The 1,052,190-nt window shown below is 37.2% G+C and overlaps 119 protein-coding genes, 3 long non-coding RNA genes and 3 other non-coding genes across 184 annotated transcripts; 60 read left to right on the forward strand and 65 right to left on the reverse strand.

The window, feature by feature from the left end:
- The first annotated feature begins 7,730 nt into the window (after positions 1-7,730).
- On the forward strand, positions 7,731-12,257 carry LOC141899356 (nucleoporin 88-like). Its single transcript, XM_074785608.1, has 15 exons — positions 7,731-7,937; positions 8,294-8,463; positions 8,566-8,691; positions 8,781-9,035; positions 9,157-9,334; positions 9,415-9,592; positions 9,668-9,760; positions 9,858-9,942; positions 10,036-10,140; positions 10,300-10,446; positions 10,540-10,662; positions 10,755-10,901; positions 11,458-11,584; positions 11,764-11,879; positions 11,996-12,257. The coding sequence occupies exons 1-15, from the start codon at positions 7,734-7,736 to the stop codon at positions 12,072-12,074; spliced, it is 2,133 nt and encodes a 710-aa protein (XP_074641709.1). The 5' UTR covers positions 7,731-7,733; the 3' UTR covers positions 12,075-12,257.
- A 598-nt stretch (positions 12,258-12,855) lies between these two features.
- On the reverse strand, positions 12,856-15,209 carry LOC141899269 (NADH-ubiquinone oxidoreductase subunit 8-like). Its single transcript, XM_074785467.1, has 6 exons — positions 15,096-15,209; positions 14,508-14,588; positions 14,060-14,149; positions 13,797-13,969; positions 13,557-13,685; positions 12,856-13,455 (listed from the first exon to the last, which is right to left on the reverse strand). Exons 1-6 carry the CDS (start codon positions 15,127-15,129, stop codon positions 13,324-13,326), a joined length of 639 nt encoding a protein of 212 aa, XP_074641568.1. The 5' UTR covers positions 15,130-15,209; the 3' UTR covers positions 12,856-13,323.
- Positions 15,210-15,699: 490 nt separating this feature from the next.
- Positions 15,700-17,437, reverse strand: LOC141899453 (NADH-ubiquinone oxidoreductase subunit 8-like). The gene is made up of 6 exons (XM_074785790.1): positions 17,302-17,437; positions 16,740-16,805; positions 16,574-16,663; positions 16,317-16,489; positions 16,072-16,200; positions 15,700-15,977 (listed from the first exon to the last, which is right to left on the reverse strand). Exons 1-6 carry the CDS (start codon positions 17,342-17,344, stop codon positions 15,846-15,848), a joined length of 633 nt encoding a protein of 210 aa, XP_074641891.1. The 5' UTR covers positions 17,345-17,437; the 3' UTR covers positions 15,700-15,845.
- Positions 17,438-18,917: 1,480 nt separating this feature from the next.
- On the reverse strand, positions 18,918-21,456 carry LOC141898228 (uncharacterized). The gene is made up of 8 exons (XM_074784052.1): positions 21,355-21,456; positions 20,998-21,233; positions 20,372-20,735; positions 20,199-20,286; positions 19,955-20,065; positions 19,713-19,861; positions 19,369-19,571; positions 18,918-18,993 (listed from the first exon to the last, which is right to left on the reverse strand). The coding sequence occupies exons 1-8, from the start codon at positions 21,454-21,456 to the stop codon at positions 18,918-18,920; spliced, it is 1,329 nt and encodes a 442-aa protein (XP_074640153.1).
- Positions 21,457-22,061: 605 nt separating this feature from the next.
- On the forward strand, positions 22,062-24,720 carry LOC141898797 (mRNA export factor-like). The gene is made up of 9 exons (XM_074784900.1): positions 22,062-22,344; positions 22,742-22,834; positions 22,918-23,004; positions 23,101-23,187; positions 23,266-23,337; positions 23,555-23,662; positions 23,742-23,921; positions 24,025-24,219; positions 24,307-24,720. The coding sequence occupies exons 1-9, from the start codon at positions 22,171-22,173 to the stop codon at positions 24,397-24,399; spliced, it is 1,089 nt and encodes a 362-aa protein (XP_074641001.1). The 5' UTR covers positions 22,062-22,170; the 3' UTR covers positions 24,400-24,720.
- A 429-nt stretch (positions 24,721-25,149) lies between these two features.
- On the reverse strand, positions 25,150-48,924 carry LOC141898229 (axotactin-like). Its single transcript, XM_074784053.1, has 39 exons — positions 48,919-48,924; positions 48,051-48,390; positions 45,674-45,856; positions 43,431-43,457; positions 41,763-41,879; positions 41,224-41,358; positions 40,854-41,118; positions 40,495-40,658; positions 40,262-40,288; positions 39,531-39,838; positions 39,304-39,440; positions 38,755-38,867; positions 38,427-38,654; positions 38,040-38,277; positions 37,850-37,942; positions 37,625-37,758; positions 37,403-37,537; positions 37,136-37,303; positions 36,829-37,051; positions 36,665-36,745; positions 36,055-36,197; positions 35,634-35,885; positions 35,413-35,556; positions 35,156-35,329; positions 34,875-35,009; positions 34,132-34,146; positions 33,037-33,193; positions 32,849-32,931; positions 32,685-32,770; positions 32,429-32,579; positions 32,157-32,341; positions 31,948-32,059; positions 31,239-31,643; positions 30,508-30,525; positions 29,708-29,781; positions 29,319-29,430; positions 27,396-27,526; positions 27,163-27,273; positions 25,150-27,050 (listed from the first exon to the last, which is right to left on the reverse strand). Exons 1-39 carry the CDS (start codon positions 48,922-48,924, stop codon positions 26,664-26,666), a joined length of 5,997 nt encoding a protein of 1,998 aa, XP_074640154.1. The 3' UTR covers positions 25,150-26,663.
- A 16,650-nt stretch (positions 48,925-65,574) lies between these two features.
- Positions 65,575-68,056, reverse strand: LOC141900233 (regucalcin-like). Of its 2 annotated transcripts, XM_074787030.1 has the most exons (6): positions 68,023-68,056; positions 67,417-67,633; positions 67,146-67,328; positions 66,845-67,054; positions 66,121-66,267; positions 65,575-65,958 (listed from the first exon to the last, which is right to left on the reverse strand). In XM_074787030.1, exons 2-6 carry the CDS (start codon positions 67,589-67,591, stop codon positions 65,750-65,752), a joined length of 924 nt encoding a protein of 307 aa, XP_074643131.1. In that variant the 5' UTR covers positions 67,592-67,633; positions 68,023-68,056; the 3' UTR covers positions 65,575-65,749. The 2 variants fall into 2 exon arrangements, with proteins under 2 accessions (XP_074643131.1, XP_074643130.1); XM_074787029.1 differs by lacking the exon at positions 68,023-68,056 and having other exon boundaries at positions 65,576-65,958; positions 67,417-67,695.
- A 44-nt stretch (positions 68,057-68,100) lies between these two features.
- LOC141900232 (regucalcin-like) lies at positions 68,101-70,431 on the reverse strand. 2 transcript variants are annotated; one of them, XM_074787027.1, is made up of 6 exons: positions 70,368-70,431; positions 69,500-69,706; positions 69,244-69,426; positions 68,937-69,152; positions 68,645-68,791; positions 68,101-68,434 (listed from the first exon to the last, which is right to left on the reverse strand). In XM_074787027.1, the coding sequence occupies exons 2-6, from the start codon at positions 69,672-69,674 to the stop codon at positions 68,226-68,228; spliced, it is 930 nt and encodes a 309-aa protein (XP_074643128.1). In that variant the 5' UTR covers positions 69,675-69,706; positions 70,368-70,431; the 3' UTR covers positions 68,101-68,225. The 2 variants fall into 2 exon arrangements, with proteins under 2 accessions (XP_074643128.1, XP_074643129.1); XM_074787028.1 differs by lacking the exon at positions 70,368-70,431 and having other exon boundaries at positions 69,500-69,785.
- On the forward strand, positions 70,287-73,087 carry LOC141900234 (regucalcin-like). 3 transcript variants are annotated; one of them, XM_074787034.1, is made up of 6 exons: positions 70,287-70,498; positions 70,961-71,152; positions 71,250-71,432; positions 71,508-71,723; positions 71,805-71,942; positions 72,487-73,087. In XM_074787034.1, exons 2-6 carry the CDS (start codon positions 70,987-70,989, stop codon positions 72,693-72,695), a joined length of 912 nt encoding a protein of 303 aa, XP_074643135.1. In that variant the 5' UTR covers positions 70,287-70,498; positions 70,961-70,986; the 3' UTR covers positions 72,696-73,087. The 3 variants fall into 3 exon arrangements, with proteins under 3 accessions (XP_074643135.1, XP_074643132.1, XP_074643133.1); XM_074787031.1 differs by having other exon boundaries at positions 70,291-70,498; positions 70,961-71,155; XM_074787032.1 differs by lacking the exon at positions 70,287-70,498 and adding an exon at positions 70,563-70,632 and having other exon boundaries at positions 70,961-71,155.
- Positions 73,088-73,322: 235 nt separating this feature from the next.
- On the forward strand, positions 73,323-75,035 carry LOC141900235 (regucalcin-like). Its single transcript, XM_074787035.1, has 6 exons — positions 73,323-73,385; positions 73,694-73,868; positions 73,964-74,146; positions 74,222-74,437; positions 74,511-74,648; positions 74,723-75,035. The coding sequence occupies exons 2-6, from the start codon at positions 73,700-73,702 to the stop codon at positions 74,929-74,931; spliced, it is 915 nt and encodes a 304-aa protein (XP_074643136.1). The 5' UTR covers positions 73,323-73,385; positions 73,694-73,699; the 3' UTR covers positions 74,932-75,035.
- Positions 75,007-79,220, reverse strand: LOC141900231 (putative histone deacetylase 1-B). The gene is made up of 13 exons (XM_074787026.1): positions 79,147-79,220; positions 78,555-78,667; positions 78,337-78,454; positions 78,081-78,155; positions 77,866-78,004; positions 77,467-77,608; positions 77,283-77,375; positions 76,952-77,201; positions 76,758-76,866; positions 76,619-76,677; positions 76,456-76,527; positions 75,533-75,776; positions 75,007-75,444 (listed from the first exon to the last, which is right to left on the reverse strand). The coding sequence occupies exons 1-13, from the start codon at positions 79,196-79,198 to the stop codon at positions 75,342-75,344; spliced, it is 1,569 nt and encodes a 522-aa protein (XP_074643127.1). The 5' UTR covers positions 79,199-79,220; the 3' UTR covers positions 75,007-75,341.
- A 245-nt stretch (positions 79,221-79,465) lies between these two features.
- LOC141900452 (SH2B adapter protein 2-like) lies at positions 79,466-86,667 on the reverse strand. Of its 2 annotated transcripts, XM_074787372.1 has the most exons (9): positions 86,548-86,659; positions 86,295-86,411; positions 85,179-86,001; positions 84,874-84,975; positions 84,465-84,571; positions 84,299-84,390; positions 83,753-83,959; positions 83,024-83,232; positions 79,466-82,664 (listed from the first exon to the last, which is right to left on the reverse strand). In XM_074787372.1, the coding sequence occupies exons 3-9, from the start codon at positions 85,995-85,997 to the stop codon at positions 82,314-82,316; spliced, it is 1,887 nt and encodes a 628-aa protein (XP_074643473.1). In that variant the 5' UTR covers positions 85,998-86,001; positions 86,295-86,411; positions 86,548-86,659; the 3' UTR covers positions 79,466-82,313. The 2 variants fall into 2 exon arrangements, with proteins under 2 accessions (XP_074643473.1, XP_074643472.1); XM_074787371.1 differs by lacking the exon at positions 86,295-86,411 and having other exon boundaries at positions 86,548-86,667.
- A 299-nt stretch (positions 86,668-86,966) lies between these two features.
- Positions 86,967-91,848, forward strand: LOC141900230 (amyloid protein-binding protein 2-like). Its single transcript, XM_074787025.1, has 14 exons — positions 86,967-87,101; positions 87,243-87,331; positions 87,794-87,954; positions 88,212-88,335; positions 88,643-88,811; positions 89,107-89,163; positions 89,245-89,277; positions 89,369-89,436; positions 89,516-89,621; positions 89,756-89,880; positions 89,967-90,052; positions 90,126-90,316; positions 90,400-90,565; positions 90,799-91,848. The coding sequence occupies exons 1-14, from the start codon at positions 86,967-86,969 to the stop codon at positions 91,041-91,043; spliced, it is 1,755 nt and encodes a 584-aa protein (XP_074643126.1). The 3' UTR covers positions 91,044-91,848.
- Positions 91,849-92,164: 316 nt separating this feature from the next.
- LOC141900436 (SRR1-like protein) lies at positions 92,165-93,644 on the reverse strand. The gene is made up of 7 exons (XM_074787332.1): positions 93,488-93,644; positions 93,266-93,306; positions 93,055-93,188; positions 92,867-92,965; positions 92,629-92,780; positions 92,455-92,500; positions 92,165-92,374 (listed from the first exon to the last, which is right to left on the reverse strand). Exons 1-7 carry the CDS (start codon positions 93,631-93,633, stop codon positions 92,183-92,185), a joined length of 810 nt encoding a protein of 269 aa, XP_074643433.1. The 5' UTR covers positions 93,634-93,644; the 3' UTR covers positions 92,165-92,182.
- Positions 93,645-93,753: 109 nt separating this feature from the next.
- LOC141899929 (corrinoid adenosyltransferase MMAB-like) lies at positions 93,754-95,429 on the forward strand. 2 transcript variants are annotated; one of them, XM_074786557.1, is made up of 8 exons: positions 93,754-93,830; positions 94,024-94,082; positions 94,194-94,351; positions 94,449-94,521; positions 94,609-94,706; positions 94,807-94,871; positions 94,970-95,029; positions 95,102-95,429. In XM_074786557.1, the coding sequence occupies exons 2-8, from the start codon at positions 94,049-94,051 to the stop codon at positions 95,220-95,222; spliced, it is 609 nt and encodes a 202-aa protein (XP_074642658.1). In that variant the 5' UTR covers positions 93,754-93,830; positions 94,024-94,048; the 3' UTR covers positions 95,223-95,429. The 2 variants fall into 2 exon arrangements, with proteins under 2 accessions (XP_074642658.1, XP_074642657.1); XM_074786556.1 differs by having other exon boundaries at positions 93,762-93,897.
- Positions 95,430-95,490: 61 nt separating this feature from the next.
- LOC141898233 (neo-calmodulin-like) lies at positions 95,491-97,510 on the reverse strand. The gene is made up of 7 exons (XM_074784057.1): positions 97,505-97,510; positions 96,967-97,009; positions 96,701-96,844; positions 96,342-96,454; positions 96,063-96,153; positions 95,783-95,839; positions 95,491-95,576 (listed from the first exon to the last, which is right to left on the reverse strand). The coding sequence occupies exons 1-7, from the start codon at positions 97,508-97,510 to the stop codon at positions 95,491-95,493; spliced, it is 540 nt and encodes a 179-aa protein (XP_074640158.1).
- Positions 97,511-98,104: 594 nt separating this feature from the next.
- LOC141900091 (protein wntless-like) lies at positions 98,105-105,892 on the reverse strand. 2 transcript variants are annotated; one of them, XM_074786821.1, is made up of 15 exons: positions 105,721-105,892; positions 103,385-103,687; positions 102,734-102,864; positions 102,250-102,414; positions 102,027-102,163; positions 101,903-101,943; positions 101,691-101,818; positions 101,450-101,491; positions 101,104-101,201; positions 100,968-101,031; positions 100,616-100,759; positions 100,178-100,328; positions 100,005-100,094; positions 99,535-99,657; positions 98,105-99,239 (listed from the first exon to the last, which is right to left on the reverse strand). In XM_074786821.1, the coding sequence occupies exons 1-14, from the start codon at positions 105,824-105,826 to the stop codon at positions 99,554-99,556; spliced, it is 1,704 nt and encodes a 567-aa protein (XP_074642922.1). In that variant the 5' UTR covers positions 105,827-105,892; the 3' UTR covers positions 98,105-99,239; positions 99,535-99,553. The 2 variants fall into 2 exon arrangements, with proteins under 2 accessions (XP_074642922.1, XP_074642923.1); XM_074786822.1 differs by lacking the exon at positions 101,450-101,491.
- Positions 105,893-106,667: 775 nt separating this feature from the next.
- On the forward strand, positions 106,668-107,678 carry LOC141900732 (synaptonemal complex central element protein 2-like). The gene is made up of 3 exons (XM_074787754.1): positions 106,668-106,741; positions 107,039-107,201; positions 107,484-107,678. The coding sequence occupies exons 1-3, from the start codon at positions 106,671-106,673 to the stop codon at positions 107,667-107,669; spliced, it is 420 nt and encodes a 139-aa protein (XP_074643855.1). The 5' UTR covers positions 106,668-106,670; the 3' UTR covers positions 107,670-107,678.
- A 3,146-nt stretch (positions 107,679-110,824) lies between these two features.
- Positions 110,825-112,528, reverse strand: LOC141900004 (uncharacterized). The gene is made up of 4 exons (XM_074786691.1): positions 112,452-112,528; positions 111,880-112,203; positions 111,619-111,698; positions 110,825-111,536 (listed from the first exon to the last, which is right to left on the reverse strand). Exons 2-4 carry the CDS (start codon positions 112,189-112,191, stop codon positions 111,158-111,160), a joined length of 771 nt encoding a protein of 256 aa, XP_074642792.1. The 5' UTR covers positions 112,192-112,203; positions 112,452-112,528; the 3' UTR covers positions 110,825-111,157.
- Positions 112,529-113,448: 920 nt separating this feature from the next.
- LOC141900003 (R-spondin-2-like) lies at positions 113,449-117,548 on the reverse strand. Its single transcript, XM_074786690.1, has 5 exons — positions 117,380-117,548; positions 115,229-115,420; positions 114,732-114,896; positions 114,379-114,564; positions 113,449-113,961 (listed from the first exon to the last, which is right to left on the reverse strand). The coding sequence occupies exons 1-5, from the start codon at positions 117,474-117,476 to the stop codon at positions 113,777-113,779; spliced, it is 825 nt and encodes a 274-aa protein (XP_074642791.1). The 5' UTR covers positions 117,477-117,548; the 3' UTR covers positions 113,449-113,776.
- Positions 117,549-122,825: 5,277 nt separating this feature from the next.
- On the reverse strand, positions 122,826-128,951 carry LOC141900413 (doublesex- and mab-3-related transcription factor dmd-4-like). Its single transcript, XM_074787303.1, has 2 exons — positions 128,536-128,951; positions 122,826-123,917 (listed from the first exon to the last, which is right to left on the reverse strand). The coding sequence occupies exons 1-2, from the start codon at positions 128,897-128,899 to the stop codon at positions 123,091-123,093; spliced, it is 1,191 nt and encodes a 396-aa protein (XP_074643404.1). The 5' UTR covers positions 128,900-128,951; the 3' UTR covers positions 122,826-123,090.
- Positions 128,952-136,633: 7,682 nt separating this feature from the next.
- Trnan-guu (transfer RNA asparagine (anticodon GUU)) lies at positions 136,634-136,707 on the reverse strand. The gene has a single exon. It is a non-coding gene; the product is annotated as a tRNA-Asn (tRNA).
- A 185-nt stretch (positions 136,708-136,892) lies between these two features.
- LOC141900440 (uncharacterized) lies at positions 136,893-144,919 on the reverse strand. Its single transcript, XM_074787349.1, has 10 exons — positions 144,805-144,919; positions 144,142-144,233; positions 143,949-144,045; positions 142,943-143,239; positions 142,661-142,803; positions 142,386-142,499; positions 142,189-142,298; positions 142,022-142,095; positions 141,685-141,793; positions 136,893-141,440 (listed from the first exon to the last, which is right to left on the reverse strand). Exons 3-10 carry the CDS (start codon positions 144,010-144,012, stop codon positions 138,779-138,781), a joined length of 3,573 nt encoding a protein of 1,190 aa, XP_074643450.1. The 5' UTR covers positions 144,013-144,045; positions 144,142-144,233; positions 144,805-144,919; the 3' UTR covers positions 136,893-138,778.
- A 246-nt stretch (positions 144,920-145,165) lies between these two features.
- On the forward strand, positions 145,166-151,021 carry LOC141899577 (coiled-coil domain-containing protein 178-like). 2 transcript variants are annotated; one of them, XM_074785959.1, is made up of 19 exons: positions 145,166-145,425; positions 145,630-145,704; positions 145,792-145,989; positions 146,071-146,202; positions 146,288-146,515; positions 146,599-146,749; positions 146,834-146,903; positions 147,144-147,286; positions 147,488-147,641; positions 147,728-147,823; positions 148,148-148,284; positions 148,424-148,607; positions 148,683-148,814; positions 148,904-148,996; positions 149,101-149,214; positions 149,304-149,449; positions 149,544-149,629; positions 149,707-149,930; positions 150,377-151,021. In XM_074785959.1, exons 1-19 carry the CDS (start codon positions 145,251-145,253, stop codon positions 150,701-150,703), a joined length of 2,865 nt encoding a protein of 954 aa, XP_074642060.1. In that variant the 5' UTR covers positions 145,166-145,250; the 3' UTR covers positions 150,704-151,021. The 2 variants fall into 2 exon arrangements, with proteins under 2 accessions (XP_074642060.1, XP_074642061.1); XM_074785960.1 differs by having other exon boundaries at positions 145,633-145,704.
- Positions 151,022-151,347: 326 nt separating this feature from the next.
- On the reverse strand, positions 151,348-155,820 carry LOC141899975 (digestive cysteine proteinase 1-like). The gene is made up of 10 exons (XM_074786639.1): positions 155,725-155,820; positions 155,334-155,480; positions 155,061-155,233; positions 154,566-154,806; positions 154,074-154,266; positions 153,474-153,670; positions 153,288-153,379; positions 152,843-153,004; positions 152,570-152,759; positions 151,348-152,197 (listed from the first exon to the last, which is right to left on the reverse strand). The coding sequence occupies exons 1-10, from the start codon at positions 155,801-155,803 to the stop codon at positions 152,013-152,015; spliced, it is 1,659 nt and encodes a 552-aa protein (XP_074642740.1). The 5' UTR covers positions 155,804-155,820; the 3' UTR covers positions 151,348-152,012.
- A 332-nt stretch (positions 155,821-156,152) lies between these two features.
- On the forward strand, positions 156,153-207,331 carry LOC141898456 (protein O-linked-mannose beta-1,2-N-acetylglucosaminyltransferase 1-like). 4 transcript variants are annotated; one of them, XM_074784344.1, is made up of 23 exons: positions 156,191-156,218; positions 156,894-156,942; positions 176,076-176,208; positions 185,999-186,144; positions 197,178-197,274; positions 200,706-200,836; positions 201,030-201,095; positions 201,711-201,824; positions 202,998-203,115; positions 203,205-203,303; positions 203,611-203,738; positions 204,089-204,159; positions 204,269-204,344; positions 204,429-204,554; positions 204,633-204,691; positions 204,801-204,873; positions 204,963-205,091; positions 205,295-205,485; positions 205,561-205,669; positions 205,801-205,872; positions 205,953-205,994; positions 206,087-206,154; positions 206,254-207,331. In XM_074784344.1, exons 4-23 carry the CDS (start codon positions 186,097-186,099, stop codon positions 206,306-206,308), a joined length of 1,872 nt encoding a protein of 623 aa, XP_074640445.1. In that variant the 5' UTR covers positions 156,191-156,218; positions 156,894-156,942; positions 176,076-176,208; positions 185,999-186,096; the 3' UTR covers positions 206,309-207,331. The 4 variants fall into 4 exon arrangements, with proteins under 4 accessions (XP_074640447.1, XP_074640445.1, XP_074640446.1 ...); XM_074784346.1 differs by lacking the exon at positions 176,076-176,208 and having other exon boundaries at positions 156,153-156,218; XM_074784345.1 differs by lacking the exons at positions 156,191-156,218; positions 156,894-156,942 and adding an exon at positions 157,596-157,704.
- A 467-nt stretch (positions 207,332-207,798) lies between these two features.
- LOC141899943 (DEP domain-containing protein 1A-like) lies at positions 207,799-213,112 on the reverse strand. The gene is made up of 12 exons (XM_074786583.1): positions 213,062-213,112; positions 212,713-212,870; positions 211,693-211,803; positions 211,364-211,591; positions 211,048-211,178; positions 210,900-210,947; positions 210,668-210,808; positions 209,475-210,431; positions 209,188-209,357; positions 208,772-208,945; positions 208,516-208,689; positions 207,799-208,248 (listed from the first exon to the last, which is right to left on the reverse strand). The coding sequence occupies exons 1-12, from the start codon at positions 213,110-213,112 to the stop codon at positions 208,120-208,122; spliced, it is 2,472 nt and encodes an 823-aa protein (XP_074642684.1). The 3' UTR covers positions 207,799-208,119.
- Positions 213,113-213,702: 590 nt separating this feature from the next.
- On the forward strand, positions 213,703-226,636 carry LOC141900755 (protein tudor-like). The gene is made up of 8 exons (XM_074787783.1): positions 213,703-213,806; positions 214,265-214,886; positions 215,223-215,470; positions 215,800-216,112; positions 216,195-225,180; positions 225,255-225,417; positions 225,502-225,714; positions 225,802-226,636. Exons 1-8 carry the CDS (start codon positions 213,788-213,790, stop codon positions 225,894-225,896), a joined length of 10,659 nt encoding a protein of 3,552 aa, XP_074643884.1. The 5' UTR covers positions 213,703-213,787; the 3' UTR covers positions 225,897-226,636.
- A 499-nt stretch (positions 226,637-227,135) lies between these two features.
- LOC141900167 (coiled-coil domain-containing protein 86-like) lies at positions 227,136-229,057 on the forward strand. Its single transcript, XM_074786935.1, has 4 exons — positions 227,136-227,318; positions 228,484-228,613; positions 228,703-228,777; positions 228,860-229,057. Exons 1-4 carry the CDS (start codon positions 227,227-227,229, stop codon positions 228,923-228,925), a joined length of 363 nt encoding a protein of 120 aa, XP_074643036.1. The 5' UTR covers positions 227,136-227,226; the 3' UTR covers positions 228,926-229,057.
- A 558-nt stretch (positions 229,058-229,615) lies between these two features.
- On the reverse strand, positions 229,616-233,524 carry LOC141899513 (fructose-bisphosphate aldolase-like). The gene is made up of 7 exons (XM_074785876.1): positions 233,448-233,524; positions 232,752-232,882; positions 232,080-232,283; positions 231,297-231,604; positions 230,912-231,086; positions 230,509-230,708; positions 229,616-230,425 (listed from the first exon to the last, which is right to left on the reverse strand). The coding sequence occupies exons 2-7, from the start codon at positions 232,867-232,869 to the stop codon at positions 230,333-230,335; spliced, it is 1,098 nt and encodes a 365-aa protein (XP_074641977.1). The 5' UTR covers positions 232,870-232,882; positions 233,448-233,524; the 3' UTR covers positions 229,616-230,332.
- A 449-nt stretch (positions 233,525-233,973) lies between these two features.
- LOC141898760 (transmembrane emp24 domain-containing protein 2-like) lies at positions 233,974-236,383 on the reverse strand. The gene is made up of 4 exons (XM_074784840.1): positions 236,132-236,383; positions 235,658-235,853; positions 235,209-235,316; positions 233,974-235,071 (listed from the first exon to the last, which is right to left on the reverse strand). Exons 1-4 carry the CDS (start codon positions 236,315-236,317, stop codon positions 234,947-234,949), a joined length of 615 nt encoding a protein of 204 aa, XP_074640941.1. The 5' UTR covers positions 236,318-236,383; the 3' UTR covers positions 233,974-234,946.
- Positions 236,384-236,511: 128 nt separating this feature from the next.
- On the forward strand, positions 236,512-241,084 carry LOC141898636 (solute carrier family 15 member 4-like). The gene is made up of 9 exons (XM_074784653.1): positions 236,512-236,624; positions 236,803-237,541; positions 237,888-238,068; positions 238,152-238,272; positions 239,107-239,272; positions 239,349-239,471; positions 239,651-239,891; positions 239,991-240,086; positions 240,170-241,084. The coding sequence occupies exons 2-9, from the start codon at positions 236,864-236,866 to the stop codon at positions 240,601-240,603; spliced, it is 2,040 nt and encodes a 679-aa protein (XP_074640754.1). The 5' UTR covers positions 236,512-236,624; positions 236,803-236,863; the 3' UTR covers positions 240,604-241,084.
- A 389-nt stretch (positions 241,085-241,473) lies between these two features.
- On the reverse strand, positions 241,474-254,776 carry LOC141900435 (transmembrane protein 132E-like). Its single transcript, XM_074787330.1, has 8 exons — positions 254,534-254,776; positions 253,535-254,336; positions 252,756-252,905; positions 247,376-247,562; positions 246,899-247,042; positions 246,206-246,655; positions 245,547-245,738; positions 241,474-245,108 (listed from the first exon to the last, which is right to left on the reverse strand). Exons 1-8 carry the CDS (start codon positions 254,583-254,585, stop codon positions 244,032-244,034), a joined length of 3,054 nt encoding a protein of 1,017 aa, XP_074643431.1. The 5' UTR covers positions 254,586-254,776; the 3' UTR covers positions 241,474-244,031.
- Positions 254,777-255,012: 236 nt separating this feature from the next.
- Positions 255,013-273,108, forward strand: LOC141900852 (phosphatidylinositol 4-kinase alpha-like). Its single transcript, XM_074787900.1, has 49 exons — positions 255,013-255,124; positions 255,263-255,382; positions 255,471-255,564; positions 255,654-255,739; positions 255,833-255,905; positions 256,561-256,842; positions 257,141-257,319; positions 257,402-257,467; positions 257,555-257,657; positions 257,793-257,993; positions 258,084-258,184; positions 258,395-258,660; positions 258,754-258,849; positions 259,238-259,402; positions 260,108-260,291; positions 260,525-260,625; positions 261,213-261,372; positions 263,266-263,316; positions 263,406-263,514; positions 263,683-263,709; positions 264,646-264,776; positions 264,852-264,985; positions 265,069-265,151; positions 265,295-265,365; positions 265,456-265,580; positions 267,140-267,221; positions 267,332-267,415; positions 267,507-267,716; positions 267,813-267,996; positions 268,080-268,139; positions 268,239-268,366; positions 268,444-268,602; positions 268,711-268,862; positions 268,943-269,050; positions 269,153-269,280; positions 269,370-269,546; positions 269,637-269,762; positions 269,803-270,025; positions 270,110-270,242; positions 270,335-270,460; positions 270,542-270,595; positions 270,673-270,994; positions 271,084-271,156; positions 271,250-271,418; positions 271,505-271,609; positions 271,701-271,826; positions 271,918-272,038; positions 272,120-272,279; positions 272,384-273,108. The coding sequence occupies exons 1-49, from the start codon at positions 255,035-255,037 to the stop codon at positions 272,607-272,609; spliced, it is 6,534 nt and encodes a 2,177-aa protein (XP_074644001.1). The 5' UTR covers positions 255,013-255,034; the 3' UTR covers positions 272,610-273,108.
- Positions 265,671-266,696, reverse strand: LOC141900792 (adenosine receptor A3-like). The gene has a single exon (XM_074787831.1). It carries the CDS (start codon positions 266,694-266,696, stop codon positions 265,671-265,673), a length of 1,026 nt encoding a protein of 341 aa, XP_074643932.1.
- A 174-nt stretch (positions 273,109-273,282) lies between the features above and the next one.
- Positions 273,283-278,019, reverse strand: LOC141898239 (TBCC domain-containing protein 1-like). Its single transcript, XM_074784066.1, has 17 exons — positions 277,874-278,019; positions 276,879-276,940; positions 276,717-276,779; positions 276,268-276,374; positions 276,058-276,184; positions 275,796-275,877; positions 275,625-275,700; positions 275,454-275,550; positions 275,187-275,377; positions 274,876-274,954; positions 274,743-274,791; positions 274,573-274,652; positions 274,368-274,490; positions 274,056-274,231; positions 273,785-273,885; positions 273,555-273,701; positions 273,283-273,454 (listed from the first exon to the last, which is right to left on the reverse strand). Exons 1-17 carry the CDS (start codon positions 277,964-277,966, stop codon positions 273,383-273,385), a joined length of 1,725 nt encoding a protein of 574 aa, XP_074640167.1. The 5' UTR covers positions 277,967-278,019; the 3' UTR covers positions 273,283-273,382.
- Positions 278,020-278,458: 439 nt separating this feature from the next.
- Positions 278,459-282,570, reverse strand: LOC141898861 (tRNA (uracil-5-)-methyltransferase homolog A-like). Of its 2 annotated transcripts, none has more exons than XM_074785000.1 (16): positions 282,543-282,570; positions 281,494-282,047; positions 281,360-281,417; positions 281,223-281,277; positions 281,057-281,151; positions 280,896-280,944; positions 280,753-280,816; positions 280,571-280,674; positions 280,234-280,484; positions 280,089-280,140; positions 279,941-280,001; positions 279,725-279,846; positions 279,548-279,623; positions 279,314-279,430; positions 279,144-279,240; positions 278,459-279,057 (listed from the first exon to the last, which is right to left on the reverse strand). In XM_074785000.1, the coding sequence occupies exons 2-16, from the start codon at positions 282,029-282,031 to the stop codon at positions 278,595-278,597; spliced, it is 2,202 nt and encodes a 733-aa protein (XP_074641101.1). In that variant the 5' UTR covers positions 282,032-282,047; positions 282,543-282,570; the 3' UTR covers positions 278,459-278,594. The 2 variants fall into 2 exon arrangements, with proteins under 2 accessions (XP_074641101.1, XP_074641102.1); XM_074785001.1 differs by having other exon boundaries at positions 282,539-282,562.
- A 224-nt stretch (positions 282,571-282,794) lies between these two features.
- Positions 282,795-285,173, forward strand: LOC141898823 (ran-specific GTPase-activating protein-like). Its single transcript, XM_074784939.1, has 6 exons — positions 282,795-282,911; positions 283,155-283,267; positions 283,349-283,512; positions 283,935-284,063; positions 284,158-284,229; positions 284,306-285,173. The coding sequence occupies exons 1-6, from the start codon at positions 282,897-282,899 to the stop codon at positions 284,500-284,502; spliced, it is 690 nt and encodes a 229-aa protein (XP_074641040.1). The 5' UTR covers positions 282,795-282,896; the 3' UTR covers positions 284,503-285,173.
- Positions 285,174-285,482: 309 nt separating this feature from the next.
- Positions 285,483-297,325, reverse strand: LOC141900376 (carbohydrate-responsive element-binding protein-like). Of its 2 annotated transcripts, XM_074787247.1 has the most exons (18): positions 296,894-297,325; positions 295,223-295,329; positions 295,067-295,140; positions 294,155-294,461; positions 293,578-293,670; positions 292,860-292,892; positions 291,144-291,235; positions 290,347-291,021; positions 290,165-290,279; positions 289,582-289,685; positions 289,387-289,507; positions 289,137-289,198; positions 288,941-289,054; positions 288,725-288,812; positions 288,522-288,621; positions 288,309-288,432; positions 287,988-288,117; positions 285,483-287,812 (listed from the first exon to the last, which is right to left on the reverse strand). In XM_074787247.1, exons 1-18 carry the CDS (start codon positions 297,271-297,273, stop codon positions 287,688-287,690), a joined length of 2,844 nt encoding a protein of 947 aa, XP_074643348.1. In that variant the 5' UTR covers positions 297,274-297,325; the 3' UTR covers positions 285,483-287,687. The 2 variants fall into 2 exon arrangements, with proteins under 2 accessions (XP_074643348.1, XP_074643349.1); XM_074787248.1 differs by lacking the exon at positions 292,860-292,892.
- A 579-nt stretch (positions 297,326-297,904) lies between these two features.
- Positions 297,905-299,500, forward strand: LOC141898849 (beta-1,3-galactosyltransferase 5-like). 2 transcript variants are annotated; one of them, XM_074784981.1, is made up of 2 exons: positions 297,905-297,978; positions 298,394-299,500. In XM_074784981.1, the coding sequence occupies exon 2, from the start codon at positions 298,395-298,397 to the stop codon at positions 299,409-299,411; it is 1,017 nt and encodes a 338-aa protein (XP_074641082.1). In that variant the 5' UTR covers positions 297,905-297,978; position 298,394; the 3' UTR covers positions 299,412-299,500. The 2 variants fall into 2 exon arrangements, with proteins under 2 accessions (XP_074641082.1, XP_074641081.1); XM_074784980.1 differs by lacking the exon at positions 297,905-297,978 and adding an exon at positions 298,183-298,268.
- Positions 299,446-304,090, reverse strand: LOC141898848 (uncharacterized). Its single transcript, XM_074784979.1, has 3 exons — positions 303,557-304,090; positions 301,678-301,871; positions 299,446-301,395 (listed from the first exon to the last, which is right to left on the reverse strand). Exons 1-3 carry the CDS (start codon positions 303,834-303,836, stop codon positions 299,617-299,619), a joined length of 2,253 nt encoding a protein of 750 aa, XP_074641080.1. The 5' UTR covers positions 303,837-304,090; the 3' UTR covers positions 299,446-299,616.
- A 1,229-nt stretch (positions 304,091-305,319) lies between these two features.
- Positions 305,320-313,366, forward strand: LOC141899801 (branched-chain alpha-ketoacid dehydrogenase kinase-like). Of its 3 annotated transcripts, XM_074786333.1 has the most exons (13): positions 305,320-305,712; positions 307,754-307,987; positions 308,266-308,334; positions 308,619-308,729; positions 308,882-308,929; positions 309,006-309,125; positions 309,603-309,775; positions 310,389-310,517; positions 310,602-310,688; positions 310,767-310,919; positions 311,139-311,177; positions 311,331-311,363; positions 311,858-313,366. In XM_074786333.1, exons 2-13 carry the CDS (start codon positions 307,763-307,765, stop codon positions 312,000-312,002), a joined length of 1,332 nt encoding a protein of 443 aa, XP_074642434.1. In that variant the 5' UTR covers positions 305,320-305,712; positions 307,754-307,762; the 3' UTR covers positions 312,003-313,366. The 3 variants fall into 3 exon arrangements, with proteins under 3 accessions (XP_074642434.1, XP_074642435.1, XP_074642437.1); XM_074786334.1 differs by lacking the exon at positions 311,331-311,363; XM_074786336.1 differs by lacking the exons at positions 311,139-311,177; positions 311,331-311,363.
- A 770-nt stretch (positions 313,367-314,136) lies between these two features.
- On the reverse strand, positions 314,137-330,857 carry LOC141898240 (uncharacterized). Its single transcript, XM_074784067.1, has 20 exons — positions 330,618-330,857; positions 329,637-330,527; positions 329,085-329,160; positions 328,326-328,614; positions 327,681-327,855; positions 327,525-327,597; positions 327,145-327,426; positions 326,704-327,021; positions 326,277-326,609; positions 325,529-326,160; positions 322,533-322,613; positions 321,183-321,258; positions 320,887-321,089; positions 320,356-320,563; positions 320,063-320,143; positions 319,115-319,255; positions 318,245-318,329; positions 316,456-316,564; positions 315,432-315,583; positions 314,137-315,315 (listed from the first exon to the last, which is right to left on the reverse strand). The coding sequence occupies exons 1-20, from the start codon at positions 330,855-330,857 to the stop codon at positions 315,156-315,158; spliced, it is 4,605 nt and encodes a 1,534-aa protein (XP_074640168.1). The 3' UTR covers positions 314,137-315,155.
- Positions 330,858-338,333: 7,476 nt separating this feature from the next.
- Positions 338,334-345,917, forward strand: LOC141898248 (telomerase-binding protein EST1A-like). Its single transcript, XM_074784075.1, has 19 exons — positions 338,334-338,461; positions 338,676-338,822; positions 338,939-340,358; positions 340,665-340,832; positions 340,911-341,094; positions 341,294-341,511; positions 341,593-341,671; positions 341,762-341,872; positions 341,953-342,170; positions 342,245-342,390; positions 342,643-342,892; positions 342,981-343,078; positions 343,167-343,270; positions 343,367-343,549; positions 343,744-343,884; positions 343,970-344,117; positions 344,200-344,411; positions 344,485-344,566; positions 345,029-345,917. The coding sequence occupies exons 2-19, from the start codon at positions 338,699-338,701 to the stop codon at positions 345,157-345,159; spliced, it is 4,017 nt and encodes a 1,338-aa protein (XP_074640176.1). The 5' UTR covers positions 338,334-338,461; positions 338,676-338,698; the 3' UTR covers positions 345,160-345,917.
- Positions 345,918-346,143: 226 nt separating this feature from the next.
- LOC141898250 (DNA oxidative demethylase ALKBH2-like) lies at positions 346,144-349,006 on the reverse strand. Its single transcript, XM_074784077.1, has 4 exons — positions 348,891-349,006; positions 346,754-347,080; positions 346,532-346,674; positions 346,144-346,441 (listed from the first exon to the last, which is right to left on the reverse strand). The coding sequence occupies exons 1-4, from the start codon at positions 348,897-348,899 to the stop codon at positions 346,144-346,146; spliced, it is 777 nt and encodes a 258-aa protein (XP_074640178.1). The 5' UTR covers positions 348,900-349,006.
- Positions 347,338-348,576, forward strand: LOC141898251 (CXXC motif containing zinc binding protein-like). The gene is made up of 7 exons (XM_074784078.1): positions 347,338-347,360; positions 347,607-347,690; positions 347,809-347,865; positions 347,945-348,026; positions 348,099-348,208; positions 348,309-348,374; positions 348,455-348,576. Exons 1-7 carry the CDS (start codon positions 347,355-347,357, stop codon positions 348,530-348,532), a joined length of 483 nt encoding a protein of 160 aa, XP_074640179.1. The 5' UTR covers positions 347,338-347,354; the 3' UTR covers positions 348,533-348,576.
- LOC141898249 (Y+L amino acid transporter 2-like) lies at positions 348,798-354,886 on the forward strand. 2 transcript variants are annotated; one of them, XR_012618540.1, is made up of 12 exons: positions 348,798-348,902; positions 349,091-349,616; positions 350,040-350,165; positions 350,246-350,345; positions 350,438-350,482; positions 350,571-350,694; positions 351,184-351,287; positions 351,760-351,856; positions 352,248-352,397; positions 352,498-352,516; positions 353,134-353,311; positions 353,835-354,886. XR_012618540.1 is itself a non-coding variant. In XM_074784076.1 (11 exons), the coding sequence occupies exons 2-11, from the start codon at positions 349,106-349,108 to the stop codon at positions 353,909-353,911; spliced, it is 1,512 nt and encodes a 503-aa protein (XP_074640177.1). In that variant the 5' UTR covers positions 348,798-348,902; positions 349,091-349,105; the 3' UTR covers positions 353,912-354,886. The 2 variants fall into 2 exon arrangements, 1 of the variants encoding a protein (XP_074640177.1); XM_074784076.1 differs by lacking the exon at positions 352,498-352,516.
- A 3,537-nt stretch (positions 354,887-358,423) lies between these two features.
- On the forward strand, positions 358,424-365,488 carry LOC141898242 (aminopeptidase N-like). The gene is made up of 19 exons (XM_074784068.1): positions 358,424-358,845; positions 358,969-359,127; positions 359,231-359,348; positions 359,469-359,589; positions 359,666-359,820; positions 359,906-360,016; positions 360,282-360,416; positions 360,685-360,750; positions 360,963-361,028; positions 362,285-362,451; positions 362,558-362,655; positions 362,865-363,007; positions 363,130-363,333; positions 363,837-363,916; positions 364,192-364,302; positions 364,398-364,565; positions 364,929-365,054; positions 365,158-365,239; positions 365,351-365,488. Exons 1-19 carry the CDS (start codon positions 358,424-358,426, stop codon positions 365,486-365,488), a joined length of 2,670 nt encoding a protein of 889 aa, XP_074640169.1.
- Positions 365,489-366,228: 740 nt separating this feature from the next.
- On the forward strand, positions 366,229-369,231 carry LOC141899669 (AH receptor-interacting protein-like). The gene is made up of 6 exons (XM_074786099.1): positions 366,229-366,347; positions 366,782-366,961; positions 367,044-367,218; positions 367,499-367,685; positions 368,161-368,303; positions 368,743-369,231. Exons 1-6 carry the CDS (start codon positions 366,252-366,254, stop codon positions 368,946-368,948), a joined length of 987 nt encoding a protein of 328 aa, XP_074642200.1. The 5' UTR covers positions 366,229-366,251; the 3' UTR covers positions 368,949-369,231.
- A 185-nt stretch (positions 369,232-369,416) lies between these two features.
- LOC141899406 (ras-related protein Rab-35-like) lies at positions 369,417-375,042 on the reverse strand. Its single transcript, XM_074785681.1, has 6 exons — positions 374,901-375,042; positions 374,551-374,601; positions 374,120-374,243; positions 373,590-373,714; positions 373,303-373,427; positions 369,417-372,293 (listed from the first exon to the last, which is right to left on the reverse strand). Exons 1-6 carry the CDS (start codon positions 374,950-374,952, stop codon positions 372,165-372,167), a joined length of 606 nt encoding a protein of 201 aa, XP_074641782.1. The 5' UTR covers positions 374,953-375,042; the 3' UTR covers positions 369,417-372,164.
- A 3,426-nt stretch (positions 375,043-378,468) lies between these two features.
- LOC141898243 (growth hormone secretagogue receptor type 1-like) lies at positions 378,469-382,412 on the forward strand. The gene is made up of 2 exons (XM_074784069.1): positions 378,469-378,793; positions 381,547-382,412. Exons 1-2 carry the CDS (start codon positions 378,469-378,471, stop codon positions 382,410-382,412), a joined length of 1,191 nt encoding a protein of 396 aa, XP_074640170.1.
- Positions 382,413-392,709: 10,297 nt separating this feature from the next.
- LOC141898246 (thyrotropin-releasing hormone receptor-like) lies at positions 392,710-413,264 on the forward strand. Its single transcript, XM_074784073.1, has 2 exons — positions 392,710-392,854; positions 412,471-413,264. Exons 1-2 carry the CDS (start codon positions 392,725-392,727, stop codon positions 413,262-413,264), a joined length of 924 nt encoding a protein of 307 aa, XP_074640174.1. The 5' UTR covers positions 392,710-392,724.
- Positions 413,265-416,054: 2,790 nt separating this feature from the next.
- Positions 416,055-420,560, forward strand: LOC141898668 (linear primary-alkylsulfatase-like). Its single transcript, XM_074784703.1, has 5 exons — positions 416,055-416,181; positions 416,722-416,934; positions 417,322-417,528; positions 418,101-418,350; positions 418,544-420,560. Exons 2-5 carry the CDS (start codon positions 416,734-416,736, stop codon positions 419,644-419,646), a joined length of 1,761 nt encoding a protein of 586 aa, XP_074640804.1. The 5' UTR covers positions 416,055-416,181; positions 416,722-416,733; the 3' UTR covers positions 419,647-420,560.
- Positions 420,561-420,633: 73 nt separating this feature from the next.
- On the forward strand, positions 420,634-425,155 carry LOC141898667 (uncharacterized). Of its 5 annotated transcripts, none has more exons than XM_074784700.1 (8): positions 420,634-420,761; positions 421,648-421,765; positions 421,924-422,128; positions 422,441-422,502; positions 423,030-423,620; positions 423,806-423,952; positions 424,072-424,251; positions 424,326-425,155. In XM_074784700.1, exons 1-8 carry the CDS (start codon positions 420,754-420,756, stop codon positions 424,800-424,802), a joined length of 1,788 nt encoding a protein of 595 aa, XP_074640801.1. In that variant the 5' UTR covers positions 420,634-420,753; the 3' UTR covers positions 424,803-425,155. The 5 variants fall into 5 exon arrangements, with proteins under 5 accessions (XP_074640801.1, XP_074640803.1, XP_074640802.1 ...); XM_074784702.1 differs by lacking the exon at positions 420,634-420,761 and adding an exon at positions 420,846-420,878; XM_074784701.1 differs by lacking the exon at positions 420,634-420,761 and adding an exon at positions 421,519-421,537.
- A 1,694-nt stretch (positions 425,156-426,849) lies between these two features.
- LOC141898247 (uncharacterized) lies at positions 426,850-427,967 on the forward strand. Its single transcript, XM_074784074.1, has one exon. It carries the CDS (start codon positions 426,850-426,852, stop codon positions 427,942-427,944), a length of 1,095 nt encoding a protein of 364 aa, XP_074640175.1. The 3' UTR covers positions 427,945-427,967.
- An 804-nt stretch (positions 427,968-428,771) lies between these two features.
- Positions 428,772-446,580, reverse strand: LOC141898317 (uncharacterized). Of its 2 annotated transcripts, none has more exons than XM_074784160.1 (38): positions 446,495-446,580; positions 446,040-446,093; positions 445,478-445,638; positions 444,739-444,987; positions 444,184-444,529; positions 443,811-444,069; positions 443,210-443,378; positions 442,825-443,010; positions 442,577-442,720; positions 442,309-442,452; positions 441,785-442,213; positions 441,417-441,689; positions 441,232-441,302; positions 440,906-441,088; positions 440,497-440,767; positions 440,227-440,410; positions 439,885-440,145; positions 439,536-439,773; positions 439,153-439,399; positions 438,652-438,895; positions 434,847-438,478; positions 434,450-434,767; positions 434,104-434,281; positions 433,847-434,028; positions 433,689-433,769; positions 433,493-433,605; positions 433,101-433,332; positions 432,924-433,026; positions 432,682-432,839; positions 432,291-432,609; positions 431,983-432,197; positions 431,445-431,855; positions 431,148-431,301; positions 430,882-431,061; positions 430,313-430,693; positions 429,792-430,078; positions 429,577-429,672; positions 428,772-429,056 (listed from the first exon to the last, which is right to left on the reverse strand). In XM_074784160.1, exons 1-38 carry the CDS (start codon positions 446,550-446,552, stop codon positions 429,045-429,047), a joined length of 11,223 nt encoding a protein of 3,740 aa, XP_074640261.1. In that variant the 5' UTR covers positions 446,553-446,580; the 3' UTR covers positions 428,772-429,044. The 2 variants fall into 2 exon arrangements, with proteins under 2 accessions (XP_074640261.1, XP_074640262.1); XM_074784161.1 differs by having other exon boundaries at positions 428,772-429,052; positions 429,573-429,672.
- Positions 446,581-449,776: 3,196 nt separating this feature from the next.
- Positions 449,777-464,853, forward strand: LOC141899282 (uncharacterized). Of its 2 annotated transcripts, XM_074785484.1 has the most exons (3): positions 449,777-449,925; positions 457,984-458,518; positions 461,771-464,853. In XM_074785484.1, exons 2-3 carry the CDS (start codon positions 458,080-458,082, stop codon positions 464,041-464,043), a joined length of 2,712 nt encoding a protein of 903 aa, XP_074641585.1. In that variant the 5' UTR covers positions 449,777-449,925; positions 457,984-458,079; the 3' UTR covers positions 464,044-464,853. The 2 variants fall into 2 exon arrangements, with proteins under 2 accessions (XP_074641585.1, XP_074641586.1); XM_074785485.1 differs by lacking the exon at positions 457,984-458,518.
- Positions 464,854-467,638: 2,785 nt separating this feature from the next.
- On the reverse strand, positions 467,639-471,846 carry LOC141899311 (pre-mRNA-splicing factor SLU7-like). Its single transcript, XM_074785541.1, has 14 exons — positions 471,745-471,846; positions 471,093-471,285; positions 470,837-470,987; positions 470,603-470,683; positions 470,339-470,503; positions 469,998-470,201; positions 469,800-469,897; positions 469,600-469,667; positions 469,300-469,496; positions 469,022-469,126; positions 468,817-468,924; positions 468,605-468,673; positions 468,305-468,493; positions 467,639-467,937 (listed from the first exon to the last, which is right to left on the reverse strand). Exons 2-14 carry the CDS (start codon positions 471,260-471,262, stop codon positions 467,758-467,760), a joined length of 1,785 nt encoding a protein of 594 aa, XP_074641642.1. The 5' UTR covers positions 471,263-471,285; positions 471,745-471,846; the 3' UTR covers positions 467,639-467,757.
- Positions 471,847-478,589: 6,743 nt separating this feature from the next.
- On the reverse strand, positions 478,590-480,316 carry LOC141900564 (uncharacterized). The gene is made up of 3 exons (XR_012618723.1): positions 479,689-480,316; positions 479,498-479,610; positions 478,590-479,147 (listed from the first exon to the last, which is right to left on the reverse strand). It is a non-coding gene; the product is annotated as an uncharacterized LOC141900564 (long non-coding RNA).
- A 9,266-nt stretch (positions 480,317-489,582) lies between these two features.
- On the forward strand, positions 489,583-490,471 carry LOC141900730 (uncharacterized). The gene is made up of 2 exons (XM_074787751.1): positions 489,583-489,716; positions 489,822-490,471. The coding sequence occupies exons 1-2, from the start codon at positions 489,593-489,595 to the stop codon at positions 490,466-490,468; spliced, it is 771 nt and encodes a 256-aa protein (XP_074643852.1). The 5' UTR covers positions 489,583-489,592; the 3' UTR covers positions 490,469-490,471.
- Positions 490,472-490,704: 233 nt separating this feature from the next.
- LOC141898270 (uncharacterized) lies at positions 490,705-502,501 on the reverse strand. 2 transcript variants are annotated; one of them, XM_074784108.1, is made up of 33 exons: positions 502,436-502,501; positions 502,126-502,205; positions 499,829-499,945; positions 499,621-499,740; positions 499,335-499,454; positions 499,046-499,165; positions 498,758-498,877; positions 498,470-498,589; positions 498,104-498,223; positions 497,765-497,884; positions 497,538-497,657; positions 497,291-497,410; positions 497,055-497,174; positions 496,847-496,966; positions 496,435-496,691; positions 496,072-496,363; positions 495,915-495,962; positions 495,678-495,800; positions 495,035-495,583; positions 494,904-494,957; positions 494,708-494,827; positions 494,015-494,383; positions 493,739-493,909; positions 493,618-493,668; positions 493,436-493,543; positions 492,802-493,344; positions 492,675-492,722; positions 492,316-492,423; positions 492,028-492,158; positions 491,248-491,665; positions 491,066-491,119; positions 490,861-490,949; positions 490,705-490,780 (listed from the first exon to the last, which is right to left on the reverse strand). In XM_074784108.1, exons 2-32 carry the CDS (start codon positions 502,184-502,186, stop codon positions 490,864-490,866), a joined length of 5,028 nt encoding a protein of 1,675 aa, XP_074640209.1. In that variant the 5' UTR covers positions 502,187-502,205; positions 502,436-502,501; the 3' UTR covers positions 490,705-490,780; positions 490,861-490,863. The 2 variants fall into 2 exon arrangements, with proteins under 2 accessions (XP_074640209.1, XP_074640210.1); XM_074784109.1 differs by lacking the exon at positions 499,829-499,945.
- A 733-nt stretch (positions 502,502-503,234) lies between these two features.
- Positions 503,235-504,750, forward strand: LOC141899602 (uncharacterized). Its single transcript, XM_074786009.1, has 3 exons — positions 503,235-503,388; positions 503,470-503,550; positions 504,285-504,750. The coding sequence occupies exons 1-3, from the start codon at positions 503,341-503,343 to the stop codon at positions 504,552-504,554; spliced, it is 399 nt and encodes a 132-aa protein (XP_074642110.1). The 5' UTR covers positions 503,235-503,340; the 3' UTR covers positions 504,555-504,750.
- Positions 504,751-510,865: 6,115 nt separating this feature from the next.
- LOC141898820 (peptidoglycan-recognition protein SC2-like) lies at positions 510,866-512,505 on the reverse strand. The gene is made up of 4 exons (XM_074784937.1): positions 512,344-512,505; positions 512,037-512,246; positions 511,426-511,616; positions 510,866-511,294 (listed from the first exon to the last, which is right to left on the reverse strand). The coding sequence occupies exons 1-4, from the start codon at positions 512,381-512,383 to the stop codon at positions 511,103-511,105; spliced, it is 633 nt and encodes a 210-aa protein (XP_074641038.1). The 5' UTR covers positions 512,384-512,505; the 3' UTR covers positions 510,866-511,102.
- Positions 512,506-513,213: 708 nt separating this feature from the next.
- Positions 513,214-519,257, reverse strand: LOC141898483 (pre-mRNA-processing factor 19-like). The gene is made up of 17 exons (XM_074784408.1): positions 519,165-519,257; positions 518,441-518,590; positions 518,031-518,107; positions 517,798-517,855; positions 517,601-517,684; positions 517,427-517,476; positions 517,256-517,333; positions 517,099-517,140; positions 516,943-517,017; positions 516,648-516,723; positions 516,272-516,381; positions 516,004-516,159; positions 515,786-515,855; positions 515,470-515,625; positions 514,895-514,995; positions 514,706-514,767; positions 513,214-514,078 (listed from the first exon to the last, which is right to left on the reverse strand). Exons 1-17 carry the CDS (start codon positions 519,181-519,183, stop codon positions 513,937-513,939), a joined length of 1,506 nt encoding a protein of 501 aa, XP_074640509.1. The 5' UTR covers positions 519,184-519,257; the 3' UTR covers positions 513,214-513,936.
- A 158-nt stretch (positions 519,258-519,415) lies between these two features.
- LOC141900070 (protein PBDC1-like) lies at positions 519,416-520,793 on the forward strand. The gene is made up of 5 exons (XM_074786784.1): positions 519,416-519,548; positions 519,709-519,768; positions 519,844-519,987; positions 520,081-520,192; positions 520,283-520,793. The coding sequence occupies exons 1-5, from the start codon at positions 519,501-519,503 to the stop codon at positions 520,393-520,395; spliced, it is 477 nt and encodes a 158-aa protein (XP_074642885.1). The 5' UTR covers positions 519,416-519,500; the 3' UTR covers positions 520,396-520,793.
- A 250-nt stretch (positions 520,794-521,043) lies between these two features.
- Positions 521,044-525,565, reverse strand: LOC141899336 (uncharacterized). Its single transcript, XM_074785582.1, has 10 exons — positions 525,460-525,565; positions 524,856-525,169; positions 524,205-524,360; positions 523,806-523,921; positions 523,447-523,578; positions 523,036-523,272; positions 522,573-522,791; positions 522,003-522,158; positions 521,710-521,892; positions 521,044-521,615 (listed from the first exon to the last, which is right to left on the reverse strand). The coding sequence occupies exons 2-10, from the start codon at positions 525,154-525,156 to the stop codon at positions 521,502-521,504; spliced, it is 1,614 nt and encodes a 537-aa protein (XP_074641683.1). The 5' UTR covers positions 525,157-525,169; positions 525,460-525,565; the 3' UTR covers positions 521,044-521,501.
- A 9,304-nt stretch (positions 525,566-534,869) lies between these two features.
- On the reverse strand, positions 534,870-536,915 carry LOC141900179 (uncharacterized). Of its 2 annotated transcripts, none has more exons than XM_074786950.1 (2): positions 536,842-536,915; positions 534,870-536,016 (listed from the first exon to the last, which is right to left on the reverse strand). In XM_074786950.1, exon 2 carries the CDS (start codon positions 535,906-535,908, stop codon positions 534,895-534,897), a length of 1,014 nt encoding a protein of 337 aa, XP_074643051.1. In that variant the 5' UTR covers positions 535,909-536,016; positions 536,842-536,915; the 3' UTR covers positions 534,870-534,894. The 2 variants fall into 2 exon arrangements, with proteins under 2 accessions (XP_074643051.1, XP_074643052.1); XM_074786951.1 differs by lacking the exon at positions 536,842-536,915 and adding an exon at positions 536,152-536,163.
- A 110-nt stretch (positions 536,916-537,025) lies between these two features.
- On the forward strand, positions 537,026-541,197 carry LOC141898746 (major facilitator superfamily domain-containing protein 10-like). 2 transcript variants are annotated; one of them, XM_074784817.1, is made up of 13 exons: positions 537,026-537,121; positions 537,550-537,719; positions 537,906-538,002; positions 538,075-538,178; positions 538,388-538,546; positions 539,184-539,375; positions 539,601-539,697; positions 539,777-539,888; positions 539,970-540,025; positions 540,116-540,168; positions 540,247-540,337; positions 540,419-540,556; positions 540,645-541,197. In XM_074784817.1, exons 2-13 carry the CDS (start codon positions 537,585-537,587, stop codon positions 540,743-540,745), a joined length of 1,335 nt encoding a protein of 444 aa, XP_074640918.1. In that variant the 5' UTR covers positions 537,026-537,121; positions 537,550-537,584; the 3' UTR covers positions 540,746-541,197. The 2 variants fall into 2 exon arrangements, with proteins under 2 accessions (XP_074640918.1, XP_074640919.1); XM_074784818.1 differs by lacking the exon at positions 537,026-537,121 and adding an exon at positions 537,170-537,392.
- A 323-nt stretch (positions 541,198-541,520) lies between these two features.
- On the reverse strand, positions 541,521-546,697 carry LOC141898704 (uncharacterized). The gene is made up of 3 exons (XM_074784756.1): positions 546,048-546,697; positions 544,913-545,731; positions 541,521-544,405 (listed from the first exon to the last, which is right to left on the reverse strand). Exons 2-3 carry the CDS (start codon positions 545,718-545,720, stop codon positions 542,232-542,234), a joined length of 2,982 nt encoding a protein of 993 aa, XP_074640857.1. The 5' UTR covers positions 545,721-545,731; positions 546,048-546,697; the 3' UTR covers positions 541,521-542,231.
- Positions 546,698-546,838: 141 nt separating this feature from the next.
- LOC141898254 (uncharacterized) lies at positions 546,839-553,329 on the forward strand. Its single transcript, XM_074784080.1, has 13 exons — positions 546,839-547,625; positions 547,947-548,061; positions 548,133-548,313; positions 548,396-548,506; positions 548,601-548,690; positions 548,785-548,851; positions 548,970-549,032; positions 549,121-549,201; positions 549,305-549,385; positions 549,473-549,538; positions 549,636-549,742; positions 549,904-552,040; positions 553,303-553,329. Exons 2-13 carry the CDS (start codon positions 548,055-548,057, stop codon positions 553,327-553,329), a joined length of 3,018 nt encoding a protein of 1,005 aa, XP_074640181.1. The 5' UTR covers positions 546,839-547,625; positions 547,947-548,054.
- Positions 553,330-558,651: 5,322 nt separating this feature from the next.
- On the forward strand, positions 558,652-561,046 carry LOC141899400 (uncharacterized). Its single transcript, XM_074785668.1, has 2 exons — positions 558,652-559,043; positions 559,159-561,046. The coding sequence occupies exons 1-2, from the start codon at positions 558,765-558,767 to the stop codon at positions 560,698-560,700; spliced, it is 1,821 nt and encodes a 606-aa protein (XP_074641769.1). The 5' UTR covers positions 558,652-558,764; the 3' UTR covers positions 560,701-561,046.
- Positions 561,047-561,827: 781 nt separating this feature from the next.
- Positions 561,828-570,143, reverse strand: LOC141900199 (uncharacterized). 2 transcript variants are annotated; one of them, XM_074786979.1, is made up of 19 exons: positions 570,002-570,143; positions 569,207-569,298; positions 568,863-568,943; positions 568,717-568,765; positions 568,490-568,633; positions 568,336-568,379; positions 568,012-568,095; positions 567,804-567,937; positions 567,686-567,716; positions 567,378-567,591; positions 566,859-567,000; positions 566,629-566,719; positions 566,301-566,405; positions 565,970-566,060; positions 565,759-565,879; positions 565,573-565,662; positions 565,382-565,484; positions 565,118-565,272; positions 561,828-564,611 (listed from the first exon to the last, which is right to left on the reverse strand). In XM_074786979.1, the coding sequence occupies exons 1-19, from the start codon at positions 570,048-570,050 to the stop codon at positions 564,452-564,454; spliced, it is 1,980 nt and encodes a 659-aa protein (XP_074643080.1). In that variant the 5' UTR covers positions 570,051-570,143; the 3' UTR covers positions 561,828-564,451. The 2 variants fall into 2 exon arrangements, with proteins under 2 accessions (XP_074643080.1, XP_074643081.1); XM_074786980.1 differs by having other exon boundaries at positions 564,571-564,611; positions 565,078-565,272.
- Positions 570,144-570,392: 249 nt separating this feature from the next.
- Positions 570,393-571,116, reverse strand: LOC141900417 (uncharacterized). 2 transcript variants are annotated; one of them, XM_074787307.1, is made up of 2 exons: positions 571,040-571,116; positions 570,393-570,817 (listed from the first exon to the last, which is right to left on the reverse strand). In XM_074787307.1, exon 2 carries the CDS (start codon positions 570,788-570,790, stop codon positions 570,494-570,496), a length of 297 nt encoding a protein of 98 aa, XP_074643408.1. In that variant the 5' UTR covers positions 570,791-570,817; positions 571,040-571,116; the 3' UTR covers positions 570,393-570,493. The 2 variants fall into 2 exon arrangements, with proteins under 2 accessions (XP_074643408.1, XP_074643407.1); XM_074787306.1 differs by having other exon boundaries at positions 571,036-571,115.
- A 36-nt stretch (positions 571,117-571,152) lies between these two features.
- LOC141899360 (protein EFR3 homolog A-like) lies at positions 571,153-581,470 on the forward strand. The gene is made up of 22 exons (XM_074785615.1): positions 571,153-571,272; positions 571,459-571,535; positions 571,628-571,755; positions 571,845-571,995; positions 572,116-572,237; positions 572,317-572,442; positions 572,528-572,656; positions 572,745-572,823; positions 572,916-573,051; positions 573,131-573,259; positions 573,333-573,481; positions 573,608-573,780; positions 573,873-573,948; positions 574,043-574,204; positions 574,579-574,707; positions 574,832-574,908; positions 574,988-575,127; positions 577,128-577,219; positions 577,667-577,705; positions 579,116-579,164; positions 579,247-579,356; positions 579,715-581,470. Exons 1-22 carry the CDS (start codon positions 571,266-571,268, stop codon positions 579,853-579,855), a joined length of 2,421 nt encoding a protein of 806 aa, XP_074641716.1. The 5' UTR covers positions 571,153-571,265; the 3' UTR covers positions 579,856-581,470.
- Positions 581,471-581,699: 229 nt separating this feature from the next.
- On the reverse strand, positions 581,700-588,374 carry LOC141899774 (dihydropyrimidine dehydrogenase [NADP(+)]-like). Of its 2 annotated transcripts, XM_074786292.1 has the most exons (22): positions 588,333-588,374; positions 587,820-587,930; positions 587,640-587,722; positions 587,472-587,559; positions 586,769-586,930; positions 586,158-586,354; positions 585,992-586,073; positions 585,831-585,915; positions 585,645-585,752; positions 585,386-585,555; positions 585,101-585,311; positions 584,798-584,982; positions 584,495-584,710; positions 584,186-584,350; positions 584,034-584,102; positions 583,789-583,872; positions 583,572-583,692; positions 583,228-583,490; positions 582,927-583,109; positions 582,670-582,810; positions 582,391-582,586; positions 581,700-582,290 (listed from the first exon to the last, which is right to left on the reverse strand). In XM_074786292.1, the coding sequence occupies exons 1-22, from the start codon at positions 588,372-588,374 to the stop codon at positions 582,157-582,159; spliced, it is 3,096 nt and encodes a 1,031-aa protein (XP_074642393.1). In that variant the 3' UTR covers positions 581,700-582,156. The 2 variants fall into 2 exon arrangements, with proteins under 2 accessions (XP_074642393.1, XP_074642394.1); XM_074786293.1 differs by lacking the exons at positions 586,769-586,930; positions 587,472-587,559; positions 587,640-587,722; positions 587,820-587,930; positions 588,333-588,374 and adding an exon at positions 586,667-586,765.
- An 83-nt stretch (positions 588,375-588,457) lies between these two features.
- On the forward strand, positions 588,458-593,910 carry LOC141898256 (protein moonraker-like). Its single transcript, XM_074784084.1, has 16 exons — positions 588,458-588,521; positions 588,757-589,297; positions 589,378-589,536; positions 589,812-589,987; positions 590,177-590,398; positions 590,497-590,596; positions 590,668-590,745; positions 590,858-591,012; positions 591,104-591,243; positions 591,515-591,731; positions 591,823-591,891; positions 592,043-592,213; positions 592,328-592,412; positions 592,489-592,582; positions 592,705-592,953; positions 593,205-593,910. The coding sequence occupies exons 2-16, from the start codon at positions 588,775-588,777 to the stop codon at positions 593,491-593,493; spliced, it is 2,727 nt and encodes a 908-aa protein (XP_074640185.1). The 5' UTR covers positions 588,458-588,521; positions 588,757-588,774; the 3' UTR covers positions 593,494-593,910.
- Positions 593,911-594,650: 740 nt separating this feature from the next.
- On the reverse strand, positions 594,651-599,311 carry LOC141899333 (uncharacterized). The gene is made up of 10 exons (XM_074785578.1): positions 599,148-599,311; positions 598,899-598,999; positions 598,701-598,819; positions 598,101-598,389; positions 597,927-598,003; positions 597,642-597,852; positions 597,398-597,566; positions 596,797-597,062; positions 596,581-596,712; positions 594,651-596,355 (listed from the first exon to the last, which is right to left on the reverse strand). The coding sequence occupies exons 1-10, from the start codon at positions 599,236-599,238 to the stop codon at positions 596,287-596,289; spliced, it is 1,524 nt and encodes a 507-aa protein (XP_074641679.1). The 5' UTR covers positions 599,239-599,311; the 3' UTR covers positions 594,651-596,286.
- Positions 599,312-599,566: 255 nt separating this feature from the next.
- Positions 599,567-601,132, forward strand: LOC141900254 (meiotic nuclear division protein 1 homolog). Its single transcript, XM_074787058.1, has 6 exons — positions 599,567-599,701; positions 599,867-599,932; positions 600,035-600,208; positions 600,307-600,414; positions 600,524-600,683; positions 600,936-601,132. The coding sequence occupies exons 1-6, from the start codon at positions 599,699-599,701 to the stop codon at positions 601,040-601,042; spliced, it is 618 nt and encodes a 205-aa protein (XP_074643159.1). The 5' UTR covers positions 599,567-599,698; the 3' UTR covers positions 601,043-601,132.
- A 305-nt stretch (positions 601,133-601,437) lies between these two features.
- LOC141900243 (large ribosomal subunit protein mL50-like) lies at positions 601,438-602,938 on the forward strand. Its single transcript, XM_074787042.1, has 4 exons — positions 601,438-601,571; positions 601,797-601,975; positions 602,059-602,200; positions 602,542-602,938. Exons 1-4 carry the CDS (start codon positions 601,518-601,520, stop codon positions 602,893-602,895), a joined length of 729 nt encoding a protein of 242 aa, XP_074643143.1. The 5' UTR covers positions 601,438-601,517; the 3' UTR covers positions 602,896-602,938.
- A 566-nt stretch (positions 602,939-603,504) lies between these two features.
- Trnat-ugu (transfer RNA threonine (anticodon UGU)) lies at positions 603,505-603,577 on the forward strand. The gene has a single exon. It is a non-coding gene; the product is annotated as a tRNA-Thr (tRNA).
- Positions 603,578-603,721: 144 nt separating this feature from the next.
- Positions 603,722-607,900, reverse strand: LOC141899637 (origin recognition complex subunit 1-like). Its single transcript, XM_074786057.1, has 14 exons — positions 607,783-607,900; positions 607,464-607,585; positions 606,950-607,131; positions 606,543-606,822; positions 606,108-606,207; positions 605,883-606,018; positions 605,698-605,795; positions 605,239-605,512; positions 605,042-605,149; positions 604,816-604,965; positions 604,570-604,689; positions 604,313-604,482; positions 604,075-604,199; positions 603,722-603,967 (listed from the first exon to the last, which is right to left on the reverse strand). The coding sequence occupies exons 1-14, from the start codon at positions 607,860-607,862 to the stop codon at positions 603,792-603,794; spliced, it is 2,121 nt and encodes a 706-aa protein (XP_074642158.1). The 5' UTR covers positions 607,863-607,900; the 3' UTR covers positions 603,722-603,791.
- Positions 607,901-608,910: 1,010 nt separating this feature from the next.
- On the forward strand, positions 608,911-610,791 carry LOC141900061 (glucosaminyl-phosphatidylinositol-acyltransferase PIGW-like). The gene is made up of 5 exons (XM_074786770.1): positions 608,911-609,480; positions 609,754-610,004; positions 610,091-610,220; positions 610,299-610,413; positions 610,519-610,791. The coding sequence occupies exons 1-5, from the start codon at positions 609,016-609,018 to the stop codon at positions 610,731-610,733; spliced, it is 1,176 nt and encodes a 391-aa protein (XP_074642871.1). The 5' UTR covers positions 608,911-609,015; the 3' UTR covers positions 610,734-610,791.
- Positions 610,792-611,123: 332 nt separating this feature from the next.
- LOC141898258 (uncharacterized) lies at positions 611,124-617,204 on the reverse strand (the record flags this gene model as incomplete). Its single annotated transcript, XM_074784086.1, has 4 exons — positions 611,124-615,686; positions 616,169-616,291; positions 616,393-616,507; positions 617,007-617,204. Coding segments are annotated over 4 exons (2,949 nt in total), but the record flags the coding sequence as incomplete, so codon positions are not given.
- A 1,490-nt stretch (positions 617,205-618,694) lies between these two features.
- On the forward strand, positions 618,695-620,711 carry LOC141899993 (DENN domain-containing protein 10-like). The gene is made up of 7 exons (XM_074786676.1): positions 618,695-618,824; positions 618,945-619,176; positions 619,603-619,714; positions 619,810-619,950; positions 620,060-620,127; positions 620,242-620,336; positions 620,423-620,711. The coding sequence occupies exons 2-7, from the start codon at positions 618,969-618,971 to the stop codon at positions 620,594-620,596; spliced, it is 798 nt and encodes a 265-aa protein (XP_074642777.1). The 5' UTR covers positions 618,695-618,824; positions 618,945-618,968; the 3' UTR covers positions 620,597-620,711.
- Positions 620,712-621,451: 740 nt separating this feature from the next.
- On the forward strand, positions 621,452-626,325 carry LOC141898470 (sodium- and chloride-dependent glycine transporter 2-like). The gene is made up of 15 exons (XM_074784382.1): positions 621,452-621,561; positions 622,186-622,396; positions 622,675-622,806; positions 622,902-623,081; positions 623,233-623,281; positions 623,536-623,668; positions 623,767-623,901; positions 624,190-624,293; positions 624,368-624,492; positions 624,567-624,682; positions 624,797-624,928; positions 625,159-625,258; positions 625,338-625,438; positions 625,527-625,691; positions 625,818-626,325. The coding sequence occupies exons 1-15, from the start codon at positions 621,523-621,525 to the stop codon at positions 626,013-626,015; spliced, it is 1,920 nt and encodes a 639-aa protein (XP_074640483.1). The 5' UTR covers positions 621,452-621,522; the 3' UTR covers positions 626,016-626,325.
- Positions 626,326-628,837: 2,512 nt separating this feature from the next.
- LOC141898259 (putative G-protein coupled receptor 139) lies at positions 628,838-629,818 on the forward strand. The gene has a single exon (XM_074784087.1). The coding sequence runs from the start codon at positions 628,838-628,840 to the stop codon at positions 629,816-629,818; it is 981 nt and encodes a 326-aa protein (XP_074640188.1).
- Positions 629,819-629,932: 114 nt separating this feature from the next.
- LOC141899510 (uncharacterized) lies at positions 629,933-639,461 on the reverse strand. Of its 2 annotated transcripts, XM_074785872.1 has the most exons (24): positions 639,405-639,461; positions 638,693-639,196; positions 637,951-638,154; positions 637,716-637,840; positions 637,500-637,610; positions 636,926-637,108; positions 636,799-636,844; positions 636,610-636,668; positions 636,320-636,526; positions 636,145-636,234; positions 635,853-635,987; positions 635,711-635,763; positions 635,194-635,585; positions 634,999-635,117; positions 634,754-634,915; positions 634,573-634,676; positions 634,406-634,499; positions 634,142-634,315; positions 633,674-634,050; positions 633,312-633,459; positions 633,095-633,235; positions 632,681-632,754; positions 632,402-632,597; positions 629,933-632,015 (listed from the first exon to the last, which is right to left on the reverse strand). In XM_074785872.1, exons 2-24 carry the CDS (start codon positions 639,177-639,179, stop codon positions 631,887-631,889), a joined length of 3,810 nt encoding a protein of 1,269 aa, XP_074641973.1. In that variant the 5' UTR covers positions 639,180-639,196; positions 639,405-639,461; the 3' UTR covers positions 629,933-631,886. The 2 variants fall into 2 exon arrangements, with proteins under 2 accessions (XP_074641973.1, XP_074641974.1); XM_074785873.1 differs by lacking the exon at positions 637,500-637,610.
- Positions 639,462-639,801: 340 nt separating this feature from the next.
- On the forward strand, positions 639,802-644,172 carry LOC141899511 (uncharacterized). Its single transcript, XM_074785874.1, has 8 exons — positions 639,802-640,226; positions 640,314-640,416; positions 641,437-641,594; positions 641,759-641,830; positions 641,939-642,100; positions 642,182-642,302; positions 642,389-642,513; positions 642,733-644,172. Exons 1-8 carry the CDS (start codon positions 640,144-640,146, stop codon positions 642,938-642,940), a joined length of 1,032 nt encoding a protein of 343 aa, XP_074641975.1. The 5' UTR covers positions 639,802-640,143; the 3' UTR covers positions 642,941-644,172.
- A 288-nt stretch (positions 644,173-644,460) lies between these two features.
- Positions 644,461-660,694, reverse strand: LOC141900578 (catenin alpha-2-like). The gene is made up of 20 exons (XM_074787545.1): positions 660,515-660,694; positions 655,177-657,761; positions 650,600-650,666; positions 650,325-650,514; positions 650,081-650,247; positions 649,655-649,864; positions 649,374-649,547; positions 648,894-649,097; positions 648,621-648,650; positions 647,916-648,149; positions 647,578-647,827; positions 647,224-647,424; positions 646,995-647,140; positions 646,556-646,637; positions 646,361-646,469; positions 646,155-646,271; positions 645,831-645,936; positions 645,615-645,749; positions 645,391-645,504; positions 644,461-645,295 (listed from the first exon to the last, which is right to left on the reverse strand). Exons 2-20 carry the CDS (start codon positions 657,723-657,725, stop codon positions 645,113-645,115), a joined length of 5,268 nt encoding a protein of 1,755 aa, XP_074643646.1. The 5' UTR covers positions 657,726-657,761; positions 660,515-660,694; the 3' UTR covers positions 644,461-645,112.
- Positions 651,339-653,143, forward strand: LOC141899726 (actin-related protein 2/3 complex subunit 3-like). Its single transcript, XM_074786198.1, has 7 exons — positions 651,339-651,474; positions 651,845-651,947; positions 652,029-652,099; positions 652,202-652,270; positions 652,348-652,474; positions 652,683-652,777; positions 652,879-653,143. The coding sequence occupies exons 1-7, from the start codon at positions 651,469-651,471 to the stop codon at positions 652,939-652,941; spliced, it is 534 nt and encodes a 177-aa protein (XP_074642299.1). The 5' UTR covers positions 651,339-651,468; the 3' UTR covers positions 652,942-653,143.
- Positions 660,695-660,810: 116 nt separating the features above from the next.
- LOC141900110 (uncharacterized) lies at positions 660,811-664,433 on the forward strand. The gene is made up of 11 exons (XM_074786851.1): positions 660,811-660,992; positions 661,717-661,776; positions 661,873-662,074; positions 662,156-662,280; positions 662,434-662,571; positions 662,647-662,805; positions 662,895-662,956; positions 663,037-663,135; positions 663,482-663,555; positions 663,648-663,802; positions 663,962-664,433. Exons 1-11 carry the CDS (start codon positions 660,903-660,905, stop codon positions 664,160-664,162), a joined length of 1,365 nt encoding a protein of 454 aa, XP_074642952.1. The 5' UTR covers positions 660,811-660,902; the 3' UTR covers positions 664,163-664,433.
- A 534-nt stretch (positions 664,434-664,967) lies between these two features.
- LOC141898515 (putative ubiquitin-conjugating enzyme E2 7) lies at positions 664,968-669,429 on the reverse strand. Of its 2 annotated transcripts, none has more exons than XM_074784447.1 (6): positions 669,292-669,429; positions 668,428-668,530; positions 668,248-668,340; positions 667,469-667,647; positions 666,888-666,987; positions 664,968-666,608 (listed from the first exon to the last, which is right to left on the reverse strand). In XM_074784447.1, the coding sequence occupies exons 2-5, from the start codon at positions 668,483-668,485 to the stop codon at positions 666,916-666,918; spliced, it is 402 nt and encodes a 133-aa protein (XP_074640548.1). In that variant the 5' UTR covers positions 668,486-668,530; positions 669,292-669,429; the 3' UTR covers positions 664,968-666,608; positions 666,888-666,915. The 2 variants fall into 2 exon arrangements, with proteins under 2 accessions (XP_074640548.1, XP_074640547.1); XM_074784446.1 differs by having other exon boundaries at positions 668,248-668,345.
- Positions 669,430-669,969: 540 nt separating this feature from the next.
- LOC141899587 (putative ubiquitin-conjugating enzyme E2 7) lies at positions 669,970-672,058 on the reverse strand. Of its 2 annotated transcripts, none has more exons than XM_074785971.1 (6): positions 671,957-672,058; positions 671,247-671,349; positions 671,072-671,169; positions 670,764-670,948; positions 670,429-670,523; positions 669,970-670,354 (listed from the first exon to the last, which is right to left on the reverse strand). In XM_074785971.1, the coding sequence occupies exons 1-5, from the start codon at positions 672,000-672,002 to the stop codon at positions 670,446-670,448; spliced, it is 510 nt and encodes a 169-aa protein (XP_074642072.1). In that variant the 5' UTR covers positions 672,003-672,058; the 3' UTR covers positions 669,970-670,354; positions 670,429-670,445. The 2 variants fall into 2 exon arrangements, with proteins under 2 accessions (XP_074642072.1, XP_074642073.1); XM_074785972.1 differs by lacking the exon at positions 671,957-672,058 and adding an exon at positions 671,577-671,764.
- Positions 672,059-672,511: 453 nt separating this feature from the next.
- Positions 672,512-676,961, reverse strand: LOC141899621 (uncharacterized). The gene is made up of 7 exons (XM_074786035.1): positions 676,877-676,961; positions 676,382-676,706; positions 675,478-675,586; positions 675,242-675,394; positions 674,513-674,826; positions 674,147-674,262; positions 672,512-674,003 (listed from the first exon to the last, which is right to left on the reverse strand). The coding sequence occupies exons 1-7, from the start codon at positions 676,949-676,951 to the stop codon at positions 673,842-673,844; spliced, it is 1,254 nt and encodes a 417-aa protein (XP_074642136.1). The 5' UTR covers positions 676,952-676,961; the 3' UTR covers positions 672,512-673,841.
- An 81-nt stretch (positions 676,962-677,042) lies between these two features.
- On the forward strand, positions 677,043-680,275 carry LOC141899785 (transmembrane protein 180-like). 2 transcript variants are annotated; one of them, XM_074786308.1, is made up of 7 exons: positions 677,043-677,169; positions 677,498-678,283; positions 678,449-678,572; positions 678,780-678,876; positions 678,964-679,135; positions 679,427-679,620; positions 679,715-680,275. In XM_074786308.1, exons 2-7 carry the CDS (start codon positions 677,598-677,600, stop codon positions 679,945-679,947), a joined length of 1,506 nt encoding a protein of 501 aa, XP_074642409.1. In that variant the 5' UTR covers positions 677,043-677,169; positions 677,498-677,597; the 3' UTR covers positions 679,948-680,275. The 2 variants fall into 2 exon arrangements, with proteins under 2 accessions (XP_074642409.1, XP_074642410.1); XM_074786309.1 differs by lacking the exon at positions 677,043-677,169 and adding an exon at positions 677,210-677,221.
- A 255-nt stretch (positions 680,276-680,530) lies between these two features.
- On the reverse strand, positions 680,531-684,917 carry LOC141898260 (GPI ethanolamine phosphate transferase 2, catalytic subunit-like). Its single transcript, XM_074784088.1, has 14 exons — positions 684,883-684,917; positions 684,268-684,447; positions 683,980-684,164; positions 683,608-683,817; positions 683,336-683,521; positions 683,129-683,261; positions 682,837-683,046; positions 682,576-682,766; positions 682,236-682,505; positions 681,781-682,157; positions 681,515-681,703; positions 681,111-681,420; positions 680,865-681,031; positions 680,531-680,776 (listed from the first exon to the last, which is right to left on the reverse strand). The coding sequence occupies exons 2-14, from the start codon at positions 684,422-684,424 to the stop codon at positions 680,554-680,556; spliced, it is 2,808 nt and encodes a 935-aa protein (XP_074640189.1). The 5' UTR covers positions 684,425-684,447; positions 684,883-684,917; the 3' UTR covers positions 680,531-680,553.
- Positions 684,918-684,970: 53 nt separating this feature from the next.
- On the forward strand, positions 684,971-686,934 carry LOC141900340 (18S rRNA (guanine-N(7))-methyltransferase-like). Its single transcript, XM_074787186.1, has 11 exons — positions 684,971-685,125; positions 685,243-685,280; positions 685,388-685,483; positions 685,575-685,657; positions 685,762-685,858; positions 685,945-686,041; positions 686,123-686,173; positions 686,257-686,342; positions 686,464-686,568; positions 686,652-686,741; positions 686,817-686,934. The coding sequence occupies exons 1-11, from the start codon at positions 685,081-685,083 to the stop codon at positions 686,869-686,871; spliced, it is 843 nt and encodes a 280-aa protein (XP_074643287.1). The 5' UTR covers positions 684,971-685,080; the 3' UTR covers positions 686,872-686,934.
- A 6,801-nt stretch (positions 686,935-693,735) lies between these two features.
- On the reverse strand, positions 693,736-714,333 carry LOC141900339 (syntaxin-like). 2 transcript variants are annotated; one of them, XM_074787185.1, is made up of 10 exons: positions 714,146-714,333; positions 712,679-712,762; positions 712,487-712,586; positions 706,205-706,279; positions 706,017-706,090; positions 703,545-703,653; positions 701,858-701,931; positions 701,320-701,457; positions 700,983-701,093; positions 693,736-696,683 (listed from the first exon to the last, which is right to left on the reverse strand). In XM_074787185.1, exons 1-10 carry the CDS (start codon positions 714,176-714,178, stop codon positions 696,603-696,605), a joined length of 879 nt encoding a protein of 292 aa, XP_074643286.1. In that variant the 5' UTR covers positions 714,179-714,333; the 3' UTR covers positions 693,736-696,602. The 2 variants fall into 2 exon arrangements, with proteins under 2 accessions (XP_074643286.1, XP_074643285.1); XM_074787184.1 differs by lacking the exon at positions 693,736-696,683 and adding an exon at positions 696,705-698,536.
- Positions 714,334-714,565: 232 nt separating this feature from the next.
- On the forward strand, positions 714,566-717,637 carry LOC141900341 (GTP-binding nuclear protein Ran-like). 2 transcript variants are annotated; one of them, XM_074787187.1, is made up of 7 exons: positions 714,566-714,618; positions 715,248-715,333; positions 715,424-715,508; positions 715,596-715,721; positions 716,102-716,289; positions 716,418-716,588; positions 716,670-717,637. In XM_074787187.1, the coding sequence occupies exons 2-7, from the start codon at positions 715,274-715,276 to the stop codon at positions 716,712-716,714; spliced, it is 675 nt and encodes a 224-aa protein (XP_074643288.1). In that variant the 5' UTR covers positions 714,566-714,618; positions 715,248-715,273; the 3' UTR covers positions 716,715-717,637. The 2 variants fall into 2 exon arrangements, with proteins under 2 accessions (XP_074643288.1, XP_074643289.1); XM_074787188.1 differs by lacking the exon at positions 714,566-714,618 and adding an exon at positions 714,674-714,694.
- Positions 717,638-718,186: 549 nt separating this feature from the next.
- LOC141900585 (mediator of RNA polymerase II transcription subunit 15-like) lies at positions 718,187-745,969 on the forward strand. 6 transcript variants are annotated; one of them, XM_074787553.1, is made up of 21 exons: positions 718,187-718,355; positions 719,361-719,448; positions 719,566-719,617; positions 722,958-723,095; positions 723,270-723,355; positions 724,239-724,310; positions 725,660-725,698; positions 727,096-727,164; positions 727,880-728,002; positions 728,396-728,560; positions 728,844-728,882; positions 728,985-729,041; positions 729,228-729,289; positions 729,651-729,781; positions 729,871-729,990; positions 730,068-730,201; positions 730,534-730,685; positions 731,188-731,381; positions 731,470-731,568; positions 732,243-732,340; positions 745,534-745,969. In XM_074787553.1, the coding sequence occupies exons 1-21, from the start codon at positions 718,279-718,281 to the stop codon at positions 745,570-745,572; spliced, it is 2,034 nt and encodes a 677-aa protein (XP_074643654.1). In that variant the 5' UTR covers positions 718,187-718,278; the 3' UTR covers positions 745,573-745,969. The 6 variants fall into 6 exon arrangements, 2 of the variants coding, with proteins under 2 accessions (XP_074643654.1, XP_074643653.1); XR_012618729.1 differs by lacking the exons at positions 718,187-718,355; positions 719,361-719,448; positions 719,566-719,617; ... (15 more) ...; positions 731,470-731,568; positions 732,243-732,340 and adding exons at positions 737,638-740,107; positions 740,145-743,251; XR_012618726.1 differs by lacking the exons at positions 718,187-718,355; positions 719,361-719,448; positions 719,566-719,617; ... (16 more) ...; positions 732,243-732,340; positions 745,534-745,969 and adding exons at positions 737,638-740,107; positions 740,145-743,251; positions 743,419-743,645.
- Positions 745,970-746,659: 690 nt separating this feature from the next.
- Positions 746,660-774,135, forward strand: LOC141900428 (calcium-transporting ATPase sarcoplasmic/endoplasmic reticulum type-like). 3 transcript variants are annotated; one of them, XM_074787324.1, is made up of 24 exons: positions 746,660-747,206; positions 747,356-747,373; positions 747,563-747,645; positions 748,204-748,308; positions 750,538-750,676; positions 758,208-758,288; positions 758,822-758,907; positions 759,294-759,360; positions 762,236-762,324; positions 762,879-762,962; positions 763,047-763,140; positions 763,523-763,742; positions 763,831-763,933; positions 764,096-764,353; positions 765,191-765,308; positions 765,564-766,000; positions 766,099-766,192; positions 766,327-766,453; positions 766,561-766,763; positions 766,842-766,927; positions 767,438-767,571; positions 769,703-769,820; positions 770,055-770,172; positions 773,553-774,135. In XM_074787324.1, the coding sequence occupies exons 1-24, from the start codon at positions 747,089-747,091 to the stop codon at positions 773,588-773,590; spliced, it is 3,018 nt and encodes a 1,005-aa protein (XP_074643425.1). In that variant the 5' UTR covers positions 746,660-747,088; the 3' UTR covers positions 773,591-774,135. The 3 variants fall into 3 exon arrangements, with proteins under 3 accessions (XP_074643425.1, XP_074643423.1, XP_074643424.1); XM_074787322.1 differs by lacking the exon at positions 773,553-774,135 and having other exon boundaries at positions 770,055-773,528; XM_074787323.1 differs by lacking the exons at positions 767,438-767,571; positions 773,553-774,135 and adding an exon at positions 768,321-768,454 and having other exon boundaries at positions 770,055-773,528.
- Positions 774,136-775,592: 1,457 nt separating this feature from the next.
- Positions 775,593-778,368, reverse strand: LOC141899633 (tubulin epsilon chain-like). Of its 2 annotated transcripts, XM_074786051.1 has the most exons (11): positions 778,255-778,368; positions 778,059-778,132; positions 777,850-777,969; positions 777,650-777,765; positions 777,389-777,577; positions 777,198-777,318; positions 776,905-777,083; positions 776,670-776,813; positions 776,450-776,590; positions 776,203-776,377; positions 775,593-775,904 (listed from the first exon to the last, which is right to left on the reverse strand). In XM_074786051.1, the coding sequence occupies exons 1-11, from the start codon at positions 778,277-778,279 to the stop codon at positions 775,746-775,748; spliced, it is 1,443 nt and encodes a 480-aa protein (XP_074642152.1). In that variant the 5' UTR covers positions 778,280-778,368; the 3' UTR covers positions 775,593-775,745. The 2 variants fall into 2 exon arrangements, with proteins under 2 accessions (XP_074642152.1, XP_074642153.1); XM_074786052.1 differs by lacking the exons at positions 777,850-777,969; positions 778,255-778,368 and having other exon boundaries at positions 778,020-778,105.
- Positions 778,369-779,124: 756 nt separating this feature from the next.
- Positions 779,125-791,731, reverse strand: LOC141900064 (uncharacterized). 3 transcript variants are annotated; one of them, XM_074786775.1, is made up of 2 exons: positions 791,674-791,731; positions 779,125-780,464 (listed from the first exon to the last, which is right to left on the reverse strand). In XM_074786775.1, exon 2 carries the CDS (start codon positions 780,436-780,438, stop codon positions 779,296-779,298), a length of 1,143 nt encoding a protein of 380 aa, XP_074642876.1. In that variant the 5' UTR covers positions 780,439-780,464; positions 791,674-791,731; the 3' UTR covers positions 779,125-779,295. The 3 variants fall into 3 exon arrangements, with proteins under 3 accessions (XP_074642876.1, XP_074642878.1, XP_074642877.1); XM_074786777.1 differs by lacking the exon at positions 791,674-791,731 and adding an exon at positions 788,709-788,845; XM_074786776.1 differs by lacking the exon at positions 791,674-791,731 and adding an exon at positions 788,499-788,576.
- Positions 782,507-793,466, forward strand: LOC141898261 (DNA polymerase nu-like). Its single transcript, XM_074784089.1, has 20 exons — positions 782,507-782,657; positions 782,740-783,150; positions 783,560-783,654; positions 784,594-784,812; positions 785,324-785,328; positions 785,620-785,789; positions 785,878-785,993; positions 787,879-788,082; positions 788,487-788,570; positions 788,999-789,154; positions 789,241-789,424; positions 790,186-790,266; positions 790,344-790,458; positions 790,571-790,653; positions 790,888-790,959; positions 791,128-791,187; positions 791,301-791,411; positions 791,724-791,799; positions 792,171-792,238; positions 792,648-793,466. Exons 1-20 carry the CDS (start codon positions 782,507-782,509, stop codon positions 792,761-792,763), a joined length of 2,577 nt encoding a protein of 858 aa, XP_074640190.1. The 3' UTR covers positions 792,764-793,466.
- A 267-nt stretch (positions 793,467-793,733) lies between these two features.
- LOC141900393 (uncharacterized) lies at positions 793,734-796,648 on the reverse strand. The gene is made up of 3 exons (XM_074787274.1): positions 795,309-796,648; positions 794,249-794,686; positions 793,734-794,034 (listed from the first exon to the last, which is right to left on the reverse strand). Exons 1-3 carry the CDS (start codon positions 796,540-796,542, stop codon positions 793,859-793,861), a joined length of 1,848 nt encoding a protein of 615 aa, XP_074643375.1. The 5' UTR covers positions 796,543-796,648; the 3' UTR covers positions 793,734-793,858.
- A 1,829-nt stretch (positions 796,649-798,477) lies between these two features.
- Positions 798,478-805,952, forward strand: LOC141900424 (protein regulator of cytokinesis 1-like). The gene is made up of 13 exons (XM_074787316.1): positions 798,478-798,576; positions 799,338-799,599; positions 799,948-800,181; positions 800,570-800,740; positions 800,869-801,018; positions 801,118-801,265; positions 801,349-801,485; positions 801,584-801,679; positions 802,044-802,190; positions 802,284-802,400; positions 803,326-803,463; positions 803,562-803,717; positions 804,831-805,952. Exons 1-13 carry the CDS (start codon positions 798,563-798,565, stop codon positions 804,918-804,920), a joined length of 1,860 nt encoding a protein of 619 aa, XP_074643417.1. The 5' UTR covers positions 798,478-798,562; the 3' UTR covers positions 804,921-805,952.
- A 5,118-nt stretch (positions 805,953-811,070) lies between these two features.
- LOC141900423 (E3 ubiquitin-protein ligase RNF38-like) lies at positions 811,071-837,356 on the forward strand. 2 transcript variants are annotated; one of them, XM_074787315.1, is made up of 10 exons: positions 811,071-811,353; positions 811,601-811,975; positions 815,226-815,293; positions 822,696-822,886; positions 830,455-830,617; positions 830,956-831,273; positions 831,380-831,535; positions 831,632-831,732; positions 832,062-832,371; positions 832,465-837,356. In XM_074787315.1, exons 2-10 carry the CDS (start codon positions 811,621-811,623, stop codon positions 832,531-832,533), a joined length of 1,731 nt encoding a protein of 576 aa, XP_074643416.1. In that variant the 5' UTR covers positions 811,071-811,353; positions 811,601-811,620; the 3' UTR covers positions 832,534-837,356. The 2 variants fall into 2 exon arrangements, with proteins under 2 accessions (XP_074643416.1, XP_074643415.1); XM_074787314.1 differs by lacking the exons at positions 811,071-811,353; positions 811,601-811,975; positions 815,226-815,293; positions 822,696-822,886 and adding exons at positions 824,390-824,512; positions 825,205-826,792.
- Positions 837,357-838,197: 841 nt separating this feature from the next.
- On the reverse strand, positions 838,198-841,441 carry LOC141899996 (uncharacterized). Of its 3 annotated transcripts, none has more exons than XM_074786680.1 (8): positions 841,271-841,441; positions 840,703-840,813; positions 840,131-840,256; positions 839,882-840,058; positions 839,434-839,559; positions 839,107-839,247; positions 838,910-839,018; positions 838,198-838,740 (listed from the first exon to the last, which is right to left on the reverse strand). In XM_074786680.1, the coding sequence occupies exons 1-8, from the start codon at positions 841,366-841,368 to the stop codon at positions 838,657-838,659; spliced, it is 972 nt and encodes a 323-aa protein (XP_074642781.1). In that variant the 5' UTR covers positions 841,369-841,441; the 3' UTR covers positions 838,198-838,656. The 3 variants fall into 3 exon arrangements, with proteins under 3 accessions (XP_074642781.1, XP_074642780.1, XP_074642782.1); XM_074786679.1 differs by having other exon boundaries at positions 839,882-840,061; XM_074786681.1 differs by lacking the exon at positions 841,271-841,441 and adding an exon at positions 841,098-841,172 and having other exon boundaries at positions 839,882-840,061.
- A 1,752-nt stretch (positions 841,442-843,193) lies between these two features.
- Positions 843,194-854,747, forward strand: LOC141898262 (M-phase inducer phosphatase 1-like). Its single transcript, XM_074784091.1, has 14 exons — positions 843,194-843,459; positions 844,654-844,775; positions 844,903-844,948; positions 851,676-851,730; positions 851,842-852,003; positions 852,143-852,286; positions 852,608-852,883; positions 852,993-853,190; positions 853,329-853,395; positions 853,509-853,546; positions 853,663-853,725; positions 853,809-853,907; positions 854,046-854,179; positions 854,387-854,747. The coding sequence occupies exons 1-14, from the start codon at positions 843,278-843,280 to the stop codon at positions 854,643-854,645; spliced, it is 1,845 nt and encodes a 614-aa protein (XP_074640192.1). The 5' UTR covers positions 843,194-843,277; the 3' UTR covers positions 854,646-854,747.
- A 2,832-nt stretch (positions 854,748-857,579) lies between these two features.
- LOC141899536 (clarin-1-like) lies at positions 857,580-862,952 on the reverse strand. The gene is made up of 3 exons (XM_074785905.1): positions 862,285-862,952; positions 860,439-860,624; positions 857,580-859,189 (listed from the first exon to the last, which is right to left on the reverse strand). Exons 1-3 carry the CDS (start codon positions 862,553-862,555, stop codon positions 858,921-858,923), a joined length of 726 nt encoding a protein of 241 aa, XP_074642006.1. The 5' UTR covers positions 862,556-862,952; the 3' UTR covers positions 857,580-858,920.
- A 120-nt stretch (positions 862,953-863,072) lies between these two features.
- Positions 863,073-872,386, forward strand: LOC141900077 (bromodomain-containing protein 8-like). 6 transcript variants are annotated; one of them, XM_074786799.1, is made up of 22 exons: positions 863,073-863,095; positions 863,378-863,474; positions 863,578-863,647; positions 863,718-863,767; positions 863,940-864,059; positions 864,134-864,214; positions 864,340-864,422; positions 864,840-865,012; positions 865,387-865,524; positions 865,670-865,820; positions 866,219-866,518; positions 866,802-866,899; positions 867,062-867,260; positions 867,740-867,795; positions 868,117-868,256; positions 868,346-868,426; positions 868,557-868,625; positions 868,852-869,029; positions 869,432-869,482; positions 870,192-870,224; positions 870,892-870,975; positions 871,054-872,386. In XM_074786799.1, exons 1-22 carry the CDS (start codon positions 863,077-863,079, stop codon positions 871,138-871,140), a joined length of 2,358 nt encoding a protein of 785 aa, XP_074642900.1. In that variant the 5' UTR covers positions 863,073-863,076; the 3' UTR covers positions 871,141-872,386. The 6 variants fall into 6 exon arrangements, with proteins under 6 accessions (XP_074642900.1, XP_074642901.1, XP_074642903.1 ...); XM_074786800.1 differs by lacking the exon at positions 870,192-870,224; XM_074786802.1 differs by lacking the exons at positions 869,432-869,482; positions 870,192-870,224 and adding an exon at positions 870,001-870,015.
- A 1,618-nt stretch (positions 872,387-874,004) lies between these two features.
- Positions 874,005-878,882, reverse strand: LOC141898263 (uncharacterized). The gene is made up of 2 exons (XM_074784092.1): positions 878,522-878,882; positions 874,005-875,054 (listed from the first exon to the last, which is right to left on the reverse strand). The coding sequence occupies exons 1-2, from the start codon at positions 878,880-878,882 to the stop codon at positions 874,621-874,623; spliced, it is 795 nt and encodes a 264-aa protein (XP_074640193.1). The 3' UTR covers positions 874,005-874,620.
- Positions 878,883-881,963: 3,081 nt separating this feature from the next.
- Trnav-aac (transfer RNA valine (anticodon AAC)) lies at positions 881,964-882,036 on the reverse strand. The gene has a single exon. It is a non-coding gene; the product is annotated as a tRNA-Val (tRNA).
- A 234-nt stretch (positions 882,037-882,270) lies between these two features.
- On the forward strand, positions 882,271-886,407 carry LOC141898722 (polymerase delta-interacting protein 2-like). Of its 2 annotated transcripts, none has more exons than XM_074784783.1 (11): positions 882,271-882,540; positions 882,749-882,809; positions 883,049-883,152; positions 883,242-883,341; positions 883,919-883,988; positions 884,093-884,200; positions 884,645-884,781; positions 884,902-884,928; positions 885,026-885,151; positions 885,695-885,774; positions 885,870-886,407. In XM_074784783.1, the coding sequence occupies exons 1-11, from the start codon at positions 882,371-882,373 to the stop codon at positions 885,976-885,978; spliced, it is 1,092 nt and encodes a 363-aa protein (XP_074640884.1). In that variant the 5' UTR covers positions 882,271-882,370; the 3' UTR covers positions 885,979-886,407. The 2 variants fall into 2 exon arrangements, with proteins under 2 accessions (XP_074640884.1, XP_074640885.1); XM_074784784.1 differs by having other exon boundaries at positions 884,911-884,928.
- Positions 886,408-886,658: 251 nt separating this feature from the next.
- LOC141898440 (uncharacterized) lies at positions 886,659-888,152 on the forward strand. 2 transcript variants are annotated; one of them, XM_074784320.1, is made up of 2 exons: positions 886,659-886,941; positions 887,171-888,152. In XM_074784320.1, the coding sequence occupies exon 2, from the start codon at positions 887,224-887,226 to the stop codon at positions 888,043-888,045; it is 822 nt and encodes a 273-aa protein (XP_074640421.1). In that variant the 5' UTR covers positions 886,659-886,941; positions 887,171-887,223; the 3' UTR covers positions 888,046-888,152. The 2 variants fall into 2 exon arrangements, with proteins under 2 accessions (XP_074640421.1, XP_074640420.1); XM_074784319.1 differs by having other exon boundaries at positions 886,659-886,937.
- Positions 888,129-890,496, reverse strand: LOC141898442 (myosin regulatory light chain 2, smooth muscle minor isoform-like). Of its 2 annotated transcripts, none has more exons than XM_074784322.1 (5): positions 890,404-890,496; positions 890,003-890,226; positions 889,634-889,795; positions 889,419-889,486; positions 888,129-888,893 (listed from the first exon to the last, which is right to left on the reverse strand). In XM_074784322.1, exons 2-5 carry the CDS (start codon positions 890,184-890,186, stop codon positions 888,798-888,800), a joined length of 510 nt encoding a protein of 169 aa, XP_074640423.1. In that variant the 5' UTR covers positions 890,187-890,226; positions 890,404-890,496; the 3' UTR covers positions 888,129-888,797. The 2 variants fall into 2 exon arrangements, with proteins under 2 accessions (XP_074640423.1, XP_074640422.1); XM_074784321.1 differs by having other exon boundaries at positions 888,130-888,893; positions 890,331-890,489.
- Positions 890,497-890,795: 299 nt separating this feature from the next.
- LOC141900043 (Fanconi anemia core complex-associated protein 24-like) lies at positions 890,796-892,438 on the forward strand. Its single transcript, XM_074786745.1, has 7 exons — positions 890,796-890,968; positions 891,065-891,204; positions 891,302-891,454; positions 891,626-891,770; positions 891,860-891,891; positions 891,979-892,092; positions 892,212-892,438. Exons 1-6 carry the CDS (start codon positions 890,833-890,835, stop codon positions 892,063-892,065), a joined length of 693 nt encoding a protein of 230 aa, XP_074642846.1. The 5' UTR covers positions 890,796-890,832; the 3' UTR covers positions 892,066-892,092; positions 892,212-892,438.
- On the reverse strand, positions 892,390-894,902 carry LOC141900044 (solute carrier family 66 member 3-like). 2 transcript variants are annotated; one of them, XM_074786747.1, is made up of 7 exons: positions 894,811-894,856; positions 894,383-894,561; positions 894,218-894,300; positions 894,061-894,133; positions 893,895-893,961; positions 893,634-893,754; positions 892,390-892,788 (listed from the first exon to the last, which is right to left on the reverse strand). In XM_074786747.1, the coding sequence occupies exons 2-7, from the start codon at positions 894,526-894,528 to the stop codon at positions 892,655-892,657; spliced, it is 624 nt and encodes a 207-aa protein (XP_074642848.1). In that variant the 5' UTR covers positions 894,529-894,561; positions 894,811-894,856; the 3' UTR covers positions 892,390-892,654. The 2 variants fall into 2 exon arrangements, with proteins under 2 accessions (XP_074642848.1, XP_074642847.1); XM_074786746.1 differs by having other exon boundaries at positions 892,391-892,788; positions 894,832-894,902.
- A 294-nt stretch (positions 894,903-895,196) lies between these two features.
- Positions 895,197-901,673, forward strand: LOC141898344 (radial spoke head 10 homolog B-like). The gene is made up of 19 exons (XM_074784195.1): positions 895,197-895,484; positions 895,778-895,853; positions 895,963-896,031; positions 896,127-896,185; positions 896,271-896,385; positions 896,558-896,764; positions 897,159-897,335; positions 897,432-897,573; positions 897,663-897,781; positions 898,131-898,317; positions 898,422-898,548; positions 898,638-898,720; positions 898,798-898,892; positions 898,965-899,018; positions 899,111-899,221; positions 899,324-899,485; positions 899,815-900,016; positions 900,305-900,457; positions 900,538-901,673. Exons 1-19 carry the CDS (start codon positions 895,231-895,233, stop codon positions 900,852-900,854), a joined length of 2,709 nt encoding a protein of 902 aa, XP_074640296.1. The 5' UTR covers positions 895,197-895,230; the 3' UTR covers positions 900,855-901,673.
- Positions 901,674-903,890: 2,217 nt separating this feature from the next.
- Positions 903,891-906,652, reverse strand: LOC141898346 (prostaglandin E2 receptor EP4 subtype-like). Its single transcript, XM_074784199.1, is given in 3 exon segments — positions 903,891-904,489; positions 904,966-905,069; positions 905,072-906,652. Coding segments are annotated over 3 exon segments (1,311 nt in total). The 5' UTR covers positions 905,859-906,652; the 3' UTR covers positions 903,891-904,069.
- On the reverse strand, positions 905,068-910,641 carry LOC141898345 (prostaglandin E2 receptor EP3 subtype-like). Of its 3 annotated transcripts, none has more exons than XM_074784197.1 (4): positions 910,366-910,641; positions 909,033-909,992; positions 907,027-907,659; positions 905,068-905,202 (listed from the first exon to the last, which is right to left on the reverse strand). In XM_074784197.1, the coding sequence occupies exons 2-3, from the start codon at positions 909,879-909,881 to the stop codon at positions 907,069-907,071; spliced, it is 1,440 nt and encodes a 479-aa protein (XP_074640298.1). In that variant the 5' UTR covers positions 909,882-909,992; positions 910,366-910,641; the 3' UTR covers positions 905,068-905,202; positions 907,027-907,068. The 3 variants fall into 3 exon arrangements, with proteins under 3 accessions (XP_074640298.1, XP_074640299.1, XP_074640297.1); XM_074784198.1 differs by lacking the exon at positions 905,068-905,202 and adding an exon at positions 906,656-906,675; XM_074784196.1 differs by lacking the exon at positions 905,068-905,202 and having other exon boundaries at positions 906,703-907,659; positions 910,366-910,640.
- Positions 910,642-913,062: 2,421 nt separating this feature from the next.
- Positions 913,063-958,005, reverse strand: LOC141898264 (uncharacterized). The gene is made up of 25 exons (XM_074784093.1): positions 957,993-958,005; positions 957,303-957,515; positions 956,567-956,803; positions 953,810-953,890; positions 953,399-953,564; positions 931,979-932,309; positions 930,534-930,611; positions 929,719-929,831; positions 927,881-928,052; positions 926,371-926,547; positions 925,637-925,762; positions 925,244-925,422; positions 923,722-923,827; positions 923,442-923,600; positions 923,030-923,131; positions 922,168-922,350; positions 919,665-919,796; positions 919,316-919,545; positions 919,047-919,104; positions 918,853-918,957; positions 918,662-918,745; positions 917,894-918,075; positions 917,494-917,770; positions 916,896-917,063; positions 913,063-916,201 (listed from the first exon to the last, which is right to left on the reverse strand). The coding sequence occupies exons 1-25, from the start codon at positions 958,003-958,005 to the stop codon at positions 916,097-916,099; spliced, it is 3,777 nt and encodes a 1,258-aa protein (XP_074640194.1). The 3' UTR covers positions 913,063-916,096.
- A 25,658-nt stretch (positions 958,006-983,663) lies between these two features.
- Positions 983,664-985,913, reverse strand: LOC141900479 (uncharacterized). The gene is made up of 6 exons (XR_012618704.1): positions 985,462-985,913; positions 985,171-985,383; positions 984,724-984,984; positions 984,456-984,649; positions 984,241-984,368; positions 983,664-984,157 (listed from the first exon to the last, which is right to left on the reverse strand). It is a non-coding gene; the product is annotated as an uncharacterized LOC141900479 (long non-coding RNA).
- A 30,349-nt stretch (positions 985,914-1,016,262) lies between these two features.
- Positions 1,016,263-1,018,149, forward strand: LOC141898269 (uncharacterized). Its single transcript, XM_074784106.1, has 7 exons — positions 1,016,263-1,016,279; positions 1,016,631-1,016,697; positions 1,016,971-1,017,085; positions 1,017,271-1,017,345; positions 1,017,529-1,017,594; positions 1,017,780-1,017,821; positions 1,018,004-1,018,149. The coding sequence occupies exons 1-7, from the start codon at positions 1,016,263-1,016,265 to the stop codon at positions 1,018,021-1,018,023; spliced, it is 402 nt and encodes a 133-aa protein (XP_074640207.1). The 3' UTR covers positions 1,018,024-1,018,149.
- A 5,654-nt stretch (positions 1,018,150-1,023,803) lies between these two features.
- Positions 1,023,804-1,025,562, reverse strand: LOC141900459 (uncharacterized). Its single transcript, XR_012618696.1, has 4 exons — positions 1,025,313-1,025,562; positions 1,025,040-1,025,223; positions 1,024,834-1,024,953; positions 1,023,804-1,024,746 (listed from the first exon to the last, which is right to left on the reverse strand). It is a non-coding gene; the product is annotated as an uncharacterized LOC141900459 (long non-coding RNA).
- Positions 1,025,563-1,052,190: the final 26,628 nt, after the last annotated feature.

The following is a 1,052,190-nucleotide window of genomic DNA, read 5'->3' on the forward strand; positions in this document are numbered from 1 at the left end:
CAAAGATTACTTATCTCCAAAATAATACAGGATTGAAAAACTACTTGGAGATTATTTACATTATCAAAATGATGTTTTTTTTATTCGGTCTTCTGTGTAGATATACATGGATGAACTATGGCTTCGCAGTTCAAGGTTTTGCGTCGGATTATATTCAAAATACAAGCAGATAATCGCAGCAGTTCGTTCATTCAAACGCAAACCGATTCAATCATAAACATTTCAAACACAGCGCGCGAAAATATCCTCGGGTTAGTTGGAAATAAACCTGATTCGAAATATACGTTGTGTATTGTTTTTCCGTAATCTCGAGTCAAAAGTGAGATTCATAACTGAATTCATTGAATTCATTAAGAGATTCAAATGTAGCTTTAATTCAACATTTCAATCGATGCATAAAATACCAATATGAAAAACATTTCGAAAAATCTTCGTATGTTCCAGATTTAATGAAAATTTCAGATTCGGTACTCATCTCTCTATATACATAGTGATCACAATAGCGAACTTTAGCATTGCTACCTCGAACGTCACGCATCGCTATCATTCCAAACAAGAGCGAAGCGGGTCATTCCGTTATCAGCTTTTAAGAATATTTCAACGGTTCGCTGATTTTAGGGTCGAATAGATTTCAAAATATCGACCAGATTTCGTTTTAACATGGAGAAATACAAGAAATATCGCGTTCATCAAGGGTCGTTGAATCTGTTCTATATTCAAACATTAAATCATATATTTCTAAAGCTTTGATTAAAGAGAAAAACGATACGACTACTATTTGTCAAAACAACTGTCACCGCCTTTGTTTCATCAATTGTTAATGTGTGAAATAATGGACCTCGCTGTTCAGGCGTCTGTTCGTTTTCGATAGAAAGTGCATTATTTACCAGAAACTGGCTGCAGGTTTAACAACGAAAACCCATAAGATTTGAAAAAAGACTCGACTGTCAGTTTCGCAGGAAATTTGGAAATCTACTAGAATGTACATTCCAGTAACCGGCAGACTGTAGTTTAGTTTCAAAATCGAATACTTACAAAAACTTAAGAAGACAAGCAGGATGATTGAGAGATAGGGATGAAAGAGGAGGGAAACAGAACTGAAGTTTTATATTCATAATGATATTTACGCACATCACAGGCTGGAAGAAGTTGGAGAAAGGGGTTTAAGAAAGGAAGGGCTTAGTCAATCACATGACGGTATTAAGCCCAGGGCTTCGGAGAAAAATGGTAAAATGCATTAGTGCATGTTCGTCTCTGACCCACAGCCGAGCTGAACTGAGCTGAGCTGAGCTGAAATCCACTAGTTTATACTTTTTAGTTCATATTATACGAATTATTAAACGAAATCCTCACTTACGTTATCTTGCGGTAACTTTCTGTATCGTTGGACACGATAAAACACTGTGTTTTTTTAAACAAATAGCACTCAGGTAGGTATTAATAAACCAAGGTATTTTTCTCTTTTATCGGAGCTACGAAAGATGCTATAATGTTTTAACTTATTACAACAAAATCGACGTGACATGATGTATGATTCAATGATGAGCCCTGTGACTGCAGCTGCAGTTGCCTGGCATCAGCCGTAAATATTTTGGAAACAGATCTGATGTTCGCTTACGATTACACATAGTTTTCGGTTTGCTAGTTTAGTAAATTAATAAACTCACAGCGATTTATGAAATCCTGTCTCGATTCAAAATTCCTATTTCATCAAAAAATATATGAAATCTCGCCAGTCGAAAGTGAAAGATTTTCACCACGTGATTCAAATGTAGCCGTCGTTTGTTCATTCCAAGTCATCACATACGATACCGAATGATACAACCAGCAACTTTAAATATTCACTGTTTTGATGTTAAACTCGCTTCGTCAAATCAAAATTCCTTAACCAAACAATTTCATGCCTGAAGTTATACCTAATATATTATCGCACATATTTGCTAGTGGGCTTTATTTTAAGGAATTGGTTAAAATCGACTCATGTACTACATTAAGATAACAAGAAATGCTATTTTTTATTAAGTGTTTTCACTAATTGAATTCTGCTTCTAATAATAATATGATCCACTGATGTCTGTGAAGAGTATCTCTGGAACCTATATCAAAAACCCTTTTACAAGCAGCTACGTATGCTGTCTCTCTCACCGGCCGTTTCATTTTTTTTCATATCTTTGCGAACTGAGCTTTTTGAAGCTTGAAATGTTTTTTTTTTAAGAGGCGGGGGTCCAAAGCACATCCTCGGACACGCAGTGAACTTGTCCCTTCGTATAGAGTGACCTCATCAATCACAATATACTCAGACCCCTGTATGTTTTATCTTTGAGAGACGGGGGCCCAGCGCACATCCTCAGACATGCTTCGTACAAAGTGATCAATCACAACGTACTCAGACCCCTCAGTTTTTTTTTGGGAGTCCACATCTAGCGGATCATACCCTGAAACACTTGTCGTGATGAGCGACATCGTTCGCTTGCTTTCTTACTTACCTGTTTTTTGTCTTATTTTTTATTTTTTTATATCATTTTCTTCCCGCCGTTTGAGAGACTGTTGCTCGGAAAAGGATGGGCGTGCATGAAATACCCAATTGGCACAAACTGAGAGGTTTACTCAACACGATGCAATAAAAATAAATCAAAACAACATTGAATCATAGATCAATAACGGGTTCGATCCCCGAACTAGTGTTTGCATATGTAGATTGATACCGGGGTTCAAACCCCGAACTACTGTACAACTCAACTATACGAAAGTCTACCATCAAAACTTGTGAATAAAAGCTGCTTCGGATCCAAAGATTACTTATCTCCAAAATAATACAGGATTGAAAAACTACTTGGAGATTATTTACATTATCGAAATGATGTTTTTTTATTCGGTCTTCTGTGTAGATATACATGGATGAACTATGGCTTCGCAGTTCAAGGTTTTGCGTCGGATTATATTCAAAATACGAGCAGATAATCGCAGCAGTTCGTTCATTCAAACGCAAACCGATTCAATCATAAACATTTCAAACACAGCGCGCGAAAATATCCTCGGGTTAGTTGGAAATAAACCTGATTCGAAATATACGCTGTGTATTGTTTTTCCGAATCTCGAGTCAAAAGTGAGATTCATAACTGAATTCATTGAATTCATTAAGAGATTCAAATGTAGCTTTAATTCAACATTTCAATCGATGCATAAAATACCAATATGAAAAACATTTCGAAAAATCTTCGTATGTTCCAGATTTAATGAAAATTTCAGATTCGGTACTCATCTCTCTATATATATAGTGATCACAGTAGCGAACTTTAGCATTGCTACCTCGAACGTCACGCATCGCTATCATTCCAAACAAGAGCGAAGCGGGTCATTCCGTTATCAGCTTTTAAGAATATTTCAACGGTTCGCTGATTTTAGGGTCGAATAGATTTCAAAATATCGACCAGATTTCGTTTTAACATGGAGAAATACAAGAAATATCGCGTTCATCAAGGGACGTTGAATCTGTTCTATATTCAAACATTAAATCATAAATATTTCTAAAGCTTTGATTAAAGAGAAAAACGATACGACTACTATTTGTCAAAACTGTCACCGCCTTTGTTTCATCAATTGTTAATGTGTGAAATAATGGACCTCGCTGTTCAGGCGTCTGTTCGTTTTCGATAGAAAGTGCATTATTTACCAGAAACTGGCTGCAGGTTTAACAACGAAAACCCATAACATTTGAAAAAAGACTCGACTGTCAGTTTCGCAGGAAATTTGGAAATTTACTAGAATGTACATTCCAGTAACCGGCAGACTGTAGTTTAATTTCAAAATCGAATACTTACAAAAACTTTAGAAGACAAGCAGGATGATTGAGAGATAGGGATGAAAGAGGAGGGGAAACAGAACTGAAGTTTTATATTCATAATGATATTTACGCACATCACAGGCTGGAAGAAGTTGGAGAAAGGGGTTTAAGAAAGGAAGGGCTTAGTCAATCACATGACGGTATTAAGCACAGGGCTTCGGTGAAAAATGGTAAAATGCATTAGTGCATGTTCGTCTTTGACCCACAGCTGAGCTGAACTGAGCTGAGCTGAGCTGAAATCCACTAGTTTATACCTTTTTGGTCAATATTATACGAATTATAAAACGAAATCCTCACTTACGTTATCTTGCGGTAACTTTCTGTATCGTTGGACACGATAAAACACTGTGTTTTTTTAAACAAATAGCACTCAGGTAGGTATTAATAAACCAAGGTATTTTTCTCTTTTATCGGAGCTACGAAAGATGCTATAATGTTTTAACTTATAACAACAAAATCGACGTGACATGATGTATGATTCAATGATGAGCCCTGTGACTGCAGCTGCAGTTGCCTGGCATCAGCCGTAAATATTTTGGAAACAGATCTGATGTTCGCTTACGATTACACATAGTTTTCGGTTTGCTAGTTTAGTAAATTAATGAAACTCACAGCGATTTATGAAATCCTGTCTCGATTCAAAATTCCTATTTCATCAAAAAATATATGAAATCTCGCCAGTCGAAAGTGAAAGATTTTCACCACGTGATTCAAATGTAGCCGTCGTTTGTTCATTCCAAGTCATCACATACGATACCGAATGATACAACCAGCAACTTTAAATATTCACTGTTTTGATGTTAAACTCGCTTCGTCAAATCAAAATTCCTTAACCAAACAATTTCATGCATGAAGTTATACCTAATATATTATCGCACATATTTGCTAGTGGGCTTTATTTTAAGGAATTGGTTAAAATCGACTCATGTACTACATTAAGATAACAAGAAATGCTATTTTTTATCAAGTGTTTTCACTAATTGAATTCGGCTTCTAATAATAATATGATCCACTGATGTCTGTGAAGAGTATCTCTGGAACCTAAATCAAAAACCCTTTTACAAGCAGCTACGTATGCTGTCTCTCTCACCGGCCGTTTCATTTTTTTCGTATCTTCGCGAACTGAGCTTTTTGAAGCTTGAAATGTGTTTTATTTAAGAGGCGGGGGTCCAAAGCACATCCTCGGACACGCAGTGAACTTGTCCCTTTGTATAGAGTGACCTCATCAATCACAATATACTCAAACCCCTGTATGTTTTATCTTTGAGAGACGGGGGCCCAGCGCACATCCTCAGACATGCTTCGTACAAAGTGATCAATCACAACGTACTCAGACCCCTCAGTTTTTTTTAGGGAGTCCACATCTAGCGGATCATACCCTGAAACACTTGTCGTGATGAGCGACATTGTTCGCTTGCTTTCTTACTTACCTGTTTTTTGTCTTATTTTTTATTTCTATTTTCATTTTCTTCCCGCCGTTTGAGAGACTGTTGCTCGGAAAAGGGTGGGCGTGCATGAAGTACCCAATTGGCACAAACTGAGAGATTTACTCAACACGATTCAATAAAAATAAATCAAAACAACAGTGAATCATAGATCAATAACGGGTTCGATCCCCGATCTAGTGTTTGCATATGTAGATTGATACCGGGTTCAATCCCCGAACTACTGTACAACTCAACTATACGAAAGTCTACCATCAAAACTTGTGAATAAAAGCTGCTTCGGATCCAAAGATTACTTATCTCCAAAATAATACAGGATTGAAAAACTACATTATCAAAATGATGTTTTTTTATTCGGTCTTCTGTGTAGATATACATGGATGAACTATGGCTACGCAGTTCAAGGTTTTGCGTCGGATTATATTCAAAATACAAGCAGATAATCGCAGCAGTTCGTTCATTCAAACGCAAACCGATTCAATCATAAACATTTCAAACACAGCGCGCGAAAATATCCTCGGGTTAGTTGGAAATAAACCTGATTCGAAATATACGTTGTGTATTGTTTTTCCGTAATCTCGAGTCAAAAGTGAGATTCATAACTGAATTCATTGAATTCATTAAGAGATTCAAATGTAGCTTTAATTCAACATTTCAATCGATGCATAAAATACCAATATGAAAAACATTTCGAAAAATCTTCGTATGTTCCAGATTTAATGAAAATTTCAGATTCGGTACTCATCTCTCTATATATATAGTGATCGCAGTAGCGAACTTTAGCATTGCTACCTCGAACGTCACGCATCGCTATCATTCCAAACAAGAGCGAAGCGGGTCATTCCGTTATCAGCTTTTAAGAATATTTCAACGGTTCGCTGATTTTAGGGTCGAATAGATTTCAAAATATCGACCAGATTTCGTTTTAACATGGAGAAATACAAGAAATATCGCGTTCATCAAGGGACGTTGAATCTGTTCTATATTCAAACATTAAATCATAAATATTTCTAAAGCTTTGATTAAAGAGAAAAACGATACGACTACTATTTGTCAAAACTGTCACCGCCTTTGTTTCATCAATTGTTAATGTGTGAAATAATGGACCTCGCTGTTCAGGCGTCTGTTCGTTTTCGATAGAAAGTGCATTATTTACCAGAAACTGGCTGCAGGTTTAACAACGAAAACCCATAACATTTGAAAAAAGACTCGACTGTCAGTTTCGCAGGAAATTTGGAAATCTACTAGAATGTACATTCCAGTAACCGGCAGACTGTAGTTTAGTTTCAAAATCGAATACTTACAAAAACTTTAGAAGACAAGCAGGATGATTGAGAGATAGGGATGAAAGGAGAGGGAAACAGAACTGAAGTTTTATATTCATAATGATATCTACGCACATCACAGGCTGGAAGAAGTTGGAGAAAGGGGTTTAAGAAAGGAAGGGCTTAGTCAATCACATGACGGTATAAAGCACAGGGCTTCGGAGAAAAATGGTAAAATGCATTAGTGCATGTTCGTCTTTGACCCACAGCTGAGCTGAACTGAGCTGAATTCCACTAGTTTATACCTTTTTGGTTCATATTATACGAATTATAAAACGAAATCCTCACTTACGTTATCTTGCGGTAACTTTCTGTATCGTCGGACACGACATAACAACAGCAAGAAGTTTGCAATTTAGATTTAAAATTCATAGTCGAAATAAAGCTGGTTCGAAAAGATGGCCGGACTGACGGTCGCACGAGTGTGGAGACATGGGCAAGGACCGTTCATTTGAATATGAATTCACCTAGCGTCATTTCCCGAGCTCAATTGTCACAGTCAGTGGCGATTCTACCTTTATCGAATTAATTCTACTTAGAATGACTAACTTTTTACTCTTTTCATCATCCAACAAATTAATATGAAATCGTATAAATATAAAAGAAAGTTTTTGTTTTGTTATTGATTCCGAAACACTCAGTTCACTGTCGGCCAAGCGTGCACCTTACTCCTGGTTCATGATAAGGAGCCATTTCCAACGGCCGGCCGGGCTCAGCCCGTTTGGGCATCGATCCATCGGAGCAAAATGATAACGGGAATAAGGGGAATCCAGGGAATTTGAATAGGGGGGGGGGGTAAAGCATCAGAGGCCTATGTACTGGTACTACGACCGCGAACCACCGTAGGCGCGAACCCGTCGGCCCAGTCGTTTTTCAAAAAGTGCATCTAGAAAAGCAAATTGAGTGGCAATGTGCAAATTTCTTAAGCATTCATTGCCACAATATGCGGAGATCAGATAAATCTCGAGCATGCGACTGAGCTACGTGATGGACTGTATATAGAGTGCAGGTAATCGAACTCCCTTCGGCCGCTGAACGGAGGCTTCCTGTGGCAAGCGAATACTGTGAACGCAAATCCGAAACCACATCCACATTTTAGGCGCTACGAATGGAAACAAAATGGCTGCGCCCAGTTGGCGGAAGATTCTAAATGATCATGAAATAATTCATAATTTACGCATTACCAATGAACATATAGCCACATCGCTGAAAATAAAGAATCTGATCGCTTTACACGATGGAGATATATACATCTGGAATTCATATAGCGCTTGTATTTCGACGATTAATCTTAAGTTTATCGCCGATTACAAGAATTCACAGGTGAAATGAAGTTAAAAAAGTGAAAAAAGTGAAAGTTAAAATATGGGGGTACTGATACAGTACTCGCCTAAACGGAATGTATTTGTGTTTCTCTCATATGATTTAACTGCTGTAACCAACAAATTCAAAACCAAAGTTTTTATGCTTAGACTTTAGTATAAAAACAGTGAGAACATTTTTGGTTGGTTACGCTTACAGCAGTAAAAGGGTTACACTAATTAGCGTCAATAATGAGTCCGGATTCAATGTCAATGGGTCAGAATTCGGTATCAGTATGACCGGCAATAAATCATTGTATTCTTCAGGTGTTTGTTCCGTGCACCCTCCCCTCATGTGAAAAATAATGTTTATTTCAGACATTGCTATGTTCCGTACCGCCTCTATTTAAAGTTGAAAAGATCCTGCTGAATTCAACAGGCACGCGGATATTGGCTTATGGTAGTAATGGAATCAGTGCTATTGAGTTACCTAGACGCTGGGGAAAATATAACCTTTGTGAGGGTGGAAAAAGCTCCATTTCCTGCAGGTAGGCTTTCATCAGTGCGTTACAATCATCAATATATAAAACCACAAGAAAATACTGTTGCTTTTTCATGTTTTAAAACTAATGCAAACTTTATCACTTCAGGACGATTCCAATTGGAGAGCGATTTTTTGCAAGTCATAGTAAAGTGAAGTTGCTTCATGCGGCTTGGCATCCGGGTGGAGAGTCACATTCTCATATCGCTCTATTAACTTCGGATTGTGCTTTCAGGTAACGACTGAATGGGCAAAAATACAAATTCATTGACATAAAGCTAAATATGTTTAAACCAAATGTTCTTCAATTTACTTCATTTGCAGTTTATATGATCTAAATGACGCAGAGGTCGCAGAACAATACGTAACACTATCCGAAAATGGGGTCTCATTAGATGTCAGTTCATCGAAAACTCATTTCAACACGGCACTCGGAGATCAACCAGTATCCTTTGACTTCGGATCTTCAATTTCTGTCCAGACAAATAGAAATTCCAAGTCTCGAATTGATGTGTGGCCCGTATATGTATTATGGGGAAACGGCAATGTCTTCAGACTCCTTATCAGTCCCAAAGAAAAGTAAGTCATAGAATATTCTCGCAAGGCAAAATACAGTCAGTTTCGAAATTCGATTCGATTTCAATTAAAATCCGATACAAATTAAGCGGCTTTGACTGTACGGAGTGAATCTTGATTACAGATTTCAAGCAAATTTTGTCGGACCGTTGGCAATGTTACCACCTGCAGAAGACAATTACGGCACTGATGCTTGTTCTATCATGTGTTTGGATACTCAGCCACCAATATTAGTAATCGCTACATGTGAAGGCAACTTATATCATTGCATCGTATTGCCGAAAGATGACTGCGATACCGCTGTAAGTTTTACGCTAGGAATTACTTCACTTCAGTAAGAGGTACTTCGATATATGTTTTGCTACCGACATTTTCATTACAGTCGGAAATATCTTGGTCGATATCAGAAAGTAACAACACGTTATGGGAGCCGGTTGTCGCTGAATGTACACTTTATGTTTACGAAAAGATAGAACTCGAATTGTCATTGACGACGGTTACTCTAGAGTCTGATGATCCAGTCATCGATGATTATACATGTCCTGTACATTTACTAAAAGGTGAAGTAACTCTAAAAGTTGTTGTCTATCGTTTTTCTGCTGAAACCGTTGTTTTGAATTTCGAAACTCTTATAGATAAAGCTACCACGTCGAGATACCACTGCCACCATAACGCAGGCGTGCACACAGTCGCTTTACCATGGACTCTAAATCTGGAAAAGATTTCAGGTGAGAGGAATTCGGCTTTTTCTCCGATGAAGATTTGTGGATTTTGCTTCAAACGTTTTAAGATTATTTCCATTTATGTCTACTTGTCGTATTACAGATAAGTTAGATAGCGTAGCCGCATTTGATCATACAGAAGAGGCGATTGTTGAGCATCTCATTTGTACGAAACCAATATCATCGAGGTGAACATCCAAATATAAGCCTAACTCCGCTGTTGTGAAATTCCTTATCAAAACATTCGTGACCGATTTGACTTCTATATGTATATATTTCAGTGATGAAAATCCTGTTGTTGGTCTTGGTATCGTATCTGATACTCTTCTCGGTACTGCTCTCATATGTATGACGTCGACATTTCAATGTATCACTCTACCTCTTGTGTAAGTTCAGTTCATTAGTAAGCAAGCTCGAGGCCCGGGTCCGTTCGTACGGGCATGGCGACTAACAACTTAAGACGAGTCTCGAGATTTAACACCACATTTTGGACTGTGCACCCTAGCCCCGATGTAAATACCGGGTATGTGAAATTCTCGTTTCAGCTCTTTGTTCAAACCGACTGCTCCGGTGCTGATGTCATCTGCTGAAACCAAACCTCGTTCATCGCCTAAGAATCGACTGTACAGAGAGCCTTTCGATCAGCACATACAAAAAATTCTCAAAAGAGGCACATCTAATCCTATTATCAAGTAAATTATAATTTCGGTGTTATGCAATGTTTATTTAAGGTCAGTGTCACAGACTGGTCTATTTTATCATTTTATTTTATTTTTTTTATAAAGAACTAGCAGTAAAACTGATCTTCAGCCTCAAGAATGTTTTCAACTGCTCAGTAGAGCTACTCAAGTATTCAGAGAAGAGTATATTCATAAACAAGACTTGGCTCGAGAGGAAATCAAAAGAAGGTAATTTGCTTATTCTTGACGGATCATTTCGGAGTATATGTCTGTCACAACTGGGTTAATAAGACGTTATGAAAATTATTTTTTAATCTCAGGGTTCATATATTGAGAGAACAGAAGAAACAACAGGTGAATGATGTGGAGCTATGTTTGCAGAGTAAAGGTGAATTGAGCAACAACGCAGAAAATCTAGCGACAAAATACGATGACATCATGTATTTACAGACGGCATTGGTGTCCAGGTTAGTCAGCCTGCCATCAGGTTTGAAGCTCTACCTACAAAGTCGATTAAGTCGTCATAACTAGAATAACTGTCAGTACCGGGTATCCAAATGATAACTCACACTTGATTGTACAGTCAAAGTTTAAGGGACTCTGGTATAATACCACATTCGTTTTATTGCCTGACAATCCTGTTAAACAAACCGGCTGAATCTAAAAGCCTGTAATTTTAGTTCGTTATAAAGCCATCCGCCATATGTCATGATTTATCTCTAGTACATTCGTATTAAAATGTATTATGGAATCATCTGATATACCACCATCGAGATTATTTATATCAGTAATCAGTAATGTCTCTGTAAGCTACACTTACAGCAGTATATATATATATATATATATATATATTATATATATATATATATATATATATATATATATATATATATATATAGGTCTATTGATTCATTCTTCACACGTTAAGATTTGAAGTTCCTAACTCGCACTACACTTCTCTCAATATGTAACGCTTGAAAGTTAACGCATGATTTTGAAATTACTCTGGGTTTTAATTCTCAGGGTGGAAGATGTGATACGTAAAGTTCAAAAGAAAGTTCCCATCGTATCAGACGCCGAGAAAGGAATGTACAGAGAATTGAAAGCAATGGAAGAAAGTATGAAACATCTGAAGAATTCTCTAGAGCAGGTAAATATCATGTGAATATTAACAGTACTCAGTGCTAAATGAATGAAGGTTTGTGTGTTTTTGCTTTACGTCATGTGGTTTCCCAAGACTAACCCTTTTAAATTGACTCACTGTATCCCACTGAGTTACTGATGAAATCGGTGTTTTGATTAATTCGAGATTGTTCGACTTTCTTTCAGATAAAAACGAAGAGAGATTGCCAGCGACGTATGATAAAACAATCTGAAACAACTGCGAAATCGCCGTCGATTTCTAATCCTCAATCGACTCAAATTAAATCACTTCTCAAAGATGAGTAAGTATCATATACAGTATACATAGCGTTCATGTAATAGCAAAAATTCATCAAGACTTGTTGAAATTTTGCTGCTAGTAGTAATCATTTCTTAAATGCGGATTTTTTCTTTGCAGGGGAAGCAAGATTTGCGAGTTGATTAAAAATGTGAAATTGTTGCAGTCACAGGCAGATTTCGCAGTACCACCAGTTTAATGATGAAATGAATGATTAAATCATGAACCATGGAAACATCTTAAGGATTTTGAATGAATGATATTTGTCCATTATGTACGATGTATTTAGCAGGTTTCAAAATAATTCTAATATTTGTAGCCTTTTCATTCAAATGAAAGTGTATTCTGTATATTTTGTAAATAAAAACAGCTATATGTTGATTCAGTCAATTTAGTGGTATTTTGATTTATGTTTGATTCTGTTGGTTGAAGTATATCGTTTATAGCAAGTCTATTTAGTGCTACTTATATTGCTTGCTACTTTTTGGAAATAATTCTCTTAAAAGTGGCTTTAAAATCGATTTCAAAGGCAGAATCTCCTTAGATAAACCTTTAAATTTTATGCAACTATTCGTTTAAAAGAAACTAGTGTTATATGTAATTAATCGAGTTAACGTAGGAAAATATCTGTATTCCTCGCATACCACAGTAGCATGGCGAGATTATATGAGATCTCAGCCGTTCGGTGCTGCCCCTATGAATAACGATAGCGGAATTTCTGTGAACTAAAATAGTGGTAGATAATATCTGAAGAAATATAATTTGCCCCCGAAGCGAAAATGAATTCATCCAAAAAATTAGCTAAACCTCCACTTTTTTGAACCACGTTAACATAAAGGGATCGTCTTTCAATTAACTACACTCCCTACCAATATACAAAGATAGCCTGCATTATATCCACAGGAAGGTATTTTGGATTGTGGAAAACAGCAAAAGAGCACATTCCAAGGAAAGTAAGAGAACAAAATATGCTCCAATAAGAAAATTCCAGTTTTTATTGAGGTTTAGTATTACAAAATTCACATCGGAATACTCTTACAATCATGTTCCTGAGAAAGAGTTGAGCTTCCTTCCAACAACAGTATGGAAAGGTACAGTTTGCATATATCAATGTAAACTGCTTCAATATTTCATGTAACCATGGTCAAAACGATATGGAATGACAAATTGTGTAATTCTACACTTAAAGCTCATAAAATAACCTTCTACCAAGCAAATCCTGATGTGAATTTATACATTTGATACATATCACCTGAAAACTCATAAATTAAACGCATAAAACTATGTTATGTGTTAGGGATGATTTTTTGCCCTAAGTGAGTGTTGCAAAAACACTACTGTAAAAAACAAAATAGAGATGTTCCACGCGCAAACAGAAATTTATACATTCACTTATCTACAAATATGACTATGAAAATCATTAACAGTTTATTAGCAAATCAGTGATTTTATCTGTATAAATGATCGGCTACTAGATTAGCAGCAATTTCTGGTTCCCATTTATCGCCATTGTTTAATAGTTTCTCCTTGTTATACAACAGTTCCTCGTGACGCTCGGTTGAAAACTCAAAGTTTGGTCCCTGAAAGTAAATGCAAATCCATGAATAATTCTATCATGTAACAGGGTTGCCACTTCCATTTGACCCGTTTGTTTGTGAATGTTTTTATACATTAAACTTACCTCGACAATAGCATCAACAGGACAAGCCTCTTGACAGAATCCACAATATATACATTTAGTCATATCTATATCATAACGAGTTGTCCTTCTACTTCCATCAGCTCGAGGTTCTGCTTCAATCGTTATAGCCTAGAAACAAACGATTTATTCCAAACTCAGCTCATGATTTCCACAAGTCTTATCTTGCACCACAATTGAGTCATATTTTGAAAATAAATTACTGATCTGTTTTTCCATTACCTGAGCCGGACAGATAGCTTCACATAGTTTACAAGCAATACAACGTTCCTCTCCTGATGGATATCTCCTCAGAGCATGTTCACCTCGAAAACGCGGACTCAATGGTCCCTTTTCAAATGGATAGTTTATCGTAGCCGGTTCTTTGAACAACATCGAAGCCGTAATACCGAATCCTATGTATCGCAATAAATAAAAGTTTCTTAGATCCTGACATAAAATGAACTGGACTGAATTTCATATGAATTACAGCTGAATGAAATTACCTCTAGCTAACTCAGTCCAGAATACTGATGTGGCAGCTCTATCTGACAAATCACTCCATTCCATACTGGGCTCCTTTGGAGCGACTAACACTAAATCATGAAATATATAACAACATTTTAAACAAATCGTAGACAGGACAAGATAGTAGGAACTGAATTTATTAACAATGAAACCGAAAGATTGTTACTAGATTTATGCAGTTAGATATTTGGACTAGGCAAGTTTTCTTCTCATTAAAAAAAATTTGAATAATCATTATTTAGATGACAGGCTATGGGTAAAAAGTTTATCTGTTAAACTTTTTGTAAAATCCAAAATATTGTAACTAGCTTAGGAACTTTAAGGATAGGCTAGATGCAAAGTGAAATTATGGCGCCACGCCGGAAATCTGATGATGAGGTAGGAGGACTATTCTATCGGTGGATTTTATCGATTTATTTATCTTACCATATTCCCCTTTATTGTCATCAGTAGTCGCTGGATTTACCGAACTCATACAGCGAGACAGCGGCCTAAATATCTGTGACACTGAAATAGATGATATAGATCGGTCTTCGACGTGCTATTTTCACATAACATATGATCCTGGTTTAAGTCTCATCCACTTTAATCAAACAAGGTGAAGCGCGCCAAAACTTTCTGATTGATCATATATTTCACTGAAAATCAACATAAATGGATTTTTTCCCAGCCTTGGCCTGGGTAGGCTAGTCGCCTACTTGGAAATGGAATGTCTTTTACAGGCTTAACTAATTACGTGATTTTCAAAATCCAATGGACACTCCTTTATCTTCCTATCAAACGCGTCATCAATCCTTCTTGGCAAATTCATGATCTGGAAACAACTGGGGCCTGGGCCATGTACATATGAGGGGCCCACTACTCAATCGTTGGTTGAAAAATTCTACTTGTCACTGCCCCCTCCACCCCAGCCACAGACAGGTACCCTCCCCAGCCAGAATTTAAAAAAGATTTTATCAAAGACAAATCTCTTCTTTTCTCACATTTCAATACAAGAAGATACTTAAATGTTACCTGTCTGTCGGGCGGAAAATAGACGAATTGCCATGTTGAAACGATTATTGAATTGTATAATTCAGAATTAAGTTTTATTTGATTTTCTCAGCTACGATCGAACGCACCACCACCTGCTGGTGAATAATATGTAGGATAGATGGCGCTAGGTGACGGAGTAAGAATTATCTCGCGGGTTGACGCACCGGGTACAAATAGCATCTAATGATTGGTAGCGGACCTTGTGTCAGTAATCAACAGAAAGCATTACAGGGGCGAATTTAGGATGTGGTCTCGGGATCCGGACCTTAAGTTTGCCCTTTTCATCAAGGCAAAGATTTTAAACCCGCAAAATATCTTACATCCTGTACCATCGTGGGGCCGGGCCGGGAAATTGCCACCTTCTTCAAACTGATACTGCGGTGCGGACCCAACTAGTGGTCTTTGACGTTGTCTGAATACCAGATGTTGTTACGTTCCTCATCAACGGCTAGATACTAGACTACCTTTGACATGGCTTCTTTTCTTAGTGATAGTGCCTTTCCTTTTCTACCATTCACTTGTGCAAGGAAAGAGTTCAAAAACGAAAGCGCATGAAGTTAAATGAATTTTGTTTATTTGTTTCTGTAGCTCACATCAACAATAAATACGTATAAAGGACATGATGGTCATAAGTAATTTCAAATGTAAGCAATTGGTTACTTAAATCTGTTCGATATGGTGTATTCAATTTTTGATTATTGGTTTCTAGAAAGAGAGAGTACAATGGTCTTATCGATACAAATGATCAGCCACTAAATTTGCGGCTATTTCCGTCTCCCAGATATCGCCATTATTCAAAAGTTTTTCTTTGTTGTACATGAGACCTTCTCTGGTTTCTGTGGCATATTCGAAATTCGGTCCCTACAATGATGATCAGCAATAAATGATAAATGACTTTGCCAATGATGATTCTTTGAACTTTTCAGAGACTTTGGTCTTTATTCTGTATAGTTACCTCGACAATAGCATCAACAGGACAAGCTTCTTGACAGAATCCACAATATATACATTTGTTCATATCTATATCATAACGAGTTGTCCTTCTACTTCCATCAGCTCGCGGTTCTGCTTCAATCGTTATAGCCTAGAAACAAACGATTTATTCCAAATTTAGTTTGTTCTACCACAGTTGTTGGTGAAATGTTACCCCATAATTGAGTCATGCTTTATAAATAAATTACTGATCTGTTTTTCTATTACCTGAGCCGGACAGATAGCTTCACATAGTTTACAAGCAATACAACGTTCCTCTCCTGATGGATATCTCCTCAGAGCATGTTCACCTCGAAAACGCGGACTCAATGGTCCCTTTTCAAATGGATAGTTTATTGTAGCTGGTTCTTTGAAAATTTGCGAAAGTGTGATACCAAAACCTACAATTCGAAAAATGAATAGATGACTAGAATGCTGAACTTAGAGTTTGTTAGTTTACAGAAATCTCTGGTCAGACTCAGTACCTCGAAATAATTCTGTCCAGAAGACAGAAGTTGCAGCTCTATCAGTTACATCCTTCCATTCCATACCAGGTACCGGAGTACTAACATCAACTAGAATAGATTTGAGTGCTGATGAATAAGGAGTTTTATATACGCTACATCAAGATTCTGATTACACAATTCTTACCATATTTCCCTTGACTTTTATGTAATTGATGACTCGTACACAGAGCTCGGAATAAAACAGGATGCACTGAAAATATATGAATGATTATTTAGTTCCTAATTTCCAATCAGTTTTAATCGACTCCTTGAAAAATGATTGTCCTAAACCCAGCCAGAAGCTCAGTCGTGAATGATGCTCAAATATTAAATATCAGAAAAACGACAACATCGAAAGCTAATATACAACTTACCATGAAGCCATGCAATAAAAGAAAAGAAGCCAATCGTCTATAAGCAACATCTAATCATTGACACTAGAGTAATCAGTCTCTACTGATACACATATATAAGCAATGCACTATATGTTTATTCAGCATGTTTACTAGAAATAAAGATAAAGTTACGTAAATATAGCATTAAGGTATTGAAACGATGTGATAAGCGGGTAGTAGTCAGCACAGACCGGGTAACAGTAAAGCATTTTACCATGTGTATAAGGCTGCTCTTAATTTCAGGCCTATCGATTTTAATAGTGCGATGACTATCAAACACAAGCATGAACAGTTCCTTGATGGGGTATTTACCTGTATTTTTCACTGAGTACAATCTCATAAATTTTAAAGCCATATTTCACCAGTCACTTGAAGTGTGTATTTCTCTTGTGTCATTCAATGACATTCAGCCATTGTTTACTATTTTTGACAGCTACCTTCACCTTGGCTGTGGAGCCATCTACAACTACAATGCGTTCCAAAACTAAATATTCACATGCCAGTGGTGAATCATCTACCGTGCGCGGTTTGTTTATCCTATGACGATTTCGACCGCAGTCAAGGAGTAAAATTTTCCAATTTTCTAAAATTATGGTTAAAAGGGGGATATAGAATAGAAATCGAAGAAGTATTCGTATTCGTGTGACCATGCCTTTTTACCTCAGGGATTCAGATGACTTCTAATTAATCTTTCTAGACTTACCATTTCATTCACGGAATGGTTTTCAGTCACAGTTTGATCCACTGACACACTAGTTAGTTACCTAATCGTTGGTGGTAAGCTTTTTTTGATCGGATAGGCTTATACCAACTGGTTTGTGGAAATATCCGATCGTGAAACTAAACCAAACACAGACAGGATACTGACTACAACTGACGCGCGGGTAAGTTTCCCTTTGCCGGGATGCAAAATAATTTTTTGCCTGAATTAAAAGACACGAACCCATTTTTGTTTATATTGTGGTTTTATTTCGTTATGTATAGGCTTTTGTAAAAAAGAATGTTTTATTGTCATTTTAATCCGATTCATGAAAATAAAGGTAAACTATTTCAGGCTGTCGATACTTGGTCTATTTCTGATTAGAAATTCGACGAGATCCTTCGAGTCGACGAGACTAGCATTACTCTGACTGCTGGCATTTATATTCAGTTCCAGCCCCGATAGTTTTCTTTGTTTTGCATCAACTACAAATACATATAGGGGGATTCAAATCTTGAAAAAAGACAATAAGGGAAGAATCAAGAGGTCAAGTGCCGAAACTGAAATCACACCGGCACTGGCTTGAAAAATAAATCACGCAACAAGTTTGTAGCTTACTTAAGTCACCGGGAGGTAATTCTGAATTCCGTTTCCTGGTTTGGTCAGCTGTAACATTTTGATGCTGCTGCTGTTGTTGTTGCTGTGGCTGTATTATAATTGGTCGAAATGCCGGATTACCCATTGAATTATGGAATACATTTGATCCAGCAATATTTTGCGTTGGTGTCGCGGTGTTCCACTGCGTCGCGTTAGGAACTGCTGTACGCAGTCGTTGCTGCAGACGATGTGGCTCTTGATGCATTGGTCGAATTGTTCCAACCATTGGCATTTGAGGATGTCTAGCATTGGTCGCATCAATCTGCTGCTGTTGCTGTTCTGAAGTTATCATCGTCAAATCCATGATTGCCCTCGACTTTTGACAAGGGCATGGTGTTTGAGAAGGTTGTTCGCACGGGGATGCTCCATTACAAAATTGTGACTGCATCGTCATTGGTACTAACCCTTGCGACGTGACGTAATGAGGAACGAACACAACTGGACGCTGTGCGGGTCGTTGACAGGCGCAACTCGGCTGATTTTGTCTGAACATTTTGCGATATATTTATCTAGATAAGTCGACAATACTTGATAAAATCTTCCTGGAATGATTGTAACCTAGGTAGTTCATCTACCATGGAAACGCTATGTTACGTTTATGTCGTATTTCCGGTTCCTGCATCTGACATGTTTGGTGACTATGCCAACTACAAAGATAACGATAAAACAAATGACCAATGAGTGATCTTCATGCTGAGCAAAACTTTTCCCGTATGAACTTGAGGAGGGAGGTCCGACTGCCCACCGGCTTCTACTTAGCGTTTGACTTGCAATAGCCACCCGGTTCAAGGTTTCGTATATTCCCAATAAGACCATATTGGCCATTGACGACAAACACAAAGCATGTATCACATTATGCGAATAGGATATTTATTGATAATATTGAGACATATATTTCCATTACGAATAACAAAACGTAGAATTTGACATGATGAGCATAGGTAGATTTTTAGATCATAGCGCTGTTTGGCCTGCTACTGTCACATCCGAAACTTAACGAATTTGGCGAGCCATGTCGATACCAGGTCGTACCAGGAATCCACGGGCAAATCACAAAAGTCTCCTCTTCTTTGTGCGGTGAATAGGCGCGATAAACCCGTAGGAAATTCTTGAGCAGTTTCTCAGATGGGATACGACCCGGGTATAACATGCCCCAGTGTTGAAGAGCGTGCGCGACCGTCCTCTTTCGCAGATTCGAATAGTACGAATTGACCGCCTTAGATACCTTTAAAAGTGCAAATGAATAAAAACTGATTCGCTGAACAAAACTTCATTCCTCATTCACAATACTTATCTTATAATAATACACTAATACTTCGAGTATAAATCATGTTAGATAGTTGATCGTAAGATCAGTTCATTTCACCTTTTGGCGTATGATTGGTAAATCTTCTATTGTCGGGTTAGCAGTCGTTCCTTTGTTCAAACTCAACATGGGTAACGGTATAGATTCTGGTCGTCTCGCCCAGGTAGGCAAACTCCATCCGGGCTGCGCGTTTTTCTTCTTTGCAGAATCTAGAATCATTTGAAAGTGGGATGATTTCATTTGAATTTGTAAAACTTCTATGTATAGTTTCATTGAAATGAAATTTGCTTTTAAGAAGATACCTTTTCGTTTGTCTTTACCGTGTGCGTCGTTATGTTTCAATGACATACTCGATCTAGCGCGTTTTCGCCTGCTACTCATTACCGGCGTGTTCTCATCCAATTCTCCATTAGCTTAAATTCAAAATCCACCATAAGCGTTTAAAAAGCACTTGTAATTCACAAGGTAGTGAACGAAAAGTTCCATTTTTCAAATTCATTTCTATTTTGTTCTTTTTTTTCGAAGCCCACTTAAAGGAATACTCACCAATTTTCGTTCTAATTTGTGGTATAAGATGCGCATTAGGTAACCGGGCAACGACACTTCCCTGTTTAGCCCATTCCTGAATTTTTTGCTTTAAAAATGAAGAATATTTTGATAATAAATGTAGTTATCGGCAATCAAGAGAAATAAGCTGAAACGATCTATGGTAAACTTACCATGATAGCTATATCATCAGCACCGGTCAATGCGGCTCGTCGATAACGCGGTCTTGGCGTTGGAATTTCCGATGCCTTGGTCTTTTTCTTACCCTGATCGGGTGTGACAAAATGTAGCGGCTTCGCATAGGGAGAATTCGTTCCTTTAGCGGCCTTTTCGAACCTAGCGAGAGTTCGTTCGATCTGTCGATCAGTGAGACCGATTAGACGCGCTCCGGCGGTGTAATGACTGATTACGTGAGGCGTGTGACGACTTTTTGCCGCGTAATAACGTTCTATTTCTCCTAGAGAATTCTTTATGGCAAATTTCGTAATGGCGCTAAAGAACAGCGTCTGTCTTTTAGTGTATGCTCTAGAATGCCTTCTCTTTTCGGTTGTCACTGTGCCTGATTTAAAAAAGGTAAATCAGAAATGTCTGATAACAGTTGCTCAGTTAAGGCTTGTGCAACGGATTTCAACAGAAATAGTTACTTTTCTGATAAACTCTGCTTTGAAAACGTTACCGAATACAATGAGTTTCGTTAAACTTCGAAAAATTTAGATTTTTATGATAGATAGAAAGAAGACTAATGACCAACCCAACTAACTTAAAATTGTCTTAATCATTATGACCGGGGCTGGCAAACTCACCGCTGTCCGTTTCTTTAATTTCGTCGTCATCTTCCTCGTCATCTCCCGCTAACATGGCCATGCAATACAGAAACTCGTCGAAATCTATTTCACCGTTGCCATCTTTGTCCAGTTCTTTCATCGTTTGGACGATTTCATCTTTGGTCACGATAACATCGAGATCTTTGAAGCACTCGTAAAGTTCTTCCGCGTCGATGCTACCTCCGCTGTCTTTGTCAAGCAATTCGAACACCTAATTTTCAACAAAGAATTTAACCAGAAATAACCACGAACATGCTGCAACTTAATTTCCAACCTAAATTGTCTTAATTAATGTAATCCATGTTGTCAGATTTATTCTAAACTTAACGCACTTCTCGAAACATCTGCACCTGATCCTCGCTTAGTTCTTGGAACCATTCCGGCTTGCTTTCGTTTCCCCGACTGTTCGACCTTTTCCCTGAAGGATTTTTCATATCCTCAATTAATTATGGATGAAATGTGTATAACAATGGATAATTTCACGGTGAAAATGTATTGATCTTCATGTTTATTAACCTGAATTGCTTGGCGTCGGTGCCCTTCTAGAGTCAGAATCTGTAGATCTAACGTCCTCGGCGAAACTTATCTGAAAATGTATCGATTCAAAAATGTCCTAATGATAAATCATCTCAAAAGATTAAATTGTAATTATAATTTATAAATCAACGAATATGAATTTCAATGAATAGAGAACTGAATAAAAAAGAAAGTCGATCCTAAGTTTACCCTTTTATTACGTTGAGCCGTAATTCTGTTATTAAAACTGGTGGGACTGGCCGAACTTAGCCTGCTATTCCTAGGACTGGGTTCACCACCGACGTCACCCGACATACTCGAAATATTATTTTTTCTTTCGATACGTAGAATTATTTAGGTATCATAGAATGATATGGTGTGGCTTTTTTCTACTGCCATGGCGGATGCGACCGAGTTGCGAGGGAACGGGTTTTTGAGCCCGCGGGTGGTTACCATGAGTTAGTTTTGAACTACACTGAAACGGAGTACTCCCATATTTGCGCAAAACCTGCGTATTTCCCTATTTACTTCCGCATTGAGGTTTTGCAAAAATTGAAATTTCACTTTATTTCGTGATATTTTAACCATTTGAACATTTGAATCGTGCAAACTTGTTGTAGACACTTTCAACGATGTTTGGGGCTCCGAAAGTATTTGGTGGTGGAACGACAAACACGATTAATAACTCGAATCCGATGAAAGATATCGAAGTTGCTTCGCCTCCCGATGATTCGGTATCGTGTTTAGAATTCAGTCCGGGAACTTTACCATCAACATTCCTCGTCGCTGGAAGCTGGGATAACAATGTATGTGTGTTGAAAAGCTTTATTGAATCATTGAAGTAGATATCTGGGTAAAAGTGCAGATCCGCACCTCTCCATACTAAACGGTTCAATCAATTACATTAAATATCATTGTTTCAGATTCAAAATGTCATCAGCAATTCAGTACATTGCCATTGGTTGATTTTAAATCTTCACTAGAAAGATTTTAAGCCTGGATTCTGCCATTCAGTAGATTGCGTCAATCACGAGAGGTGCGGGTCTGCACTTTTACCGATATCTGATATTGTTATCGACTCTTTTTCATTGTAAAATAGCGTTTAATTCGAATTTAGCGCTCTGAGTCTGACTTGACCCGAGAAGAAAAGATATTTATCCGGTATGTAAAAATATATGTTTGTATTATTGTTTCTGTTTTTAGGTAAGATGTTGGGAAGTTCAGGGCAACGGACAAACTATTCCGAAAGCGCAACAGACTCACACAGGACCAGTTTTAGATGTAGCCTGGAGTGATGTATGTGTGGCTTTATTTCACAGACTCCACTCTCCATCTGGATTATGTTGTGTAGAAAATAATATGTTTTCGATTTTTTGCAGGATGGTTCAAAAGTTTTTACAGCTTCATGTGATAAAACAGCGAAAATGTGGGATTTAAACACGAACCAAGCGACTCAGATCGCACAGGTAACTTCAATCTCAAGGACAAGAGATGATCTAGGCCCTATAGTGTATTTATTTCCGATGTACGTCTGATCTTTTCAATGTTTCAATGAATTTCAGCACGATGCTCCAGTAAAAACTATTCACTTCATAAAAGCACCGAATTATAGCTGTGTAATGACTGGAAGCTGGGATAAAACACTGAAGGTAAAATTGATGATCATTTGTGAGCAAAAATCTATTCAGAATTAAAATTTGAAGGAGTAATTATTATGATCATTACAGTTTTGGGACATGAGGTCACCAAATCCGATGCACACGATTGCCTTACCAGAACGCTGTTATTGTACTGATGTGGTGAGTTATGTCATGAACAGTTACTGTCTCAGTGTTCGGATGCCACATTCAAACCTGCTTCATTCAGCTCAGTTTAATCTAGATTCTTTTTGAAATAAAGTTGTTTAACCCAGATTTTTCATAATCTGCATGAATTTTGTTAAGTCCCTGACTCCCAAATGATCTAAATTGAGCAGGTTCTAGTGACTGTATTTACAATGATCTGTTGATATTTTAGATGTATCCTATGGCTGTTGTTGGCACAGCTAATAGAGGGTTAATAATCTACCAGTTAGAAAATCAACCGCAAGAATTCAAAAAAATGGAGTCACCTTTGAAATATCAGGTAAGCCCCCTACAAAAGCCAGACAATTCGGTCTTTAAACTTGCTTAGATTAACTAATCGTTAAGTTTTTAATTTGTAGCATCGTTGCGTGAAGATATTTACTGATAAGAAAACAAGTCAACCGACAGGTTTTGCTTTAGGGAGTATCGAAGGACGAGTTGCTATTCATTACGTTAATCCCACCAACCCTAAGGATAATTTCACATTCAAATGTCACCGATCAAACGGAACTCCTAACGGTGTACAAGATATTTATGCGGTAAGCTTGAGCATCTAAAATCATCCAAAATCGCTGATGATTTCGAAAGTTCCTTTTTTGGAGGAAAATGAGAATAAAATGCCCCCTATTGATTGAATTTAAGGTGAACAGCATAGCCTTCCATCCACAACATGGAACTTTAGCTACAGTCGGTTCTGACGGAAGGTTCTCGTTCTGGGACAAAGACGCGCGCACGAAATTAAAAACGTCAGAACTTCTCGATCAACCAATCAGCGCTTCAGCATTCAACGCTCAAGGAAACATATTCGCTTACGCATCAAGTTATGATTGGTCAAGAGTAAGTTTCAAATGATTCAAATTCTTAGTATTTGCTGTTATGTGAATTACATTTCATAATTCAGTTTCACTATTAATCATTTTTCAGGGACATGAAGGCTACGATCCTACAAAAATGAAACCACACATATTCTTGCGATCTTGCTTTGATGAATTGAAGCCAAGTAGCAAAAAATCTTAACACTGCTTTAAAGGAGACAGATTTTCTGCATGTAGTGATAAGTGTACCAGTATATGTATACGCATATAAGTTGTAACATCATACTTTGCTATTCATCTTTGATCTAACATAATTTTGATTTGAAAAAGCTTCCACTCTTCAGAAATACGAAAGCTTATGTGAAACTCGATGTAAGCATTTATTTTGTTTTCCTTACTGGCTACTTGTTTTGTATGGAAGAAAGGCTTCTTATTGCAAAATAAACGATAAAGCATTTATGCGAGCAAAAGGGAAACAATGATTGACATGTTCTTGTTAACTGATAATAAAATAGTATTTGGTAAGAAAGGATTTTCTTAGTGTTTACTGTAGGACTTTTTGTTTTCGAGGACATGACATTTATGATGGTTCATTGAATTGGAGTTTGAAGATTGGCTTACCTGTCCTCTTATCATGTAACTGCAATTAAACAGTCTACAAAACAATCACCGATGTTTTGAGTACCATAACTGGAAAAAAGTTCAATTGTAAGGCCCATATTTGAGAACTCGAGTGATGATAGCTTGTAGCTCCTAAACCGAAAATATTTTCAAAGGTGTTTGAAACCCCTTTAATTTGAGTAAGATGCCCAAACTTCCTTCAATCTTGAGGAATTGGCGACGAGAAATTTTGAGTTTTTTTGCCTATTTATCATGATATCCATTCCAAGAGAACTAAATGAAACGCAATATCTTATAGATTTCTATATATTTTATTCGGAAAAATGTTCAGATTATTTACATACAATGGATTATTAATTTCACATGCTAGTAAGCACAGTATAATAATATTTAGACAATAATTTTATAAGTTCATAGAACAATGAAGCTACATAGTTCCTTTATTATATGACGTATTAAATTTCATTTTTTGCTCTTTCCAAATTCTTTCAAACTTGAACACAATCAATAACTCAATAATACCAGGGAAGAAGAAAGAAAGAAACTATGTAATTTTGCGGTATTCTTCATTACGATTACGGTATATATTGACGCAATTCACAAGAATTTCACAGTACTTGTATTTATAAAAACGCTAATAATTTTTCAGTTGACGATTTTCATCGAATACTCATAAATAATCTAACCATTGTACAAAATGCTACTAATTAAGCTCCACATTCGCAAAACACAAACCGGGATCAAGTTTAGGGTGGATATTTAGCCACAGAAATTCTTACAAAAATATGCATTTTCATAGAAATAAAAAGTGAAGTACGATGAAGGCGGGTGGGCTGGTGAGTGAACTATGACAAAATAAATCTCCATATTACAGTGAAATGTTGGTAGTTGAGCATGATATCAAAATGGAAGTCGTGATTTTCCATAAATTCTTTTGACTTCTAAGATGAAACTGGCTGATAACAATAGCTTCATGCAGAAATTAAATCTGGAATATAAAATTCATTTTTAATCTTTACTGCACGCATTATGTCGCACTATGCCAACCATACTTTGGTAACAAATATCGAGAACAAGATAAAATATACACTTTGCATTTTTATGTACATATGAATATGAAAATGACATTCACAGTGAACCAACTTTAAACATGTGTAAGGAAAGATCATACTGGCCTCCGAAGCATTAACATTCAAATATCAACATTATCAAAAGAAGTGAATATTTTTTATTCAAATTTTTTGAACAGTAGAAAAAACATCTGAAACAGATTTTAAGGCCTAGGTTTATACAAGTGATTTGCTTCATTTTATATGCAGATGTACATGTATGTTACAACATGGACTTGATGCAATGAATTATCTGGTTCCTGTCCAGAATTGAGAATGCATGTACATCACATATCACACCCCACTGTATTTGAAAGAATACTCTCGACTTTCAAGTTGATTAAAGAGCAAATTCACAAATCAGAATCACAGATATAATTTTATATACATTTTAGTTTGATTATTGATTTGAATACTTACATACGAACTATTCATGTATGTTTACATAATAAATATGTTTTTATAATGTAGACATTTTGATTATGTTTTACACGTTAGACTGTAGTACCGGTACAACAGAAAATCTAACTCATTTTCTACACATAACCACATCGTTAATCAGTTCACGTGTCTTCAGATCAGATACAACGACAAAGTTTGAATAATTTCTTAATCAAGAGATCAGAATTCACTATTTCAGCGCCATATTCACTCTTTGACACTAAAGTTTTAGATTCAGTTTATTGGTAGTCACAGAAATACAAGAGACAGCAATCCTATATAATATGTAATTCTACTATAGCATCGTTTCATAAATATGTGGATTATTTAAAATATCGTAAATGCGTGGGTCTCTATGACGATGATGGGTCGTTGTCGGTTGTGCCGTGTTCTCATCAGCGCATTGCGCAATGTCCGCTTCATTATTGCGATTTTGATCATTCCCGGAATCTTCAGTCGGTTGCCGAGGATGATGATTATGATGATGATGATGAGGAGGATGATTATGGTGATGGTGGTGATGATGATGGTGATGATGTTCAGGATCTGTATCTCTATCCAGCATCTCGTAGTCCGAGCCTTTATTACTACAATATATTCCCGAACTGCTCGAAGTTGAAGCGCTTCCCGGGCGTTTATTATCATCTGCTCGTTCGCCAGCCTCGATCTCATCAGAATTATTCTGGAAACAATTGAAATTTGAACATCAAGGTTGACATTAACAAGGTTGACATCTAGGATGTAAGTGTCAATTCAATTGGACAATGCTGGTAGTGTTGTTTATTGTATTCTACCTGGAATGCACGTGGATCTGCTGAAGCCAAGATTTCTTCATTATTATCATTAGATAAATCCATTGAACCGTACTCTGTACCAGTATTACGTCCTCTCTCTTCATTAGACATCTGAATATAAAACACGTCGTCCATAATCTTTATCTGAATCGTATGACTTTCGGTATTCACGTTTTAGAATGAGTTCTCATTATGATTGTCAATAAGATTCATGAAGTGTATCATTTACTTACAGGTATAAGTGGAGTACTGTCAACATGCGGATCCCATTCCAGATCTTCTGATTTTTCAGTGTTTTCAGTATTGTTTCTTTGCCGCGAAACATTAGGTGTCATCCATAATTTATTATCATCCTCTTCAAGATCTACAAAATATGAAAAAGGATCATTAAGAAATAAGGAAGTTTTCTATGCTAAAATCATTTCGACATGACACATTATACATGATATACAAATGAATATTTTATAATATGCATTTTCATGGCATGAGCAGAATCCGATGATGTTATTAACCTTTAAATATCGATTAGCAAGCAAAATGTGTTGTTCATGAAATGAACACAAGAGCAATGAAACATGAATGAACAAATGAACGAAACAATAAAGTGCGAGTGGAGGAGTGAATGATCAACAAAAATGAGGAAAAACATCAGAAATTTAACACAAAGTCTACAACATGTTAGTATTGAAATCAGCCCAAATTCAAAGCTGAAAATTATAGAAACAGCTCGGACCCGAGTTTCAACCAGATAATCCTAAGCTATAGAAATTCGGATTGTTGTACAATTTACTGATTAATAAAATAATAGCATTCTTTGAATTAATGTTAAAAGGTACAAAATATTAAACCATTAGATCACTGTTAAGTTCTTAAATATACTCAATCCAAATGTATACAATAAACCTTAGCAGTCTTACTGTTATGGTTATATATTTCATCCATGGTTATTTTCGACATTCTTCATGGTAAATTCAAGGATATTTTCTACACAACACTATAATTATGTAATACAATAGAATTTACAATCTTTTTTTACAGAAAGTTTGTACGTACTTATCAATCCACAAGATAATTCAAATTCTCCCTGCTCCGTAACCTGCTGAAACTTTCAAAACCAAAGTGATTTGAAGATGGGTTTGTTAGTGTGGCAAAGAAAAGCGAATTTGAAAAGTTCAAAAAGAAGCAGATTAGAAATAGCAAAACTCTACAGTATCCTATGCTGTAATGATATCACCCTTATACATATATGTACAAAAAGATGGCAGCTTACCTATTAAGATACATGACAACGACTTAAGAATGAATTCAGTGCGGATCTCACTATAAAATAAATCTTTGAAGCTATTCGGAAACAAATCCTTGAAGTATTTCATGACAACCATAGATATAACTAGTTACGCTTTGCATCCTCTGCGGTTAACTGAATTCTCAGATGAATTACACAACTAAATATCATTTTACATTAGAAATGCCTTTATTTACATAGCTTCATATCTTGTTATATACAAAATGACTAAAAATATATTGATGATGATGATAATAATAATTAGTACAAATACGACTTCAGATCATTGGCTAACCTACTGCTCAGTTGATAAGTACGAGTCACATAATAAACCATTAAAACAAAACTGATAATAAAATCCGATAGGCATAAAATGCAACTTAGACCAAATCTTTCCTATAGAAATTGACCAATCATAATTCACTTAAAACAGAATACGATTAACATTCACAATTCAACAAATGATAAAATTCTCGAAAATACATAATCATTAATCAATCAATTTTTTCAGTTATTCTCCATTGGCCTTAGTCTTATCGTAACCATCTTTTTCAGTTTTGAACTAATACAAATATGTGTGCCTAAGCAACACGAAAAAATATAACAGACTTGAGAGACAAATTAAACATGTATAAGCACGTTATAAAGAAACAACACACAGAAACAGTTTAGATTTATGACTAGACAATTTAAGTTTGCGAACGGAAAAATTAACTAAGTGCGATTATCTAAAAAAAGTTGAAAAGACTTATTAAAATCGAGTGATGGTCCACGAAAACAGATTGCTTCTATTAGAATGCGTTGTAAAACCACACATGAGTGATACACTGGCAAGTGAGTATGTATATGAGTGCGAGTCATACATACGTACTTGGTAAATCTCGATTTAATTTCTCCATCTCTGCTAACACTTCTGAGATCGAGGATGGCGATCGTTTCTTTCTAAGTTTCGCTTGTCGTTGAGGAGAATTCTGGACCAAAGGCTGAAATTATGAAACAAATCACTATTACAGTGGGTTTGAATCCTGAGGTGAGGATATCTAAAAAAGGCTTAACGTGCTTATAGTTGACAGCGTAAATACAGTTATCTTCACTGGTATCCATCACAAGATGCTATCACGATTCAGCTGCCATTCATTTGCGCATAATCCCAAAGTTATGTCCAGGGATCTTTTTCTAACAGTCGATATAAGTAAAATATCCCAGTTCTATTGGAGCCCACTATTTGGGTATCGGTGTTGAGTTTCATTCACTACTCACCAAGTATGGCTCTTCCATGTAGTGATCAGCATGGTGATCGACTGGAACTATGTGGCGTCGAGGGGCAGAAGGAGCTGCGAAAGCATAAGATATCTGTTAGTAAATGTCATATCATACATAAGAAAGCCCAGCATTGCTTGTGCAAATAGCATATCATCACCCTGTGATTAATGTGTGGGGCCAGTTATGTGGTTACTTAGTGTTTTAAAAAAGCTGTTGAATTAAAAACCATAGTAAAGTCAATGTGGAAAAGATTAGATGTATTAGATATCTTTTATAGATTTATGTAAACTAAAACCCTGCTCTGATACAGAATTAAGAAATGGAACGACATTTTTGCAACATGATCAATGGTTTGACTTGCTTAAACCGATAATATCAGCGTTCAACTAATGAATTTACACCAAAACTCATACGATCATAAAAACATGAACTTTATCCTCCTACAAAGAACCATCATGCATTTAACAACCCTGCACCAATGCTTTTTGAAACCCATCTTAATTCTTGTAAGGTAGATAGGCCAACATGCGATCATAACTGTATAGAGATTTACACCTGTTTGCCAGGTTTTTAGAAGTTATATTTCTAAGGATGAAAGACTTTCTGGTGATGTGAATCCTTTGTGAGTGGTACATGCCTAACCACTTGCAACAAAGCATGTTATCATTGGCTACATTCTGAGTATAAATTAGAAAATGAAGCGTTAGGTTTATGTTCTTTGTAGATAGTCAGTCATTGGTTATAGTGAAGATTATATGTTATCATATTGTGAATACAATGTTTTGAAAAATAATTACATGTTTCATCGTCCATCACTGAAATTGAATATCGTTGAAATATAAGTTTGTGCAATGAATCCTTCTTCCTTTGATTTGAATCAATAAACGATTTAAGTGAAGCATTTTTCAAAATAATTAAGTTGTAAAAGTGTTGAAGAAAATTTTGAAAAAATTGTTCAGTATAAATGAACTAAAGTAGAATGCACGGATAGCTGAGGATGGTAAATCGTAGTTCATCCGTGGTCCAGGTTAATGATCTCGATCGAATCAAGCATAAATGATTCCTTTTCCGAATAGTAACTGCTTAAAAACTTGTCATCATTCATGTATTGATTTATAGGATGGTACTGAACTTATGACTCACTTAAAACTCATCCTCCCTCTGCAGGGACTCGAACCTGATGGCATCGCTACACTCAGCCACGGCACGAACCCCTGCATCAGTAGACTGGGTGCGCAGGTACATGCGCAGCTTTCCGAACGAAAACTGGCGGCACCAATCAGATTGCTCATTGTATAATCGTTGAGGCAAATTTCAAGGAAGAACTATAAATGGGAAAACCCGGGCTAAAATAAAACGGGATTTCTGATTGGCTAAAAATCACATCATCTGAACTGCGCATGTATCTGCGCACACAGTCGATTATGGCCGGATTTCGTGCCGTGGCAATCTCGATGCCATCAGGTTCGAATCCCTGCCGGGGGAGGATGGACAAAACTATGTCCCAAATATTCAGACAAATACTTACATTCTAATTCGATATCAGTGAGATCCTCCATACTGGCTATATGACTAACACTACTCTGAGTTATAATACTGCTTGACATCGGCGTAGAAGGTGGTAATTTCAACATCGACGGTCTTAACGTAATATCACCCAAATTACTCAACATTCCGTTCTCACGCAGATAATCCGTATCTGCTAATAATCTATCTTCAATTTCGTTTTCTTTGCTGCCGCTGAAGTTCGACCGCGATCTCATCAACGTCGGTGGCGGTTTCGTGAAATCCGGTCGATCGAACAGCTCCAGTTTTTCGTACTCTTTCTGTTTTTGTTCCTCTTTTTTCTTTCGATTACGATGAATACTTCGTAATAATAACGCGATGATCGTCGCTATCAGAATCATTATCACTATCAACACAGCAGCTATTACTGTAATAAACATACAACAATCATCTGAATAACGATCCAGCAGAAAGGAAAGAAACAGGTAAAACTGAAAAAATTGTTTTCAACAGCTACCTTGTTCCATGGTAATGATGTTCAGGAGTCAGTTCCACAGTTGTAGGTTATAGGATTTGACTCTAGGGTCGAATATTTTAGATGGACTAATTTAAAAACTCTTAAATCTAACTCATACAACTGTATAACTGGGTCCTGTTTGAACATCATTTCTTAAGTTATGAACGCATTGAGAATATTTAAAAGATTTCTATTGAAAATTACGAGTACTTACTCATAGCAATGGACGGTGTGTTATCAGACTCCATAACGGGTGCTATTCTATTATCTACTATATATTCTACGGTATCAGCCGGTCTAAATGGCCAGGGTGGGAATGTATATCTCTACAAACAGAATATAATATAAATATAAATATAATATAAATCATTAAATTGAACTGCTAATGATTAAAATGGTAAAGCACATTAGATAGAAATTCACCTCAATTCCATATAAAGGAGATACAGTGGTTGGAATATATGGTATGGTTACGGCGAACTTGGCGCATTGACCTTTCTGAACATTACCGATGACTCGAATGTTTGATGGCGGACCATCTTCAGCGAATAACTGACGAAGTGGTTCTAAAGCTGGTAAGTTCGTATCGCCTTCCCAATACTGGAAATCTGTAAATGCAATGTATATAAAGAATGAAAAAGGGCTCAGAGTCATTTTGTAGTATATAAGATTTGCGCATCAAAACATTTTCTTACTTGATATACAGCCAGTGTAGTTTGAATGGGATGATTTCAAAATGCCGTACATATTCTCAGAAGTGAGGCGATAACCACCAATAAATAACTTTTTAGCCGTTAGAAGAAACGGACCTGATAACAACTGTTTTTTCTCTTCCTTATCATCAACCTAAAGATTAATAATAAATGATATCGTGATCTATTCGATCAAAGCCAAGAATAAGCAATACTCAATTTATAAATATGAATTGACTATTAATAATTCTGTACTAACAGTAAATGTAATCCAATTTTTAACTCTGCTGTACGACACTTTATGTCTGTGTCCATCATTGAACGAGCCTTTTACACTCAATCTATCTGTAAATTCAAACGGCAACAAAATGATAATATGTATGCATACTCATGATTGAAATTGAATATTTTCAGTGTACTTACAGAAGTTTCCAGCTCCAAGAAATATTTTTGCAGAAATACCACCATAACTATCAATGTATAAAGCTAAATACGTTTTCGCTCGCCTGAAAAAGGTTTAATTTAATCATGTTTAAAACTAACTTATATTCTATAAAACGTATTCAATGTAAAATGTTCCACACAAAAAATAATCAGCAGATATTACGTACCCATGACCTGAACCTTCCACAACCACGAGATAAGGCTCCATGTAGCCTGATGTTTCCGAAGAGAAAGCAAACTTCATTGACTCTCCCAAATCATTAGCACCGGTTCGTGGAAGATTTAATGAAACAGTTGAATATCCATCAAACAACGCAGCAGTTTCTAAAATGATAAATCATTGATAATTTTCATCTTTCCCTATGTGAATTCACAGGATCAAGATAAGCTTTATTTAGCAAAATTCTCCCATAAGAATTGCAGTTCCCAAGTAGTAATTTGATAACTGAATACAGAATGAATTGCCGGGTGCAGATGACTTTGCAAGTCCAAGAGTAGCCTAGCTTCTAAATCTCAATAGAACTGTTTGTATCGAATTCATCACATACATGCTTTCACTTCTTATCATGAACACACATCAAATAATGTTTTAATTCCGTTATACAGGGGAAAATTACCAACTTGCAAACTTGACATCAAAAAGATTTTCACATATTCAGTGATTCAAATGGGGAATATTGTGTTAGACATCCACACAAAACAGAAAATTGGTTAGTAACAGCTGAAAGTCTGATGAACTGGAAAAAAGATTTTTCTAGAAGAAATCAAATCTAAAACAAACATTGTTTGGTCATCTTAGTAGAACTGATTTTCTTCGGAGACAACCAAATTTGGATGTAAAACTACTGGAAGGATTCAAGGTTGTTAGGTAAATTACTACAACTTTTCTACAACTGACACCAAATGGGGTGCATTACATACAACAATAATACCTAAATCTTCCTCACTGAACATCCTTCCTGTGCCAGTTTTGCAACACTACGGACACCCACTATTCTAGTGCCCTAATGTCTTACCCATTTTTTAAAAGTAGCAATTCCGATATGATCAATAAGTAGTGATGGCATAGTATAGTGAAACTATGTCAGATTTAAGCTCTTTAATAATCAAGGGGTTGAAACCTTTTTTCTCAATGCAAAAAATAAATAGCTAGAACTAGAACAATGCCCGACCCCTAAGAGGCTTTTTAATGAATTTATTGACTGGAGATGTTCAGAGGAAAAAATTGGTCAACAGAATGTTAGCATGCAGAAATTTCTTACCTCGGAAGACCTTAACTGTTTTTAGGAAAGTTTAGGGAAGAGACGAACGACAAAGTGTTAGAACACACATACCCCTTAAACATATCAACTGATTTTACATGCATGTACATGTTTCCTGTCTGAGATTGACTACCAAGAAATTTTCTAAATTAAAAGTTTTGTTTGACGACAATAACTCAAATTGACTCAACACAGATCTTCCAAAAATGAATACAGACACGTATCAGCAAAATGAGTTGACAATGATATTGTAAAATTCGCAAAAGATACCAGATATGAACAGGCATCTTTCAATAAGCTATGAATATTTTTGCTGAGCAGAAAATATTATACGGTAACTTAATCTAACATTTCAGAACTACTGCATTTGACTACTAAATCAATAGTGTATAGTTTCATGTATCTACAGAAATCAGAAATTCTCTTCAATGCGATGATCAAACTATTAGTTAAAAATCGGAAGCATTAGAAATACATGTATTAGCAGCCAGTAAACAATATGATATATACACAAATTAGAACAACACTATAATAGTTTTGTTATTACGAAAAAGGAAATAATATCCACAGGAGTGTTCATTAGGTTTTTTCTGTAGTCGTCTAAGATTTTAAGTGCACCCAATTTTCAATGGTTTTAGGATCACTGTAGGATCAAAAGAATCAGCACCCTGTGCTGTATGATTTGAAGTGATTTGTGGAAAGGAGTGGCAAATAATTAGATATAATTTCGTTTTATAACTTACCAGCATCACATAATTTGCCAATATAACTAGTGCCTGTACAGTTACACTGATAACGTCCTAACCATTTCTCCGTGCACACTGACCCGTGTTTACACGGTTTAAAATCACAACCCGATACACAGGTAGGATGTGTCCCTGTATGAAAACAAACGAAAAATACATTAAATTCACTACACTATGACATATATTGTATACAATTCTATTGAAAGAAATCAGACTTAAGAAACCGCTAAAATAGACAATACTAATTCCCATATGTTGGAAACTTAAATCGTACTTACCATTCTTTGGGTGTGCTTTCGATGATAGGTTAAATACTTGACTGCCGAGTTTAAAACCTCGGATACATCCGATAAACTGAGGAATACTCGTTAAATATGTCTTCGGGACTCCACCCAGATAGACGCGAAACCCGGGTTTAAACGGCTCTGATGTCCTCGGTGGAATCACCGTTTCTGAAAAGAAAGAGAAAATGTTGCGTTGTATATTTTCTAGTAACCTTTTGTCGATTCTTGCACAAGTTCTTATTGAAATTTACCTTCATGTATGAATGGTTTACTGGAGTAAGCGATTAATCTCAGTCTTCTAACTCCCATTTCTAATCGATAACTATTCGCGTATATATCTAACCAATCCCAGTGCTGGGTTATCACGAGCTGCTTCCAGGTCCCGTCATCTAAACCTAATCGAGATGAAAATCAGTATCAGTTTATATTTCTTAGCAGCCTATACTTCTTTTCGGATGAAGGATTTACATACCCATGATAGGAATGTTCTTTTCATGAATTCGTATTCCCACATTATACGTATACCGCAGTGTCGTCCCTCGAATTATTGTCAACTGCATGAAATTGTTTAATTCGTCATGGGCATAAAATAGAAGACCGTTTTTATGATATGTTCGGAAGCTGATCGTGATATCTTTCTGAATCAGTTTGTTATACATCTGATCAAACTCATAAGCCAGATATGCTCCTTGCTTTAAGAATGTCACCATATCTTGGTCAATATCTGGAAGACGAACCATTTATATCCATGAATATTTCTATTAATACCCATATCAAAAGGCATTACATTGTTAGTACTATGTTTATACTGGATCCCTTCTTATTCTTAGGCACAATCTATAGTGTGTCAGTCAATTCCAACATTTCTAATTTTCACCCATCAATAAACTTACTTGTTTCACATTTTTCACCATAATGTGAAGCTGGTTTGGCACATATACATTTGAACGAGTTCCAATATTCGACACAACGTCCTCCATATTTACAAGGGTTTGGTTTACACCACGGATAACAACCTTTACCAACACCAGTGGAACTACAAAAATATTTCAAGGTAATCATATTCTACTTCAATAAGAGCAACAGCATAGAATTAGCTAACATAAGTTATGTTCAAACTATTCATGCTCTGTGGTCAGATCATCCTCCCCCGGCAGGGATTCGAACCTGATGGCATCGAGATTGCCACAGCACGAAACCCTGCCATAATCGACCGTGTGCGCAGATACATGCGCAGTTCAGATGATGTGATTTTTAGCCAATCAGAAATCCCGTTTTATTTTATCCCGGGTTTTCCCATTTATAGCTCTTCCTTGAAATTTGCCTCAACGATTATACAACGAGCAATCTGATTGGTGCCGCCAGTTTTCGTTCGGAAAGCTGCGCATGTACCTGCGCACCCGGTCTACTGATGCAGGGGTTCGTGCCGTGGCTGAGTGTAGCGATGCCATCAGGTTCGAGTCCCAGCAGAGGGAGGATGTGGTCAGATAGGATGTAACTTACTTTATTGTAACATATTCAGATAATGGCGCTTCTACACCATTATACTCAAACGTTCTAAAACAACCCTCAAAACTTGGATCTCTGAAATAGAAATGAGTTGTCATTAGAAAGATAAATATAAGTCACTCTTTACTATAGATTCTTTCATTTCATAAAAAACTTACTCCCTAGATCCACCTAAAGTCATCTTCGTTTTATATTTGACCATCTTCTCATCTTTGACTAGATCTCGCAGTTCCGATTGTAAACCAAATACAGCGCGTAGCTGGAACTGATCATACTGCAACGCCACCTGATGCCAAACTTCATCATTCAAAGACTGATGAGATTTTAGGAAGATTTGGTGTCTCTTAGCAGACGTGGTGAAGTTAAACAATACGGTAGTTTCTGCAAATTTAGAAACATTTATAGAAAGCTTTATTCAGTAAATCGAAATGTATTCATTAAGAGCGCTTTGTGGTAAAAACATACCATTGAAGACTTTGATAGTTAAATCATCTTTTCCTTGTCTTTGTTTGACTAAGGTACAGTGCGTTTTAGTTGTGCGAAACCAGAAAGACAGATCACCTCTCGACCAACCAGGAATTACCAGAAAAGTAGAATCTTTTCCGAAAGCCACTTCATTTTTGTCATTTTTCGCTGAATTTGGATATAAAAACTTGTGCAAAGTGACATGTTCATGTTCATGACAATAGAATTTCTATTTCATTAAAATAAGAAACTGGTATCTGCACTTACAAGTTCCATAACACTTTAAAGGACCCAATGTAACATCAGCAACACCAGGCCCGTCCTGTATGAAAATCATTTCTGTCACTGGAACTTGGGACTTGTCTTTAAACGTACCAAAATCGGTCATCCACTTTCTATAACCTATTAAACACATCAGAAAATCCATTAAAATTATTTTCATCACACCCAAAAAAATATACTTCATTGTTATATGAAAATGCAGCTAACCCGCATCACAACTGCAAGTATGACCATGCACACAGCTGTAGTTACTATGACAGCCACACTGTCCATTATTCTTAGCACCGAGTGCGCTGTACATGTTACCAGAAGCCGATACCATCCACGTCATATGACCAAGCCTAGAAAAAAAGTGATAACTTATTAGACTTCAGGAAGCCAGATTTACTGTAGTTAGATATCAATTACAATATGCAATCTTCTTTTAATTACCTGATTGGTGCTTTCCAGCATTTGTACGTTATATTTTGCTCACAGCCTTTTGACGAATTCGATAACATATTCAACATCTCCAAATCCATATCCCTGAAGTCACAAGAGTTTATATCAACTGATTTACTTCATATGAAGGAATAACATTAATTGTGAGGAATCAAAAAGAGCATTTTCTGTAATACATTACCTGTAATCTATAATTTTCTTAATGTTAGGTAATTTTGGACTGCGGACTGTGGTACGTTTATAAAGATTATGATCCACGGATGTCATTGCGTACGATCCAAATTTCCCTCTTGTCACACCCATCTCGCATTGCACATAGCTTGGTTTAAGTGGACCATTTCCATCCAAATCTATTCGCCTGATACTACTCGTTCTCATACCCGACAAGTAATACTCCTCGCAAGATTTCATGTATTTTGCTAAAATGTAAGATGATTGAATTCAAATAATTCGCTTAACAGTTATCAATAATGCAAAGCTTAAACAGTCATCAATGCAAAGCTATGTAGTTCACAAATTGTATTGTACTGGTGAATTGTTATACGCTCATGTGTTTGAAATAACTTACAAAAGTGACAAGCTGTTCCTTCATAACCAGTATCACCGCAGTCACAATGTATTTCATACCAGTCTGATAAACAAGTCGAACCGTGTTGACATTGACTAGAATGTTCACAATAATCCCGCAAGTTACAATTATCTAATATCACATCTTTTACTGATGTATGCACAATCTCACGCATTTCTAACAGTTTTCCATCAAGTTTGATGCCACGAATACAACCAACAAATGATGCTGAAACATAAGCAATTTGAATAGCGTTCATTCGTTTTTCAGAATAATGTTTATATCTTCTCTAGATCATCTTGTGACCAACATAGAATAGAAATCTTACTTTTATTTCCATCTGGGTCTGACCCGAGATAGAATTCGCCTTCAGTTTCAAGTAGAATGAAATCGTTTAGATTTCGACGTTCTGGAGTGTAGTCGACTTCCACAGCTAAGTGTCTACAAAACAGTAGAATATTGACAAGCTGTTCAATGTAAGCAAAAACGTGGTTTAGCTTTTAAGGTACATACATGAAGAAGTAAAAAGAATTTCGAATCGTAGTTACATAACACTTCAGTCTCTTAGATTATAATGAAATATGAGAAATCGTAAACAGCTCATTTTCAAGTGACATTTTTGTCTGGTTTAACCAGTGTTTGTTCAGTAATTGAACAAAAAGTTAAGACTCTCAACTCAAACAGGAATTCAATGGATGCACATCATATACAATTATATTTAAAAAATCCCAACCATTCAATCATTGCCGAAAGTCTGAGTAAGTATTCTTAAGTCTAGATTAGAAGTTCTTAGTGTCCCAGGGAAATTATATGGACATTAGTTCTCAAATAACAGATCTTGTTTTTTGCCTCAATCAAGAGATGTTTTGATTCTTACACTGATGAGAAATCCAGTTTAACTCGGTGCCATTTGTTATCTGAAACATTCTTAGAACTAGAAACCGTTTGACTGATGATTCCGTCCGTTTTATAAGGCACAACCTGTACCAAAATACGTCCTTTCGATAAAACAATCTGAAATTAAAAATTCACGTGTTTAAACCATTTCGTAAACCATTTCAGGCTTTTGAAATGAACGGTTTGCATAAGAACAAGTCAAGTTACCTCAACATATCCGTGATGTCTGCGATTTCCGATTATCTTAGACATAAGAAGAAGACCGTTCCGTCGAATGGTACGAAACTGAAATTCCACTATCAGGCCGTGAAGCATTGCTGTTGGTAAGGTCATTATCGCCCCTTGTTGAGTGAATGATGCCGATATTTCATCAGGGGTAGAGCAGTATCTTTTTATTGCTTTTCCGTGATATTGAGCCATTTTTCGACGCAGAATCAATTCTTCTAGTACAGACTGATGATTGAAGTAAATATTTCTCAGGCAGCCGACGAAATTCAGACGAGTTTTGAGGCCTGCTGAAATGATTCGATTCTAAACAATGGAGCAATTTGTATGAAGCAAGTGCTATATTTTCATATTACAAGCAGCAATTAGCATAATATATAAGGGAATATTATCGTCATTTGAGATGACTTTTAAATGATAGAGCGAAGTTAGAGACACAGATTGATATTCAATTTACATAAAGACAGTTTAAAAACAAATTATACATTCGAAATACATGGAATTTATTGCAGATCCTTAAATTTCACAAACGTAACAGGAAATTTCCATTCAAGTAACACGAGATTAAAGCAGTTAAAGTATAGTCCATAACCAAGTGAGAACCACTTCTCATTAACCATAATGACCAACCCAACCATGAAAGAAGAAAATACACCAAAAAGTTTCAAAATATTCAAAACACCAAAATCAGTTTGAAAGTATGATAGTCATACTTGCAATCTTCTCATTTAAATATCCATCTGCTTGAATGAATGAAGCGTTTAATGAAAACAAATACCTCACAATTAACATAATTAACGAACGTGTAAGCTACCGAAGCCTTTAATCTAAACATTTATTTATTCATGAAAGCATCCGACATTGTGTTTAAAGCCAACAGGTGAATTACCTACCTCGAAATAATCGAAACAGCGATATAAGTTAGCGACTTCTAGTAAATACTAACCTGGCTCTGGATGAGGTTTGCGTAGTCGGTCTCCACCACCGATGTAAATGATTGGGTTTAAATAAAGGTGTCTGTAACGTCCGGTGGAGATCATACGATTTCTCTTATCATCCAATATAGCATCGACAGTCTTATCATTGTGAACTATGGTCAAATTATGCCATCTGAAAAATGAGATTTACAAAATCTTAAAGGATAGAAAAACAGAGTTCGAGAACAAAGCTATTGCCGACAATCATTTCCTTCATGTAGCACAATAAACTCAGCTTTTACAAGAACAACGAAATCAATCAGTCGATCTGTTAAAGTAACACAAGGCGCAATTTGATATTTCTAGGAATTCAGTAAATTTCACTTACTGATTATTATCGACATTCATCCCCATTTTGGTCGAAACTTCTTTATCAGCGAACGCGACGGAAACGTGCACCTGACCGTCCTGAATCGATAACGCGATATGGTTGTGTATGGGATAAGAGTCGCCGGCGTAGAATAGGACTCCGTTCGGATGTCGCGTGCGGAACTGCATCGTGATTCTCGTCTGCGGAGAATGAGCTTGTTCGTGCGAGGCGTAAATATCGTACGATATCCAATCATAACCTTGCAGAGTTATAGTCGTCGCTCCTATAGAAATAATACAGAAATCATCAGAACCAATTCCTCAGCTTTCGGTAAATACCGTACTTAATTATCTGAGCACCCCTTCTTATCACTATAATGAATATTTACCAGCTTTTTCGCAGCGGTTTCCTTCTCTGTCCGTACCCAAACAATCGCAGAAGAATCGAGTGTATTCATTAATGCACTGACCTCCGGCTAGACAAGGATTATGACGACATTGACTTATACACCCAGACTGAACCCCTGAAATGTTAAAGCTTCTATTTCTTAAAAAAGACTTTTAAAAGACTTAAGAAACACCGCAGTAAGAGATTGCAAGAAATATTGTAGTTTTTTAGGATGGAACACTTCCTTACAAATTTGATAGGAAACACAACAGGGCGGGGCCAGTAAAGACTAATCCCACCAGTGCAACTCTGCTCAAAATATATACTATCAAAAGGACTCAATTATCTTAAGGATGCAACCGTTATTATCAATATATAATCAATTACTAATAGTGGCATCATTAGAGTTGGCAAACATGGAGCTTACTAGAGTGGGCAAACATGGATCTTACTAGAGTGGGCAAACATGGAGCTCACTGAAAGATTTTCTATCATGTTTCAGCAGCTGAGATATTAGCGATGGTCAATAAATGCAGTTACCTTTTTTCGAACGATATGGTATAACCTGAATAGATTCGATATTCATTCCGAATTTGATGTTGTCAAGACAACCGACTAGCGTTTTCGTCGTGAGAAGAGGCCTCGGGCGTTCGGATACTGAAAAAATAAAAAACAAATCCGCCGTAAATGATACAGATAACGGAGAGGCGAGCGCCGGGTTCGATTGTTTCCTTAATGGCTCAAATGAGGCACTTAAGAATATATTATCAGAAACAATGTTAATGACCCCAAAATAACACACAGGTTTCACTGCGTTGGAGTTGTTTTCATTGAACCTTTTCCCACAGACCCAATATACCTATGATTACATATATACTGCTTATTATCATGTCAATCAGACACACGTAAAAATAAACTACAGTGCACATGACATAATAATAATTATTCACATATTATTTTGGTTAGTAAAAAGCTTTAGTCACCAAAACCTGCATGTTGGTAGATTGCTTTCAAAACATGAATTTCATAAGTCCGTCACCCATATATTTCCTTTTTATATAATCATTAGTGCTGGTTTATTAGGTACATTTTGGCAGTCGTTGCATATTTTCAGTCCGATCATTTCACTCAGTAGAGTTTGAATCATCGGAAATAAACTTATTTCAATTGTGGAGTCTCAAAATTCACACCGACAACTGTCACCGTGGAATTGGGTCCAATAGCTTTTTTGAAATCACAATATAACAGACCATGGAGTCAGCATGAAACCCACCATGTGCAATATCTTAAAATTGTTGAAGGTAATTTTTGATATTTTCAAAACCGTGGATGGATTTGGTATTCGAGTTTTCATCATCAAACTGCGTTGCTAATCCAGGCTATTTTGGAATTTTTTCCGTTATCACGCTATTACATTAATGGCAATTCCCGCAGCAAAGCCTAACATACATCCCCATATTTCTATTGGTTGAGGCCACTTTAATTTCCCGCGAGGAAGAAAACATTAGATAACTTCATATTCAAAAAGACACACAAGGGACATGTCTTCATAAACTGCACATATTTAACTATAGATCATTTTCATTTACATAACAACCTAATTACATGCAATATACTCAGAAATAGTTTTTGATAGAGCTTTCTATATACAAAAGCAGTGGTTGTTCAATACAGTTAGATTAATACTTTATTTCATAAACGCGAAGCAGGTTTTTATTATGGCTTTTTTTCAATGTATATATTTGAGCTCATATTGAAAATGTTACATTATCGAAGCCATTTAGATAATGAAGCTAGGTCGATCCGGTGAGTTGTTGCTAAGCGAGATGCAAAGTTATGAATTTTTTTTTAAATTTCACTGCAATTTTTAAGGTTTGAGTCTGGTCGCTGAAAGCTATGAATATATTTTCTTTAACAAAAAAAATCGATTGATTTGTTGATACAGACATAGACAGCAGCCGTGACAGATTTGTTCACAATAGTGGTTTGGATCTATAGCCGCATTACCCTCGGCAGAATTGATCGTAAAAAACATCATTAAAATAAACCACATTTCTGCGTAAATCATCCACGTGATATTAACGTGGACAGGATTTTGAAAAACGGTCGAATTGATGCGCAGAATAGCGAAAATGTTAGGTGCATTTCTTTTCCAGCAACCAGACCCAAAAAGCGAGCGAGCTTGCTGCTTTATCAAATATTACATACCATTGTAGACAACGTTTGGATCAAAATCTAAACAAAAGCATCATAAGAAAAAACTAGAAATCAGTAATCGAAAACAGATATATACGGCCGGATTCTGAGATTAAACATGCATTCAACTGATTACGGCAGTTTTCAGTTTTTCGAAGCAACACACAAGTCAGTTACTGAATTTGCGCGTTATTCATGAAATGATTAAGTATAGCTACAAAAATATCATGAATCGTATGCGATAAAATGTATGAAACAATCATTAAAATATACAAAATCTTAGAAATTTAATTGGCTGCAAAATAAGCACATAGAAACCTCTCCAAAAAAAAGACAAAAATAAGTATTAGATGAATAGAGTTCAAAGCATGATCCAATAACTAAACTGATGAGGGTAACCCTTTTCTAACCCACCCACGCTCACGTCTCCTTTACTTTAGCACTGAACAGACTTGGCACATGTTACTAGGACTGGTGTCAAAATGTCATATTCAAATTGCGAAATGTTTTCGTAAGTAAATAATAAGAAATGTTTGTCAGATCGGGTATATTTGAACAGTGTCGGTTAACGACACGTTTAGTTCACGTTACAAATGTCCAAATCCTGCAAAACAAATATCATAATATTTGCTTTAATAGCACAAAAATGGATAACTTTCAGTCATGTCCTAAAAGCTTTGTCGACTTTGATTGATGAAATACCTATACCGTTAGGATATAAACATTTTGCATTTCTTTGCTTTTACTCAAAAAAAGTTTCAGTTGAATTTGTTGAAATATCAGTGTTACGTGCCCTCATCAGCTCGTTATTGATATTAGACTTAAAACACCATTTTCAATTCCTAAAACCGAGAAAGATCGCTGTTTGTAACTGTTTGATTAGTAATGGTGTACTAATTGTGACTGTGTGTACGCTGGTTTAAATATGGGATTCTAAACTATTTCATTATTGTTAATCATGCAAACAAACGTTTACAATTTGACGACTAATTTCTGTTATTCATGGTGAATGTTCTAAGCATGCTATCTCGAGGTTTCATTCAAGTTTTATCGATATGGAATTTCACAATTTTGCAGTTATCCAAATATCATATAATAATCTATTCTATATGTAGATACTTAGATAATCTTTTTAATGAAATCCTAAAAAATACAATTCTAAGGATGGTTTTGCGGTGCATGAAATTTCTGAAATTTGCGGGGGTGCGCAACTACGAGAAAGGAGGAAAAAATCACGAGAACGAAAATTTGGTCGAGGATTTTCAGCGTGAGATACGAACATATGACACAAATCAATTAGAATTCAATTAACCAATTATGATGAATATAGCAGTAGAATATTAATATTGATAGCGATATTTGATGATTTAAACGAAATACACCCTCGCACAAAATTGAAGGCATTTAGGAAAAGATGATGATAATATACACGAATAACGCATGCTACAAAGTTTTTGACTACTACGAATGTTGATAATACACACTTTCTTTGTCAATAATAGCCAGCTCTTCTTCTGTAATATGTAAAACAATACCAAAAGATATACATATATAATGATGATGATGATGATGATAATAATAATGATAACAAAATGTCAGCCAAAATTCCTATCAATTTAGCCGTGAAAATTTCAAAATGCTGTCAGCGAGCTAAATGCATATTGTGTGATGAATTACCTACGATTGTAAACAAAAAACAAAATGCACAATAATGGAAATATATCATAAAGTACCAGAAACGGTTTATCGAGTCAAATTTTGATTGGATGGTTGGAAATTTTGATGCAATGAAATTTACGAAATTAACTTCCAATCTTATGATTTTTTTTGTATTTGTAGACAAATGGTGAACGCATCTGTAACTAAAAAGCGCCACAAGACACACTGGATTTTCTGACGATAGGTCGGGGTTTCTACGCGAGGTAAAACACTACTGATGATCTGATCATATTTCAAAAAGGATGAACCTTAGATTTTTGTCGATATTTCTAGAGATATGCATGCCTTATATCCTTGTATCAGCCTGTATCATTATTCTGCTATTCAATGTTCTAGAAAATGCTCTTCGATGCAATGAACGAATAATCATGCAAAATGTGATCAAATCTCAGACAGACAAAATCGGTTATGAACAATGCTTATTGCTGTGCCATGAAATGGTAAAATGAAAACTTATGAAAATATTTCTAAAAATCACAAAGTTTAGTCGATTTTCCAATACTTCTAATGCGTCGAGAGGGACGAACAGAACTTACCGTCAAAGCCACCCATCAAGGCTTGAGAAACGACTGGTTTATTGGTCAGTATGTTTAACGCACCACCACGTACGTAGGCACTCAGAATCTTCGACACGTGTACGCCGTCCAGAAAAACGGATAGGTTACCGCTTTGAGGATCCTTCGAGATAAGTACCTCGTGCCATTCATCCTTATTCAAACCTATTGAAAAAAGAATACAACCATCAATGGTTTAACCGCGAAACATTGTAAAAAATAAATCGATATATAATCAACTGTCGGTTTGGCTCATCATCCGATGGTTTACCTAGTTTTCTGATGATGGATTAACTTTGCTGGGTAATTAATTGTCAATTTTGTATGCAATATGTGGATACATGAAATTTACCGGTTGTAGCATGCTTGGAGGTTAAGCAAGATTCAGTATTGAATGAAATGTCAGGACAATTTTTTGCACAAAATTTTTAACATTAAGGATGATACAGCAGTGTTGATAGAACGTGTTTAATCAGCGAGTATCATAATTAACAAATTCATCGCTTCGCTAATTGAACTGTCAATACTGAAATCGCGCAGGAAACCAACCCTTAGTGCTCATCATTACAGCAATACGACACCTTCATATCGGATAGTGACTGTCAATATATCGTATAACTCACTATATACAAGCATGCTTAGCTATTGAACATAACTGTTCGAACGATGACTTAATTATCAAAAACAAGCCATCTGACAAAATAACTGTAGCTATCATTATATAAATGCAACAATTAATGCTACGCTGTAAAAACATTATAAATCATCTTAGTGCATTCCACAACCGAGTATAATGAATTAATTCTATGTATATCAAAAAATACAAATGGGTATGTACTGGGTCCTGATGTACCGGTAAGTGTTTTTGGCCCACACATCGCAAATTGGGTCCGTGCCAAAACATCGGCCCAGGCCCGAGTCAATTTTCAGCACCAGTCAAATTATTGCGTGTGAATTGCAACTGGTTCCGGAAGTGACTCACTTCGCTTTGTCAAGGCATTGTTTAGTATCAAGCGAGTGGTTTATGTGTGAATGCACCCTCTAATTCAGGTACCGGCCAAATTTCACTCCATGTCTGATCCATGCCAAATCATCTCCGTGTGATCGCGGCTATGGTTGAGGAAGAAAACCATTTTGCTCAATTTTTGGAAATGATGGATGCATGTTATGGGTGCATAGCATGTTACGAGTAAAAATTGTATAATCGTCATACCCATTATGAGAGACATGTAACAAATTACTGGCGACCAGTCATAATAATCAAGCGCCAGAAAGAAGACAATAAAGATAACAAAATTATCCCCGATCTCAGCGGCATCAGTACCAGACCCCTCATCTCTTATCTGAGAGCTGTTCGGTTATGAGTCTAGCGGGAATTACGAACTGAACTGTGGATTGCGGTAATCCATCATTACTAGCAGCGACGCGTGAACGAAATTCCACTACAGGCCCGAGAGTGCGTAACTAAACGCGCGGGAAACTCGCAACAATGGCATTCCTGAGTCATACTACGACAATGTAGATAAACATCGTAATTTGATTCAGTTCTATGATTCAGATGTGTCGTTTGTCTTATACCAGAACAGTGTCGTCGTCGTCGCTTGTCACCAAACCCTGTCCGCGATTAATAGCACCGTATATCAGAAAGTGCACCACTCGCTGAATATATCCAGGCAAGTGTGCCTAGTAACCATGGTGATATCATCATCAGCAGTCTGTACTGTTAATTTTGTCACATTTTCAGCTTCCTAATCCTGACAACGTCGGAAATCTTTAAGATAACGACCTAAAGGCTTAAACACCATCAAAAACTTAACAATGAGTGACATAAATGGGCTACCGGCAATGCTTCTGTGACAAGCGAGGATTCTACAATGATCCGCTAGGTGTCACTAGTGGTTACTGGGTTAATTACCGTACTTTGATTTCTTCTATATTTCAATTAAATTCGAATCAACTTTTCTCATCAGTAAATCAATTTTCAGTGAAATCTATACCATACACTGAGTGGGAACTTACCAATGGCTTGTTTGTTAATTTTCGGTTTCAGAAGCCTAAAACTCATTATTCTAATTTCATTGAACACGAACGAATAATGCAGTGTTGTGCGCCATCTGGTGAGTTACCCCATTGAATTTGTATCTAAGAACTAGCGTGATGGTAAGGTATGGTTTTCCCAGGCCACTGTCCCCACGGGACTCGATATACTCACACGAACTCACACACATGAAACAGGTTCGTGGTGAATGCAATAATGACGTTTATCACGTCGTAGATATACGCACGAGACGACCATTAGCCGGTGATTTACCGCCGAATAACAGGTCGTTACTGCTTACGACGTCGTCGTCACTTTTACCTTTTCCTACTCTGAGTGCGTCTTCGTACTGTTGGAACGCGTGCAGAATCTGTAATTCTCCGCCGCGTAAACTGACGTGCATGAAGTACTGCGGTATCGGCGTGTTCATCGTGTCGCGTAAACTGTGATGTAACAGAACGGCGTTCGCTTTCCACGTACGGAATCGAAACGACACGACCTGCACGTCGTATTCGCTCCATTCCGGATAGTACTGGATGTACGTGTTGTTGCCGCCTAAAAACGTGAAGCCATTGATCGGCTCCGAGTGGATCAAAACGGCGAGCACGAGGAATCCAACCAACGGAATCGTTTTCAATAGTTTATCCGGGTAATAACCGACCTGTAACAAAATATATCCATTCATTAATATAAACAGATTAGAGACAAATTCATGAAGTTTAAAGGAGATCAGAATGGCATGGACCCGGCACCAGTTGTAGTCACGGTTTAGATTTTAGACCTATCGAAGACCATCTTAGTTCTATAGCCAAGCTGATAACTTAAGATCAACCTAAGACCATCTCGGTCCTTTAACCAATCTAATAATTCAATGCTTATCTTGAGATTCAAGACCACTTTTGGATTTAAGCCATCACATTGCAACCGGACTTAGAAGCCAGTTCTGTAGTAAAGCCATAAGTGCAAAAGTGGTCTTAACAGCCGGTTTTAAATCTTGGTTTCAAGCTGGTAGATCAGCAGCAATAGAACTTAGTTGGTCTTTGACTAGTTTAATTTCTAGGCGAAATAACAACTTGTCCAAACTACATCAAACTAATGGATCACTAAAAAAACCTTCTCAAAATCAATCCAGTAATGTATTAATTCCATGGGTGATACATCTGCTTAATATATCTTTGATGATACGTACCAGCATTTTGTTATGTCACATTTTCCTGATGCATGAGTTTCCAGTGAGATAGACGCACAGAAAACATTGTTATTCTACATCACAATCTTCCATCTTTTCATAACTCCTACAAATCAATAGACGATAATCCTGATTATGCTAATAAAACAATAGAACCGATCTCTTCTAATCATGTATGCCTCGTAGTACCGACAGATTAACACTTTCTCAATTTGAATTTGGACAAAAACCGCTCCAAAAATTCACAAACTTAGCAAACGTTCTCAGATCTGCAATTGTCTAATGATTACTGCAGATTTTCAGCAAATCATTATATACGGTTTCGAGCGATTGTGGGAAGGAGAAATAAAGACCACATCAAATAATAAAACATATCATCCTGAGATGTGTGTGCTGAAGTGATAACAGATTATTTGCTGAAAGCGTTGGTGGACAGGAACAGCAACACGTAGCCACGAAAACACCAAATATTTCCTATTCCACGTAATATTTATCGAACTGCTGCTCTTAAATATTTGTTTACATCAATAGAGGAAATGTGGGCCACTTCATATTCGTAAAAAGTTCTCGATAAAAAACTTAAGACTTCGTATGTATTTGGAACATAAAGGAAATGACGAAACAAATTGAGAAAGCTGTTTTAGTACGATAACGATTTTATCGCAGTGTTTAATCAGTCAGTCGGTCTTGGCTGCTGGCTTCGAATTATCGCATATGTTCATAATATAGATTTAAGGTAATATTTCATACAGAACAAGTGATTAACGCATGTGCGAATGAACAAATAAAATCATTTTATCAATAACGATTGACCATGATAATTATATAAAACTGTGTTACGCTATTGTACCTGGAACGGGCCAAATTTGGAAGGAGCCTAGTCAATGTCCGTTCACGTTGCTAAATTGGTTACAGATAGGTATCCCTGGCCCCACATGTCACAATGAGTATTTCAACCTGAGATTTATATCTAAATGATAGATTTATAAGTCCCTATCTGTTATCTATTTAACAAATCTTGAGAGAATGTCGTTAATCATCTGGACACATAAATCTATGGTAAATTCTAGGACATTTTCAAAACAATTGAAACTGAGCAACACACGCACTATTCTAAGACTAATTGGTTATACATTAATTTTCAGGCAATATAGAAATTATATGAAATTTGAAAACTATATTAATCAGCTTGATGAAAAATTGGTGACAACTTTATTACAATTGAATTCATACCGTGGACCGCACCAGGAACTGGTTTCTGTCCGCACATGTACATACACGATATAGTCGTTTGGTCTAAAATGGAATGGACAAATTTGGAACAGACTTTTCGCTAGTGTCTTAAGACTTGGTCCATTCCAAAATGGATGCATCTAACAAGAAATTCCATAAATTCATGAGTTCACCTTAGTTAAATCCAAATAAATGTCACCAGTACCGTACGCAGATAACATGAACAATCACGAGAGTGCATATTTTTTTTCAACGCGAAACATTAATTTTACATATAATGTGTCACATGAAGAGCTATCCTAATATAGACACAGTCATGAAATACCAGGCCAGCTTTACGAGTATGAATATTGTCACCGTACGTCATCGGTTGAAAAGGAGCTGTTTTAAAGACAGCGATAAAATGAACATGTGGCTGTGTCAGTGACAACGTTATTGGTTTCCCCAACGTCAAGTAATAATGACAGGCGGTAAACATGATAAAACTGAAATTTATTCGAAATTTTTTATGAAATCAGTTCTACCAGATATCGTACTCCGTATATAATAGCTTTTTTATGATTTCATTCTATATGTGTCAATTATAAACGTATCAACGACACTGAACAATATCACGCAAGAAAAAATACCCCTGCAATCTTTTGAAAACAACTGACCAATTCAGTTCCATGTGATTTGAATCTAACAGTTAATGTATCGACATATTGAACTAACAGTTAAATTTAACGATAACTCTCATGACCAAAACCTTGAAAAACTCAAAAAAAATCTCATTCGAGATTCAGGAGGTAAAACACTAAATGATAATCAGATATATAACATAGAAGTAATTACAACCAATAGATATAAATATAGAGTTAATTGTGGACACGTTACCTGTTCAAGATGCTCTTAAGCTATTAAGCTGGCTATGGTTATAAAAGTAATCAATCCACCAGGCACCAATAAAACGCTCTAATCCTTCTCTTGATTAATCGTTTATTAAAGCTCACATATACATCCACTACTAATGCTTTTAATTCAGGTTACTTTACCCTTGGTTACTGTATGAAGTAAGAGTATAAACGTTCCCCATCACTAGTTGCCAAACAATCACCACGACATTCGATTTTCGAGTTTGTCGTACCCTAGGCCAGAATATGTGGTATTAAACGTTTAAACTTTGTCTCCAATCAATCTGAAATAAAGGCTCTGATAATAGCCATAAGGCACGGAACTTTCATTGCAAGAATTTGAAATCCAAGTGAATTCTTGAAAACTGAATGAGATTGCAATAGCTGGTTAACCATGGGAACCGTGAGTGTTTAATCTGTTAATCGGGTTTATTGAGGTGTTAACAACTTGCTAAATACTTTCTCTAATGTTACATCATAAATACAAATAGCCAAAGTGAACACTCTAATGAATTCAACCTGGGCGCTATAATTGGAAAATGTCATAAAGCAGAATCTGAAACCTATCAAACTTAAACGGAACATCAAAATCAAATTTGCACCGATGACTATTGAGTTATTGTTCAGGGAATGTCACCCTCTCCCGCTCCCGCTCCCCACCCCCTTCCCCATCCCCCTCCTCTCTCCCTCCCTCCCTCAGTTCAAATACTATATTTTACTAGCAGAGATTCTGCATAAATGTCAAGACACTTGCTTTGATCGCGCAAATTGTTCAATTTGCAACGAATAAATAAAATGTCAAAGAATCAACTGCTTCATTCTTAAGAATAAAGGTTACATTCTATAAATATCTAGTGTTTTCTTGTTTGTTTTCTATGTGTGGGATGAAGGTCTTATCGTGAAGAAACATCTTCGAAATCCATTCATAACAACAAAAATCCAGCCAGGGACTGATGAAAGTGAACTCACATTTAACATTGATATTTCCCATTTCTCTGTACGTAATTTAGATATATAAATGTTGTCGACTATGATTAACGCATCATTACCTAATACAGCGATTATAGTCTCAATGAGCTGGAAATTCATTTAGATAATGAAAGAACGACGCCGGCGATCTCACATCCTTCTCTCTCTCTCTCTCTCTCTCTCTCTCTCTCTACCGAGTTCTGACCGATCGAGCAGTAAATTGATGGTAGAGATGCTTACATACATGCGCAATTCATGGATGGATGATGAAAGTATCCTGATAGGATTATGACCGGCGAACCACTCCTCAGTTTGATCACTGCCGCTCTTATACATATATGGTATAAGCAGCAGATGTGATAGAGCTGTCTACACCATCTGATCCAGCAATTATTATTCCATAGTTATATACTAGCATATAGTATACCAGGGATCTGTCCTAGGTCCCAGGGCCCGGCGGTTTCTGCAGTATCGCAATCAACGAGCCCCGATAAAAAATGACGGGTCATCCAGTTCACCGAGGGATCTGACCGAACCAGCAATTTATATTCCCAATAAACAAACATTTCCTGACAATAAATGACATCACAAAAAAGGCTCACACTCCAGCATATATATATATGTAGCTTATATTGACAACTATTGTGCGCGATGAAATGGAATGTTTTTATCGTAGAAATCTCTGCACTCGTATTTCCATTCAAATTCAAAACCCAAGAACACCTGTTTTTATCTGTTGAATAATTCATAACACTGAAACATAGCCATACATAACAACGGCCGAAAATATTAGTTATGATAACCGGAGATGAGTGTGTAAAACTAATTCCATGTGTATGAAATAACTAGATAGAATACCACCAAAATATCACATATAATCAAATTAATTAGCCAATCATAATAAACTATTATACAGTCTACTACAGTACATAGCACAAGTATTTGAACAGTAATTGGGGTAATTGATGTTGCCAAATATGTAAAACCTAATTATCAGTCAAGGATATACGAGTAGTTTAGTTGTGAATCATGCGCAGGCTTATCCATGAAAATGTCAAGGTACATGAAGAAATTGAAGCGTTGAGAGATATTGCCAGTTTCTGGTAAATGATGGAAGCGGGTCTGCATCCATTTTGTGCATTAAAACTCCAACTGGATCCCGGTGGCTATGATTGGTATCAACCGTGGACTTTATTTTTAGGTACCAAATATCAACAGAAGCTGTCTTAAGTGATGAGTGCAGTGATGTAGTGGCACGTGTCGAATGAACCGTGAACAATAAACAGAGACAATGCTGCTACGGCTCTTAAAGTTACCAAAGATGCCGTAAGAAGATTGCATCTGAAATGAATTAAACCCTACTTCTGCATTCAACCGACGACTGAGTCAAAGTGGACGGATTTAGATATGTAAGGCAAACTAGCGTCAGAGTCGATGCAAAATGAGCAAGGTCGACGTGTTTTCTACCGGAATAATTCGCCATCGAGAGAAAATCGATAAAAACGATGTCGCAGAATGACACGAGAGAAAGTTGACAACAAGGGTACACGCAAACTCTTAGATAGAAAACATGATTCAGCGTTTTACAACATCCGATAAATTAACAGTTCACCAAGGATACAAATATATTCTGTTGTCACCTCAGATTTATTCCAATTTACTGAATAATCAGAAATTATCAAAAATCAAAATCTTAAGACAAAATTCTAAAATATATTTCTTACCTTATTTCCTCAATACCTTATTTCCTCAATCTATGTCAATGATTAAGTTGCTCTAGGAATGATACTATATGAATGACTGCTTTGATCCGATGTATGTTTTAAAGTACCTTCGCACCCCCGGTAGTCAATGAACGAGCATAGAAGAGCTTCTGGTCATTCGATTAAAAAATCGAACCATTCAAGAAACCCGGTCAACGGAAATGAAGAACGATCTAAGAATATTGCGGCTGGACATGCCGTTCATCAAGCACTATTCACGTCTGGTCCGAACAATGGAAACTATGGCTATAGTAAAACTACGTCGTTAAGACTCTTCCTTTAAGAGGCCATGAAAAAATTCATTTCATCAATGAATTTTATCAGAAAGGTCACACATCCTGTGAATAATGTTAAATAGGATCATGATTCAAACGATCGTGTATATGACATTATTTTTAAGAGCTGTTTTTTATTCTATTCAAATATCACTTCTATAAAACCAAATATAGTTTTTCAGAGCTTCTGCGATAATTTCAAGACGTCCCAAGTTTGCAAGATATCTAAGTCTATAACTCGCAGCCTAAGATTATGTTATTATGGTAAATATTAGGAAGTCGTTTTGTAGACCATATTTAGAGAAATCAAGATAATTTCGATGGTATCATATATACGAAATATATACAGGTTTACAGACATTATAACAATGTAAATTCACTGGCAATTCTGTACCATCTTACACGCGAACGCTAATAACGTTACCATGGAAACAACATCAGTACCGATGATGCCAGACATACTGTCTGTACAAGGTGATGGGAGACGGTGGTACCTCGGAAAGTGGTGCTTGCCGAGCTTACAAGACTGATAACATGTCTAGTCGGGGTAAAGCGCGTTAAAGTCTATTCCTGAACGGAGACGAATGTTTAGTAAATAAGACAATTCTCTAGAGAAGGCATTAAGCAGTTTATCGCTATTAGTCGCCTTTACAATTTGTTTCATCTTTTCATCGGTCTCCGGTCTTGAAAGAAGTAGAAAAAATGTGGTAGTCAACACGTCTCTGGTATTATCATGCACTGGTATGTGCTCCTCATAAACTGTAATTATGATAATATCAATTGAACTCATCATTTTACCATTATGCTAAATCATAATAACAGGAAGCGTGACAACATGTGGCGCCGAATGGAAGCTTTTTCCTGCATTTAGTTTTTAGCGTTCTCGTGATAAAAGACGATTGTTTGATTAGTATCGATATGTATTGATTGGATCTCAGCGGGAAGTCGATTTACTTAGACGTCTTCAAACAAGTGAACATAATTACTAATTAGATAACTGTAATCAATTCAGCTATTTAACGAGATAAAACCCAGGAAGCTGTTATCGACAATTAGAAAAATTATAGAGCCAGCTTGATAGGATAGCACGGCTTCGTCAGATCAGGTAAAAATAGCCGCCAAACTTCCGAAGCGTTCTAAGACTCCCGTGGTTAACTGACCGATTGTGGACACCTGTCAGTGATGGAGATAGAAACGGCAACAATTCAACGATTCTTTGCCTAACTGTTCACTCCTATGAAAATATCAAATTCCTAATCCCTTCACGTTAACACCCAGGTGATCAATAAGTTGTCATGTTAAACACACTGATCAGGATTAACGAATTAACCATATATAGATAGTATTATGTAATACAATTGGGAAGTGTCACATTTTCTTTTTACCTGGACAATTCACAAATTAGATTCCTCAAATGACTAGTGCTTTAAACCATGCTTTGACACTATACTAACAAATTGTGAAAAATGATCTTCTTTCCAAACTCAGGGTATTATAAGAATAATATTATATAACTACGCCGGTGATGGGTCTATAAATCCTATTATGATACAATATTTTCTTAGCAAACAACAGAAAACTGTACATTGATTAGACAAGAACAAATGTGCCCAGATCTTGAAATACACTTCATATGCACTTCGCGCCTTCTAAAAATGTCTTAGAATTAATTTCCTTGTTTCGAAGTCATAATAAAACAGGGAGAAGTCAATTATGCGAAGGAAAATGAATTTGAATTGGAGAACTCGAGTCAATCGGAGGACACTCGCGAAATACTGGTTGTCATGGACGGACATGTTTTCCTGTTTTCCCACCGACTCAAAATGTCTCATATCAAATACACTTTGCAAGTAATATTTACACTCTGTATCACTTTATGTCAACGTTAAGAGGGAACAAAATGACTCTTGTATAAAACCGCATCAATCTTTAAGTGGATATATTGCCCTAAATCTTCGCGGAATATGTCACTCTCAAAATCACGAGAATTGAAAGACGTGAGTTTTCGCTCTTTATGCGAGCGACCTCGGCCAAGTGAGTCTGTTCATATTCAGAATTCAGAATCTCAAATATCTGGCTTCAAATGCCGGAGTCTAGAATTGCATGCATAGCGATCATTTATCAAATCCATCCACTGAGACAATGGATCTACATGACAATAACAAGGTGAACAGTAGCCACAAGATGAAGTACAGTTGCGTAATATTGAGGAAGAAATCAGAACTACGTCACCAGTACTGACGAGGCATGTATCTCTATATTAACCATAATGATTTATCAATATTGCTCGTTATAAGAAGACGATGGTTTCATATAGACTAATAGATCATGTACACCGTCTAACTTCAGGTCCAAAATGCCCATCTTTCTAAGACAATGTCTAGCAACACGACATCGAAATACAGACATTCTGTGAGGCATATGAATTTCTAAATTGATATAAATGATGCAATTTGAATGAATTGATACATCTACTTAGTAAGTAGAGCAATATAGCAATAGATAGAGTACTGTAACTTCTTAAAGATACTAGTTCCCACGTGTTTTAACAATGCTGTTTGTTTCTCACGTAAAGATCTTTCAACTCTCAACATTTGAAAACCGTGTTCAAAAGCTGCTCTCAAACGCTGGCATTATCTGATCTTTTGACTCATACATTACTAAACCGCTCAAAAGACTTTCTCTATCCAGATATTTTTGGCCACGCCGAGTAAAAATCCACTACTGTTCAGAATGTTAAGAGATTTGTTTCACCAACCACCACACCACAAGAGTCAGGGCAAAAACAAAGAAGAATTCTATGAAAGATGTGTTTTTTCTTTGTAGTAGGAGAGTTTAACCGCTGTATGTGTGAACAGAATGATAAGATATAGAACTGATATTCAATCCATAAAACCATCTTCCTTTCATGTGCACAGATAAATAACATCAAATGAAATACATGCCATGTCTTCAATAAACGTAAAAGAGTTTTATGATGCTTTTCAATATTTATCGTATCTCTGAGTTGAGGTTGATATCTAGTCTCGCAATTTATTTTTCACCAAAAATGATACATAAGTAAAATGAAACTCACTTCTGTTCAAAGGCAATTCAGACAAATCTTCCGAATTTCACCTTTTACGGAACAAGTGCTTCAAACTACACTGAGCTGTCTCAGTAATTATGGTTATCCAACAAAACTTAATTGGCTTCGCTTGTAAGCTGGGTATCACATCAGCTATATACTATATCATAGATATATCTGCTAAAACCAGTTTGAAAAATCAAGTCAGGTAAAACCATCTGTTCCTATTACAATGCACGATATTATTAACATAGCACAATAAAACAGAACTGTGCTAAAAATGTACATAACGTATTCGTATATGAATATATGTGATAAAACAGTTACAACTATATATGAGGAATGATTGATCACTGATTTATTCCAAAATTCAAAACATAGTCATCTAGATTGATTATTTTGTCAACAAGCGGCAAGCAGCAAAAAACGTTTTATATATTTTTTGTGGAAACAAGTTCTATATAATATGTATGTACATGGGGACTGCAGAAATCAAAGCTATTCATAAAGTCTGATTTAATAGCAATAATTGGTCTGAAAATGTAGAACATGCTCGTTGGCCTTTCAATATAAAACAGGTAATGAAATATCGAGTTTGCACTTAAAAAATATACCGAGTATTCGTTCATACCCCGAATGGCAAGTTGTTCTAAATCAAGAGACGTCCGCATAAAATTAGGATTAAAACTGAACTGGTACATTTTTATATGATTTATCGCTATTTGAGTTCACGACGTGTAAACAGATTGCGCGATGGTCGAGATGAAATCTCTCCGTTAAATAAATTCCACTTCCGCGGCTTCTGAAGATTTTATGTAATTATACACAGCGATGCATCTGTCAATGCTCGGTTATTAATACTAACGATTCGAAAGCGTCGACAAAGTTTGAAGTTTATCCGGCCACGAGGCAAATCACGACCCAAACAATCCGAACATCTGCCGCGCCAAACAGAGCAAACTGCCCTCGATACATTTAAATTTAGAGATGATTTTTTTTCTTCATTTTCCACGCGTGTTGAATGACGTTTTAATAAGTGCAGGACTAGACGCGCAATAATATCTGAAGATTTTCAAAAATGTTCAGGCGAAACATCAACAAACATTTCCCACATCATTTCTCTCATAAGAGTTGCCAAGTCTTCCTTCCCCCATGTGCTTATAACCTGGTAATACACAGAGCGCAAGTTGTAACAACCTGTTTACATCAGCAGCTATTGCGGGTAACACTCAAAAATACTTCATAAACCGTCATCATAAAAACATCTCTGGTAAACGTATGATATTTGGTATCATCAATATGTAGCTATCGTTAGAAAACTCATGAATCGACTTAATCCAACTTCATCACCGACTAATATAGAAATCAACATTACCTCACATTTTCTCATCCATCACTGAATTCTCCGACAAACTTGGCAAATAATGATCTCGATAGGAAATGGGGTGAATGAACTTCTCAGGGAGCCCCAGGTGTTAAATCAAGACTTTTATGGGACAGCGCCTGAATAAACAAGTCAACATTATCTACTTCACACTAGGCTCTTCTTCACTTTATCATTAAATAGATAGATAATGAAGTGAAAAGAGAAAGTGAAGACCAGCATTAATAAAAGACAACAGGTTTTCTATAATGGCGCTTCTGTTCCTACACATGACCACACAATAGAAGGGGTGGTTCCTAGATTTATTACGGGAGTGATGAAACTGCAGGGTCGTATTGTTTGCTCGTTGATTCCGGCACATGTTAGCGGTCTCAGCATTGTCTATACAGGTGACTGTCAATTTTCCACATCAAATCACTATTGAGCCAGGAGGGAGAATAGCAGTTAACCTAATCTAATCTGATCCAGACGACCATCTTTTCAATATTCAAATTAATTCGCAATTTCTCATATTAGATGAATCTTGGAGTATATAATCATCTCGACTCCGAGATTAAACGCAAACGAACTGGATTTCAACGATGGATAAAAATGGCCCCGATCGATATACACCAATTACAGCAGCTGCAAATCGAAGACATTTGACGCTTAGAAACCTCGTTTTAAAAGTCTCCACTCAAACCGACACAATACAACTAATTATTGATTATCAAACAACTGATGTAAACCTTTATCTTCTGATAAGAATCTCATATTACCCGATATATTAGTCACCCATTTATCAATCTAAAATCAAGAGCATGGTTTGTTGGGTTTTAATATCATGATAGAAACCTCGATCGACGGTTCAGCTTTGTGCGGTTTGTTTGAGTTTCTATCATGACACAAAGACCTATTGCGTAAAACACGCACACCAATAATTAGCAATTTCTGATAACGAGGAGTTTGAAAATATAATAACATTCGTAGAACCATACAGAGACAGGGGCTCTTCTCATTCGAGTGTCGCCGGTATAACATCCACCTATGGCAAGTGAGGGAATTGATGTTATCCAAGGTAGCTATGAACGTAAACAAGCTGATCAATAAAATGCTGCAAACGTAGAATAATCTCAGTGACAGGCACTCCTATTACACGCTCATATATGGTGATATGTACTAGAAATCTGAATATCATCAATGGACTGAAATGAAATCAGTGCAAGTGACAGCATGAAAATGTTAGATTATCATGGCACATTTAAGTATCCTGCAGTTCATAAAGAAGGAGTCCCAAACCCCAGAACACAACACAAGGCATAACTGTAGCGGGTACTCAATTTCCATGAGGATGCGATATTGATTCAAAGATTGAAAATATTCTTGCAGGTCATTGCTTGAAGATAAGGGTGAATTTCATGACCTTCATTTATTTGAATCAATTGAAAACTACAAAAAACAAAACATGAATGATAACAGGCCATTTGTACGAGATTGACCAAATCATGGACTAGAACAGCAGGTGAATCTGTCAACATCAAAACTAGATAAAAGCACTGCAGGGTGTCTACCAAGTATCAGACAGCCAGACACAGGCAATCAGAGGATTAACTCGGTTTTACATAATCTAATTTGATTTAAGAGATTATGGATAATCTAATTTGTTTTATAGGATTATACTGTTTGATGCCTGCTTCAGGATATTCACCGTGCCCAAAATTGAAGAGATTGTCCAGTTCCGACTTAGCATCATCAGTGAAATAGATATCTAATGAAATGTCACAGTTCAGACCTACTGTCAGAAATTAAACAAGAATTTGAGAATCCTTACATAAGGAAATCTGAACTTTTCTTACCTCAATATCCCTAGAAAGTGCCTCATAATAATTCCACAATAATTAGGGTAGTTTACGACATTTGACAGTACTTTCACTGTGCAAGCATTTCAGTACTGAATGCGTGTTGTGTTATGACAGTCTGGTGGTCAAAGAGTCATTGATAGTTCACCACTAATGAAGGTGTCAATCGTCAGACAAATATAATATAATGTACTGACCGGTGGACAAGTCAACCGGATTAAGAAATCTGTGGAACTTTGACGTATGAATAACAAACATTAAACTGCGAAAAATAGTTAATTTGCAGAAAGGTAAACCATAAAATCTGATTATATAAAACCAGTCTATTGAAACAATACATATCAGCTGAAGATCATGTTAAGTTCAAGTGACCACAATTTTATATACCATTTTAATAATTGATACTTGAACTCGATGAAACCATTCAGACTTGAGCTGCGTCGTCGAAATTACGAAATTGTGTGAATTTACATCGTATTACTTATACCAGAAATGTCATCTTTTTTCTAAGTCAAACATATTTCCCGTAATGATATAATCATGTCATTTACTAAACAAATTATTGTATATTACTGAAATTGTACTCGTCTCTGCACTGTTCAAATAATCATTCATTACCTAAAGTGCCACTTCATCTACTATATAACCGTCATTAACTATGATTCAATGTCTCAATAATGTTTTTTTTTTGTCCTCCATATCTTACGATGTTTGGCAACAATAAATGACTAACGAAAAATGACTAAAACTTATCCTGATTCAACCGCGAGTTTAAAGTTCGATGCACACTCATCAAAATTACATTCTAGAAGCTCCTCCAAATAGAAATAAACTTTTTAAATAAAACTTTGAATTAAAATTTCACATCCTTCTTCAGCGAAAACCTTAAAAACGTTCGAAACAATTTGAGAATATCGATTTGTGTTAATGTGCAGAAACATGAAATCATTATCGAATTACATGATACCGTATCACACTGATAAGCTTACCGTTTTCCGTTTCAAAATAAATGACATCTGACAATTAACGTATAATCCAAACTGCTACAATTGTTTCAATAGGGTAACCACACGAAAAATGTTACAAACACTGGCAATTAAGTCAGTTCGGTAGAATAAATCCTGTTTATTTTGGTTTCGGAATTGAAACGTTTCGCTTAGCGATGAAAATTCCCTATGGTTATGACGCGACGACAAATCGACTCAATGAATGCAGAGTCCTGGCGTGCGCACGAATCAATGAGGACAACACGACTATGAGTAGAGGGGAGATAGGTGCTGCTAGCTGGCTGCTCTTATCTATCCACATATCACAATATTTCTGTTCTTTTCCTCGATAACTTCGGCTTTAAAAACCAACAAAGTTTTTATTCTCGTATTATTTGAAAACCTGAATAGTTGAATAGTTCTGCACATAAAACTGTGACCTATACCAGAAACGTACTGTTTTTGTACATCATTTTTTATATCGCAGAGCCTTAAAGTACCCGGGTATGCGCGCTAGCGCGACAATACAAACCATACTCGATTGAATATGCTTTTTGAAAGAGAAAAAAAATAGTGAGCAAATTCGTCATTACCTTTTATTTGATACAAGTTATACACAAGCACTTTTGCTAATATTCCAATTCAACCCATAGAGGGGGAGAATCTACAACGAACAAACGGTAAAACACCTGTCTTAAAATGTGAATCTTAAAAGATACTCATCTACAAACACCGCAGGTGATCATCTTAGAGAAAACCATCGGAAGTGTTGTTTAAGTTATGTTTATGCAGCTGCAATTAGTATTAGTTACTTTTAAACGTTTATTTCATTCTTCTAATGAATGTTTTTCGATGCATATGAATCATATAGGCATGATGCGCACCACAGTTAGAAATGTAAGGGTGGATTTGAAATTTCGAATGTGCCCTCCTAAGTGTTTAGAAATTTTTCTTTCTAATAAAATTCTAAAAATACCAAAAATGAATCCAAATGGGCCCAAATAAGGGTCCTTTTTGTCCGAAGTTTTCTGTGGGAGGGCCACCAGAACCCCGACTAATGTTTCTCTTTGCAGCCCTCTTTGCCAAATCTACCCTATTCAAATAAAGTACCCATTCTTTTTTTCAGGTCCACTCCCTTCCTAGATCTGCCGTTGAAATGCATGGGTTTCTTGAAAAGATTAACCCGCAAAATTTGATTAACAATTTTAGAAACAAAGTAAAGATGAAAAGGAAATGTCAGATATTATCAGATGAACTATTGAGATGGCCTTGTTATTTCACGTTCAATTGATTCTTTCCTCTCATAAAAAACGTCTTTGATGTTATTTTTATATTTTTATGGTCAATGGTAACTTTACACGCACTCAACTCGACTAACGATGAAAAATAAAAGTTCGCGCGAATAGCGGAGAGAGCAACTTTGACATTTTGAACAAGTTCAAATAAGTGCAAATACACGTACATATACTGTGTTATCTGGAGAGGGATGTCCAGTGATAAAGGGACCTATTGAATGACATTCGAACAAATATATGATCCTCAAATCATTAACAATCTAAACATATTTCATTATTGAATATCATAAACATCGGAAACCATTCTTGACTGCAAACTATCTACAGTTAATGAATTAAAACTCTGTTCAAAACTGTCCAAAAAATCAATTTTCTATCGCTACTCACCAACTCACAATATTAGCTCAAACTGGCTCAAACTGGCACAAACTTACTCCAAATAAACATTACATATTTCAGACGATGAAATGATTGCCTGGGCTCTGAACATTTTCTGTTGAAATATCATTTTGACCCCTGATAATTATCATAAATGTGTTAATTGCCGAATGCTGATTGGGTTGATAGATGTTTAAATGCTGTTGTTGACATTTTATTGACCGTTTTTATCGTAATTACAGCAACTGATTCTATCTAATTTTCACACTTATTATTCATTATCACCGCAACAATTAACGTCTCGGTTTCCATATAATCTCATAATGAGATTAAAAACTACTTTTTATCAACAAATTATTGACATTTATGACATGTAAATCTGAGCACAAAATGAAACGGGCCCAAAACTAAGGTCTGAGGGAGGGTTGCACCCCCAATATAGGGCACATCATATAATCAAAAGGGCACGCCGAAAGAAAGCTTATCCGAAAACATTAACTCATTTTTAGTAGAGAACAAGCTTATGAATTCAAACCTTTTTAGGTATCAGTTTAATACTTTTCATATTCCCGTGATATCTAAGGGCAACTTAACATTCTTAGGGGTTGCACACCTCCTGCACCCTGGATCCACCCCTATATAGGACTGATAGTTACAGACAACGAAAAATTATTGGGTTATTTTCATTGAAATGAATAAACGATTGCTCAAGTGCAGGTGGTGGGTATATACATAATACGTGCACAAAATGTGTCAAATCGTACTTTAGTTTATTTGTTTTCTAATTAGAGCTGTAGAGTAAAGGCAGTCAATAACTACCAAGTATAACAAAGCGGTCTTCTACTTTCGACAAGTATTTGCGTAAATATGTGAATATACGTTTTAGCTGCGCGCGAAAAACTTGTAGAATAATAATAGATTTAATAATGCACTATTTTACGAATCTTTAATCCAGAAAACAGTTTTTCAGGAAAATGTTTTTGTTTCGATTTTAGCTTTTAAACTCGGTACTATATCATTCCCACTTCTTAATTGATTTACTGGAAGAAAAACATAATTTTCTGACCAAATCTGGAAAAAAGAACAAGCTATTCTTCGTTCGCTGCTTTACAATCATCTACGCGCCCGTTATAAAAAACCTATTGTAAAATCTATTTATACATTTCAACACCAGGTGATTTTTTTTCATAGCCAAATTGTTGACCCCTGACAGCTGTCGTACTATGAATATCCTATTGAGCGGCACATTTACCTTTCCTAAAAGACTGGTCGAGTATAAATACGGACTTAAGTCAGCTTTTTCTTTCGAACACAATCCTGAATGAATAGAAATTATGAATATGTCGACAAATTCATTAAATTATCGCCTTAAAAGAATTTTTTAAGCCATAAAAAATAATTCATGCGTGATATATTAGAAAAGTTTTAACAATAGAACAGGAAAATGATGCTAACAACTTATCAGAACAAGAAATAATGGAAATATATATTACCCGCATAATTCAAAGTGGAAGCATCCTTCATAAATAATTCAAGTATTTGACAAAAAAATTCCATCGATTGTCAGCAATAACAAATGAATATTGGATTATGATGTAATACTTGTAAGAGGTACCATATGCTCTAATGCATGTGTAATCATCTAAATCTATAAAATCCTTATCAAATGCAAAACAAAATATTTATCCAATCTTATACACTGACTAAATAAATATAATAGCTTAATGATTGTACTGACCATTGTAAATAAAGAATTCATAAGCGGAATCAATAACTCCGAAATTGTTCATTGACTTTTCAAATAGGCCTAATCAAACAAATTAAAATAAATAATAAATATTTTGTTCAATGAGTGAAGTTTAAATAAACATTTCAAGTATAGACGGGCAGGCTTCAACTGGTCTGTATATCAGATGGTTAACATTGGTGATCCTTTTTCATATCTAGAAATACCAGTATACATTTTGTAACAATTCATTCCCGAGAATGTTTTCACTGTTTTCTTCAAATAATTCTTTTAACAGGAAAAAAATACGAAATCGTTGGCTATGAAAATTGAGAAACTAGGGACCTCTTCTATAGTCCTCTTTAGTAGTTGAGCCTCTATTTTCTCAATTTTTCTAACATTTTTAGCGTGTTGTAGGGCCTTTAGAAATTGAGAGACGGAGTTGACGTAGTTGTAGGTGGGCCAGGCGAATACCGGTGTGAAAGATTGGGACTTGGAAACTGATTGTCACGTCACGCGCGTTTAGCATACTTACACGAGTTAAAACCATCCAAGCGTAGCATACACACACACGTGTCGCTTCGCGTGGATCGCGCCATGCGCAACGACCTTGCAATGAATGCACGCCTACGCTTGCCACAGTAAGCAAAATTGGAAGCCTCCCGCAATGAGTATCCACTTACCGCAGTAAACATCACATATGGAGCCTTCCCGATATGGCTTTACGCTTGCCGCAACAAGCTTTCCTACACTTACACCTTATAGAAAAACGAATGCACAAAATACCTATAGAAATAAATAACAAAGACATTGTATGAGTACAAATAAAAATATCACTTTTATTATCATATAAATTTGTTATACAACAAGATTCATTTTGGCTTCGCTTTTTACAATAAGCTTGACTATATTGAACTCATTATTGCCTAGAACTATCCTGGATAGTATGAATATCCATATAAAATAACAGTAGATTAAAAGAACATATCATGCATTGATTCTACCAGGTTCACGAGACAAAATATCAACCTTCATATATATTAGGTTTAAAACCATGCACTCCCAGACCAGTAATTTTAAATAAAGAACCAGCTAATGGATCTGTCTTTTTAAATTCCTCCTCAGTATATCCCAATCTAGAAGAGGTAACAAAAAGTTCATCGTAATTGGGACCACCGAAACAGCATGAAGATGTTCTCTTAGCCGGTATTTTCACAGTACGCAAAAGCTTGCCTAAAAATAATAACGTTTACTGGTACATACTTAGAACAACAACTTTTTGGGTGTTTAATTGTAGACAAGATAATGAAATTATTTTCAATTTCCAATACAAGCGGAAATCAAGTCATGTTGTGCAGATACTACTGAATGCGACAGATTTTATAAAAGTTTTACCTGATTTAGGATCAAACCTAGCAACTTGACCTCCGTAGTAACAAGCAATCCATAGCATTCCTTCGTTATCGATACACATTCCGTCAGCTGCACCCATATAGTCATCAGAACCTTCTTTCGGAAATTCAATGATGCAACGTTTGTTACCTGTAACGAAAATGCGTAACGTTCGACACAATTCTTGCTCAATATGTCATATTTGTCAAGTTGCATAAAGCCGAAAAAGGACTAAAATCTGAAGACTGTTGATAACTCGTTTGCTGCTACCGTATTTGTCCCAGTTACAACTATGAGATGTCTTGCAGTTGGCAATAGGGCTATTACATATTCAAAATTTGACCTACGAGATTACCATTGAGAATTTTGCAAAGAACTAAGAAAAATAATATACCGCCCACATTGGTGCAAAACGATTTTGGCGGTATAGAGAGTATGGCAGTATATCGGGGTTGTTTTACTGTGTATTTGTATAGAGATGTACATTGAAGAAACCTGGCAGTAGGCGGGGGTGCCTGGGGGTAAATGGAAGGGCGGTTTATCGGGGTTGACTGTATGTCATTCCGATCGCCAGTGCAAATATCAAACTAGAAGGTTCAGCAATAAAATAGCAATAATGTGTAGTGGCAATGGTGGCTGAATCAGTACTATGGAGGTAAGTGGTAGTTGGCAGTGAATGTGTTACTTTGTAAGATGCAACTGAGTGTAGTAAGGGTCTTCAACTTACTCGCTACGCCTGTTTCTTTATCATAATCAAAGGCATAAACTCGGGAGGGAATACTATCGATAAAATAAAGAATCTTATCATCAAGACTCCACGCGAGACCATTCGAAATTGAGACTTTATCGGTAAACTGTGTAACCTTCTTGTCTTTATCAATGCAATAGAGAGAACCTTGTTCTTCTTCAAAATCAGTAGGATTTCTTCCAAACGTCCCTGAAGAAAATGAATGATGAAATCGGAAGTCGTAAATCTTGTGAAAAACAATCTAATATCATTTAGCTCGATTTTTAAAGGGATTTTGTACCTGCCCAGATACGACCAGAAGAGTCACATTTAGCGTCGTTGAATATTGTATTTTGACCTTCTTCAACTGAAGCTATCACAGAATAATCATCAGGATTGTTCCAATCAAACTGAATCACTGATTGACCCAAACTCGCCACAAATCCACCTTCCTTCCTCGGCAGAATGAATGAGGTATTAGAATCTACAAGTCAATCATAAGTTAAATTGAGCAAAATCACCTCCTAGTAGAAGACAATCTCATAAATTGGTCATTTCATTAAAATACTTACTACCAATAGTAATTTTTTCAGTGATATTTGAGTGATAATTCCACCGAAATATTCTATCGACATCCGCCCATATGTTAACAAAATAAAGTGTCTGAGTCAATTCATCCCAATGAGGTCCTTCTCCAATTGCAGAAGCTATGTTCTTAAGAACGCAAGTCATTTTTGTTTCCGACATGGTCTTCTGTAGCAGTTTACACAGTTAAACATGAACCATAGACTTCAACAAAATCAGTTAATAGATTCTTATGTCGGCGGCATATAATGTAAAATCATATAGATAGAGTGGTAAAAAAGTAGTTCATTCTAATGATTTAGGCCTAAGGCACTTTTTACTTTGAAAACAAAAGTAGGAGAGATGTCATCTTATCTTACGAGAAACAGGTCATACAAGATTAAGTAATCAAAATACCAGTCTGAATTCCATACCAGACCATTTACGGGTTCCTATCAAAAACTGTACATCTTACGTTAGAAATAAATAAAAATACGAGCCATTACTACGACCTTGAAATGAACGCGCATACACTTGCCACAGTAAGCATAAGCGGGAGCCACCCGCTACTAATGGCCACTATCCGCAGTAAGCACGTCAACGAGGAGCACTACCGATTCGGCTATTTCACTCTTCACCTAGCATTAACTGAGATTAGTAGAAATTCATAGACCTTTAAAAATAAACAACAAGCATTACTTTTGTACAACATTTATATAAATTTGCATTAAAACAATATTCTGACAGTTTAGCTTCTCACTGTAATTGTAAACCATTGATACATCATGTTTATTGATTCGCCGTAAGAGACAAAATATCAACCTTCATATACGTTAGGTTTAAAACCATGCACTCCGAGACCAGTTATTTTAAATAAAGAACCAGCTAATGGATCTGACTTATTAAATTCTTCCTCAGTATATCCCAATCTAGAAGAGGTAACAAAAAGTTCATCGTAATTGGGACCACCGAAACAGCATGAAGTCGTTCTCTTAGCCGGTATTTTCACAGTACGCAAAAGCTTGCCTAAAAATATATTACAGAAAAATATTGTATCACAACAATCTAAACAGATTGCCAAACAAGGTTTGAAATTTTTCATGCTGGGATTTTTAGGAAATTAGATATTTTTTTGGACTTTTTGAACTATGCACAGGATGATAAAACCTGTCCATCAAGTCTCACTATTCAAAAACTAATACAACGAAAGGGAACAGCCGCTGTTCATGGTTTTACCTGATTTAGGATCAAACCTAACAACTTGACCTCCGCTGTAACAAGCAATCCATAACATTCCCTCGTTATCTATACACATTCCGTCAGCGATTCCAATACTGTCCTCAGAACCTACATTCGCGAATTCTATTATGCAATGTTTGTTACCTGTAACAAAAAAATGTACGCATTTTTCTCAGGAATCTCATATTTCGAATTCAAATCAGAGGGTTGCAAAAAGCCAAGAATCTTTTTAAATCTGAAGACTGGTGTCTAAAGTCGCAACTGACTGTAGTAAGGGTCTTCAACTTACTCGCTACGCCTGTTTCTTTATCATAATCAAAGGCATAAACTCGGGAGGGAATACTTTCGACAAAATAAAGAATCTTTTCATCAAGACTCCACGCGAGACCATTCGAAATTGTGACTTTATCGGTAATCTGTGTAACCTTCTTGTCTTTATCAATGCAATAGAGAGAACCTTGTTCTTTTTCGAGAACAGCAGGACTTGTCTCTAAAGCCATTGTCCCTGAAGAAATGAAGGCATTACAAGTCATAGATATGTTGCAGACAAGTTCATATAAATTGGGTTGATGTTGAAGGGATACCGGGATATGTACCTGCCCAAATACGACCAGAGGAGTCACATTTAGCGTCGTTAAATCGTGTATCTCGACCCTCTTCAACTGAAGCTATCACAGAATAATCATCAGGATTGTTCCAATCAAACTGAATCACTGATTGACCCAAACTCGCCACAAATCCTCCTTCCTTCCTCGGCAGAATAAATGTGGTAAAAGAACCTACAAAAGAAATTCATCGGTTAAAAATCACATACTGAGAATCTCAAAAATTAATATTTGACGAAATACTTACTGCCCAAAGTTATCTCTTCAGCAACATTCGAGCCATAATTCCAACGAAAAACTTCACCGACATCCGCCCTTATGTTAACAAAATAAAGTGTCTGAGTTGATTCATCCCAATGAGGTCCTTCACCAGTACCAGGACATACATTCTTCAGAACACAAGTAACTTTTGCTTCCGACATGGTCTTTTGCAGCAGCAGTTCACGCAGTTAAACTACAACAAACCAGAAGACAGATATCTGACTGTATATGCATACAATGTAAAATCATATCAAAGCAGTATAAAGTAGGTCATAGCCTTTTCCCTTTGATAACAACAGTATTAAAGTAAGGATCCAGTAACAATAACCCTTGGAGTAATCATTCAAATGATTTTACGAATAATCTTTTTACGATAAATAGGTCTCTTATCGTTGTATAATTTACTGCTGCACGCGATTATGAATATGACGTATTTTAAGAGGCTTAATAATAATATGCAGGATCAGCTGTGTCCATATGAGTTAAACTGCAAGTCATATACGAAAGGTCCTTCGTATCTGATGTCACAACAAACAGGTTTACGCTAGCGGCCCAATATCAATATATACTATAGTTATCGTTAGTTGTTTTCCTGCTGAGATCATTTTCTACCGTCATGTGATGAAGCCTAATCTCAGCACAACCCACTACTAATATAGTATCTACTATAACGCCTAGCCAAGTCATAGAAAGTTAGATTACATCTATATCTAACATTGTAAAATCCATGTTAATGCGACAGACCTAGTCATGGGTGCAATACTTTAATTTAATGAGGTTATGTTAAATGTTGAGTACCCTTGATTCGATTCAGTGTAACACTGTAACATTTGGAAGTATCACAAAATACTCACATTCACAGTCGATACCAGACTAAATGATCAATAAAAAAGGTTGGATTGACTTGACTTTTGTCAGTGCTTGGCTGTATTTATAGCCTGTGCAAAAAAACATGATTATCACACAATAGACAGTTATTTGGCAGGTTAGTTCTCTTTACCACAATCTATATCGAATAACCTAATTTAGAATTGTGTATTCTGTTCATAGTTGAATTATGGCTATGCGTAGTTTTTAGAATGTTCTTGTACACTGACTGACTATCTCATACTAACTAAGGTACTATAGGAAGCCATGTACTTCAGTAGTTGTTTTGCGAACAACTGCTAGGCTTCATACTACACAGCACTTGTATTCCCAAAGCCCAATATTTTGGGGTATAAGTGCAGATCCGCACCTCTCCGCGTAAACGGTTCAATCAATTAGGCCTACATTAAATATCATTGTTTCAATGTCATCAGCAATTCAGTACATTGCCATTGGTTAACTTAAAGATATCTTCACTAGAGAGAGTAGAAAGATTTAGCCTGGATTCTGTCATTCAGCAGATTGCGTCAATCACGAGAGGTGCGGATCTGCACTTTTACCATATTTTGTTATCTTGTAGGGACCTCAAACATTGCAGTGAAGATAATGGCATCACCAAAAATCGATGTTATCGTGAGGAATGCAGCCACTGGAACAGGGGAAGGTCCATATTGGGACAATGAAAGTAAAACACTCTACCATATAGACCTCGTAGCTGGAGATGCTCATCGTTGGAATTCATTAACTAACGAAAATGAGGTCATCTCTGTTAGTGGTGAGTACAACAACCATTGTCACCCTTGAAAATGCAGTTCCGCACAATACTGACTGTGGCTCTAGTGACATTGCTCAAGTTTCTCTATCCGTAGATCGCCACTTAACATTTTTGATTCCAAGAAAAAGCGGAGGATTCATCGCTGGAAAAAAACAAAGCTTGATTCACTTCGACTGGGAAAATCCGTCCGAACAAACAATACTGGCTGAAGTTGAAGAGGGAATGAACACTCGATGGAATGATGGAAAATGTGATACATCCGGCCGTCTGTGGGCTGGTGAGCAGTTACAATATTACCAAATACTAAATCATGAAGGATGAAATTAATTTCTCAAACCGTTGATCATTTCAGGGACAATGTGTGTTGAAATTGGTACTGTAGTACCAGTTGGAGGGTTAGGTTCATTGTATAGTATGGATTTAGATGGAACAGTAAAGAAACATGCCGATAAGTTTAGTATCTCTAACGGATTAGCTTGGTCTCTTGATGATACCGTCATGTATTTTGCGGATAGTATGCACAGATGTGTATACGCATTCGACTATGATAAAAACACAGGTTTAGTCAGTAAGTATTCATTATTATAGCAGCACAGATTTTATTGCCAAATTTTCTGATTCCAATGATGTGCGAAAATATTTTTTTCAGCAAATCAAAGAGTAAGTGTAAAGTACCCGGATGACAAGCTGTATGGAGTTCCTGACGGGATGTGTTCCGATACGGAAGGAAAACTTTGGGTAGCTTGCTATGATGGCGATAGAATTGTCAGATTTGACCCGGAAACTGGTAAGTCTATAGGCCTATACATTGGCTACCGGTAAACAGTGGAACCTCGTTACAACGAACTTCAAGGGAACAGAAAATCTGTTGGTTATAACCAATAGTATGTTATATCCATAGGCGTCCCCAAGGGGGGTGCGGGGTAGCGGACGCACCCCCTTTTCGAGATAGCTAACTTCTTAAGTTACTATGTAATCAATGTTCAAGATTTTTCTTGACAATTTGACTAGTCTTATACCTCTAAATAATTCATTTAGAGCCTGGAAAACGTCTCTAAAGCCTCCAATTTTCAAAAAGTTTTTTGGGGGAGGCCCACCAAACACTAGACATTGTGCTTGGATGCTGGATTGATGCTAATTCGAACCCCCTATGAAAATTCCTGGGGACGCCTATGATATCCAGTATCAAATCATTAAAATTTTCCTTTGGGATGAAATTTTAGGTTTGCAATAACTGATAAATCAATTTATCCGAGGTCGAGGTTCTAATGAGGTTCCACTGTAGGCTACTTAAGATAAAAAAGTGAATTAAAAGAGTTCGATGATTTCAGGCAAGATTATACAAGAATTACAAGTTCCCGTGAAAAATCCAACATCTTGCTGTTTCGGAGGGGAAAATCAAGATGAACTTTTTATCACATCATCCAGAACTGGATATACCGATGAAGAACTACGAACGAAAGACCCATTAGCTGGTTCCGTATTCAAAGTAACCGGACTCGGATTTAAAGGACCAGAAAATATCAAATTTCATGGATAACTCTTGTTGTATCAGTATTTATTTGAAATGAGGGCCTACGTTATTTACATTACCTAAGCTTATATCTAAGTAATTGAAATCAATTATCATAAAAGCCTGATCATTTATTTGTACTGCCACTGGATGAATCAGACATAATAATGCAATGCAATATTGCCCAGAATCCAGTTTAACGAAAAGGATTTAGCCTATTCGGTGAAATTAATTAAATTTTTCCATTGATTCAGATTTAATTTCAGAGATCGACCTTGAAACTGGACCGCCTAAATAATTCAAAGTAGTCTAAAAGTGTCATCGTATTCATCCTCTCACTGGCTTATATGTATGTCAACATTTGTACTAATAATTATCATAAAAAACTGCATGATAAATGTTTTTAATAAATCACATTTAACTTACTCTGTTAGTTAGTTTGTTATCCTCTCTTTCTGGTTCAGAGTATTTTGGCATAGATTTTCCATACTTTTTTGTTCTTTGCCTGACGACAACATTCTATTTTCCCACCAAGGTTGGTTGAATGTGACTTCATGAATGTCGATATTTTATTTTCTCAACGTTTACAGGAACAGCAACGAAATGTCTACACGTCGAGATTCTTTTGAATTTGCCTCCATATTCCGTGTTAGCCGGTGCATGTGATACGGAAGTTACACACTCCTTTCAGAGAGAGAGTAGCTCAAAAAACTGAAGGTTTGACCACCTTTTGATTCTCCTTCCCGCTTAACACAGGCTTTATTGGTCGACGGCATCTCTTGTCTTATAACTATTGATTCATTTAATGCAGCTAAATGATTAATACGAGTCATAAATACGCTTTAATCTTCAAAGAATATCGTGTTATTTTATAGTAGATGGCAGCACTATATGGTAAAGTGCAATTATTCGGGCTTTAGATGGAACCCGGCGCGTCTCACATTTGCTACTTGACATAGTTACACAATCCTCCAGTGAGAGATACTGAGAAAAGCTTTAAGTCGGTCTCACATAATATCTTTCAGCTGAAAATGACAACGGCAAAAGTTGAAGTAATAGCGAAAAATGTGGCGACTACAATTGGAGAGGGCCCACATTGGGACGCAGCAACTAAAAGATTATACTATGTAGACTTAGTAGCCGGAGACGCTCATTGCTGGAATTCATTGACTAATGAAAATGAGGTCATCTCTGTTAGTGGTGCGTACACCAGTGTTGCCATTGCCTAATGAATTGTAATTTCAAATACACAGTATTACCAAAGGTGGAACTCTATACAATTTGTCAATCTTTAGATCGCCATTTAACATTCTTGATTCCAAGAAAAAGCGGAGGATTCATCGCTGGAAAAAAACAAAGCTTGATTCACTTCGACTGGGAAAATCCGTCCGAACAAACAATACTGGCTGAAGTTGAAGAGGGAATGTACACTCGATGGAATGATGGAAAATGTGATACATCCGGCCGTCTGTGGGCTGGTGAGCAGTTACAATATTACCAAATACTAAATCATGAAGGATGAAATTAATTTCTCAAACCGTTGATCACTTCAGGGACAATGTGTGTTGAAACTGGTACTGTAGTACCAGTTGGAGGGTTAGGTTCATTGTATAGTATGGATTTAGATGGAACAGTAAAGAAACATGCCGATAAGTTTAGTATCTCTAACGGATTAGCTTGGTCTCTTGATGATACCGTCATGTATTTTGCGGATAGTATGCACAGATGTGTATACGCATTCGACTACGATAAAAACACCGGTTTAGTCAGTAAGTATTCACAAACACGATCATTATAGGAATCATCCTACAGGCTCGAGGTTTAACTTCTTTAACCTTTCAGCCAATCAAAGAGTCTGCATAAAATATCCAGATGATGAGCAATATGGAGAACCTGATGGACTATGCTCCGACACCGAAGGAAAGCTTTGGGTTGCTTGCTATTTTGGCAGTAAAATCACCAGATTTGACCCAGAAACAGGCAAGTTGCGTTTTCCATCCTTAACATATGTATAAAAAATGGTATAAATTTAAATGTTCCTAAATTCTTTTCAGGTAAAATCTTACAAGAATTACCAGTACCCGTGAAAAATCCAACATCATGCTGTTTTGGAGGCGCAAATCTGGATGAACTATTCATAACTTCGTGTAGAATCGGCTACACTGATAATCAACTACAAACAATGGACCCTCTAGCCGGATCACTCTTTAAAGTTACCGGGCTGGGGGCTAAAGGATCCGAAAGTTTTAAATTTCTTGGTTAAAATACACTAGTTCAGTAAATGTGACCCTGTGATATGTTGCAGACTGGAAAAAGAAAAAATAAATAAACATTGAAATTATACGATGATAAGTATATATATTTTATAAAACAAGACTCCAGTAAGATACGTAGACATCATGAACACATTAATGTATACAAAATAATCTATTTACAACAGTGATGATAAAACATGATTATCTGGTGCTATATTGTTTCAAATTAATCCACATTTTTTCCAATATTGTTATTAGAAACCCAGATTTCAGAATAGCTTGTAATACAGGATGGTGTTCCGTGAAAAGGTCTGGTTTTGAAACATTATGAAACCGAAGAACTTTTGAAATGGGATCCAGATCAGTACTTTTCTGTATCAAATAAATAAATAATCGTGTAGATAATTTTTGTTCATTCTTAGTGTTCCATCTTTTCCTCAGTTGTTTCTTCAGTTGGCTGAGCTGGTGTTTCAGTCTTTTCAGCAGGAGATTCAGTCTGGGGTTTTTCTGCGGTTTTTTCGCTGTTAGAAATATTTAAAAAATTTCGATAAGACAGAATTCTAAATTATCAACAGCTCGCTTTAATCAGGCAATTTTTCATTGACTTACACTTTTTCTGCCTCTTTAGGACTTTCTGCTGGTTCTTGTTTCGGTTCTTTGACGGGAGCTTCTTTGTTAGCATCACCTGAAGATTCCGGCACTGCAGCTGTCGCCGCTGGTTCTTCTTTTTTATCAACATTTTCTTCAGTCTTGACGCGTTTTCTCTTGAAACTCTGTCGATCTTTCTTCGTTTCATCGTCTTCGCTGTCAGAGAATTCCATGTCTCCAGTAATCCGTTTGTCACTTGCACGAACTGAAAGTGAAGTGAACCAATGCGACGTTCATATAATTGCTCTAAATAATAACTTTCTAACAATCTCCTTATACAGGGTCCCTTCAGATCGGTCATTTTTGGATAACTGAAGCTTTCAAGGAATTTTAAAGAAGAAAACTTCATATTTCAAGGAAGTATCTACATCACTTCTTCACAAATCGGTAATGCTTATCTCGGTAAACCGTTAATGCTGTGGTTTTATGAACAAATTTTCATCCTTTTCTAACAATCTCCTTATACAGGGTCCCTTCAGGATCAGTCATTCTTGGATATCCAGAGAAAATTTCATATTTCAAGGAAACCACTGCATCACTTATACATCCCAATTACTGTAGACTCCTCCCAAATCGGTACTGTTAATCTCAGTAAACCATTAATGCTGCGGTTAACTAATTCGGTATCCGCATACCGTAATAGGGTAAAAACAAAATCCAGGTCCCAGTTTAGGCATTGTATAATGTGAAACTTCTAAAATATATTTTGCCTATCGGTATTTCGATTTTTAAAGGAGTTTCTTACATTTTGCTCAAATCGAAGGAGTTTCAAGCACCTTTCTAAAGTATTTTCCATGCAGATGGAAGTTTTTAAGGAATCAAGGAGTTGAAGGGAGCCTGCTTATAGTAAATTATGATAGGGCATAAGGTAATTGAAAACTTACTAGAAATGCGTTCATCTGGATTCTCTTTGTCTTCCTCTTCACTTTCATCATTGATTCCATCTTCTGGTATAGCTATAACAAATATAAAATCGAACTCTAACCAATCTTCAAAGAAATAACAATCGATTCAATACAGCATGAAATTAAAACATAATCTATTTACCAGTCATTTGAACTCCTGGTGCATGAGGAAGCATTCGCAGATTTTCAAACAATCTTGTTCTGTAAATAAATACCACAATTTCACTTACTTTTCACTCACCCAACCTGAATTGGTGGTCATATTTTTCATCATTACTCACTTGATCTTATCCAGATACTCTGGTGTGTTCTGATTAGCCATATTTGATGGACTGATATGAAGTTTAAAATCGGGACCATAGTACTCGAAATAATCATTGTAAGGCAGTTCTGAAATGGATAAAGATAAAATTCTTTTTAGTCAATCTAAATAGTTTCCTTTTTTTGGTTGAACTTAATAATGCCAGTCACTTACCATTAGCGATTTCAACTCCTAGAGCTAATGATGTTTCGTACGTCCAACATCTAGCAACGTTACGTATGGTATAACCTCCACCACCTAGTAACAATAATGGCAGGTTGTATTTCTTCACGAATTCCAAACATTTGCCATGACCTTTCAGAGTCAGATTGAAACAACCGAGTCGATCTCCAGATAGAGAATCAGCTCCACATTGTAAGACTACTGCGCTAGGCTGATATGTCTCCATTACTTTGGTCATTACCTACAAAACAAATGTTCAAATATTCACCGCTGAATTCTCAAGGGAACCTTAGCTGGTTAGTTTCCAATATTTAAAGCTTACCGGTGCAAATATAGATTCATAGGAGTCGTCGTCGATTCCATCTCGAAGTGGGAAATTCACGGCATAATATTTCCCTTTTCCAGCGCCTATATCCTAAAAATATCAAACAAATTAAGAATTTTTTCCCAGCAATCATGAGACGAGCTTATTCTTCAAACGACGACGAATCGTGAAGTACAGTTACCTTGAGATCTCCTGTTCCCGGGAAATACTCTCCGTACTTATGAAAAGAAACGGTCATAACGCGATCGGTCGTGTAAAACGCTTCTTCAACACCATCACCGTGATGAATATCAATATCTATATACAATACTCTCTGATGATATCTAGAAAAAACATGCGAGAAGCAAGATCAGTCAGTCTGTCGAGACGTTTAGTGTCACTTTTTACTGCCCCCAGCTTTGCCTTCAATGCATTTCATCTTGTCAGCCATAACATATTTTGTCTGAACTGTCTCATTAGAAGATTTATCACATAAAATTTAATCATTAAATACAACATTTTTGAAAATCTTTCAAAATGTTCAACAAACTTAATAAATAGAAAGCAGCTGATGAAGCTGGGAAACCGATTTCTAACTTACTTCAGTAATTCCAGAATCGCGAGAACGATGTCATTGACATAGCAGAATCCAGACGCCTCTGATTTCTTAGCATGATGAAGACCACCGCCCCAATTTACGGCGATATCTGCAGCTTGTTTATTCAGTTTCACGGCACCAGCTTTAATCGGAATTAATCTAATTAATATCTCGAATGAGCAAATCATCATTTACGATAACACAACCTGATTACGTACCAACTGATCCTCCAGTAGATAGCTGACAAAATTCATACATTCCATCAAACACTGGACAATCTTCTCCAACATTAACTGATGAAGTAAAGAAAATACAGCTATCATTAATCAGTAGCTTAATAATAAATAGCAAATTTATCTTTCTAAAAACATATTGACTATGTATTGTATAGACAGACAAAGCACTCCTAATGAGAATATTGCTCTCAAATCAGATAGAGACAAATACTGGTAGATGAATGAAATTCAAACTCACAGCGTTGCATTTGTTTATTGTATTCGGACATGTTATCTGGTCTGATGCTGCGTAGAAATTTAATATAATCATCGCTATGAAACTTAGTCATCTCTTCTTGAGTCGCCTTGTGTGGGCGCTAAAAATGAGAGAAAAATTATCACATAACGGACAAAAAAAAATTCAGATTGTTCTTTTAACAGCAGCGCAAAATCAGAGCAGATTTCTGAGAAACTTACGTAAATTTCCATCTTTCTGTAAAGTCCATAATTCAAGAGAAGATTATGAGTCATGCGTATTCTGTGTGGTTTCATCGGATGGCCTTGTCCATAATAGTAATTTCCGATGTCACCTTAGATTAGAGCAAAATAAAAATATTTGAATAAGATTTTCTGGATTTAGATAAGGCCCTATATTACATAAATACCGACAACCTAATTAAAAAAACATGTTATAAAGAAGTGTATAAAATTTTAAGAGAACAATAAGATTTCTAACTTCTGGTACATAAAAGTGTTCAACTAAATGGGCTACCATACAATCAGGATTCGTATGCGAATGCACAGCTATATTCTACGGTGGCCTGTTATTGATAAAACCACGACGTTGCACATGAAAAAAATAAAAGTTTATTTTTACAAGCAAATCAGAAGGAATAGAATAGAAAAAGTTCACAAAATATCGCGCATCCGAAGGATTCTCGGATTCACCTTCCGATGGACCGTAATTCTCACTCAAAAACAATGCTTAATTCGACAAATTTGTATCCAGTCGCTAGCCTAGAACGATATCTTCATTACTAAATCAGATTTGGATAAAAGTAGAGCTTACCATCGTAATAATAACAGATTTTCTTCTTGCTGTGAGGAGCCTGCGTCGCCATCCTTTCTGATTTGGGCAAAGAACAGGTGGCGGCACCGTACGGTACAACGATTGCAGTACAGCGACTGTCGGGACTAATAGAAATCCGTGACCACTATTCAAAATACACGAAGACAATGTAGTGCAGTTAGTCTTCAAGCTTACTTCGCTCATACTCATAGATTTCTATAGCGAAATGTAATCAGAGTTCAAAAGAAACTAATAACAAATAAAAAGCCGAAAATAAAAAGAAAATTGAATTTTTTATTTAAATGATGTTGATTGATTGCACAGGCTTTCTGCTTGAGACAAAGATAATATAATATCAACAGGCAATTTTAAAACAACTAGTGGAAGGGTAAATGTGTTTCCATATCTGCTTTCAGACTTTTTAGTACAAAAAATAGTATATAATTACATTACTGAAAATATTGACATAAAACAATGCGCGTACAGGTAGGCTACCTGATGAAACCACCCTCTAGATAACCAACACCTTGGAATTAAGGTTAAAGCCGTAATTTTTTGCCCTTCATTTAAAAATAACAATGCTTTCAAGTAAAGACGATTGAAATAATATGTTCATCTCTAGAATATTTCCAAACTTATAGACAAATGATATGTTTAATATTTCATTAAAATGAGATTACGGTACATGTATCTTATAATTCTTACAAACTCGGCACAAAATTTATTATCCATGCAGTTATTAAACTAAACGAATAGTCTTATCATTTGGTGAACAAACTGAAAGCTTTTATGCGGTTCTCTTTTTTTTATGGTAAACACTGTACCAAATATCATTCGTTTGAACAATTCGGTCCAAATGTTCGCATAACAGCAGACATGAGAAAGTCTTAACACAGAAACAAAATAAATGGCTAGTTTTCTGTATGTAAATGGTTAATTTCTCGTATGTAAATGGTTAGTTTTCCGTATGGTGACAACTGAATGAAACCTATACAGCATATCAAATCACCGGGAGTTGAAAAACTTAAATTAAAAACTAAAAATTCTAAATTTGATTTCACAGTGATAGTTTTCTGAGATTCGACAAAATATTTCCAAAAAGTAATACCTTACTTGTAATAACAAAAATAAAAGTGCAGGTGACCACCAGCTGTACGAGTGCTACTCATGAAATATCTAACAATATCGTTAAGTGTGTCAGTTTACACGACTATACCTCTCAAACGAATAGCAACTGTAAGTTTGGAAACTTTAAAATATAAAATGAAACTCCCTGAATTGAGGCTCTAGATCTGCTGAGGGAGAGGTCGAAAAGAGACAGTTTGTCATATACAATACAAATCTATAAACACCATAACATTGTAAACGCTATACAAGCAAAATGAATTAAAGCAAAGCATATTATAAGTCATGGATGCGAATACAATATTTGTCAGCAGCAGTACAAATAATCAATAAATAATAAACAACATTCGTGTTCTAAAATACACAGGTTAATTAATTAAATAGTCAAACCTCATTGAAATGAACCTTGTAGGCAGCAGTCAAAGTCATTGTACTAAAATACGAGGTCTTATAATTTCTAAATATGGATAAAAATGAATATCTCGACCTAGACATCAGGAAATCTTCGTACTAAAGATTTTTGTATTTAGAGCAAATGCATTGATGAGGTTTGACAGCATAGAGTGGTGAAAATATAAATGATATTCTGATCCAACATGTTCGTGATAAAATGTAGGATTTGATCAATTTTGCATATCATTCTGAAATTCAAAAACGGCCCAACAAAAACTGAAATGAATCGACTACTTTTATATAACTCAGAATATTAAGACTGCCCTGTATGAGGGATAGAAATATAATGACATGTGTAAATAGTACATGTCCACAACCGTGGGGTTTTTTCAGTAAATTTACAAATTTTCAGATAAATGCCAGTTCTCTTTGAGAGAGAGAGAGAAAGAGAGGGAACAGGAGACAATAAAACGGTCATACTGTTATTTACAAACCATCCTTCTATATGTACAACTATTCCGGACCAGACAAACGCATTCAGATTTACAATTAATGACGACTACTTCAGCATTTGAGCAAATGAACTCAAACGTAGTAGATTTTTAACCACAGTTCTTATGCAAAAGCATATTGCCTATACAAATAACTAAAGAAAGTTGAACACTAAGCTGGTAGTTAATGACTGTTGTTGTCAATGAATACTTTCATTTCCTTTACAGAAGAAATGTATTTGTACGGCATGTGTTCAAATGCACAAGCGATCATCAGAACCGAGATTAATCTCGTTATTCATATTTTCCTATTTAAGTTTACATGCTTTTGAATTTCCTATTCGAAGCAATTTATCATAACAAAAATCTCTACAAGATAAATAATGACTCAAAAATACCATTACATGAATTCACATAATCAATTTAACCACGTAATTATTGGCATTATTTATCATAATTGTTCATTTAAGCATCTCGCATCTTTATACATCGCGCATGCATTAAAAATCTCAAAATACATTGATGAAAAATGTACACCAAAATTCCTCATTCCTATAATGTTACAAATAATGATTAATACCGGTATGATATTATAGTTATACCGTATACGGATTGATTCTCTCATTTCTGACAGCTTCTCACCAGTTCATATAAGGGCTATACTTCTCTCATTTAACACCGCTTCCTCATAATGGTAATAAGACAAAATATCGAAGACGTTTCTTCCTTTTCAAGCGCACGAAAAAAACGATCTATCGTTCCAACAAACGTTTTCGAATAAAAAAGCATCAGCCACAACACACTGAATGATTGTAGAAACACAAGAAATGCTAGCAAGATTATGTTACCCTCAAACATTCTTGTGCATAGAATTCTTCATTTGAGCTAATGTTCCGCCCCTGATACCGCGTTCACACTTACTGGCATTATATACAACATTGGGATTATGAGACCTTGTCTACGTTCAAAAAGTTATTTAAAACTTCATTTAAAAGTTATGCCGCACCAGAAATGAAAACCATAGTTTTTAGGGACAGATGAAAATGTAACGGGTTAATAGGCAAACTTAGTGACTTGATCGTAATTCAAAATGAAATATTCAGGAGCCGTATAATATCATACAATAGTGTTTTTCCTCCTTTTCTAGGCAGTCGTTAACTATACAAAAGTATAGTGATTCTCGATAGCTCTGCCCTGTAGAGCTTGAGCCTGTTCGCGAGTCATATTTTCTAAAGATTCTGTTCTCATTCGTACGGAGCCACCGACTGTCCACACAGTTCCCACTGCGCTTTCACCACCGCTGGAATTAGTCGATCCCGTATTATGACTGTGCGGACTACGAGGACGTTCGGCAGCCACGACGTAATCCATCAACGTAACGTCTGAAACGCCGCCCGATTCAAGCGGAATCGGATGAGTACGGAAATGTTCGAGCATATCGAATATCGTTTGAAACCACAAGTGTTGAACTCGACACTGTCCTTCGCTATTGATCGTCATACGGAGATGCTGAAACACCGTTAAAAATATCATCGTGTAAAAATCTAAATCATATAAACATGAAAGAAATTAATGATTCACATTTAGTTCATTCAAGCTGCAAACTATTGATAAGTAACAAAATACACTTTTTGATATCTCAAATCATTTAGCCACCCTCTCTTGACGCCTATAGTAAGAATGCTGGTATAGCCACCTATAAGTGTCTACGTTTACGAGCAAATGATCACAGCCATGAAATGAGTGAATTCGTAGAAAACACAGCAGGAACGGTTTAGGAATAGGAACTAATGAACTTGCCCTACACCGAGGAAATAGTTGGGTTGTATGATGAACGAGTTGTGGGCTTTTCTCTAACCCTGACTTACCTTAGCTCGACCCTGGAAGTTGAATGTGAGTACGTATTCGCCTTTCCTGGTTTCGCTTTGTCGAATGAGGAAGATACCGTGACCCGAAACGCCCTGTAACAACACAAACGTCGCAGCATCCATTCTCGATAACGTTCCATGAAACCACGGATAATCTCTTAACAACTGATCCATATTGACCTCGGCACCAGCTGTTATTCCGTGATCACCTGTGTGAAATAATTACAACACTTCAATACAAACACACAGTCTCACAGGAGCTTTAGTTTAACTGCTCCATCAAAAAGACTTAGCATTCGATTCATGCATCTAGTTCCCAGCATTAAGTATTGAGGTACTGGCCACAAACCATCAATTACAATATGTAGCGAAAATTTGTTAATTTTCAGGGAAAATTCAACTGGATTATTAGTTTCCCAATTCCGAATGAAGTCAAGCCTACTTAATCCAGATCAGTTTGATCCAGGCCTTGATTCAATATGTTTATCATTTAAGGTTCACATACATAACTATATTGTCAACTAATATTCTCAGATTTCTCATTAATCATCACATCAGTCCCGAATTATCAGATTTAAAACAGGTTCTACAGTACGGTCGATCAAACAAGTCATCAAATAGATTCAGCTAGACTATCCCATTCAGTATTTCATTTACGCATCATTTGTATGACGTACACGTACTTTGAAATAACAAGAAATAGATAGCGAAGAATAAATCAACAAATACCTGCTCCAATTCGAGGTGAACCTGCATCACTACTCGGACTTGCAGACAATCGATGTGTCGAAGCTAATCCGGCACTGGAACCAGTACGCATGATCGAACTAAGCGGTCTAGTAGGGGTACGTGGAGGTAACTCGGGTGGATGCTCACTGCTACTCAAACTGTTCTGAGACAATCGATTCTGAGATGATAAAACCGCCGATTCCATTTCTAAACGAGAGGAATCGCCAGATCTGAGGTATTGCATTCAATGTATAAATCTTGATATGATTGCAATAAGATCAAGTACATGCTGGTTCTTACAAATCAGGAGCTATTACAATTTCCCCATATTTTTCTGACACTAGACCAAAAATTCCCTGAATGAAGTACAAGATATCCACAGCATGGGCTGTTTCTTATCACTTGTCACCATCAAGAACAACGCGACACCAAAAATTTCAATTTTTCAATGTCTTTTCATGATTTTTTCAAGAAAAACTCCCAATGAATTTCCCAATGTGTAAGGACCAGAATGAGATAAGAACCCTGTATACAAGATGAACATACCTGCACCCTTCGGTGGCAAAGCAACAGATAGAGCACCTTGTGTTTTGCTAGCCATAGTAGCTGCACCGGGCGACCCTGTTACTGTAGGAGGACTATAAAGAGATCCCTAAATGATTATCGTCATTATACACTCTATTCACAGCTCAATAAATGAAGGACTATTTACCAAGTAACTCGAGTTCTAGGTCTAATGCAAGCCTTTATCACAGCGAGCCAAGATTTCAACTCTTTCACATTCGGAGTTTCAAATATATATTCCACGTTATTCTCAGCCTGTGAAAGTGAATAAAACAATTTGAACAAAAAGCTTTGACGCCAGTTTAATTCGCACCAGTTCAATCCAGATTTTAATCTTATTTGAATGTCTTTTACAACAGGTCACATAAGTATCCATAAAATATGATGTTAAAATCCAGATTTAACATCATTCCAAATGATCCGAATGAAGCAGGTACTACAAAAAACTGCTATATATCATGAACTTTGGAAATACAGCTGTAACCACACTGACTGTACGGGCTCTACCGCGCAGCAGTTTTAGAGGGTAAATATTTTGAATAATAGAAAATCCTTACCCGGATAACAAAAGAATGTTCTCTATCAGGCATTTCTAGTGCAGTTGTCTCGCGAACTTCCGTGATTAGGTAACAAAACACACCACCTTTCGGTTTCAAACTCTAGAACACAGAAATATTCAATAATGAAAGAAAAAAACTAAAAGAACATTACAATTAAACTAAACCTCATGTAAGTTGGATGAACTTCCTAGAGGAATAGGTTCTGTCTACCCTTTATTCAAAATCACAGCACTTTCGTAGTCCAAATAATTGTTGGTGTATCAAAACCACTAGCCGGTTTTGTGTATTGAAGAATTACTTGCCTTGATTGGAGTATAATATTCCAACATGAAACCGGCCGTTGTTTTAATCAGGCTCAATTTCGTTTTTTCCCAATGCGTTTTTCCTGTCTGATCCTCCCCGATCAACTGATGAACGACGCTCTCTTTCAACACTTCCACGATCATTTTACGTATTTTAGATTTTTCCAGCTTGTCTTTGCCGCCTAAACCGAGATATCTACGCCGCGAATAGTTCATACTCGAATCCGACGCCAGTTCGACTTCGTCGGAGTTTTGTTTGTTAAAAAGTCCGCGCACGCTGCCTTTGAAACTTCGAAACGACCACTTGCGTAAACGAAACGGTTTATGTTTCGAGGCCTGTTCTCGTTCGCAATAGTCGTGTTCGCAGTCGTCGAATGTGATATCTTTCATCGACGAGTTTCTCATACTGGAAGGCATCGTCGCCGGTCGCGACGCCGTATTCTGAAGTTGGTGGTCACCGTTTCGTAAAATCTGCGGTTTCGGCGGAAAATACGGTTCGAACATTTTAACGAGGGGTCGGTCGCCTTGGTCATTCGGAGTAGCGTGACAATATTCGTATTCTAGAATCTCTTCTTCTAGTAGGCGAGCGTGTTTAGTGTCGATGTGTTGAAAGAAATAATGTCGAAATAACTGCTCGAAGTAACGCATGTATCTTCGACCGATTCCCGATTCGTCCAAGGTCGCGTTTTCTTGTATGAATTTGTTAAATCCGCTGACGCACTCGAGCGCTAACGTCAAAGCTTGCTGTTCACAAAATTCAGTCCAGTCGACACCGCTGCTGCTACTAGTACTAGCTGCATCTCCATTCATAGCAGCCATATTCCTAAAACAATCAAAACTATTATAGATAATACGATTAGAAATGCGACCAGGGCCTAGTTTTACAAAAATAAGTTGGAAATATTTCATGTCTATGATGGGTCCTCCTTATTACCGAGATGACGTAATTTACCGAGATGACATGAAATATAGCATATTTATTTACTCCTTATCGATTGTAACACTTGAAATCATGTTAAAGGGTAATAAGGAGGACCGTCTATGATTATGAACCACAAATGTCAATCTCATTCAATGTAACCAGGATCGGTTGTTGTTGAGAAAAAATGCACTTACAACACTTTTTTGGTTGTTTTAATATCCTGAGCATGAGATTGATGGATGATCTACACGGCTACAACATTATATCGGATGATTACTAAAGGAGGACGGCACACCGAATTGAGAACACGTCTTTGACAGTTGTAAATAAATTGAGATTGAATTGATTGTGTAGTAGGGATGGGCAAAAAGAATATAAAGTTGATGATACGATTAAAACAGCAGAACGATTACGTTTTCAAATGATGAAATATTGAAGACAAGTTACCTGCCTGATAAGTCAAGGGCAAGAGTAATAAATCACGATTGTAGTAAGTGTAAATGCGAATAAATTAAATCAGAATGAATGAACGCGCAGTGACTTCCATTTCCATGGCTCAATCAGATTGCGCAAATTTCGTTTCGTCTGTCGATGTTTAGCATTGTAGCAACAACACCAGCCCTGCACTTTTTGGTAGGTTCGAATCCCACTCACTCCACGCATTATTGGGGTTTTGTTGGCGGTTAGAGTGCATGAAATGGTATAAGTGCTAAAATTCAAAAAGATTCAAATTTGTACCAAATACCATATCATATGCCATTGCAATGGCAATGCCAATGCCAGGTTTTCAACCGACGGTGCAGGTTTGCACAACGGGCCAATATTCAATCCGCGTTTTACAGCGTACCGACGAGTAAAATGATAAAATGGCTTCCGCATTAGAATGGGTTCCCGATTCGCTGTATAATACTGCCATTTCAACTGTTGTCGCTCACTATGCCAAGTTCAGAAAGGAGTTGAGGACATTGCCAGAAAATGTACAATTCGATATTTTCTACAAGGTCAGTCTTGTTTTCGATATTCACCCAGATATTTATTGATTTTCATTTCGTTACGTGTAACGTAAGCGAAACCAAGATTGATTTGTATTGAATTGAATTGTTATTTTATTTACATTTTGTTTATACGTGTTATTTTTTCAGTTGTACAATAAGGGTAGACTATGTCAGCTGGGTATGGAGTTCTCCGAACTGGACACATTTGCCAGAGTGCTTAAGGTTAATGATAAAAGGTAACAATGTCATCCAAACAAACATTCTTTCTTTACTTTCTGTCGTCAGCTGGCAGCCTCAATTTGTTGATGAATTATACAGTTTTTGGGTGTGTGTGCAAAAAATAGATATAGATATTTCGATGACCATTATTCTCCATCTATTCTATCATTTGACTCATAGCTAACCCTGTTAAGGTTAAGGCTACAATTCAAGTTAAATAGTTGGTGGTTGTATATACATCTTACATGCCGCTTGTGTCAATAGTTACAGCGCTCACCACCAGACACCAATGACAGAAAACTTGTTATCGTTTGACAAGAATCGCCTTGATCAGCAATGAGTCTCCAAGACTCACAGCAAAAAAGTTGTAAATGTAGATGACAGTGGATAGAGTTAAATACCCATCGCATGTTGACTCTGAATTTCAGTGAATTTAGGATTGTGATGAATATCGATTATGAAGAATTGTTATTTTTCAGGGATTTGCTTCACCATTGTTTCCAAGCATTAATGGATCATATGGATCACGGAGTTGAAGTATCAACTTGCTTATCAGATTCTTATTCTCAACACTGCTGTGTGACTGATATTAAAAACAGACCTTCACTAGATAAAGCCATACAACTCGGTTTTATGCTCGGTAATTACGCTATGTTAATTTGATCAATCTGTAATGTAATGCATTTAATTCAATTTGGATTCAAATTTGAAGTTTTTGAAATGTTTTTAATGCTGAATGGGGTCAAATATTTTTATCAACCCGCCTCAATTCAATGATTCTCTGCTATATTTGACTATAAAAGTTGCAATCATTTCCTCCTAAAGCGAAATTATAACTCACAACTTTGTAAATGTATTTCAATCACAGCTGATAAGTTGGATGATTTTATATTGAAGGTGGTTTTCTCAGCGATGCTGGCTGGAATTATGAAGCCGAGAGTGTAATGCATTCTTGTCTACAGATTTGTAAACAAGTCAATGAAGCTGAATATTGGTATAAAGCGTTTGAATGTTGTGTGAGGTATGTATGAGTGATTGTCAATGTCATCTAGTTACACAGTTAGGTATCATCCCGGACTAACGCGCCGTATTTGTGCATCAAAAAATGATTTTAAGTTTCCATACTTGGGCCAGTTGCTCAAAGGTTGTTTAGAGTTAACCAGTGGATTGTTGACATAGTGACAATTGAAAGTTCATTGTTACTATGGTATTTATCCACTGGTTATCTTTAACCAACTTTTGAGCAACTGGGCCCTGATTTTAAATCCGCAAATGCCGAATAATTACTAATTAATCAATCGGTGAAACACGTTATCTATGTATTTCAGATTGATGCATGTTCGTAATTTTAATTGTAAGTTCAGCGAGGCCGATGAAAGTTACGCGGAAGGGATTCGATTTCTTAATCGACTGAAAGATAAAGGTTTTACCGTGAACAAAGCGAATTTATACTCGGAGCGTTGCGCGTTCCTATTTGCCAAAAGTCAGTATGATGAGGTATGTAAAGATTGTAGTAGTACAATCTATAGACAATCAGTATTAAATCAATAACACCATTTTTTCATACGTTCATATCAACTGTAAGATTCGAATTGCGGCGTCAGGTTCCTACTAAACCCTGCCGAAGCCGAATACAGTAAACCTCGCCTAACTCTGACATACTGAGACAGGCAAAATTGGTCCGAAGTCTGAGTTAAGGATAGAAAGATATGTTAGGAAGTTACGAGTCTGGGTATATCCGAGTAAATTGATGTTTACTGTATAAATTCTGGTTCATTGATCATGCTTTCAGGCATACAGATATTGCTGTTTCGCATTAAAAGAACTGACCGATGTGCTTCCATCAAAGGTATGAGATGCTGTTCAAAATTTCTGTTTATTTTCTGATGAATGAATGAAATGAATATCCGATTATTTTCATTTTATTCAGACTCAGATCGATGTTTTTCGTCAATGTGGTAAAGTAAGTTCTGTTCGCTATAAATTCATAAATGATTATTATACAAAATGTTCATTCATAGACCGCGTGAATAAATGCTTATTTCATTCTTCAGGTATGTGTGGTAAAACGACATTTCAAGAAGGCTGAATTGTTGATTCGACATGCTGTACAAATAGCCAGGTAAAACCCTGTCCCAGTAACATAGTCATGTGAAGTTTATCCAGCTTTCGTCATCAGAAATGTTTGTCTTTCTTTCCAGAGAAAAATTTGGTCCAAAGCACCATAAATATGCGGATACGTTATTAGATTATGGGTTTTATTTGCTCAATGTTGACTCGATAACAAAAGCCGTAAAAGTTTATCAGGTAGCATGAATTTTAAGTTAATGAGTTTTGCGGTTGAATTGCTATGTTATTTCACTCATGCACATTCAAAGTTCAAAATTCAACCTTTATACTTGTTTTAGAATTGAATGAATTGTCATCCCTCACCTTTCCAGATGGCTCTAGCTATTCGACAAGGTGTTTTTGGTGGAAATAATCTCCTCGTAGCCATGGCTCATGAAGATTTGGCTTATTCTTCCTACGTTAGCGAATACAGTTCGGGGAGATTTTCTGATGCGCGGTAATTACTGTCGCAAATAATTAGAAATCTTAAGTAGTATCATAAAGCTTTGTGTAAAAATAAATGATACCCGATTTTATCTTCAGAGAGCATGCGGAAAGAGCTATTGAAATCATCTTGCACATACTACCCGAAGATCACCTTTTATCCGCCTCTTCGAAACGTGTTAAAGGTAAAAAATACCCGTAAGAAATCCTAATTTATCGAAAGAATCAACTTTAATTATATTGCAATTGTAATTTCAGCTCTGATTTTGGAAGAGGTCGCCATTGATAGCACGAACAAAGAATTGGAAGATAGTCTACTACACGAGGCCCAGGATTTACATCTGGCATCTCTCGCTTTAGCGAAGAAAGCTTTTGGAGAGAATAACGTTCAAACTGCCAAACACTACGGCAATCTAGGTCGGCTTTATCAATCGATGCATAGATATAAGGTAAGGTAAATTAAGATCAACCAAAAACGGAAATTTGATTCACATTTCCCGTCTTAATATCGTTTTAATTACATGCTTTTTAGGAAGCCGAAACTATGCATCTAAAAGCAATAGAAATCAAGGAAAATTTACTTGGTAAAGAGGATTATGAGGTGGCTCTCTCGGTCGGTCATCTCGCATCTTTATATAACTACGACATACGCAATTATGTCGAAGCTGAAAAATTATACCTTCGATCAATAAGTATCGGTACGTTTGAGTTTGTTGAAATAACAGGGTTCTCCAAAGTGTTAGAAGAATTTGGTAGTTAACTTTTCATGATAATTTTAAATAAAGTGCTTAAGAAGTGCTTATTTCTGACTTTTGGTGACAAAAGTACTTGCATTTGCCTCAGCTTTACTACGATGAATCGTGACAGGCAAATTGTAGAGTAATTATGTTGGTGAAAACAATCACAACGTTTGTTTGTTTATTAATTTCAGGAAAAAAACTGTTCGGTCCCGGTTATAGCGGATTGGAATACGACTATCGCGGACTGTTGCGTTTATATCACAGCATCGAAGACAATCAAAAAGCTATGGAATATACTGTGATACTGCATCAATGGAATCAACTAAGAGACAGGAACAATCTAGAAAACTCAAAACCTCTCGAATTAGAATCAACGATCATCGACAATTTAAGCGAAGTGATCGATACTTTTTTTGTGATGGAACCGGTTTCTTGAGAGATATGGGAATCTATCTCGTGTTAAGTCTTTCGTTGATGGTGCATATGGAATCTATTGTATATTATTTATTAAGAGGTGGTGAAATCTATGTGGATGAATGGAAGTACCGCTTGTGCTTAGGAGTCAATTGTATAATTACTTATGATTATGGAAATTAAGCGCTCTTACATTAACAAGTTCAGTTAATTCTTTGTACTGCGATAGTTCATTATATTAATGAATGATATTGTGTAAATTTTCTTATAATGGAACTAGCTTAAATCAAGTCTCAGGTTCAGATAAAAGGGAAAGAAGTTAAGTTAAAAATACATGTACTTACACGGTGTATTGTGGAGTGGTGTTTTGATTGTTATGCGATGCTGTCGTACTCGAGAAATACTTTGTGTTTTCTTTCACTCGGTGAAAGCAACCGAGGCTAACAGTAAAATGTTTGAACGTCAACTCTGGTGCCAAATTATAACGATTTTGTGTACAACATTGAATGATGCGATGAATGTATTGAATTAATGTGTGTAGAATCATTATTCATATGTATATTAGATACACTCATCTCCATGTTTGTGAAGTTGATTGACTTAAGCTTAATGTGTTTACTATACATGTATACATATTTGATCTGTGCTAAGATATGCAGACGCATGTATATATTGTACAAACTGCTTTCAGAGAGGAATAAACTCCCTCATACAATTCCACTACGGTGTACATTATACATAGGACTTACACATTGAATGTCTGTTTTAAAGGCTTATTATCGTGTGAATGTATTGCAATGTATATAAAAGTCTATTGGCTAATTAAATTAAAGCAAAACTGTATGTTAATATAAAAATCTTTCTGTTCATGTTGAATGTAGTCCAACGGATATACGAGGTGCGGGATAAAAGACCAGTTGCTGAGTTGAGACAAGTTCCAGTCGACCTAATATATACTAAGTGATCGCTTCATTCTATGAGTTGTACAACAGATGCGATGTAAAAACGGGTCATCAGATATGGGGTGAAGAAGTAACCATCCAAGTCTTGTCAAGTCCGACAAATGTGAATAATACGTGAAGATCTGGGGTTCTGTCCTCGAGGGGGGAAACTTCAATAGAAAGTAAAACAACAGATTCCATGTTACTTAAACTAAAATATCTATTGTCGGCTTGTATCTTTACATCTAATGATCTCTACATCATCTTCATACACAGGAATATCGCAATTATTCCAAAACTGTTCATTTATATCTTCACTTGATACAGAGAATGTCTGAATGGAAGTGTTACAAAACATACTTTCAATATCAGCGGATACACTAATCGGGTGTTCGCACAATCGAGGCAGTATCTTGTATTATACATTAAGGAACAAACGAGAAGTTTGTTATAATGAAATTGTACTCAGAAAAATAACATTGACAAGGATACATTATTAATATATTTGTACTGGGTTTCCATTACTTTGTCGAGTAATCTGGAAATATGAAGACAGCTTCAGCCATAAAATAATCTATAAAGCTCATAGTTTCAGGTAATGAATTGAGAGACTAGATACAAATGAACTGCGGGTAAGATTTCAGATTTCTAATTGGTTTTACTCACCTGGATTTCATTTCACTAAAACTATTACCGATAATTGATATTTCTTGGAGTTTTTCACGAGACCAGTTCGCCCATAGTAAATTATTGTACAAAGCCTTTCCACAATGAGGCATATAAAACACAGTTGGTCCAGATACCAAATGCTTCCCTTCCTTAGAAATATGTAAAAACAAATAATAAATTGTGTCATGTTCCCTGTTATATTTACTTTTAAAGAAAAGCACAAAGGCCTACGTACTTCATTCTTGTCCTCGATGGAAAATTCTATTTCTTTCAGGATGTTCAGCTCATTTGAAGTAAACATAGGGTCGAAGCATACACAATTTGATTTTGGAATCTGAAGAAAATGCATCAGAATAAATTTCATTCATAAGGAAACTTAACTCAATTGGAAGTTGTTAAGAAGTCTTGAATGAAGGTATCTACCTGCAGTTTTTCTGTGATAAGATATAAAACCATCAATTGGTATCTGGCAGTGATACATGTAACAAATTGCCCTAAACCATAACAGACAATTTTCAGTTTGTGACATTCCCCTGGTCTCCAACATCGCAATTCACCTGAAACAAAAAACAATACAGATGATTTATATTCAATTTCTAAGACCAATGAATTTGACAATTTGTCTTATTTTTACCTGCAATGGATTCCGCAATATCAATGACTGATGGCTCATTTCTACAAAAACAGAAATATATAATTCATTGTGTATCAAATACCAACACTAGGCTGATAAAGGTGAAAACGAAACAAAAATGGTGACAAGAGGGATAGAGTCTATAAGAATTGCCAATTGGACATGCTTAAGGTTAAAAGTGGATAATGACATTGACACTGACAGACTGTTTTGGTATCTAACCTTATTGCTCGAAAACGATGCTCGATATCTGAATAACTAACTACACCAGCAGTTAATGGGTCTGATTTTAAATCTGAGATAGTTGTGCATCTTTGATCCCTCTTGTTCTTCTTATGTTTAACAACTTTAAACTCCGATTCCAGCATGATTTTTTTAAGTTTTGACAGTCGAAAAACAAAATTGTAGGGTGACGACTGTACTAATTCATGCAAAATTTAAGTTCGAATCCCACTACTATAACCGTGTCCTCACTCGCCAGAGTTGGTACCCTCACTCACCAGAGGTAGTTCTGGGAATATATCGTAAAAGGTTAAGGAACTGTCATTAATTAGTCTGATTATAGGTACGAACATGCTTGCCCTACGAAATTTAAGACAGTTTATTCCCGTCCGACATATTTATATTTCAAGGTATTGTGTGAGTGTGATATGAAGAACAATGCGCATTTTAGAGCGATATAATCAAACAAGTCCAATTCCAATAGCCGATTATATTCACCATTTTTGTAAATGTCAAAAGAAAAATTTCTATTGTAGAATTTCTGCCGCTGCAAACGTGAAAATGCCAAAAATATACACTAAAACTGGTGATAAAGGTAAGAAAATGACGATGAAGTACCAGGGAAGTTAGCTTAGGGCTTGCTTCCATCTTGTCCTGACACATTGCCATCGCATATTGGTGTTGAATCCAATTTTTTTCGTTTCAGGTTCTTCATCTTTGTTCACCGGTGAAAGAAGGGCTAAAGATGATTTGATATTTGAAGCCTTAGGAACCAATGATGAATTGAGTTCTGCTATTGGTTTTGCTGGAGAGTTATGTTCAGACGCCGGACACCAGGATTCTGTGAACACACAATTAGAAATGGTCCGAATCTTAGGCATAAATATTTTCTACCTTTAATTTTGTGAAAATCTCGAAATTTAGAATATTCGATTTGGACATCCTGAAATTTTCCCTTCAGATTCAATCAGTTTTGCAAGACATTGGATCCCATATTGCGACCCCGAAATCTTCTGCTCGCGAGTCACACTTAAGTACATTGCATTTCAATCGAAATCTGACAAGTTTTGTCTATTTTTTGTTGATCCTCTTATTGCTGTGAAATTCGATTTCTTTTCTAGAGAAAACGCACTTTAATCCGGAAAATATTAAAGATTTAGAAACTTGGATTGATGAATACACGGAAAAACTGCCACCTCTGAAAAACTTCATATTACCAGTAGGTATTTAAATGGTTGCTTTGAATATGACAGTGACAGTAATGAAAATCATCTTGAAAATCATGATTGAATAATTGTTCAATGAATTCATGTTCACAGTCTGGAGGTAAAGCCAGTGCTGCGCTACATGTCGCTCGTGGAGTTTGTAGAAGAACAGAAAGAAGGTAAATAAGACTCCTTCAGCTCTCCCTGTCACACAGTTTACTTACTAATGGCTTTCACCATTTTTCGAGACTTCAGAAATTTCTCTCTTCTTTTCCAGAGTTGTGCCTTTGTCAAAAATGGATGAAATGGATTCTGCTCCGGTTAAATATCTGAATAGGTAAATTGGATCTGAACGAAAAACAGTCATTTTCATGATTTCATTTAAACAATATCTACGTATATTTTTCAGATTGAGCGACTATTTATTTACTTTAGCGAGATACTTAGCCATGAAAGAAGGTAAACAAGAGAAGATTTATCGTCGGGTTCATCCGGAACAAACAGAAAATACAACAGAAGCAGCTACTTGATTAATACAACAAATTCATTTATTTGATAACTCTATTTGAATAAGATGAATTTCTGATTCATTGAGTTTTACTTCAAATAGATTGGCATACAACATATACCTTGTATTTCTAGTCTTTCAAACAGATTTTATCCCCTATTTGCTTTGAATATTGTTACAGCGCTCGTTGCTAGCACTTTTTGATCTGATGAAGCTTATTTTTGTAAATTGGAAAATAAACAAATGCTTTTAGTACATTCAAATACTACTCGATTCGGATTTGCTCTTGTTTAAGCATCTGATGAGTTCGGTGAATTTTCTTCGGAGACTTTGGTCTGTTCATCTTTCCTTTCTTCCGACATACAGGCAATAAATTCTGAAACAGTTGAAATCGAGCCTCATTGACTGAAGGGAAGAAACGACAGTTAGACACCCAATTTGAAAACATCGCAAATCGAATGATATGATAGTCGCCGCTGATGGAGAGAGACGATGAACTGAAGCTACAGTGCCTGACGCAACATTCATGCATTACCCCCCAGGATAGATTTGATACATGTATCATTCACGTCCGGCACCTACCTTCGAAGTCAATTCTACCGTCACCATCGATATCAACTTCAGCGATCATTTCGTCCACTAAAAAATGAATCGTCTAGTTAAGCCCCTTGTGTAGAAAATGGTCCAAAACATGAATTCGGCTTAAAAAGTTTGTATGATCAAATCATTCCTTGAGATTTTCAGCAACTTCGGGCCTCTAACGTTTCGATAAAATGCTGAGCTTTCGAACTTTTAAATCAACTGAGCTGATGAAATCTCTAATCTGATCTAATGCCAGTGAATAGTTCTGAGAATTACTTACGTTCAGATTCTGTGAGATCTTCACCCATCGATTGTAAAACATATCTGAGATCTGAGGCTGTAATGAACCCACAACCGCTCTTGTCAAACACCTGAAAGCAATCCCGAATTAGTGGGGCAAAAATAGTCACAAAATAAAACAAATCAGTCATGCTCTTCTTTTTTTATTGGTGAATCTATAGAACAGGCTGAAATTTGTTCGCAAAAACTATGAAGCCAAAATTCTTATCTCAACGAACACGAACTTTTATTATGGTTTTTGGAAGTTCGTATATCTTGCCTTAAATGCTTCTCGGAGTTCCTCAACTTCATCTTCTTCGTTATGCTCTTCCGATAATCCACCCATATTAGCCATTACTTGAACAAACTCCTCAAAGCTGAACTTACCATCTCCTAAAAGTACCAGAAAACCTATTCTTCAAAATATTTCCTATCAACTTATTATGATAACGTTGGTATGTGGATGGACTTGTATCGTGTCTATCTTTGATCTGAATTCGGGATTTGCCTGGGTAATTTTTTCGATCACTTAATGAATGACATCCCACTTCATCCTTGCCAGATTAGAGATTATCTAATCATGTTTTGAAAGATAGTAGTTAAACGGGATTTCGACTGTACCAACGAAGAATTCTTTACCATTTATATCCACCTCGCTGAGCAATTGCTCAAGTTCGTCTGCTGATGGGAACTGTCCTAAATTTCTCATCACCGTTCCAAGTTCCGATGAAGTTATACTGCCGTCCCCATCCTTATCAAAAAGTCTAAATGCTTCTTTTAATTCTGTAAAAATGATTTCGATATTAAACTGAGACCAGTCTTATTTTTTTTCATTTACCACTGATCTCGTCGAATGATTTGCGTTGCGTTAAATACTCTTTCTTTCAAATGCGGAAAAAAATTACCTCGAATTTGAGATTCCGTATATCGCTGATAGATACTGTCTGTCTGTAGATTGGATTAAATCATACAAGTTACTAGAACGATAACCACACTCAAACGAGGTGAACGGATAATAAGATAAAATCCCACTATTTACAGATTAAAAGAATTTAAAAACCAGAATTTATTTATTCAATCAAAAATATATAAAAGACACGACGTTTCGATCCCACCGTAGAGATCATCGTCAGGTTTGAATAAATAAATTCTGGTTTTTAAATTCTTTTAATCTGTAAATAGTTGGATTTTATCTTATCATACAAGTTACTATTGGAAAAACAACTACAGCACGGTAATCAACTTGATCGATGAAATAATAGGCCACAACACCAACACGACAATGGCATGAAACTAATTATGGCCTACAATAACATCACCATAGTTTACTTTCATTTTCAGATATCATAATTGAGCCTTTTTATTTAGCTTATTTTGAATATCTTTTCAACAACGCTGCATTTAAAGCAATATCTACAGATCATATAATATCATTTTACTTACCATCATTACTTGCTGCGTATGGATGTTATCAGTGGGGAGACTAATCCTTTTATATTGAGATGCGGAAAGGAAGATGCCAAGTTCTATCCTGTCGCTTGCAAATCGATGCCTAATGAAAAGATACGTATCGCGTCTCCAGTCAGGGGTTGGTTGGTATATACCGGTAGATAGACTTGAAATATTCAATTATAACTCGATATCTGTTAATATGTAAGCTTATTTGACGTTGCGAACGATTCGCAATTACGAGTGTGAAATTGGACAGAATACTCTTACACATCATTAACGTCACAGCCAGACCAAACGTCTTATAACTATTAATATACGTATTAGACTCGTCTACGTAATCTACGTCCGCGCGCAAGCTGTGCTAAAACATTAGTTCTAGTCAATTAATTAGAGACGAGATGTTCCGTTTTATGATGTGCTATCTTCAGTGTTTCGGAACGGGGAAGTGCTGCACGTAAATCACACATAACCGAAGGAAAAAAAACAACGATGATTTCATCACAACTACACTGAATTTATTATTTTCTATCTAATGTATATAATATGTACACATACAATAAATCATAAAATTTCTAACGTATAATTCCAGGCCGAATAAAGAAGTATAAAAAGAAGATCAACTTCCACAAAAAAAGATTCTAAATACAAACAAACTCGTGTTTCTTTGAGAAAATAACTCGGAAGTGAACGTTTGTAAAAAGAACAATTGAATCGGTTTGTAAAATCGTAAAAATAAAATCTCACAGCTGGTTGATTGAAAATACAATTGATAAGTACAGTGTGCATCATAAATTATTGAAAATCTATTGTAAATATTTTCACCTATTTTCCTACTGAAATAATAGTTAACTTTGATCAATAAGTACTTTATATTCGATATATACATTACAAGCAAAAACAGATGATCGTCTTAATTTTTGTCCTTACATTTAGAAGTTCAGTTACAATGAGATTCATTTTGAAATGCTTTGTTTCGATAATTCTGATTAACTTTGCTCAGCTACAAATATGATTACGTAGAGAGTAGAGAAAGCATTTACTCTCACAATATGATTACAAGACATGTATTTACAATATAAAACAATACTTCATTTTTTAAAATTAGGTTTAATTGTTAAATTTCTTAGAAAATATTTTTTCAACGTTTTCTCACGAAATGCAAACATTTTTCCTGTGACACAGCTTAAATTTTTTCAAAAACATTTGTCGAAATTTAAGAAACAAGACTCTAGAGGAAACAACAATCAGACATCAAACATTTCGGAGCCTAGAGAATGTACAAGTTGAGGCTAAACTCAAATTTGTTCAGTGAAATACTAACCTAGGTGAAATAGAATATTCTTATCGATTTTTTGAATACTGTTCACAAATTTCGATGATTCACAGCCTTTTAAAAGTTTCGGTGAATAAAATATAGCATTTTCAAATACACATTACGGTGGGAGACGACACTGCTTAACTTTAATACATTTTGCGTAATCAGCAATTTAGTCAATGTTTCTGCCTCTAATCGACAGACGCTTTTACAAATTCTTCCGTCCACAAAGATTTCTGTCGTACAACAAATGTTGCGCCTACATCAGCGAAGATGAAGCCACATTTAAAGCACCAGATAATAACCATTTGATTATAAGTCTAAGCTACTCAACATAAAGCTATAAATATCAAGATTCCCTCCTCATTGATGTATTGCATTCACTCTCATACGACACGCAGATCTGTCTTCCTGAAAAATTTAAAACGTTGGAAATCAATACCCATTCACATTGACCGATCCTCTTGACTGTCGAATTAGAATTATTGATTAGATTTTATCCTTGAATTATTGAAGAGGATTGGCCACTTGTTAAATTTGTGTTGTTTCGATTCATTTTCAGTTGTTAACTTTAATTTATAGCTACTGTTGAATTGACACCAAGGCGATTTACAATTCCTACTGGACACAATGAAACCTATCAGAGAAGTGTCCTCAACTTATAGTTCTCAGAAAGGGTCGGCGTATTGCACTAGAGACAACGCACCTCTCAAGAGATAATCAGTTTAACTGGCTGCAGCTTTCTGCGTGAAGTGTGCGAGAGACGACTGTTCAGTTGATAACTGAGTGAATTCAACCTCTTCTTCGTTACTGCCATCACTTCCATCAGCTGAAAATCGTCACCAAATATCCAGAGTCCGATCTAAGCACTTGCGCGATTGCCCAGGACAAGTATATTCTCATAAGAGTAAGTAGGTTATCATTATCACTTTTCCACCGGGCTAGTAGTGCTTTGTCTCAAAGCTTTTTTCCCAATCAATAGATGATTGTGCCGCCAGTCGGACTGCTTGTGTAGGGCAAGTAAGTTATTGAGGGGGCAAATGAAATTACAGATATGCTCGCCCCTCCGGACAAGTGGCTTTTGTTCCTTAGATCGGAACCTGAATATCAAAATATAAAATATCGTCATGCATTAAATGGCAAATATGGGAAATAACTTTAAAAGAATATACAAACCTCCAGTTTGAGAGACTGGTTTGTACTTATGTGATGGAGCGTACAATGAGAGTAGTGCAAACACATATACATTCCACATACCATAAACACCTAGAAAATATATACGAATTGTTATTAAATTCTAATCGACACAGAAACCATATTTTCTATTCAGTTTATTTTAGTTAACGAACCTGTGAAAAATGCACTCGTGTATTCAAGTGTGATATCCTCATCCCATTTCCACTGCCCCTCGCTCACTTGACTTATAATGAAGAAAATGACAGTCATAGCAGCGCAGAGAAGTGTCGTCAACATGAGTACTTTAAAACGCAGAATCAGACCCTGAAATATATTGATGTTTGTAATTCACATTCGATTTTTTCTCATTTCTTAAAAACGTAATACCAGGATCTTTTGCACGTAAATTCTGAGCTCTAAAGTGTAATGCATGAAAAAAGGATTGAAATATTTTTACGACATTATTCTTAAATTCTTTCAGATTTTTTCAAATTGTTCACAATTCTTCAAACAGGCATCCATTTCCAGAATTTTCACATTTTCCACATCAATCTGACCACCTTTATACGAATTCTGATTTCTTCATAGAGTCTATTGAGACTGTTACATACCAAATAATATTTACGTCTGGCCTTCGTCATTTCGGGCAGTGCCGATTTCTTAGCGCTGATGTTGCGAAACACGAGGTAAATCATCCAAGACAAAAAGAAGAAATACATGGAGGCCGCGATACCCGCCATTATAACGAAAGCCAACTAGAAACAAGTGAAGGAAAACGAAAAATTTACAGGAATACTATCAGGCAATATCCAAGATTCTTTTGAAATTTTAATTCAAACCTGAACACAAGAGCTACAGTATACCTAACCATGTCGGAATTAGATGGAATTTACTTTATATCATCAAGAGTTCATATTTGCTATTGTTGACACGTAATTCTAGAAGATGAATTAAAAAGGATACAGCCAGTTTAGTACCAATGTCAGTCACCCAAATACTGAAGAATGGATTGTATAACTGCACACCTCTGAAAAGACAAAGAGATGAAACCTAACCGTCCCGACGCATCGGATGATATTCCATGAGAAACTTCTCTCACCTTTCACACATCTCAAACACAAACAAACAGATACAACCTCCGGCTACAGCACTCAGATGTTTCCAGTACAATACGAGTTTGTTTCGTTCAACTTGATCCTGATTTTTGGGAAAAAATAAAATTCTTAAGCAACCTGATTTTCTAGTAAGGATACCATTAGCGATGCACATGCTGGTTCAATCAAGTCATCTCCGTTGGATGCATATATATATATATATATATTTGCATGTCATTTTGCGTGATGTCATAATGCTATATATCCAGTTTAGATCATTTTCATTATTTTTGATTGTTTGGACTTTTAACAAATAGCATTGTAGGATTGCTTGCAAGCACCGATACATACTTTAGATTTGTGTACGATAGTTTCCAAATCAACTGTCAGATCCTTTCCAAAAATCAGATAACATGGAATTTCAACAGAAATGCATCAATATATGCGCATTGATAAGATTACTCGCTGGTTAATCTTTTTAAGACAGATATTCTGATAAATGTTTACCCTGATTGTAATGATTATAGCGATGATAAACTTAAAAAAAGAAAATATTTTCGTTCTCAAAGTGACGTAAAAATTCATAATTTACCATGAGATGTTCACCGGCGAATATGATCCAGAAACACATCAGCATAGCGTAGAAAATACCCTGTCTTATATCAGTTAGAAGCAACATGAAAGGCATGTTCACCGTTAACGTCAACCATTCTATAGGCACTAAAATCATAAATTCGACAAGTGAAGGACTACAATAAGGTTTTGAAAACAATTAAATTCAAAATAAAGATGCAAAAAACTTACAGTTTAAGAATGAAAGAGAACACCCTAAAGCCAGCAACATCCTGCAAAATGAAACATATTCTTACTATTAGAAATGTTAAGATTATGGTCGAAGATTCGTGAATAAAATGACGTTAAGACTTACTTCTCGAGTAGATTCGGTGGACGATCCAAGATGCTAACTCTTCTCCAGAACCAGATCAACACTGTCAACAGAATCGGAAACAGAGTCGTCTTCAACGAGAACCAAACTTTAGTAAATCCACCGTTCTGATGAATCGTCTGAAATCACAAACAAAATGCATCAAGTACAAAAATAATAAACGATTTGTAAGAATCGCGATACGCTCGTTACGATGATAACTTACGATCAAGTGAAGGTCAACTAGTTTACCGATGTGATCGTTTTGAGGTGTTTTTCGAAGGAAGTCCCAGGTCGGTAGTCGTATGTTCACCAGATAATAATCATGATGACAACTTCCCAACTCAAATAATGATAACAGCGAACAATTATAATAGTATCCGGCTATTTTCTGTAAGAAAATATGTACCATAACCAAATATATCCACTCTTAAAAACAATAATCATTTCTAGCAGCAAGGCATTCACTCTTATTTATCTCAAAATTTCATTCCAGATTCTTCAATACGTAGTTCATCAACACATAGGCCTATTCAGTATTCCTGAAGATAACTATTAGAATATAGTCAAAATGTTGAATAAACTACTCGCTCTAGGAAACATTTTCGGACTTTCTATAATTTTGTCATTATCATTGTAGGATTCCCTACATATTATCAGTACATAACGAATACCGGTATCTTGAAAACCTCCATTTGGATTTTACTCACATGGACTTCGTCTATAGAGCAGTCAAGAGCTCTAGTTTCATCAGATCGAGCCAGTTCCGTCCAGGTATCCGGAGGATCCCACTTGTTTCTATAACCAAGACGAATGTCCATCTTCATCACTGGGTTGTCACCTAAAAAACACATCGTCATTATAGTTAGAAGAAATTTCAATCCTGTTTGTGATAAGTAAGTGAGCACAATTACGCGCACTCACCGGCGATCGAACCCGGGTCTCGTACCGATAAAAAACCAAATGTACAAGCCAGTAGACCAATAGGATTAGTCAAAGCTAGTGCCATGGATTTCGTATAAAATGCTCAAAGCTGGCAGCTACATTCCAACTTAGTCAGTGGTTAAACATCTTAAAGGTCATATTTGATTAGGCCTTACACTTTTACAATAAAATAGTCAGTTTAAAAAAAGATATCATAACTCAAGTCAAGAATCAATCTAGAATAGTTTTTACTGATGATACATCAATCATATATCAATAATTTCGAATTCAAGAAATTCACATAGGAATCGATTTCGCAAATTTCTTTTCATTTTCATTGCTTTCGAAATATATCAATATCAATATATTTCTGATTGAGTTTGTAGTGAAACTGGAGTCTATATCTCAAATTATCCCATTAGAAATATTGATCTTACCCATTTTATTCAATTCATCGTATTCAACATCAAGCTGAAGTACGGTTAGAAAGTTCTGGAACCATCGAGAATAATCCAACTTCACGTCGTCTCGAGGCAACGGCAGTTGAAACGTGAATACGATTTCTTCGGCCTTGATTGATTTCGCTTTGATTTTTGGATCGCTGTAACCCGCCACCGAGTCGCAACCTTTACCATCCTTCAAGTCGCTACGACTGAAAGACCATTCGTCCTGTTTGACCGGATAGTTTTTATCGACGCACCAGGTCCCTAAAACGCTCACAGCAGAAGACGGGGAAGGAGCTGAAATAACAAACAATGATATACAAAATTTTGAAAAAATCAGAATTTGAATCTGGTGGTTCATCCTGTACAACCATACATCAGATTCATAGTTACATAGTTATGAAGGAAATCTTGGGAACGTCAGTCTAGAATCATCAGTTCATCATGAAAGATTTTGGGTTCATTTAATGAAATTATTCATTGACCAATTTTATCTTACCTAAATCTCTTGTCATTTAAAACAGTTATTTTCAACAGAGGAGCATACAATACTTAACAGTATGATACACAAGTCTTCATTATGGAATATTCTCATGAGATCGTTAATTGGATTCAAGTGGGCAATTATAGAAATTGTAACCAATTCCAATTATATCAAGAGCAAGAAAACGTTTGTGCGTTTGTCCATAAAACAAATATTGTAAGAGATCTTAAGCCCCGAGGGCATTAATTTTCCTTTGTCCGCGCTCAACTTGTCTGATATTCCTTCGCAAATACCGACAGGCAATTAACCAAAGCAGAAGAATCGTTATTCTGTCTGTAGCAGATCGGTTGATCTTTTATCGCACGCGGATCTCTCAAAATACAGACATGTTTTACAAGTAGCGCTGACTATTGATGTGATCAAATGAGTAATACCGACTATACGATAAATCAGATACTTCCAAGAATCACCACTGCTAGTCAACACTGGATACACCTACGAATCTACGCGTGCTTCCTTTCCTAAGAATTCATCCACTATAGAATTGTATCAGGATTTATTCAAGCATTTTCGGTTTCATAATAAAAATCAGTGAACAGCTAAATTTCTAATAATTCTAGTTAGAGAAATATATCTGATTGATTATCTACCGAATAATGACGTCATGAATATATTCAAAATGATTATTAGGTTTACAGTGAAATACAAATCAAAAATGGAGAGACTCTATAGCCTAAACTACAAATGTAAAACATCAGTCAACACTCAGAGAATTTAAGATATGTCACACTATACAACATTAAATACAGCGTTGATTGTTTGGAACACAATGAAATGGTTTATTGTAGGCTTAATTGGTTAATAGAGAAAACACCTTTTATGATATTGAAACTAGTTCTATGAATGACTGCCATAAAAGGTACTTCTTTTCTCTTGTAGGAGATAGTGATATGATACCTTTCAATATAGGCCTAACACTACATTGAAAATATCTAAAAAAAACATTGGTTTTCAGATGAAGATATAGCCTAATTAGACTGAGGAAAATACACACTGTATCCCCACATTTGTTTTGTTTACTGCTGCAATAACTTCATATAGGCTATCTCATATGCAGTTGTAATCCCAATATTTGTCACATTACTCAACTCCTAGGAGTCATCAAAACAACATGAGCAAGTGAAGATTCTCTGTAAAGGCTCATAGGCATCCACATTTAAAAAACTGATAAAGCCTCAAAAGAAAAGTGTCACGAAATATTAAATTAGATAACAATAGCCACGATAAGCGTTTTGGCCCGGGCAAAATATGGCCTGACCAATAAAGTTGGACCAGGCCCGAGCCAAATTTTGGCACGGGACAAAAATGATTGCGTTTGAATTGCAACTGGTTCTGGAAATGACTTTAAGTATCAAGTGAGTGGTTTGTGTGCACGCACTTCAGCAGTCCGGGCCAAATCATCTCCGTGTGATTGCGGTCAAATTGAAGTATTTCTTCTAGTTCTTCCTATTACTGGCCAACTTCAACATGCTGAAGATTTTTGCCAGGTACGGACTTTTGTTGTTAAATCAGTGAGTCGACCAGCACTGATATGTGTCCTGCCCGAATGCATGGTTTCACTAGGATTCGAACCCTCAAGCTCAACCTCTCAGTTGTGAGTCAAACACACCACCGCCACAGGACAGGACAAGCACGATAATCATACATCCTATATCTAGAGGTATAATTCTTATTGTTGCAATTAAACGTTTCATTTTAACCATACAATTCAATAGATGTCGTTGGTTGGTATGGTAGTGCCTGGTGAAATTTTTTTAATGAAGTCGAAATCAAAAGAACTACTCACCAATTTTACCCCCGATCAAGAAGAATACAATTTGACACACTAACAGGATACCCAGTAATATCAGTAACTTCTTTGTACTTAGCGTTTCCAACACTACACCGCCCATTGTCGTCTTCCAGGCGTCGTTATTCTAAAGCAAGAGATGAAAGAAAATGAGTATGACTCCTTGCGAAAATCCAAACCCGGAAATGAAAATAATCCTTTGCAATTACAATACACCGGCACGTGCTGCCCTCTGTGATCGGGTAGAACCATTGCGAATAGCAGGGTGAGCGGGCTCCTAAAAGAATAAAAAAATCTAATTTCAAGTAACACACCTTTTAATGATCAACTTCACTTCATTTGTTAGGTTTTAGGACCAATCTAATTTTCGAAAATAGTACTTTTTTCCATACGACACGGGATAATAAAGCGTCCATCTTTGAAAACTCACAATCTTTCTCACCTCCTCAAACGATACAATGTGATTGTCCTTTCTCAGTGTCATAGCGCGGCTCGTACAAAACATCTCTGATCCATTCACACTATTCGTGTCGTCGGTCGGTACGTACGTTAGCCTTGTTTTGCTCTCTCGCTTTTAAGTCCAGTAGGCTACCATTTACTACGGCACTTTTAAACTCAAATTGTTAATGGATCTGACTCATTTATCTGTCTGTCCAGTGGGACATTATAATAGTTTGCCAAATCCGCATTGTTGACATTCCATTTCCACATTTGGTCAGTGATGCCGTCGTGTGGAAGAAGTGGATGCAAAAATGCTCGATTGTGAGACTGTAGGCCTACCCCTGCCCTGCAGTCTCCATCCGATCCCGTCAGGTGGAAAATCAAAAGTCCACCCTGATCATTCCGACGATTCGCTACATCATACAAATTCTAATTAACTGTTATCAATAAGAATCAATGATCACTTTTATTTTGGTAGTGAATCTGCCGTCGATTGATTGTGAAAAATGGAACCAACGAAAAATGATCACGATAATGCTCATGTTACAAGTGATGAACATTATCCCCTCAATGGCAGGTACTGTAGGTCTATGCCTAATATACAGTTGAATTTTAAAAGGGGGTGTATAAAAGGAAATTGATTTTTGCAGTGGCAGGGACGTAGAGTGGCAACAGGTGCCTGTGGGCGGGTCCTCCCTCAGCATTTACAATCAATAATTCTTTTTTCCTTACATTTTCCAATATTCTTTTCAACAACAATCTCTCCCTGTAAACCACCCCTGGAATTGTCGGAATGGTGGATACTTCGAAGTAATGGCAGGTGTTTCGGGTGGTGGAATTTGTCATGAAAAAAACTCTCCGAATTCCATTTTAGCGACAAATCCGCAGCTCAAGACATCGAAAATACGGGAGACTCAGAAGTAACCTACAGCAAAACGTTTCGCGATAAAGCGCGTCAACTATTCGATGAAATCAATTATAATAGAAAACGAGATAACGACCTTCTCAATGCTTACAAAAAAGCCATAGATTTACAAGTAAGTGAAGAAATATGGTTTAAAGTGTGAAGATTTCAAAACAAATTTCAATTTATCGTTAATCAGTATCTAATGTCTGTGTGTAAAAATCTAAAGAAAAATGGCGTTCAATTTGGGTGTTGGTTTTTTACGACAAGATTCCTATGTAAATGTTAGGCATTACATGTTAGACTTTATGAACTGAATATCACTTAATCAAGCGTATGAAAATTCTAGATTGATTGATTGATACACACAGCATGTAGTTGTTACAGATAGGTTTCATATTACGTATAATTTCAGATAGAAAAAAGTTACGATCTCGTCGAACAAAATGTGTACAACTTGTACACAAAACAGGGCGCAATTCTCCAGGAAAAAACGCGGAAATTATTCGAGATTTTGGACAATGTCGGAAAACTGGAGGAAGAATTAGAACAGTTTAAACATTCATTAACAGTTTTGTACGCGGACTTACAGAAAACTTAAAACAATCGTTTTAGGTGGCGTTTTATGTAGATAGGCGTTTTACATACAATCACAATGATTTCATGTTCCTGTTATTTAGAGATTCCCAATGGAAACAATATTATATATCAAATTGATGTAATATTGTTCGAGTATATATATGTTGTTTTGAAATACAGTTATTTTTTTGTATTTTCTGTTTTAAACGGCAATGATTTATTCATTAAATATCCCTGATATCGCGGATGGCATAAAACGATTAAACATTCTTTTGAATTCTACGTAAGTCGAAGCTGTTATAACGCTGCAATCGTTTTTAACGCCTCTGCTCACTTAAAATGCCGACATTTTTTTCATAGAACAAATTTGCTCAAAGTAACACAAATTCAATGGATTCTTTATGACGCCAAATCCGTTATAACGCCATGTTTTTCATAGGTACCACAGCGGCAAAGGACTTTTACCGTATATGTAACAGTATATAATGACAGGGCCTAACTTTAAAATACCAAAATTAAAATTACAAAAAGACAATCAGTTTTACAGCACATCTAGTGTATATTACATATATTTACGCGTTATATATTTAACAAAAGAACTAAAAACAAAACGACATGATTCAAAAGTTTATCTGCCCTGCTCCTGGTATTTGACCACACTCGACGTTGGGTCTGGCATCTCAACCTGCAAAATACAAAACATTTTCATAATACATTATCATACAACCGAAGCAAAGGAAATGAGATGTTGAGTTCTTTTCAAACTATCATCCCGTCATCTGTAAATATTAATTAAGATTCTATTAATATTCAATTGATTATTTCCAGTGACCGTAAATTCTAGGCAAGAGGCAAAACACCGCGGACGCGTCGCCATGGCAACCGGACGAGGATACGGATCGTCGTCAGTGGCTAGGCGCAATTACGTTTGAAAAAAAAAAGATTTTTAGATTCCGGAATCGTTTTATAACAAACTCGTGCGTCGTGATGTGAGTGTGAAATCAATGACAGTTTGGCCACTACTGACCCGTAAAACCTGGAAAATTCATTACACGTGGGAACTCAGGAATTTGGCGATCCTTTGGGAAACCTGAAAACAATTTGGATGCTATTTATTGCCCACGCGTTTATTCGTAAATACGTGATATTCATGAAACAATGAATTAACTGTAACATTTTTAATCAAAAAGGTTTCTCCAATTCACACGCACATTCACTCGGGGAATTTCGCGTTGTAACATGGACAGCCCTGTAAATAACTTGAACTTACATAAAACCTAAACGTTTGTTAAATAAGATAGGTCGAATAAATCTACAGAGGTGGTTTGATTTCAAAAAAGAATAATTCGACACGTAATTTAGGTCAAGTTTTTTTAATGTTTTCAATTCGATTGAAATTCAATTCACGAAACAAAAAAGGGCCGCTATTCATACATGATGTAGTTGTGGGCTAATTCTGACACTTGAGTTAGAGAATAGATTAGCTCGTTTCTTAATTTTACTATCAATTCGAGTTTTAACCCCCAATTGCCCGACTGGGGGTCCTGTACGGTCAGTATTTTTCAAACTTACCTGCGTCTCGCAGTTACACGCACAGTTATTCGAGCATTGAGCCCGATAGTTCAACGCGCTGACGATAAAAAACACCAGACCAACAATCAGAAATATTCCGCCCAAAAGTACGAACACGAACTCTTTCTTTTTCAATAAAATCGCGGCTGATTCGGATTTTTTATTCGGCTGCTCCTGTTCGACGAACGACTCCCTCTCCTCATCGGCTGCTGCAGCTGTGTGATCGGCTGACTCCGGCATTTTCCTGATGGATAATTGAAGAAAAATATCCGACGTTACTCGAGACACCGAATGAACCACCATTAATTAAACTTGCGTCCCACGCCTGTTTCAATAAGATCTAATTTCAGCATCTAATCATTCATTTTGATAAGTGAATGGAGAATGTCGCGCTACATATATATCAAAATTGGAACTTCACACTAATGAGGAATCCATGGTTACTTCAAAATACCCTTTTCGTAACGGATATTTCAATACAAATAGCTTGTAAATATAGTCACCACTGAATTCATATCTAGTTAATCCGGATGATATACTGACACATTCACACCGCGTTTGTTTCTATCGTTGATGTTGAAGTAAGCTATACAGTACGGCTGCGCGAATGTTGCAAAACTTGACAATTGAAATGTGAATTATTCAATACCGAAACCAAGCTAATATTAACAGGAAGGGGATGGTGACATAGATATAGTTTCCCAGGTCTATTCCTCCTAGCGAGTGATCAGTGAGCTTCAAGTTTTTCAACCGGGCTCTGCACGTTCATAAAACGTGATTATAGGCCCTATTGTACAAAAGACGATCAAAACTTTCAAAAATGGTCATTTGAAATTGAAAAGAAATATCAACTTTGTCATAATTTTTCCACGATTAATGAAGTAATTTGTTAAGTACTGTATTACTCTCGTAAAAGATATATATATTAATCAAATCTGTTTTGTAAATGACGATACGCAGTATGAGTTACAGTATTATGCGAAATCAGTCACTCGTAAAATGCAAATAAACAGAACTTCATGAGACCAATTAATCTCTCATAATATGTAGATGTACATAATTCTACAAATATATACTCGATGACGGAGTTTACTTACCGTCTTGCTCAATGAAATACCAACAACAACCGCCGACTGCAGATCATACCTTCTCTATTAAATTCTCGTTTAAAACCATATACAGATCGAGGTGTAATGCAAGTAGGTACCGCAGTACTGGTGAAACCCGTTTCTAGTGCTGTTCACATGCATAAATTGAACTTTCAATAAGACTCTTTTGTATGAAGTGTTTGACAATCTTGCGAGGAATATACTATTGCGGTGACCGTCGAGTATATTTATCTGAGCTGAATCTACAATTTCTAGTTTCTTCTCGCGATGAATTGCTAATGACGTTAATACTTTCGGTAAATGAGCAGAGACACTGGACGGAAGCTACAGTTTGACGTCGTCTTCACGGGGGTCACACCGTCACGGACAGCAGATCTAAATCGTGATGGGCATCTTCACCAGAAACGAACAAATTATCATTGATAGAATAATAACACAAATATTTATTATCTATTTCATTACAAAACATTATATATGATGAAATCTGTATCACAGGGATTTGTTTATTTATTTATGTTTCTAAATTATATATTTATATCATCAGTCAAATAAACGACCATTTAGTTATCAAGTTAGATGTAAATACATATAAACTCTTGTAATTGGCACTTTGATGATAAAACGTAAGGAATAGCATACTTGATTATTCAGTACGAAAGCTATTATTTTGGTTGTCAGGTTTTTTCGCGTAACTATTTCGTTTTTTATATCAGTAATCTCGAAATTGTTATAAAATGCCCAAATAAGTTTCACTGTGGTGAAATTGGCCCGAATTTATCTATTTCTCTGACATTATATAGGATTGCGTATCCAACTTTATTTCGACACCTTAAAGACAATCCTTTCCCAGGATCTTCAATAACCACTCAATATCGGTTCCTGGTAGATCTTTGCCAGATTTGTACAAACTGCACAAATTATCCAGATTATTAGAAGTAGTTGTCGTCGTAATGGGGGTCGTCGTTTTACGAGTAGTGGTAGTAGTTATTGGAGTAGTAGTTGTCGGAGGAGTAGTTGATATTGGAGGATTAGTTTTAATCGTTGGTTTGATAGTACTAGTTTTAGAGGTAGAACTACGACCGGATGCTGTAGTCCGTAGCTGTGACGTCACTGTAGTTCTATCAACCACAGTTATAGGTATTTGTTCTGGTTGCCTTGTTTCAGGTTTGGCAATTACTTCTGGCGGTGGCAATTCAGGTTCAGTATCCCTGAAAGAATAATCAAGTGGAGTAAAGGTTTTACTCATGAAAACAAAAGCCTCCAAGCGCACATCCCTCCTTCGTAACTCACCACCAAGGTTCTACGTCATCTTCCGTTTCATCTGATATTGCTGCACCAAGCCGAATTCCCTCATCATCACCCATAATACCCTGGAGAAAATATCAACATGCGTCCGGTATTAAAAACTCTGTCATTTGAGTAAATTATGTAACCTCGGCAGATGGACTTATAAAACGAACGCGGCAGCACAAACAAAATCAAATAAGAACATAATTTCTCTTTTTCAATTTGTGAAAAAATACGATAATTGAAATATAGAAGGGAACTTACGGAGTTATCCCCTAAACATGAACAATTACAGAGTAATACGGTACTGTTATCATCTGTTGATAAAGGACATTCGTTTCTCGTGTATATAAATCCTAAAATCATTAATGCTTGTCCCGCTATCAAACACAAAGATCCAATTAATACCATTATAAATCCAGATTTGTCCACGAAGAATGAACCCTCATCAGGCGGAGGTAGACAACCGCCGGAATTGGATTTTCCTCGAAGTCGAGCCTTACGCTCCGTAGCGATATCTCTTCCCATGCTATCCTGTTTGTAATGACCCTTTATCCGTCTTTTACTACGTACCATTGTTCAACACACCTAAAAAGGGCATTGATAAACATCTTGATTATGCGTAGAGAAAGTTGTGCAAATTACGCACGTAATTTTGTGAGAAGTATAAAGGATTGAATTGATGTTATCAAAGCCGACATTCTGCAAACGAATAATCAAGGGGCCTTTAGATATATTTCGCATATTTCTACTCAATTATTCAAGACGCGTTCCTCTAATTCTTATGCATTTAGAAATGAATATCTACCTTCTTTAATAATCATTTTTGCACTTACTTCATTGTTTTTTTCTTGTGGATTTGTCGTTTCAGAACCATACGAGTTATACATACACTACTCCTGTGTCAGTGCGAGGCCCACTTTCTTCGAGCTTTTTTTTTTGAAATACCAAAACATTCGAAACTCTATTGAAATCATTGATATTAAGCTTATAAATCCTACCTACAAAGTTATTCTATATAGAATAAATGCACAATGGATGAAAGAACACATATTTTTGCCACCGTTGTAATCGTGCAACGCTTGACTGTAAGTGGGTTTATTGCAAGGTGGCCTTTTCTTTCTAACTGTTACGAATCTAGTTTTCGATTTATTGAAAGGGAAATCATAAAAGAATTTCGACCCGTTAGATTTAATTAGAATTGCGATCTATTATTCTCGATGGTGAGCGAGTTATTTCAGAAGCGCCGTCTATCGTAACTGTACTTATTTCAATTTTCCATGCAGGTAAAATTGTATGTTATGGATCGATTGCCATTGGGATGATTTATGATTCTGCAACTTGCAAAAGTGTACATCCGCCCAAACGCGCCCTTCAGAAACTGGATCCATTATTTGGATTATAGCCGCCCGACCGGTTCACCTCCAGCGACTCGTTGCGATGCGATTGTCAACCCAATCGACATAACACAGCCATTTGCGACCAGTTGCAACGATCGCATCAAGTGGCAGCAAGTAGTAAGGCCGACCAACGCCTGGCTTTAAGTCCAGTCGTCTCTTTATCTTAAAACTAAGATTTCAGATTCGCTATACCGCTAAGATGGTCTCTCTAAGCTGTAGCCCTAGTTTTAGCTATTAACAAAAAGTATTACTTTTCCGATGCCCTTATTTTGCTTATTCTGAAAGTCCTCCGTCACTGGCATACTCGAATCTACTGAATAAGCGAATGATATTGTAATTATATGATACTTTTATTACTACATCTACGAACATTTTGTACAAAGTTATATCATTAATAACACAAATCTTATCAAAAGAATTTAAAATGGTTTCTTCACTTTACAACATTTTTTTCTGAGAACAATGATGATACCAATTGATCAAGTGATTTATCATCTATTTTCTAAACATACTGGTATCTAGACATTCTGTGATGATGACCCGTAGTTACTTTGACCATTCACAATATTTATACAACAAAGAACTCCAATCAAATGAAAGAAAGAATCATTATATTGCACAGTCGACCTGTAAACCAGATTCCCCCCACTTGTACTTTCATCTATATATATTTATCAATATAAAGATTTTCCATACTCTTAATGACGATCATTTCGCCGATAAATCGCCCAAAAAACGCATTCAATTAAGCAAATTGTTCATCAGTTCTTCACACGATGTTTCCTATTTCGTTTTCTTTGACGTCGTTTCCGGCGTTTATTTGCGCGTTGTTGTTTTCTCTTTTTTCGTCTGCGATTGTGCCAGCTATTATCACGTGACCAGGATTTCTCCCCTTTTGAAGGTTCGTTGTTGCCGTACCTCGGTTCAGAATGGTTTGAGATCAGATCTGTTAAATAATAGATTAATGAAGCATTTTTTCGAATCTCGGTTACCCCGGCCCCGTGGTGATTTGGCCTATACTCATTCAATTCTATTGGTATTGTATTACCTATCGTATGTAGATTTAAACTTTTGTTATATCTCTCGTACAGCAAATTTTCTCAATGTTCGTAGCGCCCAAAGCGAGTAAATGGTAACAGTATTTAATCTCTGAAGTCTTCCCATCCCATCCCACCAGTAACCATGGAGTCAGTATATCGTATATCAGACCCGTAAGAGCAAATGCGCGTATTTTTGGAAACGTGACAGGTATAATTTTCGCTCGTGGCGAAGATGTGCATTAAACTGCCATTCTTGACGAAATTATTTGTATAACGAGAAGACAAAATTACAGAAAATTTGTGACTCATCCTCGCTTACATACCTACACACTTCCGCATAGTCATTTTACATCGTTTTCTGGCCAGTAGCGACGGGCAGCGTCTTACGTTTCCCAAAGGCTGTTGAAGAACAGCCCGGGTTCGAGTCTGTACACCGTGTTTGTAGCCACACGTCTCACCCTTTCTCAAACATGGTCCCCATTTACTCCACCGAGTCACTTGACAATCGACTTCAAACATACAAATACAATCAATTAATACTTAGAAAAAAATACAGGAACCAGTTTCTGAATCTATCCTAGTTAAATAAAAGCCTGAACAGTGGAATTGGATGCACGGTGTTTTGCCGATAAGCTCGATCTATACGTAGGTCTAGATTTTGCAATCTGTATCTTACCATTACTGACGCAGTGAAGCATTTTATCGTTATTTTCAGTTATTTGGGATTTTTCGTCTTCGGAACAAATTTTGATGCAATGGCCTTTAATGGCAGCGTAGCCGGGCTCACATCTGATGCAGTAATGTCTACTGTGGCATTGTTTACAGTTCGGTATGCGGCATTCTGAAATTATCAAAATCATCGTAATTAACGAGATACATCGCGACCGCGTGAGATACAGACAGGATGAACGCGTGTAGCTATCTGAGGAAAGTTATCGACATAAAAAACCCACACAATTCCTGTACGTATGCGACACAATCACCGTTACAAAACCTTTCTATAGATAAGAATTGTGGATATCTAGATTGATTTTATGTTCATATATTGTGCCAGTAAATATGGCACATCGGGAGCAATTCACTAAGGGAGATTGTATTAATGCTGATTTATTTAATTTGCGGAACTATAATTTCTGGAATAAAGAATCTGATATCATCATCATTAAAACTCACTTGAACAATAACGATATCCTTTTTTCCTCGCGCCGAAGTACGGCATGGGACAGGTATGCATGCAGTAACCTTTTTGCGTCATCCCAGACCGATGTAAATACATAAATCTTCGAGCTTCACAAGTAACGCAACCATTAACCATTGAACAACTCGTACAACCAGGAGGACATATTGGATAATAACCAATAATAGCTGAAAATATGGCAAAAAATGATAGCATCATGTAGATATGTGTATAACTGCGGTGTATTTGACTAGACGACATTTAGATATCAATATATCGTGTTTATATCGTCGTGCGAACCTTGATTAAATTACAAAAATCTAAAATTAAATCAATGATTAGAACAGATATCTATAAAGCACTAAGCACGAAATCTGAATTATGCCATAAGAATAATAAATGTTTATATAAAAAACGTTTCGTACTCATAATATAAAGTCTGCAATGCACACGTGCAATTTTAGAATTTTCAATGAAACTTTCTGTAAAAAGGCAACGACAATTGACCGCAAAAATAGAACCGATTTTGTATGTTGAGTGAAATAGACCGCATTGTCGTTCGTTTTTGAGTGTGTGACTTGGTGAATGTGCCCCTCAGTGTGGTAACAACCTCCCTGTATGGTATCGAATTTATTCGCTTTTGTTCCGCCGACTCGACGAACCAAATGTAAAATGTATCGTTCATTTCACTCCCTTTCGACCGATATATTTAACCATGTTCAACGCGATCGTTCAACCACTTGAAAAATTTTAATTGACGCCATTTTCTAATTCCTGATTCGAAGGGAAATAATGAGACATGTGTTTAGAGTCTTTACTTTCATCAATGAAATGTCAAATTCTACTGTTTAAATCATCGTGAACTAAATGTCAAAATACTTCTAAGAACACTTGATTTAATTTTCTCTTTAAGGTGTCAATTGGTTATATGTTAAATATTCTCATTGGTCTCGAAATTGGACTTTTCATCAAACTTGATATGAAATAACGTATACAGTTTGTACGAAATCACCAGGCTCATTACAGTTTTTGGTAGAATTGGACATTTTCGACTAATTGGCAAAATTCAAAACCATGGTTCAAACAACCGACTAAGAATTCATAGCAGTATGAACTTGTACCGGTCTTATCAGAACAAAGATCAGGCAAATATGAATGTTGTATTATTCGGTTCTCTTCGAGAGAAAAGAATTTGTATATTGTCAGAGCTTTAGGCAATAGACGTCGTGTTACTGATTCTGTAAACCGTGAGAACATTAAAATGTCTGCTGTATATATGAAAATGAATTTTATATTTTTAACAAGGAACTATATCAGTCAGTTCTTTACCTTAAGTCGAATTTCGAATTCGGACTACGCCACTGGTCAAAAGGAACCGGTCAGCCCTCTTTAGATTACAAAAGTTTGCATACGATTTTTTATAGATCCCAACTTATGCTTCACACATTTTACCCGAAATTAATCATCTTAGGATTTTTACCAGACTTCTTTGTTGCCAATATCGTGATAATGATATACCGTAAAAATGTGTTATTTTACACTTAAAATCTCGAGTTGTGACTTGATAGAAAAATTACATCGGGAGCCGCAGTCGGTATGAGAAATATGTCTAGAAACATGGTTGTTAATTACGGAACATTACCGGCGGGAATAAGGGAAAATTCCGTGACTTAAACAGAAACTTAACACCTTTCGTTGATCTAACGCTTTGATAATCAATTAGATCAAAGAATTCTGCGTTTTTAACGGCATATTCTGTTTCATAACGCGCTATCTCTCGTCTAAAGTCGGTGCAATTAAAATCGTGCAACATCTCAGGCTACATCGGTCGCACCTTACCCTCCAGGTATTAAATATCGAATTTTACGCCAGGTTTATATCAATATAGATTGATAAGTATTTGCCCGATGTATTTCTGATTGATTGAATTAAATCGTACTAAAACTGCAATGATTTCGGACGTCAACGTTAGAGATCTATCGGAAGAAATTTCGTCATTGATTCTTTGATAATGTTTTCGTTATTCATAATCAACTATATAGCGACCAGATTTCATTAGATGAAGTTTTTGAAAATTCCTTTTTCGCAGCATCAAATAATTTGTGTGACATTTTTGAAATCATTATGACGTATTTACGTTTACTTACTTCGTTTGGTTCTATTGTTTTGTTGTTTCTCTTCCTCCGCAAAGGTCAGCGAAACATTTAGTAATAAACAAATCCAAATCCAGAATTCCCTCGTCATATTTATTTTCAATATTCTTCTTTACGATATCCGTCACGTTTCACCCATTTAGAGAAAAAATGATCAATTCAGCTAAAGTATCTGAACAATTTGAAATTCACTGCCGAAAGTTACAAATCGTTGAAGTATGCATTTTCCATAACCGATAGACGGGCTGCGTGTAGCGGTCAATCTGTCCGCTTTGTAGACCAAAACAACGTGTGAAATTGACGCATTGGAGAGGAGGACATTGTAACCAGTGGAATTTATGGCAGACGCTCGTTAAACCTTTTCTTCCGTATCGATAAATATACGCGCGGTTGACATAAACACCTAGGATCCAATCAGTTTTTACGGCGTAATAAACGCACGGTTTAATTAACGTTGAAAGCGCCCACTTTCACAATTATCCGTGAACTCGACCGGCGGCTCGTTCTCCTTTCTCTCTTGAACTATTTTCGATATATTTGAACAAACAAAAACGCAACTAATTTGAAGGTAATATAATATGAATGAGTCGATGCGTGAGTATTCGATTGAATGCGCGATATTTACGAATCGATTTAGAATGAAGTGAAGGTCTAAAAATCAAATTCTCACAAGAAACCAACAAAACCTGATCGTAAAATGCTTTGCTCGGATATTCCTTTCTCACATCTTGACGTTCAATCCTTGCGACCGCCTTTTAACAGTTGCGAGGCTGTTTCAATGAGCGCGCGTTCTCTGTCACAGCCGACAATCGACGTATTAGTGAAGAGTGACGACAATTGAATAAGTATCCATTCAACAAACCATCCATAAATTGCCTAAAAAACCTTTCTGATGTAAGTCGGTAATCCCTGCATGTACTCGGGTCACATAACGACGGCAGACTAGTAGTGCACGGGATCTATGTCTCAATTGACGAGAAAATGGATAAATTTGACATGTTGAGTCGTGCCTGATTGCAATATTTACTACAGACACTGTTTCAAATGTGCAGATAATTCCTCTATTTAGAAACGAACACGTTTTTTAGCTCGACGCCATCCTTCTATTCCATAGGCTGGTGTTACTGCGCATGCACGAGAGGTATCTACACGGCTTGGCGGGTATCTGTTCTCGCACTGAACTAACTGGAATCTCGAAGTGACAGCAACAAATTCTGAAACTTGATGCAAGGACATAAATGTATCTGTTGAACGAATTCTGACAAGGATTACGAACATAAATCTTATTTATTTAGCCTCAGGACAACAATCGCGCTACGTTAACCCGACAGTTACAAATTAATTTCTTCTTCAAGTGTTTTCAATCTAACACGGGTAAATTCTATAAGATTCCTTCTCATCGGAAGGAACTCTAACTGTTCCTAATGTAGAGACACCCACAGTCTGGATGTTGTTGCTCCATATCAAAGTTGCGGTTATCTGAGGATTAACGGTGTAGTTCACATAGACCCCACGGCTACAATTAGGATACACAATATTACTGCGCACAAAAAATACCTTAATTCACATTCGTTTATAAAATCTGCGTGACATGGTGAATTAGTTCCCAATAACCTGTGAACCTGCTAGCCCTGTAGCTGTTTTGATTAAATTACCGAATCATAAAAGATTTTCATTTTTGAGGTCATTCCTTACAGCTATTGCTTTCCTTTGAAATCTGAAGTTTTTTCATTGCCTGTATCCACGATATGGGAAATTCACAAGAAGTAGGCCCTCGAATTCGATAACGAATAAAAGTTAATTCTCGGGTCGGGCCGCCAGAAATGTTTCTTTATGGTTTTTTGAAAGGCTGCAGACTTTTGTCCAACGCGAGATGTAGTGCCGTTATGACGTCAGTATGATAAACTGTGTACGAAGGTTTCCGTTCAATAGAAATCATTCGGCAGATGATTCTTTGAATTTTATCATTATTAAAGAGTCGGTAGATGTTATCGTCAACTCTTCAAAGTGAATAGCTCGCGTAGAGTGTTGTTTTATAATAATAAATACCCTATACTTTTGCCCGGCTATTTCTGCTTGCAAACGTTTGAAGATGCAACCATAACAACTCTCAGTTTTCACGTTCAAAAAGATCGAATTCACCGAAAACACGATCTGTGGCTGTTCTAGGGTATATGAAACATATGTATGATTAAACATTCAAGTTCCACAATATCTTAAAATTGATTTTATGCTGAAACAATAGGAAATGAACTATTGTGACTTCGGGGTCAACAGAATATCAGTCACAAAAGTGTAACAGGGGTCGGTGCATAAAGGTCAATGCAGCCACGTGTCCTTGTGATGACTCGGCTTGGTCAAACTGTGACCAAGGTTAAAACACACTTTTTCTGGAGGCGTGTGCGCATATATCCTTTATAGTATTCGATTACGTCCTAAAATGAATGGATATATATTTAGCGTACGTGTATAGTTTTTTTGACCAGCTGGGCTCAGCGTGTAGGAACACAAAGAAAAACAAACTGCGCACTAAACAAACGTTCAAATCTAACCACAAATTTCCACGATAAGAAAATAAAGAACGAGTTTTCTAAACGCTGTGAACTTTAGATTAGTCAATTAACTGCTGTGTGATAAAAGCATTCCTGTTTGGAGATTCGGTGAAATAAACACGTATTGAAGAAGCGGCTAGCGAGAGAGAAAGCTATTCTTATATAGAATCTTCCCGATAGTTCTGATGAAACAATGCATCGTCAATTGCAAATGTCATATATTCATATGCATAGATGGTATATGATGAAATGAGAGAAAGTGTATATATTGATGGCTCTTCTAAATGCAAAATTACGAAATAAATCGCTAGATTTGGAGTCTTTCACGTGATAGTTGTTGATTTATGATTTCTGTATTCTCCAGAACGTCCTAGTGTATAAACATTTTTCCAGATTAAATATTTCGATTTTTATGAATATGAAAAAAAAATATCGACGGTCTGGGATGATATGAAAAATACAGACGCACCAAAACTGACATCTTTACGCAAAATATAGAGTTATTTGACCGTTGATCGGGCACGAAACTGAGCTCAATATCGTACAAAAATTGCTCGTTACGATAAACATCGATAGATAGTTTAGGATGATGCGATTGCGGTTTATTCTATAATACTCGCGGTAGAATAGGTTAACCGGGTCCATAAAACTAGCGCCGTTTTACCAGTGCGATATCTGTATAAATCAAGACGTTTAAATCGCTATAAACCGCCGTACATCAACAAATATATGGCAGAAATGTCGGTGAACTACGCAATTAACAACTGACGTGTGCATGAATCAAAGATTAATCGTGTTTTAGTTGATTGATTCAATTCGTGTCACTGCATTCATGTGTAATATGTCTGAATCTCGCGGTGATTTTTACGATTATGGTCACCTGTCCTTGAATCCGCTTCCCGGTGATAAATACATCGACCGACTTCACTTTTTACCTCGGTTGAAAAATGCGATTGGCTCCTCAAGAATACGTAAATATGCGCATCGGATATTTTGTAGTGAGATTAGTAAAGTCTCCAAGTATATACTACTTTTAACTGTATCTGAAAAAAGGTCGATTGATGCGCGATACACGACACAACGCGGGCGAAGAATTTGCTTGTTACATTACGATAGATGGCGTCTTTGTTGAGTCTCAATATCCAACACTTGAACGCGTTGTATATGGATCTTTGTTTTTGAGAAACTTCTGACGAAGAGATGGCGATTAAGAGTGGAATTCTTACTCAAATTTACATAATTATCATAAGTTGAGAGTCAACGAATATATTTATGCGTATCAAACGTATCGCAACATTATGCAAATCGTTTTGTTCTGATCCATGAAAATCTTTTCACTTTTCCTCTCATTCACCCAACAAATCTAACTAATTAGTCGACAAATATTATGATAATGTGATTTTTTTGTGGGACTAGCCGGCTTGATATTAATGCGAAACATATTCTAATATTATTCATTCGCAGGCGGGTCTCATAGTGAATAGTTTTACACTGGAAACGAAGACACCGAGCTGTCAATTCATTCTCAAATCACTCACTGTTTTATTTGCATGTGTCCATAGGGTTTCTTTTAACCGAAAAATGCTTTACATGTATACAAATATGGCGTTATATTTAACTTGAGAACCGTTTGACAGTTTCATTGTATAAGAAATGGAAATAGAATTGGGGCCTTTTTTATTGTCACCGCTGATACGAGCACATGCACGTACATCACAGGCGGACTACGTTAACTTGATATTCGTGGTTAAATATATTTTACACAAAAGCCATTTATTCTTGCTTTCATTCGAAGAACATGATCCGGAATCAAATAAAATCAAATATGCAACTAGCCATTATTACTTTATTTCTTAGACTAACGCCGCGGCTGAAAGATGTTTTATTCTGGCCGCCTTTTTCTTTGTGCGTGGTTGAAGTTGAAATTCGAGCGTGCGGCCAAAGCCCTCATCTGCTTACAAAGTCACAAACTATTTCTTTCCGCGTAGAAGATTCCCTCTTCACCGCTCTTACCTCACGCCCGCGCGATCAATTAATGCGCTTACCGAACGACGTCGAGGGCCCTCAGAACCCCTCAAAAATAAATATTAGCTTGCCTCCGGAGGGAAAATTTCATACGGGAAATTAATAACTGTGTAAGTTTTCAAATACTTCAATGCGAATTGGAAACCCTGGTCAACAGAAAATCGCAGCGCTAATGAAAGCAGGCCATGCTCTTCATTGATTCTAATGTGTATCCAATGCGAACTGAAAGACACGATGAAATATTTATAAATGAATGTTACGTCTATTTGAACAGCTCGATCGCTGCGGAGACGTCGGAAATGCGATGCCAAAAATTGATTTCGAACACAACTATAGACATATGCGACGCGACGTTTGCGCCGTAATTTTTTCCCAAAAGATACAAATTGACGCAGAGATCGGGTTGTGTTTGTCGAGTGACTGCGACAACAGTTTCGCGGTACAGCTGCTCTATCGGCCCGCGCGGAGACAACGGAGAACCTGACACGTATAGTTTGACGTATCTGTTCAAATTATCGAATTCAGTCGAATGAATTGATGATTTGAACAGCTTAGAGAAAGATGATCGTCAGTTCCGATGTCCTTTATGTGAGTGTGTAAAATAAAATGATTATGACAATTGTTAAGTAGCGCTCTTTTAACTTGTTTTGATATTGCGGTTACAAGAGAAATAGGTTTAACCCACAACGCTGTATACATCTGTTTTTTCTATTGTATACGGCATGTCGGGGAAGAGCATATATTTGTATAGATGACGCATGAACTGATTTCAAGAATATTCCTTCATTAAAATCAGAAATAAAGAATACAACAGAGAGACGAAAAACAACATATGAAAAGCATTATTTTGATACCAACCCACTTTATTTATTGCAAACAATTATAATTCGTACGCATTCCGAGCTTCGTTTGATTCTCAAACTGCTCAAGTCGGCAGATTCTCGGATTTCGATCAGAAAAAATGAACAATATCGCATGTATTTACATCATTAGCAAAATTGTGTCCGTAAAGTTGCATCTTATTCAAAACAAAACACGAAGAGTTACGTAGAAAAAATAAAACGTAGGTGTTATAGTCTATATATAATTTTCACAATTCCATGAAAGCTGCTGGAAATCACGAGGGAACTAATCGTTGTCTTTGCTTCCTTTTATGGAATTATCTTCATCTCCGCCTTCCGAGGAGCGATCCGATATTGGCGATGAGTCCAAAGGTTTACGTCGTCTCGTGGGGAGAACACTGGCAGAAGCCGCGTCGAAATGCATCGGGCGATACGCGAAAAAGAAAGGCGATCCGATCCCGGGCGGCATACCGGGCATAGGCGTGAAAGGCGGAAAATGTGGAGCGACCATCAGATCGTGGTTAACACTAGAACGCATGTCCATTTGTGGTAAAACTGACGGTCGACCGAGTAAAGCGTCCGTAGTGAAAGCTGCTGCTCGTGGAGAAAACGCTGAATGCACGGTCGAATGCGCTACAGAACTAGACAGAGGCGTGAACGCTGATTTTATACCTCCTATAGATTTGTTATTATTATTTAGTCCATTGTTTGGCTTGAAATGTGAAAATGGGTTTAAAAACGGGTTGATGTTTGTGGTAGGATGTCCTACGCCGTTACGCCTAGATGAGTCTGCCTGTTGTTGCGCAATAACTGTATCTTGCGCCGAGAGAAAATGTTCGATCGCTTTTACTAAATCTCCGTTACATCCTTGTAAAACAAGCTCCAAAACGGCCTTCTTCTGATACGGAAAAATGCGCTCGAGAATTTCAATGTTCGTAAGACGACCGGGTCTGAAAGCGGTCGGCGGACTAGGATCTGGACTACTGCTGGAGGCCGTCGTTTCTGACGTCATGCGCGGTTTCTTCGCAACCGGAACATGATGACTACTGCTATCTGCTTGAGTGCTGATTGTTGTCGGAGAATCGCGGCCTTCGTCACTATCTTCAACTGTATCTGACTGAGTCGGGGGCTCTAAAAAAACAAGATAAACATGTCTTGATCATAATGATTTTAGGTATCAAGATATTAGTGAAACGATTTGAATATATTTTTCCTTGACCCTGATTTCATTGAAACCGTCCACGGATTGTTACCACCCAGCAACAGAGAAGTTCAGAATAGAATTTATCTCTAACTGTACAATTTCATGTTATCACCTCCCCGTGTTATTTTTTTATACCAGTTCGGATAAATCGTTTTAGTCAACATCAAATTCCGCGTCATCAAAGCCTCAAAAAACACCCGGTCGCCACTTCAAGCTGTCTGCAATACCTGCAATCACCGACGATTACCACGAGTTTTTTGTTCTTACTTCTCGATATGTTTATAAAACAAAAATATTCTCTCGAGATTTTCACAAATTGCTGGGATTCAAGTGTACAATTATGTGATCAGTAGGGAGCAACTTTGCCGAGATTAACAACGTTTTAAACTTCGTAGTGAGTTTTGACATTTGCAATTATGCGCACTTAGCGGGAAGCCTACAGACACTACTTCACACAGCGAGTTCATCTATACAATTTTGGTTTCAATTGTGTATCTTCCGACGTTACAGTTTTACAGTTTTGTAAATCAATTGATGAGAACGTCTGCTGATTTATAATTAGGGCTTTCGATATTGTAAATGTTTAAGTATCCACTAACGATCTACCTATTCGATTACCGGAAGTGATACGCTCTACGCCTCTTATAAACACACCATTTCAACCTCATCAGGAAATTCGTGTCTTACAAGGTTCCGCAGAAAGAAAAATCTCTGAAATACGTTTCATTCGCACTAAATTACTTATGAATAGTTATCGTAAATGTGGTTTCGTTAAAAATATGTGTTAGAATAATGATATGTTTTGAATATCCCGATTTGGGTACAGAAGTTTTAAAAAATATGATATTCCTAAGCATTTTGTTACGAAATAGAATAAATGAATGTATGGGATGGTATTGGATTGGATTGGCCTAGATCGAATTTTCTCAATTAAAAAAAGGTATGTAACGAACAGTTATATTATTTGTGCGTGAAGCCAGCTGTATCATCGCTTGTATCCAACTGCGAATAATCTAACATAACCACTATATGTGCAATATATACGGTTTCAGAGTCAAAGAAAATCGTCAGGGGTCCGAGAGAGGAATAGTGAGCGCTCGACGGGAGCGAAGTAAAATCAGTTGACATCAGTAACAAACTTGTGAGCATTTGAGTGCACGATGAAGTGTAACAAGATTTCAAGCGCAGTTGGGCGCGTTTTAAGATAATGTATACAATCTGGGAGGTAAAAAAGGCACCTGCCTTCATCCCTGGAACGTTTGAGATGAGATAGAGAAATAGTTACAAAAAACATCGAACTCGTTTCAATTTAGAAGCCTGAATCTATGAATATAAATCCAGAACACGAAGGACCCACAACATTTACGAATGAGTCTCTGCTGAAGTTGGACAAAAGTAATCTATCTGAAACATCGGTGAAACAGATTTTCTAGTTTTTGTTCGTTGAAATTTTGGTATTTGTATTTATACTACAGACTGCGACTATATAATCTAAATTGATTTCGATGAAGGCCTCAACTAAAGCAACTTTTAAACCAGATGCAGACCTATTGTTTTGCAAGTCGTTGGTGCATTTCGGTACGGACATCTTTGAAAACACTAGTGTTGTTGAAATTACACAATTTAACTGGATTCTGTAGTGAAAACGCGTGTCATTACACCTGTTTGCAGGTACATCTCGTATCACCTGGGGCCAGACACACGTTAAATTAGGTGTTATTTTATGAGAACAACAACTATAACAACAGGTCTTCAGCTGTCATCCTTTTCAAGAGAAAATACATCGTCCATACTGTTGAATCGAGTCAAGAGCTCTCATGCATAGCTATGTTTAAACAAGTTTTCACTCTAATTGTGTACATTGCTGAACCAAAATTTCGATCAGTGATGATTTTGTAAATACACGATATACATTCACCACTTCAAAAATGTAAATTGAATTGTTTAAAATGATATATATATGTATGTGGTATTTAACTTTCGTACAGTCGTGTATACGGATGGTTTAATGAATGAGTCCTACACTTTCATCCATACTCAAACATTGCGTTATTCAAATTCAAATTATTCAAATTTTTTTCGCAACTGTTTCAATAGATTCTCGCGATGATAAAATCGCTAATATTGATTTCGACTGTAACAGTGATCTTTATCGATGGTTAAATTTAACATCAAAATCAACAGAATCGTTGAAGCGTTCCCGGAATCGGTATATATAAGTGATATATGTAAAACGAGATATTCGTTGTTGGGGCCCAAAACCTGGTGTACATCTGCGGTACGATACAAATTCGATCTCTCCAACTTTTACTCAAAATTTGGTTGAATTAATTCACTGAGACTTGTCGCCGTGTTTGCTAAATGTATTTTTCTGCGCGGTTTTGATATCTGATATGTTTTTTTCCCGTTCCTACCGACATTAGGACGTCGGTATTAGCGATTAATATAAACAGATTGGTTTTTTTCGTCCGCGCAGTAAAAGATTGTCTACAGCAGTTATAATCAATGCCTAGGTTACTGCTGTCGGATCCATATTACATACAAAAAATGCTAATTTTGTTGCATTTCTTGATTTCTTTCTTCAACGGATTAACAAATGTATGTTTGAGAATTTGATTAAGAGTTGTTTGCATTTCCAAATCCTCACAACGATACACATGATACATTGAAAATAAATGTATATTTTTTTCAAACTTAAATTTAGGTTTCAAAACTGCTACGGTATAAGAAATACAAATTATTTCTTATGTAAAGTAAACATAAATGTAAGAACAAATGATAATGAGAGGCTCATTCTGTTAGATTCCAGAATATCGGATTCATGCGTCGGCATTTTTTCCGTTATTTTGCTCGGAGGTTTTTTCGCAGATTCTTGACTGGCTATCAGAAGGAATCAGATTTAAATTCACTAGAATCGGCATCTTTACGTGCCAACCGATAACATCGCAGAAGTTAAGTAGATTTTTTTTCGCATCTGTACTATGTATATATATAGGAGATTCGCTACAATTCGCCCTAAAACAAAGATTTACATAAAATCAAAGGGCAAATTTATCCGAACTCTTCAAAACGTCAGTTTAACGTGTTTTTGATTCGCCACGAGTCAACTCAAGTCGATGGGAGCTATTTGTAGCGCCCTTCATAAAACATAACATTTCTATCAAACCAAAGAAAGTTTATACGAAATCAAAGACGAACTATTTCCAACACTTCAATATGTCAGATTTTACATTGCCGGCGACTCGCTACAATTATAAACTATAAGTTGGTGAAAACATAACATTTCTGGCAGTGAACTCTTTAGTTTATGTTGCTGGAAGTGTGTTGATAAGTTGAAGTACGCTACGACAGGTTGAAGGGAGCCTTTTTCATAAAATATATCCAGGTGGTCTGATTACGTTATACGCTACTTAAAATATATTTCCATCATCTCCGAGTTTTATTTTAGCAGACGATATTCCACGCATTAAACTTTATAGAGTTAGAATCTGTTTGAATATGAAATTCTCATTACTTTACTCGAAGATTTCTAAGTAAATGATTTTTGATACGATCATAAAAAGTAGTGTTCAACATTAGCAATGATGTTTCACATGCTCCCCTCGGAGGTTTAACGTGTTGGGAAAATAAGGCCACACAGAAAAACTCATATCATCTGTCGTTATACGTATGAAAAGTTTCTACAAAACGGCCTTAACCGCGTAATACTATGAAATATTGGATATCGCAGATATCGTTCTTAATAAGAAGATATGAATTTAAGTAAATTAACTTTTATCTCCTGATTAATTTATGATTTTAAAATTGTGGTATTGCTGAATAAGATGCCGTTGTGCTTCAAAAAGAAAAATGCACACGCCCTTGTACTTGTTGGTGGGTACCAACTACGTTTCTTCTATTTTTGAAAAAAAAAGATGTTTAGTCGTATAAAACTAACATAGCCAACGTTTTAGGTGATGTTTGCTTTGCCTATTGATATAACATCCATTCGTCATTCGTTCACTGAATATACATAAACCGTTATAAAATACCGCGTCTAAAAATACCTATGTAAAACCTTTGTGACAAGTGACATAATAATAAGTATTGTGAAAAAAATGCTTAACTTCAATAATGGGATGATGCCGCTGAAAGAATGCTTTGAAATCATTTGTGAAGACCTTGTAACCAGCGAAGCGTTGAAACGTTTTTTGCCGACTGACCGAGATAGAAAATGCCTTCAATTTAAGATTTTCATTCTGTTTTTGAATCAAAATTCATGCCATTTCATCATTTCTATATCAGGATTTTTCAATGACGAAATTGTTTTATTGAAATCGTAGCTCTTGTTAAAGATTCTAAACTGAAGTGCATATCCCGTGATGATTAAGTTTACGATTTCTTCGCAACTAAATTCAGTGAAAGAGATTTCCCAAATTGCGGGTTTCTCGTTCAGTAAATCTGATAGGTACAAACAACTAAGTAACTCTTGTTCATTCTTTTTTAACCATTAACCCTGCACCGTTGTAGCTATTATCTTGTAATTACCTGTATTAGTTCCATCGTCCATTTCTGATGCGCATTTTAAAGGAGCTGTAACAGTGCCTGGTCCCCATAATGGACCAGCGGTCATCACTGGTAATGAGCCTTCGGTGCACGTTCTCAAACCCAAAGCAATCGCATCTTCGGCAGCTTGTTGTCTTTTTAGAGCCACCTGGGCCGCCATCACCCGCTGTCTTTCAGCAATAAGGTTACATTTGGGACACGTACAATCCCTGAATCCGCAATGTCTCTTGTGCCCTTTCAACCAGGATACCATACCATGGTTCCGACACCGCGCGCATTTGGGCTTACGCGCACCCTTTTCGGTCATCGGGTACATCTCCATGTCGCGAAGAAAGTTGTTCTGCATGCAGGATTTTCGTACAAAAACTTCTCTATAGTTCACAAAATATTTCAATCTAGTGATGGTATCAAAACGAAGATAAGGCTTATAAACGCGTTCGATACCCCTTATCCACCGTATGCGAAGCGACTCGATCCGCGCTAATTGGCCAACAGTTGTGACAGACAACAACCCAGCCTATGATTGGTCGGAATAGAACATTATGTTTGTTTCCAGCTTGCCACTTTCGCTGCCAATAATCTACTGGCGTTCTCAGTTTCTAAAGACAACAATGGTTGAAATGGTGTAATGATATACGAGTTTAAATGTTGTTTTCTTACGGTAAACGGTACATCAAACGTTAAGCGATAGATTTACGTACAATAGGCGACAAATAGCTCCGTCATCTTCCATTGTTCGTAGATTGTCAGAATTGAAGACATATCTTTAGGAGTTCCCTGACTTAAAACGTGTCTTCCTTTTAAGATGTTTTAACACCATCTGGGTGGGTTTTTGCGCGTCTTTATTTCATTTGAGAGGTTACAAGAGTCTAATGTCTTACTTTTGTTGATCAGATTTTCATTTCCTGTGGCCGTGTTTAACTGGACAATAAACATCGACAACCAAATCCGGTGCGTTATTTCAACGTCCTAATTAGTACTTATAAATCTAGAATAATTTTTTGTCAAATTTGTAGAATATTCTACAAAAAGCAAAATAACATACTTTCGCTCAGATGCGCCCAAAATATGGGTCTGAAAAAAGAACCTTTTTTTTGTTTTGATAAAATCATGAAATAGTTCTTTTTTTTAATTAAATTTCTGTTTGGTCAAAAACAATCTGGTGGCAAGTGGTACTATTCATTTACACACAACGCGGTAATAATGACACATGTGGAAATTTTCTCAAACGACTTTCAAATGATTGACAGAAAACATATATTTCAGGGGAAATAACTTCAGATAAAGATAAAGTTCACGCGCGTTTGGATGAACAAAATTATAGTCTAGTCTAGTTTCACTGAACTCAGAGCAGTTCAGAATTATCGATTTTCTCTTATTATGATAGTAATTGAGACCTGTATTATTTATCAGTATGATTATTGATTATCAGAATCGATATTATTTTACCAATCACCTGTCCGTTGTGTTTGTCCAATAGGAAGCTGAAAATTTTATTTTTTCTCCATTAATTAAGTGATTAAAAGAAACTATCCATTAATGACTTATATCTCATTTTTTTAGTATTTTTACCTTATGCGGACATACAGAAAATATACATAAATGTTTCATAAATATTTTTGAATACTTAACGAGTGTGCTGCTTTACAAGAATAAGACGTTTTTGTAACATAATTACATATATTATAATTCTTAACGATTGAATATCTGCTTCATGGCGTCATACACTGAGGCAGCATTAGAGAATGAATACGAACTAATGTAACCTGATATAATACAAATATGGTACAAATAAAATTACCAGTAACCAAATATCACACATGTACGAGTATATATGAACGAGTTATTTAAAAAAACTAATCGGGGAAAATATGATTGGTTAATCCCACATTTGAAGACTAAAAAGTTATGAAATTGAAGATTTATTGAGACCAACGTTTCTGGCGATGATTGAGCCATGATGATGGCTCTGGTTCGACGGGTTCACTGCTGTTTATATAATGCAGATGACAATATAATGTTGTTATAACTATATAGACTATTATCTCTCCTATAGTTTATGTTATAACAGTATCAAGGTATATTACAGAACCAAGCGGAAACCAGAAAATTGTGTGCAAATTTCCAAAACGTGATATATCATAACTGTCAAATCAAGCAAGTACTAAATAACCCTGACGGATCGACACATTCAAATGTGTCTATTTTGATAATATTTGTGTAGTTGTCACAGTCATATCACCAGATAGACCATCAGTGAGACTTCAACCAGATAACGCTGCTTGTTAAGTGACAATTTGCGAATTAATTCATATTTGCCCTCAGTTATATCGTCAATAGAACAAGCGACTGATAAGCTGCAATCAGTCCAACATCGCCTGAACATCACGCACGAAGTTTTGTTCACATTCAAACTGACACTTGACCAAATATATAAGCGCAGGTGTCCGTATATATGGTTATGGCCAAACGTTTTAGTTGCCGCAATCTGTTGCGATATTCGACGTTCGTTTCTTGTATCGTTATTTTCGTGTAAGTTAATGTCGAAAGAAAAATATCAATAACATACCAAAAACGCCAACTGCAAAAGATAGATTTTGCGGTTTCTCAAACAAATTTATATCCTGTTGGTCAAAGATATTGATACCTTTTCATTAGATTAATTCTTTTCTTTTTAGTCGCATTTTTTATCGTTTCATCGAGTATATCTCATCAGAATATTGAAGGCTCTTGCAAAATGTAATATAATTAATTTTGTACCTCAAAGGTATGTTCAAATACTGGCTCGAAACCGATATTCTCTATAAGTTCGAAATGAAATACACCCCAAGTATACAGTGTTCACTTTATCAGATACACAGTCGGGGAATGGTATTAGCGATCGTTTGGTAGAAACAGGTAGGAAAATATACAGACAACAGGTTCACAAATAACCGCTTAAATGATTTCACATTTCCACACAGCAACTGTATCACTCCACAAGGCCCTCCCGTGTCCATTCCTACGGGTTGACTCGACTTACGATTCAAAGTTAGTGCATTTCTATTTAGTTCGTTGGGATTCGGGAGTCGGTGTAACTACAGCTCCTGAGATTCCGGTGATCTAGAACATAATACATGCATGATTTCCCAATTTCGGAAAAATACCTCAAATTTTAAGAAGGACGAGTGCATATCTTTAATCTAGTTTTCAATATAGAAATATACTTATTTTGTAGGAAAGTTTATAGGTAATTCAGCTAAATTGTTTTGTGAAGGTCGTATGTTATGTCCACACGGATTCTTGATGATGATGTGAACGTCTGTTTGTATATTTCGTCTGTTTATTCTAAGGCAGGAAAGTGAACGTTCGGCGACATGGCACCGGAAGTTGGTCGAATTAGTGACAGTTTGACGGGGACATGTTGCGACTAATCGTAGCATCAAATTCCATTTAGTTTTCGAGTGCGGCCTCGTGTGCCGATCATTCCATATGGCATAATTAAAGTACACGCGGGAAACAAACTTGCCGCATTCAAGGGCTGGAAATGACATTTTCAGATATTGCACTTCAGGCGCCAATGGAAGAAGAGTGTTCGGTTTCTGAGTTTCCGTGATTTCTTCGCCTGAGCGATGATCACGATGCACCGAACTAGGCCCACTCTTAATTTCACTTATTTCCGTCCGTAAATGGTCGTATTATACCGAATGGCATGAAACACCGTCAATTTACTGAAAGAAGACACCGCGAATATTTAGTCAATTTGATTGAGCCGCTTACGTGAACACAATATGAGATGAGATGGCCGTTGTTAGAAGCGTCAGTAATGAATAAATGATCTAATTTGATTCTTAAGAAACTACAACCTTTTGAGGATTACGTTTCGTCGTAACGCCGTCTGTAAATACAAAACTTCGGTCGGTGATATTTCATTTGGAATGCGCCCGGTTTAATATTCAATATAAACATAAAACTGTAATGATGTAATTCGTTTAACTATAATACGCATAATCCTATACCGTTGTCTACTTCAGGTCGATTTTAATCCACTTGACTGTTTAAGACGAAGTCCGTGGACAAATCCGTTAAGCGTGGTGTGTGATGTCATAAGAAGTTGACTTACAAAGTCTTATGTACATGAGTAATGTAGAGCTCACTGCATGAAATTACTTTAAAGAAATCTTTTGTTCAAATACATGAAAACCCAATGAGATTTAAGTTTATGTGAATCGCTCTCGTAATAACTACCTCGGACATACAGCGGTTCTTCGTTTATCACAAACAGAGAATTTCATCCTAAATAGGATAATTTCAATAATAATCATACTGGATTTAACGGAACTATTGGAACTATAACGAACAGATATTCTGGTCCCCCAAAATCGCTGTAACGAGGTTCCACCGTAGTTTGAATCTTGGAAGTTTAAATATTCGTATATGAGCTCACGTTATAAAACTATAACGTATAATTCTTCTATAATAAGCGAATGTATGTTAGAAATGGAATCAAATAAGTTCTGAACAGCTCAATATCAAATATATATATTTTGATACCTCGTGGTGTGCGCAGCTCCAATGTGATTCCACGCAAAATAAATATTGAGCAATTAAATCGATGATATACCATATGTATATATGTAGTTTTAGTTCTCTCTTTCACTCTTGATCGGATACTCAAAGCGTTTTGGGCTAATATCACAGTCAGTTCGAGTCATAAACATGTTGAGCAAACATGACAGAAATTAGGAAAATAACTCTACGAATAATCATTCTGTCAATCACCGCCACATTTGGGCCAGTGATACAACAGTTTCCGTGTTGTTTTATCGGCGTAATAGTTGGCATTCCTTGAGGGGTCATCACTCGTGGACCGCTAAACCACGCTGCAATGCGACTATCATATTTCCCTGAAAATCACGATGTAATTAAACAAAACAAGTATTTGTATATGCAGCCTCTTATTGATGTAGTGAAATTGGACATTCGGCCAAATCTAACAAATGATATGAAGCAGGACACATTGCACTGACATCCGCTATTTATTCGTCGATCAAATTTCAGATTTTCATACGCCAGATACAACAGAATATTATGACATTCCCGATACCTCGGGCAGTGATCTATAAACTTGCAAAAATCGCCTCTGTAACCAAAACTCTACTCGCATGAAACAATTCGCTGATCTTTATGGCAAATACCATGCAGATCCCGTGGAATAACTATGGAACTTGCGGAACCAGGAGTCACCACCACACAAACAACTTCCAAACACTAGCTCAGTTGTGTAGGTTAACCCATAAAGGTTCCAGTATCAATCCTTTGAGTAGAAAACTTCTCCTTTTTAAGAACAGCCCTAGACAACATCTCTGGACCGAGTTATCTAAGAACAAAACTGTAAATGAAAAGTCACGGATAGTTGAGCACAGGTTGTCTAAAATGGCTAATCCTGGTGTGCATGGAAATTCATGAATATTTCAGAGGCTTGAATCGAACTGGTGATACACAAGATTAATTAAACACTGGTACCCCCGTCTGCCTCTCTGAATTCAAAACTGAACAACACTGATTTCACCGAAACGTCTCGGTTACACTTAGTATTAGTACTACGGATTATGCAAATGGAATAATACAATAAGATCTGGCGCATGATCATCAAGCCTACAGAATCTCACGATGCAAAGCAAGAAATCTGATATTTTTGCCAAATAGTTCATTGCTAGGAAACTGTTTGTATCACGGCTGTATTGTTATGATAAAAGTGGATGATATTCGATTTCAGTAAACATTGATGAAGCGTTATTGCTGCGTTCACTGTTTGCTTATATAGAAATATCATCATCTTGATGGCTTAGATGGACACCCAATTCTAGATTGTACACACCGTCATACATGTTAAGTGTAAATTATGATGAATTAACATGAAAAGTTACCAGAAATCAGATATTCACGTGTATATAAGTATGAATATACAATGATTTAAGGAACATTAAATCATGGATTCGTTAACTCTGTCTATATGTTCATGATTGAATATGATCTTAGGATGGCGTGAATACTCGGAAATACTCGGAAATAGATTTCATTCGATGGTGCACAGAGTTTGGCGGTAAAACTTTTAACCGGCTCCCTGAAATGTTTATAGCCTTATGGGAAACGGGCAGAAATGTTGATAGTACGATAGAATTTCCAATGAAATTCGTATTTTTAATCGTATAAGTGGAGCTTTCGTGATCCGTTGCACCACAACCATGACAACGTGTAATATTTCAAGAACACTTCGCGCAAAAGGCAATGAACTCTGTCATTATTTTGGTCCATTTTCAAGCGTATCTAAATCATTTTAATCATAGAAATTACACCACAAAACCACTTCCACCCGAAAAAAACGATATGTACTACTGTTTTAAAGGTTTCGACGATTAATGGATCGATCTTCAACCGACCATCTGAATCAACACTGGTCGAAATAGGAAACGCTACCTATTATAGTTATTGTTTCACGCGAGCAAATGTTTCACGCCTATCAGAATCAAGGTACAAACATATTCACCATCCCCGGTTATTACCATGAAAAGAAGCAAACGTTTAGCGTCTCGATGCTAAGATCATGACGCATCTGAAAGGTCCGATACAAAACGACATAATAGGCTTAATGCATTAATTGTAAGAACCGTTCTCTATGTAAATATGAAAGTGTGTTCGAAAGTTAACGCATTTAAACGTGAATAAATTAAAATTTGTTTCACTCATCCCAAACTAAAATGTACGTAGGTGTGGATAAACCAGACCACCCCTATTATATGTAAAATGTTTGAGCGCATTCGAAAACATATAAATGATGTGGGGTGGTAACTATTAATAGTTCATAATCAAATATTACATTGAAGCGATGTGTACGCGTCTGGTTACTTAGAGAAGTTGGTCGGTAAGTTGAAACGTTGCTTTATTTCCTGGCGGGAATTGAATTTTATCAAACGATCGCCATCGGTTAATTACGTTTTATTTGCTGTTAAATAGATTCAGAGCGAAGCTTCGAAACTGGAGGAAAACGTTTTCGCTGTCCAATCAATGGAATGTTGACGTAACGTAGTTGTCTATGTGTCGAGCGTAAGATTAAACGCTAAATAAAGGCCACTAAATAATTTCCGCAGTACCAGATTTCACGGATGTAATTTGACAATGATATAGTGCGTTATGTGGAGACATCGATTCCTTATTTCGCCCAGAAATGTTTGACTTTTTTGCGCGTAAGAAATTGCGAGCCATTTAAATGGTAGGATTGTTAACAATTTTCCATTATATGACAATAGAAAATTTACCGAATAAAGACGCCTTAGTTTTTCATCTTAAAGAATAATGTAGAATTTCATTCGATGTGCATTAGAATTCGAGCATATAATCAACGAAAGCATAGACCAACATATCTTGACTGAAAATCATACTAAATCAGTTTTTCAGATATTTGAAATGATCTTCTTTCACGATCAATCAAATCCGTCTTTTGATGCACGATTTGGTCGCAGACGGATCGAGTTTATTTTCCCACGAGGTGATCTGTTTGATGAAACCATCGTCTTGTCAGGATGTGTACATCAAGCATTGTCCAGTAAAGAATTAATCCTCTCTCAACACATTTTGTCTCTAGTTGTTATATATATGCCCAGTAGTGGTAGAGATAGGTTCATTCCTGTCAAGAAAGTAAACTTTGACTGTTCTGAATGACCGTGAGATGATGTACACGAAGAGATCCTCGTGTGAAAACCTCGTGAGTCTACGGAGTATATTGACACAGTTTATAGTCTGAATCAAGTCCGAATAGTTCCCAAAATTTCCGGAACAATTAACGGTCAAATATAAGCCTTTCCTTTCTATAAAGCTGTGGGTATCCGATTGGTTTTTGACCCGCGAGACCACCGGTCGGGGGTTATAATCATTATCATCCAGCTATTCTCGCTTGGATCCAGCTATTTTCTCTGGCTTTTCCCTTTTTATCATGGTCCATGGTGATTTCTATCTTCTATGCTCCGTTTACTGAACATCAATTAAAAAACTCTGATGATAACGAGGTGATTAGTATAAAACGTTGAGGGTAAAAGAATCACGTCCCTGGGTGGGCTCGAACCACCAGCCTTTCGGTTAACAGCCGAACGCGCTAACCAATTACGCCACAGAGACTATGTGCCACTCGACGCTGAAATAAACTGCTATATTACAAGTCATACAGCAAGACGCTGCCTTTACAGGTTCGAATCTTCTTAGAGAACACAAAGCCAAAGATTTGTTGGAACATTCAGAAATAGAAGACAAAGTTCACATTTCAGAAACAAAACAATGCATATTATTTCATTATTATTCTTACATCATTATTACAATACATTGACATTTACTGCTGTACATTCATTTGCAGAACTATGAAATTAACGCGGCGCATAAATCCTTAAACTGAAGAGTTGCATCAACTTGCATGTGTAGACCTTTAAAAGTCAGACAAAATACAATTGAATTATTGTTCCACATTCATGTGATCGACCGAAAATTGCCTATAAAAGAAAATACTCCAAAACAAGTGGTGAAAGAAAGTGAATATGCAAAACAATACAAATATATGTTTATACGTATTTAGACCGAACACTAATGATATTTTGCTGACCACCTCCAGAGAAAATAGAACATGACTATTCCAAACACACACAAAGCAAGACTCTCTAACTGGGTTCAGGCCGGACTTATTTTACAATAGGCAAATTTAAACATCCAACAAATTGAGAAAAAGAAAAGGCGAGCGAGGAAATAAGGAGTTATAGTACAATATTTACAGAAATGAAAAAACAGCAATATATACATATTTCATCTCCTCAGTAAGAACTGCAGTTTGTCTTGACATTAAGGAATAATAGCGTAAGATTAACCATCATGTGAGACATAGGTTTACTAAATACTGCATCAAAATGCATTTTACTTGGAAAAACATGCAATTGCTTTCGAAAAATGACATTCTGTCATTCAAGCTAGGAAGCTGATGGCTATTTAATAATTCACAAATCAGATCAAATATGGTACATTTGAAATGAAATAATGGACTAATGATTGAAGTTGAACATCCAAAAATTCATCAACAGTACTTCGCATTGAAATTATTCTATGAAAGCCGACACTCAGTTTCAGCAGAATTTATATAAGCTCGAAGAATTATCAAGAATTCTCAAACAACTTCAGGGAACATAAAAAATTACAAAATGACGCAAAACCGTAATAATCAGAAAACATTTATAGCCAATTTAAACTTGACTATGAATCTGCTGCCATGTCATGCAAGTACACAGATCTATAATACAAATAATTAGTCATTTTATCAAGCACTCAATGTTCATAAAAACACTCCATATCGAAGACACATCTACATAAATCCATTCACCACACAAAATGAGTTTTCAATTTTCAAACCAAACAATGAAAATTCGAAAGTCAATCTTACATGACTAGAAATAATGCAAATAAAGGAATCACACATATTTACATTTACCTTTAAGCAGGCAGTGGATTTAACGCTTATTCTATTTTCCGACAAAAAACAAAGAATTCACATCATACAACCAGCTATATGTAACAACCGTTATACAGATGCATAAATTAACCAAATGATTTAACTGAATACAGCGAAACTGGGTCTCCTGTACAATGCTTGAAATAGCTAAATCGTAATTATAATTTTCATCATGAATAAATAACATATCGCATTGACAATGATGGCAATCAATTCACATTCAATTTTCTACAATTATTTTCTACAATGTATTTGGCTTTCTGATAATATAATCAGTATCGATATTACATATAAAACACTCAAAGTATCGGAGCCCAGTTTCACAGTTGTGAAATGACATTACACTCAAGAATCAAAATTACATAAATTAACAGAAGACTCTGCTAATAGCAGTACCGCATGTATGGGCAAAATGATATAGACAAACACCGGCGTAGATCGGATAGAACGATATTTCAAATTCTTTTAATCTGTAGATAGTGGGTTTTTATCTTATCACCAGTGTAGATTTTTCAGATTTTTTCACATTGACAGATGGTAGGGGCAGAAAATCTTTTAATCATTCTACCAGTTTTAATGGACAACCGATTAGACCGGTACCACTACAGGCGCAGACTACTGTTGTTAATTTTCAGTTATTTCAGTTGAACTTGAAATCCACATGTGTGTGTATCAGTGTACGCTGGTTGTTAGTTTATTTGACTAAGTAGTGATTAAGCAAGTCACGCATAGTTTTGAAGGCCCGATACAGTCGTGATGACAAAAAGCGCCGCATTTCTTACACATGACCATCGCTTTCAAACTGCAGGCACAATTACCACCCTGATTATTATCGGAAATCGAATTGTTCGACGATATCATATTCGAATTCTGCAATGGAGCGACGGTCAAACCAGACGAGTTAATCTGAACGTTGCTGTTGAATATAGGAATCACAGATGGGTTCGATACGACGTTGTTCGTCTGTCGCAGCGTGACCGGAATCGTCATTCCGCCGATCTGAATACTCTGAGGTAACACGCCCGCCGAGGCGTTCGTTACACTCGTCGGAGTCAAAAACGTGCCGTCCTTCGACGAAACGATCGTCACGTTTTTACTCGTACCGTTTTTAATCAGCGCCGGTTTCATCGACGAATCGACCGTTTTCAGTATATTAATCTTCGGTGAACCGCGATCGATGATTTTGATCGTCGAATTAGTTTTCACCGGTTCTTCGCGCAGTATTTTCAACAGATGCGCGCAGCTTTCTTCCAGTTTCGACGAACAGTTACCGCCGACGCTAGCCGATCGCGCGACCGACGCCGGCTTCGACGTCACGACGCTGCGAGAAGTCTTCACTAGATTCTCATCGGCGTTCGGCGGAGCGCTGGACGCGCGAGGCGGACACTTACTCGGATAAACGACCGTTTGCGTTCCGTCTTTATTTTTAACAATCGTACACGAAAGAACTCCCGACGATTTGTTCGGCTGATGCGAAACGACCGGTTTTCTCGTCGCGGTAACCGCCGGTATTTGTACGCTGATCGGTTTCAAAACCGGCTGCGAACCGGTGACGATCGACGTAAGAATCGGTTTATTCGATTGAAGTTTCGGCGACTGTCTGTGAGCGGGTTGCGCCTGACCGATCAGCGACGGTTGTTTATTCTGTTGGATGTGAACGGGCTGTACGGTAGTCGTGCGAGCGTTACTAGTCGTCACCGGAGCCGTAACAATGATAAGCTGCTGCGTAGACGGAATAATTCCCGTGACGATACTCGACGACGCGTTCGCCGCCGAGCTCGTAACGGCGAGCATGACCGGCGCCGTTTGAACCGTGGCCGGAGTAGAGTTCGGACGACTCGGAACGACGAATATCGGACTCGATCGTTTCGCGTCTAATTTCGGCGACTGAGACGCGGATCTCGACGATACGGAAACCGGCACGTTCGTGACGACGTTCGTCATTTGAACGATCGACGGCGACGACGCCGTTCGCACCAGAGTCGGCATAGTTTTCGTCGTTGAACTCTGAACGACTGCGACGCCTTCACTCGTTACTAGACTCGGAAGTCTCGTCAAGGTCGGTAAAACGGTCGTCGAGGCTGGTGAAACGTTATTCACCGATTTCGCCTGCGTTTCTCGAATGATGTTTTGAATTCTTTGCACCGGCATCGAAGACGTCGTCGATACGATGATTTTATTGACGTTCACAGTTTGCGGTGATCGAGGAGATATTTTGAACGCCGGTGTCGGAGAAGTCGGCACGCTCTGACTGATCGGTTTTATATTGGCAGCTGCTGTAACTTTAACGGCACCCGTCACGGGAGTTTTAGCGGCTTCGGCGGCTTTAGTTTCAGCCGCGGCTAACGCGAGTATCTGACTTACTCTCGCCGATGCGGTTGTACCGGACGCCGGGGTATTCGAACTCTGAGATAGAATTGACACTAAACCCTGTTGATTGTTCGTCGTCGACAGCGACTTACTTTTCTCGAACGCCGATTGACAAATCTGTAAAGATCTCTGCAAGTTGACGCCTCCCGGTACCGATTTACTCGGTGGTGATGACGCCGACTTTGATTTCGCGGATTGATTTTGAATTATATTTGGCACTCGTCGCGCTGATGTTAACGCGTTATTCTCACAGCTAGCACGCGCTTGCAATTTCGCTTTATTTTGAGCTTTAATTTGCGCTAATGTACGTGTCTGACCTTTAGACGCGGTCTGTATCGTTTTTAAGAACGAGTTCGGCGATAGATATTTGTTAACGTTTGCAGAACCGGTCGTATTTTGAACTGATTCGGATGTGACTTTGATTACGTTAGCCGAAGGTTGAGAAGGTTGCGGTACGGCTGGCTGAACGGTCGACACGGTTTTTATAGCAGGCGTAACGATAGTTTTAATACGTTTCGGAGCGGCGGTCTCGTTGAACAGATTCGTAGATGCAGCGGGTCTCTTCAGACTCTGGATCAAAAGTTCATTGCTCAGTTTTGGAACTTTACACGGAGATGTCTGCGCAGTTCCGGTTAGTAATGAAACAACAGTCGGCACCGCGACTGAAGATGTTAAGTTTGTACTAGAAGACACATTTGGTATATCAATTAATGAAGATTGTGATTCGTCAACTGAAGAAGTCACTGATGTGACCGATGATGATAATGATGGCGATGATGAAGATGATGTAGATACTGCAGTAACTGCGAGATTCTGTGCTATAGATCTTTGTTTCAGCATCGTCGACACCAGTTTGGCTTTACGCATCGGAGGCCTCATTTTCAGCGGGGTCGACGTCGCAATGGGTGGAGTAGTTTTCCTCGATAAAACAGGAGTGGACACAACAGCAGGAGGAGGTGACTTCACAAGCGGCAATGAAGGCTCCACGAGACAGCTTAAAAACAAAATGGGAAACTATTCTACACTATTGAACAAAACCTTAAATCTCTAATTAAGTAATGATAATATTTCGTAAGGTTATAGAGGGGTAATTAAATATCTGAAAATTCATATAACATTTAAAGAAAATGTTCAGGTAAGTGAAAACAGCATCTATAGTCCATACGCTTTACAGAAAAGCAGATGTTCCATACTTTTTCACATTAATCAGTGAAAATGTAAACTATATTATCACTTACCGTTCACCCCAAACAGGTTCAAAATGTTTAACCTTCCATGGATCAATTTTTGCTTGCTCTCGTTCTTCTTCCTGATTAATTTTCAGCTGATTTTCTGGAGTAAATTCACCTACACAGAAGAAGAAAAGTTTTATACATTTACCGAAATGAATTTTACAAAATCAACAAGACAACAGTTCTCTGGTCTGCACGCAAGTTTCATCTTGATCGCCCCACTATTAGGAAGCTTAGAAAGACAGACACACACTCATACCGACAGACAGTACGAGAATAAGGGTCTCACCTCTCACGGTCTACGAGAAACAACAGGATGTCCTGGAAAATACTATATACTTACCATCGGCAAGTCTTTCACGCCACTCAACACAGGCTTTCGTAAAAAACTCATTATTCAACCCTGTTCCGCTAAACCTGAAATATATATATATATATATTATTGTGTTGAAAAGAGTCACAGATCATGAACAAATGAATGATTTTCCAGTAGCAGTTGATGTGAATTACCTGAGACTTCCATCAGCACAGATTATCCGATCACATTCCGGTAACAGTTGAATTAAACGATAATGATACGCAGGAGGTAATAATCCGAATGTGTGTTTATTGAGCAAAGCCTGGAAAATCAGAACATATTCATCCTATATGAAAAACTTCTCAAAGTCAACAGGAATAATCAACAGGCTTGGAAATTGAACACCGACCTTCAAATTAGTGTTCACAAGTATCGAATCAGGAGTTTCTAAATCGATACATCCTTGTTTGGTTTGAGCAATTTGGGCTGCAGTACTCAATTTTCTGCGAGATCTTACGCGTGGCTGAATGCATGAAAAAAAGTCAGTGATCAAATAAATCATTACAGGGGCCGTTTCGTAGTAAGACAACCTCAGAAGTTCCCTTTATTCTTAATCATTACAATGTTCTTATATGAATCAAATCATTATATCAATCAATCCTAAACAACAAAATCCTATCCTACCTTGAAACTAAATCCCGGTACATTAGATAACAATTCTTGTAAGGTCTGATTGCGTGTTTTAAATGGAGGATTTGATGGTGATGACTTGCGTCGAAGAATAATACTGCTCGAGTTTGATGCACTGGTAGTCGATGACTTCCCATCTGAAGATCATATTTACATAAATTAGCCATATCCAAAAAAGGCAACTTCACTAAATTGAGTTATGATTTTTTGCTTCATAATTTTGTATCTTCTACATATATATTAAACTTAAAATGAATGTAAAAATGTAATATTTACCTGGAAGTTGGACTGGTTTTATCTTTATTTTCGGGACGACTTTGTTATTTCGTTTTCGTCGCTTGTGTTGCCAAATACAATGTTTCCTGTTTTTCTTGTTGACCTTCGACTTCTGTTTCATAATCGGCACGTCCGGATTTGGATTGATGCTCAAAGAATCGACTGCGGTCGTCAGAATCGTAGCGGGAACATCTTCACTCGTCGTGATGACTTCCTCATGTTGAACAGTCTCCATGCATTCCTGTACGACGCTATCTACAGCAGTTGTCGTAGTGACCGGTATCACTTCACTCACTACTATAATAAACAACAACACGTCAGAAAATGGTTTTATTTGTTTTCTGATACGACGTATTAGAAATTGGGGCGGCCATTTTACTTTGACTTGCTTTCCCCCTGACTATTCCCCGAAATGCACATTTTTTCCCTGAATTAATCTGTTAAGAATTCAATATAATAATAATATAATATAATATGTGTCTTATACAGCGCTAAATCCAGCCAGGCTGCTCAGAGCGCTTTACATTCTCGGTAGTATTACCCCGGCCAATTTGATACTCTAACATGTATCGGTCATCTCTCCCTGGGGGAGAAGTAACACCGAGCTGCTAACAAACGCTCAGGAGTCATCTATCGGGCCAGGTACCCATTTACTCCTGGGTGGAGAGAGGCAATGAGGATAAGTGTCTTGCCCGAGGACACTACGGCAATGTACGGGGTTCGAAACCCACAACCTGGCTTCCCAGAGCCGAATGCTCTAACCACTCGGCTGCACCACTCCTAGGATCAATCGATTAACACAGTCAAATACATAGATGGAAACAGATTGATTTGACGCTCGATTTCCGTGATTGAACTTTTAAACAAATTTCAAAAAGTAAATCATGTAAATAAAATTGTTCAATCATCAGGACTGAGTTTACTCAATCATCCTCCTCGGCAGGGATTTAAACCTGATGACCCTCACAGATTCATCCATAGAATAAAAGTAACGTAATTCACCTACCTATTTCTTCAATTTCAATGTAAGGCTCATTGGCATTTTCAGAGTTAACCTCTTCCACTTCCATCTTTTCATCTGGTTATTGAGGTCACTATCAGGTCTAAAAATTTATAGAAGACTTCATAATTTCAATTTTTATTTGACAAGATACAAAACAGTTTCATTCAAGTGAGTGAAATATCGATAAAACTCATACTTTGAGAGGAACAACGCGATAATTCAATCATCAAGTGATCATTTCATCGTCTCCAATATTCAATCTATTCCGATCCACGGCTCAATTTAAACCTGGAACAGAATAAATTATAAATTAACTGATAAATCAACCGCATACAATAAAACATATCACTCCTGAACTGGCATTTTCTACATTATCTAGGCCTGATCCTCCGAGCATCAGCCATATTTGACTGAAATTACTGATACTATCGATCAGTTATCAATTGAAACACAAATCACCAAAATTAGTGGTCCCTCAGTGAATCAGCGAGATGCTTTTGCTTGCATTTATATACAACATTTTATATACAATCAATCCAATAGGATTAGTCTTGGACTTGGTAGAGCAAAAACAATAAAAAAGGACAGATCCGAGGATGTGCTCTGTGTACGACGCTTTTAGATTAGTACGACTGTAGGCTTTTAGATTAGTAACTTTAAATCTTGAAATGACTCCATCGCTTTAACAGGAAGAAGTAAAAATATTAAGGGGAGACGAAGATTTCAACGCTTCATTCATGCCAATGAAATGGGATTTTCTGGAGTTGAAAATTGAATTTTGTTAGAAGAAAGGAACAATCTCAGGGATTCAAATTCATTCAATCAATGCTATGAATTTTACACGGGATGAATTATTTACTTGTATGTTCAGTGGTCGGGTGGAGTGTGTGATAGTCTTCCAAGTGGGGTCAATTAGGGCGAATAACATCTGTAAATTTGGACGAATAAATTTCATCACGAAATTTTTGTCGGAGCGTCCGCCATATTGTATTCATCACGTGACCATCGTTCGGTAATGTCCGGCACGTTCGGTAATGTTCGGCGCTGAATAGGTTTGTTTTCGTGATTTCTTAATCGTTTTCGAATCAGTTTGAAAAAGTAAATGATTCACAATTGTAATTTCAGTATCTGATTTGAATTCTTTATTTGATCTTCAATCCAAAGTGTGATAAGTTCGGCAACATTCGATAGTTTCCGGCGACATTCGTGCTTGGCGACGGTGGACGGCGTCAAAATGGCGGACTTGCGGATAGTGTGAAAAATAAAAATAATCGATGATATCGGCTTGATTCTTTCGTGATAATCATGACATCGCCTCTGCTTTCTCGAAAAATCGTCAGACTGGAAGATATCCAGCGAGAAGATACATCAACGACGTCGGAGTCTGACAAATTTATCGTTCAAAAAAGTCGTGAATCAACTATATTGTCTTTATCATCCCCAGAAAAATATAGCACATCATCATCCAGTCAGTCCACTGGTAAGAGTTTTAATTCACTGGTTTATGAATTTTGTTTTTCTGAAGAAATCAACGAACCTATATTCTGAGACTCCTCGATTCTCCCATCCCAGCACTATCTATTCTTAGTCTGGCCCAAAACAATTATTTACCAGCTTATAATTGAATAATTCTATTATTCGACATTTTCATTGATGGATGGTTTTTCTTTGTATATTTCGGCAGCAGCTGCTGGTGGTATTATTAGTTTATATAAGAAAAATAATGAAGATGATGATGACATTATCAGTGAATCAGAAGGTAAGCTGCTGAAATCTCATTGCTTGTCAGGTTACCGGTATTTCCCTTTTTCTGAACGCATTTCTAAAATGACTCAAACCATTTCAGATAGTCCTCGAATGCCGGACAATTGGCCGAAAATTCCGGAACTCTGTGACAAAAAACAACTGCAGATGACCACCGCAGTTTCGACTACTGTTAACAAAGCTTCAGCTCATCTGGAACTGTTGCAGAATATCATCGAAGAATGGTTTGAAGATAAAGATTCAATGAGTCGACAAGGCCGGAAGCGGTCTCATCTTAAATGTGAGCAAATATTTTCGTAAAATATCGCCGCATTTTCTGAGTTTTCTATTTCATATTTTGATGGGTTTTTTTTTTCATCAGTGCCACCAGACACGGCCTCAACGAAGAGACAGATTCATTTTACGGATGAGAAATTGACAACTGTGTCTCGTACATCTTCTGGAAGTACACCTCAACTCGAAATATATGGTGTCGCTGGAACTCCGGAAAAAGGTAGCAAACATATCCCGTTTGATATCTTACTTATCTTATTTCATGGCATACACATTCATGTTTTAGTTGTTGATTTTTTTTTCAGAAATTCAAGTAGATACCATAAAAAAGACGCTTCAAGACGAGATTCCTTATTTGGGCGCTGATGAGGTCATCGAAGAGGCGTACACGTTGTTGGCTCGTTTAGAGAACGATCGACAAGAAACTGAAATGGTTTATAAAAAAGAGAGGAAAATAGTTGAGAAATTGGGTTCACAAATAGATGCTTTAGCGAGAATGAGAATGGTAGATCTACCTGGTGCTGTACAGAGAGGTTTATATCAAACCAATATAATTTCAGTCATCTGTTGAACATCTTTTTATCATGTGACAGAATTTTGTCCCGTTTTATTTCAGAGCATGAGGCTTGTGCTCGCGATATCTTTGAATTACAGTGGCATGTCTCGTACAAGGGACGCAGTCAAGATAGGATGAACCATCGAGTCGAAATCGCGCAAACTCTTCATAAAAAACTGCAAGACGATATCGCTTTCGTAAAAGATCATTGGTAAATACACTGTTCATTCTTATGTGTACAACACAATCATTAGATATTTCATTGTACTTACTGGAACTCGTGCCATATTTTCAGTCCTTTGGTGAAAGAGAAGCTGATCTTAGAAAAAGAAGCAATGGAGCGCATTGAAGAAGCTCAAAGAGAGGTATTTTGATAGCTTAATTATCTCACAAAACTAATCTTTCAAGTATTTTTTTTTCATGTTTTTCTATTACAAGCAAATGGCTTCGCATGTATAAATTTCACTTTAAATCATGCACACATTTTCAAACGGTGCATGAATTAGCATGATTTATATATATATTAACATTTTTTGCTGCATCACTGTTATTAATGTTATTCTCAAAACATCACTTTATTCGTTTTTATTTCCACTAATAAAAAGACAACAGAAGAATTAAATGTAACAATGGAACGATGTGATAAGGTCAACAAAAAATCTATTGAGAGCCACGCTAAGGCCGATATGGAGCGTAGACATATGAAAAATGAAATCGAATCCGTCGGTCAGGATCTTGATAAAATCAAGTACGTAGGTACACTATACATAAACAAATATTCAGAGCCCATTCACTCAAAGGTTGTTTAATGGTTATCAGTATCCACTACTGAAATGATGTAGTATTAGTTGCACTGGATGATATTGAAAATCCTTTCACAAGCATGGTCAAGTTGTGGTTCATCAGTATAATATGCAAAGTGGATGAAACCTTCGAAATATCTTTTCAGAAATGAGTTGGCTTTGGAGGAAAACAAGTTCAAAATCTGTGTACAAAAGATAAGCGAAACGCAGGAAATCCTGGCGAGCAATGAAGCCGATATTGAAAACTTAAAAATCAAAGAAGAAGAAGCTAGACAGGCTGAATTTATCCAAGAGAAAAAGGTTTCGGATGAATCCTGAATGAAATGTACCGGTAGCTTGATATATCTATCACCTCATGTAAGTGTAATTTGTTTTGTAAATTAAAGGTGACCAACTTGGAACTGAAGATAAATGAACAAGAAAAGGAACATACAGCTTTATATGAGGAAAATGTCAAATTACAAGGAGAACTTGAGCTTCAGGTACATTTATATCTATTATCCTTAACCCTTTCAGTGCATCTACACCGCAGTGCGGTGTATTGATGTAATTAGTAATTATCTCTCTTGAAAAATGGCAGCACCTGTCAAACATAGTGAAATACTAGTAACTAACGATACACCGCGCCACGGTGTAGACCATTATAGTGGTATTCCCGTTATTCAACACACTAGGGTGGAATTTTTCAAAATTTTCAAATTATCTCTAGCACTATAGGGTATTAATTAGTCAGCACTGAAAGGGTTAATTCCATAGTGAACACTTATCTGGGTAACAGTTGTCCAATTATTGATTGTATTTTGTAGAGGAATAAACATGGTGCGAAGGAGAATGACTTGAAAAAACAGATAGAAAAAAAAGAAGAGGAATTTATGTTTGTGAAGAGAATAAGTAATGAGTTCCAGATGGATATTGATGATTTTAAAAGAAAGATTCTTGACTGGTAATTATCTAAACTAGTTTCCTTATTTTAAGACCGAAGTAAAAAATAACCAGACAGTGAAACCTGTATATTGAATAGGCACCACCGAATTGTATAGAATTAGTCTGAAACTTTGAAATGGAGTTGATTTATTTCATAGTGAAAATCAAAAGATCGCTGGTGAGAAAAATATGGCGAGAATTCACAAAGAAATGGAAAAGACCCACGAACAAATGATAGTGACGATGGAGGAATTCTATAAAGTGCAGGCTATGCATAGCGCCATCATGGAGAAAATGAGATCAGAAGAGGAAAAGAACTTGAGATTAGAAGATCAGCTGAAGGTTTGCAGCGCTTTCACTGAAAATTAAATCAAACCACCGGTAGTTGTTTCATACAATAATGTATTTGCGTTGTAGAACACGGCTGAGAACCTGAAGAAACAAGTAAAAGAAGAGATTCATGCTCGGTCGGTTTTACAATCACGCATAACTACCGATAATACTGACCTCGTAAATAGTAAAGGAGAGTTCAAACATAAAAAAGAAAAGGTACCATTTTGGCGAAATCAATTTTCACTCGAGGTTTTGTTTTAAAATCAGTGTGCAGTTCATATATAATGATGTATCTTTTTATTCAGCTGAAGAAAATGTTGAAAGAGATGGAAGTTGCAGTGAAAAGTATACTCGGTAAAGTGGAAAAGCTACGTGCAACTCACGGAGAAAGAAGTGCGGTAAATGTTCAGTTAATCATTTACTCTTTTAACCAGTACCTGTACTCGACTCATGAGAAAACGTCCTGGATTCTTATCATACATCTTACTAATGATTAATTCAGGTTGTAAACAGTTTGGAAGCCGATCTTCAACTAACGAAGGATAAACATAGAGAAGTACAAGAAAGATTAGAGCAAAAAATCCGCGACCTTACTCCGCATTCCACACATCTAATTGTACGTATCAAACTGATATCGCGTATTGTTCTATTCGTTGGGATAAATTTGAGAAAAATTCGGTTTGTTTTTATGTGAATATATTTCAGACCGATATTCTCGCCTTGAATAAAAAATTGGACAACATCGACTGGCAATCTAAACAGTTGAATAATAAGATAGAAGAGATGGACGCTTCCGCTGGAATGATGACAAAGATTATCAATAATACCGAAGCCGCTATCAAAAATCTAACGTAGGTTTTCGCTTGAAATGTCTTTCTTTCATCAATATTTTCCTCAACTTATGACTTATCGCTTTGACAAATCTCTTATTGTTTTTTAATACAGGATAGAATTGGATGAGTTAACTATACGTTATAACACTGGACAGAGTTCCCAGGACAGTATTAAAGAGTCACTCAATCAAGCGCAATGTAAGCGATCCTCATAATCATATTCTTTTTTCTTCGATACCGTAGACATTGAATTCATGTATTACCTTCCGTTGTAGCGCGTGTACGTAATTACGAAAACCAACAGCAAAGCCACATGGACGATCGTAACACAGTACTCCAGAAACTCATAGACGATCTTACGAAAGACCGAAGCGAAAACAAAACCTGGGCTTCTAAATATAGAAAGTTACAAAACGATCATTATCTATTGAAAAACAAACTAATGGACCACTATGAGGAGAGGCTGCGAATAGAAACGGCTTTGAAAGATTTGAAAAAAGTGAGTACAGTTTCATGGTGCCCCACATTACCAGAAAATAGGGAAGGAGTAGAAGTTTCAAAATGATATCTCCCGGTCTGGAAACATTCGGATATTTGATAGATTTTCAGTCAATCTGGGAGATAATTGGGGAAATTCATTGTCCAATTTCATGTGGCATAATTCTGGGATGTCAATTGCTTGCACAAGGGCAACTTACTTACCTAAAACAATATTTCTTGAACATCATCTTTACCAACCAGTTGCCACTAAAATATGTTGACGTCTATGTAATATGATTATATGTTCTCAATTACAACAGCCAAATTTCTAGTTGGGAAGAGAAACCATGAAATACTTGAGAGAACTTTTTGAAATTTTGACTTCAAGTAACTGTGGGAACAACGGATTATGAGCATAATGTTCCAAGATTATTCCACCTAACAATATTTTTGTATTGATTTCAGTTGCGAAGTCTTCAAACTAAACTTCACGCGGCGTTGTCCGATTATTACAAATATCGCAGTATGTATAACAAAAGCGAACTTTCTCGGATGGAGAATGAATCGTTTGTTAGCGGAGTAACCGTAACCGAATTACAGGATCAAATGAACAAAGCGCTCGAAAATGTCACCGAATATCTCACGTCACAAATGGATCAATCCGCCGCGCGAAGGATAGCTGCGGAGGCCGTAAAACGAGTTCAAACTCCGAAAGACATCGTTAACGTAGCAGATGTCGTTAAGTCATCACCTACTCGCGTACCTGGTACACCGGTTGTCATCAAATCTTAGTTTTTTTTTTTCGTACTAAATTGGTTTGATATTAATGAGATTAGCATAGCGAGTATTCATGTTACGACACGCTATGGTCTAGTATTGCATATTTAAAAAGGTTACCATTTTTCATCAGTGTTAAATTGGTTCCTTAAAACCGTGCCAAATCTACCTACTTTGTGATAATCAATATTATAATATTGAATTGATAAATTTGTGTCTATCATCTACTTATACTGGCAAATCATTTTAAGCCTGGATTGTAATCGAATCTGCACTGATTGATAATAAATCATTATTCTGGTGCTAAATACTGATGTATATTTGTCGTATAATCCGTCCATTGATCTTTGTTTGCTGATAAAATGTTACTCTATCAAACGATATGTATATATTATTCAATAATAAATAATGAATTGTTGTTGATAATTTTTGGTGTTGATAATTATTTCCAATTGTTGGGAATTTGTTCCAGTGTGACGGTCCATGAAAGTGCAAGTTTCACTTTCATGGACCGTCACACTGGAACAAATTTAGTAGAACAGGAACTCGGGTTTATTCCTTTTTCAACCGTGATGAATTGAAATAGATGAATTGGTAACCAAAGGTTTTGAGCAATTGAAGAAAGTGACATATCCATATTTGATCAGGTAAACACAAAATTGCAAATACATCCAGATTTATTCATTCGATACCAAAAAACACAAAAGAAATGATTACAAATATCATACAATAAATTTTCATAGAAAAATACTTCATTAGAAAAAAAACCTAATTCCCATATTATTCTGAACACTTGTCCTTGGTATACATCTGCATTAACAATGTAGGTGAAGCAGGCATAAAGCAAACATCTGTACATGTATACATAGTTATAAGCTGTAAATTGCACGTTATTCACAAAATGACAAACTTATCACAGTACCTTTCAATGACCTGTATTACGAGACTGTCCATTTGCATAAAACTGAAACCTTCACCTCAATAACCTACTGCAGCGGTGCCAACCGTTACTGACTTTCAGTAATTGTTACTATTTCATAACGAGAAATACTGATTTGATTTGTTTGATGCGTACAGATTACTGATTAATCGAACATTTTCGTTCATATTTTAATAAGATGTTACTGAAAAAAGTTCAATTTGTTACCGATAGCACTTTTCAGAGGTTGGCAGCCCTGCTACTGTACATACACGTGGGTGGATTAATTCATATATCATTCATTAGGATTACCAGGGTATTAGTAAATATATTAACTACATCATATAACTTATCACTGATCATGGAATTGCGCGATGATTTTCGGTAATTTTAATCTTTTTGAAGTTACATTTCGACGTACGTAGCCGCAGTAGCGACGCCGCAGTTGTTGTTTTTCTGACTCATCAAAACGTATCCATCATTTCCCCAGTACGTCGACCACGAGTTCTTTATCAACCAGTATTTTTCACCATTCATCTCTCCGTAGCCAACGGCGAGAACAGCGTGATCCAACTGATCTGGTTTATTACCTACAAAATAAGTCGCGGATATTTCAGATCGAGGGATTCTAAACTTCAACAGGACAAGTTTAATTTCTATGAACTTTTTTTTTCAAAAATCTCCGAAAAGAAGAATTTCAAGGTCTCGGAAATTGATTCAACATGGATCTAATTTTGAAAACTTTCTCATCTATGAAATGAAGAATTTTTGCTGTACCAAGATATGCCATCTCTAGATGTAATTTTCAAAGTTCTCTGGTGGAGGTCTCGCAGGTCTCCCTCTAATGACTTTGTGCATTTGGAACTCCTTTCGGCCGATGGCCCTATATTTTTGAATCTGGACCCCCTTGTAAATTCTGCACCCACCCCAGTTAAGCGTTGTCTATAACAAAATGTACTTACCACATTTAGGTTCATAGTAAACACCATTAGCATAGAATGATAATGATTTGTGCGAAGCATCAATACCCACTGATATCGGGCCATGATTAGCAATAGCAACTTTCAACGCAGTCAGATCAAAAGATGTCACATTAACGTAGCCTGTTATTTTCGCTGTTACTGGCACAGTCTTGGAATGACAAAAACTATCCTAAAAATAAGAGAAAAATCAAAACAATTTTTAATATCCTACACACCTTCCCTGAAAGGAATTTATCCTTTGAAGTAACTTACTTGAGCTAAATAAGGTCCGTAACTCTCTTCCGAAGCGAGGCCACCATTTTTCATGATGTATTGATATGATCGGAAATCTTCACCACCATCACAAGCGTTATTACCTTCGCCCCATGAACAATCCATTAACATCTGCTGTGACAGACGAACCAAATGACCAGTCTACAAGAAACGTAAATAACTGATTAGAATACAGCGTTCTCCATATGCAAATAATAGTAACTTAAGCTTAATTTTGGTATTCCTGGTAGGGATAGCATATATTGTTCATCACGGGTGACTGATTTTCAGAGGGGTCGATATAAAAATGAAAGGGGTAGTTGCACTCTAAAACCTGTTGTAGAGGTATCAATATCAAAATTTTTGCTCATATCATTTTCCACTCATTCATATTCATCAATACATCAATGAAATGCACTTTCTAATGAAGTCGAGGAAACTTTACCTTCAGGAAGTAAGCACCTTCAATTGTTGCAGCGGTACCAAAACTCCAGCATGATCCGCAAACTGCTTGATCTTTAACCGGTGTAACAGCCCCTGAATATGCAATCACATAGAATAAAGATTTAATTTAGGACTTTCTCATAAATTGGTAAAGCGAAACTTCTGCAGTTTATACAGAAACGCTTACCATACAATCTCCAATCCATCTGATCGGGTACTTTGTTTAGATCGTAGTTCTCTAAGTGAAATGGTTTGCCACCGTTGTATATTCCCGGTGTGTGTTTGAGTCCGCGAATCATCTTCATTTCATCGTCAGATTTATCGGCTAAATGATTGACAGCCAGCGTATAACCCAAGTTAGCTCGATTCTTTGAGTGTATGAATCTGATAGAGAAAATAAATGGAAGATAGAGAAAGGGGATAAGAAATGAGGCTTAGGGCTAAATTCAGCCAGGCTGCTTCCAGTAATTGGTATTATTTCCACCAGCCTATATCTCTACCGGGCAACTCTAACCATATATCAATCATCTCTCCCTTGTAGTAGAAACATCTGAGCAACTCTGCTAGTCTGCTCAGCACTCAGGAGTCATCTATCAGGCCAGGTACCCATTCACTCCTGGTCGGAGATAGGCAATAAGGATGAGTGCCTCACCCTGGGACACTAGACAGTAATGCATGAATTATAACCCATGACTTGACTTTCCATTGTTGAACACTCTAACCAGTAACTGATCCTAACTTACAGTTCTATTTCAGTTTACTAAAACCTAAAGGTAAAAAATCTTACCGAACATTTTGTCGGAAATAGTGTTTTCTAGATGCGTGTTCCACTGTGTTATTATACCGGCGTTTGTGAGTCATTTTGAAATTCTCGAACATGTGATGAATGTGACCGTCGTAATTGTGTATGTATTCCTGCATCGGGTTCATCAGTACTCGATGTTCAGCTCCCGGTCCTGGGAATCCTCCGCAAGAACCATCTATAAATAATCAGACAACATTGAATTCTACCGCAAACAAACGTTTTTATCATGTATATAAACAGGTTTTCCTCTAAAATATCTTGCATTGCTTAGACCCACTACAGTCTTCGCTTGAAATGCAAGAATTTTCATTTAACCTACATAAAATACTGGGGCCAAATGCTTAAAAGTAGAAAAGTTAGGTTAACCAGTGGATATAAAGAAAATTCAAAGACCACAGTATCTATCCACTGAAGTACAGAAGCAAGTTTTACGGTAAATAGGTATAAGTCGATGGTTAGTAAATATGAACTTACTATTAGGTACTTCAAATACTGCTGGATTTGGACGGTCCAATTTATCAAAGTTGAAATAATTAACATAATATTTATCGTAATGTGATCCGAGCAAATTATCAAAACCCATCATCTCATAACGAACTGGAGCTCCGGTCTGGGCATTCACCCACAGTGTATAACTGTTCTTCTTTAATCCGATGACGGTAACATTGGCGTAAACTAGACAAGGAACTCCGGCAACTACTTCCTTCTTTACAAACTGATAAAATAAAGCACATGATTAGAAATATCAGACCAACACAAATATCAGACCTAGTTGAATAGAATGTAATAAGCATATACATTGACTAAACTATTTTGAAACAAGGAAGCAAATCATAATGAGAGCCTTTCGAAATAATCGATTTAAAAAAGATCGTTCATCGAATAATCATCATATCCTGCATTCTTCAATTTTGTTGGTTTTTCTAGAAGTAAATTCTTTTTGGAGGAATTCAATACTACAATACTTACACTGAGACTGCTCATATCAGGAAGGACACTCTGTGGTGTAATACGCGATGAAGCATCACCTTCACTGAGAAAACACGTCAGCTGGTTCATCACTTTATAAGTCGACATGGGAGCAATTTTATAACTCTTTCCGTAGGTGCCAACGTCCGATCTTTGAAATGTCTTGACCATTCCTCATTGAAAAAAAAAAACAGAAAATAATTTACTACAAGATTTTTCAGATCAAATTTTATGAATCGCATGAATGATTATAATAAGGAGGTCTGGTCATACCATTGTAATAATCAATGCGACTTTTACCAGCCTTGGCATCATAGAAAGCAATGAACGGCTCAACGAGTTCAGCATAAGGCAACTGCAATGTACCAACTACTTGATAATAGTCACCGAAATCTGGCTTAGATTGTCCGTAGGCAAAACCTTAAAGTGAAAAAAAATGTAAAAATCTTATGTAGCCTATCATCTTTTTGTCTTCTTCCAACTTGTTGGAGTCTGCTCTGCCACTTTCGACTTTTCCTTTTCTGAACTGAAGAAGTTTCCCAGCAGTTCAACTCACAAATGGTTCAACTAACAAGGCAAGGTGGATTTATAAAAGATCAACAAATAAATGAATACCAGAAACTGAAAGGAAATATAAAACGGTATTTTGAAACTCAAATCTTACCCGAAAGAGCAATTAATAGGATGATTTGAAGACCCATCTTTAACCCGGTCGGCATCAGATTCGCCATCTTATCTATCATGTGACTGTCATGGGGTTTAATATAGGTTACTCAAATCCCGATTCTCGTGACGATATCTCGTGACAAGTTTTAAAATGGAATTAAAAATCTTAAAAGCTATCTATAATTCAATATATCCACATGTTAATGGTTTATAAACTAATTCTTTATTTTGCGGTCAAAGGAAATCTAAGATTGGCATCGAAGAGCATAGTCAGAAATACAGGATTCGAACTGACATGCAATATTTCACTGACTCTGAGAGATGCTGCCGCCACTCGTCGACAAAACGAACTAACCCGGAAGTAAACCGGAAGTGAGCTTCTGCATGAAGTCCACTTTTACCTGTCATATTCAAATCTGGTAGGAACTTTAATGTTTTAAGTCGACCTACCTCATTTTTTTTGTGGGAAAATAACGCGAATAGATCATCGACGTAAGTAACAATTTCGAAAAATATATTTAACAAAGCCCATGTGTACCGGGCGGGGAGCAAACAACGACATTGAAATGTCTGCCAGCAACAACATCCATCCAGATCAGCACTTAGGCCTACTTACTACAAAACTAGAATTTAGAAAGCAATGACACTATGGCAAGCTGGCCCAAGAATGTCTGCACCTGCAGTGCTCAATTTCTGGACCTCCACCTTTTAGGCTAAAAAGAAAGTATTTAAATCAACGAGGTGGTAGGATATTAACTACCTACGGGACTGTGTACTAGGCTGGGTATTTACTTTGATTTTGGACCTCCGGCTATTGTGACAGTGTTGTGTGAGATCTAATGACTCTTTCATTTTCGGATATCCCAATATCCCTTATACACTGGTATGTTTCTACGTAGACATACATCAGTCACCTTCCTTAGCTTTATGTAGGCCTATATTCTGATCAATATCTATCACCTAATATGTAATCTTCCCTTGTATTGTTTCCGTAATTGCTGCTTCAAAGATAATTATAGGTCTGTGTTGACTTGCATTTTTCATTTACGCCCTTATTTGTAATATTAGCTGTATTGCTAAAAAGTTCTAATGTTCATTGCCAGTGGTAAGAATAATAAACCTGTTAGATGTTTTAAAATGATATAGGCATAATTCTGTTTTTTCCAGGAAAAGATATTAAAGTGTCATGCGATAATTGATGCAAATGTTTGATAAGGTAAACAATTTTATTTTAGATGTAATTCAAATAAAGGTGGAGTCTTCTTTTCCTTATAGAATGATCAAAATAAACAGTTGATAATAAATACAGTAGAACCTGCTTAATTCGGATCATTTGGAACGGAAGAAATTAATCCTATTTATGAGAAATCCAGATAAAACATATTTCAACATACATTTAAGTATCGATGGACTGTAGAGGATATCTGGATAGGTCGATAATAGATTGAAGTTTGGATTAAACTGATCTGAATTAAGTGGGTTTTTTCATGTAGTCTATTTCTTCCTGCATGTATTAAACATGTTTATGAATGTTAAACATCTATTGTCGGCGTATTATTGTGAATAGCTTCTCGAAGGAGAAAAAAATTTGACATTTCTCGAGAAAACTTCCGATATATCAACATTACCGTACCTATCTGAAAATGAATTGTTGAATAAACGCTGTTTTCTACTGTACAAACACTGACGCAATTACAATGTACACTTGTATTTCTTACATCGAGATCATTTTACAGTATCTTGATACCTACCTGCAGTTTACATATCGATTTAACTGAACACTTATTATTATGCTGTGTGAATATTCTTCAAAGCAATTCATTATTATAATGAAAAATTATTGTTGTTCATTGCTGGTGATTGCAGTGCAGCGACGTGGGCGTGTTGAATGAAGTATGCTCACTAGCATAGCGAAGGAAATCTTAGTATTTTGAGTGGATGGATGAGTCGATTAGAGACCGAATGGTTTAGATATCCGGTATAGTTCCTTCATTTAACTTTGTTAATTAGATTTACATAAGATGTTTACATAATCTTGGCTACTTAAGTAAAAGACTGAAGGCAAAGTGTCAAATCTATGTGCTCAGTTTATCAAGACCAAAATTGAGTCAGCAGTAATTTTCAGCAGGAACAATTTTACTGTAAAAAAGAACCAATAAACATAGGGACAGTAACATAATTTAGATTTAAAACGAGTCCTAAAGTGCTTCGAAATGTAATCGATACAGCCCTGTGATTTGATGTAGCAGGGTTCATAGCGAGTCTCTGCAGTTCTTAAAAGTGTTTACTTTTGAAAAAATTTAATAAGGCCCTAAAAAGTGCGTACTTTTCATAAACATTTCAAAAAGTGCTTACAAGGTATTTACCATTCTTTTGATTTTTGTTATCCCAAATTATTTTTTTAGATGTTATGTGTTATGGATAAGGATGATTTGGACGAGGGTTGTGGTATTAAATGAAAAGAAAGGTTTCACTTTGCATTACTAAAGCGCTTACTTTTACTATCAAAAAGTGCTTTCTTTTGCCTCAGCTTTAAAATGCTATGATCCAGTGTAGGCCTATTCGGTATGTACCGTTTCAGACAGTGCTGATGAACGCGTCAATTAATCATTTTTCGCGTGATCGCCCATCTTTTGGGTATCGATCGAGTTAGTTTAACTACGAAATCAAATCCGATTGGATTCATGAATATTCAAGCTGCACTTGTTCGATATAACGCAAAGATTGTCTTCGATGACGGCGGTTAGCAGCGCCGTGTAAGTTTTGGTTTCTGCTCTTGTGACTTTGAAATTAGTGCAGCGAGCTTAATGAAATTTACATAAGGTTTGCAGCACACACACCGACTGTGGGTTAATACAGTATGATGTAGCCGCAGGTATTGAATGAATTACGACGACCAATTCAATAAACTCAATTCACCGGTATAGACCGGCATCACAAGGCAAAGCAATAAAAAGTGACAGTACGGAAATTGAAAAGACTTGAAGGATGGAGAATATGTGACCTAACATTTACATATATAGCTTATCTGGACAGGTTCGAGATTGATAGCGTATCGAAAGCCGTTTTCTTAATGTATCAGAAAGAATTAGTTTCTGTTTGTTATTGGCCTGTGCATACCTGGTCCAGCTCCACCAATCAAAAATCAATGAAGTTTTGATCTTGGCGCACGTGAAAATGTGTCATTTATAATTTTCTAAAATCGTGTCGTTTTTAGAATCCTTCCTGAAATGGTTTTGGTCGAAGGTAACTGCGAATATTCTTCAGAATTTCAGATTTTTGAGAAAGCGAAATATTGGGAGGGCTAAAGCTGCTGTCGCTGATCCGTGTAAATGTTTCCAACAGATTTCATCGCTTGATGTTAGAGATATTTTCAACTCAGATTTCAGCTCCAGTTTACAGAAATGCCCCCTCAAGGTCTCTTTTTGGAATAAAGCCAATCCTGCCTGACTTATGAAAAGTCGGAAAACAATTCATTTCTTTGATCAATATTGGACAAGTCTTTGAAGCGACTAGCAGACGTTCTATTTCTGGAAACGAACATTAAAAGCATTTCGGTCACATCGCCGGAAAGCTTTCATTTACTAGGAATAACGTGTACTTTTGGAAGACTTACTGCATCTTGTTGGATAAAAAAAATGAAATCTAAGACATTTGAGTCGAGGCGTCTCTAATCGACATACAGAACGCAGTATTCGTTTATTGATGTATTCATTTCCAATTATATATGAGAAGAACTGGTCTATAGATTCAATTGATTTTTCTGCAGTATTTATGAAATGTTACGTTTCATATATAAACATTATTTTTAAGTATCTATTTTCGTAAATGTTACGGGAACTATTATAGATATAGACGAGTTATCGTCTTTCCTTTGACATCTCGCATTTTGATGATCGGGTAAATAATCAACAACCGCTCATAAATATGATCAATTCTCTGTGTTTTCAGAAGATTCCATTGTCACAAACAGCACTCAGGACGGACATCGCAGCAATTTATGCTATAATACCTGAGGGTACAACAAACGTCGTTTAGTCAGTGGCGGTCAGCGAAATGATTGATTGTGATATATATTTTTATATATATATATATATATATATATATATATATATATATATATATATATATATATATATATATATATATATATATATATATATATATATATATATATATATATACATATATATATATATATATATATATATATATATATATATATATATATATATATATATATATATATATATACATATATATACATATATATATATATATATATATATATATATATATATATATATATATATATATATATATATATATCGATACAATGTTGACAGTCAACGCTATGTCCATCTTGGTAAAACACACTTTCTCCGTCATGCTTAGCGAGTGATAAGATTATGTCATGCAAGGTCGATACTGGTGGTGTTATGCATGTCAAATGGCAGATCAACTATCAGGTTTTTTATTGCGCTGAACACACATCGTATAGGCCTTAACACGAGTTTATTAATTGTGTGCAGTTCTGCTTCCTTCACTCAATAGCCGCGATCACACAAGTGTTTTTGGCCCTCGCCGAATTTGGACCAGCCCGTATTTTAGCACAGGTCGCATAGCACATGTCAAATTATCTGGATGTGATTCACTTCACTTTGCATTGTTTAGTATCAAGTGCGTATCATACTAATGAAGGCGCACTCTAATTAGGTACAGGCCAAACTTGAATCCGGCCTGATCCGGGCCAAATTGTCTCCGCGCGATCGTGGTTTACTATAAACCCCTACCTCTGCGGATACTCGCTCATTCGTTATTTATCATTTTATGGAGAGCGGTTCACGTGAATAATGATGAAAAATTTCAATTCTCATTATTTTCTAGAAGCTCGGGCCCCGGTGGGGTTTCAGCCCGAATCGCAAATTGAAAACGGGCCCGAATTGAAATAATCAGTCGTCGTCTACGGAAAATATGAATACAGTCATCGCTGTAGTCGGTCTCTCTCTCGCAGGGCATTAGACCCTATTGCGAACTATACGACGCCGTGACACGTTGAAAATTTCCCAGCAGATTTCTGGCTCGGAAATGGTTGATCAGAGACGAGAGTTCGACGATGTAGCGGCGATATTAACCAGCGATCGTTAGTTATTTTCCCCGGAGATGTAATAATAACCGCGTAACTCGGCAAACAATAATCAGATATCGCAATTAGTAATATCATTAAACATTAGTTATAGTTGTGTTATTGGTTCTGTACATCTTCAATATCGCGTATACCATCCATTCATGTAGATCTGTATCCTACGTGCGAATACCAAACTTTCCACATACATTGTATAGGCCTATATTAAAACTAACATGTTTTACTACGATGTTTGTCACTAGAAAATGATGATTCATCATTCACGGAACTGGTATCATTGCGGCTACCTCTCGTCCGTCCGTTCATCAATCACTGAAGTATCCATTGACAAACTGGCCTTTAGATACTGATGAAATGATATACTACTTGTGTGTGTTACTAGATTCTGTCGTCCTCATAATTGATAGCATCCCTCGTGTGAACACTCAATGTAGCGCCTCAGTTTTCTCAATGATTATGAAAACAGTTTAATAGGAAGTATAAGGTGTGATCGGTGGTGCTGTGAAGAATTCTTCCGTTGACTGCGTGGTTGTAAGTTGTACTCAGTTTCCTGATTTCAGCGATTAATGCCTCGTACCCAGTTTGTACCGCTTCATTTTACATTCGTGGAAATCACTTAATAATTGCTAAAATGCGGGTCCCCTGACCATCCGTGGTTTCACCTAAACCGCTAATGATACTTATCTATAATACATTAGTATATTTGATGAGGTTTTGACCAGTGTTTTTCGTGTTAATCTAACGTTATGATGATGATTATGATAGCCGTATAAGTGCTGGTAATGGCTATAAATTGCGCGCCAAAATGTGTTCTTAATGCGCGGAATTTAGTTACGGCCCTCTCTCTATTTGCTTATACTCTCTCTATTCGCTAAACTCGGGCCTGGCCCCTCATTTTTGGTCAGGCCCAATTTGGCCTGGGCCAAACAGGCACGGTCTATTGGGCACTCCTGTAAGCGACTGTTCCCGACCTAATCTGGCCCAGGCCAAAAATGCCCATCAGTCCATTCTGACGTCGTCTATTTCAATCTATAATTGAATCATAATCATGCGTTTTGCTCAGATGAGTTTATGAGTTTATCTCGCTCACGTTTATCTCGGTAAATACGCTTCAACGAATATTCATCTGACACATGAGATCGAAATTCAGATATCACGTCGTTTTTTTTTTTATACGCGGTGATTGTTGTGTCATTGCGCGGCGTGTCCTAGTCAGTTCGGTATCCCCACAACATCATCATCAACAATAATCAGTGTTAGAGACCGTCGTCGAACAGTCTGATTATCGTAACTGTTTTGTATTACTGCCACATAACCCCCCTCACTGCTACTCAGCATCGTGCAGTTATGTTATGTGTTTTATTTGGTCATTAACCCGATACTTTCATCAAACCAAATGGGTATATCTGATTCATTTACTGTTGACCATAGGAAGTTTGGCTTCATAAAACGACACTTAATCCGCGTAGAATCGAGAGCCACTTGTTGATTGAGTTAATCTCATATTTCCAGCGTTGAACAGTCCCCACTCAATATTCACTGTATATGAAGGTTATACACGAGGGCAAATCTGGAGTGTCTATTGCAGGAAGAATTGACAATTTTTCAAATATTTTCATCAATAATGATCTTCTTGAAAAACTGGTTTAAAACAAGCTTAAAACTGAGTGAAGTCGTCTCGCAATTGTTTGGTCAATCGACTCGCTGAGCAATGCAACTGGTTACAACTGGTCGCAAATGGGCTCATAGGTCAACTGAGATGCGTGTCGTGATACTGTACGACTAGTCTCAGTGTCTGTTGTGACTGGGAAAGCTGGTTGCGTTGTAGAAAGAAGAAGAACATGTGCGACTTATTGTGACTGGCATGATAACCACTGATCAGACACATCATCCGTGTTATAACGATGGGCCTAATCTATAGAAGATCCAACAATGATAATGAAAAAATAATATACGTACAATCCAAAAATATTTGCTTGAGTTTCTTCATTTATTGGATGTTTCGACTATAAATTCTAATAGTCATCTTCAGGAATACTGATTAGTATTCCTGGAGAATATAGTCAAACATTGAATGAATAAAGAGCTCAAGGAAACATTTTCAGACTTAAGTTATTTTTTCGTTATTATTGTGGGATCCTCTATAGATTATTGTGACTGACAGGGCTGTCATTTGCGAGGCGTCACTGTCAGGCACAGGGTGTCTCTGTTGATGGACCTTTGCGACATGATTGTCACTGGCGGTCGCAGAGAATGGCGTTGCAACGAGTTGCTAGCAGTCGCAAGGCCGACCTATGCCTGACCTAAAACCTGAACTTGCCTTGATTCAATATTTCTATCTTCTCAAAACTAGTTTCTCATCGACACATCGTGTTCGGAGTAGTCTTGGAGTAATCATTTGAAATGATTACTCCAAGGTGTAGTTAATCCGATGAGGAGGACATTCAGTCAGGTGTATGCGATGGTCGTATTAATTCGATGCTGTAGAATTAACCCAGATTACACTAGATACGATCAGAGTCGGTGTCAATCAGTATGAATATCGGATTGATTAGTCTCACTCACTCCTGAAGGATATTGCTTCATCCGGAATGTATTGAAATTTTTCGCAGGTTTTTTCCGTCGTTGGAACAGGTTTATGAATGAACCGTGAGTGTTATACCGTGTACCATCGGTATTAATGTCACTATAGGGATACAAACCTCTTTACTGTATAACTGTGTGATTAAAGTTGCATTACTTGTTAATTGCTCGTGATTATGGTCGCGATGTAAATGGCTGAATTCGAGTCATTCGCCTCTTTTTAATGAGCGAATTAGTGATTATACTAGAATTGAAAGTGCATTAGTGATAATCTAGGGATTAACCGCTTGTTAATGGATTTGGTCATAAAGATTTCATTTATTTGGATTATTTTCATTCATAAAATTCAAGACCCGAAGCCCGTTTTAAGGAACAAATCGATACAATACGGATGAAAGTTAAAGGAAAGCCACTATATGAAATATGCCCTTGATGTTATAGAACACTGGCCCATAGCCTGGAATTTGCTAGGGAAGTTAAGGGTATATCCCTAGTAGAATCAAAAAAACATTTTGAAAATAAGAAAATAGTTCCATAATTCTTTCAATCCTAACAATAGCCCTTCCGAGTCTTGAACCTGGTACCTATGTTCACTAGTGAGCTGTAGTGAATCAAAATGTTGTGAATTACAAATGCATCTCAAATCTAAATAGAATCTTACACAACTTCAGTGCGAGAATTGAACGTTTTTCTATTATACCCGATTGGTTAATATGGTCCCTCGAATACAACTATAACGTTTAGAGTTATCTTGTTTTTCTCATGCGGTTGGCTGAATATTGGAATCAGCCTACACATCTATTGATGGATGGCCGTGGTGGTGCGGTGAGATGAGTTCTCTAGCATCGCCGGTCGAATATATCTCAGCTACAACGACGATGAGAAGAGGAGGACGGCCTCTGATCCGAGTACTATTGTCAGTAATATCCATCAGTTTTGTCACGATGCTATGATTATTTCCCCGGCAGTGGAACCACGTTAGAATGATGATTAGCGCGGCGAAAATAAATATAATCATCGAAACTTATAACCTTCATTAACGAATGAAAGAATGAATGAAGGAATGAAAATAGGAATGAAGGAATGAATTTATTTCTCAAATATATAAACGTATGTATAAATACTTGATGATTAATTACATATTATTTGTAATTTACATATTTGAGGAGGACACGTGGAGCCCTAAGAGCTGTACGTGGAAGGAGGATGCCCTTCTATATAGAAAGTTACAATATTGCTTGTATAATGTGATAATATAACATTTTCAATTGTGACAGAGAAAAGTAACGATGAGGATTGTTAGAACAAAATTGATCATTTGATCTCTGAAAAGTCTAATATCTATGGTATCATGAGATCTATCTTTGCCTTTTAGGTTTCATATTTCTCCAGACCTGAGCGTATTGTTTTAAATTGATGTGTTTTTGATATCGAAGCGTTAAGTGAATTACGTTTCTTATGTTGCCGCTCTGTGGGTTAGAAAGAGACAATATCATCTTTCGCCTGAGCTAAAACTGACAACCTTTGTCTTCACATTCTGACTCACTGACATTATCTCGTTACGAATAAAACCTTTTTGTCATAATTCTCAAACCGTAGGAAAATGAAACTGTTTTCTTCCATCTAGATAATCAGAGTACAGATGTCCCCATGGAAACAATCATTTGAGAGTGTGCATGTGTCTGTTCCGGTGTTTTTCCAGTGTTGTTTCTTCTGAAAGTATCGTGAAAACGAATGCGATAAAAGTAAAATTTTCAGCAGTTGATACATGAGAAAAAAGAACCGCAGCTTTTTGTATATGACACATAATCATTCATTCCCTAATGATGTGTTCAGGTATAGAGACGCTCGCTCTCTCCGAGTATATTACCTTTTCATTAAATTCGCCCAAGTTTACATAAGACATTTGAATACTCTCGCTCTCTCTCGGTCGGTCGTGACAAATGAGACAGATTTGTCTCGGCGTTCGTTTTCTGTCTAAATCTGTGCGTTATTTTGAAAAATTGCTGCCAATTCTGTTATGAAGCGTCAATAGCCGGAGACCACGCGCAGTTATAACAATTTCCACGGTAACATATTCGGCGCATTAGTTTTCGCTGTTGGTATACGTCGCTAATAACTACGTTCTAATGTTCGTCGATGTTGTATGTATTTCGTCGGAACATGGATAAATCAAAAGCCATTTTGTCATCAGCGGACGCCGATTTGTATTTTGTTGGAATCGCAGTCAGCACGAGGCCGTAAACTTTATCATCTCTTCCGAGCAATTTTCTCCGAATTTGCATTTCTAAAACTGCCATTAGTGAAATAATGAAATGGTGCCGTGAGTGAAATGTATACCGATGGGGGCTACTGTTCACAGAACTCTTCACTTGATTTTTCATGTTTTTGACAAATGAAATTACAGTAATCTGGCTGATTAATTTCAACGGGGAATGTGCAGTTCTTTTTTCTCTTCAAACTCTCGGATACAGAGAGGTCGACCCGGAATAACAAAACAATCATTACATCCGTCTAAACAAGCCAACAGTAAAATAGTCTTCAGACGCTGAATCAGAATTTGTAATTTATCATGGGCCCAATTAATTCATTAACAGATGAACGAAATGAATTTTGCGCGGGGTGATTCACTGAAAATGCATCACGAAAGTTCATGATTTTCAATGCAAAGATGAATTTGTAATTTTCCCATGATGATTCCGTTTAAGAAATGAACTCGTAATTGTCAGTCTTGATAGGAGACAGGATTTTATCAAAATCTCAAGCATTCACACTGGCCTGGTCGGACGTGTTTGGTTAGGCTGGGTCCGTGTCCGGGTTGAATTGCTCGAGCGATCACCGGTTATTTCTTGCATGTTTATCGGTAGGTGTTGATGTTACTCAGCCTCTATATCTCCTCTATACGGGTGTCTTTAGTTTAAGAAGGCTTCAATGTCTGCGACGATGACTGCAAAGCTTTACATCCGTTGAAATCTAATCCCTCGTATTGATTAAACCAATTAAGTTAAATTTCCTAGGGATGATGCGGATGTTTGTCGTATTTGTTGTAGCTCGTGGATTGATGTTTTCGTGAGGCGCGCGCGCGCGCAGCGAAACGCGTAATTAAAGTTTTACCTGATGAAATTCTAAATGAGTCGTCCCGGGGCAATTGACTGAGAACCCTCGCAGCGAATTAAACACCAATCTGTTAAATAATCAACTACGCGCCATTAGACGAAGCTTGCGTAATATATCGCTGTAAAATTATCTACGTCGTTGAACTTCGATGATTTTTTGCGTCTTAAAATTAGGCACTTACGGGTTTGCTGCACCTGCGGGCACGAAAATCATTCCTAGTCACGAGTTCTGACGCAGTTGAAACGCAAAAGCCCAAGGCACACGACGCATGGAAACAGGGAACAGAAAGATGTTTCCCTGTGCCATGTGCCCCTAAGCCCAATGTACATGACATAGGGAAACTAACATGTTTGGATCTCAGAAAAGCTGTTTCCTAAACCCACATTTCTTGTTTCTTGTAAACACGCACGATACAGGGAAACACTCGGAAACATTTTCCGTCTCCTGTTTCCGTGTTTCCCTGCACGGAATAATTAGACGCACGGAATCAACCATGTTTGATCTAGGAAACATCGTTACCAAAACTATGTTCTCGTACACGCACACGACACGATACAGGGAAACACTCGGAAACATGTTTCCGTCTCCTGTTTCCGTGTTTCCCTGCGTCGTATGCATTTGGCTTAATGAGGAATGAGAAAGTGTTTCTAGACAATGTTTGATTCCGTGTTTCTGTGTGTCGTGTGCGTGAGGCTTAAAGCACTTATCACGAAAAGTAATAAGTCTTCGTCGCCTTTGATACCGCGGTAAAAGACGGCGGATGTTGGTCAAAAGCGTTTTGCGAAATGAAAAGGTGTGAATCAATGTTGCAGGACTGCCACACCTTATCCATATAATTCAATATCAATGGTCACTGTTACTATACTAGACAAAAACTACTATCAATATCATACCACGTTTCACTCTCTCTCTCTCTCTCTCTCTCTCTCTCTCTCTCTCTCTCTCTCTCTCTCTCTCTCTCTCTCTCTCTCTCTCTCTCTCTCTCTCTCTCTCTCTCTCTCTCTCTCTCTCTCTCTCTCTCTCTCTCTCTCCTCCCTCTCTCTCCCTCCTCCCTCTCCCTCTCCCTCTCCCTCTCCCTCTCCCTCTCCCTCTCCCTCTCCCTCTCCCTCTCCCTCTCCCTCTCCCTCTCCCTCTCCCTCTCCCTCTCCTCTCCCTCTCCCTCTCCCTCTCCCTCTCCCTCTCCCTCTCCCTCTCCCTCTCCCTCTCCCCTCTCCCTCTCCTCTCCTCTCCCTCTCCCCTCTCCCTCTCCCTCTCCCTCTCCCTCTCCCTCTCCCTCTCCCTCTCCCTCTCCCTCTCCCTCTCCCTCTCCCTCTCCCTCTCCCTCTTCCTCTCTGGTAGATGGTTTTTGATCGATGTTCAGTTCGTCAGCGATGGTAAACTCATAATCGAACGATGATATGATCAGTGTTCGTCGTGCGATCAAATATCCGATTAGAAAAATTCGCCATCGTTTCGATAAACGAGCGAGAAGAGAACACATGAATTGATTAATTTCATTATGATATGAAACCCGGATACGATTTCGATGATTTGATGATCCATTCAACAAACGAGAAAATCGTTCGTAATGGCTCTCGTGTAATTTACCACTGAATTCAACGTACGAACTAAAATTGATGGAATTACGTTGCCAAATTTACCGGGTTAGTAGAAACGACGGATGATTGGCATCTCTCTTCCGAGTCTTGTGTGTTCATTCGCTTCAGGGAAATCGCTACCGTTTTTTGCTATGAGTTATTACTGAAATTTTCTCTCTATTTTAAGCAGATTGTTCGTGTGTCGCTGAAGGCTCTGCCGGAAATGTGTCGCTAAAAAGCGACGATGCCTTAAGTCGGGACTGAGGTTGAATCTGGACAAAATACCTGGATAGATAAGTTCCAGCAGTGGACAGAAGTTTAGCGGTGATCACACGGATGATTTGGCCCAGGTGAAACTTATGGCCGTATCTAAGCCGCGATCACACGATGAAGATTTGGCGCGGGCCAAATTGGCACGGCTTAGGCTCGAGTCAAATTTGGCCCGTGCCTAATTAGAGAGCGCGTTCAGATGTAAACCATTGACTCGATACTAAACAATGCTTAAACGAAGCGAAGTCAGTCATTTCCGGTACCAGTTGCATTTCAAATGCAATCATTTGTCTGGTGCTAAAATTTGACTCGGGCCCATTTGGCACCGGTGTGAACAGTTATTCTGGGCCAAATTTGGCGCGGGCCAAAAATGCTTGTTTGACTACGGCTATAGGAACTGGATCAGGGCTCTAAGGGTTGATATGTTCGGCGCGTATATGTTGTCGCTGTTGCTGATTTACTGTCTCCTCCGGAGGAGACGCTCGTGTTATAGATCAAAGATTGATCGCGGCTCGGTCCATGAATTGTGGTTATTAGCCGTGTCCCGAAACCTCATGGATGGACAAACTCTGAAACAGCATGCATAAAATTTTCCAATACACCCTCCAATACTGGCTAGTATTAATCAAATGTGATGTATAGGGACATAAGTAGGTAGGGAACGTACTCGTCGCGTCGGTGGCAAGCGGCGTGTCGGTCATTAACTACTGAGACATACAAAAAATCTACTGTCCAATCGTAGATATCGGGATTTCTACTGCATTAACAAAATTTGGATTGATGAGCCTTGTCAGATGTTACTCTGTGTTGCAATAAGGCAGCAGCACGTCAAGTGCTCGATTGCTACGTGTCATGATCGTCGTGATCGTCGTGATCGTCGTGATCGTGAAACTGTGATTATAGCTGCCACGTTCATGCTATGTTATTTAGAACGGTTTGAATATGCCGTTCCAAGTGTTCACGCTTGCGACAAGTCTGTTCCAAGTGTTCACGCTTGCGACAAGTCTGTTCCAAATTTTCCCATTCTAGTTTAGAGCTGACCAATTCAGCCTGTTCCAGGTACAGAACGGTCTAACTCTACTGATAGCGCGAACGTGCCTTGCGAGAAATGTGGAAGTGTGTCTTTTGTCTTACAGAATCCCAGCTCTTTCGATTCTTGACAGATTTCTGTGTCTTTTAATGCTAATCGAAGTCGTCCAATTCCAGCTATGTTCGATGCGTGAAGAAAAACGGTTAAAAGCTGCCACACAGCTGGGCGACAAGCCGAGTTTATCCTTTCTTAAGCTGCCTGTCAATCATGGCTGCTTTCGTTCAAATAGCATTTCCTCTAATGGTAAAACGTATAATCCAGTTATTGCTTTACTTTCATGAAAAATCAAACTCGATTTAAGCCGGATTGCTATTGGTTACGTCGTAGATACTGTGAAAGCCTGTTTACTGTTTTAATTTTGCGTGGGGAATTTAATTAAACACCGTTTCTAAAACGCTAGTTGATATTAGAATACTTGCCGGCAGATAGAAAAAAATAAAAAATACGTAGATGAAATCCAAAACTTGGCTGATATTTAATTCCAGGGGCCGCACCTGATGAGGATTGGCTTTAACGAAACATTTCTGTTGAAAAACATTTTTATATTTTTCCCTCCTATTACAGTTTTATATACACTAGTGGAGTTAATGACATAAGGATTAGAAGTTAAAAAGAAGTCCTATCCCTATAAACATAGAAATCATTTTGGTTTCACCGATGATGGAGTTTAGTCAAAGCTCAGAAACTGTCAGAAAATAAATAATTGAATCATCAACTGTGGGATTTTACTTATAAATAGCAATCTTTTTTTCTGATGCTTTATTTCTAAACGATGTATCTCTTTTTGAACCGAACGATTCTCGAATCGGCGGCACAGATTTAAGATTTATGATTCTGTGTCTCTTCTCGATTATATCGTATTTTTTTTTTGCTTAAACTCGAAACTTATATTTTATCGTTTTTCAGGGATGATTCTCTGTGTGTCTGGTTATAACGGCAATAATTGCGGCGTTTAATGACAAGAAAATTATTTGTTTTAGTCTCTCGTCTCATGGGAGAATCATGATGGATAATTCTATTACGCTGTTATATGAATCCTCACTGATGCTATTACACACATTTTCACATGAATTATATGAAAAATTTCCATTCTGTTTTTACCTATTTTTCCCATTCACGAAGTCTGCTGAATATAGTTTAAAAACTGTATTGCACCAAATCACTAGCTGACCATGATCATATGCTTCAAATACTTAAAGCCACGAGCTCACGAGTGTACCCACAGTTCACACTGGTGCTAAATGGGCCATGCCTATCTGACCCGTATCAAATGTCAGATCAGGACTGCCAAATTTTAGCACGGTCAAATCATTGCCAAATCATTGCCTGTGGGTTCAGAAGTGGCTCATCTCGCTTTATCGAGGTCACAACGTTGTCTAGTATCCAGTGAGTTACAAACGTGTAAAACCAACCCAACTAGATTGTCGTAAGCACATCGGTAGTGCACATGTGACTGATGATTGCCGATTTGTTTGTCTCACCTATGAGCAATCATGTTGAGATGATTGCTCGAAGGTCTCACATTCTTAAGAACATTCGACTGAATCAGTCGCCATTTTGAACGCTCACGAAGTCATGTGACGCAATACTAGTCGCTGATTGGCTACGATGTTAAGATCAGTCGTAGGAAATAGAACTTCTATCCTTACAATCCATTTTGGTCTTAAGTCAACTCATGTCGAAAATGTTCCCGATTAGGAAATCGCAGAGTCTGATTGGATCTTAATCGACCTGAGCTTGGCTTATACACGCTCTATAATCAGGCATGGGCCAAATTTGACTTTGGTCTGATTCGGGCCATTAAGACCTGGGCCAAATTGCCTCTGTATGATCTTGTTGGTTTCATTGTCTTGCTTATCGACACGGGAATAGTGCTGTTCATTTGTCATAATATTTAGTCAAATCTTACCAGTAATCGGAGGATATTTGTTCAAGTTTGTCGGAAATAATGTAAATATAATTGCGGATATTCAACTGGAAATCCCAAATCTCTACGCGATGGATAAAGTGTGTATTCGGATACAAAATTAATAAGAATAGAACCGAAGATGAATCCCTAGATAACTAGTGCGGCCAATAGTTCACCGAGCGAGCGGTGACCCTGGATATCTGTAAATTATTCGAAATAAAACTTGTTTTCAATCTGTACCCGGGGAGTTTACATTCTGTATATCGATGAATTAATCATAACTTCTTCTTATATTAGAGTCGTATGTTAAAACTCTGTTGAACTGTTTTTCTCAGTTTCCCGTGGCCGAGTAATTGAACCAGTCAGTATTTTATCGAATAGATTTGTCTGATTTCCAGATGTTCAATAGGCCCTATCACAGGTTAATTTACCTTCTGTCTATTGAGATTTATGTTTTGTCGGGTATACCGCCGCTGTACCTCCACCGCAGTCGGCTAGTAGATGTTATTTCTAGCGATGGAATTTTTTCTCATCAGTTCAGGTATGCGGAGTTATTAGAAATTAGGAGTAATGTTGTTATTGGACTTAATGTATTGAAAGTTAGGAAGAAGTGTATGTTGAGTCGATTCTTTTGTCAGATTGAGAGTAGGTAGGTTTTGTCAGATTGAGAGTAGGTAGGTTTTGTTAGATTGAGAGTAGGTAGGTTTTGTCAGATTGAGAGTAGGTAGGTTTTGTTAGATTGAGAGTAGGTAGGTTTTGTCAGATCGAGAGTAGGTAGGTTTTGTCAGATTGAGAGTAGGTAGGTTTTGTCAGATTGAGAGTAGGTAGGTTTTGTCAGAATGAGAGTAGGTAGGCCTGGTCCGACGTTTTCCGGTTGGGCCAAATCTGGAAACGGGCAAAATACGGCCCATTTCGCACCCGGTGGCCTGGGCCTTGTGTGATCGTGGCTTATATTTTCTTTGGGGTTAATTTTGTGCCTGGTCTATTAACCCAAACAACCAAAATGATAAAATTGATTGTCTAATTGATTGGTACAGAAAGTCTGAGGGCGTCTTGTTTCATATTGCTGTAACATTCGTAAGAGCTGAGTCTGTATGTCCTACAGGTATAGCTACATGTGTGTAATTGTTATATAAATATAGCTGTAACTGTTCTCTTTGATGGCTGATTGCTTTTATGACTTGTTTCAGTTATTCTCCTGGAAGGTACTCAATGTGCAATGTACCAGAAAATACTGACATTCCCTCTTGTCTTATACCGTCGATACTCTTATCGATAAGACGCGCTCGCCAATCAACTATTAATGGTCTCTATTTTGATAGAAATCTGTTTTGTGAAATAAGAATTTGTGATAACTGCTTTCACGAGACACTGTTTTTGCTCTAAGTCTTCTAAAACCTGTCATGCTTGTGGAATCATGGCTAGACTAAGATTGAAGCCCGATTCTAGTTAAGGAATAGCAGCCCTCTACCAGTCGCCATCAGGTTTACAGATTATGCTCTCCACAATAGGTAGAGCGTTTCTGATCGAAATGACCGCACCAGAAGAGACCAATCAAGTCTAGTTTGCCCAGAACAACTCGATGTTTTTAGAATATTTTCACTCAAAATATGATTCAGTGGTAAAAACTTATAAACAGTGAAAAGTTGCTATATCTTCAACTCTCCAAAACTATTCAATCTGTTTACACGAAAAAGATATTCCCTGATTGCATTTGTGAAACCTGAGTAAACGTGTGGCACTTTCTGTGAACTGAATTAATCATCGAGTCATGTCTGTCATTAAAATTGCGCCGAGCTCGCAATTTCCTGTCTTTCGCTCAAAACTTTTACATGTTTGCGTTAATTATTGCCGAGTTTTCTATTTTCGACCGCGAAAAGATGAATCGCGCGCGTCTTCGGATTGAGACTGTAATGTGCGTTGTGTAATTTGTTTGCGCAATTGATTTTTTGCATCTCATTTATTTCAGCTTTTCCTATATAAATTAAGGCTAAGGGCTCTGGAATTGACGCAGAAAATCAGTCAAAAATAGGCAGTTCATGACCGGGAATTTTTGTCTTTAAAAACAGCTGTGCAAATCATGATATATATACATACTCTGATTACATTTCATTGAACTTGAGGGTTTATCGGTCTCATAGGTCGATCTTTCGCTGTCTTTTAGTCGTGATAGATGGTACTTATTTTCCTGTGAAGTACTGTATTTGACATGAATTGGCGCTCTTCAATTTCGCATTGCAATTAACTTCTATGACCCTGGGACATTGAACAGAATTCAATGGGACATCACATTTCCGGCATATGTCAATTGTTTTTGAATTTAGGAGAGAGTCGATTTCTTTTTTCCTCAATCTGCTAAGTTTTGAACGAGTTTGGTGTAGAATAAAGTAGAACAGCGATCACGCAGAGATGATTGGCCAAATTGGTAGCATCAGGTCGTGCTAAAATGTGGTTCTGGCTTGGTCTGATTTTTTGGTCAGTCTAAACAGGCATTTGGCACTGATGTGAACGGTTGTTCCAGCCCAACATAGATTTAGGGTTAGGGAGAGTTTATGCTTTATAATAGGATAGGTAAGGGTTACGTTATATAGTAGATGAGTTAGGAGCTGACATTTTGCCTGATTGTCTCAAGTGGTTAGAACATTATTACTCTCCATGGAAAAAAGTCATCTTTGGAACAATGACGACTGGTTGAGAGGTTGTTGAAACTTACGACAATTCGGTATATTTCGCATGAGGTCTACTCGTGATTAAAGTTGTCAAATTGTGACTCATTATCGTAGCAGGACTCGATACTAAACCTCGTAAGCTGATTTACGTTTCAGATATTTTATGCGTTACTTATTAATATTCGTACTAATAGCGTGGATTATTGATCGATCTCGAGGCCGTGTGGAGCAACGAGATTTTAATAAGCTTCGGTTTGACTGACGTTATGATGGATTACGGCGTAGTCCCCTCAGTGGAAGCGATGGTGTGAGTGCGTGTCTGTCGTCGGTCCTGTCCGAGTATAACCCGCCCGCGCGACAAGTCTTTGCGGCATAAAAAAACGGGTGATTGATCATCGCCGAAATTGACCGCAGCTTATTCCAGCTCAAATATCAAATATGTTTACTAATCGATATTGTATATGTCTACGTTAGAGGTAATCATCGGCATGAAGGGCCCACTAGCTTATGACGGAAAATTTCAATATAATCTAGCAGTAATTATATAAAAATCGAGGTCTGCGTTCACTCCGATGATTAATGTCCAATGTGTGATTATCTGCCGGTGTGCATACTGCCCGTAAGTGTTGATATTGTCCACGAGTTCATTCTATGCGGCCTTTGTCATCACGCGTATCATCAGCAATAGCAACATTTTATCATATTTTTCATCACTCTCTTTTTATCATCCGCTAACTACTGGTTGTAGTTGATAAAAAGATTTTTTTAAAGACGTTTGACCATCGATAATGAACAGAACTTGCGAAGCCCTGTACATCATCTCCCTTACATCCTTAGGACTTTTCTCTAATATAAATGCTTGGCCGTAGTTAATTGAAAAGGACTAAATTTAGAACATTCTAAATAAGAATTGACGGAAAAATCAGGGTTTGGGATGAGTCACTATATATGATACGTGTACACTCTATGATTATAGTGTCCCTAGTTTTTGCAGATGAGAATTTTAGTTTTTCGAGGATTCAACAATGATCATTGTTCGACGATGTGGTCATCACCGTACAGCATCCTCGAGAGGATTCACTTGAAGAGTATCAGTTTATCGAATTTTATCGGAAAATTCTCGTATAATTAAACATCGTCGGTGAAGTAGCTTAAAATATACCCGAGTGACTCGCGAGAAGTAAAACTTTCTTAAGCTTCTTATTGAAAGACAATAATCCGTTGTTGTTGCAGTTCATACAGTGAATGCCTCTATTATTATTACTAAGAATAAGTACACAACGGCGCTCATAAAATTCCATTTATTACCTCCTGCAGAGGCTGGTTATGTTTTTATAGGCGTTCGTAGTGTTGTTTTGTGATGAAAATGATTTTGGTGAATTTTCTTTTCAGAGGACTATTTCCAACCAGATCGAGTGGAAATTGCTTTGTTAGATGTTAGCACTTTTCAAGTTCTTTCATTAATCAAATGAGGCAAATACATAGAAGCAATAACAGCTACATAACAGCCCCTCTTCAGGCCAAGTGCAAGTGATTAAATTAGATAGGCCTATACTGGTATTTATATAAAATATGAATATTGTTAATCACAAACTGTATTGAATTATTATGTGGCTGATATTGTATAATTTGATATAGTTCATTATAAGCATTATTCATACTTTATATATACTCCGGTCTAATTTTCAACCCAGACTCTGTGCTCCTAGCTAAAAATCTGCGTATTTCAAACCCTGACATAATTTTGTCTTGAATTGACGCGGACTAAACTTTTTCGTTCATTTAATCAGGTTTTTGCGCAGGTTTCAAAGGGTAAACAGGATTCATTTCGATTAAATGTTTTCACGGCGTATTCAGTTGGTATCAACTGCTGCTATCTTACAATGATGAGAGGCCGTATTCTAAATAGTTCTCCACAGCATTCTCCGGGGTGAACATTGGTCTTTTTATTGGAGCCGTTGACATTGATGTGTTTGCACGATTTACAGGTATCAGCAGGTCAGATCAGAAATGAACGTAAAGAAATAATCGATATGGTCAGACGTTTTTATGTATTTTGTCTTCGTCGTGGGAGCTGTTTGCTGCAACTCTGCAGCTATGTGATAAGTGCGTCGTCGGAAAGTATGTATAACTAACCTACGAATTATAGTTGACAGATTAACACCACCTGGTCAGATATAGCTGCGATAAGGATTTGACCCGGGTTTGACTGGCCCGGAACCAGACTTGAATCATATTTGGCCTGTGCTTAATTAGAGAGTGCATTCACACATATATTACTCAAAAAATTACTAAACGCTTTCAAAACGATCGTCCCAAACCATTCCACAGAACAATTTGACCCTAAAATTTGCTAATCTGATGATTACTCCAAGGCCTCCATGGATAGGCTGGCTTACGTCAAACAGCACATGCCCATTTGGCACCAATGTGAAAGAGCCTCATCTGGTATGGGCCAAATTTGGCCCCCCCGGTTCAAAAACACTTTTATGATTGCAAGGTATTCATCAGAATCAGAACTTATTCACTGGAACTGTAGACCTGGGTCCAGAATCCATAAACAGTGACATTTGCAGTTTTCGTCTGATAAATGAAATAGAATTTTCCATCATCTCGCGACTGCTTGTTTCGAAACTAATTTCTGAAAGCAAAGTCGGTGAAGTTTCATATATTGCTAAAGGGTAGTTTCAGATTATACGCTAATCCACGGCGTATAACGTGAATTATTATAGAAATGCCGCGGGATGGTTTTACTTTCGGCTAATCTTTACCTAGGTGAATAATAACTCCAATCACAAACCTATTACAAGTATCTATATCAAATATTATATTCCAATGATAAAACCTCTTTTATCTTATATTATTTCTATGTCATCTAATCCTGATGATCGGAAGAATCGTAACAATGTTTTGAAAAGCTACACCGATTATCACTAGTGCGATCGCTTTGACGATGATACGTTTTAATTATCGGGAACTAATTAAATGGCCGAGAGAGAACCAATTAAACAAAGAGTGTAATTACTTGAATCATCGAGACAGCTTCTTGTACAATAAAGAGTAAAGTATCATTGATAAAATCGAATAGAGAAAAGCTTCAGCCATTTAAGTGCTAACATGATAGAATTGAAGTTTCTTAAACTGCATTTTCATAAAATCATTTTCTAAATCCTCTCAACACCTTGAGCACCACCTATAGTTTTTAGTTTTACTACATAAGATAGGCTGGCTTAGTCTCCTGGCTGCTGCCTTCCTATTGAAGTTGCCCTTTTTGTGCAGACAGAGATCATCACAACCTGTAAATTTGAAACTCAGAAATTGTATCTAGTTTAACTTGCGTACGGCCTTCAGCGTATCTGTTTTATCTGTCTTTTCATTTTCTTTTTGGTCCCCCGCCTTCCGATCTTCTTAGAACCACCCTTGCAAGACATTAGTCTATTAGCAGGTTTAAGGTTTCTTTCCTATTGGAAGAGGCGTTGCACTAGAAACTCAGCTGCCACCAACATTTGTAAAGTTTATCATTTCTATCGAATTTTACTTGAAATAAACGCGGCGCTGCTCAGAAGTCGTTGTCATAAACACTGACGCGATAAGACTTTATCGCTTACCTGATGATTCATGGTTGGTAAAAATCGACGAAGAAACCAACGCGGACACGCCGAGATTCACCACGGTACATGACTCCGCATAATCCGCAGATTCAATTTACAAATTGAGCTCGCGCGGTGTAAAACCACGATACATCTCGCGCCCGCCCGCCCGCGCGTGCCTCCCTCCCCTCAGGAGATGCAACAGACTTTCATTTCCCTGCGTTACCGATGATAATAACTATCTCCACAGATAATTTTCCTGCTGCCGTGTTATAAACAATATTTTTGTCATTATTTTATCAAGTTTGCCGATCATCAGTGGAAATACGGGTGGGTGGTCTAATATGATCCGTTGTTGTTTTTTTGCGAAACTTCTCGTGGTTTAAGACCGACAGTTTCTTGGTCGGAATTTGCAAACGGTAATGATAAGTGCTATGTAGTAGATTGCAGTGCGTGCTCTGATATTGTCACTAATCCGTCGGGTCAGAATGATCGAATTGATCGAAGACATTACCGACAATTGACGTTTCTAATCCTGCAAAAAATAAACATGACTGACAGGACTTAGCTCGCCTGGGCTTTTTTCCGTTTATGCAATTTACAGTATTGGAATTAGATTACGCTATTCTACTCTTCTTTGTTCCGGTTGAGGGGAAAAGTTTGCCGTCAGAATTTTTTTCGCCCGAGATGATGCGAAAAGAAGTTGAGCGCATCTTTTTTTTTTTACTTTAAAAAATGGAGGTGGCCTAGTTTCGTGAAACGATGATAAGGGGGTAGGTCTAAGATTTATGTTACTTTTTTCTGGTGTGGTTTACTATTCGCTCACGAGAGACCAAGACAAAAAAAAATGTTGTTGAGAGTTTCTCGTGTGATTCGGCAATATCAATCTGGTTTGTATCGTTCTGTCATTGGCTATTTAGTTGTAGACGTTGCTCGGCACGCTGCTGGTGGTGGTGCTGGTAGCTGCTCGGTGTAATCAATGACACAACAGCAGTCACTCGTTCAGTTCACTGTGTAGTCTCTCGCTCGCGGTGTATGCGTGTCTACAACTCATCTCTCTCCCGACGACGACTCCTCCGTAGTTTACTCTAAGTGGAAATCATCGCCGGATTTTTTCTGGCTTCAGACGATTGGATTACGACGATTAGATTACGATCATTCGTGTTCTCGCTGTATGGTTATTTCAGGTATGTCAGCAAATGACCAAGTCAAAAAATTGTTTTCTTTCCATTTCTTTCTGTTAGGCTAAAATAAAATAATACCTTGTTTCTCTTGATTATCCTTATAATTGTAAACTAAATCTGCAATGATTTTTGTAATCAGTTCATTTCTAAAACTGCCTGTTCCGTCGATTTGATCATGATTTTGTAAAAGTAATGTACAGGGTAGATAGGCGGCCGGCTGGGTCAACTTTTAGCCACAGCAGTAAGGAGAAACGGGGTATAAATTTGTTTAGCCTTATACATGTCCCGAAAATTTTTCTTCAGAAATATTGAGCATGATTTCTGCAGTATGAGTAGCGTACAAGATTTTTTACAGAGCACAAATGTATAGTAAATATGTTTATAAGCTGTTTGAGTTTTTGTTGTGTCTATCTTGTCTATTGTTTCTAACGGTCGACAGATGTGTGTTGCCATTTTTTCCCTTCAGCGATACTCAGCACAATAATATCTTATCTACGGATATAAAATCTGCAGGAGAAACGTTTGAATGCGATGTATTTTTAGTCTACAGATGATGATAACTGCATGAAATATTTACATTTCTACTGAATGAAATTTAGTTTTCTATCGACATGTCATGAATTCCGGTTCTAATATAAGATTTGAATCGTCGTTGTTTTCAAACTGCTAGATTCAGTATATATACCCGATACTTGATGCTGAAGAGGAAAATGAGAAGAAATTGAAAAAATGAGCTGAAATCTGATTGTTTGATATCTTGTTGTCATGTTCGATATGAACGTCGTCTAAGCTTTGAATATTTCATTAGAATTCTATATGCTTAATTTTTGAATTCAGTAAATTTCTTGTTTTGTTCAATGATGAATAATCTCAAGTCTAGGAATGTATATTGTACCCCATATGGTCGTTTTTCTTATACGGTCTCTTCTTCAAAGGCTTCATACACGCTTTGAATTTGAATACATTTTTTTCGAACTATACAGAAAACCGTACTGAAAAGCCGGTCGTACATGTAATATGAAAGATCTAATGTACATGTTATTGTGAACAGGGATATGTATTTATTACTGTGAATAGTTGCTGGTAATTATTCACTGAAAATCATAACTATATCTTAATTACTAGCCTGCAGGTCTGCGTGGCTTGTGAACCATATATCAGGTTTTTTAAAATGTCAGACATATTCTAGTTAGGATCTCTCTTGAGTGAGGATTATCACATGCCCTATGCATGAATTGATATTTGTTTTGACTTGCGCATATATTTGCGAATAGTTTCTCAATAAATAGGACACTTCACCAGTATCTTTGGTGGCTGATAAATGATTTCTTAACCGAACAGGGCAGAAGATTAGAAGGTTATCGTGTAATTACTATTTGCATTATTATATGTAAAGGATTTTATGGTAGATTTAATTAGATACCGCGCTCTTCTTGGTTTTATTTGCTCTGATCTAAGAGCTATAGTAATAAATATTTGTCTGATAAGATATCTTTATATAAATCAGAATGTGCTCTTTGTAAATGCCATATGTCACATTCACGGGAGATTAACAGAGGTCCATGTGAAATTTGTGACCAGTTCAATAGTTAATTAGGTGCACCGTTTTTGCATTTCCAATAAATGACCACTCGACCTATTTCTAATCGGGGAGAGTTTTCACCGAGTATTTCAAATTTCTACCTAGAAACACGAATTACAAGCGCGGAATGAGAGAAACCTAATGAAGCAATGCTTTTAGCAATTACCAGTGAAATTTCTAATTGACTCTTTAAATAATGTAAGTATCAAATTTCCGTTTTTCCATTACCCGGCAGTAAGTGAAATTGAGAACAGAAAATGTTTTGGGGGGTTTAAAAATTCTAAAAGGAAATTGATCGGTGGTAATTCTTGCTGACTCTAGTGGTGTTAGGGGCATTTTAGTTGTGAAACCGGCAAAATTTGCGCAAATATAGAAGATAGATCACGATTGGTAGAACACTATATCCGTGTTGACGCGATGAGGAGAGAATCCCACAATGATAATAAAAAGTCCGAAAATGAAACTTCGAGATAGTAGTTTATTTCAACGTTTATTTCCTTTTTACTACTGACTTTAAGTTTCATTTATATTTATACTCACTATTGTTGTTTATAATCACCCCTTAGTTTGCTTCCCTTTAATCTATTTTAGCGTGTAACTGTTTCTACGTTAATTTTCCTTTAGTTTGTATCATCTCTGATTACTTGAATTAGTCTCTTTGTCTCTGGATTGTATATATATCTCATAATTTCTGTAGTATCTCATTATGCCTGAAGATGACTATTAGGATATAGTCGAAACGTTGAAATAAACTACTATCTCGAAGTTTCATTTTCGGACTTTTTATTATCATTGTGGGATTCTCTCCTCATAGAAGATAGATGATGGTTGCTTGTTTGTGACCCAATTAGCATACACAGAGTCTGTTGTTTGGCTGCATAATCTTAATTGTGTTTGAATAACTGTTTGTAGTTTAGATTAGTTTGTTTTGCGTGACTAACCCATGGAAAAATTCAATTAACACAAAGCCTAAAAGAAGGTCGGCCTACACCACGGGGCATTGTCGGCGTTGTCGCGTTTGACACTGATGTTATAGGATGCCAATAATCTTCAAAACACCTTAAGCCGTCCTCTGGGGTTCAACTATATTTTTGTCCTTCGGTGTGTGAGGTTGGAAGCATCTCGTCGAGTTCGTACCGAAGGTAAGAAGTTGATCGTAAAGTGTACGAGGATATGTATTAAGAGTATTCTCTGGTACTCGAGGATGTATATGAGTATTCTCTGGTACCGTTCCATTTTGATGTAGTTTATAAAGTAATAGTTTATTTACCGTTTTGAATTTCAACAATTATACGGCAGTAATACAACCGCAAAAATCTACGCAATTCTTAATTTAACGATTCTTTAAACGCTGAATTTAATTTTTCTTTGATGTCTTTGATCGTGGGTGTTTAATCTATAGATAAGAGGAGATAGCGAAGATGCTGTGATCAATGATGGAATATTCATACAAACTGAATACCGGTACTGTACATATATATACACATGGTCATTTCTCATGCTTATTACATGCAGCAATTAAATGCCTTACACCTCATTGACAGTCACTTTGTGAATATCTTAAGATGAATCATTCCTTGATCTTGTTCCATTCAATGCCGTAATATCAGGAATATTGTCTCTCGATCAGTCGATTGGTTTTTGCTGTGATTGCGGTGTGGCTGCTGCCGTAGGCCTTTCATTACAAACCTACAGAATCATCAGTGAAAAATACCTAAATTTGTATGTTTTATAGGTATTTTTTTTAACTTCATTTAAAACCAGTTATTGACCGTGAAAACGTTCGATTTCATTTAGATTTTAAAATTACTAGTATAAAAGTATTGATAGAAATATTTCTTGAAGTTCGTCACTTTTGACATTAAGGGCAGCAGTTCTTGACTCAACGCAGAGAAAACAGAAATGCTTTCTGAAAGCATCAAACCCTATTATTTTCTTAATGGCCTTTTATTGGGTGTGGCAAGCGAACATCTAGCCTGTTGCATGCTAAAAGATGAATAACTAGAAAATATAACATCTAATATTTGTGTAAAGTGTCTGTTAGTCAGAATTATCCTCAGGGAAAGAAATTTCTTACCTTATGCGTTTATTTGAGTCGACCCATTATGAAATGGTGAAATGGAATACATCGTTTACAATTTAGAAAAAAATGAATTAAACATGGACTGAAGAATTTCAAGTATTTATTTGTATATTTTAGAATGTATTTAGTATCACGAAGTGGGTTCAATTCTACTATTAGCTAACCACTATTAATAATCAGGGGCGATGTATCGAAAAAGAGTTAAAAGTGGTTTTTAGTTTCTCTGATGTGTCGAACACTGATGATATTTATATAATCAAATAGCTGATAATTTTGTGACTAAATCGTTTAAATCCCCATGACATTCAGACACTTCACTCGATGAGTTGATATCAATAGAATATCTGACTGCAGACTCGTCTCGTTTTCAGAGAAACATTGATTTCATATATATGAAACATCTCTTCACAAACACGCTGCCATATTGAAATTTTATGCAAGTCTGGTTTTTACAATTTTTTTGGGGTAAAATATCGTACAAGTCAATCAATATTCTTTTAATGCCATTTTATTTTTGTCAACTAAACAAATTGGTGCATTTCTTCTCTACTTTGGCCATTTTGGACATTGAAATGCCTTTTTTTCAAAATTAGCCCCTCTGATTAAGGTAGTGAGCCTAATATTGCCTTTTTGGACATAATGGTGCCATTTTGGTTAGTTAGTTCTCCAAAATGAGCCCCTCCATCCATCCCTGTATAGTGCATGTAAAGCAAGTTGTATGATCTTCTTCAAGAAGTATATACACCCATGAGGCCAGGGACGGATGCGATTCAGGGAGGGGTGCGCCCCAATGGCATATCATAATTAGTACATCAAGCATCAGTTGATATTTGATAGCTTTTATAAAAGCACATTACGAAGATCACCTACCTATTTATCTCAAAATTGAATTGAATTGAATTGTACGTGTGTATACTGGTTGAGATCATACATTGACCACACGTTTCGTGATTCATATGTGGTTTTATTATCCATATAATTCATTCCGTGTTAACCCCATCCCCCTTCCCCCTCGCCACCGCCCACCCCCCCCCCCCGCATCAGAAATTCTATACATCCTTACACTGACTTTTGCTCATTGTCTTCAATTATCAAACAGTGGCCGATATTTCACATAAATATTACTGTCTTAACAAGCGAAATTCTATTCAATTATTCAATTCATTTCGCGCATGTCAAAGATTAAATAATAAATGTGGCGTTGACTCGAGCTAAACGCTAGCGAACTGACGCTTCTAATTGCCTGCCTCGGGTTCCTCCGCTCAAACTTTGATTATTTCGGCGAAAAAGAAGATTAGGTAATTAATCAATTAGGATAATTAGCGCTCGGCGCTTTCGATTCATATATCATATTATCTAGTAATGAAATCTGGGTTGTTTGATGAAGATGAGATCGCGATAAGACAAGAGTCGGGTGGCACTTAGAGCTTATAAGATTTTAAGTGATATCGAGTCCGAACGGAAATAATTGAACGAAGTTTCTTCGGCGAATGTAAAGTGATTTGTTATCGATATCGAACAACCAGACGATGACGCTTTTAAAAATCTATCCACCCACTGGCTTTGGGTGTAAAACTCAGACTTTATCGTCTGAGGTGATTTGCCGTAAAATTCTGCGCGTTAGTCGTAAATTGCTGTCAATGTATGAAAGCACGCCGTGTCGTACGATATAGTAGCGATGACACTTTTCGCGGGCTAATTTCAGCTGAGGGCGCGCGTGCTTCGAGAAGCACTTGCTACTGAAGCCATGACAAAAGAATAAAGGGCTCATTATTGGCCGTGTTAGCAAGGATAAGCTACGCAAAGATGACAACCAGTAGCTCGTTAGAACGCCGTTAGCTTCACTTTTAGATGTTTCTGTATGGGCTAATAACGTCTGATAGCCGGGTTTCATCCTCTGTTCGAATTTCATCAACATCTTTCGCGGATACGTTAAAAACTTCCATTGATCCATCCGCGTAAATGCGAGAAAAAATCATTTCTTCTTTCGTCGGATCAATACATAAACATCATTTCCATCGAAAGAAAGATTTTTGGTCATGGAACATGTTTAAAAATTCGCCGTTCTGCATATGCTGGGATTTTATAGGGTGCTGCATTAAGTGTATGACATCGTGGCTGTTGAAGTAGCAAGGCTTTCGATACCCCAAAAAAATCAATTTTGGTGGAAACCGATGATAGATTCATCGATGTGTAATTAGCGAGTTGAATGTTTACTCAGCGAAAGATTTCCTCTATTTCATTCGTTGTACTGATTAGTTGGTGTTCAATGGTTATTAAGTCGAAGCTCGGCGCGCGCGAAAACAGTTCTCATCCGAAACGCAGAAAAATCCGTCAACTTAAAGACGTATTGATTTTTGTCGATATCGAATGCGTTGTGCAGATCTACAGAGACTAATGATTAATTATTGAACACTGATAATGAATCACACCACGCTTCCTAATCGTATTTCACTCACACATGTCGATTATTTCCAATCTGTAATCTGACATTTTGATTTAACTTTGATATTCGGCCATTTGTGTGGACGTCATTTCCTAAAGATGAGTAGTTCAGGTCTCTTCGACTTCTTGTAGCTGTGATCATATAATCGCTGACTAGTCCATTCATGGAGCTATTGACTAGTTTATACATCCATGGTCCATTCTAATTTGACCCAGTCCTTTGAACCATCGACTCTGAAACATTATTAGAGTCCATGCTTGATCGGACCAATTAAGAAAGGACCAAATCTAAATTCTGTGCGTTCACACATGTTTTGAAGTCAGCTGGTCCAGCTAGACTCAACACTGTGATGTGACAGCAAAGTTTCTATTCACACAGAAATGTGGTCCATTCTGAAATTCAGAACGGACCTGGATCAGTCTCTTTGGTCTGTCTTAATTAGTCTGTTCATAAATGGAATTGACAAATTCAGAACCAACTTTTCACTAGTGTAAAGCTTGGTCGTTCTAAATTGGAACTGAAAATAGAACGCTATTAATAGCATAGTGTGAACAACATTATTGTTCATTTTTTAATTCTACAACAAAAATGCGGACTATCTTAAAAAATGTACGCATTATCAAGATGTGAAAATCGACTCATTTGCTGCAATCTGATGTTGCGGAGAATATCATTCAGATATTAACTATAGATTACTGACGACTGGTGTTTAGTGAAACCACAAACGCGATGTAAACTATATGCTTGATTTTTATTGATATTTCCACCATCACATATTACAAGAACGTAGACTAAAAAAGCCCTCGATTTCGATTTCGTTGCGCAATCTAAAAAAAAATTTAGCTATTTCTGTAGCTATTCATATAAATATTTCTTATTCGAATCGAACGTGGCAAGTCATTAAAAAGGGGTCGACATTGATCGATGTGTTACGAGGCTGTTATTGAAAAACCTTTGCTTTGAGCTGAAGCGATTTATCATGTGAAATATGATTATTAATTTATATACATTCTTTTCTCATTACAGAATCTATTAAGATCGCTATTTGATATGCAGCTATGGCAGGGCTAAAGATCCGTGTTGGCCGATAACATACCTCACACCCGCAACACTACATACACATCATGATTGAACAATTTACAAACCGACGAGTGATCAAAAAAATATGCCAGGTATATATAACATCTTTTTGTTCTTCAGGCTTGCCTGAGACCCTTATTCTTGTACTGTTTGTTTGTATTTGTGTCTGTCTTTCAGCTACTTAGCTTTGTTGATAGTGGGTCGATATTGATGAAACATGGGTATCAATGTTAGTATGGGCTTGGAGTAATCATTTGAAATGATTACTCCAAGGTATGGGGGTCTAGTTGTGTAGTGCAGTGTGGGGAAGAAATTCAAAAATGTGTCTTGACAAATTTGAGATATCGGCCCTAGATACAACAACATATCCAAAATACAATAGGAACTAACGCATGGTGATTTCGGAATTCCTGGTTTGAGTCTGAGCCCGAGAACCGAGAACCGTTATTGGCTTTATCTCTCATCAGTTAGCTTTGTCACATTTATCCTACTCAATATTAGGGGCAAATCAAAAAAGATCCCATAGTAGCTTCAGGGTGCACCAGAAACTTAAATGAAAAGTTAAAGCTATTCAATACTTCCTGGGGGCTTTTTGTAGCGTTATATATAGCATTTAGATGATATGCTATTTAAATTTTTTATCTCACTTTTTAAAAAATCTGACTGAGTTCAATAAACTCTCCCTGGATCTTATATAACGACCAAAATTAGTTTTATGTTGTTGTAAACACGCAGAAAAAACTTTGACGTATTGCATATCGCGCCTGAAGCTGTTCCGAGCTTGTTACGGCAAATTGATTCGAAAACGTTTTCGTTTGTACGCAGGATTAAACAGCCCTGCACGAAAATATCCATCAGCTAAGTTTGATAACCATCTCGCACTCATAAATACGATTGACAAATTGCATAGTTTGTCTGCATTTGCCTTACCATCTGTAGATAAAACCTGAACGCCTAACTTCGAATGTTTCGTTAATCGATATATTTTGAAATTTGCTTCAACTTTAAAAGGTCATATTCTTAAAACGGTTGTTTTTACTGCTAGTGCTATGTTTGATCTACTGTTGTTCTCCTGTCAGCACTGATTGACACTTTCAGCGCATCCGATATAAAACGCATTCCGCTGATTTTCCGCTAATTATCATGTAGACTCAGAGTATAGTATTTTACAGAGATACGAAAATAGTTGGTAAATTGATAAGGATACGACCTCGAGCTATCTGTTTTCTGTGTTTGGTAACAACATTCTCCGGTTCCATAATTATTCATCCGTGACTTAGTCACCGCGTAGATGCCTTCCATGCCGCGTAGATGCCTTCCATACCGATCTATGCTTATAGCCTCGATCCATTTTGATAACAACGACGGCTACTACTAGAATTGAAACGTGACGTAATCACTGTTTGGTCTACGTATTAAAAAACTCAGGAATCATGAATCGGTAGAAATGGAGTTTCTTCTTTTGAGAAAATCAATTATCTCATCGACGTCGCAAATGAGCCTTAGGACAAGCAGTCATATCTCATTTGGATTGATTCTTGTAAAAACATCCATCGGAAGATGTTGATTTAAAGTGTGGTTTGCCATCTACGTTCGACTGTAACATCCCAGCAAGGTCTCACAGTTCTCTGCTTGTTCTAACTTGAGGAAAAATTGTATTAGGTTAGATTCATGAATTACCGGTTTCCACTCCATTCAATCTTGGAGTAATCAGTCTGATTACTCGGAGATTCAATCAATTATTGGAGGTTTCCGAGTTCCCTGCATTGAGCCAACGCGAGAAAAACTTGGCGTCGGATGATTTCTTGTGCCAACACGAGGAATTAGGTAATATCCAAGTATTTCCAGCTTCCACTTCATTCAATTAATGAGTGTCCTGTGGACTCTTAAGATCAAATTCGAATCCATGGTTGTACAACTGAAAACTCGGGATTTGGCAATATTTCTTATATTTGTGGCGCGATTCTTTTTCTTCATTCGGTTAATGATTGTAGGTCTGTGAGTTGTCCGTGTCGTGCGCTAACGTGTCATCTTATGATTTTCCTATATTTCCATTTTTGCCTCGATACTCCATCTTCATTGAATGTCGCTGATTTATGAGCTTCTGACGTGTGTCGCGAACTGTAGAAAAACTCGGAATGAAAGCCGTATGAACGGTGCCCGCAGTCATCCTGGCATTCCGACTGTCGTGTATACATTGACTGAAAGCGTTACTCACTACATTAAATACACCGCTGGTATGGCATGCCTGCTGTTTTTGACCCTTCCTCCCCCCCGGCAGGGATTCGAACCTGATGGCATCGAGATTGCCACGGCAGGAAACCCTGCCATAATCGAACGTGCGCGCAGATACATGCGCAGTTCAGATGATGTGATTTTTAGCCAATCAGAAATCCCGTTTTATTTTAGCCCGGGTTTTCCCATTTATAGTTCTTCCTTGAAATTTGCCTCAACGATTATACAACGAGCAATCTGATTGGTGCCGCCAGTTTTCGTTCGGAAAGCTGCGCATGTACCTGCGCACCCGGTCTACTGATGCAGGGGTTCGTGCCGTGGCTGAGTGTAGCGATGCCATCAGGTTCGAGTCCCTGCAGAGGGAGGATGTTTTTGACCATAAGGTCGCTATTCGAGATGAGACGACTAGATGTTGTTTGACTGGCAGCGAAATGGCTTCCCGTCTCCGTCATTTATTGGCAGTGAATGTTTTTAACCGCGATGCGTCTCTCGGAAGGACTACGGACGGCGACGTGTCTGTTTGCGATGTTAAACACCGCGCTTAAAGCTCCGTTCCGAAGATTGTAAAAAGATAGTAGTAAACGCACACCCGGTGATCCCTGGCATCTTCGAGAGGTGACATTCCGATATTGTTGATTCATTGTTACCATGGTAATGCGTGTCATTTATGTTTCCTGAATTCGTGAGTAGATAGTGAAATTTTCCCCGCGGGGATTGATGTGGACGTATTTTAATGTTTTCAAGGTGCTTTATCGAATTTTTCGTCAGAAATATCGATGATTAATGCCGAATATCGCGACGCGAAACATCGACATATTTATATTTGAAAAATGAAGCGAACGACCCGCCAGAAAATCTGTCTGAATTCGAGTGAAAAATGAGAACTTTATTCAATATCGAAAAGTATCGATAGAAACGTTTACGATTTGACGCAAGAATTTTTATGAAGTCTTGAAATCGCGTTGGATAAAGTTGATATTTCGTACGATCAGTAATTTCCTCACGTCGTTCAAACTAGTGACAGCCGCCGTCAAATTGGACTAAAGTTTACGTGGAAATGTAATAAAATAAAACTCTACTCGGCGTTGGGAGCGAGATCTTTGCCTCGGAGAGATGCCAGACAAACGTGTGCCGATATTTTCCGGTTCGGTCTGCTGTAGTCGGTAATCTCAGATGGCAAATCAAGTTTCATGAGCATCAAAGCTTATATTGATTAGATTGAACCTGACATTCACCGATTGAATAAGTGGCCTGACCAAAAGCGTCATGTATGACATAGGCCGTGTGTTTATATCGTTCTAGCTAACTCAATAAACCCTTCATTGCCATCAGTTATGGATCGAGAAGAAGATATTACACTTCATCATGGTACACGTCTGGGGGTATCCGGACACCTACCACATCATGGTACACGTCTGGGGGTACCCGGACACCTACCTACCACATTATGGTACACGTCTGGGGGTATCCGGACACCTACCTACCACATTATGGTACATGTCTGGGGGTACATCGTAATCGGGGTACATCATAAGGTCTGCGTCTAGATCTTTCGATAAATGAGTCTTACTCAGCAGGTAGTTAACCCCGATCTTATTCACTGTTTGCCTAAAACCCCATTTATTTTGGGTATCCCTCTTATAAAAAAATTCTAACATAGCCGCAAAGCATCTGTGCGTTTTAGGTCCAGGAAAAATTCAGTCGGACCAGGTCCGAGCCGAATTTGCATGTGATGAATTGCGACTGGTTACGGAAGTGACTCACTTCGAGAGTGGTTTACCGATGGTTTCTAATCAGGCCAAATTTGATGCCTGAGCCGTGCTGCGTCTGCATCTTTTGATCCTCAGTCACTGATCCTGCCCACTCGACTCGATCTTGTTAACTGTTTGCCACAAACCCGGTCTATTTTGGAAATTCTTCTTATAGGAAATTAAATGTGTTGTGCGTATGTTGCCGTATCATTCGTCGTCGCTGCGTAGACAAAATACAGCCTGTAAAGATCGCGTTTAATTTTCTTTCATGTTAAACGCTATTACTTCGGTAGAACCGATAAAGTAATCAACCGGTTCACCATAAATCAGTTATTGACATTGGCATTAATTCACGGGCCATGTTTCTATCTCTTATCACTTCTCGACACACGAGGTATCTTCGTTTGGCGTTTAGGACATGCGATGTGCGTGATGAACACCCACTAAACGTATTATTATTAGAATTCGCTTTGATGAATTGCCTTCGCAGTCGATCGCGGGCGGAAGATGCCGCTAAACTGCTCAAATCTCTCGCGTATATCGAAGATATTGTTCAATTCGAAATCTCGAACGCATAAATCTTACGAAGATCGGCGCGTACTCCGTGAGATAATTTCGGTTTGTGTCGATGTGCATGAACACATAAAAGAGATCTGATATTTTACCCATAAATTTGATTTTATTAAAGGTTAAATACTCGAATTGCTGAAATTATTGCAATAAATTGAATGGCATGTTTTCTGGAGATATGACTCATTGTGTGATTTACGTTTATGCTTAAGACCGAATGAATGGAATCAGAAGATGGCTTCTAATTTCATATTTGATGGATTGAAGTTCCCGGTAAACTTTCCAACTTTTGCCAAAGTCATCCACGCAGATTTGCTACCATAACGCCATTCGCTATGGTTTGAAAGCAAAATCTTGCCAACTCATACTAATCTGTCAATTGCATATAAGTAATTAGTCAATGTGCCGTAAAAAGTCATTGCAAGCATCATCTCATTCCGTTACAAACAATACTGTGTTTGACAAGTCTTGACTTCTCTATAAATAAAACAGTCACAGTCCAATCACGTCTTACCATGAAAGCAATAATTGACCAATCATTATCACCAGCGTGAATACTAACATATTTGGCAGGGAAGCAATAAACAAAGTTGCATAGTCTTCGGCAAACTTAGCACCGAGATTTATCTGCTTGTGTCCCATAGTTGTCTATACTCATTCAGTGAGAAACTATGAGAGGAATCCCGGACAAAAATGTTGATTAATATCCGAGAACATTGTGGCGGAGGATGGGCTTGAATGCACAACTCATCCTCGTTATTTTCAGTATTAGTTTTTTTTCAGAATCACTTAATTTTTCTTCCACCTTTCCGTGCAAATGCTGCTAATGACATAAACCTCTGTGTTGAGAGTAATTCATCTAATTAACCGATTGCAGATGGCAAATTTCATTATCTAATAACCGCGCAAAAAGAGCTGCGTTCCATCAGTGGACGAAATGAAGTTACACCGAAATAGCTATGAGGCCCAATTAGTTTCTCTCTGTACTGTCTTCTGTTCTTCTTATTACCGACTGATTTTTGACTAGAATTCCTTTTTTTTGCTTCACCATCTGTGGCTCACATTTCGCTCACATTTCTCAACCAGCCGCATTCATTAATTCATTGAGAACGACTTTACAACTCATCGGGGATCTGCGTTAGTTCGTTCATTAGTTCGGTCTTCTCGGTTTTGTTTTTGAGAAGTATTACCTACCTCCCTGTTGTATATATTATCTGTATCTAGTATTGATTGTTACTGTGGGAGAGACATACGAATCAGCGATACAGCTCTGAATTCTCACGAGATTCCCCGGATCTTAATTCGTCTAATCTGCAGTCACGATGTTGTTCAGCGTTGACCCTGTAAGTTATCAGTTCTAGCCTGTGACGTCTTCAGACTGTGATTTTATGATATCTGCGGTGAATGTATCGTCATTCATCTCACATCCAGCGAGTGTATTAATCAGCAGACGGCTAACTCTTCATTCCGTCGTCGAAACGAAATCTCCTCATTTATTCGCGCGACTTTTGTTTGCGCGTTTGTTCTGTTCGTCGTCGTTTGCGTTTATAGAAAAGACGTCAAAGAAGCTGAGAATGAATCGATGATGATCTCGTTATATCGGTTGGACTTTGTTTTACTGCATGTGCTGTGTAGGCTGGATGCGGAGGAGAGTGATAGTGAGAGGCTGGATACAGAGGAGAGTGATAGTGAGAGGCTGGATACAGAGGAGAGTGATAGTGAGAGGCAGATGATGCTGAAGTTGTTGATGATGCTGTGAGGTGTATTTTTCACAAGTATCCGATACACACAGAGCAGTTTGGCGCAAATCAATTTTTCTGATCGTTCATCGTTCACGACGTTTCAGCCCCTCTACGAGAACGAATTGGCCATCCATTTTATCCGTAACAATTTCACAGATTGATTTTTTATGGCTATTCGGATTTATAGTTGATGCTTCGGTTAATTGCGAGTTAAGGGAAAGCAGCAGCTGATACTGATTAGCTGTCATCTCGATCTCGATATTGATACATGATTCCAGACGAGATTAACTCTTATTAAAACTCTCTTATTTTCTCGGTGATTTTTCGATTATATATCCCGTCCCTGACCGTATCCTGTGACATTATCTGCTACTTCACTGATAAATTTGCCGTAGATTTATTTCACGATATATTTCTTCAGATTTTTCGGCGTCGGCGTTGTGAGTTCGTTACCAGCGAGCGAGTTGTTTTCTCTTCAAGTCTTTTCATATTTCTAAGATAACGTGTCTGAAGTAGCTTTTAAGATAAGAGTGACTGCTATTTGTCAATATGTAACTGCAGCACGTCGTATGAACGTGGCATTAAAACTTCAAGATGTTCACAAGTCAGCCGATATTTGATGTACCGAGGTATAGTATGGTTGCACTCGAGAATACTTTCTTCTTGTATCAAGTCTGCTCAACTTCATGTTATGAAGACTGTGGAACAATTTTTGAAACATTATCTTAAAAATCTGCTGCTGAAATGTGTGAAAATGCTTTTTTATTTGGCAGAGGCTAAATTTGATTCCGGCTCGGTCCAGGCCAGTTTGACTTGGGCCGAATCGGCTCCATTCGATCGTAGTTACATGGTGGCCACTGACCTGGAAAACTCAAGGAATCAGAAAATTGTGTTTCTTTATCGGTACATGGTTCAATACAAAATGTAGAAATTGTAACATTTTAAACCAGGAAATTCCTCATGGATTAAGTTTTTGTAATCACATGGAAAAACCAGTGAAAACTCAGGGGGTTTGTGAATGGTCCAAAACTGGCCAACGTGCGTCTGACTTTTCTTATTGTGGTCGGCTAATACAGGATGTTTCCATCCGACATCTCTGTATCCCAAAATGTGCTCTACATTTCGGTGACCGGTCGTACAAACATCATCCAAGGTTATACAGAATTGTTGTTGATGAAAATGCCTTTCAACATCTATCTTACAATTTAAAGCTTTTAGCCTTACACATCTACTGCATTTCAAATCTAAGCATTCGCGATGTTTTCCAAAGTTTCAAGACCTTCTTTTTTCTTTATCTCCCCGCAAAAATAGTCGTCAGACAAAAGTTTTTCCCGTCAGGCGGTTTTTATATCGATATCGGCGACAAGCGTTTTTACTTTGTCGGATCCGCGTTCGTCGTTTATCGAGGTTTTCCTCGTTTATTGATTCATCGCGCGCCACAAAAACAGAATATTCACATTAGACTATTATTCATTTATCCTCGATTCCACTTTGTAAACGGTATCTAATTTCTCGTATTCTTATCTTTTCTTTATCTGTTTTGGTTTTAGTTGATTTCGTTAGTTTGCGCGGTGCGATTCACCTGATTAAACGGCGCGAGACGTTAATAACGCAATTGATACGGCTTACGTCAATCAAAAATGCGAGCGATTTCCGTCGGGGAATTTCTTGACCCGCGATGCTGAATTAAGTTCAAGCTTGTTAGATTCCATAACCAATATACCAAATTACATCCCTCACTTGATAAACACTTGATTCCGATTTTCCAATTGCGTGCTATCGGTCGGTGGCGGCGATCGTGACGCGGCGCAGAAACGATTTCAAACGTAATCGATCGAAATACTCGGCGTCTGCTCGTACGATCGCGGAATCGATGACGAAACCGATTGCGGATAACTTATTATCTGCAATCCGATTTTTGAAGCGCGCCGAAAATCTCTACTTGTCAGTCGGCGATTGATGAATGCTTCGAATCTATGAATAGGAAGAACGACGACGACGTACGCTCCACTCATAAAGCCCGGTATGGATAATTATCAAGGTGTATAAGGCCGTCACGTTTCCCGTTTTGAAATGTCTTAAGCGATTTAAAAGTCATTACGCGTCGTGGAGAAATCGGTGAAATCTGTGAATACCGCGTGATGTGTTCGACTCTGTTTTTCCCGTCATTAATTCCTGATTTTAAGATGAAGCGCTCGAAGTTTATGCGCTGAAGCTTCGACACGTTTCGCGTGTTATCATTTCACCTGTAATAACACCAGTTTTCAGCTCAGATTCGTCGATTCAATTTGAATTCATCAAAAACAAAGTCTGTCAGACGATAGTCGCCATCACATGGACACGATTTGGCCCGTATCAGGCCCAGTCATACGGCTTGGGCCTGGTCCAATGTTTTTGGTCAGGCCAAACAGACCCATTTGGCAAGCTCGTAAATAGTTGTTCCTTGTTCCGCGCCAAAAAAGTTTGCGCGATCGCGGCTAATATTACGGGCCAATTTGGCACCAGTTGAACAGTTAGCCCGGGACAAAAACACTGGTGTGATTTAGATCCCTGAAACAGAGTCTTTTCTGCATCATTCTGATGAAGATTTTTTTGGCCACAATTTGTATCCCAGAACGATACAAATTGCTCGGTATCGGATTATTTGAGTATCATCTTTAACGATTAGATATTGAATGCGGTGTATGTCGTTATCTATATGAAATTGTCCGCAGGAATTTGCTCGTGTTTGTGTCCGCTGGCCGCTTGATTAAAAAAAAAACTACTCGATCATCATTTGAATTTGATTGATGGTGTTGAATGGTTCGGGCGTTCGTTGGTTAATGGATGGTTTATCGAGATGTATGAATTATTAAATAGTCATCTCAACTGTGTCCACAGAGTACACTTCGATGCGGATGTGCGGTACTTAAGTGGCTTGTTTTCCGCGATATCGATGTCCGTTTCATTTTGATCTAATGATTTATACACGAACAAACAATTGATGTATGTCCCACAACAGAATTTTATAAGAAAAAATTTACTAAACAATGAAACCACGAAGTTTCAGGTGTCGACTAACAGCCATCATCAGGTGGAATGACGGTTGATAGTCAACAGCTGAAATGTTGTGGTTTCGTTTTGATAAATTTATCATATAGAATTCTATTGTAGGACTTGTTTAAGCTTTCTACAGTTGATATGGATTAGAACATGGACGTTTAAACTAGGACGTATAATCTAGTTTATATGCCCTAGTTTATACGTCCTAGTTTATACGTCCATGTTCTAATCCATATCAACTGTAGAAAGCTTAAACAAGTCCTACAATAGAATTCTATATGATAAATTTATCAAAACGTGACTACAACATTATTAGAATGATTAAATCAACTAACAAGTAATAGATGCATTCATCTACAGTTTTTCCTTGAAAGAACATTTAGAGTCCTGAGTTCTCACTTTCTACCGAATGTTCAATTGAAGCACGAACTTAGCCGTGCTAAGCTGAAATTACTTTTGGTAAAACTGTGTCGTTTAACATGGTTTCAGATATTACTGCGTACTGCATGTGTATGCTGTAGGTGATTGAATAATATCCTTGAATCATTTATTCAATGGCTACGTGGGGAGCCCCAGCAAAGCGCGAAAGGTTCCCCTACCTCCACGAGTAAAGAAATTTATTCATGAATGGTGTGAATGAATTTTTCTGCGACTGATCCTCTTATGTCGGGGACGACGTAAAAGAGACTTTCGATGATTACCGTTCTCGATGATTACGGTTCTAATCTATACAGCGATCTTCTGTGCTCGCGTTCTATATCGAGCTTAATCTAAAGGAAACTAATTAACTCAGAATTAATTGAAACTTGATGTATTATGACAGCAGCAGCAGCAGCAGCAGTAGCAGGCACAGAATTTCAAACTGTGTTTACTTTTAACTCACCGGATACCTGAAATTTATGAGATATTCGTCATATGTTGCATTGAGTGACGTAATTAGTTACTGAACTAATTTCCATGACAAACATAATTTGTTATGTGCAAATACTGTACCAGTTAAGTTTATATATAACCGGCTAAACGCTGCAAATCTTCATTGCTGGCAAATCTATTTTGCACACTATGGAAGTCATGATCATAGGGCGACGATGCCAGGATCAAACCCAAGTTAAATTTGGCCCGTGCCAAATTAGAGAGCATGGCCCGACCTGGTCGGACGTTTTTGTTCGGGCTAAATTTAGTCCCGGCCTAACAGGCACAGGCCAATTTAATACCCAAGCAACCAGTTGACCTGAGCCTAATCACGCACGGGCTAAAGTTGGCCTGGCCAGAAATGCTCGAGTGATCGCCATTGTGATGTCAGGGTTATAATCCTGACATTTCACTAGTTGCTTGAAATTAAAAATCGGATACACAGGAGTGGTGTAGATCACTCTTCACCACTCCACAACTGATAAAAATCCCAATAAAGATTGTCAGCATGCCGAATACAACTACTGATTCATCCAATATGTGATAACTGATATTACTACTGATATTTGCTATCATAAAAAGTGAAACACGCGATTAGGAGAATCCCTGGTACACGCTCAGGAGCATCCGGCACGCGACATTACTGTACTAATGTAAACATTGCTATAGATTTTGATATCCAAACGGATATAGTTTCAGGGGTAAATTGATCATAGGAAAGATCATATGTTTTTGGTCATGTTTCACCTCGTTGTGTACTGAGGTTTTTCGATAATAAGTCATTCCACTGCTTATGAAATGAATATGGATTTTAACGTGGAAACCACAGATTTCAGAGATGTAATCAGATGTTTTGTTTTTGATGTATTTCAGGGTGGTTTAGTAGCAATGCTACTGGTTACTGTGATCATCAATATCATGTTTATCGTTGACACCAATAGAAAACTGCGAAATCACACTTCAAAATCGGGTGAGCTTTCCAACAAAATAAAATCAACATTGATGGATTTATTGCACATCACAAACTGCAGTCACACTATCAGACATTTTTCGTGTCAACACTTGGTCTGTTCTATATCGGAATGGACCAGATTTTAAACATTCTAGAACGTAGCTGTAGTCAAAATAACAACCAGATAACCAGATGATCTTACGGATCGTACCCCTATGGGAAAATGGCTAGAATATTAGTCTATTCAACAAGTTATTGACGACTATCTTGTTGTGTGAAAAAATTACTTTTGAATCATGAATTATTCATATATTTCAGATTCATTTTTTTCTAATTGTACGACTGTATTAGATACCATGCATCTCTGTGGGGATATATATATATATATATATATATATATATATATATATATATATATATATATATATATATATATATATATATATATATATATATATATATATATATATATATATATATATATATATATATATATATATATAATCAAATGACAATATATATCAAATGACACATAATGTAGATACTAATTCTATTGTTTCCACTAATTCAGCGTCATTATCAATACTCATTACACAGTTCTAGCAATCACCTAAAGTGTATCCTGCGATTATTCATCACTCAAATTAGAACTCTGTATTTGAATTAATCGCTTCTTCGTCGGTTGATGGACAAAATGTGTAGACAGCGACAGGCCTGTCAGACGTATTGACAATCTCTCCGCTGTCAGTACAGAAATCAATGAAAACTTGTCGGTTTTAGTCGATTCTATTGCGTTATATCGGTGTTTGTCGTCGTTAATTAATTGATATAGTTATCATTACACATTATTCGTATAGTTTAACATCTGCGCGACCTGTATATGATAGCTGTAGTTTACTATCAAACATCGATCTGTCCTAACCTCGTATCTACTCTCGCTCATCCCGGTCAGTACGTGATGAGAATTCCCGACCGCTCTCAAACGCCGCCGTCCCTACGCCCTGCTTTCGAGAAAAAAACAATTCATTGCTCTCCCGGAGAAAGTTTGTCACCGTCAGAATCGAATTATATTTTTGGCATAAAATCTATATTCGCACAGATAAAACAGTTTCCTGAAAAGTCAACACGCCTCATTCAGTCAGTCCGGTGACATTCTTTCCCCGGGAGCTATATCCAATCTAAGCTGGTGGCTATTTTCATGTTGCGACAATCTTTCTGCTGCTGTTTAATGGTATTTGCCTTTCTAATTGCAATCAAAAGGATGTAAAAAGTTGCGTCCAATTTGTATTCGTCGCGTCGTGGAGCAAATTAGCCGGTTTTTCGTGGTTAATTCGGTAAATTTCTCGCGGGTTTTTGCTATGAATTATGTAAATAATTCTGCGATGTTGTCGAGCGTTCACAGCGTTGTGTAGCAGTCGTAGTCGATTGAAATCAATTTATTTTATCGAACGCTACATCTATTCATGATATCATGAATAATAACATCTCGTTTCACCGATTGTAATTTTTTCTGTCAAATCATATCGGATAAGATATAAGCAGCAATCGCAAGGAGACGATTTGGTCCGGACCAAATCGACACTGATCAGACTCGAGTCAAATTTGGCCCATGCCTAATTAGAGAGTGCAATCGAACTACTCATTCGATAACTGAACAAGGCTTAAACAACGCGAAGTGAGTCACTTCCGGAACCAGTTGCAATAATTTGACCGATGCTTAAGATTGGATTGGGCCTGGTCCAAGGTTTTTGGTCAGACAAAATTTGGCTCGGCCCAATCAGGCACTGGCCCATTTGGCACTCGTGTGAACAGTTATTTCTTGCAAAAAAAGCTCGTGGTAATCGCAGCTGTAATCTTCTGGTACGCCGATGATGGTCCGCTGTATCGTCGGCTGATTGGGCAATATCAGCTCGGCGGCGTTTGAGCTTCACCGGTCAATTATCGGGCTGAACTTAAAGCTTTGACCGGGAAACTACAGCAAACGATCAAATATCGCCACTTGATGAGTGTAAACTATGTTAACATTATCGCTGAGTCGATGGAGTCCCATAGGATAAATCATCAATCAGTCCTGCCAGTATTCCCAATTATACAGCATCAAACTAGAGTTGTTTAAAGTGTATCCGACCTTTTATCCATTTCGAGCGAGGCCTAGCGAAATTTTTTGCAAACGTCATCAGAATATTGTGCACGTTCTATCGAAGATTTGCCTGTTTATCTCATTCACACTTAATTAAGGCAAACGCAGTTGAGTAGACAGATATTCGAACTAGATTTTTTACGTATTTCTTTTTAAATGGTTCGATGCTAATATCGTTGTTCGGATGAAGCAAACGTATTTTTCTCATAAAGCTGTAGTTTCTTGTTTCCGTATCCATCACCATTTGAATTCTATTACTTAAAGACGCAGTTGTAATTCATGTTTTTAAAAGCCTAACGCACGCTACACAGGGAAATATGGAAACAGGAGACGGAAACATGTTTCCGAGCGTTTCACAAGAGACAAGAAATATGGTTTTGGGAACAAACATTTACGAGATCAAACATGTTTGTTTCCGTGTTTCCATGCATTGGTAACAACTAAAAAGTATTTTCATTTTTATCTCCAAATTAGAGGCAATTTGAAATTTGATCCATCGTCGGGTTTGGGGCTAATACTATTTTGGCCCGGGGTATTTACGAGGAAACACTCACTGATGTGGATAGGTTTTGTCAGTGTCTGCGTTCGTGTTCTTCACGTCATTCTTCACCGCGGCAAATTGGAAAATACTGATGATATTCATCGAAAAGTCATAACATCTGATATATCTGATAACCATCTGTTCATTTCACAATATACTCCATCAGAAAGCATCATTGATCTATATGTTTATTGAAGTAGTTTCCCGGAGGATGTTACGATGATTTTCATCCTGTCGTCGTCATTCCCTCCAGGATTGGGTCGATCAAAGGAAAAAATGTGTCGATATATTTTTTTCAGCTTTTGAAACCGCTATAAAAGAGACTTTTAGACCGAAATCAAATTATATATCGGGATGGGCATGTATCCTCTTCAAGAAGTTCATTACTATTTGGACAGTGATTGTCAGTGATTGAGGCGAAGTTCTTTTTCTTCTTAATCATTTTCTGTAAAGCCGGAAGGAATGCCGATTTGACGTTCATTATCAACCGGTGTCGAACGCGTTTCATTTTACGGGCGAAAGTCCATTGATTTGAAACGTAGCGAATTTGAACTGTTGATTATCCGAAATGAGGAGACCGATTGGATTTTGTCTCCGCGGGGCGGTGCAGAGACATCGGGCTACTTCGAACATGCCTAGCAGCGCGGATAGAAATATGGCGCGCTTTCAAAAAATGTGATCAGCAATATTGAATATTATTGCCTTATGGATTGAAGATGTTCATCTTTGTACCGAGGAATCAAAGTCTTCATTCGTTATATATTTCAGATGAAGGGAAGAAATTCGATACGAAGCAAGCGCCGCGCAAAATCCGTCAAGCGTTCGAGCAACCGAAAAGTCTGGCAGTAGAAGTCATGTCGAGTCGTCATGTCGTCTCCATCAACGTCGACGGCACGACCGTAAGTTCAAACATTTCAATTTGCGAACCTTTCGTTCGAAAACACTTCGATTTCGCACTCAAAAACGTCCGATTCCTTCGCGAACGAAATGATTGAAAATTCCGACCGCGTTTCTTCGCGTCGATCGAAACAAGTCGTAATGAATTCGAATCCGGAGACTAAACGCAGCGTTTTCATATTTGTGACATTTCAGGTCGTTGAAGACGCCGAACGGAATACAAATCGCGGTGTACACGTCCTTGTACTCAATCAAGCCACTGTAAGTAATAACTTGAGGCTGAAAGATGCCGTTATTGTGTCGCAATAAGCTGTATTTCCTTCGCTGAAGTGACTGAGCGAAGTCGCATTACACATTAACCCACTAATAGAAATTGACAATTTTCGGTTGAGATGTGGTCAGTGCGTATCAGTCATTGACAAGAATAATTGATACATACCCGACCAGGGTGGCTACTGATCTGGAAATCAGGGAAAACTGAGGGAATCAGAACAATCTAGAAAATATCAAGGAAAACTCGGGGAATTTGACAAATTTTGTGGAAAAAAACTGGAAACCTCAGTGAATTTGAATAGGCCATTGATCCGTGAATGGTGAATAAATTGTAGCATTTTAAACGAAGAAATTTCTCCATTCACCTGGCGAATCACTCCTGGCGAAATTTTGTGTTATTACATTTAGCTGGCACATGGAAAAATCAGGGAGAACTCACGGATTTTGTGAATGGGTGGAAAGTGGCTGCCGTGCTGAGATAGATTTGAATATTAATATGTGCCCTGAGAGACCACTCTTATGAAAATTTACAACAAAAACATTTCTATTTTTTTCTCTCGGAAGTATCGGCACTTTTTCATTGCGTTTCGCTATCTATTTCAGGGTAGTGTGATGGCTCAGCGCGTATTCGATACTTACTCTGCCCACGAAGACGACGCGATGATCTTGTTCTTAAATATGATCTCCGACGGACGCATACTTATTTTTTCCATTAAGGTAAAACTGTCGAGATACGCCGGCCCGTCGTGCGACGCATTAGTTCCACCGAGTCCTCTGTAAACACCAAACGCCGTTTTACAATGTTAGATTATGGCGCGTAGTACCGGAGATCAATAGCGTTTCTTGTCAATCCGCGATTGACTGCGATATGTCAACACATAAACACTCAAACTGCATCGCTGTCCAACGTTTGGAATTACTGAATTCGGCTGAAAAAAAAAACTGCAAACAAAAGAGATTCTGAGAAAATCCTTTCCTTTTATTTTTTCCCTTCGTTCTTCAGACTTTGAAATCAGCTCTCAGAATCTACCATTTGGAAAGAGATTCTGTGTCCCATTCTAAACCCCTGATCACCTGAGTATGCATGCTATATGCGAGTATGCATGCTATATGCATGATACCTGATGGTAGGGTTTGTTGTATATTGAGCCCATTTTTCGTTTTGTTCATTTTAGATTCATTTTTTATCAGCTGCTCGCAGTCAACGTTGTGGGACTCTGAGCTGAGTTTTCCACATTATCAGAAAGATAAAGAAGTTGTTTTGATACTCTGCGGTATACATTACAATTGGTCAATCAAAAGCCACGATTGCTTTAATATTCCTATTGTTCTGCCAACGTAGACACTTTTTTCATAGCGCATATATGGCTGCAATTGTGTTTTCTTAATCTTCTGCCAAGATGCAGAAGATTATTCATTTGAACCGACAGCGAAATGGAGGATTTCCAGCGAACGATGACGACGATACACAGGATCTAGTAAATTCTGCGCGTCGTTGGAGTAGATCTGTAAGTTGCAGAACTAATCTGAGGCACGCTTGTTTGTCATGCTCGTTGTCGGTGACGGCTGCAACATCTGACAGTTTCAAGCGAGTCTAAATGAGTTTGATTTGTATACTGTTCATGTAGATGACATTATGACACAGCGGTGATTTTCCCCGCTGATCAGAAACAACGCTGTGTCTCATTTCCGAGTTTTATCAGGCACCTTTTAACACTCGCCTAGCATTACCCTAACACAGTTTGCCACCGAAAGGAAATGCTAAGCCGCTATCACATTTTGATTGATTTGATTTTTGCATCGGTTCTACCGCGTACAGTGACGGTACCTCTATTGAACTATCTCTTTTCTTACCGTAATCAATATTTCCAATACGTTGTCTTTTTTAAGGATGAAGGTTCTTTCCAAATGAAGAAACGCGCTCGGCAAACTCTGAAGAACATGGGCAGTGAGAGAGCCGATAATTTAGGATGGCGCGATATGTGGACTATGGTGTCGGTGAAAGGAGGTATGACAGCACCTTTTTGGTTAAAGAAAATTCCAAATACATTTAGTTTTAGGTTATCTCCGTATTTTTACATTTCCTCTTGTTTTTAGGAAAGAAAATTGGAGAAAGTCACAGCAAGTCGCCGAGTTTATCAGAATGGGGAAAATCGACGAAGCTTAAAGTAGAGGTTCCTCTGAAATCTGTTGAAGGTAACGTTATTTATGTTATTGATATTCATTTGCGTTGCTAAAGATGGTGGATGACATAAACGTCGTCATCATATGGAAGAATCTTCTGACAAAGAAATCAGATAGTGTAACAACGACGTGCTTTTGCATTATATGAACATCAAAACACCGGCAATATCACTTTTATTGATAGAACACTGAATAATTTATGACTGACAATTACTGGAGTGATATTTCATCTAATTTGCCATTATCATGCATGGAAACCTGGCTTGTACAGGCAGTTTATCGCTGTTATTTAATGTGATCTTCATTATATTGCTTTCAGAGAGCGAGTGCGACTGGCCGAATGATGAAATTAGTCGACGTAGAAGAGAGTTCTGTTCGAAGATTGAAGGCTATGGCAGCGTTTGTAGTTGTTTAGATCCAGCTCCGCTCGTGTTTAACCCCGACCCGGTAAGTACCGTAGAAATAGAAGTCCGTCGTAATAAGATACCGGCCAACTGAACGCATGCGCTATACTCGACTTTTTGCCCATCATCGAGATTTATAAACTACCATGGCAACTGTTGATGCTACACAAAGCAAATTGAATTAGGCAAAAAGCGAGATTAGGGTCGAACGAACGGTGAATGATTTTGTAATAAATGTTATCTACGAATAAAACCATCAATCACCGGATGCCATTAAGAAACAATCCGTAATGAATCGGCTGCATAAAACATTTTCGATACAATAGAAGAATCAAAGGTCGACTGTGCACTTGTCCAGAGATTGATCGCATTATCCTTAACTTACCTTTTCAGCTGTCCAACAGCAAAATATCAAACATTCCAGTCGCAGTTATAGCTAGTAATAGACCTCAGTATCTTTACAGGTTGGTATTATATATCGTATTGTTATTTTGTAGCTAATATCAATATCTATGTTTTCGCATTGTTTCATTCTTGAAATAAAAAACCAAAAAAATTCCCATATGATTACAGGTCGCTGAGATCTTTATTGTCTGCAAATGGAGCGAATCCGGGTATGGTATCAGTATTTATAGATGGTTATTATGAGGTAAATAATTTACATTTGATATCAATTTTTTCTGCTTTCCTTTGTGTTCTATTCTATTGTTATTTCGTTTTGTTTATATTCTAGGAACCTTTGGCTGTAACTCGATTATTTGGTTTAAAAGGCATCCAGCATACCCCTCTGGGCGTGAAAAATGCCAGGGTCTCGCAGCACTATAAAGCCAGTCTGACGGCAACTTTTAATCTCCACCCAGTAAGTACAGCGTGACATTTTCATAACGGTTTCTCTTTTGAACCCTAGAAAAATCTCATAAATTGTCTATGTTTGCAGACAGCAAAGTATGCGATTGTAGTGGAGGAAGATTTAGACGTTTCACCAGATTTTTTTAGGTGAGTACACTTGAATATCTGCGGTGTAATTGAATTTCTGTCATCCTGAGTGTATTTATGGCTCGCACAGTAGACTGGGATAAACACGAACGAATATCTCTATTTCCAGTTACTTTAGTCAGACTATTCCGGTAATGGAAGAAGATAACACAGTGTTTTGTATCTCTGCGTGGAATGACCAGGTACTGAAATTACTCGGTACTGACCTTCATTAATTATGTATCCGCTCATATCCACCGGAACAATCATTCCGCATTAATCTTCATTTTAGGGCTATGAACATTCATGTAAGGATCCGGCATTGCTGTATCGTGTTGAAACAATGCCTGGTCTCGGTTGGCTACTCAAAAGAAGCGTTTACAAGGACGAATTAGAGCCAAACTGGCCAACTCCAGAAAAGGTAATTTTATAGCTATTTTGTAGCCAGAATATTTTACTGTAATTTTCTATAAAAATACAAAATACGACGAAGTCCATATTGGACATCATTACATAATCGATACAAGGGTCTTATGTATATACGCTTGAAAGATGCTTAACTTACTGTGATTTATTCCGAGACGCTCTGACCGCTCATGTATGTATAATGTGTTATATTTTCAGCTGTGGGATTGGGATATGTGGATGAGAACGAACGAGGTTCGTAAAGGCAGGGAATGCATTATTCCCGATGTGTCTCGTACATATCACTTCGGATCGAAAGGATTGAATATGAATCCGTATTTTCAAGAACTGTATTTCAAGAAACACTCCTTCAACACATTGCCTCAAGTGAAATTAAAAGATGTCGAGAGGTACGTGCACTTGCATATCACATTATCAATGCCTCAGAGAATTGAACTTGAACATTGCAGCAAATTTGTTTTCAGTATGAGAAAAGACAAGTATGAAGATGTAATCAGTGGTCTCCTAAAGGAGGCAGTGGTGCTCAATCACGATGTATCTCCCTGTGATGATAGTTTTATTCCCGACACTAAGGTTTGTCAGTTTGATACCGGTATCTCTTCTTCTAAATCTCTGTGGATTACACAGTTGATATCACTGCTGACTAATCTGAGATTACTTCTGGGATATCTCTAAACATCTATTGTTTCTTTTCAAACTTGCAGGATAAAACTTATGTGATGTTTATACAAATGCTGAATCCAAAAGATTATACTACGTGGAAGCTTTTGGCAAAGGTAAGAATAGAAATGAAATATCCATCGTTTAACCAGTTTTGAATTATAATTTTCATCTTTGATCATTTCTGATTCTGTAGTGTCTCCGTTTATGGGATCTTGATGTTAGAGGTTTTCATAAAGTAAGTCTAAACCCAGAAATATACTACATTCTGACTTAGCTTAATTATATATATGATGAAAAACCTATGTAATCATTTATCTTTATTTTCAGAATTTGTGGCGATTTTATTTAAAAGGAAATCCGATCTTAGTTGTCGGAGCGCCAGCATCTCCATATTCGTAAGTACGACTGGCATCTCTTTTTTTGTGTATGCGGAATGATTTACGTTGTCATTGGATACATGAATCAACCCTGTGTTTCTTATCTTCTTTTTTCAGAAAATATATGCCGAAGACGATTACTCCTGTTGTATTGAAAGAAATAAAATCATAGCATTTATGAGCGTTTTTTTTAAAGAAATTTTTTTCGAAGAAACCTTCCGTGTGTTCTTTAATTTGTCATCAAATTAAAAACATGACCATTTATCATCAGTTTTGTTAATACTCATTGTATTGCTACTGTGTAGCATATATACTGTTCTGCATTTACTGATTGGCTGGTTCCATGACGTTTATCTGCAACAATGAAAAAAAGAGTTCGTATAACTTCAGTGTAAATACGCTTGTGAATTAATTAATTGTTCAATAATTGCAACATTTAAACATTTTTATCGAGTCAATACAAAATTCCTTTTTTTCAATGATTTTAGAGTTAATGGAGTAGCGGATTAAAAAACGCTGTTAATTTTTTCTTTTAATTCCTGTTTCGTTGAGGTTATGAATTACATTTGCTTCTGGGATTTATCTGAATGATTTTTAGCTAAATCTGAGTGTAGCTACTGGTTAGCTCACACATTTGAAATGTATTGTTCATACAGTAAACTCAACTGTTACCGGAACCAGGGAAGTGTTACACTTCCCTGCCGGTACTAAACGAAATGAAGGTGGAGTCTACTGTATAGACATTGATTAGTTGAAAATTTATTTGTGAATATTAAGCATCAAATAAAAAAAATGTATGTAAAAATGAAATCGCGTGTAGATAGATACAAATAATGAAATGAAATTGTATGAATGAAGAGGTTTATTATCAAACTCTTTATGATTAAATGATGTGCCAAATGCATTTGTACAGGCTGTTGACATTCCACTCAAGTTGAACAGTGTGATGAACTTATTATCTTATCATATATAACGCATACCCTAATTAATTATCATCAACAGACCGTAGAATTGATTTGAAATATCATACGCAGTTTACAGTGAACCAAACCGAATGTGATTAGTTATTCAAATCCTTGCATCTAGTTAGATTTCATCTAGTATTGATCAGAACCGTTTTAATGAAAAACATCCACACACACACACTGCTTTGATCTATGTGTATTTGTATTGTTACAGTCATCTTGTACAGAGATATAGGTAAAATAATTGTTTCTAATAAATTGAAATTCAATTAGATACGTTTTTCGTTTTTAATTTTGCGCAGTCAACTCCACCTTAACAGTAGCATTATAGAGTAAGGATCGGGGAAAAAGTCTGTCCAGAATTCACCCTTGCCAGTTCTTGCTAGTTCTCGAGTTTACCACCAATTGAGGATCGACTAGACAAATGAAACTCGCCATGCAAGCAGAGGCCAGCACGATTTGTTGTTTTACAGGAAACATGACTTCATCAGGACGTTTTTAAGTACATTATCTGTCCAACAATTCTGTAGCCATACTTGCAGCTGGAACGAACACTGAGTCTTGTCAAGAGGTCCTCCAAGAGTTTCAAATGGATAATGAACACCACAAATGAAAGAATCAGAGGCTTTTAATGATAGATAGTATTATCTATTTATTTAATTTATAATAGAAACCTTAAGTATTGCATAAACCGGTAGTATAAATATGTACAATACCTGATAAATAGACTCGAGATCTAGCATACTGAACACTGATAATTCTCAGATAAAAGAATTACTACGTAAAACATTTAACAGATTAAAATAAATAATTACATCATCATAAATACCATAGTTAATGGTACTAACATAGTACAATACAGACAATATTTAGTAGAATAATACAATCTTGTTACTCAAACCGTAGATACATAAATGGCACTTTAAAAGCATATACAATAATTTTATACATATTTAAATTGGAAATTTATTAATTTCATACTATTATGACATGGAATTGTTTTTAGTTTAAAGCGACATTAGAATCGTATGTTTTTTAATCGATTGAACAATACAGATTTAGCTTTTGGTTTCTGCGGCAGAACTTCGCATTCACTTTCTACCGTAGGAAACCGCTGTTTGTAGATGTCCGGATATTGTTTCTGAAACTGAAAGAGCAAATAGTCAACATCAAAACCTGTCTGGTTTTTCATCAGTCTTCGACGCATCAAAAGATCGTTAGCTAGAAAGCGCTGCATGAAAATCTGTCTAGAGCAACTAAATCTAAGATCAATCAAATCATTCACAACAGACAACCAGGCTCATAAATGAGACAACCGGCGGGTTGCCATTTAAAGTTCCATTCTACGCGGTAATTCAATCCACAGGAAAATTAAGACAGGAAACTTGATCAATACAGCAGAATTATTAATCACCTGTTTCAGTTTCTTCTTCTTTTCTTTCTGAGATAAAGTTTGACACTCAACGATGTTATCGAGTAGGCCTGCCAGTGCTACTTGTGAATGATCAAGTTTTTGTTGTTCGTAATCTTTGATGGAAACCTGTTCGCAATAACTAACCATCAGTGGTTCTTCCATTGTATATTTAACCTATCATAAAAAACAGCATATATCATAAGCATTTCACGCCTAACATTGCATTTTGATTATGAAGAAGTAGAGTAGGCTTTACCTTAGTTCGTTTCATATGAGCCAGTTTATTGTGTATATCACTAACTAACTGTTCAGGTATGCACATGATGTATTCATAATTGTCAACGAGAGTTGAAGTTAAACGAAGTGCTACGCTATCATCAACATCCTCTGCCGAGCACAATACAATACTTTTGTAAAATGTCCTTAAAACCTAGAATAATAACACCACAAATAGTAAGAATAGAAATTGTTTTTTTTTTTTACATGGAGGATTACAGATGTCCCTGGAGGTAGACTGCAGATTATATCTAAATTTTCTAATCTTTACAACTTAATCCCTAGGAACCGAGGTAGATGTAAATACATTTTGTTATAGAAATCTGCTTTGGGAAAGACTCCAGGCTGCCTTATGAACAAAGTACGCCGACGGATCAACCACTGATATAAACTTACCAAAGTTCTAATCGGAATTTTATCATCGAGTCGTAGTTTATCATTGTTCACCATTTTATTCATCAGTCGTAACAATAAATGAAGTTTACGTTTTTTCGCCGGTGGTAAACACATACAACACACTTGTAACACATCGTTAATCAGTTCTTTACGACTTTCAGCAAAAATCCCTGTAAACAGTAACGTACAATCAGTAACGCTGTAAAACACTTAGAGAATATATGATTTTCTGCTAACGGTGTGAGTGATAAAAGCTAGAACATTTTTGATAGTTGTGTCTGTTTTACCTGAGGCATCAATCTTCTGACTATTTGGTGTATTCAACACCCAATCCGGCTGAGGCGATACAGACGCTTCAGGTATATCTGGTTCCACAGCCGTGCGGTAAACAGACGGCGGTTCTGTTACATCATCCTGCGATGTAAGATAGCTAGAGTTTGAAACATCTGATCGAGGTTGACCCCGCTGATGCGTAGAGTTGTACGGAGGAGGGTTTTGATAAACGGGAGGCTGCTGCGATTTATATCTCGCGTACGCCGACTTCAATCTCCACAACTCCCAGTGATTCTCCTCGGTTATACGACCCAACGCGGCGGCGTCATCTTCATCGCGTCGATTCAGATCGTACTGAGAACTGGTTTTAACCGGTCCCGGGTCGTAGCGCGGACGACGGGACAGTTTCACCGAGCTGAACACCTCGGACGACGTGCTGCGAACGCTGTCGCGCGACGCGCGCCGACGATGCAGGTTTCCGTCCAAGAAATTACCGGCGTCGTTGATATTGTTCGACGAAAAGAATTTATGCGAACTACGCAAACTACTATTACTACTACTGCTTACGTGGTTATATCCGAAATTATCGTAGCCACCGTCGCGATAATTCTGCATACTTAACGAAGAAGTATTGAGTTTAACCGTGCGTCCCGTATCTCGAGCTAACGTATATCTACAGCGACTTATCAGTTCACTAAACGACGAAGCTCCTGTAACAGACGTATTACAACTACCGATAAAATCATGCGGCGGTTTATCCGAATTAGCGCTAAAACTATCATCGTGCTTCCGAATTTGAGATAAGTCTAAATTTGACATAGCGAAGCGGCCGTGCATGCTCGTGCCGGGGGAGTGGTCCGATGCCATGCTCATCATGAGATTCTCGACTGACAGAAATGAATCTTTTCCGTTGCGATGGTAGTGATTAGCATGCGGAGTCGATCGACGCGGGTCGGGTCTTTCAGCCCTCGCTGAACACCAAAATAGAACATGCAAAAAAATGAGAGAAAAGAAAATGAGAAGCAGTGCAAATTTAGAAATACATGCGTAATAACATACTACCTGTAAGACAAAAACTGTCAAGCTCAAAAGTAACAATCAAATTAACCTTTATAGAGATGATTTTCAAAGATGAACAAAGGGTTAAGGGTTTGTTTAAAGGATTTTTGGGGTTAGTTTTTTTTTGAGTCATGCAAACAGCACTTACCGAATGCGTTGAGAAACATGTCGCACAAATCGAACGTCAAAAGCGGTTCATCGAACGATTGAAAATGTTCTCGAACCGCGTTGAATACATCTTTTTCAAAACCGCTGTAACGGGGCAAATTCTCTTCAACTCTCTCAGGCCCTGAAGTAATGTGGTAATTGATCGTATTGAATATGTTGAATGGCTTTTTTTTCTCAGAAATTTGTATAACTCGATTATATCAACTACTTACAGTAAGCCAAGCACCTCATTGCTGACAGAATCCAGTGCGGCAGTTGATCTAAAATCAAACGATAACAGAAAAAAAATCATTAGAATCCCTATGATGCTAAGTTTTTTTTCAAGAGATGAGAAGCTTTTCAAACTATTCAAGGACTGACCTTCTTTAGGGATATTGTTCACAATTCCGTAGCGACTGACATACGTTGCATTGTGCATCATGTACTTAGCATTGATACAATTAACTTCTAAAATCTCTTTGATGTTTCTCAGACCGAGTAATGTTTGAAGTCTGAAAAGAAAGTAGAGCACCCTTGATATCGAAACTCGTGTGCGAAGCCTTAGTGAAACAGTTACCAATAATCTTATTATGGTTTGAGGAGCTTGTTCTACTTTAATGAAACATCAGAAATGAAATCTGCTCGATGATGGAATATACGATTAAATGGACACCTTAAGTTTAGAACGCGATAATACCTGGTTAGTGTCATTTGCTTCCAAGTCGTTTGGGTTTCTTCTCTGGTAAGCGGTCTAGCGACGAGATGACATTTGGACAGGCCTTGTTGGGTTTCAGGATCACACTGCTGCTGTTTATATGTATCATCCATTTTCTTCTCATGCGTTTGGAAATTTGAACTGTTGTCAGTTTTTGGCGCTAGTGCCGGTCTCTGTTTGCTCGATTTGGCAGGCGTTGATGAACCAAACCTATATTGAATATTCACGTTAATTCCTACCAAGTTTTCTATAAATATTTGTATTTTTCAAATCACATTAGAGTACAGTAGCCATTTTCATAATTGAATTACCTATAAAGGCGACCATTATCTTCGAATTGATCTTTATTGTGTTTATTTCCACGTACGTCTCTGAAAACCTGGGCTTTTTGGAACTTCTGTAATAGTTGTATCGTTTGATACCTGTGAATATGAATCGAAATCACTGATAAATAAATACCAGTACAGTTACTTGATAATGCATATCTAGCCATAATACAAAGTTCAGTTTGTCTAGTGTACATGCTTTGTAGAGCAAAGTAGAATCAGAAGATTTTATTCACATTTTTAGTGATTCTTATTGGGTAACAGCTACTAGAATGGATATATTTTCAGAAAAAAATATGTAAAAATTATGATTAATTATTAACTTTAGTCCCATAAAGGATGGGATTATTGTGCTCAATTACTTTTGAGCCCAATTTGCGAAAGTCTAAATTAGCAGGAATAATTTAGACTGAGTCAATTAGTGAATAAACAAATGAAGGCTGTCTGATTACACGTATTTGTGTTTCTTATTGATTTGGCATTTGACATAATGATCAACAGGAGCCAAACAACAGTGTCATCTGAGCACAATGTATAATCAAGATAAATCAGATTGGAAAAATCATTGCGAATAAAATGAAATATATGGGGAAAAAAACATACTCAAATGAATAAAAATAGAACATCTAAAAAGATAATTTGATATGAAGACCTTCCCCTGTAGGCTGTCTATAGGCCTATAGAACTAATGGAGATTTCTTGTTAAATCTCTTCCAACAATTCATCAATGCCAAAACTATAATTTATACATGTCTTTTAGTTTAGACGGTGATATAGCAGGTCAACTCGTACCCTATTGTTGACAACTTATCCCTGTATTTTGAAGCTATTTACCTCCCATATTTAAAAACCTTTTTCCCCTGCTTTTTTTCAATCAAGGCTATATGTTTCCTGTTTGACAACAGAGCAAAAAAAAACATGAATCTCCTTCATCTTATTTAGCCTGCCTACTCCGACATTGAAGCAGCAGTCGTTAGACTTTTAAGCCATGTTTTCTGTAATTACCTTGTAACATCCGCACCAAAATTGGGATTATTTTTCAAATAGGAATGAAGCCAATCTACAGCGTCCGATGCAACGAAACATGTTTCAAAGGTTTTCATGTTCCTTCTATGGCGTCCGACCGGCATCCCAGATTTGAAGGCATAAACTACATCATTCCACTGGAGAAAAAAAGAGTTTCATGTTTAGATAAAATATTGAGATGAGAATTCATATTTACTACGAATGATGAAAAGACGTGCAAGTAGAATGTCAGTCACGTCCAATATTTCCAGGAGTAGGCCTATTAAGAGTATAATAATTATGAGAAGACAAGTTTTTCAAAAAAATTTGAAATTCAAAATTATCTTACCATTTTTGTAGCCCTGTAAGGACCATTAACTTCTGAATTTGTATCCATCATATATATGCAATTTTCACTCAACTAATCCATGACAATGTAGATTGAAAATGCGTTTTTAAGTGCACAAAAACATAAAAAAACGAAAAACACGATGCCGCTATCAGCGTATTTTGTTTTCAAATGAACCGCACTTCCTTGTATAGGCGGCGCCACCACCCGGTACCGACAGTATGCGTTTAATTGCCTACGTAATTACAATAACGACCATAGGATAATTAACTGATGCTCAATTTGGAAAATTCCTCTCATATTCATATTGAAACTAACAAAAAATGAAGAAAAAAAAAACGAGGGTTATTCACTGGTCACTTGCCATAGCAAGCAAATAATTCTAATTCAATTTTATTTAATTATATGTTGAGTCGTTCAGTCATCAGAAAGACAAGTGAACGAAATAAATCGTAGAAATAAGAGTATTTCCTACGAAAGCAAGGGATTTTTTCCCAATATTTAACTTAAAGTCACCAATCAATCGACATTTTTCGCGCCGCCACCGACAGCGACCCCACGTGTTTCCATCATCGTACAGAAAATGGCGGTCTAGCGGCGTTCATTTAGTGCGGTAGTCGAAAATTCGATGACGATTGAGAACTGAATTACCGTGTGTCAGTCAGTAAAATTGGGGAAAACAAATCGCTTCCAACCCGTTGTTTGTAATTGAATCGCTGTTTAGTCATGGATTCTTTTAGTTATGGTAAGAATCGTTGAAATTGTACTGAACCGATCTGTCGGTAGTCTGTGTTTATTTCGTTTCGTTAAACAGCATAACTTGTCCCTTCATACCTATGTAAATCCGTAGGATGAAAAGACATCCCGTTAATGAATGGACACAATATTTTATACAAATAGATTCGAATTTGGTTAATGCATTACCAATTCTGGTATAACTGCAGTTTAGGTGTCCCTAATGGTTATGTACCTAACCTCTTACCATATAACACTATTCTTCAATAACACTAGCGCCACCCAGTTGATAGGTGACCCAAACTGCAGTTAGACCCTTAATTTAACTTACTTTTACTTTCAGTTCTTACCCGCTTACTGTCAGGCAATCATTGATTCAGATTTCCACGACTCCTGCCTCTCTTTAGTCATTGGAGCGATTGTAAATTTATAGCTTTTTGTCTCTAAATAATACGTTCCGAATTTCAGATCAAACTCCAGATAGAGTGCCGTTGTTACAGCCGGAGGTGCCGTCAGATGAAGAGGGTTACGTCGTTTTCTCTTTATCTCCCGGAAAATTCTACATCCAACTGGCAGAAACAGAAAATCAACTCAATGAACTTCGCACGAAAATTGACGAAAACTTTTCGTATGGCGTTGGCGTTTCGCCAACCGGGATTAAAGTCGGCAGTTTATGCATGGCTGTATATTTGGAAGATTTCTATCGCGCTCGTGTCCTTCGTCAGCCGACTGCCAACGAAGTCGAAGTGTTTTTCATCGATTATGGCAACACGGAAATGAACCGCGTGACCGAGTTGAGAATAATGCCCGACTCGTTGAAAACGTATCCGGCGCAATCGATCGAATGTTCGTTGTTTCACCATTCCGGTTACGTGGAATATCCGAAAGATGTGATCGCTTATTTCCGCGCTCTCGTCAATGATGAGCCGGTGACCGTGCGGTTTTTTAAGGAAACATCGATCGGTTACGAAGTGGATATTCTTGTTAAAAATGGTGGATCCGTTATCGCGAAACTTGACGCTAAATTCCCAACATTACAGTCTCATGTTAAACAGATGATAAATCTCGGCCGTGAAGATATTGTCGATTAGTAAGTATTTTAGTTAAAGCTCTCATCTAGGTAAATCTGGTCCCTATGACTGATTGATTCCTTAAAAATTCCTGTAAATGCTTTTAAAGGTGCTCGAAACCTTCAATTTTGTGAAAAGGCAAATAGAAATTTTTGTCTAGTTAGCAGTTGTACGATTACGCCTAAATCGGCACAAGGATTTATTCTTTACCCAATAAGGCGGTTACTGAAATCAGAACCAGGTTTTGGTAGTTAAAAGGCTGAAGATTTGCTCAGCTTTTCACAGATTCTTAGTGTAGAGTAAGGTTTAAATTCTTGGACCTCCTAACATTTTTCCTTTGACTTCAATATTTTCAGCAATGGAACTTACTCTACCTTAGACGTTCAGGTCGGGTCCGTGGAAAATGTGAGCGTCACCCATGTGAACAATCCTACAAAGTTTTACTGTCAGCTCGGTAAAAATGAGACGGTGTTGAATTCAATGATGGATGACATCGATACGTTTTGTTCCTCAAGTGGCGAGATTCCTATTACTGTTAGCATTGGAATGCCTGTTATTGGACAGTACAGTCAAGATGATGGATGGTACAGAGCGATCGTTAAAGGTAATGAGAAAACTGTTAAAAAAATTATGGTTGGAGTAATGAAGATTTTTCCACATTGTATTATGAAGAAGTATCAGGCTTACAAAGCTGTATATTTGACAATGATTTCCAGCTCTTATTTTGAGATAAATCTGAAAAAGAAGATAAATATGTTTCATATCCCCCCCCCCCCCCCCCCCCCGATTTCTCAGGATCCAGAATAATCAGATCTTTTTACTGATTGATTGTTCCGCTCTGATTTTAGGTGCTAATAACGATGAACCCCCGATTTCTCAGGATCCAGAATAATCAGATCTTTTTACTGATTGATTGTTCCGCTCTGATTTTAGGTACTAATAACGATGAAGTGGAGGTTCACTATGTCGACTACGGCGACGCAGAAACCATCGATAAAAACAAACTTCGAAAACTGAACGCAGAATTTCTTCAATTACCTCAACAAATCATACCATGTAGTTTATACAATGTCAGTAGTCGTGAGTCGTGGCCGAAAGAGCTCTGCGACAAATTCGAAAACATCGTGCTAGAAAAAGATTGTCGCGCAGAATTTGTATCGTTGAATCGAGGCGTTTACAATGTGATGATGACGACTGTTGATGGGGTGAACATCAATGAGATATTCCAGAATATTCCCGCGACGAGGTAAGTTATTTCTACTAGTTCTGTAATTTTGAGGATCAGAGTTATCTCCGGTTTAATTCACTGATATCATGTTCTTTTTCAGTCCGGCACGAGCTAATCAGCCACAACGAGCTATGCCAGAACCTTCGGTAAGATTCGAAAAGATGCTAATCGCTACTGGGGAATATAAAGATTTGTATATAGTGCATATTGAAGATCCTACTGATTTTTGGTGCCAGTTAATGGAGAATAGTCACCATTTGAAAGAACTTATGGATGAAATGCAGATTGTCTATAATGCAGTGAGTGCCACCGTGAATGAGCCGTCTGTAAGTATGGCTTGTTGTGCTAAATATTACGTGGACGATCTCTGGTATCGTGCGGAAATAATCAAGATCACACCCGATGGCATAACCGTCCAGTTCGTCGATTATGGTAATTGTGAATGCGTTACTCTGGATCAGTTGAAGAAAATCAGACCCGAACACGTGAAATTACCGACTCAAGGTATTCCATGCAAGCTGCAGAATCTACGTCCTGCTCGGAGGAACGATCAATGGTCGGCTGAAGGGATCGACCACTTCGTCGAATTAACGGACGAGAAAAGTTTAGTCGGTTCGTTTATCGGTTTAGACGACGACAGGAAATATTCGATCGTTCTTCTCGACCCGAAAGAATCCATCCAGAATATTCGAGATAAAATGATTCAATCTGGTCACGGCGAAACAATAACGAAGCCGGGTAAGGTTTCGGTGTCTGGTGCCTCATCTGTGTCGTCGTCTCACGGATCAACACCGCCTAGAATACGTGCACCCGCCACTGTTACTAACGGATATGCAATAGGATCGGCTGACGATGCATCGGCTGTTAATGAATGGAGACAAAATCGGGTCAGTCCATCGTCGCCGTCCGAATACAAACAGATGCCGATTAGAAACGGTCAGACGAGTGAAGTTTGTATAACATGGGTCGAATCGGCGACGCAATTCTGGTGTCAAACGGCCGACGAACATTCTCGTTTTATAAGTATGATGGGTTCGATACAGAACTGTTACCAAACGAAGAAAGATACGTTACTGGGCGCTCGAATCGGGTCTCCGTGCATCGCGATGTTTACTGATGATTGCTGGTATCGAGCGTCGATCATTTCCAAGTCTGGAGCGGGTTACGAAGTTTTGTTCGTAGACTACGGCAACAAAGAGGTTATACCCGAATCAAAGGTCCGCACTGTGATACCAGAGTTTTTAGAGATACCGCGTATGGCTGTTCAATGTTATCTAAAAGATGCGAAAGCGGTCAATCCGAAATTGAGCCCCAGTGAACAGGAGAAATTTCAGCAAATCATGTCTGGAAGTCTAATGTGTACATTTATAACTACCGGGCCCGATGATGGTTATCTGGTCGGTTTGAAGTCTAATGGTCGTGATGTTAAAGATGATTTGTTAAAGTTCAGGATTATTGAAGGCCCTGCTTCAGTAATGAAAGCGTGTTATAAACCTCCAACCGTGCTGCGCACTGTCGGAAGTACATTTTCTGCAACCGTATCATTTATAATCTCGCCGACTCAGTTCTGGGTACAGTGCAATTCCGAAAGTGACAAACTCAACCAGCTTATGGATGATATAGATGCTCATTATTCGAGTTCATCGACTCAGCAAATTTCCAATGTAGACGTTGGATTAGCCTGTGTTGCTAAATATAGTGAAGATGATGGTTGGTATCGAGCTGAAGTTACTGCAGTTGACGGGCAGTCTGTCAAAGTTAACTATGTCGATTATGGTAACTCTGCTGATATTGCCAAAAGTGATTTGAGGGACGTCGATAGTCGATTCTTAGATCTACCAAAACAAGCTATTGAATGTTGCCTAGATGGTATTCATAATCCGAGTAGAGAAGCTATTGCTAAGTTTGAAGACATAGCCTCAGATGAAGGTGTTATTGTCACCGTAAAGAATGGTTCGTCTGGAAGGTTGAATGTTGAGCTTGTTGGTAATGAGGCCAGTTCAGTTGTACTCGATATGAACAGCGAGGTTCGTAGGCTATGTTCCTCGGCGGTTCCAAAGTTACCGGATCCTACTCTTCCGTCCACATCCGTTGATGGATACATAAGTCACGTTAATACACCCGGCGATTTCTATATTCAACTCGTTCAAGATGAAACTCAATTGACCGATATGTTTAGTGAACTTCAAACGCACTACGGTTCCCGTTCGAACCCGCTGAATTTGACTTCTGTCGGTGCGTTATGTGCTGCCGAGTTTTCAGAAGATGATACCTGGTATCGCGCTAAAATTCAAGCAATCAACGGCAACTTAGCTCAAGTGTTGTTCTTCGATTATGGTAACATGGAAGAAAAGGCTATCAACGAATTAGAAACACTTTCTGATGACTTCTTACAGCGGCCCCCATATGCGTATCATTGCACGTTTAATAAGAATAGATCGGCAACGTCGTGGAATCCAGAAGACATCGCTTGTTTGAAAAAATACATGGAAACAGAAGTGATGAATGTGGCTTTTGTGGGAGATTCGTCGCCTTATTCAGTTCGCATTCAAGTCGATGGACAAGACCTCGGAGCGTTGTTCGAGTATTCAACTCCACCAGCGCCGACCACGCCAATTTATCCAGCCCAAATAATCGAATCGGGTCGTCAACAAGGTTACATTTCTCATGTAGAATCGCTAGATGAATTCTATGTGCAGTTAGCCACGCAAGAACACGATTTGGATAATGTAACAACGAACATGGAAAGTCTTTGCGCACATGGTGGTGGTAATCATTTAAAAGTGTTTGATGTTGGTACGCCGTGTTGTGCTGAGTTTTCTGAAGATGAAGCGTGGTACCGTGCTGTGATAACTGATTATGTTGATAATGAAAAAGTGAATGTACGCTTTGTTGATCACGGTAACAGTGAAGTAAAACTGAAAGCCGGTTTGAAGGAATTACATCCAGCTGTATCATCTTATCCTCCATTCGCTATACAATGCACAATCGGTATCAAAGGAAATGAAAAATCAAAATCAAAGTTGATCGAGCAAACTGAAGATAAGGCTCTTAGTATTGATTTTGTCTCAACAACTGGTGCACCGTACAAAGTTAGACTGTTCGACGGTGCGGATGATATTGGAAGCTTTTTCTCGGCCAGACCCAAGGTGGCTGTGACTTCATATCCCGAGAGACTTGTACCAAAAACAGGAGTAAAATGTTACATGAGTCAAGTGGCAAGCGTACACGATTTCTACGTGCAGTTAAGTGAAGAAAGCTGTAATCTGGAGGAATTGATGGTTGAAATATCGAGCGCTTACAATGCACAGAGTGCTTCATTAGTAAATCCGTCTGCTGGAAGCCCATGTGTCGCTCAGTTTTCAGAAGATGAGGCTTGGTACCGAGCTATTGTAAAGAAAATCTCTGGAAACACTGCTACTGTACAGTTTATAGATTACGGTAATTGCGAAGAAAAGGATATCCATCAGCTGAAAGAATTGAATGCTCAAATAGCCAAAGCTCCGGCGTTTGCTATTAATTGTTCTCTAGGATCTTCGATTCCTGATACTTCGGATAATACGGATAAATTGTTCCGAGCAACTGACACAAAAGAACTATTCGCAACTTTCAACAACAACATAGCTCCATATGAATTAGAGATATTTGATGGCGACACTGATATCAAGCAGCTGTTCACTGGTTCGTCAGTGGGTTCAGTAAATGAATCGGCTCAACGTGTCGTAGAACAAGGTGAATTTTACCCATCAAGAACCCTGACATCAGATAAACAGACCGGATTTATTACTCATGTCGAGTCGCCTAGAGAGTTTTACATTCAGTTGGAAAGTGAATCGGACCAGCTCGATAAAATAACAGATGAATTAGCTGATAAATATTCGTCACTTGATGAACTCGCTTATCGCCTGTATTCACCGGTAATTAACCAAGTGTGCGCGGCAAAATTCTCTGAAGATGATTGTTGGTATCGAAGTGAAATAATCGAAATGGCCGGAGATACAGCAACTGTTCGATTTGTTGATTACGGCAACTCAGAAAAGCAAAATATTACAGAATTGAAATCTCTTTTTGTTGAATTGAATACTGTATCGAAATTGGCATTGACATGTAGCGTGAATGCTGGAGGAAGACAGTTTACTACTGAGGATGCAGATAATTTGTTATCGGCGACTGATGGTAAAACACTGACTGTTGAGTTTGTGTCTAACGCTCAACCGTACACGGTTAAGTTATACCTAGAATCAGAAGACATTACCTCACAATTTGAACAAGATGAATTGGCTCATATTCCAATTGTGGAATTAGGTTCTAATTTCCACGAACGAACCCTGGATGTTGATTCTTTCGAAGGATATATCTGCCATTGTGACTCATTAGAGCAGTTTTATATCCAGATGACCAGCGAGGAAACAATGCTATCCATGTTAATGGATAAACTTGGTCAGTTTTATGAAAAGCTACCGAAAGATCAGCAGGTATTACAGTCACCTGCTGTAAATAGCCCTTGTGTTGCACAATATTCCGATGATGATACATGGTATAGAGCCATACTACTCAGCGTCGCTGATGATGCGACGGGTGAAGTTGAATTTGTTGATTATGGAAACTCGGAAATGAAACCTCTCGCCGAGTTGAAAACGTTGTCACCGATCTTTGCTCAGCATCCAAAATTCGCCCTGCATTGTACAGTCGGTTCTGGTCAGTATACAACTGAGCAAGACGATGAGTTTTGTGAAATCACACAGGACAAATTACTGGAAGTGAAACTTTTGACAAAGATCCCACCGTTTGAAGTTTCTCTCTTATGCGATGGCGTTGATCTAACTGCTAAGTACAGAGCAATGGCCGTTACAGAGAATACTAATCCTGCTGCGCCATCTTCAGTCATTGATTATCCAGAACGAAGTTTAGAACTGTGTTCACTGGATGGTTATGTGGTACATGTGGAATCATCATGTGAAATTTATGTACATCTCGCCGCTGAAGAGAATAGCCTGGATAAACTTATGGAAGATTTGAAAGCATATTATGAGAGCGACACATCCAATTATGGTGCCACGTTAGAAATTGGAAGTGTTTGTGCTACTAAGTTTTCCGATGATGATGAATGGTATCGGGGCCAAATCACCAAAATATCCGATACAAAAATTACTGTGCAATTCGTAGACTATGGAAACTGTGAGGAAAAGTCATCCTCAGATTTAAAAGCTTTGATGCCTCAATTCTTAGAGCTTCCCAAATTGGCGATTCCGTGTTCATTGGGCAATAAATCGCTCACGGAGGAACAAACTGAAGAATTCATCGCAGAAACTTCAGATAAAGTTTTAGAAATTCAATTCACGTCTGAAGTGGTGCCATACACCATAAAGATATCGTTCGAATCGGTCAATATTATCGATAAGTTTTTGATGAATGAATTGAAGGAAACTACTCTAGTGTCGATCAAAGAACGAACAATTGAACCGGGTCGATCTGTTGGTTATATCAGTCATTTTCACTCGATGAAAGAATTTTACGTCCAGTTAGCAAACGAAGAGGATCAACTTGACAGTTTAATGGATAGATTGAATCATCATTATGGTTCAGTGACTGCAGAAACAAACGCATTAACAGAAACTGTACTAGGCGTACCATGTGTAGCTCGGTATTCAGAGGATGAAAGATGGTATCGTGGAACTATTGAAAGTGTGAATGAAGATATGGCGATCATTCATTTCATCGATTATGGTAACAAAGAGGAAAAGTCAATTGCCGATTTGAAATCGCTTTCAGTTGACTTTGTCGATTTTACTCCATTCGCTATCAAGTGTATGGTGGATGTAGAAAATGAAAATACTGATACGTGTGATAAATTTCACGAAAAAACAAGTGAGCAAGAGTTGCAAATCCAATTTGACACCACAGGCGAACCATGTCTCGTGAAAGTGTTTATTGATGGGGTTGATGTTGTTAGTTCACTTATGGACCCCGTTGATTCTAGTTCTGTTGAAGTCGATGTTGTTGATACTCCTGAGAAGATTGTTTCAGCAGTAGAATTTGACACTGTTGATTCTAGTTCCATTGCATTTGAAGCCAATGTCATTGATGCTTCAGAGAGTGCTGTATTGGCAGAAGAAAATGCTGGCACTTCGAATGAAACGTTTTCATTGAAAAGTCTTTCTGAGGCTTTAGTGAACTCTGAACTTAACGGGAATAAGATAAATAAGGGACCGAAATTACCTACACTTGATGTTGACCTCTCTCAGCCTTATAAAGTTTGCATATCTCACATCAATACACCAGCTGATTTCTACATGCAATTATCGGAGAAATCTGATGTTGTTGATGAACTTGTGGATAAACTACAAATTGAATACTGTGAAGGTGGGACTAAAATTGTTGATGTTGGATTGGGACGCCTTTGCTGCGCTGTGTATGATGATTCGTATTATAGAGGCATTGTAACCAGATTTACAGGTGCTAAAACGGAAGTATTATTTGTTGATTACGGAAATAGCGCGCTGATCAATACTGCTGAAATTTGTGAATTGAAGGAGAAATTCCTGGATATACCTATTCTCGCTATTCATTGTAAGATGGCTGGATTGGTCGATGAAAATCGGTCGTGGTCTGTTGAAGACATAACAGCGTTTGAAAATCAAGTGCATGATCAAGAGTTAACAGCTGTATTTGAATCGATGGAGGTTCCATTTGCAGTAAGATTAAGCTCATTGAATGATGATATCATCGATATATCTAATACAATACCGACTCTTAAATCTGCTGAAACAGAACCCGCAATCGTTAATGGCAAGAGCTCCACCTCTCCGGAAAATGATGAATTTGAACTGAAAACGAAACTGAAATCCAATTACTCCCATTTGAATATAGCATCTGGTTCGAAGTTGCGAGTGACAATCGGCAATATAAAAACTCCAAGCCAGTTTTGGGTGCAGTTAGCTGAGTCCGGTACTGTCATTGAGGAGATGAATGTGAAATTATTTGAATTTTATGAGAGTTGCGATAAGACTGTATTCATTGAACAACCTGAAATAGGTCAAGTTTGTGCTGCTAAATTCTTTGAAGATGGGAATTGGTATCGCGCAATTGTCAAGAGTTTCAACGATGAAAAAATTGAAGTTTTTTTCGTAGATTATGGAAATACGGCAAAAGTCGATCATGTATATCAGTTGAAGCCATCGTATTTGCAAACTCCAGCCCAAGCAATAGAATGTTTTCATCTGTGTTTGAAGTCGCAAAAGGGAGCCTGGACAGATGAGGCTGTGTCATGTTTCTCCGAATTAGTCGCTGATAAAGTTCTTGTTTGTGAGTTTGCATACAAAGGCACAGACAGTGATATGTATATGGTTCATCTACTGGATATGGGTATACCAGTAGCTAAATCATTGGCAGAAGCAGGCATGGCTTTGTACATCGAAAAGGAGCCATCTTTTTTAGACGATAGTGCGGTGTTGGCTGGTGATTCTGGCGACGCCTCCGATACCGCAGGAGAAATAATTGAAGGAATTTTAGATGCGTGCCAGAAATCTGTCGAAAGCCCAATGGCAACTGATGTAGATCATTCGATGAAATGTACTGAAATGGAAGCCATCAAAGATGACCTGAAGTCCAATGAAGATTCACAGTTGGAGAGTGAAAGATTTGCGGATGAATCTAGCGGTGACATAGAAATAGAAAATGTGCAATCTGCATTGGTTGATGAAACATATGAAGAGTTGGAGAATGATCAAAATAACACGCAGTCAAATATAGAAATAACTCATGATTTCGATAATACAACTATAGATATCGAAGCCGTTGATAGAGAATTGGCTGGTATGGTGACGATAGATGAAATTCAAGAGGATGTTTTCGAAGAAGAAAAATTTGTATTAGATGAAGAATTGATGGCTGAAATTATGGACGATAGCAGACATTCGGACGCTGTAGAAAATGAAATAAGTGTTTCGACTGATGGTTCAGATAAAAATATAATAGCAGATGAAAATGCTGCTACACCAGAAATACAAATCACTGAGGCTGAACTGATAAGTGAGACCAACAATGAGTTAATTACCTTGGACACCGTTGAAAATGAAGAAATAGAACCAAATGATAATGACAAAGGTATGGCTGAAACAGATAATAGCTCTCAGGTGGACACTGCAGATCAAATACAATGCACTGTTGAAAAAGAAGAATTTGAACCAAATGAAGATCTCAATAGTATGGTTGATAGGACGGAAGAGGAAACTGCAGATTGCGATGAAGAAACACCATCAACAGGTGAAAAATTGGAGGATCAGGATCCGACTTGTCAGAGTTCAAAAGAGGAATGTGCAATTATTACTTCAATTGAAGAGGTGAATGGTGATCAAGTAATTCCACCCTCAGTTAACAATAATGAAATTGAAACGGTGAAAAGTGACACAATAAGTAGAGCTGAAGATTCTGGTGTTGAGATCAATACTAGTCCAACAACTCCTGTCTCAGAAGAAGCATCGTCTTGTATTATCACTCCAAACTCGGAGGATGATGATAAACAGCTGATTCTGAATATTGAAAATTTCAAATCTGAATCAGTGGATCCTTCTGTTGTGAATGAAATTGCTGAAACGCTGTCTGAGGTTCAAATCAATGAATTTCAAGTACCTTCGGCCATTGAAGCGAGCAATGATTCTGATATTCATAAAGCTGATAATTGTCACGTGGATGAAATGATTGGAGGTTGGGGTATGCCGCCTGTCGGTGGTATTGAGTGGAAAGAATCACCACAGGAAGAAACTGGAATTACGATGAAAAGATGGGTACCAGAAGATTTCGTAAACTGTATTGTAAATTATGTAGAAATTGAATTGAATGAAGACAGTGAATTGCTGGTGACGTTTATAGCTAATGGAACTCCCAACGACTTCGCTGTTCATCCCAAAGCTTCGCACAAGTTATTGAAGAAACTGGTGACAAAAATGAAACAGCACGTCTGTAGTGAGAACAGTATTCAAGCAGAAAAATTTGAAGTTGGTCAGCCGTGTTTGTTCACTTCTGATGCTGGTGAATCTTGGTGTCGTGGAATAGTCATGGCGTTCAATGATGATAATACTTACCAGGTAAGTATCATACATCAAAAAAAAATATTCTATTTTCATATGTTAATACTTTGTGCCTTTATTTTCAATTGTAGGTGAAATCAGTTGACTACGGACGGATAGAGGAGAAAATCTCAATTGATTATATGAGATTGATTCCTAAAATGTTCATGGAAATGCCTCCACAGGGATTACGTTGTTCGTTGTATGGTATTGAAAACAAAGTCTGGTCTGACGATGACAAAAGTACATTCCTCAGTAAGTGCTGCTGTTTTTTTAGATTTTGCTTCTTCTCTACTGAAAACTGAATTGATAAAAGTTTTGTATGTTGGATTCTTACAGAACTTTGCAGACGTAAATTGATGATGAGTGTCAACAAGAAATTGGAAGGTGCGATTCCTTACTCGGTTTACCTATATCCCCAGACCGACGATGATACGTCAATTAATTGTCAACTCGTGAAAGAAGGAATTGCTAGCGTGATCACGGGCTCTGAACTTGAGATTGAAGTCGACCTCGTTGGAGGAAGTGGTGATTTGAATATCGTAACTGCTGGTAAGAAATCCTACTGTCTAGTCAGAGCGAGGAAAATCCTTTGTTATGAATTTTTTGCAATCCTTTTTCAAAAACATCTCTTTCTAGAAGCAGCAGGTGACGATAGTAATAATGAAATGACTGAGGAGTCACGGCAAGGATCAGGAGATGCACCTCAGGCAGATAGTTCTCAAGATATTTAAGGGCGATGTAAAGTTAAAGACATGTTTTGGAGGCTGCAATGCTTAGCTGACATTTTATTTTACGCTCTCTTCTACAAAAACTTGGGTGTTGTTTAGATAGCACGGACTTGATAACGATTTCCGATTATGTGCTGTGTTAAGTTGTCTGTAAATAGATAGTTTAAAAACTTATATTTTTAATGATGTGAGGAGATGCATCGAAGTATCGTTTCAATTAGTTCATATGAATTACTTGCAAGTCAGGTAATCAAATTCTTTTCTACAATTTGTCTGAAATAAATTGTAATAACTTTTATACGTTGCTTTGCCTATGTTAGGGAGTTTCTGTTTTCAAGCAAAGCTTCAAAATATTGTACTTAATAGAATCTCTTTCTAGATCAGATTTTCCCAGTTAGAACTTTGTCTCACTTGTTACTGCAAGATGCATTTAGATAATCCACCTTTTCATGTTTTTTTTGGTCGATGGTTCATGCAACTGTTAGAATTATTTCATTTATGTAGTTCATCGATAATTAGTTACAAAATACATTTTAGGAACTACTGATGTTTCCTTAGTTATTGTTTCAAAAGATTGTATTCTTAATCATAATTATAGTGTGTTAGCTTGTGCAATGATACTAGTCATTCATAAATCCCCATACACCATGTAATTATAAACTCTTGATATTTTGAATTTCATTGTTCACATTTAGGCATGTCACACCGACGATTCCTAATTCGTATTTGAACACCAAATTATAGTTAAGATTAATAAAGAAATTTTGAAATTGATGTGAGAATCTTTCTGTCATTATTGGTATTTGGTTTTTCAATGGATTTAAGTTTGAAACAAACGGGCCGAACCCCTTGACGGATGAAGATGGTTTATGCTAATTCAGAGACATTTTATCGGTCAGGGGGCTGGTGGAAGCGAGTTCGGGAGTGATACCGGACCCCTGGCAAGCGAGGATGATCTTTGTCCGGTGGTACACCACTGAATAACCGAAATTACAGCAAAGCTGCTTCCTCGATAGAACCGTAAGGTGCTGCCGCTATTTTGGTTATATGCGGAATTACTATACACTAAAATGTGCCGACTGTGGTAATCAAAAATATACAATGAAATTTACAATAATTGGCAGAAGCTCTATTATTTATTCATTAGAATTCAAACTAGACTCATTAAGAATCGATTGTGACTGAAGAGCAATATTATGATAATTCATTTATTTAGTGGTATATGGTGCTGCCGCCTATTCAATATGTCTGCGCCCATGTAACTCCATATTCACGTGTACCTAATATCTTCGTAATTCACTAATTAATCTACTGAATATCCCCATTTGAAAATATGGGTAAAACTAATAAAGATATGAAACTACCTGAAGTACCTCGTGGAAAACCCAAATCTGGACGGGTGTGGAAAAATACGAGGATGGCTAGGTGAGGATGAATTAAATTAGCGGACGGTAGTCAGTAACCTGACTGTGGTTTAGTTTCACGATCGGATATTTTCACAAACCACAGTCAGGAATGGGAAGGTCATTTTTGTATGAAATCTTCGTCAGCCAATTTGACTGACGAGTAATTTGCCTGGCATTTCATTGTCTCTTAAGATATCTGTCTCATTTTTGTTGTAATCGACGCACAACAGATTCGTAGTTTGTCTGATACCTATAACACCTCACCTGACGATCTTAATCCATGGGCAAATCGGCCGTAAAGTGAGAGTAAATTTCCGTCCAGTCAACAGCTGCCATTTTGAAAATTACTGGAGATGCCGGCACCTGTGGACTGAGGCCAGGACAACAGCACAAACTAACAAAGCGAAACGACGAAATTTAAAAAAATTAAAAAATCAACACTTATTCACATTTTTCTTTTACCAGAAATGTATTATTTCATTATTTATTATGGAAAACACGAAGACTTGAAATAAAAGTTGGAAAACCATCAAAAATAAAAATTGTCGTTTCGTCTTGGAAGTTTTATATAAATCCTTGTAGGTCCCCTTGTCTTATCATGCCACATGTGCAATACAGAGAAATGGCGGCCAATGGCGAAATTTGTGGAGAAATTAATTAATTTCTCAAAATAATGTTGATTAATCACTCGAAACATACATAAAATTGGATTATTTCGAAAGGTACCTGTGTTAGTTTGTGAATTAAGCCATTAATTGTGGACTGAAGTGAATAGAAAGTATATTTTTGAAGTGTTACTTTTTTCAACCGTGTTTTGGTCCTTGTCATCCCTAACGTTGGTATAAGCCCATCCGATTATAAAAAGCTTACCACCAACGATTAGGTAACTAACTAAGCGGACGGTAGTTAGTACCTAGCCGTAGCGTAGTCGTAGGTAGTCATAGACGTAGGCGTAGGCGTGTAGGCCTAGGGTAGCCTCCCAAATTCCAGCAGCAGGAAAACCACACATTACAGCATACACTGACAGTCACAGTTGTCGAATTAATTAATTTGATTTACTTCAATTCCTTCAAAAACATTGTACCGGTATTCAAAGTAAAAAAAAACATCATCGACATCCAGTGAGTTAATTTGCCGCTGCAGTTCCAACAACACCATTTGTAATGTCTTTTTTCTTTTTGGAGGGCTTCGGATATGGTGGCCATAAAATCGTTTAAGACATCATGGAATAGAAAGATGCAAGCTAAATCTGATAAAATGGCAGTTAAATTACGAGAGAAAGAATTGAAGGAAGCCCGAAGTGCAAAAAAGGAGGTAATAAATGAAGAAGGTTGACGCTCGGTGAAATATACATGATATAAAAGCGCATGTAAGGTGTCAAATTGATTTGTCTCATAAATCAGGCTGCCAGATTACGGAGTGAAGAAAAGAAGAAACAGAAGCTAGAGAATGAGAGAAAATCTGAAATTGTTCAACCAGTTAGTATTTCTAGATTCTTTATGACTTAGCAATTAAACAATTAGCTAGCATTGATTTAACCTCATTAATATCAAATTGTAGATAAGGGACACAAGGAAGATCAAGAGAATGAAAAAGACACAACTAAGAACTATTGAAAAAAGATGAGAACTGCCAATTAATGATTGATTGTTGTGTAGAAATTGTAAATAAATGGAATATGCATTTTCTAAGTTATAAGAATACGTTATTTAGTTAGGGCCTATGTATGTGTATGATAGGATGAAGGAATCATGGATTCATTACGGTATTTGTGTCTTCAAAGAATTAAATATAACCTCCTCCAGATGATATCATATTTTTGTTTTCTAAGGCATTTGACCTAAATGATGGTGACTTCATGGTTTGTAGCGAGACTTGTGGCTACTTGGGTCATACAGGGTCAGTCTGTTCATGAAGTTATTGCGATGGCTCGACTATGTCTTTCATGGGCGCATTTCACTTTGAAAGTAACACACTTTAAGTGCTTACCCTTACGACTACTACCTAGTCACTTGTTTGAAGATTATTCCATATCAATCAAGATAAATCAAGTCTGGTTTAGATTTCGCCTATCATAAACACAAGGGACATATACATATATTTCGCAGCTAATGTCAAAACGGAGTCCTTTAAACTCAACAAGGCAGTTGAACTCCAGACGTCTGTCGAGTACCTATTCGTTCACATGTACCAAGCAGCCCTTGAGTACACGTAAAACAATTTCATCTCAGCAGATGTGTTTGCATCCTAAGCTCTATTATCTTCAGAATAAGAAATGACCCAAGACACAAACACCTCTAAGAATAAACTAAAACATTTCACTTTTTTCATCTTTATTGTTTCTATTTCTTAACAATCCAACACTGTTGTCGGTTTAGAATCAACTACAATGAATGTAAAATCCCGCTTTAGCTTTTGGTGTAGAGCTGGGAAATAACGTAGATGGTAGAATATGAACCATATCAATAATAGGTATACCGAAATACAGAATTAGAACTATATTTTTGAATGACAATTTCACTACTTCCGATGAAACTTGTTACATTTTCATTCAATAAAACAGACAAATCGCGAGCACCCGCTTCAGTTTTCATTTCAGTAAAATATTTCATTTTCGGTCTTTAACTCTAATCGAAGGCCATTATATACATAGGAAATTGTACAGAAAAGACAATAGCACAGTCACTTATATTTATCATATTAGCGGAATATCAGTATACATTATATATACACAATTATCCATAACTGTTTTACCTAAGTATAGCACCTATACTAATAATTTCAGAAATTATGATAAAATAGCTCGAAATACCTACGAAATAAATTAATACGGCTTTTGAAGCAACGAACGCAATATCGATTCACGAATGAAGAACTTACTATCAAAAATTACCAGTAAGAAATCACTATTATTATATTAGTATTGTATGATAAACATTATTATCTAAGAGACAACGGGTATTTCAGAAATAACAGATATGTACACCGTGCTAGGGTCGAGCAGCGAGGAGTCGAATATCTGCGGATTCCGATTTAGTATTTGTGATCGGCGATAAACAGAGACTTAGATCCAGCCGCACTGCTGACACCTCCTTCATATTTACCCATGGCGGCGTCACCATTAGCCTGCAAGCAATAAATCAAGTTACAAAATAAATCACCAGCCTAAATTATCTCCTATTCTTTAATAAATCATTAAGATTCTTTACCTTAGCTCGGTTGAGGAGTTCTTTCTGGCCAGCGGCGACCTGTTCTTTCTTGCCCTGCCACGCTTGGAGTACACTGGCCTGAAGAGCTCTACCGTAGGAGAACGTTAAAGCCCACGGTTTACGTCCTGGGTATTTGTTGATCGCATCAAGATTGACAGTCGCATCTTCTTCTGATTGACCTCCAGAGAGGAATGTAATACCTGAAACACACAAATCAAGTTCAAAGATATACAAACGATATAAAAATTTCTTATAAGATATAAATATATATATATATATATATATATATATATATATATATATATATATATATATATATATATATCAAAAATATAAAATAAATAAATTGCAGCTATAAAAGGAACATAGAACAATAAACAGTACGAGACAAGACAGTTCTTACCAGCAACTGCAGCTGGTACTGTTCTTTGTAAAGCTTGTACGGTAGCCATAGCGTTCTGAACGTGCGAGAATTTCTTCGGACAGCCGTGTCCGGCGGTGACCATGTTCGGCTTGAGTAGAGTACCTTCTAAGAATACGTTGTGTTCATTCAATGCTCGATACTGGTAGCTCAAAACCTGCCGACAAATACAACATCGATATCAAAACATCGAATCATCTCAAATTTAGTTTATGCTGTTCAGATGTACAAATAATTTTCTGAGAATTTCAGATACATATTTTCACGCGTAAATACTCAACATCAGATATCACGATTAGGAAAGATATTCAGTCTTATTTCAATAACTTTATATACTATACAATGGCAAGTGAATAGGCATACTAACCTCTTCAGTAACATTCTGTGCCATGTCCAAGTCGTGATCACCATCTGGTAAAACTTCAGGTTCTACGATCGGAACGAGTCCGTTTTGCTGACAGATACTCGCGTACCGCGCCAAAACATTCGCGTTCTCAATCATAGCCTGATGAGATGGAGTGTGAGGTCCGATCTTCAATACGCATCTCCACTTGGCGAAATCGGCGCCGTGCTTTTTGTACTCGGCGCAACGTTCGGACAAACCGTCGAGACCCTGGGTTGTACTTTCCCCATGAGTGCCGGCCAAAGGTACTACACCCTTATCTACTTTGATACCTGTTCAATTAAATCAATATTAGAATCATTTACAACACTGAATTAAGTAAAAGCTACTGAAATTCAGAGCATTTTTTAACTCGTTTTAAGAAACTAACAATTTTAGAATTCATCACTTCAGTTTTATTCTCATAGAAACCTATTTAACTTGTATAGTTTCATATCAATCACATTATTCCAGTTAATGAAAAATCCGAAATAAACATAGTATCAATGTACTCTAGGATAATACAGATATATCTGGATTAGGTTAAAATCCAAATTGGAATTTAGGTGAGTGACCGTGGTACGAGGGTATGATCGACGTGATCAAAATCTGGGCTCGATTGCCGACTCGAGAAATGGTCGACAATCAGGTTTCTGGCGGCAATTTGAAACCGAACCACTCCCCTCATTTAAGAAAACCCTGCACGATGGAACTATTCTGGAGTTGAACCAAAATCTGCATGAAGTTGAATTTGACCGTTTTAATCACCTGTGATGATGCCCTTGTCCTTCAACATTTTCGGGAATGGAACGCCGCCGTCGGATTTCTGGTAGAATGTTTCGTGGAACATGATGACACCGCTGATATTCTCAGCAATCACATCATCAGCGGAGAAGAGAAGTTGACGATAGTGTCGTCGGTTATCCTCTGTATTCTCGACGTTGATCTGCGCGAATCTTTTGCCCATCGTTCCTGTGAAACAAAAATTCATCAGTTGTAGTATGAATATCACAACAGACTAGCCACTTCTATTTGATTTGCTTTTCCCCAACTTATCTATAAATGTTTATTTCCCAGGCTTGATTTGATTCCCATCAATAAACACAGCCAAATAGGTAAAACATACAAGGAAATTGTTTGGTTGTTCCGAAAATCAGAAATCTAACTAAATCTCAACAAATACCCATGACTTTTCATTTGATTTTCAGCTTTTCACGAAATTCCTCGACTTTTTGAAAATTAAACAAAATTCCCCAACTTCTGTCTGATTTCCTCAGGCAGAACCTAGAATACTTTCTATAAAAAGATCCTGTTTGGAGTCTTATAACGAAAAAAATGTTGTTCTTCCTATTATAGTGCATCTTACTATCTATCAGCTTCAGATCGCTATCACTTTATTTAACTTAATAAGATCTATAGTTTTTACCAAAAAAAACATACCAGTACTCTCGTCGGCAGCCAAAATTCCTTTGCCAGGAGCTACAATCCTGTTGGCGATGTCAGCCAATTCTTTCTTCTGTTCTTGAGAAAGCGCGCAAACATATCGGTTGGTGGCCATTTTGATGACAGGTCTACAAACAAGATTTACAAATTTAATTCTTTACCAAGTCCATAGATTCTATTGGCTAATCCAGATCAGGTGGTAGGCACACAGAAGAAAACGAAAGTAATGTCTATAGGTTAAACTCGACTACATATTTATAGCCTAATTGGAATTTTTATTTATCAATCAGCCTATGCATGGAGTTGGACACACCTCCACGTCATCCAATCAGAAACCTGTAATCAATCAATACGGCTAACTGCTGTTGACATGAACATGTTCAATGTGTCAAATTCAATTCATGCAATCAAACTAATTACTGGTACAGATTAAAGCACATTCTGAGAAAATTCGCTCCAAAATCTAATCTTCGGCAAGAAATCTGGGTGACCAAAAAAGGAGGTCGACCTCTCCGGTTTTTTCCTGACTGCTGGGAGGGAGGTCATATCTATCTTAAATTATGATCCTTTTTCTCACTGAATCAGTCATGACTAACAACACTAAAATACCACATTTTGCTGCACTTTAACGTTCATTACTCTGTGAACTAATCTGGAATAAAATCAAATCTCAAATTTCATTCGAATACTCACTTTTTCCAGTGGAGAAATGAAGTGCAGTCCGGGAGCTCAGCTCGACTCTTTAGAAGTAACCTTCACTCGTGACCTCATACGCCGCACAGCGCATGCCTGTCAAAATTAGCACCTTGCAAAAGTAGTTCCAATTTATTGATGGTTTTATTTGGTAATGATGTGAAACATTTCAGATATGCGATATATTTCCCACCACTGTGAACATTTGTATCTTTTCTAATGATTGTAAATTCACCATTTGGTTATTTTAAAGGAATAATTTCAATGCGATAGTAGACTGGTTGCCGGTCTCTACCTTTAGTTGACTGCGAATGCAGAATTGAACAGGTAACCAGTCTAAAGTAATAGAAGTAGCCCTTGCACGCGAGGTCGGTACTCATCGGACTACGGCCCGGACAATAAATACGGCTCATTCATGCATGAAAGACGTCAATACACTTGAAGGTTTATTCCGTTCGGTAATACCGATAAGGTCTCCGTATTCCATCTAAAAACGCGAAAGCATACGTTTTCACTATGAAAAACATTTTATTGTAAATGTCAACCTTTTTCCAAATTTACATATAATAAAATGGTACAGATCCGAGATAGAGAACTCAAAGTTACCACAAAATGTGCTAAATTATGTTCAGCGGTGCAGAAATGGTCAAGTTGGCAATACAACAAGCGTTCAGACAAATACACTGATGACATTTAACAGGTAATATAAATTATAAAACGTTTACAACTTTCTGTATGCATCATTTCTACAGATTGCGTAATTTAAACAAAAATTTGTTAACTAAAACAGAAATCCCACATTCCTTCAATACGAGTAGTTCTTTACTAGAAGATGGAAGAAGCCCACATCTGTTTGAGGAGTTTGAAAAATGAAGTGCTTAATTTACCCAAGAAAAATAAAACAGTGCAACAAGTCATTGATGGTGTTAGATACAAACATTTAAATACTTTATCAAATGCTGTTTCTTGATTAGTATATTTAATGCAATGGAGTTGCATATCATACAAGTACAAATAAGACTGGACTCAAAGCAATATTAGTTCTAATTTCTTTATGATCCACGGTTACGATAACCAATACATACTTTAAACTAAAATAAATAGACATACACAATAACATTCTCTACTACAACTGAATTAAAATCACAACCAGATCCAGTTCCAAGGTTATGGGTTAAAGTCGACTGAATTATGAATAATCAAATATTTCAATCCAGAACTAGGAAACTGGTTCTTGGATGGCCTGGCTTTACCAATCAGGGCTGGAGACCTTTGGTTATATTTTCCCCGTTCAAAGAGAGTGAAATCTGAAGGAACTAATTGGAATATCTCCTCAGTGAAGCCCAGCAGTTTGAAATGAGATGAGAGATGATTGATTGCAGCATCGATGATCAATGAACAAAACATACGTTTACTTACAAAATTAAACACGTTATTCTTTTCTTCAAATTGTTACAAAAATTACTTTCATTTCTTAATAACGCCACCCTATAATATCATTATACTACTCGCCGCACTTCGAAAAATCGCTTCAAATAATAGATTTGTCCTAAAGTCATCGCGACTAAAACCAAAGCTTCGAAGAAGGACCACAAAACCACACGTGAATTGGTGTTATCGTTGACTGAAAAAAGAAATAAATTACTTTTTTCAGCTGGTAATATCTGCGTTATCCATAATGTAAATGAACTGATGGGAAAAACAAATTTTGCTGTTTCATTCAAAGCTAAATCTGAATTGGATTTTAGTTTGATAACTTACTTGATCTGTGAATTCGTTCGCGGACTTCCATGTATTCTTGTTCGTGTTTCACTCCAGTCAAAGCCGTTGATAATTCGTTGATCATTTCTTCCAGTTTATTTTGGTGAGCTGAAAGATGCATTTAAACCAAATTAATGCGTTAATGTTTAACGAAATTCAATTGATGAGAAAATAAGTTCATCATAGTTTATCGAGACTTTTTATATAAATGTATGAAATGAATAAAATATCCTCATTTCAATCAAAATTTCAGGCACATTTCAACATAAAAAATCATGAATTATCAAATTATCAAAATGAATTTTCTAGCAAGCTTCATCTGCAGTGTGAGGACATTTTCGTAAAAGATTTTGTCCAAATAACGGAAAAACCTTATGAAAATATGAATAAAGCCATTTAATCGAACTGGGATTCTGCATGAATTCAAATATATGAAGTGAAATATTTACCATCTGTTTCCATTTTATTATCTTCTTTAGGTTTTTCTCCGATATCCATCGTAAACATGATAACTTTAGGAGTCATAGTCGACATCTTGTTGCTGAAGCAGTATTTATATAAACCATCCATATGGGCAGCGAAAGTGTATTTTCCATTCGACTCGCGGTCTCCTGTATAAATTACTTTACTGTCCGGGCCAATTATCTGAAAAATTGAAAACTTAACGCTACAATTCGTATACATTTGTAATCTAATGATCTTGAATTAAAAGGGTCGACTCTGCATTTGTCCGGCAATGAAGGATGAAGGAATGGGAATGCACCACCTACTGCCCAAAGAATTAAAAAAGCCCAGCTCATAAGTCATGACATATCTACACAATGCTGATGAATTGGAAGCTAAAATATTTGTTTTTCTTTCATTGGAATGATTTCCCTCGAACCCTGGACAGCTTGGTCGAAATCTGAATAGGTCAATAATACCTTGACATCGATGTCCAAAAATCCGCCTTCGGCAACTTCGAACATCAAACTCAATTTTGTACCAGATTTTACTCGGTCGAAAAAGCACTCCTCGGCATTAGCGTCGACACCGATAAAATAACCGTGCGCCGACTTCAGACATAACATAGACACCAATATTACGAACAGACAGTGAAGCGTTTCCATTTTGACAAGCGACGTCTGAATAACCGGCTACTGAAATTAATCCTAACTATGCCACGTTCGCTTAATGGTGGATCCACAGTAAGTTACGGACTCATGGATCGGACTGACCCGCCAGTAACCCGTGATAGCGGCAGTGCGCAGCGCGACGGATAAAACGTCCCTGTGATATTCTCGGAGCTACCCTGTTTGCTCATCTTTCATACTAAAACAAAACAACATTTTGATAAATTTTCATGTGACATCGAAAATAAACAAATGATATCCTGGTTGTGACGTGTGTGTGTGACATTTTGACAAAGAATTTATGGTAGGCTAAATATTCATGCTTAAACTGTGTGTGTAAATAAGTTTTTTGACTTGTTTTTTGGGGGAGGGTTCTCTTCTGGGCAGTGATTAATTACATAATTAATCCAAATTGAAAGTTGGACGTTTTTTAAATGTTGAAGCTCTTTTCTGTTATGTACACTTTGTATTCAAATTTTCAGAAGTAAAGGAAGAAGTCGAGTTGAATGTCAATATTCTGATGCGTAGTATTATGTGCACGAAATGTCCTCAATACGCAATAGAGTATCAACCGATGAAAATACCAGTCTTTTATCAAATACGAGCAGTAACGCTGGTGCCCCAGCTACCGGTCAACGCTTGATTCGTAATGGGACCGATTCCAGTCCGAAGCCCTTCGCGAGAAAATGCGCGTGTGCAGCTATCCTGGCTTCGAACACTTTGGAGCGTCTGGCGTTTTACGGCCTGACGGGAAATTTCATCCTTTTCCTTCAGCAAAGTCCATACGTATGGATGTCGTACAACGCTACGAATGGACTGTTTATCTTCATGGGTTTGACGTATATGTTATGTCTATTCGGAGGATGGCTCGCCGACACGTATCTCGGTCGATGTAAATCGATATGTTTGTTTTTCCTGATTTACATTTGCGGCTACATTTTCATGCCGATTCTCGGGTCGCCGTTGGATTGGGCGACAGAGAACGAAACGACGAAATTGCCGGCTATTTGTCCGCACGGTACGAACAGCTCTCCCTCGTCGCCTTGGATCCCGCTGTGCGAAGGCGACGATTGTAATCAAACCGAGATCGTGCAAAAGTACGGTCAAATGAAGCCGGCATATGCGGAGAATTGTTCGTGGGTCGTGTATCTTTCTATAACTCTGATGGCTATTGGTTGTGGAACGGTGAAAACGAATATTGCTCCGTTTGGAGCGGATCAGGTCAGTGAGGGGTTAACTGACCGGTGATATAGGATTAACTCTAGTTGTCATTCTCTAACAATATAACGTAGTAGGCCTAGGGGAATTCGTACATTGTCCAGTTTTCAGACTAGAAGAATAAACTGAAGTCCATTATTGTATAAAATTATAACAAAGTCCATCTTTTTAACGACCAGTTCTCAATACTTACATCAACATCTTTCTGAAAATGAATATGCTGATTTTAACACAAATTCAACTCATCCATTCATTATGACACGATTTTTGGTCTCAATGAATCGGTTTTTGACGAAGTTTCAGTAATTGTCATCAAACTAACTGAGTATGGTTCGATTCTATTTCGTAGGTTCGAGGCGGCGGACCTGAAACAATGCGAGGATTCTTCAACTGGTTTTACTGGTCTGTTAACATCGGCTCGTTGCTCGCGCTCGGACCGATCGCCTTTTTTCAGCAAGAATTCAGCTTCTTCATCGGTTATATCATACCCTGCGCTTGCCTCGGATGTGCGTTGCTAGTGTTTCTTGCAGGTGAATAAAAATCCCAATAAGAACGGTAAAGTTGCACAAGTCTGTCTTGATTTGTAATTGTCTTTTTTGCGAATTTGTTCTAGGTTTACCTTGCTATTCGATTAAACCGGCGACTGGTAGCATAATCGGTAATTGTTTTCGTGTGTTATTAGAAGCGTGCCGAGTGAATCACAAAAGACTGAAAACCAACAGAACTATGTACAGGTATGTCATCATCTCCATCATCATCATCATCATCATCATCATCATCTCCATCATCATCATCAATTGACGGATCCATTTGAGGCTTTACAGCCTATTAATATCCGCTTCGATGACTCGCTTTAAGTTGCCATACGGCAGTAACCCAGCTTTCGCTTGGAAAAACAGCTTTGATTAATCTTGATTAATTTCGCTTTCAAGACACAATTTACCCTTGTTGTACTAGGGCAGGCCTAGTAGTAATATACCTGATTACATTCTCAGAAAGTTAAATCATATAAAAACTATTAATTACTCCGATTTTCGAGAATTTCATGATTCATACTGTTACTGAAATCATATCTGTTGGAAATAAAGAGAAGTGCGCCCATTACAGTGTGGTACTCCAGAGAAATCCGGCAACCTCCATTATAAATCAATATGAAGCAATGATCCCGTCCAGTTCTCATTCTGCCAGGGCATTAGGTTGTCTATTCAAAGTAAACCCCCTTGGGGTCCCTTTTTGTCAGTTTCCTTTCTTTACTATGTAGAAGTACTTTCTTAATAACATTTTCGTTTTGCGTAATAGTGATGACTGTATTTTGCAGTTTTTTGTAAAGAAATAAAACTTGTAATGATAATAATCCCGCACTAGCGAGAAAGATGAAGTCCGAAAAGGCTTATGATTTATTCTTTGACGTTTTGACTATAACCTAGTTGGAAACTTATCGGTCCTCATCTTTCGTTCTATTAGTATGGGATTCTCTATATATCGTCACAACATGGGCTCATAGTGTTTCATCAATCTTTCCTTATAATTCAAATATTGTCGGTAAAAACTGTTTGAAATCATTGCAGTATCACTGAATCGTCTAGTTTCGATGAAGCGGGATCGTGTATAGATTACGCTAAAGTTCGCTACGGCGGAAGTTTTCAAGATTCGGTTGTCGACGATTTAAAAGCCTTGTTGAAGATCGTGCTGATTTTTGTGACAATGATACCGTATTGGATAGTTATCTTTCAGGTAGCGTAACTTCTTCTTGTAGCTGATTCAATTGATGCTAGATTTTTTATGAACTAATCGATTTTGTAAATTTCAGATGGAAACTACATTCCTTATTCAAGGTTTACATATGCGTTTGAGATGGGGAAATATTCCAAACGAAACAATAGATCCCTTGTCTAATTCAACGAATCCTTTCCCTCCGAATAACAGTTTTCAGGTTTGATATTTATTCAAAATCCATTTCTTATCATTTATTTCTGTAGTTAAATTTGATAACATTGACTACCGATATAATATAGACTTAATATAAACATTAGGACCTTTTTGTGGATTTAGTCTAAAATCATAGCAATGGTTTTAGCTCTATGTAATATAACTGTCTATTTTTGTATTCAGTTTTCGGCAGCAACTCTCTCTTTATTCGATGTTGTGGTCATCATTATTCTCATTCCACTGATGGATAAAGTATTGTATCCATATTTCGACAGAAAGGGTCGTCCGCTGACGTTATTTTCTCGGATCACCGTGGGTATGGTGTTCGCAGCAGTTTCTATGCTTGTTGCTGGTATCGTTGAGTATTACAGACTCAAGATTTACTGGCGGAACGATCGTCCGAATCCAGTTAATCAGAAAATAGGTAATCTACTGCTATCATTGCTGCTTGATACCTTCTCTTAATGAACTTATAAACATGATTCGATTCATTGAATATTTTTTTTAACATGAATGATTTCAGGTAATCGCTGGTACTTTGCTGCAGATTTGAACATTATGGTTCAGATTCCTCAATACACTTTGATCGGTATTAGTGAAGTGTTTGCCAGTATAGCAGGTGTGTGACGCGAACAACTAAACAAGGTGCATTCGCTTGAAGTAATTATATATCTTATATCGAACATATTTTCTATTTTGTAGGTTTGGAACTGGCATATTCACAAGCTCCTCGCACAATGCAAGGAGTGATAATGGGATTTTTTTGGTTTTTCTCCGGAGTTGGTAGCTTTTTGGGAACGGCGATTATGCAGTCATTCCAAAACGTTTGGTTTTTCAGTTGGGATCTTGGCGATATCAATTGTCGAATACCGTGTCCTCATCCACACCAGTCGAAATGGTGTCACGAATGTCATTTAGATAACTACTTCTTCGTCTTAGCCGGAATTCAAGTGTTTGGAATATTCTTATTCATTATCATCTCGTACAAGTTAAAATTGTTGACAGTCGTTACTAAGATACATGTGCCAAATTCCCTGATAAATAGAAGGTCTTCGGGTGGAAATGTTTCTGTAAGAAGTAGAAGCATCGGCAATTCCAGTACCATTAGTTACGGGTCGTCAAATTTTGAAATCTAACCTATCTAGATCATTGATGCCTTTTGGGTTGCTTTGATTGATTGAGATTTACAATTTGACGTTTATTGTATATACAAATGTATTTTTGTAATTACATGTACGGTTTGTATATGTAAAACAGCTGATAGTTGTTCTATTCGCTGGTTTTAACTGGGCTTATTCTTAATAGTTGTGCAGCATCGCTTCATTAAGGTTCACTATGACTTATCATGTATAGATAGATAGATATTCATGTAATCAATGCAACGACTATCATTAAATATAGTGAACGTATTACGATCATCGTTAATGCTAAATATCAACTTCGATTACTTTTCATAATGGTGCTGTAAATTCTGTGATATCATACGATGTTTAATTTTTGAAAGATCGAATCTTTCGATTTTAAAGGTAATAACAAGCTTAAATTAGGTAATTTTGATTTACGAATTATTACGAGCATTTTCTATAATATAATGCGCTTTAATAGCTAACAGTTCTACAGATCATTCAATAACTGTAGTATATATTATCAATAAAATTGATATATGTTTATGTATTTATATATTTGTTCTTTCTATTTTTGTTTACCATTCTGAATATCTTCTGTTCGTTAAAACGGATCGATTGTTCCACTATGAAATTATTCTATTTGGAGTGAAATTCTAGGTTCGCGATAACTGAAAAACGGTTATATCCAAGGTTCCGCTGTACATCATTTGGAGGTGTATCCTAAAACCTGGAATTCATGCGTCAACAAGACTTGTTCCGGCCAATTCAGCACTTCAGAGAGGAAAACCGGAGGAATAACTGAGGACATGAACATGTTGAACACAAGTCAAAAACATGTTTGAAATATTTATTGTGAAACAAAGTTTATTGACACCTGTCCACTATGCAAAGTTACACAATGTTAATTAATTTATGTATTTAGATATATATATATGTATGTACTACATAGCTGGTTATAGTAGTATGTAAATATATAAACAAAATAAAATAACAAAACTGTATATAATTGTGTACAGTACAACACCGCTAACACGTCTCAAGAATTAAAATATCAATAAAAAATGTGCAGTATTTATTTATATCTATTATCGTGCACTAAAGTCTTATTTGAAGTACAACGAGGGTATTGTTAAGATAATAGGCTGCAGACCGTAGATAAGTAGCAAATCAAAGCCGGAAACATTTAATAACATGACGATTATATCAGTAACCTGAATAAGACAACCTTATAATATACTGGTCGTTAACCTATACCAAATTGGTATTGATACAAATTATGAAATACAAATGACGGCGCACGATATTCTTAAACGTGTTTGTTTCTAAATACATGTAGTCAAATTTAATAATCTTCGTAAAAAGATGAACAGAAATTTTCTAAAAATTATCAGGTACTTAGGGAATAAGCTAAAAATGCTTAGGAAAAAACACGGCTAGTGGGGTTTCTAGTTTATCAAATGATTCTCATTCATCAGGGCCGCACCTAGCGGGAGGGCAGTTGCACCCTCAAGAAATTTTGGAGAAGTTCCTTTTTTGCAAATATTTTTATATGCAATAGAACTGCTCTTCTTCGGGTTTCTCTGCCCCCTAAAATCCAAATGCAAGGTAAGGCCCTGAATTCATATCAAAATTTCCAATTCGACGCATCGAAATAAAAACTAGAGTACAAGTAGTACAGCACATTGCTGATAGTTGTCATATGAGATTGAGATTAATGAAATTATACATAAAAGCTGTTTACAGGACATGTATATGGTATTCACATATGAATGATTTTTTCACAATGATTTATATTTCTATTTTACAACAACAATTGTTAAAATAATAAGCAAATAATCAATCGAATCATTATATGATAACATATAAAAACAAATCTATAAAATCTTTCGTAAAATTTTTGATTATTTTCATCAATAATTCATATTTTGACTGGACGCAATCAACTGGTAATTGTTCGACTAGGATTTTGAATCAAGGTCTAAATCTGAACATACGTACTACTCGATATTTTAAACATTGTCAAAATCATATTTTTTAAAAACGGCTACTTTTTCATCATTTTACGAATCGTTTAAATAATTTTTGATCACGGTAACTGAATAAAAGAATGGTAAATGCAGTGAGGAATGAAATGTCTGAGAACTTAATGACAAAATGAGGTAGTTACTAAAAATAAATATAATCGAGTTTGGTAGCATGGGTGGATAGAAATTAGAATTCTCGTAATAAAATTATCCTATTTGCGTGCCGCTACGATAATGAAATTTTTAATTGCACTGAAAAAACTGATCACAGAAACTTTCAAGCCACAATATAAACAATTAAGCATACAGAGAGACAGATGGTTAAAAATGTGTCACAACATGTACTTATTTATTATCTATATCAGTTTAGAAATACAGCAATTCATTATTGTTCGAATTCATCAGTGGTTGGTTTTATTAAGACAAATTATTGTTTCATTGTTAAGAAATAATGAAAAACGTTTCAATTTCATAAACTGCTGCAATTCGAAGTGACTAGCTTTGTAAAATGGGCCCAGGTTATCATTGGTTTAGAGGAGGAAAAAGGCTTTTCTGGATACATGTAGTGTTAACGAAGGGCTTGGTGTATTGCGCTTTCGATTTTGCATAAATGAAGATGGCACTATGAACTCATTAAGATTCTAATGTCACTGTTACAATGGTAAAATCTACGTAACATGACCTTTAACAGAGGAAATTGAGATCAAATGGTTTTGAAGTTATCAGTCTTTCTTCTAGAACTACTTATACATACATTCGTTTGTCAACTACCCAAGTTCTTCTACACATTCAAGTAGGGTTTACTGCGTAGTTTTTATTCTAAGAAGAATCATGTTCTACTTATGCAAACATTTAACAGCCAACTATTCAGTACATAGCGCTCAAGTTGTTGATAAATGCAGTAAAAATACACAATAATATTAAGGTGTATACATAAGGATTACGTATGTTCTCTATAAACTCATACTTAGGTTACAAGTACAAAAAAAGCCACAGAGTTCAGATATCCTTATCACAAAAACATAGATGTGTTATTCAGAGCGTCTCTGGTAAAATGCAATTATGATGATGCATGTATGTCAACTACCGTACTGTTAGAATTTAATGACAAATATTTTCAGCTAGGGTGACACCTGTAATGTCTAAAAGAAAAAGTATGCAAGTATTTGATGAATTTCAATGAAACAATTTCCTTTTACGCATTTCAAGTTTTTTTTTTACAAGATAATGTTCTCTCTCGCCCCAAACATTTAGCGGTCGTGGGAGTAGTTATTGTCTGGTTCACAAGGTGACGTATGAATTGCCGACATGCTGCTAATTCTGGCCTTAGTGCTACCATGGAGGTCCACGTTCAATCATCTTAAGATCTCATATATTAAACTAATCTCATTGGCGTTAGAGCTGATATTATTCTCAAGCCGTTGATTCCTTCAAATTGTCAAAGTACTCCATTAACTGGTCATAACTCATTCCCATCGCTTCGTAATCCCATTCGACTTTCTCCGGGTTTTCAGGAGGATTGTTGTTGCTTGCCTCGGGAGGTAACGGGTTCGTAGTAATGCGAATACTACACTCCGAACCCTTGTACGTGGAAACATTGTTTTTACTCGCTCCACTACCGGAACTACAAGTGGAGTTACGGTTGCTCTGCGGCTGCTGCGCCGGCAGCTGTTGACTGGTGTCCATCTGATTACCGTTAAAGTCTGACGGCGGAACGAGAGTCTGAGAACAATGCGTATTCACATGGTTTCTCTCTAGCGTAGCTCGGCCGATCCAAACCCAGTCTTTCGCTTGGGCGATCGGATCGTTAGCGTTGTCTTTCGGTATTCGTTTACGTCGGTAGCGTAAAATAAATACAACGCAATACGTCAAAATAACCGTAACGGCTACACATACTAGCCCCAGTAAAGAGTACATACCAATCTCTAATGGTGACAGCCCACCAGCACGGCGAATATGCTGCTTTCGGGCTTCTTGAACCGCGCTGTTTTCAGAATCAGAGGAGAGTTCGTCGTCTTTCTTAATCGAATCGACGTGAAGATCATTTCTATCGGATTTCGATTTCGTTTTCGGCGACTGTTTAACCGTAATGCCGGGATGCGGACCTTTCACGGAGCCGTCGATGTGAGGATTGTAGCGCCACGGATCGCCCGGACGATTGATATTATAATCGTCATTCAGTAAATATTCCTTACGATAAACATCCGTCGAAAAATCGTTGCTGATGTAAACGTAATTCGAAGCCAGGACGAGACGCACGTTTTTCTTTTCGCAACGCTTATTCACCTTTAAACCGAGCTCTAAAGATTCGCCTTTACCTTCGCCTACAGCGGTTATCTGTGGCCTGTCATGGGATAGCGGTAATCCGTGTATCGACGTTATATGTCCGTTCAAGCTTTCGACCGACAGCTCATAATCTTCACGCGGCACTTCGTGTAGCGGGAAAATGGTTTCGTCGTTGAAATGGATGAAGATATCCAAGAATCCATCCTGAAATATGATAAATGGCAGCCGTGAAATAAATTTGTAATGACAATCATTAAATACATGTAATGTATGATAATTTATTCAGCCTTAAATCTGTATGAAATATGCTCATTAGATTTACGTCATATACAAAAAGAGATCAGACACTAAAAGCATTTGATGAACAAATGGTTTCGAGATTAGATTTAAAATCAATTGATGGACTAGATTTGATTTCGATTAGTCGTCCATAGTAGTGGGGCCGAGTACGAGAAAGCTATATGCCCAGCTGAGACTTCTGGATAGATAAACATGGGTTGATGACTAGCAAGGATTGATCGTTAGATCTAAAAACTCTATTGGATGATTCATTTTGCACCAATGACCGTAAATATTGAGGTGCAGACCAATTTCTTCAATATACAATATCTTCAGTTGGGTATATTGACATTGCATCCATACCTGATTTTTACGTCGAAACTTGGCTTGAGGAACGACCATCATCTTATAAGTGCCCGGTAAATCTCGTAAACGTGAAATTTTGATGTCGACACTGGAAATGACTTTAACGTCTAAACGTTTGATTGACACTTTGTCACCGCTGCTCACGCGGATCTCCTTCGCACCAATCACTCTATTTGATGAAGAAAGAGCCTGGAAAATAAATCACGCGAAATGATTAAACAAAGCTGTGTCAACAAAATGAAAACTCTCATATCATCTTCAGCATCTTCTCAGATATTCTTCCTCGATTACTCATTTCTCAGCATCGAGACACCGTGAAAATCTTAGCCTTAGATATTCTTCGTGTCCTGGTTATTTACTTTTCACAGGGTGGCCAATTCCCTCCATTTACAAATTCCAAGAGTTTTCCCTGATTTTTCCAAGTTACAAAATTCCCCGAGTGAATCGGCAGGTGAATGGAGAAATTTCTTGGTTCAAAATTGCATAGATTATTCATTATTCACAAATCACATTTAGATGAAGAAACACGCGGTCAAAAGCTCCGAGATTCCCAGAATTTTTTAAGGTTTTTTGACAAAATTTCTCAAATTCCTTCAGTTTTCCCGATTTTTTTTCGAGATTTCAAGTTTTCCATTATCTTATACACCAGTACTGACCTGTATTTCCGCACGGCCTTTCGTTAAACCTTCGACGATATTTCCGCGTAACCTCGCTATGCGATTGTCACTGATTCGTAATCTGTGTTTTATATGTTTAGTTATATCTACGAGCGCCTTACGATGCAACCAATACATAGATTTGTCGTTCTCATTGATCGTAAATTGAGTGTACACTTTGATAATGGCTTGTTGATAACGTAATCTGCAGCCGAGTTCATCAGCTTCTTCATCCGAAGACTTTTCATTCGTTGCGTCGAGCGGCGATTTCCATGACTTGATTTGACTGAGTTTACTATCGGATACTTCGATATTGACCGGCACGACCGGTACCCAGACGGGGATTTTCAAGTGGCGCAACAGACCGGCGTGTCGTACGTAGATAGTCGCGTTCGATGAACCGAGGGTCTCCTTTCCATCGACGAATATCTGATAACAATTCAACGACACCTGAACAAAAAGAAGTGTAAAAAAAATTTATCTAATTAAAAGTTTGAAAAGACACAAGGTTTTGAACTCTCACTAGAGATCACCGTCAGGTTCAGGCAAAGATCACACCTGACGATGATCTCTATTGAGAGTTTGAAACGTCGTGTCAGTCTAAACGAAGAGTGCTTTGCTCTCAAAAATATCTCATAGAATTCGCAGAAATATATATATCATTTTCTCACAGCTCTCGATCGAGATATATACCTTCAGTATGCCGTCATTGGCTGAATCACAAGTGCTGAACTTAGTAATATCATCGACGTGTCCCGATCGACGCACGGCGAATACTTTCAATGGCCATGCTTGTCTACTTCCACTCAATATAGCAGTATTCAGAATATTACGCACCTGAATCAGATGAAATTATATCTATCGATATTGATCGCAGACAGCGCGAGCGATCTGTATGATTTCCACGTACACTAAACTGAATTTTCTTTCGATTAAATGCAACAAATTCTAGGCATTTTTTTTCATGCGTAAATTCAACGGTTCTAAAATGTTAAGAAATTTAGGTGTTTTCCATCACTGGATGTTAAACCATGACATTTTGAATCGAAAGCTATGAATAATTAGTTTTCGACACTGAACTGATTACTGATCTTCCACTGAGAGAATCGCTTAATTTCTTCACTTCAAAATAATATGGGACTTCTATTTTAGAATACTCTTCATATTCACCTTGAAAACAGGTACTATATCATACGATTCGGTCATCGAGATCGGTAAATTGACGTTAGCGCGGAAACGTTTTCTAGTAAGAGAATGATCGGCTGGTTCGTATTCTCCTTTCCATAAAATACGCCCGTCCTGACCGCTGAATATGAAACTCTCAACTTCAAAAACGGCGTCAAAAATTTCCTGAATTCTGAAAAGACGCGAGAACATAGAAATTCAGTATAAACATGATAAACATCTCGGTAGGCATCTCAGTAGGCGGAGTAACCGCAAGGATAAAACAGTCTGGTGTTTTTATATTTCAAGTGAAAAACAGCAAAACCTACAGATGTTTATGTTCGTTTTTTTTAGGAACAATAAGAACTCCGGGAAAAATGCGTAGGGTCACGGAACCTACAGTGTTTATAGCCTTGCCTTCATGTTATATACAAAGTAGCGTGATAGACTAATTTGATTAGTCTATTATTTAAATCATTCGGTAGCATAAACTATAACACATATATTCATCAAGTTTGAGGTTTGTATTATACATGAAGATACATCTGGATTAAAGACAATGTCATTCTAAATAAAAAAAAGGATGAAAATATTCAAGTCATCACATAAACATATGATTGGCGTTCTTATGAGTGTATGGTACAGTTTCATTGGATATTGATTTACTGATGAGAAAAGTTTATTCGAATTTAATTGAAATATAGAAGAAATTGAAGCGTGGTAACCTAGTAACCACTGACGAAGCTGGTGGATCCTCGCCTGCCATACGTGGAATCTTCTATTGCAAAAGTAGCACTGCAGGGGAGGGGGGTACCCCTTTAGTTAATCGTGTACTATCACTATTACGTCAGTAAGTGCTCACATTCTTGAAAAGTACGCAAAGAGATGAGTTGAAATCTGTTGAATCATATAAATAAAATCATCCGATCAAAATGAAGATTTTGATGTCGTTTTATAATTTTTTTTGTCGGGATACTCATCCTAAACTAGAAACGGTCTAGTATACATTATACCTATACATATTCTGCTTGTATATAAGTATGAAACTGATATAATGCGTCATAAATAAACCTGAAACTAAATAACTAATAAATAACTAATACAGGTGAATACTAACGCTAACGCTAACGCTTTATTTATGTATAGCTATTTCGGGAAGGAAAAACACATTTTCATTGCACCGGTGGGGACTAAACGAGTTACGGCCTAAATTTGTTTATTGCGGTCAGGTCTGTTGTTTTCATCGGGCGACTTGTCACGACAGACAATCACAGTAAGACCAATGGAATCGTAAAACAAGCCAATATAAATTTACAGACTAATAGGTAGCCATCCATATGCGGAGCCCCGCGCACATCAGACAGTTGCTATAGCAACCTACTGTGACTCTTTCCTCCCTCGCCGTTTGTTCCTCAGACTCCTGAGCGCAAGAGAGCAACAGTAGCGCGCCAGTTAATAAATTATTCTATTGTATACGGCTAGGGGTCCATATGCTTTTGAAAAAATAGAGAGCCTTTTAAGTTCTATATGAATGGCAATATCCGTGCTACTTACATGACTTTTGTCACCAAATTCATAGAGAATAAACAGTAAACCAATGAATGCTTTATTGAGACACTTCGCAATTTACATTCAGGATAATTAAAAAGGGAAATTTAAGCAATCAAATAGAGGCTATCAATGCTAGACAGGCTTCATACATACATTGTAGTGAGGCTGAGATAAAAAAGGAAACACTTTTTCATCATAGCACATCAAAACACCAATCATCAAAAAAAAATAATTAATTTCGAGACACCAATAGTCAAAGGTAAGCACTTTTCGATAGAAGTAAGGTCCTTCTAAGCGCTTTTGTAAGGCAAAAGTAATTAAGTGTTACTAACAGCGATTGCCCTAATGCACGACATAAATCTCGTCATTTTATGACGACTGGTCAATATATACATGCGAACAATAGATTAGAAGTGGAGGACAGGCCATTATAGACGATACATTTATACAGGCACTGATAGCGGCATAACACAAAATTGTCCAAAAAATTATCTGGCATGCCAAAAAAAGCACTTTTCTGCACTTGACTATGAATCCTGTACGAATGTGGTCCATCCTGTTCTACATTTACGATATTATATCAGTTGCAGTGGAGTCAACTGATCTAGAGATACCTTTTACATTTCTTTATATAAAACTTCGAAGGTGATTAAACGTAAGGCTTGATAAGCATTTAGCTAGTTAGAATCACCATCTGCTTCTACAACAGTCTAAATGAATACTAGTCGAGAACAGCTTAGATGAGTTAAACTGCCGGTTGTGATTCTACTCGCCCCTTCGCCTCGTAAGGGGTTCCACTCTCGCTCCAGTAATAATATCTAACTCCTTACTTTACCGCACGGCGAGCTATAGTTTTATGAAGATATAAATGATAAGAGTAGACACGCGCGGTTTAGGTTAGCATCCAGGTGGGGAGAGATCATCTGTACAACACGCCGAACCATCCCCCGAACAAGTGTTTTTAGATACCCACACGAGGAGCTGTTGCTGTTGTTACTGCAGCTGCTGCTGCTGCTGCTACTAGTGAGGTATAAAAATAGCGACCAAAGAGTCAAATTGTTTTCCGTAAACGCAATTAACCAATTTCCGGATTACTACAAACAAACATTATTGAATCAACAGTTGACTAATAAATAATCATCATACATGATTTTCCATCCGTATAATTGGACGATTAGCTTCTGAATTTTTAACCACTTCCAAACGTATATAATGTATACTGATACTTTTCCCGTAATGATAAGCATTATAAGCTCATTCTGAAGCAAAACGACTGGGGTAACTTTTTGGACCTATCCTTCAGAGGGTATAACCCACTATATGGATGAATCACTGGATATTAAACCGGTGAACAGTTTACCGATAGATACAACAATCATGGAGGTTGTTATACATATTCTCAACCCACGACTAGTCAATAAGCAAGCACGTAGGCACTGAACAGGGTAAAGTGGACCGAATGGCATTTAAAGTTGGCATCGATTGATACCTGTCATATAGTAGTACAAACAGGTGGGAAGATGACGATGTTGACGGCAACAGTGAATACAGCACAGCTCAACTTGATTTAAGAATTACGTTGTGACACAACGATACGCACACACGCACACGTAAACCAATATCACAACGCAGATAATCGCATCCAATATCATCACTGACGATCAAAGATTATCCAACAAGTTTCCCGAGGACCTGAGAACTATTGGAATGCAACGTGACTCACAACGCAATTACATAAATGACTCAATCTTCAGGTTAGGCTATATAGCTGGAAGCAAGTCGCGCGTAGATTGCAAGACGTTCGTTCGTTCGTTCGTTTCGTCGGTCATCGATGCGAGACATCGGTCTCAGGTGGACTGGAATCGATAGACAATTCGCCGGCGGGTAATACGATTAGATCGGCTTCAAATTGACGCGAATCTAATTTACAAACTGATGATATCAAACTACACAGCAAACTGTGTACGACACCAACAGGCATCCTGTATTATAACTGACTACTGATTCTCATCCTTTACAGGCGGTCCTCCCTACAGATCAGTTATTCCTGAATGTTCTAAAGGAGAAAATTTAGAATTTCGAGGAAACTTCTACATCACTTTCATATACCAATTACTGTACCATATCCCAGGTACTGTTTATCTTGTTCGGTGGTTTTGAAAGCAAGTTTGTAAGCAAATTTTTTTCATTACCAAAACTTGATTTCTAATTTTGTAACCACCTAATTGTTTAAAAATATCCTGGTCCCAACTGTACTGATTTAGGCGTAGTTTACTGCAGAACTACAAAAAACTAGACATCGATTTCTTATTGTCTATTTCTCAAAATTAAAAGGAGTTTTTCTGAAATGGTATCACTTTTTTGGGAAACCCTGGTGCATATGATCCCTAACAAAAAAAATCCCTAGCAAGCTTTTCTGAAGCTGACATTTGGTCGGTCTAATCCAAAAACGCTGGTTTTCCAGTTTTACAGGTCATAACAATTCAGCTTCTGACTTAATGGCGCTATGATTAACAGCATTAAACAACCGATATATTACAACGAGCCAACTGAGAACTGCAACTGGGTGTATGTAATATACAGGTCTAAAATCCCATACTAGTGATGAAAAATAAAGTTTGAAATGTTTCCTTAAGTTAATAGTTTATTCCACGCTATTCGTCTATACCCTAATACATGTAGTTATCTTCATGAATACTGGAGATCTTCAGCATTCCTGAAGATGACTTCTAGATAGTCGAAACATCGAATAAACTATTAACTCAAGGAAACTTTACAGACTTTATTTGTTCATTGCTAGCGTGAGATTTCTCGTCACAGCACGGACAGACTGAGTGTTCCATCGATGGTTATGTATACCTGTATACAGAGGAAACAGTATCTTATTTCAATCAATAACGACTGATGTCAATGAGTTCGTGATTCATAAACACACGTCATCAAAAAAACGTCATATTAATTATAGATGAGAGTGAATGCGGCATCTGCCCTTAACATCGGAAAATCGATCATCGTATTTTTCAACTATTTCAGTTCGACAAATAAGCATAGATAATATACGACTTGAAATAATAGACGCTCGATATAAACAACGCGAGTTAAGCGCATTGCCTGCTTTAAGGTGATAACAGCGACAGATCTTTTGTAGTAAAAGGAAACTCTCAATTCTTCGCAGGATGTCCGTATCGCTATTCCCGACTGATGTTGTCGTCATGGTTACTGACATCTTTTATCGCGTTGATTACATATTCCGTCGGCTGTGTTGTGGGGGGTGAAAGCAAAGAACAATTCCCCCGACGAATTTCAGACCGACGCGATTTCGAAACGTAAAAGAATTCGCCGACGATCGAATCGACCGCCGGTTTTTAATTCGAATCTATCTGGCATTTACAGTTCGTAATCTACGTTTCTCTTTTCAGGCGGTGAAATTAAAGAAAAACCGTTAATCAAGCAGAAGGATCGGCTGAGTGAACTATTTATATCAATACGACGAAAGAGTAATAGAGCTTTATTCATCGACTCTAATGACACTATTAAAAGCGGCTCCCACTCTTGTTTAGTATGAATCTATTAAAAATCGATGTATTTTCTATTTTACGACGCCCAGTCGCTGTTTTATTTCGAAAATGTCTTGTTGACATTTCAATCATATCGATTCGTACGCAATTTGCCAGTAAGATACGGCAAATGTAAGAATATTATCCATGGGAATCGGCATATGCAAGAGAGAGGAGAGGAGAGAGAGGAGAGAGGAGAGAGATAAATCCATTAATCGATATAAGAGAGCAACAACAGACGTAAAATGAAACAGTTCCCATAGAGATCAAGGTCTTACCTCGAAGATTTCGTGTAAACTTTATCGCTTCTAACTGATGCAGTTACGAATCCTCCGCGCATTTTGTTGTTGATATTACTGTAAACATCCCATCGATCGGCATCTTTCGGTACGATGCTTACTAAATTTATTCCGTGCCGTGTCTTGATCCTGTAAAATGGTTAATAATCAACGATGATGATGATGATAAATAAGAAAAGCCCTAAAAGGGATCTTATACTTAGGTTAAAGGTGATCTACAGATGAAAATAGCAGAACTCAGGTTAAATTTAGCCCATTAACAGGGCTCCATTTTCGCAGTATCCTGAGAAAAATATATTTTTTGTAGGTATTCTAAAACTTGAAATGAAAGCATTTTATATCCTGACAGGATACAAAATATTTCTGATTTCACCATTTGAAGTGGGTCAATTTAAAGGGATACCAAACTTTGGCATGGCAGGATACCGACTAAGGAGGATCTCGTATCCCAAGAAGATATTCTCTTAAACCTTGAATAAAGGAGTGTCTTTACCCTGAACTTCACGTTGGTCGGAACTGGTCGATTCCCTTTAACATAACTAAGGTAGTAACTAAACAGGTTTTCTCACCCGACGATGATCTCTAGTGAGAGTTCGAAATGTCGTGTCATCTTAAAGTTTTGATGAATCAATTCTTGGGTTTATTACTTTAAAATCTGAACATATTGAGTTTTTTAATTCATTTTTTTCAGTTCATAGCACCTTGAGTCAATATCTAATGATAACCAATAATGAAAAATGATAGTCTTAAAAACTTACCGTATTCCGAACTGTTTCAGCGACGACTCGGCTTGTAGTTTAACGCGAGCGTGAAACCTCGAACCCGGCGATACCGGCTTCTTCGGCACGTAAATCAAAATATGCGGATCTTCTCGTAGTTCGAGGTAATCCATGTCATCGGCTTCCAGCTCGATCTTACCCAACTGTATTTCGTTCGGGTATTGTTCCGAGTCGTGCGTTTTACCCGGTATGACGTAATTACCGGCGCGAGTACACTGCGAATTCTCGCCGATCGGATAAAACGAATACGAAACGTCTGCCAAACGTTTATAGTTATTCGTCCACCAATGATCGGGAATCGTGATCGCGGCGATGCACATATCGTGTTTATTACTCAGTATACAAGCCGATGTTGCGTGCTGGATGTTCCAATGAGCGTGAACGCGTAAGCACCATTTTAATTCACCTCCGTCGGCCGTTTTACTCTTGTCCTTGTGCGGAACGCTGTAAAGATGGCTACCGTGACATAACACTCGTAACGTCGGGTTTTCCCGGCGCAACGAATGCGAAACGATGTGCGCGCTGATGTCGAATTTCTTCAACGCCGCGACCGGGATCGAACCATTCACGCGACTTGTGTCGAAGAAGCGATTGAATATGGGTCGTTCGGCCTCGTATGAACCGTACTTCGCGTGGATCGTCGTAAATGGTGATGGTTGAGTGATGCCGTAATGTTCCTCCAATAGTAAAGGATTGTTGAGGTTTGACTGGGACGTCAAAGGTTTGATGAAATACGCATCGTCTTTTTGGTTAAACGTCAGATCCACATTCTCAGCCCAGCCTGGAAATACGTAGCAGAATATGAGAAAATTATTTTTACGAAAAATTTATTTCCTGTTATCGTAATAAAAAGATTGGTTAAATAAGTATTTTTCTAGAAAAAAATTAAATGGCATAAATGTTAACAATTAGCATAGCAAATGTCACTGATAGCTTACAATGAGAGGGCAAATGATATTGATCAAAGAATCAACTTACCTTCATTGACAGCGATTAAGATAAAATTTAAGAACCAAAGTACGTAAATCATCTTGAATCCTGGTTATTCCTTCATTTATCTGGTATTATTGTACTTAACATCAACACTGGTTTTAAATTCCAACATTTGAACAACGAGATTCCTTAGTTTTTACTCTATTAAGTCATGGTGATGAATGAACATATTTCAGCATCCTCTAGTCATCACGACAACAGCACTGCTGCAGCGCCAGCATCATTGTGATGAGATGGGCGCTACTTTTTCATCTCATTTAAAGATCTATCCGCTATCTATCTCTATAATTAGTCTGTCTGGACATGAATTGGAGGTGCAATTTCGGTGGTCGGCCTTTTAATTTCTCACGCTGGTCACGGTCAAAATTTTGAATAGAAACTAGCGTTTGATTGACAGGCAATTAAAGCAAAGTTAGGTTCCAATCAGTCCGCTAGGCGGCGAGAGCTGACGGTCTGTGGACATAGAACGATGTTTGACAACTGAAAATGGCCACGGAGGAGAAGCAATTTTATTCGAACAGTTTATTCCATCTCGCTCGAGCTCTTGCGGCAATAAAACCAGCTCCCTGGGAAAAGGTAAGACTCAGTGATAAGTAATATAACGTGCTTAATGATAAGCGTCGCGTCACATGGACACGATCGTTGAAACAAATCAGAGAGAACATGAAAATCAACTAAAATTCTTGACAATTTATTGATCAAATTTTTATTCAGGTGTCAAGATTGTTGTCGCTTTGCCCGCATGAAAGCAATGGAGCTGCTATTAGACTCGATCAAAGAGGACAAAATGCTATTATTGCAATTGGAATATTCTTTTTAGAATCTGAATTCCAGGTAATTCATTTTCTGAATTCATGTGTAAATCAATTGTTCTCGAAATATATGATGATAGATGTGACTCTTTATTTTCTGTCTATTTCAGCATGAAGATAAAATATTACCATATTTATTGATGGTTTTGAAATCATTACCAAAAGTTCATTGGGTAGATCCGGTCAGAACAGAAGCAAAAGACAGTGAGTCCATCCTTATGATTTAATAAGTCGTACAAATAAAATTGAAGAATATTTTTGAATAGATATTTTATGTTTTCATCCATTTTCAGAGCTTCCAATTAGTGAAACATTTTCCTTTTGTCTGAACACGTTGCTAAGTGATATTGCCCACTCATGCAAAAAGTTACAAGATTCAGTAAGTATGAATATTATTAGAAAGCAAATTTTTGATAAAATCTTTTGAAATTGTCTGAATTTTCCAAAATTTTCTTTATATCCACTTTTATAGATTGTAAATGCGCAGCTGGAAACGTTGCAAGTATTGGGCAAGTTTTTACAGGGGACGACTGAGGCACCAAAAGGTACGTTTCAAGTCATTAAACACTGACAATCAATGAGATTAGATAGCTTTAGTCTTTATTGGTCAATATATATATAGCCTATTGTTGAATAATCAGATAAAGGATTGAATATTTGCAATCACGATTTATAGTTGCTTGGATATGCATTTTTCAAAACCAAAGAATTATTTTTACAAGCCATGATGATTTGTTGATTGAAAAAACCTCGCCTAAAAAAACTTGCGTCTAGTTCTATAGCCGTGACATGAATTTGACTACTGTTAAAAAAAAATTGAAAATTGAACTTATTTTGGCTATAGAATTAAATCTAGCTTAAAATTGTGGATTTATTCTGTTGGCAAGTGAATGTCTTAGAAAAACTCACAATAGCTAAGTAAGAACTAATAGTTTAGGCTCAAATGCTATGAGCCATTTTCAAAACAGATTTATATCTCAAGAGATATAGCAGTATAACAAGTTTGCTATTATGATGCCTGTTCTGGCTAGATTGTAATCAGTGAGCAGTTGAATTTGGGTAGGGAAATCTAGGTTTGAATTAGTTGTGAAATAAGAGTATTTTTAGAATCTATTTATGTTAGTTTGGTTTCTGAAATATTTCTAAAACGAACATCTGATGTAATTGAGATTACTGTATTTACTGCTTCTGTATTTTCAGTTAAACTCTGTAAATACATAGTACCATCGTTTATTGGAATGGCACGGGCCATCGGGCGATGTAGCGACGACAAAATTTCGTTATTGTGTAAACTATTTCCGCCTCCTGTCAGTCCGGCTGCCGTGATCGTCGATGAATCGAAAAACAAAACGAAGAAATCATTTGCCACATTTCGTCCGATTATTCCGAGATCGTTGTCGTATAACATCATGTCGGAAATCGGGCAAATTGATTCTGACGCGCATAACTTCCAAAGTTTCCGTCAAAAGTCGCCATCACCAGGTAAAAGAGATATATCTTATTATTACATTTGAACGGGATATTTTTATGATAGTGTGGTTAGCATAGACTCAGTGCTGACTATAGGCGTTTTTGTTTAAGCAACTCATACCAACATGGAACGAATCGTTCATTTATTTCATCAACAGCCATTTGCTTACAATGTTCATTCATTTAATCAACATGCGAGTACCCAACATTGGCCAACTCCCTCCTCAATATAAACAGTCTCTTGAATTAAGAATTTCTCCATTTTTCCGTCGCAATCATTTATCTATTCTGTTTCTTAATGATATTACAGTTGAGAATGCTTTAGATCACGACCCCGATAATGATCAGATGGACACTAGATTTTACTATTTCAACAAAGTTGGCTCCAGCTTTACGAAAACAAAACCGTGGGGTTTTGAGATTCAGGTGATGACTCAAAAGTCGTATCTGTCTTTCACGACATTACAACTTCAGACCGTACTGACATTGGTAAGCTTGTCATTTTAATAATCTCTACAAATCTACACAAAGTGTATCATCATCAATGATTATTGAGAGTTTTGTTTTTCAGGCAAAATTAGTTCTACGGAAAGATCGGATGAGACATTTAGATCCGCAAGCAACTGAAGTTTTTGTGGTAAATTTTCAACGATAACATTTCTTGATTTCTTGAAATTGTACGATCTTCACAGCAATTACCTATTATTATTAATATGTATTTAAGACGAGTCGACTTCGAAGATTTCCGTATCGAACGTTTAGTGAAGCTGTTGAACTTGTTCTAGTTACTCTCCTGCGAGATCTTCTACACCATCAGAATTGCAATGGTAAGATTTTCTTAGATAGCATGACATACGTAATCATTAATCTTCTTCATCCATCTTTGAAATTTTTGATTAAATGTTCATTCAATTATAATCTTCATCGGTATGATGTATGTTGTTATTGATTTATATTTCCAGAATTGTCGACGACCTTCACGAAAGAGGTGCAAGAGTTTGTGAAGGGACTCTATTTATCGGGACAGACGGAACTACAAAGTAAACAACACGAAGAAGGAGAACGTTTAGAAAGACGCGGTGAAGTGAATCCATTCGCTTTAACCGTCGCGTCTAATGCAGCTTGTATCGAATTACTGTTCTGGGCTCTTCGCGATGAAACTGGTAAGAAATAGCGGTTAACACCCGTCCCCCGTTAGAATACCGGTGGCACAAGATTTATATTGTTAAGGACTTGCTTGTTGATTATTCTAGATGCAGAATCTTTGTGTAATCGATTGATGGAACGAATAAATACAAACCCAGATCGTAAATTACTACTGGCTCATCAGCCGTTACTGATGGTATCATTAGAGGTATGTTTACAAACAGCGATTGTTATATGGGAGGCTATAAGCCTGTTGTTTTATCATGAGTGAAATTTCACAATTTTGAATGTTTAGGATCACTTTCAATGCCACTTATGTAGGAAACTATCATCTATCAATTAATTAACATTTATTGTTTAGTCATTGAATTGATTGTTGAATGCATGTAATGAATGCATTTAACTCCCTTTATTTTAGGCTTTGGGCGAATTAGCCGAAAAGTTTCCTCATTTAGCCGATAGCTGCGTAAACGCATTGCGAGATTTTCTCGTAAATCCATCTCACATTTTGAATAAATTAAACAAGTATTCATCGGCCGACTCGAATAAAACGACTAAAATGGGTGGATTCAGTATCACGATTACGGACGAATCGCGTCCGAACAAAGAACAGGCGGCCAGAAAATCAAATATGACCATCGCGTTTGAAAACTTCAGAGACACAGCCATTGATAACATTTGCAGGTTTGTAGTGCCATAGTGTTCTTCTGGTTATTGAATTCGCACATTTTTGAATGAAATTCGTGACATCTTAGATTGTTTATTAATACTCTTCAGGGCTTTAAAGGCCGGTTTGAAAGAGAATCCCGACTGTGTTCAAGCGTTCCTGGCGTCATTATCAAATCGATGTTATACGGCAGAGATGAGTGACCGGTAAGATTCTCATTGCTTCATTACTAATGATTTGCGGATATTTGTCTTATGATGCATCACGGTGGTCGGTCGATACTTTAGTCGCACTTGTCCTTGAAATATTCACCTGGTCCGTATCAAAGCCCTAGCATGTTTGTCATGTATATTTGCGATCGAATTGAAGGGCAGGGACTAGTGTTTCAAATCAGTTCTGCTATTTTACTAATCATGATTTCCTCTACTCGTGCATGCGGATGGCTTTTGTATATTTCGTGCAAGTTTGTTTCACTTGATAATTGGATGATTTTATTTCTTTTTGCTTCCGTTGAAATCTGTTTTTCCGGTGAACATCCAGTTGTTAGTTGTGCATGAAAATTGAATAAATTTTATTTCGATTTTACGTTACAAGCAAGCGGAACGACGATGACCATCATGCCTCGAGGATTAGTCGACCACGTAGAGATTCATCGCAGGCCAATGAACTGACTGCGATTCTCGATTCGTTGCACGTATTTTCACGAAAGAGTTTCGACGCGACTCCCAGTAAAATTGATTCTAAAGCCGACAAAAAAAGGCATGAAATTCAGCTTTGACTAACATTTTTTTGGATAATTTTATTCTTTTCGATTCTCTTAATTCTTAACTCAAAACCTATAATCACACTACTAAACACTGATAATGACTGCTTTTATCGATATCTGTGTGGAAATTTTTACGAAATTGTGTGTATCTGTTACCTATCTGTTCAAGTTCGGTGAGATATAATTTTTTAGAATTCATTGACTTTCTAAGTAAACCTCAGATATGAATACGTTGATAAGCTCTGTAGCACTATATCATACCTCGGAATTCACCATAAAGCTTGTCGTATCCTAGAAATATCATAATAAGAAATTTATTGGTATTAAGATTTTTTGTCAGCCTCTTTAACATTGATGCTACAATGCTACTCACATTTATGCTACTAAAAATACTGTTGTTAAATGTATATTTACGTATATGATATTTTTTTTTAAAGTTTTTTGTTTGTCCATTTACAGTTTGTTGTTTGATTTTAATGTTATCATATTATGTGTGATTTATCAATCAATTATTTTTCAATAACAAATGATAAGAAAACTACTCGTTTAAGTGGTGCGGCATTAGATTTACGGTTGATGCTAATTTTTATGCCGATTACGATGACAATTCTTCTGGTAACTGTTGTTTGATACCAGGATTTGTAATCATAGTCAGTTGTTGAGATCTGATTGTGATTTTCATTTTACTTTTATTTCAGAGAATCCACGCTGATTTCAACGAATACAATACTGACGCTAGGTCATGTGGCGGTCGCGTTGAAAGATGTTCCCAAAACCGTAGAATCTGTCATGCAGATCTTTCAACAACGGTTCTGTTCCCCTCCATCTCCACTCGACGTTCTTATCATCGATCAGATGGGTTGTCTTATCATTGCCGGCGTGGTAAGTAGTACATGAGTGTATTTTTTAATAGAAGACAATTTCATTCGACGAGTGAAAAATTCAAGGGAATTATCATCATGGACCTAAGAAATATATTTGGTTAGGTTGTCTCGGATGAAATGAACAAATATTGCTTTATGTCATGTTCATGTTCCGTATATGTGGTACTGATAGATTTATTAGTCAAATCCATAAATTCGCATCCTAATATTGAATGTATTTTATTTGAACAGCAATCGAGCATACAACACATCATATTGAACATGTTTAACATGATAAGCGTTACGAGCAGTGGTTCATACGAAAAACATGGAACCGCTGAACACGGTTACAGGTATGTAATACACCCGGTCAATATTTGGACCCTACATGTCCACCTAAGGTCAGTTTTATTGACTGTATACTTGAGTTAGAATCTATCACCTAGAGTTGTGTAAATCTACCCTGGAACCACAGGAAACCATGTATACAGAAATATGGTAAATGTACTCGGTATCTTGGGTTAAATAGTATTGGAAGGAAATTTACGGAAAATTTGGGCCCCTCATGTATCCACTAAATGCAAAGAACACAACCCCAGTTGCAGCTGGTGTGGGAGTCTAGTTTCTTCTCCCCGAGAAAATCTTGGGAAAATTTTAGGACTCGTTTGTGACATTTGTAGTATGGTAGAGGCTTTTAGAGACAAAATGTCACTTGAAATTCTAGACGTTATCGGGAAATATGGCTAATACAGCCTGAATCTGTGCCTGTTCAGTCTGCAAGACTGAACTACTGATTGCTTAACCAGTTAATAACACTTTCAACCCTGTCTATGTCTATTGACCCCTTTATTCTTAAGTAAAAAATATCTAGTGACATTACTTTGGTGTAAAATTTGAAAATATCACAAATTTTAATATATTCTTTATTCTTATTGATTAGACACGTTTCGTTGCCGGTGATTAATGCGTTCGCGAACATCGCCGCGAACATTCAAGGAGAAACCGAGATGATGGATTTATTAATCCGTCTGCTCGAGCTGTTCGTACAACTCGGTTTGGAAGGAAAACGAGCCAGCGAAAAAACACCGGGAGCGCTAAAGGTAAGACTCGTCGTCGCGTTAAATAACAACGAACAAGATACTGCTTCTTTTTTTAATCGCAACAAACATCTATATGGTTTCTTGCTATCAGAAATGAATTGCATCCGTCAGTTTTGTGGATTCATCGAATTTTCGATGCCCGAAAGCAAATTTCCTAATTTTGTCGCTGAATACTTGTATATCTACGAAACTGGCGGTTTATGGTATTTTAGTTCTCACCACATAGAAATTACTGAATGGTGGCCTGTGTATTTTGAATGTATTATTTTTCGCATGTTCATTCACTTTTTCTTGTACATGAATGGACATCGGTTATAATGACAATGAATATAACACTGAGTGTGGCTTTTCGCCTGTGTCTTTCTCTACGAGATTGAAAATCTGAAATTATTGCTAATCATATTTTTTGCTCAATGATGATTACTGAATATTTGTCGCATAGATTTCATTAACAACTCAAAAATGAAATTCTCTGCTTCGTTTGATGATGGGTTGCAAGGTGGTGCGTGGCTTGTCGTGATAATTAGACTTGATGTGAACCTGTTTTTATAAATGAAACGAACTCTTGTTTATATTGACGTGGAAATATTTTCTTCGACCCCGTGTTTTAGGACAAATACACATTTTCCATAAAATATGCATTTGTAAGTATGAAACCTACAATTTTAGAGGTGCAGATAATTTCAGTTTTTGTCACTTTATATACATGTACACATCATACGTGTTTCATATATTCCGATTATGTTTTTTTTTTCATTTTCCAGTTTATATTTCGTAACAAAATTTTGAATATTTTACGTCACAATATTGATTTTCCGTTCCAGTTTTTCGTTGACATTGTCATTCGATGATTTGTCGCGTTTAATTATTGAAATTCTAATTTTTCATCACACGTTTCTAACATCTTGTTGGGCAATGATATCAAACATATGCATGATCTAACCCAAATTATGAAAAAGACAAGCTCGGAATTAGGCATGTTACTGTTAGTGTAACTGTCGGTAGAAATATTTAGTATTGATCACCATGAAATTATGTGCAAATCGGACTCAATCTTGGTGTTAAGGATTCATGGGTTGAACTTATTGTCCTATTCTGGTTATGAAGTGAAATTTTGAGTCTTTCTTTAGGATCATTTTGGAGGTGGAATATCAAGACAGTCGATCGTATATGAAATATCTTAATCTTAACCATTGTAATTGTAATTCAATGATGATCCCAGTTATAACCAGGATAAGTCAATATTGCTTTGAAGGACACAATCTGATAAATTGCAAGCAAGAGGATTTAACTATCCTAATCTATCTGGTAAAAGGTAAAAGGTACTTTAGAGTACCGGTACTTAACGGAAGAAAACAGACACTGGTTCTGCTGATTCTGCATTCCTTCTGCACATATTGAACAGAATATCTGTATCTACTCGGTACCAACGTCAAAGCAATGCTTTTGATGTCTGGTGGTTGGTACATTGTAAATGTAGTACTTCAGACAATGTTGTTGAAAACAGGATGAAATTATTGTATTTATTTTCTGTTCGTTCATCACTTGCGACGAATACATAAATTCACTCAAATTTCAATTCATTGTAAGTGATAAGAATGTATTATCGATTATAAGGGCATGTCTCCTTTCAATAGATTTCGTTCATGATTTTCATTTTCTGTATCGTATCATACCATCTGTCGTGTCTTGTATATCTGTCAATTTTCAGCCGCTAAGAACTTTGAATATCTCGGAAACAAAACTACCTTTTCAACTTTGAATTAAGTGTTTATATACGTCAACTGTTTAACTTTCATTATATTTGACTAACATCATCTAATCATCTCACAATTAGGCCTGATGCAATAAAAATCATTCAATATTCTCAATTATCCATTTTATTTCTTGCAGGCATCCAGTAGTGCGGGCAATCTCGGTGTTTTGATTCCAGTTTTAGCTTTGGTGAGTTGGAACCTACAGTTTCTAAAACTTTTACTTACCCGATTAAGAAATCTCGGATATATAAGATTTACTTGTTTTTGTCATTCAAGCTCATCAAAAGGCTACCGCCGATATGTGATCCAAAACCGCGTCATCAGAAACTATTTCGGGATTTCTGGGTTTATTGCGTTGTTATGGGATTTGCAGTTGAAGATTCAGGTACGTACTATATTCATATCCTACACAGTTAACATTTATACGGATGCCTTGTGGCCCTCTTTAGCAATACATTATCTGCCCTGAATTGGAGAATTCTGCCCTGTGCTGTAGGATGATGCGTTATATTTATTTCACTGGTTCGAAATGAATATGTGTATTTTTCATTAGTACCTAGGTATAGGCACAATTCAGTCGGTAAGTAAAGACGATAGAAAACCTAACCCTACTGTTCAAACCTTATCTATATATTTTACTATTTATATTGATCATTATTTTTAATCCCGCATGGTTTTAAACAGCACTGGATTTCGAAGACTTTTCGACGTTGAACTTTTCATTCAACAACTGTTACCTTTTATCGCTTTTTGAATTCATTACCGGGTATTATATTATTCTCTTACTACGGTGATTCTCTTCACAAACACGCGCACACATGTATCCCAGTTTCTAGATACTTCGCTTATCTAACATCTTCAGCTGCAGATTCAGGTCTAAAAACATTGACGGCACAAAGAACATCATCTATACTCATTCTCGGGAAAGGCTTTTACACTGTACAAGCCTTATTACACCAAATGAACTTTTTTTCTGAAAATGATCAAGAATTTTGATATTTTTACAGGATGGGAAATTGATGGTAAAATCTGCATGTTATCGACTGGGCTTCATATCTAAACTTCTAATCTCGCTTCTGTAGTGTTCAGTGTGAAATCATGAATACAGAAAATGATGAAATATTGCTTATTGTATGATATATAGTTTCAACAAGATGGCTTTTACTAGAAAACAAAGTGATCACTGATTGATGAGATTTACAGAGGGTCCTGTTGTGAATAATGTGCCAGTGAAATGAATGATCTGTCGTCCCTTGTGACAATGTTGTACATATTCACAGTATTCATGCTTCTTCGTATTCACCCAAGTCTCTTCTTGTTTTCCAATTCAACTCGTCAAAAAGTGTGAGCAAATAGATACAAGGACATTTCAATACATTCTCTACCAGTTCTTTACTTTTCCGTCAATAATTAGTGTTCCTTTAGACTTGCTTTTCTACTGATTTCTTCGATTTTGTGGTCGTAAACTTTTCCGCTGGGTAACTGACGAAAGCGCTTTACGAAAATCTAATTTCAGGATTATGGCCTCGCGAATGGCACGAAGGCGTTTGTGAAATCGCGACTAAAACCCCCGTACTATTATCGAAAGAGCATTTACGCGCCGAACTACAGTATAACTCGGCGTTGAAAAACGATAGTGTGGCTCCCGTAAGTTATGCATAGAATGAATCTTTCTTTTACCATTTTACATATTTGTCTAACATTAGATTTGATTTATTGAAGGGTGAGCTAAATGAAGTAAGAATGAACATATGCAGTTTGCTGGAACATCCACCTGAAGTCGTGCCATTAGTCAATAAACTCAGTTTGTCGCTATGTATTTACTTGTTGTCTGTATTCCGCCTGGAAACACTGAAGTATGCAGCACTGTCTCATGATTGTTCAACAATTTGTAATCGCATGGAGCTGCAATATTTTTTAATCTTTTGAATATTTTCAGTGTCACTCATTCCAATGATCCGATGACATTCCATCGATTATTTCTTTACCTTGAAGATAACACGATCATGAAAGATAAAGCAGGTAAGATATCTGAACAGTTAGAGGCTGGTTTTGATTTTTATGAATCTGTTTACCTGACACTGGAAGAGCTTCCGCAGACTTGGATTCCTGAATTGTTGAATTGAAACCTACTAAGCTCATAATGAATTTTTCTGTTCTTGCAGGTATGTGGCACTGCATTGCTTCAGTTGGAGATCAAATGTTCAAGCGATTCTTAGACGTAATGGCACAAAAGGTTTGTATTACACAATTTTCATGGAAAACATGGAAGTTTTTTCGCCTTAATTCATGATCATCATGATTTTGTTTATTTCATTCATTTTAGCCCAAAACAGAAGAAAGAGATGCAATTCTTGACATGCACGCTCAGTTCATGTTAGTGAAATTCAACCACGTTCATAAAAGAATCCGAAGAGTGGCCGACAAGTTCTTATCCGGCCTCGTCGATCGGTAAGAAACAATTTCTTTGCATGAGGTATCAATTATATTTAGGAAATTTTTTACAAATGACACACACACACAAGTACCGGGGATTAAAGATTATGATTTCGTTTTACAAAACAAGTCCATCATGCGTTTTTTGAACTCCTTGCTTTTCCAAGCGTAAATGAATGGATTCACCGCCGAATTCAGTATTCCCATCACGGCGAATAGTCTCGAAGAAAATTTGAAATATTTCTTGCCGTGCACGAAATAGGAGGTCGACGCGCAAATCAAGTACGGCGTCCAACAGAGCAGGAATATACACAACACTACAGCTAATAGTTTTGTAGTTTTAGTCTCGCGTCTGATGTTACTGATACACGACAGTCTGTGAGACCGGTTGTGCGGTTGAGGCGTCGTGCGGCGATAACGTCGTTTAATCGACCAGAACATCTGCACGTAAAGTATTGTCATCATTACGTAACAAAATATCATATTACTGAACACGATATAGAAATGAATTCGCGCGATAACCGTCTGATAGCTGCAGAATATCGGCGGCCGTTGATCGTCCCAGTTGTTCCAACCGAACAGCGGTAGAAACCCGCCGACGAACGAGTAAATCCAAACGAATAGCAGTACCCAGTGAGTGATGTTTCGTTTGCGTAGTTTATGGTAGTGTCGCGGAAAGTTGATGAGTACGAATCGTTCGATCGCGATTGCGAATAAATTCAGCGTCGAAGAACCGACGGCGAACGTAATTATACAATGAGTTACGATACATAGATATTTACTTTTCGAATATCCGGGCACGATGTACGATAACGCGTGAATCGGTATCATTATACCGCCGATAATCAGATCGGCCATCGCGAGACTTACGAGAAGCCGACTAGCGATCTTCTGAATAGAATTCACTTTCGCTGCCGTTAAAATTACCATTCCATTTCCGACGATGATAACTATCATTAATATCAACTCGAATAATCCGAACACGACGCTGATGCTTAGATCCATTGATTTCCAAATAGAAGAAGAGATTGTTAGGTTTAGATCCTTCATTCCTAACAGCGGAATCTGTGGCAGTTCAGTTTTATTCATTCCTAGAATATGTGAATAATTCATGCTGGTGTTGTCTGCCATCACTTCGCCGTGAATGTCTATTCCTTGAGATTCCTGTGTCTCTATGAAGTAAAGTTATGCGGTAGCGATGAATATCCTGTATTTCAACCTGCTATAATGTCACATAAACACACTCCACTCACGGCCACAACATCGAGCTTATTAATCAAATCAGTAATAAACTGATAAGTATTATGTAAATAAAAGCGTCATGATGTACTGATATTGAATGATGCTGTTATGAAATCAACGCACAACAACAAAACAGGGTGGTCACTGACCTGGAAAACCTGGAAATCTCAGGGAATCAGAGAGATATAGAAAAAAATCAGGGAAAGCTCAAAAGGTTATAAAAACCTGGAAAACTCCAGGGAATTTGTAAATCGGTGGCAAGTGGCCACCCTGCAACAGTGATTGTGTACTCGTGTTGTGGGACTTATTTTTGAATCATGTTTATTTTGCAGATTCCCTCATATTTTATGGAGTGGACCCTTGCTAAAGACTATGTTGGACATACTTCAAATTTTGTCTGATTCTCTCGAAGTGGTATGCGTCAGAATTTTTGACTAAAGGCTAATTCTGCGTACAGTAACCGTTTTGCCAATGATTTGCAATTAAACCTGAATTAACAATTAATGTGAAATCGTGTTTTTTAGGATGCAAATTATGCTGCACCGATTTATGACGTTCCAAACACTCCGTATAAACTGGTTGTAATGGACAGCGCCACTGATCGAGAGGTGGGAAACTCGCTTTTAGATTCATAAACTAGAGATTTTTGTTGGAATTATAGTTTGAAATTTTATATGGCTATTTTATGTATTGTTTCAGTGTACTGTTCGTGATTTTGCCGATCGCAGTAAAGGAATTCTTCAGGAAGCGATGAAATGGGCTCCGAACGCTACACGCAGTCATTTGATGGAATATCTCTTACAACTGGAGCATTCTTCGCAAGGTTTACGCCAACATACTGGTTTAGCTATGGCTACTGAGAGCGTACTCAATTATGCCGGTTATAATAAACTGGCTAAACCACTCGGCGTAAGTTGAAAATAGTTCTATAACGATAAGATCTCCTTTACTATACACTTAACATGAAATAATCATTCATAATGAAATGATTTGTTTATTTTTCAGACCGGTACTCTCGACAAACGACCGAACTGTGTGAAAAACGATTCGTCGAATTTCATGGCGAATCTGAATATGAGAAGTAGGTTTATGGGTCAGGTCATCGGTATGAGAGATGTGTTCCAGGATGATGAAGATGGACTCGTCAAAAGATTGATTCACGATATTGAACTCGCTTGTACTAACAAAGGTAATTTGTTAATTAAGCGCATGCTTTATTTTGTATATGATAACTTAATAAAATGGTGATAATTGCATTTGTTTCCATTTTAGATCCTGCAAAATTTCGACAGAGTATTTTCCGAGTGTGTGCATTGTTGATATTGCTGAAAGGTATTCAACTTGATAATTTTTTATAATGGTTCTATTTGCCTATCGATAAACAAATGAATGCAGGATATTTGTGATTCCCAATTGTCTATATTTTTACAGGTACTCACAGACAACTGTTGCACTCATTGTGCTGGTCTCCTATCAAGTTTTTCAACGAAGAATCAATGGAAGCTGCAGTTGCATGCTGGGAGTGGCTCCTGGCTGCTAGATCTGATCTACAATTACCTGTAAGTATTATCGAGATGAATTTATGAAAATTGGGCTTGACCTCAAATTGATTGTCTGTATCTTGTCTTGGACGCAGTTTATGCAAGAGAACACGTCAGCCTGGCAAATGACAATCGATTTGCGTCTTGGTATTTTCTCCGAAGATGAAAAGCAGATGAGTCCTTTAGCAGCCTCCGAACAGAATATACCACAACCTAATCCACCTATGGTTGCTCCACATCAAAACTGGTCTAAGGTACTAAGATTTTTTTTAGCTTGACAATGCTTAGTTAAATCTTTATGAGTTTCTTATGGATTATTTGTAGAATTCAGGAATATATTTGTTTCTGCATTTTTTTTCTAGTTTATGGGAGAGCGAGTTGAAATAGCTAAATATTGTAGCAAAGATCAAGTGGAAATATTTGCTTCATTGCTGCAGAAAAGTTTATCAATCAGCGTCGGTAAAACTAACAACATTATGTCGCGTCATATTGCAGCCATTGGACCCAGATTCAGGCAAGTGTTAAAAAAGCAGCGTTTCTGCTCAATTTGAACTTTCATGCCAGTATCTGATAATATGAAGTTTTATATTTTAGGTTATTAATGATGGGTTTGTCCCTGCTACAGGGAGATATCTTGGCTAACACTACGAGTAAAAGTGTTTTGAGAGAACGTATTTATGCTGCAACATTAGACTATTTCAGGTACCGTGGTAATCTATTTTGAACTAGTTCGATGTATTTATAATGTGAATGTGCTAGTCTAGTCCATAGTATTTTTAACTGTATGTATGTTATTATATTCAGTGCCTACCCATGTTATCCAACACAAAAAGGAGCTGAATTACGAGATGATATCACGTGTCTTGTCAAATTCTGGCAAAATATGCACTCTGATAAGAAATATCTGAGAACCAACATCATCAATGTTGGAGGTAACAGAAATTAACATTTCAAATTTAGATTTTTCTAATAGCAGCGTTTATTGCGGTCGATGTAATTAAGGATATATGTTTATTTGCAGAGAATAATGATTTCGGTTCGGGCACATTGACGGCTATGAGTACAGATTTACGGTCCAGTACGGAGTTCAAACAGACTACGACTCAACTGAAAGCTGGGTGGATCAATACGATGACGCCTCTCGCCAGCAATATGTCTACGATATCCAAAAGATCATCGGGTGGTGGAACAGGAACAGGTAGCTTTATGAAAGTCGATATATTTTTACCGCGCTGATATCACGTTCTTAACATTAGTCATCTGTGTTGCGTATTTGTTCTAATAATAGGGACGAGGAAGAGTGCTGAGAGAACTCAATCATTTATGAAAGACTATATAAAGAAAAGAAATCTTATTTTACATCATTTGGTATGTATGCATAGATTCGTCATGTCATCTGTTTACCTTTCATTGAGTTTTGAATATGGATTGAATGAAGTCTCTGATATAATGAGCAACCAGTGTGGAATTTGAAGTTTTATCTGGTTTTTTAAAGGCTAATGAAGTGGAACGTCTGACTACGTGGAACAATCCACTAGCTAATTCTGAACGTACGATACCCGGTGAAGAGCACGTATTGGCGTGGCGAACTCAAACAGTTTCAGAGCGACAGTGGAAGGAATATGTACGCCAGGCGTGGGATATAGCTCCTGCTTTAGCTGTTTATATGCCTGCCAGGTAGGAAACTGCTACGATTTATTTATTGAATTGCAAAATCAGTAGTTCTGTTCGTTGAAAGAAAGATTTTTGTTCATAAAACAGGTTTTGTTCGATTGATGGTGTTAAAAATGAAGTAACGAGACTAGTCAGACTGAATCCAGAGGCTGTTAGTCATATCGCCGATGCCATACAGTTCTTGGTTACACCACAAAGCGTTGAAGCAGATGCTCCTGAGGTAAAAAAAACTTATTTTTCTTTGAAATAAATCTGTATCTATTCCATGAGGATAATGTAAGGTATTGAGGTGAATAATTGTTGTATTTCCAGCTTGCTTACATGTTAACCTGGGAGCCCGTGCCTCCAGTCGTGGCTCTGTCATACTTTTCGCGACAATATCCACCACACCCAATCACTGCTCAATACGCGATACGAGTGCTTCGTTCTTATCCGCCGGTAAGTCTGAATTCATTTTACTTCAGTAAAATCGATGCCGAATGGAATCTTTATGGATATTCATTGTTGTTTATGTTTCAGGATGCTCTGCTATTCTATATTCCACAATTAGTGCAAGCAATTCGCTATGATACGGTAAGTCAGAATTGTTCTCCTATTTCAACGCAATTCACAGCTAGGGCTCTGTGTTACGATAAACATATACTTTTCAGATGGGTTACGTGACCGAGTTCATTCTGTGGGCGGCGAAATCATCTCAGCTTCTCGCTCATCAGCTCATCTGGAATATGATGACGAATACATTCAGAGATGAGGAAGGTTTAGTAAAAGACGAAGAGATTGGTGAAACTTTGCAGAGAATTATTAAAGAATACAAGGATTCATTAACCGGGCCGGCGCTACGGTTTTATGAACGCGAGTTCGACTTTTTCAACAAGATCACGAATATATCCGGCGATATTCGAACGTTTCCGAAAGGTTCGGAAAGAAAACAAGCGTGTTTGCGAGCGCTTAGTAAAATAGAATTACAACCAGGTTAGGAATTGATCTGTGTATGATACAATATGGGTCTCATTGATTTATGAATATGTCATGAAATGATCTCCTGTTCTCCTGTTCTTTAGGTTGTTACCTGCCATCAAATCCTGAATCAGTTGTCGTAGAAATTGATTACAAATCTGGAACACCAATGCAAAGGTGCATATTTACTATTACACATTAAAAAAAGAGATGTTACTTACTGTGCATGTAAGAAGGACTCATAATAATCATCTTGTATTTTACTCTCAGTGCTGCCAAAGCACCATTCTTGGCTAGATTTAAAGTGAAACATTGCGGCGTTACTGAACTGGAACATCTCGGCATGGAAGAAAATCCTGAGGAACATCTGGCATCAGTTCCTGACAATAAACTTGTGTGGCAGGCTGCAATATTTAAAGTTGGTGATGATGTCAGACAGGTAAGTGTAGTTGATTACACAATTCTGATATTGTCAACTTAATACAGTATACCGATGTAGAAAATTGTGAAATTGCTTTGTTTTAGGACATGTTGGCCTTACAAGTCATCGGAATATTTAAGAACATTTTCCAACTCGTTGGATTAGATTTGTATCTGTTCCCGTACAGAGTTGTTGCTACTGCACCAGGGGTGAGTCATGGAAAACATATTATCAAACCTTTGACTGATACACTTTGAATGCATATGGGAATTTGATGGTTGTTTTTATCTCGTATTTTAGAGTGGAGTTATAGAATGTGTACCGAACAGTAAATCTCGTGATCAGTTAGGAAGAACTACCGATATAAGAATGTATGAATACTTCATTAAAACATACGGTGATGAAACTACACCAGCATTCCAAGCCGTAAGTTCTCGCATCGCATCACATTTCATTCTCATTCGCAATTAGATTTTCACTGATAATTGGAATTCATGAACACTTATTTTCATTCAAGGCTCGAAGGAATTTTATAACGAGCATGGCCGCGTACAGCGTTATAAGCTTCTTGCTACAATTCAAAGACAGACACAATGGTAACATTATGTTAGACAGTGATGGACATATCATACATATAGGTAGAGTGTGCTCGATGTGTTATACAAGACTTAGTATTTATTCCCTCATTCAGTTCATTACTAAATACAAATGAATTTCAGATTTTGGCTTCATGTTTGAAAGTTCACCTGGAGGTAATCTCGGATGGGAACCAGATATCAAACTCACCGATGAGATGGTGATGATAATGGGAGGAAAGATCGATGCTCCGCCATTCATTTGGTTTATGGAACTTTGTGTACAGGCTTACTTAGCTGTCAGGTGAAACATAACCTCACGCTATTCATGAAACAAACATTAAGTCATTCGAAGCACCTAAACAGAATCTTTCAAGGTTTTTAAGTGATTTGATTTATTTTCTTCAGGCCGTATCAAGAAGCGATTGTGTCACTCGTATCGCTGATGTTAGACACCGGACTTCCTTGTTTCCGCGGTCATACGATTAAACAATTACGAACGAGATTTGCGCCGAATTGTAGCGATAAAGCGGCATCCGAATACATACTGAAAGTGATCAAAAATAGCTTCTTGAGTTTGAGAGGGAAGACATACGATATTCTGCAATTCTATCAGAATGAAATCCCATATTAGTATGTATGTACTGTTCATTTCATTCCGTATTGATAAGTTAGCTGTGGTATACCGTACAAGTTGTATTCGCCTGCTTGTGGTTCCTTTTACGGTATATAGAAAATTTGATTGTGATAAAATTGCCGTAGAACAGCTTCTTCCTTGCCATGGGAAAAACAATTTGACATTTTGTGTACATATTATTTATCAGTATACGAGATTTGAATATTCTTTTATCATTCTGTCAGTGGGGCGGGGCAAGTAGAGCACTGAAATTACATTTTGAAAAAGCTTTAGGCTTATTATCTAGTCAGTCCATGGACGTATACGTCCATGGTCAGTCTAAATGTGGAATAAAAGGTATACTAGTTATAACACATAATTCTTTATGTAAATACATGTAACTGGATTATCATTCGTTTGTTGTAGTAAAGTTTTCGTGTTTTTAAAAGATGCTCCTCCTGGTGCAAAAAAAAACATGAATGAAAGCATCTCTCTGTAATTGTTGAATGTTATGTTACGTTGTTGATGAAATTTTAATACATATTTTATCCAAAATGAAGGGAAGCTTTTTGTTGTTGATTATTAGCCGGATTCTTGTGTCCTTAGTTCAGCCGTGAATTCCGTTCCCCGGGTACCTGCTTCAATTCTCCACCAAATATTAAATAAACAACGCAATAATATTCTTTACTTAAATAGACTACAAAAATTTATTTTCCAACATTCTTATAATAAATGGTAATGGTGTATACCGCCGTACTACTATTGTAATGTATAAGAGCTATAATAGATTTCTACTTCTTTGATGCTAATGCAGTTGCTAGACTGTCCAATTCTCGCTTATTTCCACTTTCAGCCAACCAAATCTATAGTAAATAAGATGTAAGATAAGTAAATATGAGTTGTAGTTACATTCAGTAACACAATTCTTGATTGTTTTATAAACTACAGTGATCAATATCATACCTGAAATCTAGTTTCTACCAATGACTGAAATTGTTTACGATGTTCTTTACTGAGATTTGTTTCTTTAATTGATTTCTGCCATTGTTCCAACTTCTTTTCCCTTTGTTTTATGGCTTTTTGATACTTGTTCGGCACGGGTGGTGGTGACTGCAATCATAAAATTTTTTATTACTGGTAGGAATGTTTTATTGCCTGTGAATTCAAGCTGAATGAACCCGATCGAAAAATACCTTCAATTCACCTTCCATGACGAAAGGTATAGCGAAAGAATGAAAATCATTTGCAGGCATTATTTCCCAGACTGGTGGAGAATTTTCATGATGATCAGGACCTGTTAGAAACATTTTAAAAACATCAATGTCAAATAAGCAATGTTCCATAAGGAAAGACAAAAGAAGCCCCTGATCTTATTCAATTTGGTAGAGAAACTAAAAAGTTGCATTTAAATGGACAGGTATTCTACGAGCACGGCAGATTCAAATTTATCTACCCACTACATACCGACACAAAATGGCACATCCCAGTAGTTAGGCGTATAGCTCAGACCAACAGAGTTCATTTGAGTTTCAAGTTGAGGATAAGATGTGTTGTATGGAGCGAGTATAATTGTATCATTTCCACCAAATACCAGAGGACGGTTTGGTGTCAATAGATGGAATGTACAAATCTGACTGTGACTGAAAAGAGAGATTTCATCAGAACATCAAATAAGGTCTCAATATCTAAGTTGATGCGTAATTTACCCAAATCCTAAAATATTCAACATTGATAATGAATAAACGTAAGAGACTTCGAATTCAAGAAATCACAAACCTGGTGGTTATTCTTCTACATGCTGCAATCACTGTAACTTGTTCACAATGGCTTACATGGACGGCACACTCGACAGCACCCAAAACAACTGTTGTATTTCGACACTTTTCAATCGATACAGTTCTATTAAGTAGAAATTGACTACATGTATTATTATGTACAAATATAAAAGATTTCTAATTTTTATGATGAGATGAAACATTACCTCATAGATGAAAGTAGATAAATGAATGATTGATGACAGCGATGTATTTTGACTGTGGCTCCTTCAAGAGTACTCGATGTCTGTAATGGTTTGGAAGTTCAATCGAATTGAACGTAATAGGAAGTTCGAGACAAACACCATGAAATAACATACAATATACTGCTACTTACTCGAGCTATTGTCTGCTTCGAAACTTGAGACATAATTATTAGTTTGTTCCTGTAATGAGATTATCACAAATCCTTCATTTCTAAACCTGTTTTTGTATTCGTGATTACCGATGTTAATAAACGGATGAATTACCCCTCATTTGAATCATCTCTCATCACCAGGTGAGCATTCGTAGCCACTCTTCCTTTTCTGTGGGTGCTTTCTTTCTCATCTATAATAAAACCGGTTAAATATTCATTGAATGACAGAATTTTTAACAAATCCATACAGCCAAATTCAGGCAAATTTGATTCACAATTTCTGTCCTAGATAAGAGAAATCTGTGTCTCGTTCCACAAATGACAAAGGGAAAGTTTCAAGCCTGTTGCAAACGAAAATCAGAAATAGGCAGCATTTACTGTATTTGATATCTAAATTAAACATGGAAAAAAAATAATACCCACCAACTCCAAGAGGCCATGATAAACGCTTCCCTTGAGAAATACAAGATGCGATTCCAAAAGGATTTTGGATGACGTTCGTTTTGATCCATGTAATGAATGTTCGCATGTTAAATGATTGTGAAATCTTTGAAAATCCACTTTTTTGTTGAACTTGTTGAAGAAGCGCAACGTCGCATAGAGAACGGATTGTCCTAGAAAAAACAGCCAAATATTGAGTGAACGATGTAGGATATATTTAAATCATGATTCTTACGAAATCAAACTCGCCTTCCTTTGTCAATAGAGGCATCAAAGATTAATCCTAATGCTTGTATAGCGTCGATAGACAGATTCTGATCCATTATTCCACCTAGCGCATAACTATCTGTAAAGATTAATTTCAATGTTTGCTGCCGGCTTATTTTCTATGTAGCTTTTTGACTTACTCTCTGTACCTACCTGGTTCAACAAGAAGTTCAAGCATTTCTGGTAAATTATGCAAGACAAAATTTGCATGGCTCTGCTCATCGTGATTCTGCAAGAATTTGATAATTTAGATTCATGAAGTTATCAGCATTAGATCAAAACTGTGTATTGACAAAACTGTGTCATTGTACTACCGGTACATACCCTGGCTGATGTTGGAGTAAGTCGACCATCATGACTACCTACATCAGAGGCTGGAGATCTTGGCCGAGAGGCGGAAGGCCACCTATTATACTGTTAAGGTTCCAATGAAGATATTATTTACAATCCACTTGTACCAAATATTATACAGAGGAGAAGTGTTATATGTGAGTGAAAAAATCTATTTCTTAGAGTAGAAATTTACACAGGGTACGTACATTACTCCTAGTATGGTAAATAAACCGGATTAAACAGGTTTTGTTACCCATATATAAAAGGATTCTCATCACCAGAAATCAGCGATGATCGTAGTGAGATTTTATTCAACTGTTGGATGTAGAGAATTAGCACGAAATGAAATAATCCGATGAACGCTTGATTCTTCAGTTGATCTGAAATAAGGTGGATAAAAGCGGGCGGATTTTAGGAAACGTTTATTATATCAGTTATCACGAACATGTCTGAACTAATTCACCTTTTTCAGCTTGAGTTGAACAAGAGCTGAATTTGTTATTCCAAAATAGTCTATTCTCAGCTGCCTCGCTGCTATTTTCAGCGACCATATCGCAAGTAACAAAGAACCTGCAAGAATTACAATTATTCATATCAGCATCAAGCTGACGAGTCTCCGTAACCAATGTTACAGACGAGTAACCAATCTACTCGACTCCACAGACAACTAAACGACCCGAGTAACCCCCAATTTGACTATAACTATGAATTACGTTATGTTAAACCGCATTGGTGTGACTTGACACATCAAATGCGTATCCCGTATTGATATATTTCTATTATCCACTTTTCAAATTGTGAATAGCACGCCTGCTCAGAAAACCCGTTATCGCTGCTTTGCAGCTATATTTCATATCAGCAATTTGTAGGCATCAAAGACATTGATCGTAGAAATGATGTTTATGAACTTACATCCAAGCTAATTCTTCAGATAACTGCAGTTTATTACAGGCAATATGACGCCACACCGTATAACTGAAATAAAATATGCGATAGGAAAGGTGATAGATATGAATGAAAAGAGATTGTGGAAGCATTAAAGATGGATGAAGGTTGGCTGAGCCTATGTTGTACCTGAGTCTTGGAAAGCCATATTTGCCTTTGCCACGCGCGTATCCAACCAACTTTTTGATATTCTGTAAGAAATATGAAATATAAAGAACATAACCATAATTCAGAAATGCAGTCCAGAATTAAAGCAGAAACATGGAAGACAATACAACTGGATAACTGGTCTAGATTCCTCGCTCAGTTAGGCATGACGTGAATTGACGTTTGCTCCGCCGGCCCTTGGGGTAAAAGGCCGAATTTTTGGTCAATTAAATAGTGGTAATTAGACAGTATGTTGTCAGTTTAATATCGTCAGGGTTTTAGCAGTTATTTAGCGACAATTTCTGACGCAGGTTTAACGATGATTCTCTTGAGATGGGGAAATTATTAGACTTGAAAACCTAATTGAATAAATTGAATCAGTCTCCAAAGGAAAAATAGCTACTTGTACTAAGTTTATGCATATTCTAACTCTTAATTCGAAGAAGCTTATAAATCCTGAGTGAGCCTCAAAATATTGTTTGTACCTTTTGGCTTTACGTCGCTTGGATCTTGGTTTTCCGAGACTAACCCTATTGAATTATTCACGACGACGACGACGGGACAGCAATAATATGAAATAATGTGAAGGAGCGGTGTGGCCGAGTGCCGTTAGAGCGTTCGGCTCTAGGAAGCCAGGTCGTGGGTTTTGAACCCCGTACATTGCCATAGTGTCCTCCGGCAAGACACTTATCCTCATTGCCTCTCTCCACCAGGAGTAAATGCAAATGGCCTTAAATGGGTACCTGCTTGCTGGTCTGATAGATGACTCCTGAGCGCCTAGCAGCTGCTCGGATGTTACCTCTCCCCAGGGAGAGATGAGTGATACATGGAATAGAGTTATAGGCTGGGGGTAATAATACCAAGTTTGGAGCGCATTTGAACAGACTCTAGTTATGATACCTGCGCTATATAAATGTCAATTATTATTATCATAAATAATGAAAAGTTTATTCGTCGTTTCTTTTTTTCATACTCACATGAACTGAAAGTCGAGGGTGTGGTAAAATAGGTAGTACACCATTAATGAATGGTTCATTCCTAACCCAAATACTAACTGCTACAGCATCCATACTTCAATAAAAAGCCTTTGACTTTTCGAATGTTGGTTTACAACAGCAGAACTATTTGATAAAATTGTTGAATGCAGCTGTATATAAATGGTTCAAAAAGTGGCTATTCGTACGGTAGACTGGTTACCGGTCACCATTTGAATCGGACAGACAACCAGTCTATTCGTACGGGTCCGTACGAACTTGGAGGATAACTCCAAGGTACGAATAGGCACTTTGTAAATTATTCACCAATGCGTCGACTGGTTCCCATTCATAATCTGAAAAATTTTTTTCTTTTATTTTGATACTGGAGTAAACGGTAAATCGTAACTTAATGTATTAGTAACTCGTAAAACGTAAGTCGTAATACGTAACTCGTATGGCCCTCGAGGAATTCCATAGGTTCGAGTCCTGAATTAAACAATTTGATCTAGCGCTTTTGTATTGCCGAAGTACGAATTGAATCGAAATATACCGTGTTCCTTCATCAAATAGATACTAAAATGTATATACTCAATACATTGATTTTATTTCGCAAAAAACATGATCAATGAATAATTATAGAATAGATTAGGATAAGTAAAACTCATAAATGCGTTCAGTGAACAATATTTATATGCTTTGTATAACTTTGTGTAATGTATAACTAGGTAGCTGCATCTGAACCAATTGCTGGTTCAACTGCATCTGAGCAGTTTGCTGGCTCAACCGCATCTGAGCAGTCTGCTGGTTCAACTGGATCTGAACAGTCCGCTGGCTCAACCGCATCTGAGCAGTCTGCTGGCTCAACTGCATCTGAGCAGTCTGCTGGTTCGACTGGATCTGCACCAACTGTTGTTGACAATTGCTCATTATTGGTTTCTACATGATTTTCACTTTCTTTAACTCCCCTTTCTAGATTTCCATCATGAGACACCTCTGTAGTACTTTCACTTTCTTTTACTTCCATTTGATTAGTCTCAGCAGAGGTCAACTTGTCGTAGTCAGTTACCCGTTCAAAAACAATGATCATCTCGCAGTGAGCAGTGTCCGGAAACAAATCAACAGGAACCGCTTTCACAGGAATAAACGGTGCTCCTTTAACCCGCTTTGAAATCGGACGAGATAGGCTGAAATATATGTTTAGAAATGTTTACACGTCATTGATATAGAAATTTGAATTAAAAATATTCCTAGAGCAATCAAATTTACTTACTCCTCGAAATTCATCATCGCAGAATTAGGACTGCACGATACATACACTAGTTTATTAATCTGAACACACTTTCGAATGGTTTGAATAACTTTCGGATCTGAAATAACGCAAAATATCATTTATAAGACCTCGACTATAAAGGAATGGAATAATAGGAGAATTTTACTCACGTAGTCCAGCTCTGGGTGGATCTACTATAGCTACAATATCGTTAGATCTGAGATTGCGAGTTACATCGAATATACAATCTTCTGCCTTACGACACCAATATTCTACATTTGATACACCTGTTAATAGAAGAGAGATGATACTAAAAATACGTAAAGAGATGTATTTTTGATGATACTAAAACAAGTGGTTTTTATCAAATAGGAAGGACTCCCATTTAAGAAGTCAATACTCACCGTTTTTCTTCGCATTTTCAACTGCGTCTTCAACAGCTTGCTTACACATTTCTATTCCAAACACATTTTTAACATTCTAAAATTACATACATTGTACATGTAGTATACCTAAAGTGGAAGATCAAATGTCATTACGGAGAGAATTTTGAAATTTAGCAACGAAGCCGAGAATATTACCTTTGCCATCGAAAGTCCGATTGTTCCAGTGCCACAACAAATATCTAACAAAGTCGTTTCAGGTGTAATATCACTCCATTCGCCAACAGTTTTATACAGAACCTCAGCAGCAGGTGTATTTACTGAAATGGCAATATAGAGTTTGCATGAGCAATCTTTAATCAATATACCGGTAATCAACTAATGAATTTAACTGTAGAAGGTACCATAACTGACCTTGGAAGAAAGCGTTCGGTGATATTTGGAAAGTCATGTCCAATAATTTTTCGAACATGTGCTGCAATTCAAATTAAACATATTACACCAATGTACTAAATTACACTTTCTCAACAATGGCGTTAAATGAAGATAAATTTTCATTTACCTCTTTTCCAATGATTAGTTCTAATGGAGTGATCATATTTGAACCAGACATCCTGAAATAAACATGAAAAATTGAAAGCTTTTGATTTGTGATATACTGAATAAATATACAATTGTGGAACTACATGCAATGTAATTCTATTTACCTATCCCCATTAGCCTGAAAGTAAAGCGTAGTCATATCTGTATCTTTCCCGGGTCCTTTAGTGAAATAGTGTTTAATGTGATTTTTCACATCATTTATTTGCGACACTGGTAATGTTTGGGGATGGAATTCAACGATGACCATAATATCTCCCAGCTGACTTGTTCTAACCGTCAACATTCTCCAGTGACCGCTACAGTCCTCCGGGTCGAATGCTGGCCACGGTGTTGTAGTTAAATATTCCCTGAATGCCTGAAAGGGACATAGAGTGAAAATAATTTCACATTACATTATATCCCTAAATACTCTTTAGATTATCTTATGAGTGCAATTGATACCTGAGCTGTTTTTATAGCTTTTTCTGGTACATTTCTACAAGGTGATGGATCTCCTACACGACTTGACCCACCCCTGTAACTGCCGTAACGAAAACCAACTGTGTCTGAAAATAAATGGATTTTACGCAGCATGAAATGATTAGAAACAAATACTAAGAAAATCAGACAGAATGTAGATTTACCATTTCCTGCGAGGTCTTTGCCAATTGTGAACTCGTTTTTATTTCGATAACCAACAAGAATAGGCTGAAAAAGTACAAAAAGTTTCCCAAAATTCAACTAAAATCACTTTTAACCGCTGCCGAAAATAGGGAGCTTTACTCACAGACGGTTTAATAGGATCCATAGGACAGCACAGACCATCATAACGTGTCCTACATAATAATGAAATAGATCTTCAGTCTAACAGCAGGTCACTTAACTCCTAAGGTTCTTAATGATTATGAATAACACAAAATATATTGAATCTTTAGTTTTTGCTCTGACCTTTGTTGGTTTAACCAGGGAACTAACTGACGGTTATTCCTGTTAATCAGTCGACCAAACTTCTTCAAAACCTCTTTCATTTCTGCTTCCTTTTTCTAAATGATCAAAACTTATTGAGAACTGGCATTAGAATAAGAATTAAAGATTTGTCTAATAAATAGCCAACCTGCAATTGCTCCTCATACGGCATATCTGACAATGGTGTAACACTAAGCTTCAGCCTACAGAAAATACAGCATCAATTCTAAAATTCTTTACAAATCACAACAAAGTAAGGATTAATAAATAGAGATCAATTATTACTTTTCCTCTGGGGACAAATCATCATTTTTTTGTCGTTTTGCATCTAATTCTCCGTCACCTGTAACAGAAAATCACAAACCGATATATCCTACATAACTTATCTTCTTTGTATTCTAATTTTGTTGTGAACATACCTGTTCTTTCGAGCTTTCTTTTCAGCAATAAGGGGTCAGCCTTAGGATTAGCTTTCTTCACGCTCAGTTTCTGGCCTTTCCACTGATATTCGCCGAGAACATTGAGAGCCTTCGTTCGATGTTCTTCGCACGAAAATGTGACGAACGCGTAGAAATAATTTCCATTGCCTTTGATTAATTTAACCTTCTTCGGGTTCAGCTCCAGAGCCGTCAGCTTTTTTTTCAATTGACCAAAACGAACGTACTTCGGTAGATTATGAATTTCTATTTTGTATATTTCGGAAGTGAAGCCCTCTCGTTCTAAGTAGGAATACTCTGAATGATTCTCTTCTTTAACCGAACTCGCAATTTCTCCATCACCTGTCGCTGCTTCTGTCTTGTCGCTTTCTTCTGCATCAACATCATCAACATTTTCGCTGTTAGATTCAGTTTTTATATCTAAACTTTTAACTTCTGATTGCTCTACTTCATCAGTTGAACGTTCAACGCTATCTTCAGTTTTAACTGTTGGCACCGTTTTTGAATTTTCTGTTTCCATCACTCCCGCACAACGTCTACAAATTAATTTATAACCGTTGATTCTATTCGACCCAAATTTTTTGTTTCAAACCACTATACCAGAAAGTGAAATATCTCAAAAGTTTTTTGTTACGTGTTAACTGCTTTGTCTAGAAGGGCTTTGTTTCATGGAATGTGGCGTTTTGAAGTTCAATGGGCTATAGCCGAAGGGTAGGTAGTCTGAATACCAGTCGTCGTTACCTGTTCCCTACAACTTTGTAGAACGTTTGTAGAACGACGGCTAGATACTAGACTAAAGGGTCGTAGCCTGGTTAAGTAAGTAAGGTATGAATGTCGAATGATGCTGACATGACAGCATATATTGTTGTTGTTGTTGCATTCACCACCCAAAATCAAATTGAGCAATTCAGGTGCACGTATATATCAATATCATTAAAAATCTAGATTAGGTCCTTTTTGTATAATTAGGTCTTAATATTAATAATGAAAAAGAATCATAATTTTGCTAAATTAACAGAAAAATTACCTACAAAAGTAAAAATTGATTTCTTGCACGTTCAAAAGCCAACGACCTTAGGTAAAGTGTGACTCTTCAACCGATCATCCCTAATCTTTGGTTTTTTAGCTCAAATTCATAACTATATTTTTCTGTAACAAAGAAGAGAAATATTAGATATGGTCCAATATTACATTATTAAACCTTAGCAATGCCTAACAAGTTAATTTAAGGATTCTATGGGCTTTTGGACAATTAATCCTAAACCGCCATTTAGCTATTTGCAATTAGCCGCTATCCTAAAAATTCGCTTCCGGTTTTCTAGCGGGAATCTGATTTCTGGATAATTTCCCCTATTTTAATCGACTAACATCCACTAACCAGTGAAATGGCAGATGAAAAGGTGATAAGAACGTTTTAGATGTTAATATGTCAACCTGAAATACATTTAACGAGCTCAGATAGTTACAGTTTTGGCCTTATAATTCGTCTTTGATTTCAGTGATCGACATGAATAAAATTAATCATTCTTCTAAAAAGAAGTCAATTTTTGAACGAATTGCTGTCCTGAACTGATTGATAATCAATATTTGAATCGGTCTGCATCGAACTGATTAAATAATCAGTCGTGTTTATATATTTTTAGCACGATGACACCGCGGCTGTCGACAGTCCAGAAATCCATTTCGACCCAATTGTATCTCTTCCCGTCGTCCCCGTGAAATCGATGGAAGAAGAGGAGGAAGAACTTATTAAATTGTAAGCTATATTTATTAAACAATTCAACTGTTCAAGACATAGCCTTTGATTAACTTAGGCATCTTGGGAATTTCTTTGTAGACGAGCTAAATTGTTTCGATTTCACACTGCCGATAAAGAAACTCCGGGTGAATGGAAAGAACGAGGCGTCGGAGATGTGAAGATTCTCAGACACCGTGAAACGAAATGCTCACGAATTGTAATGAGACGCGACAAAACATTAAAGATATGTGCAAATCATTTAAGTATGTACCTACTTAACTAGAATATTATTTCAATCTTCATGTTTTTGTTTCATTTGTATGTGGCTTTTAATGTATGTTAGAACACTTCAACCGTTTTGGTAAGAACTGACTTAGAAAGTCTTGAGGGTGGTCCTTGATGATATTATTTGTTAGGTTTAAACAACTTAGAAGCTAATGATTAGGGAACTGGTTGGAGCAGAATCGTTGATATTTGAAGAGTTTAAAGGAAGAGCCCATGTGCCGGAAAGCTGAGTACAGAAGCGTTGGAGGTCCTCGCGCGATTGTGACCAGATACTATCAGACATTCTCCAGGCTTTTCGGAAACAGATTGCAGATCTCAGCTGTTTGAAGGCTGTGTTCTACGTTCATGAGTTTCATAAGGTTTTATCGGAACAATAAGTCTTGTCGTATTTTTGCTTTAGTCACTCCGGAAATGAAAATGGTCCCCAGTGCTGGTAGTGATCGGGCTTGGGTATGGAGTACATTAGCAGATTTTGCTGATGAAGAAGCAAAAATCGAAAATTTGGCTATCAGATTTAAAAATGCTGAAAGTAAGTGGTCGTATAAATTGTGAATTTTGAAATGTTCGTTTCTCGGAAAATCGTTCGAGTTTGAAAATGTTGGTCGTCTACTTTCGTCTTGCAGCTGCACAAAAATTCAAAGAAGTATTTATCAAAGCACAAAGCGCTCTTCCTAAGAAAGAATTAAAAGAAAACGGTAAGTAAAGTTTGGTCCGTTTTCATATGATTTTAACTTTGAAATTATAATGAATTTGTTATCGTCAATATCGTAGGTGATGGAAGCGAGAATGATAGCGAGGAGTCTGAAACAACTACAGAATCCACTACTACTGCTACTACTACGGACACTAAAGCTGAAAATAAGGATACTGACACATTGACCGATAAACTAGGAGATATGTCGGTTAAGGACTCAAAATCAGAGGAATGTAATAACACCGAAACCGCAGCGAATGAATCAAAGGAATAAAATCAAAAATCGATTAGTGAATGAATATTATTAACGAGAAGAAATGACGATGATCTATCGAGTTCACGGACCATGACACAATGATATCCTAATTCTCGTTTAGACCGGCTTTAGTCTCTCTGGTCTTTACTAGTAAAAACATTGGTCTGTTTCGAGTGTTTATCCGCAAAACGTTGGTGCTTTTTAAGAAGTAAACTGTGTTATCAATTATTAATACTACAAACCGACTACTGGAATTGTCTGATAACTATTTTATTTGCTGTTCTCTCCACAAGGTGGATGGGATTATCCTTCATAGTGTTGGGAGATCTTAAACGAGTTACTCCTACATGTACTAAGAATGTACACTGGGAGCCAAGTGCTTATGAAATTGCAGATAATTTGTGTAGGGCTAATGAAGTGGGTACCCATGGAAAAAACAAGTAATTGAAGTTACTTAATTAACTGAGTGTAGTTCTGCACGTTTCCTCATTATCTTACAGCACAATGTATTTCTGTTACTCTGCGGATCAGATCGTTTGCAAGCTGGTTCAGAATTTCTACTCCAGCATGTTTCAGATCCCAGTCTTTTGAGAATTTTTTATTTAAGATTTGTGAAAAAAAAGTTTCAGGATGTAATGATACAAATTCAACAGAATTTATAAGAATAAATGGATGAAACTTGTTCTATATCTGCTAGTTATGTGTCCATGAATTTTTAAGGAATATTTATAACGGATGGTTGGTACGGTATTGGTAGAAATGTGGACAATATGAAATTTTTGGCTTGAGATATAAAGAATCACTGAGGAGGATGGCATAAATTTTTCGAAGTAATACCGCGTGGAATAGACCAGACTAGATCAGGATTAAGATGGTTATACAATGGATTTACTGCAGTAGTAGTACAGTTAACCTTGTGTAAGTTGGATCTTTGGACCAAGAAAAATCCTCTGACTCCGATTTCCAGCGAACTACAATTCATTATTTCGAGTAGCACTTTATACATTACAGGTTCATCCTTTATTTACATTAAATACATATATACAAAGAAATAATCATTTCGGGAGTCGAAGTAAATTCACAACACGCTTTCATCGTTTAATGCCACAGAAATGTCCTCGCGTGTCACCGGTGTACTAATGACCTACATATGCGTTTATATATCTTACATGATTATGTAGAGAAATTAATGCATATAGCTTTAATCATTATGTTAAGCTGAATGGCATGTTGACTGTAGTGGACAACCTGATACGGTGGACGGACACTAACATACAACAAAGCTGAATGCAATTAGGAAGACGTTGCATTAGATATTTTTAACATCACAACATTACTTATAAAATATGCATTTACATTCTACCGGTATATAGAAAACTGCCAATGTAAATATTACTTGTTTCGAGTATTCATAAGCATTTTTGAGACAATATTCGTTGTATGAATATGCAGTGAACAAAGGCAGCTTCAAATTGAAATGAAATATGATGAATTCACAGAGCCTACTTTTAGAAGACTGATTCTGATTCAAAATCATCATTCATATTCAAACATAACCGAAGAAAAGGATTCTGAATTCCGAATCCCTGAATGAAGGATTTAGGTTAGAATAGTTAATTTCCAATTTCTTGACTTCAAGTAAGTCAAAAAGTTAACATTTTAGAACTCCCCGCCGATATCACAGTACATGAAAACCAATACATTGAAAAAATGATATCCCCAGCCTAAAAAATCAATATCATTTACACTTTCTAAAATCGTAATCAAACAAAGATATATAACTATAAGTTCAACTGAAAAGAAACTAGGATAAATGCAATTTTTGATCAGGAATTCTATTTATGATAAGTTATTAAGTCACTTAGATCTTTGATGACTAGATTATCAGCTCCATTCGATCATTAAACGATAATTCCTAACTCATTCAGTGTCTGCTTTATTTTCTTAAAATAAGCTATAACTTGATTACACATATCACCATGTTAACAGATCATTGCGGAAATTGGCACAATCTGAACTTTTGATGGTGGGGTGTCGCGTAACAGTAAAAAAATACATGGACTTCAAAAATTGTTTAAAAAAACTAGAATTTCATACAAAAATGCCACAATTTGTATTATGAATCGATATCTGTCATGGAATATTCAAATTCAAAAAATTAAAGTAATTTTGAAGCTACATTATACATACTCAATAACGACCAGGGTCCAGTTCCACAGTTCCGAGTTAAGATTTGACTCTTGAGTTAACTTCTTGAAAATTAACTAACTTTAACTCGGAGTTAACTCTAACTCACAACTGTGGAACTGGGCCCAGAGGTGCCTAAATCACAGGAGTCAAATGCAATGCAGCGAGCAGATCAAAGATCCAGGTTAAGTGAACTTTATGCGGTCAGTAGTGTTGTGTACAATATATGTACCCAAAATGTGCACTTTTTAAGCAGCTATATTCATCTACATTACCTACACTACTAATAATAGAAAATATCTATTACCTTTTCGTTTGTATGTGCTCGGGCTATAAATCATTCACAATGATTATTCCGAGGTAACCAGGGTTTGTGCCGGTAAAAAGGTAATTGTTTGAGGAACACGATATTCTGCACATGGAAAAGAAATTTTCTCATGATTTACAGACTTCAGTAGTAAGTGCCATTGAAACTTACTGAATATACAAGTCAAAGCAAATGAAATACATTTATATGCTCGCCTATCTTTAGTCATTTTTACATAAGATGTTGATGCCAGTGTTTATCTCAGTCAGCAGAGCGGATATGGGGGATGCAGACCCCCCTAAATTTTGAAGGACCTTCAAAATGCCAGCCAGAAGCTTTTTTGCTTATACCTAATTTTCAAATTTCTGGATCTTTTAACCATAGAATACGATTTCACTGGCTCGTGCACAACCCCTGGACACCCCTTCATGGTTTCATCCACCCTTGACCAGTATTAACAAGCACTTCTTTGTATTCACACGACGATAATGCAGGTAATTCTGTTCTATAAATAACACATTATAAAAGATGTATCGAAATAGTTAAGGAGCGCTGACATGAACATCTTGTAAGTAAGCATCTCATCCATTTCAATAGTTAATCACTCACTCACTGGAGCGCTGTAGATTTGGTCACATTTAATAAATTATCTATACATAGAGTTTTTTCATTACTAAATTATGTATAAAACATGGAAGAATTGTTTGTGCTAGGAACCTCCTGAGTCAAATGATGCACGTTTAGTGACAGCAGCTATAGCTTGTTCAGGCACGCGGTCGGGTTCCGATAATATGGAAGTAGTCGTGCTTAAATGTCGGAAGGAATTCGATACAGCTGAAAATGAAAATTGTCCACTTAACAAAAATAATAACAAATCAAATCAATCAACATGGCTTTGTGACTAATTTTTCAACAAAAAATATTTCAACACAATTATTTCAATTGATCGGCTTAATCTTTAGTCTTAAGACAAGAAATAGGCTGGAAAACACAAGCAGCTTATAAGTACCTGGTCTGAGAGCAACTAATGAGCAGTGTTGATCCAGCCATGAGACAGCAGTTCTGCATAGTTCTTCAATACTAGCTGTCGAAACAGTGTTGTTAAATGTAGTAAATAAATCATCAAATAATTGGCTGAACTGTTCATTGATTAAGGCAGAAAATAACATTTAATTTCATAAAGAGATTAATTGAGATATCGCAAACAATGACATATACTCGGTACTCGGTACATCTTCCCTCGCTGAGATTCGCACTATTGGTTCAAATACCTGCTAGGGAGGAAAGATGACCTTGATTACTTGATTACATGCATAAAGTATAAGGATACAATCCAGAATTTCCAATTTTCTATAGTTCGCTTGCGCTTGTAATCGTCGAACATTTCTTTCATTTGGTCGGCTCTTTGCCTCGTTACTGGCACTCCTGATGCGGGTAGCTGAGCTTGGCACACGCTATAAAAAACAAAACGAAACAGATATTAGCAGCCAGAAGATCCCTTTATTGACTACGACAAGCTATTCATCAACTTGTGAAAACCTACTTGATATCACTGTTTATTGATTCGATTTCTTTTCGAAGTAAATCTGCCTCATTCTGCATTTGACTGCGTTCAGTTTTTAACTTCTGGCAATACTCAGCAGCTAAAAATAGGATCGTGTACATACCCCAATACTTACATTTGATCGATTGCAATCGGTAAGAAAACTGTCCACACAACTTGGCTAATGAAATATGTCTGCTTACCTTTTTGTAGCATAGCAGCTTTACTGATTTTAGGGTTGGGATTCTGGTGCAGAGCCGGTATCAATTGATTCAAAGTATCAAAACCGTGCTGAAAATCATAATACATGAACAATATGACAACTCAATTAACTGGAGCCGCTTTCAAAATTAGTCCATTCATTTGTCTTGTATTCATTGTTTTGTTTCATATTTCTGAATTATCGAGATGAAGAATACCTTAATATTATAACGACGTTTCTGTTCAGATGAAATATGTACCGAGCGTCGATGTTCTCGATATTGCCTACGGTCTAAATTCGTTTTCGAGCGTGTCGTCTGTTTAGGTCTAACCTATCGAAATGAAGAGCGAAAAACAAATTATATTACGCAATACAAATTCTTTGAGACAATGTCGTAGAAGAGTGACACTTACTGTGGCAATAGGTTCTACGGAAGGAGAGCGTGTTACTTCATTTGTTTGGGAGTTCGATACCACTGAAATAAAGAGGACAACAAGTACAGAACAAGTTACCACAATTGAGGTACATTTCTAACCCTCATGTGACATTTTTAAACTTTCCACTGGTCTGATATAAAACAAATTAATGATCTTTAGTGAGCATGCAATGACAGTCAAAAGTGATCAACTATATGCAAACTATTTTAAATCCATATTAACTCACATGGTTGCGAAGTCAAACAGTTGACTAATGCTTCATTCGTGCGAGCAGAAGTTCCCAAAGCCTGGTTCGCTGCACCGATAATAAGATGTTTCTGGAAAGCATTGTCGGAGAGACTGGACAGCTGAAAAAACAACAAAATTGATCATAACAAATGTACAATCACTACATTTAAACAGCAGGTATTTCACTACTCACCCGTGAAGGAGGTGGTTTCAAACCAGCAGGTTGTATCAACGTTGGACTTTTAGCATGTTTTGCTAGGTTATCGTCTTTCTTTGGAGTCGATGTCATATACGTATCTAATAAAACAATCAGACAACTGAATACTGTAGATGTTACAACAATTCACATTAGAAACAAGGCATAAGCAATAATGGTTCTCATGCTCAAACTCCAAAATTACGAGTTCCCATTGCATTTGGATATGTTGTATCCTAGGGCCAATAGCTAAATTTTGTCAGGACAAATTCTTGAACTTCAACCCCATCCCTCAGTTATGTGGTCATCTTCATTCAAGGACGAGTCGCCGATTTTTTAGTGCCTACTTCTACCTCTAGGCGGTGCACTGGGCCTATTGCAGTGCGCAACTAGAACCCATACTAACATTGTACCCAAGTTCCATCAAGATCGACCCACTATTAACAAAACTAAGTAGCTGAAAGACAGACAACAGGGACGGTCTTACGGAAGCCCCAGAACCAGTAAAGACGTCCATCGTCTAAATCTATATCGAGAGTCGTGTCTGCATTTAGAAAACAAAGGTAAATATCAGACTTACCAGAAGTAAGTAACTGAGCTAGAAGATTACGAGGTGATGTAGCGCTCGCTACTGGAACTGGTTTAATCGTAGCTGGTGCAATATTTCGCGTTGTCTTCATTCGAATCGGTTTTCCCTAGAATTGAACTCATCGTCAAAACCAGAACATCACCAGCAAACATTCAACGAAACGAACGTGTTACCTTTGGAATGGCGAATTCGCTGTCAGTTTTTTGAGTAGGTGGCGACTGTTGTATGACGATTGGCTGGAATAAATCACCCCCGGGAAGTGAATTCGAACGGAATTGCGACTGGTTACTGATCTGTTGTTGCTGCAGCGTTGGCATACTCTGAACAGCGTGTAAACTAACAGTTTGTTGCTGTTGTTGTTGCAGAGGTTGTTGAATTACGGTGAAAGCCGATGTCTTCCCGCCACCCGTGTCGCGACTACCCGAACCAACTCTATTCAACGCGTACTCGAGTAGACTAGTTGTATAGGTATTTGAAACTTGTTGTTGTTGCGGTTGCCGGGAATGACTAGCAGTAAATTGTAATGACCCGAGGTCGGGTTCGACTTTGATAAAGTTTGTCGACTGCTGCTGTTGAGGCACTTGTTGTTGCGGTTGTTGTTGTTGTTGTTGTTGTATCGTCTGCACCAAATTTATCATGTGCGGTTGAGTTTGAAACCCGGAGCCGGGAGACAGCAGTAATGTGTTTAATTGAGTGCTATTTATCGTATCCATCGCAGACGGTTGATTGGTTATTGTTTGATTACTGTTCAACAGAATGCTACCGCTCGCTTCATCGACACGATTCAGCGATTGCGTCGGTCTGATCTGTTGAACGGCCGTGTCTAAAATCGACGACGTAACTTGTCCCTGAAAAAGTGCAATTTCAACTTTGTTAACGCCATACATTCCGAGCTGATTAGACCATCTGCTGCCAGGTATATAAATATCAAATATTGATTAGTGAAATGGATATATGTGTTAATACATGCCCCCAACTGTCTCGTATCCGTCAGATAAGGAATTATCGAAGATGCTTGCGAAGTAGTCGTTACCATATCGTTATTATTCACGCCGAAAATATCTGTAACATAAAAGCAGTAGAGATAAATTCGCATTATACCCGCTAGTCGATGTTAGCGGCTCACAATGCATAAAACAATATAAATCATAAAATAAGCTTCTTAAGAATTCACAGTGCTTTTCTACATTTACTTTCAACAGGTTTCTTTCATTTCTACACCGAGGTAATAATAGATAGTATATGTACAAGATTAATATGAATTCTGTTGTCCACTAATTGATTAAGAGGCAACTCAAGCACTTTGTGTTCTCTATGCATCTACTTTTGATCTGACAAATATTTCTAACATTATCAGAAAATGCAAAACAGTGTTCCAAAATATCGGCGTTTATTGTGTACAGATTAGAAATCTACAAGTTAAAAAGTGCAATAAGTCACTCTCTATATCAAAGAAAAGATAGATTGTATAAAGCCCGTTCAGTAGGATCAACATTAGAAGAAACTTCCAACCTATGATATGAAATTATTTCACTCATTTTACTTTTATTTCATCTCGAGCCTAGCTGACGCAACTGTCAATCATCAAATATGCAATTCATGATTATAAGATCAAATCAATAGATTTTGTTTTTAAATATTCGTTCATATCACTCGTACAAGATAAGAGTGAAGATCAATGGTTAAGGTACATCGAACCAGGCATACATACTTAGTTTAAGAGACATGGGCTATCAAGAACTATAGATAGACATTATAGGATATCTGAAATAATTTGTTCTACATTTACTCCGCAATGCTACTTAAACAAACACTACTTAAAAGCCATCATAAAACCTATAACAGCTCACACATCTTTGAATGCTAAATTATTTCATCATTATATTGAAATGGTATTAGTGTACCTAATACTTAATAAACAATGTGGTAACACACTGGTATCAAATAGAGGGAACTATAGCTAACAATTATGCAAACCAATAAAACTGAATCTGAATCTTTCAGACAACAATTTTGATTTTCTACAAATAACTTTCAATATTCGTACGTATTTTTACTCTTTCCTATTCAATGAATAAAGAAAAAGAAGACTAACACTAACATATACTAGAATTCATTACCGAGATATTATACGTCTCGCGTTTTTACCATAACCAAAGATTTAGAATATCATAATTATTCTATTTTCAGAGAATAAATCTCGATGCCGTAACCTCAGTAATGAAAGATACCATGGTGAGTCACTAAACCAGTGAAATGTCAAAGGGTTTCCATCAATATTACTCGCTACATGTGTTTGTATTTATGTCTGGTGATTTTTCAATAATTCTCGAGTTTCGTTATATCTGCGCGTCGCGCAGAATATGAAACTAAACCGACGACGACCGTGAGTACGGGTAATCGTTCGAAAAAAAACCCGCAGACGCAAAAGCGGGGGTTTCAAGCGGAACACTCAACTAACACGATGTTCACATGAGACATGATGATGAAAACAGTCGGTGAAGATGTATGGAAGAGAGATTCATTTGCTTCATTGACTAGTGACAGTGATAAAGTGTAAACACAGTGAAAAATCACCCATCTATACATTATATATACATAAGTAATATATAGAAGCTGCCAGGACAGTAGTAGTAATTAAACAGCGCAAATACCGGTATTACTAAAAGCGTTATTCATACAATACCTGTCTTCCAAATATCAAACTCTTTACGGAAATCTATTTGAAATCATATATCGGAACAAATCATAATGCGGTTTATAGACAGAACATCGCATGGCTACAGCACTCGAAAGCGGAAATTTCGTAATGTGAAAATTTCTCATCGGGTATTACTATAGATAGCAGCATGGCAACATTTCATATGACTGGCTAATGATTGAAGTTTACATCGCAGTGTTGCCAGGTCTAGTGTTGCAGATTTTTGGGTAAGAGATTTTCTAAGGACTGATTTCTAACCGACGATGGAACCATTAATGAAACACAGTTCAGTACGGCATTAGATAGAATATGCCTATTCATTGGCTTACGTCGTTAGCTGTCTATCTTCTTACCAAATCATTGCACTGATAACAACAGACTCGTTTGATGTGGGCGTGGAAAAAGTAGATAAATTTCATTGAATTTCAAGAATAAAAAAGTACATACAATGTACAAATCTATCTTTGAAAAAAAATATACTGTTTCATCAGCGGAATCAATTATTCTTGACTTTTCCAATTATTTTTCATACTTTTATTCTCTGGATATGCGGCAAATTAGGTTTTAGGAATTTCTCAGGATTTTACAAAATGATTATCATGAGTTACTTTTAGTTCCCCTGGCAACACTGACATCGTTTGATGTATAAATTCAACAGAGAGAAAACTTTGAAGATTCGAAGAGAAATTAACGTTAAGCTTACCGGGCAGAGTCTCCATAGTATCCATAAAATCATCGAAATTAGGCTGAAGCTGCATAAGACCCGGTTGTATAAAGTCGGCATTGCCAAGCTGAGCTGAATTCGAGAAAATAAGGATTCATATCATTCGATTATGATACGATAGTGAAGAAAGATATTGACTGAAAGAGAAGATGACAGAGTAATAAACCTACTAAATTATTGCTGCAGGCATTTTACAAATCACAGCAAGTAATAGTTTTTAAGTAAGCTTCATATATATTTTACATTTTTTATTTTACATATTTTATTATTTAGATTAAGAGAAGTTACGTATGCAAACTCAAACGTTCGATTTCATGTACCACCTTCTGAAGAAATTCAGCTAATGCCCAATGCACACGATGCAGGTAAACACGAAAAACAGGGAACAGAAACATGTTTCCAGTATTTCCCTGTGTCATGCGCGTTTATCAGAAATGGTAACTCGAACAATGTAATCATGAAACGCGCGTGATTACGTGTTTCCATGTGTAATGTGCGTTGGGCTTAATGTTTCCGATGCATGAAAATTTCGAAATGCCATCGGTTACCGTCTTACCCATATCTTTCGAACTCGGGAATGGATACGTTTGATTCAACGTCGAGAATAACGTATCGCTGAAATCCATGAAATAATCGTCGTCTATCGCCAGACTGGGCGTAGCTGAACGAGGAATCCGAGGAACTGTGACGGATTCATCGGTGAAACTCATCGATGGCGTTTCCAGATTCATCGTCGTGTCGCACATGCTCGCCTCCGATCGCGATTTATGAATCGAATTGCGATGATACGAACGCCATTTTTTATATTCGGATGTGACGGTTTGTAAACGACGTTTCCAATACTTTCCTTCCAGTACAACAGACTGAAATATATACACAACATTCGTAAAACCCGTATTTAAAGGGATCATCTGTAAAGAATCCTCTTCATAATCATTGATCTCACAGGGGCGGGTCCAGGGGCATGTTGTGACCATGTCGACCAATAAAAAGGGCATATATTCTTAAATAGGGCGGAAAGGCATATCAGCAAAATTTTTGTAATTTTACTATCATTTTAGAGCTTTCTGAGCATCTCTGAGAGGTATTTAGTCAAGAAACATAGGTTATATATATATATATAGGAAAAATATCTATTGCGCATCTCCTGTGGTTAAAACGGCAAATTTTGATACAGAGAAGAAATAAAAAGGCACTTTAAAATTCCGACCGCGTCGGGCGACACGATCTGACCCTGATCTCAGAGAGCCTGGCAGGGACTACAGCATTCCACAAACTATCCTCAACAGTCCATTTCCCAGACCACGCCACATCTTTTATTGACCAGGAGCGGCTAGGACGAACCCTCTACATCGAGGCAAACTCCTATTTTCTGTAGAAATGGCTCTTTTTAGGAAGAAGCTACTACCAACCAATTCATAAGAGATCTCAGAAGTGGTTAAAAATCATGTATAATTTCATTGCTTACCTCAGCTTTTCGATGGAAGTCGTCTGATAAAGGTGTCGCAAATTGACAAATCATTGCGTTTTTCTTTTGGATGACTGCTCAAAAACACAGATTAACAACATGTAAAAAATCTCTCAATTTCTAGATGTCTTTTTGTCGATAATTTTGATTACTTACACTGCATATGCCACTCTCGCCAAATGATATTATTCAACCGCACTTTCATCTTAGGCGTTAAATTCATACCCTTGAAAGCTTTCCATTTTGGCGAAGTTAATTTCCCGCTTGATACATGCAAAAAAAAAAATCATAGGTTTTAAACATTGATTTTCTTTTTTGTTCTAAACTTAGGCAAAGAAAAAATACAAGGTATTTCTATAAGGTGTGCGTTTAACTGATGCTAGCTGTGTTACATAACGCTCAGGATTGATGGTGAATAAAAGTGCAGGCCAGAACTATGCTGTTTCTATAAATACCAAAACACCAACAATATTTAGTGAGAACTACTCCGAAGGCCTCATCTATAAACATAAGGATCTTCGCTTCTGGAAATTAAGTTCACGACGAAAAACTGTGGAATATCCGAGTAGAATATCAATTTTTCAAAACTGCAATGGTGTATTGGAAATCTTTAGGCCCAGGCTTATATATCGTTTCGAGCAATAAAATTGAAGTACTACTTCACAGTACATATATATATATCAATCTACAATTTGGATACTGACATACAAATAACACTGACGATAAACTTGAACCTCCCAAAATATAAAAGTACTCAATAGTCATTATAATAGCTACATAATAAAAGATAAAATTGTTACAAAGTACATGTTATTTACTATGCGAAATAGCGAATAAGTCAGGTATAAAAACGTGTTAAATCTAACTAGCATAATCAGACGAAGTGAATAACACCTTATAGACCTACAGAGGCCTTAATATTAAATGTTCTTTTATTTCGTTGACCATGTTAAGATCTTATTCAAAATCGTCAACCGATGTGACGAATAATTGAATTCATAGCAGGTTTTCTTAAAATAAAAACAGTAAAACATTTTTTATTGTTCTTAGATTGGTTTCTTAGAATGTAATGTAGTGTAGACATATAATCAATACATCAGTGTAATAGCAATAAACAAGGATTTTCAAAATAGCTTTTTAGAATGTAATCAGTATAGACTATATTCAATACATCCGTGTAATAGCAATAAACAAGGATTTTTTCAAAATAGCTTTTTTTAGATTGAATAGGGATGTCCTTGACACATGATTCATATTAGTGTAAGAGATAGAATTCAAAGCAATAATTCAGGTGCACTTATCATTATAGGGGCTTATCAGGATGGGTTAAAACTACAACGGTTTATGTTAGCTGAGAATTGAGCCACTAACCGGAAAAATTACTTGGTTTCATTCTCGAAGCAGGGCTATAGATTTCTATAGAGGGAAGAATGGCCTAGATATTGCGTGTCTCTCGAGAATGAACTGGTCTTGTTCTTAACCTCAGTGAACTACATAGACCTAATGCAGGCAGTACATCTAGTCTAGGCCTACTCATTAGGGCTCAATAGCCTATTGTTGCTATGGTAATCATTTGGCATAGCAAACTATATTCATTGGAATCTAGGGAACCTGAACTCAAGGACCCGACCTGTGACTGTATCATTATTATGGAAGTAGATACCTTCCCACAAAATTCGATTTCCTTTGAATCCCAATATTTAGGCTAGTGAATGCATGCATCCATACAAAACAGTTCAATTACGAATAACATTAATAAATCCGATGTTTAATAGAATAATGAAAATAGAATTGAGCACAGATGTTGTTTGATGATGGTGGTCTCACCTGTATGCTAGAGTCATACATTCGAACAATTTTGTCAACGAAGCGTCGATCGACATCGCGTTCGTGCCCTTCTCGCCGAACCGATACGTGTGCGACGTCATCTTATTCGCATTGATGAAATTGTATCCGAGCGCAACAACATCGTCATCGTTACTTTGAGCCATGATCGGAGACGTGGGCAGCTGATCATCTTCGTCATCAGTAGTAGATTCATCGTGAACCCGAGTCAACATGAAATGTCCACTGTGTATCGGGTCTGGGTGCGGTTTATCCAGCATTTTGGACTTGTTAGCGTGCTCTAAAGCCGAACGATGGTCGATAGAAGTGTTATCTAAACTTACTTCGGTGTTGCTTCGAGTCATAATCGTATCAAAGAACATGTTTTAATCGAAAAAACGTAGGTATAATATCACCCCGTCAACAAATTTAACATTCCGCCATTGCGCAGAATTAAAAGTAATTCGTGCGCCATCTGGCGCTGACGACTTACACTGTGTTTGTAAATAACAGCACGTGCTCTTCTCTGGGGGTGTGGCATGCATGTGTTTACCTCGCGTACCGGAGGCTACTGTTTTCTGCATGGAGCGCTCCGAGGATTATCGGGTGTACCCGGTACCCTGTTATCTTGGAGCAATATTTAACTCCAAGCTATAACGGAGCCATATATTGGTGCATTATGTAGCCTGCACCAGACTTTGGGGATGCCTGCCATCTGATTTGCAAAGCTCGCGGGCTCGTGCCAGTAAGGTCGACCGTGGAGAGGGGCGTGCCGGCCGGCTTTATCTTAACAAATCATTTTTCGGATTGTTTCATGCATTGAAATGGTAAATTAAGCCTTTTCTACTCGAATACAGGTTTGTTGAATGTCACATCACAGACTGCGGCATTTCACGAGTCTCGTGTGAGTTGAATTATTTTTCCAGTCAAAGTTACATTTCCCGCCATTACAACACGTGATTGTGGGTCACGGACAATGTAAAAGTGCAATTAAAAGCCTCGATAAATCCGTCAGATATTAGTCATTTTCGAATTAACGTTGAAAATTGAAATTTCGATGGTAAAGGCGGACCGTGTAATATCAGCAGGTACGATTCATTATTCTTATTTGTGGATTTTCTAGTCCCATGTAGAGAGGGGTCTCTGTGGTGCTGTTATAGTATAGCATAGTAGATCTTATGTGTCGTATACCTTGTCGTGTTAATGTACGGCAGGTGTCGGTACCGGGTGGAGTCATACATTAGCTTTCAGACGGGCCATATACTCATCATTGGACGATAACTAATTCATTAACGAGGATTTAGCAGTCGCATTGTATCCATAAATAGGCCGAGGGCCGCGATGTATTACATAGGAAAATGATCGCTTAAATGTTCATGTAAAATGCCCAGGGTTGCTCTCTTGAGATTTGAGCTTCAATTGTGGACACGTTCTCGCGTGATTTATTGATACCATATATTTTGTTGTCAATATTACCCATTTGATTTTTTCTACATTTTATAGCATGAATTTAACGAACAATAACAACAGATCGTCGTCGAGGGCGGCTGTTATTGTGCGCAGATGTAGACTCCTGGCGATTGTTTGCTGCTTCGTGTTCATTGTATTAGCGTCGAAAACGTTTCGCGTGCCTCGCACGCTATGGAAATATAGTCGACTGACGCCCAGAACTGAATACATGCCTCCAACCACCATAACTATCGTCAAAGAACCGTCTTTACTGTGCACTGATGAGTTATACATTCTTGTTTTGGTTCACACCGATCCATCACATGTCAAAAACAGACATTTCATCCGCCAAACTTGGGGCAATCCTGAAAATTATGAACGAAAGACGAAAGTTTTATTTCTTATGGCCGTATCGCCTTTCGAACTAGTAAATAAACAAGTTGAAAACGAAATCGTTAGGTATGGCGACATCGTACTGGGCGATTTCGTCGAAAGTTGGAAGAATCTGACGTACAAATCAGTGATGGGTTTATCGTGGATGGTAGAAAGATGTCCGCACGCTAAATACCTACTTAAACTAGATGACGATATTCTTGTTGATGCATTCAGGTTATTGGAGCTTCTCGGTTCTTTTACCGATTCGACAAAACGATCTCTGATTTGTTACGTAGTTGAAGATCTGCCGTTAATTCGTGATAAAACTGCTCGGCATTACGTATCGAAAACCGAGTATTTCGATGATCGGTTTGTTGATTACTGTTCCGGTGCTGCCTATATTATACCCGGGAATCTCGTACCGAAGCTACTGATTTCATCGAAACGGGTGCCGTTATTCAAAATGGAGGACGTTTATATAACGGGAATGTTGGCAGTAGATGCGGGAATTTCACATTACAAAATAAATCACGAATACACATTTCGCGAGGAGACCGATTGGACTCGGTATCAGAGCTCGAAAACGTATCATATCATTTTCACTTATCACGCCAAGGAAGAACATCTCGATACGTTATGGGAACACTTTAAAAATCACCATCAATCCAAACCGACGAAAATGAAACGACTAAGTTGAAAGAACAGTTTTAAGTAACTTTTTATTTGTCATTCTTTTTTATCTAAATAGTCATGGCTTTTTACTAAAATAAATCTATATCTTTTCATAGCACACAAATATGAATTCCTACCTGTTGAACACTATTTTTATAAAGCGAAAAAATATATCTTATTGTTCAGTACGGAATAAAAATATAACAAATAACATCAATCTCTTTAACTTTCTACTTCAAAATGTCGTAATCTTTATGAAGTATTGTCCTTGGTTGTAATTTATTACAAATACTGTGCCCGTGCAGTTTTGCGCATTTATTATGTATATCTGTCGCTGACTTTCTGTCATGAAGATCATTATAGATATATTTCAGTAACTGATACGCTCTTATCCTATTAGGATCCAAATCGATGGCTAATTTCAGTCTTTCGATTGCTTTTTTCGGTTTTCCGAGGGTTTTAAGCCAGCTTCCTTCGTACTCGAGAATGGTTGCGTTACGACCCAGCGGTATCATCTTAGCGATGTTTTGTAATTGTAAATTCACCGATGGATCGGTAGAACGCCGTAGAACCTTCATAGTTCCATACGAAAATACTTCTTCAAAACCGATATTTATGATCTTGCGTTTCCTGGACAATATCAAATAGTTGTACTGCGGATTATTGATGAGATGCTTCAAAACTAACGGAGAATTGTGTAACGTGATGTATTCTGATATCCGATTAAGTACGGAAACGTGGACGGTATCAGTTGACGTGAGGAAATTCACCGACGGAAGTTTCACTCGAGAGTTTTTGTCGAATTCGTTGAATTCATAATGAATCAAGGTGAACCACGACACGTCTTTGTGCAACAGCGAATATGCTCCGGTCATGTGGTAGGTTCTGTCCAGAAATATCCCGGTAACATCGTTTTGGGAGCCTACGTAATCCACGCAGATATTTATACCGTTCGAATCCCATATTCCGCCGTAAACCCAACCGTAATTCGATTTATTCTTGGGACTAGGCAAATGCAAGTGACAATCGACGGAATAGATAATCAACAATCCATATAAGAGATATTTGGAAAGGTTTGTCAAATGTTTCATGGCTAAGTTCATCATAAATTCTATTTGCACCGCCACTAGCATTAGGAAGACTACAATCCCGTTATGAAGAAACCTTATTTCTTTATGGCCTTTGTTTGTGTAGAAAATAAGCAGAATTACGACGAGACAGAATAAACGGAAAGTCGTAAATAGTTTCTTTTCGAGTTTGTTTCCCGGAAGTACAAATGCCACGAGGACGACAATCAACGAACATAGCGAAAAACACGTCAACAATGTCATGGTTGTATCGTAGACGAAAATATGACGAATATAAAACTGCGAATCGTTCCAACCGAAAAGATTCGTCGCAAGATCTCGAAATACGTTGAAACCTAGCCATTGGACGGGTGAAATGAACCACTTTCCGTAGCTCCATCTGTCGTCGAAACCACAAAATAATATCGCCAAGCCGAATCCCACTGCGACTAACGCTGACAATCTGATAGCACGATGCAGATTTTGAAATGGCAGCACGAACAACGTGATTGAAAAGGCAAAAAACAAGATGAGATCTACTCGCATATAACACAATACACCCAACATTAACCCACTAGACATAAGTTCCAAGTACTCATGATAGTGTATCTTGTGATTTTTTGGTTTGGAAGTGTCATTTTTTGTAACGATCTTATCACGAACATTCTTATTTATATCTTCTTCATTCGCCTCCGCTTTTCTAGAAACAACACTTTCTCGGCTTCGGAAATGACGCACGATTACTTCTAAAACCATGAAAACAAATGGAGCCAATAAACTGTTTACGAGTGTATGGGTTCCTAATGTCGTCAGATGTAAAGAGAAACTGACTAAAATGGCTGCTATGACAGCTACATCGTTACAATTGGAGATAGTTGTAGCGAGTCGGAAGACTGAGACTGGCAGCAGTGATGCGACTGTTGCATGGAAGACTTTTGCAAACTGAAAAGATAAGAAAAGATAAGAAAACTGCAATGAATAACCATCTTCAAGTTCAAAAATTGTTTTAAAAGTTTGACCATACGATAATTCCAATATTTAAACGTCCAAAAGTCGAAAGATGACTTAAACTTAATAAAATCATTCACATTCAGGGATGCAATAAACATTTTATGCAATTAGTTTAGTTTCCTTGTTATTCCTGATTAATCGAATCGCACAAAGGTGAGTACCACCAGTTTCACAACCAGCCTACCGTCTTAACGCCCAATCGGGCACACCTACCATGAACGGTTTCATCTGTGAATGGAGAAAGTCTTTCAAATGAAACAATATCATGTATATTCGTGGAAGCAGAAATGACCTCATGCTGTACATTCCGTACGACGCTTCTTGACTTTCAACAATTGAGGAATTTCCAGGTGGTGGAAGATATTCATATGCGCGAAATCCGTAACCATACACTTCCGAGTGAGCGACTGCAAACACAAAAGAAGAGATAAAGAGATGATTTTTTCAAGAAATAATTTTTTATCAAATCGGGGAGAAAAAAGTTTTTAGATTGTTTTGGGTCAGGCTTCTCATTTTACTAAAAATATATAATTATTTTTTATTTAATCTTTTTGAAGGAATTTGTACAATTTTTCTAGACAACGGTTTCGCCCGAAGAAATATCGATTTCTCGAGAACTGTATTTTCTTAATTTAGCCAGATATTCGTGAAAGAGCTCAACAGTATCCTGTTGGGACCAAAAATCTAGCTCAGCAGGACCTCGCTAAAAGCGTTTCGGTTCCTCTTCGAACGTATAATTACCAGTTCAAGTACACCGAAACAACTATTCAGAGCTTTTGAAACTGTTGACATTCATTCCCAGGCATCTCGCTGAGAAAATAAATGTGTGGCGTCTTGAAATAAAAAGTTTCAAGTGTCGCCACAGTGTATAACTTCTTAATAGTTCAATATTTTGAAATCAGTCGTGCATTTAATGTACTGTCGTGAGAAAGAAGATTTTTCAACACGCAATAATCAGACGAATAAATTCATTGTGGAGAAATCTCCGAATAACGATAAATAAAGAACGTTTAAAGAAATATCGAGACAACATAAAATGTTAATGTTAAATCGTAAAAAAACGCTTTTGTTGCAGCACTGATCATTCGTCAATAAACCAGTACCAAACTAACAAATCTACTATTCAATATCGTGCTATTTGCAAAGGAAACCGTCAAGATAGAAAACATAAAACGCTTTTTCGCTCTGGTTCAGAGATTCTGTATTGAGTGGTGCCATAAAAAAACTGCAATGATGTGTAGGGGAATTTTTGTTTTGTCCCGATTTAGGTTTTGCCGAATGCATTCCATTTTCCATCTAATGGAATACGAGATGTTGCATATTATGCAGGCGATTAACAGAACCGATAAATCAACTTTAGAAGGCAAATTAATTGTTTCGTGTAAAACCAACATTTCCTGCTAGACAGGATGCACATAGGAATATTGATTGAGTGCGCGGATTTATTTTCTAAAACCCAATTTGCGGTCGACAAGGAATTTATCTAAAGCAAAATACAATAAGACCAATATATATATAACAACACATGCAATTGATTCAACTTCAATTTCAAGCTTTTCGAATATTCATTTCAAGAGTGATAGTGGTATCATTGTGAAGTATGTTTAAAGATGAGTCTGGTAGAATAAAGAAATCCTATGGGAAATGTCAGTGTTTTGGTCTCTTGGTTGAAAGAGGAGTTTTACCTGTTACTGGTTGTTTAAGCATTGAATGATGTGACACTATACATGATCATGTTAAACAATTCAGATTGAAATTGAATAATTTATTGGTATATGTAATATAAACACGTAACACGCTTTCATCACGTTAACTTCCTTATAGATGTCAGCTTTTTATTTCAGAACGGTATCAAGCAATAACAATGAACTATGAATAAATGCATTCTCGATATAGCAATTATATTCATAACCGATAAATTCAATGACTGAGTAAATAATAGTGATAACAACTTCATGATAGATGACAGCTCTAAAGCCATATACTAAAAGTCGTTTCGTTTTCTCGCCATATGCCTCAATGAATTGGGAATCAGAGTTAAAATGCTGGTTAATAAAAAATATCAAGGATTTATCAAACTATCTGAACTTACTCTCAACCGATTGGAAGACCTCATCCGGGTGCAGGATCCACATATTTTCTTTATCAGCTGCGATATTTAAACGTATCGCTACTGTGACAGCGAATATGATAAGCGGCACCCATCGCGACTGAGGGAATATTAAACTAGCATCGTTGTGTTCCGCCCGAGATGAGGACATGTCTTTCGAAGTGTCAGTTGTTGACATTTTAGATGAATTCCTAGTAGTAATGTGCGTTTGTTTCCTCTGACGTTGTTGTCTGCCTCGTCCATATCTGTCCCCGAATGTCATATTGGCATCTGCCACCGTTTACACACATGGAACACATGTTGATCGAATTACAAAGTCCTCGCGGTATATATAAGCCGATGGCACACGTGGTACACCGAATGAAAATTAATATCTGATTGGTTCTTCGCTAATTAGATATCGAAACACGCAGGATTGGTCGAATTGATGTCCATGCAGAATTTAGAGAGCCGGGTTATTCGCCTAGCGGGTACGTTATTGTACTGACAAAACGTTATACCCCCCCTGTATGTCGTTAAATACTTGTCTAGTCTCGTACACAATGAATCACAACCAGAAATATTTATTCTAAATATATAGAATAAACACGTTTGGTAATCGGGGTTATTCTTCTATTGTTGATATATAGTACACGGAGTCGCTTGATGAATTTGTGACGATTTTTTTAATCATAAATAAAGGCATTTTGTTCAAATATTTTTGGAATGCGTTTGATTGTTGGGACCCGAATGAAATTTCCGAGGTTGGAGAAATTAATTTCGCGGAAGATCTCGGAAACCCTAATTTCGTCAAACACCTGAACTCACTGAACTCGAGCCCTTAGAAATGGGATTGATGTCAAAAAATAATCGCGATAAAAGGAACGAAGATTTTAACCTATGTCTACAAAATATACGTGCGTTGCAGGTTACTCGAATAAACCGCCAGAGAAAATATTCCTGAATATGTTTTTTTTCTATTCTGTAAGGATTGTTTCATGGCTTCGAAAATCAGATTAAATATCCAGCTGCTAACACTGCACAGACAAAAAACTGGACCCGGTAACACAGTCGTGAGCTTTAACCAACTGGAACCGGGTTCATTTTCAAGGCCCGATGATATTATCCGGGTAGATGGACTTATAATATACAAAGAAAACTACATAGACGTATATATCTTATCTCTCGTTTCATAATAGACGAATCTCGTGTTTTGTAGAGAAAGCGTAACGTCGTTCAATCGTAACAGCGCTTTGGTCGATGCTGAAACTTCCACATGGGTTGCCTTAAAGGATTGGTCGTGATCTATCAAATAGGTTATATCAGTGGTGCGATAGAAATCTAATTATTGCTTCTTATTTTGAGATATCTTCTGGTACTTATATGATTCAATTCGAATGGAAAAACAGAATAGCAATTCCGGATACTATTCTTGAAGAACTTTAGTTTTCTCGCCCCATTTCCAAGGGTTCTCTCGACATAAAAAAAAAACAAAAAAAACTCAAAGGGCACCACCCAAATCGGAAGGAAGCCCCAGACGATTTGAGCCGGGATTACCTTTTTCAAATATTATGTCGTGTCTAGGGGTTCTAGAGAAAATTTGTCTTACTTTTCGTCAAGATAGACGGTGTTGCGCCCCTAATAGATCAATTTTTCTTGTACATTATTTGCAAAATTTTGTTGGTGACACAATGCGGGATTCGAACCCACAGTGTCTGAGTGATGGCGAGCTCCGGGTTTTCCAAGAATTAGCTCCGACCCGGAAGTACACGCTGACATGCAAGCGGTGCGTGCTCTGCACGTCTACACAATTCTCAAAATCTAGCGTGCCCACACTGTGTGTTTATGGATGTGTTCAGTTTACGCGTCGAAGGAGATAATGTATGGATTATTCTATTGTTTACTGCAGTTGTAGTGAACTGTTGTTTTGCTGGGAGGATAGTTTAGTGTGACCACTCATCACTTATTAAAACAAAAAAGTACAAAATGTTTTCTGCTGGTACTTCTCCTTCCTATAAACTTGTCGGGTTTGTCCATCATTGATTGACAGCTTTTGGACTGGTCCAGTTGCAAAGCTCTCCAGGAATGGAAATATCTGCTTGTTCTGACAACCTCTAAAGAGATACATGAATGAATATAGGAAGAAATTGATATAATAGGTGAGCAATTAATAAGGATATATAACCACAGGCACTTGAATATGGGCTTTGATAATGGATAAATATTTGATAATTTACCAGCGATACGTTAATCCTACTTTAATAGATCGCCATGTTTTATAATAAATTTACCCATGATGCAACGCGCGCCAGTCGTTTAGCTATACTATACAGAAAGGCTGGAAACGATCCTATCTCCGTAATGCTTTAATCTACCCGCAGTTATCGGGACAGATGACGTCACAGCAATCCCGAAGAGGCATCGCGAATTTTCAAAAATCAATTTTGTTGCCATTAAAAATCTTTAATGGAGCTAAAACAGTGTCAATGTTTCCAAAAAAATCATCTACAATTGAAATTATGGGCGCTCCTATATTTCAGGATTAAAATTGACACTAAGGACGTACTTCGGCAATCATCGGCAGTGTTCGGCTGTCCCGATAACTGCGGGTAGATTTAAGCATTACGGAGATAGGATCGTTTCCAGCCTTTCTGTATAGTATAGCTAAACGACCGGCGCGCGTTGCATCATGGGTAAATTTATTATAAAAAATGGCGATCTATTAAAGTAGGATTAACGTATCGCTGGTAAATTATCAAATATTTATCCATTATCAAAGCCCATATTCAAGTGCCTGTGATATAACTGATTTTCCTTGAGGCAAGTTAAGTGCAGTGGCTTCGTTGAAGTGTAGCGTAGGCTACTGATTAGTTATTAGTACCAAGTTGATTATATTGCAGTTTTATCAATTTATCATCAATATGTGTAAGAAGCAATCTTGCCACTGATAAGGTCGCCAATGACTAGAGAAAATCACCAGACAAGATTAAAAAAAAGATTGTGAATAAGCAGATTTTACAGATTTGATTTAAGTAGCCTCCGGATGATTTCATTGAGGCATAAAAATGATGCTGTGGCGATGTAGCCAGTCCTGTCTGTTACTCCTATACCTTAATAATTGATATATGTGTAACACTGCATTCTTGGTGTTGGCGCGTGACCAACAGTCAGTACCTAACATAAGGAGGGTTCATTTGGAGTTCAAGATATGCATCAGAAGTTTCTGGGGTGGATGAACCTTCACCTTAAAACAACAGGTGGTGAAAATATAGTATGGCAACAATCGGTGTCAAATGTGAAAGAATGAGTTAGTCTATAACTATATACTTGAGTCTTGAGTCTGACTTCATGAACTCATGGAATGAATTCGGAAAACAAAGATCAACTGATAATTTGGTTGTATTGACATTGAAAGATTCTAAAATGTATGTCAGCGGTGAAGTGTGTGTCACATGATAAAAGTCTAAACAGGCATTTCATCTATTATCTTGTCATTTGTGAGGGGAAATGATTTACCAGGCTGGTTTATACCGGTCATGAAACTTAATTTGAAAATGCCTACCATGTTTACTGAGTCCAGGGTCTATTTAAGCTTCTTTCCAACAATTACTGCCCTCATTTAATGTGATAGTCGGCAATCCGGTAACCTTAATTTCTATATCTCAGCACACATTAATTCAATATATTACCATTAGGCCTAAGTTTCACTGGGGTAAATACGAATTGTAGCACAAAGCAATGTTTGCTGTATGTGAAAGCATATTATATTTTTCTAAATTAGTGTATGAAAGTTATTCACGGATTATTATTGGTGAAACTGCAAGTGCGTGGTTAATGCAGTGCTTTTTTATGATGGTATCTATTTTTAGCTTTAGTTCATGGAACTAGGTGAAGTTTAATAGTCGACGACGTGCAACATTGCATGAAGCTATTGTATACGTCCCTACAAAACTCGTTTTTTCCCCAGCAGTCTTTGCATAAAAACCTTTGTGGCGTAACGAAGACTCCTTATATTATGTATTTGATTGACTAATCCATTTTTCTCGACATAAATCAGTTCTTGGTAAATCAAATTCAAAGAATGTTCTTTCTCTGCTTATATCGTCATTTAGTTGGTTATGTTGAAATCAACCATAGCCTTAGGCTACGTATTTGGAGTTAGAAATATTTGATTTCAGTACGTAATATTCAATATTACAGAGTTGAAAGATGGATCTGTCGAAGAAAATGATACCAAAATTTGTGGACCTGGCTCGTACATCTACAAAAATTAGGGCGACCGCAGTTGTTTCGCCATTTCGTCAGCAAGATGGCGCTCGTAGATCACTGATGCGGCAAAGGGCCACGGACGCTTCGGCGCAGAAATTTCAAGATAATACCCGCGTTGTGACCACGTTCTTTAATCAAAGCGCGATTGACGTCGCAGCAGCCAAGGTAAGAATGAACCATCTACAGATCTTGGGACTTGTTTAGTAGAGTTAGATTCAAGGCACTACGATTGGAAGCCAGCTTCAGTGGAAGTGATTTACCTGTCCAATATGCTTAAAACACGATTTCCAATATGTCAAGTCTATGAAATCCAATGCTTCCCAGAGATTTGAAAATCATTAGAAAAACATTTACAGTTTGTGTTATTTCTTATTTTCATAATATATACGTGTATTCAGAGTTTATTGTTTATTTGCTAATAATTATGAATGAATGTTTTTTAGGCATCTGTACGGCTTACACCTACAACAATGCTTTATGCTGGCAGAACACCTGACGACTCACATATGTTGGTAAGTACGTGGGATATTGAAATTTAGTATGCAACAGACAATACGCTATAGATTCCTTTAGACTCTTGCGTCAGCCATGGTTCTTATTTTTAACCCTTTCAAGTCTAGTTGTACGTAGACAGCAATTTGAATAGATTCTGGCTACATGCAAAAAACAATAGATCATAGACTAAAGACCCAACTCCCACCGGCCCCTAAGCCTTAGGTCAACAGTGTCATTTTATAAGGACAACCTGCCGATTTTAATGAGATGGCTATGAATTCATTCTCATTGAATATTTTAGAGAAGTGCACAGTACTTACATAAAGAACTACCTGTAAGAATAGCTCATAGGATCACAGGATTTCGAAATCTCCCTTTCATTGTCGGTTGCAATCCGACAATCTTGGCTGTTGTAAGTATAAACAAAGTATTGGGAAATCTTATCAAAAAGTTGTTTCATAATTAGGCCTAATGCTTTTTGAAAACCTTGTATTCTGATCTTATTTTAAGTAAATACCAGTGTATATTCATAGACTTGATATCAAAATGCATTTATGATTTCAGCATGAAATGTACATAAGAGCATTTAAGATGCTTTCGGAGTTTCCTGCTGTAAGTACTGGTCTCGTATTCCGACCAGAGTTCTGCCCTAAACTGAGTTGCTGAGACAATTCTCTCATTTCTACAGATAACTGGTTTCAAAGTTGAACAACAATATAGTCGTTTACTACAAGATCTTTTAGAAGACTATAAAGACGTTGTCACTTTACTCGCAGAAGGCTTCAGTGAATCCCGTAAACATATCAAGGTGAGTTATGCTTGGTTTTTGGGATATAACAGGCTAGCAGCGGTTTTCAAAATCAATTTTCCTATTGTGTGAGATATATTTCAATCTTTGACCGATAGATCTGTTGAACTAATGGTAGTCGGACTTCGAACTGGGTTATTGATAGAAAAATATCCAAAGTTGATTTTATTTCTGAAAATGCCCTTGAATTTTCGGTCAAAGAACGCATGTGATTGTTGAAAAATTGTTGGACTTAATGTTTAATGAAGTGCAAGAACTCTTCACATATCTATTTAGTACATAAGAGTATGTAACTTACTGAAATGTTTATAGTCCCAACGTTACTGAAGAAGCCAGAATTACTTCTTTTATAGGTTGCATTTTTTAATGACTAAAATAGATTTAATTTGTGGCTAAAATTAGAATTATTAAGCCTAGATTATTATCAATGAAATGTGGTTGTTTTGATGATTTCTATTTTGTGTATGATGATTTCAGGATGAAGCGATGGTTAAAACGTTTCTCGATCGTACGTTGACGTCTCGTCTCGGTATACGAATGCTCTGCGAACACCACCTCGCTTTACACGATAACAAACCCAACCACGTCGGCATCATCAACGTGCATTTCTCACCGAAATCTATAATCGAGAGAAAAGTTGAATTCAGCAGGTACAGATAAATATATATATATATCAGGGGAGAATCCCGCAATAATGACGAAAAAACAAAGACCGAAAATGTTCCTGGAGCTAGTAGTTTATTCGACGTTTCAACTATTTTCTAAGTCATCTTCAGGAATACTTTTCATTGTGGGATTCTATTGACATAATCGTCACAACACAGATATAAGGCCTATTTATGAACACTCGATTAGTACATTCGAGTATGCAAAACGTTTTTATGAGCATGGATTATGTCATAATCCGTCATTTTTATGAACATTGGTTATCATAATCGATTAGCATACTCAGCATACTCGCTCGTCGAGCAAGTATGCCGATTATCTAATCCAACCGATATGGTGTTCTCGGTAGAAGTCGCTGCTGAGTAGGCCATAATTGAATAATTTCTACCTGGCGTTTTTATCAACCAACATACCCGGTTATGCTAATTGACACTAATCGGCTATATAATCTAAATAGCTAATCTATTTCGATTTTGCTGGTTCATAAAAAGGCCTATAGTGTTTTATCAATGGTGAACAGATAAATATACTCTGACATTTTTTCGGTTGATCGAATGCGGTTTATCCTTAAACAGCTTTATTCTTATTATTCAACAGACGAATATGTGAAATGAAGTACGGACATGCTCCACAAGTAATTATAAATGGCCATATTAACGCGACATTTCCGTACATTCCGCAACCATTGGAATATATACTGGGAGAACTACTCAAAAATGCGATGAGGTACGAAAAGCTCAGTTTTTCCTAACGCCGTCGGAATTTCATCGCTGAACTCCGTAATTCGACGCTTTATTATCAAAATTTCAGAGCAACACTTGAATACCACGCCGATAGTCCTCAGATGCCAGATGTACAGGTTACTATCGCCAGTAATGATGTCGACTTCGTTATCAAGTAATTACTGAAAATTAGTTCATTTTCGATGAAATTGGAACTAGATTTTTAGAATTTTGCTTGTCTTTCTTATTTCAGAATATCGGATCGTGGAGGTGGAATACCGCATAACATCGTTCAAAGAGTTTTCGAATATCATTTCACAACCAGCGGTCAAACGGACAATCAGAACCATGATGGTGGACTTTTCGGGGAGATCATGGAGAATAGATCTGCTGGGCCAATGCATGGGTAAATGATGTTTCAATTCTACTTGCACATTGACATCCGTCACTGTTATTGTATATTTGGTTAACTTGTAAGTCTATATATTTTTGCCTTGGGATAGTTGGACTGCGTACTGATCTATCTGTTAAGCAGTATGCTTGCTGGTGCAAAATATTTCGATTAGAAATGATAGGGTTTTAATGGCAGCCATGTATGTTATTTACAAGATATTTTGCACTATAGGTTGCTTGAAGATGATACCAATTTGATAGATTACTATAAGTAAGCCTTATATAAGTTCATCTAACCATATATAATGGAAGACTCAGATTATATTCCATATGCTTAAAAAAGAGCATCTTCATAACCTTATGTGCCGAGTATAAACAAGTCTCGATTCTACATGTATTTATGATTCTCTTAATACCTATATAGGTCAACCAGTTCAACCTCAATGTATATGTATGGGTATGTGCTGATTCATAGTAGTTTTCTCTGCACTTTGAGCAATTCTTGGTTTATAATGCATTTTTATTGATAATCCGTATATTCCGTAAAAATCATACCATGCATGTACATACGACGAGAGGAAAAATCTTACTATACCTTTACCGCAGTTTCCTGTTAACGAATGAATTAAATCGTCTATTTACATAACTATCGTTGATTTTATGAAATTCATCGGTTTTGGTTAGGAACAGATCTTACATTGCGATTTACAAAGTTGGTAACCTTTGCATGTTGTAATAATGTAGATCGCTATGACATACCGGGGTACATGAGCTTCACTAAAATTTCATATAATTCTAGCATCACATCCTTGTTCACCATATATTCATCAATGATCACCTATTTTGATAACAGATTATAACAAAAATTCTCATAGTTCACAAACATAGTTGATAGAATTTTTTAAGTGGACTCGTCTTTTTCATTGATTTTAACCATTTCTATTATTTCAGGTTTGGTTTCGGGCTCCCGGCGTCTAAAGCTTATGCTGAGTATCTCGGTGGAAGTATCAGCATGGAAACGTTGCAAGGTATTGGAACAGATATTTACCTAAGACTGCGTCACATTGATGGCAAACAGGAAAGCTTCCGTATTTGAACATTGATCAAACCAACATGGAGAGGGAGCAGACGACCCTCCCTGTAAATCAATCACAATGAAACCGTATGCTTTTATGTTCTATAACTCTCCAGTTTGGTAAACACAGGTGTTTAAATTATCAAAGTAGTTAGAAATATTGCGCGACTTTGTATTTTTAATTTAAGTTGATGAAAAACAGGTCCAATGAAGTAGAGAGGAATCTACTTCTATATTTTTATATGCACCTTGTCCTTTGCAACAATGCTGCACATTCTGAAATGAAAACTGACTCTAAGGTGCTCGTCTCAAATTTCAAGACAAAAAATGATTCGTACAGGGTTTCTACTGAGCAGAGAATCCTGATTCTTCTTGAGAGTCAGGGAATTAAGAATTTTTGTTGTCTTGTTGCTCTTGCTGTTGATGAGTTTTCGAAAGAACCTTCTAAGAAACACTCACTGAGGATATCTTATAATTCTTTTAATTAAGTTTTGGTTGAGGGTCAGAGAAAAATCAAGAGAAATATCAGAGAATTTTGAATTCTCTGATCTGTAAGAACCCTGTTCACATTTTTTCATAGAAAACCATTTATGTATAATACTTCAAAACTAATGATGATGAATGACTTTTTGTTCTGTGTGTATTAATACTTCAATGTGTTTGTTATGATTTTGATTCATCAAGGTTACTTGATGACTAGATATATAGGGCTATTATATAGCACCAAATAGAAATTGTAAGATTTAGAGGTTTATTTTGTTAGATGTATGTATTAAGCATTGAATTATCAGTTTGCTTTGCTATTTTGCTTATAGATTTATCATATATTTAATGTATTTTCTGTGCAGTGTATATCGGAATGCTATTTGTAAATATTTTTCGAAGTAAGCTAAGCTTACTATTTGTTGTCTTTTGATTGCATTTCACCAGAAATTATGAGTATTGTTGTTCAATACTAGTTTCTGATTTTATCATAATAACGTATCGTTCTATTATTTTTCTCAGGTTAGTTAAATTCAAATTTGAATCTTTCCTTTGTCTCACTCTCCTAGTGTGCCTCAAGCCTGATGTCGTAGATCACTTCCCTTGTGCATAATGTTCCATTGCTTTGTAGATGTAGTATATATATATATATTTCTTAGTATGCTGGCAGAGAAACAGGTATTTGAAAATGATTGCATTGTCGATCTTCATGTTTGATGACAAAATGATTTTAATTTGTTGAGGAACATTGAAAAAAGTAGTCAAAACGTGTAAATACAGTTAATTCTTTTCCCATATTATTATGTACAAATGTGCTTTTAATGTTACGAATTGATACAGTGTGAAAAATCATTGTGAAAATTTATTAATTTCCGGTGGTCTCTAATAAGTAATAAATTTATAGCTCATAGTTTATATATTGTTGTTGCTTTCTTTTAATATCTTAAGACAGGAGTTTTGAAGCTTTATTTGCCAAAAAGCTGTTTTAAGGCCTACACTTAGGTAAATCTTCAATACATCCTCCTGTTTTTGGCTAGAGTTATATAACTGGAGTGGCAACATCAATAGCAAGTGTACTTACAAACATTTGTATCATATGGTTTCGATTGGGCTCTACCTATTCTGGAAGGTCGAGCAGCGCATCCCAAAGCCACACTCCATTGGTGGTCATTTGATAAATCAATCCACTGCTATATTCAAATAAATTCTCATTACCACTGTTGTAATGTGATATACAGGGGGAATATTTGGGGAAACTCAAACTCATTGACAAAGGTCAACCAAGATACTAGCCTTAAGGAAATTTGAGCATCAAGATTCACTCGGTGGTAACACTTTTTCATTTGTTTCCATTCGAAACTAACTTAATTTGAGGCTAAATTGTGGGAAAAATGCCTAATTTTTATCCCAAATATGCTAGTTGCGTAATTGCTAATTCCTCTGTGCTGCTAATTTCCAAAAATGAATGCGTAAGTAGTCCCAGGACCTGACATTTGCGAGAGCCTTACAAGATGTTTTCATGAAAATTTCTAGTTTCGTGAAAAATCGAGCCCCCAGAGACATGGGTGGCTACGGGCCCGATATATCAGTGAATCCTTGTACTATGAATTGATACACGCCTGACATGAATGACAACAGAACACAAAGTTATTTGTATGAAATTTTATTGCTCTTAACTGCGTAATAAGTTAGTATCATAATGGTTTTTAAAATCACAGATTATTAAATTTGAATTATCGCATCACTGAATTCATGTACAGAAGTATATCGATCAAGCATTTTTTGATTAGTTGTGTGCAGCTTGGATGGATTACATGATCTTGTGTAGCAGTATATTCTACAACCCTGCATATATTTTAGAAAGCACCTTCTAATTGATAAAACTACATAAAAATAATAATAACCTATTTACATTCTTATAATAAAATACTGGTAAATTATGAAAGAATTTATACTTAAAGAGTACGGTAATGATTTCTCCTACACAATGCATGTAACCCAGAGCTCTGAATGTCAGAACCTTACTTGTTTATATCTATATAACAAGAAAGACTTTAGCGCCCAAATCTGTATGTTTTGATTGGTGCATCATTTATCGACCATTTTCAAATTTCGATACTTTTGATTTATTCTAAAAGTATTTTCATAACAAGATTCGACCCTTGATTGAATGAAGTTTTGAGTACTTCAGAATTAAGTAGATAACCATGATTTTCTTTGTATACATATATGATTCCATCAAATAATTCAAGAAATATAGTTTTGAATGAAAATAGACATTATCTATTATTCATTGTTATGACTAGGGGGAGGCCTTCTGGTTTTTTGCTTGAAAATTTGGACTATTAATGCCCGCAGAAAGTGTCTTAACTTACTAAAATAAGATAACAAAAAATCAAATTTTGTTAAATCTTTACCTTCTAAAAATGAAATAGAATTCTATAGCGAAATATCAATTAAAATAGAACTAAAGAATAAAATCTGCCGAAACAATTGAGAATCAATTCATCACATTGATCAAGCCATAGGCAGCGATGTCTAGGTAAAAACTTATATCTCCAATAAAACCTTTTATATGCTGTACATATGATTAAGCACCAGCAGGTATGTTATTCATAACATAAGTAACAGAAATACCTTCTAATTTACAATTCTATGTATTACCAAAACATGCATATATTTATTTCACAATTACTGGGGAGATTGAGGTGGAGCTCTGTGAATATTGCACTCATGGTTTCGGAATTTTCGATAAAAGCTTTGAACGTAAGTGAAAACGCATTTCCAATCGGGTGTTTTCATACGCACCATATCCTCAACGTCTAAAAGTGGGGCGATGTCTGCATATTTTCTGAAATTTGAAAAATATTCAAACTGATGCATTGTTCATAAAATAAACCAGGATGGCCTAAGTAGTCATAAAACTACTTTGATTACACACGTAAACTCTAATGCTTCTGTACTCACTCTGCAGTTTCAAATGCTAAAGTGAAATTATATCTTCGCTTCTTCGGATTCAACTGAGAATAGTCAAAAGCTTCCGGATGGAAATGATGAATTAATGCACAAAACGCCATTCCATCAGCCCAGCAGCTCGAAAAATTGGTAAGACTGACATTCTGCAAAATGAAAACTAACGTATTTGACAAACTTATACGAAATACAAAAAAGCTCTTAATCAGGCATTCTGTTACAGTGATTTTCTTTAATCAGGTAAGTAAAAATGATTAACTTCAGAGCAAAATTAACAGAAATATTCAAAAGATGTAGAATGTATGATCATTTATACGGTTTAACATGACAAAAAAACTTACAATTAGAATACTATCAAACAATGTTACTATAGAAATAGAGAACCTTATGAATATAAATAATCAGTTAATGCATTGACGACAAGAAAGAAATTCCCATCATTAGTTATATTAATAGAATAATCATATCACGAATATGTACAAGCCACTAATACCCAAGAAGAAATCTAAACATATTGAAGATCCTAAAGAAAGGAAATACTCCACAACTATACATTTAAATATATATAAATGCATAACATGCAAACATCACAAAATATTAAGCAAAATACAAAAAAATCATGCGAAAGTCACACTGGAAATGGATATTACTGGCTACGATACTTTGAGTACAGATTCAAAAACCATGAGACTATGGAATTTTAAAAATCTGTGCTTCATTTGGAAGCTAATTGTTCCTCTAGAAGTTGCTTGTTAGAGTTTTTGTTCAGTTATCAGTGAAGAATAATCAAAGATTGTCCTTAAACAGTGAGATCTTAATTGTCTAAGAATGTCACAGTTGCATTTTTTTTCACAAATCATTCATGTAGCTATTTGCAGTGCGTTTTTAGTTTTCTTGAAGCACTGTGCACCACTACTATCACAGTTAAGCCAATACAAACAATACAAGGAATCTCAACATCGCATGCAGGTAACAACAAATCTCTACTATAGGGGGCGTTACAGTAAAATAGGAATACCTCATATTGTTTAACCATAGCCGCGCACCAACTGAGTAACATTTGTTTAATGGTACTCGGACTACGTTGTACACCAACCTTACCACCTCTACCTCCAGCACCGAGAAAACTGAGAAAACAAAATTATTAGTCAATAATGTCTTTAGAGCTTGGTGCGATGATCGTCAGTGTTAATATTGATCACTTAAAGCTGTAATTAGTATAAAGATTTGACAATATCATCGAGTTAATTTATGGATAGTGTCAAAATACAAGTACAAGTGTATGTAGCTAGTCAATGTTGACATCAATTCATAAGCGATGTTTATAGTAAATCAAAATTAATTTGAGAAAAACATCCACTAAGCAAAAAACCAAGTGAACAAACTTTCAAAAATTCATTTTTGCAATACAGTTGCCCTTTTCTACAAATTTACCTGACCTATTAATCACAAATTTCCTAGATTTTCTAGATTTTCCATGAAAAGAAATTACCCTAGGAAAACTGGTCCCATGTATAATGACACTGTTATGCTATGTGAAAATTGATGAATTATGCCAGTTCTGTTTAAGCAGTGAAATGCTATACACTGTAATACTTTGTGTAAGTAAGATACGCGTTTTATGATTTTCATAGATAAGACATTATACAGTTAGCATAAAACAAAGTGCTGATTATCAATTTTGAAGTTTGTCTGGTATTCTGTTAGTGATCAGTTTGGGTTAGACAAGGTAAGGGAACCTATTAGATGTGGTGAGAGCTATAATGAATATCAAGATTGAAACCCTGATTAAATTCCCTGATTATTAGAAAAAAAATAACAAATAGATTAGCATCTTGTGTGAATTTCAAGCATAGAGAAAAAGGATTTATTTGAATAACTTTTTCATATTTTTATACCTCGTAACCTTCAGTGTTGCGTTTTGCAAAGAGCAGCACGTCCTGTTTGATAGTGTTTGCATTCCTTCGAATATTGCCAAGAGGCAAGAAAGCTATTGGACTAGAGAAGAAAAATACGTTCATGCAGTTACAACGATAGAGACCCCCTGAAGTCTATAGAACGCGCTGTAAGTATGCGCTTCAATTAATAATCTTCTCAGTACATGCAAGAAAGAGAAATAAATCGTCAATAAGATAAAGTCTACAAAACAACTGCATGCAATAGTAGTGTTATTCAACTGTATCCATTTTAAATATCATCTGTTAATGATAAAGATAAATGCCTGAATAATCAAGTGAAAGCATTATTACATATGAAATATGTTTTTATAGGCGACTTCATCTATAAAAGGAGCGAATGATGTATGGAGTTAAAAGTCTAATTATACTGGCGAACAAAAAAGTAAAAGTCCTAGTTTGAAAAATAAAGTATGGAAGTCATATTTGCGTATCAGTTAGTCGATTAATGGACCCAAAATGGATGGCAGGAAAGACTAAAGTTTTCTGCATGTCGTAAAACTTGTAACTAATAAGATTCCCTAAAGAAGCATGACAAATTCATAGATTAAAAATAATGGGAATGGCTGAACTTTTTGTGGTGAGATATATGACTGATTAAAGGCTGTGCATTTGCTTGCACAATTTTATTTACTGAATTGTGTTACTATTGTTCAAGCTGGGTAATTGATTTGTACACTATATTAATCTTTTCAGTTATATATATTAAATTATCATTGCTATGTGCTGTGACACATTGTATTTTCATTATATTTTTGGGACGAAAATTTCGAAATTTTCTTCTCTTATTCTATTACTTGATATGAACTTAATTCACAATTTAGAGAAATAAATCAAGTTTTCATAACTTACTTCGGTTTTTTACCGGCATCAGGGTTAGCAGCAGTATCCATTTGTTTAAATGCAGCCATTGCACCTCGAGCTCCTGTAGGTTTGGCTACAAAGAAACCAAATATAAAATTTCATTAGAAATTCATGCGTATGAAAATTTCTTAGCCACCATCTTCATTTCAAAAATGCCTTAATAGGATTTCCAGCTGCAGAAATGATTTTTCTACAAAAATGAGTTTGATATGAAAAATAACTGGTAATAAGCACTTTTTGAATCACGAATTGTGACACTAAGAACCATTTCACGTCTTATTCCTGCCATTTTTTTGATGATACTAATACTGATACAGAGGTTACTGTACTGAGGAACCTCTTATCAGATCTAATAATAATCTATTAAAAAAAAAATCGTCCGCTATTGTATCTATGTGTACATAATTACATGTGTTTAATGTTTACATAGTTATACCTCAAATGCAGTAGCAAAAATCGTTTAGAATCTTTGCAGATCTTGATATTCTGTTGGGGGAGGATGGGGATAAGGGTACGTGCAAACTATACATATAACATGTAGTGATTCTACGAGGTTTTTCAGTGAAAATGACCTATGAAACGTCAAGCTGCTCTTCATATGAAGCTAATTTCATCAGAAATACCTTGAAAAATCGATCCGAACTTATTTCCTATCAACATTAATACAGAATATCAAACAAATTACTCACATATTCTAGCCTTACCTGTAATCGCATGTTTTAAAAATTATCTACCGTATATCAGTGATTTAATGGAAGGGTAATCGACAAACTTTTTACGAACATGGTTGTAAGTATGAAGTGCATATGAACAGAGCGAAGGATGTATAAGGTGCGTGGAATACAGGGTTTTTAGTACCTCCCCAACTTTGCGTTTTCTCTTCTCGTTTCGTGACACCGTCTTTGCTGCTCCACGATTCCATTTTGACTGTAACTTGTCCCGACGTCTTCGGGCCGCTTGCGTTACCAAGCCGTTCGGCTATCTTGTTAGATGTGGTGTCTAAGTAAAAAACAAACCGAAAGCATTCCATTTACGCATGCTGTAAGATGTAACAAAGTAAATAACAACAACGTAATCAGTGTTAATGTATAGATTCAAAATTTTTCGATGGAAATATTCACGGATGAAAAATCTTCTTTTTTTCGATAATCGAATATTCTACAATATTCTTATCGCTAGTAATGTTATTATTTGCTAATCATGACTGAAGCAAGAAGTGACTATCGTATCTAATCTTTCAGATTACGATCAAGATGCAAAATGAACTTTTTTTTAATATTTGTGAAGTTTGTCTTCTATGTCTAGAAAATCTATACATTAACTCACTGAATCCAGTAACATGCAATTTAAATATAACAAATACATGTAACTTATCAACCTGATAGATATGAATAAATAATTTGTGAAGGACATATCTAATCTACTTGATAGAATATATTGTTCTCAAAATTCATGATTCATGCATTTTTCACTAAAGTAAAATAAGTGTTTTTTTTTATGTGACTCAACACTAGTGACTCGACGCAAGCCATCATATAGGTTTCGAAAAATTTCATTGGTCATTCCAGTCACTTGTGCAATTTACATGTACTTGTGTACTTTATAGCAAGTTCGCCTTGAAGCCTGATTTGTTACTGATGGTGCTCAGCCTTATTTCTCAATCACAGCTGCCACTGAGGGTGCACTGTGCATTTTACAATCAAAACATTGAACATTTTCGCGATTTTATCATTCAGTGCAAGACAATATTTTCCACACACGATGCGTAATACCATGCATGAATGATGAATATCTTTAGGTCCTCACCTGCGGCGCCGTAAACAGTGCCACCAAATCCTGCAACAGATGAAGTTGTCTTCTGAGTTCTCGTAGTAACTGTGCTGCCATCTACAAAACGAAATAGGATTACAACATTACACAATGATTCACTGATAAACAAAAATCACGAGAACTGGAGGCTGATTTTAAGTTTAGTTACGGGGTCCTGATCCCTGCATTCCCTTCGAGGTGGCTCTTTTTTTGTCAAGACAGATACATGTATCATCAAAACCTGCAAACTTTAAGAAAACAACTTGGAAAGTTAATGTGAATATTTTTACCTTTCCCTTTTTGAGTAGTAGTTGTAGTAGTAGTTTTAGTTTGTCCACCCGGGGTATCAAACGTTTCCGTCGACGATTGAGTCTCTTTTCGCGCGATTTCGTCGTAAGCTTGTAATTTCTTTTGTTTCGCTTCATCGGCTTGTTTATGTTTCATTTGTAATAATCGCTCGGAAGCTGATCCCAAACGATCGGATGTAGGAGTCGAAGCCTATACTCACGCACACGCGGTGGAAGAAGAAAATACAGACAGGTTTAATCAATCACAAAACACCTAAAATCAATCAATTCAAACTGGCGTATAGTGAGATGAAAGCTATTTTTTCTGTTTGTTAAAAATCAGCGTTGAAAGACCAGCTAGCATGTGTATATAAGTAAACTTTAAAAAAGATAACCAAGTTTTGTTTGCATTACTACAAAACTAATAAATTTTTCTAATTACTATGTGTGGTTTCTATTTTCATACTGAACATTTCAAGGATATGTAGATCGACAATAGCAGACGGAAATATGACGAGAAACATTGCTGCTTACTATTTCATGAATATGCATTAACTCCTTTTCTTTTCCCTCATCAGCTCGTTTCTTAGCTTCTAGAACATGATCTTCCTGGAAGCGTGGACCAGAACGTACGCTATCCGGTGCTTTAGATATATTCTGGTATTGCTGCAGTTTTTCTTGCCTGTCAGCTTCCGCTAATTTTTGACGTCTTTGAACCTCATCCTCATCCCCATTTCCTATTAGAAAACCAATTATGTTCATTAGTGATTTTCATTTTCATTCCATGGATTTTATAGTACCAGTGATCAGCTTTGATTTGTGCTCATTACCTCGGCTAGAATCACGCACTTCACGGATTCTTGTACGAATTACTTTTCTTTCCTCGAAATCTTGAGAATCGTTGAGCTGAAAGATATGTATAATAATCAGTTTCACCACGTACGTAGATACCCGTGTGAAATTCACAGATCTTATTTTCGAAGAGCCATCGAATCAACTTATTCAGACTTATTTATATATCAGCCCTTGACACGGTTTTAAAGCATTACACACTGTCAAACTAAATACACATGTTTGTAACAGAAAAAAGTTACAATGTCCATAAAAAGAACAAACATGTGATTTGTGTAGCTGAAATTTGTGTGACATCGAAGTAAAACTGAAGTGATCCTGTAAACAAAATAGTTTTCTATCTGCTCATGTCAGATAAGGTACTGGCAATCATGGACTCCGAAAAATTCAGGCTTTCAAAATGAAGTCTATTCATATACCAGTATCAAAATAGCAGAAAACTTCAATTCCCTGACATTTATATAGACATATTTTTTCATTCAGTAAAAAGTAAAACCACTGTCTTGTTGACTTTGTATTCAGTTGTAAATAACAAACCATCTTTCGCTCGCTGTCAACAGTTGTTAAACATATGTCTAGAAATTAATGCTGTTGTTGCATGATTATGTAAGCACGTGAAAGAATTATTATACATCAACACCTGTAAGTTTGAAGATAGGAACGAAGGTAGATAGGTGCAAACGTCGCTTAACCCCTAGACTTTACAACCTCAAGTTGATACTTTTTGCCAAAATTACGGCAGCTTCAAGAAATATATCGTCTGCCAGCACACATGGTCTCGTGAAGACTATTTATTGGACTGCTTTATTATATTTCTTTGAATAATTTGCCAGTAGAAAGTTTTATGGTGCTACATACAGAAATATAGCAAGGGGCCACATGCTCAAAAGAAATAAGTCCATAGATTTTTCATGAAATTTTTACATAGTGAAAGCGGTAAGTGCATGGTACATGAAACTGGAGAGATATGCATCTATGCACCGAGATGTTGCACTAGTGAGAATCACATTTTATCACTCAATCGCAATTAAAGAAATTCTATAATCAACAGAGAATTTCTATCAGTCTATTTCATCTGTTAATGTAATCAATGTGAAATACTGCAGCGATGAGACTGATTCCTGCCCGGTAATGTAAACCACAAGAAACACTAGTGTTAGTGATGAAAACATAGATTTCAGTGAGGCAACTACTTCGGATGATAACATACTTCGATCTTAAGAACCCTTGATTACATGCATAATGCACTAGCTGTATGTCGAAGTTGCATTACTACATTTCCTTTTCCCAAACTCAATTCCATAAATTCCAGTTTCTAATAGACTCACCATTTTTTGTAGTGTAGCCTCATCAGTTATTGATGCAACAGCAGCCATGGTTATATTAGATGATTTTGTAGCCTCGGGCCACTGAAATTACAGGACAAAAATATACAAATTTAGAATTATTAATCAGTTTTTTTCACAGCATATCACAGTTATGTCTATATCTTAAAATGACTTCATTGGTTGTAATCTACCGGGCAAACTAAATTTTCTAACCTTCTCTAAAAAAAGTAGGAAACAGCATCATCAATAGACGTTTCAACAAATAAGCAATTAATCTCAAATTTGCGTACAGTAGTTCATAAGTTGAAAAAATGCTGCACTAACTTCACTGATGAAAATTTCAAAACAAGTTTTATCCATTGAAGTTGGGCCTACGTTTTAGAACAACCCAATAAATTCTATTTATGAAAGCAATCAACTCAAAATGGATCATTAATATTTGCCTGTAACATTCCTAGAACAACGGCGCGTTATACTGAAAGTGAGTGGGAAGATATTAGAGATACCTGGAACAAACAGTTCAGGTTTCAACAACGTTTTCCAAGGGGAGAGAGAGAGAGAGGGAGGAGAGGAGAGAGAGAGAGGGAGATACATCATTTCCTATACCTACTGTATTGTACACAACATATCTCAGACACAAGTTTACGATGCGAACAAGTCAGCTAACGATGTAAAATCTATTTTTTGCCACCGAAATGATATTCTTAATATTCAACATTTAACAAGCGTGCAATAGAAAATCTCTAACACAAAGTATTTTCATATCGTTGTAGTACTATAATGCAAAGTATCACTAAAACTTATCTGAGCGGAACAATTAAACTTATATCAAAACCGGGGAATTCTCCCCAATTCTAACAGTGACAAGAGGAATACGCGAAAAACACCTAAGAAATAACTTACACGTGTGAATACTGTGACGTTAGTTAAAACAGACAATTGTAATTCAAGAGAATATTCATTTCCATAGTTTGTAGAAATTTGTGTCAAGTAGATGGTTATAGATATTTGTTCACCTGTCTAGTAGGTACAGTATGACTTCAACAAGGCCTTCATGTGGCTGTTCTGTATTTGATTTCTAAACCTAACATGTGCTGAAACTAACCCCTTTAATATTGATATTATTAATTTCTCCTTGACATTCATCTGTTGGCCGAACATATGTAATTCATATATTGATACATGCAACTAATAGTGTACACACATATACGTGGAATAATTAGTTATGAGTTGAAGAATATTTTCCTGTCCTCAAAATGACCCCTAAACTTGTAGTACACAATGATAGATTGCAAAAGAACTTTCAATTAATTCTATTCAAAGATTTTATGATTTAAAACTGAAGACATTTCTTAACTCAAACACAAAAATAGCATTTCTCTCACTAAATTGTTTTGCACTGATCGTAAAGAGCAAATCATTAGAGGATTGGTTTCCTGAATTTGTGGGTCTCTGATGCCCCAGGATGTGGTGACCTCATAAAAAACATTTATGCTGCTTGCCGGTATCTTGTGAGTTTGTCCAAGCTTCCAGCTATAGTGCACCAATATATACATACATATATAAAAAATTCAGAGTACCTTGAGACTTTAACTTGAAGAAAAGATTCTCACCTGAATACTAGAAAGAATTATTAGTGAAAATGTCCCTTGAAAAATGTGTTAAACAACAAAATCCTTCAGTTACGCAGGGAGCAACAAAATATCCTTTACAAATGCAACATTGTCAGAAAAGTTAATGCTGGCTACGAGAAGGAAGGCGGAATCCTTTACTGGCTATAAATAACTATGAACGTTTGCGGTACAACTGCCATGAACCATCTTAGCAGATACCGGTCGTTCTACCAGGGCCTTGCAGGAGCTAAATATATAACACACTGGAGTGAGAATTTATTACGATCGGTTTAATATGAGCTGTTTATTCTTACCTGGCCAAAAACATCAATTTCCTCTCAAGGCTCTACATACATCTAAAATTTCAATCAAATCTGATTACTTTATCTAACTCATTTCTTAGACAGAACCTTCTAATCTATCATTCTTAGTATCCTCCTGATGTATGAACACCATCTTTGTCAATCATTCCAACTTTCATGCAACAATTAAGCTGATTTAGAAATCGAAAGATAACAATATCTTACTAAGGTATTGCTTTTGAGTTCGAGCTTTCTATCAGCACAATCCTCATCATAAAACAATTATTTCAATATAAAACTGTACCTTAACTGATCTACGAAAAGATCTGAGCAAATTAGTCCTTTATATGAATGAAATGTCTCTGTACTAGTTCTTACTAGGTTTTAGCAGCGTGTGGCGTATGACAACAGGCTGTGTGATACATACACTATTCTGAGGACTACTTCAGTTTTGAGAGCAGTTATACTCTGATAAAACAGCTCTCGAGTTGAAGATACTTCAGCGCATGAGCAGCAGATATTGTCACCTAAACGACCATGAATAATTCAGCAGTGTCATTGGTGAAATGAACTAATTTACACTGATACAATAAGTTCAATTTTTTTTGCACTTCACTTCGGAATGAAAATTACGATTTCTGAATATATATTTGGGAAACTTAAATCCAGGCCTCAATTTTTGTTAACGGTAAAAACTTGATAAAAATGTGCATCTCAACTCTGGCTAACAACGATTGAAAATTTAGTTGCAGCCTATTTCATCCTAAAAATTCTAAACTAGGAAAAACCTATCGACAATACAGGTCAATTAAGACAAATCTACTATCCTGGCTTTGATCTTATTTGATACCGAAATAAATAGGCTAGAAAAAATAATCATACCCAGCAATAAACATCAAGTTAATGCAATAATAAACCTTTCTCAAGCACAGGATGCTATATCATCACTAGTGTAATATAACATCAATATAAATGACCTCGTCATCCTAAATACATAAAAAGTTATCCAGTGCATTTTCCTGAAATAGATGCGCCAAAAAAATTCATTTCCAGATAAAATGGATGTAGTATATGTACTCACGCGATCTTTGATGGATTGACTGCGATGAAGTTTTGTCGCCGTCGATGATGATGGGGCCACAGGTCTTCTCTCTGATTCCACACGCTTCAACGATCTCGAATTGCCATTGCGTAACTTATCGAGAATGTCCTGAATACCGCCGATTTTCTTCTCGACAGGGTGTACCTCGGGTGATTTTGTAGCGAAGACATTCAATGATTCTGAGTTGTCCTTTTTGATAGTGCTATCTGAGTTATCAAGCTTTTTATTGTCAAGAATCACAGCAGAACCATTTTTCAAGGTTGGAATTTTTGCTGTGATGTTAGCATTTTCGATTAATGAACTGCTTTTAGTTTCAATTTTGACAATATTGCTGTTGGGTCCTTCATTGTCTTTCTTATTTGGCACAATATCTGTTGACTCGGTAGATTTGGAATGTGAATTCACAATTATTTTAGGAATTTGCTGGATGATTTCTGGAATGATTTCTGGTTGGACAGGTATATCTATTTTTTCAATATCACAGTATTTGTCATTGTCTTTTTCTGCAGCAATTTTTTCAATGAAGTTTTCATTGTCTCTATTATTGTTATCTATCTTGATTTCTTTCGCTATTTTCATATTTTTTCCTGCATCCTGAGGTTTTTCTTCAGCTGAAATTACATCAATGGAAACCCCTATAAAATTCATTCCAATATTACTGCGTGCAATGAGTATTTTCAGAGAGTATCATTAGATGGCAGGACATACTGATAAGTCATATACTTACTGATAGTGAGTTTGGCAGTAGACGATGTTTCACCTTTTACATTTTTAACTTCGATTCTATACTCTCCTGCATCAGCAGCTTCCAATATCTTGATTTCTAATTTTGCCACTGGATCTTCAAAACTTTGAATGCAATTCGTCGATGATTTTAACACTGTACCATCTTTATACCAGTAAATGAATGGCTGAGCTTCAGTGATAATTGTACATTCCAGAGTTAGACTTTCCCCAACTTTACGTGTTTGCGGTTGTAATCCTTCTTTGATCTCAGGAGCTAAAAGTTTTGATTTCACCGGTGGAAGCATTATTATTGACTGTCTCCTTGGACTTTCATCTTAACAAATAAAAACATGGCACACATGTAATACGTACAGACTGACACCTGTCATGCAAGACCAAAAAGTCAAATTAACTTCATAGCAAAGTACCTTTTACAATGAGTTGTGCTTTGGAAACAGCTTTTCCAGCTAGATTCTCTGCGACGCAAGAATAAAACCCGGTATCTTCTGGACAAGCCTCTTCAATAATAAGCCGAGCGTTGAGGCCATCGTACATTTGTTTGAAATCAGCATTCGGACGGATAAGAATAGCATTCGGACGAGATTCTTCATTTTTATACCAGGATACCTGAGGATGTGGTTCTCCAACAACTTGACAAGAGAAGCACACTCGTTGGCCATCTTTAGAAGATATTGACTTCAATTCATTCAAGAAGTCTGGCGGACAGGCCATAGACATATCCAATTCTGAAAGAAAACACCTTTATATTTACAAAGGTTTTTACATATATACCTGAAGATTTCATGAAAAGATCTCTGAAAGAGACAACAAACAGCTAACAATTTGTGGTTTGCGAAATTTTCCGTTACCTGTAACAGTCAACGTAGTCTCCGTTTCAACTTCAAATTTCTTGTTCTTTATTATACACCGATAAACGCCGTTGTCATGTAATTTACACTTTTTAATGATCAGTCGAGCTGTTTTATTTTCGATGAATTCCTGCTCGTGTTCATCCGATGGAATGATAATCGATTGATTCCTATACCACCAAATTGTAGGCGTACTCTTTGTCAGAACAGAGCATTCTAACGTTGCGGACTGCCCTTCTTCTACCGTGACCTCCGATAACAAATCAACAACCTCAATTGAAGCTGAAAATCAGGCACAGATTAAAGTGAATTTTTCATATAAGCTATTCACTATTCAGTTGAAATACACCGTCATAGAAACTCATTTCTATTTTACTTACAATTCTGTTGATCATTTTCGATAACTGCTTGAAACTCTTCATCGGTAATAGCCGGTAGTTTACTTCCAGTGGCCTGAAAAATAATCGTAAGTTTAAACGACAGCCCAGCAGCAAAAAGAGCAAGACTCTAAACATATAGAATACATCATAACATACCTGTACACCAGTGTCAATGGATAAAGGTGATTTCTCAGTTTCAGTCGGTTTTTGCATGCTGAGTTTTTGAGTGTATTTATCTCGTCTCGATTCTCCGGCTGTTACCGAAGTCGCCTCAATCTCTTTCACCGATTCTTCTTCGACATATTCCGTTCCATCGAGTACTGTTACCGCTCTTTAAAAAAACACATACGAATACTACACTGTTACTACAACAATCCTTCGTCAAATTGATTTTAAATTGTTTAATGAGAAACAAGAGATGAAAGCGATGTTTTTGACCAGCTCGGGGCATTGAACATTCATCGGAATAGACTTTCAATGCAGGAATGTTTGAATGCTTATAAAACCTAGTAGAAAGCGCGGAAATATTTGCGAACAAGCTCAGACATTTAAGTACATTTATTATCCAGGGATCACGATCGGTAAATTGATCTTCTGATCTGATTAACCAGTTAATAAACAACAATTCAAATCGTATAATGGTAGTTATTATAGGTCAAACTTGTTCTGAAGATTTTAACTCCTGTAAACATAAACCCTCCCAGGGTATCGAAACTACACAAAAAACTGACCTGGACCAAATCTAGATCTACTTAGAAAAGTAGCCATCGAAAATTATAAACAACTTATGAAGATATTTACCTGGATTTGACAGCACCGGTCTCGGTGTAAAGCGATCCGACTCGGCTTAATTTCTGTCGTAGATATTTTCTCTCTGTTTCAGCGTACTCTTTTCCCGATTTCGTACGTGATAATTTTGTGACAGTCGTGTCTTTCTCAAAAATATCTGATTTGCTCGGCGTTCTCGTTTGTCGAATTCGTAACGTGATTTTTTCGTTTTCGTCTGGAGATTTTTCAATTGTGAGTCCTCCATCTGGAGTTGAAGAGACAGATACTCGACCTGGACGCCTTTTTTCACCGTCTGCCCCATCTAGAATTACAAACAAAATAAAGTATTCATCAAATCTTCTAAAACTTTCTTTAATTTTTCTTCCTATCCTCAAAATGATATAGAATCCAACAATGAGAAAGAAAAACGAGTCTGCAATGTTTCCTTGAGCTGATTCCACGTTTTCACTAAATCCCGAAAATAATCTTCAAGAATACGACAATGATCATTTTCAGTATTCCCGGAGGGAACTATTAAGATATGATGGAAACGTTGAAAATAAAAATTAGCTCAATGAAACATTTCATACTTGTTTTTCTTTCCAATGTCAGATTTTATAGTTCTTATACTTATACTTTCTTAAATCCGACATCATTTTGGTCCAAGAAGAATCCATTTCAACACCTAAGATCTTCAGTGTTGGAATAGAAATTTTTTGGTTTCTAGAAAATTGAATTTGACTTCCCAATTCAATATGGTCACCATCTATGGAATACTAATAGAGCCTGTACCTTTCGCTTGTGATTTTAGGTCTCGTATTGCTCCACGGATTTCTCTTCTTCTCTGTACGTCATTAGTCTCACTCAACTGAAATCAGACAATTCATACCAGAACAATGGTATTCGTGCCGGAAAATAAACACAATTGAATCCAATTATAGCAAAACTTAAAACATTTATCTAACGTCAAGAGTAAATGCCAATGACCCGAGGATACTGTCACTGAACAAAAATGCCGTAGTTGAAATGTTCATTCATTTGGTACTGCGTGTGCACTGGTTTGTGATTAACTACTTCATTCTTAAGTGACCATTTCCGTTTTATAAAAACATTTATTCAAGTGCAAATTTTACACAGAATACCCCTGCATATCGAGTTCATTAATTATGTTTTCAGACACACATAAACCTATATAGTGACACATTTCGTTGACTTGTTTCTCGCCCTATATAGGACAGTCTGGTATTTTTTGATTTTAGACATTCAAATTCTTGTGTTATGAATATGGCTACATCTGTGCATGTAACATATTATTAACTCTATGTAAGATAATATACGACTTACCATTTTCTTAAGCACTGCTAATTGCGTGATTTCTGATAAAATCTGATCATTTTGTCCATCTCTCTGCTCTGCTTGCTTATCCTTCGACGTTTCCTCATTCGGTGCTACGCTATCATCAAAAATCTCATCAGAATCTTTAGTTTCTGGAGTATCACTTGTAAACGTCTCATCTGACTCGATGTTAACAAGATCCAAGAATGCTTGATTGAAATCCACCGCATCAGTAACTTTAACTGCTTCTTTAACTCCAGTTACATCAGAACTGTTGTCATTTTTCTTATTTACAATTTCGACTTTTTCATTTTTATCAACACCGACTTCTTTATCAATACTTATATCTCCATTAAGCGTTGAAGACTCTTTCTCTACTGTTGGCACAGTTTCGACGGAATGCTTTTTAGTAGAACTACTAACTGAGGTAGATGAATTGGAGGACGGCTTAAACAACGATTTAACTTTATCAAATACTGATTGCTTTTGTTCAGTTTTTGGCTTACTGTCAGATGGAACTTCATCATCTTCATAACCCGCAATTATCGCTTTAGAATCATGAGTTTCATCGTTAACACGTTCATGATTATTTGCGTCATTCACCGATGTATTCAATTTACCCTCATCTTTTTTACCAGTTGTTATTTGCTCGTGTTCAGCTGGTGAAACGACTTGCGCCAGAACGGATGGAGAATTATCAATGATATAAATGCTGCCAGTCGTGCTTTCATCCCGTTTTGAATCTGAACACGATCCTCCGCTTGTAACAGACACGGACGATGATGATCGGATATTTTTTCCAACGGAATAAGAATCTACCGTTTTTGAAAGTTCAGCTTCTCGATTCAACTTACTCGAAGCGGTAATTTGAATCGGATTCGGCAACTTCTGCGCTAAAACCTTTGATTTCGTTTCAGGAGTGGAATCATCATCATCATCATCATCATCATCATTGTCATTAGAATCATCATCATTATCGTAATTTCTCACGCGGGAAACCGGCCGCGTCACTGAAGCCTTTCTATCAGCGTATACTGATGTTTTAATCGTTTGTTGGGCAGGTTGTGATTCTGCGTTCGACTTCTTCAGTTTTAAACTCTGGGTTCGTCGTACGCCGGGACCCATTATTTTCGGCGCAGGCGTCGCTGTTTTCGTTTCCTCCTCATTCGATGCCGGTTTTTTATTCGATCCGAAAACGTTTCGTAAATTTGCGACGGTTCCCGATTTCATCTCTCCGTTAGACAGCTTCAAACTATGAGTCCGTCGCAGAGTGGTTGCCGCTCGTTTCGGCGTTTCATTCTCCGCGTTGCCGACGTAGCTTCCGGTTTCGATTTTGCGAAAACGATTTTGTAACGACGCGATACGGTTTCGGACGCTATCTTTCGGAACTTCGTCGGTGGTGATGCTACCGAGGCTCCCTCTACGATCGAACCCGCGAGGTGCTATAATCGGTACATGTGTATCATCACGCGCATCGTCATCCTTGGTATTATTATCGCTATTCGATTCCAACCCTAGTTTAAGACTCAGTCGGCGTTGCAGATTGGCTACGTTTCCTGCGCGTATTTCCGACATCTTCGATCGAAACTATCAAACCGAACACTAGACCACGTTCTCAACTGTCATGTCTACAAGTACAAGACAAAAATACGGTTTAATCTTTGAGAAAGTGCTAATCCTTTTTTCTAAGGTATACACGTTCGATAGTGTTCTCGACTAAACATAATTGCCAGTGAAAATAAAATGTGTTTTGAAAATAAACTGGATTGTTCATGGCGATTTGCTTTTCCATTGTCGACTGTTATCCACCAGGTCAGAGTTGCGGTAAAACATGTCTTTCAATCATAACCTCCTATTAAAAATATGCAGCTCAAAACACTCCTTTTTACCGTCGTCGAACGAGACGACTGACTATATAAAATCAGTAAATAGTAATGAAAGCAAAATCATTGAAGCATGTTCGCGGCATTAATGTATTCATTAGGAGTATTGAAAACCTTGCTGCGCATGTATTGACGAAATAAGGATTAACCGAAGGGCAGAATGCGTTGTATTTTGGATTAACACTAATCCCATCAAATAACTTTTGATAGAAAAGATTCTAGAAAGAGACACCGTTGATTCCTAATATCGTAGCTTTCTATCGTGAATTACCAAATCAAACACAAACCATAATGAATAATGTTCATTCATATTCAAGATCTATCGAATCTGTCAGGTTGAATTCAAAACACTGCAGTAGAATTAGGTCTAAATTGCTAAATTGGTGTTAAAATATTCATTCATAAGACTTAATTGTTTAATCCCCGACAGCACAGGGCCGGTGGAAGCAAGTTGACATTTGCCCAGCCCATACCCAACATGCGAGGCATTAGCAGCACCATAGCCATGAAAATTTCAGGAGGTTCCTCTGATAAATTTTTTCTTAAATGAATGCATTTTGAAGGGGCTATTTGAGACCAAAGTATCCTGCACAAATCTTTTAAATTTTACGTCCAATATCGTGTGTTACTAGAGAGATCATATTAAGCCCTGCACGGCTGGCCCAGCAATATTGGGTCTTATCTTACATTTGTAATTAAACCGTAATCGGATAGTTGAGCTCAACCAAACATTCTTTTAACCCACGGGATAGGGGAAATGCTATACACGAACTTCGCTACATTAATTAATCCTATAAACGATCCATACGCATTTCTTCGACGCCTTAACTTCGTCAAATCAATCATTTTCCTATATTTTTAGATACGAGTTGAAAAACTGCCAACGCTTATTTAAACAGTCGACAAATGAATAATCGATTGACGTGAATTCAATTCCCAGGTCGTGATACTAGATACAGGATTATACGACAATTATGAACAAAGAGAAATGTAGACAGGATTATTAATTATGCGTAGATGCAAAGAAAAAAAACGGAGTCTCTTTACGTGATATTTCTCATGGCGGAATTAGAATGACACAGAACGAATTCTAAGAAATGAAATTATTTTCAGATATTCGATATCTAAACAAGACCAGAGGATGAAAGAGCGATTAGAAACATTCGTAGAAATTTGTATATTGTTGACTTATCTATTATTATGCATACACGCGTCGTCAGTGAACTCGGCAAATAGTAAACTGGAATTCCAAAAACCTGACATTACGATTGTTTTGAAAAATTGAAGCGCAACGATGATTCGAAGTGAACATCAACGTAAACTAAGCTTCGCAAAGTAAGAACTAGTATATTCAATAAATTATGTGTTATATTGTGAAGTTTCCCTCAGCATCCTAGCTGGCACTAGGATGCATTCCCGCAGTCTGGTGAAACAAATCATTCATGGCCTCGGGATCGAAACAATATCTCAAATTTAGATAGGTAAAAAAGTCTGTCGCGCCCGAACAGAGCCCAAATTCAAGTGGGCCACTTCTCAGATTCAATGAAAAGACCTGACTCTACAATAACAATACAGTAAACCTTGCCTAACTCGGACAAACTGAGACCGGCGAAATTGAAGTAAGCAAAATCAGAGTTAAAGAAATATGTTCATTGATTATTTCATTTTTGCCCGAGTTAGTTGAAAGTCGAGTAAGCCATGTCTGAGTATACGAACAGTACTAAACTTACTTGACTCTAATTCAGCACCGAGTTTAAATCCACAATATACGAGAAATATTAATACGAATTCCTACGAATTCCTGCACGAATCTTCAAAACAGGCACTAAATAGCTTTACGCACATGCCAGAGACTTAACTCCGCGAACACTTTCTTAGTGTACGGCAAATTAATGTCTGGAACTACTACACAGAATGAATCGCTGACGACCGACTGGTATACGACAGGCGTTCGTCACGACAGCCACGGGTTTCAATAAAAACCGTCGTCGCACGGTGAGAACTAAACTTCCACGAAGAATCGCATGCATGAACCGACTGCGGGCTGCCGCGCTGGAAATCCGTTCCAACTAATTTAGAATAATTGTGCGCTTTAATTGCGGGTATTTTCTCGGCTAATTCCGATTCGAGTCGCGCTTCAAAGATCAGACGCAATAAACTGCTGTTTCAACATAAAACGCGCCTTCAATTCTCGTCCATAAGATTTGTGTTGTCCCCACTGGGGCAAAGTACGATTGAATTTACCGATCCTATTGCGCGCGGCAGGCCTAGCGAGTGAAAGGTCTCCCGGTACGTTGATTAAAAATGCACGTCTTATAATTGTATCATGTTTGAACAATTACAAGGAAGAGTACAGACAACTACTGTAGATAAACGAAACCAGCGGTATTGTCCTGTTGAACAGCACGCCGAAATATCTGCAAATATACCAAATATTGACAGACACTCAATAGATATATGAGGTTTACTGGTTTTGCCGAACCCCCTGCGCCGACTGTGTAAAGATTACCTCATTTCACCTGAAATTCAATAGTCAGTCATTCGTCATAACATCTTACTAAATGGGGGCCTGATTTCAGGTCTGTCAGGTTACGAATATAATGCGGCGATTCCTGTAACTAACACTCGAAAAATCTGCCTTCACCGAATGTAACTTATTGATTCCTATACACTAAAAATTCATTAAAAAACTGACTGAAACTTCAAGCTGACATTTCCTCCTGACAGATGAGACTTTTCATTTAAAACTGAAAGTTAGATTCATAATCAAATGCTACCAATATTGACCAAAAATAATTCCCATGTTTTGTTGTAGAATTCATGAAATTCCTCATTAGACTTTTGAAAGCTACAGAAAATCTTTCAGTTTGTGATTACATAAATGATTGTTAACACCAGCAATACTTGTGACTATAAACAGACTAACAGCCTATAATTTAGACTTTAATATTGGTATTATGAAATGAAATCTAAGCAGATATAGCATAGTAAATAATGGCCCAATTGAGAAAGTTTATAGTCACCTTTTGCAATTGTAGTTATCAATGTTTGAAAGCTATAATTCAAGTCTCAGAATTGACAACTGAATGCGCAAATTATTCTTCACCGTAAAATTAAGTCTTTGATGTTGTTACGTCAAGAAATATCATAATACCAAAATTGCACTGGACGACTACGAAGTATGACTTCATTATTGAACGAGAGTTGATTAATAAAGCATAATAAGACACCAGAAGAACTGGTGAAAGACTGGTGAATTACACATATATTCCATCGACACCTTTTACGAAAATAAATCAATTAATACCATGAAAACACATTTGTTTCGCTAAACAAATAGGACAAGTCCTCGATCCGTAGTGAATAACTCTGTGTAAAAAACATCAATCGATCAAAAATTTCATAAAATGATTTAGATACAAGAAAAGACAAGTTTATTGAGGAATAATGATTTACGATGTGTATATTCAAAATGTACATGAAACGAAAAGAAATTTTTTTTGGGTCACTTTTTTGATGTGAAATACTGGTCTAATGATCTTAACAACTGAGCTTCGATGATAAAAGACTCATTTACAATTGCAGAAAAATCTACCTCGAGGCCATTCATTATTACAATATTATCTTTGATCGAGGGCAATAGAGTTATCAGGGAACTAGGGGGCATTCATTAATGAAAAGGTCTCTTTCTCCAAAGACTTTTATTTCGCTGGTTATGGATACGATATAGCTTTGCACTTCAATAACATTCTTTTTTAGTTAAACTCAACAAATGACAGTCAGCCACAAAAAAGAAAAGAAATTGTTATAGAAATTCAAACATTGAATATAAAGCCACGATCACACGAGCATTTTTAGCCCGTGCCAAATCAGGCCCAGAACAAGCTTTCACATGGGTGCCAAATGGGCCTGTGCTTGTTTAACCGCGGCCAAATTTGGTCCAACCAAAAATGTTGGACCAGGCCTGAGCCAAACCCATAGGAAAGGGTACAGTACTTGAAGGAAATACAAATACCTGATTCAACTAATTGCGGTTGTCTTATATAATAGATACACGATTTGAAACTAACTGATTCAGAATTTGAATATACGTAGATCTTTCTAACCCCGGGAATCCAGGTCCATAGATCTCACATAAAAATTGACTCTAGAGTGGAAACTTCCACAGAAAACGGTTAAACTTTGATAGACTGGGTATTGATGCTAGGATGATGGATATTCTGAAAATGGCCTATTTACGCTTTCCATTGGTTATCAATAAAATCACTCTATAACTGGAATTTCTAATTTCTTTCGTTATGGCTTATGGACTTATGGAAACCAAAATGAACTTATTCCACAAGGAAAGTGTCGAAGCGAGGATATCTAACATTCCTTTTCAATTTTATTGCCTTTCGGTTGTAAAACGAAAAACAATTTTCATGCGGGCAATAAACAGTTTTCATAATGAAACGCTGAGAAAATTACTGTAAATTATTTGTTAAAATGGCTTTCACAGTCACCTGTATCAATAAATGAATGAAAATAGAGTTCTGTGAAAATATTTGCCGACAAGTTGAATCTCTTTATTCATCAGAACATTTAAAACAGTGCAAGGAAATTACTATCGAAGTTATACTATTCAACCATCACGTGCTGTCTTTTGTTAAGACTAATGCGTTACATGCAACATGGCGAACGTAGGACATTAAACTAATGTTTCAATCAAAGTCGGCGATACTTCCACGACAAAAAATCAAGAATGTCTTTGAGCAAAAGTCGAGTGCAATAAGGTCGCCAAAAATATAATCCCATATGTAAATAAGAAAATGTTTTAAAGCCCTTTAGTATTAGAGGCGCCAAGCAATACAACTCACCAAAGCAAAGTTTGTGTTTTCTGTCAAGAAAAGATGCATGATCAGGACTAATTGTTTGTAGGCTTTATACTTTCTTTTAACCACTTACTTTATTTAGTTAAACTTATGCGTCTAACAAATACATCTAAATCCTTACAAAGCGCCAAAGGGCATTTCATTTAAGCAGAAACAACATTTTCAGCAAAAAGGCAGACAAATATACACTACAAAATTCGACGAGAACAAGGAAACTTTGAATTTTCATTTCTTAGATTGGTGGGTTGGTTCCTTCATGTTGGTGGGTTGGTTCCTTTATGAAACTCCTGAGTAGGCTACAGTCACCATTAAGCAGAAAAGCACATTTTGACTTGTTCATGACTCCAAGAGGCCAAGCTATTCCAGGCAGACGGCCATTTATTGTATCTAACAAATACTGAACAGATCTTGGTACTGGATTACAGCACAGATTTCCAACATCAATTTCTAATTAGCAACCAGTCATGTAAATCCCTGAATTTATTATTGAGATAAAATCTGCAACTAACCATGAATTGAAATAAACATTGCATGTTAACTGCCAATATTAATATCGATCTACTACATTCGATATAGTACCAATCAATAAATCAATAAAACAATTTCCTGCGGCAAATCAAAAATATTATTCTATCATTTACTGATGATTGATAGGATTTTTGCAGTCTGAACAACGATGATAAAAACCACAACATTTTTCAAATTAAGAAAAAATGCTTACTATGACAAAACACATAATTAGCTCCTTAGCCAGCTAGTTAATTCCGGGGACCATGGATCTGTCACAAACTTTTGAGCATTTGATTTATTAACGTTTGCGTGTTTTAGACTCATGCTTAATTAAGGCTAGGCTAAAGTAGTAAAATTGAGTGAAAGTATGCTTTTCAAAATGCAGATTTTTTGTTCACCGTTTGACATTTGTAACAAACTATCAGTGATAAAAATAACATTAAAAACTTTGTATAGAAAACTTAATAGGTTCGCTGATATCATTATGTGATCTGTCTGATACCTCTTCACAAGGCCCAGATCATCTTTGATTTACTATCATTGGAAATAATGTTTGGCAATTATTGTTTTAATAAGAAATTATAGGTGCTATAAAAACCAGTTTCAAGTTTAGGGGTGAATGAAAGTTTAAGGCCTCCATGTATAATTTTGATGAATGAAGGCAGGCCATACATCTAAAAATAATCTAACAATGATTTTTCCATTTTTCCCTAGGCTAATTCTATAACTATAGGCCTCTTAGCCTATTCATTTTTGGCATGGTAAGCATTTAGAATTAGTCAAACCTGTCACGTTCGGATATTTTTACAAACTATTATTAACGTTTTTAAGCCATTCCAGGTTTAGGCTAACTGCAAAAACATGAGCCCACAGTCACCAGAATGTTTTGGAAAGCAGGTTATTTGGCTCCATCAGGTTCTAGAGGTTTCACCGCTGTTAGTGTTGTTCCCAAACAAACCTGTAACAACGACTGGCATTCAGACAAGGGCAGGCAAAGAAGTTTGGGTTGTTTGTGACGTTAATTAGTATTGTTAGTTGAATTTCATTGATTGCAATTAAAATGATAATGCTGTCATATTATTGTCGATCCTTGTTTGTTGATGACACTGACAGACAGAAATGTTGTTTGTTAGTTAGATCGTTGTTTTCATTCAGACTCAACTACTGACCAGCGACAGCTACCACCAAATTCATGATTTTCTTGCCAAACTCACCACCGTTTACGCGAGCGATATCCATCGTCCTGGTCCAGGGCTGCATGCTCCTACTTGATCTTGAATACTAATAGGGTGTAAAACCGCATGAACTGGCAGCCATTTGTAAACAATCTGAAGCCGTCTCTAGAGAAACTCGCCGCCGGACACTCGAAACGAAAATCATAATCCAAATACGCATTGTATTGTTACCTGATCGTTGTACAATTCGTTGCACACGTCTGAGGCCTCGAGTTTTTGAATCGTAAATTACACGAAAATCAGTGCATATTACGTGAAGGCTACGTACAAATCAGCACAAATCTACTTAATAGTTTTATTTTCTGGATGTTTATAACATTTTCGTAATGTCAGTGGTAAGTAAATTTGTTTAATTTCACTTGTTAAGAATTTGTATACATTTATAACACTCGACTCAGACAATCAATCAGTCAGGAATCTCGGTCTCAGTCTCAGACTCCTCGTCGTCAGTCAGTCAGTCACACCACCGCACACCACACACACAGGTTTACCAGGTCAATTCAATTCAATTTTCCTTTTTTTTCTCCTACTTGATTATTTTTTTTGCAGTTGTTTTAAAGAATGATGAAAATATGGATCAAGAAATTGAAGTATTTCAGGTATCTTTTAATCAGTTGATTGATTTAAGTGATGGTGGAACTGGTAGGTCGAGTACTAATAATAACTCACCACAAGTGCAGATATCATCATCTTCAGGTAGGTACTATTTATAGCGCCACACTATGCAAAGGTGACCCTAACTAGAGACCTTCTTCCGTAGAATTTTCTGATTCTCAAATGGATTTTTAATATGAATTTTTATATATTTCAAGATGTAAAAAAAAAGAAAAAGCGACCTGATCGTCAGTTATATTTACCAGCTCATCGTCGACGGGGCGGGGAATCTAACGAGCAGAAAGAAACCATTGAAAACGATTCTCCATCTCAACCATCGGAACAGGACGAACCGAAAAAACTGCCGAAACGTAAACCGGATTTAAAGATCTACGTCCCGAAACCTCGTCTGGATAACATACGAAAAAAGTCCGAAGACGATCAACAAGAAGATGAGGAAGCCATCGAAAACGCGACTGGTTCCAGTTCGCCGCGTAAAGTACACGTTCAAGATCCGTCTAAAATGACGGTGACTCTGGTCAACGAAAAAGCCGACGTCAATGCGGTGGTGAATAAACCGAAAAATAGCGGCCCGAAAAGCCCGAGCAGTCGCGGTGGTAAACGGTTTTATAACCGATCAAAAAGTGATAGCATCTCGTCAGCGCTTAATAATAGTAGTTCATCAATAGAAGCGGACATTTGCCTACAAGAGTCGCAGAAAGATCGGAAACAACAAAAGTCACCCGCACAGCGTAACAAGCCTATAGTAAATGCGAAAAGTGCGGATGATTCATCAGAGTTTAGTTTCGACGGATCGAAAACCTTGATATTCGAAAGATCATCGAAATCCTCGGCAAAGTCTGACGATTTCGTCGATCATAATAAACCGGAAAAATCATCGGAACGTCGAAATCAACATCGCTACAGCGAACAATCTCGCAGTAATCAAACAAACAAGAAAAATCAGCAAACTTCGCACGAGTTTCACGATGACGCGACTGATCGGAATGTAGGGTACGAGCCACGCTCGAGCGGTGGTCATAGAAAGAATGAATGCGGGGGTAAAACGAGGCATAATCAGAGAAACGAACAGTTCGACAACGCGACGCGTAAACAGGGAGCGAGAATACCGAAATCTCATTCGTCGGACAGTTGGTCGGAAGACGCTAAATCGATTGTCACTTCTCCCGGTGAACGACACGTGAAATTCAATTTGAATGAAAATGATACGACGGCGGAACAATCGAGTAAAGCTCGCGGCGGAGGAATTATCGTACTTCCTAAAGAGACGGTCGGATCGGCGAGCGACGTACCGATGGCGTCGGCGTATAGCAATCGGGGGCGTGGTCGAGGTCGCGGACGTATCCGTCGCGCGAGCGGAAATCGAACGCTGTACGATCCGCACAATCCGCATCAACCGACGAACTCTCATCCGGTCGATCCGTCTGCCGTCGGAAATAAAGAGTTACAGTTTTATGATCCGAACGAATGTGAGTTTCAGCAGACGAACTCAGCTGCCGCGTACGATGTGTATTCGATGGATGTACAACAGAACCCTCGCGTCGCCTCTGAACATCCTCAATATCATATACCTTACTTCGCAGCCGATCCTCACACCTGGGAAACATTTTATTATCAGTGAGTACAGTAGTTGTTTCCAATATCTTTTTAAACATATATATTTAATTTTTTGATCATTTATATAGAAAAAAAATGCTGGGAACTCGTATTTGGATTCAGGAAAAAAGTGATTTTTACAGATCCTGTAGAATTAGAGTTTATTGTTCTTACAGTATTTAGACATTCCTTTAATATTATATGGATAGACTATGATAAGGTTTGGATTTGGGTTCAGAAAATGGGAAATATCTTCAATTCATTAAAAACGATGTTAGTAGAGTTTAGTGCGTTTTATTCAAAATTGTATCTATTTGATTTATTCAGGCATGAAGTAGAAATGCACGCGGGTCCTTCTACACAATCTCGTCAGATGAGCACGAAAGCTGCTGAGCAACTTCTTCGCGAAGTTATAAACCTAGACCGCGAAATTTCAGCGATCGTATCTCGTAGAATACCAAACATGGAATGCCTCCAACATCTCAATCATATCAGGTACGTATTGATCCAAAAGCTCCGATTTAGGGAATGAGGCGAGAAATCAACAGATTTTCATTGCTGCGTTTTTTGTAGATCTGATCTCGTCAAGAAATGTGATGAGCTTGTATGCTCGTACCCTGACTATTCAAACAAGCACAACGTCGAACATATTCTATGGAAGGCGGCGTTCTATCACGTGATTGAAATGTACAGGAAACTGCAGTACGACGAACAAGATGATGAAACCAGGGCCCAATTACTTGTTGTTATCGATCAGGTATGTGCATCATTATCCCTCCAGTAGTGTAAATGATCCATGTGTGTGCATACATTGTCAATTACTTTGTTATGTTTTAAAAGTCGTTTTCTCCATGTGTACCGTGGAAATGGTTGGAGTGTAAATAGATAATTTGTAATTCGCGTATATCGATAAAGAAATCCTTGATGTTCTATGGTCATGTATCTTCTTCTTTCAGGGAGTAAAGTTTTACGAAAATCTGCTGAAGAAGTTACAAATGGTGTTTAAATTCAACTTGGATGATTTTCTCGATACGAATCGCCTGATGTCAGACAGCGTTAGTCGTACGGTGAAACTGGCGTTACTCAGCTGTCAAAGAGTGATGATCTGTTTAGGTGACATCGCGCGATACAGGGAACAGTCTAATGACACATGCAACTACGGTAAAGCCAGAAGGTGAGCGATAACTTCCATATAGAATATCTACTTGTAAGCATATCTTTATTTACTGAATGATATTCATTTCATTATTTAAAGTTGGTATCTCAAAGCGCAGCAAGTAGCTCCTAAAAACGGCAAACCTTACAATCAACTGGCAATATTGGCTGTCTACACGGTAAGATCATACATTTATTTTTACTCTCATTTTTGACATCGACATAAGTGCAGTACTTAAAAAACGATTTCTTTTCTCTTGTTGAAATAGAGAAGAAAGTTAGATGCAGTGTATTATTATATACGAAGTCTGTCTGCTAGTAATCCATTTCTGTCGGCAAGAGAGGGTCTAATGTCTCTGTTTGATGAAGCGAGAAAAAAGGTATTGTAGTTTTTGAAATTATTTTCAATCGCTGGTATGAATGTCTAAGTACCTTCGTTAAGATCGCTGTTCTGTTTTAGGCTGAGGCGAAGGGTAAAAAGACGAGCGCGTCTGAAACTGGGGTGGAAGAATTAAATGTCATCGATAAACATCGGACTGAAATCTGGATCGGGGCGAATCCCGTCGAAAATACTAAAGATGACGATGTGGAATTGAATAGCCTTATACCAGTGGAACTTAATAAGAAATTTGTGCTCAGCTTTTTACATATTCATGGAAAATTATTCACTAAGATTGGGTACGTTGAAATCCTTAATCATTCAATCGTATACAGATATGATGTTAATAATTCGGTGATATTTTTATGTTTAGGATGGAAACCTTTACAGATACGTGCGGTGGAATGTTAGAGGAACTCAGATTGTTACTACAACATTCTCCGTGTCCTGTTGGTAATACGCGTCTGCTACAGTTGATGGTCATCAATATGTTCATGATCGAAAATACAGCGTTACGAGGTACAGATTAAGTCCTGTTCTGTCCTGATGAGATAAAACTACGCCTAATTCAATTACCACTTATTGAGAAAAAGTGTCTTGCACAGTTGACTCCACCTTGTTCAATAATATGGGTTGATAGAATTCTAATGGGTTAATATCTAATTACCGAGTTATCTACAAAGGATTTCATCCATATCGAATGGAAATTTCTAATCAGTACCATTACCTTGCTACCGTATTCATAATATTTGTCAATGTTCTGTGTTTTAGATTCTCGAATGGAAACGGATTTTCGTTCGGTTTTACAAGAACAAGCATTACAGGTCGGGTTATATATGTTCAGTCTTCTAGTCGAGAGATGTGTTCAGTTGTTTAAAGTTCACCTATCGTCTCCTGATTACCCGCGTTACATGATGAGCGACGAGCTTCATAATCTATTCCCGTCGATTAAAATCTGGTGCGATTGGATGTTGTGCCATCACGCGATATGGAACCCGCCGATGAAAGACGGTAACGTGATGTAAGTCGGTATCGTAATATTATTCATTATTTCGACATTATAGAATCTATTATAAATCTTGTTTTCTTTGATTCGATATGATTTTCAGGCCTGGAGTTAATGTCTGGATGAATGTATCCGATCTTTGTAACGTTCTAAAAGATATCGATATTTCGCACGTAAAATTCTACACAACAAGAAAGGAAGGTATGTATAAAGTTATACGTAAACGTACAGATGATTCGGTGCGGTAGTTCTGTGATGGTGTTATAATCATCTTGTATATATCCATTAGGATGTGACGCGGTCGTGCTTCCTGAAGATGTAATGATGGCCGGTTTTGTGCCTTTGCTCAGTGCTCCCCAAGATACAGCATACGTGCATGCCACAGTTGATAAGGTAAATTAATCCTTAGTTCTTTTTTAAGTTATTTACTTCATTTATCTTGTCGAAACATTTCTAAGTATATTTGGTGTTTCATAACTGTTATTGTAGGATATAGCTAAAGATTGTTTTCGAATCGAGCGCTTGCAGTTGTTTGCTGATTATCTGTGCGGTATTGAACCTCCCGTTCTCACGTATAATGTGAAGTTTAAGCAGTACGAACCGGCCGTCGATGTGTTCGATACGGATTCAGAATCGGACGCATCATTTAGCAGCGGTACTACACAGTCTGAGGTAAGCAAATAGTGCGCTGTTCAGATTTAAAGTCGTTATTGAGTGAAATAATTGTGAACTAAAGAAGAACAAGCGATCGGTAGTCGTAAGTTTTGTCTTAACGGTATCCCTGAGCTCATCTTTGATAAACGGGGAAGTAGTGCGTATCTGGTAAAAACTGTATCATTTCATTTCACCGTTTCTTGTGTTTACAGGATGAAGATGACGTAATCGTTGAGGAAAATGATGAAGATGCGACGAGTACTAGCCACAGTCATGTCGGAGACCTTCGCGCGAAGAAAGCTGAATTAGTGAAAAAAGTTCAGGAAAAAGAGAAATATCGCGAAAACGTCCAGGTAAGCAAGATTGGTCGATATATCGAGAAAAAACTGATTAATTTCAATTCAATAAATTTATTTGTACTAAAACACTATATTTCAGTCGGTGCTCGATAGTGCAAACCGTCCGATGGTGCTTAGAATTATACCAGTATTTCTAGTACCGGATACAAATGGATTCATCAGCTATTTGGCGGATATTAAGAAACTAGTCGACTGTGGAAAATATACTATCATAGTCCCGTTAGTTGGTAAGTTTGAAGACTGTATCTTTTATCGTCTAATCTGAATAGTTGATCAGTTCTGCTGTCAATGAGTGGTTTTATTTACCAGTGATAAATGAATTGGACGGCCTAGCCCTCGGTGCTCAGAATGATAAGTACAGCAATGCCGAACATGCAGCTCAAGTGCGGAAAGGCGCCAAGGCGGCGGTGTCTTATCTGCAGACGGAATTTCAAACGAGGAACTCCCGAATTAAAGCTATGACTGCGAAGGGTAATTTACTGGACACGATCGCGTTCAGAAGCGAAGAAAACAACGGAATCGTAAGTCGCCGTTTATCAACTGTTTCTATTCGTTGAAAAAGACAAAATTGTTCATTGCATCGTTTATTTACAGGGAAATAATGACGATGTTATATTGTCATGTTGCATACATTATTGTCAAGATAAAGCACGGGATTACATGCCTCGTGATAAAGGTTAGTTCTATTACAAAATAAATTTACTTGCATAATCAGAAAATAGAACATTCAAATTGTATTAACTTCAAATGGGGGTAGGGGGTTAGAGGAAAATGTTAGTACTTTTCTCATATGAGAGTCTCTCAACGTTCTTAGTGGATGAGACATAGCCAATGACGCTACATACCTAACGCCTACTGCTCGAAATTAATATCCTTACATCAGTGAAAGTAATGAGCATAGGTCACATCTTATAGATCATTTGTTTCAGTGTGATCCAATGTTATAACGGGTAATGTGATAGGGGGGGGGATGCCAAGATGTACATTTGGGTGGGAGGTTGATGAAATAAATTCTAAGATTGTATAAGGGAAGGAGTGACAAAAAATGACAAAATTAGCTGTTCGTGCTACTTGAACTTTCCGAAAACAAAAATTCTGATGAATATTGTTCATATACTGCTGTTTGTGTTTTTTATAGACACGCCGATAACGCTGCATCGCGAAGTCGTGCTTTTAACCGCTGATCGTAATCTACGAGTGAAAGCTCATGCGAGGAACGTACCGACTAAAGACATCCCGTCATTTCTCTCATGGGCAAATATTCACTGAATGCACAAATTATTGAGAGCGTTTTATATGGTTTTATCCTCAGTGCGAATATACGCTATGTGGTTTCTAAGAAACTAGAATTGGTTATCTGAAATATTTATTTCAACGCTTTTAGTTTTTATGTACAGGGCTGCTATGTCACGAGTATAAAAGTGCTGATAAATTAGTTGTACGTTTTTATGCTGCAAATAGTTCACGAATGAATCCAGAAAATGTCGACCAGTCTCATGAAAAAAAAAAAACTTGTTTTAAAAAGACTAGCTTTGTGTTCCGCTTAAACTGCCAAGTTTTACTAGTTATGATTAATGTACATAAACCATCTACGTGTGTACACATTTAATATGTTATGATGAATTAATTTATTAAGAGATGAGATCACCCGGACTGCTGACATCGTTACATCTTGAAGAAGCCATGTACGTGTGATGAACTCAGGATTTTTACACTTCCCGGGTTGAAAAGCCTGGGTGAGTTGCGTGTATATGATAGCTGCAGTAACAGTAAATGTGTATTATATTCTATAGCCCGATCTATATCTATATTTATACTTATTAACTTGCAATGTACGGTACATGATTCAGTTACCCTAATTTTCTGGGGGAAGATGCATTGTTTTATATCGTATGAAAAAAATTAGTATGGTGGTGAGAATGGTAGCTTTAGGTTTTAAGATTATGAACGCGACTCACTTCGATATTTCCTCGATATCTTTATGAAGATTTTATTCAACTTCAGCTTCTGATAAAAGGATTACAAATAATTGGATTTAAGAAAAAGTATTTCCATAACGCGATATTAATGATTTACTGAACATCTTGTGATTGAAGTGGGTGTTTGTTTTAACAGCGCTTTAAGTTAAAGATTCAAACGCTTTACATTAAACCTCATTGTAAATATTATCATATCATCCGGGTCTGCATTTGATACAATAAAATAATGTGTGATGAAAATATTTCAATAGTTTTTACATATTCGTAGGTTGTTTTAGGTTAACATCTTGCGAAAAGTCATGTTTATTCGCGGACATAGAGCTTTTTTGCGAATGGGTAGAGAATGATACCAGTGTACATTGGTCGGGTGATTCATTAGTAGAAGACTTCCGTGTTCGAGTTCTATTTTAACTGGATCAATTTTCCTCGACAGATTTTTGCCTCTCGAATCGCAGTGTTTAAACACAAAGTCTCTATGCTGTCCAAGTGACAGCGATGCTATAGGACTTTTCGGATCAAGTTCTTTTTCATCATCTCTGTGTTCACCCATGTGATCATTTCCATCTTTATATCTAAAGAAGAATTTGAGTGTATAGATTAGCAACCGAAATAATCATTTCACAGGACGACTAGGACTTAATGGATATTTTACCGAGAATCACCTGTTTATAAGAACGAAATTGAAATGATGTCCAGTGACTAAAGAGATTTTTTCTCGAATTCTATCCACGAGTTTTGTCCAAGGCTTAGCGGGAACTGTAGTTCCAGAAAATGTATACCGCAATCCTGATTCACCATATGCCACCTGGATAGAAAGACTTCGTTCGTGTACATTGGATAAATGTAAATGTGCATGATGTAGGCCTACACTATGTACTTTATACCTGTTTTCTCGGAATATTGTGCCATTTTCCATAAACTTTTACTTGTGTAAGATCACCAGTGTAATATTCTATTTCATCTTCACATTTTTGAAATAATTCATCGGCTTCTTGTTTGGAAAACAGAATACAGTAATCGCAATTCAAATTGTCATTATTTTGAATATGTTTCCAACTGATTTCGTTATTTTCATTCCTTCTTCTCGTTGATGTTTTGCTTTGATCCATTTTATCATTGACCAATTTTGAAGGTTTTTTACCTCCAGTAACATCAGACCCTTCATGCTTCCTCTTGCGGATGATGAATTTGTCCATTTCACTCCGTGCAATCTGCGTAAAAAAATGTTTCATTTAATAAGACCAAATTAAACTAACTGGATTAAAAGATTATTGTTTTTATAGTACCCTCAACTCTCATACACGCCCCTATAGAGTATACTTAGCAAAGCCTTGATTCTATATGTAGTCAACCCTTATGCCTTACCCTTAAAATTCTACATGTATCATAAATACAATCATTGTAAGTGTCACAAGAACCAGCCCCTGGCAAGTGATTACAATTCGGTTTCGAAAACACTGACAGCCGCTCAAGGACGAGGACAAAATGGTGGCAAGTATTTTTTATTTTTACCTTTAACATGTTTAATCGTTTTTAAATACGTGTCAAAAGCGCTTATATTTTACATACTAAAGGCACATAGTTTGGCGTTTGGTTTTTCAATTGTTTTCTAAACTTTTGACCGAGATTCATTGTGAAATATATGAGAATATAATCAGTTTATCTTCAATAAATCCATATTGAATTGTTGTTTTATATATACACTTTCTCTATATATGGTTTGAAACGCATTTTCAGCATATTGGGCTCCAATTTAAAGCAGAACTTGAAAATATTACAAATCTAACTCCGACAGGTGAAGATTTTCGGTGGTACTTGAAGGTTAGTTTTCTACAGTCGATAACAACAGTCTTCCATTATAAATAATAATGTTGATTACCAGAATAGAACGCTTCCAACTGCTACCAGCTTTTAAAAGTGTTTCATTATTGAATTTTAGCTGAAATGCTTGCACTGTGGTGAAGAAACTAAAGAGTTTATCTATCTGACATTAACAGTAAGTACTGTCTGTTTTGAGTAAGATATCCGGCATCATGTAATATATTCATAGCGAACTTTTAATTTGGTTTTACCAGGAAAATTCGCCGTTGAAAGGAGGAAGAGGCCATGCCAGTTTAGTGCTGAAATGTAAACTTTGTAGCAGAGAGAATTCTATAGGTAAAGAATGTTAACAATTGCATTGACAACCGCAAATAGCGCAGATTTTTCTACTGCCAGAAATAATTTCAGATATTATTCGAGACAGCATTTCATCATATAATGCAGACGATGTACCTAAATTTAAGACGATTGTTGCATTTGATTGTCGGGGCGTTGAACCAGTAGAGTTTTCACCAAGAGTAAGTAGGTTTGATGTGACCTATACCATTATGACAAAATGGCCACGCGCAAGGTTGATAGATGCATAAGCGTACAACGATTTTTTATTATTATTTAAAGGTTGGATTTACTGCTGAAGGAGCGGAGAGTGGCACAGCATTTTCAGAAGTTGATCTAACGGAAAATGTAAATGATTATTGTTGATATACATTTATTTTAAAAGCCGAATGAACGCTTTACTTTGAATTATTGTCTATTATTTGTAGGACTGGTCGGATTTTGATGAAAAATCGAACGAATCTGTTGGAATCTACGAATTACAACATAAATTTGTTAAAATCTAAATTTCAAATTTTAGTCACTTGTTAACTATCTCGCTTCTTCATTATGTGCCATTTATTTCTAATATTGGAAAATCATTCTTGTAAATATATATTCAATTACTAAAGAATCTAGTTATTATTTCGATTCAAATCTCCCAAATTTCTCTGAATTATCGGATGGATAAAGTTCGTAGTTTCTTTTGGGTACTGATAATGGGTTCAAAATACCCTACAAAAAATTCATGACCGTCATGTGCTGCCACCTACAGTATCCACAATTCTATTGCATCAGTTTTCGACCCGCGTGTAGCTTGTTGTGGCTGCTCGATATTCGTTGCGCTGCGCTGTTAATAAACACAAATACGCCAGATTTACTCACCCTTCTCATAAGGTAAGTTGATTTCTTAAAATGTGTGTTTCATTCCATTTGAATGTTTATGAATATAAGTCGTGACTCGCTGTGCGTCACTGACGACTTACTGCTTATTTCCATTCGAATCCTCGCTTGCCAGTGAAGGACATCCCGCGGTATTCGAGATTCGTTAAAAATGTATAATAACATGTTCTGATATTTTCCAGTTTGTTCAGTCTGAAATGTCTACCTCCTCTGAGCCGACTGCTAAAACTGCCATGATTAACGGCAATGGTAAATCACATACATCGAGTCCCGATGATTCTAGTTCACTGACCGACAACGTCCAACTAAAACGGACTTTAGGATTACGAAATGGGATTTCAATAATCGTCGGAATCATTATCGGAAGCGGAATATTCATCAGTCCTAAAGGCGTATTTCACGAAGCTGGATCTGTCGGCATGGCTTTACTCGTCTGGGCTATCTGTGGATTAATGGCATTATTGGGTGCTTTATGTTACGCCGAACTAGGTGTCTCGATACCCGTATCTGGTGGACCGTACTCTTACATAAAACGTGCATTCGGAGATCTTCCGGCTTTCTTGGTGTTATGGATTAACGTTATAATTCGTGTGCCTGCTGGTAATGCGGTTATTGCGCTAGGATTCGCGTATTATATCGTGGAGCCATTCTTCCCGACCTGTGAACAGCCAGCCGTATCAGTTCGTCTGCTGGCAGCGATTGCTATTTGTAAGAATTTCATTAATCTTCAGGGTTCAATTTGTAAATACCGTAAACCAGGCCTTACTCAGACACTGTCAACTTGGATTCTTTAACTCTAGACAAAACAAAATAATTTTTCGACTCTTGCCGCGAAATTTGCTGACGGCAGACTGGTTTTTCCGGCCCCAGTTCGTCTCGAGTGAGGGGAGGTTTACTGATGTTCCTAACAGTTGATTTGGATTCAGAAAGAAATTCTTAAAATAAATTGGGTCCAAGCAAGACAAAAACCTAGTGACAGTGAAGTGTGTACAATGTCTTGTATCGCAAGGTTGTCTTCCCCATTTATCGTAACATCATGAAAGAATTGTGAAGTTGTTCGGCCTATATCAACCGTAATATTATAAAAGTAGCTTAAAGGTTTGATGAAATATGAAATCCTATTGATTTCAGGTACTTTGAGTTTCTTGAATTGTTTGAGTGTGAAATGGTCGTCACGAGTTTGTGACTGCCTGATGTTTATGAAGATATTTGCCCTGGCTATTATCATTATAGCTGGAATTGTACAGCTCTGTCGAGGCGAGTATCTCAATTGTCATCCCATTTGTCCATTTTTAGATTTGAATCAATTTTAATGAAACAATTCAATTCTTACGCAGGTTATACACGCAATTATGAAAACATGTTTGAAGGCACATCACCGGATGTTGGAAAGATAGCTTTAGCTTTCTATGCGGGATTGTTCTCCTTTTCGGGATGGTTCGTGGTGATATTTTTCTCGATTTCGTTCGATGAATTCAATTTTGTGCCGTTTTGATAATACAGAGTTTGTATCTCATTCTTTCACGTAGGGATAGTTTCAATTTCGTGACGGAAGAAATTAAGAACCCAAAACGGTGAGGAAACTTCTCGATTACGTCCATATTATCTTCTGTATATATGTCGTAACGTTCTATTTCACGGGCTCATAAAATATAATTCCAGAAATTTACCGTTGGCTATTTGGATCTCGGTACCATCAGTGACAGCTATCTATGTGTTGGCGAATGTGGCATATTTTGCGGTATTAACTCCGCACGAGATAATGCAGTCTGATGCTGTAGCCGTGGTAAGTCCCTATGCTCATTAAAAAAAATCTTTATATCGTGTATTTTAGTTTAGTGAGACGTATAGTGTTGAGACTAGAAATTTCACTGGGTTTTTATTCTGAGTAAATTTGCACTGTATATAACATGAGATGTGTAGAAAAATTCTGTGAAAAATAATTTCCATTCAAATCAAGATATGAGTGAAATAATTGATAAAATTTATCGGGTTAATGAATGAAATTCTGCATTGCTCATAATCCATTTTAATTCGGATCACATTTGTCGCGTCAATTCGAATTTATTTCAGATTTAAACAGTCTCAAACTACGTTTCATCCTGACAATTGTAGTCATAATACAATCATAAAAGTATCAATATAGACTTGTACCCCAGCAGTAGTGATTTTGTTCTTGTGTAGAAGTGTACTATGACAAAAGTAACAATATTTGTGGCATCAATCAAGATTGAAGGTTGAATTAAAACTCGTTCTTTCTATTCATTTATTTCAGACGTTTGGTGATAAATTACTCGGTGTTATGACTTGGATAATTCCGCTGTTTGTAGCGTGTTCTTGTTTTGGTAGTTTGAATGGTTGTATTCTCACTAGTTCCAGGTAAACATTAGACATCCAGTTCTTATACTCATTTGAACTGTGTTACATTCTATAACACTCAACAACACGCCTCTATAGGTTCAAATATTAGTTGTTGTCATGAAAGTTCAAACACAGGTCACTTAATGCTTTTCACATTAAATAGTACCATCAAAAATGCATGGTGATTTTTTTGAACTTTAGGAAACCTTAATGAGAACCTTGGGCTGCGCTTTCAATCTAATGAATTTACCATTTTCATTCAGTTCATATGAGTAAATCTATATAATATTGCGGTAGTAGCTGGCCCATTTAATCATCGCTGTATGTAATCAAAAGTATAAAATGTTGACCAGTAAGAAAAGTAAAGGCTTAATTGAATCTATGCTGAAAATATTTTTTGTTGTCCCAGATAAGCCATTCAGTGACTTGAATCGAGTAATGAAGAATCACGAATCAATATTTTAACATGTAATTGATTGATTTCTTTCAGGTTGTTTTTCGTTGGTGCTCGTGAAGGACATTTACCCGACTGTGTGGCTCTCGTCAATCTGAAGTACTTCACACCTGTGACCAGTGTTATGTTTTCCGTGAGTAGTTTTTCATGTTACATGTACTGCAACTCGTATACTCACTCACATACTCACTCACGGGGAAGTTGGTTTTTTTTAACATCCTGATTGTATAAAGAGCAGTTGAAAATGAAATTCATGTATTGAAGCATGTGGTTTGTTCAACCCACATAAGTCGCGTGTACATTGTTTACAGGATTCAATTGATTTAGTTGCGATTACTTACGAGTGATCATTGCATGAATGATGTATGTTATCCTATCACCAGGTATCATCTGACATAGAATGTCTTCAAACCTATGAATACTGCAATTTTTTATGTGGAAATATTTAAACCATAAAAATTGATTATGAATTGCCATTTTTATTCAAGTAGTAATTACAGCTGGAATTCTCTTCGATTTTTCAGGCTCTATTGTCGTTAGCTTTTCTTTGCGCACCCGACCTGTACAAGCTGTTGTCATTTTTCGAATTTGTGGAAATACTGGTTTTAGCATTACCAGTAGTCGGTTTACTGTACTTGAGATACTCAGAGCCGGGACTCGAACGTGAAGTGAAGGTAAATATCGCGTGTCTCTGATTTGATTACCGTCACATGACACGATAGAATTCGACACTTTCATAACTGCGCAATATGTTCCTTTATTCTTTGTTATCAGCGATTTCAGCCATGTTCAGGTATTGTCGCTAAATACTTGTTGTTAATGCTCTGCTTGAGATGTGATATCTGATCAATTGAAATTAGTTCGATCTTTGTGAATTCAATGCATTCTATTTCGTGCTGGGTTTAAATGAAAAATGATCATTGATGCACACTTGCTGGAAGTCTTCCATGTGGAATATTTATTTTTAGATATTTTTCTGCAATAGATTGCTGTGCGTTTGTAGTTGATTAACTTAGTACGAGTTGTGTCATGATGTTACTGTTGCTTAGCATGTTGTGACATAATTAATATTTTGTCTTGATCGAGAGAACATTTTCTCAAGATTATTCATGCATGGCAAATGTTTAGGAACTCTTTGTATTATAGATAGATTACCAATTTATGAACTGGATGGAGTAAAATATGAAACTTGTAGTACAAGTTTGTTTGTGAGTTTAATACTCTCTGGTCAGTTGTGTTACTCTAAATATTGAGTTGATTCAGCTTATAGTACAGGCAGTCAATTCTTGTAGCTCGTGGTCGGTCTATGAAAGCTTCCTTGAGTTTTGTTCTCGATGCTCGTATTTTGCTGTGCATGCGGTCAACAGTTATGAAAACTGAACTGATGAATATCTATTTTCTGTGTTGTAGGTGAATCTATTGGTTCCGATCGTATATTTGATAATTTCGGCGCTGTTGCTCATATTCCCGTGGTTTATTGCACCGGTTGAATCTGGTTTCGGTTTGCTGATGGTCTTGTCCGGGATTCCGTTCTACTGGTTCGGAGTGAGCTGGAAAAATAAACCGAAATCGATTCAAAGCTTTATCAGTGAGTATTTCTAGCTACGAACAGGCTTCACGCAGATCAGAGAATGGTTCGATTTTATTCACAAATCATTACAAAATATTAGAAATTCTATCTTTCTGTGACAATTTATATTTTCGCTATGTTGGTGTAATGTTAGCGAATTTAATTTCTAGGTGGATTGATACATGTTGTACATTTTATCTCGCCAGCTTTCACCCAAATATCTATGAATTATGACCTCCATTTTAAATTTACTCGTCCTTCAAGTTCATTCCTTTATTTTCCGCCCAGTTGGCTATTGCGTTCATTTTTCATTTGTCTGTCTGTGGATGGAATGAAGTTATCTTGGAAAGTTGTCATCACTCTTTGATGTATTGTCTTGATACATGTATTTGATTTGTACATGTATCAACCTTCAACTGATCTGCCAAGACCAATATGTATTGAAATTGTCAGATTGTCGAGCATTTTATGGGCATGGTGTCTAAGGATCCCCCTAGTTTCTAGGTCGTAGGTGTATTTTAATTTTTGCTCACTTTTTCAGGAAGTTCAACGGTTTTCCTACAGAAGATTCTCAGCGCTGTTAATGTGGATAAGTCGTATGAAGAGAAACTCGCTTGAGTTAAAAGACTATTCGCGATCTGTTGGACCCCTGCCAAAAATTCTGCTTACCGTAATATCATCTATGAATCAATCAAATGCCATATTATTGATAGTATCGATAAAAGGTGCCGCCTTCTACTTTGAAAGTTTTTTGACAAACTATTCTTACTTCTGCGCATATTTTTCTGCGTGTTTGCTGTGAATATGATTTCTGTATTTTACTGTGATGGTGTGCATACACAGAAACATTCTCGAAATTTGATCTGAATCTTGAAATACTTAAATTTTGAATCTCTTTTTTTCCATTTTATCCCAGAATTAAGGTAAAATGAAAAAACTGCCATGGATATTGTATTGTGAGATTTGTTAATCTCATATTTTCCTGAGAATACGTTGATAATGCCTCACTGCCGTGTTATTGTATGTCTACCGTATGTACAGTATTTTCTTAAAACTTTTGTCTTATTCTTTATTGCATATCTTCATGTTTTGCGATGTATTTAGCGAATTTACGCCGAAAGAATATTGTGTCATGATATACAAGTATACATAGAACTTTTTGTTGTTATCAATGGATGACCCTTTTGTATCAGATATATGAATTTTTTACAGGCTAACATCAAATGTTTTAATGGATACCCTCATCGCGCATGGAATAACAATTTTAAGATACCTATATAAGTGCTATCATCCTCTGCCTTTATTGTATATGAATGATTGGGTAAAGAAGAATTCAAACAGTGCTTGAGCATTCATGGGAAGGGGTAAAACTTGGCCATTACCATGGAAAAAATCTGGCGAAAATTTCCGTACATACTTATTCAAATGGACTTTAAATGAAAAAAAATATTGATTGTAAATCAAAGATAAAAAGATCATTTTGATATTTTGACTATTGTCATTTTCAAAACGATTCGGTCGATGATATTTTTGGAAACCTTTTGTAGATACATTCGTGTATATGTATATGTTTTTTTAATGAAATAAAATGTAGCATCATTATAATCCTGAGTCTTGAGTTTGTTTTCTTGCCTGATAACAGTGGAACGTAGAAGTGCTATGGTGGAGTAGGGTTTGATGTGTTAGATTGGGCCTTGTGGCTGAACCTCTATCAACGAACATGTACGGAGCCATGTCGACGTCAAGGGCCTCATTCCCTGTCAACTTGTTTAAGCGTTAGGTTTCCACGTACATCGGAAACTTATATCACATTTAGCCCAGTTGTACCAGCTTTCGAAAGATACCCCTGGAATCGGTTTTCATGGTGTGAGTTAATGGCTAAAATCTGGTCAATGTCCAAATTTTAAACCTGGATTAAGCCTCCAAGCGAAACTGACCCCGGAAAATTCTTTCCGTCAACCACATAAATAAAGCTGTATCAACACTTCAACGAGCAGGTTGTGTCTTAGGGCGGTTTGTTCCTTGTTATCCCTTGAATCAAATTATCCAAGATTTGCGGAATTGCTTCCAGAAGTCCGTGATTTATTCAAAGATATTTCACTTTCCAGTTGCAGAAAGCGTAGTTTCTCTAAGTGGAACTAATAGAGGTTTTTGCGTCACGTTCCAGGGTCTCTTCATATGATACAAAAGGGAAAACAAACGTTTTTAAAAGAAAATTATTGCTCCATAATGTTTCGTCGATTTTGTTCCAGGTTCTCTTCATATGATACAAAAGGGAAAACAAACGTTTTCTAAAAGAAAATTATTTCTCCATAATGTTTCGTCGATTTTTGTAATATTCATTTTGGATATTAAATCACGGTTAAAAAAAACGAAATCGATTTTATTCCTTTGTTAGAGCCAATGTACATATTGGAATCTGCAGTCTATTCTAATATTTGTACCAGAACAAATCGTCATATGTTCAATTTCCAATATGTTCGAAAATCTCATCCGGTAATTCAATAAGCGTAAAGAAATAGGAAGCCCTTTTCATTCCAGCTGCTTTATATAAATATAATCCAAATTGCTATGTAAGCTCTGCACTTGCTTCGGTTCTTTCAAATGGGAAAGATGGACTTGCTGAAGATTGCTAGCTTTTTACTTACAACTGTGATAGTACAACACGCTGTGGACACTAAAACTGGTGAGTCAAATAATTATAAACTCAAGTAAAATCTTGTTAAAATTCACTTGCTGCTCAAAACAAGAAAAAAGAATTGAAAAAGGAAGCCATGCAAATGTGCTTCTTATCGTATGCTATTGTTGGATCAAAAATACGGTACATTTAAGTTTTTGGTTGTTGAATGTAATCTAATTTTCTGAAGAATCGATTATAGAAATGATGTTCTAAAAGCAAAATTGAATTTCGAAAGGCGTAAATCGTCACTGGATCTTTTTGAAATCCTCAGAACAGTTGAGGGTCAGAACTAAGGCACTTAAACGAACAGAAATTATGTCTATTCTTGTAATATATACGGTAAAAACTGAATCTTTCAATTCATTTGATTCACCTCAGTTCAGATGGAATTCTCGACTGCCTCGGTAAATTGAAGCCAGTGGAAATTGTGTTTAACAAGAAAATCAAAAGTCATACTCATAATTCAAGATATTAAGGATATGATTCTGAGGAATATTATGTCATTCATTTATTCATCTATCTAATACTCCGGATTCAGGTCCACATCGTTGCGAGTAGAGTTAATTCTGCGAGTAGAGTTAATTCACTTCAATATTGGATCTTGGGGTAGACATTGAATTCAATGATTACTCCAAGGTTGGATCAGAACTGTGAAACTGGGACCAAATGTTAATGTAAAAGCTAATAACCTACCAACTGAATTACAGCTCACATTTCCATGAAATAACACTGCAAATTCAAATTGATGATTGTATGTTTTAGATTGGCATAGACCTATTTTATTTTACTCTTTTGTCTAAATCTTGTTAAAGCAGCTGACAAAGCAGCTGTTTTTTTATCTGAATTTTCTAGTTTGAAGTAACTGAATACGTCTCCAACTGAGATTAAGAGAAGGAGAGGCTTTTGTAGATTTTGATTTTGATTCAGATATGTACGACACAGCTGACTTTCCAAACACACGTACCCCAGCTAGTTACACAAGAAACACTGGTGTATTGACAGACCCTTTTGTCAAATCCTAAAACGTTCTTATCCGCTTGTCAACTGTAGTTGAACGAAAAAGTCCTACAATAGAAATTAATCAAATCAAAATGAAATCGCAACCTTTCAGCTGTTGACTAAAACAGCCATCATCATTCCTGATGGCAGTCAACAGCTGAAACAATTGCATTCTATTGTAGGACTTTCATTTAGACCCATATATGTATGTTTGATCATATACCCATTGAGATCTATATCTAAAGAGATTCGAACATTTCGTACATAATGAGAATCCCACACTAACGAAAGATGAAGTCCGAAAAGTTTCCTTTAAGCTAGTAATTTTTTTGATTTAGATTTTATTGATTTGTTGATCTAACTCAGAATTCTTGAAGTTGACTAAGGTTATCAGTCGAAACGTCGAAACAGTAAATCATCAGCTTAAAGGGAACTTTCCGGATTTCATCTTTCGTTATAAAAGTCTGGGATTCTCTATATATCGTCACAATACGGACGTAGTATCATTTCGTATTTCGTAGTGGATATTTCGTAATTAAGCAAAGTCTTCTATGTACACGATTAATTGAAAAGTTATTAAGTACAAATCTTTAAAAGCTGCGAAGAATGAATGGAGATTGATCATGATGAATTAATAATTGATGATGAAGAACTTTCATAAATGAGAGGACAGTTTTATGGATTTCCTGAGCGGTTTCACAAAATTAATAAAATAGTTATGTTACCGACAAACACAATGCACAATGGATATAGGATTTTTCACGCAAAAGACAGGATGACATAATAGTCCTTGTTAGTTTAGTATTTTAATTTCGATTCTCTCAAATAATGGCGACAATCAATATAAAGATTTCAAAAAAAAACTAAGGGATGCCATATAAATGTTTGTAAAGCCCAGCCCAGCGCATAAGAAAAACTGAGTTTATATGATCAAATAACCACAGGCCCAGAGATTGTACATCACTGTGCAGGCTTAAGCTGGCAGTAAAAGAGCATAATCTAAATATTCTGTTTTAACACTAACCCATCAGGGCAGAATATCGGAAGAGTGGTAGATGTTAGAATTTTATTTTTCCTCATGATTGTGGATGTTTGCTTCCAATTCGATATTTTAACTGAAATCAGGTTATAGGATTTATATAGAAAACGATCATGTTTGGCTTAAGCTTCCGGTTCCAAAATAGGGTTAATAACGTGTCATAATACCACCGGAATTATCTTCTAGAGTTTTCATACGTCATCCTCGACTGCGGTATCTAAAAAGAGTCGAATGTAGATTTTGTTTTAGAAAATAAAGTCAACAGTTAAAAATGAAATATATAAATCAGTGACCTGATTACCTATTGAAACAGCTGATTGTTGTATCATTATTTGAATAGCTTATTGAAAAACGACGCTGGATTCTAGTTATTGATCGCTGTATATGTTCGAATGCTTATCAATACGTGTTTATGATTCAACTTTTAGACACCAGTAACACCGATCTGCGCTTACCACGTGATCTAGAACCGGTTCACTACGTCATCGAACTTCGTCCAGATATATACAGTAACGATGCGACTTCTTTCCGTTTCCACGGTTTCACTCGTATTTACTTCAAGTGTCTGAAACCAACCGATCTCATCACATTTCACATATTGAATTTGGAAATCGACAATTCTACGATAAAATTCGGAGCAAATAATACCAAACGAACGGCACCGAGTTTCAAGCAATGGAGACAGGACTCGACGCGACAGTTTTTCATCGGGGAATTGGACAAGAAGATGAAAGTTGGACGGGTCTATTTTATCGAAATGAAATACTCAGCACCGTTGATTACTGATTATAACGGGTTGTACTTAAGCCCCTACACAGAAAACGCAGTGACCAAGTAAAAAGTTTATCAGTTCTTTTATTTCATCTCTGTTGGCATATACGATTTTCGAATATACGTATCACACTTCACTGATTCTAGTAATTATGTATTACAATGAATATTTTTGATCGGAAATAGGTATATGGCAACTTCAAAACTGTCACCGACATATGCGCGGAAGGCATTTCCGTGTTTCGACGAACCACAATTCAAAGCAACTTTCGACGTAACCCTTAGAAGAAAGAATCCAATGAATTCGTTAAGTAACTCACACAAGTTGTCATCATCGAAACCGGAGTAAGTTCAATGTCTAAATACTGTGTAAAAAAATACCGAGAAAAAGGAAATCTAGATGAACCGTTTATTTATCATGTTCATATATTTCCCTTCATCGATACAGCGCTGATGGATGGATCGACGATGTTTTTGCCACGACGCCCGTTATGTCGACGTATCTCTTGGCATTTGTCGTCAGCGAATTCAAGTCAATAGAAAGAAAGTCTAAAAGTGGAACCACGGTGAGAAAGTCAATGTAAATCTTTGTATATACCGGTACAATGTTTTTTTACGACGATAAAGAGTTGTAACCTGCTCATCGAAATCGTATTGACTGATGTGATAATTCTGTTATTCAACAGGTCCGGATATGGACAAGACCGCAGTATATTACCTACGCAAAATATGCCGACTCAATTGCAGCAGATATCCTCGAATACCACGTGGATTATTTCAAAGTAGATTTCCCATTGCAGAAAATGGGTAATTACAATAAATCACATATAAAGAATGATAGAAATAGACGAAACTATAATATAGGTTCCATCATCAATTTCAGATTTGATAGCAATACCACAAATCCAAACAAACGCTATGGAAAACTGGGGCTTAATCACGTTTCGCGAATCGACGCTGCTTTGTGACGTTGACTATGCCTCCCAAGATTACAAGATATTCATTGCTCTCGTAATATCTCATGAATTGTCTCATCAGGTATAAGAATGAATACGAGTTAAGGTAATATGAAACTTTAATGAGATACACAGTTTATACGTATTGTGATATGATGTATTTTCAGTGGTTCGGGAATTTAGTTACAGCGAGTTGGTGGGATGATTTATGGCTGACCGAAGGTTTTGCTACCTACGTTTCATATGCCGGCGTGCATCACGTGGAACCCAGGGTCAATGTATGGTCAAGTATTCTAATAGCTTCATCAACAATAAATCCAACAGAACAACACATTGTAACTGAAAAGCCATCTGAATTAACTAATTAAAGAATACTAACAGTAATATATACATTTTAAGAGTAACATCAACATCAAATCTGGCATTATAAATTTCGGAATTCTTTATTTACTTGATTTCATTTTAAATGAACGAAGATTGATTAAAAATATGTATATCACCAAAAATACATTAAGAGTTATGTATTTTTGATATCGCGAACAGGATGATGAGAAACTATTGATCGATACGATAAATGTACTTCGGGATGATAGTTTGAGTGGGACACGTCCAATCTACGCGCAAGTCAATAACCCATCAGAAATATCCAGTATATTTGACTCAATATCGTATGGCAAGGTTAGTTATCCGACCCGACCCGACCCGACCCGACCCGACCCGACCCGACCCGACCCGACCCGACCCGACCCGACCCGACCCGACCCGACCCGACCCGACCCGACCCGACCCGACCCGACCCGACCCGACCCGACCCGACCCGACCCGACCCGACCCGACCCGACCCGACCCGACCCGACCCGACCCGACCCGACCCGACCCGATTTCGTATTTAACACACAGTAACTGAATCCCGATATAGAGTTGATATACGTTCGGTATTATTCAGGCTTCACGTGTGATTCGTATGATGAATATGTTCCTCGGACCAAAGAAATTCAAGAAGGGAATCACTGTGAGTATTGGTTCGGTCGCAAGGTAATATTTGACAAATGCTATAACGGAATAGGAGATACGAATAGAAAGAGGAGGCAGCGACTGAGCATTCGCGTAAACATCATTCATAATATCCTCCAAAATGTTGTCTTTTTTACTCAAACATGTAACTAGCAAATTATGCGTATATGTTTTATGGCAAGAAATTAATGATTTCTTGAATACTTTCAGAAATACATCAAGGACCATAAGTATTCTGCTGCTACTCACGATGATCTGTTGAATGCTCTAACTGAGGTACGTCATTTCACCATTCTCCGACGGAAGCTCTTTAGGGGAATAAAAGAAGTGTATATATTCAAAACCTGACTGCGACGAGCGATATATCACAGAGGAATAAAAATGAAAAAAAATAGTGGACAACTTTGAACGAATCAAAGCCGTAAGAGATTCGGCGATATGTTCACTTTCATTTATGCCCGTGAGACGCTTCCGTGGATCTACCAGTAATTGTCATTATATTTTTGGAAGGCTTCTCGGTCGCTGAAAGTCTACACTACCGATGACCTACTCAACTTCTTCAACGAGGTACGCCAATAGAAAAACATCGATTCATCGATATTCCCACCGGAACCGTCATATTTTTTTTACATAATATTTTTCCAGACATTCAGGACACAAAAAACATTCACTTCGGATGAGTTGATACGCGCTATTACAACGACCCGAGATATAGTGGTAAAATGAAACTGTAGTTCTAGTTTCAGTTCTCAACTCATTTATAATTCCACGCATATCAAACCCAGGGGTAGATCTGTAAGGCCTTTTTTCAGAGTTTTTCTTTCTGAAATTTCTAACCTATCTAAGAGCTCCATTTGGGGTTCCAGATGCTATCGGGTTTCAATCTCCGCCATCGCCTCTAGTTTGGTAGTTTATTAGCCTCCTCAGGCGGTAACGGTCCATTTTTTAGTAGTGAATACCTTCACGGGAGATGTTTTCGTGGCGTTAGAGCCGTAGTATTTAAGAAATGCTTTAATCGTGAATTTCTAACTTTTTACACATAATCAATCAAATAGACTTTATAACAGGATTTAAAGTGATCGTTTTTTTTCGTAGTTGAGTCAGGTAGAGCCAGTCGGTTCTATTATGGACTACGGAAGATCAACAGCTCAAACTCGTTTAATATAGTCTATGGTTTTATAGACCAGGAGTCCGTTTTTCATTATTCATAATATGTTAAGTCGTTTTACGGTTTGAACGGGTCCTAAAGATGCAGTCTCACAGAGGTTCGCGGTTGTTATGTTAGGCTTTAGATAATTGAAATTTGAAATAAGTTCATTTTCAACCTTATTTCACATAAGTTCACATTTAATCTTAATTCTAAACCTTACCGAGCCTGTCTTTAGTACCGGTAATAATAATAATAATTATAATTTTATTTCCATAATAAATTACAACATACCATAAGGATTCCTCTATGATTTGCTGGTGATGTCACGTTACCTATTATTTCGGGAAGATTAACGCTACAAGCTTTTTTCTGTTTTCACTAGGCCAGTAGAGAAAAGACTTCTATAAATGTGTCAGAAATAATGTTGCCATGGATTAAGCAAAAGGGATATCCGGTAGTGACAATAGAACGCGACCAGAATGCCCCTGATACAGCAAACGTCAGACAGGAACGCTTCCTCCTGTACGCTGATAACGCTACGACAGACAGGTACGACTTATTTTTCATAAAGCGTTTTTTATTCGACTAACAAATACGTGATAAATACAATAATAAATCATAAGTGTAAAAAAGCATGTGTTGCATATTGGATTAGTCTGAAGTGGCACGTACCCCTTACTTTCACAACAAACGAGTCGACTCCTAACTGGTCAATGGACAAAGCGAATATAATTTGGATGAATCAAGATAACAGTAAGTCATTTTAGCTCCAGCATCGGAAGACATAAAGTATAAGTTAGTTCTTTCTTTCTGTTTTTAAAAACGTTGATCGTATGAATATTACTTCATCAATTGCCGTTTAAACTCGTAATAGATTTTCTTCCCCAAAAAAGTAAATGGTATTCACGTATCGGTACATATTCAAGTATTTACTTTAAGTTATGGTACTTTGAATATTTCAGCTCGCATTGGAAAAAGCGACGGGTACCCCTCAGACCCGAGCACATGGATTATCGCCAACATCGCACAGTGCGGTTACTATCGAGTCAATTACGATCAGAAAAACTGGAAGGCGATCATTCAACAACTTAAAAATAACCACAAGGTACCTTAGTCGATTTATGGAAAGATGGCCCTTAATGATTTCTTTTGATATTTCCACTGGGATCTTTGCATCGACGTGTCAAAAATTTCAGAAGGGATATTATATAAGATATTTTGTTGCAGGTGATAGATTCGAGGAATCGGGTTCAACTGATCGATGACGCGTTCTATTTCGTTCGGGCAGAAATACTCGATATGACGACTGCGCTGGAGCTGTCCGAATATATGAAAGACGAATCCGAATACTTTCCGTGGAAAACTTACATTGATCACTTAATCTACATAGACCCGCTGATTGGAGCAACGGACCTTTTCTGGGAATATTCGGTAATATGATCTCATGATATGTATGTTGATTTAACATTGGTTACGTCTCAATAAGTACATCAAATTCATGATAGAAACAACAATTCCTGCGTTCCAGTTATGTATTCTGGCGTTCAGTTTTGATCAGTCGAAGTCTCAATATATAACCAAATAAATGTATATTCGCATCAATTGAAAGAACCTTTTCGCGAAATCAATTTATTCAGGGGTAGATCTAGGGGTCGACTTCGACAGGAGCCCCAAGAAGTGAAAAGGGCATATGCTGAAAAGTTATCCACATAGAACCAAAGTATGCAGGGGTCTGGACAAATTGGAATTTCGGTACATTTAATGTAATTTCCAGACACTTGAGAGTCATTAAAAATCTGAAAGAAATAGAAGACATTGGCCCAAAAATTGCAAAAAGTTGCTCTCCTCTGGATTTGCCTCAGTTGTTTCAAAAATAGAAATAAATTTCATCCGAAAAATACCGAATTATTCAACGTAATTCTTCTTTTTCCCAGCGATTCATGGCACAGCAGCTTTCTGTAATGTACGATAAACTCGGTTGGCTCGCTAAGGAAACGGATTCTTTTACAGATACGTACGTAAATTAAACAATGAAAAAGTGTATATTTCTGTCTTTGATGTACATGTACATTAGTAGATGTACAAAGCAACAGATTTAATCGATACATTTATAGGGCGTAACTCCAGGTTCGCTTCTGAACCTCAAGCAAAGCGTGGACTTTTAAACAATGAGTAAATCTTAACACTCGCTTTTTTCGCTGTGGTTTCTGGAACCGGGTACACACCTCATTACGACAAATACTTGATATACATGATAATAATAATCATCATCATTATCATTATTTTTAGATACTTAAGGACTTCGATGTTGGATAATTCATGTTATTATGGACTCGAGGATTGTATAGCGAAGGTCTCTAGTATTTATGCGAATTGGATGGCCGATCCAGAAAATAACCCGTAAGTAATGACGTATAGTGTACGTAACTGTATTTCTATCAAATGATATGATAATAGATTCCGACGACGATTTTGTTGTTCCGATTTTATTCTAGGATTGATCCAAATTCGAAATTTATGGTAATCTCCAATGCCATTCGAAATGGTGGTCAGAAAGAGTGGGATTTTTTGTTTGATTGGTATCGAAAATCTACAAATCAAGAAGAGAATAAACTATTTGTGGCTTCATTGGGATATTCCAATGACACATCCATACTTAACAGGTGAGTAAAAGCCGTACAATCGTCTTACACTTCATGATGCCTCGTGCCCATGGGCAATAAAATGGATAAGAGTGCCTACTTTGCATCGCGTAGAACCCTTACAGAATATTACATGTAGTTATAATGATGAGGGTTAGTTCTGCATGGATAGATACGTGTATTGAGGTAGGGCCAACAATGTCATTGTTTAAGTGAAGTCTTCTTTGGTGCAGTTAAATGCTTGATAATTTCCAAGATTTGAAATTGCTTCTAATATTCGCGATTTGATTCTGTGACTGTGGCACAAAAGCATGCAATATTTTTATACAAAATATTCTTGCTTTTATTGTCTTTCATTCTGCATTTTTCATCTTTTTCCCCCAGTTTTTTGAACCAAGCGCTGGACTTACCAGACACCCCGCAAATCATGCGGGCAGTTGGTAAAAACCCCAAAGGCAGCAGTCAGGCTTGGAAATACTTTGTGGAAAACTGGGATACTATATTCACGAGGTAGGCATTTCATAAAACTCCAACCTCCAAACGTACCAAACTTATTCAATAGAGAAATAATCATCATCATGTTAAACATGCTACATTGCATTCTATGTTACAGGTACAAGGATTCTTCGCCTGATTTGGAAACAATCATCGGCGGTGTAACAACGAATTTCAACACCGAACAAGAGTTGAATGAGGCACGTAAAAAACCATCCATATTTGAAGAATGTTTAGACCGAAATAAATCGATTAATTGATTTTATGGAAAAAATGTGTTTACAGAATGCACAACCATTCTCTCATTATAGCTGGAAACGTTTATTGGAACTCACCCCGACCAAGCTAGTTACTTTGACACGGCGGTCAAGCAGACGAAAAGCAATATACTCTGGATGCAGACGAACGAAGACAAAATAAGGAATTGGCTAAATAAACTCAACGTGTAAAATGTATACTTGAATCAGTATATATACAATCAATCATTCATTCCTTAATGTGGCTTAGGGGATACATTTACTTAGATTTAACTGTCCTATATCATCTTTGAATAAATCAAATATTAACTGGGTATTGACTGTCTATTTCTGTTCTGAGTCTATACGCCGTCAATCGGTCCCCGCGTGCGGGAACCCTCGAAACGCACATATAAAAGCGTGCTCCTCAGGCTTTCAGCTCATCAGCCGTGCAGGAAGACGTCCGGAGTCTGCGTCAATTGAAAAAGTCTCTGCAGTTGCCTCTACAAGAGTGACACTGTTCGTTGTACTTATCGCAATGAGTGCGGCCCGGACTGGCTCAGATTATAGCGAGGCCCCTCTTAGCTATTCCGTTATCCTTAAATGCAGCTACGATCAAACTTATCGTATGAAATCATATTTACCAAAACCTAGATTATACGATCGTCGTTGTGAGAGGCCCGTCCCATTCCCATCCATCGCCATTACTACATATTGGCCGCCGCATCAACAAAAGACACTTTGTGAAAATTAGATCCGTTGAGTAGTTTTAGATGCTCGTCATTGAAAGTGCAAGAGGAATTCTCGCAATGTTCGGTTCACTTAAAGTCTTTCCGCTGTTTTTACGCGATATAGACCAATAAAGCTAATTTTAATTGAATTGTATTGTCTGGGTCTCAATATATCGGAGCCACCCTTTACTGAACCTGCCATTAACCCGGAAGTAAATTAACTTTATTTCGGAAAAACCAACAAAATGACTTCAGAATCGGATTTTGGCATTTCAAAGAAGATCGTTTATGCAGGGAAACCTTCGAGCGCTCGAGAAAATGGCTACGTCGATGGTACAAAGGTGTGTAAAACTGAATCTTGATTTAGAACTAACTAAACTATTACTAACCGCATTCTCTTCTTCTAAATTGCATTTGCGATTTGCAAAGGCATAGCCGCATAGCCTCAGCCAAGATAAGAAGATATTTGGGTATGACTGCAGTTTAGGTGTCCCTAATGGTTATGTACCTAACCTTACCATAACACTATTCTTTAATAACACTAACGCCACCCAGTGGAAAGGTGACCCAAACTGCAGTTAGACCGATATTTGTGCCCGCACGTCCTTTCTCAATCATTGTTATATGCCTCTCAAGGATTACTCGATGCAACCCGACCATCAAGCAAGAAATGATGGTGGCATGAGACTGCGATGAATTCCTCAGATTAGGATGGCCTTTTACCGTCCTACATTTGATTTGCTTATTATTTCTGCCCTATATTAATCTATTTCAGCTTACCTTCCATTATCAAACTCGTAAATGTGATGAAGAAAAGACAGTTCTCGACGATACTAAGAAATATTGCAAACCGATGGAGTTGATTCTGGGTAAGAAATTTAAACTGGAAGTTTGGGAAGCGTGTCTGAAAACGATGAACCCTGAAGAAGTGTCGACGTTCACAGTAGATAAATCAGTGAGTGATACGGCCTGAGAAAATCAGTATTTTCTGGTCGCAGTTAGCCTACATCGATTCGTGTTCATTATTTTTCTTGCAGCTGGTACAGTGTTATCCAACAGTGGCGAAAAGTTTGCGGGATTATTTCTCTAATAAAAAGGCTGAAGAGCGTAAACATTGTTGTGGAATGATGTCAATGGCCGAACAAGGAGGTTTAGGATACTGTGATCTCGATGATTTGATGAAAAATCCTATTGATTTAGAGTTTACATTAGGTTTGTTCAATTGAATAATAGTTTACAAATGTATCATTATCATATACAGAAGACTCCACTCGGATATTTTGGGGCAGGACGAAATTAGTTCAATTCGAGAGTGATATCGGAGTTGGATGGTACATGTGTTAAATCATAAATAGGTTCAGAAAAATGTCAAAATCTTAATCATATAACTATCAGTGAAATATTGCTTACTGGTATGTACTTAATGAGGATCCTTCGAATATTCCATAACATCTGCTGTTGTGCCTAGGATCTATCTGGTTTAATTTTGCAGAATTGGTGAAAGTAGAAGAACCGGGCGACTATCGAAAAGAAGCTTGGAGTATGAACGAAGATGAGAAAATAGATGCGATACCCAAGTTGAAAGAAGAAGGCAATCTTCTGTATAAAGAGAAGAAGTATAAAGCGGCAGCTGATGTGTATGCAGAGGCAATCGGAATGTTAGAACAACTTTTATTAAGGTATTTGTTTATTTCTAATCATGAATATAAGCCAAACACGTCCTGATTAACGAGTTTCACTATGGAATTTGGCTTAGAATACTGAGTTAACAGTTTCAGAATGTTTGTCAATATAGATTACACACAAATTACCTACTATTGTTCATGATTGGTAGAACACTATATCCGTGTTAACGCGATGTAGAGAGAATCCCACAATGATAATAAAAAGTCCGAAAATGAAACTTCGAGATGGTAGTTTATTTCAACGTTTCGACTATATCCTAATAGTCATCTTCAGGAATAATGAATAATGAATTATTCCTGAAGATGACTATTAGGATATAATCGATAAAATAAACTACTATCTCGAAGTTTCATTTTCTGACTTTATATTATCATTGTGGGATTCTCTCTACACCTACGATTGTTGTTATCCTTTCCGAACCTGTTGGTTGTACATTCTAAAAGCCTATCTTTACTGGTATTATTGCAGAGAAAAACCTCACGATGTAGAATGGAACGTTCTGAATGAACAGAAACTGCCGTTTTTACTGAATTACTCTCAGTGTAAACTGCTGTTGAATGAATATTATCCCACCATACAACACACAACCGAAGCATTAGAAATAGATCCAAGTGAGTGACAATTCATTGAAGCTGTCTGCCAAGATGCTCATTCAAATAAACATGGCCGCCTCGATAAAATGCTGTATGACTTCTGCAGTTTCCATTAAATACTCTGTGATATCAGTAGTGAACTAGTCTGTTGTTTATGAATCGAACTGCAATTTCGAGGCATCATTGCGGTATATTAATGATGATTTTTCCTGGAAGGTTCTTGATAAATGTTAACAGAACAGATAAATAGCTTGGGGATCATTCATTTATAACGTACGCATAAAATTTGAATTTTTCAACCCTTCCCCCTCTGTACGCAAAATCGGCCAGTTTTTCATATACATTAAGCATTACAGTACGCAATTGCACTGACCCCTCCCCTAATGCGTACGTAATAAATGAATGACCCTTGTCATGTACCACTGTATTGTAAACGTGTTTTTCATCCACGTTTCAGAAAACGTAAAGGCATATTTTCGACGAGCGAAGGCCCATGCTGGTGTCTGGAATTTCAAGGAGGCTCGTGAAGACTTCGACAAAGTTTGCGAATTAGATCCGTCGTTGAAGAGCACTGTCAAAACACAAATGTTAGCTCTGGCGAAAATAGAAAAAGAGAAAGAGGAAGAAGAAAAATTGAAATTGCAAGGGAAAATGTTCAGTTGATGACCATGTGGCTAGAAACAGGCATTTATGAAATATTATTAGATGAATAGATTTAAGCAGTGAATGATTTGTTCCCTAAACACGTCCCTGATCACGCTGGCTTCAGCAAATGGTGAGCTTCCATATCATACGAGCCAGTGGAATATGCTTAGATAACTAGTTAATGTTCGTAGAACACGCATTCCATGTATCGAATCTCTACTTTAAAGAAATGTTGATTGTTGGGTGTTAAATTTGTTGTACTCGTAAAAAATAGTCATCAAAGGTACATATTTGTGTTGAATATTTATTAAATAAATGGTTTTCATAAAGTTGTAGTTCATAGTTCACATTTTTGGGTCTTGCTAAAAAATTCAATCTTTTTATTTATGAATAGGATACTTCCACCGAGGAGATTACCAGTAAATGCCTGCGAAATTGGAATCAACCAATAAATATAACATAAAACTCAAAAATGGTGACATCTATGAGAAATAATCGTTTATTAATTAATAATCAGTAATGTAAATATAACCTATACGAATGTATAATTATGTGTTATAAAAGCCCATATTCTGAAGATTCCTGTGATCTGTTATCGAAATTGCATCGAAGACTGATTTGTTGGCAGTCTGTAGGGTTCTGGTCTCTCAAAGTGTTACCGTTATAAATCTAAATGTGTTAGTATCAACGAAAACAATGGTTTTCAAGTCATATAGGAGGACTTTCTTTCCTAATTCTTTAATGATTTTCTTACTTCGACCGCCGGAAATGAATAATGGTAAAGTTTCAAGGTGGATTTTTAAGTAGATCGATAGATCATCAAAGAACTATTAATATTAAAACACCTTGAAAATCACGACAAACACAACCAGGAACTGATGAGTAACGCAAGTGAAAAACTTTGAAACACATGATTATCTAGGACCATTACAAGGTATATAAAACGCCCAGATTTGCCAACTGATCATTCCAATTACATTCTCAATACATATACGCAACGCTCGTGTTAGCATTTAGCATAAAAGCAACCGGGTATGGACATTTCAATCACACTCAGTAAAACTTTACATGAAATTGAAAATGTATAATCCATTTTCTATATTTACCAGTAATAAGCTTATAAAATACCAGCACAGAGTTTTTCTGTAAATCACCACAACGGCTTTTGAATTTGATGGTTGTTAATCGAGAGCATCTGCATTTCAAATGCTCAAAATTGTATGCGGCTAAAACTTTTGGCTGGATTAATATATATCGTGCATATAGCAAGCTATAACATTAAACTTTTACCGAAATCAGTATCTTACCAATTCTCGTAGTATATTACGACTAAAAATTCATCTGAAACTAGTAATCCTCTGATTTGAATTCGATCGATCTTAAAATACAAGCACGTAAACAAATACATTATACATTGTACTTTATCATATACACATACAACCTTAGTGATCATTCATTTATTATGTACATGTACGCATAGAATTTAAATTTTTCGAAACCCAAAATCTGCTATTTTTCCTAGACTTTTAAGTATTATAGTACACAATGGCACAAATCTCTTGCACTCCCCTTCATTATGCATATGTAATAAATGAATGACCACTTTACTAAAATTAAGACATCCTTAACAATTTGTACACGTATATGTATGTTAAATTCCACAATATTTTTTTTCAGTAGTCACAATAATATAGTCGATATTTCATGCGAGTCTTCACTTTGAGGTTGCTATTTATCATCTCGGGAAAAACCACATTTATCAAAATTTGCTTGGCCACCTATCATCGTGCGACTGAAAAATACGACAATAACTAAAAAAAGACTTGGAATACTGTTAAATAGTTTACAGAGCAATGGACCTAACACCGACTTCACATTTCATACGTAATACAAACAACTCTAAGAATATCAGAACTAATTGAGCCATTTTATATCATCCTCTCCAGGCAGGGATTCGAACCTGATGGCATCGCTACACTCGGCCATAGTTCAAACCGCGGCTATTTCGACGCCATCAGGTTAGAATCTCCGCCGGGGAGAACGTTTTATACGAGTGATACATACACGTAGTAAAATATTATGATTATTCTCAATAGACATACAGGTACCGGTATAGCAGTATTTCCAATAGTTTGGCTTTATCGCTGTGGGCTATGAAAAATAGCACGCATTTAAAATTGGGGATGGTTCATCGAAAATTAATAGGGCTAGAAGTTTACGCATATTTCGGGGCAAAATAAAGAAAGACATTTGTAGTATTTTTGAAAGGAAACAGATTGGCTATAGCTTAAGATTTATATTTAAATCAATTAAATCTAAAGTATATATTTATTACACATGTATATCATTAATCAATCTTATATCAATTAATAAACAAATGAAGTTTTAAATTTTAGATGGTTTTGGATGGATCTTTATATTCCTCCAGCACTGGGATAATAAAAATCTCATAAACAAAATTAAGTATTTCACTCATTTTAGAACTTATTGCTTCATACAAAAGAAAAAGACAATATTTTTTGAATCAATCGCTCAAATAATACAATCTTAGGAAGATAATACCAGTTAGTTTTGAGTCCATTTTACGATTACAGTACACTTTCGCTTCAAATTTTAAGTTACTCAAATTATATCAGCTACTAAAAGCAAATGAACGATTTACACGGTATCTAATATTTCTGATTTTTATTCATTTTTAATGGTTGCCACAAATGCATGCACGGCTCCACCGAAAAATGAAACAAGGTTCTTCATAACCTAAACACCATATATTTCGTTCGAAATGATTAGATTTGATGGTTTTCCATTAACTCTTAGCAGGTTATACCATCGATTAAACAGTCACTAACAGTAGGACACAACGATTCAGTGGCGCCAATTCCGCCAGAACGTTGAATCGACAATTACAATCAATTTCAATATTACTATCCCTCAATCTCTGGTTATTCCAACTGGTTTTTGAGTACAACTCGGCTCAGAAATTGCTTTGTGACAACCGTTTCGATCAATCGTGGCATATTTCATCGAATCAAGTCGGATCATACTACACATCTGGTGGGTATAATATACACCGGCAGTCCTCACTCAGTACGCTAGTCAAAATACATATATCAACTAGAACTGAATTCAGTTCCATTTGTTTTGTTTACGTACAATATCCATTATATATTAAAATAAATTCATCACTTTTCTATCTCTATTCCATTTGTGTACTAAATAAACTACGAATTCTCCTTAGCACCATTTCTTCTTTCGTTTACGATTGCCATTATGAATATCGATAACGTCTTTTTTCGATTGAATCTGAGCTCGTATTTGCTCCTTCTTCGTTTGCAGAACCAGTTTCGTGATCGCTAAAAACATCTGAAACGATTCACAGAGAAAGTCAACTAAAATACGATAAAGATTAAACGCTATTAAAAAATTATTTTCATATCAAGATGATGGGAAAGATATGCATGAAACGATTATGAGAAGTGACTGAAATTACCCACACTCACCAGGGATCAAACCTGGGTCTCATATACACAGAAAGTGTGCTAACCAGTAGAACACTAGTCCACCTGACCAGTGCTTATACAGATTGTCCTATATAGCGGAACGCTGCCCTCCCCTCTTATTTCGGCTATTCCCAGGCAATTTATATTACTATTAATTTTCATCATATATATGTATATTATTATCTTTCTATCCTGTTGTCGATGCAGGATGAGGAACTACCGAAATCAATTCAAGTTGTCCACGATTATGAGAAGTGACAGTGAAATTATGCGCACTCAACGGGGATCGGATGTATAAAATCAAGCGTGCTAACCAGTAGACCAATAGAACTAATATCTATTTCAACCTGACTTGAGAGCATTCCGGGTGGCCTTGCTCGCTCATTTTGGTAGTACATACCTGATAAAGGTCTTAATAGGACCAGAAAGGACAGGCAGTCGACCTAAATCATCATTATTTAATCCTTTGAAACTGTACTGAAGGATATCTAAAAAGACTTCACTGAAAGGGGTTAAATGAAGAGAAGTGACTCCGTGATTTGAAAGTTGAACGGTATGTTTCCATGCCTACACACCAAACTTCAGTTGGTAGGCATGGAGACATATTGTTAAACTTTCAAATCATGGAGTCTATTTTCTCTCAGGAACCCCTTTCAATAAAGACTTTTTGGATATCGTTCAATACAGTTTCGAATGGATTAAAAAACAATGTTTAAGGTCGACTGCCTGTCCTTTCTGGTCCTACTAAGACCTTTATCAGGTATGTACTACCAAAAATGACTGAGCTAGGCCACCCGGAATGCTCTCAAGTCAGGTTGAAATAGACATAAGTCCACATGGCCAGTGGTTTACAGCTTGTCGTGTATGCGTACCTCTTCAACGTTCTTATTTTCTTTTGCACTAGTTTCGAACAGTTGTATTCCCATTTGATCGGCAAATCTTTTTGCATCCTGCGTGAGAACTACTTTACGATCTGGATCATCATCCTTATTACCAACTAGGAAGAAAAAAGACCATATTAGCAATAAACGCAGGGTCTAGTTTCACTAAAAAGTTTAAGCCTAAAGCAGTTAAGATTTGAGTTTAACTTCTTTGTGAAACTGGGCCCAGAGAAGTATTTCATCAAAAGCCTGTTTTATCAACATGAAAATCACCTTACCTAAAATCCTATTGACGACATCACAATTTTGATCAATTTCGTGCAACCAGCGTTTGACGTTCGCGAAAGATTGTCCATTTTGAACGTCGTAGACGACGATGACGCCGTGTGTTCCCCTATAATATCTATAACAGCGAAAAATTCATAACTTCAATGAATCAGTTTCATTATTTATATCAAAGCTTTTATGTAATTATCCCGCTGGTTTCACTGTAATGACCTACATAGACTAACTGTGTAACTTCTGATGTACGTTTATGCTGTAAAATGCTACACAAATCTAAGGTCATTAATTGCACACGATTTTGATCCGCTTCTGTCTAGTTAGGTCAAGAAGATACACAATTTCCGTGTTAAGATGAATACGTAAGACATCCCACAATAAGTCCAGAAAAAGACAAAGCACTCTTGAATTTTAGGGGACAAGTCGGGCTGTCAAAAACATTAATAAGCTGCTTAAATTACCAAATGATCTTGATCTATTCCATCATTTTGAGGATAATGTAGTCAAATATTGAAGTTCTACTTACGTTGAGGTAATAGTTCGAAATCGTTCCTGCCCGGCTGTATCCCATATTTGTAATTTTACGCGTTCGCCATTCACATCGACTGTTCTTATCTTAAAATCGACTCCTATCGTCGTGACGTAGGTACCTTGCAACGAAAACAAGTTCAACTCATTTTAAGTAATCATTCATCGTAATCACTATAGCATGACTCATTGCTATAATGACTGACTACTACTAAAGTCTATTTTTGTGTGGATCTAAATACGATGGTTTATTTAGACTACACAGTCCGACTGGTCGTATTAAGACCAAATTGAGTATGTGTTCAAAAGATTAAGCGAAATATCCCAAAAAATCGATTACACACAAAAATAGACTTAAGTCATTAACTACTTAGCTAGGTATGGTATTTAAAACTGTTCCATTTTGAAAAATAGAGTTTTCATAATTACCTGAAAATACATTATCCGAGAACCGCAACAAAAGACTGCTTTTACCAACAGCTGTAAAAAAGGAGCAATTAGCGTATTATTAGAACATAGACATGCAATTAGGCACCATCAAGCAAGGCATCATACATCAAGTACAGAGGTTTTATATCGATGTGTTAGAGGCTGGGTAAAGACAACCGTCAATATAAAACCGATTGATTGAATTAATTATTTTCCAGCATCGATAATAAAAGATAATTCCATTTCTTTCATTTTGAAACTGTAAATCAGCTTTATGCGCTGTGTATTTCAGTAATTAGTGCGACATTTCGATTGTAATATACGTCTAAGGCTTTAAGTATTGAACTTACCGCTATCCCCGATAATCAATAACTTAAACAAGTGATCGTATTCTTTTGCCATCGTGAATATTTATCGAATCATTCAGTTTTTCATCGCGTTTTCGAGCTAAAAGTGAAAATTTTATAAGGAATTAGATCACCGGAAATGGGCTAGGCGATATCTTTTGAGCATGCGCACTTACTGTAATTTGCGTTATATTTTAGTGGGTTCGAAACCCCAAAATGACGAGTGTTGAATTTGAAACATTTACACAGATCCAGCTCGAATCGCCGAGATCGAAATTTTTTTCGCTTACCCCGTGACTACGGTCCCTATTATTCGAATCATGTCCCCAATCGCTACCTATCAATGAACTTTACCCCTGGATCCAACGACCGGGTGCCGCGGGAAACCGACAGGCATGTCCCAGCGGCAAAAAGGACAAAATATTGTCCAATTCAAACTGAAAAGAATGTCCCTTTCATGCTCCGTCCGTCAAATTTCAAATTGCTATATACATGTAGGGTTGCCTGGTATCCGATATTCTGAAACTTGGTTTGCTCTGAGATACGCTCGCCATCTATCGGCTTTGAGGCCGGACAAGACACCGCCTGGAGAGGCCGCTTGGAAAATCCAATGTATGTTTCAAAAGAATATTCATATATATTCACTAAAATGTTGAAAAAAATCTAAAAGAATTGTAGCGATTTTCTGGGGAGTCTAAACTTTCTGTAAGATTATTTGCTTCTCGCTTTCTCATATGCAGTGCTCGAAATCAATGACGCAAATTGTCACCCATGTCTTTATTAGGGATGTCTATATCTAAGACACATTAGCACTTAATGTTTTCCAGATACTGATGCATTTTAGTATTGCTCTGGCGGCAGTCATTAACGAACGTGATGAGAATGGAAAAACAAATGGTGGAAAGCGCAGCGAAACCAAATACCACGAGGAAATTCTAACCGTCTCTTGCTGAGGTTTTTTTTTTTTATCACCGAGACAGAGACAAGTAAGGCAAAGTCTTTCTTCGAGCATAATTCTTACCATTTAGACAAAACAATTGAGACAAGAGTGGATCGTTAAAGGCAAATCATCTCTGAGATGAATTTCTTTTGATTTAAGTAACCCCCAAACCGAAATCGGTTGCACGCACCATCGGCTTCCGAGCACGGTTCTCTATAGTCTAACTCTATAACATCTAGGGTTTACTTTTTCCCGGTTGGTTCTTATCGATTCCGTATAACGAATTCACAGCTCACGGATAAAAGTAACAGGTTTTAAACCGCATCCCTGGATTTTTGACGAGTTCGCCTCATCGGGATAATGCGTCCCAGAAGCAGCGCTGCCCTGACTCAATTAATATAATCGAATTAACCGTATATGTTCCCAGTGGGCTAATTTATTCTTCCTCGGTGGTTCATCAAATGATTGTTGAAACTGTCGCGGTCTCGTTTTAATTCCATCATCGCGTGAATGAGCGCATAAAATGAAAACAGAACCTCAGAATCATGCATCGAGTTCATTCGAGTGACTTTTCCGACAAATTCCATTCAGCGCGTGTTCCCTCGGCTCGACATTTCAATGTCACAAATAAAATTTGCTGAAAATTGAATGCATTCAGTTTCTCAAATAGAAATTCCCTCGGGAGTTATACCGAACCAATTATAAGGAAACACGAAAATAGATCAATAGGCCACCAAATGGATACATCGCGTGTGATACTCTCAATTGTTCCACGAAAAGATATCTAGTGAAAATTACGAAGACACCGCACTATTGCCTTAAGTGTTTTTCCAAACCGAATCTTTTTCTCTTTCGATCGATTGCTTGCGAATATAGGTCACTATCCCAGTCCGTGGGGTTCTTAAAAAGAAAACTCGACGTTTCTCTTCATCTTTGCCTTCTGGCGCCCTGATTTGCATATCATCTATCTGGAGGCTTAGGGGCCTATAACAGAGAATTTTGCACGATGCGCGTATAGCATAACTACATGCGCTGAACTTAATCTAGAATAAAAAAACTTAAATTTGCAAGCATTTTCTAAAGTAATGATATGTACATATTTTGCACTCATATATACCGTTTTTTCGTAGCGAGAAACGTATTCGTATTTTCAACTTTGGTGAACGATCAAGGCACCTCGCAAAACTAATATAACATGTCGTAATTAATTCAATAAAATCAAATTGACGAAAAACAGGCAGACATTTCCGGGGTATATATTTCACAAATACTCGGTAAAATACGAAACATTTCACCGTGTTGTGAATTCAATTATCAAAATTGCCTACGTTTTCGTCTGTTTCATTTTGACTCCCAGGGATGCTTCGAAATTGTTTGCTTTCACTTTTCAGTACTTTTTGTTATGTCGTGAACAAACATCGCGTATGCACGTTCGCCGTCCCCCGACGTCCTCTATAAAAGGCCCGGACAGAAAGCCACCATTACTAGAATTACGGGATAGAATTAATCCGTGTCATTTCATGCGTAGAAAATCCGCAGATTTCAGAAGTGGTTTACGTATCAGTCATACTCACGGCCGCTTAATTTCCTTGGCAAAAGCGCCATTAAGCAAAATCATGCCGTTAAGAATGCAAGGAATACTTTCAATTGCGGAGCAATAAATGGACCAAAGATTTAGTGACCGACTCAACGCACGTTTCCACTGCATCACCGAAATATATATATTCGAGTGGTTGTTTCGATGTGATCGGCCGCTTCTGCGGTGTATTTGGCTAGGACAGTCTGGCCAACTTCCTCCTGGGTGCAATCTCTTGTATATCAAACAGGTTGCTACGCAGTTACTCGCCGAAGAATTCACTGCATGATGTTTTACGCCTAGAAGACAACGGACGCATTGATGACGTCGACACGACAAACGACAAATCCGCAGAATGATTAATTATTCACGTGCAATCACGGAGGCATACTGAAAATTATTGCTGTCTAATTTCACGGACATTAAGTCGAACGTGTCCCATTGAGTGGCTCAGATAAACAGCGGTGATACTGTTTTATTTTTCAGTTAACGATGCAGAGTCTGTGATTGACTATCTTCTTATTGGATTAATTAGAGCGCTCAATGTAAACCATAAAATATGTGCCACCGACGAAAAAAGATGCGATTGCATTTGATTTGAAATCTCAGCGTTTGAAAAACTGAAGTGATATAGCAATACGTCATTGTGTTACAAAATATGTGTGCACGTTGCCGATGGAAGTTTTGAAAGATTCAACGTTTACGTTATCTTCATTCGTATGTCATCTGCCATAAGACCGTATATACGTTAATTACAGAGCAAATCTGATGATAAGATTACTGCGCACGGTTGGTCACATCACGGAGACCGTACTGTGATATAATCCGCACGCAATCTTTCATATTTTCGAAATCGAGACGCGCAAAGCCATTAGTATCGGGAATTGGAGATCATTGTCGGAGACCACTGCAGCGTCAGATCGGTGTCCTCAGAAATACCGCCTCCGACGACTCGTATCTTACGTTCATTATATTTTCTATAGAAAAAAAAAGAGATAATCGATCGTACGATATTCAGATTCTGCTTTGAGACCGTTTTTGTTCAAATCGAAGAAATGTCGGCAGCGATGTTGAATGGTACCGTAAAAAACGGTACATTGACTTCGGTTCAACCGACTAATAGTGACTATTTATCGATAGATATTCCACCAGCGCTGACCATATCCGTCACGTTCATGTTTGTGTTCGTTTTAGTTTTCGGGATAATCGGGAATATTTTGGTGATATTCGTCGTCATGTTGAACAAGGACATGAGAAACTCGACGAATCTTTTTCTCGTTAATCTGACAGTGGCTGATTTACTGGTCCTGTTGGTGTGTACCCCGATAGCTCTTCAAGAGTTCTACAACAAAGACGTCTGGAATCTCGGAGAAGGAATGTGTAAGTATTGACCGAAGATACCATCGCGCTAACGTCACATTTCCAAAGAATTACTAATCGATGATTTCGAAGATTCTTGATGATGTTATCGATTTCAAAGTGTCACTGCAAACTAATATATTTCAATATATCCAATGGGTTTAAGTTAAAATACTTAAATGAAGAAAGAAACTACAAAGTATCATCTCAGCATTGCACTCATCTCAGCTTTTCAATATTTTATTTTTGCATGATTTGTTCAATTGATATAATTGGCTGCTTGTTGGTTTGTTGTTGTCATTGTATTTACCAGTTTGTTTCCTAATAACACACCACTTCAACGCCGCAGGAAGTGCTACGAATTATGACCTTCCGTTCGTTCTCAGCAAATCACCCAGTACAGTCATAACCGCGCTCATTAATCGGATACATGAGATACCGTACTCGTAATTTCATCCCATTGTTAGAGTGAAACTATCTGGATATTTACTTGGAATCTCAATCTGAGCCGAGGGTTTACATACTTCAAGGTTGCATTTGAGACTATACTACCCCCTTATCAAATATTCAATTTATCAACCAGCTGGTACACCACAACCGCGGGCCCTGATTGATGATCAGAATCGATATTAAGGTATACTTCAGACGATTTTTTTAACCGTCGAAATTCCACATGCCATCCCACAATTTTTCATTTATCTAATTTCAAATTCCTGAGATGAAATGCTAAATTCTATTACCATAAACTCAGTAAACAAAATATTGAATGGCCTCCGTGTTATCGACGTAAGGAATAGACTAAAAGTCTCATCACGAATCAGGTAATTGTCAATTTGAAAATCTACCAGAAATCTGCACATTCGTTTTTGTATGACTTCACAAACGAGTCAACGCAATGTCAAAATCTTACCATGTGTTGTATGTTTAGAGCTTTTATACGTCTTCATAGAAAAATATCATCTTTCCATTTATTATCAAATTGGTGCGGCAGGAATAGTGGCGGGTCTTTTCACGAGTCGTGACGTCAGACGACGATGGAAGCTTCTCAACGGACTTGAAGCGATACCGCTGTTCTCCCATTAGCTTTATTATAACAAACGATTTTGTTATGTGCGTTGATGGGAATTGTTTCCACATGAAACTTGAAACTTGAAAAGTCATGCATCCTCTGGCATGGCGGATCCGTCGTTAGTCGCTCCTTAACGATTTGGTTGTGATTCCACATGTAAAAACTTCTTAACTTATCAATTTTCAACTCACATTTTTGTTAACGAAAAACGAAATCTTCGAATGCCACATACTTAAGTATGCCACAATCATGGCTACGATTTAAGACAAGTCTTAGACCATCTTAGTTCTATAGCCACCCAACAAGTTAAGACCACAGTCTTTAAATTTATGACCACTTTTACGACCGGAAGTCGCGACTGCGCAACTGAACCCATGTCCTTACAATAACAGAGTTGATCTAGTCGATCATGTTATAAGCATAACCTTTTTAGGACTTTTACTTTGGTATCTTTATAACTAGTAACAAGAGGAATTAAAATGTGAATCGATTCTACAAACTTTTGTGCGTGCGAATTTATCAGTAGAATCTACGGAAATCGTCCCCGGAACAAAAGGATACTTAGAAGGATAAATTTTCGGAGATGCTTCTTAAGGTAATTGCCAGGAGAGTGATTCTTTCTTTGATAGCATTTCTCTCGCAGTTACCTTAGTTAGCATGGCGATCCATGAATCGACGATAACTGACGAAGAACAACGAACGACAAAGAAAGGATGGTTTATGGAACATTCCGAAAAGATGCCATATTCATTAACGAACCAGACTGACCCTTAATTGCAAACCTTTCTTATATATTCTACTGAGTTGGGAGACAAAAGAGTACTTGATATATTTTCGTTATGTAATATAATGAAGCTTCCGTCCATTAGCGAAATATCTTCGTTGACATCAAAACCTCAAGCTCTTAACAATATCAACAAAGATATTATGTTGCTAATGGATGCGTTTGCGGGACTAATTATATCTTAGATTTAAGTTGCCCCTTTTTACAAAAATGATTACCTTTTCAATTCCTCGTTATCTGACAAATTTAGTTTGTGGCACGAAGTCTGTTTGATTCCCAACTAAAACTGACTTGCATAAAATGAATATTACTGGGTCCATTTATTCCTCTCGTCTTGATATCTCAGCTTGAGAGCATATTTCGATAAAGGGCTGATTTCAATATAGTTTTAAAACATCATTAATTTTTTTTGGATGTAAACGGTAGTAGTTTTCAGTATTCCAATAAAAAGATGTTTGGATGATTTTGTCCTCGTCCTCCTACAGCGTACTTGCAAGTTTTTTCTCCACATACAATCTACATGTTATTTGCAGAAATCTGAAGAGCGATAAAAGATTTATTTGCCGCGGTACAGTAATGACTCAAGACTCATGACATTTTGCGGTTGCGAATTAGCGCTTACAACATCGATAATGCTTTCCAAATAACTCTCATTTTAAGATAGTTACGGGTAATACTCAGATGTGATACATCAATTTCAAATGCATTTAGGTTCGAGAGGTGTCCATCGATTTGCATACCACTACTATTCTAAATAGCATTTCATAGGCGTCCAAAAATGGTCTCTCGATGTTCGGAAGCTTACATCGTGAACTCTTTTGGTGAATCAGAAAAAGTCTAAAAAATCTACATGTTTCAAAATTCAACGTCGTACATTCAATACCAATCCAATAGATGGTAATTATCTATTCTGTTTTTCAGGTAAATTGCTACCTTTCCTTGAGAATGCCGTTACACATGCATCAGTGTTGACGATTCTAGCCATTAGTATGGAACGCTACTACGCTATTTGTCACCCACTACGGGCGCCCGCCCTTTGGACCAACCGCTGTTTGTCAAAGCTTCTCACAGTCGTCTGGTCAGTTGCCGTAATAAGCACGTTACCGTTTTTCTTCATGGCAGAACTAATGCATAAACGAGCCCTGGACGGAACGCCGATCCTAGTTTGTCAAACTCTGATCACCAAGCCGTGGCAACAGGTGTACATCACAGCCATTGCGGTTTGCTTCCTTTTAGTGCCGTTCGTCATAATGATTATTTTATACGGAATCGTTGGAAAAAAGTTACTCTATGACAAATGCGCTCTTGGTAATCAAACCGACGACAAAGCCGTCTCAGCTCTACACAGCAGGCGGCAAATAGTTATCATGTTGATTTCGATTACTGTCATATTTTTCGTTTGTCTGTTGCCATTCCGCGTACTGTCATTGTATCTCATATACAATTCGATGGAGGCTTTTAAAAAGCTGGGCATTCCTACCGTAATCGCCATAGTTTATTTCTGTCGTCTGATGATCTACATTAACAGCGCCATAAATCCGATCGTCTACAACGTCATATCGACGAAGTTCCGCAAAGCTTTCAAACAGATACTCACGCGTTATGTATGTTGCGAGTCGTGCACGTGGACCGAAATGGAAGAAACTCCCAGTCCGTTCGTGCGCGTCAACCCTGCATACCGCAGGTCAGTATCGCAAGCTATCGACGAGGATGCCGGAGAGGATGGGATCGAACCTGTAGCTTCGGATCGAGTCAGAATGATGGAAGAGCAGGGCGAAACACCTTAAATTACCGGTAATCACTCACTGTGAAAAAAATAATATCTAACCGACGAATATGAAAGATCTCATCCTGACAGGTTGGAAAATGACGGAACTTTTCATGTGATCGTTTGATGAAGGTGATCTGAGTGACAACGATCGCGTTTAAAACGATTCGCAACGTGCGCTAATTACTCTTGATTACAGAAACAGTAAAGTTTGAAAATCCAAGAGGTGATAAAAAGACATAATTCTCTTTTTTTTTACTACCACGATGTTTTTCTTTTTTATCTTCAGAAGCACTCGGAAGTAAATTCGTTGTGTATAATTTTCCTAAAAATAATTTGAAAAATACATACAAATATTGAAATAATTCCTACACTGGTTTGTGTAATAAGCTGGCCCGCGTAGCACGTATAAAAAGCCTACCCGGAGGCTGTCCGCGATCAATTTTGTATCATTATCAAAGAACTTCAGTGATATTTTTATTCGGTCGCAGTCGGTAATACATCAATTGCGTAAAAAATGTTTAATAAGATATTCACATACGCAAGGACGCAGAGGTGTGAGCTTAGGTTTAGCCGCCGGTAAAGAATTAATGAATTCTACGAAACGTGTCAACAATATGAGAAGGCGCGTGGCCTGAATGGAAGGGATTTCCGTATTCCGTGACTAGTATTGGATGCGAATTTTTATTATATAAACAGTAACACCGACTAGATATTGTTTCTAACCACAGTGAACGGTGTTCGAATCGAATATGTTAAGTGCGCTATGTAGCTTATAGTTTTTGAAAAAGAATCAATATAAATTAACCATAAGACTAACATGCAAAATCATCTTAAATCTCACGAAGTTCTATTTTATTTTGATTGATTTCAGAAATGTATATAATACATTAAGTGTTTTTCTTACTGTTAATATAATCTCGTGTATATACGTAGATTGATATATCGTTGGGCTTCTTGTCACTCTTTTATTGTGTCTGTTAACGTGTTAAAGTCTATGTTTTTCAAAGTTTGATGAAATAAATATGGTTAACAGTTGACGTGTACATGATTGTCACTTTCTGGCCTTGATACCAAAACAACCGATGAAACATTTCTGTAGTTCGTCGAACACATGAAGTTTAACATCTAAGGGGTCTGCATAAAGTACGTACGCTTGACTTCCGGGTGTTTTCAACCCCTCCCCTCCCCATGTACGTTTTTTCATAACCCCCTTGTGTACATACTTATATGATTGCCTCCTCCCTGTAAAAGGGAATTTTTCAGGATCCATGGTTTAAAAAGGCAAAATTCACCAGTATTTATCAGAGCCCCGACAACGATTACGTATTGACGAAGTGAAAGACCGAGAGAGGGGAATTCCAAGGAAATCCCAACAAATATAGGGGATATTTGTAAAAATCACATTGTGTTTCGTGCACAAAGTACGTACTATAAACATTAACCCTCCCCTTGGAAAAGTATTTACGCTTTGAGCTTACCCCTCCCCTCCCCCTGTACGCTTTGGTACGGGTTTCTGAAACCCCAAACCCTCTCTCCTACGTGCGTACGTACTTAATGCACGGCCCCTGCACGATACTCTAAGCCGGCTGATAAAGCTTCAACGGGCAGTCTCCTGCAACGCCCCGATTCCTGTAGAGAAACAAGATACACGAGTTTTACATGACATGAAACGGAACTGCGATAAGACGAAGATTCGTGGTAGTCCGCAGGAGTCGTTCAACACTCGATCTAGCTATACCTAAGTTTACACCGCGGGTAGCAAAGATTGCTGTGTATAAAAAGCTGTAAGATATTGCATTGAAATCGCTTGAGAGAATTAAGAAAAGCGTTTTTTTATGCGTCAGCAGCCCGGTATACTTTAAACGTATATTTCTAAATTTTTCGATGGAACCTTATCGGCAAAAGCTACATAAATACAAGATGAAACATCGATATATCCCCACGAAAAACTACGTTTTGGGGGAAAACGAAAGGATGTGTTGATTTCCCTTGTGAGAACAAATGTTTTTGTGTTGTTTATTTACGGGTTCGGGTTGATAGTTTAACTGGCGTGTAAAATATGCGCCCTCACAGTCATACATATTGTCACCATACTTTCCAATGAGAAACAAAAATACATAAATCTTCAGTTAAGCTTTTACAAATATTTGCATCGATATTCCCGTCACACTCTAGCCATCGACACGATTCTGGAAATAGATGAACAAACCATACAAGAAAAACGAGTATCTTGTACACGTCACATTTGAAGGTGAATGAATATAATCAGGGAAGTGTGATCTCATCACACTTCCCTGATATAATCAACGACCAACCCCAGTGTATGATAAAAGATAATTTTCTAGGTGTACAGGGATATTGGCGTTGGTCATCGGATCTATACATTATCAATTGTGACAAGTCTGTGCGGCAGAAAAAGGCAAATTATCTCGCGTCTGAAGCTGTACGGATATTTTCCAGAAATCACATATCCAATTCAACAGTGATAATTGAGAATTCCGGTCATTTTACGATGTCTGAATGTCTGACGTTCACCTAGATTAGGTAGTATTCACATCTCGTCGATCGTCGGCTGTGACCAATCATGTCAGGTTAAAGCAGTTACGGGCGTCGCGTTAAGTTGTTTTATACGTCTGCCTAAGTGATAATTCTTCAATGACCTTGACCTAGATCGGAAATATATCTCTTAATTCTCGGATAAACGGTCGGTAACTGCTGATTGCCTGGGTAACAAATAGTATTCTCAATTACCGTGCGCGTTCTGTATTCGTGGATCGACTGTCAGACCTGTCTCGGCCGTACTGTGTATTTAACGCCAATTTACTGGGTAGGTCTACGTCACTAACTGTCTCGACCAGCCAAGGTGAACCTTGATTGATTTTGCCACTTCTTATACGTGCGTTTCCGGGTACGGTTTTACCTACAAATTCGCATACGCTTATGACTAAGTCTTTTACCTCGCTTTGTCGCTGCAATCACTCCTGGTTTCCAGTTTAATTAATTTCACGGTTTTGCATTTTCTGCCCGATTCACTCATATAAAGCACCAGCTTTACGTAGGATTCGCTTTTCCAGGTAAACCGACGATATAATTGTGGGTTATTGCGTTCAAATTGACGCCACTTTGAACCGGTGTATAGAATTAATTTCGTTGGCAGCCATGAATTTAAATCATCACACAGAGAAACGTAACTGCGGTGTGTTAATAATTTCAGCGTGTTTTGCCGCTTGCTTGCGACGGCTAATTTTCAGGATTTTCGTCTAAGGATGATATGAGATTTTTGTAAGTGCCTTATTGAGCTGTGAATTTGATTAGATTTCGCCATAACTCGTAAATCATATTAAACCTGATCAGGATTGTGTCTGATTCTATTTTCTGTGTAATTTGGTTACTTAGACATGGTTATTCCGTCGTCAAATCTTCTTTAAGATGTGATATATCTTTTGGCATGTAGTATTAAGCATTAATTAGAACCGAGCTCAAATTACATGATGACTATTTGGGCGCGACGAAATGCATTGGATATACAGACCTCCCATCTTTCTATAAATCACTACCGATAACATAATTCACAATTTTCAGAATCAAATTCAATGTATTCATGAATTTCATATTGTTAGTACCACTTTCATCAAATCAAAAACTATCATTTCCTTAAATCTCCTAAGTTGAGAATTTCGTTGCAGAAGTTTTTGCCGCATATCATATCTAAATCGAGAAATCCCAAATCTCAATTATGTGTGTCGTGTGTTTCGTGCAAATCTCCGATGCTTTTTGATCCGTCGTTAGTGTCTTTCTTTTTATTAAAACTCTGCTACAGGCGTTACTAAATGATGATATATCAAAGCGAGAGAATGAAGGCCATCGCAACATGAATTCCCTGGGTATCATTTTGTTTTATCTATACGCTGATGTGAGAAGCATATTTCCAGTCGTAAGGCAACAACAGGATACGTGGCGGGCGGGGGGGGGGGGGGCTAGTGGCATGGCCTTCCACTTACTGAACCTACCAGGTGGATATATTGCCGGTTTTGGACGGTTCTCATAATTTCTTCTATCATATCAATTCACCATTTCTTTGAAGTAATGCATTTCCTGTATCTCACACGCGATAGGGTAGCGTGGGCAACAATTAATTATTATACTCAGAGACTTAGTAAGCCTGAGAGTTGTTCATTACGTAAATTGCTTCTCGGAAGATGGATCAGACGAGGTGAACTTCACCTCGCTGAATTACGAGGCCATAATCAACTGATTTAGGGCGACCTGCAATAGTAGTTCGAACGTACTTCACATTGGTATCATGTCCCTCTGGAAGGCGATACCTCACGTAGCCTTTTACGGCAGCGAGTGAAACATCATCGTAAATCTTAAAAAACGCGGTATCTGGGGTAAGTTATAAGTGAGATCAAGCCGTGGAAAGCGCAGATGCAAAAAGTACAGTGAAGTTCTATTTTTCGCTGTTTCTTCGTTAAATTGTAGTGCTTTTTCTATGCTAAAACTTTCTCTGCCAGTATTGGAAATTCAGAACTACAACTGTGAACGAGAAAGCTACTCAATCTCCGGAAATAAGTGGTCACTTACAACAAAAAATAATGCAGCAAAATCTTTTGATCGTAATTTCTCCATTAGATGGGAAGAGAAAGTGTAGAATAAAGGTACCGCGCCTATTCATAACGAGTAACAGATTAATCTTTGAAAAAAGTCGAAAACAGATGATCATTCGAGTTGCATGGAATTCCAAACATGGAGCAAATAAGATGAAACGGCTTTAATCGTGCTCAAGTAGATTTAGGTATAAAGCCACTGACGCTAGTCAGAGGTAGAGATCTCCCCAATGTCGACGACGTGTTGCGATCAATCTTGGCAACTGAAGAAGATTCATGACTTCATGACGGCGTAAATAGGTCATCACAATCTTTTTGGTCATGATAAACCATGACTGATTTGGAATTAGATTTCAAATGCACCATTTGTGTTGATTTCTCTTGAAGACAAGTTTTCATTTTTTATGACGATAGAATTAAAGTTATATAACAGCGATATGAATACAGTGGCTGGGTGTGGATTTAAACACATACCATGAACCTCAAAAAGTGTTTATTGGCGGACTTCATTATGTATCACGGCGTCAGACATTTAACCTTTCATTTCAAACTTCGTGTAGTTCATTACCGTAATTTGTGTTAAGACCACCATCCGCTCGAACCCAGCAATTTATACACGAACCTCGCAAAATTGTAATTGATGGTTTTCTACGTTAAAATGGTGTTCGACTTCGTTCAGTTGTTATTCACACGGTGCGCGTACTATGCATTACGTCTAATTTCATCTTCGAGATATATTCTCGTGTGGTAGATATATTCAATTCTGTTTTCAGCACGAAATTTCCAATGTCACTGGTATCGACGGCGAATTCAACGCAGTTTTCTCTAAATGTGATTGAACCATGTCGAGAATTTTTAAACGAACTAACTACTCACACATGCACTTGCGTCTTCATGGTTGAACCGATTCCATAATCGGCAATCCCCAAGACCGAGCCAAGTCTATTTATACCGGTTTGAGCCATGATTGTTGGAGTTAAGTCCGTGCATGCTGGAACACGGTGTCATATTCAACTGTGTCACAAACCATTTCTCAATAAGATAATATCTACATTACCGAGTTGGTCGAGCAGATTGACACAGGTGGGATACAGTGTATTGTTCTGTGTAGAGTATCAATCAGAATACACTATACCTCTACCAGAATTCATCATCTTCTAACCCGATAGAAGCTGCCGGTCGGGAGTTTTAAATCCGGATTTGCTTCTGAAACCGCAATGTGTACCATCGATCGATAGAGGATAAAACCATGCTGACTTCGTACTATCAAGAATTAGAAATCTATACAATCCTTTAATCAAAAATTGACCAATACGCAGCTTTGAAATTGCGAAAATTTCATCGTTGATATAGGATTCAAATTGTTATTTCATGAGTATACATAAACAGAATTCTTTTCTAAGAATAGTTGACGAATTCAAAATGATCAATTACATTCAAACGCTCGCTTTTCTTTGAAACGGAAAAAATACATTTGACGCAGGCGTTCATTTTGCGCATCACGCAAAATGATAAATCTTCGGATTAATGCGCCTGGAGACACTCGTGTAGAATGTAAACGCGTACGTATCGTAAAACGAAGCATCAAACTGAGAAAGATTCGTACGAATAACTTTTCTTCAATAAAAAAAAAAAAATGAAAAATAGAAATACGTTCACGTGTATTCGTTCTTTTCACGTGTATTGATGGAAGAGTTCGGACATTAATGTTGTGTACATGCGAGGTGGACAAGCAAGGTTTCACGTTGGGGAATGATTTGAATTGATATTTATAGAATTTGTCGGTTTTCTTAATAATTTGGAAACTACAAAAATGGAATGAATACCCTGCGTAGCGGGTGTGTTCGTACATCACAATTAGGTTATGAACTCACAATCTGCTGCCGTTTAGGCTAGAAGTTCAGATAAGTGCGCGAATAATCAACTTTCAATCAAAGTTATGGACTCCAAGGCATATTACCGTCTTTGATCATAGTCTTTTGATATACGTGATGACATATTCTCCAATATAACATATTCTTCAATTTCTGTCCTATTCACATCATGTATGCTGTCTTGTCCAGTTTAAACCCGAGTCTCAAATAGTGTCGTGATTAACATCGCTTTGGTAATTACACATACCAACGCGAAAAAAACGCATGAAAAGTTTTTCTTTCAACCGATGTCTGTCAACTCGATCCGTGTAAAATCTATTTTTACGCATTAATCATATTCGGTAACGATAGATTAATTCTCAATTGTCACTGAGATTACAGAAAGTAAGAATGATATATGCCTAATGGTATCGCTTGGCCTTGTATAGATGAAAACTTGGAAACATTGACTTATGCTGTCTTCTCGATTTATATCATTAATCAGAGGTTGAACAATTATTTATGAAAAGTGTTTTCTGTTAAATAATAACTCACGGAAAACCACAGAAAAAAAGTTAATCAAAACCATTTCATCTGTAAGAAACACTTTTAATCAGAACACTGTGAGATGCTTTAGAAACAAAATATTAATGAAAAAATGTCACGATGTCTGCATCTGGCGAATGCATTGCAAATTAAGAATATACAACCCTTAGTTTGAGATTTCTGTGAGATAGTCAACATACAGAACATCATGATGATCATCAATATGTCTCCACGGACGTTACGTTACTTCCATGTTGCGGGGTACTATACAGATTTATGATTAAGGTTAAAGGTATCACCTATAAATATGTCATATTTATAATGATTTATCTGTTTTATCCCGGTGACGTTAAACTATTTCTTTCTGAAAACGAACCTTGTTAGAACAAACAAGATGTCACGTAGATGTCAAGGCCAAGATAATGTACATTGATATTTGAAGTGGTGTTCGGAATCATGTATTTCAATGATAACTGTATCAGCGATGTGCACCAGTTACAAATTCAGCGATTCAAAGTGACACGAAAGCTTTTTCTTTTATTTCTGTTAGGCAACTTTTGTAATCATTTGGAGTACGGATTCTTTCAAGAAAGGTTCGACGTGCGAAGGGGAAAAATGAAAAAATAAAAAACATTTTCTTATCAAAATTTTTTTACTTTGAAATGGAAGGAAGATATAAATCAAAAACATTTTTTTCTAAATATTTGAGCATCTTCCACAGAGTCCTTTAAAGGTCTACCGAAAAACTGATAAAGGAGAGAAAATAGTTTTGACTTGAATTCAAATCATGGAGAAACAAAGAAAGCTATTTTTGCAAATCACAATATCGAAAATAAGAACGGAAATATAAAAAGGTTTTTTTTCAAAGTAGAAACACGACGAAGGACCTAACAACTTATTTTTATATGATATCTTTGATGGAATTCAGGTTGGAGGATATGCACAGGTGGTATAAAGGCCTTAGTAGTAAATCTTTGATGATTTCAGGCTTAGCAACTATCTATTGATGTGTATTGATATTGATTAAGCATGCACGAGTTTTATCTATACGTTTTTCTGTGGTACGTACGTTTCTTGTAGTGTTTTCAAGGCATCGTAGCGACTGGCTATGTGGCGCTATGAATAAAATAAATAACCAGCTCTAAATCACTTCTATAAGAAGACAATGTGACAGAAACCGCCCGATGAGGCTAATCTACTGAAAACAGAATTCTGGCGTATCGGGAAATACTGTCGTGATTATAAGCGTCGATACGTTGCATATGGACATAAAGCATTCATGGCTGAACATTTGTTTTTTATCTGCATGCTTTTGGGGGATGCACGCCTCAAAAAGAGAAGCTTTCAGCTAAAACTGCTTTGATAATAAGTCATTCTTCCGCGATATAAATCTTAGAAAAAAGCACGGAGAAAGCTGCTAAGATATCAGCCAACCACTTCATTGGTTTTAGTGTTTTCAGTTTAATTTGAGAATTATCAATCAATAGCAAAAATCCACCAGAGATGAAAGTTCAGGAAAATCTCCTTATGCCATAACAATATTAGGTCACACTCCAAAATATATAAAAAGTAATTAACTTAAAATCATCTTTAGACTCAACAGATTACAAACTTTTTGTCGTGTTATTCGGTTCAAAAACTAGACAATCTCCATGTTCGGCATTAGAACATTGTAAGCACGGCCAGGTTCTATCGTGTTTCGAAATACAAAATAAAACTTGCAGCGAGCTTCGATGTTTCTAAAATATAATCAGGATGTACGTTCCTTCATTATTCTGCTAGAAAAAAATCAAGAAAGATATATTGTCCGTATAAGAACGATTTCTGGAAATAGGCTAAATAGACTTGGCAAATACTGCGGTTGATAGAGTTTAATAATACGTCTTTATCATTGGAGATTCGTGCTATGAATACACCGCTCATTGCACGGCGACCTTTTGACCTGACCCACCTGTGACAATACATGAAAGTGACCGCATGAGGGTTCGATCGCACTCTTTAAGCATCTCGCATTCCAAGTTCCAAATACATGTATTACCACAGTATTAACATATTGACATACAGCCAAATTTCGAAACGACCAGCTGCTCAGATGAAAGTAAGTGGAATATGACCCACCTGTGACAATATATATATATATATACATGAAAGTGACCGCATGAGGGTTCGATCGCGCTCTTTAAGCATCTCGCATTAAGTTCCAAATACATATATTACCACAGTATTAACATATTGACATACAGCCAAATTTCGAAACGACCAGCTGCTCAGATGAAAGTAAGTGGAATATGCAATTAATGGTACGAATACAATTGCGGATCGCTTAAGTTTCGATTTCAACGCGAGTTGAATTTGACATTCGTCACACGGGACGAGATGAACTTATGTACACACGGTTTATACGCACACAAGTTTTTTCAGCAAAACGAAGCCGAAGGAAATGTACATACTTAAGAGATATTGTTCTTTCTGTGTCTTTAAACCGGATCGCTAATGGAAAGTTGTTGCTGCGTCTTCTGAGGCGGTTTATTTTAGTTCGCTGGCTGCCAACACTGTCACAGTTCATTTAAACACTCGGTGCGCCAACGTGCATAGAAGCGATTCGGAGTTAAGGTATTGCCTTTTAACGGACAGATGATTGGAATATGAATACATACAATGCATATGCCATTTTGATAAGCGGATGTTTCGGCGGTCGGCAAGAACGTGTTATTTTACGGACATTGATAATATTTTTCCATAATCTGAGAGGAACGGACTGAAGTGTTGCTATATTCTAGCGGCTCACGATTCGACGGTAAGACCTGTAGTTTCATTTCCGGATTTTAGCGACAACCAGTAAACACGATTGTTGCATGCTTGCTCGTAACTGTTGGTGATAACAATAATACACAGTATTGAGGAGTGATCTGACTGGAGAAAACAACAAATCGTCTATTAAACAGATAATTTACGTAGAGGATTGGATACCGAACGATATAAAGGCTCAGAATTCCCACTCTCTCTTATAAGACTGCCATTAATCATGTGGTGAGCGATCTCATCATAACATCTTTTGATAGATTATCGTCAAAAGTAAACTGTCAATATGGGAGAAGTAAAAGGCTATTCAAATGTCATCAATATGAGCGATGCTTTTGTCAATATTTCCACGGGCGGAGTTTACGTAAATCGGAATTCTTCAGGTATCGGAGGAGGCGGTGAGGTGTTTTACGTACCCCTCAGTACGAATATCATTGTTACATTGGCTTACGCCATCATATTTTTATTCGGATTGGTCGGAAACATTCTCGTGATACTGGTCATTATTCGTAATAAAGAGATGAGAAATTCGACGAATTTTTTTCTTCTAAACCTGAGCGTCGCCGATCTGTTCGTACTAACCATTTGTATGCCTTCCGCTCTGTTGGAGTTCCATTCCAAGGATATATGGTATCTCGGTGAAGCAATGTGTAAGTAATTTACTGTTAATCTATTAGTTAATTTGCCATCTGAAAATTACGGCTCGTCGCCGGCCACTTATATGCGGTCATATTCAACATACAGACACATACAAACGAAGCGTTTTTCACCGGTAGATTCGGTTTCAATTTGCTTATGGAAAACAATTCAGTATTAGGCAAATTAGTTGTTCTAAGTGTCTTCCGATGCAAATGAAGCAGAAAGGAAAAAGTTGAGTTTTTCTCGTTAATGCTCTACAGAAATTCTATTCTGCTTCCATAGGCTTAACCTGCTTAACTAAAAGCTTAACCAGCGATCAATCTCAAAGTGCTTTTTATTTATATAAATTCTATGAAAACTCTTTGTATCTCAAAGAACGTACGAAGATCAGCAGTCATGCGAAACACTATTATAACGAGAATCCCACAATGATGACGAAAAAATAAAGACTGGAACACTGATGTTTTGTCAATCGCGGCTACAAACGCGTTCAGTTATAATGACGCCAATTTAGTAATCGGGTGGAATTAAAATCATTTTCGTTGCAATCGCAGAAAAACGTCGTAGACTTTGAAACAATAAAATGCCCACTATATAATCCGAATGTGCTAATTTCATTATAGATTCAAATAGAAAAATATAAAATGCCAGTCAGATATTTTTGACTCTCGCTAGAGACTATCATTAGGCTTGATAAGATAGAACAACGGTCACGTATACATTCTGGGGACAGCAAATTAATTGGGAAAATTGGCAAGTGACTTCTTAGTTAATTAATAGCGACGTATAAAGTGTATGAAAAAAAATGCATCTTTCGAAAATGGACGATATTCATATTCGTTGCAATGCAATATCCTGTTCCAATACGTATCTCTGTGATTCAACAATCATCGGGCAGAAAATGAACGGAAATCATTATCTATATGCACGTGTTATCGAAATAACTGACTGATATCTCAATCAATTTAAGTCAAAACCAAAAGTTCAATATCTCCGACACGAGCAATCATGATATATAGTAGATTTTTCAATGAATGCGCCAGCATAATTCACGGAACTACACCGCGATTATTAGATTTAGTCGTTTTCCACTTGGATCGAATAATACGATATGAAATCGTTATTTGATTAAAAATATAATACTCCATCCTTTGAATAAAAAGCATCGAATCTAGATTTATCAGTCTTATATGAGATGAAATTATAGTTTATTGAATAGCGAGAGGATCTTCGTCAGAGGCAGACTATTCACTGATGACGAACTTATAGATAACAGCATTTTAAAGAATGAATATATTGATAGTTTTGCAGAGTTTATTATTCACTAGTTCATCGCACGCACTCTTGTCCCACAATATCTAATCTTTTCTCAACATGAAAAACGTGTTCAAAGTTCAAAATTTACTCTCAATTACATGAACTCGATCAAGATGGAAGATACCGCGTGTTTATAGTAGTCTAATTCTATTGATCTAACTGATAGAACGACAACAATCTAGTTATTCGAATAATTGCACGTGTGTCACACCTCATTTTATTCTTCGTTGAAGGTCATATCTTTTTGGAAAAATATGAATGACTCGCGTTATTTGTCGATTGGAAATAGTCGATTTTCGGTTGGCAGGAATCGGGGATCACGGAAGCAATCATTCCGCGAGATTCGTCACCTGAGTAATTAAACTGGACCTGTTCTTCTGTTAGATTAATGGCAAAAGTGCGTGCAGGTAATGGCAAGCTTTCTAGCACTTTTTCAACCTCGGCTCCCCAAAGCGATGTAAATCTTATCTCGAATCGATGGACGGACGTAACCACAAATCGTATTACGCATGCTATTCGGGTGAATTTGATGGAAACGTCACATGCTCACGACGGCAAATATTTTGGCATTTTTCATACGCATAAGAAGGATATTCACATGCGTCATTTTGCACTTGGCAAATAATTTGACAAGCAAACCTTATTTTAAGAGAACTGAAATCAACTCTGCCTCATTAACTTTATCTTCCATTAAGTCCATCGATATCTATCACTGCGAAGAAAATTGGAGTCGCTTTCGATGACGTCAAGTCTAAGAGAGCTTCGTCGCATTTATGTCAAGATTTCCGCGGCAAAATCTAACTTCATTATCTCGGGTTGAGGGAGTTACTATTTTTAAACGCAGGTTACATTGAAAAGAATAAGAAAAATAACATGTATGTATGCAAATTGTGGAAAATCGAAAATGTAGGAAAAGGCGTCCATTCTGAGTAAGAGTTAACTCCGAATTGAAATTAGTTAATTTTCAATGGGTAAACTGTGAGTTAAATCTTAACTCACAACTGTGGAACTGGGTCCAGGTTATCATTGTTATTTGAGTCGATCGATGGGTAGATTCGATTTAGATTTTCTGTCGATGTCATGATATACATCTTCATTTTGCTGGTAAAACAAATAACTGTCTCGAAAAACTGTTCATATGTTCTCATGCCAGATCATAAGAACTTACACAGACAGATCAATAGCAATAAGAGAGGGACACTATCCTCTGATGAAAAATATCGTCTGGTATTCAAGCAATGAAGCAGTTTATCTTCAAGCGATCGCGTTATGGGAATAATTCATACCATTTTATACCGGGCTGGCAAAGCGTACACGATGATGTATGCATCTGTCGTAAAGGGAAAACTACAAATTGCACTAATTATTGTTACTAAACCAGCGGACATGTTCATCTATATATATACCGCAAAACCATAAGCGGATTTAAATTGTTACAGAAGTGCGGCAGTACCATAAGGATTAGGCCAGTAACGGTTTCATTGGAAGCATTAGGGATCTCTTAAATTCTCAGTGAGATTTCCACCGCCGGTTTGTTCAATCATATATAAAAACATAGAACACGTTCGTGATAGGTGTTATTCCAGATGGGACTCTTTCAGCGCGAGCATCAGTCTGTGCGGTCCATCTCACATCACGCGTCTACTTGAATTATATTCGCTTGATCTGAATGATTGAAGCTCACGCCGGTTTTGATCGTATACCTCGATTTACATCGCGTTTATCCGCGCTGCTTTGAGATGAAATAGCAGTTATTAGTTAATTAACGTATATATGAATGTTGTATTTATGCATAGTATGAAATACCAGATTAGGCGAATTTCTGCGAAACGTGTTGGCATTCTTCATTTTGTAACCTTTAGGAATATATGTCCACAATTCCTTGTTGTAGAATGATCCGAACATATTATCTTCGTATTTTTCGTGAATTCATTTATCATTCTTACAAGTAATATCCATGAGTTCAATTCAATAGATCATTATTTATTGCCTATTACAATGATTGATGATAAAGTGTTCGAGTGTTCCTCTATGTTTTTAATAGAATAATTTGGAATTACACGGCGCGATATTTCCAAATGAAAACATTTATTATGCGGTCGATTTACGTGTAAAGATCAAAATGATATCCTCAATCAATAATGATCGATGCCGATCTACATTTTATCTGCGACCTAGATTTCATTGTATGGAATATTCATCATGTTTACCTGAGATCTAATATAGATTTTGTGCGGCTGCCCTCCGAGTATTAAACGGTCTGATTTGTAACTCTTCGAATGATGTTTCTTCTCTGCTTATTAAATGTGGGTGAAATGCTTTGGGTTAAATTTATTTTCATTTTCAATAAGTCGATCTGATCGCGCGACACCTGCATTATCACTCTTACGTCACAGGTAGACAGACAGACAGACAGACACTCATGACGCGCGCCCTTGTCTCGTCGGCAAATAATACCTAATAAAACAATGTCTAGAAGTCGTTACGACATGAGCCGCGATGAACTGCATTACATTTTATTGACGAGGAATCACCGTGTATTGAAATGTGTTGGAATTGGGATGCAGTAATACAACAGCAATGAAAGTCTATCATTTCATGGAAATATTTACTATGAACTAATTTACTTAAGATATGGGTCGTTTGAAAATGTCCATGGTTAATTCAACTTTCCACTTGACAATGAATAATAATATCCTGATCATAGCGAACATAATTATTGAAATTTACAATTTAGTTTTATAATGGTTGATAACGAATTGAACTTTTCCATAGAGGATGATTATTTATTAACTGATAATAAAGCCATATTAGTTATATTATTATGTAAAGGTATATTATTAATTCTACCCCCGTTGTGGCCAATTGGATTGTACCAATGTGGGCGAGCACTTTTCCGCTTATTTGTCGTGTATTGCTCAATCGAAAAATATCACTCACAAGGAGTAGCCAACCGTGTATACCATCGTGATAGGCTCCTGAATATGCTTAACTTTTTTTCCGTTCGTATTCGGATACGTCCTACTCTGCTCGATGGCCTAATAATTTGACATGATTGCAACGTGAATGCACGAAAATCACGGGTTGCATATTTACGATGTAAATCTTTTAGCGTCGTATATTGTCACTAGATGCTACCAGCGTCATACATCAGCAGATTGCTGATGTATGAACTTTCACGAATGTCAGTCCGTAAGTTGTGAGCAATTTTTATGAGGGCCATATGCAAATCCTTCATAGTATCGGTTCTACACGTAGCAGTCCTTTATCGACACGGAAAATCTTTCAAAATCATCTTAAGTTCCAAAATCAGAAATCGACCTCTTTCGTAGTAAATGTCGTGTGATGACTATTAGCGATGCTCCATTTGCGTGGATTAAATGGTGATTCTTCATCATTTGAATATCACAGGAAAAAATCCATCTTTTACTGCGAAAATGCTATTGCAATTTTGACACCCCAAAACGTTAAAGTGTTCGAATAAATTCGACTTAATTCAATTTAGTAGATCAATATTTCATGTTGTTTAATGCAAGCGTTCTCGAGAGGTTACGTATTAGTTACGTTCTCAAAAGACAGAATCTCAAGCGAATAATTCCCCGATGACTGCGATATATGTTCTTTAATTGCGTCGATTCATCGCCGCCAAAACGAGGTTTCCGCGAGCACCGGGGGAGAATTCTGTGTGTTTCCGTCTCGACGAGGCGAATAACGCGAAATAACTATCATCCGCCATACGACGTTCTGTAGAATTTTTAATTTTTGATTTATAGGTTTTGCGTATAATATCAAAATCACAACCAAATTGTTTATCGTTTACACTGCGAGCACAAAAATATCTAATAACCTAGAGAAAAAACTGACTTAATCATTCAAAATTAACTGGTGATGAAATCGGCCTACTCACTGACAAGATCTTAGATCTTTTTATGAGATTTTCATATTTCTGCACTTTTGTTGGATGGTATGACGCCCGGATGACTATTGATTTGACCTTTATAGTAATAGCCAGGATATACGCCTGTCGGCCGCCTACGATAGTGACAATCATTTCCAATTAAGATTAACGTGTCTCCGGTTCATCATATTGATAATCGTAGAAATGCTATTCATATAATGATGTTAGATCATTGCATGCTAGTTGTGACATTCATTTGGTTTTACAATTTTCTCTTTGGTACAGCAACGCATTCAGGTGTCATCTCTTTCCACATAAATTGATAGTAGAAATTGATAATTATGCTTAATCCAAGACTAATAATTCAATTTGTCAACTTTTTTTCATCACTGAGTGTCGAAACAAGTCAGATGAATCAATTAATATTGATCATCAAACGTTTGTATCTTTTCGTAGCGAGACTTCAGAATAAAACAGACCCGGGAGTGGTATTGGAAGGCTAATACACTTGTAATTAGAGACACATAAAATGTCTCATAAGTTTGATAAGCGTTATTACGATAATGACATCTGCCTTTAGGAACCATCTTGTTTTACACTTCTTTGACTGTTTTTATACGCGTAAGAGGATGAGTGAGACTACTCGATTCATTTTAAAAGGCAGTTCGACTAGAATTCTTTCAGGACAGGACTTTTACCCTCTTCTGGGAATATTCTTTTGCATTTGTATTAAGACTTTTCGAAGATGAGAGATGTGGTGTTTGGTGTACGGGTAACATTTGCGTCACACACCATCAGCATCTTGTTAGTCCGGCGCCAGTGGATGATATTAAATTGGCGGATCGCATGACGCCCGCACTTGTCTGGTGTAGCACTTGTTGTTTTTCGACTAAAAACTCTATGACGTGTGACCAAATTGATCGGGTTTTATGCGTAAGTTACGTTGATCCGAGTTAAAGTCCGTGGAATTGGGAGGACATAATTGTTTTGATCCCGAATTAGGTAATGACATCCGAAAAAGATAAGTAATTATTTTGATGAAGTATCGAAGAAGTTCGTAGTGATAAACGCACAGTATGAACCACTGTAAGTGTACATGTCATTATCAAGATAATATTTCTCTCACATAGCCAAGAGGCACGTTACACTTCCCTGGATGCTAGTAAGCCACTGGTCATGGTGATAAAATGATAACCACTAAAACATTTTCCATCATCTATGCTGCGATGATTATACGCATAGTGCACATATATACATATATCTAGTCTCGATTACCTAATATCTGTAACGTTTTTTTTTGCTTTTAATGAACTTAACGCTTCATGACAAAAAGAATCGATTACGTTAGTTTCAATCAAGGATATGCAAAAACGACAAAGTAAAAAAGCAACTAGATGAAATATTCATTCAGTAAGGACTAGTTTTGAAGATGATCAATGACAGAAGTTTATCCGAGTTTATTTGTTATGGCGGCCAATTATGTCGACGGACAAGCGGTTGAAGAAGCCAAATGTCGGTTTAGGGAAATCGTTTGGAGTGGTAATGTTCATTATTTTGACATTCTATTCGGTTATATTGACGATAAAGCCCGTAAAATGGCGCTGGAACGGAATTAATTCATGTCGTAGTCATATTATTCGCGTGAAATAGGCAGGTGCTTTCACTGTACCACTCACTAAGTCTGCGAATCATGTCCAGTTGCATTTTCGCTCGTTACCAGCGTTGTAAACAATGATAAACTTGTAAATATATTTCCCGAGTCAGTCGTTCATTTTACTGCCAAAATAAGTAGAGCAATAACTTTGTCGATGTAGCTTATTATATAATTTAGGTGTAGGCCTATGAGAAATATTTATGCGATAGTTTTTTCACATGGGAGCATTCGAAATGGAAATAGTAAAAATATTTTCAATGTTCATCTAGCTAAATCTGGTTTGAAATAACTATTTCTTCTCGCGAGAAGCAGACAGAAAAGTTAAAAATCGTTGAAACCTGTTTAAAATTGATATCTACATAACCGTTAACTCAGACAGTAGGGAATTTAGCGAATTTAATGTCGGTTTATTGCTGGCCATTTCCGTGCGAAACTCACTCTAATGTGATCATAAAACCCTCTGTAATCCCATCAAGGTTGATGATAAAATCAGACAAGATGGAATTATGAGCGTCTTCTGGTTGCGCGTGTAGGTAGTGAAATAATTACAGACGCGTATTACCATTTTAACTGGATCTTACGTCGCCAATGAAAATTTTGAATTGCAAGACAAAATTATCCAAACGATATCTGCAACAACGTCGTTCGACATTTCCAGAAATAATGTGACTACGTAAGATGAAAAGGATCAAAGTTAAAATTTAAAAAAAGTCTTACTTATCATTGGTTTTATTTCTTATGGCAAAGTCTGATCGTATTCATTAGATCGGCTGTTTTTCTTTATGCGTCTGGTTTCAAAGACAACAAGAAAATTAGAAGATGCTCTGAACGAAACTACATGTAGTTTACTCAGACGAATCATCTCAGGAAAGAATAAACTAAAACGAAGTTAATGATTGATAACGAATAATGAATAAATTTTTCGTAATTCATTTGCGCATTGTGCATCTTATCAATCAAAAACAGTAGATACATGATCGGGTGATGGCGAATCATCCGAAGAATAGATACTCGATAAACTGATAAAAAAAACTAAATCATCGTGAGTAATAATTTTGGAGCGAGTGTGTGTCTGACACCTGTCCTTGAGACCAGGGAGGTCATCCATGTTTTCGCCATGTTTGTTACTTCAAGAGAATTGATCAATTTCGTGTCGGCAACTGAAGTCGATAAATGATTATATTACGAGAGTGATTTCGTAGCAGTGATTACGAATGTACTTAAACGTCAAGCAAAATCGAATTATCGGAAGTTTATTGAATATCACAGCGATGAGGTCATACCACAATACATTAACAATTAACCTTGCTAGCCGCCATTTTGTTAGGCTACTTTTCGTCCTGAAAATTATCAAAATACGAATAACGGATCAAATATCCAGTTTTTAATTCAATCACAACCACCAAGATGTTCTTATTCTCTTATTTGTACACGTGTCATCTTTCTATCGAGAAAGTCAGTCTACATCTTGTATTTCACCAGAAAGACGATGCGTTAGATTCATACAATGACCACTTTTATCTCAAGGAGAATACGTCTGTCACTTCAGAAACATTAAACAGGTGTTTCGTATTGGCAGTATAACGTTTCTTTGTCGTTTATGCGCTGTTTTATGGCTTACAGTCAGAGGGTATATCGCTTTATAAATCATATATAGCAATATTCCGGATATTGGTTACAATAAACAATCACGATCGAGGACACAAAACGTGATCTGAAAGGTAATGAAGAGAAGTGTGACAAAAACCCGAGAGCGCACTGGAACAGCTCTGAGGTTTGGTGTGACTAGTGCGAGGTGGGTGTCTACGTGGGGGCCTAAGTTCCCTTTTTCAAACGGGAAAATACTGCTTTACCTCATAAATAACGCTATTCTGCCATTTATTTTTGGAGTAGGACTAAACTGGGAGTGAGACTAAAGCTTTAAACTCTAAGTTATTATAATGAACGGGAATATATCAATGCCTAGGTTGTAGAATTTGAAATCCAGTCGTTTTGGCCCTTTTTGAGAAAATTCGACTCCGTGCCCCCGTAAAAATCATGGGGATCACGCATGTCTCCTGCACGGACGCAGAGTGGTTCTGTAGCGTGCGCATCGAATCGATTCTGTTGACTTGTAACGACACTAACAAACTAGCTAAATACCGCAGATCCATCGCGGTTCGTTGGAAAATATAAGTCAATTTCCTCCGTCTCTTGAAATTTAACGCTTAGTGGTTGATTACTTTCCCGATTTCACCCCTTGAAATTTCCTCCGTCTGATGTTCACCTTATTTAGGTCTACGGATCGATTAGATTCAATTTGGTGACTCTCAAACAATCTATTCGTGAGAAGACTCGTTTTTTAACTGACATCCTATATGAGATTTGACATGCGTCTTTCGTTTAGAAAGGCTCTATAACCAGATACACTGAAATCATCGCTGATGATGAGGATTGAATATATATATTTTTGCTTGCAGCAGATATTTGCTGATATAAACGACGTATTTTCCTCGTCGCTTTTTTGTTATGGCGGCCAATCCTGTGTGTCCTAAAATGACAATGAACAAATTTCAATGTGATTCTATACAATTCGTTCTTCCCCGTCATTGATAATTCATAATCTTTTTCGTTTTTACGCAGAAAATCTCGTTTTTGGATCTTATATAACATTCGTGGAGTCCGCTGATAATTTGATTTCGCGAATAGCTCTGGCCAGTGCTCCGAATGATGCTGAATCCCGGGGAAAATACATTCATTTCGCCCCGCTGTTTATAGTGTATGTTATTATGTCGTCGTTAGTATGGACATTCATCACAGCTCGCTGAGCGTAGGTAACGCATCTTGAATAAAGTATTTGATTGTGTAAAAATATTCGAAGCGCATTCTTACGCATCTGTATATAAAAGGAATATTTGATTATACTCCACGCAAATCAAATGTTGGCCTTAAAAATGTAAGCTTAAACGGTTAGGCCTCTTGAAGTAAAGTTACTTTTATAGGCAATAGGAAAGTAAGAAGATTTTCCCCTACGCAAATATGTCAATTTGGAATATTTGAAAAATGAACTGATTTTTACATATAGCCAGCAACTCATTCGAACTGGGTGTGGTTATTATTGTACAGTACTTCTTCGAGAATGTCTTCTTGATTGACTAACGTTTTGTATAGCGTGTTTCCATAAAGCGTCACTCAGAATCACTCAGAACACATCGTCGAACAATTTCCGGCGAATGCACTCCCATCGTTTTTTTGCTCTACCTCACGACGGTTCTTTTGGTGACCTTCACACAAGTAAGACAATTAATATGGCCACCCGTGTTCTTTTGAAATTGAAAATGATACCAAACAATTTATCATCGCCCAGAGGCTTTCCTCGTGTTCACGATAATGCTCCAGTGCTACGATTATATCTATACGATGATCGTAGACAAACTTTTTCCAAAAAAAGATGCACCGGTTCTGGAAGATCTATTTACCGTAGCACATTTCCAGCTCTAACATTCGAGTGATTAGATAACAAACACGTGATGAAGAAAAGCTCAAGGATTTCTCTCATTTCGTACACTTCCTAGTATTAAACATTTTAAGTTTTGGGTAGCGGCGCTCACGTTTGCTTAATTACAAGAGCTCCTTGCTTCTTCCGTATAATTTCGCGGTCGAATTAGGCGATGTTTATTGCGGCTATTGTGGCTGTAATGCAACGCCAGATCTGAGCTAACCCAATTACGAAACTGGTCAGTCGGTAATATTAGGAATGACGACTGCCTATTTACTGTCACACGAAACAAAAAATATACCGATAATATAACGATACCCGTGCACCTGGAAACACAAACCAGCGGCTAAAATACCACTCTGAAAACCATATTGGAGATGATGGATTAAGTACAGTACGGAACAAGGAATAATTAGCGCTTTATTGTGTCATTATGCGGACACAAATATAGAGAATAGAATATATTCGGTTACTCGCCGATGATAGTTAAAAGATTTCAATGAAGGTCTATGCGCCTTTCTGCTTAGGAGTAACACATAACTGGCGGGTAAAAACTCGATTCAATTCGATCAATCTGGAAATCATTTGTCGATTTAATAATGATAATAAAAATGATAATTCATTTCCACAATAAATCACAATATGCCATTAATATATATATAAGAATATACAAGTATGGGATATTCTAATATAATGTGGAGGAGATTAGATAAAGCTAACAAAGGCTAATATTTGCTAAAACTATTTTACTTTATCGGGAGGGCTGTAGCGAAAATTGTATGATTCTGTAACAGTACGCGATTCGATCATATCACACGTGGCATCACCATTTTTATTCATTTCTTCATATAGATTTCTCCGGCGAATCCACCAGTGAATTGGTCCCTACTGATCTCAGAGAATTTGGAATTCTGGATATGAATTCAGTTTGAATTATTCATTTCGGAAGGAACTCGAAACGGAAATTTCTACTTGATAATCTTTTATAAATTCAGTTTTGCATTTGGTTGAGACCTTATCGACATGACCATTTATTTTAGGATGCAAATTATTTTTTGTATTTTTGTTATTCAAGCAACGACATTAATTGAATCTGAAGCTGCTATTAATAACCTGTAGAAGCGGCTAATGATTGACGATAAAGAACATCTTACGAAACTCATTCCCAACGTTCTGCGTCAATCGTGTTGATAATAATAAGATGTTCCCTAAATGACCATAGATGAATGTGAAGACTTCTAGAGAATGCACTGCTGGCGAAGCTTACCCGGTTTTGATGGAAATATATTCCAAAAACTCGTATTTCGAGAGAATACTTAATGGGTTTTCATTCTTAATAATTCACTTTGAAATCTAATTCAAACCGTCCAAAATACCACGTTTTTACGGTTTATTTTCTCAGTTCGTACAATAATGTTTCGTTTCTACCAGACGTGATGGTTGGTAGGTTGATTAAACCTGTTCCTCCCTAGGCTATTCTATACAGGAAGAATAAAATTTTTGCCAGAAATTGACACTTCTCCAAAGATAAGTGCTAGATATTGTGATTGGCCATCGTGAAGGAATAAAACAAAAAAATAGTAGTAAACATGTATATTGATGAACACGTTCCACCTTGGTTTGTTAAGACACTGCGTCACGTTATCATTTGTTGTCGCTGTTCAAATGAATGGCATCAGAAATTCGTGTGGAGTTGATGTATTACTCGATAAAATCGGGTTTGACCTAAAGATTGTTTATCTCCCTGTAACAGTACGGCGGCGTGTAATGATGGCTGAATCGTGACAACCACCCGATTAAAGAATTACCTAATGAGGCAGTGACGTGATTTATCAAATACAATCCAGTTGTGTAGATGTCAGACTGCATGGCGCCCTTTTTAAGTCCCTACGATCACATTTTTAAATTGGGCATATAATGACTGAAAGTGAAGAGTATTTGTAATGTATATGAACAAAATATCTGTGTAACAGACCCCCACCAGGACGATCGCGTAGAAATCTCAGTGTTTGTTCTCGGCTTTTAAATACCGTGATAATAGAATATCTGTCAACAGGTTTTATCACCGAGTCGATGGATTGACGTGAAATTGATGTACATCGCCACCATTCAAGAATTCCTGTCTCCTACCATTACAGAGCTTAGTTACGATGGTCGAAACAGGGTGCAAATAATTTATTCAGAAGCTCTTTCATCTCCTAAGTCTCCGTACGTAAACCATCCTTTGTAAGGATTAATCTTAGACTAATTGAGACATGAATGGAATGAATAATCATTTCTCCTACGTGAATCTACGTTTAGAAATACGTTTTAAACTTTGAATCCTACTCTGCTGATGCAGGTAATCAGTAGGTCATCATTTATAATGGTGTTTTTTGAGTAAAGTCTAATCAGAATCGTAAATGTACCACGAGCCATCCGTGACTTGATGTTTCGCCCCTCAATCAATCTCCCCTTCCCCCTCCTCTCCTCCGTCTTCCCCCCTCTCCATCTCTCCGTCTCTTCGTCCATCTCTTTATATCAACTGTGACCAGATCAGTATATATTTATTGACAGTATATATAAATGTAGTCTTTCAAAAAAAGCAAAGAAGTCGACTTATTTGATATGTCAGATTCACAATCTGACGATGTAATGGGTCTCGTGTCCTTACCACCGCAGACGAGGAAGCTTTAACAAACATAAGAGATGAGTAAACACTACATTTCCAGCAAAACAACCGACTGAAGATGGACGTTCAGTGTTTGACCGGATAAAAGGGATATCTAATGTTATACGTGGTGTCTGGATTATGTTCCCCCAGTCATTTTCTTTATTTTACCTGACGTGGCTTGTTAGACATGTTGCTTTATACATGTATCATTCCGCATGGACTGGGATAAAAAAAAACTGTAAAAAAACTATGTGAAATGTGAAACAGACTGAAGTGAAATGAAATCTTAAATGCTTATTGTGATTGTAGTTATAATTACAATTGCAATTATAGATTTTAATTACAATTATTATCATTGTCGTAATCATTATTATCTATTATCTATTATTATCATCACTATTATGATCTAAATCACTACTATATAGACCTGTTTTTTCTTGTTTCTAATGCACTCTTCTTGCACGTTTGCACGTGGATCCAGTGCCGGATTTTGAAAATAATCTTACTCTGTAATGTAGTTCAATGAAAATAAATCATTATTATCAATATCGAGAATTTCTATGGATAATAATGGGATGAGAATTCTCATCATCAATGGTTGCAGTTGCGTCCATTAGTCCTTCCTTGACCAGACGCGTGCAATGATATATCATTCGACTGGATAACCCACATGGTTCACCACCGTGAAAAACGGTCATCATACGATCTTCTAACATAATAAAGGGATTTGGATGAAAATGAGTGCGCACGTACCTCATACCAAAACACAAAAAAACCCTGCATTATCATTTTCCGTTCTTACCACTAAGGGATGAAAATTTGAAAAAAGAATCTCATTTCAGCCCGGCAGAAAACCCGTTATCGCTGCCTATGCCGCTATATTCCTTAATTGTTTTAAACTTTGCGGTATGTTCAAACGAAATATCACGGCAAAAGTCGTAACGAGTTGCAGCGAATATGATTTACTACTCACATAAAGTTGATATGAAAAAATAGAATGATCTATAAGAAACTTTCTCTTTTCCTGCTGAATTGTCTAGTGGACAGAGTGCTTTTTATCCACGTCATATAATTCCGTCCCTTTCTCTTCCGCAATCAATCCTTTCGCGTGAACCTTTCATTTTTCTGTTCTATGCCAGCAAAACTGTTGATGTTTGCCTGCTAATAAAATCTGGCTTTCTTGATGTTGATCACGTGTAGATAGAAAGGTGTGCAACCATACGCTTGTGCACGGTTTCATCTCATCCATCAATTCAATATGCGAATAATAAAAGGCAAGAGCTTCTGAAGCATTTGCAGACGCAATAATCAACCTGCAACCACATAAAGTGATTGACAAACTAGATTTCACATTTTTTCAAGTTTAATATCAAATCAGACACCAGTATGAAAAAAAAATGAAATAAATCACTTCGTTGGTGACACACGTCGGCTTCTATTTGACAGTTGGGCGAATCTTAGCTCTTATGCATTTGTGAGTATGTAAGTGTCTTCTAAGGTTACGTGTGTGCCACTTGCGTACGTTTTTCAACACTATTCTAAGAACCCATCCATCAATATCCAATCCAAAGCGATTTGCTACCGGTGCCAGCGTCGCGCCAAGGATGAAAAAAAAAACGTGATGCCAGATTTGCATGAGACTTTCTATTTCAAGATCGCGGGCCTGTAAGAAGAAAAAAGGTCATCATCAAGTCTTTACTGATGACTCGAGGCTTTGCAACTCCTGAAGATACGATTATTTGTTAGCACCTCAGTGGTTTTACGTCTCCATAACCATCCATTAAAATTGTACCCATAGGGCTTTACAAGTTTCTTAGAATCATTTACTTTTTTTCTTGTGGCGCTTGGCGATAATAACTTGAATATATGCATTCGAATTTTGACATATGACTGCATGTTAAAACTTCGAAAAGGCGCCTAGTTATTTATTGTTTGGTGGAGACACGGAGTTAGAATCCCTAAGAGATGACCGTGGTAAGAATAATTCCGAAGTGCGAATATTGAATGGCGGAGGTAGAAGAGCGATTTGATAAGTATCCAGTGGTGTTAGGTTTCACCTAGCAAGCAAGGTCACATTTTCATAATATTATTTATGATATTAACACGATGGCCAATTATTTCCGTCCTTTTCGCTATCAGATGATTAGATTGATAACTAATGCGATGATTTGTTGGATTATTGTCCTAGAAACAAGCTCAGTTTATTTTCCGAGTGATTCCACAGCGCATGAATACCGAATTATCGAATACTTGCATTTACACTGATCATGTATCTTGTACATACACACCTGAATCCGTAAGTCTGATTTCCCATACGGCATCTCAACTGAAATGCTCCGCCGGATATCCGGTTTATTTACCGACAAATTGACAAAAACACTTCATTATTAGCTCGATACTGCAGGAGTAATAATGGCCGGTTAGCGTAGGAATTTATGGCGTTCTAACGGCCATGATGTCGTCGAGGGGAATCATTTACCAAAGGTGATGAGAAATCCGGACATTGACAGCGAAGGTGCGCGTATAACAGGTGGAAAGCGGTAAAAGTTTTATGAAGACCGGTGTACAACATCAGTAGTTCTCACCGCAATAGACTATATATTTCAGTCTTGAGTGATTGTCGTGTTTAAAAATAGTCGCACAGCAAACATATTTGATCTTTACAAAACTATATTTGCCATCAATTAGTGTTATCTCTACCTGTATCTTAAAGTTTGACGATGTACATTTTCAAAAGACTCACAATGGATATTACGCGGAGTTTGAAACACGTGTAATTCTCTTATAACACTTAGGAGCTGAATAACACGATTCAAATGCAAAAACAAAGTGAATCTGAACATTTTCCGGATTATACTGAATTCAACATCTAAGGGTTAACATCACCTCATCTATTCACAAAGCCACCGGTGCTAGATTTATCTACATTATAATGTGTGCTAGATAGTTGAGCTATATTTCAATTAAAACTTGTTCCATCACAAGGCGAATATTTGTAAGAGCGATCATTATCGGGTATGTGATGATTATCCATCCACACAATAAAGAGTCAAATGTGCCCTTTCTTCTCCCGAACTCTTGCCCTCTTAGATCCGCCCTGGATCATTATATACCAAATGCGATCCGATATAAAATTCGATCAAAATCCGATGTAAATATCATATCGACATTCGTTGCTTCCAGACCATCAGAAGCTCTCTACGAATGCCACTAACTAAACTTTAAGTTCACAACCTTATGAAATCCTTAATATCCGTCGACATTGATAAACATCACGTAACAATATTTGCTTACTGTATCGAAGGCGACGTGTTTGAAATCAGTTCAATCGACTTCCAAGACTTTTATCCCGTACACTACACTGTTAGAAAAAATCTTGTAAATTTACTAAAAAATCCTGGCAGCAAAGTTGACTAGCAAAAGTTGTAAAATTACACGCACTTGTAACCAGTACAATAACTTGTAATACTACAAGATTCAATTGTAGAAATACAACTTTTCCCAGTCAACTTTGCTGCCAGGAATTTTCAGTAAATTTACAAGATTTGATTTCATTTCACAAGACAAATATGTAAAACAATAACAACAGATTTTACATGTAACAATATAACATAGATGATTTATTCTTAGAAAATACTCCTAAAGTTTAAATTTGAATTATTCTTCTACGAAACCAAAAAAGCTGTCATACATACTCAATGTATAAACAAACAAGTAACATTTCATGGTAGAACTTCAAATATTTACATGTCCGTATTTCAGATTCTTGTTAGACATCAATGTTCCAAATTGGTTACTTTTAACACATGTACAGTGTAACCACCTCACAACCTTGTATGATTACCCAATGTTTTAAGAAACACTGGTATAATGAACACTAGAAAATGCTGACAATCCTGCCTGACCAAAGAGAAAATTCACAAACCGCATATGAACTATTAAATTCATTGTTCTGGGAGGTTTCGTTGCAACAAGATTTTCATTTAACAAGTTCTCATTACATTCAAAGATATTAAAAATCTTTATGTCATGATTTTAAAAAAATAATTGTTTTGCCACTCTCTCAAATTATTTTAGCTTGCACAAAGGAAAGACAAATTGAAAAACAGTTAACAAGTTCACTGCTGCCCAAAACGACTTAGTTAGACCAGCTTTCATCTATGTGACACAACTTAGTTTAGATTACTTGTACATGAACTTAATCTATATGTCCTTACATGTAATCATAGTTATAATCAATCGAAAATGATACGAATTAAGATCTACTTCACATGAATTAATGAAAATCGAGTGACTAAATTTAAGTCAAAACTTTTGACGCACTCATATCCACATTTTCAAAGAAAATTGTCAAAAATTTGAGCAGATGAATGTTTTGAACAACGATGTCAAAACATAATACAATCAAAAGAGATTTTATGAGAAAAATAAAACTCTTTAACAGAGAAGAACAAGTTCAAAATTATCTAATACACATCATAGAATTTTAACCTGACTTAACTTAAAGCTCCTCTGGCATGGTTCTCACACTTACAAGAATTAAAAATTCCCAAGTTTTTCCCTGTACTGTGGGAACCATGCTCTAGTGGAGTGTCAAGCGTCAGACGCGACGAAATCTAATATAAGAAATGAAAATCACATTCCACACAAAACATTTCATAAACTTTTGAAACTCTTAACACCATATATAATAAAAGTTAATATTTGATATTAAAACAAAAATCTTTAATCTTTAAAATCAAAAGATTATGAATTCACTTGAATTCCGACCATACAAGTGCATCAATTAATGGATGAGACCAGTTTCCTGCCATATTTTATATGCTTATATAAATGTACTATTAATTAATTATGCAAGGTTTACAAGTGGTTACTCTTAATGCCCCAATCTGAATCCATTTCCTTCAAGTCGTTCACGAGTCTAATTATCCTTGGGTCCACTGAATACTTGCGTTTCTTCAACGATTTTGAACCTTTGTCAGGGTTTATATTCATGACACACCTGTAAGAAAAAAAGGGTAAGTATCAACCTTTAATCTTTCTAAAAATTGTCTCACCTAGGAGATTACAAGTCTGCAACTAATGCATAATAGCTTCATCGGGATAATGAGTCTCATAACTAAAGTGCTTGTAATCATATGAAATCAATTTACTTATAAATATTTAGTACTTCTCATCTTAACACTTTTGACTTGAATTTTGGTCCTTTATAGTTCACCTTGGAATAGGGTATGACTGAATTTAACAATGGGGAACTGTATGCACATTCTTTACACTGATATCGCATGGGAAAACTGAAAAAATTAATCAAAACTTAGTAAGATTCTCCACTAAGGCACTAGATAAAATATGATCGTCTTCATAAGCTAGGGGTCCAGGGACACCATGTCCACTCGGGAAGTGGTTTGAAATGCCGAACAAACAGAAAATTTCAATATTCAACGCCCCATGATGGTTGGACCATGACATATGCCTACAAGTTCTACAAGGACTAATGACCTTGAAACTCAACATATACAACATGTCATAAGCTACAACTTTGTAATTGATTGTGGTTAGAAAATATTCATAGGTACCAATATAAATAGGCAAATTGTATATAATTCAATATTCAACGCCCCCTGGTGTGGTGGCGAGAGAGTAGAGTTGGTGGTAGCCACGGCAATTTTTTGGGCCTCATTCTTTAACAAGAACTGTTTTATCAAATATATAGAGAATTCAACTAAACTTGTTATCACAACATAGGCCTACATCATATACTTACACTGAGGTTGCTCGATCTATCCTTATTTAATCCAAACGAATGCTAATTCGATCCACTTCACGTTTCCACTTCCACGCTTACCACGCTTTCCAACAGGTGTTTATTCAACGACAGTAGCGAGAGTAAGGTTACTCACTGTGATGTTCGAGTCCCGTAAATAGACGTTCAATATCATTACGTTCGAATCCCAAAATTCATTCAGTATCGTTGTGAGGTTCGAATCCCATGATTAATTCACCGATGTATATTAATCAATTACACTACAATTTTTTTTAAATAACCTCTGTGGCTTTGTATCAAACCATTAAAAATTATTTCTTAAGTAATGGCTCATGGTACCTTAGCCAACACTTGGCCTGTAATCAGTAATGTAACATAACAAGGATTTCTTGTAGATTTACAGAGAATAACAGCATAAACTGTAATTGTCAAATACTATATTGTAAATTGACAGCGTGATTGTAAATTTTACATAAATTATGTACATTACAAGATATCTTGTAACAATTTTGCTGTAAAATTGCAGTTATTTTTAACAGTGTACCACGTCGACGGACAAACCATAAATCTCTTCAACTTAGGTGGAGGACGAATCTAAGCCGTCTGGCACAACTACTTACAAATCAATCGAGAATTTGCTAGATTTCATTAAGTCTGTAATAGACTTTCCGTGTAAATTGCATCGGTAGAGTGATCGATGCGGACAAAAGGCGGCTGGCGTAACAAAACGAAACGAGCTGTTGATTACGGAACCTGATTTGAGACTTGTACAAAAACACTGTAAACGATGTACATGTGCAATTCTTAATAATTGATTTTTCATTCGATGCGTTTCTCATTCTTATTTCGTTGTCTAATTTCAGGTAAACTAGTTCCGTATTTGGAGAATCTATCGTCACACGCTTCAGTTCTAACGATACTTGCGATCAGTTTCGAACGTTACTACGCAATCTGCCATCCATTCCAAGCTCAGTACAATTGCACAGCCGAACGGTCGATAAAAGTTCTTATCGGAGTCTGGATTTTCGCCATCGCCGTGTCAGTGCCTTTTATATTCACCACTGAACTAGGAACTGCCAAATTTACGAAGACTGGTCAAACGGTCACCACATGCCGAACGGTCGCCACGACTCGGAAGTCGCGCGCATTTTTTACGACGAATATAGCGCTTTTTTTCTTTATTCCGGTCGTAATACTTGTCGTTCTATACAGCAATATCATCCTGCGGTTGTTTAACGATGCCCAACAGCTGCTACAAGGTGACGTGAATAGCAGTTCTACGTTGCGGACCAGGCGACAAGTTGTTTATATGTTAATTTCTATAATTGTGCTTTTCGTAACGTGTATGTTGCCGTTTCGTATATTATCATTCTATATGATGTTCACCCCTATGGAACGCATCAGATCAGAGGTCGGTATGTACGGTATGCTCTATCTCGTATTATTCAGCCGGATTATGTATTATCTGAACTCTGCCGGCAATTTCGTCGTCTATAATGTACTGTCGACGAAATTCCGGGACGCTTTCCGTAAAGCGTTGTGTCCGAGAGTTCATAAAACGCGGCTCGAGCGTCGACTGACTCTGAGCACCTATTATAGTAGTGGCGCTCGGCATACTTACTACGAAAAAGATTCGGATGAACCAGTGAGCATTTGACAAACGCTGGAACGTACTTTCGCGTGTTGGAAACAGCGGGAAGCTCTCATACGGAAGTGCGATAACCAAAATTCACAGATCATAATCGAAATGTGTAATTTTGAAAGAACTGTAGATAATTAATCCGACATCAACGACCAGAAACATTACATTCGTTTATAACCATTTGTTCGTGATTCCTGAATTTTTCGTTGCGACAAGCTTTTATAGTTTATAGTTTGCGCGCAACAACTTTCATCTTGTCTCCTTGGCTGCAGCCGCTTTAATTGATAGTAAAATTATTCAAAAAAGATGAGAGTTCAATTACATTATTGAATGAAATACATGTACAATAATTTGTTTCTATGTCTGAGAACTATATGTGTACTTCGATTCATTATCACGATGTTATTACGTATACCTGTATATCATATCATTTGTTAAATTTGAAACAAAATATATTCACTGTTTTTTTTCATTAACATTTTACAATTTACATATTTTTGTTTATTTTAGTGCCAAACTAGTCGGTAGGTGTAAAAGGTTATCATAGTGGCGGATTAAGTCCACAGTGACGCTCAATTTCCACCATTTTTATCTTTACACTTTTCGTTTTAACGCTGCGTTAAAACCATTGTTTCGGTTCATTAGATTTTATTTTCACCGTGTAGCATTAAAACCATAAGTTGATTGTAACACCGGTAAGTGAAAAATGAAAGAAAAAAAAAATGTCGGAGATTGCGTGTCATCATCTTGTTCAAGGTCGCCCGAATCAACCACCGTAGATGTGGTCTGACGTGGGTCGTTTATTTTTGGCTAAATGTTGGATCGATTTTCAGTGTGAATGACGTGCGAAGGGCACAATACCCGATCGCATTTTGATCCATCACAGCTCGACGAACGCGTTTTTGATCGTGTAGAGCTCACCGCCGATTGACGTCGGGGAGGAAGACAATCTCACTTCACTGCAGGAGCAATTTATTTCTGGCTTATAATTCATATCGCGTATCGCGAATGATGGCTGTTTTAACTGCAAACAGCATAAGGCAATGTCGTCGCCATTTTGGTTTTTAACTGGCGTATTTTGTTAATCTCTTGCGGAATGGAGAGATTTTACCCAAAAGTTCTAAGCTTTAAGAGAACTGCAATGACATAAAATTTGATTGTAATTTCAGATATGAGTAGCTCATAGCTACGGAAGCGTCCTGGGGACGTATCCATTTCGAGGTTAATTCCGAGCTTGTTACTCGGAATAAACTAGTTTTCCCAGTTAAAAGCGATTTTTTTTTAGGTTTATTCCGAGTTTGTAACCCGGTATTTTTAATAGATATGTCCCGAAGACGCTTTCTGTACATAGCTTTCCATGTGTATTTGGATGTAGGCGTTAAAGTTGTCAAACATCGACACGAAAATGTCAAATGCCACATTCATGTACATATATGGAACTTCTAGGAAAAGTATTTTCAAACGATTATTTCACAGTTATGATTTAAATGTAGAAATTCACTTCTATAACGAACGTGCTTTAACGAGTTTAACCTGACTCATGACTGAAGAACTAAATACGTCCCAGGCGACGCTTCATTAAACCAGGGAATATGATTTTTTATGCATAATCTTCAAGCTATACATATTCCGCTTCAGGGATCGATTTTGGAAAGTCAACGACACATGTAGCTGGAACCCGAAACGATGTCATAAAATCGCATGCCTTATTGGAACAAATGATACATTAATGACCGGGTTACTGGACTTGGTTTGGGCAAGAATTGACAAAACGACGACATTATTTGCTGCGAATATTATTCCCATACGGCTGAGATTGACCGACAAGGAATACCATAGCCTTCATTAATCATGATCTGTGTAGATATCGTCACTATGTTTATTGTAGATAATTACGGTTAATGAGTGTCATCCAGAAATCCCTGTTGACTAGAATTACTTGCGCGTAAGTGTCGGAATACTTAGTGGAGAAGCTGACCTTCTATTCCTGTCATGTGTGCTCGTCGTTAAGAAGGAAACAAAATACACATATCAGTCGTTTGGTGTCAGTTATGGCGGAACAGCTGCGGATTAAATACCGCAATCCACTTCCAGCTTATTATTTCATCCTGTCATCTTAAAATGTGACGAAAAAATGCTTCGCACCTGCGATCGACACGAACTCATAGGACAAACTCTTCTGGCTACGAAGTTAGATTTCAATTGTTCAATCCTATCATGACAGTTCGAAGTGAATCATAGGTGCGTCCCTACGCAAAGATAATATTAACATTTTTACGTCTGAAGTGCGTCCTATTTATTGACCCTGGAACCTGCTAATCGAAATAGATACGTATTAAAAAACGACACGTACAAGAGATAACTTATATTATTACCAGTGACACTTGTCAAAGATCAGTATTAGTTAAAAGGCAACGTACAAACATACAAGAAAAATCCTCTAAATTTCTAACTAGAGATTTATACTTTATAAGGATTGGCAAAATGTTGTTTTCAATGCGGAACTAGACTTAGCTAACCTTCGTCGGAGTGGATGCTTGCTTGTTACATAAAGCTACTCGTTTTTTTTCTTTTTGCATACATACAAATTAAAGTTCTGGGTGTCCCGGGTAAAGTTTACGCGATCAAAAAAGTTTTTTCAAGGGATCGCTTAGTAGGTGCCCTTGAAGTAACCAGACATTCGAACATGAATGAAAAATCAACCCGAAAATGTAAGGTCAATAAAAATTCACAGATAAAACATTGAGATTAAAAACTTGAATTATCTAGTCCAAGTAAACTTGATGACGAATCTGTTATCTAGATGATAATGACTTTTTTCGCGCAATCACGTGAATGAATAGGCTTACCGAATAAATTGCCTCAAAATCTCCCTCATGCTCACATTTCGTCGTTGTCGCCAGTGGAACGCAGGACTACCCAACAAATCTAGGTATGATAAAAATTCATTTACGATGCCAAACCATGCGTAATATTGCCATAATTAGATTTATGGAAGCCATTTCCAGGAATTCTGGTTGTTGGTTTAGATAAACAGAAGCAGTAAAAGACTTGTCATAGTCAGACTTCTAATATTGATAAGTCAAAAGGTGCTGTGTGTATTCAGAAAAATGCTACCGAGAGTGTTGATGCTTCGTGGAGCGTTAAAGAAAGAAATGAAGATATTTTGGTTTATTAACTTATTGGCTATGATGATAATACTGATCCGACCGAAGAGAAAGTGATAAAATTTGTTGTTAGAAGTTACTAAAACAGGAGGAATACAAAGAGTCAATAAATTCAATTTTGCAAAAAGAACATACGTAAATTATTAGGGCCATATGGATTTGTAATAAAGACACTGAAGTGTTCAAAACTTCATATCATTAATTACAATTAGATATACGATCATCGTTTTGCTTTGCTTTATTCTGCTTTTGTTGTTTTTATTTTTTTTAAAATTCGGGATCACCATGATTCCTTTGTTTTCCAGAAAATAAAGAAGATGCCAAGTTTCTCTCAAAAAACCCTATTGGCCACGGCCATAACGGGTATTGTATTTTCATTGTTATTCGTCGGATTCCGGTTTCGAAACAACAATGATGATGATGATTCTTTATCGATGAAAACAATGCTTGATGACGCTGTTGTTCCAGAGCTGCTCAAAGAACACACAAAAGAATTCGATGTTCCGCAGATTTTGAAGGTAACAGATATATACAGTATCATCGAAAATACATAAATAGCATCTTTATGTATTTTTGGTATTATACAGTATACTCGAGCCACAGTGACGTGAACTTTGTTCGCGTCTAATCAAAAATGGTCCAATATTGCATGATTTATTGTTAAGTAAATATTATAAATGTCACTGCAGAATACCTTACTTCAAAATCACAGGTCACTAGAACGATTATGACGACATTGGACACAGAAAATAGACAACATATCAATCTAACAAAATGTCTGTCTAAATGTCTATTGTTCGTGCAATGTTTCTTAAAATCATGCAACCCCAACACGGTGTATTAATTCAGCCTGTTGGCTCCTTCTTCATCATTAATTCATAATACGATACTGTTCTCATTTCTAGGTGACCGAAGGCGTGTATGTGGCAGTAGGTTATGCGGTAGCTAATTCGATCTTGCTCGAAGGGCCAGAAAGCGTAGTGGTGGTTGACGTCACAGAAAGTGTCAACGCCGCTCGTGACATCAGAAGGGATTTCCGTAAGATAACAGATAAACCTGTCAGCGCTATCATCTACACGCATAATCATGCTGATCATATGAATGGCGCATCGGTAAGTTCTTCATCAAGGAAACACAGGAACAACCAATCTAATCTAGAAAACCTACATACCCATCCTCAATGTTATTTTTGCATTTCCTTATTCGAGAATATCAATTACCACAATTGACTTCTCATCAATACTTTCTCTTTGAAGTTGTAAATGGAACGATCTTTATTTCGTAAAAGAATGACCTTGCTGTCCATTTTCTTCCAACTGTTTAAGTAAATATGAGATTTGTTTCTTCCAATTGTTTAAGTAAATATGAGATTTGTGTGGGCTAATGAGTGGTTTTATATACACACTAAATTTACTTTTTGTAAATAACCTTGAAACTAAACAAACCATTTGCTTTCTGGTCGATGTCATCTAGTTATCTGTGCTATAGTGAGTATCGTTCGTTTTGCTATGTATAAATTGTGGTATGTTGTATTTTGGGTCATTCCTTGACGGTTGTTTTAGCACAAAACCGAAATTTCGGATTTAGAAAAATAAATCTCAACTTTTCGATAGTCTAACTTTTTGGCTTTGTGATTGTGGGACTTACATTCAAAGCTAGAATAATTTCACGTTCTTCATTTTAGAGCTTTATCGATGATATAAACAATCCCCCAGAAATTTGGGCTCACATTTCAACTCTGGACGAATTCCATAGATTTTTCACGACGACACCGATTGTAACCAAGCGGGCATTTCGACAGTTCGGCGTCTACAACCCGGCCTTCGTTAACTGCGGCATAGGCCCAAAACTACGATATCACAGACACTCCAAAACCGGTCTCATCTATCCAAACAAGTTCTTCAAGACAGACCGCGAAGAATTTGAAATTGGTGGTAAACGATATTCTACATTCGCTATTTCGTTATTCTTTTCATGATGATATAACGTTTATGCTAAACCAATGGGAGTATTTGTCTACCCCTTTATATGGTCACTGATAGCTATCAAGCTATCATCAAGCTATCGTCCATACTAAGTTTCCTAGAAATGTCTTCTTTTCACCTCAGATGTTTTCTTTGTTTCTAGGTATGAACTTGTCCTTGATGCGTATTCCTGGTGAGACACCCGATCAAATAGCCGTGTGGTACCCCGAGAAACGCGTCCTACTGCCCGCTGACGACATCTACCGGGCATTCCCTAATCTATACGCCATTCGCGGAACGCCGACGCGTGACGTCAGAATCTGGGCTCAGTCGTTAGACAAGATGAAATCGTTGAATGCGGCTCATTTAGTACCCAGTCATACCAAACCAGTGTCTGGAGAATCGCTCATCTACGACCTTCTTACTGATTACAAGGACGCTATTCAATTCGTTCACGACCAAACAGTGCGATACATGAACAAGGGACTACATCCGAATGATATAGTGCCACTTGTTAAACTTCCTAAAAGGTTAAAAAATCACCCGTTTCTCATAGAATATTACGGCACAGTTGCCTGGTCAGTTAGAGGTGTTTTTAACATGTATCTGGGCTGGTTCAGTGGCAATCCAGTCGATTTGCATCCTTATGACCCAAAAGAGAAAGCCAGGCATATGGTGAAACTAGCGGATGGAGTGGACAACCTGTTGCGAAAGGGACAAACTGCATTAGAAGAGGGGGACTACCAGTTTGCGTTAGAATTATCTTCCTATGTCTACACGTTAAACCGTAATGACAATGAAGCGAAGCGACTCCGGATCCGGGCTCTTAAAAAATTAGGAGAACGGGAAATAAGCGCCAATGGACGTAATTATTACATGACGTCGGCTTTAGAAACGGCTGGGTTGAATTTGAAGTTGTCGGAAGATTCGCGGAAGAGCGCCATAATGAATTTACCGCTTAACCTACTATTCGATATCATGGCGTTAAAGTTAAAAGCTGAAGTCTGCGATGGTTTGCGTAAGATGGTCACTTTCAAATTCCCGGATGTCGATGAAACGATTACGATGACACTTCGAAATTCAGTCGTTGAAATATCACAAAATCCTCCGAAAACGGAACCAGACATAGTTGTCAGCGTTTCCGCTGAATTGTGGCGTCGAATCTTAAGTCACGAAGAATCGCCGACCGAGGCAATCAAACTGGGACACATGGAAATCAATAAACCTGATGAATTTGCAAATTTCATTACTCTTTTTGAAGTTTAATATGCAATCGAAGTATTTATGTATATATTATGTATACTTGTTTATGCGATATCATTGAAATGCCCATAAAACATTTGTGTTCAAAACTTTATACAAAAACATGTTGATTTATGGACAAAAAGGAAAAACGCCCTCTCAGTTCATTATGTATATGTTCGTACGCGTAATGCTTCAATGACCTCATGAAAGCTGACTGTACAATGCCGTTTTGTTCTGCTCTTCTCACCTATATCCGACTTAAGGGATATTTTATAACAGTATTGAATTCCGACTAATAAACTAAAGTCGTTAAATCTATAGAATTTACATAATCGTAGATAGTAGCGTTGTGACCGGGTAGACTCTATGACGTTGTCTCTAAATGTCAAGAATCTTGCTCAGATAAAGAAGCTCGGGGCAATTTTACTCGGACCAATTTTTTCACGGTTTTTGTCTTGCGGCGACAAGATAAGCAAATTAACTGTCGAGTTAAGTTATTTGGTAATACTGCACAGGGCATGAAGAGGTCACTCTAAATTTACCTCTTCAAAATTCTTATTTCTAATAATAACTAAATTCAGTTTTTTGCTAGTTTTCACTGTGTTATTCGAAATATTTTTGTACAGTTGATAGTGTATGTAATTCTGATGAAATGTTGATCTTCGATATGTACGTGGAATAGTAATTTAATAAAGAACTACCGGATTCGAATCTAAAAAACTATTTGTCTTTGTCGGTTGAAAGGAATGTTAGATTTGGTATTCCCATATTTTATTTTGAGTCGGGCGATAGTCCATTTGTTTTTTGCCGTCGCAAAAACTTTGGCAAGCGACCAGATGCCTTTAACTTCCTGTTTCCGAAACTAAACATTACTAAAACAGAAAAAATTTACTGTAACCATAGACATGCAGTAACAACTATGAATACCTGTCCTTATATTAATGCTAAGTGCATTTTGTATGACATGAAATATATTGCAAAACTGCATATCTTTAAAAACCACCTAAGCAAGTAATAATCGGCGCATTATCTGTCCATGTTGTAATACTAAGCGGTGGTAGGTCATACATGAAAAACACTTCCTGATTTTTCCTACAACCAATCAACATAATCGAATTGAAATTCAACATGGAAAGGTATGTGCTATGATATCCTATAATTCAAGTTATATTCACATCTCTAATGCATCATATCGCGACGCAAGGGTAGTAATGTCAAAGATGGATAGATTCAATCGATATCATTCATATGAAGTAAAAGAATTTCTGTCATTTTGTGCTTTGTTTATTAGCTTGTGTACGAAGTAAATTCATTTCATCTAAAATTTAAACTTTTGAAAACCAGAAATCACTATTTAAACAGCCAGGACATACCCCTCAGGACACCGTAATCGCCATCCGTCAAATCCATTCATCAAATTTCTAACTGAAAAATACTACAGATATATATTTCATGACCATACGTACTTTCAAAAAAGTGATTGTTCGGGCTTATCGCTAACATTCAATGTTGTATGTTGATATCGAGTATAATAAACGACGTTGTTTTCACCGTTGTTTCAACTCGCTTCAACTGTTAAATCTAGCCTCAATTGTATTTTTCTTCATTAATATACTCATCAATATTCACTCGTATCACTTTGACATATCTAGTAAAATTTCAGTACCAAAGAGATATGGTTTATTAGCAAAGTTGACGACACAATTTCAGTCAGCTGCTTTTGTCTGTTATAATTCGCTTACAGGTTTATCGTCGTTTGTCTATTGAAAACTACTCCTCATACATTTCTATTGTTAATTGATCGGCCAGACTAAAATAAAGCTGGGTTTTTTGGTGGACAAAAATAGATTTTGAGCAAAACTACCTGGCGAGGCTTTAAAGCGTTACTTGCGTGAGGGGACATTCAGATGAAGTTTATTGAAGTTCCAGCATCTCAAGCATTTTTCAGATATTTCACTCTTATTTGTCGTAATTTCTGGTATTTCATTTGGTAATGAGAATAATGAAATCAAGTTTTCACAGGAATTCGGAGAAGCAAAAGTCGACGCGCTCAAATTGGAAACTAACATTCTCCAGTAAAATGAAGCTGCCTCGTCGGAAATTATCGAAAAAGAAAGAAAAAGAAAACCCAAAAGGCGAGGTAAACATCATGCTAAAACACTGAATCCATTCATTTCACAACGCTTTAGATCTTAGGTTTCTTATTATGTTGAACCTTTTCCACCTAGTACTTCATCTCAGAAAACATTTGACTTTATAAGAATTGTGCTCGGTATACTCGCATTCATTTTTTCTCAGTCTACACAAAAAGAAATGGAATTGTGTCCAAAACTTGAAAAACTCCGGTCGATAATGAAAGATAAATCACCTGAGACAAGCGTTGATAGCGGCATAGGACGGGAAATGCGGGATGATGAATTACCCGTTGAGAGATCTTTGTCAGATGTATCATGGCCTCCCGGAGAGTCCAATGAAAATGTAGACTATGAACAACCGAAAGAAGGTAAACAGCTCAGACTTTTAGGTTGACTTACTTAATAGATAACATCCACTCATTATATATTTGTATTCATGAAAGGTTTGGAAATTATGATAATGACGCTTTTACGTAGAAGACTTTATGCACAGAAGACATTTTCGTTTGTTTTTCTTGTCGCATTCATTGAAATAGATGGTTAAATGCTCAAACCAAAATCTTGTCAACTGAGCGCCCGACGATTTAGATGTTTTATGATTGCATTTCCAACAATTTGGAAATTATAGGCTATAATTTGCTTGAATAAAACATAATTAGACAAATCGCTTTTATCTCTAGCAGTATTTGTGAAGCGCTCGCGCGAAAGCCTGGAAATAGGCGATATTGACAGTTGTCACGAGGTGAGTCGGTAATTGTTTATACTAAACAATGCTTAAACAAGGAAAAGTGAGTCACTTCCGGAACCACAATATGACCCGTGCTAAAATTTTGCTCGTCCGACGTTTTTGGTCAGGACAAACAGACACGGGCATATTTGGTACCCAGTTGTTACGGGTCCTATTTGCCACGAGCAAAATTTGGACAAAAATGCTCGTGCGATCGCCGTGTGATCGCAGCTATATAGTCAGTTATCATTTACAAAGCCGTTCCCTTCAGCTCCCTCAGAATAATTACAATTTTTGTATTAAAGTAATTCAATGAAATTGATTGATTACATCATGGGCTCAGTCCATGGTTACTTGCAGTGCAAATAAACATGTATAAATCACGGCGAAATCTTGAATTCAGTTGGTAAAATATATCATACATTGCACTATAATACTACTAAAACTACTGCGATGACTATCTCTACTGCGAATATTTCAATCATGAATAATATCGGAGATGATCTCAAAAGCGCCTCTTCATCGATTCATTGTATTTTCAGGATATCGACATTACCACAGTCGAACAGTTTTTTGAAGTCGAAGATGTTGGTGAGTTCATTGGAAGAAAATTTGAAGGCCGAAAGTCAGCAGTTGGGGTTTTCGATCAGAATGGTGGCTGTCTAAGATTCAAGGATGGATCCTGTTATATGATCGTGCCCCCAAATGCCCTTTCTCAGCCTGCGTATATCTACATGCGCCAAGCAACTGATGACATCAACGTCGATGAAGGTCATGTACCGCTGGCTCCCAGTATTGAATGTCACCCGGATGGATTGAAATTTGATGCTACCGTCTTACTTGCTGTAAAGCGATATACAGGGATATCATTCTCCCCAGATCACCAACTTACTGATAACAAACTGTCGTGGCGACAACATGCCGACACTGTTTGGAACATAGGAGCCGTGGTCGAAACACTCACAAATGGTTTTATCGCAATGCCCATAAACCATTTTACCTTGATGACACCTGTGGTTCCCATGAAATATGTAGAGAAGCAAAGTTTTGCCGTGATGTTATCTGCCAGAATCAGTGGCATCTCCTACCACACGAAACTCCGTTTACTACCGGAGAGCGAAAGCAAAATTGAGGTATGTCGTCGAACAAAATACTAGGAATCTTTGAGAAAATTCTGAAATATTCAGAAAACATGATCGTGATAATCCATACGATCAAGTCAAGATACGTAATTCTTATCATCCAAGGATGAAATTTGCATTTCAAGACAGTCACGTAGTATTCGTGCAAAATGAAATGATTTATTGTTTTTGTTTAGACTGCTAAAGAGGAAGAATTATGTCGAGGAAACCATGTTTTTCCTGAAAGGGGATGTCTTTGCGTTAAAACCAACGGTTCAGTGATCGTCGTGTCTATGGAAGAACTAAAAGGCATTGTACAGCTTGAGGGCCACCTTCTTAACAAGGTAGATCGGTCTTTGGCTCGAATTCGAAGGGCGTCACTTTGCAGCAAACGATTTGTTATTGATTTTCGGTTTATTTTCGAAACCAATAATTTAAAAAATGAAAATGGATTGTTTTATAGGATATCCAACCGAAATATTTATTGCACAAGGGGGAATATTCAGTGGCTTTCGCGACGAACGAAGACCCACTGGAAGAAGTAGGACAGTCGTGTCTAATGAAAGCATATCAAGATGAAAACGGCTACTCGGTACAACTCGAATTTCGTGGTATTCAACGCCAAATGCCGGAACCAGACCAGGTAGAAAATGAGCCATAATGATAATGAGCATAGTAGTTTAAAATGATTTATCTGATATGTATATACTTGTATAGGCAGCCGGTAGTGTAGAATCTAAATTGGAACATGCGTTCAGTCAATCGATTCAATTCCATACGACGACCTGTTTATCTGCTACACAACTTCACGAATTGGCAGAATTGTTCAAAGAAGAGAACAGATTACATGCGTTATACAAAGCGTTCGGTGCTTCACAAGGAAGAGAAGATAGTCTTTCACCCACCTCCCTGCTTGCCCTCTGTCACTATTTTCAAGAAGATGACACCAATGATACCTTACACGATATCGCCGAGAAGTTAGGTATCGCCGAACAAGTATCTAATATTATCGGAGTTAGAAGCGCGACTCAGAAGGTGGAAGGCATCTCGCAATTCGAGTCATCGGGAGAATCAAAATTACGTAAATCAGTCGGACGAAAGTCGATAGATAGCGGTCTAGGTTCTGTAGCCAGCTCGTGTACTTCCATCCGTGTCGAGTCTTTGCATATGTCCAACAAGTGGTGTGCTCTGTAATAAAAAAAAAACTGTCAATCCAATTAACATGGAGATAAGTTATTTGAGTTTCTATATCAAAATAATAATGATCCCTTTATCTTACTAGAATTGCTAGATAACGCTTGAATACTCTAATAGACAAAAATGTGATCCAATACGATTGATATTGAGATATTGATTGTATACGTGAGAATGTGCTATTTCATAACAATTTGTTGATTTTGTTGTCTACAAAATTTATCTTAATATGTATTTCATTAAAGTAACATTATCTTCAATTCCTCGCATAGATTATTGCTACACTAACTAATATCATGTAATTATCATGTTCTATCTATTCTCATCTCTGTACCAATTATCTATGCAAAATAAATCAAATCAATAATCAAATGTGTGTGTGTGTGTTCATGTTCATTTGAAGTGGCACATATATTGAATGTTGGTTCATTTATTCGAAGTGGCACTTGAAACATAATATACATGTATAATGAAAATTGACTACCTATATGTGTGTTCAGCATGATACAAGTGCAATCGATGGCGTGGTGTTGGACGTAGCAACAGTTTCGTTGCAAAAAAATTGTTGGCGAAAGGACGTCCTATAAATGTAATCCTCATTAGGCTGTGGCCTGTGGAAATAAATCCACAGAAAATGGGTAAGTTTTGTTCATATGAAGTATTTCGAATATTTTGAGATATGATATGAAATGAATGTGGCCACATCTACGAAGTAAATCTTCGAGAATGCGATCATCCAACCTTTGACTGGCATACGTCTGGTGGAAGTAATTTAGGTATGATCCGGCCAAATAAAAGATAAGTTTGTCAAAAACGGTGTAAGCGCCACTGGTACGACTCCATCCGGGGGTCTGGGGTCCCTCCCCTAGACAATTTTGAAAATTCAAATGTGTTCTTACGACGCTTTTGGATTAGAATATCTAAACTTTTTGATTTTTTTGAGCCAAAATATCATCATCCATAGCAAAATAGAATCTCCATGATTGATGACCAGCTACAAAAAGGCTTCACATACAAAAGAGTGCCAAAACACTGCAATCAATAACATTAACTTGCATTTTGGATGATCAGCTCATTTGTAACTCATCCTGCTCATCAAGGTGCTCAATGCTAATCACTTACTTTGAATAAATAATTTCTATTCACTCTTGTATGGAACTATAGTAACAAGAAGCTGGGACCAGCCCAGCAAGCTTGTGATGTGTGAGTTTGACCTACGAGCAATTATCTAATTTTTTTTTCTAGAAATGGTGATCATATAGGTAAATAGTTGGTGTTTCTTCTTAACAGAAATTAATTAGAAACTAGATGGACACTGTTTTATTTACTACAGAATTCCAGAACAATATACCCTTAGAATACATCAATCACGGACAACCAACTCCACAGTTTTTCATCCAATTTCACATGATGTCATTAAATGTTTTGTTGGAGTACTAAACAATTATAAGTTATCTCGAAAATCAAAACAGAAATATACCGAAAATTGTCTTGATGCAATACATGTACACAACATAGAAATATTACATCAAAAATATGAAAGAGAAGTTACCTCCATTATACCTTTATAAAAGATGAAAATTACTTCTTGGACCATGAAATACTTTATTTTGTAATTTGTACATATATGAGTTTTGATATTATTCTATAGTCTGGCTCATTTTATCCATGTCTGTCGAGGTGAATACATCACACCAAAAAGTCCGAACAATAGGCTAACAATAGCCTCATCAATTAGCCCTGCGCCAATTGACAGCGTTACTGATCTTGTGTACAGAGATATAGGGCGAGCTTCCTCCTGTTAGATAATTGCTCGTAGGTTTGACCAACAGCTGTCTTCACAGCCGGAGCGGTTCCACCGACGCCCGAAGTTGAATGATCATCTTCAAGCGGCGATCCTGACACACTACGCTATCTCATAGACTTTGATCACACTTGACCAGTGAACATAGATTTGCATGTCCAATTTGTGCATGTTAATTTATGCTTGTTCATACCTACATAATCTATATCAAAGACTTATGGTTTTGTTGTTGTAGGCAACGATATGCGGCGGAATGTATTTATTATCGCTGTATTCGTCACCGGTATCGTTATACTACTGTATTTACACCACATCAGCCAACGTCGGGATGAAAAACCATTCGAAGAAAGGAATGACTTGACGCAGATGCTTGTTGAATTGAAATCTCAGGTAACCCGATTGGGTAAGTTCGTTGCGAGGATCGATCGTTCCAGGGATACTCTTCATGAACATCGTTCTGGGAAGCAGGCAGTGACAGAGGTGAACACATTACAATCAGGACTATCGACAAAAACACGGTCAGAAAGGTCACATAAATGTAAAATCGTTGACATGAACATTGTTGATAAAAAAGACTTCGATTGTGTTCCGATGCGTACTGGAAGAGGGAGCACTCCGATTTGCGTTTACGATCCTAGAATTGACATTTTCATATCGCACTCACTGGTACACAATCATAAACGGTGGGAAGAAGAGGCTGTGGTTTTACTAGAGAAATTATTCGATAGATATCCCGATTTACAGTTACTTGATCTCGGTGCCAACATCGGTATCTACGCGTTAACGGCCCTGAAGTACGGCAGGCAAGTGTTAGCCGTCGATCCGAACTTTGAGAATTTAAAGCGAATTCGCGCGTCCGTACACGAAGGTAAATTCCCCGTCGATTCCATCGTTCTTGTACAGAACGCCATCAGTGATAAATACGAACGTATTCAACTGATACCGAACAAAATAAACGTCGGTGGGCGCGGAATTATGCCGGCAAAATCCGACGAAAATGCCGCCGATGCTATTCACATGGACGACTTGCTAGAAGCGGTTAAATTCAGTAAAGCTATCATGAAAATCGACATCGAGACGTCCGAAGCTCGAGCGATGTCGCACGCCGAAAAAATGTTCGATAAAATTGACATCCCGATAGTTTTTATGGAATGGAATTATGCGAAAGTTGAACCCGGTGGATCGAATATGCGCAGGTTTTTCGAAAGTCGCGGATACTCAGCCTACGATTCACCGGTGAATGGCACGATTTTGACGGGTGATCATCAAAAATGGACGAACATGGATGTTTTCTGGATGCGAACGAATGGAACAAGATTTCCGTCCATAAAAGCATAATTATATATCATTATATTGCATTATGTATATCAAGGTATTAAGGTAAAAGTGTTTTGTATATCTGATAAAACTTATTAAACTGATTCAAAATAAATTGCCGTCTGGTGGACATTTACTTCAACGAGGATCCTCACCTTCTCTCATAACTAACAAAGTTTTCTCGTGGTTTTAATTGATTTGTCATCTTTATTTATCCGTCAATAACTTGAAAACATATCTCGTATAAAAAATAACAATCGTTTAAACAAGATATTTGTCGTTCTGTTGGAATTATCACGCTCGTTCAATGGAGTCTCACAGATGTCGGATCAACCTCAATGGAAATAGGAAGTGTGTCGATTTTGGTCAAGAATCTCGGAGTCGATGGATAAGGAGCCGGACCACAAGAATACGCCTTTGCCACGCCTTTTGATTTAAAAAGTGGGTTTCGTCCTCAATGAAGAATGCTTAAAGGATTCACTCAAGCTTCTGAAAGCTAGGTATTCAAAATGTAAATAGAATTCTAATATTAGCCGAAGAACTGACAAACCAATTAATGAAATGAGTTTGCCATCCAAAAACGAAGACCCTATGGATCTTTTATTTTGCGTATTAAGTCGCGCCATCGCGTTCTTAAACTCGGGTTCTCATATTCAGTTCCCATTCTTCAAACACGTTGGGTTTTAAGAATAGTTAGCCGATGGCGTCGAATCTAATGTGAACATTCATTAACAGCTAGCGGACCCGGCTTAGTGACCACGTGACTTGCGACAGCTCGACCTTTTTCGAAGATTTTGAATAAGAACAACAATCATGTGACATCATAAATGAAAAACCAATGCATAAAATCGAGTATTATAATTTCATTATTTATTTAGAATAATCTTAATGAAAACACTAATTTTTTTAAACTTTATTGAATTAATGTATGATTATATAATTTCGACAACAATGGCAATGTTAAAGGTTTCTCGCCCGCGTTTTGTGGCAGAGATCAGCAACAACATTGATGCTTTGAAATAATGAATACATTTCGTCCATATTTGTATAGCGGTTCATACTCGTGGTTATCAATCAATTTCGAATTTTAGATGAATATCGATAAATACTGGATCAGCTTCTTAGTTTTCTTCCTGAATAGAAAGTGAAAACAAGTTACGGCCGACAATTTATTGATGGAGGTTTGATGCTGATGCTGATGATGATGATGATTATGATGGAATTTTCTCCCTAAATCTATAGACATGTCAAGCCCTGGTTCCACAGAATTGAGTTCGATTTATTCTGAGACTAAATAAATCAAAGTGTAAATTCTCAAACGTAGAACTGGGCCCAGGGGTCCAGACTCGCTGAGAACTTACGAGTAATATAGATATCAACGAGCCTCAATATAATCTATGTTCATGTACTTCGTCATCTGTACACCCGAATGTGTAACATATGTTTCCACTCATGATACAAGCACCTCTCGTCAAATGAATACACCCGTCGTGAGAACCGGGTTTCGTAGTATGAACACTTACATCAAGTTTCTTGTTTTCAATTCGTCGATAAATATTGGTGAAACGTATCGAATGATTTAGCAACATTTGTATGAGAAATGGTTAGATTAGTTAATCAAATTATACACACGATTCAATATTGAATACTTGCTTCGAAACGAAACAGGTCAGCCCATGAATTTCGGTCTGGTGTCGAAATAGGACGTTTTACCACATGTGCCCTTTTGTCTAGAACATCCATCTGCCACTGAAATGATAATTTCCAAATCTCATTCGGATCGATGGAGTTCTGTTTAATCATATCTAATATACATGTATATAGAGTTTTGAGGAAGAAGAGTGCAGTGCCAAGCAAAAGCCACTAACCTTTTGTGGTTTCACCGAACATGGATGACAGACAGTTGTCATTATACCACTGTATCGTTCGCACGTACATTTCTGACATTGATCTGGTAAGTTTATCTTGGCAACGTATTGGCCGAACACCTCTGCAACCCGTGTCTGCGATTCTAGTCGACCCTCTACAAACCTCTGACTGCTGAAAACGCTACCATGAGTATCGAGCGCGATCTGTTCACATTTGTCGTCAATCGAAATCTTTGCTACGGACAAATCAGCGCTGTTAGCTGTGTAATATCCATGTCTTTCATATCCTTAAGTGAATTTAAACAATTGAGATTTGAAACGAGAAAGATACCCAGGGATGCTTTTTCATTGAAAATTCATCAAAGCTTCGAGTAATAAGACTGAAATCGTATCACTTCTAGATCAAACGAACTGTGTCCCTTTGAATTATTCTAGTATACTAAATAGGTCGACATGGGGCTCCAACAAAATTTTTAATGAGAAGAGGGTAAAGTTTCTAAAGTATCGAACGCAATTCCTACCTATTGCGTTCAGTGCTTTTAACTTAGCACTTAGACTCGCTTCTTTAACCAGATGAAGTTCAATTCGTCTCTTCTTCAGCATCCGTTCAACTTCCGGTATGTTCGCAGACGATGTGCGACAAATCCCTGCAGTGCTACTGCATGTCAATGCTACCAGAATCTTCGACGATGTCCCCCTCAGTGGCAGCTCTAATGCCTTTTTAACGGCAGACACGAGGTCAGTAGACTTCCCGGCCTTTTCAAGTTTTAATGCACCCGTTACAGCTGTCTTAAAATGATTTACGGGAACTAGAAGACGTCCATCGATCGTATGGAACTGGGCAACGTCGTGTAGATTCACTCCACCATAACCAACAAGACCGTACATGTTATTTGTCATACCTGTCAGAAAGATATAAGAAATTCAAGAATATCCTGATAATTTCTGTTCCATTTGAGACCTATATGAAATGATTTTCTACAGAATTTAGAGGTTTCGAAAAAGTAATTTAGGATCTGGCTAATTCATGCACCCTAAGTGCGTTCAGATATTTCATATAGATCCTATATGAGCTCGAATGATTGTTTACCTTTGTGTTCAAGGGCTGTCTCAATTTGTTGAAGAATTACTGGTAATTTTGAAGCGATTTCCTTGTTGCAAGGTTTTTCTTCTACTACAAAAATGACGTCAGCCGACCGTACCAGGATGTCACTCATCGTTACGGTCTGTCCTTCATTTATCAACTGTCCAGTTTTTGATAAGCATTTATCTGAAAACGAGTTATACAGAGATAAACAATCGATAACCAAGCGTAATCCGCGTTGTAACAATATTCTTCTAGAAATGTAGACTTACGACAGAATGGAGGCGATCTCAGCTTGACTTTTTGGGCGGCGCAATCTTTGACGTAGATCAAAGCCGATTTGCAAACCTTTGATTCGAGTTGATATCGTTCGAGGGTGGAGCCTGATTGTTTTTTGCACATTTGGCGATAAGGCTCTGCTTTGACCTGGAAAATATAAACATTCGGTCATATCAAACATTCGTGTGAATGATTAAGCCAATCCTAGTGACGTCACTTAAGGCTTCTAGAACTACGAACTCGGGGGGTGTGAGTGTAGGGTATTCAATGAGTGTTCTTGTCATACATACCACACCGAAACAAGGTTTGAAAATAGATGATTTGCTCTCGAAAAGATGTTCGCACATTTGATCAGCTTCCCTGTTCTTGATCAATGAAGATCTTTGCAAGGCAACATTTCCGTCGTTTTCGCATCTATTCGCCACTTGCCAGCTGCTCAGTAGCGTTTCCAGGTTTTTAGTAACGCGACCGTCCGGTGTCATTAGTTCGTTGTTCTGTTCGTTGTCGAATGTGCCCATCAGTCCGGCTGTGCGCCCGTGATATAGCGCCGATATCGATACAGTACACGAATCGTGAGCCGTATCACACGAAACTGATAATCCTCGCTTCTTGTTTTCTACCACGACATTCGCTCCACGACGTTCGACGACGCTTTCGCCCAGGTAAATGGGTAGATCCTTCACGCGTCCGTCAACTGCAACCTGAAATACAGCAAACCGCAGGGTTCACTCTACAGTCTCACGGCTGAATATTTCAATGCGATTTTGGCAATTATAACTAGATTGTCATAAAGCAACGTATTAACTATATTTGTTTAAGATTACTTACTTTATAATCCGGTTTGATCAGTATATCTTTTTGGTCAATTTTGATTTCGAGAGAAACTTTCCTCTGGCTAGGCGAGTTGTTATCATAGTTAACGAACACTGCGAACTGACCGTTTGCGAAATCTTTAGCCAAAACGTAGCTGCATTTACCGGCTAGTTCATAGTATTTCTTGTCGAAAGTGATGAAATGCTGATTGCCGATAAGCGATGCTTGAGCTGTACACCAAAAAAGAAGTGTGGATTGATGACACTAATCGAAAAAAAAGTTTTTCGGTGACAACTTCAAATAATCTAGAAAAAGGGATGCACCTGTGAATGCTGGTAGTAGTATTGTAGGGCGATGTAAACCATTCATTAAGTTATTGCCAGTCTCGATGATCCTATCCAATATTCCCCTCGTCCAGTAGTAATAGTCGGCCAACTCCTCTAATGGCGCCTTCAGGTCTTTGAGCGACTTCACGCGTATCGGCAAACCAATCTGCATTACTAGCTCACCGGATTCGTAATTTGATGATAGAATCTTCGTTTTGTCCAGTTTCAGAGCCTCTTTTACCGATTGTGCTAGCGTCGATTTTATCAGGCTAATGGGATCATCAGGAAGACCGAGGAATTTCAGTGAGCTGGTCACCTATAAATATAACCAGAGCAAGTGTTATTGGACAAGATCCGGTTAGCGTTAATCAATATACACACAACTTACGCCAAATTTCAAAGTAGCAAGGACTTGATATTTCTCTTCCTGGAGTCTTAGGACTTCCACTAAAGTGGCCATATACGAATGCGATATTGGCTTCGGGCGATGCAAGTAGTTGGTTAATGTTGACCATCTCGACTGTGCGTTATTTCTTCCCAGTAGATCTTTAAAATCAATAGATATTCTCATGAAAATAGAACGGGATATGCAAAACGTAGGCATTATGATGTGAAGAGCATTTCACTCACTGTTATATTTCTGGGAAACAGTGTTTTCAAGCGTAGTCATCATATTTTTGACCGCTTGCATTTTTGAACTACGGCGCATTTTCGAAATTTGCCAAGCAATTCTCTGAAATATTAATGGCAATATCGTCATCTTTTATCTTTTTAAATAACTTGATGAAAGGTCACCGAGTTCTGTACCTGATAAGCAACAGAGACTGTATCCATTGACCAATGGTTTACGTTAGAAATTCTGCTGAAGATCGATTCGAGTTTCGAGGAAATTTTCCATCGGAGTTGCAGATATTGGTAGTAGGTCGGTTGCATGGCAATCATGATCCTTTCCATTGCTTCCATAGCCATCAAATGCGCCCGCAGTCTGACTATTTCAATACGGTCACCTAGACTTCGTCTTGCGATCAGATATTTCTCTCTAGAATAAATACATCACATCGATTCTGTGAATAGGATATTTGACAATGATAAGTAAGCTATATGTAACTGATCATATCGACCCAGGTTATGGTTAATATCCAAAATATTTAGAACTGTGGACTTTTGACGTAAATCTGAATGAAGAGTAGTCAATTTACCTGATCCAGCCGTAGTTACTCAGGTAATGCTGTTTTAATGACGATGCGATCGCTTCTATTTCTGGCCCATACAATTCTTTGTATTCTGGTAGATCCGATTTCAGCTGCGAAACCTAAAACGTTTCAGTTTTAAACAATATTTCTTTGTCTGACGATTTTATGAGCAGTCGTCGTTTTGATGAATTATTCTACTTACCTTATCGCTGAGTTCCTGGCCGATTGTCTGGGAAATGCTGTAAATCTTAGATCTCTTTTGGTTGATTTCATTAAGAAGCATCTGCACCAAATAAAAAGCAATTTTGATATATCCTTCGTCCATTCTAAAGAGGTTAGCTCAATTGGTCGGTATTTTACCTGGATTTTGTTGATCGTATGCTGTTTCCAATGTATTCGCGACTTGAGAATATGATCTGTGACCAATTCCAACGAAACTAAAGCGTCGCTTGATCGCCGTACCTTATCCTGATGCGATACTTCTATTTTCACTAATTTATCATTGACGTATCCAACGAAAACCTGGACCAACTCTTCCAAATCTAGAAGATATATACGCGCATCCTGATTAAGATTCGATACGGAAATGTGTGCACGTAATTCTCTTTTCAACCTACCGTGGATATTGGTGCTGATTTTCAGGTCAACGTTAAGAGCCTTCGGGTTAATGATGATATCGCTCTTGAAGTGTTTGTCACCGATCACCGTGACTGCAGTTAGTTCGCTGATCTCAGTGGTAGAAAGTGGCTGAGCCAATTTCACATCGGTTCGCATGCATTTCAGTGGTGACAGATACTAATATGAATAAAAGTTTGATGTGAGCTTAGTGAGCTTAATTAATTCAGAAAGACAGAGTACTATTGAATCTTAAGATGTAAAACATTTTGAAAAGCACAGAGAGAGAGAGAGGCGTATGCTCTAATACTATATGAAATACATTTCTCTGCAATGAGCGGTAAATACCTGTAAAGTGACAACCCTTGAATTGCTATCTAAAGCACCGTACACGTAGTTTGTCTGCATCTGGCCGTTGGACATTTTGTAGTAAGATAAGAATCCAGCTGATGGTCGAATTGACGAGAAAACTATATGCGTTGATATAGCAAGATCCAGCTTGCTTCTCGGGTGTTTAACGACGGCGCTTATAGTATAGTTCTGTGCATCGTTTGCGATACGAATTATCTTCAGTTCAACACTTGCAGTGAAGGATGGATTTTTCGGAGCACCGATTTCAGTTTGGAAAACAATTTCTTTCTCCGTGTCCAACATGCTGCGTCTGACCTTAAATACGAAAAAAGATCGATTCCAAATTACTTCAGTATATCAGTGGGAAATATCATTCAAATTTGTGAAAACCAACCTGTTTGTCAGCTACTCTCCTTTCAATCATCATTTTCCAAACTCGTTCTTCGTTGATCATATAAACGCTATCGATAATGATTGAAGACCATTGTGAATTCTTTTTTAACCGCATCTCAAAACTTCTCTTGGCAATGTTAACTTTAATCACAGCTTCCCCGCTTCTTCGCGTGTAAGTTATTGCTAAATCCTTCTTAGCATTCACATCGCTTTTCTCCCTGGTTATTTCAATCACACGTTGGACTTTGTTTGCGTCCTTTTCCGATGTAATTTCGACTGTGACCGGTTTCATTGTACTTCCAAATCGTCCGTACACTTTCAAATGTTGTTTCCATCCCGAAGTGGTGGCTTCAATGTCCAATGTTGTTGCCGCGGACATTTTAGTATTGCGAATAGTAACATCGGTGTTAAGCGTTGTGACCATCCTTTCGTTACTAGGCTTCACCGTATCAAGAGTTACGAGTGCTAAAACTTTCACCGGCGTTTCAATGTCGAGTTTTACATTCCAGCTTGGTTTTTCAATTTTTTTCTTGATCTCAATGTTAGACGACCAAATGTTCTTGCGGTTGTGATTTACGGTCATGACATTTTTGAAAATGCCGGCGTTACAGTGTAAAATATGCTGTCCAACAAACTTCAGGTTTCCTATCAGTGGACAATTACTGATGGCAATTAGACCAACCTTCATATCAATGTCTGTAAACTTCGTTCCTGACATCTTGTATGCAATTCTATATGTATCTGTTTTACTAGCTCCATACTTCATGATGACTTTGTATCCAGCCATACTTTCTACTGTATCTCTACTGATCTCAAATCGCACATTTTGCAGACCGGTAAACGTCGTCTTTACCTCGGCAAATATTCCACGATCGAATGCAATCGGAGTTCTAAACATCAAAGGAATGATGTTAGTTGATATTTCGGCTATTTTTTCACCGTTGTATGTGGCTTCGATGTGTCTCTTTTCTTCGCCAACTTTGCTGTATTTTACTACAGCTTCAGTTAAAAATTTCTTAAACCAAGGCAACAAGTTCTTTATGCTTACACTGGCCTCACCATGTATGCAGCGGCCTTCAATGTTCAGGAGTTTATCAGCATTGAAAGTCATTTCCGTCAGCAGTTCGTATTTCCTTTCATTCCAGTTAGCCTCCCAGTTTACCTTTGTTTCTGCCGACCAAGTTGGCATCAACTTCACTGACATCTCGGCGTTAAATCTTGTCCAACTAATGCTTGTCATTCGGGCTGATGCTTGAATGTTTTCATATCCTTTCAATGGCGTTAAAATACTGACCTCGTACACGGCTCCACTGTCGTGGTTCCAGGTTGTCCTGATTTGGTAACGTCGTGCCACTATATTTGGCCTTCGTGTTGTGAGTGCTACATTAAGTCCACTTGCTTTATCGGCTTCGAGAGTGAATTCGTAAGCTATACGATCTATCAAATCAATATTTATCGCAGATGATGGTTTCGCAGATGATAATTTCTGTTGCAGATTGAATACGAGCCCCCTATAGTTCTTCCATGGAGTCTGTATCTTGATAAGCACTGACATATCTTTTAAGGAGACTACCTTGTAGTGAGCAACCAACGATACTCGTTTTGATAAACCATAAGCTACATTCGCTTCAATGGAGACTTTCTTGTCGTTAGTTTGACTAATCGTTGCGTCGAATGTGGTCATACGCATATTTTTGAACGGGGTCTCCAGAACCATTGCGACTCTTAAATTTTCTCGTAGGTCAATATCAGCACTCATAGATAACTTGTCAAGAATAGGGATAATTCTGAACTCCATGCTGGCCTGTAACTTATGGAATTGGCTGTCGTCAAATTTCATTTCAGCGGAGATCATCTTCGCATTATGGTAAGGCGTAACTATTTTGATGCTCACGGATGCAGATGGGGTAACCTGCTGATTCATATCAATGCGTATCTTATCGAATATGGGCAACCATTGTATCGTAAGATCGCCATCAAATTGATCAGCTTTGGATTCCGATCCGATTTCGAAGTGGACAAGCTTGATGTACGAAAGTGGAGTCCGCAGGAGAACTTTGATCCTTCGACTTGGTGAAACATACAGATTTGAACTGATGATGTTTTCTTTGTTTACGTCATTGATTGAAATATCGATCTTGTAATCTCCTTCGATGTTCTTTGAAATGAAAGATCCTTGTAGATATCTGAAGCTTTCGATCGGTGTGCGAATACTGGCATCGACGACGCTGTTATCCCAGCTTAGATGATTCACATTGGCTACTATTTGTACCCTATTTTCAGGTCGACGCCATTTTCCAACTATCTCTACGGCTGAAATTCGCTGTTGCTGATAGTCAACCTTTACTCTGACTCCCATAATCTGGTATTCCTCGTATGGCGTGGTTACCTCGATAGATGCCTCACGTGCAACATTTATCTGGTTGTTGAATTTGCCTACGACAGTGATTGTCTTCGATTCGCCATAATTTACGTGTCCTTCGATGCCGTACATGTTCGGATGCGAAGATTGAATTTTTGCGCTCAGCGAGTACCTTGGTTCTGGAAGTAAAGTTCCTGCAACCAGTCCACTCAACGCAAACGCTTCTCCTTCTGGTGTGTTCCTCGCCACTTTTGCATTGATATCTAAAGTCTTCGCTTTGACAACGATGGATGAATCTAATTCGACCTCTGATTTGCTCGTCTGCAATTTGACCGTCGTCGATAGAGGAATGAGATAGTACAGACCCCCTATTGAGGACAGGGTGATCTTATCTTCACGCACTCCCGCTCTTTTTTCTACGTCATGCGCTATGTTCAACAGCGCCCCCTTTCGGTTATTGATCTCCAAACCAGCAGACGACTCGATCTGGCCTTCCTTACGACGATACAATTTCACATTAATGCTTTCAAGTTCAGGCAAAGAACTTTTCAAAGTAGCAGTCAATCCCATTTCACTATTGCCTAAGTTATTTACACTTTTAAGGGTAGCTATGTTGTACTCCATATAGTGACTTATCTTCCTCGCGGTATATTCCATGCGTCCTGAAAGTCTCTCTCCAGTCGCTTCTCGAATGTGGTTAATACTCGCTTCAATCTTGTAAACCTTCACACCATCGCGTTTTCCCTCAACCATTCCCGATACCTTTCCGCCTTGAAATCTGCTTATTGCTGTGAACTGCTCAGTTCGGCGGGTATTCCATATCGTGCTGCTAAAATCTGAATTCCATGGCCGGCTGAAGTCGGTCTTATAGTAGAACCCTAGACCCCAACTCTTTTCCGGATATCGTGCAACGTCATCGAAAAATTTCAATTCGTTTCTACTTTCGCTCCAATGATCCCTCATCATTGATTGAAATTCGGCCTTGAAACGACGATTTTCTCGATACGACCAGCTGAAATCGATCTTCGTATTCCATCCACCGGCATACGGGTTGATACTGCTTCCAATGAGAAAATCGTGCGTTTCATCGTCAATGATCGCCCTTCCTCTGATTTTGGTATTTCTCAGCTCCGGTTCTATGGTGGCTTCGATGCTGGCCTTGTGCTCTTTACTGTTGTGAAACGAGTAAACATTCGACACGACATGTTTCAGATTTGAGGTTGGGTCGTCGCGAATATTTGTAACGAATTCAAGTCGCTTCACGCCTTCAGCTGCCCAAAGAAATAATAATGGCGAATACAAAGATCAAGAAATGAATATGGAAGAACTAGATTCTGCATTCATAATTGGTAGCGCATAATTCGAATACGCCTTAATGATATTTCAGTTTTTACCGAGAAATGTTTTAAAAAGACTCGTCATAATCTACGGAAAAACAGCTTACCGATTATCTTTAACCTGTGCATCATCTCTCCGCGGCTAACTTCACTCATTTCAGCTTCGAATGAATGTGTCCATTTGAACAGATCAATGTCGACTTTCACTGATTTTCTATATTCAGGAACGGCTTGGATGATGCTCTTTGCAGCAATGCGCAACATATTTTTCTTGTTATCTTTTAATTGGCCGAAAGCCGAAAACGAATTGCCCTCTCGTTCGAGCTCTATATCTAAAGTTACGTCAGCCCTCTGAAATGAAAAAGCACTCCACTCTGAATTGAAAATCGGTCCCGTGATGTATTATCCTTGTGATATCATAAACCCATTCAGTAAAATGTTATACAATACCCACCAGTATTAGTTCACTTGAAGCATATCCAAGTTTTTTTATGACATTTCAGATACCAATCACGTCACGTTTACTAATGAGTTTTGCATATTTTGAAACGGGGCTTTTTAAAGATATGTTAATGTGTAATCTCTATTGGCCTTAAATGGGCGCTTACCGACTTAGGATTAAGCAAAGCCGCCTTGAAAATAACTTTTTCGGCCGGATCAACACTGTTCCACGCCATACGTGGTCTCTCGACGCCGACTCTGAATGCAAATTGCTTCTTTGGATCAGTCAGATCAGTGCCGTATCGTAGTTTCATGTCGTAGGTGTTGGGTAGAGGGATATTAATTCGATCGTCCTTCTTTGTCGTGAATTCGCCGTGGAAATTGTATTCTGGGAAGTTCGTTGTTTCAAGTGCGCTATACAGATATAAAAATCGTAATGATGAAATTGTTTTGTCTTTTAGCCGATTCGATGTCAGTTGGTGACATATCCAAGAATTTCCGACTATTCTGATTATCACAAAAATGCGGCTTATTTTTTCGTTTTACTTACACGTTCGCATACTTTCTCTTGATACCATTGGCCTCGGTTGTCTCGCGTAACTTAGTGTTAAATACCATGCGTTCTGATTTTCTATAATTCTTCAGTTTGTATACAACCTCGTGCCGTGACGTCACCCCAACGTTATTCCACTCCTGGAATCCGTCCCAGTGGAACGTGAGTATGGATGATTGGATGTTGAGCTTGATATCGGTTCGGCTGACTGGTAACCCTCTGGTCTTTAATTCACCTGAAGATTATATCCGAATTCATGAATGAGTGCTTTACGGAGACACAAGGCATTGTCAAATTCATCTTTTTACGTTATCGATGCAAAATTACCCATTCATCCGGCTCTTACCTGCAAGGATTATTGGTTTTTCATAGACATTTTCAGCCTGTAACTGTACACCCCAGTGTCCCTTGTGGTCGTTCCTGGTCAAAGCTCCTGACACTTGAATCGGTGGTCGCCCCGGTCTTTTGAGTAGGAAAGTCGGTTGTACACTCAGCACGCCTGGAAGGGAGTTCTGGTAAGCTAGTGATGCAATGATAGCGTAATCCTGTCGATCCAAGGTCAATGAACCACTCAGTCCGTATTCTGATTTTTCCGCATTGAGTTTTCCTAGAAGAGTAAATAAAATTCATTTCACATGATTCCAGATTAAGTCTAGAATAATTCGATATCAAACTTGTCTATTCTTACCTAGTTTTCCTTCGAGTCTCATTTGTCTCCAAGGTGATCTCAATTTTAGCGTCATTTCGGTGTTTTTCATGTCACGTGGTTTGAAGATGAATTCTCCCGACATATGACGGTCCACACGTGAACCCGGGGTGTCAAACTTGAACATGGCTACATAGTCTCTGTACGACTGTTCGGCAACACGAGTCTGAAAGCAAATATCGAAGAGAACGTTACAACATTCCAAAGTGGGTTAGGCATCTTTAAGCAATGATTGAGACAGTACTAGCGTGCCTTGTGAGACTGTACTTTAGCATGAAGGACATATTGGTCAAACGAGTCGGTTTTCTCAAGCGTTATCTTAAAACTAGCTGGACCGCTTAATGGGAAGCCTGGTTGCCCGGGTTGTGTTAAAGATGGTATTTCTGCTCGCGCGCAAAGTCTGACTCCTAGAGCACTTCCCAATGAGTTCGGTGTACATTTTGACATAGTTGTTGTCTGTTGGGTATCTGGGGTACTCAAGTCTTCGATCTCTCTCTCGCGATGAATGACAAATAATTTCGACCTGAAAAAAATCCAATCATTGTGAATTTGTATCTATTCTGATTTTAGATCGTTAACATCTGTCTTTTTCATCAACACATTGGAGATTGTTGGATGGAAAATATGTCATATCATCATTTACGATTTATATCTTGCTTACTTGGCATCGAGAATTTCCATCGACTCTTTTGGCAGATCTAAGCTCATGTCGAGAATTTGACCGTCCTTCAGGCTGAATTTAGCCTTAACCTCCGTGCTGCTGTGTAAGGTCGTCAGCATTTTCAGGCCACTCTTCGTGTAGAATGCATCAAGTGACATCGTACTTTCGATGGCTACAGCACCACTAGAAGAACAAACGTTCTGGTGTAGCACTTTGATATTTCCAAAAGTGAAATTTCAGATCAAAATAATTTCAAAGGATTTTAGATTCTGCCATTCGTGTTGTTTCAGTGCTCGATTGATAAATAATGTGACTGATTTTCTAACCTTGGTGCAACGTGAGCTTCAAGTTCAGCGGATTTGCTCAAGATGTGACTGACATCAACTTTGCCCGAAATCTAAATAAGTGCAGAAGACATAAATACGGCATTGAAACTGGAATTACCAATATGCTCAGTGAAATATCGATAGATGAACTGAAACTGAAATCAAACGTTTATTGGGATTCGAACCTTTGTGCGCATTGACATTGTACCATCAACGTTTAGACGCAGAGGTAACCCTGTGATTGTAGGTACAACCAATGATGCTTCCATGATCTTAGCATTTTGGGAGAACTCTTTAGTTTGTTTCTGACCGAGACTGGTTAAGAGATCGAACAGATTGATATTCATCGATCCGTCGTCGTTTTTCTTCATCAGGTCCAAATATGCCATTTCGTTTCCGAACATTTTCACGTAGAGTGACGCTTTCGCGTTTGCGTTGCGTGGCGACCGGGCGTTCATCTGAAAATACCATCATATAAGAAATAAGAATTCAATAGAACTTAATGTTTCGAGGTCAATTACACATATATGGACAATGTCCATCTTGTTCTAACCTTTGCATCGATTGCATCCATTTTCCTTTTGTTTATCCTACTTGCAGTTCTTCTCGTGTTCTCTCTGGTCAAAGGCTCTTCTTTGCCACGTCCGAAATAGTTGTCGAGAAAGCTTTCGAGATTTTCGATTCTACCGCCCAGTTCGAACAGGTTAACAGGTTTTCCAAACACGTCTATCGTAAGGTTTACGGAAGCTGACCGGGGTAATAACGACTGTGGTGACCACATCAAGTTCGAGTCTAACTTCGCGCCCATGTTCAGCAGCTTTGAATACGACGAGGCGGCATAATTTCGGGAGAACTTCCTTTTGTCGAAGTCAGCGAGTTTGGCTAGATTCTTGTCGCGGATAATGGATCGTACTTGGGATCGGAACGGGAAATAAGGCTCATTCATCAGATTTACCAAGTGACTCCAGATATATGAGCTAACCTAGAATTTACCATTAATATTACACTGCATGAATATTACACTTTCGTATACGACGATTCATTGGGTCGGAGGAGTAATCTATTTCAATTGCTAACCTGATTGACTTGTTCAGTTTCCAGGACCTGTTTGATGACACGTAATGTCTCATCGGATGGGCAGTTCATCAGAGCCAGATAGGCGTTCATCCTCACTTCAGCATCAGTTTCTTGGTGTCTTAGAATATTGATCAGTACTTGACGCTATTTCAAAATATGAATGAAGCACAGACTTTTGATTTTGATGAATTATACATATATCTTTGATTTCAGTAGTTGTTACATCGACAACTTAGTCAACTTTTACTCGTAGTTTTGCCAAACTCACGTGTTTGCACGGTAGACGATGCGTTGCTTGTATTGCGGCTACTTTTGTTTCCGCATCAGCTTCAGCGCTCGTGGCACATGCTAATAACACTTGTTCGGATTCTGGGTCTCCTATATTGCCGAGACCTTTCACCGACAGAATTAGCTACATCGGATATAAGTGACAAAAAAGCAATTATTGTTCCTTTAGATTCTCATTTAAATGGAGAAAACATTTATTAGACACCTATTAAGTTAAGCTAGATGTACCTTTTCTCTTTCAGATTCCTCAGTCGACGCTCGACAACTAGGCGAAATGTTTCCGCGTAATTGTCTGACGATGGCTTTGACTTCAGATGAGGTTGAGGCGTCTTCTTGGCTCTTTCGCATTTGGTAAACCATGGCTGTTACGGGCAATATGGCCACTTTCATGGTGCGAGGACTGGACAATAACGGCTGTTGTAGAAAAATTTTTAGACGAATTCATTGATGCACCAGGTGCCGCAAAAGTTACATATGTAAATTTTCTTGGACTTAGAAATGACAAATTTTTTCATTTCCTTCTTAAAACTATAGGACTAGCGAACTACATTTAAACAAACAACTTATTCAGATACATCTTTTTCTTTTGTAGTTTTTAGAAAACTGAAATTACCGCCACAAGGTTAACCATCTGTTTTGTGGGTTTTGGAATCAGCGCCAAACTCGTCAGCCAAATGCCTCGTTGGGTGCCGCTTCTCACGTGGCCGGATATCAACGATTCGACCATGACCTTTATAGATGTCGGCGTTGCAACCATAGGAAGCGCATCATGGAAGATTTTCCTGAATTTCATAGATATAAATTCCATAAAATGTTCATTATATGATTTGGAACACTCGTGTATGGATTTGTTTTTGGATGTCAAAACAATAGCAAAACAATGAATATAAAAAAATTGAAACAGGAAACAAGCTTGTCAATATGAATAGGATATTTTGAGTTAGTACTTCCTGTTCAGGTCGATTTATTTAGTTTTCCGCGTAATCTTAAGGACTCAATCAATCGACAAGGATATTGATAATCAATTATTTATGGTAGATTGTTATTGATGAAATGTCTTGTTCATATTAATGGCAGATGTCAAAATCGATGATCGGTATTAGCAATGAAAATTCAAAATAAGGAACTTCTAAATTCTTTATCCCACTCGATTACATTGTGTAAATCGAATATATCAAATGTCATTAAATACTTCATTATCAGAAAAGTCAAACCTTGCTTTGCTGTGCAGAGCATGGCTGTAACAGATTCCTGTGTCGACTTGTGAATGAAGCAATTTCAGTTCGTCATAATCGCATCGTTTCAGAAGATTGGTGAGTTTAGCGAACATTTCCGGGTCTTGGGGGCGAATGTCGGTTCTTCCGCACCCGAGGGACCGAATGAGTTCACGGGCTTCGTGTGCATAGAAAGAAACGACCGTGTTGCCTTCTTTAGAATGGTCGAAAGTAAGGGGTAAACGCTTGGAAACTTCGTCTGAAAATTAATTGTATAGAGGTAACTTATAAAATCTCGTATCGTATCAAAGTTATTTGTCTTATTTCAAAGGTCTTATCAAATTAACCCATTCGAATAACGAGTTTTGCGTACATGATGGGATTTCTGTTCCCTGACGTTTTCTCAGAAACTTCAAAGATTGTTTAATGTGCGTCGTTGCTCCGTTTTTGCCGCGTGAGAATGGTTGGAACTTGTGGGTTTCTTCGCATTGGACTTTAACAATGTGGCCATCTCGGTTGATTTCCTGAACGCAGTTGTGTTTTCCTTCTATGATAGGTCTTGACTTGATCTCGTGTGACGACGGGGTTGCCTTCACCGGGCTCGAAACATCGTGACGTTCGTCGCAACTTTCCAGATTCTTTGATTTCTTGATTACTAAGTTCTCGCCACGTGTTCCCAGTGATGAATATTTGGTATCGCATTTTCCTGTCACATCAGTCTTAAAAGAAAAGTTTCTGTTTTTTTTCTATGATTTGTAAATAGATTCTGCATTTCTTAGCATGCCAATCCGTTAGAATAGCATTTTCACGAATATACAAATCGAAATACTTTTTTCTAAAAATAACTGACGTTTTACTTAGATTTTGCCTAATTCAAGCAGAAACAATGATTGGGGTAACACCATTTTCCTTTTCGTATTTTACTTGCCTCTTTGACGGAAATCCGATCGTGGAATTTGGTAGGCGAAAACTGTATCGTTGAGAGAATACCACGTTTGACATTAAGTACCCAAGGTTTCTCTTCTGTCGAAGGACAAATGGCTTCGATATGGCCGTCTTGGAACGAAAAAGGCAAAGATCTGGCTTCAAGGGCAGCCTTGAACTCACGCAATGCCGGTGAGGTGATCGTTCTCGACGGATCATTAGGATCGCTCTCCGTTAAATGGACATCCCGTAACTGAAAGTCAATTTGGAACTTGCTAAAACAATGTATTGCAAAATGTATACTCAATGCTTCGTGAATTGAATATAACTATACTAAGTATAGCTGTACGCTGAATACAACGAGATATTGATAGTGATTTGTAGGTTAACCTTTTTATTTGACGCACGAGCTTTCGCTACTAATGAATAGTAGTAACTTCATCTTTCACCCGAAGAAGCTACATTACATTAGTAGCGAAAGCTCGTGCGTCAAATAAACTAGTTATCTAGATAATTGCTCGTAGATCTTATAAAGTAGTATTCGTCCCGTTGTATTCATTATACATCAGGTTAACACGACTCCTCTACGAATCCGTACATAATGTTACGATACAAAATAATCGTTATAACACAAAATAAGAAAGAGTAAGTAACGTGTAATTATTTTTCTATGTGTCCTAAAAAGTCTCGAATGTTAATGAAAAAGTTGTTTTTCAATGGTGCGTTTTTTCACTGTATTTTACCGTCATTATCATTTCACATGGTACAACGACCCCGATGTGTACGGCCGCCCGGATGTGAATTTTCGACTGTTTATTGCTTGTTTCGTGTAGACGCGTCACAGTGTCAGACTCGTGTAGGTATTCATAAGTTGAACCTGTCTCGTATCTGAATTTGTTCGCCGCTAAATATAGCAAGAAGAAGTTATTACGGTGGGTTTGGGCATACAACCAAAAATAAACATAGCATCAAACAAAATCAATTTACAAAATAAAAAAAAGGACAATTATTTCCTATTTCAAGATGAATAGAAAACATAGAATGAATATTACAGTCGTTTCTATTTGTTGTCTTTAAATGGAGAAATATATCGTGGTAAATATCAAAACTTTATGTAATTGTTCGAGCTACTTGTTGCCCCTACGAACCCTCTATGTTGGTAAAGTCAATCGCAGCTTTATTAGATTTGAATGTTGCGCAATGAAAAAATAATAAATCTATAAAACCGATATCATAATCTTAATGTTGTACAAGGCTAAAACTGTCTGAAGTGGTTGTTTGTTAGAAATCAGTACATGTACTTACCAACACACGACCTTGCGCATTTCGCTTCTTGATATCGATTTACATGGATAGGACCTTAAAGTAGATGTTATCTTTGCATGAAATTTTGCTTTTATCACTTATTATGAATAAATTCATAACAGTTGTATTGAGTCCTCTTTTTCATGAAAGTTTCTAGACTGCTCTCAGCTTAACGTCCATTGAAATAGGAGAAAACGTTAGTTCATTTTACTAGTGTCGATTATCATCAATCTTTAAGCCAAACAAACATATTCTACACGGTATGGAGTTTCGGTTTAATCATCGTCATCTGTTCCACCCAGTTTTACAACATACAATTATCATTGTAAGAAAACCCAAACCCGCTTTTCCAGCAAATCTCTGATAAAATAATTTCAACGACTTTCATATACCGGGTATTCTAAAGTTACGAAAATTAGACTTGTAAAGTAAATCATATATGTTTTAAGTCTTACCTGCCAGAGTCCCGGCTACGAAAGCAGCCAAAAGTACGGAAAGCCTCATGTCAACCATGCTGACTGACAGGCTGGCTTCTATTGAATTTTTGTTTTATCTGCGACTTCCTTTTGTAGCCTACAAGGTGCTTGATTTGGAATCAAAGTTCGCGATATTTTCGCTTACGCAGTTGAATGCGTGTTTGTTTCGTTTATATCAAGATGACCCGTGCGTGCAAAGTGTCTAATTTTTTTTTCTTCTAAATCTTTCTATCGATAATGTTAGAAAAATACACGATACAATTTGCCAAGAAATAGAATAACGCACTTTCAATCACTGGAGGTAAAACCCGTCTACTTGCAAACTAAACACCGAGTAGTGTGAAGCCAATTGGAATTAGATCCTTCATGGTGTTTAGACAAGAACTCAGCCACGTGAATTCTCTATATTTCTTCTGGCATTTCACTATCAAATTTGTAAAAAGGCCTTTTGATACGCAGGATATAAGAATCACATATGACAAGAAATGCATGGAAATACATTTTGGGAGGGAATCAAAAGTCCTCCAAAGCCATGATAACCAATGAAAGTCGCCACAGTTGTTGGTAATTCATCGTAGATATCCGAGTCTATGACGATATGGCAGTATACGAATATTTTATTACATCGCTAATTCATTAGAATAGATTACAAAACATTTATCAGTGTAAAAAAAAGGATGCCCATTTTTCATGATCTCTTTTCGAATGAAGGTAGAACGAAACGTGGAGTATAGGGTTGAATGAGTATAAGTGGCCATTAGGAAGTACACTGGTCATTGAGTACCTCGTAATCTAAGAACTGTTTGGATACTGTGTTTCATTAGGTGCGAACAAATCGAAATTAAACGATAAACCACGAAAAAAGAGTGCAATTCAATCCAAAACAGGCCTCTTAACGGTTTTATCTTCAAACTTTGTCACAATGTTTGTCATTCAGTTTCAAATTCGTGTTGGAATCAGATGATTAAATGACAATGTGTTGTTTTAGTAATCTAGAAAAAATGTTGCATTTGCTTTGATATTTTGATAAGAATACATCGGAATCAGCTTTGAATTCCGTAGAAATTGTGGAGAAAGGCAGCAATTTACATATAAATTTATCGAAATGCTTTTCGAAGGGTTTTTCAACTTATTTCATATTCTTAACCTCCATTAGAAGAAATATAAGATGGAATTAAGCGTAAGCTTTCAATCAACCTGAAATAAGAGTTTGTACAGCAAAAACAACATTTTCATTATTTCCTGTCGTTATTAGAAACGACTGTTAGATAGTAAAAAAGTAACGAATATCAATTACGAGTTGATAGTAAAATATCCACATCAAAACGTGGGGAATAGATTGTTTAATAAAATCACACTATGTGTGAATGTAGATGCGTCACCTGACGATGATCTCTAGAGAAAGTCGTGGGGTGTCCTCCGTTTCTAAATTTTTAATTTTTGAATTTATATGCTATGCTTTTAAATCTATTCAAGGTGAGTTTTTGTATCATATCATTTACAATTTCTTTGAACGATCAGACTTCGAACTTGATAGCGAGATTTTTGGAGAAAACGTAGGCGTTTGCCCGTGATACAGAGGATTAGCGCTTGCAGGGTTCGTGCACGCGTCCATCACGCGTCATACCTCGCCGTTCTAAAACCACTTTCTAACATAAAAGCCAGTCATTACGTATGAATAATGAATGCGGTTTCGTGAAAAGATAAATGCACGGTCTACCGTAAAGCTTTGTCTTTTCTATATATGACTATAAACGATGGGAATAAGCGTAATGTGTATACGTGGCACAATCAACGAATAGCTGGGCCTCGAATGATCTATATACATACATCTAACAAAGGGCCCGCTTCTGTAAATGCGACCCTGGCAAGCGTAGGTGTGAGATCGAACCAGAATGTCCGTTGGTAATTTCAAATGAATTTTAAGATTAGAATCCTGATATTGTCTCCAGATTCGAAACGACAAAAACGAATAGAAATAGCCTAAGAACAACAGTAGTCTATTTTAAAGAGTTGGTTTCAGAGAAATGAGTCCATGCCCATGTTTGCTGGTCCAAATATTTACGCTCAGGCAGCCATCGATGATATGCATTTTCTATCAACCAGGTTCACAACCCGTATAGTAACTGCTTTATTTTGTGCATATATGTATATATAATTACAGAGAGCTTTTAATTAAATATTAATGAACCATACAAAAATGCACGCTTGAGAAATGAATGCACGCCGTGGTTGATGATTACCAGGCAATCATCAACCAGTTTTTATAATTCACATTCGTTTCGATAGTGCACTTTCGACTGAATATCACGGTGTATATGATATTTGTAGATAAGCAGTTTCAAGGGATAAGCAGTTTCAAGGGATACAAACGTATAGAATAGAATATTAGAATCATTTTATGAAATCTGAACTTTAGAAGGAATGAATTAGTACCAAAGTTCTTTGAAACGATAAACATGTTAGATCTATTTGCGACCTTGACAAAATCACCCGCCACGAGCCGAGAACTCTGCGTCCGCATTATTCGGCTCGTCTGCGGGAACCTTAACTTATTGCACCACGTTTAGCCAGTGGAAAGCACTCAACATATCCATGGCCACCCTCTTAATTGAATCGCACCATGTACACGTTTCGATACCTATGTGCAGAGGAGGTAATTATTAATGATGTTACCTATCTATTATCGTATTTATATTATATATTGAATATCGATATAGATTCACAGTAAAGCGTTTTAAGTCGTACAACTGTCGCACTGCGATAGAAGACTTACGTAATTACCCTTACTACATCGGCTACATGGCCCTGCGGGTTTGGTCAATTGTTAATGAGTTCGATGGCTTCTAAAGATACGATAATTGTTGATCACTGTTGCTCTACTATGAGTTTGCAGTTCATCATAAATTAGATTTCTGAAGTTGCGGTCATTATGTATATAAATACTACGACCATAAACTCAGCACGATGGCCGCAAGAAGTAGTATCTCACTAATGTACCGGTGCAAGATTGAATGGTCACATTTTGACTCAATTCTCTGAGTTTTGTGTGTCATGTTTATTTCGTGTGTTTATTCACTACTGATGAATTCATCTTCGCGTTCGTCTTTTGGATCCAGTGTATTCACATTTTCTTTTCGGGGTGTTATGTAAACCTGTTTGTCGAACAGTGTCATTCGACTAAAAACGCCTGATGATTCACTCGCAGTGTAGAAGTTGATGTTTGATTTGCAGGCAGCTGGCGGCGGCAGTAGAGCACGCTGCTCCCGTGAGAACGCAACACGCCGATATTCACTCGTGTCACCGGGATCCCAAATCGGACTGTTCCTGATATACTAAGGTTGATGATGTTTTTTGCCAGTTTATTTCATTTGTTGAAACAATCTAATCGTGGAAGGAATCAGTGAAATGTAAGTAGTAAAGACATAATTTGTATTCGTGATTATTGAATTCAAGTGTTCATTCTCATCTTGGATAGATTTTAGCCTTGGCTATCACCTATCCAAAATAAACTTAAAAGTAAATTTTGTTTCTGATATTGGATAGTATTGACATTCATGTTGTATTCTCTTTTTGCTCTAAGCAAAGCACTTGTTAGCAATAAAATATATTCTATTCTATTCTTATTAGACACGATTCTGGGCGGCTTCGATCGCGCCAGATATTTTAGGCATCATTACCCTTAACAACGTTATGTAATAGCAATCTATGAAGATGGATTTTTCAACCTTCAAGGCATGACACTTTTAATCTGTCGTACGCTCTCGTAGGCGTACTTCATGATTATATCTACCTGAAAGCGATTAATGTTTTTAGTCGGCGTGACTATATAACTGCTAGGTATATACCGGTATTTACTTCCGTATTCTGGTTAATGATCCTTCTTAAAAAGAGATCTTCTTATCAATATAGCATCGTGATATTATATTCGATGATCTCTCCTGGGATGGCGGGATTCGCCGTTCATGTTTATGCATTCTCAAAATGAAGTTTTTAGAAGATTTGAACATGTATCAATGCCACAATGTGAACATGAAAGATGCTCCATTTATACATGCCTAGGGGTCTACTCATTTTTTTTAGGAAACCGGATTGTAAGGTATATGTCATAGTGAAGTGGGTGTGTCATCGTAATCGTCTGGTGCCCGAGGCCGAGACATTCAAATATGAATCACTCTCCCCAACAGAAAACTAATTCTATCTCGAAAGACTCGAGACTGTTGAATTGTCGATACTCCATTATTCAATGGTAGCTTCAAATTGTCACACTATAACATCGTGTAGTACTTTCATCCAGTTAACACGAAGCATTAAGTTACATTCTCCTTCCTACTAGACTGTTGACATTTGTCCCAATCTCAACATCTGACCTCGTCTGGATATTTACTTCTTTTCCTCCCGTCTGCCTCTCACTGTCTCCGTCTCTGACAACTTTCTCATTAACAGTCGATGATTTATGCTTTGATTCCGTGTCCACAATTTACGTACAGCCTGCGTAATGTTTGCGAACGTGTTGATTCGAACATATTGATCGTGTAAAGTGATAATATTTAGACAAGTGTCTTATGTTAATATCCTGTTACTGATCTGATTTCGTCAAGTATAAATACAACGCGAAATATTTTGAAAGAACACTTTTCTCATTTCCGCGCTTATTTTGAACGAGGGTTTATGGTAATGATTAAGTTCAGACCTCAGCTCTCGGCGAAACGACAGTGCTGCTCCTTCAGAAACACTTTGGTTTGGACACATCATATTAAAAAGAAGTTTTACTTCATCAATGCATTTATGTAATTTTAGTTTCATGTTGTTGATTAATAATTAACTGAAAATGATTGACACCCCGGTTTTAATTAGTCACTTTAAAATCAATAAGGATGACACACGTGACACACACTATGTATATCATTTATGGTCATATACAGCTTCATTATCACAGCGATACACCCTTTTATGAGTCACGTGTATTTGGACCCGATCTCGCCTCTAGAAAGTGGGCTACAGGGGCTCTCATTTTGTCCCCACACTGGACAGGAAATTAATAGATGAGACACGCGAATATGTTCGAATTGTCTACGTTATTGGCCTCAGGGGATTTATTCTAACCACCTATAGATGTTTAATTATATCGTGTCCACAAGTATTCCCAGTTATGAATTCGAAACTACAATGCATCTATTATATACGTATTCTATACGTCGACTGGTAACTCTGTGTTAAGGTCGTTCGTTGCTTCCGTCCGAGGAAGAGCAGAAATTCTTCCACATTTTACCGAACAAAATATAGTGAAATGAAAAATAATTCTGTCTCGAGTTTTTGTCACATTTTCTCGGATGAGATGAAAAGATCTATCGTCCGGGAAAACAGATGCAATTAGCGGTTCGCCCTTTTTTGCATTCAATTGCCTGGAGGGAAAAACGGATTAACTAGTTATTATAAAAAGTGCACAATGGAAGAGAGATTGCCTCAATTGCGAGATTAGATGATAATCAGTTAAAAACATAAATCCTGGAGCATTCTTTTTCTCATTTAATAAGACATTCAAAACTTGTTAAATCCGATGTGATTATTTATATCATACTCTGCAATATTTTAAAATTTAGCACGATCACCTTTATGGGGTTTTTTAGTTTGTCGTGTAAATGATAATACACACATTATTCAATTACCTCCCTCTTCAAAAATATAGCAATCTCGATATTGTTGTACACATGATGTCCGAGGTTTTGTGTTTCTCTATTATATGACAGATATTGGAGTGGCAACAAATGCACAATGTACCGGGTGTTTTTAATAGATCTGGGCGCTTCAAATAGATTGACACAATGTAAAATCTGTTGAATATTGTATGCAATATCCGACATATAGAATTTTTGCATGCATAATGCTTAATACGATGATGCATAGTGGCTTGATAGTTGGTCAAACATAATCAAACGCCTCTATCCTTTGCCGCACCTTGGTACCTGTTCAAAACTAATGAGGGCTCAAATGTAACATGTTCAGTTGAAACTATGTTGACCAAACATATTTTCCATCTCATATGAGAATTCAGTTAGACCCTGGGCATGTTGGTTGTTTCCTAACAGTACTGCTAAGCGATGCAAGTATATATGTCGTCGAAGTGCTTAAAAAACTCAATTTCAAAATCTAGGGCTTCCAACAACCATTCAATATGTATAAGCGTGTGATATCTCTGGGCGGCATTGGGGTAATGTCCCCTTAAGGCTGGCTTATGTCGACAAGCAACGCGACGCCTACCGACGCAACTGGGTTTATCGCCGATTAGCGGCAACTAGCGACCTACGAGAGGCCGCCAGTTGCTCCTCAATCGGCCAGCTAGAAAAATGATGCAGTTGCTGCCGAACCGGCATGTGTCCTCGCTTAGAATTGGAGCGAAGTGTACTTCAAATTCCGCCATCGCCTTAATTACAATAGATAATGCTCGTCGGTGACGTTATATTATCTTTCACAGCATGCAGAGAAATTTCATTTAATGAATGTTGTCTATAATGTATAACTATGGGGCGGGTGTCAATGAGGATGTGTCGTGAGTACGACGTTAAGAGATGGTGCATCTTTGTCCGGTCTAATTCGTACTCGAAACGCCCTCACTTCAAAATCATTCTCATTGCATAATCAAGAATTAATGTATCTTTCAAATACTCGTAATATTTTGATGTGTCAATTAGCAGTATTATTAGCACTCGATATTCATCTATATCTCGTATAGCATCTGTCTCAATTGAAATCTCAAATAATTCGATGAGTCTAAACCGGCGATTGCATATTTTCTCAATGATTGTATTCATTCTGATAAGGACGAAACGGTCGATTCTTTTATGATAGCATTTTCGTGCGATGCAAGCAGGTGTATTTCCTATACCATGCTGATCTATATACGACGTAATATGACATCTTAAACCGGAATGGGAGGCTAATTTCATTTCATTTCATTCACGAAACAAAAAGTAGATTTAGGAGAAATCTGTCCACATACTCTGATAATGGAATAGTTTACCTGTATATAGTGATAGAATATAATTTGATGTTGAAACCACGTGAATGATGTCGTGACACCCGCTATAATTCTCATATCAACTCATTGTACAAATAGATATATAAGCCACCAATCTGTACACTTAATGTAAAATCATGGAGTTTTAGTAATAAACGCAAATATTGAATAATTGCGTAATCTGTTTTGAATATCATTAAACTATGCGAATCAAACACATGAATGACTTATTAAAATATGCGAGCACGTGAGACGTGTCTTATCGGCTACCGTATCGGCGTGAATTTCACGTGGCTTCGCTTAATGAATTCCCGTGAGAATTGTATTTTCTAGTTTTGTAAATTCTCGCCGCATAAAGAATCGCAAGTTTAAGATCGTTTCTGATCAAAATTAAGATACCGAGATTCTGCATACATATCCTACCAGTAGAAATGAGCTATATATATATATCGCAAAGATTGATCAGACCCGATTTCACTCATTCTAAGCAGGCTGACGTTTTGTACCGCGATTTTGTTTATAATATCAATGATTTATGAAATGTTCATTAAACGTACACGCGCCGTGTTGTTGTCGACAGGACAATCGCCTGGTGCCGCCCCGGTATATATACTGAAAGCTACAAGCTGGTGCTGCATGCAATCGCCATTGATTCTAGCTTTTCGATTCCCACCTCCCGAAAAACACAGTATTTCATCTCAAATAAGGGACTAATTCGAAGAATTTCGTATGAACTATTTCGAGGATTATCACAATAATTGGTCTATGGTAAGGGAATCTAAAATATATATTTATGTACAATATTTTATCATGCAATAGATTGTATTGATATTTCAGCTTGCGTGGCGCAGGTGATCACTTATTTCATAGTGTACATAAACAGTACATCAATGGTTAACAACGAGATAAGCCGGTTTATGATTAAGCTTTAGTCGACTAATAACTCCAATGGGAAGTTATCAATGTTGATGTTAGTTTATATCAAAAAGTATATTTCCAAGATGCAACATGAAGAAATGCATAATACTGTATGGCGTATAGAAAAACCTGAAGATAATCCGAGTATTTGCACTTGTTATAATGTATTTGCAACTTAAAAAGTATTTTAACAGTAAACATATCTGTCATATTCTAAAAACTGTCCTGAGTGCACTGCTACCCGAAAGTTACTGTGCGGCAAGGTACACATTTTTGCTTGGAATGATGTTGGATGTTCCGACTTAACCATTGAATTATATGACTGAGTCTTCTCTGGTGGAATATGCTGGCAATTTTATCATCTTGATGAGTGTTTTGTTTGATTGCGATAAGAACCGAACGTCAACATGAATACGCAAATACGTGCTGTGCTAGACGCATTCAACTAGTGTCCCATAGTGGTTCCATCGCGTCACAGCTTGCCCCTTGAAGTATCTCACTGAATTCATGATTCTAAAAACTGATAGTTGGCTAAACAAAGAATCTAATTTGAGACATAAAAAGACAAAAAAAACCTTCGTCAAGCTAAATTATTTTTGAGCTCATAGTCTTACAACAAAAGTCGAGACATCCACCTGGGATAGAGCTTAGGGCAACACGAGCTCAGATGATTCTGTTTACTGTCTATCACGTAGAACAGGTTATTGTTGAAGAGAGAATGTATTATTGTGATAGGTACGGCCGGGCTAATTCTGAGAGTGTCACATATGTTTTACAGCAGTCGCGAAAACGTCATGGAACACCGCGGTTTTTGTGTCGGATGCGCGACATCTGCAGCCGCGTGCGCGTCCTGGTTCGAGTTGGCTAGTTCCCATTGTATAAACATCGCTAAGCGCTACCGCTAAATGACTTTGTTGTCCGGGTGCGGACAATAGTATTTAATAGTACAACTTATGCGGACGTCTATTATTAACTAATGATATATAACTAAAATGAATAGAAAGCTTCCCTGCAGCGAAATATACTCTCGCTATTCAGCCGATTCATTCCTGACGTCTGGGTTTTGATAGCGTAACGATTTTTTCTGAATCCATAACTTTTTCACATTATAAGTGGGCGCCATATTTGGAGGGTTCCTAACGGTTTCACATTACATCACTACGAATATACGCTTATTATTGGTTGGACGATATCCGTTTAATTACTGAAATAGAGTAAATAATGTAATCTGTTTATAGTACTCTATGAATCATTGTTATTCCCGTAAATAGCAAAATGTTCTAATATTTACACCAGTCTTGATTCCGATCTGAATACGGCAAGATTATAAATGCTTGAATGGATCTTAATAACCCGAGACGCTCCGGTTCTATAGAATAAAGTAAGAAGAAAGAAAGTGCTTCCCGCAATTTCTTGTTGTTCGTGATTTTCACTATATTTAATCGTGAGAATTTGACCATTTCACGGCAAACGTTCGTCTGCATAGAATCGGGAATATTACGGATTTTATTTCAGGTAAATGAAAAACAGTATTCGTTATATTTTCTTATTTTCTATGCTCGTGTGCTTTAAATAAAAGCTAAATTTTCTTTTAGTTTTTCTTATGACGATCTTTGCCATTCAAAAACGATTAGCTGTTATAGATAAGCTGCATGATTGGCAGAGAAATCAGTGATTTGAACCCATATACGGAGCAAGAAACTGAAATTTTCAGAAACTGCTGTTGCGTCTAAATACCCTGAATTCCTTCGCGTATATAAGTCACACGTTGTAGTGACACGCGACTGTTATTTATCGGTTGCCCTGATCTTCAAAACAATGCCTTAACAAATCGAACAATGAGCGAGAACGATGGGCACAAGCTGTGTTCAAAAAACGCTATTCTTTTACTCTGCATCAGATGGTTGTATCATGAAAAAAATAATGAAGGTGATCAACTTTTTATAGTTTATGTTCCTGTCATCTTCAATGCTATAACCATGATCGATTTTCATACTTCTGCATGCTTGAAACAGTCATTGAGATGTTTTTCATAATCAGTCTAAGCCTCATACCGCAAGAAGGTTTACTCTGCACAGATTCTAGTTGAATTTCATTCGAAATGAATCTGACAAATACTGATACGTTTCACGTTTAGATTTTGTCAGGAATTCTTGATTTTTGTAAGCTCGTGTGTATATAAGTAAAGAACGAAAGGCAAAGTGAAGAATCGTTAAAAGTATACCCCGAATTTATCGTTCTTAGAAAATGATGAAACCAAAATGAACAGCCGTTAACTAAACAAAGGTGCAGTTTAAAGAATACCAATGTTTTGAGATGAAATTGGGTGATTTTCTATCTAACAAAGCGTTCACGAGATAAAGAGAATATATTCCGCTACTCTGGTGGTGGTATGATTGGCAGATAAGTTATACACAAATGCCAGATGCCACCCATGTTTTAGTTAATACTTGTAATAGTTAGGTTGTAGTTTACACCTGACTCGAGAGTATACACCTGATCCGTGAAATCTCTTACAGAGCTTATAGATAGGAATTCCTCAGTTTCTAACAATCGCTACTTGTTTCTGGGAAATATATCATTTTACCTGCTTCGTGTTCCTCTGAATCGGCGGAATGTCTCGAGTACGAAACATCGAATTGAAACCTTAGATTTTGAATATTTGTTTCCGAGATTATAAAGATGTCCACCTGAAAGGAGCTACTTTATGTTGAGCTTGATGAAAATAATCGGTAAAGTTACTAAGCAACTGAAACTATTCAAATTCAGTTCATATTTTCTGAGATAATTTTAAAATCTCGCAAGCGTTTGGAAGATTGATTTACGTAGGCCTACATTCGAGAAAAGTGAGGAACGTACGTATTCTGATATATGAATTCAGATATATGAATTCTATATACGGTCATAGGACTGAATCGGTGTTTATTCAGCCCTCAAGTAAACATCAACAAATCTTAGGCCTATTAGATTAGCTTATCGATCGTGTCTTCTTGATACATTCAAGGTATTAGGCTCTTTACTAAAAGGCTTCCATATAAGATTTAACTATCGTCGGTAAAGGCTTCCATATAAGACGTCGTTTATTTCATATCGGATTTTGTAATAACGATGTTGGAAGAGTTTACAACGGTATTGGTTTATTGGATATGATCTCTATGAAAGCCCATTGGTTTGGTTTCGATTATTTGTATAATTCGATAGATATTTTGTTGCCGTGCATGTAGAGATTCCCTTCCTTAATCATCGCCGCTTCCTTTTATAATGTGTGTGAAAATCACATTTGAATGCTCAACTATTGGTTCATAATTGATTTAGGGCCGACTGAATGACTCAGTTGTGTAATACTCTTCAATTGCCGATTAAAATGTTTTCACACTTCTTCAGAGTCAGAATTTATATTCGTCGAATTTCTTTAGAAATCGCTAGAAATCCCTCTGTACGCGAGCGCTTCGTTGTCGGTCGTTAGAGCGCGCAGCCAATCACAGCGCGCTTGAAAATTAAACTCAAAATTGATTCTGTTTTGTATTTTCAGGTTCTGCTATAGCCGCCGCGTGCACACGTAAATAAAACCGCAAAGCTGTAGGATATATCAATATAAGCACTGAATTGGATTGTTTTAAATGTAGAAATGGCTACTGTTAAGTTTAAGATTAATTCGTTATGGATGATATGGTTTTGTGTGATAGTTATCGGAATCGAATGTTACATTATCGGTTCGACTTTGAATAATTACACGATTTACAAATCGCTCGAATGGAAAGGATCGGCGCCGACAGTGACTTTAAACCTCGTCGTATTTTTCGTGGTTGTTGCAATACTTTGTTTACCGTTGTTTATCCTTGTGTCGGCGTTTCAAGTTGGAAATTTCGCCAACGACGGAGTCAAGTTAGGGAAGGAACCCAGTAAAGAAGTTTGGCTGAAGACAGAACGACTCGGTCACGTCAAGCGTCTCTGGAGAAATTTCGGACCGTGGGCGCAAGTTCTTCATTTAATTTCGGCATTCTTTTTGTTGTTACCCCGACCGCTGATGGAAGCAGAGCTCATCAAACATGGCCATTTCGTTAGAGGTAAAGTAAACTTTCTTGTTTTTAAACCTATTAATGATCTACGGCAAGTTGTAAGGAGGGCTTAACTGAAAAGGATGAATGATATTCCATAAGAAGTTCCTTTTGGAATTCCACACATATGTAGGTGCCTAAAGATGACACCAATAGGGGACAAGTCATACACGTATATCATAATTCAGAGCAGAAAAGAGCCACAAACCTTGCTGATATTGACAGAAATATTATAGCCCTCATGTATCAAGATTGTTGTGGTCAGTTTTCCTCGTGTGTCTCATGGATTCTCTGCGATCATGCCTATATGGACCTAATATCGGATCTGTTACATGTAGGATATTGGTAATATTCACGATGAAATTGAAACTTTGTTTGAAAAAAGAATCTGATACACGAACGTGATGGGCTGAATTGTGGTTATTGTTTGGATGGCCAGGTGATCGGGTTCAAGCCAATAAAACCTGAATCTATTTGCTACGAACAGCAAATATTTGTATAATAGTTGTCTTATTTCTGAAGTATCGTTCTAGTGTCTCGATGGTGGCTCATACTTAAAACATTCCAAACTATTTCACACTGTTCAGACATTATCCAGATTTGATATTGCATTATTTGGTTAGGTTTAAGGACTAAGAAGAATTCTGTTTCAACTACCAGATTTGAATTGGTATCTAATATTTAAATGTTACAAAATATTTTTGGGATTTTTATTCATATTCAGCCCTTATTGGCATATTCATACCAAAATTTTTACCTGGGTTAGTGGAAATAAATATGTATCAGAGAAGGTTTCATCGCAAAAACACGTTCCCTAAGGATGAATTCACTATAGGCTACAATTAATAGGTTTAATGGCAATATTTTTCGCTGTTAGTTTTTCTAAGTGGTGAACAAATTTTCCACCTAGATCTAGTTGAATTTTATCGCTTCTTTTTCAATGGATAGACATAATATTTGTTTAGGCAGCTATACCATAAAATAGTAGCCCTTATTTAGGCGTGTTGTGAGATGAAGCTGCCGATTGGCTTTGCCTCGCGATAAAACAACTGCTTATCAATGTTAAATATCATGTTTCATACTTATCCCAGTGATATACTGGAAATATGCGAACAAGAAGTCCTCTGACGTCCACACCTTATCACTCCTTCGGCGTTAACTGCAATTTTCACCACGAACCTCATAGCCCAAAATATAATTTGATTGATTTGAGAGAGATGCTAATTCCACATATCTAAAAAAACCTAAAAGATTTTTTTGAGTGCATTTCCGGGTCAAGTCATCTCCTGATTGAATTTTTGTAGTATGTTTTTCGTGGAGCATTCTGTCTGGAACGAGCTAAATGTCAAAAAGTTTCAAGCTTTGTTTTTGCCAGTAGTGAAGTTGAAATTCCCATATGTTAAATGAACCTACCCTTGAAATGATTTACAGATGCAATTAATTGCTAATTACTGATTTCATATCCAGATTTTACACTGTGTGTAACTGTGCACGTGTTTTAAGTATACTTAATCAAAGAACAGGAACAAAACAGTAGACAATACTAGTTGATTTTTTTTCTATACTTGTTTAGTGCGATCGAATTTCAGACATCTGCCTCAGAGTTGTGTGAATTTGATGTATTCGATACGAGGCCCTTCAATACCATATGGTTACGTGCAGTGAAATTATTTGATTAAAGATATTCTATCTTCTGTGGATATATAGAGTGTCAAATTCGTTCGAGGTTTCCAGGCCTACAATGAATACACTGGCAGCAATTTTGCAGCCTACATATATCGAAATTAAAATGTTTTCTAACAGTAAAATGTCTAGACTGCTGGTATGGTCGAAATGATATTTCAATATTTTACTTTAGCTCAAACACGATATATAGATTAATCTGTACCGTACCCATCGGGTTCCGGAAAGCATCTCGATGATGAGTATAGAGGTTTTCATTTATTCATGGCGTGAAAATAGTTCATATCGAATGTTGTTTTTACTCGATGGCACTTGACACATTCGTTGTCTCTCAGTATCGAATATTGTTTTATATCGCCGAAGTGAAATAGTTCTTCCGTTATATGCCACACTGGAACTATCGTGGTGTAGGATCGTGATAAATCAAACTACGTTTTTCATAAACATCGTCGCTATGGATCCAAAGAAATCTTTCTCGTAATGATAAGCCTTGTTTACAGAAAGAATATAAAAGCATAAGATTCAAATAAAGAAATTAGATTGGAAAGAATACGGAGAAAAAATTAACCACGCAGACCCAGTGGATAACCTAAACATGGCACCTGGGAACTGTAAATGGGCTTATCATATTCTAATGACTGACATCGCCAGTTTGTAAAATGTTCAATTCATGAAAAAAATAGATGCATAGAATGTAGACTTTAGTCAGATTATTCCTTATTGCTAAACTCGTTAATTATGAAATGGGAGTTTAAGAATGGACACGTAATTCCAGGTATGATAACTACATGTAGATGACAGGTACCGGTATTGGGTATACGGTGGGTAGTACGATCATTTGCATATATAGAGATATAGATTTATCCATGCTTTTCATTAAAATATAGACTCGAGACCAATTAGTGTCCCATGCGATTCTGGTTTCATTAAAATTTCATGGACCGTTTTGTACCGGGGCTCATTTTCATTGTCACACAGCAAATAAAGTAAAATGTGTTCACCTGATTCCCCGCCCGATTCACGTGAAATAGCGAGATTAATTGGCCTTAGTTTCGATGGAATGCTAGAGTTTTTGAAATGAGTCGATGCAAAATGCCGTTAATTCATACCAAGTTTTTTTTGATAGAATGTTTCTAGTGACTTAGGGTTAATTCATCCTAAATTCTCTTGCATGACGGGAATACTCTATAGAGCGCTCTATTGCCTCCTTAATAAAGCAACAACTGTGATTTGTGGAGTAAACTGTTGCATACGAGAAGGGATATACTCCGTGATTCTATTGTTTATCCACATGGAACAGCATGAAAATAATTTAATTAAATCGACACACAGCGTGTTCATGTCGTTTGAACGCGATTTGCTGATAAAATTAATTTGGTTAGATTGAATACACGGGCTCCGTGGTACGACTCCGGCGTGCTTGAAAAATATAGTTATAGTCTAGACGACACGTGACCATTTTTCCTTTTACTACACAAAACAAGATACACTAATCAGAGAATAATTCTCATAATTTCATCTTGATCACCTATTTTTGTTAACGACTAGAAATAAATGTTTTCGATTTTTGTTTTGTAGAAGGAATCTGGGTGACGGATTTGCGAGTGATGTTTCCGATGAAAGTACACTGGTTCGGTGGTAATGTGACGGCGCATACGGGAGGATGGAACACTAACCAAATATCAATCGAGTTCATCAATTACGCTTTAGCGCTGTTAGTTTTTACGGTTCGTTATCCGTCCGTATTCTGGTTCACTTGTCGGCCATTCAGCGGCGTATTCTCGTTTCAACTATTCGTCTTATTGGCTCAAAGTTTGGTGACGTACAACGGCTTCTGCGTCGTGTACAAATGCGCGGTAAACCGGTCCATCATGCCTACAGTTGAATTCTGTCTGAGCGCTGAGGGTATACTGATACTATATCTGATCGCCAGCGCGATTTTATTCATCCAAAATCTAGCCATGTTCGAATACGGTTATCATTATTACGTGGTCGGTCGTAGAAAATACAAGGAAAAATACCGCGCCGCCCGGACGAAGAAGGAGCAACTTCCGTTGATGGGGTGCCAGGGTTATGTTCCGCATTGTGCCGCCATGTCTATGATGTTAGCATCGATGATATTTAAAGCCCCTATCAATTACGATGAAGGCATGGTTTACCGAGTATACAACGACAAACTGTTATTGACTTGTATCATTATGGATGTTGTTTATTTGTTGTTTTGGATTGTTCTTTGGTTCGCCTTAACCGTCAAACAACAGTGGGATTTTCGAATCACGCCACCGATGTGGTCCGAAGACCTGCAGAAAAACGGAGGAATCTATACCGTTGGAAAGGGTCGCCAGGAGCCGGCGGCTCCTCGGGTGACTGTTACACCGTCAGAAATCAGGCAGAGTTACGACAGTATCAAAGACAGTGAAGTGAGTTCTGCAGCTACTGTCGAAACGGGTGGATTTTCTTCGGTTAACGACGTGGATACGAAACAACATCATCCGAACCCGGATACACCGTCAGCAGCCCGGCATTCATACCCTCCTAGCATACTAACTAATCCGGTCGAGTCAGAGCGCACCTCACGCCCAGTTACACCTGTTCCAGATGTGGCTCAATCGACGATGAATATTTCCCGGCCGACGACTCCGATCATCTACAATAGACAACCAACTCCTTATAATTCTATGCCAAATACACCGGAGAATTCCAACCCAACCACCCCGTCTATGCCACGCTACGCCGGCCAGAATCGTCCCAATTCCCGTCCGACTACACCTAACCTTTCAAGGCCATGTTCAAGACCGACGACGCCAACGTTTTCACAGTCGGGCTCTTCCCCATCTACTCCGAATCTCTCACGGCCGTCCGTAATGCAGAATGTACACGCTAGTTTGGCGATAAGTCGTCCGACCACGCCGATCTCTCGACCGACCACGCCACAACCGCCGAACGCGAAAACCGCGCATCGAAATCCGGCCCGGAGTCGAAAACGAGCGCCACGAGTCACATTCGAAGGAATAAACATCCCATTTTCAGACACTGACGATGATTTAGATTCACCGCGTAAAGGCAGCGAAAGCGGCAACGAATCTTCGGGCAGCTCAATGGAGGACCTACCTCCGAAAACAAAGCCGAAAACTAATATCAATAATCATTCGTGTTCGAGTGATAATAAACTCACTAACAAACCGCAGCAGGCCGTTAACTCGCTAGGTGCTCTTAATCAGCAAGTGCGATCGAAAATTCAACGTAATAACTCAAAATGTTCGGCGGATTACGATAATCCGTATTCGGATAATTATATGAATTACGGTAGTTTGCCACGGACTAAAAAGCAAGCGAGTTCGCTGCCGGGTGGCAAGGGCGATTTGCAAAACAATAAGTTCCGGCATAGTTTGCGTGAGAAACACAGCGATTATTACGAACTGAAAAACATCAAAGGTGCAATGAAAGATCCGGGTAACGAGAGCCCGGATTCGATATTAAATAAACCTATTCCATTGATTAAACCGTTAAAAGTCAATGTAAATGTAGATCGGACTCGTCCAGCTGCTGAAAGCCCGCTTTACGGAGAGACCGGTAACCCGTCCTCGGACAGCGGTATCGAAATGCCCGACGGCCGATCGGTCAGCCCGAATTACGCGTCCAATAAACAGCCGTTAACGCTACAACCTTCCTCATTTCTGAGAAATTGTAGCACGTTCAACCCGACGAAAAAGGACGCTCGTAGAAGTTCGGGAAACTATACGACATTGGCAGCGCTGGAAGAAATGACCTATCCGTACCAGGAAACGGCGGAGGAACGCGAAGAACGCTTACAAAAAGAAAAAGAAGCGAGACTTTGCAGCCAAGTGTGAATTCATGAATGTTAAATTCTGGTGTAAATCTATGACTTTTTCAGTCACATGTAAACCTAAACATTGAATTCAAAATCAAGTCTATATCAGTGTGATGTTGATTGGCGTTGAATAAAGAAAAAGTCCGTATAAATGGATAGGTCACTGCATCGTCAATATAGAAGGTATATATTGGCCGACTGTATTTTTATCCACTTATAGAATGCTTACAGATAAAGTAATCAAGCAGCTACGCATATTTTTTTATTGTTTATCAGATAGATCGTTCCGGGAAACCGAGCCCACACACAAACTTTGTTTTTTCAAAGATCACGTACAGAATGCGGAGACTTTATATCATTACAGAATTGAAAGCGATTTAGTGTTTTTTTGCAAATATAACGACGTATCATGTCTGCAATTCCACTTTTACCATTGAGTGTATATTTAAGTCGCGGAGATCGATTTCGATATTTGTCGTTCAAATTGTATCATAAACTTCGTTTACTTGACGCCAGTGAGGCAGGTGGTGCAGTAAAACTAGATGACATTATTTAGTTTAACAATAACTTATTGGTCACAATAATGTATATGTATGTGGATATATGTTAAGAGCAGAATATGGCAGGTGGACAAATGGTAGAATGAACGCCGGTGGCTGCGGCGGCGGATATTTAATCAGCTGCAAGGAAAAGTACAACTATATTCCAAACGATTAATCGTGAAAATGAACAGTTGAAAAGTATTCAAAAATAGGTATTCGTATATTTTTGATACAATCATGCCTCGGTAACCGAAACTTGCGACTGAATTCTAATCTGATTCCGATTTCCAGGCGCTTTCACCTGTTGTTGGGAAATTGAACTATTTTTGAGTGGCTCAAATTGTGTTGTTCCCCTGGATCTACCGATATCCCGATCGAAAACATATGTCATTCGCAAGCACATTGACTATACCATCCTAATATTGTGACAGTACATTGTTGATTATGGATGAGCATCCATGTTCAGCTCCTTTGAAGTACAAGTGATTCGTGTCATTTTATTACCAACGAATCGAAATTAAATTATCTCAAATGTCTCATAAAATTACCATGATAATAAGTCGCCGATTCTTTGATCTAACCTCAATCTGTGAACTTGAAAGACGATACGTTTATATGCGAACGTAGATTGCATATCACCACGCGGAGAGTCGTAAGAAAACACCTAACACAATATTCTGTTTAATTTTTTTACTGATCGTGTTGCGTCCCTATTGATAATCCCCTATCGAGATATCGCCCTCGTTGATGGGGTTGGACTCGCTATCAAGTCGAGATAAGAATTTGTGCCAATGTAGATGTTTTTGTAACGTGTATTTTGTACATAGTAGATTCAACGTATGGAAAATCTATTGAACACGAAGTAAAACTCGTGAATTCCTTGAGACCTGGCCAATGCGAATGCAAAAAATAGAAAATGTTTAGTCGGTTTTTATCCATGCGGTATTGCGATTTTTGTCTTTTTTTTCCTTGGTCAACTTTAAATCACTTAAAGTAGCTATGCATTTTTCTGTTATGAACTCAGCATTTAATAGCCGTATTTGTTCACCTGTCCTTATTAGTAGAGTATTCTTAGGTAGATCAGACATTCAAGATGATAAGGGCTCATACGTTGAACTTTTATTTACTCTATCGGAGGCTCGGTCCTGTGTTATAATGGGTCACTGAGAGGGCGATGTCTGATTTGTTTGATTTGGGGCATACATTTTGGAGACCGTTAAATCTCCAAGAATCCATATAACCTTCCCGCCATCAAAAATTACACCGATTTCATCCATAAGATTAACTATTATTTTAAGTTCAATTCCTATTGATCTAATTCAATTCGTTTTCAATGATAAGTTCAACAATATTCTAAGTAGAGAAGTAGATTCTGTTGAAGTAAGAATCCTGGACGGTTATTTATTAATAAGCTACAAGCCCACTACCAGCATAGCTCTCCCTGTGGTTAGGTTATTCATCGCTATTGGAAACGGAAAAGCCATCCTAGACTCTGCGACGGCTATTCGATAAAAAGGTGCATTAAATTGCTATTCATTGCACACATATTTTTTCTTTTTATCAAAAGACCGAATTATTGGTGAATGGCTTAGTTAGGGATTACCTAAGCTCTCCTCTAGATTGATGAAACTTGTTTAAACCTTCTCCACCGAAACATTGAATATGTATATATTGTCATTCTGGTCATGTTGGAATATTGAAAATTCTCTAAAGAAGATATGGAGGACCCCTAATTCCGAGAAAATTACATCTTAAATTCAACTAGTACAACTTGTATTAGATGATGTTCAGATTCATCATTTAGAGAATAAGTTTCAAATCGATGTTGTTAAATTTCTCAGGAATATTCTCTATGTTTTTAATGTGCTATACAGAATTTTGTTCTTTTTTGTCAATAATTGCTACGTAATGTATTAATTATGTAAAAATACAGATATGTTAAGGATTTGTAAATAAATTAATTTCATTTAGAGACTTAATGAAATACATTGCCTAGTTTTAATTATTGGTTGAGAGATGAGGTTTTCTAGCGATGTGAAGAAAGAAAAAATATGATTCTTTTAACGAATCGGGAAATGAATATTTTTAAACCCAGTGAATCAGTTACGAATTAACATTTTGCACTCGACTGGAATGTACTAATCCGCCCATGTCACTTAGCATGGCTCGTACTAATCGCAGGCAATGAAACCTCAGCACGAAACCCACTTCAAATTTCTTTGCTGTATTTGGTCATATATATTATGTTTATATGTATATATATAGAGATAGAGAAGGGAAGTCACAATCAATTTACACAGAGACATTGATAGGATTCCAGTCAAACAGCAACACATGTCCGAAACACATTTGGCAGCTGTCGCCACACTGCAAATGAATCAGATTTCCACAATAGTCATCCGTACAGATTTATACTGCTAATGACGGGACAAATTCCAATATCATGAATCGTAAATTGACTACGCTATTAGCGGCTATGACAACAATTCAAAGCATCACAAAAATCTAAGATAAATGAATATACATAATGTTTGTAATCGTTCACCGAGGTCGTTGCCTGAAGGCGCCGAAGAATTCAAATTACACGAGGAATTCCTTCTCAGCGTAGACACAGCTCTTCAAACTCACTGTTCTACCATAGAAACTTCAGATTTTGGCGAAAATTCTTCTTCAATCTTCTTTTAACTTGCGTAGTCGTTAAAATTCAATGTCTCGTTCGACGAATATCTGATATACTTTCCGACAGAACGGAAACAACGATGCCATTTATCACTATCCTATATGAAAAGGAACTATACTAGGCTATGTGAATTTGTATTTCACGTCGTTAAGTGTCTGCCATTTGTTTTCATAACGCCCAGTTTCAATTCAAATACACAGTAATTGATCGAAGTTCTTGTACGTGTATAAACTCAATATCAAGACAATCGATTGAAGCATCTTCAAAACTCCCCAAAATATAACTGGATTCCGTCTACCACGAACGCCGGACGAAAAGCGAACGCAGTAGACCGCTGGAACTAAAATCCAAGGTGGATTTTTAAAAAAAACGTCGAATTTCATTTCAAAATCTTTATTACTATTCATTTCATCTATGTACATTTATCTTACAAGGTTTAAGACAAATAATTTACATTCATCTATAAACAATAATATAGCATAGCCACGATAACGAAATATTCAAAATGATCCTATCTAGTAAAGAATGCGGCCATCGGATCATCAGTTCGTTTTTGTTTTCGCCTATAAGCCTCCATTTCTTCTTCGGTTGGTTCTTTAGCTACGAACATGCTGTTGAACGGTCGTTTCCGTTCATCTATAGACAGCAAACGATCAGCTTCTTTAGACTGTTCTTCCAACTCTTTCATTGCCTATAACAAACGTAACAACTTACATAACATGACTATCTATACCCAGCGCCCAGTTTCACGAAAAAGTTTAAGCCTAAAACGGTTAAGTTTGAATTGTTGTCCTCATTGAAAACATGAAGTAACGAAGGGCAATAACACCCAAAATTTGAGTTCAACTTTTTTTGTGAGACTGGGCCCTGGGTAGTACAACAACGCTATTTCATCCTTTTTATACCAGATCTTTTTCCTATCTATTTTGAACTTGGCTTCATTTTTCTCAGTTCTAATGATACCCAGCACGAAGACACATCATTCATCAATGACAAGAATCATTCGTCCCAACACTTAATCATAACAATGTTGTCTTATTATGAATATCATATTTTACCTGTTGTATTTTCTTTTCTTTGATTGCTTCCTCGTCCTCACTATCACTACTGCTGCTGCTATCACTGCTACTGCTACTGCTACTTTCTTTCTTTACTTTCTTTTGCTTTCGCTTCATTTGCTGTTTCTTCTTGCGTTTTTTCTCTCGTTTCTTCTGTCCTTTTGACAAATCTTTCTTCTCTTGGTGAAGCTATAACATTAAGCAGAACACATACAGTTAGTACACGGTCTATCTAGCTATTAAACATACCCATCTAATGCCAAAACAACAAGGGCTACAAAGGTTCAGATCACCACTTACCTCGACTAAAGATTTTTCAGGCTCTGGTGGTTCCATTTGAGATTGTAATAAAGTTGCTGGACACTCATTCTGTAACAAAGAAAATTTAGTATAAACATCCATAACAAATAGCACCTGCACTTACATATAAATACATCAAAGCTGAAACAGTGGATTATAATGTCAAGTTTACAGGCTATTAAACTATGAACTGTATCAGATATAATTCATACCTCATCTAGCTGTTTTCCAGTTTCACCAGTACAGTATGATCCTTTCACCGTAGAATGGCAACATTTGAAACCCCACTTGCCATCCTTCCAATATGAACCCCAAACACTCTACAGTCAGAGAAATCATCATTATTATCAAATTCGGTTGAAAAAAAACATTACAAAACTAAAACGGAGTAAAGATCCTTTTTTTGTGAAAACTTACGGAGTGATTCCCTATGTAAACATCTTCCTCGAAACGTGATTTCACAGTCGCTCGTTCCTGACCTTTCAACACTGCCCCATGACGCGAGTATTCCACATATTCTTCCTATAAATACAGTATGGTACAAATGCAACTTGATATCGGAACTAAATTGAATGAAGCAAAAGAACAAGTCATTCATCTAAGCTAATAAGAATTTATCTCAATCATTAAGGACAATGAAATAGATAACTGACAGTGATTTTTTGTTTTTTCTCAAACGTTTGATTTGTACATACCGTTTGAGCCAATAACAACTGTTTGGGGGGTGCCTCTAAATGTTCTTCACCACCATATTTGTCTAAAATACTCTGTTTATGATCATCTTTAAACTCGTTTTTCTTTTTTTCGTACTCCTTCGTCAGTAATTCCAGTTTTGTAGGGTCGGCCTGAAGATGAACCTCGGCCCCTTTTTCATATGCCTCCCAAGCAAATGCTGAAAAGGAACAACATGAACGCATTAGGAATCTATTCTAAAATAAATTAGTTCAAAGAACATTATTTTCAATTTCATTGAAAAAGGGTCTCGGTATACTTACTTTGCCCAAGCGCGATGTTCCTGGCATCACCAGACATGCGAACAAAGTTATCGCCAGCATAAGGCAAACTAAACAAAACCAAAGATTTAAGAGAAGTATGTTAACTACGGTATATCAAATTCTCATGAATGTTGAATCTGATTAATGATTGTCGATGGTTGTTTCAATTCTTCATGAAATTTCAAATACATTAAACTTACTCTCTGGCATCTTTGCCTTGATTAGCGAATGGATTTTCTCTCATCGATCTCGTTTTAGGATCATAATACGCCGAGTTCACATCCAGATTATGCAAATACTATAAAACATAAGCATTCATAAGCGTACAAAGAGATGCCATCTTTGAAAACTAAAAGTTAGAGTTCACCAGTAAACCACAAGTGAATGTTAATTAATACCTTAGCAGTATCCTCTCTTATACGAAGATTTCGTACAGTAATTCGCTGCTTACTTTCAAACTTCTGACCGGGCATATCAGCATCTTCTGCGTATTTATCTTCATCTTCATCGTCGCTACCGACCTGCAATTTCTCCTTTATTTCTTCCTTATCTCCTTCCTCTAATGTTTTTTCGAGTCGATCGGATTTCAGGAGCTTCTTGGCCTGAATAATGAAAAATAATACCGTATATAGCATTAACACTACAATTATGAGAGAATGAACTTGAGCTTAAGTCCGATGAATGTTGTTTTAAACTAACACTGATTTTTCAAACAAGCAAACATTGTAGTAGAACCTACCTCTTCCAATTTTGCGAAATCTTCTATCACTTTTTTGTGAGTTTCAGGATCGTAACCATTCCATCGATCTCTTTTGCTTTCATAGTCAAATTCAAATTTCGGTTGCACATATTCATCGGGTGCTATGAAATCTCCAGAGTATTTTGCTCCAACCTTACGGGGTCGCTGAATTAGATCGGAAAACATACGTTTAATAGAATTTACCATAGATTTATTTGATTAAAGCAAAAGATCGTGTTTAAAATCATTACATTTGAAACTAACCTCCAAACAATCTTTCTTTTTGTGAGTCACTGCACCACAGTTTGCGCAAGCTCCTTTACGAAATTTAGTAGCAACAGGGCCCTAAAAAATAGTGGAGAAAATGATCACTGGAAAAATGAGATAGACGTTTGAAAAATTAATGAAGCTATTACAATGTACAATAATCCATTCCATCAGTTTTTGAACTCTACATTAGAATGAATGAATATCAAAGTTAAATCCTAATAGACGTACTTCTTTCACTCCTTTTTTGTACCAGGTATCCATGTTAATTATAGGTTTTTTGGTCATATCCTGCACTCTCTGATGGCTAAGAGTGGGTTGCATAGCTCCATAGTACCACGGGGCTTGCATAATGTACTGCGGAATATGAGGATTGATGTCTCTAAAAAGAAGATATTAGAATTCATTGAAATTCAACAAGCTATGAAGAAGTAAAGCAATTAACTACAGCGAAATCAGAATTAATTCATCATGCTCAAATACATACTTTCCCTCTTCATCTTTCATGGCAGGAACGCTTCCAGCTTTTCGAGCTTCCTCCAATTCTTTCATCTTCTTGTAATCTTCCCTCGACTTCTTTTTTTCTCCTTCCTCATCTTCGCCCTCTTTGGCGGTCTTCGCCACCATCGAAGGTGGTAAGTTCAAAACGAACGACATTTTTCAACACTCCTTGTTAACACCTGCAAATAACGTAGTAGGCCTAACACTCTTTATTCACTTTTCAAAAAAAATAAACGCAACCTTTGCAGTTAATACTTGAGAGTTAGTACGGCTACGCTGATATAGTGATTGTTTCTGATCAATTCAAACCGAACCAAGCATCAGCAACAAAAGACAACATGAGTTTGTGTTGCAAAAGCAACTTGAGAACAACATTTCCATCCTAATCAACAAGATCTACTTCACAAAAAAGCAGAGTGGCCAAAAGAGTAGTCGCCAATCTTAATACTATATCTAACTTATCTTTCGTTTAGGTCTAACAGAGATTGCAAAGTAAAAACTAATACAATAAAGTATATTGAATTGATTTTAAAGCCAGACCTTTGGGTTATTGGTCCAGATTCCTGCGTCTGGACTAAAACGGGAAATAATCATAGTGGCGTGTATTCGATACATCTTTCAAATGGTAATGTAGTTACCTTTTTTTGACCGTAATACACTCTCAGTTTTAGATTAAAGGTCGATATTAATACGTATTGTCACCGCGTAAGTTTTCAGGGTATTTCCCAATGACGTCATGAGGGCAGGGAATCCTATTTAGAGCCAATTCAATTCAATAAAGATTTATTGCTTCCGAGTTTTAAACAATACATACATTTCTCTAAACGGTGTTTCTTTCTGTTCTTGTTTATTAAGCATCCGCAAAGCATTTTCATCGTTATATTCTTGAAAGATAAATTGCAATATTGTATCACAACATAATGTTTGGCACAGAACAAGACCCCGTTTCGACGGTGATGTGGTCAAAGTTTGTTTGAATCGCATGCAGTAAAAATCATCTTTGATCACGCGATAAACTATTATTCTGTAGGCCTCACAAACAAAAACATGATTGTATTTGGTAGCTAGATAGAGATCTATTGATATTCCACCCTGAATTACAAAACCTCATTTTCGTCGAGTGACATTATGAGTTTCCCGGTTTGCTCGGCTACCCGTACTGGCGGGGTAGTCTAGAGAGGCCAATGAAAACCCCGGTTTGCTGAACTACCCCTATTTGCGGGGATGCGGTATGATGTTTGATCTAGTGGCTAATGGCTGTTTCAAGTGCTTACAACGATGCTTATTACTTCGTGGTACATGGTGGTTTAAAAAAAGATTTCATAATAATACGCTCACCGCGTGGGCTTCGTAGAAAGACCACTGCCTGTGGCCTTCCCAAATTTTAATTGTCCTGTCCGATTTGGTTTCGTACAATTGAGAGACTGCCTTTTCCAGTTAGGACATTTTTGGATCACATAACTCAGGAAATGACTTACGCTTTTGGGCCCATTCGTCGGTTCCACATGTTTCATTTGAGCTATAGACCACAATGGTGACACCATGATGGTCAGAAACTGACCAATTGAGATATCCCCGAGTCTGACCACTTGACTTCGAATTTCGGAAATTTTTCAAGTCATGTTTGTTTTCAAACTACTGAAGAATCATTGCAAATTCATAAACTGACCATCACTGACCACCACTGACAAATTCAAACTCCTTGAATTTGAAAACTATATACCGCGTTATGGTGTCAAACTAGAAAGGATTCGCCATAAATATTGAGAATTCATAAATTGACCATCACTGACCACCACTGACCAATTCATGCTTCTCGAATATGAGAACGATATACATGTACCACGTTACGGTGTCAAACTAGAAAGGATTCGCCATCAGGACACCCCTGTACATCCTCTATATATTCAGCATCAGGACCACTCTGAATCAGCATCAGTAATTACTGGGTTCGAACCCGGGACACCCCGGTACATCCTCCATTAAGCATCAGGGCCACTCGTTCAAACCCAGTAATTGCTGATACTGATTCAGAGTGGTCCTGATGCTGAATAGAGAATGTACAGGGGTGTCCCAGGTTCAAACCCAGTAATTACTGATACTGATTCAGAGTGGTCCTGATGCTGAATGGAGGATGTACAGGGGTGTCCCGGGTTCGAACCCAGTAATTACTGATGCTGATTTAGAGTGGTCCTGATGCTGAATATATAGAGGTTGTACAGGGGTGTCCTGAATCGGTTATCAGTAATTACTTTTGTTAAGATATCAACATTTTACCGTACGGTGCTGTCTCTACGCTCATCGTTAGCGGGATTTTTATACACTAACGTTAGTCAACTCTGGCAAGCTAAGGTCACGGAGAATAACTGGACAGCACGTCGATTGCCAAAGTTGACTTTAGTTAGTGTATGAAAATCCCGCTAACGATGAACATAGCACTGTAGCACTGCACTGCAGCACTGTACGGTCTAGACACCCCTGTACATCCTTTATTCAACATCAGGACAACTCTGAATCAGTATCAGTAATTACTGGGTTTGAACCTGGGACACCCCTGTACATCCTCTATTCAGCATCAGTACCACTCTGAACCAGTATCATTTATTACTGTGTTCGAACCTGGGACACCCCTGTTCATCCTTTATCCATCACGACCACTCTGAATCACAGTAATTGATGGGTTTGAACCAAGGACATCCCTGTACATCCTCTATTCAGCATCAGGACCACTCTGAATCAGTATCAGTAATTACTGGGTTCGAACCTGGGACACCCCTGTACATCCTCCATTCAGCATCAGGACCACTCTGAATCAGTATCAGTAATTACTGGGTTTGAACCTGGGACACCCCTGTACATCCTCTATTCAGCATCAGTACCACTCTGAACCAGTATCATTAATTACTGTGTTCGAACCTGGGACACCCCTGTTCATCCTTTATCCATCACGACCACTCTGAATCACAGTAATTGATGGGTTTGAACCAAGGACATCCCTGTACATCCTCTATTCAGCATCAGGACCACTCTGAATCAGTATCAGTAATTACTGGGTTCGAACCTGGGACACCCCTGTACATCCTCCATTCAGCATCAGGACCACTCTGAATCAGCATCAGTAATTACTGGGTTTGAACCTGGGACACCCCTGTACATTCTCTATTCAGCATCAGAATCACTCTGAATCAGTATCAGTAATTACTGGGTTTGAACCCGGGACACCCCCGTACATCCTCTATTCAGCATCAGAACCACTCTCAATCAGCAGCAGTAATTACTGGATTCGAACCCGGGACACCCCTGTGCATCCTCTATTCAGCATCAGGACCACTCTGAACCAGTATCAGTAATTACTGGGTTCGAACCTTAGAGACGATCAGGAGGTCATCGGCTACATTTACCGAGAGCATGAAGAAAATAAAAACAATGATTTTTACAAGAGAAACACAAATCTCATGTAATTAATCATGTAATGTTAACACCAAAAGAAGGATACTGGGTGCCCCTTTTACAGGCAAAGTTAACTATTCAGGACTCTGCTTCTGTATATAAAAATCAAACCGATCATCAGTGGAAATATCAAATTAGCGGGTGGTGAAATATATATGCCGTCACAAAATATTCCCGAAGGGCACTTAAATTTTAGACCGTACGAACAATGTATTGGGCAATACGGTCTGGATCCGCCCCTGATGGCTATAGTGACAATCAAAAAGATTGCTAATTTCGTAATTACTCTTCGGCAGCTCAACACTCGCTTCTAACAGGTCTACAAGTGTCAGTGTGCAGTTAAAATTGTAAGCTGTATTGCCAATATTCGATTATCATGTTTTCCGGACATTCTCGTCTCCGCACAATGTTGGTGGGAATATTGGTTTGAAAAAAGAGGTGGATTGCAAGATAACAAAAAACGACTGACTGGTGAACTAACAAAGTTCAGACAGAGTAGCTAAACAGAATTTCAATCATATTTATTCTCATACAACAATTATACAAAATGGCAGGTTTGTGCTCGAGGTATTATAACGTAAGCTCCTCAAACACGTGGACTGTATTTCAAAAACAGTCCAACCATGGACGTATAAACTATAAACTAGAGTTTATACATCCATAGTCCAACCATAGACTCTAAAACAGAAACGTCTATGGCCTACAACCATGGACTCTCGAGTCCATGGCTCCCCGCACTAAAACCAGAGATAAACCTGGCCAAATACTCTGGAAAGCGTAGGATTAAGTAATCAATCTGATTTACATTTTTACATCATTTTATTTTCACATATCATATTATTAACTTTTAGCTTATTTTCTCAAATTTTAATAGTAATTTTAATTCTTTTTCTATGAATGAAATTGTAATAACTCTAAACCACAAAAGTAACATGTAAAGTATTTCGAAGTTTTAATATACAATACATCTCCACTACTACTGATTTTATACAATTTGCATCAATAGGAAAATAACAAAAATACACAAAGAATTAAAAACTTTTATCCATAAAACACAGAAAATTGAACTAGTCTGAAAGTCTAAGATTATGAATTTGACAATTCATGAGGTCAATATAACCGACACTTTGTTATATTTCATGAAATATGAACCTATCATGTCAACTTTTCAAATGACATTTGATTATCAAGAAAAAGCTCAACTAGATTCGATACGACCTTAATTCAGCGTTTTAAGAACAATTGACATGAACATTTCGTTTTTGATTTTAAACAGTCTTTGATTTAATTTTCAATAACATTATTTTAAAAGATAACTAGAGTTTTGCCACCTTTGCCTTGTCTTTCAGAGATTTTCAGACATGATCAAATTGGTTATTTTCTCAAATGTTACATTTAATGCAAAGTATTTTGGAGGCATTCTCTTCTATGCATTCAGCAAGATAAATCGAGTATATAAATATTTTTCAACTGCCAATTTGAACACAGCTAGGTCAATTACTAATAACTTATTGCTTAGATATCTACGATTAAGTTAGATTCAAGAATTTTTTGAGGTGCTTCTCGTGCAGATATTTCAGGACCCATATAGACATTGTTAAGCCATGATTTTAGAGTCCATATATAGCTAGCACAATTTACTGATTAATACTGTTCATATATCCTCATTAATCAAGAGAATGCTCCTCTATTTTGCTCCTCCATTTTCCATAAGGACCTTAATATAAATAGTATTTTATGAACCACTGAAAAGCACCACAGTGAAAAAGTTGCAATACACGTAACTGAACAATTGAAAAGTTTTAACGTTTTTTTATGAATGACGAACATGTATGTCGTTTTTCTAATGAGTTATTCAAAAACAGTTCAGAATAAAAACATGAATACATTACACCTACAAATTCCCTCACACTCTGGAGAGCGTAAGGTTAACTAATTAATCTTACTTATTACAAGAAAACTAAAAACATTGCCAAATTTTCCTTGTCTTTAAGAGATTTCTTCAAACATTATCAACTAGCTTATTTCACAAATGTTACATTTGAAATAAAGCAGGGTCCGATCTATGCACTAGTTCAATTGCCCGGGACAAGTATGTTTTCATTAGGGCATGTAGGTAATCATTATCGCTCATCCACCGGGCTTGTGTAATTCTATATCTCAAAGCTTTTATCCCACTCGATGCAAGGGATGATTGTGTCACAATCGGACTGCTCATGTAGGGCACGTTGAGGGGGCAAGCGTTAAACCGATAATCAAAACAAAGCTAGGACGGTGGACCAATTAGCACTGCATCCACAAGTTATCCTCTATTTTCGACAGGGCCTTAATTAAATCAGTTTTTTATGAACCACTGATAAGCACCACAGTGAAATTGTTGCTATAAAACTTAACAACTGAAAAGTTTTAACATGAATGATGAAAATGTACATTGTTTTATTCACACAACAATAATATCTTAATCGAGGAATCATTAAGCAAGTTCCTAATTTACAAACACGTGAACTGTATTACAATAACAGTCTCTTACATAAAGCGTTAAAACTAGAGATGAAACATACTGATTCACTCCAGAAATCTTGGAGTATCAATTGATCATTCTTAATTTCTTTTTCGTATACATTACTTTCACTTGAAAACTAGAATTTTGCCAACTTTGCCCCGACTTAAAGATTTTCAAGCACCTTGGCATTAAATACTAACTATTCTGACGTTTTTTCTTCCAGTTTCGAAAACATCAACATAATTATACGATCGGTAACTAATCGATAACAAAAATAACTTAAGTTTATAGCTGTTTTAAATTCTTTCTAAAAAGTAAAATGTATGTACATGATTTTAGATAGTAAGTCTGCCCCGTAAGTCTACCCCAGTATAACAATAAACAGTCACAGCAGTGATTGAGCGCAGCTAGTTCTAAGGACGGGTCGATCTTTCATCACAATTATTCAAAGCATTCTATCATATCAGTTATTTTTTTAAGTGTATTCGATTTAGTTAAGGTTTATAGTTATTTGTTTTGTTTATTACAATAACTGAGTTGATAGAATGCTAAAAACAACAACAGAAAAGATCTCGGGTTTTCGCTATACTTAGGGAAGGTTGTTCGATAAATGAGCAAACCTTATTGATAAATATTTGAAAAAATGCCTTTTCATGTAAATAGAGTATTAATTTGTTGTTTGTTTCTATTGTTGCTTATTATTATATCTATTTTTTTTAAATATTATTTATTTATTTATGAACTCGTATTTTGTATTATTTACTACCTATTATTTATAATTTTTTATTTATTGGTTTTTCTTATTTATTCATGTATTTGTATTTTGTATCATGTATTATTTATACTCCTCTATTTACAACTGCAGGCATTTTTTCACAGTAAAGTTCTGGGCCCATTTTAAAAAAGCACTACTAATTCACTGCCGCTTCTTAATAATCATTATACACCCGATTTGAAGCTAAGTGATTATTCACGAGAGCCATCTCGTGATATGGATCTACCCATTACAATAAAAGAAGTTCAAACAGCTATAAACAATGTTAAAACGTTCAAAATTAGTCCTAGCTATAACTTTAGCTTTACCTCTCAGATATAAATAATGGTCTCCTTTTAGATAAAGCTTTTGCTTTCAAATACGTAGCATCGAACAGATTGATGGAGGCTCAAAGTTAAAACTCCATGTGAAAATCGACATATATGATTCATTTCTCAAATTGGTTACACGGGCCTTCGAAAATATCAATGCCATCAAATTAGTACATCTACAATTCTGCAAATACTTATTATTTGTACATAGAACGTTATGTTCTATGTTTCCTAACCGTGTGATATCTACAGGGCAAAGCCACTGTATTGACTCTGTTTAACTATGGTAAGCACAATAAAACTTACAATATCATGTTGAAACTATATCTCAGTTTAGGCGTTAACTCAACAGACCTACGACTCAAAACTAGGCGCTCGACGCGACCATACTCCTAGTGACTAACCAACTCGACTTATCTATCAACCTAAGATCGAAGACCAATATCGTGAATTAATGGAGCTTAGCTTTTATTAGACTCTAAGAAGGATATTTCTGTCACATTGCAAAACACATGACACATCTTTTTACAAACTCATTATAAAATAGTTTTCTCTATATTGAAATATTCAAACGTAGAGTTCCTTTCTCAGGCCTAAGGAACCTAATTATCTAACTAATTATCTAACTATTTTCAATATTCGACTCAACAATTATTTTCATACTCCATTCCACGCAATCAGGTAAATTTTTTAAACTATGTTACCTATCAGACTGGTCTGAAAAAGGGTGATATTAGTAAAAAAATCAATACTTTACTACAGATGTCTTTGCCGCTGCTAGATCTCAGTGTTCCTGAGATAAACCATTGTCTCTGCTGCTCCTGATAAAATGTTTTATAGAAATCAACCACTGATTGTAGAAGATTCCATCGTTGAGTGATTAATCCGTACTGGCTCCTAAACTTCTCATCTGGGCTTCTGCAGTTTTCATCAGCAAATGGGTCAATGGGTATTTGTCTACTTGTGTCTTCTTCAGGCCATTATTTCCGGGATGTAGTTTGACTGAAACAAAGTGAAGAAAGCAAAACATTTTAGACAGATTTATCATAACTTACATGTCATTTCAAATTACAAGCCACCGTGTTTTTCACTTAGTTTATATAGTAATTTCCAAAATCAGAATTAGGTTCATTGACATCAATTGCCGATTTAAACCCCAATAAATAATTACAGTAGTAGGACTAGTTCATCAATGTTTAAGCTTGGAGTAATCATTTGAAAAATTTATTACTCCAAGGTGTAAGACTAGTAAAGATAAAAGTTCTAAGATCAGCCATGTGGACAGGTAAATAGATTTCGATGATAATCACTTATCAAATGATATTCATATGAGGCCTGAAATTTCTATATACCGGTAATTTCCATCTAATGAGTTTGATTCTTCTGTGGGTTGTTCAAATCCGTAGATTTCATTCAGATGAGTAGTTGATTTTATGCTGGTCTCTTTCTTATAGTTGAAACTTAGCTGCAATGAGTAAATAAATATATCCTGTAATCACGACATTTAGAAATCATCGTAATAACTCCATGTATATCAAGTTACCTTTTATGATTGCTGGTTTCATCATCGACGAGGATCTCCTAAGTCGGTTGGTTTCTGTGCACTGTTTTCTCTAATTGGCAGATTTTTGATGAGTTGTTGACCTCAAGCTCTCGTTTGACTTTTCGAGTTGGTGTCCCTTACAAACCTACCACACCTGCTGGGAGCGATACAGCGGTTTTTTTAAAATCGGAAATCGAAGTACAGATATAGTTGCGTGATCGGCGGTCGTTTTTACAGATCTTTTTTTTTAAGTCCAAGAACATAATTGGTAATTCGGTTCCGGTTCATTCAAACAATCTTTTATTCTGCCTAATTCTGATTTTGGAAATTACTTTATTGTTGAAGATAAATTTACAATATTTGGTCTTTTTTTAATGGAACTAGTCCGAAAGTTTACAATGTTTAATAATTTTGTCTAACTTCAATTTTTTTGGTCGTTTTCATCGTTTAAATAGTCGAAGCACATATTAAGTTACTGATTGGGGTCTACTTTTTTTCTGCCTAATTTAATACATCGAGATTTGGGAAATAACTATATTTTACAATATTTGGTCTTTTTTTCATGTAACTAGTCCGAAAGTTTACAAGGTTGAATAATTTTATCTATTTTTTTTCTGCCTAATTTAATACATCGAGATTTTGGAAATAACTATATTTTACAATATTTGGTCTTTTTTTCATGTAACTAGTCCGAAAGTTTACAAGGTTGAATAATTTTATCTATTTTTTTCTGCCTAATTTGATACATCAAGATTTGGGAAATAACTATATTTTACAATATTTGGTCTTTTTTTCATGTAACTAGTCCGAAAGTTTACAAGGTTGAATAATTTTGTCTATTTTTTTCTGCCTAATTTAATACATCGAGATTTTGGAAATAACTATATTTTACAATATTTGGTCTTTTTTTCATGTAACTAGTCCGAAAGTTTACAAGGTGGGAGAATTTTGTCTAACTTTAATTTTTTTGTCATTTTCACCGTTTAAATTTGTCTAATTTTTTAAAGTTTATTGTAGTTTTTCTCGAGTATGTCTGAAATCGAAGTACATAATTGGGAAATTCGATTCCGGTTCATTCAAACTATCTTCCAATCAGTCTGAAACGGCAAGCTGAAGAAAAGAGCAGAACCTTTTGAGCAGAAAATCCTTTGGAATATCACTGATCATAATTATCATGTCAATTCATATATAAGATCAGCAACGTGGATCGATACGTAGATTTTAATAATAGTCTTAAATGATGTTTATGAAATTCAACTCATATAGTAATTCATCTATATTCTAAATATCTAAGCAATGGTTGATTATTATAGTTTAACAGCAATTCAACTAAAGCATCTATAGACATCTCTAGGAATACCAGAGTTACAACAAATTTAGTAATGCATAATCAATCTTATCAAATCGTTTTTGAACTGTTTTCTCTTCTATCTTCTTGAAATTCTTGATGTGTCTTTTATTGAAACCCAGGCCCATCATACAGTGCAAACCTGCTAGTAATATTCTGCAAAGCCTTAAAGATTCAATAAATCCCACGCACAAGAGACAGAGTTAAAACATACCCAGTATTCTTTATCTATCAATCAATATTAAATTATACAGTTGTCTTATCAACCCCTATGGTTTAGATTTGAGCACTTTTACCTTATATGAAGATGCTGAATTAGATACCTAATCAATAAGTTAATTGATAATGTCCTAGCTATAATTGAAATTGTCTCGGACAATATCTTATATGGGGCTTGAAATTTCTACACGAGAAGAATTTCAGATCCGGTACAAATTTGAATTAATCACTATTTGAACTGCTAATTTTGCATCAGAGCTTTTGATACCTAGCTTAATTAACCCAGAATCCCCCAAAACCTAACTGATTCAACAGATCCCACACACACACGTGGCCCAGTTAGACGCAGATGACATTGCGCGATACAGTCGTCTCATCCACTGTGCAATTTTGAATAAGTTTCACTTATATTCATTACATTGAATTAATTCTAATCAAATTCTAGGTATCTAAGCGAACCATTAATTAGTAATCATACTAGCTATATTTTAATTGTCAGTCGAACAATATTTATATGGAGCCTGAAAATCTACATGAGTAGAATTTCAGATGTGGTGAATTCGTCACTATTTGAATTCATCAGAAATTAAAGATAAAAAGGCATATTTTTAGTGGTAAATTAGAAATTCCCTTAGCCGAATGGCTATATAATCTTTATTTCCCTTTTACAGTACACTGTGTATAAGGATCGAAAGACCTTGTTATGACTGGACCTCCCTGGTGCAGTGCGAGTCATGATGCTGGAATATAGATTGAAGGAGAGGGGTTAGTAAAAGATAGCTATTAGCAAGAGGAATAAGACCTAAGTTTAGGATATCCTGTCAGAATAAGGCTCTCAATCTGACATACACAGTGAAATTGAAATATTCCCCCTTCCAAATTGAGGAATGTATTTGTGCACAGATTTGTTTTATCTCCCTTCGATCGGAAGTAAATCTGCGTTAAATGATTTTGGCAATATGTGTCAAAACTAATACAGCTATATGAAGACACAATAGGTTCACTAGATACAGATAAATAAATGTGCTCAGATACACATGTATCAGCTTTAAATGTCCATGGACCTGAATTAAAAATATTTTCACATAACAAATGAATTTACCTTAATTGTAGATATCTAAGTAATACGTTAATGAGTAATTCAAGCTATATTCTAATTGTCAGTTAAACGATATCTACTATGCGTCACTTGACACACAGTAATGCTTTTAGATATTATTTGAATCAGTTAGGTTTCGGTAAATTTTGGCAATATTGAAGAGCATGACCAGTCGCCGTAAGTACGGCAGTTTAAGATGCAAGTACTGATCAGTCGATGAGACTAATTCAGATGTGCTCATACATATATCAGCTATATTTAAATTGTCAGTTTAACGACATATATTATGGACCTGTAATACATATAGTTTTTGATCTTACATGAAATATTGATTGTGGAATCTTAATTATGAACATCTAAGCCATTTGTTAATGAGCAATTTGTCCTAGCTATATATATGATAATTGTCAGTTAATCAATAATCATAGCGCAAAACAAGGCACAGAGTATGGCTCTGGGGAATGATTTGAATCAATTTAAGCTTTGTTTCATTCTAGATTTGTCAAAGTGCTGAGACGTAATCATAGTTTCTAAAAGATGCACAGTCCGTAGTTTTTTCCCCATATTACACCAGATCTCGATAGAGCCCTAGACACTATTTTATACATCTTTCATTAATGCAATGGGTAAAGCAGCACATAATATATACTGTAAAGTGCCTGAATGTTTATAAATGTATCAATATACTATTCGTAAAAAAATCTATTAACTGATGATAAAGTTTAATTGATATATATCTTTACAAATAAAGCCAGCCTAAATGTATACGGGGCCCTAAAATATCTACACCAAAAAAATTTCTCATCAAACATTATAAGATATTGAATGATTGCTAATATCTAAGCGATTGGTTGATTAGTAAATTGTCCTATCTCTATATCTTGATTGTCAGTTAAACAATAGTCATATGAGGCCTGAAATATCTACGGTACATTCGAAAAATTTCAAATGTCACATAAGATAATGAATTTATCTTAATTGTACATACTTAAAAAAATCTGAATTAATAACTGACCAATCTTCATTTTAATTATCAGCCAAAGTAGGCCTATATTTATTTTTATTTTTATATTATATATATATATATATATATATATATATATATATATATATATATATATATATATATATATATATATATATATATATATATAGTGGCCTTTATTTTAAGGGACCTCACTCATTGATTTCGTCTAATAGTGTAAATATTTAAACAATCATAGCCTTAGTTATATTTCATTTTACTATATACAATATACCAGCCACAGAGCCTCAATAAAGTAGTGCGGAGATGCCGAGCTTGACCAGCGTCTCTATCCTTTCCAGTGCCTATGCATTTTGCTTCAGGTATGAAAAATCAACTTAGCTTTATGTCCCGGATTGTATGCATTCCTGTTGCTTATGCAGAATGAGGTCAAGACTGCCAGGTTCGGTTGCGGCAGGTCTTTCGGTGGTTGATTTATTCAAGGTGGAGTCTTTTGTGGTCACTTCTGGTGGGTAGATTTTAGGTTGATATCAAGCTGGGCATTTCCAGATTACGTTTAGCTGAAATGAGCAAAAGAATGATATTCTGTAGTTACACAATCCTTTCTGTATCATCCATCGTAATTTACATGTGTATCAACTTAACTTTCAATATTGCTGAGTTAAGTGTTCTTTTTTCGCCATCTTCTGTAGTCGCCTTCTACCATCTTCTTCTTCTTCTTGGGAGTCCTGAAATGAAAAAAAAGAGAAGAGCGATGAAAACCTGGTACGGAACAAAACTAATGTTCGAAAGCTTTACAGCTCTCCGTCGCCGGTCACATGCCCAGAACACCAGACAAAGAGCCAGCCAGGAATATACTGCCCTCTACACGCCCTCACACAGAACGCGAAAACCAGGATGACGACGCCTCACATTCCCCATCTAACTGCAGGATGTACTGGGCGACGTCAGTAACTGACACACCTGTAAAATTGCACGAAACACAAATAGTGCAGTACAACCAGCTTGACCGGGTTGAGATTCAGGATCTCAACTAGCACCCAAAAGCGTGACAAGAGACTTCATCCACTGACCGAGGTTGTCACAAGGACACAATGAAACTAGCACTCACAAGCCGACGAGAGACTTCATCCACTGACCGAGGTTATCACAAGGACACAATGAAAACTAGCACTCAAACTAGAAATCAAAGAGCGTGACAGTAGAATCATCCCTCAGTCAACTCAGAATACCAGAAACAAAGAGCGTGACAGTAGAATCATCCCTCATCCGGGTGGTCACAAGGACACAATGGATGCTAGTAGCGTGACAATCCAGTATAACCACTCCATTTGTATCCCGCGCAATCCCACAGATATGCCCGTCATTGACATCACTCAGCACACTTTGTAGATAGGTGGGGGCAGTGAGGCCTCGTCATCCTAGTTTGCGTGTTCCGTATGAGGGCGTGTAGAGGGCAGAATTTCCTGACCGACTCTTTGTCTGACATCCTCGACACATGACCGGCGAAGAAGAGCTGACGCTTTCGGACATTAGTTTCGTTCCAGCAAACGTTGAAATTCGACAGAGAAATCGGCCCTGAAAAATAAAACGGGTTAGAACCTGCAAAAAAGAACGGATTAAACACAGAACAGTACAGGACAGCACAGAGACACACAGTAATACACAAAACATAAAGACGTCGTTCCTCAGGAAGCAGGAACAGGAGCAGGAGCGGGAGCGCAGCGAAAATCGCCAGGAGGAGAATCCACGGTAGCATGTTCACAGTGTGAGTAAGCTGAGGTGAATGGTCTATGCTTGTGTACACCGTGGTCAGCCGGTGACGTATTCAATAGCGCGTGTCAGAATGATATCAACAACTCTGAAAACCCGCAATTGTGTCTCTATTGTTGAATGGATTTACATTTTGAGGTTCCACCGCCGGGTTGAATACGCGCCAGTAGTCAGCTGAACAATATAGTGGAGGAACTTTAATAAGGCCATGAAATAAATTACTTGATTCCCAACAGCTACTTCCGAATTTATAAGCATCCGCCTGTTTTTTTTTCTTAAATTCTAGAATAATTTATAAATTATACCGACCGATAGCACTTCCAGTACAGATTCACACCAACACAGGTCTTCCTATCATAGAAACCGCGTAAACATTTACTAATGAAATTAGTTTATTAGTCACGGACAGTTCATGCACCCCGAGATAACTACCTCACATGCACGAGGAAAGCGGTCTATTTGAGTCATTGGGGGAAAACCCACTAATACCATGTATTCACGATTATTCATCATTCATACTGTTTTTACAGAATCCCGTCAATAGACAGATTTTCAGTAAAAAAAACTCCTCGATGCAATTGAGGGGAGATATATGAGGCATTTTTAATTACTTGGAGCCAGAAAATGAACGATCATGAAATGCGGCTTGAAGGTGAACTTTTTTGGGCGCGAAAAAATTGGACAAAACGAACGTAAAGTCAAAGACACATGCTAACATTTAATATGATAGAAAACCATGCAATAAACATGTGAAGGGGCAACGGGTTGTTAATTTTCGGGTTTCAGGATCGCTAGCCCTGTTACGTTAGAGATTGTACTGAATGTCTCAATGCGTCAATATTCCCTGATACGCTACAAAAGCGGTCGTCACCGTAATAGTTATGAACGACCTACATATGTATCTACGGAGGTCAATCGCTGAATGCTGGTACTTAAGTAATTAAAAACTAATTAAAGATTAAGTAATTTTAATTACTTTGAACTTATAAGTCGTGGAGTCTCTTTTCTCTCATGGACCCCTTTCGGTGAGGCCAGTGAACCCGTTTATCCCGAGATTTTGTGGTCATTCCAAAAACCTCATTCTGTCGACACAGAAAACCGATGCCCTAATCTCGCTATTCATCCATATAAACACATAATGAAGATGATTGCTAGGCAATAAAATACTAACCTACGAGTGTTTATTGCGCACAAATAGCAACGTTTGAACTGTTTTATCACTGAAGACTGATAGTTCTTGTAGCTCGTGTACATAAGTTGTAGTGAAAATGAATCCTCTGCGAAAATCAATTTTGTTTTTTCTGATTGGAATCTTTTGTTTTGTATTGCCGAGTAACGGTAGTCTTGACAGTGTGAGTATCATGATCACTAATTTTGCATCAGATTAAACATTGTAAATATTCATATGGTTTGAATTCATATTTCTATGACATGCGAAGGGAAACTGTAAAGAATACCTCGGGAAGATACACGAATTGAAAGTGATATCACCGTTCAGCGAAACAGAAATCAAGATTTCGCTAGATATTGTAACTAGTTTGGAAGTTGACGTCCGAGCTGAAATAAGTCAAATGGATTATTTGTTTTTAGAGAAAGGTAATAATTAATTTCCGTTATATATAGTTACGTTTTGCTGATTAAGGAACCGGGTACCAACAATTCTCGGTCGATTATCTTTACAATTACGACAAGCTGATTCGAATTGTGTTACGGGTACGTGATTATCTTAGCACTTTTTTGAAAAGGTAAAGAGACGCTAGACAAAGGGAACGACCGCAAAGTGATAAAATTCAGCATCGACATCGGACCACGTAGAGATACGAAATATCCCCTGAAAATCGGAATCTATCTCAGAGGATGTTCGTCTTATGCCATCAAGATACCAGTCAACATAATGGCAGACAGTTCAGAACTGTTCGACCTAGAATTACCAAAAATAAATGCACTGTCACCACGAGTGGTTCGCATAAAACCAGGAGTTGATTTGTACCTCAATCTTGAGATGGAGGCGTACGGTAGACCACGAGAGAATGCATTTTGGTTCAAAGCCGTTTCGGCTGATGGGAAATACATTGCAGAATTACCAGATACTGGTGCCTACGTCACCGAAGGTATGCGATGTCTTTAAATCCTGGCTTATCATCTAAGATGAAAAAGATGTTGTTTTTAACGCTGATTCTTCGGCCTCGTATAAAATGCTTAATCCATGTTTTCAAATTCCTTTTTTCAAAGCGTCATCGGAACCGATTCCAACTGAAACTAATGCTGCTAATTCTAACATAAGCTATTCGTCGATACGGTCAAAAATTACGATCGACAAAAGCTCAGAATCTAGGCGTGGAGACTACTGCGCTTCTTATGCGCAGGAAATCACTAACGGTCACGGGATTGGTGACCTCCAGTATATCATTTGCTGTAAAGTGGTCGATGACGTCACGGATTTCGGCTCTGTACGTAACGTAATGATTTTTGGAATCAATGCTCGTGAATTATCAAATACCTGGTACAACGACACTTACACATTATTCAAAGGCCAAATTTCGGTGTCCAGCAATTTCAGAGATATGATCGAGATAGTTGCTGTCGGTTGGCCCACACCGTATATGAGACTTTACAAGTTATCAGCCGACGGTGATGAAATACACGTTAAACCGGATTTTCTTTACGAATATCTTTCTGATCGCGTGTTGAAATTGGCGGTAAACGAAAATACGGCAGGACAATATAGAGTTGATGTTGGATATCTTGCACCGTTGGAATCTAAAAGGTTTCAAGTAAAGCTGATCGAAATGCCTCAGTTTAACTATTATAAAGTAGTGAACGGGTCCGCGACTGTGGAGCAAATAAGGCGATCCAACTTGTAAGAGTCGAAATTGTAAACTAAGAATAGATTCGTATATTCATGGGCGTCACTAGAGGGGTCGGGGTGCGAATAACCCCCCTCTTTGAATCCATGTTCCGCATTTTTTGGTTCCAACTTTTGTTTTTTTTTTCATATTTTGGAAAAGTTTATAAATATTTTGCCTCGAAAGTTCGGAAAACGCCCTCCAAGCTCCGAATTTTAAAAATTAAGACTTAAAACATTCAAGCGCTTTTGAGGATTCAGAAATGTTCGTCTACGCTTCGACGGATGATGTGCTATAAGAATGGCATAGTTCCGCTTCTTTTAATTCTAGCCCTCCTTAAAAAAATCCTGGTGACGCCCCTGATGACGTCTAGACTGTATGTTCATGTAAGAATATCATAGAAATATTCGTGATATGCACGCACCGACGTATTATTATAATCTGATCAAACAAAACAAAAGATGAAATTATTGGTTTTCTTTTTGATATCCCAGAACATTTCATTGCATGTAACGCATTATTGAACTGCAAAGAGAAGAATCAGATCGTAATTTAAAATCCTCCTAAAGATTTATGCAAACGTAACTATTTAGTCAATCGCCTTTACAAAATAGCGAAGAATCAACCCAGTATTTCTACGGGCATTTTCAAGGATGGTGTGAGTCTCCGAGGCGTAAGCTTGAAATTTTGCCATCATTCTAGAAAAAAATATCATTATTTCGGCTCAGGAAACATGCATTGTGATATCGCATTCATTTTACACCCGTAAATGCAAACGCCATACGAGGTTGATTGCTATAATAACTGCGTACTAATAACACAATTACTAAACTACTCAACTACGATAGATTACTGTTTTTTGTTTTTCTATCGGATATAAGGGCTGATATATTAGTCTAGCTTGAGTGCGAATCACACGCATATATAATAAGAATGAAGCCTCAGTGCAAAATGATTTTGCTGTTTTTGATTGTAATTTTTTGTCCTGTATTCGCGAGTTACGGTAGTCCTGACAGTGTAAGTACATGTTCATACTAGTGAATTACGTTTACATAGTAATATATTCAATTGGAAGGTTTACATATGTTTTCCTATTTCGCAAAGGGAAACTGCAAAGAAAATCTGGGCAAGATACACGAATTGAAAGTGATATCACCGTTAAACCAAACAGAAATCAAAATTTCGCTAGATATTGTAACTAGTTTGGAAGTCGATGTCAGAGCTGAAATTAGTGAAATGGAATTATTATTCTTAGAGAAAGGTAATAATAACAAATTGACTTTATAGTCATGGTTTTCTGACTAAGGTATGAATAAGTCTTGGTCGATTATCTTCCCAATCACGAGTCGATTCGAACTTTTATAACGTGTACCGTTTTTGTGATTGTTTACAAAGGTAAAGAGACGCTAAACAAAGGGAACAACCGCATAGTGATAAAATTTAGCATCGACATTGGACCAAATAGACATCCGCTCTATCATCCGCAAATTGGGATCTATCTCAGAGGATGTTCCTCTTATGCCATCAAGATACCAATCAACATAATGGCAGACAGTTCAGAATTGTTCGACTTAGAATTACCAAAAATAAAAGCACTGTCACCACGAGTGGTTCGCATAAAACCAGGAGTTGATATGGAACTGAATCTTGAGATGGAGGCGTACGGTAGACAAGGACACAATGCACGTTGGTTTAAACCTTTTTCGGCCGATGGAAATTATGTTTATGGGTTACCGGAAAGTATGTTTTACAGTGAAGGTAAAACTTCTTATAGTAAATTAAGTAAAATATTTTCTTTTAATGCAGATTTCATACTCCGACGCAAAATGCTTAAACCATGTTTTTAACAATTTTTTTTCAAAGCCTCATCGGAACGAATTCGAACTGAAACTAACGCTGCTAATTCTACCGTGAGCTATATGTCGATACGGTCAAAACTTAAAATCGAAAGAAATTCAGAATTTAAGCGTGGAGACTACTGCGCTGGTTATGCGCAGCACATCGCTAACACTTACGGAATTAGTAAACTTGATTTCGTCGTTTGCTCTGAAGTGGTCGATGACGTCACGGATTTCGGCTGTGTACGTAACATAATCATACACGGACTCAATGCCCGCGAACAATTAAATACCTGGTACAACGACACTTACACATTATTCAAAGGCCAAATTCCGGTGTCCAGCAATTTCAGAGATATGATCGAGATAGTTGCTGTCGGTTGGCCCACACCGTATATGAGACTTTACAAGTTATCAGCCGACGGTGATGAAATACAAGTTAAACCGGATTTTCTTTACGAATATTTTTCGGATCGCGTGTTGAAATTGGCGGTAAACGAAAATACGGCAGGACATTATAGAGTTGACGTTGGATATCTTGCACCGGTAGAGTCTAAAAGGTTTCAAGTAAAGCTGATCGAAATGCCCGAGTTTGATAAACCAATGTGCTGTAATATGACAATGTTACGGTCCAAAATGGAACATATAATGGAATTGATGCATGTATCATAATATATACACGTCTCTCTCTCTCTAATCATACCCAATGTCATAAATGTTTTTATGATATGCTCGCGTGCATCACAATCTAATCATGATAAAATCAAACACAAGAAATTAATGTTTTCTTTTTGAAGTTCCAGAATCTCCATCGAACTGCTGACAGACAAAAAAACAGATCGTAATCAAAAATCCTCCAAATCCATATGCATAAGCGCTACTGTCAAAAACAAACACTGAACGATATCTTTAAGGAACACATTTATTACGCTAGACTATTTATAAACACATCACCACAAAATTTGTCGTGTCGCGCAGTATCACCTGAAATCAATAGAATATCAACGTTTTAAGATTTACAACTGCGTATAAAATGTCGAGATTTCAATGAAAGTTAGCAGTACTTATTAAGAGAGTTTGCACTCAAATGAACCGGCTGTATTCACACATTTTCCACCAGTTAAACATGGGTGACCGGAACATTCATCGATATCTACACAGAAAATTGATAGTATATACGTTAACACGTATTGATAAATGAATGTTTTTCTTTACATATACATTTAGAAAAAAAACTTAATCAACATTTTCCCGCAAATAAATTCGTACCTGTGCACTTTTTCGTTGCTTTGTCGTATGTTTTACCAAATGGACACATCAAATCTAGAAAAACGAGAATATAATTCGCTCAATAAATACAGAGATTACACACACCAAAATGACGACAGAAGATGAATTCGATACTTGATCTGATATCATCTTCATCTAAGCTAGTTTGTTTTCCAACTAACCGTTTCCAATTTTGTGAGCGATATAGGGTGGTAAAGACTTCAGCAGTTGGTCAGTTAAAGAAAATGGAATGTCCGTGTAATAATGTTCCGACATCGTCATGCGCAATATATCATCTTCAATGTTGTAAAGTAGTGCATAGACCCTAGTTTTTTCTAACCATAATTTTTCCAACGACAACATAGTTAAAGCTCGTTCGGTGCCGACACCGCTGCCGATGTACAGAACACACTTGGGGGTTTTGCTGCGGGCTCCGTTTACTAGGTATTCTTTGCGGGCTTTTTCGAGGACGGTGTGCGTCTCCGGAGCGTAGCCGTAATGGACCAGAGTCGACATGCTGGCAATAACGCACTGGGCATCGGTACACTTGCTCAATGTCGTCATCTCGTTTGTAGCATCGGCATATGACACTAATGCCACCTACAATATTCAAAACTATGTGGCAGTTATCTGCACTGTGATATGAACAAAATAACTATCAATTCTATGATAAAATATCGTTCAGAGGTTTTTTATATCTAGGTTTTTCGACCAACGTGGGGTGGCCACTTACCTGGAAATCAGGGAAAAGTCATGGAATTTTCAGAGTTAGGGAAATTTGTTGTGATTGCTAGATTGCGTGTCAATTCAAACAGTTTCCGTCTGTATTACGTTTTTGACTGTGTTGATTGATTGGCTTCTTAGCAAATCATCAAGTTACAGAAAACAACGTGCTTGTCAGGGAAAAGTCAGTGGAAAAGCAAGTCAAATAAAAGTGACCGCCCTACAACATCATGTCTTACTTGCACGAAATCCGGATGAATATAAAACTGGTTTATGATGTTTTTGGTAAGTTGTTTGATCTGAGCAAATTCCGAAGCGTAAACCGACGAAGATGCATCAACGATAATCGTTAGGTCGAGTTTCACCATTTCTGAAAGAAGAAAAATAGACTGCCGGCAAAAATAATCGGACGCTTTTAAATAAAAAGATAATACACCAAAAGTGGATGAACTTGCCATTTCTAAGACAAATTTATAACTACGTAGGATGTTGTATGAATCACGTAAAGGTTTAAGATGAATACGTACCGATACAGTTTTTGTGACCACCAGAACACGGGCATACAAAATATGAATCTTTGTTGATACAAACTCCTTTATTCACGCATGGAGAAACGGCTTTGCATTCATCTATATCTGTAATAAGCTTATGTTCATTTGATTTCTGATAGGATTTCTGAGTGAGCGTGGATTTACTTAGTATTGGAATAATGTAAAACGCAGTTATCGTACATGAATTTAAATGGGCAATTGCATAAGCTTTACATTTCTAAGCATTTGCATTTCCCTGAATGTACCCCCTTAAACTTCCGTTCTTATTAGCGCCAGTCTATGTGGATTTCACAGAGGGAAAAACACTTTCGTCTCAGAAAACATGTATAACTTACCAGTACATGTTCCCTTTACGTGACTGTAACCAGAGGCGCAGAGTTTATCTACAATGAGAATTAGTACATGAAATGTTGGTTTTGTGTCTCATTACTGATACGCGAAAATGGTAATGGTTAAACTCACCAAGAGTGGTAGCTTGCACGACATTGTACGCGATATCCGTGATGCCTTTCGCGTTCAGACGAGCTGGACCGATTGCAAATCCGTTCACTTTCGGCTGCATGACATCACCAACGACGTCACCAGATCCACGAGTCGTGAGCGTGTAAAGTCGCATTCCGGTAGCTGACGCGTCCGTCAAGGCGTATAATGTCTTCGACGCATCGGTTGTTCTGCCGTCACTGATCAGAATCATCGCATCGGGGACGTTCGCTCTACCGCCAGTTGCAAACAGCGATGGTGCATGTTCAAATGCCACCCATGAATCTTGTGTTCCGCCCGTAGGTTTCGCGGATTTAAGGGCGTCTAATACGCAAAATGAATCGTCGCACTGGTTAAGTTTAGTCACTACTTTTACAGCCGAACCATACAGTACTGTAGCCACGCGGACGTAATCCAGATGAACGGAATAATGACCGATTATTTCTTGTGCTATACTCAGTAGATATGGGTATAAAACTACGTTTGAGGACTCTATATACAAAGCCACATCCAACAACGTTCGTTCTACAGCAAAATAAAACCAGATTTTCATCAACTGAGATAATCGTATATCCTAAAATATTCATTGAATTTTGACAGGCGTGGTCGTTCTTACCTACGCAATTTGGATTATTACCACACGGGCAATTGTAGGATCCATCAGTATCTGAACACGTTCCTCCATTCAAACATGGTTTAGAAATAATTGAACATTCGTCGATATCTGAATGAAGATCAAATAAATTAAAATTCCTCTAACATCGGGCAAAGACCATTATACAAAGCATGATAACCTACTTTTACAAATGAAATCACTTGATGCTGTATATCCAAACTTACAATTTGCATCTGAAAATAATATGATATTTCAAGCACGTGTATTATACAAGGTGGAAGTATATAGGGTCAAATTTTCTACCTTGTGCGGCTTTCGCCGTCAAAACGAAGTGAGAAGTTGAAGACGCTACAAACGCAGATGATGAGGGGATGTAAGGCGTGAGATCATCTTTACCAACAGCATTTGGTACAGCAGCCAGTATTCTCATACCTGCGTACCATAAATGTTCAGCAGCGGTCTGCACCCGTTTTCCTTCGAAAATAAACTTATCCACATAAAGATGCGATGTTTTCATCAATATCGATATTATATGCAAACTGCAAGGATGTGTTAGCTGATTCAGCTATACAATGATACCTTTAGCACCTTTTCCGCTTCCCAAGTATATAAGAAATTTAGGAACTTTACGCCGGGAGCCAGGGCCATTAAGAACTCTATCACGAATTGTTTCTAATGCCACGTCGAGAGCTGGAGCTTCATTGCTCTTCCGAACTAAGTTTGCTTTACTCATTAAATTATCGACGCAGGGGTTGTAGTCGCAGGACGCCAGGTTGAACAATGTTGACACTTTAGCCGCATATTGGACAACACTGAGACGAACGTAATCTGGATGTATCTCAAATTTCTTTGCCAAATTGATCAAGATAGTTTTAAACATAAAGAACTGCCCCACCGTCAGGGAATTGGATTGGTCGAATAATATGGCTACGTCTGCCACCAGCATATCTGGAGAAAAAAGTAAATGTTGTTTAACGCAGAGCCGTTACACGAAAGTTTGGCACGTTATTTACTGATACATGTATATATTGAAAATAATTTAATCTAAATAAATAGAATAAATAAATAAAATAGAATGAATTACATAAAGCCTTAACTTGATCTAGGGTCATTTTGGACCTGTAAATATTGTTTCCCTTAGATGGGAGGGTAAGCTACATCCTCCGGCCAGTTTTGTATGGACCGACTTCAAAAACCTAAGCTAAGTTAAACTGCGTTTCATGTGCATATAAGATTTTATACACATTTGGAGTTAGCATTATCTATGTTTACCTTTGCAATTCTTGTTGCCGTTGCTACATGGACATTTGTATCCATAATCCAAATTATAACAACTTCCTCCGTTCCCACACGGATTCACACTGCTTCCACTAAGGTTACATTCATCGAAATCTATAACAATGAATTGGTTTATTTGTGCGGCATGAACGCAAATCTAAGGTAATCTGATGAAATGGCATTGCCTTACCGACACATCGAGATGAAAGTGGATCGTAATAGAATCCGTAATCACACTTCGAATCTGGAATATGACGATAACAAGTCTTATTACTTTATTTTCATGCACACATGACGCACACGCACATATTTTTCACTCACCAGCCGTTATAAACTCAGACATTTGAATCGCATCTTCCCAAATAGTACCATAATCAAGTACATCTGGGATTCGAATGGAATCACCGTTGTTCGCTTTTGTTGATAGGTAATTGGCGGTTATATAGATAAAGCTGTACATGGTTATCTTATGGCGAGCCATTAAATTCAAACTTAACAGGGTCTTCGCTTCGTCGTCGGTATGTCCACTGCCGAAATAGATAACAACCGACTTGCCGGCCGGACGGCTAGCCCGACCAGCTAATAACAGGGTGATTGCCTCATCGAACGCCAGGTACGGTTTTCCGATACCTCCATCCCATTTCCACGTTCGCATGACGGTTAAAAGGCAATAATGACTGTGACATGTATCGAGAGACGTTTCTCTTTGGATCTTGTCGGCATACGAGATGAGAGATACCCGCACGTAGTCGGGATGAACGTGCATCAACTGACTTACAACTCGAAACAAGTCGAATAGCTTCGGCCATTCGGACAGGTAAACATTTTCGGAGCTATCTAAGATCATAACTATATCAACAGCTTCCGAAACTGCAAAGAATGAAAGAGAAGTTTGTCCCATAACATGCATGCTTAGCGATTCGCAGAACGAAAATGACGCTAAGAAGAAAATCAATCAACGAACCTTTACACATTCTATTACCACCTCTTTTCGATGATTTTTCACAACCACACGTGTATCCGCCGACCGTATTGACACATTTTCCTCCATTATGACAGGGATTCACCGACATACACTCATCAACGTCTATTAACAGACAAACGTTATATCGAGGTAATTGAGATATGCACGTATAGTATCCGTTCCAAATACGATTCGAAGGAAAACAAAATTGGTAACAATTCAAACGACACTACTTACCGACACAAGTTCCGAGGTGGTCTCGTTCACCAAAACCACAATCAGTATCTAAAATACATATACGTCGAAATTGATTTAATCCATCAAGAACGAATTGATACGCTGTATTAATCATTCAAATCATTTAAATTTGCCTTATTTGGAGTATAAGGGGTACCTTCATTGATTGTCAACCCGATTGCGTTAGCTATCTCGATGACTTTGCTCTGTTTAAGAACGAAAGGTATGACGAACTGCGAGGTAACAGGTACCGTGGAGAACAAGACGTTACTTTCTGTATCATGACCAGCGACGTAAACACTGATGCCAGCATTGTGTAGATCTTGTAGTTCCTCTACTGTATGGAAGTACTCGTTCGTTTCACCACTTCCAATCAGAAGTAATGCTTTTCGTACGCCAACTCGGTTGCCATTTCTGTTCAATAACTGTCTTCTTGCGTGGTCTAAAGCCTATAGTACCATTAATAGAATCACTTCGTTATAGGTGAAAAAATACATGCTGGGTGAACATATTCGCTTACCAGCCATGTGTTTGGTCTTGTTCCGTCAAAAGTAAAACCATTGATGATGTCCGTAACAACTTTTAAGGACGCCGATTCTTCAAGCCAGTTACCCCTAAGGACAGAAGCTGAAAATTTCGCTGTTGACACACGCACGACAGCCTGGCCAACGTTGAACTTTTTCAGAGCAGTTTTCGCTATTGTTTTATAGTCCTCAAATTCTGTTTTATGGATCACATTTGAGGCTTCGATCAGGATTGCTAAATCTATTCGATGATCTGTAGGTAATTCAACATACATTTCCAGTTAAAATGCAATTATCGGTATGAGATGATAGTCCTGTTGAAATCATGAAATTCTTTTTTAAAATTCGACGAAGATCATGACACATTAAAAATGTGTATTCTTACGGATCAATGTTTATCAGCTTTACCTGTTTTACAATGTAAGCCGCTAAAGCCGACCAGACAGATGCATCTATAGCCTTTACCCGGTGGGTTCTGCGCACATTTTCCTCCGTTATGGCATGTGACTCCAATACATTCATTGATATCTGGAATATGTATATACTGTTTAACGAGAAGAGCTATTTTAAGTTGTATTTGTCAAAAAAATTGTAGAATGATGAGAAGTGAAATTACCATTTTCGCAATGATCACCATTCCAACCTCGTAAGCAGTTACATTTATAACCTTTCCCAGGTGGATTCTGTACACACGAGCCACCATTTTTACAATTGACACCGATGCATTCGTTTATATCTGTTATCAAATAAAGAAATACGACATCAAAACTTTACGCTCACAAGTTGTATAGTAGATTAAACGTGGGATTGGTTTATCAACATGGACTTGAAGCCACGCATCGATGGTTTTACCTCCTTCGCAGTGTTTTCCCTCCCAACCTTTTCTACAATGACATTTGTAGCCAAGACCAGGGGCATTCTGGGTACAGCTACCACCGTTCTTGCAGGTGACAGATTTACACTCGTCTATGTCTGTAGGTATTTCAAAAATAAAAAGATGTTAACTCGATGAACGAGAAACTTTACCTTTAGATATGAATTCAGGAATCTTTCCAATCTTAATTATTCTTATCGAGTTAAAAGTTAGGTTCTCAGTTACCTTTGTCACAGTTTTTGCCTTCCCATCCAGTTGCACATGTACAAGTATAACCTTTTCCTGGTTTATTCTGTTTACAGGTGGCTCCATTTTTGCACGGAGTCTTAGCACATTCATTTATATCTGAATAATTGACAGCATTCGTAGGGTATATACTTTATCAACGAATATGAGTAGCGTGAACTTAAGACGCTTGAAACCAGTTAAAATACATTCGTTCTCTATATTACCTTTTTCGCAATGTTTGCCTTCCCATCCCGGTGAACAGTGGCAAGTGTATCCTTTTCCTGGTGCATTTTGTTTACATTTTCCTCCATTTTTGCAAGATACTTTATTGCATTCATTTATGTCTGATGTATCGTAAAAATAAGATTATGAAACGTGAAAAATATTGCAGAGGGGGTGTACGATCTTGTGGTTATTACCTTTATTAAGGAGTTAATCATTTACGATGGATGATGCGTATCAGAATTTTAGTTTAAAATCCTCTATTGAGAACTTTGACTGCTAGTTCTATTCAAACCATCTTAGGTGTTTTTGCGGTACAAAGAATGTTTGAATTTCATTACCTGATCCGCAATGCTTCCCTTCCCATCCCGGAGCACATTTGCAAGTATATCCTTTGCCTGGTGCATTCTGTTGACATTTCCCTCCATTTTTACAAATAACACCAACACATTCATTTATGTCTGGACGAATAAAAGGTTTGACCGATTTTGAAATATATGTACAACATTATCATTAAAGAATTATATCAAAAGAAGATGCATTGCTTAACACTATAGAGGGACAATTCAATTGTTATCAATTTGATGATGAGTACGATAATATATATGTCAAAATTAACTATTTGATATCTTTTACCACTGCATTACAGATGTAGATCGAGATTGGAAATTAATATGGCATGAAGTCATCTCTAAAATCGCATATACCTTTGTCACAGTTTGTTCCTTTCCATCCGGTTGCACATGTGCAAGTATAACCTTTGCCTGGTTTATTCTGTTTACAGGATGCTCCATTTTTACAAGGAGTTTTAGCACATTCATCTGTGTCTGAATTAGTCAGAAATTAAGAAAAACTGATGCATCTTTATAGAGATAAATGCGTATATAAATTTTCAATTCAGCAGAATGAGATGATCGAAGAATATCAATATGTTCATCACAGTATTCTCTTTCAGGTCATCTAGGGAATTTTTATCCTCAATATCCGATTCATACCTTTATCGCAATTTGTTCCTTCCCATCCAGTTGCACATGTGCAAGTATAACCTTTGCCTGGTGCGTTCTGTTTACAGGATGCTCCATTTTTACAAGGAGTTTTAGCACATTCATCTGTGTCTGAATTAGTCAGAAATTAAGAAAAACTGATGCATCTTTATAGAGATAAATGCGTATATAAACTTTCAATTCAGTAGAATGAGATGATCGAAGAATATCAATATGTTCATCACAGTATTCTCTTTCAGGTCATCTAGGGAATTTCTATTCTCAATATCCGATTCATACCTTTGTCGCAATTTGTTCCTTCCCATCCAGTTGCACATGTGCAAGTATAACCTTTGCCTGGTGCGTTCTGTTTACAGGATGCTCCATTTTTACAAGGAGTTTTAGCACATTCATCTGTGTCTGAATTAGTCAGAAATTAAGAAAAAACTGATGCATCTATATAGAGATAAATGCGTATATAAACTTTCAATTCAGTAGAATGAGATGATCGAAGAATATCAATATGTTCATCACAGTATTCTCTTTCAGGTCATCTAGGGAATTTCTATTCTCAATATCCGATTCATACCTTTGTCGCAATTTGTTCCTTCCCATCCAGTTGCACATGTGCAAGTATAACCTTTGCCTGGTGCGTTCTGTTTACAGGATGCTCCATTTTTACAAGGAGTTTTAGCACATTCATCTGTGTCTGAATTAGTCAGAAATTAAGAAAAAACTGATGCATCTATATAGAGATAAATGCGTATATAAACTTTCAATTCAGCAGAATGAGATGATCGAAGAATATCAATATGTTCATCGTATTCTCTTTCAGGTCATCTAGGGAATTTTTATCCTCAATATCCGATTCATACCTTTGTCGCAATTTGTTCCTTCCCATCCAGTTGCACAAGTGCAAGTATAACCTTTGCCTGGTGCGTTCTGTTTACAGGATGCTCCATTTTTACAAGGAGTTTTAGCACATTCATCTGTGTCTGAATATGTAAAAATCAACTTAATGTCAAAACACTGATAATCGAACGTGTGGCTACTGAGTATTCATATCTGCGTAAGATTATTTACCAATTTCACAATGTTTGCCTTCCCATCCATTTACACATTTACATGTATAACCTTTGCTTGGTGCCTTATCTGGTACACATGTCCCTCCATTTTTGCAGTTGACGGCGGAGCATTGGTCTATACATGAACAAAAATGTAAACGACTTGAAAAATTGATTACACACGTGTGCAGAATATTCAGCTTAGCTTTATGGTATTTGTTACAGGTGAAATTTGCTACATAAGCGCGTATCAGATTGGATTTTCAATGTTTCATCTGCAAAGTCTCAGAGTATTGCCGCTAGGATGACGTGATAACGCGTCATCAGTATCCATGTGATAAACGCCCACTGGAGATTGGAAATATTATCGTGAGCCTGTTGGTGTGTTAAATATTATCGTTCTCACCGTGTTACTAGTAGGTTCATGTACGTTGCTGATCTGGAATTAAACGAACCGATAGTTGTGGACGTTTACACGGTTTTATCGCCAAGGTGACGCCGTTTGGATACAGCAAATAAGGCACGTTCAGATGAATTATTAACGCCATCAAATAGAACTGGCAACACCATTGATTTTCCGTTAGCGCAACCATGATGATGATTGTGCTGCAAAAACTCAATGGATGCGGTAAAATGAAGCTATGTACGGATGTGTAGCGTCGTATATTGATATTCTGACTCTAAGCGACTGGAAACTGGTAAGACGCGCATCCATATACAATATTTAAGATGCCTATGGTAATAGGTCGTGGTGGACTTTCGAATCGTTTGAATAATGAAACACAGCGTATTCATAGACCGAAGAAAAAGTTTAGATTCCCTAAACTGAAACTACGATGCGGAGCACCTTTACCTGGACAAGGTTCAACAAACGACGATTGTTACTGTTGGCTACCCTTCTCCCTGGGGACGGTTGCATTTTGTATTATTGGTTTGGTTGTGTTTCTCCTCGGACTCAGTTTAACAATAGTTGGATTACATCCGGAATATTATTCGACAATTTTAGTATCTAATTCAACAGAGGAGTATATTCCACCGTCCGGGCGAAGTTCGTCTACTATCATCGATAGCAGACGAAAGGATTCCATTAAAACCTTGGTGCTGATCGGACCTGTATGTATGGGTATTGGATGTTTTGTCATTGTTGTTGCGTGTACCGTCATTTTCGAAAAACGTGAGAGCATCATGAAGATATTTCCAACTGAAACCGAAAAACCAAAAACCATTTACGATTTGATTCTTGCCAAACTGAAGGAAGAAGAAACGGCTGCCAAAGAAGCGGCCGCAATCGCAGCTGCAATGGAACCGATAGAAGCAAGCGATACGAATACACGTTCTTCGTTCATCAAAGGCAGACGAAGTTCAGAAGACACTAGAAAATCATCGGTGTCGTCCGGAATATATGCCGTTACGAAAACAATTCTACACGCAAGTGACGTTCCTTGGGAGGCTGGTACTATTCGTGAAACAAATAGTCCACCGAAGTTTGTAAAATCAGACTCGTGCATTCGGGTATTGGAGAAAAGCGATAGTATATTGAGCGAGGATATAAACATGAACAGCCATAGTTTATTGGATGTACGAACAGTTAGCGAAAGATATCCAACTAAACTGACGCCAATACCATTTGCGATGAGTTCTCTTCCCAAACCGTTATACGCCAACTCCACGAATTGTGCCAATAATACGAACGATCATGAACGAATTCTATCAACGTCGTCTTTGAAACCGAATGCGTTTCTAGATGCGAGGGTGTCGTTCAGTTCAAGCACTAGCGATAACTGTTCATTAACGGCGGATGTGGCTTCGGAAACTAGAGTGCAAATCCACGAACAAAATGCACCGGGACAACGACTGTGTGACCAGAAGAATGACATATTCACCAACAGTGTATCGCTCGATAGCGCAAACAATAAAGATATTTGCATTGTGAGTGTATCTAGCGAAGAAAAAACTGACATCGTCTGAGAATAACAGTTGTTTGTTTTGTTTTTACACATTCTATTTGTATGTTAAGAAATGAGACTGTCACATGACGCATTTTTGACGAATTTGCAATAATGTGATAGAAATATGAAAAGTTTTGAAATATTTTTATAATATGATATTCCGTCTAGATTCTTTAATGTTGAACATGTTTTAAGACCTCTAAGTATCTATTCCTATTATCCACAATTCAATAAATCGACGATATATTCAAGTCAATGCTGCGTATTTATTCTTAGCTTTATAGTAGCGTTGCAGCCTCGACTGCTGAATCTATGAATCTAAACTCATTTTGTGGTTTATGCTGAGTGTGTTCATGTTCAAACTTACCGGCTGATATAGCAGGAACAGTGACGAAAAACAAGAAAATTATAAATGATAGTGACGTCATTCTCGCTCAATCTGACCGACTGGATCAATCACATATGTAATATAAAGCATAAGTTCATCGGAAAATAGAATTACATGTACTTCATTTCCAAATCCTCCTCATATATGCCAGCATATTTTTCAATATTCCAGATCTCAAAGTAATCCAAACTTTTGCATCAATCAGATGTTCGAAATACGATTTAAACAGATTTTCACACATTCACGAGGAATTATCATGAGAAGTTTTTGGGGCGTTTTGGAGACTTACGTAGCAACGTCCGCGAATGCACCTAGGTTCCGTTGCAGGTCCTTCTACTTCTTGGAGACCCCAGAAAATGTTTTCTGTGGGCAATCCAATGACGGGGATAGTCACCTGGTCGTGGTTTATTTCACCCAGATGTTTTTCGAAAGTTTTGTCTTCATTGTCAGTAAATTTTTACTATTTGTTCAAGAACAATCGACCACATGTCTTGGAGGTAGGGATGAACTTACCAGCTGGTATGTCAAAATTCACTTATGCTCCCTATAGGTCCGGTCCCATTGCATTACAAGCAGTTAAGTCACAGACCAGGAGTATGCAAAAATCTTATAGATGATAAAAAATTATCTTTGAAAAGCTGTATTAGATTCAATGAAATTTAGGTATCTTGATCAGTGATGCTTTCCACATACATAAAACGTACTATGACAACTTAATTCTCCATTCGGAAGTATATACCGTCGTTGATTCTCATATCCACAATGCCAGACAGAATATTTGTGCTTTCAGTCAATTATTAAGAATTAGGATGACTACCAAGATAAGCAGACCCCTGTAATGTAAACATAGAAAATATATGGACCCATTCCTAGTGATGCTGATCTATTTTTTGAAATTTCCTTTGGTAACGAATGATTAATTACTTGTCAGAAATAATCATGATATTTACCTGGCATTGTAGATATGAAATAGATTAACTGAAATTATGAGCACTTTTGATGTTGTAATTAACGAAATAATTACGCATGGCAATGGCTAATGATACAAGGCAAGCAAATTACATGTTTTCGTAACAACTTAGTGAACGGGGTGCTTACATAAAGGCATTCCAAATTTCTGTCTCATTCATGCTCATGATCCTTCGTTATCACATTCATTTTGTTTAAAGCGCGTTTGATTATCTTCTGCCTAAAATGGGGAATAGTGTCATTTTATTTTTAACCATTCTCGGCAGTTTACAGGTAAGAAAATCAACTTTTTTCTTTATCCTCAAATAGCTTCATCCGAGTAATAAAGGCATTAAAAAGGTTTTCTTCATATAGATATGCAGCAGTTCAAGTCAATTCGATAATTTGGACCGAATTGAGGTCAAAAGATCGGATCGTATTAACATCGCTTGTAAGGTAAAGCATAGAACTTTTTACGTTTGTCCCTTTGTCACTAGACCATTCGTGATCTGTTATAATACCACAGGTAAGATCGTCTGGGGTGTTGCAAGAATGCAAGAGTTAAATCTACTGCAGGTAAAAATGCCAGCGGAAAAAAAAATACCAGAAGGAAATATGCACTATTTATGCACTATATTCATATTGATAATTATAACAACAAAAATAAAACTTTCGATTTGATAAATTATAACGAATTAGTGTGTCCAAGTCTTCTAAGAACTATTCATTTAATTGTTGATTTGATATTTGAATTACACCAAACTCGCTTGCAAAACACCCTCGAATTTCTGGGTACAATTTCACCGAAACCTTTGGTTCCATAAATGACAACATGATAGCTTGTCAAAATCTTCTCATAAACTATTCATTTATTTGTTGATTTGATATTACAGATTACAACACGTATTTATTTACCTCTGGCATTTTTTATCGAGGGTAAGATTTTTCCCCTGCCATTTGTACCAATGGCATTATTACCTAGGAGGATTCTATGAGGTCAGATGTTGAGTTTGAAATATGACGCGAATACACTTTTTACTGAAATACACGCAAAATGCAAATCAAGGAAACGGAATGAAAATGATTTCTGTTATTTATCCAAAAAACCAGAAACGACTGTCAGATTTAACTCTTTTGAAAAACATAAGTCTAACACGATTTACTGTGATTCTTTTACTCAATGCAAATAGGGTGTAAACTGTGGAAGTAACAGCCACTGTGTTGATCTAGGAGTAACAGAAGTACCATGTAGGCAAAACCAGTCACGTACTTGCAAAGCTTGGGCATTCAGTTGCGAAGAGAATGTATCACCACCAAAACCAGGAAATTGTCCAGAATATGACATCCTTTTTAGAGGATCTTGTGATAACATGCAGCGATGTAACGACGACACGAACTGTCCGACAAACCAGAAATGCTGTCTTCACAGGTGCGGTGCAAGTTGCTTGTCTCCAGAATAGGGTTCTTTGATAATGGATACTGATTATGGCTCCAATAGCAAAAAGGACAGAAACAAAATGTAGATTTTACGAAGGAAATGATCTTGAAGATAGATATATCGCTCTATTTGTATCCGTATTGTAATTATTCGCATTATTTTGACTTATTTGTCAGTACAAGATATGATAGTAAAACTATAGCAAAAATATACATATAATAATCATTATATCAAGTTATGATTTTTCATTCGTGAAGTGTCGCGAAAATATGCGAAGATCTTTTCGATCAACCATGAAATATGTGGTGGCTTCTATCGGATGACGGTATATTCTCGACTTCACAAATTGCTCAAAGACATCGATAAATTTCTAAGGAAATATCGGCTCAGTTGATAGACACCGAACTCGCAGTTCCCAGGCTCAAATTGATACAAAAAGTGTAATCATTCACATTGATATCCAATATACAAAAAGAGATATATTGACGCCGCTTTGATCTATGCGCAGTTCGAACTGGGTGATTGCAAAGAAACGATTTTGCAAAATTTAAGTCGATTTCGAGAAAAAAAAACATTATATCTTGTTGAGGAAATACATCAGAATACATCAGAAAATATTCTGGTACAAAAAATATCACATGCTACTTGAATTCAAGTACACAAAAATAAAGTTTATGGTCGAAGCGTCAGCCGTCACACAACTAGTATATCACAGTCACATGATTATTGAGGGTTCAATCTTTTAATTGCCTATCGATCGTTATGGTACTATAGGCGTTTTGTGACAAAAAGAATCTTCGTTTACGTCAAGGGAACCTGGCTCCCCGTTTGCTCAATGAATTCATTGTAACTATCGTCGATATTGTCATTTCTCAAACTAATACTCATTTTCTCAGCTTCGATGTGCTAAACATTAGCCTCGACTTCAATTACTGAATCAATATCTAAATGCCCATGTCCTTGGGCAATTGTCAAGTTGACATCGGGCTGCGCAAGTTCGACGGGCTGAACATTAGCCTCGACTTCAATTTCTGCATCAATATCTGAATGCCCATGTCCTTGGGCACTTGCTAAGTTGACATCGGGATGCTCAACTTCAACGGGCTGAATTTTGGTTTCACCTTCAATTTCTGTATCAATGTCTGAATGCCCATGTCCTTGGGCATTTGTTAAGTTAACATAGGGCTGCTCAACTTCAATGGACTGAACTTTGGTTCCACCTTCAATTTCTGCATCAATATCTGAATGCCCATGTCCTTGGGCACTTGCTAAGTTGACATCGGGCTGCTCAACTTCGGTGGGCTGAACTCTGGATTCAACTTCAATTTCTGCATCAATATCTAAATGCCCATGCCTATGGGCATTTGTTAAGTTGACATCGGGCTGCTCAACTTCAACGGGCTGAACACTGGATTCAACTTCAATTTCTGCATCAATATCTAAATGCCCATGTCCATGGGCATTTGTTAAGTTGACATCGGGCTGCTCAACTTCAACGGGCTGAACACTGGATTCAACTTCAATTTCTGCATCAATATCCCAATGCCCATGTCCTTGGGCATTTGTTAAGTTAACATAGGGCTGCTCAACTTCAATGGACTGAACTTTGGTTCCACCTTCAATTTCTGCATCAATATCTGAATGCCCATGTCCTAGGGCACTTGCTAAGTTGACATCGGGCTGCTCAACTTCGGTGGGCTGAACTCTGGATTCAACTTCAATTTCTGCATCAATATCTAAATGCCCATGCCTATGGGCATTTGTTAAGTTGACATCGGGCTGCTCAACTTCAACGGGCTGAACACTGGATTCAACTTCAATTTCTGCATCAATATCTAAATGCCCATGTCTATGGGCATTTGTTAAGTTGACATCGGGCTGCTCGACTTCGATGGACTGAACTTTGGTTCCACCTTCAATTTCTGCATCAATATCTGAATGCCCATGTCCTTGGGCACTTGCTAAGTTGACATCGGGCTGCTCAACTTCGGTGGGCTGAACTCTGGATTCAACTTCAATTTCTGCATCAATGTCTAAATGCCCATGCCTATGGGCATTTGTTAAGTTGACATCGGGCTGCTCGACTTCGACGGGCTGAACACTGGATTCAACTTCAATTTCTGCATCAATATCTAAATGCCCATGCCTATGGGCATTTGTTAAGTTGACATCGGGCTGCTCGACTTCGACGGGCTGAACACTGGATTCAACTTCAATTTCTGCATCAATATCTAAATGCCCATGTCTATGGGCATTTGTAAAGTTGACATCGGGCTGCTCAACTTCAGCGGGCTGAATTTTGGTTTCACCTTCAATTTCTGCATCAATATCTAAATGCCCATGTCTATGGGCATTTGTTAAGTTGACATCGGGCTGCTCGACTTCGATGGACTGAACTTTGGTTCCACCTTCAATTTCTGCATCAATATCTAAATGCCCATGCCTATGGGCATTTGTTAAGTTGACATCAGGCTGCTCAACTTCAACGGGCTTAACTCTAGATTCAACTTCAATTTCTGCATCAATATCTAAATGCCCATGTCCTTGTGCAATTGTTAAGTTGACATCGGGCTGCTCAACTTCGGTGGGCTGAACTCTGGATTCAACTTCAATTTCTGCATCAATGTCTAAATGCCCATGCCTATGGGCATTTGTTAAGTTGACATCGGGCTGCTCGACTTCGACGGGCTGAACACTGGATTCAACTTCAATTTCTGCATCAATATCTAAATGCCCATGCCTATGGGCATTTGTTAAGTTGACATCGGGCTGCTCGACTTCGACGGGCTGAACACTGGATTCGACTTCAATTTCTGCATCAATATCTAAATGCCCATGCCTATGGGCATTTGTTAAGTTGACATCGGGCTGCTCGACTTCGACGGGCTGAACACTGGATTCAACTTCAATTTCTGCATCAATATCTAAATGCCCATGTCTATGGGCATTTGTTAAGTTGACATCGGGCTGCTCAACTTCAACGGGCTTAACTCTAGATTCAACTTCAATTTCTGCATCAATATCTAAATGCCCATGTCCTTGTGCACTTGCTAAGTTGACATCGGGCTGCTCGACTTCGACGGGCTGAACACTGGATTCAACTTCAATTTCTGCATCAATATCTAAATGCCCATGGCTATGGGCATTTGTTAAGTTGACATCGGGCTGCTCAACTTCAACGGGCTTAACTCTAGATTCAACTTCAATTTCTGCATCAATATCTAAATGTCCATGTCCTTGGGCACTTGCTAAGTTGACATCGGGATGCTCAACTTCAACGGGCTGAATTTTGGTTTCACCTTCAATTTCTGCATCAATATCTAAATGCCCATGTCCTTGGGCAATTGTTAAGTTAGCATAGGGCTGCTCAACTTCGATGGACTGAACTTTGGTCCCGCCTTCAATTTCTGCATCAATATCTGAATGCCCATGTCCTTGGGCACTAGTTAAGTTGACATCGGGCTGCTCAACTTCAACGGGCTTAACTCTAGATTCAACTTCAATTTCCGCATCAATATCTAAATGCCCATGTCCTTGTGCACTTGCTAAGTTGACATCGGGCTGCTCAACTTCGGCGGGCTGAATTTTGGTTTCACCTTCAATTTCTGCATCAATATCCCAACGCCCATGTCCTTGGGCATTTGTTAAGTTAGCATAGGGCTGCTCAACTTCGATGGACTGAACTTTGGTTCCGCCTTCAATTTCTGCATCAATATCTGAATGCCCATGTCCTTGGGCACTTGCTAAGTTGATATCGGGCTGCTCAACTTCGGCGGGCTGAATTTTGGTTTCACCTTCAATTTCTGCATTAATATCCCAATGCCCATGTCCATGGGCATTTGTTAAGTTGACATCGGGCTGCTCAAGATCGACGGGCTGAACATTAGCCTCGACTTCAATTTCTGCATCAATATCTAAATGCCCATGTCCTTGGCCATTTGTTAAGTTAACATAGGGCTGCTCAACTTCAACGGACTGAACTTTGGTTCCACCTTCAATTTCTGCATCAATATACAAATTTTCAGACGTAGGGCCACTTGTTAAGTTGACATCGGGATGCTCAATATCGGTAGGCTGAACTTTGGATTCACCTTCAATTTCTGCATCAATATCCCAATGCCCATGTCCTTGGGCAATTGTTAAGTTAACATAGGGCTGCTCAACTTCGATGGACTGAACTTTGGTTCCGCCTTCAATTTCTGCATCAATATCTGAATGCCCATGTCCTTGGGCACTAGTTAAGTTGACATCGGGCTGCTCAACTTCAACGGGCTTAACTCTAGATTCAACTTCAATTTCCGCATCAATATCTAAATGCCCATGTCCTTGTGCACTTGCTAAGTTGACATCGGGCTGCTCAACTTCGGCGGGCTGAATTTTGGTTTCAACTTCAATTTCTGCATCAATATCCCAACGCCCATGTCCTTGGGCATTTGTTAAGTTAGCATAGGGCTGCTCAACTTCGATGGACTGAACTTTGGTTCCGCCTTCAATTTCTGCATCAATATCCCAACGCCCATGTCCTTGGGCATTTGTTAAGTTAGCATAGGGCTGCTCAACTTCAACGGACTGAACTTTGGTTCCACCTTCAATTTCTGCATCAATATACAAATTTTCAGACGTAGGGCCAATTGTTAAGTTGACATCGGGATGCTCAATATCGGTAGGCTGAACTTTGGATTCAACTTCAATTTCTGATCCAACGTGCAAATGTCTAACTGTATGTACGTTCCTATTTAATGTATTGACTTCAATTATCCGATCATCATCAAAATCTGAATGTTCTACGTTATATTCAATCTCAAACGCGTTAGCACTTTCCCGGATACTAGATTTTGAATCCGAAGACGTCGAAAAACTTCGTTCGTCGTCGGCTAATACAGGAGAAGCAGTTTCTCTTTCGATTCCAACGCTTAACGTAACCTTTTGTCCGCTATCATCCAGAGGGTTCTCGATGTCAGTGATAAAGATAGGCTTCATGTTTGTTGAATCTACAGAGGAACTTCGCAATGGTTTTTTCACGAGATTGGTGACGTCATCAACGGAAATATGGCTGATCGATGACCCCCTTCGAAGCGAGGGCGAAGTAACTGAACTCTTACGCGACATCGTCGTGCGGCTTCGTACTGAATTCTGTCGGGACGGAGGTTTTACGGTCCCGACATCAGCCATAAATGCCAATATCGAATCAGACTCTTGTGTCTTCGTACGCATAACTTTCGATGGTTTCTTACTGCTATCAAGAGCTGGCAATCTTCTGCCAGGAGCCGATATACTTCGTGTCTTGTGCGGGTTATCGCCCGAATACCCGTATCTAGGACATTGGTGGAAATCGAGTGCGGATGAAAGCTCCCGACCAGCGGCAAACCCCTTCTGTTTAACGTTGGTCAACAGTTTGTATTGACGCGTTATTACTGTTGGTTTTGATACTCGTTCGACTATTTCATTGAGTTTTCCCTTATCAACTTCTCTAAACGCCGGATATTTGTCGAAGCTTTTTATCGATCGATTGAGAATCAATTGTTCGAATTTTCCATCTTTATCATCGATTCGTTTCCAAATAGCAAATTTGTTGCGACTGGCGACAGTGTGGTCAGTAGTCAGTCTGTCATTTATACTCTGAATCGATGGTCGGTATGGCTGTTCGTAATATATCTCGCCGTCTACATCAACAGTTTTCACACGTAATAAGGACGGTAAAGAAGACATGATTACTAAATCCTAGATATCAATAATAAAGGATTTTTCCATAACCGGTACATTTCCAATAGATTTAGATCCTGGTATTTCCTTTTTTGGAGACACAAAACAAATACATCCGTGTTCTAGCATTAGACGGCTATATTAGACGGTACTGTTAGTCGCTATAGAAAATATCACTTAGCGCGCAGTACTTAATGTATGTATGCAGACCTATAAAAGGTGAAGCGTGACAATACCAGGCCAATTTTAATCCAAAAGATTAGCCGCACGATTTAGATATTATTCTTTTTATTTCGTACCGCGCCAATAGATAATCTAACGGATAGAGCCCACTATTCTTAGAAACGTTGTTTAATGACCAAAACCAGATGCATAAAACGCTTATTGTACATACATATATTTCGGAGATTAGATCAATCTACATAATCAACTAAGAGTAATCCGTTAGATTATTCTGTCTCAAAACTGAATTATGGGCCATAGTTCTACTAATTCCAGTTGAAATTATTTGAAAATGAACCAAATTCAACTCTTTAATCAGACGGCAAGAAGAAGGCTGTTAACTGTCCGAAAGAGAGAACCAAGAAGAAGACTGGGGAAAAAAACTGGTAAAACAACGTCAATGAATACAAAACTCATGGCATTTCATATAATTTTCCGTTTATATTCCGTATTTATTCTTTAACTAAATAATTACAGCCCAAGTTGTCGCCGCATGAACTCAGTCGACAGACGTGGTTGTTCAGTTGAGTTCCGTACACAGTATATTCACTGACTCATGTACAACAGTAAATGTTAATCATAACAGAGGCTTTAATAAACGTGTGAATGTAGAATTGACTTATTCACTTGAATTTATTTCAGTTTTTATAATTTGTCTTTTGGGGTTTCATTTTTGAAGTATAGTTGTTTTCGATCGGTCCTCGGGGGATTTCGATTATAATGCGGCCACGTTCTGATTCGATTGTAAAGGGCATTGCCGGGGCATAGAGTTTGTCCCGCATCTCTGTGTCCATAGAGCGAATAGTTCGTGGTAACCTTAGCGTATCTCGAAAAGCACTGAAATTAAACAGAAAAAGATCTAATGTTACAAGGGGGTTAAATGGTTATGTAATTTGACGTGGGATTGTGACTGGATCGAGGAGTCTATTTTCAAAAAAAGAAATTAGCTTTGAAAAATATCATCGTACCATCATTAGATTCGATGCCGCTCTTTGAGCCGATGCGGTGGGCAGACTGTTCATGAAGTTACCGACAAAGCAAATTCCGAGTGAACGACTGTTGAAACCTTTGCATTGAGCACCGACTCTTCCCCAACCTCGTCCCTCATAGGCATTTCCATCTCCTCCGACCAGGAAATTATAACCGATATCGTCCCATTCTGTAAAACGGATAAAATACATTTCATCTAGATTACGTTCGGGAGATTAAATGCAATATGCTCGCGCTAATTGTTTATGTACGTCGTTACGAATACATGACTAATATAATTTCAATGTTTAGATAAACAGCGATTGTTTATCATTGTTGTCACCGAAACAGCTAACAACAACATGATGGCCCTATACCTAAATTTAGAATTCTTAATTAACTTTCTAGACAAGATATTTACGCTTATTCATCGTTTCCAGTATGATAAGTATACTAATAGAATGAAATATGTGCGTGGGCATTAACGGCATTACTTCCCGGTTTGAACACATAAAATCGTTTTATAAATTTCAGTCTACTTATAGAATTAAAAGAATTTAACAATTGATCCATAGGCTGATGCAGTTATCATTCAAAGTTGAAAACCTACTTCTGACATCCATGTGATAAGCTTGTATAGCTCGAACGATACGTTTGCATGAGTCGGTTTGTTGGCATTGAGGTCCTGCTGAATGATGGATGAACACATACGGTACAGGCGTCGCCAAGGTAGAATATCTTCTCGCCCGACGAGCTCCCCATTGTGCCCTCGTGATCACGTTGACACCAGGGCAATTGTATTGCATCGAAAACTGCAATACTGAAAGATCCAAACGAAAAAGTTTTCTTAATCAAACTAGATAATGTGAAATTATTTCTTCATTTTGCTTGATGAGACACTTTTGTCAGTTGCTTACTAGATAAGAGTATCAGAACTATCATCAAAGTTTTCGCCATTCTTTTATCGGACTACGCTGGCAGACCCAATACCTTTGGTGTATACAAGATCAAGTGATACTGGAAAACCCAGTGTATAATCAAATATTATATTTATGGTCCATTAGCTTTTTGTGATAACGTCCGTTTAATTGGCCTGAACAGACATCACGTGGCTACAAAATCACGAGACTATATTTCGCATATATATATATTTTTTAGTCTTTTGTTACACCTTCCGCATTCCTCATACTTTACAGTAAAATATCTGGAATGCGGATGTTAATTGCTAAATTGCGAAATACAGAATGGGAAATCATGTAACACGTTTACTTGGTAATTGTTCCATGGGTAGAAATGCCAGACGTAAAAATATACCATAGGTAAAAAATGCTGGGAGTTAGTACATGTCGCCTACGTGTTTAGCAATTTAATTACTTTCAAAACAATAAAAAAAGAATTTTCAAAATCGTTTTCTTTCTCGTTTTCAACGAAATGGATTAGAGTCTCAAATATTCTCATAAAAAAATCGTTTGGTTGTATAGATTTCCTATTAGAAATTGCAACAAACTAGCTTGTCAAGATCTTCTCAATTTTTTTTATATAATTCCACAAGAACAGCGGTCGAGAAATCATTTTTGTCTGACTTATGCTACCTGGAATCGGAAGCAATAACTATAGCTAAGGACGGGCTATGCTTAATTCTCTGGATAGTTCAGTCTATACCTGGTACATTTTCACCTACAGTCAACCTGCCGCTCCGAGGACCTCTACCAAACAAGAAATCAAACACGCAAGAAAAAAATACTGAATGACATTTTTTTATTATAAATGCAATTGGAGAAGACACATGACAGGAATTCTCAACATTTTATACAAACGTGTTAATGCATTCACATAATTGACATAACTGAAGACCAAATATCGTTCTTATTGTAAAAAAAAAAACAACATGGTTCGATTTAACGAAAATGTTTATTTTATAAGCTAAAAAGGATTTTACTTTGCTCATCGAAAATGTATTATTGGTAGTCGTATTATTTTCCTTTTATTTCAGGAAAAATCTGATGACATTTATTTACAGGCAAACAAGAATTTTTACATTATACATACTGTAGTGAATAAGATATAGAAATCATTTATCAAGAACTTTCTCGTTTTTCTCAATCAACGGCACGATGGAATGTTTCTCTTTTCATTTTACATTCCACAATGGTTATAGAATTACGAAATATCATCAACATGAAGTCAAATACTAATGCTAGAAAACAGAGGGCATCTTCGAAATGAACATCAAAAGTATCGAAGTCCATAATCAAAACTTTTAAAATGTTTTTGCGCAACCAAATACTCGTTTTTTTTTTAGACGATCATGATGTAAATTGGTTAAAATATCCTGTCTCTCGACTGTCGAATTGAAGTAATATATCAAATAATCTATGACCATCAATACCATATAGAGCGATGCATTGATAAAAATATCTCAACAAACATAATAAAATACTTCCGTCAAAACAGAGCGGTGATATTTGTCAATTATTACTTTCTCGATGAACATTTTTGTTGGTAGATTATTACAACCCGAAGAATTTGACAGATCGATCCATACTGGACGACGCGATAAACGTACTGTTATCTCCGAATCGGATGCCGGTCGCAGTCGCTGTATGATCATTAAATACCGACAACACGTTCCACTGTTTACACAAATACACGCTGAAAAACAAATAATTAGGGATTTAAAAGATTAGGGATTGTACATAAGAGCGGAGTCGCCAGTTTGATACCAATACAGGACTGACACAGGTGTGCATATTTATGGATCACAGCATGAATGAAAATCCTCATTGGGGTCATTCATTTATTACGTAGGCATTAGGGGAGGGGGAGGGGTCAGTGCAATTGCGTACTGTAATGCTTAATGTATATGAAAAAATAGCCGATTTTGCGTACAGAGGGGGAGGGGGAGTTGAAAAATTCAAATTTTATGCGTACGTAATAAATGAATGATCCCATATTTAACAGAAAGCGAGCATTAAAACTAATCCTCGGAAGAAATATATCCTAGTGATGAGAATTAAACTGAGTGGCTACTTTCATTTCATTTGCTTTTCCCAGACTATTCCCCGACATATACCGTATATTGTTTTTACGACTTGACTCGCTCCGAGTCCAATCAATTCAATCCAAACAGTCAAGTAAGTAAGAAATAGATTTGAACTGAATGATTATACACACGATCTAACCAACAAATTTCCCCGACTTCTAGCCCTTTACAAAATTCCCCGACTTTTTGTATAAAAACGTCGTTAAACGCAACAGCGAAACTTTTGCTATACTTACCGAACATCAGTACCAGCTACAGCTAAGTATGTACCACTTTGATCAAATGCTAGCGATTTCACCTAAAAATAATAGAAATTATAATCATATCTATAGTCATGTGATTCGAGGGATGATAGTGAATTGAAAATCGATATGAAATTCGACCACGCTTTTGTATGAAGCTCATTTCAAGACACGAAAACTCACCTCATAACGATCATCCATAGCGATAGTTTTGAAGTTCCTCAATTTTCGCAAATCCCACAATTTCACGACTGAATCATCAGCAGCGGTAGCCAGGTAATAACCTATAGAAAATAGACATCGTTTGTGTCAATTAATTAGTTGAGGTATGACGTACATGATCTTTGCCCTACCAGGAAATACCAAAATTGACTAACTTATGGCCAAAAGATCCAAGCAGTTGAAAATGAATAGACCATGAACTTTTTCAGGTGGCCACTTTTGTTGGATCTTTTTATATCTCACATTTCCTTCACCCAGACATGTAAGTTGGTTTCCTTAACTTGGTGCACTAAGAATTCAATCAATTAACACAGTCAGATAGATGTACCGGTAGGTAGACGGAAACTGTTTGACTCTACACGCAATCTACGGTTACTATCTCAACAGATTTTCCCTGATATTTAGCTTTTTAAAAAATTCACTTAATTTTTTCCAATGATTTCCCACGTAAGTGGCCTCTCTGGTTATAAACACAAAATACATTAATGTTACTAGACGAAAACAGAGTTAAGCTAGGCCTACATACAGTAACATACCATTCTCAGAGAAAGCAATGCTGCTGATTGCTCCTGAGTGACCTGGGAAATCAGCCACGTTCGTTCTCTCTTTCAAATCCCAAATCTTAATCACTGAATCTTCTGTACCAGTACCAAAGATAAGACCATCAGGATGAAACTGGGCACAGGTCAAAGCTGCCAAAGAGAAGATTAATCATTCTATTAGACAGGGTCATGTTAACAGTCATATGATTCATACAATTAGCATTATGGCAAAAATGTTTTTGTTAAGACTGCCACGTATTTTACAATATCTACCAGTTATGTGCTGTTGAATACAGGAAAAAATAATTACCACTCTGAGAGATCGGATCAGCTACTTTAGTTAACACTCTTCCAACTCTTATGTCCGAGAACGCCCAATGCTAGAGAAAATCAAAATCACATCAAAATAAACAATGAACATTCAATCCAATTCAATTCAATCCATTAAGTGTAAGTCAACATAATGATCATCCTAACAACATAAGGGAGTTTGAGTCGACTGAATTGTTTTTCAAAGCTATAACTTACTCTGTCCATAGAACTGCTGAGTAAGAAGTCTCCAGTAGCATGTAAACTGATGCCAGTAACTGGACCTTCGTGAGCACGGATTATCTGAGCACACTGCGCAGTCTGTATACCCCATACTCTCATCGTACAATCAGGAGAAGCCGTGAAAACAATTTCCTAAAAAAATTCCATGAATTCAAAATAAAACCGAAAACTTTACAAAGTATATTCGCAAACTGGTTTATAATTGCTGCTGTAGTTTCGTAGACGCATATAAATGGTTAATTACCTCATCGGGATGATAAATAACGCTGGTGACTTTTTTCTGATGTCCTTTAAGAATTGCAATAACCTGTTCAGTGTCTTTATTGAATACAACAGCCTGTTTATCATTACCACCTAAAATAGAATCGAATCAGGAGTTTTACGAGATGGTTTTTTCATGTAAAGAAAATCAATTCATGATGAAATATAGTCAAACTGGCTTAATTCAGATCAGTTACATGCGGATATTCATCCATATGGAAGCGTGTATATCATTTATGGATCATCTTTACATAAATGTTATGTAAAAATATGATGATGTTTAAACCAGATTTCTGGATGAATTTCGTTTGTCCCAAACGATCCAAATTAAGTCGGTTCTGTCTACATTCTTTAGATACCTGTCACCAATTTCGATGTATCTCTCAAACACAAATCAAGTGACAAAATTCCAGGAACACTGGCGCTGTGCAGACCCTGAAATAAAGTAAATTAAAACAGAATCACAAACTGAGATGGATCTATTCAACAGACTATACATTGTGTTTTCAGTAGGACGGCTGAATTGACCGGACTGGTCTGACCGACTGAACCAGCTTTGGTAATGCCAGTCTTAACCAAGTTCACCAATGGAACACTGAACTGACACGAGTCATTAGCTCAAACACGCATCGTGTATGAATATTGGATGCTTACAACGTGTGATGCTTGTTGTCTGTATGCCTTGATATCCTCATTCGTGGCGAGGCCTTCTGGCACAGTTTTACCACGCTAAAACAAACCAAAACAATTCAAATTTACCAACCTTTCAAACAACACATTAATGTATACTTCAAAAGAATTGATTCTTACCTTCTTTCGTTCTGCTGTGAGTAAAGTGGCCTTATCTTGTAACTAAAAAGACAATAATTCAGTGAGAGATGTGCTATACTTTCATTTATTCTACAAAGATTAAAACATCAATGCATTGGTAGAAATAATTACGGGAATACTCAATGAATTTACTTACTTTCTGGATAACTTCTTCTGACATGCCAGCCTCTTCCATGACTTGGTCAGGTCTTTCAGGAGCTTCAGCACCATAAGCCTAATCAATACAGAATACAATCAATTGCGTGATTTCCTGACCAATGTAACCTGCATACAAAATTCAATAGATTGAGTGTATGAGTGAACTTACGGGCTGAGCAATTGGAGCAATACCAGCTTGTGGTTTCAACGTAGCCAAAGCTGAAAAACAGGAGAAACATTCATTAAAGGTAAAAAAAATACAAAAATATATATTACATCGTGCATCTTAAAAATTTGTTCATAGTCAAATTAATAGGTCACTATAATCAATGGAAATTATTACCTTCACGAGCGGCTGTGACTTCTTTGTTCAATCGAGCGATAACGCGACAGGCGGCGTCGTGCTGATACAGAGCATGGGATAATTCTGTTTGAATAAAACAGAAACATTAATTTACGATGGCTACATCCTCCCAAGAAAAGATGGGAAATATTTGCGCGGTGTCAGAGAATGTGAATTGAGATATATTTGAATAATACCTTGTCGAGCTGCTTGAAGTTGATGTCGCAATGTGAAACTGTGTAACATAACAGCATCCTGAAATTGAATATAATCACCGTTTATCAGTACAAAAACCTCAACTACAATAAACCTCTCTCAAGATTCAATCAATACGGATGACCTTTTAATTCAGAAACATGTCACAATAATTTTCTGACCTAAACACCATCAAAAAATATGTGTGGAGTCAACTATATACGATATTTCTTACCCATTCATCCTGCAAACACTTCAGTATCGCGGGTATACTTGTAGCTGATGGTGGTCTCGGTTTAACAACTGGGGGAGCTGAAAGACAAGCATTAATCAGAAATCAGTAATTTGGATGAAGATCTCTTGTCAAATAGTTGTCATTTCTTTGCCGATTAATCAGAGAATGAATATCATCTATCCAAACACGAGGTAAAACTGATAATGGAATCAATCTTCCTCCAAAAATCATGAGAACACCAAAATCTAGCTACAACAACTTGGAATATACAACGAATAGGATAAGTACAGGCTCTCCTCATCAGAGAGCATCATCGCAGACCCCTTACAACTGGATGATGATCTCAAAATTAGAGATATTCAATTGACCGGTCATCCTTATTAATATGGATGACCCCAATCGACACTTACTTTTGACATCAATGAGCATATCGACTGACAACTTCTCTCCATTCATCGGATCGACGCCATTTTCGTTGACGTATTTCTCGATCAAGCGTTTCTCGTAAATAGATCCAGATACCGGTGAAATGACTGGGTGCTCGGGAGTCTCATTACTTACTGTAAAATAGACAAAAAGATCTAGATCATTGTCGATAATTATCAAATATATCTGGTTCCTAATAATTATCTAACACCAATACTAAAGTAAAAATGCCTTCAGCAGAGATAGATCAATCATCATCTTTGGAATAAGCACTCAGCAGAGAAATAAAGAGACTGATAAATTTTGTGCATCATCGACTTAAAGAGGCAATTCAATGGCTTTCGAGGCCTTACTTAAATTTACCCATTCCATGACTTTCAATGACCACAATGAACCCTGTGCACACATGTTGCTCTTAATTCTGACCAAAAAAGGATCTTAATAAGAATCATCAGAATGTATCAATAAACAAGATACGGCTAAATAATATCGACATCGTTCAAAAGCGCAGCAATAAAGTTCATTGTTGATTTGAATTGATCATAAAAATCCTATCCACAAAATGACGAATTAAAATAGGAAGCAATCACGTAACTCATCAGAAAACCATTTCTAAAGATTTGGGGGAAAACTTATTATTATAAATCGTTGAGACACACTTCAATTATGCGGACAAACAAGAGCAATTCCATATAATATATTACTCACTCGCACAAACAAGCGCCATGATGATGCCGACAATGTACGGAACATGGGGCTTCAGAGGGCAGCACTAGCTGGATGCAAGCGCAAAGCCTAAAAAAGAGAAAGCCGTAGCTAATGTTTTATATTCACAACGATTTCTTTCTTATTTGTTATTCCATTTGTTAAGAACAACGTTATATGTTTACTTGGTCTAAACTCTGCGCACAGTTTCGTATTATTGTTTTATGGGAATTGAACAGAGGGCAGCACTGGCTGGAGTTGAGTGATTCTTCGCGCACGTGTGTTTTCGGTGTCTCGGTTGAGCGAATTTCTGTCGTTTTGAGTAACTAACTGAACGTGATGGCTGATATTATCCCTTCATCAAACGCCAAGGATTATATAAACGATGTATGTATTTAAGTATACTAGTTCCCCTCATAATTATTGTCGGTTTTCCGGGTGTTTCCAAATTTTTCTTAACCCGGAAGTAAAATTATAAGTAAACACTGAAAAATTCAATTTACTTTATTATTGTGTTGTTGCATGTTTGTGAATTGATTATTTTCAGGAAGGCATCGAAATACAATGGGCTATGAAAACATTAAATCATGCCGATGTCTATTTCAATGTAAGTGAAATTACTTGCCATTTTGCAGAAATTTGAGACGATCACAAATTTATTATTTCCTCCTGTTCTGTTTAGCTCATCTGCGCTGTAGCAGATACAAAGATATTGACACTTACCAAAATGGATGATGAAATTTACACAAAATTCCGCGAACAATTTAAGGACCTAAAAGTTGACAACATCAACGTTGATTTATTGAAATCAGCAGAAGGAAAAGAAGTAGGTTTTGTATTTCTAGAATTCTATAAAATCGTCATTTTGTAGCCTCCAAGTACCTTATAGATAGATATTTTGGGTCTTTGCATTTTTCAGAAATGGAGACCCTATTGCGAGGACTTCAAGGACAGACTTGAAGACTACAATTTCGGAACTTTGTTAAGAATCGACTGTACGAAAAAACATGACGATGCAAATACCGTAATAGGTAATTATACTTTCTTGTTTCCGCAAGAAATCTGATGAATAATTTAAAAGAATTTGAAATTTGATTTGTTACGATTATTCTATTTTTCAGTTCCGAGAGTTCAGTTCCTGGCGATAGAGATTGCTCGTAATCGTGAAGGATTTAATGCCGTTCTGAAAGATAAATTCCGCGGACCTGAGAAAGATCAAAATGAAAAGTCGTAGCATGACATCAACATGCAGCAAAGGACTATGCTACTTCAAAGAACTGATAGAAATAAATATATTTTGCGGCTTCAGGATATTTTTCAAATACAGTGGATTACCTTGACACAACTTCAGGGGACAAGAAAATATGTTCCTTGATCAGTTAATTATGTCCAGTATTTGGAAGAAAGTTCTAGGTTTATAATAATTGATAAATCGTTATATCCTAGGTCGCTATATCACTGTTTCGTTGTTACCAGTCTTTCTAACTGTTGCGTATTATATTCAAATTTTTGCTATCCCTGATAGATAGTACACTAGCTTCATGCTTCAAGTCGCATGTATTTGAAACAAACATTTTGAAATCTAAGATGGTGCATTGTAAATTTTGTAGAATAAAGAAATATGAAATATGATTCATCTTCTTAAGTGTCTAAATGGATTGAAACCAGGGCCATACCTAGCATTTGAATTTGGGGCAGGCGGGCAGAGACCAGAAAAAGGGGCGGTTCTGTAGAATATAACATTAATATTTGCAAAAAGTGCACATATCCAAAATTGCCGCTGCTACGGCTCTGCAGACAAAAGTTTTGAAAATGAAATAACCACAAAATACCCGCTGGAATCTATAACCAATAATCAAACAATTTTATACATTTTGTTGAGTTCATTTGAATTTTATTTCGTACATTACCTTGTAATCTACACAAGTGGTTAACTAATTCGTTGCATTATTTCATGTAGAATCAACAGTTTCGTAAAATTTAAAAGCTTAAACAAAATAATATATGAAATACGTAATAATATATTCAAACCAATATCCAAAATCTTTTAAAAAAAGGCCACTCGAGAGAATTTGGATACCATGATAAATCTTTAAACATTAATGATAAAATCCTAAAATCAGAGCACAGTCATCATAGTGATTGGAACAATTATCATCTCGACAACTCATCCAAATGGTGACTTGCATTTAGAAAATTGAAACTCAAAAATAGAGACAACTGAATTGAGTTATATTTACCACAAAGTTATACTAGACAGCATGAAAGCACCTAATTTACATTGGAAAAAAATAAAATCTCTTTAAAATCCTCTCCCAACGCGGGATAACACGTCCATATTCACAGTAAGTCTGCGCGACAAAATTCTCCAGTGTCAAGATTTTTAGCCATTAATTGATTAGGAGCAGCGTTTGGCACCTGATGACTGATGTATACGCGAGGAATACAGCAATCCTACAATGAAAATCAAACAACAAATTGAGACCACACAACATTTCATTGGAGTAATGGCAAGTGAAAGAAGCCCTCGGAAAATCTTTACACTTACCGTCAAATAACGCAGCGCAACTGGTGAAACTAGAGAGCAACCACTGACATAAATAGAATCCAGATAATGACAGCTATTCGCCAGGGCAAATATACATTTATCAGTTAAGCTATGAATGCCGGAAATTACAATTTTTTGGATTGGACAATTACGAGCCAATAGACATATTGCTTTGTCTGTGACCTGGAAAAAAAACATTCAGAAATTGTCCTATCGTTTATATGAAGCATGAGGAAATGTTAGAATGTTTTTCTTTCACTGTGAGAAAATATGGGCTTAGAGATGGTTCATACCTGTTTGCAACCTTTCAGCCCAATATCGATCAGTTTAGGACAGTTTTCCGCAATCATAAGTATGAGTTCTTCAGTGACATCAGTCAATCCGGAAATACTCAGTTTCTCGATATTGTGACAATTCTGAGCAATTGTAAATAACACATCTATACTGAACTGAAATACAGTAAAACCTAACCATGATATTGATACGAACCAAGAATCACTACTGCAGACGATACTACCTGATATCTCTAATCGTAGTTGTTTTCACAAAACGATGAGGGTTTAATTGACATCAAAAATAACAGTTTACCAGATAATCGAAAATGAACTAGAAATTAATCTAATTTTGAGGGTGTTTTGAATAGTAGACCTGTTAAAGAATAGAAAGTACTCTCAAATACTGGTCATAGTCAGGTCTGCTTCTCTATGATGATAGTGTTTAGAGTGTATAAAGTTAAGAATTTATTTTTTGGGAGCATTCCTCTCTTCGGATATTCTAGTCAAAATTTTAAATAACACTGTTCAAAATGCACACGCTTATTGAAATATGCTCACTACTTGAACAACTGGGGCTGGAAAAGTTACCTGGCGACAGCTTAACTGTAAACTATTGATATTTGCGGCACGTTCAGCGTCCTGAAACATTGGTAATAATGTCGTTCCAGTTGCAGCCATTACGTGATGAATCGCTAACTGTTCGAGACTCGTGCAGTATTTACTGACGCTCTTTAACGCTTCATCCGTAAGGTCCATACATCCGCTCAGATCAAGACACGTTAAATCTTGACCAATCTCTTTCAGAATCTATAAAACAATCGGTAAAATAATCCGGCATAAAAGAAAATATCAACTGTAAAGTATGAGCAAATATCCACTTATCGCGGTAGTCCCGGCCCAAAAACAATCTTTTTCACTGTGAAAATTGGTCAATTGAGTTTTATATTTTGTCAATTGGGCATTATATGAGTTAGTAGAACACGAAGTCAGAAAATTGCTTTGAAAATTTTCTGACCGAAGTCTACAGCATATTGTTTCAATATTAATCTACCTCCTTCATTGTTTTTTCATTTAGAGCAGTTACACCACATAATCTCAGTGTTTTCAGTTTTGTCAAACGTTTCAGAGAGTCGATTAGTAATTCCGGATCTTCCAGCAGTAAACCACAGAATGACAGCGATGATACGGACATCGGTATCATTTTCAATACGTTACAACTGGGACTTTTTTGCAGAAGAGAACAGTACGATATATCTAAGAATTCCAACTTCGTACATCTTTGAAACAACTGAAAGTAAAGATCAATGAAAGTGACAAGAGCAAGAAATTTGACAGCACTTGAAAAGATTGATATCATGAACAGGTTGTGATAGCATTTTACTTTCAATGAACAAAACCACAATACGATAATCTCAAGGATACAGGAACTAAATGCGTGTGATTTATCGATGACATACAGCACCTTTTCCATACTTTCATGGGTGACTCTGTTACATCCTAACATCTCCAAGTACTTCAAATTGTGACAGTGTTCAGCAATAGCTGACAAACTCTCATCATTCACGCAGTGCAGGTTTGTTACATGAATACTTTCCTACAATAGAAACCACAACATTTTATTAAGAAGGCTTTTATTTTTCCAACTGTAAAAGGATGGCCTCTATAAGTAGATAGTTCGCCTGTCTGTGAAACAGTTAACCTACACGCAAAACAGTATGCATCCCCATACAATGACTTTTACTTAGTGAAAGAAGAATCGTAGATTTTCTGCATATTTTACTTCACCTGTCAATTTCTGGTAATGAAGTGATGAATACTCACCAACCTGCTATTTAGCGTCATTGCTATAGATGTGAAGACAGAATTATTGAGTTTATTGCAGCCGATTATATTCAAATGACAAATACTCGGATTGTTGAACACTACATTTTTCACAGCTGAAGTAAATCAAATCTGATCATTAAATGCTATCGAAGGACATGGTCAAGTAATTGTTTGGTTACCAAAGAAATTCCAAGTTCAAGGGATCAATGAAAAATCAAAGCAGCTTTGAGAATAAGAAACATCCCTTGCAGCAGACTGAATACCAGACAATCTTAAGGATTATCCATATTTAACAATAGCTAGATCTAAGGATACGAATTGGCCATCACTATTACTTACAGCTATACAACTATATGAATTACTTGCTATAGAGGATTTGATGAAAATTAAACATACCATCAGAAGACACATTGTTACAGCCTCGTAAATCAAGTAACTTTAAATGTTGTGATTTCAGTTCATTTAATCCTCTATTCGTTAAAGATGGTAATTTCCTCAGTTCAACGGATACAAGTTCATCTTGATTCAGCGTCACGGAGAGTATTCCAGAATCTATTCAAACACAAAAACTAATTGAGTATGACATTAAAAGCAAATATCAGGCCTGGCTACTACCATAGCTGGTACTAACTTAAACCAACGGGTACATTTCTTTTTTAATCTTAAAATACGGATTGACCTTGTTATGATTTGGTGTCCCTTACAAACCCACCACACCTGCCCGGAGCGAAACAGGGACCTATAGGCAGGTTAGAAAAGAAAATTTTAAGTAATAACAAATTTAACCTAGGCCTACATGTACAACGAAATGTAATGTAACGAAGTGTAATGTTTCTGGATAATTTTTCCTTCTGAATCAAAGATGAGCAGAACTTAATTTCTTTGGGGGGAGAGGGGGCTTCGAACAACCATCCACGCTACGAGCCTGGCCCATCATAAAGCCTTTAAGCTATGAGGCGATAAGTAATTTAGTTGAATCATTTCAACCATAAATTTCATAACTCAGAAAATGAAGCCATCATCTCTAGAATATGTACAGTAGCTTACCGGTGACTTGTTCACAACGATGAATCATCAACGATGTCAATTTGCAGCCACTGTTGCTTAAATGCTTCAATAATGTATCCGTCACTTGATGACATTTATAGAATTTCACTCTTTTCAAATTCGACGAAAACAAATTGTACGTCACATTCGGTAGATAGTCGCTCGTCAACATGTCATGAGATACGAGTCTTTCGAGAAGAATCTCTTTATGAATCGGAGCCAGGTAACGTCCAGCCCGGTTTAAGCGATTCAAATTGCCGGCAATACAATTCAGACATAGTTCCGTTAAAGCCAACACCATGATAAATGATTAACTGCAATTGATAGAATTTACAAATTTAGTTACCATACCGATCATAAATAGTAGGCCTATATTTAGTCGAGACTTCCTCCTGCTAATTACTAATAGATGCAGTGGTGCTGTTCAGTAATGCATCAGTATAGGAGCCAGGCGGCTATCAGTTCTTCCAGGCTCTGGAAGTGGAATGGAAACTGGGAAAGCTCTCAAAATTTCGTAACTCACTGGTCTGGTGTGGTAATATTTGACAGTTTGACTTAGGCCTACGACTACGTGTTGACTTACACATGCCTATTTATTACTTACACATGCGTCACCCAGCTTCACTTCCCACCATTTAGTTGCGATCCCTGTGATATTTATTTATAGGGGATTTCTTAAGTGTAAAAATAGAACGTTGAATCATTCTACCATATTCAACGGGAAGTGCTGCCCTCTATGAATGAATATGAAAACTAATCAATTTTATACAATTTAGATTCGTACCCCGTTAATCCATTCTATTTCAAAGGTCTCTAGTTTATGACGTATGGCAGTAATTGCTAATCATCCAGTCAAAACGGTTACTTAAACCTAAATTGGCTACATGTAAACCTTACTTGACCCAAGTTTCATGGATCAGTAACGCTGAACTTCGATTAAACTCTATAACAGATATTTTGAATATGACCCCATATGGCTTAATCAAAGCTGGGCATTTAATTACAATTCATACCAGTACTTAAAGTTTTTAAATGTTCCTTTATGTATAGTCCTCAAGTGTACTTTCGTACAGGTTACAATATGACATCAGTAAGAGATCAGCGACAGAGATCCGATTGGACACAAAATATACAAAGAAAACTAAATCTCATCATATACATTGTTAAAAATTTATTTCATATAGTAAAACTAACAATTAGAGGAAAAGCACACACATTTCACTAACTAGTGTTAGTCTCTTTTTCTTTTTATTACTTCTCTGCAGTTTTTCAAATAGACTGAAGAATCTTCTCTTCACGGTTAAGAAACTCCATTTTGAGAGTTCATTCACCTAGCACATTATATCCAGCTTAACGCCTTCAGTCTATACGCCCTTATAACCGGTTAACTCTTTCTGATTTAAATGCCCCCTAATTGTAGTACATATTTAGCACAAAATTTTCCATCATGCTTGGTCATGAATCAAACGTATTCCTCCGATGAAATCCGATCGCAGAAAAATTGTCAACACATTTCCTATTTACTTAATGTTGAATCAAAAAGGTTGACTTTTAAAAGTAAAATGATTTTTTTGTGGTCAAATTTCATCGAAAGTCATTTCCACAATGAAACCCAGTTCGACTACACAATTTATGGAAAAATTTACATTCAATAGTTTCCTATAGTTCTTGTTATATCTTGTACCTTATTTTACAATACAATACACGCGCCGGTATACTGGTACTTCTGATTGAATGAACTTCATCTGACATAACCAATAATACATCGTACAAGGCTCTTTATACAAGTGTCTACTATTTGTAATAGGAGATTAATCAAAATATTGACATAAACTTTACTGTACATCCCAATGATATTGAAAACAGACACATGTTTTCCAAGAAAGCACTTTTAATGGAACTAAACATTTTCAACGCTGCTGTTGTTGTTTTCTCCAATCGATATTGAATGGACATCTTGAATGAGTCAGATTTAGGCCAATTCAATCAAAAAACCGAACTAACAAATTGTATAGAGCAACCTTGACACGATTTATCAATCTTATTCTCTTCTTCCGTATGCATAGAATGATTACCAAGATGTTATTGTAACCATGGAAGCAATTTTAACTATTCAGATGTTGTTGATTGCTGCCATTTAAATGTTGGACATGATCACCACCGTTATCATTCATTATTCATAGATGTTATACAAAATTACACATATATTTCTCTTATTTTTAAATATTTAACAACAATTTCTTACGCAATAGTAAGTGATCACAAAAATACATACCATACACAATGTTTTTACGTTAATTTCATAGTGTCAAGGTCAGGGGATTTATCACGCCTGAAGCCTTTCAGAATTAAAGGCCGTCACTAAAATGTACAACACCTACGATTACGATGTATTGTCGGTTTAAAAGTTTTCTTGTCTTTCTCGTAGTTCTTTTAGTTGGAAAATTTCCACGCCACGTGTAGTATGAATTTAAGCACTTAGCTACTGAACAGAAGATAACAGGAAATCAGAAATCTGTCTGGCTAAAATAAAGTGCAAGAAGTTACCGCTTCCAGGGTATACCTAGAAAGCACATTAATAACCTTGAGATGGCAGAATAGAACTCTTCATTTCCCCGAGTTCAACTTGGTTATGGAAACGCACAAAAAAATCCTCAGTGAACTCTTTCCGCGGAGAGTTGCACGAACGTCATCTTACACAATGAGCACATTTGAAAATTACTGGCATAAAGATTACTGGTTAAAATCGTCATTACATAAAAGTTCATTGCCATGCTGACAGAAGCATGCATCCAAACACACGTGGCACAATCATTGTCAGCTGTATTATTTCATATCAACCAACCCTACAGTATAGATTACAATAGAATCATCTGTGTCATGAGTTTTAACAATTCCCGAAGATTAAGCTGTTTCAATGTGAATTGTAGAAGCTTGCTCGAATAAAATAATGTGTTTACTAGAATTCCCTGATAATTTATGTTATATATTCGGGACATCATCCCTTACGCAGAGGGAATATTAATGTTCATTCATATTCCACTAGAGAGGTTTAAACCTACTCTAATCGTCAAAGTGAAAAAGAATGTTAATGAGCCGCATTAAAATTACATTTCAGAGGTTATTATACGCTCCATGTTATGTTTTGAATCATGGAGTACAAAAAAAAAAATACGAAATAAAGCGAAATAAATGAAACATTTCGTAGAAAAATCTTTCAAATTACATCGTCAATGCCACTTTTGAATCTTGATTCAACAGTTCATAAATCTGAGCAAAATTATGACGTGACATAATAATTTCTAATTTATCATTATGTGCCACATCATAGTCGTAGTCGTCATCATTAAACTTAAAACATCATACAATTATCATCATCATACAATTGTGCGTTATATATTCATCTCCATCACAAGTAATTATCATATATTTACATAATACAACAATATATCATCAGCATCTAACTCGAGGACAAGCGAGGAGCAGGTTATTTCACTAATATCAAGGACGTGACACATAGCAGAGAGAGAGAGGAGAAAGAGAAGCTATGGAACTAGGTGAAGCATTGGCGGGTGCGCGGCTAGCTATTATTACATCAAACTCTTATACAATGAAGCTAATTTTTAAAAGATGACCTAGAGCTGTCAGAAGTGAAGCCATAATATTCCTCCACTCATCTCTCTCGACATGAGAAAATATAACAGCCACCCGCGCAAAACATGAACTGTTCCCGCCAAATTTCTGCGAATCGTCAGTACATTCAGAGATTCTAAGAAAAATTATCGATTCCGACATCAAAACAACTCTTCTTCTCGCCGAGTGTCAAATATATAATAGTGACATTATTCTGACTAGTCATTTTTTTCAGGACTGGTTCTTCAGTCCGAAACTTTTAATATACCTATATGTACATAGCGATGGTTTTTAGTAGCATGCTGTATTTAACGGTTAGTACGACCACGTGTTGACAAATCGTGGTTAATATTCAACCCATATACAAACACCATAAAATTCACGAATTCATTAGTATTTATACAATATAGGCAGCGTTACTTACATGCCACAGTAAGTGCCAGCATTAGGATATCTATAGTTAGCAGATTCAACTATCAGGCATGTTTTTATAGTCGTACTCTCAACTTTCCACCCTTAATTACGAGTAATAAATAATCAAGGACGTGGTGTCTTAACAACCCGTGCAGATCAGTCCAAAATTATGAATACAGGCGCAAGAATTGACTGCGAAACTGAGTCTATATCAAGTTGAATCTGAGAGCTCCGGGGCACATCGAATCTGTGGAATTTTCCTTTTATCATTAACAACATAACTACATCTAGTATTGTCATCGTTTCATACATATTTCGAATATAAAATGTAAGCACATTTTTGTTTTTTTTTAAAGTAAATCTGTATAGAAAAATATATTCACATAGTTTATCTCTAACTAATGCCCAGTAGCGGGGAAATTCACAAATGAAAGAAAATCTAGGGTGCTAGTTGCATTAAATTCAGTTTTCGCGTGACAATAAGATAGAAAGTGAAAAAGTGCCTCGGGAAAAAACGACTAATTAATCTATTCAATAAATCTACTGCATGTTACATCGACATGGCAAGGTCAGAGCTGATAATCAGGTCCCGGTCTCTCGTTTCATGCGGGGTAACTTCCTGATATATCTCATGACAATTTCCAGCGATCGGCGCGCGCGCTAATAACATCTGCACGATCTAGCTTCCAGGATTATTAGCATTTCTAAACGACTGGTGACGTCAAAGTCACCCGAACAATAGCTACATACCATATATTCAAGTATAGAGCACACATTATTAATTGGTTTGATTACAATGTTACAAATAGAAGGCTGGTAAGTTTTAACAACCTTCATACTGCGAGTATACTATTTACATACATGATTAGCGAGTGCCAGCACCCCCGAAACTATTCCACTAGCAAAAAGTAAAATTAGAGGATATCTAATGATCTCTTCAATGATTTAATGATGTTTGATTTTTTTTTAAAGTCGGCGCTGATGTTTTTCTATTAATAGGTTTTTTATTGATATTGCGATGAAGCCTAGTCCTGATACATAAACCGATATAGTTTGAAATTACTAGCTCCAGGGCCCTCGATCCACTTGACATATATACCGAGGTTAAACCGATGACGGAGTGGCTGGCAGCGATAACGTTAACAATGCCTGGTCAACGCTTAGTAACACATGTCACTCCGGGACACTGCGTTCGTATCGAATACCGATTTCATCATGTGACCTTGCAAAAAAGTAAAAAATTGCCACCCGATAATTTAATGAAGTTAAAACATGCGATACAAAGTGCATGAAATATATGTATTTTTTCCAAGTGTCGCACGTTGCCGGTAAATCTCTCAAAACCTGAAACAGCTGTACAGATTTCTCCGCCATATTTGAATCATCAGCAAAATACGTATGACATCGCGATGATTGATGACAATTTCGCAACAACTACGTGCATTTACTGAAACACTGACAAACACGAGTTCAAATCAGTGTTCAAATACAGGGTTCTAATACAGGGTTCTTACGGATTTCCCAATTTCATTTTCCATACCCCTAAGTTACACATACGAGCCAAGAATAGGCCCATTCAAAGTAAATAACTGCCAATTATCAAATCAATACCATTGACAAAGTGTTATCAAATGTACAGTAAGACATTTAGGCGTATAGCATAAAACGCAAAATTTGAAAATTTCATTTCGAGACAATCTTCTGACTTTCCATAGAGAATTTCCGTAGCTGTTCTAGGCCCTGGAACAATATTCCCATTTACATAAACTTTCCAAAACCGGTAAGAGCCCTGTATATAATACGATTTACCGCCCGTGTCTCTTGAAAACGAATCAATACGCCCTAAAGACTGTATGAGATTGAATTAGAGACGTTAACCTCGGTAATGTCGATCGGGAAACTAACGAACTTTCGTCACAAACTCGGGGGGGGGGGGGGGCAATTACAATAGCAATCACACGTTCGCGTATTAACGACAATATCGAATGATGAAATCATCAGCGAGTACGAAGATCATTAACGCACCGTTCGAATACGGTGTGTACGTTTTTGGCGCTTTTTAGGCATTATTGAACCTGAGAAGAGACGACACGTATATTCAAACGCATGACATAAAATACTGAAGATTTAATAGCTCTGAGTAAAATGTAGCGAACCATAAAAACAACACGCATCACAATCACTCATTACAAGTTTTTTATCTGTTTTATCATTATCACTACCAGTATTAATCAATGCCCGCTGAAATATCTGTCATGTGTGGTTTTCAATTAAAAAAAAAATTAAAAAAAACATGCAATGATGCCAAAAAATGAATTCCATTTCATCGAATGTAGAGTTTATTTTATACTCAACTGTTTGTCACATTCAGTAAATAATGCCGCAAGGAATCTTAATCCGAGAATTCATCATTTTAATATTATGTAATACTGTCATAAATTACACTGGCAAATTAATTCATCGCCACCTTTATAATGCCGGTTTCTACAGTTCAATCTAGAAATTTCCCAGTAGGTCTGCTGGTCTACAACGACCACGAGGAGAGTCATAAAATACGCGAAATGTTCTCAACTGACGGTTATTTTGGTAGAAGAGAACAAAACGCGTGGCTCGATCTGAACTAGAATATCGAATCGGGTTTAAATTATCGTACTGATTATGAAATGAATTCGAGGCACATGGATCGAAGTCAACAAAATCCAACTAATCTATCGCGGGTAATAGGCCCCTATCTTCGTTTAAAAATGTCAGACACAATAGCTGCGGTCGAAGATCATAAGTTTTTTTTTGGCGGCCTCATGAGACTAATGAAAGTTCAACAAGACTGCGTTTAGCAAACACTAAAGTGTCAGTCACCCGAGGATCATTAATTCATAAACAGCACGCATTAGTTATATAAGAAGAAACCAACTGGGATGGATAGATAGATGCTGCTTCGTCTGACTCATTCTAAACCCTCGATTTTAAGGCACGGAAAAAATACCCAGCCACACGTGCGTGTGTGTCACGCTATTCAACACAAAAGATAAACCAACTGAAGCACAGAAACGAGGTTGAGGGGTTGAACAATTCTCTCCAACATCCGTTTCACGTAGATTCCAATAGCATTTGGGTCATCACCGCATTCATTTTTGCATTATGAAAGAAGATTGCTTTTAGGGCCTAGTTTAGTACACAATAATCGCAATAATTGAGGTCAGACGTCATCAAGCGAGTCATTTTTCCAGGTCCCCCACGACCAATCCAATAATATTAGTTCGATTGAAGCGCGGTGTATTTTTCCACGGACAGCTATATTATAACGTACTTATAGCTCGTGGCAATGTATGTTATATTACTGCCCTTGATTTATCCCTGAAACCCAACAAAACACGTGGCACTAGTTGTTCTCCGGTGCCTGGAGTCGAGTATTTCCCTGGATATACCGGTACCATCCGAAATGATGTTTCTTCACGCAATCTACAATCAACAGGAATTTCTGTCTCAAAAACAAATACTTGTACTACAAATATATATATATACGCATATGCGTTAGTTTCTTATCAGTTTTTACCCAAAATAGAATAACTTAACGAGAAAGACTTATCTCTAAAGTACGCTAAACCTCGGTGTCAAACGCGGCAAGGCATTCAACTCAACATCCACATGAGTGCATGTCATGAACTGATGCGAGCTCAAGTTGTTTTTTCACGGTAAAGTAAGCTCGACCCCGGTGACTGTTTACCACGAATGTCCTTGGTTTATTGATTTTTTTCTCGGTGCAAACAAAGATGCCAACGCACTGACTTCATAGTATGAGTTGATGACATCTATGACCCGGGTGATATGTACTTCTATCACCAACCAGAAATGACACTACGCTATTGCCATGTACTTCAACTTAGCGACCATTTCAATTAATATTCCCCGACACTATCTGATATTTCTGAACGAAGCCATTGAACTCATTCCGAAATATAACGCAACTAACTGATCGACAAATTTCACTTGTCACGAAATGGCACGCAATATTTTCTCAACTAGCACCAAAACTAAGAAGCATACCTAATTACGAATTTGAATGTCAAGTAAATAACTACCACTTGTAATACTTGAAGAAAGGTTTGAGGTTTTTTTTTAGTTAATATAAACTGAGTATTCCTCTTATACAAATAAAGCTCAATGCTCCGGTACGCGGTAATAATAAACACTTTTTCGATAAAACACGTTATTTACAAAATTACTAAGACAAATTCATGACACCGTTATATACCGTTCATCAAACGATGACTGACCCGCCACAGTCTAGCCACGAGACGTCGGTTTACTTTTCCTGTATCATGATTTGTTCTTAAAATATCGAATGATGATGAGGTGATGATGAAAAATTATGAAAAAATGTCGATTTATATCATCTCATTTAAGACTATTATTATATTCTATACAATTCATAATGCCCATTGTATTCAATATTATCCTTTATAGTAAATATTTCTATAAAAGAGTATTTTAATTTCATTATTAATACTTATACGGATGTTTTTTTTTTTTTTACTTCAATATATAGACAAGGCCTTAAATCGTCATTATCCGATATCATCGCGATTTCAACTTTACAGAAATAAACAAAAACCTCACAGCTCAAGCACGCTTTAGCGTCAACCGATGGCATTCCCACGACCGTATTCTCTCTGAAGGCAGTTTCCGAAAAAAGATGACGACGATAACTTGAAACGCATCGGTCGGAGGAAGACTAGAAAACCACATTTCTAAGCCATTCAATTCTGAGGGAATACCTCAGAATAAATGAGATAAAACTAATATTTTCTAAATTCTGATTTTCACGTGGCTCAATGCTTAATCAAACGCCTGCTGGAGAGCCGGTGGGTCATCCGAGAGTCACCTAACTAGGCATAATAATCTGAGTTTTAAGTTTCTAATGATTTCTAGCTGATCTAATCTTCTCAACAAAATAAACTCTTTTTTTTCATATAACTTGAATCCGAGAGTCACCTAACTAGGCCTGATAATCAGAGTTAAAAATTAAGATTTCCAGCTAATCGAATCTTCTCCGTAAAATGAATACCCTTTTTTTTTCATTATATAACGTGAAAACTCTCTAGTAAAATAAAACTCCCGTTCGATAGTTCTGGGTAAGAGTTTGAGAATTGAAATAAAGTTCATTTCAAATGTTTAAACCTTCCAGTCGAATTCAAACCGCGAACTACGCCGGAACCGTATCCTGCCTTTCAGTTTCATTCTTACAAATTTTTAGCACACTGATATCAACGCCTAGCGACCAACAATAAAAAAATTTCCACACTCTTCACAGAAAATCGCTCCGGTCTTCAGAACCGAAGTATACAACAAGCACCCTTTACTATTTACAGCTGTAATTACAACATCATTTTTTAGTCTGTACAAAAAATGCAACTTCCATCAAGTCATTGAGAGGATTAAACATATACATTCATCATTAGTTTTAAATATACAGTTTTTCGTATTTTTTTTTACGTAGAAAAAAAAAATCAGCATTTTTGCTGCCTCCATTTCTTATCAATCGAACAATTCAAATCACAGCTATGCCTAATGTCAAATCTATCTGATTACCAGAATTTTGACATAATTATTTATATATATAGATATAAGTCTTTCCGAATATAATATGTGCGATTTTCCTACCAAATTTAACCCAATGAAGAACTGAAGTGGTTGTCTTTTCATCTCTATTTACGTAGTACATTTTCTCGTTTAATTTTGGTAAGCAAAAAATGTTTTCTTTTGGGAAACCGAACAAACCAATCAAAACTAGAATCAAATCAATATTCATAATTTCTGGAATGAAAGGAAAAGTATTTATCAAAAAATATCCCATGCTCCTTTTTCACGACGAACGCCGTGTTTAACCACTTCAGAACTCAAAACAGTTGAAATCTTATACAATCAATAATTATTAGTAATAAAATAATATTCAAAAGGATACATAATTCAAGCTGTGATTATTAAATTCTGGTTAAGTGGATTTTTCTTCAGCAGTCTCGTCATCTTTTTTAAGAATCCAAATAAATTCTTCGTCCCGCACGTCCTGCTCGCTGCAGTCCTTCTCGATTCCGCTGTCGTTTCGACACCTATCCGCCGGCTCCGCCAAGTCCTTGACCTCCGTATTGATTTTGACCGTAGCGACGACGGGCAAATGATCGAACACATCGCCGCCGCCCTCGCTTAATTCCGTACGAGATTCATCCGGAGAAATCAACTGACCGTCGTCGGCCATGATCAGCTGTCCGTTCGCCGTCATTTCCGAGCTGAAATGCCTCCGTCTGCCGGGATGTTTACCGTTCTTCGCCGCTTCGTTCGACGTTTCCTCATCGAGCTCGCCGAGATTGACGGCAGTCGTCGGCACGAACCACAGCGTCGAATTACCGATGCACGGCTCGTAGAAATCGCTGAACTCGCGCGGACCGCGTCGCCGCGACTTACGCAACGACGACAAACACAAAATCCAATGAGCGGTCGCCGCGAAAAACTCCAACGACGACATCACTATCAGTAAAACGTCGACCATTTCGAACAGCACCATATCGTCCTGGTGTTCACGTACGATCTCCTCTAAATCGATGGCCGTCTTGGCGAGAACGCCGATCGCCAGGATACTCGAACTGATCGAAATCAACATGCACATGACGATGTGCCGCATCAGTTTCGTATTCGCCGCGTACAATCCGAATCCGCCGCCGGTTAACGCCGCCATCCCCGACAAAACGGCCAAAACAACCGGTAAAACGTGGTCGACGGTCAGTTTGAACACGAGGAACAGCTGCATCAGTAAAATCACGATTCCGCACATAACTTGCGTTTCGCCCATCATATTGCACCGATGCGTATTGAAATCTTCGCACGTTTCGGTTTTATTTACGAATTGCGGCACGGCGAAACGCACTTTGTGCTTTCCTCCTTTGTGATGGTACGGTTTGATGGCAGCTTCCTTCTCGCTGACGCATTCACAGCATAAACTAATGGGTGACATGGTGGGTTATTTCTTTCCGTCTCGGATCCAGGAGCTGTGTTAATTGCTACCTGGACGCTATAAAACACTCATCAGGACTGTTACTATAGTGAGGCTAGTCTCATACCCCTGAAAAATGAAAGAAAGAGAAACAAATGTTTTAATCACTCATCGGATTATCAAATGAACGTCATAAAATGGTTTTCCGAAAATCTGTTTCATAAATTGACGTCTTCAACGGAGAAAAAAAAATATACAATATACCCTTTCTCTGTATTTATAAGGGAAGAAAGAAATGATTTAACAGAGCGCGGATGGTAACAGCGAGCCTCATGCTTCACTCGTGTGCATTCCATGATGCACGAGGCCGCTCCTCTCCCCAGCACAGTGTCTAATTAATAACCGCTGAATTCATCAGATCACAGCGATAGGCTACAGACAGCAAAATAAAAAGCTAGTTTATTAGATATGAAAATATCTCATATCTTCCGCCGGGTTAAAATATTCCATTACGGAACTCTTCTTAGTTAGTAACCAGTCTTTTGTCTGCAAAATGGGGATTTAAAAAGTACACAATAACCTTGACATTCATCGACCGCGGATCAGCTGTTGGTTAAAACGTCAACTGTAAGTCAACGAAAACCGTCTGAATCGGTTAAGATTTTCAAAAAACGATTATTGCACACTACTAACATTAAAATCAAGATCGGTTTGCAACTTAAACGCTGTCAAATCAGTATTTCGTTAAGAAAGTGTGTGGGTGTAAACCATGCTATTTTCTAGGAAATTTATCCAGGGTTCAAGCCAACCCGGCGCTGCGCAATTTTGCAATCACGCCACTTTTTCAAACTCGATTTAAGAATAAATGACAGCATATCAAAACGCAAATTTGCAATTTATAATATTACAGGTATTTAAATTCGTAGCAAAAGTGTCAGATCGAAGTGTTCTTACCCGCAACACAGTTAAATCGGCTCTTAATCCTGCACGTAAAATCCTGCACATCAGCCATTATTCTAGGATGAGCTACCGGCCGAACTAGGTCAACGCGGCTAGTGCGTCCTCTCGTCGAGAGAGGGCAGTAGCTTACGATCCTGTTAGAGGGCGCCAGCTGCCGGTACCGAATTCGTGGAGTTCCGAGTTATTGAACCTTTGATCAACCAAACAGCTGTCAAAGTTTTTTGTTTTTATATTGGATACTGGATATCGATCTAATCAGATATCGAGTATTCAGGTAAGTTGACAGACGTTAGTAAGTGAAGAATGAGGAATTGCATAATAGGCCTATATGATTATTGAATTTTAGTAGGCTTGAATTTGAACGGATAAAATGCCAGAGAGAAGAAAGCGAAAGGGAAGGCGGGTGCCCGTTGGAAAAAAACGAACAAGCCGAAAAGGAAGGCTGCCTCTTTATAGGTGCACCATGGCCGGGCTGGTCTGACTACCATACGATGTACCGTGTTCCCCTTCACTACAGCGATGGGCTGATTAATGCTGTGGACGGTGTCCGTAATGGTCATGATGGTTGATTTGATATAGGCCTGCTATTACATCAATCATAGTGATAGTTTGAGTAGCATAAATTAAATGAACTGACTGGCCCAGTTGATGTTTACAATTAATTCGTCAAAAAAGGCACATGCATTTAATTGTCTTTTTTAGATACCACAAATTGTTGGCAAAGAAAACGAGGAATAATGGCTTCGCTGACCGCCAGTGGAAGCGGCACTATTTGGATCGTTTTCATATCATTGATTATTGATTTGATTGGTTTCACAGTTATTTTACCATTGTTGCCGGCACAGCTGGAGTACTATGGCAGACAAGATGAGGTTAGTTATTCCACAATTAGACTGACATCTGACTAACAATTTGGTGCTTTATTTATTTTTACTCGGCCTAAATTCAATTCCGTGTTGAAACAGGAAGAAGAATACTCTTATCAATAGTGGAATTTTAGAATGAATCTCTTGACCTATAAATAAATGTTCATCGATTCGAAAATTTTTGTTTTCCAGGATAATTTTTATTCTACAATATTGAAGTCGGTGCGAGGATTCAGAGGACTGGTCGGTGCTCCCGATACCCCGAGATGGAACGCGGTTTTATTTGGAGGTAAATGAAAAAATATTCCAATTTTGTATTAGATTCAACATCACTGTATATATGCTTCTATATGATTTGTAGGTTTTATTGGATCATTGTTCTCAATGCTACAGTTTGTGTCATCTCCATTGACTGGTGCACTGTCTGATGTCTGGGGTAGAAAATCTGTACTCATTATTTCAATGGTAGTTAATCATTTATTCATCGAAATTCAGCTTTCAGAACATAAGTGATCAATGCAAGAAGGTCTATACATGTGTTATAGAAGACATGCCTACTCATGTCGCTAAGCTGAGCTTGCGGTCCATAAAACTGAATCCAAGACTCGAATGGGGCCCAAGAGAACTCAGTATATTTTATAGGCCCTATAGTACATTTTATCTTTCTATTTCAGATCGGTGTAGCCGTATCTTACGGTTTATGGGCAGTGTCATGGAACTTTAGCTGGTTCGTTTTAGCGCGATTCATCGGTGGACTGAGTAAAGGCAATGTTAGTCTAGCTATAACTATCATCACAGATTGTACTTCGGTGAAGAATCGCAGTAAAGGCATGGTAAGCATTTCATTATCAGAAACGTCAAGTGTGCTCTGAAGATAACTGTTGACATCAAAATGTGCATCGAACGTGATGAACTTGTCCATTGTTCGTTTCAATCGAATTTATCGAGCCACTTGCAAAACAAAGATTGTCAAGTGGAAAGATTGTAATGCCTAGGAGAAATGTTCTAAGCACTAAGACAATCTGTGAGTTTTTGCTAGATAAAAAATGAATTATTGATTTAATCTACATTGTAATTAGTTCCAGTGCACAAGTTAAACTTTGAGTATGTATGTATTCTCTATGCAATTTGGTTTGTGAATTTGAATTCTTTGCAGTTCCATCATTTCGCTATTTGTTGACAATCGACTAGTGGTGGAGGGCTTTTTGTGGTAGTTACACTGCTCTGGTGATACCTTGATAGATGATACATAGCAAAATCGTGTACACTCGAAATTGAAAACGCTCTTATCTAAACCTAGATATATTTTATTTCATATTTCATAATGCACTCTACTAGACATGTTTATTGTACTCACATACTATAATACTTGTATAATAGATTCTTTTATACCCAATTGCCATACAGGTATTGCTCTAACTTACCAGTTATGTTTTCTCAAAAACTGATAATTATCTAATTCAATTTCAGGCATTGATTGGTATAGCTTTTTCTTTGGGTTTCCTAATCGGTCCATTATGCGGAGCAGCATTCGCGAAATGGTCTCGTAGCCATCAAGATGAATTCTTCCAGGCTCCTGCTCTTTTCGCTCTTGTCTTATCACTCATTGATATACTATTCGTAATCATTTGTCTGAAGGAATCGTTGCCAACACAGAAAAGAGTGAGTACAAAACTGAAGAAAAATAATTAATTATCCAAATCTGTTTTGTCACTTGTCTATATTTGGTACAAATTTGGATTGTGTCTGTCAAAATTTGTAGAATATTGTGTTTATTATTGATTTTATTCATTTTTATTGATACAATGAAAAATAAATTCATTCATTCCCTCACTCGATATGTGTGGGCCTACACAGTTGAAGATGAAATGCTTGATTATTTTATAGGCCGCATCACTAAGTGATGGTCTATCCGATGCAAGCCATTTGATTAATCCAGTTTCGTTATTCTCCTTCAAAGCTGTAAGAAACATGTCGAATCGAGGTGAGTTTTAAAGCTGATAAATTGTATTTTGTTCATATTTCCCGGTCTATCCTTTCGATATGAACTTTCTTTTTGCCAGACACGTCAAACTTGCAGAGAATTGGTGCGGTGTATTTCCTGTATTTGCTGATATTTTCGGGATTAGAATTTACTCTGACTTTCCTCACGCATAATCGTTTCCAATATGACAGGTACCGTTAACTCGTTAAACTATAATATAGTCCTGATATTTGAAGTAGAAAGAATCAAGAAGTTCATTTTGCGATTTACAGCATGAAACAAGGAAAGATGTTTTTCTTCATTGGAATTGTGATGGCGACTATACAGGGTAATCCATTATTCCAAACTGCCTAAATTACCAAGTTTGAGTCATTTTAAATGTGTAATACTAATCAAATGCCTTCTTTGTTGGTTTTAGGAGGTTATGTAAGAAGAATTAAAGTTGGAACAGAGCAGAAAACAGCTCTTCGGGTAAATGATTCCGCACGGATCATGTATTAAAGCCCAGCATTAGTGCGAGATCTCAATTGAAAATTTACTCAATTTCAGGGAATGGTGGCGCTAGTTCCTTCTTTTGTGATAATAGGTTTTACCAATAACATATGGCTTCTGTACGTTGCTCTTATATTGTTTTCATTTGGTAAGTACCACTAACCATCATTAGTCAGATTTTTGTCCAACTCGAGAGGTATGATGTATAACATATCCACGATTATTTCAGCTGCAGGCACAGTCGTTTCATGTTTAACTACTATCATATCATCATACGGACAAGAAGATCAAAAAGGTCGAATACTCGGTATATTTCGGTCTCTGGGTGCATTATCGAGGGCCATCGGTCCTTTATTAGCTAGTACTGGTAGGTGAACTAACATCTCAATAATCCCTTACAATAGTATTTGCTAGTGCCAATGTTCATGTAGATATCAACATCATCTCTATTTCAGTTTACTGGTGCGCGGGAGCAACGATATGCTACAGTATAGGCGCAGTGTCTCTCTTGTTACCGATTATATTGTTGAAAAAGTATAAATTAGCAATACTTTAATGGTCAAAATTCCATCCAATCCATCCACATTATGCCGGCCGATTAACTAATGTGTCCATGAATATTCTACAAATGAAGGCTATTGAGTAGAAACCAATGTCTTACAGGGTACTGTACATTTTATCGTTGAAAAATAAAACTCTGGATGTTCATGGCCATAATTAGCATAAATGTATATACTTTCGAAGCTTCAATGGAAATATTTTTGACCCATTATCAATAAAATGGTGCTACACAAGTTATAGTTCTGTCTTCCAGCGTATAAGCAATAGAGTGTTAATTTTGACAACAGATGAATTTTATGCTCATTTGAACAATGAAAATCGTGGTGTTAAAAATTCTACGTTTATCAACAACCGAACAAAGTGAGCTATATGATCTCTTTTGTTTAGAAATTTATGTACCATTTCGATTTAAGTTGAAAAAGAAAGAAATTTTCATATTTATATATAATTGTATTTTAAGCTTTAGATCAAATAAAACTAAAGAAAAATATATTGAATTATATCGAAAAAATTGTTTTTGTTGTTGTTTAACAAACAAGACTTAAGGAGTTTCGGCCTATTTTACATGGCTTCCTCTAAAGAATTCAACACCTGTTTTGACTGTGACTAGCTGCCGACTGACATTCTGTTGTTTCTTGTAGACCAGTCGAACACCAAATTTTAAACAAAACCCGGATTTCGCTAAGAAAGCATGAAAGTCATTTTCATTATAAAATTCATGATTTTATCTATAAATTCTACTAATACGTATAATGAGTTAACATAATATTTAAAGTAATTCACTCAAGTTGTGACTCACTAGTTTTACAAATTTTTTTGAAAATACATTAACCACAATTGATTCCTGCATTACTTTAATAAAATGGAACAATTTCTTTTTTTTAAGCCAAAATAGCAAAAATGGCAGATTTAGGGAGCCATATCTTAAAGACTTCACAAGATTTTTGTCAAATATAAGTACCATAAGTAGCAGCACTTCAAAATGTGTAAATAAACTGCGTTTACTTGTCAACAAGCAGGTGATGGTTGTGACTCGTAAAGAGAGTTCATTCAACAGTGCACTGTAAATATATCAGTTCTTAGGAGACATTTTAATCTAATCACATAAGCCAACATCATGGACCCATGCCTAATAACTAAACAATAAAGCACCTAACTAACACATAAAATTATCTTAATCTTTTTAAAACTTGACATAAATCAAGTTCTCAAGCATAGAAAATTGCACCTAAATATCTGTTGTGCTTAAAAAAGTCTCAACTGTGGATATTATGAATATGACCACTTAGCCACTTACATATTTCTTAGAACTTTTTCATAATTATATCCAGCTTCATTCCTTACTAGACACTTCATCTTAATAAAATAAACATTCCAACAAATAAGTGGAAATCTATAAACGACAATACAACACTCGATACAGTACCGATTAAATCAATGGATCAATAACTCGTCGTCAGTTTGGATGAAGTTAGTGATATTTAGTACGGAAAGTTACTGAAGTATGGCCCATATTGCATATAAAGCACGCTATTAGCAGCGGTAACGTAGTCGTGTTCGGGACCGGATTGCTGCGTTTGGTTCTGTTGTTGGTTCATTATCGGTAGAACCACCGGGTTAATCGGCAGGGTATTTTCACCGGATACCGGAGTCATATTGTGCGTGGCGTGCAAATTCGACTGGTTCAACGAGATTCGCTCGTTGAACGGCGGCGCCACCATCTGATTGTGATGACCGATACCCATCTGAATAGTCGTTTGATTTATGTTCGTCGGTTGGTTGAGATTCGAATGATTCGGCATCGAGTTACCGTTACACGACGCGGTCGGCGTTATATTCATCATCGAACTCTGTACGCACGACGACGACGGAATAGCCAAGTGATTGACGGATAACGGAGCCGACATCGCCGACATTTCGGTCAAAATTTGACAATTCTGATCCGAAAGCGATCGCACGGATGTGATAATAGGCGAAGGGTTCATCGGCAAGTTAACGTTAATCCGTTCTTTCGCCGCCGGTTTCGGTAACGCGGCGTTCTTCTGGACCGGTGCCTGCGGTAAGAAATCGGCGTCCATCGGATTGTCGAGTCGTTTAATCAGAGAATCCGCCTTCAACATGGTCGTGTCGCCGTGCGTTTTCATGTGAACGCGGAGATTATCCGATCGCGAACACGTTTTACCGCAAACCAAACAAGCAAAACGTTTATAATCGCTGTGCACGGTCTTCTTATGCTTCGTCAAGCCGCCTTTATCCGGGAACGATCGTTGACAGACGTCGCACGTGAACGGTTTTAAACCGGAGTGACGTTTCTCGTGCGCGGCCAAACGCTCTTTACTCTTGAACTCCTTCGCACATATACAACACCGGAACGGCGTTTCCGTTTTGTGCACGAGTTGATGTGAGTAGAGCGTCGCGTTCGTTTTGAACGACTTCCCGCAGATGTAACATTCGAAGCGACGTTCGCTGCCGTGCGTGACGATATGAGCGTCTAGATTACTCTTATACATGAACGTATGGCCGCATATGTCGCACATAAACCTCGAACCGGCGTCCGTGTGTCGGCGTTCGTGAGCCCGCAATAAACCTTCCGTTTTGTACGTCTTCTGGCAGACGTTACACTGGTACATTTTACCGGTGGTGTGAGCGGTTTTCTCGTGCGCTTTCAACGCGCTTTTACTCACAAATCCGTTGTTGCAGATCGAACACGAAAACGGGCGTTCGCCTTTATGAAGCATCATGTGCATCTTTAAACTGCTTTCGTACGGGAAATTCTTGCCGCACGTGACGCATTTATATTTTTTCGGATTATGAATCGCGTCGACGTGGCTCTTCAGATGCGTCGCCGTCAGGTACGATTTACTGCAATGAGGACACTGGTGCGGCCGTGTCCCGTTGTGATGCAACAGATGCAACTTCAAGCTGTGATGAAAGTTGAAACATTTCTCGCAGAACTTGCACTTGTACGGTTTCTCGTTGCTGTGCACGCCGCGTTTGTGATGGTAGAGCGTACTCTGCGCGGTGAACACTTTACCGCAGATATCGCACGTGTGAGACCGATCTTTCAGAGATTTGTGTCGCATCATGTGCTTACGAAGCGTTCGTTTCGACGAACAAACCTTGTTACATACTTTACATTGCAGCATCTCTTTACAGTGACTCTCTGTGCGGTGTCGGTGTAAATCGACGACGCGGGTGAACGATTCGCCGCATATCGAACAGATGTGATTATGCGCGTCTTGCAGATGCGACTGCAACTCGGTGCGATTACTGAACAATTTATAGCACCAATCGCAAGAATAACCTGTCAGGTTGTGTTCGTCTTTCAAGTGTTTTTTCAGCTCGATTTTTTTTGCGAATTCGATCCGGCAATCGGTGCACTTGAATTTCAGTTTGTGACTGTTCATATGGGCTCTTAACCTCGTCGCCGATAGGAACGATTTGTTACACTGCAGACACACGTGCAACGAAGCTTGGGCTTTGTGTCGCTTTTTATGCTCTTTAAACGCGCGAGGCTGATTCGTAGAAAACGGACACTCGGAACAGATGTACTGACCTTTTTTACTTTTGCGCGCCGACCTAGTTCTAACGGGGTTCGGGTTCGGTTGACTATCGATCTCGGTATCACTGCCACTGTCAGCATCACGTATCAAATCTAAACAATTTGAAAATTGCGATAACGAACAAATTAGATTAACTGGCGTGAATTGGAGTGGATTAATTGTAACAAGATGCACTAATCCACACTTATTACATATCATTCAGGACCAATGAAATCAATCGGATGAGAAATCCAGATTAAACATTACATGTAACCCTTTAAGTGAGTCTAACTCTTCATCGCAGTGCTCCAGTTTAACATTATATCTAACCCTTTAAGTGGGTATAACTCTTCACCGCAGTGCGGTGTATAAATCATTGATGAACGTTGTTAAAACACTGCACTGCGGTGTTTTGATATTATTTCTACTACTTATATACTCTATTGAAAGATGGCAGCACCTGTCAAAAATTAGAAAAACGTTACGCTGCAGCGCAGTGTAGACGCACTTCATTAAACAATGTAGAGCAATGCAATTTTCCAAAATTTTCAAATCATCAGCACTTATAAGGAAGAATTTGTCCGCACTGAAAGGGTAAAGTGCAACAGGAGCTAACTTACCGGCCAAAGCAATATCATCATCGTCGTCATCATCATCATCGTCATCATCAACATCTTCAACCTCTTCTTTCTCATCCTCTGCTTTTGTAGCTTGCAATTCTTTACTTTCTCTATCATTAGCTTCAAGATCATCATCTGGAATATCGTCGATTTCATTCTCGGCTATCGAATTCACATCTCGATGATTTTCATCCAATGTTGTATCGCCGATGACGATACGATCGTCCGCATCGTGTTCTCCCGATCGATCAGCCGTCTGTTCCCGATCGGACGTTTCACCTCCGTCGAAATATTTCTGCGATTCGTTGATCAAATTTTGCAGATGATTTCGAACTTCGAAATCGTTTTTGGCAGTCGCCGCATTATCGAACGAGATATCGGGAAAAAGCACATTATTCTCTGATTTATCATTTTCGTTCAACGCTTGAACGTTGTCAGTCGGTAAAGTTTTGGTAATCGGCGCAACTTCAAAATGATTGGCATAATTCGGCGGCATCGACTGCGTAGGTAGACGCGTGATTGGCTGCAACGTTTCGCGACTATCGAAACGATTCGTAACGATTTGATTCTGCGGCGGATGACTAACCGATTCGTTCAACGTTACGTAAGCGATTTCATTATCGTCGATGTTTAGTTTCAGGTTGCCGGTGACGACGACGAACCCGGAGAATTTAACGTAATCTTGACAGATTTTAGTTAACGCTCTAACGAGTAATTTCTGTACAATTTCCGCTACGCGTATTTCTGGTGGTTGAACGCAGCGCGTTGTCGATATTTTGGTGGCGTTTGTTGGTTGTTGATTTGCCATCTGTCATCGGTCTGTATTGTTAAATAGAGAAAATGAGATTTAATAGGAATGCATCATAAACTGCAGAATGAATGAATGAAAAGTATATGACCAATAATCCAATAAAAAGTAAAAAATTAAGCTATAAGAGTTCAAATAGCTTGTACAAATCAGTTAGTTAATAAGTCAAAGCGAATATTTGAATTTTTTGCAACCCAGTTTTTCCATGCTTGATTAGTAGACGTAGTAGTTGTTTTAGTTAGTTGCGGGATATTTGCCAAAATTGAGGTACAAATTATTTAGGTACAAATCATTTTTCTTTGAAAAAAAAACAACAAACTTTTTTACCTAATTTGGCCACACACCACAAGGGTATAGAGACGAATTCAGTGATTCAGCAACGGAACGGGAAAAGAAAAATTTATTAGGAAGGTTCTTTGGACTTGGTCCGCCGTTTGACGACTCTCGATCCTGCGTTCTTTTCTCAGGCTGGTAGATCCTTCCTTCGTGTTCCTTGATGCGGTTAATTTTGCCTTTGTGTAAAAATGTATCTTCAGGATGGGATCAAATCGCAAAAGGTTGAAAGCCTGTTTTGGTCGATGGCTAGTGACGTCATCAAGATCGCCTTTTTGTTACTCCCACAGCTAAACAACTCACTTTTAACGGTTAACCGCTGAATTTGAATTTTCTGTCAAGTGTATTCTTGCTGGCTGTTGATTAAAAGATTGTGAATCATGTTTTCCGAACGTGTTAAGCTTGTCTCCGGACCAGTTGGTGGGAATATTGGTTTGAAAAAAGAGGTAGATTGCAAGATTATAAAAAACTCACTGGGTAACACTGGTGAACGCCGCGAGGATCGTACACGGTGGTGCAGGCGAGGCGTCGCGACCGCGCGGCGGCAGGGCTTTTTAATTTTGGCTTTTGCCAGTTTTGGAGTCTTGTTATTGCCACCACGGCCACGTTACCACCACACTCACATTGTCGCTAGGCCTACTGTACTGCCACTACTTTACTTGCTACTTACTCGGCTAAATTAATTTGTCTTCATCCACGCTTACTTCCCCCCTCCCCCCCCCCCCCCATGTTAACAAGTAATTTCTGCCAACCGAACCACCAGTCGCAGTAGCCGTAGGCAGTATACTATAGTGCAGTAGTGGGTACCCAGTGGCATGCCATTGCCATGCCACTGGGTATAGGCCTATGTTGCCCGTACACAGTCACCACCTACTAGGCCTTAAATATTCCAACAACCATTCCAAATCCAGCAACAAAAAATAAACAATAAATTTTAAGGCCTCGAAACAGAAGAATGGTAGTTCCCTGTATTCAGAGTCAATGAAAATGTATTTCTTGTTGCAGATAGATAGCCTAACCAATTTCAGGATAAGTACTTTTCATTCCTTTATTTATATACGTAGCCTAACTGTTTAATCCTGGCCCTGGCCACTGAGGGTGTATGCATTAGGTCTGGTCCCAGTTTCACTGAGCTAGTTAGCCAACAATTAAGCTGAGAAATTTTGTTAAGTGGCAATTCAGGGGCAGATCAGGAGAGTATACAGGGGTGTACACCCCTTAAAACTTTTAAGTTGCAATGAAATTTAAAGGAAAAATTAAAAATATCAACAAGTATTTTTAAAAAGCTTATATTCCAAAACATGTTCTCTGTAGGCCTACTTCCAAAATATAGGTATTATGTTTTCTGATGATCTGGTGCCCTTTTGATTTTTAATTATATATGATACTGATATGTATGCCCTATTTTGGGCTGCACCCCTCCCTGAATCAGTCTGCCTGCAATTAAGAGGATGTTTATAGATAATTTGATTTAGAGGAATCTTTTAATTTAGTGCCTGATGTTAGGCCTTCCACAGCCTGGTAGAGGTGGTTTAGGTGAACAAGTTAGTCTTCACACTGCAGGACTTTTAGGTGAAGGTGAAACTGGCCCTTGTTTATGCATAGGCTACTGTGTGTGCACGCTTATCTTTATGCTTATTCAATTAGAATACCCATGTAGCTACCAAATAAGCACCGCTTCAGAGGATTTTAGAAATTTTCACTTCAATAACACTGTGTTCTATTTTTGGGCACTAGCTACTATTATGCACAATTTTTCAATCAATTCTATCACATTGATATACATATATGTGTCACTTCTTTTGCATGTAGTAGGGTCTTACAGTAACCAGTGTGCTCTCTCACACCTCCCTGTGATATTGGCCTGAGACTGACAAATAATCTTTTTTGTAGCGTATTGGTCTCGTAGCAGACAGCATTTTAAAGTATGCTGGGCTAGATGGTGTAGGCTTATTTGAATGGACAAGGATCGTGTGCCCCGGAGGAACCATTGAAACATTGATGGAAGGTAATTTCTCGGTTCAGTACTGATTTATATTGTTCATTTTCATTGGGTTACTGATTAGTTGTATATTACAGAATTGAAAAAGGTGAAGATGCTGAATGTGGAACAACTAATCGTCCATGTTGGAACAAATAATATGACGCGTGATGTCCCGCTTGAGATTGTTCTGCGAAGACACGTTGAATTAATTCGATTGTTGCTCTATAAATGTACTGGGACCATCATTGTACCAGCTCTTTTTCCTCGATGTGATGAGTAAGTATCAAGAATAGATTTTTCTTGAAGTACTATATTTATGATCGATGTAATGATTTTTAAATTTCTTTCTTTTTTAAAGTTTCGATGCTGACACAAAAATATTTCATTACAATGAAATGCTGCACCGCGAATGCTTTACACTTGGTGTAAAGTTCGTTGATTTTCACTTCTCAAGAGATCTCCTTTCACCGTAAGTAATCGTTTAATTTTAATAAGCCCAGTAGGTTATGTGCATTTTTTCGCGATTTAAACTAACTTGTTTTTTTCTAAATTTTGTGATCTAGGACTGACTTGTTACACCCCAGCCGTAAGGGAAATCAGTTCATAAATAACAGGATAATGGAACTACTGCTATTGAAAAATGAAGATGAAATGTACGTAGAATTGCATTATTTTATCCAATTACCAGGTATGCAAACTACATAAATTTGATGATTGTACTGGAAATAATGAATGATTCTTAATCAGGTGCCCTCAATACTTTCCATATGAGATTGAAAAGATGCAAAGAAGTAGAGCAGTCCATCGACGAAAGGTAATCATTTAGCATTGATATCCTAGAAAATGAATGATTTGCAATTAGTTTTTATAACTTGAATACGAAACCACTTTATTCAAAATCCTTGCATTGAATTAATGAATCATATTGATAGCTGATAGCAAAAAACAAATTGAAGGATGATCAAGCAAGAGCATGGGATGATTCAACAATAGTGGTAAAGTTGTTTTCCTAAGTGATTTGTACGTGATTTATCTTTATAAAGTTAGATATATTTTAACAGTTTTTTGTATCCTTCAATCCAGTATAGCAGTTTTGACGTTGCGCATCATACAAGGAAACAATTCTGTTGTGAAGATCAAAGAGCCTTTTTCACATTCGACCAGGTACATATCATCTCAAGAACTTATGATTTAATATTAGTTTGGTCACTTTTATTTCACAATTACCTAAAGGCTGTGCATGCACAAATCTGTCTTTTTTTTCCAGTACATGACTAAAATTGATGTGGCTGGTGTTGCTATTTGTTTAAAGCCTAAATTATTTACTCCTTTTTATCAGACTAAGAACGTGAGTAATATGTTTCTCGAAATGAAATTATAGAAATTCATTGGTATTGGTATGATTTATGCTGTAAAGCTTTGTTTTCATATTCAGGGATGCTACAATAGAAGTTGTCACAATACTAAAAGATTTAACAGAAAAAGGAAGTCAGTGGAACATGTAAGTTTGATGCCCTTTCTGCGAGACGCGGGTTCATTTTTGTTATTTTTGCTTAGATGTTGAAGCAAAAACAGATTAATGTGCTCTTCCACATTAGGTTATTCATCCACAGACGGATCCTGCTGACTCGACATGTTTTTGCGGAGTCGAATTCACCAATTGGAAAGATCTTCTAGACCATGTTAGTTTAAACCATACTGAAATGTAAGTACAACATAATTCAATTAATTTAGTACCTACAAATCTAAATGACTTAATGCAAATGACTCAGAGATACCCATGTTTTATGTTAGGCCTATATGGGTAATTTCATACTCTATCTATTCATATGTCTAAAAAAAGTGAGTTGATAATGTGTATTTCAGGCGGACAATGGAGGAAGAAGGAAAGGACGCGGCTTGTGACAATTTCTCGGAAGGAACGATAGAGGAAGCAGAAAAGATGCAGGAAGATAGTTCGAAAGAAAGGATAGAAAGATTAAAGATGCAGGAAGATAGCTGGATGGAAAACAAAAAACAGCTAAGTATCACAGGTGGTGGAGGTATCGAACCAATCATAATTGATGATAGTGATGAGAATGATTCTGATGATGAACATGTATGTAGAAGAAATTTTAGTTACAATCCAACAGAAATGTGCCTCAATGACTATCAGTTTTTGAAAATTCCTCCTGTTATGCCATCAAAGGTCACGTCATTCAGAATTTGTGACATGTCTAATTCATGTCATTTGGCTGATGATGCCCCCACTATGCCCCACAAAAATCAGTTGGAGGACATAAAAGCACAGATGCAGTCAAGGATTGTCCGTGACCCTTCCATTAATATCCATGTGAGACTCGATACAGGCTGCTATTCTATTGATCAGATTAATAGGTTTCTTTTCTTACATTATGCTAAAACCAAACAACAAGATCTTTTTGCCATGAATCTTTGGGTAAATAGTAAGCCTTTAAGCCCCACTGATTCAGTCGATTGGGAACAGATTCAAGCATTTTCAAATATGCTCTTTTCCTTAAAACCCTCTCAACAATTTCCAGTTGGTAATAATAATAGCGTATCTGTATCAGAACTTCAGACGATGACTAATCAAAAATGGTTTGAAGGATCTGTGTTAAATGCTTTTGCATCTATGATAAATGAACAGTACTGTAATATTCATGCATTTATGATGCCACTTACATTTGATGCTAAGAAATATGTTTCAAATTTATATAAAAGATTCGGTCCTAATCCACTCATAAGTTGTGATAAACTAATTTTTTTCCTGCATGTTGGCACCCAAAACGATTTCGTATTTCTAAATTCTTATGGACATGTTGTTGCCAATCATTATGCACTAGCAGTTTTTTACCCAAAAAGTAACAAACTGTGTTATGCTGATACACTAGCATGGGATTGTCCAAGGGAATTTAAAAATCATTTAAGATCTGTTTTGAAAGGTTTGAATTGCCCTGATCCTGTTTATATCCACCTCCATGATCCTCATTTTGTTACTGAAAATTCAGTGCATGTATGTAGTAATAATTGTACTAGTTATTACCCACTCCAATCATGTTCATCTGTCTGTGGCCCTGCTACATTAATTGGTGCTTGCATTGCAACCTATTATGAAAAGGATATTTCAAGTGTATTTTCATCTCCCAATGAATTATCTTATCTTAAGAACATTTCTAACTATTCTGATTTTGTTAGATTGATATTGATTAATTGGCTTATGAAACATCTAATTGATATTACTCAACTCTTCTCAAAGTCATCTCAACCTACTGCTAATAGTACTACTTTCTCTAAGATATCACGATTATCTCGCAGACAGAGACATAAACGATCAACTGAGTCAAATAATACACTAGCTAGTTCTGAATTAAAGATGTCAGACTCTTATATTGCCCCTAAAAAAAGCAAATCAGTCTTAACTACAGCCAAATCTAAATCTACACCAATTTTGAATAATGAATCAACACTTGAATCTACACCAATTTCGAATTATGAATCTGCAGCAATTTTGACTAATGAATCAACACCAATTTCGAATAGTGAATCTGCACCAATTTTGACTAATGAATCAACACCTGAATCAACACCAATTTCGAATAGTGAATCTGCACCAATTTTGACTAATGAATCTACACCAATTTCGAATAGTGAATCTGCACCAATTTTGACTATTAAATCTACACCTGAATCTACACCAATTTCGAATAATGAATCTACACCTGAATCTACATCCTCAATTTTGAATCCTCAATCCTCATTAACTATAAATTCAGCTGAACCATTAACTTCCCATATTAATGGTTCTAAAACTACTATCTCCCATCGCATCAGGAGAGGAAAGCATTATCTTGAAGTTGCTTTTCATTCAACTGGCAGTAAGACGAAGTATAAAAGTTTTCATTGTACAGACCAAGGTACAAATGACCAGATAGCCATTGACACTATCAAGAAATACCTCAACAACCAGAATCCACTTAGTGATGAATGGGTTGAAAATGGGGAAGTAATGACTGGTGCTGACACAAAATATTATTTCGATAGATTCACTTTTGATTTTACAAAAACAGTTCGTCTGCATAAGAATGTGCGGCCTTCATTTGTTGGTAACCAGACAACGATGAAAGCTTCCTTAACATTAAAAAAGAATTGGCAAACCCATAGATTAGATAATAAATTTGAATTTATTGAGCCAATTGTTGAGGATACTTCTCAATTTGTGGCTGCAGAAATGCTCATAAAATGTTCGTCAAAGTCTTCAGTTTGTAAATCATCATGTGGATATTATCTTTCAAAGTTGAATATGTCCAGTAACATCACTAATTGTCCCTCATGTCAAATTGACGTTGTTTTAAATGATAAACAATGTATTCATTGCTCCATTACCATGTCTAACAAATGGAGGAAAAATGCTGATGGTGAAACACTTTGTTCCAACTGTTACAACTATAAGCTGAAGAATAAACGTGATCGTCCTGTGAAGTTAAGGCAGCAGTTTGAGCCAAAAAAATTAATTCACCCTCATTTTATGTGTTATTGGGCAACGAAACTTGTATTATTTAGTACTGATTTATCCAAGTGGAGAATCTTCAGCAAACCACTTAATGGTCAATATCATGACAATATTCCTTTACAAATTAAAAAGCGACCTAATTTATCTACTAGAGATAGATGGGATGAAAATAGAGTCATGATGAAAGCCACAGCAATGAAGGTTCTTTCTGCCACCAATGCTCACAATAACCTTCATGTATCAAATGTAAATGATGGCGCCGGTCATGACCATACCCTAGATCAAATTTCAAATAGATTGAAATATATTGATAAATCTTCGATAAAATTACATATGAAATCTCAAGACGAAATACCTATTCTAAGTTCTGATTGGAGAAATACTGAAAAATTATTAGAGGGTAACTATGAATCTGTCCTTTTATTTCAACGAGGGGATGCCACACTCAAACGTAATTATCACATTATTCTCTCTGATCCTCGTTCTCTGGAACATTTATCCAACTTTGGACAATCTGTCATTGGTATTGACGTGAAACATGATTTCAATTCGTGGAAATTCAAAACTTCATTTGTAACTTTTGCAGACAACAAAAATGAAGGACGTATTGCTGCTGCATCAATTAGTAGTGATGAAGGGGGGGCTACTCATGCAACTACCATCCAGTTAGTTCTAGCCAATACACCATGTAAAGACGAAAAATGTAATCATCCATCTGAATTCTATATATTTAATGATGGCAATGGTTTTTTCAGAATCAAGCCATGTTCATCAACATCTAGATTTTGTCCTTTTGTACAACATGATAAAGATGCAAGTCTAAAGCAAGGAGCATCTGACAATAATCTTAAATCAGTACTATGTAATTTTCATGTCCTGCAGTGTATTCGTCGCTTCATGAATGAAAATCAAGAACTTCGCTTATTTTGCAAGCCTCTAGAAACTGGTTTCAAATGCATTATGAGATCATGGGATGCTTCCTCTAGAACTGATATAGCCAATTCATTTATTAGTTTTATTGAGAATGATATTTCTTTAGACCTTATGTCGCAAGATACAAAAACATTATTTATTGATTACCTAAAGAAGAATTGGTTTAATTCCCAAATTTGGTCTGATGCATTCAATGCTGAATCAATTTATCAGTCAGACCAATCTAACAGAAATAACCCTTTGCTATTAACTGATAATATTACTGAGCGCAAATTCAAACAAATAGATGATGTCTACTTAAGTGGACACCTAAATAAACTGATATCATCTTTTGTACGATTACTGTTTGAAAATGTTTTTAATGATGAGATCAAAGCGACAAATATGAACAATCTCCAATTTAAGCAACTTGACCAACGAGTTAAGAATATACGTCACCTTGAAAAGATAGAAAAGTGTTGCAAAAGAGCCTTTGATTTTTTACAGAATAATGAGATTTTAAAATATGATGAAGAAACTAATTGGTTTGTTGTGAAGAGTTCTTCACGAAAGAACTTAAATAGGTTAGAAGATAATGATAATTTTTTCAATGGTGATACTCAATATACATTCAATCAGCTTGATGTTTTAGAAGAAAGATTCCCCGATAAAGTATCAATATCCGAGGAACATTCATATGACATTTCAAAAAAATGCCGAAGGTACATAGGAAATTTAGATTCAATATCCAGTCGTATCTTATTCAATTACGTTATTACAATCGTTCCTGAAAATTGTCTTTCATACGTAGATGGTAATTGCCATTTAATCAATTTGAAACTAGGTATATGTACTTGTGAAGCTTTTATAATGATTGGACAACCATATTTTTGCAAACATCTTTTTGCCTGTTTTGCCCAAAAAAACAATATAACCACAACGAAGGCTTTAATTGATGCATATAAATTCCACATTGTGGAGCCTCTGCCAACTTACAATTTTACTCGACAAAATATTTCTGTTTCATCTACCCTCATTGATAAGTTAAAAGATCATTCCCACATTGCTAGCTCGAATGATATCAATGCTGCTCGGAAAGGGCACATTCTAAGTATTTTACATAATGAAAGCCACTGTGGAATTAAGTTAATAAGCGGACGACCTGCCAAACGACAACCTCACAATATGGCTCATAGGCGTGCTGAGGGTCCAATCAAGGACAATCAGGTTGCCATAAACCTTCCTGAACTTGAAGTGATAGACCCTTACTGCCCTAAGGTTACAATGCCTAAAGATGCTGAGAATGCAAGACACGGAGGGCGAAAGATAATTAGACCTGCTAACAGAGGTGTATCCTTTTCTGCTATGGTTGAAAATGCTGCTATCAAACTAGGTAAAAAAGCTAAAATATCAGAAATTGAAACCATAGACTCCACTGATCCAGATCCTGGCAATGATATCGAATTTTCAGCAGATATTTTAAGTCAGAATAAATCATCCTTACCAAAAAAATCAAAAGATACCAAACCAAAAGATATTAAGTCAATACCAGTTGTTAAAAATGACTCGAAGTCTGTTTTATTTGAAAAAAGTATTGTCTGTTCCTTTTGTATTAAAGACAAAATAAATCCTCCATATCTTTGTTCATGTCGCAGGGAACTAGATAGGCACATATCCACTTCTCATTCATCTTTGAAACCTATCTCATGTGCTATTTGTTGGGCAGATGGGGTTATTAATTCATATGCAAGTGAAACATTCCTTCAAAAGCACATTCGTATTGAACATAATCATCATAAGAAAAAATCTATTGTAATCGATTATAATAATAGAGATGATTATCTCAACAGTTCTCCTATTACAGAAATCAATAATTCCAATTCTGAAAAAGAATTAGAAATTCTTATAGATCAACCTGGAAATGCAGGCCTCCAAAACCTAGCAAAATTGAAACTAGATAATCTTTTGTCATCAAAAGTTGAAAAAACCCCTTCTCAGTTAGTTGCTGAAACCTGCCCTGTCTGCCACAAAAACTGCAATGCTAATCCTAAGAAAAAGTCCACATTCTCAATTGAATGTGATAATTGCCATAGATGGTATCATTGGAAATGTGCTCCAATCAATGAGGCTCCTCCTGAACATATCAGGTGGTTTTGTTTTCATTGTGACCCGATTTCCTAAATAGTTTGTATAGAATATTATTGATCGGGTTTCGAATGAATCCCTGACGTTAGAAATATTTTCATTTCCCATGGTGAACGTAGAAGCCTATAATGACCGTCACTTAGTCACCTATATATTTACTCGATTATATATAAGGTTAAGAAGCGATGTATATGCACTGGTGTTTATAGTGCTCTATTTCAGGTTTTTTCTTTCAGGAAAATATATTTTGTGAATAGATTACCGCTTGATTTTTTATGTTACAGGTTACTGCAAAATCATCAGTTATTGTGATGCGTGCCGATGTCTCTGGATGATTCTGACCATGTCTAGAACTTCAACATCCTTGACTTATCATCAATTGGCTGCAGTATACATACATGCATGTTCAGAGAGTGTATGAAGAGAGTGTATGGACACATCAACCTCGGTTCAAGGCTGTCCCTGATTAAATTGTATAATCCATATATAATATATATAGATTGGTCCCATTTTAACTTACTCAACTGCTTGAATGTCTTGTTTGTTATTCGTAAATTTTCACTTATTCATTGATTGTTTCTGTAGAATTTTATATGTGATATATAAACGTGGAAACCAGGGCCCATTGCACTATGAAAGACACTTGACATTTTTTTGGGACAGATCTTTCTATATGTTTATGTCCTCGAGGCATCTGAAGTTAAGAAAATTCCCTTTGAAAACTGGAAATGACATAATGAAATAAGTTGTGGAATGTTTACAAATGACAAAATGAATGAATTTTGCATTCCTAAGGCCCTATATATTTACTGCAGTTAGTCCTGTATGTCTTTTTTATCGCAATTTACTGTGGTTTATTCCTGTTTGTCCTGTATGTCTTTGTGATCGCGATCGCAATTCATTGGTTGCATTGTTTACTGTTAGTCCTGTATGTCTATCGCAATTAAGTTAGTCCTGTATGTCCTGTATGTCTTAGTTAATCGCAATTCATTGGTTGTTGAATTGTCTACTGTTAGTCCTGTATGTCCTGTGGTTTAGTCCTGTATGTCTTAGTTAATCGCAATTCGTTGGTTGAATTGTCTACTGTTAATCCTGTATGTCCTGTATGTCTATCGCAATTAAGTTAGTCCTGTATTTCTTAAATAATCGCAATTCATTGGTTATTGAATTGTCTACTGTTAGTCCTGTATGTCCTGTGGTTTTGTCCTGTATGTCTTTGTGATCGCGATCGCAATTCATTGGTTGCATTGTTTACTGTTAGTCCTGTATGTCTATCGCAATTAAGTTAGTCCTGTATGTCCTATATGTCTTAGTTAATCGCAATTCATTGGTTGTTGAATTGTCTACTGTTAGTCCTGTATGTCCTGTGGTTTAGTCCTGTATGTCTTAGTTAATCGCAATTCGTTGGTTGAATTGTCTACTGTTAATCCTGTATGTCCTGTATGTCTATCGCAATTAAGTTAGTCCTGTTTGTCCTGTATGTCTTAGCTACGAGCAATTATCAAACTTGATAATTGCTCGTAGGTCTTAGTTAATCGCAATTCATTGGTTGCATGGTTTACTGTTAAAGCTGTATGTTCTGTATCTCTATCGCAATTTCATTGGTTGCATTGTTTACTGTTAAAGCTGTATGTTCTGTATCTCTATCGCAATTTCATTGGTTGAATTGTTAACAGTCCTCTGTATGTACATGTAAAAATAATTAAGGTTCTGACAACAGGTTTGTAAAGTAATCAGCTATCTGTTTTGTCTATCGTTGCTTAAATTGTTAACTGTTGTTTTAGAGTTCTGTATGTCTTTGTCGATCATTTTGTCTGCACTCAGGGGCGGATCCAGCATTTTGAAGGGGGGGGCAAATGAAAGCAACAACAGATGGCTGTAAGCCATTCCAGAGCAAGCACCGATAACGCGAAGACCCTTCCTAAAAATTTTTTGGAAAAATAGATGCAAGCAGGTGCATTCTGAGCATTACTTAATAGAAAGATTTCATTCGGTTTTTACTCAGTAACGCATAGATTTGCGGCTACATCGGTAAAAATAGAGGGGTGGATCCGCCACTGAATAGCTATTGTTTTGTGTAGGATTGTATCTGTGAATTAAGTAAAGTTACTTACTCCAGTCTGATGTTATTGCTTATTGCTCGTATTTTATTGTTTTAAGTGTGCGAATACTTTTCTTAGATTTATGGAGATCAGGATGACGAGGGTTCGATTTGAACCAACAAATAAACAAAAACATTCAAACCTCAAATTAATCCGTTTACTTGTCTTTATTTTTGGGGAACATTTTTTTACCTAGTTCAGATTTGATAACACAGTAGTCGCTTGTTCCAAAGCGATGTGCCGTTGAAGACAGACCTGAAGGTCTTTGCCGACAGCGATGCTATCCAGGATTTCAAAGGATGTGAAGAAGGTGCATCTTCGACAACCATAGTTTGCAGTTTTAACAATTTAAAACAATAATAGTTTCATTAAACAACTTAAAATTTAAAGATTTAGTGGACTTACTGTTTAACCAGGGCAGGGATTTCTCTCAACCGTACATGATATATACATACACTAGCAGTAAATACAATGTACTTCTAACCCTTATAAAACTTAAACTATTATTAGTTATTTTACAATTATTAAACGGCAACGTTGAAATGCGATGTGCGCTCAGAGCGGCCGTAGTGATTTTGGCGTATTGTGGGATTCGAACCGCTCGGAATTTGTACTAGTGACGTCACTCGCCATCGACCAAAACAGGCTTTCAACCTTTTGCGATCAAATCATAATAACCATCGTAAAGTGAAAGGGTCGAAGTTAAAATTAAAATTAATTTTTATTTTTTAATCGGATAGACGGTGCCACCATCTTTGAAACGATCGACAATACCTGAATTTGGGTTAATTACCTATTGTCGGCGGGACGGAGGTCGGAGGTGAGGATATTATTTTAATATAGTCAGTTTCGTCTTCGTTTCTAATATGACTTGTTTTTACCATATGTAGCCCACTGTGTATATATTTATTATGCATAAACATGAAATAATTTTTTTGTAGTTCGTGTCACTGCCGGTGTATTGCACTGCAGTCGTTATTCAAGGCAGTTCCGGCTCAGAGGCTTTGGGCAGTGTTTTCTCGGTCGCCCTCCAGTGCACAGCACAGTGCTCGTGAACAATGGCATGTTCGTCACGGGGTGAACATGCTCTCTCTGTAACATTCAGAAAACGAAAAATCAATGTTTTTGCTGATCCGCAAAATGAAAAACCGTCGGCGTCGGTGTTGAAATTCCAGTATCAACCCTTGCTGGAACTGGAAAGTGATTCGACATGTAGCGAAAATAATTTGCTGCTGCTCTCAGTAACTATGTGGAGTGAGGAACTCGAAGAAAAGATTTACGAGGAATTAGGATCCATCTATCAAACTGTCAATATACAAATGATGCCACTGGACGAGGTACAAAAAAACTTGCCACCAACTTTCAGTTTCATCAGTTCATGGCGTACCAACTTCGATCTTGAAATCATTACATTTTACTAGTAGCCTAATGTAAGGCTTTTCTTCTTTTTAGGTGAAATTAGAATGGAGAAACCCGCCAAACAACATTTGCTTTGATGATCCAGTTTCATTAGATCATTGTCCTATGGTCCATGTATTTACTGTGGAATGTCAGAATGCTGCAGCGGCCAAAATATATGCCAACCAAATTCGCCGTTCACCGCAAACGCTCGCCCGAGGTTTGCATGTTTCTGCGATATGCGATGGCCAGAAATCATCGCTAAAGATTAATTTGGGTTGCGCTCCTGAAAGACAACAAGGTGGAGGCAGCAATGATGCCGATCACTCATCCAACGGAGCTAATGATGTTGCGGAGCTGATGACAACTGTCAAAGAAAATATTGCACAGGTGGAAGAAAAACTGGCACTGAGTTTGAATGCTATGAATGAAGACGTTAAACAATACCACGACAATATGGAAAATCGTTTCACTCATCTCGAAACAACTGTCAATCAAGTGGCACAATCAACTAGTCAAGATCCGACGCGCGAAGAACTGGCCGCTGTGAACGAACTATTTAGGAAGTTAGAGTTGGATGTGACGCAAATCCAGAGAGACCAACGCGTAAAGGACGAAGAAACGAAAGAGTTGAAAAATCGATTGAAAGCTACAAACGATTTATTAGAGGCTGCAAATGATCAAATCAAAGAATTGAAAATTAAGCTCGAAAAAACGACGACAAAAAGCAAAGATTTTACCGTGGCCTACAGTAAACAAATATTAACCTCGTATAGGCAAGATTATATGACGGTTATTCCTGCTGAACGCGATGGTGCCAAATCACTTTTGATAACTGCTGATTGTAGGAAAGATGCTAGTCTTTTCTGCTATGACAGTAAAAGAATAAATACATATTTGTCTAATAAGGAAACCATACGAGGATTAGGTACTTCTAATGATGGTCGTCTGTACGTTTTAGTTTTTCTAGACGACGGCAGTTCATACTTGAAGCAGTACAGAAAGAAGGTTCCTCTAGCTGAAGATTACATCACAGATATCATCACAGTCGATGCCGCGACGTGTCATCTTTCATTCGTCCTGAAAAATGACGTCGCATACATTCAAACGCAAACGAAGATATTCGCGATGCCGCTCGATGAAAAATCTGGTCTAATCGATAGGAATAAGATGGCAATTCGTGAATTACCAGATAATTGCTCGTCCGAGTGGATTAATAGTTTTGATGTGAATGACCGCGGTGAGATGTTCCTGTTTTGCTACAGACGAAGGCGGTTGTTGTATCTAGATTCTGATTGCGGTTTGCTCGATGGTTTCGTCGTAGACCTGCCGGATCTACCGTTCCCGCCTCATCTCGTTTTCCCGCACGTACTAAGCGATTCCAGTTTGCTGTTGTCCGTCAGTCCCAAGGTAGAAAACAAGGGAGCTTTGATCCTCGTTGAATATGACCGGGAATCTTTCCAAGGGTCGAAAATTATCTTCACTGAAATTGACAGCATATTGTGCGATTTACAGATAGTTGACGACGAGTTGGCAGTTCGTCATTACGACAGATCCAGTACACAGAGAGCATTGCGGTTGTATAAGATAAACTAAACTGGAATATGATAAAGCCGTTGAAATGAATTTTACCATCATCAAGTTACAGGCTAGTCAGTGACCTGTCTGACGGATTACTGACTAGCCTGTCTGTGCTTCAGTTTCACGATAGGATATTTTCATGGAAAAGCCTGTTCGATTATAAAAGCTTACCACTAACGATTTAAGGAAACTAACCAAGGTTCGGCTGCTAATGAAGTTGTTTTATGCATGTAAGCATAGCCGTCAAATGTAGATGCAACACATATATCATAAAAGAAAAATATTGTACATGAAAAAGAATATTGTCACATATTTTATGATGCACATTCTGTTCAATCCTCGATTATTGATTGTAAATAAATACATGTAGTAACTTTAAATGTCTCGTCAGAATCGATATAATAGGCTACAGTCCGTTGAATCAAATCCGACCAGAATCTGGAGTTTGCTGTGGTTTTCCACGTCCCATTTTAAAATAATTTTATATGAACCGTTTACAACCTAGAGGAAGAACACCAGTTTCAATGCAGGAGAGGCTTAAATGGACATCTGGGGCCAGTTGCACAGTCGTGACTTAAGTCAAAAAGTGGTCTTAAATCTTAAGACGTACCAGTCTTAAGTTGTTATATTGGCTATAGAACTAAGTTGGTCTTAGACTGGTCTTAAGTCTAAGCCATGACTATGCAACCGGCCCCAGGGGCCAGTTGCATAGTTGTGACTTAAGTCCAAAAGTGGTCTTAAGTTGTTAGATTAGCTATAGAACTAAGTTGGTCTTAGACTGGTCTTAAGTCTTAAGCCACGACTATGCAACTGGCCCCTGGGAAGTAGAGAATAGCCACACTCAAATTTGGAGAATAAATTATGTATGAAAACCCACATTCTGCAAAAATTCTTTACGGAGGACATGACGTTTCATACACTATGTAGAGTCCGAAATGTTGTCCTGCAGTTTTTAATTGAATACAAAGTTTTGCTTATCAAATAACTGGTAAATATAGGGTAGAAAACAGCAAGATATTCTTATGGGGGGGGGCTGGCCAGTGAAATGAGTAATCGATTTGATGACGAATGTTGAAGTATGAACATTCCCAGGTCACGACACAAATCCACGAACGACGACAAATTATTTCAATATATTGCAATGGAATATACTTTATTCCGATTTTAAAGTTTATATTCTGAACAAATAGTAAAACTGGGATGATCATCAAACAAAACTATTATTTATCAACATACCACGACGTTTCTTATAACGCAAAACTTCACATAATATTCAAATCAATTAAATTGTTTTGACACTAAAGCAGATGAAAGTTTCACATACTCTGTATAAGACAAATGTCATTATTTTGTGATGATAAATTCTGTACGGAGCACCTAAATCAATCTGGCCGGTTTACATTCATAAATTGCCGATTCCACAGACAACATGCAGCACACGGTACATCTCGAAGATTAGAAATTCCACTATTACATGCAATTATTTGAAACCGATCTATGAAAAATACACGTTCGGGTCATTTTCCAAATAATGTCAGAAACTTAAGCAGTTACGCATTAAAATGTGTCGATGGTCGAGTTAGGCACGTTTTCATGGTTTCAAAAATGAACCCACATACAGCAAATTGTTTCAGTCAAAGTCCGTTACGTATTTACCATCATTTTCAATGCCACAGTTTGCTCAATCCAACCTTATCAATTCGATAAAAATACCAATCTTTAAAACGCCACACTCGTGGCATTATAAAGGATATTTACTGTTTTCAAAATACATGTATGTATGATGTATCAATGACTGGAAGACTGGTCCCCTAACAATCTGGCATCTGGAGAAGGCTAGCATTGCAACACGTCTCAATGCAATGAACTTTTCAGTATTAGACTTTGATCAGTAGAGAAATCAACAATCGCATAATCTAGACAATGTATCACGACAACAAGCACTGAGGTAAATCAAATATTCTATCTTTTGATTTTGATTGAACAGAAATTAGTAAAACAAAGTAGGAAATACAACTGTTATATGATTATTGTAACAGCTCTTACTTTTTAAGTGTGAGCGTTGATCACAGAAAAATTGCGCTGGACCTGCCAGAAACGAATCTCCAATTAATTTCTGCATAAAAAGCATTTCAATTCGAAGATTCTGCACATCATAGAATCTGGGGTTAGAATAGTGTTGTATATCATTGGCCATAATTGAAGGTTATTTGACAGTGGAACCTTGTAACAAGGAATTTCAGTGGACCAAAAAGTCTCATTTTACTCGTACAATATCAATGTAACTGAAAATTGTTCATATCCAGTATGAAATTTCTCATTCTTTTGTTACATGTCGGGGCTCGTTTATCGTCACAGTGAGATGCACTTATGTAACGAGGGAAGAGCAGCAAATAACTCATTTCAAATACACCCTATGGATATGTCTGTTTTTTGGCCGTGTGCATATAATTTTGTGGGACATCGATATAGCCTACAGGTACTGCATTGAACGAATCTAAATCATCATAATCTATACTAAACCAAAAAAAAAAACACGTACTTCATAGTACTAAGTTACATTACAACTGTTTTCAGATTGAGTATAAAGCACCGAGGGAACACTCTTCGCACATGTCATTCATCTATGTACACCAACCCCTTTCCCCAATGCCGCAGCTTCTTGCAATAGATGCGCACGCTTAAGTAGACATTACAATAGAAATACTTACAATCTCTCCAACACTTTCCATTTAACTATAGTTATAGTAATTCACCCTCCTCCAATAAGAATTGTCACTCTTTAAAAATTGCATATAATAGCCCAAAATATTACCATTTGTTACATAGAACCAAAGAATCACTCTCAGGATGCAGTTCCCAGTGATTTCGAAATAGGATCAAAATTATAGGGAATGAACTGAAAGCAGCTAGCAAGGTCAGATCGAACTCATAACTGCGGAACAGGGTCCCGGGTAAAATGACCGTAGTTTTGCGTGTTAATAAGTTGAGATGATACAGTTTCTGCGTAGGAAGGATACATAAAAAATTCCGCAAAGCGTCCAGAAAATAAGACGAAAAATTCTAGTATTGAATGTATTGAGCAACGTTTCAATTACATTTTATTAGCATACTTAAATTACATACCGGTACATGTAGTATGCCTGATGATGGCTACAAGAATGTAGCTGAAATGTTGCTCCCCTCAATACAATGTATAAACTTTCATCTTTTTCAGGATTTATTGTGGGGTTTTTTACGTATTTGCTTGTTGACCCTCTTAAGGGTTTCGGTTCAAACTTTTGACTTTAACACTGACCAAATTTTCATGTACGCTAGGCAGAAATCCACCGTTAAAATTCACCAAGAAGAACAGCTCAGGTTGCAGTTGCACTATCTTGTTGAAAATATTGAAATTCTACAATGCGTTAACCAAGTTATTACTTTTTCGTAATACACGCATAATTCAAACATTATCATCATCATCATCATCATCATCATCATCATCACTCTTGAAAGCTTTCGTCACGCGCGTATCGAACTGAACTTGTAAAAATAAAATCTAAAAATAACTTCAAAACGTAAATACTTTCGCCATACAGGAAAAATCATCACATACATGTATATGAATGATAATATGAGAAGAATAATCAGGATATTCTACTAAATGCCAGAACTATCTTCAACCATAATCGTCAACATTATGTTAATAATATACACGATATATCTAGATATATCAATATCATATTCATCGATACGATTGTATTATATTTAATAAAGACCGCTTTCATTTTGTTTTCTGCCACGGTTTACGATCGAGACCTTTATGACTGGGTATATGTTTCCAATGACACTTTTCGCCGTACGTACAGCCGGTCGTCCTCCAGAAGTAACATTCATTACCGTTCACCGGACCGCTCTGTTTTTGAATATTCGGATCTGTATCGCTGAAAAAACGAGTAGTCGAATAGAAGACATCCTTCGAAATTGGTATCGTTATAAAATGTTATTCATTCCGATATGTTTTCGAGGCACAGCAGCATTCATACGTTTTTAGTATATCAATGAGTGAGAAAAGTTGCAAAGCTTTTGGTAATACAGTAAAACCCGCGGCTTAATCACCTAGGAACATTGAAATTCATCAAGTTTATGAGAACATTTTGCAGGAAGACCAATTATCAGAGGGGTGTATTGGGTATGTGAAAATGACAGGGTGGAGCTGCCCCATTGGAAGACTTTGCTGAGAACACCGACAGAATCATTCATTCAAGGCAAAGGCCATTTATAAAGTATGTATGCATCTTTGGGAAGTGAGTAAAAAATTGACCACTTCTCTCTTTGTATGAGTAATGCTTAAAATTGCACACATGTGCAAGGACCGGGTTAAAAATCAGCAAAATATTGTTTACCTACTTTATCAACGGCCCCTTCAGAAAGTAAAACAAATAATTACTTTGATATATTTTCTTTTTGTAGACGTTTAGGAGTATTAGGAGCACCAGATTTTTTAATGACGACACTTCCCGTTCCTGCTTGCGCCGCCGCTGTCCGCTCGATCGGGTTATCAGGAAATTTTATCAGTAAACGCTGACCTCCGCATTCAACACTCTACGCATAGAAAACAAGAACTGCGTATCAAAAGTACGTAAATCAATGAAATCGATGATGGTTTTAAGATTCAGAAGCGAAAACGTTTCCTTCAATTTCTAAAATGTACCTGTAATAAATGCATTGCGCGACCAGCCGATTCTTTTGTTTTAAAATTCACGAAAGCACAATATTTTTCTGGTAGACATCGAACACTGGTAACAGAACCATATCTACGAAATAAACAAAGAAACTATCATCATTTAGAGGCTCTTCTCAAAATTTCTCAAAACTGATTCTGTCAAATGATAGTGATCTTACCTGGAAAACATTTGAGTTAGTTTCTTTTCAGTGACTTCAGGTAAGACATTGCCGACCCATAATGCCGTGAGACCTTCGGGATTTGTTGGACTGAAGCGAAAATGAAATGAATAATTGTATTCAAACATATTTCATCAAAGGAGTAGCTTAAACCCTGCGGAGCACAGTGCTTGGGTATTAACTTACTCCATTTTAGTTTCTGGAGGGCTTGAAGAATTTATGATTGAACTAGAAGGATTTGTATTGACTTCTATAAATTCATCATCTTCAGATACTGTTGAATAATCATTATTCAAAGAATTTTCAGCTGAAACAAATAAATGTGAATCCCATCGATTAAGTATGACTAGTTGATTACATTGAATTGGTAGTGTCTCAAGAGATGCAAATGACTCACCAACTCCAGCTAGTAATGAATCTAAAGCACCTTGCACCGTTCCATACTGACGTATTGCAGCTTCTGCTTGCTGTTGCGAAAAACCCATTTCCTATAGAAGCAAATCAAGGTTTCTTTTCTAAATTCTGATGAAAATATTCATTACAGTAAACTAAGCTTTTTACTGCAGTTTCTCTATTAACGTCCAGGGTGCAGCTCCACAGTTACGAGTAAAGATTTGACTCGGGAGTTAACTCATCGAAAATGAACTGATTTTAACTCAGAGTTTACTCTAACTCACAACTGAAAAACTGGATCCCGGAAATCATGCACATTTCAATTTGAAACTTACAGTTATTTGAGCCGTACGAACTCGTATCAATTCCTGTTGAGCGTCTTCACAATTTCTATCTAATTTTAACACCTGCATAAAAGCTTGTTCAGCATCAGCGCTTAACTGAAAAATCAACCACATACAGAAGATTGAATAAAGTCTTATTCCACAGTTACTATTAATCCTGTTAAACACCAAGATAATTAATTAAGCCCACAAACTATTGCAAGAGTTTTAAGAGGTGGTTTTTAACATTGTTGACAAAGACACTTAAGATTCTATTCCTTCTTAATAAATTCCTTCTTCTGTAAAAACTTCCAAGGTATGGCTATATTGTAAGACTTACTTTTAAACCAGCTAACGCCCGACCTTTTCTAAAATATCCTTTTGGCCAGTCAGGAGCTAAACTTATAGCTTTATCTGCATCACGTAATGCTCTACAAAATAAATATTCAAAATTCCAGTGAAATACACCCCAATCGCAGCAAACTCGGAGAACTCAAGTATTAAGTACCAGTAAAATAAGTAATCCTTGAGATAATCATTAAACTGAAGATCCTTATGAATCAAACTTACTTTTCATATAATGTTATTCTATCGTAACAATAAGACCTGTTACCGAAGAATCGAAAATCCTTCGGATCAAGTTTTATAGCTTCGGTAAATAGATCAACAGCAGCAGCGTAATGACCTGTATTAGCCAATTCATTACCACGAACTGAAATATTCATTGAAATCTTATTAAAATATAATCAACATCATTTATACATTAATCGTATTCGGTCTTCGGTTTGTTTGAGATGTACGGATTATTCAGTTAAGATTCAAAACCATTCGATCGCCAAAAACTGGTGAAAACATACAGAACAAAGCTTTACTGAGTCTTTGGAGACTGATAAATTCATCCACAGAAGGGAGCAAGAAATAGTGAGGCCACGAGATCCAGAATCCAGGTAACCTGAGATCCATGACTGTTTCGAAGCAAACGCTTTAAGCTAAGCTCAGGTCAACTTACGACCCGATCATCTTGTCAAAAATTTCTGCGCAGCAAGAATTTTACAGACTTGGTCAAGTAATCAGTTGTAACATACGTACTGGCTAACTGTCGACTACGCAAGACAATTGGATCTAGATCTTCAGCTGAAACTTCATCACCGGCTTTGGATTGAACATTCACAGCAGTATGAGCAGTTTTATTCTTCGCGCTGCCGACGCCTTTTATACCACCGCTAACGTTCGAGTCCTGAACGAGGCCTTTCTTCTTTTTATTGCGTACTTTCGTGAAAAACGCCGCGTTCGTATCCAACTCCTAGAAATCAAAGCAGCAATCCAGTATCGATTTGAGTAAACAATATCTTATACTGGCCGGCTACGAACACATGGATTATAGGATTATTATTTACCTCTTCATCTGTAGCACTTTTATCTTTAGACCTGAAAAAGGACACGAGATTTCATCACTTTCTGCGAAAAACACAAATTCTAATAGGCCTACAACAGCAACATCAAGATAGTACTCACTTCTTTTCAGCCTTTTTATTATTACTGGTCGGTGATCTTTCCGTTGCATTACTAGATGTTTCAGTTTTTTTACCATTTACTTGTTTTTTCTGTTCAGTTTGTTGTTTATCTAATTTTTTCTTTTCTCGCTGGCGCTGTTTGAAAATTACAAATCTTTTATTAGGTAATTTTGCCCCGATCAAAAATCATTTAAGATTTTCGTTCATACCTTTTTCTTAGCTCTCCTTTTCTCGGCCTTTCGTTTCTCCTTCTCTTCTTCAGCGACTAATTCATCAGCGTTCTTTTTTATCTCCTGGAAAGATGGGGCAGAAAATTACTGTAATAGGCCTATCAGTGCTGTACGCGGGAGGTAGGGGTAAATCAATGTAATATCAGGGTTGTATAGCGCGAGGCAGGAAGGCCTTTTTGCAAATATTGTTATATCCAATCAAACTGCCGTTTTTTCGGGTTTCTCAAGCCCCCCCCCAAATTAAAATTCTAGGTATGGCCTTGAATATATTTCAAATCAACATTCTTCAATATTTCTATTCACCTCAGGAGTAAGTTTCTTCCTCGCTGGTTGAGTGGTAGGAGTATCTAAACAAATAAAGAAAGACTATTAATATCCCTTATAATACAATGACAATGAGTAGAGCTTTATTCTCATTGAACTGGTTCGACGCAGCAATCCACCGTCCATAGCATACTTTTGCGATCGGCAGTTTTGTTTGGAAACTTTCCGGTCAGAAAACTAAGATAATCAACTTCATCATCGTCGTCGTCATCTTCATCATAATCATCATCATCGTCGTAATCATCATCACTACTACTGTATCCATTAAATGCATTCGCTGAAAATAAACGGGAAACATCCGATTCAAATTCCTTTTTTAAGAAATAAATTTCAAATTTGTAAACATGCATAATTTCTTACCCATGGCTTTTGCGAAGAAAATTTGTTGAAACAGTTCGAACATATCATCCTGAAAACAATAACAACGAAACAATTGTGAACTCTGTCTTTCGTGAAAAGGTTTTCCACAGACAGTGTGTTTGAACCGAGTAGGAATATAAAGTTACCATCGTCATAATGATATCTTCAGCTTCATCTTCTTCATCATCTTGTAATCGTTTATACGCGGCACTAATCTGCTGGAATCTCTACAATCATTCAATACGTCATCAGTAATTACCAGTTCTACGACAATTAACGCTCAACTTTCAACTCTCGACGTAAATTCAGTTTAGTGTAATGAAAATTAATAACCAACAGCAAGTAAACCAAATTTCTGGCTACTTTTCTGTGAAACTGTTCTTCGCGTTAATCCCCGAAATATGAGTTAAACTGTTTTTGGTCAATCTTTTTAATGAATAAAGAACTAATAAGAAGTCTGTTAAGTAGCAGTGATATTCATATATTTTACCTGTGTTGCTTCTGCTTTATCCTTATGTTTATCTGGATGCCATTTCAGAGCTAATTTTTTATAATTAGAACGAATATTTTCAGAATTGGCCCCTAAAAGGAAAAATAATTTCTAACGTCATGTTTCGCAGTTGAATTACTCTTATCAACTTTCATTTTCGCTTTCAATGGTAAGAAAAACCTTTTCAAGATGATTATGCAATGTAAATTATTTGATGACTATTTGAATAAAGTCGAAAGTTTGGATTTCATTGTAGAATATTTTAGCTTAAGAAAACTTTTTAGACTGATTTTCCTTTTTTATTGTGGGATTTTTATATTGACAGCGTAGTATTTCACCAAGGTTATCATGTAACATTATATTCCCTATGGCTATATGGCTATATGATGGTAGTTCTGATAATTCGAGCAAGTTTATTAACCTCAACTGGCTAAACATTTTCAGTTCCAGCAGAATCTACTAAAATACGTAACACGATTATGTCAATAAATGGAGCAATAAAAACTTACGTAAAGTAAAATGTCAAATAATGAATAGCCAGCAGGAAAGGAAATTGTCTTTTTCTATCCCTTTCATGTTCTATGTTCATAAGCAAACACTAATTAAGTGAATTTCTAAAATTGTCCAATAGTCTGGTACATCCGTCACAATCAAATAGATGTATTATGCGACAGCAAGGATATGGTTTCTTTTTCTACAGCAGAGATACTGTCCTGCGTCCAGAGAAGAGTCAATCAATCTCTTTACAAAATCTAATCACTTGCTTCAGATAACAAGTATGCGTCTTACACTTACCAAATGGCAATTCTAAAATATGGTAGGCTTCTTCAGTTGTCAGTCTCATTATTTACGGTATGTATAAATGTGTCATACAATCAAAAACGAATGTACATGCTGTTCAAACGTCTACATTCACACTGAAGATTTCTCGGTTCACTGGCAGTCGCCATTTACGAAATGGGTCACGTGACACGAATCAGTGCGATGGGTTCGAATCCCGCGATTAGTTTGCCTAAAACTTGTCAAATAATTTGATTAAAGTAGATTTTTGTAACTCTGCAACTGGAAATAATCCAACTGTTCTAAAATGACGAATAATTGTTCTTCATTAAAACAGCAAAGATGGCTGATCCAAAGGAAGGCAACATACATACACAAACAACTACTAGGTCTAGAGAACTCCATTCAATTGATAAAGTTTTATTTATTTCATTAACGTAATTCAAACAAAATAATTTATTCACAAAAAAAAATAAAAGTTTAACAGCCCGATTATTATTGTATCATTCAGCTCGGTTTTATAGTGTTATTACTGGAAGCCGGGTTTAATCCAATAAGACTATCGATGGTTGGATAGCGCCAGTTATCCTCAGCAACATCTTTTAATTTCTCTTTTATATGCTTCAGTCTCTGTTTGTGCAAGTCTTTTTGTAAAGAGTATAAACTGGCTTCGGTGTCGTGGTCGATCATTAATATATTCATCATATTTTCCGATACGCCAACTTGGTCATCATCAGCAACAGCGTGCGGGGACTGAAATAAAGCCTTTCTAATGTCGACTGGTGGAGGTGATGGTGATGTCATTGTCTTCGATCTTAAGAAGTATTTTCACTGAAATTACATATATGCTAAATATATCATTTACATTAAGAGGCACAAATGTAGATAACCAAATTAAAGTCCTGATCCTATTTTTATCTATTCTCACTAACAATTTACACATTTCAGCCTGAATATTCGAAAAAATTTCGATAATTTGTATAACGAATATGAAACATTCTACTAATTACACATACATCCACAATTATAATAATTTTACATCGATTTACCTACAAATTAACCTCTGAAATCAAATTTTAGGAGGACTGACGATGTACAGGGATTTCGGATCGAACGCGATCGAAGGCGGTCAAAGCTATTATGCGAATATGGACTCGTTTGTGGGTCTGGATCGATTTCCGGGTTTAATGGTTTTTCGTTTTTTCGCCCTTTTTCTCATAAATTCATCGACCCAGTAGGTACTGATAATGAGATTAATCGAATGAATTAAACCATAGACATGCCAGGTTCGTAAATACGTATTTTCGATGAAATTCCTAATCTTTAAATGTGATATTTTCAATGTCTTGATTGATAGACTTCAATTTAATTACCTTGACTGCCTCCTTTTTTAATCTAGTCTGTGTTTTTACTGTCCAGTGGTCGGTATCGACACGGATGATGCTTTGATGATATTTTATCTTTGATTACAGCTTGTTACGGTTGCTGTGTGGCTTGTAAGCCGAGGTACAAGGTGCTCGTTGATAATATCTTCCCGGTCAATCCACAGGTCAGGGAATAAATGTCACTTATTTCATAAAATGATGTTACTTATCTTGAGAATGATAGTACAGATTGTATATTTATATCATGTTTTTCTAGGATGGTTTGGTCAAAAATAACATGGAAAAGTTGACATTCTATGCCTTATCATCACCAGAGAAATTGGACCGGATTGGAGATTATCTAGCGAAACGCTTGAGTCATGATGTACATAGACACAAAATACCGTTAGTATCTAAATACATGGCTAGAGAAAAAAGTTTAAAATTTTTGGCATAAAACTACCTAAGATTACCAAACTGTTTCATATTTAAAGGTTTGTTTTCATCGCAATGGAAGCTTTAGATCAGTTACTAGTCGCGTGTCACGCACAAACTCTCAACTTGTTCGTCGAAAGTTTTCTGCGTATGGTACAAAAACTATTAGAATGCGATGAGCCCGATCTCCAATGTATGGCTACATCTTCAGTAAGTCTGTGTTAATTTTTGGTACTATATTTACTTGTATTAACATTGTTGAAAAAATCTATCACTAGAAAAATTCATTTTTTAGGCTGTGAATCCTTTTTTTTTTTTTATATGTTTTAGTTCGTAAAATTTTCCAATATCGAAGAAGACACGCCTTCTTATCATCGACGTTACGATTTTTTCGTATCGAAATTTAGTTCCATGTGTCATTCAAACCTCGACAATGAGGACGATCGTACCAGGTAAAAATAGGGAAATGAATTCATTCATTCCCTCAGCGAGATTATGTACTGATTATTCCGTTATTTTGTACGTATTTAGAATACGAGTTGCTGGATTACGAGGACTTCAAGGTGTCGTACGAAAAACTGTCTCCGATGATCTTCAGGTTAATATTTGGGAACATATGGATAAGATAGTTCCTTCGTTGCTCTACAACATTCAAAGGTATGCAATTCATATGCGGTTCACGATAATAAGTGTGGAAAGATTCAATTAACCGGTAGTTGAATAATTTTTGTAAATATTTCAGTCATAGTCGCGAAGTTGAAAGTCCAGGAGGAGAGGAACATCCTTCGGTAGTTGCTGAAACTTGTGTCAGAGATCTCATTTGTCGCGCGTCTTTTGGAAATATTAACTCAATTTTACAACCCGCTCTCAAGTAACTATCAACGATCTTGAGCACATTGATTTAATAATAATTTCTTCAATGAATTGTACTGAAATTGATGATTTCATATTATTTTCAGTCACCTCGACAATCATGGTTTATGGGTTCCTAACGAGTTTGCTGTGAAATGCTTTAAAATGGTTATGTATTCTGTACAGGTATGTTTGTGGTGGCTGAGCATAGAATAAATCCCCTGTTCAAAAATAGAAAATAAAGACATCAATAATGTATTTGTACTTATTTGACTTAGGCTCAGTTTGGATATCTTGTGGTGCAAATACTGATGAGTCATTTAGATGACCACAGTCACAGTGAAGCGAAGGTCAAGGCCAGTATTGTAGACGTGTTAGGAGAAACTGTGCTAATTGCTGCTGGTGGATCTATCGGTTCGTATCCTTAAAAGCAATAAACAGTTCCAACTCTAATGAATTGATGAATTTAACATATTTTGCTGCGTTCATTTAGGCCCATCAGTTTTAGAAGTATTCAACACATTGTTGCGACATTTAAAGAATTCAGTCAATTCCATGACAATAAATGAACAGTCATTGAATGAAGAAAAACGATTTCAAGAATCGATCATCAATACAATCGGTAAAATCCTCAAATATCTCGTTAGCCTCAACTCGTTATACATGTATATTCATACCTAACTTCCTGTTTATAGGTGAATTCGCAAATCACTTGCCCGACTATCAGAAGATAGAAATTCTAATGTTTGTGATGGGAAAAGTTCCGATGCCATCTGATGATGACAATCTATCCGATTCATCGGATGTCCTTTTACAAACTATGCTACTGAAGACTTTACTGAAGGTAACTTAAATTACAAAGCTCATGATCGTGCATATCTGCATAATTCTTCCGCCTAGAAATGCTGATCTAATTACTATGAAAATCAAGAATCAGATTGCTGATAAAAAGTGATCCTTCTTTCTTAAGGTTGCGACCAAATACAAAACAGTGGTTTACTCGAATGCTTTTCCGCCGGCGTTTCTAGAACCTCTTTTAAGAATAGCTACAGTTAATGATAGCGGTATACGACTGATCGTGCAAAAGATTTTACACACATTACTCGATAGACATGATAATTCTGTGGAAATACAACACGTTCGGTAAGCCACATTCTCCATTAAACAATAGAAAGGCAACTGAATTGCTTAATCTAAAGTCTTTCTCATCATAAATGAATTACGGTATGTTTCAGCATTCCGAAAGATATAGCGCAATTGGACCTGACAGTAGAGTTGCCTCCCAGACAGGATATTATGTTTCTGAAAAAGGTTAGTTCATAAACAACTTTTGCATGTATCTGAATTCATCGAATGAGAAAAATTAGAAGCTGATTAAATGCGCGTGTGATGTCTAAATTTACAGCATGGTATGCAAATATACTGGCATCTTTATGAGAATATGCAAATGTTCAACAATAAATCGGAGAACTTTGAGGCGTTGTATTGTACGTTAGCATTACTAAGTATTGAATGCGGAGGAGAAGAGATTTTAGTGGATCTAATACGGCTAGCTCTAGGAATACAGGTCTGCCTGAAATTTCTCTTAACCCTTTCAGTGCTGACTAATTAATACCCTATAGTGCTGGAGAAAATTTGAAAATTCTAAAAAATTCCACCCTAGTGTGTTGAACAATGGGAATACCACTATAGTGCGTCTACACCACAGTGCGGTGTATCGTTAGTTACTAGTATTTCACTATGTTTGACACTTGCTGCCATTTTTCAATAGAGATAATTACAAATTACTAATTACATCAATACACCGCAGTGCGGTGTACTAGCATAAACCATCACTGATTTATACACCGCACTGCGGTGTAGACGCACTGAAAGGGTTAAGTTCAAAATATGTGTTAATTTTTGAGTGATATTCATCGTTGTTTCTCTATCATATTACAGCAAGTGGTGCAAAATAAAACCGATCTTCCATTGACGCATAAATGCGCAGTTCACTCAGTAGTGGCTGCATATTTGAATTTGATCAGTCAACTTACAGCGATTCCTGCATTTTGTCAACATTGTACAAAGGTAGATTAGCGAAATATTTACACGGAAGACCCTTGTCTCTCATTTTGATCAATGATCCTTTATTTAGGAAAATTTTGTTTACGAACTCGAATATATAGATTTTACTTTTTGTGGTATTTGTTAGGTTATACAAAGTCGCGAAATTGAAGCTGGTTACCTTCTACCCGACCAGGCCTTCAATAGAACTAATACTATTAAAAGGTGATTTGGTGATTTCGCTTTCAAAAGACTATTTACTCAGGAGGATATATATAATGGAATATTATTGATGATTTTGCAGCTACCCATCATCTTCGGATAGCATCAAAGAACATCTGCTATTCAATAAGAACAGTATCGCTGAAGCTTTAAAGAATGCTGGATTTGATACAACAAAACTTGATACTCCTTTCGCTGCCAGACCATCAGGAATCGGAATTGGTACGTTATTACGCCTTTAATTAGAGTTACTTAATGACAGAAAATTAGCAAGCTTATTGACACTTGATATCTTGTGACTATAATTACTGGCAGTTTCATAAAGATGTTGTGTGTTGCTATCAATTAACATAAGCTAGAAAAAAGAACTGATTTAATTAATTGAATTATTATTTTTATCTGATGCATAGTAATAGTCTGGTTTATTTAGCAAATTTTCGGTTTTGATATTAAGATATGATTTGATTACACATAGTTTATTTATGTTGAATATTGTTTCAGGAATCCCAGGTCTGTAGACCTTATTGGGTACTTTTGTTTCAAAAGTTGATTTGCTGAAATTTCCTCATTTTCTCTTGTACATCTATGTCCAATCAATGATTGTGTAATTGTTGAGATTTATGGACAAAATTTTTAAAAGCTTTTAAAAAATTTTCCCTCAAAGCCTTTTTAAAAGGCTTCGAGGGAGAATTTTCAACGATACTGTCACCTTATAGGTTACATTTATGGTGTTAAATGAAAGGACATACATGTCATGAGTTGATGAATAATTCATTAATCATTTTTAGCTTCAAAAAAATGAAAAAAACCATTGCGAAATTTGTTTCTTGTCTAACGCTTGCTTAATTAGTTGAATATTTTAGATGAATCAATGGTAGTTTATATTTTGTTGTGTTCAGTTGGTGTTGGGAACGAAAAGTATTTCAAGAGACGATTAAGAAAGAAAAAAATATGAAAAAACATGCGTTCAATCGTTGACTGTTAATATGCTGTGTTCTATTTGATACTAATACTCATATTTCTCATTTTTTGGTACAGTGTTTCAGTTTGGTAAAATATCAAATTTTAACAATTTTCTGCTAAGAAAAACTTCTGATTTCTATTCGCCTTTGATGGAGATTACACACAGCAATTCTCTGAATGCGACTCAAAAGTCAAATGCACTGTCTACCGTTGTGTATATATGTCTGCACTCCATCAGGGGCTGCATGGTGTTTTTATATCAATGTGTTGTCTTCATTACGGGATACCACAATCAAATACTAGGATATATATTCTAGTCATAAATGACTGGTGCCTTTAATTGGGTTGGCGATGATTTTGAGTTGTTGTACGCTAGAAATCAAGTTTGTTGTATCACATTATGTTGTCGCATCGGCTTTATATATTTCCTAGTAGCTTGTTCGAAACCTTTTGTAAATGATGCCATTGGTACCATGAAGATTAGAAAAGTCCTAAACCTATAAATGCAGTGTTTTTGTATCACATCCCTTCCTTTGTAGAGTAGATCCAGCATTTTAGGCCAGGCCTACTTCATCGAAAAATCGGTATTTCCTTCATTTTTAGGATTTATTACTGAAGTGTGGCCCCCTTGCTGGATCTGTCCCTGCTCTACCACTGCCCCCACCACAACCCCCCCTTTCATGGTTCAGGTCTTGTTCTGAATTTTATTCTACATTGTCATAGGTTTTACTTCTTCATTGCTACTAATCAAATTTCTTACAATCTTGTAATAATTGTGACATGTTATGACTGGTGAACTTTACGCAGGCAACTGATTCATGAAAAACTATGCCCCTTCTAGCATGGCTCATTCCCCATAAGAACACTAGTTGTGTGCTGCATTCTTCTATATAGGTGTGTTTTCCTGCAGTCTTGTTACAGCGATACGCTTTCAGTATTAGACAATTCTTCATCTTCGAATACTGCTTTTGTATCAAATTGTGCTTCTTGTGAATTTATTCATTCGGTTGGATGTGGTAGATAAGAAGTCAATATGCTGCTTTTTAGGTTTTGATAAATGTGCCTTACCCAGCAAACATTCCCAAGCTGTTTCAATCCCACTCCGGGCCATTATCATACTTCGCCTTTCATACTTATAATTCCGCATCCTCCAAAGGTTAACTTTTCAATAGTAACTGTTCAGATTCAAACTCCTCATACAGAAATTTGACTTGCGAGTATCTTAGTTTTCTGAATTGTTGGCATATTTGAAATTTCAGACATGGTTGACCGAGCTTACAGCGCGAATGATATTCATTCAATTAGCCTGGAGGTGGATAGTGTACATTCGTCACCAGGACTCGGAGGGAGGGTAAGTTATTTCCTCGTTGGATCTTGTCTTAGCTTATTCATCATGCAAGGGATGCAGTAAGAGAACATGTTATTAAAATGTTCATCGACATATGAGCTGCAAATGCCTTGCTGTCATCTAAATTCTGTTGCCTAGATGTCTTTGAGTTAAATGTCTTATGTGAGTACCATGTTTGTCATGTACTAATTTGGAATACCGCAGTATATCCTCGCTTGGGCACAATAGTGAAAGAATAAAAGTGATTAGTTTATGAAGACGTGTCTTACAATTAGATAGATACAGATTTCATTCAAATCTTTACTCAAAATAATCACCAACTTTCCGAAATGTGTTTCCAAGTTGCGGGCGAAATCAAATTCCAAGTTGGAAGTGTAACTACCAGTAACAGCCTGTGCTTAATGAAATCTTATAGCATGACTCATAACACTCGTCCGTTCTTAATTTCAGCGTATATCGATAATAAGCCGAAAGTTTTCGGTTGATTTGGTATGTCGACTTTTATATCCAGTAGCCCTTATAATAACGCTTAGCTTTACCGCGGGTCAATTTTATACATATATCTTATTAGCTTATTTTATTGATCTCTCAGTTTTTGCAAACGTGTCGTGAATTCGTACACTGAAAAAAAAACCGTATCCGAGCTCGTCGCGCTCTGCGGCAAGCGAGGATGAAGTTTGTATTATTTTAGCGGCTTATATAATTGCACCGCTGGCTTTTGTACAGTAATCGTAGAGCTGAAGCTTTGAGTATTACATGAATATTACGTATCTATTCGTGTAGGCAACATTTTAAGATAAATTTTCTGTGTTGTTATCATATTCGTCGGTGAAACTATCAAATAAATTACCGGGGGGTGTTTATACAGTTGGCTCATTTGCCCTTGATTGCGATTCGATATAATGCTGGATTATAAGCCTTTGAGAGAATGCTAGGTCGTAGAAGTCGAAGCTTTTACAGAACAAAGTTTTTCATTTTACGGTTTCTAGATAGTTTGGAGAACTGAGATTTAGTTGACTCGGGTAATTCTTTCTTTTTCCCTTCAGCTCTGAGTGGTCATCTTGAGTAAATGATTACTCGGAGCTCTACTATAAACTGTACCTACTATAGTTAACATTACATTGATCATAGTTTTATACGACAGGACTAGTGCATCTATTCACCGGTTTATTGGTCCCAGTTCCTTGGTACAGGAAGGCGCACACATCCTTAGCCCATTCATCAACAGATCAATGAGATTTTCGATGTTGCACCAGGCTGAGAGAAAGTATCGCGCTCCTGGCTGGGAACTTGGGCTTCGGTCTTTTTTATGAAATTTTCAAATAAATACCGTATCAATTCGAATTCTTACTTCATCTCTGTCCATAGATTCCATTGATAAAAATCTCTTACTTAAACTATTTCTTATGAACTTAAGTTTCAATCAGGCTATGGGCTATGATGCGCATATTATGGTAACCATTTTATCATCAGTAATTGGTAAATATGATGTGCCATTAATATTAATTGATTATTTTCAGTGTAAGGTATCGATACTGTCAAAAATACTTCTTTATGTATTTTTGATACTGTGTGGAGGGCCTGTTTAGAGGTTGCATATTTCATACCTGGGGATGTTTCGACTGTTTTTTTTTTCATGGTAGATATATCTCATTTTCAGAGGCATGTTGCTGTACTTGTATTTATGATATAAAGTAGTTCGTATTAAGACAACACTCGTGTGAATATGTACTTACGTAGATTCTTAGAGGTCAACGGTTCTCTTTTCTACCTGGTTTGAGAATAGTTATCGAATACGGTGATGGTTCTCATTTGCAGCAGCACTCCCAACATGTACCGGAGAATATGTATATATACAATGTATTGAATGACTGGTTTATGCGATATTTCTATTTTCAGAGACACCCAGAGGAAGAGATCACTTTTGAGTCAATGAAAAAGATCCTAGGTCAGTTCTCCATAGTTAATGCTTTGCAAATGTAGTCAGTAGTTTTTCAAGCAATTAGAAATGTCTTCCTTATTTGTTGCAGCCCAAAGTGATGAGAAACTCAAGCAAGAAGAAGAAGAACGAAGGTTGTATATATTGGACACATTCCGCAATGCACCATTCGAAGAAATCATGGCTAGATCCGAAGCTAAGGTGAGCGTTAATATGCATGCAGATTCACAGTTGAGTCACAGTATCCCACCAGAGGGTATGACAAGCACTTAACTTTCTTTTTACTCAGATATCGGTATAGTTATCATCCGTGATTGATTCATTTAAGAAAAAGTTCATTCAGTTTTCATTGAAATGTAGAACAAATCGAACACGGAAGACCAAGTTACTGCTAGGGAACCTGGTGGATCCTCGCCTGCCATAAGTGGAATCCTTGATTGCTGCAGTAGTGGTGCCACTACCCCATTATCTCGACAAGATAATTACACCAAGCAGGCCCTTGCAAGCAGCCAGTGTCCAGTCGCAAAAGAAACTTCATTATTCATTCTATCTGTTTCAGAATAAGTTGGATGATATTCTCAGTGCAATAGCTCAAGAAAGCGATAACAGTGCCGAAAAAACCCCTCTCATGACAAAGTATGAAGATAATTCTAACGAGCCATCGTTTGAAATGCAATTTCCTGACTTGTTTGTGTACTAAGGTCAATTCCAGCTCTGTAATTAACTATACTGTCATTTATTAGTCGCTGTAAGTATGACTAGTAAAAACTGATAACCATCAAGATTTAGATTATCCATAGACTTATATATACTCGTATTTACCTAACATATGCATTCAAAATACGTAGATTGCTGGCTGTGTAAAATAGATATTCCATCCATTCTGGTCTATGACATGCATCTAGTCTTAAATGCAAAGGATTCATTTCTTCCATCAAAAAGTGCCAGCACAAATTCATGTCGATTTTAATAAGAACATTTTGTAATAATCGAACATTAACAGCAGCGCTTTCAGATACAATCTATACAAGATTTGCTTACATCATGAAAATAGTTGATATCAATGAATTATAAATGTATTGAGAGAATTTGTCAAATGTAAAAAAAACCAATGTATTTTGTACATTATTGATTGGGAGATAGCTATGAAATAGAAATGTATATGAAATATATGAATAGAATTTTATGTACAAATATTGTTGAAAGTATAGATCATAGATTGTAGAAAAATATTGTAAATAATGATTGTAAGATAGAATTAATTTAAAGATATATGGTGAAAAGTATTTACGAGCAATGTCTATTGTAGCTTTAAAGGTTTGTAGATGATATTGTAAAGTGTAGCAAAAATCTGAGTGATATGCGATTGTTGGAAAGCTTGCCATCATCATCATCATATGATGCTAGTCATTGTGTATGTTTCGGGTCGATGTTTTATCCAGGGAGAAACACTAGATAATAGGATGGTTATATCAATTTCGGGTAGATATTTTATCTAGTGAAATGCTTCTGTTAAGATGATTACCGGTAAAACAAGAAGTTTTGAGGTTCACTTCGAATTCAGGGGCTGGTTCCATAGTCAAGAAAAGGGCTTAAAACTTTAGACTGGTATTAAAATGTTAGATTAGCTTTTGAATTATGATGGTCTTGGACTGGTAAGCCATGAATATGGAACTGACCTCCTAGGACTCGAGTGGATACATGGTAGGGCAGTCTTATATTTTGCTAGCAGTTGGGATTTAGTAAAGTACTTAGTAAACAACCGATATTCAGTTTGTCTGTAATTTATTTTTGGTAATATTGTATGCTTGTAATTTTTGTTAAGAGTATACTGTAGGGTAGATTATCTTACCGCAGATATTTTACCTGGTCCCGAGTGATAAGAAATATCCGTGTTTTGTTGTACATTATATCATAAAATGTTATCTAAATTATGGGTTTTATAACTTGATTATTGTCGAAAAAATGTTAGAAGGATCCGTTTGAAAATACCGGTATGTCTGTGATAGTTATTGTGTTTTATATGTACGTATAATACGAATTAAAGCTTAAGCTTCTCTCACATTTCCTCATTACTAGACCATTCCAAATTGATGTAAATTCTATTCGCACAATTTCCTAAATTGTTTCACTTCCGAAGTGGAGATTAGTTAGTTTAAAAATCCGTGCTAAATGAATAAATAAAATTCATTCCTTCTCTCAAGTATATTTAATGCGATACATGTACCGTAGAGGAATTCAATCAGCTTTTTGCTTGTAGTGTACCTACATAGTGCCAAGATACTGGTAGAATCAAACCATTAATAAAATTACCACTGCCTAAATACTTTGTCAGGTTTGTTCTTTGTTTTACTTCCTTTGTCTGGGTTATCCTATGTCTATTTGTTATTTAAGCTCACTGGTACAAGCTGAAAAAGGACTGCAACTCAGTGATGAGCCCGCAGTGATTGGATAAAAGCAATTGGAGTTTTCACTGGTGGAATAAGCCTCCTATTGACTGAAACCATCCTTGAAACAAAAGATCCAACAAAATATTCACCTCATTTAAAGCTTTATTAGTCACAAGACCAGCACCATGTAAATAATATAAGTAATCCATGATTGTAAGGAAGAATAAGTAACTAATTTCGATACAGCAGAAAATCGTACAGAAATGTCCATAATATACCTAATACCAGGTATATTTTGGGTTAAAAATATAATCAAAAATAGTTGGTCAGAATAACATTCAACTAATCTATGTAAAATATAAAGACTACCGGTAGCTACCCTATGATTACGGGTAAATACTGTTGAACAATACAAGTAAGAACAGAATTTTAGGAGAGAACAATCAAGATCTACAATTAACACCGGTTAAGATATTGAACCATTCATATATAACTATAAATCGACGAGTAATTTACGTATCAAATAGAATCAAATAAGTAGGCCTACCCAGCACATATTGTGACTAATAACTGACACTGATTTTTACAGAAAAACATAATATATTTAATAATTACTGCATAACAGTAACAGCCGGCGTTGTTACATTTTTCAGGGGTATGCCCCGCTTAGGAATGTAAGGGGTTAACCTTGGTGTCATTTGTATACAGTCAATGATCGGACAGACTGACAGGCACAACGTACATCCTGAAATTAAAACCATGCAAATATGTGTTTTAGATGGGGGGTTGTAAAAATTTGAATTGGTTTCAACGTTCCTTATTTGTTTCATTTTCCCAGTACTTACCGGTACATTCATCTGTGACAAGAGGAAGATGAGTTTCAGGGTCAAATTTAATAGCCTGATATCCGGAGTCGTTGCATGTCATGTAGCATTTACCACAGTTTATACACATTTCTTCATCGATCAATGCTACAACCTGTTGTTTGTTATCCAACTCGTTGTATGAGGTAATCATAGATACAGCTTTACCAATCATATCCTAAAAGCAATGACAGAATGTTCTCAAGTTTAACAGTAATAAACCTGGAAACCGGGCTATATCAATACCAAAATACTACTCACCTTAACAGTAGGTATAGGTTTGACTGGTTTAGCAACTGGTCTACTAGGAGGATCTCGAACTTCCAGGATATCTTCTTCCAATTTCTTCTGCCCAATCAACTGTTCTCTTTCATGTTTAAATTGACCGAAGTTTGGAAGTTTCTAAAAAAATAATTCACCGCAACATAGTGGCAACATCATTTCACAGGATGACAGAAAAGAAATGCCTTGGAATCTCAGATTTACAATCACGACGTGGAAGTCCCTTATACCCTTACCTTGTTACCGATCATATCAGACAACCGGATGACAGGTTTTCCAAGCTGATGTTTTGGGGTTGGTGGTGTTTGGCCATCCCAGTCCTTAGTCAGTTCTAAACTCTGTAGATAGAGTAGGCATTTCAATCCCGTAATATAATCCTGTACAACAGTGTAATCTTGATTGTGAACTGCACTGCAAATCTGCAAAAGGAAACAACATTGCTTTAGTCACTTATTCTCATCAACCAGCTTTCAAGAGAGCAGAGAATGAAGGAACTTAAATACAGGGTCATATAAGAACTTTGTATTCTGTACTTGCCTGCAATACAGAGGCACCTCCATGTAAGAACTGCAGACCAGATTCAGCAGAATCAATACCTCCAGTAGCAAGAATCGGGAATCCTGGTAAAGCCTTAGCGATGGCAGTGACAGCTTTCAATGCTATCGGTCGTATAGCATTACCGGAAACACCACCATACGTCGTTCTGCTTTCTTTACCGATAGCTGGCCATGCTTTACCATTACCCTTCAATCCCATCAGTCCAGAAACAGTGTTAGTCGCTGTTACACCATCAGCTCCACCTAAAACAAATTGACACATTTGTACAGGTAACTAGAAATGTCTATGCTAAATTTTCATAATGTTCACTTCTGGTTATCTACCTTCATATGCAGCCTTTGCGATGACAACGATGTTCGTGACATTCGGTGTCAGTTTCGCGAAGAACGGTATCTTGACAGCGTCACGAACCCAACGGCAAATATTTCTCACTAGTTCATCATCCTTTCAATAGAAAAAATTCCATGATTTAAATCTCAAAAGGCAAGTAATGTACCATCTTTCTAATCCTGGGGATAAACTGTTTCCTATCAGTTTTACCTGTCCGCAAGCAAGTCCCATTCCACGTTCACCCATTCCATGTGGACACGACAGATTCAGCTCAAGAGCATCAGAACCAGCATCCTGTGAAAAATTAATCCTTAAATTCAGATGCAACACAAGAGGTTTGGTAGGGAATTCTGCTTTTACAAAATTTTACGAATTTTTTTCAAATGTTGAGAAGTTTGCAACCTCGTTTGTACATTTTCTAACGAATGAGAAATATAAGAAATATTCTTTTTTACCTCAGCCATCTTAGATAACTTAGTCCAGTCTTCTTTGCTATATCCACACATGATACTTGCAATAACGATCTATTTTAGATAAAGAATGCACTTGTAAACATGACAATTGGGTAACAATTCTAATTTTGTTAACTTATACCGGTGTTGCTAACCTTCGTTGGAAAATCTCTCTTGAGTTCAGTCACACTCTTACACCAATAGGCAGCAGTTTTTTCGCTGACTAATTCGATATTCAAATAAGATCCTTGTCCTGGGCCAAATACATGACCAGAGGTAGTTCCTCTAACAATACGTGGGGATACATTGGTTACTATGTCCTACAGGATATACAGACAGTATAAATGTACAATACATTCCATATTCATTAAAATCATGAATCATTCATATTTAGAAATATAACACAAATCCCAAATATGTTGCAAATCATATCAATAAACAATATGAAGAGTAGGCCTACAAACCTTATCCAGGGTGAATGTTTTAGTTAGAGAAAATCCCCAACCAGCTTCAAATGCTCTCCTGATCATAGGACTACTGGTTGTTGGTGTCGCACTAGCTAAACCATAAGGATTCTCAAACTTCAGACCACACATTTCAACGCTGATATCCACGCTGTCGATAGGCGTGCAAAACAATGGAAGCGAAGGCTGCTGAGGAACCGGTAAACCATGTAATGACTGAAATTCAATAACATGCCATGTTTTACATCTTAATATCCTAGATCATCACTTGATAAACAGAAGATTTAGATCAGTATTATTAACCTGTAAGTATTTGTGAATATACCATGATGCCGTTTTGCCATCATTCACTGATTCCACGGTTGTCTGGGCAATACCTCCTAAATCTCCCCCAATAAATATCCACGGTTCACTTGACTGCATGGTCTTTTTATCTACCTCGGGTAGTCCCCATGTATTGAACTTTAATGGTGCCATTGCAGACTTGACTGAAAGTTTAGACATTGATTATACTCTTATAGTGACTTATACATTGATAAAAGCTGTAGTACAAGTATGCTTAATATTCACGTAAATAAAGGCCTACATTGATTTTTCTATTCTTACCTTCCGGATCAAGAAGAGTAGATCCGAAGGCTGAGATGATGTAGTCTGCTTTTAGACGTACAAGTTGATCTTCATCAACAATCCATTTTCCATCGTCCGTTTGTTCAGATCGGAAAAATTCCATGGAAACGATTTTACCATTCTTTACATTCACTTTACTCGGTGACATGAATGGCAAGAATTCGCATTTCTCATCTCTGGCTAACTCCATCTGAAGATTAAAAAAACACGTCAGTTATAAAACATAGTACTACGAGGAAAAGAACGCGATGTTATGAAACTAACCTCTTCAGGAACTGGTCGGATTGTTGTGAAACCTTTACGGAACACGATGAATACTCGTTTAGCTCCGCAACGAAGCGCAGATGTGGCGCAGTCGAATGCTGTATCACCGGCACCAAGAACTATCACATTACCTCGAGTCTCTGGCAGATTAGATTTACATGCACAAGCACCTATCAGAGGAAAATTACTTCTGTATTTTTCATCTTTCGTATACGTGTACATGAAATGTTTGTAACATTTCATTTGAATCGCATTATACCTGGTTTACTGGCTGCAGCAACGAGAGGTAGAAAATCTTTAGAAGTATAGAAACCCATTTCCATTGTCAGTTCTTTAAATATCGGTATCCTTTTAGCATCTGGCATTCCTGTAAAAAGATATTCATTAAATCAAAAGGCGAAACATCGAGACAATCACATTTTAAAAGCGAATATGTATTACTTACCAATTCCAAGGAATACAGCTTCAAAGCCATCCTTTTTCAATGATTCAGCCGTGAAATCTTTACCGAGAACCTTTCCACATTCAACCTGTAAATCAAAAAGTAAGAAGTGCATAGAAAATGGCGATTTAGAAACATAGCAAACTCTTATAACGTGTACATACTTTTACTCCAAGATCTTTCATTTGTTCAACCTCGAAATTAACAACGTCATATGGCAGACGGAATTGAGGAATCTCTGATGTGCTGAAATATCATCACATTCATAAATGAACCAGTCAATGTGCGGGATGGTGTTATAGAAGTATTCTAAAAATTTATTTTAATTACCTGAGGCCACCAACATATTCATTTTTTTCAAACACGGTAATGTTCGTGTATCCCAATCGAGCTAGAAATGTTCCACAGCTAACACTCGCTGGTCCACATCCGGCAAGAGCAATTTTTGCTTGATAACTCTCAGGCAATTGGTCCACTGGTGGAAGGTTTGGGTCCCGGATTTGGGGTATTTTCATTTTTTTAAACACCTAATGGAACAATTGTAAAAATTGATTAGACTGATTTACCCAAATCTATTTTCATGGGCCAGAATTTCTTTTGAGGCCAAAAGAAAAATAGATTTTGGCATCAAAGTTTTCAGAAACACTACGTATAATTCTACATCTCAAGCACAGTATGCTATTTCAGCTGAATGATTCATAACAAAAAACACTCTTAGAACTTAGATATTCGATGAGTACAGATAATGGTTCAAGGACGCCAGTTAGTATTCCTGGTTCTGTAAGGAGAAAACACTAATGAAATGGGTTAATAGCATTTGCGTACTACATAACTCTCACCTCAGATAATGGTTCAAGGACGCCAGTTAGTATTCCTGGTTCCGTAAGGAGAAATCACTAGTGAAATGGGTTAATAGCATTTGCGTACTACATAACTCTCACCTCAGTAGCAAATTGTTGTAGGCCACCAATGTTAATCGGCCCCTCTTCTGATGCATACAAATTACATCCCCCAACACATAAATCACTGGTAGGACAGACCATACCACATGTAAGACCCAATGGATTATCACTGAATATAGCTTTAGCTGCTCCATAGTAATTCTACAAAAAATAAATCACACAATATGCTTTATGAATTTTTCTATTCTATTCTGTTTTTCGATTCCCTTGATTTTGATTCTATTCAACTTAGAACATTCGCAAATTTCGATTACATCATAATTTTTATCATTATCTATAATGACGGAGCTCTTTGATAAAGATATCACCCTATATGTGATAAATGGCGATAATACGGTAGGGTCAGCGGTATTGCTTATATATTTATAATATGAACTGGTCAAAAGTTTAATGGTCAATGGTCAAATGTTACAATGCACTAAGGTTAACATGAGGTCTGCATACGTGGATGTGCCAGTATAAACATGCTGGTGGTTTAAATGTGGTTCTAATAACACAATATGGTGCTTGCAATCAATACAAGTCTATAGCTTTTGACAATCATTGCCTTTTCATTTCAAAAGACATGGACTAAAAATGTGTAATGAAATCATTTGAATAAACAAGCATGATATAATACAGATTTTTCATCAACTTTTTCAAACATCAAGTTTCTATTGTGGGAAAGAATTCTAATGCTTACCTTATTCGAAATACTTGTAATAAAAGATTTGATATCCAATTGTGTAGGACAGCTCTTTTGACATGGAGCATCGACGCATTTCAAACATCTGTGAATCAGAAAGAAATGTTATTAAAATAGGCTGAGTTTGATTTTACTCAGTAGCAAATAACTTTTTATTCAATGCACCTTGCAGCCTCCCTGAGTGCCCCTCGTTCACTCAATGTAGTATGCTTGATGTCCTCAAAATTCTTTTCTTTTGGCGCACATGTCTTAAGAATTTAAAATAATAGAAAAAATATGAAAAATTTAAATTCAAGCATTTAAACCAAAGGCTATAGCAAAACATTTCACAGCAAATGTTTTTACCGAACAATCCTTGCTTTCATTTCTCTTCCATAGTTGCTTCGTATCTTTTGTTTGCGCCGTTGGTACAAAATTTGCGTGAGTTTGAACCTTAGGATTCAAAGCCAAAATATTCTAAAAGTGAGAGGAGGGGTGCGATTATTATCAGCCATAGCCTACTAACATTACCTGACCGAGCAGAACAATTTCATCGAGTAACATTCATCCAGGAAACAATTAATTAGCAAGCCCAGTTAAGCCAAAGCAAAGGTAGTCAGTAACCTGTCTGTGGTTTAAGTTAACGATCAGATAAGCTCATCCTTAATATAAAAGCTTAGGACCAACGATTAGGTAACAACTAACTGATGAGTGGATAGGGTGGATCTTAGTTTAATTTCTTGGCTGTTAATTAGCCATATTCTATGAAAGCATACACTGACAAGCATGTTCTTGGCTAAAATCTAAAAGAGCAATTTATGCGAAGACAATTTGCAATAGAAAATTCCGAGTGAATGTGATTTAATCGTAAAGAATTACCTCAATATCAGGAACATGTTTACTGACGTCGTGGGAGGCCATGATTCTGAATCCTAAACTAAGAAGTTCGTGTTGAAGTCCATAGTCCGCGATATAGTTGAATACCCACCAGGGGGCACTAGCGCCGAAAATTGTATTTATTGTGGAGGCGGATGATTCAAATTCAGCGTTGAAATACATGAAATAAAGGTAAATTTAGCATGATAACGACCATAGATGAAATATATATTTCATCCTAATGAATATTTATTGTATGTAGTGTGAGGCAGCATCTGTTGTTGTTCTTATTGAATGTATGGACTGAGAGTGAGACTGACTGAGTCGTCCAGCAGGTCACTTTTTTGAGTTTTCAGTTTTTGTGTAACCTGTGTATTTATTTATCAAGAATGATTAAGATTTAAAATGAATTCTATCTTATTTTCAGTTGTAACCAAGCGGTAATATGGTCATACAAACGGAAATGATGGCAGCGCCACCTATACCTCACATACAGAATCAATTACGATTCAATTTGCACCGGTCGACTTCGCCGTCAAATCTGGCCGTGCGATTTCGTAAACCCGGCCCGGTTATCGTCGAACGCCTCGGATCGAGTCCAACTAGGAGACATCCGGATTTCGTCGAGCACGCGCCTCCGTCCGTGCAGTTCTCCGTTATTTCTGAAGAAAGTTTATCGATGGCCGTGAAGCTTGCTAAACGCGACATCAAGAAGAAAAAGATGGATCTCGAACTAGAAAAATTACGTAAAGAACAAGAACAAGCCGTTAGCGGACGCGCGAAGAAGACTAAAATCGTGCCGAGTAAACAATATTTAGTAAAAGCCCAGCAGCGTCAGGATCGTCGTCGAGCTGGAAAAACTGTGCAATCCGTCGAAACTCAAGCCGATATTAAACCGAAGAAAAAAAGACCGACATCGAAGACACAAGCGACAAACCGACAAACTAACGTCGAACTTCATTATCCTCGTATGTTTCTTCAGCAATTTAGTTTCTTGTCATTCGATTTTGTCTCGTTATTTTAGAAGATGTATGTCGTCCATTTTCAGCTACCACAGACTCGCCACCTACCAGAGATATCGATAACTATCAGGTGACGAAATCCGAAGATGAGAAAAATATCGATGAAATTTGTCAAATACGACACGAATTGAACGATTGCGTTGAGAAAATCTATCAAGTTGAACGCCGCGTTTTGGCAAAACGAGGTGAGGAAAATTGTCATTTTACTGGTTGTCTTTAAAAAGCATTACTAGATGCGTTTACTATAAGATATGAACACAACAAATGCGTAGCAATAACCAGTAGATTTTGGAATACGTGTATGAGGTCTGTCACACCCCAAATCTTCACTAAGCAACTTTATGAAAAAAAACCATGAACATTAGGTTGGGAAATTTATCAATTCAATCTTTTATTTTCAATTCTATCGAGGCACTGTTCTATGCGATGAAGTAATTCTGTGTGATAATTTTACGAGCAGGTGAACCACCTCAGTTCTCTGAAGAAGAAAGATTGCTCGAAGTAAAACGTGTGTCTCACGCCGAAGACAAGGCTTCGCGTACCACCAGATTAATGTATGGACTTCAACAACAAGTTCGAGAAATAAAAGCGGATTTAATAAAACTCGGAGCCGAGGGTTTACATGGCAAGAAAAAGGTAATTTAGTCATGATTGCGTTATCCTTACAGTATCATAAAAACTCTTTCCAAACCACGGAAAAAAATTTTCAGATTCATTTCAATTTTTACGTGTTGGGATTTGAATTCAAGGCCATATACACAAATCTTTTTATTTGCTGTAAATTGTGAAATGTTGGAGTTTGATTTCAACGTTTTTATGTTACAGACATTGATAATCGTGAAGCTGGGCGCGGCTCATCGCGCATTTTTACGTGCCGTTCAAGCTTTCGTTTACAACTTGTCGGATCACGATATCAAATTCGGTTTACCACGCGTAAACAAGGATATCAATTTCATCAATGAACAGATGACTGAATTGTGTATCGAACTCGGTATCGGAGGACATTCTGGTATTCCTGTAGGTGTAGTTAATCTCATCAAACGAGAGGTAAATATCTTCAAAAAACTTCTCAAAGTCTGTAAAATTTTGGGTACATTGCATCGGAAACTTAAGAAATAAATTTCGTGAAAATTTCCGTCTTTTAGGATAATTATGAGCGCTGGGCACGGGATAAGGCCTTGCCAAACCGAACTCGTAAACCGCAGAATGAACGTTTTAAACCAGTTAAAGAAACTGTTATTATTGGTAAGTAAATCTTTGATGATGATGCAATTGAGGTTTAGATTTTTTGTCTGACTTCGTTATGTCATTTTTAGGACGATCGCATTCCCCTCCTCGCTCTTCAAGGTCGGATAAAGATCACCACTCAGCAAGGTTATGTCAAGGTCAGACAAGTAAGACACTAATCTACCTTTTGCCAAATTATTTGTAAAATAATGTAACATAGGAAAATGTGTTCAAATCGAATATATTCACTGTCATATCTGCATCTATCTGCATCTGCAGGTGTTCACAATGAACCGACCCCAGAAAGACAGGAAACGATCAGGTCTGGTATTAATGCATTGCTGCGGGCTCGAGATCGATCATCTTCACCACCTCTCAGTCCAACTAGAAAAGGGAACAAACCCAGAGGACTCCTCTTAGCTGAAAAATTAAAGGTAACGATAAATACAATTTTTGGATTATTGTCATTCTTGTACAAGTTTACTTAGATTCCTAATGCACTGAGTGTACGAAAATGTTTTGTAGAAAGAGAAAGTAAGGATTGCTATTCCGGAAGTGACCGATCTAAATGATGATTATGGATACCTTGAACCTACATATTCATCACAACAAAAGACGAGAGATCTGCATGAAATTCATCGTCCTGAATCTCCAAAATCTCCTCGGTATAAGAGTTATTTCTCAAAGGTTTAGAATCTATGTAAAATATACTCATTGGCCTTACATTATATACACAAAGAGAACACAGAAAAGTTTAATTGTAAGCTTAGGGGAATAAATGGGTTTTGAGATTTGATTTTAAGATAGATTCATGGACTAGAAATTATCACGTAACCCGAAGGGACATTACTAACCAAGTGGTTGGTAGATAAGCAGTCAATACAACCAGCCCCTTTATTTGTACTTGAATTCTAACAAGTATTTTACATCTTGTAGGAAAGACTTAACTCCGCGATCGATGCGAGGATTGTCACCCAGAAGAGAATATGGTATATCTCCAAGATATGGACGCTCACCGAGAGTGGGTGTGTCTCCCAGACGTGACGTCGATGGATACCTAACACATTTAGATGTAGGTGTTCCTCGTGAATGGGTCGCTGATGCTGAACGCGCGATAAAATCGCAGCTTAAACCTCTACTAGATCAAGCGAAGGTTTGTGAATTTTGCCTTTACGTTCACCGAGGATACAATCAAGACCACTGTTAGCTAATATCGATTTCAATTCATACGTATCTGCTTTTAGGAAATATCTGGCAAGACTCGAGATCCATTCTCTCTACGCAACAAACTATCTGAGAAAACTTCAGAGAAGGTGAGACCGTGAACGCTTGTTCCGGGCAAGGCATTCACTTGATTGAATAAGAACTAGAAAATTTATGACAGAAGTTTTCACTATTGTAGGTTTTACTGTATTTAATTGTTTTGTTACTCGTCATTTCAAAAAGTTAAATTTCAAATCTCAGGTTGAAGTAAACGCAGATATTTTGGGTGATATGTTGCTGCATGATTTGATGCGGGATACGGCTTCAGAATTACAACGAATGGAAGATGATGAGAAATCAGAACGTCTGGCGACAGAAATGAGAAACGCTCCTCAAGTGGAGGGCTTACTTCAACGTCTCAACGAAATGGAGGTAAATACTCGGGAATTTCTCAGTAACGTTGTTGTTGGTTGTTGTAGTTCTGGTTTTTCATCGAAAAAAGGGGGGCAATCGTCTTGATACCCATGTTCGAATTTCGTTTTGCAGAGAGAACAAAATGCTATTCGACAGAAATGGAACTCAATCAATTATCAAGACGAAGAAAAATCGTTGACAGAAAGAGCTAAAGATCGTAAGTTCCCCTATTGATCATCGGTACCGGTGTATATGAATGTTTCAAGCTATCTAAAAGTCGGTTATTATTTCAGTATCGTCTTTCGGAAAGAAACCAGTGACTCCTCAGCCCATTCACATAACAACAGGTTCTGGTTCCAGTAGGAATGCTTATCAACCAGTTATCAGGTGAGTGTCCTTTTCATAACTTCAGTTCCACGGTTCTTTCAATTTCAAAGATCCGATGGATCTCTCAATCAAAATAGCTTGACTATGTTTGAATATTGAATGTATAAATCGGTTTATTATAGAACTGATGTTGAAGGAGGTATAGAACTGAGTCGTCCGTCTGCCAGTCTTACTCAACAGCGATCTCACGATGAATTTGATGATGTCATCAATGAACCGATGCATCTATTGATTCCGCCGTTGATTCCGTTCACGATTCACAAAGAAACGTTAGACAGCATTTTCGAATATCGGAATGAGTACGAACAATTCTTAAAACGTTCAGCTAATGTATCTGCTGGTGGTTTCAATCCGTCAAATATCATGGCAACGTAAGTAATGATAAAGCCTTTCCATTCCTACAAACCCTGAAATCAGAGAATTTAGTGTGTTGATTAAATTGTTAAACTGTTTAAGGACTGCGTGCAGTAGGGTATTTCATACCTTTGAGGGAAACTGGGATTTACTGCATAGATATAATCATTGCAAATTTTCATAGATTTCTTTCTTAGTCTTTAACTGCAGTACTCGACTGGGGTGATGTTTTAGGGATTGAAATTTGTTGTGTTTTTTTTTTTTTCAGCATTGCTGACGAGATACTCGGCGATTGTATGGAGTCCATAACTCAGGAAATATTCGACTCAGGATCGGCTGCGACTGTGGAGAAAGTGTTTAGGTCAGAGTTTGTCTGCCCAAAGACTGACAAGGTTGCTGCTACACAACAACAAAAACCTCATGATGTAACTCGTGATGAGGATGAGAATTTTGAGGATGAAGATGATATTGTAGGAACAGAATATAGCGAAACAGATTTTGATGATGATGAAGATGATGATGATAATTATGAGGATGCTAGAGACTTTGATCAATAACATTATTTCTTACATTTACCAGTGTTCGTTTGGATATCTTCAATTACAGCCTTACTCGGTGTGGTTTGGTCTCGTAAAGTCCAAGATGTTGGCAAACACCAACTAACGGACTAAAATATTGTCACATAGACAGCTTACTTCATTTGAATATTGAGTGTGTAATGTTGTGGTTCTTCCATCTTGACATTTATATCTTGGAAGCTTGTAAATACTCCTTGTTTTTTCATGAAATTAGAAAGTACGCGTACATTGTTTATTTGTGACACATAAATTAAAATATTGTGTATCATAATTTTTGTATTATGTTATGTGTAGCCGTATTAGATTGTGATTGTAATTGGTTTGTGCTGGTTCATTTAAATCCACTGTAACACTGATCTGTTACCAAAAAGCAGCAGTTTTATACATGTATCTATTATTGATAAATTGTGTCTAATTATTTTGTATATTGATGATTTTATAAAGTATTATTATTATTAGTATTTAGATTTTTCACTATGAATCATAAAGATAGTTCAAATTGAATGATCATAGCTTTATAGATTACCGAGCAGATTTGATTAGATAAAAGTTATATATTTTTCTATATTCATCAGGAGCAGGTCTCTTCATAAATGAAATTTATTGATATAATTCATTCTGTATTGATTTGATTTTTTGGGCATTATTTTCATTCGTTTCTGGAGGATTAAAACTTTGGTATTAGGTCGTGGCTCCATCATTATCAGACTCCATCAAATGCAAGCTCAGTTTCATGAATAAGTTTTGTGCTGTAGGGAATACTTGATTTTCCAACTACATGTATTTTTAGATTTTCGACAGTACAAGTCTTCACTTAATACAGTGAAATCTTGTTCTAGTAAAACGCTAGGGAAGCTAGTTGAGATCCATTTAAAAACTATGGACTGCTCTATTTTATTTGTTTGAAGAACTTCTATTTCGGGAGTTTTTAAAATGCAGTTAGTACCAGTGGGTGGACCGTAAGTAAGTGGGAATATCTCGGTGCGTTCTTCCAGTTACCATTAAACTAAATAGATGATCAAACTGGTTCCGATTTATCCGATTGCAAAAACCTCCATATAATTGACATACCTGTTACTGCTAAGGATGTTTTCAAAATTAAGGAAACCGAACAATAGATTCATAGAAAACTCCATAGATCTTTATTCTATAAACATAAGAAATTTGTAACACATGCATACTGGTAATAGGGAAAACAGTTGAAAAAAGCTCCATCAACAAAGCAAAAATTACTTTCCAAAGCTGCCTAGTTTTTGTAACTTCTATTTCACATGTAAACTACATGAGCTTATCTTTAGATGAATTGAGACATTCTAAATACAGTTCCAAGTAACTTGGATTAAAAACAATTTATCCAGAATCATCAAGTCGAGTGCAGTACATGTAATTGCAGTTTTAAAATTGAAACTAGACAATTAAATATAACAGAATGCTGATAGCCTGAAAAGATCAATCAAGAAGATAGTCAATAGGACTTTTTTTCAAAAACGGTAAGCTGCATTCATTGATGAATTAGAAATGTAAGTAATAGCTGAAATAATCTAAAACAACAAAGTGAAATATGGTAGAACTCAATTTGAATTTTTTCATCCGGATTTTCACTAAATTCGGATAAAATATTTGGTCCATTGAACCTGGAACCAAACTATTATTCATAATTTGAATATTAAATCAGGAAATCTTGGCAGTCCCTAGTCATCTGAATTAAGTAAGTTCTTCTTTATTTTCATGAGTGAAATAATTTATTCAATCATCACCAATCATCTTATTCTTAGGTTATTGCTCAAAATCTTACAAGACAGGAATAGTACATCTATATCTAATCTAACCCTATGAGGAATGCTCACATGGAAAAATTAAATGACAGATCAGACTAAAACATACAATAAGAAAATACATTTTATTCTGTTCAATAAATAGAAAGAATAAACAAATTGTAGAATGGCACATTATCTTAATCATGCAAGCATTCATGATCTATCATGATCTATACACAATTTTAACTATTTTCATATATATGTATTATACCGTTCCCACAGGATCTGTGCTGGTCCCAACTTTACAGAGTTAGGGCGGAGGCTAATGAATGCATAAAATTTCAACAAATTCAAATCGATAACCCTTATATGATAAGTATTAGAGGTCAACTTTCCATTAAATAACGCATAAATCTACAGCGGTATATAATAACATTTCTATATTTACATTTAATTTATAATACAGTGCATATGAAGATTTATACCATAAACATAAACTTCACAAAAAGTCTATGAACGATATTTACTGACCGAATACGAAATGATTACTGGAAAAATATCTGATATAACATCGAGTAACAAGAATTTAATTTAACAACCATGAGTCAACTATTATGCATCAGCAATGCACAAAATTATGCACAGATTTTTTTTTAGAGTGCATAAATGGAAAATGAAATCATTTTTTTTCATGAGGAGATCATAGTAGATGGAACAAACGGGGTATATTGTAGACTCACAAATGGCAGTCTCTGATCAGTAAAGTCAAAGTCCATTATAACACCAACCGATTGAATGCAAATGCTCAATTTCTGAGAAGAAATATACCAATGTTTTTCTCGTCCCACTGATAGCATTGTAATGGGCTGTGACTGATTGAAGGGGGTTTTCATTGATTTGTAGTTTCACCCCGGGCATTTTCTTCATCATCCATTTTTTCATCGAATGACTCACTGCTCATCCCGGGACTGTTCGTTCGATTTAGAAATGACTGACCCGAGATGGACCACTTGCGTCATTCTGCCGGGCCAGACGTAACCATCGGTTTCGCGGTCAACACATCTTCTAATGTATCATCATCCTCCTAGAAATTCATATTGAAATTGTAAAAGAGTAAATCAATACATTTTCTCAGTATTCCATTGGTTTCGCATGAGTAAAACGTTGAGACAAATACGTCGAGACTTTATAGGTTAACTAGTTTATTCAAGGCACAAGCAACTACACATTTGTAGCAAAACAATTTGTATGATAAGCTTCTAAGGAAGTTCAACTCCAAGAAGCTCTAACAATATTATCGCCCTCTTACCTCTCTTTCATCATCAATCCAGAAATGTTTATCTAATAAATCATTCGCTTGACTTCGAATCGTGTCATTAGCGTGATATTCTAAACCTTCCAGGTATCCAACTCCACCACTTTCTTCAAATCTATGTTTCGTCTAAAAAAAGGTATAGTCATCTTCATCAAATTTACCAGTTTGTCTCAAAGAGTTTATTAAAAACGGCACTATGAACTCATCTACCTCGTCTACTGCTCTGAACATAGCCTCGTAGAAACACAAAGCTAGATGTATCAACTCGACATCGTTCCCCGATACTTTCAACAGCGGTATCATCGATACGATTGCGTCAGAATGCGAGATGAATTGACAGAATTCATCGCCGTGACAAACCAAATTACAAATACAATACGCGGCTTCTTTCTTAATGTCGTAAGCGGCACTTAACAGATTAACGAAGTGAGGTACGGCACCAGTACGAATAATTTCACGAGCAACGTTCATTTCACCTGCAAATATTTGAATTGAATAAAGTGATACGGGGAAGAGGTTTTACAGCCGATCTAGCTTTACAGTTATCATAGCTAGACCCTTCCTTATGTTCAATACTCGTGATGATTAAAACTTAGCGAATCAAATTGGAAATATAAATTGAGACTCAAAAACAACTTAAGTAATGTGATGACTGATGATGACTCTACTGAGTCTGACTGCATATTCTTTTTTCCAGACCTCCTGACCCAGATTTCCGACTTTGAAAATGAATAAGAATCTCCACATTTTTGTTGAAATGGTAGAGTGGGTTAGGTGATATTAGTGCTTGAATAATAGACATACATTATACCTGTCATATTTGACATGGTCCATAAGCATTCTTTTCTGATATGCCGATGATTGGACTGCAGGAATTTACTTAAGGCAGGCAATAATCCATCAGTTTGACTAGCATCGACGCTATATCTGTCTGCCCCACTACACAGGTTACCTAGAGCTCTCAATAATGGAGTTATAGCCTGCAAAATAAATCAAATTCAATAACTTTACATATAAAAAAACTACAAGGCCTCAAATTTCTTCATTATCTCTACCTGAACATCATCATGATTGTGAACGGCGATCTGCGCGATCATATTTGAGATTTTTGGGATAATTCCCTGCGAAACTAATTCTTCTTCATAATCTCCGCTAGCCGTTAAATACGTCAATACCCAGGCAACCTCAGCTATTACAGGCAGCATATCTTCTTTGAATTCCATCAGATTTAATACCAACGTCGCGACGCCGATATTCAACATTTCTCTAAAGAATAATGTTTGTTTCGTTAACCCAACAAACACGTCTCAAACAGTTCTGCCTTTCAATATGCTACTCACTTGATACTTGGATCATGACCACGGGCCATATTTGATATTGCGAACAATGCTGATTTAACTACAGTTGGAGATGGGGACTGAAAATGCAAACAATAGTCCTCAATAACAAGAATGTATCTATTTATTTTTAGATATATATGTGCAACATTTTTCATAATAATTAACAAAAGTTACCTTTAACAATTCAACTAAGGGAGGAATAATTCCCTGGTGTTTTAAGACATCTCTACATTCCTCACTATCGCCGGCAATATTACCGAGAGCCCAGGCGCATTGATCTTGCATTACTGGATTACTGCCGCTTAAATACGTTATAAGGTAAGGAGCTGCCATTTTCAATGTTATCTTCGCGTGTTCATGCATTCCTGCTGATATATTTGTGAGGCACCACGCAGATTCCAGATGTAGTTCAGTATCCAACCCAGTAAGTATTCCTACCATACATTCCATTGAATTTGGCACGCTGAAAGTAAAATTTTTACTCTTCGATTGAATAAAACCCATAAATATATTCATATTTCCCACAGGATAAGATAAGTAAAATCATAATTTTCTTTTAAATGTTGAATCTTAACTACAGGGGCTCGTAGTTGAAGTTTGGGGGAATAGTAGCTTAGATCATCCAACATCCCAGGTACTATGGGGCCTGTATATAACTAGAAATTCTTTTTATATACTTATAGTAGCTGGGATACTTGATGATCTCGACAGTTCACTCCAAAACTACGAGCCCCTGTGATCAACAAAGACTCATTTGTTATCTCAAAGCCCAACCTTAAAAATGCATCAATATAAAGTGTCCCTCGTCCGAAAGCCTTTCGAAGAACTTTCAATATCTCTTTCTTCTCTGATGATGGTGACGTGTGCAAAAGCTGTTTCGTCATTTCTTTAATCTGAAACGCATGAAAAGTAATTAGAACCATCAAATATTTTATCATCACGTACAAAACCTTTTTTCCATTGATGCATTACCTGTAATTCAGTGAATTCATCATCATCATTATTCAATTCATAACTTTGATGTCGAACTCGTTTAGACAATAAGATCTTATCCCTTTGTTCTTTTCTCAGATCTGAAAGTAATTAAAACATCAGCGGCTCGTCAAACTGTCAAACTACACCACGTGCATTTGTTTACTAATAAACCATATTGTGGCGCCCTCTACAAACATTAAAAGTACCAATTTTCTAATCGAATTTAATGTAATTATCGATACTAACCAGATCTTTCATCTCGCCACCGACGTCGCATTGATTCCACGTTAGACGAACATTGGCGCTGAAGTTTACGGTGGTCAGGTTTTTGGTCCATTTTGGTTGAATTACACCTAAAACGATGATTCTTCCCTACCTTCCTTCGTTTCTCACGTACTTCATTGCTGTGCTACTTCGATCGACAATGACGTCATCACCTCGTTGATTTGTCAGTAAAATTGTGGAAATTAAATTTCAGGAGACCTACAGCCAAATGAAATAACAATCACTCTATAAACAATGGATAACCTAAATAGAATACGTGAAATACTTCTGTTAATGAGTTGCAGCGGCTGTAAATCAATGAACCGTGACCAGATAAATACGGGATTCGAACCTGGGTGACTAGAACTACGGAAGACCGCGAGTGACGTTTAGTACTCGCACGCGCCGTATTTGAAGCTAGTTTGTTTTAATTTAGGTCTTTTTCCACGACAAACGTCTTTCTGAATGAGGTACCGAAGTTCATGCTGATAATAAAAGTTTAATAGTGTATTGACCGAGGAGTTTCATAAATTATGGTGAGTTTCGATGTGTTTGTTCTCTTTTTAGTCTTGAAAATGTTTAGCCACAGTATCAATATTATTGCCCCTCTTCAAGTTCAATTAAATTTTTATTTCCTACTTCTCAATCTCAGTCATGGCATGTCAGTCAAATATAATACGTGATTTCACTTCACTTTCCAGTCAAAGAAGAAGGGTTTGAGTGTTGAAGAGAAGCGATCTAGGATGATGGATTTATTCTATGAAAAGGTGGAATATTATTATTTTTTATCATGTGCGATGCATTCAACTGTGACAGAGCTTGATGTTGTTGTTAGCGTCTAAAATGTCCGCTTTTTTTTTGTTTTCCAGAAAGATTTTTTCCAGCTTAAAGAACTGGAGAAGATTTGTCCGAAAGAAAAAGGTATCACATCAATGTCAGTGAAAGACATTTTAATGAGTTTAGTCGATGATGCCATGGTTGATACGGACAAAATAGGAACTTGCGTTTATTTCTGGGCATTTCCGAGCAAAGCAAGTCAGAATGTAAGATATTTATTGGATTGATTCCAGCATCGAAACAATGAACATGAAATGAAGTTGCTTGAAATTTGAAGATTGATAACTCATTCTTTAATTTCAAGAGAAAACGTAAATTGGATGATTTGACAAACTCAATCACTGAATGTAAGAAAAAGAAAATGATGACTGAAAAAGCTTTGAATAAAGAAAAAATTGGAAAAGAAGACACAGTAAGCTGTTGATTGACATTTGTCTCCGATCTTGCAAAAAAATATGGGTTTTCTTGTGATTAAGTATAGAAATCAGTTAGATAAATGAGTCATCGCTTTGTTATTTTAGGATAATAGAGGTGCCATACTGGAACAATTGGCAGCTAAGAAACAACGTTTAGATGAAATAACCAAAGAACTGGATCGATTTAAAGAATGCGACCCGGAAGTTTTGGAACAAATGAAAGAGGAAATACTAACAGCTAAAGAAGCAGCAAACCGATGGACCGGTCTGTATTGGTTCTGTCATTTTGCCAACAATTCCTTATCAATTACAGTCAAAAGTCCGACATTTTTCAGTGAACAAATTAACTCAAATTCTTAATAACACCGTGTTTTTGATTGGTCCCAATAGAGCCACCCATTAGGACTTTTACTGTAGATTTGAATTTTCATTGAGAGATCAAATAACTAAACTTTTGATCACTTCATGTTCAATGTTTTCGTGTCGATTTATCGATGATTTTCTCTGTTCTTTGTAGATAACGTTTTTTCAATTAAATCATGGATTAAGAAGAAGTTTTCATTTGAAGAAAGTGTAATTGATAAACAGTTTGGAATTCCTGAGGAATTTGATTATGTCGAATGAAACATAAAAGATGTCAAGTACATTTTGTGTATTACTTATTCAGTTGGACTTGGTGCTCTAAATAAATTTAAGAAACAATTGTTCTATGACTTTCCCCTTAACTGAGATGATAAAATGTTAGATTTTGTTGAATAAAATTATATTTTTAACTTAGTAAGTCATTTTATTTTGTATAAAAACCAAATCATAAAAGGTTTAATGAGTTTTCGTTGGTTGGTGTTTGGTTATCAATAAGTTTTTTCCAAGTTCGTAAATTATAAACGTGTCTCAATGAATGGAGTTTTGTTAGTGATGTGATTAGAGCTCATCAATCAGCTGATGCTGACAGTTAATCGGAAGAAAGGTTCAGAGACTAGTGATTTCTGGGATTCGAACCCAGCGAAGGTGTCACAGCCAACTAATCCAATTCAATGTTTGCTTTATTGACGTGTTGAAAATTATTTGGATTGAATTCTGTGCATAAACTTTCTCCAGCATGCAATCAATACGGAATATATCTAAGTACTGTTCGGATTTCTCGCGCTTTCAGGTGAATAGTTTGTAATTTATATCCGAATAGCCCTAAAAACATGCCTTAAAATGTTTCAAGAAAAGGAATGGCAATAGTAAAGTAGTCTGTGTGTTTACTTCGCTCAGAAACTGAGAGAGTGAGGACCTCTCTACCATATTACATCTATCAACTCTCTCTGAAGATGAAAGGTCGATATTTTCATCACAAAATTCTAATGTCGACAAACTCTTGATTTATTTGCAGGTGATCTATGCGACGAGTAAACGAACAGCTTTTTGGTCGAGAAAAGCAAAAAACGATGACGACAATAAAGAAGAAATGGATGCGGCAGTTGAATCTGTCGTTCAGAAGAGAAAACGCGGGGTTGAAGGAGGTGATTCCGAAACTCAGTTACAACGAATCAAAACATTAAGATCTAGAGCGTAAGTGTCTCAATCGTTTCATTCAAATAAATCATTCACGATCATCCTGATTTATCGAACAGATGTTGTATTTTAATTTGTAGGTCCGTTCGTACGCAGAAAATTGCTTATAAACCGCCAGAAAATGCCGAACAATTGATTGAATCGATAGTTACAGAATCATTGGGTTCAACAGATGACAATTGGAAAACGCTCTCACTTGAAAATCCATCTATCAAATATAAGGTTCATTGAAATTATGGTTATGTACGAAAGATTTGATTCCATAAAATTCTAAATTCTCGGAATCCAGAGACCGATTTTGAAGGACTTCTCACATCCCAAAAGGGCACTTTGATGTCCAATAAGACAATTAGTTGTACTCCCTCACTGAAATGTGTCAATCATCTTTGTCGACAAAATTAAAGATTCTGATTCTTTAACTTGTTTTCTAATGGCTCTAATCAGTTCATTCAGGTTTGATTATAATTTTCTTTTGAGATGATGAACTAGACAACTCTGTTGAACTTGCTGAACTCATTTGGTATTTCTTGTATTTTAATCTTTCATCAATATTTTCATTCTAGATTTTGACCAAATGTATGCAGCAATTGAACCATTACGTTCCTAACTCGTATATGAGTGACCTGAAAACGATTCAGGACGTCGTCAATTTCTTCCAAATAGAAGTGCGCGATACGGCGCCGATAGAAGACCTGTCCAGGTTAGATTTACCGAAGAATTTACACGTACAAATGGATTACAAATTCTTCAACCCGGACACGGACACAATGCACGGCGGAATACCTGCCCATCCGAAACAAGATTTTGTCATTCGCGGTTTGAAAGATAAAAAACTGTACAAAGGATATAAAGCCAAGAAACATTGGCACGAATATAAGAACGCGTTACCTCCAAAGGAAGAATATTTCGAAACATAATTCGTGAATTTCTATGTAATTATTGAATAAAATTGAAGTTTGTACGGAAGAATTGTTTCTATTGTAGTCATTTATTTGGATGGTTATGATGTTTAAGATCTTCGATGTCGAGTTTATTCAAGCTTAGCAAAATCAAGATCTACTCGAACTTTATCATTGTCCTCATGAATTATTATTAAAGGGAAGGAAGGTTTTTATATTGGTGTGCAGTTGGTCTGACAGTCGTTTCATTCATACACAATGGAGCCTTGGCTTTAGATGTACGTAGTCTACGTCATAGTATAATTATCATTATATCATTTTAGGCTTCAAACATTCAAATCGTCTCAAAATCCTACTCAATCGTATCTGGGGCATTAAGCCAATAAGCCTGATAGAATAGATTGAAAAACAATACAAAACTGAACCAAAATATAAATCGCGAATCTGAAAAAATCAATGTAAGCAAGCAAGGACGTAAATACGTCCATGATGTAACACCACATCTAGAGATGCTTTAGTAGTTTAGGCTATAATTTGTATAACTGCATTCAATGACACGTATTAGACTATAGCCGCTTGTGCGGGTTAGAAGATAAATAACCCATTTGCGCCCTTCTAAGATATGTAGCCTCCATAGCTCAGGGGTTAGAGCACTGGTCTTGTAAACCAGGGGTCGAGAGTTCAAATCTCTCTGGGGGCAGATACATTTTTAATTTTTTTAACGTCTACAGTACATTTAGATCACTCCCAAATCATGAATTAAGCATACATATTTTATTTGTTCAGAGACTAAGTAGTGAGCTACTACCAACAACTAACAATGAGAGATTGAGATAGAGGGTGGATTATTGGATTTTATTGCAATTTAAGTACAAAATATTAGGAATCTCAAACTACAGTACATGAACACAATGTCATTGCTCCAAGTCAGTCTTTTCAGACTTGATTGCGTAACTTATATCGTCCTGACAGACATTCAATCGGATACGTAAATTCATGTCTAAACGTCCATGTTCCACTAACAGTATTCTATAACTTCCGAGTCTGGAACATAATGCTGCAACCTCTGATCCTGTGATTGTTGAATATCCTACAATAATAGAACGGAATATTAAGAAAGAGCAATTAAGACGACTCATTTTGCCATGAAATGTTGAGTATTCAATTTTGCAGAGTGTTTACTGTCAAAATAATCACCTTCAAAACGACATAAAGATGTAAACTGCTTGAAAACACGTCCAAGTTTTGCCTCCTCTAATCCTGTACGTTGAAATTCTGATATGATTGACTGTAAGAACACTTTTTCTAACATTGATAGGTTTCTGAAATTAGATTTTAAAGAATTTTTTTTGCTGAGCCTTCTATCTCCAAGTGATGATCTCACATTGTTCTGCATTCTTATACACTAAACAAGTAAAATAAACAGTTAGTTTACCTTATTGCTTTTACAGTTGATGATGAAAACATCTCCTTCAATGCAGCGTTCACATGCACCATGTCAACTAAACAGCCCTTTTCATTAGTTTCTCTATTGTTTTCGGCGAGTTCTGTAGCGCGGCGGCAAATATCCAGTGCCCTCCGTGCATCTCCAGATACAGCTGCAACCTACACATCAATAATTGTGAAACATTTTGATGAAATTGAGAATTCTATCTAAAGTGGAAATTTGGCAAAAATGGTTCATAAACTTACTTTTCTTGCCACTAACTGCACTGCATCTTCATTAAATGCGTTTAAATCTTGAAGTCTTGATGAAACAATTTCTTGTAATTGTTTATACGTGTAAGGTTGAAATGTCATCCTCGTCAAACCCTTTGGAGAAAAAGAATACAATGGATTAAGGACACTGCTTTCATAGTAAAAACACATTTTTGTACAGTTATCCAATGAAGGCACTTATCCAAATGTAAAGGTGTTATTAATGATAACATAACATACCAAACGACTAGACACTCGATTCATCATAATTCTTTCAGGTAAATCCATTGTATTAGCAACGGCTAAAACGATCAGTTTTGCCTGTGGACGACTTGGCCAATCAAATAAGTTATACATTACATTCTGTTTACGATTCCACAACAAATCCAACTAAAATGCAAAATATCTTATCGCAGTTTCATCAATTGCAGCAGGTTTCATGTTTTTTAATGAATATTCTACCTACTTCATCGACTAATAAAACAATTGGATCTCTGTCTGGGGCTGCAGTGCTGAACATCTTGTCTAAGAGCATTGTAGCATGATCTGGAGTTGCCTTTTGATCAGTCAATTGCTGAAACAATTCAATATCATTTCCAGGATTGAGTAAAGTTACCATTTAGAATATTCTCAGATTAAGATCAGAACGTACGATTAACTCACTTTAAGTATTTGTACATGCGCTTGATGGGGATCTGTCAGTCGCATTCCATTAATTTCTATATACTTGAAATTGGGAATATCTTTTTCTTCGGCAGCTTCTTTTAAGCCTTGGATAACTTCGTGAACGGTAGCCGTTTTACCAGTACCCGGTACACCAGATATATACATACAACCACCGGTTCCGTCGCAAATCTTCGATACGACGAATGACTGGATATCAGCGAACTCCTCTTCACGACACGGTAGAGATTCAGGTACTGCACAAACATGTAACCTGTAAATGAACATTACACAATCTGTATTACATCAGAAATAGAATATGAACAACCTATTGCAATATGTATGTGCAGGGCATGCCGCAATTTCCACAGAATGAAAATGAGTTCCTTTTGGAATATTTCGCTCTAAAGTTTAATCCTCAGTCAGTGCCAATGCATTCAAGATCAGCCTCAAACTTACTTTGCTCGAGCCTCCTCTAATACATTAGCTGGTGTACGAGATGCTTTCACTCGTTTTGGCATTCTTGGTGTAAACACTTTCTTAGCAGATGCTGTCACCTACAAGAATATACACAGCCTCATCAACTGATATTAACTATAATAAAGAAACTAGTGTCTCAAAAGTTTAATTCATGAGATAATCACTGCAGATTTCGTTGTTTTTTTCTTAGCGGTTTTGCTCTTCTTTGACTTCTTTGGATTTTTCTCTTTGAAATCATCGTCTGAATTCGATGGTGCATAATTTTCATCATCATCATCCTCAGAAAATCTGTACTTCGGTCTAAAATTCACAAGGCTCTTGATTTATTTTTCATTATTTCATGTTGTTTTTCGCGCAATATCTTCATTACTACCAGTGTTTGTACTTACTTAGCCGTGCTTGAACGTTTCGTATTCTTAGATTCAGACTTAAACTTAGTAACTGTAGTCTTTTTCTTCTGTGAACTTTTATGTTTTTTTCTTGAGAGAGCTGAAAACAAATAAACATAGATTGAAGTGGGCATTACACAGGGGCGGATCCAGGGCTAATTTTGAAGGACTCGTTACAACCCAAAAGAGCACTTTAATGTCCACAAAGGCAATATTAGGGGCACTACGGACAAAATGGCAAAGGGCACTCAAAAATTAAAAAAATTTGATGGACTTGCACAAGTCTCACAAGTGCCCCTGGATCCACCCATTTCACCTTTTGAATCATGTCAGAAATTGTAGACATTTTGAATATACAGAGTACTTGTATTCCAAAACTGGTTACAAGACCACAAAGAAAAAGTGAAACTATAAATACAAGATACCGTAACTAACCATCATCATCTAGAAGTGGTATTTCTGGAGAAATTTCACGATCAGCTTTCTTCTTACTTTTCCGCTTGGCATCATTATCAAGAATAGGAATTTCATCCGATAAGTCACTATCGCTATCAGTTTTCTTTGATGAGACTGGGGTTGGAGGAAGATATTTTTCGATGAGTGGAATTGTCTTACTACCGTTAAACGACCTCCTCACGAAATATCTATCCAAACCATCCTCAGTTTTACATGCATGATTTTCATCAGGAGTTTTATCGATTTCATAAACATCAACCTACAATTTGCAGGTAAAAGAAGACATTCACACTCAGTCACTTTGTAGTGATAAGAAAATCTATTTCTATATTCTGAAAATTAATATCATCAAATATGGATTGGAAAATGCCACACTAAGCACATACCTTACATTTACCGATGATGCATTCAATATCGATATTCTTAGCTTCTAACGCCTGAGCTACGATCGGATTATACTCCATCAATTCACTTTCATTCAGAAGAAGAGGCTGAAACCGTTTTGGAGTTTCGAAGTATCTGCAGTACCATTTGACAATAGCTCGACGACTTTCATCATTGTTTTCACCTGTTGAAAAAGATACCATCGCTAAAAAATTCTCGACAAAAAATTTATAAAATTGCTTTCGTAGTACATGTAGTTTAGGCCACCTAAAAAGTCTCTAAGGGTAGTCTAGTCAGTAACCTGTCTGTGGTTTAGTTTCACAATCGGATATTTTCACAAACCACATATAAGCCCATCCGATTATAAAAAGCTTACCACCAACGATTAGGTAACTAACTAAGGGTAGTCAGTACCTTATCAATATTGTTGTCGGTATATAGGCTCAACGTTTATAATCGGGCTTTATATGCCCTACCACCATGTGGTTTGTGAAAATATCTAATCACTTTATTTACCTGTATCGAAAAGTTGTTCAATTTGTCCGATAAACGCAAAGTTCATGTTATCAGGTTGTGAATCGTTGCAAATATAAACATCATCTCCGATGTTATAGGTTACTCCATCTATATGAAATCCCCTGAAATAAACAGACACAAAATATAGGAATAAAATAGGCCTGATTTTTGAATATATTGATACATTGCTTTTGCATTCATTGGTTGGTTGTATTGTAATCCGCACACGTCAAGCCCAATCAAGGCCTAAATAATTGTTTGAATTTAATGTAGTCTCCTGTAAATAGATATGATATGCTTCTCTTCAATAGTGACTTACTGATATTGTAGAGACCCTCTTCTGTTCTTCAGCTCACCGGTTCCAATCCAGTAAAAATCGTCTGAGGATGATACAGGCATATTTGGCTGCAATTTTGACAAATTCTGAGCAAACCAAATGCAAATTTCCCGGAAATAAATTTCTGTATAATCTTAAGACGAAGTGTCGATATTAAAATAATCTTTTTAATGCAATGATTTTAGCAAATATACATTCATAATAGTTTATTAAACTAAATCTATATTCTAATTGATATAATGATACAAGATATTTTCAATTCTAATAAAGTATGTGTTTTTTCATCTCCATATTTTTCGTAGTCATAGTTTTGCATTTCTATCAGCCGCTTGAGCCCTCCCAAAACACGCTATGTCCCTGGCATGCCCTGGTTTATTATTTTCATACGCTAAGTCGAAAAAGCTATTTTCATACGCAGTGATACGTACGTACCCTTATTTTTCTTTGTTTTCTTCATCTTTGAGATAATTATGATTGAAATGAAAATAATTGATTGTCTATCTCACTCAGAATTCGGTCCCTTGGCTGGATAATGTGGATAGAAACTGAAAGGGCTGTCAAAATTTTAGGCCCTTATGCCTGGCCTAGGCTACTTATTTAGCAAAAGGCCTACCTCTATAATTTTGATTTGATTAACTCTTATCAATTCAAAGAATTTTTCTTTCAGAATGTCATCATATAAAACCTTACATGAAGAATTTGTTAGTAATTTAAATGGAACAACTATCGAAGAATCACAGTTGGCCGCATCATGCGCTCCTTTATCGGTTTTATTTCATCACTTAGTGACGTCTTTGTTCTTCATACCAAGAAAAAATCTGTAAGTAGTCGAAATGCAAGGTTAAAACTTTAAAAAAAGTTACCCTCTATCTAGTCAGTAACCTGTCTGTGGTTTAGTTTCGCGATCGGATATTTTCACGATCGGATATTTTCACAAACCAGTTGGTATAAGCCCATCCGATCATAAAAGCTTATCACCAACGATTAGGTAACTAACTACCACTTATCATGAACTATGCGTAAAAGTCTTGAATTAATAGGTTTATTAATGAATTTATTTGCAGGTTGAGTTTCATTGTTGATTTCATATTCTGCATTTTACCATGTAGCCTGACGGTGACAGTCTTGGCTGACAATATTCCAGCACTTCTCACCTTCCTCCTAATCGGCAGCATTTCAATTTTCATTTTTAACTCCCAATGTCAACAATTTCGTATGCATCAGAAAGAAAAAAAGCAGAGACGGACAGGAAAGAAAGAAGAATTGGGTTCCGTTACTAGATCATATTGGAAAGACTGTTTTGAGATATTGACCGTGGATATGAAGGACGTGCGACCGTTTATTTCTAACTTCCGCGCTTTCGTCAACATAGTCACCGCTGTTTGTATCCTAGGAGTGGATTTTCAAGTATTTCCACGCAGATTTGGTAAATGTGAGACCTACGGAACTGGATTAATGGACACCGGTGTTGGTTCATTTGTCATATGTAATGCTATTGTCTCATCGGAAGTGAGAAATTCTAGTAAAAAATCAAGTCTATCGAAGACTATCGTTTCAACGGCTCCTCTTTGGATACTGGGTTTGATACGACTGATCAGTATCAGGAATCTAGACTATCAGGAACACGCGTCTGAATACGGAGTTCATTGGAATTTCTTCTTCACTCTGGCCATGGTCAAGGTAATGAAAAATATAGTCCATATCAATTAGATCTCTGTTTAGATATACATTGTACAGTGTCAGTGGACTCTGCCTATAGACTGGTCTATTCTCTAATCCATTCAAATAAAAGGATTTTCTGTCCCTACTGTTTGTCAATTTGAAAAATCTGAAGATCTATACCAGTAACATTTTGCTGTACTGTACATAGGGCCTACAGCCTATGTTATTGAATATGAATTTTCTTGCAAATATTTCTCACAAATTGATAAAACGTTTTTTGCTCCGTTTCAGATTGTCTCAGCGATCGTTTTGACTGTTGTTAGTTCTAGATTGTGTTTATTTCTATCTGTGTGCATTATAAGTGGATATCAGTATCTACTTACTAGTGCTGGACTGATGGACTTCATTATTTACGGTGTCAAAGGCGATGGATCGCGTAATGGTCTGATCGATGCTAACAGAGAAGGCATTTGCTCTGTCATGGGCTATCTGGCTTTGTATTTCATTGGCGTGGAAATTGGAAAACAGTTATTTTCTAAAAGGTCGGTAAATACCTATCCCAGTATACTTCATACAACATTTTTCAAAGGAATATCATCATTTCTATCAAGCCTTTATTGAATTTCAGGAATTATCTGTCTCTGTATTGTGTGCTGTTTGCTCTATCATCAGTATCCTGTATGTTATTATACGTCTGTCAGATTTTCGTCGAGCCTGTTTCACGAAGGACTGCTAATCTTGGATATTTCTTATGGATGGTTAGTGAAAACAACTTATTTTTAATATCGCCTCCATATCAGTTGGAATTATTTATGATCGATTGATTTTTCTTTTAGATATTTTTCAATTGTCTCCTGTTGACAAGTTTCTTACTAATGGAGATTATAATGCTCTGTAATCACAGATTTTTTGACACACATGAAACTAAACCGTCATCCTCAGATCATACAGGTATGTGACACACGTGTTCCAGTCTATGGTAGTCTTTTGGTTTGTGAAAGGGATTATATCGTCAAATAGATCCTGATAATAGATGCATTTAAATCTTTTTTTCAGTGCATCTGATTTCTCAATTGGTAAACGCTGTCAATCATCACGGACTGGTGTATTTTCTGCTAGCTAATCTATTAACCGGAATGGTTAACATGAATGTAGAGACAATATTTGCCACTCATATTGAAGGGTTTATAATCATTACACTGTATATGTTTATACTGTCGGCAGTTATATATACATTCTCACGATTCGGAATTCGAACTAAAATCTGGTAAAAATAGGTTCTCATGTAATGTGCTGTTAGTACTTTTGTAAAGATTTTGATGTTTTGTGAAATACTGATTTCGTTTTTAAGACAGAATTTAATTTGTAAAGATTTATAACAGTACATATTCTTGTTAAATTATATGTCAATTTCAATATTAATTCACAATAAAGTTTAGATTTTCTATGGAATAGAATTTTGTTATAAGCGTTCTTCAGTAAAAAGTTCAAGAAGCAGAGAGAAAGAAAAATCTAGGCAGCAGATATCTTCCATGAGCAAGGCTGATTCTTTCAACAATTAAACAACAACAGTTTACAATATCGTATATCATATATATTTGTTTTCTGATGAAGTTAACAAATAGTAAAATTATTAAAAACAAATACTAAATAGCAGTTACACTCATTCTTACAGATAGATATATCCTTCCATTGTGATGGAAATGATTATGTTTGTGTTAGAACACACACAATAATTTTCAAGAGATTTTTCAGCCAAAAACATCTGAAAATGTTTTAGAAGCCAATAAGTACATCGTAAGAGATCACACAACAAATTTATTTTCCGAGACATAACCAGATATAAAAGATTTTTCTCGAGACATAACCAGACATAAATACCAAGATATGAGTTGAACAGGTACCATCAAAGACAGGACGAACTAACTTCAGTTGAACAATGAAATTATGAAAAGCTGCCATGAAATGTGAACAAAAATTAACTTAATAGAAGAAATTATTCAAATAGATTGCAATATACATTATTTTGATTTCTGTTAAGGTCCCCTGAAAATATTGCAGAAGTTACGTTGCATCGACAGGGTTCAATGTAAAAGAAATTGTTCCCTTTGCGAGGTGTGCAAGATGATATAAAATACCAAAAATAAAGAATACTTATCAAAATACTTTTCTCGTAATATGCTTATACAGCAAGTAGTAGCCATAAATCATTTGAAATAAACAAATTATTCATTGTTAACTTTCTAATATTATACCTAAAATCTACAGTTTCATTATTTCAACATCTAGCAACAGGCAAGCAATGTTTAAAGATATGTAGCTACGGTAACTAATAAGTACAATTTCATATTTGATGACAGATCATTTGAATAGTGGCAAATTAATATATATATATTTTTACATACAAGGTACGAAAGTTTGACTTACTATACAAGGAAACACTGTGTTTCATCAAGAATTCTAACATTGATTCGCTGAGTGAGAGACAGAATTGGCGTGGAAACCAATAAGAAATTCTAATAGATGAACTGGTATAGGACAAGAAATACAAATTTCCTATTGTACTACAATATACATGCATATTCAATATGCTTATAATAGTGCTAGTGAGTATCCATCTACACGAGACCGTTGCACCATTCTTACATTTGATAAATAATTAATCAAATAGAATAAAAAGTACACATCATATAGTCCTATTTTCTAGACAAAATTCAACAAATTATCTAAATTTGAACATAACCCGAAGAAAATGATTTACAAACACTTATTACAACAGTTATACAAAATTCATGTCTATCTTACTTAAACTTGTAGTTCACTGAAAGTTACTACGAAACACAATATCAATACGGTCATTCGTAAAAGATAATTTTCAAATCCCCTAATCCAAAATAGGACAAAAGAATCAGCAGCGATATATGAAAAAGATTGTATTAGTAATCATCATAAGGGATGTTGTCATGGAAATTACACAAAATTGACATTGTCAATCAATAAAACACTGTTCGTTAGACAATAAAATAACAAACTTTAAAATCTCTTTTTTAAGTAGAACTCACTATTTCACTTAACACTAAGCCATCTTAATCCTACCTGAATTAAGGCAACAAGACAGCAAAGCTTTTGATCTTTAGACCGCTAAAGTTTTGATAATATTTTTTCAGAAATGCATAGCAATAAAGCTGAGACAGATAGTTTGGCCACCCTGAGTGAACTGCATTCTATATGGTCATAGTAAAACCCAATGGGATTAATCTAGACAGAGTTCTTAACAGATCAGGGAAAATCATAGAATTCTGACACATTTCCCAAAATCAGGGAAAATTGAGGGAGATTTTAATTTGTGATTTCCTGTTGTTCGTTCTGGTGATAAATGGAACAAGGAAACAGCCCCCACAAGGTTATCTTACAACCTAATCAAAGAAATTTAGAACAAGGGTGAGGGAAATACAGGATTCCCTGATCTGTGTTGCCTGGAATCCAAAGCCTTTTTCGTAAATATTAGAATATTATTCCATGTCATGCAGGATATGATTTCTCAATTTGTCCAAGCCGCATCATCTCTATTAATTAGTCTTGTTCTGCAACGAACTATTGAAAACAATTCACGACGCAGTTCCTCCGTCCTCATAACAATCCATCGACCCTTTATGTTTTAGAAACATAAATCAATATAAGATAATCCGCTGATTAATAGTTACCCTGTTATTAAAGATCAGTTTCACCAAAAACATGATTCTTACCGCCGTCTTTGTTGCTATCCACCGGTGACGTTAACGGTGTTGAATCATTAGTCGTCGTTCTACGAGTCGCTGATTGTTGTTGTTGTTGTTGTTGAGAACGTCTTCGTTTCTTCTCTAAAGATCGCGATCGTCTGTGAATAGGTGGCGCCACGCCGGCGGCGATGTGATACAGATCGGCACCGGTCGAGTTGTGTGGCTTCCTCAACTGTTCCAAATTACTTGAATGGCGATATTTACGTTTAGTCGGACTCCCTTTACTTCGTTGTTTGTTGTGATGATTATTATTATTATTACTATTACTAGACGACGGTAAATGTCTCTGCCATATATTACTACTCCTGGCCGAATCGCGCACGAACCTCGCGATACTTTCGCTCGATTTCGACTTGACGAAATTGCGCAACAATTTCGAGCCTCGTTTCTTGTGATCTTTACGCTCCATCGATTTCGAACGGGAAGCCGACGGCGACGTCAGTCGTTTCGAGTCGTCGTAATTGCACGGATCGCTCGACTGCGAGCGGCCGCTGCTGTCGGAAGCTTTTTTCGCGTCGACCGTGTTGTCGACGAATGACAACTGAAGATGACTACGAGACGTCGGATTCATCGAGCTCGGTAAATCGATGAACCCGTACTGTTTTTTGACGGCCCGATCTCCTAACTGGGCGTGTCGAACCCATCGCTTTTCTTTATTAACGTTGCTTTTATCCGTATTCAGATTGCCGTTGGAATCCGGCAGCTGATTGTCCGCGGACGTGCACTCCCCTCCCACCGCTTCATCGTGGTCAGACATCTCTTCCGATAATCTATTCAAACTACGGCTTCTACCGAACTGAGTTCGAGGCAAATAATGAGTAGTTTTAGGTCGAGCTCCGCCGACGGCGCCGCGTGGCGCGGGTAAAGTATGATGATTACGCGGCGATAGATGCGAATGATTAAGTTGTTCGATCGAAGCCCCGACTTGAACGGAAACATCCTGAACGTAATCGGAATCGTGGCTGCCCGAACTCGCCGGCGAACTCGCCTCATTCAGGTACGCTCGTCCGGGATTCCATCGCGTTCTCGGTTCACCCGTTTCCGAACAGATCGACGCGAACGACATCTGCGACGTGACCGAGCTCGATCGTCCGAGGTTATGTAGCGGCGTACCGGGAGTTATAGGCGATTGTATCGCGGTAGCCGTGCCCGAGTTGTGACTCGGACTGCATGAACTACCGACTAGTGAGATCGGCGAATGAAAGTTTGTAGCGCCGGGATAAACCTCCGGACTGTGAATCGAGGCACCGTTGCTCGGCAACGCGGCGTAATTACGCGGATTGTTTAACTGCGGTTTAAACGATAAACTCATCGGCGGCAGACTGTAACGATGCGATTGATGAGACGGCGATGACTCGTGATCGCTGTCGTACGACGAGTGTCGTTTCGAGTCGTTCGACGACTGAAGACGTAGAAAATCGGAAATTCGAAATCGCGACGGCGACAATAATAATCCGTCGGGTTTAACGACGCCACGATTCACGCGGTCCGAATTCGACGAATCGTCGTTTTCGCCGGTTTGCCAGATCACTTTACGATCTTGACTGTCCTCTAATACGATCGAGCCGTCGGATAATTCGTCCGACTGCGCGACGACGTTTCGATCCGAGTCGTTCCCCGATGCCTCGTCGATTCTCTGACTAGAACTAAACGTCGGAACGCCGGAGCTCGGATTATTATCGTCGCAGCGTTGACGACGAGCCGCGACGTCGTTATCGACGCGTTGTTGAGACGTCGGTTCGGATATTAGTCGATTATCGACGATCGCGGCGACGTCGTCGACGTACGAGATACGGTTGCGATTTGTATCGATCATCCCGTGATGATTATCGCCGATCGATTCCGGCGTGCTCACGCTACCGATATTCATATAACTTTGATCCGACGACGACCAGCGCGTACGCGTCGGGACCTCGCAACGTCGAGCCACTTCCCGTTCGATGCGTATTTGATTGTCGTTTCGTTGATTCGACTGTCTCCATAGCATTATATTGTTAGCGTTATTATCACCGCCGGAGCAGTGTTGATTATTAGTACCGGTATTACCGGTAGGTGGCGCGTCGGTGATCGTTCCGACTGAATTTCGAGCTACGTTTCGACGTACGAACACGGAGTCCGTGCTCGTATCCGACGACGATGAATCTCGTCGTCGATTGTTACGCGGCGCTACGTTACCGCGTACGGGCGATACGTAATTCGCCGGTAACACGGCCACGGCTCCGTTACGTCGACGTTCACCGGTTTCGTTCGAATCGCGTCTCAAACAGCTCTCGTACGGCGGAGGTGCTTCTCCGGGAACTCGATTAGCGCGAGGTGGCGAGTACGGAGGAGGAGGTTCGCTGTACGGAGGAAATTCGACTCCGATATTGATTTCGTCGTATTCAGAAACGTAAGCAGTTGCCACCATATCTGCCGCAGTCTCACGTCTACAGTTATTGTTCATTCCTAAATAAAGAGACAAACGATAGCTTATAATCTTTCTATAAGAGATTTAAAAATATAGCAATCACTCAATTTTTTACACTGTGCTCATGAAATATATCTCTCTTCAAAGGTTGATTTATCTACTCAATCCAAGATAGGCGTTCTCCAAACAATCCCAACATTTGTAAGTATATGGTGGCCACTTTCTGCCAAATTACAAATTCACAAATCACATAATGATACAAGTCCCTGAGTAAATCCGAGGAATTTCTAGTATTGAAATGTTACAATTTATTCATTTTTCATGAATCATGTAGTGATAATGAAACACGTCGTCAATAACATTATCCAAATTCCTTCGATTTTTCCAGGCTTATATTTGCAAAATTTGTCCAATTCCCCGAGTTTTCCTTGATTTTTTAAAAGATTTTTCTGATTCCCTGAGTTTCCAGGTTTTGTGTTGGTTTCTACCAGTACAAGTTTTCTTAGATTGTAAAACATACTTCTCATAGTAAACAGCATACGACGTCTGCGAACTCGATGAATCATGAACAACAGTAAAGCAAGAATAAGGAATGATGTGACCGTACTGGCTACCAGGCGTAAACCTATATTTGTTGTTTCACCTGAAAAATAAATCAATCCAGTTAATATAATTCAGGGTTTGTAGCTGTATCAGTCGAACCAAAAATGATGATTTTCAGTTTTCAGGTTCAGAATGGTTTACCTGAACTTGCAGGTGAATCGGGATTTGTATCGACGTCACCTCCTCCAGTTGTGGGTGGTTTATTGAAAACAACAGTCGAGTTGATGCAAGTGAATTTACAACATTCACCCGGCAACTGCAAAATATAATACATGTACAAACAAAAATATTACAATGTCTCTAATATGGGAATTCCAACGGCTGCTGCTGATAAAACGTTGCAAATCAAAATATTACCCTCAACTTTGAATCAATGGCAGAGATTCGAATTGGGCTTAATTCAAAACTAGACTATATCTGAACGTGTCCTCAATTAGCTTATTTATTTAAGGCCGACTTTTTTGAGTAGTCCATATTTTAATAGATCAACTTCAAATTTATGTTTTATCAATTAGCCACATTCAGTTCTCGAGTTTGGTTTCCACAAAATGTTAAGATTGAAGACCAGACTAAGACCATCTTGGATCTATAACCTATCTTACAACTTGAGACCAGTTTTCAGACTTACCGTAAGCCCAGGGCCCTATGGATCATTGATTTGAGATTTGTACTTAGGTGTTTAAACATTTTGTGAAACCGAACTCAAGTCAAGGAGTAGAAGTTGATAAGTAATGAGTGTAATTTAAGCTACGTACTTGTTCCCAGACAGGACAGGATGTAGGTGGTGAACACAGAACTGATTTACAAGTCGTAGGATAGCCATGATCGCACATACAAGCCGTACACAAGTCCTTCTTATGAGGCACGAATTGAGCTCCATTTTCGATCAGTCCTCCTTTCCAGTCGAGACACGTAATACCGTTACGTTTAGTAGTGGTTCTCGATCCGGCCGATACTGTCTGTAAACTAACCACAGTCAAAGCTGTACCCACGTATAACGCGATCATTATCCATGTCGTTTCTGTGTATGTTTCGCAATAGATGTTCATGTTGTTGAAACAAGTCACAGTAGTTTATTGCGAATTAACATGTTCTAAACTGAAAATAGAAATAAACAAAAAATCAGACATTGTATAAAAGGTAGCCTACGCAGATCTTGAAAAAAATCGCAGTTTAGGCAACTTTTTCAAGTTACAAATTTTTAGGGTTCGTGTTAAATTAAAGACACCTCGATCAACCAATTTCTAATCTTGTGCACACCACAGTAGCCTATATGAAACTACCAGAATATACAACAATTACTTGTTGTTTCACTAATGTTTTTAACCATAGACAGGATGGCTGATAGTGATTACTTACTCACCAGACAGTGGCAGTAATGCTTAAACCATCTGAGTAATGCAAACTTAAAGACAACAATTTTACACAAATGACACTAATCCCTAATTTCAATAGGCTAATTGACAATTAACGATTCACCAATGGCAATACAGAGAACAACAGTGAGATGAGTCGAGCTCAATTAATTTTGTCAGGAATCAGACAGCAAATAAGGCCGGAAGTGGGAAGGAGTTGGGATGAGAGGTTGTTGACCGTTCGTCGGCGTTGCTGTTGTCGTTGTTGGTGAAAAAAAAACAGGGAGCCTAAACCACACCCTCTCATCATCAGCTTTCTTCAATCTGTTTCACCTGGGTTTTACATCCATAGTTACCTATTTGATCGCAAATATTTGCGTCATATTTTTTCTCTGCTGTTTTTCAGTCTTCTCATGGCTAACCTGTTTTCCTAACGAAATAATTTTTAATTAAATGCAATCATTAATTTTTTGAACCCGGAAGTATTCTCCGAGTAAATCGTATACGGCGTATCCGGATTATTGGTAAAACACGGATAAGGACTCTGTTACGCTTGATTGATTTCGACCTGGTCACATGATCGTCAAAATGGCGACTGTCAGTTCGCATCCCATATCGTTGTTGTCACTCGGATTATTAGGTAAATGCGCATAGAAATCTGATAGATATGTTTTAATGAGCTATGCAGACATGTAGATATATCTGGGTAATCAAACCCCATAAAGTCTGACTAATTTAGGGCCAATAATGTTTCCTGGGCTTTCATTTGTTGGTTTTTTTAGTGTAGGCTGACTGACTAAAAAATCTGGCCATCATCACCACAGATCAGTCAGGTTCGAACCCCGTTAATGAGATAGATCTCTTATTGCCACCCTTCCTTTTACGCCTTCAGTAAGAGTACACACAGAGACTAATTAAGTCTCAAATAGTATATCGTTTGAAAATTTACAAAATCATGAGGCAAGATAGCAGATTGTGGCCAAATGTTTGTTCCAAACACTTAAAATCAATATTTCAGAGAAGGATTCAAATGGTGACGTCTTGTGGACATGGGCCTACCCTTCGGCAACTTCAGAGCAAAGAGAACTATTCACTAGAAAATGTTGTTTAGATGTGTCAGATTCGACCTTACAAACTGAATTCACTTACGGACAATATCAACACGCCTGGTATTACATACTTAGAGATGAAGTAGTCAACAATACTAAATTATCAAAAGTGAGTTCAATTCAAAGAACGCAGAATGTTAGAATAACAACTTTGTGAAGCATGCGATAAAGATGTTTAGAAATTGTAATTATCTTTATTGTTCCTAATAGATTTTGATATTATCTCTAGGTGCGCGCAGTTGCTGTGGTGTTAATGGCAAAAGATTTCCATCCGGAGAAATATGAACATGTCCTACGAATAATGATCTCCGAATATCAGAATAGCGGGTCTCCGGTTAGTATGATGCAGTGTTACTTGGATATAATCACGAAAGGATCGACGAAGTCAACTGTTGATGAAGATATTTGTAATGTGAAAGATTACAGCGTTTCAGATGCTTATCTTCATTATTCCATAAAAGGTAACAAAACTCATCATCTGAAAAAAAGTTCAAAATATACCTTCTTCATAGTTATGTATAACTCCAGGGTCTGTAGCGAGTCTGACAAAGTGTGAAAAGCTTATTTTTGGAAAAAAAATATAGGAGAGGTCCTGATTGTGCTTACTTTTTACGTCAAATTTTGAAAGTGCAGAAAAGTACTTACTTTTTGGACTCTTGTGTCATCATATGACATTTCTACTGACAAATATTATTGTGGGCTATGTGCGAATTCCACCAAAAAAGAAATTCATCTTTGGATTCAGGAAAAGTGCTGACTTTTGAGTTTAGAAACGCTGACTTTACTCTTCAGTGTGACTGCTACAAAACCTGAATTCAGATTGAATCCCAGTTTCTTCAATAGTAATGATTACCCGTGAATGTATGGTGAATGATGGTGTGTTTTAGATGCGATCAAGAAATTCGGCTTAGAAACAATAATCATATACACGGCTATTTTATTAAAGAAGAAAGTGATTGTTTACCATTCCAAACAAGAAGAACTGCAGACATTCCTTAGGTATCGATTTTATAGACAAGGTTCTCATGTTCAGATTACGTACATTTTTAATTTCCTTAGCGTCACTTTACTTTCGTGAACTATTTATACTGTAGAACTCTTCCATTGTTGGTTTGGCACCGACATAACTGGGATATTCTTTTGCCAAATGTTGATCTCAATGAAAATGAAATCAACGATTTGAAGACAAATGGACACTACATTGCTGGTTTCACAGATCCTGCTGTTGAAAATAGGTAATTGAGTTACCAGGCCTACATTCATGTACAAGATACCCAGTTTATGTAAAGTTTTGAATCACTCAGAATCGTGTATGAAATGATAAGGGTTTTAATTTCATTGTAGAATGGATTTGTACGATGTATTTGTGAACCTTCAAGCGTTAGAGATAACCACCGCTTCGCATGCCAAAGGTACTTCATCAGATTTATATATTCTTGTATGTTCTCTACCACGATGATGACTAATTAACAGTAAAATGTAACTATCTAACTGATATGTATTGATACATTTTCATATCATGATAGAATCTATGACTATGGGAAAACTACATAAAGAGATTGCGTTGAATATGGTTCAATGTACTGATAATGATGATATAGGCCCAAAACAAGCTGTCAAGGTAACTGAGCATCCCTGAATATATATATAAATGTATTTCAAAAAATGAGAAAAACGTAAAATTGTGGAGTGAATTATTTCTTTTAGGAAATTAGTAATAAAACAAAAGAGCTTTTGAACAATCTACACAAACTAGCGACAGTAGGAGACGACGGTAAAGCAAGACTTTCACTAGAAACGTTAAAAGAACAGAAGTTTCCACACGCAACTGAGAATTTCTTGTATAATTTAGCTGCGGCTGAAGGATTTGTTCAATTGTGATTTATATCACCATTTATCTATATAAACACTATCGCAGTTTTATGTGTAATATAATAAATGTGTTTAATGTAATGTAAGAATGATTGATTTGATTTGTAAATAAAAACCAGCATACTAGTCGAAAGACTGTTCTATCTATTTTCGTGTTTTGGATCAGACTTGAATACATATTCAACATTGATATTTTGGATATTTTCGATGAAATGATGACCGAGAAGTCGAGAGTATTGATACAACAACGAGGAAATGAGGAGACCGTTTGAGTTTGACAAAAATCAGGTCTCAACGGAGAGACGAATGTCGCCATGATGCTAAATCGTTCAAACTAAATACACGTTAGTATTTTTTATAAGTTCAATATATACGCATATATGTTCACCGGATCGGGCAAAAATGCTGCATATTGTCAAACTGCCTGATCCTAGATTGATTTCCTAGACAAAACAAACGTCGCGCGCTCTGACCAAAAATTGCTTTCACTGAAAAACTGGTTTGAATACTTCATGGACTTTAACATTAATACACCAAACCGGCGACACCCACTCTCCCAATCAGACGAAACAAACGCATGGAATTGTTTCTTATGATATTTGAATTAACAAGTCATTACCGACGGCTCGACAAAATCTAGGAAATTATTTCTGATGGCGTATATTCTAGAAATGGTTATCAAACCGTATATGTCCATTCCTTATTTACAGTAATTCGTCAATATTTTGCTATCACGGTTGATAGAAAACAAAAAAAAATAGATAAAAAACAAAAAAATAATTCTATGTGCTTTCTCTGTTGGTTTTTTTTGTTCGTTTATAATACGACTTTGAAACCCCGGGGATATCATAACCGCAGAGTCGTTTGTAGGACACCAGCGATCAGGTAGGGCACAGTCGACGATTCTTTGTGGCGCGACTAAACCCAGCATAAAAATGGATAATCAAGCATTCGAAGACGATACTAAGAGAAAGGTTAGAAAATACTTACAAAAATAAATCCATTTACATTTATACACAGAAATAATTTTTGTTAGAATAATTTAATTATCAAATTAAAATTTTAGTTTATCAGTGTCTATTAAATCGAGTTATTGACATGCCTTATAATTTTCGCAATCTTAAAACGGATTCACATGAATAGCATTTATCATTCAATTTTGGAAATTGATTTTGAAAATCATTTAATATACATTGTATATTCATAGAGACAGCAGGTAGATGTACTTTGCATTCTAAGTATTCAATACCCTTCATGAATATAAAAAGATGTTACAGTTTTACAGGCAATTTGTATTTGTTACGTTATGAATACACGTATAAACTTGTTTTATTCAGGGTTTGAAAACCTTTCGTGATTTGATGAAAAACGATGTCTTTAAGTAATAATGTATATATTTGCTTTTATACTACATGTATCATAAAAGGGACATATGAATACCCGGTACGCAACACACAAATTAATGAAAACGAATTTAAAGTCACATCACCATGTCACCAATCGAAATGCGTTTATTGCATTCGTAATAACGATAGAAAAATATGCGTTTCGTATATTTCAACAAGAAATTCATTCAAATCAATGCAAAAAAATTTCAGGAAAATGGTAGCGATACTATCAGCATAATCAGTGAAAAACCAATAGATCTGGTGGCTGTGGAGACTGGTAATTTACAAGTACCCGATAAAGATGAACCAAGTCGAGAGAACTGGTCTGGAAAATTTGATTTCTTGTTATCGTGTATTGGATATGCCGTGGGAATCGGAAATGTTTGGAGGTTTCCGTATTTGTGCAACAGAAACGGCGGAGGTCAGTCTTGACCACCGAATTCAGAATTTTACCATCCACAATAAAGATCACCTCAGAATGAACGAAGTTGGGAATTCATATTTCATGAAATTAAAAAACCAATAAATGTTCTAGAATATATATCTCAACTTTATTTGAGGGGAAATGACACGTTTCTTAAATCTATTGCGAAATAAAAAAACAGAAAAATAGATTTTCTCACTATTCTATCACATTTTTTCATGGTGAGATCCAAATTTCCGCAGCTAAGCCAAAAACCGGTACGGATATTTTTTCAGGTGCGTTTCTCATACCTTACGCTCTAGCCCTAGCTCTAGCAGGGTTGCCTCTATTCTTCATGGAGCTGAGTCTCGGTCAGTTTGGTTCACTAGGACCGATTACCATCTGGAGATGTCTGCCGCTATTCAAAGGTAAAGTAGTGAAAATGAATGGTGCTGTTCCCAGTAAAACTCGACGTCCAGATACTTTCAAATGTTTATGATTTTTTCCTATGCTGAAACATAAGGTTTAGGATATGGAATGGTAATGTTAACTGGGATTTTGTGCACGTATTACAATGTGATAATCTCGTACGCCATTTTCTATCTGTTTGCCTCGCTGACTAGCGAACTTCCATGGTCTTCATGCAACAATACTTGGAACACACCTCGCTGTTACAGAGCATCTATCGAAGACGTCAGATCTGGTCAGTGAATTTTCCTATTTAGCACGAAAATGATTTTTAACTTGCCGATTCTATACACGAGTACACATGAGTAAAATAATACAATAAAAGTAAATTATACGGAATTTTATATACGTCCCTGTATTGTTATTCGATCAAATCTCTTTTAAAGGAAGTGTAAACCTTACTGGCAGAGTCACACCCTCTGAAGAATACTGGGAGTAAGTGTGTCTGGGGAAATGTAATGTCTATATACCTGATGAGGCTTACTCAACTAAAATCAGAAACATTCGTTAGAAAGTTAACTCTATCTAGGCATATACATATATATATATGTATACAAGAAAAACAAAAGTAGTCAATACAATCTTTCAAACATCAATTAATCTTTTTACTTTTGCCAGAAACGTTTCATTGACGAAAATTTAAATCACCTGACTTTTAATCAACTTAATCAGTCATTTCAAATTTCCAGTCGATATTTATTGGAACGTTCAGATGGTTTTCACGACACCGGTGGTGTCCGCTGGCAGTTGGCATTATGTTTGATGTTGTCTTGGATCATCGTGTTTGCGTCCCTTTCGAAAGGCGTAAAATCATCAGGAAAGGTACATTTGACGATCCAACCCTAATGAGCAAAGCTAATCGGATTAAATTACGAAAGGTTGTGATAAAAATGAAAGACAAATCTACGTTTCAATTTCAGGTTGTTTATTTTACGGCGACATTTCCATATTTAGTGCTTATCATCTTGTTAATCAGAGGAGTAACATTACCAGGGGCAGTTGATGGCATCCTGTACTTCATCACACCGAAATGGAAGTTACTACTAAACCCACAGGTAAGATTACCGTACTGAATTGAGATAAATGCCACTAAGCTTGAAGAATAAGTGGATAAACCAGTCACTACCACTGGTCTCCACACTGACCACAGTTTCATAGAGACCTCCAAATTCGATCTTCAAAGGCCGTATGAGGACGTTCTTGTAAAGACAAAGGGTCCATTTGATATTAGAGGCAAACGGTGTACAAAGATCCTGCATTTTTGGGTTATTGTATTCCTAATTATGAACTAAAACGTCTCCAGCCATTGATTGCAAACACAACTTTGTCTTTGTTGTAAACAGGTTTGGGTAGAGGCGACGGTGCAGATTTTCTATTCGCTCGGTCCGGCTTGGGGTGGACTATTGACGATGGCCAGCTACAACAAGTTCAATAACAACTGCTATAGGTGAAGACTATCGTTTTGTTGTTCTTTGATTATATGGAATTTCAAATCCTTGATATTTTCGTTGAATTTTGCAGAGATGCTATCATTGTTTCTGTGACCAATTGTGGAACCAGTGTTTTCGCTGGTTTTGTCGTTTTCTCGATGTTGGGTTTCATGGCACATAGCACCGGCCAAACAGTAGATGATCTATCCAAGTCAGGTAGATATTTTTCGCAACATCATTCTCTGAAATCAATTTACGATGTATTACATTGAAAACACTTCAAATTTCAGGGCCAGCACTGGCGTTTATTGCTTACCCTGAAGGTATATCGAGAATGCCTTATGTGCCACCAGTTTTTGCCGTTCTATTCTTCATCATGATTTTGACTCTGGGATGCGATAGTCAGGTATCACTCGTTGTTCGATTGTAGTAAATGGATATTTTTCGAATCTTAACGAAAAACTGCAAAACAGTTAATTTTGTGTTCATACAATTGTGTTTTTGTTGTTAAATATTTTAGTTTACGATGATGGAAGCTTTGATCAGCGCTTTTGTCGATGAATATCCAAAATTGTTACGAGCCAAACGAACATTGTGGACGCTGATCATCTGTTTTCTTATGTATCTGATTGGATTTCCTTTCATCACAAGGGTAAAAACAAATATGACTTATGTTCTAAATTTGCAAGGTGTGCAGGATAGTGTATGAAATTATAGTTAGAGTGGGAGGCCTTGCTGGATTACTAGTACACGGTAGTACACGGTAATTTTTTGTCACAAATGACTCGCCCATAGCCGTTCCCTTCAAATTCAGAAAAGACCTACGATTTATTTTTTCATTGAAAACACACCCATAATGCTCTTCGATTACATTTCATAAAGTCGGGGATATACTGGTTCACATTAGTTGATTGGTATGCTGGTGTCTATGGTTTGATGGCGATTGCTTTCCTTGAATCAATTGGAATTTCTTGGATATACGGTACATATTCAATTCGTATTACTAGAAGTTCAACAATCACGATACATACCGGTAACCCCAACCCATATGTTCCGTTTAGGTTTCCATAGATTTTCTGAGGATATAAAGTTAATGCTTGGATTTAAGCCCAATCTGTATTGGAGAGTCTGTTGGCAATTCATAACCCCACTGCTTATGTTGGTGAGTTTTTCCATAGTTCGGTAATATCTGTATCACTGGTCTTATTTAATGAAGAAATATGTTAATTTAAATTTATGGGTTGATATAGGTAATAATGATATTTACGGCAGTATCTCAAACGCAGGCGTCTTACGGTGACTATCAGTTTCCTGATTGGGCTATAAGTGTCGGATGGTTGATCGCAAGCGCGTCTGTCGTCTGCATTCCTCTCGTGTTCATCACGCAGTTCTTCTTCTACACGGATCATTTCAGTGTAAGACATTATAATGATGGAAGGGAGTATTCCAGAATTAAGATTTCCTATCAGAAGCAATGTTTTGGAAATACATGTATTCATTATCATATATATATTTATTTGATTGAATTGTCCGTTTTGCAGAATTGTAGCAAGGAGTCACTGAAACGTTTGATATCACCAACGCCGGAATGGGGACCGGCATACAGCGATGAATCGAGACGAGCGACACTCGAGCAACAAACGAAAGCGATGAAAGAAAGAAAACTCGATCCTAACTACACGTTAGAAAAGGCTAGACCGCTTCAGATCGAAAACCCGTATATAGCTAAACCAGAGTGACAAACTCCGATCATTAACTTCAAGATTTTGGAAAATGGCTTCAAGTATATACACTATGCTTTCCAACGAATAAAATTTTTGTAATTACTTATATTTACTAACGCTTCATCTGATTGGAAAAAAAAGATGACGCTGAGACAACATATTATGCCTAGAAAAATCAAGGGACGTTCAGTATACATTTGACTCAAAGGACTGATCTTACATTCGAAAAATTGCATTAATACAAAATCCATCCATTTTGCCTACTCGACACATCATACCTTTTGTTTTTTTGGTCGAAATCAATTAGAATAAAGGCAAAGATATGTTTATGTATACGAAATACTTCTTGTTTCTATGATGAATATGCTTCGATACTGTACTCAGATCATGCAGGAAGAATGTGCATAAAATGGCCTAAATTTATGGTTATCCCACAATACGATGACTTGATAAACGTATATTCAAATGTATGTATTTCTTCGTCTCCATTTCAATCTATTGAAATGCAGCTTCTACATTATTGTCAACTTTCTACTGAAATCATAGACCATAGATAGAGTGAAAAGAATTTAACCGCTTGATATGGTGAAAATTGCCTTCGGTAAAAATTTTATTTTCATCATCATTTTCTGGTTGTTATCGCCTGGTCTACGATTTCCGTAAATATTATCGAAACCATAATAATTACAGACGCAAATATAATAAGCATATATCGACAAATCCCAAAATTGCAAAATTGTAGACAATCTTCGGTATCTGCAAACTGTTTGTTGGAATTGATTGACGTATACTTAGATAAAAAAATAATCGTCTGGAGGTGCTGAGACTGAATTGACGAAGGCCATGATTTTGAAAACGAACGTTTCAATCAAAGCGACAGTATCTGGCACTTTTCTCTTCAATCGTGATTTCTGCGCCGCAAATCGTAAGACACTTGATCCCGATGCCCTGGACGAAGTATTCGTATTCGATTCGTTATCGCTAGACATTCAATCTGCAGCATATGACATTCCTTTCTTAGGATATAGGTGGAAAAGATCCGTCAAGATGACTACTAATTCAACAAACCAACCTGACTTTCCCGAATGGCTTACAATCATGGAAAGAATCATGAAACTCGGACTTTTGCCGGTAATATTTGTGATCGGTGTCCCAGGAAACATATTAGCTTTCGTAATATTGCTCAATCCCCGTTTCCAATACAACAACTCTTCGATTGGAGTTTACACGATTATTTTAGCATTTTTTGATTTATGTACAACGTTATTCTATGTCCCCGTGCACTTCTTGCGAATGCAATTCAGTCAAGTCGTGCTTTCCATGGAATTTTGTCGCCTTATGATGTGGTTAAATTATTTTTGTCGTCCCGCCTCAAATATAACGTTATGTTTAATGAGCGTAGATCGGTTGATAGCTGTTAGTTTGCCTTTGAAGGCTCGAGTTATTTGTACTAAGAAACGAGCCGTATTTCTTATATGCATAATAACGGCATTCCAGTTTGCGCGAAGCACAGCCCAGGTAATGGCGATTGGTATGAGAACAGTTCCTGATATCGGTAAAGACTGTTTCACCGCTTCAAATCCGAGCTTCCAGAAGATTTTGAATCTGATATTTCTTGTCTGGGTACCGTTGATTGTGATTTTTCTTTGCAATGTGGTAATTATCTATGTTTTGAGGAAATACACCAAACAAAGAAATAAAATGACTGGAGCAGACAATAATACATCAGCCGTTGAGACGTCATTGACAGTCATTCTGGTGACGATTTCCCTTATGTTCCTCATTCTTCATTTGCCTTACGTCATTTATGTTTTAATATTCAGTATATTTGATAATCACTTTCATAGCGATATAACAGCCGTTGGAGCTAAGTATAGAAATATGGCAGGTTGGGTTTCTGGTCATTTCATGACGATCAATTCGGCATTGAACTTTTATTTGTATTGCCTCAGTTCGTCGCACTTTCGGATGAACTTCTGGGCTACATTCTGTAATTAATCTAATCAGTCTTTTCATTGATTTTTTCATTTTTTTCAAAATGCCTAACTTTCGAATAATAACGGAAAGCGATGGATGAAATGTGATGTAACGTATTGTCTCAATGAATTTACTTGATGATATATTTATTATTACCAGGATCAATCAGATAATGATTAATAGATATGGAAAGGATTGAAAAATAAATGATCTATATATTATCAATAAACAACTGTTCCTCACTAAAATATCATATTTTCTTAATAGATGAGTTCTATATTCCCGACTAGTTGAATATGAATGGTCAAATCTTTTTTACTGTTAGATCACAGAACTTTCGCTTAAAGTTCTATAGATAGATGTAGAGCTCTTTCCTTGCTCAAGGTGGAACTGTTGGAATGAAATGAATAGACATTCTTTTTTTACTTTAGAGTCTTCAGAAAGTAGAACTGATGTGATATGCTTGTAATAGCGTGAAACCTTCCCACCATGTTCGAATTGATTTATTCAACCACCACTCCATCTGAAAATTGCTACGCGGTAATTTTTGCGAGCTATGTGATTATTTTCCGCGGAGGCTTGTTTCCAAATCATCGAAAAACTATTTTGCCACCAGCGTCTATACAAATGGCAGTAAATGGAAAATCGATGTTAAAATAGGAATTCACAATCAAACTAAAATTATGTAAGGACGAAACCGAGCGAAATTCTGTTAACTTGCGTTTTTGTTATGTACTTGTACTTAATATACTAAGTGAGTTTCATGTTTCAAGTCAAACATTTTCAGTATTTGTTACGAGTTATTCAAACCAAGTTTAGGGAAGTGGTGCATGGGAGGTCAAAACGAGCTCGCGGATGTTATGGCTACACCTTCAAATTCAACATACGAACACAAATTTCCCGAATGGCTTGCAATCATGGAAAAGATTATGAAACTCGGACTTTTACCGGTAGTATTTGTGATCGGTGTCCCAGGAAACATCCTAGCATTCGTAATATTGCTCAATCCCCGTTTCCAATACAACAAATCTTCGATTGGAGTCTACACGATTGCTTTGACATTTTTTGATTTATGTACGACGATATTTTTCGTTCCCGTGCATTTCTTGAGGATGCAATTCAGTCAAGTTGTACTTTCCGTGGAGTTTTGTCGCGTTATGATATGGTTTAACTATTTTTGCCGTCCTGCCTCTAACATAACATTGTGTTTTATGAGCGTGGACCGGTTGATAGCAGTTAGTTTGCCTTTGAAGGCTCGTATAATATGTACGAAGAACCGAGCCGTCTGCTCATTGCTGGTAGTTGTGTTGTTTCAGATCACCCGATGTACCTGGCAAATGATGGCAATCGGGATGCGGATCATTCCAGGAATAGGAAAAGATTGTTTCATCGGCCAGACGGCTTCCGAGACAAGCTTTCACAATATCCTGAATTTGATGTTTCTCGTCTGGGTGCCATTATGTGTGATTTGTCTATGCAATGTCGTAATTGTCTATTTCTTGAGGAAAAATGCCAAACAAAGAAATAGAATTAGTGTAACGGACACTACATCAGCCGTTGAATCGTCATTGACTCTTATTCTGGTGACGATTTCAATTGTTTGTCTAATCCTGCATTTCCCTTACATCATTTATGTGATATTGTTTCATCTGTTCGATATGTTTGGCGACCTTTCAACTGTTGGAGCCAGGTATGAAAATGTGGCCGGTTGGGTGTCAGGTAATATAATCACGTTGAATTCGGCTTTGAATTTCTATTTGTATTGCCTCAGTTCAATCAACTTCAGAAATAACCTCAGGATAGTTGTTTGTACAGTTTGTAAATCACGTAAATCTAAATAATCCCTATACTTTGGAATTGTCGGGAAGGATCAAAATAACTCCTAAATCCTTCAAAAATTGACGAAGACACGTTGATTTTTTCATCTGGAAGACTTTTATTTCATCTAAGCCAAAGACAAAAAATAACGCATCTTGAGCAAATTTCACAAAAACCATATGATGGAATGTTCAAGTATGCCAAAAACAAATTCATGAAGACATTTCCTCCTGAAATTAACCGTTCACGCTGCTTAAGATTATTACCGGAATAGAGTAGCATTCGGTTGCCAACCATTAATATGTAATGTCATGTTTTTGTATCAAATGCAAGGAAAAGGACTAAGATTCAAACAATTATTCTTTTAATTCAAGTGACATGATTCGGACGCGATTCTAAATCCTTTAAAACATGAATGTGATTAAGTCGCGGTTTACACAGCGCGTATATAGAGGCAATAACTAAACATAAATGCAAAATGGATCAAATGAAACAGAACGGAAAAATAAATTTCTGATAAAAATATTTAGATTTGAGAATGCGAAATTCCGATTGGAAAACACCTTTGGCAGTGAATTTGAAATGCAATTCAAAATGCAGAAAAAAGTTGAAAACCTATCGGGGTAGAACAACTAAACTCTGACACATTAACAGACAGGCAGTGTTAGACAAAAATTACATCTTCAGTATCATTCATTCAGACAAATCAGTTAATCAGCCATAACCTTATCAGTAAGGTAAACTCTAGTTCGGGAATTCTTCCAGAATACTGCGTACTACCATTCAAATACATTCCCTGAATTAAGCAATATTCAGATAACCAGCACCCGCAGTATTTCATATCATAACATACATTTCAGATCTAACTTCTATCATACTTCATAATAATACGATAATATAACGATAATACTAAATACGATTTTTGCATAGAACAGTTGGCATTTTTAACATATTCAAAAATACATAAAGAGGTATTTTTGATGTAATGCATGTAAAGCTTATGTTATATACAGAGGTATTTTACGTCCAGCGTAGATTTGAGCGAAATGCAGGAAACGATAGACAACAAATTCAAAAGCTAATAACAATGAAATGACAGTGTGAATTCTTCGAGGACTTAAACAGCTCATTTTGGTACAATCTGAGAAATTCAAGAGTTTTATTGAATTTGATTCATGCAAGACTGCAAAACCAAATGCAGGACCAAAACCATGAATTCACACTTATTTTTAGCCCTTAGAATATACCAAGTAGTGCCTAGTCCTCAAAATGCAGAGGAAATACTTATAACTGGTACTTATCGCTTTAAGTTTTTAAAACTCTACACACATCATCTGTAACCATGACTCTCTAGAGCTACGTTACAGTTTTTCATACACGCAGATTACATACTGGTATAAGAATTAAGTAGAAATAATGTTTTAATGCATTCATACCATTACTAATAACTAATACTCTTGAATTATATAGTCTATACAAGCATCGATTAATTATCTAGGAACAATAGATTCTGAGAAACTATTTATAATATTTATAGTCAGTCTATGAACTTCATGAAATAGAAGGACTTACAACGTTACGACTCAACCCTACATATGAATATGTTTATTAAGGTTACTTACAGAAATTTTCTCACGGAGGCTAATTGCATTAAAGTACTACCTCAGTACATGTATATATGGGTATAGAATTTACTAATTTGCAATCCAACATAAGGTAATATTTCTAGCCAGGCCAGCTGGACAGATTACAAGGAGCGCAACAGGAATAGGATTACTGTCTATGAATAAACAAACTAAAGTAACGCTTAAGCTATCAAATGATATTTGAACTTTTAAAAACAAATCCCAATTCCCAATAGGATGACATTCACATTTCATCAAGCTGTAGCTACAACATGACTTCCTTATATGCATGAAGTTACTCGAAAACGAAACTAAGGAAGGTGATTGCAGCCTGTTTACAATATTGATAGCTTCTCAGATTCTCAATGAAATGGATAAATTTTACACATCACTTACCCAAGTTTTACGCATTTACAATATCACATAGAAGTACAAGCGAACACCTACAAGCATTGAACGGGTGTCGCTAACACCTGCGATCGACTATAACAGTACCATCTTTATCTTTAACTCGAAGACGTCCACCTGAATATCTGGTTTCTTGACGACCGTCGGGATAAACCGTTTTAACCGTACCGTCCGGGTATTCTCTTCTCTACAAACAAACACCATCAGTCAGCATTAGACACACAAAATGACATCATAAACCAGTAACCCACCCACATATATATTCCTATTCATACCTATAAGACATACTGTAATCAGTGCGGTGTAAAAATTAGTGATGGACTTCACTAATATACAGCATCCTGGTGTATCAATTGAATCATTAATTAGTAATTATCTCTATTGAAACATGGCAGCACCTGTCAAACTTTAGGAACTAATGATACACTGCACTGCGGTATAGACACATTTAAGCCGTAACTGGGGTGGATTTTTCCAAAATTTTCAATTTATCTCCAGCGCTTTAACGCAAGAATTGGTCAGCGCTGATAGGGTTAATTCAAAACTGCTTCATTCAGCTATCGAAAAACTAACCTTGTAACTCTGACAGTGAATTTCTCGTTGACCGTTCGGGAATTCCATAGTTTTATCACCGTTTGCTTCGACTCGGATCACCGTACCATCGCCGAATATACTCTCCTCAGCTCCGTTCGGAAACAGATATTTCATCGTATGATCCGGGAATGTTATTTCTCTCGTTCCGTCCGGATAGTGCTTCTCTATTTGATTACTATAGAAATAACAGTGAAAGTAGTTTTGTTAAAAATGCTCGTTATTCGTGCCGGGTTAACAATCGATAGGATCAGTACTTACTTTGGAAACTGAAGAATTTCCAACTGATCTGGATAAGTAGTGTGAGTTGTCTGTGCGTCTGCGTAATAATACACCTAAAATAACACACAAACCGTCAACATGATCAGAATTACAATACGATACAGCAATGTCTTCTGCAATCCATCCCCGTAAAGGGCAGCCACTTTTTTCGATTTGCTCTTTCCCTGACGCGTTAGTTGTTTTAACTGACTTTTAAGAATCCAATCAATCAACACAGTCAAATATGTAAGACAAAGATGGAAACTGTTTGACTATACACCTGATGTAAATCAACAAATTTTTCAAAATTCCCCAATTTTTAGCATTTTAACCAAATTTACTGATTATCTTTAAAGGAAAGAAAATTCCCTGACTTCTCCCTGATTTGCAGGTAAGTGCGTAGTTTTTACCTACCACTCTTTTATCGGGCATAACTTGTTTGATATCGCCGTTGAAAAACGAAACGATAACCGATTGTCCATCAGGAGATATTTCTTTCCGCGTTCCATTCACAAATATGATCTCTCGAGCGCCATTTGAATAAATTCGTTCACGCTGAAAATAGTCAAAATAGAAGAGGTGAATTACGCCGTATCTTTAACTGGAACTCTGACGCCGGATTATTTTCTACCTTTCCATCTTTATGTCGAACTTCCTCAAACTGTAAATCTCCTTTATCAATACAAGCCGTGTCGAGACTGAAATGCGTCTGACATTTACGAGGGATGGTTTTCCTCTCGATGATTTTCAAACTGTCGGGTAAATTCAACTGAGTACCACTAAAACCAAGGACACAAAATAAGATTGTTACTCATGAAGACCGGACTTGATCATCGAAGCAGTTTATTTCAGAAGCAAACATTATTTCCTCATGATAAAATTTAAATTCGACCTCACGAGGAATCAGAATGAGTCTTAACCTATCCACTATTATATGATGGGAAACTGAGTTCAGGATCTTTCAAAAGAATCTGAGTAAAATCGATCACTAACCTGCATGAATTCATCAGAGAAATGTTTGTTCTGGGAACTTCCTCGGCTTCGGCGTCATCGCCATCGCTATCATCTCTATCTTCCATTTCGACACTTCCGCGTAGAATCTGTTCTCTCGTTGGTGCGGCTGTTTTAACTCGTGTCAGTTGCTTCGTTACAACTACGGAAGGTGGTTTGCCGTTTATCACAGCCAATGAAGTAGTCATGGTTTGAACTGGTTTTTGCAAGGTGGTTTGAGCTGGTTTTTGTGAGGTGGTGCTGTTAGGTTTCTGCAATGTTAATCGAATGTTACTATTTGTCGGTTTATGAAGCTTCGACTCATTACTTCCAGTAGAACTTTCAAGTTTCTTCAAAACTGGAATTTCGCTTTTATCATTCTGAAAACACGGACAATTAAACAACATTAAAAAGTCATTGTAACTGTTCAATACCTAAAGAATAAACCTTTGACAATTTACTGAAACAGACCTTTATATTTTCCTGTTTTTGCCAGAGTTCCAATCGTTTTTTCTCTAGTATACGAATCTCGTCTCTCAGTTCAACTGTCTCTTGTTCTAACTGTTCGATACGATTTCGTTGGCGATTGCTATTCGACGTCCAGCGCGATTCTTTTCTCTTCATTTCTTCCTGCAGGTCAGCCAGCTATATCAACGAAACAAACACGAAAAGCCATTTTTACCAATCAAATCTTACTTTGTTAATGTTTTTGAGAAGTTGATTATAGACACAAACCTGTAATCGTAATGTCTCGATCTCCTCTCTGTCTCTCTTGTCTGGAATTGCACGAGATTCCTTCTGATACTTTTCGAAAAGTTTACGCTCTTTCCTGAAAAACGGCAACATCAATATCGTAATTTTTTGAAAACCATAATCATTTCCATTCTATTGAAAATGCTTACTTTATCTTCTTCATCTCTTGTTCTTTAAATTCATGTAGATTTTTCAATTCTTCATCCTTTTGTTTTTCAAATTCGGCCATTTCTTTCTTCAGTTTCTCCAAACCCTTCAAGTATTAAAAGAAATGTCTAAATGTTTCAGGTCATGCAAATCAAACCAGGACAAAAGATTCTATGATCGTACCTCTTCTCTTTCCTTCTTCAGTTTAATGAGGCAAGCATTTTCAGTTTGAAATCGTTCTATTTCATTCTCAAGTTCCATCAATTTATCCCGTAATGCCTTGGACATAGCGCCATCAACAGGCGGGTTTGGTTGACGAGCAGCTTCTAATTTCTGCTGTATTTTCTAAAATTCAAAAAGATCCTTATAAACATGAACGACCTGACACTGAATAGAGAATGACTATTGATATGAATCATCTGACTTACGTTTTCTTCTGGAGTTGGTTTTGGCTTCGGGGGTTTGAGTTTAGGGAATAGTTTTGTCATTAATGTAGATGTTGGTGGACTGTCCGGTATTTTATTGTCATTCTCGTTAATCAATAAACCTAAAACACAAATGAACATTGAATATAGTCCGAGCTCATGATATCAAAAACTACTTCTAAGATAATAGTATTTTACCTATTTGTTGATTCTCGACAGGAGTGGAGACATCCATCGGACCATTCTTAAATACAAGACTCTCATCATTGTTAAAATCACCCCATTCATCTTCATCATCAAACTCATCTGCTTCATTCTCATTATTCTCATCATCGCAAACAGCATCTACGAATGAGTCCTTTTCATCGCCGTCTTCATCATCAACAGCATCATCCTTTTCACCATTCATGACTTCTTTATCGACAATTTGCAGAACTTGTTGATTGTTGTTGCCCTGTTTTGTGGCCACTTTACGCTGTAGACACGTGGGTAAGACTCGATGCTCATCTGGTTGAAATACAGGATTCAGGTCGTCAGTTTGAACTGCTTCATCATCTGAACTTTCATCCGATTCACTTTCTTCAATATCACTGTGAATACCAAAACAAAATGTTCATGCTACTAAGATATATGGGTACATGTTCATTTTATCAACTTTCACTTGAGAAAGTTTTCTAGCAATGGACTAAGTAGATTAAGATTTCAGAAAACATACCTTTCTCCATGGAGGTCTTTACTCTCTAGATACTTCTGGAATGCGGTCATTTCCTTTATAGATTAAAAAAAGTCATACAATTTAATCAAAACAAAAAGCTTTCTATCCAGAAATTGAGCATACGAATGAGCATTGAACTTACCTGCTCTTGTTTGTTTTGTTCTGATGCCGATTTTGGCGCGATTACACGTTGAACGAACGAAGCATCACTTTGAAATGAAGGATGGTCAGCGTACTGTTCCAACAACTCAAATTCTTCCAGTTCATCTATCTCATCCTGGAAGCAAGTCAATTGCAGACGAAAATGACAGCTTGAGTTTTCATAGAACTTAGCAATGAACGTATAGTGAAAATGAGTTGGTTCCTAATCATTTACACACTCTATGTGAACATGAATGGTATTTATTGGTCTGATATGAATTATGTTGTATTACCTTATTTTCAATATTCCAATCAGCCGGCTTTGTTGTAGATTCAGCAGTAGTTATTGTTGGTTTTAAGGCAATCTGTGCTGATTTCACGGTCTATGAAATATAAAACAATCTCATTTCCATCAAAAATATGTAAAAATAGAATAAACACTATAATCTAAACAAAATCACTACATACCTTTTTATCATTTTCTGTAGTTGTTGGCTTTTTGTCAATAACAATTTGATTTGTTTTCATAGATTGACTATTTTTACGACGTGTCGGGACAGGGCGTTTAAGAATGGGTTGATTGAACCTCGCAATACCTTGACCTTTCTTTAGGAAGCGTTTTTGAGTCGGTGTATATTTCGTCTTAGAAGTTTCACTACTCCCAACATTCTTTACCTATGAACAATTTGTCTTTCATTATAAAATTTGGCATTTTTCATCAAACAGGGCAACAAAATCTAGAATCATGAGATTTTTACCCTTTCTTCTTCAAGTTTTAACTGTTCCTCTAATAACTGTTCGAATGTTTTAACTGTTCCTGAAAATAGACATCGATTCCTAAATGACAACTAGAAAAGTTTAGATGATTAGATTTTTTAGCTGACTGTCTATTATTCCTATTATTGATTAAAGTTGGCCAAGCAACACAAGCATTGTATTTCAATTACCTGCAACTGGTTTATCATCAAGACCATTTTCTTTTTCCATTGGCAACTGAAAAAGACATAACACATGAAAGAACTTAAATCTGAAGATACTACATTACTTTCTCAGATATCATCAGAAACAACAAACCTCTACAGATTCTTGTTCTTCGTCAATTTTATCAATATCCGATTCATCTTCAATGAACTGGTTAATCTGTTCAGTTGCTAGTTGTGGTTGTGCTAATCCGGTCAGTATTCTAGAACGTCCATAAGCTTGCATCATTGTTTCCGCATCATTTTCCATATCTTCTAGTTCTCTATGCATCATTACCTGGCAGAATGAATAAATATACACTCTCTGATAGGGGCTGGTTTTTCTGCTTAATCTGAATATTATATTATATTACATACACCAGATATTCTAAAGCAAAAATGAAAAAGTGATCACCAATGTAAGATTATTTCTATTTTTTCCAGTCCATTTAAAAAAGGTCTGTGATAGTAAACTTTTTTTTCTAAAACCTTTTTCTAAAACCTTTCTTCCCTTCGCCCTTCCATCTATTTTCCCTGAGAAAATCCAAGTAATTTAAACAACAACCTTTTATATATGCAATCATGCAAGCAATGGTAGATTAAATGAAACTTGGCTGAGAGAAAGATGAACATAAAACCAGGTCTTTATGGTACAAACACATTCTCAGGGTGGGTATAGGATTACACACCTGTTCACTAGCCTCCGAGGCTGTATCGGGTAGGGGATGAAAATCACTGATAACGCTACCACTTTCACCTTCACCGCAAACTTCTTGGCCCAAATAAACGTCCTTTTGATTCTATAAAAATCAATGTATCGCGGTGGTCGGATTGAAGGATGTAAGCAGGGAACAAGCACCGAATATACCCAAAAAAAGGCCTCGATAGTTTCTATATAATCTTACCGAAGGATAGATATGATGATTTGGCGACGTCATATGTCCATAAAGTTTAGTCGGACTTCTATGTCTTTGCGGACTAGTAAAGTGAGATGGTTTCTGTGGGCTGTGATGAGGGCTACCAGTATAACCTATATCAGATTGAAGATATGTTAAAATATATGTTACACTGAAATCAATATTTCAAGTATTTTGAATGAATCGCTGGGTTTATCCATTATTATTTTATCAAATGAATCACCTGCTTTATTCCACGATTCCTCTCTTTGTTTCAGGAGTAAATAGTGAGCTCGTTCCTGTTCTAAACGTAACAGCTCCAATTGTTGTTCTTGTTGTTTCATTAGGCGTTCTTGTTCTTGACGTTGTATTTCGCGCATCATTTTAAAGCGTTCAAGAAGTCGGGCTTGTTCGACTTTCTGCTGCTGGTCGAGCATCTCCATCGAAGCTGAAATTGCAAAATTCACAGGATGTTTATATCTTTTGAGGCAAATACTTCGTTGTCCTTTTGAGAAAAACTAATGGAACCAATTTGACAAAATCTTCAAAAGTCATATCAAGTTTACAGCTGCAATGAAGGCCAATTATGTTTCAACTGGCTTGCTGTTTTGGAATTTTGAATATATCATTTCAAAAATTTAATTTCACTACTCTTCATTTCAATGTTTTTGAAACTGTTATAAAAATATTTCCTTGCGTTTGAAACTAAACAGCTATCTTGAATCTGATCTGGCCATAATTGGGCTGCAGACGTGTCAAGGGTAGGAAGACACATGTATAAACCAAATATCAAGAAAATCCATAAAAGAATCTTTAAAACTTCACAAAATAACTCGATCCCGTCTACGGACAAACGAACGGTAAAAAAAGAAAATGTAAAAGCCTGCTGGGACTTAAGTGCCAAATGGGTTAAAAAAAAGTCCATGTTCAAATACCAAAAAATTTGGAAGACTTTGGCGTGCAAGTGCAAAATGAATGATAATTACTTGTTCTTTGAAAATGAGAAGACACAATGTGCTCAGAATCGCCGCACACGGAAGCAACTTTCCGAGGGCTGGTATACGGTAAGAATTCATGCTTTTTCGACGGACTGGAATTCTTCAAATTCTGCAGCTGATCGAAATTTATAGCTTTGACGAAATCTTCACGCGAAATATCAGCGTTCATCATAGGATGTCGACGATGAAAATCGCCGTGATTTTGTAGCAAGTGTTCGGGTGAAAGGTGTAAGATTTTCAGCGGTGAACGATGCGGACTGGGAGTCGAAGAATGGCTTCCCGAATAACTATTTCGACGTCTATGAGACGGCGGTGCCTCGTTGGTTTGAATGACTCGACGTTTTGGTGGAGGCAATGCCGAAACATCGAGCCCGAGAACCACACCGGCTCGCGACATGCACGACGGGTTGTTCATCATATCGAGAAATGTCGCCGGTGAAGGATCGGTCGTATTCAGTTTTTGTATATCACTCATCTTCTATTTCCCAGGATCTGAAATACAGAGGATATAAATGAAACAAGTAACTTAGGCAGCTCCCACTGCCCTGGCAAGTGACTAGTGAGTCAGTGAGGGATTTCTTAATTCAGGTTGAGAAAGTTCTTTTTCTCAATTAACATTGGTATTTAGTCACCTCGAAAGTGGCGTTCATATAGAATAATTGCAGGATAATCATAAAATTCAATAATGCCCAGAACCTACCTAATCAGATCCGATAGTGAGCGAGAAAGTTTTTAAAAATCGTAGTGATTTGTATCGCCACCGATGGTGCTGCCATCTATATCAATAAAACTTAATTGAATTGTTTTAAGGCCTAAGGGAATAAATTTTTGAATTGAATTGAAACAATTGACATTGTTTCATTTTTTATGGTTTCATTTGTGTAGTTGAGGGGCAAAATATGTGGTTTTAAATACTTCATCGCTCAGTTTAGACTCCTTAGACACAATGCTAACATAGTTTCTATCAGAACATCGACTATTTCAGAGGCACAATGAATTGTTTGTAATGTGATTACCAAACCAGACCAGGCAGCAATAATAATAATATAATAGAAGTGATTAAGAGAAAGTCTTCGAGAAGAAGGAAGAAAGTCTTTACACAATGTTGTGCTTACTGCCCCTTTCAGTTTCGTGACTCGTCTGAAGTGATACGTTAACAATGAAACAAGGGATCTAGAATTTTTAGTTGTATATCAAACCGAAGGAAGCAAGGCGGGCGTGTCGTCGGATTTCCTGTTATTGCATTTATTTTTACTTACGGATTGGCCTAGAACTGTGAGCGGCGATGTACATGTACCATTTTTAACTTTGATGTACTCGAATACGCAACATTAACGTAACAGCTGGGACTGCATTTTTAATGGCATGTGTGTAGGAGTATTGTAAATCTCAATTCATTAAATCTTGGAAATAATTGTTACGCATGCAGCTGGATAACAATGACTGGAACCAAAAACAACAATCAAAATACAATGGTCGATATACAGCTCGGTGAAATATCAAGAGATGGAAAAATCTCGAGGTAATTTCAAATGATTGGTTTTTTGTGCCAAAAAAAATCCACCTAAGTCTTGCAGGGAGGTGAATGATTTTCTTCTTTATTTTTTAGACCCAACGCCCAAGAAAATGGAACGCATTGCGCGATTAACCAAACACCAGATATCTCAGTCCAGTCGACGGAAAGCAGTGATCACATCGATTTAGCTGTGCCTGTAAGTAATCATTTTTTAGCCATAAGCATTTACAGGGGAAAGCATCGTCAGACCTGCACCATAATAGTTGTATTAACAATAGTACTTAGAGTTAGTTTTTCAGCATGATTTTGATACAAAATGACTATGTATTTCATTCTTTAATTAAAGCCTACCAGTTGGATCAAACAGGTATATAGGACAATAGTTAGTTACCTAATCGTTGGTGGTAAGCTTTTTATAATTGGATGGGTTGTGTGGTTTGTCAAAATATCCGATCGTGAAACTAAACCACAGTCAGGTTACTGACTAGTTATGGATCAGGTGTCATTCATTTCATACGTACACAAAACGTCTGCAATTGCCAGGCGAACGAAAATCTTGTTTGCGTGCAATAGCAAATTGTTGCAAGCACAGAAACCCAAGTTTGACAAAGGTATTATATTTCTCACGTGACTCGGCCTTGCCTGTCTCATATGAGCTTCACTGAAAAAAGAAAGGCCTACCGGTACACTAATAATTACCATTAATTGATGTATTGTTGTAAAATGTTATTCATTTGTGTGTTAATCGAGCCCACTCAATAAACAGCCGCAGCAAAACCCATTAACTCTAACAATAAACAACTAAGGTTGTTACAAATGATTAATTTCATTAAAAAAAAATGTACCAACCCCAACTGTTGCATACAGATTCTATACATATATATACAATAATACACCTATTAATAAGATAAAAACCCACTATTTACAAATTAAAAGAAATCTAAAATCGAGAATTAATTAATTGAAACAATCTAAAATATAAGAAAACGATGTTTCGATCTCACACTAGAGATCATCGTCACGTGTTATAGTGGGTTTTTATCTTATCATCTGTTCACCATGTTTGAGTGTGGTTATCGTACCAATACACCTAAATAAATCTGTAACTCAGAGAATTGACCATACCTTATACGTGCGTACATGATAAATGAATTACCCCTCAGTATGTACATACTGATTGATTCTGAGCTAATATAAGAATTTCAATTTGTTTTAGATTGTCTATAAGCAAATAATGGAGAAACTTGTCTATTTGATATCGGTAATAACCCTTATAGTGTTAGCTTATGGCGTATCAGCTAAACAATGGATAGTACCGTACTATTACGCAATAGCTACTCCATTCTTACTGAGCATAAGAATAATTATGTATGTGTAAGTATTCTTGAGGCTTATTTTGAAATCGTTATGAAATCTTTGAAATTACATACAGCATCAGTTTCATTTGTTGATTGTCTCTCAACTCATTTCATCTTTAAGGCGCATTATTATATCAATAGTAAATATTGTTTCAATGGTTCGCTTGCTGTATATTTCAGGAAATGGAAATGGCACTTCTTTTTAATAGATTTCTGTTATTTCTGTAATACATTCTTATTCATATTTATCTGGTAAGTTCAGTAGTCTTAATGATAATTTCGGTTACTGGAATCGATCTTTTCAAATTGATGAATTCATGAGTAGCAGGTTCAAACTGCGGGATTGTTGTTTATTTTTAGGGCTTGTCCATATCATGCAGATGTGTTTAGCGTTGTATTCGGTATGGCTAATGGACCTCTTATATCGGCTGTAGTCATATTTCGTAATTCTCTTGTTTTCCATGATATCGACAAACTGATCTCCACGTATATACACATTCTACCACCGTTTCTGACATTCTGGTATGTAAGAATATGGCCGCCGATGATTAAGGTAATAGATTGCTTTCTCTATAATACTGTGACTGATATTTCTTGTTTCAGTATCCGGTGGTATCCAGAAATCACCTCAGCGTTTTGGTATGATTCATTCGTACCAAAGTTTGGTGAACCATCATTCCTATGGTTGGTAGCCGTTCCCCTTGCGTGTTTTGTCAGTCACGGGGTAAGTTATTTCATTTTTGCGGATTAGAGATTTGATTCTGTAAGTGAAAACTGGTATTGATTCACTGGTGATTTATATTTATATAGATTATATATTTCATTGTGGTGCGTCTGATAATCAAACCAAACGAGGAATACCTCGATTCATTCCAATTTTTGAGCAGCAAGGAAAATACTTGGACGTCAAAATTGTTGAATTGTGCTGGTCCTAAGTAAGTAACACATCTTTTGAAACCTGGGAAACATCGAAGAAAAACCCACAATATGAAGAAAAAACTACAAGAGTATTTGAAATTTGAGAATCAGTTTTAAAAACGGCTCATAGAAATGTCTCTTGAAACCAACTGAAAAATCAAGGATTTTGTTGTGTACTGTAAACTAACTACCTAACTTTCCTAGTATTATACTCAGCATTTCAATCTGTATTTCAGGGGTAAAATCTGGTTATTTCTCATGTATAACTGGCTAATGGGATTGTTCACTACATTGCTCACGCGTCTGTGGTACGAATATTTCATCGCTCATTGTTGTCTGCTCAGCGTTGCTGTCATCGTCGTCACGTGGAACGGAGGCACGTTTTACCTGGATGTATTCAGTCGTCGTGATAGTAAAAAATCAAATAAAGTTATTGATTTATGATCGACTGATCTTGCACATGGTCCCTACTACTCCTTCAAAACTGAAAATACTTTTAAAAGGTGCTTGGAACTTCCTTTAATTCGAAAGAAAAATTCCCAAAACTCCTTCAATTTTCAGAAATAGGCAATTTTAGAAATTTTTGTCTAGTTTGTAGTTGTACAGTAGACTACCCCTTTGAAAACTTGATAGAAATTTGCTTACAAAACCATCGAATCAATGGTTTATGAAGATAAACAGTGCCGCTTTCGAAGGAGCCTACAGAAATAGGGATGAGAAAGTGATGCAAGGGCTTCCTCGAAATTTCTCCTTCAAAACTTATATCCAGGAATGACTGATCTGTAGGGAGCCTGTTTGTTATACAATGCAGGCGTAAATGTTTGCTGTAATAATCTGTGTTGATGTTTGTGTAGTTTTGCTGTGTGTAGTTAGATCAGTGATCATAATCACTTGAAACTATTTCTAGTCTCAATCGAAGTCAGTGATCCTAAAAGCAAGAATAAGCATTTGTCCACATTTTACATACATATCATATAGGTACGGTACTTCGTGCTTATCAGACAGAATGATGAAATATTTTTATCTTCTTATGCATTGATGAGTCAAAAGGAAACATATCTCCAATCTTATATTTACCAGGGTCCGATCTAAGCACTTGTCCGATTGCCCGGGACAAGTATATTATCAGGGCAAGTAGGTTATCATTTATCACCTGTCCCCCGGGCTAGTGCAATTTCAAGTCTCAAAGCTTTTTTTCCCACTGGATACAACGGATGATAATGCCACCAATCAGACTGCCTGTTTAGGGCAAGAAGCAGAAGGGAAATTTCAGATATGCTTGCCCCCGGGCAAGTGGCTTTCATTGCTTAGATCGGACCCTGTTTACTGTGCTAAAAACCATATAATTTTGTCGGACAGTCATATTTAGTTCATTAACGATCTCTTAAATTAGAAAATACTGCAGCTCATGATATATCGGTATGGTCTCGTGTCTTTCAAACAACGGTAAAATTGTGATCTGTCTATTGCGTAACGATCAAATATCAACGTTTCTTTTATATTTTAGTATTTTTTGTGCAATATATACCTTGTTTTCTGTTGTCATATTGTTACTTAACCGTGTTAAGAGATTTCTAAATTATATCAGAACGTCTTGCTTTATTAAAATGGACCCCATTTTTACATTTGATTTAAAATTATTATCAAGTACTTAAAAGTACTTGAGTATACGTATTACTGGGTGAATTTATTTAAAAGCTATTTGTTTTTATTTGGCTGTTATGTTATCTTTTTGTACATTTCTCTATCTGGTTAGATCTTGATAATCGACACCTGGTACTTCAATAAAGGCATCTGTCGCATATTGTATATTTTTCCTTGTTGAATTGAAGGGGATTCCGCATTTAGTGGTCCATCTGTGGATTGAAATAAAATCGTTTTAGCATGTCATCGAAATCAAAAAGAAATCAAACAATAAAACAGATATTTCTAATGATTATTTAATAAAAAATTTGATATGTACACAAATCATAGAACATGCTCTATATAGTAAACAAAGTAAAATAATTGCATCATTACTATAAATAAGGATATACATGTGTAATAACAGAAATATTTTTTCACAGTAAATAAGTGAAATGATATGTCGTAATCGAGGAATAACATAAGAATCGATACACAGACTTCACGATGAATGTAGCTCAATTTGCTAAATCGTTATTGAATAAGTTAATATCAGAATATTATGGTAAGATGAAGTAAGACATTTTTATACGAATTGTCATGTGATTATGAGCAAACATTTGATTATGTATAAAACCTACATAGTAAAACAATAAGCTTACCGAGAGCCGATTTGCACAGCAAAGACTTTTTAAGTCACAATCAGCGAAAGCTCAATTTTTTGAATTTTCAAAATTTCTAAGGCCCTTTTCTGACATACATTGTAAAGTATAGCGTAGGACTGAGCCAACATATTTTATATTAATCTATTAATATAGATATTTCCAAATATATTCCCAACTGTTTCAACATGAAAAGCTAATCAAATTACTACAAATTTAACTATCAAAATTGGACCGCACGACATGTAAGTATAAAGCTAACATCTTTGAGACGTAAACATTCAAAGCCAAATATTGTCTTTATGCAAAGTGAAGAAGTTTTAGAACTCGATTAACAGAATGTTGCCCCAGGATTGGCTGGTAAAAGTTCCTGGAACTCGCTCAATGCTTTCACCGGTTCGATTTTCTTCAATCTTGTGCTGCGTCTGATCTTAGCTCGGATTTCTTCCGGATTCTCGCGACGAACTAATGGCTTCTTTTCCGGAGCTTTCATACGCCACAAAACAACCGGGGACTGAAATCATCATTAAAACATAAATATATTGATCATCAAATCAAATAACAGTACACAATGGTTTATGTTTGTAAAGTACGGGGTATTTATCTTACCTTATGATTGGCAGATCTGTATTTGGTTGAAGCAACATAACTAGCTTTCACGACTAAAACGACAGCGTTCATCAAATTCTTTGCCGATTGAATCAATGATGTTGCACTATCCAACTGTAAGATTGCAATCAAATGATGAATATCACATTTTTCACAAAAAAAGCCACATAAGGCTGGTAATCGATTCGAGAATTAACGGAAATGAATTTCAATGTAAAACATACCCCAGATACAATCAATTCTCCACTGATATTCTGTACGTCTGCCTTCACTTTACTCGTTATATTCAGCTGATGACAGTATAAAGCTATCCGCTGAAGATAAGCTATCAGATCTTTCTTCGGTTCCGAGTCTGGACACTGTAAAATAGACGAATTAAAGATTACATTTAATTCGAACACTGATGCTTAAACACGCAAGAGAATATCGAAATGACTTACTGGCTCAGCAATAGCGCGAGCGAGTTTATCGAGTTTAGATCCAGCTTCAGAAATCTTCTTTGCAGCATTAATTACATCCATAGTATTCTTAAGTGGGCCACGTCCTCTGCAAATACACAAATATAGGACTGAAATTATGGAGACTGAATAAATCAAGCTACAGTAGACTCTGTATACATCAGAAATGAATTCTGAGAATATATAACAAATTTCTCACTGACTCCAATTCATCGCGGCTGCCCCAGAATTTATGTACTGGTACCTCAAAAAGATTATATTAGTCCCGTGAGGTAAAATGCTATGTATTCAGTAAAAGTAACTTACCTTGTGAAATCCGTCATTTCCATCATAATCATACACATCTGTTTCGCGAGAATAATGATATCATTACCACGTTCATCCCATTTACCAATCTCCTGATCTAACTTACGTTTTTCAACTCTGAATACAAAACAACAAACACCAATTAGGCTACAATATCAGTTTAAACATTCAAGATAAATGACAACCGGATATCAATTTCTACGCACCTGAAAACTTCAAATTGTTGTTGAATTTTTGTTTTCTCCTCTTCAGGTAATTGTCTCATCATATAACGATCCGTATCTTTATCGTCGTATTCACCCATCTGCGCGCTCGCTACATAAAATATCAACATTCCCACAATTACAACCTCGGATTCAACGTTCATTCAGAAATCTATTCACTTCATGAATTGAACTTACATCTGCTACGCATGTCATAATCGTAATAACTTTGTTCGTCTTCATAAACAACATCATCTTCACTATCTAGTTCCTCAGGGTCCTAAGAATTATACATATATAATTAACAAACGTTCGAACTCACAACTTAACTATCAGCTGCACACATTGATTACCAGGCATTTTTCTGGCATTCAGGCATAGATACAGTATAATGATACTTTGGCTAACCTATGAGTAACTTCTAATTCAGGGATGACTGAAGAGGCTCTCACATAATATACGTATCAAGGAATTCATTTTCATTAATGTTTCAGGCACACTGTCAACTACCGGTACTAATTATTTCATCCAAAGAAAGGTTCATCTTTAATATCATGAATCACTGACAGCAAACCTTTTTCAGGTTGTGTTTTGTTGTTACCAATGACAGACAGATGGCCAATGTGATGAAACTTACCCGATTCAATAATACAGCTCTTCTGATATCTCGAACTCCATCGTACATCATACGTGCAGCACCAATGAATTCATTTTCATCAACGTTTCTGTTAGATGTTAATCCATCTACGGCTACTTCAACTTGTTCAGCAAACGTTGGAATATCTGCATAATGATCAATTACGAATAATAGAATTCATTCAAACAAATTCATGCAAATGAAAAGTATGAAATTCTAATGCTTTTACATTGATCTCTAAGTTTGACTACTTCATCCATAACACGCTCTGTGTATGGACCAGGTTCGTAGTTGTCCATTTCAGCAGCTACAACATTAACAACTCTAGCAGAACGGCCTCTAATAGCACCAGCTGTCCTGTCCAATGTGTCCATATCCTTCTCATGTAAAGCGTACACACATTTGTGCACATCCTCCAAAATATGTCCCTCTTTAAACAAGTAAAATGAAATAGATTAAAAGAACATTAAAACATGAGGATTTAGTATTTGTAGATGAGGAGGCACACAGTTGCAGAACTAAATAATAGCAGATCGGTTACAATATATTTCTTCATCGACTCTATTTACTGGTATATTCTTACCTGATACAGCTAGGAAGTCATCGATAGTCGTGATATCATCAACTGCCTCTGTAAGCAGACGAACTTGTTTCTCCCAGGCATTCTTGAACACATCCATATTTTCCTGTGCAACTTTCGAATTTGGTCGAGCGGCAAGAACGCGAGCGGCATTTATCACTTGAGGACACAGATCTTCAATTTGAGAGGCCGCCAAACGAACACATTTCACACCTTCTTCGTCATTCGACATCGAACATGCCAGATTAGCAATCTACAATTTCATAAATGTAAGTGCTTATTATTGTGAAATTACAGAGATTTTTAGACATCCTCTATATTGATGTTATCAATTCAGATACCTCAACAAGTTTGTTGGCGTGTTCAGCGAACACTTGAGCATACTCCTCAACAGTATCTTGTTGCCCTTTTGAGGCTGCTTCGACCAGAACTAACAGCGGTACGTTCGTCTCCAAAAACGAATCAGAAACATGATCCACAACTGCTTTCTTCAACTGTTTACGTAGTCCTCTAGTCTTCTGACACATATTTTCTATCGCCTGGTCCAATGATTCGCTTGGTTTTGGGTTGCCAGCCTACAAAATAACGTTCATTACAGATGAATTCATGTAAATAAATGATATCTATGTCACTCAAATAGCTGTATATAACTATAAACATTCAATATTGGTACTCCTTTCATCATGGCATTTGTAATTTTGGTTTTATTGAATACTGATATAGGTATGAAATGGTGCAGGCATCACTCATTTTTGAAGGGAAAAGGTTTTGGGTTTTAATCATAAACATAACATTTGTGGATAGAATACTAATAAATTGTGAGTCGTAATGAAACATATTACATACAGTTGTAGAATAAGATTTTAGTATTTTGAACATTATAATCAGATACAATTTTGCGGGGACATGCGGTTAATATGGTCTTAGTGTAATGGATAATAATTTCAAATATGTTGCTCAAATTTTTGTATTTTACAAATTCATAAAATCACACGCTTTGTAGTTGTATGCCATGCCCAACATGCAATGAAATTGATCACAGGTACCTTGCGTATAGGTCTCTTCGTCTGTCGACACTGTTAAGTTAAGATTATACATGGCTTAAATCATTGCGCGATTTTGGTGACACAAGTCACTCTCAGTCATTCGCACAAATTTAGGAATAGATACTGAATAAATGAACATCATAATTTCACATAGTGTATTACAATGTATTCAATTCACCTGTAGAAGGATGCTAGTTTTCAACCATAAGGTTTCTAGTCTAAAGAAACTTGAAATTCTAAATGTGGAATTCAAAATAAAATTCTCATATTTACATTGTTCATATACTCAGTGAGTAAATCTTGTAAAGCCTGTCTGACTGCGTTACATTCTTGTACGATACGTTCTCGTCTCTCATCACGAGTACTCGTTGAGTCTGCCATCAACGCCGCTCCGCTGATAATACTCTCCAGACGTTCCTCCAACGACGGCCGAGAACGAACTTCGTTGTAAGTCGCTGGATCCATGATGATCTTCTCCTGCAATACGCCGAAAGATAATCCATTACAGATGGAAATGCTACATAGAACTGGCTATAAAAATTACAATCGAAGATCCACTAGGTATAATGAATGAGGACAGTCCTTCACTAGTACAATATACGTAGGTAAGAATCTTATTCAAATTCTATTCAAAATATCTAAAATTTCCATTTAACTACACGCAGTTTTATCAAGAATGCATGACTTTTAGAAACCATCTATTTGGAAAACTGGTTCAACTGTCAAACCAAGTTATATGATTTCGAGACTAACATCGAATTCATCAAGAGCAGCAGCGAGTTCCCCGATTCCTTCATACGGATGAGCTTCAGATTGACCCGTAGCCTCAGCAACTCCGTGAATTGTGTTTACAGCATCGCAGACTTGTTTATAAGCATAGTCCCTGTTAGACCTGGCTGCAGCTAACTCTGGATGCCTGATATAAGCCTGAAAAAAAAATTCAACGGAGAAACCATGAAAAATGATGATGTGCACACGTCACTTAAGTTGATCATTTCTCTTTTAACAGACTAATAAGGATATGGTATTATTACCTTGGATGTAGTAAGCAACATCATGCTGTTTTTCTTCAAAGTAGCCCTAGCAGCTGCCAGATCATCGCGTCGTCTCGGATCCTTCAAGTCATTCTGTCTACGTCCCGCGGCGTCGGAGAGTTCCATGACGTTCTGCCCGAACTGACGGAAAAACTGCATCAATTCCTGCTGATTCCGGGCATTTTTGATGTGATCTAAATCATCTTCAACCTGCAGTAAAATAAACATCAACTCAAATCACATAACTTATACATGAACACAATCATTAACTAAGATAACTATTTCTAATTGGCATCGGAGTGGAATTTCAAAAGATTTTTTCTAATTATCTCATGCACCTTAATCAGCACTGTGGAACTAGGACCTTAATAAGAGCGGGGAGCTTTAATTTAATAGGAGATGAAAGAGAGAGAGAGAACAGCTTACATGTTTTAAATTCTCCAACAAGACGTGAACATCGACCATATCAGCCAGAATGAGCAGACGTGTAACTGAAGAGAGTAACGCGCGAGCAGCACGAACCATTGCTCCACGTTTCATCGATGAACAAGGATCAGCAGCAAACTCTTCCGATGCTACTCTCATTTGTTCCCCTGAAGAAAGGAATAACGAGAGAAAAATCAACTACCGGTACCTGTTACTCACAAAACAGGGTTATCTGAACACGTACCAGTTTTACGGACATCATCTACAGCCGCTAACATGTGATCACGGATATCAGGATTTTCTAAAGCAATTTCTTCTCCTGCGATGATGAAATTCTCTGTAGCTTTCTGTACGGCGGCGCTCAAAACGTGAGCTTTCTTTGAACGGCCTTTCTTCTTCTTGTATGGGCCTTTTTGATTGACCAGCGTAGTGACCTTAGAATGAGATATATATCATCAATGATCAGTGTTTAAATGAAGAGTTTCTACTTCTCACTACCAGTAACCCAGTAATACTCACTTGTGTGACTAGGGGTTCTAATGTTTTCTCAACAGACTTCGTCCGGATCTCCAGATTTCTAGGATCCCATCGCATTTCAATTTTTCCGGTAGTCATTCTAAAAATCCAAATAGGCCTAATTAGATCATCATTCAATTGTATAACTTTGTTCTTCAACTCTCTAAGGTTTAAGTTTAAGATGCCTCAAATCAATCCGATTTAATCTAAGTAAAAGATGGTGCGTCAGCTTAAAGCCTAGCCCTGCCTATTCATATGCTGGCTGGGTGTGGTGACAGAAAAATGTTATTAGGCCTATTTAGTCCTAGAGAATTAGTCACCAGATGATCTAGAATTTTAAAAGCTTGACTTTAAGGGTTTAAGCTAGGCCTATCTGATATCAAAACCTTAAAATATGCTAAGGGGGATGAAAAGTTAGGCTCGTATGAAATTACGTTTAAAAGTGTTTCATGGATTGAAAATAAACTTAATTTACTTTGACTTTTTTCTAATAAAATAATAACATTTGAAGTAAACAATCAATTGAACAATTAATCCCTGAAAGCTTATTGATACAGAGTTTATCCTTGCTTTGATTTAATCAGCAAAATCTTATAAAGCGTTCGTAAATACCTACTTTTAAGCCAAATCCGTTCAAATAATGGCCAAAAATGATCGGAATTCCCCAGTTATTTGGCTCTTCCGATGATATTCTTATTACCCTCTGTGTTTAACTGATTCTAAACTCGATACAGCGGGAGGAAAAACCCGGAAGAACAGCCACATCCCAAACCAGGAAGTAACTCGCCCCGAATTACATGGAACACAAGTAAAAGTCGTCTTTATTTCTCATTTATCCACCGTTTGCTGCGTGATAGACTGTTATTGTCACAATGCCGGTAAGGATATATTTAATGGTATCGCTTGTTATTGTAGTAGACATTCATGTAGGATCACAGAAGGATAGAAGTGTAGTTTTTTCCTATCATTTATTGACATTTCTACCTACCTACACTTACGCCACCTGTTGGCAAAAGTTGATTTAGACTATCTGTCACTTTTCTATTGAGATGTTCAATCATTTAATCACTTATTTTCAATTCATACTCTCACTGGCGTCCTCTTTCATTGTTTCTGCATCATTACATAATACATAACCCTTTAGCACTAAATTCCCTTACATCAGATCACCACACCTTGTCTAAAGCACCTCTTTCTACTTTGCAACCACTAGGCTACTCACTCATTTCTTTAAATTGTTTTTTTCAGGCTTATCATTCTAGTTTGTCTAGTCCGCTTTCGGCGGCGAAAATGGCTATTCTGCCATTAAAAACCAAATTCAGAGGTCCAGCCCCGCCAGCTTCTGGGAGTGGTAAGATATCTATTAGATTTGTGCTATAATTTGTTCTTAGCGGCAGTGAAATCAATGGTGATTTGAACATTAAATTTTCAGATTTTGATATCATCGATGAGGCGTTGTCTTTCTTCAAAGCTAATGTGTTCTTCAAGAACTATGAAATTAAGGTACGTACGTAAAAACAAGCGCACATTTAATTTATCAAGCAGTATCCGTTAATCCACTTAATCACATTTTTCATAATTTCAATCAATTCTATTTTTATACAGAGTGAAGCTGATAGAACTCTTATCTATGTGACACTGTACATTACGGAATGCCTGAAGAAACTTCAAAAAGTAAGTAAACCCTTCACCGCCAATGTATTGGCAGTTTTGATGCTAGAGATGAGTTGATATTTCTGAAATGTTTTCAGTGCCAAACAAAAAATGATGGATCCAAAGAAATGCTTACCATGGCTATAGCTGCATTTGACATTCCTGGTGAACAAAGATTTCCATTGAATGCTTTATATGGTAAAGCACAAGACAGAGCGGAAGGTGGTACGTACAAACCCTCTGTACTGTTTACTAAGTAAAGCCCGACTTAATACGCAGTAGCGGTGTCGGTACCCCATTGCATTGTTACCATGGTATTTGTCCACAAGTTATCTCTAACCAACTTTTGACCAACTGGCTCATCTATACAGTCCAGACGCGCTGTTACGATTGCTGTTCGTTGCAATAATCAAATTTCAAATTCGTATTTCAGATTTGTTGCGGTCCTATCTCATTCAATTGCGACAAGAAACAGGTGCGAGGGTAGTTGAAAAAGTCTATGATCCAGTTACAAACAAACCTAGCAAGGTACTGAATCAAGTGATGTTTTAATCCTCATTAGTCTCTGCTGCTGCTGTCAATTTGACGAATTGACTAAATCACTGTATACATTTGTTTCTTCATTTCAGTGGTGGATGTGTTTCGTAAAAAGGAAGTTTATGGATAAAAGTTTATCTGCTCCTGGTCAATAGAAAATGGTGCTTCTTGTATATATTCAATGATGGAGAATATAGTAAATAAACTACTATTCAGGAGCCTTTTATTATTATAATTTAGTTTCTACCTAGTAACACTACCCGCTGCCCAGGCGGATGGCAATAATTGCTTTGTTACGATGTGATCAAGGTCTTGTAATTGAATGACTAATCTGGAATTTTTATTCAGTGGTATAAATATAACCATTTCTCAAAAAATAGTGTAGTTTGTCATTAGTAACTTGTTTTTGCTCAAAGTTGCGACTTCTGAATTCTGCATGCGCTCAAACTCTCAGTAAGGCAGAACTTACAACACCACTACCTGGATGATTTCCTTGAAAAAATAAGACTATATTGTGGAGATAAATTTTATTTTCCATAAAAAGACGATGTGAAGTTTACAACGCTTATTTGAAATAGTCAATTCACTGCATGCTTTTGTCCATTAATTACCAAGGAAGGTAGTGTCAATATCGGCATTGCTACGAGACTTGTATGCATTCAACCATAGACTTTTTCTAGGATGCCCTTGTTGGATTTTTAACATCTATGATTCAATGGGTCGATTAGAAGCTATAAGAGGCACATTACTGGCACAAATACAAAATATCACCAATTAGGCACTTGAAGGAATGAATCTAGTAGAATGACAAGTTTTGAATAGAATGTCTGCTTAGATAGGAATGAGTACAATTAATAAATGGATTCGTTCAGCTTCTACATGTATATATTATATATACCAAGCAAACTGACCTTACACAATATGCTACAATTGTAAAAAGAACTCAGTCGCTACATAAATAAATAAATTACTAGGAAAGAATATACATCGTACAAAATCTATTGGAATATCAAATCAACGAAACCACAATACGTTACTATTTATGCAAAATAAAATTAATCACTACAAATTCACAACAAATTGTAACAAACATTCTATTTGGCCACACTCTTCAATTCAAATACACACAATCATACAAGTCGAGTCCACAAAAATCAATCCATACATCAGTCTCCCATGGATAAATGACTAACACTCAAATGTCTTATAGATAAGAGTAACATATCCCATTACAGCCTGCCAATCAGGACGTTCTGTTGTCGCCATATCAGTTATACTCTAAAACAGATGAAAATTTTGCATTATAAATACAAGAAGAATTGCAATTTAAATCATTAGATCCTGTAATCACCATTAGTTCTCCGAATATTTTCAAATTAATCTACATATTGGTTATTTAAAAAGTTGGCATGACACGTTACTTAGCAACTTTTTCATGTGAGCTGAACCCAATCATTTGACCCATATAAGAAAACTCATAGCTTTACAGTTATAAGTGTACTTAATAATCATCATTGCTCAAATGCTGCAGGGACTTGTCCACAGTGACTACCGGTATGTAATATCCGACTTACTAGTGTGGCTTGAATCCCGACACTTTCAGCTGCTCTGAACGCGATCATAAAATTCTGTTTCTTATCGACTGAGGTGAGATCATCGTATGGTATTTTATCGGGTAAGTATGTATGAAGCAAGGCACAGAATGCGAGTCCATCATTCCAACTACTGCTGAAATTCGTGATATCAATTCCCTGCAAAAAGTTACATGTTTATATGAAGAAGCTTTGCAGGCGTATTTTGTCACAATGAAGTAGGAACCTAGTCGACTTACTTTGTATTTTGCAGTTTTATGTTGGCACCATTTCAATAGGGCATTTCGTTTCGACCCTCCAGTTTGTTTAACCAACGTAACTAACGGATCCTTCTTTTCCAATTCACTGTAGAACAAAATTCAAAAAAGTTTAGTAGTGAAATTATAAGATAACGAAAAGCCAGTTATATCTGAAGAACGAATATCAATATAACGGTACCTGATGGAATTTTTTCTAGATGAAAGTATAGATGAAGTGCCGAGTATATTTGTACTGAGTGTAGAAGCAGAAGTCGAGTCTGGGATCAGTTCTGCTGGTCTAGAAGTAGGAGACTCAATAATGGTTGGTGTGCATGTATTACTCGCTTTGGCATCGTCCGTTACCGGTTTATCGTACAACAATGCAGTTAACGGATGCCCTCTATTGGTCGGTGTATGAGTTATATTCTCTTTATTGCTTGTATCGGGAGTTCGTTTTAACGCCGATTTCAAGTGAATCTCCGGCGGTGCACTGCTACGCCGTCTGCTCGTTTCGTTTTGCTCGCTAGGCGTTTCCGTCGTCTCGTCGGTTATCGTTGATAGCGTTTTCGTGATCGGGGTTTCGGCGGAACTTCGTCGTGAAGTATCGGCCGCCGGCGGAGACGTACAAACGTGCGAATTTTTCACCTGTTGTTCGATGGATTTGATCAAATTTTTCACCGAAATTGACTGCTGGTTATTACCGGTCGTGTTACGCGTTTGTCTTAGATTCGTTAATTCGCGATCGACCGACGTCAAAACGCGACCTCGAATTTCACGACTCGACACCGAAATCGAAGGACTCTCCGCTTGATTTTCTTTCACATCATCGGACGCTTTTAACTTCTCCAGTTCGTTGGACACCTTTTGCAATTCTTGTTGATAGCTGGCCACTTTTTCTTTCAAAAGCAGATTTTCGTTGAGAGTCTCTTCCATATCCTCTTGCGTTTCCATCTTAATGTCATTAGCGATAACGACAGCCTTTTGTAAATCGGATTGAAACTGTATCCATTCGCTAGACTCTGTTTCGTGTTGCGCTTTCAAATCGGCCATTTCCCTCTCAACTTCAGCGCAGCGCTGCTGCATTATATCCAGCTGCGCTTGCGTATCTTTCTGCGAGTCTTGGTAGGTTTTCTTCTCCTCGAGACATTCGTCGAGTTCCTGTTCCAGCTGCTCAATTTGCTCGCGTAGTGTTTCAGTTTCCGTCAAAACGCTCATTTTCTCCGTACTCATTTTCTCCAGTTTGAACTCCATATCAGAAACGCTCGTTCTTGCATTATTCTTGATGACTTTCATCTCTTGTTCGAGCGTATTCAAGTTCTCTTTAAAGCGCGTCGTTTCGCACTGACTCAAAGCGAGAGATTCGCGTACGTCTGCTATCACCACTTCCAGACGATCTTTCTCTTGTCGCGTTTTCTCAAGTAATTTCGCCACTTCCGATTGATCTTGCGTTTTCTGAAATTGCTCGAGTTTTTCGACTTTTCCCTTCTCGTTCTCGAGTAAAGATTTATACCGTTGAAGTTCGATTTTCTCTGCATCCAACAGTTCTCTCGTTTCTCGACACGAATCCTCCGCGACCTTTTTGTCGACTAGAATACTTTCATTCTTATCTTCCAATAGCCTTATCTTATCTTTTAGAGCGACAATTATGTCGAATGTTTCGGAATTTTCCTTTTCCAGCGATTGCAAACTATTGTTCAACTCCTGTTGGCGAAGGACTATCTCATCTCGTTCGACGTGGGCACTTTTAACGAGTTCAATTAGCTGCCGTTCTCTGTCACACTTATTCACATTATTCGTAGTATCTCCGATCAACAAAAGTTTCAAATGATCGATTTGAATTCGAGCGTTTTCTAATTTCTCGGTCTGCGCGCACAGCGATTCTAACAGCACGCCGCGTTCGCTCGCTAGATGTTCGTTTTCAGACGTCAGTTCATTAACGGCCGATTGTAGGTCGCCGAGCTCCTGAAGCGTAGCTTGTAATTCTTCGCTCGTGCTGTAGTGAGTTTCTTCCATCTGCGAAATACGATCCTGTAAACACGCGACGGAAACCTCGCTCAACGCGTCCAAACTTTTATTACTCTGACGTTCCCAGCAGCTATTGTTATCGAACGACAGCGACGACGGGTGTTCGGGAGTAACGCACGTCAGATCGACTGAAACTTCAGAATCCGTTTCTCCGTCGTAATGACCCTGATTATTCTTACCGGGACTCACATCGCTATCCCTACCCCCACTACACGTACTTCCAGCGTGCTGCAAAAGGAGAGATAACTTCTCACTGTCGGTGATCTGCTCCGACAACGGAATACCCAATTCTAACAATCTATCCTTTAACAGTTTATTCTCGTGCTGTAATTTATCGACTTCTTCTTTCGAACGCGCTTTTACCTTCTCTTTCAGTCGTTTGATCTCGAATTTATGACGTTCGATTTCGGTTTTACGGTTCTCGGAGACCTGCTGCAAGTCAGATATACGTCCTTCCAGTATTTTCTTTTCTTTCTCGAAGTTGGCCAACAGTTCGGCGTTATAAGCGAGTATATTCGACGGAGCTGATATTCGCTGCCGGATGACTTTGTCACCACGATTTACATTCTGAGCTCCGGCTTTATCGCGGTTAACGTTCTGAGTACTGGAAGCACGTTTTACGGAAGTAGGAGTTTTATTGATATTTTGCGTACTGGATGCCTTCTGTAGTGGCTTACTACCCGAGGCGCTGGACTTGTCATTTCTAGACGGACTACTCGTAACTATGACCGGAGTCACTCGGGTTTTAGCTTTCACCGACTGCGTATGTGTTGTTGCATCCATAGTTTTTAGATTTTCCTCAGATTTTTGTAATCCTATCACTGATTTGGGCCGATGTGCTCCTATATTTCCGCCGGCGTTGTTTGCTTTTCGTCGTAAAACGCTCGCCAGATTATCATGGCTTTTACTCATATACGTTTTACTCAAAGCGTTGTCTTTTTCCGATGTTTGTTTTTGTCGATTCGTGGCCGTTTTTTCCGGTACGCTCACTTTCCGTTGAGGCTTTTCAATCGTTTTATTTCCCACAGACGATAACGGAGGCCTTCCCGCTATTGAAGCGCTGTTTGCTCTTGCTTTTTTCATCTTGATTCAGATGCAGCCGTAGATCTTTAAAGGAATCTGAAATAATACAACAATTTCAATACAAGCAGATAACTAAAAAAAAAATGTAGGCCCTATGCTATAATCAGGTTCATGTCTCGAAAAAACCTAAATTTTTATTAGTAAAAAAGATACGGTTACCTCCATGACATAATGCTTAACCTGCCTAGGATTAAGAAAAATACTTGTATCTTTAATCCTAGGCAGGTTAGGCATGTCATATAGGTAACCGTATCTGATCGTAATAAAACTGTTAGGCTATTAATATTACCAACTAACAGTACTTGATATAACTGATGGTTATCCTACCAAGGATGAAATAAGAAATTATTATCAAAGCAGTTCCAGAAAATCAAATCAATAAAGCTTTGAAAGCGTAGTAGATCCTATTGACAAGTGTTACACGACAACTCCACAGAGAATTGCAGTATGAATATTGCTCCCTGTATCGTCATGCTGAGAGATGATTAATAATCAATAAACATGTCTACCACAAGGGATACCTGTCTATCGAACTATATTACTTCATATTAAATCATATTTTCACGGATTGCAACCACAAATATTGCTTTCTACGGTGTAAATGATGATGGAATGATATATGCACGACTTCAGTCCCAGAACTGATGCTGATTTTCGGTGCCAGTTTTGATGATAGGACAAGAAATGAACACAACAAACAAATGGTTTGATGAGTCAATTCTACAATAGCAGCAGCTGTATTTTATATCCCCACCCTGCAATAGTCATTCCTGCCTGATTGTGATTTCAAGAATTTCCACTTAAATCAACTGAATTTAATCACTCACCCATTTTGTCAAGAATCTCTAAGAATCCCTCGAGAGGAGGCAAATATACCAACAACAGCACTAGTAAAATCTATAATGATGTCTACAGCACGACTGAGCTTGCTGTAGACATACAGTAACACTGAACTACGCCTCGGTTAATTATTGACCCAGAACGATTGCAGCAGCAGTAATAACGTTAACCCATTCACTACTAAAACATCATCTCATCAACTGATAAATTTACCAAAAAAATGAATGATTCTCATGATTCAATTCTTTAGTGATCGTGAATGATATGGATTCTAAAGGAGCACAAGAATGAGTAGCCGATTAGTATTCAAAAACCGAGCAAGAAATTGAAAATTTAGGGTTCAACTTGTATGCGATAAGGCATAGTATCTGTTCGCAAAATTTACCAAACTAGAAATTTCAATAGGCCAAACAGAAAAAACGATACTCCAGAAAAAAGGCTACCGGTAAACATTTCTCTTTATTGGTTGTAGAGCATGGGCTTAATTTGACTTGAGTTGAAAAGGATTAAAATCTTTAGGATGTTGAAATCCTAACAATGAAACCTAGAACCTATTTGGCCTATATCTATGCCAAAATTCATATACGATTACCTCCTGACAACTCATTGTAAAATTGCATAAAATCTTTGAGTAAAAAACGTTGTTGACATTATTTTTTTTATCTATCACCTACTTGTCCTAAGCTAGACCCTGCCAACAAGGCTTTACACTCGGAAATAAACGTACATAACACTATAATATTCAAGTACTTAACTATGCCATAGATAGACCTAGTTTCAAAAAGAGTACCTTAATATTTCATGAGAAAGGCAATGACAGTTTAGATGATTACAGCTCTTCTTAACAAATTTATCAATGATAAATTATAATTAATTGGAAACTACTGTGTTTGGCCATTCATTGCGTCCCACAAAACAATGACTTTAAATTCAAACAAAGCAATCATGAACCTGTTTTATGGAATGAGACCAGAAGTACTATTGTACTTGATTTCAATAGAGTATTGTATGCATTATGCGCAAGTAGTCATGTTCAAAGCAGTCACTTCTACTGTTTCAACTTGAAATGGGTTTTTATCGATGTGTGGATTTTTTCATATAGGCCTTATATCTCAAGTAGAGGTGCATGATATCAGACCTAAGATAACTGCAATGACACTTAATAAAACATAGTAAACCAAGTCTGCTGCGGGAACCCTAACAGTTAGACCCATAAACCAAAAATAAACCCACAAAGCAAAGCAAACTCAGATCAGACTATGTCCATGGACTACCAAAAAAGCACAGTTATCCCTGAATGAGCCAACTGTCAGTAGTGATCTCGTGATCTCAGTGTATTGGTGAAGGTGTTTGACCAAGCTAAATAAACAGGATATTAGACATAGGTAGAGGCTAAACACTTAACAGTAAGACATTTAACACCTGAACTAAATTAACAACCAGATCACAATGAACAGAATTAGAAGTTATGAATTTGGAAATAGAAAGATAATCTCAATTTAAGATAATCTCAATTTTTCATTGACAAAGCAGACCACTTTTTTTAGGCCTTGTCTTCCATAAGTAAGTGGCAAATACCAAAAAGACAGAAATTTTCAAATATTCCTCTGAAACTGGGTGAGAAGGATTCTGAAATTTTTAAGCTACCCGCGGTGCTTGGCAGGCTTGGGTAAGTTTGGCGACTTTAGTGACACTTGACTAACAGTTCCTTAACAAATAAAAAAAAATGAAAGAAAAAGTCCAGCAAAATAAATCGATGTTGAAATAAGCATCTGTATCTGTATTGCAGTGTACCGGACACGTACAATGAAAAAGTCACACCGTTAATATTGATAATTGACAGAATAAAATTTAATTGATTTGCTTTTAAATCAGTTTTGAATCGGTCTTCAGAAACGAATACTGAATAGGCCCGGCTAGCTATAGTAATAGTATAGAAAACAACTTACCACGTCAGGACAAAATAACACTGTCAGCGGTTACAAATACAAAACTCGGTCGTTGAATCTCCTCCTTAATCAACAATTCATTTCACAAATGTCCAATTTGTGCATCTACAACGCATTTTCGTCTATTTCTCAGTGACTGGCCCCGGCAGTAAGATTAGTGGTTTGAACGATAACAACGTAGAGGGCAGCACCACCTAATAAACAGGTTCCACCGGATGTAGTATTGTTGCGCAATGACTAGTGACATTTCAGCGGCTCCACAACCGAAAATCGCAAGGTCGTTGCGCTGCTGTCACTTGTGTCAAAAACCAATTTGCAGTTGACTGGTTGATGGACTAATTAATATAGCAGTTTTGGCTAACGTTAGTTATTATTGATTAGCCTAGCCATGGGTGCAAACTCAAGTGCAGATGCTGATGTGCCATCATCAGTAGATGATGAAAATCCTACATCTAAAAAGATTAAAAACGTATTCCAGGTAGGCAAGAACCTATTAGTTAGTTACCTAATCGTTGGTGGTTAGCTTTTAATAATCGGTTGAGCTTATACCAACGTGGTTTGTGAAAATATTCGATCGTGAAACTAAACCACAGACAGGTTACTGACTAGCAAGAACCTTGCTTTCTTCCATGTAAAAAGGAAGAAATCAACAAAATCAGGTCATCTCAGTAAAGTACGACATCATTATTTCTGAAGGATCCGTGCTACATCATCATCATCATCAATTTTGAAGGATCTGTGGTAGGCTCCTTCGAGCCGTGGTTATCCTCCTCGTTGTTTCTCATTTCGTTGATAGGTTTCCCGTAGTTTGGGGAAAGACAGAGACTCCCTTCCCTGTTGCTTATTCAGTTAACTCGTTGAATTAATTTAAATCAGCATGATTTGTTAATGGTTAATTTTAGTAATTTTATACACATGATTAGTAAAATGTTTTTAACTCATTGATTAGTATTTTTGATTAGTAATTGGAATTTTCAATTTTATAAGAAACATTATATTGAATTTGATGAATTGGTTAACAATGGATTCCTTGATTGGTTGATTGCTTGCTCGAAAATTATTAGATACAGTTTTAGATATAGTTTTTGATGAAACCCTAGCAGTCTGGAAACCCAGCTGTTAATCCGGCAACGTTGTTTCCTCAGACCGATCTGATGCATATCAGATGACATTAGAACATTTCCATTTTTATCATTTTGCAGCTTTCGACTGGTTTTACCGATGGAGAAGCGTGTTCTCTAATGCCGTTTGATGTGTTTCAGGTTTGTAGCTGTTATAGTTATATTCAATGCCTGGTACGGACCTACTCAAATCTACACAGCAGTATTCCTGGTTTTCACTATTGAAAATTATTTCAGACGATGTTTAGTTTGACGGAATGCGACCAGCTCGGTCGACTGCTACTGGCACACATCAAAGTTCGACTGAAAAATGTGAAAGGTTTTACTCAGGAAGAATTTGTTGAAATTGGTGAGGAATTTGTTAACCTATCCGGACAACATATGATCAATAATTACTGGGATATCTTCACATCAGGGAAGGAAGAAATATCAAAAGAAGGTTCGTGAATTCTAAGGTCTTCTTTTAGTTGAATTTTACATATCTTATTCAAAAGGTAAAAAATTTGTTTCCGCATTTCAGAGGTGTTGTCATTCGTCGATGTTATGTTTACATTGGCTTGCGTAACCTGTGGAGGGAAGCAACTGGCAGCAGACACGGTTGAAACTGTCAAACAAAAATATTTCAATGCTCTAGTTAGTAACATGGTAAGTTGAATCTATCATAAACCTGGTAATGAAACCTTTTAGAAAGTAATTACCGTACATTAGAAGTAGAGAAAGATAAAGTTAATTAAAGATCAGAATGAATGAATAGTGAATTGAAAAATGGTTTTCTGAAAGGTCATGCTCTTATTTTAGATTAATTCATCAAACACAGTTTATAAAACAGAGTTTTGTCAGTGGACACAAAAACATTGTGCTCATCTGATAAGTGGTGCGCACAGTTGGATAACTGGTGTTTGGTCTGATTTAGAATGGAAGAGAAATCTGGGTCAGGTAATGCGTCTCTTTGTTGAAAAGACTTCTTTTCAATAATTCACGTTATTCAAAATCCCTTAGATGTTTTTCCAGCTGACAGACTTTCAGGCAGATGCAGATATTCCGTGTAAATCATCAGGTATTCTTCATGTACCTGTATTCTGGTTATTGTCCTGTGCTCTCCCCCATATCTACAGACTAGCAGTGTATGATACCGATGACCAACTGTCTCAGTCAACCTCGGATAGAATGGTAAGAATACCTTTGGAAATACGGAGACTAAATGTGAAAAGCATAGATAGTGTTGTATAAATGATGTTATGATTCTCTCCTTATTTTAGAGAGAGATGTTTCATTGGTTGTCATTGTATGATAGCAATGACCATGGTACAAGTATAAACAGGTACGGTAGAGTTAAAATTGCTGCAACGCTTACAAACAATCATAGATTTTATGAAAGTGTCAAAAGAAATCTTATTTCAGGTTTTGCCATCATGTATTTGAATACTCTGGACCAACAGTGTTAATGTTGGAGTTTGAGGACGATCATGTGTACTGTCTCGCAGTAGATACTCCATGGAGGTAATTAGACGGCTAGTATGTAATAACAAAATTAGGCTCTTTACTTCTATTTTATCGAGATTTCTCCTAGATAACTGGTTTTAGAAAGTGTAGTAATTTACCCTCAATTATGATTTGAATCACTAATTGAATTATCATGATTAAATTCAGATAGGTTTTTCACAAAACGTAATTAGCTTTAAACCTGATGGAACTTAATCACAAAATTTGATTAACCAATAATGATTAGGAAAATCTAATTATGACTTAGGTCCTTGTTAAAATTAAAGTTGATTACGCTAATTGAAACTGGCCCTGTGTCCCAAATAATTCTGATTATTGAAAAAGTTGATAATCTGTTTATCAGAGAAAGCAGCAGCCGATGGGGTGGAATGTATACATCACTGATCCAGATCCTGCCTGTCTTCAGAATCGTTATGTGTGAGTTCTTGTCATTTCTTATGCTTCGTCAAGACTTATCCGAATGTCAGTTGTTGATTTACCAATTCTTTTTAAATTTACAACTTTTCCAGCGGGGGCAGATATGATATTCATGAATCTTCAACTTCGAGGACTTCCTAAGGGTATACAGATTGGGAAAGACCATAAGTCATTGGTGCTTGAAATAAACGAAGAACTTACATCTGTAAAGAAATATGGCATTCCGTATAAACTCATCAGGCTTGAGGTAAGATCGAATTCTGACTGCTTAAGAATCTTTCACCAATATTAAACATGCCTCTGTTAAGGCACTGATGCTCGAAACCGGCATCGAAGCATTCAAATTTTCGTAATTTCTGAGTGAATCAGAATATTTGTGAAAAAGTTAATACTTTCGATTTTCTAGGTTTGGGGCTGCGGCAGTGACACAGCGCGTAAAGCTCAGTTAGAGCAGAGACATTGGGAAAAACGAGAGACTGAAAAACTTCGAAATCAAAAGCTCAAAATTGACGATTGGAAAGATAGTCCAGACAGACAGTTGTTATCATGGGGTGGTGTAGAGGTTACTCATTCAGAAGCATTGCATCCCGATGATGAAAAGAAGTGATTGTGATGTCCATTTTGAAGACATGATATTCATGAAGACTTGTTTTACCAGGTACTCTCTTGTTGAGTGAAGTAAGGCAGAGTCTGCCATGTTCTGGCACAATGAAATGAAGAGATCCCGATCTAGTCATCACATGTATTTCAGAATATTTCACTCTGAATTTTGCAAAAATTGAATTATCTAAAAACATTTGATCCATGCATATGCTGTTGTTATTTTTGTTATGTAGACCGAAATAATCCATAACGAATTTCCACGAATCTATTGAAAAGCTGTCTTCTTCATATTATTTGTTAAAATTCAAATTTAAATGAATTATATATCAGAATTAGTTTTAACAAATGACTGTCTTGCTTCCCATTACTTGGAGTGATTAGTCTGATTCTAATCAACCAGCCACTTCCAGGACCGGCAGACCCGCATACTTTTGCTCATTCTTGCTTGTCATTTATTAGCAGCTGGATAAATCTTCAAAGCAAGAAAGACATTCAAGCAAAACCCGATATCCACTACCAAGACCAGCAAAATTATACTTTTGTTTATCCTATACTGGTTAACTGTACGACTATTCTTGAATTGCACAAAGATATTGTCTAAATCCCTGATTCTTAACAATTTGACTGTTTGCACCTAGGACACCCCGGTTTATCCTCTATTTGGGCAGTTTTCGGTAAATGAAACTCTCAAGTTGCAAAATTGAATTTCCTCATCACTGTATTAGCCCCATACCAGTCTAATTTAACTGGATGAAATCCTCAAAGCACGAAAAGTAAAAACAAAGATTTAAGCAAACAGGATGATATCCATATATTATACCACGTGAAATGATTAAACCACTGAGACATAAATACCACAATAAATGATGAAAAATAAGCACGTTACATTAATAATTACCGGTAGGGGAAGAAAATCGATCAAAAGAAAAAAGCATGAACATGTACATGGAACAAATAGAGATATATGAATCGAACGAAATAGCTTGTAATTAGTAATGTATCCAAGAAGTAATGAACAATGAGTTGTTTATAATGTGACATTCATACATAGAATCAACCAGTACGCTGTAATGTTCACCGTATACAGTTCAATATCACCGTTTCTCTCCCAATAGAATTTCCAACCTGTTTGAATAAGCCTTGCGTGTTAAAAAAAATAAAGAGAATATAGCTCAAAAGATAAGAAAAAGCGTTGTTTTAAATAGTGAAGATCATTAAATAATAAATAGCCAAAGATCATTCCAACATTTCATGAAATACAATAAATATACCATTTCAGCTTATCTACAATTTAATTCGACTACAACAGTATAATAGTAACTAGGAACCAATTCATAATAATTAGACACATTAATAATAAGAAAAACATGCAATATTTCTATATGTCATGTACATTCGGTTATCATGAACTATATACACACAATACAGCTTCCCGTTTCAAAATATAAGTGCTCAGACAGTTTTCATATTATATACACATTTTTTGAGGAATACATGTTGTTTATTTTGAACTGGATCAGAAATTTAACAATTTCATTTAGCAAAATTCAGCACATCTGAGAAATAATAATAATCAACGTAAAATACATATTATATCTAGTGAGGTGATAGATCAAATACCACATACGTGGATTACGAATGGAATTAACAATTATTCTGACTGTGCAATAAAACTGCAATCGAACGAAACTAGAATTAGATGATATATATATATATATTGGTATATATATTTTTGTGGATGAGAATTGTGTAAAAATATCTTCAATGATGAATAATGAATCGTGATGGTTTTGTACCGACATACAATCATGAATACTTAAGTGAAGTGATTAAAGTGGATCGCCGATAAAATCAAATAAGCGAGAATGTCAGTGGTTGAATAAATTTGTTTTCATATCGATTGACGCTGATGAGAAATGGATTTTTTAAGCATAACAAACGGTCAAATATTTCAATCCATATGAAGATCACGTTTTACAGAATTCGCCAGTAAATCAGTTTGCACACGGAGATGGATCTGGTAAATCACGATGTTATTTTATTGAATCGTACTTTTGCATATTTTTTCAACTTTCAATTCATTTATTTGAAGATGAAACACAATTGACGCGTTGTGGCTTCATCCGAATTTCTATCAGTTGAACGAAGTTCATCATCGTATTCGCCACGAACTGTCTTTTCACTGGAGATGAAGCAACGACGCAACATTTTTTTCTAAAATTGATAACAGCGCCATCTGTGGGAAGATTACAGGAGTAAACAGCAGTATACCGATAGTTTTTTCTCTACGCAATAGAAGTGAAAACGGTCTCGAGTTGTAACTCGTTCATTTCATACGGGAAGATTATCATAGTCTGCCAAGGAAACATTCGAATCCGATAATTTAAGTCTTGCATAAACAACACCTGCCTGAGTTTTGATATTTTCAGCTGCTACCAGCACAAATGGCACTGAAAAAATGGACGATAAACTGTGTATTAACTACAATGAATGGTCATATATTTCGGTTCACAGCGATAATTGATAAACAACAGTAAATACATATAATCCACTAACTTCAAGGAATGACTGATCTGGAGGGACCCTGTACTACAGGGTCCTTCCAGATCAGTCATTCCTTGGAGTTTTCAAGGAGAAAATTTCAAGCACATTAAAAGCATTTAAGAAGCTGTTTTCATTCAGGGAATCAAAGAGTCGTAGAGACCCTGAATATATATGTCAGTACATACCCTCATCAATTCGATCACATGAAGTTCATCAATTCAATGAGTCTTTTACATTTTTTGACACCTCCTTCCTGAAAGCTCTGAAATTTTCCCTGAATTGTTTCTACAAAATGAAAGAGAAAACATTTGTACTAGTACAGAAAACATCTTTTCAGTATAGCCTATATTTGAACAATTACAGTATGCAGATCGGGCAGTCAAGAGAACTTTACCACATTTCAGAGACCCAAAGAATTAAAGAAATATATAACATGGGACTTTCACTCAATCTCAATCAGGGTCCCTACAGATTAGCCATTCCTGGATGTAAGGAGTTTTCCATGAGTTAAAAAGGAGAAAATTTCTGCATCACTTTCATACCGTATCCAAATTACAGTACTCCTCCTAAATCGTGTTCATCTCAGTAAAAGTATTCTGTGCTTTTTTGTAAGCAAGTTCGAAAGTATTTTCCTTTTTGACAGGAGTGTTTAAGGCATTGCGGAGTCTGAGGAACCCAGTCAAAAACTAAACTTTACAATACGATTGCAAAAAATGTCCCCGAAAGCTGACCAACACAGGGCAAAGTTTACTCGATGATGACTTACTGCTGCATCGATATTGGCAGGTGATTCTGTATTAGGATCGGATAGCATTGAAATCACACTGAGTAATATCGATTCGACAGTATGTACCGGTAACCATCGTTCACTCGCTCTTTCGTAGCCATATTTATCTTCCCCCGGTTCATGTAGTATCGATATACACACCGTTCCATCGCTGTGAACTGAAATATACACAAACCATTCAATGCATTTAATGGGTTAATTCAATTTCATTCTAAATCTTCGTAGAGTAGCCGTGTTAACCAGGTTTAAAATAAGTAACGAGACGAGTAGTACTGTATAGGTTAACTATCTATTTGATAATAATAATAATAATAATAATAATAATAATTAGTGCTTATATAGCGCCTTTCCAATGAATGCTCAAAGCGCTGTCACTCAATTATTACCCAGCTTCTGTTACCAATCCAGTACATTCTTACTCTCCCTGGGGAGATGCAACACCGATACGCTGCAGAGCGATCAAGGCGTCGTCAGCCAGTAGCAATTGTGAATTAATGCCTTGCCTAAGGACACTACAGCACAGCCGGGGTTCGAACACACAACCTCCCGATTGGGGGGCGAGCACTCTACCGCTAAGCCACACTGCTCCACACATTTGATGCACGAGCTTTCGTTTCTAATGAATAGAAGCTTCATCAACTCATTCACCTGATGAAGCTATACAGTACTACTCGTCTCATTACTTATTCTAAATCTGTAATCATCAATCTGAATAATCGATTAATGATGACAAACATTCAGAGTAAGCCAATACATACCATTAGGGTGCCATATTTTGGAGACAAAAGTCATTTTTGGCGGTTTATAGGGATATTCTTGTGGAAAAGTCAAATGTGCTTTGAAAAGTCCTCCTTCACTAGAAATGTAAAGGAACAAATCACATCAGAGATAGCTTTCGTAGACTAGGTTCCTAAAACTTTTACAGGATGCCTACTTACTAGCAAGTTTCTGGTGGGCCAACGACACAAACTTCCCATTTAAACAAATCGTTATCATCGATGAGACCAGCGGAATAGCCAGTGTGTTTACACTTACCAATATCTGAAATTAAAATAAATCAAACCATATTATAGGAGCGTTGTAAGCCTAACTGAGATACTGTAAATTGATTTTTCAGCCAGTATAGGTCAGACAGGGTGCGGTCAAATGTTCAGAAAGGCCCAGTCTCACAGGCCCGAGTGATCAAATATTTAGAAAGGCAGTCACCCTTGCATTTCAGTTTCATTTGTCCTACAGTTTCTTCTCTTTATCTAGATCATAAGCATCACTGCGTTTCGTAATTGGCAACTGACTCCCCTCTGGAACTCCCCTTTTGAAATTCAAACCAAGTTCCACTCATTTCACAAGGTCACAATTTCTAAAACACACTTTCGATGGAATTTTTAAAATTTTAGAGGTTTGACTGTTTGGGAAGCATATCCAAAGCACCTGATTTTCAAAACCAACTCGGGGACGGACACCCCTCACTGCGCAGATACCCACGCCATTCGCGCCCAGTTTCCAGGTTACTAAATGTTGCTTTCGACTTCCCTTTTTTGAAATATCAGGTGACGCCCGTGTGGTTTGTACATCAGGGTCTTTATAGATCCAATTTACTAAACACTTAAAACTGATAGGCTGATATGTAGAAAACCGACTGAATCGAATGATGAGCCTGTTGATGATAATTGGTACCGAATGAAGGCGAATGATTCCAAGAAAACGCAGCGCACACATCTTTACACAAAAGAATTTAAAAGTACAATTATGGCTGAATAAATCGCTTAATCGGGCATAAAACTATATCTATTTAACAAAATTACCCAGAAGCTGCTTTCTCAATAAGGCGACGGCTGTTGTGGAGGCCATGGGTCCAGTATTTAGGTATTTTTTCGCCTCTTCGTAATAATAAGCCACCGACTGCAATGAGTGGTGAGGAGAGTAGTGGTGCTACTGATCGCGCTGACGCATGCGCGAATACTAAATTCAATCAATTTTGTTGCTAAACCGGATGTTGATTTCTAGTGGAGGCCACGTGCTCGATAAATGTCAAAATATACAAGACGTCCTGGATCATTCAGAATGCTCAGTGTACATCGAGAAAATCAATAAAAGATATTGAAAGTCTACATTCAAATTAAAACATATTTTTTTGTAGAAATAAATTTATTTTTCGTAACAAAAAATGATTCAGATTCCTGATTCACATTATATATAACTACAATTTACTACAATTTCATGATTTTACTTATGTACAAACATAACTATCATTAAATTAACCCAGTCCTGGTAGTGTCTACTATCCTCAGTGATCTCTGTTCAGCTCAACAATCCTCAGACACTATAAGGTTTTTGGTGAACATTTAAGTTGAACTCTGACAAAACACGAACAACTAATTAAGTTACAATGGACTCACAGCAAAAAAAAACAGGAAAACAGTAAAGTGTGTACGAACAATTGTACACATGATATGTACTATCAGGAAAATAACATCCAAAAAAACAATAGAACATAAAATGTAAATACCAAAAGAATCACCACTGAAAGTAAACTTTTCATTCAGATTCAAGTCGATTCAACTAATTAGGTAACTAATTAGGGCTTTATACATACACAGAGAAATAAATACACACTACAGAAAAAAGGTAATTCAGAAATAAGATCAATATAATTAGGACATTTTCAATATTATGATCATTCGAGTCTTTCAAATACAATAGACGGAAGCAGTAAACTGGTAGTTTTTCCTTGATGCAATAGAAGTTTGGTTTCGAGGTATAACTCGTACAAGTCATATGGGGGAACAGTCTAGGAATAATTTAAGTTAGCATAAACAACACCTGCTTGAGTTCTGATATTTTCCGCTGCCACCAGCACAAATGGCACTGAAACAATGAAAAATAAACAGTGTATTTATACGGATATTACCACTAGTAAACATATATGTCACTATACATACCCTCATCAATTCAATCTTCACAACTTCAGCAATGAGTCATTTACATTTTTCGACACCTCCTTCCTGAAAGCTTCGTAATCTTCCCTGAATTGTATCTGTAAAATGAAAGGGCAAACATTTCTTCCAGTTCAGAAAAAACTTTCAGCATAGTCTGATTGAACAATTACACTATTCGTGACAGTAGCAGAGTCGAGCAGTTGAAGAGAACTTTACACCATTTCAGTGACTCAAAGAATTAAAGAAATATATACCATGGGACATTCACTCAATCTCAATAACTTAATATGGCAGAAAGCTGACCAAAGCAGGGCAAAGTTTACTTGATGATGACTTACTGCTGCATCGATATTGGCAGGTGATTCTGTACCGGTATAAGGATCGGATAGCATTGAAATCACACTGAGTAATATCGATTCGACAGTATGTATCGGTAACCATCGTTCACTCGCTCTTTCATAGCCATATTTATCTTCCCCGGGTTCATGTAGTATTGATATACACACCGTGCCATCGCTGTGAACTGAAATATACACGGCCATTCAATGCATTTAATAGGTTAATTCAATTTCATTCTAATTCTGTAATGATCATTCTGAATAATAGATTAATAATGACAAACTTTCCAAGTAAACCAATTACATACCATTAGGATGCCATATTTCGGAGACAAAATTCATTTTTGGGGGTTTATCTGGATATTCATGTGGAAAAATCAAATGCGCTTTGAAATATCCTCCTTCACTAGAAATGAAAATGAACAAATCACATCAAACAGACATATAACTTCTGTAGACCAGGTTTACAGGAGGCCTACTTACTAGCAAGTTTCTGGTGGGCCATAGACACAAACCTCCCATCTATATATATCATCATCATCAATAAGACCAGCGGAAAAGCCCATGGTTGGAGATTTATTCATTGCTGAAATATGAAAAAACAGGAGAGTTTTCAGCTGAGATACTATAGATACAGGCCAGGCCTCACAGAGTGGTCAATGTTTAGAAAGGCATTCACCATTGCATTTTAGATTCATAACAGTATTTCTTTCACTTGTCAAAGCCCTACGTCTAGTGGGATTAGCAACTGACCCTTTTGAAATTTAAGTTCTGCTCTTTTTTTACAAGGTTGAAATTTCTAGCTATACATACGCTTCCGGGGAATTTTTGAAATTTTGGTGGTTTACTGTTTGGGAAGTGCATCCGAGGTGCTGATTTTCAAAATTGGGGTGGACTTCCAAACCCCCCATTCTCATGATTCTGCAGATGTGCCTTTGCATTCAGTTTTCCGGTTATTGCTGATTTCGACCTCCCCTCTGAAACGTATCCAGTGACGAACAGTCGTTTGTCACAAACTTGGCCAGGTGTCGAAAATCAAATTTACAACATTATCCATGTTATCCTACCAGTCAAACTTATAGATCCAATAAACTAACACTTGAAAAAAACGAGAAAACTGATCCAATAAACTAACACTTGAAAAAAACGAGAAAACTGACTGGCCTAAATCTTCATCTATTCCAAAAAAATACCCGCAAGCTCCTTTCTTAATAACAATGCTCCTCTTTCCTCAGTCATGGTGCCAGTATTTCAGTGGTTTTTCGCTAAGTAATGTTTATATTTTCACAGTGGGTGTGGGAGAGTAGTGTGTAGTGCTTCCATAGAGAAATGTAAACTGTAGTTGACATTTCTATAGAGAAACGTAAACTGTAGTTGACATTTCTATATATGGTAGTTCCACACTACTGATCACACTGACGCATGCGCGAATAATACAATCATCGCTATACAATAACGGATGTTGATTTCTAGTGGAAGGCAGGTGCTCGAGTATTTCAAAGATATATCTTGGAGTTATCATTTTCAAATGATTACTCCAAGAATATATATACATTCAAGTTGTCCTAATATAGCTCTGGATCCTGCAGAATATCAAAAGTCTATCAAAAGAAACTACGATGTCATAATCCTACACAAAATTACAATTATAAGTAACCAGCACAAAATATACATTCAATTTAAAACACATGTTTTTTTTAGTAGAAATAGATGTATTCTTCATAACAAAAAATGATTGATATTCCTGATTTACATGTTTATATTACAACAATTTACATACACAGAGGTTATTTTCAAAGTTAATGTTTAGAATGAAACTAGAAATTCAGCGGTGGGGGTTTTAAAACAAGGACATACAGAAAAGACATGATTTTACCGACGCACAAACATAACATTATCAACACTGAACTCTAACAATACATGAACACTATAACATATTCCAATGGATTGGACTCACAGCAAACGTACAGGAAAGTGTGTTGATAAAAATGTATTCAATAGAAAAATTATAAGATGAGCGATTCTACTAAATTACAGTTATCTAAACTTTATTAAACTTTAGTATTTTGTAGGTTATATATCGTTATATAATCTATTGTGATTGCAATCTAATTTACCTATCCTATGTAATCATGCACTATACAGAGCAATCAAATATTTCTTTGCTTCCTAAATCATCAAATTTTGCCATCAACCTATCAGGTAGCCCTCGATTAGAAGGGATGACATACTTTTGGAATTTTCCTATTGAGCTTTTCAGTCGGCTTTGAAATAAATATACAGTCGTGTTATGAAAGCGTGAAAAGACTTAAATGCAACAGAAATGAATGATGTTCAATTGAGTGCACTGAATGTAGTACAATAAAAACAAAGACTTCCACTTTCACAAGAACAACTAAGACACATCAACAAACAAACTCTTTTTTGACAAGTAGTATTGGTGATGATCAATTACAGACAAGGTGGACACAGAGGAAATTCCAAACCCATTAACATAAGCACATTTTGTATAATAGGCCCCTCTCTTACCAGGCAATAATAGATACACAGGGCCAACTTTGTTTAGTAACCCAAGACGTCTTTGTGAAGTAACTCAGTTTAGATAATTCAATTCGATCGAACCGGCTCACAAAAACGCCTCCAGTTAAATTGTCATAGCAGCCACCATATTATTAAGAGGGATTTATTCATATAAGTCTATATCTTTGACCGGTATATCAATATATCTCAGCATGACACAATTTATTTGGCTTTTTCATTTTCAATCAAATAATGTTATAATTCTCTATTTTTGAGAAATCATTTTCTATTTGCAGCAGTCAAGAGATTTCTAATTAGGAATGATTATCAATAAGAGTTTGACAGCAGTATCAGAGCACTCGATGCTCTTAGTGAAGCAAAAATGCACGGCACTCTGAATTACCCCAAAAGTGCCGGATAAATTTTGTAATATTCATTCAATAGTCAAACCATTCGACTAGGACCTGGGCCTGAAACGAAGCTCGAAAAATACATCACTCTGATCAAGAATCAATTTTGAAACAACATATTTGGCACGTTGACTAGGAAAATGAAGCCTCACAGATGAACCACATCAATAACATCATCTTCATCCAAATCCACATCATTCGGGGTTTGAGTCGGTAAGATCTCTTCGCCGTCAAAGAAAAACTTCAACTTTTTCAAATCGACAGTCCGTTCAACAGAATATTTCAACATAGCTTTCTGAAGAGGCTCATCCTGAAATTGATTATAAAATATGTATGGCTTTGAGCTAGAACTTATGCATTCTTTGAATGTTTCCCCAATACAGAGGAACCATAGGTTAGGAACATATTTTTGGTCTCCTGAAGTTTGTTGTAACGACGAGGTATCTTAATTACCTTCATTAAACTGGCCGACAGTTTAGTTTTATATCCTTTCGTTTGCAGGAATATTTTGATACCTCCACTGCAGATTTCCTCGGCCAATGGTTGGTCGTCGCATTGCACGGTGAAACCTTCAATATAACAATACCACACATAAAGTTAAACAAACTAGAAAATAATCAATCCAACAATCAATATTGAGAAGACTGCCGATTCCTTTTTAAAAGGAATACATCATCCTAAAAGTTTTAGAATGATGTATTTCATGAATAACTGCGTGGCAGAAACATGCGTGAACATGCTAGCGACTATGACAAAATTCGATAATTACTGTACAATATTTGATAATTGACAAAATGCAAGAAATTGAACAAAACTTACTGAGAATATCAGCTACAGTGAGATTGTGTTTAGCGGGTGTATCATAGGGACGAATTGTCGCATCTCTGACGAGTAACATACATCGATCCGATGGTAGACCTTCTTTTGCCGCCATTTCTACAATAACTCGATGAAACGGTTCGTCCTGAGTCATACAGATCCTGTGAATACCCGATCTACTCCGTACTTTAATGATGATTGCTTTCTGAGCGACCGGTGACAGCAGCGTGACGTCGCTAAATGAGTCATCGATCCCTGTTTCCTGAGTGTTTATTGACGAAATGTTTGACAGCACTTTTACGTGATCAAGACTCCTACAATAAAGAGTGAATTAATGTTATCATTAAATAAAATTTCATTTTGTTGAAAAGGTAAAATGAGAAGCTAGACTTGACCAGTTGTGACAGCTGTAAATTAGTCAAAAACCTTCATAGGCTACATGGTTACTGGGAGTACCAAATCTCTATATGACGTCCATGTTACCGGGGCGTCAAAACTATTGTGAAAACTTATAAAATCTCCTAGTAAGGGTAGATTTCATAGTACCGCGGTGATGAATTTTTGGGTGGAGCATTTCAAGGATTACGCATTACTATATTTTACATTTTCTTAGGTGAGGAAGTCAAAAAGGACCCTGGATCTGCACCTGTCATTAAAGTGATGAACCTTCACACAAGTTACTTTTCCGAACCAAAAAAGTATGCAAGCAATCAACGTCATATATTTTACCTCAATGCATCTTTAACATCTTTTTTCTGTCTCTTTTTGCGCTCGGGTTGAGCTATATTAGGCGGTGGTGTTGGGGGAGGGGGTGGCGGAGAGGGGGATCTATTCGGAGTTCGATCATCAACGTACAATGTACTCGAATCTGGAGAATAACATCTACAAAAACAATAGAACGTAAAATGTTTAATACCAAAAATCCACCTGGTAATCTAAACTACTCAGAAGTCCGGATTCTTTACCCGGTATCGCGTAAAGTTTCACTCGGTGAATTCTCTTTTTCGCTGCTGGATCTTGTAACGCGGTTAGTTCGAGCTCTCAAACGAACATTTGAATTACTGATCCCTTCTTCTACAAAACATGGAGAGTGAATCGTCATAATATATACATTCACAAACAAACTAATACAAACACGTACAAATTTTTGCAATTTCGATGAAGAGCCATTCCTATGAATAAGAAGTGAAATGTAAATGTCAGCCTAGGCATATAATGAAGAGAAAATTCTCATGCCAAGATTGCTGCTTGCCTCCCACTTGAGACATTACCGCTAGAAAATGAGAAGAGCTACGCAATTATTTGGCAAAATCATGCCTAATGTCTATTTCAACCTGACTTGAGAGCATTCCAGGTGGCCTAGCTCAGTCAGTTTTCGTGGTACATACCTGATAAAAGTCTTATAAGGACCAGAATGCATTGGCAGTCGACCTAAATCATAATTTTTTAATCCATTTGAAACTGTATTGAAGGATATCCAAAAAATCTGCATTGAGAGGGGTTCCTGAGAGAAAAGAGACTCCATGATTTGAAAGTTTAACAATATGTCTCCATGCCTACCAACAGAAACTTGATACGTAGGCATGGAAACATATTGTTAAACTTTCAAATCATGGAGTCACTTCTCTTCATTTAACCCCTTTCAGTGAAGACTTTTTGGATATCCTTCAATACAGTTTCAAATGGATTAAAAAATGATGATTTAGGTCGACTGCGTGTCCTTTCTGGTCCTATTAAGACCTTTATCAGGTATGTACTACCAAAAATTAGTGAGCTAGGCCGGCCGGAATGCTCTCAAGTCAGTTGAAATAGACATTACCACAAATTAAATTTTGAAATGAATTCGAATCTTCACCTATCAGTACTTACCATCAGAAGATGCAGCCGTTTCTTTTGCTATTAAATTCAAACCCTTATTTTGGAATGACGTAAAACACTGATTCACTTTGTTTGTGTAAACACACGATTTCGCCGACGTTTCAACCGCCGAATTTAAAGATTTATTATTGTTGATTTTGCCTCGGATCGTCTTCCTGCTGATGTTCCGCACTGTACGTGACGGCTTCTTTTTTGTCGGAGGCGAATCAGTGTTCGAATCGCTGGATAATTCTTTAACCACCGGCATCGGTTTGCTCTTTTCATCGACACTCTCGTTAAATGAGCAGTCGAAATTCGGCAACTTCAAAGCATTACCCTGATCAAAGAAAATTGGTTTATTTTAGTAATTAGTATGACCAATCAATAACATTTCTGAGGAGGCATTCTTACTCCTAGAGTCGTTTTAAGACGTTGATCGATGAAAGCTTATTCAAAGACCCTACGTCAAAGACTCAATCAAGACATTAGATTGCTCAGATAACTTACGCGGAAGTTGGCTTTAGCGTTGTTAGAACTTCTTTCCAATTCTTCATCGCTGGACAATACCAAAACATCCGCCATTTTAACTCTCAGATTCTTCTCATCGCCGATAGATGGCGCTCGTCCAATCAATTTTTTGCTGCCTTCATTTACAAAAACATGAGATGAGATATAAACAAAGGAATTAGGAACGATGGTAATGTACGGTACGGAGTGGATAATGAAATATGTCTAGCTAAGGCCTCGAAATAAGAGGAAAAGAGATGACGTCCTGTCGGAAGATAGATGGCGCTGCAATAGTAAGTTGATGTGTCAAAATGTCAAAATTTCCAATTCTAACTCGAATTTACGGTTATTATCAAACATAAGATGCTGATAATGTGAATTAAAGGAAAGAACTGAATTATACCCACCATTCTTCAGACAGTCTTTACATCTTTTTAGTCTTAAAACCCGGAAAAATGTGTTTAAACCGTGCGCCGGTTCAGTCAATTCAATACAAATTTAAGAGAAGACTGAAATTTATTTCAACTGTTTTCATTGTGGGTTGAAATGTACAAACATCTATAGCTGGAGAAAATATGAAACTTCTCATGTATTTCAATGCTGCTAATATTTCCCTTTTAGATGAAATTCTGCAAGAGTGCCTTTTTGTCGCGAAATGATTAGTCCGATGAATATGGGTCTTTCCTAGTTTGATAGCGAGTCTTTGTAAGGTGTGAGAAAAATGAATCTTAGACCTATAACTCGGAAGATACCTCTCGGTTTTTGGTACGGAAGTCTAAGTTTCTTCCAATCGATGCTTCACAACTTATTTCTGTTGTACCACATCGAAACGTTCGTTTCCGTTTATAAAATAGACAAGACTTCATTTTGGATCGGCGAAACGATATTTCTCATTTGGAATTCGTGTAACGACCCGCTTTTCGGTTGGATCAGCGATAAAAACCTTCTGAAAACCGCGGATGAAGTTCCGGTGCCTAACATCGTCCAGAAACGATTATCAGCTCTCGCGTGGAACGGACCCCTTTACGGATTATCGTTTATGACTTTCTGGTTTGAATGGGCTCCGCCGGCGATTCAATTTACAGTTTGTTTATGTCTTTACGATGGATTTCTAACCGTCATTGATTTACACCATTCGGCGTTGTTGGCTGATTTAGCTGTCAGCGCGGAAAAAAGAACTCGTCTGAATTCTTTCTGCTCGGTTTTCTGCGCTCTAGGATCGCTGTCGGTGTTCATGTCGTATTTGTTCTGGAAACACAATAATATGTTTCAGTTTAAGTTGTTCTGCGCTATCCTGGCTGTCATATCGATGGCTGGATTTTCGTTCGTCTGTAAAATCTTGAGGAAGTATTACATCAAAATTGCGAAAAATGAAATTGCACAAAATCAGGATTTTCATCCAGTAAGGTACGTTATATCAGCTGAAATCCTTTTTGAAAGATAACTTCATTCGTCTGATTAATTTCTTTGATTGATCAACTTCTTCATAAATTATAACTAATTCTTTAAATAGTGTGAACTTTTACCAACTCTGATTTGTCACTTTCATTTTGTTTATTTGTTATATTTCAGAAGCTGTGATTATGGTCACTACTCTCAACCTGTCTCCAAAACTACAGACTCGATGAAATCATTTCTTCATCAATTGATCGGCCAGAAAAATTTTATATGGTTTGCTTTGATGAATCTTATCCAGGTCTGGTAACCGGTAGTTTCATGTACATTCAGTAGAACCCACTTAATTCGGATTGTTTGTGACTGAGAAATTCATTCGGTTTATGAGAGGTCCATGAATTAATCTGGATTAAACTGAGCCGAATTAAATGTGTTCGACTGTATATGTTTAGGAGCCAGTCCAACTTTGATCCCATTTTATACGTAATACCCCTACCTTCTGTTACAGGTCTTTCACTGCCATTTTAACAGCAATTTTTTCCCGTTATTCCTTGATAATTTGGTGGCCGAGTCGATTTCGCCAACTGCTGCATCTATCCTGCTGGGTAAGGATTCTTGTCTGACAATTTCAGCTATATGATTACTTATATTTGGCGATTACTGACGATAAATGTGTATATTTGATATTGCAGGTATATCATTTGTAGCTCCTCACGTGAATAATCTTTATTTCCTGAGTTTATGTCGTAAATATGGTGTATACAAGGTCATTCAAGTTCTGTTTCTCGTTAAACTGGTGCTCTGCATGATTATGTTTTCCTTAGGACCGAGTCATGTATGGATGCTCTGTCTCTTCATAGCAAGGTACTTCATATTCAAGCACTGTTTTTCTAAATTGACATTTCATTTTGTAATTGTGGTAGAATTGTCAAAATGCTCGAGAAATATCTAAAAATTCTCATGGCTGTTAAATGAGGAGGTCGTCGATTGTCTGGACGAGATATATCCCATGTATTCTGGGAAGGGCAATGAGTTTGAAAAAGGTTTAATTGGAATGGGATGTAGTGTCATGTATATTTTGTCAGTCCATTTTTTGCGAGCACTGCTTGGAATAACAATTCAGATCGGCTAAATCTTTTCAATTTCTCTTTTCAGTAATCGTGTTTTTACAGAAGGAACGTGTAAATTGTTGAATCTGGTGATTAGCGATTTAGTAGATGAAGATTATGTAATTCATTGTCGCCAACAGGCTGTGTCTGCGTTAATGTTTGGAATGACTGCGTTTCTATCAAAACCAGGTCAAACCTTCGCTCCACTTATTGGCACATGGTTACTTTCCGTTCAAACTGGTGCGTTGACTTACAATACACGATACACTTATATAAATTGATTTAGTAATTTCTTCATTAATTTGCTGACACTTCTATTTTCTTGAAATTCTAGGGCATGATATATTCCAATCCGGTGGTATGGACGGCTCCATAAAACTAGATATACAGAAACTAGACATCGAATCAAAACAGGTTTATAAGAGAGGCTGTTTTGATATTCTGATCTACGTGCCAGTTGCCTGCGCAGTACTTCAGCTTATAGCGTGGTCCAAGTTCACTCTTCACGGAAAACGACTTCGTTGGATCAAACAAGTCCGAGCCGGAAGTGAACACAGGACTGTCTAGTTTATGTGTGTGAACATAATTGAAGTATGCAACCTGCTTAAACAAAATTATGTCATCAAATACATATTTATTTCCATCCTCTGTGTTCAAAAGCAAATTCATCAAAAATCAACTGATATAAATAGTGCTGTCGAGAAATTTCTCTGACCAATATTGTCATTCTAAATTCAAGACATTACCGAAAATATCTTGCACCAATGTACGTATACAACCAGCAGTAAATAAGGTACACACTGATTCTGTTTTAAGGGAGATAATGATAGTATTTTACTATAAAATATTCATGTTGTTTAAGGAAAATATTATATTTATATCTACAAAAATAAACCTGCCATATTTACATCTTGATATCAGAGTAATTAATTGAAAATCCTGATGGAATTTAGGAGAGGATGTTCTTCATCTGTTTTGATCTTCCACTGATGACAAAAATGGCTGGCAATAGCTGATGATCAATCAACTGAATAGGATTCGTGAGGATATTTAACCCAGTATATTGCTATTGTATGACAGTGCAAGAAGATAGTGATAACTGAATACTTTAAAAATATAGTTTATTTCAAAACAGAATAAAAGAGACCGAATGATTCATAGATACTTCATCTATCACACTACATCAGGTGGTTGTATATATTTTAGACATAAAGTTGCCAATACAAAAGTCATTGTTACAAGTGTATACATTCCCTCGTAGAGTATCTTCGGTGAGAAAACAGTCCACACGAAGAGATGATACCTTAAAACCATAGCATTTATCGAGAAAAAAGCTATGACGATACATCTAAATAGTAATATACTGGCACAACATACTATCACATCCTGATGTGACCTACAAAGATGAAAATGATAAAAATCCACGGTTATGTTAAAAAATACTCCCGAAGAGCTGATAAAGATTGATGAGACAATGGACTGACCTTTTACGCTTCTTTGATACAAGGAGTTTAATAAAACTTGTCATCCAGAATAGAGGTCCTATGAATGTTGATATAGCCATCAAGATACCTATTATAACCGGATTATAGCCAGATAAACCTACATAACCAGCAGATACATCAACTGTACTGATACTGTTTGAATTACCCTATAAAAAATAGTAGTGAAATGTGTATAGAGTATTGAAGGCTGTGAATCCTTACAATTCATGCGAGTATTTTACTAACCTGCTGAAAAAATGCTGCATTTCCGATCCATAGATATATAATCATCACAGTAAACTGAGAATTCTTTAATTTCGGAATGATGTTTGAACTGAGTAAATGCTCTAGTAGTATATTCATCGAGAATTGTACAATATTATGCGGTCGTAAGAGTAATAATCCTAGAACGCATAACGCGCATTGTCCATCGACAAAAGTTCCTTCATATCTGACATCCATGAAGCTTAGTTTCGAAGAGAAACATTGTTTTAATAGCGTCGAAACTACCATCGCGAACAAAGCTGCAAAAACGATTTGTGCTTCAAATATTCCCCTGATAAAGAGAAAGGATATCATATTAAATTATCGTTTCAGCTTGCTGTGGCATATACTGCATACAGTTATAATGAGATAGAATGCAAACTTACTTTGAACTGGGATTATTGGCGAAAGGAAGCCACAAATAATCTGTCCTGGCTCGGAACAAATATATCACCAGCAATGAAACAGCAAGAAGTAACCGATAGACTGGAGTCAATCCTTTTCTGATAAATATTACGTAAGTCATGCACAATGACGAGCACACCAACGCTGACAGCCAGTTCTTATTTTCAGGTCTGCGAGAAATTTATCAGTTTTAGGTTTTCATTTGCTCAATGATAAGATGTACTGATAGGAATGTTATCGCATTTACCTGACTAACCAGTCACCGATATCAGGAAGATGAGACCATTTATCCCCAGTTTGATTCCAAGCCCGCAAAATCCGATTCAAGATGAACACAGAACCGATGAAAATATAGTCGATGAATCTACTATTTTGTTTCCCATTCGTCGAGTCTTCTTTCACCAGGAGAAAATTTTCGCAGCTATCATCGTTGATTTGTGAAGTTTCTATGTTGACAAAATGCATCTGGACAAGCCGAGCAAACATGGCTATATAAACAGTTGTGGTGAAGAAATACCAGGTCTGATGTTCTTCTTCAACAAAACTGCTCGACATCAGTGATAATGCATGGCCAAGTGTACCGAGAATAAGCAGTATTGTACCTGATTTCTTAAAGCGAGTTAACTAGAAAGAATGGAATATCATTTTAATTTGGGATGAATTATACAAAGGCATATTATATATATTGTCATTATGACTCACCATTGAACAGATTAATTTAGGCATTCCTGATGTACATAATAATATCCATGAGATTTGGAGAGCTAATCCACAATAAAACATCCCTACTGCAGTTAGGTGTAAATGTGTTTTCGGACATAGTGTCTCTCCTTTGTATGAACTAGTACAAATGACAACTTGAACAGTCGCAATCACAAAAAGGCTCAGAATCGGAAGCCATATAGATAAGGATGTAGGTACATTTACTGGTTGAAAATCATCTTGAATGATGGTTATATATGAGAGCATTACCTGTAAAATAGAGGTGAACATTCATAACCTGTCAGATCAATGAGTCCCAAACAGAACGGAATATGCTTACCATCCAAATGATCATTATTCCAGTGATGATCGCATGCATGTCATATTGTAACAATGATTTACTTAGTGAATTCCTCATTTTGATAGCAGCGCTTGAGTATAGATTGATTATCTTGTGATAATGATCACTTATTGCACCTTGTTTCAACCAATCCATATGAGCTTGATATGCCCTGTTGTACGAATCCATTTCTAAAAGTTTTAAAATGTACTTTTTAAGTAAAACTTCAAAAACTAAATCTTTTAAATGGTCTCATCATACCTTGTCCTCCTCCAGTACCAATATTGAGACTATACAGATTAGCTATTTGCTTCGCATTTTGATAAAAGGCTGTTAATTTCTCCTTCGGTGAATAACCTTTCAGTCCTTCCTTACTGATAACACCCAAGTTATTAAGTGGAATCGGTAATCCGAGTAACACAGACAGCAAAGGTACTGTATCAATTTGATAAATATCGGGGCGATTGTTCACTAGAAATATAGAAGCAGTAGCACGTCAATTCAAGAGCAACTAGATAATGAATATGGCTTATTCAAAACAATTTGTACATACCGCTGATGTTACGATCAGCAATCATGATGAAAGGAGTAATGGTTTCACTGGGTGATGATCCACCGTGACTGCCTTGATCACTCATTCCATGATCGCCACAAACCACTAACAGAGTTTCTTTATCTCCCTGTAACTATATCATAAGAATAGAATTCAACTATCTGATATGTTAAATTAGTCACCAATAATTCAAGATGTTTCACAAACCTGGATAAGTTCTTTATCTAATTTTTCGATAATTTGGTCCATTTCGTTCAGTTTTGGAGGGACTAGAGGGCTCTTCGGTCCCGCTGTATGTCCGATATGATCCAATCCCAAATAGTGCAGTATCAGCACATTCCAGTCAGAGTTTCTGATTTCATTATCAAGATGCCGAGTGACATTTACATCCACCTAATCAGATAACAATTTTTTTCAAAGTGTTAGCCATTTCATGAAAAGTAATAATTCCACAAATACTTGGTTGAAGGATGAATTACCTCGGTATAATCTGTAACAAAGAATGAAGTTGTTCCTTCTGATCTGATGAAATGATGAGGAAATAGACGTAACCAAGTATCATCACCATAAAAAACCAACTTTCGTTCATTTCTGTAAAGTTGCGTAATCAAGTTGTCTATTCTTAATTCTTGTGAATCAAAGTTAAGGACGACATCTATAAACCCAGGGATATCACCACTTGTCATTGCCTATAGATGTAACACATAAATATGAATAATTTATTTGCGTTCATATTATCAATAATAATATCAATGCTGGTTATGCAATAATGGATAATGAAATACATAGGGAAAGGAAGTATTCACTTATAAATACGTAGGCTACGGGGTAATTTACATTTTAATCATTACCTTTATTCTGGGCATAGTAACAGTAGGAGGATGGGCGGATGCAGTGTATGTTTGAGTTCGGGATGAATTTATCATCTTCGAAAGATACGGCATATCTATCGATTCATACACGTTATCAGCTCTCAAAGCATCAATCAGAACTACTACCATCCGATCATAAAGTGAACGCAGTCTTTGCCCATCGACTGAAACATTTGGATAAATGTAACCAATATGATTAAGCATGTCATACAGTGGATGATATATAAACAAGCCTCAGATAAATCACTGAATGGTGGGAAAACTTACCATTTGCGAGTAAATCTGAATCATTATGAACAGCGTATCCTTCTAAGTGATTTTTACTCGGAAAAAAGCCTTTCATAAATACAGCAAATCCTGATAAATGCATAAATGCTATGATCGCGATTAGCCAGCTCATATGACCATGACGACTGCTGTTCATTGTTTCACTTTTTTTTAACCAAACTAGAAAAACATACGAAGGTTACATATAATAGCACATATTTCTAAAAGCTTCAATCGGCAGAATGAGTGTTCTCAATTAATGTTTGCATCTTAGAATGAATAGACCAAACTTAAATAGCTGTACTGTAACATTGTATTTCACTTGAACATTATCATTATACATAGATATAACAGTAAGACAGTACTCTATATTTCCCATAAGTAATGATGAATTAATGTACATTTGCATTGATAATGTATATTTGCATTGAAAATGCTGAAACGATATCTGGGATTCGAACCCAAAATCTCGGATTAGAACTCATCAAGTGACATTTGGCTCATTTTTCCTTTAAATTGCCAATTATTTTTGAGGCTTGTAATTTACATTATTATTGAATAATAGCAGGAGTTCATTAAAGTATTTTGAAAGAATACTTATTTAGTTTAACTTACCAAAAACAACTTTTACAATTTCTTTCCTGTCAAAATATTCATTACATCTGCATTCAACATTCTAACCAGAGACAATTCTCAAGGTCGTTGAGCTAGTTGCACTTACTCGTGTGAAAATCTTTCATTTTCTCATAAAAACGTCTAAAAAGGTGCTAAAATCAGGTTAATATCTAGTGTAGATGAGCCTAGAGGACGAACATGTCTTCAGGAAAACGTCCCGAGCATCAAGCCCCGCCTGAAATAGTATGTATGACTGAAATAAATTAATGAAATTGAAGAAATACTTGCGTTACTACTTACTACACTCTAGAATTACGTACTGCTTATCAATGTACTATTGTTTACACCTTTTACTTCTAGTTTTATAATGAAAGTGAAGCTCGAAAGTATACGTCAAAGTAAGTTGAAAAATGAACATGTTATTTCAAGTGCCACATAATTCAATACACTACACATCAAACAGACTCCAAACATCTATAAAACTCTTACTTCTTTTCAATTTCAGTTCACGTATGATTGAAATACAACAGAAATTATCAGAGAGAGCGATAGAATTGTTAGCACTTCCTGATGATGTGCCTTGTTTAGTGTTAGATATAGGGTCTGTAACTATCTTATATCACCCGGTATGAATCAATGAATCAACTTCAATCGATGATACTTGTTTTATCTGCGTTGTTTTTTATTTCTAGATGCGGTTCTGGATTAAGTGGAGAATGTTTGACCGATCAAGGCCACATTTGGGTTGGAATGGATATTAGCTCTGATATGTTAGGTAAATAAACACCGACGAATCCTAGTCTAAAACTTATAGATCCAACAGTTTCATTACCGGTAGATAATGATATTCATCATTTGCTGTTTGTATTACGTGTTTAGATATAGCTGTTGAGAGAGAAGTGGAAGGTGATCTGATTTTAGCCGATATGGGTTATGGCATGCCATATAGACCAGGATCTTTTGATGGTTGCATCAGGTATGATACTGCTTGAAATACTTGTCAAATAGAAATGTTACATGCACCCAAATTGATTAAGAAAACTAACTAATTATTCATTGCAGTATCTCGGCGCTACAGTGGCTTGGTAATGCTGATAAGTCGTATCATAATCCAGCTAAGAGACTGTACAAGTTCTTTTCAACACTTTATGCTACGTTGGTATGGATTAATAACTAAGTGTATTGCTGAAAGAAATTCAGATTCCTATTGCATTTCAAATTTACTTCATTGTTATTTCAGGCAAGAGGAAGTAGAGCTGTGTTCCAGTTGTATCCTGAAAGTAGTTCTCAGGTAATTTGTTAATCTCTTATATTATAGGGTGTTCTTTCCTCGCTTTGTGTATGACATCACTCTTTTTGCTCATCTTTTTATAGTTAGAACTGATAACACAGCAGGCAATGAAAGCAGGTTTCACTGGTGGTCTCGTTGTTGACTATCCAAATAGTTCAAAAGCTAAAAAGTGAGCGAAATTCAAAGACAATTGTACTCATACAACATAATGATTAACACATATCTCGATTTTCCTGTATCAAAAAACATCTGAGCGTATCGAGAGTTGACATGCTGTTGTTTTCTTTCAGAATGTTTCTTTGTCTGTTAACTGGTGGTCAGACACAGTTACCTGCTGCATTAGGAACGGAAGCTAGTCAAAGTCAATCAAACCAGATATCTTTCACTAATAAAAGGTACCATTTTTGATAGTCTACAAACAAATTTGATGAAATATTCCATTTTGATTTTTATACAAATGCGATATATATGTTAACAGGGAGAAAATGAAGAAGATTCGAGGGAAACCTCCAAAGAAATCTCGCGATTGGATTTTAGAGAAAAAGGAAAGGCGCAGACGTCAGGGAAAGTAAGTTTATTCAGATATAGATCATATATCGGGAGATTCTGTGTAATAACATCAAAACATTATTGATAATTTTAGGGAAGTGAGAGACAACAACAAATACACTGGAAGAAAAAGGAAGAATGCTTTCTAATAGTAGAATGTATACTTTTATATTGTAAATATCAATGATAAATGGAAAAAAAATGGAAGTGAAATATGTATTCTTCTGTTTGTTTTGTATTGGATTCTCAATTTCGGAGCTGCTTCAGATGTTGAAGAGTTTCAATATTTCAGGAGTTTTTGAAGTGATCAATGTTGTAGTAGTGGTTGGACAGTCGACAGTAATGCACAATCAGGGGACCTCAGTGTTAGCAAATATTGATATGTGACGATGACTTAGCCGAATATATGGAAAAATATATGGTAACCAACTATAGTCGATTTTGACCGAAGATCTTTATTCCGTTCGTGCCAAAAGCTATAGTTCGTTAATTCAGTCATGGAGGTCTCTCGTACCTGTTTATGAGGTCCAATACAATCATAGAATATAAAAAAGAAATATCGAGTATGGTTTGCACCCTACTTTGGATTGGGCTGTGTATGTAGAACTGGCTGAAGAAGCGATTTCCTTCAAAATTCTCAAAACGACAACAAAATAGTTTCATTCATTCTACATGATTATAACTGTTTATTAGTGGTCTTTCTATTCACATGATAATGCTTACAATTTGTACAGAGAGAGCAGTGAATATGTACATACACAGCAACTTGCACAACATAACAGGAATAGTTGAAAAAAATATCTTGGTCAACGGCAAACGCTACTAAATCGCGCCAACGAATTATGGCATTGCTTCGTCACCAAGATATATAGTCATGATTAAAATTCTATCAGTAAAAAACATTCAAACTAAATGATACCTCGTATGCTTAGAGAGGGAAAGTCTGGAATGAGACAAAACTCTTCTGGGCCAGTTTTTAAAAAGGTAATAAGCGCTTGAAGAGGAAATGAGAAGGAATATAACGTTCATTAACAGGTTATATATCATCACCACAGTCAACAAACGTGTTTCTAACAACAAAATTTTAACGGAATTGTATTGCTTATAAGTCTTTTTAAAAACTTAATAAATAAAAGGACATTTTTGTAGTCCAAAAAAATGTACATAGATTTGTAAAAATGCGTGAAACAACAAGCGATATTCAATGAAAGATTAATCCGCGTTCAACAGGCGATTCACATGATAAGAAAACTGTGGATGAAGATATTTGTATTTGCTACTTATTCCTTTATTCAAAATGACTAAGTCGTTGAAACAATGACTACACGAACTAACTACGAAAACATGAATAAAATCAGAAGAAACTCAAAAGTTATTTGGGATCAGGGAATATAGAGATATGCCTCAAACCAGTGAAACTTTTAGCCCATGATACAAAATATTTCTAATCTCAAATATCTGCACTACATGGATATGTTACACATGTATGATTATAATGTGATATAATAGTATTAATAATAATAATGATAATAATAATCATATAATTATTAATGATGATAATATTGAAATGTGTTATACATTATTGTTACTGATCGATAAAATAGCATATTAAAGTATAAAAAATCTCTATTTTTACAAACACCTCTGTAAAAGTTGAACGCCCATCTAATTTATAGTACAGAATCAAATCAGAATTTACACAATGTTTTAAACATGCACAGTCATTACATAATTCTGCAACACAGGACTCCCATAAAGAATTTTCACGAACTTTGGTTTTTAAGTATAGTCAACCTTCGATATACCATCTACATCGGATTTTCAGGGTTTTGGCTGTATAGAGAATGTAGCGGGTTAATTTTCTGACTAGTTCCAAGACAAAATGCAGATGTTCCACACTTTGACGTGGAGAATAGATAATAAGTTTAAAACATTCTGATTAAAAAGAAGAATAAAAGCGAATTTCATTCATCAAAAATTAAAAACAAAAGGACACGAAGTTTTGAACTCTCGCTAGAGATCATCGTCTTCTCTAGCGAGAGTTCAAAACTTCGTGTCTGATTTTAACCTGTAATAAATAAAAATCGCTTTCACTCTTTTAAACTTTGTATATAGCGGATTTTAAACTTATTGCAGATATACCGTTTTTAGATAAAAACCCTGCGTTAGGCAGGGTGGCGGTATATCGGGGTCGACTAAAGTAGAACGAATTCATCATTCAAATAAATGTTTGGACACACTTGCTAACGCCAGGTCTGCCAGCATCTTCGTGGTCATTCGAGGCTTCTCAATATATACACGGGCCAGTAAGGAACTCAGGAGAACGTGCATTTTTGTTTCAAAAAAACCTTAGAAATGATTTCAATCACAGCAACATAGAACATTATGTAGCTACGTACAAACCTGCAAAGAGTTATCAAAGCGTTTGTAGATAGAGCTAGAAGCATGAGAAATGGAGTGAAGTATTTATCTACGTTAAGTAGCAAGATAGTTAGAAGTTTCACTTTATACTCTTGATCGCCACACTTTTGATGACGTTTGGGCGAAAAATTGAACACAGATCGAAAATCAATGCAGACGATATGTCGTTTACGTGTGTTATTCACATTCAATTACTTATTAGTTTGCATCACTCCACGAGCTCCAGGTGGAAAATACTCGATGGCAAATAGTTGATGACGAATTGTTTTCTTCGGTATTCGACTTCTCTGTGTATAAACAAAGTTTTATTTAGCTCCGCAAACAGAAATATATTCGATTTTGTCGTAAAAATATATATATGTACAACATTTCAAAATATGTTTGATGTATCGTCGTCTTACTGTCTGATCACTCTAACAATGACGACATTGTCATTTTACATTTGTATATATATATCATACTGGCTTTAGGCTTATCTAAGCTTGTTGAGAATTTTGAATGTCAAGAGGATAATTAAATTGAAAAAAAGAAATCTATTAACAAACTGATCAATAGGTCGAGTTCGATGACACTGATGTATGCGACGCAAGAAAATCGTATCCTAGATTTAATGAAGCGTATGAAATAAAGTACATTTACATTTTTAGCTGAATATACCTTATAGGCGTAACCGTAAACTACGTACATATAGAGATATAGTAGAGTCCAAGTTTATTGTCTTTTTCTTTGTTTGTTTTATCATATTATATAGAAAGGAAGAACGTTAGACCACAAAAACACAACACGAAAGTGCAGCTTATAATTATTATATGAAAGCTAGTATTTGCATATATTAAGAAGTTTAGAGGTTCTTTGTAACGATATGGCTATTTTTATGTATTAAGATGTGTTTTAAACTGACTGTATGTGATCTAATCATAGCGCCGCTGTAAAGATCTTTTGCAACAGCACCGAAATAACTCTCGAATCGACTAATTTTGATCACCATTTCGGAGAACAAAACTGATTACGTAAAATCAATTTTGTAAGACTATTTCTGATTACTCGTAGTAATCGCCGGCTCCATTGACGCGCTACGTTATTCTCTTTTAGATAAATGATATGTTTATAGATATGGGACTACGCGAGAAATCCTACAATAATTCAGCTTAAGATGTAAAGTTCTTGTATATATTTGAGCAACGTTTCGGCTGAAGACTATTTATCAGCCATCATCAGTACGCCCAATGATGGCTAATAGTCCTTAGCCGAAACGTTGCTCAAACCAGGAAAAGTGTGATGAGAACATCTGCTCAAACTATAGACTCTTTTTACTATAGAACTTTACATCTTTGGTGGAATTTATTGCGGGATTTCACTCGTATATTCAACTTACACGGATATTGTGTATCCTTTCGATTGATTATGATTACAGTGATATATTTCATCTCAGATCAGACCACGGCTAGTTTTTCTTTTTTTTCGTACGCGTACGTATCTTATATTTGCTAGGTATCTATATATTCGCAATTATACACGAGATATGAAGAAATTTGTACGTGATAATCTACCGGGTTTATGCTAGGTATATAAAATGTTCGAGTCATCGTAAGCATAATTATATGACTATTACTTATAACATAATTAATACGTTTTCATATACAAAACTGTGACTTAACCTTGACCATAGCCTCCTTGATGTTAGGATGTTATGCGAAAACTAGAATACAAATATAAAGTTTGCTAAATGATTTATAACAAGGTAAATTCTATAATTTCTATATATAACCGAAATGTTTTTGTATATATATATATGTATTTATATATATATATATAACATACCGTATAGGACTTATTTAAGTTTTGTGCATGCTTTGCCCTTTAATACGAGAAGATCGTCGTACGAGTGCAATTTTTCATAGTTATATTCTTGTCATTTAGTTGCCGTAACTGATCAACTTTATCCAAGAAATAGTATATATTATAATGAACCTAATATGCAATAAGGGCAACTTTCAGCGGAAAAGATATATAACCAATGATGTTTTTTTTTCAGTTAATTCAATACTTCTGAACGATACGTCATCGCGTTCATACATATATGGCCATGGTTAGATCCATACTATGAGATATACATCTATATATTATTTGAAGTAGATGATATTTCGACTAACAAATTGGTTAGATGATTGCGTCGTATATGGGTGATGTTACTACTTTCATTACTACACGAATCAATGGATGGAATCTATACGCGGAACGAGGTGTTAACTTTACATCTATATCGTACAACTCATCCTCCCCCGGCAGGGATTCGAACCTGATGGCATCGAGATTGCCACGGTACGAAACCCTGCCATAATCGACCGTGTGCGCAGATACATGCGCAGTTCAGATGATGTGATTTTTAGCCAATCAGAAATCCCGTTTTATTTTAGCCCGGGTTTTCCCATTTATAGTTCTTCCTTGAAATTTGCCTCAACGATTATACAACGAGCAATCTGATTGGTGCCGCCAGTTTTCGTTCGGAACGCTGCGCATGTACCTGCGCACCCGGCCTACTGATGCAGGGGTTCGTGCCGTGGCTGAGTGTAGCGATGCCATCAGGTTCGAGTCCCTGCAGAGGGAGGATGCGCACAACCGTAATAATCCTCGTCTCTGGAAGTTAGCAAAAATTCAACGATTTCAATTCGACGAGATTCAAAGAATTGTAGTAATAAACGTCATCGAAAAGTGACGATTCGAATCGACGTTCTGGCAATAGTTAGTCAGTACACACCATCTGGTTAAAAAATGTTATTACCTATATAACTGTCGACCTAACACGTAGAATATTTGAAAAATTATGCTATTTGTTCGCTATTTATGTGAAACGCTCCGTATTATGTGTCATATTCGTTCATGACACGGGACAAATGTGAAGACAACACCGTTTTTTTCTAGAATAGAGATTTCCAGCAGTAAAAAATTATCAGTAAAGCCAATTATCCAGGCAGTAGATAATAACCCACACGAGAGCAAAATATATGTAATCTCAATAACAAGCAGTTTCTTACAGTTATCCATGTCTGCTGGCTTTTCAATCATCAGATTCAAATACCCCACTGATTATTCGGTTGTCGTATCCTGCGTTGACTGTCGCAGGCGAGATGGTTTAATCGGTAATTTTTTCTTATTTCTGTCGAGTCTTCACGCAGTATCACAAACATCGCTTGTGCTCGGAAGCGGTTATCACATCAGAAAAACTAATAATTCCACTACTCCAAATCACAGTTTACAGCTTACCGTGTTATAACAATACAAAAACTATCTTATTAGCAGAGAAAAGGGCTTAATCTGAACTTGATGACGAAGTTTATATGTTATTTATTCTGAAAAGCACGTTCAGGACACTGAATTCTTCAGAATTCCACTAAGTATTTGAAATATACATCAATTCATCGAAGAAATGGTGGAATTTTTTTCTCATTTTCGTCACTGTATCTGTCACTATTTTGTTGTTGGATAGACTACTGACGTTTTTGATGTTTTATATGATGGCCTCGCCTTCCTCTAATTTTATGATACGAACGACTGATCGAAACTAAATCGGAAACAAACTCGGGTCGTTCATTTGTGTAAATGTGAGATTTCACCTGAAGTTGAATCAAGCAGCACGTAACTGATGACGACACACACTAACTGTTGTTGCAGAAATTCATCCAAGTACACCCCCTAACACTCCACACAATACTATTATAAGTACCGCGATACATATCATGATCATGATCTTCTTCTGCAAAAAATAGAAAAACGAAAACCCGTATCAATGATTGCGATCGCTTTCTTCAACTGAAGAAGAAAATAAGGGATGAAACGTTGACGATAGAATTAATGTATACATTAAAATATATGTAGATTCTAAAATTTCAAAAAGACTAATCTTTTCGATACAACAGATAGTGCCGAATAAAACATTTCTATACGTACGTACGATTCATGCGTATTCTACTTATACCTGAAAATTCTGTAATAAATCAGCATTGTGTTCATTTGTCTCTCAATCCTCATAGATCGTCCTCTTTATGCACTCATTTACAATACAACTCCAGGAAATTCAAGGGTTTTACAATATAGATTATAGATTCCAGGAAATTCGATTTAACTCACGGCGATGAATTCCGATTGCAGGTCTATCTCTACGAAGCGATCGCTCATCAAGCATCCCATCGATTACCAATTAATTTTTCTAAATTCTGAGGTCTCGTTAAAAAAGCAGCGGAATTTCAGTAGAATGAAAATCCTGTTCCAGAGTCAAAGTTCAATTCTCAGTACTGTGTTTATAGATTCTAGTAATTGACAAAATCTGAGCCAAGACTGACGAAGGCGACTTAATATGGTAAGCTAGATCAAAATCCGTAATGGAAGTACTTTTTTATCATTGTTGCGTAGGCACCGTATCACTAAGGAACATTTGGCAGTTTGTCAAGGTGAAATACGTGTCGGTTTCAGTCTTAGTTTTGTCTCAAGAAATGGTGAAAACAGACAACATCCACACAGTGAAAAACACAACTAACGACAACGAAAAAAGGAAGACAAACTAAAAATCTAACAGAACATAAAGACATGTTTTAATTTCTGCAGTAATAATAATAACTATAATATTAGTAAATATACATTTATATACAACATCTGTGAAATTTCATTCAAAAATCGTCATCAAATCTTGTCACTGATTGTTCAATATCACGTAAAACACAGACACAAAAATAGACACAAATTCATCATCGTGTTCAGCATCGAGAGAGACGTTCTAATAATTCATTTCTATTTCTCGAAATTACCACCGATATATGCAGAATTTCATCAATGCCCGAAAGTACTATACACAATCGTCTTGAATTTCACCTAGATTTAGATGATAAAATGTCGTCCGTCGAATAGATACGGCATAAAGCAACCCACCACCTCCGCTTAATACGAGCCCGCAGGCTAACATTATATATTGTATTTCTATAAATTATTGATTCAACAAGTAAAAGGCAACTATTATAAAACGTGGCAGTCAAGTGAAGGTATATTAGTCTAACAAGTATTTGCGGAATTCATTTCGGGGGAAATCTTTTGACATTGAAACGAGAATTGATTAACCGAATGCGTGAGCAGTGGAATCTTATCAATCAGTCACGCCCTACGGAGACTCGTAGGTCGACTTCTTCATCCGCCCTTTAAACAAATACTATTAAAAGAATCTATCCTTAGATTGAAATTATCGCACTCATTAGTTAGGTGTAGGCAGTGTTCAAAATATCAAATCCATAACTCGAAACGGTATACAAAAAATCAACCCTTAACAACTAAAATCTGGCCGTTGCAATTCAAACTAAATTCACGGATCATCAACTCATCAATAATGAGTATCACACATAGTAACTTACCGAGTTAAACGATTGATGATCAACAAGATTTAGTTGTCATAATTCTCAGCCAGAAATATTTCAATCATGAAATTGGCGAATGGATTGATATTCCTAGATTCATATTTGACCAGTTGTCCAGTGGACAGTTTGAATTACCGTAATATGAGGTCAATGCATTTATGATCGCTACTATTATGTAACATCTGGTATTTGCATGGTATTTATAAGTGAATCATCCAAATCAGTACGAACTTCCAGCTTCCTTCATATATTTACAATTCATGGCATATTATGAATTTCAAAAATGTGATAAACTAAAATAAAATCAAGTAAAAGTGTAAGAAATAACTTTCAAAAACCTTATTCACCAACAATACAGTTCAAATTCTCGTGACTCAAAAATCAAGATTTGGATATCAATCATTGTATGTAATGTCACACCCAACTAGGGTGCATTGAGTCCACCACACCTTTATCAAAGATGTAATAACAGTATATTTTAGGATAAATATGACAGACACTTAGGTTAGTAGAGAGCTGGGTAAATGTTAATATTGAATTCTTCACCACAGGAGTAGAAGTTCCGAACGACTGCAGTTCGATTCTTAGGAGATAAGACAAAATGAGACAATATTTTTCGATAATCCAAGCAAATGATTAGCACAAAACAAGAAGCAGCACGCGCAATAACTTCAACAATTTATAATCTCCATTATCAACGAAGTCTGACATTAACGAGATGGATTGCTTTATTGAAATATATATTAAACATTCTCCAATATAAACTATCGCTTCTATTATAGTTATCCACATTTGTTTCGTTATAAGAAGATTTGAAACATGTGTGACTCACTAAATGAGCTTTAAATTTCATTGATAAATGAAATTTCTAGAATAGATCTAATGATTGTACAATTTGTTCTCCCTTGTGTTATATCTGTGACCATTTCGTATATTTCATAGTTAACAATTCAACAACCTTTTCAAAGACCTATATAACAGTGTACGTAGGCCATCCCCCCCGCATTGGGAAAGGAACTTTATACAAAAAGATGTCTAGTTCCCATGAATTCAGAAACTTAAACTCAAGTTAAATTGCAAAGGTGACCAATGCATACATTCTCATGCAGGTATCAATCCGCAAGTTGGACCAACCCTTGACAATTTTCCGCCATTTTTACAATTTTTGATTTACAGGCTTTTAGGACTTTATCAGAGGATTTTTTTTTTTTGATTGGCAAAGAACTTACCAACAAATACATCACAAATGCCAGACATAGGACAATTATATCAAAAATACTGCAGATTGATACCTACATTGATCAAACTTTGGTCTTTTCAACCAGAATATAACAAACATTACAAATATGGAATCAATTAAAGCACCAACTAAAATATTTACAAAAATTTACAAAAAATCAAACAATATCATATTTAAAATCAATTATTTAAATAATATGCAACATGATGGCTGACGAACAAGTGGTAGGCATACACAAAAAAAAAATAGATTTTCAAACATTAAGAATACTTTCTATTTCCGATCGGGTTTTTAAAAAAATCAGTTGCATCTCGAAACATCAATCAATGGCACAGAAATCATTTCAGATCAGAAATAGCGAGTATTTTATGAAATCAATACGCATAAGCAGCGTGTACGTTCCTGCACGTATCAAACGAAACGAAGGACACAATCGATGACCTTCGTCGACCTTGATACGACAATCGCGTATATCGACGTTATTGAATCATTGCGACGAAAGCTTTGAAATAAATTAAAAGCATATTTTCATAATTTGATTTTTTTTTAGGTTGATAATCAATTATCATTTTTCAAATAGGAGGTTAAGTTATTCGTAGCTTTGCGCTATTAATATTTTCAAATCTCACTCCGGCGACGAGATTGTGGCCACATGCATGAATATCTTTCACTGTTCCCAGTAGTCCCAGTTACTAACTCATGAGCCGAATAGAGCTTTCGGCTGTTACACGTTCACATGCCCTGGACTACATTTTTCAAGCTCCCCTGAGTCGGAATCGTTTTTTAAAGCTTAAGAAAACTTCGCTCTTTTCATTCATTATTATTTAGGAACCGTAACGGCTATAATGATGGCTATAATCGCTAAAGCCACTATAATACACACAATAATGATGATCTTCTTCTGCAAATAAACAAGAAAACAAAGAAAACTAATCTAGAGAATTATCTACAGTGGGTGCATCATAATGTGTACGAGCGATCTCGAATCAATGAAATCAGAATTGAAAATCATCTCAAATGATTATAGAAAAAGCGACGAAAAATCACAAGTTTGGCGCGAAATGAAAATGTTTGCGACCGGAAACTAAATGACTGTGCATATACATAGTGCCTGAACATTGAATTCGATCCATCAAATTTTCAGTGGTAACGAAAAATCACCGAGAACGTTTTAAAATCGGAATCGAAATTTGAACTTCATCGAATAACGCAGAATACAATACAGACGTTATATGATATTTTGGTAGACGAGAAATGAAAGAAACTGGGCAAATCGTATAGAGCTGATTATACATACCGGTGCATGCATGCGTGAATGTGTGCAGGGTTAGAACAAACAAGCAGGCAGTACCAGAAAAAGCATCACTTCGCTAACTAAATAACTGATTGCATTTTTTAATATTTGAATATTTGATGTTAATTAATCAGTGATATAAATATCGTTAATAATTATATGTCACACAGATTCCGACTAAGTAATCGAAATAAACATCTGCGCAAGATCAATCAAAATACAGTTTTAGCGAAACTGATAATACTGATTAGACCCTGTAGCTCTTTTGTGCCAGTTGATTAGAACTTGTATTATTGACGATACGAGAATTCAGATAGATCGTGAGTAGATTTGATTTATATCACATTTAAGGTAATGGGTGGGATTAATTAGTATGGCTGCTATACATAGATCACCTTCCTTTAATAATACTTAATAATACATGTACCTCGTATACGAAATATTGAATACTTATTAATGCGTTACGTATGATATTGGAGGTATGATATTTTTTGTCGTTCCACCAAACAATGGAAGTCAAGAATTCTTATACGCCTATTATCGAAAATTCATATGAAATTTTACTATTATTCATGAATTATCAGAGCAAATTACAATGCTACAAGTTACTAACAATTGTTGAATGAATCTAGGCTATTCATATATAATAACCATATACAGATTATATCTCATTTTAACAATAGTTTTGACTAATGATATTAGTACGGATATCAGCAGAAGAAAAATTCATTTCCTGTTAATACCAAATTAGCCACTACTCAATCAAGCAAAAATGAACAGATTTTCAGTAAACATCAAAAACTACTGAAAAGACCCTTATCATATGGTGACCAATTTCTGAAGTATGTGTGTTAATGTTTAAGTATAAATAAGTGTAGGTTAAATGTAGCGTAACAGATTTTGGATTAGCACCTAACATTTTTTGAACCACTAGTACGTAACGCACAGATCAACCATGATTTTGAGGATAACCTCAACTTTTGGGTTGTTAATATAAAAAATCCCACACTAAGAACGAAAAATTAAAGTCGGAAATGTTTCGGTAAAGCTAGGATATCAACGATCCTAATGGTCACAGTTCTGAGTTAAATTTGACTCTTAAGATATAACATCGAAAATGAACTGATTTTAACTCAGAGTTAATTCTAACCCACAACTGTCGAACCGTGAATACTCGAATACTTCAGTATATAGTCGCAACGTTGAATACATTTTAGCCCAGGGTTTTATCGTTCGTTCATTAAGCGGGATTTTCTATCTTATCGTCGCGACACGGACCGAGTGTTTCATCGATGGTTATGTTAGATCGTGCCATCAACTCAGCCAGGAATAGATACCGCTGGCACAATGGCTTCCGTGTTTAATTTAAGGTTATTTTACATATCTACGTTAGTTATAATAATGATAATGACGACAATAGCAACCAAAAGAATACACAAGCCAAGAAGCAGCAACTTTTTCTGAAATTAAAATGAAAATAAAAATGCAAGACGTGAACGTGAAACGTGAGGTGCTTCGTGTAGAAATAATAAACAAGCGCATATAAAAACAAAAATACAGGGTTCCTACAGGACCACAATCTTCAAATTTGAGGGGCATTCGAGGGACTCTCAGGGTATAATCACCTAAAATTCTAGGGTTATTTTAAGATAAACTCGGAACTTTCTAAATTGCTGGACAAGGGCAGAACTAGGATCGTTTGAACCCCTGAAATTGGAATTATCACCTCGTTAGAAAGTTGTTTGAATAGTTCTTTAGAAATATGGGATCAAAAAGATTTTCTAAGGCATATTTTCAGAATTTGAGGGGTATTTGAGGGGCCAATGGCTAAAACATACAATTTGAGGAATTTTGGTACCCCCAAAATTTAATTTTGGAATTATAGGGTTGTTTGAGGGATTTGAGGGACTGTAGGAACCCTGAAGTAGGAAAGAAAGATGGAAAGCTCAACTTAAAAGATGAAAACAATGTTGTCATGCATTATCTTTAAACATTGCAAATTATAGCTTGTTAGTTTCAGTAACAAAAATGCCTTTTGAAGAAAATTGCTAGAATATCTATAAACTGGCAAATAGTGGTATAAAATAAATAAGTCTGATGATAGAACTAGTTTCAAACCACCATCACCACCACTGCCATCATCAGTAACAATGTCTCCTTCACCAGAGCATATACAAATGTATAGAAATCTATGGCCGGCGTAAGAGGTGTATCGTAGGTATTCTTTTGACATTTTCTATCGATGGTTTGATATCTGTGTACGTGTGCTGATTCAACACAGATATGATATCAGATAGCTAAGTTGTCAACGGAATACTGAAACATATACCGGGTAACGCTTATTGATTTATTTGTCATTAATGCTACCGTCCCTCCATCTGCCATTATATCAATTAGACTACTGTTAATTTTGTTCACAATACCAGCCCAGCTTCTCTTACTGATGAAGGAGGTTTCATTCTCTTTTTATTCTATGCTAGTAATTATTAAAGAGCAGCAGACACTTGAATATTCATCCTTAAGATCCAAAGTGCAAGAAAGAAGAACAAACAGTACCCAAAATATATCAATCTCGCAAATTTTCATTTCTTATATTGTCTACTGCTCATTAAGGGAGATGTGCTATGTTGTTAAAAGGGAATATGTGCATTGCCACAGTTTCTTTCATTTGTTTCAAACCGTCAGATTTCAGAGAAAAATCATCAGTAAACCACAGATTAATAGCTCGCGTAATTAGACAACATATATATATATATACACAAAATCATCTGATTTATAGATTTACATATAAAATGCCTGAAACAAATGATTATTTCATCGAAATCATTTAAAATGATGATTATGCCAAGTTTACACAGGTATTGCGATTCACACGTATTTATGTAGAAGAATGAAAACTGTTTTTTCGTCCGTTCGACAAGTTTGTGTAAACCCGAACATCGAACAATGATTTAAGTGACAAGATTCAATTTCCATGATACGAAAATCATAGCGAGAAGAATATTTCATTTCGGAAGCAATCGAGAAATAAAAATACGATCGCGAAAAAAGTTTCCTCTTGATCGAACGACACAACATGAAAAAAGCGAACAACATCGCAAAAAAATGCTCCAGTCGGCGTCGTCGACTTTTTGAAGTGATCCGACGGTAAATCAATGATTTACTCAACAGACGCCAGCTTATATGTTTTTGAGCGACTGTAAAATGAGAACTTATGGATTTATTTGTACGCGTTTAATAATAATATGCCGAAAAAGGATCACACCCAGTCAGTAACGTAACCAGACAACTACAACATCGACGACAACGACGCAGCATATTTCAGCGATGATGTTGCAATAATCTACAGACAATCAGATAATAATATTTAAAGTACGATAAATATGATTTTTATACCTAGCGCAAACTGAGTAACCGTTGTGAATACTTCACTCAAAAACTATTCAAAACCTTCCAAATAAACAAAACAGGGTTGTGTTTTCTATATGCTACTGATTTAAGCCCAGGGTTGACAACCTATACAAGGTGGCCACTTTCCACCCATTTATAAATCCCCCGAGTTTTCCCTGATTTTTCCATGTGATTACACACAATTCCCCGAGTGAATCAGAGAAATTTCTAGGCTTGAAATGTTACAATTCATTCATTTTTTATTGAATCACGTACTGATAAAGAATTATGTGGTCAATAGCATTACCCAAATTCACAGATCTTTCCAGGTTTTTTGGTAAAATTTGTCAAAGAGTTTTCCCTGATTTTTTCTAGATTTTTCTGATTCCATAGGTATTCCAGGTTTTCCAGGTAATTGGCCACCCTGCCATAGGTTGATTAGAGTGGTTTAAGAATATGCGCAAAGTATTCACACAATGTATAAGTTTGCATGTGGAAGAACTGTATAACACTTACCCTTCTAGCTTTACTCTGGTATTTTACCGCTTTCTTCGTGTCCATTTTGGCAGTTTCTATATAATCTACAGATTGTTCCACGTTATATTCTATACGATCTATCATCTCTCCCTTAAAAAAAAAAAACGCAAAAATTCAAGACCACATACACTGTACCATCGCGATGAAAATAAAGCATCAAACTACAAAGGTAAGGTCAACTTTATTTGTATCGAATCATAGTTATTCGACCCATTTCTTAAATTTCTCAAAATTAAATTCAAAATAGACGTGATCATGATTTCACTAATGAATTCAGATGGTGCAACCATTTTACATCTAATCATCTTCAACATACTTGACTTTCTACAAGCATCGCCATGTCCATGAACATATCGTGAAGTTCTTTGATACTTTTCTCTAATTTCATAATATCCGCATGGCGAGCTTCTATAATGGCTAATGACTGTTTTGCTTCTTGCGTCTCAGTGATGATCTAAAAAAGGAGAATTTATATACATGTATATACATCATATATATGGCATACATGTACATACAAGCAAGTAAAAGTGCATGTATGGAACATCCGTTTTTTACGTTGCTAACCGTGAAGACAGAATCATTAATTGAATATGTTTATGTACAGTAAAACCTCTGTGCAGTGAATACTTGGTTGAGGGCAAAACGTTCACGGCAGAGAGGTATTCACTGTAGAAAAGGTACAAATCGCTAGTAAACCAACTAGAAAATTTAGGTTGGTCTCTAGAAAAAAGTGTTCATTATGGGAGATGTTCACTCTGACAAGAGGTGTTCACTAAGGGAGGTTTTACTGCACAAGTACATCACATTTGTACATGTACATCGATGTTAATTCATGTGCAGTGGAATAAACGTACCCCTTGAGTAAATATAGCAGGATTTCCGGACTCTAACATATCTTCCAACTCTTCATTCGTCGTCGTTTTACCAGCTAGAAAAGACAAGTTGATGATAACACATTAATTTCATACTATAGACCCCTTCAGAACTGTTGGGTCTTCAGCTCTTAGCTATGGCCAAAAATGATACGGCAACTGACTAGACAGCGTCATTTCAAACATTCTAATTCCATTTCATTTTCATTTAGATAAAGAAGATATTCTAAGTAATTACTAACAGACTGAACAATTTTCTTATATAATCTTATCAATTTCAAGGTGATTATTAACATCTTTCAACATTGACATTTGTACAACATTGCCTTATATCAAAAATACAATTTTTATGGATAAATGCCTTTTCCGCAAACCAGAATACACTGATATGTGTATATCACAAGTACAATTCATGCCTGAGACACAGTGGGTTACGTTGGTTTGAAAGACTTGGATCATTCGTAGTTAGCAGCAGAATATATCCATGCTCTGTATATGTAAAATTCCGTTCGAATTACATGGACTCCTCAATTCCAAAAATATATTCTCGGATAGAAAACATGCACATTTTAGTGGTAAAAAATCTTTTTCAAGGGGTGGATGATAAAAAACATAGAAGAAGGGGAAGATTTGAAGATGGGACCATGCTCAACAATTGAAGTCTTATATTTCAAAATGCATTACAAATACACCATGGACACAGGTTTTGTGTTGAAGCAGGCGTCTAAAGTGCTCTCGGGAAAAGCCACCACCTTTTATTTCTCGCTAACAACAGCGCACGAATCAAGCACTAATTTCCTTTATTTCTAATCACTAATTTCCTATCATTACCTATACATCCTACATACTAGCTAAATCTGTATTATCAATTTTTTCGCAATTGAAATTAAAACTAAATATTCGTTTAACTGAAAAGTCATTAGATAATCCTAACCATCCAAGACATGGACATACTCTGCTTTAACTAGAATTTATCACTAATAGGCAGTCATTCATAACATTCGATTTCGTATATTAATCGACATTCTCCGCGTCAAGAATATCAGTGCTTTTCGCATCGGATTGAAATAAACGTCTTTCAAACTAATACGGATTAAAGGTTCACGCCGCGAGGTATGAAAGTTGATCCCGAACACGTTTGAAACACGAACACAATATTCTTGACTCGTGATTTTTAAGATTGTACGTTGATTAATTACATCCATCTAGCCTCACAATTGATTGTCATTTAAGGCCTAGAATCTACGCTCTATGCATAAACAAGTCTATCTACAAAATCAAAGTAACAAATACAAAATCAATAAAATTCATAATATAAATCTTAATAATAATTACGATGTAAATGTAAACAATCGAAACTAAATAATCATTATTGATTAGTTAACTGTGACTATAAGCTATTCACTAATTAATAAATTTCTTACCTATTTATATATATATAAACATTCACAAGTAACCGCATGCAATAAAGCATGTGAATATAAGCATCCAGTGGTTAGTACATTAATTAAGTGGTGGATAGGTGCAAGTGCAGGGCTTAGACGAGGGAGTGGGGGGTGGGGGGTTAACCTGTAAACCTGTAGAGTTTTACGGGGGGGCAATGATGATGATGATGATGACGATGATGGGATGTCAACTACACAGAAGAAAACAAACTATCATATCTTACTGATCGCCAATTGTCGCTGGATTCGTCCTTTGCATCGATCGCGGTAGTCTATCTGACATGCGTTGTAATCGTTCATTACTTCAACAAATTTACGTGATAATGTGGCGTGCTATAAAAATGAAACGAAAAGATGTAGAACGAAAGAAACACGACGAAAAAACGATACGTATATATCGCACGCGCACGACGGGCACGGGCGAAACGGTCGGACCCGGTGACACACGCGTGCGCGCGCCCGCGCGGTAGTACACACGTATAGATCAGTTCGTCGAGAGAGACGTACAGAGATGGCTAGGACGGACGATTGCAAAGAAAACGTATACCAAAAAAAAAGAAGATAATAATATAATAAAATATAATAATAATGATAATAATAATAATAATGACGAGTAGAAGAAGGAGAAAAAAGACGCTATGTTTATTGAAAAGGGTCTTACTGATCTCCATTTGACGCTTAATGCGTGTTTTGCAGCGTTCGCGGTAGTCTATTTGTGCTTTGTTGTAATCGTTCATCACCTCGATGAATTTACGCGAAATGGTCGAATACTAGAAAGAACACACATACAAATAATGACGTGAAAAAAATCGCCACACACACCGACGAGACGCCGGCCTTGTACGCATCATCACATCCCCGATGATGATCACCACGAAGAGGTAAAATACGTAGAGAAATGGCAAGAAATTTCAACGATTATTGAGGAGAGCGAGGAATATAAGGAAGATTCCATCAACTGTCATGCGATTTTTCGTTTTTTTTTTCTTCAAATTTTTCGCCCAGACTTTTAAAATGTCAAAGCAATCAGTTTGGGTATTGTCGAATGCATGCGTAGAAAAGTTTTCCTACTGATTGAAAGTTTGACGGATTCAATTATATAAGGTGGTAAAATTGGGATGGATTTATCAAAAGAATCATCTTCATTCACAATTTTCGGGTTGTGGCATGCTACAAAGGTTTCGGGTGGGGTAGGGAAGGATATTGCTTGTTAGATCAAGGAATATTATCGTACAGAATTGTTTTTCTGGAATGAATCGTGTGGATTGAGAAGCGGTGCTTACAACAGTCTGAAACAGATATATATGGTGACCGTGGTACGCTGAAAATACAATCAACGACAACAAATTATGGGTTGAAGTTAATTCCTCAAGGGCTGGCATCCTGCACATTTGACTCAAGCCTGATCCGTGCTATCAGCTATTGTCTCAATTAAGTTTGACTCGCTCCGCTAGATCTTAATAAGTTGATTTTCAATAGATCCAATCTGCCCAAGGATTTTAACTCAGAACTGTGGATGCAGGTTTTGGAACCCTATACACAGACCAGACTACCTTATATTTCTGTCTAATGTAGAAGCTTTCACCCAAAATGAGAGTAATTTGACGTAGAAAATAGTACCGTAGTTAATTTGAAAATGAACTGGAAATTACTCTGGTTTTACCGGAAGTGTATTTTGATATTTTTAGGAGTAGTTGAACTTGTAAAGAGTATAGAAACAACTAATCAGGTCTGTATACTGTCGGGTGAGGATTACAATCACCCGCACCACGCTGAACGACCATTGCTAAGATTATTCATCGTTCATTGGAGCTTCCCACCCCCTTGAGACATGAACCTCATATCAACTCGCCCGTGCCGTGACATCAACTGCTGAAATAAATCCAGAATTGGCGAAGCCGTTAATTTTCGAATCGCTCTGTAAAAGAACATACAAGAGACAATCATGTAAATGAAGTTTTCGCTGAAATGAAAAAATACTCGTAAAAAATGCGTGATAGAAATTGAAAAAACATCGAGGAAAAAGGTGAACACCAATAGAAAACAGGCTGGAATAGACCACAACCAATGAGGGATGACCGTAGAAGCAGAAGTAAGACCAGGCGAGCTCCTTTCAGAAGAGTCCAGTCATAGAAGAAACGAAAATGATAAAACATGTAGAAATTTGATAAATGATAATCTTTGAATCAACATGGCTGAACGAAGCCATTCAATCGACGAGACTTCAATCGGTCATCGCATCCGTCTGCAAATAATTTTCAGTTAACTGCAGGCAATCAGCTCTATGACCTGCGACATAACTAAATAAATTATGTCCTAAAGCAAACCAAATGCAATTGATTTTGTCACTTTTCTTATCATTACTAATAGTTGCCCTTCAGGTTCAACTTCAGTGCTTAACCTTTGACCTTATATTATGTAAAAGCAGCTAAATTGCCTTTTAAACGAAGGAAATCTAGTTATTATGTTCACGCAGACATATTCATATATGACAATAAAAACCTCTTAATTCAAACTTTTTGGGACTGACAAAATCGTAATCTATACTCAAGTGAATCAAATCAGTATTAGCAGGTTTTACAGAATTCACAAATCATAAATCTCATTCGTGGTTAACTTTCTGAATACAGGATTATAAAGATACTGTGGCAAGTGAGTGAAATGTGTTCGATGATTTTTTGGAATCAGTTTTTTACCTGTGTTTTGCGTATTCGCAAATCGGCTGATGATTTGTTGGAATGTTCTTCTTGTTCAATATTCTGTTCAATAACTGAAATTTAAGAGAAATAGATTCATGAGGACAAATCATCTAGATCTTTATGAAGATGGTAATATGCAGATGATTTCCTGATTCGTTTAGGAATAACAACTGCATTGCCCTTACCTTTTAATTTGCCCCTCACTTTGTTTGCAGTTTTCTTGATATCCGACATTAATTCTTCTAATTCACCTTTCATTTCTACAACACATTAAAAAAATTGAAAATAACATATCAGGAAAAGATTTCACAATAGGCTATTAGGACAACTGAAATAAATTGAGTTCATTTTCAACTGGATCAAAATTGGAGTTCATTTTCAATAAATGATATTTCAATGTAGTTCCTGGATAAATGGACTCCTTTTTTTATCTGAATTAAGTGAAAATCCGGGTGCAAAAACCCAAATTAAGCGAATTCTACAATGTTTTCTTGTCTTCATTTTGCTTGAGATATTGATAATACGCAGGAAACGAATAAGGGAAGATGTAACTTTTTCATTTAAAAAATGGCATTGCGGGAAAGATCGTCAACATTTTTTACAATGGTTTCCTTCGTTGGATTATTACGGTCTGCGGGGTAAGGCTAAATGCTACTATACATTATCAGACGATCATATAAATTACACATCATCGTAAAATGGGTTGTTTAAACGAATAAACACGATTATGAGGGCGCCAGTAAAATGTCTGACAAACCAATACAGCAGCAGCAACAGCAGCAGCATTATCATCAAACAAACAGCACGAACAGCAGAAATAATAATATCCGACTGTCCCAGATTTCAAATAAATAGTCAGTCATATAGGCCTAAATGATCAACTGTTATACTGACTGACCAATACAGATCAGTCATTCCGGGATATCCAGTATTACAGTACACTCCTCCTGAATTGGTTGTGTTTATCTTAGTAAACCGGTAATTCAGTGGGTTTTTTATAAGCAAATTTGTATCCTTGACACAACTAATCTCAAATTCCGTAATCGGTAATACTGAATCCAACTATACTGATTTAGGCGTATTTAGTCATCTGTACAACTACAAACTAGACGAAAATGTTTGATCGCCTATTTCTCAAAATTGAAAGAGTATTAAAGGAGTTTGTGACAGCATTTTCCGTTCAACGAAGCAAGAATTCGTAGGGACTCTGCAATCAGTCAGTCAGGTCATGGTGGCCAACACACACACAATCATTCAGTAGCCAGGTCGCCCTGACCTGGAGGAGCAACTGCTTCCATTCCGTCCAAAGCATTTGACGAGCTAACCAGTCATGCGTTGTCGAGACTCAGCATTAGATTCAGTTGGCCGGGTAAGTTAGCCAGCCGTTAGGGCTAGCCGTGAACGCACTGACAGTAGTAACAGCAGTGAACATCACTTAATGAATTCATTTGTTTCACAGATTGATTCTTAGATGTTGTAACACACACTCAGTTTCTACATGTTTAATGTTTAATCAATAATAATAAGCGGGCTACATTCCAATTCTCGTTCTATCACTGTCAATTTCGACTGATAGAGCGTCGTAGTGCTGATTATATCTAGCCTTACAGTGCTTACACGAGCTGCTGATTTTTATCATCACTAGCTGCTGCTGCTGCTGCTGCTGCTGCTGCTGCTGCTGCTGCTGGTGCACGCAGCCACTATACCCCGATAACGACTTCTGCCACTACATACCAGTCCAGAAAAGCGACGAAACAAGTATCACTTTTGGCTGAATTCGGGAAATGGACGCGGTCGGGTCAGGAAGGAATTTTTATACAGTTCCCCAATTCAATCTTACATCGACAGGGTTTTAATGGCCCCGCAGGAGACACACTGACTGATGGCCAGAAAGCGGTGATCCTACAGTACATGCCATTAGGGTCGGCAACTTGCATGTTTGACAGCATAAAATTTCAATCTTCCTCATGAAATATACCAATTACAACTAATATATATCGCCGATGCGACATAGAAGATAGGCGATAGTATGCAATATCCAAAATCATTAGACTAAATATATAGAGTTTATAGCGAAGGGGATCTGTCATCGTGAAGCTACTCATTAATGAGCTTCGTTTTCATTATTCAATTGGTTAAAATGAATAAGTTTTTAATTCGCTTATATCCACTCAAAAAGAGATATCATCATATCAGTGTTTATATATATATATATATATAACGATTCCATCAGGATGATAAACTAACAGATTGACTGTTTTCAATGAAATCAATCCCGTCAATATTTGCGCACATTTTTGGAAATTCTCAAGTTATACGACGCAGAGACTGAGAGCAGCTGATGGGTCGAATAAAGACAAGGAACATGATTTTTATTTGCATTTGAGGAACAGAACGAGGAAGAGAGGCATACAGTGAGAGGAGAGAGAGGGAGAGAGGGAGGGGAGAGAGACACTTAAGACGTGATCAATAGCCGGATATGATGAGACAATCATAAGCTCATCGCTCTTCAGTGAAATGCCAAGAATTTACTGGTGGAATCATTCAAATGACATTAATATATAATATGAACTCACATGAAGACGTAATGACGCGGGGGTACAGGGTTCTGCCTGGTAACCTCATTTCATACCTCTACCCCTAAGTTATAGATAGCCAGCCGAGAATAGGCCGGCAGATTCAAAGTGAATATAACTGCCATCGACGAAGTGTTTTTTCATAAATTTTGTGATTAAATTTGTAGTAAGACATTTAGGCATAGGCCTATAGCCTAAAATTCAAAATAGAAGGTGAATTTCATTTTGAGGCCATTTTCTGATTACCTCTTACATGGCCAGAAAAAAAAATTTCATAGCTTTTCCAGGGCCTGAAAAAAATTCCCCCTCTCCAAAACTCGCAAGAACCTCGGGGGCATATTTTTAGTGGGTGAAACAAGACGATTTACGGTAAGATCTTCAGCTTCAGATCGATGTATTAATTTTTATTCGACTTCCTGGGGTAAAACAGACAAACACAGATTCATCTACTCGAATATAATCCATCTGTAACGCGATATTAACCTAAACCGACGCAACGTATTATTATCAGTTTCCCCCCCCTCCCCATACAGAATTAGCCGCCAGTAAATCATTACACGAAGCTGTACTGTAACTGTCTGCTGTATTGTTGTCATGGCCCTTGGGGGCTAAAACACGGATTTCGAGGCACCAGGAGATCCGGGACTGACTCTATTGTAAAGAAAATCCATAAAGTACCGTTCCAGGTATGAAACCAGTGCAAGCAAGCGGGAACATCCAGATCTAATACATCATAAGTAAGAAATGAGAACCCTAGCATAATAAGTAATAATAGGTCACCCAATTTTGATGTAGCAGCAGTAATATAATGTACGAGATATATATATATATATATATATATATTACATACTCAGTTTGAGACAATGTAATAAATCTTTCATTAATATTAGATGTCAAATCAGTCGATTTATGTCAGTTAGTCGGTACATCGTTAATAATGGTTCTCAGATGCGGTGAAAGAGTAGAAAATTGCGAGCGTCGAGTTATTGTAACTGATACGAGACACGGTCGATGTGATCAAATATTTCTAGCTTAGACCATCGAGCGTGAGAGGCGGATTTCAGATACGTGGCCTACTTTTTGGGATGATTGGTTGACGTATACTTGATGGCGTGATACAATTCTATCTCTGAACACCTTTGAGAAATTACATTACTTTGAAAAAGATTGAAAGGGACATGATACGACCCTGCCGATTCTATAACCGGGGATGCATCTCCATAATCAGAGCAACGTATCTGAAAATCATCGGAAAAAAGCTTTATAACAACTACTGAAGCACATAGTGTTACTGTTGTGCTCAGAATTCATCGAAGCCGTATACAGAGAGAGTGAGTAAGCCAGCTAATGATCACAGCCTGCGCGAGTACTTAGTGCGTAACAGTCACTGTCATACAGAAAATCACTGCTTAACCGAGATACATCATTAGCAGAAAAAAAGCATTAATAATACACCGTATAAAGTAAGATGAGACACGTCAATGTGATATTAATATTTTCATTTTTTCCACGTCTCATCGTGTGATACGTATATTCTAGAAGCTTCCAGCGGTTCGATGATACTCGAGTATAAATTCACGCGACGGATTCTAGGGACATTTTCCGATTCTCGTCGAATATTTACGATGAGAAGACCGCAACACCGGGGCGCACAGTTTTACAAACGTTAGTAATCAATGTTTTTCGAGCGTTGCAGAACTGAAAGAACACGCACTTAGTCAAGAATGTGAGTTGATAAAATTAAGGTTCAGTCAAATGCTAGTAATGATAATAGAATCAGATTCATATTCAAGCAAAACACATATTTCGGCAAGAGGGGCTGCATTCGTTCTTTGGAGAAATATTGGATCGTGGACACCGAACACAAACGTTTCGAGGTGTGGACTTCTTTTGAAAATAAATCCTATTTGGCGCGATCTCACATTAAACCGACTATTTTTATAAGGCTTCATAGTCGAATAAGCATCGAATGCGCATCGACATCGACTACAGTAGCAGCGGATCTTTGAACACGGGTGATTGATTTCTAGAGGGATTCATAATAGAAAGTGCAGCAGGGTTGGCCGCCTTTTTAAAACCTGTTACGGAGAAGCTGTTGAGAGAGAGAGGGGGGAGAGAGAGGAGACAGAAGAGCCCAGGTGATTACTGTATGGCCTATGTGATTTTCATCTCAGCAATGCCCCGAGAGATCAGTTTAATCAACTAAGTAACGTTCATCTCGAGACAACAGTACAGACACTACTACGCCCGATCGATATTATCATGGACTATCTAAATCTTCTGTTCCTCGTCGTCAGTAGCGGAATTACGATGAAACATAATAATATATATATATGTCGTATATATATATATAAGATTTCATTGGTCAGATATAACTTGAGGGGACAGTGTTCTGAATACCGGTCGGTCGTATGTTCAGATTTCTGCGGCTGTTGCGAAATTCTCGTCGAAAGCTCGCTGAGATATGAGTAATTGCAGTTGATGCGGTCGGTTTTTATTCCGAGCACGTCACAGACCCTTTGTATATCAGGCCGGCTACGACTCGACGAATCAGGGAATAATGTACAGTAGACCGTGGTGATATGATAGCGCATACACACTGCAGATAGAGAGAAGAGAGAGAGAGAGAGAGCGGGAGAGAGAAGAGAGAGAGAGAGACAATCTTGTGATCAATTGTGACAGAGTAGAGTCAGCCAATGCAACCTTCGTGTATTCTATGAAAACACCAGTTCCTAGACGGATCAATACATTGCCAATCCCAGGCTAGCAGCTTATCCAATTATTTCCTATCAAATCCCGTTTCTAGGCGAAGTACATAAGCGCGATGCGAAACGCGACGCTCAACCTTGGATACGAAAGGCGCATTAAGATGCGAATATGCTGTGTAAACAGTGACAGACTATCGGGTGCGAGATTTCCGAACTCGTTATAATGTTTCAACATCCGCTGAGACGCACAACGCGGGCTCCGATGGAATCTATTAAATTTTCATTTAAACCGTCGAGGTGTCGTATCGCCGCGGCGCGCGTACCGCGTTGAAGAAACACACCGGCGCCAGACAATACCCGCTCGCCGAGCGGCGCAATTCTCGATACAACCGTTTTTCGTGAAGTTACCGAATTAACATTTTCACTTTGCGGATGAAATAACGACGAGACGACCTTCGTTCTCGTATCTAACGAAAGCTCAAGAAATCTCGGTAGATTTTCACGACAAGAAGAGGCGCGCTATACAACTTAGCTACATCGCTATCGAAAGCTGGATACTTTAATCTTCAGACGATTCATACATAATTGAAAAGAGAATGGTTTTGTGCGCGGCCAGTAGCTATCACAACTACAGCTATTGCCGTAATAGACAAATGAGAAGTCACAATATCATACAATATACATAGATATATAGATATTGAACGGCTTGAGTCGGTTCACTATTGCCGCATAGTAGCGAGTGACCATAACTACCGCACAGCAAGGTGAAGCAGTTCCATTTCATGTGCAGCTTTATAGAGAGATGAAGTCCACGCCTACACTACGTTAGCATTATCTGAAAAATCAATTGCCATCTAATGCCATACTTCACTTTCTCCTCGACAGATCAACCGAATAATCCAAATGAAAGCTCAATTTGTTTGAGCTTTATATGGGAGCAATAGCGAATAGTGATAGAAGGTGATATCTGATAACTAGGACCGTAGTAAGAGAGCTAAGTGCTTGTACCGAATACCGGACCGTTGAAATCGGCTTTCAAGGATAGCTTGCAAGCGAATTCAAAGCGAAATAGATATAGTAACGAAATTTCCAGACAGGTGCTTACCATTACCTAATCAGCCAAATAAAAACCTTCCTTTCATAGTTGAATAAATGCTGAAAACCTAAGTGAGTTTCTACTTACTATCATCGCTTTGAGGGGCTGACAATATTGCACTATGTTTCTTTTTAACTTCGTCCACATTCGCCGATATTTTATCGATCATCCCGCGTATCTCTTCCACCTGAATACAAACATCCGCGATAGAAATTTCGATGATTCGATTAAAAAAAAAATCTATTCATATTTTCAGTCGTTTTTTACTACATTTATTACCTGCTCAAAGAATTCTTCCATAAATCCCCCGCTGTCCATATTGACAGCCACATCGTCAGGTACATCATCATCATCGCTCTGAGCCTGAAACAGACGAGAAAAACTTTCGAAAAACTAGCGTAACAAAATTACAGATAGGAACAGGGCTGATAAGTGAACCCGCAATTGACGATGTTTAACGATATTTTTGTTTTTGATATTTCAACTAAACCATCAGAGAAACAAAAATGAGAAGTCAAAGCCACCGTCACTCAAATGTGATAGGCCCTACCTAAGAAACCTACATGCTACTCGCTAATAGAAAACTCAAGCCCCTAGTTGAGGTGAAAAATCTAGAGTTAAGAAGGAAATTATCTGAATGAACAATTTTCTCATCTTAAGGTAGATTACCAATCATTAATCCCCTGGATTGGAAGGGATGCTTGTCATTTAAGGCCGATAATCATTAGGCATGTGAATGACGACTGGATCTGTTGAGAATAGTTGCTACCAATTCTAGGCATAAGTTTCATAGCAAAAGTCAAATAGGCCTACATGGCAAACGAAACAACAGCTGACATTCAGATTAACAAGACTTTCTGAAGAAATGGTTTCTTTCCTCAACTATAAGACATTAGCCTATCATAATCCTTATCAAATCGTCGTGTTCTTTTTATCTACAACCCTAATGGTCTAAACACAGCTGTAGAGTTTGTGCAGCAAAATAAAAAACAAAGCCTTGATTTATGATTAATCCTATTTAGAAGAATGCCAGTTGGTTGAGCAGATTTGATACTAAAAAATTATATCACCAGAATGCCCCGAAAAATCAAATGGCTTTTCAGCGTGAAATGAAGAGAGACATTAATTATACGTTACAAACCACAAGAATATCAGGCCTAAAATGGAATAACTACTTAAGGATTATAGAATGTCAAAAATGATCAAATCACTTCATCTTTTACCAAGAACTATGAAACTAGGTATCGACTAAACAGAGTGATTCATACTACAGGGCTACATACAAATAACAGTTATCGACAGTTTCTGCATACTCTTTCAGCAGCTCCTACTAGTCCCTTATAATCTAGCACTAAATACTTTGAATTGCTTTAATGGAAAAATTTCCATCAACCAGAATCCGTGCAAGACTCATCCTCCACTGTCACTGATTATTAGCTACTGATGCTACACACAGGCAGTAGTCGGTCAGACTGAGCAATCACACACAGGACACACATCAAATCTCAACAATTATTATTAGACGCCCAGAATTTCTTTTTTAGTTAGAATCTACACATATTTATTCAAAATTCATATAAACATCAACATTGATTCTTACAACGGTTCAACACATTCGACATCACCCCACACTAGAGACACAAGACGTAAATGTACTGACTGTCAGTCAGTCAGTCATTTGACAATCCTATTCGGTATTCCTACTTTCCGAGTACACAGACATTTTATCACAGAGTGTAAACCTACCGCTTTAAGGGCTGCCAATCTATCCTTGGTCATCTTCCCAGCATAAACACTCCTAATCCGTGTTCACTGGATGTAAGGGAAGAACTTGTCCCGGTAATTTAAGTCATAGAAGCTCGTAATTAGTTAAAAAACCGTATAAAATCGATAAATTTTAATAATTTCCAGTGTGAAGATTCTCTGCTCGACGCATGCGCAGTGGCGATTTCTCTCCGATTTTCACTTCCTTGTTCATGACGTCAGATCCGCTTAACTCCGCACTGGCGAAATTTTCATTAATTAAAAAAAAAATCGCGATTTATTCGAAACATAATTTTAAACGTAAATTGATCGATATATGTCAATTTCTTTTCGTTATTGATTAGATTTATTTTGATCGGATTGATGGCGATAATTTTTCCGAAAATATTCGCGCCAAACTAGTTTCAACCGGATACAACACGGTCGCCGCCATTGCTCTACACACGACTTTCGTGGTAAGTAGATGGGTTTCTTATATCGATCGACATCTATGTGAAGACGGTTCTATATCTTCCAAAAAGTTACCATAGTGTAAATATATCTTTGAGTTTTAGTCAAGTAATTTCACGAACATGTTCGTTCTTTAAATCGTTGAAATATTTTACTTTCTTACGGTCGCAGTTCTGGTCAAACAACATTCTGCTCGTTCACTCGATTTTGTTGGGCCATTTTCTAAATTATGCTGTTAAACAATGTTGTCAAGTTGCCTTGTGTGTTCTTATTCAATTCATTTTGTCCATTTCCATTGATAATTCACCACTACTCCACGCAGTGACCTTAAAAATTTGACTTTCAACCCCTCGACTAAATAATTTTTGTCAATCAATGTGAATGTCTGTCTTTGACCCACGGCACACAGCCATAGTCTCCTTGGATACATTTTTTCAATCAATTCAAGTCCAAAAATCAGAGTTCCCCATCTAGCTAGGCTTGCACTTTTAACTGAGGTATTGATAGCTGAAGAATTTTAATCTTGGTTTTAAATACAATTGTTGTAGGATGGTTGACAGTTTTTTTTGTTGTATCTCACCATATATTCCATGAATGCACAATTTATAATAATCAAGTTGTTTTCTTATTTCAGAATCATATCTACTTTAATTTGTAATCATGTCACTAGCTCCCTGTCAAGAGGGTCACTCCGGTCACGAATTTGCTGCTACTTTTAAGGTATTTTTATTTATCTTACGGTTCCCTGCGGATGTCTCTCGTTTCCTATTTGCCAAAAATGTTAAATCAAATTTAAATCATTCGTTTCAGCTTGTCTTAGTTGGAGATGGTGGTGTTGGTAAAACCACCTATGTAAAACGTCATTTAACCGGTGAATTCGAAAAGAAATATATCGGTAAGGAGTTCAATTCAATGAAAGTCTTGGCTCGTATTGTAATGTCCGCATGCGATGAAGTCAATTAGATTGAATGTTGAATTTCAGCAACACTCGGTGTAGAGGTTCATCCGTTAGTATTCAACACAAGTAGAGGTTGTATCAGATTCAATGTATGGGATACAGCTGGCCAGGAAAAATTTGGTGGACTTCGAGATGGTTACTATATTCAAGGTAAAATTGCAAGCATAGAATACTAACTACGACTAACCTAAGATAGTTTTCTTTAATGTCGGGCCTTCAACTAGCCTATTTGGGTGTAAGCTTAGAGGTTTGATAAGGCTTGTTTGCCAGCTCAGTCGGCAATTGTGAGCGACTCTCGGAAAGTACGCATGTCAAATTAGGATTTGTTGAATGCCGAACAGTGATGGAAAAATGGAATTTGAAAAGTTTTTGGTTAAAGAAATAACTGAAATGATTTGTTAAGGCAGTGCATTTGTACCCAATGTGGTTGGGTCTGATTTTAACCAGAAAGAATAGCACAAAACCTAGTGTTCGTTAGTACGCGTACTGCTGAATTCAAATATAGCTGTATAAATGTCAACTGATTTCAGGACAATGTGCGATAATCATGTTCGATGTCACGTCCAGAGTTACGTATAAAAATGTACCGAACTGGCATCGCGATTTGGTGCGCGTGTGCGAAACTATACCGATCGTTCTTTGCGGAAACAAGGTCGACATCAAAGATAGGAAGGTCAAGGCCAAATCCATAGTGTTTCATCGAAAGAAGAATTTACAGGTAAAACTTTACTGCTGTTACTAAAAAAAAGCTCATTTTATCTCGATACTTTTCTGTTTGTTAGCCAGAATGTCGATTTAATGATTTCTTGTGATACCGAGATCGGCGTTTGATTGTTTGATTTTCAGTACTACGATATCAGCGCAAAGAGTAACTACAACTTTGAAAAACCGTTCCTGTGGTTGACCAAAAAATTAGTCGGCGATCCAAATTTAGAATTCACGGTTATGCCAGCTTTGCTTCCACCTGACGTTACTATGGATCCTAAGCTTATTCAACAATGTGAAAATGATCTAAAAGTATGTAGATTGTAGTCGATGTTGAAAATGTTTTAATATCTTGTTGAAAGTTGTTATATTTACAATTCCCTCTCTTTTCAGGAAGCACAATTGAACGAGTTACCCGATGATGATGACGAATTTTAGTGAATACTTCTACAAGAGAATAGGCCATTAATGCTTCATAAATTGTTACCAGGCTGCAGGGTGGACTGAGATAGTTTCATTCACAGCAAGTCTCTATAATTCTACGAATTCTAGTGCATTTAATCATTTTCTACGAGTTGTGATGCGTTAAATCAACCGTTGCGAATTGTGAAGCGTTTTGATCTTCTACAGACTACAATTATGATATCCGTTCGTGACCAATTTTGTTGTCTGCCCTGTGTACTCATTGACAAACGACTATTTACGATCTTTTTTGAACAGCGACACTTGAAAAAGACGACCGATGTTCTGGATTGGGATTATTTATTTGCTTGAAAAAAAAAACTGAAAATAGTGCGCGAACGAGTGAGTGAAGTTAGTGACTTCAGGATTAAGAAATGCGAAAGAACAAAGATATTTCGTGTACTAGAGAAAGTTGTGGCACAGATTTTCAGCTTAAGACTTAATATTCATGTGATAAAGGCGTTATGTTTTATAGCAATATGATCCATAGTTAAGTTACTCGCAAGCTGTTATTTTTAATGCGATATGCACCCATTGGACATTTGATTGATAATTTGATTTCTGGCTAGTGATTCTTACATCGTTTCAAAATGTTTTAGTTCTCCGCTTCAACTAAGTGTAAGAATCTTTCAATGCAGAATATATTTTGTGTGTCATTGATATCATTGTGCAGTTTCTACTGTCCTGTCTAATAATGGATGTTAAGTACCGTAAGATAAATTCCAAGATGTTCCAATTTATTTATTGTCATGCGTATAAATTTGTTTTAAGTTCCGAGGCGGCCCGATGCCTTTGAAAATACTTTTCATTCAGTCTCATTTCATATTTGTTACTGATACTACATGAACTATGGATTCAATAATACAATGTAAAAATAAAGTAAACAATCGTCTCTGAAATTGTCTCTTGAATTCATCTATGTTTCATCTCGAGAATGTACCGTTGAGCCTTTCCTGAGGGGTCTGGCCATAATGATGAACTTTACTGAAGCGGAACATTAATTATGGGATCTGGATCATCTACATTGATACTGGTTTATGTGTTGTGCCCACATTTTTGGAATGAGACAATCGGAAGTCATCGAGCATGACTGGACTTCTTTCATGTGAAAATAAGTCATCAGACTGATTATACAGCGGCTACACGTTGCAATGTTATTGTTTACCTGTGACGTCATCGCTCATGACATTCGAGTCTTGGATCTAATACCGACCGATGGAAACCCACTTGGCCTTGAAACTAGTATGCAAACAACACGGATATACACATATATTGTACCTCCTTTAGCTATATTCACCAGGCATTAGAAAAAAATGCAATCAATCTTGGTTATTAGAGAAAAACTTGAAATTAAAATCCCATTTGTAGAATAAATTGAGGTTGTTTTGATGATTCGAAGGACTTTGGAATTCCACATGTTCAGTCCAACAAATAGTGCTGTCCGATCAGGGATGTGTTGAATCATTGTTGCTCCCTCTCTCTGATCTATTCTGTTTTCTTGCACATCTGCGGATTTGGGCGTGTGTGTCTTCGGCTGAAAATGTTACCAACAATGACAGACCCGAATGACACCAGCTGGAAAACCCCTAGTTTTCGTCAAAAAGTCATGGCTCGAATGTACGTGTAGTAGTAAGCTGAATTGTTTTTAATTTGTCACCCCCCACCACGTCAGTCAGTCCACCACAATCATCTGATTTACGATACATCATCATCATTCCTGACCAGTTACGACCCATACTTAACTATACTTAACCATGGATGGCCATCATTAAAAGGTTGAAGGGAGACCTAACCAGTCCGGTGTCTGACAAGTAGAGTAGGCTAAAAACTACTAACGTAACTGTCAGTGTCATGCCATAGTTTGAGGAGTTGGCCTAGGCTAAAAACTACTAACGTAACTGTCAGTGTCATGCCATAGTTTGAGGAGTAGGCCTAAGCCCGGGGCCTCAGGCTTTCGGGGCCTGTTGAGAACCTACACAAAAAAGCCAAGGGGTTGACATGATTTTAGCCAACTCATAACTTACACTGTTCTTTTATTGATGAATCTATATGATATGGTAGGCCCTAATCATTGGGTTGTGATGATTGTACAATCCTGCATCAATTTTGAACTGGCTCATATCATAGTCGTAGGTAGTGACGGTGTAGAAACAATGATCTATTAATCCAGTGTCTATCATCTTTTTGAAATAATTTTATATACATTAGAGACACTGGATTAACAGATTATCATTTTAACAGTACCTTTAAAAACTGATACAAGCCATGATAGAATCCATTTTTTTGAAATGTAAAAATAAAGGTCACATAATTATAGAGGTCTCCCAATAAGTGGATTCGGTCAACTTCAATCATTCGTCTCTATAAATTCCATTTTTGTTTTCATCTAGAAAATCTTAAGTTTGAAATGTTTATCCGGAAGATTATTTAAGAAAGTTACAATATCGCTATAGTTCAAAGTACTGTGGCAGGATTTAGTAGCTTGAGATGCCATCAGGTTCACAACTCCGCTAGCGAGGATGTGTATCTGACAATACAGATTAGATTTTGTCCGGATTCGGTACAACCTTATTCAATTCAGAGTATCTTTATAAATGCTGATTATGGTATAATGTCTTATAGTGAGGATGCAGTTCGATTGGCTGGTAACCCGACCTCCAAAACTTGTACCGAAATGGAGAAGCATGTGTTTACTAAAGCGAAAACTCGGGTAAGTCAGCATTTGAGGTAAACTGTTGGGGTTACTATCAAATTTTCTAAACAGATATTCATTTGGCCCATTATATATCTGACAAATAACTGATATTTCTTTGATATCTATAAACAGGAGGAATATCTGGCATTGGTGGCAAGACTGATATTTCATGTTCAAGAAATCAGTAAGTAAAAAACTTTCCCATTTCATCCAAATCATCTCAGTAAATTTATATCAAGTTTTCTGATGTTCATAGGCTTATTGCCTCTTTCAATATTTAAAAACAACTAAGAACCATATGTATAGTATCATGATATTTCTAAGGCTTCTGCTTCAATAAACTTAGGAATTTTGACATTTCTTAGCATCATATTACTGGTGAATTTCACTATGCATTTTATAGCATTGACGTGTGTTGGGCCTAAATAAATTTCTGATTATTGTGCTCCCCTTTTTATATAGGTCTGGTTTTGAAATTTTCTTTTTTTTAAATCTTGAAATAGGGATTGACCCTGTTGTTTATTATTTGGTAGATTTTGTTTGATTTGTTTTGATTTGGTATCCCTTACAAACCCACTACACCTGTTGGGATGGAAACAAGGGATTTGCTTTTGAAATCAGGAATCGCAGAAGTACAGATATAGGTGTGTGATCGGCGGTGGAATTTACAGAATTTTAATGGAAGTATATGATTGGAAATTTAGGTTCCAGTTCATGTAAATAATCTTCCAACCAGCCTGAACTGATCGAGGTTAGTTGTGTTGGCTGCCTAATATAATACATCAAGATTTTGGAACTAATTATACAGCAAGGTTGAAGATCATTTTTGAGATTAGCCAAATAACCTAATTAGAATAAATTGCTATTGTAATGATGGAAACATATTTTGCTTACTAACCCTATACCTGGTAAACCACTCATTGAAGAAATAGTCTTTAAGTTCTTTCAAATCTCATGTTTCCTAAAATTTTTCCTGCGAAATGTCTCAATTACTGGATTATATGGAATTAGATCAGAATTTGTAGGTAAATATAGCATAGTTATTTCACTTTATGTATTATGTGACCTTAGACAATTAATAGATACCATTGGGTAGGATTCAACAATAGAATATAGATAACAGGATACATATGAATCATAGGATAACTACTAGGTCTCAAAATTTCAACCACGCGTCATGTCATGTATGTCACAGCGTAGTTGAGATATCATTGTGGAGATTTTTATTCTTTTTTATAGCTGTCAGAATAGATTTTCCCGTCATTACGTAGAGTGTTAATAGTTACTGCAGTTTCATTCACGAATACAGTCGACTGTAATCGATTAGATAGAATACCTGTTCTGAAAAGAATATCGAACGATGCGAAAAATTATATCGGAATGAGTAAACAAATTTCGCGAATATATAGGCAGCAGTGTTTCTAACTGCGATATGAACTTTACGACTGAGTAGAGATGCCAGATATTCAATTGATTCAGTAGGAAGCGATTATCACAATCAACTACAATTTGATAGAATTGATAATGCGGCGCTCTGTACTGTTCTATTACGAATTAGCTAGGGATATCTCCATGGAAACAAGGCTGGAAGTGCATTGATTCTGGGCGATACATGTAGGTTGTTGTCGGCTGTTCAGTGTTAGTAGTAGGTTTGCAGTATCACCAGCTGGCCCGGTTCTACATAATTGCAGTTTATATTATATCAATCTCATCGATGTACCTAGATGAACATATGGTCACTACGAGACATTGGAAATAATGATTGTTTTACGTCGAGGTTTTGCGTTTGTAATTTCACCATCGCTGTAGAGATATTATATTCGTAATGTTCTATAATCCATGTAAGTACATTAAACTTATTTTTATCGTACCATTTCTAAAGTGAATTTGCATTGAGCGGATGAAGAGATGGACGAGTGAATTCATGTGCTTTATCGAATCACAATTCAAATCTTCTTTATGGAGTTTCATTCTGTATGAATAGCTCTCGAACGATATTGCAGTATTATCAGCATGATTTCTAAAAACCCGTTCGTATTTATAATATATCCAGGTTGTACTCGTTGTGATATTTATATTCAAATTTAATTTTCGTCGCCAAATGATTTGTAGTTAATCTTCAAATTTGAACTTACACATTATTAAACGCTGGTTGGTAACACTAACAGCATATTTTCATAGTGTTACAGCGTATCATCTAGCCCTAACCCGAAGAAGTTTATATAACTATAATATTTTCTAAAACTTCTAGTGATCTACAGCTGCGCTAGAAAAAGCTGACTATAATAGTGGGAATAATTCGAGTGGGCATATGTCGTGGCATATGTTTGTTCATACCATTTAGTAACCAACTTTATGTATGTTCCCATCTTATGTATATATGTATATATATATAAATAAATATATATATATATATATATATATATATATATATATATATATATATATATATATATATATCATATAGGAATGTTGAATATTTATATGAAAATTTCTAGTTCAAGAAAATAATGCGTATTATCGCGAAAACCAATAGTGTTATATACAATATGTTATCGCACGTCGCGATATATGTGTATCTGATATAGCGAGGCGTGAAATTTCTAAATAAATTAGTTCCAATGAAAATGCTTCCCATCATCGATGCTGAAAGCTTCAGTTTCACTTGTTACCATGACAACACGTGTGAATGCTGCATTCGTTTGAAAGATACTTGAGGCGGTCGTTTTAATTTCTTGTCATCAATGCCGGGGCACTTCGCGTCTTTGTCATCGGTGTGCGTGTATGCGCGTGTGTCGTCAAGGTGATCATTATCTTGCTCATCCCGAACTGATGTAAGCATTCAGTGCTGCTGCTACTGCTGCTGCTGCTACTGTACCACCTTGGTTATCTGCTGTGGTTTGACCACATTTGTTTCTAAACTGTCAAAATTCGTCATTTCAACATTCGAAATTCACATCAGAAATTCTTGGTCGCGCAGTAGTTCAGCCAATCTGTTTCAACGTTCAAGATTCATATCGGAAAATTTCGACCGAATTACGACGTAATTTCTATCAATTTAATGACATATAAGGTAAAAAAAATAGTTTTTTGTTTTATTTTTGTTACTGTAATGAACAGGTATAGGTATCGTATTGTCTGCAGTGTAATTTTCTGCTTTGCAAATCATCTATTTCACACATCTGTGGCATAATCATAATTTATAACCATATGGCTTTTAATGATATAGTGAATATCATTTGACTTGTTGGGTTCTATACTCCTGCTACTAGTCTATCATGTACAGAAGACAGATCTCGAGTATTTTAACGATTCTATATTTTACATTGTGGGATATTTTTCACCTGTGATTTTACTACACTAACTGGATTAACTATTGGAAATACATATTATCTGATCAATCGACCCATTGGTGCGCGTATGACATATACGATACTGTTGTTCGGTTGCATTATCAGGTTGAATAAGTATGATTACATGTGTGTTTTCCATACGTTCTAAATGTTTTATGTTTTTCATTTAAGATTCGAAGAAGGAAAAAGCCGGTGGGCAAATGATGCCCGGGCAAGCGATGCCACAACAACCGATGCAGGACCCGATCAATGCTTTACAGAATCTGGCAAAACAGCCCCCTGCATTGGGATCCATGCCAAATGTTCCCGGTAAGTTATGGCAGAGGTAGCCTATTAATCATTAAGATTAGTGCACAGTTCAGTAAAAGTTGATGTTGGTAGTCTGTACGGTTATACTGTCACCAGAATCTACTGTTTAAATAAAGATGAAATCGACGTGGTGCTGTATATTGTAGTCCAGTGATGGATACTTGTATATTTCAGGTGGTATGCCTCCACAGCAAATGCGTCCGCAGCAAATGCATCCAGCCATGCAACAGCAAATGATGCAACAAAGACCACAACAGCCTGTAAGTCCTTATAATCTTAATTAACATTGAATTTAGCTCTCTCATAAAACTGTTGTGTATGCCTTTCGTCTTAAACTCGATGAAATAATCTTTCAGATTTTTTTAGTGATAGGAAGTAGAAGGCCGTCATAATAGCTTATTGCGTGCGTGGCTAATCCATATTTTCTGTCAAAGCTTGCATCACTTGGATAAAACTGATTTGGTTATTTTTATTTGAAGCAATAATTCTTCGCCTTAAGATATCGAAGATCCGAATAAGGCACATATTTATTATTCATAACAGGGTCCCTACGACTCCATGATTCCTTAAGAACTCTTTTAAACGGAAAATGATTTTTAGATGCTTAAAAATCCTTTAAATTGAGCTTAATGTCAGAAAATGTCAGAAATATGCAATTAGAAATTTTGGTCTAGTTTGTAGTTGTACGGTAGATTATGCCTAAAAAGATTCTTTTTGCCAAATTTGGCAGTTTCCAAATTAGCATAAACAGTACTGATTTAGGAGGAGTCTACACTAATTGGGATATGGAAGTGATGCAGACGCTTCCTCAAATATATAGAAAATCCCACACTAATATAACAAGAAAGATGAAGCCCAAAAAGTAAAGGAAACTTTTCAGACTTTATCTCTCTTGTTATGTTAGCTCGGGATTCTCTAAATATCATCACAACACGCACATAGTGTTTCACCAATGGCTTCCTCAAAATTTAAAACTGTTATCCAGGAATGACTGATCTGTAGGAACCCTGATCCGTTGTGTGATTCTTTATGTTTTCAGCGAAATTGATAGCAAGTGATAGCATGACAAAAGCAGTGGAATCAAAGTACCGGTATACTCCGGTAGACTAGTTGAATTGATTGTAATATTTTCTGTTATTATAGGGAGTGCATCCAGATGGCTATTATTTACATCCACAAGTTAACCGACCACAGAATCTACCCCTTAACATGCAGGTAGAAACATACGCCCGTATATAGCTAACTGAATCCTAGATATTGCAGAATTTCATTTCACAATAATTTGTAGTATCATTAGACACGTACACCCAGATTCCCCTTGCATGCGTAGTTGAGTTGATATCAAATTTAGTTCAATTTTCCTCTCAATTTGCAATATTTTTTCTAAACAAGTGTGTACAGATTTTTTAAAGCTTTTGTTTTGCTCAGCAGAATATGACCTAGATGTTTTAGAAATATGTCACCTGAACCCTCCCCTTATGAAATATCTGTAAAAACACATTTAATCTGCAATTGATATTTGGATTCAGCAAGTTATTAAGTATCAGTTTTTGGTGATGGCATGTGATGTCTTCTTGTCCAGGCTTCGAGTTATCATAACTATATGATTATTTATTTTTCTCTTGATTGTTCATTCATGTTATTCTTTTCTTTATTTACATACTGTATTTCCCTTTTATTATATTTTCTGTGTCTGTCTTGTTTTAGCACACATCTCTTTCTGCTGCTGTTATTTATCTATCTGTACCTGTTAAATTCACTGATATGCATGACCTTAGTGTGTTTCAAATTGTTTTCAGCATGTGAAATCCCCTGTCGAAAGTGTCTAATACCTAAGTTTTTACTGGATCGTAATCTTGTCAACTTCTGTGTTCACTTTTAAGCTGATGATCTGTTTGATAGATGCTTATTTGTAGCGTTTGAGAATGCTTTACATCTTGATTCAAATTTTTATATTTTAATCAATTATCAGTGCATCCTCCATAAGTACATGGCACTGATATATGGCAGGATAGAGTGGAACTTTGATACAAACTACCAAAGATAGTCTTAAATCTGGAGGCTGGTGTTGACAATTTTTTGGATTGGCTAAAGAACAAAAAGACTTTAAACTTAGACTTGACTATGCTATCGGCTTATGGGTTAACTCAATTGACAATGAATTGAGTTTAAGTTCATACCAGTGTATGAAACTGGCCCTAGGGAATCTCGAAAGATCCCATCTTGAAAAATTCTACCTTGTTCTTTACATATTATCCAGTATGCAATTAACCAAATTTTGGTCAATTTTCAATGTTCCACTGTATTGCCCTCTTAAATCCTATGTGGAATGAGTCCGGTACATACATATTTTACATTGTCTTTGTACTAACATAAAGCATATCGATATGTTGCTCCCTACCTAAAAAGATGTTCTCTCATTTCTGTTTCAATCGAACCTTAATTAAACTATCCCCATTTTGTTTAATTTATTCTGTGTAGAACATCTTCTACATCTAGAACTCTTCTGTCACTACTTTGTTGTTTAACTTCAGTACGACTCAACATTTTTGTACAATTGTCAGGGCTATGCTCCTTATTTAAGTATGGACCCCTATGCTAATGTAAGTAACTTTCATACAGCGGGTTCAGTCGACCCTTTAAATGGTGTATGTCAACACATCAACGGTGTATGGAGAACCCAGCATTATCGATTCAAACAGAGCACTTTTTATCGAATAATCACCTGATAAGATGGTCAATCGGTAAAACAGTTTGTGGATGATGAAATTATCGCTTTAATTGCTTTGTTCATTAACGGTAGTGGATGGATGAAAAGGTTTACCTGTATGTTCTACGCTTGTAGACATCTCGAGCATTGATAATTATATCCCTTTGATTACAGAATGAATATCGTTAGGTATCAAAAACTAGTTTTTTCCTCATTTTCACAGTTTATTTGACAGGTTTATTGATCGATATTGATTCTGTTACCAATGAGTCCATGTCTTCTTCTATGATAATTTCTTACCCTAGTTTAATATAATTGTATTTCAGATTCTCCTGCGATTTAAGTTGATAAAGTAATAGCACAAATTAATTCATTTTCATTCGATGTACTCAAGAGTGACGGAAGTTGTTTAGAATGTCATGTTATTTTACGTTTCATATTATACTACATTTGATCAATTTGTTGTAGAATGTGCATCAGGAACAATATTTTTTCTATCATCAACATCCACCGCATGCGAGGCCATCACTACATTCACCCATTCAGGTACCATAACTGTTAATTGTTTATATACATACGTTGGTGTCCGGGCAAAGCCAGTTTTAGTTTTTAGTAAGTTTCGAGTTTTATTTCTTTATCTATTTTTTCGAAGTTAATCTGTTATCATCCCCTATATTATTCTCAAAGTTCCCCGGGCGCAACCCTTTTGTTCCCATTTAACAATATTTTCAATGCTTCGACTCCTCATTGATTTTTTAGAAATTTCTTATTGATTTTATTTTGGTACTAATATCATGGAATGGAAACAATAAAAGAGGGTGCCTTTCTCCGATTAGGCGGATGAAGTTTTATATGAAAATTGCGGACGATATGCACAGCGTCAAATATGTTTCTATCAAACTGCATGTATATGCTGCGGAGGCTTATCTGAAATTAATTGATTTCTACCACATTTCTTCTGCAGAATGTCTACGCTGCTTTCCAATTGTTACTCGACTATTTATACCTACTGTACAAAAATAGTACATTTTCCATATATCTTTCAGTAAGATATTTGCTCATACACATTGCATATCACACCTGTGCAAATTAGAATTTGTTCACATTAATATGGACTGATTGCCGCCACTCTGCATGATGATTTTTATTTACAATGAAATTTAAAAATGTTTTATTTCCTCTATTACATGTATTACATATCTGCTGTTATCCTATTAGTCAGTACACACCGATCTCAGCTGATGTATAAGTATCACATACATATATCTGACATTTTTTTCTTTTATTTAGAGTCAAGACCATTATATGCTTGCCCGTCCACACTCCCGCCATTTATCCCCTGTTCATACTCCAGTTCAGGTATTGTAAAATCATGCGTATTTCAGCTATTTGAAGCCTCTTTGGTGAAGGATGTATTGAAGGGATGGTATTCTGGATATATTGATATATGTTTGTCTCCTCGCTCTGACTAGAAGTCAGAAGAGGTCGAGAAACTTTCCGAATCGTCAACCATTATCGCTTGAAGGGCTTTATGATTTTGTATCTGGCAATTCTTCACTCTAGATTTCGGATACATTCGAAGATCTATACGTTATCATTACTGCATGTTACTTTCTGGAGGTTAATTGAATATGATTTTTAAGTGTTGAAAGCGCATGTGGAGGATGTATGATCGCTTTATGTGTTCGCAGTATTATACATGTTTCAGGGTCTTGCTTTATCATTTGGGAAATGAACAGTTTAAGTGTATTCTAGTATTGCTGTGCTGAGGACATTGATTGGTTTTGGTCTTTTTTTCTATGAAATGATCGTCTATATCTCTTTATCTGCAACAAATCATTAATTACATTCTTACATTGAATGATGGTGCTTTCTATTTCAGTATGTTAACATGCTTCCTGTGTAATGAGTTGATCCAATGAACAGGTTTTTATTTCAGGTTTCACTTAAATTCATTACCGTAAATTTGACGGAATATTTTGTTGTCAAGATGATAAACATGTTGCACACTTATTGCTTATTTACTGAGATATATTATTGGCTAGTGTTTACCATTTGAAAAAAATATTTGCAGGGTCAGCAGGATGGTATGTTTATGCCTCGTCAGCAGATGCCTGGTCAAATGATGCCTGGTGGACCTATGCCTGGTGGACAGATGCCTGGTGGTCCAATGTCAGCTGGACCAATGCATGGACAGGTATTTTGACCTTATGTTACATGTAACTGCATGTTTTTAACCGTAAATTATTCCAACATAGATATTAATCTATGGCATATGCGTTCCCTTTAGAATATAATTCCTCTATTTAGGTTTTTGAATTTATTCGCTGTTGTGAATGCTTTTCAAACTGTATTCTATGTTGTCTCTAAATTGTAATTTTTGTACTAATTCCTGCTTGCTGCTTGAAAAATAAAAACCATCTAGAATGAATTAATCAATTTGTCGTTCTGAAAACATGAAGCTTTAACAGATTTATTTGTTAGTTTTTTATGTGTTTATTTCATATTAACTGTAGATGAATAGATAGATACCGAGGTAGTTTAGTCAATATTTTCATTCTTTTTGTTCATGCATGTATTTATTTATCAGAACCCCCAGCAAGAAGTGATTCTAGTTCAACAACAACAACAAACTCAAGGGCCACCTCCTCAATACCCTTCCCGGCCTTCAAGTCAACCACAGATGCAGCCACAGCCCAGACCAGGTACTCCTGGTCAATCGCAGTCCATGCCCGCTGCTCCTGGAAATATCCAGGTATATCATAAAGACAGTTTTCATTGCACTCTAATTTTTTCAACAAGGGACTTTTTCTGAAATGAAATCAAGTTCTTGAATGCATTTTGATTTGTTGTAGTTGGTGGTAGCAATAATTTCAATAATCTAGTTTGTACCTCATATAAACACAGCATGAAACTTCGAATATCAACATTTATCTCATTTTATCATGAATAAGAAATGAATTTACTCGCTATGTTACATAATTGGATAAGTTGAGATAAGTGTCAATCGCTCAATAATATCATCTGCTTTTCTGTAGGGACCAAGACCTGATGCATTTATGATGCAGCAGAATCAGGTAACATAAGTTAATGCGTCGTATATTAATAGAAAAAGACCTTCCTTTAATCTGACATTACAATGACTCATTATATGTTTTCATATTGTTGTATTGATATAGTATATGGGTGGTCCACCAGGTATGCAGAGACAGTTCCCCGGCCAGATGCAACAACAGGTACATAAAACCTATTATGAGATTTCAACCATTTGTCATACTGAGGCAACTATATCAGTATTGATTAAAATTTTATTATGTTCACATAAATTCTCTACTATTCAATCATGTTGAGAGCATCTATTGTGCTTTATGTCGATGATGTAATAGACTTTATTAAATTTTCACAGCGTTATTTTATTTCAGCCTTCCAGTCAGCCGAACTCCGTAGGGCCTATGTCGCAGCAGCCTTCTCCTGCTCCTCCTGGGTAAGATTTTCACTCAGTACGCTGTCATTGTATTGTTCTTTTTCACATGATGATTCCTCTTGAAAAAGATTTGCACTCAGCAAGGCTTCTTTATCTTACAATTTCAATTGAAATGTTTGCGAATCATCTATTGAGTATGTAAATTGTCTTTCAAATTTTTGGCCTTATGGCATCAACTAGATATATTAACCAGGATATTTTATTCTCCTCCCTTTAGTTATTAGTCTAATGTCTGTTGATAATGCAATTATTGAGTTCTTGTGATTGACCCAGATGCAATGTCCGTAATGAATTCAGATCCGGCTATTCTTTGCATTCCAAATAATATCGATTTAATCATTTGGTATTTTTTTTTTTTTAGTTCATATCCGATGCATTCACCTGCTGCTATGATCCGTACCCCCTCACCTGGTAGTCAGATTGCACGATCCCCTGCACCACGTCAGACAATGGGGGCACCTTCTCCTGGAAGTATTCAGTTAAACACACCAGGTAAAATACAGATTTTGATTTAAATTGTGGAACTATTTACCAAGATGTGATGTTTTGATTACTACAAGAAAATTCCTTTAATTTTATAGGAAATCCTGGGTCAGTTGGAAGTAACATTGATGATCAGGCGTACCTAGAAAAGCTGAAACAACTATCCAAGTATATTGAACCGTTGAGAAAAATGATCAGCAAAATTGACAAGGATGATGGTGAGAAATAGGAATTCTTGAGATTTGAGTTCAAATATTTGAACATTCATTGATGTTCGTTTAAATCCTATATTCAGATAACTGTAGAAAGAAAGATCTGAGTAAATTGACGAATTTGCTGGATATTCTATCTGATTCGAGTAAACGTCTACCGATGTCTACATTGCTGAAATGTGAGCAAGTTCTTGAAAAACTCGACTTCACTCGATCTGTAAGTACGGTAGATTATATTGCTGAAGTTGAGCCTTGAACATTTTATGCAAATTTATGTTTGTATCTCAGAATGCTTCTACCGTTGATAATTGAAGATATGTAAATGAATTTGTTGTAACATTTTGAGGTGTTAACTAAACCTTAACATTATTCTTGTTTCTCTCTGATGATGAGGTTTAGTTAAATCCTCGAAACAAATTGATTTATATGTCATCAATTGTAGATTCGCTCATCAACTTCGAAAACTTGAGAACACAATTAGCCTAACTGTTAAATTTCTACTGTTGTTTGGCTCAACAATTCTTTGAATCTAAATGCCTATATTTACAGACTGGGCCAAGTTTAGCTGTGAAATCTGAACAGCACATGTGTCAACCACTTTTAGACGCAATATCTGCCCATATGCGATCTCCAATTCTGAATCACACGTTGCAACGAACATTTGGACCAGCTGTCCAGATGCTCCATGGGCCTCCGATAAGGTATAGTTTTCGATTGTAGATCTCAGATTCCATACAACTCCTTAATTCCTTAAAAACCCCTTTCCAAACAGAAAATGCTCCAGAATAATTTCAAGGTGCTGATACTCCTTTAATTTGAACGAACTGCCCAAAACTCCTTCAATTTTGAGAAAAAAACAATTAAAAGATTTTGTCTAGTTTGTAGACTACCCCTAAATCGATTTAACTGGGACCTGGATATTCTTTATACCCAATAAAGCAGTTACCAAATTAAAAATCAAGTTTAGTTAGTTTAAAGGATAGGAATTTCCTTACAAAAACGGTTTACCGAGATAAACAGTACTGATTTAGGAGTCTACAGTAATTGAGATATAAAAGCGATGCAGACGCTTCCCTGAAATTTGAAATTTTCTACTTTGAAGCTTCGTGTATCCAGGAATGACTGATCTGTAGGGACCCTGTATCTGTTTGTTGTCACTCTTTCCCAGGATTTGTTAGTAAGTTGTAAAGCTGCCTATTTCAGAGCCCCCAGTCCTCCGGCGAAGAGATCTAAAATAGAGGAAAGTGATGATGACGTTGACGATGATGATGATGACGATGAACAAATACCGAACGTTCTTCAAGGAGAAATTGCTCGATTGGAACAACGATTTCGGGTGAATCTCGACCCAGCATTTCACACTGAATCAAAATGTGTTCATCTCATATGTAGATTAGGTTCGTTAAACTGAAATATTTCGAACGGATTGTGGGAATATTGACTTTTCAGATAAAACCATTTTACGTTCTATGTTTGTCTCTACAGAGGATAAGAAACTGCCAAGTGTTCCACCGATCAACATAACTGTGCCAAGCGACTACCCATCCAGTAGCCCTCAATGTGACACTGGGGAAGAGAACTACGGTATGTCTTATACAAAAAAAAGAAAACCATAACTGCAAATAATGATATAGATAGTAATGATAATATTCATTTCCACTAAAGATTGCAACAAAGTATAAAAGACTTATAAAAAGTAACAATATCTGTTAGGTGTTCATTTGAAGCAAAATTGCTTAAACAAGTTTGAGACACCTTAGTGTGTTATGATATTTTGCCCTATATTTTGATATTTCTTCACGAATCAGTGACTGGTGCTAATTTATGATCAGTACATTGACTTTCAGAATAGATGTGTATCATTGAGTAGTACTTGCCTCGTATTCATAGCTTCATGAAGTGTGGTGTGGGTGAAAGGGGCCTTGTATGTTAAGCATTTTTTTGCTTCTCCAAGACCTCTTTATTACAACATGAATATTACGATGGATGTAGTGTTTAACCCTAGTCTATACATCCATGATCATACTTATATATAATAGTATCCTTATATTCTTTTATATACTTTGTAAAATCGCATTGTAATTTGAGGGAAAATAAAATTATCATTATTATTATTATTATTATTATTATTATTATTATTATTATTATTATTATTTTGAATCACCTGTTTGTACATGCCTCAATTCTCTTTTTCAAAAAAAAAAAGTGTTTCTCAATGTTTCTATCAACAGTCATTGCTCATAATATTGTTTTTCTAGCGTGTACACCATTTCTAACTAACGTTTACAAGACATTGACGCATCGTTTAAACCGGATGCCGGCTAAATATTCCGTCACTGCTCTTCTCGACACTTGGGTAAGTTTATGACCCGTAATGAGTTTCAACAGCATGCGCTGAATCGAATATTACTGATCACACTGACTGGTTCTATCTGTCGATCAATGGCTCCATCTGGTTTGCGCATAGACTGGTATTGATTAATCTCTTGAGATTATGTTGAACGAAGTATATGCATTAAACTGCTTCAATCATATCATCAATCTATAACTGAAAATCAATAACATCTTTACTTCACAAGCTCAATTCATCTAATGCAAGCTGGTGTACGTTGCGGTTTTGATTGTATATATCTTTCAAATGATGTTTAGATATTAAGACTAAAAAAGAAATTGATACCTTGTTTCTTCTTTCTGCTGCACTTAATAGTTCACTCAGCTTATATATGAACTGATTAGATATTTCATTGTGATTTACAAAATGACCCGGCTGATTAGGAGAAACGAGGTATCATTTTTTTAGCCTCTTGGATTTTCTTCGATATGTGGAATCGTCTATTACTGATAGGAGTGTTTGCATGGTGTAGATTCTTTTCGAATTACAAAATTGTATGAGTTGTTAGTTATTATTTACTAGTTTCGCGCAATATGCCAGACTCCAGTTTTAACTTAAGCTTTGGCAAAATAACATTCCACCCTTGTACATTACTTTTCTTGCTCCGAGCGGTATACGCTATTTCTCTAAAGCGTTTTAGAAATTTCGATGGTTGGTTGTTGATATTTTTCGTCTCGTCCGCAATCGGGGTACAACTAAATAAGCGAAGGTCGATTGGGGTAAAAAGCCAGCGGCGATATGACTCGGAAACTATGCCTGGTTGTTCAGTGCTTAATGGCGATAACAATCAATAAGAAGCATAGAAATTATTTCTATCAGTATGCCCTGGATTTCTTCCAGTAAAAAGAATTCGCTGCTACGTCTGCTTAATCTCCCGAGAGTGTATTATGGCATTTCCGAAAGATTGCGCTTTATATCACATTAGTATTTGCGTTATGATGATCAAAGACAGCAGGTACCAGTAGACTAAGCTTGTATAGTCGGGACATATGCTGTACGTTTATCTGTGGTAAATATAGAAATACTTAACAGTCTTTATAAATATACCCTGCGTAAGAGAGTTTAGTACTCGATCTATTCCTAGGTGGCATGTATTTGGCAGTTTTCGAGCTATCTAAGAAGATTACACATATATTAGTCGTTTTTTAAGTGATAAAAGGGCCTTTCATTACAACATCAGTCTCAATACAACTACCATTTACTTCGAATGAATTGATATCTGATAATCTTTTTATTTCTTTCCAAGTAATCTATCGGTTCGAACAGGTAGCTCTGCGTCGGTGAGAAAATAATGCATTATTCTGTTGAATGCGGTTGCAGATATTTTCATAGATTCCTATGTTGTTTAAATGATTTATATATTTATCAGCGCTTGTTTTCTGTGAGAAAACTGAAGTGTTTTTCTCTTCGAGATCAACCATTTTGTGAAGTGTTTAGATTTAGTTCCTTTCTGAAGTTCAAACAAAGCCCATCTAGACCTTGTATTCATATTTTTTCACATAAAACATTCTGAAAATATAGCACTATTTAGCTTTTATCTAGTTCAGAGGCACTATGAAAATATATTTGCCTGTAGATTTAAGTAGTTCCCATTTTCAGCTGAAATTTAAATGATTCCTCTGGAGGTCAGAAGTCAGTTGCTCAAAAGTTGGTTAAAGATAAGCAGCGGATAAATAGTGACAATAGTGACAATTAAGTTTTCATTGCCAATATGTCATCTTTCCACTGATTAACCAACTTTCGAGCAACTAACCTTTGGCCATTTGTAATACCCGGTAAGTCTTTTCGGCAATTTTCTTAGTTCATATAGAACCCAGTTTTACAGTTCATAGTTACTGGTGAAGTTGACCAGAAAGTAGATAGAATTTGATTTGAGACTTGAAAACGTCGAAAATGAACTTATTCCAACTGCAGAAATTCAAGATCTATTCATAAACTGTGGAAGGTGTAAAACTCCATACGGTCCATAGGTTTTCCAATCATGTCCGCATAGGTTGACATATACAAGAATTTGCATCATATCCATTTATCTATATTTATTGAATTGTTTAACTCTGACTTGAAGCCGGAATAGACCAGTCGACCCGTTGAAGACTAAATATGGTGTGTAAGTAGGAACACAAACAGGTAGCAGTACTGATGATGTTTGGATTATCTGTTGAACAGTATCACTGACCAGTAGTCTATATTAACTAGCTGATCTCTCTACCGGCTTCTAATGACTACTGCTAATTAAATCTTGTGTTATATTTAGTAGTAGTCTATGTTCCGTAGCGCTTTAACACAAAACTATAAAGTTCGACGGCAGATATCCTGCTCGGTTGGTAAAACTTTATCATAGATGAATTACCAGAATTCTCTCCGTATATCCTTAAAGGTCAAGGAGATTTGCCATTTTCTATGTACATCGAATAGAAAAGGAATATGTTCGGTGTTTTGCTCGAGCGGCCAGAAAAAATTCACTTGTGTCTGGGATGCGCTATCTATATAGCATATTCCGTCAGTCAGTAGGGATAGAAACCTTTCAAATTTCTCATTCTGAGCTCAGTATGTAAACCTTATAACAGGATTAAAAGCCCCTCGTCCATGTTTGCTACACTGGTAGGAAGCTCGTAATTGAGTGCTGAAAAATAGCAAGGATTCTGGAAAACAATATGATTAAGAATGGGTATATATTTCCTACTGGACAAAGTCTGACTTCGATAAATGTTATGCTGATACAGTTACTTTCTAGTATGATAGGACTCAGCGCACGGTATTATGACTACTACACCTGAGTACGGTAATGAATATCATAAACTCTTAGGTACAAATTAGTGTCAGAGAGCGAAGAGTTTCAGAGTGTTATCATAAAATCTGTTGCTCTTCCCACGAGCTTATATTACACAGTTATAAATGTACACCTCAGCGAAGCGGGCTACAAGAAGATTCTACACACTTTCAAGATTACAATATTCATCATAATTATGTTTATATCATATTTTTTTTTCAATATGTCATTCATTATTACCTGCACTGTTTACTAATACATTGCTAATACAGCTATCGAGGCACCATGGTATGAACCAACGTGAACGAAGGGCAAAGTGAATCGCAACGTATATTGTCTCTCAAAATAAGCATTCCCAATGCTAATAATTATGAAATTATGTAAACATGGCAGACAGCGAGATATGAATCTGTATGAATATTACATCATCATTATATGAATCTGTGTCATCGCTCAATAACAGGTGTTATATGTGTAATACCAGGGAACGCCTTTCCGGTGTCAAATAAACTTAAAAAACATTCAATTATAATTTCTTTTCACGTGGATGATAAATTTTGATATCCAATCCCTGAAAGTCAGATACACTGGAGTGTTTGGGTGATAACCAAGAGTTGCGCAATCAAATCTCGATTTTCGGCCATTGTTAGAACTGGTAAACTGAGAGTGGTGGAAAATTGAGGGTTGACTACATAAAAAGAACACTCAGATTCCCCAAAAAGCCAGAAAACTTGTACCATAAAATCATGGATACTTAGATATTCACTCATGTTAGAATATAATGCTTCTGTATCTTGTGCCTTCTTGTGCTATTACTCAAGGAATACTTGCAATTTTTTAAAAATAAACAATAATATGAACCAAGGTAACCGGCAACGCACCCTCGTTGCTCCTTGTTTCGGACTTAAAATACCTATAAAAATGTAAACATCGGTACTCAAGAGTTTCGACGTTTTCTTTCTTCTGTGGCTAGGTTTAGTTTATAAAAGTCTGGAAAAGCTATTGGTGCTGTTACCTTTGCCCTTCTGTAGCCAGCATGGGTCTGTTTTACTATTACATAAATACCGCAGTTGTATTCTAGTATTACCTGCAAACAACTGAATTCTATAATATTTCATATTCTTCTCCCCGGTGAGTCATGTTTGCTGAATCTCTCGTGATAAGAAGAAGTTTCAGAGGAGGCCTTTATCTTATGATACAGTTTAACCATTCTCAAATGTCCGGTCTACGTAACTTGCAATATTGTTACAGGAAGAATCTATGTAATCATTTCAATCTGTATGACTATACATTCCTATGATGTAATTAATATGCTGTCATTTCTTCAGATAAACATTGCAAGCATTTATTTGTAATTCTCTGAGAAATTTATGTTCTTCGTAAGGTTTACAACAGTGATATTTGGACACTGAAGCTTTAAGTTAAATCTATATTACATGGTTATTGTAGGGTGATGTCTGGGTCACTGGTGTGCATCGGCCATTCAAACTTACCAGACCACAGTCAAAATCCACTGGGATTAACAAGTTTATACACTTATGATCTCCATAAGACTTTAAGACCGCATATTGGAATTTCAATTTCTCTTTGAAATATAGTTGTCTGATTATGAAATTATTTTGTCAGGACTTGTCCCTCATGGTTTATTGTGTAAAGTTCATTCAGGAGTACAAAATTGCAATAATTCTCCTCTAATTATCAGGCTGTAACCATCGAACTGTTGATTACAATTGTTCTTCAATGGATAACGAATTATTTATCATATAAACTGAGTTGGGTATTTATTGAACATGTAGTGGAATTGAAGGAGAACCATAGTATCAGCATCGGTAACACCTTTTACATGTACTATAATCAATGATAAGTACAATGATCAGGTACTGGTAAGTCTGCAGATTGACCGGTTACTTATCTGATAATAACTGCGCTGCTGCTGCAGATACACGCTCTCTTCAATTTTGACCAAGCATCCTCAGGAATGCAGCGTTTTAATGAGCAAATATGTCGGCTAATCTATTCAAGTTGAGAATTCTTATGATATATTATGTTCCTCGGAAGCCCTTAGCCAGGTTGGCTGCAGTTTCCAGTCATGTCGAAGATAGCAGTCAGTAACTGAATTCAATCTTCTTGAATCGATATTCAGAGAAAAACTAGTTTTTGCATTGAAAAATATTACCCCAAGTTGGAGGAAAGTTTCTTTTCCATCAATGATTACGAGCGATTCTCAAGATAATTCATGAAGGAGATTGTAATTTGTCTGTTTGGTGCACTAAAACAAAGTTCCTACCCACAACATGTGGCTCATCAGTAGAAAAACAACAGCTGATTTTTCCAAGGTCTCCTTGCTCTTCGGTTATGTACATCTCTTCAGTCTACGCCACACAGCATTGTAGTATTTCCATCGAGTACTGTACCCTTTCCTATGGTTTTTGCCAATATTTTCTAAATTTGGATTTATCGCCAATGGTTTTTCTATACGACCCGGCCCTGCGGTATTGCATTTAGCCACCGGCGAAATCCGCCATCTTTTTTCTTGGCGTTCTCGCAGTAGAACGCGTTGGATTTTTTCGCCGTAAAAATCTGGGAATTAGGATATTAGGGAGTTTTTCACTCTCGTAACGGTGAGTCCGTTCGGTTTGGGGGTTATCCCTGATTTCTTTTTTTCCGTAAGAATTTTATTTACAAATATAATTTGATTGAATTGAATTGAATTGTTTTGATTTGTAACAGGATAATTATGCCACCCCCTCCTAAGGGTCAGCATCGTGGCGGGGAGGGATGCGGGCATTTGTTTGGCGCCTGGGACAACCACGATTCATGTGCGTCGTGCAGGCGCAAATCCGGTCAAATATGTGCAAGGAGCAATCCTTGCAATATTTGCGTCGTGTGGTCCGAGGACCTTTGGCTTCGGGCCGATAAGGCTCTTAAACTAAGAGATCGTCGTCGAGTTAGCAGGGATTCGTCGGTTTCGGCCGATGTGCCAACCGACGTTTCTAATCCTGTTTCTTATCGTAAAGCGGAGCGGTCGCCGGTCGTTCAGGTACGATCGGCTTCCCAACTCCGTTCACCGGGGAGGAACGCTGGTTCACCGGCACCGGTCTCCGGTCATTCACCGGTCTCTGGTCGTTCACCGGTTCGGCCGGTTCGGCCGGTTCAGACTACATGTTCGGAACCGAGCGCGCGCCGCGGTAGTCGCGAACGGCCCGCACCGGTTCGGTCGGTACCGGTCCGGTCCGGGTCGGGCATCGGTCCGGTTCGGTCCGGTTCGGCCACCGGTCCGGTCCAGACGTCGTCCGGTACAAAACATCCGGTACGTTCATCGTCTGATTCTGATCGTCGCTCCGGGGATAGAGCTCGCTCTCCCACTAGATTTAGACGCCGGGAGCGTAATAAACGAGCAAGATCTCCTTCTCGCAGATCAAGGTTTGATCGCGAGAGGGACTACGATCGTTATTGTCGGAAGTTTCGCCGTCGGTCTTCTCATCGTTCGTCGACGTCGGTTAGCGATGAAAGCGATTCTTCTAGTAGGTCACGATCCCGTTCGAGGGACCGTCACCGAAGTCGGCATGATCGTCGGGATACTGGAAAATACCTGACTCAGAAGGATTTCCATGTATTTGAGGAGAAAATTTTAAACTTGTTATCTTCGTCGCAACAAGTCGCTGCAACTTCTACAACAGGTAAGCCTATTCCTGATTGTCCGGTTAGAAGTTCGCCAGCCCACTCAGTTTTTCGGAATTCTGACTCTGAATTCCTGGATGCTGCGGTAGGGTCTGATTTCAATGAGGATCCGGTCCCAGAGGCGGCAATTCCTTCTGGGGTCGTTCCTGTCGCAAGCAATTGTGGGTTGCCCCAGACGATGGGGGCTTCCCTGGCTCGCAATGTATCTCCGTCCCGTTCAGTTTTATCCGAACCAGCGGGGGACATGCCATTTAGAGCGATGATAAGTGAGTTCTTTGTCAAGCACGGGGCAACTCGCGCTAAGCCCACAGCAGCTCCTCTGGTCGGTGAGTCAATGGAAGCTTATCGCCCTCCGGACTCCGATCTTAACGTTTTACGGGAATCGTCAGCGGTTTCAAGAGAATGGGCTCGATTGGATACGCAATTATGGGGTGAATGTCGGCCTGGAACTTTTTCATTTCCCCCTCCAGAACGGGGTATGAAATCTGGGAAATATTTTAGTTCAACCGATCCACCTATAGGCGCATTTCGCTCGGCGTATTACGCAACTCCAGGTGCTGTGGATCACAGTCATAACTGCCTGGATGCTGATTATACTTTGATCAGCCCGGATACTGTTACAGCACAGTCGGGTATTCGTTTGCCTAAGTCCGGTTTGGTGGCCATGACGTCAATCCTGGACAATCTTACCAGGGTTGGTTCGTTTCAAGATATGGCACTTAAGGTGTTGACGGGTGAGCTTCGCGAGACTCACGCCGCCGTTCATGCGGGCTCCGACCCAGAGTCAGTTGCCCTAAAACTGGAGGGAATGGACCGGATTATCCAATCTTTGGCTCGGTCTGTTTCGCATGTAATTCCGTTGTCGGTTCGGGGTCAGGCTAATCTGGTGTTAGCCTCCCGTCAGTCAGTGATGGACTCCAGTGCCAAAACTCGTCTACCGGATATGGTGTCCAATGCTTTGCTGAGAGCCCCATTGGGGACGTCTTCACGTCTCTTCTCCGGTTGGTGCGCTCCGGTTTCCGCAGAGCTGAGGAAGATTCGGGAGGTTCAGGCCAAGTCCAACCCCCGAACTCCGTGGAAAAAGCGTTCTGGTCCGACGCCGGCGGCGCAAGGTTCGGCACGGACGCAAACAGGACCATCTCAAACTTCAGCGCTTTCTCAGGCGGCTTCGGATGCCGGTTGGAGAACTAGCGCGCAACTTCAACAATCGTGTCAAGCCTCGTCCGGTCGTAACAGTTCCGGTTCGTATCGAGGCAAGGGGAAGGCTCCAAAAAGGGGCTCTTCCTTTCGGAAAAACTCGAAATGAATTCTTGGGACCAGTGGGAGGTTGTCTGCAGCAGGCAGCAACCCACTGGTCCGACCTCTTTGGAGACGGTTGGCCCTCCCGGGTCGTCTCTCGGGGCTACCGTCTCCGTTTCCTAAGGCGACCGCGCCTGATGAGGTCACCTCCCGACATGCGGCCAAAACCAGGTCAGGAGGCCTTAATCTCTCCGGCTCTCAAGGAACTGGCAGAGAAGGGAGCGATAGAACCAGTTTGCAACGAAACTTCTCCCGGCTGGTTTTCTCGAATATTCATGGTACCAAAGGCCACAGGGGGTCAACGGACAGTGATAGATCTGTCATCCCTCAATCGGCACCTAGACATTCCAAGGTTCCGGATGACCAAGCCCAAGGACGTGATTCAAGGGCTCCGTCCGGGTCAATGGGCAGCTTCATTGGACCTGAAAGATGCTTACTTTCAGGTTCCAATTCACCCAAAATCTCGGCGATTTCTCAGGATAAAGTGGAAAGGCCGCCAGTTCCAATTCAGGTCTCTTCCATTTGGCCTCAGTACGGCCCCGTGGGTTTTCACCAAGTTGGTCAAGTCAGTTCAGAAGGTACTTCAGTCAAGGGGTGTTCGACTGTTCGTTTACCTCGACGACTGGTTAATAGTCGCGAATTCGGCTCAGGAATGTCGGGAGGCAATGACCTCAGTCTTGGACTTAGTCCATCAGCTAGGGTTCCGCGTAAACAGGGAAAAATCTCAGTTGACGCCGGCCCAACAGTTCACTTATCTCGGCATGGACTTCGATCTCCGAATCGGCAAAGTCTTTCCGTCTATGGTTCGAGTGGCCAAACTTCAAGAAGCTGTAGCGGGAGTGTCCACAACCCCGAGAACAGCTCGTTACTGGTCACGGCTTCTAGGCTCCATCAGCTCCATGGGTCTGGTGGTGCCCTTAGGCCGCCTCAGAAGCAGGCGCTTGCAACAATATTGGAAGGTCTTCTGGTCTCAGTCGAAGGGCAACTGGGAGGCCTTGATTCCCGTACCTCCAACCGATCTAAGTCCGGATCTTCAGTGGTGGGCGGCCACTACGAATCTTCGGCTCGGGGTGTCACTAGCCCCGTTAGAGGCTCCAGTTCGTGTATTCACGGATGCCAGTCACCAAGGTTGGGGGGCACATCTGGAGAACCGAGTCAAAGCCGGGAAATGGTCTCGCTACGAGGCCACCAACCACATAAATTTCCTAGAAATGCTGGCCGTGTGGAAGGCCCTGAAGTTCTTTCACAGGAGAGTGGAGGGCCACCACGTTTGGTTAGCCACAGACAATTCAACAGTGAGGGCTTACCTTCAGAACCAAGGGGGCACTCACTCAGAAACCCTCACAGGTCTGTCGGCCAAAATTCTTCTTTGGTGCCAGACAAAGGGCGTGTCCCTGACTGTGGCACATTTAGCAGGGAAAAGGAACGTGATGGCCGATGCTCTGTCTCGTCGAGGTCAGGCTATTGCGACAGAATGGGTTCTCCACCAAGAAGTAGCCGATCGGGTTCGGGGCATTTTTGGCAATCCGCTGCTGGATCTGTTTGCCACCCGGTTCAATCGGAGGTGTCCTCTGTTTGTGTCCCCGTTTCCAGACGCGGAAGCGTGGGGGGTCGATGCCTTCTCTCTGGACTGGTCGGGGATGCATGCGTATGCGTTCCCGCCCACACCAGTCCTGCCGCGCTTACTGGATCAAATAGAGAGATCAGTCAATTGCAACATAGTTCTGGTAGCACCATGTTGGCCGGCTCAGAAATGGTTCCTACCACTTCTCAACCTACTGTGCGACAACCCCAGGATTCTTCCGAATTTCCCATCGCTTCTGTCTCAGGGGATCTTTCGGCATCATCCAAACAGCCAGTGGTTAAATCTGCTCGCCTGGCCATTGTCCAGCGATCCTTGTCAGCTTCAGGCTTTTCAGAACAGGCTGCCTCCTTTATCGCAGGATCTAAGCGGCCATCAACAAGTACCATTTACGATGCCAAGTGGAGTCATTTTGCGGATTGGTGTGCTGCAGGGGAAATTGATCCATGCTCACCCTCTGTAGCTCAATTGGCAGATTTTTTACTGCACCTATTTGTAGCAAAAGGTTTACAGGTCATAACTATTAAAGGTTACCGCTCCGCGATTTCTCATACATTGCGTGCTTCTGGATGGCCAAATGTAGCAGGGGATCATCGGATATCCCAGCTGGTTGCTGGGTTTTCTATTTCCCGGCCTCGGGTAACAAGGACAGTTCCACCATGGGATCTGTCTGTAATTTTGAAGAAGTTAATGGAGGCTCCATTTGAACCTCTTTCGGCAGCGTCTTTTGCAAATTTGTCAAAAAAGACTGTATTTTTGCTGTTCTTGGCTTGCTCGGCCCGTCGCTCTGAGATTCATGCGCTTTCAGTCCGACCAGGTCACATTGTCTTTGGGCCAGCGAATGAATTTGTTTCGCTGCGGCCTGCTTTGGAATTTTTGGCAAAGAACCAACGACCAGGCTCGGTTGGGCGTCAATGGCGAATTGAAGCCCTAAAACATCGAGTGGAACCGGGCATCCCGGACAGGACTTTATGTCCTGTGCGGGCGTTGTGTTTCTATTTAGATCGCTCTGCTTCACGGAGGGGTTCACGGGAGCGGTTATTTATTCCGCTGCTGGATCACCTAAAGGGTGATATTTCGCGGGACACAGTAGCCCGATGGGTCTCTTCAATGATCAAGGACATTTTATTGAAGGAGAATCTTTCCTCGGAGGGAGTCGTTTCTCATCAAGTGAGGTCTATGGCTACTTCCTGCGCAGCCTTTTCGGGTGCTCCGTTGGAGGAAGTCTGTCGGGCCGCCTTTTGGAATTCACCGTCGACATTCACGTCATTTTATTTACGGGATGTTTCAGGCCAGTTAGGCTCATTAGCTTCACTGGGTCCTGTTGTCATGGCTCAAGGTGTCCGTTCTTTCCGATCGGACCCTTTAGTGTAGAATATTTATGTAGCATTATCAGGATCACAGGGGGTGTATCCTTGTACATAGTTTGGGCTCATATCTGCAAGTATTAATTTCGCAAAATTCTGGGGGGGCCCCTGAGCTGGACGGACTCACTGTGGCCAACCGGTCTTCCCTGTGCTACAGTGCTCCATTCCGTGCTTGGGTAAGTGCTCTCTTTTTCCCTCTTACCTTGCGTTTGAGCGGTGGTTTTTCTATCTACCTTTCCCACCATCCTTGTGCTAGGCTAGTCTAGCAAAAACCATAGGAAAGGGTACAGTACTCGATGGAAATATTACAATTTTTGGAACTAAAATTTGTATTTCCGAGTAGTACTTACCCTTTCCTATGGTGGGAATCCCGCCCACCTGCCCCGCATAGCTGTTTTTTTTTTTGGTCTGCTATGACGAAAAAAGATGGCGGATTTCGCCGGTGGCTAAATGCAATACCGCAGGGCCGGGTCGTATAGAAAAACCATTGGCGATAAATCCAAATTTAGAAAATATTGGCAAAAACCATAGGAAAGGGTAAGTACTACTCGGAAATACAAATTTTAGTTCCAAAAATTGTAATATTTACCCCTCTACGAGAGTGCACCATTTTCTAGTCATTATTCCGCTTAAAAGATGAGAAAAATTGAAACCGGCAGCTTAGTCCAACTGCTTAAAATGAGTTTGTGAAGCTGGCCGCAAGCTGAGCGGATATATTGGGAAAATTGTTTTCACCAACTTCGATGAAGATTCATTCTAATTGTTGGTATTCGGTAGTTCATTACTTCATAATTTGTTCACATGTAATTGGCATTGCGATAAACTGTTCATTGGAGTAATTAGAAATGTATACAGCAATTATGAATCAAAAGGTCAAAACGCTATGGTAACTTAAGCCGGATTTTTATTATTAGATCTGATATTTCATTGAGGTAACAAGAAAAATATGTGGAGTCTCCTGATGTATCGTTTCTCTTCGGTTATGAATTTTCAGTGTTATTGAAGATTTCATTCACTCATTGCCAATTATGTCAAATCTGACAAAGTTGGAAGGAAATTTAGTAGCTGTTCCTGTCAGACAATATTGATGAGGGTTGAAATGTTGCTTTTAACCAGTGTAAGGTGATGTGTAAAATGAACCTATGAGAAAATTGTGCTGATCTTTACATTCGATTCTTTTCTTATGACAGCCATAAGTTTTTCGAAAGATTCAGAAATTATATGTGTACAAATTTTTCTTATTATTAGAAAATGAATATTTGTTGAATAATAGTTGAATAAATGTATTTATATGAAATATTCTAAGTGTTCTATTGTAAAGTGTTAGGGATAAGCGATCTATCATAATTAGTAGTGGTAAGCCGATTCTAATCAATTTCCATGTCCAAGCTTGTGGTAGGAGAAAGAGAGAAAGGTTTATGAGAGAAGGTTTATTTATATGAACAGGCACACCTGTCACCCTTTTATAAGGTATATTTTGTTTGTCAGATTGTACAGCAGTTCTGGTCAGTCGATTAATTCATGCTTTGCTGAGAAAGAATTATAGCTTATTTGCATTTCATATATAAATATATATATATATTCATATATATATTGTAGAAAATAATATAGGATTAAATCCTGTGATATCCTTGTCCAAATATCTGCACCGAGACAACTACCGGTGTTGTTGAGATGAAGAAATGTGTTTAGTAGAATGATGATTATCATACAAACTGCGATATACAGTGGAATTATGCCTGAATAATCATGTTACTGACAGTGGTCTAGAGATTTGGCAACAGTACAAATATATGTCACATCATAGGAATGTCATGCTAGTGTAGCTCACGTTGCTTCGATCAATTACAGTAGGTTTAGTAATGAACAGAATATGAATTGTAGATTGAAATATTTCCAAAGTACCTGTGATGCATCAGCTTGCGCATTGACCACAATCTCACCCAATATGACAGGTTGGTCAATCTTATGGAAATCAATACATAATTTCCTTCTGTTTGTTACGTTGATAGGTCAATGAGCACAGGGCAGAATTTATGCAGATATTTCGTTTATTACGTCTAGTGATATAACTTAGCAGGCAATGAAAAATGAATAGTTGTGAATAGGAAACTCGGTACTGCGGTTAGTTTTCACCTTATTCCCAGAACAAGATGAAACATTATATAATCCTGCTATCATGAGCTTTCGAGAAATAGTCTATGTTGTTTTGAAACTATTTATTTACTTCATGTGTCTGTAAATTAGTGTTCAGACAAAAAATACATGGATTAGTTTACATTTTGTGGGTTAGTAAATGTTTTGCATCAGTCTGAAATCTTGGCATACCTTTGTTTTCTAAGATGTTGATATTCAGAAAGAAATGCGTAGGAGTATTGAACGCATTGTTGTATTATGCACAATCATATTTTCATATCATCAGTAATTTTATAAGGAATATTTGTTTGTATATTTACAGGAGCTCAGTGTAAGACAGGCGTGTGCCCCAGGATTGTAGACTACAATGAGCATCAATGGTGTTGACCAATGAGGAATTATCAGTATATTTAACAGTTGCATCATAAAGTGGTTCATGCGTAACTTCGTTACTTCAATGCAAATCCAATCTAAACTTAAACCACATAACAACAAAGTTCCCTGAAAATCTTTCAATTATACAACCAATTGTTTTGTAATATCTGGTAGAAGATTTTTCAAAATATTAACATTTCGGTCTATATAGTAGACTTATTCGTTATAAAAAGGTTTTACTTTATTGAATGTTAATTTTCTGTGCATGAAATTGCTTACATATAAGCCAGCTGTATGTTTGATCAAATATATTCAATACTTAACAACCAACCTATAGACGCGTTGAATGTATTTTTGTACTGCGTATGTAATTGTAAATACTTGTTATACTGTATATTATTTGTAAATAAATACATGACATAATGTTATCTGAAAGCTTTTTCTGTGTCTTGTTCTTTTGTGCTCTTGTCATATCACCATAGGATACCGGCTTTGATTTTCCCCTTTATTGAGTCTTGAAGTATTCTTTGGACTGATGTGAATTGTTTCCCATAAAATGCTGGCTCAAATGAAATGTTGCCGATGAAATGATGATTTTGAAGAATCGCTATGGATTACAAAGAGGATCCTTATTTGAGAATTTATGACCATAAGTAATTGATATGTGTTGAATAAAACAAAAATCCATACTATAATAAATGTTTGGAATGAAAATTAAAAGCACAAGCAACTGTTCCTAAGAAAAAGCCAAATAATTAAAAGATTTTCAGCTCTGTGCAATGATAAATTTACATTGCATAATATGACAAGTTATCGTTCATCAAATTTTATAAGCTTAGGATATAAACTACAAAACTGTACTATCCATACTTTTGAATGAATTTTCATATGTATGATATGTGGAAGTTGAAATTTGGAAGATGAGTTGCAGAAGTCAAATTGTATGAACATCAAAAATTTTCATATATTATGTTGACGTCATTTATCACGTGGCAGATTCTCGGGCCAATCTAGTATGAACACATTACACTCGTAAAGGGGAGAATTTCCCTATACATTTAGTCTGCTACAGCACTCGCACTCAGTGAGCGCGGAATAGGCAGTCTCAGAAATTTCCTCTTAAAAACGGGAATTTCTTATTTCGACATAATTTCGGATCTATTCTACGCCTTAGAGTGGACGGTCGAATTATTCTATTGATTGAGAGAATAATGACAGAGTCCACGACACGGATTAGAAATTCATAGCCGCGAACACCCCTATTTATTGTAGTGGATTAGCCCATTCTTTTTCGTACTAACACAACTCGGAACAGAGCTCGTGTTAGCATAGGGTAAATACGGCACCGGTGGTAAAATCTTGCTGGAGTTAAATATCTGGCTAAGATTTTCGGACGAATTTGTAAAGGAGTTTACGATCTGTGTTTTGGAGGACCGGTCTGATTTTCGGTGTGGATTTATGAAGTTATTTAGCAGGTGACAAAAATCTGAATATAGGAAAATATGGAGCTCGCGCATACAAAATCTTCGGAAGAAGTGATAAGTTACTTCAATGTCGACGACCACGTCGGACTTAATGACGATCAAATCAGGAAACAACAGGAAAGATACGGTCCAAACGGTAAGTGTGAGACGGGAATTTATCTCTGAAAATGTGTGCATCTGGCCGAAATACGCTCGGAAAACCCCGTTTTTAAACGTCGAAAAACCTATTAAAAATATTTTGTAAATTGCCGTCGTTAACAAAATTATTTTCTCTTTTATTTTCAGAATTGCCGGCCGAAGAAGGTAGGTTAATTTATGTTCAAATAGACGCGTAACTAGTGCACATATTTCATGATGAAAATTGCTGAGAATTACGTCGTTGTCAATCCAATATGGCGGCGCCCATATACATTTCCGGTTTTTCTGTCTCTACTCAGCTCAGTACGATATTCCGGTATTCCAGGCGAATAATTTTATCCTAATTCATTTCAGGAAAAGCGCTATGGCAACTTATTTTAGAACAGTTCGATGATCTTTTAGTAAAGATTTTATTATTAGCAGCAATTATATCTTTCGTAAGTATATCTTATCAAATAAAATGGAATAAATGGTCCCTTATTGCGAGTGATATCGTTGTAATTGATAATATTTTATCAATAATGTACGTTCATATTTTAAGTCTGTCAGGTCAGGGTTTAGATATAATCTTAGCCTTTGGAATGATCTTTCTTAAGTCTTGCCAATAATTACCTAGGCTATGGTAGGTCAGGAGGGTTTAATAGCAATTTCCTCGAGACTAAAAGCTATTAATGTAACAGGTTTTACTGGGAAAGATTAAATCACAGCCACTAAGAGATTTAAAATATTCTTTAGATCATCATAATGTGAGCTGAGGTCTGTATGTTTTACCTTGGCCCGAGGGCGAAAGTATACCTCTCAACTAGAACAGTAATGCAAATCAGCGTAAACAGAATTACATTTCAAAGGCTATAAGCGATTATTTTTGTTTTTGAAAATATTGCAAACATTACTTGGAAATATCTTCAATATTTGTTTCTATAATTTGAAATCAGTCTTTTTTCTTGTCTGTTTTCTCGATATTAAACGATTATTTGATTTCTTATCGCCCCCAGATTTTAGCCTGGTTTGAAGAATCTGAAGAGCAAGTAACAGCTTTTGTAGAACCTTTTGTGATTTTATTGATTCTCATTGCTAACGCAATTGTAGGAGTATGGCAGGTAAGAATTGTTCATATTATTCATTCAAGTACTCCCTCACCCTCGTATCTGGTGATGAACTTGTCATTAGTATTATCGCGAAAATCTTGGAAATTGAAGTTGATATCGTTGAATAATATGTAATTGCGAAAACAGAATTTCCAAATTGAAATGAAATATCCGTACCATATTCCATATTTGGCATGGAATCAGTATTGGCTGATGTCTTGGTAGTTATAAATATCTTATCCCATTATTACATGGTCTCATTTATGAAGGTACATGTACTTGGTCTAGTTTAAGATATCGTAGTAAATTCTAGGTTAAACAGAAGTCGTTGTAGGCAGTGTTTCGATCACAGCTGTTTCTATGACAGCGCAGGTGGCGACTGATATTAAAACGCACAGATTGTTGTATCTTTCCTAATACCACGGATATCGAAGGAAATCTCTTTTAAAAAGATTTTTTAGATTTTCCATTTATACCATATCGTATTCGGTCTTAGCAAATGAATTTTCGTCGGTTAAGTACTGTTCTATTCAGCGATCCTGCCCTCGGCAAAAATAGTGCATTAAATGTATTACTAATTGTCGAGGGAATTAAAACGAGAACGATTAATTTCAGTCGAGAGAACGTGCTTTCGATTCAGTTTTGTTTGCCGACTCGACTTTTCGTTTACAAACGATTATTCGGTCGTTATTTAAATCTCGGCGGCAGCGGGCACCGCGCTCTAAAGTCGAGCGACGGTGAACGTTTGTTCGCTTGTCTGCGTTAGATTTATCGGAAGCGATCGCGGTCATCATATTTCAGTGACAAGCCGCCGTGGATGTTGTTACCCGCGTTACTATGGTAACCAACTCGTGTAAGTCGGCAATTCGAGATATTTCGTTCGGTGTCAGCAGCAACCGATTGTTCGACGTCGCGTTCTCCAGTTGCCGAGCTGCCACGTCTTAATTTGCATTTTCCTGCAGTCGTTTTACGAAAAAACGTCGACAGAAAAACTTCTCGAAAAATACTGATCGATAATTCGTGCTTCCGCGTTTGAATTCCCGAAGAAATTGATGTAAATTGATGGACTGGTTGCCGACCGGTTTAGCCGACAGTTCAACTGATTAATGATATTCCTTCAGCATCGAAATATTGATAACGAGGACATCATTGCTATCAATTTCATTTGATTGTAATATTGTGTGTCCTTAGTTTTTGAAATTGCTCTAACACGAAAAAATATTGTACTAGTGACACATTAAAAAAATGCATTGAATTTATATGTTTAGCAGTTCACAGGCGTTGTCACATATTTCTATTTGGTTATAAATGATTATGAGTTTGACACTACTCTTGTCGGGAGCCATAATGACTATGTACCACGTTTCCCATATAGCTTTATTTACGCGTACATTGTGTATTGTTGAGCCTAAAGCGATCCATTGAATTCGGAATGCCACGTGTACACATCGAAACTGCATTGAATTTCCAATTTCTAAAATAGGCATGTCGGGTGTTCGTCATACGTGCGTTCGTTCGTTCGTTATGACTGTTTGACGTTATACGTGGCAGGCAGGCGGGGGATGACGCTTTATTGGCCCGGTTCAACGACTGCCTTTTGTTTGAAGTCAATTTTTTTCACTCGTAGTTTCGCGATGAACAGGTATACTCGTGGAAAAAAGAGAAAAATTCCATCTCGAGAATTCCTTAAAACTAGTTTTGTTAGTTACTAGTTAATGACATTTTAGTCCTGAAATCGTTCTTTGTTGTATTTCAACACCAGTTGCCGTACTTCAGAAGGAAATTACTTGTTTTTTGATACAAGGTATAGGGTGGCCACTTACCGGTAAATCAGGGGGAAGTCAGGGAATTTTCCTTTCTTCAAAGTCATGGAAAGTCATGGAATTCAAAGCTAAAAAAATCTAAAAAGCTAATCAAAAACAGGAAAAAGAAGGGAAAATCTGTTGAGATTGTTAGATTGCATAATGAAACAGTTTCTGTCTATGTCTTATGTATTTTGACTGTGTTAATTGATTGCATTCTTAGCAGATCAAGTCATGGAAAACAACGTATATATTAGGGAAAAGTAGGGGGGAATGCATCTCAAATAAAAGTGGCCACCCTGAAAAAGTCCCCAATTTCCATAATTCTCAACATGATGCAACTGTACTCAATATATCGCTATCCATTAATGAACATTTGTCGATCTTATTATGAAATAATTGAATTCTGATTCGTTGTTTTTTTTTTCCATTTTGAAAGGAACGAAACGCAGAAAGCGCCATCGAAGCGTTGAAGGAATACGAACCGGAAATCGCGAAGGTTGTAAGAAAGAACCACACCGGTGTTCAGAAGATCAAAGCTCGAGAGTTGGTACCTGGTGATATTTGTGAAGTGTCGGGTAAGTATCAGTCAGAACCGACTGGTGAAAATAACGAAACGATCGCGTTGTGGGTTCAAAATCACATACAGCGAGGTAGATCTGCCCAGATGCTTTCTTAAAAAAAAATATTTGTTTACAATATATACTGCCTGGTAATCAGATGATTACCGTGGATGCTTTCAATCTGTATCGCCCTGTTAGTGGTATCGAAAATGCATATGCAAGGTGTTTACGTGTTGTATTTTTGATGTTAATGTAATATGAAATAAAGATGTAATGAATGCCAATAAAATGAAATAAGAATGATTTCAACGAAGACCTTAGACCAGGGCCCAGTTTCACGAAAAAGTTAAACTCGAATATTTGGTGTAATTGCCATTGGTTACTTCATGTTTTCAATGAGGACAACAATTCAAACTTAACCATTTTAGGCTTGAACTTTCTCGTGAAACTGGGCCAGGGGTCAATGCCGTGGTTGCTTCCTAAGTCAAAAAGTGGTCTTAAATCATAAGTTGTTAGAACTTAGACTGCTCTTGAGTGTAAGCGTTGTAACTGGACCTGAGCCGGATACTGGATCTGTTGTATCTGCCTGTACGTGATTAGTGAAAAAACCTAACATTCTTCGATTTTCTCATTTCTACGCTCGGTATAAAAGCGGTTGATAGTCAAGTATTGCGGTTGATTCTTGTCAGTGACCTCGGTACGAGCCCTCTTGTCATCGGTTTGTGGTCTCTGTTTATCTGCTTCTCGAAGCGCCCAGCAGCGACGGAACCAGAGTCCTCGGGTGTCACCTCCAGAGTCCTCGGGTGTCTCTTCAGCGTCAATGAAATCAGGTTAATGTATGAAAACTGATGAACTCGTTTGCTCGTCGCGTGTTACTGCTTCCTTCCTTCCCTCAGCTGAATCTCTTACGCAAACACGTAATTACTTTTTGCGTTGATTTATTATTTGAAGACGATTAGTTTTCATGCCATCTTACGAAATCGGGTCATTGACCTGTGATTAATGATCGATTGGAAATCTTCAGTAGTATTTCTCGTCATATCCTCCTAGGGAAATCTGCACGGTTTTTTTTCTCTCAATTTCCCGGTAATGGATATTTTTAGAAAATGGATGGAAGAAGGCCTAAGTTTTGTGATGTCGTTATTTACTCGAACGAAAAGAGAGAAACTAGAGATTTTTACGCGATGTTTAAACTGACAGGGCTACACTTTACGTGTCTGGTCTGCGCGGTGAGGATTCCTCTTTAACTAGACGGGCTTCATTACTACCGGTAAAAGATCCCGCGCATTCTTTCGTACTTTTCTGCTCTGTTCTGCTGATAGAAAGAAGGAATAGTTTTTGGATTTTGAAGAACCCGACGGCGGTATTATGATACCATTCATTAATAAATGCGTCTGTTCGAATGTTTACCTCTTCTTTCTGTTGTGTGTGTTTGTTTGTTATTCAATCCGATTCTGTTCATTTTCTTGCCTTTGTTTATCTTATGTTGCGAATGTTTTCAAAATATCTTCCCTCCAATTCATCATTGATTATGCTCCGCCTGAGCTGATTATAAATGTTCATGTCAAAAATCTTGTTTTTGAACTGAAAAATATTAAAAATGGTCTGGAATGCATTAAGGACAAGATCGAAATAGATTGGCCTGCTTTTAGGACAAGTCATCAATTGGATGAGATTAAGTACAAAACGTTTTTCAGGAATTGGGTTAAGGCCATATTGAAAGCTAGTTGTTAAATGCAGGTTTCCCAAAATCTTTTTTTTCGGACGATTATGTGTTAACCCAATTTTAATGCCTTCATCGATTTTAGTTGTGGTTCAGGACGAGGATCGTGGTATTAAATGATCAGAAAAGTGTCACTATTACTATCAATCAGTGCTTAAACATTCTTACTGTTGCCTCAGCCTTATTTATGAACAATTTAATGGTTAGTACTAAGTAAGCTTATTATCTATTCGGGATCATAGAATAAAAAAAGCTTCCCAAGACTGACGGTCAATTCAGCTTAGTAGATTATCTCATTCCTGTTGGTTGGTTTTTCATCACGATTAACTCCACCCTATTACGCTTGAAACAGCTCGTAGTCGAAGCCTTCTACTCTTTGATTTAATGGTGACAGATTTCCGGGTTCATTTCGCTTCAAGACTCAACGATTTTTGACTAAAGCGTAATTAGCGGTTCTGTGAATGTGATGGACGGCCTGTTATGAACGTGGCACCTCGAGTTGTATTGCTAGGATAGATGAAATATGCAATATATATTTTACTGGCTGCATTTCTCGTGAAATTGTTTTGTATCTAACATTATTCCAGGTGTCTATATGTTGTTGGAGCTTGTTGCTGTTTGCGAGCGAGCGCTTGTTGGCTATGCCGTACCTACCGTTAAAATTAGCTAGTTGTAATCAAGTACAGACGGTGCCCTTACCCTTGCATTGCCAAGGGCAGCCATATATGGATCCTCAGCTCGTTCGACGCTAAATATACTAGAAGGTAGAACTACATAGGTTGCTGGCAGCAGACTGTTCTGTATACAGCTATAAATACTGACGTTCTTACGTTGGTTCTGCTGAACATCTCTCTCTACCCTCCCGGTGAACATCGATTGCACACTGTATACACTCCGTAGACCAATCTTCAGAAACATTTCTTTCTTCGTGCAGTTTCTTAGAATGTGCCTAAACGCTTCTTTTTGCGACCGTCCTTTTCATTGAAATCATCAACATATTATTGAAGATGTCATCTACGTTTCCTACATTTTATTCTGATTTTTATTGCATCAACCAACCAGATCTTTGCCATTAACGAAACTTTCCAGTTTATAGTCTTACTATGCAATGCATTTTTGTCAATGCAATGATTGCTTTATTTGGAACTCTAATAATCAAACAGGGGTGCATCCAGATGCCCTTTGAAAAACATTGGCAATTTTTCCACCCATAGATAATGGAACAGCAGTCTCTGGCCCCTAGGATTAGCTTACATTCTTTTAAATGTCATTCAGGTGCCTTGATATTGCGTTAAAATGCAGTGAAAGTTCACAATTTTACAGACCCTCATTTTGGCTTGGTACATGCTCTATGTAGATACTATCAGTAAGTCTTTTCAGATTGAATCCATCATCTTCAGAACCAAAAGCAGCCAGAAAATTCTCATTCTTTCAACCAATCTATTTGATATGTTTATGCCCTTTACATTTCTTCGTGCTCCTGTCAAACTCTGCCCATGAATTTACCTCTCTATCAATGTTGAATACAACTAACGAACGATGTGATAGGCTGTTGCGTAGTGACCAGTAGGCTCATGTATGTATTTATCGAGGTTCGGTCATTTTGCGGGTGTCTTATTAGTAAGATCGATCGAACCAGCATATGTTTGCTTGTCAGTATGTCATCATCATCATCATCATACGATAAGAAATCAACTTCGTTCCGAGACCTCTTCATATGGAGTTTTACTGGTGATTTTGTTCCCTCGCGATATCAACTCTACTGCACAGCGATAGATAGATAAAAATCCGGTTATTTGATCGCAGCCCCGGCGGCATTCGATTCATCGGCATAATTTATTTCGAAGTTTTTGATGAGATGGTTAGAAAAAATGAGCAATCCGTTCAATTTCTCATCGAATTCGTATCGCTGATATTTTTCTCAGGAGGAGTTTGTAATTTGAAACTATGTAATTAATACAGTAACATTCCTAATCGCCGCCTTAGTCATCTCCGATTATTCATATTTCATCTGAATATCGGTAAGCTTAGATTTCTTCTAATCTCGCAATCCCTCCCAGTTCACCTACCCCCCTCCCAGTTCACCTACCCCCCCTCCCCTCCGCCCTCCGTTGTCTTCTAAATAATATCAGTAATGTTTCATATGCGCTGACTTCGAATGATTCGTTTGAGAGAAAGATGTACAAAGTCTCGCTTGCTTTCAAGACTTGCTTTCCTTCCCAGTAAAGCCACGTCTATTGTAAATATACGAGCTCGAGTATGCTTGACATGTGCTGTCACGGAGGGCAGTTTATTTATTTCGTTGCTTCGGCAATATTGCCGATAGTTAATGACCTGATCGATATATTCGCTTATTAAAGCATGATTTGGCCGACGAAGCTCGAGTGGAAAAACTGTCACAGCAGTTTGTGAGACGTTGTCGAGATTATCGGCGTGATAGACCTGAATGAAATACGAGCTGCATAAATAGTTTTCTAACACAGAATTCCGAAATATCCTCAGAAATCTTTCAACACTTCACAACACGATAGTATCAATTTGGCCGAGAATTTACTAAGCCCCGAAGCCAGGATCTGACTCGAGCGAAATTTGGCCCATGCCTAATTAGAGAGCGCATTCACGCGTAAACCACTCCCTTGATACTAAACAATGCCTGGACAAAGCGAAGTGAGTCACTTCCGGAACCAGTTGCAATTCACACGCAATAATTTGATGACCAATGCTTAAATTTGGCTCGGGCTTGTTGCAATGTTTTTGGTTGGACCAAATTTGGCACTTGCTCATTTAGCGCTTGTGAGAATGGTTGTTCCAGGTCTTATATGGCGCGGGCCAAAAATACTCGAGTGATGGCGCCTAATATGTTTACCCACCTCATGTACTAGTTCAGGATCCAACACTTTCATTAGATTGTTCTGGTTATGATCAGTCTGGGTTTGCAGTTTTGCGCCTTATATTGGGTGTGGTGATCGCGTGATTGTGTTTCATATCTGACAAGATTAATACGGTGCATCAGCCTGAATATTACTGGATGACTTGTATGGAATAGATTTCTCCCTCTATCATCGCAACTGAAAAAAAACACCCTTCATTTCATTTCTACTGTCAGTGTCAATCGCGTATACTCACTCGCTTCAGGACGAACACATCCTCCCCCGGCAGGGATTCGAACCTGATGGCATCGAGATTGCCATGGCACGAAACCCTGCCATAATCGACCGTGTGCGCAGATACATGCGCAGTTCAGATGATGTGATTTTTAGCCAATCAGAAATCCCGTTTTATTTTAGCCCGGGTTTTCCCATTTATAGTTCTTCCTTGAAATTTGCCTCAACGATTATACAACGAGCAATCTGATTGGTGCCGCCAGTTTTCGTTCAGAAAGCTGCGCATGTACCTGCGCACCCGGTCTACTGATGCAGGGGTTCGTGCCGTGGCTGAGTGTAGCGATGCCATCAGGTTCGAGTCCCTGCAGAGGGAGGATGGGACGAACACTTCATACCTGACATAATAGTTTTAGATTTGGAGAGTAGAAATGTCAATTTCGCGTTTCGACTTCTCCGTTGCTGGATGCGATTTCCTGGAATGAGTCATTAGTGAAATTGATTCTCGAAACGACGGATACAAATTGAAACGCGTTCGCAGATCAATCGATGCTGTTTATATTCATATACGTATCGACAGTTCTCTATTGTCGCAGTTCAACGCTGTGAAACTGCGATAAAATACTAATCTTTATTGAACGATAGCGTTATTTTTTCACCTGAATTCTCGTGAGATATGTATATCGATTCGACGATGAAATGCGCTCAGTCGTCATTTCCCCCACTTCGGTCATTTCCCCTTCTTTGTCGTGCTCGAATCTAGCTGAAAAAGGATCCACCGTCAAATACCGGTTCATCCTCCCCGGATCATTATCTGCGCAGACATTTTGATAGGGGTCATACATTACAGAATTCTTATCTATGATCCTACGGAATCTACAATTTTTATTGGGTATTTTGGTGAATTTAAGGCTTTTACCGATCACTACTTTAGATTTTCCATTTGACAAATGAATACCATTTGGTGAGATAAAAGTTTTGAAACGATGACAAGTCTCAAGAACCAACAAAACCACTCTCAACATAGTATCAGCTCTGAAGTCAAATTGAAGACATGGTTGAAGGCCACATCTTAGAAATATCAATCATTAGAAATTGATCGTGTTAACAGGTTTAGCTGATTAAATAGTATTGCGTTGAGTATTTATATCGGTGTTATTGCCCCGTGGCCTATGAGGTTACATTCAACAATTTCAATTACAGCTCTATCTCAGATTGAATAAATGTCTGTAGGCGATGAATATTTGATATTGCGTCAGTTCAATATTACCGATAAACATACCACTGATATCCCGTAGTAATGCTGCTCAATTTGCCGATCTAATTCCATTATTGCGATGATCGGCGCTGAATTTCATTTAAGACTTTCATTCTGGATATCGATTCGTGCTAAAAGATTTTTGTCCGAGACAATAAGATTGTATAAAGGCAGGGGGTCATCAGTCATGACGGTTTACACAGCATTATCGTCAAACCAATCAAGGGCTTTTGGCAATTTTGAAGTCGTTCAGGATACTACCACGAGTCGATAGTCCGAGGCGCGATAGAAATATTTGCAATATTCTCTTCTCGTTGAAGTAGAACTATGAAAGTGGGTACAGATTTGCTACGTCGACCGTGAGAACCCAGCTTGAACTATTCGAATCATAAAAAACGCCGTTGTTCAATTACTTCAACAGTTCTCTGCGAATACCGCTCTTGTTTTTATGCGCGATACACGAGTCTGGAGAAGAGTGTGTTCGTCCATATTTTGTGCGGTGATAAGAATGATTGGACCGTCCATCTCTGCAGCTATACAGACTTCGATGTGTTAATTGAATCACGTGTCCTCTGAGCTGATCTACAGAATTCATCATTAATACACGGCAATACGACGAGACACTGATATAATGGCTTCGCAATTATAGTAGTATTTGCGCCATCGGAAGATATGCCTTTACAGGTTCCCTACGACTCCTTGATTCCTTCATTGATTTGAACGAAATGCCGGAAAATCCTTTAAACTCGCTCAATTTTGAGTAAGATTCGAAATGTTATATTTGTACAGTTTGGACCAGAAATTTTTTTCCAAATTAGGCAGTTAATGAATAAGAAACCGAGTTTAGAAGTGCGAAAATTGGATAGAAATTAAATCGCCGCAATTAATGGTTAACGGAGATGAACAGTTCCGATTCAGGAGGAGTCTTCTTTAATCGGGATATGAAAGTGATGCAGATGCTTCCTCAGAATTAGAGATTTTCTCCTTTGAATCTCCTTGAAAACTCCTTATATCCAGGAATAATTGATCTGTAGGGAGCCTGCTTCAGGTCATATAACCAAAACATGAATTTTTTATAATGAGAAGATGCTTGTAATTCTTCGACTTGTTGATGAGAGTTCATTTTATTTTTAATGTTCGTATTATATCTCGCTGCTTATAAACCGGCGATGATTCCTTTAATCTAACGAGCTTTCCACGTTTTTTATTCACCGACTAATACCCGCGCGCCTGCTCGGAACAACGTCGTAAAAATATTATCGGCACAATAAAGAAATAACCCCGAGCATTTACCGAGAATCTAACAACAATTTGGTCGGTTATTTCCGCGTCGAGAATCAGAAGCATCGTCGGTAGATTTTTGAAGATTTTTTTTCATGGCCATCTCGAAAACGATAGAAACTGTTTGTCTACCGGCTTTGTCACGATTTTTGCTAATATCGATTTCTTACTTATATCTTGCAGTCGGCGATAAAGTGCCTGCTGACATGAGAATTATCAAGATCCATTCCACTACACTACGAATTGACCAGGCTATTCTGACAGGTATGTGCGTATATGCAAGGGTGTTTGAATTGGGCCAATGACTGGTGATTATCAACTGACTGAATCGATATCTCGTTGACAATACCAGATTCTCTGATTCCTGGGGCCTGGTTCTTGTAAACTCTTATCGAAATAAAGATACAGATCCTTATCGTCAAAGCGAATTCCTGATATCGATGCAAAAAACCTGACTTAAAAGAATAATCCGTTATGTTGAATGTATTTCCTGTTCAGTGATCTTGCCCCCCCTGGGCGAGTTGAGTACCGAAATCTTCCGCGCTTAGAAAATTGAGTGAAATCTGATGTTGTATCGGAAGATAAATATTCAATGATCAATACGTAGGGAACTGAAAACGATGGCCACTCGTGAATTATAGACATACAGCAGCGATATTGATCCCATTTCACTCGGCTTCATGACTTTCAAATGAGGTTTTTTATAACGACGCGGATATATTGCATAGTGTAGTCGTTACCCGCACGCGTTCCACCAGCGGCTCATAATGCGGTTACTGGTCATTGATTTGTTTTAGGTGAAAGTGTTAGTGTGATAAAACACACCGATCCCGTCCCTGACCCGCGAGCTGTCAACCAGGACAAGAAAAATGTCTTATTCTCCGTAAGTACATGAATTATAGACAACGCGCGCGACATCGTCTCGCCATCGTATCAAATAACAGAAAGTCTGCGACAACTGATCACAGTTACCGTCATGATTCTTTCTATAGAATAATTGTAGTTGAATGCAGTGTCCAAAAGTTGTTATGAAAACTGAAATTTGTCTTAGGATGTAAAATTACTCGTGTTCAAACTAATCTAAGTAGCAATTACTGTTTCTATGGCAGTGGAAGACAACAATTCTGCCTGGCTAATTTAAGATCCCATATTCTTGATTGTTAGTTATTAAATTTGATGATGAATACATTTGAATGGTTGTGATCGATGCAGACAGCCGGGGTATGTATGTAGAAGATGACGCTAATCTACTGAATTTTGTGTGTTTAGGGAACGAATGTTGCTGCAGGAAAATGCCGTGCTATTGTTATCGGAACAGGATTGGACACCGAAATTGGTAAATATGAAACAAATGCATAGTCAAACGATGAGAAATCCTTTAAAACATTTTTGGAGTGTCACAAATAATGCGGGTTCCTTTTTTTGTAACGTTGCATGCGGTACTTGCCCTGTGTGCATTTTACCAGCCGATCGCAAAAATACTACATATTTTGATAATGATTCTTATCGGAAGGCTCTGTATTTATGGTAAGGCTTTGTTGATTTAACGGCACACATATGTAACATTAAAAAAAACTGAAAACAATTTTGTCTCCGATGAAGTTTGCATTGTTACCATCGGGAAAATTCTGTCTCGAGTGGATTGCATGACAACATTCTTCTATCTATAAATCTGATGCGTTCGTTCCCAGTAGAATGGATTGATTGTCGAATAAATTTTGGACGCGTTTGTATTGATTGGCACTCGTCTCATCGGTGAAACCCGCAATGAAGGCTTCTTAGTTTATGTTATCGACCGAAATGTATCAATTGCCTTCGTTGCCGGAAAAAAAAAGTAAGCGTTCAACTGCGGTTTCCTGGAAATGCCACCGTGCGTCCTGACGCGAATGTAAAGTATAAACTCGTGGTCGATCACGGTGAAATTGATGGGAACATACGCAGCTGACGCGTTGTTTCTAGTAACACGCCATAGTCAATAATCCGAAAGTTAACATCGCAGCAAACTGGCAACGAATTGAACAGCATGAAGTTTTTTTAAGATTAATGCTCATTACACGAACGCCTACTACGTCGCTGATTGTTAGTCGAGCATAAAATCATCAGTGAATCTCAAAATACAGCTATCGAATTGATAAAAGAGAATAGAAACGGTGATAGATAAAAACCAACGTAAAATGAGAAGCAGTGGTTTTTTGTGCCTTACATAATTCCGTTCGCTTCGGTTACAACGAAAGCGAAAACATGAAAAACTAGATTATTTTTTGTCGTGGTTTATAGTTCTTAGTTCTCGGCGCTGGTTTTTAGAAACGATTATCGCGGTGGGAAAGTGGCGGCTTATCGCCTCGGATCGCCTTACAGGGATTTCCTGCGTATTGTATCGCGATCTTCGACGTATTTTATCATCTTAATGTATCATCGAGTTCGCCGGGGTTTTTTCGACGACAATTTCAACCGTATAACCGTCGTCGTTACATCGCTAGTAAATGGAGCGTGATTTTCTCCTCCTCTACCCGGAGGCTTACAGCGAACACACGCTCGCTATAAATATGTACTACGTTCGCGAGCCGGTATTGATGGTATGTCAGACCGAACACGCGATTAACCCGAGTTCAGGTAGCGCGATGTATTCGCCCAGCGCTGTGGAAAAAAAAAGTCATCGCATTTTACACCGATATCGAGTTTTATAGTATAAATGTACGGCCGGTAATGTGTTACCCCGATGAACCCTGAATGAGATAATATGGATGCGCGAAACAAGTTCTATACTTAGTTTATGGTTTACTTAGTACCTCGGTACCTTAATTCAGTTGAGGGTTGAATATGATAAGAAAGAGAATACATATAAATTTGAGTCGTCAATTTAACCGTTTTGATAGTTAGAATTTGATATAAAACAATAGAAAATGAAGTGAAACTCGTCAATTGTTACAGTGAATTGTTACAATTCAATTCGGGATTTGGTTCAAAAATTTAAAGTGTTGATCAATATGATGGATGTTTATTTGATCGTTGCAAATTTATGTCAATAGTTTTTAATGTTCACTCGATCTAATCGATGAGTTACATTCCGTTTCGATCAACACTAGATGAATCCATTGCGTGTAGCACGTTGAAATAATCGTCTAAAAAACAGTGCGTATAAAAAATGTTATCATCGAAAAGATAATCTTTATCACGAGCTATTCGGTGGACGTCATACATTAGGGAGAATACTTCGTAAGAGATTTATATGAGATAGTGATGTCATAGTTGAGTGGCTAAATTCTTCTCAACCCGATGCTCGCGCTCGCTACACAAGAAGAGCGAATCTAGATATGATGTTTTACTCGGTAGTCAAGGTGAGGTCTTTCGTGTAAGTAAGGATCTGGTTACAACAACACGCGTATACCGCTAACTACCCGAGTACCTCTACCTCTACCAACTCGGGTTCTGTTTCTACGTATGAATATTCTTTCTAGACATTTATTATTGTACCAGATAGAACGATGGCAGGAGCTATCTCGGTTGTTTTTTTTGTGTGTAATCTTTGCAATACGTCTGAGAAGCCTACAACACGAACTAGAAAAATGTTTTTGTGTTACCTGTTAAGTCAATGTTCTTAGTTTTTTCTTTCAATATGACTAAAGCCTGTTGTGCACTCTGTGATGTTTTGCCAATTTTCGCCACTAGCGACAAATTTGTTGTGACATCGCCTGTAGTGTTGAGGAGATATTGGCAAGTTTTGTAGGTTGCCAAATAGACACCGCTAACAAGATCACTCAGTATCTTGCAGGGTAGATATTTGGGAACCAGATCTGCCGTCAGTCAGTCACCAGCGACAAATCGCGTTACAAAGATTCAATCAGCACACCGAGTTAAAAATCATGTGCGATTCACAAAATGATGGCCTCAAATAAAATGGAAATCTTTCCATTAGCAACTTAAAGTCATCAAGGTTAGAATCGTCCAGTATCTCTTGATACAGATTAATGACCCTGACCAAGGACCAAATTTCGAAATGGCAAAATCATCTAATGATTTTTGATGTAAAAACCTGTGATAAAATACTTACTTAACAGCTTAGCCCGATCAGAAATGAGAAATTTAGTGTGTTCTTAACTAAGAGTGTCGGCATTGACGATATGCGAGGTTATTGAAGTAATTGCATTATTTGTGACCTCTATGATTTCCTATAGACCATTTTGAATGCGAATGATGTTAATGTATTACAGGTAAAATCCGAACTGAAATGATTGACACCGAAACTGAGAAAACTCCTCTTCAACAGAAACTTGACGAATTCGGTAACCAATTATCAAAAGTGAGTTCATTTTCATTACGTCACAAACAGCCGTCGGTGAAAATGATTCGAAATGGGTTGGTCATGATTATGCGACGAGTTGGTTTTATCCATCGATTTGTTTTGACTTGATGAATTCAGTCGACAATCATCGAAACGAAGTTCGTCGTCGATACGTCATAAACAGCAGACGCGGGAAAAAATTAGAAAAAGATTTTTTGCTCGTAAATCGTTAGGGTATACGTGGGGATGTTGTTCCTGTTTATTGATTTGTTTCGACTGTAAGCATTCGAAATGGAAGCTGAAAGGAAATCCATTAAGCAAACGCGTTCTTCATTGAATAACATTGCCGATGGTTCTACTAAGGGTTATTCATCGAGAGAATCCTATGAAAAACGCATTTGCGAATGAATTCGCTACGTAGCGTCTCGAATTGGATCCTATTTTTCGACCGTGTCGACGTATTTTTGATGCTTTTATTGATTGAATAAATCAATTAGACGAACAGCGCTCACTTCTTGTATCCTTTCATCTTCACGCGTTCAATAATGTCTTTTTCCTATGTCAATTATTAGGTGATCACTGTTATCTGTATCGCTGTCTGGGCTATCAACATCGGTCACTTCAACGATCCCGCTCACGGTGGATCATGGATGAAGGTACTAAATCATTATTTAGTCGATCGTCAGAAATTTAGATAATTTATTGAATCATTCAAATATTTGCTATATTTTCTGTTTTAGGGAGCTATCTACTACTTCAAGATCGCCGTCGCTTTGGCCGTAGCTGCCATCCCAGAAGGTTTACCCGCTGTCATTACAACTTGTTTGGCCCTCGGTATGTCATCCCTTAAATTATGCTTGGTTCTGCGAGTGTCCGTGTCACGAGTATCAAAGGATCTAATTCCATGGTTGTGGAATAATTTGATTTGATAACGTGAAAATATATATATATTGATATTTAATTAAGGGTTCATAGCGAGTGCTTAAAAGTGCTTACCTTTGAAAAAAAATTATGTAAGGCCCTAAGAAAAACACCTATCACCTATTTGGACGAATGGATGCAAGTGCTATAAGTGCTTCCTTTCGCCTCAGCCTTATTACTATGAATCGTGTTATTACAACATTAAATCTAGACTAGTTTCTTGATTACCATACAATTGTATGCTGCGAACATCTTTTCTAGGTATTATCAATTTTCACTCGTTTACTCATCTTAGGTACGCGTCGTATGGCCAAAAAGAATGCTATCGTACGTAGTCTGCCATCGGTGGAGACTTTGGGTTGTACATCCGTCATCTGCTCCGATAAAACCGGTACTCTTACGACCAATCAGATGTCCGTTTGCAGAATGTTCGTCTTCAACAAAGCCGAAGCTAGTGAAATTTCCACCCACCAGTTCGAAATTACCGGATCAACGTATGCGCCTGAAGGCGAAGTGTAAGTTTCATCTATCTGAAATTCTGCGACCAATGGGAAAGTATGTGTGTAGTAGATATATTCTATCGTAAAACCTGATTAATTTCAGGTATTGCAATGGCAAGACTGTTCGATCTGGTGACTACGAAGCATTAACCGAGATGGCTCACATTTGTGCGATGTGTAACGATTCCAGTATTGATTACAATGAGGTACGTCTGCTGTCAACATTTCAATATCTATCTCAACCATTTTTAAGATTCCGTGATGATCTGAATCAATGTATAATTGGTTTGTCATTTCTATTGTGATGGCGCTTCTAAGCTGCGTTGTCAAGTCCCAGTTTCACGTGAGAGTTATGTTGATAATTTCAGGCTAAGAGCGCCTATGAAAAGGTCGGAGAAGCCACGGAGACGGCTTTGACCGTTCTTTGCGAGAAGATGAACGTCTATCAAACGAACAAGGGTGGACTGAGCAAGAAAGAGCTCGGCATGGCGTGCAACCACGTCATCTTGAATATGTACAAAAAGGATTTCACGTTAGAGTTCTCCCGCGATCGTAAATCTATGAGTGTTCACGTAACCCCGAACAAGCCCACCAGGACTGCCAGTGGCAGCAAGATGTTCTGTAAGGTGTGTGTTACCATTGGCGCCATTTTGAGCTTATTTTTGTCATTTGCGCAGTATTGTTCGTTTTCAAACGTATTTCGCAATCGTATGTACACACATGATTTAAAATTTGTGGGTGTGTCTTTGATTTCTAATACTAACCAACCCTATCGCTTTTGATTTTGTGCCCTTGTAGTGGTTTTGTTAATGGCTCTGGCCTTTTGATTTACGGGTACCCAAATTCTAATCAACTGACCTTTATCCGGACAATTTCCAGTGTTTGATTAAATAGAAAAACGTTTTACTGAAATTACTTGAAATAATCATACTTACCGTAGTTGTAGCTGTAATACCAAATTCCAAGTAGAACTTAGATATTAATATAGAATAGTTAGAATCACTATACACCAGTAAAGAGGTATGCATGATTCCTTTCATCTATTAGATTCAGAGTGATCCCAACTGTGTTTTCTAAATCCGTTTTGATTTTATCCTTGTGTGTGTGTCTGTCTGTTTATGAAATTATTTTGAAACAACAATACTCTGCATAAATGACTGCGTTTAAGCTAAGCTGTTTGGTTTCCTCAGGTTTCTATCCACTGATTATCAAAGCCTGTCACATTATAGGATCTTGGTACCCTCTGTTTTGGTGGCCTTGCTGGCTATAGCATGTTACTGATTCAAACTTCAGATGTTTGTGTGTAACTCTTCGCTGTGCATATTGCATCAATGATCAACATCCACCGAAACTTAACATTTTTCTTCAAAAGAAAATGAATCGTATATAAAATCTATTGGATCTGATTGTTTTGCACATATCACGACCTATATCTAAATATTGTTTTTGAATCCGGTAAACAGGGAGCACCTGAAGGTATCATTGATCGATGCGCTTTCGTTCGAGTTGGACCGAACAAGGTACCGATGACTGCTGCTATCAAGGCTGAAATCATGAAACATGTATCTGCCTACGGAACTGGTAAGTATTCATCAGTCTTAGATGGTCTTAATGGTTTACATAAAATAATTACTTACGATAACTTGTACAGATTCAATCAACTAGGAGAGAATCTCTTTTAATACTAATGTAGATTTTCTTGCTCTTCATCCTTATTCATCTCACCCAGACCGGACTATATTATCGCGAAGCTTTAGGTTCAATAATTAGGTTGATTCTGATAGATTTTATTTTAGTTTGCTCAGATTCTCGCATAGAATTTTGTTGTCGTTGTAGGTCGTGATACACTGCGTTGCCTTGCCCTGGCTACTATTGACAATCCACCCAAGACCGAAGAAATGGACCTTGAAGATTCTAAGAAGTTCATCCAGTACGAAACGAACATGACTTTCGTCGGAGTCGTTGGTATGTTGGATCCACCGCGTAAAGAGGTCATCGGTGCTATCCGTGAATGCCGTACCGCCGGTATCCGCGTTATAGTGATTACCGGAGACAACAAGGCAACAGCCGAAGCTATCTGTCGCAGAATCGGAATATTCGGAGAGAATGAATCGACGGCCGGACTCGCTTTCACTGGACGTGAATTCGACGATTTGGCGCCGCTTGAGCAACGAGAAGCTACGAGACGATCGCGTCTGTTCGCTCGTGTTGAACCGGCTCATAAGAGTAAGATTGTTGAATACCTACAGGCTGATGGAGAAGTCTCCGCTATGGTGAGCATCAGTGAAGCGAAAGTGTCCTGATTCTTTTAAGTAACTAACCATTTGCGTAGTAGACGTCTCTTGATTATGGATTTGTTTTCCTGTTACAGACTGGTGACGGTGTAAATGATGCACCTGCTTTGAAGAAGGCTGAGATTGGTATTGCTATGGGCTCTGGTACCGCTGTCGCTAAGTCTGCATCTGATATCCTTTTCTTAAACCTATAGAAACCGGTTGAAATCCATTATAAATTCAATCGAGTCATTGTTATTACTAAAATGTATTGAAATCTCGAATTTTGATCCGTCTGGTTTGTTTTCCTTCATGGATAAGTTTACAAATGGTATTGGCTGATGATAACTTCTCTACGATTGTATCAGCGGTTGAAGAAGGACGAGCTATTTACAACAACATGAAACAATTCATTCGCTACCTCATCTCTTCAAACATTGGCGAGGTTGTCAGGTTAGTATTTCAATCAGTTTATCACCGATACCCTCAAATTGTTGGGCAAAAACATCTTTCTATGACTGTATTTTGGAGTTCTGTAAAGTTTCATTTCATATTTCCAGCATTTTCCTGACTGCTGCTCTTGGTATCCCCGAGGCTTTGATTCCAGTTCAACTGTTGTGGGTGAACTTGGTTACTGACGGTCTACCCGCTACGGCTCTTGGTTTCAATCCTCCAGATCTTGACATCATGATTAAACCACCGAGGAATGCTAAAGAATCCCTAATCACACCGTGGTTGTTCTTCAGATATATGGCTATTGGAAGTAAGTACTTTCTGTCTAAGTAGACGCCCTTCTTTCCTCTTTTGTGAATGACAAACATTGTTTCACATTTATAAATAGTTTATGTTGGCTGCGCTACTGTTGGAGCTGCTGCTTGGTGGTTCATGCTCTATGAAGAAGGCCCACAATTGAATTACTATCAGCTGGTAAGTATTTCTGTAACTGTTTCATACATGTATTATTAATACGAGAGCTTATCAATTATTTGATGCTCCATTTAGTGAATAGATTTTGATCTGTATTTGATGAGTATTAAGAAATTCAAGAATGCCTCATGGCTTTACACCTGTCATAAATGTAGATGCTAAAAAGAATTAAGATACATCAATTGAAGCTGTCCAACTTACTTTAATGGCCTTATATATTGAAATGTAATTGTGAAAGATGTCTAGAATACTGTCGAACCTACTAACATCGGATTCAGTGAAGGATATTCGTAATATTGTTCATGTATACTATGTGTTCATTTTGTATTGTATATGAATTGTTTTTAGTCGGGTATTACCTGGTAATAAGCAATTGATTTATCCTCAAAAGAATCGATTTGCTTAGTATCTAGAATATGTGACCATACAGGAGGCGATTCCAATCACCAGAGACCGTACCGATGTTCCAAAAATTAATTAGCAGCGATTATTGTGTTTCTTTATTACCAGACCCATCATATGCAGTGTCTAGCTGAGCCTACTCGTTTCCCAGGCATTGACTGCAAGATATTCAATGATCCCAAACCAATGACTATGGCTTTGTCAGTATTGGTTACAATAGAAATGCTCAATGCTATGAACAGGTAACTGTGTGTGTCGGGTAACACGAATCTCGACACGGTTGTGGTCGCTGTGCCCCCCTTGTTTTCTGTAGGTGGTTTACATCCTTTGGGCAAGGATGGCGTGGGCTGTTCTTTAATACGTGTAATTCTGTCTCTTTGTGTTGTATATTCCTATGAAATTTTTTACGTTCCGATTCTGATCGTTCATTCTAATCGTGCTAATCAGAATTTTTTGGCATGGCTCTTTTTACACAATTGTTCCCTTCACTTCATTCAGTTTTTTGGCGTTGATCCTTCATATTTTCATTCACGGTATCGTAACCCATTCCCACCTTGCCCATAGGCAGACCTTGACAGTGCTGAGGATTCACCAAGACGACTGTTCTATCAGTGGCGCCACCTTTTTGTCAATAATTATCGATTATCGTTGCATCTTTTTCGTAACGGAAACAGTTTTCGAGAATGCCACTAAAACTACTGTCTCACGAATGGGATCAGCCAGTTCAGAGCATGTTGACCCGTCCAGTAGAATGTTATTTAAACAATACTTACTTAGCTGGCTGCGTACTGGCTTCCTCGTTGATTTAGAGCTCAGTTTGTAGTCGATATATACTGGGGGCAATGCATGTGCATGTGCCTAATTGACCCACTGATCACTAGCAGCGAAGTCTTGGTGCAGATCCTCAGTACGTAACCATACAACTATCGGAGTAGTTGGCACACTTTTATTTTTTTCACTCTTTTTGTCCTTCCCTTGTACTCTTATTTAGACCCATCAAGCGCAATGCTTGGCGCAGGAGAAACGGTTTGAAGGCATTGACTGCGATATTTTCAAGCACAATAAACCGCAGGCGATGGCCCTGTCTACGCTTGTGGTCATTGAAATGCTCAATGCAGTCAACAGGTGAGCAACGTTGTCAAAAAATCAACAATCATGCAGGAAGTGTAATGAATGCATCAAGACTTGGCTGCCAAACTGACATGTTTATGCTTTTTGGAAAGAATATGTTTACTAAACGAAAAATGCTTATAGCATGTATAGCGTTGAAATTTTTTCTCAATGAAGAGAGTCTATTATATATCGCCAGTCTGACTAAATATATACACTAGTATACATATCTGTCTTTAGCAGAGGTTAGAATTTTAGAAAGATAGTATCTTGGATTTAGGTTCATCGTAGTTAGTCGACTATAAGCGTTCATTATTGGATGGACTTAAACCGGTTTGAATATCAAATTATCAAACTAAACAACGGTCGGATATCTGACTGGTTAATCGTGTCATTAGATATCAGTAATTTGAAGTAACCCGATGGTGCATGTGACAGAATTCTTCCTGCATGTATGTAGCGTATTTTGACAATGTTGCTCATACTAATAATGCTACTACTAGCAATTTTGTGACATTTTATATTACACCTCGTGACTGTGGGTAAACCGAGCCACTCTTATTGTCGTTGCGGGCGATTCCTGGTAATGTCAATTTTTGCTAAAAAAAAATGTCCTCGATTTGAATGTTAATGGATTCGCAATTTCATTATCACGCACAGCTCGAAAATTGAAGACATTTCTATCTAGTTTACCCTGTCTCGTTTTTGTTGTGTTCGTTGAAAAAGAGTGAAAATGTAAAATGTACAACCGATGCACTTAGATTTGTGTTACTCATATCAAACATAACATTCATTTCAAATTGCATGCTCCATGTATATTCACATTATTGATCTATGCACATCTATTACTATCACTGTTATTTGCACTATCTCCAGGCTTATGATACGTCATATGGAATTGTTTTGAGAGCTTCAAGAATGTGATATTATGTACATTTATAATTTATATTCTATCTCAATATATCGAAGTATATCTAATGAAGCAGCCGTTCGTAATTCAAGTATTTGACCTGACATTTGACTCCAATTATTAAGATTATGTATTCAAAATCACTATTGTGCACCTTAAGTGCATTATCATGTTGAAAATATTCAATGAAATATGCAGGCACGCACACAAACAGCTTTTCTGATTGTGGTAGATATTCTTGAAAAGTTTACCAAAGGACAAAATTTCATTTTTGTCTTCCAAATAGCTGTCGGCGTGCGTTCGGCTTTAAGTTGGAATGATCATTGTGAATGATATTTTTTTCAATCTTACAGCTTATCCGAGAACCAGTCTTTGGTCTTGATGCCGCCGTGGTGTAACATCTGGTTAATGCTAGCCATTGGTCTGTCAATGTCGCTACATTTCCTCATCCTTGAAGTTGACTTCCTCTCGGTAAGTAGTATTCTCATACAGGTAAATTATGCCAAAATGCATTTTGGGAACCCTCAATAAGGTCTTGTTTTATATTCATGTACATATTATAATATATATATTTCTAAGATATACCTATATTCTGGGCTGTTTAAACCGGTAATGCGTATTATGAAAAAGTATCACTAACTTAGTGCTCTGGGGTCTTATGTATAAAATGTGTAATAATCAAGGATTTGTTTTTTGTGTTAACAGGCTGTGTTCCAGATCACCCCATTGAACCTGGCCGAATGGATGGTCGTATTGAAGATCTCAATACCTGTAGTAATACTGGATGAAACGTTGAAATTTGTCGCCAGAAAATTCATTGATGGTAAAGATTGGTTTTCCGGCCTTCACTGGATGGTTCTAGTTTGGGCTGGCTACCTAGGAATGATTTTTTGGCCATCAGCCAATCAGTAACCTCCTTATTTCCTCATGATTGACAGATTTCTCCCTTGTCTTGTTGTTATTATTCCTGATGATAATAATAATAACGATATTGATAATTGATAATGATTATGATAATTATTAAAACGATAATTGATTGATCACCATCATCAACCAGTTCATTAACAACCCTCTCACTTTTGAAATTTCCTCACCATCTACCATTGACTGACCTTGATAGTTACCTTGTTTTTTAACGTGTTCTTCGAGATTTGAATAATGAATGAGGGCTGCTATGTGGTGGCAGGGCCGGTAATTTTCATAACATCTCATTTCTCAGGTTCACGGCCTGTGCATTTTTTCTTCTCTGTTCACGAATGAAATGATCATCATTTTTAAAAATTCAAAAGAATCATTGATCTTTTTCTTGCTTCTTCCAAAAACAAAAAAATCGACAGTATTGCACATGTTCCTTTCTGTTCATTTGATCAGTGTTTGAAGAAGTGTAGTTGTAGTAATAAGAAAAACAAAAAAAAAAAAATCGTATGATAAAAAAAGATTTGTGTTTTATACAATTAAGCCTATTTATGATATTGACCGAGGCTGAAATCATTGTGTGGCTTTGTCCTGAGCACAATGCAGCAATGCAGCATATAGAATACCTACTTTATTTTGCACTGCCTACGTCTCTTGTTAAAATTTAGGCTACTTAGATTGTTTTAATGTAGAACTTTCTACAGCTGCTGTACTTCTTTCTTACTAATGTGAAATCTCAAGTATCAAAATTGTACTTCTGAATGTCAAGTAGTAGGTGTGTGGCCACGAATACATTGATCAGTCCCCCCTACATCATCAGTACAATGGTCAAAAACCTCAATCAACTGGACTCTATTTATTGTTGTAGATATAAATATTTGAAATAATACTAAATATTGTAAACCTGGTATGCATATAAACGTATGAAATGATGAAGTTTTCTCTGTAAATTAAAAATTTTATATTAAAAACATTGGAATCTTTGAAAAAAAATATGCATGTTGTCTTTTGATTTTGATTAACTGTTTGCCGAGTTTTTTCTGACCTCTAACATGAGCGAGTTTTCTCAAGGTTCAGTTTGTGTATCTATTAATAACTTTTATTTGTCCCCCATTCGCTTAGTTTTTCACTACACGCCAAATAGTTGCACGTTTTCTTTTAGTTTTAGTTTTCAAATTTCCGTTTATTTCGTGTTGACGCTAACATTTTCATTGATTTTGTGCGTTCAATTTACTGATGACATTGAATTTATTCGGTTTATTTATAACGATATTATGATAAAGCCCCATACCTTTCTGATTCCCAAAATATCATGTGCATTACTGAATTCTATTAATTGTGTGTTCTCAATTACGGTCAGTGCCGCCTGAGAAAAAAATTGTTATAATTTCAACATCGATTTGAACATTCGGTTACACCGGTATATGCCACGTTGCCTTACGGGATTATTACAGGATTCTGACCGTATTTTGTGCATGTTTTCATTCAAGAATTTTTTCACATGTTTTCTTCACAAACTGTGCGTTAATCGTTCATGTGGTCGCCTTCTTGTAGTAAAAATGGCTTCTCGGCTGTTGGGAAATTCGCTGCAGATCAGTGATGACGATTGCGGCCAGTTTCTTGGCAGTGTTTGATTATATACATAGATTTATATAAAGCTATTGTATCGGAATATAATCTGCTTCGGTGCTGATGTCGCTTACAGTTTTTCGCACCTTTACGGTAGATTTTGGCTTGTTTGATAGTCAAGGGTGTGTGCACAATCGAAATAGACATTTCATCCCTACAATCGGTGGAAACGCTATCATATCTCGAGTGGTGGTGATATTTTTCTGAGGAGACTTCGTCGTGGGTTCAAAGAGCGTTTCTTTCTTGTCGGCTTGAAAAAATTGGATATTTTGGTTAGCAGGGTACGAGAAAATACTAAAATGCTACCCATTATTTCGTTGAAATGTTGGTTTGTATATGATCGAAGTGCATCTTCCTTGAATCTACATGAATCCATAAACAAACACACCCATTTTATAGACTCATTATTATAGATATTTCTAGGAATAGAAAGATAGTCGAACGAGAGCATGTCAACTTGCTAAAAACAGTGCATTCGCAAAAAGCACCATACACATTCAGTAGATTAGGCCTAGGGCATGGCATCAGTTTCAATAATGTTCATAGGAGAAAAACTCAACTTGTCATAAAACGATCTGGTTATATGTGTTGACCAGGAATTCTAATATTGTTGATATTACTGTTTGATAAATTCTGATGCCATTTATTGGAAGATATTGACTTTATGAAACTTGTATATATAAGGATGCTCGGCTATAATCTTTTTGTGTCTTTCAATCTTTAATAAATTCTTTACGTAACCCGAAAGTCGAAAGTGTATATTTTCCTGTTTACATTTACGTAACACAATCAAAATTTCTCGATGAATATCCACTTTCTTCTTACCTTCGCTTTTCATGCTATCATCTTGCATCCATATACATTCAAGCGTATCTTGTCAATATATCATCTATTATGTAATATTCATAATGAGTTATATATGATATATATATATATATATATATGAGTTATTCGAGGTTCATGTCAAGAACGGACTCGATTAAAACCAAGTGGTCCACATCAGGCCCCTTAATCTCTACGAGGGCATCATTGGAAATACAGAAAGGTATGTCGATAGTAGAATTCGACTTAGAATAGATAATGAAAAACATACAAATTCAAAAAAAGGTGCTACACTTAAAACAAGAAAGACTGCTCTAATGGGTTCTAATAAATCTTTCATAGTTGGCATGTACCCTACAAATTATATATATAATCAATCCCCCTTGTCCTGTCCTGTCTGCCAAGTCTACTTGTTAGGTATCTCGTAGTAGTGCCTGCTATGTGACAGTGTTGTCTGCTTGCATAGAAGCAAAAACCTGTCTTATGTCATTCTTTTATATCTTTATTTACAATATTTTACCCTAAAACATAAACGCTGCACGTTAAAGATACCCCTGCATATGTCCCTCTCTGGGCATGCCACATTCTTCCATATTGCAACTAAGATTTTTCCCAATCCTATATATCTTATCAAGATACGATGATAAAGAAAAAACACTTAACAGCATGAATACAATTTAATATCAAATTATTTGATCTATGCAACTTTTATGGTTTAAGGTTTCGACGATTAAGAAAAGAAAATTTATATAAATGAATATTAGTCAAAATGAACAAAAAAATTCTCATAAAATCGTTAAAGCATTATTTTGATCCTAATGTGCTATCCTTTTCCAGCCCAATCAGTCGAAGACCCGAACAAGAAGTATAACTAAGTCACGCGCACATGGACTGCACACCCTCTTCCCTGGGATACGTTTCACCTCAATTTCTGTAGAGTCCCGGATGGACACTACTGTCTACGCAGATCTTGTTGATATCGCTTTCAACTGTAGATTTTTGTTTTGTTGAATGGGTTTGATGTTGTATTAGTAACTTAACTATTTTCTTGTTGACGATTTAAAAACCGATATTTTGTACTATCGCTCCTACTATAACAATATGAAGTCATATATCGAGTTTGAGTTTGAAGTTTTCATATCGACAATTATTGTAATATAATTTGTAATACGATTGTTTATACGTTACTTTTTGTGCTGTTGCATTGATTATGATTATAACTACCATCATTTCATAATTAAGGGCAATTCTTTAAAGTGATTGAAATGTTGTTGATTTGTTATTAAAATGATGATGAGTTTTTCTTCCTATACTAAAGACAGGTCATTGTACAAAACTGTAGACGAACAGTGTGTATATTAGATATATGATATTCAGATATACATATATATATAATATAAAATTGTTGCAAATTTATATACCTAACAAATATATATATATATATATATATATATATATATATATATCATTTCTCCATTTTTTATCTTCTACCATTTGAAACGTAACATAATTATTAGTAATTATTGTATGAAGTTAATCGCGTAGCTAAAAAGGAAAGTTTGATAACCATAGTAAAAACGAAAAAAAAAACCGATGTTTCATATCCATACTATTTATTTTATACGATAACGCTAAGAACTGGTAGGATAGATGAAGTGCAGGATGGTTTGTCATATGCAAATCGTCATCACTTGATTTGATATTTGAATGTTAAATTAGGCAAGCATCGAGATACGCAAGCAGCTCTCTAGAGATATTTGAAAAAACGTCGAGGCATCAGTTATTAGGAACCAGTTTTTACACTTGCTCGGATTAAAATTTAGCAGCTTTCACGGCTGGGAATGTTTTTAAACCATTGTGTGTATAAAATTGCAATTAGGGACTTTGAAGTGATGGAATATATTATGAGTACCCTTGTATGAAGTGAATGGAAAGTGATTGCGTGCAAGGGTTGCACACACGCGCACACGACTGATGAAGGCTCTGAAGAATATCTAAGATATATTTTTATTTTCTGTACCGGTATACAAAACGTCCACGCGTGCACAGTGGACGTTGCTGGTGTACCGGATTCACTGTACAGTGGCACTGGCACACCAGCATTGTTATAGAGCTCGATTCTAGTCATTATTACTGTACAATATCGGCAAATGTCAATCTTTGTACACAATCATCTCTTCAGTAGGATAGTGAATAAACCTAACAAAGGGTCTTTAACAATAATTCATCTATGTGTCCTGCTTCTGTTTTTCATCTATTTTTCACTTTCACCGCTCACCCAAGGCCAAGATGCAGGCACCAATTCCAGAGCCAGGACTTATGCTTTTGCTTACCGTATATGGAATCTAACAGTAATTCAGTTTGGATTCTGGAACCAGGTGTCTTGGCTCTATATAAAATATGTATCAAGTTTGTATAGAGTATTTGTCTTGTATTCTGTATCTTGGCAATTATCTGAATCATCGTCGGTGTAATCGGATCGTTTAGTTTTCACAAATTCCATTAAAAACTTTTTTCATTTTTTCATCACATCACATCACACTGCACTCGGTGTTGTGAGTCGATATACACTTTGTCATCCACTTATACGACGAAGGCTCATTCAAATCCTTGCTAAACATTTTTTCCTACAACACATCCAAAAGAATTAAGAAATTCAGTGGATAGTGGTTTGTCGTATCACGCCTCTATCATGCCAGGATCGTTTGCAAAATAGGAAATTGAGGATCGAGTTTTGCAGTCCTATTGATGTCGAAAATGCCATTGGTAGATGATATACTTTTACATCTTTGAGAGGTAAGATACACCTGATCATATCAAACACATTAGGTTTCCGACATTGACAAGACAATAACTTAATATTAATGCTTTATTGACATATATTGATAAAGTGATAAAATCGTGATCATATTTCAAAAATACAAATGACGCTACCAAATTAGGAATGAGTAATAAATGCAAAGAACTGGCCAGCAGTTATACGATACACATCACTACAAAACAGACATTAATAACTTGAGGAAACATTTTTTAGAGTACATTCAATCGAGGTACAGATTCCTGTCCGATATTCATCATCTGTTTCTCGACGTCGCCGTATTCGGCCACAATCGAGTTCAATGATTCAAGACTTTGCGTAAAATCGGACATTTCCATTCCATCTATGTGTGTATAATGGTGGATGTGAGCCTGCAAGAATGGAAAGCAGTGACGTATCTTTAATGCCAGTAAAAAATTATTAGAACCCGTTAAATTCGGATTATTTGGGACCGATGAAACTAATCCAGAAAATGGAATTAAACATAGTATTTAACATTCGATTAATCATATATACATGGAGCAACGAATGAATTAGACTGAAATCCGGATTAAACTGATCGAGATTCAGCGGCTTTAATTGTTTGAGGCTTCGTTCTGCTCGTACAATAATCGATAAAGTCCGTTTAGTGGAAATTTCATCGGAAAAATTTCCTCATAAGTTTCTTACCTTTCGTTTATAAAGTCGTTCGAATCTTTCTCGCAAATCGGTGAATGACTGTCGGATACAAGTGTTATTAGCAAGAGTCAACAGTGAATATTGTTGACCAACTGGAGGAACTGAACACAATCCTGTTTTCCATCCTTCTTGATTCCAATGAATGAATTTCAATGACGGTTTTAACCTGATGTAGAAACAAACATAAGATATACAATTTTGCTTATTTTATATTAAGACAGAACATATTTGAACTCACTTATCGATATTTCTGCGAATATCCGAAACTTCAACGTTTCCTCGGACCATCAGAGCGCAGGCGAGGTAAAGACTGTGTTTTGGATTTGATTTGATTAACTGATGATCAGGTGAAAATGCATCGGTAAACATCTGATCAAGTCTACAAATGAAAATCAGTCCGATGGATTGGTGGGTATTCGTTAAAGAAAGCTGAAGAAATAGAAATTTATAATCGATACCTTCTCGGTGGTAATCTCAGATCCCCTCCGACCGAATACAGTGGACTCTGACTAGCGACTAAATAATGAAGTTTAGGAAATGGTACGAGATTCATCGCTATTTCGTTCAAATCAACGTTCAGTGAGCCTTCAAATCGAGCAGAACTGTAAGTAATACCGCGATTAATATCCAGCTGAGAAAACTTATATTCATGTTCTAATCTAAGTTAAAAACACTTTAATCAGGAAATTTTACCTCGTCATATTCAACAGCAGATTTGCGACTATATTGTTCATTGTATCGAAAGGTTTTTCGTCTTTCATTTTTTTGTCACCAACTCCGCTGAGATTTCCGGTGTTAGGACCATAGGTTTTCTTTCCTGTTTTTGACGTTGGAACTGCTTGCTGTATTTTGTTCACTATATCTACTAATGCCTTAAATCAAGCAATAACTTCTTTAAGCATAGTTAAACCGATTGTTGATATACAGTAGACTACTTTTTGAGTCGGAGCTTAATTAGTCGAAAAAATGTTTAAGATTCAAATCACCTGATTTTCTACAGGTAGAACACAATCGGCGTGTTCAGTCAATTGTCTCATCGCTAATACACTATTATACGGGGAGGTTATAACATCATCTTCTGAAGATGGATAGACAGCCGTCACAAACCTGTTTTATTAGAAAATAAATTAATAAAATACGATAGATTCAACTTCATCAACTGAATATGAAAATTTACCTGTAAACGTCAGGATATTCTTCCTGAAGCAGATTGAGAACGAATGTTCCGACTCCTGAACCAGTGCCGCCACCCATTGAGTGAATGATGAAAAAACACTGTAAACAATCGCAGAATTCCGCAGCTCGTCGTATTATTTCTGATAACTGTTCACGATATTGTGATCCATACATCTTATGTCCTACAGCCCTATAACAATGAGAAACAATTCGTATACCTAGTGTTTAGAAAAATCTAAATGATATTTCTAATTCGGCTTACCAATTATTTCCGCAACCAGAAACGTCGGTTATGAATTGCTGATGGTCAAAAACTTCACGCAAAGGACCTTTCAACATTTCGCTGACCACGCCTTCTTCCATGTCTACGAGTACAGCCTGAAAAATCATTAGAAAAATTCATCATAGATGTAAAAGCTACAATGTTACATATGAAATAAGTGAAATCATTCGATACATTACTCGCGCTTTCAGTGATTTTATTTTCCCTTTCTGATTGCCGAGTTCAATGTTAGACAAATCCTCGTGGCGACTGTCAACATTTCTAAAGAAGCTGCTGATCGATTCATCATAGACACCAGACTATAAATACCAATAATTACCAAAGCTTTTAAATTCAAGTAAAAAAGTACCTCATTTATTTAGATATTCAGCGATAAGTTTCTATTTGCCTTATTAACACTAGCGTGCTCACGTAATGCCAAGTCCCAAAATCGGTATCCGATTTGATTTCCACATTGACCAACTGAAGAAAAATCAAAGAAAGTTGCATGACATATGTGAATCAAAAAAACTTGTCGTCAATACCCACCGATACCACAAACAATAAATAGATACTGGTACCAGTGATGTTGATTGCTAACTTACCCTGGACAACTATAGATTGTGTCATAACAATTTATGCAGCTAGTGAATCGTCGTGAGAAACACACGTTTTTATTGTACATATATCAAATTGCGTTTGTTTTGGGGACATATAGCTACACAGGAGGGCTGCTGTAGGGACATACTCGGCGAATGGAGAGTACCTCTTTAATGACGGGTTCCCAGTGATGCGCTGAACTGAAAGTGGCGTACGGATAGATAATAGGATAGCTCCGACACCAGGAATATCTGCGCATAGAGAGCTAAAACACCCAATCAATCGCGCAGTTCGAATTATCGTTATAATAGAAATGAATATTTAGGAGTATTTCAGACACAAAACTGTCCGTTAGCTCCAGACATTCAACCAAATGAATGGGGGATTGACCGCTATGAGAATTGCGTTTGGAAACTGCTCACAGATGTCATGTTTAGTTTATCTGGTATATGTGTGATGACGCTATGCCTGTGATGAGGCAATCTTCATTCTGTATACTGTAGTTTTAGAATCCTCTCATTTTTGCAAGTGTTAGCCTTGTTGGGACGCCCTCTACGTATGTTGAAGTTAACGGAGAAGGATTTCTGGGTCATGAATATTCCTTTTCTTTGTATGTATATAGGTGTCCTTATCAAGTTAAGAAAGTCCGATGGCTGCGGTTAATCTTATTTCTGGCTCCAACAATTTATTCTAAATCATTATCCAAGCACCTGAAAATAATACGCCGCGACCAGATGGAACAGTTTTTAAAATCAACAATATGTTAATTTCAGAAAGTATGAAAATGATGTTGAACCATAAGAAGACACATCAGAGATTTTGAGGAAGATTTGGTGCAAAGCATATTTAATAGTTTCCAATACAATATACAGTATACAAGATAAACACACACTATGAAATGTGGATTTCCACGGTCTACGAGACGACAAGAAGTAAAAGCTGATAACTAATCGGATTGCTAATAAAAAATCAAGCATTAACATTCCACCACATATAAAATTGATAATTGAACCGGGCAGAGTTTGACAAATCACATTATTTTCGTTTCAGAGCAAAGTCGAAGCGTCTACAGCGTTTGGTATGACGCGTTTGATATCGATGGAGTCATCATCATTGATGATATCGAGGAAGACTTTGTCACCGACCCAATAGTGCATCCAATGATGGTTGGTGTACGCTTCCTCGGGTATGATATTCGCGAAACCGTTTTCGCGTTCTCTTTTACAGCGTTGCAAGTCATATTTTCGGCTGAGATATTTTTCTGGATTGTTACAAATCCTCATAAGGCGCGGTTGCTGGGTTTTATCGTAGGACGGATTAAACACGTCCGGTTCGGCTAGATATACCGTGTTCGACAAATTAAACGGTTTACGCGAATAAACCCTTTCGTATTCGTAAAGCATACGATCGACCATCATAGGTCCGGTTTTGTTCATTACGTCGGACAGTTTGTTTCCGTAGTAATTTCGCGGAATACTTTCGACTAAAAGTTTCATAAATGGATGTCTGGCAGACGATGCCATGATCGCGTTGCAGGGCAAACGATCGACATTCCAGTACAATCTAGAATGGACCCACGGTTCCTGACTGACTGCGCTATAATGATCTTTGGTCAGTTGATTCAGCGATTTTACCGCTTCTACGTCGATATCTGCGTAAACACCGCCGAAATAATATAACACGAAATATCTGATGACGTCAGCACGATGAATGGGCCTTTCGTATTTCATAAATATGTCGTAATACTGTGGAAACTTAGTTTTAACAAACTTCGCTGCCGCTTCGTCGGTCCAGAAGTAATATTTCCAGTCGGGGTGATATTTCGCCCAACTCGCGATCCATTTCATATTGAATTTCGGTATGGCTCGGGTTTTCCAGGTTTGATGTATGATATGAGGTATCTTGACGCTATCATCCCATTTAACATGTTTAACCAAGTCATCCCGTAAACTGTTGTTATACACGAATGGAAGTGCAACATTGCTGTTCATTACGGGTTGTAAATTGATTTCTAGGATTTTTTTCTCCACAACTGGTATCTGCATTTTCCTGTAAATGTCATGTTGTTGCTGCCGGCCTAACGTTGACAGAAAGTAGACTATCATCAGCCCAAGGGTGAGCGAGAAAATAGATTTCCAGAGATAGTTCCGGATGAATCGTGCAAGCAGGAACTTCACCACTTGCGCCATTTTTTCTCGTATTCTTGCTGGCACACCTGAACGATGAGAAAATAACAAATATTGACTTACAGTTAGGCCAAGCTTAACCTCTTAGGAGATTGCCAGCAAAATGCCGTAGACTTCTCGCTAGGTGCCGTCGAATTCGGTAATTGCTATTTCACACAAATTTAATACTTTAATATCTTCGGTTTCACTTATTCGATATCCGTTTGAACAAAATTATTTACAATACCAACTACGCTACCGTGAGATTGTATTACAATCTATTCAATGCAAATGCCTTGCTTCAATTTGTACATCCGTTAAAACACACTATAGAAGCTCTTTACCCTAGCCTGGTGATATTAGCAGCTCGTCGTTTTAATGAGGACGTGGTTTTTTTGTTGTATTCCGATAGTTATGTTACTATTTACGTCATGGCTGATTATCGTATTGTGCTATTTCTAAGCCCCTTGTTTCATTTCATTTACTTCCGGGTAAACTCATATTAGACAATTAGAGAGTAATCACTTTTAAACACAGAAAAAAATAGAAAACGGTCGTTAATGTACTGCAGATGACTGAAATGTTTTTATATCAGTTGAAACGAACATACACACATTTCCTAATACATATGCTCATTTTTTAGACTTTTCAATTTGAAACTAATAAAGATTCAAAATCCGAATAAATGAGAACCGGTAAGATGCCATGCACAGAAGAAGATTTAAAACTATCGCGTGATGCGATCACTGTACCTTGACGCTCGAAATTATCTTTCACTTTTCTTCCCTTGAGATACTGTTTCATCAAGAAGCTGAGAATACCATAATGGCAGAAATATGCATTTTAAGAAAATTACACTTATCTTTGCGACGCCTAAGTTGCCCAGGCAACATGGTATTAACTAATGTAATATCCCGGTATGCTGATCGATGATAGAACTTTTCAGAGCTGTGTCTCACGGTTTGTAGGTACGTAGAATATTACATCAACACTTTCATTAGTCTCATTGTCGTATATAAACGACTATGTAGGGATATATGTCAATGACCATCAAATCTCAATGACTCCAATGCTAACCCGACGCTACGCACTTATAGATCATTCAAAATAAATTCACAAATGTTACAAACTTAGGAAAATTATCTAAGCCCAATGCACAAGGGAAAAAAAGATTTTCCTCGTGAAAAACATTTTCGATGTGCGTTGGAGTCTTAACACAAAACACCGAACAGAACAGTTTTTCACGAAACAAGCACTGCTTGATTTGCGAAAAACGTTTTGGGTCGTCGAAAACGTTTTCGTCCCATGTGCGCTGGATGTTCTGTGTTTTGCAAAACATCCACGGCCAAATAACCAATCAGGGAGCATCCTGCATCACATGATATATACAAAAATTGATGTGAATAACCTGAGTACATAGTTGTCTCCATGGATCCCATGGTGCAAGAAACGATTTCTGCACGTTTTTGTCATGCCGTATGCGTTGAACGTTTCATCGTTTGAGGGTGTTTTACTAAAAACGTTTTGTGAAAAACGCCATTTTCTGTTTTGGTGAAACAAACGTTTTGTTGTATGCGCGGGCTCTAGGCACTTTTCCAGATTACGTATGACGTACTGACTGCGTATCGAAACAGGTAGATACTAACGGCCTAGATTACCCCCCCCCCCCCCCGAAAATAGGACGTGTCAAATCTGTAATTCAATTTATGTAAGCGGCGATGTTGACGATGCAGAATAGGCGGCAACCAGTCACCGATACAGGGAGCCAGCTGTGGTGCGTGAGTGTGTTCAATGTGGCGGAAACCAGCGATGCGTGAATGAATGCATCATGCTGCTATCAATAAATAAGACGTTTGCGCTCGTTTTCAAGTGAAAAATTAACGTAATGGTGAAATGAGCCTCGTATTGTATTGGATACGATAACCCTTAAGAATCTTACTCTCCCAGAGAAATTAGATTTAGATTTTCTAAGTCACATGGACACCGGAAAATCTCGACGAATTTTACGTTTTCGCGTTTGACGCCGTTGTTGGCATATTATTGGTTGTTGGTTGGGATCGTCCAGTGCTCTTTTTATAAGATCTTTGTTATCATGGAATCTGTAAGAGAATCTAAAGATGCAAGAAGAGATACTGAATTGGAATCAATTCTTGATACAATGCTTGACCGATATGAAGATGCCAATAAAGTAGAAAGTATGAATCTACTTAAATCAACTCATCAGCAACGGGCTGGTTCTGGTGGTAGGCTAAACATATCGGGAATAAATGAATGAAATTCTTTTTCTAAAACGGCTGATTATACAAGCTATTCAATTCTTTTCAGAATGTTTACGTTTTGATCAAAACCCAAAAATGAACAAAACCAATCATAGCGGTTTATGCGCCGAGAAACCAACATACGACAAGAATAATCTATTCCATAAAAACGACCCGAAACACGATCAGAAACCTTGTGGTAGATATACATTACATGATATGTTTGGTGGAGTGTCTAAAAGATTTAAAACAAATCTAAAAGAGTCCGCGTTACTTAAGCCGAGAAGGCCACTAATCGATATTGCGAAAACGGAGAACAAACCCATCACTGCAAATACCACTGAATCAGTTCTCAGGCGTCAATTGAAAGTCCGTCAAGAATCAATTCGTAAAATGAAGGCGTCCCAACAAAACGCGGCGGCTATTCTGAAGAAGGGACCAAAGAGAACTATGGACGATGCTGACTTACTTCAAATCGGTATTTAAATTCATTGACGTGGTTCTTTCTGTAAATTCCATATCAAGTCAAATTAGGCAGATGATTGTATGATACGTAACTGTTTTCTTGGGTGCATTGATCTATCAGTCGATTGGGCTTTTTAGGTAAAGTACCATGCAGCTGTAAAAGGCATAAAAATCACATACATATAAGCTTACACGTAGGCCCTATAGTCTAAACTATATTGCTAATCTGAAAAAAATACCGGTACGGTATTCGATTTCGAACGAGGATATGGTTGTCGTAAGCAACGATATCTGATTTAACGCCTGGCTTTTCAGTCAGTTTCTAATGTATGATTATATACATACAATAAAAATTACATCAAGAGATTCTTTATATGTATGATATACGATAGCTTCTAAGATGAATTAAAATTTTCATTTAGAAGAACTTCTGGATGGTCGCGACAAACAGAACTTTTCCAAAAGCAAGACTAAGACAGATGCTGAAACAGTCTCCAAGATGCGTCAGCACATCAGCGTAATTCATTATTTTCGATATACAGAGTGTTCAAAAATTGTGTTTTCGGAGCATTTTTCATTAACAAATTGTGCTGTAATTAATTTTTTTGCGGGAGGGGGTGCTCGTAGACCTAGGTGCTTGAGGATGGAAAGAATGCAACGATATGGCTGAGCGCTATGTTGTTGAATGTACACGAAAATGGAGTCGAACAAAACGACAAATAAGGATTGTTTCATTGTGAAAGTTGATCAGTGACAAGCTGCCGTTTTAGACGATGACAATTGAATCAACTGAAAGAGAATTCTCCTTGCTAAAATCGTTGATCCTCTCTGCTGATTAAGCTGCTCCGGAACTCATTCAGCGTGTGGTAAACATTTTACTAATGTACAGTTCACAGCCCGATGTCTCGTTTCCTTCACAGAATTTTGACTTATCGGATCTAGTATCGGATCTCGAGATCTGTTACTATTCCTACACTTGAGTCCTAGATTTTGCTGGTTTTTTACAATTCCCCAAAGGAAAACGTAATATATTGAGTGAGATCCAGCGATTCGGTAATTTCAAATCAATGTCTCAAATGGCAGGTGGTGATTATTTAACGATAAACGTATCCTTAATTCTTGTTTTGGTTTGACTCCATTTTCATGTCCGTTAGAAATATGGCAGTGCTCAGCCATGCATTGCCTATCATTGCATTTGAATATTGCATCATACATCCATGTCTACCGATGTAACCCCACCCCCTCCCCCCCAAAAAAAAAGTTAATTAAAATCATAGTTGATGAATAATAAAAGCTACGAAAACCCATTGTCTGAGACACCCTGTATATCTCAGATCATAAATGTACATGCTATTTTATTTATCTGATAAAGGAATATTAATTTTAAATTCTGAATTATATATAAACGGATTCTACTAATAACTGTGTGATTACTAGGAATAGGTATGCTTTACAGGTTTCAGTTGAACGATCAAAACTGAAGAAACATGAAAATTCCGATAAATCAGAATCGTGTGAGAACGTTACATGGAATCAATTGGCTTGCGCTGTAATATCGCGAGCTGAACAACTGAACGACGACATCAAAGATTACATTTTGAACTGTAAACAGATTGCGCTAACATTGCTGTTTGAAAATATGACAACTCAACTGTCGCAGCCAGACGCTCATAAAGTAAATATCGAAATCGTGTCGAGTCACCTGCATGGAACCACGCCGAGTTCTACCCGTGCTCGGAAAAGATGCACATGTCCGTATGTCATCGCACACAAAATACGAAGCCCCGGTAGCCGGGGTAAAGTTTGAGAAGAGGTTCTAAAATCCATTAGATTTTTTTAAAATCAATTTAACTTATTTTCTATCGATTTAGGAGTTAGTAATGTTTGTGAAACTGGCCCCTGGGTACCACCAAATAGTGTCGTGCAGCCATTTTTAACTCTTGATGAAATAGGCGATCAAAAAAGCCAAACTTTCATCATAATGTGCAGGCACGTCGCTTTTACAAATTCAAGAGTTTCAGAAACTGAAGTTCACGATAGTCGGGCACTGGTTTGACAGGATGGCCACTTATATGGAAATCAGAGAGTCACGGGAATTTGTTGGAGCTATTAAATTGCGCGTAAAATCAATCAATTTCCATTTGTCTTACGTACTTGATTGTGTTTATTGATTGGATTCTACGCAGGCAAAGTAAGGGAAAACAACGTGCGTATCAGGGAAAAGTCTGGGAAAAAGCATGTCAAATGAAAGTGGCCACCCTGTTTGAGTGTTTCCGAGAGAGCCTTATCGCATTCATTCCTCGACATCGCTTGCTAAACGTTTTCGGTATAAACATGTGGATTTCTGTTCAAGGTAATTGGCCTTTTGCTTTTGCCCTCAAAACGCTCAGCTACCGATAGACCATACTTGCTTAGATTCTCAGGAAACGATGAAAATTGGACGCTGGGTATAAGGCGAGTGTTTAACTGTTTTATATTGTAGCGAATACAGATTACCGATAACGATTACCGGGATATTGAAATATTTGACTCCTCTTTATTACAGAGATTTTCTCGATAAAATTCTGCGATCAAGAGATTTATGTAAAATATGCTACAATGGACAGGAACTAATCCGAGAATTGTTGAAATACGAATACATCACACCTACAGGTTTGGGTGTATTACAAAACTGAATGAATCTCTGCAAACGTTAAAAGTATCGCCGCGGATACTGATTTCAGTGATGTTTTGCTTTAAGATGCCGTGAAGTATCAGATTCTAGATGTGAAAGTTGCCGCCTGGCTGCTCGATGCTGACAATGCACCGATGAGTTTCGAAGAGATTTGTCAGAAATCGCATGTCAAAAATCGTGACGTACGTATTAAACTAAACGCGTTCCTTTTTCGTCCTTACCGAGATAACTTTCTTTTTCTAAAATTCTCGAAAAGATAGTGTATAATCGATTAACCGAATATTGTAACAAGTTTCATATCATTCAACCAAACCAGTTCGGCTTTCGAAAGAACCAATCAACTGCCATGGCCTTGACATTAATAACTGAGGAAATTTCACAAAATCTAGAAGAAAACAAATCAACTATTGGGGTATTCTTAGATTTATCAAAAGCCTTTGACACCGTTGATCACGAAATCTTATTAAGAAAATTATGTTTTTATGGAATAAGAGGCATCTCTAACAACTGGTTTGAAAACTATTTGAAGAATAGAAAACAATTTGTTCAAATTCAAAATTATAAATCCTCGTTATGTACCGTTAAAACTGGAGTACCCCAAGGCTCAATTTTAGGTCCCTTGCTTTTTTTTATTATATGTAAACGACTGTATTAAATTTTCTAATGTGTTAAAACTTATATTGTTTGCCGATGACACAAATGCCTTTTATAGTGACATTAATTTAGACAGATTAGTACGTACAGTAAACATTGAATTATCAAAATTGTATACCTGGTTTCAAACAAACAAGCTGTCATTAAATGTAAAGAAGACGTCATTTATGGTGTTCGGTAAACTATTGAAACATAACTTGAGAATATCAATTAACAATATAGAGATCAAACAAGTCAATGTCACAAATTTTCTTGGAGTTTTTATTGACAGAAATCTAACCTGGGACGATCAAATAAAATCAGTTGAAAAAAAAGTTTCTCGAAGCATTGGTATAATAAATAGAGTAAGATATAAGCTGCCAGTGAGTTCTCTTCGTACCCTTTATTTGTCGCTTATTGATCCTTACCTCCAGTATTGTAACTTAGTTTGGGGACGAAATTTTGAAAATAAACTTCAGCCATTAATTGTATTGCAAAAAAGAGCTATCAGGCTAATTTCTAATTCATATTATTTGGCGCACACTGACCCTATATTCAAAGCTTTTAATATCCTCAAGCTCAAAGATATTAATAAACTTCAGCTAGGTACTTTTATCTACAGATCTGTCCACTCCGAATTACCGAAATCATTCGAAAATTATTGGAACCAAATTTTCAAATCCACAGTCACAATACTCGGCGACGTCAAGATTTACAAACACTTTCTTTCAATAGTCTGAGAAGAAAATTTTCAGTAAAAGTATCCGGCCCTTTACTTTGGAATAACATCAGTGAAAATCTAAAAAACATGGAAAATTCTAAACTGTTCCTAAGAAATTATAGAAAGCAACTTTGTGCTTGATTTTATCATACAGTTATTCGAACTAAAATTATTGTTTTTGGAATATTTCAGAAAATAACTGGCTTATTAAATGATTATATCTTAATCAAGCTGTTATCATAGTTTACTTTGATTGCATTTTGTGTGTTAAGGGTTGACTGTGAGCATATTATTTTCTTTATTGCATTTCTCTTTTTTTCTTTTCTCTTTTGAGGGACCTGTTTTATACAAACTATTCCTTAGTTTCTACAGGCCCCTCCAGGTCTAATTTACTGTATTTTGTATTATGCTTTGTACACTATGCTGTAAATTATATTTGAAAAATAAAGTGTTCAAATCAAATCAAATCAAACTTTGTAACAGGAACAACAGCTTACTTTACTCGATTATCAAATTGTTACCGTTAAAGCGGTAACAATTTCATTTTCAGCAGTTAAGTCAAAAAACATGTTCTTCATAATCATTGAAATGAACAATTAGTTTTATAGTTCTGAGATAAAAATCGTTTGAAAAAAGTTATAAGCTGTTACCTGAATCATATTTTGCATCTTTAAAGAATGTCTTTCAACTTAATTTCACATCGACGATTTTAGCTTTCAGTAGCTGCAGTTATAAACACCGATCTGATTGTGTTGCACGAAGTGATGGGAAACCTGTCCGGAAAGTTAGTGAACAACGACTTGTGGGATATATTCACGAAAGTTGAAATGCCGCTGTGTCCTATTCTAGCGGTGATGGAATTGCAAGGAATACGAGTTGACAAGGGAGTGATGCATTACTTCGGAGATGTGATCAAGGTACGTAACTTATCGACGGTCACTTCGATTACTACCGTATATAACTATCTGTATCGCAGACTATCAGCATTAATAATGAATCGCTATTGTGGAAATGTAAATCCCATAGCTCACAGGCAGAGGCGGATCTAGAAAATTTGAAGAGGGTGCATTTTGAATAAGAAGAAATTGGTTGTCACAGACACCCACAAAGTGGCGAAGGTCTGGGGTCCTGCCCCAGAAAATTTTGAATAATCGATGCTATGGCATTTAAAATCGTTATTTAAAATAAAGCATTCAAGTATTATTGCTTGCATTTTCCTATGTTTCTTTCAAAAACATTTGATTGAAAAAAACGGCCGCTAATTCCGCTAAGCCACCGGCCATGTATAAAAGAATCATGGATTCTTAATTTCATTCCTTAGAGAAAACTTAACTGCTTGGAAACGGCAGCGCATAAAGCGGCAGGACGAATATTTGTGATCAACAGTCATCCACAATTACGCCAGGTGAATTTCTAATCTGTTCCGAATATTCCTTATATTGCTCCGACGATAGTAAGATTTCGCCTTATAAAAACCCACTTGTTTTGGAACGACTTTCGTCAAGATGGATCCAATCTTCGGATATTAAGCTTAAAAACCTACCGTTGATTCAGCGTATTAATATCCGTTTATGTACATACATGCGACCAAATTTGCCCCAGTGACGTGTTCTACATACATACACACATACGTGTAAAATAGCTCCTATATTATGCGGGCTCTCATCCAGCTCTTCAAAACATGTCCCGCTGAATTTTTTCCGTTGTTTGAATTGCTTCATTGATGAACAATTAAGGATAAATACCAGCAGTTGGAAATTGTCCGTGTTTTCCGTGTGTAAATATGTATGAGTGCATTATACGCATTAGCAAAATATGTATTTTTGGCATTAGGTTATCTTTGAAGAATTGCAACTCGATAGAATGCTCGATAAATCGAGGAAAATTGCTCGGACAACGGTGAATAAGGAGAAATCAACATCGGAAGCGGTGCTTCATCAGTTAAAAGAGGTTCACCCGCTTCCCGCTATAATACTTGAATACAGACAAGTAAATATCACAGCAATCCGGGGCATCAGCACTTCTCTATAAGTATCCGAGCTTTCAGATTTGAATCTTGCGTTTGCATTTTTCAGTTGCAGAAATTGAAATCTACGTATATTGATGGTTTGCTACCGTACGTAAATCGAGATGGCGTTTTGCGTACTATGTGGGAACACACTTCTGCGGCTACGGGTAGACTAACTTCAGCCAGACCGAATATCCAATCTATTCCTAAGCAACCCGTGCTTGTGAGTGCCATTGACGATACAATTTCTGGTAAATGAAATTTCATAGGCGGCGAATATATATATATATATATATATATATATATATATATATATATATATATATATATATATATATATATATATATATATATATATATATATATATATATATATATATATATATATATATATATATATATATATATATATATATATATATATATATATATATATATATATATATATATATATATATATATATATATATATATATATATATATATATATATATATATATATATATATATATATATATATATATATATATATATATATATATATATATATATATATATATATATATATATATATATATATATATATATATATATATATATATATATATATATATATATATATATATATATATATATATATATATATATATATATATATATATATATATATATATATATATATATATATATATAGCGCAATATATCAGAAGTCCGGTATACAGGCCGGTTTGCAATGAGGAATTGACATTCTTGAACCTGAACACGTTCGATCGAAACCGCCTCAATATCTATCTATAGATAAATTCATTGGGAAACACTGGGAATCCCTGGCCTTCGTGTATCGACGTAATTGCCGAAGAAATTGAATGGATCACGTTTCGAAAAGATGTTCGATATCAATAGCGATTCAATCTATTTCATTATTCTTGATTGTATTTGATTGATATGTTGATTGAATACGGTGTATGAGAATATTCCCATCCAGTGATAATCTAATTGAAATTTGAATCAGGTTGCGGTGATGGCAATGAATATGAAATATTCGCACGGCAACCATTCGTCAGTAGATCTGGCTGGTCATTTCTGGCGGCAGGTAAGACGCGTTCGCGCCGATTGGATAGTACCAATTCTTAATGTGATTTTTAATGGACGTCTTTATAATTCATATAGATTTCCAGCAGATTGAGCTGCGTTTGTTGGCCCATCTGAGTGGTGACCAGACCTTGCTTAAAGTCTTCAATTCAGTCGTTTGTTCGGACATATTCGTTGATTTATCTGCAAAATGGTACACGGCGCAAATATTCCCTATTTCCATCATTCATTTCCGAATCGTTGCCGTTTTATTTGAATTAAATGCGAATCACAATCTCCGACATGTACAGATTTATATATTACAGGCTGAAAAAACCGCAGAATCAGGTGACAAAATCGAACAGAGAACAAACAAAAAGGATCGTGTATTCAGTAATGTATGGTGTTGGTAAGCTTATGAAAAATCCATCTATTGCTACGGTGTGAACAATTCAGTCAACGAACGAGTGTTTTTTCAAAACTAAAACCCTTTTCAAATTATTGAGTTTTCCCCATTTTCTACAGAGATTTTAGTAACTAAAATCGATTGTTCCGAATGGTGTTAAACTGATGACTTTATTTGGAATATCTACGATGCAGAAATTAATACGGAAATATTCTGCATCTCGCATGTGTTTTTCAGGGAAGGAAAGGCTATCCGACTATTTAAAAACCTCACCCGAAAACGCGAAGCAAATTATGAACACGTTTTTAGGTCTGGTTCGTATAAATACTTGTATACACATTATCAACGATTACATATCTGTTTGTCACATTTTGATTTTCTAATCATCCAGCGTTTTATATCATGATATTTTGGCTACTTTATAAATTGTAATTTAAATCGTTGATAAAATATCATTATTATTATCATCATTTTCAGATACTTTTCCCGGTATTCGTGCGTTTACGAAGCAATGCATAAATCAGTGCAAAACGACAGGTGATTCGGAAACGAAAAAAGTTTTCAGATAATAATAGGTTGATTGTAATGTATCGTGTATTCTATAATATTTCTAATTCTATATTTCTGTGATTTTTTTCTCTAATTTCCAGGCTATGTTTGTACGATATTCAAGCGACGAAGATTGATTCCTAATATTGACAACGATGTTTATTTCATACGAGCGCAGGCTGAACGACAAGCAGTCAATTTTTGCGTACAAGGTTTGTTCATCAAATTCACGAAATAAGAAGGATAACCCCGTTGTTTACAATCTTTACTGTCCATTTTCATAAAAATGCCTTATCCCTTTCCCGTCAGTTTAGAAATACAATTTATTTAGCTCATTGATCAAAAACTTCACTATGCAAACATTGATTTTAAATTGTTCGAATCTTGTAGATAATTAAGTTTTATACTAGGTAAAAGAACCTTCAATTTTCACCTTTGCTTTCAATAATCACGACATACAATAATTGTATTTACCTTTTCTATCGTCTTTCAAAAATCCAATGTTGCGGATTATTGAAATTTAGGTTCAGCTGCTGACTTGTGTAAAGCTGCAATGATTCAAGTTGTTCACGTTTTAAACGACAGAGCGTTTAGATCGCGGTACGCGTGCGTTTTATCATCCAGATAGACACCTGTCGTCACATCGTCACAACCACGATTTCACATAAAAGTTCATCCCATCAAAAATATTACAGTAACTTCATCATTTCACATGGTCCAGGAGACAGGCCCGGTTCTTGAATGGGGTTTTGGAGGTCGTTGATCTTCTATTCTGACCACAATTTTTTTTAACAACATATCAGAGCCATTTTACGTGAATATTCTGTATCTCGAAATCGCGCTAACGCGATTTTCAGAATTTCCCCGGGAAATTCAAAATTTGAGGGAACCCCATCGGCCTTCGGTTGGGAATAATTCAAGATTTGCGCATTGGATTATCTGTAATCAAAAATGATAATGTTTCATTTCAGATTGATAGTTCAAATTCATGATGAGCTTCTTTTTGAAGTTCCAGACGAAGAACTCGACGCTGTGAAAGGTACGAAAATGCTGGTTGTGAGATAATTTTCTATCCTGTTGTTGTGCAATACATGTATATTCTGTGGCGATGGTATCTCTCATTAAGCAGGTGTCACCCACGGAAATTGTCATTTGCTTTTACGTTTGTAAGTTATGTACGTTGGCATAACGTTATCACGTACTCGTTGTGCAATATATACATGTATATTCTGTGGCGATGGTATCTCTCATTAAGCAGGTGTCACCCACGGAAATTGTCATTTGCTAGACATTGTATGACATCAAAATCAGTTTTTTTCTAAATTTGCATTTTGCCAACAACCTGTATAGGATTGTCGGTCAGTTCGTTATTCGTTCGCCCGTTCACGCTATCCGTGGATAATAGAGCTTCTTCGATTCGATAAATTCCATTCTATTTCTCGTCTCAGGTATAATTCACGATGTGATGGAGAACAGCCGCGGTCTGTGCGGCGATCGAGTTACTCTTACCGTGCCGCTAACAGTGGCCGTTAATGTAGGCAAGAACTGGGCGCAAATGGATTGAAAGTACCAGCAATATCCAGCAGCAGTAGAAGCAGCAGCAGCAGCAGCAGCAGCATCAGATCAGATGGAAACTAATCAACCAGACATCGATTCATTACTAATTGAAGCAGTTGCGATAGATATGTGATGTCATACATGCATTGATTGAAGTTGATTTTTGTATATTGAACTTTATCATGGATGTTCGATAAGTGGTTAATGGAAAGTGGTTTTTTAATGATTTGAGTTACGCACAAATACATTGTACGAAATTTCAATTTACTCGAACAAACTGCGACCGACAAAATTAGTCCGGGTTCGGGAAAGTTTTAGTAAAGGACCAGAAAAATTGCGGCCAAAATATCTGAAAATTATGTTGTTAGTGATGAGTCCATGGGTTGGCCATGCCAGAAGCGGTAGGCCTATATATTTCCATTCGCGCCATTGCGTCTGTGGTAGTAACCTGATGTTATCGCTTGACTCGCCCGATGGAGGATGGGCAGTAGTTTTTTTATGTCTTTTGGTGAATTTCGCGGCTGAAAATGGTCCATGCGTTTCCAATTAAAAATGTTTAAAGAAATGAATTCCAACCCATAAGTTCTCTTCGTGTTTGTTCCAAAATACATTGTTATCGTTACATTTACGTTGTTATGGTTCAATAAAATTATTTATTATTGATGATCGCGTGCGGCTTGTTTAGTGTTGCCGAACTGTTAATAATTCATATATAAAGGAAATTAATTAATAGTCAAGGGTGCTATCTGCAGACTATCGGTATTTTAATGAATATCCGAATCATATTCCCATACAAAATCGTAGATTTTTCAATACAAAATGAATACACGTACGAGCATTTTGAATACGAATTTTAAAGGACGTAGGTTATCTTGTTACTCATATAAAATCCATTCTAAACTTATCACAAGTAGAATACACGATCATTTATTGCTCAATTCTATTCATGGAAGAAGGTTTCTTTACTTTACCCACAATAAAACTCATTAATTTAAGATTGAGAAGTCATGTCACTAATGATACACGTGTTAATATAAATGAGCACAGATGACTCGGGAGAAACTAATCCTACGGGAAAAGCTACTGATGACGGATTTTATCTTCACCACTTCGTCGGTACAGTTCTCAGGTAGTTAGAATATCTAGGACTCAATTCAGCTAGGCCATTCATAACTTCTTTCACATCGTCTGAACTGATGCCGGACGACGAGAAATCAGGAACACCAGACGCGTCATAATCGTCTGCAGTGAGAATCGGTGAATTCGTTTCAGTAAGAGCTGTAAAATAACGACGAGAAAATTATCAATTTCATTTTTAGCGCATATAGACCGTAGTTAGTAGCTGGAAGTTAAAATTACAAGTAAGATTTTATTCTGAAGAAGCCATGAAAATGAATGAAGAAATTAGAATTAATTATCATATCAAGGTATAGAACGTTACTCAAATAAACTAGAAATTAGAAGTTAGATGCAGTTTTCTACCTTTTCATACCTTCGCTGGTACTGGATGTTCGCAATCTACAGGACACTATCGAGACCGCTGGTGAAATCGACCGACTATGATCTTTGTTGTGGTCGACTGTTCGGAAGTTTTTCACCGCTGAATGATATCTCGGTTTCTGGATGCTACTCGTCGAAGCTACACTCGCAGTCTCCCAGTTACTGTTGTTACCGCTGTATTTAGATGTTCCATTTGAAATTGATTTCAATTTACTGAGACGTTGCAGATCTTCGTCTTGCATGCGAATGATCGCCTTGGCCGAGTCCAACTCCGACCTGAGTCTGGCGCACAGGTCGAGGGCAGCTCTAGTAATATACGAAGCCGGTACAAGTTCGCTCTCGTGAGCCTTGGTTAACATGTTTTCGCTCAAGCGACAGAAGTCTATGACCGCCAACATTTCTTTCCTCGTATCATCCTCAATGTCAACTTCTGAAACGATTGATTAAACCTTTTCAATTAATCTAAATGGTTCGGGATATATTCGCCCATTGTAATTCGGGATTTGCAAAATGTTGATGCATTAGATTTTGACAATTCATTCGAGCAATTAAACACGATCGATGGCTGCTTTTCATATTCTGTGAAATCTGTTTTGATTCATTTTAACACTTAACAAAAAACGTAAATTGTTCTCTTGTATTTAACATGTTTGTACAGGTTTTTTTTGTTTATTTAGATGATTAACATACAAATCACTCGTTTCATACATTCCCAGCTGGAGAGCCACGTTTCGATTGTGGGTGGGGGGCAAAAAGATGATTGCTTTTTCTCGCATCAGGGAGGTGCACCCTCCGCAGAGACCATGAACTCGAGTCGTCGTGCTCAACCCGGGCATGGCGTTTATGCTATCTTGCGCTGTCTTAAGCCGTACGTCAGTTCAACAATGCGGGCTGTCCGGGCATGTCTCACATTTCGTTATACCTCGAACACAACTCATGTGCGACATGAATTATACTATATGATTAGGTAGATTTTTTATGGAAAATTCGAAAACAAATCTTGTGCATGCCTGACCACGGAAACAAAATTAAATAAGCCGTTAAACACTCACCATATTTGAATAGCTCCTGCAACACTTCGAATAATAAATCGTGATTTTGTCTACAATCGACAGGCATCGATTTAGCAAGAGTGATAAACGCTTCTGGTTTCAACTCTTTAGATTTCGCCAAATCTAACAGATAAGTGTCTATTACACGGGATACGACATCGGGGACGCATTTCTCGCTTTTACAAGCCATTTCTGTTATTTCGCTAATCAGGCGGCACGAAAGTTTCTCCATTTCAATACTGGTAAATCTATGCAGAATATCGCTGGCCAGCTTCACCAGTCGATCGCGACATTTACACCCGACTTTGTCTGCCATGATAAGAGCTAGAACTGCCCACGTGGTCGACACCGCATCTTCCATCGGCGTATCTTCCGGAATCACCAGCAGAAGTTCGTCCATGATATTACAGATTTGTTTTTCATCGGGTTTATTTTCGACATCGTTGACAACGATATTTGGCGCCTCCGCCTGTTTATCATGTTCTTCGGGTGATTTCGTCGTTTGTGGATTATTGCGCAGTTGCTCGTCAGATTTTCTCGGCTCACAGTCGGAATTGAAATATTGACCGATATACTTTTGCGCGGCAACGGCCAGTGTTTTTGGCCAGACGACTCTGTCCCGCCCTGTAATCACTAGTCTTTTAAACAGATCTAAAGGAAGCTGTTGCACCTTGTCCATATTCCCCTCTTCGTTTTCTTTCAAATCATTATTCAATTTCTTACGAGGATTCGAAAACTGCGTCGGCGGTTTTAACCAGATATGTATGATTGCTTCAATACATCGCGGGGTGATTGTAGCTTTTTCTGCCATATCTTTCAATTTGCAACATTGCAATAGAATATCAACGATCAAACCGGTGGAACGACTGAATTTAGCTGACGTAAGAACATCGTGCAAATATCTATCCGCAACGTCTGCCAAATTGCCTTTTCCGGTCATCATCAGGAACTCCGCCGCGCATCTCAAATGAACTACATTATCTGAAGTAATATCGACTTTTATTCCGTAGCAAAAATCGGCTACAGTGGCAAACGTTTGCTGCCCGCCCGGAAAACCTGTCAACTCGACCACGTCGCGTTCGGCACCCGATCCATCTCGAGCCAAAGTTTTGAAAAAGTCCGATTTTATGTAAAGCGGAAACTTGTGCAAATTGTATTCCTGGCCATCTACGACGACAACAATATCAGACAATTCCCCGTTTTCTCGAAACTGTGAAAAATCCATCTTGTTCATCTGTGTATATATAAGCTGTGCTCACTTCTGTACGGATTTAATCATCTGCGAAGTCTGCATGGTGTCTATTGCAGTAGAAGATTATCTGAAATAATGTTTGAATTTCTATTTACGAATGCATATAGACTTAAAACTGAACTGCGCGTACGACTGAACAAATATATATGTGTACACATTTATGTAAATTGGTGGCCTACGCCAACTAACCGAACACCTAAGTGACAATAATATATTAATGGATGATTCACGTACTCGAAATCCTACGAAAAAAAACATGTTTTATCTCGCCTAATTGTACAATAAAAGCTCCGTAAATTCACTTTTGTCAGTGGTTCACGAGTTAGTACGTTTTTTTTTTCATTCATGAAAAGTTTATTTTCGAATTGAATGGTAACAAAGCACTAATAGAAATCAAATTCGCTCGATTGAACTGATGCGCTGCAAAATAAAGAATTTTCTTAAATGAAAATTACACCATGATTACTAAAAGCCCCAGATAAAAGTTACAAGTATTGAGCAAAAATATCCCACTATCGCTCCACAACCCCCAAAATAAGACAAAATGAAGATTAAGTTTTAAAACGTCATTAAAAGTAGAATTCTTAAGTAATTAGCGACGATATTTTCTGCTCCCGTTACCTTGTGAATTATTGTCTGTGGAATTTATCCTATCACTCCATATACAAGCGCGTTAGAAATGATACATCGACCGCAGTAGCGAGAGCAACGCGGGACCGGAGTCTCTCAACATCGTGTCAGATTATAAAACCCTATTAATAAAAAAGCTGCCTGTTTCATGGAGATAAAATGTAACGCTCGCCTGCCCCGCAGTGCTTAATTAAATTACGTCTCTATGACAGCGATAGATAAACGTCATTCGATTCAGTCAAATCGTAAAACAATTTCATACACATAAAATGGCCAAACCACGATTTAATTTCATCTGCTGTTAACAAAGAAATTCTACTTCCAGGACAGAGGAACCCAAAAGGGCACTGCTATTGGATATAACAATTGCAATTAAGGGTGCTTCTTCCAGAATTTCCCGCTGCCCCCCCCCCATGCGCTATATATGTACGTACGCCCTACACTTACTCGCGTACTCGACAAAACCGTGTGAGTGTGTCCCATGATTTTCATGTCATTGTAACATGTACTAGCCTACCGTACCGCATTTAATAAAATTTGAAAAAAGTGTTGTTCTCTCTATTGCAAAATATGTTCAGTATTTTGGTTCGTTTCTTTCGGTTACGGGGCAGTGTACCGGTATTTTATTTCTGCAGCTAATTTACCGTAAATAATATCGTTTTAAATGGTCAGCCATATGTGCAAATAAATATATCAAAAGATTATTAATTGTGTTAATATCAGACCTATGAATATTGAGGATTCCCCAACCGTTAACTTCTAATTGAACTCATTTAAGTTAATATAGATATGTATATAAAACTAGACAAAAGAAAGAACTAATTAGTACTGAAAAACCGGCATCGTTAAAAGGGGGATGAGATTGGCACTTATTTCGTTTAGAATTAATTGCCTTAATTGAGTAAGTATCTATTCTCGAATCATTTCAGACGTCGCGTTAAAACAACACTTACTCGTACTCAGAAACGTAGCTTTTTGTCTTATTGAGAAAATGCCATGGAAAACTCCTTCCGGGGACATGCGAACTACGGTATGAGATACTCTGAAACATGAAATACCAATTTGCTTTCAAAATGTTTATTCAAAGAAAATTAAATTTTCCTCGAATGATAGCAAGCTAAAAGCAGTTTTCGGTAAACAACTCTTTGTTTTTATCTTTTACTGAATTATTTTTTGCGTTTAATCGGGATTCGAACTCAATCTCATTAGTCGGAGGGAATGCTGGGTAGAAAACTTTCGACCAATCGGATGGCACGGTTTGCGTACGCCATTTAAACCTGTTTTTGAAGACGGAGCTCGCGTAGAATTTCATGAAATTATGTGATAATAATTGCTTTTTCAAGACACTAGAATAGAACCGGAAGACTTCAAGATGCCGAAGAACAGGTAAAGAACGTTGTTAACTGAAAGAATGGTTAATTAACCTTTTTTAAAATCGTTTTGCCTTGAAGTAGTGACGTGCTGGGTTGTTGTTTGAGTGGGAGGAAATTCGAAAAATATTATTTTGACATCGCCAGCCCCCCACCCCAAAACGATCGCATCGAATCATGAAGTTTATAAAGCTCTTTTTATGTAATGACACCACAGAACTTCTTTTGATCGATTCTCTAGGATTGAAACTTTCTCGGCCTCTTCTTTGTTTAAAATTAAGATGTGAAGTTTAGACCCCACCCCGGCCCATTCGATTACAAAAATCTTTTGCCGCTTCATGGATTTAATACTGTTTAATCTTTCTATATGATGATAGTCAAAAACGTTTGTTTTCACAATTTAAAAGTTCCACAAATATATGCCATACCTACATCTGGATGGATGGATGCCAAACTGTCAAATTAACTGTTAAATCACAGAAGTCAATTCCTCCTTCCTGTTTCTTGCAATGCATCCACACAGATTTTGAAACGCAATAGTGGCTATTTTTATAAATGATAACCTCGTTGACTTGGAAATAATAATTTATATTTTTGATAATTTCAAGTGTTATATCCCAAAAATTGGTTAGGCATATTATAGGCAATAAGAAATGGACTTGACTTTTTAATGCCATACTGTTCCATAGGAGAGGAGTCCTGTAGTCAGTTGGTAGGCATACTTCACACAAACACTATTCGGTTCTTAACTACTGTGTATTTTTTCCAATTTTGCAGCAAAAATGATTCAATGAAGAAAGAATTGACTTCAAATTTAGAGTCGGCGCTGAATGAGCTACAATGTATTTGGGACAGTATCGGATTTTCTCAGCAGCAGAGACAGGAGCGTACGAGTGTAGTATTCGAACACCTGTGTAATCTGCTACAGCAGATGGTCGCCGAAGAAGGCGAGCTGAAAGATAAACTCGTCAAGAAAGTCAAAAACTACGAAGCATCGTTAATCAGTCTCGGACAAGATTTATCCGTACCGAAATATGAGGTAAATAGAATTCATTGACAGCTCATCCTGGGCCCAGTTTCACAAAAAAGTTAACCTCAAATTTTGGTGTAATTGCTATTGCTTACTATTGTTTTTAATGAGAACAACTATTCAAACTCAACCGTTTTTGGCTTACACATTTTCGTGAAACTGGACCCTGTAGGCCTGATTGGTTTTCTAGTTTTAAAAACCTGATGATGGTTTGTCCCTGAAATTTTGTGAAGTTACGCTTGAAACTAGGTTTAAACTGTGTTTTCAAATTGTGATATTTTCACACTATTAATGATAGCTGAATCAGTAAAGTAATGGTTTCTTTCATTGTCAGTTTCGATACCCTTTTCTTCGCAGCCTCGGAAAGACGTTACGTTATTACAACTGGAAAAAGATTTACGCAGTAAAGTCGAAGAGCTGACGAAAATCAAGAACGATCGTTTGAAAACGCTGAACGTGTTACAGACTGCCGAACAGAAACTATGTGACGTGCTGTGTGCCACTCCGTATTATATACCATCCGGTTCCGTTCCAACTCCGACCCAACTTGATGAGTTGCAGCAGCATACTGCTATGCTTAAAGCTGAAAAGGTATCGAATCATGCGCCAATACTGTGTAACAGTCAGCGGCGGGCGCAGAAAAACCCTGTTAGCCTAACCGTGGTTAGTGGCTTATCCGTGGTTAGGCTAACCAGATTGAAATAAGAGGCCGCACGAAGAATTTGTCAGCTAACAGCGTTTTCCTGCGCCCATTTATACCTAATCACAGTGTACTAACCATGGTTAGCACTGACAGGTTTTTGTGCGCCCACCCCCAGTTTTGTCCACTCATCCTATTCATTGGTTCCTTGAAAATCTGATTTTGAGAATTGACTCGAAACGAAAATGACCGGTGAAAATAGGTTTCAAAGCCTTAACTGTTGACATGAAGATACCTGGCCGATGTTTTAAATGGTAAAAGTAAATTTGTATTTTTCAGGAAAAACGTGTGGTCGTCTTCCGCGAGACTAAGCAGAAAATCGTCGCCCTTCTCGAAGAGCTGGAAGAGTGTCCAAATACGTCTTTCGAACGAGACATGTTGTGTGAGGAAGATGAATGTTTTCAGTTGTCGCCTGATAACATGAAAGCCATTCAGAATTTACACAAAGAGGTACCTACAATATTGCAACCAGCATTGAAATGAAAGTTTGAAAAGATAGTTAATGATTTTTCAAGTAAATTTTAGAAAAACTTCGAGCCACGGTTTTTGATATTTTTAAATTTTTAACTCATTTCCAGTTGGAACAAAAGCAGAAGGATAATTTCTCATTGGCCGCGGAGCTGCGCGATCGGTTAAATGTGTTGTGGATTCGATTGGAAACTGCCGAGGAAGAAAGGGCACAATTCAGTTCGATGCATACTGGATTTAAACCTGCTGTTATACAGTCTGTACGTAAACGTGATCCCCTAATATTCTCGTCGACACGCTCTATAATCATTCGAGTGAAATATGATTAATGATTTTGTTTTCGTGGTTTTTTTAACCAGCTTAGAGAAGAGATCGCCAGATGTGAACTACTGAAGTTCGAAAACATGAAAAAGTTTGTCGACGGCGCGAGGAAAGAGTTGGTCGAATGGTGGGATAAATGTTTCTACAGTCCACAACAAAGGGATGAATTCAGACCGTTTACTTGCAGTGAGTCAGATTGAAATCCGATTAGATATCATTCGGAGATTAATGCTTCAATTGTAATAAAAGAAAATGATTTTCTACTCTAGCTGAATATACCGAGGACCTTCTTGATTTGCATGAGAGCGAGTTGCGAAAGTTGAAAGCCTACTACGATACTTACAAGACTCTGCTGGATCGGTTGAATAAGAGACAAGTTCTGTGGCTGGAATATCTCGAAATCGACGTACGTTGTTGAGTTATAGTCGACGATGTTTGTCGTTTTATTTGATTTTGATTGTTTTCACACTGTGGACACTGTGAATATGTTTATTTATTTTCTAGAGGAGGCAGAGCGATCCGAATCGTTTTACAAATCGCGGAGGTAATTTACTCGCCGAAGAGAAGAAGCGTAAGAAGATGCTTAAAGATTTACCAAGGGTATGATCATTTTAAATCTTAAGTCGACATCACACAATTGTTTTTAGCCGATTAGGCCCGGGCCCACCATTCACACTGGTGTCAAATCGACTTGTACCTGTTTGGAACCAGTGCCAAATTTGGCGCGACCAAAAATGTGGAACCAGGCCAGTACCAAATTTTAGCACAGGTCAAATTATTGCGTGTGAATTGCAACTGTTTCTGGAAATGACTCACTTTGCTTTGTTTTTTTTAAATAGTATTGTCTAGTATCAAGTGAATGGTTAACGTGTGGCCACACACTCTTGACCTGGGCCAAACCCTCTCCGCGCGATTGCAGCTTTCATACTTGACAAGGTTGAAATGTTCCTCTCTGTTTTTTTAGCTGGAAGAAGAACTATGCGATCTTATCAATAGATGGGAAGAGGAGAACGAGAAAGAATTTCTCGTCGAGGGACAGAGGTTTAATATCTACGTGAAACATCAGTGGGCGAATTACAAAGTACAGAAAGAAAATGAAAAAGCGCAAAGGGTAAGTACGCAGCGGACTTGACATTACTAGCAATCGTTTATAGTAGAGCCTGGGTTTATTTCGCTTTTCCTAAATTGACGCTCGTGTTTTTAGAAAAATTTACGCGCCAGAATAACCGAAGAGGAAATGTACTGGGGAAGTAAACCGACACCTAGCAAACGTCGATTCCTCGGCACACCGGGGAAAACACCAAACTCGAAAATGCGAAAGGTAAAACAAACGACGTCGCTTCGAATTTATTGATAGATAATTGGAATGTGCTTCTAGGTTGCTGTATGTAGCTTCATAACCTGCAATGCACTCGATCGAAGTAGGCTAAGTGAAGTTTATATTGGGATGTTCTATTTCATATGCTTCTTTTCATGATGGCTTCACCTAAACTGTGCGAACCACCAGGATGTAATCTTCCTGTTTGATAACAAACTTTGCCTAACTAACGCTGATAACTAGAAGATACTCCAAAAATTGTTTCCATTTTGCTTTTATTATATAACTAATGTTTTTTTTTTTTTTTTTTTTTTTCATTGATCTAATGTTTTCTAGTGTGATTTGGGTAAAACTCCTTGCACTCCTAAAAACCCGGTGTCTTTGTTGAGAGTTACGAAGGTAATCTTTGATGGAAATACACCTCGAGCCAAGTGACAGTTTTCGTGCGAGGGGCCAGCTTCACAAAATCTCGTGATTCAATTATTTATCTTTGAAAATAAGCAGCGGTAGATGCCAGTAGTAATATTTTGTTTCGTGCAGCTGGGCCCCTTTATCTATCACCAAACAGATCAATCTCTACAAATGTGCCAAATCATGTTTAAACTATTATATCATGTCTTTAATGCTATTAATCTTTCACTGCACTCATGATATGTATTTGATGCACTGTGATCTAGATGCTTCAGCACATGTGCTCAATGTTATCAATTATCAATCTTCTTAAATCGTATTCCATTTCTGCAATTTCAACATTGACTCGTATCATGAATAAAGAATTTTAACTTTTATTCCCCTGAATTTGAGTACTTAACTTACTACCTGTACATTAGCAATGTGTATAAGACATGTGAAGAAGAAGCCTGGAATATTTATGGACAGTTTTGGAAGTTGCCTTGAAATACATGCAGCGTGTATTCTTTCTTTTTAGTTGAATGAAACGAAAACTCCCGGTTCAGTGAGTCGAATTAACCACACTAGTTTATTCGCGTCTCCAGCCGTCGGGCGCGCTCCGAAAGCACCATCAGCTGTCAATAAATCTAAACTGAAAAGAAAATCCCTTTCAAAAGTGAGTAATATCTTCATGTGTTTCAAAATGAAGAATTTCGATCGAGAAAACTCGTAAAATACCTATCTAATGATTGTAATTTCTCCCGTTCGCTGTAGGGTTCTCGAAGATTACGTCCTAGTACGGAGAGCCAGCGTAAGTTCATGTTAATGGATAAATCTAACAACACGACTAGCGGCGTTAGTTCAAACGGTGATTCGACACATATGTCAACGATGTCTATTTCATCTGGATTGTCGTATCAAGACTTCACGGTCAGTTAGCGGTCCTATATTAGCTTTTTCGTTGCATACACTTTGAAATTTGTTTATTGTGAAGGAATATGCTCAGTTTCCGTTAATTTTGGGAGTCATGTCTTTCTTTTTTTCTAGCGTTTTCAGATGGAAATTTGATTTCTCCCTGTTTACTCATTATGGGTAAGCTGAAAACTCGAGCTAAAAATCACAGTATTCTAATTTCAAGGCACTTTCGACGTTTCATCGCACACTTCAGACTAAACAATTTGCTTCAAGCGCTGCTGCCATCTAGTGTCTCATTTGAAAACTAGATGGTCATGCATACAATCTCTTTGTTTACCTTCGCAGAATTGTTTATCAGGAATAGCCTTCTAGGTCCAAGGCAAACATTCAGTACTATCAGTTCGAATAAGAAGAAACGAACTATTTTTGTTACATATTGTTCGGGACAAAACTTTTGTTCAATGAGATAATTCGTAGAATTGACTGACAATTTTTCTCTGAACTGGTTGACTAACAAATTCGCCAATTTATATGAGAATAACTCACTAATTCAACCACGTTGCTAATTTGTTCAGTTGTTAAATTTTTACGTCTATATTTCCTCTTGGTTCAATGTCATGAATTATTATTACTAACATAGTTCATAATTATACCTGACACAGCAACTATTGTCAGATGGTTGGGTGAATATGCTGATGTCAGCAGCTATGTAAGTTATTATTCAGGTGGGCACACATTGCTGTCGATATAGACTCCTGCTGTGACTGTTGTTAACAGACACCAATAGGCTGAACACAACAACCCATATAAATTGACCTCGGTAAATTGTCTTGGTCATAAATGTAGACTGCTTATCCCCATATGTGCAGCTGAAGTATATGACAACAGCATTTCTAGCTTTCAATGTATTGACCTTATTTACCAGTATACGAGATACAGGATATCTGTTGTATACAAGACAGGCTGCATTTATATGAGTCTTAACCCCGGAATACTTGTTTATTCATGATTCATTTTAACATATACCCAGTGGTGCGTTATTGTAGGAAATGATATCGGCCCCTAGAACTGCTTTTATTTCTCGCGACGAAAATATATCTTCTAGTGATATTCTATTTTTCATTACAGAATGGCTTGAACACGAAAGAAAGACCGTATTGTCGAAGTAGCGTACTTCACCACGGACAAAGCACACATTCTCGTGTGACAGGGCTGTGAATCTTATAGAGCGTGTGTGTGATTGTATCTATCGATTGCTGTGCTCACTCTCTGCTACGTGCGTTCTCGTCGTCTGCCGCTGGTGAAGCCAACTCTTCATTCCATGTAACAGCTGTAAATATAAAACCTACAGGCACTCGGCATGAAAACTCTGCCAGTACTTAATCAACAATTTTTATACAGATTTTATCTGAATGAAGAATTGTGCAATTCAAAATCCTACGAACGTAATATATGTTCAATTGAATTGGAAATGTCTCCTGTGCCTGGATAATGTGTAAAGGAATTGTATGTAACAGAATGAATGGTTTTTCTGATGAAGTTTTCGTTAATGAAGGAATGTGTAAATTATCTAAATCCCTCACGACAATTTGGTTACTGGGCAATGTGGTTGCTCATAAGCATATGGTAGAACTTCTGACTGTTCAGCATTTGATGTTTTGGTGAATATTTCATTTCTTGCATGTGGCAACACGCTGTTGAACTAGTTCAATTTAGGTCCCTTGGTAGATATAGATTAATGCAAAGTTCAGAAGTTGAGATTTCGTCGTCTGGCTTTGGTTCTAGCCTATTTGTCAATACAGAAATATAGAGCAAGAAAATGGTCTATAAATGTTAGAACAACATGTGTACATGACTGATTTAATTCCTACCGTCCACATTTATATCCATTGTATTTTATCTACGTAGATAGCTGTTAATAATATTCCACTGATTTTATCTATGTATTTCTATTAGTGCGTATTTAATGTGAGCATTTTAAACATGTTTTTCTACTTAATCAACTGAACGGTGGATGATCTATAATCCTATATAAACTTATCTGTAAAATACATATATGGTGATGTTCATTTTCATGGCTGTAATACATCATTCCAATGCATTTTATGATTGCGTAATTTCAGTAGTTTGTTTTTTGCTGTTAATAGCTTTGCACTCGGGTCTTTATTTCATTAAGCATCATTCGGTATTGTGATATTATCAAAATTAGTTAGACTTGTCCGAGGACAGCAAATTGTGCAATTTGTGAGCTTGCCTTATCAATAAAACCAGTAAAATTCCAAATATTCAGCACTTTTCCTTCTAATGATTTTTGAGCATTGCAATTGTTTTGATGAAATGCAGGTTCCTGCTGTTGTCGTACAGGTCTCTACTGACGTACCATGCACTGCACACTAATCAATATTCCTATGCCAGGCAACGCTTGTTATGCTGTGTAAATATATGGAAGATAAGCGAGTCTTCATTCTACGTTATGGACAAATATGGATACGTCACAGACGCCCACATTCGAAGGACTGGGAGACCAGTAAATGTCCAACCTAATTTTGAATTCAAGTACATGGGTTGTTGGGTGATTATTCGACTTCAAACATATGAAACATCATAATAGAATATCCATGCCATGGAACCAGAGGATTGCAAAGGGGAACATGTAAAGGAGCCACCCCTATTTGTTTGGTACTCCTTGACCTCCTTAGGTACTTCATTGGTCAGTGGCGGATTTAGCCTACCGCACTTGCTGCTAATGCGGTAGTCAACATTTTTCCTCTAACAACATTTTACTTATTTCATGGATGGACTTGACTTAGCTGATTCCTTGGAAAAAAGTACCCATAACAGGATTTTTCCCTTCCAAAACCCAGGAAATGTCATCTCAGCCCTTTAAATTCTTCAAAATTATCTGGGGGAGAACCCCAAACCCCCCGTGGGCACGTCATGCCTTCGGCACTCGTATGGCACATCTTGTGCCTTTGGCACTCGGTTGCCGAAATGCGGTAGTCATATTATGCCTCTGGATCCGCCACTGTTGGTCTGCCATACTTTTTTTGTGTTAAACCATCACGACATGTCGAGGATCTTAATTAGCTCCCAGCTTCACGATTATAAGAGAGTGTACACTTAAGATGTTTATGTCTGTATATCTATCAAGTACGGGCTAGGATCCACCCCAACTACACAAGGTTCATGAGGCATTGAAATGAGTTGAATTGGAAAGTGATTGATTTGATATTTCATGGGCGGCAAATATAGACAAGGCTCTGTGCATATTCTGCCCGAACGAAGAAGTTTCATAAGCAGGCATAGGGCAGTACCTAGAACTTAAATTTTGGGGACTGTTTGTATAGCACCAGTAATATTTGCAAAAAGGACACTTTTTCCAAAATTACTGGAATATGGCACATGGTAAATTTGCACTGTAAAACTCGATTGGTTAGGAAAATAAACCTATACTTCGCAATAAAAACTGGCAGAAGGTTTTGATGAATTCAAAGCAGCAGTTCCTCAGCGCTCCAGCAATAATCAGATTAACAGTTCTTTATTACTATTATTAGCCGTGGAAACTTGTTTCTTATTGGCACATGGTAATGAATCCATTGATTATTCAAAATAAAATATCAATGGTGGCAATGTGCCAGCAAGTTTATGTTTAAATCCCACTTCATACACAGTCTAGAACTTTAATAGCGAATTTTATTTCAACTCTGTGTATAGTGGGTTTTAAACTTATTATCTCTACTCCATGTCAGAGATTCTACTAATTAAAGTGGATTGTTTTCTCAGCTGAAAAAGAAAATTATTTTGCTCACACACATTCATACATCTTACACGATGACCACACATCATTCATTCATTGTGTACATTAGGACCAGATTCACTGGGTCCTAACTGTACTTTTACAAAGAAGCTAAGCCAGGTAGGCACACACCTTTCTATTTCTGGGACATTTGGTGGGTTCTTAAAAGAACCCGGGGATAGAAGTGGTTTTTCTGTGGTCTGTAGTAGGAAGGATAGCGTGTCGAGTCTTCTGACAATTTCTCTTCGTCGGTGGATTTCTAGTTGATTCTCTTCGGAACTTTGCTGAAATACTTCATCTCTCTTCTCATAGTTTATCTGGCGTGAGTTGGTTAGGTTGACGTCTTCTCCGGTGACCGATTCTTAGCTTTCAATAACCGTCAAGCCTCATGCCTAATTTTGCCCCAAAATATTCCCAGAAATTTCATAAATACCCCGGAACAGTGATCCTTGGCTGGCCAACATTGACACATGAATAAGGTCTTAAAGTGTGAGAAGTATAAGCGCTATACTCTTATTTAAATGCATAAAACCCTATTTTGAGCTGCTCATGAATTGTGCGAATAATCTTTTTGTTCAAATAGTATTCTCTTAACAAGTATTCATTCAGTAAGTAAACAAAGTTCCCATTTATAGTTCGGTATTATACAATAGTAATACTGCAAATTCAACTTCCAAAATGCACGTTTGGCAGATAATAATAATGTATTTCGTACTAAGTTAACTAGTACACCCATCCATATAGATTAACAGTAGGTTCTCGATTGATTATGATTTTATCAACTTTCGAAAATTGACCCAATACATTTCAACATATAGGCTCAATAGAATTAACGTGAACTAAAATAAAAAGATCTTCTGAATTAGCTTTTGGCTCATTAATTATTAACAAATTTCGAATAAATAATAATCAGAAAAAGTTTAAGCACTATATATATATATATATTATCCAAGCTGATAAACCACCTTCACCTTAGACCCCTTAATTTATAATAATAATTCAATGCTTAAGAGAAGGGCCTGAAATTTTTACATTGTGTTGAATGAATTTATAGATAAATATTCAAAAATAAATTTTGTCATTCCAAACGATCAGCTTAGTAAATCTTCAAAACAAAATGCGCGCCACGATATTTTCGTAACATACTCGCAGACAATAGAATATTAAGATATGTAAATCAATCTCCGAGTATGTGGAGGCGACATCTATGAATTTAGTTGCAAATCTTGCGTTATTTTTAAGTTGGTCACAATAAAAGCAGTTCATAAGAATCATAATCATCTAAAATATCTGATATGTATAAATATCATTAACTATCCGGATGGGTTTGACGACTTTTATCACAAGTTTTACTAGTTTAGCACCAATACCCCGACCCCCGAACCCGTATTACAAAACATACCCATACAAACCCCGTTTCTTGTAATTATTGCAATGCCCATAACACAATGCACGTCGACATCCAGAAAAACCTGAAACGTCGGCGCAATTTCAATTTGGAAGTTGACTTTTTCATAACAGCAGTCATGGTATAAATAATAGACCTAGAAATCCACCGAACTTTTAAATATTTACAGGTAAAAATAAATCTGTGTTTTAAAGATGAAATTGTCAGTAGCCACAAGACTTGTAGGTAGCATATCTAGCGGAATTATTTACATTTAATCGAACTAAATATGAATAGTAGAACTAGCGTAGTTTAGCGGTTTGGGGACAAATTCTGTGAATTCGAAGTTTTTAAGAAACGAGTGCTTCATGAAATATCTATTGGAAGAAGTTTAAGACTAGGGAGAAAGACAGATTAGAAACATAATAGCGGTATGAATAATAAATCGATCTATACAAATGTACACGTTTGATAATCAGACAAAATCACTCGAGAATTGGAATGAAAGAACCTTAACCGCAGTTGACTAGATTGTTTTAAACAATGTCATTTCAGCAGCGGTTAAGAGTTCGATCAACTAACGTCTGATCATAATATTATTTGGAATGACGATAATAAGTTTTAACAACTATCACATAGTCAAATCTCTTGGTCACGTTGATTAATTCAATGATAAAAATGCTCAATTTACGTGTGTTAATGTATCTATAGAAGATAAAGCACCATCAGGACGATTATGCCTGAACATTGAGCAGCATTTTCAGCTGATGTGCCATTGCTGAATACTGGGTCGGGGCTGGCGAAGCTAAAGGATCACTGTTGTTGTCATATTCAAACGAAAACCAATGAGTAGGTGGTTTTGGAAGCACCTTCGGCGATGGTGGGTCGCTAAATTTCGCTCCAGCATAGGCAGTCCCCAAAGTAGGGGGTGAAGCTGACTTGGACGGAGACCCGGTTAAGTTGGCAGCTAACTTCTGGTGGTCTGGTTTTGGTCTAATCATCTTCACTGGTGAACTTCTTTGTTTCTTCTGCTTCGGTGAAGGTGTTGACCTTTGACGGTTGTTGCGGCTGCCACTTTGCTGCTTGAATTGACCTTGTCCTTGTTGTTGGTCATTTCTGAGATCTTTATCCCCTGACATCATTTCTGAACGTGAAGTACAACTTTGGCACATTTGAGACACAGTTGAAAGTTGCTTTGTTTAAGTCAATTGCTCGAGTATTCGAGCATATACAAAGAACTTTTCTTTTGTTAGTTGTTGTTGCACAGGCAAATCCGATGTAAACCTACACTACGATATGTGTAAGGCTTTATCACACTGTTTATATCGGTCAAACGAATTAATTAAATGCACTGTTGTTGACTGTAGCTGTCAACTCTAGACAAATCAACTTGTCTTCAACTCTTCTCAAAAAAGTACGCACACTTTACTATGTCTACGGTACACTGACTACAGTTCTCCTAAACTCTACGATAGGAACAACAATTTTTCCTCAGACTCAGCTTTGTGAACGAATGTTTCAGTCAATGTTCTGACTACGATCGCACTAAGTACAATATATTGTTATTATTCTATCACAACAAAACACGAAAGTTAAAGATGGCGTCCCACTGATGATCTGTCCTACTTTTTTTTGTGTGTAGAATCGACCTAATTCGGTCAATTTACCTTCAGATATCGCCACAACTTCTACGAATAACGCTCGCTAAAGCCAGTCGACGTCTTCTTCGACAATAATTCTACCGATGCGACGTCCAAAATGCTCAAATATTCGACGATTTTCAGAGCAAAATACTGAGCTCTCGTCCCATCTCTCCTGACACAAAACTCTCTCAATCAACAACAATCCCCAGTCGACCAATCAGATCGCTAGAAATTAATCAGGTGCTCCAATTATTCCATATATGGAATATGACGTAGATGCCAAATATAGCTGCAATGAGTGACGAATTTCCAATGAAAATCCAGTACAATTACTCAAATTGAATAATTTTTTCAGGTTATCAGTTACGATTTCTATATAGAATCTGAACAAATTTTAATTTTTTTTGGATTTTTAGTTCGGTATATTTCGTTAGTTTCCGTCGAGGAGGTTTCGTACGGAAGTGACGTCATTTCAGTAGGCGGGGAATCCTTTTGTGGCAAGTGAGCGAGTGTCACCACTGAACAATTCATGTGGAATCTACATACACTCAATGTGGACATGTCGTTCGTTAGTAGAGACTAGTAGAGAGGAAAGCGTTGCGATCGCGGTTCCAATTCTATTCCGATCTGTTCTCGAGAATAAAACGCCCTGATCTTGTAGGGGCAAAAGTTATTGACTGCTTTTATACAACTACCACCATACAGTTGAGTTAGTACACAAAAGTATTTGTTTTGTTTTTTCCACTGCTGACGTCGCAAATTATTTGAAATTTGTTTATCTGTCACTCTAGTCTAAAACTATAGTAGTGCTGTCATTGAAAACAGGTAAGATTTCGTCGATTTTTGTTATTTTTTTCACATTAGAATTCTCAAAATTGTTTGTTCTCGTATACACAATTTATAAATGCGGCTTCCATCATTTGGAAAAGAAGTAATAAGCAAGGCTTGGACAGACTTCCTGTCAGATATCGGAAGTTCACCTAGGCCTAGAGGTGTTATCAATATCAGTTGATCAATGATAGTTAATATATGCCTAACTGTAAATAAACCGTTCGTTTGTACAAAATTTCAGCTCTATTCCGCACTTTGAAAATGCCAGTCGCTGCACAGTCTCAGAGGGAACCAGCTGGCCCACACCATAACGTTTCACACTTCCACCATTTGTTTCCGAAACCACCTGGATGTACATTAAGTCACACGGCTCAGGGTATTGTCGGTAACGCTGGCAGCTACTCAGCCCAATATGCACAAGAACAAAACTATATGATCCAAGAGATTAATCACATGTCACCCGTATCGACTCATAGTAACGACAACCAGGGACCGTTCTTCTCAACGAACAGTCCTCCGATTCTGAATCTGAGTCCGAATCTAAGCCCGGCTGAGCCGCAGAGAGGGTCCCCGGTTTACGATCTACGTGAATCTACTAGGAGACGAAGCGTTCAAGGTATGTAGAGAAATATTTTTATTGATTTTTAACTGGGTTCGTTTGATATTGGTTTGGACTGCTTTTATGATAATCATCTCTACACTTAAAAACTAAATATGAGAGTATGTGATACTCTACTGCATGTTCTATGTCCATACATAAACTTGTTCATGATTCAAATGTATGGATTGGTCTAACTACAGAACTCGCCCAGTGACTGTATTCCAAGCGTTCTGAATTCCCATGGCACTTCTATATATCAAAGTATACTTTAAAAAGGTATCAGGTTTTCAGGGCTTTCGCTTAATGACGTTCATTATTTCATTTCAATCATTCGAGGTTTCATGCCGTGAAAGGAAATAATTCGCATTGGCTTCACAAAGACTGGTGCATAAATTTTCACCGTCATTTGTCAAAATTATCCTGTATTATAACCTGAAGTGTTTCAAAAATAGCGCGGCTATCCATCTTGGCCGCATAACTGTGTAGCCATTATCATTGAAAATTGCTGCTCGAAAAAGCTGGTTATTGAACCATAGGCTTTTGTTTGGACTCCCCTTCAGGGGTAGGCCTAATGGTTCACCTTGTATGACCCCTATAGTTTGAACTAGAGCCGTGCTATAGTAGGTTGATGATGATGATGATGTACATTCTTCTATTGCTATTGTCTCGATATCAATAATGTCTACCACATTCAGAGAGGTTTTCAATTTCATAGCTGAATAATCGTGTTGCCCCCAAAAATAGAATGCCCTATGCATAGCACACAATTCGAGTTACTGGGGAACAACTTCATATCCCGCAGGTTCACAATTCCTAAAAAGTTATCTGATGAATAAAAAAGACTAACGTATTAAGTAGTTTTTTTCTGTCTTTTTCAACGGGTTGAAAAAGCGGTTGCTGACTGAATTCTTGACTACAGTGTTCTATATGCTCGGTTCACATAGATTGAATGCGTGGTATTCCAAATAGGCCTAACACCATTTGGAGCATTGAAAGCTACGTGAACGACGTGTATTTAGCCTGTTTTTGTCCTCCGCTGCCAAAAATTAGAACGGTCAAACATTATTCCGGTTATTAATGACTAGAATTCATCGTTTCTGAAGTATTGCAAATTGGATTTAATAAAGGCAGCAGGCTGTCGCGTAGCTCGGTCTCTGTTGGCTTCGGTTGCTGGCTCTGTCGGTCTAAGACCCTCTAGTGTTCTCTGAACTAATGCAATTTTCATGTGCGCAGTTGGCAAGAAGATTTACTCTGTAGATTAGATGGAATGCCTGTCACATGTAGACATTGAAGGCCTATGAGCTGATTTCCCCTTGTGTTCACGTGGTATTTATCCATGTAGAAATTGTCGGGTTTACAGATGGATAAGAGGGCCATCTAGGCTTAACCGTCGATGTGGTTCGCTTCGAAAAACCTAGCACCTATTCGGTAATGCAGATCGCCAAGCGGGCGATATAGAGAATTCTTATTGCGAGCGGTAGTTGCCGAATTGCTCTCTCCCGTGATGTAGTGTTTTTATGATAGAAATTTACGTCTTTGCCCAGGGGTATGATGATAAACCACCTATTAAAAGGATGGTCTTTTAGTCTGGGTTAGCGCTGGGAAGATTCCAGAATAGACGCTTGAAAGAAGTTCGCTTAAGTTTTTCGTCCAGTCTAAATAATACGTGAACTATGTTTGTACACATTACCCGGCGTTTATACGCAATTTAAATCTATAAGAATTTTATGAAGATTAAGTCTCGTGCACTAGCTATCGGTTGCAGCTCGTATCGTCAATGATTAAAAGCACCACTGCTTTGGTTTCTTCATGAATTGAAACGGAAATGAATATTGTATAAAGCACCGTTATGAAAATGTAAAAGTTATGATAGTATAAGAAGCGATTACATGGTTTCCTCTTACGACAAAGAATAAGTGGTTCATCATTGACATGCCTGTTTCTTTCTGTCATCATTATGGGGGGGGGGGGGCAATGCATGATACTTTAGAATTCTATGATATGAGAACGGGATCAGTTGCCTTTCATCTGTTACTTTGCTGTAGGAAAAAACGACTGTTTGATTTTTTAGGAATTCGGAAAAGTGATTTCGTCGTTGTCCGAGTTAGTTGAAAGTCGGAGTTGGTCGTGTGCGAGTAAGGCGATGTTTACTGTTGTTGTAAGGGTTTATTCTATGTAAATCCGATGGTAATTCTAAGTAGCTGTATATGCTATATTAGTATATAGCTGTATGTGATGACTGTTGATGTGTCCTCGCTCTCCCTCGGCAAATACCACCAGCATAGAATGATAAATGCAGCTAATATGACAATTAGTTTATAAATCTTTTGGCGAAAATCGAGGCAAGTCGCGTTTCACCGGCCCCCCATACCCTCTACTGTTCATTGTAGAGATGATGAATACCATTCATGCGAGTTTGGCATGATCATTATTTGGCATTGGCAATATGCATCGATCATAGGCTGAATTATTAAGCAGGGTTTTGCTATAATCTCTTATACGTTGTTAATGCCGGTTGCATGTTGGCATAGTTCCCAGGGCTTCGTTGTTAGTTCGGTTTGCGTCGGTATCGAGCGATGAATATTCCAATCTCTTTCTCTACTTGGCTGAACATCAGCACAACTTGTGCCAGCAGGGCTCCCTGATTCATTCCGCGCGCTAATGATCGGGTTCGTTTCGACGAAAGCTTCACCGCCTTCTGTCGTCGAGATATCGTTGCCCTCATCCTCCTCGCTCCTCGTTCCGTTCAGGTTTTACGTGGCACCAGCGAGCGCATGCACAAAGAACACGCTCGCGAGTAGTTCTGCATTGCAAATTTTAATGGTGAGTGTACGCGCTGCTCCTGATTCTTTGTGTTACTGCAGCGAGCTTAGGATTTACAGCCCGCACAAAGGCGGTACCAGTAACCCATCGCTTTAAATGAAAAAGCAGCGCGCGAGATTGTCACATGCACGTGGTGTACTAACATACATCAACGACATGTTTCGAATGTGACAATAAAAGATATATCATCGTTTCCAATTCGAAGTACTTCAATCTTATCTTTGTTACGCTGAACAAAATCATTAATTAGTCTCCCTCCTCTCAAAAAACGAGTCGTTCACCTTTCCGTTGTAAAAGTTTACCAATTATTGTTACTTGTCAGAAGCGCTTAGTAAAAACCAATAGCAACTACAAAAAAAGTCGCGTATTTGATAAATATATCTTATTGAAGCCCTGTTCGGAGGTGATTTCCTGAAATAATGTTTGATTTCATTTTTTTCAGATATGTATAATAATCAGCACTCTCCACAATACTATTCAGGAGTTATAACTGAAGACTCCGGCCGCAAGGTAAGCATTAATCTATGATGTAAAGCAGCAGGGTGGATCCAGAGGCCAATTTTGAAGGACTTGTCACATCCCGAAAGGGCGCTTTGATGTCCAATAAGACAATATTAGGTGTACTCCCACGCTGAAATGGGAGCACTAATTGTTTTTGTTGATGAAATGAAAAAGGGCACACAATTTGTTGGACTTGTACTCGTCCCTCATGTCCCCCTGGATCTACCCTGTTAATGGACCCTCTATCTTAAGTAAATACCAAGGAAATGATGACATTTATGAAATGACATTTAACTAGAAAACAGATATCTAGAGAAAATAGCCCCAGTCTTCTTTAGTGATAGCTGTTAGTCGAAATATTGTGGTTTCATTTCCATAACTTCTTCTAGAATCTGTTTTTTTTACATTTTTAGTTTGGATTTTTAATTTATTTCACTTGTGTTAGTTGAAAATGTGAGAGATGGCTTAGTTCTGTAGCCACGTTCATACAAGCGTTATTGACCCGCAGGGCCAACTGTTCACACTGGTGCCAGATTGGTCTTAATCCCAGGCCCATGCCAAATGTTTATCGAGGGTCCAATATGAAGATTCACTGGTTCTGGAAACCTCACTTGCCACAGCATCATCATTTTGATAGCATTTTAGTATCAATGAGTGATTCTGTACTCTCTTATTAAGCATGGGCCACGGCTAGTTTGACCCTGGCCAAATCGTCTCCACATGATTGCGGCTCGAAGTATAACTCTTTCTCTGGTTATACCATAGTAAAACACCCTAAACTAGTGCGGGCTTCATCACTGAGGTGACATCATTTTCTGCCACCTGGTAGCCAAATACATGACACTCAGACCTCACACCTGGTTCCTGTGTTACTATGGTTTAAAGTGGACAGACGTAATTATCACTTTGGTGGGGCACCCCAGATCCGTTTGAATGTTTTAAAAAGAAAATTGATAGTTCGTATGTGTGGGAGGCTGGTTTGAATGAACCGGGGCTTAAATATGATTTATAATCACTGGTCGATTCTGAAGTATCTACGGATTTTGGATTAATGTGATTCTATCGGATTAACGGCGGTATAAAACTTTAATCTGATTTACTACTTTGCCGCCGCGAAGAAACTCGATTGTTTCTCCTGTTGGAATTCGTCATTGGCCGAGATCCATTTTATATTAATGAAATGACGTTTGCAAAAAGCTGACTTCAGCCATATTTAGAATACCAACTGTTCAGCATCCGATTAAACATATCATTACCAGAAAAATATTCATTTCATGCATTCAACTGACAGTTAGTCGTAGGGTTGTGTCTCTCATGTTCGCTGAGCTGGCAAGAAATTCTATCGTCAAAAATGTTTGGATGATACTGAACTCGGGTTTTGTCACGTGTTGCCACGCCCTTTAAACTCTGAGGTCTTATTACAAAGATAGTTTAAACGTTCATGAGTCGAGTTAATTTATGAAGAGAACGGCTAATGATTCCCTTTGACCACACCTAAAAAAACTGAAAATCAAGTTTCCTGAGATTTTGTTTCAGCTGGATAGAATACATTTGACTGTGTACCATCTGTCTGTGGGAAACGTCGACAGCATTTTAGATGAGGGATAAGGATTTATACAGTCAGAAATCTATTCAAATTCATTCCAGATAATTCAGTTGAAAGCTTTGAATTTCATGTTCGAAATGTGAACAAACCCGGCTGCCGATTCCGCGTCGAAACATTAACGAATAGAATTCATTCGATATCTGCGATATTAAATGTAGTTGACGCCACAAATCGCATTTAGATTTTGCAGATTGTTCTGGAAAATCAGTTGTTATATCGCCGTCAAATATCAAGCTTATCGCCTTTGCAATTTTATGTTGATTATCATACATTGGCCTACTGCTGATTGACACTAGTAGTTCCTCGCAGCAATTTTTTTCTAATGAACCTGCATTTATTCGATTTAATCATTTCTATGATTCTTCGTTCAGATATTTTCAAAGTAAATGTATGTACTGTGTATGTATCGGTTTGTCGGGTGTGCCACACCCATACTGAAATAAGCCTAATTTGCCACGGCGCTTTATTTCTTCATATTTCCTTCCTTTAGGAATGTAATACATTAGCGGCCTTCTTGCTGTCCTCGAGGCCACGAAAATGTAAGACCAGAAATGTTAAAACCTGACTCATGTTCTTCCGCATTTTACCCTGGAGTAATATGTCTGATTTATTAATCCCAAGGTTTTATGAAATTCTTTTTTTTGTAAACTGGTAGAACAAGATGCGCATGCTAAGTTGGGTTTTCAGTTTTTGTCAAAGTGTAGATCGGGAAATTCAGGAGTTTTTTTTTAAAGCTTTTCAATTGAAAAGTCCATCCTTACATATTAGAATGGATTAGCACTAGTTCAAATAATGTGGAAAATGAAGTGAAAAAGTCTGTATAACTTTCGTGCATAATGAATCATTGTTTCATTCTCTGTTGATTTGGTTAAGTATTGAACGGAACTGCCAATATTGAAGTTGAAGCTGCACTCATTTTCCGTGGTTCCCGAGATACTTTTCTATCTGGGAGTCTCTTCAGGGTCTGCGTTCGTTCGCTTGCGCGCGCTCTCGCGCGTATGACTGTAGCGGGTCAACAGTGCTTTGCGTGACTGTCAACTAGAATTTCGCTGAAAATTACCCATTGTTCTTATTCACGGAACACATGCAAAACTCAAATAGCCTTCTTCGTCGCATTATTCATGAAGCAATGTACACAGGTGCATGCGGCAATAGATCCGCATTGGCTCGGCTGCCGTAAAATTTTTTTTATTGCAAGAAATCCCATGATCGCTATTGTATCGTCCCTTCAGTTAATTCATTTTAATTCAACTGACTCATTTCCTACCGTTTAAGCAATTTTCGTAGTAAGTTTTGGGTATTGTCAGGACATAGAAATATTCAGATTTGCGTGGACAGTTTTTCTGTTTCCAACAACTGCCCTGACCTTATAATACCCTGAGTTTTCTAGCATAAAATATACTAGAAGCTCTCGTGTGACATCATGGTCCAAGGGTATCAAAAGCCATTAGACAGCCAGCCAATATTTGAATAAGAACTTTGTTGTCATTTCCTGAGTTACTCAGCCCGAACACAGCCCAAGGTTGTATATTTTGCAAATAAACTTAATCCTGTGTAGGTTTAGGGTCAGGAAGTGCCGCGTTGTCTTTACAATTTCCCTCTGTATGGGTATTATATACCCTACTCTCTACCTCCCTCTCGACGAGGCAAGCCGTTAACTGTGGGAACTATACTATATCAGCAATACGGAAGGCTAGGCATCGAGCGAGCCAGCTGATGCACATTGGTTCTATACAAAGGACGAAGAATTTTATCAATGCTAGTCTGATCGGTGCGTGTATGTCGAAGGAATACATGAAAATCATTATTTCCGAGCTTCATTCGCCCGTCTATAGTTGCCTGCAAATTTGATATGTCATCTAATACATTACAGAATTATATATCCACCACGCAGGTAAGACATGTTCCTCAATATAGCTTTCCTGTCACTTACATTATTACATACCATATGTAATATGCGTCTGCTCGTATAAGAACCGATACTATTTCGAAATGTTATATGGCGTATTACCCGGGGTATTTTTGAAATTCTTTTTGTTCCGCGACAATCCGTCGTATCAAAAATACATTTTTGGTCGCATGTTTTTGTTGAAGGTGTATTCATGATATTCCTAGTGTTTGATTCCTTCGTGACAAAGAAATCGTGTATATTTCTATAAAGCGAAAAATAGTCGGGCCTCGCGAATACCTTCCTTTTTGGACTCGTGCGCGTAGTTTGAACTGTTGGCACGGGTTTTAGCGTATTTCGATTATTAAAATTGTTTTCACCGTTCAACTAGTCGGTTATAGTTCATTAGCCGTCTCTCATTAACTCTTTCAAGTGCTAATCATTTGGAACAAGATGCTGGTGCCACGATCCACTTTACATAGTTCTATATACCCCTATAAACGCTGATATTTAATAACTTCAAATCTTTTTTCTCTCTCTCTATCGCTCATTGAGCGTGAAAAAGTTATGAATATTTCTATTGCCGGAAAGTGCTATCAACTCGCCCCCATCGTCCACACGTTCTGAAAACTCTGAAAATTACTAAGGCAATTTTTGAATGTTTCATTAATGTGCCGTGTATTACTCGAACCCCTACCACACCACTCCCTCCTATATATCGAACGGAACAGTTTTTCGTTGTAGCATTTATCTGGACGTAAAAGATAACTACGCTTCGGATAGATTTCAGTGCCTTCTGTTCGCCAGGTGAAATTTCGTTCAGCGTTTATTTTTTCTTCTTCTTCTCACACGTATCATCCGGGTTACCGGGCGATAAAACATGATTACGATCGGGCTGGATTTGTGATCGCTGCTGTATAAAACTGAATACCGCTTGTGCTTGGAGTAATCCTCCAAGGTGTGTGTATATGCCTCCAGTTCATGTATTGGATGTGAGTGTGCCTTAGGGCTTTCGACTGTATCGATTCGTGGCTCATCTTGAGGGCTTCGACTCATCGATCTTTACGAATTGATTTTCTCTTTTCTTTCGTATATTCGATGTTGCTGATATACTCTATACACGCCTATGTTTGTCGAATTGAAATTTCATATTTTTGGCCTACGCTGAAACTTACTTTAAAGGTCCCCCGTGCGGATAGGGGTGGATATAGGATTTCAGACGGTAGGCAGGAAATAAGACTCCATTTTGCTGGGTACATTGCTTTTTGGACCAGTACCAAGAAACATAAGCACCTCGAGGAACATGCATGTAGCCCAAATCAGGGTCAGAAATCTCCATTTGAACCTTCTTCCCTGTAAAATTTAAACCTGATATTTGATATCAACCATGAGAAGACAGCTTCGTTTTCAGATATTTCGATCCCTGCTTTCAGAAAAATGGAGCAACTCGAAAAAACCTTCCAACTCCCTTAAAATCCAACCCTGAAAGAGATGGGTCTGGAAAAACTCTGTATTACTCAATTGTACTTGAATTGATGGAATAAAAGCCATCATGACAGTGTATTTCAGTAAAATGGGTAGATGTTATATACGCCTGCAGGACTTGTTTATCGTGCAGTTGGGTCATTGATAGGATTCGATGAATGGGCGTCATCTGGATGTTCAATCTTTCAGCGGTGAACAAAGCCAGTAAACTATGCGTGGCAGAGGCTGGGTTTACATTGGCAACATTTGCAATGATGGATGGGCAACCATGCAGTTCACCATTTCAATATAAGGGACTCGACAGCGGCGGCCATTATGAATCACGGGTTCTCGTGAAATATTTCCCACATCCAATCCTCTCTCAATTTCTTCAGTTGTCGAGGCTCTCGTTCTTGTGAAGGGTTTTACTTTGTTCGTTTCGTGCCCAGTGTGTGCCTTCGTGAAATGCTATAAAAGAGGTTTCCACGGAAAAATTTAGGACACGGCGATTGAATGAAAAGTGTAGGAGTTTTGTGGTCGGGCTTTGTTGAATAGTGCCGGAAACCAATTTCGCGTTGGGTACTCGCTCGGTCGACGACTCTCGGGCTCCATTCACATTATCCGGTCGACTGTGAATTCTCTTATTTGTCCACCCGGGGCCAGACCTCTCGCGGCATACACGGAAACCGAGCTCTGAGAATTAGCGCCGCGCATATTCCATTTATAATGTGGGCGAATATATAATACATTCGCCGTATGCGGCATTTCTAGAATTTCAAACGCGTATTTAATACCCTGAATTTTTAGATCGTAATAAAATGAGTTCGGTTTTGTACTCGATATTCGCCCGTGGAATATACGGGCACTCCTTAAAGATCGCTTGCGGTCTGACTGTTGTTTACGCCGTAGTTTCGTCGAAACAGGAATCCACAGTTGGATCGGTATATTTGGCTAGGTCATGTACGGCGAATATAGATGGAACACATAGATTTCAGAATGAACATAGCCTATTTATCCATTGTGAACGCGTATGTATTATATACGTACTTGTTCGCGTAGAGTTGGATATTTCCTATTCAGTCGGGTTAACCTGGTTCAGAAATACACCATGAAGAGGTTTCGCTTAATGGAATTCTTTGTACGCATTTCATATTTTCATCGGTAAACTAAAAAATCAGGCTCTTATGCAGATTGAGCTGTTAAAACGTATTCGATGAAAGGTATTTTTGATGATGCAGAGTTTTAAAAGAATGGGTTTTCAGGGCAGGGGTAATTTTTTCCCGTGTTAGTCAGAACTACGTGGCCAAAGAAAGGATCATTTGCCTATAGCTGAAATTCCTAAAATTCTAAACGTAATTTTCGTGACACATGTCATGCGAATAGGAAAAACAGCCTTGAACTGTTAGTGCACATGTGTTTATATGTATGGTTCACTTGATATCGTGTAGGTGGCAGCACATCGCGAGACAGTACGTAGTCGGGCTTTATGTAACGAATATCGCTATTTTTGCGGAAAGAAACTCTAAATTCATCAGCATCGCTGGAAAAAATGATAAGCATTGCTGGAAAGCAGTAGCGCAAAGTGCGGCGTAAATTTCATAAAACCGGCGGAAACGTCCACCTGTGGTCATATCCCTTAACAACGGAAATCAAACCCATTTATCATCAGCAACGTTTTCAGAAACATGAAATAAAAATTATCATTTAATAGAAGCCTATCAAATTTATGGTTGCCGGCGCATATTCTTGGGAAAGTGCGCAGATGGGTCAGTCCGGTATTGACTATATTCCAACAGATGCAGCTGCCGTTGATATACTTTGAATGATGTATGCGATCTCGTGAACGTGATAATGCACGGGATGAAATTAATATACATAAGTCCTCGAAAGAGACTTGTACACCTCGGTCTTCGAGAAATGCGATAGGATATTTACCTTCCTTTGCGAGAATTATTGAACCAATTGATAATAAATACCCGGGTATTTGTTTGATGAGATGATTTTGATGCCTGGACAGTAAGAGGGGTCGAATGGATGATAGTCGATGCTTAAAAACAATTAGGGTTCATAGCTAATCTCCTAAGTGCTTAAGCTTGCTTATTTATAAAGAATTTAGTAAGGCCTTTAAAAAGTGCTTACTTTTCTTAACAAAGAATTTTAAAAATTGCTCACGAAGTGCTTACTCGCAACTTTTGGTATTTTTTTGGACAATTATGTGCTTTGCGTGTCTATAAACAAAATACATAGGACAAGGGTTGTTGTCTTATCAATGATAAGAAAAGTGTCACTTTGCCATACCGGTACCAAAAAGCGCATAAACGCGCTTACTTTTGCCTCAGCCTACCTAATAACTAACCCTCGATAATGTTTCTAACAGTTAACATGTTTCATGACAGGGCCAATCTTGAGACGTTTCGTTACCGGTATTTCAAACTTTTCGTTGTCGTTTTCAGAGCGAAAGCCCGACGCGGAAACGTCGGAAAGTCGCGGCGCATCAAACAATCATCGACCTGACGAACTCGCCGAGTCCGCCGCCGGTCAGAGCGTGGGAAACCGTCAACGAACAACGAAATACTCGCAGACGCAGCACAACTCAACGTCGTATTTCTGGTGATAGATGCAATACTCCTCGTTCACGTGGAAGGTATGTACAGTATCCGGCTTGTTTTACATATAACTCGCGCGCACTTCCGTCTAGCGTTCGTTGTTTTTCTGTCTACTCATTTATCCGGTCCTAATTAAAAAAAAAACCCGGCTACAGTTTCAACTTCGAGACTTCATCGACTTTTGTTCCTGTTTTGATTTACGTGCATTTTGACTAGAACTGAGCCTTGGTTAAATTCACCAAATTCAGTACTTAAGAGCTTGGATTGATAATCTGACTCCAGTTCACATTTCTAAATTAGTATCCACTGTTTTGGGGATTATTGATTCAAATTTGTATTGTCTTCACATGAAAGAGCTCTTATCAAAATTTGGTAAAAAAATTTTCATTCCAACGTTTTTCTGGGATATTTATATTTGAGTAGCACTAGAAACAGTTACATCGCATGTTAGTTAGTTTGTATGGCTTTAGTATGGTGGCAGCACTATCTAGAGGTCTGTAGTCTTTGTCTTCTCTATCGCACTAATTAAGTATCCCTGAATAATTTATACATGATCTGGCAGCACTGTTCCGCTGTCTTTGTGAAAAATTAGTCGAGCGTATTTGCCCGATGCGATGGCGTTACCTGAGTTTCGACATACCGGTAATTGTTGCTTGGTTGCCGCTCCGAGTTTAGATTGTTTCATGGCAACAGAACTCACAGGAATTATGATATGATGTATTTTTTCGAGCACGTGTTTGTGCTGCACGTGTGATGCTGTGACGGCTTCACGTTTTCCGTCGCGTTCGTGACGTACATCTTCGAAACAAAGGTTTCAAATGGAGAATTTTAATCTTAGTAAAAACCGAAATGAAAATGAACGACGATGGGGTTTTATTTGATACCGACGATTTTTTTTCTCTGGAAATTGGTGTAATTATCGATACAGGACCCTATGTTGAAATTTTCTGAAATAATGTAGTAACCAATCCTATCGTTCAATCAAATATTTCTAACCATACGGGTATCTTGATGATAGTTCTCGTGGTTCGGATAATCACTCAGGAAAATTGCAGCTATTGTTTTCACGCGTTTGATCCAGTTTTTTGTTATCCGATGGTTTGATGGTTCTTTCATCCCTTGTACGCGGAACATTTGCATATTTTACCAAAATTGAGTATTCGCCATTAAATTCAAGTGGGCGATTTACTAATCATTAAGTTTATCGCTGGTAATTAGACCAGCATGAGTTCTAGGGAGTATTTGAGGCCCAATTATCTAGTCAGGTTACTCCTATATATTCATTCTTTCTATGTAGATTATCTCGTTCTATGTGGGTGACTACTATGTGGGTGACTACGACAATTGATTCTCTTGAAAGATTCTCTTGAAAGTTTCTAGATCGTAAACTTTTAATTGTGTGAATGATTATAATGTTTGTACAGGTTCGTTGTTCGTTGATAACCCTTTTCCTCGTAGCGAGAGAATAGCGAACTTGACCTGCTTCTGAACTTGCCGCAATGGCAGCCCGCACTGCCATCTAGCATAACATAAACAGTCATAAATTATGCTAAAGAGCCATTCTGACTAAACCTAGATTGAGATCCAATATGTTACACGACAGCGGTGGATATTTCCTGCAGATTTCTGCTAATTTCAGGCCAACGACGATGGCAGACTCGAAGGTATTTTGACTGTTGTTATGAAAAGTGAATTTAGTACGTACAAGTTGTTGATATTTGCCTCTGTACGGTGTCTATATTGATCAAATTTTAGCCACTAGTTGCAGCCACATAGCAAGTATGTGTGCAGCGATGATGATTGGAAAATGGTGGCGTTGTTGATGATAGATTCTTATACTGGCTGTAGCAGTGGAGACAATTCAATATCTAGCCGTACCTTAGGCCTATTTTTTACCGTGCTCTGAGTAAGCCTGAGCCCACACAAATTTGTGGTACTGATTCACTACGTTCGATGGTGAAAATCCGACAAAAGGGAATCTCTGCTGCAGTATTTGTTGGGGGATCTTCCGCGATGATTCACGGAGTAATTTAGTCATCGTAATGATGTCATTTCCATGAAGTTGATGAGGGCATAAATAGGAATTCCATTCTATTGTATATCTCATACTGATCGCACTCATTCCAGAGTATAAACTAGTTTTAACTTTAGCTTTACACAAACCTCTTCAAGACTCGATAGCTGAATTTTTTGTTGTTCGGAATAATCTATGGTCGCTATTGATTTAGGGTTACCCTCGATAGAAAAAGAAACGAGCTGATTTATACATATTTCACGAGCGGTTTCCAACTCGTGTAAAGCTGCTTTTGTTCATTGTCATGCAGTAGAGTAAAAATCATTTCTTTGTTTAACATAGTCTGCAGTGCTGAGACAAAGGACTGCGAACAAAAAAATCGGATGTGTATATAAACTATACTAGTAGTTCACGCTAAGCATTTGTGCGAGGAAAGTTTGCGGACTATCGTCGGGCGTGCGTGACTTAGTTATTTCAAGTTCGTTAGAATAATTACCTGGCTACGTGATCGAACACGCTGACTTCTCAAACGAAGCCCGCCGGAACGTTGTTATTGTTCATTAATTTCGCGCTGGACATTGAAATTTATAATTGAAAACGTTGAATTCTGTTTGTGCATTGACCTAAGTAGCCGGTGCTTTATTATCGCACGGAAATCAAGTTACAAGGGGTAGATCTTCTGTTACCATATGAGTAGTTCGATGCCCGAGGGACAGAGATGGCAATCCGCATACAATAGCATTGCTACAAGTGTCAGAGATCTTCTATCGACTGAGCCCGCTTGTCGTGACAGCTCGGGTATTAACGACGATGTCGAAATCGGGCCTCCACCTGACCGGGGCGAGCCGAGGCGTAGTTTAGAGCAGTCACAGATGGGACCGAATCAGCCGTACGGTGACCGCGTTCGAGGGGTATTCGATAATGACGCGATATATAACCGTTTAGGACCCGCATTCATGCAGAACAATAGACAACAAAGGAATACATTATCATATGCACCAGCTGCATGGCCTCTTAATATTGAGCAACAAAGGCAAACGATAGAGGCTATGAATTCAGCGTTGCATGTACAGTTGAGTACAGGTGAACAAAGACGCGCGGCGGCATCAGGTGCCGTGCCACATTTGGGAAGATGGGACAATAGTACGTCTGATCAGTCAGCGCGACAGTACATGCACGCCAATGATCACCACAATATGCAACAGGACCGAACAGGTCCACGTGATAACAATAACAGCAGTGGTGGCTCGCGGCCGCCACCGACTACACAGCATCAAAACTCAGGAACTCAAACTTCTCAGACCGACATTAATTCCTCCTCTGCGAATACTGACGCTATAAACGCCGACAGTTTGTTTTACTTGTTCAATTTCCGCAATCCCGCCCAGAATATGAACTTGAATTTCTCGAGCGTGAACCGCGGGGGCGGTGGCGGCGCGAACTTCGCGCACGCTCCGTTCGGCTTCGCGACCGGTAACCGACACGATCGCGATTCGCTGTTGCACGGACCGGACGTGACCGTGTTCCCGATGAGGAGTTTACCGTATTTCTTCCACTACCTGCAGAACAAGTTCTACTTCGAGACGTATTTGTGGCTGCATCAGAACGTGATGTTTCACCCGCGTTCGGAGCAAACGCGCCAGCGCATGCACATGATCGGACGCGCGTGGAACGTATCGCATCACGACGTCGCGATGGCCACGCTATCGGTGCACATGATGAAATACGCGAACCTGCGCCAGCGCACGATGACGAACGTACAGGGCCTGCTGCACGAGGTCTCGCAGGGCAACACGAGCGCCGATATGCTGCGTAACCTGCGCAGTCTCGCCGTCGATGTATGTATCCATCTGAATCCTCGCCAAATGTTGCGAGACTACTGCAAATTGATTAGAGAGATTAAACAGGCAGTTTGTGGCAATCGTACGAGGTAGGAGTCAGTGTACTTCTAGGTGTAGATTATCTTTGTCTGTTTCCCTTCTCCTGTGGTGGGTATCTATATAAGATATATATTAATCGAGTTCCATATAATATTCATATTTGGCTGTAATTCTTTGTAGTTTCCCTGTTAGCTCACACTTAGATATATGTATATATATATATATATATATATATATATATACATATATATATATATATATATATATATATATATATATATATATATATATATATATATATATATATATATATATATATATATGTGTATATACATGCTATGATATATGTATATATCTATATAATACTGGTCGTTGGGGTTTTGTTATGCCGTGCAGTTTTTGAAATCTCTTCGCTTATTATAATACACATGATTGTTATTATCATTATTATCATCATATTCGTTTATTAACCCTTTCTCAGCTGATTGTTTGTGTATTTTACATACATACATATATATTTACACGTGTATGTATATATATATATATATATGTATATATGATGTATATGTAGTTTATTAACCGGAGTGTAGGTTTGTTTATATTAGACTTAGTAATTATGTGTGTGTTTTTCTTCGATGTAACGTGCTTCTTTTATATATAAACCACCAAAAAACGTATCTCTATCTATTCCGTATCGCAACAGCAGCACCTTTCGAAATCAATCACTTCAATTTTCTACGTTTGATTGAACTTTTACGATCGATTCTCACTCCTCTCCACGAATTACGCTAGTTATTTCAGATTCTCGATCCCGCGATCACGGCGACAATTATTGATATTTTGACCGCGTGCCCCGTGGCGCGAAATACAAACTCGATTGTTGCCACTTGTTGATTTTGGCCGATCATCGATTGTTTTCTTAATAATGTACGACTTCGAAATTGATAAGACTTTGTATACACACTATGCAGAATGAGCAGTTTGACTAATGCATATACTCAGTTCATGTATCTATATACATGTATATATATATATATATATATATATATATATATATATATATATATCTGTATATGAACATTGATTTCAACCTATAAAGCCTGCTATTCGACGCCTAGGTCGTCGAGTCTCGCAACACGCTGAATTAATATCGTCAAACTATACATATTTAATCAGCTGTATTCATTTTATATTACGGGGGCCCCGCAATATTCAACAAAGGCATCTTTCAAATCGATATATACTGCACGGTCGTCGAAGATATGGATGGATGGAAGCTTTATAGTTCAGCAGCAACTATCCATCGGTCCATTCTCTCTGTCTCGTGTGTACAGTTGCACGTGTTGGTGACAGATGTAGCTGGCTTTCGGCTGCACGACCCGAGGAGCGTGTGTTTCACAGCAGCTGTCACATGCGCTTCGGCATAAATTTACGAATTGATATAATATTTTATCATACATGTATATATGTAATGTCAGGTGGATATATGCATATATGCATTTCGAGCTTTGTTTATACCAAACCCTTTTACGAACTGACGTATTATGGATTCGATTTTAGGCTCGGTAATCTACTACGTTGTGATCGAGCGCCAACTTCCCCGAGGGGGGGCTTTAAGTTATACCGCTACCATTTCAAAGGGAAAAAGACAATATTTCACTGACAAAGACAGCCACTAGTTAGTAACTGTATTTTTTACGCAGTAGTTGCCTGAAGGTCGTGTATCATATTGCCGTGTGCATTGTAACAATTTTGTGATCGAGCCTCTCTCTATCTCTGCATGCCGCATATACGCTCATGCTTTTTAGCAATTAATTCACGGTTTGACTACTTGGTGGCGGCAGTAGTCGTGTGGTTTTTGTTCTACTACTGTTATTGCCTTTGTTCGGCGCATTACGTGATGACTCATAGTTTATATGTTTGTGTATTATCATTTTAATACATAAACGTATTAGCGCATCATGTATATATGATAGCATACATTATTATTACACTAGATGATATTTTTTAAGTGTCACAATAATAATGCACTTTGTACGTCTTTTTCATTTTATATCATCATATTTTGCCTTCGGGATAATTCAGCGTTTAAAACGATATCTGTTGTCGCGATTACGCGATATGCATGCGCGGAAAAATCGATTCGACGCGGAATAAAAACACCGATCCTCTAAGTTTTATTAGTCTTTGTTGATCCCTACCCCCCCGGTAATTCTTTGTTTGAATACCACTCGTCGTGATGATTCGGATGCTGGCAATTTTCCGGATGCTCGTAACGAAACGAACCATTCGAATTTGAGCAAAGACGTCAAATGGATAACCATTGATAAAACTCTATATCCGTGTTGTGAATCCCACAATGATTAGGAAAAATTGGTAAAAATTCCAAAAATGTTTCCTTGTTTTAATAGTTTATTCGACATTTCAACTATATCCTAATAGTCTGACAATTAGTGTAAAGTTGAAATGTTCAATAAACTACTTTACATTATTTTGTCGTTATTATTGTGGGTTCCTCTACGAATTAACGTGAAATGAAACGTAATTGCGACAGCAGATATTTATTTTTTTACGATTGGTGTCGATAATTTTTTCTAATCAAATTTCTCGTCAAACACGTACAAATTGATTGATTAATCCTGTAATCTATAGTTTGATATTATCAGTAAATTTATCGTGAGATCTAATTGTAGTTTCTTGGAATGCTTTTCTACAAAGTTTATAACACACCCTCTGCCTCTGTAATTTATTCGTGTATACATGTATTGGTATTGGTATATAAATATATATATAATATATATATATATATATATATATATATATATATATATATATATATATATTTTGTATATTATACATGTATAAATACTTTAATGAAAATTTCAAATCTGCATTGTATTTATCCTTTACCACACAATGTGTATATATATATTTATATGAATATATATATATATACATATATATGTATATATATGTATATATACTTATTAGATGATTTATGCGCATTTGTACTGTATATAACCGCCTTCAGTCTTGGTAGATTAGATTTGAATAATGACAATAATTGCTATGCGTGTGTGCCACCCGTTTGTAAGATAAGATATCATTGTTTATTTTTTTTCGATCATTTTTGGGTGTCTATAAATGTAATGTCGTCATAAAACGCATTCGAAAGTGAGCAAATCAATCATGAATTCATTCATTTTTTTTCCGTGCTAATTTACGTTCGATTCTGCCGTTCCTCGATTTCGAATCTCTATGATCCGGATATTTTCTCTCGATGTGTGTGTATGAAATCTGCACGGTGAATGTTGTAAACTCCGTTGCAGCTTGATTCATGGTTACCATGCTAGGTTGTATGTGTCACCATCTTTATATTGCATTTCGATTGGTTGTACTCAATGCGCCCGCGTCAATTCAGCCAGCGAGCTAAACTACCCCCGAGTGGTGCTTTCAAATGGATTCATAGAATTTGTCATTTTCAGATTGCATGCTATTTAAATATACGGAACAAGTTTGTTTATGATACAGCTATTTATAGACTGCCTGGACCTAGACTCGATAACAACTTCCTTGTTGAATGAATCGATATAAATATCATTAACATAGCGAACTATAAATTTCCAATTATTTCTAGGTTTGTTAACGTATCCTAGTATACCAGCGGTCAAGGATGATGCGGAATTTAACGTTTTGTCGTTTTGTATTTTAGTCCTGGTACTCGTCGGCGACCGAGGGAACGTAATCCAGCGCGACATACGGACTCGCCGGAACGACGAGCGTTTCAACCGCCACATGTGCCTCCACCGAGACATGTACATCCCGCAAATATACCGCAACAACACGGACATCCTCTCATGATGGATATGGAGCAGGTATGATCATTGAAATATCCTTTTCCTCCAACCTATCGGGGCATATTTTTGTAATTACCGTTGGCCATATATCCTCCTGGTGCGACTTTTATAGATTTGTAATGTATTTTTTCGATTTTATGTTACCTATTATTTTATGATAACTACCATTATTCATCAGTGTGACCGGCCCGCTATATCTCAGCGGGGACGCATTAACTAGTTTATACGTCTATGATCCTAGTAGAAAGCCCTCGCTCTGAAACAGCATCATCAAATTTCATCCTTAATGTCCTTGTACTCTGTATTCTGTCGGAGCTTATACAATGTATTTTTACAGTGTTTATTCATTATTTCAGATGCAAGCTACCGCACCTGTGACCGTTCCGCCCTACGCTATACCAGTGTGCTCGGCACCACATCACATACCAGTTTGTACGACGACACATCTACCGGGCTGCCATACGAGTCAACCGGCCTGGTCGATCCCGGCATGTGGCATGCATATACCTACTCACTGCGGGATGCAGCACTTGCCAAATTGCAACCTTGCCTCAATACCAATGACGCACAGCATCCCACCAATGATTCATCATCCCCCTCCTCATCCGGCCATGACTCATCATCATCACATGACCATGCCTTCTCCTTTACTTCATTCACCTTCCACGTTACAGGTACGTTTTTACGGTCGCCATTCGATTCTTCGATGGTCTTTAAAATCTTCCAACTACGCCCCGATGATGATATTTACGAGCGCAGTTTTATCGTGTATATTTTCAGCATCAGGACGACGATGTTCAGATTATTGCCGAACACCGAGCTCCGCATACGATACAAATGCCAAATACGTTGCACCACGGGCCGACACTGGCTCACCATACGGCGCCCGTAATTCTACATGAACCACCTCTTCACGCCCCTCCACATGAGCTATATGTAAGTAGCTATTGTGTTCCTCAATTTGAACACTTTCTGAAGTTGCTTTATTCATTTTGTGAATATCTATGACGATGCAACGATTTCTTTTGTTAGGGTCCATATCCGCGATATACGAGACGACCGGCTGGACGCAGTAGATGGCGCTCAATACCTCCTCCCCCTCCTCCGTATCCGGGATTCTTGCTGCATTTCTTGTAAGTCGATGCTTTCATTTAAACTGTGTCAGAATTATACGACTCAAGATGATTCTAACACATTCGAGATATCTCATAGTGCCAGTTTCCCCAGCATTGCTACTATGAGTTTTCTCATATCTGATCCTTCATATTCATATATAGATATTTGCGCTCTGGCTATTGGAATGTGAACAAACTCAATTTTGATCGACAACCGACTGTATACTAACTCTATTGCCAATTATGAGATAACTTGAAGTAGCGACTGGGAAGAGACTTGGTGGGAGCAAAGATATTAAGTTATGAGAGAATTGTTAGATTAACTGTTCATATTTTGTATTTTCTAGGGCGATGTTGGGTAACCCTCCAGTGCCTGGTAGTTATGGTATGGACCTGCGGGATGAAGGTCGGGAAGTCGAAAACTACGAAGCTCTCTTGAATTTGGCGGAACGTCTCGGCGAGGCGAAGCCACGGGGCTTAACGAAATCCGACATTGACCAGCTTCCTTCATATCGGTTCAATGTAGACACCCACCGCAATGACGCTGACCAAACTTGCTGTGTTGTATGCATGTGTGACTTCGAAGCGCGACAGCTACTGCGTGTGCTTCCGTGTAGTCATGAATTCCATGCAAAATGTGTCGACAAATGGCTCAAGGTATGTAACTAATAGAATTTTATTGTTTTAAGTCATCGGCTGAATCTTCGAAAACGTTATTATGGCATTGATTTGTTTGTGGTTATTTTTCAGACGAATCGAACTTGCCCGATTTGCCGTGCTGATGCATCTGAAGTCAGTAGCAGCCCTCAACCCCAATAAAGAGGACGCTACGGTCGCTACAATCATCAACAAAGACAATAAAACGATATAATAATATTGAAGCTAATAATAGTAATATCAATTGCTGGGAGGAAGATGACCATTTACTCGATATTATATCTGTCCAATCTATGTTCCACTGTAGAAAAAAAAACAGAGCCAAATAGTATCTGCTATCAATAAGTATATACAATAATGTTGTACCGGGTATGCATGAATTTAACTCAGAAGTTGAATGTGTCTTGTTTGTTGTTAGTATTTTCTATACACCATTCCATATTTTCCATAAACTGTATAATATATCGACTTCATTTCAGTACGTGTGTGCCTGTTACTCATATTTTTGTAGGCGTCATGTTTTTTTTTTCGTCACCACCATCTCGTTATATCGGGCTTTTTTAAACATAGGAACGTTGGCCCCGCTGCATTCAGGTTCAATTCGTATCTAACTTATATCATCGCTGAATGATCTTTCGCTGCCATTGCTTTTCATACGGGTAGTCATCGCAATTTGTAAGCATATCTGAACCAAATTCTGCAATATTTTCAGCGGTCGATCAATACCGAACAAACGCAATTAATGGCAGTTGAATTTTACCTTTTGAAAAAATTCTGTATTGTTTAAGCTTCACGTTTCTGTAATACAATCATGCAATCTGTTGTCTCATATATTTAATCCCAAGCTTCTCTCAATTTCATGCAAATCTAGCATTAGGTTTAGGTATCAGCTGGTATTTTATATTTGAACTAGTATTTTCGAGAGAGTATTGACGTGTGTAACAGCTGGTTCAGTCGATACAATTATTTATTAACAATGTCAAATCCTCTGATATATATACACTCGATATATTTCTGTAGTTTTCGATTTGCATGTTAATCAGGAACCAGTTCCATAGTTGAGCATAAGTTGTCAGACTGGCATTGCAAAAATGGAAAATGTATCACAAATTTTGACTACAAAAATCAGTTCCTTAGCACGCTGTTTTTCGATATGATCACAATAAGTTTGAATTAGTGGATAGAATATTGTCTTTGATGAGAGAAATTTAGCTCACTACTGCACCTGGTTAACATCGATATTTAGAACTAATGCATGATTTTAAACGCAGCTTACTAATGGGAGCTGAATAATTTGACATTAGATTTTGCAAAACTTCGATCTCATCACTGTATGAATGTTGATCATCATATCATGTTTGTTTCATGTAATCATCGGATATCATCGTCATCATAAACCTGTGTTCATGTACGACATGTGGGGGGGAGATGTGCCTTTGTAGTGTCATAAAGTGCCTGTTTTCATCGCCACAATTCGAAATCGGTATCATTTTCATCATCGTAGCCGCTTTGTACGTTTTATGTTCCAATCAAAATTCCAAAAAATATATGCATAGCTCAATTATTTTTTAAGTTGTGTATTGGTGAGATGAGGTTTTTTTGTGTGCGAATAGCTCAGTTTTCTCAGTCAGGGGGGTGGGGGTGTTTCCTCAGAGTCGTGTCGGATTCCACTTCAATATAAAAATGTTGTGCGAATTTGTAAATCTATTACTGCTTAAGAATTTTGAATGCTCAACGGCGTCCGCCGCGTCGGCGAGTATTCGGAAGCTTTGATTTTTATGTGATTCATTTTAAGCCGTCTTATAAAGAGAACCTGATACATGTATAAGAGACCGACTCGTCGGTCATTCATTCGAGTAATGAATAATTGATATAGTTCATTCGATATATATTTAGATATATATATATTTATATAGATATATATTTCAAATCAAACAATACAAACGTATAATGTTTAATGCACGCGATAGTAAAAATTTAGAATTGTCACATAATGGATGGAATGGAAGTGTTTCTAATGATGTGTTATTTTTTCAAATTTTTTGGCTTCTGTAGGACGTATATGAATACGGTAATTGATAATGCTTGGTCACCTTTGTAAGAAATCCTGCCCTGCGAATGTTATTATTTGATGAATTAATTATTAGGCCACTCTGTACATTTACTAAACTCAGTATTCATTTTGATTGATCCCTTCTACTACTAAAATCTTTTGGAATCTGTGTTTTACGTATGGAATTATTATATAAGCGTCATATATTCAGGTATTTGTTATATTCACGAAATGCATGGTTCTAAAAAAAATGCTACTTGAGTATAGCGAGGCGTTGCAAACCGACCGAAGTTGTGTCAACAACATCCAGGCCAGTCAGACGTCGATGGAAGAAATCTCGATAGTAATTTTCCATGAGATATAGGATATGAAAGAATAAAAATGTTGGGAGTTTCCGTGATTTATTGCGAGATCTTTGTTTAAAAGGCGTCTGCTTTAGGTTTGGCATGTTGGAAAGTTAGTTCGTAACCCGACTTCTTTTTAAAACTCTGGTATTTACTTCTATGGTTCATATCTTCGTGGTTTAGGTAAACAAAAGCGTTATTGAAGGCTTCAACAAGTATATATACTTATATCTATATATATATATATATATATATAATATATATAACAGAGTTCTTGCACCCCCATTTCGGGCAGTTTGAGATGTGTTGAATTTACTAAATAATCTTAGTCTAGTTTTTAAACCAATTAACTCTAATAAGTGAATTTAATCGATTACTTTCATTCTAACTAACGAATATTACACGCCGATTGATTTGATAAGCTTTTCGTATTTATAATCCGGGACAATTTGTTGTTTGATGTGTTTATGGGTAGGGCTGTTGTCGAACTGTGGATGTAAACAAAAAAAACTTGTGTATAAAGCAAAAGCAATTAAACAGATATTTGGTATGTATTGTAAAACGCTTGGAGACTGGATTTTCGCTCTAACACTAATTTCTTTACCGATAAAGAAAAGAAAAAAATGATGTATGTCATCGAAGGAGAGGTGATTTAAACGTAATGTATGTAGTTACATTTCTGAATATGTATGCGGGTAGCCTTTAAGATAGAGAGATAATGAATTATTTGCCTGTGGATATTTATTGCTATTAGAAAACATATTTATCGAGGGATAATTGTGCTGGCATGCCCCTAAAGCTATTCAGAAAGTAAAGCTGGTATCTGACAGTTTATTCTATGTTTACTATACTTACTCGAGTCAGTATTCGACTGACATGTCAGTGTGAGGGCACTGTTTGAGTGAAGTCAGTCTTACTAATGCATAGGACAGTCAGTGGCAGTGACACGCTGTCATGGGTCTCAAGGCAGGGCTTTTGATATTGAGAATGCTTGGCGGGTGAGCCTGTTTCTTCTGGATACAGGATAAATGAGTAGTCTTTATTTTGGGGGTGTGCCAACCATCAATGTTGACCATTTGTTGTATCCCAGTATATAAAACGATGTTTTCTGTGTTTGTAACACATAAAATGCACACACATACATACATATTGTTGCAGGCTTTGAAGTGTGAAGTTTTTCAGCGACAAATCTTAGTCAAAATTGTACCATCTAGCGTAAAAATCTGGGCTTTTTCCATGGTGCACTGGTAGGAACTGATTGCTATACGGGTGTGATGATCACGGAGAGTTATTCAATACATTGGGCTTTGAGGGGACTTCATAAAATCGAAAAACGCGATAATTTCTTTGAATTGTACGTTGCAAGCGTTCATTGTTCGATAACTCTCCTTGGTGATCTGCCAAAGAACTTGCTGTGATGTCTCGTAACTTGCTTTAATAATGAAATTGATAAATTATTGAGTACCGGTAAAAAAGATTATCGAAATAACTTATATCAATATTAGACCCGCGAAGAGTTTTTCTTGTTACTAAACTTCATAATAAAATGATATCAATAATTATGATAATAATAATTAACTAATCGTTTCTCACAATTAGAAATCTTTCCTCAACAGAATTATCATCTCTCTGCGTGTTATAATTGAATCAAATGAATTAATCAAATTTATATCGTTAGATTCCTCACTGTAGATGGTGCAGTAGAATGGACCTTTTTGTCGTGAAAGATTTGTTTGTATATTATGAACAAAATTTACTCCAAATTTGGGGCTCATAACACCTCGACAATTTGAAACTCAAGCGAAATTATTTTGATTTTTGCAGAACAGGATCAATTTTTTTTTTTGGAACAAACGCATCGCAAATGGTCAGATTTATATGACGCACAAAATTTGTATATTATTCATTTAAGAATCAGATTATTTTTAAGGCGGACAAATTGGGGAAATATCGACAGAATTGCATTTGATCATAGACACTTAACAAAATGAATTAATGTGCTGGAAGGTCGGCCTAAAATGCTCAAGCATCTGGTGGGTGAAAAATGAATAATATCACTTTTTGTTCATTCTCAAACATCATTTTTTAATGGAAAGGTCTTACCATAACTACCTCTTGCCTCTTAGCTTGTAATTAACCAGTATTTCCGAAAGCACTTTAATATTTTTGCATTTTTGCTGTTCCTGAGTGGACACGATCACTATAGTGCTTCGAAAAACCTATAATCACTAAACAAAAAGTAATTTGATAGTTTAAACTAAATTCATCATTAATCTAGGAATTATTATCTTTAAAAAATGTTTATATAATTAAATATATATAGGTAATTCTTTCTTCATTATGTTATGCTTCAGTGAATTGTTTGTCTTCTAAAGACTGCAATTTGCGATTACTTTTTAATTAAAAAGGTGCTTTGAATATATGTAGACTTGTGTTTTGTGAATGTCAGTATTTTTTTTTATTTTTCTCACTGGCATTTTGGAAATCAAGTGGTTGTGCAAATTAATTCTTTGCAGCATTAGAAACTTGGAAAAGGAGTATATAGAGTCATTATATTGTTTCAAAAATAAAAAGATTTTTCAATGTCATATATTGCTTTGTCGTTCCTTCTCTTATCCTGTCCTTGAAAATGGTGGAGATTCATTCATGTGAAATGGTACCTAAGGAGTTGTGGTATCTAATGATTACAGTGGAACCTCGTTATAATGAATACAGTGGAACCTCGTTAAAACGAATGTTGTGGGCTTAAGTGAAATAGTTGTGTATTAAACTGGGTTTGTGTTTCATCTTTAACAGACTCGGAGGTTCCACTGTATTTATCTGAACTAACTCATGGAGGATATGGCTACAGATCTCAACTTATTTCCATCATCCCAACAGGGTTGTTGTAATGAAGTGATCCATCGTTATTGGAAGAGAATTTTCTAAATATAAAATGAAGCACACAAAGAAATGCAGTTTAGACAACAAAAATAGGATGTAAGCTATCGGTTATGAGAATTCTCTCATGCACTGTTTGTTTCAAAGCAATCAAGAAAATTCTTTTTATAGAACGAATCACCTTATTCCATGGTATCTTTTATACATCAGGAAAGCTGAAAAAATGTTCGGTTCATTCAGTTCCACTCCTTTTTCTCCCAAGGATGATTAGCTAATGGTCAGAGGGGAATTGTCAGTGGAAACATTTCATTTCGAAAATATGAGAAATATACTCAAATGGCATTAGGTCTTCCAACACACAGGTAGGGGTTGTATTAGTATGAAGTAATGTCGCGGAGCATCCATGCGTGGCTAAAATTTCATCCACTTCTGATCATATTCCAGTTAAAATGCAAAAAGTCACAGACAAAATTGTTCTATTAAAGATAATTATACATTTTTTTTATTTACAGTAATCCATAGAAAATACATAGCAAAACTGTCCAGATAGATACAAATATACATCTCTGTAGAACAGCATGTTTCTACATTTTAATCTATTTACAATAACTATATAATAGGATAATGATAATTCACTTGCCATAGATGAGGTAACAAAAACTAATCAATCATATATATATAGGCATATATATGTATATATTACTTTAGTGTCAGTTCTTGACACCAGGTGGCAACATCTAACAGAACTTGCCTCTTTTAAACAACGCACAATCTCTTTATGCGCTTCGATGAAAAGAATAAAACCGATTAAATGCATTTTATAGTTTCCTAGACTATAAACAAATTTCAAACAATTGGCTCCTTGAATAAATTAGAAGTTTTAAACCAGAACAAAATACAAAAGCTTTTCCGAAATCACAAGTCTAATCAATTCTATGGTTCGAGATATGAGAGCACAGAAAAGGGCGACCGACCGAGAATTGCACTGTTTGATATAATCTCTGGTGTCTATGGCGATTCATTCCCTAAATCAAGTGAATCATCGAAGAACTTCTTCGACTGTTCTACATCTGGACTGCATATATCATTTACCTACAAAACAATAAGAACCAAAAAATAATTCATGACAAAAATGGCACGTAAAACATAACAGTTTTGAATTTGGTGTAGAAATGTCTATGGCACTCTCCTGAAGTTTGCTGTAATGATGTCTCCCTCTGTATAGAAACAAGTAAACCTGTATCAATAGTGTTAAACGTACCATGCAACCTGAATCCTGACTTTGTGTATCACCAGCGCTACAGTCACCAGATGATGGACAATCTCTTTTCGAACTAGCTCCATTTTCTCCAAAAAGATCTTCAGTACGCCTGAATATATCATCGAACTCATTCATAAATCTATTAATTTTCGAAATAATTGCTGTCAGTTTGTTTCAGAAATAACTTTTTCTCTTACAATTTTGGTTCCTTTTTTTCAGCGACTGATTCCCACATGTGTATTTTCTTTTTCCATGAACGCACAAGTCCATCCCATCCTCTTCGACTATATTTTTGATATTTACATGGTGTCTTGGGCATGCACTTTTTGCGTTCATCCCTGAAAATTAAAAAGAAAACGCACTTGAAATATTTTCTATGATGCTGAGAAAACAACAAGCAAATAGTTCAAGTTTCAGTCAAGACTTTTTCAATATTTTTTCAGTTCACAAAATTTTCAATTTTTCTTATACCCAAAACTGTTGTATCATCTAAAACAGAATATAAACTACAGATTTACACATACTTCTTCACTACTTCAACATATCTGTGGTAATCTTCGGTATTCTTTCCATAGTCGATCTGTTTTTGTCGTCTCGCGAGAACAGCTTCATCTCCTTCAATCTCCGTACAATCTGTATTCATTGATGTACTGAAAACAAAATTGAGTCCATAAATAAATCCAAGTCACCTTGATCAGAGTGGCCGATTTCTGCCCATTTACAAATCCTCTGAGTTTTCCCTGATTTTTTCAGGTTACACAAAAATTCCCTGGTGAATCAATGAAGGTTTGAAATGTCACAATTGATTCTTCAATAAATCATGTATCGATAATTTGACAAATTCCCAGAGTTTCCCTGTTTTTGTCTAGATTTTTCAGATTCCCTGAGTTTTCCAGGTCAGTGGCCACCCTGTTGATAAACAAACACTATAGTCATCAATGCCGGAAGCTTAGCGGTCAGAAATTAACACACCTGACTTCTGATTGGCCACTGCAAGCACTAGATTCAGAAAGACGTAATCTTCTCCTTGAGACAGTTTCCTTCAATTTCCTCTCACATTCCTCTACCTGCTCAGCCCAATTAGGTGACTTTACATTCTCTTCCTCAACAGTCGTCGAGTCACTCATTTCAACAGACTTTGTGTCGTCACTGCTAAAAAGAAAAGCATCCACATGATAATCATAGAACATCGACTTCTATTTCTCAGCAATCTTTATTTACCTTTTGACATTTAATGGAGGAAATTCTTTCTCCGTAAATTGAATGTCTTCCTCTTTGTTCTTCTGACTCGTTTGATTATTATTTCGCTTGGCACTAAATCGTCTGTTAGGATTTCTGCGTCTACATCTGCAATAAAGGAGTTTTGTTAGGCATCTCTTGACGATGGTGACATGTTTTAAAATGTTCATGTTGCAATAAATGTCAATCTCTCCCATGATTACTAAAATCATTTATGATTTCAATGAGTTTTTTTTTTCTATTTTCAATATCCACGTGAACTTGATCTCACAGAACACAGCTCCACTGTGAGTTAGAGTGAATTCTTAAGTTAAATGAACGTAGTTAAACCTACTCAGGTCTGAGGGGTTGTCTATCAGGCCAGGGACCCAATTACTCATGGGTGGTTAATATCAACTGTCCAATTCAAAGGATACCGGTACCAAATCCTTTTAAGTCTCTTATGCCTAAACCATAACCTAGTGGCAGGCTATAAACTTTCACCATTTCAAACGGATCACTCAAAATGTCGTGAACAGGAACCAGGATATTGTTTGGATAGAATATAAACTTACTGCTGTTCTCTGCGAACTCGCCTTTCTTCTTGCGATGGATTCATATTTTCTTCCCTCAGCGGACTTCTAAACGGACCTACTTCGTCATTGCAATTGTACTTTTCTGAATGCCTTTAAAAATTATAAAAGCCAAGATAATTAACATACTGGTACAGACAAAATATCAAAAAGCAGAATTACCATACTACTGCCACTAGGTTGCTTTGTAGTCTCCTTCATATTTGCATACAACAGCTAGTTAGTAACCATTGGGAGTTTTACATCACATAGGGCTTTTGGTTTGTGAAAATATCCAAATGTGAAAGTCAACCGGTCCAGTTTGTTCGTATAATAAATGTCTATGACTTGACTAAATTGTCACCTGACAGGATCGTAGTTTAACAAGCTTGACTAACCCTGTGCAGCCTTAATAGGCCTTCCTGTATTCCTCAGTTTAAGCCAAATAACACTAACTAAATCGATATCATAACATACAAGACAGCCACGCGTTATTTAAGTCAGCAATAAATTAATTTAATTTTTTTAGACATGAACACAAAGCAGGGTAGAGAAAGAAAAAGTTACTAACCTCGCCGGAGGAGAAGCGAGCAGATCATCATCCGACCTTTGTGATTTGTTTTTGAATGACCGGCCACCGAAAGACCTTGTTTCGTGATCGCCAATCATTGTTCGATACAAATTAGGGGTTTAATCGTTGATTAATCAGTCTAAGAGCTAAAACAAGTTTTCCCGCGGCGCCGCGACTTTCTTCAGTACGCGCATGCGTACAGTGTTTTAGCGCCGAGTACAAACCAGGGAATAAACTAATTAAGAAGTGGTCAATTATTATAACTATACATTGTGAATCGTTTTTGATTGTGTTTCGCACCGGTGACCAAAATTTTATTAGTAATTTTGTGACCTATTGTTTTTGACAGAAACTGTCAAATGTGAGTCTGAGAGAGAGCGGAGTCTGGAGGATTCCATTGTCTTGTCACAGCTGAGCGATCAGCTGTTTACATCACATCTAGGTCGCAGAGGCGAACAATGGGGTGAATTTAGATTAAAGCGAAAAATTATTTTTTCCTTTAAACTATAGGGGTCTTTTGCCAATTTTGATATTTGATTCTCCATTTAGTTGAAATATTTAAATGAAAAAAATTGTTTATATTTTCAACTGTCTGTAGGCCTCCTACACCCTATTCGAGTTTTTAATTTTCTATCAAATCAGCTTTATTACACCGTTCTAATGTCTGTGTAGATGATTAATGGCATTTTGGTCAGAGGCAAGATTTCTAAAGACCCTTGAATCCTTGATAATTTTGGAATTAGGGATGAAAAAAATTCAAAAAAATTCAAAAGAAATCACACACCCTCCAAAAAACAGAAATAAAAAAACTAGGGTGGACATGTAAAATCACAATTGTTAATATCAATGTTGTCAAAATGGATAGGATTTTAATATCTCATATCTAATATTAATTTTTTTGTCCCGTGTACGGACGGCGTAAGGAGCCTCAAAGAGATCAGTGTTGCGCATGCTCACTAGTGATTGGCAGGAAATTTGTGATTTTTCAAACAGAGCGGCTCTGACTGCATGAATGAGGCTGGAAATACACGAATTGTCCGACGATTTTACTACGCCCTGTTTGTTCATGGGTGTCAAATGAACGACGGTGATCAAGATATCGAGTAGCCGTCGTATACCGGGTTATAGCGAGCATATAGATAGAGTTTATAGCGGCGTAAACCCGACCAACAACATCGAAAACCAACCAAGACCAAGCTGTTCTCATACTTCCGGGTTCGTTGTTATTTTTATTTGTAAAAAATTTGCCGAGCATCAAAATAGTTCCTGATGATTATAATCTATATTTTCTTTCGGTCTGAAAAATACTGACGTAGTGCGCTTAATGTTCATCATATATATTGAGAAGTTATGGGTTTTTTAAGTCAAAGCCATAGCCAGGCTAGATTTTATTCTTCATCAACGACAACATCACCATCAGCCTTGTTACAATGTTAGCATTGCTGCTGATACTGAGCAGCCTGCAGTAGATGTTGTGACAGTCCTGTTCTTATCATTGTCAAAACAGGCTGTGGTCTGCAAATCAGATACAACAGTGCAGATACGTGTTGGAACTGACCTAGTTTTTCTAAGGCTAAATAAATCCAGCATCCACTGTTTCTACACATAGGCTATTTGCTTACCTGTACCATTCTAAGTGTAGGATTATCAGTTTATGAATGGTTTAGGCTGAATGATTCAAGAGGATTCAAATGATGCACCTTAATCTCTATTTCTGCAATAATTACATTATTATCTTACTTATCTGTTTATTGCAGCGCTTCATCAACTCGCAGGATTAGTTCCAGTTCAGAAGCAAGTGCACTGTCAACTAGTTGTATCAATGAAAATTCTACTCCGAATTGTCAACTGAAACTACTGTTGCGGAAAAGGGCATAATCACCTACAGCCACGGTTCATTAGTAACAGTTTCATATACGGAGTGATATTTGTCTTGTTGGAATGCGCCAGAGATACTTAGTGTTTTTAAATTCATAATTTTATCGCGTGTGAATTTCGAGAAAAAGAATGGCAGATTTTACAGATTGTAAGAAACATAAGATTTCATCTCAAATGTTGTCTGCATTCGGTCGCAGTAACAGTACCGGTATGATGTCACCAGCATCTTCTGTCGGTTCGTCGCCCGGAACCGTATTTTCCCCGATGACAAATTTGGCGATGACGCTCGGTCAGCTCAACACCAGCTCAGAGTCAGAGAGGTTAGTAGCCTGGATCCAGTTCCACAGATCTGGGCATCTGTTTCACGCCTAATTCTTAAATCGATATAATATCTGATAAAATTCTTATATTTATTCAGCTTATCCTAAATCGATTTATGAGTTAGGCCCTAACCCTCTTAGTGAACAAGTATGAGTTAAGATTAGGGTCCAGAATGAAAGTAGAACATTGAAAATGATAACTCCCATTATTATTATTAGAAGCTACTGAGAGCAAAATACTTGTTTCCATTCCTGAGGAAAGTTTAGGCATGAAAGACGGTTGTATCAATGAAATTGAAATAGCTTAAAAAAAAAGGTAAAATTTGAAGGTTATTTTTGTGGCCATATATCTGCATATTTAAATTTGCGCAATTAACAATAGAATTTAGTAGGCCTTTTAAAAGCCTGTGAACTTGATTTTATCTAATCTATTAATCATTATCATTAATATATCAAACTATAGGCCCCAGGGGTTGAGATTGTGTCTACCACCCTACCGCCTTGAGGAGTGAGATTTTTTATTACTGAACCAACAAACCTACCATAAACAACCATTATTCGAATACAATAGTTAAGATACTTGTTAATTAGTCATCAAACTCATTGAATAAATAAATACTGGCCATGTGCTCCAAAGAATGCTCCACTATAAACTTGATAGTTTGGATCACTGATCAACAATCTACTCGTTAATTGCCTGATTGATTGATTAATTAATAACAAGACTCATTTAAGTATGATACAGTACTGGTGATCAGTCGAAGTCGAATTCATTCAGAGCTTTGCAGCGGATTAGTTCGGTCATGAAGAAAACCAGTACTGAATTATAATCTTAAGCCGATGCCCGATCAGCTAGATTGTTGTCGGATTACGCGGATGTCAGTTTTTGACAAGTACTGACGCAGTTGATATATATATTTATGATAATTACGATTATGTTGAACTATCATTAGTCGAAGCTGTTTCGAGATAGCTAACATCTTGCTACGCACGCGCGCAGAAATATTCAGGAATAATAATTATTTTGTTCATAATGCCCGTTCCTCTTAGTCTGGAATTCAATAATATGGTTAATATGTTCGAGTTTTGTAGGTATGTAATGAAAAATAGATATGATACATAGTCTGTATTTGGGTTGTAAACTAATCTGATATTCGACAAATAATATGTGGTATTCTCTTTCAGTCTGATCGATACTCCGAAAAGGAAGCTGTCGATGAGTTTGGGATCTCCTACTCCCTCTAGTAGTTGCAGGCCTAGACTGTCGTGGAGCGATGGAAAGAAAATGCCATCGCTTGATGAAGTTGGTAAGTTTCGATGGAATAGTATTCAATTTTGACTTTAAAAAGCCTGATTAAAATTAACGAATTTCTGAATTCTGTTACATTTCTTCGTCGTTTGAATTAAATTTATCATTTTCGATTCTATTATCAGATGGATCGCCTTTTATTCTAAAATTCCCGAGGTCTACGGAGAAAAAGTAAGTGTATCGATGAAAATCAAACCTATTCTATGAAATACGGTCTTTTGTGAGATGAATTCCGCTAGAGAGGTTTTTAGAAATGAAGTGCACTATAAGGGATATAGTATAGTAATAGAATTGAAACGCCGCGTGAGCCGAGCCTATGGGATTTCATTCTGAACAGGTTTAGTTGAATAAAAGTTTGAAAAATTCTAAAACGCTTGATCGCGGCGCATTCGCATAATGCGCCACTCGATTCGAAATCAAGAACACGTGGGCCGTATTTGTAAGTATAGCGCGTTCAAACGTCCCGCGGTTTTACTGCGAACGAACGAACGTCGTCATTTCCATAACAAAGTTCATCGTAACCTTAGAAACACTAGCCGTGCCCCGGCAGATGCACACGTCAGTATCGCGATGAAAACAATGGTCGTGAGTTGAGCGGCGTGCCCGCGCTAACAATGGTCATCAGAAGTTCACTGATGGCATTCAAACATGGCACATTACGGCATAGTCGCGCGGTTTTGTCTTCGGGCTCGGGGAATTCGTAAATAGGATGGCAGCTGCGCTCGTGTACGAGATCAGGTCACTGGGTTTTTACGATCGGAGGCACGTCGTTGCGTTCAGCGTCGGCAGATGTTTCAAACGGGCATTAATTTGACATTGACTCGACGAAATTCCTATCGATCATTCTTTTACTTCTGTTCGAATTCAAGCGAATTTGAATTCCTCGTAATTGGCATTTAACGATCGTGTCGTATAAGAATATGGAAAAATTGATATCTCAGAAATTGATATCTCGGATTGATATCACCCGGGCTTTTTAGAAATAGAGGAAATGGCTGTTAGATATATGGAAATTGGAAAGAATACTTTGGCTCATGCATCGTAGACATTGAATGCACGTATTCAAATTTAGATTGTAAATGGAAATGATTCTCATTATTTGATTAATGATCTACAAATGGCTACATTTAATCTTTCTTCTCTTTGATAAATGTCTCAGATCTCAATATAAGCCCTTATTATTATATTAAAGAAGTCGTTAAGATAAAAGATTTGCATTTATCTTCAAACTGAGTAGAATACAAAGCTTAATCAATGATGAAATACTTATTTAATAGTTATTGACTGAGTCATGTTGACTTAAGTTATTAAACTACCAGGTCTAAATGGCCCGGTACTTTAAAACTCTCATCCTAGAGTTTGTTGAAACTCTCAATATTTGGTGATTGATGGCATTCTGTTTGGGTCAAGAGGATTCCAAATGTTAGTTCCCTCAGAAATATTCTTTGATCTCGAGTATGGAGAGGATTTGGTGTAAATCACTATAAAATTGTTACATGAAAAGATTGATGCTTGAAGAGTGAGACTCAGAGGTGAAAATAGCTCGAAATTGGTGAAAATTGGCTGAATATTTGAGTTGGATTGTTTTACCTAGCATGGGATATACACACTTGTGGTCGAGCTAGGCCTGTGATCAGGAAAAAGGTGATGAATACAAACACCGGTTTTTGCCAGTGTGATATTTAGTGATTCAGTATTCATCTCGTACATCTGCTCTGTGATGTAATTCTAAATGCCTATGGGTGCCCTTAGTTTAGCTATGAATAGTGAGCTTCCTGACTGAGGGCAGCTGGTTGATTCTAGAACCAGCCTATAGCTCGGGCGATATTATAATAGAAATCTGGCATAATAACAACACTTTGGGGTTGATGAATTAGGATCAAATGGAAATGAATTGGATTTTTCAAAAAATGCTAGATCACCACCGTGGCCACTTTGGGTGATGATCAAATCAGTGGGAAGTTTTTTCAAAATATTTTATTCTCTGTCTAGTAAAACATTTGGCAGGCCCTATTCCAATTCCATGACACCATTAGTCTCCGGTAAATTCAGACAAATTTGAATCTGACTAAATTTGAGAAATAAGAATAGATTTTTACAATAAAGGAATCCATGAACATTATACAGAATTAAGAATAAAATTTCGATCGGAGAATATTTACAGAATTTATGATTTTTTCCCTCTCGATATTGACTAGAAATGTGCACTTTGTGGCGAGGGTCGAAATGACAGATTGCGAAGTTATTTGGGCGATCGCAGCTTGCACGCACATGCATGTATTATTATTGTTCAAGAGAGTTATTACTAGTGCCACCAAATACAAATACGAGCCCAATTCTTTGTTTATTTCGTTTAAAGGATGGCCCGATGGGGAGCAGTTTTTTTTTGAAGCACGCACATTTTTCGTACGCGTTTAGTATTCGTCATACGACGCGCGTATTCACGACGAGTCAAAAAGGTCGACTACTTGAATTCGATTCATAGAATATGTTTCATTTACGTCGAGGCATAACTCATCGAAATTTCTCATTGTGGGTTTGAAATATTTTTAAATCTCATCCCGACGGAATAAAAACCTGCCTGAATTCACGGAGCATTTGAGCATGTCCTCTATAGCTAATTCTTTTCTCAAGACCAGAGTTGCAAATATTTACAAAATGATTAGATAAATTTTATTAGTTTATCATCTACGTAAACAAGGACAATCTGATGAGTGTCATAGAGAATGATAAATTCATGGCTCTATCTATGTATATATGTTTATACTCAATTTTCTGTTAGATTTTGCCTGTTGAATTATTGATGTCTAACTGTCTAGCGAACCAACCGTGAATGTCTCCGGTCTGTAATTATGAAGCAGATGGCTCGCTAATGTGCCTTATGCCTTCTTGGTTTTAATTGTTCATACAATAATTAGTGAGTAATTGTTCTCTGTTGAATGCTGTGAAATTGATCTGTTCTCGATGATGGTGAATTTAGCCAGGGTGTCTACCGTGCCACAGGGAGCTAGTCTTTTATAGTATTCTTTGCAATAATTGATTCTTTCAACGCGACAAGAATGATACCTCCTCACTTGGCCATCTTTTTGACCCCGGTGACCAGCCATTGACCTGGTTGGCCTTGATCGTCGCACAATTGAACTTTCTCATCTAAATGAGTCTCTTCCCCCTTGTGGATCGAACCTAGCCAGGACCTATCTCATTAACGGGTCATACTCAGTTTGGTATAAGAACGACTCCAGGGTATATTTGACTGTTGAATTCGAAAACCCATATCCTGAAATTGAGATTAAAATAGTAATTTCGAGCGTGCATCAGACAGAAAAATAAGGACCCAGGGTAATCCCCTCCTTTCATAATTTATGAGCATCTATTTGTATAGAACTTAAAATTTATAGTTTGGCAAAGTTATCCTACTCAGATAATATTTCATATCCTAATTTTTCTAGCTAAGAATATTTTGTGAAAGAACTAGGATGGTTGCGTTTTTAAAATCATTCACAAAGAATGAAATTTTTCGTTCGATGTAAATAATGATTTTATATCCATACATTCGGATATAATATACCTGTCGATTTGAAAAAGGCGTTGAAAATTTGGGATAGTACACGTTTATACAAACATGCCTACTGAGTATTGAGGGCTCAGAAGTAGACACTGATGAATTGAATGCAATAAAGCCACTCTAGAATTCACAGTTAATTGTGCCGGGATAGAGGTTCAAATATGGACAAGTACGCCTAGTAACAACACTGACTGAGTGTTCTATGATACGCGCCCGTAGAAAGAGTTCGATTAGAAACCACACAGAAAACTGGTTCTTTCCGAGCCATTATATCAATTTTCGATAATATTATGGTAATAAAACTGTTGTGCCGTGTTCATGAATATATTCAAATCACGCAGCGTAGTGAAGGAAGGCATCAAAGCGATTTCTTTGTCCGAAAAGCGCTCACATCTCTTGCATACTTGTTTTTATACATCGCAATTTTTAACTTATGATTTTCTGCCTTAATTCGTAGAGCACTGTCATAGACTGCTGTTAGTCGATGCATTTTTCGAATTTTCGATACGTTTTCAAATGATGCAACTGACTGACAGAGACCTCATGTGGAGTAATGTGTCGGTAATCAGAGCATGAATTCTCTCAATGTCAACTTCCTCTCTGAGAGTCGCCAAATACTCATGCGCCCTGGGCTTAGATTCGAAATGTGTGTTGAGCAATAATAATATCATCCAGGCAAAAGGTAGCAAAGATTGTCTGAGATTTTATGTCCATATAAGGCTTTTCACTATAGACAATGCAATGTGTTTGATTAGCTATCAGCTAATAATAAGCTTCAGGCAGTTTTGGGGGACGAATTTGGCATAGACTTAACTTGTCAAAAGAGAGATACAATAAATCCCTATACTAAAATTACAAGTATGTGTCTTAGTAGACAGGTTAACACTTTCACCTTTTAATCTCCTAACCTCCATTTGCTTGTGTTAAGGGTATATTATACTGCTAAACACCAAATTAGACCCAAGACCTTATTGTTATGTTATGAGTTAATTCCTTCAAATATGATGAACACTGGTCCTCAATTTGGGCGTCAAATTTTAGTTTTATTTTCAATTATCTGAAATATCAATGATCTTGACAATGACAATGTGAGATATAATGTGATGTCTGGCAGTATTCCTGAAGATGAATATTGAAAACTGATTTCGCAGTTCGGTATCAATTAGATCGATCCTGTATATTCAGCCTTAAAAATGTGCTACGGATTTCGGATTCTAACCAATAGTTTATACCCCACACACAAACCATCTGTTGGGTTTATCAAAAAAAAAATTATACCGGACAAATGAAAATCCATTCACGATTGTGCGCCCTATATTTCCTCTTAGTAACGGAAACGTCGCACAATATTCCATAATTCAAACTTGGCGCCGAAAACAACTTTGTATCAATCTGTGTCATTGACCCTCTGCGCGACTCCCGGTTCTATTCTATTTGATTTTATCATTCTTTCGTTTGCAACTCGACCTATTGGTTTTGTGTTCGATTGAGTGCCACTGCATTTCTAAATTGGCTATAATAACGATATTTCAGGGGGGTCAGGTGTATTCTAAACCGATCGTGAAACAAGTGTTCGTGAACTTTTTTCTATCCGATCAGGTGCATGCATGTAATTCATGAAAAAAAGGCTTTCATTCTTCAGTTGTCGAGGTTTTTTCAATGAATGTCTAATCACGCAGTGTTATTCTATTGAAATTTTAGAAGTGCAACTTTAGGCAAAAAAATCCTCCTTCATCAGAATAGACTTGGTCTAAGTGTCCGAAAGAGGTAGAAATAATTGAGCTTTGTATATTCGCTTGAATGTTATTTAGTTGTTTATTTGCGTGCATTTGTTGTAATTCTTATTTAGTTTGATTATTTCATTTTCGCATGTTTTTAGTATGTTTTTAGTATAGTTAGCCTTGTATGTGATGATCTTTGTAGCATGCGTGTTCATTATTTCATGCCCGTTGTACTTTTATCATAAAGGAGTGGCTCGCTTCCAAACCAGCTTTCAATTCAAAGCATGGACTTTTCCCTGACAACAATTTTCAGTTAGAAATGTTGTATTTGTCACCCCTGTGATGTGTTTACAGATGCCTTGCCCGTTAGTGATAGCCTACCCACCCGTATTCAGACATGTTTGGGAAACTGCCATTGTCTTTGCCTAGACACTACCCAGCAGGATACTGGTTTATGAAATAGCACCATATGCCACACATATATAGGCTATTTGAAAATTTGATGTCTGTCAAAAATATTCATCATAATTGAAGATTTAGTAAACATCAGTCATCTTTGATTATAGATTATCTACTTCCCATTGTCCTAATCAGTAGATTATCACGGATTAGCCTAATCAGTATCAGCTAATTGTCACTTGTCTGACTAGAGTTCCCAAACTGCATGTGGTTTGTCTGACTCTGGTTTAATGAGATTATAACTGAAACAATACTCATCAATTAAGCGGTCAGTTGTCAGCGTGTAGAAGTATGATTTTGTTTATTGAATCAAGTTGAGTTTGTTGGCAAAAATCAACAAAATATCCTTCCAACATTCTAAACTGTTTCTAGTTTTGTGCAATTTTTTTAAAAGCTATCCTCAATATTGCATGTTATCGCCATAGTTAATGGTTTGTTCTTTAAACTGTCGAATAACTTATTTTTAACGAGATACAAGTATTTTGTGTTTTCTCTACTATTAATGGTTTATTCTTTCAACTCAAGTAATATAATGTTTTACAACTTCCCAATTAAAAAACAAGTTTCTAAAATAAAGAACCTTTCAAATTTCTCTTGCAATTCTGTGGCAAATAGGATTAAAGCCAATGTGCAGCTATCTCTATTGTAAAGGTGTTGATGAGTCTATTGTATATATGACCATATATCAACCCCAATTAGATTCTTACACTTGACAATTAACAATTCTATGTATATGACAATTAGTCAGGACTGTGGAAAACATCCATGCAATACATAGAGGTCAGTTCGATTGTTTTCCTCAGAACAAGTGACAAACTCAGCGCTGAACACAGATCAGTACTTTGCCATGTTTCTACAACAACTGTTTTTATGTTGATGAGAATTCATAACCAAGCTATCTGACACGATGTCCACTCAGTGATAGTATATATACGCGCATCTCTAGTTTGGATTACATTCAGTCTATGGATAGGTTTCAACCTGAACACTTAGAATATCCGACTATGTCCGAGTGTTATTGTAAAGTTCTGTGCTCCGTATTTAAACAAAACGTATCTTTAATCAGGTACTGGCGGTTTTGCGTTGAAAGTTGAAAGTATATTTTTGTTGCAATTTTTGAGACGAGTTTCTTAACGGATGTTTTCTATTCCAGTCGACCGAAACCGACAACTCTACTTAGGAAAATTCAATCGATGCCACAAAATGGGGTAAGTACATGAAATTTGAGTACATTTGATATCATACTTCATTTTAACTGAAGTATGAATAATTTCTTATCGCCGTATGATATCAATTTAATTTCTTCTTCTCTCTTACAGTTTTACAGTCCTCTATCATTATTTGAGGACGCTCAAAGGATGGGTACTGTGCCTCTTAGTCCTAAATTTCCGAGTCCTCATGCAAAGTACACTAGCGGTAGTTTTGTTTTCCACGATGAGAGCTCTCATGACAGCGGTCTCGGGGACAGTCATTCCTGCAAGGTATCCATTCATTTTAGTTTTCTTCTACTATAGTTTTGTAAGGAATAGAAATGAATTTTAAGAATTTTAGGATTTCGTGGTTTCATTACTTGCTCTAAGAATGCTGATAATCATTTCTTGTTTTCTTTTTTTTCTGAAGGATGAAGATTTCCACTTTACAGCACCAGTTGGTATGCCCCCTCGTAGCAATAAGAAACATTTCAACGATGATACCTGTTCACCTTTCAGTTATTCACCTCTCAATAAAGAAAAACGTGGCAATCAGCTACCTCCAACTTGTCTCGTAAGTCCTCAAAGAAACCATATTTTAGTTCATGAATAAGAAGAAATGGATTCAGTATGTTTGCATTCCTCTTGCCTTGTGTTTTCACACACAGGTGCTCAAAATGATAGAAATCTCAATAGGAAATTCTGAAATAAAACTTCCGTGTATACTGAACTTAATTTTGATCAGAGTTTTTTAATCCTTGAGAGACATATAGAAAAACCATGATTAACCATCAACTTGAAATGAAGTTAGGATTGACTTGAAATAAGGTGAAAATGCATCTATGGTGTGTAATATGTTGAATATATGACCACGATTTGTGTTTCTATTTAATAGTTCTCGCCCGATGAGAAACCTCTGTGCGCTAGCCCGCAAATCATGAAGAAAAAGAGAATTCCGTTAAAAACGCTGATGTCATCGGATTCGAACATCAGCGTCGACGAGGACGACGGCTTTCTAGAAATGATGGACGATATCGACGAAATGGACGACGTCAACAAAGTCTCCGGTTTAAAAGATCTCATTAAAGCTCCGATTCTTTCGTCGACGTGTAGCTTCGCCGAGGCTAAGAAATCTCATGACAACAGAGAAAATATCTCCCCGCCTTGGAAGGTAATAAGTCTTTTCCGTTTGAATCGGATTCTGTTCGTGTTTGTCGGACTTGTTTCAACGTTTGACTTCATTCGTTACTTAATTGAACTGGTAATTTCTCTCATTTCAGAAACGCGTTTTACCGCGTGGACTGTTCCGATCGCCGAGTGCTCCTCGCTTGAATTTGGAGCAGGCGTACGAAAGAGGGCGGCCATCTTTCAAACGTCCGGACCCGCCGCGTGATGATCTCACTCCTGTGCTATCTAAACGTAGGAAAAGCGTACCAAATTTGACTGATGAAGCCGAAAGCAATATAAGTCCTCGAAGTGTAAGTATTTCTCGCGATATAGCAAATTTTCTGATGGAATATTAATTGAAGTTGTAATAAATGGTGAGATAAAAGCGTTCTGGTGCGGTTCATTCCATGTATGCGTAGTGTTATAGTTTTATGTTCTTTTATTTCTAGTTGGCTGCTAAAGTTGAACGGTGCAATACAGACAATGAACTCGTCATCAAATCAGCTCTAAGCAGAGGTAGGTTAAGTCCAAATCTTTTTGAAGATTTTACCAAATCGGCCGTACTGAAAACTGTATAAAATGTAATCCGATAGATGGTTCATAGATTTGTGAATTTGTGTTTGTTTTAGGTGCTATAGATTCGAACTTGATTGGTGATTGCAGTAGGGTAGGTATTCTCATAATTCTGCTGTGTTTGTCAGTTAGAGTCATAGTAAAAACTGCAAATTTTGAACTGATCAAAAACCATTTATTTGATGTTTGCATATTTCTTGTATTTTATAGGCTTACTGTCTTCCGCATGTACGTGGAAATCATTCCGACTTGAAATACATCACACCAGACACAGTATGTATTTAACCATTGATCTGTGGGGAAAGAATGTTTACAAAAATTTCAGGTTCCTGAACCAATATTTTGTACTTTTACAGTTGGCTGATTTAGTTGATGGTAAATATGGTGATATTGTAGAGCAGTTTCACATAGCTGACTGTCGCTATCCATACGAGTTTAATGGTGGACATATCAAGGTAAGAAGACAATCAGACTTCTTTGATGTCTCCTGTTATGAACATTTCTCTTTCAAAATTTGTTGTCCTGAACCGTAAATTTTTTCCTATCTATTGAGATGACCTTTTCAAAACCTTTTCTTAATGTTTGAATTTTAGGGTGCTAAGAATTTATATTCTCGTGAGGATATCAAAAGAGAATACCTCGAAAATCGAAAAACAGTCACAGACAAAAACAAACGATTGGTCATCATATTCCACTGTGAATTTTCTTCGGAACGAGGACCAAAACTGTAAGCATATCAAGAGAGCTGTTTGTAACTTATGTTTAGGTTTTCCTAGGAATTTTTGATAGAATCCTCCCAACTACTTTCCATGATGGAAATTGTCTTCCCTTTGAAAGTATTTCTTTGGCCGTCTCAGAATTTTAGTATCCCAGTTATTCAGGAAATTTGAAGTTAGTGGAATTTTCAGTTGTGAGATTTTGTGTCAATTTTTAGATCGCGTTATTTGAGAGGAGAAGATCGTACAGTGAACGCAGCTGACTACCCGGCGCTCTATTACCCGGAGATTTATCTCTTGGAAGGCGGATACAAGGCTTTCTACAATCAGACTCATCTGCGCGACTTGTGCGAACCTCAAGCGTACACGCCGATGTTACACGAAGATTACACGCAGGATCTTAAGCATTTCCGCGCGAAATCGAAATCGTGGAATGGCGAGAAGAGCAACCGATTTAAAACCGGTCGAAAATATTAACGAAAGGAGAACATAGTCAATTACGATAAATGATAATAGCGTAGACAAAGAGAGGGACTTAGTTGCTATCGAAACGTTGAAATGTGCAAATTATTTTATTGTTACAAATGAAGTCTGTTACACAGGCTTTAATTGTTATCTTGTACAAATCTATTAATATTATTATTGTGTACATAACGAATTATTAATATAATTTATTATTTATGGGTCGTTGTTTCGACCCGGCAGAAATATAAATTCATACGCCTTCATATTCTGAAAATCCTCAAAATCCTACCATATTTAGAACTATGTAACGTAATCGTAGATATGCTGTTATTGTTGGTTTTTTGTGCGATCGTGCTTAGATTTCTCGTAGTTCGTTTGACATTGTCATAATTGTCTTAAGAATTTCTACCGAGTAATTCGCGTTCGCTGTCACGTTACGATAACAATCAAATTTAGTGTTTTTTCGCACATTTTTTGCGCTAATTCGGCTGAATTATCCCAAACATCTGAAATTGGAGTGCTATACGCAGTTGTTTGTCAGAAGAACTTTTCCGTGCTGTTAAAAAGCCGAATTAGTGAAAAATTATATAGAATTTGAACATATTTACGATTACATTTCATGTTTTTACCTCCATCATCAGCTGACTATATTCAATCAGATCAAAAACTTGTCTCAGTCATGAACAGTATTTCCGTGTTAGGGTTATCCATTTATTAACAGGCACAATGGGAAGTATTTGAAATATTCTTTTCATGCTGATAAATGGATGACTCTTGATTTTATTAGTTTTTAGGAGCAGATGGCTATTTGATCTCGAGGTTGATGTGAATCATTGATTGTTAGATTTTAGGTAGATTTAAGTTGGTGATTTCAAAGCTTTTTTAAACGTATAGAAACTAGGTAATTGATGAATAAAAAGAAGACCGTTTTGTCACATTGACAATGTTATGTGAGAATATTTTATAGAACAAAGGTTTCCATCTTATACGTAGCCGGTATATGAAGTATGAATTATGAGTTTTACGTACTAGAAGAAATGTACGTGTGTATTATACCAATTCAATATATGTAAAGTAGGTTTCGGTTAGGTTAGTATCATTATTCTTGTGAGAATGATTTTCCTTTGAAAAGTTTCTCAAATTAATTCGTTGAATTGAGTAGTCTTGTACATTTTAATCAAGAAATGCTGCATTTGCTTTGAAAAGATTTGAACTGAAGGAGAATTATTGTTTCCAGTTTATCGTCATAATAATATAGGAATTTTCTAGTGTACATTTGGTGTATACTAAATTATTAATATCTTTGAACGCACTTAATTTATATAGTTAAAAAATGTTGAAAAAAAAATATTTAAAAAAGATGTTGAACTTACCATATTTGAGTTCAAGGCGCTGAAGCCCTAGTCAAGTCAGAATAGATTGATATATCCTCAAAAAGGTGGTTAGGATGCCTTGCGAGCTGCCAAATAAGAGATTCACGCATTTATTAATTACAATATGTAGATGTTAGGATGTAGGTTAATTTATTTTTTGAAGGAATTAACGGCTTGGAAAGTATAAAAGTACGAAATAAGTAAACCTCAAGCATGAAAATATTTATAAAGAAGTAGTTATGTGTGGTAAGTGTGGAAATATTGCTGCGTGATTTTTTTTGTATTTACTTTGAGTGTGAATTTTTGAAATGTAGTCTGTAAAATAGGGTTTGAATATAGTGTATGTATTGTATTAGGTAATTAGTATTTATCAACGTGTGTAACCTTGGCGTCCGTGGATCAAGCTTCACACACGCAATCAAATCGATGACAGGACTTCTTGTTTTGTGAAACTGATCCTCGATCCATGCGTTCACGAATTATTTGATTCAGAATATTTTTCGGATCGTCTTATATCTTAAGGTCCACGAGGATTTTCTGAATGTATTTGTAATTTTTTATGCATTTTGTGTTTTCAACTATATATTTGCATGAATGATAGAAGCTCACAATTTAAGTAGCATTAGGTTTTTACTGTATCTTAGTTACAGAACGGTAATTGAGTACTACACACAGACATTCGATTACATTTTTTGATAAGTGAAGAGTTTTTTCTATAAAAAGAAACTAGAACAAACGACGATAATAACAATTTTAGGTTTTTATTTAGGAGAAGGATTTATAAGCATTAAAAGCATGTTGGAAAGTCAGTTATACTGGGCGTATTGTATCTAGCGAGTCCCCCAGTGAAATTCTGCAGTGGTTTGGTATAATTCAGTATGGTACATGATTTTATCGAGAAATCTACGAATATTTTATTCTCAGGGACTTGATATAAGATATTTGTTTCATTTTGTATGTAATTAGTATTACTTCTTATGGTATTGTTTACTAGGAATAACGGTGGTAAGATCTGTAAAGTTCGGTTTTAATAATTTGATTTTCATCAATTTTAATATCAAATAGTACTTCTTCGTCCTAATTCAGGAGCGATTTTAACTATCATTGTCATCACTTCATTCATGATATATTTATTTATCTGAAATAAATCGAAAACTATCTGCAATATAAGTGTGTCTAGTTCATTGTGACTGTTTTACCTACAAGCATGTGTTCATTTGGATCTTTAATTTTCATCCCTAACCAAAGTTTTTGGTATGATGAAGAGAGTGCATATTATTGCTACTATTAGAATATGGAGAGATAAGGCGACACTAATTCACTATTTCAACTACCTGGCCTCAGCAGCATTGTCATCTCAGAAGTCCGGATATTAGTTGCAAGATGGTCAGCACCTCTTAAATGATGTCCCAGCTCCACTGTCGATACAAGTGAAAACAAATGATCCTCACAATCTCTGATTGCTGATCTCTCTTCGAGAAAGTGATCAAGTTGTCTAAAACCTCAAAGCAGAATTAAAAACCCTCAAAAATGATTACCTTTTATAGTATAAAATAGCAGTTTTATTATCGGATGGATCAATTTGTATAAGTTGTTGGAATGTGAATGTAATACATATTACGATACAATATAAAACGTATGCAAATTCCAGATTTGTATACATAATTTGATGAATACTGGAAGTGACAGTTACCTCCGTGTTGTTAACTGAAAAAAGAGAATAACATTGGATGGATTTGAGATATCACTAGTGCCTGTTAACGCACTAAATTTTGGAAGCAATTGCAATGAAAAACGACGATGATATTACAAGTTTTTTTAATGATATGTTAACAACATGATCATCGTATTGAGATTGATGACAGACGCAAAAAGAATTTCTCACATATTTTATCCAATACATATTACATACAGACATCGATCTACTTTTTTTACATGTATACCAGGGTAACACATTTCTGCATAATCCTCTCAAAAACATATGCTGATTTATCCCAGTGGCAAATTTACCAGCTTTCCCCTAAAAAATGACACAAACTGTTTACCATAAATAGCAACATTTCATAAATGCTCGAATGATTTATTGCCACACCCCACAACATTGGGCATATGTTGGTTGATTCCTTTTGAGATTTCGTAAATAAAGTTAAGAATGAGAAGGAAATGACTACTCTTCTTAACAGTAACAGACAAAACTGATCCAAATTACAGCCCATTATCCTTAACAATATTCTTTTGATTTTCACCACAAAATTTAGTGAATCTTCCATAGTGATGTATCAGATGGCCTATTCCCCAAAATTAAATTGACACCACTCCTTAAGATGATCCAAATATCTAATAAAGTGGTTGAATATAGTGTAGGTGCAAAACTACTCTAAATGAAACATACTAGGCCTACATATATTCATAAAAGGTTTGTGACATAAGAACATTCCATTGTTTTCATTAATACATCACAGTACAAAATTGTATGTACACCTCTCAACAAGAGTTAGAACAAATAATAAGACAATACAAAAACATATGAGAGAAATGCATAAAAGCACAATAAAACTATCGCTTAAAACTTTGATGGCATAGTGAAGTATTTGTTTTAAAAATTTTCAGTCGTGAATTGCCACATGATTGACCCGAAATATTTCAATTTTGTCGCCTTGATATTAACAATAACCGTTAAATATATACCGGTACGCGTTACAATTCAGCTATACAACTAATCACACAAATAGATACAAAAATAACTCCGCGTTGGGAGAAATTTATCAATATTAGAAAAGTTTGATTTCGTCCAATTTCGAAAATGATATCGGGAAGAAGGTTTCGTTTGATAAGCGATATAGGTCACAACCACGTTTAAACAGCAGTTGTTTGATTTTTCACATATAATACCGTTTATTCAATTTAAACCCCATCAATACATCATGACACCGTCCATCGGAGCTTTATTCATCGACGAATTATACTTGATCGGTCGCAGACGCGTTCCGGACGCGTAAACAAATCCGAGATTCAGGAAAAAACACGGAATCGAACAAACCATAAACCAGAACGAATAGCTCAAATACGTTCGATCGGTGGATACCCAGTAGTTGTCTTTCTCTGCCTGCGTCAACACGTTCACTTTGATGTACTTCTCGTTCATCACGACGAACAGGATTACCGATATCAAACTGCAAATACCTGAAAATAGAAATATCGATAAGTGAAAATCCGACCACAGATTCACAGGTTTCTTTATCAGGTTGGCCACTTTCCACCCATTTAAAAAACCCCTGATTTTTCCACGTGATAACGAGTGAATCAAAGAAATTTCTAAGTTTAAAATGTTACAATTCATTCATGTTTCATTGAAAAGCATCATCCAAATTCCCTGATTTCTCCAGGTTTTTGTAAAATTTGTCAAATTCCCTGAGTCTTCAGGTGGAAAATGCACAACATCTTTTTTCATATTACTATGGGCATGGAAGCATAAATGGCCGCGCTAACGGCAAAATTGAAAATAATTGTCATTAATTGAGTTCAGTAATTGACAAAGATTGATCAACTACAAAAACTAAATAATTCTTAGCATAAACAAGGTGTTAGGGTGTAGATATCTAGCTGATATAGTATTAGGTTATTGATCATTTGATCCGAGTACTATGAGTTCCTAAACGCCTATAGCTATCCCAGAGGGTGGTAGTAATCAAGCCTAATTCCTATCAAATCTGTGAGACTTATATGGTATCGTAATTAGTCATATGTTTCAAATCATGGAAATTTGTCATAGTTTATATCTAGATTGGAATAGTATTACGATACTATGTTTATATGAATTGGATTGTGAGCATTCTAGCAAACTATCACAAAATGCTGACAATTTGCAAATGTCAAGACCGTTCATTTACGTATAAAATCTATTTTTGTATGATTCTGGGTAAATGTCTAGAACGCTCACTGGTCCGCCCACATATCAGTTAGATATTGTCATTGTTTGATAATGACAGATGCCGATAACTCTTACGCCCGACATAATTTCACTGTTTCCATGTGCATATCTTCAAAATATACACATCATCAGGTGGAATTTGTCAATTATGAACAGGTGCACATGAATATTATACCCTCTCATCAGGTAGAAACATTTCCATTCACTTTCCTTAAGTAGTTTACAACAGTCGAGGTTTAGTTTTATTGTGAACACATTGCATCAAGAATTGATCACTTGAGAAACTTAATGGCTTTTCCATCATGCCTATTAAAAACTGTCAAGTCTGCAGTCTGTAGTCATGAATTTCAAATAGAAAAAAATCTACTTTCACATGTTTGACAACGACGATTTCCATTCAAAGGTTGCGCACGTTGAAGTACAATAGATGCCTATATGCATATACATAAGAAATCAATACGGTTCACTATTATCATTACTCAGTAACGTGGCAACTCTTACCTGCCAGTGTATTCCAGATATAGAGCCCCATCGGTCCCGTAATCGTTTCAATCGGTCTCGTATTGAGATTCAATATGGTAAATGCCATTACTACGATCGCCCAGGCTATTGCGAGGGCCGCGAATATCAGCGTCGATACCCATAGTCCGAAATCGAACAAGCCGAACTCTTGGATGCCCTCAGCAACTGAAATTAATTAAACGAGAGTATTGATTATTACGAATGATTGGGTAGCATTTCACAGTGCTGCGTTATAATTATGTTATACATATATATTATTCATGTAGTTCTTTTGATATTTGATAGCGAAACACGCAATGAAAAATATGTTTCCAATACTGTGAAAACTCTTTGACGAGGTTGTCTGGGATTAGGTGTACATTTTGCATATAGGATGGATCCATGACCAATTTTAACCTAAGGTTTACATGCCATGCTTCAATCTTTTTCAACTTAGTTTCAAATTGTTTGAATGAAGGATGTTGCAAGGAATCCAGGTAACAACGCCAGAGGAAATAACGCCATAATTTTACCTCTGGCATTTTACCTGTGGAATGTTTTTACGTCTGACATCATCACCGCTTAACCCTTCCAGGTGCTGCGTTCACCAATGTATTATTTTCGCTGATATTGGGTAAATCTGGCCACACCTTTTATAAATGAGCTTTTTACTGCAGATTTCTATTCACTTAGTCATCAATTAGTTCCAAGCCAAATCTAGCAATCACATATTATTCTACCACAATTCCCAGCCAGGTAGTCAATCAAAAAGGGCTGAAATTCCGTTTATTCATTTTTTTAAAATTTTCTACCTGACTGCGAAGGACTAGTCGATGCGTGAATATAGTGAATTATTAATGGTAAAACAATAATTACGAATGTGGTAAATATACCGTAGGCGCGGGCCAAAAAAATAATCAATACCCATTTAAAATAGGCCTGCAACACACATTTACAGATCTGCAGTATTAATCATATGAATACGATGCAGCTGTGGTGCTTTGTTTACCATAATCATTTAAAGGTTCAAAGCTGAATTGGATTGGTTCTGTTACACAATAATCGGATTAATGATGATCAGGTTTAATCCCATTCCAGATGAACCTAGGGCTAAAAATGATACCTTGAGAAATATGAACACAGAAATATGTTGATGTGTATAAGATAAAACTGTGACCAATTCAGGGACTAGAATCTAAAACGTAGAAGCCATTTCCACCACTTGCGGACTAGAATGATTACCATAATAAATAGGGAGTATTGGATTAAATGTAACACATGATATGAGAATTTGATCCTATATATTGATATCCAGCAACTTCCATGATTAATTACTAAATGGGTGGATCATCAGTTTTTAGATCAACAATCAGATTTTTACATCCTCCTTTTAAACATGTTCAAAAGCATAAACGCTACCATATGTTAGGTATCAACGGGCTGTGAAATAACAGGAGAGTTCTAATATTCTGTTGCAACTGAATGGAATTCAATGCGAAGTGAGGTGATATATTGTGAACTCATGCAAAATTCATTAAAAGAATACAACATTATATTGTGAAGCACCTGTCGAGTTTTCATAAGTCGCGATTCTGTCTTGAATTTCAGCGACTCGTAACTGGTCGGTTGTCTTTGTGCTAAGACCACAAACATTTTCAACCCGCAAACACGCAGCTGTTCGAATTGAGTAAGAAGAATTATTCTTATAAGAATGAAAGCGTAATAAGTGACCGCTCTTAAGTGTATCGGGTCACCTGTACTTTTAAATGAAAGGCGGCTCAAGTCGGGCTTTCACACGGCAGGAGAGCGCCAGTAACCCTTACTTAGATCTCAGGTCTATACTTACTCCACATTTCTTTCTCTCTTCCCTCCGATCCGAAGCCGTAGTTCAACTGTTTTTTGCCGTAAAACAACCCGAAATGCATCGTGCCTTGAAATTTATCTTTGTCGTATTTTCCCGAGACTTTCACCGCCTCTAATTTGATGGTTTCGTTGATGTTACGGTACGGGTAAGCCTCGATCCAGAAGGTCGTCGCCAGCGCCGCGATTATCAACCCAGCGGCTAACACGGCGATTACGAATACGATGAAAATACAGCATCTTTTTCGTTTGTCCATGTCGATACCGATGGTATAATGGGCTTGGTACAACCAACAAAAGTTGAAAAATCTGGATGGAAAAGCAACTACTCACTCCCCTCAGCACAGCAGTCAATCAAAGCAGACTCCGAATCCGATCCAGTGAAAATCAAAATCTTAAATCTTTCCCATACGAAAAACAATTGCACAGAAATCCTAAGACACCAGGAATTACGAAGTGCATAGTTCTAAGATGAATTTGGGTGAAATTCGAGTTAATTTTCGATGAAATCCGCGATGAATTCAACTTTCCATGACTTTCCTCCCTGTTGTTTACAGCACCTGTCAAGTTGAGGTGTACCGACGATTGATGTAATTATCGAAAAAAGGAGTTACACTAAATTGTCTAAAATGTAGCTATAAGTAGAGTTCATTCATGATAAATCGAAGATAATAACTGGATTAATTTTCTTATCAATATCCGGTTGCATATGTTAGGTTTGATGGACAAATCATATCTAAAAACCTAATATTTTCGCAACAGGACAAAGGTGGCCAAGATGGCGGCAGCACCGAATAGTAAGTTCGGATATAGTTAATTTTCTGTCGATATAAATCCACTGTGCATCTTTTATTTTATAAGTAATCTGGTTTTGAATACAATGTGTATATATAGCTTTTCTGAAATATAACTTACGAATATACCTGCCTGATAAAGCTGTTAAATAAAGCTTTAATTCGACAAGATTTGTCGTTTTAATTTTTTCAACGCTAGATGGCGGCAGCAGCTTGTAGTACATTACCTATGTATGTACACAAATGCACATTAATCATTTCATATTGTACATTAACTTTTTTTAGGAATACAAATGATTCGTTATAAGCCCGTAGATGTATGGACGGTGAAAGAGAAATTATCTCTAGCATGTTCAGTCCGCCGGAGTGGAGATCAAAATTGGTAAAAATGATATTGATTGTTTGTTGATATCCTGGCAAAATGGGTGACAAATAAAAAAACTTATCTTTTATCGCCATGGTTTTTTTCTAAATCAAATTTATAGGGTGTCTGTAAGCAGAGCTATTAAACCTTTCGGTGAAAAGAGAAGACCACCGGACTGGTTTAACCAAAAAGTAGGTGCAGCCAAAATCTGCCTCAAGTGATCTGATTATTAGAAATGCAACACATTCTTGTTTGTTTCAGAATTGTGCTCTTCAATACGCAGACATGTTGGATAAAGTTGAAACTCCCAAGTAAGTTTTGACCCTTTCTGCATGATATGTTCATATTGCATCCGTAACTCCGGCCTTCTAAGGCCTTGACCTCGGCCAGCAAAGATTGATATGAAAATCAAAATCGAAATCAATCGCAAAATTGCAATTTTTTGATGTTAAAATTTAGTTTGAGATGTTGTGATTTTCTCAGGAGGAAGCGCGGAGATCAGGGTCATATTGAAACCCCCGGTGATCAGATTATACGTAAGTTGACTATAGAGAGAATTGAGGAACTGAAGAGAATGGTACAAGAGGAACAACAAGAATATAAGTACGATATCATAAAACTCGGGGTGAATTTTCTCACTCGTCGAAATGACTAATTTGTTTTTGCGTATTTTACAGGAAACTTAAAAGTGAACGGGATGCAATTAGAGCAGGAGAATTCGATGATACGATTAAAGAAAAATACGAGGAATGTTTAGCGTAAGTTTCGTCGTGCAGTGTAGTTTCGCAATTCAGATACTCGAAAATATTTCCAATATTTTATCGGTGAGAGAATTGAGAATATTTCAGGAAATTCCGTAATGAATCGCAATGATTTTTTACAGACTACAGAAAGCTCGAGAAGATAAAGAAGCGGAACTCGATAAAGAGGCGACGGAGTTAGCTGAGAACCGAGCTGCAGCAGCAGGTAGTGTAACCATTTCATTGAAATTTCTGTGTTTTGGTCGTGCATTCTGCGGCAAATGGTTGAAGGAAATCAATAAGGCCTAAGGATAGACGCAGTTTATGAAGTGTTTATAAAAGACCCGCGATGTTGAAGAATTAACTAAGATAATCTGTTAAACTGACGTTTCAGGAAGAATGCTTCTATACAACTTCAGCGATCAATTTATTGATGAATGGACATTTAGATAAATAGATATAGATACAGTTGTTAAAAGGAATTATTGGTGTGACCTAGTAAACTCCCAGTTAAATCTTCAATATTGTAGGCCATACATATCCCTGCTAATGTTGGACGCACAGAGATTGCTCCGATTTTGGCACTTAACTTTGGTGAATCAAGCATGTTTTTTTTCCCAGCACTTCATCGCTTTTATTGCAGCTGCTGCCAAGGCGGCGTTGAAACCGGCGATTCCGGGACAGAAATCACCGAAGAAGCCAGTATTACCGAAACTGAAAGTTCCAGCGGCGACGACATCAACCGTCCCGGTCGACATACAGCAAATAGACGACACGACCCAGGACTCGATGTTATCAGAATCTATCAGCGTAGATGTGAGTATACTAACAAATAATTCCGTTTCTATCCAGTTGGAGATTGACTTTAGTGCATCTATACTGCCGTGTGATGTATAAATGTTTGATGGACTTTGCTAGTACACAGCACTGTGGTGTATCGATGTAATTTGAAAGCAGTTTTTATCACTATTGAAAGATGGCAGCACCTGTCAAACAGTGAAATATTAGTAACTAACGATACTCCTCGCTGCGGTTTAGATGCACTTTAGCGGTATGCCCGTTATCTCCAGCACTTTCGGATATTAATTAGTCGGCACTGAAAGGGTTTTAAACATACCGGTATTTGACTAGGGCTTTCAAAATTGGAAAATAAGTGTTCGTTGTAAATGAAATACTCTACTATATTATAGGTAATGACTGATGATGAGTTTATAGTAACTCCCTCCCCGAGCTGTACGCCGAAGCCTACACCACCGGCTTCACCTTTCCTTTCTACGTTATTACAGAAACTTCCAGAATCTACTCCATCTACACTAACTATCAAAAATGTAAGTACCGGTGATGAGAAAATGATTTTAATTCTTAATTTTTATAGTAACTCATTCCTTCAAAACACAACCGTTATCAGGACTACAGAAGTGCTCTAATTTGTTGATAGTTATGCTAGCTTTATAAAATATTTTATTCTGACAGGATCCTGATGAAATGAAAGTGATTTCACCTGAATTTGAAGTGGATATTCCTGCCGAGATTTCCGGTTACGATGATGAAACACCTAGCGCGGCGGATGAAGTCGAAAGTCAATCTGTTGACATGAAAACGGAACCAACCACCCCTTCATCGGGTACGAAAATTTTTTACCAACACTAATCATGAGATTGTCGCCCTGATAATTATGCTATATGTACCACATTTCGCTTGAACTTGTGTTATAGAACCATTGACATTTCATAAACTCATCACAACGCCGTTTATGGCGGTGGTTCATTAGGTTTATGGTTCATAGCTTATTCCTGCAAACAGTAGATTCATTACAGATTCTGTTTTATCACGCCTGTGTTTGTCGCCTTTCAAAAGTCTATTGTATGCTCTGTAGAAAAGCATTTCGATCAAAATACCGGCATCTCTATACTAAGTTGTGTTATTTCTACTCTTGTGCGTGCATGTTTCATCCACATTTCAGTTTTCATCATTCATTTATTTATACGTATTCTTTTTTGCTTTGCTATATTCTCTGCACAGGTGTACCATCGACGCTTACCAAGTTATTGGTTTCCCCAGTCGTAAGCGCCCCTAGTCCAATCAAAACTAATTCAGCGGAAAGCGAAGCGAAAAAATCAGTCCCGCCACCGACAACGCCACCTTCAACTACGGCTAGTAACAAACAACCTTCCAATAACACACCAACTACGTTGCCACCTAAAAATCTGTCGCCCGTCATAAATGTTAAGGCAGAGGCACCACCACCACCACCTAGTTCAGTTGCAAGCCTAGCTACTCCTGTCATCGCACCGAGCAAAACCCAGAGTAGCCCAATTCCAGGTATAGTTGAACGCTCTCAATTGCCAATTTATGAAATGTCACTAGTATGGATTGTAAACTCGGGGGGTTGACTGGTAGCTATTCAGATTTCTAACTATTTTCATTCACTTTGGTCACATTTGAAGGGATTTTGTGCATGTGGGTAGCGGTCATACATAATAGACTGCTTATTATCCTGCCTCTTAGTCACTTACTTTCCAGATCAAGTGAATTGATTTAATATAAATGAATGTGAACTTTAACGTGTGATTCCTAGGCAAAATATTTTGATGATATTTTCTAGTTAAAACGACTGATGACGAGAGTCAAGATGTGGCGATTACTACACAAACTAAACCCGAAGTACAAGAGGAAGTTAAACAGGCAGAAGTCAAAGAAGAGGTGAATAAACAATGTTTCATTTGACTGCTTATCTTCGAACTATATTTCTTCTATGTTTAGTAAGAAGAGCAATCTGAAATGAGATATTCTGGATTTTTTTTTCGTATCTCTAATAGTGCAGAACAAATTCTAGTCAGATTCGAGTTTTACGTTCTATTTTAGATCGAAGATAGTAACGATAAATCGGTAGACGAGAATGTCTCGACAGCCGTAGCAAATACGAGTTCGATTGTTGATGTGTCGACTATCGACGAATCAATCGAGATCAAGGAAGAGCCGGCGTCTCCGGCGAGCAGCGTGTCGTCGAAAGTCAGTGAGATCGATAAAACTTCCAGACGTCGTCGATCCAGTCGAGGTTCCGGTCAGTTATATATGAATATAAAAACAATCATTAAAATAATCATATAAGTCCTGTATGAACTTTTCCTCAAACAGGGTGGCCACTCACCTGGAAATCAGGGAAAAGTTGGGGAATTTTCTTTTCTTTAAAAAAGTCAAGGAATAGTCGGGGAATTTTGTAAAAAGCTGAAAATTAGGGAAAAGTCGGAAATTTGTTGAGACTGCTAGATCGCGCATAAAATCAGTTTCCATCTATGTCTTAATGTATTTGACTGTGTTAATTGATTGGATTCTTAGCAGATTGAGTCAGGGAAAAACATACATGTTATGGAATAGTCAGGGAAAAGTCTGGGGAAAAGCAGGTCAAATAAAAGTGCCCATCATGAAAAAGCATTTCATGAAGTTTGTTTCATTGAAAAACATTATCTTTGTATCTAGGTAACTTGAGGACAGTAACAGCCGTTTAGAATATTAGAATAATGTTTAGATTTGTGGTTTCAGGCTATCGGTCACGTTCTGCTAGAAGAAGTCTGCGAGCTACTCGAAACACCCAGCAAGTAGGTCTACTGTTTACCTTCAAATTGCATTTTTCAGCTCGAACAAAAAGATACCTTTATTACAAAACGTAAATTCAATTTTGATTACCGAAGGCATATCTGACACATTGAAAAAGAGTTTATAAAATGTATACCAGTATATCAGTAGCTCAAACCTCAAAAGTGCATAATGAAATTGAAGCGCCAAAGACTTGTTTTACAATGATATACATATGTATTACCATAGTAGTTTAATTTTCTTCAGACCGCAATTTGTACTTTTTTCATGGTTATCAAAATATAACTTGAAAGTGATGTTTTGAATTATGTATTTTATTTTAGGAAAAGAAAGATGTCGATGCCGAATCATCGGACGATGAAACTGTTCCGGAAAGCGATGATACTTCATCGAATAAACTGCCGCCTCCTTCATCTGCATTCATTGAGTCGATTCCAAACAGTCCTGCATCAATGTCTCAATGGTAAAACCGCACAGCAAATGATTTTAACTTTATTTCCAGGGACAAGTTTTACAGACTGCTAAAGTGTGTATTTCTGTTGTATATTATAGTAGTGATACCGAGGATGAGAAAGTCTATAAAACGTGGAAAAAGTCTATAATGCTCGTCTGGAGAGCAGCTGCTAATCACAAGTGAGTTTCTGAAAGATTTTTCGCTAGAAATTGTCTGAAAGTCTATACTCATTCAACAGTTTTTGAATATTATAATGGAATTTTGCTCAAATAGGCCTGTAGATCAAATAAATTTGTATTCATATTTCAGGTATGCTAATGTTTTTCTTCATCCCGTCACTAATGATATAGCTCCTGGATATGACAGTGTTGTGTTCAGGTAAGATAGTTTCTATTCAATGAAAAGATGAAATACCTGAGGCCCTTATTCACTAAAAGCTTATTAGTCTCTCAATTGTTGAAGTCGTTGAAAATGAAAACGTCATACTTCTAAGAAACTAATCGTATATTTTTAGCTTAATGAAAACAACCCCCGAGTTATAAAGCCTTTCGAAATTGTATGGAAAGATAACTTGATTCGTAGTTCATTGTGTTTTGTTTTGAAGGCCGAAAGACCTACACACGATTAAGAAACACATCGAAACCGGAGTGATAAAAACAACGGCAGAATTTCAGCGAGATATTATGCTAATGTTTACGAATGCCACGATGTATAATAATTCCGACCACAACGTGTTCAAAATGGCGCAAGAAATGTATGACGACGTCATGCAGCATATCGAGGTAGAGTTACAAATGCTCATTTATGTACTCGCTTACATCTATATCAATTTTCATTTCTGGGTTTTTGATTGAGCGCACAGCAGATGAAAAGATTTAATAATCTGCATACCGGTATTCGTTTGAGAGATATTTCTTTTCTTGATTGTTGATCAGTTAATGAATACAAGTGTTGTGCTGTGATTTGGATCGGGTTGAACTGAGCAGTACATCCTTGCTGTAACAGGTCTCCCACTCATCCACCAGTCTGATTTATTAGCTTATTTCTGACAAAATTACTACCAAAGTCTATAAAACTGCGAAAAAAATTCTGTGAATACAAAAACTTTTAGTATTTGTAGTACCGGTAATAAGAGGTAAATTTTTATGTAAATGTTTTTTGGTTACTCGTGTTTGCTATTACAGACGGTTTACACTGTTCAAGAACAAAAGTCTATGTCAAACAAAAAGTTTTTTGTAAGTTTTCCGGACATCTCCGTTATGGCAAGGATGAATGAATGACTTGTGTTATCGCTATAACGATTAGACGAAGATCTCTTTCACCTCGATGACAAATTTGTGAATCCATTTTTGACAATGTTTGAGAATAGGGCTGTTTAGATGTCCTAATTGTCAAATCTGTAGACTTAAATCAGGACAGGTCATTGATCTATATGGCTTGATACTGAAATTCCGAATAACAGATGAACATACTGACAACTAACTTGATCAGTACTATCAAGTGGAGGTGTTGGTTTATAATTGTTGAATTTTCTCAATTGAGGTGATACAGATCTTTAAATATGGTTCTCTATTTCATATAATATATAACACTTTGTATTTATTACATAGAAACCTTGCACTCTTTCAATGGATTAGATAACTGCACAACGTTTATTAATATCTCATTTAACTATATCCTTCCTGGCATGCACCGACCACTTCTATTACAATGTATGATACATAGTTCATGGTGGCTTATTTTAATTGATTAGACTCTATGGAGCCCGGTAAGAAGAATATCTTATAATCGGATCTGTAACAATTTACGTCCACCAGGTGGCAGTATTCTCTATTCATGCAGTGTGAAGCGTGGTGGATTGGGGACCCCTGATATATTTGTGTGTATTGTTGTTTTAAAGACTTTTGTTACTCTCTTTTTCTTTGAACACGCTGTCAAATATAGATACTGTTAAGAGAAGAGGAATTGAATAATAAAGTAACTATAACAAAAATGTATCAATCACATTCATATTGTATTTCCACGCTTTTAGCTGTTGTTCATTTATTGCATGCTGGCTTGTTATTATAAGATGGCATATTGCAAAACGGCTTTCTTTCAGCTTTGACTTGTTCAGCTTTGATTCCCATATCTTTTGTGAGTCATCTGTTTACAGTAGATCTCATTCCCAAGCTAAACGAAAAATTCGATTTTCTAAACAAACTAATTATTTTTATATGTGATAGATTTGTTTTTGTTGTTTGCAGAAATAATTTTTTCCTAGTATTCATATTCAATGCCTTTTGTTTTATGTGGAATGTTTTCCATCAGACTTATTTTATGTATAGGTGCTCAAAATAAATTTGTATCGCTTTAAAATAGCTGCTTATCATAGTATCATTACCAGCTCTACAATTTCCATGCAGACAATTCTATATTTATAAGGAAAATCAAGGCCTAGTTTTGGCAAGACATTTTAGCCCATTTTCTGGACTAAATGTATGTTTCGACTGTTGGCCAAGATGTCTTCCAAAAGTTATCCGAAAACATATTAGAACAACAGATTCAAAATGGGCTTAGCCTGTGCAACTGGTGCCAGAAGATAATTTAATGTCAATGTCAGTGAATTTCCGTGGTTAATGTTGATATGTTTTGCATATTTCAGCAATACGTGAACACTCAGTTGATGTTACAGGCGAATGAGACCAAGTCATTACGCGGAACCCGGCGATCTGAAGCTAGCGATAAAGTAAGACATTTTCTGATGAAATATCGAAGTAACTGTGTCTGCGTAACTTTTCTCAAAATTCGTCATCGATTCTTTCAGGAGGACGACGCGCGTAAACGCAAGACGTCGATAGATGGCGACACAGGTGGTAAAAGTAAACGTCGAAAAACACGAGCAGATGACTGAAAGGGAACGATCAGTTTTATTACTCATCAACTCGACTTATGGCGATGAATAAGATCATCTTGTTGTTGTAATGAGATAGTTATTGCGTTTCTATCAATTCGTTTATTACATCGAAGGACTTCTGGATCGCATAGAAAATACGACTTCAAACAGCGTAATATGACTTGATCATATAGTTTAAAGGGTCGATTTTCATGTTGCTCTTTCTAAGAACTGCCTTCAGATTTCTCGCGTTCTGAAAGTAAACACGTACTGTCTTAGCGAGTAGCGATGATCTTTGCATATGATGTAATATGATTTACGTAACGGTTACCGCGAAAATTTATGCGAAATGTAGCGAACAGGATTCAACTAGTACGGTTTCAACTTGTCACTGCTTTGTACGCGGAGTTTGCCAGCGCGTTGTTTAATATTCATAAATTTCATCGAAAACGTATGTAAATAAGTGTGTAATCGGTTGTTTGTCTGCGGTAACCGAGATCAAAGCGTATTCGACGCGAGTCGGTATTGTCAGCTTAATATGTTCATCGTAAAAAGCAGGAAAATACGCCCTCGTAAACAAGTCACGCGTCGTTAGAAAAACACGGCTGTACGAACTAGCAGACGCTTTCATACGCAACCTATTTGAAACATTTGGTTATAGATGATTATAGATACATAATGTAAAATAGATGGTACCATGAATACTGTAGACTCCCTCTCATCGGTCAACTTAAATATAAGACCCACAATCACGAATCTGAAAAGTTGAAATATAGAAACGTTAAAATTCATTTATAAAAATCCGAATTTTTCGATTTTCCACCAGAAATGGTTTTAAGTTGAAATAAGGATTTTTATGAATAAATTTTAACGTTTCTATATTTTAAGAGTCTGGCTTCGTGATTGTGGGACTTATATATACTTAACTCCTCACTTGCACGTGTGGGGTAGTCTACTGTATTTCAGTTTTCACATGAATTCACTGATGTCTTTGGTGCGATGTTGTACATTTAGATTTTGTATGCAATGAGTTTAGTAAGGATGAATGATTTTCTAGGTGTGGATTTAGTATTTATGAGATTCTGTGCTGTGACAAAATACTTGGCGTGAAATCTCTTAATGAACACAGACTTTGAAGAATGAACTATATACATGTAGTTCTTATAGTCCATGTGGTTTGAACACTTATAAACTTGAATGAATATTTTATAAGGAGTGATGGCGAGTTAAATGAGAAAATATAAAAACTATTTATGTATATAAACATCATTTCTTACTCTTGATTTTATTCTATACTTTTGAAGAAGGAAAGAAGAGCAGAGGAAAGGACCCAGTTTTTCTAGAATGCATAAATCGATGAACTTTCATGGTTCGTTGATGAGTTCGTTGGTGAATCCAACTGGATTCTGATTGGTAAGAGATACGCACTTAATTTCTCTTAAGCGTGGAAACAGTTTTCAGTCTCTCATTCGATGTGAGCTAGGTTACAAAATCAGTGAATGCGATGCCGACATGTGCTGCCTCAGCTGGAATTCTCGACTTAAGATTCAATTATTACCTTCGTACTCACTTAGCCCGGTGTACCTGAGTCCATTAAAATTCCGTGCACTCGATACTGTGTGAAAATACCATGTTATCGCATCGGTTTAATTTTACTGACCAGTGAAGTGAATACAAACAAACAGCTTCGTACAGCTCATAACAGTTTAAAAAAGTTGACCAACAAATTACCGATTCGTTTGATTTATCTTATCTACTAGTAAATCTACCACCAGACAGTAGAGTATACATTAGCGCCCCACAAACAAATTGCTGAAGAGTCACATTCTACATTACATAGACTCCGTAACTGTTCCATTGTTTTCGGAGGCTCGATTTAAATGAACGCTTTTTATTTGACAATTGTAGAACTGCCCCTACAACCGTATTAACCCTGCACTCTAGAGATACACGAGTCCATGGTATATATAACTGTTTCATTTTTTATGTACCGAAATCTCAAGACGCTTAACGGCATTTCTTCCGATGACATCTAATCCGAAATCATTTCGTTTAACACGGCTGATCGAGTGTAAAACATAAATCGTGTTCAACTGGTAGGAGAGAAAATGATTGGCAATTTGACTTGTGGTTGCAGATGTAAATGAGAAGTACTTTGAAGAGGTGCTACCTGTTGCCACTTCCCTTGACGTGGTACTGATAGCGAGTTCCGTAGAATCTCATCGGCGATTACAAGTAACAAGTCAATCTTTCAGCGATCAGTCGATACTGCAGTTTCCACTTGAGAAAGGAAAAAAACATCGAACACATTCGCAACAGTACACCCAACCGAATGCGATGTATATCGAGAGAACCAACTCCAAAAAAGCCGTACCACTCCCGGGGTGAGTTTTCGCAAATTTACCACACGCAAAAGATACGTCGTTAAAGATGTACAGTAAAAACTATACGATACTCAACTTTATAGATATTATGAGTTGATCTGACTCATTTATATGAGTTAATCTGACCTGCCGGGTGGTTTTTTTTAAACGCTTCACTAAAACACTGACTTATCCGAAAAAAAGCTTGATACGCAAATGATATCCCATGCCAGATGGCCGTGTTCAACAAAAGGACTTTGATACTTGGAATTAAGACGATTTACTTCATTAATTCAGTAAATGCTGAATTTGTTTAAAATCTGCTCTGGGGGCAGGACTCAAAGCTCTAAAAACTAATTGCTTAAATGCTTTATCATCGAGAAGGAGATATACGGGAGTCGACAATACACCATCACATTGAATAGATACTTGGAAAAGATGCTCAGCAACTGGTGAACAGCAAAAGAAGAAAATCTATAATTATCTAACAATGATGTATATATACATTTGGGTTGGTTATTTATTAAATATAGTGAATAAAATAATAAATCGAGATAATCACAATTTTCAGTGTAACTCGTTATCAACAATAATACACGATATAAGTTTAAAATACGATTCACGCGGTTGGTCGCATTTCGCTTAGAAGATTTACAAGCGTTTTTTGATTAACAAATAAATAATCTTATAGATCAGTCTGTACTAAGATATTTAGCCGTTCTATTTATGATAATCCCGTAAAAAACGATGAGTCGTTTCATCTCTGAATAGGAACACTTAAGTGTCGCTGTACAGTATATTTTACTGTTTCGATTCATCTCGTTATTTTATTGTTCGACAAACTTACAAAATGAGATAAATACCGTGAGAATGGTATAAGTTCTTTAGCCATTACACGACAATTTACTGCCATATTTACAAGATAATTTGCGGAAAAAAACAGATAAACAACCAAGTAGGTGGTCTTTATTAAAGGCTGCGATCTTTTTATAATACATATTTGAGAAACAATTTGATATTATAGAAGTAGCATTTCGGTGCACTACGTAGCTTTCCTAAAGCCACTCAAATTCGCTGGTCTGAAAACTGTTCGTGAATACCGAGAACGTCTTTCTGAAACCCTTGCAAACTGTTGTTAATAAGCCGCATAAAAAGCATAAGCAAGCCCTGGAACAGGAATCGAGGGATACAGAACCGGTCTGATAATGTCGTCTGGGGTGTACATTCTTTGATCGTCTTTGACTAGAACTTTGACCGCCACTTTTCTCGCGGACGATGGCAACGCTTGCTCCTGTTGCATTTGTTTGCGCTTCGTTTTATATCGACGGTTTTGGAACCAGATTTTTACCTGCGTTTCCGTTAGTTTTAGCGCCTGTGCCAGATCGGCTCTTTCGGGCCCGGATAGGTATCGTTGATGGCTGAAGCGACGTTCCAGTTCAAAAACCTGTGCGTGCGAAAATGCCGCTCGACTTCGCTTTTTCCTCGGTCGTTGCAGTGACATCGCGACTTCTGTAGGAGGCTTTGACATCGAGTCGCGTGGATTTCTGATGGATGCGGTTTCAGGATCAACTGAAAGATACAGATTTGAAAATCATATTTATGATTACGTAATTAGAAATTTATTTACAATGACAAAAGTTTTCACGAAATGAAAACAAGAAAAAAACGTAAACACAATTCCCACATTGGTCATTACGTTGTTATTTACCTCGCATATAATGCCACCTTAGGAGGTTAATCTTTTGTTTTCTGAATAATGATGACTCATAAAAAAATGTTGTTATTTTCAAAATCATTTGATTTCTAAGAATATCTATCACTCGTCTGGACGAACAGAAATCAACATTCGTAATCAATTTAGGCATTCGTTTGAGTGTTCCTTCGGCGGAGAGCTTGGCATTGAAAGAAACGCCCAATTCTGAGGTTTAAATCGCTATAAGTCCCAGTGAGTGTTTCTAGATTTTTCATTTATTTTTGAAAACACCACAAACTGTTCGCTACGCGGATTATGTACAGAATTTCCGTGAATAACAACGTAAGACTTTGGAGAGGATTAAACACGAAATTTCTCAAGGGTGGTCGATATGAAACCCTTAGCGTTGTGTTTCATGCTTGGTAAGCGATTTCTCAGGTGTCGAGTATCTTTCGCGGATTAATTCGGCCGGGTTTTTTTGCGGATGTATACAAGTGCAACTTAAGTAGACCGCGATTAATAGATTAAGTGAGACCGTAAGAGCGATTTTTCTCGGCATCCCGTATATACACGCTCACATCTGGCTACCAAAGATCCCCACTAGGACTGATGCTAAAACATTGGTGTTATTTTACGGCACTTCGAGTACTAGTCAGACGCGAAAAGAAGACAGAATTGCCCCAAGCAGAGAACGGATTCGGTCGATGCTACAATTTTATCAGTCAACTGTTTACCAACATAAAACATCGCTTCAACACCGAACTGTATAAAATGTTTTTTTTTTGTTGCTTTTTCGCATTAAAAGATCATAAAAGCTCGATTCTTTCAGCCATAGAATCCAAAAGCTAAGTACAAACATTCGCTAAATGCAGTTCGTCATCTGTATAAGATTGCAGCTGGCATTTTTCTGTGGGATTTCCTGAAATAACCTTAGGCGAAAATATCCAGACGATGGGTACCAACTTGATCGTGGAACTGTCTCTTATAGGACCCAATTTCAAGTTTTAATGAAGTGATGATGAAATCAAAAATGATAGGAATGATCCCAGAGCATTAACAAGAACAATTGTCAAACTTTTCAATATGCACGATGACATCAAATTCGCCATCGATCCACGAAAACATGCTAGAATTAAAGGGTTACTGTAGGGTGCTATTAAAACTGTGCCATTTCATTTCTTTGAACAGTGAAGTGAATATTTGAATATTTCTTTTCAAACAATTTCTTCTTTCAAAAGTTCGAAGGTGCATACACAGGAGACGCAAAAGTTTTTTGCTTAGTAGACTATATATAGACTGAAATGATCTTATCTATAATATGTGCTTAGTCTATAACCGATATTGTGATCGTTTCAACTGATCAAACCTGTACATCACGCGTGCCAGATAAAACGAATTCTTAATGAAATATTACGTAAACCGATCGTGAAAATTCTCAGATGTTGAGTGGAGGAAATGATTGATAAGTTGAGTAAAGAGCGGTAATTGAGTTGGCTGACATGAGCTGTGTAAAATTCACCTGTAACACTGTTCGTCGGGATGAGAGCGAAGCGTTCACTCTAAAGACATTGCCAATCGTGTTCAGTTCAGTTCGGACAAACCAATTTAGATAAGCGTTCGAATCTTCAAAGATCCGACCCGACAACATTCGGTATGATCAATGCTCAACAAAATCGTTTGATTTTAATGTTGCGAACACTCGTGAGATTATTGCAGCTAAACGCGTCAGAATCCGCGTCCACGTTTTAGTTATGGTTTATTATCATTACATCCGCTTTATCTTCTAAAATGAATTATATATATTCTTCTCATATCATTAAGTTTATACCTCTCCACTCATCCCGGGTGGTACTGACTACTCAAATTGTTACGAGTTTTTTTTTCTCACGGAATTTTTCTATCGATAGTTGGTTCGGCTCAAAAACCTCGCAATTTTCCACATCTGAGAAAACCTCCAAATATTTAGACGATGTTAATACAGAAAATGTGGCAAAAATCTAGAAAATTAAAACCGTATTTTACCTACGGAAGGATGCCTGCATAATTCCGTGTATATCAGATGGATAGATAAAACATTTTTAACAGTACAGACTTTGTGGACATCAATTTCGAAAAACACTTTCGAGAAATTCTGGAAATATTTTTTCCAAACATTTTTCTTTAAAATCTCTGCTATCCAAGGTGGATCAAGAAGGGGCGGACTTCAAAATTGGAGTGGGCACTCAATCTGATGCAGATTTGGCAATGTGAGGGCTGCAAGGGCGAAAATTGGTGTGAGCTTCTGGTGGCCCTCCCACAAAAAAATTAGGACAAGATGGGCTCCGATGGCCCTCATCACGCCCTATTTGGATTTATCTTTTGTCATTTTAAAAGTTTCTTTGCAAAAAAAGTTTCCAGACTTTTAGGAGGGCACATTCGAATTTTCAATTACAATTTTGAATCTACATTCAATTCTTTCTCTAGTCAAACTATATATTTTGACTAGAGGACTTTCTGATGCTTGGAAAAATTGTATATCTTTTTTTGGAGCAATAAACTAAACTTGAACTTGAACTTGAATAGAATTGAATTAGGTAGCAAGGGCGGATTTAGGGGGATGGACTGGGTGGACTAGTCTACCCCCTCAAATCCACCCTTCCACCCTTTCTGTCTAATTCAATTCTTCAAAAAAGTCTAAATCAATTCGATGTAAATTTCTGAAAGCTACTTTTGATCCTCCATAATGTATCCCTCTAAAATCACTAAATACCAAATTATATATTATCATTATCATTGTATACGACTGTATTGCCATCAAATTTGTGTTACATATTGGTGAACTGTAAACTTTGCACAATAAAAAAGAAATGGTGATGAGTGTGAATAAATCGGTCGTGAAAACCAGGGACCAGTTTTATGGACACGTGTTAACTCAGCATAGACAATAGAGTACTTATATGAATTCCTCCCGGAAATTCGAGGGAAAATTCGCTTGAAGTAGAAAGTTCTGCAAAAACCCAGCCGCGGATATACGCAAATCATGTGTGAATGAACTTTGAATTTACAAAAATACAATATTCACACTTTCATTTACCTTTATCTGCTCGTGCAACCAAACCCTTTTCATTAGACTCGCGTCAATTGGGTCCTCGTACAGTATTCAAAACTCACATATCATGAAGTATAGAATAAATGATAGCCTACCAAAATTCCAATTTTGAATTTTGAAAATTAAGAAATCGCCTCCTCGTATATTTGAGAATTACACGTATATATAACGCGTCATTCAAATATTCTATTTGTTAGAAAGTTATGTTTAGCTTCGTGTTGTCGTATTCAACAAACGCTGATATATACAACTTACCATTAACTGATGCCAATCTTTCGTCGTTCACATCCATGGCATCCACGTGTTTTTCGCTCATGTTTCCCTTTACATATGCGATTGATTCCAGTTTCACCGGAGCGAGAGATACCTCTTCATTACCTGTATCGAGCGTGTCTGTCGGCATTTTTTCATCATGACATGTAACGTCCAGCTCGTCTCTGCAGGATATGCCCTCGGACAGATCGGTCGGGGTCTGCGGTCGCTTGTCGGCTATTACCGCGCTTTCGACCGACATGCGAGAGGTTGCCAGCAAACTCAGTTCAAAAGGTTTTTCGCGTTGCGGTTTGATCGCTACCCATGGAGAGTACGGAGAAGATACTGTGTCTGAAAAATGCATCCTCGTGACGGGCAAACAAAATTTTCGGCAACCAACGTCTTTAGCTGTCAAAATGCTATCGATGGAAAATTTAGAGTTCATTGTCACCCTGTTTTTCGGCAATGTTTTTACCGCTATTGAAAAAAAACCCAGCTAAATATATCAGTTTCCTCTGTTATAACCAATCGAACAAATACATCTGCGTACAAAGACGTCATCGACGAAAATCGAATAGAACAAAATATGAAAAATTCTGAAGGATTTGTAAATTTATACACAGCAACGACAGCGGTATAAGACCACGTGATAATTTAGCCGAGTGTCGGATACTCATCCGCCTTCCTCCGTCAGTAATATACGCGGGAAAACCGCAACCGCAGACGATGCAAGGCGTGGCTGATTAACGATTGGTTGCATTTACAAGTAGAACGATATCATTATATCATATAATAAAATAACGAGGTAATATTTTCCCACACACCGAAGATTCTAGTTTTCATGTGTATGTTTTAGGGTTTGCCGTCGGGTAATATTTTTTTCATACGTATACGTTTTTTAATGTTCAGAAATGATTTTTGTTTCGGTACGATACAGTTAAGGAATATTGAAATTAAGCAATGTTGCGTTGTATCATACTTATGGAATGGAAATATACCCCATCTGAAAGGGGTCAACTAATATGTATATATAAAAGTATAAACACAAAAAATGATGGCAATTCAAATACGAAAATAATTCCATTTTAAATATTCCTGAATGAAATTATGATGTTTTTGGTGATATCTAACTTTTTCAGTTTTGTTTTTATTCGGTGTAGCCGTTCGTTGTAAGTGTAAACGGCGCGCGTATATAGCCATTGGATACGCGTATGTTCTCACGATCAGATAGAATTTTCTCCGCTGTAAAACAAAAAAAAAAGGAAGAAATCACACACGAAAACCACGCGATAAACCATAATCCAAATCGATTCGCATGAAACTTCTACTTTAGCGTCACTTTGTGCGCGCACCTCTTAATCAGGCATCATTTATTAATTAATTTGCGAGCGGTAATCGCCTGCTGGATTTATATAGGATTTTAATGGCAGTTAATTTCCTGAAAACACTTACTGTATGAAGGGGATTAACGAAACGAGACACTTTTCGTCGGTACCGCTAAGTCGTGAGTTGGGAAATAGACATCTTTTATGTCGATTGATGCAAATCTAAAGCATATGGTCGACCGAATTAACTCGTTAGGCTCTAATTATTTCAATTGAGTTAATCGTGTTTGTCACCGTGGGCTTCTTTCAGGGAGGCCAATTTTCAGATCACAAATCCTCGCATCTCTCTATCTCTTGAGTAGATCAATCAAACTGTGTCACTGATTTTCCGGTATTTTGGTCCGTTCTATTGTCACTGATTAGAAAATATCAACTGTCATAACGATGTAAGCCTGCAGGTTATTCTCAGCTGCCTTATATTTTCTCGGATTTTTACAAACGATGTGTGATAAATACAATATTGTACTGTAATATGTTTATTCTTTCCGAATTAAGGTTTGAAATGGATGTTCAAAAAATTGCATATAAATCAACTGCAAACTAATAGAAAAACTTTATCGAACGACTTCCAAGAAGATGGTTTAAACTATTCACGAACAATCATCCGACCACTCGATCACCGATGGCTATATGTTAGTGCGCGACTGACGGGCCATGAAATAAATAACCAAACCATAAGTTGCGACAAATTCATCTAGCGCGCGATATTATAGGTACCGTCTATCCCTCTCCTGAAGCAAAACGATTCTTAATCCTCTTTACCTGAGCCAAATCCGCCACCAATTTCATAACAATCTGTTTTGTGCGGCACACCATTTCATTGAAAGCAATCAGGGAAATGGCAATTACACGAGAGAGAAGACGTGCAGTAAAGCTGCTTAAGTCGACGAGCCAGGAGCGAGTTTTAACCCCGGTAAATTGCTGAGTTCGTTATCTGTTTAACGTCAAACCCTTCATACACCAAACCAGCAGCTATGGGGACAAATAAATCGGGTATCGTCTTTTTTTCTGCCAGGATTGAGCTAATACTGGCTAAATATGGTTCCATCATCGCCAATTAATGCTTATGGCATTTAACCTCATTCGACAACTCACTGGCAGACGATGGACTCGTTTTAGAGTCTATGGATAAAGTCTTGGATCAGGGGTGGATCCAGGAAAGGTTTTCCGTACTGTAATGCTGAATGTATATATATGAAAAAAATGCGTACAAATTTTATGCGTACGTTATAAATGAATGATCCCTTACTACGCTAAACCATGCCAAACGAGGTCACTTTTACGTCTTTAGGGCACTTTTATACGTCTACGGATTTAGGGGCATCTCCAAGTAGCTCGACGGTATTGCAAAACCCTCGGACATCCCCCCTGGGTCCACCCCTGTAGATAGTGGTTAACTCCTTGATGATTTATTTAAAACAAATTTCGACCTGTTGATAAATTTTCGGCTTTTTTAATTGTGGAACATATATATATACTCTCGATGTCTTTGACCTGGTCCAAATCGTAAAAACATCTGAAAGAGTTATCATAAGTTCTTAACTTCTTGCACATAATAAATAATAGCTTTTGGCAGTTTTTAAGACGATTAATAGAAACCTCGGTGACGACAGTTAATAATATATCATTTGATCGATAAATCGGGCCGACTTTTATGGCGTTACCTCAGTGGGTTGCGTGTAGCCGCGCCAAGTCTGTACTTAGGATGTCATTAGAAACAAAGAGCGGCAAATTGCGCTAGCGTGACGATTAGGCGCTAATAGCAAGAACGTGTTCGTAAGGCAAAATGTGTTCTCATCACGTGAAAACCTTTCGAAAAGTACCCGCTGATAACTTCCTAGTATCGCATGGGGAGCGAAAAAATTCTTTGCTAATAACTGTGATTTACGTCACACTTGCAGAATGCGCATTTTGGTGTTGGTACGAAAATAAAAGAACCGTACAATGATTTGCTTGAAATTGGTGCGATTATTTCTACCAAAAGCAAAAATATCTTGCAAAGGATGAAAGATTGGTACCATTAGTGTCAAAACAAAATTGTCAACAATTGATCAAAAACAAGGTTCCATCGGGTTTCGAACCCAAGACCTTCTGCGTGTTAAGCAGATGTGATAACCACTACACCATGGAACCAGTTGTTTTGTAACGGCGTTAGTTAACTACTTATTCATTCAACAATATATATTCAGATAAAGTTTTGTATCGCCAAAGTGAATATTCATAATTGAACATGTAAAATGTTTGTGAGAGTGAATTGACTGTGTCAAAACAATAGAAACTGGCGTAATGTGCACTTTTAATTCAGTGTTTATCTTGGGATTCGAACCTAATTGTAATTTTCTGTGAACATTGACCAAATATAGAAACATGGCGGACGAGGAAAATTTCTAAAACCTTTAGTCTTTATTCAGTTTTTCCCTAATAATTCGATATTTAAGGCTCTGTTAATCTCGATTTCACATCAAAAATGTCAAGTCTTTCGCTCCTCTCGTTAAACGTGTTGAAATCACGCGCCTGTACGAACAGTTTGCCTATGATTTCGTCAGTTATACGGAGGAGAAAATATGGAGTTTCTGCTGGCGGTGGTGGTGGTGGGGCTGCTGCTGGAGGTGGGGGAAACGCTGTCAGTGGTAGAAGGTACGTATAATAAAACTGAGATTATTTACAGAATTTTTCAGTGACTAAAGTAAGCTTAAAGGGAGCAACTGCTGCAGTTTAGGTGTCCCTACTTCAATACCTAACCTCCTACCTAGTAAACCAGATTACTCTTATAGTTTAAAAACACTAGCGCCACACAGTTAGTTTACAAGTAGGTTCTTTCATAAGAAAAATGTTTTTCTTGTAGACTCGTTGAAGTTGGTGTTTTCGAAGAGCCAAAATTACAGGGAAAATATGAAACTGGACAGGTAAATATGGCTAGCATGCATGGTCATCCATTCGATTAGTTATCAGTTTGGGTGCAATTATTAAGTTAAGCAACCGTAGTGCAGTTTCCCACCTTTCTCTATCAAAAGTATGAAAAATCTGGTTTAATCCAGGCTGTAGATTCAATTTAACATGGAAGAAGGAAGACTGGTTATCATTTCTAGCTGTATTTTCTGATAGCATCATTCATTTTAAAACATATTCTTTTATTTTCTATTAGGTTTTGTTACACAAAGTTTTCGGCTACCGAGGAATTGTCCTGTTTCCATGGGTTGCTAAGGTTTACGACAAAGATATTAAAATGAATCAGAATGATCCAAATAGGTTTGTGTTGACGCCTTCAATATCAATATCGATGAAATAAAACATAATTAATAAAATGATTCTTCAAATATTGATACTATTTATTGTAGAAATCTTGATGATCCTAATGTTATATTGAATAAAGAAACACGCGCCCAGAGCCAAACTTATTACCAAGTTCTCATAGATTCGAGGGATTGCCCATTTATTGTAAGTCACATGAAAATCATCCTCGCTTGCCAGGGGTCAGGTATCACTCCCGAACTCGCTTCCACCAGCCCCCTGGCCTCATGAAGCGTGATTTCATTACTGGCGCTGTTGCGCATGACGTCATATATCGATTTGCGAAATACTTCCTTGTTCAGTAAAACGTTCGCTGATTGGTCTATTTAACGGGAAAACTATAGAAGCCTAAAGTCGTTTGTTACAAGCGCTGTGATTGGTACGACCGGATTCTGGTCGGCTAGTAACGACTCCAACGACTCGTGAGGTCAAGTGGTTCGGCGAACAGCTTTAGTGTAGTGGGTTCAAATCCCTTGACTGGTGAAGATGCATGAAAATGTAAATTTTTATTATCCCTCGATTGTCTGCCCAAATTATGAATCCCTGATTGCTGAAGTTTAGTTCATTGTCAATTACAAAGATGTTCGGTAATCCATCAACAAGACTCGCCAGTGGCTAATAATGATTGGGACTTAACTGTATATGTTGGGACCTTGAAAACTACAAATTTCACATCCAAGTTTCATGAAAAGTTATAGAAAATCTATTAAAATGTCTTTTTAAGCGTGCACAGTCAGAAGCCGTTACTTTCCTAGGAAATCAAGAAAACAGTCGATCCCTATATGCAATACCTGGTACGTATATGCGATTTCTAAAAAACTTCATAAACGTCTAATCTTTCTGAAAAATATCATATGAGGAGTGAATAATGTGAAGAAATGTTAATCTTTCGTGACAGGTTTGGATTATGTCGGTCATGAAGATGTCTTGCCATACAACTCTACCGAAAAACACCCGATTAAACACGAACTCTTTGAAAAATTTCTGATACACGATCCTGATAGTGGTGAGTTTATTGTATCATAGTAAACCCCTTTTATTCCATAGCGTTCGGACCAGATAAATTCCGTTTCAAAATAATATATACAGTAAAACCTCCCTTAATGAACTACACTAAACAGTGTTCCTGTATGTGTCAGTATATCTAGGCTGTTGTCAAATGATATATCCACCATTAATGGTTAATCACTGGGTAATTCAATTGAATGGTTACATATGTACCGTACTTATTGACTTAATTAATGACTTGCGTTACCACAAGGTGGCATGACATCAAGATACCTCTCCATAGCGAACACTCTTCCCCAGCAAACGTTTTCCAAGAACATAGGGTGTTTGTTGTAGAGAGGTTTTACCGTAAAAAGAAAAGGTTAAGAAATAAAAATATTTGTACTGCAAACATTGCCGAATGACCTGGAAGCACTGTATTAATGGGAATGAATCGTTTCAGATCCGCCGTTTATAGCCCGAGAGACTCTTCGGGCGTGGCAAGAGAAAAATCATCCTTGGTTAGAATTATCGGACGTTCATCGACAAACAACGGAAAATATTCGTGTTACTGTGATACCATTTTATATGGGATCTCGGGTAAGAACCTTTTTCATTTCATAAATTCCATCGTTCACTGGAATGAATTGTGTCGAGACTTAAGATTCCTCGTCGATATTGATAAGCCTTTTTCAATAATTTTGTAAATTCTCATTCTAGGAATCCCAGCAGTCCCAGATTTACCTAGTAAGTTCTTTGAATATCTACGGCGTTCTAAATATAAGTTATCTTTCGTTTGTAATTTTAGCGCGGCACAGTCAATTGTAATTTTTTGTAATTTAAGTGGCGCTATTGTATTCGTTTGGAAAACCTTTCCGATCAAACTGTTAGACTTCGAGAACGACACTGGAAAATATACAGTCTGACTGGAACTTTAGAAACTGTCCGCGGGCGAGGTGTAGTTGGCCAGGTATGAATTTATGAATCTCGTACAGGGTCCGTGCGACTCCTTCATTCTGTAAAAACTCCTTCTGAACCAAAATGCTTTTAAAGGTGCTTGAAACTCCTTTAATAAACTCCTTTAAAACTTCTTCAATTTTGAGAAATTAGAAATTTTTGTGGTGTTTGTATTGTATAGTAACTACCCCAAATTCAGTTCAGTCGGGACCAGAATTTTTTGCCCGATTAGGAGGTTACCGAATTTGGAGTTTCAATGTATAGGATGAACGTTTGCTTACAAAACCACAGAATTAGTGGTTTACTGAGATAAACAGTACTGATTTAGGAGTTTACAGTAATTGGAAATGATATGAAAGTGATACGGACAATGCCTCGAAATTTGAAATTTTCTCCTTCAAAACTCCTTATATTTTGGAATGATCAGTAGGGGCCTTGTAGAAGTCCTTTGAATATTATCCGTTAGAGCAGTCCAAAGTTTCTACCCTTGAATCTGCTTTACTAAACTCTTTCACATTTTGATACCTGCTTAACTTTATTTATTGTTATTTCACAGGAACCCAGTTTATCCAAGAAACAACCTGCCTTTCAATATAGCAGCCACGTATCACTACAAGCCCCTAGTGGACACATGTGGTAAGAATCTTAGAAATAAACTAAAAAGCTACTGTAGTATGTCATGAGTATTTCGTGATTGTCATGATCAATTGCTTTCTTGATGTTTATTTCAGGGGAACATTTGAAATGGAACGCGAGGATGGAACAACTTTTCAATGTATAATACCGCCATTTTTACTTGAGAGTAAAAGGAACGAAGATCAGCCTCAGAAGTTTTCATAATTCATGCTGCGTTACTTGCCCGTACTCATTACTGCCTGAAACTAACTAACTGAATATTTTTATCCAATTCTGTAATAAGAATAACATCCAAAGACCAAAATTTATTATCATCGTGTATATCTTTGTTTCTGATATAGAAAACTGTATTCTTAAGGTTAACAATAATATTTCCTAACTGGAAATGACTTCGTTATTGCATTCACCGCAGGATTTAATCTCCAGTCGTGAGAACCTAATTTATTTCTTTCAAGGTTTTATTGCTCAGTTATGGATATTTATTTATCGATGTGCGTGGTTATGATTTGTTTTATTCATGGAATGTCTAGGTTGCTACTAATGTCATGAACGCTAAGATCGCGTGTGATAGTGTATGCGGGTATGTTTGTAAACACATAACTTGGAGTGTATTTGTAAATAAAATGTAAATTGTATGAGTAATTATGTCATTCAATGGTCTTAGCTTTATTTTTTGTGGAATCATTATCAACAAATCGTGGATTGTCTTAATATATCCAAGGACTGCAGACTGGGTTTTCGACACCAAGCAATAAACTGTTATATAATTCCTGAGTAGAGGAGCCTAACCAGTATTACTGTGTACTGCCAGATAAGTAGATTTTCTGGTCTCCTGTCTTGCATGAGGGTTGAATAGATATGATTAGAATGCATTGGAAATAAGGTAGATTGCCATATTATGACTAGAGAGTTGATAATGAGAGTGAAATGAGCTTTCATAGCACTGCTGATTTCTCTGTCTGGTTTGTCTCTGTCGGCTGAATATAAAGTAGGCAGGTGTAATTGTTTACACAAAGGATTAAAACCGGTATTGAACCAGTACTGTTTATTCCAACAGTTGTAGGTTTTCATTAAGGTCAATACACAGAATAGGACATTTAAACACTGCTATATATGATATTGCACATACCACAGTCATGGAGACTTCTTTGATATAAAGTTTGGTAGGTAGGTAGGTAGGTTAGTCACAAATATTCATTTGTTTGTTGTATAAAATTAATACAGTTATAATACTTTTTCATTGTAATGTAGTGGTAATCTAGATAACTGAATGTGAAGTAATCTAGATAACTGAAGCCAGTTTCTATATCTGTACATTTAAGTCACAATAATGATCAAGTTGATTTGCTTTGAAAGAAATATCTTACGGATTGATGAATTTCATGCTATATTTCAGAATTTGTGGTTTGTTGTGGCACTATTAAGTATTGTATCATTCAAAATCTGAAAATGACTGGGCAAGATTTGTTGGGCAAAGAATTGCACAATGCAAGACTGCGTCTGTTGAGCCCTATAACAGAAGAGGGTTCACTTTTCGGATCTCCAACTCCACGAGGAAGAAGTATGATCCTTCTGACCAGTCAAGTTCCTGGTACGCCTTATTCTTTACCGAGTTCAGCTAGGATGCCTCCAATATCTCCGAATAACCATCAACCACAACAGGGTCGTATATTACCAGCCGTACCAGTAATGTACACATCTCCTGAACTACAATCGTTGGTTTCACAATATCTCGGTCAAAATACATACGGCCACTACAACCTGACGCAAACACAACACGGGTCTCGAATGTACTGTCAATGCTGTGAACCGATGAACAAAATAAACCGTTCGAAAAAACGAAAATTACGAGGCGAACAAGAAGAACCATTAGTCGAAGAGATTCCGTCTGGTTCTAGGGAACTTGTCCCTCTTGGACAATATTCTAGGACTAATACGGAGTTGATAAACGCGGCGCGACCGGGTGAATTCCCGAATTACTGGACGGAAGGTTATTTCCCGGCGTCGATACGGCGTTACGACGGCTGGGATGAAAGAACCGCCCCGGGAAGTGCTTCACTGACATTCGGTTACAGTCCGCGTAGATTCGATCATCGCTACAGCAGTGACGATTATGATATGTCTCTGGGGGGAGAAAGTGAAGTGGATCGCCACATTAAAGAAGATCTCATTCAAGCTGCCTCAAAGTATGACTCCTCAATGGCCAAACTTCAAGACACGGTGGATAGCTTCAAGGGCTATCGCAAAACCAACAGAGTTTCATTTGAGTAAATAATTTGAGACATCTATAAAATAGCATTCGTATTAACATAAAATATAAAATAACACAAACTATTTATGTATAGACACACTAAGTATAAAATATATTATTCTATCAAACGGCATTATTGTATTTTTGTTACAATAAAAAAAAATAAACATCATTATGCAGTCTGAAAGTCTCAATGGTTTCTGAAATGTCACACAAACACGGCATACGGGAATGGCTTTGAGAGGAATGCCAGATTGCTGTTGGGATATGAATACATTTCTGGTTTAATGGTCAGAATATTATTCTAACATGATATGCCATCAAGTACAGCACATGAATAAATGTCATGGAAAAATGAATACTTGTAATACGTATGTGAAATATTCAGAACATCTACATAAAGAATGGGTTTCGATCCCAAACTTTGTAGCAACATACTAAATCATTGGAATCGAATACCAGTAATAAGCTGGTCTGTCTCGTAGCGGTAGTAAAGATATATGAAAATATATAAAGATATAATACGATATAGCAAATATCTATCATCGATCACAGTTTTTACGATGAAAAATCTTACAAAAACTCCTCTTAAAAAATTTCTTTAACAAGCTTAAAATACAACAATGATACAAAGCTCTACTGACACTTTCATTTATCAAAAAATGTAAATTTTGTTTCGATATTTTTAAGCATTGAATTGCACACATTTACATTGCGTAAATAATATCTTCAGATCTGATATCTTACGAGTCCTATTGGGGACTTATGTAACTTACTCCTCTTTGGAACCGTGTTTAATGGTTCTGGTGAACTCGATGTAGTTGAATTTTCCATTTTGGATCGGAGCACCATCAAATATATCATCAACCTAAATGCATAGAAGTGAATGCGTACAGTTTTGGGTAATGGATAACCAGTACACTAGGGGTTTCGGATTAGACATTTCATGGCTAAGATAGGCTGGATATCAGACCTATTTCAATAGACGATATGCCACTGGTATATGTGATGCAACAAGTGATTTAATGTTTTCTAAAACTGCATTAATTTATTCCAACGTCCATCCTCCCTCGCCAGGGATTCAAACCTAATGGCATTCCAAGATTCTTCCATGGTACTAAACCTTCGTTCGAATGCCGGCAGAAGGAGGATGTCAATAACCCGAAGTATAATCACATCGAGTTGGATGAAACCATCAGTTTCGATTTTCATAAGTGGAACTTTAGTTTACCAGGGCTATCAAACTTTCAATAAGAGGTGATAATCAAAGCACTCCTCTACAATAACTCCCCTCTACCAAACAACCAATTTAAAAAAATAATTTTTCTTACTTGTATCTTTTTCAAGTACTATAGATTACTTTTTTGTGTTACAATATGAAAATATTTCTTACCACTGCGTCAGTCAAGCGGTCGCCCATTGAAGTGAGTAATTCACGAAGGTACTCTTCATCAACAAATCCTGCAGTAATGAATGAAAGATGATGTTATCATTCGGGAAATAAAATAACGATATCAGGAATTTTCATGGTGTTTTAAAAGAGAAAATTTCAAGGAATTGTCTGCATCACTTTCGTAGGGACCCTGTAAATTTTTTACAATGACATACCAGTTCCATTCGGATCAAAACAACCGAATGCATTCTTAATAACATCTTCAGGATCCGTTCCATTGAGTTTCTCTCCGAACAAAGTCACAAACATAGTGAAATTGATCGGGCCAGGAGCTTCCTTTATCATTTCATCCAAATATGAATCTGTAGGATCTTTTCCTGAAAATACGATGAAAAAATTTCTAATAAAAACATAGACTTTAGGGTGGTTTTAGGCATAACAACTAATCTGAACCCTTATAAATATTCTATGAAACTACCCTTGAAGTAACAGCTCTAAGCAGATACTAGTTTCTAAGTATCTATCTGTTGATCCTGAAGGGCACCGTGACAACATCTGGAATTCAGACTAAAGCAGATACTCACCTAGGGAACCCAACATATCATGTAAATCCTCTTTGTCTATAAATCCATCCCTATTTTGATCGATCATGTTGAAAGCCTCTTTGAATTCTTGAATTTGCGACTTGTCAAACATCGCGAACACGTTGGAATTTGTATGCTGAGCGCGTTTCTTTGTCGTGGACTTTCTAGTTTTACGGCTAGACATTTTGCTTTCTTTACTCTCAGTATAGAAATATAAATGTTACCTGGAAGAAAAATAAGAGGCACATATCAAATAAGTAGATTTTTAGCTGTGCTGCAAACTTAATTTTTCAGCTGATGACCAAAAACGGAAAGTAAACAAAACTACCCAGAAGTTCTTCGAAATGAAACCGAAATAATATATGAGGCCGGCTAGTATTTTCAGCTCCAATCGAACTCACTTGTCACTTAGTATAAATTGTATGCAACGCAACGAGCTGCCCTTCTGTCACTTCCCTTTCTGTGCGACTTCTACCACGGTTCACTGAACAGCTGACGGGTGGCTCCATCTGTGTGTTCTAATTCAAAACGGATTCAGGACGCATTAAAGTTTGGATTATATGTTTACATTGAATCCCTGGTATATCTATTTTTATTATTTCTATGTAGCAGTATTCATTTTCAACTTGACAGTATTTTTATGACATAAATGTTACTTTTCTGTTGAAATAAAACAAATTTAAATTGGATATGAACTGAAGAATGTTCACTGAATATTGACAATCAAAAGTGTAGGATGTTCACAGAAAAATGTGGAGCGGTCGAATCAAAATCAAATCAAAGCATAAAGCATTTTTGGGTAATTCTATCTTCAAACAAACGACAAAATAATGAATGGGTCGTCAATGTCGACTCCGTCTGGGCAAAAGCCGAAAACACCAAAAAAACCTGGCTCGAATATTCCAAATGGACACTTGATTTTACACCCGAAGTGGAAAGGTTCGAAACTTCAACAAGTTCTGCAAAGTAAGACCAAGAGCTCTATTTGCCATTAATTCTTCATGGCCTCTTCTAAATCTAGACTCACAGAGGTATGCCGGTGATAATTATTCTTTTTTTTAGATTCTGTGAATGTACTTTTTCAAGATCACCAAACGATTGTCGATATTTTTCCGACCAGTAACATCGGTGTAATATATCTAACGGAAAGTGATCTTGCGACGGGAACTATGTATAAACAGAAATTATGGAAACTAAGAAAAGTGAGAATGTGTTATCAGTTGCCTGTTGTACAACATTGAATTTGTTGGCAATTTTTTAGATTATTTTTCTGTCATGATAAATTATTGAAACTTACAGAGTGATACAATGAGGGGTATTGTAATCGCAGAGAAAACCACATTTTCATCGCAGTATTACCAGCCATTACAAAAACTGGTGGTATTCGAACTCGGGCTTACCCTTCTTCCTGTTACATGTCAATCAGAGGCCGCTGGATTACTTATCAACATGGTAAGAAAACACTTTTCGATAATGTTACGACGGAAATTCCAGGTACCGGTACGATGGATGCTTGTTACGACAGACTCCTGATATACCTAAGCAGATTTCTCATTCCCTGAAACTAATTGTAAAAAAAGGATCGAAGATGTCTTCATCTACATTAATTTCTTCTTTATGTAGTGTTTATTAGATGGAAAATCTAATGGGAATCAATTTCTACAGCGCCGTAAACAACCACCCGTTGATGAAGCATTGTTGAACAGTGTCCTTCTTATTCCTGGTATCGGAGATGTGAAAGCCAGAATGTTGCTACAAAAATTTCACAGTAAGCCAGGAGAAAATATACATAAAATTTATCCCTGCATTCATTGCTTATCAATTCGGATTGTTCCATTGCATAATTGCAATTTTCAGGTTTGAAAGGAATCTGCGATGCCTCAGTTCAAGTACGTATGCTATAGCTGACATCAAGTTGTCTTGCTTGATTTATCATCATACTCAGTAGTTCACCATAATTTATCTGATTATTGCAGGATTTATCTGCTATACTCGGTAACGCTCCAGCCCAAAATATCAAGTCTTTCTTCACAAAACCGACTCCAGTCAGTAGGCCGACTTGAAAAGTTTGAAGCGAGGTTCAGTTTTGGGTAAGAAGAATTACGGTATTTTTTGCCTAACAAATTAATTATCATTGATTATGTAGATTTAACAATTTGTTCCGATACATTTAATGACAATGGAGCTTTTCATGTTTTATTGTTTATAGAAAGACGAACGTTGAGCTGTCCTCTTAACCTCTAAGAAGATCCTATGAAGATCCAGCTCCGAACATGAAACTGATTGGTCAATATAAGGAAAGACCTCCCATAAATGTAAAACACCTCCTAAAGCGCATAAATATCTTTATTGTTATGTTTTATTAAGGAATTACAGTGTATAATTATAGTGTGTATTATAAAATAATTATAAGATATCAATAAAATCTACGAAAGTACAAGCATTTATTAATGTAAAATATAATCACAGTCGAATTTGCTCTATATAAACTAAGTTATGTAACATTTTGTTCTCAATATATTTAAAATATTGCATCGAAAACTTGATTTGGTTTTTAAACGAAGTAACATTTCTTCAGACGAAGCATCGTAAACATAATCGAACATACATGTATTATCAAAAATACTGTATTTTTTGGTACTATCTATCAATCTAATCCCGTTTCTTATCTACGCGCCCATAGTATATAATAGCTATTGCATTGGTTAGATTCAGCAGGAAACCAACAACAAAGTTTGACATCAGGACAACATCCCCGGTCAACAGGAGCGTGGTCACTATACGAGCTGAAAAATTACATCAAAACATATTAATGATAATAATAATAATAATAATTTATTGAGCCTAAAGCCCATACAAAATATGCTCATTGGCTTTACAATATAAAGACACAATTTAAACATAAAGATAGAAAAAAAAACAATTTATATCATTAGTTAAAAGCTTTAGTGAACAAATGGGTTTTAAGTTGCGATTTAAAAACATCAGTAGAAGGACTAGATTTAATTGCATCTGGTAAGGAGTTCCAAAGTAGTGGGGCGGAGTAAGAAAAGGCCCTGTGACCCGCAGAGACTAGATTGACACGAGGGATGACTAGAAGTGATTGACTGTTTGATCTTAACACTCTAGAGGATGCCTTGTATTGCACTAATGATTTCAAATATTGTGGGACCTGACCATTCAAGGATTTATAAGTAAGGATCAAGATTTTAAATTGGATGCGGTATTTGATTGGTAGCCAATGCAGATCGTGTAGTACTATATTATATATAGTACATGTACTAGCAAAGAACCAGTCCAAGGACGTTTAAAGTACCTATACTGTTTCTTTATCAAACTGCTAATTGAAAGTAGACGATGAACGCAGTTACTGAGTTACACCTTGGTTACAAACGATATCGCCTAAAAGAACAGCATGCGTAGTGGCGTCTAAAATGGTCCAAAAAATCTATCTAAAGTACGCATTAACACGGCCAGTATCTTTCATTTGGTACCAGAAACATGTTAATGCATTACATGTGACAAAGTTTCACCGTTAGTCTCTTATAGTGTAGATGACAACGTCGAACCGAGTCCTCTTGTGTCATGATGTACTACTTATAGAATATAAAGAAAAAGGTTATCTACTTACTACCACTAGTACATGATGCTATACTCCATGATACTAGACTCACTTGACCAGCTTTCTTCGACGAATAGATTTTATAAAACTGCGTTAGTTTACTACCACAAATCATTGGCATATTCATGCTCTGAAACAGTGTTGGAAAAAAAATCAAAGATTTAATTTTGATTTAGATTTCATTCATAATTCTCTGATAAGAATAACAATTTTAATCAGTTTCAGATACAAATGTTAGATCTTCTTAAAAGCAAACTCCCTTTTACTTACGATTATTAATCCCATGATGACTTTTGGCCAAAATCCCAAGGCTATTGAGATAGATAGTGCTAGGTATCTTAATAATTTATTAAGAATAAAAACAGTTTATAGAGGTTGTTGAGTGGCACAAATAAAATTGACCATTTTGAAACTTCGACTTCAATGTAAAGGATACACTACAGCTCCGAACAACATGAAAGGTTGAAACATTTTTCGATAATGTACAATAAGAATTAACACTATAACGTCTAGAAATAAAAAGTTAAGTTAGACACAAAGTTAGCATTAATTTCGATAACTTAGGTTATCTATGATTTTCAAACAAATTGTACCTTGTAAAACTAGAAGTGTATATTCAAAATATGTGCTTAAAGGGTATGAGTTTGCCAAACCATAAGTTAGATTTACTGTATAGCTGAAAAATAAGGTATCAACTTAGGTCTCAATCGATAGCAACTTTGAATAGAAAAAAAATACTCTCTAATTCCTAAACTCACCACCAAAATTCCATCATGACGCTAGGGAGACTAAGCCCTTTGCTGCTGCCCGATTTCAGAATGTTGTAAATCTGAGGAACTTTCAGAAAAAGGCACGCTATCACAACTGCCGCTCCGAGCATATCGCACACAGCCTTTGTGTCCATATTGTTGTTAGTTGATCAGTCGTTTTCTTCAAACTTAAAAAGACCAATATTCAGGAGGGTGAATAGGATGCAGATTATATTTGGATATATATTAATAATAATAATAATAATAATAATAATAACAATAATAATTCATTTTCTTTTATAGCGCATTTCTATAAAATAATCACAGCGACCAGTGAAAACAGGTCACAGGAAACAAATAAAAAATTGGCAAAAAATACACATGCAATTCTAATCGTTTCAATGCAAAGTTCTCTCATTTTTCAAAAAATTTTAAACATTTTAATTAAGGATGCTCGCCTGCTTAGGATTTCTTTTACAAAAGAGAAGTTTGAAGGATCAACAAAAATCGAGTTCAGATCGGTCGACGACCTTGGAAAATAAACATTGTCGCACGTGTCAAGAGGTTTGATATCGAAATTCTCAAACATGAAAGGGGTAACTCCGGGAATAGTCTTTTTGCTCAACATACTGACACCGAGCACATCAGAGCACAGTACTTAAAACAAAACATTTGTACCGTGTCAATATACGTAAATAATCGAAATTGAGCGCCTTTTTCTTCCCCAAGGGGTATCAATATAGGAGCAAACCTCGGAGTTATCCGTATTGTCCAGTACCTGGCAAGCGAGTAATGAACAATCGCCATTTTGACAGTTGTTAAGGACGCGATCATCGAGACTTTCAAAACTTCAGAAAATGTCTTCTAAGAAGTCGAGAACTGCTAAATCGGACGAGAAGAAAGGTCGTAGATCTGAAGAGACTACTCCTCAACTTACAACTGAATCACCAGAGAAAAAGAGCGGCACTGAAAGTGCCACTCCTGGGCCTGGAGAAGAATCAACTGAAATTCCAGATGTGAAAACTAATGATACTGCTGAAACTTCACCCACACCACCATCCGAACCGGTTGTGTATGAAGAACCAGTCCTTACAAAGTTGATTGTTGAATGGTAAAGTTTTGTAAAATGCCACCCTCTATTCTATTAAAAAAAGAGTCAAAGAGATAAGAGAAAAATGAAGATGGTGTTTAGGTTTGGGTTCGTTTAAGGGCTAGGGTTTGGTGTATTGGGTTTGTACTATACGGTTAAAACATTCAGCAGTTTGTGTTGAACCTCAGTGGTCTAGCGGGTTGATGCCGCCATCACTAAAGACCATATTCCAAAAATGCTGGTTTTCATGTTGTAACTTAGGCCTAAAAGCTGAATTTGTTTTTATGTGTCAACAATTACTCTTTTTGTTGAAGTTATGAAGGAGATAAAGAAAAAGGTTTATATGATGGTGAGGGAGTGGCCAAGTTTGCCGGTGATCATCAATATGAGGTAGGCCTCCTGAATTTCTCTTTAGACCAATAGTCTGTTGATGAGCATTAACAACATTGAAAATTCTTTTTGAAATGAAAATGAATTTGTTTATTATTGAATTATTCAGGGAAAATTTTCTGAAGGTGTCATGCATGGAACAGGTACCTACACCTGGAGCGATGGAGTTGTATATGAGGTCTGTATTAATTACATGTTATGAATGATGTTACTGTAGATTTTCGAGTGATTGAACTTAGAACCGATAATCAAGACCCACTCTTCTTTTTTCAGGGTGAATTCTATCAGAATCAAATTACTGGAAAAGGGGTGTATACTTGGTCAGATGGCAGGTAATCGTTTTAGTTCTGAAGTAAACCTCGCACCATCAACTATAAAAAAAACTATTTAGGCAACATTTGAAATGAATAATTGCAGCACGTATGAAGGAGAAGTTGTAAGTGGAATAAGACATGGATTCGGAACGTGGAAATCTAAAGACGGTGAGAAGAGTTACACGGGTGAATGGTTATTTGGAAAAAAACATGGAAAGGTAAATCCAGTAGAGCACAGGGCCCTGGCGAAAACATTTTTAACCCCAGTCTGGAGTTATTTTTTATGAATCTTGTTTCATCGGTCCAAAATTATCCGCTCTAACTATAGCCTATGTGTCACTGTATCTCTGATGAACCAATTTGAATAGACTTATCGATCACTGATTTCAGGGAAGAATGAACTATGATTCGGAAGGAAATACGTTCCACGAAGGAGATTGGGTGAAGAATATTCGTCACGGTTGGGGTACGCGTAAATACCCGTCCGGTAATGTTTACGAGGGTATGTGGTTCGGAAATGTACGACACGGTGAAGGGACGATGAGATGGTTGGATCGAGATGAAATGTATACCGGCCAATGGGAGAACGGTATTCAGGTGTGTATTAAGACCAGTCTAAGACGGTCTTGGTTCTAGCTAAACTAACAACTTGACACTAGATCAATGGACTTAAGGTACAACTGCACAGCTTGGCCCAGGACTAATAATTAATACATAAATTTTCAAGTATAATTGGATCAGTTGGGACTGATGAAATCGATCTGTTTACTGTATGAGAAATCCAGATTAAACATCCTATTTTGTATAAATTGATGTATGGATGGATCATAGATAATATCTGGATCAAATTAAGTAATATGTTTAAGTGAGTTTGACTGCATAGATTCATAAATTCTATCATTTCTTGGTTAAACTGACAGATTTTCCTAGGAGAGTCAAAGTTTTATTCTAATAAATTGGGAATCTTATTAGATGTCTTTGATGATTTCAGCATGGTACTGGTCAACATATTTGGTTTCTGCGACGCGTTCCTGGTTCTCAGTACCCGATGAGGAACATGTACGAGGGTCAGTTCGTTCGAGGATTACGTCATGGTTATGGTGTGTTCTACTACGCGAACGGAGCTCGATATGAAGGAGATTGGAAAGACAATATGAAACAGGGAAATGTAAGAAGAGTTTTATTCATTCAAGATTCAACGTTTAGCACCTATTAGTAAATACCGGTAGTTTCTTTTTTTCAAATAAAATTTTTTTCATTTAAGGGAAAATTCATCTTCAAAAATGGTCGTGTATATGAAGGTGTTTTTGAACGCGATCACATTGTGGAATATCCGTCTTTTTCAATAGATGGTATGAATACTCCGGATATGACTCTAATTAGGACCCGAACTCCGCTACCAATGGGTAAATGAATAACATTTTGAATATCGGATTCAATTTCCTAAACAGATTAAATCAACTGGAATTTAAACAAAAGTTTTTCTGGTTTTCAGAGAACATGTCTGTCCATAGTAATTTAAGTCAGAATACGATGAGTCCCAGCATCCAAGTTGAAGTCGATCGTTTGCTTCAGGAATTTCCAGACATCGACAGAGAAGAAGAAGCAAAACAGGTAAAACTTGAAATTCCTCCGGTTTATGAATTTCATTGCGCAAGACCCAAAAGGGGTTATTCGTGTCTAATGCTGTGGACATTGCATGTGCTGGTTAGATCAAAATTCTGCATTAAACTGATATGGATTACGATACATGAGTTTCACCATATCATTTGAAATAACTCACATATACTGGTAATGGTTTTGATATCTGTGTGGCATAAAACTAGCAATGTATAGACCTTATCTGAAATGAAATTAACTTAGAAAAAAAGAAAAGTTGAGAATTTGTTACAATAGAATCAATCTACTATTACCATCAAGTTTAAATTCCCTAAAATCATTCAGCTGGGATGATGTATTGTAGGTTTTGTTTGTTATGATGCGGTATATGACGAAATTGCGCAAGATTTATAACTTCTACAGCAGTCTCGGATACGAGGAAAGTCCTGATAACACATTTATCATGAATCGCATGCAGTTCTGGAGATTTCTTAAAGACTGTAAACTGCACCACCACGATGTCACACTTATTGAAATGGACAGATATATAGGTATGTAATAGAATTATTTTCAGCTGTGCGGGCTATTTGTGTTAAATGTAAGGAGTTTAGACGAATCGCTGATGAGATAATTGACAAAACTTTTTCCATTTCAGCTAAAATGAGTTCTGGTGAGGATATTGAAAAGATACACACTCCAGATAGGCAGATTCTGTTCCGTGAATTCGCGCAGTATTTGGTCGTTTTAGCCTATGTGATTTACCACGAACAACATGAAGAGAAGTAAGTCAATAATCTCTTAAACATCTGTCTTGGCAGACATTAATTTAAGATGCACCGTTTTCAACAACATCCATTATATTTTCTATTAGCGAGTGTGAAGAACCGGTGATGGCGTGGTGTTTCTCAAAAATAATATCCGATGATATTCTCAGGAATGCCTGTGCTGTAGGAGGTGAGTTCTGTTGCTCCATTTCAATGATTTTGAAATGACCCATTGGAATCACTTGCGTTGATTATATTCTCCATCAGGTCATTTCTACTATGAGCCACGAAGAGCTGTAAATGCACTTGTTCACGTCGATCAAGCTTATGAAGTCTACAAATCATTGTGCACCCCAACGAAGGTACAGAATTCAAGAATTCAGTTTGCGATATGAAAGATCTTTCCTTAATCCAATCTTTCACTCTTTTTACAGAGAAATCCGAATGAGAAAACTCTGAATATGAGGCAGTTTTTATTCATGCTAAAGGTACAGTAATTTTGGAATGAATGAATAGTAAACTTATTATCTGGGTATCGTTTTAAAATAGTAATAATAAATATAACATTCAATGTTTTCAGGACTATAAGTTAATTAATGAAGATTTAACTGCCAAAGCCATTGTAAACACCCTAGCTACTGATGATTGTAGTATTAAGGATGGAGAAGGTGCTATCAATTTGGAATTAGAGGTGAATTTGTTGTCATAAAGATGTTACATTGATGTTAGATTAACAGAAGTATTTCATAAAGATATATATTCAACGATTTTTTGTTTATGTTGTCGTCTATAGATGACATTTTTAGAGTTTTTCGAGGGTCTGGTCGGTTGTGCTCAGGTATTTGTAACGGAAGCTGTAGTGAAAGACCCTTCAACACCTCGACCGAGCACGACCCTCACTCGTGAACAGAGCATGATGTCATTACCTGTATCTGCAAGTAGAGGAGCTAGCCAGGTAAATATCTAGAATTCCTTATAGATATTTCTCTAGCATAACTCTTCACTAGTTACCATTGTTTCATGTATGTATCTTATCTACAGTTGCCACAAATTAAAAAGTTGTATTAAACCGATTTAGAACTCACTTTTTGTGTGATGGAGAAGACATTGGGCCTTGTTTGAGAAAGTGCATTCGTTTTAACCATTTTGCTTTTTAAAAGGATGTTTAAAATCGAAACTGAACTGAAAATTGATAACATTTTAGCAAACCTTTAACCTGATTTATCCATTGAGTACAGAGAGTTGTTGTGATCAGGATTTCTGATATTTGATTATGTTTTATAGATCGAAGAAGGTGCGGAAGATGGACATGAGTCACTTCCACCATCAGGAACCCCAGCTACGCAATCACCTGTCGTCAGAACGACATCTTCTATCGATGGAAAACCGGACGTACAAGCTTCGAACACGACAAACCCGCCGTCAGAATCCATCACCGATGTTAATCACGCAACCAGTCAACACAGCGCTAAAAATGTGGCGTCAGGTAACTGTGAATTTGTGATAAGTGCAGCTACTAAATTTCTACAAAATCAGCATGAAAATTTCATTTACCGGGTACTTAACGCCAATCATTAGTTTATTTGTTAAACATTCACGATTATGCGGAAAAAATATTGATATAGAATCTGGAAAAATACAGAATCTAAGATCCACTATGGCTTTAATTGATTAAAAATCAATACGAAATTAACTTTCAAGATTCTTTACATTAGACAGATTATCTGCATTTTCAATTACATATTTTGTTATTATCACCAATTACCCGGTATAGAAATTGGTGTGGATCAGAAGAAAAGTAATTCATTCACGAGTCCAGATCAGCAAACAAACGCCGGAGGAACGATCGATGACCAGGGTGGAGCGCGCAGTGTATTATCAGCTAATCAGTCGGAACAGGCTTCTTTGTATGATAGAACTGGAGCAGGTGTGTGTGCATTAACCGTTTCACCGCTGTCACAATTTCAACAACGTTTTTTTTTTCATGATTTTTGAAAACAATTTCAGAAACCGTCGATCAAGAAGGTGAAAATGTTGAAGACGAACTGGATGAAAACACTCGACAGTTTAACTTCTGGACTCATCAGGTTCACATATTTTACGTGCGCAAGTTTTTCCCCGCGGCCGATAAAATGAATTTATTACAGGAATTAGTGATGAAGAAGACAATCGATCCGACGGCACATTACGCCGATTGTTTGTTTTACGGCACCGAGCGACCTCGCGAACTGCCTCCGCCGCCCGAGGATGAACCTCAACCATCAGAACCAGAAACCGCAGTCGATGCACCGGAGGTTTCGGTCGAAGTTTCGGCGGAAGCTTAAACGATCAATCCCCAATTAATAAACCTAGTTTTATAGACGCTATGCTGTGTACTAAACTAACTGAAATGTCTTAATTACTATTTGAATGATGATTATGTTTGATGTATTATTTATTTTGTTGCTGCTTTCAGTTAATTCAGTCATTGAATATGAAAGAAGAAACATATATTCACTCATTAAAAATCTTTTGTTCGGTTACGGGCTGCTTCTATGCGTTGCTCCCTATCAATACATCTATACACCTTGGGATTATTGATCTCAACTAGTATTTGAATGAACTCTCGGTTTCAATTTAAAACTGTAAAAGCCAAACTCAGTTAATTATCGAATAAAACACTCAAATCCGTGTAAACTGTAGATGAGAAGCCTCACAATAGAATGTTACATTATAGAATTTGTTAAACTCTGTTATTTCGTTATTGTCGCTGGTCGGTTATGTTGTATAAATTTTTGCAATGTTTATCTTATCACTACTGTGACTGTACATGTATATCAGTGCCCTCGACATTTCCTTCCCGTACATGAATATTTCTAAGGTTTCCAGCGTAATGAATAATCTAGTTAATGTGATCGGGTGAAATGTCACTTGATGTCTCATTTGCCTCATACAGAGAGCTATTACATCAGGAATACTATAAAATGAGCCGTTATAAACCTTCGTGTATTACATCTGTTCCATCCTATTCCATAAATTACCAAACATTTCTATTTGCATATCAATTACTCTTATCTTCCGATGGTAAAAAATGGTTTCAATTTGTCTATTTTTGGATAAAATATTTCTACTAGTTGTTATTTTTGTTGTATTTGCCTGTGATAGAAAATATTATCGTGTTGATTCAGGAAGTATGTATTGAACTCTGAAATAATGATTACCATTATGAAACATTTTTTGCCTCTGTTATTATTTTGCTTTTTTCACTCATGACATAATGATTTTCCGCTGAGGCCTGGATGCAATGAGTCATTTCACATAACAATGGACCAACGTGCAATGTGTATTATAGGACCCAGTCATGCGTGAATTGTTGAGCTTATTAAGGGTATTTTCCTAAATGCGAGGTTCTGATATCACATTTCATGATTCGATTTCGATCACATTTCGTTCTTTCACAACTGATCCAGCCTTACGTAACTTAAGAATTCAAGCTCTCATTTTCGGACGCAAATATTCAACGTTACTCTATTCGGCTATCCCCTATAGTTCAGGATACCGACTTTTAAGGTAGACTAGCTGATTTCTATGAAACGACTAATGTTTTCTATGAAAACTAATAAAATGATTGTCAACATCACTTTGTGCTCTAAATATAGATCAATTTCCCAAGATTAATTACGCAAGCTGACAATGGGTTACGGTTGGAATTCTAGAGTGCCCGGCGTGATGCACTTCATCGCTGCGCATTAAACCTAGTTCCTCGCCGCCGAAGATACGTTAATAGCTTCGTCAATTAACCGCACAAGTTAATGTCAGTGAAATGAAAATCATATATGACAGCAGAGATTTTATAATCTTAATGAAAACTACCACGCGATTGCTCTAGGGGTTTATTTAATGATTTCGATGGAAGAAGACGAACGCATCAATTTACAACCAGGGCCCGGCTTCACACTCGAGACAAGCAGGATATGCAGTCTCAACTGGCAGCAGTCCTAGAGCTCAATCACGTCGTTGTTGTGGGAGAGCATTAATGTCGATCATGTGAACTGTTTTCGGGATCATGATTATGAAAATAGCTATACTATAAAACATTGAATCGACAGCGCGAATTGAAAATTGCAGAACTTGGCTGTTTTAAACGTGAGAAACGACAAATGTTTACAATTGACATCAGATGCGAAAATAGTATACTGAAACATCCACCGCATTGGCAACAACGCGCATCATCATCGATAGATCCCGCGTCGCCAAATCATTATTGTTTATAAATATTTCAATTCAATATTTCCCACGATATAATGAACTCAAAATTTCCATGAAAACTAATCTAAATTAAACACGATTGGGCAAAACTTGTGGATATATATAGCCATACCTGTAAAATATGGCATTGTATCTCGGTATAATCATTTGCCCCGATAAAAATCGTAATTGAATTTGCATTTGGGCTTAGTTGATAATTATGACGTAGTAATTACGAATACTTGGAAAAATACAATCGACTTTTAAGTGCTAAACGTAAGATCATGTGTCTATATATGATCACATTCCATAAGGAAACATTTTGAAATAGTTATAAATAATCAGATTATCCGGAAATTTCACCAACCGAAACGTCATTTCATAAGGTCCATAATAAGAGGTTATATGTCAAACGGAAAACAATACAAATGAGGACTTATTGGAAACGGAATCCATGTCAGGCTTAACGTGATTTGAGGGTGGTTTTCTCTATAACTTACATCCATCATAATACATATATAACATTAATCAAGATAACTTGTGCCGTTTATTTGACTCAGAAAATTAATCAACGAATGTATCACCATTCGATATTTGTCTCAGTCGTTATTTTGTCATAAATAAGCGGTGTAACATAACACGTATGGACGCTGTATTGTTATACTTGTGGTTATTGTTAAAAACCTTATTCTTCTAAGAGTATTTGAAACATCAAGCTTGGAATCTTGAAAAAGAAATACTTGGTGAAGTTCGATTAGATCGCACATTTCAGTATAAGTAATTTATAGTATACGAATTTTCGTTACACGTGCGAATTCACACACCGCTAAACGACGTCGTTTTCGGAAGTTATGAACGAATTCCATTAGGAGCATCTCATAAATCAAGTTATCATTACTAAATATATCGCCATTGCTACCTACGATTGACGTTTTATTGGATCGACGCCATCGAGTCGTTATTCAACTCTGATAGAAAGGACCATTCTGTGGAAAAGATCTAAACGTAATGGGCCGTGGACTTGCAGAAACCTCACCTACAGACAGCTTGAAATATCGATTTTGAATTTGATGGACGAGAAGGAAAGATTATATCTCTAATACAGTAACTGCGATTTAGATAACGTTCTCGGTAAAAATAGATTTTTATTTTCAAACTGATTTTGTATCTGAACATAGCAATTGTGACCTATCTGCACGTACGTTATATACAAACAACGAAAATAACGAAATGTATGGCTGATATAGGAATAAAGTTTAAAATGAGACTTCGACCAGAAACATAAAATATCACAAAACATTGATTAAGTGCATCAAGGGAAAACCTCATCGCAATCGGATTGTGCCACGGTATTTTGACGAACTGCTCCAGACAATGACACGTTCCTTACACCATCATTCAGTTCGTCGGGAGTTCTTGCACAGGAATTATAGTCTCTTTTAACGTTGAAATACGCATCCCTCGTAATTGAATTATTCGGTGTATGTCGTCTGGCAGCTCGCATAAATATTAAACCTATCTTGGTCGTCTGCGAAGCCAACGGCGTGTCGATTTGCGAAATCTTTTCACACCGGAAAATTTGTCTTAAACGATCGAATAATTCTTTGCGAAACAGGATGTACACCCACGGATCTAAAACCTGGTTTAAGGCTGCAAGACGAATTACTATCAACACCGACATATTATCATCGTTGTCTTGACTCGGCTGAATCAGCGATATAAATATTCGAACCTGTATAAAAGGCAACGAAGTAATTAATTAGAAAGCAATCGAAATTATCATTCAAATGAATTCCTGAGCTCCGCGTGCATAGAAAGAGAATTTTCCAATTCACTACCTACACACAATGCAGTACAAAAATTGGAACTGGCTTTTATCATTTATTTGATTTTTTAATGTCAGGTATATAATGCGTCTGATTACAAAAGCCATCGCAACTAGCATTTAGCTAATTAGCCACGAAAATGAACAGAATCTACCTAGGCTTGTGTTACCCCCGAGCCTTCAAATATGTAATGCTGATTAATCTCGGTGCTCAGCAGAAGAATGATATGTCATATGTCACAAGAATACTTTAAATTATTCATCAGATGATTTTATGTTCGATGTGTTTTATTTCAAGCATGCATGTAAATGTCAGGTTAATGCGTAATGATATCTGCGAGCCGGATGGATCTGAAAACAAATCTAACTACTCAATTCCTTACCATTAGAGGTGCCCAGCAAATTGTGAATACAGAGGTTATTCCCACCAACAGGATCAACATTTGTAATTCAGAGTTTTCGTCGGGGATTCGTTTTGGCGGCGAACGGGGCTGTTCAATACTGAGTTCACCGATTGAAGACTCGGCGTTCGATTCTTACGGCGTCGATTCATTTTAATCATCGTGTAAGCGACAGAAATATTGCAAATGATCGTCACCAAAATATACGCGAACCCAAAACTGCAATAGATATAATCGTATATTCTTTCCTGAATAGATTGCGTGTCTGTAAACCTGATGAAACACCAAGTGCCCGGAAAATGACGAACATTAGAACCGAAACCGACAATTGGTAAAGTGGCTAGCAGAAGCGAAACGGCAGTAATGGCTATTATGATGTATTTTGATTTGTCGTGGGTCAGGTGCCGCTGGCAAACAAACGGATGGCGAAGAGCGATGTATCTTTCCACAGCCATCGCGCAAATTATTTGCATAGCCATCAAACCCGAAAATATCATCACAAAAGAGAAGTAATCGCAAAGTTCCTGCCCTGCCGGCCATACCAAATTGTTCAAGTACGTCACCACGACTACCGGGGTCGTGGCGAGCTGCCCCAACAGGTCCACTACTGTCAATGTAGCGACCAACGTGTAAAAAACAGTCTTTCTGAATTCGCGAGACGTTTTACACAATACTCCCAAAGCGCAACTATTACCGAAAACTCCGACGGCACATAGCACGATCGAAGGAATCAACGATATAAAACAATCGTCAATCGTTTCGACAGATTTATTACCAGATTTACCGCCAATAACACTCGCGTTAGTAGAATAAACAAAACTTCCATTCAGATGTCCAAACGTTACCGTCCTCTCCGAACTATTCCCGACACGCATATTAACGAGTTATTTATTGGCTTCGATTGACATTCAACAAATTGACAGCACAGCGCGCTAAGATCATCCCCGATGAAAAAGATTCGCCTCGTATTAGTCGATCCATTGACGGCAAGTGAATGACCATCGATATTTGCGGCCGTTCGTTCGCGGTGCATTCAGCTTGGCTGGACATGCATTCCATGTACATGCAAACGCATATTTCATAGTTTAATGACACCCACGTGACCAGATTAGATTACAAAATCGCATAATCCGATGCTGCCGATTTAACGTAATTCATGTTCGACTATAGGACTATAGGACAACAAGAGCGAAAACAACTGCAACGATGCGGGCAATGGCACGTACTAATATATACATATAGAATCATCCTGGGTCCTGTTTCACTGGTTTAATAGTAAGCCATCCAAGACCAACCAAGTAAACTTCAACATTAGAATCCAATCAAACACAAAACCCCAAATTCGATTCAATTTCGTTTCGACCAATTAACAATATTCAAATACAGATCATCGTGAACTACCTAGTATTTGACGCGACGTCACCGTCCTGTCCAAACAATGCTGCTGCAACCCGTAGAAAATTATCATTGTAGATACATCCACGTTTTATACATGGTAACGACGTAAAGGTAATTTGCCATCATGTAACGTGGAATTATGCGTCATTATATACGCTGGGATACTTGTAATTTAAAGATACGTATGATACCGGTATATCTTGCTGTTATAGGTTACGTGTTTGTTGCCTCCCAAAATATTGATGTTGGATCCAAAATAATATGTCACTAATAAACGCGATTGATGTAGACAAACTCAAATATAAAGAACAAGATAATCTATTAAAATCAACAAGAATATTTATTGGACGGTTAGCATAAGTTTATATCAAATGCCAAAAATAAATTCCCTTTTTTGTGATTCTTAGCGACAGAAATATTTCGCTTCCGTAGTTTCGCGAGTCGAATAAAAAAGCTATTTTACAAATCAAATAATTCAAATACATTCTTATACGACGAAGAAGCATATTTTGGAAATCTATATTTTCGAAGCTTTTTTATCGAGAATAAAACTATCGGGACTAAAATAATTCGGGAAATCATAGGACAACGTCGAGGGGACATAAGAACAAAAACATTTATCAGAATTTTCTGTAAGTAACACACCTCTTATGTACGGATACTTTCCGGTGAAATGATAAGGCTTTGCTACACGAAATTTTCTTTTACCATTTTTCTATCATTGTCATGGAGAACTAATGCCACGTCATGTTTTGGACTACATGTTGTTAATACTTTAGTGGTGACGTAAGACATCGAAAACTGTCGTCTGTGGGTTTGATTTTGTTGTACGCAAACGCACAGTATCGATGACGTCAGATCAGCCGATGATTCTTCAGATGATTCCGTACAACTGTCATTTTTCAGGTTCCTATTCGCTGCTTGTTGTTGGATCGAATACTTATTCGGTGTTGAACCTATGTTATCGCTGTCGTCTAACATATTAACCTGTTCTCTAGCACAACTATCGTTTTGAACGCTATTTCGTGATTTTTTATCTTTTACACAAGATTGTCTCCTCGTTTTTCGCTTTTCTTTCATTAAGATTTTTACCACCCGCGACCTGGCGCCATATCTCGACGGACACAGCGCCTTTTTCAGGCGCATCAAAAGTTCTTTTCGGAAGAGAATATAAATCCAGGGATCTAACACCTGATTCAGGGAGGCCAGACGTATCACAATTAATACGGATATTTTGTCATTTGGTCGCGGATTGATCAGCGTGATGAGAATACGCACCTGCAATCAAAAATTTTTGATAAGATTAGAAAATGCCGAGTTCAAGATTAGACAACATTTTAGATATTCAATCGGGGCAATGAAAATATTCGAGGTATGTCAAATAGCGGGTGAAAATAAACTGGCGCAGTAAATCGAGCTTTGTTTGACCTCGGGAATCAAAACGAACATTTAATCCCACTGAATAAACTCTTTGTGTCGGCATGTTTTGATATATTAAAACTATACTAATGCGGTAAATCGTATACTGAAATGAATATGGAAAATATTTTAATCGACCTCGACGGATTCGGTTTAAACGTTATCAAGCGAGGGATGCCTTTTTACATTTTTTACGATTTCATTAGAAATATGTTCAGGAAGAACGAAATACTTATATCGACCTCGGTGGATTCAGTTTATAAGTGATGTATCAACCGAGTGATGTTTAGATGATGTCTTTTTATTTACCAACAAATTTCATGATTTCATTGGAAATATTTCAATAAAAGAACAACGACGTATTTTTCTTATTTACAAACACTTTTTACGAATATTATTACATGTAGAAATATTTTCAAAAAGAAGGAAATATTTTTCCACCCATATTTCGCACTTTTCTGTATTTAATGGCGAAAAAGATCGTATATTCAAGTAAACGATTATGACGCAAATTGGACGTGAAGAGAAAAAAGCAATTTCAGTTGTGGCGATGTTTCGGTAATAGCCGAGACGATATGTCCTCTCAGCAGCCGCTGTCAAGATTAACCTTCGATATTAACATGTTGACTTACATCGGTCACCTGTTTCATAGACGTTACAATCATACGTCACAGTAGAGAGCTAAATCAACATATGGGACCTGATCGGATTTGATAGATATCGTCTGCGGATAAGCCATTAGCGACCACCGCACTGATTTATACGATAGATTAAACCAAATACGATAATTTACATGGAAGCACATCGTAACTTACCTACCGGATGAAGTTAATGCATATTTGTCAAAGGTATTAGGGACAGGTGGCAAGAATATACGAACGAATGGATGAAATATAAAGATTGGAGATACCGGATGAACTTTTAAATGTCGCTTTTAAATTGATAACCGATGTCGACGGATGATCATACCATTCATCACGCAAACTCTATTTCCCCGATCTATCTGACCCTGGTTCTACTTTGTTTCTTCGTTAGATCATGAACATATAGATATAAGAGTTGATATGGTCAGATACGATGTAAAAACTGTTTGCTATGAGAAGGTGACAACATCCAAAATGAAGCCAAAAAACTGCAGCCCGGGCTATACCTAATTGGTACCAGAGTATATATAAATACTTTCTTTTGTAAGATAACATTGTTACGAATAAAAGGTCTTTCTTGTTGCTTACCATGAGTGGAGACCAGCAAATCGTGAATATACTAGTAATTCCAGCTAATAGAATCAACATTTGCAGCTCCGAGTGGTCGCAGGCTCTATCCCGTTTGGGCGCATTTCCGCCGATCTCGGTGAGATGTGACTGGACGCTCATCGAACGTTTCTGGCGACTTCGACACATCTGTAACATCGTCAATGCCACGGATAGGTTACACATAATTGTCACAAGAATCAAAAATATACCGAAGCAGCAGTAAGCATAATCGTAGGCTTTCTCGATAATTGACTGCGTGTCTATAAATCGTATAAAGCACCAAGTCCCCGGAAATTGCCTAGCGTTCGAGCCGATACCGATACTGGGGAAGAGTCCGAAGATAAATGCGACGCCCAGAATAGCAAATATCACATATTTTGATTTGTCGTAGGTGAGGTATTTCTGGCTGACGAAAGGATGTTTAAGAGCCAGGAATCGTTCGATCGACATCGCGCAAACCACCTGCAAAGTTGTTAACCCGGCAAACAACATCACAAACGAAAAATATTCACAGAGTGCTTGACCACCAACCCATTGGAAATTGTTCACGTAAGTTAATATAACGACAGGTGTGGTTGATAACTGTCCCAACATATCAACGATAGCCAAAGTAGCTACCAACGTATAGAATACCGTCCGTCTTCGCTCCCGTTTCGCTCGACTTAAAACAAAAAGCGCTAGAGAATTTCCCAAAACTCCGGCCACGCACATCGCAATAGGCGATAACAACGAAACGAGTTTCTTCTCCGACGCTTTTATAGTTACGTTACCGTCAGGGGTGATCCAAGAATGGTTCAAATCATCGTTTTTCACCGGTGGAGCCATCATTAAAAGACTATCGTTGATGAACAATAGCGAATGATCTCTTTCTTCGATGTACCTATCACCATCGTCGTCGTACAGCGGTTCGTCTGCCGGCGGAGCTGATGCTGAATCGACCTGTAAATTATCGTCGAAAGTGAAATTCTCCATGATGTCTATCAAATTAGCGCAGCTTCGTTAGTGGACTGTTTAGCGGGAAAAAATGAAAACGAACCGAGCACAGACCAGTCACACGAGACGCTCTCGCGTTAGCTGCCTCGTTGCGTGTTACTGTGCAGCAGTACTCCGTTCTCATAAATGTCACATAATACTTGACAGTATAAACACTGTACTAACACAATTAATTATAGAGTTTCACGCGGAGATAATTTTAATATATAAACGTGACCCCGCCGATTTTGTGAATAATTGTTCCGGACTAACTGACCATTACGTAATAATCTTGATTAACGTCCTGTGAATTAATTCATTACATTATATATATACAAACCCTGGCAGGCGAGGACTCATCTGTTTTCCGTATATCGCTTAATCCGCTTAATTGAATGCATGTATGTATATAACCGAATTATATGTTTTGTGACGTTTATATACACGAACCAGCTGGTAAACAATGATAACGATTTGCTAACCCATCGGTCAGGTTATCACAACGCGGAAGGTTAGTTAAACAGTAAAAACCAAAAGTTAATTGGCAATCGAATACAGAATTGACAGCTAGCAACTGATATGAGCCTTCAGGAATCCTATATAATTTACGAACGCCAAAACTCTCACGTGTTCTATGCAAGGTCGATCACGAGACAAAAGCACTTTCACTCTTGACGATTGACTTATGATATATATATATATTCCGACATGAACTATTTTCGCTTTTTAAGCTTCGGTTAAAATGATATATCCAAATGCAAATCCTAATGCGTAAATGAGAGGAAGCGAGTACACACACCGGTTGGTATACAAAGACATAAATGTTTCATTTGTTATCGAGATACTTCGTGACATCTCGAGGCGCCTAAAGAGAATCGTTATTCAAGAAAAACACCACTCTACATTCGATTAGACAATAAAATAGACTCGAATAGTTTCCCGTATGGATTTAGTGACAATCCTGTTTAATGCACGACTGCGTTATTTGGCAATTTTCTCGTGAGCAGACGAATTAAAAGCTAAACGACGATGGTTACTAGTTCATTATTAATGGCATTCGTTTTTGAAGCCCCTGGGGATATCACCTACAGCTTCGTCGCCTGTTCGGAGAAATGAATTGATCGAATTGCTTTGTTTTGAAACCAGATATAGTATAGCATTCGCTGTGAGTACGACGGAATCTTTTGGGCGGGGTTGAATGTAGTATTTATCCAGTTTTCCTGCAAGCGGAAGCTTTCGTATAGGCACATTACTATGAATACGGATGTTAATGAAAAATGAATTAGTACGAAGCGAAATAATTCATTATTAGCCGTTACATCGTAGACTCACTCAACTACCGATGACCGAAAAGTTGGAATATGAAATCATAGGACGGGTTTTTAGCTTTGGGCGAATGGATGGAGTCTCTCGTTAAATGTCTATATGTCTATGTCTCTATGTCTCGTTGCGAGCCGCAAGAATACAATTCTCCTCCTAACGAATGACCTTGATCTAAAGTTCAAAAGTTCTGCCCTAATATCAGATGTACTTCAATGTTGATCTAGAATAAGAATTGTACTCCAGCACAATGTCAAACACGTTTGGACTCTGCACTATCATTATCTTCGTGTTTCTCGATTGAACGTGTTATGAACTCATTCATACACTAATGAACTGACCGAAATAATGTACAATTGATGTGAATTAAGAATAATCATTGTAAAGGTGAATTTCATAGTTCATTTGCTTCCTTGTGACACTAGAATTCCCTAAAACGCCAGAATTTCGCCAATAACATACGGTTTGTTCTATTATTGAAATATCAAAACCCCATCTTAAGGCAATTCAATCTATTATTCCGAATGGAATTAATGAGTGCTTCTACGAGTAACTAAAATATCAGTTGCTAAAGGTATGCCAGTCTTATGACGCGATTATCTACGAGACCGCAAGCGACGATTTCCCGTCCTTTTGATTTACTGTACCATAAGGTGCTGCCGCTATGCTCATCGTTAGCGGATCTTTCATACACTAATATGCACTTACTGTGGCATTCGAAGGCAGTACATTGCCAGAGCTGGTTCATGTTAGTGTTAGTAAACTCCGCTAACGATGAGCATAGCGGCAGCACCTTATGATACAGTAAGTCAAAAAGACGTGAATCGTCGCTTGCGGTCTACCAGTGAGTGAAAAAACGAAATGAAAAGTTTTGAAAATTACATTCCTCAGTTGTACAACCGTTCAACTAACAATCGTTATGGCTTAAACATGTTCCAATTTTCCAAACACAGGTAGATTTTCAATGAAAGGCCAAATGTGCAACCGATAACTATGTTCAGTTGTTTTTCTTTTCGAATTGATTTCTTTTCTTTCACGCACATTTTCTTTTTATCCCTGAGAGGACTGATTGTATTTCAACAGCGTATCATATCCGTACGCTCGGCTTATATTCATACACCATTAATTCAAATAGGGAGTTTTAGCAAAGATACACGTTAAACCGTATCTTATGCCTACATGTATCATATCATACCTTGTGCGAGTTTTTTTATATCAATCCAAATCATCAGCGATGCAGCTAATCGATGACAGTCGAAAGAGCAGCTTATATCGGCCTATCTCGTCTTCATACTTGAATACGAATCGCCGGTCTGTCATAACGCTTACCTAGCGATTCATTCGAAAAGGTTTAAAAGAAACACCTGTAGCACATCTTCCATCTAGCTACAATATTGGCCATTCACCTTCCATCGCGAAGCATCTTGCTCGCTGTTACAAAGTTTCACTGTTGTGCCTTAACTCTGAGGCCAGATGCAGTCATGGTTTAGCTTTAAGACAAGTCAAGATCCCCTTTGATTCATAGCTTATCTGACAACTTTATGATGGTCTCATGGAGTTCTAAGTCAAGACTACACAAGCTGTAGATCCTCATCGCGAAGCAACCAGTCATAGATGTCAACCTGTCTGTATGCTCGTTATATCAACCTCAGTCACAAATCCAAACGCGATTTGAAGAAAAAAAAACAAATGTTTGTGTATTTTTTGCTTTATTCATTCATACTTTTTAGTTCACAATATTGGAATACAAATCGTTAACAAAGGGGGAACTATATAAAAATACACTATACGTACAACAACGACTTAAATTTGCCAGATCTAAATTCTTCCTTTAAGCTCAATTCAACTGACACAGAATCAACAACCCCCAATCATTGACCCCCTACTGACCGTTGGACCTAACGATATACAATTTGATTTTTCTATTCATGAAAAAAAAAAACAACTAAACAATAGAAATCAATGACGATCTAAAAACTCATTCATCTTCGTAAATAACTACTAACCATTCCTCCTCGCATACCAGTGCCTGTGTCTCAGATGTAACGGAATAAAATACTACATTATAATAATACACTACCGGTAATGAACGTTTTTCTAGGGATGAAATACAACAAATTCAATCAATAATCATTATTTCATCATCAAATACAGTGAATACTAATTGTGTATACCTATATATATATGTATGTTTTACACTATTTTTTCATATTTAACACAAAGTATTTGTTAATATAATCAGATAAATATAATATTTTTTCCTTATTCAGTTATTTGTTTGTACACATCACAGACAGGTAAAACAAGCATTATCATCAGATTCAGATTCATAGCGCAATTGTTTCATCAAGCAAGTTAAAACGTACACTCAGCACATTGAATTAACGCCGCGGGAATAGTCAGTCCACCGAATGGTATCATAAATTATAGATATTTACAACTCTAAAAAAGATATATTATCTCCATGCGGGGAATGCTCTCGAGTTTAAATTGATATTCAAATCTCTTAATAATTCAACTCCGATAAAACATTACATCAATGAAAATACATAGTATATATATATATATATATGAATGAGTTTGGAATGGGTTTTATTGGTGTTTTTTTTATCTATCACAGATCGTGAGGAAGTGCCTTTATTAAGCTTCATAAAAAGAGTCCATTTAATCTACAATTGTGAAAAATCTATATGTTCTGCACTATGTTTATTTCCAAAATCGTAAACACCAATTAGATTTATTTTCGGACATCGACGCAATTATATCGACATTCATTTGGCCTCGAAACAAACGATAATACATGCTGCTGGTACAATCACTTAATCTCCATACATGATGGAAGTTTACTGCACCGGTTACCTAGGAATGGAATCGTTTGAAAACAATCAAATTCTACCATGAGCGAAAACACTAAAATATCTCTGGCCGAATAAAACTATATAAAATGGGTTCATCTCAAATCAATCTCAACTCGGATGCTGAAAATCGATATATTGTTTTTTTAATGTCTTAAATTGTAAAGCAGTCAGTCACGACATTGAAATGAACCCCGCGAAAAACTTTTCCACTAGATTATCCACTAATAAGTATATATTTAAAATATCTCTTTTCAAAAAACAGAAATTAAACTATAGATAGATTCTTCATTGGACACGAGTCACTCAACAAATCAAAAAAATAACTACTGATAAGCGTTGATAGCCTATTCGTCTGTCCAAGTTTAAGGTCAAGAGGAGCAGACAGCGTTTTAAATAATTTACACTATTCACATAAAATGACAAAACTACTATCTACATGTTCCAGCAAACCAGTTGCCATAACATTGATTAATTCATTCATTCTAGACAAATATATAACTAACCAGTTGTCTGATCGACAGACAATATATCGATAAATAAAGTATTATAGCCCCTTGAGCCTCTTGAAAACTAATATCTTTAATGTGTACGTAAGGCGAAAGCAGCCAAACTCTGGTTTTACTTTCTATCGATGAATGAAGCCGATGAAAGTATAATAGGTCTATTTGAAGAGAAAACTAAATTTCACGGTTTCTTTATTTGTCAGTTCAGGTTTTGTTGTATGATGTTTTCAGTTTAGTCATAAGACGTACTGGTATTCATTCATGGCAGGCATGTCGTTTATACATATATACTGAATATGAAGCTGGTTTCGTTGATGAGCGATGCATCATATTCAATTGTCTGTATTTAGAGCATATTTGGAATATTAGAGAAAATCATTTGCTAAAATAGTGTCGACGTTAAGGCAAAATTCAGAATACACTGCTGTTAGATTCTAAACGACTAAACTCTCACTTCACAATGATCAAACTGATGATTAAGTTGATTCAGGTCGCGCGATTGATGCAAATGGTAATGTTTTTTTCTATGGTACTAATGGTTCTAAATGGTACTAATTGAAGTATCTTATAGAAATGATGGCAGTATTGAGTTTTCATTTTCTGAATCTTGTCACTACAGATCTTGTTATATATTCCTTATGGTGTACGACAATATTGTCCTACTTTTACCATACCCGCTGAATGTTACCATATTTAAGAATAGCCATCTTGAAATTTTCTTTCATATGCTTCACTACATTACGCACTAACTGACAATTATGATGATGAATGCACAGCAATAATGTTAACATAGCACCTTTATGTTTAGTGCGCCGTTATAATCATCAGTCACATTCTCAATTTCAAGTCCACCGTCGTATTAAGAACTTCGCTGATTTATGGTACAAACGACAAATGAATGCTGTTATTTTTGCAAATACAAGACAAGATTTCTTCCGGTAGTTACGATTACGGAAACCGGTAATCAGCGGCAGTTCTCGTTACGAAATCATTTCCGAAATAATTGCCGAAGTTCATGACAAACAAAGATCATTATCGCTACTCGAAATTTCTCATTTTTAGATCAATCATCTCTCGTATAACACAATAATATCATCATTCATTTACCTGATATTCCGGTTACAGTTATTACTCCATTTCTCTGCCCGAACAAGAATTTGGAATATTTAATGAATTTGCATTTCCAATGGCTTTGGCAAGTGAAAATGGTCAAAGCCATCGGAAATCACCACCTATAGATCAGCAAAAATTCATACATATCGAACATAATTTTCTTTTTGAAAAGCACATAACAAAGGTCCGTTCATAATTTCCTGCATTCTTTTGACAATGTCTTTATCCTTAATTCTATGTACAAATACTGTTGTTTCTCCGATGAGTTGGTTGAGGATTATCTGTATTCAGTAGATCTGGCAGGTGACATTCTCAGTGAAGTGCTATCCTGTGCGCTCTGGTGTTGTAATTGAGAATATGCGCGTTCCAACTGCATTAAATCCTGCAATCGAAAAAATTACATGATATATTCCTGATTTAAAATAAAAACAAATTGATCCGAGCGTTTTAAGTTTTGTTTGTTCAACTAATGGATATGCTTATATGTATCCAAATGACTAAAGATATTTAGTGGCAGGGCAGGTTCACATCTGTAAACACAATTAAGAGAAATTGCTTTTGGCTAGGTAAATAATTTGTGAAGTTATTCTGGTTGACAGTTTCTCTGATTCGATTAGTTAATGATATATGTAGACGGGTGTTGGCCTTACGGGTAGCAACTTTTACATCGGTCTCTAGCGAGTAAAATTACAATTTTCGAAATGACTTTAAGATATACTCATTACTTAATCGAGTTATTCGCCAAAAGAAACAAAAATACATTAGTTATGATGTTAGACATGTTAAAAAAGAAAGTCCTCTCGATTCAAAATCCAATCAATATAAAATGTAATGCAGAGGTTAGACAGTTCTAAACCAACACACCGATATAAATGTACATTATATGTATTTTTCATATAAGATGGTAACACTAACATTGACTATACTAATTATGTACATTCTATTTCTTTATTTCACTGATCTTTTCCAGTAATCCATTTTTGGCCTGGAAGAAATTTACACAAGTTGATCTTTCAAAATTACAACTAAACAATACAGGAGCTACATTAACGCATGGTTAACTGATCAATGCTAACCTTAGTTTGATGAGTTAAAGATCCTTGTAATTTGGCAATTTCTGACATCTTGTCTGTCATGATATTTTCATTTCTTTGGGCTCGTTCTTCTGCCAGGTCTGCTCTTAATTCCGCCTGCTTTATTCTCTGTTCTAGATTTCGAACCATATCCGATGATTTCGGGCTACCCTGTAATGAACAATTTTAATTTCGTCACAAGAGATCAACCGTTTATTCCATCAGATACAGAGATTCCTGGCATAGTCGCATTGATTATCTACTGGTTGGCCCTCGAAACTTTAATTACAATGATTGCTCGAGTGTAAATGACTGATAGAAAGTTAAATTAGATATCTAAATGTCAAATATTCATTCGAAAGTCACCCTTCTCTTGCCTGATAGATCAGGTGCTATTTGCATTTCAGAACAAGATGATCATCATTAGCTTATAAGAAATCACTTTTAATTCATAATATCAACATAAATGTAGTATACAGAGGGAAATCTAAATGGTCTACAAATTGTGATGTCTCAAAAGCGGTTTCACTGGGTTTCTTAATGAGTCTCGATGCTATCGGGTTTAAACCGCATTATCTTATCTTAAGTTAGATATACTTACCATATCGTTAATGGAAGATAAATTTGGTATAGACGAACTAATCGAGTGTCTTTTCAGTTTCATATTTTCAGCTCGTAGCTCTTTAACTCGTTCCTGTAAAGTGCGCAGCAATTTGATAGCGCTGTGTTCGTCGTTTCCTGCACTGGCCGTCGTGCCGTTTTGTTGTACCTGAGCCGTAAGTCGAGTAACTTCTCGTTCCAAACGATCCATCTCTCGTTGTTGTTGTACGTTCAACTTGTCTTTATCGCGGCCGACTCGTTTCATTTCACGCGTGCGCCTGAAGGAAATAGATTATTACGTTCGTTAAAATTCAAACCGTCAGTCAATTATTTCTAAATTTCAAATTACTGGTAACTTTGAAAAGGTTAACAGAGAATTTTCCTCTGAAGAGTCGACTTACTTTTCTAATTCTCTGTTCAATTCTTCTTCGAATTTTCGCGCGAATTTCTCCGCGACTTCCTCCTTCCATTTGGCCATATTTTTCTGGATCTCGCGTAGTTCATTATCTTTGGCGGCGAGAGTCGATTTCAGTCCGGAGTCTTTTGTCATTTGTTGAATGCGATTCAGTTCGCCGAGGTGATCCTACACGAAACACAAAAATTTTCAGTAACATTCTCGTTGAAATATTCTTTAACCTTTCCAGAGCTAACGCGAAACCTGTAAATTAATGAGCTGGTCGTATCAGCAACTCTATGGGTAATATACCGTATCATTTTCAAAGGTGTGTCATTTTAAGGAAAACATTAGAAAAGTGACGAAGCGCAACATCGGAAATTCTAGAAGTAATGCGATACAAAGCGAATGCCAAATGTCAGATAGCTTTGAAATGAAATGGCAATGATGTCAATATAATATTCAGGAGTATTGTCTTTTGACAGGGCTCGTATTAAGACGATAAATATAATATGTTACTGATGATTGTGTCGTAATCTCAAGCCGCTTGTGCACAAAATTACTGCGTGTCAATTGACTAATTTGAATTTATTTCGGAACCAATCTGCTTGATGAGAACAGGAAAAGCAAACCATTATGCATGGGCAGTGGTGTAATTAATTTCACATTTGCTTAATATGAGAAACTCTTGAGACTCAAATCAATATGCAATTCACCGTTCAGTGCAGTTCTCAAATCTGTGTAGAGACTACGCGTAATAGTATTACACCATTACCTTAATGAGACGTTCCCTGAGCTGATCCATTTCCTTATTTTTATCTGCGTACAATTTCTCCTTGAGAGCTTCTAATTCCGAGTGCTGAAAATATGAAACACATTCATGATAAACAATTTCGTGGCGATGAGCAACTTTCTTTGATTCCAAAAATCGCCAATTTTATATTGTACTCGGGAATTAGAACCTACTTTGTCTTTTTGAACTTTGAGAACCAACTGTTTTGTCGTGTCCATTTCCGTTTTCAGTTCTTGGACAAATTTGCGCAGTTCCTCATTTGCAGCGCGCAGATTTGCCTGCAATAGAAAATTTAAGAGATAAAAAAAGTACTCGTAAAGAAAGGTACTGGTATGCGCAATACTTGTTTTCGAGTTAGAATACGTACCAGGGCTGCCATAGTGGCTGACTTATGAGATAATGGCTTTCCAGATTCTTCATTGAAGCTACGTAAAAAATAGAAATTTTATTTACTAATTGCGCAACCCAATATCGTCAATCTAATCACCTAAAACGACCCGACGCAATTAAGCTAATGGTAGCCGAGCCAATAGAAGAATAACCGTAAGCGCGAGGCACTTAGGTAATAAAGAGAAAATCTAAATCTCCTGGCTTGATGCAGTACGGTGTTTTCACCCCGTTGATTGAAATACGTACTTGCTCGGATTGACCTTGCGAGGGTTGATGCCTAATAGCAGCGCGGTTTTGCGACAGTCTTCATTGATTTCATGCACGACGGTTTTCTCTTGCTTCTCGATGAATGAAACATTGTCGTGTTCTCGCGATTCTTGCGCTTGTCGTTCGGCGGTCAGGAGTTCGATGCTTTGTTGTTGTTGTTGTAGCGATTCTTGTTGCGCCTGTAAATCCGACTGCAGTTTTCGCAGTTCCTGATTAAGATGAGAAAAAAAAACTTTTACATAACACAGTGAATATCACAACCTTGGTAAAACGATGTTGAACATAATCGTGCAGTAATTACTTATATATCATCATCGCCAGTACTTACATCTTCGTAGTTATGTTTAAGGGCTTCAATTTCGGCATCCCGTTCTTGGCGAGCGAGTTCTTTAGCTTTATTGACAGCTGACAATTTATCTTGGAATGCCTGACGATTTTGAACGCGCTGTTCTTCGAGCTCCTATGCACGATGAAAAAAATGACAAGATTGTTTAAAAAATGACAAGATTGTTTAAGACAGTAAATGAAAGTAAAGCAGCAAACTATGTATGGACATGCTAGAATTTCAATGAAAATTCCGGTGAAATATAATTTTTTTGCTGTATTTTCAGTCACTACACATTTCTCGCCATTGTATTCAGACAGCGCTACAAAAAATATATTGATCGATCGAATTGATTTTCAAGGCATCAATGACACTCCCTGATACTGATCGTAACTTTTTATAATTACTCGATCACATACGCAGCGTCACGGCAATAGAAATGAACACACCCAATCAAGAAATCCATAAAATATGGGCAATTTTTATCACGGAGATTGAATACTTCGTAAAATATTTACGCCCCGAATTTCAAGCGCCGTTCAGGAAATGTCGACTTTCTGAATACACGAGATATCGACTTCCTCACGAGCTGATTTAAGTGGCATCCCTTATGTATATCGAAACTTCAATTAGAATTGACCGGGATAAGCATCTGTTGATTGAAATTCCGAGCAACACCCGTAGCGGTATTTAGGCGTGACTTCAGCGCGTAGATTACGCAAGAAAGCATCGATACATATCGGGTCTGTTTAACCGTTCTAATGACACACCGGGGTACGCTAATCAATGTCCAATAACGCCGGCGGGATCGCAACTGATGAAATGATACGATCCGCTATAGACAGCGATCAATATCTCATCACCTGAAAGCTGCGATTACAATTATCAGCTAACTAATACAATTTGTACCAGGGGATAATGCATATCTATGATGGGATCTGTTGTCTGGTCACAGAGCAGCTATTAGGGGACCATTCAAACAGTACGTACCCAGAAATTACTTATCGCAGGGATTCTGCGACCAATACCACAGACCATAATGTCATAAATAATAAATAGATAGCGTATGGTCGATATTTTAGCTAATTTTCTAACCCCTATTAGCCGTGTACAGACAGCCCTTTTTGGCATGATGTTCATAGGTACAAAATGGGCATCAAACAACCACCAAGCTCATAATTTTGCACAGACCTAATGAAAGGCACTTAGATTCTGATAGGGAAGGGAGGCAGAGGCCGATTTGATCGTAAAATATGCCAAGTACACTGAGATCTACAGGCCTTGAGCTAGACCTTGTATCTTGTCAACAAAAACCTACTCCATTCAATCAGGCAAAATAGTCGGGTGTTATGGCTGACGTGGAACGGATGAAAATGGTAAAAATTGCGATGAGCTAAGTTCGAATATGAAAACATATTTGTCATATTTCACTGAATCGTAGATTCAACATATTACTCATACTGCATAAATATTTTAGCTAATTCTAAAAGAAACAGTAAACAATACTCTCCATACTAGACGTCGATGTGAAATCTGCATTACATAATCAATTGTAAAATGAAACCTAAGAACGCATGTTTTCTCTGATGGCAACCCACGCAACTCGCTTCATCATAGGAACGCATTGATTTCAGTGCGGTAAACGACTGCGTTCTGTTCTATAAATGAAATACATCGCCGCCGGCGCGAAGCAGTGTTTCCAATTGCCAGAATAAAGCAAAAATATATACGCGTGTATAGTTGTTTATACGAGGAGTAGACTTTATTTTCAGGATCGATGATGAAACGATGCCAAATACCGATCTGCGCCGTGATTTAAACGCGTGCTAATACGACACAAAGTTGGTCGAAGTACTTTCATAACAGAGCGATGGCTCAAGGGACACCGATCGAGTTGTAGCGGAGCGAAGACGCCCGTGGAACTTACGAGAACGCTCTAACGTTTAAAAACACGAAATCAAAAAAAGAAGAAAAAAAGATCATAAACTATTACCGAAACTCATGAATTCGTAATCAGCTTAGAGCGTCCATTAAGCGGACAAACATGGCTGACGTGAATAAGATAGAAGTTCACCCCGTTAATAGCCAATGTCAGAGCGCAAATAACCACATCGCGAAAGGAAAAAATCTCATTAAGCCTCAGCTACGAGAGGCTATTGTTTAGCCAACAGGAATCGTTTTCTCTCGCCTCCAGGACACCGAACACGTGTGACACGAGAAAAATATTGCCGGCACATATTCGATTCCCGTTACAGAACTCACCCTGATAGAATATTCTCCTCGCGTGTGACGAGGCAGGAGTTGAACGACAGTCATGCAAGATTCGCGACAAAAAAAAAATACCCAATTCGCTCGTAACCCGTTCGCTTGTAAAATAAATCGTGCGAACGATGATATTCAAATCATGCGCGTAGAATGAAATCAGATAAGGGTCTGTGAAAAAAAAAACTAATTTGTCTAAGCCATTCAGGTATGAAGTAAAGAAATGCATTCGAAAAATACTAACTGCTTTCATGATGTCTATTTGTCGCTCGAGGTGTGTGCTGATTTGTCGTTCACGCTCCGACTCTTCTTTCGCCTTTTGAACGGCTTTCGAGGATTCTTCACCGATTTTCGTGAGCTCTCGTTTCCACAGACGATCGCGTTCCTCTTCCAGGTTTTTCAGCTCTTCGTTCAGCAGGTCTTTCATCTACGAGAATGTGAAGAGGATTCATTAGACGGAGAACGATACGCGACACGACGGTAAGATGCAACCGCGTAGGAAACTTCAGTAATAGGTAATAATTCACACTCAACTACGCCTAACATACGACATGCATAACCATTATTCCACACGAAAACTAACTTGAATGTTTATTGACCCCTCGAAAAAGGACCCATATATTGCGTCATATTGTCGATAATGAATAACATAATATAAATTATATAATATTAATCAAATATATGGATAATTTAATTTAATTGACCGGCAACCAGTCTATCCCCGGTTTATTCATGATGTAGTGCATAACCCCTCAAAAGATAATTCTTAAAATTCGTCAAATACGAAATAAGAGTTATGAAATATATTCAATGACAAAATAAACGTCAAAATTCGCAATTGTAATTGTTATTTTGAAACGTCAATATTGATGATGTAGTACATCGAATCACAGAACCCCTTCAATAACGCATGTAGTAATCGAAATGTATAAACATTATTGTTTTTATGGCGTCAAAAATATGAATATTGAAAACAGAATTGAGAGCCTCAAATTTGAATAGGAGACAAATCAATACATCGCAACACTTGTTTAACGCAGCAAGTGCAGTTATAGAAATTACACGATGAATTCTATATTTTTTCGTACTGACAGCAGCGTACTGACCTCCTGGCTCGTTTCCTGCTTGATACGATCGCCTAAACTCTGCTGCACTTCTTCCAATTCGCGTAGGCGTTCCCTCAACGTTAAATTCTCCTCGTCGCGAGCCTGAAATAAATGAAAACGATAGAAGATTATTTCCATTCTGTCCTGTTTATTAATAACCGTAGGGATGGGAATTTCATCGGATTCAATTACATTCGAGTAAGCGCTAATACCTAATAAGATATTTTGAAAGCCTATAATCAAATATGCATGAAATCACATTTTCTGTGTACTGTATAATCTATGTAACGATAATACGATATAAATATGGACAAAGGCGATGATATCACCAGATATTATATTCTCATTATCAATTCATTCCACATTTCTGTCTAGAGCCGGATTAACCATTTTTATGCATCGCAAAACTTACGATTAATTCTTCGTGATGAAGCGCAACTTGTTCCGCTAATTTCGTCTCCGTTCTGACGATGAGGTCTCGTCTTTCGAGTTCGAACTTCTGTTGAACCTCGTTCAAAGCGTTCTTCTTGTCGGCGTACGAATTTTCGCGCATTTCTTTCAACAGTTTATCCTGAAATGAAAACATATTTCCAAATTCAAATATCACATATTTTCCATGTACAGATACGCGCGAGGTACCAAAGCCTTAGAACTGATCTGGAACTGTATATTGTAATTCCGATGGCAAATACCTTTTCCTTTCGAATAGTATCAACCTCTGCTTTTAAATCAACGGACTGTCGTTCTCTGACCTCTCGTTCATGTTTCAAGTCGGACTCCAGATCGAGCACTTGGTTCCTACAGATACAGGATGGGATAAACGCGTGATAATTCTAAAATCACAGACAATTCAACATTCGGATAAGATGTCATTTAGATTTGGTCCTCTGGTCTGCGGCAATTGGCAATAGATAGTGATACAACTGGCAGATAAGAATAAGTCACAACAATCTAACCTCAAGAAACAATAAGAATATAGTACAAATATCTACGTTGATTTGATCGATACGCATATACACATGCATTTATACATTTCCGCGGGTTTTAACTCAATATATAGCTTATATTTCGTATATCACCATTTTGTTTCGGGATCAATAATCGCAGAAGAAATAAAAGTCGTTATTTATATCGATATTACACGGTATGTACTGGTATATATGTAGAATATATACAGCTACTGTTATCTGAATTACTGTACATATGTATACATGTACATTTTACTGTACATGTATACATGTACATTAAATGACTACCGTTTAGTATTGTCATAGTAATAGTAAATCTAATTTGCCATTCAAATATCAGATACTATCAGATAAAATAAGCTTAGGGTGATAAATAATCATCACTAGTGTTACTGGCAAGCGCTGAGTGAAATTTCATTTGTCAATGATAGGAATTCTTTGAAATCTTGATAAGGTTATGCGATAAAAACTGGCGGGATGAGCACACGTGAGTTCGTTCCATCCCTCTCTCGCGATCACTGCGATCACGTATGTCACATGCAAAGAGATGGATGTTTTCTGAGATTTCTATTTCCTGTGGGAGGGTGACAAGTCCGCGGCAAAATGAATTACGGAGAGAGCACGTGTCAATTCCACCTGCTTTCTACATATCACACCGGCAAATATTTACACAATGAACAAGAATGTAAATAAGTCCGAAGCCGAAGACTGCCATGGGAGGCAAACACAATGACACTACACCGTGTCGTAAAGTACATGCATAATGACCAGGTGAGATAAATCTAACCTAAGCCAAAAGCTTTATGTACAGTTTACATAAACCGAATGACCAAAGTCCATAAAACAGTTGATGACCGGATATTGGATCGAAAAAATATTCAGTAAACAGCTCTATGTTTTAGACTACATTGATGACACGATGCCACATGAAGCAGATGCTTATACTTAGAAATTAGAATGCACATCACATAAGTGTCACTAATACTGCTTTATGAAATGAATCGAATCAAAATTATAATCCTATTCCAACAGGATATTATCTTATATATGATACATGGCAGCTGTACAATACCATGTAATATACCATGTATTAATAGCAGTGCTTGTTGCTAATGGAAAAGCTAGATTTGCACTGCGCAGCCTCGCTTCATTCAGTATTTGATCGAGGTCAATATGAATCAGTGCTGACGGTAATCTTTCGAAAATGTCAGAGATCCTTTGAACGCGATTCACAATTCTAATCTACCTTAATCTCGAATTGACGTCATTTTTGCCATCAATTTCCTCCGTCAGGGCGGCGGCTTTCAGGTTGGCCTTGTCGATTTCATCTTTTAACTTCTCGATCTCTTCGTGCGCGCGTTTGTGCAATTCGGATAACTCTTTTTGAAGTTTCTGACGTATGTCTTCGTACTCGGATTCTTTTTCCTACAAAAATTCGAAAACGATATAAATTTTCGTTCGTCGAACGAACGTTAAAAAATGCACACGCGGCACTCGAATAGAATACGGCAGCAGAATTCGACAAATCTCTAAATTCAATCACGTCAACGGCGACACTTTTCATGCCTCGTCGATTTCGCCGAACGCTTGTAAAACGTCATTAATTAGATATTGCCGTAGGTTCTACACCGGAACGTACCCCGAGGACGTGGTCTCGTTCGTAAATAACAGCGTTACATTTCTGTCGTTCCTCATCTAACGCAGCCGCCAGCTCAGCCCGGGAAACTTCCGATTCTTCCAGACGCGATGATAAGGAATCAATTTTCTAAACAAAAAAAAAGAAGTAAAAATCGGAGATCGTAAGAAATTACAAGTCCCCTTCACAAAGCTCATTTGGTCCATAGATTTGTTGTGTCATGTTCCACAGGCTCGCTCAGAATGTGTTATAACACTTCTTTTCAAAACAATTTTCTGGGGGCAGACCCCACTTATGTGGCGCCCACAATGTTGGCCTCCAGCAGCTGCAAGGACATGCTTTCGGCATGAGGTCCCAATTTTGTTGACACCACGCCACAACCCTGAAGTAAACGACAGTATCGCCAACAATGATTCTTCTGCGATAAGTTCTCCACCTTGGCAGTGTTGATATGAACCTGGATGATCGTCATTGTTATATGTGAAGGGCGTGGTACGAATGCCTAGGCAAGTGGTGGGTGACTTCAATAGGTCCGGCACTTTCCTGTACCAGTTGTGAATGTAGATGCTGCGAAATTCCATTAACAGTAGATTTACTGACGGCATTAAAAGAGGGCAAATTAAAGCGTAATGGAAACACCTGTAGGCGACGAAAGGCCACCCATCGTAATTTGATTTGCAAATTGAATTTTACTTATTTATAGGCTTTGGGTGTAAAGGCGCCATTTAATTAATTACCTCATCAAAAGCTTCAACTTTGGTGCGCGATTTTCGCTGCTCGGTGAAAAGTTCCTCTTTCGTAGCCTGTAACTGATCACGTAGTTCCTGCGTTTCACGTTCTAAGGATTGACGCACGCTTTCTTTTTGTGCGACATCAACGCTCAGCGATTCTCGCTCAGAGATAAGTTGCTTGATCTGTAATAGAAAAAAAAAAAAATTCTAACGCACATTCTACCTGCCGCCCGATGAAAATGTCAACCTTAACGACTGACACTGGCTGATATACCCTCGCGTACATTCTACTCGGAAGAAAGATGATACAATCATATGAGAGGGACAAATGTCACTTGTCTGAGATTCAGATGACTTAGGGAACAGTAAGATAATCATTCGACTTGTCAATTCATGCGCATTTCACACCGCATTTCGGCGAAGCGCTGATTTTTCTACGATATCCGATATCTGAAATTCTAGAAGCGATTTCTTGAAGGAACGATTAATTATGTATGCAGCCTACTGTCTGCGGTCCGACTGTTTTTTGTTCGACAGCCGATTTCATCTGAACACGACACCGACGGCGCATACGAGGGCCCGGCCGTCTTTGACTGCGATTCCTAAAGGTAGACCTCATCCATTTACGAAGAACTCATTAAGTGCTAATCTAACACTGCAGATACCACGCTATCTACCATTAATAGCATTGATTATTGCCCGTAGACTCGGAGGCTGTCACGGAGAAGCAGCTTACGTATGTTTTCAATGGAAACGAGTCAAGTCGAAAGATACAAGACGAACGCAACTCAACAAGTCCGAAACGTCGTAATGAAGTATCGCAGCGATGTGTACTGGTTTCCGGTATCGAGCGTTATTGCCGACAATATGCTGTTTGAGGCGAATGCTAAATTTCGTTATATCGAGAAAAGATGATGGCTTCATTATAAATAGCTACACGAGCGTCTTTGTTCGATTTTCGTTGTTGTGAGAAATAATCGGAATGTTCTGTAACATGGCGCGTACGTGCCTGGATATCGTGTCATCAATATGCAAAAGGCAATGACGAAGGTATGTTAGACCGCTATCAATTTCTAATAGAGCGAAATGATGCCAGTGAGATTGGGTTCACCGAAGTTTCCGACGAAAAGCTGAACTTTTCTGATGAATTTCCATTGAAAATCAAAGCGATCACGATGGTTTTTTTTAACTACTCTGTCACTTAAACTAAACCGGGGAAATGAGAAAGGACCGAGCTGGGAATTAACACATTAATGATTCAAATACATATCATCCTGCTTATTAATACCATGAGGCTGGACGGAAGATTGTTAACATGAACCGGAACCGAAATTTTCAATGGTTCACTTCAATAAAGACATGCAAATTCAACCAATCACCGAACTCTATCTGTACTTGGATTTTCGACTCCGGGTCACCAAATAGGCATCCAATCAAATGAATGAGGGGAAAATCCCTATTTTAGGAACTAAGGAAATACGAGACTGCGAAAAGATAAATGACTGACTGTACTCACCTCCGGACCTGACATTCCAACTTCTTCAAACGCGCGAAGTCGTTCCATATTAGAACCGATATGATCTTGAAGTTCAGTTAATTGCTGTCTTTTAGCTCCGATATCCTCCAACACCTGTGACAGTTCTTTTTGGGCATTGTCGCGTTTGAACTCGCATAACATCCAATCGGTTCTATAAATGAAAGTAAGACGAAATCGTGACATGAAAATGATTGGTTGGTTATGAATTACAGTTTAAGCCTACATTGGTTCAACAAGGCAAGAACCATTTGAACTCAAGTTATGACTGTCTTTCTGGGTTTGAAAGGGTAAAGACCATGTGTCAAGAAAAAGTCTATTTTGAATTTCTAGTCACTTCACAATTTCGGCCAAGTGGTATGTTTAGCCACCTAATATACATAGGTACATGAATTTTCAGTTTGAATTTGAACTATTCCTGGAACCAAAAATACATCATGTACTTTTGCTGGAACTGAATACAGTAACCAGTACTGGCATTCAAATAAAACATAATGCACTGTTAAAGCTTCGAGTCACTTGAAAATTCTAGGATACTATATATGTGCATTACAATTTTAAATGAAAGGAAATTGCCAATATATGAGCGCGTCATGTGTACGGGAGATAGGAGGGGGAACTTCAAGAGGCCCCTTGAACGGATGTACGGCATTCAGTAACATATGCCGCTTTAATATGCAATATACGTTCAGCTCATTCGTCAACCGTGTGAAATTTGCAAATGTCGCAGTCGTCACAGTCGATCGAGCAAAGCGTATGAACTCGGGAGATATAGGAGATACATCACCGGAGAAAAATTGAAATATTCGCCGTGTATCGATCACGATCTACTGAAAAAAGTCGCTTAGCAGACGGCATATGAATATTGCATGTGATAGATAGTATTAGTTACCGCACGACGGGGTTATCTTCAAATTGAATTAACTAAGGACAGCCAGCAGCGAGAGAGAGAACGATGACACCGAGCAAAATAAAGAAGTCAGTGTCAGAAGAGAACAATAAAAACAATGATTCATATCTTTGAGTAATGGAACACTTTTTCAGTCAGCAGATATTCTTATACTTGTATACAGCAGTGATAGATATAGGGGGTCCAGGGAGCCTTTTACCAAAATAACATTTCATCAACGTGGTTAAAGAAAGTAATACAAACAGTGGCAAATTATTGCTGGCCATTTTGTTTTTTGGTTTAGAATCATTCTATGAGATTTTCCCTGAGATTTTTCTTTTTCATGAAAAATTTTGAGAGAGTAGTTTTGCTTGTTGAGTCCAAAGATGGAATAGAGTCATTCAAGCTAAAAATCTGGTTCTATTTCCGAGTCTCAACTGCTCGACTGGTCCCTGGATATTAAAACACTGTGGCATACAACAATTATTGATATATTAACAACAGGGAATTGATGAAAATTGATGGATTTTATAATTCAAACAGTTAGAACCAGCTGGAATAATATGAGTCGAACCATCTGTTGTTGCTAGCTCAACAATGGAGACCTAACGATTTTCTATAAAACGCCCGAACGAGGGTCGCGACTGTTACTAGTCATTTCCAGATGAAATTATGTTCGTTTCTTGCAGGAAATAAAACATGTCCACACAAGAACGCACTGATTCCGAGTTAAGTCAATTAATATTCTCGGTAAGGGGGCATGAAAAATATTTATAGTCGGTTCGTGTGAAAACTATCCATTAATATGGCGCTGCGACGATCTATAAACGCTTCATAAATGCATTACGACAATATCCCGTAGTGACGTATGCGAGGACCTTCTCTTAGCCATACATCATACATCAGACTGAGGGGCGCAGACAAAACTTACCGAATACTTTCAGATTTCGACCGGCTGTCGTGTGTCTGTTTGTCTAATTGTTTGATGTCGGCTTCTGCCTGTTTCACCGTGTCTTCTAACGCGCGGATTTCGTTCAGCAGTTTCTAGAAAATGAAGGAAATGAAATCGAAATGATGAAAACCGTCAGATCCCTCTACAATTATCTCTCTACCCCCGATACCGAGGTTTAAAAATTCATCATATTATCTACATATTGTCTTGTGTAATCATTCTAACAGCCCACACAGCCCCTGACAGGAACAGTATCAAATCCCTTGGAAATAATTGCCGGATTAACTCATCCTGCTGTCTTTTGTATCGAGACATTTTTTGAAATAGGTAGCTACTGATAAAAGGATCAATACACGCGCGACAGCGACTGACGCTAGCTACGTTTTAAGCTACATTGTTACCGCGACTATTATCAGAGGAAATGAAAATGCCAAAACGAAAACGAATCCGATTTATTCTCTCATATTCCCCGAGGTTTCGGGATATAGATCCCGCAATCATCGCGTCGAGAAAAAGTGCAACCATCTTCCAAAAGCACTTTCCTAGATAGATTTGTATCTTTCTCCTACTAGAATCTGCTTAGATCAATAGAAATTGAACAATGTCTAAATATAGCGTGTGCAGGTGAACACTGATGTGCACATTTGAGAATATAATCAAAGGCTTTTCACTAATCAAACAACGTTTTATGGATGAAATGTCTTCGCTTGCAGCCGCAGCAGTTCGCTTTGAAATACAAAGTGTAATGTTGGTCTCTTTTTAAAACTAATTTGCCCTTTATAATCATAATTTACCTGTTTATCTTCTTTAGTCGCTCTGATGCTCTCCTGGAGAACTTCCAACTCAGCGATTTTGTCTTTCAATTCTTTATCCTGCAGATACGAAGGAAATTATCAAGCTAACAATACATACGCAATGCTTTTTAAAAGCGTCCCCGGACAATTTAATCTTTTGATGAATGTAAACAAATTTCACCGATCTGCTTCCGCCGATGCGTGCGCTCGTTACGAGATGATCTCAAGTGAAAATTGAAAATATCACCAAAGCCGGAATCAATAGCGTACGAAATATGAATTCCAGCACATCTAATAATCAAAAGAATAGCAGAGCTCTTCACATGAAATGCCGTCTCACCATTTTTTCCAAATAAAGAGAATGAATACTTCGAAACAAGCTCGTTTTACATATACGTCTTAAATCCCTAGACAAACACAACAAGCCTCGACAAACCATCAAATATTTGCCGAAGCCGACGAAAAAAAACGCGTTCGTAAAAAACGAAAAATCTAGCTCAGGGGTCTTATTGCCTTATTCATTCAGGGAATGCAGTGTAGAACGTAGATGACGTATGAAAGCCGGTGTTTGCAATGAATGGTTTAGATGGAATGATGCCCGATGTTTTTGCGTCAGACGGACACAAAAACGCCGTGAGTTAATGAAAAATCGCTTTTCATCCGACTCTCGGCGAACGCGTCAGTCATATCAGAGAGTTAATTATTCAGGCATTATTCAACGAAATTATTACCGCCGTTCCCATGATCAATCGCGTTATTTGGTAACGTTTTCGATGATATGACTACGACGACGACGCGGCCGCCAATTTTATCCGTTGTTGTTGTCTGTCGCATTATTTATTCATGAATTAGAATTTCGACCGACTATCGACGATGTATTGACGGCAGTAATTTCAGCTCGATCACGTCTCGTCGAAGTTACACGCGATGTTTCTCAGCGTTAGATAATTGTTATGGTAAATAAAACTACGTAGTTTGGTGATGTGCACTAAAACCGCGCGCTATACGTCAGATGAATTGAGCTAAAACGTTGAATTTTTACGATATTTTCGAGAGAAAATCTCGGAAGCATTCGAAATTACACCGCCTGGGATTAGAAAAGAAATCCCAATCGGGATTAAAATTCCAGGTGTCTTTCGAACATCCGCGACTATAAAACGATTTATAAATTTCACATGAAATTAATATTATATGAAAGACGTTGTACTAGCATCGTTCATCAGGTAGAACCTTTCAAAATATATTGTGCCTAAGCTATTGCGCAGTTAGCATTTTAAATGTGGCTGCAAAACGAAATTCAGGCTGCAACTGAGGATTAGACAGTGAATTTCAAACCCAAAAGATATAATGAAGTAGCTGAAGTTATTCTATTCAGCCACAGCACCTTTTTCTGTTCACTTGAAAAACTGTGAATTACTCAAAGAATCAAATAAAATGGCACTTACAAACATTTCATCAGTACGTTGCACCTCTATTGAGTGATGACAGTGATCGCATCCAGCATTGTTCAAGCGTTCCATACTCCTGGTATTACGATCACGATTCCGCGGTGGTTTAGGCGACGCGCGCCCGGCCGAGGCTCGTGCCGGACTCGCCGACCGGCGGCCATTACGCGGAGGTGAAGTGGTCGGTTGATTTCCCGATAACGGCGACGCCATGAGTCGCATTTTTCGTTCCCGCTCCATTTCGCGTTGGATGAGTTTCGAAGCGCGTTTGATTTCTTGCGTGTTTTCTTTGATGTCTTCATCTTGTGATTCCGGTTCGGGATGGCTGTATCTGAAATTTGAAACCAATCAACATATTGAATCAATACAACCAGACAAACTGAAATGCGCACAATTTTAGCCACAAATTTTCTCTCATTACATTACCAATGTCATCGGATACTACGTTAAGGTCTACAGGTCTAAGCCGGTAAGATCTTGAAGATTTTAGAGCTCAGGTAATCAAACATTGGTCATAACAAAAGAAAACTAAAAGCTAGACAGGATGGGGAGATGGGCAATTTTTCTAACATGCAATCCCAAAGTGTACAACCGAGTCCGTCTGACATGGTTTTCTAATGCATATAGATTCTCTTCTATGATAAATGTCATGTCGTCATTTTTGTTTATGGAAAACACGAGAAGCGTTTTTCATAATTTAAAACGCCGAGACTAGAGAGAAAAGAGATTTCATCGTTAATGGATTTGTGTAGGAAGAAGTTTATGGAGAGCAGCCTACGCTCTCGCTCTGCGCGACGTGTATCTAATGTCCTAGGTCGCCGCGATGAATAAGGATCGTCTTATAATCGTAATACGAGGTGGAAAAGTTGCAAGAAACGAAATCTGGCACCGAAGAAGCTACAATTACACGGCGACGACGACGACGTCCACACGGTGTCTACATGAAACTTACTCGTTTCATTTTCCGATGTAACGCGTCGGTGGGTTTTCATAGCGGGGGAAAATTTCAATAGATGTTTTCAGTAAAGGAATTGCGGCGTGCTGTTACCGGTATCAATGGCGACAGACTCGAGAGTTGATTGATCGCCGAGCCTAAAGAATAACGTCCGCCGCGGCGTTATTGGCATTTTATGAGATCGTGAATTTTCATTTGGCGCCGATTGAATTCGAATACGAACCGGAACCGCGCTAATCCCACTTAGAGAATGCGCCAATTTTCTCGACGCCAAAGAAATGATTTCATTTCGGCGATAAAAATCATCCGGATATTCATTCACTATTGTATTATATAATGAACCCCTAGTTTGCTTTTCTTTCATCTATTTGTCTTCTAACTGATTCTATTTCATATTTTCCCTTAGTTTGTATCACTTCTGATTCACTTGGTTTAGTCTCTGTTCCGGATTGTATTTACCTTTTACAATTTCCATTGTAACTCACGGTATTCCCGAAGATGACTAGTTGAAACGTCGCATAAACTACTAGCTTCGGACTTTATATTACTTCGTGATTATTAACTGCGGGATTCTCTATATATCATCGAGACGAGAGCTGCGAAGTCGTCGGACGAACACGTTAAGTTCATCCCAATTTAATTAAAAGATAGCGATTAAAATTCGTAACTTCGAGGACCGAAGATTGACGACGTTTGAACAGTAGACGGTTGGTTGCGGGCGATCCGATCGTGAGAACGCGACCGTCTGTTGTCACAGTTCCCGATGCCGGCATCCGAAGATTTGTTTCGAAATATTTACGCTCAGTGATCGTGAATGCGTTAACCGCAAATTTAAAACAAACATTATAATTCTCGAGAATATTCGAGGCGAATATCGAACTGAACGCTTTCAAGTAGTTATGGTCGATACTCGGATTGCGATGATTGATTTAAGCTACTGACTCCGATTGATGAAGAATGGAACTGGCAAGGATGTCCGCGTGCTCGAGAAATTCAATCATTTACCAATTAGGTGAGAGAGAATATTGGACGAATGATAATTTCTAGATTGCGCGTTATGTACGGAATGATGAAATGGAGATGGAGTTCAATGATATAACAACAATATCAATTTCATCCACTCGTTATGATATCCACATAGGACTAATACAACACATAAGGCACGACAAGGTTGCAAAATTTGGCAGACCATCGTTGGACCAGGCCAGAGTAAAATTTTAGCACAGGCCAAAATTATTGCGTGTGAATTGCAACTGGTTCCTGATTTGACTCTGAGTTTGTTTTAGAATTGTTTAGTGCCAAGTGAGTGGTTTATATGTGAACGCGCTCTCTAGTTAGGCTTGGGCCAAATTTGACTCGGGCTTGATAAATGCCAATCAATAATAGAAATAAGACGTTTGGGCCGGGCAAAATCTTCTCCATGTGATCGCAGCTATATAAGCCATGATCACATGGAGAAAATTTGGTCCAGATGAGGCCCGGTTCAAATTAGGTCTGCACAAAATTAGAGAGCACGTTCACGCATAAACTTCACACTCAATACTAAAAAATGCCTCGACAAAGCAAGTGAGTCACCTCCAAAACCTGTTGCATATCAGATGAAATAATTCATCCTGTGCAAATTTTGGCTCAAGCCTGGTCTGATGTTTTGGTTGGGCCAAACAGGCATGGGCCCATTTGGTACCTGTGTGAACCAGTTGACCTCAGCCTAGATTGGTACAGACCAAAAACGCTTGCGTGAACGAGCTGATATCAATTTCACTCGCTATGACATCTATGGGACTAATACATTACGCATACATCACTAACTAACATTCAAGTTTTTCATAATCAATTACGAATCATGAATTTCTTTCCCAATTTGACATTGAGAGATCATCAAGAATTTTGAAATTATGTCGACGAAACAAAAGCAAAAACAGATATGTACCTGTTTTAGATCAATGAATTCTATAAATCCAGGTAGACAAGTTGATTCTTAATCCATTCAAGTCCTGAACTTTCATGCCAAATCGCACCTCAGTTCATTGAATGTTACATGAAAAATGTCGCGATAAATGACCGGCTTCATTTGCGATACGCACGAGGGGCTAATTATTACTAAATCAATCAATACGAAATGATCTTTAGAGGAGAAGACGCCTACAGGGCGAAGTGTCGCTCTGGCGCGAACAGGTAAGCGTTATTTGACAGGACAATCATGCAGTACTATACACGAGAGGACAGTTAAGATAGTACTAAACGGTAATCCATGCAGCAACAGTTAAAGTACCTTGTTTAATGAACGTAGATACACGGTTATATGGTTGCGGTGTTGGTGCGGCGGAGTGGTCCAAAAGCTCAAGGGACACTGGGGGGGCACGGAGCACAAGGGCAGCAAACATGAGACATCGACAGGACGACCAGCTACCTTAACGACGTAGAATTTTCGATATCGTAATCATCGTCGTCGTCCTCTTCGACGCTGCCGATAGTTTGACCGGCGTTCTGAGCGACGGTTTGTAACCACTGACTCAGCATCGTTCTGTCGACCTCTTCGTCTTCGAGCACGTCGTCCGAGCCGGATTCCGTCGATTCCCATTCTTCGCGTAACGATTCCAGACGACAGTCCTGCAACGCCAGACGCTCGGTGACCGATACGTACGAGTCTTTGCGGTCTCGTCCGCCGGTCGGTTCTTCGGCTTCTTCTTCCTCCTCGACCGTGCTCGTCATAATCGAACTCTCGGAACTCGCCGTGAACCCGAACGGTATTTTATGTTCGTTGAAAGCGAGACGTTCGGTGACCGACTGTCCGGCTTCTCCGTTCTCTTCGTCTTCTTCGTCGACCGTTTCCGAAAACGAATTCTTCTCCATGCTACCGTCCAAACTGAAACTAACGTCGATCACTTCCATTTTCGAAAGAAGGGTCAGCGAACCGCGCCGCGCGGCCGTACTCGGGGCGACCGGTGGTTTATTTTCGCACGAAGCCGACTGACTGACCGTCCGCCTCATCGGCGCGCGGTCCGCCGCTTTCGACCGATACTGCCAGTGTACGAGCTTAGCATCTTTCGTCGGTTGCGTTTCTCGTTCGTCGTCGGTCGGACTCGAATTCGAATTGATTACTTTCGGTTTGACGTCGTATTGTTCTTTTGGTATATCAGCGCTAGCAATACGAGCATCATCGTCGTCAATAACACCTTCATCCGTAGACCGAGCGATGTCGCAATCGGTCTGTTCTATTTCGTTGGGGATGTCGATACTTTCGGGAGGCGTATTCGAGTAATCTTGTATTTCGATAGACACGTTGCCACATTGCATAACTATATGGTCATCGTCTATACTGTTGGCGTTCCAGCAATCGTCGTCAATACTCTCGTCTTGCGTACGCCTCGGCCACGAGTGATCGACGCTTTCGTCGCGCGTATCGTCGGTGCACCACGGCGGCCGAGACTGGCCCCCGCTGCCGCTCGACTGATGCGAAACGCTCGTCGAATGTTCGTGAAACGCGGCGAGAACGTCCTCTAAATTCTCGTCGATCGACGTCTGACTGAACGACTCGAAGAACGATTCGAGCGAATGATTCAACGATTCCATATCCGGATAATCGGACGCGATGTCGTGCATCAGACGTTGTCGACTGTCCGAATCGATCGAAATATTCTGGAACAAGTCCGTCACGATTTTCTTCGCGACCGGATTCTTTTCGAGGCTACCCTGGCTGTTATTACTCATTCCAAATAATTGACTAAGTTTCGGTCCGATACGAGCAGCCATTTGACTGTTCGAAACGCGTCGATTCGCGTCGTCTTCCGGACATTCCACCGAAATACTCGGCGTTATTTTCGTCTTATCGTCGCCGTTTTTCGCCTCGTCGTCGGAATTCGAGCGATTATTACCGGCTGCCTCCATTTGTTGGCGAATTTCGGCTCGTCGAGCCGCCTCGCGGAATTGTTTCTCGATTTCATGCTCGAGATCGCACGCGTCCGGCTGCGATTCGAGACTCGTGATGCATTGTTGCCTCAATAAACTGCTACGTCGTCGACGTAATGCCGAAGGAGGCGGCGATTCCGCTTCTTCGTCGCTCATTTTCTTTTCTTTTACGTAAACGACGATTTTTTTTTCTACTTACGGATTTCTATTCAGCGACGGGTCCGATAACTCCTCCTCTTTTGATTCGCGAAATCCTCGAGTCCTTTTTCCATCAACGAAATCCGGCGCCGTAAGCAGCACCGTGTACCGGAGCAGCGTACCAGTCACTAACGTCCCGAATTAATTTCACCGTAGTCGAAGTTTCCGGCTGAACGTTTGACGGCGGGTTATATCGCGAATAGATCCTTCAAACAACTTAGAAAAAAGCTTCGGCGAACGCAAGAGATGATGATTGTTTGTACAGATCACCAGTTTTACGAGAGAGAATGACGACCCTCTCTCTCTCTCCTATCGATGTTAAGTATTGATGTCAACTGCGCGCGTGTGTGTTTATGAGTGAGTGAATGCGCGATAAAGTTGACAAGCTGATTTCCGAAGCTGCAGTAACGCACCTTTCGCGCGCGCCTGATCGCTCGGTGGTGAACGCGAGAGTTAATGCGGCGCGCGATGATTGCCTGGGTGTGTCGATACGTCTGTCTCTACGAAACGGTGCAACAATCAATAGCGTTTATCCACCAAAGCGAATCATCCAAATCCACAGGTAATCATTGCGACTTATTGTCCGTCTGATTAAAACCGTAATCAAACCCCCGTTTCGTTCACGGCAGGTGTGATGGGTTCGGAAGGGACACCAAATCAAAACTAATCAGACCAAATCTACCAATCAAATAAATGACAGGGACAATCCCTACTTTTAGAAAAAGAAAAAAATACAGAACTGAATACATCCATATTTCAGTTTTTACCGCAGACCAAAGTTACACAGTTACCATATTTCCACAAGATAATTCTGACAACCTCCCGTAAATACCATCTGCATTGTCTTGTCATCGTCATGGTAACAGTTAACTATATGATAAATACGTCTTGAGTATATTCTGGTAATTTTCCGCGACAACCCCTCCACCCCCGGTCAGATCAGACAATGGTGACAATGCACGTAAGCGACCGCGTAGTCGCACAAATATGACAGATGAAGACAGAGGCTGTGATATTCACGGTAATCTGGCAGGCATCGAAGATGATTACACGATGATTACACGAGTATCAGAATGGTAACCACTGATAAAAATCGATAACTCACCATCACTGAGTGAACTGAAAGCAGTCAGCACTTCTCACAGGTAAATGACACAAGAAACTTGTCTGAAATAGCACTTGTATTTCACTGCGCGCGCGATTTAACTAATAAACTTAGTCAACAGCGCCAAACGCCGGTCTCATCATACGCGACGATACCCGACAAATAAGATCGAATCATTGGCGCTCGTTTACCATCGGAGAGAGAGGGAGAGAGAGAGAGAGAGAGAGAGAGAGGAGGCTGGCGTAATTCATCTAGAAACAATGACAATGATTGCCAACGAAACGACTTTAAATGAACCATTAATTCTACAACTAAGACTCGCAAATCGCATCTAATTCATCAGCTGTAAATCCCGCAGAATTGACTACGGTGCCCCCGCTGTATTCTGTTGAGTTTATATAATCATTTGTCATTCAGCCTAATTTTCTTTCTTAAGTTACGACCTCAACTATTGTCATTATGAACGAAGATGATTAATATCAGGCAGGTAAGCCGATAAAAATGTCTTTTTAATGGCGGCTCGACTTCCTCGCGACGAAATCATCTCTACTTAGTAAAAGCAGATAGGATTTGAAGGATGATTTGTGTACGGATCAGTCTCAAATTCATCATTTCATTGGCCTGAGTCATTCGTGAGTGGTTCGCCTAATAAAATACCTACTATCACATATCACATTAGGTGTCTAATAGTTGTTCATTTCCTGAGGGTTGCCAACCGACGATGAGAATTTTATTACTCGCTGACTTATTGGCCGTCGCCGGCGTTCGAAACTATCGGAATAAGCACCTCATTTTTCTAGCAGGTCACACGAACAGCCGTAGATCACGTGGATTGAATGCCTGACATTCGCGCTTCATCATTAACCGAACAGCTCTGACGAAATTATGTGTCAATTTGCTACTTTTGGCACCTGTGACTCCTACTTCATCATCACTCCGCGGGCATAGTGAAATATTTTGTCGTCTTCGCAGTTTTCCCAGCACCGATAAACGAGTACAGACTGAAACGCGAGTAGAGCTCGCTTTACAGACGCAAATAGAACTAGAAAATGACCGATTTGTAGAAAATGTTCGATTGAAATTTATACAAAAAAATTCTTCTCGAGAAAATATGTAAAAAGGTTATTCATTTGAGCAATTATATAAAGCACGCAGCAGTTGAAGTACCCTGGTTACTGTAGAGTCTAGAAGCGACGACGCGATTATTTGAATATTCGATGTTTATTGGAACGAGTTCATTGAGCAATGGTTCGGTTTGAGTTTCCCTCGTGCTACGGCGCGTGACTTCATTCTCAGCTTCGTGACATTGAGTCGACTTATCGCAGACGAGATACAAATTCGGGTTCGAAAGCAGCCAACTTTCGAGGTCATGGTCGAAACTAATCGGAAACAACGGCGACAGACGTCCGTCGTCGATCTGTAGACCAATATCCGAGCTTCGCTTTTCATCTACAGCCTCCGACGACGACGCAGGACCGACCTCGTTACCGACGTTTCCCCACGCGTCGCAATTTAGAAAACCTGAATCATATTTCCTCGTTGTCCGCTGCGATGACGACGCATCGTCGATGCTATCATTTTGGTTGTCTAACTGGTCCATTTCGATGACGGTGACCGGAGAAAGCGGACTCGGCGATGTCGATAAACCGGACGGCGAGATGCTGAGGGCGCCGATCGATAAAGAACGCGCGTGCAGCGTATCGGGTAGAATTGTCGACTGTTGAGCCGGAACGACGGCCAAATTCCGCTGCAAACAGATTTCCTGCAGCTCGACGCTCGAACTCGTCTGCTCGCGCAGTTGATTCCTTTCGACGATAATCGACGGAATCGAAGAAAATGGAAAGCACAATTTCTTCACGTCGTCAGTCGACATTTCGTCGTCGCCTTCGACGACGTCGGGTATTTTTTTTTCCACCTCATCTAACGTCGAATGAGCTTCGCGAATCGCGGCGTTCAAATGGCCGCCGTAAGAACGGTGCCTTTCGCGATCAAAGCCGTTCGTTTTCAACAGTTTTCCGTTTCTTCTTCTCGAATAACTATCATTACTCTCGCTCGACGATAGATCGCTTTCCAGTTGGTAGTGCATTTTTTCGCTTCGGCTTTCGCTGTCCTCTTCGCTGAGCGTGTCGAGATACAGAGGCAGCGAGTTCTGTCGGTGACCGCTGAATTGTTGACGCCTGTTACACTTGGAATCGGTGCCGACGTGTAGAATCGACGCTTGTCGCTCGAGTATTGATTTCAGCTGTTCGATGCTGTCCTGTTTATCGATCGACGACGATTGAGTACTATCGACGCTCTGGTCGCCGTCTCCTCTCAAGGCGAGACTGTCTTTATGAAACGACATGATCGTCGCCGATCGTTGGAATTTGCCGCGTCTATGGGAATTATGGCGACTGTGCACGTCGATCGCGTGCAGCAAGTCGGAACTCGGTTTCGAATTACGTTTCGATAGTTCGTAGTTTTTCAACGACGGCTTTTTGCGAAGTCGCAACGCCGCCATTTCTTGCTCGAGCATCGCGATCGCGTCGGCCTGGTGGTGGTGGAACTGATGGTTCCTCTGCTGCGTTCTGTCGAGTCGTCCGGCTTGAACTTTCTCGCACCAGTCGCGCACGAAACGCTCGGGCAAGAAACTTTTCGAGCCGCAAAACCCGAGACCCATTAAGATCTCCTCGGCGGCGACGTTACCGTAATTACCGACCCCTAACGGAGTCGAAACCGGTGACGAGTAGGAACTCGCTGAACTACTATCAGAACGGATATAGGCCGGTATATTACGATAAACGTGCATCATCTCACGCTCCAGAGACCGTGAAAACGCGCTACTCTGCAGAGAACTACCAGTCGATAGGCTGCTGTCGTTGCTCTGAAAATTCTTATGCTTATTCCCAGTGAGCTGTTCCATCAGACTTTTGCGATGTTGCAGATCGGAAACGTTCGTTTTTTTCGAGTACTCAGTCGACGTGTCGGGTTTCTTGTTGAACGTATACTTCACAAAAGGCAGATCCGTTTCGTCGTCAATTATTAATTCTCGTCGTTTACGAGGCTTCGGCGGAGTTTTATAGTTAAGCTCTCCCATCTTTCGGTGCGACGATTTCACGGCGTCCTTTTTACTAAACGGCGTTGAATTGACCTGTTGCCTATAGACGTCCATGTCGACGCTTTCCGCCGATTCCGAAGTACCGCCGGAATGATATTTCCGCGCGCGTTCCGAACTGTCGTCGAAGTTGTCCGAACAAGAGCACGAAACACAACTCGGCGGGGAAAACCCGTTGTCGAAGCTAATCTCCGAGCTACGAGACGACGGCCCATCCAATGAATTCGATTTCGACCAATTCAGACTCTCGACTTCCTCGAAAGTCGATACCGATTGCGTACTACTGTTACTGCGACTGGAACGCTGCCCTTGTCTGTAAGCCCCATCTTCATATCCGTACCGCGATCGGTAATGTCGACGATGGCTACAGTGTAATAAACAGTTAATATTAGTACGTTAGAAATCATATATATATATATCCTTTGTTAGCTAGATTGTTAGGACGTAAGCAGACATCATAACCGATTTAAACGAGTAATTTGATCATAATATCATCCGACTGTTTATATTTTCATACTGCAAGAAATAATTTCATGGACCTTTAAGATAATCATACGGCCGCAGATTATTAACTCAGGCGATGATTGCTATTCAAACATATCAATTACTGGTATTTTTAGTTTCGTAAAACATGGCGTATATATTCTCCATTACGGAGCGAAGAACAGTGACAGTTATTTTACGCCACGAATATCGACATGCGCATGCAATCTGTTGGATTCGAAATCACGATTCCGTCGACGATCGCGTCGATTCCAATGATGAACTCGTTCAACTCTTTTTCCAGTGAAGTTTGGCATTCATTATTGATTTTACGTGATTAACATTATGATTTCTGATGACACTTTATCACATCCTTAACGCTACGATATTCATCGATCAGTAGGGATAATTAATCGCAAGGGATGAATCCAACGATACATTTGAGCCGCGATCACACGGAGATGATTTTACCCGGGCCAAATTGGCTCGGATCGGACCCAGGTCGAATCTGGCCAGGGTCTAATCAGAGAGCGCATTCACACGTAAACCACTCACTCGATACTAAACAATGCTCAGCTCGGGCCTGGTCCGACTTTTTTGGTCGGACCAACGGCCCGTTCCCAAACGTTCGTGTGATCGCGGCTGTATGGTCCATTAACTTCTACATTTAACATGCTGCATGCAGATCCATATAGATATACAATCACTTCAGAGTATATATTGCCTTGAAACAATAGATACAAATGTAAACCTTCAACTCAAAACTGAATAAGGCTATAGCGGCACAACGGCCATTAGAAGGCTCAAGAAGCAGCAGAAGCAAACATGAAAATGAACTACGTAATCAAATGAGAATAAATAGACGTAATCAAATGGAAAATTCCTGATCAAAGTAAAGTTTAATTGGTTACAGAAAGATGGGCTGATCCAGACTGGAATTGATATCGGGCAATATGCACCCTCGATTCAATACTAAATCCGCGTTTCGATAATAATCTTTTTAGAATTCCACAATAATAACGAAAACGTCCAAAAAATGTTTCCTCGAGCTAGCAGTTTATTCAACGTATAAAACTACTAGCTCAAGGAAACATTTTCGGACTTCATATTTCATATTATTCATATTATCGTTGCGAGATTGCGACATTCTCTACAGAAAACAAAACTAAATTTGATACAGTTTTCATTAAATAGCAGATCATCCAGAATGCAGAACCATCAGAATGCACAGAATACATGGCTGTAATTAGGGGGAGTGTCCGCCACATGGAACAATGGACTGAGTTAAGAGCCTTCAAGTTAGTCAAGGTTTACTGTATATCATATCGCATACCATAATTTCATTTTTGCGTCTGAGAAAGTCGCTGGCGACGTTCTCCAATTCGGGATAATAATGAACTTATCTTCGTAGCGTCGTACTTTCTCTATTATGCAATAAATGAGATCCATTATCGAATCTCAGCCGTAAATCATCGAAGCTGAATTTACAGCGGTTCAGGGCGAAAACATCAAAGACGATACGCCGGAGCATGAGTGCATTGACGATGATGATCTTAGGCACGACGAAATGGAATTATGAAGACCCCGAGTCATCGTCGGCCGGTCACAACAACCATCTCACCATGTACGGGTAACAGATGAAAACTTATTATTCAAATTCTAACGTGAAGACCTCAAACATAAGACACATCTGAAAACCTGTATCTATTCACTGGACGTTCTTATGCCCGGAGAGCCTCAGCATGTATCTAGGCCAGGGGCAGATACAGGGGGAACTTGTGAGATTTATGTAAGTCCATCAACTATTTTGGATGCCACTTTTAATTTTGTCAACAAAGATGATCGACACATTTCAGTGAGGGAGTACACCTTATTGCCTTTTTGGTCTCCAAAGTGCCCTTTTGGGATGTGACAAGTCCTTCAAAATTAGCCCCTGGATACACCCCTGAAAATTGCTTGAACTAAGTGCTTCTAAAAAGGTAGTTTAAGACTTATAGCAACAACCTACAATATAACTTGATGATGTTGTGCTATTCAGAAGACAACTTGCAGGCTCGAATGTGGAAAAAATGAGACCAGGTTGATACGTGTAATGAACCACCGAATGATTCAGAGGTTGAGTTTATCGAGGAGGAAAACTTATCATTAAAATAGAAAAAGAACTTTCTGGTGCGTTCGTTGAATGCCAGCGGCAGAAATCTCAAAAGTGAGACATCAATGTTATACCACAGTAATGAAGCATAAGGATAAATCTTTATAATCGAAAACAGTTTTGACTCATTTTCGGAACAGGTAAATTACTAATGAAAGTACAAACATCTAATACGAAGAATTTGATTTCCCTGTAAACAGAATGAAGAAGTCAGTGTAGCGCACTGATTTATTTCTGAACAACTAATGGAAAATCGATGTCGTTTGAAAACTATTTCGATGCACACAAACTTTCATATCAATTGAGGGAGTGGTCGAAATAATATCATTCTGTGCAGGTAACTTGATGGGTTCGATGCATATCACAAAAAATTACAGATGTCAATTGTCGCTTTCTTTTCCAGCAACCAGAACATACAGATTGGTATCGAAATCAATGTTCTGCTGATATTCAAGTAGATTCTTTACAGCTATCTGTGCATCAAGAGATTCCCCATTTTCCCCCTGATTTATAGCGTCAGTGACCAGTCACCCTCCACCATAATCTCGCAGCACTGCGACAGCTATGATGGCAAATACGGCAATAACAAGAAATGCCCATTTGAAGGTTAATTGCCCTTCGATCGTAGCTATTATTTACAAGACATCAGTGCTTTGTGCGCTATAAGATCCCCGCAGTAAACTTTCCGAATGCACGAACATTCCAGCAATTTCTCTGATTGAAAATTACGTCCCGGCGGCTAAACGACGAAAACAATTACGGGAACCGTGAATTTCAAGTCTCTACCCGAGATATGACGTACCGTAATACAAAACCTGAATAACCTATGGCAACTCCTTATTATAAGCCGCAATCACGAGGAGACGATCTGGCGCAGATCAAATTGGCCCGGATAAGACCACGATTCGAATTTGGCCCATGCCTAATAAGAGAGCGCATTGACACGTAAACCGCTCACGTCGTATTAAACAATGTCGTGACATGTCGGGAGGTTAGTTACGTTAAGAAACGGTTAGCGTTCACAGGCAATAATTTGACCTGCACTAAAATTAGGCATATCACGCACAAAGAAGACTTAAACTTGAGACTTGTTTTGGTTGGGACAAATTTGGCCCGGTTCAAACGGCACGGGCTTATTTGGCATCCATGTGAACGGTCTGATATCATGATATCAGATACGGCTATGTTTGTTCCGTTGACATTGCCGTCCAAGATTTATTTCTAGATCTACTTAAGTGCCTGGAATTTCTAATAAGTGATCCCGAAGCTATAAAAACAGCGAATGATAATATACACAGCAGAGCAGCGGACGACGGCGACGCAGGACCAATAACTGCGCGAATTCCACCGTATCATAATGAAATCAATCCGTACAAGCATTCTAACCCTGCACGCGGCGTTTACAAAAAGGCAAAAATCGACTGCGATTTCCACTTCGGCCCTGATCGACGGTGACATTACTAGAAATGACGTAGGATTAATATTAGTGAATGGCCGCTGGGTATTAATCACCCGGGTATCGGCTCGAAAAGGATGTACAATATATCGAATGAACAGCATTAAAATACGCCGTGGATACAGTCAAAAGTGCATTCTATTTGAAGATACATTTTGCCGTAATCATCGATACTGTTTTATATTGTTGACGATAGCGCTTTAGTTTTCCGAACACAGTTTCTTAGGTGCTAACTGGCACTTTCTTCCCTCGAACGAGCGATACCTAAAAGTCTCGAATATGACGGCTGCTAAGGGGCCGAGATATGCGAACGTAATTACTCGCAAAGCGTTGCGTTCAGTCCACAAAGTAACAATTATCATTTCAACAGAGCCCATCAACGGTCTCCAGTTGACATTTAGCTGGAAGTAACGAGTAATTAAAAGTACGGCTAATTAACAATAATTTGTTTAGCGTACATTCAGCATCGGAGAGCTTCATCTGGCCCAGATTCACCGAACAAAAGTTTCCTAATCCGCAATCCAAGTTCATGTTACCGAGCATTTTGATTTGCAATTTCCATGAATCATTCAACACTGCGCAATAAGAAAATCCAGCTATTGCAGCAGCTCCGATCTAACTACGTACGACTATGTAGGGCATTTTCAGTAGGTTTCCAGACAATGTCGTCTTGGATAACTATACAGAACCCTCGAGCCAGTGGATGGTTCTATAATCCGTACATAATCCACACAAATTTGAAAAAGAAAAAACTAGAAATGAAATATGTTTTGTGTCATACATATGATTCAGGCTAGAGCACCTACGCAATCATAGCCTTTTGTCAATTTTCTCGAGTTTCTTTGTATCGCGTAACAAGTGAATTGTCATGTTGTTAGCTTTTGTGCGAATTGAAAGGTACACCTAGCAGCATCATCAACGCCTAGATTGCATCTGTGAAGGGTGTCATCTAATTGTATAGCAGTGATACCGCGCCATGAACACCGAAAAGGCGTTGAATCTACCCAATTCAGAATGTGGGAAGGGATTTAAACAAGACACGATATTTCATCAATACAATATGCGCGGGACGACCAAAATCCTCGCGCAATCCACTTAGCTAGATTGGATTTTTATGCGTTTTTTCAGCGAATGGAAATAGAACACTTTACAAAGTTAACAATATATCGGTACAGCATACACTGAAGGAAGGTACAGCATAGACTAGAACAAGAATCTGTTAGCGTTGAACCTTAAAGCATAACATACCTGTCTTTTCATAACTTTGAGACACTACTGAAACTATTCAACAAAAAGACATCACTCTATTTAGCCCCGTTCAAAAGCTCGACGCTGGGTTTAGGAGACATGTCAACATAATCATCTTATGGTGACAGATGAAGAAATCGCTTTGCTTTTATCATTCGCAGCAATCTACTCTCCATCTCCTCACTCTCAACAATGGAGAAGAGCTTTTATGCATCAAAACCTAGACCAAGCCAGCAATTAATGATGCAAATATTCACAGGGGTGGATTTAGAGGGGGAGTTCACTTAAAATTTTTTAAGTTGTCCTTTTTAAGGTAGTAATAAAAAATTCTCAAATCAAGCTGACCTAGGGTACGCGAGCTTACGTTTCTTGATATTGTGAGAAGCAATCTGCAATGGTAATGCACTCTATTTCCATTATCCATCACATGATAACAGCAAAATGTGCCCGGTTTTCCTCCTGGACTCTAGGCCTAGAACGAAATACTCGTCAATCCCAAATGAATTGACTTGCTCTTGAATATAACAATGATATTTGCAAAAATGGCAAATTTCTGGGGGGGGGGGGAGGGAACTGCCCCCGCTATGTAGAGTCCTGTCAATCTATCACCGCGCACCTCATAATGGTCGGTAAATACAGAAGGTTGAAAATCTGAGCTAATACAACCACGACTTATAACCTATAAATGCGCGGTGTTTGTAGTTTCATCAAAACTGTGGTGTCAGTGATTTCTAGCACGGCGGTACACCACGATGACGAAGACTCACGCTTCCATGGTGATAACGTCATAAGAGACGGACGACGGCAACACCGATCATATTTGTGTCTGCGTGAAAAGAAATCACTGCCTTCAGCCATAAAAGATGATTACAAAGCCTTTGACGACTTATGCGTACAAGACTTAAATGTGTCGACAAACTTCTTTGTCGCACAGAACTGTAACTATAACTGTTAAAACACAAATTGGCCTACAACCATTCAGAAAAAACTGATCTCTGTTGAAACTGGGTCAGTTGCATCACCAACAAACAGACTTGTTTTGATTCTAAAAATTTCACGGCAACTTCTTGAAGTGACGACTTGTTGCAACTAGGCCCAAAGTCATTTTGTTTAACATTCTTTTAAGCAAATATTCCATTGCAAGCAAAAGAACTTCATCATTCTTATTTCTCGCGAGGTTATCCTAGTTTATAATTGCACATAGATTTTTAAAAGAAGACAAAAGGAACTAACTACGAAGACTTTGAGTCTTTCCGCGACGCAAAATTACAGCTCATACGACCATTATTGTACATTCTGCCATAAAAGAAATTCGAAAATTTTAATGAAGAATTTAGCATCAGCGCATACGCACAGCTCCGATACTGCGGGTAATTCAGCCTTTGTAATTTGACAATGATGGCTACAGGCGAAGCAACGGAGTATGACTTAATAAGCATCATTACAAAGTCAAGTTGCAATTTCAATGATACTCGTGAACGAAGAATATCCGGTGGCAAAAGACGACTCGCAGTCCACGTGGATCTTTTCGTCAGAAAACTTGGGTCACGTCTAAAGATATCGTCGAATAATCATCCATATCATACAAACATGAACTGATAGATCAAAGTGGAAGCATCCATCGTGGGATCAATCATATTGATCTATAATGTCATGGAAAGGTGAAGCAGATGAGAAAAGAAATCCAGAAGGGCATTTGCGAGGTGAAAATAGCTCGATAAAAGGTTATCCGTATGAAACGAGAATCTCACGAAACGTTTGCGCCCTTGAGGCGAGTTATCGAAACGATGAAGGAAGTGGAGGAAAAATGTGAGTTAGGTAAAGCACGATACGGAAACCTCAAGACGACCAAAGAAGAAAGAGAAAAATTCAACTACAATTTATACAAGATCGGTGCCCTGCATCGACTGACCTTGTGAATAAGTCATCAAGCTGATTATTAAGAAAGAAAGAGCTTCTTTACAGAAAGTGAGTGAGATAGCGCAGTACAACAAGTAACGTACATAGCAAACTTTAATTCGCATGAAAAATCAATCACAGCAAACATTGAGGATCAAAATATGACAGGAATTACATCATAGACCATTTCAATGCTTCCCAAAACACCACTGGTTGGGGGAGGGGGTGTGACGCGATGTGATACTTAACAATATCGTACCATAGCCACTTCACCCAAAACCAGATGTAACATGGGAAATGTTGAGATGGTCTCATGGGAGGGCCACAAACAGTTATCAACACTCACTAGCGATAAGCGTAAGCACTGCGACGACGCAGCGCTGTGTTGCAAAAAATTGGAGGCAACAAAAACTGTCCGCTTGATTTTGAGGTTTCTGCCATTGTCACTGCCAGTAGAATAATCAGCGAGAAAAGTCGGCTCAATTCTCGTATCATGGATGTCTATCTAAGATCTTTTCCGTCAAAAACGAAAAGGAAGTCACCCTTAAAAAATTCTAAATGTCAACTACGAATCATCAGATCATCAGTCATGATGATAATTGCTACAATAACTTGAAAGGGTAAGAAAATCTATCGCTGCAAAGACAAGAAACTAATGACTCGCTGTCAATATCCGGTTTAAATCGGGGTAGGTTGATAAATTCTGGATTATATCTCGGAGAGAGAACATTTGAGCTGCCAATCAGGGACCAGTTGAAGGTTATTGACGAATAATAACGGCATACAGCCTGGATAACGATCGAATGACCGTCGTACAAAACATCTTCACTCAAACAGCTATGTGCGAAGGTAAAATATTTTCCAAAAGACGATACAGAATAATGAATTGGTTATAATTTAGCAGCTAACCCGCGACATTTCAGTCGTTATTACTATCAGTGTTGTGGTCAGTTTTAATGATCACCATAGCAACGAAGCTCATCAAACACGCGGAAATTTACCTGATGGATTACCCGTGTCGGCTTTTTTATTTGTATTGTCTTTACTATACGATAAATACAGAGACCACGTCGTAGCACGGCGTAGACATTGCTTTTCGCCTCATACCAGTCGCCGGTATCAAACTCAGAACACGCAGCTTCCGCTTTTTTCATCATCGACAGAAAGTGCCCGCTTGAAACCAATCACACCTCGAAGATATCCAATTTGTCGCGTAATCCGTTAAAACAAATCTATCATTTTCGGTGCGCGCACAAATTGATCGCAATCGCATCACGACTGTCGATAGCGATTCCGCTCAAAAACGGCCACGAGGGTAGCAGCGCCGAATTCTCAAGACGGGTCGGACGTCCGTTTGTAAAGTTTCCGACGCTGATTGCCGGTGTAGCGAGCTATTAGCGGCCGGCGTCGTCGAGGAAAAAAGCGTGGTTACATTTATTACCGCGGCGCCCGGCGGTGTATACGGCTGAGTTATTAATCCCATGTCATTTCATATCTAATCTACGGTCAAGCAATTATTGTTGAGGTGATTATCGGTGCTTGCCGCCAGACGTTCCTTTAATGAATGCGAAACAGATGGAAATCAATCAAACACCATTTCATCACAGGTTGTGTACCGAAGAGTTCTATTATTCAGAGATGGAAATCGGCCCCACACACCTTCAGTCTCATAACCCCGGGAATGAATTACAGGGCTGGCTTACATCCCTGGAGCCTCCCAGTGAGTAATCGTGGTTACTGGGGTTAATATGCCGAAGCCCCGTCCCTCGATTGCGTAAGCCGGCAACTCCTAGCTTCTTGTCAGATAGAATGGAGTGACTGATCACGTTGATCTCGATAAAATTCCTTTGATTCAAATATAGAATCAAGATTTTGCAGACTGTGGGAAGACTGTATACTTAGAAAAATGGATTTTCAGATTATGTCATCAATTTTCAAAATCTACAAAAATAAGCTGAGAAGTTGAGAAGATATCGATTGAGGGAGACAGAAAACAGTTCGGTATCACACCAGTTTCAATTGATACGACCTAAATCAGTATCGTACCAGTTTCAATTGATACGACCTAAATCAGTATCGCACCAGTTTCAATCGATACAACCTAAATCAGTATCGCACCAGTTTCAATTGATACGACCTAAATCAGTATCGCACAAGTTTCAATCGATACAACCTAAATCAGTATCGCACCAGTTTCAATTGATACGACCTAAATCAGTATCGCACAAGTTTCAATCGATACAACCTAAATCAGTATCGCACCAGTTTCAATCGATACAACCTAAATAAGTATCGCACCAGTTTCAATTGATACGACCTAAATTGCATACTTAGTCGCATCTGTAAGGATTCTGTGCAAAAGCTCCTTTAACTGTGAGTAGTCAAGACGACACACTTGAATGTTTTCATGTTTTCAGAAATGAATTATCCACGAACAACGCAATGACACCCTCTAAACATAGAACCAAGCACGGAACCGATAACACCCTCTAAACATGGCATCAACGACACCCTCTAAACATGGCATCAATGACACCCTCATAACATGGTATCAATGACACACTTCATAACATGGCATCAATGACACCCTCATAACGTGGTATCAATGACACACTTCATAACATGGCATCAATGACACCCTCATAACATGGTATCATCAATGACACACTTCATAACATGGCATCAATGACACCCTCATCACAATAATAATTCCCTTTAAACACAGTACCAAAAACATCCTCTTAAAACACAACGCCATAAAATTTGTCAGTTCAGAATTCACACTCAGCAAAATTGACTGGAATAAAGCGTTGAAGGTGCATATTAAGATAGTGAAGAGTAACAATAGTTCAACATAACGACATGCAGAACATGTGTCTTACAGTTCAACGACATGTCTTTTTCTTACCAAAAGCCAAATTTTCGACGCAAACCAGCAAGTGAATGAAAATCTGTCATCGTGGGAAGCTTTTATTTACCAACTCTTTATCTATGAAGTAGTGTTCCAGGTATGAAGCTATTACATGATAATGACTTACATACAAATGTGATAGATAGAGCGTGTACATCAACTACTGCACTTGATCATGATGGAGAAATTGTGTCCAATTACACCGGTACTATTAGGCTGCGATTTCATACTATACACTACCGATCAAATTGCAGCTATGACGAATTCATTAAGCTCAGTAACCATGGCATTTCAGCTGCATTTGGATACGAATGCAAAAAAATTGAAATCCTAGTTTTCTAGTTTTAATCAAGATGAAAGTAAAAAATCTCGGCGTTCCATTCTCAAAATTCAATATCATATCTTGATAAAGCACGAACAACTCGGCAAGATGGCCATTGAAACTAGTGGTCTATTCCACGACCGCCCTTCGCCTTGGGCCAATAGGGTAAATAATGTATAAACCAAATACTGAGACAATAAATACATGAGAGCGCTTTAAAACCTTCTTGAAATAACTTCATTTCGACTAAAGATGTAAAAAAGGCGGATGAAAAAGCAACGTAATCCATCTGGAACAAACGAAAAACTTTTAAACTTTCAGAGACCTTTCAAATTTATGATCGAGAAACAGACACTAATCAGCGAACAGAAGACAAATATTCGTATCATACATCGAGACTAATTAGTCACGAGAACTACGAAGTGTAAACTGGCTATTTCATTATGTTGCCATGAGTGATGAATTTAGGCTTTGTAGATGAGCTCTTCAGGGGGAATCGAGTATCAGACTATGATATGCGAATGTATTCGGGGTTACCTGAGCGATTTCATACCGGATATACACTGCTGCTCTAGGGAGCGGGATGAGGCGATGACTATATAGCAAGAATCGTCTCTTAAAACCAGACTCCACATCTTATCATGTGAAAGCTGCGCAAAACTTCGATCGCGAAGGTCTGACAATTACGTAGAGAAACACGATGTAGAGAAATATGTCGTCGGGAAAACTGTCAGCTGTCCTCTTGACATGTAGCAGATTAATGGGGATAAACAGTGTTACTTCCTGTCCCCGGAATGCTTTACAAATACGTCACTAATGCGAAATATCACCTACAGACTCCGACTAATAAGCTTTTTGACATAACAAAAAACATCCGTTCACATTTTTGTAAGATTTTCTTTTTTCTAGTGGTACGACGACATGTAGAACACGCACTGATCGTGGAATTAATGACAAGGACCAGGTGTATTTCAGTGTCAAAAATGATTTTGACGCTTTTTTTCATGGAGTCTAATCAGATAATTACCAGAGCTTCAATTGGAACATACAAACATAATTACATTCACATCATGCGAGAAGGTATCATTAATGAAGAGGTGAAAACTTTCTCATTCTATAGCCGCGATGACACGGAGACGATTTGGCCCGGGCCAAGGTGGCACGGATCAGGCTCGGGCCAAATTTGGCCCGAGCCTGATCTGTGCCACCTTGGCCTGGTGGAGTCATTTCCGGAACCAGTTGAACCAGTTCCGGAATTTGTGCCGTGCTAAAAGTTGGCTCGAGCCTGGTCCAACGTTTTTGGCCGGGCCAATTAGGCACGGGCCCATTTGGCACCCGTGTTAACAGTTCTTCCGGGCCAAATTTGGGACAGGCCAAAAATGCTCGTGTGATCGTGACTTATATCTAGTAACATTTACTCAGCATACATATTTTCTTTACAATATCATCAAATCCCAAGGCGCTGAACAGCTCAGAAAAGGCGAAAATAGAAATTGGTATCCGGGTGTTTCGGGGAGGCTTGCACGCTAGAAATTCATCGACCAATACAAAATGTATTAGTGAATGTGACATTCACGTATGAACAGAAATGAAGTTATAGCTCATCCATCATTTTTGCTCGGCTCTCGAAAATAGACCTGGTCTTTGTAGTTGTGTTTGTGCGGCTGTGCGACAACGATATCTCATACCTGTAACTCGGTGACTTGCTTCGACGCGTTATTCTTTGATCTTCGCTATCATCTCCATCGTCGGCTATAGTCGGAGGGATATACTCGCGGTGCGGAGGCTTCACCGGGGCGCGCGGAGTATCTACATCCGAGTACACCGTATCTTGCTGCTCCTTCGAAGTGATTTCTAAAAAAGAAATCGAGAGAATATCATAGAAATACTACGCATTTATATATATATATATATATATATATATATATATATATATATATATATATATATATATATATATATATATATATATATATATATATATATATATATATATATATATATATATATATATATATATATATATATATATATATATATATATATATGTATATATACATTCTCATCTGCTAATTCGAAATCTGTTCTTATTCGCATACCAGATAATTTCTTTTGGATATACTCTTTGAATTTTTTCTCCATCAATTCTTCTTCGTCTAAATCTTGGTCGTATTGTTTATCTGAAAAAGTAAGCCGACAAAATTTTCAACCCATCGAAACAGTAACTTTGATCGAATTGTAACTTGTTGGGAGTTACAACCATGTCATATGTGATAGAATCTACACAACACACATACTTTGCAATTAACTCAAAGTAATGAACAGGTATAGGTTAGGTGTATAGTGTTGTAGATGCAGCCTTTGTTCAACCAAACACGGGTGTGGTCTATGGTCAATTCAATTGCGTTTATAGCTACAGATAATTTCCTCTCAAAGACGACAGTAACTGAGCCTACTAACTTATGAAATATCATACGGACGCATGGTGGGTCCGAACATGAATATCCTTATTGGCGGATATTTAATTCAGAAACCCATCTGATTCATGTGTAAAAGGAATCAAACTAGAGGGATCGTGTTGCAAGAATATCATAGCTGTCCGTATCACCATCTAAATGTTACACAATAAATAAATGAACATGTTTGAAATGATGTTGTGGACAGCTAATTAATTAAGGAATAAGCACAAAATCTGATCATGGTTTAGTGATTAGTTGTGAGTTGGCTCTGAATGACAATTCCGCTCATTACGAACAACTTTTTGCACGACTGCATCTTGATATGATGAAATTGCCGAATATGTGGTCGTTTGTGGCGATAGAACTATCAGTACGAGATAAGCAGCTTAGAACGCAGTACCTGCGATTTTGTGCCCGGTCGGATAATCTCGGGAATAAATGTGCAGGAGGATTGTGAGCTCGCGTGTGCTGAACTCGGGGGTTTAACCGACGTTGATCAGGAGGCATTGGACATCGAGTAAGCTCGCAATATCCGTAGACTCAAATATAATGAGGCAACGATGTCCAATTTCAAAATCAGTCCTAATAAACGAGCATTTCATAATCAGCTCCGTAATAAGTACACGCGAAGTAAACATGATGGCCTAGAGGAAGGTTCCTGACTGACGCTAATGAGTTTGTATAACTGATGAATATGACAGGTAGCCTTGATAAGATGAATAAAATGTCGAAATTATCAATCAGAAACGATTCCATTTCGGAATCAAGAATCTACGGCCCAATAATCGAGAGATGGTGTTGTACATATAAGCCCCGATCACACGGAGACGATTTGGCCCGGGCCAAATTGGCACGGATCAGGCTCGGGCCAAATTTGGCACTTGCCTAATTAGAGAGCGCGTTCACACGCAAACCATTCACTCGATACTAAACAATGCTCAAACAAAGCGAAGTGGATCATTTCCGGTGCCAGTTGCAATTCAAACGCAATCATTTGTCTGGTGCTAAAATTTGTGAACCGTTGTTCCGGGCCAAATTTGGCACTGGCCTAATTTGGCCCGCGCCAAAAATGCTTGTGTGATCCCGGCTATAGAAGAAAATAACGAGGGGTGAATCTGATTGTTAAAACTCACAGTATATCAGTAAACCAGTTTGAAATTAATTGATTTCTCTGGTTTGATCCACATAAATTTCGATGTTTATATGAACCTAGAAATGAGGATTCTTGTAGGCCTGTAAAGTGAAATCAGTGATATCCAGAGGATTTTTTCTACAGACCGCTGTTTTGGGTGGTGAATCTTCAAACTGCAGTTTTATCATGTTTTTTTTCCCCAGTAATTATGTGCGCTGTTTTGCTTTGGATATAAGATTTAGTAACGACGATTTTGACTAGCTGTGAGTGCCTAAGTGTTAAATGGTGAATACATAATTCGGTCAGTTATTCCCTTCAATAGCTGAACGTCTGAAATTCTATTAGCCCGGGCGCATTAAGCAAATGACTCTGGAAATCAATGCCACAGACATCACCAGACGCGTCGAGATAGTCATCTAATTACGCGCTGGTAAAAATAGCGAATTATCATCAAACCAACAAGATGGTGGAACTGGATGAGATTAAGCCCCCTCAAGGAAAGGCCTCATTTGACTATTAACCACATAGAAACATTTTCAGCAGTATATTATCTACACTGATGTAGCCCTGGGAATATATTGGAATTATTCTTTCAAGCATCTATGAAGAAAGTATGTTATATCTAAGACATGATTAATATAAAAATATCTAATATCGCAGACAACCAAGGAGATTATTCACATGTCATTCAATTGTTTGACGCAGACGCTTCTTCAAAAATACAAATCTGGCTCATATATATATATATATATATATATATATATATATATATATATATATATGTACATATGTATATTGCTCGCAGCTAAAGAATTAATTAGTCTGCGGAATGAAATGAACGACTTTTAAATATAGGAAATCAGGAGTTTCACAGGGGGCAGACTTTGACAGGAGCCTGGAGAAATGAGAGGGCATATGGTACTGTTGCATGGACAATAGTATCCAACACAGGGGTCGCGAAACTTTTCAAATTTCAGTGAATTTTTTAAGGCTTACCAGATACTTGATTGAAGAGAGTGAATGGGGAGAATAAAAAACAGTTACCAATAAAGGGTTACATGCATAGGCCCTAGTCTTGGGCAGAGGACCGCTACTCTTGTTAGTTGAGGATGAAAACATTGACGTTGATATTCAAAAGGGAAAGGGAAAATTGCTCCTAGGACCCCCATCTTGATCCGCTCAAGGCGTTGTCCCTGGCAATCGGGATATGAATCACGATTTTGGTGAAGTCACAATTATACAGTCAGGGCATTCCACACACTTACACAAAGGCTGGGAAGAGGAGCCCTGTATTTTATCTTTGACCTGGGTTGATCGGACCGTATCGAGATCACTGTCCACAATCGATTCATCGAAACTTGTTAATGGTACACCGGCTACGTGTTTGACAACCATGTGTCTGAAATTGTTCTCAAAATCTTCAGTTCGCACGGACTCCAAGTCACTACCATTGCAGATCTTTTGTAATTTGGACGGCTTAGTTTGCGGACTATAAGCTTGTTCTGGAAGAAATTAAAAGCAGATAGGTGGTTACTTTTGTTAAGCAGCGGTTCGATGATAAAAAATCAATTTCTTTCGAGGGCGAGCAGGAAAATTCTACGGAGTAAGCGCTGTTATTGGCGTAGTACTTCAGTACAATACCAGAGGGCAGCACGTTATGGGACTCAAGTATCGATTCGAAGTTAGTTTTATTTGTAATACGCTTAAAGCAAATAATAGATGACCAAAGAACGAAAATGAAGTACACAACAAACATTGTCGCCGTTTAACAGAAAAACACACTTTTCTGCTTGAATAGAAACTGTTATCAATAACATTTTGAGTGTTTGATAGTTACCTTACACCTTGATTTTCCAAATATTAGTAATGTGTAACTAGCATGTATTGACTATTTGCTAATTCGACTTTCTAAATCTGTGTGTCATCGGACTAGTCATTTTCATAGTGCAAATGTGTTGATTGATATGGATTATATACTCTTTATCTACGACTAATGCAAACCTTTGATATTCTGTAATTTTAAAATGCCCTCCATTGCGCGACTACGCGCTTTGGCTTGGTCTTCTCGTAACAGAGTTTTTTGAACGCCGAAAACGCTATCACGGAATTTTCGTTCAAACTCTTCTGTCCGAGCCGTGTCTATTTCGCTATTATTGTCCACCGGTTGTCTTTGTGGCGCGGAGGCAGCAGCGGAGGCAGCGGTACGGGGGCCATCTGGTGGTAAAAACGTGAAATAACATGCAGTGTGTAACATGCAAAAAACAAAATTCTAAGAAGAATTCGAAACAGTATCGTGCAGTGTGAAATAATTGTGGTATTTTGCATTTTGCAGACAAATTTTGCAGATCAATTAGATTATGACCCAAAAAGCCTTCTTTTTGCGTAAAAGCATGCTGATATGCCATGAAAACGTATGCAAAATCTTAAACACGGTTTTCTAAAAGTTACAGCGGGTTAGTAGTTGAAGAAAGATAAGAACATAAGTAAAGAATGATGAACAAATAATGAAACTGGTTTTCGACGTCAAAATTCATCATTACCTAAGAATTTTGCGTAAAGATTCTACTCGTCGCGATACAATTAGAAAATATTGAAATTTTAAGAGACGAAAGGATAACAAAAAAAGAATACGTGCTGAAACAAGTGACAAGAAGGAGGACAGACCGATGGTTTAAAATGAAAGAAGCTTACCAATGGGGATCATTGTTCTTTGGTATTCTTTTTGAAAGTCTTCCGTTCGCACAGATTCTAAATCACTATCTTTACCACTCATTTTAGGACCGGATATTGGCAGTTTTGTATCTGCAATAAATTCAAAAAGTGTTCCGATATAGTCATCTTCGGGCTTAAGATCAACTTGTGGCCCGAACTCGGGGTTTTCACTTGAGTAACCGTGTTAGGAACGGACTAGACATCGCTAACAGTCACTTTCGATAAAACATACATAACTATATGGTCTCCCTTTTTTCAGGGTGACACCACTTTTTCTTCTTCCCGACTATTCCCTGATTGTTTTCCCTAATTTGATCTGCTAAGAATACAATCAATTAACACGATCAAATACTTCAGGCATAGACAGAAACTTGAATCTTATCTGTATGCTGTGATCAAGCAATCACAACTAATTTCCCTGACTTTCTGCTGATTGTTAGCTTTGTTCGCCGACTACTCCTTGACTTTTTTAAAGACAAAAAAATGACTACCCCCTGATTTTTGTAATAGCACAAGATTCCCTAGTCTCCTATCTTAATAATCTCATGTCTATAACAAAAGCCTAAACCTCGCACTGAGTGGGGAGTATAAACTATGAAATCTTACATTTTCATGACAGAAGGACGGAATGCGAAGCCATTAAAATGGAGCCAGTTTTCAGTTTACATACAGTCATTTTTTAATAAACTGTTTGCATTGAAAATCATGAAGAGGCTCATATTTCGCGTCACGTCATTATCGTCTATCCATAGGTGGCTCATTACTCGTCGTAGCACATCAATTATCTTACCAACAATAAAAAATCATCCGACATTAAGTCTGTTTTATCCTAATTAAATGCACAATTAACTCTCAATAAACGGGAAAAGGATTTTAAAGGAAAGTTGAATCTTTTAATCCATTATTCTAGTGGTGATAATTGCTCTAAAAAAATGCTTGTTCGCTACGTTTAATTCAGAAGTACGTTTGTAATTCGAACTGTTTTTGGTGGCGTGTTACTGCCTGCGTGTAAAAGCCGTAGTTACTCAACCATGCATGGCGAATATCTCCATGAATGGTAATGACCCAATAAAACACTGTACAGCAACTAAATATTTCAACGATTTTAATATAAATGTACTGACATCTACGCCGAAATTCACACCACTAGTAATAGAAATCAATGAATATTTCAGGTTTTTTATTAGTCGACAAAATTTCTGATCTAAAATGATCCACAAAATCCACGAACCGTTGATATTATATAGAAACATTTATCTAAGCAAACTTACTGCGAAATAAAACGGAATTTCATTAAATCTCATTCAGTTGATTTTGCTTAGACAGTTCAGTGTCTAATTCTATAGATAGGTTTGTTCTTTTCTGGAAGTACCGGTCAAGTCAATGAACTTTATAAGATTTTACCTCAAAGACTTAATCCGGTACATTGTACAATTGATGAAATATTTACACTATTCTATCGCAGAGTCTACTGTAGCATGATTCGATGTAATGATGAATTTAATTGAAGAGTTACAAAGATATCGGGTTATTTAGCGAAAAAAGAAGCTGAAAGCGCTAAACTTTTATCTGTTAAGAATTAGTACTGGCCAACAGTTATCAAAGCATAGCAAATAAACATTTAAAAAAGCCATCTTTCACAAGATAAGGCACCAATCCCTTCGGCAGCCGCCCCATCCCTGTCTGACATGCATACCTTCCATTCTCGCGTGAGTATTCTTTAATACAGTATGTTCAGGAATCTGAGTTAAATCCAAACGAGGCACTTGTTGCCGCTTCTGGCTCATAGCAAATATTCAAACCGGCGAAAAAGAAACAAACTCCTAACAGATAAATCCACTTGTCCGTAGAATATGTCACAATATCACAATATATATATATATATATGAATATGGATCCAATAGCCCCGGCGTGCCGCTAGTACTGTTTGTAACTAGGCAGCGATCTCTTTAAAACACTATACCGGCCAATTGACGAGGAATTATGAGCCGTCCGACACAATCAAAAATCACAATCCGTGCAAATGGCGCCTCGTCAGCGTAAATCTCATTGAGCGTCGTCCCCGTGTTAAAACTGGAATTCTTATAATCCATGATATTACTAATATACGACAGTGCAAGTCCGAGCAAGGTGTGATTCGTCGGTGTGACAATTGTGACAGTAAAAAGATTAACGACCCGTCCGCTGTTAATTAATTAATTGCCTCTGCTCAACACAGTGAATAAGAAGGCGGTGTTTACTAATTGAACTAACCGATCAAAACTTGCTCAATCAGTCGTAGTATTAATGGTGATCAATGATCTATGACTAACTGAAAAAATCCTGTTTCTATTGCATTATATAATAAACCAACAACTTCGCGACATGCTCCACTGGGATAAGGATTAAACCTATTTTCGTAGTAAATTCTCATATCTAAGCAGATGCCTACTAAAGTATTTGATTAAAACCCTGAAAGAGTTTCGCTATCAAAAAAAAAAATGAACACTATTGGCAATTGTTTGCATCAGAAATTCCCTGCCTCTTTCACACCTAATTATCTCTAGTTAAACTGCTTAAATCAATGAATGAGTCTAAGGTTTCCTTATCACTGGGGGGATGAATATAATCATCTAATTTCTTGTCAATTCAATGAAAAGCAGAAATCTTACTCTCGCACCGTGTTACGATGCGGCGCTTTTTTTGAGACGACACGTAAAGAATTGACGTCTCTGGGAAAATTTTCTACGCAACAAGTGCGAGTGACAATCAGCGGTAATTGCATACAAATGAATGACGTAAAAAAAACCTCCTACCTCTCTGCAAGCAGTGATCCTGATATTTGTAATACGGAAAATGTGGATACTTGTACGCCATTGATTATGTTACGAGGGCCTCGAGAACATTCTAAGTGAGGTAGTAGTCGAAAAAAGGGGGGTGCGCGTTCGTACGTGCGTCCGTCCGTGAACGGGTATCACAACAGCAGTACGTCGGCACATACACACATACGCACGTCAGCTACGCATTAGGTAGTTATGTACACACAAACACAATACCAGCGGGATGATTATTTTGCGGGACCCCGGCCTCTTTTTTTATAGAATGCTTCGGTACCGGTTCCGAGAGCGACAGCGCGGTTCGGTATTGTCGAAATTCAGTTCGCGCCACAAAAGCGAACCTCAGCGCGGCATTTGTCGTCGAAAAAAAAAAAACTACTCATAAGCGACGGACTACGAGCGGAAAAAAAAGAAGTCGGCTTTAAGAATGAAATTACATATTGATTACTATTCAATACTTATCGTCTACGCTCGAGTAAATTTATGTCAATACCAGAGAAATAACGCTCTCGCGCATATAAGAGAACTTATTGTTTCTCTCCGTATAAAAAACTGATTGACGATACCTAAAATCACCTAGGTCGTGTACATTGTTAGTCGTACTCTGCGTGTATGAATATTCCGGTTTTATTTCCGATGCGATACTACTTGACTGATTGACTGAGGTTATAATTAGGAGAATTAATACGAGCTAAAAATGTCTTACAAACCTTGATTTAGGAATACGCTGTACAGACATTATTGGTTGACAAGTTATAATCAAGTTTTAATGAAAAATCTGATCAAATAAGAAAACGCTTTTGCAAGCAAAATAAGGCGGTATCAGTGTCGAGGGCCATTGAAAGCTGAGCGAATTTTCATAAATACAGGTTCAATTTCTGACTATGGCCATGGACGTATAAACTAGACTCTAAACTCTAGAACTAAACTCTAGTTTATATGTCCATGCTACGACCTAAACAAGCTGAACCATTTGTGAAAAACCATGTACATGCTGTAATGACAATGTATCCCACACTTATAATGAAAAATAAAGTCTGAGATGTTTCGTTTGAGCTAGTAGCTTATTCGACATTTCGACTGTATCATCTTCAGGAATATAAAGGAAACATTTCCGACGTTATTTCTCAGTATAAAATAAAACTGAATTTCATTAAATCTTATTCAGTTGATTTTGCTTAAACAGTTCAGTGTCTAATTCTGTAGATAGGTTTGTTCTTTTCTGGAAGTACCGGTCAAGTCAATGAACTTTCTAAGATTTTACCTCAAAGACTTAACCCGGTACATTGTGCAATTGATGAAATATTTACACTAGTCTATCGCAGAGTCTACTGTAGCATGGAATCAATGTAATGATGAATTTAATTGAAGAGTTACAAAGAGATCGGGTTATTTAGCGGAAAAAGAAGCTGAAAGCGCTGAACTTTTATCTGTTAAGAATTAGCACTGGCCAACAGTTATCAAAGCATAGCATATAAACTTATAAAGTTATTTCTCATTAGGATGAGGGATTCTCTAGGTTAAGCCGAACCCTTTGTGGCCTGAATCCTAACGTGGATTTAAAAAATACAACAAGAGGTAGTTTGCAATACCGTACATGTACATTAACAACATTATGATTTATGAAACATCAATCATACGAACCTTTAGAGGTATGCTGAGTGATGGTTGGTTTACCGAAGCCCGCGTGGAACGTCGTTTCAAAATCTTCCGTACGAACCGAATCGAGATCGCTGAAATCTTTCGCCGACTTCGTGTCCCTGAGGTAGTTTCCTGAAAATAGATGAGAAAAAAAGATCGATTCATCGAGTTCGTCGTCTGATTTTTACGATTCTATCGATCGTGAAGTCGTCCGCGAATACTAACACATCACATCACGAGTTCCTCAGTTGTCGTTCCTGAGGGTTAAAGATCGGAAATACATTTACCAAACTCTACATAGAAACAATTTCAACCCACTATGCTGGAATCAGATTTAGAGGTGGCAATGCCTGGGCGTCCCCAGTATTTTTCAAGGGGTTGGGTCTAATTTCTATTCAAAAGAGTCAAATCCACTGGATACAAGATTTTACAACCCAACAAACAACCTAAACCATAATAAAGTCCCTATAATATGTACATTATACTAAAAGCTGTAGTCATGCTCTAGAATATACAATTCTAGATATAAATTCTTCTCATAGTGGAAAAATTGCATAACTTATGAAGTTGAAAAAATATTTCTTCAGCATTTGAAAAAGGGCACTATGGCCCCTGAACCCCCGTTGGGATGCACATGAAGTGAAGGTTTCTTTTTGATTAATCGAACTGTTATGTGTTACTCGATATTGCTACCATACACTGCACCATGAGCTGTATGCTCTGAAAAAAAGCTTAACCCATCGGTTATCACCATTTTGAAAATGAATACCGGTATATAGGTTTTCAATCTAGTAGAATTACACGCATATCTCATAGTTCCTGCATTATGAATTATTCAACCAGGCAAATGCTCTACTTCATGCAGCAGTCTAAATATGCGCTAACGATTCAGTCTTTTTACTTCAAAAAAAAAACTCCATCGATGCCATCGGCAATTATTTTTACACACAGGATCGATATCAAACAACTCCCATATACTATATATTTTCATCGAAGATACACCATGCATTTATTCTAATGGACATGACTTTCATCTGCAATATGAATGGAACCAGTAAAACTTCATCGAAATATTCAAGAGAAAATGTTTATGATTCATCAGCTGGTCTATGGCTCAGTATACATGTAATGACATTGGTATTTTGTGGCCAAAGGGTTAAGCGAAAAATTACAGAATCAAGAATCGAGTTCCACAGTTGTAACTGGCTCCATTTCTTTCAAAGCCTGACATAGTGTGGTCATTAGACCTGTTTTTAATTACTTGGAGTACAGATCCGGCTGCCGGAATTCTGCAAAAATCATCAATTTATAATTTTTTTCTCTAGTCCTTGTGTTTTCATTACAATTAAGAACAATTTTTTTTTCGTTATAAACGTCTTGATTCTTAATCTAATAACTTGCAAAAGTTATGTTCATCTTAATTTTCAATCTTGTGGATTGCAAAATAATTTGTTGGTAAACCGTGATGAGTGAAATGGTAAAAAGCAGGGAGGCTGGTATTCAACAATGAAACGACAATGATGTATGATTTTACGATTATACAAATCCACAACAGTCATTTCTATTCACGAGAACAAAATGAAATCGTAAATCATCGCTACATTTTCTGATCGTAGTCATGCAACACAACAATAAAATTCATTTGAATCATGGATCGTAGAATATCATGGATACGAGCCTTGGAAACGGAACAAACACACTTTCAGTAAGAATCAAGCACGCTCATTCCGTAGCCCGAGAATTAAGCTCAACTGACAAAATCTTCGCCGCGATTCTAGTTATGTTATAGTTATGTTATATAGTTAATTCAATATCATTCAATTTATTACAAATCAAGCAATCATTCTAGGCATAGCCAAGTACCTGGTCTAGACCCCTAGAGGCTGGTTTATTGATTTATTAATAAAGCTGACTTTTAACCTAAGAACAAAAGGAAACAACTATTTTAATCACTGCGTGAACTATGGCGCATTGCTTACCTAATTAGCCTCATCAAATAGGGATAAGAGATTAGACTAAAAACCTGAATCGAATTGCCCGAGATGAAAATAACAGTTACTATGGCAATGCATTATTAATAGCGGATATCGCAGACCTTGACTGAGAGCAACTCATGCCCTCGGGCTTCCATAGTTAACTCATTACTGCTAGTTTTATTTTTCATATTCAATCACGTTCAGGACCGTTATACTTGTATCATCCGGTCTGCGTACGTACGCGATCCATCAGACTCAATCGAAATTCAGAATTCAATGAAATCATTGTGGAACCAGTTAATGGCGTCATTAACTAGCATTAACAATCCATTGATTCGCCGCATACCCAAGTTTCATCACATAACTCCTCTTGACTCATGATTATTACATTAAAATTTAATAAGCATTTTACTAATTAGATAATGTTGGTAATATTATATTATACATAGGTAATGTAGGTGACGTTGAAAGGTTCAAAACCACTGCTGTTCGATATGATATCATCATTCAATTCTGGGATGCTCCACATCTTACCATATAAGTGTATGAGAAAACCTACTAGTTTTATGAAAGAGAAACTCACTTCATAGTTTCAAATGATTTGTAGCACTGACAGGATAGACAAGCTAGAGTTGACTACGAAGTGAGAAAATATTCTACTTGACCTCTCAAATGAGGAACTGGACACCAAACACACCAATAATCATTCTTAGTTTTTTACCAAAGATATATAATTCTAGAATTTTTGGATATATCAGAATTTTTTAGTAAAGTTGTTGTTAGAGCCGTAATAATCGAAACTCACCAGTTTTGCACCAGTTGCAATGACATCCACAATTGTCTTTTGGAAACATTTCTCAACTCGCGTTATCCGATTACTACGAACAAATCCATCCGCTCAATAAGTGGTTAAATCAATTCTAGCCACAAGTTACTGATCAACTCTTTTCTAATTTCTATGAATCTATCAGTATCGCAGAATGTCATCAATATTGATACAGAGTATCGACGATGACTCCAGAACGCTCACACGACTTCGTAACAAAAACAGTTGCCGTGCGAGCAATCAGTATTATAGAGCTCACTCGCTCCGAGAACTCGCAGAACGTGAAGACTATTAAATCAATTTATCACTTGCAATAACGGACAGCTCTCGTGCAGTCAACAATGATCCTATGAAACGCGTAATCTAACACGCGCTCGCCCATCGCCGAGAGCGACGTGATGCAGGAATCACTCGGGCATACAGAGCTTCGTCATCGTTAGCGCCGGAGTGGATTTTAATTTGAAAAGGTGGCGAAGATTGCTTTCTTTTCGCGGCGAGGTCGAAATAACGGCCGTAAAAAGGAATATTGATCGATCGGTCGATACGGTTGTTTGAATAGGAAAAAACTAATTAAACGAAATTAAACTCATGGCTCCGACTCGGGAGCTATGACACATACTGCATGCTCAGGAGGGCCGACGATATTCATCAGAATTTGTATTTTAACGTCAGAAAGTGAACAATGAAAAGGTCGTTTCATCTCAAGAGTAATAACACCACAAAGTTTTATTGCCAATACAACATTTGCATCAAAATCGAGTTCAATATATAACTTACCGAGAAGGAAAATAAAGAAGAAATGCTAGTGTTCAGTGAATGATATGCAGTGGAAAAATTTCACAGTTTATTACTGCGTATAATTAATAAGTATATGCATTGAAGGTAGTGATCCTTTTATGCCGTAAAAAGATAATTCGAAATCACTGAACCAAATAGAACGCACCGTAAAAGTGACGACCTAAGCCCGTTATAAGGCCGATGTATATTAAAATGTCATAGCGTCAATAAAAAATCCTGTCACTACGAGGAGTACTTGTAGGCAAACACATTCTACTAAACTCAATAAAATCGAGCAAATACCATTCTGCGTGTTTCCTGAAAAACTCACTCTCCAGAATAAAATGGGTCTTTTATTCGAAATCCTGTCGTCATCAATCTGACAAAAGACAACTGGATCAGAGGTCGCCGAAACCGTTCCTCTATTACACCAAATAAACTATATACAACAAAAGTGACTATGGAAAGCCAGCAATGTCAAAATGTTTTCAGCTCGACATAATGAATTTTCGTTTTTTTCATGCGGTGATAAATGCTTGATCTAATCACTGTAGATTTGCTTCATATTAGCGTAGGTGCGATATATTTTGATAAATCACAACCAGTAAAATAGAATATTTTCATATTTCCCTGATGTCAAAAATAAAATTAACGAACGTGACAGTTTGAAAGTGTTTGATATAAAAGACTGAATTAAAATATCTTACAAAATCAATTATCTATAAAGAGATATAATCTACCGAGTGTAGGAGTTAGGGCCTAATACAAATTCAGTTTATCAGCAAACTAACTGCCAATGAAAAATCCTAAATTCATTTATACCATCGACACTTACCATCAACATCAGCCATGATAGCTCAGAATTTGTAACAATTTAATCCGAAATAACGGGATGTGGGTAGCCCTAGAATATCGACAAGAGCGAATTGTAGACCAACAACAACCAACGCAGCGACCAAACAGAAGCCACGCATGACTTCGTAACAACGTTAAGGATCCTAGCGGTCAACAGACCATGGTCGGGGCAATAAAATATTTCAGTTGAGGCTTACGAATAACGACGACTTTAAGGAATTCGTTGGAGTTATGTTTGTATAGTTGAAGACCTAAAGCTCACATAAAAGATTTTTGTAAAGGATTTATGTCTTCGTGTATAAGTGAAGGATTGTTTGCATGACTACACTGTAGATCATTAATCGCCAACAATAACTGACCAACTGTTTGATTTACAATTACATTTTAGCATTACTTATATCAGTTCCAGTGGGTTATGACTGAAAAGGTTATTGCAGTGCCCTCAATTTTACAAAGCTGACAACAAGACATGGCCAAATTGATAATTACCACACGTTAGAGGAAGGCATGATTGTTGTTCTGTTGTTCCTCAAGTCATAGTCAGATTGTCAATTTGCTATATGTTGTCCCTGTTTTCGAGTCCTCATTTGTATTTCCAATTCAATTTACTATTGGTAAGTATCGTCATGTGGATAAGTCATCTCAACTATGACGTATTGCCTTTCGCTTTTACATTGTTTATGGACAGTCACAGCATAATCTCTATGGCCTTTACATCCTCGATGGGCTGGGTAATTTATCCTATGTAACTGTTTTATATCTTATTCCCTGAAGGCCACGTCAAGTTCATAAAATATTTGACTTAGCGTAACATTCTCTCACCTGGCCTAGATCCGTTCATGATGCTGTTGTATTTGGCTTCAATTTGAGCCGCTGCGTTATCGGCATCACTCAAAACTCCGCTAAACTTGCCATATTCATCTTCAACTACAATGTATGATATAAAACAGAATTGCATGATCTTTTAACATTCATTCTGCTTCTGTCTCATCTTTCCCAGAGAAGTGTATATATATTTATATATCTGTTGTAGACAGAATAATGTCAGAAGTTCATCACAAACCAAAAGCCCATCACACATATTCCTGCTTCCAGGATTCCATTTAATTAGTCCATCAATGAAAGCACCGCCACCAAGTTAGATTACACAGAACTACAGTAAAAGCTCCATGTACTTGAACTATTGGATAATTGAGCACCATATTTCAATGAATTGGGGAATACAATGATCAAATCTTTTAAATTCTGGCTGTTAAAGTTCATTGTAATGAGGTTCAACTGTAAAATCAACGTGAGCTGAGTGAATCATCAATAACAACATACCGGTGATATCAGTTACACTGCCTAAATCATCGTCATCGTCATCAACATCATCACTATCATCATCTTCATCTTGTTCGTCGTTCAAGTTCAGAGTGCAATCCGACACATCATCCGGTAAACTGCCAGTACCTAAACCGGTATCATCATGACTGGACATACTTTTCCGTGTGACTGCAACAAAAGGTGTTAATTTCTATAGACACGCGTTAGCTGGTGGGGGTAAATAATAAAGCGGTGCTCCATGACAAAGCGGCCTTTGTTTTACAGTCAGGAGGCCCAAAGTTCGTTTTCATTTTCAAGGGGCCGATCTAGAAATTTTTTTTAAAGGGGCATGTTTTTTTCTAAAATACTTGATCAAAAATTGGAGGATGCGTTCTAAATCAGCCCCTAATTTCTAACCATTGAACTTCCCTTCAAATATATGGGTAAGCTTTACTGATTCAGAAGGATACATTATGCCATACATAAAAATTACCAATGCTGTCCCTTATGTACAAAGTTTATGAGTGCAAATATAAATAGATGTTTGCAGATGCAGTGATATTACAGGCTTTAAAGCATTATTTGATTATTTATGCCAGAGAAGGTACAGAAGCTCGGTTATCATAAGCCGCTTTTTTGAGCCCCGCCAAAGACACTTCTAGTGAGACAGCTCCAAGCAATCACTGTCACCACTGATCTCATTTTAACCCATTAAACCATCAAACCTAAAAATAGCTTTCTTAATTAAAGACAGCCGGTGATAATCTTAAGATTTTTTTGCAATTTTCAAAGATACACATGTATTGACTGACATTCTCTGATATGATGCCAAAAATGCTTGAGCAATCGCGGCTTAATACAGACAGTGATATGAATCTCGATCTTTACCTTTTCCATCTTCGGGCTCGGTTTCATCTCCGGAATCGAATTCAACTCCACACGTCCTCAGAGTTCTTCGTTCCACTTGACCGGGATGTACACAACGAGGCAAACTCTGAAACAGATTTTCCGATATTTCAAAATCTCGGCCACATCTGATAAATACCATTAACTACAGCGATTCGCTAGCGCAGTGTTTAAATCATTATGATCGATACATACAATAAGATAAGTGATTGACATTTTTTTCTAATGTCACCGACCACATATCGAAAATCCATATTATCCGAAATATTGCTCCAAAAATATATGGTTCGATAACAATACGCACAACCTCTATTAATACCGGTCTCTTATCGAAAAAAACAGCACGGTTAAATCAACTCCAGTCGTCGTTTTATCCAGATACGGAATGATGTTTACAGTAGCGAGAACCAGTAGTATTGAATTTATCTTACATTTCACTGAATTCATATACGTTATATATTTATCCAAGCATGATGCGTATTTCAATCAAAGGTGTGGCAGTCATGAATACTCTCGATATCAGCGACTAAATCATCATATGTGTAACTTAATAACGCGCAGAACGCGGCATCCAGCTACTTTGTTATATTAAAACTTGATGTCGCGTTGGTTCAGTTCGTGTCTCCGATGCATGTCTAGGAGCCTAGTAGTCACAGATACAGATACTGATGATGACGGATATATGCTAGTGTATCTCTCATTTACAGGCGTGATAAGAAAGATCAACAATAGATTCATTAGACAGGATGGATGACTTATATAAACGAGTTGTCAATAGAAATGGGCTGATGATGATGATGATCATGATATGCATTTGCGGTTGGAACATCTTACCAAATATAAATCTTCTCATAAAACAACACGTATCTGCACGTATAATCATATCAATTCCATCATGAAGATTGATTTTCATAACATGTTGCTTTCGTGGCTCAGGTGTCTCTTCTGCCGGTCAAGTTTCAGTGAATTGCTCCACATGGTAATATGTACATTGCACAGAGCACAAAATTACAAGCCACACCCTGAGCAACTTTTGAAAGATTCATCCATGTAGTCTAAAGGTGCTTAGGCCAAATGTAGGAAAAACCTTTGCGAAAACCTTAAAAAAGACCATGCTTACGCGGCAGCGATCCCGTTGTATCACGGGAATTTTTAATCAATTACCAATAACAGCTGATGATTTATCAAATCAATCTGTTACTTAATGGAAGCAAGTCTTTCTATCAAGTCCAGTCAGTCTTTTCTTTTTTCATACTGGTCTTGTCAACTTGGTTCATAAATAGCAACTTTAGCAACTTGCAACTTGATTAACCTCCCTCCCCCTGTGCATAGAGGAAATAAGAAACCTCACATATAACGCCCTAAGCGAGTTAGGGAGGGACAAAATTTCATCAGAAATAACTCGCTGCTACTGACCGGCATGTCTCCTCTTATATTTTCCAGCTCTTCGTCGATTTGATTCATAATCGCATCGCAAGCGTTCAAATCGGGATAATCGTCGACCGGTGAATATCTGGATAGTTGACTTATTTTCTGCATCTCATCGGCGTAGTAATGCTCGCGTAATTCAACATCGTTCGGCGTCGAGGATTTCCGACGCTGCTGACCAACAACAAGTGATTTGTCTTCAGTGACATTCGACTTGTCTATTGCCGACTCGGTGGATTGTGCTCGGACAGGTTCAATGCGAACAGCAGGCGATTCTGAGACTGGAAATATAAACAACAAACAGTAGAATTTGCAATACGGCATAACTCATAACCAGGAATCAATGCAGAGCTTTCTTCATCTGGAACACTATTTCGAGTTTTTAACATTTTGGTTATCGAAAGGATGAACTAACTACCATAACAGCAGATACTAGATCAAAATTCTGAGTTTTGAAGATGTTTGATGAGGTCTGGCAAAGTTTCTTAAATTGGACATCAAGAGAATCATTCATTCTTGTAATACATTCTATAACAATGTGTACGTATTAGAAGCCATTAGAAAGAATTTACATTCATAGCACTTGAAAATCTCTTTTGAAATCTGTGCCTGCTTTATGAGTGGAACTGATCCCGCTATTGAAATACCGCTCAAAATCCTCATTAATAAAACGAACAGCAGAAGACAGATTTAGATTGTAATACAGTATGTTAAATTTACTATTGTCAAGTAGAGAGTAAGATTTGCCTTATATACAGAAATAAGGTAAAAACATACAGTCTCAGGTCAACAACTATAAAATTCAATCGCTATAAATTGCAGTAGTAATTGGGTGAAAATCTTCCATTGCAAATAAAAAGTAACGCAAAGCTGTGATGAATAGTTAATTACCTTTAATACTGTCCTTACGATCCAACACTTCTGCATCACTGAGCTCTGCATCTGCTTCTGATCCATTATCCTCTGGAGGCTGTAAATATATCATAAAAATAGAGTGTTAAGATGAAATCTTATAACTGATGATGTGCTCAACACTGATTTGTCAGTCGTGCATAATTAGACAATAAGAGATACCATTAAAGTAAGCCTCCTATAAATAAAGCTCTTATTAAATTTGTCATCTTAAGACGAGATACCATTGAGGATTTATCAAAACCGATGACTTGAACAAACATCGTCCTGCGCATGAAATGTATTTTGAAATGAAATTTAACAAGTCAAGATCTCACAATTTTATGAGGTTTCATTGCCAAACTATTTTTCCGCTTTATCTTTTGCCTTGTTTTTAGTTATGTTAAGGTTTTAAGGGTTTAGTTTTTAGAAGATGCTCAGCGGCCGAGCGGTTTACGTCAACCAGTCACTGGACTGGGGACTGGTCAATTCAGAGTCCATGGAATCAAATTCTGATGACGCCTCTGGCCTCCTGCATAATTCCCTGAGCAGTGTGGCCACTTTCTGCCCATTTACAAATCCCCTTCGTTTTCCCTGATTTTTCCATGCGATTAAAGAAAATTCCCTGAGTGAATCAGAGAAAGTTTTACGTTCAAAATGTATTCATTTTTCATTGAATCAAGTATTGATAAAGGCGGTCACTAACATTATCCGAATTCAACGAGTTTTCCAGGTTTTTGGTAAAATTTGTCAAATTCCCTACAGTTTTCCCTAATTTTTTTTCTAGATTCCCTGAGTTATTCAGGTTTTCCAGGTCAGTGGTCACCCTGCTGAGTGGTGCTCTGTGGGTCGAGCGATTTAACAGATTCTTACCGGCGATTTAATTTTTGTTCTCGATTTCGAGTCCGAACGGTTGAATCGCGTACGCTCGGGACGTCCTAGTTTCGACTCGGAATCGGCGCGTTTCAATTTAGTCTTCGTATTGTTAATCTGAGCCCGAGCCTCGGTACAGTCGAGGTTACCGGGAAGCGAACCGGCTCGAAACAGTTTACATTTACTTTCTTTGGCGACATTTTCGATGGTTTCCTCTTCTTTATCATCTGTAACGAAATGGAAAAAATATTTGATTCGATCTGTTTAGACACGCGACAGACGTGCAAAATCACGAAATGAAAAACCTCTGCTCATTTTCACTTCGTCGAATAAAACGCTAATCCATGTCAACAGAAGTGAAATATTTAAATGAAACCACAGTTTTGGCTGTCGACTAAACAACCATAATCAGGTGGCACAACGATGGTTCCATTCTACCTGATGATGGCCGTTTAAGTCGAGAGCCAAATTGTTGTGGTTTCATCTTTATCCAAAATTCTGATTTTTCATTCACCATTTTCTCAAAAACACATAAAAACGTCTGTTTTTTTCTGATTGATGAAATTCATAAAATCACGACTACATCCCTAATAACAAACCTTTCCCCAAATTCTGCTTCGCCAGAAGACGCCCGGTGATCAATCTATGAACTTTAAAAAACTCATCGTCATCACCGTTCATGATGTAAATTCATACACACACACGAACAATAGAAAATACAGTTCCTTTCGTGATTCGAGACGAACACTATCGGTCAACACAGGTGGTACACAGAGGTAGTCGTAGTCGTAGTCGCCAATTAATCCATGTTAAAATACGAATATGTATTATACGCATATATACACAGTTACGCGTGTGTACATACAGAGAACGTTACGGTTTCAAGAATTCAGCGAATCATTCGAACATGACCGCTGAAGAATATCTTCGATACGTTTTACGATCCCTTATTAGGAATTAGTAGCGGCTAACAACGTTAAAAACATATAAAATACATGAATCCGATATTTTCCATTCGCGTAGCAAGGTCTATATATATATATATATATATATACATATACTTGTATATATGTAAAAAGAGTCGTTTTTTTTTCTCAAATAATAATAAAAACCACACGCACACTACGAGTTTGTATGAAGCGAGAACTGTTAATTGAATTACTTCATTCATAGTAAACGAGAATGTTTTTTTTAATATCATTTCCCGCGTACATAATACACCGCCTTGACACCGACATAATTTCCGCTGTACAACGTTGGAAAAACATGAAATACATTTTCAGGACAATAAGTTATTGATATAAGACCTTTGTTTGAGTATACACAGGGCAAGAACCCCCCCCCCACTTAATCAATATCTATTTGAATAGAATTAAAAAAATATCTCGTTGGAATGAAGCTTTTGAACTAATTGAAAGAAACGTTTATTATTGCTTTTTGATACCTATCGACCTGTAGGGGCCAGGCCAAAGATCCAATGACACAGAATCTGTAAAGCCGGTTTCACAAAATAACTTCACATTTTAGGTTCGATCTGCATTGAATGGCTGTAAGTTGAACAGGCTAATCTGTAAAAACTTGTATGACAGGACACTGATAGGAGAACAACAGTTCATCCAAAAACAATAGTGTTCCCATCATCTGATTCAAGTGGAATCAAATTAAACATGAACAATCATGTATACTTAAAGGTACTCACAATAATCCCTTGATCTTTGTTTTAATGCAATGAGAACAATCCAGATCAAGGGATAATTGTGAGAACAATTTAACTAAAGGTCCATTAAGACCAGGGATCAGTGACCACACAGCTAATAACAATCAATCTGTTAACTCGACCGCCGATCACACATCTATATCTGTACTGGGTCTGTAAGGGACACTCAATCGAAAAATCAAACCAAATTTACCAGCCAAATAAATAAATAATGGGGACAATCCCTATTTTAAGATCAATAACAATCAATTCTAAAAGTTGATTTGATAATCCTGTATTTGGATGCAGATATTTCAGTACTTTTTCTGGGTTTAGACAACATCTAATAGATGGATCGTATCATGGGCTAATCGCATCATTACTTTATTTAACTGGGCATAGGATTTTATAGTTTCAGTTCACTATATGCCTGATAATGTACACTAGTTATGAAATATTTCAGTTCTAATGAATTATTAAAAGGATTTTTCTAATAGCATGATATCTCAAATTTAGTTCGCTAGTTCACGAAGAATGTAGATATTTATTGACTGGCAATAAGTACACATTCACCAACAATGAATATATTTTTTCAATTCACTTTATTTTAACGGACTAGCACCCGATCTAACGGTAAAACACGGAACTACCATAAAATAATATCCTACTTGCGCATTCAATATGCTCATTAAGCATTACAAAGATATTTCTTTCATTGGGTTTTGGGATAGGTTCCATTCACCAGTGAACTCCTTCAAAATTCAACATTTTCTTCAACATCCGATTATTAGGGTGGAAATTGGATTTTCTATTCTTCTGATTTAAGAAACCTGTCAGAAAATCCCATTCTTGAAACACCTGCTTTAGATTTTGCAGGAAAGTTTCCATCATATAATATTCAATCCAATGATTTTTTGGATGCTTTTTGACATTGAATCAATTTCCCTCAAGGTTTTTGAAGTAGTTCGAATTAGAAAATTATAGATTTTCACACCAAAACATTTTTTGTATAAGCGCTGATAGTAACTGGATAGAATGATTTATGGATTTATGATATAATGAACTATATAAAGTACGTGTAAGACATGTTAAACCCTTTGAGAAACACTTTATTAGGACAGTTTAATAGTATTCTTAAGATCACTCAAATAATGTCACAGTTTCGAAAAACTGTCAAATAAAATATCTGAAGTGAAATTAATTAAAAATTTTTCAGTTGATCTTTCTTGAAAGCACTTAATGCCAGTGGACATTACCAATTTTCATAATTCTACGAAATTTCTATGAATCTTACTTAAAACCCGCACAAACATCGTTTAATTCAAACTATTACAAATCGAGGGAAATGACTTCAATACAAAAATATATCATGAATCACGTATTATGAATTGCTTTATGAATTACGTTTTCGCTTATGTAAAACTAACCCACGTGTGAACGAAACTTCCTTTCTAAAACTAATTTCGAAATACAAATAATACCAGATATGGGAACATGATAATTGAAATACTGAGAATGAGGTCTCTAACTGCCTGAAGCGGTATTATTGAAATTGTCCGCGTTGAAATGAACTTCAAACGATCCTATTATCGGTACATAGCAAAAGAACACTGCTGGTCTTACATTTTGTTATTAGAGAATCCAATCTCACTGACTGTATGTTGACAGTAATATCAATGAACAAAGAGCTTTTTGTACGATTTAAATGTTTGATCAATTTTTTCTAGGTTTCGTTAAAGCGTAATAAATCTTGTACGGAGCAGGCTGAGCTGGGTTTAATGTTTGAGCGATTAAAATCATAATATCGGCGAAGTTGATCTAAAACGCTGTTGTTTTAATCATACGAAATTCAACAGTAAAACACACGTCGCGGCTTAATCTAATTTATGGATTAAGGTTTTTCCGGCGGAATGCAAAAAATTGTCTACAAATATTTACAACGTCAATTCACTATTCCATGGTAGGTATTACATCTAATCGATATACAATTTGAGATTTTTTTCGATTTGAGATTTGAAAATGAATCTAATAGAAACTACAAAAATGAAATGAAATGTCCTTCTTCAATCTCAAAACTGGTCTTAGAATTTAAGATCGATATCAATACTGACTTTGGTTTTTAAAATCTAAACCTTGACTAGAGCTGGGGTCTGCAAATTTCATTAAATATTTGCTCGGAATCTTACCTCCAAATTTTGCCCTTAAACTCATTTTAATTCCTTCCAGTTTACTGAGCATCCGTTTCATATTTGAATCCATTTTTGACGGGAGCGACAAATTTGGGGTAACGACACTTTCCGGTTTCTGTTTTAGTCCCTCCATCGTCGGCCCGTTCTCATCGACGGCCGTGTTTATCCCAGTCGATTCAATATGCATCGTCGACGCGATAGTAAATATTCCTGCAGTTACGTTCGACGAAATTAAACGACGGCGAGAGAATATTCAAACCCCCGATTAAAGAAAAAACTTGTCGCAAAATATCTATTCACCGCGCGATAAAATCCGATATTGGCAATTTACTTCATGTCGCTCGGAACAAAATCAGCGGAAACCGGTAATCAACGTACACACGTTAGTTTGAAAATTCGCAATTAAAAAGTTCCACTGTTAGTTATCCACGTCTGTACATCACAATGGGCTGCCGATTCAGTCTAATTCATTGGCAATGTGTCCTAACATAATAAACAGCAGTACTGTCCAGAGGGAAGGGGACGAGCGCGACGTGGATGAATGAGCGCGTAGACAATAACATATAATCTTCATTTACGAGCACGGGTTGACTGACAAGCTTCAGCGCTTTCGAGCACATGAATAGAACAGTACTGTTTGAATTCAGCGACGAGCGGGATCTGCTTTATCGCCGCGAAATAATTGGTATTAAATCGAAACGTTAATCCGTGCTGTATGTTCATATGTATTCAATAACCCAAAGTCAATTTGTTGTTAGAAACTGATTAAAGCGTCTCAAGTTTTAATCGGCGAGAAGCTTTTTAACAATAACATGACCTGTGACAAGTTATGTTTGTAGTAAAAACAATATTACGAACCGTCGAGAGAGACCGCTATGAAATTATGGTTCAATAGAATATTGTATAAAAATTCACAGATTTTCGCTAATTATGTCACTTTAGTTTAATAAATAATTGTTTTTTCTTAAATTTTCCATCCTCAAATTTGTACAAAGCGGTTTCTAGTCACTCTCCAAGTCTCTTATGGTTCAATAGAATATTGTATGAAAATTCACAGATTTTTGCTAATTATGTCACTTTAGTTTAATAAATAATTGTTTTTTCTTAAATTTTCAATCCTCAAATTTGTACAAAGCGGTTTTTAGTCACTATCCAAGTCTCTTCATGTTTCACTTTTTTCAGATCAAAAAAAATCTATGAAATTCTGACTTTTTTAAAGTCAGAATTTCAATGAATCCCAGTGTCTCCATTGGATGTATAAGAGTCTAATTGCTACGATTGAATTAAGTACATTGAGTAAAAATCCCACAATGTATGAACGAATGTAAAAAGTTTATTGTTGCTACCACCCTTCTTCAATCTAAAATGACTTGCAAATAAATACGTACCTGGAATGCAAACTACGTTAGCTTTGCCCACGTGAACATAAGTAACACTTTTCTCTGGATCAGACACTTCCAAGGAATCCTGATGATCTTTGTCCCTATGTGCATCAGGTTGAGATAAGTTTAAATCGTGCATAGAATCCGCGTCATAGTTTTCAAAGGTATCGTCATCGCTCGAAGAAACACCAGATTCCTCTAGCACTACGACTGGGTCATATTCATCACCACTATCCCTGGCGAACACATCGGCAACATCGAAGTTTTCAGCATCAACATTATCTACCACTACTTCCAGGTCAGGAGATGCAACCAGTTCATTCTCAATATCATCAGAACCACAAAAACTGTCTTCGGATTCATCATTCCCATCGATGTCTTTCCTATCATCGTCGACTGCATCATCATCATCATCATCAAAATTAGAAGACGTTCGTAGGTCTGTGAACGTACTGGTCGTGCTTTCAATCTCGAATCCAGAATCATCGCATTCCATTTCACAAAATTCATTTGGATCAAGTGCACTTAATATACTAGCACCTGCTGCGGTAGATTCTTCATCGAAGTCATTTATTGTTTCAACATCATCTTCTGATTTATCATCTAAACTGCCATCACTACATACATATCTTTCCTCATTCTTGATTAAAGATTCTTCTTCGTCCTCTTTTGAATGAACTTGCTCGTCATTTTTGTCAGTCATCATGAATCAATCATCTGTTAACTTTAATTTAATGTCACATTCACAACACGAACCGTTTCAGAAAGCACAACAACATAAATATTGTATATTTGAGTCAAACCTGTCTTAAATTTCTAGTAAAATATCGTCAAAAACCACTACACATTTCTCATATACAACTCCTTCCACCAATTACATCCTTAAATCCTTCTGTTATTACAACACTGTTATATTCAACAAATCATTTTTACAGTATTCCAATTCACTTGAACGTGATGGAGAATCTGCAGTTATTGATAGATACCCTTCGTCGACGGTTCTCAAACAGTCATAATATTTACCTCGCTGATAGAATAGAATAACTCTGCCGTCTTTAGAGTAGGTATAAGGTGGGTCATAGGGGTTCAGTAAAAACCTGTTTCCATCGCGATAAATGTTAAATACATCCGTTCAATGGCAACCATTGTGGATAACATAATAGAAACCGTTTTTCGAGCGACCGTCATCCAAACAAGTTTGTTCAAGTTTTGAATGAGCATTTTTTCTTAAATTCAGTTTTACAAAATATGATGCACACAATCCAGTTCTCACTTTCATTTCAGATCTAAAGATAAGCAATGTATGTAATAAACCCCCTGGTGAAAAATCCTCCAGGCAAAATATATCCCCTTAGGCAAATATTCCCCATGCTAAAAATCCCCCTGAGGTTTTTTAGATCACACAAATTTATAACCCTTGTCGTGAACTGTTGATTAAATTAAACCTCAGTGATTATATTCGTCTATAATAATCTAATCAAGAATAAGAAGCATGACCATGATCGAAAAAGCATAACTAAGGTGGCATTTAATGAAGCCCCAGGTGATTGTGTCTTGTGTAGTGAGGTCTATTTCAAACCTGCAAAGTTACATTGTTAGATAGTGTCAAGAGAAATGAACAAAGTAGTGTTAACAATATACCGATAGGCTTAGTTGCCAGTTTTCAGTAGACCCTAAACATTAAACTCCAGTTTCATGAACAAGCTAGAATAATTATAGCTTCTTATGTTATCAACAAGGCGAAGAACTGGTCTAATACAATAAATGGTGAATTTTTAGTCATTTTAATGATCACTTTTATAAAATTTGTGTATTTTGGTAAATTAGTTAAGAACAGGGAGAGTCCTCAGCAGCTTTTCATGTCCCAGACAAAGATTTATCAAAAATTTGTTTCTCTTTCATGTTTTTGTGTGACATAAATTTTTTGCAATAAATTGTCCTCGGCCATCTTGCCATGTCTTGGTCACTACTGCTGAAGTTAAATATTAGGTCTTTACCATAAACCAAACATTAATCTTTTTAAGGAAATGTGCAATAAAATAAAATAATCTATAATGATCAATGCCTTTGCTTCTCATGAAGAATGACCACACCACGGTTGCTGGCTCCCTGACTTGAGTTAAAAGATGAAAGGCCCCAGGACCACCGGTACCGGATTATTACATTTTCCAAGCACAAAACCTCATCAATTAAACATTACCTACCTCAATCCCTCCTTACTAATACATCAACCAGTTGACCCGAATGAGTTAGCCTTGCTGACGTCATTCTTATGTACATTCCGGTCATGATGATGATTATGATGATGATGATGATACTACAGGCTACGAGGAATCAAGATTTGGAGCGATTCTGTGCGGAAGATTTCCATTTTTGTATCAGTATATACAGACAGATGCCATGCTTTTTTTATTAGCAGGGGCATCGTTGCTTCAGTCAGAATGAAACAAGGCAGAAGGGCGAGAAGCTAATTATTAGGGAAAGCGCCGGTTTGACGAATGATGCTTGTTGCTCCGGGTTCGGTTGAAAGTGTTTTTCTTTAGCATCTTCAGCACCGTTTTCGAGAATCTCAGTACAGCTAACCACCTGGCAAATACAAACTGGGTTGACTCCGATAATTTCAAAATTGAGCATCCCGTTCTTCGCGGTACAGCGCTCCTTGAAAACGCTATATTCACGGTTCGGCCGCCTGAAGCGTTGAGTTGAGAGAAGGCTCGGAATCTGGTAGTATATCTTGGTTTTGGTTAGAGTAAGGTGTCGTGTCGTGTCTAAGTAAAGTCTAGGGTAGTGTCCTTGGCGAACGGAACGGGTCGGGCCGAGGATCCACGCCAGATCTGCCGTCGTTCATGATCGTCAGTGTTAATGCCTTGTGTTTATCGTTTATTTTCAATAAAAAGATATTGCGTCCGCTCGCGGTGAAGTTCCTCGACACGCGTGTGGACGCGATCACCACTTTGACGGTGTGCTGATTAAATCCTTTCCTGGACTAAATATATCTGGAAGTCCTAAGAATAGATTGCACTAATAGTAATACAAACCACGATAGGTAAAACGAAAAAATGAAAGGGATGTTTATGCTACAAAGCCTAAGTATCGAGATGTTGATCTCGAAAGTTCATCCTTCAAGACTGGAAGCCTTCTAGGCATATTTCATATCACAGTGAACAAAATTCCCAAATATATCGTAACAACTATTAGTATATACATGATGCAGGATCTGATTCGAAACGTTGATATGTTATATTACGATACTATCGCAATAACATTTCCGATGTTTCGAATCGGTCCTGTGTGACCCTGCGGCCGAAGCTTTCCACTCATTCCTTGTTTCTACTTTTCTCAAGTTTCAGCTTAAAACGGTTAAGTTTGAATTGTTATTCTCTTTGAAAACATGAAGCAACTCAAATATAGCGATTAATTAAACCAAAATTTGAACTGGGAATCAGTGGGTTCGGTTTTGCCGACCGCCACCGCGAGCGTCCCATGACGCTGTATATTTCGGAGCCACCCGCTATTGAACTGAGGTACCCAGCGTCTAAACGTCATTTACGATCGAAAACCAGCCACGACGTGGCGTTACTGGTACCGTAGCAATTACATGGCCCCAATTACATACTTTTTGAGGGCGCATTTGGTTGCTTCCTGTCGTCATATAATTCAAACGACAGCGAAATAGGGAACATAGTTTGTGATCTAGTAAATTCTTTAATTTCGGAACGGGATTGTATTTTGAAATCCTTGTAGACTCTCGGGTCTATCAATTCGATTGTATCATTCGGCTGTTTCTTGCTCTGTTCGGTTTTTTGTTGTTTGTTTGTCTGTTTGGATTGTATGATGTAAATGACTGTATCGTATACTGTATATGCTGCGGTTAACCTCTCATCCTCGCCTGACCGTCTCTCCCGCCGAAGCTCATCCATTGATTCGGCTAGGTCGTCGGACACTGGCAAGCGAGGATGAGGCAATTGTATTGTATGTATACACTACCGGTCTCTTCTTGTGCTCGTTTTTTTGTTTGTTTGTTTTTTGTATTACACTTTCTATATTTTTGTACTGTGTATTGCTTTATTGTACTTCTGCTACCGATGATGTTATGTAACATTAAGGATCAATAAAGTTATTGAATTGAATTGGTCACTATTGGGAAGTGAGCCTGTCATTCCAGCCTCGTATTCAGATATAGTGTGTACATACTGAACAGCTGCATGTAGATACTGGGTGACGTGAAATGTATAACCTAACGCTTTGACCGGACGAAACGACGATCATTCAATGAAGTCACCGGGGCAGTAGAGTGCTCAATAATTGTTTTATATAATTCATTATTGTTTAATTAAAATATGAATGATTTTCGTAAATTTCATAGATTCTCATCGAAATGTATCTTACATCAATAATGCCAGTTATTTCCAGTACGATTGCGTGACAGAGTGCGTTATGTGAATTTTAAAATTAGAAATATGTCTAGAAGTAAAACATAAGGCTACCTGAAAATTAATTATCCGAACGGGGAGACACCATATTGTTCAATTTGGTATTATTAATTAATAGTTAGGCCTACGCGATGTCATGGCGCGCAAAATCTAATGAAAGATCAAATTTCACTAAAACTAAAGCCTGAAAATTCTTGAAAATGGAGCATTTGACGAAAATCTCTATTCTTCAAGTTAATTTTCAAAGCATACGTCTTGATTTGTTCATAAAAAATACGCGTATTTGAACGCACGATTGCATCATGGCTCAACATTTAAAAATTAGAATTAAAAATCAAATTTCTCTAAAACTAAAACCTGAGGCTTTCTGAAAATTGAGTATATTATTTAGGAGACTCTATTCTTTAGGTTGATGTAAAGCAGATGTCTGTGCATTGATTTGATCATAGTTAAAATACGCATTATTTCAATACACGATTGCATCATGGCACGATTTTTAGGCCACTTGGGGAACACAAAGTTTTGTCCCAAGTAGGCTACCGGTGTATTGATTTCACTTTTCGTCAAGAACGAATGATGTTATTGACACGATCTTGATATTTGGTTTATGGCATTGATTATGACTACTACGCAAGTGTATTGGCATTCCTAAAGTTGGATGAGGTGTTGATAATTTAATGAGATACCCGCACGATTGATTGGGGGGAAAACTTAGGTCATTTCTCAACATTTGTTATTCATAATTTACAATTTGTCATGGTACTGGTTTTGGGAATTATTTGAGACAGATTGGGAAAAAATTTAGATAATTATGATTGAGAAAATTGACGTCTCACGTAGGCCTACGGCCTACGTAGCGGGATGGCTGTGAACCAATATATGGCCTCATAGCTCGGCTGGGTCATATTTGTAAAATAAAATTTGTAAACAGTTCATTTCTATTGCGACCGGGTCTGTAATCGTAAAATTGATCACGATTTTAAAAAAAGTATAATACTATAATTGATTAGTGTGATTCGAGTTAAAGAGCCGAGAGCTGAGTCAACTGTAGATCACAGAAAAATAACAAAAACAATTTGTAGTGAACAACTAAACCACGAATAGGTTTTAGTTGTTGTGATTAATAGTTCAATATGTATTTACATGTAAACAAAGGTCAACCAATTATCAAACACCAATCACAAAGCCCTTTAAATCAATTAAGCACCACAAAATCAATATAATTCATCAATGTAACAAATAAAAGACAAGATAAACTGGTAACGTAAGTACTTTCCACCTCGTTTTACTATTCTACACCAAGTTGAGAATACAGCTCCTCTACGAATCGATCATGTCATTTCATAGAAATAAATATGGTATTTACAAAAACAAACGAGTTAAAATGCATTGTAATTAACCAACACCGACAGAAGTCAACACGAAGAAATCAAGGGTCAGTCATCATGTCATATCGTTATTCAAACACACTACGGAACTGACTACTGCATTTCAGTTCGACCTCAAAACAATCTCAACAATTCTTTAGAAGCGATCAAAGATATTCTAACTTGTTTTATTTAAATCAAAATAAATAAATCAATAAATCAAAAATCTCAATAAATAAATAAATCAAAAATCTCAAATTGAACACATATGTTCATACACATGGTCAGTTCCACAAACAAGAATTCTCAAAGTCTTAACACGCAGAAGAGTTGTCCAAGTTCCAGCAATGCATTAAGAGTTCTCCAAGTTCGAGCAACGCATTAGAGTAATCCAAGTTTCAGTAACGCATTAGAGTTCACCAAGTTCCAGCAACGCATTAGAGTTCTCGAAGTTCCAGCAATGCATTAGAGTTCTCCAAGTTCTAGCAACGCATTAGAGTTCTCCCAAGTTTCAGCAACGCATTAGAGTTCTCGAAGTTCCAGCAACGCGTTAGATTTCAACAAGTTCCAGCAACGCATTAGAGTTCTGGAAGTTCCAGCAGCAAGGCATTAGAGATCTCCCATGTTTCAGCAACGCATCTCGAAGTTCCAGCAACGTGTTAGAGTTCTCTTAGTTCAAGGAATGCATTAGAGTTCTCTAAGTTCCAGAAACTCATTAGAGTTCTCAAATGATTAACAGGCGCCATCTTATTATTAAATTAGATGTATCACACATTTTTTCACCTAGAAGACAAATTAAACAAACATTAAAGGATATTTTAAACAATCAATAAAACATTTAAAGTCGTTTTTCTATTACAATATACCTGATTTATAGTCTGTTCAGATTCATGACTCATCCATTCTTTCATCCTTTCAACATTGGAAGAATATTCATGTAAATCCCTGCAGGTATTTTTCCATCTTGTAGTAACATAACATCTTTAGATATTTCCTACTTACAACACGTAAATTCAAAATATGAATAATTTTTGAATAATGTCAGGTTTGAAAATTGATTCATGTAATTTCAAAATTATACCTGATTTAAAGTCAGTTCAGACTAATGACTCGACCTTCCTTTGCAACTGTTCACTTTGTGACACTACTTTGTTGTTGACTAAGGCAGATAACTCAGTACTACTGATCTCAGCGGTGACATTCATCTAACTGATCTGATGCCTGGGTGATTGTCTCATCTATAGTGACTCAGTTCTGTGGACCTCTCAATATTTACTACAAGAAAACACAAAATATGAATACCGGCAATTTTCAATTTTTGAGATTTTTATATAATTTCAATATTATACCTGATTCATTGTCAGTTCAGACAAATGACTCGACGTTCCGCTGGAACTGTTAACGTGTGACTCTTAATTGTTACTTCGTTCCTGACTTAGAGGCAGATACAGCACAGCACCACTGATCTCATCTCACTTGTGATCGGCTCTTATCTCACTGGAGACGCCCTGATCTTACCACTTGGATAAACATAGTTCTGTACTGATCTCACTGGTGATATTCTCATCTCTGGTGACAACTCAGTTCTGTGGTAAACCTCTCAATATTAGCTAAAAGAAAACAAAATATGAATAAATTTAGATTTTGACACTTTGATCTATTGTCAGTTCAATGACTGATCCTTCCTCTGGTATTGTATGTCTAATGATTTGCTACAAGAATACATGTAACAGACCATCATAACGTTTGAGACTTTCCCAACAACAAGAAATCCATGTCTATCTAACTTAATATACCTCATTTATAGTCAGTTCAGACTAATGACTCGACATTCCTCTGGAACTATTAACCTTCCTTGCGACTCTGTATCTCTGTTGCTGACTAGAGTCCATGCTTTGACGGAGATGAATCAGTACTACTGATCTCAGTGGTGACATTAATCTAACTGATTCCTGGTAATTGTCTCATCTCTGGTGAGACTCAGTTCTGTGGTAAACCTCTCAATATTGCTACAAGATAACACAAAATATGAATAATTTTCAATTTTGAGACTTTGAAAATTGATTTATACAATTTCAATATCATACCTGATTTAAAGTCAGTTCAGACAAATGACTCGACGTTCCTCTGGAACTGTTAACTTTCCCTGTGACTCTCTTTGTTTCTGACTTTGAGTGAGATAACTCAGTACATCGGATCTAGCTGATCTGAAGCTCTAATCTTTCTATAACCACTGCGACTTAATCTTCAGTACATTATTTCAGACATAGATATTTTAACATTTCATTTTTACCATTTTACAATTAATCATTAACCTTTTATGTTTTTGTTTACAAAATGAGTATTTAAGATTGTTTGTAGAATTAATGCTTTTCAATGACAAACACTGAAACATTATCACAAATTATATCCACACACAAACAAAGATAGCACTCTACATGCCGATCATGCGCATGGACCCGCGGGTGTGCATGTGTATCCCCTGAAATATACATAAACACAATTTGTGTGTCTTTATGTATTTAGTGCCATTTCATGCAAGTGCATTAGTGCATGGATGCATCAGTGCAAAGTGAGAAGTCAGGTACAAAGTGAGACGTCAGGTACAAAGTGAGACGTCAGGTGCAAAGTGAGACGTCAATTGTTTTCACCGGTGTTTATGATGATCGATCTTCATTTAATAGGCTATAAAGGACAAGAATTGGCTCCAATGTTTTGAAGTTTTATTAACTCAGGTTTAGAGTTTATCAGCATTGATAAAACACTCTGACCCAGTTTAGCTGATTCCTATCTAACAAATCTACTGAACAAGTAATGACTAATTCAAGTTTTAATCATCACACTTAATTAGAACAGAATGTAGAAATCAACATGCAACAGTATTTCCCATCTGTTTCTTCATTGACATGTAAAGTTTATAACATCATTCTTTTAAACCTATTATTCTTTTATACCTTTTATTCCTTTTACATAAAGTCGCTACAAGGGAGATCAGGCAGCAAAACTCACCAAAACTCAATATATCACCCCAAAACAGAGTGTATCAATTAACACCCAGCAGCAAGCAGCAGTATTAAAGGAGCCCAACAGTGTTGTAACACACTGACAATTCAGTTTGTTTGTCATATTTCTACATGACTGTTGAAGAAGGAAGGTGGAGACTCCCGAACTCACTATCACCCCAAAACAGAGTGTATTAATCAACACCCAGCCTCAAGCAGCAGTATTTAAGGAGGTCATCAGTGATGTAACACACTGACAATTCAGTTTGTTTGTCACGTTTCTACATGACAGTCGAAGAAGGAAGGAGGAGACTCCCGATCTCAATATCACCACAAAACAGAGCCAGCAGCAAGCAGCAGTATTAAAGGAGGTCATCAGTGATGTAACACACTGACAATTCAGTTTGTTTGTCACGTTTCTACATGACAGTTGAAGCAGGAAGGAGAAGACTCCTGATCTCAATATCACCCCAAAACAGAGTGTATTAATCAACACCCAGCCTCAAGCAGCAGTATTCAAGGAGGTCATCAGTGATGTAACACACTGACAATTCAGTTTGTTTGTCACGTTTCTACATGACAGTTGAAGAAGGGAGGAAAATGCATCGATATCACCCCAGAGCATATCAATTAACACCCAGCCTCAAGCAGCAGTATTAAAGGAGGTCATCAGTGATGTAACACACTGACAATTCAGTTTGTTTGTCACGTTTCTACATGACAGTCGAAGAAGGAAGGAGGAGACTCCCGATCTCAATATCACCACAAAACAGAGCCAGCAGCAAGCAGCAGTATTAAAGGAGGTCATCAGTGATGTAACACACTGACAATTCAGTTTGTTTGTCACGTTTCTACATGACAGTTGAAGCAGGAAGGAGAAGACTCCTGATCTCAATATCACCCCAAAACAGAGCCAGCAGCAAGCAGCAGTATTAAAGGAGGTCATCAATGATGTAACACACTGACAATTAAGTTTGTTTGTCACGTTTCTACATGACAGTTGAAGAAGGAAGGAGGAGACTCCTGATCTCAATATCACCCCAAAACACAGCCAGCAGCAAGCAGCAGTATTAAAGGAGGTCATCAATGTTGTAACACACTGACAATTCAGTTTGTTTGTCACGTTTCTACATGACAGTTGAAGCAGGAAGGAGAAGACTCCTGATCTCAATATCACCCCAAAACAGAGCCAGCAGCAAGCAGCAGTATTTAAGGAGGTCATCAGTGATGTAACACACTGACCATACAGTTTGTCACGTTTCTATATGATAGTTGAAGCAGGAAGGAGGAGATTCCTGATCTCAATATCACCCCAAAACAGAGCCAGCAGCAAGCAGCAGTATTTAAGGAGGATGATTCATGTTGTTATAATGTTTAATGTAATAATTTTTATTTATATTTTAGATATCACCCTAAAACAATGTGTATCAATTAGCACCACCAGCAAACAGCAGTATCAAAGGAGGTCATCAGTGATGTAACACACTGACAATTCAGTTTGTTTGTCACGTTTCTACATGACAGTTGAAGCAGGAAGGAGGAGGCTCCTGATCTCAATATCACTCCAAAACAGAGTGTATTAATTAACACCCAGCACCAAGCAGCAGTATTAAAGGAGGTCATCAGTGTTTAATGCACTGACAATTCAGTTCGTTTGTCACGTTTCTACATGACAGTTAACAACCTTCAGGTGCAAGGAACCAAAGTGAAGCAATCAAACAATAGCATCTTTGAGTATAACACTTTTAAAATGTGTAATGTGATAATAATTTGCTGATACAGTATACACAGAGAACCAACACCAGCATTATTTCAATGATTCAACCACCATAAAGCTATCGATGGATAGCTGTTTTGAATATTTATACATTTAAAACGTAAAGTCGCAATAAGGACGATCAGGAAACATAATCAGTCCCAATTCACCGACATATATTACAATATATACAATGTACCAACACCAGCGACATTTCAAAGATTCAACCACCACAAAGCTATCGATGGATAGCTGTTTTGAATATTTATACATTTAAAACGTAAAGTCGCAATAAGGACGATCAGGAAACATAATCAATCCCAATTCACCGACATATATTACAATATATATACACAGAACCAACACCAATGACATTTCAAAGATTCAACCACCACAAAGCTATCGATGGATAGCTGTTTTGAATATTTATACATTTAAAATGTAAAGTCATAATGAGGACGATTAGGAAACATAATCAGTCCCAATTCACCGACATATATTACAATATATACACAGAACCAACACCAGCGACATTTCAATGATTCAGCCACCACAAAGCTATCGATGGATAGCTGCTTTGAATATTTATACATTTAGAACGCTAAGTCGCAAAAACGACGATCACAAAATATGATCCATCCCATTTCACCGACATATATTACAATATATACAATGTAACAACACCAGCAACATTTCAATGATTCAACCACCACAAAGCTATCGATGGATAGCTGTTTTGAATATTTATACATTTAAAACGTAAAGTTGCAATAAGGACAATCACAAAACATGATCAATCCCATTTCACCGACATATATTACAATATATACAATGTACCAACACCAGCGACATTTCAAAGATTCAACCACCACAAAGCTATCGATGGATAGCTGTTTTGAATATTTGTACATTTAAAACGTTAAGTCGCAATAAGGATGCTCAGGGAGCAAAACTTGCCAACACTCAATATCACCCCATAACAGAGTGTATTAATTAACACGCAGCAGCAAGCAGCAGTATTAAAGGAGGCCATCAGTGTTGTAACACACTGAAAATTCAGTTTGTTTGTCACGTTTCTACATGACAGTTGAAGAAGGAAGGAGGAGACTCCTGAACTCAATATCACCCCAAAACAGAGTGTATTAATTAACACGCAGCAGCAAGCAGCAGTATTAAAGGAGGCCATCAGTGTTGTACCACACTGAAAATTCAGTTTGATTGTCACGTTTCTACATGACAGTTGAAGAAGGAAGGAGGAGACTCCTGCACTCAATATCACCCCTGAACAGAGTGCATTTATTAACACGCTGCAGCAAGCAGCAGTATTAAAGGTCATCAGTGTTGTAACACACTGACAATTCAGTTTGTTTGTCATGTTTCTACATGACAATTGAAGAAGGAAGGAGGAGACTCCTGCACTCAATATCACCCCAAAACAGAGTGTATCAATTAACACCCAGCAGCAAGCAGCAGTATTATAGGTGGTCATCAGTGTTGTAACACACTGAAATTCAGTTTGTTTGTCACTTTTCTACATGACAGTTGAAGCAGGAAGGAGGAGACTACTGAACTCAATATCACCCCAAAACAGAGTGTATAAATTAACACGCAGCAGCAAGCAGCAGTATTAAAGGTAGTCATCAGTGTTGTAACACACTGACAATTCAGTTCCTTTGTCACGTTTCTACATGACAGTTGAAGAAGGAAGGAGGAGACTCCTGAACTCAATATCACCCCAAAACAGAGCCAGCAGCAAGCAGCAGTATTTAAGGAGGATGATTCATGATGTTATAATGTTTAATGTAATAATTCTTATAGTAATAATGTTTAATGTAATAATTCAAGAAGTTCATGGAAGGTGGTAAGAATTAACACCCAGCAGCAAGCAGCAGTATTAAAGGAGGTCATCAGTGTTGTAACGCACTGACAATTCAGTTCCTTTGTCACGTTTCTACATGACAGTTGAAGAAGGAAGGAGGAGACACCTGCACTCAATATCACCTCAAATGAGAGTGTATCAATTAACACCCAGCAGCAAGCAGCAGTATTAAAGGAGATCATCAGTGTTGTAACGCACTGACAATTCAGTTCCTTTGTCACGTTTCTACATGACAGTTGAAGAAGGAAGGAGGAGACTCCTGAACTCAATATCACCCCAAAACAGAGCCAGCAGCAAGCAGCAGTATTTAAGGAGGATGATTCATGATGTTATAATGTTTAATGTAATAATTCTTATAGTAATAATGTTTAATGTAATAATTCAAGAAGTTCATGGAAGGTGGTAAGAATTAACACCCAGCAGCAAGCAGCAGTATTAAAGGAGGTCATCAGTGTTGTAACGCACTGACAATTCAGTTCCTTTGTCACCTTTCTACATGACAGTTGAAGAAGGAAGGAGGAGACTCCTGCACTCAATATCACCCCAAAACAGAGTGTATCAATTAACACTCAGCAGCAAGCAGCATGATTAAAGGAGATCATCAGTGTTGTAACGCACTGACAATTCAGTTCCTTTATCACGTTTCTACATGACAGTTGAAGAAGGAAGGAGGAGACTCCTGACCTCAATATCACCCCAAAACAGAGTGTATCAATTAAGCAGCTGTATTAAAGGAGTTCATCAGTGTTGTAACACACTGACAATTCAGTTTGTTTGTCACGTTTCTATATGACAGTTGAAGCAGGAAGGAGAAGACTCCTGATCTCAATATCACCCCAAAACAGAGCCAGCAGCAAGCAGCAGTATTAAAGGAGGTCATCAATGTTGTAACACACTGACAATTCAGTTTGTTTGTCACGTTTCTACATGACAGTTGAAGCAGGAAGGAGAAGACTCCTGATCTCAATATCACCCCAAAACAGAGCCAGCAGCAAGCAGCAGTATTTAAGGAGGTCATCAGTGATGTAACACACTGACCATACAGTTTGTCACGTTTCTATATGATAGTTGAAGCAGGAAGGAGGAGATTCCTGATCTCAATATCACCCCAAAACAGAGCCAGCAGCAAGCAGCAGTATTTAAGGAGGATGATTCATGTTGTTATAATGTTTAATGTAATAATTTTTATATATATTTTAGATATCACCCTAAAACAATGTGTATCAATTAGCACCACCAGCAAACAGCAGTATCAAAGGAGGTCATCAGTGATGTAACACACTGACAATTCAGTTTGTTTGTCACGTTTCTACATGACAGTTGAAGCAGGAAGGAGGAGGCTCCTGATCTCAATATCACTCCAAAACAGAGTGTATTAATTAACACCCAGCACCAAGCAGCAGTATTAAAGGAGGTCATCAGTGTTTAATGCACTGACAATTCAGTTCGTTTGTCACGTTTCTACATGACAGTTAACAACCTTCAGGTGCAAGGAACCAAAGTGAAGCAATCAAACAATAGCATCTTTGAGTATAACACTTTTAAAATGTGTAATGTGATAATAATTTGCTGATACAGTATACACAGAGAACCAACACCAGCATTATTTCAATGATTCAACCACCATAAAGCTATCGATGGATAGCTGTTTTGAATATTTATACATTTAAAACGTAAAGTCGCAATAAGGACGATCAGGAAACATAATCAGTCCCAATTCACCGACATATATTACAATATATACAATGTACCAACACCAGCGACATTTCAAAGATTCAACCACCACAAAGCTATCGATGGATAGCTGTTTTGAATATTTATACATTTAAAACGTAAAGTCGCAATAAGGACGATCAGGAAACATAATCAATCCCAATTCACCGACATATATTACAATATATACAATGTACCAACATTTCAAAGATTCAACCACCACAAAGCTATCGATGGATAGCTGTTTTGAATATTTATACATTTAAAACGTAAAGTCGCAATAAGGACGATCAGGAAACATAATCAATCCCAATTCACCGACATATATTACAATATATATATACAGAACCAACACCAATGACATTTCAAAGATTCAACCACCACAAAGCTATCGATGGATAGCTGCTTTGAATATTTATACATTTAAAACGTAAAGTCGCAAGAAGGATAATCACAAAACATGATCAATCCCATTTCACCGACATATATTACAATATATACAATGTACCAACACCAGCGACATTTCAAAGATTCAACCACCACAAAGCTATCGATGGATAGCTGTTTTGAATATTTACACATTTAAAATGTAAAGTCATAATGAGGACGATTAGGAAACATAATCAGTCCCAATTCACCGACATATATTACAATATATACACAGAACCAACACCAGCGACATTTCAATGATTCAGCCACCACAAAGCTATCGATGGATAGCTGCTTTGAATATTTATACATTTAAAACGCTAAGTCGCAAAAAAGACGATCACAAAATATGATCAATCCCATTTCACCGACATATATTACAATATATACAATGTACCAACACCAGCGACATTTCAATGATTCAACCACCACAAAGCTATCGATGGATAGCTGTTTTGAATATTTATACATTTAAAATGTAAAGTCATAATGAGGACGATTAGGAAACATAATCAGTCCCAATTCACCGACATATATTACAATATATACACTGAACCAACACCAGCGACATTTCAATGATTCAGCCACCACAAAGCTATCGATGGATAGCTGTTTTGAATATTTATACATTTAAAACGTTAAGTCGTAATAAGGATGCTCAGGGAGCAAAACTTGCCAAAACTCAATATCACCCCATTACAGAGTGTATTTATTAACGCGCAGCAGCAAGCAGCAGTATTTAAGGAGGTCATCAGTGTTGTACCAGACTGACAATTCAGTTTGTTTGTCATGTTTCTACATGACAGTTGAAGAAGGAAGGAGGAGACTCCTGCACTCAATATCACCCCTGAACAGAGTGTATTTATTAACACCCAGCAGCAAGCAGCAGTATTAAAGGAGGTCATCAGTTTTGTAACACACTGACAATTCAGTTTGTAAGTCACGTTTCTACATGACAGTTGAAGAAGGAAGGAGGAGACTCCTGCACTCAATATCACCCCTGAACAGAGTGTATTTATTAACACCCAGCAGCAAGCAGCAGTATTAAAGGAGGTCATCAGTGTTTAATGCACAGACAATTCAGTTCGTTTGTCACGTTTCTACATGACAGTTGAAGAAGAAAGGAGGAGACTCCTGAACTCAATATCACCCCAAAACAGAGCCAGCAGCAAGCAGCAGTATTTAAGGAGGATGATTCATGATGTTATAATGTTTAATGTAATAATTCTTATAGTAATAATGTTTAATGTAATAATTCAAGAAGTTCATGGAAGGTGGTAAGAATCAACACCCAGCAGCAAGCAGCAGTATTAAAGGAGGTCATCAGTGATGTAACGCACTGACAATTCAGTTCCTTTGTCACGTTTCTACATGACAGTTGAAGAAGGAAGGAGGAGACTCCTGAACTCAATATCACCCCAAAACAGAGCCAGCAGCAAGCAGCAGTATTTAAGGAGGATGATTCATGATGTTATAATGTTTAATGTAATAATTCTTATAGTAATAATGTTTAATGTAATAATTCAAGAAGTTCATGGAAGGTGGTAAGAATCAACACCCAGCAGCAAGCAGCAGTATTAAAGGAGGTCATCAGTGTTGTAACGCACTGACAATTCAGTTCCTTTGTCACGTTTCTACATGACAGTTGAAGAAGGAAGGAGGAGACTCCTGAACTCAATATCACCCCACAACAGAGCCAGCAGCCAGCAGCAGTATTTAAGGAGGATGATTCATGATGTTATAATGTTTAATGTAATAATTCTTATAGTAATAATGTTTAATGTAATAATTCAAGAAGTTCATGGAAGGTGGTAAGAATCAACACCCAGCAGCAAGCAGCAGTATTAAAGGAGGTCATCAGTGTTGTAACGCACTGACAATTCAGTTCCTTTGTCACGTTTCTACATGACAGTTGAAGAAGGAAGGAGGAGACTCCTGAACTCAATATCACCCCAACAGAGTGTATTAATTAACACCCAGCACCAAGCAGCAGTATTAAAGGAGGTCATCAGTGTTGTAATGCACTGACAATTCAGTTCCTTTGTCACGTTTCTACATGACAGTTGAAGAAGGAAGGAGGAGACTCCTGAACTCAATATCACCCCAAAACAGAGCCAGCAGCAAGCAGCAGTATTTAAGGAGGATGATTCATGATGTTATAATGTTAAATGTAATAATTCTTATTGTAATAATGTTTAATGTAATAATTCAAGAAGTTCATGGAAGGTGGTAAGAATTAACACCCAGCAGCAAGCAGCAGTATTAAAGGAGGTCATCAGTGTTGTAACGCACTGACAATTCAGTTCCTTTGTCACGTTTCTACATGACACTTGAAGAAGGAAGGAGGAGACTCCTGAACTCAATATCACTCCAAAACAGAGTGTATTAATTAACACCCAGCACCAAGCAGCAGTATTAAAGGAGATCATCAGTGTTGTAACGCACTGACAATTCAGTTCCTTTGTCACGTTTCTACATGACACTTGAAGAAGGAAGGAGGAGACTCCTGAACTCAATATCACTCCAAAACAGAGTGTATTAATTAACACCCAGCACCAAGCAGCAGTATTAAAGGAGGTCATCAGTTATAAATTAGCAGTAATTCACCCACAGTGTTTTTGTAGCACTTAACTTTCATCACCACCAATTGATTTAGCAGTAATTGATCCATAGTTTGAAATGTGCTGCAATCAATGAGCAATTTCAAACTTTTCTATTGAGGAAACCACAGCAAAAAACTAAATGTATATAAAAAAGGAGTGTCTTATTTAATTTTTGATGAGAGAGGAGAGAGAGGAGAGGAGGCATGTACACCTAACACAACGTTTAAAACTCAATATCACAACCAAAACAGTTGAATGATAGCAAGCATCAGCAACATGAAGTTTTCAAATAAGGAAGTTATCAGTATTGTAAGTCACATCTATTTGACAATTCAAGAAGGCAAGGGAAGGAGAAGAGACTCCAAAACTCAATATCACCCTTAGAACAGAGTGGAATGAGCAACATGCTGTAGCAAACAACAGTATTTGCCATGTTTCTACATGACGAAAGGAGTATCTTCTGTATTTGATACTCGTTTGATGTCATAGCAAGGCCATTACCGGGAGTTATAGAGAACAAAAGGAGAAGCCATGCCACCACAAGATTTTAATTGCCTATGATTTTGATATTGTATATAAAAATGGCACGATATATCACCTCGTAGCAGAGGAAGGAGGTAGAACAAACCGCAAGATCAGTACATCTATCAATGTTTCATTACATGTATCATTGTTTCAAGACACCAACTTTCAGTGTTTTGTAACACTTAACTTTTATCACCACCAATTGATTTAGCAGTAATTCACATTTCGTGATGAGAGAGAGGAGAGAGAGAGAGAGAGAGAGAGAGGAGTCTTGTAGGAAATGTAGCGATACACCTATCAAAGCTTTTTTACAAATGCAAATCAGTCTATTCTAGACTATGGACGTTTGTTGCTGGAGGAGACAAACTGTATTCCAAATTGAAACCCTTATCCCTTTTAGCTTTTTCTTTAAGAGATCGAACCCACAAGACGTCTGGCAAAGGCTCCAAACATTTTCATAACTGTTGGTGTAGAGCCAATGATAAAACCAGCACTTATCATCATCAAACAAAAGCTGAAAACTGCAAACCAGTGAGAGGAAGTATGCACAATCGATGAGATGATTGTTCATAGCTGCAACCAATGGAGTGAACTGCAACCAGTGAGAGGAAGTATGCACAATCGATGAGATGATTGTTCATAGCTGCAACCAATGGAGTGAACTGCAACCAGTGAGGGGAAGTATGCACAATCGATGAGATGATTGTTCATAGCTGCAACCAATCAAGTGAACTGCAACAAGTGAGGGGAAAGTATGCTCAATCGATGAGATGATTGTTCATAGCTGCAACCGATCAAGTGAACTGCAACCAGTGAGGGGAAGTATGCACAATCGATGAGATGATTGTTCATAGCTGCAACCAATGGAGTGAACTGCAACCAGTGAGGGAGAAGTATGCACAATCAATGAGATGATTGTTCATAGCTGCAACCAATAGAGTGAACTGCAACCAGTGAGGGGAAGTATGCACAATCGATGAGATGATTGTTCATAGCTGCAACCAATAGAGTGAACTGCAACCAGTGAGGGGAAGTATGCACAATCGATGAGATGATTGTTCATAGCTGCAACCAATAGAGTGAACTGCAACCAGTGAGGGAGAAGTATGCACAATCGATGAGATGATTGTTCATAGCTGCAACCAATAGAGTGAACTGCAACAAGTGAGGGGAAGTATGCACAATCGATGAGATGATTGTTCATAGCTGCAACCAATAGAGTGAACTGCAACCAGTGAGGGGGAAGTATGCACAATCAATGAGATGATTGTTCATAGCTGCAACCAATCAAGTGAACTGCAACAAGTGAGGGGAAATTATATTTCAAACCAGTGAGGGGAAATTAGCTCAATCATTGAGATGATTGTTCATAGCTGCAACCAATGGAGATAGCTGCAACCAGTGAGGGGGAAGTATGCACAATCAATGAGATGATTGTTCATAGCTGCAACCAATGGAGTGAACTGCAACCAGTGAGGGGAAATTATATTTCAAACCAGTGAGGGGAAATTAGCTCAATCATTGAGATGATTGTTCATAGCTGCAACCAATGAAGTGACAACCAGTGAGGGGAAAATATGCACAATCAATGAGATGATTGTTCATAGCTGCAACCAATCAAGTGACAACATGTGAGGGGAAAGTATGTACAATCAATGAGATGATTGTTGTAGCTGCAACCAATCAAATGAACTGCGACCAGTGAGGGGAAATTATATTTCAAACCAGTGAGGGGAAATTCGCTCAATCATTGAGATGATTGTTCATAGCTGCAACCAATGAAGTGACAACCAGTGAGGGGGAAGTATGCACAATCGATGAGATGATTTTTTTCATAACTGCAACCAATGATGGTAAAACATGTTGCAAACCAGTAATGGTAAAGTACACTCAATCATTTACAAACAAGTGATAGTTAAATACACTTGCAAGCTAACAGATCAGAGATCACAGGAAGCAACGTCACTCCAATCCTTATTTCTTGACATATGATATAAAATGATCTTCAGCCTGTGACAAAATGTCTTCGACGTTATACGCTTATTACTACATGCTTAACTAGAATCTTCTTTCAAATATTAATTCAAAAGGAGGAGGGACTTATCTAACGTAATGGTATCAATGCTACGAATGTATGAAAAAAGTGAAAAGTAATAGTTTGAAACCAAGATTGAATGCATTCATTCTGTTGTATTGATAAAGTGAGATCCGATGAAAATTATGAAAAAAGAAAAAAACAAACTACTATCTACAAATTTACAATATCTACAAGAAAATTAAAAAGAGAAATAAAAACGACTATTTACAAATTTACAATATTTACAAGAGAAATAAAAACTACTATTTACAAATTTACAATATTTACAAGAGAAATAAAAACTACTATTTACAAATTTACAATATTTACAAGATAGAGAGAAAGAGAGCGAAAGAGAGAGAGAGGAGAGTGAGGAGAGAGAGAGAGGAGGGATAGAGGAGGAAGGATGAAGGAGAGGGATGAAGAAAGGAGAGAGAGGAGAGAGTTAGTGGGTTAAAGAAAGAGGAAGAGAGAGTTAGTGGGTTAGAGAAAGAGGAAGAGAGTTAGTGGGTTAGAGAAAGAGGGAAAGGATAGAGACAGAGAGGGATAGGATAGAGACAGAGAGGGATAGGATAGAGACAGAGAGGGAAAGGATAGAGACAGAGAGGGAAAGGATAGAGAAAGGTAGAAAAAGAAGGGCTTATAAAAACGATAAAACATATGATAAAAACAATAAAACATATGGGTAAAAACGGTTAAAAAGAGGCAGTTTAACGTCATACCACAGGACAAATAGATAAAAATCACTGATAAAATGTATGGATAAAACGTATTGTTAAAATAAGGCAGTTTAACGTCGTACCACAGGACAACTTGAAAATAGAGGTACACTAGCAATACTACTTATATGTTACAAGGTACAGTATTTTAGACAATTCTATAAAATTGTATAATTATCTCATCCTCTGCACTACCAAATATCAATTCGACAAAAAGTCATCTTTGAAAACGTTCGTAAGAAATAAAGCAACAAAACATAACGTAGCATTGAATTAATATTAATGTTATCAGAAGCTGAAAATCTTAAATCAACCATCAGCCATAAATGAGGAGGCGGGACTAATGCAATGAAATAATATCAATGCTCCAAACGTATGGGTTAAAATCTCGTTAAAACAATAGATTCAACAAGTGATATCAGTATTAAACTAAGATTGAATGCATTCATTCTGTTGTTTTGAATATTAAAATTATTCAATAGAATTAAAAATATCAATTATCAATTGAATCTATATCAAAATTTGCACTAAAAAAGATTTGATGTATAGATATTATGAAGTTGAGAAAATTAAAAATTTAAGATTATATTTGAAATGTTTAAATAATCATTAAAATCTTAAGTTAAAAAGATATCTAAAAATATTTACAAGTAGAAATCAAAATCAATAAAAAAAATCTAAAAAGAAATATAATATATACAAATAAAAAGCTATTCATAAATTTACTACATGTACAAGTACGGATAAAATGTGTCGATCAATTTGATGAAATATTTTATATTATTTGTCAATCATAATCGGATTCCAAGTGATTTCAGAATGGAATAACTGGGCCAGGCCAATCACTCACTCGATGATCATCAATTACTGGTACTACACAACCACAGAAAGAGTGGTTTTTACCGCGCGGTATATTAGGCCAGGTGCACCTCCCAATAATAATGCCGCCTATTATGTTTGGCTTTTTGTGTGTTGATATGTACATCGATACATCCTCAATCACCAGGGTTTTATTGTCGCCCACCGAATTTCACGCTTACACAAACCCTGGTCACAAACCCTTCATTGGTCTCTTACATTGTCCGAGATATCTCGAGTCGACAGGTTGCTGCTAAGCGGCCACTAGACTTTACATCTAGTCAATCAGATGTGTAGCAAATCTGCCGGCGAAAAACAACACATCTGATTGGCTAGATATATAGACTGGTGGCCTCTCAGTGGCAACCTGACTACCCAAGCAATCTTGAACAACGTAATAGACCAATGAAGAGTTTGCGACCAGGGTTTGTCTTGGCATGAGCTTCGGCAGACGACAATTAAAACCTGGCAAGCGAGGATGGCATTGATGTATATTGAATGAAAAAGCTGCACGTAAATATGAAATGTGTACGAGAACCTTGAAAGCAGTGAAAAAAGATATAAACTAGAGGTGCAGGGACACCATGCCCACTCGGTGAAATGCTTGACAATCTGACAATTTCAATATTCAATGCCCATGGTAAACATAACAAAAACCAATGCTACAAATATGCAATTGATTGCGGTTATATGCATAAATACCAAAACTCATGGAAAAATTGTATGAATTCAATACCCCTGATGGGAAGAATAGAAAATGGGGTAAGACTGGTCCTATGACAATGCTAACAATTATCAAACATCATGACTGTAAGTTAAAGCAACCCAATATTTCTAATAATGATGGGGGATACATATCGATATCAAACATCAAATGTTGGAGAAATCTTTGAAACCTCCCATAAAAACTTCAAAACTGTGTAAAACTGCCGATTTTGGCGAACAAGAATGGCTACCAGTCAGCCATCTTGATATTCTGCGAGTCGAATAACGGATGAAAAGCAAATACACTAGCCTGCTGGGACTCAAGTTAAGCTTAAAATCGATTTAAAAAAAATTCAACAATATTTTAGAAAAAAACTAGAATCTAGAGAAACCAAAAAGTGAAAAGCCTAAAAACTAAATAAAAGTTCTCTAACAGTAACGAAAAAATACTGATTTAAAATTCCATTGTTTCATTCATTTATAATCTATTTCAGCTTAAAACCCTAAATCCCTAAAATTAAGATAACATTAAAGATTATGTTTCAATGACCTGAGAGTATTGTATTATTAATCATTCTTATTAACTGCAAGTTCATCAAACAATAAAAAACCGAATCATCTACTCTATAACTAGTGATGTTACTTTCAATAACAAGAAAACAGGGGGGTAATTAAAACTGGTGTTAACGATAAAATATCCTCAATGAACTGAGAGTGATTTCAACAATGATGAATTTACCCTCAGTTCACCCATTGTTTTACTGATGATCCTGAGAGTGATTTCAACAATGATGAATTTACCCTCAGTTCACCCATTGTTTTAATGATGATCCTGAGAGTAATTTCAACAATGATGAATTTACCCTCAGTTCATCCATTGTTTTAATGGTGATCCTGAGAGTGATTTCAACAATGATGAATTTACCCTCAGTTCATTCATTGTTTTAATGATGATCCTGAGAGTGATTTCAACAATGATGAATTTACCCTCAGTTCATTCATTGTTTTAATGATGATCCTGAGAGTGATTTCAACAATGATGAATTTACCCTCAGTTCATTCATTGTTTTAATGATGATCCTGAGAGTGATTTCAACAATGATGAATTTACCCTCAGTTCATTCATTGTTTTAATGATGATCCTGAGAGTGATTTCAACAATGATGAATTTACCCTCAGTTCATTCATTGTTTTAATGATGATCCTGAGAGTGATTTCAACAATGATGAATTTACCCTCAGTTCATTCATTCTTTAATGATGATCCTGAGAGTGAATCCAACAATGATGAATTTACCCTCAGTTCATCCATTGTTTTAATGATGATCCCGAAAGTGATTTCAACAATGATGAATTTACCCTCAGTTCATCCATTGTTTTAATGATGATCCTGAGTGTGATTTCAACAATGATGAATTTACCCTCAGTTCATCCATTGTTTTAATGATGATCCTGAAAGTAATTTCAACAATGATGAATTTACCCTCAGTATATTCATTGTTTTAATGATGATCCTGAAAGTAATTTCAACGATGCTGAATTTACCCTCAGTTCATCACATTCTAAGATGTTACTGTTTTATTCAGTGAAAATCTCTGAACCGCATAAAAAAAGGCGATCTTTATTAATTGATTAATATACCCGAGTGTAACTTATCATAAGATAAATTGACCCTCAATTTATCAGAGGTTTATACTTTATTTAAGTTAACAGCTATAGTGAAAACTTGACCTAAATGAACTAAAACTTTAACTAAATTAGACTTAAATCAACTGGAACGAATTAAATTCATAAACAGCGAAAATTACTAAAATAACTAAACAAAAACCAACTAATCTAAACTAAGGTTAACTTGAAACCAAAGTTTTAATATCTAGTTTCAAACGCACTAGTGATTAATCATAAACATCATGCTCACAATTTAACAAGACCCAGTTCCACAGTTATGCAACAAATATGTATCTAAATTCTTGTATCCAAATCAAACTGTGGAACTGAGTCCTGTATTGTATGGAACGAGATAAATGAAAAACAATCTGAGTGTATTTTTCATATGATGTTTTCAGTCATATATTTTCTTGATATGACATCAAATTAAAAATTAAAAATTTCATACGACGGGACGCTGAAAATACCATGTGAAAAATACACTCAGACTGTTTTTTATTCATCGCATTCCATGATAGTGAAACACCAACTGAAAATGAGTAGATAATTCACTGAATTACTTTAATAAAATTTAAAAAAAACTACAAGAAAAAAGGTTAAGAAAGTATGAGAAAAAGTTCTCAATCACATTCATATTTACTAAGCCTATATCAACTACGAGTAAAAGCTCTTTATGCGTGCACTATATACAGCATGGGCCTTTTATATAACCACTATTTATATCTGTGTTGTGGACCACGTAATTGTGTCAAAGAGTATTCGGTGATAAAACCTGGACCTTCAGTTATTCCATTCTCATGAAATCACTGGGGTTCGAATATACACAGTGATAGTCATATATAAAATATTTCATTAAATTGATCTTTTAGTTCGTATTGAAATACAAATAAATCATTGTTCTAAAAGGAATATATACAAATAAAATAGTTTTTAAATATAAAAAATAAAATAGTTTTCAAATATAAACAACAAAAAATAGTTTTTTAGATATATACAAATAAAATAGTTTAAAAAGATACTGAGATAAAATACATACAAATGAAATAGTATAAAATTCAGATAAAATAGTTTTTAGATATCATAGGTATTTTAAAATTCAGATAAAATAGTTTCTTTAATAGATTAAAATTCACATAAAATAGTTTTTAGATATCACAGGTGTTTTAAAATTCAGATATAAAATAGTTTCTTCAATCTTTTTAAAATTCAGATAAAATAGTTTTAAATATTATAGATACTTTAAAATTGAGATAATTTAAAATACTTTCTACAATTGTCTTAAAAATACGGGTAAAATAGTTTTTAGAGTGTTTTCAGAATTACTAGTTTAGAAGTATCAATGAAATGTTTGCAGATATGAATATTTCATAATTTATACCAATGAAATAGATTTAGATGGATCACCTTGATCAATCATAATATCGAACCAAAACATCATTGAAAGAATCCAATAATAGCGATAATAATTCACATAAAATATGATTTTGGGAAATATAGGACATATTAGGAAAAATTCAAACTTTTGGAAAGTTAAGATTAGGAAACTCGTAGTAAATTGGAATTTCAATTGAAATTGGAATTAGGAAATTTGTAGTAAATTGGAATTTCAGCACTGAAGGACTCAAAATTTAGGAACTTTGTTCTATCTTGGAACGAGAGAAACTGGAACCACAAAAATACAACAAACTGTTCAACATGTGCAGTATGACCGGGTCTCAGTCAGTAGAAATCTATTGATGATGCTGGTTTTAGTTTGGATTTTGTGACCTCTTCACAACAATAATTGCAAAATGGCTGAGAAACTACAAATAGCCTCTTTTCATGTAATCAATTAGTAGGTTATATCACATACTTTGATACAACTTATGCCGTTTTTGGGGACGAAGGAAGCACCTGAGAACCTGATCAGATTAACAACCATATGAATGATTGACCTCTTGAAAACAACTTCAGCGTAGATTTCTTAAATCTATTGATAATTCACTCTCAACAGCCATTTATCTGACGTGTGTTTTATGCATTGCTCGCCTACATGGAAACAATTCCATGCTCTATCAACCATATTTCAATTGCTAAACGCAATTCCTGCAATTTAGACCCCAATCAAGGACCAGGAGTTACTTTATCAGAGCGGTGTCTATTACTGAGTTGATCGATTGTTATGAACTTAACAATTTTCCTTTTAGACCATCTCCTCTATCATATCTCTCTAAACTCCTCTATCATATCTCCATAAACTCCTCTCTCATATTCCCTGAACCTCCTCTCTCATACCTCCCTGAACCTCCTCTCTCATACCTCCCTGAACCTCCTCTCTCATATATCAGACCTCCTCTCTCATATGCCTTATTGATTTCAACAAGAGATTAATTAAGACTAATTATTAACAAGAATTTTGAACTCAACCCTTGATCCTGGTGATCGTTAGAATCAGTAGAGATCAATATCAATCTATAAAACCCGATCACTGATGTGATAACAACGAACTTTCCAATCCAAGATCTTTATTTTATACTTTCTTTATCAGAGATTCTTAATCATTGCATTTTTGCAGATCTTAGCATTTTTCTATTATATCCTATGTTCAATTATGAACTCATGCATTCATGCATTGATCACCGATCCAGATGGTGATGGTTTCACACCTTAGAAATGTAATGAAATTGATTACCGTAGTCTTTGCTGTGGTTTCCTTTCTTGCGCAATTTTTAATCCGGGCAATCTCACGTATATAAATATATATCCCTTTTCCTTATGAGTAAACATTTTAAATCCCTCCGATCACATGTGAAGGATTTCCCTCCGTTGTTGAGCATTAGATATTAACATTTCAATCATTCAAAATTTCACGTCATATTAAATTAATCTTTAATTCTGTAATTAGAAAAACAAATATGTTAATAACGATATAATGGTTTAGCACTTGACGTATAGACGTCACAGTATTTGGGGGAGGGGGCAACATGGAACATTGAACAATCTGTTTCAATGAAATTTCCTAAGGAATCGCATTATGTGAAACATAGCTGTTCCTTCTCCACGTTATTTTCAGCTTCATAAGGAAACGCATTATGTGTGAAACATAGCTATTCCTTCTCCATGTTTCAATAAAGTTCGATAAAGAATCACATAACAGTTCCTTTTGATTTGAAAAATCTACATTTTTCAAACTCCATAGGACTTATTGTAGGAATTTATTCCCTGCATATCCCGAAAGACATTTGAAAAGGCTGACCATGGCATTAGAATTGATGACTCCTAAGAAGGCTACTGCCACAATTAGGTGGCATGGATGGCTACTGCTGCAAAGTAGTGGCAAGGATGGTAAATGCTTCAGCATCATGAGAAGCAAAATCAACCTGAATGATTAAGGTATTGTAATGGAAGTAGTTCGATAAAGAATCACATTACGTGAATCATAGCTGTTCCTTTTGATTTGAAAAATCCACTTTTTTCAAACTCCATAGGAGTTATTGTAGGAATTGATTCCCTGCATATCCCGAAAAAGATTTACAACGGCTGACCATAGAATTAGAATTGATGACTCCTAAGAAGGCTACTGCCACAATCAGGTGGTATGGATGGTTAGTAGTGGCAAGGATGGTAAATGCTTCAGCATCGTGAGAAGCAAAATCAACCTTAATGATTAAGGTATTGCAATGGAAGTAGTTCGATAAAGAATCACATTATGTGAATCATAGCTGTTCCTTTTGATTTGAAAAATCCACTTTTTTCAAACTCCATAGGAGTTATTGTAGGAATTGATTCCCTGCATATCCCGAAAAAGATTTACAACGGCTGACCATAGAATTAGAATTGATGACTCCTAAGAAGGCTACTGCCACAATCAGGTGGTATGGATGGTTAGTAGTGGCAAGGATGGTAAATGCTTCAGCATCGTGAGAAGCAAAATCAACCTTAATGATTAAGGTATTGCAATGGAAGTAGTTCGATAAAGAATCACATTATGTGAATCATAGCTGTTCCTTTTGATTTGAAAAATCCACTTTTTTCAAACTCCATAGGAGTTATTGTAGGAATTGATTCCCTGCATATCCCGAAAAAGATTTACAACGGCTGACCATAGAATTAGAATTGATGACTCCTAAGAAGGCTACTGCCACAATCAGGTGGTATGGATGGTTAGTAGTGGCAAGGATGGTAAATGCTTCAGCATCGTGAGAAGCAAAATCAACCTTAATGATTAAGGTATTGCAATGGAAGTAGTTCGATAAAGAATCACATTATGTGAATCATAGCTGTTCCTTTTGATTTGAAAAATCCACTTTTTTCAAACTCCATAGGAGTTATTGTAGGAATTGATTCCCTGCATATCCCGAAAAAGATTTACAACGGCTGACCATAGAATTAGAATTGATGACTCCTAAGAAGGCTACTGCCACAATCAGGTGGTATGGATGGTTAGTAGTGGCAAGGATGGTAAATGCTTCAGCATCGTGAGAAGCAAAATCAACCTTAATGATTAAGGTATTGCAATGGAAGTAGTTCGATAAAGAATCACATTATGTGAATCATAGCTGTTCCTTTTGATTTGAAAAATCCACTTTTTTCAAACTCCATAGGAGTTATTGTAGGAATTGATTCCCTGCATATCCCGAAAAAGATTTACAACGGCTGACCATAGAATTAGAATTGATGACTCCTAAGAAGGCTACTGCCACAATCAGGTGGTATGGATGGTTACTGCTGCAAAGTAGTGGCAAGGATGGTTTATATCCCGAAAGACATTTGAAAAGGTCGACCATGGTATTAGAATTGATGACTCCTAAGAAGGCTACTGCCACAATTAGGTGGTATAGATGGCTACTGCTGCAAAGTAGCGGCAAGATGGTTAATGCTTCAGCATTGTGAGAAGCACAATGAACCTTAGTTAATAAGGTATGGTAAGAGTTAATGCAAAAATGGGTTAAAATGGAGTGGAACACAGTGGGACGTACAGTCAAAAAAAAATAAATAAATGATTTAAAAAGTAAATGAATGGGATGATGGACAAATATTTCTTTTTGTCCAAAAAGTAAATAAAGGGATGAAATGATAATGAATTTTTTTTATTTTTCAATTTTTTAAATTTTTTTGGAGAAACCGTAAAACCTCCATAAAAGCAATGATTATATGCAATGATGTCTGGTTTTTTATTTTTATATTTTTTTTATAAAAGTAAGGGAGGACTGCACGCCCACTGGTTCAAGGAGTGTTGACAGATATTTGACACTGCGCGAACTGCAGATCGACGAAGAAGAAAGGAAAGCGGAGTTTCAAGAAGTGCCGATCTGCAGACGTGCGTGGGCTGATGTTGTTGCCCGGGTGATGGCGAGTGAAGGGGCTGATGTCATTTTAATGGGTTCGCCGACGTTTTACTAATTGATATTTTCCTTTAAAGGCCCCTTCAACATCGCGGAGCATTCTTATTGGATCTTTATACTCGATGTTTCTTGACCAACCAGGGCCGCGCGCGATGAGCTCGACAGCGGGGGAAGGTGGTGGCCCCGCTGGAGCGCCCGATGTCGATGCCTGGGCGGGCGTATTATTGTTTTCGTAATCATCATCATCACTTTCTTCATCTTCAAGTCTTCTTTTTCTATTTCTTGTATTATTTGATCTAGTTGTCGGAGTTGTAGTAGTACTAGTCGCAGTTGAAGTAGGTGGTCGTGGTCGTCTTTTCTTAGTAGTGGTAGTAGTGGTAGTAGTAGTAGAATTAGTAGTAGGTGGTTGTCGTGGTCGTCGTGGTGGTCTAGTATCATCGCGAGGTGGTGGTGTTGCGGGCCCTGGTGGTGTTGCTCCAGGAGTGGCGAATTCCTCCTCATCACTGCTCGCCTCCTCAAAATTTGGTTGTCTCGGTGGGGGAGGACGAGCCGCACGCTTGCCTTTGTTTTTTGGTTTCGGACGCCCCGAACCTATTGAGTAATTTATTTCTTGTGTCTTTCGACGGGGCGACCGACGCAGTGAAGGCGTCTGAAGCTGTGGCGCCTCTGTCGGGGTCACCACTGCAGGGGCGACCTCCTGCTCCACATTTACAGGAGAAGCAGGGTCCACCTCCTGCAAAGGAACCAACTCAAATGGTGGAATGATTTCTGGAGTTGGTTCCTTAGGCCCGCAGAGAGATACACACCTTGTATGAATGTCTTTAAATCCTTGAAGTGCTCTGCGGGCTGCTTCAGACTGGTCATGGTTAAGAGAGTCTATGATGTCTAAATCTGGAATGAAAAAAAAAAACATTAAGGATCATGCATATAACACATAAATGACATGTTCGCATATAATTATCATATTTGTAAATAGTTACCAATAAAATAATGGATGTGATGTGATGGAAATAACAAAGAAAATTGGGTAAGAAGGGTCATTTGAAGGTTTGGAAGCGATCGTAAGCTTATTTTGCGAGAAGTGATCATGTCACTGGTTGTACGATACGGTTGTACAACTAACTCTGTTGTAACTACACTTTTAACCGCTTTCATGATTTGCATCATCCATTACATAATAACGATAAGTCGACAGTATATCATCAGTGAGGCTGATAATTGAATCTTTCAATACACATTTTATAAAGGTATTTTTATGTCTTATATACTTATGTATTACAGAACCAACCCCGTCCGTGGATTGGTACTTTGCTAGTTGCTGGCGACTAACACTTTTGTTAATTCATTACTGGAACTACTGATTGTAAACTACTGTTACATCCTACAATTACCTTGACAATCAATTTTGGGTAGCAAATCATGAATAAAGAAACACTAGATTTTTTGTCCGGAGGTGAAGACGTACCAGGCTCCAGCTGACAAAAACTATACATCATTATGAATAATCAATGGAATTGCAAACCTATGACCCTTGTTTCAAAATCATTTTTCGGAATGAAAGTCTATCTGAGAACCTGCTTGAAATAACACGCATGATAACTTTCATTTATCAACCGATTGACACAGAGACTTTGCAACGATAAAAGGTCTAATTGAAAACAAATGAAGCTCTGTATCAACAAAACTTGAAACAAAAGTGAAAAATGTGTCCACACTTTAGGCTAAACAAAAATGATACCTTGTTTCTCCGCAGAGGCCGGGTCATTTTTGTAAAATATGATAAAATTTGTAAACAGTTCATTTCTATAGCGGCCGGGTCTGTTATGGTGAAATTGATCACGATTTAAAAAAAAGTAATGTTTTGGGTAGATAGGCGGCCGGCCGGGTCAACATTTAAGCTCAGCAGAGCGGAGAAACAAGGTATCAATTTTTTTTGGCCTTAAGTGCAGAAATTTAATCAATTATTTTGTAGAACACTTTTTGATTGCATACAGGGCCACAGTAAGAGGAAGAATTTGCATTTTATTTCCTCTGAACATGAGGCAAGCGTGTACATATATTTTCTTCTGAATTTTCTCAAAAATGAAGACAAAATTTTGACTGATTTGTGGATATTTTATTGTTTAAACTATTTACAGCATGAATTATAACAGAAAAATGACACAAATCATTACACTTCACTGAATCTAAAACCAGTAAAAGCCATTTCACAAAACACTGCCCGCTACTGCACCTTCAGAAACAACACTCACTACAAATAAAAAAACATTCATTTTGAAGAACAATATTTAACTATCAACACAAATGGCTGTAATTCATTATTCCTAATAGAATATTCATTAGGCGCGATCACACGACGAAATTTAGACCGGTCTAAATTTGGTCCGGTCCAATTTAGACCGGACCAAACGTTCTAGAAGAGCGAACCAGGTCCGGACCAAATTTTGGACCGGTCTAAATACGCGTGTGTGGACAGAAACTGGTACCAGGTCCGGTCTAAATCGTAATTCTGAATCTCTGCGGTAGATGTCGCCACCTCTGCGGCAGAGTGTGAGTCCAGTTTATTAAGTTTTAAATGCTTTTATTACCGTTTATGTAATTATTTTTAAGTACTGTTTTTACTCCCTATTCAATGGAAACTTTTGGAGCGTAATTCGTATTCGTATATCGCGATCATCATCCGTTTTACTGCCGTGCTTTGAACCGTGTTTAAACGACACTTAGAGTTTCAGCATGATAGAATAAAATCGAATTCGCAAAAATGTCTAAACCTGACAGAGGATCAAAATTGGTCAAATGAAGAATGCCGTGCTCTAATTGGAATCTGAAAGCAAGACTTCATCCAGGCGTAATTAATCATTTAGCAGATGGCGACATCTTGTGGGCCCGGTGACAAGCGATTTTTTCACCGTGTGTCATAACGCCGTGTGAACGCTCACCAAAATTTGGTCCGGTCTAAATTTGGACAGGACCAGGTACGGACCCATTTAAACCGATCTAACTAGTTGTCGTGTAAACGCGGCTATTGTCAGCAATAGGCCTATCGGTACATCACATATTCATTACATAACTTACCTAGAATGTATAATTCATCTTACAGCAGCCATTGATTTATTCAGGACAACAAAATTCCATGCACAGCCATTTCAACTGGTATTCATCACACGGTAGACTCTTCCTAAACCGCTACACTTCCTTTTTATACCGAATTAGGCAGTTACCGGTTTGAAGAATTGCAAAAAAATCAATGGATGAAAAGAATTATTGAGCTGAACGACGGTCAAAATTATCAATTTCTTTGTATTTTATAACATCTGACCGTGTAGCGAATGGCCACGATTCCTTCTATAATACACCAAACACAAGTCGTTCAATAGACTGGACATTTCACGTTTCTTTATCCCGCAACATTTTCCTGTTTCGGTTCACTTGTGACGTCCTTGCATAATGGAAACTAAGACCAGTTTAAGTTACAGTAATAGAACATAAGGCCTCAACCTCTAACACAGATAGAAGATTGATAAGTAAATGTATTCTATATTGTAAGTGAACAGCCATTACAGTTTACCTGTTTAGGCAGAGAATAAACGGAAATGAAGTGAACATTTACGGGATAAGGGAAGCGTTCGGAGAAACCAGGTCGTCGTGGATTCGAACCCCGTACATTACCGTGTCCCTAGCAAGACACTTATCCTCATTGCCTCTTTGCACCCAGGAATAAATAAATACCTGGCCTGACAGATGACTCCTGAGCGCCTAGCAGCTGCTCGGATGTTGCTTCTTCCCAGGAGACTATTAAATGGCTGGGGCAATAAAACCGAAAATGTAAAGCTCTCTGAGCAGCTGCTGGATTTAGCACTAGATGCATAATATTATAATTATCATTATCATCGAATAGAGCAATATACCAGAAAAGGCGAAATATATGTATTGAAAAACAACATTTCATCTTTATTTCATCGAATTGAACAGATTATACCAGATATAGACCGTCTACCAGTTTAAGTGGAGTCTACAGTATCATTAAGGGCAAAAAAATCCAGTAAAATCCGAGACATTTGAATATATTTTTCTAAAATGGATTTTCACCGAATTTTACTCCAAAAATTGCGATATATCCTTCGAGTACTGCACATTTCCCTATAGTTTTTGCTAAGTCTAATTCATTTTCATTTCACGACAAACAGAAAAACAACACAAATAATTTCATTCAAGTTTCTTCTGTATTTTCATCATCAAACAAATACTTCAGCTTTTACTTTCAGAAACAACCACCAGGGGTAAGATCCATTTCACAGGACACTGTCCCCTGCTGTACCTTCAGAAATAACCAACAGGGGTAAAAACCATTTCACACGACACTGCCCGCTGCTGCAACTTCATACATTTAAATCCATTCACTACAAATTATAATAAAACTTTTATTCATAAAAATTAAACATCAGCGAACAAAAAACAATATTAAGAATTTAGGCTTATTTCACATGTGTTCATTAAGTATTTCAAATAAGTCACTACTTACCCCTCAAATAGAGAATTCTTCAGTGGAGTAATTCACTATAAATACAGCTGCAGCCGTTTACAGAAAAAACAATATGAAATGTCGTTGTCGAACTTGTAGGGTGTAAAAGGGGATAGACCTAGATAAATGTCAGGCCTTGATAACAGTAGAGGAAATACTTTTTATGGCCTTTAGAAAATAAGAGAATTCTGAAAATAAAACATTAAGTTGAAGGGTAGGCCTATCTGATGAACTGCTAGAGGAAATTTGATAAAATCTGGTCTCAGAACGAAATTCGGTTCCTGACTAAACTATCAACTAAACTGCAGTCCAGTTATTGACTAAAATATGGACTAAACCGTAGTCCAGTTATTGACTAAAATATGGACTTAACCGTAGTCCAGTTATTGACTAAAATATGGACTTAACCGTAGTCCAGTTATTGACTAAAATATGGACTAAACCGTAGTCCAGTTATTGACTAAAATATGGACTTAACCGTAGTCCAGTTATTGACTAAAATATGGACTAAACCGTAGTCCAGTTATTGACTAAAATATGGACTTAACCGTAGTCCAGTTATTGACTAAAATATGGACTAAACCGTAGTCCAGTTATTGACTAAAATATGGACTTAACCGTAGTCCAGTTATTGACTAAAATATGGACTAAACCGTAGTCCAGTTATTGACTAAAATATGGACTTAACCGTAGTCCAGTTATTGACTAAAATATGGACTAAACCGTAGTCCAGTTATTGACTAAAATATGGACTTAACCGTAGTCCAGTTATTGACTAAAATATGGACTAAACCGTAGTCCAGTTATTGACTAAAATATGGACTTAACCGTAGTCCAGTTATTGACTAAAATATGGACTAAACCGTAGTCCAGTTATTGACTAAAATATGGACTAAACCGTAGTCCAGTTATTGACTAAAATATGGACTAAACCGCAGTCCAGTTATTGACTAAAATATGGACTAAACGGTAGTCCAGTTATTGACTAAAATATGTACCACACCGCAGTCCATTTATTGACTAAAATATGGACTAAACGGTCGACCAGTTATTGACTAAAATATGGACTAAACCGTAGTCCAGTTATTGACTAAAATATGGACTTAACCGTAGTCCAGTTATTGACTAAAATATGGACTAAACCGTAGTCCAGTTATTGACTAAAATATGGACTTAACCGTAGTCCAGTTATTAATTGAACGAAGTGGCTACTCGTACGGACCCGTACGAATAATTCCGTAGGCTATTCGTACGCACCCGTACGGATTACTCTGGAATTATGTGTACGGGAAGGGATAGGGTTAGGGTAAGGTGAGGCTATATGTAGTTAAAACATTCGACCGACTGTCAGCGAGCTCGGTGGTCCAGTGGTACGATGCTGTGCTAGTAATTTACTGGCCCGGGTTCGAGTATCGCTCTATCCGCTATTTTTCTCTAATTCTATTCTCCACACTTTCCTTGAATTTTCTAAGTCGTGCACCTCTGTGCGCATGCGCGGCGTTAATCGGCCAATCAGCGACAGTGTACAGATCCTAGTCCCGTACGAATAGTCTCCAGAGTAATCCGTACGGGTCCGTACGAGTAGCCACAGCGTTGATTAAACTGCAGTCTGCTTCCTGACTAGTCAGTAACCTGTCTGTGGTTTAGTTTCACGATCGGATATTTTCACAAACCACATTATATTTTTGAAGTGTTACTTTTTTCAACCGTGTTTTGGCCCTTGTCATGCCTAATGTTGGTATAAGCTCATCCGATTATAAAAAGCTTACCACCAACGATTTAGGGAACTAACTACTTCCTGACTAATGGACTGAACCGCACAGTCCAGTTACTTGATTTATTAAACATAAATCAGGATTTCGTATGAAACGCATTGGTCCGGAGGCCTACACAACTTAAATTCTTTATGTTGTAACTTATCTCTATTGACTGGAATATGAATAACATGATGAATATTTCACAATTTCGACAATATTTGGAACCGAAACCAGGAAATGAAGTTACTTCCTCAAGTTATTTCTCATCCACCAGAGCCTCCATTCACTATTCAATTCAATTCAAACTTTATTCACCATAGATTCGTTAGCAAATTCAATTGAGTTTAAGAGTGGTGACAAAATTGCATCATATGTCAAAATGAAAAATTTATACTCGAACAATTGAGAAATTTGAAATAGAATAAGAGACTAGAAACATAAAAGGATATGTTCAAAATAAATGTCCTAATTTTATCAGTGTGACATAAATTGAGTTTTCCAAAATTAAAAAGAGAATTGAAAGAAATTGATATTAGATGATAATAGATTTTTTAATTAATGAAATTCGAAATAATTGAGATTTAGACAATTTGAGATTTAGGAAATCGAATAATGCATCAAATAATGTGAGATAAAATAATTGTGATTGTGAATTTGAGATCAAATAATTTCAGATGTTGGAAATCAAATAATTTGAGATGTTTGTCAAAAATGATCGAGAATTTGAGATACTCAAGATGAACTAAATGAGATTGATGAAGTAGAGTTTGTACTTACTCAAATCACAAAACGCGCCGAGGGATGCCGGATCTAGTGCAAGAACCTCGGCGCGCACCAACTTCAAAAGCCCACAAAAAATGTCTGATTTCGTAGACATGGTCAAAGGAGAGGTAGAAGTTGAAGTCGTTTGATGTTTAAGTTGTAGTTGAAGTTGTATAGTCTTGTTGGTATCAATGTATATCGCCGCGTACTGTTGTCGCTGATGCTGATGCTGCTGCTGCTGCTGCTGCAATGTAAAAACAATAATGTTATAAAAATCAAGAAAATCGAAAATTATTGATTCTAAGAAATAGTTAACTCGAGTTTATATTAAATAATAATAATAATTAACATTAAATTATTAGGCATCATTATTTTCTAAATATTAAATATAGAAGCCACCAGCATTAAGTTGAACGACGCTTCGAATGAAAGGTTTCTATGGATTCGAGTTACGGTTGAATAGACTGAGCTGTCTGTGTATTACACCTAGGCATGTCAACTAGCCGCTTTAGCGCGTCGATTTGAACACCAGAAAAACAGCTTCCGAAAATTTCATAAATAAATTTGATAAATTTCCATTTCCTCAATAAAATCACAATAACGTCTTCATTATTACGAGAGCGAAATTGAAAATCAAATGTTGTAATTTACTTCTAAATATTTAAAACACAATTTGGACAATTTTGAGCAAAATGAACGTCACAATGGAAATGTCATAATTAAACACCTATATAATATAATCCGAACTTTCGGAACTTTGGAAATTGTCTCGTATGCGAAACCTAAGGTCTATGTATAAAATTTACAAGTAAGATAAATAGAATAAATAAATTTGATCGAAATAAATAAATAAAATTGATGACGTTTGCTTACCTGTGAAAATGGCCGAACTGGAAAGAGGGATCAGCTGACCTGAGTTTTTATACTGACAGTGTGACGTCACTCAGACTGACCAATGAAAAGTACCAATATTACCGCCAAGTTTAAAAAATCATTTTCTGATGGGATTCGAACCTGATCAACACCACAAAAATTCCATTTAGTTCGAATGCACGCAAATTCAATTAATATTCACACTGATGTTTCCTCAGTTTACCCCAGTTATCTGTTTAACTTAATCTGTTTGATAAACTGTTTAAGATGCATTCTGAAAATCGATTTTAAGCAAACTGAACACATACAAAATCACATACCAGACAAACTTACATACACTAGTGATTACCACAGATCTATGGTCTAGTGGTTAGAATTCCCGCCTGGTAAACCGGAGACCATAGTTTCGAGTCCTGCAATAGCAAACATACGCTTTTGGTAATTTGCCCCAAGTCTGTTTCTTTTTTTAATATTTCAGATTGTGATGAGGGGTGGCCGGTGATATTGATTTGAAGATGAAATAATTTTAGTGGATCATGAATTTAGGAAAAAGATTACAGCACCACTGACCCATGTTTAAACCTACAGAAATATTTCGGATGATGGATGTAATTTCAGAGGGTATAATTTGAAACGCCAATAAGAGCAGCCCCAAAATGTGATCAGTAGTCTGAGTGAGTGAAACCTGTGATGGCTCTCACTCTTAATTACGAATCTATTCGATTCTTATTCAGTACATACAGTCGGCCATTTACTGTTGGGTGCTGCCCCTATATAATATACCGCACTGAGTGACTGTAAATTTGCAAGGTATCTGCAATCTACTATTGGCTAAATATATGTATATTATATGTTAATAATGTATGAATTTATATGTGAAATAGATATTTATTACGAAAAATGGTTGTTTATTGTATTTATTGATTGGTCCCCTGGTGTTATCATGATTTGAGTTTTATGTAGGGATGAAGACGATGGGATCATTGGATGAGTAATTCAAAAGGCAAATTAGATTGGATTGGCACAACTTATGAATCACAACTTATAGATTATTGGAATCGATTATTTGATTGGAATGTAAACTGCCAGGGAGGACCATTGGACAAACTACGATCCGTACTGTACTGTTGCACCGGTTACAACAACTTCGGGGAACCCCTGCGTATTATTAAGCGATTAATATTTTAGAAGCATAGATCGCCATCTATCAGAATCTCCCTGAACTGGCCAGTTCTAATTCAGGATTTGCACCATGTTGATAAATGTTAAAATGATAGATCGCCATCTACCGGAATCTTCGAGACCAGTTCATTGAAATTCCAATAGGTAGCGATCAGATCATAGGATTTTCAAATCTGTTTATATCCTCTCTCTACATACCGACACTTGATCAGAGAGTAATAAACTATAGTATTTTCATTCACCGATTAATAAAGACCCATTTGGTTTTCGGTTGACTTTGGACCGTTGTAACTGAACCCAACAATCGAACCATGGCAATGTCCATTTCTCGAAGCCAAGGTGTAATAACATGCTATGACCAAATATCGTTTAATCACTGTTGATTGAAAAATCGGAAACCTATATCGTCAGTCGAGCAGAGACAGGGAAAAATACATTGAAATACCATATTGTAAAATATTATCAGTACAATGCAAATAATAAGATATATCCTACACAGATCTAGATACTAAGTTTGATCGATCACTTTCATGTCATGGTTTGTGATAACAGGTACGTAGAGGAATTCATTGTAATCTAATTGGATTTGAGAGGAGCTGGATCGAGATTGGTCATCACAGGTAATGAGTTCAGTACACCACCCCTTAACGCACGGGCCGTCTTGTGCGACACCATTGATCACCGATTCAATCTCTGATGTGTGACAATATACGTTGGCAAGTTGCATAAGGGTTGGGGGATTTATGGAGGCAGCCATCTCTTTCCCAAAAAGGTCGGTCTAATCGTATCAATTTGGATATGGGGGACTTAATGAAAGTAACCAACTTGTTGATGAAAGACCCGGGAGCAGATCATTTTGTGGAGCAGAGAAAGATCCCTTCAAATATATGCATTTATTTTCAGAATGGAACGGATAATTGTTGTGATTTTAGTGGTCGTCGGTCTAGTGATAAATGTCTGTAGAACTGAGGTATATACTCTAGAATAGAGAGGCGATATTTTCGCCAATTTAACTGATAGTTCGCCATTCAAAATAAAGGTGATGTACACCATAGAGACCTCCTTGCTCGCCCAGCGCTCAACAAATCAGTGAATTTTCAAAATTTGATATGAAGAACCATAGACTCTAAAACAAATTCGTTTTAGAGTCCGGTTATACAAACACTACTAAGAAAGGCGCAGTTCAGTTGGGTTCTGAGTTGGTTGGTAGGTACGTATGTTTGTAAATTTGTGTGATTTGCAGGATGAAATGAACAAGAATTCAATGTCTTCAAATATAGAACTATCAGTAACTATTCACGATGTTGATAAACTGATCACTGATTTAGGAGTGAATGCTGATCTGACTGGCAAAATTAGTGAGTAATATATATCTTGTGTAGACTTGTGTTACAAATGTAAATCTTTTTTCAACCCTTTCCCTCAAGCATGTTCGAAATACTGCATGTTCTAAGGGAGGTCCAATCATTGAATGTCCATCTCAGCCACTGGGACGATCGATTGACCATTTGTCAAGACAAATATTCGCCAATTGATATTTCAGAAAAGTTGGAGAAAAAGATTTTGTCCCAAGTTCAGAATCTTGACGTCGAACTGTCAAAGTTTGGTGATGAATGTAGTAAGTATTTAAGCGTAAATTAAAACGAGGATGATTCTCATACCAAGACGCAGGTCCCCTTATAGACTACGTACGTGAGTTCCGTGGACTAACTCTGGTACCCCGGAGATTCCCCGTGAAATATCCTCAGTAATACTGAGTCACCTGAAACTGAAATCAACACACTTTACTCATATCATTTAGAGAAAGAGAACTCCAACTTGGAAGCAAAGTTCACAGAGGAGTTAAAAGAATTTGATCATAATTTAGGTAAGTGATTAAACAAGTTGGATCCAGGGCCCAGTTCCACACAAACAATTCAAACTTAACCGTTTTAGGCTAAAACTTTTTCTTGAAACTATGCCCAATTCTAATGAGTTGTAGTTTCATTAATCGCAGATTGTATTGATGATTGAATCGCTTGGAAGTCGTTTATATATCCATCTATTTTGTAGATAATTTCGCTGCGCAAATCGATACTATTTCCGGTATGATCGGTAAGTTGTTCCACGAATGAAATACACGAATCACGGATTCCTTTCACCAATAATAGAGAAAATATATGATGTATATATTTGTGATGACTCAGGCTCGCTACTTTCAGTGGATTAAGTTCATTGGATATCACAACCGGGACTAATTATGATATATACGTAGTTAATCAAATTGTTTATTGCAGCCAAGTTGAATGGTGCATAGGTCGCTGGAGTGAGATTGTAATGGTATTGAGTAATGGAATACTTGAAAATAATGTGTCGTTTTTTCGAGGCTAAAATGTGTTTTTGTCCTGTAATTGTTCTAATAAACTACGCAATTTACAATCCAACTTGCGTCATTCTACTTCCGTCTTGTAACATTTTAATGAATTTAGCATCAATTCTACTTAATTCCATCTTGTCTCATTAAGTTCATTAGTTTAGACTCTCGTCCAGCAAGTCTATGGAGTGGAAAGTTGTTCTACCAGTCGCCCAGATATCATGTCACCTTAGTACAGTCGGTGGGTTCCGAATCACGTCAAAAAAGAAGAACCGAATCACTGATATCGTATGGCATGTTCCTACACCCGTCCTTTGCACCATTTACCCCGTATTTTTCACTTGGGCCGATCGACCCAAAGGCGACAATTCCGCGTTTTAAGATTAAAATGTGACTAGTCTGACCGGGCTTTACTCCACGGTTATGCGATGCGCAACTGGTTTTAGTAGGCGAATCAAACTGAAGCCGTACGTAGCTATTCACGCTGTAAGGTTACTTTGCCGCCTTGAGTCTGATCAATGGCATCAGATACTACAGTTAACTGACCCGTACGTGTACTAACTTGAAAAACAGAATCGGTGGATTTAATGGTGGAAATATTGCACCAGAAAAGAGTCCCGAGGTTCGTCTTATAAGTAAAAAGGAATATTGATGAAAATTCTAAATTAAATTCATATTGTTCTATCGGAAGTATCGCATCCCACCTTCTTTCAAGTTGAATAACCTGATATCCATTCACCGATAATTCTCTTGAATCAATACAAAATTTTGATTGAGTTGACGTCAAGTACAGCGAGCACCTGCACAGTGCAAGACAAGTGAGCTCCGTTACAACGATATGAGCACGAGAGAAATATATTTCCGAGAAATATCAAAAAACAAAAACATTCTGAATGCAAATCTATAATAAATGACACAAAAGATTTTCTAACTGCTTAGAGTTAAAACTGATTTAATCAATGAACACCTACAGAATACGGATTTGAATTTGTAGTTTCACACAGCTATGGAACAGGCTGTAGCCAATAGAATGCAAAGATTAAAGTTCGAATTCATAAACGATTGTTAATTTCTAAAACTAATTTCATCGCGTTAATTGTAAGTAATAGCTAGAAACCCGTGATCTTTCCAGTAAAACCGGTTCCACTTCCACCGCCATCAATAAATCCAGCATGCTCTACACCTTCTGCGGCAGCACTGTCAATATCACCGATCAGCTCTGTTGGTTGAGTTCCTGGATTATACCCAAACTTCTCCATCATAAACCTGTCTAATTTCGATCCTAATAACCTCAAAATTTCATTCGCTGTTCTTTTCACTGTCCGTTTCAAAGACAAGATCTTCTGCGCGTTCCATTCGGCCACGTCTTTCACTTCTCGCAAAATTCTCAATTCTTTCTCCTGATCGGTTTCGTTAACGATATGTCGTTCAGCGTCGATGAATTTCCGCAAACCCGGCGGCGGCGGCGGCGCGGGTATCTCCCCCTCCTGACTCCACAAGCCAGCGCGGCTGGAGGCCCGATTCCTTTTACCCGGAACCGGCACCGAACCTACGGTCGTCAATCCGCTGTTCATAAGAATCACGAGGAAAACAACTAATACAAACATCTGGGGAAAAAACAACAAAACTCTCGTCACATTTGAAACTGACTTGAAACTGTATTTCATAATCGGAAAAATGGCTTTCCATGCACCACACCCTCCTTCCTTTCTCAATCAGAGCCCCTGTTGTTGTAAAGTTTCTGATCCCACATACATAAACTTCTATTTCAGGTGTTTTTTGAAGAATGAGCGTATAAGTGATGGATGTGGAGTCATTTGACACCCTCACCTCGCGGACTCTGAGAGGATGGATTCAGTATTATCGCCCGATGCCAACACCCCTCCTTGACTGAGCTTGATTGGAGCTACAAACTTTTGCTCAAATTCCTCACCCGTCGGGCAAGAATTTCTCTTTCAATAACCTCTCACCTTTGAACTGAGATACGTGTCCAGTGGTCGCTTGACGTCTGAATGAGCAAACACAGAAATTAGTTCTTTCACTGCCGTACCAGTTGAACATTAATTTGTATCAATAATGAGAAACAAATACTAGACCTCGCAATTTATATTTATTGTTCTTGACTTCATTCGTGTCAAAAACATCAATAGTTGATTGGCAGATAATCAAAGGAAATATTAATTGAAAACTCGAGTTTTGGGTCAAATATTGGATTTCGCTGTTATTGCACGTATAGCCTCTTTAATGACAGACGAAAAAAAAACGATATGAAAATCTCGTCGATTCAGAAATAGGGATTAGGGGCTCTTAAACCTATCATTAACATATAAATTGAGAGATATTTTATAAAGGATTGAACTTAGTTTAGTTTGTTTGCACGATATCGTTTTAACCCAAAAATTTATCATTCTACGCTTTGCGTCGATATACATAGGATAACGCCCTAGTTCCGCCAGCACTTGCACATTATGGGAATAATTCGTAACTTTCATTATAATTTTACAGAATTAGCAGTGGAGGTTTTCTAGTAAATCGAGATTCTCATAACCCCAGATTTCGCAGCCGTATAGAGCTACATGAGCGACACACATGGTGTCCTGACCGTACGGTGCTGCCGCCTATGCTCATCGTTAGCGGGATTTCCATACACTAACTGAAGTCAACTCTGGCAATCGTCGTGCTGTCAGTTATACTCCGTAACCCTTGCTTGCCAGAGTTGACTAACGTTAGTGTGTGAAAATCCCGCTACCGATGAGCATAGAGGCAGCACCGTACGGTGAAATGTTGATATTTTAACAAAAGTAATTACTGATAACTGATGCTGTACGAATACGAATACGAATACGAATACGAATACGAATACGAATACGAATACGAATACGAATACGAATACGAATATTTATTACACTCCAAACATTTCCATGGTATATGGAGGAGAAAACAGTATTTACAATAATTACATAAACGGTAATAAAAGCTACAAAACTTAATTAACTGGACTCACACTTATGTAACACTTATGTACATAATATACTATTTACTATTTACAATACATATATTTACAATACATATATTTACAATTCATATACTACCGGAGGGATTTATATACATCTAGACCTATTTTGATGAATTTAGCCTAATTTAAAGTTGGATTTTGAAATACATCTAAATTCCGAAAGGTATTTATTTATATCTAAGTGGTTTTCACGGGGTTCGGTTAGCAAATTACAATCGAAAATAAAATGTACTTCGTCAACTAAAACGTTGCAGGCGGGGCATAATCTATCGGTTCTGGGTAAATGAAGGTTTGATAATCTATTTGCAGGCAGGAGATAAGACCCAATCCTGAACTGGAATAAACTGGTCACTAAATCGTCATCAAGCTGATTAATGTAGTTTTCAAATTTAATATCCTTCTTATATTGCCTAATATTAGTGTACAGCGAGTTATTATTCAACTTAAAATCTATCTCTTGTACGTGCTGGTCTCGGAGTACACATTTTAATTTCTTTGAGAGTGTCATAGAGTTAACCATTAATTGCTGCGTCCAAATATATGATAGACCGCAGTCATCAAAAATCTTCTTAATAAATAACAGCCAGGGGCTCTTAAACCTATCATTAACATATAAATTGAGAGATATTTTATAAAGGATTGAACTTAGTTTAGTTTGCTTGCACGATATCGTTTTAACCCAAAAATTGATCATTCTACACTTTGCGTCAATATACATAGGATAACGCCCTAGTTCTGCCAGCACTTGCACATTATGGGAATATTTCGTAACTTTCATTATAATTTTACAGAATTAGCAGTGGAGGTTTTCTAGTAAATCGAGATTCTCATAACCCCAGATTTCGCAGCCGTATAGAGCTACATGAGCGACACACATGTTGTCCTGACCGTACGGTGCTGCCGCTATGCTCATCGTTAGCGGGATTTCCATACACTAACTGAAGTCAACTCTGGCAATCGTCGTGCTGTCCAGTGATACTCCGTAATCCTTGCTTGCCAGAGTTGACTAACGTTAGTGTATGAAAATCCCGCTACCGATTAGCATAGAGGCAGCACCGTACGGTAAAATGTTGATATCTTAACAAAAGTAATTACTGATAACTGATGCAGAGTGGTCCTAATGCTGAATGGAGGATTCACGGGTGTCCTGGGTTCGAACCCAGTAATTACTGATACTGATCCAGAGTAATCCTGGTGCTAATTAGAGGATGTACAGGGGCATTCCGTGGTTCGAACCCAGTAATTACTGACACACTGATTCAGAGTGGTCCTGATGCTGAATAGATGGGTGTTCGGTCGGGTTCGAACCCAGCAATTACTGATACTGATTCTGAGTGGTCCTGATGCTGGATAGAGGATTACGGGTGTACCGGGTCCGAACCTAATACTAGTAATTACTGATTCTGATCCAGAGTGGTCCTGGTGCTCATTAGAGGATGTACAGGGTTGTCCCGGGTTCGAACCCAGTAATTACTGACACTGGTCCAGAGTGGTCCTGATATATGAGAAAACACACTCATCAAAAGTCTTCTTAATAAATATTAGCCAGGGGCTCTTAAATCTATCATTCAGATACAAATTAAAAATCTTATAGAGAATTGAACTAAGTTTACTTTGTTTGCGCTAAATCAATATTTCTCATGTAATCGCCATCTATTGGAATTTGGCTGAACCGACTAGACAGCTCTTATTTGTCTCACCGACTCTCCTTCGTATTCGTATTCGATTAAAGAAGAGTCAGTGAGACAAATAAGAGCTGTCTAGTCGGTTCAGCCAACTTCCAATAGATGGCGATCATAGCATCATTTAAACTAGACGAATGTCCCGAGTTCGAACCCAAAAATTACTGCCCCTGATTTCAGTGGTCCTGATGCTGAATAGAGGATAAACAGGGGTGCCCCAGGTTCAATACTTGAGTAGACATATTCTGGGTAAAGGTGACAGACACTTCTTCAGTAAACCGGCTCGTCCTTACTAGGATTAACTGAGACCCGCTAGATTGGCACGAGTTGAAGTGAAAATCTGAGTTAGGTTTACTGTAGTTATCTATCATTACACTTAACGTGTTAGTATATACTGAAAAAATATAATCTGGACTATCTAGTTTAAATGTGCATGGGTAGACCGAGTTCTCCTTACTAAATCAATTAAAACAAGCGAGTACAGGTGATTGACTGTAGACAATAGAATTTCAAAGAGTTTGAAAGTGTCTGAGTCAATGTGATACTATACTTGATTAGTGTGATTCGAGTTAGAAGAGTCGAGTCCACTGTAGAACACAGAAAAACAACACAAACAATTTGTAGTGAACAACTAAACCACGAATAGGTTTTAGTCTTCGTGATAAATAGTTCAATATGTATTAATAAGTAAACAAAGAGGTCAACCAACAACCAATAATCAAACACCAATCACAAGCACTTTAAATCAATTAAGTACCACAAAATCAATATCTATCAATGTAACAAATAAGACAAGATAAAACTGGTTAAGTACTTTCCACCTCGTTTTACTATTTACACCAAGTTGAGAATACGCTACAGCTCCTCTACAAATCACCATATCATTTCATAGAAATAAATAAGTTTTACAAAAACAAACGAGTTACGAAGTGTAATTAACAAACACAGACAGAAGTCAACAAGAAGAAATCAAGGTCAGTCATCATGTCATGTCAAGTTCAAACACACTACGGAACTGACTACTGCATTTCAGTTCCACCTCAAAACAACAGCAACAATTCTTTAGAAACGATCAAAGATATTCTAACTGGTTTTATTCAAATCAAAGTAAATCTCGAATTGAACACACATATTGATACACAGGGTCAGTTGCACACACATAAGAATTCTCAAAGTCTTAACATTCACAAGAATTCTCCAAGTTAAGCAACGCATTAGAGTTCTCCAAGTTAAGCAACGCATTAGAGTTCTCCAAGTTCAAGCAAAACATTGGAGTTCTCCAAGTTCCAGTAACGCATTAGAGTTCACCAAGTTCCAGCAACGCATTAGAGTTCTCCAAGTTCCAGCAACGCATTAGAGTTCTCCAAGTTCCAGCAACGCATTAGAGTTCTCCAAGTTCCAGTAACGCATTAGAGTTCTCCAAGTTCCAGCAACGCATTAGAGTTCTCCAAGTTCCAGCAACGCATTAGAGTTCACCAAGTTCCAGTAACGCATTAGAGTTCTCCAAGTTCCAGCAACGCATTAGAGTTCTCCAAGTTCCAGTAATGCATTAGAGTTCACCAAGTTCCAGCAACGCATTAGAGTTCACCAAGTTCCAGCAACGCATTAGAGTTCTCCAAGTTCCAGCAACGCATTAGAGTTCTCCAAGTTCCAGTAATGCATTAGAGTTCTCCAAGTTCCAGTAACGCATTAGAGTTCACCAAGTTCCAGCAACGCATTAGAGTTCACCAAGTTTCAGTAACGCATTAGAGTTCACCAAGTTCCAGCAACGCATTAGAGTTCTCCAAGTTCCAGCAACGCATTAGAGTTCTCCAAGTTCCAGCAACGCATTAGAGTTCTCCAAGTTCCAGCAACGCATTAGAGTTCACCAAGTTCCAGCAACGCATTAGAGTTCTCAAACGATCAACAGGCGCCCCCTGATTATCAAAGTCAACATCGAGTTAGATTAGATATTTCACACATTTTCACCTACAAGACAAACAAACAAACATTAAAGGATATTTTCAACAATCAACCAAACATTAAAACATAAGTCGTTTTTCTATTACAACATACCTGATTTATAGTCTGTTCAGATTCATGACTCATCCATTCTTTCAACTTTGGAAGAATATTCATGTGAATCCCTGAAGGTATTTTTCCATCTTTTAGTAACATAACATCTCTAGATATTTCCTACTCACAAAACGAAAACTCAAAATATGAATAATTTTGAATAACAGGAGATTTGAAAATTGGTTCATGTAATTTCAAAGTTATACCTGATTTAAAGTCAGTTCAGACTAATGACTCGACCTTCCTTTGCAACTGTTAACTTTGTGACTCTACTTTGTTGCTAAGGCAGTTAATTAAGTACAACTGATCTCAGTGGTGACATTCATCTAACTGATGCCTCGTGATTGTGTTATCTCTGATGACTCAATTCTATGGACCTCTCAATATTTGCTACAAGAAAACACAAAATACATATGAATACCGGCAATGTTCAATTTTTGATATTTGAAAATTGATTCATATCATTTTCAATATTATACCTGATTTAAAGTCAGTTCAGACTAATGACTCGACATTCCTCTGGAACTGTTTACATGTGACTCTTAATTGTTACTTCGTTCCTGACTTAGAGGCAGATATAGCACAGCACCACTGATCTCATCTCACTTGTGATGCACTTATCTCTCTGGTGACGCCCTGATCTATCCACTTGGAGGGACATAGTTCTGTACTGATCTCACTAGTGATATTCTCATCTATGGTGACACTCAGTTCTGTGGTTAAACCTCTCAATATTTGCTACAAGAAAACATAAAATATGAATAATTTTAGATTTTGAGACTTTGATTTATAGTCAATTCAATGACTTATCCTTCTTCTGGTATTGTATGTCTAATGATTTGCTGCAAGAAAACATGTAACAGACCAGCATAATGTTTGAGACTTTTCCTACAACAAGAGAACCATGTTTTATGTACCTTGATACATGATTTATAGTCAGTTCAGACTAATGACTCGACGTTCCTCTGGAACTGTCAACCTTCCTTGCGACTTTTGCTGACTTTGACGGAGATGAATCAGTGCTACTGATCTGAGTGGTGACATTCATCTAACTGATGCCTGGTGATTGTCTCATCTCTAGTGACACTCAGTTCTGTGACCCTTCAATATTTGCTACAAGAAAACACAAAATATGAATAATTTTCAATTTTGATACTTTGAAAATTGATTTATACAATTGTAATATCATACCTGATTTAAAGTCAGTTCAGACAAATGACTCGACATTCCTCTGGAACTGTGAACTTTCCCTGTGACTCTTGTCACTTTGTTCCTGACTTTGAGGGAGATAACTCGGTAAAACTGATCTGGCTGATCTGACACTCTAATCTCTCTATAATCACTGCGACTTAATCTTCACTATATTATTTCAGACATTTCACATTTCACATTTCATTTTTTCCATTTTACAATTAATCATTAACCTTTAATATTTTTGTCTACAAAATGGGTATCTAAGATTGTAGAATTAATGCTTTTCAATGACAAACACTGAAACATTATCACAAATTATATCCACACACAAACAAAGATAAATAGAACTGTACATGCTAATCAAGTTTTTTACCATGCGCATGGACCCGCGGGTGTGCATGTGTATACCCTGAAAATACATAAACACAATTTGTGTGTCTTTATGTATTTAGTGCCATTTCATGCAAGTGCGTTAGTGCATGGATGCATCAGTGCAAAGTGAGACGTCAGGTGCTTAGTGAGGAGACGTCAATTGTTTTCAACGGTGTTTGTGATGATCGATCTTCACTTAATAGGCAAGCAATAGTATCTTTGAATGTAACAATCTTAAAACGCAACTCTGTAATGTGATAATAAGTTGCTGATACAATATATAAACAGTACCAACACCAGTGAAATTTCAATGAGACAACCACCACAAAGCTTTCGATGGATAGCTCTCTTTTGAATATCTATACATTTAAATCGTAAAGTCATAATAAGGACGATCAGGAAACAAAACTCACCAAAACTCAATATCACCCCCAAAACAGAGTGTATCAATTAACACCCAGCAGCAAGCAGCAGTATTAAGGTGGTCATCAGTGATGTAACACACTGACAATTCAGTTTGTTTGTCACGTTTCTACATGACAGTTGAAGAAGGAAGGAGAAGACTCCTTAACTCAATATCACCCCAAAACAGAGTGTTTTAATTAAAATGCACCAGCAAGCAGCAGTATTGAAGGAGGCCATCAGTGATGTATCACACTGACAATTCAGTTTGTTTGTCACGTTTCTACATGACAGTTGAAGAAGGAAGGAGAAGACTCCTTAACTCAATATCACCCCAAAACAGAGTGTTTTAATTAACATGCACCAGCAAGCAGCAGTATTAAAGGAGATAATCAGGTTGGACATCAGACATTTCTACATGACAGTTGTAGAAGGAAGGGGGAGGCTCCTGAACTCAATATCACCCCGAAAAAAGTGGAATGATTAACATGGAGAAGGAACTTGCCAGCTTTTTAGATGGCCATAATGTGTAATTTGATAATGTAATTATGTAACAATTCATGATGTAATAATGTTTAATGTAATAATTTTTATTGTGATAATGTTTAATGTAATAATTCATGAAGGTAAGGGAAGGAGGTAAGAATTAACACCAAGCAGCAGCGAGCAGTATTAAAGGAGGCCATCAGTGTTGTATCACACTGACAATTCAGTTTGTTTGTCACATTTCTACGTGACAGTTGACGAAGGAAGGAGGAGACTCCTGAACTCAATATCATCCCAAAACAGAGTGTATTAAATAACACCCAGCAGCAAGCAGCAGTATTAAAGGAGGTCATCAGGTAAGACACCAGGAGGACAATCCAGTTTGTTTGTCACATTTCTACATGACAGTGTTGAAGAAGGAGGAGACTCCTGAACTCAATATCACCCCAAAATAGAGTGTATCAGTGTTTTGTAACACTTAACTTTCATCACAACCAATTGATTTAGCAGTAATTCATCCACAGTGTTGTGTAACACTTAACTTTCATCACCACCAATTGGTTTAGCAGTAATTAAACCACAGTGTTTTTGAACACTAAACAAGGAATTTCAATGATACAACCACCACAAAACGATGGATAGCTGCTTTGAATATTTATACATTTAAAACGTTAAGTCGCAATGAGGGCGATCAGGAAACATTACAATCCCAATTCACCGACATACATTACAATATATACACAAAACCAACACCTGCAGCATTTCAATGATACAACCACCACAAAGCTATCGATGGATAGCTCCTTTGAATATCTATACATTTAAAACGTTAAGTCGCAATAATGACAATCAGGAAATATAACAATCAATCCCAATTCATCGACATATTTTACAATATATACACAAAACCAACACCAGCGACATTTCAATGATACAACCACCACAAAGCTATCGATGGATAGCTCCTTTGAATATTTATACATTAAAAACGTTAAGTCGCAATAAGGACGATCAGGAAACATAGCAATCAATCCCAATTCACCGACATATTTTACAATATATACACAAAACCAACACCAGCGACATTTCAATGATACAACCACCAATAAGCTATCGATGGATAGCTCCTTTGAATATTTATACATTTAAAACGTTGAGTCGCAATAAGGACGATCAGGAAACATAACAATCAATCCCAATTCACTGGCATATATTACAATATATACAAAGAACCAACACCAGCGACATTTCGATGATACAACCACCACAAAGCTATCGATGGATAGCACCTTTGAATATTTATACATTTAAAACGTTAGGTCGCAAAACTGAGTGTTTTAATGAACATGCACCAGCAAGCAGCAGTATTAAAGGCCCTCAGTGATGTAACGCACTGACAATTCAGTTCGCTTGTCACGTTTCTACACGACAGTTGAAGAAGGAAGGAGGAGACTCCTGAACTCAATATCACCCCAAAACAGAGCGTTTTAATTTACACGCACCAGCAAGCAGCAGTATTCAAGGAGGTCATCAGTGATGTAACGCACTGACAGTTCAGTTTGTTTGTCATGTTTCTACATGACAGTTGAAGAAGGAAGGAGAAGACTCCTGAACTCAATATCAACCCAAACAACACCACCAGCAAGCAGCAGTATTAAAGGAGGTAATCAGTGTCGTAACACACTGTCAATTCAGTTTGTTTGTCATCTTTCTACGTGACAGTTGAAGAAGGAAGGAGAAGACTCCTGAACTCAATATCACCCCAAAACAGAGCGTTTTAATTTTCGCCCAGCATCAAGCAGCAGTATTAAAGGAGGTAATCAGTGTTGTAACACACTGACGATTCAGTTTGTTTGTCACGTTTCTACATGATGGTCGAAGAAGGAAGGAGGATACTCCTGAACTCAATATCACCCCTAAAAAAGTGGAATGATTAACATGGAGAAGGAACTTGCCAGCTTTTTAGATGGCCATAATGTGTAATTTGATAATGTAATTATGTAACAATTCATGATGTAATAATGTTTAATGTAATAATTTTCATTGTGATAATGTTTAATGTAATAATTCAAGAAGGTAAGGGAAGAAGGTAAGAATTACCACCCAGCAGCAACAAGCAGCATTAAAGGAGGCCATCAGTGTTGTATCACACTGACAATTCAGTTTGTCACATTTCTACGTGACACTTGAAGAAGGAAGGAGGAGACTCCTGAACTCAATATCATCCCAAAACAGTGTGTATTAAATAACACCCAGCAGCAAGCATCAGTATTAAAGGAGGTCATCAGGTAAGACACCAGGAGGACAATTCAGTTTGTCACATTTCTACATGACAGTTGAAGAAGGAAGGAGGAGACTCCTGATCTCAATATCACCCCAAAACAGAGTGTATCAGTGTTGTGTAACACTTAACTTCATCACCACCAATTTAGCAGTATTTCACCCACAGTGTTTTTGACACTAAACAAGGAATTTCAATGATACAACCACCACAAAGCTATCGATGGATAGCTGCTTTGAATATTTATACATTTAAAACGTTAAGTCGCAATGAGGACGATCAGGAAACATTACAATCCCAATTCACCAACATATATTACAATATATACACAAAACCAACACCTGCAGCATTTCAATGATACAACCACCACAAAGCTATCGATGGATAGCTGCTTTGAATATTTATACATTTAAAACGTTAAGTCGCAATGAGGGCGATCAGGAAACATTACAATCCCAATTCACCGACATATTTTACAATATATACACAAAATCAACACCAGCGACATTTCAATGATACAACCACCACAAAGCTATCGAATGGATAGCTCCTTTGAATATTTATACATTTAAAACGTTAAGTCGCAATAAGGATGATCAGGAAACATAACAATCAATCCCAATTCACTGGCATATACTACAATATATACAAAAAACCAACACCAGCGATATTCCAATGATACAACCACCACAAAGCTATCGATGGATAGCTCCTTTGAATATTTATACATTTAAAACGTTAAGTCGCAATAAGGATGATCAGGAAACATAACAATCAATCCCAATTCACTGGCATATATTACAATATATACACAGAACCAACACCAGCGACATTTCAATGATACAACCACCACAAAGCTATCGATGGATAGCTCCTTTGAATATTTATACATTTAAAACGTTAAGTGGCAATAAGGATGAACAGGAAACATAACAATCAATCCCAATTCACTGGCATATATTACAATATATACACAGAACCAACACCAGCGACATTTCAATGATACAACCACCACTAAGCTATCGGTGGATAGCACCTTTGAATATCTATACATTTAAAACGTTAAGTCGCAAAACTGAGTGTTTTAATGAACATGCACCAGCAAGCAGCAGTATTAAAGGCCCTCAGTGATGTAACGCACTGACAATTCAGTTCGCTTGTCACGTTTCTACATGACAGTTGAAGAAGGAAGGAGAAGACTCCTGAACTCAATATCACCCCAAAACAGAGCGTTTTAATCTACACGCACCAGCAAGCAGCAGTATTAAAGGAGGTCATCAGTGATGTAACGCACTGACAATTCAGTTTGTCTGTCACATTTCTACGTGACAGTTGGAGAAGGAAGGAGAAGACTCCTGAACTCAATATCACCCCAAAACAGAGCGTTTTAATTTTCACCCAGCATCAAGCAGCAGTATTCAAGGAAGTCATCAGTGATGTAACACACTGACAATTCAGTTTGTCTGTCACATTTCTACGTGACAGTTGGAGAAGGAAGGAGAAGACTCCTGAGCTCAATACCACCCCAAAACAGAGTGTTTTAATTAACATGCACCAGCAGGCAGCAGTATTAAAGGAGGTCATCAGTGATGTAACACACTGACAATTCAGTTTGTCTGTCACGTTTCTACGTGACAGTTGGAGAAGGAAGGAGAAGACTCCTGAGCTCAATATCACCCCAAAACAGAGCGTTTTAATTTTCGCCCAGCATCAAGCAGCATTATTAAAGGAGGTAATCAGTGTTGTAACACACTGACAATTCAGTTTGTTTGTCACGTTTCTACGTGACAGTTGGAGAAGGAAGGAGAAGACTCCTGAACTCAATATCACCCCAAAACAGAGCGTTTTAATTTTCGCCCAGCATCAAGCAGCAGTATTCAAGGTCATCAGTGATGTAACACACTGACAATTCAGTTTGTTTGTCACGTTTCTATGTGACAGTTGAAGAAGGAAGGAGAAGATTCCTGAACTCAATATCACCCCAAAACTGAGCGTTTTAATTTTCGCCCAGCATCAAGCAGCAGTATTCAAGGAGGTAATCAGTGTTGTAACACACTGACAATTCAGTTTGTTTGTCACGTTTCTACGTGACAGTTGGAGAAGGAAGGAGAAGACTCCTGAACTCAATATCACCCCAAAACAGAGCGTTTTAATTTTCGCCCAGCATCAAGCAGCAGTTTTCAAGGAGGTAATCAGTGTTGTAACACACTGACAATTCAGTTTGTTTGTCACGTTTCTACGTGACAATTGGAGAAGGAAGGAGAAGACTCCTGAACTCAATATCACCCCAAAACAGAGCGCTTTAATTTACACCCAGCAGCAAGCAGCAGTATTGAAGCAGGTCATCAGTGTTGTAACACACTGACAATGCAGTTTGTTTGTCACGTTTCTACATGACAGTTGAAGGAAGGAGGAGACTCCTGAACTCAATATATCACCCCAAAACAGAGTGTTTTAATTAACATGCACCAGCAAGCAGCAGTATTAAAGGAGATCATCAGGTTGGACATCAGAGGGACAATTCAGTTTGTTTGTCACATTTCTAAATGATGGTTGAAGAAGGAAGGAGGAGACTCCTGAACTCAATATATCACCCCAAAACAGAGTGTTTTAATTAACATGCACCAACAAGCAGCAGTATTAAAGGAGAACATCAGGTTGGACATCAGGAGGACAATTCAGTTTGTTTGTCACATTTCTACATGATGGTTGAAGAAGGAAGGAGGATACTCCTGAACTCAATATCGCCCCTAAAAAGTGGAATGATTAACATGGAGAAGGAACTTGCCAGCTTTTTAGATGGCCATAATGTGTAATTTGATAATGCAATTATGTAACAATTCATGATGTAATAATGTTTAATGTAATAATTTTTATTGTGATAATGTTTAATGTAATAATTCAAGAAGGTAAGGGAAGGAGGTAAGAATTAACACCCAGCAGCAGCGAGCAGTATTAAAGGAGGCCATCAGTGTTGTATGACACTGACAATTCAGTTTGTCACGTTTCTACGTGACAACTGACGAAGGAAGGAGGAGACTCCTGAACTCAATATCATCCCGAAACAGAGTGTATTAAATAACACCCAGCAGCAAGCAGCAGTATTAAAGGAGATCATCAGGTTGGACATCAGGAGGACAATTCAGTTTGTTTGTCACATTTCTACATGACAGTTGAAGAAGGAAGGAGGAGACTCCTGAACTCAATATCACCCCTAAAAAAGTGGAATGATTAACATGGAGAAGGAACTTGCCAGCTTTTTAGATGGCCATAATGTGTAATTTGATAATGTAATTATGTAACAATTCATGATGTAATAATGTTTAATGTAATAATTTTTATTGTGATAATGTTTAATGTAATAATTCAAGAAGGTAAGGATTAACACCCTGCAGCAACGAGCAGTATTTAAGGAGGCCATCAGTGTTGTATCACACTGACAATTCAGTTTGTCACGTTTCTACGTGACAGTTGAAGAAGGAAGGAGGAGACTCCTGAACTCAATATCATCCCAAAACAGAGTGTATTAAATAACACCCAGCAGCAAGCAGCAGTATTAAAGGACGTCATCAGGTAAGACACCAGGAGGACAATTCAGTTTGTCACATTTCTACATGACAGTTGAAGAAGGAAGGAGGAGACTCCTGATCTCAATATCACCCCAAAACAGAGTGTATCAGTGTTTTGTAACACTTAACTTTCATCACCACCAAATGATTTAGCAGTAATTCACCCACAGTGTTGTGTAACACTTAACTTTCATCACCACCAATTTAGCAGTATTTCACCCACAGTGTTTTTGACACTAAACAAGGAATTTCAATGATACAACCACCACAAAGCTATCGATGGATAGCTGCTTTGAATATTTATACATTTAAAACGTTAAGTCGCAATGAGGACGATCAGGAAACATTACAATCCCAATTCACCAACATATATTACAATATATACACAAAACCAACACCTGCAGCATTTCAATGATACAACCACCACAAAGCTATCGATGGATAGCTCCTTTGAATATTTATACATTAAAAACGTTAAGTCGCAATAAGGACGATCAGGAAACATAACAATCAATCCCAATTCACTGGCATATATTACAATATATACACAGAACCAACACCAGCGACATTTCAATGATACAACCTCCACAAAGCTATCGATGGATAGCTCCTTTGAATATTTATACATTAAAAACGTTAAGTCGCAATAAGGATGATCAGGAAACATAACAATCAATCCCAATTCACTGGCATATATTACAATATATACAAAAAACCAACACCAGCGATATTCCAATGATACAACCACCACAAAGCTATCGATGGATAGCTCCTTTGAATATTTATACATTTAAAACGTTAAGTCGCAATAAGGACGATCAGGAAACATAACAATCAATCCCAATTCACTGGCATATATTACAATATATACACAGAACCAACACCAGCAACATTTCAATGATACAACCACCACAAAGCTATCGATGGATAGCTCCTTTGAATATTTATACATTTAAAACGTTAAGTCGCAATAAGGACGATCAGGAAACATAACAATCAATCCCAATTCACTGGCATATATTACAATATATACACAGAACCAACACCAGCGACATTTCAATGATACAACCACCACTAAGCTATCGGTGGATAGCACCTTTGAATATCTATACATTTAAAACGTTAAGTCGCAAAACTGAGTGTTTTAATTAACATGCACCAGCAAGCAGCAGTATTAAAGGCCCTCAGTGATGTAACGCACTGACAATTCAGTTCGCTTGTCACGTTTCTACATGACAGTTGAAGAAGGAAGGAGGAGACTCCTGAACTCAATATCACCCCAAAACAGAGCGTTTTAATTTACACGCACCAGCAAGCAGCAGTATTAAAGGAGGTCATCAGTGATGTAACGCACTGACAGTTCAGTTTGTTTGTCATGTTTCTACATGACAGTTGAAGAACGAAGGAGAAGACTCCTGAACTCAATATCACCCCAAAACAGAGCTTTTTAATTTACACGCTCCAGCAAGCAGCAGTATTCAAGGAGGTCATCAGTGATGTAACACACTGACAATTCAGTTTGTCTTTCACGTTTCTACGTGACAGTTGGAGAAGGAAGGAGAAGACATCTGAGCTCAATATCACCCCAAAACAGAGCGTTTTAATTTTCGCCCAGCATCAAGCAGCATTATTAAAGGAGGTAATCAGTGTTGTAACACACTGACAATTCAGTTTGTTTGTCACGTTTCTACGTGACAGTTGGAGAAGGAAGGAGAAGTCTCCTGAACTCAATATCACCCAAAAACAGAGCGTTTTAATTTTCGCCAAGCATCAAGCAGCAGTATTCAAGGTCATCAGTGATGTAACACACTGACAATTCAGTTTGTTTGTCACGTTTCTATGTGACAGTTGAAGAAGGAAGGAGGAGACTCCTGAACTCAATATCACCCCAAAACAGAGGGTTTTAATTAACATGCACCAACAAGCAGCAGTATTAAAGGAGAACATCAGGTTGGACATCAGGAGGACAATTCAGTTTGTTTGTCACATTTCTACATGATGGTTGAAGAAGGAAGGAGGAGACTCCTGAACTCAATATCACCCCAAAACAGAGGGTTTTAATTAACATGCACCAACAAGCAGCAGTATTAAAGGAGAACATCAGGTTGGACATCAGGAGGACAATTCAGTTTGTTTGTCACATTTCTACATGACAGTGTTGAAGAAGGAAGGAGGATACTCCTGAACTCAATATCACCCCTAAAAAAGTGGAATGATTAACATGGAGAAGGAACTTGCCAGCTTTTTAGATGGCCATAATGTGTAATTTGATAATGTAATTATGTAACAATTCATGATGTAATAATGTTTAATGTAGTAATTTTTATTTTGATAATGTTTAATGTAATAATTCAAGAAGGTAAGGGAAGGAGGTAAGAATTAACACCCAGCAGCAGCGAGCAGTATTAAAGGAGGCCATCAGTGTTGTATCACACTGACAATTCAGTTTGTTTGTCACGTTTCTACGTGACATTTGAAGAAGGAAGGAGAAGGCTCCTGAACTCAATATCACCCCTAAACAGAGTGTATTAAATAACACCCAGCAGCAAGCAGCAGTATTAAAGGAGGTCATCAGGTAAGACACCAGGAGGACAATTCAGTTTGTTTGTCACATTTCTACATGACAGTGTTGAAGAAGGAAGGAGACTCCTGAACTCAATATCACCCGAAAACAGAGTGTATCAGTGTTTTGTAAAAAGTTAACTTTCATAAAGTGGCAGCAATCAGAGTTTTAAGGCACTGACGATTAACGTCAATGACAATGCAAATTGGAAATTCATTTCAGCAGTAATCAGCAGTATTTGGAAGTGGCAGCAATCAATGCTTTAGGTCACTGGCAAGTAACGTCGATGATGATGCGAATTGGAAATTCATTTCAGCAGTAATCAGCAGTATTTGGAAGTGGCAGCAATCAATGTTTTAGGTCACTGGCAACTAACGTCGATGATGATGCGAATTGGAAATTAATTTCAGCAGTAATCAGCAGTATTTGGAAGTGGCAGCAATCAATGTCTTAAGTCACTGACGATTAACGTCAATGACAATGTGAATTGGAATTAATTTCAGCAGTAATCAGCAGTATTTGGAAGTGGCAGCAATCAGTGTTTTGAGTCTCTTGTACTCGAAATTTCAAGAACGAGTAGATAGGAGATCCCAAATCTCAACATCATCCCTAGGATGGAGGAGGAGGGGGAGAAAATTTATAATTCTTTTAGTATACCTTATTATTTCATACCTATTATTCATTCAAAATATCTATCAAAAGAGTGAAGAAGGTCATATCAACTAGCCAGTATCTATTGAACACTGACATTTATCATATCCCTAAAAGCAGAGGAGAGGAGATAAAACGTACCATCAAATCAGTATGTGTATCACTGTTTCAGTATATGTATCACTGTTTCAGTATATGTATCACTGTTTCAGTACATGTATGTATCAATGTTTCAAGATGGCTGAACTCCACAGCAGCTATCAGCATTATTCAGTGAAGTTGATAAGTTGACGTAGAAGCAACTACCATACAGCAATAATCAAGGAGAAATATTATTTCAAACAAATTATAATTATTTTGCTAAGCCTATTATTACTCTATACCTATTATCATTTCATACCTATTATTATTTAATATATTATTCTATATCTATCATTATTTCATATCTATTATTATCTTATACCTATTTCAAATATCAAAGAGCGAAGAAGGTCACATCAACAAGCCAGTATCATAGTTATTGAACAGTGACATCACCCCTAGGAAGGGGAGGTAGAACAAGCCACCATATCAGTATACATATCAATGTTTCAGTGCACATGTATCAATGTTTCAAGATAGCTGAACTTAACAGCAATTTACATAGCGTTCCGGTACAACACCATGTACTACAACACTATGTTTAGTCTTAGTAGTCTAACATTTAGACCTATCCCGCAAGCAGTCTTAGTAGATTTACACTTAGACCTATCCGCAAGTAGTCTTAGTAGTCTTACACTTAGACCTATCCTACAAGCAGTCTTAGCAGTCTTACACTTAGACCTATCCCGCAAGCAGTCTTAGTAGTCTTACACTTAGACCTATCGTACAAGCAGTCTTAGCAGTCTTACACTTAGACCTATCCCGCAAGCAGTCTTAGTAGTCTTACACTTAGACCTATCGTACAAGCAGTCTTAGTAGTCTTACACTTAGACCTATCCCGCAAGTAGTCTTAGTAGTCTTACACTTAGACCTATTCCGCAAGCAGTCTTAGTAGTCTTACACTTAGACCTATTCCGCAAGCAGTCTTAGTAGTCTTACTCTTAGACCTATCCCGCAAGCAGTCTTAGTAGTCTTACACTTAGACCCTATCCCACAAGCAGTCTTAGTAGTCTTACACTTAGACCTATCCCGCAAGCAGTCTTAGAAGTCTTACACTTAGACCTATCCCGCAAGCAGTCTTAGTAGTCTTACACTTAGACCTATCATACAAGCAGTCTTAGAAGTCTTACACTTAGACCTATCCTACAAGCAGTCTTAGAAGTCTTACACTTAGACCTATCCCATAAGCAGTCTTACACTTAGACCTATCCTATAAGAAAGACTCTTAGGCTTAAATACTTTGATAGTTGCTCAAGGAAAGGGTATTCTTATCAGTGTCTCTTAAGACAAATCCACGAGAGGTAACTTATACTGTATCTAATGGAAATCTTCTTAACTGCTGTTCAGTATAAATTCGGTATTGCCAGCATCATCATCATCATCATCATCATCATCATCATCATCATCATCATCATCATCATCATCATCATCATCATCATCATCATCATCATCATCATCATCATCATCATCATCATCAATCATCATCATCATCATCATCATCATCATCATCATCATCATCATCATCATCATCATCATCATCATCATCATCATCATCATCATCATCATCCATCATCATCATCATCATCATCATCATCATCATCATCATCATCATCATCATCATCATCATCATCATCATCATCATCATCATCATCATCATCATCATCATCATCATCATCATCATCATCATCATCATCATCATCATCATCATCATCATCATCATCATCATCATCATCATCATCATCATCATCATCATCATCATCATCATCATCATCATCATCATCATCATCATCATCATCATCATCATCATCATCATCAGGAGGGGGATGGGGAGGGGGAGGGGGAGGGGGAGGGGGAGGGGGAGGGGGAGGGGGAGGGGGAGGGGGAGGGGGAGGGGGAGGGGGAGGGGGAGGGGGAGGGAGAGGGAGAGGGGGAGGAGAGGGAGAGGGAGAGGGAGAGGGAGAGGGAGAGGGAGAGGGAGAGGGAGAGGGAGAGGGAGAGGGAGAGGGAGAGGGAGAGGGAGAGGGAGAGGGAGAGGGAGAGGGAGAGGGAGAGGGAGAGGGAGAGGGAGAGGAGAGGGAGAGGGAGAGAGAGAGAGAGAGAGAGAGAGAGAGAGAGAGAGAGGAGAGAGAGAGAGAGAGAGAGAGAGAGAGAGAGAGAGAGAGAGAGAGAGAGAGAGAGAGAGAGGCAGTTTAACGTCGTACCACAGGACAATTTTAAAACACTGGTAAAAGTATAAAGCCAAGATTGAATGAATTCTTCTTATGGTTGTATTAAAAAAATTGTAATAAAGCTATTTATGAAAATGTGGACTAAACTGTATTAAAAATCTGGGCTAAAATAGCTTAAAATGTACAAATAAAAACCAACGACTATTTACAATTTTACAATATGTACAAGTAGTGTTAGTACAGATAAAATGTGTCAATTTGATGAAATATCTAAATTTCTAGTTTTCATCATTATTTACCTAAAATAATAAAAGCCCAAGTGAGTTTAGAATAACTGTGCCAGGCCAATCACTCACTCGATGATCATCAATTACTGGTACTACACAATCACAGAAAGAGTGGTTTTTACCGCGCGGTATATAAGGCCAGGTGCACCTCCCAATGATAATGCCAACTATAATGTTTGGCTTCTTGTGTGTTGATATGTACATTGATATTTATTGAATGAGAAAGCTGCAGGTAGTAGAGAAGAGCGATAGAAAAAAAATTGTATGCACAAAACAAGTGCATATGAGACACAGGAGATTACTGAAATTCAATACAGCTACCAGTCAGCCATCTTCATTGTGAAAATGAAAAGAAGATGAATCCAATTCAGCCACCAGTCAGCCATCTTTATAATGAAAATAGAATAATGAAATCTGATACGGTCACCAGTTAAGCTTTACAACCAATATGGCCATAGGTCAGCCATTTTAGTGTGATTTCAACCACTGTCGTACCTTACACCTTTTCCTTGAAAATGATAAATCAACAGTATGTGTAAACATGGCTGCCAGTCAGCTATCTTGATTCAGACTTCATAGCCAAAATGAATATCAATCATTACCATAGCACTCTACCCCTAACTTATTCAAACTAAACCCCTAAAGTTTTGAAGATTAAATATGGCTGCCAGTGAGCCTTCTTGAGCATGCATGTAACTAATGCTTCACTTAGCACCCTACATCTTTTCCATGGAAATAATGATTTTGAGTACTAGACTAAATAATAGTTTTAACTATCAAATCTGGCTGCCAGTTAGCCATCTTAAGTGCCGCTATTGATATGGACAGATGGGCAGGCCACAGCCATGACAATACATTGTGCAACTAAAGACTAAAGAGAAATAAGTGAAACATGAAAGATTATGGGGGAAATATGAAAATGAAACAAGGTTAGAAATAGTTTCATTCAATAAATATAGCTGTTTATATGAAATGTATTTGAGAACCTTAAAAGTGGTGACACTAGTGGTCCAGGGACACCATGCCCTTTGGATGAATTGCTTGACAATCTGACAATCTGACAATGCGCTCGGTGAACACATACAGAAACCAATGACCTTTAAACTCATCACAATCATAGAACGAATACTAATATAAATGGAACAATTTCATACAAAACAATATTAGGCTAACCCCAATTCCACGTATGGAGATGTGTCCAATGAGACTGCTACGAATTAGCAAATTATCAAGACTAGATGTTAAAACCTGTTAAAAAATGGGCACTATGGGCATGCATATATAAGAAACATCAATCAAATTGGGTGAAGCATCTCTAAAATGTCCCTTGTAAAATTCAAAAATGTGTACAAAGTACTGAAGTACTGATTTTGGCGAACAATAATCACCGCCAGTTGGCCATATTGATTCTGTTTGGGCCTTCTTTTGGTGTCTAGGGTAGATACATGTATAAACCAAATATCATGACGATCCATTGAAGCATCTTACCAAAAAACTGGATTCTGTCTGCGGACAGAAGACGATGGACAAAAAGTGAATGCAATAGTCTATATGTGCTTAAAGGTTCAAGAAGATCAAAAGGAATATAAAAAAAAACTTAAAAGAAGAACCCCATAGAAGTTAGGATAGAAATAATAAATCTAAAAAACTAGAAAAATCATTTCCCTATTTTCCTAAATAATTAAAAATCGATTTAAAATCTATTCTGACATCGAACACGAAACAAAGGTAAAAATAGATCTAACAATTAATTATTTTTATTTAATCAGAATGTCTTCCAAAATGAAATCCGAATCTGCAAAAAAAATTCTAAGTATCAATAGAGATGGCCCTGACACTTCCATTACTTCGAATGTTACTGACATCATCAAATCCATATCACACTAAAATATTTCAATGACCCAGGAGTAATTCTATTAATGACAAAATTTACCCTCAGTTCATCAATCATTAAAAAAACCTAACCGTATTCTATCATGATTAAAAAAACATATAAAACTTTATCATTATTTTACTGATGAACTGAGAGTAACTCTATCAATGACAAATTTACCCTCAGTTCATAAAACAATAACAATAACCTAACAGTATTCTATCATGATTGAAACTGATCCATTTTACTTTAAATATATCTTAGTGTTAATCCTACTAACTATATAATTAATGTATTTTACTGATGATCCTGAGAGTAATTCTATCAATGACAAAATTACTCTCAGTTCATAAAACAATGAAAATAACCTCACAACAGTATTCTATCAAGATCCAAACTGATCAATTTTACTTTAAATATATTTTAGTGTTAATCCTACTAACTTTATAATTAATGTATTTTACTGATGATCCTGAGAGTAATTCTATCAATGACAAAATTACTCTCAGTTCATAAAACAATAAAAATAACCTCACAACAGTATTCTATCATGATCCAAACTGATCAATTTTACTTTAAATATATTTTAGTGTTAATCCTACTAACTATATAATTAATGTATTTTACTGATGATCCTGAGAGTAATTCTATCAATGACAAAATTACTCTCAGTTCATAAAACAATAAAAATAACCTCACAACAGTATTCTATCATGATCCAAACTGATCAATTTTACTTTAAATATATTTTAGTGTTAATCCTACTAACTATATAATTAATGTATTTTATTGATGATCCTGAGAGTAATTCTATCAATGACAAATTTACCCTCAGTTCATAAAACAATAAAAATAACCTAACAGTATTCTATCATGATTAAAACTTATCAATTTTAATTTGAATATATTTTAGTGTAAATCCTACTAACTTTATAATTTATGAATTCTACTGATGACCTGAGAGTAATTCTATCAATGACAAATTTACCCTCAGTTCATATAATAATAAAAGTAACCTACCAATAATCTATCATGATCAAAACTGATCAATTTTACTATAAATATATTTTACTAATAATCCTTCTAAATTTATGATTTATGAATTTTACTTATGACCCAAGAGTAATTCTATCAGTGACAAATTTACCCTCAGTTCAAAAAACAATAAAAATAACCTAACAGTATTCTATCATGATCCAAACTGATCAATTTTACTTTAAATATATTTTAGCATTAATCCTACTAACTATATAATTAATGTATTTTACTGATGATCCTGAGAGTAATTCTATCAATGATAAATTTACCCTCAGTTCATAAAACAATAAAAATAACCTAACAGTATTCTATCATGATTCAAACTGATCCATTTTACTTTAAATATATCTTAGTGTTAATCCTACTAACTATATAATTAATGTATTTTACTGATGATCCTGAGAATAATTCTATCAATGATAAATTTACCCTCAGTTCATAAAACAATAAAAATAACCTAACAGTATTCTATCATGATTCAAACTGATCAATTTTACTTTAAATATATCTTAGTGTTAATCCTACTAACTATATAATTAATGTATTTTACTGATGATCCTGAGAATAATTCTATCAATGATAAATTTACCCTCAGTTCATAAAACAATAAAAATAACCTAACAGTATTCTATCATGATTCAAACTGATCCATTTTACTTTTAATATATCTTAGTGTTAATCCTACTAACTATATAATTAATGTATTTTACTGATGATCCTGAGAGTAATTCTATCAATGACAAAATTACTCTCAGTTCATAAAACAATAAAAATAATATTAACAGTATTCTATCATGATTAAAACTGATCAATTTTATTTTGAATATATTTTACTGATAATCCTTCTAAATCTATAATTTATGAATTTTACTTATAACCTGAGAGTAATTCTATCAATGACAAATTTACCATCAGTTCATAAAACAATAATAAAAACCTAACAGTATTCTATCATGATTAAAACTGATCAATTTTACTTTAAATATATTCTGGTGTTAATCCTACTAACTTTATAATTTATGAATTATACTTATGACCAGAGAGTAATTCTATCAATGACAAATTTACCCTCAGTTCATAAAACAATTAAAAACAGAATTCTATCATGATCGGAAAAAGCTGTAATTTCATCTTCATTTTCAAAAACAAATAATAAAATTCTATTCGAATCTGTTTCAATAAAGCTATTTTTTGAAAATTCAAAAAGAGAAATCTGATGAAGCGTACCTATATAATGTATATTACTGATGATCCTGAGAGTAATTCTATCAATGACAAATTTACCCTCAGTTCATAAAACAATAAAAATAATCTAACAGTATTCTATCATGATTAAAACTGATCAATTTTATTTTGAATATATTTTAGGGTAAATCCTACTAACTTTATAATTTATGAATTCTACTGATGATCCTGAGAGTAATTCTATCAATGACAAATTTACCCTCAGTTCATAAAACAATAATAAAAACCTAACAGTATTCTATCATGATTAAAACTGATCAATTTTATTTTGAATATATTTTAGGGTAAATCCTACTAACTTTATAATTTATGAATTCTACTGATGATCCTGAGAGTAATTCTATCAATGACAAATTTACCCTCAGTTCATAAAACAATAATAAAAACCTAACAGTATTCTATCATGATTAAAACTGATCAATTTTACCTTAAATATATCTTAGTGTTAATCTTAGTCACTTTATAATTAATGTATTTTACTGATGACCTGAGAGTAATTTTATCAATAACAAATTTACCCTCAGTTCATCAGGCAATGAAAAAACCTAACAGTATTATATCATCAATACAAAAAATATATTGAACTTTATAATTCATGTAGTTTACTTATGAACTGAGAGTAATTCTATCAATGACAAATTTACCCTCAGTTCAAAAAAGAAAGAAGTCTATTTCAAACTGTTTCAATGAAACTAATTTTTGAAAATTCAGAAAAAGAAATCTGATGAAGCGTTCCTATAAATGTATGATGATCCAGAGAGTAATTCTATCAATGACAAATCTACCCTCAGTTCATAAAACAATAAAAAATAACCTAACAATATTCTATCATGATTAAAAATATCTGATGAGTTAACATTAATGTATTTTATTGATGAAAACTTGTTTATCCCGAACCCTAGAAACAAATGACTTCATACCTTTAATAACTAAACTTAAAAATAATCATATAACTTGACCTAAACAAACTTAAATAACAAGACTTAAATACACTCAAATAACTAGACTAAAATAACTAGAAATAGACTTGAATAACAAGACTTAAATACACTCAAATAACTAGACTAAAATAACTAGACTTAAATACACTTAAATAACAAGACCTAAATATACTTAAATAACTAGACTAAAATAACTAGACCTAAATAGACATAAATAACTAGACGTAAATATACTTAAATAACTAGACATTGATAGACTTAAGTAACATGGCCTAAATAGACTTATATAACTAGATCTAAATATACTTAGATAACTAGAAATATACTTAAATAAATAGCCATGAATAGAATTAAATAACTAGATCTAAACACAATAAACAAATAAACTGAAATAAAAAAGTGAAGACAATAAACTCACTGACAAACTGAAAATATCTTTAGAAAACTAGGAAAATCAAGAAAAGAAGATAAAATAAAGTATTAGAAAAAGTTCTCAATCACATTTCATATGAACTATGAGTACAAGCTCTTTGTGCATACAATATAATATATGGGCCTCATACATAACCACTATTTATATCTGCGTTGTGGACCACGTAATTGTGTCAAAGAGTATTCAGTGATAAAACCTGGACCTTCAGTTATCCTTTCCAAAATATCTTGGGTTCCAATATATGATATAGTCAAATACATAGAGAAATATAGTCAAGATAAATAATTCATCAAATTGATCTGTAGGCGTGTTTAAAAAAACGAATATTATGTAGCTCTTAAAAATATAAAATGGTTCTAAATTATATACAAATAAAGAAGTTTAAAATAAGTACAAATAAAACGATTTAAAATACAATACAGATTAGAGAAAATTAGTTCAAAAACTCAAAAGCTGGAGTAAATTAGAATCTTAAGCAATGAATGCCTTGAAACATAGAATTTGGCTGAATCTTTAGGAAATAAATGAAACACTGTAACGGCAATAATCATAACACTAACTGTTCAATAACTGGAATATCGCTGAAATGTTTGTTGGCTATCGATGATGATGATGATGATGATGATGATGATGATGATGATGATGATGATGATGATGATGATGATGATGATGATGATGATGATGATGATGATGGTTTTTGTTTGGATATTTACCTCTACACAGGGGTTCAACCTACTCTCTCTCGCGTCCTCTATACAGGGGTTCAACCCGTCCTCTCTGACTGTCCTCTATACAGGAATTAACTTCCCCTGTATCTGACAGCCCTCTACGGGGTTCCCTCTATGACTGTCCTCTATACAAGGGTTTAACCTACTCTTGACTGCCCTCTATACAGGAATTCAACCTGCACTCTCTGACTGTCCTCTTTATACAGGAATTAAATTCCCTTTTATCTGACTGTCTTCTTTACAGGGGTTTCCTCTCTGACTGTCCTCTATACAGGAATACAACCTGCACTCTCTGACTGTCCTCTCTATACAGGAATTAAATTCCCTTTTATCTGACCGTCCTCTTTACAGGGGTTGACTGTCCCCTATACAGGAATACAACCTGCACTCTCTGACTGTCCTCTATACAGGAATTAAATTCCCTTTTATCTGACTGTCCTCTTTAAAGAGGTTTCCTCTCTGACTGTCCTCTATACAAGGGTCCTCTATACAAGGGATCAATTCCCCAATTTCCCAAGTATATATCCTCTATACACTTGGCAATTTTGAACATCCAAAATTTGAATAATATCTTATTTGGATTAGAATTATCATTTCAAATCATTTTTAATGATGTTTCAATACTTGCTGATCCTAGGTCAAATCCCAGCAATTTCATTTCAAAATATATCGATGATTATTTCTCAAATCTCAATTTTCAATCACATTATCTAAAAGTATCTCAATCTTATCTTTTATTCATTAGCTTAATTATTTGGTGTAAAAATCTAAATCATTAACCTGAACACCTCTCTTTCATCAACCCGAAATACTCTTTTTCTCTCTCCTCTGCTCAATAAACAAGTCAAATTCTGAGCCTGATGATAATAAGGCTCATTATTAGCCAATACAACTTCACCGACTTGACAACAACAAATTCTCTTATCAGAGATCGTTCTTTTTTATTCTGCGTTTTAACTGAATTTTATAAGGTTCCATTTTATCGCAATTATCAATTATGAAATTCATGTATTGATCATCGATCAAGTGAATCATTCCATTTCAAAACCTAAATAGGACCATGGGTGCAGCAGGATCAATTGAGTAAAGTTTACCGTTGAGCATTTAAATGGATTTATGGGATTTGCAATAAGGTATGAAGATGAAATCTTAGTGCACACAACACCACTGTGTAGTAAGCGTGTTCAACTATGATGATTTGCATAGTATTAGGTTATTCCAATGAGTTACACGCAATTTAGTTGAGATCAATTTAGTTGAGATAATTGCTTGTAGCCATGACTCACTGGCACATGGTAGAACAATCCATACAATGTTTATTCTATAACATTGAACTTGGATGCTGAAGGACTATCCCAATGACGTCATTATCGAGGAACAAGGTCAAGCATCGATAAGTAGAAATGGGTAAAATTCATTTGCTCATTTCTCTCAGTACTTCCAATCCACTAAGAGCTGATGGACAAAACCTTCCATATTAATTCCAACACCTATTTCTCTCTTAATGACAAAATATCAGCTGTGTATATCCAATGGTTATAATTCTACCACCCAGAGCTAAAAGAAAGTTACTCTCAGAACCGTTCTATAAAGATGAACATAGTTGATCCAATAAGTGTAATGAAATTGATTACCGTTGTTTTTGCTGTGATTTCCATTCTTGTGCAACATTTTATCCTATGTCATGTAACTATTCGTATGAATACATATTCCTATTCCTAAACGAGTGGATATTTGAAATCCATCCGTTCACATTTAAAGGATTTCCTTCCGCTGTTTGGCAATAAATATTAACATTTCAAGTTTTCACGATAAATCAAATAAATCTTTAAATCTGTAATTAGAAAAACAAGTATTTTAATAACAATGAACAATGATTTTAAACTTAGACACCAACGTCAGGTATCAGGGATGGGATAACATTGAACACATTGATAAAATGTATTTCAAAGTAATTTAATAAGAAATCGCATTATGTGTAAAACATAGCTGTTCCTTCTCCGTGTTTTTAAGTATCAAAAAGAATCACATTATGTGAATCAAAGCAATCCTTTTGATTTGAAAAATCAATTATTGGAAGAGACACTGAATGATTCTAAGTCAGAATTCTTTCAAACTGTTTTTCAAACTCCACAGAAAAATTATGGCAGAGATGGCACTTTCCAGCGTGTCAGCAGGACTTTTCAAAAGGCCATAATGATTACAGCAATTGAATCGGTGATTTATTACCACGAGTACTGCCACTAAAAATGGCAAGGATGGATACAGATGGTAAAGATGGATACTGAGGCTGAATGCTGCTGCAAAATGGAACGCAAGAATGGAACTGCATGAGTCAGTTCGAATGCAGGAATGGAACTGCACGAGTCAGTTCGAATACAAGAATGGAACTGCATGAGTCAGTTCAAATGCAGGAATGGAACTGCATGAGTCAGTTCAAATGCAGGAATGGTACTGCATGAGTCAGTTTGAGGATGCAGGAATGGAACTGCAGGAGTCATTTTGAATGCAGGAATGGAGCTGCATGAGTCAGTTCGAATACAAGAATGGAACTGCATGAGTCAGTTCAAATGCAGGAATGGTACTGCATGAGTCAGTTCTAATGCAGGAATGGAACAGCATGAGTCAGTTTGAGGATGCAGGAGTGGAACTGCACGAGTCATTTTGAATGCAGGAATGGAGCTGCATGAGTCAGTTCGAATACAAGAAAGGAAATGCATGAGTCAGTTCAAATGCAGGAATGGTACTGCATGAGTCAATTTATATGCAGGAATGGTGTGGGAGGGTTTGGTAGGAACACAGCGGGACGTACAGTAAAAAAAAATAGATTAAAATGATTTTAAATAAGTATGGATGATATGATGGAACAAATTTCAATTTGCCCAATAAAATAAATAAAGGGATGAAATGAATTGATGGTTTCTTTTTTTATTTTTAGTTTTTATAATTTTTTCAGGAGAACCGTAAAACTCCCTATAAAACCGGTAGCATCTGGTTTTTATTTTTTATTTTTTTTTAAATAAAATTAAAATGCAGGACTGCACGCCCACTGGTTCCTAATGCAAGGGGGTTGACAGATATTTTGTGGCACCGCGCGAACTGCAGACCGACGAAGAAATGAAATGAATGAGTTCTTAAAACTCGCTTGAGCGATAATAAAAATGAATGATGAAAGGAGTGCCGATCTGCAGACGTGCATGGGCTGATGTTGTTGCCCGGAGTGATGGCGAGTGAAGGGGGATGGTTTTTTAATTTCTTCTAGCTCTTTTATTTCTTATAAATGTATAATTACCATCAAAGGCCCCTTCAACATCGCGGAGCAATTGCACAGGATCTTTCATGCGGATGTTTCGAGACCAACCAGGGCCGCGTGCAACCAGCTCTACAGCGGGGGCGGGTGGTACCCCCGCTGGAGCGCCCGATGTTCCAGCCTGGGCGGGCATATTATTATTATCATTATTATAAGTTCTTTTTCTTTTTTTTGTAGGTTGCACGCACACAGGTGGTTGTGGTGGTGGTGGGGGCCCTGGTTGTGGAGCTCCAGGAGCCGCTGAGGACTCCTCATCACTGGACTCCTCAAAATTTGGTTGTGGTGGAGGAGCCGCACGCTTTGGTGTTTTTTTTTTATTAGGCCGCCCCGAACCTTCCGTATAATTCACATCTTTCCTATTTTTACGGGGCGACCTGCGCGGTGCAGGAGTCTGGACCTGTGGCGCCTCTGTCGGGGCAACCACGGCAGGGGCGACCTCCTGCTTCACGATAACAGGTGGCACGACCTCCGTATCCGAAGATACGGTGACCGCAACCACCTGCACCGCAGAAGCAGGGACCACCACCCGCGGGGGAGCCAACGGTGTTGGTGGATTTGGCTCCCCGTGCTTATGAGACGATAAACGCTCCACGCACCTTTTCAATCTCCTTTGTAGAAGGGAAGCCGCCTCATAAGCGTGGCCAGACTCATCTTTTCTGTTGACAGCATCAATAACAATTGATTCAGCTGAAATGAAAAGAAAAACTATTAAGGATCACGAATATTACACATTAATACCACATAGACTTAATGACTGCAAATATGCAATTAATTGCCAGTTTATCTGATTCATTTCTAAATCAAGAGTTTAAAGGCAATTTCAGTTTTGTTATAGTATGTGTTGATACATCAATAATGATGATGGTATTAGCTTTAGGAATGCATAGGTAAAATTGTTCATACCAATAACTGGAATTATGGTACAGTTCAGGTTTCACAACTACATAAATTTGTTTTGGAATATCTCATATCACAATTTAACAGAAAACCAGAGAAAGCTCATACAGATGTTAATATTATGATCACCTGCCCCAGCCTTACATCGTTTTTTGTAGATTGTTGCTGAAAAGCTTTCAAATGTATCTTCTTCATTCCTCATAATTATCAAATTTGATATTATCATTAATTCATTTTCATAACATTTATAACGCCCATTGCTATCAATACAGTTCGGGTATAACTGCAGATGCCTCTGGGGTAGAAACAAGTATAAACCAAATATCAAGAAAATCCATTATGCATTTCCTCAATCTGTACTTAATGTTCCAAATTAGACCGGTCTAGTTTAGACCAAATTTTGGACCGGTCTAAATAAGTGTGTGTGGACAGAAACTGGTACCAGGCCCGGTCTAAATCGTGATTCTGAATCTCTGCGGTAGATGTCGCGACCTCTGCAGTAGAGTGCGAGTCCAGTTTATTAAGTTTTAAATGCTTTTATTACCGTTTATGTAATTATTATTGTAAGTACTGTTTTTCCTCCCTATTCTATGGAAATGTTTGGAGCTTATTCGTATTCGTACATCGCGATCATCATCCGTTTTACTGCCGTGCTTTGAACCGTGTTTAAATGATACTTAGAGTTTCGGCGTGATAGAACAAAATCGAATTCGCAAAAAAGTCTAAACCTCACAGAGGATCGAATTGGTCAAATGAAGAATGTCTTGCTCTACTTCGAATCTGGAGGCAAGACTTCATCCAGGCGCAATTAATTATTTAGCAGTTGGCGACATCTTGTGGGCCCGGTGACAAGCGATTTTATCACCGCGTGTCAAAACACTGTGTGAACGCTCACCAAAATTTGGTCCGGTCTAAAACCGGACCAGGTACGCCCCCATTTAGACCGGTCTAACTAGTTGTCGTGTGAACGCATCCTCCCTCTGCAGGGACTCGAACCTGATGGCATCGCTACACTCAGCCACGGCACGAACCCCTGCATCAGTAGACCGGGTGCGCAGGTACATGCGCAGCTTTCCGAACGAAAACTGGCGGCACCAATCAGATTGCTCGTTGTATAATCGTTGAGGCAAATTTCAAAGAATAACTATAAATGGGAAAACCCGGGCTAAAATAAAACAGGATTTCTGATTGGCTCAAAATCACATCATCTGAACTGCGCATGTATCTGCGCACACGGTCGATTATGGCAGGGTTTCGTGCCGTGGCAATCTCGATGCCATCAGGTTCGAATCCCTGCCGGGGGAGGATGGTGTGAACGCAGCTTTAGACAGTACATGGTAAATCATATTCAATTTTCACATATTTCAAAGTTTTTTTTACATTTTTTCATGGTCGAAAAATACAATGCAAAGAATTTGATTCAAATTTCATCAGAAATCGAAGGACAGATAAAGTCGCACATTTACTGGATTTTTTGTTTTAATCGAAGTTCATTGAACCAGCCTGAACTGACTGTTCTTAACAAAAACATCACATTTCTGGACGCGATTATCATTTTAGTTACCAAACGGGATATGCAATACATCAGTACTCGAGGATATTACAAATATAACGTTTCACCATTGGCAAAACCTATCTATATATCGTGCGTCCGCCATGTTATCAAACCAATTCACTGCTGGCTACATCCAATTCTACAAATAAAACAATTTGTATTGATTAAATCAATAATAAATGACATCTGGAATTAGGCCTATTTTTTGACACCGTAAAAACCGTTATGATAATGTTTTTATCCATTGATAACTACAATGCCTTATTTGGGGGGTTCTGTGTCAACATTCCTGTTTCTAAATAACAATTAATTTTCAGCATTTATTCTATCGCTAGATATATCTATCTTGTACATATTTTCATATACATTTTGTATTATGAAAATTGTATTATATTTTTGATAAATTTTCAATTGATATGAACTACATCATAAATAATGGAGCTTGCCTACCCGGGCAAACCTCCGTTTTCGGAGGAGGTGACAAATTGAAACCGAATGACAGTCAGAACTACAGTCCGGAAACGGTCGACGCGGGATTGAGCACGGTTGCTGTAGTTCGCAACTAGTTTCAAGATGGCCGACACTGAAATATGTAACGACCGAACCATAGTGCTATTGGTTATTAGCTCCGACCTTTAATCGACTAACAATAAAAACCAGGTTCGCCCTGGTTAGACAGATTGCCACTCAATTTACTGTTGATTTATTCACATTCAAAATAACTAAGATCTGAAACCATGAGCCCTGGATTGATGAAGGATCAGCGACTGGGTCACTTCACCTCAATTGAAGGCCTATTTCACATAAATTCACAACTTATTCAAATGAGCCACTTACCCCTTCAATATCGAATCCTTCAGACACAGCTTATTTAAGAATTCAAAGGTTTTTGAGTTGTGGCGATAAACACAAAAACTTCACACAAACGCAGCACAGGTAAAACTTTATCTCCCACGACTTCATCAAGAGGATATGGTACTAGTGGTTCTGATGAAGTTCTGGAGTTGTATTTAACAATGTTCAGCTCATATTTGACATAATCTAAGACAATATTCTGACAAAACGCTACGTTTGAATACATTTTAATGTTCGAATACATCTTTATGTGTATTCCTCTGAAACGGATTTTAACCATTTACAAAAAGCGATTTGTCTTGAAATCAAACACCAAAATTCATTTTCATTTAAACCCGATTTTAGCTATTCACATAAAATGCTTATCA

This window comes from Tubulanus polymorphus, chromosome 2 (assembly GCF_964204645.1).
Source record: "Tubulanus polymorphus chromosome 2, tnTubPoly1.2, whole genome shotgun sequence".
Taxonomy (NCBI): domain Eukaryota; kingdom Metazoa; phylum Nemertea; class Palaeonemertea; order Tubulaniformes; family Tubulanidae; genus Tubulanus; species Tubulanus polymorphus.

Bases quoted from the DNA above. Each gene is read 5' to 3' on its own strand.
- LOC141899356 (XM_074785608.1), top strand. From the start codon at position 7,734: ATGGCTGCGCCCAGTTGGCGGAAGATTCTAAATGATCATGAAATAATT. The intron at 10,141-10,299 runs GTAAGTTCAGTT...TTCTCGTTTCAG, and splicing joins TGTATCACTCTACCTCTTGT to CTCTTTGTTCAAACCGACTG. The intron at 10,447-10,539 runs GTAAATTATAAT...TTTTTTATAAAG, and splicing joins ACATCTAATCCTATTATCAA to AACTAGCAGTAAAACTGATC.
- LOC141899269 (XM_074785467.1), bottom strand. From the start codon at position 15,129: ATGGCAATTCGTCTATTTTCCGCCCGACAGACAG. The intron at 13,970-14,059 runs GTAATTTCATTC...TGCGATACATAG, and splicing joins CTGGACTGAGTTAGCTAGAG to GATTCGGTATTACGGCTTCG. The intron at 13,686-13,796 runs GTAATGGAAAAA...GTTTGTTTCTAG, and splicing joins AAGCTATCTGTCCGGCTCAG to GCTATAACGATTGAAGCAGA.
- LOC141899453 (XM_074785790.1), bottom strand. From the start codon at position 17,344: ATGGCTTTAAAATTTATGAGATTGTACTCAGTGAAAAATACAG. The intron at 16,806-17,301 runs GTAAATACCCCA...ATATATTTTCAG, and splicing joins GTACTCAGTGAAAAATACAG to TGCATCCTGTTTTATTCCGA. The intron at 16,201-16,316 runs GTAATAGAAAAA...GTTTGTTTCTAG, and splicing joins AAGCTATCTGTCCGGCTCAG to GCTATAACGATTGAAGCAGA.
- LOC141898228 (XM_074784052.1), bottom strand. From the start codon at position 21,456: ATGAAAAATCCTTCAGGGAAAAGGTCGAACAGTCGGGGAAACGAAAGC. The intron at 20,066-20,198 runs GTGAGTATTCCT...TTTGAATTTAAG, and splicing joins ACAAATTAGAACGAAAATTG to CTAATGGAGAATTGGATGAG. The intron at 18,994-19,368 runs GTATCGACATGG...TTATCTTTGTAG, and splicing joins TGGATTCCTGGTACGACCTG to TTGGCATAGTCACCAAACAT.
- LOC141898797 (XM_074784900.1), top strand. From the start codon at position 22,171: ATGTTTGGGGCTCCGAAAGTATTTGGTGGTGGAACGACAAACACGATT. The intron at 23,922-24,024 runs GTAAGCTTGAGC...ATTGAATTTAAG, and splicing joins GTGTACAAGATATTTATGCG to GTGAACAGCATAGCCTTCCA. The intron at 24,220-24,306 runs GTAAGTTTCAAA...ATCATTTTTCAG, and splicing joins CAAGTTATGATTGGTCAAGA to GGACATGAAGGCTACGATCC.
- LOC141898229 (XM_074784053.1), bottom strand. The intron at 38,278-38,426 runs GTAAGTTATTTC...CTTACATTTTAG, and splicing joins AGGAACAGCTTGTCACTTTT to CAAAATACATGAAATCTTGC. The intron at 32,932-33,036 runs GTACGTAATATC...AACCTTTTTCAG, and splicing joins GTGGAAGGTTCAGGTCATGG to GCGAGCGAAAACGTATTTAG.
- LOC141900233 (XM_074787030.1), bottom strand. From the start codon at position 67,591: ATGTCGGAAACAAAAATGACTTGCGTTCTTAAGAACATAGCTTCTGCA. The intron at 67,329-67,416 runs GTAAGTATTTTA...ATTGACTTGTAG, and splicing joins TGAAAAAATTACTATTGGTA to ATTCTAATACCTCATTCATT. The intron at 65,959-66,120 runs GTAAAACTTTTA...TATTATTTTTAG, and splicing joins TAGGTTTGATCCTAAATCAG to GCAAGCTTTTGCGTACTGTG.
- LOC141900232 (XM_074787027.1), bottom strand. From the start codon at position 69,674: ATGTCGGAAGCAAAAGTTACTTGTGTTCTGAAGAATGTATGTCCTGGT. The intron at 69,427-69,499 runs GTAAGTATTTCG...TTTCTTTTGTAG, and splicing joins TGAAGAGATAACTTTGGGCA to GTTCTTTTACCACATTTATT. The intron at 69,153-69,243 runs GTACATATCCCG...TCATTTCTTCAG, and splicing joins CTCTGGTCGTATTTGGGCAG to GGACAATGGCTTTAGAGACA.
- LOC141900234 (XM_074787031.1), top strand. From the start codon at position 70,987: ATGGCATCACCAAAAATCGATGTTATCGTGAGGAATGCAGCCACTGGA. The intron at 71,724-71,804 runs GTAAGTATTCAT...TATTTTTTTCAG, and splicing joins TAAAAACACAGGTTTAGTCA to CAAATCAAAGAGTAAGTGTA. The intron at 71,943-72,486 runs GTAAGTCTATAG...CGATGATTTCAG, and splicing joins CAGATTTGACCCGGAAACTG to GCAAGATTATACAAGAATTA.
- LOC141900235 (XM_074787035.1), top strand. From the start codon at position 73,700: ATGACAACGGCAAAAGTTGAAGTAATAGCGAAAAATGTGGCGACTACA. The intron at 74,147-74,221 runs GTGAGCAGTTAC...TGATCACTTCAG, and splicing joins ATCCGGCCGTCTGTGGGCTG to GGACAATGTGTGTTGAAACT. The intron at 74,438-74,510 runs GTAAGTATTCAC...TTAACCTTTCAG, and splicing joins TAAAAACACCGGTTTAGTCA to CCAATCAAAGAGTCTGCATA.
- LOC141900231 (XM_074787026.1), bottom strand. From the start codon at position 79,198: ATGGCGACGCAGGCTCCTCACAGCAAGAAGAAAATCTGTTATTATTAC. The intron at 78,005-78,080 runs GTACGTAATCAG...TTCCGATTAAAG, and splicing joins ATCTACTGGAGGATCAGTTG to CTGGTGCCGTGAAACTGAAT. The intron at 77,376-77,466 runs GTAACTGTACTT...TGATATTTTTAG, and splicing joins CGGGAACAGGAGATCTCAAG to GATATAGGCGCTGGAAAAGG.
- LOC141900452 (XM_074787371.1), bottom strand. From the start codon at position 85,997: ATGGCTGCTATGAATGGAGATGCAGCTAGTACTAGTAGCAGCAGCGGT. The intron at 84,572-84,873 runs GTAAGGATTTTC...TCACTTTCACAG, and splicing joins AACATTCTTTTGTTATCCGG to GCTGAGAATAACGTGGAATA. The intron at 84,391-84,464 runs GTAAATAGTCCT...ATCTCTTTATAG, and splicing joins CCTAGAACTCGAGTTACTTG to TCCTCCTACAGTAACAGGGT.
- LOC141900230 (XM_074787025.1), top strand. From the start codon at position 86,967: ATGGCTTCCGCATTAGAATGGGTTCCCGATTCGCTGTATAATACTGCC. The intron at 88,812-89,106 runs GTATGTAAAGAT...TCATGCTTTCAG, and splicing joins CCAAAAGTCAGTATGATGAG to GCATACAGATATTGCTGTTT. The intron at 89,278-89,368 runs GTAAGTTCTGTT...TTCATTCTTCAG, and splicing joins TTTTTCGTCAATGTGGTAAA to GTATGTGTGGTAAAACGACA.
- LOC141900436 (XM_074787332.1), bottom strand. From the start codon at position 93,633: ATGCTGGAATCGGAGTTTAAAGTTGTTAAACATAAGAAGAACAAGAGG. The intron at 93,307-93,487 runs GTTAGATACCAA...CTGTTTTTGTAG, and splicing joins CATCGTTTTCGAGCAATAAG to AAATGAGCCATCAGTCATTG. The intron at 92,501-92,628 runs GTGAGTAAAACC...TCATATTTCCAG, and splicing joins TTTAGTGAAATGAAATCCAG to ATTACTCGACAAAGTAATGG.
- LOC141899929 (XM_074786556.1), top strand. From the start codon at position 93,839: ATGCTTGCCCTACGAAATTTAAGACAGTTTATTCCCGTCCGACATATT. The intron at 94,083-94,193 runs GTAAGAAAATGA...TTTTCGTTTCAG, and splicing joins CACTAAAACTGGTGATAAAG to GTTCTTCATCTTTGTTCACC. The intron at 94,872-94,969 runs GTAAATAAGACT...CTTCTTTTCCAG, and splicing joins TGTAGAAGAACAGAAAGAAG to AGTTGTGCCTTTGTCAAAAA.
- LOC141898233 (XM_074784057.1), bottom strand. The intron at 96,455-96,700 runs GTAAAGAATTCT...TGGTACTTTTAG, and splicing joins CAGCGAGGTGGATATAAATG to GAGATGGTAAGTTCAGCTTT. The intron at 96,154-96,341 runs GCAAGATATACG...GATTGCTTTCAG, and splicing joins AACTCCGAGAAGCATTTAAG to GTGTTTGACAAGAGCGGTTG.
- LOC141900091 (XM_074786821.1), bottom strand. From the start codon at position 105,826: ATGGGCGGTGTAGTGTTGGAAACGCTAAGTACAAAGAAGTTACTGATA. The intron at 103,688-105,720 runs GTGAGTAGTTCT...TTGTTATTTCAG, and splicing joins CTTGATCGGGGGTAAAATTG to CTCCTTCCCCGTCTTCTGCT. The intron at 102,164-102,249 runs GTAAGTTATCAT...TTGTGATTTCAG, and splicing joins TAGTTGACCTTCACTTGATC to ACGATTCATCAGAACGGTGG.
- LOC141900732 (XM_074787754.1), top strand. From the start codon at position 106,671: ATGGAACCAACGAAAAATGATCACGATAATGCTCATGTTACAAGTGAT. The intron at 106,742-107,038 runs GTACTGTAGGTC...ATTCCATTTTAG, and splicing joins CATTATCCCCTCAATGGCAG to CGACAAATCCGCAGCTCAAG. The intron at 107,202-107,483 runs GTAAGTGAAGAA...GTATAATTTCAG, and splicing joins AAAAAGCCATAGATTTACAA to ATAGAAAAAAGTTACGATCT.
- LOC141900004 (XM_074786691.1), bottom strand. From the start codon at position 112,191: ATGGTACGTAGTAAAAGACGGATAAAGGGTCATTACAAACAGGATAGC. The intron at 111,699-111,879 runs GTAAGTTCCCTT...TATTTTCTCCAG, and splicing joins CATGTTTAGGGGATAACTCC to GGTATTATGGGTGATGATGA. The intron at 111,537-111,618 runs GTGAGTTACGAA...TTATTCTTTCAG, and splicing joins GATGACGTAGAACCTTGGTG to GGATACTGAACCTGAATTGC.
- LOC141900003 (XM_074786690.1), bottom strand. From the start codon at position 117,476: ATGACGAGGGAATTCTGGATTTGGATTTGTTTATTACTAAATGTTTCG. The intron at 115,421-117,379 runs GTAAGTAAACGT...CCATATTTTCAG, and splicing joins AAACAATAGAACCAAACGAA to CTATTATTGGTTATTATCCA. The intron at 114,565-114,731 runs GTAAGATACAGA...GTATGTTTGAAG, and splicing joins GCTTCACTGCGTCAGTAATG to TCGATTGTCAAGTGACTCGG.
- LOC141900413 (XM_074787303.1), bottom strand. From the start codon at position 128,899: ATGCAGAACAACTTTCTTCGCGACATGGAGATGTACCCGATGACCGAA. The intron at 123,918-128,535 runs GTAATTACAAGA...CGACTCAGTCAG, and splicing joins GGACGATGGAACTAATACAG to ATACAGTTGAAGATAGTGAC.
- LOC141900440 (XM_074787349.1), bottom strand. From the start codon at position 144,012: ATGGAAGTGGAAGAGGTTAACTCTGAAAATGCCAATGAGCCTTACATT. The intron at 143,240-143,948 runs GTAGGTGAATTA...TGTTTATTATAG, and splicing joins CATTGAAATTGAAGAAATAG to TAGTGAGTGAAGTGATACCG. The intron at 142,804-142,942 runs GTAAATATTACA...TATGATCTTCAG, and splicing joins AAAACCAGTCCAACTTCCAG to ATGGGAAGTCATCGACTACC.
- LOC141899577 (XM_074785959.1), top strand. From the start codon at position 145,251: ATGACATCGCCTCTGCTTTCTCGAAAAATCGTCAGACTGGAAGATATC. The intron at 148,997-149,100 runs GTAAATGTTCAG...TGATTAATTCAG, and splicing joins CTCACGGAGAAAGAAGTGCG to GTTGTAAACAGTTTGGAAGC. The intron at 149,450-149,543 runs GTAGGTTTTCGC...TTTTTAATACAG, and splicing joins GCCGCTATCAAAAATCTAAC to GATAGAATTGGATGAGTTAA.
- LOC141899975 (XM_074786639.1), bottom strand. From the start codon at position 155,803: ATGATAGATAAGATGGCGAATCTGATGCCGACCGGGTTAAAGATGGGT. The intron at 153,005-153,287 runs GTAAAGTTTCCT...CGTTTCTTGTAG, and splicing joins AAGGTGCTTACTTCCTGAAG to ACTGGTCATTTGGTTCGTCT. The intron at 152,760-152,842 runs GTAAGTTACTTC...TCTTATTTTTAG, and splicing joins ACGGACCTTATTTAGCTCAA to GATAGTTTTTGTCATTCCAA.
- LOC141898456 (XM_074784346.1), top strand. From the start codon at position 186,097: ATGATTGAACAATTTACAAACCGACGAGTGATCAAAAAAATATGCCAG. The intron at 203,116-203,204 runs GTATGACAGCAC...TCTTGTTTTTAG, and splicing joins TATGGTGTCGGTGAAAGGAG to GAAAGAAAATTGGAGAAAGT. The intron at 205,092-205,294 runs GTAATTTTATAG...TTATATTTTCAG, and splicing joins ACTGGCCAACTCCAGAAAAG to CTGTGGGATTGGGATATGTG.
- LOC141899943 (XM_074786583.1), bottom strand. From the start codon at position 213,112: ATGATGGATACAAATTCAGAAGTTAATGGTCCTTACAGGGCTACAAAA. The intron at 211,804-212,712 runs GTAATTACAGAA...TCATATTCACAG, and splicing joins TTTGGTGCGGATGTTACAAG to GTATCAAACGATACAACTAT. The intron at 211,592-211,692 runs GTAATTCAATTA...TATTCAATATAG, and splicing joins GATAATGGTCGCCTTTATAG to GTTTGGTTCATCAACGCCTG.
- LOC141900755 (XM_074787783.1), top strand. The intron at 216,113-216,194 runs GTAAGTTATTTC...GTTCTTTTTCAG, and splicing joins CAGAATATTCCCGCGACGAG to TCCGGCACGAGCTAATCAGC. The intron at 225,181-225,254 runs GTAAGTATCATA...TTTCAATTGTAG, and splicing joins ATGATGATAATACTTACCAG to GTGAAATCAGTTGACTACGG.
- LOC141900167 (XM_074786935.1), top strand. From the start codon at position 227,227: ATGGGTAAAACTAATAAAGATATGAAACTACCTGAAGTACCTCGTGGA. The intron at 227,319-228,483 runs GTGAGGATGAAT...TTCTTTTTGGAG, and splicing joins AAAAATACGAGGATGGCTAG to GGCTTCGGATATGGTGGCCA. The intron at 228,614-228,702 runs GTAATAAATGAA...CTCATAAATCAG, and splicing joins CCCGAAGTGCAAAAAAGGAG to GCTGCCAGATTACGGAGTGA.
- LOC141899513 (XM_074785876.1), bottom strand. From the start codon at position 232,869: ATGGCCACCAACCGATATGTTTGCGCGCTTTCTCAAGAACAGAAGAAA. The intron at 232,284-232,751 runs GTATGTTTTTTT...TTTGTTTCACAG, and splicing joins GGCTGCCGACGAGAGTACTG to GAACGATGGGCAAAAGATTC. The intron at 231,605-232,079 runs GTGATTAAAACG...TTAATTGAACAG, and splicing joins GGACAAGGGCATCATCACAG to GTATCAAAGTAGATAAGGGT.
- LOC141898760 (XM_074784840.1), bottom strand. From the start codon at position 236,317: ATGGAAACGCTTCACTGTCTGTTCGTAATATTGGTGTCTATGTTATGT. The intron at 235,854-236,131 runs GTATTATTGACC...TCAATTTTTCAG, and splicing joins TTTTGGACATCGATGTCAAG to ATAATTGGCCCGGACAGTAA. The intron at 235,317-235,657 runs GTAAATATTTCA...TGCATCTTTCAG, and splicing joins TAATAAAATGGAAACAGATG to CTCACCAAAATAAACTGGAA.
- LOC141898636 (XM_074784653.1), top strand. From the start codon at position 236,864: ATGTCCTCAATACGCAATAGAGTATCAACCGATGAAAATACCAGTCTT. The intron at 238,069-238,151 runs GTGAATAAAAAT...AATTTGTTCTAG, and splicing joins GTTGCTAGTGTTTCTTGCAG to GTTTACCTTGCTATTCGATT. The intron at 239,273-239,348 runs GTAGCGTAACTT...TGTAAATTTCAG, and splicing joins ATTGGATAGTTATCTTTCAG to ATGGAAACTACATTCCTTAT.
- LOC141900435 (XM_074787330.1), bottom strand. From the start codon at position 254,585: ATGATTTACGTACTTTGGTTCTTAAATTTTATCTTAATCGCTGTCAAT. The intron at 254,337-254,533 runs GTAAGTTGATTC...ACGTATTTCCAG, and splicing joins CTTAATCGCTGTCAATGAAG to GCTGGGCTGAGAATGTGGAT. The intron at 247,043-247,375 runs GTGAATATGAAG...CATCTGATTCAG, and splicing joins ATATAGTACCTGTTTTCAAG to GTGCGTAATATTCTGAATAC.
- LOC141900852 (XM_074787900.1), top strand. From the start codon at position 255,035: ATGGCCACGGAGGAGAAGCAATTTTATTCGAACAGTTTATTCCATCTC. The intron at 267,416-267,506 runs GTGGGAAACTCG...GTATTGTTTCAG, and splicing joins ACAGCGCCACTGATCGAGAG to TGTACTGTTCGTGATTTTGC. The intron at 268,140-268,238 runs GTATTCAACTTG...ATATTTTTACAG, and splicing joins ATTGTTGATATTGCTGAAAG to GTACTCACAGACAACTGTTG.
- LOC141900792 (XM_074787831.1), bottom strand. From the start codon at position 266,696: ATGGCAGACAACACCAGCATGAATTATTCACATATTCTAGGAATGAAT.
- LOC141898239 (XM_074784066.1), bottom strand. From the start codon at position 277,966: ATGGATGCTGTAGCAGTTAGTATTTGGGTTAGGAATGAACCATTCATT. The intron at 276,780-276,878 runs GTACAACATAGG...ATTTTATTTCAG, and splicing joins TATGGCTTTCCAAGACTCAG to TTATACGGTGTGGCGTCATA. The intron at 274,653-274,742 runs GTAAGTAGCAGT...AAACCATTACAG, and splicing joins CGAAGCAGACAATAGCTCGA to ACATCGAGTACTCTTGAAGG.
- LOC141898861 (XM_074785000.1), bottom strand. From the start codon at position 282,031: ATGGAAACAGAAAATTCAAAAACGGTGCCAACAGTTAAAACTGAAGAT. The intron at 279,624-279,724 runs GTAATATTCTCG...ATGTAATTTTAG, and splicing joins TCGGACTTTCGATGGCAAAG to AATGTTAAAAATGTGTTTGG. The intron at 279,241-279,313 runs GTGAGTAAAATT...GCGTTATTTCAG, and splicing joins TCCACCCAGAGCTGGACTAC to ATCCGAAAGTTATTCAAACC.
- LOC141898823 (XM_074784939.1), top strand. The intron at 283,268-283,348 runs GTAAGCTATATT...ATTTCTTTGTAG, and splicing joins GAGGAAGAACTTATTAAATT to ACGAGCTAAATTGTTTCGAT. The intron at 284,064-284,157 runs GTAAGTGGTCGT...TTCGTCTTGCAG, and splicing joins CAGATTTAAAAATGCTGAAA to CTGCACAAAAATTCAAAGAA.
- LOC141900376 (XM_074787247.1), bottom strand. From the start codon at position 297,273: ATGTTCTTTGATACGATTATGACTCGAAGCAACACCGAAGTAAGTTTA. The intron at 292,893-293,577 runs GTAAGCTTAACG...GATTTCAAATAG, and splicing joins TACTATGGAGACTCTGCCCG to ATTTCCGTAAAGAGTTTGAT. The intron at 289,199-289,386 runs GTGAGTTAATAT...TCTTTATTTCAG, and splicing joins CTGTTTGACTTCGCAACCAT to TGGTATCGAACTCCCAAACA.
- LOC141898848 (XM_074784979.1), bottom strand. From the start codon at position 303,836: ATGACATTCGGGGACAGATATGGACGAGGCAGACAACAACGTCAGAGG. The intron at 301,872-303,556 runs GTAAGTTCAGAT...TTGTGTTTGCAG, and splicing joins GGTCTTCCAATCGGTTGAGA to TCGCTCACTCGGAAGTGTAT. The intron at 301,396-301,677 runs GTAGGTGTGCCC...TTATCTTTTCAG, and splicing joins CACAGATGAAACCGTTCATG to TTTGCAAAAGTCTTCCATGC.
- LOC141899801 (XM_074786333.1), top strand. From the start codon at position 307,763: ATGGATCTGTCGAAGAAAATGATACCAAAATTTGTGGACCTGGCTCGT. The intron at 307,988-308,265 runs GTAAGAATGAAC...AATGTTTTTTAG, and splicing joins TTGACGTCGCAGCAGCCAAG to GCATCTGTACGGCTTACACC. The intron at 309,776-310,388 runs GTACAGATAAAT...ATTATTCAACAG, and splicing joins AGAAAAGTTGAATTCAGCAG to ACGAATATGTGAAATGAAGT.
- LOC141898240 (XM_074784067.1), bottom strand. From the start codon at position 330,857: ATGAAATCGGGAACCGTCGCAAATTTACGAAACGTTTTCGGATCGAAT. The intron at 321,259-322,532 runs GTGAGTCTATTA...CATATCTTTCAG, and splicing joins AGGCTACACTACAAAAAATG to CTCAACGATTCTCAAGATTT. The intron at 321,090-321,182 runs GTAATGAGCACA...GTTTTCTAATAG, and splicing joins AGTGCGTGATTCTAGCCGAG to GAAATGGGGATGAGGATGAG.
- LOC141898248 (XM_074784075.1), top strand. From the start codon at position 338,699: ATGGATCAAGAAATTGAAGTATTTCAGGTATCTTTTAATCAGTTGATT. The intron at 340,833-340,910 runs GTACGTATTGAT...CGTTTTTTGTAG, and splicing joins CAACATCTCAATCATATCAG to ATCTGATCTCGTCAAGAAAT. The intron at 341,672-341,761 runs GTAAGATCATAC...TTGTTGAAATAG, and splicing joins CAATATTGGCTGTCTACACG to AGAAGAAAGTTAGATGCAGT.
- LOC141898251 (XM_074784078.1), top strand. The intron at 347,866-347,944 runs GTAAGTACTGTC...TGGTTTTACCAG, and splicing joins TTATCTATCTGACATTAACA to GAAAATTCGCCGTTGAAAGG. The intron at 348,375-348,454 runs GTAAATGATTAT...TATTATTTGTAG, and splicing joins AAGTTGATCTAACGGAAAAT to GACTGGTCGGATTTTGATGA.
- LOC141898250 (XM_074784077.1), bottom strand. The intron at 346,675-346,753 runs GTATAAAGTACA...CTTTCTATCCAG, and splicing joins ACAATATTCCGAGAAAACAG to GTGGCATATGGTGAATCAGG. The intron at 346,442-346,531 runs GTGATTCTCGGT...ATTCTTCTTTAG, and splicing joins AATTTCGTTCTTATAAACAG to ATATAAAGATGGAAATGATC.
- LOC141898249 (XM_074784076.1), top strand. From the start codon at position 349,106: ATGTCTACCTCCTCTGAGCCGACTGCTAAAACTGCCATGATTAACGGC. The intron at 349,617-350,039 runs GTAAGAATTTCA...TATTGATTTCAG, and splicing joins GCTGGCAGCGATTGCTATTT to GTACTTTGAGTTTCTTGAAT. The intron at 351,857-352,247 runs GTGAGTAGTTTT...TCGATTTTTCAG, and splicing joins TGACCAGTGTTATGTTTTCC to GCTCTATTGTCGTTAGCTTT.
- LOC141898242 (XM_074784068.1), top strand. From the start codon at position 358,424: ATGATTCAACTTTTAGACACCAGTAACACCGATCTGCGCTTACCACGT. The intron at 359,349-359,468 runs GTGAGAAAGTCA...GTTATTCAACAG, and splicing joins AGTCTAAAAGTGGAACCACG to GTCCGGATATGGACAAGACC. The intron at 359,821-359,905 runs GTATAAGAATGA...ATGTATTTTCAG, and splicing joins CTCATGAATTGTCTCATCAG to TGGTTCGGGAATTTAGTTAC.
- LOC141899669 (XM_074786099.1), top strand. From the start codon at position 366,252: ATGACTTCAGAATCGGATTTTGGCATTTCAAAGAAGATCGTTTATGCA. The intron at 366,348-366,781 runs GTGTGTAAAACT...AATCTATTTCAG, and splicing joins GCTACGTCGATGGTACAAAG to CTTACCTTCCATTATCAAAC. The intron at 367,219-367,498 runs GTTTGTTCAATT...TTAATTTTGCAG, and splicing joins TGATTTAGAGTTTACATTAG to AATTGGTGAAAGTAGAAGAA.
- LOC141899406 (XM_074785681.1), bottom strand. From the start codon at position 374,952: ATGGCAAAAGAATACGATCACTTGTTTAAGTTATTGATTATCGGGGAT. The intron at 374,602-374,900 runs GTAAGTTCAATA...CCTTTTTTACAG, and splicing joins ATTGATTATCGGGGATAGCG to CTGTTGGTAAAAGCAGTCTT. The intron at 373,715-374,119 runs GTAAGTAGAACT...TCGCTGTTATAG, and splicing joins TTTCGAACTATTACCTCAAC to ATATTATAGGGGAACACACG.
- LOC141898243 (XM_074784069.1), top strand. From the start codon at position 378,469: ATGTCGGCAGCGATGTTGAATGGTACCGTAAAAAACGGTACATTGACT. The intron at 378,794-381,546 runs GTAAGTATTGAC...TCTGTTTTTCAG, and splicing joins GAATCTCGGAGAAGGAATGT to GTAAATTGCTACCTTTCCTT.
- LOC141898246 (XM_074784073.1), top strand. From the start codon at position 392,725: ATGAGAAATTCGACGAATTTTTTTCTTCTAAACCTGAGCGTCGCCGAT. The intron at 392,855-412,470 runs GTAAGTAATTTA...GTCTAATTTCAG, and splicing joins GTATCTCGGTGAAGCAATGT to GTAAACTAGTTCCGTATTTG.
- LOC141898668 (XM_074784703.1), top strand. From the start codon at position 416,734: ATGCCAAGTTTCTCTCAAAAAACCCTATTGGCCACGGCCATAACGGGT. The intron at 416,935-417,321 runs GTAACAGATATA...TCTCATTTCTAG, and splicing joins ATGTTCCGCAGATTTTGAAG to GTGACCGAAGGCGTGTATGT. The intron at 417,529-418,100 runs GTAAGTTCTTCA...TCTTCATTTTAG, and splicing joins ATCATATGAATGGCGCATCG to AGCTTTATCGATGATATAAA.
- LOC141898667 (XM_074784697.1), top strand. From the start codon at position 421,619: ATGAGAATAATGAAATCAAGTTTTCACAGGAATTCGGAGAAGCAAAAG. The intron at 421,766-421,923 runs GTAAACATCATG...ATTTTTTCTCAG, and splicing joins AAGAAAACCCAAAAGGCGAG to TCTACACAAAAAGAAATGGA. The intron at 422,129-422,440 runs GTAAACAGCTCA...TTTTATCTCTAG, and splicing joins CTATGAACAACCGAAAGAAG to CAGTATTTGTGAAGCGCTCG.
- LOC141898247 (XM_074784074.1), top strand. From the start codon at position 426,850: ATGCGGCGGAATGTATTTATTATCGCTGTATTCGTCACCGGTATCGTT.
- LOC141898317 (XM_074784160.1), bottom strand. From the start codon at position 446,552: ATGGTTGACATGAGGCTTTCCGTACTTTTGGCTGCTTTCGTAGCCGGG. The intron at 440,146-440,226 runs GTAAGAATAGAC...TTACTCTTCTAG, and splicing joins GAGACTCGAAGGAAAACTAG to GAAAACTCAATGCGGAAAAA. The intron at 429,673-429,791 runs GTTAGTGGCTTT...TTATCATTTCAG, and splicing joins GTTCGGTGAAACCACAAAAG to TGGCAGATGGATGTTCTAGA.
- LOC141899282 (XM_074785484.1), top strand. From the start codon at position 458,080: ATGGCTACTGTTAAGTTTAAGATTAATTCGTTATGGATGATATGGTTT. The intron at 458,519-461,770 runs GTAAAGTAAACT...TTTGTTTTGTAG, and splicing joins ACATGGCCATTTCGTTAGAG to AAGGAATCTGGGTGACGGAT.
- LOC141899311 (XM_074785541.1), bottom strand. From the start codon at position 471,262: ATGTCGTTCGTTTTGAACTTACCACCTTCGATGGTGGCGAAGACCGCC. The intron at 469,898-469,997 runs GTATTAATTAAC...TATGTTTTATAG, and splicing joins TAAGAGAGGATACTGCTAAG to TATTTGCATAATCTGGATGT. The intron at 469,127-469,299 runs GTATGTACAAAT...CTGTATTTATAG, and splicing joins AGTTGTTATTGGCTCAAACG to GAAGAATATGTGGAATACTC.
- LOC141900730 (XM_074787751.1), top strand. From the start codon at position 489,593: ATGGAACTGAATCTTGAGATGGAGGCGTACGGTAGACAAGGACACAAT. The intron at 489,717-489,821 runs GTAAAACTTCTT...TTTTTTTCAAAG, and splicing joins AAGTATGTTTTACAGTGAAG to CCTCATCGGAACGAATTCGA.
- LOC141898270 (XM_074784108.1), bottom strand. From the start codon at position 502,186: ATGACGTCACTATCATTTATAATTTTCTTGTTTTTCGTCACTGTTCCT. The intron at 499,741-499,828 runs GTAAATAATCTT...TTACATATTCAG, and splicing joins AGGCAAACATTGTGAAATTG to ACACAGATGAATGTGCTAAA. The intron at 497,175-497,290 runs GTAAAACCATCG...ATTTGATAACAG, and splicing joins GGGAAAACACTGCGAAGGAG to ATATAAACGAATGCATCGGT.
- LOC141899602 (XM_074786009.1), top strand. From the start codon at position 503,341: ATGGGGAATAGTGTCATTTTATTTTTAACCATTCTCGGCAGTTTACAG. The intron at 503,389-503,469 runs GTAAGAAAATCA...TTCTTCATATAG, and splicing joins CCATTCTCGGCAGTTTACAG to ATATGCAGCAGTTCAAGTCA. The intron at 503,551-504,284 runs GTAAAGCATAGA...CAATGCAAATAG, and splicing joins GTATTAACATCGCTTGTAAG to GGTGTAAACTGTGGAAGTAA.
- LOC141898820 (XM_074784937.1), bottom strand. From the start codon at position 512,383: ATGGCGAAAACTTTGATGATAGTTCTGATACTCTTATCTA. The intron at 511,617-512,036 runs GTAGGTTTTCAA...TCCGTTTTACAG, and splicing joins TTATCACATGGATGTCAGAA to AATGGGACGATATCGGTTAT. The intron at 511,295-511,425 runs GTACGATGATAT...GTTTAATTTCAG, and splicing joins CGGCATCGAATCTAATGATG to TGCTTTTCGAGATACGCTAA.
- LOC141898483 (XM_074784408.1), bottom strand. The intron at 516,382-516,647 runs GTATCTAAAGAA...ATTCTATTTTAG, and splicing joins TACATCGAAATTGGTGACAG to GTGGTAATGATAAACAGGCT. The intron at 514,768-514,894 runs GTGAGTTTTCGT...TATTATTTTTAG, and splicing joins CTATGGATGATCGTTATGAG to GTGAAATCGCTAGCATTTGA.
- LOC141900070 (XM_074786784.1), top strand. From the start codon at position 519,501: ATGGCTGATATTATCCCTTCATCAAACGCCAAGGATTATATAAACGAT. The intron at 519,549-519,708 runs GTATGTATTTAA...GATTATTTTCAG, and splicing joins CCAAGGATTATATAAACGAT to GAAGGCATCGAAATACAATG. The intron at 519,988-520,080 runs GTAGGTTTTGTA...TGCATTTTTCAG, and splicing joins AATCAGCAGAAGGAAAAGAA to AAATGGAGACCCTATTGCGA.
- LOC141899336 (XM_074785582.1), bottom strand. From the start codon at position 525,156: ATGGTGTTGGCTTTAACGGAACTATGTCTGAATTGTATTGCCGGCAAT. The intron at 523,579-523,805 runs GTGAGTATTCAT...TTTCTATTGTAG, and splicing joins TGACGCTAAATAGCAGGTTG to GAAAGTATTCATGTAACAAA. The intron at 522,792-523,035 runs GTAGATTAATAT...ATTGTTTTATAG, and splicing joins ATGAAAAAACAATGAAGGAG to ATTCTGAAAGAGATTGGTCA.
- LOC141900179 (XM_074786950.1), bottom strand. From the start codon at position 535,908: ATGTCACCCATTAGTTTATGCTGTGAATGCGTCAGCGAGAAGGAAGCT.
- LOC141898746 (XM_074784817.1), top strand. From the start codon at position 537,585: ATGGCTTCGCTGACCGCCAGTGGAAGCGGCACTATTTGGATCGTTTTC. The intron at 539,698-539,776 runs GTGAGTTTTAAA...TCTTTTTGCCAG, and splicing joins AAGAAACATGTCGAATCGAG to ACACGTCAAACTTGCAGAGA. The intron at 540,557-540,644 runs GTAGGTGAACTA...TCTCTATTTCAG, and splicing joins TCCTTTATTAGCTAGTACTG to TTTACTGGTGCGCGGGAGCA.
- LOC141898704 (XM_074784756.1), bottom strand. From the start codon at position 545,720: ATGGCAAATCAACAACCAACAAACGCCACCAAAATATCGACAACGCGC. The intron at 544,406-544,912 runs GTAAGTTAGCTC...CAAATTGTTTAG, and splicing joins TGATGATATTGCTTTGGCCG to ATTTGATACGTGATGCTGAC.
- LOC141898254 (XM_074784080.1), top strand. The intron at 549,033-549,120 runs GTAAAGTTGTTT...CCTTCAATCCAG, and splicing joins GGGATGATTCAACAATAGTG to TATAGCAGTTTTGACGTTGC. The intron at 549,202-549,304 runs GTACATATCATC...TTTTTTTTCCAG, and splicing joins CCTTTTTCACATTCGACCAG to TACATGACTAAAATTGATGT.
- LOC141899400 (XM_074785668.1), top strand. From the start codon at position 558,765: ATGGCATGTTCGTCACGGGGTGAACATGCTCTCTCTGTAACATTCAGA. The intron at 559,044-559,158 runs GTACAAAAAAAC...TCTTCTTTTTAG, and splicing joins AAATGATGCCACTGGACGAG to GTGAAATTAGAATGGAGAAA.
- LOC141900199 (XM_074786979.1), bottom strand. From the start codon at position 570,050: ATGAGACTGACAACTGAAGAAGCCTACCATATTTTAGAATTGCCATTT. The intron at 568,380-568,489 runs GTATGCTATGGA...TTATTTGTTTAG, and splicing joins CAAAACTGCCGATCGCAAAA to ATACTCCTACCACTCAACCA. The intron at 564,612-565,117 runs GTAATTATTTGT...TCGTTTTTTCAG, and splicing joins CAAAAAGAAAATATATCAAA to CGATACAGATCCGAATATTC.
- LOC141900417 (XM_074787307.1), bottom strand. From the start codon at position 570,790: ATGACATCACCATCACCTCCACCAGTCGACATTAGAAAGGCTTTATTT.
- LOC141899360 (XM_074785615.1), top strand. The intron at 574,909-574,987 runs GTGATTTGGTGA...ATGATTTTGCAG, and splicing joins AGAACTAATACTATTAAAAG to CTACCCATCATCTTCGGATA. The intron at 579,165-579,246 runs GTCAGTTCTCCA...TATTTGTTGCAG, and splicing joins GTCAATGAAAAAGATCCTAG to CCCAAAGTGATGAGAAACTC.
- LOC141899774 (XM_074786292.1), bottom strand. From the start codon at position 588,374: ATGGCCTCCCACGACGTCAGTAAACATGTTCCTGATATTGAG. The intron at 584,983-585,100 runs GTAAGAATAGAA...CTAAACTTTCAG, and splicing joins TACTCTTCTTGATCCGGAAG to TCAAGTCTGCAATGGCACCA. The intron at 584,103-584,185 runs GTTAGCAACACC...TATCTAAAATAG, and splicing joins AGAGAGATTTTCCAACGAAG to ATCGTTATTGCAAGTATCAT.
- LOC141898256 (XM_074784084.1), top strand. From the start codon at position 588,775: ATGGTCATACAAACGGAAATGATGGCAGCGCCACCTATACCTCACATA. The intron at 589,298-589,377 runs GTATGTTTCTTC...GTCCATTTTCAG, and splicing joins CGTCGAACTTCATTATCCTC to CTACCACAGACTCGCCACCT. The intron at 592,583-592,704 runs GTGAGTGTCCTT...GGTTTATTATAG, and splicing joins GCTTATCAACCAGTTATCAG to AACTGATGTTGAAGGAGGTA.
- LOC141899333 (XM_074785578.1), bottom strand. From the start codon at position 599,238: ATGGACCAAAAACCTGACCACCGTAAACTTCAGCGCCAATGTTCGTCT. The intron at 598,820-598,898 runs GTAATGCATCAA...CATGCGTTTCAG, and splicing joins ATGAATTCACTGAATTACAG to ATTAAAGAAATGACGAAACA. The intron at 598,004-598,100 runs GTAACTTTTGTT...TTGCATTTTCAG, and splicing joins CCTTAGTTGAATTGTTAAAG to TCCCCATCTCCAACTGTAGT.
- LOC141900254 (XM_074787058.1), top strand. The intron at 600,415-600,523 runs GTAAGCTGTTGA...TTGTTATTTTAG, and splicing joins AAATTGGAAAAGAAGACACA to GATAATAGAGGTGCCATACT. The intron at 600,684-600,935 runs GTCTGTATTGGT...TGTTCTTTGTAG, and splicing joins AGCAGCAAACCGATGGACCG to ATAACGTTTTTTCAATTAAA.
- LOC141900243 (XM_074787042.1), top strand. From the start codon at position 601,518: ATGCAATCAATACGGAATATATCTAAGTACTGTTCGGATTTCTCGCGC. The intron at 601,572-601,796 runs GTGAATAGTTTG...ATTTATTTGCAG, and splicing joins CGGATTTCTCGCGCTTTCAG to GTGATCTATGCGACGAGTAA. The intron at 602,201-602,541 runs GTTCATTGAAAT...TTTTCATTCTAG, and splicing joins ATCCATCTATCAAATATAAG to ATTTTGACCAAATGTATGCA.
- LOC141899637 (XM_074786057.1), bottom strand. From the start codon at position 607,862: ATGCCTGTATCATCCTCAGACGATTTTTACTGGATTGGAACCGGTGAG. The intron at 607,586-607,782 runs GTAAGTCACTAT...TGTTTATTTCAG, and splicing joins AGAGGGTCTCTACAATATCA to GGGATTTCATATAGATGGAG. The intron at 605,513-605,697 runs GTAAGTTTGAGG...GTTCATTTACAG, and splicing joins TTAGAGGAGGCTCGAGCAAA to GTTACATGTTTGTGCAGTAC.
- LOC141900061 (XM_074786770.1), top strand. From the start codon at position 609,016: ATGCATCAGAAAGAAAAAAAGCAGAGACGGACAGGAAAGAAAGAAGAA. The intron at 610,005-610,090 runs GTCGGTAAATAC...ATTGAATTTCAG, and splicing joins AAACAGTTATTTTCTAAAAG to GAATTATCTGTCTCTGTATT. The intron at 610,221-610,298 runs GTTAGTGAAAAC...TTTTTCTTTTAG, and splicing joins TTGGATATTTCTTATGGATG to ATATTTTTCAATTGTCTCCT.
- LOC141899993 (XM_074786676.1), top strand. From the start codon at position 618,969: ATGGCAAAAGATTTCCATCCGGAGAAATATGAACATGTCCTACGAATA. The intron at 619,177-619,602 runs GTAACAAAACTC...GGTGTGTTTTAG, and splicing joins TCTTCATTATTCCATAAAAG to ATGCGATCAAGAAATTCGGC. The intron at 619,951-620,059 runs GTAATTGAGTTA...ATTTCATTGTAG, and splicing joins GATCCTGCTGTTGAAAATAG to AATGGATTTGTACGATGTAT.
- LOC141898470 (XM_074784382.1), top strand. From the start codon at position 621,523: ATGGATAATCAAGCATTCGAAGACGATACTAAGAGAAAG. The intron at 625,439-625,526 runs GTGAGTTTTTCC...GGGTTGATATAG, and splicing joins TAACCCCACTGCTTATGTTG to GTAATAATGATATTTACGGC. The intron at 625,692-625,817 runs GTAAGACATTAT...TCCGTTTTGCAG, and splicing joins TCTACACGGATCATTTCAGT to AATTGTAGCAAGGAGTCACT.
- LOC141898259 (XM_074784087.1), top strand. From the start codon at position 628,838: ATGGCTACACCTTCAAATTCAACATACGAACACAAATTTCCCGAATGG.
- LOC141899510 (XM_074785872.1), bottom strand. From the start codon at position 639,179: ATGAGTGATATACAAAAACTGAATACGACCGATCCTTCACCGGCGACA. The intron at 634,916-634,998 runs GTAAGTCAGATG...TTTGAATTTTAG, and splicing joins AACCAACTCCAGAAGAAAAC to AAAATACAGCAGAAATTAGA. The intron at 633,236-633,311 runs GTAGAAAATAAT...GACTATTTTCAG, and splicing joins TTCGACATAAAGATGGAAAG to CGTGAACGAATTTATTCAAA.
- LOC141899511 (XM_074785874.1), top strand. From the start codon at position 640,144: ATGACTGGAACCAAAAACAACAATCAAAATACAATGGTCGATATACAG. The intron at 641,831-641,938 runs GTAAGTTCAGTA...GTTTATTTTTAG, and splicing joins TTCTTATTCATATTTATCTG to GGCTTGTCCATATCATGCAG. The intron at 642,303-642,388 runs GTAAGTTATTTC...ATATTTATATAG, and splicing joins CGTGTTTTGTCAGTCACGGG to ATTATATATTTCATTGTGGT.
- LOC141899726 (XM_074786198.1), top strand. The intron at 652,100-652,201 runs GTACGTACGTAA...ATTTTTATACAG, and splicing joins TCAAGAACTATGAAATTAAG to AGTGAAGCTGATAGAACTCT. The intron at 652,475-652,682 runs GTACGTACAAAC...TTCGTATTTCAG, and splicing joins ACAAGACAGAGCGGAAGGTG to ATTTGTTGCGGTCCTATCTC.
- LOC141900578 (XM_074787545.1), bottom strand. From the start codon at position 657,725: ATGAAAAAAGCAAGAGCAAACAGCGCTTCAATAGCGGGAAGGCCTCCG. The intron at 647,828-647,915 runs GTATCTGAATTG...ATGAAATTGTAG, and splicing joins ACGCCAACAAACTTGTTGAG to ATTGCTAATCTGGCATGTTC. The intron at 645,937-646,154 runs GTAAGTTACTTT...GTGTATTTGCAG, and splicing joins GAAATGACGGATTTCACAAG to AGGACGTGGCCCACTTAAGA.
- LOC141900110 (XM_074786851.1), top strand. From the start codon at position 660,903: ATGGGTGCAAACTCAAGTGCAGATGCTGATGTGCCATCATCAGTAGAT. The intron at 662,572-662,646 runs GTAATGCGTCTC...ATGTTTTTCCAG, and splicing joins GGAAGAGAAATCTGGGTCAG to CTGACAGACTTTCAGGCAGA. The intron at 663,136-663,481 runs GTAATTAGACGG...TCTGTTTATCAG, and splicing joins GCAGTAGATACTCCATGGAG to AGAAAGCAGCAGCCGATGGG.
- LOC141898515 (XM_074784446.1), bottom strand. From the start codon at position 669,337: ATGGCCTCCACAACAGCCGTCGCCTTATTGAGAAAGCAGCTTCTGG. The intron at 668,346-668,427 runs GTAAGTAGGCAT...TTACATTTCTAG, and splicing joins GGCCCACCAGAAACTTGCTA to TGAAGGAGGACTTTTCAAAG. The intron at 666,988-667,468 runs GTAAGTCATCAT...TTCATTTTGTAG, and splicing joins CTGCCAATATCGATGCAGCA to AAACAATTCAGGGAAAATTT.
- LOC141899587 (XM_074785971.1), bottom strand. From the start codon at position 672,002: ATGACTGAGGAAAGAGGAGCATTGTTATTAAGAAAGGAGCTTGCGG. The intron at 671,350-671,956 runs GTATTTTTTTGG...TTCATATTTCAG, and splicing joins ATTAAGAAAGGAGCTTGCGG to CAATGAATAAATCTCCAACC. The intron at 670,524-670,763 runs GTAAGTCATCAT...TTCATTTTACAG, and splicing joins CTGCCAATATCGATGCAGCA to ATACAATTCAGGGAAGATTA.
- LOC141899621 (XM_074786035.1), bottom strand. From the start codon at position 676,951: ATGGCGGATGTTTTGGTATTGTCCAGCGATGAAGAATTGGAAAGAAGT. The intron at 675,587-676,381 runs GTAAGTACTGAT...CATGTTTTGTAG, and splicing joins AACGGCTGCATCTTCTGATG to AAGAAGGGATCAGTAATTCA. The intron at 675,395-675,477 runs GTAAAGAATCCG...TTGTTTTTGTAG, and splicing joins GAAACTTTACGCGATACCGG to ATGTTATTCTCCAGATTCGA.
- LOC141899785 (XM_074786308.1), top strand. From the start codon at position 677,598: ATGAATCTTAGACCTATAACTCGGAAGATACCTCTCGGTTTTTGGTAC. The intron at 678,284-678,448 runs GTACGTTATATC...GTTATATTTCAG, and splicing joins CAGGATTTTCATCCAGTAAG to AAGCTGTGATTATGGTCACT. The intron at 678,573-678,779 runs GTCTGGTAACCG...CTTCTGTTACAG, and splicing joins CTTTGATGAATCTTATCCAG to GTCTTTCACTGCCATTTTAA.
- LOC141898260 (XM_074784088.1), bottom strand. From the start codon at position 684,424: ATGAACAGCAGTCGTCATGGTCATATGAGCTGGCTAATCGCGATCATA. The intron at 684,165-684,267 runs GTAAGTTTTCCC...CAAATGTTTCAG, and splicing joins TTCAGATTTACTCGCAAATG to TCGATGGGCAAAGACTGCGT. The intron at 680,777-680,864 runs GTCAGTCCATTG...TCATCTTTGTAG, and splicing joins GTATCAAAGAAGCGTAAAAG to GTCACATCAGGATGTGATAG.
- LOC141900340 (XM_074787186.1), top strand. From the start codon at position 685,081: ATGTCTTCAGGAAAACGTCCCGAGCATCAAGCCCCGCCTGAAATA. The intron at 686,343-686,463 runs GTGAGCGAAATT...GTTTTCTTTCAG, and splicing joins AATAGTTCAAAAGCTAAAAA to AATGTTTCTTTGTCTGTTAA. The intron at 686,742-686,816 runs GTAAGTTTATTC...TGATAATTTTAG, and splicing joins AGGCGCAGACGTCAGGGAAA to GGAAGTGAGAGACAACAACA.
- LOC141900339 (XM_074787184.1), bottom strand. From the start codon at position 714,178: ATGACCAAGGATAGATTGGCAGCCCTTAAAGCG. The intron at 701,932-703,544 runs GTAAGATATGAT...TGTCTTTTCTAG, and splicing joins CCAGCGACAATTGGCGATCA to CTGGTAAAACGACGACGAAT. The intron at 698,537-700,982 runs GTAAGTGTTATA...TTTTAATTTCAG, and splicing joins ACCAGAGTAAAGCTAGAAGG to AAAAAGTTGCTGCTTCTTGG.
- LOC141900341 (XM_074787187.1), top strand. From the start codon at position 715,274: ATGTCACTAGCTCCCTGTCAAGAGGGTCACTCCGGTCACGAATTTGCT. The intron at 715,334-715,423 runs GTATTTTTATTT...CATTCGTTTCAG, and splicing joins AATTTGCTGCTACTTTTAAG to CTTGTCTTAGTTGGAGATGG. The intron at 715,509-715,595 runs GTAAGGAGTTCA...GTTGAATTTCAG, and splicing joins ATTCGAAAAGAAATATATCG to CAACACTCGGTGTAGAGGTT.
- LOC141900585 (XM_074787552.1), top strand. From the start codon at position 737,884: ATGCCACCCCCTCCTAAGGGTCAGCATCGTGGCGGGGAGGGATGCGGG. The intron at 740,108-740,144 runs CTTCCTTTCGGA...AATTCTTGGGAC, and splicing joins GAAGGCTCCAAAAAGGGGCT to CAGTGGGAGGTTGTCTGCAG.
- LOC141900428 (XM_074787322.1), top strand. From the start codon at position 747,089: ATGGAGCTCGCGCATACAAAATCTTCGGAAGAAGTGATAAGTTACTTC. The intron at 750,677-758,207 runs GTAAGTATCAGT...TATATCTTGCAG, and splicing joins TGATATTTGTGAAGTGTCGG to TCGGCGATAAAGTGCCTGCT. The intron at 763,934-764,095 runs GTACGTCTGCTG...TGATAATTTCAG, and splicing joins CCAGTATTGATTACAATGAG to GCTAAGAGCGCCTATGAAAA.
- LOC141899633 (XM_074786051.1), bottom strand. From the start codon at position 778,279: ATGACACAATCTATAGTTGTCCAGG. The intron at 777,766-777,849 runs GTAATGTATCGA...ATGATTTTTCAG, and splicing joins TAAAATCACTGAAAGCGCGA to GCTGTACTCGTAGACATGGA. The intron at 777,578-777,649 runs GTAAGCCGAATT...TCATTGTTATAG, and splicing joins TCTGGTTGCGGAAATAATTG to GGCTGTAGGACATAAGATGT.
- LOC141900064 (XM_074786775.1), bottom strand. From the start codon at position 780,438: ATGGCGCAAGTGGTGAAGTTCCTGCTTGCACGATTCATCCGGAACTAT.
- LOC141898261 (XM_074784089.1), top strand. From the start codon at position 782,507: ATGGAATCTGTAAGAGAATCTAAAGATGCAAGAAGAGATACTGAATTG. The intron at 785,790-785,877 runs GTTTGGGTGTAT...TTTTGCTTTAAG, and splicing joins CGAATACATCACACCTACAG to ATGCCGTGAAGTATCAGATT. The intron at 790,960-791,127 runs GTCTGGTTCGTA...CATCATTTTCAG, and splicing joins AATTATGAACACGTTTTTAG to ATACTTTTCCCGGTATTCGT.
- LOC141900393 (XM_074787274.1), bottom strand. From the start codon at position 796,542: ATGAACAAGATGGATTTTTCACAGTTTCGAGAAAACGGGGAATTGTCT. The intron at 794,687-795,308 runs GTGAGTGTTTAA...CAATCGTTTCAG, and splicing joins GCAGGAGCTATTCAAATATG to AAGTTGACATTGAGGATGAT. The intron at 794,035-794,248 runs GTATGAAAAGGT...GTTATTTTACAG, and splicing joins AACATCCAGTACCAGCGAAG to CTCTTACTGAAACGAATTCA.
- LOC141900424 (XM_074787316.1), top strand. The intron at 801,486-801,583 runs GTACGTTGTTGA...TTTATTTTCTAG, and splicing joins TGGAATATCTCGAAATCGAC to AGGAGGCAGAGCGATCCGAA. The intron at 803,718-804,830 runs GTCAGTTAGCGG...TTTTCATTACAG, and splicing joins TGTCGTATCAAGACTTCACG to AATGGCTTGAACACGAAAGA.
- LOC141900423 (XM_074787314.1), top strand. From the start codon at position 825,552: ATGAGTAGTTCGATGCCCGAGGGACAGAGATGGCAATCCGCATACAAT. The intron at 831,536-831,631 runs GTAAGTAGCTAT...TTCTTTTGTTAG, and splicing joins CCCCTCCACATGAGCTATAT to GGTCCATATCCGCGATATAC. The intron at 831,733-832,061 runs GTAAGTCGATGC...TGTATTTTCTAG, and splicing joins GGATTCTTGCTGCATTTCTT to GGCGATGTTGGGTAACCCTC.
- LOC141899996 (XM_074786679.1), bottom strand. From the start codon at position 841,368: ATGATTGGCGATCACGAAACAAGGTCTTTCGGTGGCCGGTCATTCAAA. The intron at 839,560-839,881 runs GTGTGTTAATTT...TTTTGTTTTCAG, and splicing joins AGTGGCCAATCAGAAGTCAG to TACATCAATGAATACAGATT. The intron at 839,248-839,433 runs GTATGTGTAAAT...TTTAATTTTCAG, and splicing joins TATGTTGAAGTAGTGAAGAA to GGATGAACGCAAAAAGTGCA.
- LOC141898262 (XM_074784091.1), top strand. From the start codon at position 843,278: ATGGCAGATTTTACAGATTGTAAGAAACATAAGATTTCATCTCAAATG. The intron at 844,776-844,902 runs GTAAGTTTCGAT...TTCTATTATCAG, and splicing joins GCCATCGCTTGATGAAGTTG to ATGGATCGCCTTTTATTCTA. The intron at 852,287-852,607 runs GTAAGTCCTCAA...TCTATTTAATAG, and splicing joins AGCTACCTCCAACTTGTCTC to TTCTCGCCCGATGAGAAACC.
- LOC141899536 (XM_074785905.1), bottom strand. From the start codon at position 862,555: ATGGACAAACGAAAAAGATGCTGTATTTTCATCGTATTCGTAATCGCC. The intron at 860,625-862,284 runs GTAAGTATAGAC...AATTAATTTCAG, and splicing joins AAGAGAGAAAGAAATGTGGA to TTGCTGAGGGCATCCAAGAG. The intron at 859,190-860,438 runs GTAAGAGTTGCC...TTCTATTTTCAG, and splicing joins TATCTGGAATACACTGGCAG to GTATTTGCAGTTTGATATCG.
- LOC141900077 (XM_074786799.1), top strand. The intron at 863,475-863,577 runs GTAAAAATGATA...TCAAATTTATAG, and splicing joins CGGAGTGGAGATCAAAATTG to GGTGTCTGTAAGCAGAGCTA. The intron at 867,261-867,739 runs GTCAGTTATATA...TTGTGGTTTCAG, and splicing joins TCGATCCAGTCGAGGTTCCG to GCTATCGGTCACGTTCTGCT.
- LOC141898263 (XM_074784092.1), bottom strand. From the start codon at position 878,882: ATGCATTTTTCAGACACAGTATCTTCTCCGTACTCTCCATGGGTAGCG. The intron at 875,055-878,521 runs GTAAGTTGTATA...TGTATCTTTCAG, and splicing joins AAGATTGGCATCAGTTAATG to TTGATCCTGAAACCGCATCC.
- LOC141898722 (XM_074784783.1), top strand. From the start codon at position 882,371: ATGTCAAGTCTTTCGCTCCTCTCGTTAAACGTGTTGAAATCACGCGCC. The intron at 882,810-883,048 runs GTAAATATGGCT...ATTTTCTATTAG, and splicing joins GAAAATATGAAACTGGACAG to GTTTTGTTACACAAAGTTTT. The intron at 885,152-885,694 runs GTATGAATTTAT...GTTATTTCACAG, and splicing joins GGCGAGGTGTAGTTGGCCAG to GAACCCAGTTTATCCAAGAA.
- LOC141898440 (XM_074784320.1), top strand. From the start codon at position 887,224: ATGACTGGGCAAGATTTGTTGGGCAAAGAATTGCACAATGCAAGACTG.
- LOC141898442 (XM_074784322.1), bottom strand. From the start codon at position 890,186: ATGTCTAGCCGTAAAACTAGAAAGTCCACGACAAAGAAACGCGCTCAG. The intron at 889,796-890,002 runs GTGAGTATCTGC...TCGTATTTTCAG, and splicing joins TGATATGTTGGGTTCCCTAG to GAAAAGATCCTACAGATTCA. The intron at 888,894-889,418 runs GTAAGAAATATT...CTATGCATTTAG, and splicing joins ACCGCTTGACTGACGCAGTG to GTTGATGATATATTTGATGG.
- LOC141900043 (XM_074786745.1), top strand. From the start codon at position 890,833: ATGAATGGGTCGTCAATGTCGACTCCGTCTGGGCAAAAGCCGAAAACA. The intron at 891,205-891,301 runs GTGAGAATGTGT...TGAAACTTACAG, and splicing joins AATTATGGAAACTAAGAAAA to AGTGATACAATGAGGGGTAT. The intron at 891,771-891,859 runs GTAAGCCAGGAG...TGCAATTTTCAG, and splicing joins GTTGCTACAAAAATTTCACA to GTTTGAAAGGAATCTGCGAT.
- LOC141900044 (XM_074786747.1), bottom strand. From the start codon at position 894,528: ATGGACACAAAGGCTGTGTGCGATATGCTCGGAGCGGCAGTTGTGATA. The intron at 893,755-893,894 runs GTAAGTAAAAGG...ACACTGTTTCAG, and splicing joins TCATCATGGGATTAATAATC to AGCATGAATATGCCAATGAT. The intron at 892,789-893,633 runs GTAAGTAGATAA...GTAATTTTTCAG, and splicing joins AGCATCATGTACTAGTGGTA to CTCGTATAGTGACCACGCTC.
- LOC141898344 (XM_074784195.1), top strand. From the start codon at position 895,231: ATGTCTTCTAAGAAGTCGAGAACTGCTAAATCGGACGAGAAGAAAGGT. The intron at 895,854-895,962 runs GTAGGCCTCCTG...TGAATTATTCAG, and splicing joins CCGGTGATCATCAATATGAG to GGAAAATTTTCTGAAGGTGT. The intron at 900,017-900,304 runs GTAACTGTGAAT...TACCCGGTATAG, and splicing joins CGCTAAAAATGTGGCGTCAG to AAATTGGTGTGGATCAGAAG.
- LOC141898345 (XM_074784197.1), bottom strand. From the start codon at position 909,881: ATGATGGCTCCACCGGTGAAAAACGATGATTTGAACCATTCTTGGATC. The intron at 907,660-909,032 runs GTAAGCAACAAG...TTTTGATTGCAG, and splicing joins TTTGCTGGTCTCCACTCATG to GTGCGTATTCTCATCACGCT.
- LOC141898264 (XM_074784093.1), bottom strand. The intron at 953,565-953,809 runs GTATGCGAATAA...TTTCTTTTTTAG, and splicing joins TATCCAAAAGAAATTATCTG to AAATCACTTCGAAGGAGCAG. The intron at 923,828-925,243 runs GTAGATTAGAAT...CTGTATCTGTAG, and splicing joins GACGTCAATTCGAGATTAAG to GAACCAAGTGCTCGATCTGG.
- LOC141898269 (XM_074784106.1), top strand. The intron at 1,016,698-1,016,970 runs GTATATACTCTA...TGTGATTTGCAG, and splicing joins TAAATGTCTGTAGAACTGAG to GATGAAATGAACAAGAATTC. The intron at 1,017,822-1,018,003 runs GTAAGTTGTTCC...TGTTTATTGCAG, and splicing joins TACTATTTCCGGTATGATCG to CCAAGTTGAATGGTGCATAG.